The sequence below is a fragment of the Trachypithecus francoisi genome, unplaced genomic scaffold (genome assembly GCF_009764315.1).
Source record: "Trachypithecus francoisi isolate TF-2019V2 unplaced genomic scaffold, Tfra_2.0 Lachesis_group0, whole genome shotgun sequence".
NCBI lineage: Eukaryota > Metazoa > Chordata > Mammalia > Primates > Cercopithecidae > Trachypithecus > Trachypithecus francoisi.
In genome coordinates, this window is record NW_022681453.1 from 186,660,672 (window position 1) to 187,759,568 (window position 1,098,897).

The following is a 1,098,897-nucleotide window of genomic DNA, read 5'->3' on the forward strand; positions in this document are numbered from 1 at the left end:
GTGACCTGGGGCAAATCGCTCCGCTCCTTGGAGCACGTTTTCTCGCCATAGAATGAGAGAGAAGGGCTTGATGATTCCATGGATTCCTACCAACCCCAGAAGTCACAGGATCCTATATCGAGTATCTGTTTTACGCATGCACTTAAATTACTTGATTTAAGTAATCAGGGCAGCCAAGGGGTGGCCCCTTTAGCCTAGCGTTTGCTCAATTTCCAAAGCGTTTCCTTTCTCTGAACGTGCCAGTTGCTCGCTCTCATATTTTCAATACAGGGCCCATTGATGACCACAAAAAGGAATGTCCAGTGCAGCTGCGGGTCCACTTGAGCCCTCCAAGCAAGCACTCTCAAGCCCGTTCTGTCTGGGAGCTCTGTGTTTTCAGAGCCTGTTGTTGCAGCGATGCCTGGAATCCTTAACACCTGCACACCAGCTTCCTGGGCATTTCCACACCCTCCCCCTCCCCACCTCCCGCATTTCCCATTTGCATCTGAAATGCAGCTGCTCTGGGCCGTATAGAGGGAAGCCAAATGGACAGGACATCTCCTTGTTTGGTCTCCCTCCCCTGAGTCAAACCGAATCTGAAGCTCCTCTGTGCGACGCCTTTGTTGCCTCCTCATTATGTTTAAATGAGCCTCATCTGCAGGAGGATTTTTTTTTAATAAAATAAAATAAAACCACCACAAAAGACCAAAGCATATGACATCTGCTCTTTCGATGAAAGCTTTTTTTGTCCCGAATTAGACTAAAAAAAGAAGAAGAAAACATGAAAGAAAAAAGAACGGGGCTGGGCCTCATTTGTACCATTCCTCCCAAGAAACAAAACAAACAGAATTAGTGTATGCTGGAGGCAAAGGGTGTGGAATGGATAACAAGAAAAAAAGAAGGAGAGAAAAGAAGAAATAAAAGGAATACCTCCTGCTTCTCCAGCAGTGTTTTGCCATCACTCTACATCAGGAATATTCAGACACCATTACTTAAGTGGCCATTACTTTTAGAGAATGTTCAAATTTATATTTCCTATGCTGATTTCACAGGTAAAACGTTTAACAACTCTTTAGCCATTATCCCATCCTCCCCAGGTAATCTCCATGTTTATTGAGTAGCACAGGTGGGTCTGGTATAGGTTGTACCTGAAGAATAATTTGAAAAACAATTATCTGTATGCTGATAACCCCCAAATCTTTATCTCCACCTTATCTCTCTACTACTAAACTACTAACAACAACTACTACTACTATAACTACTACTACTATTACTAGAATACTAACTACTACCACTACTACTACTAGTCTACTAACTAGACCTCCCAACCTGGCTCGCACACTAAACACACCACCTGTCTGCCAACACCTGCTTCTTGCCCCTGTGTTCCCTTCTCCCTGAATGGTACGCAGTACCCCCACAAAACTCCTGGGTTATCATCCTCAACAGCTCCCTCCTCCTCAGGCATGGCCCATTCAACCCATTGCCAAGTCCCATTAATGTTCCATCTAAAAATCTTCTGATCTCTTTTCCTTTCTCCTTCTCCATTGCCACTGCCTGAGTCCAGGCCACCTTCCTCTCCTTCATCTAGACACGCCACACCCAGCACTTAGCATTGCTGATTGTGATCACTTCTTGATCAGAACACTTTTTAGTTACAAAGTAAAGCCTATTCCTTTTATTTAGCTTCCCAGATGTTCATGGGCTGGCTCCTGCCACCCTCTCTGACTCATCCCCGTCTACGATCCTCTAATCCATCCCAACCTAACTTCCTTCAGTCTTCTACCCGGCTTAATGCTCTTTCACCTGAGGCCTTTGCACATGCTGGCTTCTCTACCTGAAACACTCTTCCAACTCTGTATCTAAGGTGTTACCAGCCTAGCCATGTTTCCCAGGCAAACATCATATTGTCCAAGGCAGATCCTCGATCTTCTATGAGTATCTTTTCTGTATCTTTCATCCACTTAGCTTCTTGAGGGTCAGAGATCCTCTGTTTTCAGGGAGAAAAAAAAAAAACTTTCTGAATGAGAACCCAACCATTTTTCTCAGACCCAATATTGCAAAAGCTTAAAGTTTTATTTTGATGGTGGGATTTGCCAGTAGTCACCTTGTTTCTCTTCTGTTAATCTCACATTCTTTCTAGGGTTTTCTTCCCTTGGGAAGTAGAGACGGAGTGTGTATGCAAAACAAGACAGTGGGATGGTTCCAACCAAAGACTTTGTCTACTAGATTTCTAGTTATGAATGAGTGGGGGAGGTTGAATTTGCTTATTATTAAAACCCCTCCACATACTGGAATTTTAAAATCTAGCACACATACAGAGCTGAGATGGAAAATCTGGTGTAAGATCAATGCTTCTAGCCAATTGAGCACCTAAACTCAATCCATTTCTTTAACAACCAGGTGGTTCGACTGTAAGTGATACTCTTCTCCCATCTTGGGCTGAGTCACATGCATTCTGGATTGGCCAAAGAAGAGCAGGAAGAAGTGAAAGTGATAGAAATAATCAGCTGATGTTTATTGAGCACTGAGTATCACCCTGTAAAAAATACTATGACACTTGTAATTCAGTTTAGTTTTAAATGCCCTGATATGGTTGGTATATGAAACTTTGATTTTATAGATAAATCAAAGTTCAGAGATACTCACTGGCTTTCCTAAAGACTTGTAGCTTCTTTTGCTCCTTTGACTCTTCTTGCTCTTACCTCCCTACAGGTTTCTGTGTCGACCCTGGAAAAAATTCTTAAGCTAGAAAGAAATCAGAGCTATGGGTTCTAAGAGAATATATCTGGAGAAATTCTGGGCTCTGATATCTGAAGGCTTGGAGGGAATAAGCAAAGAGAAGGCCACTCAGAAAGCAGAGGGACTGGGCCTTGAGTTTTTTGATAAAGGATTGGGAGAACAGTGGAATTTCGCATTTAGTATCTTCTCTAACAACTTTTGAGCATTTTTAAAATCTCTCCAAGGTTATTTAGACAACAAGAAATTTCTAAAGAACAAGTAGATGGTGAGGAGTAAGTCTTCAACTGTTGACTTAAAAGCGTTAAGTGTTCCTTCACCATTTACCTGGCTTGTTAATGGCAGAGCCAATGACTAACGGGGTTACAGCAGGGGAGATGCCACAATGGGGTGGCTCCCCTTCATGTTCTTCATGGGTTGAAGAACAGAGGCTGTGTCTAATCCCTACTGCGTGAGCTACTGAACTTTGAATGGAGGGGAGAAAGAAAAAACAAAAAACTATCTGTCTCACGTTTCTTCCATAGCCAATTGATATCCCAACATCTCAAAGTTCAGTGTGAAACAGATATCACAATGAATTCCATAGCTAGCTGTAGAATAATGATGACAAGACTATTTCCATATTAAGGCTGAGGAATTTCAAGTATTATGAAAGTCAATGAGTTACCCATTCTTTCTTTCAATAAATATTCATTAAGCTCCTCCTATATACCCAGAACTGGATACCAAGGCAAACAAAGCAAACATAAAGCTTATGGGCTAGAGAGCAAACAGACATAAAATAAAAAATAAGCAGAGAAATATATCTAAAATCACAAATTATGATTTGTGATAAGAGAAAAAGTATATGATAGTGTAAAGAAATATAACAGAAGGGATGGCCTAACCTACATGGTGGGTCCAATCAGTCCTTTCTGAAGGAGTGATCCTTATGCTGTGAGCCAGAAAAAAAAAGCGAGAGGCAAGCAGGCATCAAGACCAGTCTGAAGGTCCCGAGGCTGGAAAGTGGGTGGCCAGAATAGAAGAGGAAGGACAAAAGAGGGGGTCAAGGGGAAAGGCAGGGGCAAACTGTGTGGCCTTCTAAGCCATGGCAAGAACTTTGAACTTGATTCTAAGTGCTAAGTACAGTGAGAAGCCATCAAAGAGTTTTTGTTTGTTTGTTTGTTTGTTTGTTTTGTTTTGTTGAGACGGAGTTTCACTCTTGTCAGCAGGCTGGAGTGCAGTGGTGCTATCTCAGCTCACTGCAACCTCCGCCTCCCAGGTTCAAGTGATTCTTCTGCCTCAGCCTCCCAAGTAGCTGGGACTACAGGTGCCCGCCACCACACCGGGCTAATTTTTCTTTTCTTTTCTTTTTTTTTTTTTTTTAAGTAGAGACGGGGTTTCACCTTGTTGGCCAGGATGGTCTCTATCTCTTGACCTCGTGATCCACCCGCCTCAGCCTCCGAAGTGCTGGGATTATACATGTGAGCCACCGCGCCCAGCCCATCAAAGAGTTTTAAACAGGGAAGAGTTGTGATCTAATTAACATTTTTAAAAATGTACCCCATTCATTGTGGAAATGGATTGGACAAGGGTGAGACACTATTTACTGAAGTTACTGTAAAAGATGATTGAATAGAGCCTAGAGAAGCTTAAATCCCAGTTACCTTAACTCAAACCACAAGGGCTTGTTTCTAAAAAAAAAAAAAAAAATCATTACTTGTGATTTATAATCTTAAAAAACAGTATATCATTTTATTAAGCAGAGTCATATTTTTTCAAATGTCTTATCAACTAAGAAGACCCAAAGTCATCGGGGGTTGGTTCAGGGCAATGCAATTTCTAGCTGGCATTCCTGGCCATCTTTTTCTACTTCCCAGGTTTTCCAAGAATAGAGGTTGAGAGGGGTAGTCAAAATTGGGGAATAAATATATAGGTCATTTGTATCTGATTTCTCCCACCCAGCCTCAACCTCACTACACAGCAACAGCGACAAATGTCAGTGGCAGGAAGTACACAACAAGAAGAATTAACCACAATTTTTTAAATCCAAACTTACAAACATAGTCACATATACATACAGTTGGTTTGAAGTGGGGTGAGGGGCGGTAGCCAGCCTTCTCACTTTTTTAACCAATAGGGTCTCATGTTAGCCATCAAAACAACAGGCTTTCAGTCAGTTGACCTTTCATGATAGAGGGTTTTGTGGGGAGAAGAGAGAGAAAGGAGAGAAAAAAATTGAGGTTTTTGTATCATTTGTCATTCTAATAGTTGAACACTGAATCAGTCTTACGTTGCAGACACATTAATTTGATTAAGATACAATCCATGGGTCATTCAGGCATATAAAGTACTCTTGCTTAATTGCAAAATTAACAATAGAACAGGATAAATCATTACCAAACTGGAGGTTATTCTGGGACTCGTGGACTTTTTCCCCCACTCAATTCATTTTCTCCGTCTAAAGTTGTTTTTGACACTTCGTTAAAGGAAAAATCTGAGCTAAGGCAACAGTACATGGCAACCAACATTCAACTCTCAAGGCATTAGTTGAGGAGCTCCTGCTCACTCAGAACAGGAAATGCCAGTAGACCCATCTTACAAAAAGGATCCAAGAGTCCTTTCAGCTCCAAAGAGTTCATAACCATCTCATGATTCACAGAACTGTAAGAAGTTATCCAATGCCTCAAGAAATCCACTCTGAAACCTGAAGCCTAAGATCCTAGTTTCCATTTTTGTTATATAACTCCTTGCCTGCCATCTCATTTCTTTTTAGGAGCAGCCTAATTTTCAGGCCCTGAGCAACTTTTAGTCAAAAAATATCTACTACATTCCAGGCACTGTGGTAAGTGATAAAAATATCAAAACAAAGACTGTTCCTGGATCTCAACAAGCATTTCCTCTAGTTTGTCACTGAATTCCCTCCCTTCTGTGACTTCGTGAGAGACACCTGGCTACAGCTTGGTACCCACTGATGTGCTGTAGCAGAAGCATGCACAGCACTATGGCAACACACGAAAGAAAACTAATCAAAGAGTAAGTGTGATTTCACTTGGCCTAAAATTGCAGTAGGAGGAGTTGACCATTCAGAGGAGAAGAGAGAGAATTCCCAGCAGAGGAAACAGCATGAATCAAGGTGGGGAAGTACAGGGATGCAGGAGGTATGTGGTCATTACCCCTGCAAGAAGCAACCAGGTGCTTTTACTTATCTTGAGGGGACGTATCAGTGACCAAAAATGCAATCCAAATCTGGGAGAGTTAAACACTAATCCCAACAATATACAGGAAGAAATTCTAGAATGGAATTCAGAAGACCCATTGGTCTTCTAGCTAGAATACCATGTGACCTTGAGCTGGTGGCCATTTCATCTGAGCCTCAGTATCTTCATCTGCGAAATGGAAGTAAACATTTCTTCCGTATCTATTTTATAAGTCCATTTTAGGGATAAGTGAGATCATGAACATGATAGGTTTAACTCAATTCAGGAAAGCATAGCTTAGAATTCTTTATGGTAAGAGTGAAAAGCACTGATATCAAACTGAAGAAGTTATTAGTATTATTTTAAGTGGGAATTAACATGCTCTATTCAGGAATCAGCAAGCCATCCAGTGGCTGAAGTGTAGTGAGCATGACTAAGGCTAGCTTGGAGACACCCTTAAACATGCATAGATCTTATATTTCATTCAACTTAGAAACATGGCTTTAAATCATTATTTTATTATTTTAATACATAAACAAAAGTGACTCAGAAGGAACATTCAAAGTGAAAAATATACCTGAGCATCTAAACCACTTATTCTATGCTTTGCAAATGACTTTGATTCCCACTATACCAAAAGGTTTACTATCTGAAAATTTATCAGGACCAGTAGTCAGAAGAAAAACAGGTAAAAATTGATTCAGAAAATAAGTTTGAAGGAGTCTTAGATCCCTTTCGGCCCTAATGCTTGGTAAGCACCCTGCACACAGTGCTGCCATCACACCCCAGAACATATAGCCATTTCTCATTTCCGATATGCCAGAGCCAGGCAAAGCTGCACGTGGTTCAGAAAGACTGGTGTTTATGTTATGGCTGTGATTGTAGACTATACACTTCCTGCAGGCTTTGTGAGATAAGACGGGGACATTTCTAGAAGAGTTGTCCTCTGGAACCCCAAGCAGTTTGGAGAAAAATCAAAGAAGGAGAGAAACAAGTGTCACTATTTTGAAAGGATGATTTAGCAATGTCAAACAACTTAGATCACAAGATGATGGAAATAAGAAAATGCCAAAGCCGTTTGCTCTCTTCCTTCACCTTTCTTCTAAGGAGCTTCACATATTTTACAGACATAGATGCACATTTTTATCATTGTACATTGGCAAGTCACTTTATCTTCAAAGGTTCCCCTTCCCTCGTTTTTAAGGGATGGTGAGCAGATCAAGTGAGAAGCCCTTTGAAAACTGCCATGTCTGTGGTAATCATTGCTTATAGAGAAAGCCAGGGCAGGCCTTGACATGTGTTCCATCCACCCCAGATGGCAGTTTAATCTCTTTGTTCTCCTGCTGTTACATGGAAAAGAAAAGACTGGTCCACATGCAGGCCCAGAGGCCTGAGTGGATGTGTCAGCTCTTCTCTGTGTCCCTGGGCAAATTAATTTACATTTCTGGCTTTGGATTTTTTTTCACCATTATCCTCAAAAGGTAGACATGAGCTCTAATATCCCTTTCAGTTCTGACACCTTGCAAAACCAAGATTACTCAGGCTGTATTCTACTAACTTAGCAAGGGCCAAAAGTCTTGAAGATGAGGGTCATAGCTGGTGTTCTTCTTTCCTTACCTCTAAAATGAAAAGAACACTTACTTTGTGGAGTCTTTGGAAGGATTAGATATAATATATGCAAAGCTGCTAGCACAGTGCTTGGTACCCACTGGGTGCTCCATAAATGGTTTCCTAAATCAAAACTACAAAATATCCAGTATAAGGCTCTGCCAACCTGATCTCTTGTCTTCTCAATTCCAGGCATCTTCATGGCTTGAGCACACGGCCTCTGAGTTACAGCTGACTGCTGTGAACTTGAAGTCCAAACATTAGAACAATCTTTAAGGCTTTCTGGTTTTTTCCAGAGGACAAATGGAAAGCCTGTGAAGTTTTCTGTTCCTTTTTTTTTTTTTTGAGACAGAGTCTTGCTCTGTCACCCAGGCCGGAGTGCAGTGGCCCGATCTCAGCTCACTGCAAGCTCCGCCTCCTGAGTTTATGCCATTCTCCTGCCTCAACCTCCCAACTAGCTGGGACTACAGGCGCCTGCCACCTCGCCCGGCTAGTTTTTTGTATTATTTAGTAGAGACGGGGTTTCACCGTGTTAGCCAGGATGGTCTCGATCTCCTGACCTTGTGATCTGCCCGCCTCTGTCTCCCAAAGTTTTCTGTTTCTTTTAACTGGAACCGTGTGCCCCTGAGCACCAGTTTGCTCCAGGTGTCTGTGAAAGACTCCAAGGGAAATTGTTCCTATGAACAACTATTTGCTTCACTGCATTCATGCCTGCAAATGTTTTGGACATCCCCTGCAATTGTAGGATGAAGGAATACAGGAGATGGAGAGTCTGAAGCCACGACTCAGCAGCATGGTGCCCTTCTGTGTCTGCTTGGCCCAGTTGCCATCCTCCCAGTGTGATAAGCACTGGAGAACAGTAAGTCTTCATCAGCAACAGCGATGTCACAGAAGGCACTGGACAGGCTAGAAGCTGCAGAAATGTGTCTCACTTACTCAGCATCCCCATCACCTGCGGAACCTAGAAAAAAAATCAGAAAATTCTACATGCTTTTTCCTATTTAATGAGGTCGAACATTCTTAAGGAATGAAAAGCACAGCTCCAGACTAGCTTTTAATTAGCTTCAGGAGCCCTTGTTTCAAACTAGCCTGGTTCCCAAAGCTATTCTCTCTCTCTGCCCTGAATGAGATGGAAATTCAATTGCATTTCTCTTTGTCAACTCATACTAAAGTGCTCTTTCTGCCCCACAGGGTTACATAGAGAAGGACACTCAGTAGCCAGGCACTGCACATTTTGACCCCAGTAGGACACCAAAACCATCAAAAGGCAGTTAAAAGACCAGATTTGGTGTTGTTTTTGATAACCTGCTGTGTAAACTTGGGCCAGTTTCTCCACGTGTACAACGGAAAAAAATATGAACTTTAGAACCAAATAAACCTGGGATAAAATCCTGCCTTCTCATCTGAGTGCCCAGCAAGTTAACTAAGACAGTTTGTGTCTCTTCATTTGTGCTCACGGTGTTGATGTCTGCCTTATGGGATGACAGAGGGGCCAAAGGAAATATTGTAAGGAAAGCATAATGTCCTGGACATTGATAGGCACTGAGAAAACGTTGTTCCTTTACTTTCATCCTCATTCCTCCCCTCTGCCTATTTCACTGGGTTGAAGTAATGGCCCAAAGGGATAACATAATTCAGAGGTTAGGAGTCTCAGTTTTGTAGCCAGAGGCCAGGGTTCAAATCGCATTCCTGCCCCATCCTGGCCGTGTGACTATGTGCAAGTTCCATAGCCTCGCCGTTTTTTTGCATTGAATATGCAGACAATGTCAGTAGCTCCCCCACGGGATTACTGTGAGGACTAAATGAGATAGTGTACAAGACGCCCTTGCCTAGTGCCTGGCACATGGTAAGTACGCTATAAATTATTAGCTAACAATAGCAGCTACAGCATCTGAGAGTGCATTGTAAAATGGAAAAATCCTCCAAGATGCTCATCTCAAATCCTTTTTGGAAAGAATGTGCCAGTGTTACCAATGCTTATGTAAATGTAAGTGATTATTATTTATGTAGGAGAACATTACTGAGCGTTATGCAGGAAGAGGGAGAGAACAATGTAGAGGAAGAAAAAAATTTACGATGGGCTTCAAAGGGGAAAGAGGCGAAAGTAACATCTCACCCAGCAAAAGCAGCCCCATATAACTCAGATCTCTCTGACTGTAAAACATTCTATCAACAGTCTTCCCTGAAAAAAGAAAAGAAAGAGAAACACATGGAAAAGAAAGGAGAAGGGCAACCTCATTTTATTTCTCTTCAAATTAATCCTAAGGTTGTATTTATCCAACAGAATCTTACTAAAGAGCCACCCGATGGGAGATACAGAGACATAGCAGGCCTGGCTCTGTCCTCAGGGAATTTGCAGTCTAATGATGACCTTCCAACAAGTACATAAATAACTAATTAAAGGTAGAAAGTGAAGTGTCATGAATTATTCTCATCATTGTTATTAGATGTCATTTTTATTGAATTCTCTTTCTTTATTATATCATCTGTTTTTCCAAAAAGGACAATTTATAACATAAAAGAAGTTATATCCTGAGGTTTTTTTTTTTAAAAAAGGAACTAGAAATTTAGATTAAAGCAAAAAGATATGGCAGAGACGAATGTAATTGTTTAATTGAGAATCAAATTCAACTGAGCATCCTGGACATCAGGGCAAAATCAAAATGGGAAACATATTATTATAATTTAATATTTCTTACATGTTGATGATCACTTAAGTAATATTCAGAAGTGTAGACAAGGCCAAATTCAGTAATCTTGCATTTTCAATTCCACTGAAAAATGCAAAAGGCATGCATGTCTGTGGAATTCAGGTAGGCACTGTTGATTATCAACATTTAAGGCCATTATTTTGGAAAAATCATCATCTTTAGTATGAATCACTAAAATATTGTTGCTTTTCATTTTTGGGGGGATTGTTTCTTAGGTAGCAGCTATGAAGAATGCACGCCGTTTCACTTCTCATATTTAATATATATACTCTAAAACCTGAACAATCTTTGTATCGTTAGGCTAGACCCGCCAATTTTATTTTCAATGAGATTTCAGTGCTCCAGAGGGCTTGGATCTGTCACAGGGCTCTCTTGGGTTAACTGCTGCTGTTCTCAAGTCATCCCCACTTAGACAGGTAGGTGGGAGTGAGTAGAATTAGCCAATTGTACAGAGAATCAAAGACATTTGCTTGCAAGAGTACCTACTTCTGAGAATTACCATGAATTTTGCATGCCACTAAGAAAGGAAGGAAGGAAGTGACATCTCAAAGATCCTGGGCTTGGGCGAGCTGCGGTGAAGAAGACCAGCTGCTATTATTCTTCTGGCTGGTTCTGGCCTATTGTGATGTCTTTTATAAATCTAAGAGAACTTGAATTTTAAACCTTGTGTTGCCTTTTTAAACTGTAATTCTTTAAATGTTCAGGAGTTTGATTAATGAGGAAGAGTTAAAAATAAGTAAATAAAAAAGACAAGTAAACAAGTCAGGGGAAGAGGTGCTGAACTGAAAGAAATAAAAAGAATTGCAAGGTGAGGAGCAGGGAGACTAGGATGTCCAGAAGACAATAGCATCTCGCCATTTCTCTGTTCCAGGCCCTGCAGTGCCCCTGAGAGGGGGTTTCTGGTGTCGGCCAGTTGAGAGACAGCCCTGGTCAGGCACGGGGCTGGACAGGGAGCCTGGTAACATGTGCTGCTCAATACCACACACATCTGTTTGATTTGGCACTACTCACTAGCCAGCTGCTGGCACAGAGCCAGAAGGGGCAGGTGGGGGTGTTTGGGGAGGGGTAAGGGAGGGGAGAGGGGATTAGGTACAGTTGTTCCAAAATGGGGAAAGGGGAGGAGGCCAGAAGAAATGAGGCGATGGAGGCCTCAAGGGCAGGCTGGGGCAGGAAGCCCACAGCTGTGGTGGTGGGCCTGGCTGCTAATCACCCTCTGCAGCAGGTGAAGGTACTGAGTCAAAGCGCAGAGGTAGCAGGGAGGTGGCTTCCGGAGGCATTCAGGCATGGGGCCAGGTTTGTGTAAAGTGTCAGAAGTGCGTTCTCACTGTTCCTTTTGACCCACGTACTGTCTCTCTCCCTAATAGTGAGCCTTTCAGAAATTCCAGACTAGCCACCATGTTGCTTCCCTATTTTTCCTACAAGATTAAACATTTTATTCCCCACCTCAAATAACGTTTTTGGTTTTGTGGGGGGAGGGGGGGTTCGTTATGTTTTGTTTTGTTTTTGTTTTTGTTTTTGTTTTTGTTTTGGCTCACAAAGACTTTTCTCTAAGCTTCCAACCATGTAGAGAGGATTTTGGAAAGAAGAAGCCTGCTCATTTAACAGAAGACACAAACAACGTTCCTGAAGCCACCTGGCTTGGCCAGTGCAAGGACCATCTGAGCAAACGCTGGCGCTTCCACCCCAGCACCATTCGCTCTGCCAACATTCGCTCTGGTCCAAAATTTCAACCTTGTGCCAAGATGTTGAGTTGGTAGGTAGTGAATGTACACACCAGGGGAGAGGCATATTATTATGTCATCTCAGTGTGAAATCTGACACAGGCATACGTTCAGTGTTTGCCATTTATTAACCAACACTATCTGCCAGAAACCATGCTGGCTCTTCAAGTAACTCACTGTCTGGGTGGTCTCTTCCTGGATCTCTATCCAGGTGTCCATTGCCTAAAGGGAATCCATTCAAGTCACTTCTGCGTGCTTGAAAATCTCACAAGTTCATCCTGTCTGCTCCTTAAAAAGTTCTATTCTCACCGCTGGTATCACAAGTGACAAAAGACAAGACACTGTGTTGCAGCTGAAACTGACTATTCTGCTCCTTGAAACAGCGAGATCTGCTTACTTCTAGGGTATTCTCAGTACACCGAGGGTCAAAATAACATGATTGGGAGTTACCGATAACCAATATAAAACACTAAAAAACCCAGACAATTTTATACGGTTTGCCCTAACAATATAGGTTCAGGTTCTGAAGGGTGTATGAGGTTCAAATCCTAATTCTGCCATTTCTTAGCAGGGTGACCTTTCCTTCTCTGTAATTTAAAATGAGAAGAATAAGAGACCCTATCTCATAAGGCTGTTGTAGTAAAGGGCTCACTCACATCATGGCACAGATTTTGGCTACTGCACTCAAGAATGAAAAGGGAGATTTGTCCTTCATAGACGGGCCATTTACAACCACAACATCCCACCTCGATCTGGTTTTTCTTTGAATAATCAATTCCCCACCTTGTGTCACCATAATTCTATCTTTTAACTCTCAATGCTCACACAGAATACTGAGAGGTAAGAGATACCACTAAACGCTGCTACTCAGGAAAGGAACTTCAGGAACGTAAGCTATCTACAGATAGCAAATACCAGCAAAGTTTAATCTGATTTCTTAGCAACTTCTTATTACTCCGCTTCCCTTCTGCGCCAGCGTCACATTCCCTGGAGGCCTTTCAGGCTCTTCTGAGTCCTGGGCCTTCTTGACCCTCTACCTGAAAGGTGGTTTTCCTCTAGTTTTCTTTAATATGATTCCCAGGCTTCCTTCACTCCTTCTTCATCTCATCCTGAGGCTTTCGGTGCTGCACACTTTGTCACATCCCTCTTCCATCACCTGGATCCTCATCCAACCTTCACACCTTACACTGTGTACAGCTACACAATAGTCTCAACTCTGCTTTGGAATCATGTTGGGTCGCAAGCAATTTATTCAGCATACTTTTTCATTTTCAAACTGGTTTCCACAGGCTGTATTACAGTTCTGTAGGACGGTTGACCCCCTATTGATATAAAACACAGATATCCATAGTTATCCTATATAGGGTCTTCCCTCAGAAGTCCCAACTGCATCCACAAGGACTTGGTCACTGATACCTTGCACGGTTGACACCCCAAAAGTTCTCAACTTAATTCTCAGTTCTACTCTGGGATTGAGGGCTTTTATTGTCTTCAGTGAGAGGGCATTTAAAGAGTCAGGTGACCCAGCATCAATTTTGTCCCTTTCTGACCTTGCACCCTGGGTCCAGTGACTCTTCTTATCACTGATTTCATCATCCAACCAGGGTGGTCATTCCTACAAAACTGTTGGAATTAAAGTCTACCACCAGCAGCTGCATAGCCTGCCTGTCTAGGAACAGGACTTATTCCCAGCCTCCCCCTAGCTTGATGGTAGAGTGGAAACAAACAGCAGGTTTGCACTCTTACTCGACCGCTTCTTACATGATTCGTTGCTGTATCTCTCTGGGCCTCAATTTCCTCATTTGTTTTTGTTTGTTTGTTTGTTTGTTTGTTTTTTTGAGGCAGAGTCTCGCTCTGTCGCCCAGGCTGGAGTGCAGTGGCGCGATCTCGGCTCACTGCAAGCTCCGCCTCCCGGGTTTACGCCATTCTCCTGCCTCAGCCTCCCGAGTAGCTGGGACTACAGGCGCCCGCCACCGCGCCCGGCTAATTTTTTGTATTTTTAGTAGAGACGGGGTTTCACCATGGTCTCAATCTCCTGACCTTGTGATCCGCCCGCCTCGGCCTCCCAAAGTGCTGGGATTACAGGTGTGAGCCACCGCGCCTGGCCTCCTCATTTGTTAAATAGGAATAAAATTACCCTTGCAGAGATACTGTGAGAATACATCGTAAAGCAGACAGAATTCTTGACACATAGCATTGCTCAGTGAACAGTAACTGTCTTTCTTAGGATGACCATTTATTATGGCTGGCTTGATGCTGACTGCCGCTCAGCCTGTCCTCCTCTTGCTTATCTTCGTGTGCTGCTGACTCTCCCACATTCACCATCACACCTACCTAACCTCCTCATCTGAGTTCCAACTCCTCCTCTCCTCCAAGTATGTTCTGGCTGTGTCTGTTCTGACTGCTGGCTAGTGGTGTACGGGAGTCAACAGGTACCAGTTCACAAGAGCTGACCCTGGCATCTCTTTCCAACTCCACATTCAGTGAGCATCATATTGGTAGCTTGAAATCAGGTACAGTGAGAGTATTTACACAGCAGAAATCAGCAAACACTATAAACAGGGCTTCCCCTTCGCCCCACAGAGCCATTTGTTAAACATTTACAGGCACATAAGTGCAGACTCTTCATTTCTTCTGTACCTTCTCTGGGCCTTATTATCTGACCTGAACACTCAAACATAGCCCTTTTAAAGGAAGACCTCAGAACTTTTTTATGTGCACTGATTGGCACTGCATTTCAGTGAGAATGCAGCTAAATCCATGCCAAAGTTTACAGAGCAACTCAGCCTAGGGATGGAAATATTACACCAGGAAACAACAACAAAAATATCTAACAAATATACATTAACCTCAGGATTAACCCTAGCACTGATGAGATCAGCTCAGTAAAACCAAAGTGTTTTTTTCCTGCCGGGCTCCCTCCTGGTGAGACAGGCTCCAGGGGCCAAGGCCCTTACCTGAATGCTGATGGAAGTCTTCCAGGCCCTGAATGACATGTTCTCCAGGCCACTCCTTGAATGCCTCTAGCTTGGAAGCACTGCTGTCCTGTAACAAAGAGGGTATAGAAGAAGATGAATCCTTTGTAGGTGAAAAAGGAGGCTTTGCCTTTCCTTCTTTGTTGTGAAGGCTCTGAGCCACATGAGTTTGCTAAGGTATAAGCTGACTGCCGCTCAGCCTGTCCTCCTCTTGCACTCTTCTGAGGGCTCAAGTTCTGTTCCAATTTGTGTCCCCTAGACGCCTGAACAAGTGTCCTGTCCCTTTATGGTGTTTGATTAATGTTTGTTGTACTGATGACCACATTTGGGGTGTGTAATGGTTACTTAGGGCTAGGCCACACTTACCTTTCTAATCTCCTTGAAGAAATACTTTATTAAGGAAATAAATAGATGTGCCTGGTAGGGTGGGAGGAAGGGTACTTTTCCTTACGAGGAAATGTGTCCTTACAGATTTTAGAGAGCAAATTATCATCTGCTACCCTATCTGACTGTAGTGGGTGTCATGAATCTTCTTTCAGCAGTATTTCATTCCTTCCTGTACACGAAAGGACTCCCCGCCAGCCCAATTCAGGGGCACATTCCATCCTTCTGCCCTGTATTCCTAAAACCCTCTTTCCCCCCTCCACAAAGTTTAAAATTCTACCCATTTTTCTCTCTTCATAATTGCAAGCTGCCTACAAAATGCAAAATACTTCTCACCATCCCATGTCCTCCCAAGTACCCACCCTTCAGCTTGCTGCCCCTAAAACTGGCACCTAGGGCAAGTTTTATTTTGATACATTTTATGATCATCTGCACAGGGATGCCAACAGAAAGCGATGAGTGTAGGGAAGGGACAGAAGTTCCAGGAATGTCCCCAGTGCTCTCCTCACCCAGGTCTCTGGCCCACACTAAAATGTGAAATGCAACCCCTCGTTCTAACGACTCCTCTTTGTCTCCCCTCTTGCCTTCAGGGCAATGTCTCTGATGTCATCAGGTACCACCAGTTACCCCGAATAAGAACAGCAGATATGAAGCTGTCAGGACCTTAACGAGGCACTTCGCAGGTTACAAATCATTCTCTCATCTATTACTTGGGTGAACCTCAGAACCACCCTGTGACCTAGGCATTGATGTGACCACCATCCTTCAAATGAGCTCATGGGACAGAGCTGGCAGAATGCCTGTTGGATGCCTGGGTGCGACACCCTGCCAAGACAAACAGTGATTATGCGCTGCTTCTGCTTGACCTGCAGAAAGAATCTGATTCAAGCCACCTTTTTCCAAAAAAAAAAAAGAATCTCAAATTGTGTCTTAACTCCCTTTTATAAAGAAAAGCCACACACATTTTCTATCCCTCACTCCACCCCACTGGCAACAGCTTTGTTGCTTGCCTGATAACCAGATCCTTGTTCCCATGGCTACATAATAAAGTCAGGGCACCTCAGGCAGGACATCCAGATGACCCCTTGCTGTACTTCTAAGATCCAGGTTTGAGCTAGGTCTGGATCAAGAAGAAAACTTGCCATTACCCCAGGACTGGCTTTTCATGTCTTGCTTTATCTTGCCACACTTTCTTTTTATGCCTTTCTCTCAAGCCATCAAATGTACAAGTGCTTCAAGCCACAGAACTTCAGACTCCCTTCATTTCTATTCTTCCCTTTCCAGTAAGAATTAGCTCTGAGTATTTAGGTCCCTCAGATGCAAAATGCCTGCTCTCTACTGCATGTAGTAAGAAAACAAAATTTATTTTTGAATATTTACCAGTTCATTATTTGAATATTTACCAGTTTAAACTTCTCGCTAACTCGTACTGGCCATTATAATTGTATAGGATTTTTCTCCATAGAAGTCAGGAATCGGCCGGGCGCGGTGGCTCAAGCCTGTAATCCCAGCACTTTGGGAGGCCGAGACGGGTGGATCACGAGGTCAGGAGATCGAGACCATCCTGGTCTACACGGTGAAACCCCGTCTCTACTAAAAAATACAAAAAACTAGCCGGGTGAGATGGTGGCCGCCTGTAGTCCCAGCTACTCGGGAGGCTGAGGCAGGAGAATGGCGGGAACCCGGGAGGCGGAGCTTGCAGTGAGCCGAGATCGCGCCACTGCACTCCAGCCTGGGCCACAGAGCGAGACTCTGTCTCAAAAAAAAAAAAAAAAAAAAAAAAGAAGTCAGGAATCTCCTTCAGCATGCCGATGTCAGATAATAGAATGGAGCGGACCAGTGGACTACTCAGTGCCAAGCTTAAGAGGTCATCTTATTAATCGGTTGGGTAGAAGATTAATTTATTCATTCAACACACACTTACTAATAACCTGAGCTCCTGTAGTACTTGAGATTTGCTAACATGTATACATATTATGAGTATGTTATCCATGCTTCCTAATTAGGCTGTGAGGTCCTTCAAAAGAATCTGACCTCAATTTGCCACCACCTGTCTTAAGACATTGGGCAACTCACTTCACTTCTCTGGGCCTCAGTTTCCTCACTTTGGGAGATGGCTAAAAGGAGCATGCCAAATCCACAGAGTCACTTTCTTCCCACTCAATTCAGCAAATATAGGTTATGCACAGAACACAAGAGCTGCTGAGGAAGCTCAAAGAAGGAAGGACCAGCTGCTATTCAAGAAGAATCAGAGAATTATTAAAGCTGGGCGAGGGTATCTAGAAGTTCATCAGATAATTCTGTGTATTTGTGTATATTTGAAAATCCCCCGCAAAAAACAAAAACAAAAGGCAAGAAAGGAAGAAAGGAAGAAATACAAGGAAATCTAGCAGGCTTCACATAGCGAGAAGCAATTTAGCAGAATTGAAGCATGGATAGGATTTCAATGAGCCAACACTGGGTCAGGGGCGATTCCAGGCAGAGAACACCACGAGCCAGGGCTTGGAGACTGGAAAATACAAAGTGTTCACAAAGAACTAGGAGTAGTCATGTATGACAGCAGCATGGGGATTGGGAGGGAGCAGCCAGAGATGGGCTGGAAAGGTATTGCGAGGTCAGAGCTGAAGAGCCTCCAGAGGCCCTAGAGGAGTCTGCGCTTAGTTCAGTTCACCAGGGAAAGTGACCTCATTGGTCGCGCTTGAGTTGGCCTTACTGCTTCACAGCCCGCCTGGGTGCAGGCCCAGAAGCAGGGCCATGTGGCAGAAACCGGCAGAGGAGGATGCTGGCAGCACCACTGTGCTTGTTTCTCCACCAGGAAACAAGGTTTCCTGTCACTCAGACCCATGAATCAGCATTTCCTCTGTCAATAATACGCAGCCAGAAATGCAACAGCACAGAGCTCGGGGTATGGAAGAAAGGAAGGAATATTCCATGACATCGCCAGGCTCTGCTGCTCTGCTCTCCTTTCCCCTCACGAAACACTCCTGATAAGCTCCCGAATGACACTCAGATTTCATAGGTTAAGTTTCTCAGAGAGCCTCACGGTACCTGGTGAAGATTGCGTCCCATAGAGTAGTCGGCGCTCTCCTCATATTGTGTGTCGCTGTCACCACGAGGACAAGTAAGAGCGCTTTCTGAATTCCTTCATTACATGATTACTAAACGTTAATAACACCATTCTATCATGGCAGAGATCTGAGGATATGTGTGATTTGCCTTTGCATTTTTACACTGCCACATTCAATATGTTATTTGATTCTCATGAGAATCCTGCGAGGTGCACAGAGAATATCATACTCATTTCACAAGTGTAGATACTGAGGCAGGGAAATGAAATGTTTCTTCCCTGTTGGTTCTGTTTTGAAGATGCCAGAACTGACCCCAACTCTTTAAATTTCAGTCCAGTATTCTTTTCAAAGTCATATACTTTTAAGACATGTTTAAATATTAATATTTAATATATTTATGTTAAATATGTTTAATAATATTACGTTAATTGACAGAATATTTAATATACTTAATTTATACTGTTAGAGATGTATCTTATATAAACTATATCTTATCTAGCACCAGTAAGAATTTTATCCATTCCCTTATTCCTTTCACTTATTTATCAGGTATTTCCTGACTGCTTACTATATGCCAGGCTCTGTTATAGACACATTTAGTTGTGAACAAAACAGACAAAAAGCCCCGCCCTTGTAGCGCTCACATTCTAATTGAGGAACTCAGACAACGAGTAAGATAAAAGAGTAAAATTCAAAGTATGTTAGAGAGTTACACGTGCTTTGGAGAATAAAGCAGATCAAGAAGAGGGTGAGGAGTGTTGAAGGGGTGATGCAATTTTACATAGGATGCTTAGGGATAACCTCACTGAAAACAAGACATTTAAGGCAAGACCTGGAATGGGAACTAGCCAGCCATGCAGCAATTTGAGGGGTGGCGTGTGGGGCCAGGCAGTCAGTAAATGAAACAGCAAATGCAAGGCCCTGAGGTGGTTCCTCCTAGCATGTCCAAGGACCAGTAAGCAGTCAAGTGTGGCTGGACTGGAAGGAGAGACAGGGAGAGGCTAAAGATGCAGGGAGTGGAGACTGGAGATTAGAGCACGTAGGCCACTGTAAAGACCTGGGGTTGACTTAGAGAATTTTCTGTCATTTGCTAAAAACCAATGCAAGCACTAAAAGACAAAGCTAAAACAAAAACAAGACAAGGGCAAAATGCAAACAACAAAATCATGTAAGAGGAGGTTAAAGTTGATGAGGAAGACAGGATAAAAACATAAGGGGTATATGGAAGAAAGGAAGAAAGAAATGAAGGTTATATTCTGTTCACTTGCTGTCTGTCTCTCTATATCTTTATTTTTGTCTTTTACTTTTTGAGATAGAGTCTCAGTCTGCCACTCAGGCTGGAGTGCACATGCATGATCTCAGCTCATTGTAGCCTCAACCTTTTGGACTCAAGCGATCCTCCCACCCCAGCCTTCCAAGTAGCAGGGCCTACAGGTACACGCCACCATACCTGGCTAATGTTGTTTTTTGTTGTTGTTGTTTGTTTGTTTTTAATTTTTAGTAGAGACAGGGTCTCACTATCTTGCTCAAGCTGATTTCAAACTCCTGAGCTCAAGTGATCCACTGCCTCAGCCTCCCAAAGGGCTGGGATAACAGGCATGAGCCAAGGCACCTGGTCTGTCTCTCTCTCTCTCCCCCTCACTTTGCTTGCTGGCTCTTTCTTGTTCTCATGCTCTCTCTCTCCGTTTTGGAAATCCTGATCCAGGATCCAAGCCCTCAAGCCAACTGCCATGGATGCTTCTCGAGGAGCCGTGCTGGGAAGGGGCAGGGGCAGGCAGAGGAGCACTTCTTCACCACAAGCTTGGACCCACACCCCAGACCTCAGTCAGGCTCCTGTCTAGCTGGGCCGCAAGAACTCATCAAGCCTCCTCTTGCCTGGGCTACAGGAGGAAACAGAACAAAACCATCCTGATGCCCCAGCCCCCAGGCCTTCCCAGAGACAGTCACCTTCTACGCACAGTCCACTTCCAAGTAACAGGGAGTGAAGCCCCAGGAGAAGGAGGGAGAAGGGCGAACATCCAAGCTGTTAGCTCAGCTCTGTGAAAGCTCACCCCCTAAATCAGGGGTCCATAATACTCGCCTTTGACAGCCCTAACTCATCTTTTAGGGGGAGTGTGGCTGTGGCAAGGACATGGGCATGAGGGAGAGGGAAAAGGATGATCTTGCCTTCCTCTGGAAGCCAGCGTTCCCCCATTTTTCTTCTTCTTTTTATTCTATGGGCTCAATAGGCAAGCTCATATTCATTCAGTACATCACCACCACCTCCCCACTATCTTGGAGAGTTTTAGAAAATTTCTTTATGTAACTTCTCCAAACTTTGATACCAAGACCAATGAGAGGGCAGTTCAGCCCCCCAAAGCCTTTTATGAATGGCTCTTCGATTTGCCTCCAGAAATTACTAATAGATCAGAATAGGACAGTGCTTCAAGGTAACAAGGGACGCAAGGTGGAGAAGTCCCTCACCATGCTTTGTACCAAGTAACTGAGCAAACAAGAGTTGCCTTCATCCAGAGGCATACACACAGTCTCAGTCAACTCAGGGATACCACGATCATGGTGGGGGAGTAAGGACCACTCAAGTAGCTCTTTAAATTATTTCTCTCATTTGTGTTTTTCTCCATCACCACCCTCCTCTGAAGCTCCACCACTCCCGGCATCACCATCCTAGTTTGATCTCCTCTGAACTTGTATTAATTACACTTTTTATGTTGAGGTCATTGTAGATTCATATGTACTTGTGAGAAATAATACAGAGAAATCCTTTGTACATTTTACTCAGTTTCTCCCTATGTTAACATCTTGCAAAACTATAGTGGAATATTATAGTCAATATATTGATGTTCATGTAGTCAAGATACAGAATATTTCCATCACCCCAAGGATCCTTTACATTGTCTTTTTACAGCCACACCTACTCTTCTGTCCCAACCCCTTCCTTAACCTTAGCAACCACTATTCTGTTCTGTTTCTATAATGTTGTCAATTCAAGAATGTAATATATGTGGTTATATTACACATATGGTATGTAACCCTTTGAAATTGGCTGTGTCCTATCAGGATAATTCCTATCAGGAGATTCATCCAGGTGTGTGTGTATCAATAGTTGGTACCTTCTGATTGTTGAGTAGTATTTCATGAATAAATGTGCCACTGTTTTTTTTGTTTGTTTGTTTTGTTTTATTTTTTGAGACAAAGTCTTGCTCTGTTGCCCAGGCTGGAGTGCAGTGGCATGATCTCGGCTCACTGCAACCTCCACCTCCCCGGTTCAAGCAACTCTCCTGCCTCAGTCTCCCGAGTAGCTGGGACTACAGGCGTGCACCACCACACCCAGCTAATTTTTGTATTTTTAGTAGAGATGGGGTTTCACCATGTTGGCCAGGGTGGTCTTGAACTCCTGACCTCAGGTCATCCACCCACCTCAGCCTCCCAAAACTGGGATTACAGTCGTGAGGCACCATGCCCAGCCGATGTACCCCTGTTTATTCACCCACGGAAGAACATCTTCTGGGTGGTTTCCAGGTTGGGGCTAGTATGAATGGAGCTGCTGTTTGCTTTCATATACAGGATTTTGCGTAAGCACAAATCTTTATTTCTTTGAGATAAATAATCAAAAGTGCAATTGTTGGGATATGTGGTAGTTGCATGTGTCCTTTTTAAAACAGGTATTGTCAACCTCTTTTCCAAAGAGGTTGTACCATTTTACATTCCCACTGGGAATTTTAAGTGATAGAGTTCTCTCTATGTATATTCCAGATACTAATCCCTCGTCATATATGTAATTTGCAAATATTTTCTTCCCAGTCTGTAACTTGTCTTTTCATCCTGTAAACAGGGCCTTTCACAAGGCAAAAATGTTTATTTGTGATAGTGTTCTATTTATCACTTTTTTCTTTTGTGTTTTGGTGTCAAGTCTAAGAGCTCTTTGCTCAGCCATTGATCTTGGAGATTTTATCCCTTTACAGTTTTTTTATTTTTCTAGTTTTTTTGTTTCATGCTTTATATTTAATTCCATGATCTGTGTTTAGTTACTTTCTACATAAGGATGAGACTTACGTTGAAGTTTCTGTGTTTGTTTGTTTGTTTTTTGCCCACAGACGTCAAATTACTGCAGCACCATATGTTGAAAAGGCTATCTTTACTTTATTGAATTGTTTCGGTACCTTTGTAAAAAATTGATGAGAGATATGTGTGAGCCTATGTATGTGCTTTCTACTCTGTTCCATTGATCCATATGTCTCTCTCTCTACAAATACTATACAGTATTGATTACTGTAGCTATAAGTCTTAAAATCGAGTGGACATATTCCTTCTACTTAATTCTTGTTTTTCAAAGCTGTTATAGCTACTTAAATTCCTCGGCCTTTCCATATAAATTTTAGCATAATCTCGCTGACACGTACTGAAAATCTTGCTGTGATTTGGAGAGAAACTGTGACATGTCTGCATATTAATTTGGGGAGAATTGACCTTTTTACTATGGTGGTGGCAGAATAATGACCGTTGAAAGAGCTCCACATTGTAATCTCTGGAACATGTGAATATGCTGCTTTCTATGGGAAAGGAGACTTTGCAGATATGGGACTTGGATCTCCCCTCAGAGCCTCCATAAAGAACATGCCTTGCGGCCGGGCGCGGTGGCTCAAGCCTGTAATCCCAGCACTTTGGGAGGCCGAGACGGGCGGATCACGAGGTCAGGAGATCGAGACCATCCTGGCGAACATGGTGAAACCTCGTCTCTACTAAAAAATACAAAAAATCAGCCGGGCGAGGTGGCGGGCGCCTGTAGTCCCAGCTACTCGGGAGGCTGAGGCGGGAGAATGGCGTAAACCCGGGAGGCGGAGCTTGCAGTGAGCTGAGATCCGGCCACTGCACTCCAGCCTGGGCGACAGAGCGAGACTCCGTCTCAAAAAAAAAAAAAAAAAAAAAAAAATGCCTTGCCAACACTTTGATTTTAGCCCTGTAAGACCCAGTATCAAACTTCAAAAATCAAAAACTGCAAAAACATAAGTATTTTTTAATCCACTAAGTTTGGGATCATTTGTTACAGCAGCAATAGGAAGCTAATACAACTATGTTGAATTTTCAAATCAATGAACAAAAATGGTGTCTCTCCATTTATTTAGACCGTCTTTGATTTTTTTTTCCTCAGCATTTTATAGCCTTCAGCATACAAGTCTTGTAAGTATTTTGTTCGGTTTATACATGAGTATTTCAGTTTTTGAGCAATAAATGGTATTGTATTTTTAATTGTAATGTCCATGTGTTCATTGATAGTATATAGAAATGCTATTCATTTGTTTATATTTATTTGCATTCTGTAAACTTGCTAAAATCACTTCTTAGTTCTAGGAGACTTTTTTTTGTAGACTCCTTGTAATTTGCTATAAAAGTCTATCATCTACAAATCAAGGCAATTTTATTTTGTTCTTCTAATCTTTATTCTTTTTGTTGCCTTTTCTTGCCTAATTGCAAACTATGCTGAATAAAAGCAGTGAAAGTGAACATTCTTCCCTCATTCCTGATCTTAGGGGGAAAGGATTCAATCTTTTGTCATTATGTACAATACAAGCTAAAGGGATTTGTAGACATATTATTTGGTTTCTGAGAGTATTTTTAAATCACAAATTAGTGTTGAATTGTGTCAAATGCTTTTTCTGCATTGACTAATATAATCATATATTTTTCCTTATACTTACATATTCTAGCACCCTTTCATCCTTAAAATAAACCTTTAGTAGCCTTGAATTCATAAAATAAACTCCACTTGGTTATGGTGCATAATTCCTTTTATAATTGCTGATTTTGTTTGAGATTTTTTCTATTTTGTCCCATTCTATTTTTAAAATTTTTTTGCTTCTATATTTTTGAGAGATGTTAGTCTGTCATTTTCTTTATTTGTACTGTCTTTGTCTGGTTTTAAAATCAAAGCAATACTACCTTTATAAAATGAGTTAAGGATTATTCCTTCCTCTTCTATTTTCTAGGACATACGTAGAACTGATGTTAACACTTCTTTAAATGTTTGGAAGAACTCTTCAGTGAAATCATCTGTAACTAGAAATTTCCTTTTTGGGAGTTTTTAAAATTCTGAATTCAATTTCCTTAATAATTATAGAGTTATTCGAATTACCTATCTCATACTAGATAAGTTGTGGTAGTTTATGGTTTTAAGGAATTGATCCATTTTATTTAAGTTGCCAAATCTTTGTGTGGAGAGTTGTTCATAGTATTGCCTCATTATTCTTTTAGTGATTGAGCCTGTGATGATATCCTCTGTTTTATTTCCTATTAATAAGCTGTTTTCATTCCCTTTCTCTCCATCTCTCCATTTCTATCTCTCTCTCTTGCATTTTGATAAAGGTTTATCAATTTTATTTATCTTTTCAAAGAACAAACTCTTTGTTTCATTGGTTTTTCTATTGTGTTTTAGTTTTCTATGTCATTGGTTTCTGTTATCATTATTATTTCTTTCCTTCTGCTTACTTAGGGTTTATTTTGCTTTCCTTTTCCTTTTTTTTTTTTTTTGGCAGGAACTTGCATGATTGACATGAGACTTTTGACTAATATAAGCATTTAGTACTATAAATCAATCTCTCTCTCTGTCTCCCCCAGCACTTCTTTAGTTGTATCTGACATATTTGCAGTGTATTCGCATTTTCATTTAGTTCAATGTATTTCACTTAGTTCAGTGTTTTATTTTGTTTTTTCACTCAGTGTAGTGTAATTTTCCTTGAGACTTTGACCCATAGATTATGTAAACTGTTGGTTAGTTTCCCAGTGTGTTGAGATTTTCCTATTATCTTTCTGTTATTAATTTCTAATTTGATTTTATTGTGGTCAGAGAACATATTCCATATGATTTTAATTACTTGTTTATTTTATGGTCCAGAACATGTTCTATATTGGTATATATTCTGTGGTGCTTGAAAACAACATGTATATAACTGTTTTGTAGTGCAGTGTTACATAAATGTGGATTAGATACTATTGGTTGATAGTGGTGTTGAATTCCATATCGTTGATGATTTTCTGTCTAGTTGTTCCATTAATTATTGAAAGTTGGTTATTAAAATGTCTAACTATGGTTATAGATTTGTCTATTTCTTCTTTCGGTTTTATCAGTTATTTCACATATTTTACAACATTATTGTATGTTGCATACACATTTAGGATTGCTATATCTTCTTGATTGAGTGACCCCTGTATCGTTATATAATATTCCTCATTGTCTCTGGTAATTTTCTCTACTCTGGAGCCTACCTTATCTGATATTAATACAGCCAGCCACTTGTGCTTTCTTTTGATCCCTATTTGCCAGATACATCTTTTCATATCCTTTGACTTTCAAATCATTATATTTGAGGTGAATTTCTTACAGACAACAAATATATGGTCACGTCTTTTAATCCACTCTACCAGTTTCCATCTTTTAATTGGTATATTTAGACCACTAACATTTAATGTAATTATTGATTTGCTAGAATTTGTCTGCCATTTTCTTTATGTTTTCTACTTGTTCTGTTTTTTGTTGCTCTTTTTTCCTACTTTTCTATAGGTTGCTTGAACATTTTTAAATTCCATTTTAATTTATTTATAATGTCTTTGAATGTTTCGTTTTGTAAAGCTTTTTGAATGGTTGTTTTCGGCAGTATATAACATATACATGCCATAATCTACTAATGTCAAAATTTTATCTGTTTGAGCAAAGTATAGAAACCTTACTCATCTTTACTTCCCTTTATCCTTCCCTATTTTAATGCAAGTGTCTTAAATATTTTCTCTACATAAATTTGAGACCATGTCAGACAATGTTATGCTTTGCATAACATTAAAACAAAGCATAACATTGATATGCTTTGCTATGTTTTGCTTCAACAATCAAGCACAATTTGGAAAACTCAAAAGAAGAAAAAAAGTCTTTCGTGTTTGCCCATACTTTTCCTTATTGTGTTCTTTCTTCCTTCTTTATATAGCAAGGTTTCTTCTTTTACCCTTTCTTTCTGTTCAAAGTACATCCATTCATTATTCTTTTAGGGACACCCTGCTGGTGACAAATCCTCTTAGTTTTTCTTTATTTTAGAATGTCTTGATTTCCTCTTCATTCCTAAAGGATATAGGATTCTGGATTGACAGTTGTTTTCTTTCAAAACTTGAAAAATATTATGCTACTTCCTTCTAGCCTACATGGTGTCTGATGAGAAATCTGCATCTTTTACATTGCTTTTCTCCTGTAGGTTAGGTATCATTTTTCTCTTGCTGCTATCAAATGATTTTCTTTGTCTTTAGTTTTCAGAATTTTAACTATGATTATGTCTTGGTATGAATTTCTTAGTTTATTCCCTTTGAGGCTTAGCCAGTTTTGTGAATCTGTCTTTTCCAAATCTGAGAAGTTTTCAGCTGGCTTTTTTTTTTTCTTTTGACACTATTCTTTCAGACAAAGGGGTGTCACTTCATTACTTCCAGATGGAAGTAAAAATCCAAGTTCTACACTCAGCCTCAGTTTACACGTGAGGGTGGTGGCTTGTGATTACCGCTGGGCAAGAGGGGAAATCCTGGCTCTCAATAGGCCTGCACTGATACCTCCTGGCTAGTAGGAGCAGGAATGCCTCATTACTGTTTCCCATATGGTCTCCATTGACACCGAAAAGAAGGTGGTAAGCTCCAACTCTCCACCAGGCTGACTTTCCCACCATCTCCGCGGGGAGGAGACAGGTGCCTCATTACTGCTGAGTGGAAGCGGGAGTCTGGGCTATCCACGTGGTCTCCACTTACACAATGATGGTGAGGGAGGGGGTTTGATTACCAGTCCGCAGGGAGGAAAATTCTAGCCCCTTACTTGGCTCTTTCTAATATCACCTCAGTGCAGGGAAGAGTTTGGGTGCACATCAGTACAGCCTGGTGAGGGCAGAAGTCTAAGTTTTCCACTTGGCTTTTGCTGGCATGAGTGAGAGACAGAACACAGGACTTTGTGTTGTTTGCTTGAGAAAGAATGGCTGTCATCTAAAAGTTTTCGGTCTTGCCATGCTTTCCCTTTCCTGATCCTTTGGTTAAAGACAGCAGGCTTTTGTTGAGGCTTTTCTGTCTGTGCCCATAGGCACTTCCAGGTACTGGCTTCAGCTCCAAGTCTGGAACATAAGGGACGCAAGAAAACTGGCGGAACTCATTGTTATGTTGTTGCTTGGGTTTTGAACCCCTAGCTAGCCTGCTTCCTCTCTTCTACCTATCAGAATATTCTTATGTTTGTTTTGCATAGAACAGCCAAGGATTTTAGTTGCACTCAGCAGGGGGAAGAGAGAAAAGTGTGTCTATTCGATCTTTCCAGAAGTGAAAGTCTCCACTGAACTTTCGAAATGATGTTAAAACTGGATTTCTTACCCCAGTGTCTCAACCTTGCAGATAAGGTGTCATACCCTCTTTAAAATACTGAGTGACCATGCCATTTTCCTTTTTGCAAAACTCTCATGAATCCTCATTATTGCCTCTGGAATAATATATAAACATATCTGACTTGTGTTTAAAGTCTTCGTATGCAACTTTTACCTACCTCTTTAATCTCTTGCTCTTCCTTTCCACAGGACCAGAATCTCAGTGAATTGGACTTCTGTCGGGATTCCCTGTAAACTCTTCATGGTTTCTTGCTGCCTCAACTTGCTATTGTTATTCGGTATACTTCAGCTACTCCCCAAAAATGCAAATTTTTTCCTTCCCATTTAAGGGTCATTTAAAAACTACAACCTATGTTTTCTATTTCCCTTAGAATTATGACCTACGTTATCTGTGGCACTTCTGTGATATGGACTGCCTATTGCCTGTGTAGAAGTTACATGTGAATATAAACTTATCTCCATTACTAAATTATAAGATCCTTGAGGGATGAAGCCCTGTATGATTCCTCTTGGCCTTCTCCACAGGCTTTGGCACAGGCCATGACACAAAATACATGCACAAAGAACATCTGAAGAATTAACTCAATAACTCACATGGTTCCCTACATGATAGTCCATCCAAAAAGTCTAATTGACTTTGCATCTTCAAGTATTTAGGGAGCTGTTTTCTAGGACTAGTTCTTGAGACAAGGATTGACTTAGCGTCTAAAGAGAGCCGGTTTCTTGAGTAATTGGAGGGAAAGCATTACTCTCAGTACCAAGTCAGATCTCTAGGGAAAGACTTTTTGTGACTTTCAAAACCATGACGGTCTTGTAAGACTACAGGTTGATGTGAAAAAGATGGGACGTAGACAGAGATCCAGAAATCTGCTGGTTTATGGAAATAACACCTCCCATTATCCAAATTAGTAGTTCAAATTCTTCTTAGCAGTGCCAACCTAAAGGGGCATATATTTTAAAAGCAGGGTGGAAAAGTGATCTTCTTCATCTATTCTTAGTCAGAACATATCTATATCCAACAATATCCTTGAGATTGGCTTTGCATTGAGAGATCTATCCTGGGAATGAATGTTTTCCAAGGAGCCCTCCCACTGTCACAAAATAGGAGAAGGTAAAGTGGCTAGGAAGGAAGGAAGAGGTAGGGATGAGAACAAGAAGGGAGAAGAGGGAAAGTTTTCCATTCTTGTAATTGTCAAGAGCCACTCCTTGATGATTCTGCCTCCGCTCCTTGTCTGAGCTTCTTTTCTCCCCACCATGTCTGCTGTAGTATCTTTTTACATGGTCTCCCAGTCTGCATGTTTCTCTGCATCAGTCCATGCTAAACACAAACACCAAAATCATCTCCCTAAAACTGGACTCTGCACCATCTATGTTTTCAAAGAAACCTTCATCTCTTCCTTATGGCACAGTAATAATGTCCAGACACCTTCACCAGGCACTCATGGTATATAGCTTTACCTCTCACCATCCCAGTTACATCTAAGCAAGTAAAAGAAGGATAGGAAAAATACAGTCTCTAAGTTAGATCTGAGCTCAACTCCAGCTCAGTCTCCTAATAGCTTAATGATCTTGGATAACATATTTTACCTTGAGGAGCCTCAGTTTCATTAAAAACTTGATTTAAAATTATAACTCCAAGGGCTGTCATGAGGAATAAGCAACGTAGTGAATAAATTATATAGCACGTAATAGGTGCTCAATAGATGCTAGCTATTTGTACTATGCTCAACCACATTGAACAATGTCCCTTCTGCCAAAACACCCCTGAGTCTTTTCTCAGGCCAGTGGCCCTGGCAAGATTGCCAAATGTGCCTACAGAGGGAATACATTATGCCGGGGGAAAGGAGACTAGCTGAGGATGAAAGATGGGTGGGGATGAGACAACATCCACATAAGGTAAGCTGCCCATTGTTAGAAAGAAATGATGAATGGAGCTCTGAGAGAGGCGCAGGTGAGGGGACAGGTCCACAGATTCAGAGTGGCCAGGCAGGGTCAGGCAGTTTCAGCATCTGATTTTCTTTCCTGATCTTTAGAGCAATCCTCAGCCTGTCTTTCCACAACTGAGGAGGACACATCTCTTATCTCTCGGTGCAGATGAATTGTCTGTGTTTCTTTAATAGAGAAGACATTCAGGTGCTCTATCCAGCACAGAAGAGAGGTTAGCAGAGGGCAACTCAGCCTGGGGGTTTAAATCTGAAGTGTATTCACTATGGCTTGTACAGTTATAGTACCCATTATGTATGTGTGTTATTATAAGGGGCTCTAGGAAATAGTGTCAAGAGACTCACTTCATAAGTACGTTTATTATTATCTCCACTGTTCAAGCCGCACAAAATAAATGTCTGGCATTTCCAGAAATTGCTATCGATTCAGCAGCAGATTTTACAAGGCCAATCAATAACAGTTTCCTCCTTTCCCCCCTCCCACAGCGTGTATTTATTTGTGATGAAGCTTTCTGTTCCTCCTGCGCTTTCTAGTGCTTATAATTGGTCCAGAATAAATGGATGATTTCATCTTTTTCCAGGAAAAAAAAAAGAGAGAATAAAAAACCTGCTATTAAAAATATCTTCCTCCCCCAGCCAAAAACAAAACTGTGTGTGTGAGGGAGAGAGACAGAGATTGAGATAGATACATCAATATAGATAGATACAGATATAGATAGCAACTGAATTCGAGCATGTCTGCCAGAGTGAGACCCTTAGCACATAAGCCACAGTTTGTGATCCTCTTTTCCCTGTACCAAAGTCATGCTGGATTAGGAGATTAGGGGCCCAGAAAGGCATATAGACCCTTTCAGTCATGAGTTCTTGTATTATGATGCCTTTGTAATTTTTAGTGTCACCAACTATCTAACAGAGGCTGAAAGCAGGCAAGAACTTCAGAGTTTACCAACCCCAGCCTTTTTATAGATTAAAGCACAGAAGCTCAAAAAGGAAATGCAGGAGGTATAAACTCAGGTCGCTTACCTCCTTGTCTAAGACTTTTCCCTGCTGCCCTATCATACCTGCCAGGGTGCCTGACTCCATGTCTGTCGCCAGAGAGAAGAGATCCTCGTAAGCATTTGTCAGGGGAACTTCACTGTGGCAGACGGTGGTGACTAGGATTCTTTTCCCCATTGTAACTCACTAGCTCACTATAGTCAAACAGCTAGTCATTCATTCCCTGGCTTTGGGGTCAGAACAGGGGCCAGCCTTCCTTGCCTCTTAAAGTCTATGGACAGTCTGCTTCACCAGCACCACCCCCATGTCCTGGACTAGCCATGGCTCTGAGTGGCAGCCGGAGCAAAATGCCACTGGCAGGCAAACCTGAGCTGCTGGTCAGAAGTCTGTGCTCAGAAGAAGAGTTTTCTCCTGGTTACGGGCTGAATTGTGTCGTCACTCCCTTCCCCACCCCCAAGAAAAAGATGCTGAAGTTCTAACTCCCAGGACCTCAGAATGTGACATTTCTTAGGGACCGGATCTTTACAGAGATAATCAAGTTAAAATGAGATGGTTAGAGTGAACTCTCTTCTAATACATCTGGTGTCCTTATAAAAAGGAGAAATGTTGACACTGAGAGGAACACCCACACAGGGAGAATGCCATGTGAAGATGAAGGCAGAGATCAGAGCGATGCTTCTTCAAGCCAAGAAACACCAAAGCGTATCAGCAAACCACCATGAGCTGGAAGAAAAGCCTGGAGCTGGAAGAAAAGCCTGGAGCAGGTTCTCCTTCCCAGCTCTCAGAAGGAAGCAATCCTGCTGACACCTCGGTCTCAGACTTCTGACTTCCAGAACTGTGAGATGATACATTTCTTTTGTTTAGGTCACCCAGTTTGCAGTACTTTGTTACAACGGCCCTAGCAAACGAATACACCTCTCTTTCTCAACAGCCAGTGTTCAGAGGGCCCAGCACTAAGAAATACAGAACTTAAAGTCAGAAAAATGTTTTAACTGGACTGGAGACTCAGAAGCCATCTTTGATAACTCCTCCCCAGATAAACACAGCGGCAGGAGAGAGGACATGAACGCACAGGTAGAGTACATACCCCCAACTTCCTGCACAAAACACACCTTTGGCCAGCTGTGGTGGCTCACACCTGTAATCCCAGCATTGTGGGAGGCGGAGGCAAACAGATCACCTGAAGTCAAGAGTTCCAGACCAGCCCAGCTAACATGGAGAAACCCTGCCTCTACTAAAAATACAAAAAGTTAGCTGGGCATGGTGGCACATGCCTGTAATTCCAGCTACTCAGGAGACTGAGGCAGGAGAATCGCTTGAATCCGGGAGGCAGAGATTGCAGTGAGCCGAGATCGTCCCACTGCACTCCAGCCTGGGCGATAGAGCAAAGCTCTGTCTCAAAAACAAACAAACAAAAAACAAAACAAAACAAAAAACACTTTTTACAAATGTGGAATAAGTAAAATACTGCCCAAACTACATAAAATCTGTTGTCTATGATGCTATGTAATAAGCACAAGCCATGTACAATTTGTGCTACAATGAGGTAAAGTTCACATGTTTTTCACCAGGGTAGAATATAAACATAAAGAAAACCTCTGAGCACCTTGGCAAAAATAACACTTCATAAGACCTATTTTACCTCTTTTTTTCCTGGGTACATGGGACGGCTGTACTTCTCGCTCTCCTTTTCTGCTAGAATGAGCCACGTAACTGATTCTGACCAGCAGACTGTAAGTAGAAGTGACCTAAGTGGAAGCAAAGAAGAGGGATGTGAGTCTCCCATCCTGCTTCTTCCCCTGTCATGGAGAAGTCATATGTCGAGATAGTGGAGATGCAAAATTAACCTAGACTGGACCCTTAAGTCACTGATTGAAAGGGACCTGCCCTGGAGAACCACTCGTCCATCAGTGAAGTTTCTGAGAGAAAGAACTAGGTGTCTCTGAGATTGGGTGAGAATAATCTACCCTAACACTAAGCCTAACCCAACTTATGATGGCCCCTTACCCTTGTGATCTGTCTGTGACCAGTATACTATTCAAAAACAAGCCATTTGGCAGGGTGCAGTGGCTCATGCCTGTAATCCCAGAATTTTGGGAGGCCAAGGTGGGCAGATCACTTGAGGTCAGGAGTTTGACATCACCCTGACCAGTATGGTGAAACCCCATCTCTATTAAAAATAAAAATATTAGCCAGGCATGATGGCTCACGCCTGTAGTCCTAGCTACTTGGGAGACTGAGACAGGAGAATCACCTGAACCTGGGAGATGAAGGTTGCAGTGAGCCATGATGGTGCCACTACACTCCAGTCTGGGCAACAGAGTGAGACTCCATCTCAAAAAAAAAAAAAAAAAAAAAAAGCCATTTGAAAATTATTAACTGGGCATTTCTCATGTTTCTTGTTTGCTGAAGTCACAGCCATTTTGGTGGAGTAACCCACCAAACTACGTTCATGTGATTCCCACCTGAAATCATGGACTCTAGACCCCATGATAAAGGAACTGCATTCCTAACTAGTCCTCCCTTAAGGAAAAAGGATGCTTCCTACCTCACAAAGCAGACTTTCTCAGACCAACCTGATTGTTAGAAATGTATTTCTTAAGACCACCTAAAGTCAGACCCTCTATCACTTTCACACACTCACCTTCTCAGTTCTACCCTCCAGAGTTTGGGAATAACAAGAAACAAGTCCACACTTCTCCCAAACTTCTTTCCCCTAGGCTGATGTTTTAATCAACAGAGATTCTTTCCAGAAGCCTTGTTAATCAAGCTATCACTAATAAGTCAAATCCCAATAGAATGCAGGCCAAGACACTGTCCCAATTATTTTGTTGTGTTAGGATTTTATAATATCAAAAAAAATATTTTAAAGAAATGGAATTCCACCTGGGGCCTAACATTCTTTCCATTTTAGAAAGATTTGCATCATAGTAATAATTGTTTCATGTTGCTTTATTGGGATTGAACCTGCCATTATGCTGCTGAGTGTCTGAGTATGAATGTTGGAAATAGCTTTCTCTCACCATTAGCTCAGAAAAATCTGTCAGTGAAACACAGGCAAATAGATGACGATTGTATTGACAGCCCTTTTCATAAGCTAATGGGCTCTCTAACCCATTCGTGACTGCTGCGCCCTACAGGGTCTTGAAAGCAGATTGCTCAGGAGTTTGCTGAATTTGGCAAATTGATACACTGGACTCATTTGATTTCCCATTCTGTGAATGATTGTTAGGTAATTTAACAATACATGAGTGTGCTTAGAACGCCTTAATGGGGCATTAGTTAAGGTAAATAAGCAATTCAGTTGAGAATGGCAATGTTAACACAGGCCAAATCTACTGTCTTCCTTTTTAGTAGTGGATTCCCTTCGTGTTTTAAGTGGAAATTTTAAAATATGTGCATACATGTGAGACTTCTGAGTTCTGCAATTCATATTGGATCATTACAACTACTAAAGGAGAGGGATCATACAATTTTACTTGAAAGACTAAAGAAATCCAGGCACACTTGAGGGCTAAAACAAACCAAAAAAAAAAGTGAAAAATTTCAACCCTACTATAATAATTTTTTTTAAATTTAAGTTAAAATATCTGATATTGCCATGGCTGGGGAAACACTTTCATATTCTCCTTGTGGGAGTATAAACTGAGGTAATATTTCGGAAATGCAATTTGGCAAATATTATCAAAAGCCGACCCAGACCCAGTGATTTCAGTTGTAGGGATTTATTCTAAGGAGATAATACCGGGTATGTGCAAAGATTTATTTACAAAGATGTTTATTGCAACAGTATGTATAATAGAAGCAATTGGAAGAAAACAAACAGCCAACAAAAGAAAATTGGCTTTTAAAAAGAAGATACATTCATTTATACAATGTTATATTGTACGACCCCTAAAAATTGTGTTATAGAAAAATTATTAATATGAAAAAGTATTCATAATATACTATTAAGCTAAAGAAGCAAGTTTTGAAACAGTATTTTCAGGATACCAATTTGGCAAACCCTCTTATAAACATAGATTAAAGACATATCAAAATTTAGCAGTCCTTACCTCTGAAGGTTGGGATTATGGGTGGTTTTTATTTCCTTCTTTATCTCTTCTGAATTTCTCTAAATGTTTTATAGTGAACACAATATATTTGCTGTACAAAAATATTATGATGAGATTTAATCTTATATGTAAAAGATTGTAATTTCTAAAGATGCTATTGTTACGAGGAAATCAGGCGCATTTTCCTACTGGCTCAATTCACAATGCTAAGTGAACCAAACCATTTTTTGGCATTTCTAACTACTACAGAGCCAAACATACTCCATCTTTTCAAGCAAGTTGAAAACCAGTGAACAACTCTACAATTAGCCAAGATACTCAGTTCAGTTTCCTTGAAATAAAAAGATGCGTGGAGTTTTTAAAGATGGAAAGAGAATATGAGTATTGCCACCCAAGAGCATTAGATGTGGAGTCAAAACAACTGCAATCAAGTTCAAATTCTAATACTAACTACCATGTGACTTGAGCAAGTCTCTTAGTCCTTCCACTGGGCTCCCAGACTGGAACTATATAGATATATTGATTTAAAAAAAAAAAAACAAGGGATATGAAAGCTCAATGTGTGTTTACCTAAAACACCACCAAAGCAGTCATATATTATATAGCACATAGCTTTAAGTAATCTCTAGACAAGAATCACAATAACTAATAACCAGTCTTAGTTAGAATGACACTGATGAAACTGATTTTCTTTTTCTTTTTGTCTTGATGTTTGTTGTTTGTTTGTTTATTTGATATATGTGAAATAAGACATACACTGACGCACAAAGTGCGTAAGTCATAAATATACAGTTTAACATATTATTGCAATGTAAGTCCCAGTGTAAGCCCCATCCAAGTGAAGAAACAGAACATAGCCAGCACCTCAGAAGAACTGATGTGCCACTTCCCAATCACACTGCCTTTCTTGCCCTGGAGTCATCACTCTCCTGATGTTATTGTGATCCTTTCCTTGATTTGCTATATAGTTTTACCACCTTAGTTTGCATTAACAGTACAGTTTACTTGTGTTTAGTTTTGAACTTATACAAATGGAATCGTACAGGAAAATTTGTCATGATAGGATGATTGTAAAAAACATTTTGTAAAGTGTGAAGTATGTATGAGTAAATGACATTATTATCAGCAATCCTATTATGTGGGAACATAGGCACTGAGTTGCAACCCTCTAAAGCAGGTGGCTGATCTCACAATTTTGATGTTAAGTCATTTGCAGTCAGGTCTAGACCTTCTCACCTCTCCAGATAGTCAGCCTAAGCTCACGGACAAGGATCCACTGAAGCTCTGTTATTTGTGACTTCTGGTGCCTCCTGGATGGAAAAATACTCACTCAAGGCTGAAGGGGTCCATAAACACCTGCTTTGTTCATAAACAAGCAAGTTTCCCTCTGTTGAGTGAGTTCCCCAGCTATTATCAAGGCTCTAAGGTCACAACTGGTTAATTGTTGGCTAGAAATCAATACACAGAGAGTGATGATTTTTGATAAGAGCTTATAATAAGCAAGTTCAAGTTCAAAAGACTTGCTGTCTTTTTGCTCTTACATGCTGAAGCAAAGGTGCTGATCCCTTTTGTTGGAAAAAACCATAGCCCAACGCATGCTGCTAGCTAAATTAAGAACTACTTAATATTTTTAATAGGTGTTTGGCCAATTCATTTTGTCCTTACGCCCAGGTATTCAAACACTACTTAAAATTTTTTTTAATTGCAAGCAAATGCATCAACCTATTCTCTGGCATCATGAGGCCTCAGGGTTATAGCTACCCTTTGTCCCAGTTTTGAAACAATCTTGCCATTCTTTGATGTTAGCAGCTACCTTGTGAACTGATCCGTGGGGCTCCCAGTGCCTGAGGCTCAGTATCACCGTGGGTTTCCCAGCTGGCATTTTGCCAAAGCTTGCCATTCCTCCTGTGCAGCCACCCATGCATGTGTACATGAGCACACGCATGTGTGAATGGGTGGGTGTGTTCAAGCGTGTGTAGGCATACTGTCTGCTCATTCCACAAGTAGCATTACTGTGGATGTTAGCAGTAACAGTAAGAAGGCTTTTCATATAGTAAATGTTGGGTAAATGAGTGAGCAAATGAGTAACGCTTCAACAGACTTTCTACCCGAACATTCCTCTTCTCACAACTGAGCCCGTTTGAATTCCACCTTCGGGCTCAAAACTGCCATTCCTAGGACTAATTCAAGAATTAGTCGAGTAGAATTTCAGAGGCTTTAGTCCAGACTCTCAAAAGATTCAGAATTCATTGTATCTGGCCAATCCTCCCATGATGATGTTCAGTCCAAATTTGGATCACTGCTTTGTTTCTCTCCATGGAAGCCATATGCACTCCACCTTGAGTATCTGGAGACTTGCTACTCAGCCTGGAGACCTTGTTAGCTATGTCCATTCCCATAGACAGTGGACATCATCTTCCTAAATTCAAGTAAGTAGGACTGACTTCTTATGCTACTCAGACCCTGCTCAAATTAACGTGTGGCTTTGTCTCACTATTGGAAGATTTTTTCTGACAAAACCTTTACCTTGCCCTGGTCCTCCCTGATCCTGACCAAAGCCACTTCTTATCATGCTCTCCACATGCCACATCTATTCACTGGAATTTCTCACCTCACTAGCATCTTGGTCCGTCCTCAGACCATCATGGTGGGCACCTCTAATTTCCAGTTCCACTACTCTCCTGATCTGCCCGTTCCATTGCCTACTGAAAGGCCCTTCAAATTTTAAGTTAAATATAACAAAAAGTTTATTTTTTTCTTTTTTCCCCAAAGTGCCTTGGAAACTTATAAACAATAAATTTTAAAAATAGGCTTTCAAAGTAAGTAAATAAGCAAAAAGAAAACAATCATAAACTTTGTGAAAGTATGAGTGCAACTGGAAAGACATACCATGTTTATGGATTGGAAGACTGGGTACAGTCAAGAAGTCAATTATTTATGAATTGATAAATAGAGTTAGTAACATTCCAATCAAAATCCCTAGAAAGATTTTTTTTAATATGTAAAGAAACTGATTTTAAAGTTTATATGGAAAGACAAAGAACTAGAAAAATCAAAACAAGTCTGAAAAAGAAGAATAAAGTTGGAGGATTGGCCCTGCCTTCCTGCCTGATTTCACAGCCTGTTATACAGTAAACAGGAAGTATGGTATTAGCAAATAGACACATAGATCATTGAGAAAGAATAAAGATTCCAGAAATACACTTATATGCATATGACCAATTAATTTCTTACAGACACAAAGGCAATTTAGTTTATTTTCAAAAACTTATGCTGGAACATATATATCTGTATATGCTAATATGTAAACCACCTCAACCTAAACATCACACTGTATAAAAAATTAAATTAACTCAAAACAGATCACAGATTTAAATATAAAATGTAAAGCTATAAAATGTTTAGTAGAAGAAATAGGAGAAATCTTTATGACCTAGAGCTAAGCAGAGACCCCTTTGATATGACATTAAAAATACAATATGTAAAATTTAAAAAAAAATGAGTTGATTGAACTTTATCAAAATTAATAAATCTTTTCTCTAGGAAAGATACCATTAAGACAATGAAAAAATAAAGTAAAGACTGGAAGAAAATAGTTGCAAATCACATCTCTAACAAAGGACTTATATCTGGAATATATAAAGAACTCTCTAAACTTAACAGTAAAATATGCAATCCAATTTTTCAAAATATGCAAGAGAATGAATAGACACTACAGTGTAGATGATATACAGATGGCAAATAAGCACATAAGGAAATGCACAATATCATTAGCCATTAAGAAATGAAAATTAAAATCACAATTAGATATCATTACATATCTATTGCTTTTGTTTTCATTTTATTTGAGACAAAGTCTCGCTTTGTCACCCAGGCTGGCGTGCAGTGGCTTGATCTTGGTGCACTGCAACCTCCACCTCTTGGGTTCAAGCAATTCTCATGCCTCAGCCTCCTGAGTAGCTAGGATTACAGGTGTGCACCACCACGACTGGTTAAATTTTTGTATTTTTAATAGAGATGGGGTTTCACTATGTTGGCCAGGCTGGTCTTGAATCCTGTCCTCAAGTGATCTACCTGCCTGAGCCTCCCAAAGTGCTAGGATTACAGGCATGAGCCACCGTGCCCAGCCACACTATATACCTATTGGAAGGGCTAAAATAAAATTTTTTAAAACTGACAGTACCAAGTACTAACAAGAATGAAGAGCATTGATATTCTTATGCATTCCTGGTGGGTAAGGAAAAAAGGTAAAGTACTCTGTAAAACAGTTTGGTGGGTTCTTATAAAGTAAATATACATTTACTATATGATCTGGCAAAACATGTTTACACAAAAACCTTTACACAAAAGTTTATAGCACCTCTATTCATAATACCTACAAAGTGGAAACAGCTCATATGTTTTTTTGAATAAGCAACTATGGCACAGTCATATAATGGAATATTTTTCAGCAAAAATAAAAACTATTACTACACATATCTCAAAGGCATTACACTGAGTGAAAGAAGTCAGGTTTTAAAAGTTACGTACTGTATGAACCCATTTATATGACACTCCAGATAAGGCAAAATTATTGCAACAGAGAACATATTAGTGGTTGCTAGGGCTTAGAAGTAAAGGGAGGGTATAATTCCAAAGAACAGCACAAGGTTTTGTTGAGGTGACAGAACTGTCTGATCTGATTGTTGTGGTGGTCATATAAATCTATGCATAGCTTATACTCAAAAAACTGTACTTTACAGCATGCCAATTTTAAAACTAAAGTCTCAGCAGATTTCATTTTTCCATATGGATAAATATTAATCTTTTTCCATATGGATAAATATTAATAGAATCGTTTTGTATTATATAATAATGTATAGCCGATTTTAGTTTTAAAATGCTGTAAATAACTTTCAATGTGATGAATCATGCATCTCCATATCAAGTTTTAATGGCTGGGTTGTGTTCCGTTGAATGGATAGAACACATATTACATAAGGAATATCATGTTGTTGAGCATTTGGGTTGTTTCTGATTTTCCAATTTTAGAAATGATATGCTAATCATTCTTGTAGATAAATATCTGCATAAATTCTTAAGTACGCTTTAGAAATGTCTGGAAGTAAACTTGCTGGGTCAAACGTGTGAACTTTTAAAAAGTCTTCAGTATGTTTGTCAAAATGTCCTCCAGAAAAGTTCTGCCGAAATCCCAGCTCCCTGTCCCCAGGAGGCAATAAGAGTGCCCATTTCACTGTATGCTGCTCACTCACACTCTGCTATCATGTTAGGTGGAGTTAAAACTTCCTCAAAGCCCTCCCACATGTCAGTATCAGAGGCGCCATCTTCCAACAAACAACCCTCAGAGCCCAGCACAATGCCTGGCGCATAGAAGACACTGTTTAGCCAGGCGCAGCGGCTCACACCTGTAATCCTAGCACTTTGGGAGGCCGGGGTAGGAGAATCACCTGAGGTCAGGAGTTGGAGACCAGCCTGATCAACATGGAGAAACCCCGTCTCTACTAAAAATACAAAATCAGCCGGGCGTGGTGGCGCATGCCTGCAGTTCCCGCTACTCGGGAGGCCCAGGCAGGAGAATCACTTGAACCCAGGAGGCGGAGGTTGCAGTGAGCCGAGATCGCGCTATTGCACTTCAGCCTGGGCAACAAAAGTGAAACTCTGTCTCAAAAAAAAAAAAAAAAAAAAAAGACACTATTTAATATTTGTGTTTGTTTGTTGGCAAGAATAAATGAATGACCTACGTTTGTCTTGGGCAATAACTTTTCCTGTTTAAAGCTAAACCCTTTAGAGTTACTAAACATTTCAAGCAGCAATTATTAATTCAGCACTACAGCAATGGTCTCAAAACATTTTTTTAATCAAACTCCTTCAATAAGAAAATTTGCACATTCACCTCAATACATTTGTTTATATTTTTATATTTATGTTTATACACTCCTGTAAATCTACCAAGAATAATAAGGGTTAATTTTGTTCTTATTTGGAGTTAAAAAATAGGCATAAATAGAAGTTTGAATATTTTCTTCACACTCTTCAAAATATTGTTCTTTACATTTCCCCAGGCTGGGCACATTCTGCAGGTTACTGCTCAAAGGAGCCTGGACATCAGGTTCTCTTCTGGATACCATGAAGAATACAGCAAAGGATAATACAGCCCCTGTCCTCAGGATTTCACAGGCAGCCTGGGAACAAATGCCACAAGAACTTTATGAGTCATGTGAAAGCAAGGAATGGACAGATTGCTTCCTACTGGGGAAGAGAAGAGTCTTCAGGGAAGGGGGGGGGCCCTGGAGCAGGTGATAAAATATGTAAAAAAGAGTTTTGTGTTCTGTACCCCGAGAAAACCCCTCTTTACCCATGCGCTGGCAACATTACAGGATGTCATGCTGGGGAGTGCTGTTGAGTGGGGAAGAGTCTGTACACCTGCCATGTACAACTGTTGGTGGGTTTTTCTTCATGTGTTTCTTCCTGTTTGTTTAATGTATATATTTTCATTCTGCCTCCAGGACACAGTGACACATATTTCAGTTTTGGCAAAGGACAATGCCATAGGGGTGTGGGAGGAAGACGCCTCTAGCAAAGATGGCTGAACTTTGACAAGTTAATATCCAATGCTGCTTCATTGTCTTCTTATTTTCAATTATAAGAATCACAGCCTCCAAAACAGAAACTATGGCAGTGCTCTCCCAAGACCTTTTCCCCTTCACTTACTCTGAGGTGCCTAGGAAAAAAACTTAAAAATAATGCATGCAAACATTAGATGAATAATACTCCTTGAATGTTCCTAAAATGTGACTCTGACCCTGTCACTACCATGATTAACAGCTTTAATTAGTTATTCCTGTCTACAGAATGCATCTCAAATTTCCCTTGGTGGCATTCAAGGAGCTTCAAATTCTGGCCTTTACCTCAACACCTGCTATGTTCCTCCTATCTCCTACCAGACACACCAAACCATATGCTCCTCCTTGCACACTGGCTTTATCCCCCGTAACAGCTCAGCCAATTCACCACCACCCTGCCCCATCTGTCTAAGTCCCACTCACCTTCCTGTCCCAGTTCAGAAGTCACCCCTCTATGAAGCCTCTACATTCCCATGTGCCACCTGCCCTGGAAGAATCAAACTCATCCACTTTGAGTTTCTATTATAATTCTTTTTTTTTTTTTTTTTTTTTTTTTTGCTATTGCCTTGGAATATAGTCATCCAGGTCTATTTCTGTCTCTTGCTTAAGACTAAAAGCTTTCTGAGGATAGGAAATGTTAAATTATCTCTTTCTACAACAGCATTTCACACCAATGAAAAGGCGACTTGTCTTAGTAAGCTATGGCAGTTCTCACCTTATCTACGAAGCTGTTTAAATGTACCTAAATTTCAAATGTTTTGCATCTGAAGAACAGGCTGGGCAGTATAAGGAAGCTACAAAGTTTTGTTTTGAGTTCTTGAATTTGACAACCCTGTAAAGCTTTCAAGGGGAGATGTCTAGAATGTGATTGGATATACCTTGCTGAATATAAGAAAATATAACAATTTTGTATTCATCAGTACACAGATAATAGTAAAAACTATGAGAGTCTACAAGATTTTCCTATAAAATGAGAAGAAATGTGCACCAAAGACAAAACCTTAAGGGGCAGCAGTATTTGATAATCAGGGGAAGACGTGATCCCAAAAAAGAACAAGAAACCATAATAAAAAAGATACAAAAAAACTCCAAGTATTTGAATATTTCAAAAGAGAAGGAAGTGAAAAACTCTAGAATGCTACTAAAGTTCCATAAAATAAGGGCTGAAAAGTGTTCATGGACTTTGGCAGTTGGAATGTCCTTCATATCTCAATGAAAGCAGGTTTCGTTATGGTTAGGTGATGAATTGGTGTTAGGTTAAAAAGAGGGTAATCCTTTCCAAAATTAGAATAAAATGGAAGAAAAGAAAAAAGTTGTTTGGGCCCAAGAGTATGTTTGTTTCTCTATTGCTTTGAAAGAAACGTAAGCATTCTTATTAGCTAAAGGAAAGGAATCAGTCCAGAAAAATATTAAAGATAGAGAGACTCCAGGAACGTATAAAAAGGATTATGTATCATGACCAAATGGGATTAATCTCAGGAATGCAAGGTTGGGTCAACACATGAAAGTTGTTTTGGCTGGGCACGGTGGCTCACACCTGTAATCTCAGCACTTTGGGAGACTGAGGTGGGCACAAAAATTGAGGTCAAGTGTTCAAAACCAGCCTGCCCAACATGGCTAAATCCCATCTCAACTGAAAATACAAAAAATTAGCCAGGCGTGGTGGCACACACCTGCAGTCCAGCTACTCAGAAGGCTGAGGCAGGATAATCGCTTGAACCCGGGAGATGGAGGTTGCATTGAGTTGAGATTGTACCACTGCACTCCAGCCTGGGCAACAAGAGCGAAACTCTGTCCTTACACCCCCTCCCCCCAAAAAAGTTGTATTAATAGAATAAAGAAACAAATTACCATTTCAATATACACAGAAAAACCTTTGCCAAAATCTAACACCATTTCATGATAAAGACACTCAATGCACCAGAAATAAAAGATTACTCACTCAGTCTGATAAAGGGCATCTATAAATACCCTCAGCTAACATCATACTTAATGATCAAGACTGAAAATTTCCTTTCTAAAATGGTAAACAAGTCAAGGATGTCCATTCACCGTTTCTATTCAATACTGTGCTAGAGGTTTTAGCTAGAACAATTAGGTAAGAAAAATAAATGAAACATATTCATATTGAAAAGGAAAAGGTAAAACTATCCACAAATGACATAATCTTGTATATACAAAATCCTAAGTAACCCACAAAAACTTATTAGAACTAATACCAGCCGGGCGCGGTGACTCACGCCTGTAATCTCAGCACTTTGGGAGGCCGAGACGGGCGGATCACGAGGTCAGGAGATCGAGACCATCCTGACTAATACGGTGAAACCCTGTCTCTATTAAAAATACAAAAATTAGCCGGGCACGGTGGAGGGCGCCTGTAGTCCCAGCTACACAGGAGGCTGAGGCAGGAGAATGGCGTGAACCTGGGAGGTGGAGCTTGCAGTGAGTGGAGATCGCACCACTGCACTCCAGCCTGGGCAACAGAGCGAGACTCCGTCTCAAAAAAAAAGAACTAATACCAAGTTCAGCAAGGCAGCAGGATACAAAATCATACAAAAATAAATTCTATTTCTATCTATAATTAATGAAAAATTAGAAACAAAATTAAGAAAATAATTTTATTTACATCAAAAATAATAAAATTCTTAAGAATAAATTTAACAAAACTAAGACAAGACTTGCACAATGAAAATTACAAAACATCATTAAAAGAAATTAAAGAAGATCTAAACAAATGAAAAGACCCTCTATATTCATGGATCAAAAGACAAAATATTAAAATGACAATCCTCCCCAAACTGAATTACAGATCCAATGAAATTTACTTCAGAATCTCAGCTAGCCTTTTTGCAGAAATTGGCAGTTGATCCTGAAATTCATAAGGAATGTAAATTACCCAGAATAAGTAAAACAATCTTTAAAAAATTAGAGGACTCACATGTCTTGATTTCAAAACTTACTACAAAGGCACAGTAACCAAGACAGGATGTACTATAATAAACTAGACTTACATATCAATGGAATAAAATTGAGAATCTAGAAATAAGTCCTCATCTTCATGTTTAATTGATTTTTGAGAAAGGTATTGGGACCATTTAATAAGGGGAAAAAATCTTTACAGCAACTGGTACTGGGACAACTAGATATCCACATGCAAAAAGAATTAATAAATTTGAACCACTAATTTATACTGTGTACAGAGCTAACTCAAAACAGATCACAGATCTAAATGGAAGAGGAAAAGCTATAAAGCTCTTAGAGGAAAACCTGAGTAAATCTTTGTGCTCTTGGATTAGGCAATGGTTTCTTAGACAGGACACCAAAAGCATAAGCAACAACAATCAGAATTAAAAAAATTAGACTTAATCAAGATTAAAAATTTCTGCACTTTTAAAAGTACAGTAAAGTAAAAGCAAAAAAAATGTGAAAGTGAAAAGACAACCAAGAAAGTGAAAAACATAATCCTCAGAATGAGAGAAAATATTTGAAAATCACATATCTGGTAAATGACTAGAATCCAGAACATAGATATAAAACACAACTCAATAATAATAATAATAACACAATATTTAAGTGAAAAAGCATCTGAATAGATGTTTTTCTAAAGACCTGCAAATAGACAATAATCACATGAAACAATGTTCAATATCTGCTATGGTTTGAATGTGTCCCCTAAAGTTTATGTGTTGAAAACTTAATCCTCAATGCAATAATGTTGAGGGGTGGGATATTTAAGAGGTAATCAGATCATGAGAGAATGCCCTCATGAATGGATTAATGCCATTATCATAGAAGTGGTTCATTATTTCAAGAGTGTGGATCATTATAAGGGGTGGTTTGGCCCTGTCTGTTGTTTTCTCTTGCCCATGTGGTGCCTTTTTTCACGTTATGACACAGCAAGAAGGTCCTTACTGGATGACATCACTTCAGTCTTGGACTTCCCAGCCTCCAGAACTGTGAGAAACTTTTCTTTATAAATTACCCAGTCTCTGGTATTCTATTACAGCAGCACAAAATGACTAAGACAACATCATTAGTCATTGGGAAAATGAAAATCAATAACCCAATAGGATTCCATTTCACAACACTAGGATGTGTGTAATCAAAAAGATAATAATAGATGTTGGTAAGGATGATGAAAAATTAGAGCCCCTATGCATTGTTGGTGGGAATGTAAAATGGTGTAGACATTTTGGAAAAGTTTGATCACTCCTAAAATTGTTAAATATATTATTAACATATGACCTGGCAGTTCCATTCCTAGGTATATGCCAAAGAGAAGAGAAAACATATGCCCACACAAAAACTTGTACATGAATCATTATTCATAACAGCCAAAAAGTGGGAACAACTCAAATGTTAATGAACTGATAAATAAACAAAATGTGGTAGAATATTATTTATACATAAAAAGTAATGATATACTGATGTATGATACAACATGGATAAAACCTTGAAAATATTCTGTTAAGTGAAAGAAGCCACTTAGGAAAGATGGCTTATTGTATGAGCTCACTGATATGAAATGTTCAGAATAGGAAAAACTATAGAGACAGAAAGTAGCCAAGTGTTTACCCAAAGCTGGGGGTTGAGGGTGGGAAGGGAGTGGAAATGGAGAGAGATTTTCCAGTGGGTGCTGAGTTTCTTTTTGCGATGATGAAAATATTCTAGAATTGGGTAGTGATTGTGAATTCAAAATGTCATTAATGTACTAAAAGTATTATTTTACACTTTAAGGGGGTGAGTTTTATAGCATGTTAATTATATTTTAATGGAGCCACTCTGGAAAAGAGAGAGCAAGGAACTAACTGATGGAATGAAGACCTAGAGGACATAAGAATGGCTAACCCTCCATGCCAGTACAAGACTTGGCTTTAAATGGTTCTAAGACTGAAAGAAGGGAGAACGGGTGAGCATGAAGGTAGGTTTGCAGGTGACAGAGTGAGGGAGGCCCCAGTTAAGGGAATTTACTCAAGTGCCTCAATTTTCTAGAAATTAAAAGTAATATTAACTGCTGGAACCAAAGGGTTGGGAGTTGGGTAGAGAACTTGAGGAAAAAATACGCTAATTAATATAATTAGATGTAGTCCCTGAGGAAAATGGAGAGGAAGCAGCCTAAGAATAAATAAAAGAAGGAAGTTGGCATTTGCTAAGACTCTCTTTGCATGGCATCTGGCCCTCAGGCACAGTTTGTTCTCTTTTTTCTTCAACACCTCAGTAATCTCCACAAGAGCCCTAAGAAGACAGTACGGCCAGTAAACTGTTCAAACAGACATGTCTGTAGGGGACCTCTGGGCTGCACATGACCCGTTTTTCAACATCACTGGCCAAAGTGCAACAAGGTCACGTACCGCAAATATTTGTGATTAGAAAGATTCTTTCCTCTAAAACTTGCCATGAGATAGTTCTGCAAAATGTAAATATTGGCTCACAGTGATTGACAGCAACTGAAAATTCAAACAAAGGCAATACAGCCCAGGGATCCTCTGTGGTCCCAGCCGTAGGGGAATCATGCACCATCAAAGCAACTTAAGAGACCTCCCTACCTAGGGCTCAGAGGGTGGGGCAGGGTAAATTCTTCTCAGTGCCCCTGTTAGCTCACCACTGGATAAGCAGAAAGTTTGGCTTCAGTCACCTCTACGGCCTAGAGGATTCCTCCCCTGCACGAGCCGGTAAGACAACTAATGTAATGTAGAGGAACACTCAGAACTGTTTCTAAGCCTGTTTAAGGACACACTGATGTCTTCAGGCAACTTAGCCTATTATCGAGCATAGCAAGTTGAGTAATGGCTACCCAAGTATATCAAGTCCTAATCCCTGGAATGTGTCAATATTACCTTTTTAGAATAAAAAGGTCATTGCTGGTGTAATTAAATTAACTATTTTGAGATGTGCTTTCCCTGGGTTACATGTGAGAATCCTAAATGCCATTCCAAGTGTTCTTATCAGATAAGGGCAAAGCAAGATCATGCAGGCACACACAGGAGGAAAGCAATGGGAAAACTGAGCCAAACGTGATGCGGTTGGCAAGTAAAAGATTGCTGACAACCCCCATCAGCAGGAAGAGGCAGAGAACAAATTCTCCCCTGGAACCTCCAGAGGGAGCATGGTCCTGCTGACACCTTGATTTAGGACCCATAGCCTCCAGAACTTTGAGAGAATACGTCTCTGTCCCTTTAAACAGCCCTAGGAAACTCATAAGCATGGCAACAATACTCTCTTTACTCTCACAAACCTAAAAATGTACATTTGATGTTGAACCTGTGGAAAGTGAAAGTTTGGGATAGAAAGACAGGAAGTGGAGCCCATGGGACTATCCTCTCAATTCATCCCCCTCCTGCGGGAGATTTTTCTATGTCCTTTCTAGTGATTGCTGCACACCCTCACATCCACCCCACCCCACCCCACCCCTAAATACTGTCTTTACAGGAGCATAGTTCCTTGGTTGTATAACTCTTGAAGGAAACTTACATTCAAGTGTAAGGAAAACAGCAAATTTGGAGCCAGAACGCAGACTGAGCCCTGATCTAGCACCTCCTGTGCAGCTTTGGCCTCAGGCAGTTTATTTTACCCCTAGTCTACTCAACTGAAAAATACCAGCAATAATTCTAACTCCCCAGAGAGTGACTTTTTGTGAAAATCAGTCAAATAACTTAATGCCCATGCCTTCACCTGGGTTATCTGGGAAACTTTGAAGCAACGCTTGACATGCTGCTGCTTTCTGAGAGAGCCGAATTCCGTGCAGCAAGAATAAGGGTGAAGGAAGGGAGGCAGAAAGGAATGGGGGGACCTGCAAGAAGGTGAGGACCACACTGGCCACAGCACCACCAGGGAATGTGACCAGTGACTCATTCTTGTGAGATACTGTCCTTGAGGAAAACTCTGCAATATAGAACATTGCTGGAGGAGGGAGGAGCTGGAAGAAAGGTGAGGGTGTGATAGTCACCTCCTTTCTGTCTCCCATCTCACATTGGGCAAACTTCATCTCATGGAGAGTTAACTCCCCTGAATCTCCATGGTATCACCCTACTCCTCTGAGCAGCCCTGGGGAAGCAAGATCTGAGTCATCATCTGGTTGAAGGAGGAAAGCAGCATGGTCCCATCTGGCACTGGAGCTGTGACAGCATGGCTCCCATCCAGCAGGTGTGGCAGAGGCCATGTCACCGCCCAGCCCTCTCCTGAGTGGGGTGGGGATGACTGAAGAAGCTGGCAGTAGTAGGAGATGCCAGAAAGGGAGCAGCCTCTGAGACACTCCCCTAAGTGAGCCGCAGGCCTGGAGGCAGTGGGGACACAGAAATGGACCGGCACATAAATGGGGTCCAAAGCTTTGTGTGAAACAGATTGGGAAGTGTCAACTGTGTTACATATATTACTTCACTTTGGCTATTTTTATTATCTTCTTGTAGTTTTAACCTTTATTATCTCGAGTGGTTTTAAGGGAATAACCCACCATTCTTTCAGGTGCACCAACACTTATTTGGATATGGTTTGTCTCATCTTCATGTACAAGAAACAAATCTAGTAAAAAACTAGTGAGAAATTGGTTCTCACTTAAGCAATATGGCAACTGGTTGTGGAGGATACAGCCTACTGGGGACAACACAAGTTGCCCCAGGGTTCCCTGGGAAACAGACTCTGAGATGAATCTTTGTGAGCAGGGAGTTGATTGGGAATGCAAAGGAGTGAGGGAAGCAGGATTGGGTGCAGGAAAGGTTGAATGCACTGTGGTTGAGCAGGCGCTGGTGTGGCTTTTCAGAATTGTCTGGGATTGAAGCCACAGGGTCAGGTCTCTGCATCCCCACATCAAATAGTCATTGGATGGGATCTGTGCCTAGGATGGAGTTTTCACCTTGGGTAAGGCACCTCCATTCAGGCTATGGCAATTCCTGGGAAGAGATTCAGCTGTGATCTCAGCAGTACTGAGTGCCAGAAATGAGTCCCTCAGTTCCAAAGGGCATTCAGGAGGCTACATCACAGCATCCATGGCAACTGTTTCTGTAGAAAGAGGGAGTGGGTCATACTGGCTCTTCCCCTCATCTTAGATGTCTTTTGTGGACCGATTGTTCGTCAAGGAAAAGCATGTTCACCTTCTTCATAGTTCCATAAGTAAGGTGACTTAATCCCCTTTCTATGTCCCACGCCAACATATGGATTGGATACTTCTGGGGTTTTTTCAACATCCTTTGGTTTATCCCACCTCTCAAGAAGGAGGAGCAGGAGCCAGTCTAATCGGTAGAGGCTGACAGCCTCAGGACACACGTTCCCTCCCTGGGCCACTGAGGCTGCTTGTGGCCCCACGCGTGGATGACGGGGTCCTTGACCCCTCATCTCCTGGCCTGCTGCAAACTTTCCATAAGTGAACCCAGGGTCTGTCTTCTAGAGGCAGGTCTGGCTTACCAAGCTATCTTGTCCAGCTTTTCTCTTTCTGACTGGCAAGTAATGGCCTGTGTACTGCAGGCCCAAATGCCTGCAGTTCAGGGGTGAAATATTGGAGGCCTCATATGACCTCATCTCCAAGGTGCTTTCTACAGCCGTTTACCAAATGCATATCAAGGATAACCAAGCTGCTAAAAAACATTTATTTCATATCGTAGTATTCAAGCATCATTGATAGTTCGGCTTTGAGAATTTTTCCGGTATTACATTTATGGAAAATGTATAAAAGAAACAAGTTTCAGTTATATTTTGATATTTATAAAGTAAAAGTTTGGTTCAAATGATCACTGTTCTTTTTTATTTTATTGTCATTTCAATAAACAATATTTGCAAGAAAAAAACCTTTATTTTAATTCTCATTTGATTAGTGACCTAGGTGTCTATGTTCATTTTTCCCATTTTCATTCATTTAGCAAATATTTATGGAGTATTATGGGCCAGACCCTGTGCTAAGTGTTGGGAAAGTGGAGGTAAACAAGGTAGGTAAGATCCCTGCTTTTCAGGAATTTATGTTTTACTAGGGTTACAGAGACAATAAATAAATCAACAAATAAGCACACCGTGCCACATCTTGAACAGTGCTTACAGGGTCTGAAACAAAGAGTGATTGTTCAGGGTGGAATGAAGTAGGGTGTGAGGCAGCTAGTAGAGACTGGGTGGTTCCCTGAGCAGGGGACATCTGAACTAAGTCTTGAATGTCTAGAAAGACCCAGTCATGGGAAGATGTACAGGAAGTATTTCCCACAGAGGTACCAGCCAGTACGAAGGCTGTGGAGTTGGAACGAGCTTGCAGGCTTGAAGAACGAATAAGTCCATGCATTTGGAGAATCATGGGCAAGAGGGAAGAGGCAGGATATAAGGTCAGAAAGAAAGGCAAGGACCAGATTATGAGGGATTTATACAGGCTCAATCACAGTATTTCCTAAAATGTGCAATGTGCTCACCGGTGGTATCTTGTTTGTTTGAAGTGGTATATCTGCAAATATTTATATTAAAATAATTACATATTAATTTTAGAATATATTGGGGAAAACATAATTATCATATCAAAACTATGATTTCCCAGATATTGCTCTTCAGGTGAAACTAAATTAAAAAGTGAATCAATGTAAAGAGAATATTAAGTCAATTATAGTACAGGTGTTATGCAGATATAGCAAAGATCTCAAAAGTAATGTTTGCAGAACTGAAGTTCAAGAAAATACTGCTTACCAATTAGAAACAAGAGGAGAGAAATACATATCTGCCCTCCCCTCCACACCCCCAACACACCCATCCACCCTGGTCCACCTAGTGTCTAGCAGGCTGTCCAAGCTGACTGCTCAGAAGTGGGAGGTGGAAGAGGTGCCTGGTGTAGCAAAGACGGCCTGCTTTCCTTCGAATGTCCCCCAGTCTCACCGTGTAGAGTTGTCTCCAAGTGGGGAGCAGGCTAGCCAGGGACTGTATTTCCCAATCCATGTTTCTGGAAGGTGATACCATAGGACTGGTCTCACCAGTGGAATTAGAGTGGAAGATCAAATGCCACTTCTAGGCAGAGCTTTTTGTGCCTCCTCCACTCTCTGTCCCTCCATCTGCCAGCAAGATCATCGAGAGGGCTCCAGGGCAGTGCCTAGGGGATAGCAGAGATTTAAGATAACAAGTCCCTGGGGCCTGGAATCACTACATGGAAGAAAACCACCCACTGACCAGGAACTGTCATATAAGAGAGAAACCACTTTTGTGTTAAGCCACTAGTATTTGTGGTTTGCTTGTTACAGAAGTTAGTTAAACCATACCTAGAATCATTGCCCTTTGGGAGATACCACATCCTAAGAATATGGCAACTATACCACATATGAACTGGTTGAGTTTAATTGGCAGAAAAGTAGTTGAATGGGAGTTAGATCTAGGATCTGTTTTTACGTACTCCAAAGACTGTCTTGCAAGACAGGGATTTGGCATGTTCTGAGAAGAGCAATCATTGGGAGTTACAAAAAGGCAGCTTTCATCATTATGTGGAAGACAAGTTTAAAATAGGACAGGACAGTTGCCCTGCACAGTCATACAGGAGGTGTATACAGTGTTCAAATGAAGAGTGCAGGAATACAGGAGAGGAAAGCCAGGGTTTTGGGGGGTGGATGGGGCAGTTGGGTGGGGAGGATATTCTTCATTGGCTGAAAGGGTGGCTCCAGGGCCTCTGAGAACTCCCCATTTCTCCTTCCCCAATTTTGAGTCTCTCTCATCTCTTGACACTTGAGAAGGCTGGGGCAGGAAGGTGAGAGAGGGTTTGATGAGAAAGCTCACCTTAACAGCTTTCTGTTTTTGAGATCTGCCCCTAAGGCACCTGACCCTATAGGCTGGTGCACCCCAAGAGCACAGGCAAAGAAAGCTCAAGCACCCTGAGGACTCTGACTCACACTGGGACTTAGGTCCCAGGTCCTGAAGCCATTTCTTTGCGAAAGAGCATGCCCAGAGCACACCTGAGCTCAGCAGACACGGTATCCAAACCTGCAATGCCTAGCATTCAGTTCCTTTGCTCTCCAATGCAGAGAGTCCAGGCAGAGCACCAGCAGAGAAAGAGTAGTCTTTCTGAAAGAGAGGATGGTGGCCCAACCCAGGAATGTGCAGTTCTGAAAGAATCCCGCCCTGCTGTGAATGGCCTGACTGCTCAGAGACAAGCAGGACAGATTTGTAGTGAGTGTCAGGGCCTCCAGACAGGATCTAGGCCACAGCTCAGAGCTCAGATCCAGGTAGAAATGAGTAAAATGGGCCTAATGTTAGGCAAGAATAAATGGTAGGGACTATGGCAAAATTAAGAAAGAAAATCAGAGGCAAGAAGAAGAAAAAATGGAAAAGCTCCTCTTTGACAAGACTTTCACTTAGAAATAAGAAGACAGAAGCTCAAAGAAGGCAGGGTCTTCCTTCAAGTCACTGTTTCGGGGCAGTGTTAAGAATGAGAACTCAAGGCTCCTCTATCCAGTCAGTGTTCTGCTGACGAGCAGGGGTGGGATCAAGGGAAGGTCACCGGCACATGGAGAGCAGCCACAGTAGAAGACACAGCCCTGGGTGGGAACTTGGAAAACAGATCCCATTCTGACTCGGCCTTCCACCCCTGAGCTTGGGCAATACCTTGTACTTCTCTGGGCTACAAAGATGGTTGAGCAGGTGGTCCCAAACAGCCCTTCCAACTCTGATATTTGCAGTCCTTTTGCAAGGAGAAATAGAAATTATTATTCAGACATTTCTTTGCTCACCCCCAGCTCTCATCAGACTCTCAGCCCCTTGGAGTTTAACCTCTACATATCGACCGTCAGCCCCTTGGAGTTTAACCTCTATGTATCCCCTTGAGCTCAGCCTCTTTTTCCCATCCTCTGACACAGCTTTGGCGTAACCCTCATCATCTCCCTCCCAAATGGCTGAAATGGCCTCCTGGCCAGCCTCCTTCTTTCATTCTCTGCCCACCCTACCCATTCTTAACTGCCAACGTGCTACACCAACAAGAGAGTTGATTATAGCATGTTTTGGCTGACCACCCTCTATGGCTCCCCAGTGCCTTCTGGAATAAAACTCAAATTTAACACAGTATCTTAGGCTCTCAAAAAATGAATCCAGCTTCATGTTCAGCTCTTATTCAGCTCACTTTTTCCAAATATCTTACGTCCTGCTCTATCGAACACCATGCCACTTCATTAACACACTCTGAAGTTTCATCCTTCAAAACTTTTGACACATGTTTATCCTTGTATTTTGAATGCCCTTCCACATCCTGTGTACTTGGTAACAGTGGAAGGAGTAATCTATCCTAGTACAGGCAACAAGAAGATGCATTATTTTTAGGAATTTAAAATCAGTAAGACGGCCTAAATTTTAGCCATCTTTTCACTGTCATCTTGCACTGGCAATTGTAAACATCAACAGTGATTTAAAAAAAAAAAATGCTTCTCCCTACTGGGGTAGACTACTCTAACCATCATCCTCCCTGGAGCACCACTGGCACATGGAAGTTCCCCATTATTCTTGAAAACTCAGCATATTACTTCATCAGTAAAGACCTCTCTTGACCCTTCAATCTTCTCCTTCATTCTCCACTGAACTGCTGATTTTCCTGATTTATATTTTTATTTCACTACCCTTGTAAGTGCTACATTTTACTTTTGTTTATGGGTCTGTCTCTCTCAATGGGCAGTGAATTCCTTGAAGACAGTGGCTATATCTGTGTCTTCTAAAGCTTAGCACACTGCCTGGGAGGTAACAGGGACACAGAAGATGTGTAATAAATGAATGAATGGGCATACTTTGAGCTCTTCTGAACACTGATTTAGGCATGATAGATTTCCAAGTCACAACACAATTAAAAGCTCAATTCATATTTCAAAAGTTTTTGCAGATCAAGTCATAATGATCTGGCTGGAGGTCCTCTCCTCCCTGGGACACCATAGGAAGGTGTTCAGGTGGTACTGAAATGACTCACTGCCCCAGCGGCTTAACAGGATTACCTAGGGGCTTACATTGCTCAGTGAAGCATGGTGGGAGCCCCAGCAGTACCAGCCAAGCCAAGAGCCGAAGCTGCTATCTGTGTGACTGGGGACAGGAAATTAAAAGTCACTATAGTCCACTAGCTGAGAAGAGAAAGTTGCAAAAGAAACAGAGTGCCTCCCCTGCCCCTCCGCAGTTGGATTGTATCCCTCCTTTTACTCCCAATATCTCAGAATGCCTACCTAGAAGGAACCTGGGTTAAAATATGGGCAATATCCTCAACTTGCAGGTTAGAAAGCTGAAGTCCAGAGAAAGGCATAAACTCTCAAGGCCACATAGCTGGCAAGTGACAGAATTGAGACCTGAGTCTGCATATATTCATTCCCTGTCCAGTGAGGGAGCATCAGGACCTGGAACCATGCAAGGAGGTAAAAGCTGAAGGCAGGGGGAGTGAAGTCACACTGGTTTGTTTGTTGGTTTTTTTTTTTTTTTAACTTTGAATAAAGTGAAATTCACACAACATGAAATCAACATTTTTAAGTGTACAATTTAGTAACATTTAGTACATTCACAATGTTGTGCAACCACCACCTCTATCTAGTTACAAGACATTTTTTATCACCTCAGAAGCAAACCTTACACTATTAAGCAGTCACTCTATTTCCCCCTCTTCCAAGACAGGCAATCACTAGTCTGCTTTCTGTCTGCATGGATTTGCCTATTCTAAACATTTCGTACAAACGGAATCATAGAATCTGTGGCCGTTTGTGTCTGGCTTCTTTCACCTAGCATGTTTTCAAGGTCAATCATGTTGTAACATGTATCAGTATTTCTTTCATTCCTTTTCATGGCTGACTGATATTCCATTGTGTGGGTATAACATATTTTGTCTATCACATCTGGTTTTAACTAACTGTTGGTGCTGAGTTAATAAGAAGTCTCTCAATTTATTCATGCTTTCTTCACTCTACACTCTTCAAAACAGGCACAGAGTAAGGACTTGGTAATGTCTACTGGATGGGGATTTATTGAATGCTTGCCACGGTTAGAGCTTGGTGAGATTCCTAGAACCGACCTGGCAAGATGATGTGGACAAGGATCATGCACTGAACCCAGTAGAGATCTGGGCTCTGGTTCCAGCTCTTCAATAATCAGTTGAGTGGCCGCAGTCAGGTTCTTCCCCTTCTCTGGGCCACAGTCTCCTCACCTCTAAGCCAGGATAATAATGCCCGTTGCTTTAGTCCATTCAGGTTGCTATAACACACTGTCATAGAATGGGTGGCTTATTGACAACATACATTCATTTCTCACAGATATGGAGGCTGGAAGTCCAGGACCAGGTGCCAGCTTGGTCAGCTTCTGGTGAGGGCGATCTTCCAAGTTGCAGACTACCAACTGTTCCTTGTATCCTCATGTGGTGGGAAGGGGTGAGAGAGCTCTCTGGGACCTCTTTCGTAAGGCCAATAATTCCACTCATGAGGACCCAGTTCTCATGACCAAATCATCTCCCTAAGGCCCCATCTCCTAACACCATCCCACTGGGGCTTAGATTTCAACATATGACTTTGGGGAGGACACAAACATTCAGACTATAGCACCTGTCTAACTAATCACCTGCCAGGGCTACTGGGAGTCCTGAATGGGATAATATCTGCAAAAGTTCCCTGTAAACAACTCCTCTTATATAAAGCTTATCTCATTTAAAACAAAACCAAAAACTCCTCACTAGCCACCTACCTGTAAAGATATGGTTATTGACAGCAAATGGTGAGATAGAGAAAGATTCTCTACCAGGATTTCTTTCAGGGGGCCATATCTATTTACTTGGGATAAAACACCTGGATGGGCACAGAAGGGACATGAGTGTCCCTTCTAGAGAAGGGAACTCTACTGAAGTAGACCAGGGATCAGGTGCCTGTTGCTCAGAAGAATAAGGTTGAGGACCAGAGAAGGCAGCAGGTGAAAAGACAGCAAGGGCTGCCAAATCTCTGAGAACTCCCATCGTGACCCCCAATCTTCAGTGAAGTTACCAAACTCACAAAGGTCTGAAGGCAAGTGGGTTTTTGTGAAGACCAAGCAAAGGAAATGGGCTTTGTTCCTGGAATGGATGCAGGACAGAACCAGACAGCACTCTTAGATAAGAGCCATGAAGGCTGAGTGAGGCATGATGACACACGCTGTGGGCACACAGAGCAATTGCACTGTTGATTCAAGGCTCTCATAAGGCTTGGCATTGGGGTTCGGGTCAAGTTTAATAGGATCTCCAAGGGCCTCTGCTGACATCTGGGCTGCACACAATTAGACATCTGCCACGAGGGCTGTGCCCATGGGCAGAATCACTGATGAGGCCCATGGTGTCCCCACACGGATAATACAGTGACATACCTTTCGACCCTACGCAGCCCTCACCCCTACAGCCACAGTACAAGAACTTGGATCTTGGCACTGGTTTGCTTTTGCTCCCAAACAATTGTTGGTTCAGAGGCCTTTATATGGCAACCACAAATGAAGCAACCCTGCAAACAAGGCAGACCCTTGGAATGGCCCCTAAGTACATTCTGCTGTCACCAGCAAAGAACTTGTGCAGTAACAGCCTCCCTCAGGACCTAGTAAACCTCTGCTCTTCTGCTCAGTTGCCAGGTGACATACTAGTTACTCGCTTAGAGCAACATGCCAGTCAGATCAGTATGAGGCTTAGAGCTGTGCCCGACACAGTTAGCTTTGTACCAGAGGGAATGTTGTTCCTCACACTCCTTTACAAATCAGTTCCCTCCTTGATTTTGACCCTAAGAAAATCAACAAAAGCACAAAGCTGAACATCCTAAGATATTCTTTACAAAATTATCCGTAATGCTAAGCAGCTGGAGACATAAAATTCCAACAATAGGTAAACGGCAAGAAACTTGTTGTGAATCACCACATGGCATTTCTGCAGCCATAAAAGAAAGATTGGAGCAATACGGCAACTTCACGTAATATTAAGTGAAAACACAGAACCCTAAATAGTATCTGTGACATGATTGCAACTATGTAAAAATGTGCATTGTATATGGACAAGAAGATAGATGGGACTATGGAAAATAAAAAAAATTGCAAAAGATAAAAGACCTATAGGTAGCTTTCTCTTTAATGTTATCTTGTATATCATCCTCTTTGTATGTCACTAGGTTCAAACCTGCATTCTTATCCAGCTGTTTATCTGCATCTGTTTTCCCCACCCAATTAGATTTCATACATCTGTCACTATCAAGATATTTATAACTCTGTTTGTGTTGACTTGTTTCTACCTCCCTTACCTTGTAGAACCTTCTATAAGTGAAACCCACATGATATCGGGCAGGAGGTGGCTAAACAATAATGTGCCAGGTCGCCGTTGCTTGGGAGGTGCTTACTAATGCAGCACTGGAAGTGTTGTGGTGCTTGCCGATGGAGGATCCATTTTCAGTTTGGACTCCTCTAATCAGGAAGAAGAGACTCCTTCCATCTAAGAGGTTTTAAAACCCTTCCCAGCAACCAGGATGTGGGAACTAGAGCAGCCAGGGATGATGAATTCTGATCTTCACTGAGAAAATGTAGCTTCAGTGTGATCCGTGAGCAACAAGTGCTCCAGTATCATCAATGAGAGAGTGCTCCAGGATGATGGTGCTCCAGCATGACAGTGAGCAAGTAAATGCTCCAGCATCATCAGCAAGGAAGAGAGTGCTCTGGTGTGTCTGGTGAGCAGCTGCAGCATTAGTGGGGCTGCCAGTTTCAGAGTAAACAAGCACAGACTAAAGATTCTCTGTGATCAGTAAGTCAGGGTCTAGAATAACTGATGGGCATTTCAATCCAGATCACACCATGAAAAACCAGAGAAATGGGACCCAGAGGAGAGGATGCGAGAAACTCCAGGACTCTTCCTCTAGCCACCTGGATGCCAGATCCCTGCCCCAGATCCTTTATAACTGGCACCAGAATTCACAGTGCAGTCTCTGTTTCATTCATTTTCTATAAGATTATGCAGGAGACGGTATTTAGGTCTCATTCCAGAGAGTGAGCTCAGACATCCTCAGCTAATTTTCACTGAGGGTCAGGCTAAAGAATATCAGGGCTTGTGCTACAGAAACCTGGGCCAGGTGAGGTCTATCTGGCATCTAGAATCAGGGTTCAGCTCCCTGTGTAGGCAAACCTGGGAGACCAACTGTCCCGGGAGAATCCTGTTTGAACGGGCTTGCTTCTTTTCGCATGAGCTGTCTACTGGATAAGGAAAGTCCTGATTATTACTTCTATGAAAATATCACAGAGAAGGATACATGAGAAAATGGTATCGTGGTCGACTTTGAAAAGGAGGACATCTAGATAGTTGGGGAAAGGGTGAGAGGAATATTTTTATTGTATCCCCTGTATGCCTTCTGATTATTTTAAACTGCTTATTACCAAATCAAATAAATGGGGTAAATAATGAATGGTTAGGTAAAATTAAAATTAAAAACTGAGGAGATTTGCCAGTGACATTTCTCTGAGTTGGAGACTGAGCTAGCTAGCAGACAATTTGGGTGGTAAATCAAAGGGTTCTGAGAAGACTTGTGCTTCACATAACAGAATGCCAGCCATCCTATAAGTCAGTTATTTTGAAATTCAGTCTTTAGAGTTAAGATAATATTTCACTTGGCTGGGCACGGTGGCTCATGCCTGTAATCCCGACACTTTGGGAGGCCGAGGCAGGTGGATCACTTGAGGTCAGAAGTTTGAGACCAACCTGACCAACATAGTGAAACCCCATCTCTACTAAAAATACAAAAATCAGCTGGGTGTGTTGGCACATGACTGTAATCACAGCTACTTGGGAGGCTGAGGCAGGAGAATCCCTTGAACCTGGAAGGTGAGGTTGCAGTGAGCTAAGATCATGCCACTGCATTCTTGCCTGGGTGGCAGAGTGAGACTCTGTCTCAAAAAATAAATAAATAAGTAAATAATAATAGTAATATTAATAATATCTCATCATAAAATGCTCATATATTTCCTTAAAAGGGAAGAAGTAAATTTATTGTTATCTAATACAAATTCAAAGCAATTAGCCATAACCACAACCTATTGGAAGGACAGGGGAACAACCAGTTCCTGAAGGACTAGAGCTGTATCTCTGTGGCCCCGGGGGTCACCATCTGCATTGTCAAAGAAGAAAAGTTTGGTAGGAAGCAGGATTTGCTATCAAGATGCACATCATCATCTCCTCAGCTGCAGCCCCCTGTGGCCAGAAGGCAGGGGCCAGGTGTGAAGATCAGGTTCAGGTCCTTCAAAATCCTATTGCTGAACTGGCCATGCTGGGCAGTGGGACAGCCAGACTGGCCCGAACCCAGATCCAGAACACAGAGGGAACCCCACTGCTATCCTCCAGAGCACCTTGGATTTTTCTCTGGGACAAAAAGCTATCCCTGCTCTTTCCAACAGACCAAAGCACTCTGCAAAAGCCGCATACTGCCTAGGCATAGTGATGCCATGATGGGGGCAGGCATCCAAAAGGAAGGCAAAGAAGCCATGGAGGGAAAAGCTGAGGAGGAGGTTACTGCTCTTTTATCATCAGGTGTGAGACAAGCACAGGTGTCTAAATAGTGAATGCCTTACAAAGGACAGACTATTTGAGATGAGATGGCATCCAAGTGCTTTTGCCTCTCAACCCTGGGTGCGTTTTGGAACCCTGCCAGGTCTTCGAGTCCTGAAAAAGGATTGAAGTTTAGGTTTCTTAACCATATCTGAACACAATGGCTTGTGCAAGCAAAGCCTCAAAGTGAAAAGAGAACTGAGCTAACGTGGCCAGTCCTAGTCTTTTCTGGGGAAGGGTCACTCGTTCCAAAAGCAGCCAGCCTCCAAGATGCAGCAGTGCTTGAAATCCTGAGATCTAGATGGCTCTCTGGAGAGCCAGACCTCCAGTTCCCAGGAAAGGACCACAACACCTCCAAAGCTCTGCTTCAGGGAGTGGTACTCTCCTGGCTTCACCAAAGCAGGGAGAAGGATGCCTCTCCCTCCTGCACCTGACACCAGATCACAGTTGCTAAACCGCTATACCGGTCACATCTCTTTCATGCTGAAAAGCTTTCAGTGGTTCCTGGCTGCCAATCACTTGGATTTCCTCCTCCCTCCGGGATTCAATGTCCCCAAATGTGAGACTCAGCCGTTCTCCAACCACAGCCCCTCCTCTCCCTATTGCACTAATCCAGCTGTCCATCTCCTCACAGACACCACGTGAGCCCCAAGCTTTCCTGCCACCACATCTTGCCCAGGCTAGTTCCTCCTCCCAGAAGCCGCTTCCCTACAATCTCTCAAAATGTCACTTTTTGGACTTTTAGCTTTTCTTCACCCCAAATTCCATCTCTTCTGTAAGACCTTTCCTCATCTACTGCTATGGACACCTAGTCAAGAGCAATTTCTCCTTACTTTCACCTCAGACGTCATTCCTTTGTTTTTCTTAGAGCTCATAACTTTCTTTTTTCTTTCCTTTCCTTTCTTTCCTTCCTTCTTTCCTTCCTTCCTTCCTTTCTTCCTTCCTTCCTTCCTTTTTCTTTCTTTCTCCCTTCCTTTCTTTCTTTTCTTTCTCTTTCTCTCCCCTTCCTTCCTTCCTCCTTCCCTCCCTCCCTCCCTTTCTCTCTCTCTCTCTCTTTCTTTCTTTCTTTCACAAAGTCTCACTCTGTTCCCCAGCCTGGAGCACAGTGGCACGATCTCAGCTCACTGCAACCTCCGCCTCCCGGGTTCAAGTGATTCTCCTGCCTCAGCCTCCTGAGTAGCTGGGACTACAGGCGCCACCACCATGCCCAGCTAATTTTTGTGTTTTTAGTAGACGGGATTCCACCATGTTGGCCAGGCTGGTCTCAAACTCCTGACCTCAGGTGATCCACCTGCCTCGGCCTCACAAAGTGCTGGGATTACAATCTTGAGCCTCTGCACCCAGCCATAAGTTTCTTCTTTGTGTTTGGATTATTGTCTGCTCCTCATAGCTTTGCTCTGGATGGTAAACTCCTCAAAAACAGAAGTTTCCTCTTGCTTTCCATGACTTCCATCTCCTTGTTGAGTTGAGCTGTACATTTGGGATGGATTAACTTGAGGGACTGAGTCCATGATGACTAGAGGAGCACTGGTTAGCTGAAGGTCTGCCAAGCTTGCTGTAAAAATATTTCAGCTTTAGGTGAGGAGCTGCACTGGCCAACCTGCTTTCTTGTAGCTCCAGGGTTTCATGCACAGGGTCTATGAATAGCCAAAGCAAAAGGCCACACTAAGCATCTTTTCTGCTCCTGCCCCCAATCTCGAGTTCAGAAAGATCTGCTAGGGATCAGTGCTTTAAATCATCTCTCCTCTCCTCACTCCCTGTGGAATAGCCCTGCTTCCAGGAGCTGACTAATGCTTACTGTCATTAATGCTTACTGTCCTTTCCCAAGGAGCACTTCCTTTATCTTTTTTTTTTTTTTTTTTTTTTTTGAGACAGAGTATCGCTCTGTCGCCCAGGCTGGAATGCAGTGGCGCGATCTGGGCTCACTGCAACCTCTGCCTCCCGGGTTCAAGCGATTCTCTTGCCTCAGCCTCCTGAGTAGCTGGGATTACAGACGTGGGCCACCATGCCTGGCTAAATTTTGTATTTTTAGTAGAGACAGGGTTTCACCATGTTGGTCAGACTGGTCCTGAACTCCTGACCTTGTGATCCACCTGCCTTGGCCTCCCAAAGTGCTGGGATTACAGGCGTGAGCCACCTCGCCCAACCCCAAGGAGCACTTTCTATTGCTTTCTGGGCAGGCTCTGTTTTTACCCTGTGCCCATCTCTCTCTCCCTGACCCTCTGGTCTGCCTGGCACAGGTAGGGAGTCTGAGGAGAGTCACCCTTCTCCTTTGAGTATTCCGGTGACTCCTGCTCTACCCCGGGAGGTGGAAAAGGCACCAATGCAAGGCTTCCCCTGCCCACTCATCTCAGCGTCTTGCTTTCTGCACTGGGCTGTGTCGGGTGCTGGGAGTTTCGTGATCACAAGGAAAAGAGATGAGGGTGCTGGGCAGAGAAGGAGGACAAAGAGCAATCCCCTTATTCATGCATTCTTCAGGAAAAAGAGACAATCTGACCTGAGCCTATTTTCTGAATAATTCGGCATCAAACAGCATTGAGGCTGGGACTTGGCCAAGTCTTTGTTTTGTTTTGTTTTTTTCCTTTCCTCCAATCAGCCCAAGGCAATGGGGAGTGGGAGGGCATGGAGGGGTGGGGGCTGCACGCACACTGGGGCTGAGAGGGAATGCTGAGCCTGCAGAAGTGGCCCATTGACAGCTCCTGTTCACAGCAGAGGGGCGGGTGGCACCCCCAGCCTACCACCACAAGGGCAGCTCTGTCCTGTGGGCACAGGGCTCCATCCCAGCCCCACTGGCTGGGAGAGAACAACATTTCCTTATAAGGCCCCGGCTGCTTTGCCAAGGTTGGATGGCTCCAACAGACTGTAGCTTTCCATTCTCCTCATCGGCTCCAGTGCAGGCCTTGAATGTAGCCCTTGTTGTCAGGCTCCTCCTCTCCTCCACAGCCCCCACCTCACCTACTTCCACTCCCTGCCAGAGCCAGCCTCACTGGAGCAGGATAAACAGCCCAGAGGCCTCTCCCACGCAGGGCCTGCCTCGGTTCAGGCCTGCTGGAGGCAGCACAGGGTAGCAAAAGGAACACGGGAGTCACAGTTGCGGCTGGCCCTGTGGGAAGGGAAGGCCCTGTCCTCATCTGGAAGATGGGACTCCAATGGCCATGGGGTCCAAATTCTTTGCATTGTTTTCAAAGCCCTTCCCAGTTAAGCTGCAGGTTAACGTCACAGTTTAACTGCCTTTCCATAACTTGAAGGCCAGATTTCCCCAGCTCTTCCCGTTTCCCCCAAATGCACCTTGCTCACACAGGCCTCCACTGCTTCGTGCGTGTGTTGTTTTCCTGCCTAGGTAACTCATCCTCCAGGCCTCATGATAGGCATGCCTTCCTCCCCTCCCCGGGAAAAAGGAATCATTGCTTTCACTTCGCTGCTCAACATTTGTTTGCACCTCTCTTACAGCTTTTCTGTTTTGCAATTGCAATGCTCTCTTTACCTGTCTGTTTGTCTGTTTCCTCTATCAGATGATGAGCTCCTCCAGGCTCACATGGTCTCCTCTTTCTTTATGTCCCTGAGCTCTACCACAGTACCAGGCATGTAATCCAGCTTCACAAAAGATCGCTGCACAAATGCCTGAGCACACAGTGTTGCATACGTTCAAAAGAGACAACTATAGTGCAAATACTTGTCAACTATAAAGTGCTGTTAACCCATGAAATGTACAACTTTATCTTGCTACCCTCCACTCCAATTCTCCTGTTTGTTACACTGTCACAGCCCTATTCACTGTCTGACCAGTTCTGTATCCAGAATTCCAGGCTCCCTGCAATCCCTCAGGGGGTTAACATCTATCACTAAACCATTACTCATGTTCAGAATCCCAATGTTGGGGGCTAAAAGGAATGTATCCAATTGTTGCCACACTAGAGTCCACAGAGGCCCTACAGACCCACAGTGGCTAAATGGAGAAGCCCAGAGTCCCACTTTTACTATTTATTCATGCCAGGTTTCCACAGCATTCTGGGGGGAGAAAAATCTGGTGGCTTTAAAAGTTTAAAGCACACTGATTAATGCTGTCTCAACATATGACAGTTGAAACAACTGAGCCCCCTAAAAGAAAAGCAGCTCTCCTGACATCTCATGTGTTAGTCACCAACTCAAGACCATACCCGGGATCCCCTACTCTTGCTCACCAAAGCTGTTGCCCAGCACATTGCCCTGCTTAGGACAGAGTGACGACGGATGCAACTGCATATCTGTTAAGCTGAATTCTTATGGGTCAGGGATACCTCAAGTTCCAAATAAAGAATTTCAGTCTCTGCCAAAACGAATCTTTCTGAGATGGAGATTCTGCAAAATATCAGGTTAGGGATTTGCAAGCACAGCACAGTTAACTACTCTAGTAAGACTGTCCCTCTATTCTCCAGGATCCCAGCAACTGTTTCAAAGAGAAATCTCCTATCCCAAGATAAATTAGCCTGTTCTCCATCCACATAGGGAAGTTTTTCAGAGATGTTTGTAAAGCGAAACCCATAGTTGATCATGAACCATGTTCTAACACTATTTGTCACAGAGCCAAATTCAGGATATAAGATGGTTCTGCCTTGGGCTCCATCCAAAAGGCTTAAGTTACGTGAATACCAAAAATACTTTATTATAATGAGATTTCTGTCTTAGATGCCTAAGGGCAGACTGTGCAGGAAGCAAAATGAAGCATAAGTAATACTGGGCAAGGACATAGGAGATGAAGCTCTAGTACCAACCCTGACACTTACTGTGAAACTTAAAGCAAGTCTACTGCCTTTATCGGCCTCAGTTTTCTCCACTACAAAATGGGAACGATGATGTCTTCACATTCATTTCCAAAGATGGTAAGAATTAGATCAATTGAGACCATGAATATGAAGCTACGTTATGACATCAAGGAGAAAAAACACAGTGCCTAAATAAGAGCTAGTTAATAATAGGCAGTGTTCCTCCCTTTGGGCTGTTCTTCTGGGTTCAGAAGAGAAAAAGCTTCCCTCTCCAGGTTTCTGTTACGTTTGCTCCAACCCCTAGCTCCCTCGTGGCCGCTAGCAACCTTACTATTGCTGATCACTTTCCAGGAAATCAAGAGGGGTTAGGGCACTCCTATTAGATTTGCTTCAAGAAGCTGGAGAGCAGACAAAGGAAACCATTCTGTCACCCTGTATTCTCTTCCCCTTCCTTCCCAGGTACAAAGAGAAGGGATTTTCCACTTGCAGGCTCTGGGCAGGCTGAGTGAATTTGGGAAGTTGTTTCTCTTCACTGAGCCTCCGTTCCCCATTATGTAAAATGAAAAGGTGACACAGAATGGTATTTTAGTTTAGGGGTAGCAATGTAATTTACTGTCAAAACAGGGACACTTTTAAGAATGAAAATATGAGACCAGGAGCGGTGGCTCACGCCTGTAATCCCAGCACTTTGGGAGGCCAAGGCAGGCAGATCATGAGGTCAAGACATCGAGACCATCCTGGCCAACATGGTGAACCCGCATGCATCTCTACTAAAAATACAAAAATTAGCTGGGCGTGGTGGCGGGTGCCTGTAATCCGAGCTACTTGGGAGGCTGAGACAGAAGAATCACTTGAACCTGGGAGGCAGAGGTTGCAGTGAGCCCAGATTGTGCCACTGCATTCCAGCCTAAAGACAGAAGTGAGACTCTGTCTCAAAAAAAAAAAAAAAGGATAATTAAAAATTATACTAGGATGGCCATTGCAAATAGGACTGTCCCAGCCAAGCCAGGACATATGAACACCCTAGTAAACCCCAAAGCCCCATTTCAAGCTGGGCTATTACTAGGAAAACAAAATGACCTGGAGAAAAAGAAAGTTTAGTTTCTTCAGTGTCACCTTGGCCACAGGTGACTTTTGACTGGTTCTACATGTTGTTTTTACATTTTTCTTAGTCGTTAAGGACACACTCAATATTAAGTTACATATAACTTCATATGTCTGCATACTATAAAGTATTTCTATATCCTTTGTCTTCTGCAACTGTCCTGTGAGGCAAACATGGGCAGGTGTTAATCTCCTTTTAGAGATTAAAAAGTAAAAGGTCTAAAGGAAGTCAAGGACTTGCCCAGGGTCATGGATGAAAGAGAAACAGCCATGTGCGGACTCGTAGGCCCATGCTTGTTCCATTAGACCATGTTAATAAGGGAAGCACTTAATTTGTAAATATAACCTGACTTTATGAAGGCCAACTTCCATCCAGAAAGTTACATCTCCTTCCATGGCAATGATACTCAAAGTACAGGTGTTTTCTAGACCTCCTGTGAACGTTGTCAGAATCAAAATGGAATCACTTGTGTTAAGAACCCTGAAAACAGAATTAAGGAAGGCTATGAAGAAAGGGTTCTCATGCATGAATACCTGATAACAAGAACTATCACAAAAGACTGCAAAAACTACAATCTTGCATAAATGCAATCTTGCGCGCACACACACACAATATTTTTGCAATGAATCTGCCCAGTAACTGCCTATCTTTAAACTGGCACTACCCTTTCTACTGATCTGGCTAGGCAAGACTACTATGGCATGCGAATTCCCATTGAAAGACCCTGTTGCTGAATAAACTTTTCTTTTTTCTTTTACAGAGCCTCTGTCTGTTATCTAGGCTGACATTTTGAAACCTAAAGCTGGCCAAGGTCTTAAGAATCAACTAAATTTGCAAATGAGAAAACTAAAACCCGGAAAGAATGTCTTGTCCAAGGTTATTCATCAAGACCAAGATTCAAGTAGGATTTAGGTTCCCAAACCCCTCCTTTAGCAATCTTTCAATATTAGCTAACGTAAATATACCTAGGAAAGTAAGCATAATCTATGTCCCTATACCCCCTTTCAAAGACAGATGACTTTCTGATTGTCTAACGTTGAGAAACCTCAAGCTATTTCTTCCTTCCCTTAGCTTGGAGAAATGAGAGTGAAGGATATTTAAATCTAAGGCATTGCAACAACCACTTCTTATTTCTCCTCTCTGAACTTCCAGAGAAGACTAAAATGAAGTTTCCTAATGGTCAAAGCTCTCATAATTCAAATGTTTACTAGAGTCCTGAGGGCAAAACTGAAAATAGCTTGCTATGCAAGAATGGTCACTCCAAAAGTGAGCGATGATGACGTCTCGACGTTTCGGTTTGAGTTCTGGTTCAACTACTCGTTGGCAGCACAACCTTGACCAAGAAACTTTCCCTGTCTGGCCTCAGTGTCCTTATCTGTTAAACAAAAGAAATGTATTAGGCAATGTTTTAAAATGCTTCCAGCTCTAGCAATCTATGAGTATCCAAACTGTACATGTAGATTTGAGTAGAGGGTTGATCAAGTCCTTTTCTGTCCCTTAATGTCATAGGAGTTACAGCCCAGGAGAAGCACCATCATTACCTCTTGCTGGAGGATATTTTGTGCCTCTTCTTTGCCTTCTGCTCCTTTCCCTGCTAATTAGCACAAGTAACTACCTGTGCCAGCTAAAAGGGATAAAAAGGCTGGTCACCCTTGCCAGTACAAACCAGGAGTGTTGAGCTAAATCAAAGGCATTAACCAAGATACCTAATTGTCTGGCTCCTCATAAATTAATATATCTCTGGGAAAATTTACTCAAAGCCTAATAATTTATTTCTTAATTTATTACCTGTGCAAAGATTACTGCTGTATGTATTTGTCAAAGGAGCTGAAACTATAAGGCAAAATAATGACTCCATGACATTCATTGATGTCACTGAGTCCAAATGTCCCTGCCGGTGAAGGAAACTTTCCAAGACATACTGTAATAAAGTGATTTTCTGTTTGTTTGCTTGTTTGTTTTGTTTGTTTGTTTTGAGACGGAGTCTCTGTCTGTCTTCCAGGCTAGAATGCAATGGCGCGATCTTGGCTCACTGCAACCTCCACCTCCTGGGTTCAAGCAATTCTCCTGCCTCAGCCTCCTGAGTAGCTGGGATTACAGGCGTGTACTGCCACACCCAGCTGATTTTTTTTTTTTTTTTTCTATTTTCAGTAGAGACAGGGTTCCACCATGTTGGCCAGGCTGGTCTCTAACTCCTGATCTCAGGTGATCCGCCCACCTCAGCCTCCCAAAGTGCTGGGATTACAGGCGTGAACTACTGCGCCTGACCTACAGCATCGTTCTTTTTAAGAGCCATAGAAACACCACATTCGTGACACTCGCAAAACTGTTCTGATCACATATTTATGTCATCTTTTTATTTCTCTATAGCACTTTCATTGTTATTATAATTCCAGAGCAGAATGCTGCATTCAAATCCACTGTTACACGAAGCTGAACAAGTTAGTTACATTATTGTGCATCAATTTCTTTATGTATGACATAGCAGTATAAAAACAGTGCTCAAGCAGCCTGGCCAACATGGTAAAACCCCTTTTCCACTAAAAATACAAAAATTAGCTAGGCGTGGTGGTGCATGCCTATAGTCCAAGCTACTCGGGAGGCTGAGGCAGGAGAATCACTTGAACATGGGAGGTGGAGGTTACAGTGAGCTGAGATCGCACCACTGTAATCCAGCCTGGGAAATGGAGCGAGACTCTGTCTCAAAAAATAAATAAATAATAAAATAAAAACAGTGTTCAGCTCATAGAACCATTGTAAGCCTTAATGACAAAATCCATGTAAATCATGTAGAATTTCATAATTTTGACTATTGCTATTAGTTTGTGACTTTTAGAACACCACCAGAGACAAGGTGTTTATAGATAAGAAAGTGAAAGACCTGTAAGGATAAGGGACATACTTACAGCAATATGACAGCTAGTGGAAGAACCAAAAGCAGTTCCCAGCTCATGTATTCCATGAACCAAATGATCATTTTAGGTTGTATTCACTCGTTCATACATTCATTGATTTTGCTATAGTTCTTTCTTGTACTCATTAATTCAGCGAATATTTCCTGAAAAACATAGGTCCCTTCTATCCCTAGGAGCAATCATTTAGAGATAGGGGTTCTAGTGCCAGCTCTGCACTAATTCACTATTGAGGCCAACAACAAGTGACTTCTCTTTGGGTGTCCATTTCTTCACGAGATTTGAAAAGATGTGTTTACATCTCCTTCCGTACCAAGCTCCTATTTGCTGTCTTTTATACTACATGCTAGCAGGATACCAAGACGCAGTAATGGCCCTTGCCCTAGGGGAGCCTGCAGTCAAATGGGAAAAATAAACACAGCTGTTGTGTACTTGCCCCATTGTGCTAGAGTACATCATAAGTCACCTAACACGTATTTTTTAATAAAATAATTTCATGTGGCTCCCACACGCCAAAGTTGGCAGGGAAGTCTGTTTCTGGCACATTCTGGGGGGCCCTCTCCCCTACCTTAGATGGATAACCATGCACAAGAACTTCAAATAGACTTGCAAACTGGTGACCCTTGGGCCCAGTGAAGCCGATATAAGTGTTTTATTTGGCTCATGGTGCTTTTTAAAATTTTAAGTAAACATTTAACAGCTGGGACGTTTCTCATTAAAACCCAGATTTCTGGCTTTTCTTGAAAATGCATAAGATCTAGCAACACCAAGTTGGAATCTTGACAATGACAACTAACATCTTAGAGCTTTGCTATTTTAGAGGGAATATACCTTTCCTATTTAGATGTGAATATTTGACTTTATCTTGAGGTGCACTATTTGAATTCAGGGGAAACATCAATGATGGTTTTTCAATCACACAAATTTAAATTTTTCTGTTAGGGATGTTAAAGGGGGAACTGAATGTTTTGTAATAGTGTGTATGTGTGTGTGTGTGTGTGTGTACTTGATTGAGAAATTTAAGTTTCTGAACTTAATGCAATGTAGGTATTTATTTTAGCCTAGCTAGGGCCCAGTATGCTTTGGTATTTCAATGGGAGAAATGTCCTAGATGAATCACTAGTAAGTGTTATCTTCCTTTCCCCTAAGGGCATTTGAGTTGGTGGCTCTGTGCGTTGCTCTGATATGCTGGTAACCTGGCTCCCTAAGAAAAAAAAAAAACTCCCAATTCCATCCAGAGTTATAACTGATGTAAATGACGAGTTGAGGGGAGCTGACGAGTTGATGGGTGCAGCACACCAACATGGCACATGTATACATGTGTAACAAACCTGCACGTTGTGCATATGTACCCTAGAACTTAAAGTATAATAAAAAAAAAAACAAGAAAAAAAAAACAAGTCCCAATTTATAGTTTGCCAAATTCTGTGTGTAAGTACTCCATCACGACCAAATTCAAGGATGGTTTTACAATGGGCTTGCAGCATTTCTGGAATCTTAGCAATTAGCTCTTGCAAGCCGATACAGCCGACTCAGCACACCAAGCCTGTTTAATCCAGAATATGGGAATATAAAAATTGTGTTACTTTCCTCTCACCCTGAAGTCAGTGAAGAAGACAGAAGACATATAAAACATAAGCTTTGCCTATCTTCAGGAGGATTTTGGTCTAGATCAGGAGACAAAGCTAAAACCTTTGCAATAATCAGAAGGTCTTTTGAGAAGAATCAGTGATCTATCCATCTCTACTCAAGGGTCCAATAAGAATATGAAACTTAGTACATCCAAAACAAGTTTCTTGGATTTTCTCTCAAAGTTGTACTGTATTTCCCCAATCTTTTCATCTTAATAAACAACCCTTCCTCCAGTTCTCGAGCTTAAAGATAAAGAATTATCTTTCATTCCTTCCTATTTCTTAACTCCCTATCCAGTCTAGAAACAAGTCTTGTGAGTCCACCCCCAAAATTTATTGTGTACATCTCTGCACCCCACTGTAACAACCCTAGTCTAAAATAGTCCCATTAAATCTCCCCTGAACATTGTTTTTTTTCTGCTTCCTTGCTCATGTCCTTACAATCACTTTTCCAAAAAGCAGCCAAAAGGATCTTTCAAGAATATAAACCAGATTTTACTCCCCTGCTCTTCACCATCCAATGGCTTCCCACTAAACTCAGCAGACAATACCAATTCCACCAATTCCACACCATGGCCTCAAAGCCTTCTCTGATATGATCCCTCCCCTCCTTTCTGTCTTTGTCTTGTGCCTGCACCTTGCTACCCCTTTTCTACCCCTCTCAGGTTCTCTAGGCTCTCCCAGCTCTTCCCTGTCACTCAGTCTCCACCAGCTACTCTTTCTCTCCACCCTAAGCAGTTGCCCTGGCTGGTTCCTTCTCATTCTTCAGACGCCAACTTAAACGTCACCTCGTCACAGAAACCTCCTCTGCCCACCTATCTGAAGTAGCTCTCCGTTCCTGACCAGTAATTCCCCATTCTGTCAGCCTACCAACATATACGCTGTTTACCTTTACACAGAGAGAGAGAAAATGTAAATTCCATGAGGGTAGGAGGCTTCTATGCCTTGATTTTGCTGTATATGTTATGCCTAACACAATGTTTAACATACAGTAGGCATTAACTAAATATCTGCTAAATAAACAAATAAATGAATAAGCAAATTAGTGGGTGATAAAGTTAAAGGTAGGGTGAAGAGATTGATGTTTCAAAGTTCCCTTCTAGCCTTAACATTTTAGGACCCTGTGTTTTAAGAGCATAATTTTGTACTTACTGATGTGGCTCAACTCTTAAAGTAGAGTGGAATTTAGAGGGGAAGGAGATGAATGAAGTTGTCAGGATCCAGCAGCAGTCCAGGGAGACTCCCTGGAAGAAGTGGTGGATATACAGGGCTTTTCAGCCTTCGATATTACTTAACAAAAGGCATTTGTCATCTTACAAAACGTTTTTCCCTAATCTTCATTTCAGTTGCCAACTACTCTTCTACATTTAAAATGTGATCACGTTGATAAAAACTTGATGGGCACACTTTTCAGGAACATCTAGTTTTTAAGCTGCACTGTCCTTAAATGCCCTTGGGCATAGGTGTATGCTGATTAGCAGGTTTAATTTGACACAGATAAAAGAACACGAAGAATTTGCCCAGAGGCCCATGGACCCCCCCTACTGGCTCCATATCTGAAGGAAGGATCTGTTCCATACCTCAGAGAAGACCCACTTAGGACAGGAAGTGACTCATCTATGTTCCACACAGGACCTATCACAGGTTGGACTATACTAAATGTGAAACAGATTAAACTGGAACAAAATCATGACATATTTGTTCCCTCCCACACTGTGAGACGTTTCATAACCTCTTGATACTTTACCCTGATAACTTTGAGACCTGGAGAGGTCTTCAAATATCACTTGTATGTCTCTCTCTTGCTCTGTAGGGGGGAAACTGAGGCCCAGAAAGGTGAGTGCCTTACTCAAGTTCACACAGCAGGGGTAGCAGCAGATCCCTGTCCTGAATCCCAGACAAATATTCTATAGAAACATACATATACAAGCTGATTTTTTAAGAGAAAACCTATTGTGTCCTTTTGTTTAATCGTCATAAAAAACTTGATGATCTATTTGTTTACTTTTTTTTTTTTTTAAAGACAGAGTTTTGCTCTTTGTACCCCAGGCTGGAGCGCGATGGAGCGATCTCAGCTCACTGCAACCTCCGCCTCGTGGGTTCGAGCAATTCTCCTGCCTCAGCCTCCCGAGTAGCTAGGATTACAGGCATGTGCCACCAGGTGGGGCTATTTTTTGTATTTTTAGTAGAGATGGGGTTTCACCACGTTGGCCAGGCTGGTTTGGAACTCCTGACCTCATGATCCAACAGCCTAGGCCTCCCAAAGTGCTAGGATTACAGGTGTGCATCACCGCACCCGGCCTATTTGTTTACTTTTTAATCATTAAAAAAATAAAGTTTAGCAAGTAATCTCTAGTGATATTGAGGTTTTAGGACACCTCTAAGGAATTGGCTTAAGATGTTAGAAGCTGTCACATAATAAAATAATAAGACAACCCAGACCAACTTATAAGAAGAGGTAAATGTTATTTTAACCATCAGAAAAGAGTTATATCATTTTCAAAACAACCAGAAGAACTATTTTTTCTCATTTTAATATCTATAGTTAGGATTCAGAGATGATCACTTGTGATTTTCAGCAACTTAAAGTTTCTGTGAGATGGGAAAGCCACAGAGGGAAGCATGCCAATCTTTTAAACTGTTACACATGAAGCCTTAGAGACTGGAGTGGAGCTATTAACTTAAAAAAAGAAAGAAAGGAGTTTATGCTAGCTTTTTCAACTGTCAAATGATCATTTGGAATTTAGAGAGTAACAGTGTTTCAAGACAGAGATACATTTAAACATCATGGTGCTTGACAGGCAAACAGGAATCATTTGCCCAATTCCTTTACAATTAGCCTGAGGAAAAAAAAGTGCAACAAGACCTCTCAAATTGCAGGAAAACTAAAAAACGAACCTCACTCCCTGATTCACCCTTCTGGATCTGTATTCTCCAGAGTCACCAGCTCCTGCAGGTCTCTGAGGCCAGAGAGAGAGCGCTGAGCCTTCTGCAGGGTCAACCATGAAGCACCTTTGGAAACTTAGGTCAGTTGTCCTCAAACTTGGGGTGTTTGGGAATCACCTCAGGGGGTACTTGCTACGATACAGATTTCTGGGCCCATTTCCAGAGCATCTAATTTCATAGGTTTGGAACAGCTTCCAAGAATCAACACTTTAACAAGTACTCTCGGCTCATCCTGACATAACTAGATGGTGGAACAACTACACCAAAACCTTTGCCAGCCTATGTAAATCTTCCTCTTTTCTCTGGATCTCAATTTCTATATGTGTGAAATGAGAAATACGAACCAGGATCATCTCTAAGGTCTCTTCCTGATTCGGGCAATGGAGATGATATGACTTGGGAACTGGCAGGATTCCAGTCTTGCCTCAGGTCATGTACTCAGAAGCATGTAATTCATGTAAACCCCGAAAATTTGAGACAGGTCTCAGTTCATTTACTTTACTTTATTTATTTTTTAAGGTGGAGTCTCACTCTGCTGCCCAGGCTACCCAGTGAGCCACCATCTCGGCTCACTGCAGGCTCTGCCTCCTGGGTTCAAGTGATTCTCCTGCCCCAGCCTCCTGAGTAGCTGGAATTACAGGCACTCGCCACCGTGCCTGGCTAATTTTGTGTTTTTAGTAGAGACGGGGTTTCACCATGTTGGCCGGGCTAGCTTGATCTCAAGCCTCCCAAGTTGCTGGGATTACAGATGTGAGCTGCCACACCCAGCCAGGTCTCAGTTAATTTAGAAAGTTCATTTTGCCAGCGTTGAGGATGAGCACTTGTGACACAGCCTTAAAAGGTCCTGACCACCTGCGCCTAAGGTGGTCAGAGACAGTTTGGTTTTATATATTTTAGGGAGACATGAGATTTCAATCAACATATGTAATATGAACATTGGCTCCGTCAGATAGGTGGGAAAACTCAGAAGCAAAAGCAGGACATTTTGAAGCAGGGAGGGGGCTTCCAGGTCACAAACAGGTGAAAGACAAAAGGTTGCATTCTTTTGAATTTCTGATTAGTCTCTCCAAAGGAGGCAATCAGGTATGCATTTATTGCAGTGAGCAGAGGGATGCCTTTGAACAGAATGGGAGGCACCTTTGCCTAAGTTCCTAGCTTGAATTTTCTCTTTAGCTTAGTGATTCTGGGGACCCACAGTATTTTCCTTTCACACTCAAATACAGGGACTCATTTACACACAGCTCAGTGTGAAGTGTGGAAGGGCTCCGGAACTTCCTGCTGGTCCCTCCTCACTGTACGCTATCCACTGGGTGCTGTCCATAACATGCGCTCCTCTTCACCAGGCCCTGTTCAAAACTACAGAGCCTCAGATGATGCTTCCCCAGTCCATCATCTGTTCCCAGCAGGGATGTCCAGGGAGAGCTGGTTCCTTTGACCCTTGTGTGTTCCTCATATCTAGAATCCATCACATCTTCTCCCTCAAGCCCACGACAGGATGATGTTTCAGATTATTCAAATTGAACTGCCCAGAAAAACAAAACAAAACAAAACATAGCATAAAAAGAGAGTGAGCTCCTTAAAGTTTAGAACTCAAGGCAGAGAAAATGTTTTTGGTTTTGGGTTTTTTTTTCTCCCTTGCCTCAGATATTCTGATGATTACATAAAGCAATTATAGAATTTCTCGTTAACATTTGTAAATGTTAAAATTGGAGACCCAACTGTTACAGCTCGGCTGGTAAAGGAGCCCCTTCCCAGCCTCTGGCTCCCCTAGATAGTGGATCTTCTGATTCTTTCCAATCCCCTAAAACTATGACCTGCCCTGGCCAATGCTTCTCCTACATATAATTAATTATCCAACCTTCCTTACTGGGCTCCTATGTGCTCACCAGGCCCTCGCTAAGGTCAAAGACTTTTACTAACGCCTCATTGCTTCTGCATCTCAGCTCTGGACCTTTGTTTTGAAGGCCCCCTGAGCCTTGCATTTTCAGGTCCAGCAAGTTACTCAACTATATTTCTTCATCTTCCTTCAAAACTTATACTTCCATACCCTTTGTCAGGTGTAGAGGGTAAAGCTGCTGACTGGAACACAAAACATATGGCAGAAAGGGAAGGTCCACAAGGGGAAAAACACATATTGCCAAAGACTTGCAATTCTTAAAGTACAATGGAATGCTTCTTGGCCGAAAGCCGCCAACCATGTAGGGAAGTGTCAATAATCTTTGGCTGAGAAAGCACAGTCAAGTTTATTCAGCTGCCATTGGCCAAGAATATACGCCAGCCCTCCAATCTCAGATGAAACCATTTCCCATATGATATTATGATATGATATATGTTTCAAAGAAAAAAGTGTCCTAGAAGTTAAGATTATAATGATTCAATGCTGTTGGAACGGAGTATGCAAGAAATTAATTTACCTTTCTGTTCTTTATGAGGCAAAGAGTTTCCGGTCAACAAAAGATATCCAGTGTTTCCTAACTGAGCTGACATAATTTCAGACAAAGGTAAAGAAACTTGACATGTTCATTAACTTGTACAGTGTGAACATTAGTAAGTAGACTATTTCGGTTAGGCTTTTTGAAACTCTAAAAGATATTTTTAAGGTACGCCCTGTTGGTTTTGCCACAAGCATTGATTCTCTTTCTTCTGGTGACAGGGTCCTCTTTGTTTTTAGGTAACATCCCTTCTCCCAGTCCCTTGACCTCAACCAGCTTCAGGGATGGACGTGTGGCCAGAGCCAATCAGAGAATTCTCCTTTGGCAATAATGACTGCTAATTAATAATGACCTTGGAGAGATAAGCCTAGCACTCCCAAAAATGTTAGAGAAGAAACAATTTTTTCTTTTCCCTGGGGTTGTTGCCAGCCATAATGTGAGCAGGAGAGATGGGCCTGAGTAAAGAGCTGACACAGAATGAGGCAAAGATGACAGCTGGAGAGCAAAGGCTGACAGTGGATCCCAGGCTGTCTAACCAGAAGCCAGTTTTGCCTTTAATAATACTCTTCCCATCCTCTTTTTTTTTTTCCTGAAACCAATTTCACTTGGTCTTTCACAACTTACAACCAAAATATTCCTATCAAATCCCCCTTTTACCCCACTACTACCTAAACAGATCCTTGAGCTTAGGATCACTAGCCAAGCACCAAGGAGATCATAGGAATGTGTTTGTTAGATCTGGACAACCTACGTCCATACCCAGTTCAAGTCTCAAGCTTGAATTCCTCAGGTCACGGATTCATATTTGTTGGGCCCCTAACATGTACAAAAGCCTGCCCGGGATCTATGGGAAAACAGAATACTCTGCCTGCCCCTACAATCCTCACAGTCCTCTTCCTATGTGGCCTTAGGAATAACCCTGTCCTCCTTCTAGGAAACTGAAGTCAAAGACTTTCACAAATGCCTGATTGCTTCGTTATCTCAACTGGATCCTTGCTTTGAAGGCCTCCCGAGACTTGCATTTTAAGGTCCAGCGAGTTACTCAACTAAGTTTCTTCATCTTCTGCCAAAACTAGGAAACTAAAAGGAGGACATGGTTTTAATTATAAGGCCACATAGGAAGAGCTAAGGGCCTTTCGAGGACTACAGGGAATGGGTCACGAGAGTCCAGAGGAGAGAGAATCTTCTGGATGAGAACTGGAGAAGGCTTCATGAAAGAGCATTCACTGGAGTTGGGCCTTGACAGCTTAAGTAAGTTGTAGCTGAGCTACACTACAACCACACTCTGCCTCCTGACCCAGTGTAAGGCAGCTTAAAACCAAGAGGGGTCAATGCCAAAACAGTGCCAGGTCCTGGAGGAGTCGGACAGCTGCTGCTGGGTCCCCAGGCCCTGCAAATGGATCTGTAGGGCCTCGTGTGGAGGGAGACAGGGTGTAGGACATTGAGAGATATATTAGGGGGATCACAGGACAAGGGCTACCTGCCTGTAGATTCACTCAGAGCATCAACCCCTCATAAAGCATTCGTGCATTATCACAGAGTCACAAAGTCAAAGTAGCAGGGACTCAGGGAATTAATCAGCCTGAGCATTTGACAGAGAAGGGCATAGAAACCTGAGGACATCATTGACTTGTCCAAGATCACTCCTGTAGCGTCATTCCCAGGATCCTAGGCTCCAGGGCCCTGAGCCTGGAGCTGAAATGAGATACCATGCTTATTTCAATTCTATCCAGCAGGAGTGAGAGGATTCTGGAATTCTATTTTGATTGACTCAGTCTTTTATCTGGATAGCTTCCTGTGACTCACCTTGCTTCTACATATCCCTTGATTTTAAGATGAGGATGAGCTTTCCCTGAGGCTGAGTCATGCAGGCCTAAAGGACTTCTGCTGGCTCTTGAGTGAAGTTGTCACTGGGGATCCACTCTTCCCTGAGCTGCTCACGGGCCCCTGATGAAATGCAGATGCTGTCATGTGATGGCAGTTTGGGGATCTGGTCCCACTGCTTACCAAGCCTCCCCTCCAGAGCGTCTGTAATGTAAAAAGTAGAGAAATAGTTATTTGACATACCAAGAGGACGGCAGGGAACACCTGAGTTGAAACCCTTTACCCAAAGCACATGAAGAATCCTCGGCAGGGTGAAGAGGGAGCCACTTCTATTATTATTACTTCCTAATAAACTTCTCTTTCTCTTGTGCAGTTTTTACCATTCACATCAATTTTCATATGACTTTCTTAACAACCTTCCTTAGGAAGCAGGCAAGACAGCGTTTTGTTTGTTTGTTTGTTCTTTTTTTTTTTTAATCCCCTTTCCCAGATGAAGTAACTGAGGCTCAGTGATGGGATCTGAGAAGGAACAGAAGTCAGGAGAGTCGGGACCCAGCCTGTCTCACTGGTGGCCAGCACTTGCTTCATGTCATCCAAGCGGTGCCTCTTGCCCTATAGCCAGTCCTGAACCACCACTTTGGCTGACAAACAATGAGAAACCAGGGGCCTTTGTGTGAGTAACGTGAGAACTGAGGCAGGAACTTCCTTTGTCCTGACACTCAGAGCAAACTTCTTACATTAGTAACAGGCCTGACCAGTGGAAATATAGTGGAAATAAATAAGCAACAGACTGACAAACAAAATAATGAATTTGCTCCCACATTAATTTACTGCACAGACATTGAGTATGTTTTAGCTGTGGTGCTGAAGATGGACATGAGACCACACCTGGTCTCTGCTTCAGAGGAGCATTCATTCTATTAGGAGAAAAAATACTTGTGCAGACAAATAAATGACCACATACCGTGACAAGAGCCAGAGCATGGATAGGTACAATGTGTCCTGGAAGCCCAGAGGAGGAGAAGGATATGACTAAGCCTCCTTCCCATGTGATCAAACTTTGAGCTTCTCAAGGGTAGCAGGGACTGGCATAACTCATCTTTCCCACTCTATCAAACGTAACAGTAGGAACATCGGAGATCACAGTTAGTGCTTGCTGAGTCAATTCTCCTGGGGAGTCATGAAAGGTTCTGCAGTGCAGGCAACCTGAGCTATATGATTGAATTTGCAAAGTCCCTGAGATACCTGTCCTGGGACAAGGACCCCAACCATCAAAGCCTTCCCTTGGATCTGTGCTCAAAATCAGCTGGCCCTGGAGTCCTCTTTTACCTGCTACAGTTATCTCAAAAGGCAGAGTTAGATCAAGGCTCAGGGAACATCATAGTCACGGTAGCCCTGCCCATCCATCAGGGCTTGAACACCTCACCTTGAACAAGGGAGATAACAGAATAAAATAACACCTGACATGGCCTTATCACCTGATCATACAACTTCAGTTTTTCCATTAAAATAACTGAGAGCCATAGTCCTGTACTTTGGCTGATAAAGAGATCGCAGGAAACAAAGCTATTAATTTTTATCGCTGCAGTGCCATAGCACATTTGAGTGAATACTATATATCCAAGGGGAAAAATACTTTTTCTAACAGCGGAAGTTGGGTATAAATTTTTTTCTCTCCCTAACTTTCATTTCTCACACATTGTTCATCACTAACCTCAAGGAATTTTTAAGCACATATATATTAAACTTAGTGAATCTAACTATGCTATCACCATTGCAGCATGTTATAAATATGTCTTTCTCTCCTTATCCTAAGCCCATCCTTTGAGGATTTGGTACAAATATTGAGAATACAAATTAAGAGACAAGTTAATTGCCTCTCTAGTCCTCAATATCTTTATTTATTTTTATATATATTTTTTGAGACAGAGTCTCACTCTGTCCCCTAGGCTGGAGTGCAGTGACAAAATTTTGGCTCACTGCAACCTCTGCCTCTGGGATTCAAGCGATTCTCCTGCCTCAGTCTCCTGAATAGCTGAGACTACATGTGCATGACACCATGCCCGGCTAATTTTTGTACTTTTAGTAGAGACAGGGTTTCGCCATGTTGGTCAGGCTGGTCTCAAACTCCTGATCTCAAGCGATCCACCCGCCTTGGTTTCTGAAAGTGCTGGGATTACAGATGTGAGCCCACTACACCTGGTAATATTTCTGTCTTTAAAATGAAGAGTCAGACAGTTGCTCTCCATGATCGCTTCCAGCTTTAATACTCCAGGTTCCCATGACTGAAGGTGACACAGATTGGGTCAGTTTTGATGACACAGGCAGTCTTTCTAAGTATGAGAGTTGTCAGATAACCGTAGAATTTCTGCTCTAGGCTCCATGCCTCAGGGGCCCCAACTCTGGCCTTCCCCATCGGGTAGGAGTCTGTGGGGCCACATGAATGTGTGCTCCTGGAACTCACCTCCCCCTTTCCTAACAAAACCTGGGTATTTGGGCCCCTAAAATTGCCTATGCAAATGGCCCAAAGCCTGCTTCGAGGTGCTCATTCACCTCTCCCCTGGTTCCTCATCCCCAGAGCAGATCACAGTCCCAGGGGCCACACCCCTAGGAGTAGAGGGTGGTCCAGGGGTAGGAAATGTGATTGGTGTTCTGCTTCCAAATCTTGCCCTTCCTTGCCATCAGAACACTTGGGTGGAAATATTCAAGAAGGATTTGTCTTTAGGGGGTGCCTACACCCATCAGTGCTAGGCCACCAATGGTGTATAGCAGAACCAGGAATGGGCAAGGGCATGTCCAGTAGCCTACATTTGTACTTGTACCTGGCCTGCAAATGCTGGAGTGGGGGCTGGCTAATATAAGACAAGAGACTAGGAAAGATCCTCACTAGTGGTGGTAGAGGGAGGAACAGGAAGCTGGTAATTGGCTATGGGCTTCCTAAGAAGGAACTGTCTAACTGGGAAGTTTGATGGCCCCACAGGCAAACCCAGGCTCTTTCACAAGCTGGCCTCAGGTCTCATCTCTGAAGGAATTTAATTTTACATTTGAATTTGAATCTTAGTACCTCTTAGGCTTGCTTCAGAATGAATGGTTTCCTTGTAATTGATACCTTATCTATTTCTTAAAATAAACAAAAAACCTGGCAAAGACATAGAATAAAAGCATCAGACAGTTAAATATATAGATCTGCCAGTGTATGCAAGAAAGGAAGTGATCCTGTCAGGAACCTCAGATATGTCTGTTACTAAATGTAAGAAAAAAATAGCACCAAGCCCCCTGACTGCCATGGCAAAAACAGAAAAGTGATGGATTACCTGGCTCTGATTATATGATCAAAAGTATCATTATCTATTCTTCAGAGGAGAAAACCTTCTACTGGGCAGAAGATCTGAGGGAAAGTTTTATCACCTGAATCCTTATATGAGGGATACAAGGTCACATAAAGGACCAGATCTTCAACATTGATCTTTCAGGCAATGGGGAAACATTCTACATATAATGAATTCTTATACTGACACTTAAATAAAAGCTGAGAACATGATATTTTTTTAAAAGTTGGCTGGGCATGGTGGTTCACATGTGTAATCCCAACACTTTTGGAGGCCAAGGTGAGTGGATCACCTGAGGTTGGGAGTTTGAGACCATCCCGGCCAACATGATGAAACCCTGTCTCTACTGAAAATACAAAAATTAGCCGGGCGTGGTGATGGGTGCTTATAATCCCAGCTATAGGAGACTAAGGCAGGAGAATTGTTTGAACCCTGGAGGCAGAGGCTGTAGTGAGCCAAGATCACACCACTGCACTCCAGCCTGGGTGACAGAGCGAGACTCCGTCTCAAAAAAAAAAAAAAGTTATGCAGTCATTGCACAAGAACCTGAGCTAATATCATCTAAATAACCAAAACTGATGTCAGAACATAATTGAGAAACATCAAAGGAATGGACAATTTAGTCAAGCACTTCTCACATGTCTCTACCCAGTCATCTTAATGATACCCCATGGAAGAGGGAAGTGAAATTGTACCCTGTAGAATTTGGAGGCAGAAAATCAATCACTTTTCCTCTACCCTTCAAGCAAGATGAAACTTAAAAATTTCCTTTTAAAAAGGTATTCACTTTTAGCATTCTACTTGATAAAAATATATGTTGATCTTATTATAAAGTTAATTTCCTTAAAATCTTTCCTGAAGTTGATATCCCAGAAATGCTATAGCTTTGGGTGTGCCTGGCACTATCAAGTAACCCAAATATTTGTAAAAATATGGCTTAGTCTCTTACTTATTCTTTAAAAACAAACTGATGGGACAGGTACTGGCCATTTTTATGAATAGAGAATTGGAAGAATAGACAGATCAAGTAATTTTCCTAACAGTACATGGGACTAAAGTATGTGATGCTTGAATGAAGCCCAGATTTCCAAACTGCAAGGCCAGTCCTTCTTTTTTTTTCTTCTATAGTATTACTTTTATCATTTATAAAACAATCAAGGAGTGAGTTGGATGGTCCAATGAAAGTCTCTGTAGTAGCATTATTGAGGCACAATACCCACTGAGCCTATGATGCACCAGGTTAATTAAGACCACTGCACCAGGCTTCCAATGTCCCAATGTCCCCACATTCTTGACCCTGACATCCATAAATGTCTAATGTACTGGCAGATTCCTCCATAGGATGAGTCACCTATTACATTTTTCTCTGTAATCAGTTTGTGTACATCATCAACTGCATGTGCCTGGAGAAGGAAAGAGGATTCTCATTTTCCAGCGCTCCCCAGCAAATGTCTCAAACTGTTATAACAGTGATGGTGAATTTCCCTCCTCCTTGGCAAATAATGGGTCCTGAAAGCTGCATGAGGCAATGAGCAGGCTGGAAAGCTAAAAGTCTGGTGACAGGGGTCCTAGTCCTGACTCTCACTGGAAGGTTGTGGGAAAACCATTTAACCCATTGGTGCAGGGTGTGCCAGGGTATGATAACAAGAGCTGCCTTCAGCCACTTTCCAAAGAAGATGGTGAGAAATAGTGAGATAATGTCTGGGAAGTGCTTGAACTACTGAGAAGCAGGAGGCTGCATAAGCACAAGGTGTTATTACTTCCAAGCCCACACCAGCCAAGGACATCACAGTTAAGGTTCCTACAGAAACTTCCTCATTCCCTCCACATGAAAGAACTGGCCAATCCTTCAGTTTCTCATCCAGTTGAATTTCCCAAGCTTTGGAAGATGTGTAGGAAGTCAATCTTCTGATTAGAGATAATGAGTATGTTGAAGTGAAGACTTAGATCTTAAAATCACAGACCCTCAGAGCTAAAAAGGATATCAGCAATCTAGCTTATATTTCTTATTTAGAGAAGAGAAAGGTGAGTCCAGAAAGTTTCATATATAACACACATTCTCTGAAGACCTTCTAGGCACTAGATAAGTGCTAGGATAAGAAGATGATTAGTATCTGGCCTCTGACTTCACAGAGCTCTGCCTAGCAGGGGAAACAGGCACATTCACAATTTGTGCACAAAGTGCCACCAGGACTGCCACAAAAACAGAGCTTAAGCTGTCCTGTAGCTGCTTGTCCTTGTGCAAAGCACTTCAACACTTTGAGGTTCAGACAAATGGAAGCAGGAGAAATTACATCAACTTCTATCATTTGTATCATGTTTGACAGCTCCCTAGCAATTTCATAATCACTGGCTGACTTGATTTCTAAAAGAAAACAAGGAAGGAAACATTAAGACTCTCTCCACACTACAGAGGCAAAACCTAAGGCTTTGAGAGATGGAGTTCCAGGCACACGGCCCTGGTCTCACTCCCGAATGGGACATCTGGAAAAAAATCAGGAAGGTAAGTGGACTCTGGTCCTCAATAGCCTGTCTCTCTATAGGTGAACATCAGTGATACCTAATTTACTGCTAGCATTCATGTTCTACGAATCTGTAAATTCTTCAAAGGGTTGAAGGCTACCTGGTATTGAGTCAGCTCTTGATAAGTATTTGTTATAATCAGAAAACTCTGAAAGAAGAAAGTCTTTTTTCCTCTAAACTCAGATACTAATAAAACATTTATTAATTGAAATGACTTAATATGTTTTAGCAAGATCTTGTGTTATTTTACATTTTAATACTTAAAATTATACAAATAGAATATGAATACATTCTTACTGTGAAAATTGTAAATACCTAAAAGCAAGCATCCTCTTGTCTGCTCCACTCTTGACCTCAATCTCTGCCTTATTCCCCACTAACTCCAAACCCTCTCATCCTTCTTCCCCTCCCCACCTCCACTGTTACTACTTTGGCAAATCATTTTAGACTATGCAATTAATTTATGTGCATATGGAAATATTGCAGTTTGTTTTTTATGTAAATGGCCCATTGCTGTATATATTGTTCTACAATTTAAAAATTTAACAAACAGTAGAGACCTACCAAGGTGTCCCTGAGTGGGGCCTCCTCCTGTTCCACGGTGTCACTAGATCACAGTTAAGCCACCCACCTACGAATGAAAATTTAAGTGCTCTCCATTTTTTTTATTTATTACAAAAACAAAGCTGCAATGAACATTTTTTATGCCCTTCCTTAGAAACAATCCCTAAAATGCCTTTTTTTTTTTTTTTTGAGACAGAGTTTCGTTCTTGTCCCCCAGGTTAGATTGCAATGGCACAATCTCAGCTCACTGCAACCTCCACCTCCTGGGTGCAAGCAAGTCTCCTGCCTCAGCCTTCCGAGGAGCTGGGACTGCAGGGGTCCACCACTACGCCCAGCTAATTTTGTATTTTTAGTAGAGATGGAGTTTCACCATGTTGGTCAGGCTTGTCTCGAACTCCTGACCTCAGGTGATCTGCACACCTCGACCTCCCAAAGTGCTGGGATTAGAGGCGTGAGCCACTGTGACCTGCCAAAATGCCATAGTTTTTATTCTAAAAGACAACTGCCCAAATTTGACTCCAAAGATATTGTATCCATTTTCAGACCCACCAACATATGAGAGTATCTTTTCTTATGATCTAGTTAAAACTTGATATCATTGATCCTTTTAAATATTTTACCAGTCTGATAGTAAAAAGAATTTGGATTGTTAATGTTTTTTTTTTTTTTTTACATTTTTTTTTTTATTATACTTTAAGTTCTAGGGTACATGTGCATAACGTTTATCATGTATAACTCCCCAATGCAATTCCTCCCTCCTCCCCCCTCCCCCTGATAGGCCCCAGTGTGTGATGTTCCCCTTCCCGAGTCAAAGTGATCTCATTGTTCAGTTCCACCTATGAGTGAGAACATGCGGTGTTGGTTGGTTTTCTCTTCTTGTGATAGTTTGCTAAGAATGATGGTTTCCAGCTGCATCCATGTCCCTACAAAGGACGCAAACTCATCCTTTTTGATGGCTGCATAGTATTCCATGGTGTATATGTGCCACATTTTCTTAATCCAGTTTGTCACAGATGGACATTTGGGTTGATTCCAAGTCTTGCTATTGTGAATAGTGCCGCAATAAACATACGTGTGCATGTGTCTTTGTAGTAGAGTAATTTATAATCCTTTGGGTATATACCAGTAGTGGGATGGCTGGGTCATATGGTACATCTAGTTCTAGATCCTTGAGGAATCGCCATACTGTTTTCCATAATGGTTGAACTAGTTTACAATCCCACCAACAGTGTAAAAGTGTTCCTATTTCTCCACATCCTCTCCAACATCTATTGTTTCCTGACTTCTTAATGATTGCCATTCTAACTGGTGTGAGATGGTATCTCATTGTGGTTTTGATTTGCATTTCTCTGATGGCGTGTGATGACGAGCATTTTTTCATGTGTCTGTGGCTGTATGAATGTCTTCTTTTGAGAATGTCTGTTCATATCCTTTCCCCACTTTTTGATGGGGTTTTGTTTTTTTCTTGTATATTTGTTTGAGTTCTTTGTAGATTCTGGATATTAGCCCTTTGTCAGATGAGTAGGTTGCAAAAATTTTCTCCCATTCTGTAGGTTGCCTGTTCACTCTGATGGTAGTTTCTTTTGCTGTGCAAAAGCTCTTTAGTTTAATTAGATCCATTTGTCAGTTTTGGCTTTTGCTGCCGTTGCTTTTGGTGTTTTAGACATGAAGTCCTTGCCCATGCCTATGTCCTGAATGGTACTACCTAGATTTTCTTCTAGGGTTTTATGGTATTAGGTCTAACATTAAGTCTCTAATCCATCTTGAATTAATTTTCATATAAGGGGTAAGGAAAGGATCCAGTTTCAGCTTTCTACTTATGGCTAGCCAATTTTCCCAGCACCATTTATTAAATAGGGAATCCTTTTCCCATTTCTTGTTTCTCTCAGGTTTGTCAAAGATCAGATGGCTGTAGATGTGTGGTATTTTCTGAGGACTCTGTTCTGTTCCATTGGTCTATATCTCTGTTGTGGTACCAGTACCATGCTGTTTTGGTTACTGTAGCCTTGTAGTATAGTTTGAAGTCAGGTAGCGTGAAGCCTCCAGCTTTGTCCTTTTGACCTAGGATTGTCTTGGCAATGCGGGCTCTTTTTTGGTTCCATATGAACTTTAAAGCAGTTTTTTCCAATTCTGTGAAGAAAGTCATTGGTAGCTTGATGGGGATGGCATTGAATCTATAAATCACCTTGGGCAGTATGGCCATTTTCATGATATTGATTCTTCCTATCCATGAGCATGGTATGTTCTTCCGTTTGTTGTGTCCTCTTTTATTTCACTGAGCAGTGGTTTGTAGTTCTCCTTGAAGAGGTCCTTTACATCCCTTGTAAGCTGGATTCCTAGGTATTGTATTCTCTTTGAAGCAATTGTGAATGGAAGTTCATTCCTGATTTGGCTCTCTGCTTGTCTGTTACTGGTGTATAAGAATGCTTGTGATTTTTGCACATTAATTTTGTATCCTGAGACTTTGCTGAAGTTGCTTATCAGCTTAAGGAGATTTGAGCTGAGACAATGGGGTTTTCTAAATATACAATCATGTCATCTGCAAACAGGGACAATTTGACTTCTTCTTTTCCTAACTGGATACCCTTGATTTTTCTCTTGCCTGATTGCCTAGCCAGAACTTCCAACACTATGTTGAATAGGAGTGGTGAGAGAGGGCATCCCTGTCTTGTGCCAGTTTTCAAAGGGAATTTTTCCAGTTTTTGCCCATTCAGTATGATATTAGCTGTGGGTTGTCGTAAATAGCTCTTATTATTTTGAGGTACGTTCCATCAATACCGAATTTATTGAGCGTTTTTAGCATAAAGGGCTGTTGAATTTTGTCAAAAGCCTTTTCTGCATCTATTGAGATAATCATGTGGTTCTTGTCTTTGGTTCTGTTTATATGCTGGATTACGTTTATTGATTTGCCAATGTTGAACCAGCCTTGCATCCCAGGGATGAAGCCCACTTGATCATGGGGATAAGCCTTTTGATGTGCTGCTGAATCCGGTTGCCAGTATTTTATTGAGAATTTTTGCATCGATGTTCATTAGGGGTATTGGTCTAAAATTCTCTTTTTTTGTTGTGTCTCTGCCAGGCTTTGGTATCAGGATGATGTTGGCCTCATAAAATGAGTTAGGGAGGATTCCCTCTTTTTCTATTGATTGGAATAGTTTCAGAAGGAATGGTACCAGCTCCTCCTTGTACCTCTGGTAGAATTCAGCTGTGAATCCATCTGGTCCTGGACTTTTTTTGGTTGGTAGGCTATTAATTGTTGCCTCAATTTCAGAGCCTGTTATTGGTCTATTCAGGGATTCAACTTCTTCCTGGTTCAGTCTTGGGAGAGTGTAAGTGTCCAGGAAATTATCCATTTCTTCTAGATTTTCTAGTGGATTGTTAATGTTAATTTGCCTTTTGAATATGATGTTTCCTTTTAAAATGGAAAATAATAAAAAGTATTGACACGTCTCCGGGGAGACCACAATATGTCGGAAAGATTAAGGTCTCCGGGGTCGAAGGGCCTGGGATGGCTTTTCAGATCTACTACCTACAACATGGCCTCTGGTAAGTTGCTCACCTCTCTCAGCCTCACTCTCCTGTCTGTAGAATGGAGACAGGCAGCACTCTGCCTTCATACAGATTGTGCAGTAGTTGTCATGAAAGTGCTTCTTAAATGGTACAAGTAGCTCTTGTCTGACTTTTAGAAGATGATATACTGAGGCCAGGTGTGTTGGCTCATGCCTGAAATCCCAGCACTTTGAGAGACGGAGGCAGGCAGATCACTTCAAGTTGGGAGTTCGAGACAAGCCTGGCCAACATGGCGAAACTCCGTCCCTATTTAAAATACAAGAATTATCCTCATGTGGTGGTGGGCACCTGTAATCTCAGCTACTTGGGAGGCTGAGGCAGGAGAGTCACTTGAACCTGGGAGGCAGAGGTTGCAGTGAGCTGAGATTGTGCCACCATACTCCAGCCTGGGCAATGGTGGGGTGTGGCAGGGGCAGGTGTAGTGGGGGAGTGGGGAGACTCCGTCTCAAAAAAAAATTATAAAAGTAAAAATAATAAGATGATATATTGATGCTCAATGAGGGAGTTACATATTCTCAAGCACCAAGCAATGTTCTTATATAGCTACAATGGCCTATGTCTTATGTTGGAATATGTTTAATCGGAATTTCTTAGCAATCTGAAAGTTTAGGCCTTCGAGTTTTTTTAGTTTGCTAGATTTTGTCTTTGTTGATTTGCTTGTCTCAGTTTTTATTTAGTAGAAGCACGTGCAGAACAAGACCTGGATTAGCCAATCAACAGTGGGATGGTATGTTTCCTAAAACCCAGGACCTCCACCTCAGCCAGGGAAATGCCCCAGTCTTTTCTGAGTTTATTTCTACTGAAGAATTGCACTATCATATTTGCTAGAGGTCAAAGCATTCCCTACTTTGGGAAGATGGAAAATTTGATAAATCTAATACACAATGAAACTAATTATCAGACATAGAAGCCCAGCGGGATGCAGAGAACATTTTTCACATTTTGGCCCTAGAGTCCCATTTCACCTTTCTAGTAGCATCTCACTCTCAGTCCACAAGGTCTGAGTGGGACCTGTCCCCAGCCCTGGGGTGGAACGCATGGCTCAGGCCTACATCAATTAGTGCACTGTAGTCACCAGCCCCAGTGATTGGCTCACAAGAGGGCATGTGACAGAAGAAGCCTCATCAGAGTAAACCTTTTGCAGAGAACACTGGGACAGAGAACTTTCCTACTTCCCCTGCTGCACATTATCCTAAAGGACTTCACCCTGGAAACTTCTGGAGGTCTTCTTGAGAGAAAAGAGAATGTTAGAATGGAGGTAACATAAAGGAAGAAGAGCTAAAAGATGGAGAGAGCAAAACCAGATCCCAAGAACACAGCCAAAGCCAGATGTCCTCCTGACGTCTCAGTTGTACTAGCTAATCTGTTGTCTCCCACCTTCCAAACCATGTGCACTTTTTTTTTTGGCTGAATCTGATCTATCGCTTGTGACAACTGGCACTAGTGGGGCCCCACGCACATGCACACATCCACACTCAATATTTCTTTCCACATGCGGAAAGCAGGATGGTGTCACAGCAGAAGCCCAGGCCTGGAAGGCAAGAGATCTAGGTCTCTCTGTGGTTTTGTCTCTTTGACACTCCACTTCTTCAGCTATAAGGTGACTGGGTAACGGGGGGCGGGTTGGACAAATAAGCTCAGAATGCCTTCCTGCTCTGATACTCTGAATCTGTCAACCTGAAAGTCTTGGTGCTCCTGGGGCCATTGAGATTGTTGGATCCTGATTCTTTGAAGCATTTCATTCATTATGGTAAAGAAGAGTTTAAGTGGCCACCAACAGAGAGATGTGAAGTACATGAAACAATTAGGTTCTCTGTATCTCCAGCAGAATTGGCCCCAGAAGAGGGTCAGGCTTTGCAAAGACGCAGAACATTTTTCCCGCTGGGCTCCTTGGGAAAAGGTCTCAGCATTATGGAGGGCGTCTCTAGCTATTCACAGCTTGCCAGTGGGAACAGCCAAGAAGGAGAAGAGGTCACATGGCCAGGCCTGCTGCCGGCACAGAATGTTCTGTGCAGCCGATGGCTGGGCAGGGATGAGGTTTGCCCGATCCCCTGCTGAGGCTTCCTATGAAAGGTAGGCCTGAGAGTTGCCAAAACATATTCTGCAAAGGGTCTATGAAGGTCACCATAAAGCAGGATTCAGACTCCATATTAATTGGTTACCTCTTCTATGCAGAATATTATGCCAAGCTTTTCCATAGGCATTTTTTTGTTTTTTGGGGGTTTTTTTTCCTTTTTTTTGTTTTTTGAGATGGAGTCTTGCTCTGTCGCCCAGGCTGGAGTGCAGTGGCACAATCTCTACTCACTGCAAGCTTCACCTCCTGGGTTCATGCCATTCTCCCATCTTAGCCTCCTGAGTAGCTGGGACTACAGGCGCCGGCCACCATGCCCGGCTAATGATTGTCCCCTAATATCACTTCCAACTTATAGTTGTAGAAACCACAGCTCAGTGAGCTGAAGTTGCAATAATTTACCCATGGTTGCACAGCAACAGAACCACAGTTAATTTCCCTAAATGTAGACAAGCTAAGGGCTTGCATGGCGATCTTGCCACACATTCTCCCATCCCTCTGCCGTGCCTTGAACAGGAGCTGCAAACACAGGGATCAAAGCATGTGCTCTAGTCGCTTCTCACATCTGCTTTGGTAGACACTCTGAGACAGCGTTCTGGCCATTTACGTGTGTGTCACTTTCTTGACTGGACTGTGAGTTCTTGGACATCAGGGCCCTGCATGATCCAATTGTATATGTCTGCCACAGTTCCTTGCACAAAATAGACATGTGAAAAGCAGTTTCTCTCTGGCCAGTCACTGACCCCGGAGAAGGATTGGCCCCAACCAAAAGTCAGCAACTGGTTGCACTTTGGGGCCAAGCAGGCAATGGAAACACAAGAAATACCCAGTGAAGTATGAGAGAGAAATGGTGGAAGACTAAAGGGACAAAATGTATAGGACTGGCCAAAGTCATTCAGGCCAAAAAGTTTCAGAAATACTGTATAACCAAAGAAACAAAAACAAAAACAAAATCAGGAAGACCAAGCTGAGCCCCAGAGCATCAGCTTCCAGCCCTCGCTGTGACTCCACCCCTGATCATTTAGTCTGATGTGGAATTGACAGGTATCCCTCCCACACTATAACTCCAGTCTTCCAAGATGGAGACCATGGCTGAGACACTTTGTGTGTGGTTCTCATTTAATGCAGCATGTGGCACACAGTAGATATTTAATAAATGTTTGCCAAATAAGCTCTTAAAATTAATTTTTTCCAAACTGGTATAAGCCTCGCGATGACAAAGATCTGTGAAGAAAGCTAGTGACTTAGTTTCCATTGACTTAGTTTTTCTGGTTCTCACTGGATTATATTGTTTGGATGGAGAACCACCCATAACAAGTATCTATATGTATCATAATACCTAGAGGAATCTTTTGGACAACTGGTTGGCCTCCATACTCTAAAATAAGAAATACATACAGCTCATAATTCTGTAAGATATCCAATCAATCACTGATTCACTCAACAGGAATGACACTGAGACAATAATGGTGAGAAAAAAACAGACATACTGCCTTTCCTTGTGGAACTGACAGTCTAGTAATCAGCTAATTACATAAATAAATGCAAAATCACAAGACAACAAGTGCTCAGAAGCATATAGTGCTTTAAGAGGCCTGGTTTGGGAGGATCAAGGAAGTAATGCATGTGTTGGCTGAAGAGGGGAAAAACCAGCAGATTCAAGTCCCTTGTGGAAAAAGTGTGGCAAAGAAGAGTATGTGTAAGGCCAATGTGTCCAAGCCCAGGAGGAAGTGAGCATATGGTTGAAGAGGCTGATAGAGGTCAGACCATTCCCAGTAGGCTTTGGTAAGAATTCTTGTCTTTATCCTAATAGCAATATGGTTTATCTACTCTGCTAGAGAAAAAGAATAGTTGACTAATGCTGTAGTTCTCCCTTCCTCTAACCTGCAGTCTTTACATAGGCTTTTATGTTGTTGCCCACCTTCTCCCTATGGGAGATGTGGCAAGGGAGACGTTTTAAACCCTTGAAGATGTAAAAGTTATTTCCTTCTTAGTGTTTGAGCTGCAGATGGCATTTCTCTCTTATGGCATTGGCACAGAAACACCATTAGATACCCCTCTGGCAGCAGAAACTCGGAGTCCTACCATTAGTTACTTTATGTCCAACATCACATCAGCTAGTAGTTTCTCATCTTTTGGATTAAGCAGACCACATTTTAACCTAAAAAATATAGATGTCCCAAATAATACTACTTATCCTTTAGAAATTCTGATACAAAACCTTTTATATTAGCACTAAAATAAGAGGAATACTTAGGTATAAACCTAACAAAATATGTACATGATCTATGTGCGGAAAACTATAAAACTCTGATGAAAGAAATCAAAGAGCTGAATAAATGTACATGGATAGAAAAACTCAGTATTGTCAACATGTCAGTTCTTCTCAAATTAATCTATAAATTCAACCCAATCCCAGTTAAAATTGTAGCAAGTTACTTTGTGGATATCAACAAATCAATTTTAAAGTTTTCATGGAAAGGCAAAAGGCTTCAGAGCAGCCAATACAAGCTTAAAGAAGAACAAATTTGGGGGATTGACACTATCTTAACTGAAAGACAAGGTTACAATAATCAAGACAGAGTAGGACTGGCAAAATAATAGGGAAAAAATCAACAGAACAGAATATAGACCCCAGAAATAGACCCACCCATGAAAAATCAACTGATCTTTGACAAAACAGCAAAGGCAATTCAATGCAGAAAGGATAGTCATTTCAACAAATGGTGTTGGAACAACTGGACATCTACATGCAAAAAAGCGAATCTGGACATAGACCTTACACATGTCATAAAATATGAATTCAAAATGGGTCATAGACCTAAGTGCTGCTCAGTAAATATTAACCAAATCTGAATCTGGTGCTGTAAAGGAGATCGATTATCAGGTGCTGGATTGGACTGACTGACATCCAGTGTCTCCCCCTGGGATCCGTGACTCATGCCCCACCCCCTCTTAGTGCTTTGGAACCTCATTTTTGTTATGAGCTCAAAGCTTTTTCAACATAAGAGTGAGTATGGGAAATAGCTGCAAATAGCAGGAGAAATTTTAGGTGACACCCTATCTCACCCACTGTCCTGTTCTCCCTCATATCTCATTTTGTCATGTGCACCTAAAATCTGAGACTCAAAGGAAAAACTTCAGTGGAATTCAGTACATCTCAATGTTTAAGAAGAAACTAAAATTTGTCCTCCATGGTGATATAGTAGCTGAAAAATTATTGAAAGATACTCCAAAATTACAGTGTTCTGGAGGAAGAAAATATATACCTCTTATAGATAACAAAGCTCTCATTGTATTTATTCACTCGCAGTATTTATTCATTTAGCTCCAATTGTGTGTGAGGCACTGACGATACTGGGTACGGGGTGGCTGGCACTATTTGATAAAAATGTCCTTTCCATCCTGATCCTTGTAACCTTGAGTATATAAGGATCCAACCATTCCCATCTGCTCTACTGTGGTCTGGGAGCCTCTGCTTCCCCCATTTGTTGGGCAAATCACCGATCCTACCTTTGGAATGGTGAAAGGCCTAGAAACAAAGCCCCACGAGAAAAAAATTTAAAACTGGGGAGTTTTAGTCAGTCATAAGAAAACCCAAGAAGGACATAATCCTTTATTTTGCAAATCTGAAGGACTACTATAGGGAAGGGGGTTTTTATAACTTTTTGGGGTAGAATCAAGAACAAGAATTACAAATCAGTTCTGGAAGCTGCTGGGAGACTGATGTCATCTCAGCCAAAGGAAGGATTTTTTTAACAATGGGATGCTTCCAGATATGAAACAGACTGTGTCAGTAGCTAGTGAGTTCCCCATTACTGCAGATGTTCAGAGGTCAGATGGTCAACAGACAAGAGTTTGTAGATGAGAATATTTCAGCAAACTTGGAAACAGGGACACTGATCTTTATAACTTTACTCTCACTCCAAATCTGTGTCTATGAGCATTGGCTGTATTCATTGACTTCTGCATTACGGGTCAGACCTCACAGCTGTGTCTATACATCATTTAGAGTTTGCAAAGTGCTTTTCTTTACATGTTCTCATCAATTCCTCATGACAACCTTTTGAGAAAAATAGTCCAATGATCATTATCCCATTTTATAGTTGAAAAATCTCAGAATAGAAAAGAAGGAAGATCAACGATAACGCCGAAGGAAATGACCAATCTATGATGGGGCTTCACTCTTCCCACCAGGGAGTCAGAGACCAAGTATATTCATCACAATTTTAGAATGAAGAGATAAAGAGTATCATATTCCAGAAAGGGGAGATAAGTTTTTCAAGGAAGTAAAAAGCTGTCACTGACATCCAAGATGAGCATGATGTTTTCTTTGTAGCTCAAAGAGCAGGAACTGGTGAGTATTTGAAGTCAACAAACTTACTACTAACGAGTCAGCGTCTTCTCACTCACAGAAGGCTCCTGAGTGAGATCAGGTTGAGCACTGACCAGGTGTGAGGAAGACAAGCCATTGCTTCCAAAATGGAAAAATAACCAAAACTCAGGGAGAGAGAGTGTGTCAGTCGAGGGATAAAGTTGAACAGAGAACATCCCAGAGGGTGACCAGAAAATCAAGGACCACTTGTCTCTTTCTGTAAGAATGTTTTACCTCTGGAAATGAGGTACAGTGATCCCTCAAAGAAGGTACAGATTGAGGAAATAGAGAACTTCTAAAGGCTGATGAAGGGATTAAGTCTTCTGTAATGATCATGTTGTGTTTGTCTCTCAGGTCTTTCATCTGTAGATCTCAGAAGGTTTTGCAAACATCAATTAAACGTTACTACATTCCTTTGGAGTAAATATTATTACATCCATTTGGCAGATAAGAAAACAGAATCTAAGAGGCTTGCCTAGGGGCTACCCCACAAGATTCTAGGAGGCCAGTCATCTCAAACACGAGCTGTGCAGAGTTCTGGGCCTCACAAGGAAGGAAAGACTGAGAATCTGAGAGTGTTATTTCCAGGCTCTGAGAAAGAAAGATTGCTGAAGGAACATTCTCTACACTGGTCCACAAGTTTCTGGAGAACTTGGGAGGGCTTTTACCTTATCAAAAAGATTGAGTCCCAAAATCGCAGGACCCAGAGATTAGACTTCATGAATCACTCCTCAGTCCCCTAGTGAGATGTCATCTCTCCACTTCCAAGCTGTCAAAAGCCATTGTTATACTTTCTCTTATATTCTACCTTGGGTTATAATTATTTGTGTTGGTGTCTGGTTTTTCTCATGAGCCTTCAGACAACATTTACACTGTCCATTATGTTTGGTATAGAATAAAACATCATAAGAAAATGTGTTTTGAATTTGAAGTAGAGTTTGTGGGGGGGAAAGCAGTAGACAACTTCTGTAAGGTGTAAGGACCAAAGTTGATAACTTTGTCCTACCCAGAGACAACAATAGACCATCCTAGAACTCATATTTGCAGGTCAATAAAGGCACTTCTGGGTTTTCCTAACTGCCCAAATCTCAATTTTTACACTAAATAGTAAAGTTCCATTGGGATGTCCAAGCCTGGTTAAAATTTAGGAAAGGAGTCTCATAGAAAGCCACATGTATAAGTATATTTTGTAATAACAGATCTTTATATGAGCATAATATCTTGTAACTTTACAAAGCATTTTTACAAGTACTTTCAAATTTGATCCTATTAAGACACCATGAGATGGGTAATAGAGATGTTATTATCTCATTTTATTGATGAGTTTCATCAAGGTTAAGTGGCCTGCCCTGGGTCATATAATTATCAAATAACAGAAATGAAGCAGAAATCAAGAAATCTGGAGGAAGAGAAGAATGACCACTCTCTATATTCCATAACCGTCTTTCCGTTTCCAGCCTTCCAGAACTGGACTGTTCCTTGTGCTTTCTTCTTTGCCCAGTTCTGTGGCTTGCAACTGATGCACCAGTGGTGACCCCAGCAGAGTTCACACTAAACCTCCTTTGGTCTTGCTGAGCCCTCATCACCCTGTGGCGGTACCTGTTCAGCTAGAAATGCAGAGCTCACCTGAACCCAATTTGACTTTCAAGGAAGAATTGAGTGACAGGTGCAATTTTGCTAGTTTAGAAACCCACTTTGAGGGAGACAGAAAAGAAGAAGGTCCCCATAAAAGTTGTCATTTGAAAACCCATTTTCAAATGCAGTTATCCAAGCCCAAGGTGGAGAGATGGGAGAATTTTTTATTCCAGCCCCAGTGCCACCAACGAATTGCGGACCTCCGTTGTCATTCCACAGATATTTAATGAGCACCTAGTACATGTTGAATATTGTGCTAGGTGCCAAGGACACAGAAATGAATAAGTTTGTTTCCTGTTCTGAAACAGACAAGATAGACCAGCAAGCTGATAAAAACATTACAATGTAATGTGTGCTTTATGGAGTTATAACACTGCAGTGGGAACCAGCAGAGGAGGTATCTGGTCTGAGACGTCTTCCCAGAGCTAAAGAGTATTTCAAAAGCCGGGCCTTCTGATCACAGGGCTCTGATCACTTGCACGGTTTGCTCACTCATGAAACCGCTCTTGCCTACAGACACTTTCTGTGTTGCCTTGTTTGTCTCTTGAGGGCAGCACCAACACAAGTGGGTACAACAGGGTGGTGCCGAAATTGAGACACTCAGAGACTTAGCAGTGACCTGCAGCTACCAGCCAGGAAAATCCATGAGACAGGAGAACAGCTGAGTGAGGCGGTGACCAGCCACTGCAGGAAGAGGTAAGAGGGGCAGGGACAAGCTGAAGCTCCAGAGTGCCAGTGACCGCAAGAGCTGCAGTGGGCCTTCGCGTGAGGGGAGGGAGCGACTGTTTTCAGAATGGCAGCAAACTTTTCCCAAAGGCCCAACACCCAGCTTCAGTAAAGCTGTAAAGAGGCTTTACTCACTCCTAATTTCTCCATTACATTCAATTCCCATAACCCGAGGTAAATAGCATTTCTTGCAAAGTGGGTACAACTAATCCAAATATATAAAGATGCTTTTCATACTTATAAAACATCACGCTTTATGCAAAGGAAACGTTTAGCTGAAAGACTCCACTGGCAGCAAAAACAAAGACAAAATTAGTCCTGCAGGTGGGTGAGGATGTGGGCATGGGCTACACTCTCAACAGTGCCATCTGCACCTTTCAGTGACTCCCCCAAAAGCACCATCGTTGCACCCTCAAGCCTCTACCTGCTTCTCAGACACTGCCTCTACTAAAACAGGAAGCACTGGCTACTTGACAATTGCATGGCAATAATTCAGGGACTGGCCAATTCACTCTCTGTTATTCCACAGTGAGCTTTCCAAGCTAAGCCTTTGGACCAATCAGCTTTGTATTTTTCAATTCGTTAGCATGCCTTTAAGAACTACAGATTAAACATCAACAATCATCCCCCCCTGCCTTAATAACCCTAATATTCTAGCTATCTATGAAGATAATTAACTTCTAAAGAAAAGTGCCCTAGGAAGCTTTCCTTGATACAACCAACAATTATCTTTGTTTAATCACTTTCTTTAAAAAAATTCTAATATTAGTATTTAGCTTAGTCCTCCTGTACAGGACAGTGATGACTGCTCCCTATGACACTCTCCCCAACCTCAAATCTCATATGACAGTCATTATCGTCCCCAGCATGCTTTCAGGAAGTTGCTTTATTCCTGCTACTTGGCAATCAGGCTTGAGCCGGAGACCTGCCAGGCAGCAAACTGCTAACAAGCCTCTAAGGCAGATCAGATTTGCCTGTCCAGTGTTGTGATGAGGGAAGAAGACAAATGACCTGGCCAAGGTCTTGGAGCAAGGTGAACACCTCTCTTTACTCTAGTGTCTGACCCATCCAGCCGCACTCCCAAATATATTGTGTTGCTCATGAATTGCCTCCTCGTTATTTGCTGAGTGTCCACTATGTGTTGCTCCTCTCTGCTAAACCCCAGACATTCGGACATGAAGATGAGGGAAGAAGACAGCAGCCAGTTCACTGATCAGGGTCTGATGCAGCTAACCGTGATACTGAAAGTGATTCTTTTCTTTATTGAATCAGGACATATCTAGCAGATATTTGTATCGGGTCCTTTAGAGACTTGCTTGAATCTCACCTTTTCTGAGAGCACCCACAGACTCACCCCATGGGAATTAAGCTCTCTTCAACAGAGAGTCCTGTCGCCCTATTAGACTTCTGCCTTTGTTTTTATTTTTATTTATTTATTCAGAGACAGAGTCTTTCACCCAGGTTGGAGTGCAGTGGCGCGATCTCAGCTCACTGCAACCTCCGCCTCCCAGGTTCAAGCAATTCTCGTGCCTCAGCCCCCCAAGTAGCTGGAATTACAGGTGCACATCAGCAAGCCCAGCTAATTATTGCATTTTTAGTACAGACAGAGTTTCACCATGTTGGTCAGGCTGGTCTCAAAATCCGGCCTCAAGTGATCCACCTGCCTCATCCTCCCAAAGTGTTGGGATTACAGACATGAGCCATAAAGCCCAGCCCAACTTCTGCCTTTCATTAGATGTACTTGTATACTATGAGAACATTTATTTGACTTTGTGCGTGGTACTTTGTAGATGGTACAAAGTAGGTGCTTAATCAGTGCTTGTCAAGTTAAATATCTACAAGATGATGAGGCACCTAAGACAGGAGGAGTGAGATTACTATTAACTATGGCTGTGGCTGTTATAAAGAGGAGAATTACTGCAACAACAATGAAGAAAGTCATTTTTCCTTCTTCCTAAGAGCTCATTATATCTGTGCACCTGCTAGGACAAAGGTAATCTGTCCCTGTTCTCCTGGGCTCTTCTAAACACAGTCATGTTCATTCTTTCATGCTTGTATAATCTCACAAAGAGCTACTACATCTATTCTGTTATCTAAACTCCTCAATAAGTCAGTAAGACAGGTACGAAAAGGATGCTCATCCCAATTTTACCAAGGCCAACAGGGGAGGTGACTGCTCCAGATTCAAGAGTTAATAAGTGGTAGCTGGGTGCAGTGGCTCATGCCTGTAATCCCAGCACTTTGGGAGGCTGAGGTGAGCAGATCACTTGAGCCCAGGAGTTTGAGAGCAGCCTGGGCAATATGGCAAAACTTTGTCTGTACCAAAAATATAAAAACTTAGCCAGGCGTAGTGGTGCACACCTGTAATCCCAGCTACTCGGTGGGGGAGCTGAAGCGGGAGGATCACTTGAGCCCAGGATGTGGAGGTTGCAGTGAACTGAGATCGTGCCACTGCACTCCAACATGGGTGACAAAGCGAGACCCTGTCTCAAAATAATACTACTACTACTAATAAAATAAGAGGTAGAGCCTGAACTCAAACTGTCCATTCTTAGTTTGAAGTTCTTAGCATCGAACATCCCGACAATCATAATAATTACAGAAAACTAAAATCAACAGAGTTGCAATTAAAGATGGTTTTGTTTCTACCTTCAATTTTTTTTTTTCTTGGCAACTCCCCTAATGTAGTTGATTTGTATAATTCTAAACTGAGCTATGTATTTGTTAATAGTCCTTAATAAACAGACTCGGTTGTACCAGCATGCAAAGAACACAGGTGAGAAGGGTTCCCTGAGGCTCATTTGCATTTAGTTATCAAAATAAAATATGAAAAGTACCTCACAGGAGAAATCAGAAATTTTGAAACACTGATATTTCACAGTCCAGTGATTCTTAATAATTCTAGAGAAACCAGTGCCTGTCCATGTCTGTAACTCTTCTTTGCCCACACTTATATTTAGTTGAAGGGGATGCTGATGAATAAATAAAACCAAATTGCTACCGACACACAATATTGGTTCAGGTTTATGCTCTAACTGCTTGAGGACACTCTGTGGCTAAGTTTCTCTTGTTGACCATGTCACGGCTGCAATCTATTTCGGTTTAGAGGAACTTTGTTGTTCAGTTTTATACATGCAGAAAAAAAAAAAAAAACTGGCCATGCAAACAGAGATAATCTATTACATTTTAAATGAAATTAGTAAACAACATTTATATCTTTTTAGAACAAACGGAAACTGGGCATAAACTGGAGCAAACTTTTAATCAGCATTTAGTTCTTTCTTTCCCATTAGAACATGCTGAGGGCTGGGCGCAGTGGTTCATACCTGTAATCCCAGAACTTTAGGAGGCCGAGGTGGGCAGATCTCTTGAGGCTAAGAGTTCGAGACCAGCCTGGCCAGCATGATGAAACCCCATCTCTACTAAAAAATACAAAAGTTAGCCAGGCATGGTCGTGTGTGCCTGTAATTCGGCTACTCAGGAAGCTGAGGTAGGATAATCACTTGAACCCACGAGGCAGAGGTGGCAGTGAACCGAGATTGCGCCACTGTACTCCAGCCTGGGCAACAGAGAGAGACTCTGTCTTGGTGGCGGGGCGGGGCGGGGGGGTGGAAAAAAAGAACATGCTGAGATTAAGGTGCCCGCATCACTGTATACGTGTTTTGGTTCCATTTCCCTCTCCTATCCAGTTTAGAGAAATATTATCCCAGTATGAAAATTGATAAGGCAATTATAGAGTAGAAAATGTTTCCCTACTATGTATCTGTTACTTGAGGAATTTTTTCTCTACCTAAAATGTCTCTATTCTGATTATTTCTTCAGCGTAAGCAGCTAAAAAAGTGGTATTTTCCTGCTACTCTGCACCCCTTCCTGGGGGCAGGGAACTGGGGTGACTTTGCCAGTGGACCACTTAGAAGTGGGGCCATGGCCTGTGAACCTTCCTGCTTCCCTCTTCTTGCCTGAGCCAGGCTGCCTCCGTAGAAATACGTGTTCTCCATTGTCCTTGATCCAGTGTAAACTAAGCAAATTGAAGTCCTGGACGTGTGGGAGGCCTTTACTGGTCCAGTCCTGCTGGTGACAGTGTGGGGAAGCCCATGGAATCCTGGAGTCAGTATTAGAAAGCTCACTTACCTGGAGACAGAGACCACCCTCTCCAGAGGGGGTAAGTGAAAAGTGACGCAAGCACAGGACACAGGAGGTGGGGGGAGCTGGTTCCTCATCAGACTGAAGGATTCACCAGATACGTTGAGTGAATTAAAGCGAAAGTCAAGTCGGGATAAGACCTGGGGATGTCTCCATTTCTGACTGCTTACACCTTGCTGTGGCTATGGCTAGCAAGAGCCTGTGGAGTACAAATACCGTGCACGGACCTTCAGCACGGACCTTCAGCACGCTCCCACACAAAAGGCTTCCCCAGTGAAAGTCAGCATGGCTGGCACTGGGAGCTGGTTTCCACATGACGGTTTCTTTCCCCATCAGGGATCTTGCAGAAAAAAAAAACTGGCCATGCAAACAGAGATAATCTATAACATTTTAAATGAAATTAGTAAATAACATTTATATCTCTTTAGAACAACCGGAAACTGGGCATAAACCCTCCCTTTCCCCTTTCTTACACTACATACCACTGAGGTAACGCCCCTCAAACAATGTCTCTTTTACATGTACAAACACATCCTCTCCAGTCTTCTTCCTCCTTGTCTGTTCTCCAGATCATCTCCGTTTACCGCAGGAAAATCTCTCTTCTTCCTTCTTTCCTGCTCATGAATTCTGACATGAGCCCCAAACCACTCTTAGACTGACAACGGTAAGAGGTGTGCAAGTGACACCTCAAGTGAAAGGCAAAGGAAGACTTACGCTTTGTAGCAAAATTAGAAACTACAAGTAACCAGTGCCATCAGCCTCTTAAAGTCCTTGGAAATAAGTTACTTTAAGCAATTCTGCAAAAGTCTTATTCAATACCCTTATCTTCTGTTTTTCTCAACTATTAATATGCCAGCTAGAAACTCAAACAAAAATATCACCGTACGTATTAAATTACTAGAGCATGTTTGACTATTTTTAATACAAACACACCATGCTTCAGTTGTGGTATGGGGGTAAGAGGTGTGAGAGAGCAGGGCTGGGTCTTCGGTTGCCATTGAAGCATTATCCAGCAAGCATGCCCTGAAATCCAAAGAACCAACTGAAAAACGCCTGCAAACAATTCACTGCCAAATTGTACATGTTTTGGGATCCTTTGAGAATTCCTCAAGATGCTCAATGGCTGGAGTTGAAAAGTGGAGATGTGCAAACTGATCATTTGGAAGAATGTTGAATCTCTTCTCAAAAAATGCTGATTTATTGAATTTTATCAAATAATTTCTATAAGGTTGATTACCCATCCTGGAGGAGTCTTCCTTTTTTTTTTTTTTTTTTTGAGACAGAGTTTTGTTCTGTCTCCCAGGTTGGAGTGCAGCAGCGCAATCTCGGCTCACTGCAACCTCTGCCTCCCAGGTTCAAGTGATTCTCCCCCCTCAGCCTCCCAAGTAGCTGGGACTACAGGTACATGCCACCATGCCCAGCTAATTTTTTTTTTTTTTGTATTTTTAGTAGAGACAGAGTTTTGCCATGTTGGCCAGGCTGGTCTCGAACTCCTGACCTCAGGTGATCCACCCGCCTCGGCCTCCTGAAGTGCTGGGACTACAGGCATGAACCATTGCACCCAGACCTTGGCTTTCCTTTTTGAGTTACGGGCCAGGCCACATCCATCAGGCCCTCTGCCGGCCTGTTCTTCCATATGCATAGTCAGAGGAGTGGAACGGTAAATCCACATCCGTGGTTACTGCACACAGTGAGTCCTTTTGTTATCACACCTGTCGTGCAACATACAACAGGGCTCAAGACACAGCCTGGAGTACAAAACAGAATTTTAAAGGAAAACTTACAACGTAAAAGTGAGCAGTGGAAAGCCTAAGGATCAATCTCATACTTTTCCTGGGAGAGGCATATGAAAGCCGGGACATCCTGCTAAATTTGTCATGGGGGACATGTTTCTTTTTCAAAGGTCACACATTGAAGCATACTTGTGTAGGGGAACAGTGGACTGTATGGGTGCCAGGCTGTCTGGCTTTCATAAGCCAGTGGGTTTAGATGTTTACAGGAGTTATGTGAAAGAGACAAGTATCTGACACCCGCAACCCTTGGAATCACAGAAAGTTGAGTTCAGAAAGAGACCCCCTTATGTAGAAAAGGCCTCCTGCCAGGCCCCATCAGAAGCTGAATTTGGCTGCAGCCCCTCCTGCTGGGAAAAGCAGAGCTCTTTGATCCCAAAGAGGCAACTGTCCAGGCCGCCAAGAATGAGTTCCCAGGGACATTTTTAGGTAATCATGCCTTTTGCACCAGAGTGGGACTCTGAAAGTTGTCAACAATGGGTCTGCATATCAGTCTAATAGTTTGCCAGGCCCCGTGACTCGTCCTTTTTCAAAGTCACCTTTGAAAACCACTGTATCTGTCCTCCATATTCCTGGCCACTGCCCTCCCTCATGTGCTCATTATCTCTTGCTTGGTCTACTGCACCCTCTCCTAACGGTTCTTCCTGCCTCTATTCTCTGCTAAGGAAGCCTATTTTGCACACCACAGTAAGTGTAACTCTCCTGAAGTACAAGCCTGGCCTTGCTCCTGGTATCAGTCAGAATAGGTTAGGCTATGCTGCAGGAACAGGCAAATCCAACATTACAGTGGCTTAAAACAACAAAGGTTAATTTCTCACTCTCACTACTTTCCCATTATCTGGCAGCGGGGGATTCAGCTCCACATCATCATTGTCCTTACTCTGAGACCCAGGCTGATGGACTAGCCGCTCTCTGAAACATTGCTGAGGATGTAGAAGAGAGAAAAGAGAGCCCTAGAGGGTCTCACATTGATAAATAATGTTTGCCTGGAAGTGGAAGGTGTCACTGCTGCTCACAGTTCATTGGTCAGAACTTGTTCATGACCCTACTCACAGGTGTCCAGGAAATAGAATCGTATCGTGTTTCCAGAAGATATGGACCCAGAAATCTTCAGCAAACAGCAATTATGACTATTGTATTACTTCTTTGCTTAAAAAAGCAAGCAAGCAAACCAACTGATAGCTTCCTATGTTTTCCAAAATAAAGTCAAAATTCAAATGCCATCCCTTCCATGAAGCCAACTATAATTTCCCATTGGAACCAACCTCTTCTTTACTCCTTTACAAAACCAACCTCCTTTACTTCTTTACAAAACCAACCTCCTTTGCTTCTTTACAAAACCAACCTCCTTTACTTCTTTACAAAACCAACCTCCTTTACTTCTTTACAAAACCAACCTCCTTTACTTCTTTACAAAACCAACCTCCTTTACTTCTTTACAAAACCAACCTCCTTTACTTCTTTACAAAACCAACCTCCTTTACTTCTTTACAAAACCAATCTCATACTTTTGTAATGGCCCGATCTGTGCTGTTTATGGTACTTAACACAATTTATCTTCCTTTAAAATGAATAATATTTATAATTTAGCCATGGGGCTAAGCAGGACTTAAAAGATCATCCAACTCTTAAATCTTCCATATCTTGCCAAGCCTTCCGCAATCTCTGGAGAAATCCACAATTTGTGGGGAACGCCCTGCCTCTCAGGTAGCTCATTCTACTCTTCCAAACCTGAACAGCTCTGGTGATTTAAAAAGCAAAAATGATAACACATTTTAAACCCTTCATCACATGAAACTAGCACCTACATGCCTCATTTCCAAACAAGGAAACTGAGACACTATCAGCAAAATAAGAAAATTTATCTTAAGTAGCAAAGAAATTAGCAAAGTTCCATTTTAGTTTATCTCGCTATGTTGCTCAGAAGCTTCTCTGCTTCTGGACTGTGATGTAGATAATCACCTAAGAGACTGCAAGGGATGGAAAGACACCAAGGCAACCACCCTGCCTTGTTTACCAAAAAATGCAAGGGTGCCTTTTGCACAGCTGTGCTGAGTGGAAGTGTTTAGACATAAGGCTGTGGGGTCCTGAACAGATGCAATGGTGCCGTGACTCATGGTTGGACTGTCAACCTGAACTGCTAGGAACACCATCTGTCATGATCTGGGTGGCCCCTTAGCAGAGCAGTAGAGGCAACCTTCAAAGGACTCTTCCTCATTATCAAACAAACCCAAGAACAAAAGCCTACAATCATCAGGGAAAGAACTTATGCTACGTGGCATTACTGACTTCTGACGGCAAATAATACCACTTCTGTCCAGAAATGTCCTTAGAATTTTCTGATGCCTTCTTTAGTCATCCTGCAAACCACTCTTAAAAGGAACACAGAATTTTTTTCTCTTTTTTTTTTTTTTTTTTTTTTTGAGGCAGAATCGTGCTCTGTTGCCCAGGCTGGAGTGTAGTGGCGCCATCTGGACTCACTGCAACTTCTACCTCCTGGGTTCAAGAGATTCTCCCACCTCAGCTTCCCAAGTAGCTGGGACTATAGGTGTGAGTCACCACACCCAGCTAAGTTTTTGTATTTTTGGTAGAGACGAGGTTTCTCCATGTTGCCCAAGCTGGTCTCGAACTTCCTAAGTTCAAGCGATCTTCCCACCTCTGCCTCTCAAAGTTCTGGGATTACAGGCATGAGCCACTACACCCGGCCAGAATACAGACTTTAGAATCATTGACACTCACTCACTGTGTGACCCTGGAGAATTCATTTCAATGTCATGACAAGTGTAAAATGGAGCAAATGACACTTTCTCAGATTGAATAAGGATCAAGTAGTAGACAAAAAGTGTCCTGCCATGGCCTGGCTAAATAAATCATAGTTCCTTCTAGTCTTTCCTTTAACCTAGAGCAACTCTTGACCTGGAACTTGCACATTAAAGGCCCCAGACCATCTCTCCCCGAGGTTTCCTCTTCTCTACTGGGTGAGGAGTCTACAGGGCCCAGGGAACATATTCACCCAGAGTCATGTTCAGCTTCTAGACCATCCTCTGCAAACCCAGGATTCCGGAATTCCCTGACCACATGGCCCTGAATCCACTCTTAGGGCCTTGCTTCTCCAGGTCTGTCTTGAAGAGGACAAAACATGATTTTAGTGTGTGCACACTTGGGTCAAGGGGCAGCTGTGTGCAGGGTGTAGGGATGGGCAAGGGTGGGGACTGGGTTGTGGATGGATCTTGGGAGTTAGGCTGGAGCTCACATGCATGTCTGTGAGGTCATTACAATGCAGAAGCAATTAGGAGGGAGGAAAAGGGGGCAAGCTATAGACCAGGGACCTCATTTTATATACTCGCCTTGGACTTCACAATCATTAGGAAAAGAATTTACTCCCTCTCTCTTATTTGTAATCCTAGTCTAATCTAATACATGATTCTGAAGATACAGTACTCCTTTCCTTCTTTTGACTAAATAATATTACATTGTAGATGTCTATCACAATTTGTTTATTTATTCATTTGTTGATGGGCATTTGGTTTTCTCCATCTTTTTTTTCCCCCCCAAGAAGGAGTCTTGCTCTGTCGCCCAGGCTGGAGTGCAGTGGCCGGATCTCAGCTCACTGCAAGCTCTGCCTCCCGGGTTCACGCCATTCTCCTGCCTCAGCCTCCCGAGTAGCTGGGACTACAGGCGCCCGCCACTATGCCAGGCTCATTTTTGTATTTTTTAGTAGAGATGGAGTTTCACCATGTTAGCCAGTATGGGCTCGATCTCCGGACCTCGTGATCCACCCGTCTCGACCTCCCAAAGTGCTGGGATTACAGGCGTGAGCCACCGCGCCCGGCCTCTGTCTTTTGACTATTGCAAATAATCCTGCCATTAATATTGGTGACCAATTAACTGTTGGAGTCCCTATTTTCAGCTCTTTGGACTATACACCTAGGAGTGGAATTGCTGGGTCATGTGGTTATCCTGTTTAACTGTTTTTAAGGAGCCACCTGTTTTCTGCGTGGCTGAAAATTTTACATTCCCACTGGCTATATATATATTATATATATTATATAAAATTATATTATATACATATTATATTATATAAAATTATATTATATACATATTATATAAAATATATATTATATACATATTATATTATAAAAATATATATTATATACATATTATATTATATAAAATATATATTATATACATATATATTATATAAAATATATATTATATACATATTATATTGTATAAAATATATATATATACATATTATATTGTATAAAATATATATTATATACTTATTATATATATTTTTGAGACAGAGTCTCTCTCTGTCACTCATGCTAGAGTGCATTGGTGCAATCTCAGCTCACTGTAACCTGTGTCTCTCAGGTTCAAGAGATTCTCATGCCTCAGCCTCCCAAGTAGCTGGGATTATAGGCACGCCCCACCAGGCCCAGCTAATTTTTGTATTTTTTAGTAGTGATGGGGTTTCACCATGTTGGCCTGGCCGGTCTCGAACTCTGGACCTCAGGTGATCTGCCAGCGTCACTCTCCCAAAGTTCTGGGATTACAGGCATGAGCCAAGGTGCCTGGCCTCCACCAGAAATATGAGGTTTTATTTTCTCTATATCCTTGCCAACACTTGCTATTTTCTGGGTTGTTTGTTTTATTTTGTTTTTTTATTATAGTCATTCTAGTGAGTGGGAAGTGGTACCACCTTACCACTTTTGATTTGCATTTCTCTAGTGACTAATGATGTTCAGCATCTTTTCATGTGTTTGTTGCCCATTTGTGTATTGTCCATGGAGTAATTTCAGGGATAACTTCTAATGAGGTAAGTGGCATTCTAGTGAAAATGAGAAAGAAGGCCAAGAATAGCTTAAAACTACTGCTCGTTCCCAGAGTACCACGTGTGTCCCTAACAGAGCACCCATCTCGCTTCTAGCCTGTCTTCTTGCGACCCGGGTGGCAAGTTCCACACCAAGAGAATCACTCCTGGAGTCTCCATGACTTAGAGCTTGAACCCATAATATGCCACTCACTACCCACAAGCTCCTGCACACTCCTTCCTCCCCATGCACCCACATCCACACCCACATAAACACACCCCATCCACATTTTCAGTCTCAGGATTACATAGCAGCTGGACTCAGATTCCCTTTATGGAGCTGTCCCAACTCTTGGTATGTAGTGTGGCCCAGGACCCCAACAAAACTATCACATGGGGGTGTACATTGCACACTCCCCAAAGTTTGGAATACTTTAGCTTAAGGAAGTGAGGGCAGACACACCTCATTCAGGTGGGCTGCTCCAGGCTCAGCTCTGCTCCTTTCAATCCTCCAAATATCACTTCCAGTGCAGAGAAAGCAGCCATAGAAAACAAAAAAAAGATCAATGCCACTCCTCTATTCGTTTACTATATGGAGAAGCTGAAACTCAGGGAATGAAACACCTGCTCACAGGTGCAGCCTGACACAGGGCTAGAGCTCAGGTCCTCAACTTCCCAGACTTTGCTCCTGGAGCACAGTAGGATACAACAAGTGCTTAGCTTAGACACCCCTGCACCAACACCACCAATCCAGGCCATGATTTGAGTCAAGATCAATTTATTCTCTGCCTTGATTGTCTTATGCAAAATGAGGCAGACAATAACTGCTTTTCCTTTCCCCCAGAACTAATGACATATATATATATATATATATGCTTTGAGCTCACTGGAAGGCAATAGCTATATAAATATATGTGTATGTTTGTACTTACACTTTTTTTCTTCATGACCTAGTTAAGGTGGAGAACCATTTTGGGACTAGGTGAAAATGGCACATATTAATTCTACTTGTTTCTTTCTGCATGGTCTAGTCAAATGTTCCCAGGTAAAATGAGTACCTTTAACTCTAAAAAGGGAGGAAGATTCTGTGGCCAGGTGCATTTAAGCCCCCCAAGGCATGAGTCCATGGTTACTAGTCTACATTTGGGAGTTTTGTTGTGAAAGTGACTTCTGGGGACAAGCCACCTGGTGGCCTGCCAAGACCCCCTGGGACTGGCACCCAGGGATTAGTGTTCAAGGACAGGCAGGTCTCTCAGGAACTGGGATGAGATCTTAAACAGGTGACTCCCTTGTTCTGGGCCTTAGTTTTCCTATCAGTAAAATAAGGGAGCTGGACTGAATGACCAGATTGCAATTTTTTAAACATCAAAATTCTTCTTAAAAATAAAATCTTATGCTGATCCCCCAGTGTATAAAAGCAGATAAAAATAAAACTGCTCTAACTGAAGAGCCACTCCCCCTTCCCACCTCGAGCCAGTTGTTCAGCCTCCAGCTCACTGGTGTGAAACTCTCCTGATTAAAATAATCTATGGTTCTATATAATGAGATTAACCTGTTAGATACAGAAAAAAATAAGAGGCTAAGTAGGGTAGCCGGATTGCAGGGACAGGGGCCTTGGAGATGGGAGAGAGCTAGGTGGGGAGAAGGTTGAAAAGGTGTTTGTACTGATGGAGCTCTTAGAAGCCTGGTCTTTCTCCTCAAATTCCCAAAGAAGAAACTGAGGCCAGACTGTTAAGATATAAACTTTGTAACTTTTTCACCCAGGAAGTTTTGAGAATCATAATAAGGAAATGATTATAGAGTGCTTTGAGCTCTTCAAAGACAAGCAGTATTTAAAATATAAGGTATTATTACCTCCATGGAGCTCTCTTTTGATTACCACAGTGCTTGAAAATGTGGGCAGGCCACTTTTATTTTTCAAAACTCAGGTGTTTAAAAAAATATTCACACGTAAAATCCTTATACTCAACTCTTATAAGCTAATTGTCAGCTTCCTTGTCACTGGATAATTTTAATGTTCAAAGAGATATTATACTCACTTTATCAGCTAAATTGGCCATGCCCCTGATAAAGACATTGATCCCTCCAGCTCACACTCTCTTGCCGTCATTTGAAGGATGGTTAAATTTGAAATATTATATTTGAAATTTTAAATGAAAATACCAAATATCATTCAATAGAGGTGCTAGGCAGAAACTGATCTCTAAAAGACCCTAAATAAATCAGCGTAGCCCCGGGTTAGTTGGTTTCTTGATATAGGGTTGGGTGTTGAAACTCAGAAGTCAACCACAAACAATTTCAGGGTGTTTTTTCATAACTGAGCTGCTCCAGCACTCAGCCTGCCCTGGGAGAGCAACGTCAGGACTCAAAGTCAGCAGATGGGATTCAAGTCCCAGTTCTATTGCACATGGACTGGTCGACCTTAAAGAATTCTTTCACTTCTCTGGTCCTAGGTTTTCTCCTAGTAAATTGGGATTATTTCCTTGCCCTGCCTATTTCACAGGTCTCCTCTGAGGATCAAAATCAAGTGACACAGAAAGCCATGTGTGGGCTTGTATGAATGGAGACTAAGACGACAGGCTCTGAATGGAATCAGACAGACCTGGGTTCAAATTTCAATACTGCTACTTAATAGCAGTGTACGTTGCTTATTTGCTCTGAATCATAGGTTCCTCACCAGGGATATGAGGTTATTAATAGTATTTTTCTCACCAGGTTGTTTTGAGGATTTAAAGCATAGAGCCTGGCCCCTCCTAAAGGCTCAGTGGGTGTTGCCATTTATTAAAAAGCTGCAACAGTCCATGTGCCCAATAAGTTACTGTTGTTTTTTTCATAGTTCTGCTTTCTGTGCACAACAGAACTAAAGATAACCATGCATCTATTGTCTCTGAACTGCCTGAGTACTCTTACTAGAACGAAAGGAAAAAGGAAATACACTGTGGCCCAGAATGGGGCTCCAGAGAAATCCAAAATGAGCTGTGGTCTAAAAGCGATTTCTCTCCAAGCCTATTTTTAACTGGCTGTGAACTTCTCTAATACACAAAGAGTGATGCTGGGCTCTCTGAATAGCCTTGCTGACGAGCTGCTGCCCGCTTCTGCTACTATGTGAATTTATGGAGTCCTGGTCTCGCACTTCATTAAGGAAATATACGATGGTGCTGAGACAGGGGGCCAGACACCAATAACTGGCATACCAATCTCCCAGTTATAAATCTCAGTGCCTCACTCACTGAGGGAAGAGGAGTAACTGAAGAGGTATTATCACCTGCTCCTTTGTCATGGGCTCTCCTTTTTAAGTTATTTGCAACAGACAACTTTATTAAGAGACCACCCAACAAAAGTCCAGCCAAAAGTCCCAAATGTGTTAGGAATATTTTCAGTTGCACATAACAGAAAAAGTGAACCACAGCAGCTTGAACAAACAGAAGTTTATTTTTTTCACATAAGATATTCAGAGACAGATGATTGCTGGTGCTAGTTCAGAGACACAATACACTTTCTCCAACTCTATTCAGTGGAAACCCTCTGTACTTTTTCCTCATGATTGTATTCTGGCTGCAGAAGCTCCGGTCATTCATCCATGCAATCCAGTGAACAGAAAAAAAGAAAGAAAAACGGTCGTGTCCGTGTCAGGGATTAAAATGTTACTGAGGATCCGTCCCTGCAGCGGTTTTACCTTTTTACCTTATTGGCCAGAATTGGGTCAAATGACCACCCTTGTTTTTAAGGTGATTAGGAATAAGAAGACTGGAAATGAGCATTAGATCCACTAAGAGTGTCTGTTACGGCTTCCAACCGAATGAAGGAACAATAGTGAATGATCACGTAATGACTAAAGAAATAGATGAATGAATGTTTGACACAGAGATCTACTCTTTGACTCAGCTCACATGCCATTTTTCTCTAATCCCCTATCCATCATACATCCCTATCCCCTTGCTAGCCCACTAATGTAGTCCCATAGTGCCATTAATCCTCCTATAATTGACTTCTTACTCACTTATCTATCTTCTTGATTAGCGTTCAAGTCCCTTGGTGGCAAAGCACGTGTCTCATTCATAACTGTATTCTCTGCACCTAGCACAGTGCCTACAATATGCTTTTTATAACACAGTGCCTGTTAACCTGTAAATAGCTGTTGCTATATTTGTTTAATAAGCTCTCATGAAAAATTCTAAAACATGTGACTTATTGCCCAGTGCACATATGTAAAATTTTTCAAGTCCCTCTTTTGAGTTGATCCATCTAAAAAATTAGACCTAAAGTTGTTTAGGTGCCGTACCCAATTAAATATGAAAGCATATTATTGTGATTTCCCTAATGTAACCAAAAGAATTCACAAAAGTCATTTTTATTTTGTTCAGTCTAACATATTACAGATTAATTTTCAACAAGTTAAACCTGTTACTGATTCTGAAGTCTTTGACCTAAAACAATGAGTGCAATAGTAAAACAAGGATTGATGATAAATAAAAAAATCATAGGAAAAACATTATGGGTTGGGTGTTGGAAAAAATAGGATACTCAGAGATAGGATAAGAGGTCTTTTTTTTTTTTTTTTTTTTGAGACGGAGTCTCGCTCTGTCGCCCGGGCTGGAGCGCAGTGGCCGGATCTCAGCTCACTGCAAGCTCCGCCTCCCGGGTTTACGCCATTCTCCTGCCTCAGCCTCCCGAGTAGCTGGGACTACAGGCGCCCGCCACCTCGCCCGGCTAGTTTTTGTATTTTTAGTAGAGACGGGGTTTCACCGTGTTAGCCAGGATGGTCTCGATCTCCTGACCTCGTGATCCGCCCGTCTCGGCCTCCCAAAGTGCTGGGATTACAGGCTTGAGCCACCGCGCCCGGCCGGATAAGAGGTCTTTAAACTGGCTATTGACTTGCCTCCCTGTTTACCTTGCAATGGTTCTGATTGCCTGTCTTCAATTTCCTGCTGACTCCATCCCCAAGTTCCATGTTGGTGCCTTTTTGTGTTGGCTTTGGATGATAAGTAGGGTTTGGATATGCATGCATATGATAGAAAGGGCGTCGGAAAAGTCATGACAACAGGTTAGTGCCTTTTGTGTTGGCTTTGGAAGATAAGTAGGGTTTGGACATGCATGAACATGATAGAAAGGGCGTCGGAAAAGTCATGACAACGGGAAAGCCTAGAACCAGAGTGGTTATCTGGGATTAGAGTACATGAGATTAGAGGGAGTGTGAAGGATGCGCTGGTGCTGGGCAATCAGTTAAATAATGAACAAGGGCCTTAAATTGGGGCTTTTGCTCATAGCATGAGCAATAGGAGGCCATTTTTGTGTGGAGTATCACATGAACCAAGCTGTCATTTTATAAATTTCCATCTGGTGAAAATCATGAGTATGGAACGGAGAGATGAAAATATGAAAGATGGGGATCTGTTAAAAGGCTATTGCCATTGGCTGGGCTCACGCCTATAGTCCCAGCACTTTGGGAGGCAGAGGTAGGTGGATGACATGAGGCCAGGAGTTGGAGACCAGCTTGGGAAATATGGCAAAACCCTGTCTCTACTAAAAATACAGAAACTAGCTGGAGATGGTGGCATGTGCCTGCAATCCCAGCTACTCTAGAGACTGAGGCACGAGAATCACTTGAACCCAGGAGGCAGAGGTTGCAGTGAGCCAAGATGTCACCACTGCACTCCAACCTGGACAACATAGCTAGACTCAGTCAAAAAACAAACAAACAAACAAAAAAGCCAGTCAAGAAATGAAGCAGACCTGAACTAATGAACTAATGAACTAAGGTAGCGGTAGCTTGAGTGTGGCTAGGGAGTCTAACGAAGGGCACACTGTGATGCTAAAATCAGATACGCAGATGGTCACTCCACCAGGTAAGCGAACCAGAACAGCTGATGTGCTGGCCTAGGGAGGAACGTCTATAAAAAGTGATTAAGAGCATAATTAATCTCGTTCTTGGCCTCAAGATCATCTTGAAGCAGACTGTAACTGAACTTTTGTTTCCCCTCATAAAAAAGAAGTGAGGGCATCTTCTCACAGAGATGATTCCCTGTTGTAGTAATAGAACCAGTTATAAGAAGAATGAACTGATCTGCAGGAAAGAATGATAGATATTTGATATAGTCCACCCCTTGTACCAGGGCAGTTCCCCTTGACATCATGTAACTCTGTGGATTCTGATGAGCTTTGTAGGTACAAACTGGCAGTCTCTTGTTCACACGGCACACCACTCACCTCTGACCCCAGGCTTTCCTTATTAACATTGATGCAAGGCTGGGTCAGCATTCCTGAACATGAATGCACAGACTAGAAGGGATTTAACACCCTGTGGAGTAGACCTCTAATGATTGGGAGACAGAAGTCAGGAGATAAGCTCCTTCTCTTTTCTCTCCCCTATCTCTATTAATGGGTGATCATTAGATGTGGTTTTAAGGCTGCTTATAGTTCCATTGATTGAGTAATCAGTATTATTTAACAATCATCAGCTCGATAAACATTTTTATGTTGACTCTCCCTCCATTCCTGTTTTGCTCACTCCCGTTACCTGGGATGGGATTCCCTAGGAATATAAAATGACATAATTCCTCTACCTTAGCTTTGACTTCTGGGAAACCCAGGCTTAAATAAAGGACAACAGACAAGGTACCATTCACAAAGTACATCAGAGGGATGGTGAAGGATATTCACTGCAGGATTGACTGTAGTGTGGAGAAAAACAAGACGGGAGACAATCAGCTAAACACCAAACAATTCAATGACTGCAAATGCATACAATGAAATACCATTCAACTGTTAAAAACAAGTAAGTATGGCTGTGTGTGCAAGGTAGTTTGAGCAAGAATGCAAAGAGTATAGCAAGGTGATTCCACATGTTTAAATAAAATAAAGATATGTACTTTATTTATGTATTTATTTGAGACAGAGTTTCACTCTTATTGCCCAGGCTGGAGTGCAATAGTGTGATCTCAGCTCACCACAACCACCACCTCCCCGGTTCAAGTGATTCTCCTGCCTCAGCCTCCCGAGTAGCTGGGATTACAGGCATCCACCACCAGGCCCAGCTAATTTTTGTATTTTTAGTAGAGACAGTGTCTCAACATGTTGGTCAGGCTGGTCTTGAGCTCCTGACCTCAGGTGATCCTCCTGCCTCTCCCTCCCAAAGTGCTGGAATTACAGGCATGAGCCACCACGCCCAGCCAGGATGCGTACTTGAAACAAATAGGACACCCATATGTATCTCTTCCTACTACGAGTGACCATGTGATAAAATTTGACCACTAGAATGTAAACAGAAGGTTGTGTGGCATCTCCTGATAACCTTGCTTAAAAGATAATGTGTGTACTCCTTTGTCAGTTTTGTTATCCTGATATCTGGAATGCTACACATTAGCATTGGAACTATAGTCACCATCTTAGATCATGAGTGTAAGGTCCACACTTTAGGGAAGACAGAGAGACAAGACTCACAGGAGACTGGTTTCATTTGTGTGTTTGTTTTTTGAGACGGAGTTTCGCTCTTGTTGCCTAGGCTGGAGTGCAATGGCACAATCTCGGCTCACCACAACCTCCGCCTCCTGGGTTCAAGCGATTCTCCTGCCTCAGCCTCCGAGTAGCTGGGACACAGGTATGTGTCACCATTCCTGGCTAATTTTGTGTTTTTAGTGGAGTCTAAAATGTTGGCCAGGCTGGTCTCGAACTCCCAACCTCAGGTCATCCACCCGCCTTGGCCTCCCAAAGTGTTGGGATTACAGGCGTGAGCCACTGTGCCCGGTCAGGAGACTGGTTCTTGAGCAATTTGTAGGATAAGATACCACATCAACTTTGGACTATTTTCCCTGGATATTTTTAAGTAGAAAAATGTTTCTATCCTGTTCAAGTATCTTTTATTTGTAGTCTTTATGATTTGTAGCCAATTTCATACTAACTGTTACAAATGTACCTTTGAGAAAAATAACTAGGGGAAAAGAGAAACTCTTTTCTTTTTTCTCCATCAGTTTTATACTATTTTTAAAATATTTAAATATTAAATCTTTCATGATTGTCATTTTATTTATTTATTTTTCGATTAAAAGGGCTTTAAACTTGATTGAAAATTAAATACAGACTGGGAAGGCAGAGGGAATGAATTTGAAGACGACACTAAGGTCTCTGGCATGAGTGGCTAAGACTATACAGTGACCATCACAGAAGCTGTGTTCTGAGGATGAACAGCCTTGGAAGAAAATAGATGGTCACCTTTACGATTACAGTTTCCAAAGCTTCACTTTCTGTGATAGGCAGAATAATAGTGCCCATAGAGTCCCATGTTCTCAACCCCCAAGCCTGTGGGTACATTACCTTAAGTAGCAAAAGAGCCTTTGCAGATGTGACTCAGTGGAGGATTTTGAGGTGGGGAGACTCTCCTGGATTGGGTCCAGTGTAATCATAAGGGTTCTTATAAGAGGAAGGGAGGCAAAAGGTCAGCATCGGAAACGAAGATGTGACAATAGAAGCCGAGGTCTGAGTGATGTGGGGCCAGAAGCCAAGAAATGGGGGCAGTCCCCAGAAGTTCAAGGCAAGTAGATTCTCCCTTAGAGCCTCCAGAACAAACACAGTCTCACCCTACCCAATTTAGACTTCTAGTCTCCTGGACTATATGACAATACGTGTTTGTTTGTTTGTTTGTTTGAGGTGGAGTTTTGCTTTTTTTGCCCAGGCTGGAGTGCAGTGGCACAATCTCAGCTCACTGCAACCTCCACCTCCTGGGTTCAAGCGATTCTCCTGCCTCAGCCTCCCAAGTAGCTGGGATTACAGATACATGCCACCACACCTGGCTAATTTTGTATTTTGAATTTTTGGTAGAGATGGGGTTTCCCGTGTTGGCCAGGCTGGTCTCAAACTCCTAAATTCGGGTGATCTGCCTGCCCTGGCCTCCCGAAGTGTGGGGATTACAGGCGTGAGCCACTGCCCCCAGCTGCATTTGTTGTTTTAAGTCATAAAATTTGCAGTAGTTTGTCACAGCAGCAACAGGATCCTAACACACCCTAAAACAAGGATTTCAAATAATCCTAAAACAAGGATTTCCCTTCAGCTTGGTGGGTTCTGTCAAAAAGAATTTCCTGTAAGGACTACTTAGTTCTTTCTTGCAGCAGGATCTGAACATTCCTTGTCTTTTTTTTCCTAAATTCTGGGCACTTTCTTGGTGATCAGACTGGGTTATGATTACACACATTCCATGGATTCTTCTTCAAACTCCAGAATAACACCTCCAGGGCTCCCTATCCAGCATCCGCTGTCCACACAAATACATCTTAAGAACAATTCCACTTGCTTCACGTTACCAAGCCACCGCTCTGGCAATTAAACAACAACAACAACAAAAGGCCGGCTGTGGTGGCCCACGCCTGTAATCCCAGCACTTTGGGAGGCTGAGGAGGGTGGATCACTTGAGGTCAGGAGCTCAAGACTGGCCTGGCCAACATGGTGAAGTTCTGTTTCAGCTAAAAAATACAAAAATTAGCCAGACATGGTCATGGGTGCCTGTGGTCCCAGCTACTTGGGAGAGGGAGGTTGTGGTGAGCTGAGATCACATCACTGCACTCCAGCCTGGGCAACAGAGGGAGACTCTGTCTCAAAAACAAAACAAAACAAAACAACTCCAGTTTATTATAGATTTGTATTTTTAAATCAAGATAAGAATTAATGGGGAAAAAATCATGCCATTCTTGACAATAAAATTACATGTTGTGATAACACAAGCTTCCCTTAAAAGTGACACCCAAGTGAAAGGTGGAATGCGTACGTTGTTTATTTATATATATGGGTGTGCGTATATCTCCCTCCCAAGGGTTTTATAAAGACTAAATGAGATCGTGGATGTGAAACTCATATAACATAAAATAAACTGTATTAATGCAAACAACTTTAGTTACATTTAGTACATTCACAGTGTTGTGTAACCAACACTTCTGTCTAGTTCCAAATATTTTCAAGACCCCAAAAGAAAACCCCAGACCCATTAAGATTTATACCCTGTCTCTCCTCCCCACAGCCCCTGGTAACTACCAATGTGCTTTTGTGGGCTTACTTGTCTAGTCTAGGTATATCATATACATGGAACCACACAATGCATGACCTTTTATGTCAGGCTTATTTTATGTACCATAATTTGTTCATGGTCAATCCATGTTGTATTGTGGATCAACATTCTATTGCTTTTTATGGCTGAATAGTACTCAGTTGCATGTATATGCCACAGTTTGTTTATTCATTCAGACATCGATAGACATTTCGGTTGTTTCTACTTTGTTGTTGCTGTTGTTGTTGTTGTTGTTGTTCGTTTTGTTTTTTGAGATGGAGTTTCACTTTTGCTGCCCAGACTGGAGTGCAGTGCAGTGGTCTTGGCTCACTACAACCTCTGCCTCCCAGGTTCAAGCGATTCTCCTGCCTCAGTCTCCCAACTAGCTGCGATTACAGGCGCCCGCCACCACGCCCAGCTAATTTTTGTATTTTTAGTAGAAACAGGGTTTCACCATATTGACCAGGCTGGTCTTGAACTTCTGAGCTCAGGTGATCGGCCCGCCTCGGTCTCCCAAAGTGCTGGGATTACAGGCATGAGCCACTGTGCCCAGCCTGCTTCTACTTTTTTACTATTGTGAATAGTGTGAGTGCTAGCATATTCTTAAGGTGCATTAGAGAAGAAAAAAACAGTAGATCAGTGATTCCCATATCAGACTAATGATCAGGAGTATCTAGAAACCTTTAAAGGTAAATAGATTCTGGAAACCAACCGCAGATATACTGACTAAAACCCAGACAGTGAGACCCTAGCATTCAAGCTCCCTGGGAGGTAGTGATACACACCAAAGTCTGAGGACAACCATTATTAAAATGCATGAACAAAAAGGATCATTATTTTATGTGATATCTACGTAGGCAACTACTTCATATTGTGTAATTTCCAAGTTAACACAAGTAGCCCTGGTTCTTAATGATGAATGCCCAGAATCCCTTTATTAGGAGTCCTTCACCCCAAAAGAATGACAAGTCTTAGAGGGTAAATCCTTTGGGAGAGGGTCAATAATAAAAATTAATGTAGAGGTATGAATAACTAATATCAAATGAAAGCAGGCTCAGAGAGGAGGCTTAGACAAGATGAGATGAGGTGAGAAGGACGTTTGGTTTCTGACAAACACTGAGAAGAGATAACTGGTGAGTTCAGTAATGCTCACTTCCTCAGGCCTGGCATTTCCCAGGAATATGTACATATTGCACTAGGTGAAGGGCACACCTGTTCAGAGAGCAAGGGTCTTGTCTAGTGAAAGCAGCCTGCATTCCAAATTATGAATTCATTTGCCTCTCTTTCACATATATGTGAAAGATGACTGAACACCAGGAACAACTACTGTAGGCTCACCAGTTAGTCTTTTCCAAATATGTGTCTTCTCTCTGCATCTTGAATGGAATAGTCTTTCTTTTTACATGACCAACTTTTTTTTTAAAAAAAGGCTCATATCAGAGCTTTTACTCTTTACTCATCTACAGATGGGGAGAAGTCATTCCAGACTTGGTACATGTCCATAGATGGGGTAAAGAATCCTCCTAGGTTCTTCTGATAGTCTCTTGTTTCTGTTAGAGTTCTTCTGTGATATCCTTTGCTAGAGGGGTGGTATGTCTGTGTGCTGTTTATCTGTGGAGTGCATATGCCTTTCCCTGGTCCAATATCTGCTGGTAGGAGTCATTTCTCTAGGGAGGGCACCGTGGTATGTTGAGGTAGAAACTCCTGCTCCCATCTCCCTGTCATTTCTTCATGAAGAAGGGGAAATATTTGTTGTTCAACTAACATGGTCTACTTTTTCACACACCAGCATTTAAGTCCCAGTTTTAAACTAGATGTCTTTTCTTTTTGTCAATGTTTTAACAGAGAAAGGTCGAGAGTGGCCAATAATTCTTAGTATGACCAGGGCCCCTGGATCAGATAATCACAATCCTTCTTGGCAGGACTTGAGTTGCCTTTTAATTCAGTGTTATTCTCTGAGAGAGAGAGAGAGAGAGAGAGAAATGAGGTTGAGATCAATGTGCCAATACCCAAGCAACTCTGAACTCAGTGTTATTTCAACAAAAGGAAGCACAAAGATTACAGCTATGCTTTGTCCAAGTGAATGGATAAATTCTCAACTCATCCTCTTAGAGGAAAATCAGTAACAAATGCTCCTTTCCAAGCCAGTTTTTTAAGACCCCAAGCCAGCTCTGGACCATGGCTTCAGTAGATGTCCATGTGTGTGGATTTAGGGTGATCCACTCTTAGCTCTCACTCACTACAGTGTTGCCCTCCTCCCTCTGTCTTCCCTTGGTGTGTAGAATGGTAACTTAACTACGATACTACTTCCACCTCTGTCCTGCATCCCCACAGCCTCAGCTTTAGACTGCCGCTGCTCACCAGACTGACGCCAGAATCTGATGGGAAGGAAAGCCTCGGAACTCTCTCTGTGATGCTAATTTGGGCAAAGCACTCCCCCACTCCTGCTGTAAGGTAGGTCACCTGCCCATCACCTACTCCACTTTCCGCTCCTCCTCAGAGCAGCAGGAAAGAAAGAGGTCGTGGCCCTCCTCAGCTAGTTCTAGCTAAAGAGATCAGAAACGCCTTTGGAAGCTGAGGGGCAGTGAAAAAAAATACAATAACAAAAAAAAGGGCAAGCTCTTTTCTTTGGAAGGATCCTCAGAGGAAATGCAGCTTGATGCTTGACATGGGAGTGTGGAGCAGTAATAAAGAGATGAAAGGTGAAATGATCAGTCCGGTCTTCAACTACATGCTTCATCTCTAGATCCAGTTCCCTCCAGTGGGAACCCTGCACTGTCTTTTTTTCTCCCCCTCATTTCTCTTTTTTTCCCTGAAACACATCTTAGAAAGAGAAAGACTTTCTAATGAGGCAAGACAAGCAGGACATTAGCCCCTAGCACCAATTTTAGCACAGGCAGTTGAAAGCATCCTAGTTAGTCAGTGAGTGCTACCTGCAGGGCCCATCTGCTTGCTTTTTGAAATGTTTGGACCTTGCTTTGAAACTTTTTAAAAATATAACCAAGTATTCTCTTTATCAAAAGTACTCTCTCTGGCAGAGGTAAGGGATTGAACTGTCTAAATATTCCAAAGCCAAGCTTGCTTTAGGCAAAGGAAGGCAACATTTCTTTCATCCTTTCTTTCTTTGTTTTTTGTTATACTTTAAGTTCTAGGGTACATGTGCACAACGTGCAGGTTTGTTACATAGATATACATGTGCCATGTTGGTTTGCTGCACCCATTAACTCGTCATTTACATTAGGTATTTCTCCTAATGTTAACCCTCCCCCATACCCCACCCCACAACAGGCCCCGGTGTGTGATGTTCCCCTTCCTGTGTCCAATTGTTCTCATTGTTCAATTCCCACCTATCAGTGAGAACATACAGTGTTTGGTTTTTTGTCCTTGTGATAGTTTGCTCAGAATGATGGTTTCCAGCTTCATCCATGTCCCTGCAAAGGGCGTGAATTCATTCATTTTATGGCTGCATAGCATTCCATGGTATATACTTGCCACATTTTTTAATTCAGTCTATCATTGACGGACATTTGGGTTGATTACAAGTTTTTGCTATTGTTAATAGTGCCGCAATAAACATGCATGTGCATATGTCTTTATAGTAGCATGATTTATAATCCTTTGGGTATATACCTAGTAATGGGATCACTGGGTCAAATGGCATTTCTATTTCTAGATCCTTGAGAAATCGCCACACTGCCTTCCACAATGGCTGAACTAGTTTACAGTCCCACCAACAGTGTAAAAGTGTTCCTGTTTCTCCACATCCTCTCCAGCACCTGTTGTTTCCTGACTTTTTAATGATGGCCATTCTAACTGGTATAAGATGGTATCTCATTGTGGTTTTGATTTGCTTTTCTCTGACAACCAGTGATGATGAGCATTTTTTCATGTGTCTGTTGGCTCTATAAATGTCTTCTTTTGAGAAGTGTCTGTTCATATCCTTTGGCCACTGTTTGATGAGGATGTTTGATTTTTTCTTGTAAATTTGTTTAAGTTCTTTGTAGATTCTGGATATTAGCCCTTTGTCAGATGGGTAGATTTTTGCAAAAATTTTCTCCCATTCTGTATGTTGCCTGTTCATTCAGGACATAGGCATGGGCAAGGACTTCATGACTAAAACACCAAAAGGTAAGTCACATTTCTTACATTTACAAAATGTCATCCTCCATAGCATTCACTTCATTCATTGTTTACTTCCTGAATTCATGATGTGGTCAAAGTTGGGGGGGTGGGGAGTGAGTAGTGTGGCAGGATGGGTAGAGAAACAGGTAAATTAGGTAAGGTCCAGTTATTTAAGAGTTTAGTCTAGACTGCAGAGAGGCGCCCCCATTCAAATAACTTTAATGGAAGATAGAAAGTGAATACCGTAGCCCTCATCGGGGTCAGCCTGAAGAGATGGGGGTAAAAAAGCATTGCTATTGGAATCATTTTCGCAGGTTTTCAAGATATTCTGAATTCCCCTTATGAACTTTGATTGGACACAAAACTTATGATTACACTGGGTCACAGACACTCTGTCCGAGTCATACAACTGTGACCAAAAAAGACATGGTATATGTCGTTATGGAACTTACACAGGACTTGATGGAAGTAGACTATAGCCAAATAATTAGGCAGCTAAATATACAGTTACAAAGAGAAAAATAAAATTTTGGGCCGGGAGCGGTAGCTCATGCCTGTAATCCCAGCACTTTGGGAGGCCAAGGAGGACGGATCACCTGAGGTCAGGAGCTCAAGACCAACCTGGCCAACATGGCGAAACTCTGTCTGTACTAAAAATACAAAAATTAGCCGGGCGTGGTGGCATGCACCTGTAGTCTCAACTACTGGGGAGGCTGAAGCAGGAGAATTGCTTGAACCTAGGGAGCAGAGGTTGCAGTGAGCTGAGATCGCCCCACTCCACTCCAGATTGGATGAAAGAGTGAGACTCTGTCTCAAAAAAAAAAAAAAAAAAAAAGATTTTGGAGAGTCTAAAAGGAAGAGGAGGAATTGTTTCCAGCCTAGGTGTGGTGGGAAGATATCAAAGAAGATTTTTATAGATAAAGAACCATTTGTGCTCAATGTCAAAAGTTGCATATGATTTGGATATTGAATGGCAGTAGAGGAAGGGGATTCCATTTGAAGGGCACTGCATGAACAAGGGCAACAAAGCAGGGAAGGGCAGGGGACGCACTCTGTTGTGAAGTCACGGGAGAGACACTGAACTTTTCTGGGCAGTGGAATGATTAGCTGTGTATTTCAAAAAGATTTGTTTAGCAGCGTTGCACGAAAGAAGGAGGGAAGAACAGACAGAAGGAAGGTGGACCTTTGGGCAGCTACCAAAATATAAAACAGAAGAAGAGCAGTCCGTGGCAGTGGGGATGGCAAGAAGGAAGTGGATAGAAGAGGCACTGCTGATTTATAGCCCTGAGAATTTGGCAATAACTAGATGGCAGGGGGCAGAGTAAAGGGATGGGTGAGAGAGGGGAGAATAAAAAATAATTCCAACGTGTCTACCCTGGGAATAAAGAAATAGAGACCTTGGTGCTAGTGGGGATGGGACAGGGGCTGGACTTATAGAGAAATTTCATTTGAAAATCCCAACGTATTTACCCAGGTACTAAGAATGAGGATGTTCACCTTATAGTCACCCCTCCTCCTGTTTCCTATCTCTTCTTCTCCCACCTCTACCCTCTATGCTTAGCACTCTATAGTAGTAGATTATAAATTACCACAATTTGACCCAGGCGCAGTGGCTCACGCCTGTAATCCAAGAACTTTGGGAGGCCGAAGCTGGTGGATCATGAGGTCAGGAGATCGAGACTATCCTGGCCAACATGGTGAAATCCCATCTCTGCTAAAATACAAAAAATTAACTGGATGTGGTGGTGGGCGCCTGTAATCCCAGCTACTCTGGAGGCAGAGGCAGAGAAATCACTTGAACCTGGCAGGCAGAGGTTGCAGTGAGTTGAGATCATGCCATTGTACTCCAGCCTCCTGACAGAGCAAGACTCTGTCTCAAAAAAAAAAAAAAATTACTACAATCTTTGAGAAGTTAGAAAACTTCACCCAGACTATTATCAGCAAATTCATTTCCCATCAAGAAGTCTAGTTAGCAGTGGAAAGGGACTCTGGTAACATTAGACAGCCAACACAGAGCCAAGTGCCTTTCAACATTGCTACCCTACTATTTATCAGCTATGACCTTGGGCAAGTCATTCTGCCTCCCTAAGCTTCACATTCCTCATTTGGAAGAAATTAGGGATAGTGAAACCTATTCCATCTACATCAACAGAGTGCCAAATGCTTCAGAAAGAATCCAGATGAGAGGTCATGAGCTTCTGCCAGAACAAAGAGAGTGGTGATCAAGGGGGAGAGTGATAAGCTCTCAAAGGCAGCCAAGTGGAGAGGAATGCCGACAGTGTGGATTAGGCCAAGGAAAAAGGGTTGGAAGATAAGTAAAAGACACACTAATGAGTAAACGAGCATCTACATGCTTTCTTATTATGCATCAAAAGCAGATTTTGAGATTGGAACTCAGATCTTTAAAAATATATGTTTGGGCCGGGTGTAGTGGCTCACATCTGTAATCCCAGCACTTTGGGAGGCCAAGGCAGATGGATCATCTGAGGTCAGGAGTTTGAGACCAGCCTGGCCAACATGGTGAAATCCCATCTCTACTAAAAATACAAAATTTAGCTGGGTGTGGTGGTGGGTGCCTGTAATCCCAGCTACTCAGAAGGTTGAGTCAGGAGAATTGCTTGAATCCGGGAGGCAGAGGTTGCAGTGAGCTGAGATTGCCCTCCAGCCTGGGAGACAAGAGTGAAACTCTGTCTCAAAACAACAACAACAACAAAATAAACAGATTTAAAAAAACAAAAAAACAAAAAAAAAAACTGTTGTTTGAGAGAGAGAGAGAAAGGGAGGGAGAAAGACTGTCATTATTTGCCAGAGTTGGCTCTTTGCCTCCCAGCATCCACTCTCTACTTCGGTTAACCATATTGGATTTCGGCTGGGCACAAACCGTGTCAGCTAAAAGACTGGATTTCCTAGCTTCTTTTGCAGTTTGGCTGGTGTGTGTGACCAAGGCATGTTTAGTGAGAAATCAGCAGATATATGCGTGACTTTCAGAAACTGTTCTTAGGGAGAGACCTTCTCTTTTCTTCATCCTTTCATCTACTCAGACTGCAGACCGAATGGTTGAAGCTCCAGGAGTCATTTTTGTCCTCAAGGTGGCCTTGCAAATAGAAGTCACACAGTAGAGCAACAAGAAGGAGCATGGATCTCCAGTTGATGGAACTCAAGCTACCTTCCTCAAGTTGCTTATCTCAGATGTCTTTTCAGCCATTGTATTACATGTTTATTGTTGCTCTGAGAAATTACCACAAACTTAGTGGCTTAAAACAACAAAATTCTTTTTTGTCTTGTAGTTCTATAATACAGAAGCCTGACAGGGATCTTACCAGGCTAAGATTAGTGTATCCGCAGGGTGCATTCCTTTCTGGAGGCTATAGAGGAAAATATGTTTCCTTACTTTTTCCAGCTTCTAAAAACTGCCCACGTTTCTCAAATCATGGCCTTCTTCTTCTATCTTCAAAGCTAACAACATAGACCCGATCTTTCTCATTCTAACGTCATGGTCTCTCTTCTGATTCTCTCTTTCACTTTTAAGGACACTTGGGTTTACACTGGTCCAACCTAGAAAATTCAGGATAACCTCTCTAGGTTAAAGTCAGTTTATTAACAACCTTAATTCCATCTTCATCCTTAATTCCCCTTTGCCATGGAATGTAACATTTTCACAGGTTCTGGGGATTAGGGCTTATCTGTGAGGTTACAGTGATGGAGAACTCTACCTCTATCTTTGTCCAAGCCATTATTTTTCAGGTCTTTGTTGCTCACAGGTGAACCTAATTCTAGTTAGTTCAATAAGGCATTCCTATAGCAGGCATTTGCTGCATATCTGCTGTTGTATCATGGTGATGCTTGTTGTGATCTGATAACACTGGACTATTCTGACACCCACGATTTTCCCTAGGCTGTGAGACCCCACTTTGCACAGCACCTGCCACATGTCCACTGTCTACAGTGAACTGATCCATTCACTGCCATAGGAGCAGAAAGAGACTGTCTACCTGTAAACTAACCACATCTCCTGCTCCCCAATCCCGTCCAGACTTGCCTCAGCACAGAGAAGGCCTAGAGCTAGAAAGGACTTAACCAAATCCCATGGCAAGTTCATGGCATTGTCAGGACAGGAACCCAGGCCTCTGAATACCACTCCTGCATATCTTTCTTAAGTCATTATGGGCTTTTCAAGGTAGAAAGTATTAAACCTACTCACAGTGGCACAGCCCCAGGAACCCCAGTCACAAACTTTGGTATAGGCCAAAAACCATTTTCACCTTTGCCACAATTATTCTAATAATACCAAATGTTTAAAGCATCAGCTGGATTTTCTATATTCTCTTTCCAGGTCTGAAATCTGCATAGCAAAGTTTTCTGGTGTGTAGACTACTGGTTTTCCTGCGTCTTTCACCTTCATACTCTATTTCTCGTATTTCTTAAATGAGGACATTTTAAGGCTTCATAGTACTTACAGTAACATAGATATAAGAGGACCAAATTAAGGCCTTAGGGCGGGGAGTCTATGCATTCTAGTGCCATCTCTGACTTTGCCCTCATCTCGCTCAGTGTTGCATTTCCATCTTAAAAATGGGGCAACAGCAAGTGTACCTCAAAATAATTGCAAGGAACAGCTAATAAAACTCATTCGAAAGCACATTACCACTATGCAAATTGCCATCTAACTACTAGTAATAAAACATTGAGCAACTAGGAATTTCACTTGTCCCAATCTTGCTTTGGCTGTGAGTCAGAGTGAAAGTAAGGGGGAACTAGAACCAGCCTAGGCCACAAAGCCAGGAGGAAGATGCCTGATGGGACAGCCAACCTAGTACAGAAGTGTGTTGGAGAGCTAATGGGCTGGGAAGACCTTGGCAAAGCCCTCCGCTGAAACCTCTCCTCTGATTTTTCTTCAAGATCTGATTTCCCAAGCTCTCTTTGACAACTGTTTCTGAGTTTCATACCTTAGATTGTTGGAAAGGCCTCCTTACGCAACTTTTTTTTTTTTTTTTTTGAGACAGAGTTTCACTCTTGTTGCCCAGGCTGGAGTGCGATGGTGTGATCTCGGCTCACTGCAACCTCTGCCTCCCAGGTTCAAGTGATTCTCCTGCCTCAGTCCCCCAAGTAGCTAGGGTTACAGGCATTCATCACCACACCCAGCTAATTTTTTGTATTTTTAGTAGAGACGGGGTTTCACCATGTTGGTCAGGCTGGTATCGAACTCCCGACCTCAGGTGATCCACCTGCCTCGGCCTCCCAAAGTGCTGGGATTACAGGTGTGAGCCACTGGCCTCAATTAAAGTCAGTTTGCGGCCGGGCGCGGTGGCTCAAGCCTGTAATCCCAGCACTTTGGGAGGCCGAGACGGGCGGATCATGAGGTCAGGAGATCGAGACTATCCTGGCTAATACGGTGAAACCCCGTCTCTACTAAAAAATACAAAAAACTAGCCGGGCGACGAGGTGGGCGCCTGTAGTCCCAGCTACTCGGGAGGCTGAGACAGGAGAATGGCGTGAACCCGGGAGGCGGAGCTTGCAGTGAGCTGAGAGCCGCCACTGCACTCCAGCCTGGGCGGCAGAGCAAGACTCCGTCTCAAAAAAAAAAAAAAAAAAAGTCAGTTTGCTTTGGCTCTGTCTTCAGTGGAAATGGAAATATTCTATTCATACACATGTGAGCCTACCCCAACATCTCCACACTCCCACCCATACAGGAATCTCCTTCCTTATATCTGATTTCCAGTATTAGATTTTCCATAGCATTTCCCAATGATCAGTGCATTTCTTCATAAATGTAGTGTTTGTCATTGTTGTTGTTTTCATCTAAGAGTTTTATGGTGAGTTAAAGTGCTAGAGTCTGAATTTTAAAGCTGAATAGAATCTTTGAGATCATTCTCCAAACATCTAGATCTTGTACTTGAGAAGACTGAGGCTGCAATATATCTGGTCTGGTTACTTTACGGAGCTATGGTGTGGAGACAAAGAGCAGTAAACAAGACCTAAGGAATTTTGGTAATAATGTATTACTGGATAATACTGAACTTATGCTAATTTCTAATTTTTGCATTCTCCACATAATATCGCCTGATATTTGTATGGTACACTGATATTTATTTTGAGCATAAGCAGTCATCCTGCTTCTTGTATAATAGCTGTTTACTGTTCTTCTGTCAGATACATCATTTTTCCTCAATTAAGCATAAACCTGCACATTCACATCAACTTCCCTAACTTAAGGGGTCATACTGAATTCTAATTCTACCTCATTTCACCTAACATTTATGGAGCAGCTCCTCCAAACCAGGCATCATCATATAAATACCTCAATTGAACCTCAAGACAGCTTTATGTTGAGGATGTTATTATCTTTATCTTAGAGACGAAATAAAATGAGACCCAGGGCAGCTAAGCAGCCAACCCAAGATTGTCCACGTGCTGAGACCTAAGTCTGCTGTGCTCAAGACGGCATATCACCTCTCATGTAGTATCAGCTATCCACTAATTTTCTTACAGTAGTAAGTCCAGGAATGATTCTCCTTTTCCAATATCTCCACCATGGATGTAAATACTAAGTGGACTAATTAGCCCCACCATGGATGTAAATACTATGTAGGATAATTAGCCCCACCATGGGTGTAAATATTAGGTAGAAAAATTAGCCCTAACATGAATGTAAATATTAAGTAGAATAATCGACCAAGGCTGATATATAGAGAATGCTATATATATATATATATTTTTTTTTTTTTTTTTTTGAGACAGAGTCTCACTGTGTCCCCCAGACTGGAGTGCAGTGGTGCAAACTTGGTTCACTGCAACCTCTGCTTCCCGGGTTCAAGCAATTCTCCCTGCCTCAGCCTCCCAAGTAGCTGGGATTACAGGCACCTGCCACTATGCCCAGCTAATTTTTGTATTTTTTTAGTAGAGACAGGATTTTGCCATGTTGGCTGGACTGGTCTTAAACTCCTGACCTCAGGTGCCTCAGGTGATCTGCCTGCCTTGGCCTCCCAAAGTGCTGGGATTACAGGCGTGAGCCACCGCGCTCAGCCCGAATGTAATATACTCTTCAAGTTGAAAGTGAATGATAACTTCAGTGCCCCCCAAAATGTAGGTTAATGAGAAGAAAGTATGAAATTTCCTTTCTATATATGACCACAGATACGTAAGCAAAGCAGAAAATGGTGAGGGTAAATGGCAGAGCACACCCAGAGTCTGAATAAAGAGGTCGTCATTTCTAATGGGGATCAGGAAGGGTGTCTTGGAAAAGTGACATGCCACTCAGGTTTCTATGGATGGTAGGATTCAAAAAGGAAGATGTTGGGGGAGAGACATTTGAGCCAGAGGTTGAAAACAGAGACCCAGAAGGAGGAAGGGTTTGGGGAAAGGGGTAAAATGAGAAATACCTGCAGGAACTGTGAACAATTAACTGGAAAAAAAGATAATCCTGGGTTTCTATGTATCTGAAGGGTGGTCAGATCAAAGGTGGATGAGTCTTGCTCTGTGAAGTTAAGATGTCAAAAGGTCAGTTCATTGGGCCTAAAGCTATCGAGCCAGTTAGTGGCAAAGAACAAGGACCTTGACAAAGAACTAGGGACATCTTTTCTAGCAACTAGACCTGCTCAATAATAGCAAAGGCTTTCCCTTGGAGAGCTGAGGAACTCATCAGGGAAAATATCAAGGTAGAGGCCAGGAGACCCTAAGCCCCATGATCGGGTTATAAAAGGTATTTCTGTACTCTGTGGGGTGGGCTTAGATAAACTTTAAGGGCTCTACCATTTCTAAATTATTTATTTATTTATTTATGTAATACAGGGTCTTGCTCTGTCACCCAGGCTGGAGTGCCGTGGTGCGATCTCTGCTCACTGCAACTCCACTTACTAGGCTCAAGCAATCAATCCTCCTGCCACAGCCTCCTGAGTGGCTGGAACTGCAGGCACAAGCCACCACGCCCAGCTAATTTTTGTATTTTTTTTGCACGGTCAGGGTTTCACCATGTTGCCCAGGCTGGTCTTGAATTCCTGAGCTCAGGTGATCCGCCTGCCTTGGCCTCCCAAAGTGCTGGGATTACAGGTGTGAGTCACCACACCTGGCCCAATTTCTGAATGTATTTATTTATTTATTTTAATTTGAGACGGAGTCCCACTGTGTCACCAGGCTGGAGTGCAGTGGTGTGATCTCGGCTCACAGCAACCTCTGCCTCCTAGGTTCAAGCGAATCTCCTGCCTCAGCCTCCCGAGTAGCTGGTACTACAGGTGCATGCCACCACACCCAGTTAATTTTTTGTATTTTTAGTAGAGATGGGGTCTCGATCTCCTGACCTTGTGATCCACCCGCCTCAGCCTCCCGAAGTGCTGGGATTACAGGCATGAGCCACCGCGCCTGGCCCCATTTCTGAATTTCTAAGATTCCAAAAGTTGAGGGAGGCAGATTGTGGCTCCACCCAAGAAGGAACCTTTCAAATCTGTGAGGGAGACTGGAGCTCTTGGAGTACCGGGGCTCTGTGCCAAGGATGCTCAACCTCTGCGTGGAGAGGACAATTTTCAAGACATCTTCCAACCCCGAGATTTCAGTGATTTGTGTTAAACTAGACCTGGGAAGGGTGTTTTTGTAACTTACACTTTTTTACCCCCTAAAATGTTCTTCAGAAAAAGCCTTATCATCCTTCCAACATTTCATTAGTGTTCACTTTCCTATGTTTCTCTGATTGTTGCCCTACAGGTAAATTTTGTGCTAAATATGTGTGAGCTGGCTAGTGCCTTGGTTGTATTTTTTTATTTGCTTGTTTGTTTTGAGACAAAGTCTTGCTCTGTCACCCAGACTGGAGTGCAGTGGCGTGATCTTGGCTCACTGCAACCTCCACCTCCTAGATTCAAGCAATTCTCCTGCCTCAGCCTCTGGAATAGCTGGGATTACAAGTGCGTACTACCACGCCCAGCTAATTTTGTATTTTTAGTAGAGATGGAGTTTCGCCATTTTGGCCAGGCTGGTCTCAACCTCCTGACTTCAGGTGATCTGCCTGCCTCGACCTCCCAAAGCGCTGGGATCACGGGCGTGAGCCACCTCACCCAGCTGCCTTGGTTGTATTTGGATTGAATGTACTTTGTGCACATGTCTATTCAGTGCTCCAAACAAGGCTAAATGTTTAAATAATCATACATAATCACTAACATTCTTGGGGTCTTATTATCCATGTTTAATAATTTAGTAATTATTTAATAATTGTGTAAGCCTATGATATAGATAGTAGCATCACTACTCGGAGAATGAGGAGGGCAGGGAGACAGTGAGCCCAAGGCTGGCTCTGGTGTGCCTCACACCCCACCATCAGCCTCCCAGGGTGACTCGGCACTGTAGCATTGCCACAGTTTTCTGAGGAAGAAGCTAAGACATCCAACCGTCAGAGGATTGGGGCTAAGGTTATAGAGTCCATTTGGAACAAGGCCATATTAGCTTTGAATATGTGTCTACAGAATTTTCATTTTAGAAACCACCTTTAGCCACCCCAAGTCACTCCTCTAGAAAGGCCTGGAAGACACAAAATGACTTGCCTATGTTCTTCACGATGCTCACCAAGTCCCCAGTAGGTCACTCTGAGAACTACAATAGATTTCTTACTATTAATAAAAAGTCAAAATAAGAAAACCAAAATTCATTTCTCAAGAATATTGTTACTTCTATACGACTGTATGCTCCCCATCTGCAGATCACACTTTGCTGGATGATTAAATATTGACATCATCTTCCCAAGCAGCTACTTCATAACCCTTTGTCCTTCAAATGAATACTGGGTAAGATTCTCCAGTAAAAATGATAAGGAAGATCCATTACCATTAAAGTAACTAAAAATCAAAACAAACTAATTCTACCCTCCTAGTTGCTTCTCTGAGATTTCCCAGGCTTCTGTGTTTCTGTGACACGGCTTTACCTCCATGCCCTAAAAATACCCCAAATTTCCCACTTACAAGCCTTTATTCACATCACTCTCTCAGCCTGGAATGTCCCCTTTCCCCATTCCCTGTTTGTCAAAGCCTTACTCATATTTTAAGGACCAGCTCACATGTCACCCTGTATGAAGTCTTTCCTAATCCCGCAGTTGGGATTAATCTCTTCTTTCTCCAGCCCTCATTTCATTACGTCTTGTTAAACAGATTTTTTAAAACTACTTGCCTTTCTCCTACACTAGACTGTGACTTCTTGAAGACCCAAATCTGGTGGAATTCACATGAACCAGGTGCAGAGGCTCACAGTATGCACTTGACATATGTTTATTGAATGAATAAAATTAACGTCAAATGTCATGCCCTATTTTTCCTTTTCTTATCAGACATTCAAAGATATTCAACATTTCAAGTGTCTTCCTGCTTACAATCTGTACCTCCTTTTCTACAAATATACCATAAAGGGTGAGCAAGCTGCTACTGTTATGAAACATTTGCAAGGGATTGCTAGAAATGGTGCACAGTTCACCAGTTCAATTAAATCATAAGGATTTTCTTTCTTTCTTTTTTTAAATTATAATCCAGAATACTCTTTCTTCTTTTTGTTAAGCACTGAAACAAATGTTCACAAATCAGGAATCACTGAATATCAGAGTCAAAAGAAAAAATCTATCAATCCAACCCCACTCCTTTTATTAAGCAACAGGGAAATTGAGTCTTAGAAAGAGGAGATTACCTGTTCACAATCAAATAACAAGTCCCTACCATGCTGAGACAAGGTTGTGATCTCCTATCTTTCAGGCTGAAACTCTTTCCAATCCTGGTAATTTGTTAGAGGGTTTAACTTCCAAAGCAATGTTTGACCCAACCCTCCACTTCCCACTGTGAATTCTGCTTCTTCATTTGAGAATTGCAAATCCCAGCTTTCTGATGCACCCTCAGTCACCTGTTGTTCCCAGCCCTCCTTGAGCAGGTCTGGCCAGTCCCAACATTCTGCTGCCCATTGCTCTTTGCAAGTGTCTGATGTGGGCATGGCCCGAATCCAGCCTCCAGAACCATGTTTCTGCTCTTCTGTTACCAGGGAAGACACAGTAAAATTCAGCTCTTCTTTCACTATGCTTTGGATCCAGTAAATTATTTATTCACTAAAACAAACTTATGAGGTATGTAGTAGTATTGTCCCCATGTCCCAGCGGTGCAAACAGGCTAAGTCACTTGCTCAAGGCCACATGGCTTAAAAGTGGCCGCCCTGGCAGAGTATGTCGGAAGGACTGGAAAAGGAAGACGAGCCCAGGTCTTCTGTCCCAAGGTGGTCCCTGCTCTTTGCATTCATTCCAATCTCTCAGTAGGTGACATCACTAGTTTCCAAACTACTTTTTTTCTCAAGTACATTTGGGGAAATTAGTTTTTGTCCCAGAGAGACACTTCCTGGGGGCAATTAAATATTAGTGGATTGGGTCTTCTGGTTTGCTAAAATTTTGCCTTCTAAAAATGGCAAACGGAGTCATGGGTTTTTTTAAGATCACATTTCCTCACTAGAAAAATTCACCTTTGGGGTAGAGTACTCAATGGAGAATTCCAGCGAAGAAAGGAAAATTTCTCAAAGAGCGGTGAGCAATCACGAAGAAGATCTTTGAAACAGACAGGACAAGTTATTTGATAACCTCTGGTATTTGTTACTACAAATGCTAGGCCTTGCAGAGATAAGAATTTCCTAACACATGAGGGTGTTAGTCAGACTCAAGAGGGATTTTGCACTGGCTTTGGGCATAGACTTTCACAAAGAAAGTCGTGTTCTGAGATGAGCAAAAAAGCTGAAAGGCAGAGTAAGGCATCCTTGCATTGCAGCTGTATGTACAAGCTCTTACAGTGTGGACAATCATTCTTCAGCTGACGAATACTTGCAGCCCTGAGTTGGAAAATTCAGGAGGAAAGGAAGGAAGACGAGAAAAAAGGAAAGGAGAGAGCAAAAGTGAGAGGGAGGAAAGAAGGAGAAGAAAATTGCTAAACACTGTTTATCTCCTCACCTCTTTAAAAAATTCACTACTATAAAGTTAAATTCTATTTTCCATCCATAATACTAACTCTGGGCTCAAGCGCACAAATACACACATGAAAATGATTCAGGGAGGAATTAGCATGTATAATTACCCGGAATAATGTGTAGTGTGTTCATTTAGCAGTGTGAGTTGCAGCTTATAAAACAACTATGTTATACTGTGTGCTTGGAAATTTCTTTGCATCCCGAGTTAGAGCAGTGTTGCACACCCTCCTGAGGCCAGGCTCACAGAGAAGGTGGCACCGTGGCATAGAGGGACAGATTTGGCCCCCTGTGAGCTCAGCTCCAGCATCCTTGCATCCCAAAGCAGAGGGTATTTTCCCTAGTGGAAGAGACAGAAAGAACAGGTCCTCAGTGGAAAAGAGGAGATGGAACGTGTCAGCAGCGGGAACACCACACTGAGAGACAAGGGGCTAGGCTACAGTCTTGGCCATGCCATCTCTCACTTAGTAATCTTAGTTAATCACTCCTTTTCTCAGGAAAATGAAGGGGTGCGACCAGATGGGGCATGGCCTGAGGGTCTCTTCTAACTCTATTTGTTTTGTTTTGTTTTGTTTTTGAGACAGTCTCACTCTATGGCCCAGGCTGGAGTGCAGTGACACGATCTCGGTTCACTGCAACCTCCATCTCCTGGGTTCAAGCAATTCTCATGCCTCAGCCTCCTACAAGTAGCTGGGATTACAGGCATCTTCCACCACATCAGACTATGCTTTTTATTTTTAATAGAGATGGGGTTTCACCATGCTGGCCAGGCTGGTCACAAACTCCTGGCCTCAAGTGATCCGCCCGCCTCGGGCCTCCCAAAGTGCTGGGATTACAGGTGTGAGCCACTGCACCTGGCCTCTAACTCTAATTTTTAGTGGTGTTTATGATTTAAGTCACAGATTTCACTGTCTGTTTTGCTGTCTATAATGTGGCCAGGTTGGACCAAATTCTCTCTAAGTGATCTTTAAGTTGGCTCTAAGCTCTAGAAATCTGTGATTGTATGACTAAATCAAGGCTCACTACACACATGTAAAAGGAGAGAGGCTGCGGTTCCGCAAAGCATACAGGAGATCAGGTTGCTCCCAATATGCTAGCTCAGGCTAAGGTATGAGCTTCTCCAGTGCAGGTCACAGGGCAAAGGGGTGAGGCTCTCAGTCACTTGGGTGCACAGTGGCAGCTTCCCACACCTGAGGCCATTCTATCCCACAACTCCTGCCTTCAGCCCTGCTGTTTCAGCAGCCCTAATCATCAGAAGGTTGCATGGGCCCAGGTTGCACAACTCAGGGTCCCTTCTAAGACCTCTGAAGTCAGCCACCCCAAATTCTTCCCCATCCATTCCTAGTAAATAGTTCTCCAGAATCTGCCTATAGACAGTCTGTTTCATCTTTAGGGGACTTTGATGATTAAGAAATATTTTGGGTCGAGGTGTGGGCCAACGTCTGTCTCCCTGTAACTTTTACCGTTGGTCAGGCTCTGTCCTCTGAGGCCTCCTGTGACAAGTCTGTCCTCTCTTCCCTGTGGAAACCCACCAAGCCTTCGGTGACAACAGGCAAGGCCTTATGACGTCTCCTGGGTAAGGAATTCTGTTTTCTCCGATGGCATGGTTTTCAGCTCTCTTACTGTCCTGGCCTATAAATTCCCCACATTGCCAAACACGACATAGGACTTGGGGGATAAAATATGTACATTTGAGTAGTGTGTTCACCAATGGGCTCTACTGCATCAACATAGCTAAACTGAAGTTTTTATTTAGGGTGGACAAAATGTTGAATATAAACTTATAAATAATGAAGTGCTGCATAAAAGATTATTATTACTACTACTGCTACTCTATATTGCTACTAAAAATAACAATTACCGACTAAATCAAGAACACAGTCCAGCTGTCTTCTGAAAGTACAGACTAGGAAAGAGAGCTGTCTTTTGCTTCGGCATTGTATTCCTATGCCTTCAGCCTGACACCGCTGCAGCTGTTTTGGTAAGCTGTATCTCAGAGTTGGTTCAGTCTGGGCTTACAGGCAACCAAATATTGAAGCTGCAGTTGTATTACACATGCTGTTGCCAGCCTAGGATTTCCCAGTTCTTGTTATTGTAAAGTTAAGGGATTTACATTTGTCTCTGACATTTCATCTTGTTTGTTTCACCCTGTTCAGATACTTTTGGACTATGATTCAGCCACGAAAAACAGTGCTTTCCAATTTTGGCTTCATGTCAGAATCATCTCAGAAAATTTTCTTAGCATAAATATTCCTCCTGAACCCTACTCTCAAGATTTTGATTCATTTATTTTAGGGTGGGACTCAGGAAGCCATACCTAAAACAAGCATTTTAGGTGGTTCTTATCAGTCAAAGCATGAGGTTCCATCAGCCTGCATTTGGAAATCCAGGGTATACCACAGCCTACTCTGCTCAGTGTCACCTGAACACTGGATAAACATGGCTTTTCTTTTAGGAAATCGTCTAAAGGGTAAGAAAATACCTACATGAAAGGTCAGGCGAAGACTGTCACAATGTTTGCATTCTGTTAATGTCGTTCTTTCACAAGTCATTTCCTTCCTCATTCTCTAAGATGATGTAGATACAACAACCTACAGATGAGCAGGACATAGACACAAGGCTTCCAAATGCTTGTTTCTTTTCCACCAGGCAGGGTCATGCCTCCTCATATCAGAAGTGTGCAATCCGGCCAAAAAGAGCATCCAGACTTAGAGTCCAGAGAAATTGACTGAGTAGGCATGTAACTTGAAACTAACTTACCATTCCCTATTTTACCAACGTTTCATCATTTCATTTTATTGGGAAGCCCCAGAGAGGTGCATTGACTTGCCAAGTTCACACAGTTTCGTCTAAAGTGATATGGGAAGATTATTTCTGGGCTCAAAGGAGCCCTATGTCTTCCCTACTGACTTTGATTATTCATTCAGCACACACATACAGAGAATTCTCTGTGTACTAGGGAAGCATTATGTGTGGGATGGAGTAGAAAGAAATGAGACATAGTCCTTTTTCTCATTCTTGAAGTCCAGTAAGTCAAGACCTACACAAAAATAACTACCCAAGGTGGGCAAGAATGAATGCCATAAAAGGTCAAGTAAAGGAGGAATCACATTTCCTTCCTTCTAAGGAATAGAGTTCTTTTGATCTTTCAGTTAAAAAAATAAACAAAAACAAAAAAACACTAATTAGTCATTAAAAAAAATGCTGCACTAAATCCATAATTGTGTCCATGTGATCCCTTCAAATGTCATCTCCTACAGAGTAGAGAACCTGCCATTTTAAAAAATTATTTCAATAACACTTAGCATAACACAATGCACACCAAGGAACTCACCTCCACCCTCAGTCTAAATCTTTTTATTCTTAAGTCCTGGACATTAGCGCAATTTTGTTACTAAAGACCTTTGAAAATGTCTTAGCTCTATGACTACTGAATTTCTTCATATGGATCTATGTTAAAAGGCTTTCCCCACATTACTAAGACTGTGGTCTAGTTCTTATATACCACTTGAACAAGAGCCTTCTTGTTACATAAATCCAGAGATCATTCCTCTAAGCCCCTGACTCATTGTTCTCACAGCTAGGCATTTCTGAAAACAAGATGCCATTTTGTTTCTAGGGTCAGAGCTCAAATCTTTATTGCCTCTGGTGAGATGATATTCTGTTCGCTTTCCTCCATTTAAGTATATAACATACCCTAAAGTATGTGCTAATTAATACATCTGTTTATCTTACAAAGCAGTTGAAAAGCATGTATTTAAACTGTGATTCACATTTTCCCTTTCAGCCTGTCTGCAGATCTCTGTACATGAGGAGCCTGATTACATTACTATTTTAAAAGCCAATTAAAAAGTTCACTAAGTGACACTGGTGTGTTTTAGTGCAGGTAATAGAAGCATAAAGCCCTATGTGGCATTAACAAGCTGAAAGATACCACTGGATTTGATGGCAGAATTCATTTCTTCATTTTTTCAAAACAGTCTTCTGGAAAATAACTATGTGTCTGTCCCAGACGCAGGCAGTGGGCACCTAGTCTGCACAGGCACTATTAGGTTACAAAACAGTGAGCCATCTATGGATGCACTCAGAGAGTTCACTGGCAAAGTCTTTATGGTTACTCCTTTAGAAAAAGAAGGGCTGGGTTGGGCGTGCTGGCTCACGCCTGTAATTCCAGCACTTTGGGGGGCCAAAGTGGGCAGATCACGAGGTCAGGAGATTGAGACCATCCTGGCCAACATGGTGAAACTCCATCACTACTAAAATACAAAAAAAAATCCGAGTGTGGCGGTGTGCACCTGTAGTCCCAGCTACTCAGGAGGCTGAGGCAGGGGAATCACTTGAACCTGGGAGGTGGAGATTGCAGTGAGCTCAGATTGTGCAGCTGCACTCCAGCCTGGTGAGAGAGGGAGACTCCTGACCTGTACGTTTGCCAAGTCTGAACCACATGACCTGAGGTTGGCCAATCCCGTACTTCCTCCCAGGACTTTGATTCTTTAGAAAAGGAGGTGCAGATGGAGGAAACATTTGCAGTTAAAGGAGATTAGAGTGCTTACACATGGGCCAGAATGTTCCTGAGACATGACTCTGACTATAGATCCTGTCTCCTGCCCCAGCTCATGCTTTTAGTCTCCTAAGTCAGTTCTAATATCATCACTTCAATATACAGACTCTCCTTGAGTTACAATGGGTTTATGTCCTGATAAACCCATCATAAATTAAAAATGTCATATGTCAAAAATACATTTAATACATCAAACCCACCAAATATCTTAGGATAGTCTAGCCTACCTCAAGCACACCGATTACACTGACATCAGCCCACAGTTTGGCAAAATCATCTGGCTTTACACCATAAAGTATGAGTTTTTTTTAGCTTCATGATTGGGTGGCTGACTGGGAGCTGGGGCTGGTTGCCACTGCTCAACATCATAAGTGTATCCTAACACTTTCTACTGAATGTATATCACTTTTGTATCATTTTAAGTCAAAAAATTGTAAGTCAAGCCATAATTAAGTCCCTTTTCACATGAGATAACCAGTCTGTTCCTGTTGCCGTGGCCAACAATCCTGACTGGTTCTAAAAAAAAAAAAAAAAAAGATGATTCCTCTATTACAAAGCTTGGATCATGACTGTAATCCCAGCACTTTGGGAGGCCGAGGTGGGCAGATCACTTGAGCTCAGGAGTTTGAGACCAGCCTGGCCAACATGGTAAAACCCTGTCTCTACTCAAAACACAAAAAATAGCCGGGTGTGGTGGTGCAGGCCTGTACTCCCAGCTACTAGGAAGGCTGAGGCAGGAGAATAGCTTGCACCTGGGAGGTGGAGGTTGCAGTCAGCTGAGATTGCATTACTGCACTCCAGCCTGGGTGACAGAGTGAGACTCCATCTTGGAAAGAAAAAAAAAAGACATCCTTTACTCAGTTATGGAGAGACAACTATCTTGATATAACTTTCTAACTACTTGCTGTCCAAAAATGAAACAGGTTGCTGCACACAAGCAATAAATTCCCGGTTGCTTGAAAAGTTGAAATGAAGAAGGAACAACCATTTGACAGGAATGCTCTGGAAGGGATTCCTGGACTTGGCAGGAGAATAAACCAGAATCTAATCAAAAGGTTTAATAAAAATGCTTTCTGAGTGCTAGAGACCAATGGTCTTTGTCCAACAACCCCCTCAGACGGCTGTGAATCACTGAAGACAGACTAAGCACCAGTGGGACGGGTTGAGATCAGCCTCTGTCTCTGGCCTCCTTGAGACTCAGTTCTTAAATCTAAACCAATTGCCTCATTGTGAGAGGCAGCAAGTCCCATTCTCAGTGGTGAGTGACCCATCTCCCCATAGCCATTTTTGTCCAATGTTAGATGTTTTCCAGTGGGTTCTTTGCCCATTGTCAAGCAATACCTTTCTGCATAAAGAGCAAGATATATTCCACTCCTGGGGTTGGAATCTTGAATCAGTTAATCCACGAAGTAGCTAATTTACAGACACATGGTCCCCAAGATAGACTAGACTAGTCCAAGATGATGTATGAGGCAGAAAGAGAGTCCAAAAGACACATTTTCTTATCCAGCTCTAAAGGACTGAAGTCTATTAATCAACGAATGAAGTTATATTGCCATGCAAGGGCTACCTTATTAGTTTCTTTAGCCTTCTGTAAGCCCAACTGCTTTCTTTTAGAGCTGAGAAACCAGAGGCCTGGAAAGACTATGTGTTGACCGACCTCACACTCTGAGTTGGGGTCTGCACAAGAATGACATCTTGTCATGCTAACTGAGCTCTTCACAGCTGTCTCCTATCACATTCCCTGTCACCTCCAGCCCCACCTGGCAGGCTGCTATCTTTTCAGCAAAGGCTGAATGAGGCTGTGCTCACATCCCCTGTGAGAGGTGTCTGTGATGCTCATGTTTCGGGGAAGCTCTCACAGAAGTTCCTGCTGATGCCAAAAACACCTTGGGAATAAATAAAGGTCCCCGTTTCAACACCTTCCTCTCATACGAAGTATGTACGTGCGAAAAAGAAAAGAAAGAGATTAAAAATAAAACTCACAGAGATAGGAATTCTCTGCTATTGAGAGAAATTCCTTAACACACATTACTCAGGTAATAATTTCTTTGACTCCATGGAAAATTTTTAGCGCTGGAAATAGGGCCTAAGAAAGCAAGTAGTCCAAATCCTATTATTTACAAGTGGGCAAACTGGAGATCAGAGTGAAGTGAGTTTGGTCAACCCGGTGAATTTTTTGCTGAATCAGAACGCTGTTTCTTTCCCAGGGGCTTTCCTGAGGTGGTGAGGGTTTGCGTGGATGACATAGATTAAGTGACTAAAGAATACTAATGCATCATTCTTTTGAATTCCAGCAAAGAAATTGAGCTGCTTTCATTAAAGCCTTTCTTTGAGGCCACTGGGTGAAAGGTTGGGGCTTGGGCCAGGTATGATGGCTCACGGCTGTAATCCCAGCACTTTGGGAGGCTGAGGCAGGCAGATCACTTGGGGTCAGGAGTTCAAGACCAGCCTGGCCAACATGGCAAAAACCCGTCTCTAACAAAAATACAAAAATTAGCCAGGCATGGTGGTATGCGCCTGTAGTCCCAGCTACTAGGGAGGCTGAGGCAGTCGAACTTGAACCTGGGAGGCGGAGGTTGCAGTAAGCTGAGACTGTACCACTGCACTCCAGGCTGGGCAACAGAGTGAGACTCCAACCCCAAAAAAAAAAAAAAGAAAAAGAAAAAGAAATGTGGGGGCTTTAGGGTCGGCTAACTCTTTTTAGCAATGTGATTTTGGACAAATTAACCTGTCAGAACTTTGGTTTACCTGTCTGCAAAACAGAGAGAATAAAACTAGCTGTCTCTCTGGTTGTTCTGAGGGTTAAAGAAATAACTTTGCAAAGTACCTAGCCCAGTGTCTAGTATACCCTCCAGGATCAATAAAAATATATTTCCTTTTCTTTCCCCTCCCTACCTCAGTTCTCCCTACCTTGGTATGTGTGAAAGAACGCAAACAGGCAAAACCAAGAGAATTTTATTCCTCTTATCAAGCCTGTCTCCACAATATGAAAGGCACTTAGCCAAGGATATTCAAGACTTCTGAAGACCATAAATATTTTTTGTAAAATATTTTCACATATAAAGGACTGATGAATTTCAAGGGCCAGGCTAACTGAGGAGATCCAATGTTTTTTAAAGTTCTATAAGAGTCTCCAATAAAGGGTTCTTCAATGTTTGGGGAAACAATTGCAACAGACCTCCTTTTTTTTTGAGAGTCAATAAAAGCAGTAATACTCACTTGAGAACAAGGATGTGAGCTTTTATGGACTTCCTTATAAGATTCTTACATTTCAGATTATCCAGTCTCATTTAATCAGCCCAGGAGTTCCATTTTTACCATTCTGTCTGGACACTTTTAGAGACAGGAGTTGCCGAGTTTGTTCTTTGGTTTTGTTTTGTTTTAAAAAAACAGATTTTTAAAAAAGGTATTTTTAAACTTAAGCTACAATATATCTCCTGCTACTTCCAACTTTTGATTCTACCTCTATACCTCTTGGGTCACAAGCATAAATTTGTTTCTTTTTTTGTGGGTTGCTGATGGAAGAAGGCCATTACTTTTCTAATATTAGGGCATTAAGTGTTTATACAAGAATATCAAAACACAGGTCATTTTACTCTTTAAAAATTAACCATGAATCTTGGTTTATGGTGATTACAGCAACAAGTAGGCAATTATATATAGTATATAATTTACCTGCGGTTGAGTTTTGACTTAACAGAGTTACAAGTTCCCAAACATCATTGGCAAGGCTGAAAGGTCTGAGTTGAGAATCAGTAGGCCTGTGTTAGAGTTTCGCCCAGGCTGAGTGATTTGAAGCAAGTACCTGAGCCTAGGTTTCTCATATGTGGAAAACGGAGATACAACGGAGCTGTAGAGATGGTGGTACAGAAATGTTTTCTTTTTCTTTTTTTTTTTTTTGAGACAGTCTTGCTCTGTCACCCAGGCTGGAGTGCAATGGCGCAATCTCGGTTCACTGCAACCTCCGCCTCCTGGGTTCAAGTGCTTCTCCTGCCTCAGCTTCCCGAGTAGCTGGGATTACAGGTGCCCAATGCCATGCCTAGCTAATTGTTTGTATTTTTTTAGTAGAGACAGGGTTTCACCATGTTGGCCAGGCTAGTCTCGAACTCCTGACCTCAGGCGATCCATTCGCCTCAGTCTCCCAAAGTGCTGGGATTACAGGTGTGAGCCACCGTGCCCAGCCAATAAATTTTTTCTTACCACCATTCTTCCCATCATGAAATCTGGGAACCTGAATTCGTGTGTGTGTGTAGTGGGGAGAAGGGGTTCATTAGCTGATTTCAGTTTCTGTTTATGAATGAATAGTTTGAGCCATGTGTGTGTCATTTCCCACTGAATGATTTATTCAACTGGAATCTTAATTGGATCTTCAATATTTAAAAATAGATGACATGGAAGGTTGTGTTGACAGCACCAAAATCATTTCTAATTTTGTGATGCCAAGTTTGAAAACCCCTGAATTTATGCCCTTGGGTGGCTCTAACAACTTTTTATTCCAAATCAGAAGAAGTATTGTACAGTTGACCCTTGAACCATGCAGGCGTTAGGGGAATCAACCCACCAGGTGGTCAAAAATCCATGCATACCTCCTTTTTTTTTGAAACGGAGTCTCGCTCTGTCACCCAGGCTGGAGTGCAATGGCATGATCTTAGCTCACTGCAAGCTCTGCCTCCCGGGTTCACGCCATTCTCCTGCCCCAGCCTCCCAAGTAGCTGGGACTACAGGTGCCCCCCACTACGCCCGGCTAATTTTTTGTATGTTTAGTAGAGATGGGGTTTCACCATGTTAGCCAGGATGGTCTCGACCTCCTGACCTCATGATCCACCTGCCTCAGCCTCCCAAAGTGCTAGGATTATAGGCATGAGCCACTGCACTCAGATTCTTTTTTTTTTTTTTTTTTAAGAGATGAAAGTCTTGCTATGTTGCCCAGGCTGGTCTCGAGCTCTTGGCCTCAAATGATCCTCCACCTCAGCCTCCCGAAGAGCTGGGATTACAGGCATGAGCCACCATACATGGCTCACATATAACTTTTGACACTCCCAAAAATTAAGTATTAATAGACTGCTATTGACTAGAACCATTACCAATAACACAAACAGTCAATCAACACATATTTTATGTGTTACATATATTATATACTATATTCTTACAAAAAAGCTAAAAGAAAATATTATTAAGAAAATCATAAGGAAGAGAAAATATATTTACTATGTATTAAGTGGAAGTGGATCTTAAGGTCTTTTTCTTTGTTGACTTCATTTTGGAGTAGACCAAGAAGGAGGAGAAGGAGAAGAATCAGTCTTCCTGTCTAACGGGTGACAGAGGTAGCAGAGATGAAAGAGTTGGAAGGGGAAGTAGTAGAGGCAGGCACACTTCGTACAAGTTTTATTTTTAAAAATCCACGTATGAGGCTGGGTGTGGTGGCTCACGCCTGTAATCCCAGCACTTTGGGAGGCCGAGATGGGTGAATCACTTGAGGTTGGGAGTTCGAGACCAGACTGACCAATATGGAGAAACCCCATCTCTACCAAAAATACAAAATTAGCTGAGTGTGGTGGTACATGCCTGTAATCCCGGCTACTGGAGAGGCTAAGGCAGGAGAATCGCTTGAACCTGGGAGGCGGAGGTTGCAGTGAGCTGAGATCGCGCCACTGCACTCCAGCCTCGGCAACAAGAGTGAAACTTCTTCTCAAACAAACAAACAAACAAACAAATTCATGTGTGAGCTGAGTCATGAAGTTCAAATATGTTGTTCTAGAGTCAATCGTGGTTGAAAGTATTTGGTAAATTATAAAATGGACTTTATATGTAATGACTATTATGAACAATTTTACAAACTAGATTCATTACTGTCTTTGTTTATTTTGTACTGCTTTAAGAGAATACCTGAAATTGGTTAATTAGAAAGAAAAGACATTTATTTAGCTCACAGTTCTGCAGCCTGGAAAGTTTAAAAGCACTGTGTTGGGCCAAGTGTGGTCGTTCATGCCTATAATCCCAACACTTTGGGAGGCCAAGGCGGGAGGATTGCCCAGGAGTTCAAGCAACATAGGAAGACCCCATCTTGACCAAAAAAAAAAAAAAAAATTAAAAATTAGTCTGGCATGGCAGCACATGCATGTAGTCCCAGCTACTTAAGTGGCTGAGGTAGGAAGATTGCTTGAGCCTGGGAAGTCAAGGCTGCAGTGAGCTGTGATCACACCACTGCACTCCAGTCTGGGTGACAGAGCAAGACCTTGTCTCAGAAAAAAAAAAGAAAAAAGAAAAAAAGAAAAAGCATTGTGCTGGCATTTGCTTGGCTCCTGGTGAGGGCTTCTGTGCTGGGCCCAAACGTGATGAATGATCAAAGAGGAGGCAGACACATGCAAAGAGGCAAGACCCAAGCGGCTCCTGGCTGTGTAACAACCCACTCTCATGGGAACTAATCCATTCCTGCAAGAATTAATCCAGTGCTGCCAGAATAAGAACTCACTCCCTACCACACAAGAATAGCACTAAGCCATTTGTGAGGGATTGTTCCCCTATAACCCAAACACCTCCTGCTAAGCCCACCTCCCGAGACCACTACACTGGGGATCAAATTTCAGCAGGAGTTTTGGTGGAAGCATACCAACAGTGTCTAAACCACAGCAATTACAAATTCTGAGTATGTAGTTACCTCATCTCAACAAAAAGCCTGTATTTCTGCCGTGACAACTCTGTCTCTTGGAACCACCCATTATGTATTTTACCTCTATGGTGAGCTTGTGCCCACCCTCTCATGATGGCCACTTCTATTTCAGACCACTTTGTAAAGGCGAGGAGGCTTGCTAACTGCCCAAATACCTTCACCAAATTAAACCCTCACTTTTTCTTTCCACAGCACGCACTGTGTATTAGTCAGTCTTCGTGATGTAACAAACCAATCCCAAATTTGGTGGTCTAAAATAGTCATTTATAGTGCACAATTCTCTTGGTCAATAATTTGGACTGGATTCAGGTGAGTAGTCATTCTGACGAACTCACCCTGGGACACCCATGCAGGTATAGTGAATTGGCAGGCTAGCTTAAAGCCAATTGCTACTGACTGTCAACAATGCCATGTGTCTCCAGCATCTACCAGGCTAGCCTAGGTTTTTTCACATGGAAGTTAAGATGTATACACAGCAAGAGAAGTTAAGAGCAGTAGCTGCATAGCTTCTTAAGCCCTATGCTCAGAAGTTGCAAAACATCATTTCTGCCATAGTCTTCCATTGGTGAAAGCAAGTCACAAGGTTGGCCCAAATTCAGAGGGTAGGTGAGTAGACTCCACCTTTTTATGAGGGGAATAGCAAAGTTACATTACAAAGGTGTGTGCATGAGCATCAATGAGATTATTGTGACCATCTTTGAAAATATGCTACTGCCCTGACCAATGACAGTTTTGGCTTAAAGATATTACATTTGATTTTCTTATTCTTTGATATTTAAGGAAGATAAAGCATTTGAAAAATATAGTTTGGGCCGGGCATGGTGGCTCATGCCTGTAATCCCAACACTTTGGGAGGTTGAGGTGGGTGGATCACCTGAGGTCCGGAGTTTGAGACCAGCCTGGCCAACATGGTGAAACACCGTCTCTACTAAAAATACAAAAACTAGTTGGACGTGGTAGTGGGTGCCTGTGATCCCAGCTACTCGGGAGGCTGAGGCAGGAGAATCACTTGAACTCAGGAGGTAGAGGTTGCAGTGAGCTGAGATCGTGCCACTTCACTCCAGCCTGGGCAACAGAGAGAAACTCTGTCTCAAAAAAAAAAAAAAAAAAAGAAAAGAAAAATATAGTTTGGGAATCAAAAATATCAAAATATATACAAGTTGTAGAGAAAGAGAAAATAAATCTGAGTTCTTCATTGATCTTTGCTAGTGTAAAGCTTAATCTCCTGCCCACAGCTTACTCATATGTACCCTGTGCACTGACTTGGCCTCACTCAACTGAGACTTCTTTTAGGATTCCAGTCTGTCATGTGTCACTGGGAAATGACCCATAAAAGTTCAGACCATGACACAGTCAGGCCAGTGAAGTCATCAGAGATGCACGGGTCTTGCTGCTTCCTGGCAATTACACGCTGCCTGAATGAAGTTTATCACAGAGAGAAAGTGGCCAGTTTTTATAAAAACATAAAACAATGAGACAATGCATATACGAATATGGATGTTTTGTAAAGACCATAGATAGCTCTGATTTCTTCACCTAAATCAATTTGTTTCCCTAAAGCCTCTGAGCAGTTTGTGACACAAGTATATTATTCATGTGGTTGTGCTTCATAGCAGTAGAAGTCTGTGTATATCGTTTTCTGTATTCAATCAAGCAGCTTCTGGATGCAGCTCTCCATAGGGGACAATAACAGCTGACATACAGCACACACTAAGTGCCAGGCACTCCTAGTGCTTATACATGTTGACTCATTTAAACCCATGATAAGCCTGTGAGGCAGGCACTATTATCCCATGTACACATTTGAAATTCACAGTGGTTAAGTGACTTGCCAAAAGCCTAAATTGTAAGTGGCAGAGCTGGGACATGAACCCAGGTAGTCAGTTATGTCAGTGCCCGGGTTCTTAACCACTACATTCCACAATCACTCAAGGGACATGGGACTTATGTATATGGTGCCTTCCCTGTCTGTGGATCACAGATATTCCTGGCTCCACATGTGAACAATGAGGCTTTTTATGATTACATATAATCCTTGGAGTCTGATTCAGTTGGTCTAGGGCAGACATTCATAGACTAGTGAAGGATAGAGAACATGGAATCAGCCTAAATGCTTACCAATGGCAGGCTGGATAAAGAAAATGTGGTACATATGTACCATGGAATACTATTCAGCCATAAATAAAGAAGGAGATCATGCCCTTTGCAGAAACATGCATGGAGTTGGAGGCCATTATCCTTAGAAAACTAAGACAGAAACAGAAAATCACATACCACATGTTCTCACTTATAAGTAGGGGCTAAATAATAAAAACACATGAACACATAGAGGGAAACAGCAGACACTGAGGCCTATTGGACAGTGGAGGATGAGAGTAGGGAGAGGATCAGGAAAAATAATGGGTGCTAGACTTAGTACATGGGTGATGAAATAATCTGTACAACAAATTCCTATGACATGAATTGACCTAAATAACAAACCTGCACATGTACTCCCTGAATTTAAAATAAAAGTTTAAAAAAATTAAATAAACAGAAGAAAAAATGTAATAAACAATTGGGTTTTTTTTTTTTTTGAGACAGAGTTTTGCTTTTGTTGCCTAGGCTGCAATGCAATGGCGCCATCTCAGCTCACTGCAACCTCCGCCTCAGCCTCCCAAAGTGCTGGGATTACAGACATGGCCCACCATGCCCAGCTAAAAATTTTAAAAACATAAAAATGAAAAGTCTAATAAATGAGTTATAGCAAAAGTGCTATGGGCATTCAGAAGAGGAAAGATATTTCTGTCTGGAGAGGTGGGGATCTACAAAGGCTTCATGGAGAAAGAAAAACCTGATTTGTATTTGGGCAGTTGAGACAATATATAAATATACAGAGTGATCACCTGTGGTTGAATGAACAGCGTAGAATGGCCTCTACCCATATCCGTGCAGCAGGATTCACTACAGGACTCTGCACTGTTTTGACCACAACAAAGCTGAAAGGAGCAAGCCTCTGTTGATGCTTCCTAACTATAACACATTGGAAACTCAACTCGACAATCATTGATATGAATTCCACAGGTATGTGGAAATTATTCATAAACAGTAAAATTGAAAACAAATGCTAGTTGTTTGTATTATGGCTCATTATATGTTCTATAACAGCCACAGTTTACAAGGTATAACTATGTACCTAATAGATTATCAATACAATTTCCACTGAATGTATTAAAAGTTGGTCATTTAATTGGAACTGGAGATATACATTGAGAATAAAGTGGCACTTGCCTAACTTAGAACTAGCGTGCAAGAAAATTTAATTGTTAACTGTTTGTTGTGACAATGGGCTCCTTCAGAAGCTGGGATTGCTGAGTCTTGTGGGCCTGTGCACTGGGGGCTAGCAGAAAGGTTAACTGGGGCCAGCTGTGGCTGCAGAAAGCATGTGTTCACTTCAGAAGGCAAACAGCTCAGAGAGAAAGGCTTTGGCGTTAAGTTGTTCCAGAAAGAAAAAATGATACTCTAAGAGATTGGATGATGTAAGAACCAAGAAAGAATCAGAATTAGCTCTCTGTAAATAAGCATTAATAATTGTTATGGTACTTCGACATTATAATATCTGAAACACAACAACTGAAGTCCCTGAAAACCAAATTTGGTTTTATCTTCATTTAAGAATTAAAGAAGGCTAGGTTTTGAAGGGGCCTTAAAGTGCTCTTAATCTAAACTCATTTTGCTCTAATTTTAGAGCAAACAGTTCCTCTGGATCTGAGGAGGCCAGTTGCCCAATGTAGGATGGTAAGTTGGTTTATATAGAGATACAACATGTTCTTCTGGTGTTTTATGTTTTTGAAAAACCACTTGAGTATTTTCTTGAGATTTCTACTTGTCAAGTTTACAAAGCTACTGATATTGAAACTTACTTGCTATATTAACCAAATGCAAAGAAATGCTACACAGCTGGTAGAAGAAGACAGAAGAAATGGCATGATATTTCCATTCTTTTGCTCTTTTGGACCTGCCTGAAACCCTAGGACAAATGACTAGTTATTCACTTAGCAATTGCCTATTGATGCTTACTATAACCAAGGTGATTTCAAAACACTAAATGGCCTTGAAGAACTCACAATACAGCAAACACATGACAGCATTACTGCCACTACTTTATGATTACTACTACCACTACTTCTAATATGAGATATGAAGTATTAGATACCTGAAGAGACACATAGGAAATTGGAGGAGAGTTACAATAACAATGGTTCAGCCGGGCGCGATGGCTCCATGCCTGTAATCCCATCACTTTGGGAGGCCAAGGTGGGTGGATAACCTGAGTTTAGGAGTTTGAGACCAGCCTGGTCAACATGGCAGAACCCCATCTCTACTAAAAATACAAAAATTAGCTGGGCGTGGTGGTGGTGCTTGTAATCCCAGCTACTTGGGAGGCTGAGGCAGGAGGATTGCTTGAACTCAGGAGGCAGAGGTTGCAGTGAGCCGAGATCGCACCACTGCACTCCAGACTGGGTGACCGAGCTCTCAAAAACAAAACAAAACAAAACAAAACAAAACCATAAACAAAAACAACGGTTCTACTATCAGAGGAGTCTTTGGGAGAAAGTGTTGCCTGAACTAGCTTTGAAGGACAGTAGGATTTGTATCACAGACATTTTAAGTAGGCCAGAAGAGGTGGATTTCCTAGCAATTAAAGATGTGGAGGTGGAAAAGCATGAGGTAGGTCCACTAGAACACAGAGGGCAGGAAGGGGAACAGGGAGAGAGAATGCTGGAAAGGATGACTTAGGGATAATATGCCATAGAGGTTATTTATAATATATTTTCTTGCTTACATATTCTCTTGATGATAGAAAACGTTTTTAAAATATGTTTATCTTTATAATCCATAATAGGCAATTCATTCCATAAAACTTGAAAAAGTAGAGATTTCAAAAAATCATACTTTTTATTACTTAATAACTTGCTCTACTTCTTTCCAGTATTTTTTTTCAAGGACATGGATATCTAGATTCAAGAAAAAATTGTTCTAATCATACTTGAGTTTCTCAAACCCATGTTAAATTTTCCATGAGAGATAGGTCCTTTAAGAGAAATTTATGTACAATTACAGGATTAGTCTCCTAAGAGATAAAAAGGCAGAATGAAAGAGATAAAAAGGAAGCTTTTTGCCAGAAGCTACTGTGGGAGGGCACTAATCTCTTCCTGTTCTTGCAGAGACATAGATTTGTTCAATCATGGGTGATCTTAATCGGTGAGCATGTTCCTTTAGCACTTCCTCATGAAGTGGTGGCTATTGACCATCAAAATTGTTTGCCAATCACACACACCATCACTCACTTCCCCATTTTTTAAAAATTTTTAAATTTTTACTTTATTTTTTTGAGATGGAATCTCGCTCTGTCTCCCAGGCTGGAGTGCAGTGGTGCAATCTTGGCTCACTGCAACCTCTGCCTCCTGGGTTCAAGCGATTCTCCTGCCTCAGCCTCCCCAGTAGCTGGGACTACAGGCGCACACCACCATCCCCAGCTGATTTTTTATATTTTTAGTAGAGACTTCCCAGGCTCAAGCAACCTTCCTACCTCTTTGTATTTTTAATCTCCATCTCCTGACCTTGTGGTCCGCCCACCTAGGTCTCCCAAAGTGCTGGGATTACAGGCGTGAGCCATCATGCCCGGCCCCCCATTCTTAAGTTCTTAATTTTGCTTCCATTCTTGGTCCATAGAATATGTCTTAACCCAGTGTTTCTCAGACTTTAGTATGTGTAGGAATTACCAGGAAGTCTGGTTAACGTGCAGATCCTGATTCAGTAGGTCTAGGGTAGACTGGAGATTTTGTCTTTTGTCTCCTCTCCCCTCCTTTTCTTTTTTCTTTCTCCCAACAGAGTTTCACTCATGTTCTCCAGGCCGGAGTACAGTGGCACGATCTCAGCTCACTGTAGCCTCCCTCCACCTCCTCAGCTCAAGCAATTCTCCTGCCTCAGCCTCCCGAGTAGTTAGGATTACAGGAGCCCACCACCATGCCTGGCTAAGTTTTTTTTTTTGTATTTTTAGTAGAGATGGGGTTTCACCATGTTGGCCAGGCTGGTCTCAAACTCCTGGCCTCAGGTGATCTGCCCACCTCAACCTCCCAAAGTGCTGGGATTACAGGCATGAGCCTGATATTTTGTATTTCGAACAAGCTTCCGGGGGATGCTCTTGCTACTGGTCCAGGGACCACACTTTGAGAAGCAAGGCTTTAGGGTACTTTCTTTTTCAAACCAATTCTGTCTTTTTGCTGCTTTCACACAAGCAAAACAAATTAACTTGTTCACAGCCTGTCTTCTGCAAATCTATAAAGATATCCCTTTAATCACTTTTGGTAAATTATCATTGCCGGAAAAGCTGAAACCAATGGAATTTTTATTCCTTTCTAGGTGAAAGGTTTTTACCATCTGGATGCTTGGATGCTTAAAGGACTGGTTGCTTTTTTTCTTTACTCCTGACGGGTGTAAGTGTGAATAGCTTGTCTTTGCTTGTGTTGTGAATGCAGGGGACCTTTGGGCTTGCATACTCATGTAAAACTGCCGCTCAGGAGCATCTCTGTAATTGTGCCCTCAACCATTGTTTCCGAGCAATCATCCTGCTTTCTTCCTAGGGGGCTTCAATCATTCTCAGGTTGTATCTCTGACCCCCCTGTCTTACATAGATTATTCTCTGTTTCTGTTTAATCTCTTTGTGCTATCCTCTATAACCCAGAAGACATTCTCAAGTTTACCCTCTGTATTATAGACTAGATTTTCTCAGGTCATTTCTGCTTTTGGTTCTTCTCCCCAAAGTGGAAGTTAATTCTACTATTGCGCTTTTATTTTCCTAAAATACTTTTTTTCCTTTTATTCATTTCCCATTTTAGTCTGAAATGTTGCCTGCTGTCTTTTCATGTCGAGCTTTCTTTTTATAATTCATGTTTTTGTTTCAAAAGGCAATGCCTTTAAGCTTTTAGAGAAAGAACGCCAAAACATTCTTTATTATTTTCTTCTGGTTCCTCCAGCAAATCTTTTCTAGAAGGTTGTTATCCCTTTGTAGCTCCAGGATGATGTTCTCTTTTCCCTTGTTCTGCAAGTGTAAAGGACATTTGTCATTATTTGCTCATCTCAGCATCTGTATCCCCTCCGCACACACCTATGTTTGGAGAATATTCCATTTTATGAAGCAAAGCTTGCCTTCCATATAGAAACTAAAAATACAAAAAAACTCACTAAGTCTTTCTTGCAATTAGGATGCACAGAGTACGCACTGCCAGCCAGATGTGTACGTTCCAGGCATTGACTAACACAAGTGGTTCAAGGAAGCAGAGCAGAACTGGCCACATCCAGTTTCCAGACACAACATGACAGCTATTTTGCAGGCAGCACCCAGTGTTAAGGATGCTTGGGGTGCAAGTAATGTCCATAACCAGTAGTTGCTTTAAGAGTGTCACCATTGGACTAAATAGTTTCATTTGTGGTATAGAGATTCTGAACCTGTTCTTTCATGTCAAAGTAGACGCTAGAAACTACTCAACATCTTTTTAGTAAATTATTTCCCACTTACGTTGTCAGAGTCCAATTCACTACTTAAAACTGAAAATCCTACCTGACACAATCAATGCATTCTAAATAGACCCCGTGGTCTTATTTGCTGCTTACATTTCTTAAAATGAGTTATAATCTGCTATTTTGATACAGTAGACCCTTGATTTCCACTCTATCTACTTAGGTCCTTGCCAAATCCATCCTCAGAGGAGAACTGGATGTCATACTCCAGTTTTGGCTCAATTCTTGGTGTCCTCAGGCTTTTTTCCTGTGCATGTCTGTTGGTTGGAGCTGAGATTTTCCAGCTCTGAAAAAGTAGAAATAAATGTCTAATGGTGAAAGGGATACCTCACCAGTACTCTGCTGGATACAGAGCTTGCCCTAAGGCCCACAGTTTCTTCACTTATAAAATTAGAAGCCACATACATGTGTATACATGAAGGTTGACCCACAGGTGATAAGGCAGGCTAGCAGAGACCAGAGGCAAGAACTGAGCTCACACAAGGCCAGTCCTACTGCTTAGAACAACCATCCTGGGCACAGCTCTGGGCAGCCCATTAGTTGCTCAAGAATCCTCTGAGGACTTAAGTCCATATCCAGGATAGATTGCCTGCTGCTCTGCCAAACCCCAGTGCTTTCTCTGTTCCTTTCTTTGAATAATCTCCTCCCTCCTTTGATCCAAATTTTGCCAGTTCTGTTGCCTCCTTCCTCATAAGCTCATCTTTTCTTATTCTCCCCATGCTATGCTCAAACCATAATGAACTATTTTTGATTCTCTTATTTTACAACAACCTTGAAATAAATTCTGTCTTTGCATGTGCTGTATACTTTGGCTAGAGCACTCCTCATTGCCCTACATTTCTTCACCTAGCTAACACCTAATCTTCTTTCAGGTCTCATTTTACCTATTGTTTCTTTCTGCAAATCTTCTCTGCACTCCTGTTCCTCAAGACCTGTGTACACTTCCAATGGGCTTCCATAACACTCTGACTCATCCTTACCTTAACATATATATATATATATATATATCAATCACAGTAACTGAATATATATATACTTGTTTTTATTTGTTTTTACTTGTTTATAACCTGAACTAGCATGCTACACCTTCTTGGCCATATCTTATTATATGTTGTTCATAGTATTCAGTTATGTATCTGTTTTATAGTAGGTCCTTAAAAATAATTGTGAAAGAATAAAAGAACAAAAATAATTAATCTTCTCTGCATACCCTTCATATTTTAAAATACAATAAGTGTACACTTTGTGTAAAGTATGTATATACAGCTTACTGGCCTCTTTTTTCTCATAGAGTAGGATCCATGACTGCTTTAAGTCAAGTAATTATCATGTTCAGGAGCCTCTGCATGAATAGGTACCCAAGAAAGTTTATTTGAAGAAGTTCTATGCTATAGGGTAACCAAAATGGCAGTCACCCAAATTGGGCCACTTTTGAGAGTAAAAGGCAATGCTATTAATAATTAGCCTAAGAAGGTCGTGTGTAGTGATTCATGCCTGTAATCCCAGCACTTTGGGAGGCTGAGGTGGGCGGATCACTGGAGGTTGGGAGTTTGAGACCAACCTGACCAACATGGAGAAACCCCACCTCTACTAAAAATACAAAATCAGCCGGGTGTGGTGGCGCATGCCTGTAATCCCAGCTAGTCGGGAGGCTGAGGCAGGAGAATCGCTTGAACCTAGGAGGCAGAGGTTGCGGTGAGTCGAGATCGAGCCACTGCACTCCAGTCTGGGCAACAAGAGTACAACTCTGTCTCTAAATAAATAAATAAATAAATAAAATTTGCCCAAGAAGATAGTCTTGATTTAGGATTGTCCAGGGCAACATGGATATACAGTACCCTATTTAGATAGCAAACACCATTGCCAGATCATTAATAGTTGCTTTTTAGATTTTAAGATTGAAGGTGCTGGGCCAGGGGGAGTTTCTTGCATTACATTCACTAAAAGGTCAAACCGAGTATGAAAGATGATCATCTCATAGTCAAACATCAAGCAGTGAGTTAGTGACAGGCATAGATAAACTGCCCAGGATTCTTAATTCTCTTATTCTTCATCCCAATGAATGCTATTTGTCTTTTGATTAAGCGGGATGCATGCAATGGGAGACATCGAAATTTAGATAATTTTTTTGAACTGTAATAATTAGTCATTATAACATAGAAAGAAACAAAATCAAATCTGTTTCTTCTTCTTACATCTGCCACAGCAATCAGATATAATCCTTTAATGTAATCAGAGGTAGCAAGAAAATGTCAAAGTCTTGTGCTTTAAAGAATTTAATTGGAGATTCAGCCATTGTCCCAAAGCAGCAGCCACTTTTCTTCCTTAAAGAAAAGCACTCAGAGCATTTAGACATTAGTTCAGTAATCCTCAATTTCAGAGCTTGGTGCTGGAAAGTTATCTATATTCTACTTGGGGAAATTAAGGCTCAATATATATTGAATTTAGGTCAATTTGTGGTTTAGTAGATCCATTCTTAATAGGTTGACAAATTAAGGGTCAAATAGACCACTTTGAAAGCAGTGGTGAAAAGATTGAGTGGGGATAGGAAAAGCAGTGTCAGAAATCATGAACTTCAACCAAAAATTCCATAAATTTGCATAGTGTTTCCAGTTTGTAATGTACTTTTGTAATGTGTATACAGTTTGTAATGCATTGTTTTATCCGGTCCATGCCATAAAGATACAGAAGAAGGTGGGACAGGAATGAGGATCTTCATCCTGTAGAGGAAAGAAAGAAAAGAAAAGAAAAGAAAAGAAAGGAAAGAAAGAAAGTACAGTTTGTAATGCATTGTTTTATCCGGTCCATGCCATAAAGATACAGAAGAAGGTGGGACAGGAATGAGGATCTTCATCCTGTAGAGGAAAGAACGAAAAGAAAAGAAAAGAAAAGAAAGAGGAGAGAGAAAGAAAGAAGGACAGACAGAAAGGAAGGAAAGAAAGTACAGTTTGTAATGCATTGTTTTATCCGATCCATGCCATAAAGATACAGAAGAAGGTGGGACAGGAATGAGGATCTTCATCCTGTAGAGAGAAAGAAAGAAAGAAAGAAAAGAAAAGAAAGAAAAGAGAAAGAAAGAAAGAGAAAAAAGAGACAGAAAGGAAGGAAGACAGGAAGAAAGAAAGAAAGGAAGGAAGAAAGAAAAGAGAGAGAAAGGAAGGAAGAAAGAAAGAAAAGTAAAGAAAAGAAAGAAAGAAAAAATGAATAAATGAATAAGGCTCAGGGAGAGGAAATGACTTTTCGGGATCACATGTTTATCACAGAGTTGGGACTGGAGCCCAAGTCTCTTGCTTCCCAATCTGAGCATCCTCCTCCCTGGGCTCAGTGATGCGGTTGAGGGCTTTATCTCAACTGCATCTCCATGGGAAACCTAAAGAAATGTGACCAGTCCTACTTGGAACTTATAAATGCCACCCAAACCATTCAAGCTGCTTGTACTTCTGCTCAGGAAATCTTAAAGGGTTTCAATTCTTTTCTGCCTATTATGCCATGTGTCATAGGCAAAGAGAAAGTTTATAATAAACTCATTTGCTGAAAGGAAGCTAGATCTTCTAGCCAGAGCCTTTTCGGTGCCTCAGCTTACAAGCGGTAGCCACCTGGGTGATCTCGAGCTAGAGCGAATCAGGATTGAGAGGTGAGATATGAAGGTAGCATAGTGTTCTGTAAGTTAGCCTGATAAACAAGGGAATACCACGTGCCTTAGTGGGACTTTGTAAGATTCAAATGGAAGGTGAAAATACTGGAAGCTTTTTGGTTTAAAAAATCATGTAAGCCTGATGCAGTGGCTCATGCCTGTAATCCCAGCACTTTCGGAGGCTGAGGCCGGCAGATCACCTGAGGTCAGGAGTTCAAGATCAGCTGGGCCAACACATGGTGAAACCCCATCTCTACTAAAAAAAATACAAAAATTAGCTGGGTGTGGTGGCACAGCTGGGTGGTAATCCCAGCTACTTGGGAAGCTAAGGAAGGATAATTGCTTTAACCCAGGAGGTGGAGGTTGCAGTGAGCAACCTGGGAAGTGGAGTTTGAGATCATGCCACTGCATTACAGCCTGTGTGACAGAGAAAAAGAAATCATGTTAGGGCCACAAATATGAATTCCTGCCCTACTATTCTCCATAGGTATCTATTTTTATTCTAGTTTGTTTATTTTAGCATTGTGCTAACATTGTATATTCAAACTACATTTGAATTTTCCTTGTGAACATACGGTGGAGTCCACCCTACTGTAAGTGCTGATGACTGAAATAAAATCATGTGGACATTTTTGCTTAAAATTATCCTTGAAAAATACTTAGAATACAATCCCCTTTCCTCTAGCTTTGGTACTAATCACAGTTTATTGGTTGAGCACCAGAAGTAGCAGCTGACTTTTAACTGGGGCCATGCTGAATAAAATATGAGTATCTTTATTTATTTTATTATTATCTTTTGAGACAGAGTCTCGCTCTGTCACCCAGGCTGGAGTGCAGTGGCACGATCTCACTGCAACCTCTGCCTCCTGGGTTCAAGCGATTATCCTAACTCACCTCCTGAGTAGCTGGGATTACAGGCACCTGCCACCACGCCCGGCTAATTTTTGTATTTAGTAGAGATTGGGTTTCACCATGTTTACCTGGCTGGGCTCAAACTCCTGACTTCAAGTGATCCGCCTGCCTCGGCCTCCCAAAGTGCTGGGATTACAGGTGTGAGCCACCACCTGCCGGCCAAATACGGCTATCTTTAAACAATCAACAAGGTAAGACAGCACTCCATGAAAAGCAGGGAAAGGTGGTGAGAACTAGTGTGGGCCAGGAGGTTCAGATCTTGTATCTCCACTCATGAGAACCCTGGTGGAGAGGATCACCATTTAAATTTAAATTGTTGCCTCTCGGGCCGGGAGTGGTGGCTCACCCTGCTTATCCCAGCTCTTTGGGAGGCCGAGGTGGTTGAATGACTTGTGGTAAGGAGTCCGAGACCAGCCTGGCCAACATGGTGAAACCCTGTCTCTACTAAAAATACAAAAAAAATTAGCCAAGTGTGGCACACACCTGTAATCCTAGTCGCTCGGCAGGCTGATGTGGGAGGATCACTTGAACCCGGGAGGCAGAGGTTGCAGTGAGCTGAGATTGTGCCACTGCACTCCAGCCTCCATGACAGAGTAAGACTCTGTTTCGTAAATAAATTAATAAATAAATAAAATTGTTGCCTCTCTTCTCTCCCTGCTGACACATTGAATTTTGTGGGTAGAATCAGCCAGATTTGACCAGCGATTGGAATGAAGAGTTAGGGAGAGGAAAGTCAAGAACGACCACAGGTTGTGAGCATCCTCCTCACAAGGAGGTTGGGGTACCATGAATGGAAACAGGGAACTGGGGAGAAAGCAGAGCCCGGGTGAATTCAATTTTGAGCCATGTTGACTTTGATGACTCTCAAATAAAGACTGGTTAACCTGTGAAAGTCTGCTAATTTTAGCCCACAAACTCAAAAGTAAAAACGTGAAAATTTTCTATAATTGGGAGTATGCAATTAAAATTAAGTTTATTCTGCAAAGTAAAAGAAACCTAGTCTCTTTCAATTTGAGGTCTATTCCACCCCTGGGAATGCACTAACACAGACTGTCTTAGCTAGTTGGGTGAATCAAGAACCAAGGTCTGGAAATATGGGTAAAGATCTCATTAAATATTTCAAAATAATATCCCACCACAAACCATCTGGCATAGATTGCTAGGAAGATTCAAGGTCAAACAAAAGGGATCACATCTTCCCAAATATGTGTTTGCTTTTTTGTCTTAAAAAGCTGTATTGTCTGTCTTATTACAGACACATAGGAAAATTTAAAAGTGACACATTTATCGGAAGAAAATTAGAAAATTTAGATAAGCAAAAAGAATGAATAATTTCACCACTTAAAAACAAGCACTTGGCCGGGCGCGGTGGCTCAAGCCTGTAATCTCAGCACTTTGGGAGGCCGAGGCGGGTGGATCACGAGGTCAGGAGATCGAGACCATCCTGGCTAACACGGTGAAACCCCATCTCTACTAAAAATACAAAAAATTAGCCGGGTGTGGTAGGGGGCACCTGTAGTCCCAGATACTTGGGAGGCTGAGGCAGGAGAATTGCGAGAACCTGGGAGGCGGAGCTTGCAGTGAGCCGAGATCCTGCCACTGCACTCCAGCCTGGGCAACAGAGTGAGACTCTGTCTCAAAAAAAAAAGAAAAATCACTTTTATAGCATTAAGCATACCCTTTCAAATCCTTTAAAAAATTCCATCTATGCCTTTTCTCCCACTTTAAAATATCATGTAACCAAAAGAAATGAAAATATATGTCCACATAGAAATATGTACCCGAGTGGTCACAGCAGCATCATTCATTGTAGCCCTCAAATGGAAATAAGCCAAATGTTCAGCAACTGATGAATGAGTAAAGAGAATATGGTATATCCATACAAATGAACATTATTTGGCCATAAAAAGGAAAAAACTATTGATACATTATGCTCCAACACTAGTGAACCTTGAAAACATGGTAAGTGGAATAAATCAGATGCAAAAGTTCACACATTCTATGATTCCATTTATATGAAATGTCCAGAAAAAGCAAATCTTATAGAGACACAAAGTAGATTAGTAGATATTTGGGTCTGAAGATAAGAATAGGCAATGACTATAAATGGGTGCAAGGTTTCATTTTTGGGGTGATGGAACTGCTCTAATATTAGAATGCAGAGATGGTTATACAATTCCATAAATTTACTAAATTTACTAAAAACCACTTCTGCCTAAAGTGAATGAATTTTATGGTATGCAAATTATACCTCAATTAAACTGTGTATATATACATATATAGAAGATATATATATATATAATACACGTATATATAAAGAGATTTACATAGATATATATCATGGACTTCTTTCTATTCATCTAAAACTGACCTAATATCTGCTATGATGCCCATGGAGTCAGTGAGACTGTGGATTGCAGCCATGAATGAGGCAAAGCACATCCTAAAGCCTATTCCAGGTACTGGGCTCATCAAGAACTGGTAGACCTTCTTCAGCTCCATGCAACTCTCTGAAGGAACTAGTGAGGCTACCGCATGAGGCCTTGCTGCATACATCAAACCCTTGGACATTATCCTTTACCTCCTGCTTCTGTTGTTGTGTGAAGACAAAAATGTACGTGCCATGTTTGTGTTTCCCCAGCTCGGTTGTGTCTCCAGGCTCAGCACTGCCTGCCCCATCACCATCAAAGGAGGCTCTCAGCTGCCACAGTGGATCTAGCCCATCCAGTGGTCCACTGGGAGATCTCAGCAAAGCTATCTCAACAACACCCCTCTGCTTGGAACTGGTATTACGTATTATCTTTGTTTTAGGATGTAGGGTAGGAACTGAGTCTATTAATGTTTTTCTCAACACTGTATTCCCAGGCCTAATAAGGCTAGCAGGTGCATAATAACCTGTTGTTAGAGCAAAAAAGTGGCATAAGCTGTCTCCCTTGTTGTTTGAGCCTCTTTGAAACTTTTCATTGGTAGTGAACACAAAAAGGATTAAAGCTCTGCCTACCAACATCTCTGCTACAAGAGACTGGCCCCCACTGTGAGACAGCTCTGCCTGATCTCTGAAGATTCACAGGCTTCCCGGCACAATCATATGTCTTCTAAGTCCTGCACTTACCTGAGGTCAAAAGCCGTTAGATTGGTACAGGTGGCTGAGTTGGGATACACCAAAATACATTCAGACCATCCGATCCTGTGATCTGGCAAAATGCAAATAGTGATAACACTATAGCCACTTACTAAAAACTGGGTGAAATTGTGCAGAAACACATAGGATACAAATTATCATTTGTCCATATTGATTTGATTTCTGTAAGCTAATGAAGAAATTAGCTTGTGACACCAAAGACCTAGTACTCAATAAAAAGAGAAAACATTCATTTAGGAAGTCTGATCATACATTATTTTTTTACATTGACTTTCTTCCTCCATTCTACGAGATGTGAAGAAGAGAGACTAAGCAAATCTTTTATAATCTGTTTTATTTAATTTAATTAATTTTTTTTGAGAGGGAGTCTCACTGTGTCCTCCAGGCTGGAGTGCAGTGGCATGATCTCGGCTCACTGCAACCTCTGCCCACTGGGTTCAAGTGATTCTCCTGCTTCAGCTTCCCAAGTAGTTGGGATTACAGGTGCCCTCCACCACACCTGGCTACCTTTTGTATTTTAGTAGAGACGAGATTTCACCTTGTTGGCTTCCTGACCTCCTGACCTCAAGTGATCTGCCCGCCTCGGCCTCCCATAGTGCTGGGATTATAGGTGTGAGCCATCACGCCCAGTCTGTAAACTGTTTTATTATCTTCAGTGTTTCATTTACTACAAGCCTGTACTACTATTTACCAAATTAAGTTTTTAATCTCTTTTCCAAAGGCTGATGCTCATTGGGCCAAGCTAGAGTCACTGTCACCCAGAGGCCTGGTTTGTATAAGACACTGGTACTATAATCTTGGAAAAGACCTATGCTCAACTATAGAAGAGGATACATAAAATATTAAAACTGTCACTTATGCTTAGTTATTTCTGAAAAAAGATGACCTTAGGTATCTTTTTGAATTTTGTTCATATAAAGTTGCAAAATAACCATGGCTTTAATTTCATGTCTATTCTAATAGCAGAACTATGTTGTCAGAAAATTTATACAATTTATGTATGGTAATTGTCAGAAGGCCTAGAAAGTGCACACAGAGCACATTGTAACAAATGACCAGTATTAGTCCTGTCTCTTCCCCTTGCCGCTTCTGATGCCTGCTCAGAGTCATGGTCTAAAGAAACACGACCAATCTTCCAGAGGGACAGCATCAATTGTGTTGCTTTTCTATCCACATTGAGTGAAAGAGTGATTCACTCATTCACTCACTTACTGGATAACACTTGGTTATAAGTGCCAGGTACTGCCTTGGCTGCTGGGGAAGAGAAATGACAAGACATGAAGACTAATACAAAGAATTCTATATTTGCATGGAGGAGATCAAACTCACTGATGAAAAATTGTAATGCGTTGGGATAATGAAATGGGCATCTTTCTGAGAAAATAGAGAAGTTATTTTCATATTAATGGAGGGAGTTTGGAAGGAATGGGCAATGGGGTAGAGATTCTGTGAGACGGGGTTGGCTGGACAGGTAGAATCTGCAGTTTTGGAGATGGGCCTGGAAAGTCTTTTAGGTTCAAGAGGAGAAAACTAAACATGCAAAAGCCTGGAGGCAGGAAGTAAAGGAAGTGGCGTGCGTATGTGTATGATGGAGGGGGTGTTGGAGGTACAGCTTCTAGTTGGAAAAGGCCATCAGGATTTGATCATGAAATAAGGAAGGGGAAGCTGCCGGGTATGAACTTAATTTGTTTGATATTATTGAACCCTATCAGTCCATTATCAAACAGCTAATAAAGATATACTCAAGACTGGGAAATGTATAAAGGAAAAAAGTTTAATTGACTCAACAGTCCAGCATGGCTAGGAGGTCTCAAGAAACTTACAATCATGGCAGAAGGGGAAGCAAACATGTCCTTCTTCATGTGGCAACAGGAAGCAGAAGAATGAGTGCTCAGTGAAGGGGAAAGACCCTTAAAAAACCATCAGATCTCATGAGAACTAACTCACTATCACGAGAACAGGAGGGGAAAATAGCCCCTCTGATTCAACTCTCTCCACCTGGTCCCTCAGCCCCTCTGATTCAACTCTCTCCACCTGGTCCCTCAGCCCCTCTGATTCAACTCTCTCCACCTGGTCCCTCAGCCCCTCTGATTCAACTATCTCCACCTGGTCCCTCCCATGACACGTGTGGATTATGGGAACTGCAATTCAAGATGAGATTTAGGTGGGGATACAGCCAAACCATATCAGGAACGTTTACAAGATTTGTGGTGTGACATAGCATACTATGCTTCCGGAATATGAATTTGGTCACTGGGTAGAATGTAACATCAAACTGAAAAACTGGGAGAATATTGGAGACCACCAAGTCTAAGAACCCAATAGATTAAGAAACTGAGAATAGAGAGGAAGTGACTTGCCAAAAGGTTGCAGAGTAATTTAGGGTAAGGCAAGGACCGTAAACATTTCTCTCTTGTGTCCCTCTCTGTGCTAGTCTTTTTTTTTTTTTTTTTTGAGACACAGTCTTGCTCTGTCAACCAAGCTAGAGTGCAGTAGGGTGATCTTGGCTCACTGGAACCGCCACCTCCCAGGTTCAAGTGATACTTGTGCCCCAGCCTCCGGAGTAGGTGGGACTATAAACGTGTACCACCATGCCTGGCTAATTTTTGTATTTTTAGTAGAGACGAGGTTTCACATGTTGGCCAGGCTGGTCTCAAACTCCCAACCTCAGGTGATCCGTCCGCCTAGGCCTCCCAAAGTGCTGGAATTACAGGTGTGAGCCACCACGCCTGGACCCCATGCTAATCTTGATTGCTACTTCCAAATGCCTGGGCTCCTCTTGTTGGTCTGCTTGCGTTCAGGCCCCATCACTTGAGGTTATCTGAAAGAGAAGGCTCAGGATTCCTGAGGGAAAAGGGAAGATGTGCAAACAGAGATAAGCAGGGAGAGGTAAGATGTGCTTGGAAAACTACTAGAAGCAGGGTGGAGGGTGGGGGCACGTAAAATCCTGGAAGAAATGAGGCTGAAGGAACAAGTAGGTGCCAAATTATGAAGGTCTGTGCAAACCATACTAGAGGCATTTGGCCTGATGGGTGTTAGGTTCTCAGAGGCAATAGCAGATTGGTATTTACCTTCTATCACCCATGGGCCTCTTATTCTTGTTATTTTTCTAGTAGCCTCTTCAGAACTTTTCCTCTTGGTCAGCTGTAGATCATAAGTTCCCTATGCTGGAGTGTTCAAACTGAGAGCAGATGGTCACTCAACAGTGGGTGAACGAGGTGCCAGCTTGCCAGGGATCAGCGTGGAATTTTAGCTTACCTACCCTCAGCTGAGTAAGAGCTTACTCAGCTAGGGGCTGGGCACGGTGGCTCACGTCTGTAATACCAGCACTTTGGGAACCCAAGGGCAAATCACGAGGTCAGGAGATCGAGATCATCCTGGCTAACACGGTGAAACTCTGTCTCTACTAAAAATACAAAAAAAAAAAAAAAAAATCAGGCGTGGTGGTGGGCGCCTGTAGTCCCAGCTACTCAGGAGGCTGAGACAGGAGAATGGCGTGAACCCAGGAGGTGGAGCTTGCAGCGAGCAGAGATTGTGCCACTGCACTCCAGCCTGGGCGACAGAGCGAGACTCCGTCTCAATAATAATAATAATAATAATAATAAAAATAATAAAAAGAGCTTACTCAGCTCTCAACACAGAGCTAGTACTTAAACTCCCTGGGCTTTAGTTTCTTCATGGATAAAATAAAAAAATAATAATGCCAAGCTAAGAAGGGGTCTTGTGAGAGTTAAGTGAATTGTGTATGAAAACTCCTTAAAATATTGCCGGGCACTCCAAAATAAGGACTGGCATGAGCTCCACAAAGGCCATGTGTACAGGACTGTAATGGATGCAAATGAAAGGCAGGACCCAAGCCCAGCTTGCCTGAAAGTCTTTTATGCCATTACTGAACCCATGAAAATGCTGCTGGTAGCCTTTAGGCCACCAGTGTGCTATCCTTGGACCAAATGACCCCACACTGCACCTGAAATTCTGTGCTCTTTTTAGTCTCTGAATTAGTACACCAGTGCTTTTCTACCACTGAGTGCAAATTTATACAACTTTCCATTTCGTGCAAGCCCCTGCACATAGGAAGTTGTAACAGGGGGTTGAGAAAAATAAGAGTATGAAAGAAACCTGAACAGTCAATGGGAATGAGGCTTTTGGTGGGGTTAGCACTGAGGACAACACTGTATGTGGTTCACTAAGCAGATTATGACTTGGGTGGTTATATTCCTGGGAAGTTCCTCATGAGTCAAAATTATCTTGTGTAGTTAACCTTATATGATGTTCATGCTAACACCATGCTCACCTGAGCAATTCATAAACATTTCAGGAGGAGAAACATAGTGATCTTCCCCAACACACGCATACAACAGTTTCAACATAATTAGTAGCGTTTCTGGATCCAGCACAGTACTCTTATAAGGTGTATGATGGAAGAAATGAACAACTCTAATTATACCTTATTAAATCTTAATCCTCATTAGGACCCTATTATTCTTTATAAGTGGGTTACTGAAGGAAAAAAAAAAAAAGGAAATGCTGGTCAAGTCCCGTTATATTCCATGAGAATTGAGACAATCCATTTTTACTTCATGTAACACTGGAATTCTTTTCATAGTAAACAGTAGTACTCAGAATGTGAGTATGCTGAAATGTTTGAGTGAGTGAACTGTGTTTTGATAGGATCTGACCTTTTTAAAACCCCAGAAAAAATCTAAGAGCTCATATCTCCCATTTCAAACTATGTTAGTTGCAAAGAGATAAATTCTTTATTATTCTGTGGAATGGGTGGTTATTCTCGACCTTATCTCTCTACTACTGCGTTTTTTTTTTTGAGACGGAGTCTCGCTCTGTCGCCCAGGCTGGAGTGCAGTGGTGGGACCTCAGCTCACTGCAAGCTCCGCATCCCGGGTTTACGCCATTCTCCTGCCTCAGCCTCCCGAGTAGCTGGGACTACAGGCGCCGCCACCTCACCCGGCTAGTTTTTTTTTGTATTTTTAGTAGAGACGGGGTTTCACCGTGTTAGCCAGGATGGTCTCGATCTCCTGACCTCGTGATCCGCCCGTCTCGGCCTCCCAAAGTGCTGGGATTACAGGCTTGAGCCACCGCGCCCGGCCCTGTGTTTTTTTTTTTTTTTTTTTTTTAAGACAGAGTCTCGCTTTGTCCCCCAGGCTGGAGTGCAGTGGCGCAATCTCGACTCACTAAAACCTCTGCCTCCCGGGTTCAAGCAATTCTCCTACCTCAGCTTCCGGAATAGCTGGGATTACAGGCGCTTGCCACCACGCCCGGCTAATTTTTTGTATTTTTAGTAGAGACAGGGTTTTGCCATGTTGGCCAGGCTGATCTCGAGCTCCTGACCTCAGGTGATTTGCCCGCCTCGACGTCCTGGAATTACAGGTGTGAGCCACCGCGCCCAACCATGTTAATATTTTTATATGTGAGCATTAGATAGTTGTTAGGAACAGGTTAAAGTAGTCTTACCCCTGAAATGTCTGAATTCAAATACTTATTAAGCACAAGGAAGGTGCTTAATAAATCCAATAACATGTGTTTTTACATTATTTCCTTAATTCCTGGTCAAAAGAATCCCACTAAAATCCATCCTCAGAAGAACCACTTTTTGGAGTTTTTATGAATCGGTAGTGCATGGTGTACTCTCAACAGTTATGAATGGAATTATGTCCTGCTAGAGGTCGGGGCCAGGTATGGAAAGATCAAGGGATTAGTCAGGAGACCCGTATGGGAGGAGGGGAAGACAGGTGCTTGGGCACCCAGTTATTTTGTGTTGGGCGAGTAACGTTCCTTAAGTTTTTGCCTGAAGTGTAAAGCGGAGGACTACGCTTTGTCCTATCTAACTCACCTGAAGATGCAATAGCCGGGTGAGAGACTGCTTTCATTATATGCTAACGTGAAGGATTATTTTAGATATTAATAGGAGAGAAGTACAAGGAAGGGAAGTCGCAGGGCATGGAGTGCTTTCCAGGCAATGGCTGCTGCACGTCATAATCCCCTAACACAGTAAGCGGTGGTTCTCATCGTCGTTCACCCTTACAGATGTCAGAGGGGGAAAAAAAAATCCAACTCAAACTTTCCAATAACAGGCTTGTCTGTATTCAAACCAGTTCATCCCGTTCGCAGACTTTTTTGAAGCTATAAGCCCAGAGCAAGCTTTCTGGGCGGGGCTCAGAAGTAAACGTTAAACTCCAGGGATTCATATATTTGAGCACAGGACAGAGGAAGTTGCCCTGGAGCAACTGATTGTCATTGATATTCAGGGCTCACTGTCAACCAAGACCTTCCAGGAACTGGCTCTGGGCCAAGAGCAGTAGAAATCACTGGGTGGTCCGCGCAGCCTGCGGACATCTAACCTGCTTCAAGGCTCAGGGCTAAAAGGAAGCCAGGGCCCTTCCTGGAGGCGGCAACCCAAGTGGGAGGCAGAGCGCCTGGGCCTGCTCCTCGATCTGCTGAGTGACGACCCTGTACAAGTCATTTCTCTTCCGAGAGCTTCAGTTTCCTCACGTGCCAAGCGGACGGGTTGGAAGTTGGTCTTTGCCAGCTCTGACACCTTGTAAGTTTTGAGTCTTGCTGGGAATCCAGGGCGGGGCTCACGAGGAAAATCTTGGAAGGGGATTTCATGGCTGGATCTCTTCCACTCAAGCTCAGTGCCTTAATTTGACGCCTTAATAGTGGACGTAGGCTTTTCCATGTTCCAGGAGCCCCCTGACGCGGCCGCTTCCTCCTACGTCTCCTTCCTCTTCCTCTAGCAGGGGTAAAGTCTCCACATCTCCCTCTTTCCCTTCCTCCTTTGCAAGCTCCCTGCATTCCCGCGTCTCCTCCTCTTTCTCTCAGGAAATGCAATGCCCTCAGTGCGCCCACCTTTTGGCAAAGCCACTGCCGGCTGCGGGTTTCCCCTCCCCCGCCAGGCGAGCTCTGCGCGGCGGCTCCGCGGGCACACGCCTTCCCATACCTTACATGGACAAATGCGTGCAGGCAAAGTCAGGAATTCAGGCCCCTGACGTCAGCCTCCAGCGCTCAGGGCACCGCACGGGAGACCAAGGGGAGGGGGTGGGGACGGTGGGGAGGAAGGAGGGGGAAAGGCACCAACCAGCAGCCGCTCCAGCCCTGCCGAAGTTTCACTTTTTGTCTGTGGGTTCGTTCCCAGGTCCCGCGCGAGCTTTCCCGGGATAAGTAGCTTTAGCGATCGGGGGACAGCCGGGCGCTGCAAGGTAAGGGCTGGCTGCACGGCCCGGGGCGCGGGGCGCGGGGCGCTCGGCGCGGGCGGCGCGCTCGAGGAGGCCAGTGTGGGGCGCGGGGCCGGGCCTGTCCGGGGCTGGGGACAATGGGAGGGGGAGTGCCTGGGCACCTCCTCCTCTGTCTCTGCCTCCGCCTCCAGCCGCCGCCGCCGCTGCCGCCGCCGCCGCTGCCGCCCCGGCTGCCTCCTCCCTGAGGTATTGTTGTAAATCCTTCCTTCCCCTCACCCTCCGCCCGCGGGCGCCTCGGGAACCCCCAGCCCTCCCCCGGCGCGAGCGCCTCCGGGGTGGCAGGAGCGCGGGGCGCGCGCCCTGCTCTGGCCTGGCCCGCTGTGCGGAAGTGCCAGCCGCGGCCCAATCACGGGGTGCACGCCATGGGGGAGGGGGACCCAGAGTTTTTCCGAAAGCGTCGACCCCAGGCTAGGCGGGGTTGGAGCCTTGCGCGCCCCCTGCCCGGACTTTTCTGGGCGCCCAGGGGGCGGGGCCACGCCCATCCGCTTAGAGCTTTCGCGGAATCACAGTTGTCACAGCGGAAAGGGCCTAGACCCAGTCCTCCAAGTCCTCCCATTTTACAGTTGGGGCAGCTGAGGCCCAGAGAGAAGGAGGGTCGCCCGGAAGTTATTTACTAGAGGCCAAACCGTAATTCAAATAGTTGACTCCGGACTTCAGTTCCCTTCTCTAAGCGTTTCTCTGGCACACTGTGTGTGGCAGACACTGTGCTGGGTGTGTTGGACGTTGCCCTCCAGGAACTCAGTTGAACCTAGGAGTCAAACCTGGCCTAGGGTAGAAAGTGCTAAGTGCTGGAGGAAAGGCAAGGACAAAGTTTAAGGAAGTTGCAGGGAAGGAGTTTGATTTTCTGGTCCCTGGGACGGCCCTTTGGAGAGTCCTGCACTTAATGGGGCTTTTGAAGGGTGAGGAGTTTCCTGAAGCCAGCTATAGGCTTGGAGGAAGACATCTCTTCGAGGGAACTGTGGGCCAGAGAAGACTAAGTAGTGTGGGAAATGGAGATGAAAGTATAAATATTCTTTAGTTGGAGGCAAGGAGTTGGGGATGGGGGAGGTTGAGACATGAGATGAGCTAATCAGTGGAATTGTGCCTGGGTGCTTGGACGGGGCAGAGCCTTTGGAACCTCAGAGTCCTAGGAGAACTGAAAAATCTCTCCCACTTCCCTTCCCTTAGAAGGGATCCACTGCTTTTCCTCCCCCAACACAAAACAACCAGCGAGAACTCAGGTCTTCTCTGGGGCTTTTACTAGTATGAAACTCACTTGCCTGTGTTTTCAGTCCCCTTTCTGTTTCTATTCCTTCCCCTTTTTCTAAATGTCTTGCCTTTCCTGTAAAATTCACTCTCACTAAGGTGTTAATGACTTAATGGCTTACCTTTCCCTGCACATGTGCATTTTAAGAAAGCCTGAAGTGAAGAAAGGGAAAGTGTGGATAGGCACCTTTAGAAATCATCCAATTCCCTCCCCCATCCTCCCCCGGCCTCAACTCTTATAGACAGAAGAATAGGTAAAGGTCCACAAAGGTGAGTGCTAGACCTACAGTCTACGGTCAATAATGGTGGACAGTGGGGGGCTAGGACACCCAATAGGGTTTTCTCTGCTTCGTCACCAGTTTTTCTGCTTGCACAGTTCCTGCCAGCACCAGGGGGCAGTTAAAGGAAAAAGTATGTGGGTCAGGCACGGTGGCTCACGCCTGTAATCGCAGCACTTTGGGAGGCCGAGGCGGGCGGATTGCCTGAGGTCAGGAATTCGAAACCAGCTGGGGCAACATGGCAAAACCCTAAAAATACAAAAAATTAGCTGGGCTTGGTAGCGGGCACCTGTAGTCCCAGCTACTCGGGAGGCTGAGGCAGGAGAATCGCTTGAACCCAGGAGGCGGAGGTTGCAGTGAGCCGAGATCACACCACTGCACTCCCGCTTAGGCGACAGACAGACTCCCTCTCAAAAAAAAAAAAAAAAAAAAGACTATGTATTTTTGCATTTAATTTCTGCAATGCAGCCCCCAACCCCAACACCCAAACCTTTATAGTCTAGAATGTACGCTCTAGATGGGATTACCTAATCTGAATGGTAGGGATAAAAGCCTGGGGCCTTAGGGTCAGGCAGTCCCCTCAGAGGCAGGCTCTCTGTAAGTAGCATGGGCCTAGAGTTGGTTTTGAGTGTACGTAGAGGGAGGAGAAGTTGAGCTGATGAGCTGATTGCTATGGCCCAAAGTTGAGTAGGATCCTTCTTGGAGTGACACATTCTGGTGAAGACAGTTCCAGGAAATGATGGAGGGGAGAGGAAACTTAGTTATAAAGTGCCTTAAAAATGACAGGCTAAGGAGTTTGGATATATCTTAAAGTCATCATTTGAGGGTTTTGAGCATGCTGAGACATGATTTAGAGGGGAAGTACTGGCATTGGGAAGCCTCCTGCTGCCCAATTCCAATGAAAGAGGTGATAATTTGGCCTAAGAATATTATTGGCTGGGCACGATGGCTCACGCCTGTAATCCCAGCCCTTTGGGAGGCTTGAGGCGGGCAGATCACCTGAGGTCAGGAGTTCAAGACCAGGCTGGCCAACATCATGAAACCCCGTCTCTACTAAAAATACAAAAATTAGCTGGGTGTGGTGGCATGTGCCTATAGTACTAGCTGCTTGGGAGACTGAAGCAGGAGAATCGCTTGAACCTGGGAGGAGGAGGTTGCAGTGGGCCGAGATTGCGCCATTGTACTCCAGCCTGGGTGACAGAGTGAGACTCAATTTCCCCGCCGTGGGTGCCCCCCCAAGAAAAATAATATTATCAATTGGTTCTTGTTCATTTACTTGACATAGGTTACTGGATCCCTATTATGTGCCATTGGCAAATATGAAAATTTTATAGCAGGTTCCTATATTTTATTGAGACAAGTTGTATTGAATCAATTCTAAAACACACTTTTTTCACATTTTAATATCACTGAAATGTGGTTGTCTTATCACAATGTGCCATAGTTGTGCAGCTGTTGTTCATTCTAAGTTGATAATGGCACATCTTATAGTCAATGGCTTCAATTTGATAAAATTGTTCATCATGTCTTTTATGATTGTACAGTGCTTTGCACTTTATAAAACACTTTCCAATCAGATATTCCACTTGAATCTCAAAGGTCCCCTGAGAGTGAGGCCTAGTGCTGCTGTAACCTTTATTTTAACCGTTGCCCAAGGTCATTATAGCTAATTAGAGATGTACTCAAAATTACAACCCAGAACTTTTGCTTCTTGGTGATGACATGTGACTTCACCCTGCTGTGGAGCCAGTCTGGGTTAATTGGGAATGGGGCAAGAGTTAGATGGGATTTGATTTCAGAACTATGCTGAAGATGCTGGAATGATGGGGATTTTGTACATGGGCAGAGTGTAACTCATGAGAACTGGGTAGCCCCCTTAGCCCAGAGGTTTGCTACATTAAACAGAAAAAAGACAGGGAGATAGAAAATGGCAGGTAACAGGGTAAAAGCTGGTGTTGGAGCCTGCTTACAGTGCACCAGAACCTGGCTAGGCCCTGAGCGTACAACGATGAGGTGTACATGGTCCCTGGCTTTGAGGAGCACACAAGTGTGTGGTGTGTGTGAGGGGAGGGAGAAAGGTGGAGTGGGGCATGTCCGTGTATTAAGTGCTTTTACAGGGTAGGTTTTGGCCGCTCTTCACCGAGAAGGCTCACTCTCAGGGAAGCCATTGTAGAGAGCGGGGTGTCTGAGCTGAACCTCTGGGAATGAGTAGGAGTTATCCAGGTGGAAGGACAGGTGAGAGAAGGACCTATTAGCAAGATAGTAGCAGATGCAGAAGCCGGGAGAAGCTGCTTTGTTCTCCAGGCTATGTTTTGAATGGCCAGGCATGAAGAGGACCGTGGAAAATGGAGAAAGAAGAGGGCCTTTACTTTTTACTAAGTAAGGTTTAAATTAATCTTGATAGGGGCCGTTAAGTGGTTCTGTAGAGATTCACAGGAGGTTAAGGCTGGGCAGGGTCTCTAGAGTCATCTCTGTGGGAGTAGTTATTTGAATGGTAATGCAGGAGGCATAGTACCACTTTTAGGCTGAGTGAACCTGGAACTTTGACCCTGGGCCGCAATTAGAGGCTCCAAGCTGAGTATGTTCATTGGTGGGTGGGACTTTTCCTGGAATCTGGCTTTGGAGGGCTGTGCTTTGCTAGAAGAAACTTGGTAGAGGTGAGGAAGGGGAAGATATAATCGTGTTGCTGCATGCAGGAAGCTAGTAGCTGGGTGAAAATCTGTTGGCTTGAGGGAGCGTATGAGGCGGAGAACCTGAGGGCAAGGGGAAGGGTGGAAGGATTTCAAGTGTGTTGTGGAAGTCTGATGTAGGCTGCCTGGAGGCTTGGAGAAAAAGGCGGGTGCATTCTAGATGTTGGTCACATCAGTGAGATTGGTAGGTGGACAGTAGCTGTAGGTAGCTGTAGGGATTAATGTTTGGAAGCAGGTAAACCACAGAGTTGAGGTTAGAAAATGTTTACTTTCCTATCATTCTTTTTAAATAGTAATATAATTTTGAAATATTTTTCAATGCTTACCACCTGTTTTGTAATTATCATATTGATTCATTAAAGTAGGCTTTTTGATGACCAGTCTCGTTTTGCAGATGAGACAATGAATTTGGTGAAATCAGGTTACACAACTACCAGGAGACATTCAAACTTCTGCCTGATTTCATAGCCTCTTCACCACTCTTTTCTATGCCCACATGCATGAAAAGCTCAAATCGACATTGCTTCTCTGTTTTCTTCCCTGGAATTTAATTCAGCCCACATTCATGGAGGCCTAGTGGGGTCACAATTGAGGATTCACGTGGACAAACGGGCTTCTCAGTCCCACACTGGTGCTGTCCTGGCCCCTTTTTCTCTCTTACGATGCTATCTTGGGTGTTGTCTCTCCCCAGACCTAACTGGAAAGGACTAAGCCTCTCTAGCAAATCATCTGCCTTTCTCAATAGAGCTCCTCTCCCCAGTCCCTTGTGATAAGGATGTGATTTATCCTTGTAGAGAGGCGGTTGGGGTAATAAGGTAACAGAGTGAGGAGGTGATGGAGTCTTGAACTCAGTCATTGCCTTTGATCTTACGGCTCCTGTAACAGTGCTATATGTTCTCTGGTGCTGAACAATATAACTTCTGCGTCCTCTAGCAAAGCTTTCTGGCTCAAGGCTCTGAGGGATCACCTGCAATCCTTCCTGTCACCTACCTGAGTCAGGTGGGTCATCTACATTTTTGGCCACTCACAGATAAAAGCATTAATAATCTGTTTATTGTGTTGTGAGAGGAGACAGACGCCAGGATGTTCAGTAGCTGTTTGGTGAATGAACAATGTTTATGGACACAAATAAGCATGCATCGCCACTTCATCTTACATATTTGCGTGTCTGCCTCCTCTCCACTTTAAAATAAGCTGCTTGAGGATTGCAATGATGTCTGCTTGTTGATGGCTGTATTCCCAATGCCCAGAAGAGTGCCTGACACATGGTAGGCACTCCAGAAATACTTGCTTGATGAAGAGAGGGAGTAAAATAGTTCACTGCAGCCACAGGATAGCAATCATGGGGGAGCAGGACTGTTTTTACTGCCCCAGAACCTGGAGCCTGTTGTTGCTGGCACAGGTGGCATGGGGCAGTCCCTGCCAGCAGAGTGAAGACTGGGGGACTGGGAGTGTAGAGTTGAGGGTTGTGAGATGAATTATGCTAAGGGTAATTGCAGCTGCAACTGCTCTTTCACTTTTCCCTCACACAGACAGGTGATCTTGAACATTCTTCTGTTTTCTTTTGTTTTGAGACAGAGTATTTTTTGTTTGTTTGTTTGTTTTGAGACGGAGTCTCACTTTGTCGCCCGGGCTGAAGTGCAGTGGCGCAATCTCGGCTCACTGCAACCTCCACCCACTGCGTTCAAACGATTCTCCTGCCTCAGCCTCCTGAGTAGCTGGGATTACAGGTGCCCACCACCACACCTGACTAATTTTTTGTATTTTTAATAGAGATGGGGTTTCACCATGTTGGCCAGCCTGGTCTTGAACTCCTGACCTCATGATTCACCTGCCTCTGCCTCCCAAAGTGCTGGGATTACAGGAATGAGCCACCACACTCAGCCTTGAGATGGAGTTTTACTCTTGTTGCCCAGGATGGAGTGCAATGGCATGATCTCGGCTCACTACAACCTCTGCCTCCCAGGTTCCAGTGATTCTCCTGCCTCAGCCTCCCAAGTAGCTGGGATTACAGATGCCTGCTGCCATGCCTGGCTAATTTTTGTATTTATGTGGAGACGGAGTTTCACCATGTTGGCCAGGCTGGTCTCGAACTCCTGACCTCAGGTGATCCTCTGGCCTTGGCCTCCCAAAGTGCTGGGATTACAGGAGTGAGCCACTGTGCCTGGCCCTCTGTTTTCTTGATCCATGCCTTTTCTTATGCTGTTTTATCTACCTGGAGTTTCCAGCCTCTCTGTCTCTGCCTGTTGTAAACCTGTGATTCTAGGATCAATATCAAAATCTACCTTGTGCTGTGAAGCAATTTCCAGACTCCTTAACCCTTCCAACTCACACATATCTGTGATCAGATACAACTCAATTTCATGTATTAAGTTCGGTACTTGTGTACAAAGCGATTACTGTATGCCAGGCAGAAATGCTAGATACTGGTTACAAAGAAAACTGAGATAGGCTCTGCCTTCCAGAGTCTTCATTCTATCATAGGAAAAAAACTGAAAGAGAAGATGCTAAGGCCCTAATAAAGTAATGAGCAAAGGGCTAATGGGAACATGGAGAAAGGAGTGACCAGTCTTTTAGAAGAACTGGCGAATGCCTGTGGAAAAGAAGACATTTGGTTGGGTTTTGAGAAGTGAATAGGAGTTTACATGGTGGACAGGAGTGGAAGAGCTTTCTAGCCATAGGGACCTTGGTGTATGTGCCCAGGCCTGAGGCCTAAAAGTGTTTGAGGAATATAAATGTGTGTTTGGAGATCACTGTGAGAGATGGGGCTGGCTAGGGAGGGTTAGTTAATAAAGGGCTGATGGACCAAGCTAAGGATGATGGCAGAGGTGGGAGGGAGCAGGAAGGCTTTTATTATTATTATTTTGAGCAAAGGAGGACCTTGTTGGATCTGTATTTCAAAGAGCTCTGGTGGCAGAGTGAGGGCAGGTCAAGATCAGAGGCAGAGTCCCAACTTAGAAAGCTGCTGAAGTGTTCCAGGACAGGAGGAATGGGCCTGTATCAGGTCAGCAGAGTAGCGAGGGAAAAATGGATTCCAGAAACTGTTTGCTGCTAGAATAATATTAGGTAGCTTAATTCCAGCTTTTGTCCTTCTAATTGTTTGACAGCTTCTCAGCCTCGGCTGGGGAAAAGAATATTTTTAATGTATACCAAAGTTTGTAGTCAACAGGAGAAGCAGCAAGCTGCCAGCTAAGCATGGACTGGGGCCTTCTTGGTCAGAATGAGCTGATCCCTTGTTATGCAGATGAGGAAACTGAGGCCCCAGAAAAGGGACAGACTTGTTCAATCACACCCTTGTCAGCTGACGTGGAGTGGGGTCACAGCCTTTACTTCCAGGCCAGCCCTGTTTCCAGGTATTTTTCCTTCTTGATTTCTGCTGTACCTCACACGTTCCTTCCCCACTCGACCCTCCACCAGGGGTTTCTCTGCTTTGGAGAATTTTAGGAGAGGATGTTACTTGGAGATTATCATATCTTAGGCTTGAAACTTGTGCTTCATACTTAGAAAGTAATCAGATTAAGATGGTTCAGTTTGAGTGTGTGTGGTCTGGGGATTTATTTATGTGACTGCCATGGATGGCTGCCATGGATGTTACTGCCATTTATGTTACTGCCATGGATGCTTGTTTGCGAGAACCAAGCTGTGCCTCCATGCTAACATCAAGGTTCCTTGCTTTTGACAGCTCCCTGCCCCTGCTCTCTACTGTTCTCCATTAATATTTACTTATTTTTGCTTGCCTAAAGGTTTTTAGGCAATAGTCTTAGATCCATTACAAGGTAGATCCTCTTGTGTTTGCCTTCCCTATTAAACCTGCGCATCACAATGTATCTCACAGAAACCGTGAGTATTTCATAGCCTTCATAGCACTTTTAATATAGCAAATGCATTTTATGATGTTTTTATTACTTTGTTCCCAATTATAATGCAAGAGACAAGTTGGCTAGATCAGTCTGATCTTGCAGATAGTGGTCAAGAGTTCAAGGGTGATAAAACTTTCCTAACTGGGGCGCAGGGCCTTAAGTGGCAGAGTGAGTATCAAACCCCCCTCTCCAAAACTCCTGTCTTGTTCCTTAACTTTTGCAAATGAGCCTAGTTGATGTGAACATCCCTGCAAGCCCTTTACACAGCTGAGAAGTAGTTGTTATTATTCACTAGTACTAATTAGTAGCATTAGCTGACTATATTCGAGACTTTGCCTTCCAAAAATCAGATTTGGGACCGGGGAGTTCAAGGATCTGGCTTCACCATACTGGATCATTTTGGCAATACCAGTGATTTCTGGTGTAGGGAAAACAAAGATCTGTGTTTGGGCTAACCACAAGCCCTGTGATCTTGAACACGTTCTGGAACATCCCTCAGCCTAAATTACCTTTCAGTGGAGATCCTGTGATACATCACAATGCATTTGTGAGAATCAGGGGCATTTCGGTGACGGTGCTTTGTCAGCGGTAATGCAGTCTGTACATGTGGCCGACTCTGGGTGCCCAGCGGGGCATCTGGCACACAGTGATGACACCTTACTCCGCTTATGGGGCTCAAGGGATTCAGACCCAGACAACTTCTAGTTCAAGTCCTTGCTGTGCTGTTTAATACAGGGTGCTCCCTGGGTGGTCACAGGCACTATTTGTTTTCTCCATGTATTCATTTTTAGATCACTTATTAATGGGGTCACCATGGATGAGTATAGTGTGCCCCCAAAAGGGGGATGAGTGCCACAGACATTCACGGGCATTTCCAGATTGTGCAAAGAGGTGATTTGTCACCCGTGGATGGCTGTGCAGTGTCCCTTCTTCTACTGCCACCATCCCACCTGCTTTTGGGTTTTGTTTGCACTGTTTGTATCTGTTACCTGGGGAGGGTCTGCTTCTACTGTTGTAATTGCCTGTGTTGTGGCTTTGCATCATAGCTGGAGATCCCTCTGTAGTTCAAACTGAAAGCTGGTGTTGAAGGCAAAACCAGGTCTTCTTCAGAAACTTGTGTGGGAACCTTTCATGGGCTAGATAAGCATGAGGATCAGAGCAGCTCAGGGTCACTGACCTTAAAGGAGGATGCTTTGACCTGCCTCCAGCACGCACCCTTCTTGCTAAAGCCATTGTTAGTGTCCCTTAATTACTCAGGCTACCACCCAGCAGCACAACTGTCAACTTGCAGAGGACTTCAGTGGTATCAATAGTGTTCCTTTTTACTCTCATAGGTGTCCTGATTCGGAGGATACATTATATGGTCACCCTACTTATAGGTGAATATTGAGTGAGGTAGTGTAAATAACGTGCTTAAGGCCAGGTGGAAGGGAAGGACTCAACAAACATCCACTCTTTTCGTTAGGGGAGGTGCTAGGTGCTCACGAAATGTCTGCTGAGTGGCCAGGCTTGGTGGCTCACACCTGTAATCCCAGCACTTTGGGAGACTGAGGTGGATGGATCACTTGAGGTCAGGAGTTCGAGACCAGCCTGGTCAACCTGATGAAACCTCATCTCTACTAAATATACAAAAAAAAAAAAAAAAAAATTTAGCCAGGTGTGGTGGTAGGTGCCTGTAATCCCAGCTACTTGAGAGACTGAGGCAGGAAAATCACTTGAACCTGGGAGGCAGAGGAATTTAAGTCTGTTTGGGGTATGTCAAGATAGTAAGCACTTACTGTTTATGAGAGTTGATAAAAACATGTTAATGTATATCTATAATATAAGAGAGTGCCATGGGAGAGGCATGTGAAGGACTGATGGACTTGTGAATTGCTGGAGCTTGTTGGAAGTGCTGAGTCTTCAGTTAGACATTGAAGGATGGGAAGGCTTAGACCAGGATGCAGCAGGCAGCTGAATTGCTCTGGCTACTGAGAGTTAAGAAATAAGATTCGTTCTCTGTTCATGTGTGTACTTTAGCTGGGCTCCTGAATCTATTATTTTCCATCCAGTGACCCATCTTGATAATGATCTCTAGCTGTAACTGTGGAAGCCTAATGCTCTACTAAACTCTGTGCCAAGAGGTCACAGTGGAAATTCATTTCCATTATGCAGAGTCATCTGCACTTGTACTTCCTAGTGAATTTCCACTGAAGATGGTTCTTGTTTAGTTCAAGGAAGAAAATAACTTGGTTGGCACCTGGAGCTTCTGTCTTGTTTGGTATGAAAACAAATCATTTTCAGGAAGTGCAATAAAGAGTTGCCACCCACAGGGCTGGGTGTGCCCTGACTCATGGGAAAGGCAAACTCTGCCGTGGCCAGGCAGGTAAGTGACACCTTTTCTTAGAATGAGGTGAAAGATAGGTCAGTGTTCCTGTAAGGGGTCACTGTCACCCTGGAAATCTCTCTTCTTGGTCATAGTTTAATAGCTTTACTTGGAGAATATCTAGGGTTCCAATTGTGACAGCTGGACAGGATCCTAAAGATAACATTCTGTCCATAAATTTGACACATTTGTGTATTCATTTGACATCATGTGTCAGGTGCATCTGTGAAAGCATTAGTGATATGTTACTTGGGTTTTGACGATGGAAACATGAATGCAGTGTGGTCTCTGCTTCCAGGAGGTCACATAAATAATCAAGACAGTACATAGAAGTATATGCAAAAAATATCTGAAGGGGCTAGGGGCAGTAGCTCACATTGTAATCCCAGTACTCTGGGAGGCTGAGGCAGGAGGATCACTTGAGGCCTGGAGTTCAAGACCATCCTGGGCAATATAGCAAGATCCCATCTCTAAAAAAATAAAAGTAAAAAAATTAGCCAGTGTGGTGGTGTATGCCTACATTCTAGCAACTAAGGAGGCTGAGGCAGGAGGATCCCTTGAGCTCCAGAGTTTGAGGCTGCAGTGAGCTGTGATCATACCACTGCACTCCAGCTGGGGTTACAGAGTGAGACCCTGTCTGTCAGGAAAAAAAAAGTCTGATGGCTCTAATTGGATGGTAACTCCCTAGGGACCTGGGGAAACTCAGATGAAGAGATTGTCATTTGATTGGGCATTGAAGGCTAAGTGGGAATTTGTTTGGTGGGGTAGAGGATATTTAAGTGGGAGAAATAACACGAATAGAGACATGGAGGTGAGAAAGTGCATGCTGCCTTGAAAAATCAATCATGAAGGTAGACTGCATATTAGAGAGGCTATGGAGATGGGTTAGGGTCTACATTGAGAGAAACCTTGATTGCTGTACCGAGAAGCTGAGACTGCATTCTGAAAGGAGCATCAAGTAGATCAATGAGATGAGTGCATCTGTGCCTTAAGAAAATGATCAGCTGTAGTGTGCTAGATGGATTGAAGGCGAAGGTGCTAGAGACAGCAGGAGCTGTCTGAGCTGCTACAACAGCCCAGGGAAATGATAAAGCAAAATTGAATTAGGGTTGAGGCAGTCGATATGAGAGATGACTCATAGATAGAATAGAAGTCACCCAGTCTTCTCATTTTGCAGAAGGGGAGACTCAGCCCCTAAGAAAATGACACGTGCAAAGGTCACAGCCCTGGTCCCAGCTTAACACTGAGGTGATCTCATCCTCTGCCCAGTGTCTTAGACGGGTGACAGAACATATGGCTTTTGAGAGAACTGCTTGTCAAGATCTCCACCCTTTTTTATCTTGTAAGGATTCCATGACATCTCTTGATTCTGAATGAGATGAGATTGGCTCTTTTTGGAGTTATTGAATCTCTAATCGCTGGAGATATTCAAGCAGTGACTAACTGGACTGCTACCGTGAAAGTTCAGGCATTGGTTGAAAACTCCTCTACAAGGTCTTTAAGACCTATCAACCCTGATTTTTTTTCTTCTTTTCTTCTTCTCCTCCTTCTCCTTCTCCTTCTTCTTCTTCTTCTTGTCGTCGTTAAATTTAATTCCTGGGAAAAGAGACTTAGAACAATCTTATCGGGGAGTGCTTCATCCATTTGGCTCCTCAGGATTATTTTAGACAAAAGGCAGAGAGAATTAAAAATGGATGATTGAGCTCTAAGAATGGTGGCCTGTACTTCATTCAGAGCAGTGATGGAATAACCATTTTGTTGCCAATAAATTAACGCTGACTCATCTGGGAGATGTTGGTAGGCTGACCCAGCTTGCAGGATCCTGGTCAAAATGGAATTAATCCACATAGCATAATACTTTTCTTGCTGTTGCCATTTCTTATAGGGCTTTACAGATAGCCATGTGTTTCCCTACAAATTACAGGTAAATCATACCAGTAGTCCTGTGGATGGTTATTATTATTGTCCAAGTTTAATCAGGAGCTTGAGCCTGGGAAAGGTTAAATGATTTGCCCAGAACCCAAGCAAGTTAAACATTGAACCAGGACTTAAGTTTTCTATTATTGCAATGCCAAATTCTTCCTGTTCCCTGCCTGTGCAGATCTCTGAGTCAGGCTTTAGCTTTTGTTCATATTCATATCCACAGCATCTGCTGCAAATCCTGAGATGCTATAAATAATTTAATAAATGTTTATTGAATGAACATATGAATGAATGGAGGAATGAATAATATATTTGAAGTAATAAATGATGACTTGAGTTTTAAGAATAGCTTAAGAAATTAGAAAACAAAAAAAACACCACCACCTAATTGGGTACCTTCTTGGCACTTTGACTTTTCCTTCTAGTGGTTACAATTTTTGCGCCTTGCATTATGTGGTATCGCTGAGGGATGTAGTAGAAACTACATGGATGGTTTGGAGAGTTAGAAGGTTTGGATTTAAATTATAGCTCTGCTAATTGTTAGCCATATAATCGTGTACTGGTTACTTAGCCTCTCTGAACCTCCAGTTCCTCATCTGTAAAAGAGTTTAATAGTATCTTTTACATAACATGATTGCGGAAGGAATTCTATGGTCAGTGTAGTAAAGCCTCAAAGCCTGCCATGTTAGCCGGGCGCAGTAGCTCATGCCTGTATTCCCAGCACTTTGGGAGGCCGAGGCAGGCAGATCACCTGAGGTCAGGAGCTTGTGACCAACCTGGCCAACAAAGCAAAATGCCATCTCTACTCATCTCTACTAAAAATACAAAAATGAGCTGGGCATGGTGGCACGTGCCTTTAGTCCCAGCTGCTTGGGAGGCTGAGGCAGGAGAATAGCTTGAGCCCAGGAGGCAGAGGTTGCAGTGAGCTGAGATGGTGCCACCGCTGTACTCTAGCCTGGGCAATGGAGCGAGACTTCACCACCACACACACACACACACACAAAGAGGCCTGCCATGCAGTGCAACTGCAAAATGTTATCTTTGTGTGTGTGTGTGTGTTTTTTTAGGATTCTCTGTCAACCCATTAGCTAATAAGACACCCACTGTGTTTTTCTTTTTATTTCTCCAAATTATGACCTATGGTAGGCCCCATGTTTACTGACTGGCTAAATAATTTTTAAGTTCTTTCAGAGAAGAATTATAGGCACAAAATTCCCAACTATTTCTATTACTTTTCGGATTAGTTGCCAGTCAGCCTTCAGAAAGACTACTGACTTGCACTTTCATTAGCAATATGTGAATCTACTTGTTTCTCTGTGCACTTACCAGGATTTAATTTTATAACTTGCATTTGTCTTTGCTAAATTAATATGTAAGAAATATCTTATTATTGTTTTAATTTGCATTTCTTTAATTACTAAAAAAATTTCCCAAGTAGTGGTTTATTGTTTGTGCTTCTTTTTATATGGATTGTCAGATGACAATATTTAAAAATAGTCTGGGCTGAAGATGCTTGATATAAAAGGGCTAAAAATGTTTACTGTTTTGAGTTGCTTACATTTATTTATTTATGCATTCATTCATTCTCTCAGCCTTTATTAAGCTACCTACTCTGTGCCAGGCACTGTTCTAGGCGCTGCACATACTATGAAGAAAAAAATAAATGAGTAAAGACAGTGACTTCCAACCTCTTCATTTAACATGTGTGATAGTTGAGGTCTGGAAAAGTGAGGTTAATTACCTAGGACCATACAGCTTGTTCAGTAGCAGAGCCAACCATTTATTTGAACAGTAATGATTTTAAATGTTTTGTGTCTGTAGCCTTTTCAACCATGGAGACATCCTGGAAATTTCAGTATTGTGATGTTAATACCATCTATAAACTGTGTCTGTGTTGAAAAATCAGAGTCCCGATTTTTGGTTTAGAAAATATGGTCACCTGGTTCTTCAGTTATAATTCCTTCCTAGACCTCTCTACTGCTTAAGTCTAAATTCATTCTTAAATGAATAAACTTAATATTAAAATAGGATCAGGAAATAAATCCCAACCCAAGCATTTCAGACCAATTGTGAACCTCTTTTGACATGTTTTTGGTAAATGAGAAGAACTGATGATGTATTTCCCTATCAAATAAAATAGATAATTTAGATTTAATAAGGCAGTTATCTTCAGGTAATAAAAATTCAACTAACTTGCCGTAACTATCTTGTTTAAAGTCAATTAAGAGCCTCATATTTCTCACTCACTGGGTAAAATTTAATAGAACTTCAGTTAAGCATTTATTGCTTATTTAATTCAAAATTAAGTTAATCACCACAGTTGGTAACAACCACTGAGTATTTAATTAACATTCAGCAAACTATCTTATTAAGTCTAAATTAGATACAGACAGGTCTTGTTTATCCCCATCAGTTTGCAAACACCACCTCCCCCACCTCCCATCCCGAGGGGGCTTTGGTTTTCCTACAGTTTTCCTTTTTTGATTCATCATTTTTATTTTCTTCTAGTTAAGACTTCACTTGGGTGAAAGAGGAGAAGAGGCAGCAGTCCATCATGTTATAGAAAGTTTGGGCTCTTAGTATAACTGAGAAACTTTTTCAATCTTTTTTCTTCAATCCCATTCTATTACATTTCATTTTTCAAAAGGTATTGAGCACATTCTCTGTGTGAGGCTTCTTTTAAACACGAAGGAAACCATAAAAGAGGTCATTCTGACATATTTGGTTTTATTTTCTCATCCTAGAAATGAGAGGATTGGGTTTAGTTTATCCGTGTAACCCATATTATTGGCTTGCAGTGTGCAAGGCACTTAGCCGAGTGTTGTGGATACACGTTGATTCAGACAAGGCCCCTGCTCTTAAGGAGGACACAGTCCAGTGTGAAAACTGCAAAGTTCTGCTGTAGGAGCACGAAGCTCCTTTAGAATGCTGTGATTCTGTAAGACAGCGTTTCCAAAGTGTTGAGGCTGTTCTATTAAGAAAAGGGTCCTGTAGCCAAGTAAGTTTGGAAAAGTCCAAGTTAAACAAAATTAAGGAAATTTCCGTATTGCGGATCTTTACCATGGGATTTTCGGAGTCTTTAGTAAATGAATGTACACTCTGACCTCCCAGAAGGTTTGTTTCCCAAAGTTATTTGATCAGAGAACCCCTGCACCCCCCTACTACCCTTTTTACTGGAGCATTTCTTGGGCTCAGTGATGTAATATGCTGTGGGGAAAGGTGCTGTGGGCTGTGAACCCTGGCCACCAGCCTCCCACAGCCCAGAAGGGGTACTCAGACTTTCACCCTAGTAACTATGATACAGGGTCAGAATTCTACTTTGTCTGAAAGTTGTGCACGTCAAGTGGGCGATTTTAGACATGGAGTCCTTTAACTGGAGTGGAGGGTATGTAACCAGAACAGCCTTTCCTCATGGAGGAGTGCTGGGTCTTGTGGGAGATAGAGTGTGGAGGTAGAAAGGCATGGAGGGTTGCCGGGGAGTCACGGGGAATAGAATAACTGAAATTCTGACGTGGCCGATTTGGTGGAGATTCCCTAACACATTGATATAACGTAGACCAATATTCAGTATAGCCTGAATCTGGAGAAGTGAGAGGCAATGACTTTTTTTGGTGCAGAACTTTCTGTCTTTGGCTTTGTTCCAGCTGCGTGACTGCCCATCTGCAGAAGTGATTGTTGACTCAGGTCTGTAAGATATTCTCATTCTCATGCTTTGTTTGGGGCAGAGCCTCTGCCTTGCAAATTACTCTTATGAGAGGGAGCCTCATCTTTTTTTTTTTTTTTTTTTGAGACAGAGTCTCGCTCTGTTGCCCAGGCTGGAATGCAGTGGTGTGATCTTGACTTACTGCAACCTCTGCCTCCCAGGTTCAAGCAATTCCACTGCCTCAGCCTCCTGAGTAGCTGGGATTACAGGCGTGCCCTACCATGCCTGGCTAATGTTTTTGTATTTTTAGTAGAGATGGGGTTTCACCACATTGGCCAGGCTGGTCTTGAACTTCCAACCTTGTGATCTGCCCGCCTCGGTCTCCCAAAGTGCTGGAATTACAGGTGTGAGCCACTGCGCCCGGCCGAGGGAGTCTCAGCTTCTTCATGAACAGCATCATTCTAGCCAGTCTAGTTTCCGTTTACCTTGTCATCTACCACTTCCTCCACCTTACCTTCCCCCCAGCTTCTCTTATTCTGGTGAATCACCTGTGTCTTCATTTTTCATTCTTATTCATCTGAATCATCTTTTTCATATAAGGCAAGGTACCCTTTTATATTCTTCCTGGAAAGATATCTACTTCATTTAAAATAATGCTACCGATTTTCTTCTCTCTGGTAGCAACCAGCAGACGGAACACGCTAGATGAGGTGCAGGATAATCTACGAATCTGGTCCGCCATATCATGGGAGATTTCACCTAACAGTGAATTCTTTCAGAGCCTCTCAGCAATATCTGCCTTGTTTTTCATATCTGTATAGAAAGGAACACTGACAAAGAAGTGGAAAGAGCTGGGTTGTATTTCTCATTCCATTTTGGGCTTGAATTTTTCTGAGTCTGAGTCTCAGTTTATCTGTGTATGAAATGTTAGGGTTGCGCTCCTGTGTACTCTCAAGGCCTTTTAACTAGAAAATGTTTAATTTTAATGTTGACTAAGTCAACACAAGCTTCAGTCAACCTGGATTGCTTGATCCTACATGTATTTTTGAGCCTGGCAATATGAGGAAACACTTGCAGTGAGCATAGCTTCATGCCCACACACAGTAGGCATTCCATGAATATTGGTTCTCTTCCATCCTGACTCCTTCTGGATTCATTTTCTTTTTATTGCCTGTTGCTTTTTAGTCACCCAAGCTTATCTCTTTCTTTCAATGCTGTAAATCTTCCTTTCTCATTCTCCATCTGGATAGCTTCCTGTCTCCTCACCTTTTTCCCTCTGGCTACGCCTATGGATGCTGTCCACTCTGAAACCTCCCAAAGACAAGTGATTGCAATGGAGGCACAGATTGCAGGGTGGTGGTCCTGGCCAGCTACAAATCTTTGCAAGAGACTGGCACCATTTCTTTATGGAATCATATTGTTGTTCGGTGAGTGAGACCAAGTTTGTCCTCAAGGATCCCATAATGGAGGTGAGATGCTTTCTTTTTGACACTTAGAGGAAACAACAGTCCATGAGGTATATTATAAATTGGAAAGGAGGGGTTTTTGCTTTCTAGGATTGGGCAATGCACTACTAGGTTCTCAGCATGGATTCTTGAGTATCTAGGAAAACCGGTCATGTGGAAAGCTTAAGCTTATTTTTCAGGCCTTGAAAAGACAGCCTGCATGTTTCATTTCACTCTCTACCCAAACTGACACTTCAGGGATGAAAATGTCAGCAGACAGCCAGCAAGTGGCTGACTAGAGGGCATGATGTGGGCTGGTAGTGCAACTCTTCAAGGATGATATGCCAGAGAGGGCAGAGCACAGTTAGGACAAGACCAAGGATGTCGTTTCAACATGAAGAGGCCTTTGGTAACCTCGGCAAGGTTTGGTTCTGCTCCAGTAGAGATTTTCAGAAGCTAAGAATTCATCTTGAGAGTACTTTTTGCTTCCTCTTCTTTTGTATTAAACATAGTACTCACCTTTCAGCCTTTGCCTTTAGTCCTTTGGCTATTCCTAGTTAGATAGGCCTAATTCCAGAAGCATTTGGAAAGCTCTGCTCTAAGTATGTAGTGCTTAAGGGCCAGAGTTCTGGAGCTACACTGCCTGGATTTGCATTCTGGCCCAGCCAAAAATACCTCAACTTGTTGCTCAGTATTTTTAGGCCTCTGTTGCCTCATCCATAAAATAATAATAAGAAAATTACTCATCTCATTGCTGTGAGTATTAAATGAGTTAATACATATAAAGCCTTTAGAACAGAGCCTGACACTTGATAAGTGCCCATTGAATATTAGCCACTGTTATTATGTGTTACCTTTATTAAGTCACAAGACGGTGATTTGGAAAAGATAATAGAGGTTATCTAAATGATTTTTTTTGTTATTGTTGTCTTTTTCAATAAACTTTTAATTTTGGAGTAATTTTAGGTTTATAGAAAAGTAAAAATTGTACAGGGAATTTCCATGTACTACTCACCCACTTGTCCTCATTTTTGATGTCTTACAATACTATGGAACATTTGTCAAAACTAAGAAGCTGACGTTGGTACATTACTGTGAACTAAACTCCAAACTATTTATATTTCACCAGCTTTTCCATTACTTTCCTCTTTCTATTCCAAGATCGAGTCCAGGATACCCAGTTTACAATCATTTTAAAACTTTCATCTTCTTTAACATTTATTTACTTATTTTTTTTAAGACAAGGTCTTGCTCTGTCCCCTAGGCTGGAGACCCCTCCTGGTGTGATCATAGCTCACTGCAGCTTTGACCTTCTGGATTCAAGCAATCCTCCCACCTTAGCCTCTGGGGTAGCTGGGACAACAGGTGCGTGCCACCACACTCAGCCACGTTTTTGTATTTTTTGTAGAGACAGGGTCTCACTGTGTTGCCCAGGCTGGTTTCAAACCCCTGGGCTCAAGCCATGCTCCTGCCTCAGCCTTTCAAACTGCTGGGATTACAGGTGTAAGCCACCACGCCTGGCCCATATTCCTTAATATTTAGAGAAGGATTCCTTATAGAAAAGCCTATTACAGGCCAGGCACGGTGGCTCACGCCTGTAATCCCAGCACTTTGGGAGGCCGAGGCAGGCAGATCACCTGAGGTCAGTAGTTCGAGACCAGCCTGGCTAACATGGAGAAACCCCGTCTCTATTTAAACAAATACAAAAACTAGCTGGGCGTGGTGGCTCACGCCTGTAGTCCCAGCTACTCAGGAGGCTGAGGCAGGAAAATCAGTTGAACCTGAAGGCAGAGGTTGCAGTGAACTGAAGATTGTGTCATTGCACTCCAGCCTGGGCAACAGAGTGACTCTGTCTCAACAACAAAAAAAAAAAAAAGAAAGAAAGAAAGAAAGAAAAGCCTATTACAACCTATAATGTTGTAATCGTGTAATCTGGAGCAGCTGTGGATGAAGTCCAGCGGGATGGGACCCACCTTTTTTTCTTTCCCCTGATTTCTCTCCCTGAAGGGCTCCGGCAAAGCAGGGCTTAAAAGTCACTTTTATTTTTTTTATTTTTTTTAATTTATTTTTATTTTTTAACTTGAAACACAAACGCTTTATTTAAAGGAGCATCTCAATTCCGCGTGGCGGGCAAAAAATAAAGGAGCAGATTGTGACACACCAATCCCATCGGCCAAGTGGTGGAACCCAACATCCAAGACCCAGCGAGCAGGCAAGCTCAGCACAACCTCCGGGCTTCTCGCTCTGACTCCAACAGGGTGAGCACGTCGCCCTCGCGCACCGGGCCTTTTACATTGCGGATGATGGAGCGGCTCGTGTTGTCCATGAATTCCACGCGCACCTGTGTGCACTGTTCCTGAGAGCCGGTCCTGCCCCGGACCTTAGTGACCCTGGCCAGCTTGATAGGCTGCACACGGCTGGTGTCCATGATGGTGGTGCGGCGGCGGTCTGGCGGAAAAAGTCACTTTTAAGTGACTTTTTAAAAGTGCATTGAGTCTCCTTGTTCTTAGGGGAAGAGACTGAGGCCCCCAAAAGGGAAGTGACAGTGCTGGGAGAAGCTGGAAGCCCAGAGAAGGTCAGAAAAGGATCTTGGAGATGCCTTGATCCTGTCCCTGTGGAATAAATGAGTGAGCAACCACTGGGGACTCCCAAAAATCTGGGTTTGAATCCAGGCTCCTCCACCTTTCCCCTCATTTTTCCTTATCTGTAAAGGGGGTTCAGCGATCAGTAAGTAATGTCTCACAGGACTTAACCCTCACAAAATACCACAGTTTTACCTTGTGAAAGTTAAGCGAACCATTGTGCCCACTTTTAGCACAGCCTGGAACATAGTAGGTTCTCAATCCATGTTTGGAAAAAGAGGCCTTGAAAATTAAGAAATTATCCCCTTAGAACTTATTTCAAGAAGACTGGGACAAGTTGATGCAAAACGAAGAAGAGTTATTCATGAGGAAATCTGTGACACTCAGGAATGGAACCAGTGTTTGAGTATCTGATAAGCAGGATATACTGTCTGTTTTTATTCTTGGAGGCTTTTATCATACAATACTACATTATGTTACAGTCTGACTTTCACACAAATTGGATCCCGAAACTTCTTACAGGAATTAAAAATACAAACTCGTGGGCAGTATGTGTTTTATAAATTACAGAAAACAGTAGTGTAAAGACGTGGCATAGCAAGTGCAGTGAAGCGTGCGCAGGCATTGATACCCGAGGAACGCAGGCATGAGGCAGCAGGGAAGGCACAGCACGCTGGGTGAGGCAGCAGGTGCGCAATTCTGTCCCTGGAGCCTGGAGAGATGGGGGAGGAGGGACATCTCTAGCTGGGAGGCTGGGTGAAGGAGCTGAACCCTGGAGACATAAATCCCCTGTATATCTTCCTTATCCTGACATTTATGGTCTTATTGAATGGGGCCAACTGACTTCTGGAACCTTATCTCCATTGCTTTCCCTCACTCTTGTCTTTGTTTCTCCATTTGGATTACCCTGCCCTGCCATCATTACCTGTTTGAACCTAATTGATCTTCAAGGTCTAGCATACTAATGCCACCTCTTCCATGAACCAAGCCTTGATTTCTGCCCATCCCCCTTAGCAGGAAATAATCACTTCTTCTTATGGTTCCATGGCCCTTTGTCTGTACTGCTTGCGTGGCACTGATCACTTCTTACCTTCACTTGTAGTTATCAATATGCTTGTCTTATTTTGGGCTTTTTACTTCTTTAGTACATTCCTGTCAGTCCGGAACTTGACAAACACATAGTGAACATTTGTTGGATGGATGGACAGGTTTGACACTGCTGACACTAGACTCAAATTTAGTTTCTTTATAGTAGAATTTTATTTTATTTTATATTTTTTGAGGCAGAGTCTTGCTCTGTTGCTTAGCCTGGAGTGCAGTAGTGGGTTCTTGGCTCACTGCAAGTCCACCTCCCAGGTTGAGGCGATTCTCCTACCTCAGCCTCCCAAGTAGCTGGGATTACAGGTGCCTGCCACTAGGCCTGGCTAGTTTTCTTTATATTTTTAGTAGAGATGGCATTTTGCCATGTTGCCCAGGCTGGTGTGAAATCCCTGACCTCAAGTGAGCCGCCTGCTTTGGCCTCCCAAAGTGCTGGGATTACAGGTGTGAGCCACCACGCCCCACCTAGAGTGGAATTTTAACTTGCTTATCTTTACATCTCCCATGCTGGCACTGAGAAGTTGCACATTCCTTCATTTCACAATACAGTTTCAGGCACTATTTCAGCAGTGAACAGTCCATTTGTTGATAGTTAACACAGAGAAAATAGTACTCATTGGGATGTGTTTTTATACTTGTAAGGTTGATCTGGATTTGTTTGTTTTGATATATAAGGGCCAAGAAAGCAATGGTTTGTTAATCTACGAGTATTTCTGGTGCAGAATGCAAATGCTGTCTTATTCCTTCAACTGGCTTTATACTAAAAAGAGATCACCGGGCTCAGGAAGGCCCCATTTTTCAGATAATACAGCAGTTCCATACTGACTTGCCTCAGGAGTAAAATCCCTTTCCAGTTTTTAAAAAGATAGTACCAGGATGCCACAATGCTCATAGTTGGGCTTTTTTGTACATGTAGATTTTTTTTTTTTAATATAGTGACAGAATGCATACCACTGAGGTGGTAAATGGAAAAAATAAGTGCAGTGGAGTATACTGTCTGTTTCTTGGGGCCTTTTCTATTAATCACAGGAGGAAGCATCAGACATGACCAGGTGAGAGAGCCAGCTGACCCAAGTTCATGCCAGATCAAAATCAGAATGGCAAAACTGGGAGGAGTTTAATGCTGTTGAATTGAGAAAGCATAAGGTTCTCAGAGTGATAGAGCTGGAAGGATCATAGAGGTCATCTAGTCTAATGGTTCTCAAACTCGAAGGAACGTTAGGGTCATCCTGGAGAGTACTGGATTCCGTCTCCGAGGTTCTGATGCTGTAGGTCAGGCGGGACCCCTGAATTTTCATTTCTAAGAAGCTCACAGGTATTACTAATGTTGAAGAGAACCTACGATCTAGTTCAACTTCTGGGATTTCTTTCTTTCTTTTGTAAAAAAAAAAAAAAGTTTTTAAAGACGGGGAAATGAGGCCTGGAAATAGAAAAGATTTGCCTAGAGTCGCACAGCCTGTCAGGTCAGGTAGAGTCAAAATCAGGCACCCCGACTTACGGACTGCTTCACAGTGCCACCAGAGATTGTCCTGCAACAATATTATTTTTAGATCTCTGCAGAATGATAGCTGGGTCTTACCCCTTTGCCTGATCTGGTCACAAACTTGTTTTTCAGGTCTTTCCATTAGGCTCTCTTAAGCTAATTAAAAAAAAAAAATCCGTTAACCCACATTTATTGACCACTGCTGTTTGTTCAGAACTGTATTTAGACTGGAGGTATAGCACTGCAGTAGTCTGAAAACATGTTCTTATCTATAAACAAAGACAGTCACTCCTCCTAGGGCTGCAGGAAGTCACTGAACATATACCTGGCCCTCAGTGTACACGTTACTAAAGAGAATAAGATGTGGTCTGCACCCTCTCATGCACCAGTGGCTTCTTGAGCAGCATGATAGAGAGAGACAGCTGAGATTTAGTGGAAAAACACAAGGCTTAGAATTGGGAGAGCTGGGTTCAAGCCCCAACTTTGCCACTGAATGGTTGTGTAGTCTTGAACAAGTCACCTGCCCTCTCTGAGCTATAATTTGAAATAGACTTAGCTTAAGCAATAGGAGAGCAGTAATGAGCTAGAGGAAGGATAGAAATTGGGAAGAAGCAGAAATCCGCTTAGGAGGTGGCAAGTTTTGGACTGAGGTGGAATTGATCTGAGGGGGAGACCTGGTAGAAAGAGCTAGGCAGCATGAGGCTGAGTGTCTAAAGGGGTAGCAGGCCTGGGGGTGGTCCAGTGATGGTTGAATGGGTGGGCCAGCCCAGCGAGGGGATTATCTGCAATCCAGTAGAGATGCCCTCATTTTCATGGCAGGGTCCCCCTGTGCCAGTAGACAGACCCAGGTCTGGGAAGGAGGGCTGGTTGAAGTGAGATGGATACCAGTCTTGGAGCATGGTTGGGGAATCTGGCCAGGGTGATGGCATCTGTTTTGGAATGGAGCCTTGAGGCACATTTTCAGTTCTGCTCCCTGGACCAGCATAGGAGGATGGCAGACAGTACAGTGATTTGAATGCAGGATTGATCCTGCCACCTTGATTTCTGCCTTTATTTAGTGGCAAAGAGACTAGATCAGAACAGTACTGGATGTGATTGCTGTAGTCTTTCATGATTGATTTAGGAGCTGGGGGAGGCCTGGCTAGGAATTGGAGGATCCTGGGAAGATGAAGATTAGGTCTTACATGAGCCTCAGCTCTCTCATCTGTAAAATGGGAGTAGTGATCGTGATTATGCTGATGTTACCTATTCTGGCTGGAGTAAGGATTAAAGTACTTGTCTGTAGGAAGGTATTTCATGGTTAAAACACACCAGAGAAGTGCACAGTGTTTTTATTACAGGGCAACACCAAAGAACTGGAAAGGAATGAGGGCTGGAGAGATGGAGCTGCCGTGAGGACTCTGGGAGGTCATCCTTGGGGGATGACAGTTGCTGCCTAAGGTGGGACAGGGATGCTGGGAACATGTGACGATGTGCACAAGTGTGTCATGTTCAAGACGGTGCTAAGCCCTGGCCAATTCCATACATGCTCTTTTTCTTTTTCATCCGTAGAGATTTTGGCAAAGGTGTACTTGGTAGTGTTGATAAAGCTGACACTGCAGCACCCCCAGTTTATAGGTGTGAGAAGAGTGAGGCTCCCACAGTCTCACTTGGACAGGGAGTCAGGGCTGTGATGGAGCTCCAGGAGTTTCTAGGTTCTCTGTCACTTGATAGTCAGTGCCGGGACAGACCTCAGGGATTCGGCCAATTTCACAGATGGGGAGAGTGAGTCACGTTGGGAAGTCTGGTCCCAGTGGAGGGCACCACGTGCCCACAGGGAAGTGTCTTTCCCAGCCTCCTCCTCATGCTTCTCCTCATTTCTCTCTGGAAGTCCTAGTCCTCCTCCTCACGCTGAGACCCAGTTAGGGTGATTGTCCATATTTCTTCATTTATCTGTTTTTTCTATTGCCCAGGGACTACTCTAAGCACCGTGCTGGTTGCTGACTGTTTGCTTTTCCAAGAGCTTGGAATCTCTGTTGGTTCACGTCACAACTCAAGAGAATACGTTCTCATTCTCCCAGTGTTTGTCTTCTGCCCATTGCATCATATTGCTCTTCCTTGTTTGGAATGAAACTTCTAGCAATCATTTGGTTCTCTTCACTTCAGGTCACACTGTTGTTTAGTCAATGTGAGAATCTTTCAGATGTTCTGCATTTGCAAAAGGATATTCACAGCCAATGTGTATGTCAGTGAAGGACACTTGTTGATTCCATATGTATTGTCTGCTGTCCCAGGGACTGGGGACTGGAGGTGAATAAAGTCTCATTTGGGCTGTCTAGGATGTTGTGATCCACACAGGAAACAGACATGGAAAGCCAGACTGGGGCCGTGGGTGAAGTATTGTAATACTGGTCTCTGTGTATGATCTATGGAAGTTTCCTAAGTAGCAGGGTGGTTGAGAGAGTCCATCATCACTGCAGATGAGTGCCTCTGTGGACATGCAGATATATTAGGCCAGAGAGAGAGCAGGGAGGAGAGAGAGAGAGAGAGACAAAGAGAGAGAGAGAGAGAGAGTGAGCAAGAGAGAGGGAGGGAGAGAGACAGAGAGAGAGAGAGAGGTTTTGAAAGCATTGATATGGAGTCTACATATTCACCTCAGCCTCATTCCCTGTTATCATGGACGCATGCTGCCCTCCAAGGCTTTTGCATTGGCCACTGTGAAGAGCATGCATGGGATCTTCCATGGTGGCCTTGCATTGCCTCCTGTCTTCACAGCGGAGCTTCTTTATCTGACCCGTGCATGTGCCTCTGGTGAGCAGCCCTTCATCACAGCTCTGCGGCCTCCTCCCAGGCCCCTGCCTTCAGCTCTCCAGTTCATTTCATTGCCACCTGTGGGCTTGGAGGGCCACCTGACGCTGTGTCCCTTGGGTCCTCTGTGACTCCAGAGCTGCTCCCCTTCTGGGGCGCCCACATCTGTGACACACTTGTTTGCCCAGTGCATTTTCTGCACTTCGAGTTCCTCTCGTGCTCTCGTATTTCCATTTAAAGCCCTCTCGAGAGGTCTGTCTCCTGCCAGCAGCATTCCTTCTAGTTTACTAGAACTCCATTTCTTACCCTGCCAGGAATCCATCCATGGAGTGAGCTTAGCACAGCCTCTCTGCAGTCTCTTGTCTCCTCCAAAATTGTGGCCTCTGGTTGTGAGAAGTGGGCATCCTGAGTCAGTGACAGCAGTAGTTAGCTTGCAGCAGCTTCCCCTCTGCCCCCGAGTGAGCCTTTCTTCCTCTTCCTCCTCTTTCAGCCTCATCCTGTCTTGGATCCATTTGACAGATAATGGCACCTTCAGGCCTCGTCTTTTGTGTGGCATCTGTGCCTGCCTGGTCAGAAATTACTTGTGAAGCAACATAGAGGGTTGTTGGTTGGGTCCACTTTTAGGATGAAGTCAGAAGGGCTCATGAGTGATGCTTGGCCAATAAGAATGTATTGATTTGATTTACTAATTAATTTCATTTCCAGACACCAATATGCATAGCCTTGTTTGAAGAAAATTGAGAAGAACCATTTTGTAAATGGCAATGAGTGTAAGACGCTTAAATATCTTCCTGCTTTTCCTGGCGCAGGCTTCTGCGCTCCCTGACTCTGCTTTTGTGAAAGGTGTCTGGGAAGGTATCTGTCCTTTGGCTTCCCAGCTGGCCTCTTGCCTTCTCACTCACTGCCTCCGTAGCCTGTGGGTAGAGTCCCTCACCGTGCACACCTTGCCCTGCTATCATCTGACCTCGCCTCTGTTTCCAGGATTTGCTCTGGCTGTCCCCTGCCAGTCATGCTCTGTGCTTGCTACTCTGAGTGTGTCCCTGGCCCCACTCTCTTGCAGCCTCTGTGTCTTAGCATAGGCTGCCCTGATGGTCCGAGGGCCCTTCCCCTTTGTTTCTATCCGGGGAATGTTCTGTCTCCTCCTTGAACCTCCTTATATTCCCTCAAGAAGACTTAAAGCAAAAACAAACCTGAACTTACTATCTGTGGTAATTTTCTGATATAAGCGTAGGACCTACTCATGGGCGCGGTGGCTCAAGCCTGTAATCCCAGCACTTTGGGAGGCCGAGACGGGCGGATCACGAGGTCAGGAGATCGAGACCATCCTGGCTAACACGGTGAAACCCCGTCTCTACTAAAAATACAAAATCTAGCCGGGCGAGGTGGCCGGCGCCTGTAGTCCCAGCTACTCGGGAGGCTGAGGCAGGAGAATGGTGTGAACCCGGGAGGCGGAGCTTGCAGTGAGCTGAGATCCGGCCACTGCACTCCAGTCCGGGCGACAGAGCGAGACTCCGCCTCAAAAAAAAAAAAAAAAAAAATAACACATTTCAAAAATATGGAACCGTATAAAGTAAATGAGCATCACTCATAAATCACTATTTAGACGTAAACATTGTTTATGTTTCTAATATTCTTTCTTTAGTGATGCTTTTCGTGATTTTATGTGCATATGCATTTTACTGACTAAATATTACTATATAAACATTTTTGTATCCTGCCACTTCACCTAACAATAGAGCATGTGCAGCTTCTCATAGCATGAAGAATTGTTTGTACATGTAATTTTGAATGGCTGTATGCTGTTTCATCTTAAGAATATACCATAATATCAATTTTTCATCATTATAAATAGCGCTGTGATGAACATCCTTCTTACAAAATTCTTTATCTGCACCTATGATTATTTTCTAAGGTAGATTATTAGAATGCGAAATGCCTTGCACAAAGGACAATAACTTTTTCACCCTTAGTTTCAGAGAGAACATGTTGTCTCTGGAGAAACACAGAAACATGGAAAAACATAAAAGAAAATAGGCCGGGCGCGATGGCTCATGCCTGTAATCCCAGCACTTTGGGAGGCCGAGGTGGGCAGATCACGAGGTCAGGTGTTCGAGACCAGCCTGGCCAATATGGTGAAACCCCGTCTGTACTAAAAATACAAAAATAAGCTGGACGTGGTGGCACATGCCTGTAATCCCAGCTACTCGAGAGGCTGAGACAGGAGAATTGCTTGAGTCTGGGAGGCAGAGGTTGCAGTGAGCTGAGATTGTACCACTGTACTCCAGCCTGGGCGACAAAGTGAAATTCTGTCTCAAAAAAAGAAGAAGAAGAAGAAGAAAGAAGAAGAAAGAAGAAGAAGAAGAAGAAGAAAATAAAAACCACCTGCAGCCATTTGCAACAGTCAATGTGAAATTTGCTACATAATTTTATCTGTGTATCTATCTTTCTACCCTACAGGTTGCCAAACATTTTCTGTAAAGGACTAGGTAGTAAATATTTTAGGCTTTGCAGGCCATACATGGTCTCTGTCTCCTCCTCCTCTTTTTCCTTCTGCTGCTTCAAGATTCTTTTAACTATAGAAAAATTATTTCTCGCTAGTAAGCTGTGTAAATATCAGTTTGCCAACCTGGTTCTAGCCTCAAAAGTGGAGCAATTCTGTACATACTTTGAAAGCAATTTTTAAAAAGTTGTTTTATTTAATTAATTAAAAAGTTAATTGATTACTTTTTAGAGACAGGGTCACACTCTGTTGCTCAGGCTGGAGCACAGTGGCATGAACATAGCTCACTGCAGCCTTGGAAATCCTGGGCTCAATCAGTTCTCCTGCCTCAGCCTCCCAAGTAGCTGGGGCTACAGGTGCACGCCACTGCACCTGACCATGTACATACTGTTTTGTAATTGTTCTCTTCCACAATTTAACTACTTCACCAGCGTCCTCACTGTTTTCTGTTTTAGGCAACACAGATATAATTACTGGCATTCTGCTGGGATGCCCACAGCACTTTGTCCAGGTCTCTGATATAGAATTTAAGGCATATCTTACTGCGAGTATTTGCTGAGATGTCTCTTTCTTAAGTCTTAATCCTCTTGAGTCTTTCCAGCCTCAGCACATTTCCTGAGTGGTGCTTAATAGATGCTCAGCAAATCTGTGTGGAACAATTGCCTTAGGCTGCAAGTTTACCCTTCACAATGCTTACATTTAGATTGCAACTCCAGGTTTGCTCCTTGGGCTAGCAGCGTAAATATCACTTAGCACGTGTTACCAATGGAGACTCTCGGCCTCACTCCAGAATCTATGTTGTTAGGTGTTGCTGAAAGTTTGAGAAGCATTACTTTAGAGCTCACCTCTGCTATATTCATCATATACTTACTTATAGTCATCACTACCTCGTTCTTTTCATTGGTCGGAACTTGCTGTGACTAGACCATGGGTTTTCCTTAGTTGACTGACACAGCTTGTTTTACATACGGCACTAGCTGCCATCTTGCCTAGAGAGACCTATGTGGCTGCCATTGCTTTTGGCTGGGAGTGGTTGTGATAGTGGAGGGAGCAAATATTTAATTAGCACCTGCTGTGTGCCAAGTCTTGTGCCCAGCTCTTTATACACATTTTTCCAATGGTGAGACATGATGGTGTTTGCTGAAGGCGTCATAGGGATCTTTAAGTCAGTGATTTTTAACCAGCTAAGGAATTGAAAATATATGAGTGTGTGTGTGTATATATATGTAAAACACATATGTACATATAATATGTACATATATAATACATACTACATATATAACATATAGTACATATAATAGACATGTACATATAATGTATGTACATATAGTATACATACACACACATGCCCAGCCCTCACTCCAGTCTGGAATAAAAATCTCTGAGAAATAGACCTGGTCAAGAGTACTTAGAGAAAATTCCCTCAGTGTTTCCATTACACATCGCTGGTTAAAAACCAATGGTCTAGGCCAGTATCCTACTGTGCAGATGAGAAAAGTGAGGCCCAAAGAGGTCAATGGGCATCCCAAGGTCACATAAATTTAATAGCAAGGTCAGACCTGGATTTTGTACTATCTGCCTGAGGACACACTTCACATTACCTGAGTTGCTTCTAACCTGCAGTGTTGGGGTGGAAGTAGAACTGGGTGAAGAGGTTGAACTCTTGTCTTCAGATCTCTGAGCCTGATAGGGCAGCTGGGAGTGTAGAAAACAGGCACCAAGTCCTGGAGTATCCTTTCCGTTCCCCCTCCACCTTTGCTCACCTTCCTTGTGTCCTCTTTGGGGCTATGATTGAAGAAGCTTGAGGCATTGAAGAACATCGAGGCATTGAAGAACATCATTTTCTACTGCTGTAAGTGACCCAGGCAGCTGCTGTGACATCTGATGTCTTCCTCTAGCTTTGTAGAGTCTTGGACAGCACCTGTAAAGGCTTGAGTGAAAGAAGCTTTGTTCTGATTATTTTTTCATTGCCCGCTCCGTGTCAGATGTTGCAATGGGAGCCCCAGTCAACTTCTTGCTTCCAGTTGTGCCCAGGCAGCGGCAAACAGAATGAGATGTCAGCTGAAGCTTTACAAAGACATCCTATGGAAGGGCATACAGACCTCATGTAGAGGCCAAGGGTGTGATTAGCACTGATTATGTGGCAAATCGGAATGGGAAACCGGAATAGAACTAATGACCATGATAGCTGCCATTTGCCTAGTGTTCACTGTGCCAGGTATTCTGCCTGCATCATTTCCCTTAATCCTGGAACAGCCATGGGAGGGGGTGGAAGTGGCGGGGGTGTGCTGGGGTGGTTTTGTGGCCTCCCACAAGTGGCAAGCTGGGATGTGAACCCAGTTCTGCTTGATTTTAAAGTCCATGACCTTAATTGTCATACTACACTGCCTTCCTAGCTGGTTATGTGCTTATATCTTCTAACCTGCTACTCCTAGGGATTTAAGCACAAAGCCCATAGAGATAGACTGAACTAGTGTGTAAGGACACATGGTAGCACGTATCAAAAATGAAGTGGACTGTATCAATTGATATAAGATTTCCAGTTGCTGGAGGTGTTCAGGCAGGGACCATGGTACCTCTTGGTTGCAGACTATCAAATGGAAGATTTGACTGGCCATCGCAATGCCTCTGGGATTCTAATTCATCGGGGCTTCCAATTTGTGTGGAAGATTCTGTCATAGAGCAGTAAAATGTACTTTGGGTAAAAATCTGTGGATGGGACATTGGCGAGGCTCTGAAGGATTTGATTTTGCACGGCCTATTTCCAGCACCGAGAGTCCTGCTGCTGTGGTTTCTCAGTGCCTGCCATGTGCCCTGCACTGTTTGGCTCTGGATGGGCTCCAGATGTGCGAACTTTCCCACAAGGAGCTCCCCATCCAGGAGGGAAGGGAGAGCATGCTCTCACTGAAAGATGAACTATCCAGTGCCAGGAGTGTGGGGAAAGAGACAAGTGTGCGCCCAGGGAGCTTATAAGAGGGATGCTTTCAAACAGCCAGGAAATTTGTTTTTTAAATATTGGATTTGAACTGGGCTTTGAAGGCTATATATCTGGCATTCCTTTAGGTTGTAGGAGGGTGGCATCCGGACACCATACTGAGCTGTGTGTTGGGAAAAGCAGGTCGGACCCTAATGTGAGCCTCGAATAATAAGGAATTGAAGAGTGAACCTCCTGGGCTTCTTTCTAAAGTCTATAGGGCTCCGGTAAACATTTTTTTTTCTTTTTTCAGGGTGGTAGAGAAAGAGTAGGGGTACATTCTGTAATTCAATAAACATTTGCATTGAGGCCACTGTGACTGCACCAAGCTGAGCCAACCTCTATTAATGACTAAGAGTGAGCCTGAAGGAGAGGTAGGTTGGGCAGAGCCTACCAGGAAGGAGGACCGGTTGGTGTAGGTAAAAGGGAATGCAGTGTCAGTACCTAGCTTTCGAAAGGCTCTAAATGCTGAGATGGTGACAGGGTCTTGGACATAATGAGAGAGAGCTATTAAACACAGTCACAGGTACGGTGTGAATTTTGGAAATCCCTAAAAATGAAGTCCATGGGAGTGCTGCTCTGAACTGTGATACATGTCTGCACCTGGTCACTGGCGTATCTTCTAGCTCTGTTTGCAGCGATGTCTTCTTTTTATACTTCTTTTGATGGTAGAGGAGGAAACGACTTGAGTCTTAGAGCCAAAGAGGCCTGGTTTTGAAATTTTCCTCTGTTAATTTACAGCTCTGTGACCTTGAGAATGTTGTTTCTCCTCCCTGGGTTGTGGACTCTTCATCTGTGAAATCCGGGAGTGGGTGGGGTGGGGGGAATATTCTTACCCTGTTGGGCACAGGTTACAGGGAAGGAGAGAATATCCATCGAGTCCAGTAAATGCGAGTCATGGACATTAATCTTCTTCACCCGCCCTTGTTTTATCCAGAGTGGATAACTCTCTTTTCCCCCTATATGCCCCACAGCTTATAGAGTAGATAACTCTCTTTTCCCCCTATATACCCCACAATTTATAGAGTGGATAACTCTCTTTTTCCCCTATATACCCCACAGTTTATAGAGTGGATAACTCTCTTTTCCTCCTGTATACCCCATAGTTTATAGAGTGGATGACTCTCTTTCCCCCTGTATACCCCACAATTGACTGACTTTGTGCCTTTGCTCATGTAATTTCTACCTTCCAGAAAGCTACTTTTTCTTCACATGTTTCAATCATTTCCATTTGTTTGGGTCAAGCCTCTGCACAGTACCTTGGACACTCTCCCTAGGAATCCCAATGGGCAGTGGCTTCCCTTCTGTCCTTCTCTCATGGTGTGGGTAATTGTTGACCTAATGCTATGTGTTCTGTTTACACCCCTCTCACCTGTCAGCTCCCTGAGGTCAAGGTTCTGGTTCATGTCCCTCCTCTCTGCAGCACTCAGCATGAAGCCTGGCACATAGCGGGTGCCCATAAATGAGTCTTAAATGACTGAGAAAAAGAAGTGATCAGGCTGACAATTGGCATTCCCCTGGCTTTAGAAACCTGAGAGAGGAAAAGCTGGTGTACGAAAGGAGTGTCAGGCCTGTGGCTTCCTATTTCCTCATTCAGGGTACAGGTTGGGCTTGCCCGGAGCCATAGTTCCTTGAGACTTACCACCTCAGGCCTAAATCTGCCTTCTTTAATTACCTCCTTTCCAGGGAACAGGAGTCCTTGTTGTCTGCCCAGAGCTGCTAAATATAGCTCCAACCCCCAGGCCTTGGTGTGCTTCTGGGCCACAGTGCTGCACAGCCTGAGATGTCTGTTGATTTGGGGGTTTCCTCAGGGATTCTTTACATTTTCAAGTTTTCATAAGGGACTGCTTCTTACTTTGAAACCAGCAAAGAGACTTGAAGGGCACAGAGTGTTGAAAATTTTATAGAAGGATGCTAGGAGAGAGTTAAAGAGCTTGGGTAGAGGAGGGGAAAGATAAGTTCTTCAAAGAGGGCTAGGTGGCTTAAAAAGATGACCTTGTTATGCATGTAATGATCTTCAGAAGAGTGACATCTTGTCATGGTTTTCCCAAGAAAGCCTCTTCACATATGACTTTTGTGACCTCTTGGTCCTGCTGTTGGCAGTTAATCCTTTCTAGCTTGAAATAATTTTTTTCTAAGTTTTTCTTTTTTTAATTTAAAAGATGCTGTAATACATCCTTACAGTAAAAATAAAATAATATGGAAGTGTTTGTAATAAAACAATAATTTCCTGTCCTGTCTCTTCCCAGACCAGTTCCATTACCCATAGTCAACCACTTGGAACCATTTTTTGTTTTTGATGTTTTTGGTGGTTACTATCATATTTCTAAATAATATGCTTCTGTCTCTCATGCTTGCGTTACTAGTTTTAGATATGCCTATTAAACTTTATTTTATGATAGGCAAGGACTATTTATTTATATACAGTTGGTCCCTCCCAGTTCTATTCCCAAGTTTTTACAGTTACATTTCTCGTTTATTCTTTGTCTTTTCCTTTATGTTTACAGAATATGCATAAATCTCAGTCTTTTGCTGTATCAACTTTTGACAGTTTCGCTTCACTCACTATTTTGTAGGATGAAGATATTAGAATTTCCCTCCACTTTTCCTCTTCACATTTACCCTTCAGCTTGTCAATAATGTTTTTGGTTACCTTTTGCATCTCGAGGGTTTATGACGGATACATGCATATAGGCACATGTATATATTAATAGTTTTATACATATAGCTAAGTCATCTGTGCTCTGTGGTTTGATTGCAAAAGCTGAAAAAATAAATAATATTTACATTATGATTTCTAGGTAAATATTGCTTAATACAGGGCTGAGTCCTGTGCTGTGGTTTCATTTCCTTTTCTGGGGTTCTGAGGTCATCACCTTTAAGCCACTTGTAGGAGACTGAACTTTCCCTTAGCATCAAAATCTAATAGATGATTCTAATTTTTTTGTAATCATTCTACATTTTATTTTATTTTCGTAGTAAATAGATAATAAATAAACTTCTTATTATAATTTCTTCTTATTTCTGAGAATTTTAGGCTGTATTTTGTTTTTGTTGAGAGGAAAAATTAGCGTTTTCTACATACCTCTGATGTCTTTTCTGTCTGTCTTATTGTTCTCTTGTCTGCTTGGAGTCTGTTCTGTGTGTCTTCTTCAAGTTCCAGCAACTTTTTCTCTTATTTTGGACTGGTTTCTCCATATTTGGGCTATAATTTCTTGTGCACTTCCCCCACCCTTCCCTCCCACAAGGTTTCTAATTGCTTCCTTTTATTTGAACCTCTGTGTTTTTGTTATGGTTTCAGATTTATGATGTATTTCCAGGCTTTCATGGAGGCATTCTTCTGGAGCTCCTGAGTAATGTCATTATGTGTTAGTCATCATTATTAATATTCAGAAGCAGATATGTTATTAAAATATTATTCACCAATTTTTTAATACTAGGCAATTTTGTTTGCTCTTTTTTTTCTCTACTAAATATTCATAGACATTCTAGTTTATTTTTTAATTCCTATATATTTAATAGCCACTCTCCTATTCCACTGAGTGGATGTACTATTTTTAAAATTTAGCCATTTACATATTGTTGAATAGGGGTTATTGCCAGTTATTTGCTCTTATAAATAATACTCTTTTGAACATTTTTATGCATAAAGCCTTTTCATTAAATTATTTTATATGAATTCTTTGTAGGGGAAGAAAACTGGAAAGTCTGTGTCATCATTTTCGAGGACATACGCCGGTGACTACAATTGTGCTAGGTTTTAGTGGGGATCACTTGGCTTTTCTTACTTAAGAACCTTTTTTGTTTCTTTTGGAAAGGAGCAGTAGGAATTGGGAGAGGAGTACCACCTCTGAATCAGCACATTTAGTTTTCTTGGCAGCTTTTGGAAGATATCATATATTGAGACTTACTGCAAAGTTGGTAATGCCTAGTAATTCACTGAGTAGCACCCTCTTTAAAGGAGTCCCCAGGGGTCAGCCAACACTCCATGACTTAGGCCCCTGATGCTCTTATCACCTAAAATCTTTGTATAATAATTATTTGGCCAAGTGTTATTCAGCATAATCATCTCCAACTGGATCGTTGCCCTTATTCACTGGAATTGTTTCTTGGTGACTTTTGGAAAAACCAGATTCATTCTTAAAACTCAAAGAGGTATTCCCATTGAGAATACGCAGCAAGATCTACAACTGCTTCTACACATGGTGTATAAGGAAGGGATTTGAGGAATGGCAGGTTGTTAGAATGAATGGACTGCTGGGAAGAAATCCATAGTCATGGGAAGCATAAGAGTTGATATATTGAAAATGCTACATCGTTAGTCGCCCTGCACCATGGTATTACCCTAAAACTTCATCAGGCTAGCAACATTTACTCTATGGTTACAAATGAAATCTGCATCACATAATTACACAAAAATGGGATCCTTATCTTTGAAAAGCTTAACAATTCATAGATGAACACTGATCATACACTAAAAGAATATATACCAGTTGCCCTGTGGAAAAGTCCTAAGCTTAATGACTCACAGTCTAATTATTTTGGTTAGTGGGTGATAATGTTTTGGAGGTGATGAGGAGACACATACATCCAAAATCTCACAGCTTGGAGAGGATGTGGTCCAACAGTGCTATTTTATTTATTTATTTATTTTTCTGAGACAGGGTCCCTCTCTGGCCCTCTTGGTTCAGGCTCACTGAAGCCTCAGCCACCTCCGGCTCAGGTTGTCTTTCCACCTCAGCCTCCTGAGTAGCTGAGATTACAAGCATGTGCCACCACGCCCAGCTAATTCTTGTATTTTTTAATAGTGACAGGGTTTCACCATGTTTCCCAGGCTGGTCTCAAACTCCTGGTCTCAAGTGAGCCTCCTACCTTGGCCTCCCAAAGCGCTGGGATTACAGGCATGAGCCACCACACCAGGCCCATAAGGAACAGTTTCTGAGATGAGGGAGAATGATAGGCAGGCCAGCACCCTTTCTTAGGATATAACGGGGGCCACGCTGTGGTTTCTGATATTTGATGAATTTGAGATTCTGATTTATTTTTGCCTGAGATATCTCATTCTCTGGAATACAAATTCCACATCTATAAAATGATAGGGTTGTATCTGATGGCCTGGGCTTTGTAAACCTTCTGTTCTGAGTTCCATAACTCTATGCTTCTGGGTTCTGTCCCAAGTCCAAGATGATTTGAAAAGAAGAAGAAGGAAAAAAAAGACCTTGCTGAATCAGTACCAGCATCACCTGCTTCAGTCGGGCTGGGAAGTAGGTCAGAACTTGGCAGACATGAGAATGTGGTTGGTTCCAGCTGTGAGCTCTGCCAGGGTCCCCTTTGTAGACACCTGCCTTAGAAAGGGTCTGTGAAAGGGGGGTGCTGACACTCGGAGGTGGGGAAGGGTTATTTTTGGCTGTAGATGCTGCAAGCAAAGAGGGGTGATTGATGAGAGAAGGCGCTACTAGGGGGCAGGGAATGAAAGACTGAAAGAAAGGAGAGGAACAGGCACATATTGGGTACATAACTTGTGTGGAGAAATGGCCAATATTTTTTTACTCCTCCCACACACACTGTAATGTAGGTGGTAGGTGTCATTCTTTGGATTTTTTTTCTTTTGGAGATGAAGTCTCTGTCTGTCACCCAGGCTGGAGTGCAGTGGTGTGATCTCAGCTCACTGTAACCTCTGCCTCCGGGGTTCAAGCAATTCTCCCTGCCTCAGCATCCCAAGTAGCTGGGATTATAGGTGTGTGCCACCATGCCCGGCTAATTTTTGTATTTTTTAGTAGAGATGGAGTTTCACTGTGTTGACCAGGCTAGTCTTGAACTCCTGACCTCATGTAATCTGCCCGCCTCAGCCTCCCAAAGTGCTGGGATTACAGGTGTGAGCCATCATGCCCAGCCCATTCTTTGGCTTTTAATTATGAGGAGATCGAGGCTTGGAGATGTTTAGTTACTTGTCCATGGTTAGGCTGCTGGTAAGTGAGGGAAAAGGAGTCAATGTGGGGTCTGACTCCACATTGCCTCTTCTTTTCATGCTCTAACTGTGCCATGCCCTGTTGTAGGTGCTGGGGATATAGTGGTGAAGGAGGCAGGCAAAGTCCATGTTCTCATAAGTGCTTGCATTCTAGGAGGCAAGACAGACAACAAAGTAAACAGGTGCATATTTCAGAGGTTGACAAGCACTAAGCAGCAGAATATGACAGCAGTAGAAGACAGGAGTGACAGAGTTGCACGTTTTGTTTTTATATCCTAGTCCATAAGATTGTGCACTGAGATGACCTGATCTGGGGAAACCAACAGCTCTAGATTAAGATTCTCGAGGTTAGAATTTAGCCCCGGCCATAATGTGAACCAACTGTGTAAGTTGAGCAAGTCACCTCCCCGTCATTGTTAAAATGAAGGAAAATAATCCCTGTTCTTCCTATTTCACTAGACGATGAAAGAAGATGAAGTGAATAAGTTTGATGTGCAACCATTTTTTTTTTTTTTTTTGTGCAACCATTTTTAAAACCCCAGTTGGGGCCAGGCGTGGTGGCTCACTCCTGTAATCCCAGTACTCTGGGAGGCCGAGGCAGGTGGATCACCTGAGGTCAAGGGTTCGAGACCAGCTTGGCCAACATGGTGAAACCTCATCTCTACTGAAAATACAAAAATTAACTGGGCATGGTATTGCATGCCTGGAATCCCAGCCACTTGAGAGGCAGAGATGTGTGAATCACTTGAACCCACGGCCAAGGTTGCAGTGGACTGAGATTACGCCACTGCACTCTAGCCTGGGTGACAGAGTGAGACTTCGTCTCAAATCAAAAACATTAACAAAAAACCCAGTTGGTTTTAAAAACACAAGGAGCTGTTTTTAACAGTTGGGTTAATTTTTAGAGGATAACTTCTTGTATTTATTTGCTATGCTTTGTGTGCTTGGAGGAAACAACTATTTCTTTGGTTATTTCCTTATCCTTAGAATGAAGACCCCCTTTGCCATCCTTAGGAGAGTTTGGATTTCAGCTGTGGCCATCAGAGGACCATTAAAGGTGTGGAGCTGAGAGCTGGCCTTTAGGTTATGCCGCTGGAAGGGGGTAGGATAGAATGGAGGGGCAGCAGCCAGGGGTCAGGGAGATGGCTTGTCTAACTGTGGAAACTGGAATCAAGTTCAGTCTGACCCTACAGTTTGATTCAGCACGACAGTCAGGTCAGCCAGTGAGCGCTCACTCACTGAAGGTCCACTCTGAGCCAGCTGGTGGCTGAGGAGGGGAGGCATAGGAGACATTGGATCAATTCAGCAGTTGCTACGGGCTGACTGTAGCTGAGTGTTCTGGATGCTGGGGAGTCATGTGCTTCTGGACCTCAAGGAGCATCTTTTCCAGTAGTTAATATCTGTTCTGTTCCCAAAAGCATATAAATCAATGTTGAGTTTCGTAGGCAAGTTATCCATGCAGACAGAGAGATGATATTTAAATATGTATAACACTGTATTGAAAGAACTCTAGGTCTGTCAGAGGGGAACTTTAGTTGCTGGACCTTGGAGAGGTTCAAGGGTTCCTAAGCAGAGGATTGGGAAAATTGGGATGGTGTTAGGACAACTGGGAGCCTCAAAACAAACTGTTTAGCAATGAGTGAGGAAATGTTTGAATATTTTAGCAATCTGTGTTGCTATATCTCTGTGTACTGGTGAATGTCAGTTTCTCATGTGGTTATATACAACTATCTTATAGCGTCTTCAACATAGTACTTGATGTGCACACAAGGCACAGAGGAGGCAGTGATTGGAAAGCCTTCATGGGGTTGGTGATGCTTGAGTTGGGTTTTGTAAGATGAACAGGAGTTTGGTAAAGAACTTTCCAGGAAGAAGAGAGATCATGGGCAAGAACACCAGTGTGTGAAACAGCGCAGGACTTGACTGGACAGTTGAGGGGTTCAGGTCCAAGGGATTTCATGCTCAGGTAATTGTGAGCTCAGTTGTCCCATTAACAGCAGGGAAGAAAGGAGAAAGAGCAGCACATCCATTTAATCTCTCCCACAATGTAGGGGAAACATCAAGATGAGATCATTTTTACTTTTATTTTAAATAATAGCTATCACGTGCCAGCTGTTAGGCAGTGTTCAAACATTGTTTCTAATCTGCCAGTAACTTCATGAAGTAGGAATTTTTATTCTTCACTCATTTTACAGGTTAGGAAATCAAGAACTCGGCATATTTAAGTGACTTGCACAAAGTCACACAACGGCAGGAACAGGGTTTGAGCTCGGTCTCATCTGACTGCAAAGTCTGAACGTTCCACTTTTCCACTGTGTGGCCTCTCTCTCCTGGGAATTTGCAGTGAATGACATCCATGAGAAACAGGGCCGTTTTCTTGCCTAGAAATGTAACTTGTGACAAAAACTGGAGGTATCCGTATCCTCTTCTGCAGAACAAGGACAAGAGTTCTTGCTCCAGGCATTGGCAGTGCTCCGCGAAGACGGGGCCTCAGACCTCCTGCTTTCCAGCACCTTCAGCAAGACCATTCTTGGGGAGATGATATTTCTGTTGGTCTTCTTTGCTGCCCCTGAGACTTTGACTTGATTTTTACTCTTGTGAAACAGCCTCCTGATGGTGATAGAAAGAATAGGCTGACCACATGGACACTTCGTATTTATGGTGTTGTGACAGGGCTTTCTTAGAGGAAATCAATAACATGTTCCTGGTTGAGATTTGGCCTATCCTATAACTTGACTTTAAAGAGAGAGTGTGCTGATTATGCTGAAGATAGCGTGTCAGTTTGTGTGTCTTTCATGTTTATTACTGTACATGAAAAAGTTGGCATTCTGGTACCTACCCTCCCTCAACCATTACAACAAGGAAAACAAAATCCACTGAGAGGCAACATAGCGTGGTGATGAAGAACATGGGCCATGAGCTAGATTCCCTAGATTCAGTTCCCAGCTCTGCTGCTGTCTAGATCTGTGTCTGTGTCTCAGTTTCCTTATCTGTAAAATGGGAATGATGATAATTGTAGCTACCGTACAAGGTTTTTGGAAAGGTTAAATGAGTTAATATTTCTAGAGTATGTAAAAAATTGCCTGGCATACAACAAGTGCCATGTAAGTGTTCATTAAGTGATGACAACAACAAAATTTTATGAACTAGCCCTGCTTTCCACTGGTCCTTACAAGACATGATATTTGCACAAGTCTGAGCTCTGTTGTGTGTGGTCACTGAACATGTCACTCTTCAGTGACATGTTCACATGTGTGGTCTGGTGGACACTAGTTTTGATGACTGCTTTGCCGTAAGAACTTCGCCGGCTATGGAAAATGTGTGGTTGAGAAATAGCAAGTGGAATGTTCTTTTTTTTTTTTTTTTTTTCTGCTAATAGGGTCGAGTTTGGGTTAAAAGGCATTTGCAGCTGAGTTTATCTATTTTTAAATTTTTCCTGGAGTTACACTGTGCAACCTATGCGTCCATAGTTTTATCTGGCTGGATTAGTCAGCGGGTAGTTTTTAATTTGACTTAAAAAATTGAGGGTCACACAAACGGAACCAGCAAAAGATTTGGATTCTGATGAACAAGGTTTAAGGCTCAGCTCTGCCACTGACGTGTTATGTTACATGGGTGAGTCCCCACTCACCACCTTTGGTCCTTTAGGTACTCCTCTGGTTCTCATGGTTTCTTCCCTGATAAAATTAGGGTGCTGAATGGTCAGATGAGCTCCGTCTTCTCTGTTGGTGAGTGGCCCTGATTCCCGGTCAGTTAGCCATGGGCTATAGAAGGAAGATTTTTTATGAAGTATATTGATGGTGAATTTAGACAGTAAAAGAATCCAATTGATCATCTCAATTTTTTCCTCTCTACTTAGTAATTGTGCTGATAAGAAGTCCTCATTTCAGCTTTACACCTTTTCTAATTTCCCAGATATTTCTGTGTATCACCAGAAAGCAGAATGGAACCAAGTAGTTATTACCACTCAGCTCTTAGAAGTTGTTTGGGCTGGAGAAATGTTTTCATTATTAGGCTGTGAGTGGTGTCAGTCCCATACAGGACACTTTCTGGGTCCTCTCTCTAGAGAGGCAAGTGAGCCTCTACCATACCATCTCCCAGGCTCACTCCATCCTGCCCAATCTGTTTACATCTCTACTTTGTAGGCAAGCTTTATCCGGTTCTACAAACCTCAGTGTGATGACTCAGGGAAAACATAGTTCCTTTTTCCTAGGAAAATAAGGTTGACTACAACTTCTATAGTTCTTGAGGGAAGAAGGGAAGTATAATGATGTTGGAAGTCAAAGTATTGACATTAAGATAGCCAAGTGGAGTTTTATGTATGTGTGTGTGTATGCATGTAGACATGATTGACATTTATAAGTTCGTATAACATACATTTATGATAGAGAGGTACCTGTGAATCCTGCCTTACTTTTGTGTAGTTTGTTAGCGTTTTCACCGTTTCATTTACAATGAGCCTATGAGATTTGCAGAGTTTATTTATATACCCGTTTATGGTAGAAAACACTGAGGTTCATTCAGAGGAGTAAAGTGGCTTGCTTGAGATCTGTGAGTGGTAGTCTTCTGACGAGTGTTTCAGAGTTGTTTTGACCTAAGAAAGTTAGAGGCTGGGCCGGATGTGGTGGCTCATGCCTGTAATCCCAGCACTTTGGGAGGCCAAGGCAGGTGGATCACCTGAGGTCAGGAGTTCAAGACCAGCCTGGCCAACATGGTGAAAGCCCATCTCTACTAAAAATACAAAAATTAGCCGGGTGTGGTGGCTTGTGGCTATAATCCCAGCTACTCAGGAGACTGAGGCAGGAGAATTGCTTGAACCTGGGAGGTGGAGGTTGCAATAAGCCGAGATCGTGCCATTGCACTCCAGCCTGGGCGACAAGAGCGAGACTCTATCTTTAAAAAAAAAAAAAAAAAAAAAGAAAAAAGAAAAAAGAAAGAGGCTGACAAAATTTGTGATTTTTGAAGCAACAGAGGAAATTTAGAAGGAATGAAACTTATGCCTTAATATTAAGTTATGCCAAGGCTCTACTCATAATATAACCCAAGCCTAGAAACTTAAAGTACTGTACAGTTGATAAAGAGAACAAAGCTATAGAGAGTTTACTGAATTTCTTTTTGTCATATTATTAGAAGAAAATACACAGCATGCCAGCTACCATTTTGAGCCCTGATTCAGCAAAGTTAAATTAGAATGACATATGGCAGTTTAGCATTTAAAATGTGGCTACTTTGAACTGAGATGTGCCATTAAGTATGACATACCAGATTTCAAAGGCTTAGTATAAAAAGTAATATATAATATCTTATTAATAAATTATATGATGTTCATTACTTCTTGGAATGATAATATTTTGGATATATTGAGTTAAATTAAAATGAATTTCTCCTATGATTTCTTGCTTTTTAAAAAAGTGGCTGCAGGAAATTAACAATTTCATATGTGGCTTGCATCCTATTCCTTTTGGACGGCACTATTCTAGTTTGTGTCTAGTAGAGGAAGTAAGATTTATACAGACATGGTTTTCTGAAAGCATGGCATCTCGCTTCTTTACTCCTCTGCCTTTATATTTGTGTCTACTGCCTCACCTTCTTTCGGCTTCTTAACCCATTTTGGTCTGATGGAAGTTGTTCTTGTGCGGGTCTAGGGGGCTCAGATGTGTTCCTTTTTAGCAGTGCTCTTACTTGGCTTTGGTGGTGCTGTTTCTGTTGATCACTCCCGCTGTCTCTGGATGTTTTGTTATTCTTTTACCTCCCTGGCCTTTCCTTGGGATTTCTTTACAGACTCTTGCTCTCTCTTGCGTCCTATAAATATAGGCATTGCAGAGCTTTGTCTCATGACTGCTAGGTGTTTATCTCCAGTTTGGAACTCCTGAACTTCAGGTCCACACTCCTACATGCCTTCTGGACACTCCAGTTGGAAATCCCAAAGTTGTGTGGGACTCACTGTGTATTCTGGCATTGTTAGCTTGGTGAGTGACATTGCCCAATCCTGGAAACTGGGACTCATTCCGGATGGCCTCCTCTGTGTCCCTCACTCTTGCCTCTGACTGTCCTCAGTCTTACTGAGTCAACCACGGTAACACGTCCTGCCCACCTCCCTCCTCCCTCTACCTTTGGAGCCTGTCCTCCATTTAGGCCCTCAGCATCTCTCTCCTGAAGTGCTTCAGCAGTCTCAGCTGGCCTTCTTTTTCTATTCTTACCCTCATCCATCCTATTCTCTCTTTTCTTCCTGAGTGATATTCCAAAAATGCAAATCTGTTCATGCTTTGTCCTGTTTTTAAAATCCTTCAATGCTTTCCTCATTCAGGGTAAATTCAGAATCCTTTGCATGAACTAAAGGGCAGGCATGGAAAGAGGCAGGCAGTGATTTGACCCCTGTCTCTTTCCGTCCTCTTCTCACTAATCTCTGAGATGATCTTGTGCTCTGGGAATATACCCAGGATTTTCTGTAGCTCCCGTGACCTCACATATGGTGTTCCCTTGTCTGAAACACCACTGCCCACTCTATCAGTCCTTTCAAGATTTTGCTCTGATACCGCCTCTGCTTGGAATACGCCTCTGACCGCTATTGTCTCTGCTTCCTCCATTTGAGGCCATTTGTTGAACTGGGCTGCATTTCCTTGAGGACAAGGGTAATTCTTTTCATTTCTGTATCTTCAAGTCAAAAATAGGTGTGCAGGTGATATTTGTTGAACAAATAAATGCCGAATAATAAATTGTGTAGATTTACACAATTGTGGGAGTTGAGGTAAAAATTCTAGCCAGGCAGGGATGGGAGCATAGAGGGTCCAAGGAATGGTGACATTTACGACTGGCTTTCCATTCTGGTGGTATTGGGTGGGACAGTACAGAGGAGACCCCTATGGTCATGGTTATTGTGCCGTGTTCTGCAGGACTGAAGGATAATGAATAGGCCTATTCCCTGCTCAATACCATCACCACCAGAGTAGAATAAGGATGGTAATCTCAGGAGTCCATTTGGGCTAGTGTCTGTCATTTGCTGGGTTATATAACTCAGCAGAGCTTTATTTCCCCTGTACACAGCTGGCATGGCAGGCAGGCACTCCGATCCTTGCTTGTGAGCTGCCTTGGAGGAAGCGAGTGCAGAATGGTTGCCTGCGTTTTCATCTTTACTTCTCCTTCACAGCCGCCTTTCTGTATAGCATAGAGGTGACCTCAGCACTAGAGACAGGAAAGAGCACAATGAGTCATCTCAGGCCCTAATGAGGTGCATGAGGGACCCTACTTAAGAGTGAGGGTCAGGTGAGGTCGTGCTATGCCTGGGGTGAGTTTTGCCTTGGGGCTCCAGGCAGCACTGGAGCAGAGCTGAGCTAATTTTACCCACAGGAGCTGACTGTGCCGAAGGGCAGGGCTTATGACATTGGCCTTATCATCCTGTGATACCCAGAAAGCTCCCAAGGTGCAACCCCGTTATGTCTGGGCTGTTTTTGCCCCTTCTAGTTAAATACATTTTTCCATTAGGCGTGCATATCGAAAAGCAGGATGCTGAGGTGCAAAGAGCTTTGGATTTGGGTGGAAGGCCACGGAGTTAGATTTGGATCTCGCCCCTACCTTTGACCTTGCACAAGTTACATAATTTGAGTCTCAGTTTCCTCATTTGTAAAACCTCATTTGTATACCTGTGTCCTAAGATTGCTTCTCGGTTTATACACTTGGTGATACGCAGCAGGCGATTGCTATGTGCCAGTCACTGTTCTAGCTGCTTTATTCATGTTGTTTCACTTAATCCTCTAAAGAAACCTATGAGGATGGTGTTATTGTTATCCCTGTTTATAAATAGGGAAACAAATGCACAGGGAGCTTAGATAAGTTGCCCTGGGCCACCAGCCAGTGACAGAGCTGAACTCAGGCCAGTGGCTCCAGGGACCACACTCCTAAACACTATACCTTATTGTTTTGAAATGATAGAAGCTTTGCTTGGTATATAGCACAGGCTTAATGTTTTCTAACTACCTGCTATGTATAAGGGCCTGGGCTTGATGCTGGGTAGCAGAGCAATATGGCTGTTGTGCTCTTCTGTAGACTTGAATCACATTTGCAGATGGAAGCCCTGGGTCAGCTGAAGGGTACGGTGGATAGACTTTGGTATTTGATGCTGTAGACACTGGGTGGAGTGCTCCTCACACATCCTCTCATCTCATCCTCATAACTTCTTCAATAGTCAGGCATTAGCATGCCCGTCTTACAGATGAGGTAGTAGAGAGGGTAGCATCACCTCCTCACATTTACTTGGTAGACAGAGCTTACTGGGGTTGTTTGGTCTCATGTTTACGTTGATTCATTTGCTTTCCCCACGAACTATGCAGTGTCTCAGAGCTATTATTGTTGCAGAACTTGCCCCTGTCCTTCTGCCCACCCCTGACAACCCTAGAGAAACTGGTGTCCATGAAAAACGTGGGTCACCAGATGAGAAAGGCACATCTGCATGGTCAGAGCAGGCACCAGGTGAAGGTAAAAGAAAGGGCTGGGCTTTGTTCCAATCGTTGATTACTGTGTAGCAAATTACCCCTAAACTCAGTGGTCTATAACAATCGTTGAGTATGCTCATGGGTTACCTGGATCAGGAACTCGGACAGAGCGAAGGGGGAATGACACCTCAGTGCTCCACCATGCCTGGGACCTCAGCTGGAAGACTCGAAGGCTGGGTGCTAGAGGTATATGGTTGCTCACTCACTCACATGACATCTGAGACGTTAACCAGGGCTGTTGGTCAGGATGTCTACGTGGGGTCTTTCCATGTGGCCTGCACTTCCTCACAGCCTGGTGGCTGCTTCCAAAAGGCAAGCCTTGAGAGGAAGGGAGAGAGGGAGAAAGACAGAGAGCAAGTGAGCACTAGCAGGTGCGGAAAGAAGCTGTAGATGCATCATCTCGCTATACTTTATTGGTTGGAGTAGTCCCCAACTCACTTAAATTCAAGGTGAGAGGCAATCGACTTTACGTCTTGGTGGGGTGGCTGAGTTCTGGAAGAGCATGTGGGACTGGAAAATTTGCTGGAGCCATTGTTGGAAAACGCAATGGAGGCTCCTTTTGGCCAAAAAGGAGGAACAGACATCTCTCTGGAGCCGCACAGAGGTAGAGCCACTAGGTATGCAGCAGGCACACCTGTATGGTGCTGAGTATTCACTGGCAAGTCAGGAAAACAAAGGTCAAGCCAGGAATCCTCAGGAAAGGATCAGCAGTTACGCTACAACCATGCTTCATTGTATACGAATTAGCGTTTATATTGTCCATAAACTAGTTTGTGTAACTCTGATTCGCTAATTAGATCTACTGCTTATGTAACTTTGGAGTTCTAGGTCTATTTGGATTTTTTTTTTTTTTTTTTTTTTAGATGGGGTTTTGCTGTTGCCTAGAGTGGAGTTCAATGGCAGGATCTTGGCTCACTGCAACCTCCCCGTCCTAGGTTCAAGACATTCTCCTGCCTCAGCCTCCCAAGTAGCTGGGACTATAGGTGCACACCAACATGCCCAACTAATTTTTGTATTTTTAGTAGAGATGGGGTTTCACCATGTTGGCCAGGCTGGTCTCGAACTCCTGACCTCAGGTGATCCACCCACCTTGGCCTCCCAAAGTGCTGGGATTGCAGGCGTAAGCCACTGCGCCTGACCCTATTTGACTTCTTATACTGAAGTGAAATATTTTTTGTTCCTTCACAGAGGCAAGGGAGAAGCTTTTAGATATAGACAGACATAGGTCTTAGCCAAATAAATAAATAGAAGAATGAGTGATCAGTTTAGTTTATCTATTTTTTTTTCCCCCCTGCATCTAACAAAGTTCAGGAAAGACATTCTGTGTAATTTAACAGGAAAGAGATGATAACAAAATTGTTGAAAAGACTGATGTGGGATGCAGACTACATCTGGAGCTACTGGAGTTAAGAATTTTTTTTTTTTTTTTTTCTGAGACAGAGTTTCACTCTTGTTGCCCAGGCTGGAGTGCAGTGGTGCGATCTTGGCTCACCACAATTTCTGCCTCCCAGGTTCAAGTGATTCTCCTGTCTCAGCCTCCCGAGTAGCTGGGATTACAGGTGCGTGCCACCATGCCCCACTAAGTTTTGTATTTTTAGTAGAGATGGGGTTTTATCATATTGGTCAGGCTGGTTAGCCACAATCCAGGGATAAGGAAGATGTGATTAGGAAGCCACTGCTGAGGCCTCAGAAACTTCTCTCAATGTCTTAATAGTTAGTGATGGGGCATTGGATTGGCATATGGAGTGTCCTTTTGCCCTTCATGATTTCCTGGTGTTGCTTGCCAGTAGAAATAGTAGCAGGAAGATTCAGCTTCACTTCCACCTTCCAGATCTCACACAAGGAAATGTTACTGGTGGAATCTAATTCACTAGCTTTGAGGAAGTATGGGGAATGTAATTTTTAAGTCTGCTTCTGTGATGCAGAAAGGTACTCTAGCTGGTGGCAACAGGCTCTGATTGAGCAGCCGACAGAATATATCTACCCCCAACTTATCCATCTAAAATCCCCAGGAGTTATTGTTCTGAAATACTTAATATTTATAATTAATTATAACACTGTAATATAATTACACTATGAAATTATGTTTAATATTTGTTTATCTATGTAAAATACATAAACTTAATATAATTAATACCCTGAAAAAACAGGCTAGTTGCCCACTTTCAGTTTCTGAACTGAGTTCTTATTTTGGACGACAGCGGTTGATTTGTAATTTTCCAGTTCCGTTTAATCTCCTCCTGGGAGTCATGCCCCAGGACAGTTGTCTTGTTTACAAAACTTGTTCACAAACGTTTATTAAACACTTACTACGGACCTGTCCCTGAGCTGGATTTGGCAGTGTGGGGAGAGAGAAGTCAAGGATTCTTCCACTGGGAGCCAGTACTGGGAAGGAGAATAAGTCAGGTGCACAGTTGGAACAGGGTAAGGAAGATGTTGATCAATGCCCTAAATAGCAGGCTCAGCAAATCCAGGGAAGAGAGATTATTCTGACTGGGCTGGGAGCAGGGAGTGTCACATAGTCTGTGATCCAGTGATTCTCTTTTGGGAGTAGTACCATCTCATTATGGGGCATTTAAAAACGTGACGGATGCCGGGCGTGGTGGCTCATGCCTGTCATCCTAGCACTTTGGGTGGTTAAGGCGGGTGGATCACTTGAATTCAGGAGTTCGAGACCAGCCTGGCCAACATGGCAAAACCTCATCTCTACTGAAAATACAAAAATTAGCCGGAGTGGTGGCTCATGCCTGTAATTCCAGCTACTCGGGAGGCTGAGGCAGGAGAGTGGCCTGAACCCAAGAAGTGGATGTTGCAGTGAGGTGAGAGCATACCACTGTACTCCAGCCTGGGTGACAGAGTGAGATTCCATCTCAATAAAATAAAAGCATAATGGGGTGTTTTCTGTTGTCCCAATGACTGGAGGTCAGGATGCCATTGGCATTTAGTGGTTGGGGCCAGGGAAGCTAGATGTCCTTTAATACATGAAGACACCACAGATAAATAACTGTCTTTCTCCAAAAGGTCATCTCATTCCTGTAAAACTACCAGTGTACTTGATGATGTGTAGGACGTGGATATTTGGTGTTGGGGTGGAAGGATAGCAGGTCAAGCAGAGGGGACAAGGTGAGCCAAGGTTTAGTTTGAATAAAGCAAAGAATGTATGTTGAGTGGCAATGGGAGAAAGTTTACGGTGGCAATAGAAGCTTCAGTCCCAGTTATGGAGAACCTGGAGCTATGAGATTAAGCACTTGGACTTCCCCTGTTGCCATTGGGAAGCCATTTAAGATATTGGAGCAGGTCCTTGAGAGCAGAAACGTAGCTTCGTCTTGACACCATGCACCGTGTAAACATCGATAGTGCTTTTTGAATGAATGAATGCCTCAAACTGTAGTTTACAGGAGTTAGACGAGTGAGTACTTGAGTTTTGCCAGATTTAGGATTCTGTGGTTCTGGGAGGGCCCTGACAGCCAGCATTGGACTTTTAGAGAATACATGGAAAGGGCACAGTGGCCTGCCACACAGATACTATCTCCATATCCAAGCAAGAGTTGTGGTCAGGCAGCAGCAGTACTTGCTGACACCGAAGAGAGATGTGAAAAAGAGAGATTATTCCGTGGACTCTTGTGTGAGGCCCATAAGCCATGAGGCATGTAGGGAGCAGACTGTTGTCTGCATCAATGCTCTTGCGTCTTAAGCTTTTAAAAAATTGCCATTCAAACCAGCAATTTGCTGACAAGGTTCACGTGCTGTGATCATGACTGCAGTTGTTCCTGGAGTGGCTTGCTTGTCTGCCTGGGGATGGCAGCCGCGTGCGTTCCTTGTGCTGTCCTGCAGGGTCGCGGTGCTTTCTGATATTCACGTTGGTCCCTTTTCCTTCTTTTTGGATGTGCTTTCGAGGTTGGGAGGGAAGCTCAGGGATGGAGCAGACTAAACATGTGTGAGATGTTACCTTGTTCGTTCCTCATGAAGGTTTCATTTCTGAAGCCTTTCCTTGGGAGGGAAAAGGGTGTGTAGATGTATGAGGTGACTCTAGAACCCTCGTTTTATGGATGAAGAAACTGTGATTCACAGAGGGAAAGTGATTTGTCCAGTGTCATTTGGTGAGTTGGCTGTGGAGCCAGCCCTCCTATACTTTTTATTGCAGGGTTTATTTTATGTATATTTGCTGGCAAAAAGAAGGAAAGAAAAACAATTTATATATATTTTATTTATAATAAAAATATTTATTATAATTATATAATAAATTATAATAAAAATATTTGTTTTAAATAAAAATATAAAGTATTATATATTATAATCATATATAATATAATTATGTTATAATTAAATTTTACATAATTTTATAAATTATATATCATATAATATATAATTGTAGTAAATTATTAAACAACATAATACAATTTATTTTATATTAATATAGTATATATTATAATATAATTTCATTATAATAAAATATAAAAATATTAAAGGATGTATTTTATATTTACATATATTTAAATATATGTATATTTAAATACATGCATATATTTAAATACATATACATATCAAATATGTATATATATTTTTTCTCTTTCTTGTAGAGACAAGATCTTGCTATGTTGCCCAGGCTGGTCTCGAACTCCTAGGCTCAAGCAGTCCTTCTGCCTTGGCCTCCCAAGGTGCTGGGACTACAGGCGTGAGCCACTATGCTTGGCCTTATAGCAGGGTTTAAATTACACCCATTTTGGGGGAAGAGAGAGCAGTGTGCACAGGCTTTGGTGCCAAAGGCTTGCACATGGTTACTGGCTCAGCCACTTACTATAAAATTTGTAAAATAGGCATCATGAACATATCTGATAGTAAGCATTTTAAAAAGAGGAGATATGTGAGAAGTTTTGTGGACTACAAAGAACTACAGACATCTTCCTTTTTATCTTGATGTGGATGTTTATGCACTGGGAATTGGTGGGGCCATCTTTAGAGAAGCGGTGGGCCAGTGAAGACATTCCTGACCATACCCCAATCACAAAACACTCCCAAGGGGCCCACTTCCCCACTGTACAGTCAAGAGATTCTGCACTCAGATTTGGAGGCACAGCACAAGGTGGGGAAAGCATGAGCCAAGTTTTGAGTCCTGTGGAATTGAGGGTGTGCGCTCTTGCCTGGGACCAGGGGTTCTTCTAGCAATATAAAGGGAGATGTGGCTAAACACATAGATTAGGCTCATCCTGGAGGTCTTGAGGCTGGCCTGAGGGTGAGTAGATACTGTCATTTGTGTTGTTTAGAAAACTGGGGAGGAGTCAACTGGGAAAATCTCAACGAAATGCATCTTTAGGATGTGCCGGGAATCTTGGCAGTAACTCAGGTGGGCAACAGGGAATCTTGCAATTGGAGTAGGGGTGATTCGTACATTTTGGGCATGTTCTAAGTAACTTTTTGCAGTGCTTCAACTTTTGCTTGAGCTTATAATAAAAACGGCAATATTTTTTATAGTCGTAGAGCTATATGAAGTATTTTTACACCTGTTGGCTTTGTTCGTACAACATCATAGTGAGGGGGAAGGTAGGATTGTTGTTGTTCCTGTTTTACAGACAAGGGAATTGAGGCTCGGAGAGCAGATGGGACTTCTCTGGCCACTTGGCTGGTTGCTGTGGAAGTCAGGAGTGAGGATGCCATGTCTCACACTTCTTCCTGTGCCAATGACCTGGAGCAGTGTTTTTCTCAAACTCACATTTCTTTATCCTCCACTGTCTTGGGTGTCACTCTTGGAAGTGTAAGATGGTCGTGAGTTTCAAAGATTTCAGAGATAAGCTGTTAAGATTTTCAAAGATGAGCTATAGAGAATTTGGGACATAAAATGTGTTTCATCCAGTAACTCTTGCTTGCTGTCATGTTGTTGGTTCAAATTGAACATGTTGATAAGTGCCAGGGAGGAAAGGAACGAGTTCCTGCTACTTATTGAGCACCTTTTCTTTTTTTTCGCCCTGAACTCAGGACTGCCTGCTTTTCCATTTGAGGATTTAGAAACATTTACGGATGGAGTGATTGTAATATTGTAGCATTCTGTCAACTAGTTTGTTAGCTAATTCTCATAAAAGCCTTAGTAGGTAAACAATATTATTTTCTATTTTACAGATGAGAAAACTGAGGTTTAGAGAGATGAAATAACTTGCTTATAAGTTGCTTAAGAAAACACAGGTACTAAATAGATTATAATCTTTTTTTTTTTTTTGAGGCAAAGTCTTGCTCTGTCACCCAGGCTGGAGTATAATGGTGCAATCTTGGCTCACTGCAACCTCTGCCCCCCAGGTTCAAGCGATTCTCCTGCTTCAGCCTCCCAAGTAGCTGGGATTACAGGCGGGCACCACCACGCCTGGCTAATTTTTGTGTTTTTGGTAGAGACGAGGTTTCACCATGTTGGCCAGGCTGGTCTTGAACTCCTGACCTTAAGTGATCCACCCGCCTCGGCCTCCCAAAGTGCTGCGATTACAGGCCTGAGCCACTGCACCCGGCTGTAAGTAGAGTATAATGTAAGTTATCTAATTTGAGACTTCTTTCTTCCTTGCTGCTCCCCATCTACACCATGTATTGCCTGTCCCACTGGCAAAAATGCAGAGCTCCTTGTTAAGGAGGTATACCTCAGACCTTGGAATTTACTGGAATCAGACCCGGAAGGTACTCAGGTCTATGAAGAGCTCAGAAGGCTGGTGGTTTTCAAGCTGTGCTCTTCTGAGCCTGAGAGACTCCAGGAGTCATCTTGGGGATTATAACATGGAGGGAGGTGAAAAGTGGTGAGAAGTGGAGGAAGGAAGGGGACCGCTAGAGCCAACTTGAGCAGCTCTGCTTTTACCTACTTTGTAAGCTAAGCATCGTCAAAGCATCCATTTAAAGGAAAAGTTCTGCTGCTACATAAAAAAGTTAAAAAACCGCTGTGTCTACCCTTCCTTTTGCTAACACTGAGAGGCAGAGTGATTCAGCACAAGGAGACACAAAGTGGCTTAGCACGAGTCACAAGATGTGATGGGTCTAAGACCTCTCAGCCTAGAGCTCCCTTACCCCTGGGCCACTTTGTTAGACACACCTTCTTGGATTCAAATCCCCATTTCAGTGGGACATGGCTTGTTCACTTTTTCAAGGAAAGGTTTAATCTGTCCAGCTCCCTGTGAAGATCTTGGTTCTTGGCACACCTGCTGGAGGTTCAGGGTCCTGCAACCACGGAGTAGCTGCAGGACCGTCAGGATGTCCGGTGCACAAGGTCTTTGACCTGCGTTTTGCAACCTGGTTGCATCTCCCCTTTGGACTCCGGGAACCTTGCTGAGATTGGTGCAATATCTGTGCTAAAAAGGTCTGAAATTATAGTCAGTATTGTGTTAACTTCCAACCTTCACAGACATTGTCCGACTAAATATATAGCTATCGAGTGTTCACTGTGTACAGTGACTGACAAGAAAGGCAAGTTTCCTGATCCTAAGGATCTAATGGAGAGACAGAAACAAATATAAACTTTTGTCAACTATTTCAGAGACAGATATTTTTGTGATACAGGATTGTTATGCATGCTAGTTATGTGAAGAGTATTTGATCTCTTAGAAATGAGATGGGGAGAATCTGGGCAATGAGAAAGAAGACCAAAACTGGGGAGTACAGTCTGGAATTGCAGGGGTTGAGTTTGCAATGTGAAGCAGTTAGTTTTGGCATGTTGCACTTACTGTTTCTGAGATTTGAGCATCTGACTTTTCCTTTAAGTTTTTGTTTTCCCATTTGTAATATGGGAGTGAGAGTGGCTAGTTCACAGGGTCATTGCTGGGGTTAAATGAGATAATGTATGTAACCTGCTTAGTATAATACCTAGCACAGAGTAAACACTCATTACATTTTAGTAGTTATTGTTGTTATTATATGGCAGCGAGGAGTCAAAAGAGCCTATTTTCTTAACCTCATCAATGGTGTAATCAGAGCTTTGCATCTCAAAATAAAGGAACACTCTGCTTTCATTATGTATGTATGTATGTATGTATGTATTTATTTATTTGTTTTTCACTCTGCTTTTAGAAATAGAATTCAATTATCTTAGCCTACAACAAACTGACTTCAATCTATCTTTCTGAGTTAACTTCTGTTTATTTCTATCTGTCTGCCCACCTCTCTCACTAGTGACCTACACATTTTCTTTTTCTTTTTTTTTCCTTTTGTCGAGGCGGAGTATCGCCCTGTTGCCCAGGCTTGAGTGCAATGGCATAATCTTAGCTGACTGCAACCTCCTCCTGCCGGTTTCGAGCCATTCTTCTGCCTCAGCCTCCCAAGTAACTGGGATTACAGGCGCACAACACCACCCCCGGTTAGTTTTTGTATTTTTAGTAGAGATGGGGTTTTACCATGTTGGCCGCGCTGATCTTGAACTCCTGACCTCAGGCGATCCACCTGCCTCAGCCTCCCAAAGTGCTGGGATTACAGGTGTGAGCCACCATGCCCAGCCCACATTTTCTAAGCTTGACTTTAACTTGCTGGTCTTTGTCATATCTTTTCAGTCATTGCTAGGGTTCAAATCTTTTCTTTTCTTCTTCTTCTTTTTTTTTTTTTTCAAAATGAGAATCTCACTATGTCTTCCAGACTGGTCTTGAACTCCTGGGCTTAAGTAATACTGCCTTGGCCTCCTAAGTAGCTGGGACCATAGGCATATGCCACTGTGTCTGGCTTAAATATTTCCTTCTGCCTGGAATGCCCTTTGCTCCTTCATCTGTGCCCCCCTGCCCCATCCTCTTTTAATTCCTAGCCCCAAAGTCTGACCCACCCATTGGGAGGGATTCTGCAGGACTCATAGAGTTTACAACATCTTGTCCTTCAATTGCCGTCAGTCTCTGTCTTGAACTGGATTTGTGAGCTCCTTGAAGTTGTTTGTATCTCACAGCTTGCTGCTGTAACATCCCTGGGGGTTCAAGCACACACACATAGAGTAGATGCTCACACATCTATGCCATACATGACTTTAGTGCCTTTCTCAAATGATCAGCACAGGAATCAAATGATAAAATGCAAACCAGAAAACAGTCCTCACTGGGCTCAGTGCTCATCAGCCTTGGGAATGGATTTCTGGCAAAGATCCGGCCCCTCTACAAATGACAGAGATGACTTGGCTCTTTTCAGGAATTGAAGAGAATCCCGACAAGTAGCATGTTGGGAAAGGCCCGAAGGAAGCCAGAGCAGCTTGCTCTCAGAGCTCCTTGGGTCCCCTGCGGCCCCCAGGTGATCTTCAGCAAGACCTGGTATGTAAATGAGCCTCATCTGCTAGCTCAGCCTGCTGCCCACTGCTAGGGATGCCAGAATTCCAGGGTAAGCTTGTGAGCTGGGCTGGAAGGTTCAGTGGGTTGGAGATGACTAGCTTTTTGGTATCTGCAGCTTGAAATACCTTGTGCCCTTGATTAATTCATGCTTGGGAGCATCCTCAGTGCTCTCTGGAAAATAGCTCCTTACTGTATGTTTATTTCCCCACGGGCTTATTTCAGAGAGACTGGAGCCTGTGTTTCTAACAGCTTCTCCAAGGAAAGCATCGCAGGCCACGTTTCTGGAACTGAGAATCTCCGCGGGTCTTTGAAACGTCCATCTCTATTACCTCCTCTTGGCCCAGCATTTGCTTTTAGCTGAAAAGGGAGATTTTGTCTTGAGCCATCCTGTAGACATATGTGACTTGGAGTTTGAAAATCTGACAGCGGCTGCTGAGCTTTGAACTGCAAGAGTGAGCAGCATATAGACATAACCCCATAGAACATCAAATCATTTTCCTTTAATTCCCAGAGCCTTCATGTTTCTTTGTCTTGCGAATGATCTCACTGCTTTTTGTATTTGTAATGGAATGCACAGTCATTTGCACGTAATCACCCAATAATCCCTTACACTTTTATAACGCCTTACCCTTTTCCATAGGGCTTTCACTCTCATTATCTCCTATGATCCTTATAACTGCTCTGAGATATAAGCAGAGTGGCTATTTTAATCTCCAATTTTCAGGTGTAGAAACTGAGGTTTAGAATTAAGCTAGCCAGAGTTAAGACAGTTTGTATGTAGCAGAATTGGAACTAGAGCCTCCAGAATTGGAACTGGAGTCACCTAAACCAGTGTTTCTTTTGCTACTTATTGCTGGTGTGACTTTGGGAATATAGTTAACCTCTCTGAACCTCAGTTTTCCTATCACTCAATGTGGGTATACTACTACTTCCTGGGATAGTTGTTGGAAGGGATTCAATGAGACTGGGAAATCATTTAATAAAAGGTAAAACACACTAATAATGGGAGGCATCATTGTACTTACTACATGAACCTTGAAGGCAAACAGTGCCATCAGAACTGTGAAAGAAAATAACATTTTTTCTCTCTTTTTTAGAAAGACACAGGTTTAGAATGGCGTTATCAGGGATCACAAGCTCCCAGCCCTGTGATTAGCAAATTGACCCTGCTGCCCTGCCTGCTGGCTGCTTTGTTATTCTGAGAATTGTGTTGACGAGATCCTCTTTTCCTACAGAGCTCTCTCTTTTTTTTTTTTTTTTTTTTTTTTTGAGGCGGAGTCTCGCTCTGTCTCCCGGACTGGAGTGCAGTGGCCGGATCTCAGCTCACTGCAAGCTCCGCCTCCCGGGTTTACGCCATTCTCCTGCCTCAGCCTCCCGAGTAGCTGGGACTACAGGCGCCCGCCACCTCGCCCAGCTAGTTTTTGTATTTTTAGTAGAGACGGGGTTTCACCGTGTTAGCCAGGATGGTCTCGATCTCCTGACCTCATGATCCACCCGTCTCGGCCTCCCAAAGTGCTGGGATTACAGGCTTGAGCCACCGCGCCCGGCCAGAGCTCTCTCTTAATGTTGCTTGGAATAGCCTTGTGTCCTGGAGACAGTTTTCGGTCTGGCAGGATCTGAGAACAGGAGTGGGGATCTTGGAATGGGATCTGCATCCCTGGGCTTCATCCACAAGCGGTGGGAATGTGGCTTGGGCTGTGGAGTGGAGGTAGATGAACAGCTGGACATGCAAACCTGCGGTTTATCTTCTGTTGTTTCGTGGGAATGTGGCTTGGGCTGTGGGGTGGAGGTAGATGAACAGCTGGACATGCAGATTTATCTTCTGTTGTTTCTCAATAAAGTAGACAAGTCCATCTGATGCGTGTTTAGTAGGGTATGACTTGTGAGTAATATATATGGCTAAATGGCAATATATGTGCTAAATGGCACTGGAAAAATCCAAAAAAGAATGGATTTCAAGTTGGCAAAAAATGCATTAGAAGTCAGCAGTGTGATGTGGTCAGGAGAACAACCAGAGTGACTGTGGGCTGAGGTCTTGGGTAGCTTTGTTTCTATATACAGTCAGCCCTCTGTACCCATGGTTTCTGCATCCATGGATTCAACCAACCAAGGCTCAAAAATATAAAAAAAAAAAAATCCAACAAAAAAAATAAAAAAACCAATACAGTATAACAATATTCACATAGCATTTGCATTGTTAGGTATTATATCGGTATTAGAACAATATTTAAAGTATACAGGAGATATTACATCATTTTATATAAGAGACTTGAGCATCTCTGGATTTCAGTATCTCAGGGGTCCTGGAACCAATCTCCCCTGGATACTGAGGATACTGAGGGAACGAGTGTACATATTCACCTACAAAAATTCCAAACCAATGAGACAGACATAGGTTGAAATATGGTCCTGAGAGGCAGAACGTGGAGCAAGGGATGGAAGACCGAGGAGGAGCCAGATTTCAGTTCTGCGTAAGGAAGAATTTTCTGACGGAAAGATGGAATTTGCAGCGGCAGGAGATAATGAATGATCTTTGCTTCACTGGAGACCTCAGGAATACCAGTGAGGCAGGCATTTGGCTTAATGGCCTTTATGGCCACTTCTCATTTTGAGATCACAGAGCTGGGAGGACGACAGGCACACATATATTGAAGGAACTGAAGGGTCTCTATGTGAATGTGGAAACTGATCTCCAAATGTTTGCAAGATGGGGGGTACATTTAAAGTATTTCATTCTGGTTTTCGTATTTATCTCTGTGGCTCACCCCTTGGTCTTTGGTTTTTAGAGCTTAAGACCATTCCCAGAAGCTCTTTTCCATGGAGTAATCTCCTTTCTTTGCCGAAATGCTCCTTTATGGGATGCAGGAAGGGACTCTGAGCTCCTGACAGAGTGAAGACCACCCCTTTTTGCTCTCCAGACCTAATTTTGACATCCCACGCCCAGCCGCTGAGGAGGGTTGCAATGGCAAGATCTCTGTCCTGAATTCTGATTCTGGTATGCAGTGGAAGGCTCTCTGATTCTGTTTCCTTACCTATTTTAATAGTAACTTATATTTGTGTTCCTTTGTTAAATGTGCAATAAATAATAAATGTTTGCTTATGGCATGCTTGTTAAGTATAAAACAAATAATCAAAATAAATGTGTAATGACCCTTTGGATAGACCAAGTAGAAGCTGCTTTTAGAGCACATGATTGGACCATTTCTAGATATCTGCCTAATTTGTAAATGAAAAATATGTAAGCTACACAAGGAGCACTGACTCGTCTGAAATCTTCATGACCGACTGATCTGGGCTTGGGGTTTGGGGCTTGGGTCCCTTCATGCCCTGATCGGTGCTGTTTGTAGCTTGAAGACTTCCTGGGGGTGAGAACAAGCAACCTCTTGGTGCAGTCCAAAGCCAGGAAATAGGTGATGATTTTGAAAAAGGACTCATCTGACCTCCAGAAAGCCTTTACAACCAACAGTAGGACGAGATCACTAAGAAACAGAACCACTGGGAAGCCAAGTGGTACTTGGATTCCCATCTCGGAGCACCTCCTATACCCCCACATCTCTATTTTCCCTAGCGTCTGATCTCTCTTTCTCCTCCTTTAATTCAGTCTGGAGTCATTTTAGATTAGATTCATTCCTGATTGGCTTCACTGCTCCAACTTAGTCATCACAGAACCTTAGGGTTGGAATCCATGTTACAAGTTAAACTGAGCAATTCACCCCCACTTTTCCCGACAACAGTGTTCTACTGAGAGTCTGGTTTTATTCTGAGTCTTCCAGCCCAGTGTCTATGCCATGAAGGACTCATGCCAAACTACATTCTCAGGAGGACTCCCATACCAAGAGACTCTGGGCTTGGGGGCAAGAGACTTGGGTTTTTTTTTTCTTTTAAAGGAGTTTCACTCCTATTGCCCAGGCTGGAGTACAATGGCATGGTCATGGCTCACTGCAACCTCCACCTCCCGGGTTCAAGCGATACTCCTGCCTCAGCCTCCCAAGTAGCTGGGATTACAGGCACCCACCACCATGCCCGACTAATTTTTGTATTTTTAGTAGAGACCGAGTTTCACCATGTTGGCCAGGGTAGTCTCGAACTCCTGACCTCAGGTGATCCTCCCGCCTTGGTCTCCCAAAGTGCTGGGATTACAGATGTGAGCCACTGTGCCCAGCCGGGAGGAGTTGTTTTAAGACTCACCTTCCATCATAGGAACCTTAGACTAAATTCTCGCAACCTTTTCAGGTGCATCTCCCAAAATATCTCCCCCCCACCGAATTAATGATTTATTTCATAAATTTCATTGCATTCTGGATGGTCTCATTCTTAAGATGAGCTTAAAGCCTTTAAAACCAGTCCCTTCCTTGTTTGGGTTGGAGGAGGTTTTTTCCTGGAATTGGACAGTGTATGGAAGGGTTGAGAATCCACTTCTTTAGCAGTTAATAATTTACTCCGAGTAAGGAATTCTGTCTTAAAGTGGGGCATGTTCTTCAAGTGCCAGAGAAGAGAGAAGGGTGATTTTTCTGACATCCTCCAGCCTGCTTCTCCATATTTGGAAATGTTTACCCACCCGACTGATCTACTGGAAGAGAGGGAGGTGACTCAGGGTTTAGGAGGAGCAGGATTTGAATTCTTGTTTCCAGAAACAAAGTCGTCCCCCCACCCCGCCCCCACCCTTCCCCCTTCATTCCTCTGCCCCTTGTTCTGGAAGCTGAGGCGAGAATGTCTCAGTTCTGTTCCCTTCAGGCTTCGAGACCACCGCCTTGCTGTGTCCCGTAGTGGACTGAGGGCCTGCAAGAGGGAGTGAGGGCTAGTGGAGGGCCAGCTGCCTGTGGGGGCCGGACATCGCGTGAGTACATCATTACTGCCGGATGAGTGGCATTTCTGCTCACAGACCTGGGGCGTACAGCCTGTGGGCTGGCTCACTTGCATGGTGATGGGACACGTTGCTGGGAGTGCTGGTCACTTTAATTTGGGGGTGTGGACAGCTGCTTTCCCAGGGGAGTACTTCTTACAGTGGGATTTCAAGACAAGATCGGCCTGAGGAAAAATTATATTCGTATATTTAAAAAAAAGTAGGTATTTCCTCTGATCTGAGGCCTAATTTGAGTTGGGTAGAAAGACAATTTGGGAGTGCTGTTGTCTGATTACCAAGGCTAAAGCAACAAGCTGGAAGGGATGTCTGTGGACATGTAGGGAGGGGTAGTTTTAGCTTGAAAACAGTTATGGTGGGACTTAGGAGTATGCAAAATGTTGATGTGTAGCATTTGCACAGCATCCACCGTCTGGAATACTCTGCGTGCAGGACGCTGTGTAGATCTGATGAATTGTCAGAGTTGGAAGAGTCCTGCAGTGTTTTTAGCACATCTATCTAATTTCACAGTGTGAGATAATGGGCAGCAGAGACCCAGGCCCTGAAGACAGATGGCTCATTATGTGGGATTAGAACCCAGATCTTCTCTCTCAGTTCATTCTCATTCCTCTAGACTTAAGCTGCCGCCTCTACTGCAAGATGACAAAATTGGGAAATGTTAGAATTGTCCACACTTACTAATCTAGTTGGTAGGAAAATGAGGACTAGAACCTGCTTCTCCCAGTTCAGACCTCTTTCCTTTAGGATATATGGGCTCAGATGCCTGAATTCGTTGTTTTTGTATGAGGCTCTTTTCTTTTCTTTTCTTTTTTGTTCTTTGATTTTTACTTACCTTTCCCTTCTTTTGGTCATGTGAATGTTGTATGAATGCAACCTGCTCTCCTTTGCTCCCTATATCTTTCTCTTTCATGAAAGGGAATGTCACTTGTCCAAAAGGCAGAATGAATAGTATAGAACTTTATTTCCATCTGTGGAAGTGAAAATTATGCAATTTTCCCTGAGAGAAATTCAGCAAGGCTTCCCATCTGAGCCTCTACCACTATTCTTGAAGCTGTAAGAATTCTGGAATATTATGCCCATTCAAAGGTGAGTCCTGATTCTGATTAGATTTTAAACACACACACACACACACACACACACACACACACACACACACACACACACTTTTTAAGCCTACCAAAGCAGGACAGAGACCCAGAAGACACCAACCTATTACATCACCTCAGATGTTTCACAGCCATCAGGAGTAACTCTTTGTAGTCAGCCCAGTTTCGGATCAACTTTTTTCTTTCTTTCTTTCTTTTTTAGACAGAGTCTTGCTCTGTCGCCCAGGCTGACTGGAGTGCAATGGCTCGATCTTGGCTCACTGCAACCTCCGCCTCCTGGGTTCAAGTGATTCTCCTGCCTCAGCCTCCCGAGTAACTGAGATTACAGGCATGCACCACCAGGCCCGGATAATTGTTGTATTTTTAGTTAAATACATTCATATTGCTGTGTAATCAGTCTCCAGGCCTCTTTCATCTCGCAATCTGAAACTTTGTATCTTTAACCAACAACTACCCATTCTCCTCTCCTCCAGCCCCTGGCATTCTCCATTCTACTTTCATTCTCTATGAATATGACAACTCTAGGTTCTGTATCTAAGTGGAATCATACCATATTTGTCTTTTTGTGACTGGCTTATTTCACTGAGCACAATATCCTCAAGTTCATCCATGGTTCAGAATTTCTCCTTTTTAAGGCTGAATAATATTCTGTGGCAATGAATATGCCACATTTTGTCTATCCATTTAAGTACTATTTTTTAACCTCCATGTTAAAGAAGTACAGCAACCAGAGACTTCAAAGGGTTAATTAAGTAAGTGGCCCAAAGTCACATAGCCAGTCGTGGAGACTAATTTTACGTAAGAATGGCATGTGATCAGGAGTAAGCAGATAGATATTGGATTCTAATTGGCAAGAGTGTGACAAATCAGGGTGATTCTCAACTGGATGGTGATGCCTCCTTACATGTTGCTGTGGCATTTCAATAAAGCAAGTGTTCCAAAGGGCTGTACACAGCTATGCTTCCTTTCTTTTGTACTGGGCTCTAGGAAGTCCATAGCTAAATTTAAAGCTTACCTCTAGCAAATGATATGAGACATCCAGCTCTTATTTTTTGTATTCCCTTTCCCCTTTCTTTGCTTTATTTTCCCCTCTCCTTACGCATTTTCTCACTTAAATCATCAACTATTAGCATCTTTTGTGAGGTACCTCAGATCCTTTCTGGAACAAGGCAGAATATACAGATGCGTGTCATGATATCTAATATTTTAGTAATTATTAGGTCTGCGGAATAGTGGGTCAAAACTGGCCATGATTTTTCTGACTTGACTCTGCTCTTCTTCTTCCTTCTTCTTCTTCCTTCTTCCTTCTTTCTTCTTTCTTCTTTCTTCTTTCTTCTTCTTCTTCTTTCTTCTTTCTTCTTTCTTCTTCTTCTTCTTTCTTCTTCTTCTTCTTCCTTTTTTTTTTTTTGGTGGAGTCTCACTCTCTTGCCTAGGCTGGAGTGCAGCGTGTGATCTTGGCTCACTGCAACCTCTGCCTCCTGGGTTCAAGCAATTCTCCTGCCTCAGCTTCCCGAGTAGCTGGGATTACAGGCATTCGCCACTACATCCCACTGATTTTTGTATTTTTGGTAGAGATGGGGGTTTCACCATTTTGACCAGGCTGGTCTTGAACTCCTGACCTCAGGTGATCTGCCTACCTCGGCCTCCCGAAGTGTTGGGATTACAGGTGTGAGCCACCATGCCCGGCCTGACTCTGCTCTTAATGCTGTGTTTCACCTGGGCAATGCCCTGCTCCTTTCTGAGTCTCACTTTTCTTGCCTGAAAGAGGAAGTTGCTGTTGATAACTGAACATTTGGGCCGTGCTGAGTTTTACACTAAACATCCTATCTCTAACTCTCCCAACACTCCCACAAGGCAGGTCGTATTATCCCCATTTTACTTTTGAGAAAATTAAGGCCTAAAGAAGTGAGAAAGCTTGCCTAAACCCCTGTAACTCTTGGGTAAAGGCATTAGTGACCAATGTGCATTTGACTCCAAAGCCCAGGATGTTAGCCACAGTGCTGGGCTACTATTCTTTTATGCAGTCTGTCAGGCTTCTTCCATCCGTGGCATGTATTCATCTAGTTTTATTAAATCTTTATTGAATTTCCACTTAGGTGCCTTGCACTGTTCTGGGCATTATCCCAGTACTCAATTTAGAGCAAAGAAAGAGACACACACAACCACCATCCCTTGGCGCTTACATGCTGGTGCAGGTGTGTGGAGAAGGCAGATAAAGGAACACTGAAATAAGAGGGAATGATAAGTAACCCAAGGGAGGAGTCACAAAGGGCATTCTGACTCCGAGTGAGTGGGGAAGGACTCTGGGAGGTTATGTTTAAGCTGAGATCTGAGTGACAAGGAGGCTGCCTTGTAGAAGTCGGGGGAAGAGCACTGCAGGCAGTGGAGACGGTCAATGCAAAGGTCAAGGCCATGAAGTGGGAAGGAGTTTGTGTTTGAGGAACAGAAGGAGCCTGATGTGCTGGCAGCATGTGGGCTGCAGGGGAAGAAGCAGGAGAGAAGAGCAGGGACTAGCAGGTGATGGTAAGTGAGAGACCTGAGCTTCTTAGACCTGAGTCCAGATGTGATGGGAACCACCTGAGTTATGTGTTACAGGCATCTTTCCAGCTGCTGTGGAGGGAACCCGATAGTAAAAGGGAGGCAAGGGTAGAAGCAAGAAGGTTAGGCACAAACTTTTACCATAATTCAGGTGAGATGTGGTGGTAACTTTGACTAGGGCATAGAAGTTGGGCAGGAGAAGTAAGTTCGGGGCATGTTTGGGAGTGGTTGTCTATAGGCTCTCTAGTGTAATTTCCTTCAGGGAAATGTCAAGCTAAATGGGCAGGAATCTGGGAGACTCAGAGGGAAATGAAAATAGGCACCCTGGGGGGGTTGCCCAGATAAGCAGCTGGCATTCCAAAACCAAAGAGTATCTGTTTCTCACCCCCATCCCATTTAGTTTCTAACCCTGAGCTTTGGGCCAATGCACAGAGGACGGTGGCTTTCTGCCTTTGGCTTCCCAGCTGAGAGCTGTTGGAACGCCCCAAAATAAGCCCTGCAGAATGTGCAGCTTCCTTTGCTCTCCCTGGGTGTTTTTGTAAAACATTCTTTCCCACCAAGAATGAAGAACGTTCAGAGTGATGCTGACTTTATGGGCTGTATTTAACATGCTGTTTTTTCATGATGTGTTGTCTGTTCATGCAGAGATTTCTGTATTCTGTAAACTCCCTGGTAAGGAATCTTCAATCTCCATGTGAGATGGGTCTGGAAGGCTCAGTGGGAGCCCCAAGAGCTGGGGTTTGAAAGCCTCTCCTTGTCTTGAGGACTGGACTGCGGTCCAAGGGCACCTACCAGTCCTCTTTTTTCATTTACATTTGAATTCATAGTTGTTGGCCTTTGGCAGTTCCCTGTAATTCCTTTTAACAGACTGGGCTTCCCTGCAGATACTTACTTCATTTTTCAGGTCTTGGAGAAGTTAGGTAGTGGCTGAATCAGGTAGAGAATCCAAAATTCCTGACCAAGCCCCGTCCTCTAGCCACCAGGCCAAAGCAATTTAGCTTGTGACCTCATCCTCCTGGGTATCCCGTGGCAATCTTATACTATAATCAGCCTAAGCCCAGAGATGCTCAGAGATCATAAACTAAGTCATCTAAAACTCATTTCTTAGGCTTCTTCATGTACCCCTCCTGCAGTCTGTAGTTACCAGGTTTTCAAAAAATTAGCATAATCTCTTAAAAACAGAGTTTTGTTATTGCTTATTCGAGTTTCTTCTAAAATTTCTTTTATATTACCTATTCATTGAGTCGACAAACATTTATTTCTTACTGTATGCCAGGCATTGTGCTAGGTGCTGGGGATTGATTCAAAGATAATTTGGAGGCGTATGGAAGGGGAGTGGATAATTACAGCACAGTGAGATAAGTGCTATAATAGGGGGATATAGAAAGAGCCAGAAATAGCACTATGAATAACATCTTTGAACAAATTGCCTTCTTTTTTCCTTTTGGATTATTCCCTTATGTATATTGCCCAAAGTGGGATTACTGGGTCATTTAAAAGATGAAAACAATTTGGCACAAAAAGATGTAATGACTTGCCTGGGGAATACAGCTCAATTTTCAACAGAGGAAGAAAGAAAAAATTGTTGACAAATCCAGATTTAGATCACTTTACCAGGAAGATTGGGCAGTTTTTATACTACCCTTTCAACATGGTGGCTTTTGGGGGTGGGGGGGATTTATTCTAAACATGTTAGCCTGCGTGTAGGAATCACATGTCCTCATACCTAATCTCACAACTTGATTGTTCTCACAAGAACCTAGCTGTATATGTATTATCGTTTCCATTTTACAAATGAAGAAACTGCACCCTTGATAAAAGGAAGTAAGTTGCTCAAAAGTCCATAGTTAATAAGTGTGGAATGCAAGAGCCAAGCACAGTTCCTTTTATTCTTTGACTCTATCCTGTTTTCCATGCTGTGTTTACCTATTGAGGGTACCTGTGCTCTAGCCGGGGCCTGGAATTTATTTAATGAGTCACAGAGACTCTTAAGAGGACAGTCAGCCTCTATGAAATAGGTGTAGATTTTCTTACCTCCCGAAGTCATAGCCAGGGAACAATGTCCTTCTGTATGTTGACCTGAAAGGATCCAAGGGCCCATTATTCCTGACCCTGGTATTCCTGCCCCTGGCTCAGGTGCTGAAAGGCTATTTGCATAGCCCTACCATTAGAGCACAGAATCCCAAGTAAAGCTGAAACCATGCCACAGTTCTGCTGTGAAACATTTATGACTTTTCTAGTACTTAACTGTATTAAGTAAAAACTCCTGCCCCTGGTATCCAGGACCTGTCATAAATGGACACCAACGTGGGTCCACTGTGGACTTCCTTGGTGCTCCTGCTTATGTATCTATAAATCAAACACATTTCCTGCCAACCCCCAGATATACCCTGCACTTTCTCACCTTCATGCCTTAGCACATGCCTTTCCTTTAGCCTGAGATAACCTCTCCGATCTTCATTCATAGAACTCCCAATCCTCCTGTAAACTTCTGCACAGATGCCATCTTGGGAAGGGAATAATCCTTGATCACCACCTGCTCTCCCATCCATTAGAAGTGATCTGTGTTCTCTGTTCTGCAACTCAACCACAGTTAGCTGTGAGGCAATAGAGTACAAATGTATGCTGCTTATGAGCATGGGATCTGGATTTGAATCCCGGCTGCGATACTTCCTCACTGTCAGTGAACTTGCTTGAGCCTGAGTTTTCTCATCTGCCAAATGGGTGTGATAGAATAGGTGCTCCCCCTGAAAGCCACGATGTTAACAGGAGTAGTATAAAAATGGTCTGATTCTCCTGGTGAAGTCGCGTAAATCTGGAATTGTCAACACTTTTCCTTTCCCTTGTTGTCGTTACATTTTTTTATGATATCACCTCATGTCACCGTGTGGCATGAAAATTTGCATTGTTACCTGTGCTGCTTCTCTGGTACTTGTCCTCTCTTACTTGATGTCTTATCTCTCCTTCTAGACTGGGAGTTCTTCAAGGGCGGGGAGGGCATTGCATCTTTGAAGGCCTTGACATAGGGGTACTGCTACAAAGGTTCCTGTAAGGGAAAGGAGGATTCCATACAACCTAAGTGGTGACACCAGCACAGGCTCATTACTAATCCCGCGCCCCAGTCACGAGGTTTCAGGCCTGGCAGAGAACTCTGAGCTCTGTGATGTGGAGCTTTAGGCACATAGAACACAAGCTGGATAGGCCTCTGGCTCCTGCTTGAGAGACAGGAGAAAGGCTGGATGGAGCCTGTCTCCAGCCTAGCTTCTTCTGATTCAAGGAGTTGGGTGGGGCTGGCAGTTCCCTGAAGGCAGAGGGTTAGTCCTGCTTGGAACATGAGACTTTGTTTCTTTCCTGGGCCTGCCAGTGGGTCTGTTCTGTTGGTGGGAGTTTCAGACCTAGAGGAAAGGGTCACTGAAGGTATGGGTTAAGAGCAACTCTGAAAGCCACCTGTCCCCTGACTTCTCTGTGAGTGGGGCCACAGGGAGAAGATCCCTTCATAGGTAGCTCCTCTACCCTTGCTTTGCTTGGAGACTGACCACGGAAGGGGATTCCTTTCTTAAAGGGATAGGGCTACGATTTAACTTTCTATTGTGCCACTTCCCGAAATACAACCCCTGTGGCTTCAGATCCAAGTGCTTTGGAACATGAGATACAAGGTCTTCCATGCCCTGGCGGCAACATTCCTTTCCAGGCTTGTGTCCCACCACATTCCTCCGCATCCTCTGTCACTGGCCTCACCATATTAGTCACTTTCTCTGAGAACACCCTGAACTCATCCCCCTCAAGGCCTTTGCACATCGTGTTCCCTGGGCCTATTTTCCTCCTCCTCATCTATGGAAATCCTCTTGGGTGTTCAGGCTTCATTTGGAAGTCACATCATTTGCAGAGAACTTCTAGACCCTCAAAAGGACATTGCACGTACTCGTGCTTTTCTATGCTTTTCATTCTGTCTCGTGTGTTTCAGCATGTCCCCCATTGAGGCTCTTCAACACCCCTAGGCGTGTCCAACTCAGCACCCACACCTGCTAGGTCCACACACTGCCTTATCAAAGACAGCAAGTGTTAGCAAACCTCTCCTTGGTACGTCCCTGAATGCAGAACATGTGACATTCTGTTAACTAACACTGGTGCCAGAGTGGCTTCCATAGCCCGTACTGGGGTTCCCATGATTGGTTTGATCATGAGCCCAGCCATTTGAATTGTTTTTGAATTGGTCTGATATCAGCTAATTGTTAACCTTTCTCAGGTCTGTTTCCTACATACCAGGAGATGTCTGCTTAGTGCCAGGGCTCTGAGCTTTTTATTGCACTTAAGAACATAACGGTGAGGTAGAATTCAGGAAAGATTTACCTGCTGTTAACATGAACTTTTAAAAAAAGAGTTCGAAATGTAGGCCTTGTTTTTATCGTAAAGCTCCCTGAAATGTGAAAATAGCAGGAGTTTTAAAGGTGTATTTCCACCTCGAGCAGAAGAACTATCCGTATTATAGTTGTAATTATAAATTGATAAAGCCTGTGTCTTGAAATTTGATTTTGAACACCTGTGTTCAAATCCTGGCTTTACCACTTACTAGCCTAGAGATACTGGGGGAGTGGCTAACTTCCTCGTTCCTCAGTTTCTTCAGCGTTCAATTGGGAAATTTTTCTTACAGGCTGATGGAAAATTTAAATAAGGTCTTGGACATGAAATTGAGATTTTATTAGTGTGTGTGTTTCAAAATGTGGATTTGGAGGCCATTTAAAAATAGAATTTCCAAAAAATTTGCTTTTAAAGCAAAATACTTAGATATGTAAATTTTTGTGAAATTTTTTTCAAATGATAAAATAAATGAGTTTACAGTCAGGAGACATACAGTATCTAACAGACTTAGGGAATATGCTTGGCTTACAAGATGTGGTTTTAGTCCACATAAATTAGAATCACAGAACCATAGGCTTTGAGAAATTATAAAAGCCTTGGAAGGGGTGAACGTGAATTAGTGCATATTGTATGCAGGCTTTGTGCCATACATGCTAGATATGGAATCCCAGGAAATGGTTACGTACACCTTGATGGGTAGATGATATTAACCCTGTTTTGCAGACAGAGAAGGCTGAGCTTTGAGAAAATCCTTTACACAAGTCTGATATCAAAGCCTGGAACTTCAAACTACACTCCTGATGGCTTCTAGAAATCCTTTCCGTTTACAGATATGACAAGACTTGCTTTTACATTGTTGATTTTTTTATCCTCTCTTTCTCTGTCTCTGGGGGCAGCACTAATGCAGGGCCAGATAGACCTGTGAAAATCTGCAGTCTTGATGTCACATAACTTGTTTGATGAATCTAGATTAGTGTCTTGACTTTTCCTGCCAAGAATCTGCTCATAAAGTGTCTTGTTTTGAGCTCCTTTGACTGTATTCATTCATCAGCCTTTACTTATTTTCTTCTCTTTGGGAGAGATGCTTGCCATTGCCCATAATGTTTGAGGTCAGGAGTATATCTGAAGAGGGCTTTATATTTTCTTAAAAAAAATACCGGTGGAAAATCAAGTTTATTGGCTATTTCATACCATCTTCTTCTGCCATTTATGGGCAATCATGTGGAAGAGGTGGCACGGGGCTGGGCGTTTGGAGCAATGCTTCTCATCTTGAATTTGTCGCTGACCAGGGAAAATACTTCGTGCCAACTCCATCATTCCCTTTTGGGAATTCAGTGTCTTCAGCTGTAAAGAGTGAGGGCAGTACTAGGTGATTCCTAAGATTTTAAAATTCTGCATGTTTTGTGGTGTCAAAACCGTCCATTTCTGCTGAGCTGTGTGATCCTGCAGCTGTTTCTCTGATAGTTTTCAATCTTTAGATTTAATCTATTCAACAATGTATCATTTTTTAAAGGGAAGCTTTTATAGACACTTCTGAAATATAACGGGGTGGGGGGATAAATGGATGTTAAAAAATAGAAAACAACCAATTAAATAGTATATAGCATGTAATTCTCCTTGGAAGCTTACCACAAAATTGAGAAGTACTTTAACAACTGGTAATTTAAATTGCATTTGAACTCTGCTAATGGTTTGTTTGCATGGGAACTTCAATCATTTCACAGCGGTTCTTTAGCAAAGCTGCTTGTTCTCTTTATGGAAGAGAAGAAAAAATTATTAAAAGAGAAGTTGACTATGGAAAAGGGAGACCACTTTCATTTGTACCTGGAGAGAAGCTGGAGAGTGTGAGTGAGACTCCCTCAGGGCCCAGGGTGGAGAGCTCTTCCTTTCAGTGAAGTTTAAAAATCTGGGAAGTCAGATGCCCTTGGCAGCTGTTGTAGAAACTGCTGTGATTTGTATCTCTCTCTGCAGGGAGAAGCTTTGGTGTTATGCACCTTGCGGGTGAGGGTAGGGGCAACTTGTTTGGTTTGTTTTATGAAATTGCATTGTTCACAGGTTTAATGTTGGCTCCTAACAACCCATTTCTCAGTAAGTTTGAAATGATGACTCTCTCCTTTCAGTGGAAATGGCTTTCAGAATTCCAATGTCCTTGAAGACCACTAGGTCTCAGGAAACTCCTTGCTTTTCTGGGCTGATCTTGATTATACTCCATTTTGCCTACTTAATTTCTTTCTGCTGTTGAGATTACTGGGAGAGCGTTGAAACAAGTGTTCGAGGCCTGGATTTGTGAGTCCTGGTTTGGCTCTAGATGTGACTCATGTGATCAAGCACAAGTCCCTCTGCCCAGTGCGTTTTGGTGTCCTTTGTCAAAGCAAGCAGTCACTTGATCCAGTGGATCAAGTGGCTCCTGAAGCGGTCACCTCCTTACCCAGGTCACTGGGTTCTCTTGTCAGTTGGAAAAGTTGAGGTGGGTCATTTAAAAAATCCCTCCCAACTTTGAACTTTGAATTGTTTTGTACACAAAACAATTGTATGATTGGTTAGGTAATGTTTACAGTGACAACAAAGAAATGGGCATGGTAGTTTTTCTGGTATGTGGATTTCTCCTGCATACATGAAAGACAAGTTTTATAACAGCCCTTGCCTTGGGATACTTGTGTGTTGGAATACATACTGTATAATCATTAGCAAAACAGGAATAGTTTCTAATGAAATCAAACCTGTAATAAGGACTGTATTAGGCTATGCTAGCATTGCTATAAATAAATATCTGAGGCTTGGTAATCTATAAGAAAGAAGTTCTAATTGGGTCATGGTTCTGCAGGCTGTATAAGCATGGCACTGGCGTCTGCTTGGCTTCTGGGGAGATCTCAGGGAGCTTTTACTCATGGTCGAAGGCAAAGGAGGAGCAGGCATCTCACATGGCAAAAGCGGGAGCAAGAGAGGCAGTAGGCAGAGGAGCTGCCACACACTTTTAAATGATCATATATCATGAGAACGCACTCATGATTATGAGGACAGCACCAAGGGGATGGTGCTAAGCCATTCATGAGAAATCTACCCCCACGATCCAGTCACCTCCACAGGCCCTACCTCCAACAGCAGGTATTACAACTCAACGTGAAATTTAGAGAGGGCACATATCCAAACGATATCAAGGATGGCTTACTGGGAAATGTCAAGATTGCTTATCCCTCTGCTGCTCACTGATGGTCACTTTTCAGGCAAGGAAACTAAAGTTCAAAGGACACTAGGACCTATAGTTAGAAATTTATCTCCAAACTCATATTCCTTTTCTTTTTTTATTTGGTATAGTTCAGGTTTATCTGCTAATTTTTTTTCCTCCTTACAATGTGAGTATCTGACTGACTTATCTCTTTGACCTCTGTTATTAAGATGAAGCTGTCTTCCCAGGAGAACTAGGAGAGATGAGATATGAACACTGAGGCATCAGCATTCTCTTTCCCCATCATTCTGAGTCAAATTAGTGAAATCAGAGTGCCAGGATCTGACTAGGAGTTTAGGAGGTATAGAAGTAAGCCACAGCCCAGTCAGAGACTTTATAAACCTGAGATTTTCTGAAGCTGGTTGAGACCCTAGAAATACATAAGCAACACCCTTCTGTTTTTCATAGGTGGGAACTTTGAGGCTCAGAGACAGAGCAGAAGACAGAACCTGGTCATCTGATTCCCTGTGTTCTGCTTTTTTCATCGTTCCACTAGACGCTCATCAGAGGGAAGACCTTTCTCCTCAGTTGGTGAGTCCCACACACAAAAGGAATACATTTGCCTTTTAAAATCAATGTATATGTTTTAATGAGTTTTAAACATCAGTGTTTTCCACTTTAAGTATGAGCATCGGCAACTAGAATGCATTAAGAATAAGAGAAGAACTGAAATGCCCTTCCTTCTTTCTTGAGTTGCTTTTATGGCAATAGACAATATATAATCATGCTAATAAAATATGTGGCAAAGCAAAGGCAGAGCTCAGCTCTTGGAAGGTGGCAAGCATTGAAGCTGGAGGAAAATTTGAAGTAACAATGATTTCAGCTTGCCAGCAATTGTATTGCCTCCTTCTTTCTCATTTGGCATGGAAGACAGTATTCATGAAATGGAAAGACTAAAATGAAAATGTCATTGAACAGTGTTTGGGCATTTATGAGGAAAGAAAGCAATATTATTGAGTGTCTCTTGTTTACCCTTGTTCATGGTGCTGCTTCTTTTGTGATCTCATTTCATTTTACGTATTTTATTGTTTTGAGATGGAGTCTTGCTCTGTTGCCCAGGCTGGTGTGCAGTGGCGCAATCTTGACTCACTGCAACCTCCACCTCCCGGGTTCAAGCGATTCTCCCACCTCAGCCTCCCAAGCAGCTAGGACTACAGGTGTGCACCACTATGCCTGGCTAATTTTTGTATTTTCAGTAGAGACGGGGTTTTACCATGTTGGCCAGGCTGGGCTTGAACTCCTGACCTCAGGTAATCCACCCGCCTCAGCCTCCCAAATTGCTGGAATTACAGGCGCGAGCCACCGCGCCTGGCCTCATTTTATTTTTATAACAACCCTTTCGGGCAGGGCAGGCTAAATTTTCTTAGGCAAAGGGTGTGAGCCTTTGTTTTAAAGGGCCTGCTAGAGCTCCACCAGGACGTGAATGCAAATCCTGTTGTGTGCTCAGAAAGGAGAACCGTGACCAGGTAAGGTAAACTTTCCCTTGTGTTTTGGAGTACCTCTGTACTTAATGGGTAGAGTAGAACATTATATTCTAAAAGATCTGGGTGGTAAAAAGAATCAACAGTGTGGAATACCATGGGCTAGAAGGAGAGCTGAGGAAATTAGCAAGGGAATTCTGCCTGTGACTTCCACTTAGGATCCTGATTCGATGGTCCCCATTGGCTGAGGCCAATTCGTATATGCCCCCAGCGCTGGCTTTGTACTGAGTAAATAATACACCTTGACATATTTGTGGTGTAGTTTTCCAAAACAGAGACGATGCCGTTGTGATTGAAAAAAACTTCACTTAAAAGTGTGACTGAGTTTATAGTTGTGTTTTGTCTCTCTGTCTTTTCTTAATCAGTGTATCTTAAAAGTACAACTGACTATATGCCTATTGATCTATATCACATAAAAGGCTGGAAACCACTGGTTTGATGCTTAAATCTTAGTGTCTGTTAAAATTTCAAACATGATCTGGAATATATTTCCCCTAGCATACGTTTAAGTATCAAATGAAATATCTTTGTCACCTCCTCTATGTCTTGAGTTTTTTCAGTGTTTATAATTAAACTGTGATAAGTATGAAGCTTTGCACTTGGGCTTAAAAAAAATCAACTGTGTAATGATAGAACGGGAGAGATTTCCTTAACAGGAGCAAACTGGAAGACACTTAGAAGTTTTTGTTATTCTTAAGCTAAATATGAATCAACAGTGGCTTTTGTTGGGAGTGGCTTCCGAAATGCTGATGCAGTCTTAGCCTGCATTTAATAGAGTATGGCATCTAGAATGAAGTGGGTGGGTGATTTTGCAAACCTAGAACACCTGGAAACTGGCAAGTCCAGAGGTCATGTGAGCCTCAGGCACAGTTTGAACAGGACTCTAGCTTTGTTTTTCTGCAGCACTTCTTGCTCTGCCCTTTTTTGTGCCTAGGCTTCATCTTTGGAATGTTTTACCTCATGGGTCATGAGATTGCTGCCGATGAAACCCAAACTATAGACATCCCTCTTCCCATTTTGGGGAAAGAGCCTGGTTTGCTATATTCTCATAGCCTTGGCCGACTGTATATTTCTGAACCAGTCATTGAAGTCAAGATAATGGGATTATGTTAATCTGAACCAAGATTCTCGTGAAACTAAGTTTGGACATAGTCTCATCCAAGCCTCATGGTACTTACACAGTGGAGAAGAGGTGGCCCCTCAAAGGAATATCTGGGTGCTGTTAGGAGAGGGAGAGAGGACTGGAAGCTCCGTGGGCAACCACAGGCCTTCTGTAAACCTCTTTAGCCCCCTGTCCGAAACCCTCTAGAGAGCCAGGCTTTAGTTCCTGCCTCACCTTCTGAAAAGGCATGAGCCAGCTGGACTCTACACGAGGAATGCTGAGAGGACCAGGAATGAAGGCCAACCAAGAATTGTTTCAGGAATGAGACCATGGATTCTGCCACAAGATTCTGGGACACATGTGCTCATGACCATCAAGAACATAGAACCTGGACAGGAGAGGGATAGCATTGCTTGTTCATGTGTGTGTCTCCAGAGTCTGCTGGAGTCTCTGGCATGGGATAGGTGCTGTGTGCATTTTCATGGATAGAATAAATCTGAAGGTAGTAAGGATCCCTTTCCCGGAGGGTGTTCTATTGGGCATTGGCTGACTCTCTATTGGAGAGTTATAGGAATTGTCGCCCAGATGAGGTCAGACTACGTGGTTTGTTGAGAATGAAACAAATGACTGGACAGGCTGGGCATGGTGCCTCACATCTGTAATCCCAGTGCTTTGGGAGGCCATGGCAAGAAGATCAATTGAGGCCAGGATTTTGAGACCAACCTGGGCAATGTGGCAAGACCCTATCTCTACAACTAAACAAACAAAAAACCCAAATAACTGGACAGAAAGAGACTTTTGACTTAAGAAGTTTGTGAGGGCATAAAAAGGCAGTGAGTATGGTGGGATGGCGTAACAGAAGTCCTGACAAGTATGAGATGTGCAACCCTAGAAAAACAACATCCCTTCACCCTTATCTTTTTGATCTGAGAATTAGGAACAATAATCATTGCCCTGTCTACCTCTCATGTTTGCTTAGAGCAAGTGCGTTGTTAAATGCTGACTTGTTTTGTAAACTATAAAGTGTGGTTCCTACATGATAGGTTATTATAGTTGTCTTCTTCCTTAAAGACTCATCTTGAATATAAAGAAAAAGACAATGTAAGTTCAGTGCCCAGCACAGCATCGGGAACATTAGACATGCTCAGCGTATGCCCTTCCTGCCAACCTTGCACCTCTTCCTCCTCCAAGTTGGATAGGCACTAGCTTGTCCTCAGTCCTGCAGCTCGATCTGCAACTTTGCTTAATGGTGTGGGTTAGAATTGAAATAGAATTATGTATTATTATTTTTCACATTCATTTTTGCCTGAGACAGGAGGTGGAGGGTGGTAAATTCAGAAACGCGGGAAGCTCAGTGCTTGAGAGACCCCATAGAAGCTATAGTCTAGCCCATTTGGCTTCTTACTTTGTTAGATTAGATAATCACACCTGCTGCTCCAGGCATGACTAGCCCAGTGGGAGTCAGGAAGGAAATTATTTCCCTCTGTTGATACCAGTTTACAATTGCCCACTGTCGCCAAGGGCTTTCAGTTTTAATATTTCCTCTTTGGTCCTCAGAAGTATCAGGTATTAGTCTCTGCCGGAAGCAAAGCATTGGTCACTTCCGTCAGAGGCGAATGTCTTGGATGTCTATAATTACTCAGTCAGGTGCTTTCTGGGCATGTGTGAGCATTTGCTCAGCCAGCTTTTATTGCTTTTATGTTATTTGCTTCAAAAATTACAAGAGGATTTGCCGGGTCTGAGCGGTGACCTATCCAGTCCCCTGAAACTCTATGGTTCTTCATGTAACCCAGGGATATCTTGTAGGAGGTATGTTTGCTGTCCATGAAAGTAAAAAGTAGTGATATCTCTTTCTCTCTTTTGCTTCCTTCCTCCTAATTCCACATTCTTCTATTTCTTGGCTTCTGGCACAATGGAGATACCTCTACTCTACATTAGGCATGGCCTTAGGGGATCCGAATTCTCAGGTCTTCCTCAATGGGTTGCTGTGTGGTAGACAGCATCTGAAGTGTGAATGGATAGAGAGCTCTTTGTAGATTGTGGCCAAATATTTACCCCTGGTTCATAGAGTATGTGTTTGCTGCCCTGATCTCAGTGGTGGTCTGGATGTTAGTGAACCACATGATCTTTAGGAAACTATGTGAATTAGGTTTAGTTTCTGACCTTGAGAAACTTATAGTTAGGGGAAAACACAAACATATAAAAGAGAAATACACATTAGAAGCATACTCTTTTTTTTTTTTTTTTTTCTGAGACGGAGTCTTGTTCTGTTGCCAGACTGGAGTGCAGTAGTGCGATCTCAGCTCACTGCAACCTCCGCTTCCCGGATTCAAGTGATTCTCCTGCCTCAACTTCCCGAGTAGCTGGGACTACAGGTGTATGCCACCACACCCAGCTAATTTTTGTATTTTTAGTAGAGGCAGGGTTTCACCATATTGACCAGGATGATCTTGATCTCCTGATCTCATGATCCATTCGCCTTGACCTCCCAAAGTGCTGGGATTACAAGAAACATTTCTTTCTTTATGATACACCTTTATTAATCACCAGATATATTTCAGGCCTTTTGCTAAGTGCTTGGGAAATTGAAGTAAATTATAGTCTCAGATCTCATGGGGCATGGATGAAGGGTTGGGAGAAAAAAAAAAAAAAAGGCCAGGTGTAGTGGCTCATGCCTATAATCCCAGCACTTTGGGAGGCTGAGGCGGGCAGATCACCTGAGGTCAGGAGTTAGAGACCAGCCTGACCATCACGGAGAAGCCTCATCTCTACTAAAAATATAAAATTAGCTGGACATGGTGGCGCATGCCTCTAATCTCAGCTACTTGGGAGGCTGAGGCAGGAGAATTGCTTGAACCCAGGAAGCGGAAGTCGCAGTGAGCCGAGATCGCGCACTTCAGCCTGGGCAACAACAGCAAAACTCTGTCTCAAAAAAAAGAAAAAAAGCATTGATTAATATTATCTCACAATTTCTGAAATTTGGGAGCAGCTTGGATGGGTGCCACAGGATCTGTCACCACATTGCATTCCAGGTGTTGCTGGACTTGCAGTCTCGCCGGAAGGCTGAACTCCGGGGAAGATCTACTTGCTACCGAACTCATCACATGATGGTTGGCAGGATTTCCCACAGATTAGCGGGCTGAGGACTTCAGTTTCTTGCCATATGAGACTCTCCATAGTGCAGCTCACATGGCAGCTGTCTTCCCTCAAAGTGAGTGAGCAAGAGAGAGTCCCTGAGAGGAAAATCACAGTCTTCTTATAAGTTAATCCTGGAGGTGACATGCTGTTCCCTCTGCCTCATTCTCTTTACTAGAAGCGAGTAGCCAAATCCAGGCCACACTGAAGGGGAGGGGTGAGTATGAGCACAAAGGTATGAATACCAGGAGATGGAGTTATACAGAACCATCTTAGGGGCTGCTCACCACAGATTCCCCGGGTTTACATGGCTGTGCTAAGGTGGAAGTGGGCGTTGCCTGAAGCTATTGAATAAACCCAGCACACCTCTGTGGATCAGTTTTACTTGAAGACATTTTTGGGGGCAAACTCCATTTAAAACTCTTGAGAGCGGCCGGGCGCGGTGGCTCAAGCCTGTAATCCCAGCACTTTGGGAGGCTGAGACGGGCGGATCACGAGGTCAGGAGATCGAGACCATCCTGGTTAACACAGTGAAACCCCGTCTCTACTAAAAAAATGAGAAAAACTAGCCGGGCGAGGTGGCGGGCGCCTGTAGTCCCAGCTACTTCGGAGGCTGAGGCAGGAGAATGGCGTAAACCCGGGAGGCGGAGCTTGCAGTGAGCCGAGATCGCGCCACTGCACTTCAGCCCGGGCGACAGAGCGAGACTCCGTCTCAACAACAACAACAACAACAAACTCTTGAGAGAAGCATTGATACATAATAGCACAGGATGTAAAATTGGCATGGCTTTTAAGAAGAAAAACACAAGTTTTCAATTCATGCTGTGTTCCCTTACCTCTATATTTTTGCCTTCCTCAGTGATTAGAGCTTTTTTGGTAGAAATGGCTAAAGGTTCTTGCTTGAGCCCTTTGCTGTATGCGTGAGACACCAAGACTTGGAAAGGGCACAGACTCTTCCAGGGCCACAGAGCCAGGGTAGTCAAGGGAGGAACCATCTGCAGCTCCTCTCCCTGCCCCACCTCCCACCGCTCCACACAGTCTCTGCTGCATAATGAGTCTGTGCAACTTTTAGGCATGTTTTCTCTTCTTTTCTCAACCTCTCTCCTGTCCCAGAAACAGATGAGGAAAAATAGGTCAAAAGTTGGAATCTTGAGCTTTGATTTTGTCCTTTTAGTTAAATTTCAGGGGTCTGCATCTCCTGATGGGCCATGCTGTGTCCTGAAAATGTGCATAAATCAATATTACAGGGCTCAGACAGTGTGTCTCTGCAGTTACGAATAACGTTTGTTTTAGGAACAGAGAGCTGATATACGACATTACTTTGAGAATGACAAGACCAGACATAAAATCTCAGCCAATACCCTTTGTCTGGCAGGGAGTTTTTTTTCCAGAGCATCCTTCTCTTCCTCCCACCAAAGCAGTCCTTTTCAAAATCAAGCTCCGCAGTTTATTTTATAGAAGATGACATGTTCCCTTAGAGTCCACCTTCATGTAACTAGAAAAATCAATGAAAATTGGAGCCTTAAAATTATGGTCAAGCTTATTAGTGACTTTACAGCCAAAATGAGGAATGCATGGCTTTGGTCACTGAGAATGTGGCTGGCCAGAATATCAATTCTGCTACCTACTCCATGGTCCCTTTCAACTTTCAGCATTTTTTTAAATATCATCTTATTTTTTTATTTTTTATTTTTTGATGGAGTCTCGCTGTCGCCCAGGATGGAATGCAATGGCACGGCTCACTGCAGCCTCTGTCTCCCAGGTTCAAGTGATTCTCCTGCCTTAGCCTCCCAAGTGGCTGGGATTAACAGACGCATGCCACCACACCCAGCTTTTTTTTTTTTTTTTTTTTTTTTTTTTTGTATTTTTAGTGGAGAGGAGGTTTCACCATGTTGGTCAGGCTGGTCTTGAACTCTTGATCTCAAGTGATCCACCCTCCTCGGCCTCCAAAAGTGCTGGAATTACAGGTGTGAGCCACCACGCCTGGCCAGCTCTTCTTGTTATTAAAGTGTTTCTTACCAATTATTTCATTTTTATTAGAAGTACCTAGTAGGAAATAGAGTTTTAGTTGACCAAGGACAACATGGTAAAGAAGAATTTGGAGTAGGAAGACTATCACATTTGTCACTGAATCCTACCTAGTTCACTTAGTTTTTTTAACCTGTTTTCACTTCTGCAAACCATGGAGTGAACAGTGCCTACTTCAAAGAGTCTTTGGTGCTCTCAGAGCAGCATAATGTCTATAAAGTGCCTATTGAGTGTGGTACTTCTTATGTAGTTGGTACACATTAAATGTTAAGTTTCTGATCACCTTAAGGGTCTGTAACTCTTTGCTGGAGATCACCCTTAGTTCTTTTCTTTGTTAGGCCATTATCTCATGTCCTGTTAACACTGTCCCCTTGGCTTGGCCCAGACCTGCAGCATTTGTCTGTTGGTCACCCCAGATTTCATGCTTCCTGAATCATTAATAGCCTCAACATTTCTAATTTTGCATAATGACTCCCAAGACCTAACTACAAACATCATAATGTGCTCATGTTTTCTGATACCTGGAAATATAGTGACTCTGGGTACAAAATCTTCATCCACTGTGTTTGATGGGGAAGGCTTATTGGGCATCACTACTGGAAACTAAGTGTTGATTTGAATGACAAGACTGTTTAGTCCAGAGGGTGAACTCTACTCAGGTGCCATTAGCAACCTCTTCGTCTGTAAATGGAAGTGTCTCTGGGACCTGCTCAGCTCTGACCCGCTTTGGGTCCTTTTTGGACTTCTTCAGGATGAGATCACCTCACCCTGGTTCAATGCCAACTGGCTTGAGTGATATCAGTTATTAAAAATGATCTAATATTTTCCTTTCAGATCTGGGGCCCTGGCTCATTCTATCATTAAGCCAGTGATTTATTTATAATATGGTACGAGATGGCTGCAGCCACTCTATGATGTAATCTAAGAATGACATGAAAACAAAATAGGCTTTTACATAATGAAAGTATTCCTGCAGTATACTTTATAGCAAGGCTTTTTTTCCACCATTGAGAGTGGAGATATATTCTTTTTTTTTCTTTTTCTTTTTGAGACAGGGTCTCACTCCGTTGCCCAGGCTGAAGTGCAGTGGTGCAATCTCAGCTCACTGCAACTGAGAATGTAGATATATTCTTTACTTTTCCTTCCACTCCTGTTTAAATCTTCTTTTCCCATTTATGACACTTAAGGCCTTTAAGTCAATTTTTAAAAATCAGCATTCACAACTCCTCAGAGTCTCTGGTTACTCTTTTATTCTTGTCATTTTCTTCATTCCCCATCCCCCACTGCCACCCTCCATGGCCTCTGTGTGTAGCTGCTGCCCGCCTCCTGCTCAGCACTCCACAGTCCTCACCATTCCTCTGCTTATGCTGTTTCTTCTGCTGGAATGCTCACCCCAATCCTAACTTTTCTTCTGCTAAAGGCATACTTCACTGGTTCCTACAAATAGCATCCTTCTATAGCCAGCTCAAATTCACATCTTCCTTCAAGCCTCCTGTGCTGCTCCTGCTCCTTGTCAGAGACCCTTTATCTGTACCTCTTGTGGAACTTAGTACAGCAGCAATCTCCCACCCCTACTCCAAGGGCTATTCACAGACTGTCAGAGTTAAGGAGGAGAAATGACTTAGAGGAATGGGGTGAGGGGCTTTGATAGTTCCAGGTCTGCTCCTCATAGTGAGACCTGGTCAGTCAGTCATGGCTCATCACTGTGGTTTAGTTTTTCTCAGCTGAGGAATGAGTGGTTTGGATTTTATTTAACATGGCCAAATGATGTGTTGGTAGTGGTTTCTTGAGGTACTGTGCTGAGAAGGACTCTGAGGCTGCATCCTGACTGAGTTAATGATCACTTAAGAATATCGCCATGGTTGTGGTCAGGGAGTGGAGAGTGAAGGCATATGAGAGGTATTTCGGCTGCTTTTGGACTAGGTGATTTAAATGTCTCTTTTTGTTCTACCTTCTGGATGCTTTGATTTACTGACTTGTAAAAGTATCTTGCCCAAGATCACATAGCCCATTAGGTTTTAGAAGTGGATTCTCTGATACAGAAATGGTTAAAAGCTACACATTTGACTCTCACATTCATACATGTGGGCTGGCTGTGGGAGATGGAAAGCTAGAATAAGAAGTTCTAGAAGATCCATGACTTATTGAAAACACAAGACTACTCAAATTCTGTATGGCCTTGAGGTTGGGTGGGGTCACCTTTCACCTCTTTGTCTTCTTTGCTTCCTAGGGGTTATAATGTCCACACTATTCAAATGTATGTCAAAGATGGCAGTTCAAGGTCAAGGTCAGAAAGGCAGGTGATCCTGCCAGGGTCTTAATTGGATCAGCCTTACCCCATGAATCCATTAGATCTCCTGTTCCCCTTCTTCCAACTCCAGACAAAATGCTTAGCTCTCTGCAAGGAGCCCAATTGCATGAGCAGTAGGTCAGCTCAGCAACCAGGTGATTGAACGCTGGGACAAGAATAAAGGAAGGAAAGAAGAGGGAATTTTAGGATGGCTGAAGGTGCCGGAAACTTGAACCCTAGAGGAATGAAGAAGGAACTGGAAGTGCTTACTGTAAAGAAGAAATAAAGGGGAGGGAGGAGGAGAGAGCAGAGCAGGTGGTGCTCTCCTGGGACTCTGCCACGGAAGGGGTGCAAACTCACTTTTTGGGACCTCTGAAAGAGTTCTGGCAGCAGTGGATTGGAAGCTAGAGAAAGATAGTATGAGAATGTTGATGTTTTCTCCATGTTTATTGAAAATGCTTAATGTTTTAATATTAAGAGCAAACCACAGATGGAATGTGCCTTTCAGGAGGTCGAAGTTCACAGTCACTGCAGATGTTTAGGTGGGGCTGATGCAGTTAGGTATTTTCTATTTTAGGTATTTTGTGGTGAGGATAAAATGTTATACTTGATAACTTTTAAGGTCCTCCCTGTCTTAAGAGTCTAGAATTTTTTAGACATGTTTTTGTGTATATTTAAATAATTTCCATTTTAAAATGAAGGCTCTTTGGAGTCAAGTGCTTGTTCCTTTCTCCATGATCTTGGCACACATAAATGCTGACTTATCTTGGACAATCTCTTCTCCACTTAGCATTATTGAAAGAAAGGAGACTAACTGAGGATGTCTTAGAATTTTTTTGTACTGAATGTATTTTTGAAGATGATTTCTATGTTTCTTTTCAGGGTAGTTCCAGAGAAGTCTCTTCTTTTTTTTGAGACGGAATCTTGCTCCGTCGCCCAGGCTGGAGTGCAATGGCCGGATCTCTGCTCACTGCAAGCTCCGCCTCCCGGGTTCACGCCATTCTCTTGCCTCAGCATCCCAAGTAGCTGGGACTACAGGCGTCCACCACCACGCCCTGCTAATTTTTGTATTTTTAGTAGAGAAGAGGTTTCTCCATGTTTGTCAGGCTGGTCTCAAACTCCTGACCTCAGGTGATCCACCCACCTCCCAAAGTGTTGGGATTACAGGCATGAGCTACTGTGCCCGCCCCTAGCTTTTTTTTTTGCTTTTTCTTTTTTTGTTTTTATACGGAGTCTCGCTCTGTCGCCCGCCCAGGCTGGAGTGCGGTGGCGTGATCTCAGCTCACTGCAAGCTCCGCCTCCCGGGTTTACGCCATTCTCCTGCCTCAGCCTCCCGAGTAGCTGGGATTACAGGCGCCCGCCACCTCGCCCGGCTAGTTTTTTTTGTATTTTTTTAGTAGAGACGGGATTTCACCGTGTTAGCCAGGATGGTCTCGATCTCCTGACCTCGTGATCCGCCCGTCTCGGCCTCCCAAAGTGCTGGGATTACAGGCTTGAGCCACCGCGCGCGGCCGAGAAGTCTCTTCTTTAGGACTCCTCTGACCACCATCCCCTTTTGTCAATGATTTGCTGTTTTTATGCTACCAGAATGCTTTGTTTATACATCCAATACAGCGTTCACGCCACTTCAGTCTGCTGTGTGAGCCAGTTTTCACAATCTTTCTTCTCCTCTAGATTGTAGAAGCTCCTCGAGGACATGGATTGTGTCTTTTTCCATAGGAGGTCCCATGTCATCTAGTGTAATGGTTTGCAAATAGTAATAATGATGACTCATTAACTTGACTGTTTACTGAGCACCTACTATTTGCTAGACACTATTCCAGGTGATGGGACTAGAACAAATGTTAACAAATAAGACAGCAAAATGAATGAGTAAATATGTAATATTTACATCGTGATCTATTAGGTTGGTGTAAAAGTAATTGCGATTTCTGCCATTACTTTTAATGGCAAAAGCCGCAATTACATTTACACCAACTTAAATATATTAAGAAGAAAAATAATTGAGGTTAAAGGCATGAGGAGTAGGGAGTACACAAATAGAAGTTCACTGGCCTGAGAAGGTCTTGATGGTAAGCGTATATGTGAATGGAGACGTGAGTGAAACGAGGTAGCAAGCCAGAGATGTGTGGATGGGAGGGACTGGAGGAAGAGTGTGTAGGACTGACTGAGAACAAATGCAAATAACCTGAACTGAAGCATGCTTGGGACACGCAGGAAAAGTGAGGAGGATAGTGTGGCTAGAGCAAAGTGTGTAAAAGTGGTCATGCATGGCAAATAAAAATAGTTGCAACAACCAGTAAGGCATGCATCAGAGATATTGTGGGTTCAGTTGCAGACCACCACCGCAATAAAACAAATATTGCAATGAAGCGAGTCGCACAAAGTTCTTGGTTCCCAGTGCATATAAAATTTATGTTTACACTATACTGTAGTCTCTTAAGTGTGCAATAGCATTATGTCTAAAAATACAGTGTACATACCTTAATTAAAAAGTTTATTGCTAAAATATGCTAGCAATTATCTGAACTTCCAGTGTGTCCTGCTTTTGCTGATGGAGGGTCTGGTCATGATGCTAATGGCTACTGACTGATCAGGGTGGTGGTTAGTGAAAGCTGGGGTGGCTGTGGCAATATCTGAAAGTGACACAACAATAAAGTTTGCTGCATTGATTGACTCTGCAGAGAAAGAGTGATATCAAGCTGTACCACTTCTCTGTAGCATGTGATAATGCATGATATCATTTTACCTCCAAGAAAACCTCTTTCAAAATTGGAGTCAGGCTTCTCAAACTTTGGATCTGCTTTGTCAATTAGGCTTATGAAATATTTGATATCCTTTGTTGTCATTCAGTGATGTTCACAGCATCTTCACCAGGGGTAGATTTCATCTCAAGAAACCATTTTCCCTGTTCGTCCATAAGAAGCACCTCCTGATCTGTTCAAGTTTGAACAAAAGATTACAGCAACACAGTTGCATCTTCATTCCGCTTCTAATTCTAGTTCTCTTGCTATTTTCACCACATCTTCAGTTATTTCCTCCACTGGTCTGGAACTACTCAAAGTCGCCCATGAGGACTGGAATAAATTTCTTCCAATCTCCTGATATTTTGACCTTCTCTTATGAATCACAAATGTTCTTAATGGCATCTAGAATGGTGAATCCTTTTTAGAAAGTTTTCAATTTACTTTGTCCACATTCATCTGAGGAGTCACTATCTATGGCAGCTAGAGCCATATGAAATGTATTTTTTTAAATAATCAGACCTGAAAGTTGAAATTACTCTTTGATCCATGGGCTGCAGAATGGATGTTGTGTTAACAGGCAAGAAAACAACATTAATCTCTTTGTATATCTCCATCAGAGATCTTGTGTGACCAGGTATGAGCAGAAATACTTTGAAAGGAATCTTTCTTTTTTTTTTTTCCTCTTTTCTGAGCAGTAGTAACAGTGGGCTTAAAATATTCTGTAAACCATGCTGTAAACAGATGTGCTTCCATCCAGGCTTTGTCACTGCATTTATAGAGCACAGGCAGAGTAGATTGAGCATAATTCTTAAGGACCCTCAGATTTTCAGAATGGCAAATGAGCATTTGCTTCGACTTAAAGTCACCAGCTACATTAGCCTCTAACAAGAGAGTTACTCTGTCCTTTGAAGCTTTGAAACCAGGAATTGATTTCTTTTCTCCAGCTCTGAAAGTCCTAGATGGCATCTTCTTTTAATATAGGCCTATTTCAGCTACACTGAAAAGCTGTTGTTTAGTATTTACCTTCAATGGTCTTAGTTAGATCTTCTGGATAACTTGCTGTAGCTTCACCATCAGCACTTACTGCTTCTCCTTGCACTTTTCTATTATGGAGACATATTTTTTCCTTAAACCTCAGGAACCAATCTCTGCTAGCTTCAGATTTTTCTTCTGTAGTTTCCTCCCTTCTCTTTTCCTTCACAGAATTGAACAGTTAGGGCCTTGCTCTGGATTAGGCTTTGACTTAAAGGGAATTTTGTGGCTGGTTTGATCTTCTATCCAGATCAGTCAAACTGTCTTCATATCAGCAATAAGGTCATTTCACTTTCTTATCATTCATGTGTTCACCAGAATAGCACTTTTAATTTGCTTTATGAACTTCTTCTTTTTTTTTTTTTTTAATGCACATCTTGGCTGTTTGGCTCAAGAGGCCTAGCTTTTGGCCTATCTTGGCTTTTGACATGCCTTCCTCACTAAGCTTAACCATTTCTAGCCTTTGATTTAAAGTGAGAGATGTGCTACTCTTCCTTTCACTTGAACACCTTGACATCCTTGTGGGGTTATTAATTGGCCTAATTTCAGTATTATTGTGGGACATGGGGAGGTCCAAGGAGGGACATGGGAATGGCTGGTCAGTGGAGCAGTCAGAGCACACCTATTTATCGATTAAGTTTGCCATCTCATATGGCCATGATTTGTGACACCCCAAAATAATTATAGTCACATAAAATATCACTAATCACAGATCACCATAATACATATAATAATAATGAAAAAGTCTGAAATATTGTGATAATTACCAAAAGCTGACACAGAGCCATGAAGTGAGCACATACTGTTGCAAAAATTGTACCTAAAGACCTGCTTGATACACAGCTGCCTCCACAAGTCTTCTATTTGTAAAAAACATGGTATTTGCCAACTACAATAAAGTGAAGTGCAATAAAACAAGATATGCCTTTATTTGTTAAGTGCACATTGAAGATGCTTGGGAAAAAATAAATTGCCTTTGTGATTTAAAGAATCCACATAAATCTAACAAAAGAATGACAAAACATATTTCTGTTTTTCAGCTTTAAGAGATGGGGGCAGTGAGTGGATAAGGAGCAGGATGGTAGTGGTGGGCAGTTCAGAACAAGTCCAGTTGCCGTGGGGTTTCCCTCCATGGCAGAGGGCTCTCCACTCCGTTTCTCTGCCCTTGCGGCAGGCACACCTGCAGGGATGCTTGGGCCCTGGGTGCAGATGGGCAATCGTATGCCTCATCACCCATTCAGGCACACACTTACTTGTTTTCCACATGCAAATATGGGCTTTTTGCGGATGAATTTAATACAGTTGTTGCTTCCTCATTTTATTTAAAACAAAACAAATGGCCAACCATGTCAGTTGAGGGTAGCAAATAGAAACATGAGTATTATGGTCTTTGCTGTTTGTGTTAATTACACGGCTGAAAGGAATCCCAGGCAAATCAGTCTTTTCTGTGCTCAATTTTATTTTTATTTTATATCACCTTTTCTTACTATCATTATTGGTTTTAACAAAATTTTTAAAGAGGGCTATTGCATTACTTTCTCTTAATCATTTTATCAATATTTCAGGCTCCTTAGTTCTATTTTGTGGTTTCCACCTTTGACATTTTTAGTTTCTGAACTTGGGGCCCATTGTACGAAAAAGGCATTATGGAGTCTCCAAAAGCCATTGGCAGGTGGTATCTGTGACTTCCTTAGCCTGGAAATAAACAAATAAACAAGCACAAATTAGAAGTATTTGTCCTATTACTGCACTATTAGTATCGACTGTGCAACATCATGCAAAAAGTCACTTTCATTTATCTGGCAGGTCCTATGTAAACACCAATACAGTCAAGAGGGCTTGGATAGGTATTTGCCTTCATTTCTAACGAAACTTCAGGCCTCTAGGGTAGGATATCAAAATTGGTAGATCATTTGCAATTTATTTTATCCCAAACATCTCACTTTACGGTCAGAGAAACTGAGTCCCAGAGAGGTAAAATGAGTTGCACAAGGACTCAGAGAGCAAGAAGTAGAGATGGGACTTGAGCACCTAGATCTCTGGTATTGCTGTCCTCTAGTTCATGGAGCTGGCAGATGGCTATCTCTGTGACCTGGGATGATGGAGAGACCGCTGGACCCTTCAGAGGATCTCATCTCAAGGTGGGCTTTATGTGTAAATGATATCTGTGTGTTTCATTTTCCTTTCATAAACTAATTTAAAAATCCCTTTGGGATCAAATTTTAAGCCAAAAAGTAGTGAGGGGGAACATGGGTAGGAATTGCTTACAACTTGCCTAACAAGGTTGTTGACTGCATAAGAGTCAGGAGTTTTGGGTAAGAATGTGTGTGTGTGTGTGTGTGTGTGTGTCAGAGAGAGAGACAGTCAGAGAGGTAAAGAGGAACAAATGAAGAGGGAGAGGTCAGATTGTTTGACAGTAGCAACTTCATAGGCACAGAATTTCTGAGTTAGAAGGAAGTCTAATATGTACTGAATTTGACTGCTTTATTTCGTAGTGAAGGAAATTGATGTGCCTTGAGTAGCTAAGAGCCTTACTCAAGGTCATTCCGCTGTAATTGAGTAGTTAAAATATTAGACCAGCAACATACTTGAGTAGAAACTTTCATATAAAAAAGCATAATCATAACTATCCAATCATATTTACTAGTTAACTAGTAAGGCTGCTCAAGTGGGATAACACATCTATCTTCTTTGGGATTCTTCCCTCAGACGTGGTTTTGGTGGGAGGAGCATGGCAAGGGAGGAATGAGCTCCAAATGCAGGGCTGCTCTGTCCTCGGTGATCTGAGCGGACACACGAGCACAGATCAGAGACACTCTTAGCGAATGAACCTCCCCATTGGCTATATTAAAGTAATCCTCTGAAGAAGTTCCGTGTGGAGGGTAAGGCCAGTTAGGGAACATTTTGTGGATCTTTTATATGTCCTTAACTATATGATTCTTTTATTTTTAAATGAAAAATGTTAGGGTGTTACGGGGTATGTATGCATAGTCTAAAGTGATGATTTTAGAGGTAGCAAGACAGCGAGAATGTCCCTACGTGTGCAATGGGCACCATTTTATCAGGGAAGTGTTAATAGAGGGTTCATGTTCCACACAGCGGCTGTAAGAATGATAAATGGTCATGGGGATAGCCTGACACTCTAGGAGCAGAAAGTGGTGGGTATGGATAGGACTACTGATACAGCGTGAATTCAACCTGCTGTTATCTGCGCAGGCCTCTCTGCAGCTGTTTGCCCTGAAGTACGTGCTGTACGTTTCTCCAGCTGATCCTGCATGACTGGATATAAATGCCTGTCCGCTGTGTGCTGGACAGCCCCAGACACCCTCAGCAGCCTGCTGTGTTTGTGTGAGACATGCTGTGTTAGGGATTTAAGCATCTCCCTACTTGTTCCTCATCTTTTTCTCTTCTCCTCCTTCTGATCTCCATTCATGTTTCCCTTTGGGGGAGAAAAAGTCACCAGAGTTATTTGAAGGTTCATTTATGTTGATTTGTTTTTATTTTCAGGCTCATTTGTTTCCTGCTTGTATCTGTAACTGATGTACTTCATGTGAGACCATGTTATAATATACTTGAGTTCTTCTTGGCCCTCTGATTTCTTTTCTTTTTTTCTTTTACTGAAAAATAAAAGATTTCCTTCTTTCTTCAGACCCACAACTTTCTCATCTACATGGACAACCTATTTTCAAAGAATCTTTGAGAGTTATTGACTTTGTTAGAACTACTACTATGTAAGTAATTTCAGATGATAGAATTCAAAATAGATTTAACTTGTTTTTCTAGAAACAATTTATTTTCCCTATAACTTTAAAGAGTAATGGTGGGGAATAGGACATTCTGAAAGTAAGAAGAAACATGCCAAATGAGTTTCTGACTTCCAGTTAGGCATTTGGAAAAAAAGGTCTTTATTCCAGTGACCTCTGCTCATTGGAAAACTTTGGGCTGGTAGATTTCATGATTCTGACGCTGTATGTCCTCTTGAGTTACAGTGAGCGATGAGGCCAAATCGCGGGGTGGATGGTGTGCTTTTTTTGGGCTAATGGGTGTTAAGGAGGCGTGCTGTCCTTTGGCGTTAAGACAGATCATTTCCTCAGTTGGGTAATGTTTAAGGAATCCATTAAATCCTTAAATATATAGCCCACATAAGGAATGCAGAACTTTTAGAGACTCAGCCTTAACATGGGTTACGTTTTAGCATGGCTGATGGCTACACTTGATTTTTACTGGGTTTGTTTAACACATTTCTCACTTATAGGTAAAAGCCTGCTTTTTATCCTCTCCATCCTCATCACCTTTTTAGTTGTGTCTCTGCTTGATTCTTCTTGCATTCAGGTCTATATTGTGTTATGAAAAGAAAGAGAGAGACAGAGAGAGAGAGATAAGAAGAAGAAGAAGAAGAAGAAGGAAAGAAAAACACACACACACACACACACACATTGAATGGGAAGGCAGGAGAGTAGAGCTCTGACCCCAGCTCTGTCATAGCCACCTGTGTGACTATTTGCAAGCATTTTCATCCATTCAACAAATTACTTTTACACACCAGGTACCGGAGGTACAAAACTGTGAAAGACACGGTTCTTACCCTCACCGCTTACCGTCAGGAGTAGAGAGTTAGGTACACAAATAGAATGTGAAATCACTTCTCCTTTCTGGGTCTTCATTTTACAAATGCAAGAGCCAGAACTGGGCCAGGTGATCACCAAGGTCCCTTCTGAGGCTAACATGCCATCATTCATGCAAAATTCATTAAACATCCGATAATCACTTATCTAAGTGAAGATTAGCAAACATTTCCCCTTTCTCCTTAGTTTGTAGGGGATGATATTGAAGATGAATGAGGCAATGTCTACAAAATGCTTTAATAAGCAAGTTGGAGAAAGAGATTATGTAAGTTTGAGGCATTATTATTAATGAAAATTGAAAACAAGGGCTGATGTTTTCAGAGAGAGAACAGATGGTTCCTTTGTTCAGAATTTGAGTATTAAAAAGAGAGAGAAAAAGATACTTGCCATATTGTTTAGGCCCTGAATGTGAGTAACTTTAAAATGCCAAAACAATCTGGTTAGGAAAGTCCCATAGATTCAAAATAGCTCCTACAGTGATCAAACTATAATTAATATAACAAAAAAAAAAATGATGGTAAGAAAAATACTAATAAGAAATGCCACAGTGACAACTGACACAACCTAACAAAAAGTCCTATTTTTGCATCAACTCTAGAAACTTCATTTTTTTCTGTTTTCAGGAGTTATACCACACTGTGGAACAAACTGGTGAGAACCGATTTAAAACTGTTTCTACAGTTCCCCCTACCCCTCAGGTTATTTTAGTTTTCCATGACTCATAAAGGAAATCTTCAGGATTCACAAGAAATTGGCAATTCTTTTCCATCTTTGCTGTTGGGTATTGATAGGAAAACAGCGTGGTTTGGGGCAGTTTAAGTAGAGGGCAAACCTCCAGGGATTTGGGGTGGTGTCGCGGAAGGCTGGATCTGGGAAGGACCTTTGAAAAGCTTGCACGGAAAGTTGTGAAATAAATGGTTTGTTTCTCTCTTTCTTTACTTCTAATATCTCGTGATCTGTTTCTACAATACACAAGCTAATTGATGTTATCCTTTTGGCGTGATTCTTGCTGTCCTGGGGTCTATCACTTGTAGGCTGTGAGAATGAGGCCATAGGCCACCAAGCTGGCAGCACTGAGCAAAACGTGCTAGACCCTTCTGAGTTCAGGTGACGTGTAACTGGTGCTGTGATTGGACAGGGTGACTAGCCTCAGTCTCTCTGGGCGTAATTTCTTCACTGTGGAAAAAGGAGGCTAACTAGCAAGTTCACTCTGACACTAATCTGAGTTCAGGTCCACATCTTTTTTTTAAAATTAATTATTTTATTTTAAAAATTTTTATTTTTTGAGACAGTCTCGCTCTGTCGCACAGGCTGCAGAGCAGAGGCACAATCTCTGCTCACCACAACCTCCACCTCACAGGTTCAAGCGATTCTCTTGCTTCTGCCTCCTGAGTAGCTGACAGGCGCCCGTCACCATGCCCGGCTAATTTTTGTATTTTTAGTAGAGGTGGGGTTTCACCATGTTGTGCAGGCTGGTCTTGAACTCCTGGCCTTAAGAGATCCGCCTGCCTTGGCCTGCCAAAGTGCTGGGATTACAGAAGTGAGCCAGTGCGCCCAGCCCATATACAGTTGTAGGAAGGCTGAGAATGGCTTTTAATTTGGGAGCGTTTAAAGCAAACATACTTCCTCAAGACAACAGTAACAAAAAATTGACATTGTTGAGGTGGGAACTTCTTTATTGCTACCCGAACTTCTTGCTGAAATGGTTCTATGCAGTTTTGCATAGCTAGGTATGGTAAGCTCATTCACAGACGTGGAAGAGGCAGAGTGGGCTTAGGGAGAGGCACAAGTCTAGTGGTCCAACTTGGGTTCTGGGTTCCAGTCCTGCTTCTGCTACTAACCCCATGAGACCTTGGAATACCCATCTCTAAGGTTTCTTTCAGAACTGAATCACTGTTTGGTCTGTGATTCATCAAAGCAGTTAGAAGACTCTGCCTCTCCTTCAAGGCCAAGACTTTGCTCAGAATACTCCCTAAGGATTTTCTCACTGTGTGTGGCACTTTTCTCTATTAGACACTTTATTCATTCTCCATTGTATTAGAGTCAGAAGTGTGATCGTTTGTTGTAAAGGTGCCTTTTCCATGTCATCTCTAATAACCTACCCCTCTATCCTCTGAGTAACCTACTCTTTTAAAGCAAGTCTCCTTTGGCTTAATCACACTGCCTGGTGCCTACTCAGCATTATGTGTTTGTTGTCTGCCCTGAAGTGTGAACTCAGTCATGTCCTGCTGTTTTCTGAAGCCTCAGCATGTACGTCGGTACCTGGTTCATGGTAGATTTTCAATGAATCTGAGTGAATGAATGATGGATGAATGATTTTGTGTCTCCTTACCAGGCCATATGTTCCTTGAGGGCATGGACCGTGTCTAATGGGTGGCCACCTGGTGTCTCATTCTTGGTCTGTTGTTAGTGGTGATTTTTGTCCTCTTCTTTGCACTCATCATTCAAGGCTTGTATTAGGGTAAATTATTAGCATAATTCTGCCTTGTTTCCCACTCCACCAACCCTCCCCCTTTTTTTTTTTCTTTTGAGACAGTCTCGCTCTGTCACCCAGGCTGGAGTGCAGTGGCACAATCTTGGCTCACTGCAACCTCTGTCTCCCGGGTTCAAGCAATTCTCCTTCCTCAGCCTCTCAAGTAGCTGGGATTGCAGGCATTCACCACTACGCCTGACTAATTTTTTAATTTTTCATAGAGACAAGGTTTCATCATGCTGGTCATGCTGGTCTCGAACTTCTGACCTCGTGATCTACTTGCCTTGGCCTCCCAAAGTGCTGGAATTACAGGCTTGTTTGTTTTTAAACAGTTTGTGGGCAGGGATGGTATTTTCTTATGATTCTATTCCTTAGAGATTCTGGCCCAGAGCCATTAGCAGAGAAAATTCTCAGTAAATGTTTGCTGACCTAAACTTCATTCCACCACTTCTGCCTTCCTTTTGCCTTTTCACTTTCTCTTAGAAGGCACCTTATGTGATAATGTCAGCTATGCAATAAAGACCACATAGTAAATTTAATAAAATAGGAAGCATACTTCCCTCGTGTTTCTACCCCGACACTTTTTTTTTTTTTTTTTTTGTAGATCAAAATAACATTGCATTTGGGTGTGCCCTGGTTTTATTTATTTATTTATTTTTATGTAGACACGGTGTCTCACTGTGTTGCCCAGGCTGGTCTCCAACTGCTGAGCTCAAGTGATCCTCCCACCTCGGCCTCCCAAAGTGCTAGGATTATAGGTGTGAGACACCACACCCAGCCCAGCCCCGCTTTTACAAAAAACAAAATAATGATGAATATCTTGTACTACCCTCACTGTTTTCCTTTGTCTGTGAATGCTTCTTATTTTGTCAGGAAAAGGAAAAGATTTCTGTTTCTTGACCGTAATTGTTGAAATATATTTTCAAAGTTTTTTACTTTATTTTTTGACTGATACCATAACATAGTGTGAAATGATGTGAGGATTTTCTAATGGAGAAATGACTTAGAATATCCCTTGGATGTCCTATCTGCTTTTTAATTGTTTTATCATCCCAGACATGTTTCTCTATTCCTGTCTCTTCTTTTATCTATAAAATGAGGTTATTGAACTAGACGCTGTCTACAACTTTTTTTTTCTTTCATTAACGTTAAATCTCTGGTACCTGAGAACATTGGGATCAGGCTGATATTTCTAGGTGTCTGTTTCATTGGTCTGCCCTTCAAGTAGGAATGATGACCCGTAGAATTTCTGTAATTATCGGCCTCAATAACTTTCTAAAGCCTTTAGAAAGCAGATACCCTTCAATTTATCTCACTAATTTGTTTGTGATTAACACCCTCTGCCCCTTCTCATATCCCAAGCTCAGTGTTTTGATATTTAATTACAGGGAATTCTTTCCCCTTCATAGATGATATAGCAATTGTATTTCACTTCTCTTAGCTGAAATCTCTGCTGACTTTCCATGTCTTATGAATTTAAATAGTCTAAATAGGGCATGAGATCTTAAATATTCCTTCCAGTTTCTACATTTGCTAGTCAGCAACAACATTTTCCCTGGAAAAGGGTGAAAGCCCGTGAGTCCCCCACAGGGTGGGAGCATTGAATACACCCACATTTTCCTACCATCTGACATAGATGAGACACAAAGTAGGGACTCAGATAATTATTTAACTGAATCAACTGGGTTCCTTAATTCTCACAGTATTATCCTTCCTTACTTTGTAAATAGGGAAATGGAGCCTTAGTCACACAAAATGTCTTGTTCGAAGTTACTAATCGATTGAGTAACTTAATAATTTATTGACATCTGAGGCTTTTCTCTGATTTTACAGCCTCAAACCAGAAATGATGGGATCTCAGCCTTCTTTGCTTAGAGATTGGTGAGCCAAGACCTGGAGAGAGAACTCTATTGTCTTGTCACCCAGATGAACCATTTAATAGAAAAGGAATTCTACTCAGCCAGTACTTAAAAGCTCGACATGTTGGTGTGGAGACCTGAGTGTGACTGAGTTCAGATCACTTTAATTTCCTGGGCCTCACTTGACCCATCTGTGAAAGGGGGTAATGAACTCTTTTCTGCATAAAGGCAGGGAACTGTCCAGATGACCTCTGGAGAATTCTTCTTACCCTGAGATTGATGGTTCTGTGAGCAGTACAACTCACACCCAAAGTCTTAGTCGCAGGGCACTTTAGTGAAAAAAAAAAAAAAAATTGAGGCTATTTTTAGAGCCTTCATCTGTTTATAGACTAGTTGGTAGGAGAGCAATACCTTTGAAAGGCTAAGGAATAGTTTTATACAGTGTGTTAAGGATGTTGTCAAAACTAATATTCATGTATGAAAAGACTTTAACATTTATTAATATTTTTTTCTATAGATTGGTGAAATTGGTTTGTTATTTTTGTCATTTCACTTTTGTGGAAATTGAGCAAAGGTGAGAGATAAAATGATGTGATCAGGCCGGGTATGTTGGCTCATGCCTGTAATCCCAGCATTTTGGGAGGCCAAGGTGGGTGGATCACCTGAGTTGAGGAGTTCAAGACCAGCCTGGTCAACATGGTGAAACCCTGTTTCTACTAAAAATACAAAAATTAGCTGGGTGTGGTGGCGCACGCCTATAATCCCAGCTACTTGGGAGGCTGAAGCAGGAGAATCGTTTGAACCTGGGAGGTGGAGGTTGCAGTGAGCCGAAATCATGCCATTGCACTCCAGCCTGGGTGACAGAGTAAGATTCTATCTCAAAAAAAAAAAAAAAAAATGTGATCAACATCAAAGGACACTGTAAAGCAGCAGAGGATTGAAGATTTTCCTAAGACTTAGTGGATGTAGAAGAGTTTAAAATATTCTAGGCCAGTGGTTTGCAAACTTGGCCACATATTAAAATCTTCAGAGGAACTTTCAAAAGATGCTTGCCCCCCTATAATGCTCATCTCAATCACAGTGTCTATGGGTGAGACCCAAGCTCAGTTATATTTTAAAACTCCTGAGAGTTTAGAACCGTTGATCTAGTCTTGGTTTCATATCAATTTCTCTGATGGTATCTTGCTTGACATCTTACTTACTGGGCTGCATTTTTATGCTGCGACTTCCCTGACACCCAAGTGAAAACCTCTGGATGACCCCAAAATTCACCCAAACAACGTGAATGTAATAGGAACTCTTGAAAAGGCTTACAAGCCTTGAAGTAAATGTTGGGGAAAGGGAACGAAAGGGTTAATGTTTTTTTGCATTGGGACCTGCCTTCTTTCTATGCTCCTAGGAACGTTTAAAAACGAGAGCAAGGAATATATTTCATTGCTTTAATTGTTCAAGGTCTTTTAAAAGCGTGTGCAATAAAATACCATTTAAGATAACTGACCTTTATATTTTAATGCTTTTTGGAAGGGAATAATACCTAGTGTTCAGCTGCAGTATAACTTTTAAATATATATACATATATGTGTGTGTGTGTGTGTGTGTGTGTGTCAGCAGAGCTTGTTTTGGAATCAAAGTGCTGAGGGTTTTGCTGCCTTCCCAGATATTTTACCTGTTTCTGTTTCAACATCAAGTTCCATTCAGTTGATGTTTCTTGACCTCATAATGTCTAACCTTTATATCTTTGTTTTCTCTGTCTCCAAACTTATCCGAGAAGGAGACTTCAAGGCCTGATTCATTAATTTTTCCTTCTGCTGGGAAGCTCAGGTGTGTCATGGAAGCTCATGTGACCTAATCTATATTTTGACAAAGAGGAAAGCTCCCTGCTCTCCCCTGCACCAATTCGTTTGGTAATTTTTAATCCCAAAGGCCACTGCTAATACATTTTTAAAAATTGATGCTAGCTATTACGTTGTTAGATATAGCTCATCTTCCAACTCTAAACTTGCTCTTTCTGAAAGGGAAATAGTACTCAGGTTGCAAACATAGTGAACTGGAATTTCAGAGGCTTGAATTGACCTACAAAACTTGTGACTGTAGCCCTGGTTATACGTCCACTGTGGTCTTGGACATGTGAGGTGTTGTCTACCCTCAGGAGTTTTAGAAGAAGAAATTTTATGGCATCACTTTCCGTATTAAGAAATTAAAATAGCCAGGTGCAGTGGCTCACACCTGTAATCCCAGCACTTTGGAGGCCAAGGAGGGAGGATAGCTTGAGTCCAGGAGTTTGAGTGGAGTGGTCAACACAGCCGAGACCCCACATCTACAAAAAATTTAAAAATTAGCTGGCATGGTGGTTCATGCCTATAGTCTCAGCTACTCAGGAGGCTGAGGTGGGAGGATCACTTGGACCTGGGACGTCAAGGCTGCAGTGAGCTGAGATTCTGCCACTGTACTCCAGCCTGGGTGACAGAGCAAGACTGTGTCCAAAAAAAAAAAAAAAAGGAAAAAAAAAAGGAAAAGAAAGAAAAAAGAGAAGAAAATACGCAAAATTCTTTGTGTAGCTCTGAAATATATGTATATATATATAAATATGTGAAATAAAATTGCTTGTGCTTAATTTATTATTTTAAAATCATGTTTGAAAATAGAGCTAATTCTCAGTTATTACATTTCCCCCTCTCCTCTTTCTGATGGTTTTTTTCTTAACTTTTCATTGTAAATGATTTTAAACTTATTTAAAAAGTTGCAAAATAAGCATAGTCCAATATAGCCAAGTACTTTTACCCAGATTTGTCTATTGTTAACATTTTATCCCATTGGCTTTATCATCCTCTCCCTTCCTCCCTCCCTTCCTCTCTCTCTACACACACGTGCGCGCGCGTGCGCGCGCGCGCGCACACACACACACACACACACACACACACACATGCTCTCCCCCACCCCATATATATATATGTATTTTTTTTTTCCCAGAAGTATTTGAGAGTAGGTCACACATATCATCGCCTCTACCCCTAAGTACAGTGTGTATTTCCTAATAATAAAAAGAATAAAGACAGTCTCCTCATATTCACAGTATGGTAATCAGCTTCTGTACATTTGATACTGATTCAATACTTCAATCTACTGTCTGTACTTCTCCTTTGTCAGGGGGCCCAGTTCTGTCCTTGAAGAAAATGGCTTTTTTGCCTTCGGTGTACAGTCCAGCCTAAGGTCAGGTAGTGCATTTAATTGTCAGGTCTCTTTAGTCTCCTTTAATTTGGAACATTTCCACAGCCTTTATCTTTTATGTCATTGACACTTTTGGAGAACATTGTGTTCTCCCCCTTTACAAATATAGTATTCCTCATTTTGTATTAGTCACTTATTTCTTCACATTTTGATTCAACTATGCATTCCCCGAAGGAATATTACAAAAATGATGTGTCCTGCTCAGATATCACATCTGGAGTCTTATGTGTCCATTTATCCATCATTGGGGATGTTAATTTTGAGCAACTGATCAAGGCATTGTCCAGTTTCTCTGCAGTATAGATATTCTTTCCTTTGCAATTATTAAGCTATCCATGGGGAGACACTTTATTGTTGCTCCTCATCAAAATATTACCCTACATTTTCTTCTAAACCAGTATTAAGTATGATGGCTGCAAAATTAGGATTCCATGTTACTACTCTCTTCACGTTCATCATTCGGCATTCTGCGTTCTACTGTATGCGGGAGCCCCTTCCTTCTCCCCCGTCTCTCTCTTCCTCTCCTCTCCTTTTCTTTTCTTTTCCTTCACTCCCTCCCTCCCTCCCTCCCTCCCTCCCTCCCTTCCTTCCTTCCCTTCCTTCTTTCTTTTTTCTTTCTTCTTTTTTCTTTTTCTCTCTCTTCTTTCTTTCTCTTTCTTTCTTTTTCTCTTTCTTCTTTCTTTTCTTTTCTTTTCTTTCTTTTTTCTTTCTTCTTTTTCTTTTTCTCTCTCTTCTTTCTTTCTCTTTCTCTATTTCTCTCTCTCCTTTCTCTCTTTCTTTCTTTCTTTTCTTTTCTTTTCTTTTCTTTCTTTTCTTTTCTTTTCTTTTCTTTTCTTTTCTTTTCTTTTCTTTTCTTTCCGTTATGGTCTTCAAGATTCCTGTTTCAATCTTTCATAATTCATTCCTGCTATATAATTATTTTGACTGTCAAATTATCCCAGGTTTGGTCAATGGGAGCTGTATCAAGTTGACTCCTATGTCCTTGAGACATGTACCCATTATCTTTGTTGTTGTTAGCAATTGATTAATTGCTGGAAGAAAAAGCTGTTCTAGTTTGGTCTTGTATATTCTCTGTCCCAGCCATGAAGTCAACTGTGTCTTCATTATGTCCTCACTCTTTTTAAGTGCAGAATGATGTTAGAGACCAATATCTGAGTGCTAGGTGTGCTCATTACTACTCTGATGCCTTCACTTATAGGCTCTTTCAATGACTGGAGCTAGGAAATTATATATATAAAAGTATATGTATATAAACAAAACCTACATGTATATGTGTATCTGTAAATATATGGAGGCATATATATATGTGTATATACAACTACTACTACTAATAATTTGCTAATACCACTTACTACACAAAACAAATCTGTGAAAAAGAGTGGAGGATTTGCTTATGGTGCTCCTCCTTCAACTTAACGCTGCCCAAGACTGAGGGTATACTGTCAAATACTCTTCAGGGATTACCTGGATTAGTTCTTTGGTCATGTCTCTTTCCCCTACATCCTAATGTCCTTACGTTCATTCAAAATACAGTTGGGTTCAAATGCTTAGTTTGCTATCAGTTTTAGTTTCCCTCCTTCCCATCCTAGTTCGTTTAATTTTATTTTTTGAATATGTAAAACATTAACGTGCTTCCAGAAGCCAAAACTAAACCAAAAGAAGTGCGAGTCTCTCAGATATTTGTTCCACCTTGTTATTCCCTACATCTCTTGGAGGTTTTCTTGGTTATCTTTCTGGTATTTCTTTTTAATCCTGATTATATATATATATATATATGTTTTTATATTTACTTTTCTTTCTTACACAAAAGATAGCATGTTGTATATTTTCCTTTGCACTCTGATTTTGTGAATCTTTTTTTTTTTTTACGTTCCCTCTTTTCTTCTTCTCTTCCTCCCTCCCTTTCTTCCTTCTTCCTTTTTTTTTGTTTTTTTCTCTCTCCTGCTCAACCAATTTCCTATACTTGGACAGTTGGATGGTTTTCTGCAATGAATAACATTTTGCATATGTATTTCCATATCATTAGATATATCTTTGGGATATATTCTTAGAAATGGGAATGCTGGGTTAAGAGTAAATGTTTTGTGAAGTGCTTTAGTTACCAAATTTCTCTCTGATGGAATGTCCCACCAGCATTCCCAACTACAGAATGTCTGTGAAGCTTATGAATTGTTGCCAATTTGATGAATGAGAAATGGTATCTCAGTATAGTTTTGATTTGCATGTGTCCTATTAGGAGTAAAGTTAAGCATCTTTATGTATTTAATGTCCATATGTATTCATTTTGTGAGTTCTTTTTTTGTGAGTTACCTGCTCATGTCTTTTGCCCATTTTTAAATTTTATTATTATTTTTTGAGGACAGTCTCTCTCTCTGTTGCCCAGACAGGAGTGCAATGGCACGATCTCAGCTCACTGCAACCTCTGCCTCCCAGGTTCAAGTGATTCTCCTGCCTCAGCCTCCCGAGTAGCTGAGATTGGGTAGGCACGTGTCATCACACCCAGTTAATTTTTTGTATTTTTCATGGAGATGGGGTTTTGCCATGTTGGCCAGGCTGGTCTTGAACTCCTAACCTCAAGCGATCTGCCCACCTCGGCCTCCTAAAGTGCTTGGATTACAGGCATGAGCCACTGCACCCAGCCCCCCCTCCGCCTTTTTTTAAATTGGATTTTTGGTCTTTTTCTCAATTAGAAAAGTCTTCAGAAATTAGATATATTAGCCTTTCATCTATGACGTATATTACACATATCTCTCCCAATTTGTTTATCTTTTGACTTTGATTGCAGTATTTTTTTTTTTCTTTTCAGTCATATAAAATTTTTATACTTATAGAGACAAATTTAAGAATCATTTCTCTTATTGCTTCTGGACTTTGTTCGTTGTTAGAGAGCATTTCTTAACACCCATGTTATCTGCATGTTAACTTCCACTACCTGTATAGTTTCATTTTTCACATTTAGATCCTTAATTCGTCTGCAGCTTATTTGTGTGTAACGTAACGAATGGATCTAGTTTTACTTTTTTCCAAACGCTTATCTGGTGTCTCAACACCATTTAGTATGAAAATATCTTCTCATACTTCTCCTGTGATTTGAGATTGATGGTTACTTTTTAACCTACACCATGACTAGGTGTGAAGGAGAATGATGGTAAACAGTGGAACAGGGTAGTTAGAGGAAAATGAGGTCCCAGCTAGATAATGACTGAAACCCGATAACAACCTACATATTTTTGACTTCAACACAGAACTCTTTACCTTTTACAAGTCATCCTCTCTGGACCATTTCTTTTGTCAAAAATTAACATATTTAATAGAAAATGTGTTTAAAACAAAAGGAGGGTTTAGAGATTATCTGTGCTTTCCCTCCTCTCAGTAAAACCTGTAACACCCCTTCTTCCCCAAATAAATTATGAGAATGGGGCTGCATACATTTTTTTGAGTGCACGTGTGATTATGTCTCCTCTTGTTCCTCGCCACATGGTGATTACTCTGTGCCCTCTCCTGCAAACTGCCCATGTTTCACTGCTTGTAGGTCAAAGCTATATTGGGGGAGAAGTGAATTTGGGAAGTTTTGCAAGTTAAGTTGTGCTACCTGAGTCAGTGACTGTGTCTTAATTCACCTTTTTGCTTCCAGGTTCTTGCTCAGGGCCATCTGTGCACATGGTTTTCACTCAATAAGTGTCTCATGAATTTAAATGACTACACATTAAACTAAAACGAGGTCTGCCCACCTATTCTTAAGAAATTAAACTCTACAAATGATGTATTCCAAAACTACAAAAGAGGGTGAAAGCCAAAACAGATGAAGCTGTCCTTATATGGGCAGGAAAAACTCAGTAAGATTTTATCATTTCAGTAGGTGTTGCATATGGTGATTTGGAACTGTCTGCCACTTCCAAGATGGCCTCACTTTATTGTGTGGTCAGTACAGTTTGTATCTAGTCCTCATCAGGTTAGGCCTGGAACTCCCCAACCCCTTTTAAAAACAGCAAATCAGGGTTTCTGTGGTGGAATGGGGAGGAAACTGGCTTGCATTAATTGATGTATAAGGTAGCCCATGATAAACTCAATGCCACTTTTATACACATCTGGGAGCAAGAGCTTTTGGTTAATTGGCTTGCCTATGTTTTTGCTCTGCCTTGGATGCTACAGAAATGGAATTGTTGTTAGAGTCGTTGCATGGTGAAGGAAGAATCAGAGCCAAGGTTTTGAAGGACCTAAAGGAGAACATTCTGTGTTCTGCAGGTGTCTTCCTCCTGGGGATGCAAACAGCCCCCTGCCCTACCACACACAGTAGGTAGGATTCCTTCAATGCCTCTCCTCGGGTGAAAGATGTGGCATATGGAACTGATTGATCAAAATCACTGGGGCAACTGTATGGGCGCCCTCCTGCAGTGTAACATCCTAACAGGACTTTTGACAGGAATGGATACCTAAATATTTAGACTCCTGGAGGCCTCGTCTGTCTCAGCCATACCTACCAGTCACCGTGGTGTCTCCTTTCTCTGTGTGTTACCGGATAAATACAGATAAATTCTACACCCTGACTTACTCCTACCTAATGCAAGGAAGTTATAAAATGTTTGAGTAGCTTACTTAAGTATTATTCCTGCCATGGCTTCTTGACATGCCTTGATGGAGCTATGGAAAGCATCTTGGTTGCTTCAATACAAGGTTGCGAGTCATTTCATAGGTCAGGGTACTCACTATAGTTTGCTGAGCTTATCCACTGTGTGGATCCATCTTGGGAAAGGAGCAGAGGAGATACTGGGAATACCACATCTGCTGAAGACTGTGCTGGATGCTTTCTCCAGAGATCTCATCCAATCTTTTCAACACCCACTCAAAATATAGGAGCTGTTCCATCTCACAGATGAGGAAACAGAGGCTCAGAGACTTTACGTTAGTCTCCCAGGTCATCAAGCTAGTGCTAGTATTCACAGAACCAAGACTCTAAACCAGGTCTGAATACCCATGAGATTAATACTTTTCCTCTATGCCTCACACATGCCACATCATCCCAAGGCATCACCTTTTCTTGAATCATGTTCATAGATTCTGGGCAAGCAGCCTGAGTTTGGTTCTATGAAACCTTTCCTGACCTCCTCCACCTCCCTGCACACACACTATGTGAACACTGTAATGGTTAGTTGTATACACAGTTGTTGCCAGTGCTAGACTGTGAGTTCTTCTAAATATCTTCCTACAGTGTTTAATTCATAGCTGGCTTTGGATACATATGTAGTGAAAATTCTGATTTTCTGCATCATACTGTGTTTCCATACTGACACTAACAATCTAGACATGCTTTCTTAGAATCAGGCAACCCATTTACCTTTAAGGATGCACTGACTTTGGTTTTTGCTTTAATATTTGGCCAAAACCTGCTCGTTGAGTTCGACCTCTGTGAAGGGTAAAGTAGCCAAATGCCTACCTCATTAACATTGTAGGCAACTCTGAAATTTTGCAGGATAATCATTTCATTGATGTGAACATCACACTGGTTACCGTCATACCATATCAGCATAAAAATGTTAGTAATGAATAAGTATATTTTTCAGATTTGTTGTTAATATCCAAATATGTACTTTTCAAATGTAGGTGAGCATTTTACTTATAACTTGGAATGAGAAACCTTCTTAAACTACTTTATACTCTGAGAGTCCACCAACTAATTGAAATATAAAGGAATATATTAAGAGTAAGATGCTACAATATTTAATGATGACTGTGAAAGCTAAGAGTGTATGGGTTAAACAATTAAGAATTTTCAAATAGTTAAGTAGGGAAATTAGTTGATAGGTAATATGAAAATTAGATTAATTAAATCTTAGTTAATGAATATTAGCTAATTGAGGTTATTAAATCTTAGTTATTACAGTTTGTTAGCTAGATAACTTTGGGTTGACCAACACATTTTTTTTAGCTAACAAGCATTTATAAAAATGTAAATTATAATCTAAGTATTGTTATAGAACTAGATTATACAATAATTATAATTGTTATAGGGTTGTTTGTTGAATGCATTTGTAACACCAAACAGAATGACCATTAAGCACCATTTTTAACTGTTATTTAATTACACTTAAGGTCATCACTCTTTCAAGAAAAGGCCTATTTAATTTTTTTTTTTCACATTTTCTGAAGATAAATTAAAAGTAGAGTGTCTACATTGTCTTCTCAACATTTCCTGATCAGAAAGACCTCCCAAATCACGTATAGCAACATCAATGATAAATGATTTTTAACACAGAGAAATTTCATGTCTATTCTTATATCACAAAAATTCAGATGATAGTAATGAGAGATTTCAGCCTCAGCTTTGGCTTGCTATTGATTTTAACATTCATTCATTTGGCACTCGGCCCAAGTGGTTAATGGGTGCAAACCTATCAGTGGCTCTTGATACATTTGTGCAGGGAGGTACACATGCATATGTGTGCGTGTTTCAAAGTCAAACTGGAATAGGCCTCTCACATTTATCTCCCATTAATTTGCAGATTGTTTCTGTGGTTACCATCCAGCAATTTCCCAGTAATCCTTGAGGAAGTTAGGGAGTATGAGACCATTAGGGAGAGAGAATATGTGGCATAGAGAAGTGATGGGCATTAGTTGTCTGAGGTTATGAGGTCGTGGTGAAGCCTGGTCATGTGGTCCCATCTCCAGACTATGCACACTGCTCCAGATCCCATAGACCTGGATCTTAGTTCTGGCGCTAGAACTGTCCCTGGCACACATATAGTAAGACTTTAATTTCCATTTTCCCTGTCTTATGAAAAGAAGTGTTGCTAAGCTCATTAATTAGCATTGTGCTTATAGCTTTTTCCTGACTGCTAATGACTTCTTGAGGATGGGCATGCTTTGATGAGCTGTATGGTCCTGGGCAAGCCATGGTGTCCTCTGTTACCTGCACAGTGAGGGTGACGGTCATGTTACCTCCTGAGGCCACCTTTCAGCTTTGCCATTCTGTCATTTGACAAAGACTGAATAGAGAAAAGACAAGATTTAACGACTGTTCAAGTTCAAGCCAGTTTGTATCTGCTGAAAGACACAACAGAGGGAAAGAAATTGACGTGTAGTTTAAACAGACTGGTTTTTCATTGGCATGGGAAGTGTGAATACTACCTCTTCCTGGTTTATGAGATATGAAATTGGTTGTCTGCCTTATCTGTTTCTCACTTTTATTCTCCGTTCATAGTTTGGTCATGGAATGCAGTTTTGAAGACAGCTTCAAGTTGTTTTTTGCTCAGTAATCCTCGTAGTATTTACTGTTGTTTGTTGGGCACCCAGTCTGTGTACACACGTCATTCCTAATCTTAGAAGAAAAACAACATGCAAGACATATATTTTCTTTCCTACTTTGTAAATAAGGAACTGGGGCTCAGAGAGGTTAAACGACTTACTTAAGTTCAATTAGAAAGTGGCAGAGCCAGGATTCAAATGTTGGTTTGCCTAATTGCAAAGCCTATATCCACCTTCCACCCTGTGCTACCACAGCATTAAAGGCTGTAAATTGAATTCCACACACTCCTGCTTTCACCTGTACTATTACAGTGATAAGTAAAACCAGTGCTGAGCCCTACTTACGAGGTGTCCTTGATTTGTGTGCGGATGCTCATGACACTTCTGTGTGGCATCTGCTGACAGGCTCATGGGCCCCAGACATTCCCACTACAAGGAGCTCATCCTGGACTCCCCAGCCAGGGAAAGAGACCTGAAGAGGAACTGGTTTGTGATGAGGGATTATTGTGATGCTTGTCAGTCAGTTCTTCCCATTTATTTGACTTCTTACTTCCCTTCCCTTTGAACATTTTAGTCAAACTTCTAGCAGTGACTTTCAATCCTGGCTGCACATTAAAATCACTTGAGGAGATTTTGTTTTGAGACAGCATCTCCCTCTGTCATCCAGGCTGGAATGCAGTGGCATGATTATGGTTCACTGTAGCTGCAACCTTCTGGGCTCTATCAGCCCTCCTACCTCAGCCTTCTGAGTAGCTGGGACTACAGGGACATGCCACTATGCCCAGCTAATTTGTATATTTTGTAGAGACAGGGTTTCACTATGTTGCCCAGGCTGGTCTCGAACTCCTGGGCACAAGTGATCCGCCCACCTTGGCCTCCCAAAGTGCTGGAATCATGGAGCATTTTATTTGTAATCATGTCAGCCCTCACCTTCCAGAGATCTTGATATGAATGGGCTAGGTTGGGGCTCTCGCTATTAGCGTTGAAAAAAAAATACTGCAGGGATTCTAAGATTCATCTAGAGAAGATGACTACTGTATTAGGGGGCGGACCGTCCACTTTTCACTGTTCTGTTGGTACAGTATACTTTTTTTGTGACTTCTATGAACCCTCAATCTTATGATGTTACCATTCCATTGACGGGTGGGATTTATTCACCAAGAGCATTTATATTTTTTTGAGATGTCTTAGGTTGTGGAGAGGGTGTTACAGGAATGGACACAGATGCTGAATTTAGTGGCCCCAGAGAAGGGGAATGGACCACTTTGGATTGGATTATTGGGAGCAACCAAAAGTCAGTGCTGTGGCTTTTGCTGTCTTCCCTTGTCATCTCTTCCCCTCACCAGATTTTCAACACGGAAGGGGTGTATTTTCTAGTTATGGGGTATTCACAATCACATCTAATAATTTTACTCCAGATCATGATATGGCTTGTTTATACTAGCTTGAATATTTGTAGTTTCTTTGATTTTTGTTTGCTAATTTAATTTACTGTTACATATAAAAGAATGGCTTCCATGGAGATAATCACCATGGCTCCTAGAGTGCATCCAGAGACATTTGCCTTGCTCCTGTGGAAATACGCCCAGACTCCCCAGCATGACATTCAGTGTTCACTCCACACGTGACACCAGTCTTTCTCACTAATTAAGGCCACTGTGTACCATTCTTGGGCACCAGCCAGATGAACTATACCCTGGGCTGGGATCTGCCCGATCTTGCTGAGACATTAACTCTGTCCTGAAGCTGTTTGTCATTCCAGCAGCTAGAAATAATCTTTCCTTTCCTAGAACTTCCACACTGCATTGAGCGGGAATACTTGTAGAACTTCTCACATTGTCCCTCAAGCTATTCTTATTTATGCATGTATATAACTTCTCCCCTTCTACTACTGTAAGCTTCTGCAGGGTGGGGCAGCCTCTTCTTCATTTTGATGTTTACTGCTGTGCCAAGAATATTGTAGGCATTTCCTTCAATTGTTATTCCCCCAGTATATGTGTTACCTTGTTCAATTCTGCAGTTGTCCAAAGCTAATCTCCTGAGCTATTGGTAGCTTTGGTGAACATTTGGAGAGGACTACAGTGATGGCGTAAAATCCGGTGACCTAGTTACAGAATATCCCCTGCAGGCTCACTGGTAAGGAAGGCTCATGTTTAAACTCAGTGAAAGGAGAGCCTGGCTTATTTATGGTGGTGGTTGTTTACATGTCTTTAAATGACCTTTTTTTTTTTTTTTTTTTTAACATAAAGGCAATATATTCTCATAGAAAATTCAGAAACTGTAAACAGGGTTAAAGAAGAAAATAACAATCAACTCTATCACTTTCACCTATTTATTATTCTTATTTTATTTATTTATTTATTTTTGAGGCAGAGTCTCTCTCTGTCACCCAGGCAGTGGCGCGATCTTGGCTGACTGCAACCTCTGCCTCCCAGGTTCAAGTGATTCTCCTGCCTCAGCCTCCCGAGTAGCTAGGATTATAGGCATGCATCACCACCAAGCCCAGCTAATTTTTGTATTTTTAGTAGAGACAGGGTTTCGCCATGCCATGTTGGCTAGACTGGTCTTGAACTCTTCACTTCAAGTGATCCGCCTGCCTCGGCCTCACAAAGTGCTGGGATTAGAGGCGTGAGCCACTGTGCCTGGCCACTTCCACCTATTATTAATGAAACCTGTCCTATTTAACGAAAATGATAATGTGGGGTGTCTTGTGCTTAGAGCTTGGAGAAAGGAATTTGCCTCTGTTTTTTCAATGACTGATGGCAAGGCCAGTATGACCAGTAAGTGAGTTATTATTATTATTATTATTATTGTTATTTATCACTACTGTCACTGAAGCTAAACCAACATAGAAATTGTCACTATTGCTATAGCTCCAAGAAGGACCTCATGGCTGCATAATGATTAAGCACCTTATATTTATACAATGCTTGGTTGTCATTTTTTAAAGCAACTGTGACTCAACAACAGCTGTTTGAGAACAGCCTCATCCCAGATGAAATCAGAGGAACCGAAGTTTAAAAAGAAAGTGTTTCTGGGTTCGGTGTGGTGGCTCACGCCTGTAATCCCAGCACTTTGGGAGGCTGAGGCGGGCAGATGGTTTGTCAGGAGTTTGAGAGCAGCCTGACCAACTTGGTGAAACCCCGTCTCCGCTAAAAATACAAAAAAAATTAACCAGGTGTGGTGGCACATGCCTGTAGTCCCAGCTACTCAGGAGGCTGAGTCAGGAGAATCCTGTAGTCCCAGCTACTCAGGAGGCTGTCAGGAGAATCCCTTGAACCCGGGAGGCGGAGGTTGCAGTGAGCTGAGATTGTGCCACTGCACTCCAGCCTGGGCCACAGAGCGAGACTCCATGTTAAAAAAAAAAAAAAATGTTTCCGAGCACTAAAGACAGTTTGAACAAGGCAGACAAGTACAAATAGGAAAATAATAATCTTACTAGATTGTTTGTTTTTGAGACAGTGTCTCCCTTTGTCGTCCAGGTTGGAATGCAGCAGCACGATTATGGCTCACTGTAGCTGCGAACTTCTGGGCTCAATCAACCCTCCCAACTGAGCCTTCTAAGTAGCTGGGACTATTCTGTAGCGATAATCCTTGTTAAAGTTTTGGAAAATACCTTATTTAAGTCTCTCTCTTTCTACACAGACACACATACAGACATGCACACACACATAAACGCACGCAACTTTTACATGAATGACTGCATTTACAATTGACGTAAATTACTGCAGGCTCTGTGTTTATTTTTTTCACTCAGCAATACACCTTGAAAAAATTTTAAGTCAATATACTTACAGATATATGTCGTCTTTTAAACAGCTATAGATTTTCGCTCAGACTCATAAAGTCTAATTTTTTTTAAAGTCTAATTTTTTAAAGAATTGACTTATATTTTAAATCACATATAGCTTCATGATGGAAAAAAAACCCAAAAACAATTCTTGGGACCAGACATGGTGGCTCATGCCTGTAATTCCAGCAGTTTGGGAGACCAAGGTAGAAGAATTGCTTGAGGTCAAAGGTTTGAGACCAGCCTGGGCAACACAGTGAGACCCTGTCTCTACAAAAAAAAAAAAAAAAAAAAAAAAATTCGCCAGATGTGGCGCACATCTGTAGTCCTACCCACTCAGGAGGCTGAGGAAGTGGGAGGATCGCTTGAACCCAGGAGTTCAAGGCTGCAGTGAGCTAGAACGGTGCCATTGCACTTCCGCTTGGGTGACAGAGTACAACCCTGTCTCTATAAAACAAAGACAGAAGCACCACAATTCATTAGATATAATTGAATATCATCTTCATTTCCTACTGTAGTGGTTCTTAGGAAGGTTGTTTCTTAAGTTAGAAACTGTTGCCTAAGTATTTAGAATGTGGCAGGCACTGTGCTACCTGCTGGGGTTGACTAATGCATGGGATTCGGCTCTCTCCCAGGCTGGTGGGAAGAGGACACATCAAGAAGCCCGTGTATACCCTGAAGGGGTTTGAGGCAGTGCAGAGTTGATGATGATGGTCTTCAGCCTGCCTTTCCTTTACAAAAATGAGGAGACTGCATCTCACGTTGCCAACGAGCTGCTTGACTCTACCGATATTCCCTACCAAGGAGGATTATGGGTATTCTTCAAATTCTTAATAATAAAATGGATATTGAAAATAGTGTTTTTTTTTTTTTTTAACAGTGAAAGTAATATGTACTCATGTATAGGTTTTCAATATACAGGAAAGTATAGAGTGAAAAGGATTGCACCTGCAATCCCACTTACAGCTAACTACCGTGACATTTTATTTGTAGAAGTCCATGTTGCTATCAGACCCCAAGTTTTAAAATCTTAACTCACCCTCTGTAACCTAGTTCTCAGCTGTACTTTATATAACGTTTTTAAAGGATTCAAGATTTAAAATAATCTTATCTCACCCCAAATGCACTTGTATATTTTTGACACCTCCTCATCTCTCTCTCTTCTCTCTCTCTCACTCTCTCTCAGTTCTCTTTCTCCTCTTCTCTCTCTCTCTCTCCCTCTCTCTCTCTCTCTCTCTTTTTCTGAGAGAGACACACACATACACACAGGGAAAAAGAAAATCAGTCTATCATTTTACAGATAGGAAAACTGAAATCTAGAACTTGTCCAAAATCATGTTAAAAAAAAAAAAGTGGTAATCTGTGCTCGAACTCAGGTCTCCTGAATTTTTGTTCAGTGCTTTTTCGATTCTACAGTGATGCCTCCTTACTAGGTCATAGAAACAGTGGCAGAGGGAGAAAAGGAAAAATACGTCAGCTCTAAAGAGTGCAGTTTTTTTTTTTTCTGTGTCCTTTAGCTGAGCTATTTTTGTGACTATTCAGTACATGTACAATGCTGCCTCTTGGAGTGTTCCGGCTAGACTAAGAGGCCATTCACTGCTGACTGCAGCCATCCCGTCCCTCCATGGAATCCTCGGCCTGGAAATCAGATGGGAACAAACTATTCCAATATAAAAATCAAATTTCAGAGTCTGAGTGTACACAGAAAAATTACTGAATATCCTGTTGGACTATGTACATAACAATGACACAGTGATTTCCAAGGGTGTGATGGGGCAGAGGGTAGGGGGTGATGTTGAGGCTGATTCATCACTTAGGCTCTAATCCATTCACTGGCTCCAATCAGACTTCAGCACAAATGCCACATTATTCATCCTTCCTAAATCCTACCCTATTATTTTCTCTCTCAAAACCTTCAGTTGCTTCCTTTTGCATATGGAAGAGAGCGTGGACTCCTCCATCTGGCATTTAAGGCTTTCTATGATCGGTCCTCCCAGACGTGGATAGGCTGTGGAGATACAGTAAGGTAGTTGTTAGGATCCACACCTTGCAGCCAGGCTGCCCCAGCACCAAGCAACACTTTCGCCAGGAGGTGGCTGCACCTGCCTGCTCCTCACTTTTCTCATTTGTAGAATAGGATTAGGGTCATTGTGAGAATTAAATAAGTTAATATTTGTAAAGGGTTTAACAGTGACTAGCTTATAATCCGTCACGTAGAAAGTTTTTTTCTTAGCTCATTTAATAAGTACCTTTCTAACCCGTCACTGATAGCATTTTTCTTTTGCACCAGACTTCTAGTCATTGCTGGGAGTGTCCTCTCATTTTCCTGCCTCCCTGTAGCTGTCACTCTCACTCCTAAACTGTTGGCTTTCTCATTTTGGCTTGCCCAAATCTTACGCATTCTTTTAAGTCCATGTTCAAATGAATATGCGTTCATTATGTTCTTCATTCATCCCCTTAACAGGCTTTTATGGAGGGTCTACTGTATGCAAGCTGTATTATGTAGGAAACCTTCCACAATTCCCAGAGCTAGGTGAGCTCTGTCATGTGGGCCTGTCTTGTACACATCACCTTCGACACTGCTGAACAGTTTGTGTTGGACATGTTTGATCTCCTCTCCTAGAATATAAGCAGCTGGAGAGTAGGATGCTTATTAGTAGGTGCTTATTAAGCTTTCTTTAAAATGAGTAAGTGCATGTGCTACCTTTTATAGGTATTTGTTGCCTTCTAATGAAGGCAAGAACAATAGGAACAAACATTACTTGTGTGTGTGTGAGAGAGAGAGAGAAAGACAGAGAGAGAGAGAGAGAGAGAGAGAGAGAGAGAGAGAGAGAGAGATTTTGAGTGGGAATAAGTATGAGACCATATCTGAGGGCAAATAACCACTTCCAAGTTGAAGAAGAGCAAGGAGAAGACAGGAATGAGAGGAGAGCTGTAGCAGTCAAAGGAAATGGGATGAGAATAGGTTGTTCTCTGAATCATAAAGCATTTGCTCTGAGAAATGTTTTTCCTTAAGTGATATAAAATGTAAAATGAATTGGGTCTTAGTTTTCCTTTTCTTCTTTAGGAGGTTGGAGCTGATTTTTAAAATGAGGTGGGGGAGGGAGGTGGGGTTTGGAGAAAGAAAGTGAAAATTGTTTTCTGAAACTCTCTTTGCCAAATAACTCTCTGGAGAGACAGTTCAGAGGGTGAGGGCCCGCCAAAGCTGACCGGCAGCACACAGGCCAACTCATTCTTTCGTCATTGTCCTGGTCACCTCCCCACCCCTGTTTTCCACTCCCAAACAGCCTTTTCTCTCCTCTCTCTCTCTCTCATTCTTTTCTTTCCTTCCCTTTTTTTTTCTTTTTATAACATATGAATATTATAAGTAAGTAACTGGAGAAAATAAAAAAGCAAAACAAAACACAAAGTAAGCAGATGATTTCAACCTGCAATTATTTGTCAGGTCATAAAAATGATGTGTCTTAGATTTATTTACCTGATCTCCTCATCTGTTTTCCACTGGAAGCCTTCTGCTCGCGTCACCCTTCTTCATTTAGTTCCCCAAACTTCCACCCACTTTCTGACTCAAAGCAGGAGAGAAGAATTGAACAAAACCACTGGATTTGGAGAAGAGAGAAAAGTAGCTTTTAAGAACTGACTTTAGAGGTTTAGCATGAATTAAATTCTGGTCTTTTCCTTCTGCAGATTTTTCAGCTATTGTTGTTGTTGTTTGTTTTGTTTTGTTTTGTTATGTTTCTTGAGTTTATGACTAAAGATGCTTTTCTGTGAATGGCACAGAAGTTCAGCTATGGTCAGGCACTTACTGAAGGCCTGTGTATGGAGGCATCACAGTGGCTCACTTTGAAGCAATGAAGATGGTAAAAAGAGGACCCCTGTCTGCAAAGAAAGAGCTCATGTTTGTGTGTGTGCTCATGCTGTGGGTGCTAGAAGGAGACTGGTGTCTGGGGAAGGGAGGAAGGGCAGAAGGTTACAGGTATAGGTAAATAAGTTTTCCAACAGTTAACAATACCTGGAGACAAGCTGCAGAGTGATCAATGCTAGAGTTAGGAGCGCTGTGAGAAGGCAAGGTGTTCTGTTTGTGCCATTGTGGAGGGCTTTGCTGTGGGAGTTGGGGGAGGGATGTTGTTTTAGACTTTGCTAGATGGCTAGGACTTTAACAAATAAGAAAGAGAGAGCTGAGTCTTTAAGACAGAGGGAATAGCAGAGACATGAAAATATGCAGAGAGATTGGGAGTGGGAGGCTGAGTCTGGAGGTGAGACATCTGGATCCTATCAGAGAAGTTTCCTATGCCTTCCTGTAATGTTTGAGGCTTTTTTTTTTTTGGGAAGCAGTAAGGAGCTGTCATGGGCTTTGTAAAAGGGCTGTGATAGGATTACTCTGGTGTGTGTGTGTGTGTGTGTGTGTGTTTTGCTTTTACTTTATACATTTCAGTCTTTTTAGGAACTCTTAGGCAACCTTAACTCTGGGAAGTGTGCATTGCCCGTCTTTATATGTCTTTACTTCTCCGTTCCTGCCTGGTTCTGCTCCTTCTCATGCTTCTGTAACAAAGTGCGGCAATGCAGCTTCCCAGAAGCTGATGTGAGATCTCTGAGCCCACCATGTGTGTGTTCTTCCCATCCTTTTTTCCCCTCCCTTTCTCTTCCTCCTCCTCTTTCTATATCACCACCCCCACCAGCAGCAGCAGCACTCCCCTCCCTAAAATAAATAAACCAGTCACTCCAAAGGTTCCAAGCACATTAGTCACATATCCCAGAAGTTTAATACAGAATTATTTTGACAGCGAGAACAAGAAGTGTTTTCTAGTTGAACGCACAGAACTTGCTTATTCCAACTGGGCTTTCTGCCGCACAGACGGATGATACGTTTTTTAGATGGATCGACTGCACAGCGCAGGAGACTGTCGCTTCCCTTGGATACATCGCAAACTGCTCACTACCAAAAGTGACTGGGGAGAAGATGTGAAATGAGAGAGAGAGAGAGAGAGCGAGAGAGAGAGAGAAGAGGGGAGGGGAGGAGAGGAGAGGGGAGGGGAGGAGAGGAGAGAGAAGGGGAAGAGAGAGAGAGAAAGAGGGAAAGGAAATCAAGTTCTTATTGTGAATGTAACTTTCTCACTAATAGCTTCCATAAGTCACTGAGAGATTTGTATGTGTTTATTTATTTATTTGGCTGCTTTAGAGCCATGAGTCCTTTTTTAAACCCAGGTTTATGCCTGTTCTAAAAAATGAGGACAGATCGAGTTATTGCCATGCGGGTGGCTCTCCAAGCATTCCAGTTGCATAGCTCTTCCAGAAATATTTCTTGACTCACTTATTTAGCACTTTCTATTGCCGTTACTGAGCAGATTACAGAATCCTCCCGGCCCTTTCACCAAACCCATCTAGAGCTGATATGGATCTGCTCGTGCCTATTTGGCAGATAGAAAGATAGAGGAACGGGAAGGTGAAGTCCACTGTTACTCATGAAGGATTTTGACCAGTAACCTCAGAAGAGTCAGAGGAAGAGAAAAAGCATGTGCTCTCCTCTTTCCTGCTTTGCTTTTCTGCTTCCAAGTCCCTCCTCCAAGCAGGAAGATCTTTCCTGAGCAGCAGTGCACCTGGGTGTGAGGACCCAGAGGGAGTGTGGTGGAGAGACATGAAGGGGTTAGTTCCTGAAACGTTCTGTTCCCTCTAGCTCCCATGATCCTTGACTTCTTGCCTCTCAAGTCCTTCTAGGGATTTTCAGCCTTTTGGGAGGCTGGGGTGACCTCGCTCACTGCTGCGCATGCTCTCTGGAGCTTTTTTGTCCTCTTTTGGTTGTTGCTTACTAGCCCCTCATTCCCAGGCCTTTTTCTGAGGAATCTCTGTTAGTTCAGGCAATAACTGGCTGTGAAACCTACAGTAGTAAGTTCTTTGGGTCTCAGTGTTTTCAGATGTTTCTTCTTTGTGGAAACTCTTTATAAATCCCTCACAAAATGGGATGTCAATTCTCAATATGTAAAAATAATCAAAGTGCAGTTAAATGGTGACTGATGGCCTGTGGTCTGCTTTCTTTCAGTTTTCTGCCTCTTTGTATATCTTTCAAGCTTGAGAAAGATCCTCTATAGATCAGGAAGATGTGCCCAGTAAGAGATTTGACCTTTGCTGGTTTCTTGACATGGGCTTTGATGAAATCCTTTTAGCTCACGTTAGATGATTCTTCTCAAGGGGGATATCAGCCCCAGGACACCCCAGGCCTCCATACCTAAGCCCGGGCTTGCAGGTCTGACAACCCAGGGCCAGCACTTTGTTCTTACACTGAGCTGAGTGATAGTCCTTCCACCCCTGCTGTGGCTCTGGGACTATAGCCTCTGCCTTAGGAACAATTATGAGAGGAATTGATGAAATTCAAACTATTTTTAAGGATTTTTTTGTGTGTGTGTGCTGAGTTTGCATTGTAAGAGGAAGGTAGACCACGGGCCATCTCTCCCTCCTCCACTTATATTTATTCTGCACCTACCTGCACATGACACTCTGCTATTCCTCAGAGAAGGTTCTGACCTTTGTTAACACACTTTACATTTTCACATTGCAAGGCAATTTCTGAAGAGCTTTTCCCAGCTAAGATCTCATTTGAGCCTCACAACAACTCGGGCAAAGGAGACTTAAACAAAACAAAACAAAACAAAACAACTCACAAAACCAAAACAAAAAACAACCCCCAAAAACCTTAGATGAATCTAATTCCACAGTTTAATTAAGCAAAGAACAATTCGTGAATTGGGCAAGCCTCAAACCAGAGAATCTGGCACTGCCGTTCGGTGGAAGAACATTTGTGGACAGAACAAAGGAGGTGATGGACAGAAAACGCAAGTGAGGTACAGAAACAGCTGGACTGGTTACAGCTTGGTGTTTTCCTTATTTGAACAGTTGACTGTCTTTGATTGGCCGAAACTCTGTGAATGGTACAAGAGTACGTTGCATCCTGTTTACACATCCTGTTAAGACGGAGGAGGCAGTTTTAGGCCTAACGTAATTTAACAAGATTCAATGAGATTATACCTGTATGCCCAAGTTCACAGTTAGGTAGAGAAGGATTGTGGGGATTTGAACCTTAGGCTTGCTGACTTATGCCATTGCGCCATATCATTCATTCTCCTTGTGGCAGAAATAATGAATGAATATTCTATTAACAGGTACTACCTATTAGCTGCTTACATATATTTCAAATGTTTCTAGGTAGATACTTTTTACAGGCCTATTTCATCTTCTCAACAACCCTATAAGGCAGAAATTATTATATCCAGTTTGCTGATGAATGGCTAGAGATATAGAGAAGATAAATAACTTGCTCAAGGTTATACTTCACATAGTTGATGGACCTTGAATTCTAATTAAGGCTGCTGCCTCCAGGGGTCTCTCAGTATGGGATGTGATCTTTACCCATCCTTATTAGTCCTAGGAGATAAAAAACATACTATTGAAATAACAGAGCTGGTTTGTGGGTGATCATATACTATAGTAAATACGACATACTGTTAAGGGTTAATAGGTGGCTGTTTTCTGTGTTTGTTCTTGGAGATCATAATATCTTTATGCCGTTCCGTCTACTTTCTTTTTCAATTTTATATGTTCCATGTTGAAATTATGAGCCCTTCACCCTATTGAACTGTGTGCCATTAGGCAAGTAATTTCTATTTCTGGGGTATTGGTTTCTCCCATCTCAAAATAAATATCTTTTCCTGCTCCAATCATTCTCTCCTTTTAAGTATTACATGGCTGGTGAATGTTTGTATTGAATTCTCTTTGTACAATTCCTTTCAACAATATTGCTTGGAATTATAAAAACTGAATAATTGTTTGTTTTAAATTGAAATGACAATTGCAGGTTATGCTTGCTTTCAAAAAGATTTTGTTTCTGAAATGTAACTTGTTAAAGTTTGGAAATAAAGCATCACATGAAGAAATAAAGTTATATCAAGAAAGATGCCTAATACATGTTCTGATTGTTGTGCCTTTTTTTTTTTTTTTTTTTTTGGAGTCTCACTCTGTCTCCCAGGCTGGAGTGCAGTGGTGCCATCTCAGCTCACTGCAACCTCTGCCTCCAGGGTTCAAGCGATTCTCCTGCCTCAGCCTCCCCCGTAGTTGGTACTATAGGCATGCGCCACCACGCCCTAATTTTTGTATTTTTAGTAGAGACGAGGTTTCACCATGTTGGCCACACTGGTCTTGAGCTCCTGACCTCAAGTAATCCACCCACCTCGGCCTCCCAAAGTGCTGGGATTACAGGTGTGAGCCACTGCACCCGGCCGTGCCTTGTTTTTTAGTATCAGTCTTTCCTTTCCTTTCCCTTTCCCTTTCCTTTTCTTTTCAGTATGATTCTATTTATTTGAAGTTCCAGAAATAGCAAAACTAATTTGTGGTAATAGAAAATCAGAGTATCATGGTTGTTCGCAGGGAAGAGGTGGTATGAGATTGCCTGAGAATAGGCACAAGAGAACTTTTCAGAGTGACAATAGTGTTCTGCATCTTTGACAGGAGCATGGATTACTTCAATGCTTTCCTTTTTCTCAACTGGCATCAGTTTTTTTTTTTGTTTTCTGTTTCATGCTTGTGTGAGAACAACCTTCATCCCCAAACACACAGGCGTGTGTATGGGTGCACACACACACACACAATTCTTCAGAAAGAAAGCCTCTTACGTGTGTTAAACTTGCCACTTTTTCCCCCACATCTGCTGCATTCCTTTGGGTGAGCCAAAGAAGAATCTTCCTCTCCTTTTCAAGTTCAGAGTTTGAATCAAGTCTTCCTGTCTTTTGCATTTCAGTAAATGTTTCCTAGATGGATTCATCGGTTTTCCAGTAAAGACAAACAGCTCAGAAGCCAGATTACATTCATACCCCAGGCCTGAGTGCTGTGACCCAGGCATCAGAGCTCAGTGCCATATATGGCAAAAAGAGGAACAGGAGCAGGAGCAGAGGGAGAATGCCAGACATGCAATGCATTCCTAAGAAATGTGCATTCATAACTGGCACAACAGGACCCTTGCTGGTTTCCATCTTATGCAGAACATGAACTGTGAAGTTTTGAGAAAGAAGCTAATGTTGCAAGCATCTGCCACAGGGAACAGTTTATTTTCCCTTTTCTTTTTGGTCACGTGTCTGTTTAATTTGGAGTCAGTGTTTAAGTCAATGCTGGCATGGGATGAAGACTAAGAAATTGTTCTTGGAGTCAGCAGACATGGGTTCTCAGCCCAACTCCACTGCCACCCAGCTGCAAAACTCTCTTTGGCTTATTTTTTTTTCAATGGCAAAGTAGCAGGGTTGAATTTGATGATCTTCGAGATCTCTACTATTTCTGTTTTCTTTGGTTCTAATTTTGCCTGAGATTTGCCAGTTCCTGTGGAATTCCCCACAGAAAGCATTTTCTAATTCTTCCAGATACTTTCTGTGGCTTGAACTTAAAAAGACAAAAACAAAAATCCCGGTCTTGAATTTTTCTTTGTGATTTCCTGAGGTATATTTTGGACACACTATGAAAATCCAATTGGTAGATTATTTCTTGCTTGGGGTAGAGACGAATGCATTTCCTGCGTCTTCATGGTCTTCTTTCGTTTGCCCCTCTTATTGTTGGAGAAGAAATGGAGGTATGTTCAATACATAGTTGCAGGGATAGGTGTGCTTTTAGCAAATGCAGACTTTTAATGACCTTGATAGTTGTCTGCTTCTCTCATGCATCCAAGCCTTTTCTGTGGAAGAAGTGAGAGCAGCAGAAGGCAGATTCCATAGCTTCCTCACACCTCAAGATACAGAATTAGGGATGTGAGACTGAGGTGTTCGTTTCCCAGTCAGTAATTGGATGAAACACTTGGCTGTCACAGATGTTAAGAAGGTTAATAAGAAATAGAATTGTAAAACTCTGGCCCTAAGGTGGACTACGGTCACTTTCACTGTGAGATAAACCATGATTTTAAATGCTCCTATTGGTTTTTATGGGTTCTGTCGTCCATTTTCAACAGACTAAACTTGTCTTGTTGCAAAAGTTTGTAATTTTCTACTTCTTTGGGAGAGGCTTCAAACCATAGTTGACCTCTTCCCTTTCTCTTCTGAAAGCATGACGTTAGTTTCTCAGCTGAGATAAAGGAAGGAGGAAGTTTCCTTTGGGTCTTAGGAAAATATTCCAGCATTGGGCTTTAATGGCAGATGATGTCCTAAAGTTGTGCACACTGGCGCTGAGAAGGCTATAGCGGTTTAGAGGCACCCATAATAGTCCCTTTTCTTCATGCTGAGAATGAAGAACCAGGGGCAACACTAAAGAAACCCGTACTCAGCTTTTCCTTGCTGCTTGTGGTCCCTTTCCTGGAAGCTGCTATAACACAGCCACCAAGTCCTGGGAGGAAGAGAAGGAGGGGAGGAAGAGAAGGAGGGGTTTAATTCTTATGATGCAGGGGAATGTCTCCAGAGAGAGTGGAAGCAAAGACATCTGTGTTCTGATGACAGCTGTGCCATGAATTTGCTCTTGACTTGGTCAAGATGTTTTGTAATTTGAGGCCTTCATTTATCCATCTGGCAAATGGAAGTGGTAGTGGACCTTGAAGACCTCTTCTAGCTCTTAAAGGCATGAATGTAATATATTTCCAGATTGTCTCTTTATGTTTCCTATTGCGTGTACTTGCTATGCCCAGTGATACTGAGCTCATCAACTTGTGCAAAGACCATGCCATTATCTTCTTTAATGGCAAACAGAACAAAAACAGAATCCTCTTTGTGGGTGCCTGCTCACCATAATATGAGGACCAAATTCTTTTGTGTAACATTCACCTCCTTTCCCAGTCTAGTTCCACCTAACGGTTCTAGTTTTTGGGAAGCGTTTGCTTCCATGTGTGACATTCATCTTCACTTTGAGCTCTCTGTGAGCCTTTTGCTACTGCAGAGGTAGGCATGTGTTGAAAGAGAGGAAGCTGTACACGATGACACGGCAGAGTCATTGGGTCAGGAGTGGTGTTGAGAAGAATGAATCAGGATGCTGGGGTTCTGTGATAGACTCTACAAATAGTTTACAAGAAGATTTAGGGAAAGTAAGCACAATGCGTCTTCTGCTTCAGTCAAAAGCATAAATTTTAATAGTTACAAATGCCTGGTGCTATTATGAGAAAAACCACAGGAAAGACCATTATATAAACAGTAATAATTTATTGACTATGACTAATCCTTTGGGGAGTATGATATGTGACATAGGCTTATAAGGACTTTATGTAGACTAACCCCTTTAACACCTATTAACTTGTTAGACCCTTCTAATGGTTCCACAAGGGTGGCAGGCTAAGGAATGCTACCCTCTATTTACTAATGAGCAAAGCGATGCTGAAATACAGTGAAGAAGCTGTCCAGTGTCACATGGTGAAGAGATGGCATAATAGAGACTTGTTCATTGCTTTTATGCCTGTGTCATGTATTCTGCCTTTCGAGGCTTCAGCCTACCCAGTAAAACAGGATAAAAACACACAATAACTGCCCCCACCACCCACAGCCAGAAGATGGTGGAGGATGGGATTGAATTAGTCATGAATCATGTGAACCATAATATTTGGTGAATCAGTCTTGGTAATTGGTGGGGTGATATGTCAGTCAGTTTACTTTCACAACTGAATTATCAACTAGGGCACCAAGATGGAAAACAGAATTGAGGATTTCTACTTTCTTATTGTTCATTTGTACGTGTGTACTTTCACTTATTTAAGGCAATGAAGAACTAACAATGAATACCTAATATGGTGCCAGGCTTTGTAGTAGGTGCTGATCTATAGAAGTGAACCATAAAATCATAAACCATAAGCCAAGGGCTATAAAGTACTTTAAAATTCATGTAGAATCCTCTCTTAATCTTACCCACCTTTCATTTTTCAATGTGTTCTCTGATACTTTTGCCAGGTGATAAGTCCACCTTGACTTGGCTGTTTTTTATTTTTATATTTTTGAGACGGAGTTTCACTCTTTTCACCCAGGCTGGAGTTGAATGGCATGATCTCGGCTCACTGCAACCTCCGCCTCCCAGGTTCAAGTGATTCTCGTGCCTCAGCCTCCTGAGTAGCTGGGGTTACAGGTGCACGCCACCATACCCAGTTAATTTTTGTATTTTTAGTAGAGATGGGGTTTCACCATGTTGGCCAGACTGGTCTCAAACTCCCAACCTCAGGTGATCCACCTGCCTCAGCCTCCCAAAGTGCTGGGATTACAGGTGTGAGCCACCGTGCCCACCCGACTATTTTATATCTCATAGTAAAGGATGCTTGCTCCAAAGGCTGTAAACGTCAATATATGAAACTATTTGTAACTTCTTTTAATAGTAACTTTCAAATGCCACTCTTACATGGCTTTATGAAAAGTAAACCCTTTTCTTAAATGTCTGCTTTTTTCTGAGAGTAAGTTTCTTTTCTCTCTTCTCTTTATCAGTGAATTCATTTATTCTCAATTTTTTTCTAATGTAGTTTAGGAGTTTCTAACTTAACACTGGAAATTGAAAATTGGAGAAGTTCATTCTATATTCTTTCCTTTTTATTCCATTTTTGATACTGGATTATGTCTGTATAATTGCTCAAATTGTGAGTCATGTAGGAACATGCTATGTGTTTCTGCACATGATATTTAAAACCTATTTATGCTTTCTTAACCACAAAGGGGACCATAAAAGTCCTGTCAAATAGTCCCAGGCTATAAATTCCTTGAGGTCAAGAGCTGTGTCAAATTTATTTTTGTACCTCTTTCTGCTACAGCGCCTAGCCCCTAGCCCAGTGCCAGGTGGCCTTGGCAAGTGAGAGTGGGATTGAATTGGATTTCTCGTTCTGATCACCCTCTTGGTCCCTTTGTCAACTTGTCCACCCCGTTGGGAGGAGGGGTGTGGACCTGTCAAGTGTGATGAATTGATAGATCATGGAGTTTTCCATCCTGCACTAGAACTTTAGCTGTGTTTAGACTTGAGAACGCTGAGTAACCAATAAAAAACGATTCCAAAGCACTCTGCAGATAGAAAGTGCTTCATGTGTAATAAATAGTAATAGTCTCTTAAGATTAGGCACAGCCACACAAAGAAGTGCCAGTCTTGCAGGCTGCAAGAATTCCTGATAGACCTTGTGGTTAGAGTGGATTGGTTGAGACTGACTCCTGTCACCATTTTGTAATAAGCAGTTTCACCTCCAAGTTACCATATATTTTCCATTATGGGAAAAGGGTAGTTTCTGAACTATCCAGGAATTAATCCTTCCAATTATCGTTAGGAGTCTGACTGAAGGAACACCATGAAAATTGACAGGCAAGCTTTCTAGGTAAGGCTAGTTCAGTGCTCAAATTTAGTCCTAAATCCTGTCCTCTTTGCCAACTGTTACTTCTTTAAAGGAGTCAGCAGTCACCTCTATTTTAGTTCTGCAGCATGTGGTGGCCGTAAGAGGTGGAAACTGGCACCTTTTCACAAAGGAGACGGTGGAATGGCCCAGGCCCCTCCTGACTTAGGGTCATTACTTTCAGATTAAAACATAACTGTACAGAGTGCATTTCCCTTGATTCCCTGACTGTTTCCACAGAGAAGCTTTTCCCCTTTAGCGTTTCATTGATAGGATGACTTCATTTCCTTTGTTCTAGAGTGTGGGTCAATCTGACTCAAATTTGGTGAATAAATGACGCCTGCTTACTAGGAGCCATAAACTATGTTATCCCACCTTATGTATTTATTTACTTATTTACAAATGAGGTCTTCCTCTGTTGCCCAGCCTGGAGTGCAGTGGTGTTATCATAGCTCATTTCAGCCTGGAATTCCTGGGCTCAAGCAGTTCTGCCATATCAGCCCCCTGAGTAGCTGGGACGGTGGGCGTGCACCACTGTGCCTGGCTCTCCACCTTATTCAAGCGAGTCAGGAGAAGCATAAACAGAGTTTTGCTATTCTTCTTGGCAACTTTAAATGACTCTTTCTTCTTAGCAATGATGATCCAGTCTAACTGGGCATCCAGTCTAACTAATTCATTTAGTCAGTATTTATTGAGCACCTACTGTATTCCAGGAACTTTTTTTTTGTTGTTGTTGAGATGGAGTCTCTGTCTCCCAGGCTGGAGTGCAATGGCACCATCACGGCTCACTGCAACCTCCGCTTCCCAGATTCAAGCGATTCTCCTGCCTCAGCCTCCTGAGTAGCTGGGAGTGCAGGAATGTGCCACCACACCAGGCTAATTTTTGTATTTTTAGTAGATACATGGGGTTTCACCATATTGTCCAGGCTGATCTCAAACTCCTGACCTTGTGATCCTCCTGCCTCAGCCTCCCAAAGTGCTGGGATTATAGGTGTGAGCTACCGCGCCCGGCCTCCAGGAACTTTTCTAGGTGCTGCCGGTCAGTGACGAAAACAAAGCCTGCTGAAGTTACCATTTGAAAGATTGAACAGAGGTATGACTTTAAAAAATGATTTGGCAAAAGTATACTTTAAATAAAGAAACCCAGCAAGCAAAAAAGACAACACCTCTTTCATTCTGTCCTTTCCTCAATTCTTTCTCTTGTCTCCCCTTTTTTTCTGTGTGTAACCTGACTCCACACCCTTTATTCTCTCACTCTGCTTGTCAACACGCCCATATTTGCTTCTCAGTCTCTTCTGTGTCTCTTTGTTGCGTCTGCTGTGCTTCATCATGTGGTGATGAAGTAGATGAAGGTTGTTGCTGGCCAGACCCCAACTTCATATTCCTTCCTTAGCTAGTTCCTTGACTGACCTCCAGACATGGTGTGGCAGGTAGGTGCTCTTGTTGTAAGTCAAAGAACCTGGAGGAAAGAGTGGTTCGTGGCCCTGGGGCCTTTGGGGGCTGATGTAGTTTGGATATTTGTCCCCATCCAAATCTCATGTTGAGTTCTAATCCCCAGTGCTGAATGGGATGTGTTTGGGTCACAGGGGCGGATCCCTCATGACTTGGCGATGTCTTTGTGATAGTGAGTTCTTGTGAAATCTTGTCATTTAAAGGTGTGTGGCACCCCCTACCCTCCAAGTCTGTCTCTCTGTCTTTCTCTGCTACTGTTGCCATGTGAAGTGCCTGCTCTCCCCTTTGTCTTCTGCCATGATGGGAAGCTGCCTGAGCCTCCGCAGAAGGAGATGCTGATATGGTTCCTCTATAGCCTGTAGAACTGTGAGCCAATTCAATTCAAAATTCAACTTCTTCTTCTTCTTTTCTTTGTTTTTGGTTAGTTTGTTTGGAGATAGAGTCTTACTTTGATGCCCAGACTGGAGTGTAGTGGCGTGATCAGTGGCAACCTCTGCTTCTTGGGTTCAAGTGATTCTTCTGCCTCAGGCTCCTAAGTGGCTGGGCTTATAGGCACGTACCACCATATCCAGCTAATTTTTGCATTTTTAGTAGAGATGGGGTTTTGCCACCTTGGCCAGGCTGGTCTTGAACTCCTGACGTCAAGTGATCCACCCACCTCCGCCTCACAATGTGCTGGGATTACAGGCATGAGCCACTTAGCCTAGCCAACCTCTTTTCTTATAAATTACCCGGTCTCGGGTATTTCTTTATAGTAGTGCAAGCATGGTTTAATGCAGGGGCCCATCCAGCAGCACCACATTGTCAGGATTCTGCTGAAGAAATGGGCGTGGACCCAAAAGCCATAGCCTGGCTTCCAGGTACCTCAGAGTATTGTCAACTCACGGGACCATCTCTCAGGAAATACTCCTTGATTCCCTCTTCTCTATTAATTTTTTAAATGCTTCTATCCCAGAGGAGGTGCTCAGTAAATTTTAGCTTCTTTCTTTTTCTGGAAAGTCTCATGTCTCTATATCTGGGTTTGACTTAAGAGAACTTACTTAATCATAATAAATAAGAAATAATAAAACTTGCTTAATAATAAAATTTAATAGAACTTTCTGTTTACTTACATTGTAATTATATCCATTTCTTAACCTCTCTAGGAGACATGGACTGTGTCCATGTGTGTTAAAGTGTGTTTATGAACTGGTGGTCGGGGGTGCATTTCCCTCTGAAGAAAACTCATTCCTTGTTTTGGGATGAGGTTCTTGGAGCTGCGTTTAATACTCAGTCCTGGATTTCAGTGGCTCAAATGCCTCTAGAGACATGACCTCCATCTTGACTATGTGGTTGATCATGCTGCCTGCAGATTTCTGCTAAAGCTTGAGGTGCCTGACCATCCCTGGCTGTCGTCATTCGCCCTAAACTAGCTGTTTGGGAATGGGGCCAGTGATGACTCTTTAGTAGAGATAAGACAGAGCTTGTGGAGGAAAAGTAGTTTCTTCTCCATTCCCATCATTTAGCCCTCTAACTTCATGCTTTTCTTTTTGCCCTTTTATCTTGTGCTGGATTTTAGCCCCCAGCCTCTCGATCATGCTTGGAAAGCATGATAATTTGCATTTATTACACACGTACTATATTGCAGTCACTGGGTAAATAGCTTTCCATTGTTCATTTCATTTAATCCTCAAAGCCAGCGTATGCAGTAGATACTACTTATCCGTATTGGATGGATGAGGTATGGATGGATTAGAAAGGTTCATGTAACTTACCCAATGTGACACAACTTGTAATGGCAGGGTCAGACTTAGAAACTAAATCTCTCTGATACTAACTTTCAATTTTATTTTTACCTTACTCACCCCTGATATTCGTCCCCTGGTCTTTTCTGTTTACCTGGCTTAGAGCAGGTCCTCATCTGCCAAAGACCATGTAGGTGGTTGGAAGGAGTGCTCTGTCCTCACCTCTTCCTCCCATGGCACCTGCAGCCAGAGCCTTCCCGTGTGTGCTGTATATTCTTCTGACCTCTCTGATTCTGAATTGACTCTCAAGACTAAATTGGCTGATATGCACCTTCTAATGGGTTCATTGTTTTTCATGGATTACTTGGTTTATCACAAGCTAGGGACAGTTTGACATTTGCTTTCCTATCAGTGATCTGGGAGTGTGCACAGAACTGCTTGTTTCAGATCTCCTCTCGGTGTTTTTCTACATTTAGCAAAGACTATATAACCATGGCTTTATTATAATACAGTACGTTATAATAAGATCTGCGGGCATTCTCAAGAACTTGGGAGCAATCTAAGAAAGGAGAGTGAGGTTGGAGAGAGGTGTGTCCTTTGCATCTTCTGATAGATGATGGTGGAGGCTGTGTAATAACATGCCAAAGCCTAGCCCACTTGAAAGCATCACGCTCTCCAGGGAACTGCCTCAGCCTGGGGCACTTATATTATCGACGCTTAGCATTTTTGTATTACTTTACATTTGCGAAGTGCTTTCCAGTGATTTATTAGCTGTTCTTGTTTTTAATAACCCCTGGAGGTACATTGATATTCAGCCTTCTGAGAATGTAAATGCATAGGGAACGTTCATCTCATCAGATATTTTTGGATCTGGGTTCAGGACTCTGACCTCCTGGGATGAGGCCATTTGGGGTCACTGCCTCCCATGGATTAGTAAGAGATCAAGTGGACTTAACTTCAGCTCCTAAAGTCTCCAAGGCAGAGCTGTGGAATGACTGCAGCTATTTAAGGAAATGGCATAGAAGCCATTATCCAAAGAGCTGGATTCCAGTCCTGACTCTGCTGCTGACCAGCTTCATTGACCTTGAGTAGTTGCTTTGCCTACCTATGCCTCAGACTCACCCTCTGTAAAACAAAGGTAACCTCTCAAGCCCCTTTAGGTCCCCCATTATATTAAATTCTATGACTTTGGACTCCTTCTCTGGAACCCCTTGGATAGCCAATGAATTATATGACAGGGAACATGGGTATAGATATAACCCATTGAGGGACTTGCATTGAGAAGGTGCTCACCTTCCTTTTTCTAGGATTCAAGGACTAACTGACAATGATATGCTTTCAGATTCATTTTAAGAAGCACACAATCCTCCTTCACTATAAAAGTAAGAGAGCGAGTGGAGCTGTTAGAGGAAAGTCAGACTGAAGCCAAGACCATCAATTCTGTATCTTCTGGGTGTTGTAGAAAGTAATTAGCAGGCTTGATTATCTCACTGGTTCAACACACATTTTAGGGATGTGATGTAATGTGAGGAAACATTTAGTTGTCAGATTTTAGGGCTGTATCAAATTTATTCTTGCAGGAAAAGTCTAGTTGTCCTGGCAACCTAAAATTGATTTTCTTTTTGCTCTTGTCAGCTGAAACTGGTCCCCTTTGAAACATTCCTCTAATTTAATGTAGAGAACTGTGTGTCTCCACCTGGTGACCGAATCGTTTTTAATGACAGGTAACTCCAGCAAATGGCTCCTCTTTCCTACCTGAGCCAGAAGCTGCAGTTTATTACTACCTTCACCCTGTGTTGTTCTCTTTGTGGGTTATTTATTTGTGGAGTCAGGTGTAGAAGTAAAGTGGCATTCAATTAATTAAGATTTTAATCAGACCTGTAGAGCAGTGACGTAATTGGCAGCCAATCACTGCCTTTCGTTTTCAGTGACCTCCTAGACATGAGTGGGATTCAAATGGGCTCCGGAAGAGGGAGTCCTTTTGTGTGGATGTCTAGCATTTTTGTAACCCAAAGAGGGTGATGTAATGGCCCAGATTAAAGGAGAAAGCGGAGAGCTGCATGGCTGCTTTCTGCCTCTGTCAGTCATCTCTATCAAGGGGAGGGGTCATCTATGAAGGGTGGAATCGACATCATTAGGAAGAAACTGATGCCCATGACAGTTGAAGAGGTTGTGAGAGAGCAATTCGCTTTCCTTAAATGGTTGCAGATTTCGTGGACCACACATACCGCATCTCAGGATACAGAAGAGAACTTCTGATGGGGAACGGCTATCAGTAATTTTGAGGAAACCTGGAAATCAGCAGAAATGCCAGAAAGTGAGGAGATGAGGAAATAGATATTATCAAAAGAGTCCAGTACCCGCCCCCCACCCCGCCCCCAATGAAACAGGTATCCAGAGTCTAGAATCTGCTGATTTCATTGTGATTCCAGTTGTCGATGGGCCGATGTAGACAGGTGATTTGTGAGTCTTTGAAAGGAAGTAGTGTTCACTGAGAGCCAGAACAGGGTCTTAGCCAGTTCCCTTTTTGTCTAGGTTAACCAACGGATGGATTGATATGATGATGCAGACATAGTGGGGAGAATGTGGGCTTTGGAGTTGGATTGTCTGGGTTTAAATCCAGAGTTCTCTGTTATGTATAGAAATGACCTTAGGCAAGTTGTTTAATTTTTGTAACTCAGCTTCTTCTTCATGTCAGTCCTATCCTGGGGCTAATGATAGAACTGACAAAGGAATTTTTTTTTTTTTTTTTTTGAGAGGGAATCTTGCTGTGTCACCCAGGCCGGAATGCAATGGCACGATATCTACTCACTGCAACCTCTGCGTCCCGGGCTCAAGTGATTCTCCTGCCTCAGCCTCCCGAGTAGCTGAGATTACAGGCGACAAAGGAATTTTTGAAGACAACATGAAATAATGCATGTGAAGAGCTTAAAACAATTTGCACATATGAATTATTTAATAAATGCGGTTCTTACTACTATTTGTGGGAAGACATTTGAATTTAGTAAAGCACTTGAAAGTCTTTTACATATGTATGGATAAGATGGAGACATGTAAACTAGATTAGGACATAGTGAATTAATATATACACAGATACATGCTTATTAGTGATGTGGGTTGAGAAAGTATATTTCTTGGTGGCAGAAGCTCCAAAGTCAGGCCGGGCATGGTGGCTCACACCTGTAATCCCAGCATTTTGGGAGGCTGAGGCAGATGGATCATTTGAGATCAGCAGTTTGAGAACAGCCTGGCCAACATGGCGAAACCCTGTCTCCACTAAAAATGCAAAATATTAGCCGAGTGTGATGGCTTGTGCCTGTAATCCCAGCTACTTGGGAGGCTGAGGCAGGATAATTGCTTGAACCCAGGAGGCGGAGGTTTCAGTGAGCCGAGATTGCACCACTGCACTCCAGCCTGGATGACACAGCAAGACTCTACCTCAAAAAAAAAAAAAAAAAAAAAAAAAAGATCCAAAGTCATATTGCAAGGATGAGGACATAGGGAAGGGGAAAATTTGTGACCATTTCTTCAACTTTCCAACTCCTTTCCACCCCCCCCATCTTTCTTTCTTCCAAGAAGTTACCATCATTAGCAATTTGCCATGTGTCTAGCTAGTTTTTGTATCACATTTATATACCTGTAAATATATGTTTATTTTTTGCTTTAAAAACCTCAACAGTTATTTGTATAAAATTTAAATTCTTTGTTCTTTCGTGAAATATCATGACTACAAGCATTGAAGTAGTTACTCGGAACTACAGTCACATATTTTACAGTTTTACCTGTAAAATATAGTCATTCTTATACTCATAGGCAGAGGGATAACTGTAATCTTTTCCCTTCTCCTTCTCACCTTGGCCTTTGGGAGACTTTGCTTCCTTTTTTTGTGTCTTTCTACCTTGTCCTTCTCCTCCCCTCCTCTCTCCTTGTTTTCCCTTCCCTTGTATTCTGTTTTCTTACCATTCATCCCCTTTTCTCCCTCTTTCCCTCCCTCCCTTGCAATACTTTCCTACCTTTCATACTTTATTATATTTTTAGTCTCTTGTCTTTAGCTTAACACGGGGCTTAGTGGCCAGCTGTTTACATGATATTGTGGGTCCTTGAAAAATCAGGGCTTGGCCACCTAGTCTCAGCTCTGAATTGTCAAGTTCCTGCTGATATACTTTCTTGGACCACTGCTGCTTTGTCTTTAACACTGGAGGTTGCGATAACGTTGTCCAGCTTCAGGAGGCCATGGTAGGGCAGGAGGGATGCATGTGTTGTGTAGTTCCTTGTCTGGAATGCAGTGTGACAGGAGGTTGGCTTCTGTACTCATATTTATCTCCTTGGGCTACTTGAGAGGGAGTCTTTATTTTGGTGGGGTGCTCCCAAGAGCGGTGAGCTCAGAACCTCTGTCCTGAGACTTGCTGTATGTTTTCTTGGCCTCCCAATGCTCCTGACGTAAGTGACATCCCTGCTTAGGACCCTACACTCATGACTTAAGGCAACCTTTCTGCCCTCCTCTTGACCCCTCCCTCTCCACCCCGTGTTCACATTCCTCATCCCAGGTGCAATGCCACCCTGCATGGCTACCTCTGCCAGGCAGCATCCTTCATGCTTAGCTCAGATTCCACCCTCTCAGAAACATCTGAATTGACATTTGGTGTCAGTCTCTCCCCTCCTCCATTTCCCATCACTTAGTTTGTACTTTCAGAGATACTTTCATACACCACCTTGTATTGGATGGGTGGTATCTATTTCTGAGTGCTGATCAGAGGGCAGACATCTCTGATCCTTTGGAGGCTAACTCAGTAGCTGGCATTTATAGGCACTCTGTAACTGTTAAATTGAATTACTGAGGCGGCCTGAGGGGTTGGAAGGTTAAATGCAGTTAACCCAGGGAACTAGAAGGGCCCCTGGGAACCTGGTTTAGGAGCGTGGCTTTTATGAACAGCTCTCAGCTTTTCACCAGGTTCCTTCTTAATCCTGTTTCTCCAGAGGCACAGGTAGAGGTGGTGTTTGATTAAGATGCTGCTGGCATTCCTAGTGAAGTTAGGTCAGAATGTGCCGTCTCTTCTTTAGCTCTCAACTTCTTAGAGTATCAGCCCTCCTCATATTTGAAAAGCTTAGCTTTTAAAAAGGAGGAAGTGGTTTACCTGATGACCTCTGAATTTCTGACTTTGATGATCAATCTTCTTGAAGAAGACTTTGCAGTTGCCCCTGTTACAAGGAAAGCAGACATGCCAAGTTGCTGCATTTGTGAAATTGAATGAAATTCTGGCTTCATTTTATGGCTCTGACCTTTGGGAACAGTCCAGGGTCAGACTGCTCACATGATGTGCTCGATAAATCCGCCTCCCAACAGCACTGTTGAGATCTTAACTAGAATTGCTGCTTGCGAAACACCTTTTTCTGACTTGCAGTTCGGATTCTGCATGTACTGCTGAATACAGCTTCTAGTGGCTCATTCAGATAAGAACCCTATATGTTAGGTAGAAAGAGGATGCATGATACTGAGGAAAGAGAAAAAGAGCCAGCCCAGGACACTTGGGTTCCAGTGCTAAATCTGCAAGAGACATGTTTGCCATGGGGGCCTTAGTTTTCAGATCTATAAAATGGAAACCCTAATCATTATTAGGAAGGGTTTATAGAAGCCAACTGAATTGATGTAGATGAAGCATCTAGTAGAGCACCTGACACTCCAACGACAGAGTACCCCAATGAGGTTACGCAGACTTGCTTCTGAACCCGGGCCCCGATAGCTGCTTGAATTTGGATGATTTACATAACTTCAGTGAGGCTGACTTTCGAAACCCATTTGAGTCCCAGTTTCAATGAGTTTAATTTGGGGTTACATATACCTTGCATGCTAATTTGTTAAGATTAGAGAATGTTTGTAAAGGCCTAACGCAGTAGTGTTTTTCAGTCCCTGACCTGGGGATGGACACTCACCAGCATCTCCAAAGAACCAGCCTCTCCGGAGTGGCAGGTATGCTTATTGAAGTGGCCAGCCTCAGAGGCGTTGACTGACGTTCTCCTGTACCTTAGTTTATCTTCCGAAACCAAACCCCTAGGTAGAGTAGACCCAGTTATGGAGATGCTGATTTTGTTGTTGTTGTTGCACAAGCTGGAGAGTGCAGTGGTGCAATCTCGCTCACTGCAACCTCCACCTCCCTGGTTCAAGTGATTCTCTTGCCGCGGCCTCCTGAGTAGCTGGGACTACAGGCATGCACCACCACGCCCGACTAATTTTTGTATTTTCAGTAGAGATGGGGTTTCGCCATGTTGGCCAGGCTGGTCTCCAACTCCTGACCTCAGGTGATTTGTCTGCCTTGACTTCTCGAAGTGTTGGGATTACAGACATGAGCCACTGCATCTGGCCAAGATGCTGATTTTATAAGGATATAAACCATATTGTGCATAGAGAAGTGCAGTCAGTTTGGTGGAGGATGTTTCCAGAGCTGTCAAAGGAGGAGCTCTTTTTGGTTTATTTGTTTTTATTTATTTATTTTTGAGATGGAGTCTCGCTCTGTCGCCCAGGCTGGAGTGCAGTGGTGCAGTCTTGGCTCACTGCAACCTCCACCTCCTGGGTTCAAGCCATTCTCCTGCCTCAGCCTCCTGAGTAGCTGGGATTAGAGGCGTGTACCACCACGCCCAGCTAATTTTTATATTTTTAGTGGAGATGGGGTTTCACCATGTTGGTCAGGCTAGTCTCAAACTCCTGTCCTCGTGATCTGCCCACCTCGGCCTCCCAAAGTGTTGAGCCACTGCGCCAGGTTGAGGTTGAGAGACAAGTTAGTGTTTATTCAAGGTGGAGGTGCACAAGTCTCATCTAGGACAATGGCAAGTGGACTGGAGAAGAGGGGCTTCTGGGAAGGATGGACAGAAGAAATGGGATGGGATCCAGGAGGCCGAAGGGGGAAGTGGAGGGTTCAAGTCAGAACTTCCGATGCTGGGTCTGGAGACACTTTCTGAATGCCTAGGAGGTAGCTGTGATGTTTTGCAGGATAAGAAAGACAGAGGCTTTCTGTAGCTACCATCCTGCTAGGTGAAATGAAGAGATGGTCTGGGATGTGTGTGTATGTGTGTATGTGTACCCACGTACATGCGTGTGTGCATGAGTGTGTATTGGTGACAGAACCAAGGAGATCAGGGGCTCACCCAAGGCCATACAGCTGGGAAACAGCTTTCGTTTGATTACAGTGCTAAGTTTAGTAATGACTGCGAGAGACAAAAACGGGCAGGGGGAGCATGTAGGGAAAGGGCCTCGGCCCCATTTCCTGCCCTCTCAGGCAGGTAGTGAGTAGGAGTTTTAGGTTTCACTGTTTGATAGCATCACCTCCTCTGCTTTCCCAGAAATTATTCCTCGAAGTATGACTCGAATCGTTCCTCTGTTGGGAGATGTATCAGTTCAGAGCTGACTTTCTGCTCTGGTTGTTGACTGAAAAATGGTAGCACTGGCAATTCAGAGGGGGCATAGGCAAGTGAAGAAAAAAAACAATGAACAAACAGGGCATGTGAGGTCAGGGGCCTTGGTTGTGGGTCCTGACCCTGCTTGTAGAGACCCATGTGAATTGGGCAGGTCGATCAACTTCTTAGTGCCTCAGCTTTTTCCTCTGTCAATTAGAGGATAGTGATTCCTGCTTGATGAATTTATTGTGATAGTGCTTTGCAAGTTGCATTGTTGGTCGTAGGATAATAAAGATAAAGTGGTGTATGGACTTGGATTCTGTTTCTATATATGTGAAGCATTAGAGAGAGGTGGTAAATTATTTCTCTCCCATGGGTTGTGTGTATCTCTGATATTATGGTAATGCCTGTATCTTCTCCTTTTGCAGGGTGGGGTGTCTTGGATAGTATGGTTACTGAATGTAGAATCTACTTAACTCCTCTTTTTTATTTCCTGAGACTGGGTCTCACTGTGCTGTTCAGGCTGGAGTGCAGTGGTGTGATCATGGCTCACTGCAGTCTTGAACTCCTGGGCTCAATCCTGAGTAGCTGGGATTACAGGTGTGTGCCACCATGCCAGCTAATTAGAAAAGTTTTTCTTTGGGGGGGGGTCTCACTATGTTGCCCAGGCTGGCTTTGAATTCTGAAGCTCAAGTGGTCAGCCTGACTTGACCTCCTAAAGTGCTGGGATTACAGGCATGAGCCACTATTTCTGGCCTCCTTTTTAATATTCTGCCCTGTGCAAAGCACCAGCACCAACAGCCTCCTTCCCACAACCCCCAACAGCTATGCATTAAGTATCACTTTGGTTTGAGGATTTCTTAGCTTGCTGTTTGTCCTGGGAGAATTTCTGAGTTTCTTGGTCTTTGCTTCTTTCTCCAAAAGATGGGGATAGTTCAGCTTTGCCTGCATTGTGGACACTACCTGCAGAAAGCAATGGGAAGACCTTTTGTAAGTTGTACTGAACTCTTTGTATTTTTGAAGTCCATTTTGTCTTCTCTCCCTTCTGCTAGTGGCTGAGGGACCTCCTTGGTCTTGAAAAGACCCACTTATACGGAGGTGGGAACGGGCTTATAGAGGGAAGTGACTTTCCAAGGGCCTTGGAATGAATTGGATTCTGAGATCTGTGCCCGTCCTTGTCACAACGTGTCAGATGCCTTTATTTAGTGTGGGCCTGATTTGTCCGTGCCTGGGACTTTCCCAGAGGAAGACATACTTTCTGGAAACTCTCTGAGGTCTTGAGGGGTGGGAGAAGTCTCTCAGACACAAGTGCTGCTGTGGGCATGGAGGCTTCCGTTCCTCTCTCCTTGTGTTGAGCAGGGATTTGCTCCTTGGATATTTTAGGTTTCAATGACTCAATGTGCTTGTGACCCAGAGGATGCTGTGGTGTGCTTGGCAGCATGTTGGAATTAGTCAGAAGGCAAAACTGCTTGTCCTGACCCCAGAACCCACTTACTCTATATGGATGAGAAAGTCCTCTCGGATCTTCCATTTCCTAATTCATGGCAACTTCAGGAGCACATTATTTTCTCTGTTACTGCTTTATGGGGTTTAGTGTGGAAATTAAAGAAGAGAACTTCTTATTTTTTGTAAATAATATTGCAATATTCAGATACTGTTAATTTCTGACATTTAAAATGTGCATCTCACTTCTTTGCTCCCTCCCCAAATAAATGTATTGATACTAAAAAAGAAAGCCAGCTAACTTGATGAGGATGGCTGGTAAACGAGCCACTCTGTTTTTGCTTGCTGTCCAAGGCCTCTAAAGTTAAGCCTGGACCATTTCAAGCATATATGGAGGGTATGTATTTCAAATATACATTAGGGATATATATTTCAAAATCGAGGACACATATTAATAGTAAGAGGAGACCATGTAAGACAAAACACAAGTTTTTTTTTTTATTTTTATTTACTTGTTTATTTTTTATTTTTTTGAGATGGAATTTCTCTCTCATTGCCCAGCGTGGAGTGCAGTGGCATGATCTCGGCTCGCTGCAACCTCCCCCTCCCTGCTTCAAGCAATTCTCCTGTCTCAGCCTCCCAAGTAGCTGGGATTACAGGCACCCACCACCACGCCTGGCTAATTTTTGTATTTTTTTTTTTTTTTTTTTTTGAGACGGAGTCTCGCTCTGTCGCCCAGGCTGGAGTGCAGTGGCCGGATCTCAGCTCACTGCAAGCTCCGCCTCCTGGGTTTACGCCATTCTCCTGCCTCAGCCTCCCGAGTAGCTGAGACTACAAGCACCCGCCACCTCGCCCGGCTAGTTTTTCATATTTTTTAGTAGAGACGGGGTTTCACCAGGTTAGCCAGGATGGTCTCGATCTCCTGACCTTGTGATCCGCCCGTCTAGGCCTCCCAAAGTGCTGGGATTACAGGCTTGAGCCACCGCGCCCGGCCTGTATTTTTCTTAAGAGATAGGGTTTCGCTATGTTGGCCAGGCTGGTCTTAAACTCCTGACATCAAGTGATCCTCCCACCTCGGCCTCCCGAAGTGCTGGGATTACAGGCATGAGCCACCGCACCCAGCCAAAGCACAAGTTTAAAAATTGCAAGTTTCCACCAGCATCCTATCTCCCTTGGCTTATAATATTCAAGTCTTCATGGATACTGGGGCTTGTGATCCCCCGCCCCTTTTGTTAATGCAGCCCATGGAGGCTTCTCATAGAGACATAACCACTGGGCTCCAGAAGCTCTCTCTATTTAAGAAACTGAGGTCTGGCAAGGTCACACATCGAGGAAATGGCAAAATCAAGACGAAAAGCCAGCTCTTTGGATTCTCAATTCCCTGCTCTTTCTGACACATCACTCTTCCCTCCTGTCAGGTGAAGAGAGAAGCCAGATGGTTTGACAAATGGTTCTTGTTGCTGTCAAATCTGCCTTCTTTCTTTGCTCAGACAGACAGTTCTTACCTTCCCTTTTTCGGGGGACTGGCGGAGGTGGGGTGAGGAGAGAGGTAGGGAGGTGGATGAAGGAAAAAAGAAAGCATTTTATTGCTTGATTCTTTATGTAGTAGTGATGGCCAATAAGTTATTTTTTTCTCTGGCAAGAAGCAAAGTAAAGGCAAGGAATAATCGTCACCTTGAATTTAGGGCACATAGAGACCTAGAAATGGCGGGCTGTATTAGGAGACAACATTGATTTCATATATATTCATCTTTGAAAAAGCATGTTTAAGATGCCATATCCATAAATACTAATAAGGCTGTCTGATTCCAATTTTCAGGTGAGATTAGCATTTTATTGAGTATTTTATCTGTCAGATTCAATGCTGGATGTACCATCCTCCCAGACTTATTAGCATAATTGCTGTGCTTAAGCAACAATAAAAAAATCAGCAGTAAAATAGCATTTAGTGCAGGCAATTTGTTATCAAAAGCTTTTACTTAAGGACAGCTCCAGCCTGCATTTATTAGCAAGTTAGGGTTATAATTTATTTTTATTTTGAAAAACAAAAGTGGGAGAAAGATTTGGCTTTTTTGTTTTGGAAATAATAGAGGAATTAGAAAGCATTGCCTCTTTGGGAAATTGTCCACATCCCTTCTTCCTTTGCCGAAAGCCGGCTGTGATGGGAATAGATTCCACTCGTGAGCGACGTTGGCTCAGACGAAAAGTTGCTCTCCTTGGCATTGGAACAAATGGGTAGTAATGTCCCTTTATGCTTGTATGGACATTTCCAAAACACTTTCAGATCTTGTTTGTTGCTCAAACCTCACACCGGTCTCGTGAGGTCTCTATTCTTAGAAAACCAAGTTGAAGTGACTTGTTCCAGATGAAGCAGTTGAGTGGCCAAGCGGAGGTGTAAAAACTAGTGTTCCAGCCTCCAGTCTCGTCTCAGCATGGCTCCCCTTCACGTCGTAGTCCAGAGCTCCTGGTGGAGCCTTGGCCTTTTCCATATGTACATGTGCATACACACACATACACACAGATCTCTGCATATACACCTGTCTATACACATACGTGCACACCTGTGCACACACAGTTACGCATATGTACATACTTTTTTTTCTAAAATTTAATTATATACTCTTGCATTTGATTTTCATTTGATGTCTTGGTTGAAATACTTCTGCCACATGAACTTCTCTTGATGCCAAATAGCCTCTTAAAATCAATCTCTCTCTCATTCTCTCTCTCTCTCTCTCTATCTCTCTCTCCCCCTCTCCCCTCGCCCCTGCGCACGTCTCTAGCTAGTAAGTGAATCAGGAAAGCACTTGTGATTACCATCTGTGAAGGACCCGGAACAAAATAAATGATGTTATAAGTTTTTGTAGGGAAGATAGAGATAAGATTTTAAAATGTGGAGACTGGGAAATCATTTTTCTTCCTTATTTCTCAGGGAATGTATCACAAATAAATAACATTAAATTGATGCCTTTTAGTGGATTTTAGGCTTCAATTATGGGTAATAATTTTCAAATTGAGAATAAAGTTTTGAGTGAAAATGGACAACTGAAGCTTCTAAGCTTTGAGAGAAGTTATTTTAGCATTCGAGATTTTCTTTTCTCAGTAAATTCAAACAAAGATCATATAATCATTGAATCACAGCACGTCTAAAATGCAAGGCTCTGTGCTGGCCACTGTGTGGTTTCCAGACTAGCTCAGACATGGCTATCAGCCTCAAGACATGTTTAAACTATGAGAGAGGATACTAACAATACATTAATAATGTTCTTGGTTTTGACTGAATATTCTAGAACAGGAACTCCAATAGGATTTTTGCTTATGTTATGTCATTGAAATTTAAATTCACTCAATTATTTATTTGACTAAATATTGAGCACTTATTATGTGCTGTTCACTGTTGTATTTTACATACATCATCTCATGTAACTTTTATAACAATCATATGAAATATGATCTGAGATAGTAGTCAGTACTGTTATTATTGTTCTCATTAGATGAGGAAATTGAGACTAAGTAACTTGTTCAAGTCATTCAGCTAGTAAGTGGTAGAACTGCTGTGGTCTCCCTGTAAACACATATTCTTTTCACGGTGCCACTTGGCAAAAAATGAATGAGCAGATATCTATGTAGACAGATAGTGCTAATGATGATTAGAGAACCTCAGAACTCATGCAGAACCTGGATGTTTACACAGAAAACTGAACTTGAAATCAGACAGCTGTTCAAATCCTGCTGTGCTTCTTAGTGTTTGTAAAATCCTCAATTCAAGGACCTCTTAGGATTTCAGTGTCTTCCTTTCAATAAAGGATTATAAAATCTTTCTCTCAATATCATAATAAGAATAAATTACAAAATGTATGTGGGTGTCTGCAAAGGTACCTAGTTCATGGTGGGTGTTCACCCTATCTTGGAAGTGCCCCTAAACATGCAGGTTTGTGTTTTTTTTTTAGAGACAGAGTCTCACCCTATCACCCAGGCTGGAGTGCAGTGGTGCAATCTTGGCTCACTGCAACCTTGGCATCCTGGGTTCAAGTGATTCTCCTTCCTCAGCCTCCTGAGTAGCTGGGACTATAGGTGCGTGCCACCATGTCCGACTAATTTTTTTTGTATTTTTAGTAGAGACAAGGTTTCACCATGTTGGCCAAGCTGGTCTTGAACTCCTGACTTCAAGTAATCTGACTGCCTTGGCCTCCCAAAATCCTGGGATTACAGACATGAGCCACCATGCCCGGCTCAACATGCAGTTTTGTGTACTGTTTAGGGACAGATGCCAAAGGCACATTGCTTGGGTTTTGATCCGTCCCACCACATAATATCATGTGCCTTGGACAAACAACTTCACTTCTAGTGCCGTACTTTATTCATCTGTAAAATGGGCTTACATCATAGGGTCCTTGTGAGGATTAACTAAGGTAGAACGCGTAGACCATGTATAACAATGCGTAGACCATATATAACAAGTATAACTGAACACAGCCTTCCCTGCTTCAGTGGTAGCACTTACTATTCCATTATACTACAGCAACCGAGAAGGACAGGTACACAGTGAAGAGCTGAGGACTGTTTATGTTCCCGGCCTCTTCACTCCAAGAGCTTCAACAAGTTTAGCTTAAAACATATGAGTTGTATTTACACAGCTACTAATGACCTTGGGAAAGTTCTTGGCTTCTCTGTCCTTGACCTTTGTTTATCTGAAAGAGTAAACTTCAGATGGCAGAGCGTATGTGGGGAATGGAATGCATCCGCATCCTTGATAAGCTGCCCTGATGGAATGTTGCCATGTGGCTACTGTGGGTCAATTCACTGGTCAAAGGTGGCCTGCGGGTTGGTATTTTTTCTGTGTCTTCTGGGCAAGTTCTGTCTTTCCTCAGTCTGCACATGCCTGGGTCTGGCCTCAGAGCTGTCTCCCATTTCCCTCTTCTCTAGAAAGCATTGATATAATGGGGCCGCCTCTTCCTTGGACTGTCTCTCTAGCATCAGAAGGAGGTGGGTGGAGATTTTGGCATACCACTCTTTGACAGGTAACTCTAACACATGTATTTCACCCACCTTCAAAGAGTAAGAATACACTGATCGATACTTAATTTTAAAGATGTGTTGCTGAGGTGAGCTCTAAGATGAACAATTCTTCAGAATCTTTTACTTTCTTGGGCTTGTTGTCCCAAACAACAATTATCTTTATAAAGCCTCTGTGTGTGTGTGTGTGTGTGTGTATTAGTGAAACTTGGTAGTGTTGATTTTGAGATGTTTCTTTGGCCTATTCAAAATATAAACAGAAAGACAAAAGTGTTTTTCATGTCCTTAAAGAATGCCTTTATAAGAAAGGACATTAAGATGATACCCTACATTGTGTGGGGGACTTGTGGCTTTCAAAACACTTAACTACCCATTTTCTTATGTGTGCTTTATGACATCTCTATGAGGTAGGCAAGGCAGGCTTTATCATTATTTCCCTTTTAGAAACAGTGGATCTGATGTTCCGAGAAGTGAAGTAAGTTTTCTTAAAGCAGTCCTGGATGCAAACCCAGAACATTTGACCCTAGGGTGCTTTCTGCTCCACCACCCTGATTTGATTGTAATGAGGTAATTCTTACCAAGTACTGTCAGGTTATATAGAGTTGTAATATATCTTAAAAATGCCCATTTTAATTTTCTTTTCTTTAAAAAGATCAGTTAAAAAGTTAGTTATGATTTAATATTACCTTGTTTCTCTCCAAGTTGAAACAGCAATGAATGTCTAGGACCTTCCGTTAAACCAGCATGTGTTTTTCAAAAATCAAATGTCAAAGCATTTCCTGAACCTTGCTTTAATGAACAAGAGAAGTGAAGGTAAAATTCCTTTTTTGCATGAGGTAATTAGGAAACAGGATGTGCAGACTTGCTATATGAATTTAAAGAGGAGCACTTCTACTGATGTACAAACTGGATGGGCATATTACAGACAGTTTCATGCTGGTAGAAATTTTAAGAGGAATAAGTTCTTATTAAGCATATCAATTATTTTTGGACTGTGTGAAAACTTAATCTGTTTCATGAATTGCATCTAAGGTGGTCAATATCTCTACATTCCAAAAAACAGAAACATGACTCAAACATCTAGTTGTGATTGCAGAGTGCCTTTATCTGGAAGACTCGGCATGTCGTCAGAATACAGAACAAGAGGGATGGAATGTGCTCTTAAGTTTCCTGATGACTTAAGAGTCTGCACTATACTTGCTTGGGAGGTAGAAAGATTGAATTCTCTTTGGAAAATGCCTTCATGTCTCTTAGACACACGGTACCCAATAAGTCCCGTGCTGTATTATTAGGGTCATGTACTAGAGTATGGTTTACCTGACATAGGTTTTGGAAATCTATTTCTTTTATTCACGCTACGTGGTTTCTTAGGTGGCAGCTTCTCGGCGAATTGCCAGCTTCCTGATAGTATCTTGAAAAGCATGCTTTAGAAGGAGGCAAAAAGTGTTTCTCTTTTGACAGATGACCTCCTTGATTCCTTGACTTTCCATTTTGGATCATTTCCTTTGAGATCTACAACATCTAGTAATTGTATTGATGTGATTTATGCCCCCAATAAAGATCAGCTTGTACTTTTTCATGACACACATAGCTATAGATTCTCCTTCCTCATGGAAGTCTAGGTACTGTCTATACTGTGTAATAATTAGCTCTAACTCTACAAACAAGGTTAGAAATGAAGTCACCAGTGTTGCAAGTGAGACATAACAAATGGAAGATTCCCTTCTCTGAGTTTCTGTCATACCCTTAATTTTATTTGGGCTGGCATTGACTTATTCCATGTGTCTCTTCTGCTAGATTTTGAACTCTAGAGGACTGGTCTCATATCTTATTAATTATAATGGTGGCACATAGCACATTATAGGTATTTATTACTAAGTGGTTGGGTTTAATATCTTAAGAAGCAGAAAATGTGGTTTTTCTTGAGAGAGAGATGGTTTTGAGTGTTGTTCCTTTAGTATATTCTAAGCCTGCCCACCTGGGGCATTGTAACTATGGCTCCTAATGTAGGGAGCCCACAATCTAGCTGTATCATGTCAGCGAGAGCTCTTCGTATACTGAAACAATAAACTTATGAACCATCTTGATGAGTTTTACATGTAGAATGGCTTAGACTATAAGGTACTGCCACCTCATCCCACAGTTGAGAATTGTCTAATGCAAACCTCCCTTTTTAAACATGGGTAATAGGACTGTCACGAGTGGATCATCGAAGGGATAAGCAAATTATCTGTCAAACTGAGAATTAATATCTATCAAATCATTTGCTATTATTTGGTAGATGGGAGGTTATTTTATTTTTAAGAAGTAGATTGGCTGAATGGATAACAAAAATGTGGCATATTCATAAAATGGAATATTGTTCAGCAGTGAAAGGAATAAAGTACTAATATGTACTACAACATGGGTGAACCTTGAAAACATTATGGCAAAGTGAAAGAAGTCAGTTACAAGGCCAGGCACGGTGGCTTATGCCTGTAATCTCAGCACTTTGGGAGGCCGAGGTGGGTTGATTACTTGAGGTCAGGAGTTCAAAACCAACATGGTGAAACCCCATCTCTACTAACAATACAAAAATTAGTTGGGCATAGTAGTGTGTGCCTGTAATCCCAGCTACTCAGAGGATGAGGCAGGAGAATGGCTTGAACCCGGGAGACAGAGGTTGCAGTGAGCCAAGATCTGCCCTCCAGCCTGGGTGACAGAGCCAAACTCCGTCAAAAAAAAAACCAAAAAAAACAAAAAAACAAAACAAAACAAAACAAAACAAAACAAAATAGCCAGTTACAAAAGACCACATATTATATGATTCCATTTATGTGAAAAGCCCACAATAGGCAAATCTACAGAGTCTGTAGAGATAGAAAGTAGTGGTTGCTGGCAGGGTTTGGGTAGAGGATAGGTAGTGATTGCTAATAAGTGTGAGTTTCTTTTTGGGATGCTGAAAATGTTCTTTATATGGTGGTGATGATTGCACAAGGCTGTGGCTATACTAAAAACAGAACCGTAAACTTTAAATGGGTGAATTTTATTGTATGTAAATTATATCTCAATAAACCTATTTTAAAAAGTGGATTTCCCTTTAATCTATTATCTGAGGATTGCTTCAGGGATTCAAAATAGTGCATAGTGGCAAGTTTTAAATTCATATTGATTTGTTTTTGGTAAAGAAGTCATGCTTACTTAACGATGAACACACTTAAGGAAAAATTGATAACACAACTAGAGCCACCAAACTTATACAAATATATTTCCACCTAACTTCATGCACAGTTTTTTTCTCAGAAGCTTTAAAAATTTATACTTTCTCAAATGTTGATTAATGAGATATCTGATACGAAATAACAGGGTCCTGACAGTCCTGATTGTATAAATAGGCGTTAGGGATTATGTTCATGATTTGCTTGTCAGTGCAAGAGAAATGTGTGATTATGTTGAATGATGTTTAATTTTCTTATCCACCCATTTTAAAAATAAAGATGTACAGCTAGAAAACAGGTGCCCAGGGAAAAAAGGAGACCTGCAGCTTCGATAATGAACCCCAGAAAGAAACTAGAAGGACCAAGCTCCCATTTAGGAGTTGTCGTTTGAGTCCTGGCCAGTGTCTGACTATGGCTGATGAGTTAGAGAACTATGGCTGACTTCTCACAAAGGATTTTTTCATTTACTCTTGTTTTGTGTTAGACAGCTTGCCCCATCCTCCATCAGGGTCATTGTCCCACCTTCTCTGACTCACTTATTGTGTCAACAGAATTAAAAGAGCAGCCAGTGGACGTGTGTAGAGGCTGAAGTAGAGCTGTGTTTCCAGCTTTGTATTTGAACAGTTCGTACACAAACAGTTCTCTTTGATTAAGTATCCGGTGAAACCAATTCACATGAACTCCAATTAAACTTTAATGAACAAGTGGGTGTATTAATATCAGCTGAGTAATGCAGGCAGCACAGATTCCAGTAAGTGACTCACTTCTCTGAGCAGCTCATTCCCCATGCACGGTTAGAGTTACTAGAAAGCTTCCAGCTATATTTGAGTGGATCTGGTCTGGGCCTTGTAATTCTAACAATCCTCAGGGCTTGTTATTCATCTCGTGAAAAAACCACAGTCATCCAGACCTCTGTTTTCAGAGCAAAGATTGGGGATGAGGAGTTTTGTTCACATTGAGCAATTAGGCCCTTTGTGGAGCGGTGACCATTTGGACTTTTATTTTCCCCATCTTCCTGTTTTCGTTTTTTTGTTATTTTATTTTTTAGAGACAGGGTCTCCCTCTGTAGCCCAGGCTGGAGTACAGTGGTGCGATCACAGCTCACTGCAGCCTCAGCCTGTCGGACTCAAGCAATCTTCCTGCCTCAGCTGCCTGAGTAACTAACCTGGAACAACAGGCATGCGCCACTGTGCCCACCTACACAATTTTTGTAGAGGTGGGGTCTTGCTATGTTGCCCAGTTTGGTATTGAACTCCTGAGCTGAAGTGATCCTCAGCCTCCCAAAGCACTTGGATTACATATATGAGCCCCGTGCCCAGCCTTTGTTTTGTTTTTAAGTGAGAATTATTTTTTTCTTAAACCCAGGGGCAGTGTAGGTGAAGGTTAAGGCAGTGAAGATAGAACAATCAGTTTTGAAATGCACATAGCCTTCCTGAGCCTCACTTTCACCACATCTGCCAGTCTGCCTCAAGTCTTGAAGCTTCCTACACTAGAGGCAGCAAGGTGTGCCTGGAATAATGAATTCCTTTGAGCACAGACCCTGTTCCATCTAGGGACTGATGGCTGTACCTATTTCCTAGGAAAGGTTAAACAAGATCGTGAATGTAATGCTCTTCGTTTCATGCCTGGCACATAATAAGTTCCCACTAAATGTTTAACTTGGTCCAGTGGGGGAAGGATGGGAAGGAGGATTTGGAGATGAATAAGACTCGGCCCTTGACAGTTCAGGAACTTGGAGTCTTGTAGAGATTTGACTTAAAAACGTCTTTGTAACTCCAGAGTGATAAAGAAAAAAATGCTTGAAAAAGATAAGTGAGGATTCAGGGGATGGAGAAATCCCAGAGGTTGGCCACGTCTGAGAAGGCTGGAGGTTTGGGTAGGAAGAGGTATGGGTTCGGGAAGGTAGTTCGAGGCTGATCGAAGAGTGTGAGCAAAAGCAGAGGCAGGGATGTACCCAGGTATCAGATAGTGCACATGTAGTGTGGTTACAGTAGGTGATAATTTAGGAGGCTAATTGAAACGGAATGGAATGTAGCCTCTGCGTTAGTCACCAAGCCCTTTCCCAGCTCCATTTGCTGTTCTGTCTCTCATTCTTTTCTACCTACACTGAAACCAGTTGAAAATAATGGAGTCAGAGACAGATGGCAATAATGTCCAGGTTGTGGAACATTAGCTCACTGGGCTTGCTAACGCAGCACCCATGAATGAAATTTACCCTCTTCCTCTCAGATAGCTCCTGCACTCAATAACTCCCATTTAGGGCACACTGTGCGTAAAGCTCCCAACCATGAAGAACAGGGAGGATATGCCTCTAACAGTCGAAGACTGGAAGGAAGTGGCTGGGTTACACATGGCCAGTTTCTTCTCCAAATTCGATAATTGGGTAACTCTCTGCCTCCTTGCCTGAGAACAAGGTAGTGGGAGGAAGCAAACAAGAAAAGGGAAGAAGCAGTGGAGAAAGGAGATGTTCTGCCAGTGCCAGACTTCTTGCCCCCTACTCTTCCCAAATGTCAACATAGTTCCTTTAGGGGGAAAAAGTGGGAGGCTAGAGTGGTAGGGCAGGGCCACATTATGGAAGTGAAAAACCAGGGGCAGTTTCCTGAGCAGGGAATGATGTCATTCAGTCTATAATTCAGGCTGGTTAATCTACTTATGCAACACCAATTGAAGGACACACTTAGATAACTCAGCCTTGAGTCAACAAATCTTGTGTAATGCTGCCAAGGTCCATAGTGCAAGAATCAGCCCCCACTTCGGAAATAACAACCACCCCTCAGTGCCAAACCTTGGACATTGCTTGTGAATCTCAGACTGTTTCCTTCCCTCCAAGATACTGTTTTAGAGAATGTCGTAGGGTAAAAAATCCGAGGGGTAAAGTCATAAATTCCATAATAGTACAGTAGGTGGGAGGCTCTAATCAAGTAGATACATTCTATTTTTGGAATTGTGAATAAAGCAGAAGGGATTCTCGCAAATCAGGAATTGAATAGATTGATGGTACAAATGAGAGACTGTATGTTGCTTATAGAAAACGAAGGATTGCCTATCAGGTTTTAAAATGTGAGTCAGTAGTTTATATAGTGATTCAAGCTGAACAGCTATCTTGGTTATTAACTAAAATCTTTTCTTTCCACTTCCATTTTATATATGAAGAAACTATTAACAATGCAAAGATCATTATCAAAGGACACTGGGGCTAGGTTTTCTTACCCAGCTTAATCCTTAATTTCATAGTGAGCGTTTCGTGTGGAAGTGAAACAATAAGGATATGTTTCTCGAGATTGATGAGACGACTGAATTGGACTTGGTTTTGACAAAGGAGTCAGGGAGAGGCACTTAGTTGAGCTCACTACTTCATTTTGGCGAAAGACATCTGTCCTGGAAATTTAGTCGCCATGCTGGGTTATATATCTTTGAATTGGGAACCTATGACAAATTTTCTCCGACGCAAAGTTTCTTCAGAGCCTATCATTGTGTCAACAATAATTAAAGTCATTTACATAGAGGATGTGCTCATCTACTTTTACCTACTGTCATCTTTTCTCCAAGTTATTGTATAGATTGGTTGATTAGCCTTCCTGAAATGAACATCCTTTGCAAATGTATCCCTCCAAACCCATATCCTGCCCAAATTTCCCAATTTACCTAAGACTCCTAATAAGATCCTCTTCTCTGGAGATCTTTGACAGATCACACTCCTCTTTTCTTGGGAACAGCTTTCTGTTTTCTTGTCCAGAGTGGACACCACTCTGTTATCCTGGTCACTCTCTTGGCCCCCTCCCTTTGTCCATCTTGAGCACAGGCTACTGGCCACTGATCCTCTTGCAGGCACTAGCCTGGCTACTCCATTGCTTATGTTACCTTTGCTTCTCTTAAATACCATTGTTGGTAATTGCTTCACACAGCAATTGTTCTCACCCAAGTTTGTGGATTAGACTCACTTAGGGAGGTTTTACCAGAATTCAGCTCATATCCCTAAATGTTTGGGTGTGGACTAGGGCGCACACTTCTCATGAGGCACTTCCCATGAGTACCCCTTCTCAAACTTTACGGATAGCAGTTTACTTATGGCCTGCAGTGCATAAAGTGAAAGCTTTCTGAAAAGACATTTATTCCATTGGTATGAGGATGAAAAAGATGCACTCAGGGCATGAAAAGAGTAAGAAGGTCACAAAAAGGGTGTGGTTTCAGCTGGAGGGGAAGCTGGACAATGCTATAAAGGAACAAAAGCTCAGCGTCCTGACCATCTGTTTCTTTTCTACCCCAGGCCCATTCCCATAATGCGTATTTATTCTGCCCACTGTGCAATGAGTTCTGTTCTAGAAGTTTGCATGAGCAGGGGGAACCTTAGCCCCACTGAAGCCAGTCGTGAGGCTCTATCTTGTTCTATGGGCTTCAGCCTTTTCGTGAAGACCCAGCTTCTCTTCTTGTCCCAGGCCCTAAGCAGGCCCAGACTTTTCCCATATACACACTCTGTCTCTAACTTATCTGTCTTACATCTTCATAAGGCAGCAGATTGTGTCAGAATCAGTTAACTCTTTATCAAAAAACCCAGAGCAGACAGACGGGTGAACTTGCTCATGGGCTGAGCTAGAAGGGAGGCCAGTTTTCCTTCACACAGCCTTGGACTCTCCCTGGGCTTTTTTGTGTGTGATGTGTGGAGACTATGTTCTAATATTTCAGTCATATCTTCCTTATTTTAAAACTACAGAATTGATCTTACCAACTTACTGGGGAGCACATCGTCAGTAAATTCTAATGGAAAAACCTGTCTGATCAATGGGACAGGAAAGCGTCACAGCAATACCGGTGAGTCATTCCAAGACCAGGCAAATTTGAGCTGTGTTGCTTCTTCGATGCTGACTATAATTCTCCCTCAGCATTATGTCGTCTTAAGCAGCTTTTGAATCTTCGTCTCTGATTCCCTTTCTAGGTCAGACTGTGTCTTTTTTTAAATTGTGCCTGGACATCCCCTTAATAGGTTGGACTAGTCCCGTTAGGGTAATTGGCTGTATGAATATGTGAAAATAGCAACAGTGGATTTTAAAGTTCTTGAATAATCTCCCCCTCCCACTATGAGATGAGGCATTTAGGGTGGGCTATCTGTTTTTTGATTCTTGGTTCTTGTTTTTAAAAAAGTAGGATGTTGGACCTTGGGATGAGAGGGAAGTAAAACAGTTTTGGAACCCTTTTAGAAAGCAAACTAAAACAAAACTCCTTTCTTGAGAAAAATGAATGGACATTGTAAAGAAGACAATAGGGCACCAGGAAGCTTGAGCCAGGTCTGCCTGTGTCACATTTCGAGTTATGAGCTTCACTGCTCTGCTGTCGCTGGGGATCATCATCAAATCCATTCCTCTGAGCTGTTGAATGGATCAGATGAGTTAATGCCTATGAAAATACTCTGTAAACAGAAAATACCTTCCTATTTGTTATCTCAACAAAGGGACTTTTATCATCCCTAAAATAGAACAAACATTTCTTTTTCAATTGTGAAAGTTATATAGACTCTTTTAAAAAAGTTAATTGCACAGAAGTATGAAGAAAACCAAAATAACCCTTAGTCCATCATCCAGGGACATCCAGGGACATTATTGTTCTAATTTAAACACGTGGGTACTCTGTTCTGTTTTTTTTAAGAAGGGTTGTGTTTTGTGTGTGTGTGTGTGTGTTTGTGTGTATATGTATGTATATTTTTATTCTGTTTTCTTTACGTAACACCGTATTGTAAACACTCCTAAAATGTAAGTTTTAATCATTGCATAATATTGCATTATCTGATATATTCACATGCATTTTGAGATTTTGTGACAAACAGTTGTGACCATTGTTTCCATAATTAAGGGTTAACTGTTTACCAAGAAAGGAACTTACTTTAAAACATGGCAGACACACTTGGCCATTTTTTTTTTTTTGGCAGTAAAGGAATTTGGAAGTATCTGATTTTTTTTATAAATTAATATGTATTGAGTTGGAGTTTAGCAGTATTTTTAGTTAAGATCTCAGTCAAGGTAGAAAGGTCAGGCCTGTAGAGTTATTAATTTGTAGAAAATTCTGACCACAGCAAAACATATTAGCCCAAGTTCTCTTAATTAATATAATATTAGTTACAGAAATACTAAAAAATAGGTTGGTTGGTGTCCTGAATGTTCTGTGTTAGATAAGTTGCCTTATGCTGTCTGGAAGACTTTTTATTTTCTCTTTGTAGAAGGATACAATAGATTTGTTTTGCTCAAAGGGTTCATTTTCTGTTGCTGGGCACGTATATAATGCTATAAACACATTTCTGGATATGATGACATAATGATGAAGAGAGACCTTTGAATATTTTCTTAAAATGAAGATTGAAGGAATAGTAAGCTGTGAGAAGAGATTTTTCTAGTATTTAAGTCCTAAGATTGATCTTTTTTGTCATGGATTTATCCCTTTGTCTCTATGCATTTCTATGTGTCTGCTCAGCATCTTATCTTCTACATTTGCCCTAGTTCCATCCTTCCTTTTGTCCGTGCTTGTTTTTCCATACACCTGCCCATCCACCCTCCTGCCTCTCTATCCAGTCGTCCATCTAACCATTTCTGGCTATTCTTACCTCCCTGTTTCATGTCTATTTCTCCATTTGTACCTGTCATTTGTATTTATCTGTTTGCCCATCCATATCTACACCTGCCTTTCTGCTAACTGTCTATCTATAAAGTTAATGGAGATGATTTTGATGAAAACTTATAAATTTCTTTACTGCATTTTACACTGAGGATTACAGGGGCTAAAGGCCACGGGGACCAGAAAGTGGAAATGACCAGAGCTCGGCCATTTTTGTTTCATTTCAACATCAGGAGGGAAGGTCAGAACTAACCTGATTACCCTTTCGGTGATACTAATCAGGATGTTCTTAGTACAATGCCTGTTGGAGAATGTTATTTTAAGGAGTGTTTTGCTAAGAATCAGTTGCCAGGACATAGAATGAAGAGCTGTTGTATAGCTTCAGAGTAGTTCTCTTTTAAGAAGGATGTAATAAATTAAAAATAATTTTCTTGAGGTCAGACTAAGGAAAAGTCAAAGATATACAATTGCCATCTCTCCAAATTTGTTGATTTTATTTATTTATTATTTATATTATTATTTGAGACAGAGTCTCACTTTGTTACCTAGGCTGGAGTACAGTGGTACGATCATGATCAACTGCAGCCTCAAGGTCCTGGGGTCACTGAAACCTCTCGAGTAGCTTGGACTGCAGGTGTGTGCCACAATGCCTGGCTAAATTTTTTTGTACTTGTTTTAGAGACTGTGTTTTGCCGCGTTGCCCAGGCTGGTGTTGAACTCCCGGGCTCAAGCTATCTGCTTGCCTTGGCCTCCCAAAGTGCTGGGATTGTAAGTGTGAGCCACCATACCAAGCCCAATTTACTGACTTGAAAAAAAAAAAAAACAAAACAGAACATATTGTAGCATTCTTAGGGAGTTTAGAGACAACATAATGAAGGTATTTTCAAGGTTTGGGGAGCTGCTTGGTACTTGATTTTGGACAAAATGGAAGGAAAACAACCATCCTTTACTGAAAGCCATTTTTCTCCTAATTCTGAGAAAGCTGCTTTGCATTTACTCTCTCACTTAATTCTCCCATCCTTCCTTCAGTGTAATTTCTATTATCCCAATTTATAACTAAGAAACAGAGACTCAGAGAGGCTAAATGATTTGCTTAAGTTTACATAACTAATGAGTGCCACAGTTTTTGTGGAACAGAGACTTGTTCGAATCTAAAACTGTTACAGTAAACCACAATGAAACCTTGCCGAAGACTTATAAAACCTTAGCTATACATCAGTTCTCCACTGTAAATTTTGTGGTAACTCAACCTCTGAAAAGGATCCTGCAAACAGCACAGTTTTCAGTTCTTTTCTTGAGAGAAGGCAGGGCTTTCATATGGACGTGATAAAGAAGACAGCTTTTAGGATGTGGATATAAGATTGCCATTTATGGACTTTAGTATTTGACAGAATGGAGTTTTCCTCATACGCTCCTGTGTGTTTTTGTTTAACCTAATCTGAGTCTCATTAGTCAGCTTGATCCAGAAGACACAAAGGTCTCCTCCACAAGATGCATCTTATGAAGGCAAACAAACCAATGAAATGCAATAACTCTCCTCAAACTTTTGTAAGCTCCAGGAAGCCAGAAAAGACAGCTATTGTAATATATTTTGCCAGGCCAGCTGTTATGATCACAAACGAGCCTGAAATAGCAATGAGTTTTGAAATCACAGCACATTTATTTATTTCTTAACTTTTCCATAGGTTTGAAAGCTTGCTCCCTCCCTTTTTATCATGCTAAACCGTAGTTGCTAACAACATTCTATTCTGGGTGGGAATTAGCTTTGGCATGATTAAGAATGGAGATGGAGGCGGGTAAAAGAGGTTCTGCTGTAGGACTTGTCTTATATGATTTTATTCTTACTTTTAATCTTTGTTTTATTCTTTAAGCATTTATTAACTGCCTACTATGTACTTAACACTGTGCTATGTGAGAAAAATATACTAGAACAAGGGTTGGCCAACTTTTTCTGTAAAGGGCCAGATGGTACACAGCTTAGATTTGTGGTCCATAAGGTCTCTGTTGTAGCTACTCACTCTGCTCTCAGACAATACATGGAACCCTCAAGACTCCGCCATAAACAATACATAAATAATTGAGTGCGGATATGTTCCAATAAACTTTTATTTACAGAAACATGCAGTGAGCTGGATTTGGTCTGCGTGCCACAGCTTGCCAGCACCTGTACTAAAAAATGTCCCTGAAAATAGAGAACTTTGTTTTGTTCATTGCTGTGTCACTGGTGCCTAGAGAGTAGTACCTGGCATGGGATAGGTGACCAGTAAATATTTGTTGAATGAATGAACTTATAAGTGAATGAATGAACTTATAAGTGCATGAAAGATTCAGACTCCTTCTCTGATCTCGTCTATACTTAAAGAGCACAAAGAACTGCGGGAGGTAAAAGGTACTTTCCTGTAAGAGAGAGTGTGGAGGGTCATGGAATCAGGTGGTATCTGAGCTGCACCCTGAAGAATAGGTAAGTGTATGTCACCAGCGACGGTAGGAGCAGCACCCTGCAGGTAGGAGAAACATGTAAACAGGATAAGAAGCAGGGCCCTTGTGGTGAATAATGAGGAGATCAGATGTTCTATAACAGGAGTTTCCTGACTTGCTTGATCTTCAAAATCACCTGTTATTAAAAATAGGTTCCCAGTACCCTCCCTAGAGATTCTGATTTTGTAAGACAGGGTTGGCCAATGATAATTTACAAAATAAATATTTGAAAAGGTGTATGGCTTTGGAAATATATACTGGAACCGTTTCTAATGGGAAATAAAGTTCTCACTTTTCTTAGAAAAAGGACTAGTATCAGCTAGTAATCGCTGGACCTATCATTACCCTGTACCTTCTGTGCTGTAGAATGGAGGAAGAGCCCTGGTGGAAATCTACCCTACTTACCTGCCTGTCTTCCTATGTCCCCTGTTGATGTTGTAGGAGTACTCCAGCCTTTGTGATGGAACAACATGTAATTTAGTCAGTCAATTGTAGTCATATAAATTATAATAAATGTATCAAATTTGTATCTACTAGATTTGTTGCTTTTGAATTTCTGGGTTGGCAAACTTCTCAGAGGGCAAATAGATTTAAATGGCGTAATAGAAAATTTGCATTCTCTTGCTGTACCTCCAATTCAGAGTGTAGTTTAATGCCCAGATTTGTTTGTAGACTAAGATCACTGGAAGGACTGTATAGTTTAAGCCTCTTTTTTAATAATGGGGGGAAATCTGAAGCCTAAAAGGTGGGCAGGGACTTGCTCAAGTTCTTTCACCAAATTATTGGCAGAACCAGGAGTATAATGCAAATGCTAAGTTACTAAATTTAGTTTTCTTTTCAGGGTGCCATGCCACATATATCAATAAAGATTCTAATTTGCATACTTTCTCTACCCTTTAAATCTCACAGCTTTTTGCTCATATACCTCTTCTATGCTGCTTACCATAAAGTTATATCTTAATGTCTTGTCCTGAACGAGTAGCCCACTGTTATCCCAAATAAAGGCTGAGCTCTGTTTCCCTGGAGAGCTTAACATATTTCCTGGCACTTAGCATGTGTTCAGCAAATAATTGTAGACTTGAAATATCTTGAGCATCTTTTCTTTTCCCATGTGTTTTGACTCAAGTTCCTTTGCAGTTATATTGTCAGAAAAGTCAAGCTCTTCCAGAATTGCTGAAACACAAAGATAATTTCTCTTAAGCTTCCTTAAAAAAAAAGTTGAATTCCCTATTATGGCTGAGACCTTTCTTAACAGCTCTTCTGATAGTTAAATGTCAGTTGCTTCAAAAAAGAAATGTCATTAAATTATCAGGGAAATAAATGACATATTTATTTGGGCTGAAATATTTTAATTGACCACTTAAAATAAAGTTGATAGCAAAAGACTGATGTATTTCCTAGCTTGCACGTTTCTCTCAATTGCCGGGACTTTTTTGTTTATATCTCTTAGGAGATTTAATTTTTATTTTTCCTGCATTATGGTTATATATGTGCTTTTGACTCGCCCAGTGGGTGATAAGTTCTTTGAAGTCGAAGTACTTAAAAAAATTAATCTCTACATCCCCACAAAGCCTAACTCTGTAGGAGCTAAAACTAAATGTATTTACTTTAAAAAAATTGTTAGGAAAAGGTCAGTGTTACCTTGATTTCACTCTTATTTTTCAGCCCTCAAGTCAACAACCATTTTACTGAACATCCAACTTTGTGCCTTTCTTTGAGCTTAACATTGGGAGGAGATGTGGATTGGGGCATAAAGAAGTAAATAAAACATAGTTATGTTGACATAACCCATAAGTATAATGTGATATGGAAATCTGAGATAGGTATAAATCACCTGTGTTAGAATCTGGAGGCAGGTTAATTCTGACAAGGTGAGTCCAGAGAGACTTCTGCCAAGTGTTAATATTTGAGATGAGTTTTACTGGGTCTCAGTCTTCTGTTTCAGTTATTGGTTTTGATTTTTCTCAACACAACACACACACACAAACACACAGATACACACACACGCAAAGTGATCTGTTTTCTTTTTATAATCTCTTTGACTATAGACTTAAGAGAACTGCCTTGATGTAAGATTAAAGGAAAAGAGGAGCAGGTTTTATTATGTTATTTGAAGGTTTTTCTGAGTCTGAAACACACAGCGACCGAAAGTATTTGGGATGGATGATGCCACTAGCGTCATGAAACAGAGTACGTTGGCCAGAGGGAGACGTATACTATTCTAAATTAACGGTGTTCTTTTCCAAGGATTTTCTCATTTACCTGTTGTTGTCTTCAATAGTTTAATTACACTAAATATTCCCATTGGTGCAGGGAACATAGTATGGTGGAGGAAGTTTCACCTTTGAAGTCGGACAGTTCTGTTTCTGTACCTAACTTTTCACTTATTGTATGTGTGACTGAAGGCTGTTGCTTAGCCTCTCTAGGTTTGTTTCGTCATCCTTGAAAAATATTGTTTTTTTTTTTTTTGAGACGTAGTCTCAGTCTTTCATCTAGATTTGAGTGCAGTGGCATGATCTTGGCTCACTGCAACCTGTGCCTCCTGAGTTCAAGTGATTCTCCTGCCTCAGCCTCCCAAGTAGCTGGGATTGCAGGTGTGCACCACCATGCCTGGCTAATTTTTTTTTTTTTTTTTTTTTGTATTTTTAGTAGAGACGGAGTTTCACCATGTTGGTCAGGCTGGGCTTGAACTCCTGACCTCAAATGATCTACCCGCCATGCTCTCCCAAAGTGTTGGGATTACAGGTGTGAGCCGCCGTGCCTGGCCTGAAAATTGTGATCATGGAAAGTACCTCACAGAATTGTGCGATGAATGGAGCTAATGTTTGCAAAGCTCCTATTTCAGTGTCAAGGATATGTTAAGCCATATGCCTACAGAGTCAGGCACATTTTCTTGAAACACAAAGCCCTTTATCTAGCTTAACCTCTTCCCACTTTAGAGTCGTGGGTGCAGGAAATATTTTGTTTTCCTCTTTACTGTAAGGAAAGTAACAGTGCTAGTGTGTTGTTGAAATGCCACGGTCTGGGCATGTGTTTGGGGAGAGAGCTGCAGTGCATGGTGGGGAATGGGAGGTGCTCAAGAGGGCATCCTCTCTGAAAGGGGTGGCAGCCGCTTGGCGCTAGCTCATTATTGCCACGTGGAGATGCATCATTGCCAGATTTTTATGTAAACTCTTTGGTTTTTAAAATGTTGGCAGCTCATTCAAGTATTTTTAAAGCACTATGAGAGATACTTCCTCATGGAAGAAAAAAATGCAACTTACAATCTTACTCAGTAGCATCAACTTTCACTCAAAACAACAACAAAGCACGTTGTAAGTCCACACTGCAAATGGCAAACAGAACCCGTCCAAGGACCAGATTCGGCCTGCAGCCCTCAATTTGCATCTTCTGTGCATATTTTTAACTGGTAGAGATAACAATAAATGATGGCAAACGCTTACTGAGTCCTTTGCCTGTGCTAGAAACCTTGCTATACTTTCCATGTAGCATTCAATTCTCACAATAACCCAAAGAGGTGTCTATTACTATTATTATCCCATTTTACAGACGTGAGCATTGAGGCTTAAAGAAATGAAGTCTCTTTCCTGAGGTCACAGAGATGAAATGTGACAGATAGGTTTCAAACCAAAGCCTGTTCTCCTTTAAAATCATACATACCAGTGGATCTCAGTCTTGGTGGTATGTGAGAATGATTGGCTTGCCCTTAAAAGCAGTGTTGTCCAAGCCCACCCCCAAGCTCATTCAATCAGAATGTCTGGGAGTGGGACTCAGACATGGCTGTTTTTTTGAAAGCCTCAAATCAATGATTAGAAATAGCGATTAAGATAGATAACATTTGTGCTTCCGCAACCGACACTACCAATCTCCTGCACTCCATTTTATTTTATTTTTGAGCATTTATTGTTCTCTGAAAATTATGTGCATCTTTACCTGTTTATGAATTTTCTACTTTTACCACACTGGGATGTAAGCTCCATGAGTGCCAGGATTTAGTCTTTTTAAGTTGTTTGTTATATCCCCACCGAGGCCAGTGCCTGGTGCATAATAGATGCTCAGTAAGTATTTACTGAATGAATAATTGGTTTTTCATCATAGGGAACTTACAGTCTAGTGAGGGAGATAGACAATACATTCTTAGTCTATGAGATAAGCTCATAACTGGGATGTTCAATATGACTTTATTAACACAGGGAATACAGCTGATTGTCTCTTAGTGTTAGGATAACTTGTTTATATATGTATTGAATGGACTGTAGGGCATTTTTGGTCACCTGCACTACTACACTGGATCCATTCTGTGCTCTGGGGTGTGAGTGCGTGTGTGTGCGTAATTTGGGGAACAGGCAACACACTGTTATTACCTCTGTTTGGACACAATTTTTTAGTGACAGAGCTAGGAATAACTAGTGGAACCTTCTAAGTTTCTTTGCTTTAATATCAAGCCTCCTCAGAATTCAGGACTGATGGTAGAGGATTTACCAGTCTACAGGGAATTCAGATATTCTCTTCTCTTTCTAGGAAAGTCAAATTGTTGGTCATTCTGTCCCCACCATTTACAGAAGTAGTTTCTCAGCTTTATTTATCCAAGATTCTTATGATGGATAATGCTCATATCACAGCACACTATGGGCTGTGATATGCCCCTATCACAGAGAAGGCAGGCTACGGTGAAGTAGAATAAATGAAAAACTGTCTATAACTCTGCTTCTAGATGCTCCACTTAAGCAAGTAAATGGGAATGTGAGCGACAATATCATAGGGATAACCTTGAAAGAGTGCTAGTTTTTAAACAAAAACAAATCATTTAGAGCTTTAGAATTTAAACAGTTACTGATAATAAATTGCTAGTGACACATCTGAAAATTGACGGATCCTAGTGACAGTGAAAATATTTAACAACTGCTATGGCCCAGGCACTGAACAATCTAAACCAACTCCAGTATAAACAGTGATGCCATCAAATATGCGCTGGTTGTCAGCCTTGCTGGTGGAGTCATTGTGTCATGAGAAGCAACTAAGAGCCAGTGCTGTACAAAGTATTGAGGGAAACAAACAAAATCCAGGGTGCTCCCTGTAGGTGGAGTAGAGAGTAGATAGAGCCCTTGTTCCAGAAAGATAAAACTTCGGTCAAGGACTTGATCTTCCCACTTATTGCTGGGGGCTCCAGGGCAAGTCATTTGTTCTTTCTGAGCCTGAGTTGGTGTTCCTTCTCCTTCTCCTTCTCCTCCTCCTCCTCCTCCTTCTTCTTCTTCTTTCTTCTTCTTCTCTTTCTTCTTTTTCTCCTTCTCCTCCTCCTCCTCCTCCTGCTGCTGCTGCTGCTGCTGCTGCTGCTGCTTCTGCTTCTTCTTCTTCTTCTTCTTCTTCTTCTTCTTCTTCTTCTTCTTCTTCTTCTCCTCCTCCTCCTCCTCCTCCTCCTCCTCCTTCTCCTTCTCCTTCTTCTCTTCCTCCTCCTTCTTTCTTCTTCTTCTCTTTCTTCTTCTATTTCTCCTCTTCCTCCTCCCCCCCTCCTCCTCCTCCTCCTTCTCTTCTCCTTCTTCTCTTCTTCTCCTTCTTCTTCTTCTTCTTCTCTTCTTCTCTTCTTCTTCTTCTTCTTCTTTCTTCTTCTTCTCCTTCTCCTTCTCCTTCTCCTTCTCCTTCTCCTTCTCCTTCTCCTTCTCCTTCTCCTCCTCCTCCTCCTCCTTCTTCTTTCTTCTTTCTCTTCTTCTTCTTCTCTTCTTCTTCTTCTTCTTCTTCTTCTTTTTTTTGATGAAGTCTTACTCTGTTGCCCAGGCTGGAGTGTAGTGGTTTTTTGATGGAGTCTTACTCTGTTGCCCAGGCTGGAATGCAGTGGTGTGATCCCTGCTCCTGCAACCTCTGCCTCCCAGGTTCAAGCTATTCTCGTGCCTCAGCCTCCCCAGTATCTGGAATTACAGGCATGCATGACCATGCCTGGCTAATTTTTGTATTTTTAGCAGAGACGGAGTTTCACCATATTGGCCAGGCTGATCTTGAACTCCTGACCTCAGGTGATCCACCTGCTTTGCCCTCCCAAAGTGCTGGGATTACAGGCATGAGCCACCGTGCCTGTCCAGAGCCTGTGTTTCTTCTAATATACAGTGGAGGAGAGTAATTTTTGCGTTACCTACTTTGCAGGCTCTGGAGGCAGATTGAGCACACTTGAAGCCAAGGTTAAAGATGATGGCTATGGGCATGATGACAGTAATTGTTCTTCTCTTGTTGGGGACTGATTAAACAAAGGTTGAGAAAACAAAGGTTGAGAGGTCGTTAGGGGAGAGGCGAGATAAGCAGGGGTAGGACTTGTCTTTCTTCTGTGCTTCTCCAGAATTAGTTGTGTCCTGTGGCATCCACAGACAAAAATTGGGTAATCTCCTTCGTAGTTGAGATTGTAAAATTCAATAAAATAGCTTTAAATAGCCTCATGCTGTATAATATTCATGAAAAGTGTCGTGAGTGAGGTGGCTTGCTTGTTTTGAAAATGGGCTGATTTTGACAAAGGGGAAAAATCGGGATTCATTTACTGTAAGTTGAAAGTAAGAAACAACAAAGTTGAATATTAGAAGAACTCAGCTATCGCAAAAACCACATACTTTCACATCAGTAAAACATGGAGTTCTGATCTGAGTGAAATGTGAAACTTCTTGCAGACCACAGAGAGTAAAAAGGAGTACTTTTGTTTCATTATTAATACCATTGTCCTTGTTTCTTTAAATGAGAATTGATAATAACCATAACAGAATCTTTCACACAGGCCAAAAACAGAAAGAAAGATAAATTAAACAAAACAAACAAACACCCAAAACCTCACCACCACCACTACCACGACTGCAAACAAAACCCAGTGCTGTGAGGATGCATCACGTTTAAGATCCCTTTAAGTCATCATGTTCTAGAGAAAGGGGTTCTTTATTTGTTTCTATCGATAGAGTAAGTTTTTGTTCAAGTTTTCTTTCTTTTTTGTTTTTTTTTTCTTCTTCTGGAAGACTGACGAAGTTGGTCTTTTGGTATATTACAAGAAAGATAACTTTGTCTTCTAATGTCTGCAGTGATATGAGGCAGGTGACTGTGTGTATTCTGCGGTGATCCATGTTCACAAGGAGAGACAGGCCAAGGATGCCCGATTGATGAGTGCGCTGTAGGTGCTTGGGAGTGAGAAGGCAACAAAACAATGTGAACTTAAAAAATAGTTAGCCAGTGGAGTTGAGGGAGAGGTGCTCATTCTTTGCCGACACATGAAATCATTGTTGAGGGAGAGATGCTCAATCTTTGCTGACACATGGAATAATTGTGTTGAAGAGTCTATGAAAAGGGGGTCAATTTTCATCACTTTGGCCATCACCTAATTATAGATGGCCTCCACTGTGAAATGTGGAGATAGAAAGTTGAAATAGATTTTTGAAAAATTCATTCTCAAGTCTGGCATTTAGAAGTTGAATTTATTCAGTCCTTGCTTCTTGGGCAGTTAGGGCGACATGGCAATAGGAAGGGAAGCTGATGCCAGAGTGGTGGGGGTAGATGTTGGGTGGAATGTGTGTGATTGAGCAGAGCATTATTTTTATTGCTATTATTATTTTTTAAAAGGGTCCTTATAGTAAAGAGAGCCAACATTGATTGAATATATGTTCCTTGCAAGAACTTGGGCTAAGTGCTTTATTGTAAGTTATCTTATTTAATTTTCACAGAAACCTGTTGAAGTATAAGTTTTAGCTTTCTGTTTAACAGTTGTGGAAACTGAGGTGCTGAAAGGATGAAGATCTTCCAAAAAGTCAAAGATACTAAGCAGCTGTATTAGTCTTCAGATCCTGATATCTTTCTCATGCTTATTCTGATATGCCACATTAAGTTGCAGAATTGAGGCTGGGTGCTGTGGCCCCAAATTTTTTTTAGTTATTCTTATTTTCTAATTATTTTATATGCACTTTCTCTCTCTCCTTCTCTCTCTCTCTCTGTCTCTCTCTGTCTCTGTCTCTGTCTCTCTCTCTCTCTGTCTTTTGTCATATCCCAGCGCTTTGGGAAGCTGCAGTGGGAGGATCTCTTGATGCCAGGAGTTTGAGACCAGCCTCGGCAACATAGTGAGACCCTATTTCTACAAAAAATTGAAGTAAAACAATTAGTTGGTCATGATGGTGTACACCTGTAGTCCTAGCTACTCAGGAGGCTGAGGCGGGAACATTGCTTGAGAGTTCAAGGCTGCAGTGAGCTATGATTGTGCCACTATACTCCAGCTTGGATAATGGAGCAAGACCCTACCTCTAAATATAAACTAAAATATGGTAAGATAAAATCAACTTATGGAGTTGGAACATTGCAGGCTATCTATTTGGTTTCCCTACCCTGAATTCATCGTTCTCTTTGATGTGCTATTGTCCAGCATTTCTTTTTTTTTTTCTTTTTTGAGACAGAGTCTTGCTCTGTCACCCAGGCTTGAGTGCCTTCACTTCCTTTTCTATTGGATTGTTGAATTTTTGCTTATTGATTTATTACGGTTAAGAAAGTTAACTTGTAGTCTGTGATAGGAATTTCAGTGGTTTACCATTTTGCATTTTGAGTGGCATGATCTTGGCTCACTGCAACCTCCACCTCCCGAATTTAAGTGATTCTCCTGCCTCAGCCTCATGAGTAGCTGGGATTACAGGCACCCGCTGCCATGCCTGGCTAATTTTTGTATTTTTAGTAGAGACAGGGTTTCACCAGTTGGCCAGGCTGGTCTTGAACTCCTGACCTCAGATGATTTTCCTGCCTCGGCCTCCCAAAGTGCTGGGATTACAGGTGTGAGACACGGCGCCCGGCCTTTGCAACATTTCTTTAAAGAAACTAATAATTAATTTGAATAAGTAACACAAAAATATCGTTTAAACTATAGTATAAAATTCAAAACTATGCAATGAAAAGCACATCTTTATCTTATCTCTCTGCTTTTCCCACCCAGAGGAAAGTATCAGTTCTTTATATATCCTTTTAGAAATAAACCGGGTATAAATAAGTATGTGTATATACATGCACACACAGAAACATACACACAGATGTATTTATATTCCAGTGTATATAAATACATTACTTTTGTAATTCTGTTTTCTGAACTGTCCTTCACTTCCTTTTCTATTGGATTGTTGAATTTTTGCTTATTGATTTATTACGGTTAAGAAAGTTAACTTGTAGTCTGTGATAGGAATTGTAGTGGTTTACCATTTTCATTTCTTTTTAAACTTGCAGATTAAAATAAAAAGTTTTATATAATTAATTCTTTTTTGATTTTATGTTTCTTCAATTTTGTGTGACACTTAGGAATGCCTCACCCACTTTGTGATATTTAAAAAGAAATTTCTAACTTTTCTTCTGGTTATTTCATCTGCTTTCTCTTTCTCAAATCTTTGAACCATTGACATTTTATTTTGGTAAAAAATGTGAGGTGAGACTTTATTTTGATATTTTTCTGGATCTGCATTTCCAAACACTATTTATTGAGGAGTCCATCTCTTTCACACTGACTTGAAAAGCTACTTTTATTGTATTTTAAATTTCTTAATACGTAAATATTTAAGACTTAGGAATTTGCATCTATTTTTAGGCTTTCTGTTCTATTCATCTGTCACTTCATGTGTCATTATTATGCTTTCAATTATTGTAGCTTTATAATATGTTTTATTATCTGACAGAGATTCCCCATTTTCATTAGTTTCTGTTTTTCAGAAAATTTGTGGCTTTTAATGCTTGTTTATTTTTCATTGAACTTTATAATGAACCTGTCTACTTCTAAAAATAGTGTTCTGGCTGGGCGTGGTGACTCACGCCTGTAATCCCAGCACTTTGGGTGGCTGAGGTGGGCTAATCACTTGAGGTCAGAAGTTCAAGACCAGCCTGGCCAACACGGTGGAACCCTGCTACTAAGAATACAAAAATTAGCTGGGTGTGGTGGCGGGCACCTGTAGTCCCAGCTACTTGGGAGGCTGAGGCAGGAGAATTGCTTGAACTGGGAGGTGGAGGTTGCAGTGAGCCAAGATCCCACCACTGCACTCCAGCCTGGGTGACAGAGTGAGACTCCGTCACACACACACACACACACAAAAAGGAAAATAAAGTAATAAAAAATGTTCTGTTAATATATTTATGAGATTTGCTGGGTTTATTCATTAGCATTACATGCTATACATTGTAAAGGTGTTGATTCTTTTTCTTGGAATACTAATGCCTTTCCATTTGTTGAAACCTTTGATGTTCCCAGGAGCGCTGAGATTTTTCTTCATGTAGACCATGCACGTTTCTAAGAAGTTAATTTTTCTAGATATTTTCTGCTTGCTCTAGTTAATGTAATTATTTTCTATTTCATTTAATTATGTGTGTGTGTGCATATGTGTTTGGGGTCTTGATTTCAGTACATTGATTTTCAACTCAGCCACTTTACTGAGTTGTCTCATTATTTGAATAATTTTAGATAATTTTTTTTGACTTTCTAGTTAAGTATATCATCTGCCAATAATTTATCCTTTCTTTCCAATTTTTACAACACTTATAGCTTTCTTCTAATTGTGCTAATACCTCTAGAATAGTAAATATCAAATAACTGTGTTTGAGTAAATGTCCTTATTTTGATTCTGAGTTTAAAAGGAATGTTCATAATGTTCCCTGTTACTAGTGAAGTTGGCTTTCGATTTGAGAAATGTATTGTGTTGAATAGTATCCACACTTATTTTGATAGTGTTGTTATTATTGTTGTTTTAATTGAGACTGGTTGTTAAATGGTTATCTAACTTTTTTTTTTAAAGAAACTTTGAAAGTAATCTTATATTCTAAAAAAATTTTATATTTTTCTCTTTTGAACTGTAAATTTGCTGTAATATATGAATAAAATTTTCAAGTATGAAATCCTGTTAGTGTTCTTGCTAAAATAATTATCAACTTGGTCATTGTTTCTGTATTGTATATTTTGAGTGTTGCTAGATTCTAGAGATCATTAATATATTCATGATCTGTGCTTCAATTTTTGTGAGACTATTTGAAAATTCTGTCTATATGTGTGTGTGTAAGAGAGAGAGAGAGAGAGAGAGAGAGAGAGAGATCAATCTAGACCATCCTGGCCAAAATGATGAAACCCCGTCTCTACAAAAAATACAAAAATTAGATGGGCATGGTGTCATGTGCCTGTAGTCCCAGCTACTCGGGAGGCTGAGGCAGGAGAATTGCTTGAACCCGGGAGGCGTAATTTGCAGTGAGCGAGATTGCGCCACTGCACTCCAGCCTGGTGACAGAGTGAGACTCCATCTCTAAATAAATAAATAAATAAATGCCACTGCACTCCATCCTGGCGACAGAGTGAGACTCCATCTCAAATAAACAAACAAAGAAACAAACAAACAAGAAAGCTTTAATTTTTCTTTATTTTGGAATAGTTTGATAACATTTACATGGGTTATTTCTTTAAAATATGATAGAATTCCCTTGTGAAAGTACCTTCACTTGTTGCCTTTTTTGGAGTGATGGATGTGTTTGCTCTTTAAAATTTTTTACATTTATTCTATAGTAATTGGACTAATTAGCTTTTATATATATTCTGTGATTACCTTTGTTAACTTATAGTTTTTTTAAGGAAGTCACCTATTTCAAATTAATTTGCATGATGTAAAATAATTTCTCATGATTATTTTCATTTCCTCTGTATTTATGGTTATATTTCACATTATTATTTAAAGTTTTATGGATTTCTGCTCTATGTATCCATCTTTCTGGCTAGTTTATCAGAGTTTAATTTATTATTTATTTAAAAAAACTTTTGTGTTTATATATTGGTTCTACAACATTGTAATTCTTTATTTTTTCTTTAAAATCTTCAATAATACCTTCTGCTTTTTCTACGTTTATTTTGTTGTTTTTCTCATTGTTTGAACTTGACTCTTAATTCCTATATTTTTATTTCTGCTTTTTTATTAATATAAATAAGATATAAATTTTCCTGTAAGAAATACTTATTTGTAGGCCTTAAGTTTTGTTAAATAGTGTTTTAAACCTTATTTTTTAGTTATTTGACTATGTACAGATTCTTACAATCCCAGACCCATTAGAATATAAGCTTTATAGGGACAGGAACCTTGTCTGTCTGTTCATTTTGGGTCTATCATAGTGCCTGTCACATATTTCTTAAGCACTTGCTAATGTGCTTAAGAAATACTTTTGTATGAATAAATAAATCTCCAGGGAATTATTATGAAATTTGTGGCTGGTTCATTCCTGTAACTCTAGTTTGTCTCTGCCTCATTTGGATATTCTCTCTAGGTATCTACTAAGGTGTAGGAATAGGAACATATTAGACATGCTTCAGATTACTTTTTTAGGTCATGATATTAATAGATTTATTTTAAAAGTCTACATAAGTTTTCTCAAATCAAGGAAGTATACCTGGGTAAAAAATGTCTTTCTAAAGATTAGCCTGGCTGGGCACGGTGGCTTACGCCTGTAATCCCAGCACTTTGCAAGGCTGAGGCAGGTGGATCACGTGAGGCCAGGAGTTTAAGACCAGTCTGGCCAACATGGTAAAACCCCATCTCTATTGAAAAAATACAAAAAAAATTAGCCGGGCATGGTGGCAGGCACCTGTAATCCCAGCTACTCCAGAGGCTGAGGCAGGAGAATCATTTGAACCCAGGAGCTGGAGGTTGCAGTGAGCCGGGATCGCGCCATTGTACTCCAGCCTGGATGACAAGAGTGAGACTGTGTCTCAAACAAAACAAAACAAAACAAAACAAAAATAAGATTAGTCCAAGCTATTTCTAGCTACTTGGGAGGTTGAGGCAGGAGGATCACTTGAACCTAGAAGTTTGAGGTTACAGTGTGCTATGATCATGCCACTTCACTCCAGCCTGGGTGACTGACCAAGACCATACTGGAAGAAAAAACAATAATAAGAAGAATTGCTCAAGAAAAAAATACAGTTTGGTAGAGTTAGAATGCTAGCACTGTTGCAATAGCAGAGCTCACATGATGCCCAAGATGTTTGTGACCTTGGACACTTTAGGCTAAATTTTGCACAGAAGCCCAAGTCCAGGATAGAAATGATAACGACGGACCTGCTGTAGTGCAGGGAAAGGTGCAGAGTTGGGGGGAAGCCCAAACCCCTATTGATGGCCACTTTTTCTTCTGACCTCTTCCTATGTCTCATTTAAAAACCAGTAGCTTTACTTCAAAAACTCAATTTTCAGATGAGAATGAAAACAAAAATGCAAAGAAGGCAAATGATTCATAAAAGTTGCTGAGTGAATTAGAACTATAATGTGGGACAGACACTCCGCCTTCCTGCCTCTGCAGCTAGTGGTATTTCCAGGTTCCCAGGGAGCCTCCTGTCCCTTGCTCCACTGTGCATTTTTAGATGGACCTGATATTTGGTTACCTCCCTTGGCAGACCCAACAATCCTTGCTAAGGCACAGACTGTATTTGCTGATCCCTGAGGGGAAAGCTGTGATTCAGGCTCTGAAGTCTAAGAATTGCAGACTTAGTTTCTTGTCTCCAATGAAACTGCTAATCTGGGTGCCAATGGTGTTTCTGCTACATGGACACCTGCCCACACAGCATGATTAGAAATTATAATGATGACGACGATGAGTCTTCCAGGACACCCACGTTCTTTGCAAGATATTTCTGCTAATCGTTTCTACCAGAATCAGTTGGAAAACTTTTTTTTTTTTTTTTTTTCAAGTTTTGTTTTTTCTCTGTATCTAAGTCAACCAAAAATGCTGGTCTAATTCAGGTGTAGATTGAAGGTTTGTCTTCAACATTAATGGTGTGTTATTATTCATGTATGGGATCCTAGAACCTTGGGCACATGATGTAATGGAAAGTATGTTGGGCCGGGAAGATGTGGATTCAGGATTGAGCAGTGGCAAAAATTTTCATTATGGCCTTGGTAAAGGTGACTTCCCATCTCTGTGACTTTGTGTCCCCTTCTGTTAAATGGGTATTCAAATCTTTTGTACCTAATTTATTAGGGCCCTGATAATCAAATGAGCCACTAAGTAAGAAAATGTTTTCTTAACCACACTGTAAATTAAGAGGATTCATATTGAAATCACTTTTCCATTATTGCTACCTTAACCTGCTAAAGTTATATTTAGTGTAGTGCAACTAAGAAGGGTTGTGAGAACTGGGAATGTAGACTGTTGTACTGGACAGGGTCAGGGCAGATAAAGGACCAAAATCATGCCTGAAATGCTGTATTAACATGTTCTAGCTTGAACTGCTGTCTTGAATTGGGAAAAAAAATGAAACTCTGAGGGGATGGTGCACAGGGAGAAAAGAGAGAAACTCAGGAACTGAAAGTCTCAATGGAGAAAGAAGCAAGAGGTGGGAGAAGAATAGGAGGCCCTAGTGAGGGCATGTGATCGTGGAGTACCCATCTGGAGACAAGAGAAGAAAGTAGAAAAATGCCAGCACTGTCTTTGGGCCCTGTGTATCTGGAGCGTGGGAGGACAGGCAGACACAAATAGAGAGGCTGTAGGGAAAACAGCATTCTCATAGAAGATCCTTCTCCACAGAAAGCCCTCCAAATGTCCTCTGGGGGAGGTAGAAGCTGGTTTTAAAGCTCCTTAGGGTCAGGAAGATCCTTCTCTTATTTTTCTTTGCATCCTGCAATTTAATTTAGCGTAGTACTTTGCTCACAGCACTTAAAAAATTATTTTGGGCCTTGCTTTTTAATTTTAGGCCCACATACCTGAAAAAATGTTCAGGAGGGATTCTGATAAGAAAGAGCTAACTTGGGCAATTCCATTTCTTTTTTTGGTTCACTGTTTCCTCATCTGAAGTGTTGGGCTCCATGACGTGCTTTCTATGACACTCAGTACCTTTGTTGAAGAGAAAACATTTTTCTAAAACTAGGATTTAAAAAACAAACAAACAAAAAACACACAAAACTCGTGAATATGTGGATATTTTTGTGAAGGAGTAGAAAGTTTCCTAAAGTCCTTTTCCTTTAGCAGAAGACTTGAGTTTGTAAACTCGGCTCATATAATTTCAGCTTGCCTGTCCACCTTCCTTCCATCTACCTACCCACCTACTTACACATGTACATACTTATATATGGAGAAGATGGTGGAATTTAATTTTTCTTATCTTTCGACTTTGGTTGGCTTGGTGAATCAAGTAAACTGTGTTGAAAAAAAACTGACTTTTGAGGGAAAAAATTGAAAAAAATATGATTCTTTGAAAAGGATGTTTCTCAGATTAGTTTATATAGTTTCACAGACACTTGAGATAAGGATTAGAAAGTTGAGACACTGGATCTCCACAAAGCCCTGTGAATGTGTTGGCTAAGCATCTTTTCTTCTCAGGAACACGATGGGAACAGACTTTCTTTCAGTAAAACAGGGCCAGTATAGTCTTTGAAATATCCAACAGTGGTTTGGGAAGAAGATTCTCTATATAATGCCTGTCCAAATATAAAATAAAAACTTTCAACAATTAGCAAAACTGTGGATTTTTCAGTTATCAATTCCTTATTTGGCACAGTTGATCTTTCTCATCTCGTTCATTCATTCATTCATTCATTTATTTCCTTTTAAAGTACTTGTTTAATTCACCTTTCTTGCTCCCATTGAGCCTTTTAACTAATCAAATGCATTGGAAATGCTATTAATTTATTATAACAGTAAGACCCAAGACATCACTTTATATAATATCTTGTATTATAGTTCGTTGTTGTCAGCCCTTTCTCTGGTGGAGTTTTGATTTAGCTGGAAGCAGTTTAAAGGTGTTCATTCCCCAGTGATGTTTATCTGTTGAAGCTAGTGAGTTAGACTAGCAGGACAAAGAGTTCCTGTGTACCCTTCACCCAGCTTTCCCTGATGTTAACATCTTACATAGCCAAAGTATGTTTAAGCAAAGAAATTATCATTGGAGTAACATGATTAATTGAAATGATTATATCTTTTATTGGCAGTTTTCCAGTTTTTCCAGTAATGCCTTTTGTTTTTTCCTAGATCTAGTTTAGGATACTGCTGTGCATTTAGTCATCTGGTCTTCTTTGTCTCCTCCTGACTGTAGCTATTTCTCAGCCTTTCCCTGTTTTTAGGACCTTGACACTTTTTTAGTGTAATGGTCAGGTATTTTGTAGAATGAATGTCTGGCAATCTGAGTCAGACTGATTCTTTCTTATGATTAGATTGCGTTTTAGATTTCTGGGAAGACCACCACAGAGGTGAAGTACACTTCTCATTGCTTCATATCACAGAGTACATGATGTTAATGTGAGTTATTACTGTTGATGTTAACTGTGATAGTGGCCAGTTTTGTTTTATTTTATTTTATGTTTTAACAGAAGACCAGTTGTCTGGGACTATTCACACTCCAACACCTTTGCAAATTGGTGGTAATTTGACTAGCCACCAATTTGCAGTTATTATTATTGACTAGTCCTCAAACTACCAACTTCATGATAATGGAAAGCTGAATCTCCCAAATCACATGGACTTCCAAGTTCAATTAGAAAATTTGGTCAGGACCTGAAGAGCATGTTGGGATTTGCTACGGCCTGCCCTGCAGTCTCAATTCTGAGGTTCTCAGTGGTGAGCTCAGTTACAGTGCTGCTTTTGTGTATACTTACCCAGTAAACAATACAAGCATTGGGGCCTGTTTTCGGAAACCACATCTCCAATAGAAAGGAGATCACTTGGGAAAGCAGGAAGGAGTAAGAAATGGAACTCGCCCATCCTTCCAATGAATCCTTTTCCTTTGTAAGTATGGCTTAGTGGATGTCAGCCATTCGCTGTTCAGGCCAGGAAAGTGATGGAGAGGGAATTCTTTTTCATTTGACAAGGACATGGAATTTTCCTTATCCATGGACGGAGACTGGAAGGTATGGAGAGGAAAAGGGCTTCTCATCTCTTTCTTTCAGTAGCTTCCTGCACTAATGCATCGTACTTACTGAATGTTTACCTTCTCTGTGCTCTTCTCAGAGGATGCACAGAGGATTGGGAAGAGGAAGTATTGGTGACTAGATCTAGAAAAAAGAACTTGTTTCAAGCCACAAAAAGTTTGAGGGCAGAATCTCAAGTCCTGTGTGTGATGACGTCAGTAGAAAAGGTATCCCAGTGGCCAGTGTGAGTAAACTGTCATAGTTTTGGTAGTAATCTTTGGTCCTGTTTGAGTTTCTTCATCCTCACATATAAGATGGAGCCATTTCCCCCTCTGGCGTTTGCGACCACAGTGTCCTGCTATCTCTTGGTCTTGAGATAGAAGGTTGAGAGAAACACTTTGCAGTATTGGTAGAACTGGGTCTGCCTTTGGGAGTACTTGTATCTCAATCGATATTATAGAACTTGGCTCTTTGTCTCCAATAAATGTTTTGCTCTGTTCTCATCCTGGGAGTTGAAAGCTGAGGAGAGGTCGGAGATGTGCTGTGTAATATGGCAGCTACTAACCACATGTGGCTGTTGAGCACTTGGAAGGTGGCTAGTGCCACATGTTGAAAAAATAATATTTTGGATATATTTGTAAAATTTTTTTTCAATGATCCTTTTGAAATATGGCTACTAGAAAATTTTAAATGGTGTATGTGGCTCCTATGATAATTCTATTGGATGGTGCTGGCTTAGAGCCTGGGAAGAACATGGATCAGAGTCAATTGACCTTGTGTTCTCCCCTGAGTTCTAATAATATTGGCATTAAAAGGAGAAGCTTCAACAGCCATAATTTTTATTTTAAAAAGTCTAATTCAGAAGAATTGGCTCATTTTATATTATTGCTTGGACTGGAGAAAAATCTGACATTTGGTATTTTCATAATTGAGAACATAACTTGCTGACTTAAAAAAAAAAATCACATTTTGTGCTTGGCCTTAGGTACCAGCCTTTGAGCTCTTTGAAACTAGGGATTGGGTCTTTTTCTCTTTCTACCATCCTTTTCCCCCCAAAACCACACACTAACACATAGAAGATGGTTAACTGGCATTTGTTGAAAACCAAAATAACTTTAAATAGAGAAAACTTTGTGAAGCTACCTTGTATTTATGGTTGGAAGAGTGAAATACCTTTATAAGGCATCCCATTTTCTTAAGATAGCCAGCAAAAATGAAGAACATTGATCCAAGTGTTTATTTACTTATTGATTTAATTACCATTTTCATCAGGTGTCCCTGTCATCTCAGCTTATGATAAAGGATCTTTTCAAAATGCTTAACCTCACCATTCTCTAGGTAAAGGGAGACAGAAAAGGATGCTGCTTACATATATGTATCCCCACCTTTGCTCAGATATTACGTCTAAGGGCCTAAGGACTGGATAATTCTTATTTTTTCTGTGGCTTGATCCTTTCCAACATTTAATCTACAGAGGATGTGAGGATAATAATGAAAAGGCAAGTTTAAGCTTGGACTGTAGATACTTTTCACTGGTTGATTTTACTTAATCATGCTTCATTGTGAACCAGAGCCTCTGTGAACGTATGACTTATAGGCCCTCAGGTTTCCATTGTGTCCCTTTCCCTGATTCGTCCTTCTTCACTGCATGCCCTGGTGTTGGGTGAGGGAGCAGGCTTTATGTGATGTCATTTTCTCAGAGCCCTGAGCTGGGAAATTCAAGAGTCTCCATGATTCCTGGTTAGGCATGGAAGAGACCCTAACTGATCCCTCAGGAACATGTTGGGTTGGTCAGAGGTAACCCTTATAGAATCTATGATGGCTTAGTTGTTCACGCTTCCTAGAAAAGACCTGTTAAAAAAGTCCTTTTGGTTATATACAGCCTGATTTTTAAGTACTATTTGCAGTGTTGATTCTCTGGTAGAGAGAAAGAAAAGTTGTGAGTGCTCTTGGAAGTGTCCGGACAGCTGTAGTGATGGGAAAAGTATTGGCCTTGGAGTTAGACCTGTGTTTACTTCCTGGCTCTGCTATTTCTAGTTGTATGACTCTATGAAAGTAACTTATCATCTCTGAGCATTAATTTCCTCATCTGTTCAACATAGACAATGTCTGCTTCACAAAGTTGTGATATGTTAATGTATGTGGGATACCTATCTCAGGACCCAATACTTAATCTTTACAAACACTAAATGAATTGGTTTTCTCATGTATGTCTTATGGTTTTGCTGGTGATGGACCAATAGTCATCTTCCCTCTTCGCTTTAGAGGTGGGGGAAAAGGGTGTTAGAGTGACTGTGTGGTAAAATCCACTCTAATTCTAGCTGTGAGAAAAACAGCAGTGAAAATGTGGTAAGCAATTGCTTCTAAAAAGCTTGGACTAAAAGTGCTTGATGGATTCGTGCTGGCTTCCCGGTAGACTCATCTCTGTACTGCCCGCATAGCACAATTAATCGTTATTACTAGAGAAGGAACAAATAAAGAAAAGAGAGAGAGCAGACATAAAAACATCCTTTCATCTTTCTGAAGACAGTCCCCTTTGTCAGATCAGTGGAGCCATACCTGTGAATCACCTTGGGAAAGCACAGTGTGGGTAACTAGAAGGAAGATCTTGTGGCTCATTTCATACCCACTTCCTGGGCTGGGGAAATATCTAAACTAACCTTTCTTACTTGTCAATATCTACTACCGTTCACCATGCATCTTCACAGATGAAGGCCTCTTTCTCACATCCTCACTCCAAACACATTACCGTGCAGATACCCACTCATTTTCTGGGAAGAAAACTTTGCAAAGCAATAGCAGAATGAAGTCAAGAGGGTAAACAGGGCCATGGAAAAACACTAGAGTTTGAGTGCAGAGACATGAGGCTGAGCATGAGCAGTGAATAGCCCATGAAACACTCAAGTTGCATTCTCCTTACATGGAAATGAAATAAGTCATGGTTCTTCTGTGTACGGGGCACCTGACCTTGGGTCCTTATTGCTATGCTACTAGAGTCTATGCATCAAGATTTGCCAGTTGTGGTCTTAAAGTTTAGTCAGATTAAAAGGGAACTCTGACTTTGAGGGTGAATGCCCAAGTGGGCATCTTATTCTCCTATGGATTCAGCTTGTTAGGCAGAATGGAAGTGGAGGTCATAGATTTTAGGGTTTTCCCCTGGGATTGAAGCCAGCTGAAGCAGGAATGATTCTGGGTGAGCTATATAATGTCTCTGAGCATCAGTTTGTCATTTTCTTACATAGGGATAGAGTCATTGTCAGATTTGGAGATAGTACACGTTGCAACGTGGTTGACACAGAATAAGTTTTCAATAAATGATTAGTATTGTGGTTGTTGTTTTTATTACCTATAACTACAATAATTTCCCTAGCTTTATTTTATAGGGATAGGTCGTGGCAACATGAAATGTTAGTTGGGTAACTGATTTGCACTAGATGGATAGAAACCATGTATTTCTATCTATATAATGAACAATGTCATTTAAGAAAGCTTAGAGGCAATTCCACCACCACCATCTTCTTTTTTATTTCCACTCATAGATTATTTGCCCTCAAGTCTTGGGTAGTTTCTTTTTGCCACATCTCTTGAATGTTTCTCCTTTACTGTATTCCATCTATTATTACCATAAGCCAAACGTTCATCACCTCCTGCTCCACTGTTGGTCCTGTCTCCTGGCTCTCCTAGAGCCTTGGTTCTCAAAGTGTCATTCACAGAGCAGCAGCATCACCTGAAATGCATCATCTCAAGATCTACCAAGACCTCCTGAAGCATGAGACATGTTCACCCCCGTGTCGTAGGGCCTCCATGTAACTCATTTAACTACTTCTCTTGCTCAGAGTACATGCTTGGTCAGTGTGTGTTTGTTGTGCCTCCAGAATATTTCCTGACTCTGATTGCCATCATTACTTTTTTTGAATCTACCTAAATTCAAGTTACCATCCATTGCCTTGACTATGGCAATGGTCTCTGAAATTGTCTTCTACTTTTATAGTTTCCCCTTGTGGCCTTTTCCACACCACCTGGAGAGATCTTCTAAAGTTGCTGGTTGGATCATATCATACCCCTCCCCTTAAACCTTACAATGGCTGCTGTGGTATCTACAGAAAGTCCCTGACTTATGATGCTTTGACTTACAATTTGTTCACTTTACATTGAGTTTATCTGGATGTATCCAACCCCGTAGAAATCAAGGAACATCTGTAGAAACGTTTGAAAGACCCTTTCATGACCTGCAAAGCCCTGTGAGATGGCTCTGTGTTCTCTCCTCTTTTCTTTTCTTTTCTTTCCCTTCCTCCCTTCCCTTCCCTTCCCTTCCCTTCCCTTCCCTTCCCTTCCCTTCCCTTCCCTCCTCTTCCCTCCCCTCCCCTCCCCTTCCCTCCTCTCCCCTCCCCTTCCTTTCCCTTCCCTTCCCTTCCCTTCCCTTCCCTTCCCTTCTCTTCTCTTCTTTTTTCTCTCTTTCTCTCTTTCTTTCATCTTTTTTTTTTTTTTTTTTTTTTTGACAGAGTCTCGCTCTTGTCTCTGCATCTGGAGTGTGATGATGCGATCTCGGCTCACTGCAACCTCCGCCTTCTGCGTTCAAGCGGTTCACCTGCCTCAGCCTCCCGAGTAGCTGGGATTACAGGCATCTGCCACCATTCTTGGCTAATTTTTGTATTTTTAGTAGAGATAGGTTTTCACCATGTTGGCTAGGCTGGTGTCGAACTCCTGACCTCAGGTGATCCGCCCGCCTCAGCTTCTCAAAGTGCTGAAATTACAGGCGTGAGCCACTGCCCCGGCCTCTCTGCTTTTTTCATACCACTCGTCACTTTACACAGTAATCTGTAGACATACTGACCTTCCTTTATTCCTCTGTTTAAGCCAAGCTTTTTTCACTTGATCTTTCTCTGATTCTGTGCAAAACTGGCTTGGAAGTATCTTTTGAGGCTTAGCTCAAATGTTATAGCCTCACCTAGATCTTCCCTATTCTTTAGTTAAAGTAGCACACATCCCCCCTCCCCATCACTTTTCTCTCATTGTCTTGCTTGATAGTCTACACAGCATGTATGGTTCTCTAAAAGAATGATTACCATGCTTTTGTTTTCTTTATGTACATTGCAACTGTTTTGGTGAGAAATATTTTAGTAATAATAATAATGGTGAAGATTTGGTGAGCGTTTGCTATAGGCTAGGCACAGTGTATAGTAAATTACATAATTTAATAGATCATTTTATTTGGAGTATTTCATTCTGTTTAACTGATTATATATTTATATTTTTTGTCTTCCTCTTGTTTTAGGATATCAGCTTCTTGAGAGCAGGGTCCATGTTTGTTGCATTTATATCTCCACCTGTAGAAGATTCTCTGGCATAGGGATTTTTGAGCAGGAAATGTTTATTCAGGAAATGAATGAATCTTAGAAGATTATCATTTGGGAATAGATCTACATGCAAAGAAAGAACAAAGAGTCTCTGTCATTCTTTTTCCCAGATATATCCCAGGAGAAAATACCCTCGACTTTTTCTTATCTTTAATCTGAGAAGGAAGCAGTTGTTGGAATCTGATTTAGGATTAGCTCTTCCTTCTGTGTGCAGACACAGAACCTGGGATTCATCTGACTATATGGGGAGAGAGGTTCTTGAGGGGCACCTTGATGATAACGAGTCTTTCTAAAGCTTTAAGTTTGGCGTTTGAGGTGGTTGGAAATACCAGGTCTTCCGACTTTTACGTTCTTTGTGCGCACGCTGGTGATGTGCGTATGTGAACCTTTTATTATTATGGACTCAGCCAGCAGTAACCATGGTGAGTAGACCTATCACACAGCATTTTTCTGAGTCAGTTTAAAATGCTGACAATTAAATATACCGTACTCTTTTAAGCAATCCATCAGTCTCTCTTGTTGTCATGGTGACCGGAGTATATTTAGAAATGTGACAAGTACACTGAGTTCAATTGCACTTTTGCCAAAACATAGTTTTGCAGCTAAAATTGAATTTCCTGATTGAAGATCCAAGTGCTGTTAAGGGGGCATGATCATTTCTATACATTATTCTGGAAGTATAACTTACATTATTCTGTTAAATCCACAGTTACGAGTCTTACCAGGTATTGATAGTTAAAGTGGTGGTATTTAAAGTTGATGAAATAAAGTGAAATAAAAGTGACATGATACTTTTTCTATTGAAAGTGAAACTGGGCCTCACTAATATAACTAGTTTAATGATCAGCTTCTTTATATATTTATAAAGACAGTGTAAGTATGTGCATGTCTGTTCTTCAGAATTATATTTCTAATTTAAAATAATATATCATGGAGCTCCTCCCCTCTTTCCTGCTTGTATTCTATTCTTAGTATTATGAGGGCATTCTTTTTTCATTGGGTCTGACCTCTGTTTGATAAGCATTCTTATTTTTCCTCAACTTCAATTCTTCCGGATTTTAAATGAAGTAAAGAGACACAATGAACATGACTTTTGCCCAAACACAGGAAAAATGAAACTCTTCTCTTTATTCAAGAACGTAGGTTAAGTTCTTACTTTCTTATCATCCTCTGTCCTGTCAACATAGTTCTGAGAATGGTGTTGGGTATAAACTCATTTGACTACATAAAGTTTAGGAATTTATGTAGTGGCTGGTGTCTTGATTACAACGCTGATTTCATTCCTGGCCAAAGACTGATTCTTCTGCTCTTGAGGTGAGAAAAGCCAGTACTCCTGGATACTTTCACTATTTTTATCTCACTGAATGAGTCTGCAACTGGGATAGATTATGAGCCTCTAATAATATATGGTTAGACTACCATCATCTCTTTCATGAACATTGCCAGCAGTGTTTTTTTGGTAAGAGACATCTCAGTTGTAATAACAGTTTGTAGGATTTATGGAGTGTTTACTATATGCTAGGCACTGTGTATAGTAAGCTCCTTAAGGGATCGTTATATTGGATCTACACAATAATCGTATGAGGTAGTTCCCATTGTATTCTTATTTCACGTTAAAGGAACAGGTTTAGGGAGATACTGCCTTTTGAGGAAGCATATAATTTGAGTAGTAGTGGAATCTGAATTCTGATCCAGGTGCCCTAATAACCACTGCCTGTTCCATGGAAGGCACACAGTGAGTATTCTTTTTTACCGACCAGTGGCCTCTTGTATGGTGACGTCATACAGATGTTTCAGTGTTTCCAGAGGCTCTTGGAAGTAGCAGTTATATAAAGATAGACAGGTAGCAGCATCTAAAAGTAGAGATGAGCTACTCTTTATCTTTCCTAATGGTTTAGAGCCAAAGGAGATTAGTGCTAGGGGGAGAGGGAGCATAAGTCTTGTATAATTCAGTGGTTTTATCTCTGAACTCCTTTATGCTCTTCAAAATGAGTTTTTGTTTGTGTGCATCATATATAATGATATTTACCATATTCAAAAAAGTGAGAAATGAAACTAGAATTTTAATTAAAAATATTTATATAAAAATAAATATATTGTGAAAAAATAGTGACAAAAGTGGGAGCTGGATTCTGCATTTAATTCGTTGTGAAATTTTGTTTTGATTGATGTTTATGAAGAAAATTCAGCCTCTCACAGCTATGTCGTTGAAAAAGGAAGGATAAAAAGTGATTATGGATTTTCTTCTGTGATACCATACCAAAAACTTGACAGTTTTGACATTACCTAAAGTTAGTTGTTTCTTATAGGTTAGTTTCAGTGTGGAATGTGAAATCATATTGATGAACTTTTTATACCCTACTGTATTAAAATCCATTGGTCGAATTTTCCCACTTTGATTGAGTCTCCTCCTATGATTTTGTAAAATCACGCATTGGTCATTTAGAAAGTCACTGGTCATTCACTTACTTATTCAGTTCTTGCAAACACTGATACATTTCATTCTATGATATAAAAAGTCATCTTCATTAATATCACTGCTCCTTCATCAAAAAAGTATTTGAAATATTAGAAAGGTGTCAAGTGCACAGTAGTAGATGTAAGGTTTTCACAATTCTGATTTTCACTTGAAAACATGAATTTTATTTTTGGCTACAAATACTGTTACTTGTTTTCCTTGAAATGGTAAGCTCTCTTGCTTTATTTTTGAGAAAATCTCTGGCAAAACCCATATTTAAAGAACCATAGTTTGTCAGTCATTGTTTCAAATAAAAAATGATGTTCCATGAAAAAAGTGATGAGTTAGTAGCTGCCAATTTAAGCAGTTCCCCAAAGTGCATTTCTTAGAGACCATCATCGTAGTTTGGTCTTCAGCAGGTGTTTCATGGGTACTTCCCAAAGGTCACACAGAATGTAAAAAACGTGTGTACTCAAGAATATTAAAATTATGTCTACTTTTTGATTATGCTAACATTTTGTGTGATCTGGTTTCTTTAGTAAAAACTAGTCAGACAGTACTCAAGGACTGAGATTTAATAAGATTGATACTTTTCAATGCATTAAAGAGAGTCCTAAGTGAAACTGGCTCCCTATCCTGCTTAGTGTATGTGTCTTGCAGTGAAATCACTGCCTGGATTCACTTTAAGACTCCAACCATTTTTTTTTTACCCACTGCTATGTTTGTACCATTAGTGTAAATTTCAACACAGTGAAAACAGCTTCTTAGTATGATTATGAAAATAATTTTGAACTTGTAGAGTCTTGAAAGGTCTAGGGGACTCCTACACATGTGTGGGTCACACATTAACAGCCACTGATTGAGTCCAGTCCCTTCATTTTACAGGAGAAGAGAGTGGTGGGAAGATGTGCCTAAGATGGCAGCACAAGTTAGTGGCAGAGCTGGGACAAGAACCTAGTTGTTACTTAACTCTTCTTTCTTTTCTTTTGATTTCCTGCTCCAGTTTCAGGAATTTCAAGGTAACTCAAGGAATTCCAAACTTCTTTGTCAGAGATGGTGATGACAAATATGTATAGTTTGTGTATCTCTTATCTGAAATGCTTGGGATCAAAAGTGTTTCAGATATCAGATTTTTCCTGGTTTTGGAATATTTTCATTAAACTTACTGATTAACATTCGTAATAAAAAAATGCAAAACCCAAAATGCTCCAGTGAGCTTTCAGCGTCCTGTCTGTGCTTAAAAACTTTTGGATTTTGGAGCATTTAGAATTTCAGATTTTGGGTTAGGGATACAAAACCTGTATAATTATTGAACTTTTTGGGAATAATTCCATTAAAAAAAAAAAGTTAAACCTTTTGCATGTTTTCCCTACTCTCCACTCACCACTACTATCTCTTCTGCTTTTCAATGGTAACCACTCATGCCTTTTTAAACAAAACGTATGTTGTATTTGCCAAGACATAGGGGGAGGGAAGTTAAAGGGGCAGTTGACTGTTCATTTTCTGAATAAGATAGAATTCTAGCTTTGTGGGGAAGGAAGAATCAGTGAGTTTTAGTTGAAGGACCCATGCCATTCTTTGCCTAAATTAAAGTAGTTAAAAGTCACAGAAAATAAAATTGTGCAACCTTTATATCACTATAACTCCTATTACTGGATAAACTGCGCCCTTGGCCCTCCGATTGTTCTCTGTTAAAGTTTCTTGCTCTCCCTCCCCATCTTCTCTTTCTTTCTCCCTGTCTCCTCCTGTTTCCTTCAGGAAAGAGGTTTGCCCAATAAAACTGGCTCTTAACTTTGCTTTTGGTTATGTTGATATTTTATGTGATTTGTTTTCTTCACTAAACAGTAGTCAGTCTATGAGACTGTATTGAAGAATGCTGAGAAGGTCAATAGAAGTGGACTTAGATACTACATGTTCTTTTTAATATCTCTCTTATGTTATAGAGTAGCTTTTTGGGGAGCTAATGTTTGCGGACAATGCTGTGTGTGAACATATATGAGACAATCTGATAAGCTGTGGAAGGAGGCTTGCAAACTTTCAAATGTATTGTGCTCTCATTTTCAAATTAGTTGGATGTTCTTTTGCAAGATCTTGTTTCTTCCTGGTTCTCATCCACCATTCAGTTGCCTTCCCCCATCTATGAGCTTTTTGAGTCAAACTTTATTAGCTTTTTTTCCCTGATTCTGCTTTCATGTCTGTCTTTCTTACCCCAAAGTATGATTTGATTAGACCTCAGGTTGCTCTTGTGAATGAGCTCTTCCTCAATCCTAGGCCTGGCCAGGCATGGTGCCTCATGCTTATAATCCATGCTTATTTACCATAAGCAACATGGTAAAACCTTGTCTCTACAAAAATTAGCTGGGCATGGTGGCCCATGCCTGTAGTCCCAGCTACTCAGGAGGCTGAGGTGGGAATATTGCCTGAGCTCGAGAGGCAGAGATTGCAGTGAGCTGAGATCGTGCTATTGCATTACAGCCTGGGCAACAGAGGGAGATACTGTCTCAGAATAAGTAAGTAAGTAAGTAAGTAAATAAGTAAGTAAATAAATAAATAAATAAGAATCCTAGGCCTTGGTGACTTACTCTTTTTAATTTTTTTTTCCCCACAAAACTGATGTGTTTTGCCCTTACTTTCACCAGAAAACCATTTAGTCTTCTTATCCTTTCTTCCTTAGACTTCTATATATGTTTTTTTCTAGACATTTATATTAGGCTCACAATTTGCCTAGTGATAGCTAATTGACCTCTTCAAAATGTCTGTTTTCTGTCTCCTTGTTTCAGCTTCTTGAGGATGGTGCTGTCTCGTGCTTGGTGTATCATAGGAGCCCCATGGATGTGTTGAATAGATTTTGCTCAAGGGTCTCTTCTTTAGAGAGCGTTCTTCGCATTTTTATCTGGCGATCGGAGCTTTTGTGTATCTCCCACTACTGGGCTGCTAAATCTCTAAAACCTAGCATTGCAGTGTCCATCTTTTAATGCAGACTCCCTGCCACTGCCAGGACATCACGTGTCTTCTCTGACAGATGGCTATGTAGCCTCCACTTGAACTTTTGCAGCTCTTTGCAAGGCAATTTGTTCTACTGCTGGACAGCTTCATGTTTAATGTTCTTCCTTGTATTACACTAAAACTGGATTTCCCATTGTTTTAATCCCCATATTTCTAGCATTGCATAATTTGAAAAAGTATAATATTGCTTACACACGACATGTCCCCAGATACTCAAAGATAGCTTTGATTCCCCTGCTTCCTTTCCTCCTTCAGACCTTCTCTTGCTACCTACATCCCATAGAAGGCTTTGGATGCGCATCCTCTTCGTGCTTTTCCCATTTCTACATCACTTTCTAGATTTTGGTCCTGACATCCAACTCTAAGCGACTCCCTCAACGCCACATTATTTCTCTAATGGTACTAGGAGCAGTATAAGTAAATGATATGTGTGTGGGTCCAAAAGCTGAGATATGAATTCCGGTGCCTATTAGATGTGTGAACTTGATTAGGTTACTTAATCTTTCTAAACCTCGATTTCCCAAGATGCAAAATGAATATAATACTAAATTCCAAGACTATTTTTAAAGATTAAATATATAAAAATGCTTAGCTTAGTTACTAAGTATATTATTTTTAGCTTGATCGATTATTTTGTCTTTTATCTATCCAACAACTCCTTTTCTTTTTCACACACGTGCACTTGGTTTTAAAAATTATTTCAAGAATTCTTCCCTCATCCTTTCCTTCTCTCTTGAAATTTTATAATGTGTATACTTTTATAAAAGTTACCATCATATTTAGATTTATTTCCTTTTAAAATTTTATATCTAGAATTTAACATGATTTTCTTGACAGCTATGTTTTCTTCTATGTGAATTTTCTCAGCTGCTGCCTACATTTCTACTCATGTGTTCAGCCTCTGTTAATCTTCCTGTGAAAATTATGTCTTCAACCTGCCAATGGGTTAATGATGACTGGCTCATTGCACGTCACTCAACTCCTCGCTAAATGCTTCACTTAATCACTCAATAACTTTAAAATCATTTAGTTGTACAATACATTTTAAAGAATTAAATGTTCAATTAATTTCAATTTCACATTTACTAATCCCATCTTACATGACATGCATTAAACTAGGTGTGTGTTATAGTAGTTGCATAGAACATTTTGTTCATTTACTCATTCATTCACTCATTGAATGTTCTTTTGAGCACATACTAAAGACTAGATGCTAGATAGACTTGGGGTTAGGATTCAAGAAGCTGTGTTAGACAAAAGGCCTCTATTCAAGATGCATGATCCACTAAAAGTGATAAAACAATATGGTAATTTTAGTGATCTAGATATAAAACTAGGCATTATGGTAGTTTTAGGAAAGGCTGCTTCATCAAACCTTTTTGCAACAAGAAGCTTCTTATCGAGGAGACACTAAATGTTGAGTAGGGCCTCAGACTCTACTAGAAAGGTAAGACCCATATTAGGACTTAGTTATGTTTGATTATAAGGCCATTTTGTGAGAATCAACCTCCAGGGTCCATGTGTTATCTTTGGCTTCCCACCCACTTCACCCCCACCCTCCCACCCCAGTTGCATGCATGCCATGTTTTTCCTTCTTCTTTTCAATAAGGAAGCCTCAGAATCAACTGAATAACATAAAGATAGGTGTGGTGACTTTATAGACTGACTTTTGGGATGTCATTATTACATTAACTTTTCTATTTTTCCAAGTAAGAATAACAATAATCTCATGATAGTCGAACATATTGCAAAATATTTCTCTATTCATCATTTCCTTTACTTGTAGAAAAGCTTAGTGCTTGTAGGTTTCCTTAAATGAATATCTTAAGCGCTGTATCTGATCTGATAGATATTAGCACCACAATTGGCACTGAGTAATTATATTTGGAGAATTTGAAAAGAATTTCTTCTCTATGTGTTGTCTGATCTTATTTATATCACAAGTCCGGTCTGCCCATAACTAGATGTCCAGGAATGAGTTCCTTTACTACTCTGTGCCTTAGCTTTGTCGCTTGTCAAATGAGAATATACTAGTAACGGTATCAATTTTGCCTCACTGAGCTGCAGTGAAGAATAAAACCATTTATCTCCGTGAAAGGACAATGCATACGGATGGTAACAATTATAAATATTAAACTAAGCTTTTGAGTGACCAGATTGGCTACTTCTGTTACAGTGAGTTCTGCGTAATTAATTCTTACCTATTGCCCCAGACTTTCTGAGATAGCTTCACATTTTTTTCCTCTCTACCCTAAAGTGCCTGCTTGCAAGCACTATATGCTCAATGAGCATTTGTTGAATGATTTTTTAAAAAGCACTTGCCTTTTTTGCTTTTATTATTATTTTAAATTAACACATAATTATACATATTTATGGGGTACAGTGTGATATTTTGATATATGTATATAATGTGTAATGATCAAATGAAGGTATTTAGCTTATTCATTGCCTCAAACACTTATTATTTCTTTGTGTTTGGAACATTCAAAAGCCACCTCTTCTAGCTACCTGAAAATATACAATAAATTGTTGGTAATTATAGTCATTCTGTAGTGCTGTAGAACACTAGAACTGACTCCTTCTTTGTACTTTTGTATCCATTTACCAACCTTTGACTATCCTTCCCCTCCTGCTACTTTTCTCCACTTCTGGTGATCAGTATTTTACTCTCTATGCGATCAATTTCTTTTAGCTTCCACATATGAGAAAGGACATGTTACATATAACTTTCTGTTCCTGGCTTGTTTCACTTAACATAATGTCCTCCAAGCTTATCCATGTTACTGTGAATGATGAGATTTCATTCATTTTTTTATGGCTGAATAGTATTACATTGTAAATATATAACACATTTTCTTTGCCTGTTTATCTGTTGATGGATCCTTATCTTGGCTGTTATAATTAGTGCTGCAATAAACATGGGAATGCAGATATCTTTTTGAAATATTTATTTATTTTTTTCATTTGGATATATGCCCAGTTGTGGCATTGCTGGATCTTATGATATTTCTTTTTTTCTTTCTTTCTTTCTTTTTTTTTTTTTTTTTGAGACGGAGTTTCACTGTGTCACCAGGCTGGAGTGCAGTGGCATGATCTTGGCTCACTGCAACCTCCGCCTCCTGGGTTCAAGCGATTCTCCTACCTCAGCCTCCTGAGTAGCTGGGATTACAGATGCACACCACCATGCCCAGCTAATTTTTGTATTTTTAGTAGAGACAGGGTTTCATCATATTGGCCAGGATGGTCTCCTTCTCTTGACCTCGTGATCCACCCACCTTGGCCTCCCAAAGTGCTGGGATTACAGGTGTGAGCCACCATGCCCGGCTGATATTTCTAATTTTAGTGTTTTGAAGAACTTCTACAATGACTGTACTAACTTACATTCCCACCAACAGTGTATGAGTTCTCTTTTCTTTGCATTTTTGCCAGAGTTTATTATTATTATTTTTGTCTCTGATAATAGCTATTCTAACTTGGGTTAGATGATATCTCATGGTGGCTCCATTTTCTGTATATGGATGTCCAGTTTTCCCAGCCCCATTTATTAAAGAGATTGTTCTTGTTTCCTTTGTTGAAATCAGTTGGCTGTAAATATGTGGATTTATTTTTGGGTTCTCTGTTCTGTCCCATTGGTGAATATGCCTGTTCAAGAACTATCTTGAATAAAAGTGGTAAAAGTTAGCACCTTGTCTTGTTCCAGAGCTTAAAAGAAACCTTTCAATTTGAATGTGTTCAGTATGTTGATGACTGTGGGTTTATCATGTGAAGTGTTTATTATGCTGAAGTAAGGTATGTTTCTTTTATACCTGACTTGAGATATTGCATCATGAAGGAATATTGAACTTTATGAAATGCTTTTTCTGCATCTAATGAGATGATCATGGTTTTTGTACTTTGTTTTGTTGAGGTAATATGTCACATTTATTGATTTACCTATGTTGAACTATCCTTGTATCCCTAGGATAAATCCCACTTGATCATGGTAAATGCTCCTTTAAATGTATTGCTGGATTCAGTTTGCTAGTATTTTGTTGAGGATTTTTGCACCTATGTTCATCAGAGTTCCTGGCCTATAATTTTCTTTTTACATGTTTGTCCTTGTCTGGTTTTGTTATCAGGGTAAGAATGCATTCATGAAATTCTTTATCTTTGAGATTTATTCTTTTTTATTATTTCTATCTTTGTTGAATTTCTTCTTCATATTTTGAATTGTTTTCCTGATTTAGTGAAATTGTCTATCTGTATTTTCTTGTATCTCATTGAGTTTCCTTAAGATCATTATTTTGAATTCCTTTTCTGGCATTTTATTGGTTGTTTTTATTGGAATCTGAAACTAAAGAGCTACATTCCTTTGGTGGTGTCATATTTTATTGCTTTTTCATGTTTCTTGTGTCCGTGAGTTGATGTCTGTGCATCCGGTGGAAAAATTACCTCTCTGTACAAACTTTCTAGAGTGGTTTTCATAAAAAAATACTTTCGCTTGCAATTAGCGTTGGTTTTACAGTTGGGAGGGGTGTGATGACTTTGTTTCTGAATAGATGCAGTGATATGGTCTTCATGCAGCTTCTAAAGCTGTGTTCAATGTCAGCAATAACTGTGGGCTCCTCAGTAGCTTAAGTTGTAGAAATTTGTGGCAGTGATGGTGGTGGCATAGATTATTAATGTCCTCAGTGTCAAGGGCTTTTGAGATTCTCCAATTCTTTTTTTTCTTCATAATGGGGAGATTTAGCCAAGGGAACTGCTCTTCATGTCAGATATGACATGACCAACAAGCACGTGCAGTGGTGCTGAGTTCTAGGTGCAGGTGCTTGAAGTGGTTGTGGGACCAGGGTCTTATGCCCAGGATCTTGCCAACCTATTGTGACACCTGGGTCTTGGGTTACAGGTTCGCTGTCTGTGCTAGGGTTGGATGTAGGCTTCCCACAGAGCCAGGATTTGTGACTCTGAGACACTACTCTACAAGCTCAGTCCCAGCTGTGAGTGGCTCAACTCCAGGAAAGAAGGAGTGCAGGGAAGTTTGGACCCAGAGAGCAGGATGTGCTCTAATTTTGTAACATGAACCAGTAGGGGCTCAGTGGCAACTTGAATCCCAGGGGATGAGGCACCATGTAGTAGTGATTCTTGACCCTTGGATGTTGGGACTCGGCGGTACCTTAGACTCTGTAAGACCATATGCAGCAACAGTACCTAGAATGGCAACATACAGCTGTTACTTGTGCCCTGAGTGGGGGCAGGGTACAGCATAGTGATGGCTGTACTCCACAGGGAGAGGGGTGTCTTAGCAGCTCTGACTCTAAGCAGGTAGATCAGCTCCAGGAAAATAGCGTATTAGAGTTGTTTGCCCTGGAGGGTGGAGTGTCTCAGATCAGCCCAGCCACTACTCTGTTTTCTTAGGATGTGGGTGATCACATCAGCTCAGCCTTGGGATGTACAGCTGCTCAGCTGAGTGATGGCACCAATTCACCAGGGGGCAATGTGCCACTTCAGCTCAGGCCTGGGGGACATGACTTTTCTAGGCAGCCCAGGTACGGTATCATTTCCCTGGGATGAAGGGTGCTACTTCAGATTAAGTACTGGGGTGTGTGACTGCTCTGAGTGGCCAAGGTACTGTTTTCCCAGGAGGCAGGGTACTGCTTCAGCACTGGCCTGAGGGGCAGGGTGAAAGGTAGATGAAGTGACTCTACCTTCACATGGGCCCATGGGGAAGAGCGGGACAGTTGCTGGCAGCTCAGCTTGGGGATGTTGGGCCACTGGGTTGGGGTTGGTTCAACAGTGACTTAGCCTCAGTGATGAAGGAGTGTCATAGCTATGCAGTCCCAGAGCAAGACACACTCCAGCCAAAGTTCCAGTTCCAAGATGGCATGGTGTAGTAGCTGCACAGGCCACAGACGGCAGGGCACATTGGTTGCTCTTTTTCCTGGGGGAGCACGGCTGTGTGAACTTCGGGCAGGTCCCTCAGCTGGGACTTAGCTCCTGTGAGGACTACATGAGACTTCATGGGTGAGGTCTGTAGTTGTTCAAGGTGTGGATGGGGCTTGCTGGGATCCTCTTGCTTACCACTCTACCCCAGAGAGAAGTTCCTCCCTGTTCCCAGCTGATCCCAAGTGGGTGATGGGTGGTAAAGACCAGGTGTTTTGTTTCTATTCTCTATGTGGTTATTCTGAGTTTCTTGTTCTCCAGGGTTTCTGTTACTTCTCTGATGCAGTCTGGTACTCTGTCTTAGTTATTATTTTTTTCTCCTTTTGTTTTTAGTTTTTTTTTTTTTTCTATATAGTGATGGGGTTTCCCTATGTTGCCCAGGCTGCTCTCGGACTCCAGAGCTCAAAACAAAACAAAACAAAACTCACCTTGGCCTCCCAGAGTGCTGGGACTACAGGCACGAACCATCGCACCTGGCCCAGTTATTTTTGCTAAAGTTTAGTTGTTGATTGTTGTTGTGGCTGTCTTTGTGAAGGAGACGAGAGCTAGGGGCTTCTGGATGGCCATGCTACTGATGTCACTTTTAAAGTCCTTATCTTTAAAAGTGCTGGAGGTTTGTAAGCTACTTATATTTCTGCTAGAAATTCCTAAAGTCTCTCATTTTATTTCTAGATTATATATTCCATTGATAGAGCCCTTATAAATATAACATTAAGAAGTTGAGCATTACCTTTAGGCCAAAGCAATTTACTTTTTAAAAATCTGATTAATTTCAACACAATCAACCAGATGTCAGAAGATTTCAGTGCCTCTGATAGATGCTGACAGGTGAGGAAATTAAAATCAGAGAGGGAAGCAATTAAATCCTGGCAAACATTACTTTAATGAGACAACCAAATCATAAGCTATGGAATATCTTGTATTCTTGATAAGTATCTTAGGGTGGCCTGAGAGTGCACTTTAAATTGTATGTGGTATTTGATGATTGGAATGCAGGGCCATATTTGTCATCTAATTCCTTCGGCCTGATTTAACATTTCAGTTGCTTCTAGGGACAGACTTCTATGTTTAAAACATTGTTTTATTTTAATAAATGTTAGTATTAGTAATCCTTTTCCTGCTACCTCTGTTGCCACATGAAACTTATGAAAATGACCAAATTATTATTGGCCTTTTCACAGTGGTTTTGGAGTAACCATAGTCAACTGTGAAAAGAGAAACACAGAATGTGTATTTTATGCAACTTCTAATCAAAAGATTTGATAATTACACACTAAAACCAGAACCCAGTTCCTCAATCCCCATTTTATTATTCTTTTCAATATGATGCTCCCTATTCGGAATGAATATTTGAGACACCAGAGCTAAAGAGGTGCCAGTTTATTGACTTAGTGGGAGTTTTTATAAGATACTGTCATATTGCTTATTTGTACTAAAGCACTTACAAAAATATCAAGTATTTTGAGTTAGCTTTATACTGGTTCAATACCACATAGAATTTTTGTTCATAATACTAAGACAATCATCTTAGGGATGGTTACATTTTGTTGTGGGGTGTGGTGTTAAATTCAAAGGACACCATGGTTTGTGAAAAACCCATTGCAACTGATCTCTGCACTTTTCATTTCCCATGTCATTCCATTTTCTTCTGCTTTTTCCTTACCCCCTGTCGTTTTTCTTGCTTCTCTCTCTTTATTATCTTACCTTCATTTACTCCATCCTGTTTTTCTCCAAAATACAGTTGCTTCTGAAAAATTGCTTCTGAGGGTGAGCATAGTTTTAAGAGGAGAGAGGACGAATGGTTTGACAAAGGATGCAGACATGTCAGGTTCTGGGTCAGCAGTTAGTTATAAAATACACAGAGGCAGCCAAGGATAACTGGCTTCATTACTGAAAGGCTAGAGTGGGATTTGTCAGTTGTCCCAGATGTCTGTATGGAATTATGGAAAACTCCCTTGCATTATGAAATACTCAGGAGCTACTCAGGACACATGCCACTCAATCCACGTGAAGAGGGCTGGTGAACTTCTTAGCTAGAAAGACTTCAGCTTTCCTGTTGCTTAAAATGAGACTTATTGGTGAAAGATTTGTATTAGTCCATTCTCACGCTGCTATAAAGAACTGCCAGAGACCACATAATTTATAAAGAAAGAGGTTTAATTGACTCACAGTTCCACATTGCTGGGGAGGCCTCAGGAAACTTATAATCATGGCAAAAGGTAAAGGAGGAACAGGCACCTTCTTCACAGGGTGGCAAGAAAGAGTGAGTGCAAGCAGGAGAAATGCCAGATGCTTATAAATCTATCAGATCTCGTGAGACTCACTGACTGTCATGAGAACAGCATGGGGGAAATTGCCCCCATGATTGGATTACTTCCACCTGGTATCACCCTTGACTCATGGGGACACCCTTGATTCAAGATGACATTTTCGGTGTGGACACAGTCAAACTGTATCAGACTCTTCACAAAACCTCACTGGTACAGACTTGCATATATGACTGTGCTTCAACACTTTGCCCAGCGATGTTGCATCTTGAAACTTTCCTGGTGAGATCTGAGAAAGTGTTTATGGTAACACTGCATCGAACGTTCCTTTTGCCTTAGCTTAGTAATGTGTCACCTTCTGGTTAGACCACAGATGTGAAGTCTACTCTTTCTCCTTACACTTGCTAGTAAAGCACAACTTAGAACTAAGTGTGCTTTAGTGCTTTGACAATGAAATTTTCTGTGCTATGCACTCAGTTTCCCTTTCCTGAGGTTATTTAGTTACCCTCTTCAAATAGCACACTACCAATTGGGAGGCTATACCATGTAGTAGAAGGGTGCTTACTGATTTTGGTATCAAGGTACAGTGTTACATTTTTATCTGCTCCCTGTTAACCATGTGATCGTTGAAGTTTGGTTTCTGTATTGGTAAACTTTGGATAATAAGGTCTCACTGGAGTTATAAAGGGGATGGTTTAAGACATAATGGTCATTGTGATTTTTCAAGCTATAAAATAAAGCATGATGTTAAAAGATGAATCATGTTTTCAGTTGGTGGCAGATGACAAGTTTCTTGCAGGGCATCTGATCAATCATGCTTTTTTTTTTTTTTTTTTGAAGCTTTTATTTTAAGTTCAGGGATATAATTGCAGGATCCATGTTCTTTTCTCAACCTGATTTGAGTCCTTAATGTAAACGGGACATTTTATCAAAACTTCCTAGAAGTCTTATATTTCTCAATAAATCTATCCATTCTATTAAAACAAATTTGCTTTGTTCTTAGAGTCTACTGGAAACTCCAACTCTCTGAACCCAGGGCATGATTATAGGCACAAAGTTGAAAATTATGTGTGATTCATCAGCAGGTCTTTCAACTAAAGCAGTATCTGTTTTGCTTTTGAGGGGTCAAGGAAACATTTGATGTTAAAATCTTAAAAGTTTCTGGGCTGTCTCTTCTTAGATGAGGTCATGTGAGGGTGACATAGATTACTATTGCAGTATTTTAAAATTAGGAGACATAAGTCAAAGAAATATTCCAGCCAGAGATATTCTCTTGCCTCACGTGCTTATAATGTTATCTTTTGATCATATGAATATGAATTTATGGGAAGAAATGTTATTGCTGTTCTCTATAACTATATGTATGGAATAATGGAGAGAAATCTGATTTAAAAAGTTTAAGGGCAGCTTTGGCTATGGAGTATATATCATAATCTACATGTACATATGAAGAAATTGACACTCATAGAGTTTAAATAACTTGCCTAAGGGCACTGGTAAAAGGAAATCTGAGTGGCTCGAAATCCTATGTACTTTTCCCATTTCCTCATTTCAATCAAATAGCTGGTTTTATTTTATTTTCTCTCTTCACCAAGCCTTGTGAATTAAGACAATGGGTTATTGTTTGTCCTTGTCTTTCCCCAGTCTAATAACCCAGGAAAAACTAAAGTAGAAAGGAAGGATTACTGGACCAGCAGGCACAGCCTTTGGCTCCAAATTCATGCCTTGCCAGATACTAAACTGTATAATCTTGGGCGAATTACTTTCTTTTTGTGAACTCCAGTTTCTACTTCTGTAAAATGTGGACAATAATGTTCATTTTATATGGTTTCTGTGAAGTTAATCATGAGGACGGTGTTAGTTCCCTTCTCAACCTTTCTGTCCCTCTTCGAGCTTCTGTTTCCTTACCTATGAAGTGAGTAGAATCATCCCTTCCTGCTTCTTCGTCGGGTTCCTGTGGGGTGAAATGAATGTGAAAATGTTTTGTAAAACAAGAAACCATTATGTAGATAGAAGAGGTGATGACTATTAATGAATAAATATAGGCTTGGTGTCTGGAAGTAATTTTTACTTATTTCATTTGCAGATACTTGCATTGCAGTTGGCTGAACCTTGTGTCCACTGTCCATTCCAGGAGCCAGCTATCTAAGGTAACGGAGGAGGCATGTCTTCATGTTTGTGAAATACTAATAGGCATCTGACCCAGTAATGCTGATTTTAGAAGAAATACAAAGAATAGAAGAAATACAAAGGTACTTTATGAGGAAAAGAACCGAAAAATGGCCAAGACAGTGAGCTGACCTCTCTTTTTATTTTTGTCTTTTTAATTTATTTATTTTTCCCTTTTAATTCGTAACCCTTCAGGTTTAATACTAAAGCCAAAAATCTGGGCCACACAGATGATTCAGATTTAATGTGTATGTATTAAGTGTCCATAAAATGCAATGGAGTAGAATGTTCTTACCCATTATTTTATTGTATCCTCAACTAGTATGTGGCAGGAGCACTTTTTACCTGGTTTCCTAACCCTTGATTGAGTGCATTTTTCACTACACTATGCTGCCAGTGTTACCTGGCTCTGAAGGGGCCAAATATTTCTGGCTGGGTCAGTCACTGTCTCTTAGCTGCCAAACAAAATCATTTCAAAAAGCTAGAATCTAAAGCCGCAACAGAAAAATCCTAAGAACACAGAAAATTGAGTTAGTCTTTTGAAACCTTGGATCCATTGTATCTGAATGCCACTCTCCTGGGGGACTGTTGGGAAGGACACCAATCCTTGGCAGAAGAATACATTTGTCTTGAGTTTGCCAAGAAGATGGAGGCCAATGGGAAAAAATTTTTTAAAGGAATCATCATAGTTGTAAAATCTACCAGATGCAGTTTTTCTCCTGTAGTTAACCTGCTGAATCTGTACTTCTTAAAGAGCTCTACTGTGTTTTATGTAATGTTTCAGAACTTAGCCAAAAAGAGGTGAAGTAGACAATATGTAGAATAGTAACTTTGTAGAAGATTTGATATCATTACTTGAAGTACTATATACCTGTGTTCTGCTGAATATTTTGTTACTTCCTTTGCTATATGATATCTATGACCTTGAACTGCAACTGTGACTTTAGTTGCATAGACCTTTCAGAAAAATCAAGTTGGTTGGTATTGCCCCAAATTTGTAGGACTTAGACAATTTAGAATTGGGAGGAAATTAAGGTGTTAGATTTACATGATTTTCAAAGCTAATAAGAATACATGCGCAAACAAGGTAGGTTATGTATGGACTATGAAATTTCTATCATTACATCAAACATAACAGCCACTTAAGTTATTCTCATTCCTACAAAAAAGAACATTGTTTTTATTTTTTTATTATTTATTCATGTTTCAAGTGGAATATAAGCTAGTTTACCCAAGAAGTTTTCTTTTTATTTGTTTTATATTATTTTACTTTAAGTTATAGGATACATGTGCAGAATGTACAGGGTTGTTACATAGGTATACATGTGCCGTAGTGGTTTGCTGCACCTATAAACCCGTCATCCAGGTTTTAAGCCCTGCATGCATTAGGTATTTGTCCTAATGCTTTTCCTCCCTTCCTACCCCTCAACAGGCCCCAAAGTGTGATGTTCCCCTCCCTGTGTCCATGTTCTCGTTCAGCTCCCACTTATGAGTGAGAACATGCGGTGTTTGGAAGCCATCATTCTCAGCAAACTAACACAGAAACAGAGAAGGTTGTTTTAAAAAAGGTAGTAGCGAAAAATGTAAGAATGGCTACTGTCCACCTTTTATTTCTTGTCTAGTCCACAAAATAACCCTGCAAAAGCTTATGTCTAATGTTTTATTTTTATAGATAAATATATCAGAAAAGAATGTACTGTAGATACCTACTGTCATAGTTTTTGACAGCTCTGTGAGGCAGAGATCTAACTTGTTCATTTAGAAACTGCAGTTATCACACTAACCTTCCCTCCAATGCTAATTGTTAAATATTAATAGAATAAGTTTTGAAAAGTAGTTAACTGTACCCCCTGTCCCGACAGAAACCCATCTTGAAACTATCAAGGGGAGTTTTAATCAAGCCCTGAAAGGTTATAAAAATTACTCTCAAGAAAGAGGAATTTTCTCTCTTTCTCTTTTTGTTATGTTTCGGAGGTGGGGAATGGTGGAGAGGGAATAATAGAAACCTCTCAAGTAACCTTTGGGAGGTTTGGCCTAAAGGAGAAGTAAATATTCTGGGAGCATGCTGTAGAAATTTACAGTATTCTCGTGGTAATAATTGGTATGAGTGGCAGTAATGAAGAAAGAATAACAGTTTCAATAAATAATTAGACTTGACAGTAAATGTGTCAACAGGTACCCACTTAATGAGTATAATCATTGTTTTTCCCTGCTCTCAACGTTGATCCACTGACTGCGGTGTGTTCTCTGTCCCATTTCCAAACCAAATCTATTTAAAGCTGCACTCCATGGAATCTGAAACAGTATACCCTGTTTACTATTTAGAGCTGATACCTCATGTTCTTTAATAGGCAAGTTCTGTGCTTGAACGAGAACAGGCTTCTGGCCTCTTATAGACGGTTGATTATTCCTGTTTTCCACAGGGTGATTCATTAGCAAGGATGAATAATACCCAATTAAATCTCATGCACTTGTCTATATTGCCAGAGTGAACTGTTTAGTATAATTTGGTGGAAACAGTCCTAGTCTGCTTTAAATACCATTTTTTGAAGTGGAGGTAGAGGCAATAGTTATAAGTTAAATTATTTTGTAATAACCTGAATCGAATCACATTGTTTTTGGGAGCAAAGCAATGTGTTGTATGTTATGTTCACCAGAAGCCATGAGAATCCTTTTCTAATCCCAGCTGTAATGTCACCTGGCTGTGTCACCTGGGCAAGTCACCTTCCCTCTATGAGGTCTGTTTCATCATCTAATGACAAAGTTGGACCAGTTGATCATGGCATTACTTCTGGTTAAATGTTCTCTTACATATGTTTTTATTTCCTAGCCAGTCCCTTCTCTCTCCTGGTGCCGTGTTTCCAAAATCACAGGACAGTCCTATGACTCTACTGCACAGCCACTGTGGGAAAACAGTTATTCTTCTGTTTAGCCTTTGCTTCTTTTACATACCAGAAATGCAGTTAATGACTTGCATTATGTATACTGTAAGAATGGGCATTTATACACCGGTAGCGGTAGTCCCTTACCCCAGCAACTTACAATTCCTTGTTAGGGAAGAAAAGCTGTCTTCCCCCACGTTTCTTTACTCTGTAACATTGTTCCCTGATCGGGGTCTTATGAGAGGATCTGGTAAACTTCCCCCCTGTTAAGACTGTTAGGAAGAGGTGGATGCTTCTTCCATTATTTGCTTTTTCCAGAGCAAATCATTGGATCTGTAAAGGAGATCAGAATGTCACAGCCAGAGGGGACTTTACAAAATAATTTAAACAAATTCTTTCATTTCACAGATGGAGATTTTAGTGTCTGGGAGGGAATCTGACTTGTCTAAAGCGTTGTTGACTGATCTCGGACTAGAATTCTTCTGACTCCATACTTGTATCTTTAAGTAGAGAAATCTTTTTCTATAAACTCTCCTTTCGCTTCCTAGTTCTTAAAAGGTCATTATCTTTCAGGCAAAACCAATTTCATTTTCACCATGGGGATGTGAGATGTCCTTAAAACATAAATGGACTCCAGGTATCTTCATTAATTTCATGAAGATGTGGCACAGAGGGTTCCGGCTAGCTTCTGCTCTCCGTGTTTATTAAAAGACTGTGGATTCCCTTGCAGTTCTTCCTGTAAGAGGTTGTTTGCTGCTGACATCATCACTCTCCTCCACCCTCCTCCTGCCCTTTTCTGAACCAGTGAATTAAAGGAATCTGAGAATGAGCTCCTAGCTGGCTGTTTACTGAACATTGTTGGGGAACATTAAAAAAGAGAAGACAGATGAGGGATTTAATAAGCAAGAGGACAGAAGAATAATAGCCAACACAATGAAATCTAGTTGAAGGCCTGCAATTCCCAATTGCTGCACTACACAGCATTAATAGCAGAGTCTCTCACTCTTTCAGACCCTTCTCTCTTATTTCAGACCTTTCTGCCTTATTCTTGTAGGAATGGGCTGGGACTGAGAAACAGCTAGTATAATCATTGCCAAAATGAAACTCATATGTACATGGGGACTTCCAGGTCTGGAGAAGAGTGTAGTAATTGTTACCCATCTGAGAGAAGATTACTTAGAGAACATTGGACCTAAGTACTTACCTTGAACCTCACAGTACAGAGGTTCGGAGAGTAGACATCGGTTGACTGAGTCTGAGGTTCAAATCCTGGCTCTAATTAATTTGCTATGAGTTTAGTGAGTGCCTAACTTTCCTCTGAGCTGCACTTTCTCCATCTGTGAGATGGGAGGAGGAGGGTGGCATAGATGATGTCAAAGGAACCCCAACTCTGATTTTCATGAGTCTCAGATTTGCCCAAGGACCGGTAGTGAATTTGTAGCCAAGCCAGGTCTTGAATTCACAGCCCCGTTTTCTGGTTTGAGATGGTCATCATTATATCATTATAATTTCCACTACCCATACTTTCTAAGCAGTATGTTTGCAGCTTTCAGCCTTGTTTTATTAAATCTACTTTTTCTCTTTTATTTGACAGTCCCTTTCTGTCCAGGGGCTTGCTTAAAGTAGTAATTCTTTTTTTTTTTTTTTTTTTTTGAGACAGAGTCTTGCTCTGTCACTCAGGCTGGAGTTCAGTGGCAAGATCTTGGTTCACTGCAGCCTCCGCCTCCCAGGTTCAAGCAGTTCTCCTGTCTCAGCCTCCCAAGTAGCTGAGACTACGGTTGCACACAACCAGCCCCGGCTAATTTTTGAAAATTTTTTAGTAGAGACGGGGTTTCACCGTATTGGTCAGACTGGTTTCGAACTCCTGACCTCACGAGTCCACCCGCCTCAGCCTACCAAAGTGTTGGGATTACAGGTGTGAGCCACCACACCTGGCCTAAATTAGTAGTTCTTAATGTACGTGTGTGTATGTGTGTGCGCACTTGTATACACATGAGTCTGTGTTTGGGGCAGACGTGAGGATTATGGAATTTTCAGAAACTCAGATGAATTTATGAAAGAGTTGGAAAATGCAGAACTTCAGAAAATGCTATCAACAAGTTTAGGAGGTTTGTAGATGCTCTGAAGGCCATCCATGAGTTAAACAAAAGTTTTTATTTTATGTGGGAAGTATGAGATGACATTTGAGTGACATACGTTTCCTTTTGCTGTTGGATTTTCCCCATAGATCACCTGTGGTTGTACTGTGAGTGTTAGGCTTATTTTGTAGCATGACTCTTGGCGTGTATATGTCTCAAAACTATTGAGTGATATTTTAATATCGAAACTCTTGTTCTACTTCATTCATTCATGCATTCAAATTCAATTTTAATCCAGAGTGTGCTAAATGCTAGACATCTCAATACATTATTGTATATAATCCTATAAAATAGAACATTGTTTTTCCCATTTGTAGGTGCTCAGAGAGGTTGAGTAATTTGCCCAAAGTTTTACAGCTAATAAATATAAAGTCTTGATTTAAATCTGTATTTACTCCAAAATATGTGAATACCTCCAGAGATAACATTGAAGGCAAATAGAGACAATGATGCAAGTTCATAGACCATGGACATTTCTGGTAGAAAATGGTAGATGGGCCCCAGAGGAATACAGAGAATGTGTACTATGGGATTTTAGGAAGGCACAAGATCATACATTGTGAATCACTTTATATTATAATTTATTACATGTTTATCTGGCTCCTTAAGAAAGAATAAAAAAAGTTAGATAATCATAGGAAACACATTATGCATAACTCAGTTTTTTTCTTGTTCTTCAAACTTCTGTCAGGTTAGTGCTCTCAATATCTTTATTTGGTAAGTGAGATGAGGAGACGGAGAGTAGTTAGGGTCATAGTGCCCTGATCATATTGAGTTTTCAACTCAATTGAAATTTCAGTGCTTTGGGGCATTTGTTTTGTTTCCCTCCCCCTGACCCGCCCCCCATTATATTGAGCATGAGACTTTTAACAGAGATAACTTCTGACCATGCACAGATCAGCACAAATGCAGATGTGAGCAGCTAGAATCTGGATGCTGCCAAGTTGTAATAACTGCCACATGTGTGAAGCTAAAACTTAGCGCCTGATGACCCACTGTGAGTGCGTGTGGGGGCCAGAAGAGTGAAAGGCAGTGTCAGAGATGGAAGAGGCCTTGGAGTTTGTCCATGGCAGTACCTTCACCTTGCGGATGCAGAAATGGAGGTGGCTAGAACGGGCAAGTCTTAGTAAAATTCACACAGCAGGTTAATGGCTTCCTGAGAATAATGGCAAAACAAGAATGAGGCTTTGTATCAGCAATCTACAGTAGTATCTACTTTTATTTCCTACCTTTCCATTGGCATATCCTCATACTGATAGGCTTGACAGGCAGATAAACCTGTATTTGGAAGTCAGTATGATTAGTTGTGTGGCCTTGGATAAGTTACTTGATATACTTGGGTCTCAGGTTTGTTACCTATAGTAGAAACCATACACTTTTTTTTTTGAGATGGAGTTTTGCTCTTATTGCTTAGACTGGAGTGCAACGGCGTGATCTTGGCTCACTGCAACCTCCACGTCCTGGGTTCAAGCGATTCTCCTGCCTTAGCTAGTAGCTGAGATTACAGGCATGTGCCACCACACCCGGCTAATTTTTTGTATTTTTAGTAGAGATGAGGTTTCACCATGTTAGCCAGGCTGGTCTCTCGAACTCCTGACCTCAGGTGATCCACCTGCCTCGGCCTCCCAAAGTGCTGGAATTACAGGTGTAAGCCACTGTGCCTGGCTGAAACCATATCCTTTTAACAATACTATACCAGTATGCTTTTCAATATACAGAAATATTATCACCCATCTGATTAATAATCCTTATCACAGCCCACTGAGACAGGCCCAGATGTTCTGCTTTTCAAGATTCTATTTCCTAACTTCATCTTGATACTTGTAAGGCTCTTGCTTCTCAAAGTTTGGTCTGAGGACCAGAAGCATCAGCATTACCTGGGAGCTTGTTAGAAATGCAAATCTCAGATCACACTCCAGAACTTCTGAATCAGAATCTCTATTTTAACAAGATCCCCAGGTAGTTCATATGCTCATTAGTGTTTGAGAAACATTCATTTAGGCCCTTGCCCTATTTCAAGGCTATTGCCGTGGCTTGCTGACAATGACTGGCATGCTGCCAGCATTCTTAGGGCATGTTGTACCATGCCTTGAGATAGCGGGGTCCGGGGGCTGAGGATGCTGTGAAGTCACTCCTTGGGAATAATGGAAGACTAGGTTGAAGGGATCCAGCAGGCTTTATCTTTTTAACACCCTTCATTTCCTTAGAAGTTACTATTCAGAAGGGGTCAAACTGGGATTGGATTCTAAGTCTTTCTGATCTAAAGTCCATGTTCTTTTCATTAAACCACAATGTCTCAGTCAAGAGGAATGTTGGGTTGTGGGTGATAACTGTTCATTCTCTGTAGTGTGAATATTTCCACACTGGCTGCTTTACCCTATTACTCAATTCCTAGAGGGGAAGAATTTTTTTTTAAAAAATTAAAAAGCCTGAGTTGAAAGCCAGGATCCTGCAGCTTAATCAGTTATTTTTGCTTTTTAATGAGGGTGACTATTGTGAAATAAGTAATTATTAATTACTCAAAACTAATGAAATATTTTAGTTTCCTTGCTAAAAAAGCATATGGATGCTAAACGAAAGCATATGGGTGCTTTTCGGAAGCATATTGGTGAATGGACAAATTGCAGTGGTGCCAATATGCCTTTGCTGTCTGGCTGGGGCCATCGCGACATGTGCTGGCATCTGAGTCCTCGTGTGTTTAAAGGGAATTTTTAAAATTCCCATTTGATATGTACCTTGGATTGCCTCTGGAGTCACACAGCACTATCTCATCAATCTTTCTGCCATGCTTTCACTCAGACATTACTGGCTGAGTATAAACTCGGTATAAACCTTTGCTGTAAGTAGCTTCTGTGGCTCTTTCTTTCCAGATGCCTCCTGTCCTCTGTAGTAGATTGAATGGGCCTGCCCCACTGATGGCAGGTATTGAGACTGTCTATACAACATTTTACCACAGTGGTAAAAGCAGTAGCTTAAAAGGTGGCCGCACTGAGACCTGTGAGCTCCATCAGGGACTCTGTATGAGGCCCTCGGCCAGCTGTTGAATTGCTGCACTGCAGATTTCTTACTTGTAAAACTGGAATGGTAATACCAGTGCTCCTGAGCTCACAAGCATGGCTGTTCATCCAATTTGCTGTCCATGCCCTTTGCTCTTCCTCTCCTTTCCTTTATGCCTCTTCTCCTTTGCTGCATGTTCAGCTGGTCTAGTATAAAGCTTGATGGATTTGGAGGTGGCTGAAACCATTTTGCTTGCTCTGGGGATTGCACACTTCTAGGCTTGTCAGAGGCAGGCAACATGGCATGTTTTAGAAGATACTTGGCTGAGTGTCCACGAACTGTGGCTCTCAGATCCACGTGACTTAGTAATCATTTACTGAACACCTATAAGCAGGGCGGGTTGCTAAGAAATTGAAGGAGGAGCTGACAGCTCTGCGGAGGTCAGTTTGATTCAGGGCCAGTCAAGACTTGGTGTGATGTGTGAGCTCAGTAATTATACTTTGAGAGAGACAGAATTTGGAAAACTCTTCCCTGTTGGAGGTTTCTTATAGAACTAGGGACAAGAGTTGGCTTTGAAAGATTCTGAATTGGACTTTGATAAGATATTACAAGGATTTGAAGAGTAAGTCTCTGGTAGGCAAAAACCAGCTTGCAGCACAACTCAGAAGCAGGTAAATATCAGGCATGTCTGAAGAACTGGGCATCAATCACAGACATGTGTAGTTGAGAGAAATCATTTCCTTGTGGTGAACCCTAGGCTCTATCTGCAAAATGTGAGCTTTGAACAAGATAGTTCTCAAGAAGCCTCAAGAACTCTAGCTGAAATTCTACAAAGTCTTTTGTCACACAGCCAGGTTATCTACTTAGCAAAATCCTGGCACTAGAATAGCAGCAGTGGAGGAAGGCCTGGGACCCAGGTTTCCTGAACCTATTTTATTTTATTTTATTTTATTTTTTTTTATACTTTAAGTTCTAGGGTACATGTGCATGACGTTTATATCATGTATAACTCCCCAATGCAATCCCTCCCTCCTACCCCCTCCCCATGATAGGCCTCAGTGTGTGATGTTCCCCTTCCCGAGTCCAAGTGATCTCATTGTTCAGTTCCCACCTATGAGTGAGAACATGCGGTGTTTGGTTTTCTCTTCTTGTGATAGTTTGCTAAGAATGATGGTTTCCAGCTGCATCCATGTCCCTACAAAGGACGCAAACTCATCCTTTTTTATGGCTGCATAGTATTCCATGGTGTATATGTGCCACATTTTCTTAATCCAGTCTGTCACAGATGGACATTTGGGTTGATTCCAAGTCTTTGCTATTGTGAATAGTGCCGCAATAAACATACGTGTGCATGTGTCTTTGTAGTAGAGTAATTTATAATCCTTTGGGTATATACCCAGTAGTGGGATGGCTGGGTCATATGGTACATCTAGTTCTAGATCCTTGAGGAATCGCCATACTGTTTTCCATAATGGTTGAACTAGTTTACAATCCCACCAACAGTGTAAAAATGTTCCTATTTCTCCACATCCTCTCCAACACCTGTTGTTTCCTGACTTCTTAATGATTGCCATTCTAACTGGTGTGAGATGGTATCTCATTGTGGTTTTGATTTGCATTTCTCTGATGGCGAGTGATGATGAGCATTTTTTCATGTGTCTGTTGGCTGTATGGATGTCTTCTTTTGAGAAATGTCTGTTCATATCCTTTCCCCACTTTTTGATGGGGTTGTTTGTTTTTTTCTTGTATATTTGTTTGAGTTCTTTGTAGATTCTGGATATTAGCCCTTTGTCAGATGAGTAGGTTGCAAAAATTTTCTCCCATTCTGTAGGTTGCCTGTTCACTCTGATGGTAGTTTCTTTAGCTGTGCAAAAGCTCTTTAGTTTAATTAGATCCCATTTGTCAATTTTGGCTTTTGCTGCCGTTGCTTTTGGTGTTTTAGACATGAAGTCCTTGCCCATGCCTATGTCCTGAATGGTACTACCTAGATTTTCTTCTAGGGTTTTTATGGTATTAGGTCTAACATTTAAGTCTCTAATCCATCTTGAATTAATTTTCGTATAAGGGGTAAGGAAAGGATCCAGTTTCAGCTTTCTACTTATGGCTAGCCAATTTTCCCAGCACCATTTATTAAATAGGGAATCCTTTCCCCATTTCTTGTTTCTCTCAGGTTTGTCAAAGATCAGATGGCTGTAGATGTGTGGTATTATTTCTGAGGACTCTGTTCTGTTCCATTGGTCTATATCTCTGTTGTGGTACCAGTACCATGCTGTTTTGGTTACTGTAGCCTTGTAGTATAGTTTGAAGTCAGGTAGCGTGACGCCTCCAGCTTTGTCCTTTGACTTAGGATTGTCTTGGCAATGCGGGCTCTTTTTTGGTTCCATATGAACTTTAAAGCCGTTTTTTCCAATTCTGTGAAGAAAGTCATTGGTAGCTTGATGGGGATGGCATTGAATCTATAAATCACCTTGGGCAGTATGGCCATTTTCACGATATTGATTCTTCCTATCCATGAGCATGGTATGTTCTTCCATTTGTTTGTGTCCTCTTTTATTTCACTGAGCAGTGGTTTGTAGTTCTCCTTGAAGAGGTCCTTTACATCCCTTGTAAGCTGGATTCCTAGGTATTTTATTCTCTTTGAAGCAATTGTGAATGGAAGTTCATTCCTGATTTGGCTCTCTGCTTGTCTGTTACTGGTGTATAAGAATGCTTGTGATTTTTGCACATTAATTTTGTATCCTGAGACTTTGCTGAAGTTGCTTATCAGCTTAAGGAGATTTTGGGCTGAGACAATGGGGTTTTCTAAATATACAATCATGTCATCTGCAAACAGGGACAATTTGACTTCTTCTTTTCCTAACTGGATACCCTTGATTTCTTTCTCTTGCCTGATTGCCCTAGCCAGAACTTCCAACACTATGTTGAATAGGAGTGGTGAGAGAGGGCATCCCTGTCTTGTGCCAGTTTTCAAAGGGAATTTTTCCAGTTTTTGCCCATTCAGTATGATATTAGCTGTGGGTTTGTCATAAATAGCTCTTATTATTTTGAGGTACGTTCCATCAATACCAATTTATTGAGCGTTTTTAGCATAAAGGGCTGTTGAATTTTGTCAAAAGCCTTTTCTGCATCTATTGAGATAATCATGTGGTTCTTGTCTTTGGTTCTGTTTATATGCTGGATTACGTTTATTGATTTGCGAATGTTGAACCAGCCTTGCATCCCAGGGATGAAGCCCACTTGATCATGGTGGATAAGCTTTTTGATGTGCTGCTGAATCCGGTTTGCCAGTATTTTATTGAGGATTTTTGCATCGATGTTCATCAGGGATATTGGTCTAAAATTCTCTTTTTTTGTTGTGTCTCTGCCAGGCTTTGGTATCAGGATGATGTTGGCCTCATAAAAAGAGTTAGGGAGGATTCCCTCTTTTTCTATTGATTGAAATAGTTTCAGAAGGAATGGTACCAGCTCCTCCTTGTACCTCTGGTAGAATTCAGCTGTGAATCCATCTGGTCCTGGACTTTTTTTGGTGGATAGGCTATTAATTGTTGCCTCAATTTCAGAGCCTGCTATTGGTCTATTCAGGGATTCAACTTCTTCCTGGTTTAGTCTTGGGAGAGTGTAAGTGTCCAGGAAATTATCCATTTCTTCTAGATTTTCTAGTTGATTTGCGTAGAGGCATTTATAGTATTCTCTGATGGTTGTTTGTATTTCTGTGGGGTCCGTGGTGATATCCCCTTTATCATTTTTTATTGCGTCTATTTGATTCCTCTCTCTTTTCTTCTTTATTAGTCTAGCTAGCGGTCTGTCAATTTTGTTGATCTTTTCAAAAAACCAACTCCTGGATTCATTGATTTTTTGGAGGGTTTTTTGTGTCTCTATCTCCTTCAGTTCTGCTCTGATCTTAGTTATTTCTTGCCTTCTGCTAGCTTTTGAATGTGTTTGCTCTTGCCTCTCTAGTTCTTTTAATTGTGATGTTAGAGTGTCAATTTTAGATCTCTCCTGCTTTCTCTTGTGGGCATTTAGTGCTATAAATTTCCCTCTACACACTGCTTTAAATGTGTCCCAGAGATTCTGGTATGTTGTATCTTTGTTCTCATTGGTTTCAAAGAACATCTTTATTTCTGCTTTCATTTCGTTATGTACCCAGTAGTCATTCAGGAGCAGGTTGTTCAGTTTCCATGTAGTTGAGCGGTTTTGATTGAGTTTCTTAGTCCTGAGTTCTAGTTTGATTGCACTGTGGTCTGAGAGACAGTTTGTTATAATTTCTGTTCTTGTACATTTGCTGAGGAGTGCTTTACTTCCAATTATGTGGTCAATTTTGGAATAAGTGCGATGTGGTGCTGAGAAGAATGTATATTCTGTTGATTTGGGGTGGAGAGTTCTATAGATGTCTATTAGGTCCGCTTGGTGCAGAGATGAGTTCAATTCCTGGATATCCTTGTTAACTTTCTGTCTCGTTGATCTGTCTAATGTTGACAGTGGAGTGTTGAAGTCTCCCATTATTATTGTATGGGAGTCTAAGTCTCTTTGTAGGTCTCTAAGGACTTGCTTTATGAATCTGGGTGCTCCTGTATTGGGTGCATATATATTTAGGAGAGTTAGCTCTTCCTGTTGAATTGATCCCTTTACCATTATGTAATGGCCTTCTTTGTCTCTTTTGATCTTTGATGGTTTAAAGTCTGTTTTATCAGAGACTAGGATTGCAACCCCTGCTTTTTTTTGTTCTCCATTTGCTTGGTAGATCTTCCTCCATCCCTTTATTTTGAGCCTATGTATGTCTCTGCATGTGAGATGGGTCTCCTGAATACAGCAGACTGATGGGTCTTGACTCTTGATCCAGTTTGCCAGTCTGTGTCTTTTAATTGGAGCATTTAGTCCATTGACATTTAAGGTTAATATTGTTATGTGTGAACTTGATCCTGTCATTATGATATTAACTGGTTATTTTGCTCATTAGTTGATGCAGTTTCTTCTAGCCTCGATGGTCTTTACATTTTGGCATGTTTTTGCAATGGCTGGTACCGGTTGTTCCTTTCCATGTTTAGGGCTTCCTTCAGGGTCTCTGTAAGGCAGGCCTGGTGGTGACAAAATCTCTAAGCATTTGCTTATCTGTAAAGGATTTTATTTCTCCTTCACTGATGAAGCTTAGTTTGGCTGGATATGAAATTCTGGGTTGAAAATTCTTTTCTTTAAGAATGTTGAATATTGGCCCCCACTCTCTTCTGGCTTGTAGAGTTTCTGCCGAGAGGTCTGCTGTTATTCTGATGGGCTTCCCTTTGTGGGTAACCCGACCTTTCTCTCTGGCTGCCCTTAAGATTTTTTCCTTCATTTCAACTTTGGTGAATCTGGCAATTATGTGTCTTGGAGTTGCTCTTCTGGAGGAGTATCTTTGTGGCGTTCTCTGTATTTCCTGAATTTGAATGTTGGCCTGCCCTACTAGGTTGGGGAAGTTCTCCTGGATGATATCCTGAAGAGTGTTTTCCAACTTGGTTCCATTTTCCCCCTCACTTTCAGGCACCCCAATCAGACGTAGATTTGGTCTTTTTACATAATCCCATACTTCTTGCAGGCTTTGTTCATTTCTTTTTCTTCTTTTTTCTTTTGGTTTTCTCTTCTCGCTTCATTTCATTCATTTGATCCTCAATCGCTGATACTCTTTCTTCCAGTTGATCGAGTCGGTTACTGAAGCTTGTGCATTTGTCACGTATTTCTCGTGTCATGGTTTTCATCTCTGTCATTTCGTTTATGATCTTCTCTGCATTAATTAGTCTAGCTGTCAATTCTTCCACTTTTTTTTCAAGATTTTTAGTTTCTTTGCGCTGGGTACGTAATTCCTCCTTTAGCTCTGAGAGGTTTGATGGACTGAACCTTCTTCTCTCATCTCGTCAAAGTCATTCTCTGACCAGCTTTGATCCGTTGCTGGCGATGGCTGCGCTCCTTTGCAGGGGGAGATGCGCTCTTATTTTTTGAATTTCCAGCTTTTCTGCCCTGCTTCTTCCCCATCTTTGTGGTTTTATCTGTCTCTGGTCTTTGATGATGGTGACGTACTGATGGGGTTTTGGTATAGGTGTCCTTCCTGTTTGATAGTTTTCCGTCTGACAGTCAGAAGGACTGTCTGTTGGTCTGTTGGAGATTGCTTGAGGTCCACTCCAGACCCTGTTTGCCTGGGTATCAGCAGCAGAGGTTGCCGAAGATAGAATATTGCTGAACAGCGAGTGTACCTGTCTGATTCTTTCTTTGGAAGTTTCCTCTCAGGGGTGATGCCACCCTGTGAGGTGTGGGGTGTCAGACTGCCCCTAGTGGGGGATGTCTCCCAGCTAGGCTACTCAGGGGTCAGGGACCCACCTGAGCAGGCAGTCTGTCCGTTCTCAGATCTCAACCTCCACGTTAGGAGATCCATGGCTCTCCCCAAAGCTGTCAGACAGAGTCGTTCGCGTCTGCACCGGCCCCGCTCTTTCCCCTAATGGACTGCAGCTGTGCGCTGTCCGCAGAGGTAGAGTCTACAGAGACAGGCAGGCTTCCTTGAGCTGCTGTGAGCTCCTGTATTGGGTGCACCCAGTTCGAGCTTCCCAGCGGCTTTGTTTACCTACTTAAGCCTCAGCAATGGCGGGCGCCCCTCCCCCAGCCTCGCTGCTGCCTTGCCGATAGATCGCCACAGACGGCTGTGTTAGCAGTGAGGGAGGCTCCGTGGGCGTGGGACCCTCCCGGCCAGGTGTGGGATATATTCTCCTGGTGTGCCTGTTTCCTTAAAGCGCAGTATTGGGGTGGGAGTTACCCGATTTTCCAGGTGTTGTGTGTCTCAGTTCCCCTGGCTAGGAAAAGGGATTCCCTTCCCCCTTGCGCTTCCAGGTGAGGCGATGCCTCTCCCTGCTTCAGCTCACGCTGGTCAGGCTGCAGCAGCTGACCAGCACCGATTGTCCGGCACTCCCTAGAGAGATGACCCCAGTACCTCAGTTGAAAATGCAGAAATCACCGGTCTTCTGTGTCGCTCGCGCTGGGAGTTGGAGACTGGAGCTGTTCCTATTCGGCCATCTTGCTCCGCCCCCCTCCTGAACCTATTTTATATTCTTCTTACTATTCCACAGAGCATTATGATGAAGACAGGTGAGGTGGACATTATTGTTCTAGTTTTTAATGTATGAACCATAGGATGTTAGGGAATCTAAGACATAAAACAAATAAGAGATTTAACTATCCCAGATATTGATCACCCTTCCACCACAGAGGGCCAGCTGTTATAAGACACACCCCTTGCCATTTTGCCTGTGTGGGTCTTGCTTTCCTGCCTGAGGAAGCAGCATGTGCCCCTTCTCCCACACAAGTCATCCCTGTCCGCTCCTTGGCTCTGGAATTCAGTCTTAGCAATGGACTTTGTTTTGTAATTAAACTTTATTTTGTATTGCCATCTTTCCATGTTTCCGCCCCCATCTCATCTCTAATATATATCTTAAGGGCTTTGAATTTAAAGATTGCTTACCGCTTCTCTGAGTTCCCTGTAGCTTCTGGCATAGGGTCCCAGACGTAGTGCTCAGTAGAGAAGCATATGACTATGTTCTCCAATAGTTTTTCTCTCTGCCTATTGCTTGTTTCTGAGATGGAGATGAGACTTATAGGCTTAAAGGATTTCTAAACTGGAAAGGAAGTTGAAACCTATCTAGTCCAGCTCCCCCACCCCAGGAAGAAATGACTTACTTAAATTTGCCTGCATAGTGAGTGGCAGTTCTGCAAATCGTGCCCACATCTTACCAAGCACTGGAGAGATGGTTGGCACTTGAGTCTCTTGTTAGGACGCTCTAGGCTCTGTCTGGAGTCCTTGTTTCTATGAAGACCACTAAGAATAAAGGTGATACAGGTGCTGCTGCTGCTGTATTAAACAGATGGAAAGAAGTAGACATTCATTGCATGTCTGTTAGGTGACAGGCCTTGTGACAGGTGTTTTCACATAGTTTAGCTTGGTCAGTCATCAAAAGCTAGAATTCCCATTCCTCCATGAGAGACACAGATTGTTTCTAAATAGGACATTTAGCAGAAGCCCTTTCCTGTAAGCTCTGAAAGGCACCCAGTAGTGGATAGATGTGGTGGATAGATCCTAGAACACGGGTGTAGGGCTCTACAGAGTACTGTGCATGACTCTTCTAAGATATATGGATTGTAGAGACTGTGAAAATAAGCAGAAGTTGTGATCAAAATTGGCATTGGGCGACCTGTGGTCACCCGAGTGTACCAGAAGACTGACCTCTTCCACTCTCCTTTCTACACATACATCTGAGTCTTTGGAGAGCTGCAACCTGGGTGCCTCATTCTTGAGTGTCTGTAGCATTGGCTTTTACTTGCACTTACTACATTTTACTCCTGCCTCTTCCCTAGCTAGCCTTGACCTCAATGTGTATTATTTTCTCCCCCCTTGTCATTTTTCTTCTATTACTTTTGCTTCTTCCCCTTCCTCCTTCTCCTGAGTTAACCTTGGGTGGCCTCAGGTCTTAAGGCTCTGTGATGGGAGAGTCTTCTGTACTGGACTGTGAAAATTCTGGCAGGGAAGACAATACACAAATCTGTTAAATACACAATAAAAATAGCTTATGATCTATGGGACTTGGTATTAAGCAAGATGATATTAACGAGGTTTGAGTGCTGTTCTGAAATGTGGCAGCTGTGCACACATTGGCTGCTTTTCCTCCCCACCTTTGGCAGCTTGCGAGTGGTGTTGCCATGACACTCCTTGGGCTCTGTTTAGATCAGCTATTTTCTGAAGGAGTCGCTGACCTTCCCCACAATAGAAGCTGTTGATGTGGTCACGTCAGTGCCTCTTCGGGAGCTGTGTGACTGGTGAGCCCCCAGTTGCCACTTGGAAATGGTTGGAAACTGTAGATCAGGCACAGACATTGAATGTTGAGGAGCAAGAAGGGCTTGCGGGTATCCCGTATTCTCATTTGATGTGTGAGGATAGTGAGGCGCATTGTGCGCAGGTGACTTGCTCAAGGCCACAGAGTGCATAGAGAGAAGGCTGGGAGAGGAGCTCAGGTCTGGTTTCCCTGCTTGGTGGTGTTCCAGCTGTGCAGCACTGAGCCCTGCCTGAGCATGCTCTTCAGCCCTGCAAGCTACAGCGGGATGGGCTGGTGACACTTCCACGCCTGGGAGTGGGCAGAGAGGGTGAAGACGTGGAAAGTATCTCGGTGTAGAGGCAGGGATGGGAAAGTGAAGGAGGAGTAAGAAGCCCAGAGTAAATGGCCAAGGTGCCACTGGGCATGTCCATCCACAGAAACTCTTCTGGGGGACAATGTTTCTATCACATTCTGCAGATGGGTTCCTTGAGAAGTGAGTGCTTAAAGTGGGGGGCAGGGGGATAATCATGATGCCATGTTCTTACTGCTCTGAACCCTTTTCTCACGTCACATAAGACCTCACCTAAAACTTCCACAAGAGCCATTCATTGTCAGTACCATGCTTTTTTTGGAGTACTTTATAACGCCAAGTATTTTTCCAGTAGTTTATATGTGAAATGTGGTCTCCGCCACAAGATTACAGGGTCCTCAGGAGCAGAAATTGTGACTTAAATGGGCCTTTCTCCTTTCCACTTTTTATTCTTGCCCTGCCTTTTAATCAGGCACCTAGAAGAGCTCTAAACACAGGATGAGCATCCAGTAAGTTTTTGTTGAGTTGAACTTAGTTGGGTTCAGTGACCTCTAAAAAATGTTTACTAATTGCTGGTGAAAACTGGCAAATAATGATTTTGTGGAACAATGTTCTCACCAAATTAGGTTTTGTTAAGAATTCGTATGTGTGATTATTTTTCATAAACCCAATACACTGTCTATTATTATCCTCATTTTACAATGAAGAAACAAAATTCAATTGACTGCTCAAATTTACCTCTAGGAACAACTGATGGAGATTTGATTTGCAAGTAGATCTTCTGTCTCCAAATATTGTAATGTTCCTTCTGCTTTCCCCCACTACATACCAAAGAGGTCTTACTTCATTGGCAGTGGTTCAGCCTTCTTTTGAGGAGTCTTCAGTCTTTTTATGTTGTAACCTACCTCCTTAAGAGTTTGGGAAGAGAATTGCAGGGCCTCAGGTTTAAATGGTGTTATGCTTTGGGCAACACTTTAGCTGATTTGTTTTCATTAAGCCAAAAGGAAAATACTGCATTTCTGTCTTCTTTAATTTCCTTCATTTGAAATAAGCCTTGAACTAGTTTGTAAGACTCCTTTAACTTTTAACAAATTTAGGCACATATATAATACAAAGAAAAAGGCACTCTGCCCTAAATGAATTGACTAATTAAGCTGAGAACAAAACTAGACCACTTTTTTTGTTTTTGGTTTCAAAAGCAGGATGCAGGAATTTTTAAATGCTACAACTAAAACCCAGTTTTTATCTGATATTGATGTTCTGTAGGTTTTTCTCAATATTTGCCGTATTCGTTAGATGATATTCATTATACTTTCCTAACTTTTATAGGATTTAGATAAGGTTTGTTGGTAGCATTCTGCATTTTTTTCTGAAAACACACACACACACACACACACACACACACACACACATACAAATGTTGAGCAGTCTTCTTTTTTTAATGTATATTGTCAGGAAGAACACCATTGCCTAATTTAAATTTCGGTACGGAGGCAAAGCTGATCTGTAGTGAATGTAACATCTTGTTAAATACAGGTTTCATGCTTCTTTTTTGTACCTTTCCAGGCTTTTAAGGAGGGGAATCATTTGAATAATAATGGCATAATGTCCAGAGGGAAAGTTGAATACATAAGACAAAGATGCATGTGGGCCTATTTCTGTACTTTGTATGTGTGTCTCTGTGTGGTGGCGTTACGATTTTTAAAATAAAGTTTTCTGTATTTTCAATGCATATAATAACTGTGGAATTACCAAAGAAAAGTTGATATTGAAACTTGGGTTTTTAGTGGGGAGGAATGGATATTTTATCTTTTCTTTTACAGTTTTAGGCAAAGCGAAACTTCAGACAATTATATTATTTGAAGTTAGCTGGAAACCAAACACTATCTTTATAGCTTCTTTCAGAAGAAACTTTGTCTTAGGAATCTAGGCACTCTTGTAAACTTTCTAAATTTCTTCATCCCCCATTGATACCCACACTTTGCTTAATTCAATTGAATCGGTTTATAGTGAACAACGTCCCTGGGAACATTAATCAATGAACACACACACACACACACACAGAGAGAGAGAAAGAGAGAGAGAGAGGGGGAGAGAGAGAGAGAGAGAGAGAGAGAGAACAAAAAGGAAATTAAAAGCATCGCTTTGTTCCTTCCTCAATTCAAACCTGTCTGCTTTGCTTTGGAATTTCAGATGTATGTGTCTGTTTCTTCTAGTAGATTGGGAATACCCTGAAGACAGAAGAGACATATATATATGTATATATATATTTATTTTATTTTTTATTATTTCTTTCTTTATTTTGAGAAGAGTCTGTCACTAGGCTAGAGTTCAGTGGCGTGATCTCGGCTCACTGCAACCTCCGCATCCTGGGTTCAAGCAGTTCTCCTGCCTCAGCCTCCTGAGTAGCTGGGACTACAGGTGCCTGCCACCATGCCCAGCTAATTTTTGTGTTTTTAGTAGAGACAGGGTTTCGCCATACTGGCCATGCTGGTCTCAAACTCCTGACCTTGTGATCTACCCACCTCGGCCTGCCAAAGTGCTGGGATTACAGGTATGAGCCACCGGGCCCGGCTACAAGAGACAGTTTATGTATGATCGTCATAATGATTTTGTGAACTCAGGTGGAGTAAGGTAAAATGCCCTGGTAAAATCACTTACCAGGAGTTTTCGGAATCTCTTTAGAAGTCATTCCATTACTCTTGAAATCCCTCTGCTTTATAGACTTTCTGAGAAATGAGGAAAGTCCATCTGCCTACTTGTCCTAGAAATGGGTACTTTAGGAGTGAAATAGCCTGTTTACATACTGGCTCAAACTGTCAATGTAGGAAAAGGTTTCATATATTATAAAATGTTACAGAGCTAGAAAAAATATACACAAGTAATATATAGAGTGCATATATATGTACATATATATGATCTGTTCCTTGTCACAATATTTAACCCAAAGTGCTATTTACAGTAATGAATCAAAATGTCAGTCTTAAAAATATGAAGTGTCAAAGTGTTCCCACGTTGTAGAAAAGTTTGATGTGACAGTTTGTTAATCATATGACTATTCTATCAATGTGTCTCACAATGTCTTTTGCTCAACACCCTCTCGTAGGCTCCTCACACTTTTTTCATGAATTCCTAGCTTAAGTTACTAACCCAAGGAGCACATTTGAGTTTCGTGTCTCCCACACCTCACACAAAGGCTGCTATGTTTTGCTGTACTTAAAACTGAATGGATTTCACATTATTTTTGAGTGGTTTGATTTTGTGCCTGACACATTTATGGATAGTAGCTAAAAAACTTTCTGTAATTTTGCTGTTTTCACTGCAGAATCATCAAATGAAACTTTAACTTATAGCGCGGATGTTTTGTGTTTCTCCAAGCTGAGTTTCCCAAGATGTTAGATGTCCTTATTTGCTCGTGCCCATTCGTTGAACTTGGACACGTTTTTGAATTTTTCTCGGCACATTAATGATCCCGACTTCTTTTTCCTACAAAAAGGGCAGAGTCTCAGAACATAAATATTATATATGTGGAAAAAGGCAACATAGTTTCTTTCGGGAGGATTTTTGGCTCTGCTACTCACTAGTTCATGGATCACACTTAATCTCTGTGCCTCAGCCTCTTCTGGAGAACTTTTAAGGGTGAAATTAGATTAGATCAGTGAATTTTTACACTTACGCTCTAGAAGCCCTAGGGTTCCTGGTAGAAATGAAGCTCGAATGATGGAGTGTGGGGTGGGCAGTGAGGACTCTGGGCCCTTCAAATCAAGCAGCTCTGCTATTGGTTTGTTAAAATTTAGAGTTTTATAAACTGTTTCACTTAAATAAAGGTTCTACTGCTTAACCTGCCTACCTGTTGGTATCACTGGCTTAGATGATCTAGAGTCAGTGGCTTATTTCCCACAAGCATTCAGTGGGAGACTGTGTCAATAGATCTTGGCTAATCTGGCCACTATGGAAGTTCTCTCCGTGGAAAAGGATCATCCATCCTTCAATTTGAGATAAGATCTACTAATTGAGACCTCATTTGTTTCTGATTTTAATCTTTGCATCATTTTAGTTTTAATAAACTTACTTTCCAACTTATCAGATTTTCGGGTTGACGAAGACCATTATTTAGAGAAATACAGGCAAAGGAAAGTCTAAAAGCTTTGGCTGGAATTTCAACTGCTTCTGGTCAAGGATATACATTTTACTTCTTAAGTCCAAAGAGTTTCAACTGTTTTGGGGAGGAGGGTGGATGCCTACAACTTGAACTTTTCATTCCATTGCTTTCCATCCTCAAGTTTCTCCCTTCTTCTCCATACACATGCAACCACCACCACCATGATTGTCTTTGCATGGCATATGTATGTCCCCAGACATGGTGGAGCAGAAACATAAAAAGTTATAATTTACAAAGCAAGGTAGACACTGTAAAAAGGACAAAAATGATTAAGGGACATGAGTTAGTGACACTAACAAAAAGCCTTTATGTATCAACATAAAAAAATCAAATTGAAGAAAATATGACAGAAAACCTATCCTAAAGACAGGAAAGAAGGTGAATGGCTATTTTACTAGATACTGAAACATCATTTCCAAAGTTCCTCAGGAATCAAACTATGAGATTAGATTCAACTCTTTTAATAGCTGAAATCCAGAAGGGAGAGAGTGGTTAACTCTATAGTTTAATGAATGATGCCGAACTCTTTCTCACAATAAAATGCTCCTCTAGTAACAAATTTAAAGACTATGTGAGCCCAGAAACAGGAGTTGCATGCCAAGTTAGGAATATTCTTTTTTTAAGTCACATGTCCGCCACTGGGGATGCACCTGGGTTTAGGCTGGAGGTTGGGAAGGTTTCATCCAAAATCCGTGTACAAGATATTTATACAGAATTCTAGAGTGATTCCTTGTTCATTCTCTGAAGAAATTGGTGAGATGAGGCAAGCATTCTAAACAAATGTTGAGCTCTAAAAATACAGTTGTAAATAAAACAAAGCATTCTGAGTATAGTTTTGGCCAAAATAGAATAGTATAATAAATCATTTGGCTGGAGGGTATGACATGAGAATAAACAAAAAAACAGCGTGTTTGCTATCTTTTCTGTTTATTTTACTTCGACATCAACCCCTTCTGCCTTCTTTTTCTCCTGGCTAGAGTGTGGAAGGCTCTTGAATTCAGGGCCTTGTCTGTCTTGTTTTTCAGTTGGCTGCAGTTACACCTGGCTTAATTTATAGCTCAATAAATCCATTATGAATGGATGAGCAATTTTGAAAGATAACATATTGAAGGAAAAAAACAACATAAATCTGAAAAATTCTGACATGGCCACTTCTAAACTCTCTGGGACTTTTACTAAATGCTTATAGATTTAGGTGGCATTCTGAGCATTACGTCACTTATTCCTTTCAACCAGCCTCTGAGGAAGGTACTGTTATTATCAGCATTTCACAGATGAAAAATGGAGAACCAGAGATGTTACATAATTTGCCCAAGGTTACATAATAATAATATAATAGCTAAAGCCAGGATTTGAACTCAGGTAGTCTGGCTCTAGCAGCTTCTGTCTTAACCACGAATCTATATTGTCTCCACATGGTGATTATAATTATAGCTGCCTGTTCTATTTTCCTGTACGTTGTGAGGCTGAGTTTAGGTGTGAAAGGATTAGGGAAGGGGTATATCAACTAGTGAAGGCGAGACGACACACAAACAACTATAATTTAAAGTAGAAACTTGCAGAGAAATTTCAGAGGAGAAAAAAGAACCATCCTTTCCACGACGGTGAGGGGCAGGAGTCACAGAAGACTTCGTCGCGGAAGTGACTTCGGTTGGCCTTGAATAAGTAGAATTATAGTAAAGGGAGATGCTTTCCAAGTAAACAGAATAAACAGTGGAAGAGGTGCCAATCTGATGCTGTTGAGTTTAGCAGATTCTTTCTAAAATAGTGTGCACTGAGAAGTGGGGGGTGGAGAGGGCTTGTGGTGGAAGGAGGGAAGCCCTTGAGAAGGGATCTAAGTGGGAAGATGAAAGCGTTCCAAAAGCATCTTCACAATCTCTCTGGAGGTCAACCCTGGGCAAAATCTTGCTTTTGTCATGCTTTAACTCATTATTTTTTGATGCATTGTCCACAAAGACTAGTCCAAGGTGGTACCACTCCAGAAAGAGTGGCCACACGAGTCTGGAAAATGCTGCATCCTCTGGTGCTCTCTTAGGTGCTGACAATGCGTGTTAACATGCCAGGTCTTCGAGGAAGTCCTGTAGGACAGCAATCACCTTGCTTTCTTTGACTGTAGACCTGGTTTGTTGTTTTGCTTTGAGCGAACCCCTGTTAACATCCCTTAGAAGACACACTTCAGGAGCCCTCTTCCAGCCAACCAGTTGGACTAATTTGTGTAAACTTGCCAACAAATTGTGCTTCTGCTGAGCACAGGTCATGTCAGAGTAAAACTTGGTCCGTTCTCAGGACAGCCAACAGTCCCCTTTTGAAAGAAGTTAGAGCACATTTGCCTGCAGAAATTGTTATGTGTCCGTTAGAAAGCAAGCTGTATCCGAGGTAATAAACTTGAGGAGCCGCAGCCCCTCTGATGAAGTAAAAGTGAGAAGCAGGAAGTAAGGGAGTCTCAGCTCTTGAAATAGAATGTGCCTACGGGTGAGAGTTGCCAACCACAAGAACGCTAGCTGGCTGCCCTGAGAACATATTAGCAGAAAACGTGGTTAAAGTCGGCACCTGCTCTGTTAGCTGCAGGGATGTCTCAGTATCTTTTTTATTCTTTGACCCTGCATTGGCCCTAAAGAGGAAGAGAGGCAGTAAGTGGGCTGTAAAAAGTGCTTATTCCATGCTGGGCAGGTTGTTAGAATTGTCATGTCAAATTCCCTTACTTAATCCCCTCAACTACCCAACGGAGTCAGGATTATTAATCTCTTCATCTAGGACAGTGAATCCAGAGTGGCTTGCTGGTGCTGAATAGATCATGTTGTTTTACAACTTGAGCTTTTCCCTTGTTCCTTTCCCCATTTGTCTGCTGAACTCATCTGTCTCCAGATTGTAATGAGATTCTCCTCTGAAGAGCCTCTCACCCCCCTGTAACTCTAAATTGCATGATGATATTCTTGTTCTTTAGGTTTATATGTCTTTCTCCCCTTAAGACCTAAAACTCGATCTGGGTTACTCGAGAGTCCACGTGCTTATATTGCACTGCTCTGCCCACATTCCAGCCTTCTCCACTTTAACATAGGACTTTAGGATAGCTTTTTAGACTCAGTTTCTCACAAGATACCTCTTTTTCAACCCATTATTTTAGACCTTCTTTGCTTGACATATTTTGAGTTTTCTGGATTCTAGGCTTCCTTATTGTTAGTATCACTTTCCCCCCATTCTGGTACATGTCTGTTACCTTGCTGTTTGCCCAGGTCCTACCTTAACTTTGAAGGAGCACTTTTCAAACCTGGCATGCATCGGAATTCGGAATCCCACCCTCAGAAGTTATGGTTTAGTAAACCTGAGAGAGTGTGGGAGAATTTGTATTACACTCCCAGATGATGCTGAAACTGTCATTCTGTGGACTTACGTTTATTAGCACTTCTTTAAAGCATAGTTCAAGACCTCTGTTTTCCAGGATATTTAACTAGCTATCTTAGTCTTTCCTTTCTTCCTTGCCTCCTTCTCTCTCTCCTCTTTGTCTTTTCTTCTTCCTTTCCTCCCTTCTTTCTCCCACCCTCCTCTCTCTTTCTTCTCATGAAGTCCATATGATACCTTGTCTGAATTACATAACTTTATTTTTTCTTTTTGTGGAGATGGAGTCTCACTATGTTGCTCAGGCTGGTCTTGAATTCCTAGGCTCGAGCGATCCTCCCATTGAAGCCTTCCAAAGTGCTGGGATTACAGTCATGAGCCACCATATCTGGCCTGAATTCGACAAGTTCTTATTTATGTGAACCTCAGAGCCTCCATCCTCTACCTCTTAAGCCTGGTAAACACTTTTATTAGATAAGAGAGACAGCTTTGCATAAATGTACAAAAGTTTAGATGAAAAGTTCTCGAATCCTGAATCACATCTTGCCATAACCTCTTACTAGCTGTGTGTTCTTGGACATCTTATGGACTTGAATTTCCTTGTCTCTAAAATGATTATTCCATTTCCTTGTACTGCAGAAGCTCATGAAAAAGATCAAATGAGATAGGGTATAAAGTGCTATGCAAATGCAGTGGTACTAATAGTAAATTACTGTTGATGTTTTCTTTGTTTCTATACAGTTGACTCATTTGCTTTATCATTAATGATGAGGCATGAAAGAAGTGCTGTTTGTTTTTAATGAACTATGGAAGAGTAGGTGAAACTGACGGAATGTCGAGATTTCAGGAAAGCTCTTTTAGGTTTCTGGAAATGATTCTCATACCAATAGTTGTAAGCTTAGGTTGAAGAACAATGTTATATTTATACTATAATTTTTCTTCAAATAAACTGTGATAAAGATTTTGAATATTATTTTCATATTCTGAACTTCTCATGTACACTTGAAAAGAGCCGTGAAATAGTAGTAGCGGTTGCCATTTACAGGGGTTGTACGGTGTTGTTATGGTTAAATTTATAAATCCTTAAAATTATGTTTTCTATCACAAAAGTGCCTAAAAAGGGCACATCCTCTAGGTTTTTTGCTTCTTCCCTTCCTCCCCTCCCCTCCCCTCCCCCATCCCTCCCTCCCTCCCTCCTTCCTTCCTTCCCTCCCCTCCCCTCCCCTCCCCTCCCCTCCCTCCCTCCTCCTTCCTCCTCCCTCCCTCCCTCCCTCCCTTCCTTCCTTCCTTCCTTCCTTCCTTCCTTCTTCCTTCCTTCCTTCCTTCCCTCCCCTCCCCTCCCCTCCCCTCCCCTCTTCTCCCCTCTTCTCCCCTCTTCTCCCCTCCCCTCTCCTCTCCTCCCCTCCCTTTCCCTCCCCTCCCCTCCCCTCTCCTTCCCTCCCTTTCCCTCCCCTCCCCTCCCCTCCCCTCCCCTCCCCTCCCCTCCCCTCTCCTCTCCTTTCCTTTCCTTCTCTCGCCCTGTTGCCCAGGCTACAGTGCCGTGGCACAGTCTCAGCTCACTGCAGCCTCCACCTCCTGGTTCAAGCGATTCTCCTGCCTCAGCCTCCCAAGTAGCTGGGATTACAGGTGCCCACCGACACACCAGGATAATTTTTGTATTTTTCGTGGAGATGAAGTTTTGCCATGTTGGCCAGGCTGGTCTCGAACTCCTGACCTCAAGTGATCTGCCCATTTTGGCTTCCCAAAGTGTTGGGATTACGGGCGTGAGCCACTGTGCCCGGCCCCTCTAGGTTTTCTTAAGAAAACATATCTATTCTTCAAGTGCTTACTCTGCAAAGCCTAGGTCTGCCACCAAGGGATAATATGGCTAAATGTACTTCTTTTCCTCCCAGAGTTCACTGTTCAATAGGGGACACAAACACGTAAATAACTAGCTTTTGCACCAAGCGAAATGTACAGTGCGACAAAGGAGAGGTACAGATAGTAGGCTGTGGGCCCGAGGGAGGGTTTCTGTGGGCGTGAGTGTGGAGGAGGGCTTTCCTGAAGGAGGTGGTATTTGGACATTCCTTTTGACGACTAAAAGGATGTCCGCAAATGCAATTAGGGTAGAAACATCCCAGATAAAGGGACAGTGTGTTCAATACACTAGGCATTTCTTAAACTGGGAAAAGAGATACATAGAAATATGAGAAGATCTCCTTTGAAGATTCTATGCTGATATCCGGATCCATCTGACTATGCTTATTTTACTGCCTTTTGTGTTTGTCTTCTTCTTTACTGGATATCCTTTTTGCCACTTTCTTTCTGGAATGTTCTTTCCTGGCCATTAGCCTCTCTCTCCTGCACCGTTGCCTCACTGTCACTGCCATACTCCTTTGGGCATCCTCCTTCTCTTGTTTCCTAATACTTTTACATCCCCCTCCATCCTTTACTCCTTAGCTTTTGTTTTTATTTGCAGCATTAAAGATAGCCTCGTTTTATTTCCCTGTAGTGATTAGGTCAACGTGTTTACAATATGAACACACTGTTTTCTCTTCTTCAGGCTCTGAATCATCAAATTCACAATACCATGGCTAGTCCGTACTCCTGTGTGTATAGTGCCCATTGTGGCTGAGAAGAGATAAGGTCACTGGGGAAGAAAATAAGTTGCTAAAATCTGTTAGAATACAATGTCAGCTTCTAGGTGTGTCTGAGGATGCAGTGGAAACCACGTTCTGTGGCCAGCATGTCAGTAGCTTTTGATGATCAGAGCCTTCCATTCTGATACTTTAAAATAATGTAATGTAAGTTCACATCAACTGAATCCAGACAGTTTCACCATCCACTACATTATTCACTCCAGATGCGAAAATTCATTAGGGCTCAAATTTTGTTTGAGGACCAACTGTTTTTTAAATTATTATTACAATTATTATCTATTATTTATTTATTTATTTTACAGCTGATGGGAAGGGAAATTTAACAGCTGTGTGATTAGCAGGGCATGAAATTAAAAATATTTTGCACAGAATCAAGAGGTTGTTTACTACAGAATTTGTCATCTGAGAATTAAGTGTCATTAAGACTGCCCACAGGATGATCTCTTTCACCATTCAGGTTTTGATTTTCACACCCAGTTTTTTGCTAAAAAGCCTTTAACCTTTTCTGGAAGGAGAATGCACATGGATTTATCACGAAGGTAGCATCAGCATTTCAACTGCTAATTGTCAAGGTAAGAACCACAGTCCTGTCTCTCACAAAATTACGGTACAACTAGAGGTTCAGCCTCACTGCTCTCAGCAAAGAGTGAGTTCCAATTTGAGGAAATCAGGTAAATTAGAAAAGGCTGCAGCCAGTTGAGTGGCTTCACTCTTTCCCCCTAAAACCGTAGGAGTTTCATATTTCCATAAAGGCACCTCAGGTCCCTAGAGCATGATGTTTACCCTTCCATTTTCCTAGGTGTATGGGCTCTTTACGTCTTTGGTCTCTTCGCAAATGCCCTCTTTCGACTGAACTCTAGAAACTGCTGTGTCCTGGGCTGAGCGCAGTGGCTCACGCCTATAATCCCAGCACTTTGGGAGGCCAAGGTGGGAGGATCATGAAGTCAGGAGTTTGAAACCAGCCTGGCCAACATAGTGAAACCCCATCTCTGCTAAAAATACAAAAATTAGCCAGGCATGGTGGTGGGCTCCTGTAATCCCAACTACTGTGGAGGCTGAGGCAGAAGAATCGCTTGATCCCGGGAGGTGGAGGTTGTAGTAGTGAGTTGAGATGGCGCCACTACACTCCAGTCTGGGCGAAAGAGTGAAACTCAGTCTCAAAAAAAAAAAAAAAAAAGTGCTGTGCCCTTGTTCCTTTGGGCAGGATGTTGGCAGTCTTCTGCAGAAGCGTGGTCAGGCACATTAACTGGATTGTCTTGGCCGAAGTTTGAAGGCAGTGCCATTTGCTTGGGCAAGTTACATGGACTCTCTGCAGTTCATTGACCTCATCATCCACCCACCTAATGAAGATCATGACAGCACCTACCTCAAGGATTACTTTGGGGATTAAGAGTTATTACCAAAAATGTTTAAGGCCCTGCCTGACTCATTGTTTATGCTCAGTTAATGTTAGCTATCTCCATTCTTTTCAGTCAATATATTGTATTATGTTTGGAGGTCTTCATATCTAGTTTCATACCTGACCCAGACTTGCTTAACTTCTGTCCTGGAATCTTTTTTCTATCCCTGTCATGTTGTTTTTAATAGAGTCTTTCTTGTTTGATATTTGTATACTTGCCTTAGTTTGTTTTTTAGGCAAATTTTGTCTTCGTATTTGTTGAATTAAACCAAACACAGCTTTTACACTTACGGGGTTTCCTTTTTGGGAGAATGGGGCTGGTGACAATGAATACAGAAAACTTTTTTTGGAGATAGACATGCAAAAACACTCAGAGATAGAGTTGAGGAATTTGTAGTCATTAGAGGAGAAGGGTGTTAGTTTTGGCTGGGATTGGAGTTAAGTGGAGAGAAAATCAAAGAAGACTTTCTGGAGGAGGAATTTGATCTGGAACCTGCACTGTTATGAGAATTTGAATTTGACCTAGCAGAAAAGGGGAAAAGACTTCTCAGACTGAGTGGAGTGTTGGAGCTGCACATTTTATTTTATTTCTCATATTTGTTTCCTTCCGCTCTGTAGCCACCATTCAGACTGTTTGGAGGCCTGTTATTGTAGGTGGGACCCAAGTTCCAGCAGTAGCAGATACTTGAGTGAGGCTTTTATAGTATCCATGTCTTGTATATAAAATGAACAGAGGAGGAAGCCCTGGAGTCCATTCTAATAAATGTATTTCAAAGGGGGCTTTCTTCTTTTGTCCGAGTGAGAGGCAGGAAGAATAGGAATGACAGAGGCAGCAAATGTTGGAGTCTGTAGAGGAATCATGGAGTTCTCTTTAGAGCACTAAACAGAGGGCTAATAAAGGGCTATTGAGTCCTCCTTATGTTTTTTTCCTCTCTCAGATGAGTTTTAAGGGTAATAGAAGTGCTTTGTTTTTTTTTTTTTTTTCCCCTGGTGATCTCTAAATCTTACTTTTTTCTCTCTTTATCTCTTCCTTTTCCTAGAAGCTAATATTGAAACCACTCTTGTCCTCTGCCATTAAAAATAAATCTGGGTAGCTTTCAGCAAGAGAGTATTTCCTGGAATGCGTTATATTCTGGGCAGTAGAGGTGGATGTTTAAATACTTTTCCTGTAGAAGGTCATTATGACAGCAGGGGATGCCACCAGCAACCCTGCAGTGCGTGGCGAATGTGTTTCCACACTGTGTCTGTCTTGCTTCTGCTCTCTGCCACGTCAAGTTGATTTTAAGTTTCCTGTCACTTTTAACATGTGACTTGGTGAGGCACCATAATGTGCGTGTTGCTGGCCAAACATTACATGTCATGACTGTAGAATCATGAGACTGGAGTTTTAGCCTAGACCTTAGAACACATACCTGCAAGAGGTAGTTATTCGAGCAGCAGTCTTTGTGAGACTGGAATTCAGGCACAGGGAACACTTGTTCCTAAGTTGCTGCCGTTGCTCAAACCGTCTTGGTAATGTCTTTCTTTCTGACTTTCTGTTGTCTTTTTGTCTTTCTGTCTTTCCTCCCTCCCTCCCTCCCTTCCTCCCTTCCTTCCTCCCTTCCTCCCTCCCTCCCTCCCTCCCTCCCTCCCTCCCTCCTTCCTCCTTTCCTTCCTCCCTCCCTCCCTCCCTCCCTCCCTCCCTCCTCCCTCCCTTCTTCCTTCCTTCCTTCTTCCTTCCTTCCTTCCTTCCCTCTCTCTTTCTCTTTCTTTCTTTTTTCACTCTGTTGAATGTTATCTTTTATTTTGTTTTTATTAAAAAATCAGTTTCCAGTTTTATCAGGATATAATTGACTAATAAAAGTTATGTATAGTTAAGATATACAGCATATTTTAATGTATATTACATTGTGAAATGATTACCATAATCAAGCTAATTAGCATAGGTGTCACCTCACATAGTTACCTTTCTGGGTATGTGGTAAGAATGTTTAAGATTTACTCTCTTAGCAAATTTCAAGTGTACAATACAGTATTAACTACAGCCACCACACTGTGTATTAAATCTCTAGAATTATTCATTTTGTATCACTGAACCTTTGTACCCTTTGACCAAGAACCAAGATCTCCTCATTCCCTTGGTCCTGGTAACCATCATTTTACTCTGCTTCTATGTGTTTGACTTTTTTAGATTGCACACATCAGTGAGGTCACACGGTGTTTGTTTTTCTGTGCCTGGCTTATTTTCTTAAGCAAAATTTCCTCCAGATTCATCCATCTTCTCATAAATGACAGGATTTCCTTCTGTTAAGGCTGAATAACATTCCATGTGGTTATACACCGCGTTTTCTTTATTCACTCTTCAGCTGATGGACATTTAGGTCGATTCCACGTCCTGGCTATTGTGAATAACGCAGCAGTGGACATGGGAGTGCAGGTGTCTCCTTGAGACACTGATTTCGCCGTAGAGGGGATTCTGGGGCTGGGCTCCATGGTGAAGGGTACTCTCTTTCCCTCACCGGGAGGTTATGTCAGTGGTGTGCTGGGGGTTGTGCAGGTCATATTAAGCTGTCCTTCCTGCCTTCCTCAATGCATCATTTCTTAGTTCTATGTTCCACCCAGGTGCTGCACTCTCTCGCGTGAATTGCTTAACGTGTGTGAGGTATTTTGGTGTGTGGCTAGTTGTTTAGATGTTTCTGAGAGGGAATGAGTGCTGGAAACTCCTATTTTGTCATTTGCTAATGTAACCCCACCTTGGAATTGTCTTCAGAGATAACGATGAGCCACTGCCAAAATCACAGAATCATGAGATGTGAAACCATGGAATCTGTTTAGTTCCCATGCATGTGAGAAATCTGAGACCCTGAGACAAATATCGACCCATGCTGCAGAGTCTTTCAGTTAGACAGGGACAGCATCAGTTCTCATTCCCTTGTAGCTCTACGTCTGATGTCTTCTTACTGTTTTGCTGCATTATAGAAAATTGATTTTTTTTTTTTTTTTGAGGCAGTCTCGCTATGTCGCCCAGGCTGGAGTGCAGTGGTGCGATCTTGGCTCACTGCAAGCTCTGCCTCCCGGGTTCACGCCATTCTCCTGCCTCAGCCTCCTGAATAGCTGGGACTGCAGGCACTTGCCACCATGCCCAGCTAAGTTTTGTAGTTTTAGTAGAGATGGGGTTTCACTGTGTTTGCCAGGATGGTCTCAATCTCCTGACCTCATGATCCACCTGCGTCGGCCTCCCATAGTGCTGGGATTATGGGTGTGAGCCACTGTTCCCGGCCAGAAAATTGATTATTAGTTGAGCCTATGAATAGTTAGAAAAAAAAAAAAGAGAGAGAGAGAGAGAGGAGAGAAAGTTCCTCTTATCATGGCCTATTATCACAGAGTAAGTTTGTAGCAGAGGGAGAACCCAGCCCTTACGGAGTGGGTTATGGCTTCTTTTACATTCCAAGAAAATCTCAAGAAGTAGAAATCACTTTGACTGTCAAATATTTTAGTTGGCTATTGTCACGTCTATTATAAAATAGATCTGGTATAGATAAAAATAGAGTTAAATACACTAGTTAATAGATATATCTGATGTGGATAAAAATAGAGTTTAGCATACTAGTTAGTATATAAATATGGTGCCAGTAAAAATAGAGTTAAATGTACAAGTTCCTAATTGGATTGTAGAACTTAACGTTCAGGAGTAAGGATGCTGTCAAGTCTAAAGCTATGTCCTTGTCCTAGTCAGTTGTTATATTCATGGCAGCCTTTTCTAAAATGGGCTCCATGAAATAGTAGGTTCATAAATGGTCAAATCACTATGGGACTCTTGCTGTTATTTCTACCCATTGTGGAGATTCTCCATGCATCCCCAGCAAGTTTAACTCTGAGAAGTCCAACACGCAAAAGCAATAACCACAACTTTCTTTTCTGTTATGTTAAATTCAGGTTTTGTCCAATTTATTTTATAATGGAACCATTTTGTGGATGATTTCCCAGACTTGTGTTCTGTGGAACATTCTTTGGATAGCATGACTTTATTGTTAAAATTCTTAAGGTTCACATCTGTCATCTTATAATAATCTTGTGTGAAGTATAAAGTCATTTGGGCTAAACTGTAGACCTCCATCTGCCCTCCCTTCTCCACAGGAGAAATTACAGGTTTATTTAAGGATCAAACAGTTTTGAAATGAAATGTTGTTAGGAGGGGGGAATAAAAACCTTTCAGAGCTTAATAATTGCAGAAAGAAGACAGTGTTATACCAGCCAAACCAATTTTGTGAATTAGCACTTTAACTCAGAGAGTTGTTCCTGAAAATAGCTTGTTTTGAAGCAACACTTTGTTGGCTTCTGGTGGTACACTTTTTCACCATCAAAGGCACAAATATGGGTGATTTTAAACTGTGGCATACTTTTCGCATTCAAAACCAGGGCTTGTGGAAAAACAACACCCTTTTTTAACTTTTCAGAAACAGTTGGCTTGACCATCATGGCTTTTTTTTTTTTTTTTCTTTGGGATATTAGCTTTTCGTTAAGCTGGAAGGGTCCTCAGAGATGTGGTCCAAGCCCACCCTTGACAGATGAAGAAATAGAGGGCCAGAAGGCTTTAGTAATCTTTCCAAGTCTTTTTATTAGTTACTGACAAAATCAGAACTAAAGTCAAGGTCTCTTACTTACCTGTCATTTCCCTGTTCAATGCCTCTTTTATTTGTACACTCTGTTAAAAAGAAAGAGGTTAACTTTCTTTTGGTTATAACTGTTATACTACACACACACACACGCGCGCGCACACACACACACACACACACACACAGAGAGAGAGAGAGAGAGAGAGAGAGAGCGCGCGAGAGAGAGAGAGAGCGAGCACAGATGAAAGATAAGCCATGATTAGGAACCTTGTGGCCGGGCGCGGTGGCTCAAGCCTGTAATCCCAGCACTTTGGGAGGCCGAGACGGGCGGATCACGAGGTCAGGAGATCGAGACCATCCTGGCTAACACGGTGAAACCTCGTCTCTACTAAAAGAATACAAAAAAACTAGCCGGGCGAGGTAGCGGGCGCCTGTAGTCCCAGCTACTCGGGAGGCTGAGGCAGGAGAATGGCGTAAACCCGGGAGGCGGAGCTTGCAGTGAGCTGAGATCCGGCCATTGCACTCCAGCCTGGGTGGCAGAGCGAGACTCCGTCTCAAAAAAAAAAAAAAAAAAAAAAAAAAAAGGAACCTTGTATGCTCAAGGTGAGAAGACCCTCTATAGGACCTGGAATGTCTTCTTTTCTAGAGAACTTCATCTACCGCGGGTCAGTCCTTTGATACTACTAACTTTGAAAACTGGTTTACCTTAAAGGAAGAGGTGTGTGTGAAAGAGAGGGTCACCCGCCACATTTTAACTCTCTGTCTTATTTCAAGCAGACAGATTCACTACATCAAGATGGTGTTTACAGTTATCGCCATGAGATGAACTAGCTCATCTCCAAGTGCTTAAGGGATATTGCCTAGTTATAAATCACCATGTGATTCTTTCTCCTCCCACCCCCATTTACAGCTTCTTTCTTCTTTCTTCACTGCCCATGTCTAAACCTGGGGAACTATCTCACTCCATAGACAGAAAAGGAAGGTCAGATCCAAGGTAGATCTTTCTTTCTGCTAGGTTTAACCTAGTGGTAGCAACAAAAGTCAGGGCTTGTGGAAGAAACAACACCCCTTTTTAACTTTTCAGAAATAGTTGGCTTGACCATCATGGCTTTTTTCTTTAGGATATTAGCTTTTCGTTAAGCTGGAAGAAACTCATGCCTCTGAGTTTCTTGTTTTAGGTAGAAGCATTTGATAGGTTAGGGATCATAGGAAAGGTTTTTTTTGTAAATTCTCCATTAAGAAGATGCTATCTGTGGGTAGCATCGTGTGAAGGGAAGTACATTAAGCTTAGTAATGGAAGATACGGGTTCTAAGCTGCACCTCTCTGCCAACTAGTAGTGAGATCCTGGGGAAATCAAACAATCATTTGTAGTCTTTTCATTTGGGCTTCAGGAGTCATGATTCTTGTCTTGTCAATCTCCTGGGGTTGTTGTGAGGATTAAATGAGATAATAGATATGAAAAGGCTTTGTAAACTACAAAGCACCTCATACATATGTGTAAGGCATTATTATCATCAATAATCATAGCAACCACACACTGCTGCCTTTGAGCCAGGTACTGTTTTAAGCGCTTTCCGTCTATAAGCTCACTTCATTCTGACAGCAACTCTAGTGTGCCCATGACCAGCACTGGGCATTGTGAATCAGCAGGCCTGGCAGCTCACCCTGATTAGCTGGTGATTTCCTCTGTGTTTTTGGGCATGTCCTTTCCCTTCCCTAGGCCTGAATTTTACTCTTTGTAAAAGAATCACAGACTCAGGTTGGATGGAAGGGTTCTTCTGTTCTGTCATTTGTGATTTTGTCAGGCAGTCATTGGCCCTACAGGCTAAGTCACTGATTATTTCTATTTATTTATTTATTTATTTATTTATTTATTTGAGACAGTGTCTCTCTCTGTTGCCCATGCTGGAGTGCAGTGGCATGATCTCGGCTCACTGCAACCTCCACCTTCCAAATTCAAGCAATTCTCTGCCTCAGCCTCCTGAGTAGTTGGGATTACAGGTGCGTACCATCACACTCAGCTAATTTTTGTATTTTTAGTAGAGACGGAGTTCTACTGTCTTGGCATGGCTGGTCTTGAACTTCTGACCTCGTGATCCACCCGCCTTGGCCTCCCAAAGTGTTGAAATTACAGGCGTGAGCCATGACACCTGGCCAGTCACTAATTATTAATCAGAGCCCACATTTGACTACAGTCATTATTTTCATTCTACAGTTATACAAAGAGCTCGTGTAAATTCCCGAAGGCTGCACAGCCTTCAGTTGGTGGGGCTGGAGCTCACACTTGGCTCTTGTGTCCTAGGATGATGGCAGTGAGATAGACATGGGTAACGCTCTAGCGATCCCAGGTGTGTTATATTGTCAGCATCCTCATCTAATCAACATCATGATTATCACTGAGCCCTTTAGGTTTTCAGTTGTTGTTATTTAACTCCACAATTAGATTCCCAGCATCTTGATGGTAGGTTTTCTGTACTTCAATGTGTATTGCCAGTGTTTTGTGCAAGATCTGATGTAGGCTAGTGTCTCACAGTATATGCAGTTTGTTTTCTGTCCATCCTTTCGATCCTTTGAGCCTCTCAAGGAAGCCTGGGTTGGCATCTGCCCAGCTGTTGGGCAGAATGGTTTTTTTCCCATTGCCCCACATGGGACTGGGAAAGCCATTTGAGGATGTCGCCGTGGCATGATTCTGGGCAAGTCTTTCTATAGGGGAAACCTGTTTCACGCTGTGGCCCTTTCATTTTCTACATGGCATTATGGACCCTGATTTTTCTCACACGTGTGTAACTCTACTGGTGTCTCTTGGCTATTGCAGCTTTGTTTTGCTTTGCCATTGTTTTATTTTATTTTTTCTGAAGACTTGGTTTTCTTGGACTCTGTTTATATACAACACAAAATTTGTAGACCGTTTGTTTATGGGAAAGAGTCACACCCACGGAAATTGGGAGAAAATTAACTCTTGGAGCCCAAAGTAACTGATGTAAATCTTATACCACGAACATCTTCAGTTTCTCACGTTGCCTTCCTTCTCTGTATGGTGCTGCTCCAAGATCTCTTATTGGGACCAGTAACTAACCCGCTCAATGTACTTATTTTACCATTAACCTATCATGAATAGCCTGTCCAATCCCCATTAAATGACCCACTGTGAGCGTCACTCATTCATTCATTTATGTATGAATTATCTACATTCATTTATATATGAATTATTAGATATTATCTACACTGAACCAGGCAAAATTGGGGATACCAAAATGAATTAGATACAGTTCCAGCTTTCAAAAACCTCATATTCTGAAGAGGGGAGATTTATTAATTCAGTCAAGTAATCTTCAATGTCCACCATGATGAGATATCAGGCATGCCATTGGAACTGTGGGCACCTGGCAGGTACAAGCCTTTTCATCACAGGGTTTCTGGTCTAAGGAAGAAAAACATCATCATCATATTAATAATTTTACAAATAATTATGTAATTATAGTTGTGATAGGTGCCACAGAGGAAAGATTGAGTGTTGTAGGAATATATATATAAATATATATAAAAATATATAAATATCATCTTTTTTCTTTTTTTTTTTTGAGACAGAGTCTCGCTCTTGTTGCCCAGGCTGGATTGCAGTGGCGTGATCTCAGCTCACCACAACCTCTGCTTCCTGGGTTCAAGCGATTCTCCTGCCTCAGCCTCCCAAGCAACTGGGATTACAGGTGTGTGCCAGGACACCTGGCTAATTATTTTTGTGTTTTTAGTAGAGAGGGGGTTTCGCCATGTTGGCCAGGCTGGTCTTGAACTCCTGACCTCAAGTAATCCGCCCACCTTGGCCTCCCAAAGTGCTGGGATTACAGATGTGAACACTACGCCTGGCCAGTTGTGGGAATTTTATAAGGGGTTTTTTCCCCCCTCTGGCCCAGTTTGTGGGGAGAGATGTGTTTCCCCAAGGCTGTGGAGTTAGCCTATTGACGGAGGCATGAGAGAGTGGGCTTAGACAGATGCCTCTCATGTAAGGTAGAAAACCTTCCGTGCCCAACCCAAGTGTTGCAGAAGTTGAAAGGGGAAAAAACTTTTTCAAAATTGGCTTGACAGAACAACTCTTCTCAGTGCCTTCTTTTTTATCCTCCTCTATAAATGGTAGGTTTTCGTAGTATCATGACACTTTTTAGCAATTATAAATTAATATAAGATAAATGTATGTTTTTCCTTACTACATAGATTTGTTAAAATAATTCACTCTATTTCATATGTACACACAAACTCCTTGAATCCAATTAGTAAGAAAAACGCTTCCTGTCACTGTTAAATAACATGAAAATAAACAACTGGTTAAAAAGCAAACCCCAGATACAAAGCCTTGAGCTTCCTGCTTGAATCTGAATCTGGGAGTGTCTTGTTGTAAGAAATGTTTTCAGACCTATCATTTTCATTCCACGAGTATTTATTTGTTTATTGAGTGCCTTTCATGTGTTAATTACTTTATTGGACTGCTGGGGGTGAGAAGAGGAAGGGTGTGGACAGGGCCACTGCTTACAGCTGCTCAAGTTGTGCCTTGCTTGAGGGCAGGAGGGCAAGTGGGACTGAAATCCTGCCCTCCCCACTAGCCAGGCCAAGATGAAGACCATTTTCTTTCTTTTTTTTTTTCTTTCAATTTGCGCAGAAGAAACTAATGATTAGCAGAGATCCTGGTATGGAAACATGAGACCCAAGTTTGGTTTTGTCTGAAAGCACTCATAGTTTAGTTGGTGAGGCAGACACAGGACTAACCAAAAGTAATTACATTGCCAGCCACAAGGAAATATGTTAACTAGAGATACAAATGACATTCTGAGGGCCTTGGTTGAGGTGGTTTAACCCTGATGGGGTGGGGAGAATCAATCCTTACAACTTTCGAAGAGACTGGTTGGATGGGCAAGTTTTCTTAATGATAGCTTTATTGAGATATTATTTAATTAACCCAATTAAAGAGTAGAATTCAGTAGTTTTTAGTATATTCATAGAGTTACACGACCATCACCAAAATCAATTTTAGAATATGTCCATCACCAAAAAAAACCCCAAAAAACAAACAAAAAAAAACCCCAAAACAACAAGAACAACAAAAACACATAGTGATCATTTCTTATTTCTCTCAAATCTCTTGTGTCCAGTACTAAGCAACCATGAATGTACTTGATAATCTGTGAAGTTGCCCATTCTGGACATTTTATACAAATAGAATCATACAATTTGTTACTTTGTTTCTTTCAGTTAGCATAATCTTTTCAAGATTTATCTATGTTGCAGCATGGTAAGTATGCTTTTGATTGGTGAAGAATAGAAGCAAGTTTACCCCAAAATGATGCATTAGGGAGAGCTAAGAGATTAACCTTTGTAAGAAACTACAGTCTATGTTTGAAAGGTTGAAAGTAGACTATTGGGTCTGCTGACCAGGGCCTATGGGTAATGTTACAGGAATTGAAGTAAGAAATATAACTTGGGGCCGGGCGTGGTGGCTCACGCCTGTAATCCCAGCACTTTGGGAGGCTGAGGCGGGTGGATCACCTGAGGTCAGGAGTTCAAGACCAGTCTGACCAAGACGGCGAAACCCCATCTCTACTAAAAATACAAAAATTAGTCAGGCATGGTGGTGGGCGCCTGTAATCCCAACCACTAGGGAGGCTGAGGCAGGAGAATAGCTTGATTTGGAAGGCAGAGGTTGCAGTGAGCCAAGATTGCGCCATTGCACTCCAGCCTGGGTGACAGAGAGAGACTCTGTCTCAAAAAAAAAAATAAAAAAAGTAAAAAAAAAAATTAAAGAAATATAACTTGGGAGCAGACCATGGAGATTATGAATGCTTGGACTTTTTCTGGGATGCCGATGTTTTTGAGAGGGGAGTGATATGGCTTGAGAAGTGTATTTTTCTCCCCCATAATGAGAAAAATTGATGAAGCTGTAAGGTCACCCAGGTTGGTAGTGGAGAACCAGGTGTAAAATCATGAACACCTCACTCCCAAGTCCTTTTCCTTCATATTCCACTGCCTCTTACTTTTTATGTTTGTTAGCTGGAGCAAGTAGCAAAAGCACAGATGATTTCTTTTCTGTTATAATTATGTTTTAAACTCCTAGAGGTATGGTGGAAAATTAAACTTGATAGATTATAGTTATAAATGTTGTTCTTTGGGCACTTGGCATGAGGCAGCATTTTCATGGCAAACCCTACTATGTATATTTTTATCATATTATGAGAAAGCAGGCCCTCTTCTGGGTCATTGTTTGCCTCTGCAGAACTCTGACCTGTCATTTTAGATACTGAGTCTATGCTTGTTTTGATTTCCTTTGGACTCATGGCCTTGAGTACGTCCCTTATGTTTATTTGACAGATTCCTGCCAATCAAATGGAAGACAAAGGTATCCCAAGGGTAGTTGGCCTGTGTTTGCATCTCTTGTAGCCAAGAGAAATCCCTCATTGCTTGTTTCTGGGTTACTCATGTCACAGGCTTTTGCAAGAGGAAGGATTTTAGAGATTACGTGATTCAAAGGTTACTAAATTAAGGTTTAGTGGTCCATGAACCTCCTGAAATTGTTTGCAAAATTATCTTTAATTGCGTGGAGGTGTATTTTTCTCCCCCATACAATTCTCAGATGGATTGCATCCCTGTAAGGGGGAAGAATCATTTATCCACCAACAATATTGAACTTTTATTGAGTATTTACACTATGCCTTGTACAAGACTTGTGTTATTTCCTTCAGTCTTTACAGCCCATTCTCATGGATTAGGAAACTGAATCATACAGTAGTTAAGTTGACTTGCCCAAGGTCACAGAGCTAGTAGGTGACAGAACCTAGATTCAGACCCTGGACTCTAACCCCAGAGCCTATGTCTTCATCCTTCAGCATTTTCAACCTTCATGCCTGCTTTGCACTATTCTAATTTACCTTTTATAGACTCTGGAGTTGATGGAGTCTCCTTTAATAAATGGGTAGTGGAGACCCAGAAAGAAGTGAAACATGTCTCGGATGGTCCTGTGATTAAAGACACATAGCTGTTAACATGTGACACGAATGCAAACATGCCCAAAGTCAGATTATGAGGCTTTAACACATAATTTCTAAATTTAATTTAAAATGATCCTTTTTGGCCTTTGCTTCTGCCATTGATTTTCATCTTTTCTCTTTTCTCCTTCTTATCCCCTTCTCTTCTTCCCTCTGCTGCTCTCCTTTCTTCCTCCTTTTCCTTTCTTTCTTCAGCAAGCATTTACTGAGCATTTACCTTATTGGAATTATTGGATTAGGTGGAATTATTGGTAATTGCATATTTCACGTTACTATAATGGACTGTCCTCCTCTTCTGTGGCCAACATCTCTGAACCCTAGAAGATTCTCAGAGGAGTTCCCACACATGAAGTAAGGTTGCGGAAAGCAAAGAACCCGAAGCCAGTGCTTTACACTGGTACACAGGAGTAGGCACCCACTTTCTGATTCGGGGGCCTGGATCGTGTCATTCATTGAAATATGAAATAGTGAAGAAAGCTTCACTTTTACATCAGTTGGAGGTAGCATGAGAGGTGTTTGAGCTTTTCGCTTTTGAGAGCTGTGCAAATCCTTATAGTTAAAGCTGGAGATTAGAAGAAAGATCAAGACTAGGGAACTCTCTATATGTGTGCGTGTGTATGTATATATCATATATATGTTATATATTTGAGACATATATTTATATATCATATATAATATAATCTGTATCATATATATTATATATGATATATCAATATATATCCTATATAGATTATATAAAATATAAATATGTAATCCATCACGCTCAGCCAGGGAATGTTTGAAGGTAGAGAAAAAAGCCCTGCTTTCTGCATTCCTTCTACAGTTTGGCACCCAGTTCATATCCCATTTGCCTGGATACTTCCTTTTAATCTTTCCTAATACAGGCCATAGACATTAGTTTCCGAATTCCTGTAAGTCTACTTTTGTCACTCAGTTGTACGAATTGTGTGTTTGTACAGGTCTCCTGCATTTACTAAAGTTGGAAGGAAAAGGACACAATATAGTGGAAATCATATTTGTCTAGAGATTAGTAGACCTGGGCATTGAATCTAGGCTTTGTTATTTGCTATTTGTGTAATTCATTGATTGATTTTCTTTCAGCATCAAATACTTAGTTAATAAAATGACGTTAATAACTAGGTCTACACTGTCTATCTCACAGAATTGGTGTCCACTTTTTAACTGTGAATAATGGATGTGATAGCTGTTTAAAAAGAGCCTTTTAAAACAAAATGAATACCTTTTTCTACATTTGCATGTGTAATTATGATGTTTGTTTGTTTTTTCCCACTCTCTGAGTTAACTCTAAACTCTTTTGGACACTTTTCTTTTTAACTCTCCTTCATACCTAAAACAGTGCCACGTGTATTGACTTTTAAATGTACACAGCTAAGTATGGTTTTGTTTCTTCACTTTTGTTGTTGTTGTTCCTTTTGTTACAGAGTTTATTTTGAAGATTTTTTTCCTGGAAATTAGTGGGGTGTTAACGTCTCCTTAAAGAGCTCATTCTTTGACTTTCCTGGTTCCCCCTCTTATCCTCTGTGACCTGTGACCTCCTCCCACCATCTGAGGTGGATGTCTCCTAAAGTTCTTACTTACTCTGTCCCAGCAATGATGACCTTGGTGTGTCTACTGACTCTTCAAACCCCGTAGGGACATAGGATCCAACTGCCTCATAGAAAACTAAGGCCGAGAGAGGGTTACTCCTATATTTGGTTCAAGTCAATCTGGATTCTGGTTTATAAACAATGCCTATTCATTCAGTGCTTTGCACTAAGGCATACTGGTGTTAAGCTTCTATTTTTGCTTTTATTATTTTTAAAGTTTTTTGGATGAAATTACTGACGTTGATCACATATTAAAAATTTATGAGGATTCTATTTTTGGGTCCTATTCTATTTAATTCTAGCTGAAATTTGCTTCTCTTTTTTATCCTGTTGTGGTACATTTGTTCCTAGACATAATCAGGAATGACACCAGACACAGACTATATTTTGCTGTGTATTAGTGAGAAAATTTAGTATGTTTCTTTTGTCATGTTGAATGTAGACACTATGGACATGTATAATTAATTTTAATTGATTTTTGTTGTTGTTATTTCTCATTTTTCTCTGCTTTCTTCTTACTTCCTTAGCATGGTATACCACAGATAGGGACACATTTTATCTAAAAGATGTATACTATATATGGATATCTTCACAGTTTCTTCAGTACTTTTAATTACAAAAAAATCTTAGTAATATTAAAACAACAATTATGTAAATTTTCAAAAGAATTTCAACAAGAATGAAGAAGACCACTATTCAGAACCTCAATTTCTGAACCTCTCCTTACTTTTCCTTCTTCCTTTTCAGCCAATCCTTGCTCAACTCTGAGTATGTTTTGACAATGTTTCAATTATAATATATGCAGAATAATTTACTTCTTTCACTTAACATTATTTTTAAATTTCAATGTTGCTACATATTTCAATTTACTTTGGAATTCATTATCTATTATTCTTTTATTTCCACTAGATTTATACTTAAGACAGAATCTCAAGAGTGGGATGTTTGGGTCAAATAGCATTTACATTTTGGCTCTTGAAATAATTACCAGCATGTCATTTCCAAAGAGACGTTAATCATCGACACCACCAGCAGCAAATGTTCTCATTTATCAGACCACATTTGTTTTACACGTTCCTCTCCTTAGAAAGAGATAACTGTGGTTTAGTTTGTTTAGTTCTTGCTAATAGAATACCCAACATGTTCAAAATGGTACTCCACTGTTTTAATTCTCATCATCTCTGACCATTAGAAATATTTTGTTCCATGTGCCTTTGGCGAAGTTTACGTATTGTTTTATGAAGTGTAAGTTCGTGCCCTTGCCCATTCGATCTATTGAGTTTATGCCTTCTTTCCTTATTTGGGGTCCAAAATATTTATTAACTCCCTGCCTGACCTATTTGTTCCAACGTTTTTTCCAAGTCTGTTTGCCTTTTTAGTTATGGTAGTGTGTGTGTGTGTGTGTAGATCTACATACATATGTACACACTATATATATATATATGGTTTATAATGGGGACAGAATCACTTAGCAGATGGACAACCCTGATGATCCAAGTATTTATTAAGGGACTCAAACTATCTTCAGTTGTCTCGGTATTCAGAAGAAAAAAATTCAGAAGGCCGGGTGCAGTGGCTCATGCCTATAAGCCCAGCACTTTGGGAGGCGGGCAGATCACAAGGTCAGGAGATCGAGACCATCCTGACCAACATGGTGAAACCCCGTCTCTACTAAAAATGCAAAAATTAGCTGAGCATGGTGGCACATGCCTGTAATCCCAATTACACAGGAGGCTGAGGCAGGAGAATTGCTTGAACCACGGAGTCGGAGGTTGCAGTGAACCAAGATTGCATCACTGCACTCCAACCTGGCTACAGAGCGAGACTCTGTCTAAAAACATTTCAGAAGTCCCAGGGTCCTTCCATGATGCATTTGAAGGGCCAGAGAGATAGAGGCATGCCCTACATAGTACATCTTGCTGCTGTCCCCTGTATGTTTACCCTATGGGTCAAATGAGATTGTATTGGAATAATCGAAAGATACAGACCAGAACCCAGCCTTTCTTGTCAAGACTTTGCCTCTCCTTGGGATGTCCACACACACCTACCCCTATTTTCTTTAGGGATCTAAAGCACTTGCTTGCTTATTTTAGACAGTACATCCTTTATGGCCTTGCTGAAATGTAACTCCTTGATGGAATCTCCTCTGATTTCTTTCCATCTGTCCACCTCAACTGAGAACTGAGTTCTTTCCCATGAACCCCTCACCTTCCCGTAGTGCATTAGCTGTAGCTTCTTTATTCAACGTTTCACTTTTTACCTTGGACTAGAGATATTTATGAACTTTACAAAATCTCTTTTAAGGCAACTATTTCAGTTCTCTTTGTATTAACACAGGACTTGTTGGATGATTGAGTAAGCGTGTGGGGCGGGGAAGAGAGGGTTCAGTTGTTCCTTCCTCATGACAGAGCTGAGAGGGGAAGGGCCCTTGCTGGTGGTGGATAGACCCTGAAGGTTTATTGGGCTGAGTGTGGCCACACAGTGGGAAGACTTGCTGTGCTTTCTGAACTTATGTAAGGTACAGACACTACTGAAATGTCACAAACAAATAAATAAAAATAATGAGGACTATACTTAGGTTTCCGTACTTGTGGTATGGAACGATATCTAAAATAAAATTAGCTACATATCTCTGCAGATTTCTCTGATTCACTCTACAAAGAAGCAAGTGTTTAATTCTGCAAATATTTGAGACTCTTTACCAAGCGTTGTGGAACATGCTTTATGACTGGAAAAGATGATGAAGGCGTAGTTTCTGCCCTAAGGAGCTGTTTGTGCATCTGTTGGAGGATATAGATATTTTAACAGGAAGATTCTAACACTAGATAGGCTGGTACTTTCCGATAAAGTCTGCATTAGGAATATGTGAGAAGAAAAGATTAACCTGAGTGGAGGCTTTCATGAAGTTGCTAGTGTACTCTTTTTTCTTTATGCATTTAACCCCAAAATTATCTCTACTGAGATGATTCTTCTTTTGTATTTCAAATTTTACTTGGCTTCTGCCTCACCCTGACTCCTAGTCCCACCATTTTAATTGTATCATGATTTGAATAATATCACAAGGGAATGAAGAATTTATTCTTTTTTCAATAGGTGAACAAAAAAAGGTTTGAGAAATGATTGATGTGTATTTCAACATTGAGAAAACCCAAGGAATTAGGAAGAAAGTTCTCCAGCATATCAGGAAATAGGAAATGATCTCACCAATTGCTAGAAGTGGTTGCACAGTCTCTTGGAAAGTGTACCTTCAATAGATAGCACTTAAATCATAGTATGCACTTGCACGCGTGTGTACACACACACACACACACACACACACACATAATGTCTCTGCCTTATTAGCCATTTATTCGTGACTGTCTTTTAGTAGATGATTTCTTTTACCTTGTTCCTTTCGAAATATTACCTCCACTGGGACCTAATTACAACCCCTCAAAATTCACATTGCATTGGAATAGATGTGAGCTCCCAATGTTATCTTTAGGCATCACAGTATATTAGAAACTAATTGTGGTTATCCTTTGTGTATGCAGGTGTATAAACCTCTTTTGCCCAAATCGTTGTCAGACTGCAGTGAGAAAAGTCAAGGAAATATTTCTTACTAGCTTCTGAATGTTGTATGAATTTTTCCCCAAGAGTGATAATAATGCGAGTTGAGACTTTTTAGTTTCTAAAGTAAACATCCAAAGCCAGTGTTCCCTTTCTATTAAATGAATGTTTAACTGAGCTCTGAAATTGTGAGGAAGGACATACTTTTTGATGCCCACTATTCTGTTCAATAAGCCATATTCAGAAGAGAAGTTTAATTCAAACTCCAGCCCATCAAAGCATTTTGCAGGGTTTTCAAAGCAGTCATTGTCTTAGAGAGTAATTGAATATTACTATTTTCAACTGCTTATTTATAATGTACGAAGACATTATAATGACCCCAAAGTTGGTTTGCCTTTAGAAAAAACAAGGATACAAAATGCTGTGTAGAAAAGAATATGCTATCTTAAGTCTAGAGACCTGGGTTCTAGTCCCATTTCTGCCTGCAACTGGCTCTGTGGGCCTTAGGAAACGGCGTTTCTTATCATTGAGTCTTATTTTCCTGCCTTTAATGATGAAGAAATTATAAACCTTATATCTGGAAGGCACTTAAGACTTTGTCCCCTCTTCATAAACTTGTACAAGTAAAGTTGCAACGTTCTATCAAGTTCAGAACATGTAGACTATAAAATTATCACCCATAAATCTATTACCCAGATACAAGTACAGTCTATCATGATCATATTTGTGTATTCCTTTCAAGTCTTTAGCTATCAGCTTAAATTACCCATTGTGCTGTGTATCTCTTGACATCATACATTAAGCATTTTCCATATCACTGCATATTCTTGAATGATTACAATTTTAATAACTTTAATATTTCTTTGAGTAATTATGCCATATCTTAATTGTTTCATTATTTAAAAATTTTGCTATGATTAACATTTATGCATAAATATAGCTGATCTTATACATGATGTCTGAGGGTTGAGATATGCAGGTCAGAGGTTACTTTTTGTTTTATTTATTTATTTATTTATTTATTGAGACAAAATCTCACCCTGTCACCCATGCTAGAGTGCAGCGGCATGATCACGGCTCACTGCAACCTCTGCCTCCCAGGTTCAAGCGATTCTCCTGCCCCAGCCTCCCGCGTAGCTGGGATTATAGGTGCACGCCACCAAACCTGGCTAATTTTTGTATTTTTAGTGGAGACGGGGTTTCATCGTGTTGGTCAGGCTGGTCTCGAACTCCTGACCTTGTAATTCACCTGCCTCATCCTCCCAAAGTACTGGGATTGCAGGTGTGAACCACCCTGCCTGGCCTAGAGGTTAATATTTTTATGGTTATTTATATCTATTGATGCCTTGTCTTGTGAAAGGGATTCTTTCTTTTTAGCTTTAGTAGCAATGTGTGAGTGAGTCAGTATCTCTGCTATCATGCTAGTCTTAAATATGTTGTTTTTTTGGTATTAGCGTTTCTCTGGTTATTTGTAAATTTAGATATGTTTCCGCAGGCCTCATTTCCAGTTTTTTTTTTTTTTAATTGCACTTGAAGATGAGTACTTTCCAATCTTTAGGATCCCATCCACTGCAAATCAAAGAGGAAACATTTTAGTGAGAATTGTGCATATCTTATAAAAGGTTCTAGGGCGTTTTTGAGTCACATGCAGGACTGTTTGACTAAATTGAGACATGCCTTATTTCTAAATGGAAACATAGAAGTTATTAAGTAGTTGTTTTCCCTACATTTCATGAAATCAGAGTTAGTACAACTCTCAAGTCAATTATTCTTGAATTTTCACCAAAAAAATTCTAAATTGTCTTGACAATAAACAGGCAAAATAGGTAAAAGAAATTTGCAAAGTAAGCGTAATGAGCAACTGGGACCATCCTGGCCAGATGCTGAGGTGCATTTATAAGGCAACTCTGATTGAAGGAGGAGGTGGTGTTGGAATAGATGAGAAGTCACAGCAGTAACAGAACCCACCCAGACACGTGGAATTAATTGGCAATAAAAGAACCACCTTGATATGTTCCAAAAAGGAAGGATTATTCTCATAGCATTGGGATAATTGGTCAGCGTTAATGAAAAACTTACATCATGAGTATGGATCACAATAAACCCTGATATAAATTAGTGGTCATGTTAAAAAATAAAACTAGCAAAAGTCTTCAGGCAAAGAAGAAATTTGTTATATCTGTACTAACTGAAAGCAGTAACTTTTTAAGTTTATACCTGAAGTCCTCAAACTTTTTCTGTAAAGGGCCAAGTAGTAAATATTTTAGGCTTTGTGAGCCAGGTGGTCTCTGTCACAGGTCCTCAATGCTTTGTGGTGCAAAAGCATCAATAGACAATATGTAATACGTCTCATAAATAAATGAATAGAGAATATGTATGTTTATAAGAAGAATCATAATATTGTGAAGGTTAATTTCCTGACAAATCCTGTCCCACGGTGGATTTTATGAATCTTTCAACTTTTTGGTAAACTGTTTGAAAAAGTATTTCATGACTGTTTTAATGTATATTTCCCTGATTATTATTTAAGTTGTGTGTGTGTATGTATGTGTGTGTTTGGTGTATTTGTGTGCCACTGAGGTCTGTTTTTATGTGAATTATAGGTAGGGTTAATTTATCTTACCTATTTCACCTCCCTGTCACCTGGTGTCCCAATACCCTGGAGAGCCTTGTGATATCTCCACTCCAGTACAGACTAATAAGTCACCGTTTTGCGTCAGAACTAGAACTCCTCCGTTGCCTTTGTGCCCAAGGGCCTGGGACTTGACTTTTGGCTCAGTTCTTGCTTGTCTGCTAACTTGGCCTCTTTGCATTGGATTGAGGATGGAGGGCACTTTGCCTCACTCAATTCTGAGCAGTTTTGGCTGTGCTTGACCTACTGCTTAGTAAGAGACCTCCATGTTCTCTTAGAAATCTGAGGCTGGGCACGGTGGCTCACGCCTGTAATCCCAGCACTTTGGGAGGCCAAGGTGAGCGGATCACCTGAGGTCAGTAGTTGAAGACCAGCCTGGCCAACATGGCAAAACCCCATCTCTACTAAAAATACTAAAATTAGCTGGGTGTGGTGGCAGGAACCTATAATCCTGGCTACTCAGGAGGCTGAGGTCGGAGAATCACTTGAACCTGGGAGGAGGAGGTTGCAGTGAGCCAAGATCGTGCCTCTGCACTCTAGTCTGGGCAACAGAGTGGGACTCCGTCTCAAGAAAAAGAGAAATCTGAGTGAGTTGTTGCCTGAATCTTGTCTGAACCTGCCTATCCCCTTTGGGTCCTGAAATCTAACTGTGGGTGAGATCTGCCTTTGTATTTCTGTTCATCCAGGTGAGCAAACCTGGAATTTGGCCTCACTCTGTCCAGTTGTGTTCCTTCCAAGAGATAAAACTGAGAAAGTGGTGAAGTCACTCGCACAAACCACTTTCAGATCCTTACAGGACCCACAGTATGAGATTCTGATTGTTATTATTATGGAGGTAGAAGCATCATTTTCGTGGAGCTGTGTCTCCATGTCTTTGGTGTGCCACAGTCACAGGCCTGCTCCTGCCCCTCCCTGCAATCTTTCCATTGTTGTGTGTGGTACAGGAACTGAGACAATTATGACAGAGCCGAGCTGGTTTCTCTTCTCTTTTGGACATCATTGTTTGTCACAATTCTGATCACCATTTCTTCCCCTAGATCACAAAATTGTAAAATCACTGCTATATTTACATTTTCTTTTGCTGCCTGGGCTTAAAAGTACTATTTATAGCTTTCCTTTGAAATTCCTTTATTAATAATCTTCCTTCATATGTATATCATTCTGTTGTTTACAAAATGCTCTTACATTTAGTATTTCACTTCATCAGCACAACCACCCATGGGGTAAGCCAGGAAGGATTGTTGTCTCCATTTTACGGGTGAGGAAATTAAGGCTCAGTGAGGCCTGGAAGGCCCTGGCCTGCAGCCACTACTGGAGCGGGCGCCAGAACTGCGTTTAGACGTTTTACTAGGTCTCTCTTGCTGTTTTCCTTTCTGTCTACAAAAGCTCCTTCTCGTTTATGAGTTTCAAAGATTTTCTTGTCTGAGACATAAGGAAATTAGTGGCTTTTCTTGAGAGATCTAAGGATTACTGCATTTGCCTAATATTTCTTTTACTATACCTATTGGTCTGAGTACTTTAAGAGAAGCCAGTGTCTATAGATAATCTTCCTTCTTGTCAGACATGGAGGCAGAAATTTTCCAAGAAGAGGGAGACCCCGAAGACATCGTTTGTTCTCCGCTGTTCTTAACAAGCACTGCAACCACGATTTTGGATTTTTCTCCTCGAGGCTTTCTAGTTGTAGGCTACCACAGAATACTGGGGGGTCACGGATTCCTGTTCCCTTTTAAACTGTATCAGGCATGTGTGTTATATGACCTTTGTGTTCTGACCTTCAGATTTAGGGAACTGAAAATTTGGGAAGTCTTGTTAGGACTTAAATCCAAGTGAATTCCCTTATGAGTACAAAGACTCATCTCTGGAGGTGTGGAATGTTGGAGAGAAAGGGACTTTCATTCATCTAGCCCCCTCAGTTAGAAAACATGGCTGGTGAGTGATAGGGCTGAGGCTAGCATGCGTAAATTAGACTAGATTCAGCTTTCTGCTGGCCTCCTCCATATCACTCAGTACTTCTGGAGTTGTAGCATGCCTCTTCCCCCTGGACTGGGAGTTCTAAGAGAGACAGCACTGGGTGTTCTCTGTGCACAGCTCTTCTCCTAGAGGTGATCCAAGTGCTTTGCATAGGCAATCAGGATTTATTTGCACGATGAATTTGAACCTGTCTCTTGTTGATAAAGTGTCATTATTGGCCATCGGCAACTAAATTGTAAGGATCTTGAGGGAGTTTCAGTCAGGGTTCACTATAGGAAACAAACCACTTCAGATATTTTAAGTGGAAGGTACTTAATACAGGGTGTTGTATAGAAGTAATTAGAAGGACTGCACGGAGCAGGATCGAGGCTGTCTCCAGAAATGAATCACAAAACTACACAATATTATTCCATTTTCTACAATCAAGAAAGAGGAAAATAATGAAGCCACCATGGGAATTACTGAGTTCAGTAATACATCACAAAACTTGTGAAACAGAGATCAAAAGACATAGTCAGAATGGTGGTAGCTGGACCCTGAGACGTAAGAGTCCAGCTGCTTACTCTTTTTGTCACAACTTCTTTTTGACAACCACCAGGCCAAAGACTTAATATGAGAATGTGGATGCCGAAAAATCCCATGTCTGTGCGACCATTCTTCTAACAGAAAACAGGGCAAGCAGCAGAAACATGTCTTCCATCTTACTTTTGCCTTTCAGATGTCAAGCCAATTACATATATTTTTGGCAGAATTTCTTTTGCAATCAAACCTTACCTGCAAGACAGCCTGTGCAATATGGGAAGTTTGAGGGTCGATCCACCATATCTACCACATTAAGGGTGATGGTTTTCATATTTTGAGCATGTCTTCCATAAGACTGTGTGTAGTAGATATTAAGTTGGAGTCAGAGTAACAATTACGTTCTATTACATCTCTACTTGTCAGTGTAGTTAATTATATAACAGAATGGACTGCAACAGTTTTACTTTAGGGAATCCCTAAGGGGGGAATTCCCATTTATCAGAAAAATGCCATAAGGAGGGAAGACCCTGAGGTGGGAGAGCATTCTAAACTGTTTTGGTTTCAAACATCTTGGAAAGTACTACACGGAGACATGCGGTATTATAACATATCAGTGCTCACCATGTCTGGGGGGAGTTCTGTCTTACAAAAGCTTGCCAACTTTCCATGCTGTTGCTCCCTCGCTGCACTGTTTTGACCCCACTTGCCTCCTCACCGGCCAAATACAAATTTTGCAATGAGAATTAATGTAAAATGATTTCTTTCTAATAAACTAAATAGACTTATTCTTAAAAGGACACATAGAGGTTGTTAAATAGTTGTTTTCCCTACATTTCCTGCAATCACTGTTAGTTCAACTCACAGGTCAATTATTCTTGAATTTTAACGAAAAAATTCTACATTGTCTTGACAATAAACAGGCGAAATAGGTAAAAGAAATTTCCAAAACAAGCAGAATGAGCAACTGGGACCATCCTGGCCAGATGCTGAGGTGCATTTATAAGGCAACCCTGATTGAAAAAGGAGGTGGTGTTGGAATGGATGGGAGGCCACTGCAGTAACAAAACCCACCCGGACACAAGGCAACTGCACGTGGAATTAATAGGCAATAAAAGAACCACCTTGAAATATTCCGAAATGTTGAGCGTGCACTGAATTCTTCTGACTTTTCCCTCAACTCTGTGTAACCCCTATTTAGAAACGTGAAATAATTGTTAGTAATCCCTTCCACCTTTACATTGTACCCTATGTACCCTAGTGAATGCATTTGGATGTATTTTAGACACATTTTTTTTTTTTTTTTTTTGCTCCAAATTAAGAATCAGGCAACATATTGTCCTTCTGGTACTTGTAACCAAGTATATATTATAAAATCACTGATAATCTCATGTGTGTGGGGTCAGGTGGTAAAGATATAATTGAAGTAAATACTCTGATTTATTTTTATTTTTACTTTTTTTAAGAAAAAGTGACATTTTTGCTTCAGGAAAAAGAGGCTAAGTGAATAGGTTAGTTGATAATAGTTTCTGCTAGATTTCTGCTATATCTTGCTTTTACCCTGAAGATTCATTTTAGTACCTTCTTTCCTTCTTAAGAGCACATGCTCCTAAAGCAGGGAAGCCCCCAAAGCCTCCTCTACTTCCCATTACTAATTGCTCTGCCCTCTTATCAACCCCGGTAATGAACTCAAAAGTATGGGAGGGCTTTAGCCATATGGAACTTCTGGGAGAGGACTTGCCTGTATTCAGGATTCACTTGGACTAAATGACCAAAGCCTCATTATCACAGTGTTTTAAGTAGGTGATTATATGAGTTATCATCAAAACTGGGACACTTTTGCAAAGGGGCACAGTTAATAATTACACTAAAACAGCAGGTATAAATTGGAGATGTATGGTCATCCTACTTATACAGAGCCTTCAAGAACAGTGTTTGAAATGTGAATTAAAATGACTCAAAACCAGAGCTTAAGTCTTAGTATTTCCGTGTATTTAAGTTTACCTTCTCTTTTATATAATAATCACTTGCTGGGCTCTGATGATGGGATATCCTCTGTATTAGGCACTAGGAAAATATAGGTAAAGAAGATACCAATTTTGTTTTTTCTTCACTCACAGTATTGTAATATTTTAGAGCAGTGGGTTTCCGGTCTGGCTCATAGCATACTGGGGATCCTAGGGCAATAATGCATTTTATGCTTCCGCCAAATTAAAGTATGTTCTGCCAAAGTATGATGATTTAAATGCTCCTGTAATGGTTTTATTAATTTGTCTATTTATACTTGGGATTTTGTTTATGATTTGACATGAAGAAACCATTTATTTTGCTAAGGAAAAGTTTGAAAGCGACTAGTTTGGGCCTTAAAAATGTGTATTTAATATTTGGTTATAGAGTTGTAAGGCTACTTTTTAAAAAGGGGAAGAACTAGACTGATTAAATTTGAAACACATAAAGATGTAAACTGAGTGGGAAACAAATAAATTATCTGAAGTATATAAAGGTCTGCTATGTATTAGAGGTTTTGTGATTCTAGAGGGCACAGGTAGGACCCATAAGTGGTACTTATGGGAATAGAGGCTTCAGCTGCAGAAAACTTTCTAGCAGTCATAACTTTTCTGCTACAGAAGCGGCTGTCTTATCAGGTAGTGAGTTCCTTGTCATTGGACACGTACACGTGAACTCACAGACGGCGGGGAAGCTTCATCTTGAGCTCCACGTTAGATGAAATGTCTTCATTAACAATTGCACACTTCAAGGATGTTAACTTTCTATATTGGTGAATATTGGATCCTTTACTACTTCCTTAACAATATCTAAAGTGTGTGTGTATGTGTGCGTGTATTTGTGTTTTATCAGAACATTAGTTAACTGAGTATATTTTTCATGTATTTTATTTTATATTTTTACACAGTGGTCAATAATTGATAAAAATACAGAAAGCTACTACAACAGTTCTCTCATCAAGAGAAACTTAAAAGGGATAATGTCCACTGATGTGATTCCGAAACTGATTTGAAATAGCCTGGTTCATTTTTACTCTGTTGCCATTGGTTAATGCTCAACCAGATTTTGTCTCTGTTTCAAAATCTGGAAATAAAAGTGGAACAACTTCCACAATGACTTGAGAAAAAGGTCCCCAGTTGAAAATGCTTCCAATTGTTTTGCCATTAAATGTGAAGTTGCAAAACTAGCCTCTCCTACGTAATTTAAACTAGTGAGAAGCTTGCCTATTTTTCATACCATTTCAAATACTGAGAAATAATTTCTCTAGGCTCTTGGAGTTAAATAAAAATTATATTTCAGAGTATATAATGCATGAGGTTGGATTTCTTTGTTTTCTAAAACTGTATCTCATGGTCCTTGAAGGTTGATAATTTATATCTCTTTTACCACTTTATTTTTCTATTATTTATGGATTAAAATTTTAAATTAGCAATATACTTATATTTTGCTTTAGAATAAAGTTGATTTTTAAACACTTGTTTAGAGACAGGGTCTCATTCTATTGCCTAGGCTGGAGTGCAGTGGCACGGTCATGGCTCACTGTAACCTTGAATCCTTGGTCTCAAGTGATCCTTCCACCTCAGCCTCCTGAGTAGCTAGGATTAGAGAGGCGAGCCACCATTCCCAGCTAATTTTGTTTAGAAATTATTTTTTTTTTTCCCGGAGACACATCTTGTTAGGTTGCCCACGCTGATCTCGAACTCCAGGCCTCGAGCAATCCAGGGTCTCCTCCCAAAGTGCTAGGATTATATGTGTGAGCCACTGCTCCAAGCTGAGCTTTTTCTGAATAGATATTGAAGATGATATGTAATTAGAGAATTAGAGGTTAAACTGGAAACTTTTATTTACAGTAACAATAAAATATTAATTCAATAATATTAATTTAAATTATAGGCCAGGTGTGATGATTTTAATCTCAGCACTTTGGGAGGCTGAGGTGAGAGGACCGCTTGAGCCCAGGAGTTCGAGACTATCCTGGGCAACATAGTGAGACCTTGTCTTTACAAAATAATTTAAAAATTTGCCAGACATTGTGGCACACCTACAGTCCGGCTACTTTAGAGAGGCTGAGGTGGGAGAAATACTTGAGTCTAGGAGTTGCAGGCTTCATTGAGCCATGATGGTGCCACTGCACTACAGCTCGGGCAACAGAGTGAGACCCTGTCTCTAAATAATAATAATGATAATAATAATAAAAATAACAAATAAATTATAATGTCCAAACTCAATTCAAATGCTCTAAGCTAATTTATAGTAGTTCTGATATAGGATACAAACAACACGGTTGACAGTTTTGTGAACAATATGATGTTCAAAAGGCTGAAGTATAATTGGTAACTCCCCATCTTGTTGCTATGATTACTCTTAGCAGATTATGTGGCCTGAATAAACATTGCTTCACAGCCACAAGCAATGTTATCAGATGTAAATATGTCTTAGCATTCATTAATAGTAGACTCATATTCATTGAAGAAAAAATTAAGAATTTCTACTTTTTCAAGTTATAACTAAAATTGCTTTTAAAATCTTCCTTATTTTATTGACATATCAAAATAAATATTCAATAACAGAAAAATATAAACAAAATCATTAAAAAATTAAGATAATTAGAATATCCTGAAGTGGTAGCAAAATTTCATGGCCTCACTGGGCATGACAGACTTGTAAATGGATATCTAAAATGGAGTGTTTACATGTTTTATTACAAGTTTGAACAAGCTGTCAGGGCAGCATAGCTAAATGAGCAGCAGTTAACTTGCAGACTTACACAGTTATTGGTAGGTTTAGAAATAGAAGATGCTAGATAACCGTTAAAGAGACTGCTAGGTCTCCTTAGAGATCATATTGGTGATTTTTCCTATCGTCAGTTTTTCCTCCTGGGTGAGGGGCAAAATTTTATGCATCTCACCTTTACAAACCCAGATTTCCATTTTTAGAAGTAGATTTACTGAACTCAAAGAGGTGCAGGCTATGGTTGCCTGTTTTCTCTTGGCCTTGAACAGAAAAGCAGTCTATTAGAATCAAGGACTAAGAAGAAACCTGCTAAAGAGCCCATTTTTTGCCAGCACAGCACAGTCCACAGACTAGCGATAACATTATGGATCATAAGAAGTTGTGGGAGGAGATTTTGAAGATCATTATTAATTGCTTATTATTTTAGATCTGCAGAAACTGAGGTCCAGAGAGAATTCACATTTTCTTGGTTACTTTGCCACATGGAACAATTCTTATCAAATGTGACCTGGAATGCAAGGTTGGGGCCATTTTTCTTCTGTGCTAATTTTCAGTGTCACGGTTGTGAACTTTCTTGGCAGAGAAATTGTTTACTTCTGTGCTCTATTCCATTGCCTTTTACCTACCCCGTCTAGTTATAATCTAGCAATCAATAGAGTTACAAGCTTGTTTAATCAAACTTTCCCCCTGCAGATGCTCTTTGGAGGTAGAACACTTGGGTTTAAACCCAGCCTCTGGTATGTTCTAGCTGCTCTATTACATTGGATAAGTCTCTTCAGCTTCTCCAAATCTTGGTATTTGAATACTCAAATTAGAAGAGGTAAATTAGTTCCTAAGATTTCTCCTAGCTGGGACTCTCTGTGACCTTTTAGCTCTTAAGTAGTCTGTCCTGACTATTGTCAACCATGTCTGTTTTTTTCCTTGACTGATAGAAACTGTGGCAAACAAAAGGCCACTTAGTCAGTATTTGTTCCATTCTTAACCTTCTCTCCTGAGAGTCCTGATCTTTCAGTGCTATTGTTTCCCTGTCAGGGCTGATGGTTTCCTTTTGGAGTGCCATTCTGAATCTGAAGTGAAAGTGCAGTGTGGAGGAATGTCACTGTTCTATCTCACTTTTTCTTTTTTTTTTTTTTGAGATGGAGTCTCACCCTGTCTCCCAGGCTGGAGTGCAGTGGCACAGCCTTGGCTCACTGCAACCTCTGCCTCCCGGGTTCAAGTGATTCTCCTGTCAGCCTCCCAAGTACCTGGGACTACAGGCATGCCCCTCTGTAGCCGCTTAATTTTTGTACTTATAGTTGAGATGGGGTTTCAACATGTTGACTCTGAGGATCTTGAACTCCTGACCTCAAACGATCTGCCTGCCTTAGCCTCCCCCAAAGTGCTGGGATTACAGGTCTGAGCCCCTGGGGCCGGCCCTGTCTAACTTCTTTATCTGAGACAATGTTTACTTGTCTAGACCTGAGGCTTCTCTCCCTTGCTGCTTTGTAGTTCATTTGGATCCTGAAATGCCACTGAGTTTTTCTTGTCACCTGCAGCATTGCCAAGAACAAGGAGTGTACCACTAGTGTTAATTTATTTTTTCTGGTACTCTGTGCAAGGCAGATGGACATTTAATGTGTTGATCCCAACCCTACCTTCCCTCACTCTATACTCCCTGGTCTCACAGGAGTTAAAACATAGTTTTGTAAGAAACCTTAGCTCCTTGAAATTGTGGACTTGTGGGGGAATCATGGAAACATGAGAGTTAGAGGGAATGGTAGTGGATATCTAATCTTTAGTGTACAGATAGGAAGGGTCACTGAGGTTCAAAGAGGTTAAGAACTAAAGTCATAGACCCAGATAGTGACTGAGCTAGATAGAAGCTACGTCCAAGTCCTCTGCATCTAAGTCTAGTGCCTTTTCCAGTTTTTCCAAATGTCTCTCAGATAGCCTATATAAAGGTTTGGCATTTCTGTAGCGTTGTTCTCTCGTTACCTCTTCTGAGCAATGCCAGCTGTCCATGCAGAGAGTGGGGCACCTAGCCAGTGCTGGGCCAAAGCTATCTATAAGAAGAAGTTGAGTGAATACATTGACATTTTCAGACCATGGTAGATCCTGCTTTGCCCTTCCGGCTCTATCTGACCTGATGCTTCAGAGGAAGAGTGAATACATTTGCTGTTCAACTAACAATTGTGTGTAATTTTCAGCCTGCGTTATTCTTCAATGCTGTCTTCCCACGCTTCCACCACATGCCACAGCATATCTGCTTCTCAATTACACTGGTAGGGACTTACACCGTTTGGAAAAGGTTTGCCTAAATACTTATTTACTTGTGCATAATACATCTTGATTGATATCTTGTTAATCTCTGAGATCAACCCAAGAATCTGTCCTTCAATGGGGAGGATAGAAGAGTCAGGGAAACAGGTGACAGAAAAAGAGAGAAAAAGAGGACTGTGCTTCCTCACTGACGAGCAAAGAGGAGAATTACAGACGATATCAAAACAAAGAGAGTTACGGATGATATAGAATCTCGCTTTACTTGGCGTTGGCTACTTGTTAAGTCAAGATCTTTCATAGACTCATAAAAGCTTGTGAGCAGAGTTGTCATTTGTACCATCTAATTCCATCACCACATTTTTCGAGAAGGACACAAGATTTCAGAGATAACGGAAGTTACACAATGGGCTCATGGCTGCGTCTGAATTCTGAAGATCAGGCATCTTCCCACTAAATACTGAGATGTGGACAATAATGGAGAGCCATATAGCCCAGAGGGGGAACCATGTTGTACCAGATTAATGGATGATTAGGAACACAGTTTTGAAATTCCAGGAAGGTACTGACTTTTGTATAAAGAGAACGTTTAAAAAAAACCTTCAAAGTTATAGGAGAGTGTTATTTAAATTGTAACAGCTTGTTTAAATGAAGAAAATGTTGCTAAGGGACATGAATGCTAAACGTTAGTCTGCCATCAGCTACTTCTGATGTTTAAGTCAAATAGTCCCTCAGTTCTGTGGTGTTAATGTATGTCTCTTTTCTAATACCATTCATTTATTCAGTGCACACTGACCAAGTGCTAGGCCTTGAATTAGTTGCCAGGAAGATGTAGGGACTAATACAATGTCATTTAAATATTAAGAGAAATGCTTAGGTCAATTGTTCTCAATGCTTGGATCAGAGTATATATATAAAGATCCCTGTATGAGGTTAGTGTGCAGACTGTTTTGATAAACACTACTCTAAGCTTATTGCAATGGATGTTAGATAATACGATGTAACAGTTGTTTGTTTTTCAGTTTTGGTAATCTATATAAATCTTTTTAGAAGAGTGGCACACTGATTTGGAGGAAAAAAAGGAAAATATGACCAAACACTACTTCTTTCTGTTTTTGTGGATGACAATGACTTGGCATTCGCATGGTATCCTGAGAGAGGCTTAGTAGCTTTGTTAGTATTAATTGTCAGTTGGCCTATGGCCCTAAGTTTTCCCACCTATATGGGGTGGTTCCTGGTCATCACATAGCCTTTTGTAGTTATTTGTATTCTGTTGTGCCTTGATTTTTGTTTTTTTTTTTTTTTTTTTTTTTTTTGGTCTGTTGACTATTGGCTTCATTACTTTGTGGTCCTGTGGCTTATTATGATTAGATTTGAGGGTACAGAATAGAGAAAACATTATGGCAAGTAGAATTCAAGAGCTGGAATGGAAATAATAAGAGCAAAAACAACTGTTAAGTGCTGATTTCCTTTGATTTGTGGTGTCTTCCTTTCTTCTCCAAATGAGGAGGTAATACAGAGTGAGGACCGGAGAGATTTGGAGTCAAAGATCTGTGTCCCAGCTTCAGCTTTGCTGTTCGTTAGCTATATATCCGTGAGCAAGTTATTCAACCTCTTGCAGTCTTACTTTCTTGATTTGCTAGATGTGGGTAATGATAATGCTACCTCATGGCCGTCAGGATGACTGTGTGGCCATTGAAAAATTGTTTGACATATAATAAATCTTCAATAAACACTTGTTATTTATTGTCAGTCTCTAGTCTTCTTAGGATGGCTGGGGGAGAAGACAGAAGAGCAGCAGAGAAGTTGATAAGTGAAACCTCTTAGGTTCTTCTTAATTGCTTGCGTTTGACAATTTCTGAAAGAGCAACGCTGAGGAAGCAGCAGCTCCCCATTTCTCTTCAGCAGTAGGCATCTTGCTTAGAGGAGGGCCATTGCTCTTGCTTTCCTGTCTGCTGATGGTGGTTGTGTATTCTCAGAGCCTCTCTGGAAATCTTCCCTTTCACTTCTTGCTTTCATGATGATTATGAGCTTCGAGTGAAACCTATCTAGAATGAGGGGAAGTAAGAGCAGTGTGAATCTTGGTCCACCAACACCAGTTCTCACCACTGCTTATCTTTGTGTTTACATGGGGTCTGTCTGAGAAGCCAGGAAGCCCCAGTGATATGTGCTAGTTCATCTGTTCATTAAACTTGTGAAGTTTCATCAAACCCATTTATCAAAATGAAGAGCTGTAATTAAGATTTTAGAGAAAGAAAGCACTCTAGAATATTAGAGCCGATTGGGACTTTACAGGTATTCATTTTGCAAATGAGTAAAGGTCACACTGGTATAACTGAGACTAGAACTGGGGCCACAGGGACTCTATGTCTATACTATTGGATTTATCACTTTCCTTGGATCCATCCTACATGATTTAATTTTTAGTACCTGGAATTTTCACTCTTGTTATCTTCCTGTTCAAGGATAAAAGCTCTAGATTCTCATCTTTATCTTACCTTTATATAAGACCTTTAAAAGGCAGGACTCATGTTGTCTTTTAAAACTTTCCCCTAACTATTCTCCCTGAATCCCCCATTTTGGTACCACTAGTCTGATCCCTGTCCTACAGAAATGCCTTGCTTCATACCCAGGCTCACAGTATTATTTCTAATCTTTGCCCTTGTTACTCCAGTTTTCTTTTATTTACTCATCATTCAAAGTCCTGGTTAAGGGCTACCTCTGCCAAGCTTATGCTAGCTTTTCTGACATCCCCCAAGATTTTTCATGTGCTTTCTGTGTTACTGTCTTTCTCTTTTCACATTTATAAATATTTCTTCCTCAAATAGGCTTTGAGCTCTTTGAGTAAAGAATAAGAATCTGATTCATCTATAGCTCCAGTGCCAGGCAAATACATTCATTCATTCATTAAATTAACAGACATTTTTATTGAGTACCTATCATGTGTAGGCCCTGGGATTATAAAATTTCCACTCTCAAGGATTTGAGAGTTTAGTTTGGGAAAAAAGCAAGCAGATGGGCAGGGTACCATGTGATGAATATGTGACAACAGTATGTAGATGCTGTGGAATTGTACTATAAGGATATATAACTTGAACTGTAGGATATAGTGCAAGATTTACCTTCAACGACTAGTAGAAAGTAATGCTTATGATCTAAATTGATGCATAGTACATTGGAAGTCATTTTTAGACAAGAAGTAGCTTGGTTAAGAGAGAGGAGAGATCAAACCTAGGAAAAAAATGGTGAATTTCTCTCAGAAAGTACTGCAAAATGACCTCAGAATAAATAGAAAACTACTACTACTATCATAGAAGTTACTGATAATGTGATTTATATCTGTTAAAGGAAGATATATTTAGATGACTTTATGCTGAATTTGGATAACCTTTAAAAAACCAGATAATTCCAATGAAGTTATTAAATAACCTAGACAGTAGAGGAGGTTGGAGAAAACTCCCCTATCAAAACCTAATCATGATAAGTAAAACAGGCAGAAAAAATGCTATAAAATGCTCTTTATTATGATTATATGTACACAAATTTAAATAAAATAGCCTAGTTAATTCATTAATATATCAAAACACAACTGTAACAAAGGATTTATTCTAGGCGTGCAAAGATGGTTCAATATCTAGGCTTTATCAACATATTTCATTACATCATCAAATTAAGGGAGGGAAAAAGAGGTTAATGCATCAGTGGTTGCTAAAGAGGGCACTGCAGCTGTGACTAGATAAGATTTTATTCCACAAATGCAAAGATAGTTCAATATCTGGAAATCTATCAGCATGCTTCATTACATCACCAAATTAAGGAAAGTAAAAAGAGATGATTGTATCAGTGAATGCTATAGCAATTCTAGAAAGATATGAGTAACTAAGAAAGGATAATGGTCATTCACTGACCCATTTCTGTGTAAGACAGCTATGTAAGGGCTTCTTGCCTAGGCATTGTGGCAGTATAGTGAGACTACCTGGAGTTTCCAACATGTTGGGACATGTAGGCAGGTAAATAAATGACTTCCTTATGGACTGTTATAAGTATGCAGAAAGTAGGAAAGCGCCCAGAAAAAGGAATTAAGCTTCTCTTCTTTGGAGGAGTTAGGGAAATGTTCACAGAGTTAGAGACATTTGAGCTGGGACAATATAAAAATATAGGGCTTGGTAGAAAGTGAAAAGAGGTAAACGGCATTGTTGATGTTGAACACAGCATGAGCAAGGGTTCAGAATCATGAAAACTTACTATAAATCCTGGGAATGGTGTCACTGGGTCACTGCTGACATGCAGAAGAATGCTGAGAGAAGACACTGAAAAGATCATCTGCAAACAAATGATTGGTCAGAAGATGGGCCTCTCAGGAGGAGTAGCTCCAGGTGCTTCTTCATGGAGGGCAGTGTGCGGGTAATTTATGATGCTGGGGGACAACTGAAATGACTGTGGAGCCAATGATTTACATATTGATGCTTAAGTTTTATTTATAGTCTCCCAGAAATTGCCTATTTCTTTATATCTGTGCTATATCTGAAAAGCCAAGATGATACAGTCAGTCAGTAACTTGGGATTGCTGTGAAAAATGTGAGTCTTTGCTTAAGAAACTACTGCCTCCCATATTAACCAATTTTAAACCTTTTATTGTAAAATGATGTTAGATTTATAGAGACCTTTCGAGGACAGTATTAAGCCATTCTAAAAATTATAATTAACATTTATACTACAAATGTGCTTAATGCATTAAAAGTTTCAAACCTTTACTTGATCCCTTTTATTTCACACTTATATTCACTTTAGTCATACTGAAAGCAAACCAGTCACTTTTATCACTTTTATCCCAATTTAGTAGAAGACCAAGCCTCAATTAAAAGCAAAAGCAAAACCAAAATTGGCATTTCTCAGCCGTGTGAGATGGGTTTGGTTTTGGTATTTAGAAAAAAAATCATCTCAAGTTATTCCAAATGTGTAGCTAAATTTAAAAACCATGAGTAAAACAGACATTCATTGGTTGTTTTTCTATATTGGTTTTGTGCTAGGCCTTAATGGTAGTTTATAAATGTGTAAAATATGGTCCTTACCCTTTTAAGGAACTCCCAGTTTAGCAAGTATATGTGTGTCTTTGTGTGTGTGTATATATACATGTATGTATGTGTGTGTATATATGAATATGTCAAAGGTACGGGGGAAGAAAAAGAAAAGAAAGGCCCTGTAACCAGAGTGAAAAGCCAGTACCATCACTGGCTTCAATAGCAATGTGTCCTGATTCCCAGTTTAGAGTCTTTGTCATTGATGCATGTTATCCTCATCTTTTAAGAAAATTGTACATCAAGCTGTTCTTCCAAGCAAGATGGTCATAAAATTGCCATTGACTTTCTATAAGAATAGAGGCATCTTTTTTTCTCGCTTTGCATAGCACTTTATACTATAAAAAGTACTTTAATATCATCTCATTGGTTGCCATAAAAATTCTGAGAGTTAGGGAAGACAGAGGTTTATATGTTTGTTTGTTTTTTGAGAGAAGGTCTCCCTCTGTTGACCAAGCTGGAGTGCAGTGGTGCAGTCACAGCTTACCACAGCCTCAGTCTCCCAGGCTCAAGTGATCCTCCAACCTCAGCCTCTTGAGTAGCTGGAGCGACAGGTGTGCACTATTATATCCCGCTAATGTTTTAATTTTTTGTAGAGACCGAGTCTCGTTCTATTGCCCAGGCCTCAAGTGCCTTGCCCTCCAAAGTTCTGGGATTAGAGGTGTGAGCCATTGTGCTTGGCTGAGTCCTCTGAGAGAGTGAAACTATCTGAGGCTCTAGAGGAGATGCTGTTCAAAGTCAAGCCACTTGTTGGTGGTGTGGACTGATGTTAATGTCCAGGCAGCATTCTTTCCCAGCTCTCCCCTCCACCCTGTCTCTCTGTTACTGTGCCATGTACTGAGGCCTTTGATTTCTGCGTTCTGATGCTCTTTGTCTTTACAGACATCTGGAGGTAATCATGTAGCCCTCTTAATTAATTCGGTTCAATTAATAAATTAGTAGGTGGCTTTTGGGCTGGGGGCTGGTACAGGGTGCCTTCCGGGCGTCCCTGTGCTGGAGAGCTCTTGCAATCAGGCTTGGAGAGCCCTCCTCGGCAGCAGCCTCTGAGTGTCATCCCCAACAGGCAGGCTGACTGGAGAGGTGTTTGGCTTACCCTGACAAAGGAGACATTTCCTTTCTTCAAATGGTATGTGCAATCTGATCGGAGCAGCATCTGGGCTGATCTGATTGTTCCCTCCTAGTTTAAGTGAGCTTTTCGTTAAGGTCCAACATGGTATCAGCTCAGCATACATGTCGATGGGCATTTCTTTGTTGTGCAGGGCTGACCTTTGCGTTACATGTGTTGAGTATTCTATCCTCTGGCCCTAAATTCCGATAATTGTCCCAGACATTGTGACAACCAATATGCCCCTCTTCCCCTTTTCCACGTGCCCCTTGGTGGGGACCAGAGCTGCTCCTGCAGATGGGTCATTTAAAAGTGTCCTGCCAGGTGTCTGTTAAACCCTTGTTTCCAAAATAAACTTGCAGTGGTTCCTTAATAACTGAAGAATAAATTTAAACTCAACTGTGGCCGCTAAGCTGTCTGTGCTTTGGTTTCAACCCACCTTTTAGTTCTTTTGCTTGCTACTTTCTGCTATTCCCCCTCCAAGCACACTAAACGTAAATGCTGTGTACTTTTCTGCCTATATATTTTGCTAACATTTTTCAGGCTCAACCCTGCTTAGCACTCAAACCCAGTCTGTATATCACCTCATCAATAAAATCTTGTGAATTCTGCCCCTACCAAGAAGTGAACCTATGTTTTTCTGCATCTCAGCAACACTTGTTCTTAACCTCACTTAGGTAACTTAGCACTTCATTTAGGCATAACCATTTAATTGGAGAGATAATTAATGTAATAGATTATTAATAACATTCAAGCTCTTTTCCATTCTCCTACCATAAAAACTCCTTCAGTTAGGAACCATTTCTTATTCATATCTATTTCCCAAGAGTGCTAGGCACTAAAATAGTTGACTATTGGAAGGGAGATATTCAAGTTTGAGGGAGTGTTCTCTTCCTGCTCCTCCTCCATCTCTTTCTCTCTTTCTCCTTTTCCTCTCCTTCCTCCTCTTCCTGTCCTCCCTCCTTTTCCTCCTCCTCTTTCTACTCATGATTCCTCTGCCTCTTCATTTTTCCTTTTTCCATTTTCTTTCATCCTTCGTTCCAGAGAACTTTATCAAGATTCGTTTAGTATAGATTAAGATGAAGTAGCAATCAAATGAGGAGTACTGTCTTCATTTTCATGCTTCTATAAAAACAGTGTTCGTTTCTTTTTCATTGCAGATTCCAACAATGTCTCACCCATCTTGGCTGCCACCCAAAAGCACTGCTGAGCCCCTCGGCCATGTGCCTGCACGGATGGAGACCACCCATTCCTTTGGGAACCCCAGCATTTCAGTGTCCACACAGCAGCCACCCAAAAAGTTTGCACCAGTAGTTGCTCCAAAACCTAAGTACAATCCATACAAACAACCCGGAGGTGAGGGTAAGTACTGGGATTTCAGAGTTGGTTACTTGGAGTAGGAAAATTCAATGTTGTATAGGTGATTTGTAGTACAAAGTTGTGTCAGAAAAAGGTAGTTTGTGAATTCACAGCGTGGTTGTCATAGGCTACTAAAAGTAAAGGAACCCCTGGAAATAGTCTAGACCAACCTCCCCTTTTAGGAAAAAGACTTTTTATGGGTTATATGGCTATGATTACATAGTGAAATGGGGTTAGAGCTCAAACTAGAAATCTGGCCTCTTTAGTCACAGCTCAATGCCTTTCTACTGCATTATCTTCCACCTCCAGCTCATTCTCTTGTAGGGTTTTAGCTACCAGACAGTCATCCCTCCCACTTGCCGTTGGACAAATGTCCGCAAATGCTGCCAAGCAGTAGTCCAATCAGACACTTACACAAAATGAATCTAATAAAGTGCATGAAATTGTTTACCTCCTCTGGCTGTTTTTCTTCCCTTAGGCTGCTGAAGGATAAAGTTGTCTAGAGTGTTCTGTGAGATTTGCATTTGTTAAATCTCCCAGACAAATTTGAGTGAAGCCTAGTTTCAGGGGTTTTAATAACAATGCATTCAGTTTACATCACGTAGAGTTGGAAGGTCTACGTGAGCTCCAGCTCTCGTGTGTATGTGTGTGTATACACTCACACACGAAGCCTCAGGGGCAGTATAAATGGTACCGTACTCTGGTTGAGAAGGTTCCATATTTTTACCAACGAATGCTAGCAGCTTATTCAAACTCAAGAAACAATAGCTTAAAAAAACAAAAACAAACAAACAAACAAAAAAACTGAATAGGAGCTGAGAGAGAAGAGGCAGTGAAAGGAGATTTAACTCCCTTTGTTTTCTGTCCCTGTCCCACCATTAAAAAAATTAATATCTTACCCCTCTCCGTGATGTTTCCAGTTGCTTCTTGAATGACATTAATGTTTGTTTTGTCAATATTGCTTGCAGGTGTTTCACACTCTGTGCTATAGTCCAGTCCTCCTCTTTTCTTTCCTGTCCTCTCCTGCGCCCAGGAAACACTTTGCTAGTCTATTAGTATTTTGGGTCGGGTGCCAGAAGCCTGGTTCAGATGTCTGGCTTGTGTAAGGTGAACACCTAGGCTGGGTGGTAGAGAAGATCAGGCTTCAGCATGCATGACTAAGCTGCAGCTGTGGATCGTTGGGTATCCTTTGCCTCAGAAAGTGCAAGAACAAGACCTTCAGAAAGCTGCTCTTAAAAAACAATGAATGAAGCCTTTGATGCTGTACTAATCTCTATAGCACTCCATGATGTTTTATTGCCTTAGAAGGAAACTGCATCTTTGCAATTTATCAATCACTTAGTGGAACTGGCTTTCTTTGACTCATCCTTCTTTAGTGATTTCAGGGCTTGGGAATGGGATGAATGGGATCTGGAAGAGAATCTCTCTTCATAGGGACAGGAGGAGCCATATGTTGGCTTCCTCATTTATGGTTTTTTTTTTTGAGATGGAATTTCACTCTCGTTGTCCAGGCTGGAGTGCAATGGCGTGATCTTGACTCACTGCAACCTCCGACTCCCGGGTTCAAGTGATTCTTAGCCTCACCCTCCCAAATAGCTGGATTATAGGCATGCACCACTGTGCCCGACTAATTTTGTATTTTCAGTAGAGACGGGGTTTCTCCATGTTGGTCGGGCTCATCTCGAACTCCTGACCTCAGGTGATCCGCCAACCTTGGCCTCCCAAAGGGCTGGGATTACAGGTGTGAGCCACCGTGCCTGGCCCTCATTTATGTTTTCAATGTTTCCTTTGTCATCTTACGAAGGGCATTGTTATTTTTGTCTCCTAATTTCTGGGGAAAGCTTCAGTGGACCTCCCTCTAATCTGAACAGAATAGAGACATGTCCAGTTGTACAGCAGAAGGCAAAGGTGTGAGGAAGTCTTTGTAGATATGAGAGTTCTTATAGGCCTGAGCCTTATGGTGAGGGCAGATCCTATATTAAGAGGGCTAATAAATGGCATATATGAGATAGGGAGAAGAGAAGCATATAGTGGCCTCCCTTTAGACTCCTTTGTTGTGAATTTGACATGCCCTCCGTGCACTATGTGTGGTTCACCCACTGTCTCATTCTCTAGGAACAGAGAAGTGGTTTGTTTGCATGCTCGGCAGCGCACAGTCCTTGGTCCCCTCTCAACATGTCACCCCACATGTGTTCGTTACCTGCTAAAATTCTGTTTGTATCACTTTCTCCAAAATGTCTAGGTGTGGCCTAAATCAGAAGTAATTACTCCCTTGCCCGAGTTTCCACATCTTATTCTTTGACCTATCCAAATTTCTACTACTTTTGTTATTGCTCCCGCTTACATTCTGTCCCATATTGAACATGTAGTATGTGCCAGGCTCTTTGCTTTCTCATTAGTATTTTATTGCCTTATTATGTAACCCTACAAAATGTTTTTTTTTTTTTTTTTTTTTTTTTTCTTATAAAGAAATGGAAGCTTAAAGGAGGTGACATTCTCTATGATTTGTTTGGAGTATGTTCCTGAACTAAGGCTGCTGTCCATATCCAGCATGCGATACTGCTTGTCCTTCTATTCACAGCACGTGTGGCACCAAGCCCCATATTACAGTGATACGTCCCTGCGTCCCTTATAAGAATATATATAAGCTTTGCTTCCTCATTGAAGCAACAAGACATGGTTTCTCACTCGTCCTTATGTTCCTCATAGCTCATATTATGCTACTGTGTTTTTAGTAGGAATGGTTGCATATGGTCAAATGTATGTCTGTGTATTCTCATGTGTGCATATATATTTGGATGGCTGGCGGATGGCTGGCTGGGTGAGTGCACTGCTCAGTAATGCTTCTCCAAAGCAGTTTGGAATATGGTATAACTCAGTCTTTTGTTTTCTGAAATTTTGGTTCTCTCTTGCATTTCTGCCAATTCTCACTCTTTTTCTCTCTCCCCCTCTCTCTAAATATAATAACCTTTACCTTTTCTGAATATGCAAGAGAAGAAATTTTCCTTTAATATGTAAGTTAAAGACAAATCTTGGGAACAGTTTATGGACATTCAGACTTTTTAAAATAGAAGCTACATTTCTGCATCTGCTGTATGACACGAAGATGTATCCATGTATTTGTTGGAAGTAGATTTGCTTTTCTTTATATTTAATTTAAATGTTATCAGTGCATTCTGTTACTCTGAACATTTTTGTAACTTATGTCTATTGTGTTTAAATGTTTACACATTTTAAAAGTTTATAACCATTCTTTTTCTTTTCTTTTTTTCATTCAGAATGTTCTATACTCTTAGTGAAATTCCCAAGATAGTAGGTAGCACAGGTTTTAGTTCCAGGATGCATTGGTGATAACAGCTTATGCTCTGTATTGCCTCAGCTCATGCTGTTTTTTGCTTTTAGCATGTACTTGTCCCCCAGTTTCCTGCTTCTACAGTCTTTTAATTCATTGCTTAAAAGTTGACCTTCACAAAGCTCAACCACAAATGCAGAAAGTTAGAACTAATAGAAATCACGCAACCCATCTTGTTCTGATGTAAATGTGAAAACTGCAGTCTAGAAAGTGTAAGTTGTTTATTCAGAGAAGCACAGTCTGCTCTGAGCCGAGTTGGCACTCAAGTCTTTTCCCTCTAACTCTAGAGTTATCCCAAACCTTGTACTATATTATAATGGCAAACTGTTCTTTACTACCCCATAACCTCATGCACTGTATACAGTTCTTATGACAATGTGTTTTTAATAGATTTGCTTGTATATGCACCTGTGTTCTCTAATGGAGTCTGAACTCTGAGACTCATGGGCTGCCTGATTCATGCCTTTTCCCTCAACGGCACCTAGCAGGATGCCTGATACATACTAGGGACTCAATAGTGTGTGCAGAACTGAATTCATTGATAAAGCACAGTAATATAAACCTACTTCTCCAGATACATGTTCTAGGTTCTTAGTGACTTATGAGACACTGTGGTACTGCAGCTTCGACCTATGTCTTTGAATTACTTTTCCTTCCAAGCCCGTTCTTTGAGCTTACATTTTCTGACCTTGGTGTTATATCTGTAATCTCTGGAGTTTGCTTTCCCATATTTTAATTCTGACTGTGAAAGTAGAAAAATACCCACATGTTTTCCACATCAACTTGTCTTTCTGGGGCACCCATATTTATATATATAGTTTTTTAAATTAAAAAAAATTTTTTTTTAGTTAAATAGCTGTTGGAGAACAGGTGGTTTTTGCTTACCCGGAGAAGTTATGTAGTGGTGATTTCTGAGATTTCGGTGTGCCTGTTGCCCGAGCAGTGTACGCTATAGTCTTTTATCCCTCGCATCCTTCCCACCCTTCACCCTGAGTCCCCAAAGTCCATTATATAATTTTTATGCCTTTGCATCCTCATAGCTTAGCTCCCACTTATAAGTGAGAACATACAGTATTTGATTTTCCATTCCTGAGTTACTTGTAGAATAATGGTCTCCAACTCTATCCAAGTTGCTGCAAATGCCATTATTTCATACTGTTTTATGGCTGAGTAGTATCCCATAGTGTATATATATACCACTTTTTTTTAATCCATTTGTTGGCTGATGGCTATTTAGAAGATATACAGACAACAATCATATGAAAAAATGCTTAACTTACTGTCCAGGAAATGCAAATTAAAACCACATTGAGATACCACCTTACTCCTGCAAGAATAGCCATAATTAAAAAAAATAATAAATGTTGGCATGGATATGCTGAAAAGGGGACACTTTTACACTGTTGGTGGGAATGTAAACTAGTACAACCGCTATGAAAAACAATGTGGAGATTCCTTAAAGAACTAAAGTAGACATACCATTTGATACAGCAGTCCCACTACTGGGTATCTACCCAAGGGAAAAGAACTCATTGCATGAAAAAGACACCTGCGCATGCATGTTTATAGCAGCACAATTCTTAAAGATTTTATAGTGTTAACTGTCTATTTCATTTTTTGTGAAATTATTTTGGTATGTTTTTATGATGTTCTATCACTTTCTATTCTGTTTAACTGATGACAACAAGATAAGATAATGCAATTTTTCTTCTGGTCTTTAAAATACTAGCCTTTAGTGTTGTTTGTCCTATAATCTGGGTTTTTCACTCTTTTCCAAATTAAAAAATAAAAAGATAAAACAAACAGCAACCACCCCACCCCCAAAAAATAAAACAACGCAGCAGTTAAACTCGGTCTTAGACTTTGATGACGGAACAGTATAGTTCTTTTTCTGGTTTTGGTAAATAGGAAAGCAAATGAATTTTCCTACTATACTAATGTACTTTTTTAAAGATGGTTTGTGAAATTATCTTACTAATACACTCTGGGGATTAGTATTAGGTTGCCTTGAATGGCAAAAACCACGATTACTTTTGCACCAAATTAATCACTCACTCTCTCTCTTTCTCTGTCTCTCTCTCTAATTTGGCTGAGTGAAATTTGATAATACTTTTTATCCATCATTAAAATAGATAATCATTTGGAAAGATTTGTAAAGTTCGCAAGTTTGTGAAGCTGAAGTTGTCTCGTGGCCTTGAATTCACTTTCTTTAGTTTCTGAAATTCTTTTTAAAAAGCGTTTTTATGTTAGATTTTTTAAAAAAACAAATTGGCACGACATGCCGGTTCTCACTCTTTTTCTTTCTCCCTCTCTCTCTCTAAATATAATAACCTTTACCTTTTCTGAATATACAAGAGAAGACATTTTCCTTTAATACATAAAGACAAATATTGGTAACGGTTTGTGGCCATTCAGACTTTGGGTCTGCATTAGGTAGCAATTCCACGTGATCCTTTTGGTAGAATCGTTTTATATCGGTATACTCTTTTATAGTTTATTTAGCACTTGGGTGTTCATTGTCTTTTCATTTCAGTAGGAAATTCTTACTGTAGCTCTCTGAGGTAGGTAGAACAGATGTTATTGTCATTTTGATGATTTGTAAGTAATAGAAATGGAAGAGCTGATTAAAGAATCGGGTAGCTAGTAAAAGAGTAGAGGGAGACCCTCACACCCAGGGCCCTTACTAATTTTAAATGCTTCCATGTATTAAAGGGTTGGCTAGACAGTCTGATGTCTCCTTTAACTTCATTATTTTATTATTTCATGATTCTTCTTTGAAATTAATTTCAAAATGATGACCCTTTTCACAAACCAGCTTTGTAACTATATTGGTTCACTTAGACTTGTCAAGATAGATAAAGACAGGTGAGGTGAATTGTATTAAATAGGGGTCCTAAGCCTGGATTTTTTTTTTTAACAACATCTTTCTGTGCTTTCTGCTACCACGAGGTTATGAATATATTATTCCATGGAGGGGAAACAGTTATAGTTGATTGCTAATCTACCCATGAGTTTGGGGCTGAATTGATCCAGAACCCAGGTTTCCTAAATGCACTCGTTCAGCTGCACCACCATGGTTTATGGGAACCAGGCACGTTTGGAGCTTAGTTCCTAGGAACTGATGAGTCCTGGGTTTTTGATGCTTGGTGGAGAATTAGCCATCAGTGATGTGAAGCCATGTATCCTGGTTAGGCAGGATGCATTTGTTTTCTTAGCAGATAACTAACATGTGAGGAGAACTGATGTCTACTTATGGCATTCTATTTAAAGGAATAATTTAGACTGGATTTTCCCCATTATTTTTGCTGTGAATGTATGGTCGTCATGGTGTGCTTTTCTGTCTCTGGAGTCCTAGTGTCCTTTTCCCCATGCAAAGAGAATCTTGCTCTAACTTTGGAGATACAAATGGGAAACATCTTTTTTGGAGGTTACAGATGGGAAGCATCTTTTTGTAATCCTGACAGTCCTGTTAATTGCAATTACAGACTGCAGTTGTAACATCTTGGACGCTTGTTATAAGTATGCATGTTATGCCCTGAGAGTAGCCACCAATTCACCGAAACCTCAGGAACTGTAATGGAGCTCGGGCCTGACATGCCCGTTTTCTGGATGTGCATAAGCAGCTTGAGCTTCATCCATCACTGCACAGGGCAGTGCATGAGTTTTAATTTTCAGGTCCTTAGGAGGACAAAAGAACAAGCTGTGTATTCATTAAAGGATCAAATATTAATTATATTAATTTGATCTTTACACTGCATCTTTCAGCAGAGAAATTCACTTGTAATTCTTGGAGTGACATCAGATCTTACCAAATATTCATAGGCCTTATTGACGCTCACAAGTGCCAAGATGCAGCCCTGGCTTGATGGTCGGCGCAGTTACATTCAAGCTTCGGTTTCACCACTTGGCCTTGGGCATGTTGCTTTTCTGTTCCATATCCTCTTTAATTCATAAAATATTAGCTGGTAATACTAACTGTCTCACAAGATTGTTTTGAAAGCCAAATATGATGATAAATGTGAAAATGTTTTTAAACCATAAAATACCTTATAACCCCAAGGAGCTACTTGTATATACTTATTCAGCAATCATTTACTTAAAACAGATCTTGTGCCAGATACTCTTCTAGGGGCTGAAGTAATGGCAGTGAGTGAAACAGAGACTAGTTCCTGCACTCTTGGGATGTATTTTCTTGCTATAATAAAAATAACATTATTAATAATAATTATTAGTGATACAATTGTGAAATAAAATTTATTTAATAAATGCATTTTTATAACCTTATATGTAATTACCAATAATTATTCAAAATTATAAAAAATACTTTAATACAGGTTAAGTCCCTAATCCAAAAATCTGAAATCTTAAATGTGAAAACATCTGAAACTTTCTGAGTGCCAACGCAATGCTCAAAGGAAATGCTCACGGGAACATTGTGGATTTGAGAATTGTGGATTGGGATTGCTCAGCTGGTATGCGTAAATATTCTAAAAATCCAAAAAATCTGAAATTTGAAACACTTCATGTCCCAAATGTTTTGTATACGGAATACTCAGTCTGTCCTAACGAATATGTGGTAATATAAATGTAATAATAATTTAGCATGTTATCCATAAGTACTGATGTCATTAGCTTCTAATAGCAGTGATAGGGATTACAATGCCTCAACACTATATAAACTGTAAAATTCTAGAACCAGGGTGAATCTTAAAAGTTATCTAATGCAACCACTTTCTTTCCTAGATGAGAATAGTTGAGAATGTATTCACTAATACATTTCAGGGAAGTACAGATTCTTTGCCCAGGAGTGTGTAAATAACCAATGAAAAATCTTGAATGCAGGCAACAATTTAATATTCATTTCAGAGACTCAGAAAGGCAGGTGGCTTGTTCAGTATTGCAGATAGTAAGTAGGGAAGCCGAGCCATGATCCTGGGGATTCCTTCTCCCATAGATGCATTCTGGGGGACTTGTTTGGAAGTTACAGTGATTGAACTAATATACCCAAACAAAGTGGACTAGATGTTTTAGAACAAGGAGAAGTCTGTGTATTGTTGACAGAAATCTCTTTTATTTTGTAACTTGTCAGCTTAATTAACTGCTGAAATGAGTTCCTTAATAAGGTGATGAGTTCTTCCTAATTCTTGTATGGTTCAAAAACAATAATTAATGCTGATTTGTGTGGTGAGATACACATTAATCATCTTTATTTTTAAATCATACAAACGTACAATACTATTGTCACTCCATATTTTACATCTGAAGAGACTTTAATTGCTTTTTTGATAATAAAAATATACAGAGAGCCACAAAGAGATATCACCACACATGTATTAGAAAAGCTAAAATAAAAATGTGTCCCATATGCTGCTGAGGATGTGGAGAAATGATCTCTCACAATGCTGGTAGGAATGTGCAAAATTTTGTAGCCACTATGGAAAACTCTTTGGTGATATTTTACAAAAGTAAGCATGTACTAACCATATGACTCAGCAAATACACCCTTTGGCATTTAATCCAGAGAATCAAAATGTTATGTTCACAAAAAAAAACCTGTACATGGATGTTCAGAGCAACTTTTTTTTTTTTTTTTATCATAATGACAAAGCACTGGAAACAACCCAAATATCCTTTGATGGGCAAATGTTTCAGTGAAGTCTGGTACAGCCATACAATGGAATAATACCATTCAGCAGTAAAACAGAATGAAGTGTTATTGATATATGCAATAACCTGGACATGCTCAGTGAAAAAACTGTCTCGAAAGATTACATATATTATATGATTTCATTTTAAGACAAAGCTGTGGAGATGAAGGACATATTCATGATTGCTAGGGGACAGAGATGGGTGGGTCAGGTGGGGCAAGTACTGGTCATTCATACTAAGAGGATGCAGCAAGAGTCTGTGTGGGTGGAACAGTTCTGTACCTCAGTTGGAGTGATGGTTACATGAATCTAAACGTGGGATAAAATTACGTAGAACTGTATGCACACACAAATCAATGCAGGTTATAAAATGGTAAAAGCTGAGTAAGGTCTAGTTAACAGTAACAATGTCAGTTTGCTGGGTTTTGTAATGTGTTATAGCTTTATGAGAGTTACCATTCAGGGAACCTGGGTAAAGCGTACATAGGACTCTGTACTATTTTTGCAACTTTCTGTGAGTCTATATTTCAAAACAGGTTTAATAATAGTAAAATAAAGAAATGCATATAGTTTTCTTAATGTATTATTCTCTTACTCAAAGTTCTATCTTACATGCCATCTGAATTGCTTGTGTGATACTTTGAAAGATCACTGCTATATGTATCCCTGCCAGAATGTATGGTTTAAACTGGTTTTCAAAGCTGGCCAGTCATCAGAAAGACTTGGAGAACATTTTTCAAAAGAAAAATATTAAAGCAGGTCCTAGGTCCCATCACAATTCTACAGAATCAAAATCTCTGTCCATGGGCCTCAGGAATCTGCATTAAAACAAAGCAAAATTAAAACATAAAGCAGAACTCCCTGGGAATTGTGATTGATTCTCAACCAAAGTTTGGGAACCACTCATTTATTTTATTAATTTCAGAGACCAGTGCCTTCGTCTCCTTGGAACCTTCTCCAGGTCTTGAGCGTGTACTCTTTCTCCCATAATTAATGAGGGTAGCTTTTGAAGTGTTAAGCATCTTTATCATGTGAACATTATACAGATTCAGAGAGCATCCTTCATGTTGCTATTCTTTTCCCTCAGTGCTTTCATCATAGACACCAATCTTTTGCATATGTTGTCCCAGTTCATTTATTTGGGATCTAAAACCAAAAAATTTCAAACAATGACAAAAATGGATTCTTCGAGAATGCCTTAGTCATGGCCAAGCTTCTGCATTACAGAGCTCTTGCTATTGTGTTGCTTTAGGTAGCAATGCCTGAAATCTCACAAAATTTTGGGTCACAGTAGGGCTATGTAAATTATCTAAAAATGGATTCATTATGGACATTATAAAATAAATCTGACACCTGAGCCTTTGGGCAAATATACCATATGAAGAAATGATACCCTAAAATAACGATTGACTTAAAGAACTTAAAAAAAATCAGTATGGCATTTTTATCATCCTTTCTTAAAATTACTGCAGTCAGAGAGACCTGATGGCTTAGGACAGCACCTGGGGCAAAGGAGTATAGGTCATTGAGAGGTGGCACCCTGAGCCTTCTAGCAGTTTGCTCTTCCAGCACTCTCCCTTATTATATGTTCTTTACATTGTTCTGTATATTGCTATCTTCAAATAGAATAGATAAGTCTACTAGTCAATATAGACATATAATAGGCACCACATACCCATAAAGGTTGCATTATGTAAATTTAGTGCCATAATATAATATGAAGGATGTCCGCTACGAGGAACTGGGGAAAGCATCACAGATGAGGACACATCTGATCTGAGTGTTAGAGAATGAGTTAGTTGTTTACCAAGCAGAAAAGGGCGGTGGACAGCATGGCATGCCAAGTAAAGGGAACTGCATGTGCAAAAGCAGAGAATGGCCCCCATCCCGACCCTTTTGATTTTGGCAGCTCTTTGCTGATGTCCTCAGGCAGTGCATCTGGGCTCCTGGGAATAGCTTTGCAATGTGAACAGAGTGACTTCACTATGGGTAGACCCAAATGTTCTAGCATGCTCTGAAACTTACCTCTAGAAATAGCTCCAGGAAGTTAGGTAGCTACAGAGAGGAAGGACCAAGAAATATGATCTTATACCACAGGCAAGAAGTACTTTCCTGGAGGTACCGGCCAGAACTACTATTACTATCTCTCTGCACTTGTGTGTTATATTTTAGAATGAAATGTGCCTTTGCATACAGATGCTAAGGCAAGAAAGAAAAAGCAAAAGGCAGTTCTCTTTAAATCTCCTGAAACAATTTCATGCAGTTTTTTTTTTTTCCCCTAGTCAAACACATACCATTAAGAATGGAGGTGTAAGCTAACTTAATCATTTTTTGTTCTGTTTTTCTCTCTTACTTATTCACACGTTGGGGTAATCCTGAGAAAACAGGAAGCAATGAAAGAAGGATTTTATTGTGAAATGTTCATTACAACTTGCAATTTTAAATATGTGTTAGTATGAGTGTGCATTAATGTGAATAAATTTTAGAGCACTTTCTCACATAATATCTAGTTTAATCAGCAGAATATCCTGCAATGTTATTATAGTTCCTACATTATTATGGTTCCTAAAGACAAATGAAAACTCTGTGATTCAGAGACCCATGGTTAGGCTAATATATGTAGAAGTCTCACATTTGACCAAATTTTAGTATCTTCCCTTAAGTATTGGTAATGTACAATAAACAGTATTTGGTAATAATGAATTATTACAATTACTAAAACAACTTATCTGGCAGAACAGTATCTTAACTATTGAACAGTATTATAGTGGATTTATTTGCCTCCATTGCATCTGAAGTCCACTTTGCTTAACTGCTTACCTTATCTTTCTAGCTACTCTGTAAAAAAGTTATTATCATCCTCAATCTGCAGAGTATAATGTATGTAAAGTGAAATAGCTGGCATGCTGCAAAGCTGGAAACTGGACCCTTATCTCCTAAATCCAAGTCTGTAGTTGTTCCTCAGCAGTACACTGTATCTCATATTAATGCCATTATTACTTTTATTAAATGAAATAATTTTTCTCAAGGAGACATTATTTGACAAGACCTTTGGAATAACCATTTGGAATTTTCCTTAGTTCAGTTGAATTATGTCATCTTGCTTAAACGTTTCAGATATCAATCGTAGTTCTATTGACATTACAATGGAATTAAAATGGCATTTTATTTTATTTCTTACCATTCTGTAAAAATGGCATTTTAATTTGTCATTATTTTTGTTATTCATCTGTTTATGTATGTTGTAATGACTTGGGTTTTCTTAAGTGCATCCTCTGTAAAAATTACCTCCTGGGAAAGAAATCTCCAAGTTCTATGAGGTATACCCAGAAATATCACCACTTGAGGAGACAGTAAAGTGTCATTCATGCCACCCAATGTGATCCCTGGTAGACAGATTTCACTGTTTTATATCTTGACATCTGCATTGAATTCAGTTCTTTTATTGGCGCCTATTCACTTCCATCTTGTGCCATTGTTATTAATGGGGCTCGGTAGTGGACAGGAAAAAGTATAAACACATCGTAGCCCTTAAACGGTTTACATTTTCATTAGAAATTCAACATTTGAAAATGACCAGTGACTAACAATATAAAGCTTTACTGTAAAGCTTCTATTTGTGAAGTGACTCTGTGGCTAACTCTATCAGAAGAAAGAGTTTGTTTTGCTTGGAGCCAAGGTAGTATTGGAAGGTTACAGAGAAGAAAGACTCAGGGAGGTAATTAAGCATATAGACTCTGGCATCAGATAGATCTGGGTTCCAGTTTTGATTTCACCTCTTAATTTTCTGGGAACTTGGACTCATCAGGATAAGTAGCAACCTAAGTTCTTTCAATTTTAAAATAGAGATATTTACCTACTGGGCGTGGTGGCTCACACCTGTAATCCCAGCACTTTGGGAGGCCAAGGGTGGATCAGCTGAGATCAGGAGTTCAAGACCAGCCTGACCAACATGGTGAAACCCTGTCTCTACTAAAAATACAAAAATTAGCTGGGCATGGTGGCACACACCTGTAAATCCCAGTTACTTGGGAGGCTGAGGCAGGAGAATCACTTGAACACAGGAGGCGGAGGTTGCAGTGAGCCGCTGCATTCCAGCCTAGGTGACAGAGTGAGACTCTGTCTCAAATAAATGAATAAATAAAAATAATAAATAGGTAAATAAAATAGAGATATTTGTATCTTAAAGAGTTGTTTTCCAAGTTAAATGAAGTCATGAATTGACATATATTTGGCACAAAATAATGACAAAATCAGTGGAAGATGTGATCATTATTGTTGCTACTATTATTGAAATGAAAATATGAACATTAGCTCTGAGGGTCATAGCCATAGTATTTTTTTTTTTAATTCAGATTTTAAATTATAAAATCCCATATAGCTCATGCTGACCATTTAAAAAATGAGCTTAGTTGTATCCTTGTTTTTTTTGTATTTGCTGATGGAGATTTTAGAATTGGCTTGGCATATGTTTGTCCTTGCTAAAATTAAGATTCCTTTTTTGAATTTGCATTACACCTTTGTTAGAAGTAGAATTACTTTACTTGAACTTTGTCAATGTGGCAAAAAATGATTCATATTTATATTATCTCTTTGAGATGTAGTGTTTTTACTATTGAACTATAAGTACAGTTAAAATGTAGATGAACATTTCAGAAAGAAACTATTGATTTTTATTAATTAGAGAAATTAATTTTCCAAAATGTCAGTTGCTACAGAGAGATTTTAGGGATTATTAACTACACAATCTCAGAAAAATTAATTTAATTAGGGATTTTATTTTGGGTTCCATTCATTTTCGAGATTCGTATTTTGGATTAAGCCAATCTCTTGAAATTGTATTTAAACTTAGTCTGTGTGTATGTCTTTTTTCAGGGAAAGGGTTCATAACACCATCAGATCCTCAAAGGGATTCTTAACTTACCCATTAAGAAAGGTAACATCTCTGTCTAGGGGTCACCAGTCTGTCAAGCCAGTTATATTGTTGCTGCCTAAATAAACAAAACAGGTTTTTATTTCTACTCTTACCAAATTAGTAGGCTGTGCTTGTAGCAAAAACTGAGTATGTGGTGGTGGTGAGGTTGTAGTAACTACAGTAGAGAATATAACATGTACACAATTATATCATGATATATGGTTTCTAACATTTTATGTATGTATATATTTAATCTATTCACACAACACATATTTGCACGTGTTACCTGAGCTGTGCATATGTAAGGCAGGGCATAGAGATGGCTAGGGTGTGGGTTCTTTCTGCTGAATGACATGGTACCCCTCATCCCCCATTTTACTGTTGAAGAGAGGGAAGGTTGGTGGTGAGGTGGCTTGCCCCAGACCAAACAGGTAAAAAGTAGTCCAGAGTAGATTCAGGCATAACTTGTTTGAACCAAATTGTGTTCTTTAGACTGCAACATGCTTTCTGTTCCTTAGCATGTAACTATGACCCATGTATTTTTATTTATTTTTCTTTTATGTGAATTTAAAATGTCATATTTGTTCTGCTTCCATTATTGCAGTCCTGAATGATGATTCATCAGTGCAGTGGCCTATTTTAGTGAACCACAATAGCTTGGGTAGAAAGAAAAAAGATCCAACATACACAGGAATGGAAAGCAGCCATCTTTTTATAGCTAAAATTGCAAACATCTGGCAATTACTCTATTCTACCTCCCTTCAAAAAAGAAGAATCATCCCTTCAACTGGAGCCTGCCACTGTGTTTAATCAAGGCAGAAAGCAAGCCTTAAGCAGCCATAGTTTTGGTTCAAGGAGGCCATTGCCTAACCTAGTTGGCCAGAGTGTCTTCAGAAAATATACCATTTAGTGCTCCCCAGAAGCTACTGGGTTATGTAATGATGATAAGGGTAATATAGCAATTAATAACTGCAGAAATCCCCTTTTGTTTTTCTGCTGTTTCATTTGTGGTGGCTCTTACGGCAGCTTTTATATTGTGAAAGTTAATTATTTTGGTCAATTTTGCCTCTCTCCGTCCGCTTAAGCTTCTTGTATTCCTTAACAAAAGATTCAACCCCATCGATACAACCAATAATTGCCAACTTGATTTTATTATAAACATGTCCAGTAAAATGCTGAAGGAACAGATACATGTATTTTTAAAGCCTGGCAGTGATCTTACCGTCAAAAAGTGGTCCACCAAGGTTATGGCTCCTAAGTACCCCACCCTTATTTCTTATTGTGCTAATTGTTTGTGAAACTAGCTCTTCCCTCACTGGCCAAAGTCAACACTGTTGGCAGGGGAAGTGAGAACAGCTGGTGGTTCACAGTATATGCTGAGAATCAGAACTTCTGCATTTTTCTCATGGGGTTAGTGCCAGCTTTTGCTCTGGGCTTGACCAATGTATGTGCCTTCTCTTCCCCATTTACCTTTCTCTTCCTCTAGGTCTCTGAAGAGTAGAGGTGGGTATTTCCCTTCCCAGGTTGTGCCAACGTTATTACCACTGTTCCCTTTTGTTGTAGAATATTTTGGTCAGTAATCATCAGTAATCGCTAAGTAACAGAAAATCAAGGTTCAATAGCATGGTTTTCAAAAACAACCTCAAATACTATAAATAGTCTGTTTTCTAGTGTTAGCAGATTATGGTACTTGGAAATCATAAGCATTCAGCGGGGCCTTTGAGCTTATTTTAAATGCCTGCCTTTTGCTTTTATGTCTTTGCTAGAACTGTGTTCAATACCCAAAGACACAGCTTTTTCTTTGATATAATAATTTTTCTAGGCTGTCTTTCCTGCCAGTCTTCCCAAAATCCCAGTGAATTTTGCAAACACCTCATTAAACTAAATGCAGTTTTGAGAGAGATGAGATTGTGACCAGGGAGTTTTCTGGTTTTTACAAAAAGAATAAGAAAAAGAACAGGAACTCCTAACAACCTAAAATGCATGCCTTGTGCAATATAGTTATCCCATGCACAGCTACATAATGTAACGATCTCTGGAATCTCAAATGAATATGCTCCCTTTTCTCTGTCTTCATCCAGTTGGATGGTTCTGGTCTTCCTCCCTCATGTGTACATCTTTGAACTTGAACTACTGTATTATAGCCAGTGTTCTAACCTATATGCTTTTCTCTTTGGTGGCCCTGCTAATGTAGAAGAGGTTAGGCTAATGTTCTTACCATATTTTTCTTTTTGGTGTCTTCTTGTGTGTGTGTGTGTGTGTGTGTGTGTGTGTGTGTGTGTGTTTAATTATACTTTAGCTTCTGGGATACATGTGCAGAACGTGCAGGTTTGTTACAGAGGTATGCACATGCCATGGTGGTTTGCTGCACCCATCAACCCGTCATCTACATTAGGTATTTCTCGTAATGCTATCCCTCCCTAAGCCCCCACCCCCTGACAGGCCCTGGTGTGTGATGTTCCCCTCCCTGTGTCCATGTGTTCTCATTGTTCAGCTCCCACTTATGAGTGAGAACATGTGGTGTTTGGTTTTCTGCTGAGAATGATGGTTTCCAACTTCATCCGTGTCCCTGCAAAGGACATGAACTCATCCTTTTTTATGGCTGCATAGTATTCCATGGTGTATATGGGCCACACTTTCTTTATCCAGTCTATCATTGTTGGGCATTTGGATTGGTTCCAAGTCTTACTATTGTGAATAGTGCTGCAGTAAACATGCATGTACATGTGTCTTTATAGTAGAATGATTTACAATCCTTTGGGTATATACCCAGTAATGGGATTGTTGGGTCAAATGATATTTCTTGTTCTAGATCCTTGAGGAATTGCCACACTGTCATCCACAATGGTTGAACTAATTTACACTCCCACCAACAGTGTAAAAGTGTTCCTATTTCTCTACATCCTCTCCAGCATCTGTTGTTTCCTGATTTTTTAATGATCACCGTTCTAACTGGCATGAGATGGTATGTCATTGTGGTTTTGATTTGCATTGTTCTAATGACCAGTGATGATGAGGATTTTTTCATATGTTTGTTAGCCACATAAATCCCTTGTTTTGAGTGTCTGTTTATATCCTTCACCCACTTTTCGATGGGATTGTTTTTTTCTTGTAAATTTGTTTGAGTTTTTTGTAGGATCTAGATATTAGCCCTTTGTCAGATGGATGGATTGCAAAACTTTTTTCCCATTCTGTAGGTTGCCTGTTCACTCTGATCATTTCTTTTGCTGTGCATAAGCTCTTTAGTTTAATTAGATCCCATTTGTCAATTTTAGCTTTTGTTGCCATTGCTTTTGGTGTTTTAGTCATAAAGTCTTTGTCCATTCCTATGTCCTGAATGGTATTGCTTAGGTTTTCTTCTAGGATTTTATAGTTTTGGGTCTCACATTTAAGTTTTTAATTCATCTTGAGTTAATTTTTGTATAAGATGTAAGGAAGGGGTCCAGTTTCGGTTTTCTGCATATGGCTAGTCAGTTTTCCAAACAGCATTTATTAAATAGAGAATCTCTCCCCATTGCTTTTTTTTGTCAGGTTTGTCAAAGATCAGATGGTTGTAGATGTGTGGTGTGATTTCTGAAGCCTGTGTTCTGTTACATTGGTTTATATATCTGTGTTGGTACCAGTACCATTCTGTTTTGGTTACTGTAGCCTTGTAGTTTAGTTTGAAGTCAGGTAGCATGATACCTCCAGCTTTGTTCTTTTTGCTTAGGATTGTTGTGGCTATATGGGCTCGTTTTTGGTTCCATATGAAATTTAAAGTAGTTTTTTCTACTTCTGTGAAGAATGACAATGCTAGCTTGATGGGGATAGCATTGAATCTGTAAATTACTTTGGACAGTATGGCCATTTTCATGATATTGATTCTTATCCATGAGCATGGAATGTTTTTCCATTTGTTTGTGTCCCCTCTTATTTCCTAGAGCAGTGGTTTGTAATTCTCCATAAAAGGCTCATTCACAGCCCTTGTAAGTTGTATTCCTAGGTATTTTATTTTCTTTGTAGCAATTGTGAATGGGAGTTCACTCATGATTTGGCTGTCTTTCTATTATTGGTTTCAGGAATGCTTGTGATTTTTGTACATTGATTTTGTATCCTGAGACTTTGCTGAAGTTGCTTGTCAGCTTAAGGAGATTTTGGATTGAGATGATGGGGTTTTCTAAATATACAATCTTGTCATCTGCAAACAGAGACAGTTTGACTTCCCCTCTTCCTGTTTGAATACTCTTTATTTCTTTCTGTTGCCTGATTGCCCTGACCAGAACTTCCAATACTATGTTGAATAGGAGTGGTGACACAGGGCATTCTTGTCTTGTGCTGGTTTTCAAAGGGAAAACTTCAAGCTTTTGCCCATTCAGTATGATATTGGCTGTGGGTTTGTCATAAATAGCGCTTATTATTTTGAGACATGTTCCATCAATACGTAGTTTATTGAGAGTTTTTAGCATGAGATTGTGTTGAATTTTGTCAAAGGCCTTTTCTGCATCTATTGAGATAATAGTGTGGTTTGTGTCATTGGTTCTGTTTATGCGATCTCTTATGTTTATTGATTTGTGTATGTTGAATCAGCCTTGCATCCCAGGGATGAAGCTGACTTTTTCATAGCGCATAAGCTTTTTGATGTGCTACAGGATTTGGTTTTCCAGTATTTTATTGAGGATTTTCACATTGATGTTCATCAGGGATATTGGCCTGAAATTTTCTTTTTTTGTTGTGTCTCTGCCAGGTTTTGGTAGCAGGATGATGCTGGCCTCATAAAATGAGTTAGGGAGGAGTCCCCCTTTTTCTAGTGTTTGGAATAATTTCAGAAGGAATGACAGCAAGCTCCTCTTTGTACCTCTGGTAGAATTCGGCTGTGAATCTGTCTGGTCCTGGGCTTTTTTTGGTCAGTAGGCTATTAATTACTGCCTCAATTTTAGAACTTGTTATTGGTCTATTCAGGGATTTGAATTCTTCCTGGTTTAGTCTTGGGAGAGTGTATTTGTTGCAGAATTTATCCATTTCTTCTATATTTTCTAGTTTATTTGTGTAGAGGTGTTTATGGTATTATCTATTGGTAGTTTATATTTCTGTGGGATCATTGGTAATATCCCCTTTATCATTTTTTATTGTGTCTGTTTGATTCTTCTCTCTTTTCTTCTTTGTTAGCCTGGCTGGTGGTCTATCTATTTTGTTAATCTTTTCAAAACACCAGCTCCTGGATTCATTGATTTTTTTGAAGGTTTTAGTTATTTCTTGTCTTCTGCTAGCTTTTGAATTTATTTGCTCTTACTTCTCTAGTTCTTTTAATTGCAAAGTTAGGGTGTTGATTTGAGATCTTTCCCGCTTTCCCTGGTGGGTATTTACTGCTATAAATTCCCCTCCAAACACTGCTTTAGCTGTGTCCCAGAGATTCCGGCATGTTGTGTCTTTATTCTCATTGGTTTCAAATAACTTATTTATTTCTGCCTTCATTTTGTTATTTACCCAAGTAGTCATTCAGGAGCAGGTTGTTCAGTTTCCATACAGTTGTGTGGTGTTGAGTGAGTTTCTGAATCCTAAGTTCTAATTTGATTGCACTGTGGCCTGAGATACTGTTTGTTATTTTGCATTTGCTGAGGAGTGTTTTACTTCCAATTATGTGGTCAATTTTAAAATAAATGTCATGTGGTTCTTAGAAGAATGTACATTCTGTTGATTTGCGGTGGAGAGTTCTGTAGATGTCTATTAGGTCTGCTTGGTGTAGAGCTGAGTTGAAGTCCTTGATATCCTTGTTAACCTTCTGTCTCGTTGATCTAATATTGACAGTGGGGTGCTAAAGTCTCCCACTATTATTGTGTGGTAGTCTTAATCTCTTTGTAGGTCTCTAAGAACTTGCTTTATGAATCTTGGTGCTCCTGTATTGGGTGCATGTATATTTAGGGTAGTTAGCCCTATTTTTGAATTGATCCCTTTACCGTTATATAATGGCCCTCTTTGTCTTTTTTGATGTTTGTTGGTTTAATGTCTGTTTTATCAGAGACTAGGATTGCAAACCCTGCTTTTTTTGCTTTCCATTTGCTTGGTAAATATTCCTCCATGCATTTATTTTGAGCCTATATGTGTCTTTGCATGTGAGATGGGTCTCCTGAATACAGCAGACTGATGGGTCTTGACCCTTTATCCAGTTTGCCAGTCTGTGTCTTTTAATTGGGTCCTTTAGCCTGTTTACATTTAAGGTTAATATTGTTATGTGTGAATTTGTTCCTGTCTATGATGCTAGCTGGTTATTTTGCCTGTTAGTTGATGCAGTTTCTTCATGGTGTTGATGGTCTTTACAATTTGGTATGTTTTTGCAGTGGCTGGTACTGTACTGGTTTTTCCTTTCCATATTTAGTGCTTCCTTCAGAAGCTCCTGTAAGGCAGGCCTCGTGGTGAGAAAAACCTCTCAGCATTTGCTTGTCTGTAAAGGATGTTATTTCTCCTTCGCTTATGAAGCTTAGTTTGGCTGGATATGAAATTCTGGGTTGCAAATTCTTTTCTTTAAGAATGTTGAATATGGGCCCCCATTCTCTTCTGGCTATAGGGTTTCTGCAGAGAGATCTGCTGTTAGTCTGATGGGCTTCCCTTTGTGGTACCTGACCTTTCTCTCTGGCTGCCCTTAACATTTTTTCCTTCATTTCAACCTTGATGAGGTAACCCGATTTTTCTCTCTGGCTGCCCCTAACATTTTTTCCTTTATTTCAAGCTTGGTGAATCTGACAATTATCTTGTGGCTGCTCTTCTTGAGGAGTATCTTTTTGGTGTTCTCTGTATTTCCTGAATTTGAACATTGGCCTGTCTTCCTTGGTTGGGGAAGTTCTCCTTTCTTTCAGAGATTCCCTGCCCAGAGAGGAAGACTCTATAGAGGCAGTCTGTCTACAGTGACTTTGTGGCACTGAGGTAGGCTTTGCCCTATTCTAACTTCCTGGAGGCTTTGTTTACATTGTGATGGGAAAACCGGCTGCTCAAGCCTCAGTAATGGGGGATGCGCCTCCCCCCACCAACCTGGAGCATCCCAGGTCAACTTCAGACTGCTGTGCTGGCAGCGAGAATCTCAAGCCAGTGGATCTCAGCTTGCTGGGCTCCATGGGGGTGGGGTCCACTGAGCTAGAACACTTGGCTCCCTGACTTTAGTCCCCTTTCCAGGGGAGTGAATGGTTCTGTCTAGCTGGCATTCCAGGAGCCACTGGGGTATGAAAAAAAACAAACTCCTGCAGCTAGCTCGGTGTCTGCCCAAATGGCCACCCAATTTGGTGCCAATTTGGTGCTTGAAACCCGGGGCCCTGGTGGTGTAGGCACCTGAGAGAATCTCCTGGTCTGCGGGTTGCAAAGACCGTGGGAAAAGGGTAGTATCTGGGCCAGAATGCACTGTTCCTCATGGCAGGGTCCCTCATGGCTTCTCTTGGCTAGGAGAGGGAATTCCCTGACCCCTTGTGCTTCCACGGTGAGGTGACACTCCACCCTGCTTAGGCTTGCCCTCCGTGGGCTGCACCCACTGTCTAACTAGTCCCGATGAGATGAGCCAAGTACTTCAGTTGGAAATGCAGAAATCACCTACCTTCTGAGTTGATCTGTCTGGGAGCTGCAGACCAGAGCTGTTCCTATTTGGCCATCTTCAACCTAAGTCCCATATTTTGCTTTTACTTTGGGACTTGGAATCTACAAATGTTCTAGAATACAGACAGTATTGTATTGCAGGGGGCTTTACATGTCTATAGTGGTTCTCTGTCCTTTTAACACGAGTAATAACCACCTGGGGAACTTCAAAAAGTTTCCAGGCTTGGGTCTCACCCTCACATATTGTAATGTAATTGTTCTGGGATGGGCACTATCTTTTCTTTTTTTCACGATCCATTTCTAGAACTACTAAGATAGGCCAATCTCCTACTGATGCTTGAGTTCATATAATCACTGTCAAGGTGTTTTTCAGGCTTATATTGAATATTTCTAGTGCAGGAAACTAAAAGAACACTTTTTGTCTTAAGACAGTTCTGATTTTTTTAGAGATCAGATTTATTCTTATTTAAATTCTGCCATCATAACATGTGAGATTGTCTTTTAGTCTTATAAATTTATAATTTCTAGCCATGGAGTTTAGTTAGTACTTAAAATTGTAACCCCCTGCCCTTCAATAAAACAAAAACAAAACAAGAACAACCTGATCACATCTTTATAATTGTGACTCAGTCCTCATCAGATAGGGCCTTTCTCTTCTTCACTTTTGAGTTATAAATCCTGGGGAAAGGAACAATGAGGAACAAGCAGACAAACAAATAGAATAAGTACTTTCTATAGTGAGGCAGCACTAGAGTTACCTTGTTAACTAGACGGAGAGCTGGAACTCTAAGCTTTTCATCGTTTTATTGACAGTGTGTAACATATGGTTAAGTCACAGAAGAAACATTCAATTATTGTTATCAAATAAGTAATAATTATGAGGTTTATTAAGAGGGCCCAGTTCAATTTATATGTGCAAAACTTATGCCCTTAATTGTAACAATACTTCAGAAATTATAGTGGAAGTAAGTTCCTTTTGCAGAGAGAATACACCTTAAAATGCCTGGGCACAAGTTTAATGAGAGATACGTTGTTCTATATTCCAATGAGAACAAAAAGTCAAAGTAATGATCTCAAACTCTCTAGAAGGACATGAAGCTTAATAGTAACAGTCCCTGATGCAGGTGGATCCTCTTAGGCAATCTTACATTTGCACTGGCCTTACTATATGGTGGAAATGAGCGTATGTTTCATTCATAGCATCATCCCTGTTACTTTAGATTGAAAGTATTTCCCCATGTTTTGGTAAAACCTGCTGCTCCTGAAACCTACCTTTGTTCCTAGTCCTGCCCTTATAAATGGCAACAAATAAAGCCAATTCATCTTGCTTATATGAGCCCGTCTTCCCTTTCATAATAGAGATATGTCCTTCATTCTTTTCTTTAAGCTGAATAGTTCCACTGCAGAGTCTCTTAATTATTTAATGTAGTCCATCCTGAAAGACCTCATTTGTCCAAGAACTGAACATAATACTATTGAATGCAGAAAGGGAATGGCAAGGTTCTTTCAGAGAATTCCTTTTCCTGAACAAAGGTGCAATTGCCAGGAAGCACCTTCACATTTTTTTACAGCTTGTCAGGCTTCCTTATAGCACTGTTATATGTGGCAGTATTATGATTGACATTAAAAAATGTGTGTATTTTTGAAAGAACTATTTCCTTTATTTTAAATAGAAAAGAACACAGCATCTCTGAGAGCAGGAAGATCAAAAATAAATTAAAAACCTTTCTTGTGATTAGGTTAACCAGATTGATTAGGACAAATTAAATAAGTTATTTCCTCAAAATTTAGACTTACTAGGCCTAAAGGAGCATAGAGGTCTTTAGACTTAGTAAGTCTAAATTTTGAGGAAATACATTGGAAAAACTTGAGCTCAGAATGAGTAATAGTAAATGCAAAACTAAGATTATTAAGAAAATTATCAGAATTTCCTATGTGGTTTCTTTTTTTAACAACTTATATTGTACATGGGTTTAAGTTATCTTACAGCTCTTTAATTATTTTTTAAAGTAGGATAACATATTATCTTCCTTCTCTCTGCCTCTGTCAAGGGTTTGTTATTTGAGCATTACAGTTACACACCACCACTATCTGGTTGTAGCGTGACTGATATATCAGTTAATTGGAAAAGTGAACAACACTCTTTAAACTCAGCCTATACAATTAAGATGATGAAGTGGCAGCAATCATTGTGCTCTTTTACTTACCTGTCTGATTTGTTATACTCTGTGTTTATTTAAAATGTAAATAACGCGCAGTTAGAGTAATAGATGCAGATGATTGAACATCCTTAGACATCTGGAGATGCAGCACTGGCAAGATTCTCTCTGAAAATTTCTGAAAATCTTTTTGTTGCAACCTGAGAAGCCATAGACACAACTGAAAGCCTAATAGTAAGGCCAAATTCAATCAAGTTGAAAATTCTTTACACCATCACTGATGATGTTGCGTCTTCCCCACCCAGCTCAACATTGAGATTTTTTTTTGATATGTAGAATTTATTTGTTCCAGAATTTTCCTTTCAATTCATCAAATCATTACATAAATAACTTTTTTTTTTCTTTTGGATTTCTTGACTCTCAGAGGATTTCACTCTTTTTAGAGAGCTACAGCCACAGTTTTCTTAAATATAGGGATTTTTGAGGTATCATATTTTGCTAACAGTAAGTTTATAGTATTCCTAAGCAGCTTATCTCATGCAGTTTTCTCTATATTGAATATGGTTCAGGTGAAAATTAACCTGTGTGAAAGTGTTATCATCTGGAATGACTACTTCTTACCCTAGAAAAGTCAGTCCAAGGTTGAGAACACATCTGAGAAACTGTGCCTATTTTGAGAAATACCAAGAAATTTTTATTCACTGAAACAGCTGCCAGGAAACTTGTTGGTCATAGACCAGTGCCTTAGTTGGGCATTTTTTTCAGAAGTAGAGAAAGGCAAAGCTAGAGTCACCGAGGGATTGGAAGGATGAAAGACATGTAGTTGGAAGCTGGGCACTGTGGAAGACCAAAACATTCTTCAAACATTCTGCTTTCAAGAATAAACCCATTCCCTAGGAGCATCAGACAGAGTATGAAGAGCCATGATTTTTAGCTAAGACCTAACATTTATCTTACAGTTTGATTTTGTTGTGAATATTATCTCAGAATTATGCAGAGATGGTCCATTGAAAGGGGACACCAAAAAGGTCTGTCAGAGTCAAGCTGACTTTATCTTAGTCATGCTGAAAAGTAGGTGGCAGTCAATCAAAATGGCAATCACTGAACAAGACAAGAGTTCACTGGAGGGAAGGGTAAATGGGAAGGATGCTCCCTGCATTCTTGAGGCCTATGTAGATCAACAAATGACTCTGGGTTGGTTTCCACAGTTGTAAAACAATGGGATTGAACAATATTGTTTCTTCACTTCCTTCCTGCTCTAAGATTGTACGAAAGTATGATTCAACGACATATATTGCGTAAAATTGGTTACTCCTGAAGTGCATGGAGTAAAATTGTTCCCATAGAATATCGTGAATTCAGTTAAGTTGTGACATGGGTCATAGACTCCACAGTCTGTATGCCCTCAGTATATTCCTCTGACAACGCCATGTCCTTTCATTCTAAGCTCATGTCCTTACACATTTTTTTCTCTACACCTGAGCAAAATATACATTCATGTTCTTAAGTGCAAGTAGTTCATGAGGAAGCTAACATTTAATTTGTTCCTACTATATGCCAGGTATCTGATATGTCATCTTTATAGCATTATTTGAAATTTGGTACTAATAGTTCCATTTTTCAAGTGATGAAATTAAGGCTCAGAGAGATAGTAAGTTGCCCAAGGCATCGTGACTTATAAATAATGGATCTTAGATTATGAACACAAATATCTCTAAATCCAAACTTCATGATTTTTCTGCTGTATTTCATTTGCTCACTTCCAAAGTCTATACAAAAATATTTTTTAAATGTGCATGTACTGAGATACAGATATCTACTATATCTATATATACAGCGATAACTATCAAAAGGAGAGAGGTCATCTAAATCTTCAAAGTATGTCAAAATGGAACCCTGCCAGAAGGACTTCATTTTTAATAGAAATCAGAGCATTAGCTGAAGCCATGAAGTTCTAAGATTAAAATGTAGCTGTGAATCGGGGAGGATTCAGAGAGGTCTTTATGTATATGCTATAGGTGATCATGTGTGAATTGACCTATGGCAAGAAGAATTTTTTTTTTTTTTTTTTAAAAGCTCTTCCAGGTTATCCTTGTGTTGGGGTGGAGGACAGAATAAAGAAATGAATGTCTTGCTGGTTCTTCCAAGTTGTATGAGGATAATATCACCCAGGAATGATATGTTAGATAAAGACCCAGGATCTTTATTACTTTTTTACGCTTAGTTTTGTTGCTGTTGCTTAAATTTCTAGTCCGTTTTGACAGCATTAGAACCTTTAAAAGGAACTCGTAACCTTTTCTTTTTCCTTTTCCTGAAATGTGTGGATGGGAGGATTGCATAAGAGCCTCAAGGGATGGAAAGAAGAGCTCAGTGCGAGTACACATTCGTTTATTCATTTAGCAAACATCCATCGAGTGCCTAGGACCTTTACGGTATTCTGCCAAGAGCTGTGCAGGATAGGAATGAACAAGGGATGACCTTTGCTTTGGCTGTGTACACCAGAAAAAGGAGCAGAGGCTGGAGGACTCTTGCCAAGAAGCTATTTAGTGGTTCTCTTAGAGCCTTATCCCTATCTAGGGTGGAGATTAACTCAGATATTTTTTTAAATTCTGTTTATTTACATTAAAATAAACGAAATTAAAAGAAATATATATTAAAAATAAGGAGGTGGTGTGGAGCTTTTACTGAAATATATTTCAATTTGAGTATTGACCGTTATAGTGATGGATACAGTTGATCCATCACAACCACCATTTCAAAGGAAGATGGGGAAATCCTTTGACGCTGTGTGGAAAATAACAGGAAATTTTGGTCTGACAGTTGTGAGAGGGTTAAGAAAGTCAATCATTTTGTAACCAGGCACAGCAATCTTGTATGAGCCATGTCAGGATGTTGTCTGCATGCCGTCTTTGCTGATCACAGTAATCGGGTCATAAGAGAAAGGGAAGTAATAGAGAGTCTCTTAGCAACCAACCCCAGGAAAAAGAAAATTACTCAAACCCAGCCATCTAGCCAGAGAAGTAGAAAGAAAAAAAATATTCTCATCGTCTGCTGAAAGAGCTCAGGGATGAGAGAGAGAGAGGGAAAGTGAGAGAGAGAGGAGAAAGGAGAGAGAGAAGGAGGAAGAAAGAAGAAAGGGAGAGAGAGAGAGAGGAGAAAACAGGAAGGAGAGAGGGAGGAGGGAGAAGAGAGGCCAGAGAGAAAGAGGAAGGTATGGAGAGACAGGAGGGAGAGAGAGAGAGAAAGAAAAGAAGAAAGGAAAAAAGCAGAAAGAAGTAAACAAAAAACTGAAACCTTTTATTTCTTCACCTTCCTTTGTCTTGGTGTTATCTTTTTAAAAAATTTTTATTTCAGAAAGAGAGAAAGAGGCAAAGAGTGGGTGAGGACAAAAGAAACCGTGTTTCCTAAAACAGGAACTTGATCGTCCACATCGTGAGAGAAAGCGGGGAGGACAAATGGTAGTATGACTTCGTCATGTCCCATGTTTCTCATTGTTTCCAGTTGCAATCTGGATTACTCTTCAGAAGTAGTAGGAAGACGAAGTCTGCAGGTGCTGTGATCAGTGTTCTAAGACCTGTTTTTGAATTCCCTGCTTGTTAATTGTATAACAGTCAGTTCTACAGCTCACTGCAGACTTTATAGTAATGACTTTCAAACTTTGTTTTTTTCTGACATAAATAGCAGTAAGAAATACATATTACATTGACAAGAGCGTATATATGTACATGTCAATGTAATATTTATTGTCAGTGTAATATTTATTATGTTAAGTGAAATTTTCATATATATATTTTTTTCATATAGAGGCCCTTTATGTGATGCATACTAATGTTTTCTATTCAATTTCATTACAAAAATTATTTGGGAGCCCAGCTGAATTGATTGTATGACCCTAATGAGTTACTTCCTTCCATTTGAAAACACCAGTCTAGGATCAGCACTTGCTTTACCTTTTGATTTTGCTAGAGTGGAGCCAAGCAGCAAGTTCAGTCTTGGTGAAGAGTCTTTGGCCGGCACTGTGATGTTCAGAGTAACAGCTATTTAAGCAAAATATTTTCTTGTCATCTGTCAAGTAGATGTATCATAAAAAGTCTGTCCTGGTTTGGAATTTAAGGGGATAAACCTGAGGCAACTCCCCCTGGACTATCCGCAGTTTAGAAAAGTGCCAGAGTGTGTTCAAGAAGCACCGGACTGGACTCACAAGACCTGGTTGCACTTGATGGGATCCTTTTCTCACTCTGAACCTGGGGTCAATGATGGATCAAATTAGATAATGTCACAAATTCCTTCTGGCTGTAACATCTTGGAATTTATAGCTGGATGGGGCTCCACAAACCATCCTGTCTAATTTCTTTGTTTCCAAAATTTAGTTCTAGCAAAGGAATATGATAGATTTCCTACTTTCTTTAAAGATCTGTGCTAGAAACAAGTATACATGAAAGATTGAAGCTTAGTACATAACTTCAAACATCGCAGTGTGGTATAGGAGTATACCCTGCGCACATATAAATGTAATCCAAAGAAAAAGACATAATTTGTTAAACACTGCAGGTAGGGTAGAAGTAAAATATAAAAACTCAGAAAAATGATAAATTAATCTTACTGGGAAGATAATGGCTGAATGCTACACTAGTATATAAGAAAGAAGGCTTTGCTATGGACTTTGAGGGAAGGAAAATATTGATAATAATAGAATGTTCCAGGTAGATTAAATGTTGTAGGTAATGAAGGAATGGAGTCTTAATTGTCTCCTTTGAGTTCTGTTTTTTGACCTCATTGAACTCACAAGGGTTGACTTTTTACCAGTAAATATTCGTATCATTTTACAGCTGTTTTTTCTTCCAATTTAACGTGACTTTTTAATAATGATCCATTGCCCACATTTAGTGATAAGGTGAGGTTTGATTAAAGAGTATTTGTACAGTACTACCTCCTACTTGGAGACACATGTTTGTATAAACACAAGGTGTTATATAATTTTTTTCTCTGTTGGGGGGACGGGGAAAGTAAATAAGGAAATATAAATTAATACCTGTTGTCTTTTCAGGATAAATAATGCCTGAATATGTTTCTTTTTCTTTCTTTTTTCCTAATTCAGCTTTCATTTGTTTGATTTTACCTTTATAAGTTTATAAACCATGGAAAGACCCCGTATTTTTGGGGATATTGGAAATAATGTCTGTGATGTCACGTTCTGAATCCGACTGAGGTTTGTGTATTACATCAGTGAAGGGAAATAACTGCATACACCGGAATTAATCTGAGGATGTTGTGTTTGTAGTGCTTCTTCCGTGTTGTGCCTTTCCGTGAAGCTTCAGGCACTTGCACATCTCACTCAACCTTCCAGTTCTCTATGACTTTCTGCTATCATAAAGAGACAAAAGGCATATGGCTTTCTCCAGCTGCATTTCCTGACCTGTTTCCTTGCCATGGATTGCTTGTAAAGCAACATTCCCACCATTTGAACTTCCATTCATCCTCTGTCCCAAACCTAGTATTAACAATAACAGGAGCCAATACAATTCTTCATTATAATATAGTGTTTTACATTCATAGCATACACAGTCCTTACTTTATTTGATCCTCAGAACTTGTGGATGTGTAAATGGCAAGAGTTCCATTGTATAGATCACTAAAGTGAAATATCTAGAGGTAATGTCACCTACTAGTACTAACTATAATGTTGTGATACCAGAATAACAGGGCTCCTGACTTCTGGCCCAAGGGAGATAAGGTGGATCATTTTAAGGTTTTGGCTGATAGACAATTGACATGACCAGTTTTAGTACATTTTATTTTACATGAAGAAACTGAGGCTAAAAGAAATGGAGCTACTAGTGCTTAGGTGGTCAGCATCAGAACCAGATCTTTGATTCCCAGATTTAACATTTCCTAGATTCTGTGTTCTAATCGTCTCAATGGACAGTGCAGATATCACTTGAGAAACATGTTTGCATTTCATAAACAAACTCCTGTTTATTTTCAATATTTTCTATGTATAAGTAATGTTTATGTAAGCATATGTTTACTTAGGACCCAATATCTGTTCAGTACTGTTAATTGCCTTGGGAGAAAACAAAAGTAAAAATGTAAGGCCTGGGATTTCTATGCAAAAGGCTAAAAAGTGCTTTTGGTGAGATTTTAAAAATAGAAAACCAATTAGAAAAGAATTAGGTGCATAGTGGTAGGCCCAGACTTGAATTTCAGTATGAATTTTGAAAAAGAATGTGGGCCAGGCGCGGTGGCTCAAGCCTGTAATCCCAGCACTTTGGGAGGCTGAGACGGGCGGATCACGAGGTCAGGAGATCGAGACCATCCTGGTTAACACGGTGAAACCTCATCTGTACTAAAAAAATACAAACAAACTAGCTGGGCGAGGTGGCGGGCGCCTGTAGTCCCAGCTACTCTGGAGGCTGAGGCAGGAGAATGGCGTAAACCCGGGATGCGGAGCTTGCAGTGAGCTGAGATCTGGCCACTGCACTCCAGCCTGGGCGACAGAGCGAGACTCCGTCTCAACAACAACAACAAAAAAAAAAAAAAGAAAAGAAAAGAAAAGAAAAAGAACGTGTATTTTAAGGCCTACATGGGCACAAGTAGGTGGGCTTTAACGTTTGTGTAGGTATAGATTATCTGTGGGTGAAGGGTGGGTAGTGGGATGGTGAGCAGGCAGAGTGGGGTGGGTGTGGGGTGGCACAGCCAGCTTTAATGGAGACATGTGGCTCCGATGGGGGGTAGGACATGAGGTGTGTAGAGCTACAGGTTTCAGAGGTGCAGTAGGGATGATCTAGGGGATCAGAGAGGAAATGAGTAAAGACTCTGCCAACCTTTCAGCCTGGAGCCTAGAGCCACAGTGTGAGTTAAAGATGTAAATTCCTTGGAATTAAGAACCATACCTTATTTAGCCATTTATACAGCTGCTCACCATGGTAATAATTAGAAATTAAGATGATGATCTTTGATGTGAGCAACTTTCCTAAATAACACTTGATACTGCTGATAAATGAGACTTAGGTACGGTGCTTTTTCTGTAGGATTCAGGCCTAAACGGATCTAGGAGAATACTAGAGCTTCCGTTCCAAAGTACGTGCATTTGAATGATATGCTAAGTAATGCCTTGTGTATCCTTCAACAGGAAAAGTTCCTGCTATTAGGATAATTTGATATGCACTTGATGTTTACTAATATGTTTCAATCAAATAAATCCTTCTTGGATTTTTTTTTGTTCTTTGTGGACTTTTAGTTAAGTTTAAAGATATTCCGTACACTTAAATATGTACACAAACGACTTTATAACAAGAAAACACATTTGTTTAAAAAACAAACCTACAATTCTGTCTTTCAACACATCAACTCCATTTTCTCTGTGCTCTTTTAGTTTTTGCCAATATATGTCTATAGCTTTCATTATATGTAACTAAAGATAGACATAATTTTGCATGTTTTCACTTAATATTACAGAATAAGCATTCCCCACCGTCATATTTAGCAATGGCATTATAGTTATTGAAGTAGGCACCCCAGAATTTATTGACCTATGGCCATATTACTGGTCGTATGTGTTATTTCACTGCTGTTAGTGTTTTTATGTTAGAGAACATAATGAAAGTCTTCATGGGTATAGCTTTTTGAGAAGCTAGACATGTTGAAGAAACTGGGCGCCTGTTACTACTAGCTTCTATGAATTGGTACTTACTTTCTATCCCTTTAATTAAATTCCATTCTGCAGTAAGTGTGATAGCTTTGCTGAAGTACTTGGGGGCCGAAAGGACATTTGTAACTGGTTAAGTTGGAAGAGATTTATTTGTATGAGGTGGGTAGGGACAGGATGGACAGGCTATTTTTCTTGGCCACGCCCACTGAATTTAAATAGGCAATGGAGATAAATCAACTGTGGCCCAGTTAGACTGCCTGGATATAATATCCTTTTGGACTGGATCATGTCGTTTCCTTGAGGTCAGGATGGCTAAGCATGGTGATGGATCATAACTGAACAAACAGACAGAGGCTGGTTAGAATGCACGACCAGTCATAGCTGTGTAACTGAGGAACTGATTATATTCCTGTGACTAATGAAAAAGCCCAATCTTAGAGTAACTGTGGTAATTATAATGAGAATACTAGGAAAACATTTTAAGGTGTTAATTGTGTTCCAGACACTATTCCATGCATTTCATACACACACACGCACACACACACACGCGCACACACACGCGCACACACACACACACACACATACACACGTTTATTTAATCCTCATAATATTATGAGATAGTGCTATTATTAATATTCATTTTCTGGATGAGGAAACTGAGGTCTCAGTCAGTGAAATAACTTGCTCTGAGTTCCATATTAAGCAGTACTACCCAGGCAACCTGGCCCCAGAGCTTACTTACACGTGTAGTGACTACGCTGTTCTTCCCGTTTGTGAGGTGGCAAAACTGTGGAGGCAGGCATGGCATACCTACAGAACAGGACTAAAATCTTGTAGGTTTTTGAACTTATTAGGCAGACCTAAGGTTTTTTACACTTCCTGAGGCCATAGAACAGAACTAATCTCTTAGCCTTAATGTCACTATGACCTCAAAACTAGGTGAAGAGAATTACGATGGTGAGCAGAGGTTAGGACACTTATTATAGTTGTTACCTCGTTTATTTAGTTCTTTGTTTCTTAGAGACTAAGATTCTGGCACATAGCAGGTTCCCATTAAATACCTATTAATTTAAAGTTTAAAACAAGGAATGAATGGATAAATGAATCATTGAATGCATATGTCTGTTTCTTGGAGGTCTAATCAAGTTTTCAAAACTTTGACTCACCTGTAGTTAGCGCAGAGTATGTATGGTCATTCTGCTAGAGCAAAATCTTAGTGTGGGATTAAAGAACTCTGCAAACTGTGGAAATATGCAGGTACACTAGTTTCAAAATGTATTAGTTTGATTAATTATTGTCACTTTCTGATAAAGAAAGGGGAGTAGTCTCCCCTAAAGTTTGGTGATTAAGTCACCAGCCACCTTTTCTATTTTGGTTGTTGTGGTAATTGATGTTTCCTGGAAATTTTCCCCCTGTTCTATTAATAATGTCAAAGGGGGTTACAGCCATGACTCACTCCAGGAAGTCAACCATCATTCGCTTCCTCAATCTCACCAAACAGTCCCCATGTACAAAATCAATGACTTCTGCAAACGAGTTACTTTACAGCTCTCAAGAAAGTTCTAGAAAATACAGCTTTTGTGTTTCACTCTGTGCTTCCTGCCATGGCAGAGAGTAAAGCAAACCTTCATGTTTTGCTTCTTGGTAGTCTCGAGATAATTGACCTGTTAGGTAACTAGTGTAGTCTCACTCAAGAGAAATCCCGCTTGCTGTCTAACAAAAGTCCCTCGGCACTCAGATTTGCGAAGTTAACCCGGGGGACGGGTCATGAACTCTAGTGGAGTCTATACTTCTTAATGGTGTATACCTGGCTTTATGTTTCTGTATTCATTATTTTGCTCACTGTTTAATTAAATAATGAATGCTTTAACCTGTTCAACACGTAACTCCGTATGTCTTAGCGGTGACGTGTAGTAGACACCATCATAGGTACTGAGGATGCAGGATAGACATGGTAGCTGCCCTTGGGAACCTTCTATCCTGGTTATTGTTCACTATATTACCAAGTTAACCACAGGGAAAACAAATTCAGAGAATACACAGGCTGTGGGCTTGTCCTGAAGGAATCAGTCTGTAACCAATATGTCTAAAGTTGTTCAGGATGAGATTATTCCACTTAATTCAGTAATTTATTTTGTGTGGAATTCATCTCATCTGTGCCCCCACCCTCACTCATACACATAAACACAGAGATGGAACTTAACTGTGCATTCTTGTGGTACTTAAAATTTTGTACCTTGGATTATCAAAATTTTTGTTCATGTCCTAGCTTCTCTGCAAGTTCTTTGGTTAAAACCAATGTGTGACACATCTCTGGATCAGAAATGTCTTCCTTTCTACCTTTCCCCTTCCCCAGCCTTCCTAGTCTCCTAGCACAGTGCCAGATAAATGACAGCTGTTTAATATGTTTGGTAAATGCTAGCTCTGTGTGATCGTAGAAAAGTTAGTGAACTTTGTTGATTTTCAGCGTCCTCTTTCGTAAAAAAGAGAATAATAACTGTTTCTACTTCCTAGGTTGTTGTCAAGGTTAAGTATTATATTTAAAGTTTTTTTTGTTTTTGTTTTTGTTTTTTTTTAGTGGTGACTAGCACTTAGTAAGCACTTACTGAATGTTATCATTAATAAATTATCTTACTGCTACTTATAAAGCAGTAACATTTCCTTCTAGGATTTTCTTGTAGTCCTTCATGATTGATAGAGAAGAGACATGCAGTCTAGGATTTCACATCAACTTTTTAAATATAGGAAACCAGATGTAAATATGCTGCTTCGGTTATTTACATCTCACATTCTTGCATGATTGCTGACAAAACATTAAGTAAAAATTATGCTACTCTTTCCCTGAGATGTCAATTGATGGCCACATTAAAGTCACAAGATTTTTCCTGATACTTATTGCTGGTACCAATCTTACCATAGGTTATGTTAATTAGTATCATCACGCAGTGGTGCAGTTTGACCTTTGGGCTTTGATTCCAGTCCTTTGTTTATTCTGACTGTGAATGGAGGAGTCAGGCAGAATGACCTTTACATATCTTTACCTCCTTCTCCCATCTTCTGCTGGCATAGAACACTTTGCATAAAGAAGGGCGGCAGAGTAACTGCAAAATTGCTGTGATTATAAAGAAAATTGTATTATAATGAGAAATCTAGTGTACTCTCTCTCTCTCCCTTAATATGTGTGAATATGTGTGAGTCCGTGTGTGTGTGTGTATGCCTATATACATCAGATATTTGGATTGATTTCTTTTTGTTTATAAAAAATATTCACTTTTCAAAATGTATTTATACTATGCTATCATTGAATTCTTACATATCAACCCTTTGTGGTTGACACTGCAGAGATGATGAGCTCCATTTTATACAGATGGGGAAGTTTTATCTCAACAACTAGTGTGTTCTAGATCAAGGACTGATTCCAGATTTCCAAAGTCCTATGGCAGTAATCTTCACCATGCTTTGTGTGTATGTGTGCATATGTGTTTATCAGAATATATCAGAAGATAATTTGCAAGCAAGGATTGGTTAAAGTTGAATGTTTATGTATTCTTTTGTAGTGTTGCTTACGTTTTACATAAAAATAAAACTGCATTGGATGTGCACTTGTCATTATTTACAGGCCTTCACACCCCTCTTCTTACTTATTTCCCAGTTGCCTCTATTTTCTGATTACTAGTCCCTAGAAGGTACAGTGTCAGAGTTGAAATGATGTTGTCAAATCCCCCTAAAGTTTTTCATTGTAATACTCATCTCATTACAGTTTCTTTTCTTTTCTTTTTTTTTCTTTATGAGCCAGAGTCTTGCTCTGTCGCCCAGCCTGGAGTGCTGTGGCACGATCTCGGCTCACTGCAAGCTCTGCCTCCCGGGTTCACGCCATTCTCCCGCCTCAGCCTCCCGAGTAGCTGGGACTATAGGCTCTTGCCACCATGCCCGGCTAATTTTGTTTTTGTATTTTCAGTAGAGATGGGGTTTCACCATGTTATCCAGGATGGTCTCCATCTCCTGACCTCGTGATCCGCCTGCCTCGGCCTCCCAAAATTCTGGGATTACAGGCGTGAGCCACCGCGCCCGGCCGTGATACTCCTTACAGTTTCTAATTGCTTATGTGTGTAATAAGAACACATAACTTCCTCACAGACTCAGCTGTACACTCTACAGTGGCATCGTTGTATCTTAGGGGTCTAGCCTAATGCCTGGCAGGCAATAGGTGCTTAGCAATAACTATTGAATGAATGAATGAAAAAATGAATAAGTGAATTCAACAGAACTTTTACTTATTTATTTTTATTATTATACTTTAAGTTCTAGGGTACATGTGGATAACGTGCAGGTTTGTTACGTAGGTATACATGTGCCATGTTGGTGTGCTGCGTCATTTACATGAGGTATTTCTCCTAACACTATCCCTCCCCCAGCCCCCACCCCACAACAGGCCCCACTGTGTGATGTTCCCCTCCCTGTATCCATGTGTACTCATTGTTCAACTCCCACTTATGAGTGAGAACATGCGGTCAACACAGCTTTTAAAATCCAGAATGTCAGTACTAAAAGGAGCCTTTTAAGTATTGGAATTCAACTTAATGAAATGTTGCTACATATTTCCTCTGTTCTTGTCACTGACATAGCTGCTTTGGAACATCTATATTTGATATTTAGAGAGTGGATGGCTTGTTGCAAACACTTACATTGCTCACGTAGTAACGTGAACCAACAGACTGGTGGCCTGGGCAGCAACATATTTTCTATAATCTGTAGCGTGAAGCCAAGTGAGGTGCGACCGTGGTATTTCCTGAAGTAGCTTTCTTTTGCTTTTCTGTTTCGATTATTATGTGGCCGTGGGTTTAGTTCATATCATCACTCTGAAGAATTTTCAAAACTTAAGAATCAAGCTCTGTTTATACATTTTTAATGTAAGCCTTTAATTACAGTCACTCCTTGGGCCCAGTGATTTTACAGTTACCTGTCAGATTGAGGGGTTTCGTCCTGAGAACGTCAGCTGGCTCCGTGAAGAAAGAGCGAAGCAGAGCAGATATGTGAGTCACCCAGAGGAGTGCTGGTCGAGTCTAGGAACCTTTTTGCTTAAGAACACATTGAAAGAGTTTATTGTGTCTATTTGTAAAACCATTTTGGAGATGATAAAAAGCACTCTAAGACATACAAATTGTTCTTCTGTTTTCAAAGGCAAGATAGAGGCATGTGGACAGGTTGATGAAGGGATCATTGTGGTCTTTTCTCTCAGAACTTGATTTTCGTTACTTGAACTTTGTCGTCTATGCTTTTATTACCAACACCTATACACAAAGGTACACATAATACTTGCAAAAAAGAGAAGAAACTGTTTTCAGACTGGGACTCTATTAAGTGTTCAGTTACCACAATCTACAACAACAAAAATGACAATTCCTGCTTGCCATTGAAAATAATGCAATTGAAAAAAAGGCCGGAAGCAAGTTCTTGTCTGCATACCTTCAGTTTGATGCCATATTCTAGAGCGAAAACGTATTGGCTTGGTTTTGAGGCCTGACTTCATCACGTGAAGGCTCTGTGGCATGGAAGGGATATATTATCCTATTGAACGTCAGTTTCTCCATTTATCAAATAGAGATGGAAAGTATTGGTCTGCATTTATTTCTCCTTCAAGTGACTTATCGTGTAGAAGTGTATTGTAAGTTGTAAGTGCTTAACAAACGTGAAGGGCTGTTATGATCTCACTTTCTGGGCTAAGGAGAAAATGGTGGGATGAGTTTCCTGTCCCTTTCTTTGTGGTTTTGACTCCAGCAGCTTCCAAACTACTTTTGCTCAAGTTTCCTAATTAGCAATGCTGAAGCTCACCTTGTGTCAAGCCTCCCCAGTCCTTAAGGTGGAAACAAGTGTTCCAGTTATAGCTATACCATGTGCCTGACAGGAAAGAATCGTGTTGCTTTCAGAACCCTAATTTATCAATTTCAGTGGCTTAAAATTTTGAATTTGTAAGCTTAATATTATTCATTGGCAAAGTATTTTTCATCCCTTAGCTTTCCTCCAGGGAACAAAAGGAAATAGTACACACTAGCTCTTCTCATAAGCTCTCATTCAGCAAAGGATGGTGTGCCCTTAATTTTGTTAGCATGTGTATAAAGAATGTACTTTTAGTAGCGATGCTTCACTTTGCAAATATGGTGCATAATTTTCAAATATGCCTTTGAATCTGCCTCAAACCTGCTCAGAAACTGTGTTTTTCCTCTCTTCATTAAAATGTTCCAACCTGGAAAATTTCTCTTTACAATTCAGATATTTTTCACTTCTTGGGAAGGGAATAACTAAATCATTTCAATACTTTAAACTATAAGGATGATGTATTTTTGTTCTGCACAGCACGGATATGGTGGAGCTGTAATCTTTTTCTAATAATACAAATAATATAGGTCCATGAAGGTTTGTATCATTGCCTGTATATGTTAAGAGGATAAGAAGTATAAAAGTAAATTTTGAGAAATTATAAGTATGAACCAAAAAGCCTTATACCTTTAGCAATGCCTTTAAATCTGGCACTTGAAAGCAAACAGTTATGCCTGACTTCGTTGATTGCATATTAAATAGGAAAACATATTTGTTATATTTGAACTAGATTGTTCTCAGGATTTTGTGAAAGAAAATATACAAACCTGAGTTTATTATAGAAAATAAAAATGACCCTAGAAGAAAACCGAGGCAATACCATTCAGGACATAGGCATGGGCAAAGACTTCGTGACTAAAACACCAAAAGCAATGGCAACAAAAGCCAAAATTGACAAATGGGATCTAATTAAACTAAAGAGCTTCTGCACAGCAAAAGAAACTATCATCAGAGTGAACAGGCAACCTACAGAATGGGAGAAAATTTTTGCAATCTACTCATCTGACAAAGGGCTAATATCCAGAATCTACAAAGAACTTAAAGAAATTTACAAGAAAAAAACAATCCCATCAAAAAGTGGGCAAAGGATATGAACAGGCATTTCTCAGAGGAAGATATTTATGTGGCCAAAAACATATGGAAAAAACCTCATCATCACTGGTCATTAGAGCAATGCAAATCAAAACCACAATGAGATACCATCTCACCCCAGTTAGAATGGTGATCATTAAAATGTCAGGAAACAACAGATGCTGGAGAGGATGTGGAGAAATAGGAACGCTTTTACACTGTTGGTGGGAGTGTAAATTAGTTCAACCATTGTAGAAGACAGTGTGGTGATTCCTCAAGGATCTACAACCAGAAATACCATTTGACCCAACAATCCCATTACTGGGTATATACCCAATGGATTATAAACCATGCTACTATAAAGACACATGCAAACACATATGTTTATTGCAGCACTGTTCACAATAGCAAATAATTGGAACCAACCGAAATGCCCATCGATGGTAGGCTGGATAAAGAAAGTATGGCACATATACACCATGGAATACTATGCAGCTATAAAAAAGGATGAGTTCATGTCCTTTGCAGGGACGTGGATGAAGCTGGAAACCATCATTCTCAGCAGACTAACACAGGAACAGAAAACTAAACACTGAATGCTGTCACTCATAAGTGGGAGTTGAACAATGAGAACACATGGACACAGGGAGAGTAACATCACACACCGGGGCCTGTCGGGGGGTGGGGGTGTAGGGGAGGGATAGCATTAGGAGAAATACCTCATGTAGATGATGGGTTGATGGGTGCAGCAAACCACCATGGCACGTGTATACCTATGTAGCAAACCTGCACGTTCTGCACATGTATCCCAGAACTTAAGGTGTAATTTGTTTTTTAAAAAAAGTAAAAAATACATTGATTCATTCATTCATTTATTCAAGCAATGTTTGGGAACTCATCATGTGCCAGGCACTGTTATAGGACCAGGAATAAGCAATGACCAAAGTATTTGCTCTCCTGATAGATTACAAACAAATAACTACACAATAGCTCACAGGCACACAGAGCCACATATCCCCAACATACGCAGCAGGGTAATGCAATAAAGAATTCCTGGTCACTTTTTGTGATACAGGACAGATGTAATGGTTTCCTCTCAGTTTCATCATTTTAAAGATTTCTCTTGTTGGAATAAATTATGTTATTTGTTTCTTCCATATGCCATTTAACAGGGAGGGGAAGTTTTCTGCCACTTTTGCACCCACTGTTTTTCTTTTTCAGTAAGAGCTTTCTCATAGCCTGCTTGAAGGCAGCGGTCTTGTCACATGTGTTTTATGCATAATAATTTCAGGAGAGTCTCGTCCACAATGCTTGGTTGATTACGGCTTGTGGGACACCACTTAAATGACTAGAAACAGCTCTCTTTAGTAAACACACTGGTGTTGTCCATCATTTTAAGAGAGCGCAGCTTCATTTTGCCACTCCAATCTCACACGGCCTGGAAGAACGAGTGAAAGTAGCAGGTGGTGTTTGACTTTCAGTTTTTCTGAAATGTGTGTCTTTCTGCCACTCTCCAGACTCTGTGCCGGTCAGGCTCTCAAGGTCAAAACATCATGAAATTGACCATAGATTATCTCAGCCTTTTCTTTTTAAAAGTGTCGTCGTAACCTGTTGGTTACTGTGTATGTCATTTAACTTCTCTGTCTTTAGTTTCTGAAGTGACTGGTTTTACATTGCCATCAAAATGTTCCTGTGGGTTTTTATTTTTCTTTGTTTGTATTTATTTGTAAACAATCTACTTTTCTGAACTCATTCCTCCACGTTTCCTTAATTTTTAATGGACTGATGAAAATGTTTTGCTCATTCCAAAGCTTGCCAGTTTCTCTTTGTGACATTGCCTTCTTTGTTGTTCTCCAAGTTCCCACTCAGCTCCTGCCTTCTTCAAAAAACCCTTTGGTTTCTAACATCTATGTTTTCAACATGGCAATGGAGTGAGTTGTCCAGGGAATGATTGGACAGTGACCGTTTTCATGGATTTCTTTTGCCTTTTCTCCATGTCCTTTTTTAGCTCTAAGCCTCATTTGTAAACTTTCTAGAAATGTGGATTCTATCATAGAACTTCTGTTTTTCTCATTTTTGTAGTTGCTTTCTCAAGAGCAGGTGCTGGCGACCACAGGACAAGTGAGAGACGAGACGGTGTCTCTCCTTTAGCAGTGGGCTTAATTAAGGAGGTTTTTTGAAGTGTAATGGGCTTCAAAAAGTCTGACCTTTGTGGCCTGCGTGGTTCTTACTCTGATTCCTTTGGATAGAGAACCTTAGAAAGCCTTGAGAAAAACCTCAGAGATCATCTATGCAATCAATTCTGGCTTTACCTGGAGGGAGTTTTATAAAACACAAATGCCAGGGCTTCAGCCTCAGAGCCTCTGATTTCATTGTTTCACAGTGGGTCTGCACATCAGTAGTTTATAGAAGTTTCCCGTTTGATTTTGTGAAACCAGGGTTGAGAATCACTTGATTTTACTGGACGTATATAAGGTCCAAAACAAAAGTGACTCTCCGCCGGGCGCGGTGGCTCACGCCTGAAATCCCAGCACTTTGGGAGGCTGAGGTGGGCGGATCATGAGGTCAGGAGATTGAGACCAGCCTGCCCAACTGTCTTTACAAAATTTAGTTAGGCGTGGTGGCGCATGCCTGTAATCCCAGCTACTCAGGAGGCTGAGGCAGGAGAATTGCTTGAAACCAGGAAGCGGAGGTTGCAGTGAGCAGAGATTGCGCCACGGCAGTCCAGCCTGGGAGACAGAGTGAGATTGTCTCAAAAAGAAAAAGAAAAAAAAAATTAGCCTGTCATGGTGGCCTGTAATCCCAGCTACTGCGGAGGCTGAAGTAGGAGAAACGCTTAAAACCTGGGAAGTGGAGGTTGCAGTTAGCTGAGATCGTGCCACTGCACTCCAGACTGGGCGACAGAGCAAGACTCCATCTCAGAAGCAAAAAAAAAAAAGGGACTGTCTGGTCTTCTATAGCAGTATGGCTATAGAGTAGGGACACGAACATATGCCTCCTCGTTTACAGTAGTGCTATTTCTATTTCATTTACTATCATTTACTCTCATTTGATTGTGTCGAATTATCTACTGCTGTACCGAGGCCAGAGTGGATTCCCAAGCCTGAACCACATAGAAGAGCAGATTGGAGGTTGTTTTCAAACTATTCAACGTTATCAGTCGGTTGCATTTGTAAGCTGTCAACTCAAAATATAAAGATAATTTTTATATCAGGCTCTATATTGAATTCTAAAATGAGGGTCATAGGATTTGGATCTTTAAGGCTCTGTAATTCAAAATTTGGGATGTTCATTAGGACTATTTGTGTTATGTTGTAAAACAATCGTACTTGTTGGCAGATGTCTTGGGATCAAGTTATGATTTTGCATTTATGAGATTTGGGAACGTGGTCAAACTCCTTTTCGAGTTTTCCTTCACCCTGTCTTTATAATGGAGATAATATTCTCGTTTCCCTGGGTTGTTAGGAAGGTTACCTGAGATGACTTGTGCAAAAGCTAATGTATGATAGATACTCAATAAATGTTAATTAATTCTGAAGTATGGTAAATTTATCTAACATTTGCTGTAGCAAACAAGGTGGGGCTAAATATGGGGACCAATCAGAAAGATGATCTCTCTCAGTTTTGCCTGGGACATTCAACAGGACTTGGGTAGGGGACTGCGGACAAATCTCACCTACTAAAATTTGTGTGGCCTGGGCTAGAAATGAAAGGAACCAAGTAAGCCTGTATATACGGCAAATGCTAGTCCTCTCCCAAACAACATTTGTAAAGAAAATGTGTTTTGCACTCTTTCTTAGTGTATCTGAGGCTTTTTATGTTCATAAAAATCTTAGTGAGTTCTTGAAACATGCTTTTCTGAAAAACTTTGGAATTTACCTGGTTTAGAATTAGAATTAGAAACATGTCTTTTTTAACTGTATGCTACCTTTTTAAATCTTTTGCCTTCTGCAGCAACACGGAACAGCTCTAATACTTTTTTCCACTTGAGAGCCTTTCGTAGTCAGAGATTACAGTAAAACAGCAAAAAATAGAAAGTGACACACTAGTCAAGGTTGGTTTATTGTGTGGTAGGAGGTCCAAAAGGTGTTGGAAGCAACCACAATAACTCTGAGGTCCTTGGAACCAGGAGTTTTGAAACTTTTACTTTATTGCACGTCTGTTGACATGATTCCATGAATAGGTCTGCTCTTTCTCCCTTATGTATACCAGATCCACTGGGCTGAGTTAAATCTAAGACCCCAAGCATGGTCAGTTCTTATTAAATAGTCCTTGAAGAGGCTCTCTCTTGTTTTCGATTGACTTTCTTTTTCTTTTCTTTTCTTTTTTCTTTTTTTTTTTGCCTCATCCTTTCTCCATCTTCCACTTTCCCTTCCACCTCATAGAATCCTAATGGTCTTAGAATAGCACCTACAAATGCATGAATTTTTAGAAATATATACTATTGTTTTCATTTATCAGCCACTTCCTATATGGTAGGCTCTCTTTCAAATCCTTTAAATGTAATTACTATAATAATCCGCACAACAAACTCCATGAGACAGGGACTGTTATCTAGTGTGTTTTATGACTAGAAAACTGAGACACAAAGAAAGTAACTTTCCTAAGGTCACATACCTGGTGAGTCAGTAATTGAGCCAAGATTTAAAACCAGGCCACCTGACTGTATATCTCACTCTTGGCTCCTTTGTCCTTGTGCCTTTAGATCATGGTACTGTGCTATCCATCTGATCTGATTTCTTACCCTTTTGACTACTGCTGTTGCTCAGCATAGTCTTCCCCTCCCAAAAATAAGTAACATTTATATTATCACTATTATTTTGAGACAGAATCTCATTCTGTCACCCAGGCTGGAGTGCAGTGGCATGATCTCAGCTCACTGCAACCTCTGCCTCCAAGGTTCAAGCAAGTCTCCTGCTTCAGCCTCCTAAGTAGCTAGGATTACAGGCACACACCACCACACCCAGTTAATTTTTGTATTTTGGGTAGAGACAGGGTTTCACCGTTTTGGTCAGGCCTGTCTTGAACTCCTGACCTCATGATCTACCTGCCTTGGCCTCCCAAAATGCTGGGATTACAGGTGTGAGCTACCACGCCCAACTTGTATTACTAATTATAATACATAGATAACATTTGTAAATGTTTTATGTCACACATTATTTGTGTGAGTTAGATTTTTAATTTGATTAGCGCTAAGACGCTGGTATTAGTTTTTTCTACAGATGAGAAAACAATTACATACCTTTGCAAACAATACAGATATGTACGAAATATGCTCAGTGAGCAGGCATAGAATTGTCAGGACCCTTGCACTGTCTCCAATATACACCCTGCCCATAGATTAGGAACTATTGCTCTACTATTGCTCATGAGTTTAAATAATTATGTTAATTCACATTTATCTATATGATCAGCATAATCTTTCAAAAATCGATTTACAGGCCTGGTGTGGTGGCTCATGCCTGTAAAACTAGCACTTTGGGAGGCTGAGGTGGGTGGATCATTTGAGGTCAGGAGTTCGAGACCACCCTGACCAACATGGTGAATCTCCTTCTCTACTAAAAATACAAAAATTAGCTGGGCACGGTGGCAAGCACCTGTAATCCCAGCTACTCGGGAGGCTGAGGCTAGGAGAATTGCTTGAACCGGGGAGGCAGAGGTTGCAGTGAGCTGAGATCACGCCACTGCACTACAGCCTGGGTGAGAGAGTGAGACTCTGTCTCCAAAAAAAAAAAAAAAAGAAAGAAAATCTATTGACATTGCAGCTCCTTTAGGAAGTTTACTACTTGTAATACTATAAAGTCTTCTAGAGTGTGCATCCATTGTATTTCACTGATTCCTTTCGTTAGTAATACACCTCGCAGTGAGGTAGTCATATACCTCCAACTCTTGGCTCCCACAAACGTACTGTCCTGAACATTTTGTGTATGTGTTCTTAATGATTGGCAGAAGTTAGCTCAGGATTTGTGGCTATGGGGGGGGGGTGCTTGATCATAGTGCATTTTAATATCGAGTTTCTCTAAGCTCTGCGGTTTGTTTGTTTGTTTGTTTTTTTAATCATAAGGCTACACTAGGGTTCCTTTCCCCCAGTAAAGCATTAGGATTCTTGTTTTCTTCATGCCGTCACCAGCACGGGGTATTGCATGACTTTATCTTTTTTGCTAATGTGATGGGTATAGAACTACTAATACCTCCTGGTTTCTGCTTCTTTTCCATACATAGTAAGCAGATTCAGTCTCTCAAAATTACTGGGAAGAAAAGTGATTTGTTTCGTAAGTGTTACGTGTCCATTTCTGGTCATGGCTATCTCTGGGACTGTGGTCATAGAGAGGCATACTGGCTACTCAGCAGGGTGTTTGAGTGGGAAAAAAAAATCTCTTGAAAACGTGGTGTTGTCAAGGAAGGCCATTTTAGTGATGTTACTTAAGCATCCTTCTTTCATTCCTTCATGTTTTTCGATACTTATTGTGTGGCGATTGCATTGTAGAAACTTTTCTAGCTACTTGGGAATAAAATTGTGAACAAAATAGACATGGCCTTTAGTTTCTTTGGAACCCTTAGTCTCGTCAAGAGGACAGGCATTAATCAAAATACTCAAGCAAACATTTAATTAGAAACCATCATGAGTACTATGAAGGGAAAGGAGAAGCGCTCTGGTATATAATAGGGTTAGATGATCTGTGTATGCTTATTTGATGCAAGTGTCTTTTGGGGATTCTATAAGACAGAAAATTTAGAGGATAAGGTAAAGTAGTTGGAGGAATATTTAGACAGGGAATAATGTGTGCAGGGATCCAGAGGCAAGAGGAAATGTGGCATCTTCAAGGGATAGTGAAACCAGAGTTGTTTTGAGGACTTTAATTCATTTATTCAACATATTTTTATTGAGTGCTTACTGTGGTCTAGAATATGACAGTGAACAAGACAGAACACGATGAGATGTATGAGATGAGGCTGAAAAATAGGTAAAGGGCTCGCCCTCTTGTACACTCATCTCCCTGGGTTTGTTTTTTGTTTTTTCAAAGAGAAACAGCCATACTTAACCATCTGGTTTCAGATTCTTTTAACCTTCTGTTTGCCTTTCTCTGAAGGTGCTACAGTTTGTTTGACACCCTGATCTTCAAGAGGGGCCAGTAGTACTAAGTATAAAATTTTTAAGTCTTCCCATGAAGAAGTGTATTGTTAACCTTAATTAAGTTTTCTCACTGTTATCAATGAATATCCTTCTCTTTCACCAGCTGAGCTTTATATCATGTGTTGTTCAAAGGCAGATAGTCTGTGAAGAATTGCTTTAAAACTGATAGCGTGTGGGCTCTGAGCATGTTGTCTGGCTGACTGGCCCCCACCCCCCTCTTGTTTCCTTTTTCCCCAGAAAAGCCTCACTTGCTGCATGACAAATCAGGCTGTTGTTTGCTCATTTGATATTGTCAGCTGAGAGGCCTCACAATTCCTTAAGAATTTGTGATTGTTGTTGTTGTTGCTGAGGGATGATAGAGTCCCCTTCTTCTCATTTAAGTGACATGTATTGAAAAGGAAAAATGACAAATAAGAAACCTGGGACAGTTTCCTCCACTCCTGACTTGCAGACCTTAGAACTTAATGCTTTCCGTTCAGTACTTCTGCCCCCCTAACCTTAAAGTCTTGAGAGAAGAATGACTGATGTGGAGAGGATGCTTGTTTACTGGCTTCTGCTTAATTTTGGAGGCCTGAAGTGGCCATCTCATATAAAGCAAGTAGTTCACATCCTGGGACTGAAACTACAACCTGGTTTCTCCTTGTCTTGTTTCGATGGAGTTATTCTGTATCCTGTGAAGAATCTCTGTTTTGTCATATTGTATTCCCTCTTTAAATCTTTTCTATCTCTGTCTCATACTATTTTGCCCCTGATGCTGTTTCTTTATTTTCAGCTTCAGATTCACCTCCTAAGTTGTCAGCCCACATAGCCATACATGACCATGGTTCTTACTGGCATGGAGTAGCCTCCAAAAAGGAGATTATAGCTGGTTGTTTGAGATTCCTTCTTAAGTGGACCAACCTCTCTTGGGTTCTTTGCTTTTATCTCTTGCTTTTCCTACTGAATGTTTAGGATACTTCCTGGTCATGTCATTTCTCTTTGACTCTTTCTTGCATCCTTAGGTTCCGGATTCATGCAGGCGTGAGTCTTCTTCCCCATCTTTGCCAGCGCTGGCATCATGCCCCCTTGATTCCTTGGCTTTGACACAGGCTAGATGCTTAACGGACTCTGGAAGCCTTTATCTCTAGGACTGCAGCTTTTTTGTTTGTGTGAGACAGGGTCTCACTCCAGTCACCCAGCCTGGAGTATAGACCTGGGGTTTCTAAACACTCTTCACCTTGTGCTCAACTCCTTGTATGATACCGACCTGATCCTATCCATGGACAATAACGGTCTTGAATGTGTTCACAATGCCTGGGGGAATAAGTCCCAATCCAGCCAGGAAATGCTGAACTCCTTCTGACGGGATCTGCTTGTCTCACTTCAGCGCCAGTTGCTTCCTTTTACAGTCTCTTTGCTGGCCAGGTTAGACCGTGTGCTAATTCTCTGAAGACACACCACGTTTTCCTTCCTCTATGTCTTTGCTTGAATGGTTCTGTCAGCCTAGAATACATTTTAAATATTTCTACTTCCACAAATCTATTCTATAGTATTTATCAAAATAGTACCTTCCCTATTAAGCCTCCCCTGATTCTTTAGCTGAAAGTTATTTTGATATCCTCCGAGTTCCTGTTACATTTTGTGGGTACTTCTGTTACACTTCATAGTATTCTACAGATAAGGGGATGGGACTTTGTTTAAACAGCTCTGGGCCACAAATATAGCATGTAGAACTGTGGAGATTCTAACTCACATTTTCACCAAAATGCCATACTCTTTATCATATTACATTCGTCTCATTCCATGTATCTCTATCTTATGTGGTATGATTGAAGGCAGGGTGCTTGAATAAGGTGTAATGTTTTTGAATACTTAGCATATTCTAGGCACTATGTTACATATTCTGCATTTATTTAATTTGACTGTAATAAAATTTCTGCAAAGCAGGTATAGTTACTATTCCCACTTTACATATGAAGAAGTGAGGCATGGAAAGATTATGTAACTTGTCCAAGGTTAGGCAGCTAGCAGGTGACAGGCAGGACACCAGCTTTGGCAGCGTGGCATCACAGCCTCTGCTTGTAACTGCCATGCAATACTGTAGGTAAGCAGGAGCTAACAATATAAGCCTGAAACTACTGGCTTTCTCAGTTGATGGTATTTGAGAAGTGTGGTGTATGATATTCCTCAGTAACTTTCATTCATGGAAAACCAACATATCTCATTTCTATAGGTTTTAAGATGTGAATATTTTTAGAGATTTTTCTGTTGTAGACTTTAAATTTACTATTTGAGATAAACTGAATGCTAAATCTTTCCTGCTTGGGAAGAATTCACATGTAAAATTGTAATTTGTATTATTGGAAAACAACTCTAGTTTTATGCATTATATGCAAGGATGATCTATGTATTAGTTCATTTTCACGCTGCTGGTGAAGACATATCCAAGACTGGGAAGAAAAAGAGGGTTAATTGGACTTACAATTCCACATGGCTTGGAGGGGAGCTTCAGAATCATGGTGGGAGGTGAAAGGCACATCTTACATGGCAGCAGCAAGAGACAATGAGGAGGAAGCAAAAACAGGAACCCCTGATAAACCCATCAGATCTCATGAAACTTATTCACTACCACGAGAACAGTATGGAGGGAACCACCCCCATGATTCAAATTATCACCCACGGCATCCCTCCCACAACACGTGGGAATTATGGGAGTATAATTCAAGATGAGATTTGGGTGGGGACACAAAGCCATGACTAGAATAAACCATATCAAGTTAACTGCTGATCTAAAGTTCTAGAAGGTGTTCACAATGTTATTGGAAAGCCAACTTAGTGTAGTGAGAATTTGGAGAAGCATCCTTTATACAAGTGAGATGACTGACATTGTGAATATGTGCTTTTATGTTTGTCTTTGCAAGATCTGAGCTAGAATAGAATCATAACTCTAGGGCCAATTAGAGTGGGAGATAGTTTAATAGATAACACAGGTGCTATTTTGGCAAGTTACATGGTTTCTGGACAGTTTATAGAGAAAAAAAATTTAGTTGAGAGCCTGATGAAGTCTCAAGACTATTATTAATAGTAATATTTGGGGACTAGCAAAGTGCTAACATAAAAAGCACCAACAGGGATAAAAAAAAGGAAGAAGATATTGACCGGATTCACTGCCTTCTATTCCCAAGAAGATTATTAAAAGGTTCATGTAAAATAGAATCTGCACCCACCCAGGAGAATGTGATTTTTTTTAAAGCTGAAGCCGAAGTTTCACACATCCCTGATAATAGGGTTTAATTAATGTTTGGAATGAATAAAACACACTCAGAAGAAGTGTAGTCATATCCTTAATTTCCTTGATTGGCAAAGTAATTGATATCATGTGTGACATTTGAGTCAGTGCTATTTTATCAGTCACTTGCTCTCGGTGAGACAGAGACTGTGACTGAAAACAGTAGGTATGGGTACTTGATTTTAAAATGAACTCTATTATAATATACTGATTGCAGAATGAGAAGGGCAATGTTGGTGAATATTTTTGGGCAAAAAATGACTGTAACCTATTCTAGATATGGTAAAACCAGCTCTCAGTACTTAACCTGTAAAGAGGATATTGGTTTTTTTCCAGAATTTTGCAGAGGGTCTTTTTACTTAGGGAACAAAGAGAACTGTAATTGTCAAATGTGGTTGTAAACAGTTAAATCTATTTTTGTTCATGGCTCGTTCAATCACTTAGCATTTAAAAATAAATCATTGGTTTATTTTAAAGACAGGATCTTGCTGTCACCCAGGCTTGAGTGCACTGATGCAATCATAGCTTACTGCAGACTCAAACTGGCCGTAAACAATCCTCGTGTCTCAGCTTCTCGAGTCGCTGGGACTATTGGTGTGCCCCACTGTACCTGGCTAATTTGTTATTTTTTGTAGAGATGTGATCTTGCGATGTTGCCCATATTGGCACTGGGCTCAAATGATTCTTTGCTTTCACCTCCCCAGCCACTGGGATTACAGGTGTGAGCCAATGGGCCTGACCTCACTTGGCATTTACTGACACTATGTTAGAAACCCTGTAGTATGTGTAAAGATTATTGGGGGAAACTTCTCAGCTGTGCATGTGTGTACATGCATATGTGCTTGTTAGATGTTGGTGTAAGTACAGCTTTTATTCTAGTCATGGTTTAAAATATCTGGAAAGATGCTGTGGGGACACAGCAGTTTACACCAACAGGGACTTTATAGTTAAGTAGATATGATTGTAAGATAGAGAGTGATAATGTTATAAAAGAAACACAGGTATGTTACTATAAGAATGTGTTGAACAAATCATTTGATAAAGATACCAGCAGAGGCTTAGTGCAGGAGATGCCTTTTGGCTGGACTTGGGCAGTTGGTTAATTCTGAATGGGATTTGGGGTAGGGTAGTCAGGTGAGGATTGGTGTGTGTAGGTACGCCTAAAGGCATGAAAATATTTCCAAGAAAGATTGCATTTCTTTTTGCCCCTCATGGCTGAGTCAACTTTGGCTTCTGAGTTTAAGAAGAGTGTGAGCACCTCGAGCAAATAAGTCAGCTCTAAACAAATGGAGCTGAGGCATTAGGAAATGCCTGTTGATTTATAAGAAAGGGAGCTCAACTCTAAGAGTGCAAGGAAGAAAAATGCGTGGAGTGACAGGATAATAGTCTATAATTACTTTTAAGATTGCTATATTGAGGCTGTGACAGTCACTTAGTTCCTGAGTCTTTTCAGGAAAGGGTAAGAGGTAACTAGCCAGAGCTGGAGTCACTCCTTATAGAAGTTAGGCGACTTTGATAGTGACATTAACTCTTCAGAAACTCCATGACTATTACTTGGTATCCAAAGTAGAAATTATGAAAGAGTCACAGAATTTTACATCTGGAAGAGAATCTTTTGAAAATAATTAGAAAGAATTCAGTTGAAGAATGTACAGGGGTGATAGAGCGAGTAGTGGAAACATCCCCAGAATTTGGTCCCACTCAAAAATGGAGCAGAGTTTCTTAGAATGCACTGAAGTCTTCACATTGACCCTGCACAGTATCATCCCTGGGAGATCTGGCAAAGGAGACATTTCAGAAATGTGTGAGTTAGGTGCCGTGGCATTAAGATCTTTTCCTACTGTACAACTTCCCATTTATAAACTCACCATCTTGATGTACAGCCAACTAATGTAATTTTCCAAAGTTTCCAGAGAAAATAACAACCTTATTGAGATACTAGGACATCTAGGTGCCAGTCTAATACCAGTTACATCTTACTTTTGAAAGAAAGAAAAATCCATTAAAATTAGAATTTGTCTAGGCAGCATCTCCCTCCCAGGAGTGGAGTACTAGTTCTTCACTATCATTGGTCTAAGCCCTTGAAATGCTCCCATGTTTGGAATCCCATTGTTTAAGTATCAGTTCTCCCAACACTTCCACTCCTTAGGGGTATGATTTAAGATTTAAGGCCGGGCACGGTGGCTCACACCTGTAATCCCAGTTACTTTGGGAGGTCGAGGGGGCAGATCACGAGGTCAGGAGATCGAGACCATCCTGGATAACATGGTGAAACCCTGTCTCTACTTAAAAAAAAAAAAAAAATTGCCGGGTGTGGTGGCACACACCTGTATTCCAAGCTACCCAGGAGGCTGAGGCAGGAGAATTGCTTGAACCCGGGAGGTGGAGGTTGCAGTGATCTGAGATCGTGCCCCTGCACTCCAGCCTGGGTGACAAGTGAGACTCCTTCTCAAAAAGTATCTTTTGAGGTCACAGGAGTGATGCTATGCAAATAGTAATTGCATTATTAATGATAGTAATGTGAAGCATATTGGTATTAAACTATGAGCTGATACATGGAGCAGCAGATATTGTATTTTTAGTTCATTTCCTTAGGCAAACTCAAATATTGTACTTGCACAGTTACCTCAGGCATTCATGAGTTAGAGTTCCAGTGCAAACAGTTTGCAGCAAATATGAACCACAGTGGTACTATTAGTTTTGCATCCGCTAGGCACATTTTCCAGCTTCTGAAGAGATAATTGAAGGGGAACTTGGATATGGGCTAAATTGTGTATATGGATAAAAGATTCAGCAGGTATTTAGGCACTTTCAACCCACATGAAACATTAAATATTAGCTGAGACTCACTTGAAGATGGACTTCTTCTCGATTTTGAAGAGTTGTCTACATTTTTATAAAACTAGATGAGCATAGTGCATTTTAACCAATAAAAGAAGTGAACACAGTTGAGATGCATTATATTGCTTAGCCTTAGGGTACTGGGTGTTACTATTACAATTTTTAAAAATGTATGCTTTTCAATTTTTAAACAGTTTATTATGAAAATTTTTAGGCATATACAAAAGGACGAGATTACTGTAATGCACCACCAGGAATATATTATCCAGCTTCTGCAATAATTGACTGATGGCCAGTCTTGCTTCACCTATACACCTATTCCTTTCCCTCACCCTGGATTAGTTTGAATATAGTCTCAGATATTGTGTCAGTCACTTCTGCAAATCTTAGTCTTTAGTAGGTAGGTATGTCTAAAACATCTCTCAACCATAAAGAACATGTTAGGAGAGCTCTTTTGCAAGATATTTATTGATCTTGTGCCTTTTGCATGAGTATGGGAATGGCTACTATTTTATGGAAAAGGAGATTAAAGAATGCAGTGTGGGTTTTTTTTTTTCGTGGCCAATTTCTCTTCCTTCCTTCCTTCCTTCCTTCCTTCCTTCCTTCCTTCCTTCCTTCCTTCCTTCCTTTTTTTTTCTGGAAGTAGGATTGGTTTGGGGCATGATGTGGGAATGTTATTGGGTAAGGGCTTAAACTCTGTGTGGCTTCTATGGTTTGGAGAGACCCCAGGTTGATCTGATCTATTATAGTTAACAAGTCAGATAAACTAGATTATATTTGTAATCCTTTTGTACTGAAGCCCAAACAACTGGCATTCTTAAATTAGCTAGAATATCACTTAGTATTCTATTTATAGAAGAGTTGTGGTTTTAATTTAAAAAATACTGTAAGTGGAGCTACTGAAATAGGCCCAATTTTATTATAGCTAATATTTCATTACAGAGACTTCTCCCATTCCCCAAATCTAAGGAGGGTGTTGTTTGTATAATAAGCATAGTAGATGTTGGTGTTTGACTAGATTACCTGAAAAATGGACCCTAGGGTAACAACTTATGTGCTTAATTTGAATGAACACGCCCAGCAAAACAGGAGAGAGGAAAAAAGAAAAGTAAGACAAAAGAGGAGGGAGGGCACATAGAGAGCAATATATTATCAAGCTGTCCACAGCTTCCTGACAAGAGCACCGAGTTCTTGGTATCACAGCACATCTTCACAAAGGCCTCATAAGCTAGAGTGTCTCAGAATAGTTCGTTAATAGGAGGTAGGAAACAGAATTTATGTAGCAGTTCCTGATTCCCATTGTTCAAGGTACAAGATGGGGTAACTGAGAAACAGAGATACTAAGTAATGTGGCCAATGAAGTGAAGCTAATGAGTGTCACATTTGGAGTTACTCACATGTTTAGTGTTGACTTTTCCAGGAAACTTGTTTTATTAGTACTCCTACTTTCCAAAATAATTATCTAGGTATGGTTTTATTTTTTAAAATGAAAACTATAGGAAATTCTTTAAATTCATTGTCATGGGGACTCATACTCAAAGATGTGGGTATGACAGTTCTCAACACCAAACCTAGTTCTGAACCCCAATATCTGATTATTATCAATAGAATCAGATCAAGGGAATGCTTATTTTCCTCGTAACAATATATGTTGATTATTCATGGGGGGTTATTTGTTCTGAGATCAGGAGAATGCCCCGGTTGTATGTCCATGTGTTGTCTTAGTCAGTTTCTCATGTTTCTTATGTTCACGTATCTTTTGCTTAAAATTGGAAATGTCTACCTTCAAGGAAATACTGTCGAAAACATGGTTGACAATTTCGTAGCAGCAGTTTGATGAAATCATTTTTTGTACACTGAGTAAATTAGTCAATTATGTAAAAATTTTATCTGTAGTTTTGTCCACCTTATGATAAAAAATTTTGGAAAAAATCAATAGCCGTATTGATTTGCAGACATCTTTCTATTTGTTAGTACTAGCATCAGCTTTCTTGGACATGTCAGCTTTCCTGTTTTTGAGTCTGAATGGATCCATAAACATAAACTTGCTGCAGTTGGAGTGCAGATATCAAGACTATTGCAGAGGTCTTCTCACACATTATCTGTGTGCCCTTGAGAATGGGACCTCTACTTTAGATTCTATTTCATCCATCCTATACAAAGAGATTGAACAAGATAATCAAGTATTCTCTCTGCTTTGGCCTTTGAAGACTTTATATGACTTAGCTTGGTATTAAATATTTCATCCTGGAGAAGTTGGGACTTGAAAATCAGGCTTTGTCCCTTGCAGAAAACTTGACTGGTTCCAGGCCCAGTTACTGTTGGAACAGAATTCTCTTTAAGCTTTTGCGACCATTATCAGCATTCATTTGGTTCCTTGTGCAGGGCAGTAGAGGTCCAGCTTCTGCATTATTACTTTTAAAACATGGTATAATTTCAAGAAACCATTTTCTTTGTTTTTGAATGTGTATGTATAGGCTGTGTTCTTCACATTAGATTTTTATTTTGAAAGAACATGGCAAAGTGTAGAAAACAAGGAACATAGTTAAGATGATCAAGATGTCTGAAATTTTGTAATTAGTGATAGCTTCCTTGGATAAACTTGATATGAATAAGTAATATACAGCAGGAAGTGTCCATGAATGGAGTGGAGTTAGCCTCACGTCTAAGTTTACTATCCCCCAGCCAGACCTCAACTCGTAGACTTAGTATTCAATTTGGTTACTCTTCCGTGAAAGAGATACTCTTATCTGGAGAAGACCAGCCAAGATAGAGCGAGTGCTAGTCTTAGGAGGAACTATTGAAAGAGATTGTAAGGTGACTTTAAGAAGACTATAATCAAGGATCCCGGAGTAAGACTTAAAGGACTCCGGACGATAGAAATAAGCCAGAATATAGAACTTACACAGAGGCAAATTTTCATTCAGTATAGAAAAAGAGTTTCTGACAAAGTGATCTGAAGGTAGAATAGGCTGTCCTGGGGGGAGGGGTGAGCTCCTTCCCACTGGAGGATTTTCGAGCCTTAGCCTAATGACCCTTGAGGATATCAAGATGTACAAGGGTCAGTTTGTGGTTTAACTAGGTGACCTTCCCCTCCAACCCAAAGACATTTTTGTTGTCTGGCTAGACATCTTACTTCCCATAGTCTTTTAAAAAATAAAATTATAAAGGTAATATAGAACTTTTGACAAAAGAAAATATAAGCCATGTTCTCATCACCCAATAATGAATATATTGATATGGTTCTTTCAAGTAACTTTTAACCTTTTATAAAATACATGTTTCAAATGCACATATCATAGGTGATATATTCAATAATTTTTGCAAATTGTGCATTTTTGTTTAAAAAACACCCAGATCAAGAAATAGAACCTCACTAGTCACCCAGACTACCTCATCTCCCCATGAAAAACACCATTATGATGTCTAATAGCATAGATTAGTTTTGCTTATTTTTGTATTGTATGTAAAAGGAACCATACAGAATTTATCAAGTATTTTTAATTGTGGTTTTCATTTTTCGACTCAGGCTTAAATAGCTCTCTTTTTATTGTCCACAGAGTTTTATATATGCCTAGTCTTGCAAAGTTATTATAGACAGCACCTTAATGAGGTTTTAAGGGAATTTTGATATTCCAACATTGGAAAATTTAAGCTGTTTTCAGTTTTTCATTGTTAAAATCTTTGGGCTCATAGCTTTCCTATCCTCTCCACATCCATTTCTTCACTCTTATTTCTCACAGTATTTCAGATTGATTTCCTTATGTGGAATTATTAGATCAAATGGTACAATGAAGTTTTAAAGTTTGACATTTACCAAATTTTAATCCAAAAGTTGCCAAATTATACTTGCATTAGTAATATTTAATAGTGCCTATTTTGCCATAGGCTTTGATTGTTTAAATATACTAATTTTATGAAAATGGCTTTTCTTGAATTATTAATAGGGCAACACTTTTTTTCACATATTTGTAAACTACTCATATATTTGGTATGTGTAGTCAGTCACTGTGCTAAATTCTTCTTAAGAATTACCTCTTTTTTAAAAAGCTAACTTTTAAAATAGATATTATTATTATTATTCTCATGTTTAAGATGGGGTAACTGAGAAACAGAGATACTAAGTAATGTGGCCAGTGAAGTGAAGCTAATGAGTGTCACATGTGGAATTTACTCAAAATATGATACTCTTCAGTCTGATATGCTACTGCCTCTCATGTTAATCCTTTTTAAAAATATTTTTAAATCGATTGTATATTATTGCATTAGCATATTTAGCCAATTTATATGAGCTTCGTATATATGCATATGTGTGTGTTACCTTCCTGGTAACACACCAAATGGCTCATATAAATTTAGCCAATTTATGTGAGCTTTATATATATGTGTATATATATGTGTGTGTGTGTGTTATATTTTTGGGTGTTTATTTTTAATTTTGTTCCAATTTAGAAGCATATAAAAGTTGGTTTCAATGTGTTTTTTAAATTATTCAAGTTTTAATCAAACTGAAACTAATTTTGGTCAAAGGTGAGGCTCTACATTGATTTTTAAATAATTTACCTGTTTTTCCAATTCCATTTAATAAATCGTCTTTTCTAGCTTAGCATGGTGGCTCACACCTGTAATTCCAGCACTTTTGGGAGGCCGAGGCAGGAAGATCACCTGAGGTCAGGAGTTTGTGACTAGCCTGGCCAACATGGTAAAACACTGTCTCTACTAAAAATAAGAAGTTAGCCAGGCGTGGTGGTGGGCACCTGTAATCCTGGCTTCTCAGGAGGCTGAGGCAGGAGAATTGCCTGAACCAGGAGGTGGAGGCTGCAATGAGCTGAGATTGTGCCATTGCACTCCAGCCTGGGAGGCAGAGCGAGACTCTGTTTTCAACAACAACAACAACTATAAATAATGTTTCCTTCACTGATTAATTTGTGGTGTCTCTTTCACTATGTATGTATGAACGTGTGTGTGTGTTTGTGTGTGTGTGTGTGTTTTAGACATAGGATCTCACTCTGTTTCCCATATAGGAGTGAGTGGCACCATCACAGCTCACTCTAACCTTGAACTCTTGGGTGCAAGTGATCTTCCTGTCTCAACCTCCAGAGTAACTAGAACTCTAGGTATGTGTCATCATGCCTGACTAATTTAAAAAAAAAAAAAAGTTTAGAGATAGGGTCCTGTAATGTTGCCCAGGCTGCTCTTCAACTCCTGGCCTCAGGTTGATCCTCAAGTGATTAACCTACGCCTCCCATAGCACTACAATATATTTGACAATTATATCTCACTGCAGCATTTCTTCATTAATGTCGTCTTATTCCTGTGTAAATAAATTCCACTCCAATTTCATTTTAGATTTACTTTGCCATCTTTGCAATGTCTTCAAAAAGAAGGAGGACTTGCAAGTGTCCAATGCTGCATAATATTAATAATGTTCTTAAATTTTCTTCTCTGTGGCAGAGACTACGAACAGTATGATATTTAGACGTGCTAGGATAAGACCTGAGTAGAAACTGTACTAGCTCTCCAGCTCTTTTGTTAATTTACTTTTGATGAGATGGAGAATAGTCCTTTAACCAGCTTTTGTTCAGTGTCTGTTCTGTGCTTTGATCTCCTTTGAAACCCTTTCAGCCTTTATGTACTTGGTCCTCATACCATTCACAAGAGCACTCATGGCAGAACCATCACCGGCACTGTGGCTTCTGTGTTGCTTTTTACTTTACATCATACCAGTTCATACTAAGAAAATTGAAGTGTGCCCTAATCACAGTCCTTCATTTGTAAGTGGACTCAATATCGTATTGGATTTGGAGTTTTGAAAGAAAGTAAAACCTAATTTCCTTCCTCAAAGCTATTATTATTCTATTTAGATAAACGGAAAAGCAGGTATGTATTGAGGTTTCTAGCTTTTAGTCTACAATGTTTAATAGGTTTTAAGTTATTTGTTATTGAAACCTTGAAGAAAACACATCAGTTAGATTTCTTGCTTTATAGAAAAAAGTGTTTTGGAGGGTTTAGGGAGTCAAGTGAACCATTTTAAATACCGTGTGACTAAATCCGCAAGGCCTAATATGGTAGCTTCTAGCCCCATGTGACCATTTGAAGTTGAATTTAAATCTACATTAATTAAAATTAAATAAAACATTTGTAAAAATTCGTCTCCCAGCCACTAGTCCCATTTTGAGTGCTCAGTAGCCATACCTTGCAAGTATCAGGACAGTGTGGAACATTCCCACAATTGCAGAAAATTCTGTTGTGCAGTGTCCATCTAAATGATTCTACAAATGGAAGATTTAGGGGAAGAGGAGAAGTAAGTAGTGAGGTATACCTAATCGGTTCTATAAATTTTAGTACGAAGAACCCTTCCTTTAAAATATTGATATTTGGTGAAACATTCAGATGTCATGTTTTAAAATGATTTCAAGGACACTAATCAACAGAGCATCAACGTAGATATATAATTGACTACAAGGATGGATCAATACTTGTCCTACTTGTTTCATAACTGAGAGCATTATAGGGCATTCTGCAACACAATACCTTAAATATCAGAGAAACAAAGGCTGCAGGTATTTGAATGAATTGTTGAAAGTTCTGTATTTATAAACATGTGGTCTTCTCATATGTATATCCCTGTTGGTTTGGGATGAACCTCCATTCTGAGTCCCTTAAATGTTAGGGAAGTTTAAGATGAGACTCTTTGAATTCCACCCACTGATCTAATATCGGACCCAATTTGAAGCTGAAAAAGCCTTACTATGGAGAAAAAAAAAAAAAAAAAAAAAAAGCCAAAGCCCCAAAACATACACACACAAAACAAAGCAGAACAGAAGGGGACACCATGATCTTTTTATCAAATTAGGATAATAGGATGACATGGAATTCAGAAGACAGTATGATATACTCTGGAAATTTGTTATTTCATGAATGTTCCTGACTGAAATTTAAACAAAAATAAAATCAGGAGTGTACTTTCCCCTTTAGCAACAGATAGAAGTGAAAACTTGTTGAATTCCATTTCTGGAGTACTCTGTTTTTATTTTCACCTATTAACACCCAGGACCTGGTGTTTGGTTTGTAACTATGATGAGTGGGTTGGGGTTAATATGAGAAATTCCGCAATGAGTAGGTCGGAACTATTTGGTGTTATGTCCAAGAAAGCTCACATGTCCTAGTTAAGGCTGTGTGAAGTGAATTGGACCCTCCTGATGTGGTGGCCCCAAATACTGGGCTTAATCCTCTGGTGTGACTGCTTTCACAAGTCTTTTCAAGAGCCTAAGTACCATAAAATATTCTCACAAAAGCCTTCATTCCAAAGAATGTGTGTGTCGGCTCATGTCAAGAGCTCTTAGTGTAGAACAATGCGTTGAAAACCACGATCTAATAAACAAACAGATAATCTAGTTCAGTTTTGTCCAAGTAATGTAATGTCTTTATCAAACCATTTCCTGAACCTTAACTCTATTCAGAAGGAAAAGGTTCTGCGTGGGAATGTGTGAATATTTACTGTTAATAGGAGGCCGTGTAGCTCCTGTGACTGGATGTCTTGTTTTTCTCTTCTGAGTAGCTCTTGTTTTTTATGGTGGGAATTTTCCGTCTTGGTAATTTGGTATTTTGCTTGGTTTTCATTGTCAAGTGTGGAAATGTGTACACCTTAATTTAAGAAATGCAGTTTTGTCACCTGCCTCTCAGTTATCAAGTGCCAAGTCAGAAAGTTCTCACGTGTTTTCAAGCCTTTCTACCAGACCTTGAACTACCCATTCAGTCAAAGGGGATCGGCTGTTTCCATGAAGAAGGTTTAGGGATTCCTGGCAGGGCAGGAGGAAGGAGCAAGATTTGTGAGGATCAAAATCCCAGGTACTCCCCTTTAGACTGCTTGGTGACTACTCACTTGTCATATGGAAAATCATGGCTCAACAGTTCAGTAGAATATAACTTTGTGGAAATTTCTGAATATTAAAAGCTTCATTTTCAACATGGCAGTGAGATGTGAGAGTCAGGGTCATTCATTGATATTGTCCACGTTACTAGTTGCCTTTTGTCTGATCTTGCCTAGAAAATTGTTTTTAAGTAACATGCCTGGTAAGTGCCTACTTACAGTTAGGTTAACTGCCATCTTATGGCATCAGAAGGAGCTTTCTGGCTATACCTATTAAAGGAAGCCTTAGTCTCTTATTGCCATTAATTGGCACTTGCATTTTGAGTCATGGAATCATAAACTATGAGTGTCGAAAGGGCGACTAAGTAGTTTCCTTGGATGAATAAAGCTTGTATCTTCTTTATAATATTCATGTCAAGTGGTCTTCCTGCCTCTACTTGAATACTTCCAGTTATTTGGCACTCTCACATCCTCAAACCAGGTAATTTCTATTTAATTTTTACCCTAATCTTCAGGGTTTATAAATACCTATTGATAATACCTTTGTTAATATGGTGCTTTGAAACTCTTCATTTTTTCCCTAAATAAACTTGTAATTTTTCTTTCTATATCATAATGACAGTACAGGCTCATATTTTTATGTCTTTTAGTCTCAGTTATATTTTTGTCTGAAGAGCTAAATATACTCAAAAAAAATGGTTTCTGTCATCTCAGAATATACATATATGCTGTGTAAACTCCACCTGTTTGCTAATCATAACATTCATTTTTCTCAATGTGATGGATTTTATCACCTCCCTCCCTTTTATGGCATTGCTATGTAGATCATTGCAAACACGCTGCACTAACATTTTTCATTCTGTTTATAAGGTTCAAATAGATAGAACAATTTTCTCTAGACTTTAGCTCTGGTGTGTGTGATTCTGGGCAGGCTTCTAATCTTTTTGAGGGATAGTTTCCTTATCCATAAAATGGACCTAAGAAAAGCAGTCCTATGGGGACCATATAAAATTAGTTTAGCTTCAATCTTAACTCAGACTTGCTTCCTGAAATTCCTCAACCTAATATTGAATAGGATTTTTTTAATGTGGTAGCAAGATTATAGTTACAAAAGAATGGAACAATGCATAAAAAGTAGAAATATCTTAAATAATATTTTTATTTTTTTGTTTATTATATTTTTTATTATATAATAGTTTAATTTTTTAAAATATGCTGAAATTATAAAGAAATTCTTAGAAGATCATATGGAACTCTGGAAAATAGGTACCATGAATACAAGAACTTTTGCTCTTGTCTATACTTGTCCTTGCACTGATGTTCCTACTCTGAGTCTAGCACTATGTGCAGACTTCCCTTCTTATGGTGCATTGTGGTGGGCAGAATAACAGCCCTCAAAGTTGTCCACGTCTCAATCTCTGGAACATGTGAATATGTTAGGGTACATGCCACAGGCAATTAATGATACAGATGGAACTAAGGTTGTTAATCAGCTAACCTAAGATAATGAAATTATCCTGGATATAAGGATGGTCCCAACGCTATCACAACTGTGATAGCAAATGGAAGAAGAGGACAGAGGAGGTCTTTGAAGTGATGTGATGTGAGAAAAACTTAACATGTCTTTGCTGGCTTTGAAGACGGAGGAAGGGGCCACAAGCCAAAGAATGAGGAACAGCTTTGAAAAGCTGGAAAAGACAAGGAAATGGATTCTCTGGAGAGGAAATACAGAAAGGAATACAGCCCTGCCAACACCTTGATTTTAGTGCACTGATGCACATGACTGATTTCTGATTTATAGAATTGTAAAATAAATACATTTCTGTTCTTCTAAACAACCAAGCTTGTGATACTTTGTTGCAGTATCAACAGAAAACGAATACACACAATATCATGTTAAAATTATCTGTTTACATGTTTGTTCTCCTTTCTAGGCAATGAATTCCTCAAGGGTAACCATGCTATCTTTGAAAACTCATTTTAGTCCATTTCCATATTAAAAGAATACGAAATGTCCTGTCAAACACTAGAGCTGGTATTTACTCAGTGTGTATGCACCATATGCCTGGCACTGCCCTGGGTATTTTGCTTTGAAAATTTTATTTCCACTCTGTTTAGCCCTACTAAATCTTAACTTTCTTATCTGTAATGTGAGTCCATAGACTAGATCAGGTTTGGCAAACTTTTCTGTAAATCTGGTAACTAAATATTTTAGGCTTTGTAGGCCATACGGTATTTGTCACAACTACTCATTTCTGCCACTGGAATGCAAAAGCAGCCATAGACAATAAGTAAGTGAATGACCTTGGCTGTGTTCCAAAAAACCTTTATTTACAAAAACAGGAGGTGGTCTGGATTTGGCCATTTGGCTGTTGCTTGCTGACCTATAGACTAGACCTATAGACCTCTTTATTCTGTTCTAATTCCTGTCTAATATGATTATTCTTTGAGTTTATAAAATTGTGCCGTTAGTGTCAGTTAAGCCAAGGAAATGCCAGTAAGACCTACAGAAGGAACTCAAGTGATTGGACGGGTCTGTTTATAAGAAGAAGCACAATATTGCAGACTCAAGTGCCAGGAGGGTGACTGTCACCATGTCCTTGGCAAATGGACCTGGGATAAATGCTCTTTAGGGTGAGACATAAGGAGATCCTTGAATGCCAAGGCTGAGCTCACTGAACTTGAAACTCGGTGAACTGGAACTACTGCTGGAGGAATAAAAGGGAGCACTAAATCCTTTGCACTCCAGAATGAAAGACCTTCTGGGGCAGCTGGCCAAATGAAGCAGGAGGAGGGAACAAGTTCCCCACTCAGCTAAATTATGTCTTTGGGCCAGCCGACCTGGTCTGCTAAAATAACAAGGTGCCTGAACTTCTGCCCAGAACACGTCACCAAATTTTGCAATTTGGGACTGTCTTCTATCACATGACCTCCTAATCTGAGGAAGTGAAGAAAGCAGAGTGAACGAAACCCAAGGATTGACTTTTTTATGGCGTGCCTCCTTAGAGACAAAAGTTGATTTTTCAAGAGAACCCTTTATATTGTGAACTCTGTATTCTAATTCAGAAACCATTAAGTTCTTGGATGAAGAACATCCACTAGATTTTGGAGGTCTTTTAAACTTTGCTATTGATCTGGGACTTAACCATTGCAGATGTGGGACTGTGTGTTTTTACATCAAAGTGGGTAAAGAAGAACCCATCCAGAACTAGGCAGACGGAACTGGGATATGTTTGTTTGTCTGATTGTCTGGTTGTGGTGGTGGTGGTTGTTTTGACTTGGTTATATCATCGGATTTTTGAGGACAAAACTACCCTCTATGATTGGTATGTTACAATAGCTTGTTTATGTCTTGCAAATTGTTCGAGAACAGTTTGTCCATTAAAGAAAAAAAGTGACCTAGTAATACTCTCCTACCCAGGGAAATGTCGGGTTAATCAGTTGCACAAGGGCTTGATGTGCCAAGTCAGTACTGCCCCAAGGCTCCTTATGCAGTTCCTTTCCAAGATTTTTAAACATTCCGAGGAGAACACAATATTTGTTTATTTGGCTGCTAGGACTTTGTTTTGTTATTGTTTTAGTTATGGTCTTATGCTTTTCTCTCACTCCCTCTCTTTCTTTTACCCCTAACTCTTTGGAACCCTGGTGTGCTAAGAGCCATGTTAACTGTAAAGCATCTATTCAATAAACACTTAAGTGTATTTTATATTTGGGCTTCTAAATGTTTGTGAAGAATGTGTTTCTGGGTAAGTCACATAAAGAATAATCTCACAGTAAAAATAATTTATTATTTATGTAGGACATTATAGTTTTTATGGTATTTTTAAATTCTGTAAAAGGAGAAAGGTTTATACAATCTGAAGAATAACCAGGGTGTCGTATTTTTAAATTTAAACAGTTTGGTCTTTACAACCCTGAGTAGTATAAAAGCTAAGTGCTGTTGTTTTCATTTTACAAACAAAAATCTTAAGACTCAAAAGTTTCATGATTTCCCTAAGTTCACACACATCTAGTAAATGGTTCCAAGTGGACAAAAACTTACACATTTTAATGTCACAGAGCTATTTTTTTATATATGTAAGTTATCTAACTGCAGCAGTGATTGAGGTGAGGGTATTCCTTTTGCCGAGATCATCCCCATGGTGATATTCAGTTGAGTCTCCCTCTTTCAATCTCTCTTTTCTTCTCTCTCTCTCTCTGTCACACACACACACACATACACACACACACACACACACACACACACCCGCACACATAAACCACATACACACCGATTTTGAAATTGGTAGTCTCTCAGTTTCTCCATCTTCCTTTCAAGTCTAATTTATTGGGCTAGGATTTATGGGTGTAGTTGTCAAGAATTCCTGCAGATATCCACTCAGGAAATATAATCTTCTCCACCTCAACTCTGTGAGGCATTGGAAGAGGTGCTTTTAGGATAGAATGATGACTCATGCATGATGTCTGCCCTCAAGGAGCACGCAGTTTAGTGAGGTAAATGTCTCATGAATTTTCCACAAGATCCACTTTGCTAAGTGCTCTAAAGTTACTACAGAGGGCTGAAGGTGGGAGGATGCTTTCATCTGGTGTCAAAGGGCAGCAGTGTAGGGTGACATGGGCCTCCAAGAATAGCTTGGGCTCAGGTATGAAGAAATGGTGGAGAGGAAACTCTTAATGGAGACAGAGGCATGAGCAAAGTCTTGGTGTCCAGGAAGCCAGAGGAAGCATTCTGGCAGATTACTAGGTATGTGGCTTAGCAAAAGTCACCATTCTGAAATATAAAATGTCCAGTGCTGCTAATTGCAGTAGTAATCTCAAAGGATACCTACTCACCAGTACATTCTAGAGTTTGATGACAAACTTTGACAACAAAGCTTATCAAGTTCCTCTCCATTGCCTCATAAGAGGCCCATCCACTTAGAGGATTCCACCTTTCCAGAATGAGGTCTTGTCAAATCTTGGGAGTCTCAGAACAGACATTTACCAAGCTTTCAATAATACTCTCAAACCATAATTCTCTAAAACATCAGCATAATTGCCATAAAATCAATTGTCCATATTTTAGAGAGTTTATTTCTGGGCTCTGTATTCTATTCCATTTGTCTGTATGTCTGTTCTTATGCTAGGACCATACTGTTTTGATAATTATAGCTTTGTGGTAAGCTGTGAAATCAGGAAGTGAGTGTCCTCCAACTTGATCCTTTTTTCAAGATTGCTTTGGCTATTCAAAGAGAGCCATGACATTCTAAATCTAGAAACAGTTATATCGAATGCATTGGAAAAACCTAGGTTAGGAAGAATGTTGACTATTAGGCTATTTGTTTAGTTTAGATATGAGGTAACTATGCATTAGGTATTTTGGTGGCAATGGAGATGCAGACCAGTAAATGAATTAGAAAAATTTTGTGTAATTTATTATAGTTTGTTTGTATTCAGAGTGGGTGGTTGAGACAAAAAGGGAAAGGGTTTGTAGCCTTTGTGATAGGGAGAACTGTGAGGAGGTAAATAGAAAAATAGAGCACACAGGAGGAGGTTAGCAGGTCTGTGGGTTATCCTACCTAAATTCAGATTTGCGCACTGAGCTAGAGGTTCATTTGATAATGCTCATTCAGCAATCATAAATTCAGAGGTGAAATCAATGAGTGCCAAAATTATTCTGGGTCTTATTTTACTTATAAATGGTATATTCATTTAGAATTGCTTTTTAAATCGAATGCGTTTATGGTTATCATGGCTCAGGAGCCAGATACTGGGAAGCGGTTGGGGACAGCAGCAAGAATCAAGATCTGGATAAAGGCAGTTTCATGAAACTTCTGTGCCTTGTCTCAGCTAAGAGTAAACAGAGTGCTAGATGGCTGTTGACATGCATTTTATTTTGAAGTGACTATTATTACTAAGGTCTGAAATCCTTAGCCTTGATCTCTTGGAGCCTAATGTTCCTGTTCTCCAGCTGAGAGAGACTAATTCACCATCTTGTGTTGTAAACACTCACTCATTTTAACTGATTACACCTCCAATGATTCTCAAATCACTAAAATTACTAATTGCTATTCCTTACACATCAAAGAGTGAATCCTGAATAATTAACCCCAAATAAAATTAGATGAATTGGCCCTTTTAATTAGAGTCCCTGCTGCTGTTTGTTCTGAGCTTCCTTTTCTTACTGTTAAGAGACTTTTAGAATGATTAAAACTGTTTAAGACTTAAACAGCCAGTGACCTTTTAATACAATATAAATCCATGAAAGCAATATTTCAGCTAGCAGGTGGTGAAGTAAATTTTTAGAGCAAGTACCTGTCAGCTCCAGTATTCCTTTGGAAAAAAAAAAAAAAATACATGCCAAAAAACAACCACCTTGAAATGAAATGAGTGTCTCTATTTGATTATTTTTAAAGCATTTATGCATTTGCTAAGCTTCAGACTTGATGAAATAAATGTCAGGGTTGAAGGAGAGTGAGTAATGGTTGGCATCATTTTATATAAATAGTAACAAGAATTTCTCAGTGAGAAGAATTTGAAGTCATTTGTGCATAAAAGATGAATACTGGAGAAATCACAGAAGGGCCTGGCCTCATGTAGCCATCCTTGTCTTCGGGGATTCTCTTGCAGCAAGAGAATGAGCCCCAACATTGGGGAAAAGGAAGTTTTATGAGGTTTAATTGCTGCTGATCATCGAGGTAGGATTACCAGCCTAGCCATGCTGCATTCAGCCTGGATTTTGTTGGAGATATTTTACATGTTCCTGTTCATCTATTCCAAGTCTCCTAAATAGTAAGAACCTCTTCTCTTCTTCATAGTCTTCTGCATTTGTAAGGGTACAGCGGGTTTTCTCGTCATTCCCAAGTAGTCTGAGTTTCTCACACTAAGTCTGCCATGTGCTGTGGTAAATGTGTCCTTCGCTAGAAGTTAGAATATTTGGGGTCACAGTGGGTGGCTTCGTGTGGTTCTACACTCTTTTGACTGTTTGTCTACCACACTGGTGGAAAAGTTATTCATCTATTAAAAAAAGTTATTGGACTAGTTCAATGACTTACTTTTTCCTTAAAATTTAAAGCATATATTTTGACTTTTCATTCTGAAATAATTCGAGACCCTGCAGAAAGGTTGAAAATAGTATAAAGGATTCTCATTTAGTCATGACCCAGTTTTCCCAAGTATTGACATCTTACATAACCACGGTAGAGTTACCCAAACCAGGTAAACACTGACATAATACTTCCTTCTAATACATAAACCTTATTTAGATTTCATTGATTGTCCTAGTGATGTCTCTTTTCTGGTCTAGAATTATATCCAGAATCACATATTGCATTTTATTGCCTTGTCACCTTAGTCATCTTTAATTTCAGAGAGTTGTTCAATCTGTTTTTCCAGAAGATCAATGATTCTTAACCAGCGCTATACACCAGAATCGTTGAAGGAGCTTTGCAAGGTCCTTGTCTGGGTCCCGACCCCATAGATTCTGAATTAAGAATTCTAGAATGAAGTCTGGGTGTCTGTCTTGGGAGAAAGTACCCCAGGAGACTCCAATACACACCCCTGGTTAAAAGTCAGATGAATTTCAACACCTCAAGCATAAGCATTTTGAAATTCTGTCTATGACGTGTATCCTTCCCCTTCCCCCATTTCTCTGCTCTTTCTTCATCTCTATCTCTCTTTTATGGGATTAAAAAGAAAATGTAAACATCTCTATATACTCTAAGGGATATAGATAGATAGAAAGATGGATAGATAGATAGATACTGTGTAAGGCTTATCAACAGATCTTTTATTGGAGAAGATCAATAGAGTACTGACGGTTGCAATATTTCTGGAGGCTAGGGTGCCCCCATAACCAGGTGGTGACTTAAGGATGAGGACTCTTCCTATACTTTGAAGACATACCCTCAGTAAGATAATGTGGAAACAAACAAATAACCTAACTAGATGGCTACTTTGAGACAGGTTATTAACTGTCTAGCTATTGGTATCATGAAGGACCTATGACCCACCAGTATAGTAGTACATTGTTGACCTTATGTCAGTATTTAAAAGTGGCAAAGTTGACCATGGGAAAAGTTCGTGTGCTCATTCTATCAGAGTTCTATTCAATTTAATATACGTAGTTTTGGACCAATAATAATTTATAGCAATAATATTATTACTATTTACTGAGTATCTCATATGTGTTCCATATGCTTTATGTAGAGATTAGTACAACAGAGAGTCTGCCCTCAGGGAGCTGTTAGTCTGTAGGGGAAACCAATAGTTATCCAATTAAGCTAACAAAGAGCAGAGTATTGGCTGTAATAGAGCTGCAGCAGGAAGGAAGACTGCATTGTCACTGAGGATGAGGATGGTTCCCTCTATAGCCAAAGACAGCAGTGGTGAAATAAATTAAATGCCCTATTTAAAGTGTTTTCCTTATGAAACCACGCTCCCTCAGGCACCATCCTTGTCTTTGGAGGGGTGGTAAGCTTCTGGCCTCAATGACCACCACAGGATAATGTCCCAATCCTAAGGGGAAATGATGTTTTTGGACTATTCTGTCAGCACTCTGATATTTGTTTGCAAGCTTCTTTGTTTTTACTGGTAAATTAAGACTTTTTGTTGTTGTTTTCCTGGGATGTTGCCTCATTTTCTGTCCATCACACGAATTTTTAGATTTTTGTTTCACTTTTAAATTGAGGTAATTTTACTTTTTCGCCTTGGAGCTAAAGATATCTCACTAGCTGATAGAAGATTGATGCATTAAGCTCAACTCGTTGCCCTATTTGTTTTGGATGCTCATCTTTGGAAGTCAAAAATATATGGTGTGGTTTGTTGTTTGGATAACGATTACTATGTTTTTGTAAAACAAATGATACTCGGTGGATTCAGAAGTGCTCTTTGGTACTAGTCAATTTGCAGAACTAGACTGTCATCTTAATTTCATACTCTTTGAAGTCCATTTAATGTTTTCTACTGAGAAATTGAATTCATTTTCCAACCACTGCATGATAGATGGAGAATTATAGTATGTGTGTATCTCATGTGATACACTGAGGTGTCTCACGTTCGTACAGGGTACTTATTTGTGATTATAAAAGAGGACTCTTAGAGTCTCAGATATATTCTATATTAGCTAAATATGGAGTGAAACTGTCCAATTTAAAATCAGGGAGACGTCATCTACTTTAAAGATAATTCTTCTTGCTTTTTAATTTGAGAATCTCAAAGAGCATTTCAAGCTAAGTTATTTAGAAAGATGACAGGGACATTAAATTTTGGCTTGAGTACATATACTGATGCATTAAAATTAAACACTGGGTTTGAGTAGATTCTGCGATTCATTTTGAAGTATCTTATTTTTGGTTTTTTTTTTTTTAAAAAAACGCATGCCTGTAATTCACTTATTGTATAATAATTAAGCCAAAAGGGTAAAAAATCAAAAACAATGCTTAGGATCTCATGAGCTGTAGACAACCCCTGTTAACATACTGGCCTGTATAAAATTGGGACCATATTATAAGCACTATTCAGTAACCTCCCTTGTTTCTTACATGATAAGATATGAAAAACAGGCTGGGCGTGGTGGCTCATGCCTGTAATCCCAGCACTTTGGGATGCTGAGGCGGGTGGCTCACAAGGTCGAGAGATTGAGACTATCTTGGCTAACACGGTGAAACCCCATCTCTACTAAAAATGCAAAAAATTAGCCGGGCCTGGTGGCAGGCGCCTGTAGTCCCAGCTACTTGGGAAGCTGAGGCAGGTGAACAGCATGAACCCAGGAGGCAGAGCTTGCAGTGAGCCGAGATCATGCCACTGCACTCCAGTCTGGACAACAGAGCAAGACTCCGTCTCAAAAAAAAATATTAATTTAAAAAAAGATATGAAAAGCAATGTTTTATGTTCTTCCCCCAGACATGTCAATACTTACTTCCTTACTAGATTTAAGTCTTTCCCCAAATATCACCTTGGTGAGGCCATTTTCATTTTTTTTCTTTAAAATTGCAACACCCACCACCACCCTAGCAGTCCCAACCCTCTTCCTTGCCCTATATTTCATTATAGCCCTTCTCACCATTTGATATTCAGTATGTTTTATTTACTTTTTAAGCATTCTTCTTCTGTTAGAGTATAAGTTCCATGAGGATTCGTGGAGGAGCACACTTTGTTTGTTCTGTTTGTTTGTTTTTACCTGGGATCTAGAATAATGTATGATATACAGATGGCACTCGATGAATAAATCGATATAAGATGTAGATCAACATCATCCTTTTGGTGACCACACATTTTCCCAGTGTATGATTGCAATTTATTTTTCAACCAGTACCATGGTAATGAACATTCTGAGTTTTTGCATTACATTGCTTTATGATGAAGTTTCCTTAACATGCTCCTCTACATGTTAAGTTACTTCTTTGGTAGGATAATTTATTAAAAGTGATATTGTTGAATTAAAGTTTATAAATATCTTTAAGGCTTTTGATTCCTCTTGCCAAATTTTCTTGAGAAATTTTAGTAGCAGTAGCATACGAGAATGCTGGTTTCCGTATACTATTATCAATTCTGTGTTTCATCTATATTTTTAATCTTAGTCCTGCCTTTTAAATTAATTTGTTAGCAAATTGAGTATTATCAGAATTAATAATTTGTTTTCTAGTTAAATAGCAGAAAATACAAATGGAAGAAAAATAGACAAGTTAATTTTTCTAATGTATAAAAGGAACCTGAAGTTTAAGGATACCTAGCTTGATAACTAAAAAATTAATGTTGCTCAGTCAAGGTCACATATCTTATTTACAGAGGAAGAGGTGTCATTGAAAGGAGATATATTGTGCTATTTTGATGGCAGTGAGGACAGAGAACATGGAATGGCCAAGCCTTGCCCTGATAATTATCACTTCTCCCAGCGAGTTCTTAAAGGAGTTTCTCACTGTAGAAATGGTAGCAAAATGAGAGTCCAGGTGCTGCTTTATTAATAGCTTCATAAGTGCTTGCTCTTCCTCTGGGACAGAGGTCTGTGATCCCACTGAGATAGCCCAGAGGCTTTGGCTCTAGGAACAAGCAGAATTTTTATCCCATATCTTCCTCACACCACTATGTCTTGGAAGTCAACATACTCAATGAGCTGTAGCTCCTGAAGACCTGGCTTGACATTCTGATCCTTTGCTTTAGAGTCAAGAAGTACAGCCTTCCAGCTGGTCTGTCCTGGGAGCCAGATGCTCAGAGGTCTGAAGCAGGAAGTTTAAGAAGGAGATTTCCTAGGTATTGCTTTCTAAAACTGAGACTTTCACAGTAGGAGCTGGATCAGTCAAATTAGTAACCCCTTCCATGTCAGAGAGAAGGGCGGAGTGGGACAGGAAAAGAGCTGGAAAAGGTTTCATCTCTAATAGAAATAGCATGTTGAGCAAATCAGTGCAATTGCTTTCATATTGTTAGTTCCAACCAGTGCAGTGTAAATAGGTTGAGAAGGCCGAGAAGTGATGCATTAAATGGGATGTATCCACAATTTTTCTCTTGGCCTTTGCCGTAATGCATTTCCTGGTGGTTTTTAAAACCTTACTCAGCTGAACATTTGGAGATGGCACATTTTCAGGTACTGAAGATTTCTGTTTTGTGCATATGTGTTATTTAAAAATTATAAATGGGTAAAATAATGACAGGTTAAGAATTTGTGTAATGGAGAGTATTTCCCTTCCACTTTTCATTCCTTAGTTGCAAAATTTAGCTTCATAGAGACAACTTGCTGTTATCAATAGTCTGAGACTCCATTTAAAAGATAGTTCGTGGTAATACATACAGATATGTATATACATTATTAAACAAATGATAACATTATATATGCTGTCCTAGGCCTTGAATGCTTCATTTAAAAACATTTCACCCAAGGTGCTTTCTGGTGCAGTTTTCTTGGTGGCACACATATTTTGATGCAAATTGAAGATGGAGTTAAAGTTGAAATTGTAAATGAAGTCTTCAGTTATTTAGCTTCATAATAAATTGCCTGTAGTCTGTGGGGTATACATTATAGCTGCGGCATAATTCCATTGCCTTATGGAGATCATCATTGCTGCTACATTTGTTTTATCCTTTCACTTTTTCTCTTTAAGGAACCTTGTTCAGGAAGCTTGGTCTCCTCCTCTGAGTGATCAAGTTTAGATTCAGTTGCCCTCTTGTGCATAAGGGGAAAAGAAAGCATTGTCATGTATAATGTAGACATTGTACTAATCACTTGCATGTAATTTAGCTCACTTATGTTCAAAACATAAATTGAGACCTATTTCTGGGTCACAGTCGATTTAATGGGTCACAACCAATTTTTTTTTTAATAACAGAACATTTCAATGTGTGTTTTATTTATATAGTAGTTATGGTTTCATGAAATCCTTTTTTTCTAGTATACATGTATGTGTACATATCTAGATAGCAATATTACCACATTATATAAAATATATTTTTTTACTCAAGGTTGTGTTCAAAAAGTTTCAAAGTTACTATCTTAGCTGCTTTGATCCACAGATTGACACTGTGAAGTAGCTATGGTTATCCTCATTTCATAGATGAGGAAAACTGGGTCTGGGACTGTAGAATTGCCTTGCCTGAAGTAAAGGGTGGAGCTGGGGTTTGTGTTTTAAGTTTTTGGACTTAAAATTTTGTACCATTTTCCCTTCAAACTTATATTTTTTTCTGTATTAGTTACTGGTTTTGTTTGTTTTGTTTTTTGTTTTCTTGTTGTTTTGAGATGGAGTCTTGCTGTGTCGCCCAGGCTGGAGTGCACTGGCTCCATCTTGGCTCACTGCAACCTCCGCCTCCCAGTTCAAGTAATTCTCTGCCTCAGCCTCCTGAGTATCTGGGATTACAGGCACCCGCTATCACACCTTGCTAATTTTTGTATTTTTAGTAGAGACTGGATTTCACCCTGTTGCCCAGGCTGGTCTTGAACTCCTGACCTCCTGATCCGCTCACCTCAACATCCCAAAATGCAGGGGTTACAGGCGTGAGCCACGTGCCTGGCCACTAATTACTATTAATGGAAATGAATAACTGTCGTTAGTTAAAACATGCTTTGCTAACCATGATTAAAAAAATTGTTCATTGTTCACCGTGTGTGTGTATGTGTGTGTGTGTGTGTGTGTTTATGTGTGTGTATTCCAACCCAATCTCTTTTGGCTTCATAATTTAGAACGTTATTAACTTGTGGAGTATCAAATGGTTTTATGTTTACCTAAATAGTTAGATTTTCCTCTAGCAACCAAAAATTATCCCCTCAACAAAGTGGGAGAAGCAGTAGCTGCCAGCTAGCGGAAGCTAGAGCCATGTCACTGCCAGTGCAGCCCGTGGGTCTATGTCAGCCACACCTGAGAGCGTGTTGGAAAGGCAGAATCTGTAGCCCCAGTGTGGACCTGAATCAGAGTCTGCATTTGATCTGGATTCCCTGATGATTGGAACACTGACATTGGAGACGTACAGGTCAAAGACACCAGGTCATTTATTAAAACATCAGTTAAGGAATTGAGTGGGTTTTTATTTTTCAGTCATTCGACCTACAGTTACTAAGGATGTTCTGGCCCAGACTTGTGACTAGAGATGGGCATATAAAGATAAATCATGAGTGGACTCTACTTGTGAGAAGCTTCAGTTCTAACCGGGAGGGAGTGATCATAACACACAAATACAATCAAGTATTACGGATGCTCTGATAGAACTGTATATGAGGCACAAAAAGGACTGCTATCTAAATCCTTGGATGTGTGAGTGGGTTTTATATGGGTATTTAGATGAAGAAGAGTGTGATGCTTTCTTTGTTTTCTTTTTATACAAGAGTAAATGAATCCAAACTTGGTTGATAGTCAGAATTGAATTGTTCCCATGTGTTTTTCTACCACAATTACCCATAACTAGTAATTTACTTACTTTGCAGGTAAATTCTTGTTATCTTCACCCTCTGATGGGGGCCTTTGTGTCATAAAGGGATGAGCAAGCTCCGCGTTAGGGAGATGCCTTTCGTATCTGACTGATGCAAGTGTTAGGGTAACCACAGTGGGGAATAAGCTCAGCCGGTCCCAGCTAAGCATCCCTGCTTCTCACTGCTGCATGCTTTTTACCCCTGGGCTAAAAGGGAGAGCTTGAGAAATATGCATAGCTAGGTCTTCTGGAGTTTTTCCTCACTCCCTTTTCGAGTTAACAATATGCCTGACAGGCTGTTTTCTGAAGTAAATTGGCAGAAAGTAGTGTTTGGGAATCAGAGATGGAATACTTGATTTGTCCAACTCCTTGTTTAACTGTTTCTTGCTGCTACCTCTTGCACACAGCAAAAACCTTTTGAATATTAGCTGAATATTATTTGGGTTCACATGGAGCAAATCAAGCAAGATACTTCTCAGCATCTCTCCAAGAGAGTGAGAATCCATTTCGTGCTCTGTATTTCACCAGCTATGTAACTTTGAATAAACCATTTTACGTGAAAATTGAGGCATAAATATATTTTGTATGTAGGTAGGATTTGGATGACGAGTGGAGGAGTTTGGAGGGACCAGGTCTGAAGGCACGTGTCTATGACCACTCTACGGCTTCTAAAACTGGACATTTCCATTTTAGATTTAATATATCGCTGCCAATTGCTGGATGACATTTTTTTGTTTTGTTTTGTTTTAAAGCTTGCCTGTATGTTTCACAGTCTGGGAGGTGAGTTGCATGTTTCCCTGTAGGTCACAGAATCTGGGAGGCAAGCAGAGAGGATAGGGCATGCACTCGTATGAAGATCTACAGCTTACCTGTGCTGGCTGGGAGGTACTGCAGTTCATTTCATCCAGGGGCTTTTCTCCAGAAGGGTCGCCACCTAGGAATCAAAGTCCCATGCTCTTTCATTGTTTGCGGAAATCTATTAGAATGGAGAAGACCTCCTTCCCCCTTCTTCTACTCGTAAATTCAGTTCTTTTCATTTTCCCATTTTTCTTAAACATGAGAATTCTGCCTTCTCTCTAAAGCTGAACTTATTTTCACAGCAACTTAGAGGCATTTCTCTTTATTTGCTTGTCTATTAAAATGATGAGCTTTAAGTTAGAATTCTCTTAAACTTTCAGTCTGATTTAGGATAGTTATTAGCAGTTTTTCATTGAAAGTATCCCGGTTACTTTATGCCTTTCTCCAAGGGACCTATTTCCTCTCCTTTTATCAGATTTGTATCTGTTTTTGAGACACTTGCCGGTTCCTCTACATCTTTTGAAAACGTGAGCCCCTCTCTAAGGAATGCAGTAAGGACCCTTTGATGGTGAAGTTTAAGAACTGAAAACTTTGGTCTGACTTAATAATTGATCTAAATAAAGCAGATAATTATGTGTTTATCGTGAGGGCTTTTTAACATCTGCCTTTTCATGCTTAGAATATAGAGTCCATCTTTTCAAGTTGTTTCTTAAAACAAACAAAAACATTCCACTTTTTTGTTCTTTTTGACATGCCCAGGATTGTCATCAACCTGTGCCTCACTATGTCTAAGTTCTGTTAGAGAAACAGAGTAAAGAAGGATATATTTGGAAGGGACAGACAGCTGTACTTTTAAAGACTTATTTGTGGTGACATTTTGGACTTTTCATGTAGCTTCTTTATGACATAATTTATTGAACCTTGTCAATCTTGTGGGTCTAAAGTAGGAATAACATGTTGTGGTTCTCAAAGTGTGGTCTTAGACCCAATGACATCAATCACCCAGGGCCTCTGTTTGATAGTGTGATCTCCAAGATTTTGCTCAGTTCTGATACTGTCTGATGCTCTGAACATTTCCCATGATGTAACAGAATCTGATGAAGTGTAAGAGGGCGGCCCAGGAATCCTTTTATGAAGTGGGTATGAAGAAGACATAGTGATATGGTTTAGCTCTGTGTCCCCACCCAAATTTCATCTTGAATTGTAATCCCCACATGTCAAGGGAGGGATCTGGTGGGAGGGGATTGGATCATGGGGGTGGTTCCCCCATGCTGTTCTCATGATAGTGAGTGTGTTCTCACAAGATCTGATGGTTTAAATGTGTGTATGGCAGTTCCCCCTTCATGCTCTCTCTCTCCTGCCACTATGTAAGATGTGCTGGCTTCCGCTTCACCTTCTGCCGTGATTGTAAGTTTCCTGAGGCTCCCTGGCTATACTTCCTGTCAAGGCTGCAGACCTGTGAGTAAATTAAACCTCTTTATAAATTGCCCATTCTCAGGCAGTTATTTATAACAGTGAGAGAACGGACTCATACAGCATAGGTTCAGATAGAACATTTGAACCTGGAAATTAGGTTGTGAACTTGAGTTGGTAATCAGCAACTTAAACCTTTTTTGCCTCATTGCCTGAGATCTCATTGTGAGCATTCTTTTCATACATTAAGACTTTTAAAGGCAGTAAAGAACTTCTTGACAGTTCATTTTAATTAACAGGTATGAAATGCTTTTTCATGCTGTCTGTGGCCGAATGAAAGTTTCTCAATCCTGGCTGCAGGTTTGAATCATTTAGGTTTTGTAGGTGTCCTCGTGCCTGACCCCCTAACTCCCTGTCTTCTATCCCCAAGATTCTGATTGAATTGCTGTGAGATGGAATTCAGACATCAGCATTTTTAAATGTGTTTCCTTGGTGATTCTGGTATTTAACCAATGTTTAAAACTACTGAATGGAATGAATACAGGTTTATGGGATTTATAATCATCATAAAGATATGGAGAAATTATTTCCCCAGATTTGTGCACCCACAGAATAAAAGAAGTAGAACATTTCCTTTATGATGTAAGTTATTGAACGTTTCTTATCCTGTGGGTCTGAAGTAGTAATAACATGCAATGGTTATTAAAGTGTGCTCTCAAACCCAAAGGCATTAATCACCCAGGGACTTATTAGAAATGCAAATTATTGGAGTTCTCCCCAGACCTACTGAATCAGAATCTCTGGATCCAGGACCCAGAAATCTGTATTTTAATAAGGCATTCCGGAGATATTGATGAACTTGAAAGTTTGAGAACCATCAGCACTGAGGGTTGTTGTATGATTCGGTGGCAGTGTATGAAAATCTTAGCACACTGCCTGGCATGCTGCGAGTCTAGTAAGCAGAGTACTCGAGAGATAGTGCTTTTGATTGCTAGCAGTCTGAATTTGGCTTGGGGCTAGACCTGACAGTTCTTGGCTTAGCTATACTTTCAATTCTAAGACGGTTATTTATAAGGCAAATAGAGGCCAACTGAACCATTTCAAAGGTGTATCAGAACAATGAAACCTACTCATAGTCATTCTACTGTGCTCACTCTTCCATTCTTATACTTTTATTTCTGAGGGCCTAAACTATGATGTTTTGGTAATATCCAAAAGCAACTCATTTAATGATGGAGACTGCTGCCCTACCCCACTAAGTGTTGTGCAACTAAAATGCAAGGAAAAGCTACTCATCCATAAATAGAAAAGATCTCTTCTCCAACACATCAAAAACATTATTTTTAATAGGAAAATAACAAATAAAGAAAAGGTTAAAAGGTAGAAGTTTCTGTTTCTCCAATACAATTTTTTGCAGACTGTTTAAAAAGATTTCATATCAGGAACCATAAAGCTCTTGGATATATGTGTATAACTCAGATCACAGATATTAGATTCATTCCTCAATAACTCTAACAGCAGTGTGCTACTCTTATTGGTGAGAGATGCTCGGTTTTTCTCAGTGTCTCGAAGTCTCATTACTTCTTGCCTGGATTGTGTATGGATTTCTAAATTGGTTGTTTCTTATTCTTTTCTCCTAATCTGTCCTGCATGGACTTTTAAATTAGTCTTTAGTAAATCATATTGTAACCAAGTGTTTCTTTCTCAGAAATCCTTGGTGTATCTCTGCTGCATGCATGATAAAATTCAAACCCCTTTTTCGATGTGCAACATGTAAAAAGCTTAATTTTATCACATATTTTTTATAACCCATTGACATTATTTTACATTCCTGTGTCCCATGTTTTTCCTATGTCATTACTTGCTTTTTATTCTCTATGCTCTGAACTTTCTGATCTCCATGCCTATATTCTCCTGTCTCTCTGCCAAGGATGGATGTGCTTTCTACATCATGTTTCAGGAAAATTATATGATCCAGTGAGACTTCCATGATCCTCCACTTTATCTTAATTTCCAGAGGTTATTCGTGCATCTTCATAAATTACACCTTGTATTATCTTTAGTTGTGTACAATTTTTTTCCTACTCTATTTGATTGAAAATGTATTGAGGGCAAGCACCAAGGCGTATAAAATTCGGTAACCCTATCCCCCACCCAAGCTCACTCTTTGCTTTACTTAATATATTGACCCCTCTAGACTAGCTTTTATACCATTTCTCAATATCAAATCTGATCCTCTTTCTTCTGAAAGTTAAGACTACTAATTAAGGCTACTAATTAAGATGGGGAATAATTCCTATGCAGTACAAAAAATTATGTGTCAAAGCCAATTATAAAGAAGTAAAATGCCAACAAATATATCATAAGAGTACTATAACATTGCATCCTTATTAACTTCGTGTGTGTACTTCTTTTCTGTAGGTGATTTTCTTCCACCTCCACCTCCACCTCTAGATGATTCCAGTGCCCTTCCATCTATCTCTGGAAACTTTCCTCCTCCACCACCTCTTGATGAAGAGGCTTTCAAAGTACAGGTAAGAGCTGAAGTTGAAGTCGTGTTTATAGCGATCCTAGGGAGCTCATGAATTTCTTGATTGTTTCTGTGCTGGATAAACATTTATCCGGGGCCTATTGAGAGCTTTACAACTTACAAAGATCTAAGGTACTTTAATGCAACATACCCTACTCAACCTTCCCAGAGTTCTGCTGGCTTACCCTCCGAAGCCCTCAAACTCCTTTTGCCTACTAATTTTGTTTCAGATCCCAAAGCCATTTTTTTTAGGAATACCATTTGAGAAGGCAATATTTCCTTGTTATTTTGGAGGACATACAGCCATGTCTTTTTTATTGCTGTGTTCTCTATCTACAAATATTGCATCCAAATGAGTAAGGCTGACATTTTAAGGCTGTAGTTGGTTAATGTGGATCCTTGTGGTCAGCAACATTTTTTCTAGCAAAAGCAACATCAAATATCCTTAGGGTTTTCTCTTCTGGGTAAGTTCAAGGGTGCACATTATACATATCAATTATATAGAACTCTTGGTTTCCAGAGAGTGGTAATTGCAAAGTAACTCGGGGCTGGAATCAGATGTGACATTAGAAGTGGTTCTCAGACTGTGATCATAGGTAACTGCTGAAAGCTGCCACCATTTAAGCTGAAGAAGTGCTTTATGTCAAGAAGAAAATCTAACAAAGTAATAGAATTATTGTTATAGTTTTAGGTGTAACTATGTTCATATAGATATATTGAAGAAAAAAATGAGTCTTCTTTGTCTTTTAGAGAAACATTGGAAATATTTGTAGATAAAATGGAATGGTGTCTGGTAATTTTTTTCCAAATAATAAGGGTCGGAAACTGCTGAGTGAGAACATGGGTGAAATAGGGTTGGTTATGATTTGATAACTGTTGGGTGCATCGAAGTTTATTCTGTTATTCAGTCTACCTTTTAAAAAGCACCTAATATCATTTGTGGAACATACAATATACTGAATTATTGCTCATTAATTTTATCATTTGTTTTACAGTATTTTTTTCTTTTTAATTTGTGTAGGTACAAGTAGGTATATGTATTTATGGCATACATGAAATATTTTGATATAGGCATGCAGTCTTTTAAACGTATACTTTTGTATACGTTTAAAATATCCTATAATAAGAAGTGTAAAAGAGAAAAAGTCTGAGGTAACAACTGCTTAAATGGTTTGTTCTATTATTTGCCTTTCTTTCTCCTAAATTTAAGGTTGAAGGAGACAAAGAAAGAAATGATTCATTCGCTCAACAAATATTCTGTGTTCCTATGTGGGCATTATTCAAGCACTAGGAATGTTCTAGCAAAAAAGACAGATGCCATTCTGTCCTCAGGGAACGTAAAAGTTAGTGGAACTAGTGGCAATAAACAAGATGTATACATTACAGAGTACATTAGAGTGGATAAGTGGGGAAACAGGGAGGGGGTCAGGGCTTACCTAGGGTAAGCATCATCAGTATGGCCCCACTGAGAAGGAGACACTTAAATGAGGACTTGGAGAAGGAGAGGAGGGAATGAGCTATAGAGATTTCTTGGTGAGTGTATTTTCATATAGTAGATATTAAGAAGTAGAAAAAGCTTTTAATATTATCTGTCATTTGAAATCAGTAAGTTGTAGTTGTAACCAGTAAGTTCCAGTTCAGTTTGGAGTCTAGATCTTTTAAGGCTATTAAAAAATATGTGTATTCCTAATATAGGCCATGAATTTCTTGCATTTTGTTTTGGTGTATACTAATAAAATCAACTGTCAGATGCCAGTGATGAACAAGAGTCCTATAAAGTTTGTATTTATTTTATGCAACAGATAGAACCCTTGGCAAATTAAACCAATATGAGTGATTTTTCTTAGTTTTAGTCATTTTTTTAATAAAATGAAGAAATCCTTAGCGTTGCCTTTAATATACCTTTGGTCGTATTTTGCTGAGGTTGGTTTTTTGCGTAATGTTTACTATGTACAATTTTTAAAGTCACTGACTCTGTTTCCTCTCTTAGTTTTTCATAGAAACTATTTTGTTGCATTTTAAATCTTTAGATCTTACAATGTTGTTTGAAGTAGTGACAGAAGACTTGTGATTGAAAACTAGTTACATAGCTTATTCTAGTTGTGTGATCTTGAGCAAGGCATGCTGAGTCCCAGTTTTGTCTTCATTAGAAACAAAACAAATATATATACCTCTTACAATTAAATGAAATACAGATGGATTTGAAAGTATTAAACCGAAAGGGCTATGCAAATACTTTGATGTCATATTGATAATCACTATTAATACATAAGAAGAAGAGTAAGGATTTTCCAGTGGGTTCCATTAAAAAATTCAAACATGGCGCTTTCAAAAGTTTATGAAAAGTTTTTTTTTGGGTGGACCTTGTTCTGTTAGATGTACTGAAGCCATGGCTTTGTTTTTGAAGAGAAAGGAAATAAACAAAACGCCTTGTTGCCATGTTGGCTTATGTTCTCTGTAAAACAGAAGGGAGGAAGACAAAAAATAAAATACAGTTTGCCAAATGGAAAAGGACAAATCTGGTCGGGAGAGGCCTGTTATTTTTGAGACACTTCATATGGAAGATTGTTGATAAGAAAATGAACATGCCCTCCTCTTGTGTAGAAGTGACATAGATGTGATAGTGGCTTGGCCCTGCTGTGGCCCAGGTTTGTACCACCTATAGATATGAGCCATGGTATAGCCTAAAGTAGCATTATCACTGGAGAAGATTTTGCACATTTTCCTCTCAGCTATGGTACAACCTCATGTTGCCAAGTCCAAATTATAGCTGGTAAATGTGTGTTTTTATGTAGAAGACTGTTTATGTTTCCAGCCAGATTTTCAGGTCAGAGCCAAAAGAGTGTCTACTAACAGTGATTATAAGAGTTGTAAGATTTTGAGAGCAGAAAGGGACCTTAGAGATCATTTAGTCCAACTCTGGCGCCAGGCATCTAGTTACAGTCCTTTCAAGTACTTGCTAAATTAATTTCCTTTTTTTTGGGAAATGGGGAAACTGAGACCCAAGAAGGTGTGGATCCTCTTGTTTCTGACAGAGCTCTTAGTGAATCTGAAAAATCTTGACTCCTGACCTTGACCTTCTTCCTGCTCTCCCAGATGGCCCATGAACTTGGTATTGCTTTAGTCCTCTATCAGACTGCAAGGCTCTGAGATTCATTGCAGAGGGCTACATGTTTTTATTTGGAAGGACCAGGTGATGCCAGAGTTTTGCTTGGCTGTCTGAATTTTTGATATATGCTATAAGCTTTTATTTCTTCAAAAAAGGCAACTCAATATTTAGACTTAAGGATTATTGATTTAACAATTCTCATTTTCATGTGGAAAGATGAAACTTGGAAAACAGGTGAGGGATTTGGTTTGCTTTTCTGTCAAGATCAGCGTGACCTCCACGCCTGTGATGTTTGTAGTGACACTTTAGCAATCACTTCATTAATTCATCTGTTCTTCATTCATTCAGTATAAATTGAATACTTCTTGTAAGTAGACATATATGCTAGTGATTATAGCGTTAGAACGTGGCATCGTAGGTTTATGCTCTGAATCTCAGCCTTGGGACGGTCAGTTAGTTAGATTTATTTATTCATTTATTTATTTAGAGACAGAGTCTCGCTCTGTCACCCAGGCTGCTGTGCAGTGGCCTGATCTCGGCTCACTGCAACCTCCACCACCCGGGTTCAAGTGATTCTCCTGCCTCAGCCTCCCGAGTAGCTGGGACTCCAGGCACCTGCCACCACACCTGGCTAATTTTTTTGTATTTTCAGTAGAGATGGGATTTCACCATATTGGCCAGGTTGGTCTCGAACTCCTGACCTTGTGATCCACCTGCCTCGGCCTCCCAAAGTGCTGGGATTACAGGCATGAGCCACCAAGCCCGGCCAGTTGGTTTTATTCTCATCTGACCTCATAGTTGGTAATTTCTTCCTCTTTTCAGTCAACCCATAGGCAGGTATTATATAACATTCCTTAGGGTGATTACAAAGAAGGTACATGTCTCAGAATTTCAGGCTTGCAAGGGAATTAGAGTGGATACATTCAAGTCCCTTTCTGTTGTTTGAATCTTATAATTTTTTCCTAGATAACAAAATGTTTATGGGTAACTATGATAGGTAAGGCAGTGCTACAGGATAAGGAGATAGATCAGATATAGCACTCAGAATCACATTCAGAAGATGCGTATACAGTCATTTAAGTCGTTTTATGGTAAATTATGCTTTAGTCATCATATGTTGATCAGAAGCATAATCTAAGTCCTAAGTTAGTGGTGGAGAGTGAGGGAAGTAAATTAACTGTGATTGGAGATAGGTAAGAAGGATTCATAGAAACAATTTAAATTGAACTGAACTTTGATGGCTGGGTGGGACCTTAATTTTCAGATAGGGGAGTGGATTGTTCAGCAATAAAATAAAAGAATTAAAACACAGAGGAAGGAGAGCTCAAAGTAAGTGTGACAGGCCTTGTGTTTCTAGCTGTGAAACCTACTCTTTGTTCTGAAACCATTGACAATTTACTGTAGGGGCTTGCTATTATTTTAAATACAAGGGTGATATCCCCAGACCTGTTGTTGGATGCCAAGTTATACTGTTAACATAAATTAAGGCAAAACATGTTGCACTTGCAGGAAACCCAATGCAAACATTTCTGAATTGTCTGGTAGACTTCCTTTAGATCCGTGGGGACTTACCTACTGACATCTGATGGCTTTGAATTCAGGGGTTCAATATTTAACTTCCTCTTTTTATGATATCTTTGTTCGTCTTTTCTTGGTGACTTCCAGTTGACAACTTCTAATTCTGCTTCTCTGTTTGTTTCCCAGTCCTTTGGCTTGCTTTTATTTGCCTACTATTCAGTATTTGCATACCTCTGGTTTTCATCTCTCCTTTTCTGGTCGGTCCTGCAAAATGGCCAGGATTGCTAACGTAACTCCAGTCCCTCCACATTAGAAAACAGAGGGGTTTTGTCCATTGGTGATTACTTCAAATGTTAAAAATTTATCTTTGTTATTGAGTAGAAATGTGTCCCTTTATGATGTCCTCACACTGATTTTTTTTCCCCTTTTAAAAAATGATGCAAACTCAGAGGAATAGTCAGGCCGGGAGAGAGACAGGTACTGTATGTCTCAAGGAGTTGATGAGTAAAGCTACTGAGAGATGTTACTTTTCAAAGGAGTGAGTAAGCACAGAGTAACATGAGCTAGGCCCAGAATTAGCGGAAAAGAAAAGAAGAGAAATCTCTGAAATTGTTTATTTTAAAGTCAGCCTCCAAAAGCTCTTGAGCATCTATTCTTATGAAAACAATTCAAAGCTCATAGATGTGTATGATGAATAGTGGCTTATAATCTTTTTTTTATTTGAGACAGAGTCTTGCTCTGTTGCCCAGCCTCTGCCTCCTGGGTTCAAGCGATTCTCCTGTCTCAGCCTCCCGTGTAGCTGGGACTGTACAAGCATGCCCCACCATGCCCGGCTAGTTTTTGTATTTTTAGTAGAGATGGGGTTTCACCACATAGGTCAGTCTGGTCTTGAACTCCTGACATCAGGTGATCTGCCCACCTGTAATCCCAGTATTTGGGAGGCCGAGATGGGCAGATCACAAGGTCAGGAGATCCAGACCATCTTGGCTAACACAGTGAAACTCCATCTCTACTAAAAATACAAACAAACAAAAAAAAAATTACAAAAAATTAGCCAGGCGTGGTAGCAGGCGCCTGTAGTCCCAGCTACTCAGGGGGCTGAGGCAGGCTGAGAATTGCTGGGATTACAGGTGTGAGCCACCATGCCTGGCCTCATTTTCCTACTTACTAATTTTACTTGTTTAGTTTAACAATGATAATTTGAAAATCAATTCAAGTTTTAGCAAAACTGGCACTGGAATTTTTTATTTTTTTTTGAGACGGAGTCTTGCTCTGTCGCCCAGGCTGGAGTGCAGTGGCACAATCTCGGCTCACTGCAAGCTCTGCCTCCTGGATTCATCCCATTCGCCTGCCTCAGCCTCCTGAGTAGCTAGGACTACAGGCGCCCGCCACCACGCCTGGCTAATTTTTTGTATTTTTTTTGTATTTTTAGTAGAGATGGAATTTCACTGTGTTAGCCAGGATGGTCTGGATCTCCTGACCTTGTGGTCTGCCCGCCTCGGCCTCCCAAATACTGGGATTACAGGCGTGAGCCACTGCACCCGGCCGGCACTGGAATTTTTGTCTTGTGATTCCATTAGGGCTATCATGATCTCAGGTATAGAAAAACAGGATTTTACTTTTAGACATAAAGAACTAAAATCCACAGTATGGCCACGTTCATTCATGAACTCACAGAAATAGACAGCTGATCTGGCTTTACATGGGTTGGACCACCTTATCATAAAAGTTTTTCTTTCTGCTGCCAGTTAGTGTGATAAAGGAGGAGGAGGCTGGGTATGAAAAGACATCCCAGCTATGGAGGTTAAGAGTAGAGGTAGTGGGCAATGTTGCCAGGGCAAAAACAACATGGTCAGCAAAAGCTTTGATGTATCCTAAAATGCTTGTTTTCTGTAGGGTGAGAATACAAGGATATCTTGATCCGTGAACACACACCAAAGAGATCATTGAGATGCTTATTTCTTCCTGGCCCTTTGCCTAGTTCCTCTTGGGCCAGCAAGCCCCAGTTGATTTGTAGCTTGTTTGTGACCCTGACAGCAACAGTAGCTGCAGCAACAGCAGCAGCAGCAGCAGAAGTAGCAGAAGTAGCAGGAGCAGCTTGCTTTGCAATTACCTCCTACTTTTATGGTCCACATATGTAGGTCATTGAGTGTTTATTAAGGCTGGGTAGGCTCTTAGGCATGTCACTGGCTCTGGTCAATATGACTTTCTAGAAGCAAATGTCACAGTTTTCCTGGTTGCTTTTGGCTCAGCAGCATCATCCGTTTGGTTATTCAGATAAGAAGATGGACATTGCTGTTGTCTGGACTTGTAAAAACCCCTTTGACAGTAGCTGACCTAGAGTCCAGGGGAGTGTTCCAGTATTTCATTTAGCATTAGGAACCTTTTCATGGAATATCATAGTTTCTCTTCTTTACTTTTTAAGAACTTATTTAAAGAGATAAACCTTTCCCCTGGGATTGATAGGGGAGAATGTGTATATATACACACACACCCACCTCCTCACCCATATCAACCTGATTACCACTGCCACCATTACCATGAAATAATTTGTGGCACATTTATACTCTTTGCAGTGAAAGACTGGTTAACTTCTGTACCAAAAAAAAAGTCTTATAGGCAAATTGATGGTGGTTAGTTCTATTGAATGTAGGGAAAACCAATGAGGTTAGCTTTGCTTTAGCTCCTGAGTTTCTGTATAGGGAGTAATTTACTATGCTTGCATATTACAGAAAATTTCCTTTGCTCAAAGTTAAGTGAAACTACAGTTGGTTCTTTTTGAGTCAGTGAAAGTTTTATCCCAATTTGTCTCTCTCATCAAGAGTCTTAGTGGTTTCTTCAAAGGTGAAATGTACTTACTGTTTTTTTATTTTAACTTACAAAAAAGTAGTGTGTCTTTTTCTACTTATAAAAAAGTAATGCCAGCTGGGACTGGTGGCTCATACCTGGGAGGCTGAGACAGGTGGATCACCTGAGGTCAAGGAGTTCGAGACCAGCCTGGCCAACATGATGAAACTCCGTTGTTACTAAAAATACAAAAATTTGCTCTGTGTGGTAGTGTGTGCCTGTAATCCCAGCTACTCCGGAGGCTGATGCAGGAGAATTGCTTGAGCCCGGGAGGCGGAGGCTGCAGTGAGCCGAGATTGCACCATTGCACTCCAGCCTGGGTGAAAAAGCGAAACTCTGTCTCAAACAAACAAACAAAAAGTAACGTAAACAAATCAAATGATGTAGATAAGGTATTTTCAAATTTATTTCTCTATGAGGGAAAAATTATGATCTGCTTATACGTCCTGCTCCCAATAAACACGCCAAATGATGCTTGAACATTCTTTTACTCCCTGCTCCATCCCAAGTTGTATTAAAATAATTTGGAGAATATGTTGTAACATTTTTAACTTTATAGCAAATCTCTTTTGAGAATTGTTTCTTGCATTAAATTTTGTAACCACATTAGTAATAAACTAACTTTTACCTGTTTGTTGTGCTATTTTCTATTTACTATTTTTTTCTGATATTCATCATCTTGATTCTTTTCTTTTTTGTTATTTTTTTCTGCTGTAGTACTTCATCAAGTAATTTTTTTTTTTTTTTTTTGAGACGGAGTCTCGCTCTGTCGCCCAGGCTGGAGTGCAGTGGCCGGATCTCAGCTCACTGCAAGCTCTGCCTCCCAGGTTTAGGCCATTCTCCTGCCTCAGCCTCCCAAGTAGCTGGGACCACAGGCGCCCGCCACCGCGCCCGGCTAGTTTTTTGTATTTTTTAGTAGAGACGGGGTTTCGCCGTGTTAGCTAGGTTGGTCTCGATCTCCTGACCTCGCGATCCACCCGTCTCGGCCTCCCAAAGTGCTGGGATTACAGGCTTGAGCCACCGCGCCCGGCCTCATCAAGTAATTTTTATGGGAAGGCTACGTGCCTGATATATTTCCTGAGTCTTTGTATATCTAAAAATGAGTTATTATTGCCTTCATATTTGAGTACAAGCTTGGCTGTAAGTAGAATTCTTGGGTCAAATTTGCTTTACTTCAGTATTGTACCAAGATTTCCACACTATCATTTAGTATCATTTAGTATTCAGTGCAGCAGATGAGAAATCTGATGCCAGTCTGATTCTTTTTCCAGTTTAGTAAGTTTTTCTTGTTTGGTCTATAGCCTTTATTTGTGGGATTCAGCAATTTCACTAAAATGTGTTTAGACACAGCTCGCTTTTTACCTATTCTGCTATTTCTACTCAAGTCAAGGTTTTCTTTATCTAAACGGGATTTTCTTCTTTCCTTTATTTTCTTTTTCTTTTTTTTGTTTTCTTTCTTTCTTGAACTCCTGAGCTTAGGTGATCCTCCTGCCTCCACCTCCGAAGTAGCTGGGACTAAAGGTGTGTACCACCATGCCCAACTAATTTAATTTTTTTTTTTTTTTTTGGTAGAGAGAGGGTCTTGCTATTTTGGCCAGGCTGGTCTTGAACTCCTGGCCTCAAGCATTTCTCCTGCCTTGATGCCTCTCAGTGCGCTGGGTTTACAGGTGTGAGCCACTGCTCCCAGTCACGATTTCCTTATAATATATTGAAAATATATTTTAATCTTTCCTTCACCTTTTTCTTCTTTATGAACTCCTACTCTATAGAATTGGATTTCTTCTCTATTCTTCATATTAGTTTTCTGTTTCCAATAGTTCTACTACATGGAGGGATTTCTGTTGCTTACTTCCCTTTTATATTCTTAATTTTTGTGGTGGTAGTCTGCTTTTGACTTATAAATGCTCTATAAAACTGAATTTGGGGAGAATATTTGGGAGGAGTGGCTCTGGATATCTGTTTTTCAGGGTAGCTAGCTTGCACTTAAACTTTTATCTTTTATCTAAATTGGGAATATATAGTTATCTAAACGCAGGGTGGTTACAGGGTGTATACGTTCAGTCTTCACCCATATGTGTAATTAGGGGATGCAGGCCAGCAGAAGACTTGCCCTTAGATGCACAGGTCAAGAGCAGACCAGCAAGGTTAATCTGGGTCCTCAAGGCTAATGGTTTGGGGATCCATAGGCAGGTAGCAAAGCCCCTCGCTTACATGCCATCCATGTATGCCAGGTGAGGGCCGCAGGAGATGTGGCCAGCCCTTGTGTGTATTGGTCTCTAGTTGAATTCTCAAACCCCTTCGATTTCCTCCCTCATTGTGTTTTCATCGGTGACTTTGCTTCTCAATGACACGCTGTCACCAGCAGTGCTGGAAACTGTGGCAGAGTCCTTTTTATTAGAAAGCATAAACGCATTAAATCATTTCACTGACTTTCATTAGATACCCCTAACATCCATTCTAAAGAGGCTTGCCCCACCCCCTCACCCTTTTTGTTGTGGCAGTTTGAAGTCTGCTCAGCTCCTGGTATCTTTTGCTATGTATCTCAAGCTCACTTTGCTGCCCGTCAGGAGTTCTTCACAGAAAATGTGCTCTCCGATAGCATTATCTAAAGCCAAAGAAAGCTTCGGAGACTGCATAATGCGATGGTTAACACTGCAAGTGCTCTTCCAGGCTTCCTGGGTTCACATCTGGCTTCCTGCTTACTAGCCGCATGACTGTGGTGTACTGCTTAACCCTTCTGTGGCCCACTGAAATCCTCTGTAAAATGGGTGATTGTTGTGAGGTTTCAAAGACATAATGCACATAAAGAATATTTTATGTAATTGACATGTCCTAAGACGTAGTAAACATTTTCACTGTTGTGATATTTTGGGCTAGCGGGTCTCTGTGCTCGGTTTTGCCACAGTTGTCACTACATTTGATTTGCGCCATGCCTCCTCGGAGTTCACCCATGATCCCATCCCTTGCTATTATAAGGTTCAGGATTATATATATAATATAATATTAATATATAATATATAATATAATATAAATATATACTATATAATACAATATAAATATATACTATATAATACAATATAAATGTATAATATATATAATATATGTATATTTACAGAAGAAATACCCCCACAAACTTCGTCTGTAAAATGAGTGATTGAATTAAATAATCATGTAGCTCTCTTACAGCTCTCAAATTCAATGCCTTGGTAATAAATATCACTTCTTTGTAATTTCATGGTGATTTATAATTTGCAAAATACATTATAACAGCACAAGTATAATTTAGCTAATGAAATAAAAATGAGGATCCGAGAGTTGAAGGAACTTACTTAGATCTCACAATTGTCATGAAAGCAGTGATTTATTTTTAAATAGACAATAACAAAATCATTTCGGGGACTTTTTACAAATGAGAGAATGTAGATCCTCTTAAATCTTTAAAAAGCAGCCAGTGTCATCAATAATATATGTTGATGTTTAGTAACCAGGAACCTCCGAGGTAGTTTTCTTTGCAGTTCTTTAGTGGAAGATTAGCACATCTTCCATCCTGGCCTCTAGCATATTTTCTGACAAACCCCTCGTAGATTGTATCATATACCTCTTATCCATGGATTTGGTAAGGAAGCCCTGGTGGGCCAACACAGCCTTCAGTTCTTTTGTAATTTACATAATCCAATCAACAGGGGCACAGAAACCCCTTGTTCTGAAAGAAGGAGTTAAAGGGAGTAGAGGATGCCAACACCAATAACCTAGGGCACTAACTCATATTTTATTTCTGAATATAGTACTTTGAAACTCTAATGTTTTAGAAAGATTTTCTGTTCATAGCTGATTTTGCTTGATCCATTCAAAAGTCAAGCATTTTTGTACTCTTACTATATAACTTAAAATGTATTACAGCATGGGGTGTCTATACCAATTCTGAGGGGTTAAGCTATTATTATCATTATTCTATCATTAGCTTTTGTGAGTTTGACTTGTACAGGGCCTCCTAGCCTGCAAATTCCAAAATTGACTTTTTTTTTTTTTTTTTTTTCGGGACAGGTTCTTGCTCTTTTGCCCAGGCTGGAGTGCAGTGGCATGATCTCCACTCACTGTAGCCTCCACATCCAGGGTTCAAACCATTCTCCTGCCTCAGCCTCCTGAGTAGCTGGGTTACAGGCACATGCCACCGCACCTGGCTATTTTTTGTATTTTTTTAGTAGAGAGGGGGGTTTCACCATGTTGGCCAGGCTGGTGTCCAACACCTGACCTCGTGATCCGCCCACCTCGGCCTCCTAAAGTGTTGGGATTACAGGCGTGAGCCACTGCGCCCGCAGACGTTGCTTTTTTAAATAAAAGACTTTCATACACTTTATCTCGCTGGAACCTTTAGACAACTTCTGCAAAGGGAAAGGTAGGGAGGATTCTCCATCTTTTTTTTTTTTTTTTTTTTTTGAGACGGAGTCTCGCTCTGTGGCCCAGGCTGGAGTGCTGTGGCTGGATCTTGGCTCACTGCAAGCTCCGTCTCCCGGGTTCCCGCCATTCTCCTGCCTCAGCCTCCCGAGTAGCTGGGACTACAGGCGCCCGCCGCCTCGCCCGGCTAGTTTTTTTGTATTTTTAGTAGAGACGGGGTTTCACCGGGTTAGCCAGGATGGTCTCGATCTCCTGACCTCGTGATCCGCCCGTCTCGTCCTCCCAAAGTGCTGGGATTACAGGCTTGAGCCACCGCGCCCGGCCGAGGATTCTCCATCTTATATCAGTGAACGCTCTGGGGCTCTGAGGGTAAGCAGCATTCCGGGCTTCCATGGCATTAACTGTCCCAGGCAGGGATGAAGCTCTCTGTCTTTTTGAGATGTGCCAGTCCATTTCTCACCCCATGGCCAGCGCTGCTATATTGTTCCTCTCCCTTTATATTCAGTTTTAGTGAGGGAAACAAAACAGCAGTTGTCACTTTCCTTTCCCAGTAGTTTCATTATTTGCTGTCACCAGTTCTGTTGCAAGATCCTCTATTGTAATCTTGTCTTCAGATTTCAAAAAATGTATCACTACATATCGGAAGAAAGCACTGTGGTGGAATATACAGGAAAACTATGTGCAGACCTGTTAAATGGAAATGTTTTCATAATTTTTAGTTAGTTTTATATGTATTTTACCAATAAAATTTAGTTAAGATGTCAATGTCAATCTTTCTTACTATAGAAATAAGTAAAATTTCTCCAACTAGTGGAAAAAAAGTTTCTGTGGCAAATAGTTTTTAAAAGGAATATAGGATTGATACAAGAATGAGAGCATTCACCTTATAAGAAATGTAAGTTTTCTATTATTTTTTGAAATAAAAATTTGGTTTATGAGAGGCTTAAAAAGTGAATAAATTCCCTTTCCTGATAGTTTCTGTCATTCTCTTGGGGATTAAAGGAGCGTGAATCTATCCTACAGCCACTTCCTCTCTGAACTGTAGATGACACATCAAGATGTGATTTGGGGCAGATCAAGCCTCGGAGTCGAGTCTCAGTGTCTTTAGCCGTACAAGTGGTGTGGTAGTATGATAATTCCACATGTCCTGTCTTCTGGGCTTTTTGACATTCATTGCATTTCTAAACAAGTAAAGGATTTATCTTAAAAATGAAATTTTAATTTTTTTTATAATTCTTGAGCTTTAATTCTTTCCGTTAGAAATTATGTCATCCCCATATTTAGAGCAATGCATAATTGTGTAACTTTTAAATTGTGTATTTGATGGTATGGTGTATATTGAAAAGAGAATGAGAAACTATCCCCTGAACAGGGATTTACTGATTCAAGCCATCACTTTCTACAATATGTACACTTCAGAGTGAAGGTCCAGTGTCAGAACTTCATAGAGTGTCTGGCCAGCTAGAATTAGGTATTTCATGAAGAGATGATCAAACAATTGAACAGAAAAGACAGCAACCAGAAGAGTATTTCACTGTGCACATTCAGAAGACTTCATCATTTTTATTATCATTTTATATCAAGCCATTTTATAAGTAGAGATGTGTCTGGAGGATTTTTTTCATTTCCTTTTAGCTCATTGAAAGTCAAACAGTGTCACTTTAGTAATTCTCTTCTTGCCCAGTGGGGATAGAAACCAGTTTTGGGCCATGGCAACTATATAGAAGTATTTTCAAAGAGTTACAGATTCGTTAAATGAGACCCTCTCTCCTCCCCTTCACACCCACTGTGTTTCTGTCTATAATGAGGATTTAAGCAACAGTCCCAATGTGAACTAGCTCATTTCAGTACTAGGGAAATGGCTCTTGAATGGGTTTACCACCTCCTCTGATTCTGCAACAACTGTTCTTTTTCTGACAGCTTCTTCTACCTCTTCCAGGCAGGCAAAACTCTTGATGACTTGAACCTCCTATGTTCTTTTTTTTTTTTCCCCCAGCTTGTAAAATTATGGTAAAATATACATAATATAAAATTTACTATCTTCACCATTTAATGTTCTGTTCAGTAGCAATATGATGAAGTACATTCATGTTGTTTTGCAACTATCACCAGTATCCATCTTCAGAACTCATTTCATCTTGCAAAACTGAACCTCTGTACTGCTTCCCCAATAACCCCCCATTCCACTGTCAGCGAGCCCCTGGAAACCGCCTTTATACTCTCTGTTTCTACGATTTTAACTTCACAAGCCCACAGTAAAATTGTAATCATATTATACTTATCTTCGCAACTGGCTTATTTTACTTAACATAATGTCCTCCAAGTTTATCCATGTTGTAGTATGTGTCATGCTATATATATGTCATGTTTTGCTTATCCATTCATGTTAATAGACATTTGGGTTCTTTCCCCATTTTACCTACTGTGGGAATAATGCTGCTACGAATATGGGTGTACAAATAACTCTTTCGAACCCTGCTTTCAGTTCTTTTGAGTATATACCCAGAAGTGAATTGCTAGATAACATGGTAGTTCTATTTTTAATATCTCGAGGAACATTCAACCATTTTCCACAGCAGCAGTACTCTTTACGCTCCTCTGAACAGCACACAAGTTGTAATTTCTCCACGTCCTTGCTGACACTGTTTTTTGTCTTGATAATAGCCATCCTAATGGGTGCGGAGCAATATCTCATTGTAGTGTTGATTTGCATTTCTCTATTGATTACTGATTTTGAATATCTATTCATGTATGTATTAGCCATTTGTATATATACCTTCTTTGGAAAAATGCCTATTCAAGTTCTTTATTCATTTTTGAATTGGACCTTTTTTTCTTTTTGAGTTTTGTAAGTTCTCTATATATTCTGAATATTAATCCCTTTTCAGATATGATTTGATAATACTTTCTCCCATTTTGAAGATTGTCTTTTTACTCCATTGATACTGTCTTTGATTTTTAATTTTTATGAAATTTAATCTGTCTCTTGTGTCATCCGTGCCTTTTGTGTCATATTAAGACATTTGTTGTGAAATTCAATGTCATGATGCTTTTGCATATGTTTTATTCTAATCTACAATTTTAAGTGTTACCTTTAGGTCATGGATCCATTTTGAGTTAACTTTTATAATTACGTTAGGAAAGAGTCCAACCTTATTCTTTTGTATGTGGATATTAAATTTTCCCGGCACCATTTGTTGAAAAGATTGTCCTTCCCCTGTTAAATGGTCTTGGTGCCCTTGTAGACAGTTATTTGAACATATATGTGAAGGTTTATTTCTGGACTCTTTCTTATGTGTTATTATGCCAATAGCACACTGTTTTGCTTACTTTAGCTTTGTATTAGTTTTTGAAATCAGGAAGTGTCAGTCCTCCACCTTTGTTCCTTTTTATTCAGGATTGTTCTGCCTATGTTAGGTCGTTTGATATTCCATATGAATTTTAGGGTAGGGTTTTCTATTTTTTCAAAAAATGTCACTGGGATTTTGATCAGGACTGCATTAAGTCTGGATATCATGTTGGCTAACATTGACATCTTAGTTATATTGAGTCTTGCATTCTATGAACATGAGATGTCTACCATTTATTTATGTCTTTCTTAATTCCTTTCTGAAATGTATTCAAGTTTTCATTGTTCAAGACTTTTAACTATTTGTTCACATTAATTTCTAAGTATTTTGTCTTTTATTTTTTGATGCTGTTGTATACGGAATGATTTTCTTTATTTCCTTTTTGAATTGTTCATTGTTGATACAAATGTAAGTGATTTTTGTGTAGTAACTTTATATGCTGTACTTTGCTAAATTCACTATTTAGTTCTAATAGTTTTTGCGTCCAATCCTTAGGGTTTTCTACATATAAGATTATGTCATCTACAGGAAGAGATGATTTGATTCTTTCTTTTCAATTTTGACACCTTTATTTTTTTCTTCCCTGATTACTCTGATGAGGACTTCCAGTATTACACTAAATTGATATGGCAAAAGCTGGTATTCCTAATCTTAGAGGAAAAGCTTTCAGTCTTTTATCATTGAGTATGATTTTCTCTGTGGGTTTCCATATGTGGCGTTTTGCTCTATTAGAAAACTAATAGAGATAGTTTTCTTCTATTCCCAGTTTGTTGAATATTTTTCTTATGAAAGGATATTGAATTTTGTCAAATGCTTTTCTGTGTCGATTGAGAAGATCACTTTTTCTTCATTCTGTTAATGTAATATATAACCTTGATTTAATTTTGTTTGTTGAGTATCCGTTCGTTACAATAATAAATCTCACTTGGCCATGATATATAAACCTTTTAATATGCTATTAAATTTGATTTGGGATATTTGGTTGAGTATTTTGCATCAATGTTTATTAGGGATATTATTCTATAGTATTCTATAGTTTTCATATAGTATCTTTGTCTGATCTTTGATGTCACAGAATGAGTTAGGAAGTGTTTCCTGCTTTTTAATTTTTTTGGAAAGATTTGAGGATAATTGTTAGTTCATCTATCAATGTTTGGTAGAATTTATTAGTGAAGTCATTGTTTCCAGATTTTTCCTTACTCAGATTTTGGACGCTGATTCAATCTTCTTGGTATTCATAGCATATTCAGATTTTTTATTTGTGGTTTAGTCTTGGTGCATTTCGTGTTTCTTGGAAATTTCCCTGTCATCTGGGTTATCGAATTTGTTGCTACACACTTGCTCATAGTACTCTCTTAAATCTTTTTTATTCCTGTAGAATTGTTAGTAATGTCCCTACTTTTATTTCTGTCTTTTGTAGTTTGAGTCTTGTCTTCTTTCTCTCTCTCCTCTCTCTTTCTTACTTCATCTAGCTAAAGGTTTGTCAATTTTGTTGATCTTTTTAAAGAACTATTGGTTTTTGTTAGTATTTCTCTATTATTTTTCTATTCTCCATTCTACTTATTTCTACTCTTACCTTTATTATTTCTTCCCTTCTTGTAGATTTGGGTATAGTTTTTTTCTTTTTTTTTTTTTTTTCCCCAAGTTTCATAATCTGTAGGTTTAGGTTGTTGGTTTGACATCTTTCTTATCTTTAAATTTAATGTTGTATAGTTATAAATTGCCTCGTTATCACTGTTTTCACTGTTTCCTTTATGTTTTGGTATGTTTTATTTCATGTTCATTCATTTTTAAGTATTTTTCTATTTCCCTTGTGATTTCTTCTTTGATCCATTGTTTGTTTAAGAGTATATTATTGGCTGGATACAGTGGCTCACACCTGTAATCCCAGCACTTTGGGAGGCCAAGGTGGGGTGATCACGAGGACAGGAGTTTAAGACTAACCTGGCCAACGTAATGAAACCCCATCTCTACTAAAAAACACAAAATATTAGCCAGGTGTGAAATAATGGTGCCTGTAATCCCAGCTACTCAGGAGGCTGAGGCAGGAGAATCGCTTCAACCCAGGAGGCAGAGGTTGCAGTGCGCCAAGATGACGCCATTGCACTCCAGCCTGGGGAACAGTGCGAGACTCTGTTAAAAAAAGAAAAAAAGAGTATTTAATTACTGCAAATTTGTGAATTTTGCAGTTTTACTTATGTCTATGTATTTCTAATTTTATCCCATTGTACTCAGAGAAGATACTTTGTATGACATCTACTTTTTCAAATCTATTGACGCTTACTTAGTTTATGGGCTTATTCATGTTCTATCCCAGAACATGTCCCATGTGCACATGAGAAGAAGGTGTACTCAATTGTTGTTAGGTAGATTGTTCTGTAGAGACATATACAGAATCATCTACCTAACAACAATTATAGGTCTAATTAGTTTTGTTTGTCGTTCAAGTTCTTTATTTCCTGACTTATCTACTGTTTGGTTGTTCTATCCATTGTTGAAAGTTGGACATTGAAATCTCTATTATTATACAACTGTCTATTTCTTCCTTCAATTCTGCTAATTTTTAGTTTATATATTTCGATGATCTTTTATTAGGTGTATATACATGTACAATTGTTACATATTCTTGCTGTATTGAGCCTTTTATTAATATAATGTTCTTCATCTCTTTTTTATCTTTTAGCCTTTTTTGACTTAAAATCTATTTTGTCTGGTATTTTGCTACTCTGCTTTTTGTGGGTTACTATTTGCATGAAATGGTGTTTTCTATCCTTTCACTTTTAAACTGTGTCTTTGGATATAAAGCGAATCTCTTGTAGACAACATATATGTGGGTTATGTGTTTTAATTTATTCTGCCAATCTGTCTTTTGATCAGATAATTTAATTCATTTACATTTAAAGTAGTTATTGATAAGCAGAGAATTACTCCTTATTTTTCTACAGATGTTTCTTACCTTATGATGGGGTTATGTCCAATTAAAACTGTCTTAAGTTGAAATAATTTGTCCCATTAAAACTATTTTAAGTTGAAATAATTGTAAATTTAAAATACATTTAATATACCTAATATTCCAAACATCATGGTTTAGCCTTAGTTACTTTAAACATATTCAGAACACTTGCATTAGCAGACAGTTGGAAAAAATAATCTAATACAAAGCTTATTTTAGAATAAAACTTTATGTTATGTAATTTATTGTGTGTTCTGCTGAAAGTGAAAGACAGAATGGATACTTCAAGTATTATGTGTAATGAATGTGTATCACTTTTACACCGTCATATGGTAAAAAAATTGTAAGTCAAGCTATTATAAAATTTATAAGATTATAAAACCATTTATATTTATTTTCTACATGCTTTATAACTTCTTTGTCCTTTATTTCTATATAATTGTTTTTTGTGTATTCAGTTGATTTTTTGTAGTAAAATATTTAAATTCTTACTTGATTTCCTTTTGTGTATATTCTGTAGCTATTTTCTTTCTGGTTATAATGGGGGTTACATTTAACATCCTAAAGTTATAACACTCTAATGTGAAGTCATACCACCTTGAGTTCGATAACATACACAATTCTGTTCCTTTTTCAGTTGTTGATGCAACAAAATTATGTCTTTATGTGTGTGTACACAACAACATAAGCTAATAATTTAATATACTCATTTCTTAAATTATGTAGAAAACAAAATTAGGTTTACTAATCAAATTACAATAATATGAGATTTTAAACTTGTAATTTAAAAAAATTATTAGTTTCTTAAATCATGTAGAAAACAAAAAGCAAAGTTACACATCATGATTACAATGATGTTAGCTTTTATAAGTGTCTACCTATTTGCCTTTTCTGAGATCTGTATTTCTTTGTATGATTTTGAGTTACTGTGTAGTATCATTTCATTTCAACCTGTAGGTTTCCTGTTAGCACTTCTTGCAGGACAAGTCTAATGGTAATAAAGAATTCTCTTACCTTTTTGTTTTCCCCCAGAACTTTCATTTTGATTTTCTGTCTCACTTTAAAAATAAAATTTTGCCAGATGTAGGATTCATGATTGATAATTTTTTTTTCCTTTCAGCACTGAATATTTCGGCCTTCTGTTTTCTGGCATCTAAGGCTGCTGAGAAAACTGGATAATTTTATTGAGGATCCCTTGTATGTGATGAATCACCTCTCTTGCAACTTTCAAAATTCTCTCATTGTTTTTATCTTATGACAGTTTAATTATAAGGTTCCTCAGTATTTTTTTGAGTTCGTCTTACTTGTACTTTTTTGAGCTTCTTGGATGTTTATACTCTTGTCGTTGATCAAATTTGGGGGAGTTTTTGGCGATTATTTCTTCAAGTATTGTCCCTGCCTTTTCTCTCTGTCTCATCCTTCTGGGAATTCCATGCTGCATTCTTTGCTATAGTTGATTGTGTCCCATAAGTCTCTTAGGCTCAGTTCACCAGTCTTCAATCTTTTTTCTTTCTGATCTTAGACTAATTTACTTTGACTTCTCTTCAAGTTTTCTGATTCTTTCTTTTGCCTGCTAAATCTGTCTTTGAGTTCCTCTAGTGAATTTTTTATTTCGGTTATTGTGATTTTCATTTCCACAATTGCTTTTTGCTTTTTTTTCCTTTTTCTCTATTGATATTCCCATTTTATTCATGCGTTGTTTTCTTAACTTTCTCCTTGCTTCCTTTAGTTCTTTGAGCATTTTTAAAACAGTGGTTTTAAAGTCTTTGTCAGGTAGATCCCTCATCAGGTCTTTTTAGAGATAGTTTCTGTTGGTTTGTATTTTTGTTTTGAATGGACCATGCTGTCCTGTTTCTTTGTATGTCTTTTGATTTTTTGTTGTTGTTGAAAAGTGCATATCTGAAACTTATAATATAGAGCCCTGGAAATCAGATTTTTTCTCTTCCCCAAGGTTTACTGTTATTGTTTTTGTTTTGTGGGGTTATTGTTGTCAGTCTCTGTGCTAAGTATTAGCTTTTACTGTTAACTTGTGGTCTTAAGTATCTTTCTGAGTCTGTGTGTTTCCCTGGTTATGTGCCATGACTTTCTAATTTCCTCTGTTGTTTGCAAATGCCCTGGTTAACAAGGTCTGTCTCCCAAAATGAGAAAAAGTAAAAAATAAAGGAAGGACAAAAAAAAAAGGGGGGACTAGCCTTTGGAGTCCCATGGAAGTCACTTCAGCTCGAGTGAGGGGCAACACTAATGATGGTTGCCTCTTTTTCTTTATGTGTGTGATTACAAGCAGCAATTAATGTTCAGTGCACAGATCCTTGATATATGGAAGACAGGTCCTTTTTGCCCAACTTAGATCATGTAAGCTGCATGCAAACTGCTTCAAGAACATGTGCACAGATGCCTACCAAGGATCTAAGGAGTAGGGTATAGGTAGTTGCTATTGTGCTAAGATGTAAACTTTACCTAAATTAACCACAACTTACGATCTAAAGCTTCCCTCCAGAAAGTAGACACCTTTATTAGACTCTGGACTTCCAAAATAAGTTGTTAATATAGATGGTGGCAGTGCAATGGTTGTCTAGGTAGAAAGACAGATGTCTGGTGCTTCCTGCTTTGCCATATTCTCAGGATCCCTTTCATTTCCTTTGATTCTTGCTAAACAGAACTAACTTCCTTGATTCCTCTGCTGTGCCTACAACTATCCCTTTTCTCCCTTCTTTACCACCCCCTCTTCCTTTCTCCCTGTCTCTAAATTTAGGTGCCCATTCAGAGTTCTCCCTTCGACCTTCTGTTTTCTCTCAGTAGATGTCACTACTCTAATAGGATCAACTTTGATCTTTCTTTATCTAATTATTTGAACTGCTTATGACTTGGTACTGTGTTTTCCTTTGACAAGTTTTGTTTCATTTATCCATGAGATCTTTTCCTAGATAACACCTGGCTTTCGCTTTCAATGTATCCCTAATTCTGCTCATCATCTTGCTCAAAGGCTTATGTTCTGTTAGACATACTATTATATTTTCTAGTCTTGCCACCTACACTGTGTTCACTGATGATAGATCTTGCTTTCTTTGTATATCTATCACCAAGGCTTACAGGATTATTTCAATCTCTTTATTTTCTTGCCCATGATCCTAGTTCATATTTTCTGGGTTACAACCTACTCATTGCCTTCATTCTATCTTTTTGACATTCCAACTGCATGTCTATAACCACTTAGTGGTTAAAAAAATAAGTATTTTCTTCCTCTGGCTTTTTATTGCATGCCACATTAAATTTCTCTGCTTGGTTTATTTTTTCAGAGTACTCTATGACCTACCTCATCCTATATAGCACACCTTATCTCCCACTGTGCTTTTTATACAGGCCTTGCTCTTTTGAAGCTCATGTCCTCATCGTCAGCTTCATATACCAAACCAATTTTTCTTGAGTCTTTCTCGATAACTGATGAACCCTTATATCCTCATTTTTAAAAGCCTAACTCTACTATTTTACTCATATGTGTCTGACAACCGGATCGTCTTGATCTCTCTCTTCTCTATATCCTCAGTCTTTTGATTGAGTCACGTGATGTGGTGATATGAACCCAGGATTTAGGGCTAAGAAGCCCTGCTCGAGTGCTTACCACTGCATTTCCCATCTTTACATGAAAAATGAGGATATCAATAACAATTTTTGGAAGGTTATTTTGAGGACTAATTAAGATGTTGAATGTAGAGTATCCAACAACTTCTGGTTCAGAAGTAAAGGCTACTATGAGTCAGGTAATAAATAGATTTATTAATACTGTTTAATTTTTCTGCCACTTAATAGATACCCTTTTGTGGGGTCATGTAATCATTGCATGTACATTAATCTTGCCACCAAACTTTATTTTATAAAGCCAGAGTCATAAAATAACATGGGAGACTTGTAGAAATTATTTAAAATCACAAATCATAGAGCACTAGATTTGACATGGTCCTAACCCATCTGCTCTTTCTTGTGATGAGGAAACTGGAGCCTAAATTTCTTAAGTGAACTGTTCAACGTGACACAGTGGCTAGAAGAGCTGGCGCTAACCACAATTCGAGGTTCCGGACTCCCAGGCCTCTGCTCTTTCCATTACCTTCTTGTTCATTTATTTTAGCAACTGCCTGAAGGCAGGATCACAACCCCTAATTCTGTATCACCCATAACCTTTATTTTATTGTGAGAAGATAGAATAGCTACTTGATTGATGTTTGTGGCTTGATTGATTTATTCTTTCTTCGACTGAGCAATAGGAATTCTCTGGGAAAGGACTGTGAAGTCTGTACTATACTTATCACCCTTTTGATGCTTGGGGGGCTGTTGTAAGCATGCAAAGGGTTCAGTGTGCACTGCTTCTGTAAACTGACTCAGGGTGGTGGGGAGAGGAAATGGGAGAGGAAGTTATATACATCTTGAGCAAATCAAGCTTTTCTATTTTTAGTCCTTGCTACTGTTTGGAAAGTACAGCCTCTGTTCATGGCAGTCTGGCATGTGTTTCCTTAGTGCCATTTCGAAAGGGGGAAAAAATAAATATGGGAATTTTTTTTTTTGTAGTGAAAATAGTTACTCAGTGAAATCACATAAGTTTCCCGTTTTTCTCTTGATGAAACCTCAAACCCACTAGGCACAGATTCCTCAACCTCAACTATGCATGTGAAAGGCTCATGCAGAACAGGAGACCACAGTCAGCAAAACCTTGGATAGCAAGATAAGCTGTGGTGCCCCAGAGAAACGCGGGGTGGGTCTGGGGATGGGGAAGGCAGGGAAGGGAATGGTGATATTCCTTCATATTCAGTGGGGAACTTGGCCAACTACCCGATTGTTGCCCCCTGGAAAAGGCTGAAACCTGAACTAAGTAGATAAAGAGACACATAGCTTTGCAGCTTTTTGCTTAAGCTGTTCCTTTTGCTTCAGTTTCTCTCCTTGGTAAAGGTTTCCCTGAGTGCTTTATAGCTACTTCCCCAATTCAAATAAATAATTTTTCTTTAGTAATTAGGATGGCATTTGGGGGATTTTTCCACTCTAAGGCTATATCGTTAGCGCACAATGAAGACCCGTATGCTAGTAAATAAAATGATTTGATCTGTGTTTAGATGGATTGCTATAACATAGTGGTACTCAAGTGATCAGAAATGGTAATGACAGAATGTCTTGGGGTCACCTTCAAGGGTCCGTTGAGGCAGACAAGGATCTTAACCAAAGTGGTGGCCATGACCATGGAGAAGGGGAACAAGAATCAAAAGCAATTTGGAAAGAGGGGGCTTATGTGAAAGAGAAGAGTCCAGAATGCTTTGCAGGATTCTGACTTTCTTCAGGGAGAATACATATCCTTCCTGTCTTAGTATGCGGCAAATAGAAGAATCCTTTGAACAAAATGAGGACTCTGAGGAAAGTGTGATGTGAATGTTACTAGAGGAAATGTTGATACCAATGAGCAAGTATTGCCCTTTGTTAATGAAAGGGACTCTACAGTCTCCAGACATAAAGAGCTCTGCCTAGATAAAACTGTAGCAGTAGGGTGAGAATAATGCATTGCTATAATTAATGCTAATTTGTGGCTATTGCTGTATTGTTGTCATTGTTTTTTAATTGAATATGTATTAAGCTCCAACAGGGTGCTATGAATAATGCCAACTTAGAGTTGATTTATCAGAACACTCAGAAGACTTTATAAACACCAATAAATAGAAACTCACAGCACTCCTTCGAGGTGGTAAACGTCTTTGCCATTTCTACAAATGAGGAGAAGTGAAGTAGATTGTGTTTTCTCTGTTGGCACTGTGGGTGAGAACATGGAAACTGTCAAATGAGCGAAACGTATTTTCCTTGTCCCCTGGAGTTGGGTTAGAATACATTAGTAAAGAATTCTCCTTAAATGTGTTCAGAGTTGTGGGATTTTAATTAAATTGTTCCAGTTATTGTTAGCACTTGGATTAGCAACAGGCAACCAAATTCTAGGCCAGCAGATTTCAAATTTAGCATGGATAAGACTTGGGGTGAGGCTGATGGGTTTGTTAAATGCCGATTACTAGACCCTGCCTTCAAAGGTTTAGATTTGGTCAATCTAGGAGGGGGCTTAAGAAAATCTTATGTTCATGGCTATCTAAGGTGCTTCTGTCCTCAAAGGTTGCTAGCTTCCTTTCAAAACTCCAGTATTTTCTTATTTTAGGACATGTCTTTGGCCACCAAAATCTAGCTTCACCTGAGACCAAGACCTTGTATTTAATAGCTGCAAAGTCTCCTATAACACACCAAGTATAATCCTATAATCCTCTTTTTTACAGAACATACCACCAGAAAACATGTGCAGAAGACTTACCGTGCGCTTAGCGTTCTAATGGACTTATGACTTCTACTACCTTATTTCACCTGGTCTCCAAAATGCCGCTGGGGGGTTGGTGTTATTACTCCCCCATTCCATAAGAAGATACTAGAACTAAGAGTATACAACCTGATCAAACATCACATCTAGTTTAATCCTTTCTATCTTAACCTGTTAGGCATATATTTTACTTTAAGTTTGAACAACAGATGGGATTCTTTTTGGCACTGAGAGAGTTTGCAGTTGACAGTAGAGCCTGTAAACCTGGCTTAAGGGGACCTATTCCATAAAGAAAAACATTCACATTGGAACAAGGGAGAGGTGAAAAGGAAAGCTGGAAGGGAGTAATTCAACTCTTCATTTGTTTTTTGTCTCATTCCTTCTCTCTCTCTCTCTCTCTTCCTTTTCTTTTCTTTCTGTCTTTCTGTATTTCTTTCTCTTTTCTTTTTGTGGACTCTCGTCCTGTCGCCCAGGCTGGATTGCAATGGCACAATCTCAGCTCACTCCAAACTCTGCCTCCTGGGTTCAAGTGATTCTCCTGTTTCAGCCTCCCAAGTAGCTGAGATTACAGGCGTGTGCCACCACACCTGGCTAATTGTGTGTGTGTGTGTGTGTGTGTGTGTGTGTGTCTTTAGTAGAGATGGGATTTCACCATGTTGGCCAGGCTGGTCTCAAACTTCTGACCTCATGATCTGCCTATCTTGGCCTCCCAAAGTGCTGAGATTAGAGGCATGAGCCACTGCACCCTACCTGTCTCATTTCTTTAATACGAGGTACTAAACTGTCACTGAGTAAATAATAGACATTTTATTTTTATTTGACTCTGAATATTCTTTGAAAAAAGGAACATTTCATAAGAAAGCCTGAAATGAGACATGAGCAGAATTCTGGGGTATAGAAAGGATTTTTAAGTTGAGACAAGAATAGTGAAGCTTGAGACGACATTATTCCTTGCCTCCTTTAGACTTTCTTCAGCCTCCACCTAGCAAAGTGACAGTCTTGTCATAGCAGTCTGTTGCATTGTATTCCCTGTGTCTAAGGCAGAAATGTATATGTGCCCCAATAACCCTTGTTTGTTGTGCTGTGGAATCACACTCATTTCTGATTAAGGTGAAATTGGTAGCTTTCTGATATGGTCTCTCACTCACTTTTTATCAATGGCAACCTTTTTCATAAAAATAGGCATTTCTGCTGGGAGTGTTTTAATATAAATTGTCTATGCACAGCCTGAAATATGTGTGATTCATACCATGTGTTTGTTCCCACATCAACACTAAGTCCCAAGATACAATTACCCCTGCCCACTCTCTCCTTCGTCATGGGGAATGTGTTTATCCTTTAGATATCAGCGCCTTGGGTAAGAGCCAAGCTCCTTATATGCCTAGGTTTGCACACCTGCATTATCTGACCACAGCTGACCCTTTGAGTCTGCTCTTACTCTATTTTTACCTTAAAGAACACTCGTGTTTCCAAGTACACTTGCACATTGCAGTGTTCCTTCTATATCTTTATGCTCATGTTGTAAATATGTTAAATACTTGTTCTCCATTTAAGGCCTTCTCAATTCTGTGGCCATATAGCTCTCTCTGATTTCTCTATTCAGCTACTTTCTCTTTCCTCTCTTTCATTTTGCTTTTTTCTCGAATATCTTGTGTGTCTTACCTACATGTATTCTGCCTTCTGATATGGATATTTGTGGATAAACTAGTTTATTCAATGCAATTGTAAGCTCTTGGCAGAGAACCACTGATCCATTCTCTTTCCCTCCTTCCCTTTTCTTCTCCCTCTCCCTCCTTTCCTTCCTTCCTTCCCTCCCTCCCTCCTTTCTTCCCGCCCTCCCTCCCTCGTTCTCTCCCTCCTTTCTTCCTTCCTTCCTTCCTTCCCTCCCTCCCTCCTTTCTTCCCGCCCTCCCTCCTTTCTTCCTTCCTTCCTTCCTTCCCTCCTTCCCCCCTCCTTCCTTCCTTCCTCCCTTCCTTCCTTCCCTCCTTCTTTCCTTCCTCCCTCTCTCCCTCCCTCCTTTCCTTCTACCTGTCTCCCTCCCTCCTTCCTTTCTACCTGATTCCCTTCCTCCCTCCTTCCCTCCGTTCCTCCCTCCCTTCCTCCCTCCCTCACTCCTTTCCTCCCTCCCTCACTCCTTTCTCTCCCTTCCCTCCTTCCTTCCCTCCCTCCCTCCCTTCCCTCCTTCCTTCCTCCCTTCCTCCCTCCCCCCTCCTTCCTTCCTCCCTCACTCCTTTCCTCCCTCCTCCCTCCTTTCCTTCTACCTGTCTCCCTCCCTCCTTCCTTTCTACCTGATTCCCTTCCTCCCTCCTTCCCTCCGTTCCTCCCTCCCTTCCTCCCTCCCTCACTCCTTTCCTCCCTCCTCACTCCTTTCTCTCCCTTCCCTCCTTCCTTCCCTCCCTCCCTCCCTTCCCTCCTTCTCTCCTTCCTCCCTCCCCCCTCCTTCCTTTCTACCTGACTCTTTTCCTCCCTCCTTCCCTCCCTTCCTCCCTCCCTTGCTCCCTCCTTCACTCCTTTCCTTCCTCCCTCACTCCTTTCCCTCCCTTCCCTCCGTTCCCTCCTCCCTCCCTCCCTGCCTTCCTCCCTTCCTCCCTTCCCTCTCTCCCTCCCTGCCTCCCTCCTCCCTCTTGCCTGACCTTCATGTCAGTGTGTCTTGAATATTTGAAAAATATTTATGGGAAAGTGAATGAAACCTATCCTAAATGGAGAAGTAGATGGCAAAAAAGAGTATTAGAGCTTGGCTTTTAAATTGTAATGTAGCCATGACTTAATTTTTGGTAATCTAATAGGCCCATATAATCTCTGCTTGGTGTTGGAAGGGAAGACCTTTCACCTTTTGTATTTTCTTCCTAATGTCATGCAAAGTGCTAGAGCTTTGGAGCAAAATGTTTGATTTCAAAATTCCAATTCTTCCATTTACTACCCAAGTAACCCTAGAAAGTTCTCTTGTTCTCTCTGATCCTTGGGCTATCCTCTTTTGAAAACAGGAATAATAACATCTACTAATCTCTAGGATTGCCGGAATAGCTCGATGAGGTCATATATATCAAAGTGCATTTCTAGACCTGAGCACTTCTATGTGATAATGGCAGTGCAGAGGAAGTGATAAGTTTTTTTCCCTTGTTTTCCCAGAAGTGACCATGTCCCAGGCTGTATGCTGTGGACTGGGTAGTTGCCTAGTAATATTGCTGGCTTATAGGATATTTCCTGTTTTGTATGTTCTTAAGAAGATCAGTTGAAATGTACGAGACATCGTTTTGGAAAAGATGTTTCACAGTGGGAGGTGTTAAAGTTTTAGTCCTATTTCAGCCCCTTCACTAGACAAACTACCTTACCTTTTTGGGAAAATTGTATTATCTTTAAATGAAAATGATGGAATAGCAACATAAATTCCCCTTCTAGTTCTAATATTTTATGAGCCTTATTTCCGTTTTCTATGGTTATCAACTGTAATCGATTCTCTTGCAGGTGCTCAAACATCTTTTATCTGCACATCCTCATCAATGGTATTTAACATATAGAATCAGAACCACAAATGTTTAAAGAAAATTCTCAACCAGGCACCGTGGCTCACACCTGTAATCCCAGCACTTTGGGAGGCTGAGGCAGCTGGATCACCTGAGGTCCAGAGTTCAAGATCAGCCTGACTAACATGATGAAACCCCATCTCTACTAAAAATACACAATTAGCCTGGAGTGTTGGCATACACTTGTAATCCTAGCTACTCAGGAGGCTTAGGCAGGAGAATTACTTGAACCTAGGAGATGGAGGTTGTAATGAGCCAAGTTTGCAGTGAGCACCATTGTGCTCTAGTCTGGGCAACAAGAGCAAAACCCGGTCTATAAATAAATAAATAAAAAATAAATAAATAAATAAATAAATAAATTTCCCACCCTTTGTACGTTTCCATGGCATGACCCTTTGCTTTATATCTCTGACTACATGATATGGAATATGACACATGGGAATTGAATACTGTTTTGTGGTTTCCAATTTTGGTAACATTTTAAGGGGTCAAAAAAGAGTTCAAGAAAAAAAAAGACTTGAGAATGATGAGCTAATGTATAAAGTTAACGTCATATTTCTAAGTATTTGAATTTTGGGGAGTGTGAGAAAGTAGCTTTTGAAATTTATCATGTCTGAGCTTATGAAACCTGTGTTATCAAAATGAAAAGTAAGAAACATTTCTTCCTTGAGGTTTTAAAAAACAAACTCAACAGCAAAATTACCTGACAAGTTCTTTTTTTTTTTTTTTTTGAGACGGAGTCTTGCTCTGCCGCCCAGGCTGGAGTGCAGTGGCCGGGTCTCAGCTCACTGCAAGCTCCGCCTCCTGGGTTTACGCCATTCTCCTGCCTCAGCCTCCCAAGCAGCTGGGACTACAGGCGCCCGCCATGTCGCCCGGCTAGTTTTTTTTGTATTTTTTTAGTAGAGACGGGGTTTCACCATGTTAGCCAGGATGGTCTCGATCTCCTGACCTCGTGACCGCCCGTCTCGGCCTCCCAAAGTGCTGGGATTACAGGCTTGAGCCACCGCGCCCGGCCACAAGTTCTTTTGATTCATGAATCCACACAATTGTTGCACATCTCCTCCAGCCCCTCACCACATATGAAAGTTTTCTTAATGTAAAAGTAAACCTTTTTCCCCTACCTCTAAAAACTTCTGTCTACCAATTTTATTATTTCACATTATTTTGTTATGCAAAAGATTCCTGGAAAATTATCTACGATCTTAGATGATCTTATGGATATCTTTATAGATATTTCAAGATAGAAATTTCAAACAAATATATTTCCCTTTTATGCACAAACACAGAGTTCAGAAAATATAGTTCATTTAGTGTTTGCTATACTGCATGTGTGGACTAACTGGTAAGGTGACTCTCTAGAATGGCACAGCTTGCCTAGATAATCTGTAGCAGTGGTTTTTAAACTATTAGTATCTTAGAATTGCTTCAGGAAATATTACTAGAGGAGATAGGGGATAAAGCAGCTCTGTCTGTATATGTTTCATACAATGGGTTTCCATGTCTGATTTTATTTTTGCCAGGGGCTCTGCTGCTTAAAAAGGGGGTGCCAAATATCTATTTTACTATCAAATAGTTCATCTTATTGTGGTTATTCTTATAGTTCTTGTTTTATTGGTGAATAGATAATATATGTATTGTTCCTTATTATTATCTATGCAAATTGACCTTTATTTTAATTGTAAGGGGTTACTTTAAAAATATATTATTTGTATTATTTTTATTTTAAGAGGATTGGAATTCAGTAGAAATCATTCAACGAGTAGGTAAATATTGTGAAAAGTGAAGGGTTTTTGTTGCGTATTTAATTTTGCTTTCTTATTTGAATAGAACAGTGAACAATGAGGCTACTTGTGTATACTCAAGTTCAGACCACTTTAACCATGACCCTGCCCTTACTTGTAAAAGAGTTGGCTTAAACTCGGAGTTGGCCTAACTCTTGCAGGTTTACTCTGATTGCTTTTGAACAGCAAAGATAGTGACAGGCAAGTTACGAAATGTCATTGTAGATCTATGCAGTATTAGAGGTTAAAAAAAAAAAAAGGACGTGGAAGGTGCATACCCTCATTTTTATAAAGGTAAAAGTTGAGTTCCAGAAAGTCAAAGAGACTGCTTGATAGTATCGGGGGACTTGGTCTTGTGTAGGCTGCTTCTGTAGGGCTGACTGTGAAAGAGAGGCCCCTTGGAGTAGCACTGAATAATGGAGTTTATCTTAAGGATTGATCTGAATGAAATCTGATACCAGAAAGCTCAGGGTCAGGGCAGATTTGTGGCTGAACTCTTGCCATCTTTCTTTTCTTCTCATTGCTCTTTTTCTTCTCTCTCTTCCTCTTTTCCTCTCCTCCCTCTCCATTCCTTTGCTTCTCTAGTGTTTGCATGTTCATTGTTTTCCTCTACCCAATGATAGACTTCCTACTTCTTGTTGTATGTTTGGATTGTTAATAATTAACCTTGTACGTCATCTTTTTGGGTTGATCATGGCCATAGCTCATCCCTGTGGCATTTTTTTTTGAGTTTCCCTCTTGTTGCCCAGGCTGGAGTGCAGTGGTGTGATCTCGGCTCACTGTAACCTCTACCTCCCAGGTTTAAGCAATTCTCCTGCCTCCAGCCTCCCAAGTAGCTGGAATTACAGGTGCCCACCACCATGCCTGGCTGAATTTTGTATTTTTAGCAGAGACGGCATTTCATCATGTTGGCCAGGCTGGTCTTGAACTGCTGACTTCAGGTGATCCTCCTGCCTCAGCCTCCCCAAGTGTTGGGATTACATGCATGAGCCGCTGTGCCTGGCAGCAGTTTTGTTACATGTTTTTCAGTCCAAATGCATAAGAGAAGGAGGTTTATTTGCCCATCTAATCTCCTTGCCACTGTCCAAAAGTTAGGTTCGCCAGCCTATTAATGGACCCTTGGTTCTGTGGGCCTCAGCGTTCTGAAATAGAGTCACATGGCTCAAAACATGTCTCTTTTGGCAACAAAGGATGGGGGCAGGACCATTTCCTTGAAAGGAGATTTGGTTTGGCCAAACATTGCTAACTCTGGGTGAGTGTGTTAGGGTTGAAAAGGATAAAATAATACTAATTGTGAGGAAAAAAATTCAAGCATTTGTCAAACCTAGCATTTATGTTGTATCTTGACGTTTGATATGGTTTGGATGCTTGTTCCCTCCAAATCATGTCAAAATGTGATCTCCAGTGTTGGAAGTGGGGCCTAATGGGAGATATTCAGTCATGGAAATGGATCTCTTATGGTGGCTTAGTGCCATCCCCTTGGTGATGAGTGAGTTCTTCCTCTGGGTTCATGTGAGATCTAGTTGTTTAGAGAGTGTGGTACCTCTCCCCAAGCCTTGTTCCTCCTCTTGCCGTATGACATGGTAGCTCCCTGTTGCCTTCATTCATGATTATAAGCTTCCTGAGGCTCTCATCAGAAACCGACTGGATATTGACACCATGCTTCTTATACAGCCTGCATAATCATGGGCCAATTAAACCTCTCTTCTTTATAAATTACCCAGCCTCAGCTATTATTTTATAGTGAGGCAAAAATGGCCTAATATAATGTTTTTGTGCTTTATATGAAAAATTCTTGTCTTCTGTTGTTACCTTATTTCTTGTTTATTTAGTGCTGTGTTCTCAGTTGTCAAGCCAGTATTCCGCTTCAGATTACGAAAATATATTCCCTCTTATGAATGCTCTAGTGTTTGCTCCCAAGACAGCGTTTGAGACAACTTTTCCCACTGCCCTTAACATGTGGAGAGGGTGTCCTTCTCAGATAGTGATACAACTTGAGTTTAGGCTGGTTTTGTACATTAGAAAAGTTGAATTATATTTCTGTTAGCCATTAGATAAGAAGTTTTTGTTGAGGTCCGTGTGTTTCCTAAACAAAGGAATGAACACACAAAACAACACAAGACAAGACAAACATGGCGGCCGCCTCGAACGACACACTCCGCTTTATTTTATACAGTCGTTTGTGGAATGTTACCAAGTCACAAGACACATTGTTGTTTTTCCGACCTTTCCCTGACTTTCTGGATTTTCAAGATGTTTACACATATACAAGCCCCCAGGGTCTGCTGTTTGCAGCTGGCTCCTTTGTCCTCCCTGTTTGCAGGAAAGGAACGCCCTGCTTCGTTTGCAAGAGCAGGACTTATCGGGTACCTCTCGTTTGCGAGCACGTAGTCCTCTACATTTCCACTTTCTTTATTTACAAGTTTGAATTTCTTTCAAAACCATCATTACATGTTGGGCTCGCTGGGATTCGGTGTTTGCCCTTTGGCACCATCTCCAGCAGACTGACAATTTACTACGGCCAGCATAGCCAGGAATAAAGTCAGTGGGGTTTTGGGCTGCCCAGCTTGTTGAATAACCCCTTCAGCCTCTTGAGTTAACTTTTTCAGTTGTCCCCATGTCGGGGGTTCCACACGCTGAGTTCCAAAGGTGAATGTTCTCTGAGCATTCAGATTTAGCTCCTGGAATTCTTTCAGGAACTCTTCAGATCGGCTCCTCTTCACCATGGCACTGTTTCAACTGTCGAGATGGAAACTACTCGTATCCGGCACCTGTACGGACAAGAGCATAGCCTCGGCCCCATTGTAAAACTTTTCCTTTTAAATATTTCCCTTGTAATGAAGGATAATACACCCACAGATTACTGTTTTGCGGCTTTTCTAAAGGCTGTTGAAAATGTTTCACCGCTGCAGACTGGTATAATTGGCGCCAATGGTTGAGAAAATTTAAAGTAAAAAGGGCTTTCAGAATTTCATGTTTTGGGGAATCTCGCCCGTCTCCCCCTTTTTGTTTTAAAAGTTGTAATTTTAAGGTAGCATTGGCTCTTTCAATCATTGCTTGACCTTGACTGTTAAGTGGACTACCAGTGGAATGACGAATATGGTATAAAGAAAGGAAGGCAGCCAATTTACGAAAGCAATAAGCAGGGGCATTATCAGTTTTTAGTTCAACAGGAACTCCCATACCCGCAAAGCAAGTAAGTAAATGAGTAATAACAGAATCAGCCTTTTCAGAAGGCAGTGGTGTAGCCCATTGGAAATGTGATCAGGTATCAATTGTATGATGAACATATTTTAAACGACCAAAAGAAGGAACATAAGTTACATCCATTTGCCAAATGTGATTTTGTTGATGCCTTGAGGATTAATACCTGGACTTAAAAAAGGTGCAATAATAGCACAAGATGGGCAGGCTCTGGCAATAGCTCGGGCTTGACGGCGTGTTATAGAAAATCGCCGTTGTAATCCTAAACTATTAGTATGATGTAGTTGGTGCTCATCCTGAGCCCGTTGGACACTGCCAATAAGTAAAGAATCAATCTGACTATTGCCAAAAGATAAAGGTCCTGGCAAAGCTGAATGAGAACGAATATGAGTGATAAAAAGGGGGGCAGTGGGGAAAGTAAGAGTTACAAATAAAATAATTTTTGGAAAGGAGTTTGAGGAAATAATGGTAAAGAAGTCCGAGAAATATATTTAGTTACATATACAGCATATTGGGAATCACTAACTATATTACAAGGAGTTTGAGGCCAGTCTTGTAGAACCATAAAAATGGCTGAAAGTCCAGTATCTAGCCTTTCCATTGCATGAAGCATCAGTAAAAAAGGTGGGACTTTTAACTGGAGTGGAAGAGATAGGATTATATGGCAGTAAAGAGAAAAAGAACCAGTATACTCAGCGCAAGCCACTTGCCAACCCTCATGATTTCCCAACAGAGAATAATTTTTATAGGGTCAGCACCAAGCAACTGACGAGCTCGATGTCGTCCTTTAATAATTAATTCAGCCAATTTATCAATATATGGGTGAATTTTCTTAATGGCTTTATTAGCCAAAAACAGCCACTCCAGAATATTATTATCTTGGTGTAAAACGGCCGTTGGCAAATGGGGAGTATGAAAAAGACACAACGAAAGTGGAAGATTGGGTGCAATATAATCAAGGTGAGCTTCACTAATTATATTTTCTAAAAATGACAGTTCTTCTTCTGCTACAGGGGATAATTGACGAGAACTATTTAAATCTGAATCTCCTTCCAAGGTAGCAAATAGATGTCACAATTTGTAAGTAGGGATGATAAGAGCTGGATTAGGAAGCCCAGGTTGTAAAGTCCCCATAGGTTGAATACAAGCATTTACAGCTCTAAGATCAGTTAATAAGTGCCATTTTCCACTTTTCTTTTTAATGACAAACACAGGGGAATTCCATGCAGAAGTACAATATGGTTCAATATGCCCCTCGGCCAATTGTTCCTTAACTAAATTCTTTAAAGCCTTAAGTTTTTCTTTAGATAATGGCCACTGTTCCACCGAAACAGGAGTTGTAGTTTTCCACTTCAATTGTAAAGCTTGAGGCTTGTGGACAGTGGTTAAGAGTTTAAAGGATTGTAGCCCATTTTGAACATCATATTTTGGCAGCTGAAGAAATATGAGGAATGCTTAAAAAGGCACCAAATTGTTGTAAAAGATCATGGCCCCAAAGGTTAATATTAATAGGAACAATATAAAAGAACACTTTTCCTTGTTGTCCTTCAGGTCCTACACAGCTCAGGGGCTGGACACTTTGGTAGACTATAGAAGCAGTACCCAGGCCGGATAGAGTGACCGATACTTGTTTCTTTTTCCAATAAGCAGGCCATTGAGCCAAGCATAGAGTAGATACATCTGCTCCTGTGTCGACTAATCCCTCAAAAAGTATCCTATTAATTTGCAATGAACATAAAGGTTTTTGATCAGAAACTAAAGTTTCCCAGAAAACAGTTTTCCCGGTACTACCCAAACCTCCTTGACAAGACACATCTCTAGATAGGAAAGGAAAAAAAGGCAATACAAGTAATTGTGCAATACGTTCCCCTGCCTCTAGGCGCCTAAATTGTGAGACTTGTACCATAATAAGGATTTCATGAGTAAAATCAGGATCAATAATCCTGTGACCACCACTAACTCCCGCATAGTGCTGCTGCTTGGACCTAACAAAAGTCCTACATGTCCCTTTGGCAAAGGGCCACACACTCCAGTAGTTAACTTATATATTCCTCCATTAGGAGACAGAGTATAAGGTTGAGTAATAGCTAAGTCAGCAGCAACACTCTGCTTAGTTGCAGCATAAAGCTGGGAAACAGGGGTATGGGGTGATAGCCTTAAGGATGACTCGAAGTCATTCCTTGATGTTGTAAGCCATTGCTCACTGGGTATTGTGGTAGGCCTGCATTGTAATTGTTGGGGCCCCAAGCCTGCAGGCCCCAGTTCCTGTTTCCCGGGAGGGGTGACAATAAATTTCCACTCTTATCAGTTTTTGAACAGCATTCATTTGTCCAATGTCGACCTTTTCTACATTGTTTGCACTCCCCAGAGGGTAACCTTTTCTCTTTTAGAGCAGAAGAGCCTAATTTTATCCGGCATTCCTTTTTAAAATGACCAGGTTTCCCACATTGATAGCATATACCTTCTTTAGAATTGCCTTTTAAAGCATTAGAAAGTGCCCCAGCAAACAATTGAGCATTGTAAATAGCTCCCCCAATGCCTGCACAAGCCCGAATATTCTCATCTAAATTAGCTCCACTGGCCTTTAAAGGTCTTAATAATTTTTGTTGCAGCTTTCATTTCTTTCAAAAATTTAAATTGTAGGGCTGTAAAAGTCACATTCTGGCCACCGTTTGGGAACTGAGCATCGGGGCTGAAAGCAGCCCGTGTTATTGGGAATAGATCTAATTCCTCGAAATCACCCTTCTCCTTCAATTCCCTCTTTTCTCCTACAGGAGTAAAAGGCACAGAGAAAACCTGAACTGACATAGGCAAAGAGGTTGGAGGTGGAGGCAAAGGGAAATCTTTTTAACAGGGAAGGCTCGTGGCGGAGAGATAGGAGAAACAGGAGCAGCGGCACCTTGCAATTTTAACAACTGTTGTAACATCTCTAAAATGCGCTGCAAATCAGAATTTCCTTCAGATGAAGGAGGCATTAGCTCTTCTTCCAATTCCTTGTCCTCAGCAACCGGGGCATAAATATGTTCCTCTCTAGGATCATTCCTCTCTAAAGCTTCAGATGCCTCACCTCCTGTGGCAGTATCGCCACGCTCTGAGTCAGTTTCAAATAACTCTAATGCCTGAGTAATGGAACTACACAAAGTCCACAAGGTCAGAGGCATCGTTTGCCCTCGCTGATTATCTCGATGCAGGACTTTAACCACTTGTAACCATTCCTTTCTATTTAACTGCACTTTGGTTTGATATTGAAACCAATAACAATGTTGTTCAACATGGACAAACAATTGCTTCAAAGTCTTTTCTTTTACTTCTACCCCTATAGACATCAACAGTCCCTGGAGTAACCACAAATATTCAGAGGCCAGAGAGGTGGAATTCCTCATAATTTTCCCGTGGGTCCCCCTTCATTTATTTACCTGCCCGGGGTGTTCCCCCTTTGGTTCCTTGCTCTCATGGAGCCACGGACCCTGCTCGCTGTGCCAGATGTTGGGGTCCGGGTGTTTCCTAAACAAAGGAATGAACACACAAGACAACACAAGACAAGACAAACATGGCGGCCCCCTCCCCCCCCCCCCCCCCCGCGCCCTGCCCCGAACGACACACTCCGCTTTATTTTATACAGTCGTTTGTGAAATGTTACCAAGTCACAAGACACATTGTTGTTTTTCTGACCTTTCCCTGACTTTCTGGATTTTCAAGATGTTTACACATAAACAAGCCCCCAGGGTCTGCTGTGTGCAGCTGGCTCCTTTGTCCTCCCTGTTTGCAGGGAAGGAATGCCCTGCTTCATTTGCAAGAGCAGGACTTATCGGGAACATCTCGTTTGCAAGCACATAGTCCTCTACAGTTTTTTTAGGGAAGGGGATTGTTTTTGTTTTTAAATTTCTGTCTCTTCCACGTAGATTTACAGAGTATCAAAGAACATAGTGAATTAGATATCTCTAGGCAAAGGTGCAGGTGATATTTTTCAGTAGAATATGTAGAAACTCCTCAAGGTTGGGTATCATGGCTTTTCTACACTGCATAGTACTTAGCCTAAACTATTTTCTAGAGCAGCTTGAGAGAAAAGCCATCCACTCATATCCATCATGAGAGTGATGCTATGCACATTGGTGTCACGGAAAATTAGACAAAGAGGAGTCAGTTATCAAGTTAGCGGGTTATTTGTAAGTCCTCCTCCCCTGGAGAGGGTACATTTGGGGAAATGAATAGGTAGGGTGTTTGGAAAGGTAAACAACTTCAACTGAATGAGTGGGAAAGAGGATACACATCCCAATAGGAATGAATTCTTTTTTTCCCTAACTTACAGCAGTTTGTATCTCATTCCATATAATGACATTTCTGTTAGATAAAATAGATCATATTTTGTGCAGTTCTCACTACTGAATACTACTTGTCTCCACTAAACATTACTAGGATCTGTTTGGTGAGGCTGCTCATATTATTATACAGCATGAGCGATTATATCAAGTAGAAATGTTACTGTCTTCATTTTTATTTTTATCCAAATACCTCTTAGCCGTTATTTGGACTGTCTATTGGTATTTCCATGGCATCATTAACCACATATATGACATAATATAGATTGTTTTTAAGGGGGAAAAAAACTATAAATTCACTCAGTACCCACCCTTACTCTCCCTGCCCCACACACTTAAATGTTCATGGTGTTAGAAATCCACTTAGAAAAGTTGTTTTCAAAGTGAGAACACCTCACTTTGAGAATGACTCAGACCATCACCATCATTGAGGATGTTGAGAACATCTTCAGATCAGCGCCATCACTAGCACCTACGAACTTAGTAGAAATGTAAGTTCTTGGGTCTCACCCAAGAGGTACAGATAAGAAACTGTGGCAGGTGCAGCCTGGTAATCTAAAGTTTCATAAGTCCTCCAGTGGCTCCGTGTAGGCTAATGTTTGAAAAACACTGATCTAGGATTGTGTTCTTTATAGTCTATTCCTGGCACCATTACACATGTTCAGATGCCGAGAAGCCCGTCTACTGAAGCCTCTCAGTAACTTAGTTTTACTTTTGATCAAAATACTTTTTAACGTCACATACTCAATTGCCTGACTATTAACAGAGCATTTATTTTGAGACTATTGTCAAAGTAACAATTACATAACTAGCATTTATTGAATGTTTACTATGTGAATATCACTTGATGTGCATGAACCTATTTAATTTTTACAACTGCATGTGGGACCCAGAGGGCTCAAGTGAATTGCTGAAGGTCGCAAAGCCAGCAATTGGGAGATCCAGGTAATACAGCCTGACTCTAAAACCTTCACCAGTGTTCTTTTTTATTAGGGATGCTTTGAGGAAATAATAAAAATGATTTTAGATAAATAAATATTGATTGTGTCCCCAATTTCATCAAAGACAGATGATAGATAAAAGATTGATCTAACTTACAACAAAACAATTGCACTTTCAAGAGAAACTAGATAGAAACAGTTTGGATATTTCTCTCCTCCAAATCTCATGTTGAAATGTAATCCCCAATATTGAGATGTGGCCTGGTGGGAGGTGTTTAGGTCCCTCATGAATGGCTTGGTGCCTGTATGAGTCTGTTTTCACACTACCGATAAAGACACACCCGGATCTGGTAAGAAAAAGAGGTTTAATTGGACTTATAGTTCCACATGGCTGGGGAGGCCTCAGAATCACAGTAGGAGGTGAAAGGCACTTCTTACATGGCAGTGGTAGGAGAAAATGAGGATGATGCAGAAGGAGAAAATGAGGATAAAACCTTCAGATCTCGTGAAACTTATTCACTACCATGAGAACAGTATGGAGGAAACTGCCCCCATGATTCAAATTATCTTCCACTTATTCCCTCCTACAACATGGGGAATTATGAGAGTACATTTAAGATGAGATTTGGATAGGGACACACAGCAAAACCGTATCAGTGCCCTCCCCATGGTACTGGTCATACAGAGTGAATTCTCTGTAGTTCACAGGAGAGCTGATTGTTAAAAGAGTATGGTGCCCCTCGTCCCTGTCTCTTCTACCCCCATCACCTTAGGACATGCTGCCTCCCATTACCTTCCTCCATGAATAAATGCTTTCTGAGGCCCTCACCAGAAGCAGATGGCAGCTCCATGCTTCCTGTACAGCCTGCAGAACCATGAGCCAAATCAACCTCTTTCCTTTATAAATTACCCAGCTTCAGGTTTTGCGTTATAGCAATGCAAAACAGACTAACAAAATAGTGTGTTTTGTTACTTAAAAAGCACACACTTTAAAAATTCCTTTAGTTATCACCATCTTTTTTCCTGCTGATATTGGAGAGGGTAATACACTTTACTCACTGTAACAGAAAAAAAGTGCAGTGAAATTCCTGTTGTATTATTAAATTTAAATGAAACCACCATTGAAAAGAAAAGTTATGTGTAAACACAATGTAATGTTTTGTATTATTATCCTCGTAGGTTTTACTAAGTTAAGATAGTTTTATATTCCTAAGTTATCAGGGAAAGCTTTTCTAATTAATCACAAAAGGAAGCTTAAGCTTGGATAGCGTCTGGGAGCCCCTTTGTTTTCCATATGTGATCAGTGGTAAGACATTCCTTGGGCTCTGTTGAAGCACAATTGAAAAAATATTGATTTAGTATATTTAAGATAGATTTCTCTAAGGATTATGTGGTTACTTTCTCAGGCCTGTCATTGAGCAGTCACATACAAATTCTGGCTTTCCGAATTCACATTCTGTGATGTGTCAGTATGGTTGTTTGTCTACCTCAAAGATTCTGAAGGTTGTTGCAGATTAGTTCGTGGTCATGTATGTTTTGAGTAAGACGCTGGGCATTGGATCTAATTCTAGTATGTAAACATCCAAGGGTGGAGACTGTTTCTTAATTAAATAGACCATTCCCCTTGGCCTTTTGTTTCCTTTAATAACCTGGATAAGATTTTCCTGTGTAACAGTTTTTATTTGATGATTAAGTTTCTGATTTTTCTTTTCCTAGCACGGTACTTTTCAGTTAGTCCTGCTCCTCTACCTTGAAACCGAAATGAATACTGAACAAATAAATCGTTAATGTATTAGGCAAGATCTGTTTATTTTCATCCCATTTCGCAATCATTAAGGCCATAATTAGTTCAGGCAAAGATCATCTATGGATGCTAAAACCACTGGGTGGGTGCAAGTTTTTTGACAAGTAGCATACTCACAGTGCCCCAAAGTATCACCTCACAGATTATTTTTAATTTAAAAATTTTGCAGTCATGCTTAAAATGGTGAAATGTAGACACTACCTTAATTGAGTCATGAAACTCGGCATCGCCACACATGGGCCAGACTGACACCATGAGCTTCCTGATGGGATGCAGCAGAAAGGATGTGGCCTCATGCATGTGATATTCCGGGCTAACTTACTTAATCTGGATACAATCATCAAGAAAATTCAGATTTGTGGACTTTTTATAAGACACCTGACCAGAATTATTTTAAAAGTTAGCTTTATAAAAATCAAAAATCAGCTGGGACCCTGTCCTAAATTAAAAGAGAATAAAAAGACATATCATTTTATTATGTGATGTTTGGATTTGGGGTGGAAATTAACAGGAGATAAAAGGACACTACTGGCACCAGTAGTGAAATGTGAGTATGGGTGATACCAGATAATACTGTTTCTCTGTTAAATTTCTCCAGTGTGATAATGGTTTTGAAAAAATTAGAAATTCTTAGGAGATGCAAACTGAGGTGGGGGTGGTTTTGTAACATCTTACAGATGGTTCAATTGCAACAGCAAATCTAATTTATGTAGACAGAAAGCCAGTGTGATGAAATGGTGGCCACTGATGAATCTGGGTGAAGGATGGGTGAGTGGAGTTTATTGTAATAGTTGTTCAACTTCTCTGTGAATTTAAATATTTTTGGATATAAAGAATGAACAAGTAAATAAATGCAAATGAATGATCTTTCATAACTAATTGCTGGTACTCTTCGTCCATCACCTGTAGTTAGTGGGTTAGTGATAGTTGTGCTAAAATATGACCCCTTTAAAATCAGACTCTTGATAATGGCCTAAGTTTATTTCATTCACACACTATAAATTTTGGTTCTGGGCTCTTGTTTATTGGACCATCTTTATGTACTTACAGTGGGGGAGACATCATCCTATAATTCTGCTGGCGGCACTTACTATGATTTGTCAAGTCGTAGTAAGTCCCAACTGTGGTTTGGTGAGCTTTTATCATATATGTATTCAGAGAATAGATAAAAATAAATATAAAAATAACATGTTCAAATGGTTTATTCATGGGTCCTTGGTAAAAGGATGCTGTCACTAGACACTTTTGGTGCCCCACCTCGCATCTTCCCCTCCCACCTTGGTAAAAGGATGTGATCCTTGGTAAAAGGATGCTGTCACTAGACACTTTTGGTGCCCCACCTCGCTACCTCCCCTCCCACCTTCGTGTACCAGCAGCTGCTACAGTGATCAGCTCTGCACAGTTGTGACCTGGTAGCACTTGGCTTCAACTGCAACACCTTTCACTTACTTTCTGTGCCGGGCCTTCTCTACATTCGTTTACCTTCTGAGACTTGTGAGACTTATTCACAACCAGGAGAACAGTGTGGGGGAAATGGGGGAAACTATCCCCATGTTTCAATTATCTCCCCCACGGTCCTGCCCACAACACATGGGGATTGTGGGAGCTACAATTCAAGATGAAATTTGGGTGGAGACACAGCCAAACCATATCTCCTTCCTTCTCTGCTTAACTCTTTCTAGTCCCTCAGTACTGTTCCTCGGAATTGATCCCAAAATAAATCACCTACATGCAAGTTTTTCTCACAGGCATTGTTTTTCTTGGCAGAACACAGACTAAGACGATGTAATCTTTGAAATCTCTCTAGTGATGGTCGAAGAGTGTGGGGATTGTTATAATTACGTTAACTACTTTGTAAAAGTTTGCGGTGATAACTCAAAAAAGCACTAGTCAGGAGAATCTTCCTTGTTACTGGTGTTGAGAAGGTCATTTATCAATCAGGTAACTAGCAGAGCTACAAGGATAGGAAGTTAGGGAGAAGACATGTTGGTAAATCTATTGGATTCTGTTGCTTGGTTATAGGACTTTGGATCCTGGTCTCTAGTATAAGGGGTTGAAAGTAGCAAGAGCCCCTAAATCTAAAAGTAAATGAGTGTCTAGAGATTTGTGGCAGGACCTGGGCAGGACAACAGTTATTTGAAATGAGATATAAAATTGAGACTTGAGAGTAAAAAAAAGGCCTATCTAGTTCATAATGGGATTGAAATATAGGAGCAAAGCTACTATAGTATTTGCACAATCTCCCCCCCCGCCCCACCGTGCTGCCCTGTTATCCAGTTTTTGTGCAAAATCACACAGCGTTAGACTGGAACTTGTAATAAGTTGCATCAGCCTAATTTGAGAAACTGAAAATAGGAAGCAGTCTGAACTTAGAGGGTAGGGAGAATAAGGACGCTGGAAACTAATTGATGTCTTACAAGCACAGACTGGTTGCATATCATAATTACTTGTTTTATTGTATAGTTCAGGGTAATTTTGTGACTTGTTGAGTCTCAGTGGTTAGATATTGCAGTGACTTCAGCCATAGGCAGTTGATGTACTTTCTGCTTCAGTAAAGTACAGATGTAGAAGACCTGATTAAATCCTGTCTCTTTACTAATACCCCGAGGGAACACTTAATGAATGATGCTTCCCTCAAGAAGAAGAATAATTAACAATAGCTATATTATTCATATTAATTTATAGTTACTGGTTGCTATAATTAATGCTATTTAGGAAAATCGTCATAATTATAGCACTTTACAACTTACAGGGTATTTTCCCATCTATTTTCTTATCTGAATCTTATAACATCACCTTGGCTTAGGTAGAACATGTGATATTCTCTTCATTTTATAGATAAGAAAACTATGGCCCAGGGAAAGATTTAAGCAGACACCACTCTACCACCCTTGTCAGTATATTGGACTATCTAAGAGTATGTGGAAATACACTTACCAAGTTTATGTCTACTATAATATTTTATGTCTGCACACAAGAGAATCAACTTTACTCAGTTTTTAGTTGCCTTCCATAACAATAATGTCCTGCCTTTCCTTGTACCAGGACCCATTACCCAGAATGTTCACATGGATTTTAAATGTTAAATAGAATTTTCCTTAATAATATCACAATGTTTCATAGTTGTTACTGCCCTTTGAGATGAACATGAAATCTTCTCTGATAGAGGGATTAGCACCTTGAAAACATCTGTTTTCAGTATATAGACCAGTTGGCCTGAAACGGTTTAATCAGACTGGAAATTCAGACTCAGAAAAGTCTGAATTTCAACCAACCTGTCATGTCACTCTTTTTCTATTTTTGGCTATGGCAAGAGAGTTGAAGAAAATCGCTCCATTTTACAAGGCTAGCCTTCAAATCTAGGCCATCCAGCTTGATGATATACACATAGTTACCAGTGTGAGCATGTACACACCCATACGTGTGTGCACACACAGATACACACTGAACCTCTGTGGTTCCCTTTTTATATCAAATTCTAGAGTACCCACTGCTTACTGTTGTACCTCTAACTGTATTTACCCATGCCTGTGTCACATTCTGTCATTATTCATTGGTTTATTTATTCAAAAATACTTATTAAACACTTATATGGGCTAGGCCTTGAACGAGATGCCGAGGAAACAGGAACAAAACAGACAAAGCTTCTCATGAAGCTTATATGTTCTGGGGGGGAGACTGAAAATAAACAGAAAAATACACATGGTGGTAGTTATTATTAAAAAATAGATTTAAAAGGGTAAGGGAATAAGATGATGTGATGTAGAGGGGTCATAATAATAAATCCAGAAGGAGAAAATCATAAGTTGCCTACTTTAGATAATGTGATAATGTGAACGCGCTCTCTCTATATATATATAAAATATATGTGTGTATATATATGTGTGTGTGTATGTATGTGTGTGTGTGTGTGTGTGTATATGTTTGAGACAGAGTCTCACTCTGTCGTGTAGGCTGGAGTACAGTGGTGCGATCTTGGCTCACTGCAACCTCCGCCTCTAGGGCTCAAGCAATTCTCCTGCCTCAGCCTCCCAAGTATCTGGGATTACAGGGACCCGCCACCACGCCCAACTAATTTTTGTATTTTTAGTAGAGACGGGTTTCACCATGTTGGCCAGGCTGGTCTTGAACTCTCGGCCTCAGATAATCCACCTGCCTTGGCCTCTCAACCTGCTGGGATTACAGGCATGAGCCACTGTGTCCGGCCTGAAATCCATGTTTAAAGAGGGCTGACAAACAAGGAAGCCAACTGCCTCTTGAGGTAGGTTTGGCTCCAAGGACCTGGGCCACAACTTCAGAGACAGCTGATGTTACTATGCTTGAGACAGATCAGGCCCAGGAAGGATTAACTCAAGCTGACTAAGTTCAAAGAAGAATGATCAAAGCACCAGATCCCATTATATTTCTTTTACACATAAAGTTAAATAAGCTGCAAGACTCAGGTAAGGTGGTTTGGTGAGTAAGCTACTAGGGCATACGGAACTAGTGGTCGTCACAGGCCATTACCCTTTACACCTGCTTCAACGTATTCACTAAAATGACAGATTGACTTAAAGGGTTATAAGATTTAGTGCTAGCCTGTCATGGCACCCTACTTGTTGTTCCTACTGAAGATATTCTAGTTTCTTGGTTGGTTAATGCTTTCTCTAAACTCTTGCAGACACCAGATACTCTCTTGATATTTTACATCCTTAGACTAAGTCCAATAGAATTGATTAGATTATTGTAACTTTCCACTATTGTATTGCCATTAAGTCTTGCTGAAGATAGACTTTGGTCTCTTAATGAAGTTTTAATAAAAAAAAAAAAAAAAAAAAAAGGGCTTCTTCCATACACATACATGATCATTATTAAACTGTCACTTTAAAAGGTTATTGTTTTTACTTCACCCTGCCTCCAGATACTAGGGTCATCTCACCTTATACATCCTTGCTTTTAACTCTAGACAGATTCTTTGGTTCTTTTTCCCAAACTTGATCATAATTCCTGGAAACACCCTGTCTCGATATTATTGCCCTCTACTCTCCTGTTGATTCTGAGTGCAGGTGATACGAGGTTCTGACATAGGAAATCTGGAGATCCTGACTTCATTGTCTATGCTCACTGCGACATGCTTCCTCTGCAGCCCCTTGGCAGAGCCCTAAGAGGTCTCTTTCCAGTTCATGTTCTAGGTGCATCCCTTGGGTCTTGCCATCTCTAGCACACATACATACCCGATACCCCCGAACCTCAGACTTCCAAGCACTCTCACGCTCCAATGTCTTCAAGTGCTGATTCCTCTTTCTGGAATGTCAGTGTCCCTTCCCTGCTCCTTGCTACTCCGATAAATATTATTCTAGGCAGTGGTTTCAAAACACCAAGAGCTTGTGAGCTCTCTTCAGCTGGTTCTGCTCTTTAAGTGCAGGAATGGAGACATTTATTTTCCTTTACTTGTATACTTATTTAAAAAAAAAAAAAAAAAAAAGAAAAACAACTTCTAAATAAGAGTGTGACCCGGGACAAATCTTTTATTTTTCAGTTTTCGTATCTGTCACAAAGTGATAATTCTATCTCAGCCTACCTCACTAAGATTTTATGAAAGCTTAATTAAAAAAAAAAAAAAGAGGTGCAGAAAAACTTGGACAAAACCACATTATAACTTGAGAAATTTGAACTTATAATGATATCGATGGAAATTTCCTTTATTAACATGTCTGCGTTGCTTCCAGCAAGGAAATCCCGGAGGCAAGACACTTGAGGAGAGGCGCTCCAGCCTGGACGCTGAGATTGACTCCTTGACCAGCATCTTGGCTGACCTTGAGAGCAGCTCCCCCTACAAGCCTCGGCCTCCGCAGGTTAGTGCCACCCACAATCGTCTCCACGCAGCCATTCCCAGATATTCTACTCTTATAGAAAGAGCATGCTGCATCTGAAAGCTCTTTTACTCTTTTCTTTCTTTCTCTTTCTTTATTTCTTTTTTCTTTCTTTTATCCTTCCTTCTTTTCTTTTCTTTTTTTCTTTTCTTTCGATGGAGTCTCACTGTGTCACCCAGGCTGGAGTGCAATGTCACAGTCTTGGCTCACTGCAACCTCCGCCTCCCGGGTTCAAGCAGTTCTCCTGCCTCAGCCTCCTGAGTAGCTGGGATTACAAGCACGTGCCACCAGGCCTGGCTAATTTTTGTATTTTTAGTAGAGACGGGGTTTCACCATGTTGGTCAGGCTGGTCTCGAACTCCTGATCTCGTGATCCGCCTGCCTAATCCTCCCAAAGTACTGGGATTACAGGCCTGAGCTACCATGCCCGGTCCTTTTATTCTTTCTTGATCTTCTTAGAGTCAATGATTTAAGTTGTCTTTTTATTTAATATCAATGTGTGTTAGTCAACTGGCAGAAATTTCTTAAATTGACTCTTTGAGTGCTTTCTTTAAAAATAACACAACGTTATACAAAAATATTATATAAACAAGTAAATCTCTTATTCTATTGCCTTGCTCTTTTTGCAGCTTTGTCTATGTGGTTATTTTGTTACATGTTGTTATAGTTTTCACAAATATGACTTAGCTTGGCTATGCAGGGTTAAGGTGAAGAGCTATGTCTTTTGCAAAGAAATTACTTTTGTTGGATATTAAGGTGGTTTTCATTATTTTTGTCATTGTTATAAATAATGCTACAAGGGACATATTTGTGTATATTTTCATTGGAGTTATTTCCTGGCCTCAGATTTCTAGGAGTGGGGTTGCTACATTGATGAGTGTGACCATTTTATTTACTTTTCTTTCCAAAGGTTGTGAATAGTTTATACTGGTACCACCAATTAGTTTGAATATATCAGTTTCTCCTCAAATTCACTAGAATTTGGTGGCTGCAATTAATCTGTGTTTTGTAAGTGCAAATGGTGCCTTGTTAGCTTTTCTTTGCTTTTTTATTTTTTACGTTTTTATTTTTGCCTACTTTGGAGCTTGGCTATCTTTCTGCATCTTCACTTAATATCTGCATTCCAGAAGCTCATCTTCCAACTGCCAGCGATCATTCCCTGCCTCTCTAAAGTCTTGAAAGAGTTGTAGCAAATCTGTTTCAGGGCTTCCAAGTCCTCAGAAGACAGCCATCAGAACTGTAGCTGCAAACATTGGACAAGCAGTATTGTCACTGTGCTGTTGGACTCTTGCGTGACATTTGCTTGACTAAGTGAGAATGCGTACAGCCTCTGAACCTCACTCCAATTCTTGAATGGTAGCTTCTGTATTTACAGTGGTTCCTTTCTTGAATTAAAAACTAGTCTTGTTTCTCTGCTGTCAGTCATTTCAATACTTAACTGCTTGTAAGGTGGCAGCACTTTCTTCTTCTTTTTTCTTTTATGAGACGGAGTCTGTTGCTGAGGCTGGAGTGCAGTGGCGCAATCTCAGCTCACTAAAACCTCCACCTCCCGAGTTCAAGCAATTCTCCTGCCTCAGCCTCCTGAGTAGCTGGGATTCCAGGCGCCTGCCACCATGCCCAGCTAATTTTTGTATTTTAGTAGAGATGGGGTTTCGCCATGTTGGCCAGGCTTGTCTGGAACTCCTGACCTTAAGCGATCTGCCCGCCTTGGCCTCCCAAAGTACTGGGATTATAGACGTGAGCCACTGTGCCTGGCTGCTGTCTTCTTTAGATCCATTCCCTTTACCTTTTCTAAACATATAATGGAATTGTCAGCAATGTGGGGATTCATGGCAAAATACACTATCACTTGGCTCTTCCTTGCTGTCCCTTCTCTTGGCTCTGTCCATCCTGTGAGCAGTAAAAATATACTTTGTCCCTGTAAATGTGTACTCAGCTCCTCATCTGTAGCAGGCCCTGTGGTCTTTTGGGGGAACTGATGAGGCAGAAAAGTGGATAGTTGAGAGGAAGAGAAATAGGACTCTGTTGTCATCTTCTAATAGCCTGTAATTTTATATGTGAGGCTACGGCCTATACTGCAGGAGCGCAAAGAAGATAGTGATATATTCTTTTGAAGGTGACACAGTCAGATAATTCTTATTAAAAGACTTGCATTTTCATCTGAAGGGGTAAATGGAATTGTATTGCTCGAGACAGCAGCACAGAATAGCCTGAGCCACAGGGCTGCAAGCACCAAGGCTGCATTTAGAGATCTGTAAGCAACCAGATGGCTGCAGATGAAGCCTTCGAAGGCGTGTAGTAGAATATAGGTCTGGGACCAGCCTGGCCAACATGGTGAAACCCCATCTCTACTAAAAATACAAAAATTAGCTGGGCATGGTGGCGCCTGCCTGTAGTCCCAGATATTCGGGAGGCTGACGCAATAGAATTGTTTGAACCTGGGAGGCAGAGGTTGCAGTGAGCCAAGATCGTGCCACTGCACTCCAACCAGGGACAGAGGGAGACTCTGTCTAAAAAAAAAAAAAAGTGAGAATATAGGTCTGGAAGTTTCCTACAGATAGCATGTAGACACGTTTAAATGCTAGATTATGATTTTAATCTGTCTTTTGTAGATAATGGGATTATTTGAAGGTTCTCAATTGGGGAAATCTAAAATTCATTCCTAAAAAGGAACATAGGAAGTAAGACCAACTCTAGAAAGATGCAAGAGAATGAGCCCAGGTCAGAAAAATGTTCTCCAGCAAGCCACACTTCATACTTTCTTTCTTTTTTTTTTTTTTTTTTATTATTATACTTTAAGTTCTATGGTACATGTGCACAACCTGCAGGTTTGTTCCATATGTATACATGTGCCATGTTGGTGTGCTGCACCCATTAACTCATCATTTACATTAGGTGTATCTCCTAATGCTATCCCTTCCCCCTCCCCCCTTTCTCCACCCCACAGCAGACCCCATACTTTCTGACCATTGTTTGATGTTCAGCAATGTTTTTGATTCCACCTGAGCAAATGCCCCAAATCTCATATCTGAAGACAGGAAGGCCACTGATATTGCCACTGGACACAATGGTATCACGCCCAAATGCTTTTTTGTGCTCCCTTTCCTTTTCTTTTTCTTTTTCTTTTTTTTTTTTTTTGTTTGAGATGGGTTCTTGCTCTGTCGCCCAGGCTGGAGTGCAGTGGCGTGATCTTGGCTCACTGCAACCTCCGCCTCCCAGGTTCAAGCCATTCTCCTGCCTCAGCTTCCCGAATTTATGGAGGATAACAACAGTGTTTCTGGCTGCAGTGAATTTGGGGTAATGACTTTGGCTTACATCTACTTTATAAAAAATCATACATGACACTGCATGGATTTATGCAACTACCTTAATATTTAAAACTAAAATTTCTAAACATTTTAAATGTGTTTGTCAGGGAGTAGTTTTAGAATAGATGTGAAAAGTTCAGGCGTATTCCTGTAGTGAATTACAGATAAAATGTGAGCATACAGTATCAGAGCTTTAGTGGGCCTTCCAGGTCATTTAGCCAAACTTACAGGTGTGTGCCGCCATGCCCAGCTAATTTTTTGTATTTTTAGTAGAGACGGGGTTTCACTTTGTTGGCAAGGATGGTCTCGATCTCCTGATCTCGTGACCGAACCACCTAGGCCTCCCAAAGTGCTGGGATTACAGATGTGAACCACTGTGTCCTGCTGCCCCTGCTTTTTTTTAAACAGAGTTTTCATTTAAATCTTTTTTTCTTCCCCTAAATCCTTACAACCTAATAGACACTGAGGAGATCATGCTTTGAGGTTTATTGTTTAATACAACCTTCATTCTTTAAGGCTGTGTCTATACATGCCTCTTATAAACCATTGCATTTTAATAGGTTTGTTCTGCAGCTACGTTTTGTTTGAGGAATCTTTCTGAGCACACAAATTCATCATCACTGGTATTTGGACAGTACTGATTGTGAAGCACTTTCACATATATTCTCACTTGAGGGAGATATAGATATCTCAATTCTGAGATGTGCGTGATGTGCTTCTTTCAGGCATGACGAAACTAAGACTCACCAAGATTAATGATTTCTCCTTGGCCATATGCTTGAGCACTGTGTGAGCACAACTGGACTTTGAATTTTGACATGTGCTTGATTTTAAGTTCTAAACACCAGATTGGGGGTGTCAGGTTTTGTTTTCATTTTTGTAATATTTTTACCATCGATGAAAGCTGGCATCAGCCATCTGAGTCACACTGTCCCTTGAATGTGGCTTTCCCATAAAAAGAAAAGCATTCAGAAGGTTAAAAAAATTTAATTGTAATGGCCATTAAGCAGAATAAGTTCATAATTATGGTAAAATATACTTTCAGTGTGTCTGTTCCATTCAGAAATTAAAGGATGACCCATTCTAATTTTTTTCTTTTACTGTAATTTCACAAAGCAAGAGTTAATTGGGAGATACATCTCATCCTTTTGAATTATCTTTCCTCTGGTAGAACTGAATTAGATGCGTTAATATTTATTGGTTAACATAATTATAGGCTGTGAGAACAATAATCACACACTTAAAATATTAAAAGTATGTGCCAAGAGAAGATGATGTCTGTAGTAGACTGTGTTGTGTTATAATTAAAAGGTATTTGAAAAGTCCTAGAAATGTAGACCGTTAATGCCCAACATTGATGTTTCTATTTTTGTTCAAAGCAAATTTCGAAACCTATAGAATCACCTGACTACCTGAAATAGGCTACTAGGTCTGTGATTTCTCATTAGTCAAACATGTGTTGTAAGCTTTTTTGAATTCATGTCTCTATCATCTTTGGAAGGCTGCTTTGACTCATGGTCTAGGGAAAATGATATATATGTGGAATGTTTATATAGTAAGAGGTTCCAAGGAGCTCCATTCTCATAACAAGTCTGAAAAATGTCTGAGCTCTTGAAAATAGGTTTTACTAGAGCATTTTCTTCCTTTTATTCCAGGGAGTATTTTCTACTCCCAGATTTTCGGACTTTAGTTCTGTTCACTTACTAATCCATATATTGATTTTGGAAATTTGGCTTAATTCCACATATTCATTGATTCATTGATTCATCCACCTAACATTTGATGAGATCATCCTCTGGATCAGTCATTGGAGATTTAAAGGTTAGTATCCACAGGTCTTTCCTTTAGAGTGATTTTTAATCTTACAGAAGAGATAAGCCCATAATCCCATAAGTAAAAGGGACTCAACAGAAGGGCTTCAATGTGCTAGTTAAATTGTCAAGTAAATCACCATGTGTCAAAATTATTGGGAGATAAAATACAGGAATACCAATATTGTACCTTATACCTTTCAGTGTCAGGGAAGACTGCATACAGCAGGCCGTATTTGAGCTCACTTGGCTTAAAGTGTTACGGGAAGGGCATGAGATTCAAGGTGCCAGAATAACAAGAGTGAGAAAGTCAAGGAACGTGGAAAGTGAATATTATTTGAAGCATAAGTTTGTCTAATAGGGTATGTAAAGTGTAAATGGGATTACCGCTGAAAAACTCAGACTTACTTAGTAGTAACTAAGTAGCCCTTTTGATGCTCAAGGGCTCTCATAGTTAGAAAGAGAAATTTATGGGGGGATAGCAACCGTGTTACTGGCTGCAGTGATTTTGGGGTAATTACTTTAGCTTACGTCTACTTTATTAAAAAAATCATCCATGACACTGCATGGGTCTATGCAATTAAACTACATTAGTGTTTGAAACTAAAATTTCTAAGCATTTAAAATTTGTTCGTCAGGGAGTAGTTCTAGGAGAACAGATGTGAAAAGTTCAGAGGTGATCCTGGAGTGAATTGCAGAGAAAATGTGATCGTAGAATATCAGAGCTTTAGTGGGCCTTCCAGGTCACGTAGCCAAACTCTTACTTTGCAGATGGAAAGCTTTTGCCCAGAGAGGGAAAGAACATTGCTCAAGGAGGCTCATTTAGAGACAGTTTAGTGATTCTTTTTATTTTCCCTGAACCATGACATAAAGGCCCAGCTTGATGATAAAACTACCAGGGGAGAGTTTGGCTTCCTTTGGTATCACAATTGGTTTATTCCAAAAAGTCTTTCTTTTATGGCAACTTCTTTAAAATATGCCTCAAACAGATAATAAAGAATTAGGCATATCAAATATGTACCTCAAAGGTAAACAGAAAACTTATGACGTTGTAACATCTTTGAGCTAGTGTATATCTACACCCAACCCATTAGGTAGGCATGGTTTGTTAGTGTAAGTACAGCTTAGACTCTAGAAGCTGTGCAGGGGTTGGAATGAAATTCTATCTATTTCTTAGAAGATACGGGATCAATTATGAACTTATGATTTTTGTTTTCCTTCTTTGATCAGAGTTAGGGTACACTACTCATCTTCTAGTTTCTAGTACAAGGCTGTCTTTTTTCCCCCAAGTAAGTTTGGTAGGATTGGAGCTGATGACTAAGTGACTTGGAACACTTTTCAAAAAAATTATCTTACATTAATATTTCATGGTGGCTGGAGATTTCGTAATTTTTGAATCAAGTTGCTTTTGAATTGATTAAATGGGCTTTCACTATCCTCAGTTAGACTAGTGTGATACTGTGAAATAATGAGAAATAATATATAAACATATTTTTCTACTCCAGTTTCTGAATCAGTGTTTATAAATCCTTATAATTTCCTAGGTGATAGGGGTGCTGGTAGCATCTTTTGTTCTAATATTATTTTGTTATTGACCTTGGTTCCCAACCCAGAGCTACTGAATTCCATGGAATTTCCTGAGCAATGGAAATATCTATTGTTTTGATGAGGCAACTCTTGGTGGGCTCCTGGATTTCGGCTGGTTACCAGAATGACCAAGCAATGATTTGAAGCTTGGAACTTTAATCTCCACTTCCCATCCTCTGGAGATGAGAAAGGGTCTAGAGACTGAATGAATAGCAGATCACGCCTATGTTTTCAAGTCTCTGTAAAAATCCCTAAAGTACAGAGAGGTGTCAGGTTGGTGAGCACATCTTTATTCCAGGAAGGTGGCATACCCCAACTCTATGGTAACAGAGCTTCTGTACCCAGGACCCTTTTGGTTCTAGCCCTGTGTACTTCACCATCTGCCTAGCCATCTGTATCCTTTATCATATCCTCTATAATAAACTCATAAACGTAAGTAAGGATTTCCCTGAGTTTCATGAGCAATTTTAGCGTATTATCAAACTTGGGAAGAGGATAATGGCAAACCCCAATTTGTAGTCAAATCAGACAGAAGTCTGGGTAACCAGTGACCACCCCTACTCTGCCCCACCACTGCAGTTTGTGATTGACATATGAAGTGGAAACAGTCTTGGGGAACTTGAACCCTTAACCTGTGGGATCTGCAGTAACTCCAGGTAGATTGTATTAGAACTGAATTGAGTCATAAGCCACCCATCTGGTATCAGAGAATTGCTTGATGTATGAAAAATAAACCCACACATTTGGTGCCAGAAGTGAAGTGTTCTGGCCAGGCGTGGTAGCTCACACCTGGAATCCCAGCACTTTGGGAGGCTGAGGCAGGTGGATTGCTTGAGGTCAGGAGTTCAAGACCAGCCTGGTAAACATGGCGAAACCCCAGCTCTACTAAAAACAAACAAACAAACAAAACTTAGCTGGGTGTGGTGGCATGCTCCTGTAATCCCAGCAACTCCAGAGGCTGAGGCAGGAAAATTGCTTGAACCCAGGAGACGGAGGTTGCAGTGAGCTGAGATCACGCCACTGCACTCCAGCCTGGGCAACAGAGCAAAACTCTGTCTCAGTAAATAAATAAATAAATAAATAATAAATAAATAAATAAATAAGTAAATAGAAGCGAAGTGTTCTGTGAGTATCATAGAGAAAATAAGTGAGTTTTTCTTCTTCAACTAATATAAAAAAATTTGGAGATATTTTGAAAATAAGAATAGGGTGGGGCATAGTCTGATAGCCTTGTCTCCAAGTTTGCCAGCGGGAAAAGCATTAGCTTCTTGATTCCCTGAGGTCCCCTCTCTGAAAGGAGCTCCATTTGTGTGAACCTGTCCACATTACCAGTTTGCGGTTCCTTTTTGTTATTTCAAAACTGGGCAGGGTGACTACACTCCATTCTCCCTTTTCAGGAGATAGAATATTATTCTAAAGCTACAAGAAATAAGATGTTGGCTCAAAACAACAGCTCACATGGTCATTCCCATTTCATTTTGGGATTGTTAGCTTGTGTCTGGAGTTTGTCTTAAAGCTTCAGGACTTTGAAGGTTGGAGGCTGATCCTTTCTGAATGCTGTTCGTCCTATAAACAATATATTTAATTCCTCACTTTAAAAACTATTCTAACTTCTTAGTCTATTTGGAAACTGAGTACTGAAATGCTGTGTGGTCATATGGACACATTGTTAACTGCAATCCCAGCACTCCCACACTGAGTTCCCTTCATAGAGCAGTCATGTATGAGGCAACCTGAGAAATTATTTCAGGTATGTGTGTGTTGCATTTAGAGCTTTTTATAAGAATTCGTGGCCGGGCGCGGTGGCTCAAGCCTGTAATCCCAGCACTTTGGGAGGCCGAGACGGGCGGATCACGAGGTCAGGAGATCGAGACCATCCTGGCTAACACGGTGAAACCCCGTCTCTACTAAAAATACAAAAACTAGCCGAGCGAGGTGGCGGGCGCCTGTAGTCCCAGCTACTCGGGAGGCTGAGGCAGGAGAATGGCATAAACCCGGGAGGCGGAGCTTGCAGTGAGCTGAGATCTGGCCACTGCACTCCAGTCCGGGCGACAGAGCGAGACTCCGCCTCAAAAAAAAAAAAAAAAAAAAAAAAAAAAAAAAGAATTCATGTGGTCTGAGGGCTTGGGTGCAGTGTAATCAGGGTGGAGTCTTGTGGTGCCCTGGACCTTCCCTTCTCATGTGTTCTGTGTTCTAACTTGCAAATGCCAGGAGGAGCTGCAGGGGTGATTAATTAGTAATTAAAATGTTTAATATTTCATATTATTCAATGCAAGCCAAACATGTAGGCTACTGGGAGATGAAAGCTACAACATGCTGATACTGTGTGATGAGACATAGACTGTCCCTGCAGACTAGAGACTTTGCTGTTTCTGGCAAGGCTGCTTGGGACTTGAGACAGGAAATGGGTAATACTCTTTTGGAAAAGAAAATGAGTGTAGATAGTGGCATCTTCCTCCTCCTCCTGTATTCTCTTGGGAAAAATTTAGGAGCTTTTCATGACCTGCTGAGAAATGGATTTGTCTATGTATGGGCATTGTCTGCTTAATAATAGCTTTCTTTAAGAGCTAGGGTAAAAGTTGAAACGTTATAGAAACCTCTGTTATATGATATTAAGTGGAATACGGTAAAATAAAATGTGCAAGACACCATTTTTAAAGAGAAAGGGGTCTTATTCTTCACAGTGCCCATGTTTTATTTAGAGGATCTGGGTTGTTTTGGAGTTACCTGTACCCGCCAGAAAACTTCAACAGTTAAATAACAATGATTTGGGGGTGGAGGAGTGGTTAGCTGACTCAGAGTTGCATGCCATGACTTTTATGACAGGCAATTAATTTTTAGATGGTATATAATTGCATTTCAATAACATTTGTACCCCATCTTTTTTTTAGAAGATGATGTGTTTGTGTCATCTGTAATGAGCATAATCAACGTTAGCTTTAAATAAATTTTGTTTTGAGTGCCATGAAAATGTAACATTTTCAGAGTGGAAATTTAGCCTAAAAATCTACCTTGCATTGCACCTCTACAAAGCTTTTGCACAAAAATGTTCGTTTCACTTGTCCCAGTGTAAGAACTGGCTCTGAATGTATCTTAGCTCCTAGCGGGCATAGGGGAGGATAGCTGAGCAGATAGCAGCTGAGTGCCATGGGGTGTTCATTCAGCTAAAGCTTGGGAGGGGGCTGTCTTCTGTGGTTCTCTAGCCATGGTCCTTGTGGTAGCCTTTAACTGTGATTTGTTTGTTTGACCTTGAGGAGTCCTTGGCTCCGAGATGATTATGTTGCATTACACTGAATCACTCAATCCAACATTGGTTTAAAAAGAAACGAACAAAGCTGCCTGTTGAGTTTCTCTATTTTACAACAGTATCTTAGTGGAAATAATTAGCCCTATGTCTATGCAGAAGCACACATCACATTTGCAAAATTAAAGAGTGTTCTTGTTAGGACTGGTTTCTGTATTTCTTTCTTCCTCTCCCACTGTTTAAATATCTATTTTGGTCGTAGTGTTAGTATGAAACCCCTTAGTTCTTTTCTTTTTTGATTTAAAAAGCAAATAAACAAGAAAACACAAGTCTAGCTATTTTTTTTTTAAACTCAAGATGACTGGATATAACCATGGCAAATATGTAGGATTGCTGTGTTTTAAGAGAAAAAGCCGTATCTCAGATAATCTGTAGTCATTATTTTGTCCATTTTGACATCTATTTGTTGAAATACTTTATAGCCAAACTAAAGTATAGTGATAATAAGGATGATCTCTAGACAGAAGGTTAGAGGTGGTTAATAACCCATCCTACATATCACAATTTTTCGTGTTCAGTAACTGGTTTACCCTCCATGCAAAATATCACATTGGAATGTAACTGCTAAGGTTCTTTTCACACTGTGGAAAAATCACCAGTAAAGTTAAACATTGCCTTTCAGTGGATATATTAACAATGAAGACAAAACTTTAGTTCATGTTGCATAATTTGAGCATGCATATTTCCTTATACATCTGTAAGCTGGAACTATTGAAATGAAATACACAAAGTGAGCACATATTGCTGTTGAGCCAGCAGAAACAGTTTTCATTTGCAAATGCAGACAGAACCATTTGTGCATTTTTGTCTTTCTGCTTTGGATCCTACGCTGACACCCAAATATGCACCTAAGTTAGGGGGTCATGTTGAGGTTCCAGACTACAGAAGGGGATCAAATTATGTCTCATTGTATTGAGTCACAAATATTTCAACGTGAAGTAAAAATTTTGGAAGTTTTACATAACAGAGCCTACCTTATAGGAACAGTAGAAAAGTGTAGAATGACTTCAGTTTGAATAACAAAGAAATCGTTGTGATGAGTACCAGACTGTGAAGTCCCTGAGGCAAGGTTATCATTTGTTTTCTGGCACATGAGAGGCATACAAATTTATTTTTGCTGAATAAATAAGTATTGTCTTGAAATCTTTACATTTCCATTCTAGAAATATGCTAGAAAAGCGAATCTGTAATAGACATAGAGTTTGTGAGTGCATGACAGAGTTATAGCTGCTTTCTGATTTTTTTAAATAACGAACATGTATTTGCATTAAGAAAAATAAATACGGCTGAAGTGAATTTCTTTTTTATAAGAACAACCTAACGGTAACCAATGATTCATCTGAAATTTTCTGCTTTACTCTTATATTGCCTTATATCACTTGATGCCAATGTACTTTGTTAAGAAGATGATGTTTTCATGGGGTGTAATTCAATATTATATCCATTCTGTTACTGTTGCGATAACATAAGAAAGAAATATCAAGTCTTTTTCTATATTCTCCGCAGAACTGAAGAAAACAGAGGACCATTATGTTACCGTTTTCCTAAATAAAGACCAATATGATAAATTCCTTATATTCAGTGACAGGAAAGAAGTTATTTAGCTAATGTACTGATATATGCTTCTTTTTTTCAGAAAACAACGTCAACAGAAACACCTGTATAATTATTACATGATTGTTTCTTTCTTTCTCTCTTCTCTTCTCTTCTCTTCTCTTCTCTTCTCTTCTCTTCTCTTCTTTTCTTTTCTATGGAGTTTTGCTCTTGTTGCCCAGGCTGGAGTGCAATGGCGTGATCTCAGCTCACCGCAACCTCCGCCTCCTGGGTTCAAGCAATTCTCCTGCCTCAGCCTTGCAAGTAGCTGGGATTACAGACACGTGCCACCATGCCTGGCTAATTTTTGTGTTTTTAGTAGAGATGGGTTTTCTCCATGTTGGTCAGGGTGGCCTTGAACTCCCGACCTCAGGTGATCCACCCGCCTCGGCCTCCCAAAGTGCTGGGATTACAGGTGTGAGCCACTGCACCCGGTCATATTACATGAATTTTTTGCGTTTACTACCAGGGAACTCTGCTTCATTAAAGGAAGCCTCCAAGATTCACCTCTTCCTTCCTTAATAAGTCTTGACCAAGTATTTGAAATGTGATAAATATATGCCAATTATAAAGTATTTCAAAGCTAATTAATTGTCTAAATCTAAGTCATGCTTTTCAAATGGAAATAAACTTTGTGTCCATACACATATATTTGCCTATAGACATCTTAAAAAATGTATCTAAACTTCAGACAATTTTAAAAAGACAATATTGAATTTTAAATGGATTCTTTGCTTATATTGATGGTAAATAAGGGGTCCATTAAAGTAGCATATTCTGCTGGTGTAAATGAAATATAAGATTTAAAGTGGGTTAAAAAGATATAATATTTACTTGTTCCTTTTAAGAAATAAGTTGAAGAAACAACGAAGCTTGAGGCATGTGTTGTCAGACATATGAACCCATAAAGTAAATCATTTGTGAAGTGTCTTGAACTCCTTCTAATTTCATCTTGATGTTGTACTGCTTGTCTGAAAATGCTGGAAAATGTTACTTTTAGATACTGCTAGAGGTGCTAAGCTTCTTACCATTCAGGAATCTTCTTGGCTCCCTCCATCACCCAGCCAACACAGAGTTACGTTTTATTTCCCAAATGGCCAACTTTGTTAACTTGATGCTTACCCCAAGGCAGTCAAAGTCAGGAAACAATTTTTATAAACAGCATCCTGGATGACTTAATATTTGATGTGATACTAATTTTAGAGCTTTTTCTCCCATCATCTAGTCTAGCATAGCTAAAATTATGATGTTTAACTTTGTTGATCCACAGTCACTTGTGAATGAGATCTCCCAACTAGGAAGGAAGGAAAGAGAGGAAAATCCAGGTGGTCTGTTTGCAGCTCTGCTAGCACAGGTTTCCTTGAGTGCCTTCTGAAGGAAGAGTGGATAGAGATGTATCTTTCAGGGCCATTGCCTTTCTAGCACTATTGATTGTATCATGTGGGCAGAAGAAAAGGAAACAATAGATTTCATGACCAAAGTTATGTAAAAAGGGGCTGAAATGTATTTTGAAAACTGTGACTAATTAAGAGTGGCTTTTTGAGAAGTGAGATGGGATTCAAGACGGTGGCCATTGTGTATGTATTTCCAAGAGCCATCTGAATACTCCCTTTTATTTATTTTTTGGCTTATTCCCTCATTTATTCCTTTATTCACTGATTGCTAATTGAATACAAAGTCTCTGTCGATTTGTTCAAAGATATTAAAGAAGACCTAAATCCTTGGAAAGACATATTCTGTTGATTATTTGCAAGATGTAATATTGTTAAGTGGGAAAATACTCAATTTGATTGATAGATGCAAAGCAATCCCTATCAGAATCTAAGCTAGCTTCTTTGTAAGAATCGACAAACATCCTTAAATTCATGGATGTTTGAGAGACCCAGAATTGCAAAATAATCTTGAAAAAGATGAGGAACTTTCCGACACACACTTCCCAATTTCAAAACTTTCTTTCAAATGACGGAAATCAAGCAGTGTGATATTGGCCTGAGATATACATAAAGATCAATGGAGTAGAATTGAGAGTCCAGAAAGAAACCATTATGTTTATGGAAAATTGATTTTCAACAGGGTGTTGAGACATTTAAACAAGGAAAAAGTAGTTTCCTCAACAAACGATGCTGGAACAACCAGATATCTACAAAGAGTAAAACTGGACTCCCTACCTCATGGCATAAGACACAAATGTAAAGGATAAAACTATGCAACTTGTAGAAGAAAATATAGAAGTGAGGTTCATGAAATTGAATTAGTCAGTGGTTTCTTAAACATGACACCAAAGCACAAACAACTAAAGAAAAAATAGATGGGTTGGACTTCATCAGAATTAACCACTTTTGTGCTTCAGCTGACACTATCAAGAAAGTGAACAAACAATCCATGGAATTTGTAAATCATTTATCGGCTAAAGGGCTTATATCTGGAATATATTAAGATTCTTACAACTCATTAAGAAAAAGACAACCCAATTAAGTAAGAAACAAAAGATCTGAATAGACATTTCCCCAAGGATATACAAGTGGATAATATGCCTAGGAAAAGATGCTGAACATATTTAGTGATCAAGGAAATCAAAACCACAATGAGATACCACTTCACACTCACTAAGGTGGCTATAATAAAAAAAGACAACATGTGTTGGCAATGTGATACAGAAATTGGAAACATCATACGTTGCTGGTGGATTGTAAAATGGCCTAGCCCTTTTGGAAGCAATCTGTCAATTCTTCAAAATTGGCCATAGTTACCATATGACCAAGCAAGTATATTCCTATTTATGTATCCAAGGGAATTAAAACATATGACCACACAAAGACCTGTATAAAGATGTTCATAGCAACATTATTCATAACAGCCTAAAAGTGGGAACAACTAACTATCTATCAATTGGTGAATGGATAAACAAAATGTTGTGTATCCATACAATTGAATATTAACTCAGATATAAAAAGGAACAAAGCTCTGAAATGTGCTATGATATGGATGAACCTGGGAAACATTATGCTATACAAAAGAAGTCAGACACAAGTGACCACAGTTAATGATTCCATTTATATGAATGGGCAAATCCACAAACACAGAAAGATTAGTGGTTGCCAATGGCCAGGACGAGGGGACGATAGAGAGTGGCTACTAAGGATACAGGATTTCTTTTGGAAATGCGATTAAAGTATTCTGGAATTTGCTGCACAATTCTTTGAATATACTAAGAATCACTAAATTGTGCATTTTTAAAGGGCATATTTTATGGTATGTGAATCATGTCTTAACTAAAAAATTTATTTTAAAAGGCTCTGTATTGAATAATGTGCCTAGAATACACAGATGGCATTGGGAGTGGCCTCCACCCTGAATAAGCTTACAGTCTATTGGGAAAAAATGCAGTCTAACAGTTACAGTACTTAAGTATACATGGTAAGAAAGAAGCACATGGAGGATGCTTATTGAACGGGAAAAGGAAGAAATCTACCTAGATGATCATAGAAACTGTTTGGTGGATAGTGAGTATTTGCAAGAAGAATCAGACTCCCGTGTAGCTTGAGAAAGCAAAATGAAAACCTGTATCTAGGAACTGAGGAAGGCAGTCAGCAATCTAAGGTCAATATTTTTCTAAAAGTAATGGCAGGTAAAGTACAATTTAGGCTGCCTGAGAAGAGAGCAAGTTTTCCTTCATTGGAGGCATTTGAAATGACATTCTGGTATTTACAAGGTGAATTATTTACACTCTTTAAATCTCAGTGTTCTGAGTCGATAACACATCTCAGAGTTGACATGAGGACCACAAGGAATAATATGTGTGTGTTTAATGTGAAAATACAATATCTTGTACATAATAAACAGTTATTACTGTTGGTCTCACCACCAACATCATTATCAAATGAATGTTGGCAGTAATTCTGGGAAAGGAATTTAGGCAACAGATGGGAACTGATTTGCATGATGCTAGGATTTCATGGTACTCCCATTGTTGGTTACAGAACTCCAAGAACTCTCATTCTTGGAGTCTTCTGTTTCCTCATATAAAACTTGGAAGGAAGAACAGAAGACCTTCATTCTGTTCCAGGCCCTTAAATTGATTATTTCTGTGCCTAAAGCAAACTGCTCAGCCTCAATCATGACTTTGCACAATTTGCTGTGATACCTGGTATAGAGGTTTCCTTTGTTAGAGTTGTTACTGACAAGAACCTCCAATGACCTTGGAACCTGACCTGGCCCCTGTGGGTATCCGTAGAATTTTGGTGAACCCTGAGAAGTCTCTGGGTTTCTTTCAGTCTGGGCTTGTTTCAGTTGGTTTGCAAACTGGACTTGTGGAATTAGATGATCTCTCATGCCCATCTAGCTTTGAGTTGATATTACTTTTGCCCTGTATTAAAGAAAAACTATATTAATATTTCTTTCCTTGCTTTTGTTATTTCACTATAGAAAATTTTGTTTTAACATTCGGTTGGAGTTGATTATATGCAACCCAATTTTGTGGATTTGTTATATGCAAACATAAAGAAGTATTCACAAATTTAAAGACCAAGTTCATGTTGTTCAAGATAATTTGAACCCAAATTCATTGTGCTCAGGATAATTTGGAACTAATTTCATAGAGTTTAAGATTATGCAAGAGGCAGTATATTGTACTAGTTAAAATCATGGATTTTGGGACCACACTCCCTTGACTCTAAATATGTGGCCTGGGATGTCACTTAAACTTTTTGTGCCTCAGTTCTTTTATCTCTATAATGAAGATAATTATAGTATCTATCTCCCAGGATTGTAATGAGGACTAAATGAGTTTCCATGTATAAAGCACTTGAAACAGTGTTTGACATATTTAGCACCATATGCATTAGAAGATCTTATTGTTAGCTGCGTGCTTATTCTTAAATTGTCTGAGTTACTGCTTTTATATAAGAAGATTGATTTATAAATTTGGCCCATGATGTCCCATCCAACTCTTTGAAACAGATTATCTACCTCTTTTCAGCTGGGCATCTTTCTTATGATGTCTGAGGACATCTCTCTGTTCTTCTGCTTTGCCCAGACCCTTTGGTTTCTAATGCATAGAGCCAAAAGCCAGAGCTAGAGTCATAATGGTCTTGTCCTACCATCTGAAAGACATGTTGATTGCTAGAATATTTCTGTGTAACAAGGTAATCCCTCTGATAAGTGAACAACCTTCACTTAAGTACATGACTCATAGATTATTAATTTGTCACAGTTTACTAAACCTATCATTGGCCTATTGGTATAAGTTATTCTTGTCGTGTTTTACCTACCCAGACACTAAAGCATGTGAAGCAGTGGTTAAGTTTATTGTTCATCTGATTGACTTGGAGGGCTTGTTAAATGCCATTGCTGGGCTCCACCTTATGTTTTCAATTCAGTAGGGCTGGGATGAGGCTCAATAATTGGTATTTCTAAGAAGTTCTCAAATGTTGCTCTGATGTGGACCACACTTTGTGAACTCTTTAAAGCTTCTTGTCAGTCACGTGTTTGTAAGCAGCACTGTCTTCCTCCATTCCCTCATTTCTATAGCTGCAGACCCCTTCAGCTTGCCCTAGTGTCCACAGTGGATGCTAGTTTTATGTCTTTTTTGTAGAGGAGGAAAAACCATAACCTAGAGAAATATCTTCCGCTGCATACATAGTACATTGACAGAATCTGGAAGATGCCCTTTAAAAAAAAAAAAAAAAAGGATATTTGTACCTGCGATTCTTTCCTTAAATTTTTTAAATTTGTTTTTATTGGTATTAATTACGCCTATAATCCCAGCACTTTGGGAGGCCAAGAAGGGCGGAACACCTGAGGTCAGGAGTTCAAGACCAGACTGACCAACATGGTGAAATACTCTCTCTACTAAAAATACAAAAATTAGCTGTGAGTGGTGGCGGGCATCTGTAATCCCAGCTACTTGGGAGACTGAGGCAGGAGAATCGCTTGAACTCAGGAGGTGGAGGTTGCAGTGAACTGAGATCGCACCACTGCACTCTAGCCTGGGTGACAAGAGCAAAACTCCGTCACAAATAAATAAAATAAAAATTGTGTAGATTTATGGTGTAGAACTTGATGTTTGATATATGTATACATTGTGAAATGGCTAAGTCAAACTAATAAAAATATGCATTACCTCACATACTTATTTTCTGTGGTGAGAAAAAATCTCTCAACAAATTTATAATATACTTACATCTACAATTCTTTTTTTTTTTTTTTAAGGGATGCTAACATCCTTTTTTATTTTTTCTTTTCTACTTAAATTTTTTTTTTTTATTATTATACTTTAAGTTCTAGGGTACATGTGCAGCACATGCAGTATTGTTACATAGGTATACACGTGCCATGGTGGTTTGCTGCACCCATCTACCTGTTACCTACATTAGGTATTTCTCTTAATGCTATCCCTCCCCTAACCCCCTACCCCCCGACAGGCCCCAGTGTGTGATGTTCCTACATTCTTTTTTTTTTTTTTTATTATACTTTAAGTTCTAGGGTACATGTGCATAACGTGCAGGTTTGTTACATATGTATACTTGTGCCATGTTGGTGTGCTGCACCCATCAACTCGTCAGCACCCATCAATTCATCATTTATATCAGATATAACTCCCAATGCAATCCCTCCCCCATCCCCCCTCCCCATGATAGGCCCCGGTGTGTGATGTTCCCCTTCCCGAGTCCAAGTGATCTCATTGTTCAGTTCCCACCTATGAGTGAGAACATGCAGTGTTTGGTTTTCTGTTCTTGTGATAGTTTGCTAAGAATGATGGTTTCCAGCTGCATCCATGTCCCTACAAAGGACGCAAACTCATCCTTTTTTATGGCTGCATAGCATTCCATGGTGTATATGTGCCACATTTTCTTAATCCAGTCTGTCACAGATGGACATTTGGGTTGATTCCAAGTCTTTGCTCTTGTGAATAGTGCCGCAATAAACATACGTGTGCATGTGTCTTTATAGCAGCATGATTTATAATCCTTTGGGTATATACCCAGTAGTGGGATGGCTGGGTCATATGGTACATCTAGTTCTAGATCCTTGAGGAATTGCCATACTGTTTTCCATAATGGTTGAACTAGTTTACAATCCCACCAACAGTGTAAAAGTGTTCCTATTTCTCCACATCCTCTCCAACACCTGTTGTTTCCTGACTTTTTAATGATTGCCATTCTAACTGGTGTGAGGTGGTATCTCATTGTGGTTTTGATTTGCATTTCTCTGATGGCGAGTGATGATGAGCATTTTTTCATGTGTCTGTTGGCTGTATGAATGTCTTCTTTTGAGAAATGTCTGTTCATATCCTTTGCCCACTTTTTGATGGGGTTGTTTGTTTTTTTCTTGTATATTCGTTTGAGTCAAAGCTGGAGGCGTCATGCTACCTGACTTCAAACTATACTACAAGGCTACAGTAACCAAAACAGCATGGTACTGGCACCAAAACAGAGATATAGACCAATGGAACAGAACAGAGTCCTCAGAAATAATACCACACATCTACAGCCATCTGATCTTTGACAAACCTGAGAGAAACAAGAAATGGGGAAAGGATTCCCTATTTAATAAATGGTGCTGGGAAAATTGGCTAGCCATAAGTAGAAAGCTGAAACTGGATCCTTTCCTTACTCCTTATACGAAGATTAATTCAAGATGGATTAGAGACTTAAATGTTAGACCTAATACCATAAAAACCCTAGAAGAAAACCTAGGTAGTACCATTCAGGACATAGGCATGGGCAAGGACTTCATGTCTAAAACACCAAAAGCAACGGCAGCAAAAGCCAAAATTGACAAATGGGATCTAATTAAACTAAAGAGCTTCTGCACAGCAAAAGAAACTACCATCAGAGTGAACAGGTAACCTACAGAATGGGAGAAAATGTTTGCAATCTACTCATCTGACAAAGGGCTAATATCCAGAATCTACAAAGAACTCAAACTAACATGCAAGAAAAAAGCATCTACAATTCTTGAAAGAACTATTAAGTTTGGAAAACCAGAATTCTGAATTCAGTTCTGCCATGCCTGGAAACACGAATGTCAACTGTTTGATCTCTCTGAAGCTCATTTTGTTTGTCCATGATATTAATACCTCCTCTGCTTATCATACATGATTTTGTGAGAAGTAAATGACACATTGTACATTAAAGTGCTTTGTAAACTATAAAGCACTATACAAAGATTATTTTTCATTCTCATCCCAGTTATCACATGCAATATCTTGTTAAACATCATCTATTTTATGATAGGCACATCCTTCTCTCTCTCAGCTAGGGTAAATATTGACTTTTCTAACTGTTTTCAGGAAGGAAATAGTGCATTATAAACTACTCGCCTGGTGCACAGAATCCTTTTATTTCCCTCCTGTGTTTTTTTTTTTTTTTTTTTTTTTCTAGTCTCTTGCTTTTTAAAGTAAACAATTAAGAAGCTTGTCATTTAGCCATTTATGCCTCTGAACACTTTTGTATATGTGAGATGTTGTCACAAACATAAGCATACATTATGAATTTTTCTCATAACATCCTTTTATGCAAGACACCCTGCACATCACATGTATTAAGAATGAAGTAAGTGAGTTGCTGTTTTGCCTGAAATTTATTCTTTTTTTGTTTTTGTTTTTGGCATTTGACATGGAAAAGGGAATTGAGTTGAGCCAAGAGCAACGGATTCTCTTCCCAGTTGTGTAACCAGCAGGTTGTGTTAGATAAGTCAGTTCCTCTCTCGAAGTCTCAGGTACATTTGTACATAGACCGAGATCTAGTCTTTCCTCATGCCTTCCACTCTCAATGTCTGTGTTCTTAGCTTTATAAGGAAGTTTCAGAAGATAACATTCACCTTGATGAAGAAGTCTGAACAGAGTATCCTCGTTTATCTGGCTGTATTCTGCTAACATATTTTTCTTTTCATGCCTCAGGTCTGATTGCTCTTTGCAATTCCGCCTGTTTCAGTGACGCTCTGACATGTCTTTCCTTCAGGATGTGACTGGTCTTCATTGGGACTCTTAATTTCTTAGGGCTTATGTTTCTGTTAGTATGATCGGAAATAGAAGAGGCCATGTCCTGCCTTTAATCCCCTGGGATAGAGATGTTGGTGGATTGGGGGATTGAGGGGTGGAGAGGCTTTTATATTTTTAGTGAGTTTCTCCCTTTAGTGATTTTCAGAGGATCTCCCTATTAGTGCACAGTAAGAAGTATTTGTTCTTTTTGCCATGCAACAAATTGCTGAAAAACCAAGCAACTGAAAACATGTTTTCTCTTTGTTCTTGGTGAGACAGGAATCTGTGTATGGCTTAGCTGGACCATCAACTTCTTGGTCTCTCACAATGCTACAGTCAAGGTTTTGACTCAGAGTCTGCACTTGTATCTGAAGGTTCAACGGGAGAATGATCAGCTTCCATGCTTAGGTGGTTTTTAATTTTTTTATATGGTTCGGTTTCTTCCAGGCAGTTGCATAAAGTGCTTTAATTTTTATCTGGTTGTTGGCTGGAGTCTATCCTCAGTTACTTGTCATGGGAGCCTCTCCACGTGGGATCTCACTACATCAAATCATGGAAACTGATCAAGCAATAGGTAGAGTTTGATTACAAGATAGAAGCCATAATCATTTGAAACCTAAATGTGGAGGGGACATCCCATCACACTTACTTAGTCTAACACACTTAGTCTGTTTGTTTGAAGTAAGTGACCGGGATTAGCCCACACTAAGAAAGAGGGCATTGTACAAGGATGTGAAGCCCAGGAAGTAAGAATATTGGGGGGGAATCTTATAAACCTGCCTATCACAAAAGAGAGGGAGGTTAGACTTACTGTCCACAGGGATTTAGTGCAAATATAAGTTTATTTGTAGAATCTGTCCAGTGAGAAATCAGAGGAGCCATGTGGGGTATCATGAGAAGAATAGAATCTGGAAGGAGTAAAAGGTAATGAAAGGTGCTAACAGATGTAGGAAGAACTCCAGAATTGAAGAAGTTTATATCAAATGTGGTTTTAGAGGTCTTTTGATCTAACCACCTCAATTTCTCAAGGAGTCCAAGGCATACAGAGGGGCCTTACTCAGGCCAGAAGTTGTGGCTGAACAATGAGTTGGAACAAAGTCCACGAACTCCTGACTTAGCTTAGATTTTCAGCTTGATGTAATGAATATAGCTCTGGATTTGGAGTGAAAAGACAGACATGTTCAACTTTTTATTTGCCTCTGAGTGGCTGTGTGACCACAGTCAAGGGAGAAATAAAGGAAGCTTGGTATATGGTTACCTAGTTTATAACATGAAGCTATCATTATCATGTATATTCATTTATGTGTGATGAACATTTTAGCTTTTCTTTATGAAAGGTCTTTGTAAACTATAAAAGCCTTTAGGAAAAAAGTATGCTTTGTTTAAGTTATTAATGTGTAGGTTGAGGCAAAGCAAGCACCCCCTTTTGATGTAAGGGATGAGTACTAGTTCATATAAATACAATTTTATCTCCATCTGTTTCTGTTTGATAAACTATCCCAAAGCTTAGTAATGTCTACTTTACTCACATATCTGCAATTTTCGTAGTACTCCATGAAATTAGCTTATCTCTGCTCTGTGAAATGAGCCCAGGTGACTCGATTTGAGTGCAGAGGATTCACTATCAAGATGCTTTACTCATGGCTGGCAGGTTGGTGTTAGAAGTGCGACTAGAGTTGTGTGTCAGGACCTTGGTTTCTCTTAATGTGAGTTCCTCTACAGGCTAATAGGGCTTTCTTACAGCATGGTGGATGAGTTCCAAGGCCAAGTATCACAAGAGAGAAGGTAGAAATGCCAGCATTGTTGTGACTTAGTTTTAGAAGTTACATGGAGTGTCCTTTCCACTATACACTGTTGGCTGAGGTTCACCTGGGCTCAAGGACAGGAGGTTAGACTCCACCTTTTTTGTTGGGGTTGTAGTAAGGCTCCAGACAAGTCTGTGGGAAAGAGACACTCTCGTGACCATCTGTGGACAGTACAGCCTGCCATTATATTGTATTTTATTGCATTGTATCACATTTTACTACATCATATTTTAATGTTTTATGTTGTATTTTTTTCCATTTGTTGAGGACTTAATATCTGCCAGACATGTATATTCTGTATTAAAGTTGGCTTAATTCTCACAACAACCCTGTGATGACATGGTCCTTCTCATTTTCACAAACGAGAAAATCAAGCTACAAAGATGGTAAGTAACTTGCCTAAGGTCACACCAGCTCGTAAGTGGCAGAGTTCAGGTTCAAAACCAGGCAGTCTAGTTCTGGATGTCATCCTTTTCACCGCTCTGCCAGATTGTTTCTATGTTGTTATCTAGTTTTATATCTTAAATAATACTTATGCCATGCTGTTACTAATCACCATTTCCATCCCTGTCTCTGTATCTCAGTTAGAGAAAGTGGGTAGATAAGGACTGGATACCAGACTGCATAGGGAGGAAACACATGCAGGAGTATTATTACCTTTGAGAGAGGTGGATCTGAGCTCATCCCTAGGTGCTCCTGGGCCAGTTCAAGGAGATCTCAAGAAAAGAAGCAACTTGACATTTCACTGGTTTCATACAGAGTTTATATTGGCCTTAATGATTTCGCCTTTAATTTAATAAGACATATGAGAGTCTAAGGAATCTAGGGAAGGCAGCTGAGTAAGTAACGTTATTTAAAAAAATTGGAAATAGGGGCCAATATTTGAAGACTAATGAAATTCAGGGGCCTCTATTCTCGTTCCACAAAAGTTTAGCTATCTGGTATTCCATCTGGTGATCTATTCAATCAATTAACTCTTCCATATTGGGATGTTTGTCAGAGTCCATCTTACAAATTGAGGAAATCCACAGTCACTTTTGTGCTAGTTTGTATCAGTTATTAAAATTTACTTATTTATTGATAAACTTCATCGAACCAACAATTGTTAAGCCCCTACTGAATGCAAGACACTGCAGATTACAATCAAGGGGAACACAATTTATACCCTTTCTCACACCACAAGGACTTCTTCTGTAGGAGAAAAGATGTGTAAAGCCATAATGATAGGAATATGTGATCAATATGATAATGAATATATGAACAAGACTATATGGATACCTAGTGGAAGGTGTTCCAATATTCTCCCGGAGAGGTCAGAGGAGGCTTTTCAGAGATAGCATTTAAGGATATATATTACAGGAACTGGAAATGTTCAGCCCAGTTGGAGCTTAGAAAATGTAGGGCAAGTGATAAGCCTGGAAAGGAAGGCACGTAGATATGTTTCTGCAAATGCATTCCCTCCTTCTGTCTTCCTGTCTGCCTTCTATACACAGTGATGACTCAGTACCAGGGATCTCAGGAAACAAACAACACACATGCACAATATAAATTCCTCCACAATCCCTCTATTTATCCTCAGCACAAAACCTCCGTTAACTAATAGCTCATCTGAAAACTGTTAGCATTAGAAAGTCCCATAACCCCTCAGGATAAAATCACACTGACCATAAGTTACTTAGGCTCTCCAAGGTCAGCCTTCTTTTATGTAGCATCCCTCTTTCTATAAAGCTGCCGGGCCTGTCTCTAACAGGATCATATGGTAACATCATGTTTTGCAAGGGCTTTACTGCTACAGAGCACATATGGGGATAATAAATGATTTGCAAGGGCTTTACTGCTACAGAGCACATTTTCAATATGCTGTCTCTCTTTTTACTTGGCATTTGTGAATTAATTGTTAGCCCACCTGATATATAGTGAAATTGTGGCCCAGAAATGTGAAATGACTGTTCTTAATTTTTACAAAAATAAAACAAAATAATCCTTAAAGTTGTGTCTTCTTTTGCAAAAATCTTAGTACATTTTTAATACATCAGTTGTGTTTCATAGCTGGGAGCTCTGTTCGAGTGAACCTTAATAGGAAGGGTGATGTATAAAATGGCTGAGTTTGAGCTGTCCTGGCTGCAGTAAGGAGTCTGGGCTCTGGAGCGTGGCTGAGCATCTTCTTGCTCACTCCAGAAGCGGCCCTGAGGCTTCTTCATGTCTAGTGTTGTGAAAACCACTCAGTTGCAATGTGCTTATTACCTATGTCTAACCTTAGAGCACTCAGAAAAGACCTAATGCTTATTTTACTGTCTGAAGTGGGAAGAGAGCCATTGTTAATGTGGGATCTCCCCTAGCACTCTCCTTCTGATCCTAGCCTAAGTTCCTGTGGATCAAAGCCCAGCCCATGACAAAGTAAAAGAGAGAATAAAAGAACGAGAAGATGATGAAAGCGATATGGTGTGGTAGATGGAGCATGTGAATTCTTATCCTAGTTCTGCTTCTAACTCACTTTTTGATTTTTAGCAGGCAAGCTACTTCACTTCTCTTGTGCCACGGTTTCCATTCATAAACTGGGGAACTGGACTTCATGTCTGCTCAGGGTCTGATTAAAAACATTCCATGATGATTCCTTTTCTTGGTAAGACACATAGTAGTCCACCTCAGCTCCCAAAAGGAGGATCGACCTTAGTGTTTTACATTCTCTAATATGACCTCTTGTGGTCGATATTTTAGAGATATCTGTCATATTGCATGGATTCAAGGAGTTTGACCTGTTGAGCTGGGCGAGTTATCACCATGCAGCACTTCAAATGCTCACTCTCTTTTTATGCATGCATTGGTTCATTGGATTCAAACATTTCATTAGACTTCCTGCCTTATTTTGGGGGGATATTTTGAATATGGGGATAATAAATTTAGACATCTTTGGGATGAAGAAGAGGAAAGAGAAGGCAGCAAAGGAGTGCCATGACTATAAAATTTATCAACCACTGTGTCTCTTACAGAAGAATCAGGATGGACTGGATTTGAATATAAAAAGTAGGAAGAGAGGCAAGGCAGAAACTGGGAGAGGCCACAGATGGTAGTGATTGCAGATCCTTTATAGAATGCTGCATGTTTCAACTTTCCTCTGTCCCACACTACAAAGTGAGAAGGATCCTTGGACGTCTTTGGGTCCAGTCCTCAAGGAAACAAAATTACATCTAGGTAGTAGGAATAGGTTCTAGTGTTCTATACCGCTATAGGATGACTATAGTTAGCAATAATGTGTGACATAGTTTCAAATAACTAGAAGGCAGATAGTGAATGTTTTCAACGCAAAGGAAATGATCAATGTTTGAGATGATGAATATGCTAATTACCCTGATTTGATCAATATACATTATATGTATGGAAGTTCACTATGTACCACATGAATAGGTGTAATTATTATTTTTAATTTTTAAAAAAGCAGTTTCTCATGTAAGCTGAATGTTGCTGGATAGTTTAACAGAAGTCTGTATTGTTTTGTTGTATTTTACTCATTTTATCTTTTTTTTTGACCTGGAAAATATTAAGTTAGGATGGCTGTGCTGGAATACATCATCTCCACCTGTATATTAAAGCTCTGTGTTATTTAAAAATTTGTCTAAGAAACATATAAATTGATGGAGCCTCACTGTGGTATGTCTACTTCTCTATTTTATTATTATTATTTTTTTTTTGGTCTGGTGCTATTGAGCCACTGTCTATAGGAATAAAAAGATGTTGGCATGACTGATAGTTCAGAGACCTGTAAGTAGTGATTTTAAAGACAAATTTTATAGGTCTTTGTTAGTTCCAAATCTGACTACTTGTTAAATCTGCTTTATAGTCGTGCTCTGGCTTTACCATGAAGGCATTGTGCTTTATCTCCTTGTCTCCAGAGTACAAAATCTTGGTTAGAGAGAAGAGTGATAAACCCAAAAAATGCAAACTCAGTTTACCTGAGAGTGAGTAGCACAGAGGCCTCCACTACCACTCATTTCCCTCTTCACATGGCAATGGAACTTTTTATTACAAATAAATTTTATTTACTCACGTATATTCTTATGCTAAACTGATACCTTTTTTCACAATGGATAAAACAACAATAAATATTTGCAGCCTCACACATCTATTCTCAAACCCTGTTCTGCAATTTCTGGCAATAAAAGGCTTTGCTTGGTGTGCATTAAAATCTTAGTATTAAAGTCAATGTCTGCTTTCATAGAAAGTAGAGTTTGTGACCTCTGTTACTGTATTTTCGCCAGCAATTTGCACACTAGTCATGAGACTTTCTCTTTGTATAGGTCTTAGATAATGCAGTATCATGACACGGTACTTTTATGGTAAGACAGAGAGGATGCTGTTTTTGTATTAATGTGACCAAAATACTTCAAAGTCAATGTTACAGAATCCCCGTATTGGACATCTCCCATAATTTTTTAATTGAACAAAACCCCTCTGTGAGAAATAACAATTTGTATACGATTTCAAAGGCATAATTCAAACTACAGCAGAATAAGAAAAATAATGCAGGATCTAACAAGGCAACACTTCATGAAAAATCGAGGGCCAGGCACAGTGGCTCATGCCTGTAATCCCAGCACTTTGGGAGGCCGAGGCTGGTGGATCACGAGGTCAGGAGATCGAGACCATCCTGGCTAACATGGTGAAACCCCGTCTCTACTAAAAATACAAAGAATTAGCCAGGCGTGGTGGTGTGTGCCTGTAGTCACAGCTACTGGGTAGGCTGAGGCAGGAAAATCGCTTGAACCTGAGAGGTGGAGGTTGCAGTGAGCCGAGATCATGCCACTGTACTCCAGCCTGGGTGACAGAGCAAGACTCGGTCTCAAAAAAAAAGAAAAAGAAAAATCAAACAAGTTTTTGGTATTAACCATAGTGATCATGCCCTAAGTATGTATTTATTTTAGGTAAATCTGTAAAGTAGGAATTAGCTGGTTAGCTGCACTTACTGGCTTTAGGTTGCTGTTTAGTTGACTGGAAAGGCTGTTGGGCTAGAGGTGATAGGACGCATAGATTATCGTGTAAAAAGGTTGCAGCCCTAATTTCTAGAATATATCCAATGGTATCTCTGCTGCCTAGCTCATAGGGTTATGTTTTAAATGAGATGATATAAATGTGTTATACTACATTTTAAACATTAGTTGATGTCGGTATATCTTTTGGCAAAGAGTCTCCTTATGAACCTCAGGGAGCTTGTATCTACAGAAGAAGTTTGGCTCATAAGATATTTTCCATACAAATTATATAAATTTTTATGTAAAAAAGTAGTGCCCAAACTATTAACTCATGGAGAGAGATCAAATGCTGGTCTTTTAAAAATTAAGCTCTATTAGTCCATTTTCACACCGCTGATAAGGCCATACCAGAGACTGGGAAGCAAAGAACATTTAATTGGACTTCCAGTTCCACATGGCTGGGGAGGCCTCAAAGTCATGGCAGGAGGTGAAAGGCACTTCTTACATGGCAGTGGTAAGAGAAAATGAGGACGATGAAAAAGCAGAAACCCCTGATGAAACCATCCGATCTCATGAGACGTATTCACTACCATGAGAACAGTATGGGGGAAACTGCCCCCGTTGATTCAAATTATCTCCCACTGGCTCTCTCCCTCAATGTGTGGAAATTATGGGGGTAAAATTCAAGATGAGATTTGGATGAAGACAGAGCCAAGCCATATTACAAGCTTAGTGAGAAACCGAGTTGCTTATACACTATATATTATTTTCAAATTCCTTTTAATATGTTGGTTCTTATCCAACTAAGAGATATAGGGAACAAATGCTGTAATGATCACCCATCTGTATAATATGGACCTTCTCATAGGGAACTTACATTTTAGTAGGGAAAATATAACATATACCCTAATAGAGATTACAGAGTAGGAGGTTTGTTCCGTAAAAGGAGAATGGAGATGTACGGCTTGGTGTGTGTTGTGGGTTGAGGAAGATTGTGGGTTGGGGAAGATGATGGCAGCTACTGAAGAGTCACTTTCTGCCACAGAGATCAATTTTCTATTGGTCAGCTGTGGACATTCACTAATGTAGGTTGGAGTGATGCTTCAGGAGCGGACATGGCTAGCATCAACTATTTCGGGAAACCGTAAGCAGCTTAGCTTTATCTTCGGAATAGGGTATGAAAAGGGAGAGACAAATGGTAAAAATCCAAGTTAGAATGATGTGATACCATCTTGGAGGTCCTTGTAAGTCAAGCAAAGGAGTTTGTGCAAAAAGTTTGAACATTAACAACAACAACACAAATAAACAAACAGAAAACAAAAAAAATACATTACATTGTGTCTGTGGGACCTTCCTATCCTTAGAGTTTAATTTTCCCCTCTGTCAAATGAGAGATTTTACTTGATAATCTCCAAAATTGTGACCAGCTCTAATGTTTTGTAATTCTCTGAATTATTACATCTTAACTTCTCCCTGAGAATTATTTACTGATCACATATTTATAGTAGAACTGAAGTGATTTCTGCAGTAGCTCTATAGCACCATATGCTGGAGACTGGCAACCCAGGGTTGGATAAACTGAAGGAGTGAAAAGTCTAGTGTGTACTGGGGTTGGGAGGGTAGTCATGTATTGCTGATTTAACTGTCATCTGGAAAACTTGATGGGAACTAAGTAGAGGATGCTATAAGGACATTACCTGCTCCTAAGATATCATGAGCAAAGGCTGGAGAGTAGGAGTGGGCCTAGCCTACAGATTAGTGTTCTATCATTGTTGTAACAAGATACCATGAAATTGGTGTCTTAAAACATCACAATTTGTTATCATACAGGGCCGTAGGTCAGAATTCTAGTCCAGGACTCACTGGGTTAAGATGAAGGTGTCAGCAGAGCTTCATTCTTTTCCGGAGGCTCTAGGGATGAGTCATAGTCATTATCTTTCCCAGCTTCTAGAGGCTGCCCATATATCTCGGCTCTTGGACTCCGTCTTTCTGGTGACATTGCATTTCTCTGACCACTTTCATAATCACGTCTCTCTGACCACAGCTGGGAACGATTCTTTGCTTTTAAGAACACATGTGATTAGATTAGGTTCACCTGGATAATTCAGGCTACTCTCCCTATCTCAAAATCTTTAACCTTAATCACATCTGCAAAGTCTTTGGAATCCACATGTTCACAAGTTCTAGGAATTAGAGTGTGTACATTCTTCGTGGGGGGGGGGGAGCTCTTATTCTACTTATCACAGTGTGTTTTTAGGAAAGTAGATAATTTCACAACGTTATTACATGAAGGCTGAGATTGTAAGTGAGAAGAGATGAAGCAGCCAGTTATGAAATGTGTTTTGTGCTTATGTAAAGAGTTCTGAAGTTATTCTGATGGCCATAGAGAGCTATTCAATTCTTCCTAGTAGCGGACTATTTAATCTATAATGATGTCAAACAATTGAAGTGGGTAGCTTGTAGTACCCAACCATCCTTCGCATTTTAAACATGGGAAAATGAAGACTATTTTTTGACTCAGTATACTTGGGACACAAATTAGTGCCATGTACATATCATTATTTATCATTTATTTTTATCGCGTGCTTTTCTACCTTTTCCTCCTGTTTGTTTTTCCTGTAGCCTGAGGGAATGCCATTCATGGTTTATAACATTTTGGGTAAAAAGTTCAGGTAGATCTACACTGAGCAAAGGTAACTCAGATTTGAAGACTGAAACTTGGTCTCGGGGAGGGGATTACTTAGGACAGCACAAGACCTTGGAATGGCCGCACACTGAGCTCGTGCATGTTGGAGCTGACATTACCCATGTGAGGAGGTGGATGGCCTCTTTATGTATTCAACCTAGGAGCAACACTAGCTTTTCTCTGAGATCCCCACAAAACAGATCTAGGAAATCTAATAAAAGAATTGTCCCCGCTACACTGTGTTTTTAACATAGGAACGGGCAGTTAACCTGTGTGTTTGTTCAGGAATGATTCGTAATGCAGAAGATGAACTGGTGAATAGAAGAAGCCTAGTAAACTGGAAGATTCTCTTGATGAAACAAGGAGATTGAGATTTATTATTCAGTCAGTTCCAATTACACTGTTGTGTTGCAGAGGAAAGCAGCTAAACAGGATGCTGGCTGGTAACACCAGCAAAGTGGAATCAACCTCAAAGGAGATGGTGTCAAAGTGGTGTTCCATGCCTGAGCTTCTACCGAGTGAGTCACTTGTGTGAGAATGTCTTGACACAGATAGAATTGAGGAGCCCACATTCTATCTGATCACAAAAATGTTAATGCAGAATAGCAAACTGGCTTTGATCTTCATGGGATTGCAGGCTGGGGGATAAAACAGGGTGCATTTTTAAAGGTCATCTCTATTACTTATGAGAAAACAGTGTTATCGCATCCCATGTACCTGTGAGACTGTATATCAAGAATCACAAATAAATACATTTGAAGGAAAACTGCAAGTTGTTTTTCATGTGTGAATTTGATGCTTTTTTTTTTTTTTAAGTTTTTCTGGAAGAATTTAGAATCCTGAAAACTTGTTTCTTCTGTGTTGTAGTTGATAATATCTACCACCCACTATGGTGCATGGAGAGGAAAAACCTTCTATCCCCTACTTTATGTGTCATTGATGTGACATAATTTTTCAGAATAACCACACAATTTCAAAAGTGACTTCTTTTCTATCTTGCAAATAGAGCTGACAACAGTGAAATATGTCCTGTAAACAAACCCAAAAAGAATATTTTTGAAGAAGTTGTAGTTCAATTTATACTAAATTATGGAACACTAGAGATTTACAGTGATGCATTCTTTTATTTAGATGGAATAGGAGAACCCATAGAGTTGAAGCTGTTTGTCTGAAGGTTTGCAGCAGATCAGTGGCTCTGCCAAGCCTGCAACTATCATCACCTGACTCCAAGTTACTCTCTTTCTAGTCCAGCACAGCTGCCTCCCAAGTTTAATAGTCTGTGACTCACAATCCAGATCTATGGTGACATATAATATTTTAGTTTGATTCCAAATCAACAAGCCAGTTTTAGAAGTGCTTACACTGCTGCGTTACTTTTTATACTATTGGATTCTTCAAGTTGAGTCTTATTTCTAGAACTCCAATAAGAATAACCAGAGGAGTTATTTATTTTGTTATTATGACATTTATTGAACATTTATTGGGTGGCAAGCTGTCTTAAAAAGGGTGAGGATACAGCTATGAATAAAACAATGTGTATTTTCTCAAAGTGCTTGTATTACTGTGGGAGAGGCATAATAAACATTAGGTTCTATAGAGAAAAATAAAGCAAGATAAAAGTGAAGGAGTGCTTTGGGATGAGTGGAGTGATAGTTGCTATTCTGCACAAAGTGGTTAAGAAAAGCTTTAAGTGGAAGAGATATTTGAGGAGAGATCTCAAGGAGGTGAGGAAGTCAACTCTGCTGATATTTGGAGTAAGCATGTTATAGATAGAGGGAAGCACAAGCGTGAAAAGTCTGAGAAGATCATGAGAGAAGATCATGGTTGGCAACTGGCATTTTTAAGAGTGAAGTAGCCAAAGGTGCCTGAAACCAAGTGATCCCAAGGAAGTGAGGAAAAATAAGGTTAGGAAGGTAACAGGGGCCCTCATGATCACCTAGGACCTCATAGAACCTCTTATTCTTACTTTAGTGAGATGGAGGGCATTTGGAGTCACATTATCAGGCTTATGTTAAGGATCACTCTGGCACCTTTCTGTAGGCTATGTGGTAATCCAAACCAGAAATGACAACAGAAACTAGAAATTACGATCAAACTCAAAATGATAGTTGGTTGGACTTGGTAGGTATCGTTGGTGTTGGGGAAGGGGATCAGAAGTAGTGGGATTCTGGATATATTTCAATTGTAGCCTCAACAACTTTTGTGAGCAGATCAGATGTGGAATATAAGAGTGATAGAAGAGTCAAGAATGGCTCCTAGGTTTTTCCCCTAAGCAAGGAGAAGAGTGGACTTGCTATTCAGTGAGATTTCTGGAGACAGGAAGATAAGTAGTTTTGTTTCTGTTTTTGTTGTTTAGAAGAGAAAGGAGAAAGGACGGTCAGCAATTTGGCTTTGAATATGTTATATTTGAGCCACCTTTTAGAGGTTCAAGTATTGGTTGAGTAGACAGTTGTATATTTGAGTCTGGGGTACAAGGGCAAGCTCTTGACTTGATATAGATGTAGGTGTCAGCAGATAGACATTTAAAGCTTTGAGAAGCCATGAATATTTTGATGTCATGGAAAAAATAGAGGAACTACGAAAGAATGCCTGAAACAAGAAACATTGAGGTGGGAGGAGATGCAAAGGACAGTGATGTCCAGGAATGAAGTGAAAAATGTGCTTCAAGAGTTCAGTGTGGGCCGGGCGCGGTGGCTCAAGCCTGTAATCCCAGCACTTTGGGAGGCCGAGACGGGCGGATCACGAGGTCAGGAGATTGAGACCATCCTGGCTAACACGGTGAAACCCCGTCTCTACTAAAAATACAAAAACTAGCCGGGCGAGGTGGCGGGCGCCTGTAGTCCCAGCTACTCGGGAGGCTGAGGCAGGAGAATGGCGTCAACCCGGGAGGCGGAGCTTGCAGTGAGCTGAGATCCGGCCACTGCACTCCAGTCCGGGCGACAGAGCGAGACTCCGCCTCAAAAAAAAAAAAAAAAAAAAAAAAAAAAAAAAAGAGTTCAGTGTGTGATCAAGGTATCCACACCATTGGATCAAATGCCATGAGGATTAAACATTGAACCACTGGATCTAGATCTTTGTTGAGGATTGCCTTGATAAGAACAGTTGTCATCACTCTTCTGAGCTATTTGCTCACACTGGCTTTACTTTTTGTCAAAGTCGAGGCCACTCTAAATATGGTTAAATACAAGGGCTCTGGAGTTGCCCTGTCTGAGATCAAACCCTAGTTTCATTTTTACTAGTTGTTTGAGCTTAGAAAGTTTAATTAACCCTTCTCTGTGCTTCAGTTTTTTCTTTTTTTTTTTACCTTTGAAAGGAAAGAAATATGTTTTGTCTCATAGGTTTATTGGGAAGATTGCAAGAATTAAACATACACCATAGTATCTGTCATATAATAAATGGCCAATAATTGTTAGCTCTAGTGATTAAGAATAAAATGATCACTACCATGTACAAAATTACACCTGAGTTATATTTCCTTCCTACCCTGAAAATCATACAAACTCTTTCTAGAGTTGTGCTTGAGTTGGTTGCACTATTTTCCGCTGTTTTGGTTTTTTGGTTTGATTTTTTTTTCCATCAATTTTTTTATCATTACATGAATGAACCTCATTGTGATCTAATTACTTCCACATAGTTCTGCAGATTGTGAATTCTCTGCGAAACCATAGCTTGTTCATATCTCAGAACCTTATGCGAGGGTTTGCACTTTTGGTACTTCAGGCTTGAAATTAAAATGGTTTCTGAATGCCCTGGTGATTGATTGACATTTCGCCTTCAAGGTCATTCCAATACTCAATGTAGAAGTGATAGGATAAGCTCTTAATTACTGGAAGTACCAATAAATAAATAAATGACTTAAATTTCCTAAAATAATGTCTTATTAATCTGTGTTCCCTCTCTCTGTAAATTATTTCACAGGCATGACCCTCTGTAATGTTCTCACCTTTTAAAGTGATCATGAGGAATATCATGCAAGAGAGTTGACCTTTGTGGTTGATGTTCTTGCCCTATGGTAGATACCTTTGTGAAGTCTTCCCTCCCTTACTATTTCTGGGACCTAGAACTTAAAATGGTCTCTTATGTTGAATTCTTATCATTCATATTTCTATAAACTCAAATAATGGTGCCTTTAACATCTTCAGACGTGCCTTCATGCACTACAAAAAAAAATGATAGTTTGATATTTGTTTCCTTTATCATCTTTGAAATGCATGAATAAAGGTAACTATTTACAAACCTGAAATAAAGCAAAACTGTGTTTATTCGATTCTTGAAAAGCGGTTTTGCAAATCTAAATCAAGCACTGGGCTAGAGGACTACATTAAGCAACAACATCAGCCATGAGTGGTGTATTTTAGGAACTGTGTCCATGGACAGAATGAGATATCATGAGCAAATATCTGTTGCAATTCCTGTGCCAATTCATAAATGGCAACAGCTGATTCTTGCCTTGCTCACATAGTTGTAGTCTGGATGGTAAAAAGGTAATATTTTCAACTCCTTGCTTTACTTTGTCAGGAGTAATAAGTTTCTAATAAGGAAGCTATATTTATACTTCTCACCTGGCCTCTCTCTCTGTGTATAGTCAATACCACAAACACTGTACATTGGCTAACACGTTTATCTGAGTAAGGGTGAGAGACAAGAAGAACATGAGGGAACCTGGAGGTTATACAGTAAATTCTATTGTAGCTAATGCCATAATTTATTCAAGATATTATCTAGTCCCCAGAATGTGCATATGAATGTTCTGGTGCTCTCTTTTCTGTACTTGTAATAAACAAGACATCAGAGGACGCAAGAGTTGAGAGGGCCCAGTTTCAGTACCTCTTGTTATAAATCATCAAGCAGGTTGAGAGAAGATCACTGATGTTATCAGTATTTTTGAGCAGAAAGCATGGATGTTATCAGTATTTTTGACCTGAAAAAGAATGGATGTTATCAGTCTTTTTGAACAGAAAGCATGCATGTTTGTACACCTTCTTCTTTACTCCACATAGACACTCTGACAAAATACTATCTCTGCCTGAACCAGTAAGTTCCTTATCTGTCTCTGAGTTATTTTGTCCTTCTACAGAAACAGGAGTGTTTCTCTTAAACTAACTCCTTCATTCTGGATAAACGGATATAACGAAAACAACAGACGAAAACCCATGTCTTCATACCATACCTTCCCACCTCACTGTGCTGTACTCTGTTGAGCTCATATCCTCTCTTCTTTTGCACCTCTTCGATGAGCTCTATAATTTTCCAGCTCTTGGTCTTTTCTCTATTAGTATCATCTAACTGCAATGCCATTCATCACTTCCTGCCTGCTACTCTCACCTTTCATTTTTTACCCGAGGAGCTGCCTACTACCCCGTATGAGTTGCTGTACACGTTTCTTTTGACACTTGTCACGTTTATACCCTGTTATGGTTACGATCAGCTGTGTAGATTCAAATTCCTTGACTAGGCTGGAAAATTGTGAATTGTAGGAAATGTGTTTGAGTGTGCTTCCATTTCTGGGATTCCCACTGTGTCTAACCTTGTGGTTTTGGCATGGGTTAGGCAATCAACAGATGTTCACTGAACAAATGAAAACAAATGCATAAAAAACTCAAACCTTTAATATTCATTTAAAATAAATAGTAAATAGCATTACCAGGACTGACAGACCATAGTTAATTTGCCATTTCTACCTCCCACTTGCTGTCCTCAATAAAAGTGGAATAAAACCACAGATTTGCCAATGGTCAAAAGATGAATCTAAAGGTCAATGATGTTACAACTGATTATTAACTCATTTCATTTCTGCCTACCAAGAAACGTGTATCACTCAGCTTTTGTTCAAGCAGCACTTCTTTTGCTCTATTTTGAATTCATGGTGGAAAGGATGAGTTTTTGATAAAGATCTTGACTTTTTTTGTATCAAATAGAGGATAGGAAGGTATTATAGAGATTAGGTAATGAAATACCTGGGTTCTAATGCCTGCACTGCCTCTACCCCTGTCCAGCTCTATGACCTTGAACATGTCCTTGCCTCTGTCTAGGCCTTAGTCTCCCCAGATGTAACACGAGGAAGCTGATGTAGTGATTTGTCAGTGGCTCTTGCAGCCAAGCATACTAGACTGGAATTCTAGGTGGGATTCAGAGTAATTCCTTGTGATGACATATGACTCAACCTTCAGCTGTTGACTGGCTCACCATCGTGGCAACAAGCACCAGATTATTCACACATTTTTGAGTATTTGAATTGCATAAGGCTGTTCAATGATGGTGAAAATTGGGTCCTAAATATGCTATCAGATATATATGTAATGTAACCTGTTCAGGATCTCATGTGAGGATAAAATGATGTGTGAAATATACACCAAGCAAGAAACACTTTGAACATTATGATAAAAGAGTAATACAATTTGATTTTTATGAGTTAAAGATGATGGTACTATGAGACCTCTAGTTATATGAAACCTGGACCTATAGTACGTCTTAGTCTTTCTAGAAAGGAAAACAATTAAGAATGTTGTTTCTTACTGTTGTATTTCTGTGATCGCAGAGTCGGTAGTTTCACTCAAGGCAGGAAGACAAGACCTGATATTAGCCCCTCTGTCCAAGTCATTCAGCACCTCACCCCCTCTAGTTATATTTATGCATATTTTATTATTCTTTTACTATGCTAGTACCACAATGGGAAATATGTTTACTTTTAAAAAGGTACCCAGAATCCTCCAGTTTCTCATCCGAGAATTTAAAAACACTTACCTCACATAAACTCACTTAAGAAAATGTGAATGTAACACTGTTCCCCCAAACCGCTTTCTTCTTTGAATGCCAGCTTTTCACATAGCAGTTTTCCTGACCTCCTACTTCCAGGACCTCAGACCCCTCTGTCTGTGGGCTGGCACTTGGAATGTGGCTGTCCACTTGGCAAAGTGGAAAGAGCTTCTATTCTTCCTGTGGCATCTGGGGCCTCAGTTCTAGTTCCACCACTCAGCAACTCTGTGAATGCTGGGAGGACATTTCACTTCTCCAGATCCTAATCTCTTCACTGGTAAGAGAGGAATAATTATATTTACTTTTTTAACGTGGCTAGAATAATTAGAGATTGCATAGAGAGCATTTAACACGGAGACTGACATGTAGTAGGTGTAGGTTCACTTCCCCTTCTGTAGATGGTCCAGGGTCTCTGACGCATCTCCGCTTCTTCACTGGTTTATCTCTGTGCTATGCTACCACCAAGCAGTCATCTATGCACAGATAAAGAGGGGAAAATAGTCTGCAGTCATCACTCGGGATTCCATCCAATTCAGTGAGGTCTCCAGACACTACTCAACAATCATTCAGCAGCACTGCAATGTCAGTGTCCTTGTCTGTGTCTCATGCTACTGTTGTTCAATATCTACTACATAATGTAGTTTAGGACAAAGAGACACGAAGTGGGTTCCAGTAGTCCTGAATTCCAGTCCCGACTCTCAGATAAACCTACTCTTTGACCTATGCCAAGTCATATCCTTCTACATATTTAAATGGCAATCTTATACCTTAGTTCTCTCCAGAGATACATAGATTGTTCAGGCCTATGCACTTATGCTTTGATTTACTGGATATTCAGGTAATGAAGGCCATCTTTTTCTGTGTTTTCTTCTTCTTGTGGAATTCAAAGTCTGTGGGTTCTTGCCATTGCCCCTGAAGTGGTAACATTTCTGAGCCTGGCTGATCTAGAATCTCTTCAAAGGCTGTTCTTCCTTCCTGATAATGATAATTCAATGCATTTACCTAATATCTGGGAGTTTACAAAGTATTTTCATTTATTCATTAGTATTGAAGTCTCAGTAGTAACTCCTGAAGATGGGGACTCTTACCCACATTTTAGAGATGAGGAAATAGGATGAGAGATGAAAGGATGTTCTTAGGAGTCGCACAGTACATGTCACATAGCCTGGATTTCAAGCAGCATCCTTCTCCCAGTCCCGGTTCTTGGCCTGAATGTAAATGTGATTTCCAATCCAAGTTCGAATGTCTGTGCACTCATTAGACCCTAGGCAAATCTTGTTTTTCTTGTATGAGAATGAAATTGAACTTTCAAACATTTTCTTAAAGCTGTAGGATCTACATTCTCTTCATTTTCTAATATACTTGTAACTTTAAATTTCTTATTAAGCCTGAAGGATATTTCACTTCATTGTAGAAATTCACCATTGCCACTGGCTTCTGCAAAGCTTGGCAGTGAAGTCTTTTTAAAAAAATGTGGCCGTTGAGAGTGGTCTCCTTGATACTTAAGTGTGTATTGTCTCAACCGTTGTCGCAATAGGTAGTTGCTGTAGATGCAAATGCCATAGTTTTAATGGCAACCTTGATTTTTCTCCTCTTTCCTTTAATGGAATTACATTCTATACTTATTAATCCACTGAGCTTGTCAGTACATATCCCTGTCATTTCTCAAAAATGTAAGGAAACAGCATGGTATAGCACAAGCACTGGACTAAAAGTCAGAGGAGCAGATTTCAGACCCCCCTCTTCTACCAATTGTTTGGAATGTGGCAAATCACTTCACTTCTGTGAACATCTGGTTCATGTTTTATAAAGCATTGAACTGTATCATTTCTAAGGTTATTTTCCACCCTATTTGGTGAATTCTTCAGCATGTTCTACTTCCTGCTTTATTAGATTAAATTACTCTGCTTCTTTTTTTTTTTTTTTTAATTTTGCAAGGAAATACTCATTACATATAAGGATAGGAGATTTCACTTATTTCCACAGATATTTATTGAGCACTATGTGAAACCTAATTAAAGTATAATGGACATTTGGAGGAGGGAGACATTCCAGAAGAGGAAACTGTGATGAGATAAAGCAGTTTGAAAGTGCACTTTCTAATGAGAACCTGGGGATTCACGGAGAATTTGCAGTGCACGGACGTGTGAGCAGTTAGCGTTAAGGTTAAGAAGAGGGCAGTGTGGAGGCCTCTACAATGTGTACTGTTTATAATCAAGCTCACATGCACACACACACACACACACACACACGCACACTCATCTCTTTTCAGGGTCTTCTGATGACCTGTACTGCCTGTTACTCTTTTTACCTCAGCCAGCAGAGAGATAAATTGCCAAGATTAAGTAGATCTATACATTTGAAAAAGAACTCCATAAAAAAGAAGATGAAAATCAAGTGTACCAGCATCTTTGATTCATACGAGGACCATTTTCAGTGGTAACAGTTTATCTTCATTGGTTGTGACTTCCTACAGGACGTGACTTTTGATATATTCCTTCTTGAACTTCTACCAAGCACAGTTTCACCATAGTTGAGGCTAGGTAATAGATCCTTGTTTGTTGGACCAAATTGCTGCCTACTGAAGTCAATCCTAGAAAGGAGAGAAGATAGCTTTTTTTACATAGAATAACTAGGAGGGTTTTTTTTTTTTCTTTTGAATGAGCTACCAATAACGAAATAAAACTGCAGTGAAAGAATTGACAGCCTGGATCTGTAATCTGCCTGACCTGATAATTATAAAAACTGATTCCTGGGTCAGCCTACCAGATGGATCTTCTCCTTGAAATGTAACGTGCAGCACTTCTGAATGTGATTCAAGCTCAAGCTTCCTTTTCTCTTCCCTTCACGTTTGTTGAGTTTGGGAAAGAAGCAGTTTTATTTGAACTAAACCCACTCATTTCAAGTGTGTTTAATGACAGCAGTATGTGACAGATAAAATAAAATCCTACGGCCTCGTTTGATGTTTGTTTTAATTTCAGACCTTAGTGAAAGGAGACAGGATAAAACAGTGTTGTTCAAATGGAGAAGTTGAAAACAAATTATTTGTTATTACACGTTTAGCCATATTTCTCCAGGGAAATTTGGGAAGTCAAATAATATAAACAGTAATAATAGTAGTACTTGAGATTTGCGGAGTGCCTAGCAGTTTGTAGAGTGTCTTTATGTTCATTACCACATCAAGTCTAGGAGGTTGCCTGGCCAGAAATCATCATCCTCGTATTACACACACGATTGAGTGAGTTAGGCCAAATACTACTTCTAACATGGTAGAACTGAGCTTCACTTTTGGTCCTGTTGATTTTGAATGGAATAGTTCCTCTCATTCTCCGTGCTGGCTCAACAGCCACACGTGTGTAGTACCTTGGAGCACATTGTAACCGGCCTGTTCCTTAACTTTACTGAAGCGTATATATGTTGGCAATATACAAATAAATTCTTACCACAACAGATTTCAGCAGTGAGAAGTATATGGAGTAGAATGTAACAGCCCTCCCTCAGTACCCATTCTGTTTCTTCCCTGCCAACCCCAACTCTTTTTCCAAAGAGCCATCACCATTGTCTTTTTGTTGTGCATCTTTCTGGCATATATCAATACATTTATGTGTACATTTACATATGTGTGTGTGTATATATATATAAATGTCGTATATTATCTATTTTTTTTCAGTTCTTTTCCTCTGGATCTTTTCCTGTCAGTTAAAAGGATTTGCCATACTATTTTTACCTCTATATAGTGCTTCATAGTGTAAGGGTTCATCACTGAGTCTCTTACAGTGGAGAGCTTCAGCTTTTCTTTATTATAAACAATGTTAAGATGAGCTTCCTCGCATATATATCTTTGTGTACATGTGAATCCAGAATTGAAATTGCTTGTTTTTTTTTTTTTTTTTGAGATTTATCAAAATTCAGTGTGGGCCATCATCCCAAATGTTAGAATCCTCATCTTAACTCATGTGATTGAGCTGGGTTTCCACTTAGTTGCTTGGGGATGTGTTGTCCGGACCAACCCAGACACTTCTCTAAACAGACACTTGTGGCCAAGAGAGTAAATGTTGGGGAGGTTATTTTCCATGGCACTGTAGTTTGAATACAGGCACTCACCATGGAAGAAGAGTAGGGTATTCTTGTAACAGTCTTGTTTACTTAAAACAGCCACGGCTCTTCGCTGAGATAGAATAAGGTACTTAACGCAATAAAAATATCTACTATAATTTAAAAATGCAAATGTAGCAATGCACTAAAAAATACCTTTAGCTTTTTTTTTTTGTTAAGAAACAAATGTTTTGCATAATCAGGCTTTAAAAATATATAATTGAATTCTCTATACTGATTCTATGATACGAAGGTCCAGAGTTGGGTCCACTTTCCATGCCATACTCATTCTTTCCACCATTCCCAGCTGGTCATATTGAGGGTAATTAGCAGGGAATAACATCTGAAAATGTAGGTATGTAAGAGAATAGAGCTAATCTGCATAGCTTTTAGGATATTACAGATTTCAGAGGAGCATCCTCACGGATAATTCCCAAATCGCAGATAATTTGTTGTTGTGCTTTACAAGCAGAGACACAAAATAAACTCTCTCCCCCATCCTTCTATTTTATTTATTTATTTTCCTTCTGTTAATAGACATGGTCATTTTTTAAAACCATAATATACCAGAGTGAGCCAGAATTGTGTGTGTCTAAGTTCTTTTAAAATAAAGAAATTGTTTCTTGGGTCTGTTTTAGTTAGGTCCTTTCAGGTTGCAGGAACCAAGATGTGCTTAAAGTTACCTCAGATGACTTTAGATGGTGGGAATTTATGGTAAGTATACAGGGAGAAGGAAGGAAGTCCAAAAACCCGTGTCAGCAACTAGACAACCAAGTCTCATGGAGACTTGGAATATCATTGAGGACACAACAGCAGCTGATTTTGTCAACCCTCAGAAATAAACATCCAGTGTTTCCTTGTCCGGTGGGTCTTCGTTGGACAAGGATTTAGCTTTCTTCCGTTTTCCTTCTGTTTTCTGTGGCAGCTCCTGTTAGTGATTCTGTTTAGTCTTCTTCTAAAGACTAGGATGCTCATTATATGATGTTTTGCTGCCTCATGGCCTCCGCATCCTACGCTGTGTGTCTCTGGCTTTTGCTCTATTCCATCTCTGCTCTCAGCTTTTCTTTTTCTGTATCCTTACACTGAAAAGCCTGAACCAACAGTACCGTTATTTTAGCTGGTTCTTCTCCAGTACACATGGAGAGGGAATTCTTCCTCCAACACAGCTCCTGGGTATCTAGTGTGGTTTGGGTTCAGTGTCTGATCCAATTACCTGTGGCCAGAGTGCAGAATTACCTGTTATAAAACTGTGGTGATGTAGTTATTAAAACAAACAACTTTTTGAGGCTTTTTGCTTAAACAGAGCTGTTGGTGTGGTAGAGACAACATTGTATGTACTTCTCTATCACAGAGAGAAATTTATAAAGTCAAGGCAAACCAAATATCTGAGGCTGGGACTTCACCCCAGATGTTTGCAAGTAAACAAGTTCTGGACCATAGAGCTCTGCGCCTCTCACTTTCTGACTGCCTCTTGCTTTGGTCTGTAAATCAATGTTCCACTAGTATTTAGTTTTCATTGTGGTTTTAAAACTGTTTATCTGTAAAACTATAATTTAAACTTCTGATAAGCAAAACTAACATAGTAATGAGCCCATTAGAAAGGAATTGTGAAATACTATTAGACTTTGATAACTTTCAAGGAACTTTATTCTATTTTTGTTGCCCATTTAAAGCTAACATTGTTAGCAGTTTTAAAACTGAATGGGGTTTTTGTTTTTTCATAAATATGTTTGATGTATATTATATCTTATTATGGCAAAGAAGCTTAAAATACCAAATGGAATGAAGACATATTTCATATTAAAGTAATGAAAAACAATCAATATTTGATGACTTCAGAGAGACTTTGACTAAGCTTCAAGATTATTGTTATAAACATGTACTACTGGACAATGTATAGAAGTTTCTTAACTCACAGATTTTCACTTTGGTAGATGTGGACTAATGTGTTTGCCAGAATGTGCCACTCTTCTCTATTTACTGTAAGGAGAGGTGTGGGTAGGAGATTGCACAGTGTCACTTAGGGCTTAGAGGCAAAGGGATTTTGGAATAGCTTTTAGTTTAACCTGCGTGTGAGAAAGGAAGGTTTCATTGTGTGGTTAATAGGCATTTTCATATGATAGGAAAATGGATTAACAAGATTTAACTTTATATTCTCAATAATTTCCCAACTAACCAGTGTCTTTGATGAGGAAAATTTGAAAATTTTACAGTTGTGTTTCTTTTCAGTCTTCCCTTGCATGATTACAAGATGATGTAAAAGTGCTTACACTTTGATTGCTGTTCCTAATAACCCTGTTAGAATTTCACAGGTGACCTGGAATATCATATCTTGACTTTCATATGTGGGAGCAAGAGTCAGCAAACAACCTTTCTGTGCTTAGAGATGATTTTATACGTAAAATAATATTTTTTTGAAAATGAACAGGGATGGGAACTATGTCATATTTTCTGTATCATATTTCATGTTAGCTTTATTAGTTAGCTCTCATTACCTTACCAAATAACTCAGATTAAAAAATATATATCTTAACTGTGAACAACCTAAGGACTCTATTCAATGATTAAGTCAAATCACAGTCTCATCTCTTAATGTGTTCCTTTGATCCCCTTCCCATCTCTCCCTCAAACATTCATACCACATCCTTGGATGTTTCTGCTTAGTTCAAAAAGCCATGTTCTCTCACTATGTAAATTATACCAACAATACCACTAATCATATACGAGAAGCTAACAATCTATGCTTGAGTTGTGTCTTTTTTAATATCATGCTGTGGGACAGGATGCCAAATTGGATCTCCATTTTGCTTTTAATTAGTCAGCAACACTTATTTAATGACCACTAAGCTCAGAGCAAGGCTTGGAGGGTGGAGAAGGGGAGAAAGGAGATCAAAAAACAAATACACTATCATTTCCAGAATAGCTTACAGTATCTTTATGCCTACAGAAAACAGATAAATGAAAGGACTAAGAAAACTTAAAAGCAAAATCCAAATGAGTGCAAATTGGTCTGATACAAACTAAGCTATATAAATGCAAAGAGGATGCAAATTATAAAAACTTGAAATGTTTAAAATTGCTATCTTTCTACTTTTATTTTCATAATACTTTGCCATGAGAATTCTTAGATCTCAGAACACCTTACCCTTCAGTGAGGAAAGTTTACTGGTTCAGTTGTATCATTTAGAGAAACAAACCAAATTCTTAGTGTTTTACGGGCTTCTGAGAGATGATGCTGTAAAGCTTTATGAGTCTCTGTTAAACTTTTCTCATCATTAAAGCTTTTAAGTAACCTTGAACAAGTTCCTTAACCTCTCTGTGTCTCAGCTTCCACATCATTAAAATGGGAGTGGTAATAGGACCCATCTCATAGGATTGTTAGGACTATTAAATGTATTATACTCTATTACTTGTATCCTGTAAAGTGTCTTTCTCACAGTTTAATCTCTTGAAAATTGAAACACATCCTATGCTTGATGTGGTAAGAAACCATTGTGACACATATTAAGTGACACCAGTTGATTCTTTGTTCGTAGGTGAGTAGGAAAAAAAAAAAAAAAGAAGCAGTTTATAGTCAAAGCCGTGTGTAAAGTGTGTCTAAAGTGCTTAAAACAAAGTCTGTCTTATAGAATGATGCTGTTATCATCATTGCCTGAATACCATATTTGTGATATGTAAACCATTTGTCCCTAAGTTCACTGGCTTCTGTACTGTGAAGCAGATATATTTCTAATTCCTGGTCTTTGAGTAAATAGAGCCTAGAAGAATTACCAGATATTATACAACTGCCAAATAATGACTTATATCAAACCAGTAGTTTGTTTATTCCTCTTCTCATGCATATCAACACCTGTTTAATCTGATCATGTTTTCAAAAACCCATTAGTGTTCTATTTATTTCTAGCTATAGCTTTCATACCTGTATTTGGTGATTTGCTGCTGGCAGAGTCCATATTCATAACACTAAATCTGGCTCCTGTGATCACAACAGTCTTTCTAAGTTAGATACTACTAATGATATTGATTAGGGAGAAGGCATTCTTTGTGATCCGATTTGCAGGATCTTGGGTAATTTCACTGACTGGACCCAGTTGTGAGTTGTGAAATGTGAATGTTGAAAGCAATGAGTCTTCTAGCTGCATGATTTGTGATATCACTTCAATTTACCTACTGAGGAGCTTCATGTAAATTGGTCATTTGTAGAAAGTAGTTTAGTGGCTCAGAATCTGGCATAATATTTTATTTTTATTAAATTTCAGTAAACATTATTGAGCAACTTATAGGTTTCAGGCTCCACGATAGGGATGAAAGCATGTAAGACCTCTGTCCAGCAACGCTACAATGAGAAAGATAGACTGGTGACTCAGATTTACTTTTAAATGATAGCTTTTTGAGATATAATATACTTACCCTTCAATCCACTGACTCTGTTTTTAAAGGAGATGATTAATACACTCAACAGATATTGAGCATCTGATATGTGCCAGAGACTTTCTAGGTGCTAGGGTTATGGAGATTGACAATAGTTAGACAAAGCCGAGCCTATCACAAAATGTGTATCGACAGACGGTTTTCCGTTTGGTGCTATAGACCAGTATTCAGGGTCAGCAGAGGGTCCTCTGGGAGCATATTCAGGGACAAAGCAAACCTAGTCTTAGAAGATCTGAGGAATTTTCCTATGATCGTGTCTGTCTCCTGCCATAACACCCCGAATGCATCTGATCTGAGCTAAATGGAGGTCTGACAAACTTGTAGGAGTTTGCTAGGTGAGTGGCTTGTGGAAAGTAGAGAGGAAGAAGTTTTTCTGGAAGAGAAAAGAAAATATGCTGAGGCTCAGAGGTGAATCACACATAATGCACAATAGGTTAGTATTGGTATAACATTTGGGACTGTGTGGACAGACAGTTGCTGCAGGACCTGAAGGGTGGAGAGGGGCAACTTATGCTTCAGTAGGGGTGTATATGTCTTATTATGAGGTCACAATGAAGATTGAGGTCAGCTAGAGGATGTGACATTCGAGTTGGGTCACAATGGATGTACAGGAGTTTTTCAAGGCTGACCACAGTCTAGGCAGAAGAAATTGCAATTGTGAAAGGAAGATTTGCATGAAAGAATGGTGTTTTTGGCTGAGCGAGGAATTTGAAGTATCTGGAAAATGGAGTAAGTGGCACAGAGAAAGAAAACAGCCAAAAAAAAAAAAAAAAAATACATTGGTGAGGTTCAGCAGCTTACAATTGGATTCGGTGCAGTGCAGTGACTTTGTATGTTGTGCACCTTGTCCTTGTAGGCAGTTGTGGGCACTAGGGGCAGGAGTTTGGGGGAAGACAGGGCATTGACACTTTGAGGAAAAAATGAGAAGCATGCTTTAGAAAGATAATCTGAATACACTTGAATGGGAGGGGCCCTGGATTGCGAATGAAAACTAGAAGTACGTCATCTGTATTATGTAGGATAGTGCTTATCTACAGAGAATTTTATGTAGAATTCCCCCTGTCAGATTAATTCTTTGCAGCAGTAGTCAATTATTTCTGATATTAAAAATTATAATTAAATAAAAGATATGGATTGGTAACTAAACATTTATTGAGAAGTTACTGTATCACTTCCACATATCAATTCGCTTGTTTTTCTTAGTAATCCAATGATGTAGCCTGTCATTTCTCCCATTTTTCAGCAGAGGAAATTGTGGCCCAGAAAGGTGTATGTAACTCATTGAGGCACTAAGTGGCAGAGGTCATGTTTCAACCACGGCCATCTGGCTCCAAAGCCTAAATATATGAATTGACCACCAAAGGCACTTTTGAAAATACTAACAGTCACTGTGTTAGTGAAGAGGGTATTTGGCAAAAGTTTTTATTTTGCTTTTTTTACGATTCAGTGATTTGTAATTTATTTACAGAGTCATGCAATCATTACCTCAATTTAATTTTAGAACATTTAAAAATTCCATGGTCATTTGCTTCCCATTCTCACCCCAACACTAGATAACCTCAAATCTACTTTAGTGGTAATCGGTTTGTAAATGAATGGCAACTTCAGTTTAATGGCTGTTTTTTTTTTTTTTTTTTTTTTGACTAGTTGCAATCTGATAGCCGTAATCACTAATTCAGGAGAATAGCATTGTTTGATCTTATCATTTCTAACTTCTGCATGCAATTAGTGTACTCTATTCATAATTTGATGCAGAGAAGGGTAAAAGTGACAGGCCTTAGTGTATTCTATTCATAATTTGATGCAGAGAAGGGTAAAAGTGACAGGCCTTGTGGCAGTCATTGGTCAGAGGCATGTGAGTGAGACTGCCCGAGACCCTACCCTGGAGTTCTGTCTTGCAGGTAAGGCAAATAGACAAACTATTAAGCAATATTGGAGAAAAAAATTATTGTAGAAATCCTAATGTTTTTGGTGAATGGCTTATGTTAAACTTCTCTCTGCTGGAAGCCATTGAATTGTTTTTAAAAACTTAGTATGTGTGGAGCATTTGGAATGCTTGGCATTTTGAAAATAAAATCCACATCAATTTAAAATAAAATAAAACTTCCTATCCAGAATAGAGTAGTAATTGCAAGGCATAAAATAGCCCAGCTGTGGAGTGGCTTAAAGGACAATTGGTCTCAGGCAGAGAGTACCAGATAGGACACGCTACACAAATGACTGTAATGTCTGAATTAGTGTACCTATTGGGTAGCACATATATCTGAAATGGCTTAAAATAAAAATTGCAAATGCACCAGATTTAATCAATCTTAGTATTTTCTTTCTCTTATGCTCTCAGTCCTTAGTTAAAAATAAAATTTGCCTGTCTCATTCTCCTGTGTGCTAGCTAGTAGGATTAACTGGAGTTCTCAACAGGAAAGCAATAGATCTAGTAGACGACATTGTATGGTGGGTGAAAGCCCGGTAGAGATAATTATACAGTCACTCCCACTATATTACCCTTCAAAGAAACTGAGCCTAATATTCTCCTCCTAAGTAATTTAACCAACTTCTTAAAAAAAGTATAAGATATTATTTAGAGAATGAAATAGCTACTGTATATAATCAGGAGGGAGAATTATAGCAAATTATACTCGTTTGATAAGCGTATAAAGAGCTACGCTCAAAGCTTTGTATTGTACCTCCTAAGTAATTGTTCAGTTGTGCTAACTGTCCTTGAAAAAGGAGAAGAGATAAAGAACTGCTAAAGAAAAAAATCAATCGTTATACTTGTTCAGTAAGATTTTCCTTCTGGGCAAAGATTAAGTCTTATTTCATGCTCCATGAGGATCAAGCACACATTTAGCCCTCCCATGTTTAGTAGTGGTGATTTCTTTGCCTTTCTCACATTCATGGTCATGTATAAACATAGACACCAATATGAAACTAAATGCAATAAAAGTGTGTTTTAAGATCTACCACATGTACGTCCTAGTAGGTATAGATGGATGTCATATATATGTGTTCACTGCACTTACATCCCAATATTTTCAGAAGATAGGACTGTATGCAAATGTTTCCAATATCTCTTTCTAGGATCACCAAAAGAAAGAGCCCCGGAAGTCTTTCTACTTGTTTCAGAAATGAGCTGGTAGTAATATTAGAGCCAATTTCCTTTTGGTTTGCTTTAAACAAGATAAACAGCCCATTATGTAAACTGTGTAAGACTTTTACATAAGTGTTTGAGCACTTTCCTTAGAGTTTGTAAGTCTTGTGCCCCCACCATCAAAAAGTAAACAAATAAATAATAAAAAGCCAATCTAATTGTTATTATGAGAAGTCATACAGCATATTTGCTAAGAGCAGCTCCTCTAAAGATGTCAGACTGCCTTAGATGGAACACTCTGTATCCTCCGCTTGCCAGCTGGGTAACATTCAACAGGCAGCTTAATCTCTCCATGCCTCAATTCCTGACTTCAAAATGATTGTAATAATACGGTGCCTACTTCATACAGTTGCGGAGACATCAGTTAGGCACTGTTCTTCTCACATATGTCATCAATCCTAAGACCCATTCACATGCTTAACATTTCTGACTAATTACTGTCACATGGTAATCATGACATAGCAGTCATTGTCTGTACATGTACATCAAAATCTGCTGTCTATGGAGATTAGTGACTTGAAAGAAAATCCTGGAGTCAATAGTGGACACCTTTTTTATTAAGACTCTTGATGGCCCAGAAGTCAGTATTATGAGGAAAAATATAGAACTTCCATGATTTTGACTTGAAAAGTAATTCAAATGGTTGAAATTTAAATGTAAAGAAATGTTTGGAATGCTTTCATTTGTTGAACTTGTATTTTCCTTTTTATATATGTAGAGGGGTGACATATGATAAAAAAAAAAAAAACTATGGATAATTTTAAGCCATTTACTTCAACAAACATGTAATAGATATTCTAATGACAGAACCCTATGTTATAATTTAAATGGCAGTAATTTTTGTTTCCGGTGTTGTAATAGCTAGTGGCGTATTTTATAATCAGTAGCATCTTTGAATTGATGGAGTAGTGTAGTAAGAACTCAATAAATGTTAGAGTCCTCATTAGGATGTTGGTAGAGGTTAATGTCAGTAGATACATATATTAGAGTCAAGGGTCCTAAAGCTTTTTAATGTGAGTAGAGTGCAATGAAATAATATTTTGGATTGGCCAAAAATCTAGAGAGCCTGACTTGCAGCTGTATCAGTATGACTTGCTGAACTTCATTCAGTAAATATTGCATTAAAATGAGCTGAAATTCATGTCTGCTAAATAGGTATACTCTGCCCTTTTCTCTTCATTATGAGGATTAAATCGAATGATAGGGGTATAAGCACTTTGTAAATCCAAGTAAGAATTATTAGTTAGGATAGTTCAGGTAGTGCTGTAGTAACAAATACTCTCCAAATCTCGGTGCTGAAAACAAGGGTTTATTTCTTATTTATGCTACTTGTCCATCATAGGTCAGGAGTTCTTTGCAGACTAATAGTTGCCATTTCCAACACTTCTGACCTCCATGCCAGAGGAAAAGAGCTCTGAGGGTCTCAAACTGGCAATTCCACACTTTGACCTGGATGTAACACATGTCGCTTCTTACAGCTCCTTAGCCGTAACTATTCACATGGCTCCATCTAGCCACAGGGTTGCCGCAGAGCAGAGAGCTGGAAATACATGGAGACCAGTGTCAATAACTTTGTAATAGAAATAATGGTTAACAATCATTGTATGCTTCCTAGTACCAGGCACTGTTGTAAGTGCTTTTTGTGGGGAGAGTCCTTTAGTCCTCATTAAGTGGGTATGATCACGATTCCCGTTGTACAGATGAGAACCCAAGGCACAAAAAGATAGACCAACCTGCACAGAAGAGACAGGGCAGGGAGTTTGCTTGTGTGACATTGACGTGTGTCTCAAACTGTAATGGATTTGAATGCATTTTTTAAAATGTAAAAGGAAGATACAAATATAATTGAGAATCTTCTGTTCTGAAAAATAAGAGATGAGGTTTGGTGATCCCCAAGCCTCCTTAAATTTCACCTGGATCAGCGCAAAATGACCCGCACTTACAGTGACTGCTGTGTTGCTTTGCCACCTCATCTTCAGAAACCAGGGGCCCTCTCCTGGCCACTCACTTACGTGGTAGCTCAGCAGAGGCGCATTGTCCCAGCGTTTCAATAGATACTTCCTCCTTAGACTTATTTAACCTTTCTATTTTGGGAGTTTTCTAACATGTAAAAGAACAGTAGAGTGGCCACAGTCTACTCCATTATCAATGATCAATACACAATTATCAATACATTCTCAATCTTGCTTGATTTCACTTTGCAAGTTAATCTGGTTGCTTGTCAAGCTGAGCTGTGAACACAAAGTGTGTTCCTTGGGGTTGCAGGGTATAGAGCTCCTAAACCAGGAAGCCAGTGACCAGGGGAGGGTCAGAGAGGGCATGTGGAGGAGAGAATTGAAGAGCTTCAACTGGAAAAGAGGGCAGCTCTCTCTAATCAATAGTTTAGACAAGTTTGCAAGTGGAAGATAAATGATGTGACAATATTTAATCATTCATAGGACATTCTTGTAATGTAAGGGGGAAAAGGAGAAATACGTTGTTAATAGTGTGGGAAAATTATTACCTTTCTCCCTACATGCAACTGTAATCTTGCTTGCTATTGAGGTAGTTAATAAACGAAAGCCTGTGAGCTCTGTTCAATGGGACAGCAACCAGAGAGGCTTCTTTCCAGGCCCTCCCAACAGGCCAAGAAGCAGCTGAGCTGGATAGAAAGCACGCCTTCAGCACCCTAGGTTTCCTCTTCAGTGGCATCCAGAGGACGTTGGGTCACTTCACCTCTCTGTCTGTTTTTGAAAAATACATATAATAACCGTCTGGGTGACTCACAAATCTATTACAGCATTTAATTAACAAATGTTCCTCAAGTGCTTTGAGCTCCCTGTTCGGATAGATGTGACTGAAATGTAAAATACCTTTCACTGCCTTATTTATTGCTCCAGCGAACACGCTCTATGCTGGCACCATTTATCTCATTTTAATTTTATCTCCCACAAATATAGGCATTAATTTAAATCACATACAGAACATAACAGTTTTTATAGAGGCAAACTTATTCCAGTGTGCTGCATTTTAATATCGCACTTTACCATCTTTTCTCACTTGATTCAAGAATAGTATCTCTTCCTGCCTCAGCATTTAATCTTAGGACAACAGAAACTTTTTTGTGTGTGCATGTTCTTGCTCTCAAACTTTCTCACTGCTTTGCTGCTTGTTGCCTGAAAGTTGTTCCGTCAGTGTGAGCACAGGTGTAAGTAGTTCCATGTCTCTTTTGCCAGCTTAATTTCCTGTGTGTGTGTTGTGGGGGCTAAGCGGGGAGTGTAACATGCTGGATTTTACAGCTGAAGCTTATCCTCATTCATCTTCAGATACCCTTTCTAATAGAAATAAAGACAATAAAAGTGATGCCCCCCTCCTGAAATTTACATATTAAAGACCTCTTCAAACTGCTCACTTTTTTTATGTCTTTTTTTTCATTCAGAGGCAAAATTCCCCCCGTTTTTTCATCACTGTTACATTTGTGGCAGATGAGTCTTTTCCCTGAGGGGAATCATGGTAAATGGGCCTGCTGTATTTACAGCAATGAACCATTCCAGTTAGCTGTCACACCCTAAGCAAGGATGGTTTCCCCATCCTTAATTTGCGGCCTGAAAAGCTGTGGCTCTCCTCAATTAAGACTTTCCAAATTGCCTCTGACATGGGAGCACATTCCCAGAAGTCAAGTCCTGGGAGGCAGTAATAACATGAGCATCACTGTATAACAACGTAGTTTTACAAGCCATTTTGTGCTCTTTTCAGAAGCTTTCAGGATGCTTTTTCTCCAAAGTTGTAAATTAAAAAGAAAACGAAACCTATTTTGATTTTTTGTTTTTAGTTTTCCAGGTCTCTGAATGTCTAGGTTTAGGGACATCTGTCATAGTCTTATTTATTTATCTTACGTCTCGTCTGGATTTAAAATGTACCAATTCCTGTTTAAGTTCTCTATTTTATTCCTGTAACAATCCTACAAGACAGGTTCCATTATTATGTTCATCTTACAGATGAGGAAACAAGGCCTAGAGAAGTTGTATATTTTTTGTCTGAAATGGTACAGCTAGTACGTGACAGGGCTCAGATTTTGGATCTGGTCCACCTTAACTAAATATGCTTTTGATGTAGCTCTCTTCAGGCTGAATTCTTGACCTCTCATTTGATGCTGACTCTTCCCCAAACCCTTAGTCTTTGTGCTACTAGGTAGATTTTATCTGTGGCAAGAACACGGTTACCCTGGAAACCCACTAGCTAGAATGGCAAGCCAATTATAGCACCACCGCTTTTTTTAAATTAAATTAGCGCTGCTGATGACGTGGACGTCTTGATTGAAGCATGCTGAGAAATGGGTTCTCACCAGTTGTTCTTGCCTGTTAGGATCATATGGGATCATTCTCATCTATTCTATCAAGCCAAACAAGAAAATGCCTCTATGTGATTGACGGGATTTGAGGAATAAAATATGATGATCTTTTAGGACCCTGAGCTTTCAGTAATGACTAGAGATGCACGAAAGTGTTTGGAAAGAAGCCCTATTGGAGAAGAAGCCTGTCATCTGAAAACTTTCCACCCCCAAGCACACAAGGGGCCACTGATTTAAAGCCCTGCTCTTAACTCCTGAGGTGAATGTTCTCTATTTTAGTGATTCTTATTTTATTTAAGACCATTGGTTTAAATCCAGACTTGATTCAGGAAAGGTTGTAGCCTTTTGATATTTTTTGGTCTTTGCACACTTCTAATAGGGCAGGAATTTGCTTTGGTTCAAACCAATTGGTGAATTTCCTTTAAGTACACAGAATTTAAGCAATTGCATTACTATAGCCGCTGTTGAGCTGAGTGGCACCAGGTTGGAGGAAAGGACATTCATTATATAAGTTAGTGGGTTGTGGGCTCACTCTCTGAGATGGTAAATGGTAGGCTGGTATAATGTTGAGTTAGTTCCTTCTGCATAACACACATGGTGCCAGGCACATTACCTAGTACCTCTATGATTTTCAATAGTTTTATTTTCTGTTGGGTAAGGAGACGGGCTTGCTTATTTGCAAGGCTCTTCTGTGATGCAGAGTTTTGAATACAGGATTCCTAACTTGCAGTCCAGTGCTCTTCGCTTTGTACCACCAAGTCACCACACCGTCTCAGGGCCTGTCTTCTGTATTGCAGAAAACAAATCAAGGATTAGCAGTGCTGAATCTTAATTCTTGAAGTTCTGACATGAGAATTATTTTAGTCTTGCTATGTATCGTAGGCATATTTTCTCCAAAATGATAGTAATCAAGGAGGAGAAGAGGCTGCATCTTACTATGTCCTGATGGGTGATACTTCCTTGACTATCTCCATCACCAGTAGGCAGATTTCCAGAAGCCATAGTTCAAAATGATGAAGAGAATTACACATTTTCAGAAAACATTGTACATTCTTTGTTAACTTTCCCACCTGTAAAAGAATTTGTTTTCAGACATCCAAGTCCTTTCTCCATGATTTACTGGGTTGGTGACATTAATCAGTGTGGTTATCTTGGAGCCTCATTTCCCTTTGGGTAGAATGGAAGGATAACGTTGGCAATCATATGGACGTGTTGTGTAGAAAGGAGTAAGAAGCATTTTGTAAGTGGCAAAGTGGTAATAATCCCCTTTAAGACAGTAGTTGTTTTTAAGATCACCGAGCTCTCCAACACTGGCTTTTTCTGCCCCACACTTTCTAGATTTGTAAGACTTAATCAGAAAATATCTTTGATATTCATTATGTATAATTGTAGGGCCTTGGACTTACAAAATCCTAATTCTGTTATTTCCCTGGCAATAACAAAATATTCTCATCTAATTATCTCTTATGTGAAATAAGAAATGCACCCTAGTTACTTCCATGTCTAATATGATTGATAAATCTATATGTTATCTGAATTGTGAATATATTTTCATACATATATAAGTACATGTGTGTATTTCTTGAAATCTAATGATCAATATACACTAACCAATTATTTCTGGGGTTTGGGGAACCGGCTTCTTTCTATACTTCTCTACTTATCTTTAAATTTTCTCTAATGAGCCTACTTTGTTTTTGTTTTATACATAGTAATTAATATATTTATAAATGTATGTATACTATATATTTTAATAAATTTATATAAGTATATGTATGTATATACATGTGTATATAGTATGTTTTGCAAGTAAAAAAATCTTCAGTAATAAATATCTACAAAGGCAAATTAAAAACTTACATTTGTTCTCCCTCCATTCCTTTCTACTGTTTCCCTCCTCTCCTCTCTTTGTTTTCCTCCCTCCCTCCCTCCTTCCCTCCTTCTTTCCCTTCCTCCCTTTCTCCCTCCTCCCCCTCCCCTTCCTGCTTCTCTCTTGCCCTTTCTTTCTCTTTCTCTCTTTTCCTCTCCCCGCTCTGTCTTCCTCTCCCCACCGCTGTCTCCCTCTCTCTCTCCTCCCTCCCTGACTCCTTCCTTCTTTCCAGGAAGTCACTGACCAGACTCTTTCACAGAATAAACTGTGAAACCTAGATCTTAAATGTACTACGGTAGAAAAAGAGATGAGATTTTTGAAAGAAGGTGGATTGTCCTTGTGTCCATATGTCATTGTCTCTGTACTTGAATCTGTTATATCAACTATGGTTTTTAATATTAATTTCAATATAGAGTGACCCTCCTTGCCTACTGCCCTGAAGAAGGAGAACATTTAAACATAAGACTGGTGGTTGCAGTAAACCCCTTTCAAGTGGAGTGGCCATTATGGTCCTTCCACTTTCCTTCCTTCCCTTCATTCTCTTGTCCTTTCCCCACTACCCTTCTCTTCCTTTCCTTCGTTCCTTTAGGTTCATAAAATCTTGATTGGCTTCCTTCCTAGCAGCCAGGAGTTTGAGTCCCTAAGAGCTAAAGCTTATATACTTTATTTTCTTCTCTTTTCTTCTCTTATATACTTTATTTTTTTCATCTTTTCCAGATGGCTGTGGTTATGAATTTTACTCCCCACCCTAGGACCACCCCTGCTATAGTTAAACTAATTTTCATTCTGTAATATTGTCTTCATCAGTCCGTGTTATACTGCTAGTTTTAGTTATTATAATATTGATTTAATCCACAATGAAGGTGACAGGTTTGTTTGTGTGTCTTTTAATTTTTAAAGGGGAAATATTATCTCTTACTTTAAGGAAATTAACTTTAGCAGCTCATTCCCTCACTTTTTTTTTTTTCTTTCAACTTGATTTGTTCAGCGAAGGAGACCACATTTAGTACTTGCTAGTTGAGACTTCTGTTCTACAATTCTGAGTTAGTTCCTCATCCGTCCAACCCTCTCTCCCCGTGGTGCACTGAGTCACAATGTGATCACCAGCTGTATGTGCTGCTATTACACACAACACGTGGGCTAGCAGAGGAGCCAGGATTCAGCCTTGGAAGTAGTTTCAGGCAGAGGTGAAGACCCTTTTCCCGCTCTAAGCATCTTTCAGTGGTTTAATGTAGCTGGTATTAATGTTATAAATGGTCATCCCTAATCCTGTCTTTGTTCCAGCCCAGATGGAGTTTTGATTTTAGACAATCATTCAGTGAAATGTATTTCCTGTGCCTGGTAGTCATTGATCACTTACCAAAAAAAGGGGGGGGTGGTAGTGGGAGACTAAAAATAAACTTATAATAATTCACATACACTTAACCTTTACTGACTAATACCAAAAAGGGAATGAAGCAGGCTCTGCTGACCAGCACTTGCAGATGGATTCCAGGAACGTGGCTACAGCTGCCAAAGCCATCTCTGAATCCTGCCAAAAGCATCCCAGGGGATTTTACTAAGGGTGGGGAGAGCAGGGAACATGGAGGTGTGTGTGTGAATGTGCTTTAAAACTCTCTTACTTAATACTGAGCAGTGGGAAGAACACTGGGAAAAAAGGTCGGAAAGTGACATTCTAGACCGGGTTCCACCCAATCTCTGTGACACTGGAAAAGTAATGTGCCCTCTTTGAAACTTCAGGTGTCATGTGAACAATAAAGGGTATCATATTAAGGTCTTAACATGTTTACATTCTATAATTACTTAAATTATTTCAAAACAGAAATATCATACATGTTCATCATGTTTCTGTGTTAACTGGACACAACTACACTAAAATTAAAAAGCAATAAAGCAAACGTGTTAAAATTTTGTTTTTAAATATAGTACCTTTAGTAACTGAATATCTAACTTTATTAAGAATTCTAGATCTCATTTTTTTTTTTTTTTTTTAAACTCCAATGAGGCTGGGCACCCTGGCTCATGCCTGTAATCTGAACTCTTTGGGATGCTGAGGTGGTGTAATCCCATGAGCCCAGGAGTTTGAGACCAGCCTGGGCAACATGGTGAGATCCTGTCTCTACAAAAAATTTTTTAAATAGCCAGGATTAGCCAGGCATGGTGGCATGGGCTTGTTGTGTCACCTCGCTGGTGGGAGGTTGGGGGTGTTGGGGGTGGGCTGAGCCAGGATTAGCCAGGCATGGTGGCATGGGCTTGTTGTGTCACCTCGCTGGTGGGAGGTTGGGGGTGTTGGGGGTGGGCTGAGCCAGGATTAGCCAGGCATGGTGGCATGGGCTTGTTGTGTCACCTCGCTGGTGGGAGGTTGGGGGTGTTGGGGGTGGGCTGAGCCAGGATTAGCCAGGCATGGTGGCATGGGCTTGTTGTGTCACCTCGCTGGTGGGAGGTTGGGGGTGTTGGGGGTGGGCTGAGCCAGGATTAGCCAGGCATGGTGGCATGGGCTTGTTGTGTCACCTCGCTGGTGGGAGGTTGGGGGTGTTGGGGGTGGGCTGAGCCAGGATTAGCCAGGCATGGTGGCATGGGCTTGTTGTGTCACCTCGCTGGTGGGAGGTTGGGGGTGTTGGGGGTGGGCTGAGGTAGGATTAGCCAGGCATGGTGGCATGGGCTTGTTGTGTCACCTCGCTGGTGGGAGGTTGGGGGTGTTGGGGGTGGGCTGAGCCAGGATTAGCCAGGCATGGTGGCATGGGCTTGCTGTGTCACCTCGCTGGTGGGAGGTTGGGGGTGTTGGGGGTGGGCTGAGGTGGGAGGCTTGCTTGAGCCCAGGAGGTAGGAGGTCAAGGCTACAGTGAGCCATGATTGCACCACTGCACTCCAGCCTGGGCAACAGAGCAAGATCCTGCCTCTAATCACATAAATACATACACACACAACACACACATATAAAATAAAATAAAAACCCCGATGTGTTAAGATCTCAAGTTTAAACCCTGGCTTATGCAAACTGTAGTGCTACCGTGCAATAACGGAACTGACAAGGTATCAAGACCTATTGTAACCAAAAAATAACGTACTTTCATTATATTTTCCGTGAGAGTAATGCTCTTGAAATTAAGTACGTTCTCAATAGAATTGTTTCTCAAGTAAAAAAACTTATTGAAAACATTTAGTATTTAATTATAATTATAGGCAGATAACATTTATAAAAGATTATCAGTAAGTTCAAGAACTTCTGCCTCTTTAATCATGTTTTTCTCTACCTTTTGCTGGTCTCTTCGTGATTTTGATGACCTCTTTGTCTGTATGAGTATTACGCCATTTAGGGTAGCTTTTTATGTTGTGTACTTTCTTTCCTTCTCCTTATGAGATGGCTGACACCTTCTAAAGGATTCAGGAAGTTTCCATCTTATTGCAAGGCCCTTATGCAAATTCACTGGTAGTGTTCTCAGCTTATGCTATGAAGGCATGTTTCTTCAGAAGCAATATTTGTTTTATTTAGGGTGGGAATCATTATGTAACAAGAGTGGTCTGCATATTGGTCTTGCAGCAACATCAGCACGCCTTATGAATGGTTTATTTCCCACCAAAGTCACAGGTTAGTCTATGTGATGGATGATGCCTACAGAAAATAGTGCCAGAAACACAGAATCAGTAGAAGATATATATTAAGAGATTAATTGGAAAGGAGTAGCTTGCATGATTTTGTGGGCTGGCTAGGCAGTCTAACATCGACAGATTAGGCGATTAGGAAGGGCAGGCTGTAACTCTGTGGTATGAGATGAAGCTGCTTGCCACAACCAGAATTCCTTCTACTTTAAGGAATCCTCAGCTCTGCTTCCAAGACTTTTCAACTGATTGAATCAGGCTCAACCAGATTATCTAGTGTACTCTTCATTACTTAAAAATCAACCGATTAGAGGCTTTAATCACATGTACGAAACACCTTCTCAGCCACATCTAGATTGGAGTTTGATTGAATAAATGGAGGCTTTAGCCTGAAAAAATTCACACAGAAATGGACCATCCCAGGAGCGTAGTTTTTTTCTACAAAAGTTAAATCTGTGGTAGAGAAGCAATAGATACCTGAGGGCAAAAAAAATCCAGGAAGAGCAAAAAGGTTCGAACAGAACCATGAGAATGCCAGCATTGTCGTCAGAGACGGTGACTGCAGTGATGATAGGCCTCAGAAACAGTAAATGTGTTCAAACTGGCATTTTACCTTGGGCACACTTGGACCTGTATAGGCTTCACCAGTCTGCTCTGGAAACAGAACCACAGTGGGTCAGACAGTCTTTTGTATTAGTTTTAACTTACAAGCCACAGAGTTGATTGTCTCTCTTGCATTCTTAACTTGCAGTCTAGTACTGTTTATATTCTGCTTGAAGGTTAGAGACATTGGACTGAATAATCTTTTTTCCACATTGCTGTCATTCATTAATGTCCTGGTCCTGGACTTTACTCGTTGACCGCAGGACAAGTGGCTCAACTCTCTCCTGTCACTACCCAGGCTGTTAGTCCTGTTGGGAGGCTCAGGGCCCAACTCACTCATCTCCTGTAACTCTCATCTCCATTCAGCTGCAGCCTCTATAGCCCCTGGTTATACCCTGGATCTTATCATTGCTTGGCTCTATTTTAGCTCCTAAATCGTAAAAATAAAAACTAAAACCAGCCTTGGAACACAACCCCCCATTCTTCTGGCACCCTACGTTCAGGTAACTCCTATTCTACTTTTCTTCAGCATATGTACCTTCTATTACCTTTCCTTTTCCTCACCAGTCTCTTATGTTTCCTTTATCATCCAGCTTACGGTCTGTGGTTCAATACTTGAGCACACTCTCCCAACACATGACCTTCTTTCAGTAGGCTTGTTTCAGAGTCTCTCTTTTTGTACTTGCTCTTGTGTAAATCTGTGGCACAGTCAGGCCATCTTGCCAACTTTTCAAAGTTATTGCACACCACATTCTGTTGGTTTTCTTCCTACCATTCTGAACAATTTCACTTTAGGAGTCTCCTTAGTGGCTCTTCGTCTCCCTCTCCTTGAAGGTCGTTTTTCTTTTTTCTTTTTTTTTTTTTTTTGAGATGGACTCTCATTCTGTCACCCAGACTGGAGTGCAGTGGCACAATTTCGACTCACTGTAACCTCTGCCTCCCATGTTCAACTGATTCTCTTGCCTCAGCCTCCCGACTAGCTAGGTCTACAGGTGTGTACTGTCACGCCTGGCTAAATTTTATTTTTTTTTAATCATTTTTTCATTTTTTATTTTTAGTGGAGACAGGGGTTCACCATGCTGGCCAGGCTGGTCTCAAACTCCTGACCTCAACTGATCCGCCCACCTCGGCCTCCCAAAGTGCTGGGATCACAGGTGTGAGCCACTGCACCCGGCCTTGAATGTTGTTTGTGTTTGATGGGGTTTGGGGAGGGGTGTCTTTCCCAGGGCCTACTCTTGTTCCCCTTCCCACATTTGGATAAGAGAGCCTTTAACTACTATGGCCTCAACTATCAGTTCTACCGTACGATATCAGTTTGTTTCAGTAAACTTTCTTGCTCTTCAGACTCAGTTGTTTCTAACTGTTTGTCGCTCAGGTGCATTTGGATGTATCGCAGAAATCTCAGCCTCAGTGTTTTCAAAATAAACTCATCCACTTCTCCCAGGAATTTCTTCTACTCCAATGTTGTTTTGGTATGTGGCATCCCCATCTAACCAGTTTCCTAAGCCAGAAGTTTAAGTATTATTTCTAAACCCTCTCTTTCCCTTATTGTCATTTTTACCTCCTAAATATTTCACAAATCTTTCTACTTCTCCCCATTTCTGCTGCTGGTATGTGATTTCAGATCAGCATCATCTTTCATGGGCCATTGGTAATGCCCTCCTAACAGGTTTCCTTCTATCCATTTCCCCACCCGTTGCCCCGATCTGTCCACCAAGGCCTTCCTACAATGCAAATCTGACTGTATTACTTTCCTGTCTAATACCTTATCTCCTTATCCCTGTAGTATAAGGCAGTGTTTAGGAAAATAGGCTCTGAAGTCAAATAGAAATGTGTTTGAATCTCATATAACCATGTGGTCTTGGACAAAATAACCTTTTTTTGGTGCGTTTTCCACGTGTGAAATAGGACTAGTCATTGAACTTTTCTTTTTAGATGTTGTATACCTCTCTGGTATACATGAAGAAGATGTGAAGTATCTCTTTCCCGCCCCACTTATGCACCATGCTATAGCCACACACTGCCTTTGCTGTGATCCCCAGAGACATTGAGTCACCACTGGAGAGTCACATGGTATTGTTTTTAGCCTGGAACATTGTTCATGACCCCAGTCCTTTATTGCCTTGTCTCAACATAGATGCCAATTCCCTGAAGACATTTTCAGCACGCTCCTCTGGTATCATTTAGTTTAATGTCCTTGCGGTGTCCTTCTACATCTCTCTCCTTGAACTTTCTAATCCCCACACCTTTCATCCTGCAAATTCTCTCACTGCCTCTCCCAAATGATAACCTCTTTCCACCCATTTTAGGTTCCACGGGACGATGACTATTGACCCGAACTGTCTTGTTACACTTCTAGTCTCAGCTGCCAAGAGCTGAGCACGGTGTCTAGCAGAGATCGGACACTCGGTAAATATTCGATGATTGTTTAGAGTGTGACTGTCTCGCCAGTGCACATGCAGCAAAGGGATCCCATCTTTCCTTCTGTATCATCAAACAGAATTTTCTTACCTCTGTCATTCCTCCCAGGAACCTGACTGCTTCTAGAGAGCTTCTTCACAAGATCAAATCAATTAGGTATTTTACAAGGAGGGAAAGTCCCAAGACAAGTCCCTTCTCTTGACCACAAAGTTCTGTGTTTCTCGTCTTTCCTCTTGATGTCTTGGTTTCAGCAAAGCAACATTTCTATCCCTGCCCCCCGCTCCTCCATAATCCTACAAATGTACTATAGATCTGTGTAAGTACTAAATCCCAATCAAGTACAGCATTTGGCCTGGGGTGGGAGTCAAACAGCAAGCTTATTTTTAGCATTACTTGGAAGAAAATTTCTAGGTATATAACTGACAAACATTCATGGAGAGCTACTTCATTTTTCTGTCAAGCTTTTGGGGTTTTTTTTTTAATAGTTCTGCACTTTGAAAGAAAGTTCACAATTTTTAAAAGGAAATGTGGCCCTTTTCATTAGCTCCTTTTACCTCATGCTGAGTCATGGATGAGAGAGAATTTGTAGGCGGGTGAGCTGCAGGAAAAGTAATACTGTCATTTACACTTGTAGGCTGTTATGCTTTCCAGAAAACTTTTTCCGTAGGTTGCGAAAGTGATTAATCTGCTGTTAAAACTGACAAAGAAGTTTCTCTGATAAGAGAAAGAATTAAATGAGGAATTTTTCTTTAAAAAGTAAGCGCCTCTTTCCCATTTTAGATTAGAAAAATAAGTTTAAATGTTTCTTTTAATTTTAGTGTGTGTGTGTGTCTGTGTACGTGTGTGTGTGTGTGTGTGTCTGTGTGTGAATCTGCCATGACTTAATACAATCACAAGCCATTTTCTATTTAAATGATGGTTTTTCACTTATTGGCATGGCTTATTCCTCATGCTGTATATCTAAATTATTCATTTCTACATCCTGTTCCCTTTCTTGTCTCTCTCTTTTTTTTCCTTTCATTTTCTTCATTTGGGTTTTTTCAATACTTTCAACATCATCTTACTTTGGAGCCCCAGATCTCTTCTTTTCTACCAACCTTTTTTTAAAAATTAAAACTGCTAAAGATGGCCTGAGTTCCCCCTGTGATATAAATTTCTCCCTCCTTGAAAAATTCCATTCATGTAACATTTTTATAACACTTTTTAAAACTGGGATAAAAGTTTTTTAGTGTAGTTGAAATGAAACATCACTGCCTAAAGGGTTTAGAAATTTTTTTACTATTGGTTTTAAGAAAGTGCTCTAAGATTTCCACTGAGGACTGGCAAGTATTGGTGAAGTTTGATCTTCTCTCAGGGCTCATATTTCAGATGGCAACTTCAAGGGACAGATAAATCAATCAATTACATGGCATAGTCTAACTTTAATATAATTCTGCAGAGAACCAGTAGTCATTTAGAGAATTCAGAGTCCTCAAAAAGGTGGAAAACATGTTAGAACTTATTAAGCTTGTTGCCTTTAGCATGTCAATGCCTTGTTTTTATAACAAGATCCAATGGGTTGTTTAAATGCACTGTCTTAACCCTCTCCCCTTTATATTTTTCTACTCTTAAGATGCATCATTTTATGTTGGGGCATCTCAATTTATTTTACTTTTTTTTCCTTCTTCCTCTCCTTATTTTGAAGGCTGACTTCTGAGCTTGAGCCATTTCCTTGGCAGCTGAATGAATTCACGGGGAGTATAGTAGAAAATATTTTCTCACAACTCTGGCAGCACTGCCCCCTAGTAAAAAAGGGAAGAGACAAAGAGAAATGGTCCCTTCTGTAACTGAAGGGACCAGCACAGGTGACTTGACATTCTTCTTTTAGTCCTAAAGCTTAGACATACGTACTGCTTTCGCCCCTGGGCTACAAATCCATGTTTTAAAATTCTGGAGTTGAAAATGTCAAAAACCATTTATAATGAAAAACCTGCTGCTACCGTATATTTATACAAGTATTTCATAAGGGAAAAAGTAGAAAACATGTAAATGTATTTGTTTTATGTCTGAAGTTCCAAGATTATTTCTGTTTCTTTACTGAATGTGTTTGAAATACATGCAAACACACATATAAACATACCTGTATATTTCTTTACAGATATAAGTCTACATGGAGACCAGCATTGTTAGATAACACTGTTTTACAAGCTGTCCACCCATCTTTAAGGTGCTGTAGCATGGGGTCTATGGCTGCATCTTGTAATAAAAGATGGCAGATTTTCTGGAGAGGGTCTCTTTGGGGTAGGAAGAGGTGTGAAGATCTTTTGCATTCTACTTTTAAATTAGAACAAGTTAAACTGCTGCCTAATAAGTTGGCTTTATGGAAATTTGTTTCAGTTTTTATAGCAAAATCGAATAACTTTTCAGAGGAAAAAATCTTTTGTTTTTTTATTCTTGTTATTGAGATTAGCTGTCTTACGTTGTGTGCAGTGTTTTTCGGGTAGAAACACTTTGATTTGACATTTTTGAGAGGAAAAGGTTCTATACATAATATGAAAGAGTCTTTTTCTTAACTAAATGCCAGCAACAAAATTTAAACCAAAAAATGTAGTAAGGAAACAATAGTAATGAGATATGAGTATGGTTTAGTGAGAGAAAAAAGCCCTGCAGGGAACAGTACGAGCACAGTAAATTATGAATTGCTACTAAATAGGCCTCATTAGTCCACTGTGGACCATGTTTAATTGATACTAGAAAGGAATCTAGAAAACTTTGGAAAGTGCATGTAAGACAACTTGCTGTTAAACTAAGAAAAGTCGTTAGAGTGTCTGTTTCAAAAATTAGTAATTATTCATTATGTGTGAGGGTCCTGAGGCTGCGCCCATTTTACTAACACATGCTTAGAGAAAAGATATTTCTATGAGAAATGAAACTGCAGAATGCTGAGCAGCGTGATACGTGACAGTTACCTGGGAGTTTCTCCCCTCTACGTAGGTATTTTTAACAAAATAGTTTTCAGCATTTTTTGTTTGTTTGTTTTTTGTTTGTTTGTTTTGTTCTGTTTTGTTTTAAGATGGAGTCTCGCTCTGTTACCAGGATGGAGTGCAGTAGCATTATCTCGGCTCACTGCAAGCTCCATCTCCCGGGTTCCAGCGATTTTCCTGCCTCAGCCTCCCAAGTAGCTGTGACTCCAGGCATACACCACCATGCCCAGCTAATTTTTGTATTTTTTAGTAGAGATGGGGGTTTCACCATACTGGCCAGGCTGGTCTCGAACTCCTGACTTCGTGATCCACCCGCCTTGGCCTCCCAAAGTGTTGGGATTACAGGTGTGAGCCACCATGCCCGGTCCCTTAAGTGTTATTTTAAAGAAAGTTGAGACTCTGCTGAAGACTGGAGCACAAGAGGACATTTATAAGGATTGTTTATTTTCATGTTGTAACTACACTCCATGGTCTGCAAAACCAGCGTGCCAGATGTTAAATTCTATCAGCATAATGCATCTTTAATTAAATATTATATATGCCATACAATTAATAATGTGGTCTGTTTCCAAAACTTTATTAAGAAATTACCATAATTTTGTATAATAGGCTAATAAAAAGGCAGTGTACTTTGAAACAGCCTTTCGTAAAGTGGTTATATGATTTGTATCTGTTGAATTTGGAATTCAGATTAAGAGACTGTGGGCCAGAATTATCTGATGCAATGTACTCAGGACTTTAAATAAGTTGGGAATCTTGTAGGGTCTAGTATGATTTGGCTTCCTTTAAAATAAAATAGGTTTCTTATTTGTCAATGAACTCACTCTTTAAGAGATTTAGAAAATAATTTACCTACTTGCTTTGTGTCCCCCCACCCTACTTTGTAAAAACCTCAAACAATACAAAACATGACAATTCCAAATATACAGTACATTGGGCTATGATGTTTCTTAATGAATGGAAGGTCATGCATCTGGTTCTGTGGCCATCACTGATGTTTTCATTTTCACAATGCGTGAACATGGTAATTAAATTCCCCTAGTTGTCCTGTGAAGAAAGAATTTTAAATTCACGTTTCACATGTAGACCAACTCTGATGTTTAACAATGACAGTTATCTTTTAAACTGAGATCCTATGTGGGTATGGAATGGAGCATATAGCTCTGACAATAGAGCTTCAGTAAAATAACATTTTGCAAACTGCATTTTTCAACACTGAAAATGTCACCCTCAGCTAAACAGAAGCAATTTGCATCAAGAGGTTTGTGTGTCCTTACTCTTAATGAAAAAACAGTCCCCTCTCTTCAGAAAGTAATTGCTGTCTCTACAATGTAGTATTTTCATCTCTGTGTCCCTCCCCTGCCCTTCTTATGCCCTAATATTTGTCCCTTAATTCTATTAAATTAGTTGTCAACTAAAATTAAAGGTAGATGTTGTCCTTCACAATCTGTCCTGGTCTAATTTTGCAGTCTTGTTTCAGGTGCTTTCCTTTATGTAGTGTAGAGGTGGCTCACAGAACAACTCTGGAGCCACAACGTGTAGATTCAGATACCAACATTAGCTTATGCTAAAACCTGGACCAAATTACTTAAGCTCACATACCTCAGTTTCCTCGTCTGAAAAATGAGGATAATAATAGACTCTTCTTCAGTTATATGTAAAGTGTTTAAATAAGGACTAGTACATCATATGTACTAGCTGTTATTAAATTCTGCCACATTTGTTTGTTCTCCGTACACACCTTAGCCTTTTGTGTGTGTCTCTGTTCACACTGTTTGCTGGAAACAGGATCCACTCTTCCCCTCCAAGGCCAGTGTATGTGTGCCCACAAACACACAGCCATCTATGAGTTCTGATTCTACGCACCTCAGAAGATACGGCTCAGAGCCACCCTCTGCTTGCCAGATTGAGCATAGTTCATCTGGAACTTTCATACACTTGTCTGTGTTACTTAGCATTTGCAACTGTATAGTTATTTTCAAGTTTGTTTTGCCTCTTTTTCTGGTGTGTGAACTTCTTGAGTCCGTGGACTTCCCGTGATACATTTCTCCCTACTACAAAGAGCTCAGTGACTTGTGCTGAGCTGCTGTGCTTATTAATAGATAGGGGAGAGGGTGATTTTATTTTACTTTATTTTATTTTATTTTACATTATTTACATTTATTTTATTTTATATATATATACACACACACACACACACACATACACATGTAGTTTGATACACTTTTGAGTATGCATGATGTGGTTCCTTATTTTTCATTAAACCTATCACTTCCGGGCATTGGCAAAGATCTGAAAATTAAAAGGAACCAAAATAAGAAACACATTTAGCAACATGTGAGTTCCTCTTATTGAGTTTCTTCCCTAATTTAGATTCCGAGTTTTGCAAAAGAATGACAAATTCCTTTATTTAAAGAAAAATGAAAGCAGATCCATTACCTTCCGTCCTATGAATGCCAATTCTCTATCCTGGATAATTCGATAAATAAGATATTTATAAGCGTGTGGTTTACGCACATAGACATGAAGCTCTCGTGCCTGCGTGATTTTCCTGTCATGCTCATGTGGGTTAAAGCCCAATAGTTATATTCTGAAAACTCGAGTGCCAGTATGTCTTTAAAAAGATTATATCCTGAAATAAAGTTTTAACATCCTATATCCTATGATAACAGTTATTTTGCATATTTTTTTTACTATTGAAAACTTGCAAGGCTCAAAGCAGTTTAATTTTTATATATTGAAGCTACTTATTTGCTGTATTTTACAAACAAATCATAAAACATGGTAATTTCACAAATTTTATCAGGGAATATTTTATTACTAGATTTAAAAAAAAAAAACGGTAGATTTATTTAGAAAGCATATTTTGAACGGAAGACCTGAAATGTATAGCTTGTGTAGCTCCATTTGAAAAGATGAAGGTTTTGCTATTGTTTGCAACAGTTTTGCCTGACTTTTGTTTTCCCCCTTTGCTCTGTTTTTGTAAAAGTTTAGTTTGTTGCAGCATTGTTGTCATGTCTAATTTTTGTTTGCATTGCACTGGGCAGCACTCTTTCATATACTTAAGTAACCTTTCTTGTTCTTCACTGCTGAATGACAGCGCATTTCTTCTAGGGTGGTAATTGCAGTGTAGCAGACCCAGGTGAGCAATGTAAAAAGATGAAGCGCAGATAAAATGTATCATTTCTTTTGTAATGGTATTGTGTGCTGTGTTCTCCTTTTATAGATGCTTTTTGTTTACATAGAGAATATCTAGGAACAATCTACATTTTCTTCAAAATCTCTTAAAAGAAATACTCTTTCATTTTTAAAAAAGATATATTATTGGCCAGGTGCTGTGGCTCATGACTGTAATCCCAGTATTTTGGGAGGCCGAGGTGGGTGGATCACTTGAGGTCAGGTGTTCAAGACCAGCCTGGCCAACATGGTGAAACCCTGTCTCTACTAAAAATACAAAAATTAGCCGGGCATAATGGCACGTGTCTATAATCCCAGGTACTCGGGAGGCTGAGGCAGGAGAATCGCTTGAACCTGGGAGGTGGAGGTTGCAGCGGGCTGAGATCACACCACTGCAATCCATCCTAGACAACACAGCGAGACTGTTTAGAAAAAAGAAAAAATACATAAAACATAATTGCAAAAGAAGTATTTCACTTCACCCTTTCTTATAGGACAGACCACCGTGCAAGCAAGAAGATAAATGGTTAACTGACAATTGACCACTGATTGGAGAATACTAGAGAGTGGTGAGGACTGTGGCAAGCAGGAGGGCTCATCAGCCTCCCAGATTTAACCCGGGCTGAATGTAGGAATGCAGACCCAGTGTTGCTAGGTCTCTGGAATTAAGTTATATTTAACTAGCCTGTGATCTCTAAGACCTTCAATTATGAGGTTCAGCACCACTGGAAAACTGAATCAGTTTAGTACTTTATTTCACAAAGGCAAATTGATGGTCCTTTCTGACCCTAAATTCCCGGTTTTCCTTGAACTGTTTAGACAAATCTAAGAAGTGTGTAAAATAAATACAGTGGAGCTTGAGGATTTTTGTTGTTGATTTTCTGTCCTTTTATATATCCTCTTTCCCTCTGAAGGTTCACATAGGAGCCTCCACAGCCAGATGATTACTTTCAGATTTGAAGGCAAGATTATTTCTTGGAATTATGGTCTGAGGAGAAATTACTTAGGTTACTTGGACACCTATGTTGTGCTTTCCCACAAAATTGTCTAGCACTTCCCTTAAGACATATGCATGACCACTGCCCGAATGAAATAATCACCCTTTCTCTTAAAGGATCCAAGACTATTAAATATGAAGAATGTCAACTCATTTGACTAGCAGAATGTAGGCCTTCAGTGTTAACATAGCCTTTTTCTGTTGTTGCATTTCTCTGCCTTTGTTCTGCAGCCCCAGTCTAGTACCTTTCTTAATGCAGATCTCTTTGAGCATATTGTTTCCATTAAACCAGCTAATGGATCTCATTTGCTCCATACATATTCATATTAGGAAATATTATTGTACAAAGTAAAAGATGCTAGAAAAAGATATGCTGGGACAACATTTCTGAAAGTATTACTTCTCCAGTTAATGCTCTAGGAGACTTTTTCCTTCAAACTCTCTATTCCTAGTTAGGGCCTCATCATTTCTTGCCTGGATTATTGCAGTAGTTTCCAGTGATTTCCTTTATGCCCTTCATAAACATATGACTGTCAGATTAATGTGTTTTCTGACACAGTCGTGATCCTGTCATTCTGCAATTGAGTTCCTCATCATCTACCTGATACAGAGACAGAGGGAATGTGATAATACAAATAATAATGGTACTCACAACAACCATAAATGACTGCTCTTTGATATTTAATCTCTAATATCAATTGTCTTGAGACAATAAGGCTTTTGGAATTCAGTATCAGAGGATTTAAGTGTGAGGTATTTGGCATGGGTCTGAATTGCATGTATATTGTATGGCTGATTGAAAGATTATCTGATACACATGAGAAGTGTGGAGGTGGGAGCTGACATTTTGTTAGAAGTGCATGCCTGGCGTTTGGATATACTATTGCATCTCCTCAAATCTTTTTTATCAGAAACAAACTACTTTGTGATGATAGAATAGCATAATATAGGACAGCGGAAAAATCTTAGTGCGTTTTGTTCTGGTTTTGATTTTGCAACTAAATATGTATGATAAATAGGAAATGATTGCATTGGAGCATATGTATCTGTTAAAGCAGATTGACTACTTGGTTATCACACTATAAACAACATTTTTGAAGAATTTTAAGATTTATAATGTCTGATATAATGTTAAGTGAAAAAATAAGACACAAAGCCACACATAAAGAGGGTTCACATTTAAGCACAATCACCTATACAAAACACACACGCACGCAGTCACACACACACTTACACACAGATACATGTATACATAGAAATACAAACCATGAAAATAAAGTTACCAAAACAGTTGTTATCACTAAAGTTTTGAACAAGTGTTTTTTTTATTTCTTTACTAACCTTGTTAATACTTCTCATGTTTTCTACAATGAGTATCACTGTTTTTGTTTTCGTTTTAGGAGTCTCTGGCTCCCAGGCTGGACTACAGTGGTGCTATCTCAGCTCACTGCAACCTCCACCTCCTGGGTTCAAGCAATTCTCCTGCCTCGGCCTTCTCAGTAGCTGGGATTACAGGTGCCCATCACTGTGCCCGGCTAATTTTTGTCTTTTTAGTAAAGACAGGGTTTCACCATGTTGGCCAGGCTGGTTTTGAACTCCTGACCTCAGGTGATCTGCCTGCCTCGGCCTCCCAAAGTGCTGGTATTACAAGTGTGAGCCACTGCACCCTGCGTATCATTGTTTTAGTGAATAAACTATGTCTTACATGAGGGCTTGCCTAACTCTCTCAAAACTCTAAGAAACAATGAAGAATATTATTTTGTTTAAACATTATTTAAAAACATGAAGAGACAAGAGTAAATACAAAGTTGAAGTTTCCTCTTACGGTAGTAAAATATCTTCTTGAATCATTCTGTATCCTACCATTCCGTGAATGGTATCCATGGAAAAGGGTACGTTTTTCTGATCCATTTAGTTATTTGCTTCTAGGTTATTGAGTGAAGAAATCTAGGAATAGAATGAATAACTGTATAGATGACACCTCTGATGCCCGGTGTGTGTGTGTGTGTGTGTGTGTGTGTGTGTGTGTTTCTTTCTTCCCTTGTGATTTTTCGGTAATGATGTAGCTGATCTGCTTATCATGTTTCTTTATTTCTATAATGCCATTTGTTGTAGATCCCATAGAGGTGCTCACTCTTGCTCTTGCTCTTTCTCTCTCTCTCTCTCATACACACACACACACACACACACACACACACACAAGAGAGAGAGAGATTAAATAGAAAAAATTAAGTAAAGACAATGGGGAATAATTTCATACTTTAAGATATTCATTCATTAATTGCTCTATGATAATTTTTTTCTTTTTTAATTTTATTTTTCCATTAGTTATGGGGGTATAGGTGGTATTTGGTTTCATGAGTAAGTTCTTTAGTGGACATTTGTGAGATCCTGGTGCACCCATCACCTGAGCAGTATAAACTGCACCATACCTGTAGTCTTTTATCTCTCATCCCCTTCCACTCTTCCCCTCAAGTCCCCGAAGTCCATTGTATTGTTCTTACACCGTTGCGTCCTCATAGCTCCCACATATCAATGAGAACATATGATGTTTGGTTTCCCATTCTGGAGTTACTTCACTTAGAATAATAGTCTCTAATCTCATCCAGGTCATTGCAAATGCTGTTAATTCATTCCTTTTTATGGCTGAGTAGTATTCCATTATATATATATATATATATATATATATATATACCAGAGTTTCTTTATCCACTCTTTGATTGATGGGCATTTGGGTTGGTTCCATGATTTTGCTATTGTGAATTGTGCTGCTATAAACACAGGTGTGCAAGTATCATTTTAGAATAATGACTTCTTTTCCTCTGGGTAGATACCCAGTCATGGGATTGCTGGATCACATGGTAAGTAGGGCTCTATGATGTTTTGATACTCTTCTATGGCATAGTCTTTGTGCTGCCATGTTCTAAGTGTTATGAAAGGCTGAAGATAGGAATATTAGAACATGGCCCCCTTCCTGAGTTATATAGCTTAGAACAATGTTACTCAAACTTAAGAATGTGTAAGAATTACCTAAGTCATAGCACTTACACATGGAATATCAAGAGGTAGAACAGACTAGGGGAAGATGTTTGAATTCAGCTGTCCATGTAAAGTATGAAGAATTATTTTTACCCAGAATCTTGAAGGGGAAGGAACTGAGTCACACAGACAAGAATGTGCCTAAAGCCATTCAGCAATTCAGAGTGGAATGAAAAGGACCCTGGTTCCCTGCTCTTAAGCCAGTGTTCTTTGGCTGGCTAGAACTCAGCTCTCTGTTTAAAAAATGAATGAGTTGCAGTGGAGCACTGTGTTCCAAGTAGAGTTTGTAAGACTTCTGGAAATCTGAAAAAATTCTACTGGTTTTCTGCCTGTTTCTCTGTCTGTACTTGAATTCACTGAGGCCAAAAATGGTAACTTTTTACCCAGTAGCTGGCAACATTCCTGGTAATGAGAAAGTGATCAGTAAATGCTCAGTGACTATCTGAACAATTGCATTTTTCAAAAAGAAATCTGAAGTTCTAAATTTTGAGCCAACTAAATATCCTATTTCTTTGTTTTTGGGTGGTTTGGGAAAAATCCAATATGTTCTCTGAAAGGAAAACATATTTGGAGATATGATTATTTTTTCTGTAAAGTTAGTTTGTTGTAAATATAAGTATACATGCTCATTTTATAAAATAAAATGAAAGGAGGAAAAAAGAGCAAAATATCTGTATTGACACTACTCATAATTACCACTCATAATTTTTGTTTTGTTTTTGTTATTCACATATGGGACTTTAATCATGATATATGTATGAATTTATATCCTGTTATTTTCCTGTAACATTATAGCATAATGGGATTAAGCATCCTATTGCCTATACAGTTCTTGAGATTTATAAAGATAAATTATGAAAATACTATTCGAATGAGAAGGCTTTTTCCGTTTATATGCTGTTCCAAAGAACCTTAGATATCAGAATTTATCTGAGCCCAAAAACGCCCCTTAGGTACTTTAAGCTACCCAAATTCTTTGAATTCTTTCAAACAAATCCCCTAATTTTATAAAGAGGAAATTGAAACCCAAGAAACAATATAAGTGAATTGGTTTGAACCCAGGAATTTCAATAATTGTTATCCTAATTTAAAATTGTGTCCCAAAGAATATTTATCTTTGCCGGGCGCGGTGGCTCAAGCCTGTAATCCCAGCACTTTGGGAGGCCGAGACGGGCGGATCACGAGGTCAGGAGATCGAGACCATCCTGGCTAACACGGTGAAACCCCGTCTCTACTAAAAAATACAAAAAACTAGCCGGGCGAGGTGGCGGGCGCCTGTAGTCCCAGCTACTCGGGAGGCTGAGGCAGGAGAACGGCGGGAACCCGGGAGGCGGAGCTTGCAGTGAGCCGAGATCGCGCCACCGCACTCCAGCCTGGGCGACAGAGCGAGACTCCGTCTCAAAAAAAAAAAAAAAGAATATTTATCTTTGAATTTGTTGATGTTTGCCGTTTTAAAAAGGAAAGAAGAAGAATAAACAAATTCCTCATTTTACCTTTAAAAGAAAGTTTCACTGGAGGAATAAGATCCAAATGATTGAACCCCCATCAGTCACTTGTATGCCCCAGCTGATGAGGATTTCAGCGCTTATGCTGACGCCTCGATCTTGGGCTAGCCACCATCCCCTTGCTCTGCCATGGAGCTTGGTCACCTTGTACCATGGTCAAAATAATGGTGCTCTCTTTCAAAAGCCATCCTCAGATTTCCACCTAATAGTGTGAAGAAAAGAGAAAACATAAATTTTTTAGTGCCCCAAATTCTAGGCTATCTACTGCACTGAACAATCTAAAATATCGGGTAGGCGCTTTCAGCAAAGCTTTTAGAAATATAAATATACAAAACAGGAAAGATTATTTGTGGGATCATTCAAACTATGACTATTGTTGTTCTCATCATTATTGTTGTTTTTAAGGAAGACTTCATATATTGCAAGACACATTGCCAACTGCCCTTCACCTATGGGATTATATAAACGCAATCCTAGTTTTTAAATCATTGTGCCAAAAATCAAGAAGGGAGCTACCTTAACTGTGTATTCAGTTCTTGAGTGACAAAGACAGGCGTGAGAGAGAGAGTCCCTTGCTTCCAAATCACCCCTCCTTTGCCTCACCCTTTTCAGGACAAAACAACTACCAGAAATGAATCTACCCCATGTGGTCACTACAGGATTTATCTGGGCATTTGCTGAACCTGCTCGCAATTTATTTTTATTTCTTCCGATAGACATGGATTTGGCACAGGAGAGTGAATTCTTTTTGAAACAGCAGATGTGCCTGGTACACCCGTTTGCTGTAACCATTTGTGCTGTGGTTGAAAAAAAAATTTTTAAGAGTGCAGAATTGTTGAAGGGGGAGGGTTAAAAAACCAGAGCCATTTTAGTGATTATGCAAAGTTAGAATGTGAGTGATTTTGCTGCAGTTAGTCATTATGTGCTTTCATAGCTTGTTTTACAGGGATAAAGGGATGTGTACGGGTTTGGTGAATAGAACTCTTATTTGTCCCTAATAGTCACTCTTTATGAAAACATTTTCTACCCTTCCTCCTACTCTGTGGCAAAAGTGTTCTCTCCTTAGAAATTATACCTTTCTGTGATCCATTCCTTTTATCCATCTACAGTAAGTGGACAGACAGCTCCATTTTGGAGAACAAATATGTTCGAAGAAGAATTTTTTTCTCCTATACAATATATAGTGTAACTGGTACACATTCAGATCATCGTAATACAGTGATCATTATAAAATAAATGTGTTTTCTGCAAAGAAGAAAAAACTGAGCAAACATCTAGTGACTTTGTTAGGAGCCTAGTGTGCTGTAAATATGATGTCCTTTAAATATTTTATTTGAAATATTTGATAGCTGTTAGCAAATTTTATACATGGAATTCTCTGAGAACTGTAACACACCACCTATTCCTTTTTTGCTTTGCTTTCGGTCACCCAATTTTTTTTAGAAATATGTGAACGAGGGTCTGTTTGTTTGCACTGAAGCAAATATAGCCACTTGCTCACACTGGTGGCTTCTCTCACTGAATTCCGCGAATATGTTAGAAACTCTTGTATGAAAATACAGCAACCCAATTTGTCCCTATTGAGCCTAATTTGTGATTTCCATGCACTGCTGCCTGGTGTGTATACACTGAGATCCACTTTTGTTGCAGAACAAAACTGGGTTTGTTACTTTTTTGTAGGCTTATTATTAAGTCTGACCATTCTGGTGTGATGGTAGGAACACTGGTTTCAGACTCTGGAAACAGAGCTCTAATCCCTTTGAAGACCCTCTCACTTTGGACAAATCTTTCCTGAGCCTTGTTTCCTTGGGGAAAATGTAGAAATTTCTGATCTTCACATTTCTCACACCCTACAATTATGTGAAGAATATTGTATGTTTCAATTATGCACAAATAAATTTCTTCTAAAAGAATCGTCTGTTAAAAATTATTCCCTAAGTAGCTCTTTTTGGACCCTCAGCTCAAGGTGGTCACATTTTAATTTCTACCACTGGTACACAAATTTCAGCCATAAGAAACCCCTGTAGGACTTGAGAGTTTCCTGAGAGATGGGATCCCACCTATTTTATTATCTTTTGTCTTTTTATGGCTTCTGAGTAGCAGTAAAAGATAAGAATGGTTGGTTCTATTACAGTAGTTGATTATAACAAAAAACTAGTGAACCACACTCACCAAATGTCCAGCTACCTACAGCTAAGAAGAAGCCGAATGTTTATAAACTAACTCAGAACTTTTATCAGATGGAATTACAGAACCCTCTATCAAACTTAAATCCTTCTTAGATGAGTGGTTCACAAAACTGATGGGGGATGGGAAGTGTGGGCAATTTTATTAGCCAACTATTGCTGTTATTTTATTTGATTAAACACTTCTCTCTTATATGGAATTTGCCAATAAAACATTATTGAAAAAAACTGATTTCAATAATATGTTATTGCAAAAACTAATTTATTGAATAAAAACCTATGGTAAGGATGGACAGCCCAAGTTTCTACCCACATGGAATTTAGAGAGGAAAGGAACACTAAATAAGTAATTGCAAAACAATGCGTAAGGGTTATCATAAGGATAATGCAATCTATTAAAGAGACATTAATAGCGGGCACCTTGTCTAGTTTTGGAGGATCCAGATTGGCTCCTAAAGGAGACATCATTTCGTTTGAAATCTGAAGGATGAATAACCAGTTAGAAGTTGCAAGGTGGAAGCAGATTGGAAAGTGTTCAAGTCAGGGCAACCACAGGATAGCTGGAGTGTTGACTCCCGTGAAGAGGAAAGAAAGAGAGGAGGCTTGGAAGATAAACAGTAATTCTATCAGGAAAGACTTTGGACTTCATGGTAAGAACAGTGAGAACTTTTGAGAGATTTTCATACAGGAAGGCAATGATCATATTTGAGTTTTTAAAATCTGAGTTTGGAATAGAGTACGTACTAGAGGGCAATAAGCGGTCACTTTCTTGAACAATACACATATATGTGTGTGTATGTATTTGTTGCAGTAAGTTAGGTCACTAATCATAGTGGACTGGACTGAGGCACTAACAAGTTAATAGAAGTAGAAACATTGATGGTAACTAGTAGAGAGAATTAACAAGAGGAGAAAAAAATACTGTGATCACATTTATAACATATAATCACATTGCTAAAATCTTTAAAATATGTGCTAACCTTGAAACATACCTGATTTATATAGTTTTTGTCAATATACATATGCACCATTATCTTACTTTTCTGTATAAACTGTTATTTTGAATTAATGTTTTCTGGCTTTCCAGCTGCATACCATTCCATTAGCTCAATGTTCCAGGATTTTCTCAACCATCCTCTGATTTTTCCTTTAAAAAAACAAGGAACATCACTTATGAGCATTTTAATAGCTCTTCAAGTTTGTCCACCAAAAAATTATTTCAATTTTCAGTGCTACCAGTCATATAAAAATGCACCTGTAATATTCCCACTGGGATTGAGTTTTATTATTTCTTGGCTAATTGGTTGAACCCTCAGTATTTTTCACTAAACCCCTGGCCTGATTGGAGAAAAGTGTCTGGTCCCTTGAGGAGATGCTTCAGCAAACGAGGTCGCTTGTTATGGAAATAGGCTCTTCTCTCACTGCATTTCTAGATTATAGAACACACTCAGATTGAATTAACCTTCATCACAATGGCATTGTATCCAGTGCTGGACACATGCATGCCGGGAACTGAGACTGTGCTGTACAGGTATTTATAATACTCGTGTTCATTCTTGGAACTAATGATACATGGATGGGTGTTTACATAAACAGGAGCCTTGGAGACCTCTCAAGTTCAAAACCGATGGCATTCTATCTCATTTGAAAGTTATTGGGGGTGGGAGAGGACACTCTTTAAAATATTGGCTTTCTTAGTTTTGATCTGATGATATGCTAGCTTTATGAAGATGCAGTGCACACCCTCACCTGCATCGTTGCTTCTCTTTTTAATAGGAACGAGAAAATGAAGATTTTCAAGGTGACATCTGGGTGCTCCTAATTGTCTTGATTTGACGTTTGAGAAAACACCTTCACATACCGACATGGGGGTCTGTAGAAGTCCGGGGGGATGTTTTTCTTCTTAGTGTCATACACCCTATTGTAAGTGCTGTAAGGATTACATGGAAAAGCTTCTGGGACAAAAACTGCTCTCAAGTGCCACACCCTACTATACTATTTTAACTATTTCTGACTCTGAAGTTAATAAGAATAGCCTATCACTAGCAGAGCACAGTGCTGTGAAATGAATAAGTGCTGATACATTTCGGAGAAGTAAGATATTTATGTGTGCACCTTTCTGGCAAAAACTATCGGGGACTCAGGTGTGTGTGTGGGGGGGGGGTGTGGTGTGTGTGCTTTACATGTGTTCATTGAGGACTAAAAATTAGTATGAGTAGTATATTGGCAGCAATGTTTTGAACTCGGTGGCACCAATTAAAATTGTGTGATTTTTATTTCATGCATAATATTTGAGATTATTTTGACTCATCACCAGATTTCAGCTACCATTTATCCTCATTTATAAAGTTACTTCTTTTCTTTAATGTGGAAAATAAACAAAAACATAAAACCGAGAACAAAATTTTCTGTTAACTGCATCACCTAGTGTAAAACTGTAATCTTTAAAAATACATTTAAACCATTTTTAATTTTCTGCTATGCTTCTTCCTTCTTTTGTATGTACATACACACAGATATTGGAATACCACTATATTTTAGAGTGTGTTTGCTTGGTTTTTAAAATAATGTATATATTTCTGATATATATTATGTTAAATATATATTTATTTTTATGCATTTATATATAATAAATATATAATATATACTCTGCCTATATCATATATATTTCTTCCTTTGAGTTAAAAAGTAATATGTGGTAGACACTTAGCAAAATAGGAAAAGTATATAGAATACCCAAAAATAACCCCTTTAAAATAACCAATGTTATCAGTTTGGGAATAAATCCTTCTAGTCATACGTGTGGTGTGTGTGTGTGTGTGTGTGTGTATAAATATATATGAGATATCTATATATCTCATATATATATAAGATATAGATAGATGCATTACTTATCAACAGGTATAAAACGATGTTTTCTAACTGAATTTTAAAACAGACAATTTTTGATACATGTTATTTTTATTATATAGTGGTAAAATATACATAATATAAAATTTAACATTCTAACCAATTTTAAGCATCTAATTCACTGGCACTAAGTACATTTACATTGTTGTCCACCCATCACCACCAGAACTGTATCTACTCAAACTGAAGTGACATATCCCTTAAACAATCATGCTCTAGCTCTATTCTTCCTACTCCCTTCCCATGGCAATCACCATTCTACTTTCTAGCTTTATAAATTTGACTATTCTAGGGACCTCTTATCTTTAAAAACATATGTCATTTGTTTCTTTGTAACCAGATTGTTTCTTCAAGCTTCAAGCTTAATCTCTTCAGCTTCATCCATGTTGTAGCATGTGTCAGAATTTTCTTATGACATTGTATGTGTATCTATATAGACGTATAGATATATAGATGGTGTGTGTGTGTGTGTGTGTGTGTGCATATCATATTTTATTTATCCATTCATCCATCAGTGGACACTTGAATTGCTTCTTCCTTTGGCTATTGTGAATAATACTGCTATGAACATATTACCATGGTTGTACAAATAGCTGCATTCCTGCTTTTAGTTATTTTAGGTATATACCCAGAAGTTGAATTGCTAGATTATTGATATATTTTGAAATATTTTTATGACATTGTTTAATTGCTGTGTAGTATTCCATTATATGAATATACCATAATGTATATAAACAATCCCCATGTATTGATTATTTAAATTTTCCATAATCTTTTGGTTTTATAAAGTACACCGTTACCTCTGAGTTTCTTGAAACTAAACATTTGTGCTCTCTGGTCATTTCCATAGGCTAAATTTTAAGAAATAAAACTATGGGTTTAAAAAGTATAAACTTTATTAGGCCTTTTATTACATATCACCAAATTATACCACTAATTTCCCATAAAAATTTTATAGAAACAAACATTAACTTAGTCCCTAAATCTAAATTATATAATCAATTTTCCTTCTAAGACAATTGGAGTCACACTATTATGTCACTCATAGCCCGTAACTCCAAGTGAGATTTCCTGTTCGGCTTTAGCAACAGAATCTAAAAGTGGTTTTGAACTCTGGTTTTAACTGAGAATCACCTGCCTCTTCCCTTTTGAATTTCCAGATTTCACTTTGTTGAGTGGGTTTATCTATAATAACTTGTATTTTAAAAGTCCTAAATGATTCTGTTGTGCAGCCAGATTTAATTGTGGCACTATTCACAATAGCAAAGACTTGGAATCAACCCAAATGTCCATCAGTGACAGACTGGATTAAGAAAATGTGGCACATATACACCATGGAATACTATGCAGCCATAAAAAAGGATGAGTTCGTGTCCTTTGTAGGCACATGGATGCAGCTGGAAACCATTCTCAGCAACCTACAGCAAGAACAGAAAACCAAACACCGCATGTTCTCACTCATAGGTAGGAATTGAACAATGAGATCACTTGGACACAGGAAGGGGAACATCACACACCAGGGACTATTGTGGGGTAGGGTGAGGGATAGCATTAGGAGATATACCTAATGTAAATGATGAGTTAATGGGTGCAGCACACCAACATGGCACATGTATACATATGTAAGAAACCTGCACGTTGTGCACATGTACTCTAGAACTTAAAGTATAATAAAAAAATACAAATATAGAAAAGAGATAATTATAAAATTTTTATACTAAATTCTAGATAAAGCAAGGATGTAAATATAAGCAATAAAATACCCCCCCAAAACCAGGGTAAATATCCTCAATAATCTTGTAGTGAAGAAAAGGCTTTAAACATGAAAACTCGGAAGGCATAAAGAGTAATTCACTTAAACCCAACTTGATCAATATTAGCATTTATGGTAAAAAAATAACAACCACATAACATTTATAACCAACAAAAGGCTGATATCCACAATATATAAAGAACTCCCACAAATAAATAAAATAGAAAAATATACAAGAGACTTGAGCAGGAACTTCACAAAGTTGTATATCCAAATGAGTAACAACAACAACAAACATATGAAAAGATTTTCAACTTAATTAGCAATCAGGGAATACCAATTAAAGCAACACTTAAATACCACTATACATTCAACACAAAAGGTGAAGTTAATAAGACTATAGTAGCAAGTATTGAAAACCAAAGTGGAGACACTAAAATCTCACATACAACTGAGGAAAGCTTAAATTAGTATAACTACCTTGGAAGACCAAAGCAGAACCTGCCCATAACCCTTTGATTCAGTAATTCTACTCTTACCACAATCAGAAATGTGTAATAAGCACACTGAGACATATACCAAAATGTTTATAGCAGCAATATTCATAATAGACAAAAACTGACAACACGATTGTCCATCAGTAGAACGGATAGATTGTAGTATGTTTACTAATGAAATATTATAAACAGCAGAGTGAACAAACAACTGCTACGTGTAACAAAATGAAGGAATCTTCTAAGACTGAGCAGGAGAAGCAAAAAAGGCATACTGCATGTAGTCAAACGCAGAAGCTGCGTTCAAAGTCAGGACAGTAGTTACTCTGAAGGAGGAGGAAGGATGTAGAGAGAGAGAGAAAGAACACAGTGGGCTTCTGAGAGGCTGGGAATCTCTTGTGGTGAGTGGTGTACACTTACGAGTTGTGCACTTTTGGTAGATATGTTTGGGCTTCGACAAAAATTCCTGGCATGGTAGAAAATGAGGCTGTTCATCACTTTTATGTGTTTATCTTAAAGACTTTTTTCTCAGTGTTTTTTTTCTCATGTTCCACCCTGAGATGAGATCAGTACAGTTAAAGCATGATCAGAAACGGTCGTCTGAAACCACAGCTTACCTAATTTACACTGTTCTTTCTCCTTCACTTGTAGTTTGTCAGTGAGTCTTTAAATCTCTTCATGGGCCACCCCTAACTTCTTTGTTACTTGTTCCATTCCTTTTCCTAGGCAGTTTTGTGATGTTTTGTCTTTTTCCAGGTCTTCATCATGAGACTGAAATAAAACTTCTCTTAGTAATAAAACAAAGAGCAAATGTAAAAAAAAAAAAAAAAGTGCTTTTCTAAATGTGCAGTGTTATGTTTATATATTGCACTCTTGGCCAGGCATGGTGGCTCACGCCTGTAATCCCAACATTTTGGGAGGCCAAGGCAGACAGATCACTGGAGGTCAGAAGTTCAAGACTAGCCTGGACAACACAGTGAAAACCCCATCTTTTAAAAACACAAAATGAGCCAATGTGGTGGTAGGTGCCTATAATCCCAGCTATTTGGGAGGCTGAGACACAAGAATTGCTTGAACATGGGAGGCAGAGGTTGCAGTGAGCTGAGATAGCGCCACTGCACTCCAGCCTAGGTGACAGGGCAAGACTCCATCTCAAACATATATATATATATGACATTCCTAATCTCAAATATATATATTTTTAATCTCAAATATATGTGTATTTGATATATACAATTCTTAATCTCAAATATATATACACATATATGGCATACTTATATATATAAAATACATATACTTATATATATAAGTATATATGGGTGTGTGTGGGTGTGTGTGGGTGTGTATATATATATATGGCATACTTAATCTGTCAGATTGTTTTCCAACTCATGGGGTCATCTATCAAGTGGACAGTGTAGGTGACCTGGTTGGATGAGGTATGGAGATATGGGTACATACCCTGAATTATGGAAGATAATTAGTGAGATGACTCAAGAAAGCAAAATTTAGTTATTCCTCTAGTCATGGTTAGGAGAAAATGATGATGTAATTTTTGTATAGAGCCAAATGAAGCAGCAAATTAGGGATTGCATTGTAACTGAAATAGGTTAGCCGTGTTTGCATTTTTGTTCATTGTACAAACTCAGAAACGAATTATATTTATTTATCCAGCCATTATTTATTAAGTACCTGATATGAATCCTTAATAATGAGACCAAGCTCTTCTTGGGCAATAAAACTCTGAATATTACACATTTACTCTTGGAATCACTGGATTTTTCAAAGTCAGAATATCTTCTTTTATAGGTACCTCAACCTCAGTGAAGCTCTTTTTTTTTTTGTGAGCGATATAGAAATATTTTTTATTTGAAGAGAAAGACTGTTTATTAAAAAAAGAGAGAGAGAGAGAGAAGAATAACTTAACATTTCCCCTCCTTTATTGTTCAGATGAAGTCAGTCTAGAGAAGTCACGTGACTTTCCCAATGTCACTAAACTCTAAGCGGTGGCAAAACTGGTACTTTTTTTCTTGGTCTCCCAAGTTCCAGTGCACAACTCTTCAATGGCTTGCTTTCTAGTGATACTTTCATTTGCCAATATCCATAACTTAAACTGGGAATTGCAAAGTGCACCTCATGCACTACAGGTGGACTGCAGAAATTCTTTGTTTTATTTCTCTTCCTGTGTTTGAATAATAATAATAATAATAATAAACACATCTTTAAAGTCAGAATAGGAATGTTGGATTCATATTCCACATGTCAGCAGTGAGCTGGCATGGGAAAGCAGCTGCCTTTTTAACAGAGTAAACTCTTCACTTTTACACAGTTCACATCACACTGTTGTTTCCTAGACACTGGCATTGTCATTTTCTGTTCATTCTCCAACTTATTCCATTTTTCTTCTAGGAGAGAGAGATTTTCCAGTGTCTACATTTTGATCACTTACCTCTTAAAAATAGGAAAACTACAGATAGACTGAGAAAGAATTTTGTGTGTGTGTTTTTTTTAACATGTCAACTATTATATTTCACTGTTCTATTACCTGAGAGAGGTGGATGGTTTTTAAAACCCCACACTATGGAGCTAGATGACCCAGGCTTGAACCTTTGATCTGCCACCTGCTAGTGATGTGTCCTTGGGCAGTTACTTAATCTCTCATCAATATCTTCTTCTGGAAAATGAGGATTAGTTTCTGTCTCAGGAGTAATTGTGAGGATTATATATGAATTATGTTCAACACAAAATGTTTGCACCGGGTAATTTCTATATAAATGTTTGCTATTATTACACATTTTGGGGATTACCAATAGGTATTTGAGTTTGTGTTTTCTGCCAGAGGGATATCCAGACAAAGTAGATAACTGAAAGTGAAAAGCACCTGAGGTATTCTTCAAATAGCTCAAATAATTGCCATGAAAATATAATTGAAATGGAAATATTCATCATCTCTAGCAAGTCAACCATCCCCCTTTTGATATTTTGTATATTCCTTGGCCATATGAAAATATCATTCTCTGTGGCCTCAATTGTATTGTACAAATGATTTCATATTATGTGTTTTTCATTTAAAATTTAAATCTTAAGTAGTTTCCCATGTCATGTAGCTGAAATTAAAATGTAATACAAGGATTTTGAATTTCCTGCTGCTGTTTAAATGTTGACTTTTTGCTTCTGTCTACTTTCTCCTTCTGTTACATTAGAAAACTTTCTAAGTAGAAATCATGTTTACTCATCACGCTAAATTTTGCCCCAAATTTTCTATAACTAAGAACTTTCTGAGTGCAATGAGTGTGACTTTCTTTGTCTCATTGTGAATCTAGTAAGCAGCTCAATGCCTGTTACATAGTGGGCTTTCAATAAATTTCTATTGAATAAATAATTTGGATTGAATTTCTGGGATTTGTGGTATTGTGTTTACTTGGCAGTAAATTCAGAATGTACTTTGTTTTAGTACATGTTGTTAAATACTATTTTTAAATGCATTCGTCTCTTTCCTTTCTTAGTAAGTTTATTTAAAAATTGCCCTTTATTTCCAAAGGGGATTTGAGTCAGCAGCAAGTAAAACTTACACATATAATATGGCCATAAAAATGAAAATAAGTACCTCAAAGGCTTCTTGGAAAAATAATGCTGTCTATAATACGTTCTAAATTGAAATCATTAAACTATTTGAAGGTGGGAGAACACTAATGAAATGACTGTAATTAAGCATTCATTACACAGTTTTACAGAATTTCTTGATTGTCTAGTCAATAAGGGAAATAAGATAGTTCATATTTTTGCATGGTCAGTTATAGTCTGACCAAAGAAATGCATTTTTCTTGGGATATTAACCTTCATTCATTCATCAAATATTTGTTACATGCCAACTTATATGCTATGATATAATAAAGCATAATGAGGAAGCGGCAGGGAATAAAAAGGACAGTCTCTACTCGTATAGAAGCAGATATATACACGTGTGATATGTACAGGGAGGGAGAAGTAAAGAGCACTCACTGTGCTGGAGGATTCAGGCAAAGTTTCATGGAGGAACCTGACATTCAGGTTGAGATGTAAGAGATTCCTAGGAATCAGCTAGATAATTCAAAGAGAATGGTGAAGTGCATTGGTGTAGGTATCATCGCTGAGATGTAAGAGACGTAATGGACGTGAAAGAAAGTCAGTGTATCTCAAAGAGAGGTAGAAGAGGTGGATTTGCATCCATCATTCCACTAACCTGTTGAAGATTTTTGAGCAGGAAAGTAGTATGATTAGATTTGCATTTGCAATAAATCACTCAGGCTACCAAATGAAGGACTCATTGAAGGAGAACAGTCGTAGACACTGGGAGACCAGTTGGATGTTTTTGGAGAATTCATAATGAAAAATGCTGGAATCTTGGCATGGGATTGTAGTAGTGGAAATGGTAAAATGTGGACATGTTTGTGAGTTATGGAATTCCCTATTTAGAGAGTAGGATCAACAGGATTTAGTTCTTGAATGGGAAGTAGGTAGAGTCTCAGAAATGATTCCCAATGTTCTCCTTTGAGCAACAACTGGGTGGATGAGAAAACCAAATGAGAAGCAGATCAGGGTAGATGATGAAATCTGTTTTAATATATTGAGTCTGAAAAGCATATGAGACATTCAAGCAGACTCATGAAATAGACAGTTGAGGATTGGGGCTTAGTATTCAGAATACAGATGAATTCTGGAGATAGAAATTCTGAAGTCTTCATAATATAGAAGGTATATCAAGTTTTGGCCATGGTGCTGGAGACAGTGAATAGGCAGAAAAAAGCAGAGGTCTAGTGTCAAATAGAGGGAATCCTTATTTACCAGCTGTTGGGCAATATGTTGGCTATTGTCATTAGTAACAATTTCACGGAAAGATTTAAGAAGCATTTTATTTTTCATAAGATGAAATTCCATTTGATGCAGATAGATAGCTTTCTGGTAAACTAGGCTGATCCAGAGATAATGATTTAAAAATTCCCAGGGACATTTGGTTAACATTTTACTTCCAATGATTCTCAACGAGAGAGGAAACCACCTCCTGATGGGGAGTTTGGAAATGAATGGGCACATTTTTATAAACTGTCACAATGACTAGAGGACACTGTTATCATTTAATGGGTAGGGAGCAAAATACCTTACTGTCGGACTCAAGAAGACCATAGTACTCTGTTGAGAGACACTGATAAACTCTTGTGCCACATATGTTTCTCTGGCTTGCTGATTGTAAAGTTCCCAGCTGCCTGTCAAGAATGGTCACGGACCCTCTCTAGATTTTCCTCTCTACAGCACTATCTTTGTCCTGAACCTAGAGGAGATGACAGCTCTGCCTCTGCTAATTGCACATTATTTCCCTGTTCTTCATGACTCCTCTGCAATTACATGGGGATATGTACATAATACCTATATAAATCAGATCCTTGAGAAGACCTAGTTGGTGTGTGCTGTCATTTTTGTTTGAATCCTGACTCTTACGGCTATCTTTTCTACATATTATTTGTCTCAAATATAGTTTCCTAGGGATCTTGTAATTCCAGATTTAGCTGCCCGATAAGTTACAAGAAGCTCTTGAATAAAGTGGTATCTTTTTGTTTGTTTCGTTTTTGTTTTGTTTTGGTTTGTTTTGTTTGGATATTAGTCTTTCAGAGGGTAAACTTGTCGTTTACTTTTGTAATTTAAGCAGACTGGATATTCTTGTCTCGTTGGTGGAGTGGCTTTTCCTTTCTGCTTGAAGGTGGTCCCAATAGTACTAAAGAGAAACATAGTTTCCTCATTAAACAATGTATTAAAATATGTTTGTTCAAAACATTCCTAAAAAATACTCAGTTAAGACTCCAGCGTTCTATCACAGAGGACATGGAAAAGTCATTTTGAACCTAGGAAAAATTTAAGGTCAGATTTTTCTAGTCAATAATGCCAGTCATAAAAAAGTCAGCGTAGATGGGCATTGAATGAAAGAGGGAATAAAGCTTTGCTTTTCTTTGATGACTCAAGATCAGCAGAAACCCAGAGTTCCTATTTTGAACACTTTACAAACCCAACTATAAATGGAGACAGTGACTGAGCAACTGGGCTGATGACAGGCATGCTCTCTGCTGCAGCTGTAAAGTCTGCCCCAAGAAAACAGTTCAAAATTTGCGTATTTTGAAATTGAAAACCAATAACATTCATAAACAAAAAAGAATTAATATAGACCTAACCCTTAGAAGTAACGTTTTTCATAAGTTTCTTCTTTCAGTCTCTTTCTTGGTGAAGACACACACACACACACACACACACACACACACCACACACACACACACACACACTATTTAAACATCCTAAAGTCTTTGAATTAAAGCATCAGGGCACAATTTCGGGAGCCATTGCTTTCTTCTAGGAAATATCTCACTGCTAGAGCTCTCTTTGGAGATGAGAAAATTTTTCTCAACTTTATTATGAATTCCGTTGTGTACATGTGAGCATCTATCTGAATATTTTACATATTATCACTATATGTTTGAAAATAGCATATTTAGCTATATACATATTTTTTTTCCTTTGCATTTTTACATGCCTTACATCACAGGAGGTGGAAAGGGTAAAGACTAGGAATTATTTTAAAGCATATTTATTTATGTTCTTCATGGTTCAAGAAAACTATGCTAATGTTCTTCTGGCCCACATATTCAATTAAATACACAGTGATTCTACTTACTGGATTATTTGGTGCTTCCAAGCATTTATTTTTGGCATTTCATTTCATTTTTGTTTTTACAGGAATTTTTGAACTTTTATTGTGATTTAACGTTTTTATTTTGAAAATCAAGTACGTTTTAAAAATTACTCTGCTGCAGCTGTAGTTTGCCCCCAAAAACAGATACTTCAAAATTCACATATTTTGAAAATAAAAATGAAGGTATAGAAATTTACATATACAGATTACTTATTTACCTATGATTTGTTATATGTATATAAATATATTTATGCAATCATCTATAAATACAGATATGCAAATAGATGTTATTTTTTGAGACTTGAATTTCTGTAGCAAGCCTTTTTTTTATGTGGTATTTTTCCATTAGTCATTTTCTAAGCATCTTCAACATGTAAAGCTCTGTGAGGTTAATAGGGGGAGGGTAGTATCCTAGGATGAATAGTATATGTCTCTCTGTCCCCCAGTCTGGTAGAGAAGCTATGCACAATAGATTAGATCAAATAGATTTCTACATTTTCAATCAGAATTAGCTGTGCCCAGGAGATAAGAACAGACAAGGTGCACCCCTGTGTGTCTGCCCTCTCTCTCAGGGCAGGCCCTCCACTTCCCTTTTGTTTAAGTTAGGATAACATGTTACTGTTCTTCATGACCAATGTCATGAAGCTTTTCCTCTACGTTACTTCTTTTAGAAATTTTAGTTTCAGGCCTTTCTCATTTTTAAATCATTAACCCAGTTTTAGTAAATGATGTCAGATAAGAGTCCAATATCATTCTTTTGTATGTGTACTTCTAGTTTCCCTAACATCATCTATTGAAGAAATTGTCCTTAACTATCATCTATTCTTTGCCCCCTCATCAAAAATCAATTGACTGTATATGTGTGGATATATTTCTGGGCTCTCTGTTCTGTTCTTTCGGTCTGTATATCTTGTTTTTCTTGCCAGTACCTTACTGTTTTGATTACTGTAGCTTTGTGATATATTTTGAAATTAGGAATTGTAATGCGTTCGGCTTTGTTCTTGGCTTCAAGATCAGTGTGGCTTTTTGTGGTCTTTTGTGGTTCCCTGTGAATTTTAGAATTATTTTTTCTATGTATGTAAAACCTCATTTAGGTATTTAGATAGGGATCTCACTGAATCTATAGATAACTTTGGGTGGGATATACATTCTAACAATATGAAGTCTTTCAACCTGTGAACACAGATGTTTATCCATTTGTTTGTGTCTTGTGTAATTTCTTTCATCAATGTTTAATAGTTTTCAGTATATAATCTTTCTCCTCCTTAGATAACTTTTTTCTAAGATTTTTATGCTATTGTAAGTAGAATTTTTTCCTTTTTTTAATTTTCTGTTGTTCATTGGCAGTGCACAGATATACAACTGATTTTTTTGCTTGTCTGTGAACTCTTTGAAGGCAAGATCATGCCTTATTTGTATTCTACATGGTAATACATAAATAATAATTAGCAGTTATTAATATTTTTCATTTATTTATTTTTATCGAGTTTCATTGGCAGTAATTTTTGCTTTCTTTTTTTCCTATTCTTCTTAGAGCTCCACTGGTTCAACGGCCTCTCCTCCAGTTTCGACCCCAGTCACAGGACACAAGAGAATGGTCATCCCGAACCAACCCCCTCTAACAGCAACCAAAAAGTCTACATTGAAACCACAGCCTGCACCTCAGGCTGGACCCATCCCTGTAGCTCCAATCGGAACACTCAAACCCCAACCTCAGCCAGTCCCAGCCTCCTACACCACAGCCTCCACTTCTTCAAGGCCTACCTTTAATGTGCAGGTGAAGTCAGCCCAGCCCAGCCCTCATTACATGGCTGCCCCTTCATCAGGACAAATGTATGGCTCAGGGCCCCAGAGCTATAACACTCAGCCAGTTCCCGTCTCTGGGCAGTGTCCACCTCCTTCAACACGGGGAGGCATGGATTATGCCTACATTCCACCACCAGGACTTCAACCTGAGCCTGGGTATGGGTATACCCCCAACCAGGGACGCTATTACGAAGGCTACTATGCAGCAGGGCCAGGTTATGGGGGCAGAAATGACTCTGATCCTGCCTATGGTCAACAAGGTCACCCAAATACCTGGAAACGGGAACCCGGGTACACTCCTCCTGGAGCAGGGAACCAGAACCCTCCTGGGATGTATCCAGTCACTGGTCCCAAGAAGACCTATATCACAGATCCTGTTTCAGCCCCCTGTGCACCACCATTGCAGTCAAAGGTAAGAAACTCAGTAACATAATGAGGAGAATACAGGGGTGCCTATCTTAGTCTGCCTTCCCCAGGAAGCAAAGCCTAAGGCAAAAGTGTATGTGTTACTTTGATTTCACTAATAAATACAATACCAGGGAAGGATGAGTAAAACCAGAGAGGAGAGAGAGACTATTTGGTGTATTACCAATATGGCCACTGTTTAGTATCAAATGGAATTGCTTGTTCAATCTCGAAGAATCATCTTCCAAAAGGCCACAGAAACTGTAGTATCTCAGGGCGAAATGTTCTGATGGAGAGAGAGAAAATAATTTATTTTTCACATCCTTCCCTATATTGGTTAAAACTTCTCTCTATTGTGCAGAAAATTCCTCTACACTTTGCATTTGCTTGGATATTAAATAGGTCTGTAGCATCTCAAGCCTCAGCAAGGGTAGCTATCTACAGGTGAGACATGTGGAGGGCAAAACTGAGTTGAACTGTTGTTAGGCTGTGGCCCTGTGAAGCGATTATAACTCCCGCAATGTTGGTACCACAGCGGTTGCTGGGGCAGAGCAAGTGGCTAAGGACCCAAGAGATGGGTGAGGTCAAGCGGGTCTAAGATAATGCAAACACCTTGGATAGTTCCTCCTTTGAGAAGGGGCTGCAGTATAATGCGACTTGTTTGTGACACCTTATTTATTCATTTTACTAACCCTCCAGAAACAATCTTATGCTTCAGCCTTTAGCACTATTAAGCAATGTTTAAAAACTCCTTATGAGTGACAGTTACTTCTTATTTGATTTAATTGTCCGTATGTGAACCTTTGAAGTTAACACTCTCTGTTACTTCGTCTGAATAGGTAAGGTGTAATACTACACATGCCCACTCACCACAACTTTGATTTTTCATTAGTACTGGAACCAACACAATGTTGATTCCTCCCATTATAACCAGAAGAACCAATAACTTAGAATGGGTGAAAATAGAGGAACTGGGCCAGTTTCCAGCCGTTTGGGTTGGAAGAGTGCCCTTCTTTCTTTACAGTTAGAACTGTGAGAAATCATAAATTTGAGAGCCCCCAGTTAGCTAGAAGATCAATGGTAGTTTTGGGGGATGGATTGGGGAGAAGTTTGGACTGTATTTTTAAAAATTGTTTCCACATTTTTAACAAGATTGTCAATTTCAAGACAGATCTATTCACATATTCAACATTATATCAAAAATTTCCTTATAGGGTGTTTACTAAACTTTTTCTTACAGGAAACTTGGCCGTATTAATGGTGTTCTATGTGAGTTTCACATTCTATAGGGAATAGAGCTCTTCCTGACAGTGGCGACTGTGAAGAGTGGGAGAAATCCTATAGCCTTATGTGTGACCACTATATGAAATTGGCCAGCCATGATCCTTTTTCAATAGATAGATTCCAAATTAGAATTTTCAATGATTTTAAACATTACTCAGTTCTTGAAGTCTCTCTATGAAAAGAAATGTTATTACAGCTGTTTATTTCTTTTTAAAATAAATGTGTCCAAAATAGCCAGTCTGGGCAGCCTTGCTCTTTGTTAATGTCACAGTATATTTGCATCAGTTCCTCCTGACCCAGACAAGGGGAGTCTGTTTTCAAAACAACCAGTTCAGAGAAACAGATTATTCAACTTAACCACACTTTTTGTTTTTAACAATTGCAACAGATTTACCTAGGGAAGATTACAGTAAAATAAGACTTGAGGCCAGAACAATTGCCGTCAAGATTTAAGTTCAAATAGATAGGCGATTTTGCCCTGCCCAAAGCAGGGTGACTGAAAGGATGGCAGAGTGATGTTCCTGAAGGAATGACATGGTGTCTGCCTTGTTTGAGGACTGTGTTATCCCACATAGGAACCAGACATGAGAGAAAGCAAAACTGTGTGTCTTGACGAGACTCACCTGGTGAGAAGTACTGAGCTAGTCTTCAGGTGTTGTTTTCTCACTAAGTCACTGGGTACTCTGGCCAGCCTCTCTTCAGCATTTGGAACCCATCCATTGGTGTAGGAAAAAGAATCAGCCCCCACTGCTAGAACTGGATCTAAAATGCTGGGTCCAGCCACTTCCTTAACATTTGGCCTGTCCTCACCGACCGACCCAGGCAGATGGAATGAATTTTTACAAACCACTCATCAGAAAACATGGAACTTTATTTTGCTTCTTATTTGAGCAAGGTAGTCATTCAAGATGTTCTATTAGATGATTACAGATTTGGGGTATCAGTAGATTTTATGTGATTTTTAAAATTTTTGATATATTTGTTTTTCAACAGTTTCATGTGTTTTCACATCATATTCGGTTGTGCATTTTAAAAATGAAAATTAAACCATGTACTTTTCACTCTGATTAAGAGTGGTTAGAGGTTGATATTTAGCCATCTGTCTGTCTGTGCTTTGGGAAAGGGGGAAGAGGCTGATGAAGCTATGGAGAAATTCTGGGCGCGTTGTGAGGGCATTGGCTGATGAAGGGGTGGGTTCCTTCACAGTTGGCCTTTGAGCAAAACACTACAGTATTCTACTGCACCTGTGCACAGAGGACCTTATTGTCCTTATATTGACTGTTTGGCTTAATTATGTGACTACGGGCGTGAGAAATGAGCTCCAAATTCTTATCCCAGTTCTTTCCTTGACATTCCTCTTCCAGTTTGAGGAAAACCTCTAGACCTCTTTATGTCACGCTTCAAACCTCAGTAAAGTAGAACATCATCTTTACTAATTAATTAATGATTGCAAAAGACTTGGAAATTTCCAAGGGCTGAATAATTGCCAAGTGAAGACTGTTCAGCTTTCCACTGGCTTTCATTTATTTTAAAATTTTTTTAGTCACTGATGGAAAACTTACCCTCATGTCTGAAAACAATTATACTTTATTACATTGAGTATTTCTGGGGAGTTTGGCATTTAACCCATTAAGGAAAAAGTTAAAAGATGAAATAAATAAATCTCCCCTATATTCGAGATGAGCTGCTTTAGTTTTCCTATATCAGGATAGTATAAAAAGAGGAATATGATATAGTAAAAAAGAGGAGAGACAAGATGGGGAAATGGAGAAAGGAAAGAAAGAATGAAAAGGAAGAAATGAAGAAAGGAAAGAGAATGAGAACCTGCAAGGCTTAGGGGATCATGATTGTATTTATGTTCCCATAATGCACTGAGCAGTGAATTTGCATGCCACAGTGGACCACACTGTACTTCCTACATCATCTGAGCTGAGTTCCTTGGAAAATACTGTTATAAATAAGTCTTTATAAGGCAGAAATGTTCTCTTCTCATTGGAAATCCTCTTAAAGATGCAGTGGAATCTCTTCTCTTTGCCGATTTATAAAAGCTAATGTTAGCTACATCTTGCCATGTGGTTCACAGAACTCGTGTCCTGTGCGTTATATATATCCCTGTGAGTTGGGATCCACGTGTTCTCCGGTATTTAGATAAAGTGGCTCAGCTTGAAAGTTCCAGAGCCAGGACCTGGAAGCTAGTCACAACTCTCGGGTCTAAAGTGACCAGGCAACTTTAGCCTCCACTTATCATAAAAACTCATCTCCATCAGCCTCAGCTATTAAAGGGACAGGTATTTGCTGCATAGTGTGGGGAAGTGCTGGGGCTGTGCATCCCAGGGGAGCTGGAGAATCTTGTCCCAATTAGTGTAGAAGTTGTGTTAAATTCTGAAACCATCTACTATTAAAATTTCCTGGGAAAATATTTGAGGAAAATGAGACCTTGGAGGTCAACCAACCATCTTTCTGTAAATCTAAAAGTTTTTCTTTTCCAGAATTAGAACAGATTGTTGCTTTTCATTTGGATTTCAAGTTTGGGGCATATGTTATGGTTCAGAGAAGAGTGTAGAGGTAATGAAGTGATCTTGGCCCACTGCAACCTCCACCTCCCGGGTTCAAGTGATTTTCCTGCCTCAACCTACCAAGTAGCTGGGATTACAGGCACCTGCCACCACACTGGGCTAACTTTTTATATCTTTAGTAGAGACAGGGTTTCACCATGTTGGCCAGGCTGGTCTCAAACTCCTGACCCCAGGTGATCTACCTGCTTCGACCTCCCAAAGTGCTGGGATTATAGGTGTGAGCACCATGCCCAGCCTATTTTAATTTTTGAAAAGAGAAAGTTATATACATTGGTTGCACTGTAAAGAATTGTTGGCATTTGGAAAGAGTTATCCATATGGTTATCACTGTGTTTATTATCTCTCAATTCTAGGATCAGAGAAAGAAAATGGAAGAGATGATTAGGGTGGGCAGAGGAATGAACGCAGATAGATCCCTCAAGTCAGTAGCTAACACCAGAATACATGTGAAGATGAGAATGGTAGATATTGCTTAAGGCCAGTGACTGTAATATTAGTAATTCCTCTTTGTACAGCCTTTTTAGTTTCCAGAGCACTTTGGAGAGCTCACAAAATCAATGATTATTAAGCCCAAGTAGAGGTCTTTGTCTTTCTTTTTCTGATGAGGATTCAAAAGCCCAGTGATGAGAGCCACTCACTTAACGTCATATGTCAAATTCATCGGAGAGCCACAGCTCCGAGTCAGGTCTTCTAAAGATCGTTCCCGTGCTTTGACCATGGCAAGTGACTGAATGTTGGTATGCTTTGGATGGCAGAGCTTCTCATCAGCACCAGTGTACATGCCTCGCCTGTGACCCTTATTACACGTAGAGAGTAAAGTGGGCTTAGGCAGTCATCATGGCATTTGGATAAGATCAGCAGTTGGAGGGGAAGCACCCATTAAATCCCTGCCTGGCACCCAGGCCTGGTGTCTTGAAGCTATCCTTCCCCATCCCCATCACCCAGATAAAATTTGTCCCAAGGTTTTTTCTACCTACACTAAGTACTTACTATGGAGTTTAGTCATCCCCATTTGTCACTTGAACCATTGAAATGGGTTCTTACTTAGGGTTTCCTCCCCCAGTCGTCTCCGTACCCATACATCCTACATGTAATACCAGATTAATCTTTCTGTGGTATCTTATCATTAATTGCCTTATGCAAAAACCTTAACAAGTTCCCAACTAGTTACAGAATACATTGAAACCCCAAACTGGATTTTCAGTTTTATCTCCCCCTGTGTCCTGGATTCCAGCTGATACATTACATTTTTAGTTAATTCTCATCTCTATGGCTTTGCTCACCAAGCTCCTTCTTCGCAGTCCTTCCCCAAATAAAATCTACACATCTAAGAGTGACCCATTAAGACCCAGCTACAGTGTTAATTTCTCCCATAAGGCTTTCTCCTCTTCCTAAAATCTAGTTGTGTGTTATTTCACCCTCTCTTTTAGATGTTTTTACACTCTTACTGTACTAGAGTCATTTGTGTTCCTGTCTCCTATCAACCGGTGCCCAAGCATATATTAGACTAAGTTTTAGGAGATAGAGATGATATCTGAACAAACCCTGTGTCTCCTGGAGTAAGTAGCACAGAACCTAATATATGGTTGTTGAATGAATATGTTTGAAGAAACTTTTTTTTTTGTCCTTCTAAAATCAGGTCTAAATCTGCTTTAGAACTTAGCAGATTGCTCAGCAAAACACTGAAACCAAAATCTATTTCTGCTAAACAACTTACTTACCTCAGTAACATGAGAATTGTCACACGAGCAACTCAATATTCAAAGTAGCTAAATAATTTTTCAGGTTCACTCTTGCTCTAATATTTTAAGTTTCTTTATATTATTGTTTGAAGAGTAGATGATTTTGGTGAAGGTCAGTTTCTCACTTTCATCTTCTATATTTCGTACTTCTTGTTTTTTAAGATGTTTTGTGCCTCGCTGCGATCACAAAGATTTTATTCTGTTTTATTTAAGATGAGTTACAATATAAACTTAGGTTTGTGATTCAAGTTAATTTTTGTATATTGTGTGAGTTGTGTCAAACTTTTTTTTTTTTTTTTTGCATTGGACTGTTCCCATTTTTTCCCACAAGCTTTTTTGAAATCTCTTCTCCCATTGAATTACCTAGATACCTTTGACAAAAGTCATTTGATGTCAAGAATAATATTTTCTAGATTTTCTTCTAGGATCTGTATAGTTTTAGGTTTTACATTTATGTCTTTAATTCATCTGGAGTTGATCATTGTATATGGTGAAAGGTAAGGGTTCAATTTCAATTTTCTGCATAGGACTAGCCGGTTATCCCGGCAGCATTTATTGAATTGAGAGTTCTTTCTCCATGGCTTGTTTTTGTTGGCTTTGTCATAGATTAGATGATTGTAGGTGTGTGGCTTTATTTTTGAGTCCTTTAACTCTGACATCAGCCTAGTCAAAGATTTTATGACAAACACTCCAAAAGCAATTGCAACAAAAACAAAAATTGACAAGTGAGACCTAGTTAAAGAGCTGCATGGCAGAAGAAACTGTCAACAGAGTGACAGACAGCCTATAGAATGGGAGAAAACATTTGCAAACTATGCATCTGACGAAAGTCTAATATCCAGAATCTGTAAGGAACTCAAACAATCAACAAGCAGCAAACAACCAGCCCCATTAAAAAGTGAGCAAAGGACATGAACAGTCACTTTTGAAAAGAAGACAAAAAAAAAAAGAAAAGACATACAAACAGCCAACAACCATATGGAAAAGTGCTCAACATCACTAGTCATTAGGTAAATGCAAATCAAAGTCACAATGAGAGAGTATCTCACACCAGTCAGAATGGCTACTGTTAAATTTTTTTTTTTTAATAACAAATTCTGGTAAGGTTGTGGAGAAAAGGGAACACTTATACACTGCTGGTTGGAATGTAAATTAGTTAAGCCACTGTGGAAAACAGTCTGGAGATTTCTCAAAGAAGTTAAAATAAAATTACCATTTGACTCAGCTATTCCACTACTGGGTATATATCCAAAGTAATGTAAGTCATTCTACCATAAAGACACATGAATGTCTATGTTCATCGTAGCCCTATTCGCCATAGCAAAGACATGGAATCAACCTAGATGTCTGTCAATGGTAGACTGGATTTTAAAAAGTGTGGTGCATGTTCAACATGGAATACTACTCAGCCATAAATAAGAAGGAGATCATGGCCTTTGAAACAACATGTATAGAACTGGAACTCATAATCCTAATCTACTTAATTTAGGAATGGAAAACCAAATACCACATATTCTCATTTAGAAGTGCTAGCTAAACATTGAGTACACATAAACACAAAGGAGGGAACAGTAGACACTGGCACCTATTTGAGGGTGGAGAGTGGGAGGAGGATGAGGATTGAAAAACGACGTATCAGGCAGTATGCTGATTAACTAGTTGACAAAATTATCTGTACACCAAACCCCTGGGATGTGCAATTTATCCATGTAATAAACCTGCACATATACCCTTTGAACCTAAAATAAAAGTTGGAACGAGAAAAAAACATCAATTTGGCTATATATCCATATATGTTTGGGCCTTGCTAGACTCTATTCTTTTCCATTAATTTATATATCTCTCCTTATGCCAATGCCACACTGTCTTGATCACTTACTTTTTTTTTTTAAGTTCCAGGATACATGTACAAAATGTGAAGGTTTGTTACATAGGTATATGTGTGCTATGGTGGTTTGCTGCAGCTGTTGACCCACCTCTAGCATCCCTCCCTTCATCCCCCATCCTCTAAGAGACCCCAGTGTGTGATATTCCCTTCCCTGTGTCCATGTATTCTTACTGTTCAACTCTTACCTATGAGTAAGAACATAGACTGATTGGTTTTCTGTTCCTGTGTTAGTTTGCTGAGACTGAGGCCATCCCACTTCATCCACTTCCCACTTCAAAACATGAACCCACCCTTTTTTATGGCTGCATAGTATTCCATGGTATAAATGTGCCATATTTTCTTTATCCAGTCTATCATTGATGGGCATTTGTGTTGGTTCCAAGTCTTTGCTATTGTAAATAGTGCTGCATTAAGAATACATGTGCATGTGTCTTTATAGTAGAATTATTTATAATCATTTGGGTATATACCCAGTAATTGGATTGCTAGGTCAAATGGTATTTCTAGTTCTAGATCCTTGTGGAATTGCCACACTATCTTCCACAATGGTTGAACTAATTTACATTCCCACCAATAGTGTAAAAGCTTTCTATTTCTCTGCAGCCTCGCCAGCATCTGTTGTTTCCTGACTTTTTAACAGGTGTCCTGTCATCAGATAGAACTTTTTTTCCCCCTTTTTAAAGTCAGCAAGGCTCATTGTTACAGCTCTCCTGTCTACCCAGTTTGGTTACAACAGTTTTGCAAATCCTTTCCTATACCTTTCCAGCTGAAGATAAGCACTTCCTACTATATTTCCAGAGCTTTCATCTATGTCTTGGTTTAAACATTTGCCTTTGTTTTAACCTTTTACCATTTCTGCTTTATATTGGTAGATAATCTCACCCCCAAATACATAGACTATGAACTCCTTCGGAGCAAGCTCATTTTTTTCTGTTGTTCTTTGTGTCTTTTTTTCCCTATCCACCTCCAAATCTTACCCCACATTTCTGAAAATAGCACCCAAAGCAATAGCTCTCACCTTTGGGAGTACTTAGTACATTTTTTAAAAGTGAATGTATTGTACAGCCTGGACCACCATAACAAAAATACATGGACTGAGTGGCTTAAATAGCAGAGATTTATTTCCTTATAGATTGAGGCTGGAAGTCCGAGATCAGGGTGTTAGCACGGTGGGGTTCTGCTGAGGACTGTCTTCCTGCCTTACAGATAGCCACATTCTCACTGTGTCCTTACATGGTGTGTGTGGGGAGGGAGCAAGCCCGCTGAGTGTCTTTTCTTGTAAGGTCACTAGTACCATCATGAGGGCCCCATCCTTATGACCTCATCTAAGCTTAATTATTTCTCAAAGGTCCATCTACACATGCTATCACTTTGGGGTTAAGGCTTCAACATATAAATTTATAAATGGACTCAATTTACTCCATAGCAATAAATTAGGCCTTTTGGCTATAGATCTGTAAGTGCATAATTGGCACTGAGTGATGGAATGCAGATCAGAATAGCCTATGTTACTAGAAACATATGTATGTAGAAACTACATGCATAGTTATTTAACAGAAGTTTATTGAACTTTGTGTTGGCTTTGAAGAATTTTCCTAGACACTCAGTAGGGCCCTATTAGCATTTAAGACATTGTACAGCTCAGGTGCATTTTCCTTTAAGGATACATTTAACCTGCCAGATGTCATCTCATTTTTAAGACCAGAGAAAAAGAGAGCAGCATCTGTTATTTCTTGACTTTTTAATAATAGCCATTCTGACTGGTGTGAGAGATGGTATCTCATTGTTGTTTTGATTTGCATTCCTCTAATGATCAGTGATTTTGAGCTTTTTTTCATATGTTTGTTGACCGCATAAATGTCTTATTTTGAGAAGTGTCTTCATATCCTTTGCCTGCTTTTTGATGAGGTTTTTTTGTTTGTTTGTTTCTTGTAAATTTGTTTAAGTTCCTTGTATATTCTCGATATTAGACCTGTGTCAGATGGGTAGATCACAAAGATTTTCTCCCATTCTGTAGGTTACTTATTCACTCTGATGATAGTTTCTTTTGCAAAAGCTCTTTACTTTAATTAGATCTCATTTGTCCATTTTGGCTTTTGTTGCAATTGCTTTTGGCGTTTTCATCATGAAGCTGTTGCCTGTGCCTATCTCCTGAATAGTGTTGCCTAAGTTTTCTTCTAGGGTTTTTATGCTTGCTTTTGGGTTTTACATTTAAGTATTTAATCCATCTTGAGTTAATTTTTGTATAAAGTATAAGGAAGTGGTCCAGTTTTAGTTTTCTGCATACGGCTAGCCAGTTTTTCTAGCACCATTTATTGAATAGGGAATCCTTTCCCCATTTCTTGTTTCTCTCAGGTTTGTCAAAGATCAGATGGCTGTAGATGTGTGGTATTATTTCTGAGGACTCTGTTCTGTTCCATTGGTCTATATCTCTGTTTTGGTACCAGTACCATGCTGTTTTGGTCACTGTAGCCTTGTAGTATAGTTTGAAATCAGGTAGCATGATGCCTCCAGCTTTGTTCTTTTTCTTAGGATTGCCTTGGCTATACAGGCTCTTTTTCATTTCTACAGGGTTTTTTTTTTTTTTCATTTCCATATAAATTTTAGCATCAGCTTGTTGATGTCCACAAAATAGGCTGCTGTGATCTGGAGATTGCCTTGAATCTTTAGATCAATTTGAAAAGAGCTGATACCTTAACAATACTGAGTTTTTCAATCCGTGAAGATGGCCTATCTCTTAATTTATTAATGTCTTCTCTAATTTTTCTCATCTATATATCATAGTTTTGCATATACTTTGGTAAACTTATCCTTAAGAACTTCAAATTTCGGATGCTATTGTACGTGGTATTTTAAAATTTGTTTATAATCATTTGTTATTAGCATATAGAAGTAACAATAGATTTTTATATACTGCCTTTGTATTCTATAACTTGTTAAATGTAATAGTTGTACTAGCTTCTTTAATAAGACTTCTCAGGCAATTCTACCTGATCATTTTTCTGAAAATTGTTGATGCAGTTGTTTATTTCCTTTATGGATAAATCTATTCATTAACATTTTATGTTTGAAAGATTTGCTTGCAGATTGAAAAAGAAACAGTATCCTACAACTTTGAAGGAAATAAGTTAGAAAAAATAAGAAATCTTTATTCTCCACTTCCATAGGCTAGCCTAGTTAAACCATCAGACATAGAAGCGATTTTCAGAATCCCCATCAGTCATAACCCCTTACCTTTACAGATGAGAAAACTGAGGCCTGAAGAGTTGCAATGACTTTCAGAGTTATGTAGTTAGAAAGTGACCACATGTGAGTGCAAAATGTAACTCTTCTATTCTGCGATCCTTCTCTACATTGGTTAAGAATAGTTCAAGACAGGGGAGGTCAGAAGTAAGTAACCTTTAAAAGGTGTAATAATAACTATTGTCAGAATGATCTTATTTCCTATCTTTAGAACCCCATCATCAGTTTTGTAAGGCCATTTAATAATAGAAAATGGTTCCGATTCTAGTGCTCCCTATTCTGTCTCACAGCTGCTCCTGTGAAAACACTTGTTCATGGGCTCTGTGTAATTTTGACTCAGTCCATAATCTTTCTATCCTGTTTTTAAACGTTATCATCAGAATGGATATGCTGGTATACTAAGAAATGCCTGTGAATATTATGTATTTATTTTACTTATCTAATCATTTTCATAGATTCGGTTGTTTAAAAATACCCCAGGTCTCAAATCCCTTTGGAAAGTTCAGCAAATCATTTTAACAGGGGATTCTGGCAGTATGTAATTCTTTGTGTTTACAGAATGAGAGAACTTCTATTTATCAGTGTTTTTTATTTGTTTTGTTTTACTTCAGTTCTAAGGAAAGCAGTTATTTTGCTTATTGACATATTGATGTATTCCTTTGGGAATCTCATTTCTTTCTTGGCCAGCTACAAACACTCATAGTGTCCAGTTTCAACAAGAGACTATAGTTATTCTCTTCTTCACCAAACAAAGAAATGTGAACCATTATTGATAAATAATTTCTGGTGAATATTAAAGCTTTGAAATGTTTTGCACACAGAGTGTTAGGAAGTGTCTTATAGTGAAAGACACATGTTTTTACTACTATAGTATCAAAAGTGCCATTGTCCCACATACAAAGATTTGCTTGTTACTTCAGTTCTTTGATTTTCTGGAATACAGCAACCCCAACTTTTAGAAATACTCTAACAAAGAATATGGTCTTTGATCTGTTTCATCTTTGGACTTCAGAGAATGATCTTCAAATAATACAGTTTGGTTTATTTCAGAAAGTTGCTTCCCTAAAATAAAATTTTGAAAATATGAGATAATAATATTTAAATTTTTTTTCAATCACTTGTAAAATTTACTAAACACTCTCATATAAGAAAAACTCTATAACTTGTTCGGAGGCAACTTCTTTAGTATCCTACCAATACTGAATGCCTAAGGGAGGGTGAGAGCTGATGTCACCTCACTGCCAGCCCAGTGTTCTTTCCACTCTGTGAAACTTGTCTCCATTTATAGCTGTCTGTGTTTGTATATGTTACCTCTATTTTATGTAGAGTTGTCCAAACGTAAAATATTCCTTGGGCACAGCAGTTTAGAGACTAAAACTTCTGAGTAGTATTTCCGGGACATAACATATATTTAACATTATTTGAAGTGAAGCCCAAGATTCAGTCAACATTGCTATTAGCAGTTAAGGAGTTGAAACTGTGCATACCCTAAATCTGAATTCAAGATAAGAGACCCCTTGTTATTCAGTCTTTATAAGTGTTTGGTATATTTATGCCTCCTCAAATATGACACCATCTTCTTTTTTAATTCACATTTAGGGATGATTGTTAAAACAAGAAGGATAAGGTATAAGTGTGGTAGTTGTTTTATTTATGGGTTTATCAGTTAGCTGTTACTTATTTTTTGTGGTTCATAATGCAATTTTAACATAAGTCTGAATAAGTTTACTATAGATGATATTAGTAGTCTTTACCAGAGGAAACCATGCTTTTTAATTTTTTTTCTTTTTCTTTGAGACAGAGTGTCACTCTTGTTGCCCAGGCTGGAGTACAGTGAGGCAAACTGGGCTCACTGCAACCTCTGCCTCCCAGGTTCAAGCGATTCTCCTGCCTCAGCCTCCCAAGTAGCTGGGATTACAGGCTCCCGCCACCAGGCCCAGCTAATTTTTGTGTTTTTGGTAGAGATAGAGTTTTACCATGTTGGCTAGGCTGGTCTCGAACTCTTGACCTCAGGTTATTCATCCACCTTGGCCTCCCAAAGTACTGGGATTGCAGGCGTGAGCCACTGCACCCAGCCGGAAACCATACTTTTTAATCCTCCTACCCACCCCATCCAAAGCACACAAAATATTAGTTAAGGAAGCTACCAGAAGACAACTGAGGCTGGTAGTCTCTGCAGGGGCAGAAAAATGGGAACTAGAGAGGAGTTCAGGAAGGCAGCCCAGAAAATATGAAGTAGGACCCAGCACACGACAGCCTGTGGGCCAAATGTCACTTCCCACCTGATTTTGTAAATAATGTTTGCTTGAAATACAGCCATGCTAGCTTCATTCCATATTATCAATGGCTGCTCTCACACAACAACAGTAGAAATGAGAAGATGCAACAGAGACCGTATGGCCTACAGATATTAAAACATTTTCTGTATGTCTCTTTACGGAAAAACATTGTTGACTGCTGGTCAAAAATATGGGAAGAACTTCATGAAATTTAGATTCTTATTAAAAGTTCTTGAATATCCCTGAACTATTTAATATTATTTCTTGTCCAACAGATCCTGAATCTTAAATTAAAAGTTGTTGTGACAGGCCGGGCTCAGTGACTCATACCTGTAATCCCAGCACTTTGGGAGGCCGAGGCGGGCGGATCAGCTGAGGTCAGGAGTTCGAAAGCAACCTGACCAACATGGAGAAACCCTGTCTCTACTGAAAATACAAAATTAGCTGGGCGTGGTGGCGCATGCCTGTAATCCCAGGTACAAGGGAGGCTGAGGCAGGAGAATCGCTTGAACCCGGGAGGTGGAGGTTGCGGTGAGCCGAGATTGCGCCATTGCGCTCCAGCCTGGGCAACAAGAGTGAAACTTCCGTCTAAAAAACAAAAACAAAACAAACAAAAGAAGTTGTTATGACAGTAAGTGGAAATTTTCAGGGAAAGAAGAACAGAATATCAAAATCAACAATTAACATGCTATGTGCAGAATAGGTTCTATATCCCTCCTTTTTTTCCCACCCTTGTGAACTCTTATTTAAACTTCAAGATCTATCTCTAATATTAACTTTTGAAGAAGTTTGACCATTCTTCCAGTTCTCACATACTATTAGTTTATCTTTTCTCATTCATGATTTACTACAATATGCACCTCTTTCAGCATTTTTATATAATAACATTTTTAAGACAGTTTGCATTCAATATAATTCACCCATTTAAATACACAATTAAATTATTTTAGTACATTCACAGTATATTTTACTGTATTCTTAAATATAGTATATGTGCAATCCTTATCACAATCCATTTCTTTACACCAGGAAGAAACTCCATACCAATGAGCAGTGACTTTTCTTTTTCCCCAAACCCTCTAAGTCCAGGTAACCATGAATTTAATATCTGTATCTATAGATTGAACAATTTTGGACATTTAGAATAATACAATACATAGTCTTTTGTTACTGGATTCTTAGTATAATATTTTCAAATTCTGTTCATGTTAGAGCATATGTGATTGCTGTATTCCTTTTTATTGCAGAATAATATTCCATTGTATGAATACATCACATTATATTTATATTTTCATCAATTGATGGGCATTTGAGGTTTTTCTATCTTTTGGCTATTATAAATAATGCTTCTATCAATATATGAGTAGACATATGTTTTCAGTTTTCTGGGGTATACACCTAACAGTGGGATTGCTGAGACACATGGTAATTTAATGTTCAACATTTTGAGGAACTGCTGACATGCCTTCCGACGGGGCTACCCCATAGTCCATTCCCACCTGCAGGGTATGAGGACCTCATTTTGTCTGCAGCTTCCCACCACATTTGATTATATTCGAATTATGTGTCTATCTTTCAAATACAAATCCATGTTCTTCAAGAGTGGAAACCATGTCTGCTTCAGTTTTGTTTCTGTATGCCGAACATAGTACATTGCATGCATCAGGCACTCATGAATAAATGAAAGAGTCAACCAGCATGTGAAATAACATCTGCTGAATTGACATGGAACCACACAGAGTTCCTATTATCCGGAGTGGTTGGGTTGATGGGTGCAGACAACCACCATGACACGTGTATATCTATGTTAACAAACCTGCACGTTCTGCACATGTACCCCAGAACTTAAATTTTTTTAAAAAAGCAATTTTATTCCAAAACAAACAAACAAAAAAAAAGAGTTGTTTATGTGGGCTTAAATAGCTGTGCTTTTATAGATGTTCTTTTTTTTTAATTTTAGCTTTTATTTTAGATACAGGGGATACATGTGTGGGATTGCTACATGGGTCATTGGACCCAGGTAGTAAGCATAATATCCAACAGGTAATTTTTCAGCCCATGCCCTCTCCCTTCCTCCCCATCTGGTAATCTGCAGTGTCTGCTATTCTCAAGTTCATGTCCATGTGTGCTCAGTGTTTAGCTCACACTTATAAGTGAGAACATGTGGTATTTGGCTTTCTCTCCCTGCATCAATTTGCTTAGGATTATGGCCTCTAGCTCCATCTATGTTGCTACAAAGGACATGATTTCATTATTTTTATGACTGCACAGTATTTCATAGTATGTATGTACCTCATTTTTTTAAATCTAGTCCACCATTTCCAGCTATATTCTTCATCTTTCTACCATTCACATCCTAGTGTGTGTAACCAATAAATTAGTATTCATTTAGAGGAACTCTTTTTTTTTTTTTTTTGAGATGGGGTCTCATGCTGTCACCCAGTTTGGATTGCAGTGGTGCAGTCTTGGCTTACTGTAACCTCCACCTCTGGGTTCAAGTGATTCTCCTGCCTCAGCCTCCCAAGTAGCCGGGATTACAGGCATGCACCACCACACCAAGCTAATTTTTGTATTTTTAGTAGAGATGAGGTTTCTCATTGTTAGCCAGGCTGGTCTCAAACTCCTGACCCCAGGTGATCCACCCGCTTTGGCCACCCAAAGTGCTGGGATTACAGGCTGGGATTACACCACTATTTTTCATGGCATTTTAGCGGTTAAAAACTGAATGCTTTAAAGTCAGGGGTGGCATGGGCACAGGTGAAAGATGAAAGTTTTATCTGTTTCTATTTCTATGATGAAATCAATTGGGTTAACAAGAGCATTCTTCTAAGCAGCTAGAGATCATGCTGGTCTCATCCAGCCATCACCCAGATGGCAATACAACCAGTAAAAGGCAGATCATGGTATCTGTTTTTGCAGACTTTATGTTCACACCGGTGTCACTCACCTTAACCTGGACTCTTCTCATCAGCTTGGTATTTCCTCACTTTCCTCTTTCTACCCTTTTCAAGTTATATCTGTGCCTTGAAATGATTTACCCAATACTTGGTATTCTCTTCATGTTCATTAATAGGCTCATTTTCCAGAACTAATATTGGGGCATCTTAAGGACATTTTACATAGCACATGAGCAGCTTACAACATAATTCTGTCTAGTTGGGACATATGTCATTTAGCCAAGCACATATTAGTTTCATAGTAATTTCTAGGAAAAAAAATGTGGAGGAAATATGTGGTTTTCGTTATACTTGCAATGTTACTATATTACTGCTTTTTTTAAGTTTTGATTTCAATAAATACCTAACATATATTTTCAGATGCCGAAGGACATACAATGATGAACAAAAACTTAGCTTGTCCTCAAAATCAGATATGTATTATTGGTGATGCTGGACTCCACCCACTCATAGATGTTTTTCATTATTGTGAAGTATTATTTTTTTGAAAAAGCTGGGCCAGGCACAGTGGCTCACACCTGTAATCCCAGCACTTTGGGAGACCGAGGCAGGCAGATCATGAGGTCAGGAGTTCAAGACCAGCCTGACCAACATGGTGAAACCCTGTCTCTACTAAAAATACAAAAATTAGCCAGGAGTGGTGGCATGTGCCTGTAATTCCAGCTACTCAGGAGGCTGAGGCAGGGGAATTGCCTGAACCTGGGAGGCGGAGGTTGCAGTGAGCCCAGATGGTAGCACTGCACTCCAGCCTGGGCGACAGAGAAAGATTCCATCAAAAAAAAAAAAAAAAGCTAACATCTTCCCTTTTTAAGGAAATAGACATTGTCCCCATGATTCGATATGTATGGATGACTAGATCATGTAAAACAAAAATTGCATAAATGCTTAAAGAGTGGCTCTTAGTGTAAATGCTAGAAAGCACCCAATTAGTTATTATTTCTTCTATGTGATGCCTTCGTGTACACTGGTTCATATGACTTCAAAAAGTCTATGAAGATACTATTTTTTTTGAGAGAGAGAGAGAGTCTCACTCTGTCTCCCAGGCTGGGGTGCAGTGGCACAATCTTGGCTCACTTCAACCTCTGCCTCCCAGGTTCAAGTGATTCTCCTGCCTCAGCCTCCTGAGTAGCTGGGATTACAGATATGTGCCACCATAACCAGCTAATTTTTGTATTTTTAATAGAGACAGGGTTTCACCATGTTGGCCAGACAGATCTCGAACTCCTAACCTCAGGTGACCCACCCGCCTTGGCCTCCCAAAGTGCTGGGATTACAGGCACAAGCCTCTGTGCCCGGCTGAAGATACTATAAACATCTTGATTTTTTAATGAGTCGGAAACTGAGAAAAGGAAAAAATTACTTGCTGAAGACTGCATGCCCCAAGTTTATACCCATTAAACTACACTGCCTCTTTGTGAAAGTACGTTTTAAAAAATTCTCGCTGCTGTGCAGCAACTCAACTTTAAGTCTTAAATGTAGTTATCTTTATATCTTGAGCAGGACATATATGTTAAGCTGCTGAGGATACTCCTTAACATGAGGCCATTGGACCAGTGTCTGCCAGACAATTCTCCTAGTTGTTTCTCTAATGCAGAGTTTCAGGTCATCTCTTCCTTTTTCATCTTCTAGCCTGCCCTGGCCAAGTACTTATGAATCAACCGGCAGGGCGAGGGGTGTGACTGGTGGGCTATAGGTTAGAATTAAGCAGAATATCAAAAATTTTAGCCAATAACATTGAACCTCAAAGAGGAAAGTACTGCCGAGTTCTGATAGATGCAAGACAAGCTAAAGACCTCCTCAGCTCCATTGTTCTGCATCAGCACAATATGTCCTAGTGAGAAGGAAAGACGTAGCAAAACTAAAAATGACCCACTTTTCAAGAGCGATGTCTTTCCACCCAAACTTGTGAACTGCTTGCCGATTGTCAGGAGTAACACTGTTTTGTATATTTGCATTAAAAGAAATTATATCACTGTTGAAGAGCTGATCAGAAAAAAAGGGTATAGGAAAAAGGAAATGTTAAAATAAGCTGTAAAATCCAGCCCAGTTTATATCTGGAGTTTAGAGACAGTCTAACAAAATGAATGTTCCATTTACTAATCACATTTGCCATTTATTCAAAACAAACGTGGCTTGAGAGAGGATTAAATAAACATCCAAAAACTGTCGTTCTTGAAACCTTTGGATAGAACATTGAGTTGCATTCCTACAGGAGAAGTGCCAAGTGAGTGAGCCTAGTCCAAGTTTGTTTAGAAAGCCTTATTTGGGAGAACCATGAAAGTGTGAACTTGATCATGTGAAAAGCCCAGAACTGTTCAGCCTTCTGTGGTAGTTCTATGAGTTCTAATACCAGACTATTAATAGGGAGTCAAATAAAAATATCCTTCTTCCCCTCCCTCCTTCCCTTCCCTTCCCTTTCTCTTCCCTTCCCTTTCCCTTCCCTTTCCCTTCCCTTCCCTTTCTCTTCCCTTCCCTTTCCCTTCCCTTCCCTTCCCCTTCCCCTTCGCCTTCCTTCCTTCCTTCCTTCTTTCTCTTTCTCTTTCTCTCTTCTTTAGTGTTCTGAGAAGAATCTACAGTGACTCCACAGATAAGGATTCAAATATTTCCTTCCTTCCTTCCTTCCTTCCTTCCTTCCTTCCTTCCTTCTCTTTCTCTCTTCTTTAGTGTTCTGAGAAGAATCTACAGTGACTCCACAGATAAGGATTCAAATATTTTTCTTCCTTCCTTCCTTCCTTCCTTCCTTCCTTCCTACCTTCCTTCCTTCCTTCCTTCCTCCTTTTCTTTCTTTTTTAACCACATGATTTCTATTTCCTTTAGCAAGATGTTATCATGTGAGGGAAGTCTTAAGTTTCTATATTCCTTTATTCTTAGTGTTAGCATTTCCTATTAAAGACAGATGTCCAGTTTTCTATTTTAAGGGTTAACTAATTTCAAAGTCATAAAAAAGCCCTAGAAATTAAGACATAACTTTGTCAATAACCTTCTAGAACATAATAGCTACCCTAAAATATTTGTTCCATGATGGGAAATTCATTGATATTTAGACCTTCAGAGATGAGATAAATATGTTGCCTTTGCTTTTCAAAGATGGCATCTTGCCCATTCATAAGAAAGCTAAGACCCACAGAATGAGTACCTAAGGCCTCACAGTATAATTAGGACTTTAAAAAAATTCATAAAACCTCTGGTATTGGGATATTTAAGAGAATTTTATGTGTACATTGATAGATACTTTATCACTGTCTTTGATAAAATAACAGTAAAAACATTTTAATGGGACCCGTTTTTATAACCATTGTGAGTTTGGTCCTCCAAAAAGAACTCATAGAGATGATGAGATAATGCATATTCATCCCTTTTACAGATGATGAAACATTTTGGAGAAGGCAAGTCAGGTTTCCAATTTTCATTCTACATAGATCATTGAATCTTTGTCCCTTGTATACAAAATCAACAATATGAAATGCGTGGAACTTGAAATGATAGTTTCCAACTTTTCTGTCTACAGAATGCCCATTTCCAGTTGCTTAACATTTAGATTGATAAATATGAAATTCATTAAACAGGAAACTGAATAAAAGACCTGGGCTGATATTTAGGTATTACTTAGTATTCCATCCAAGAAGTGTCTGCGACAGTGACTCCATAGATGATAAGGTTGCACATATTTCAGAAGCCAAATAAATGTTGTGATTAAATGATTCAAGTCTGTTAACCATTTGGCAGTTATGATGTAAATGGCTGTTAAATGGAAAGCATTTGTGAAAACGTATGTGCGAAAAGTAAGGATTTATAACAAAACAGAATGGGACTTACCTATTTTAGTTAATACTCTCAATAATGAGCAGTGAGATTAATTTATAAGTATGTGTGTGTGTGTTAAGATATATTCACATTTTATGAGACCTGAAGCTTTGAAGCTTATCACTTTGTGAGGAACTTCTTTATGCATAAAAGTATTATATTATTTTGGTAGGACTGCTATAGCAAAATACAGTCAGCCCTTCATATTTGAGTATTCAAGTATTCTGCACTCAGAATTCAACCAACTGCCAATGGAAAGTATTTGTAAAAAATAACAAGTAACAATACAATAATAGAAAATACTACAAATTTCAAAATACAATGTAACAACTATTTACATAGCATTTGCATTGTATTAGGTATTTTAACTAATCTAGAGATGATTTAAACTATGTAAGGGGATATGTGTAGCTTATGTACAAATAGCATACCATATATATAAGGGACTTGAGCATCCATAGATTTTGGCATCTGCATGGAGTCCTAGAACTGATCCCTTGCAGATATGAAGGGACAGCTGTACCACAAACTGAGTGACCTAAACTACAGATGTCTTTTTCCTCACAATTCTAGAGACTAGAAGTCTGAGATCAAGGTACTGACAGGGTTGCTTTCCTCTAAGAGCTTTCTCCTTGGATAGAAATGGCCAAATTCTCTCTGTGTCCTCACATGGTCTTTCCTCTGCTTGTCTGTGTCCTAGTCCCTCTTTTTATAAGGACATCTCCAGTCATATTGGATTAAGGTCCACTCTGGTGCTCTCATTTTAACTTAATGGCCTCTTTAAAGGCCCTTTCTCCAAATGTAGTCACAATCTGAGATACTAGGGGTTAGGACTGCAACATATTAATTTGAAGGGAGATGTGATTCAGCTCATAACAATTATGTAGGCAAATGAATATTTATTTTAAATGACAAAAGCGAATGCAACATGTTATAAATTAATGAAAGCTATGAAATACCTCAAAAAATCACAAAAATCTTGAAAAATAACATTCTTATGAATTAAATTCCTGATTGCTTTTTCTTACATCTTGTAGCAGCATATTCATTGATTACCTAACTGTACAACCTAATTTCATAGTACTTTCTACAGAGAGAATACAAAGATGACTTCATGCTGAGAGTTTATTACTACCAGACCTGACTTACAACATGTCCTTAAGGGAATGATAAGCATGGAAATGAAAGACTGTTTCCTACTACTACAAGAACACATTTAAGTACATAGCCTGCCAACACTATAAAGCAACTATACAATCAAGTCTACGTAAGAACCAGGTAACAACATGATGGCAAGATCAAATGCTTATATATTAGTATTAACCTTGAATTTATGTGGGCTAAATGCCCCACTTAAAAGACACAGAGGGGCAAACTGGATGAAGGAGCAAGACCCAACTCTGTGCTGTCTTCCAGAGTCCCATCTCACATGCAGTGACACCTTTAGGCTCAAAGTAAAGGGATGAAGAAAGATCTGTCAAGCAAATGGAAAACAAAAAAGAATAGAGATTGCTGTTCTATTTCAGACAAAACAGACTGTAAACCAACAATGATTCAAACGGCCAAAAAAAGTGCATTACATAATGATAAAGGGTTCAATTCAACAAGAAGACTTCACAGTTCTAAGTATGTCTGCACCTAACAAGGGAGCACCCAGATTTGTAAAACAAGTTATTAAAGAACTACAAAGGGACTTAGATAATCACACAATAATAGTGGGAGACTTGAACACTCCACTGACATTTCTAGACAGATCACTAAAGCAGAAAACCAACGAAGATATGTGGTACCCAAACTCAACACTTGACCAAACAGACCTATGAGACATCTATAGAATATTTCACCCAAGAACAACAGAAGAAACATTCTTCTCATCTGCACATGACACATACTCTAAGACTGACCACACACCCATTCATAAAGCAATTCTCAAAGAATTCAAAATAACTGACATCATACCAACCACATTCTCAGACCACAGTGCAATAAAAATATAAATCAATACTAAGATCTCTCAAAACCATGCAATTACATGGAAATTAAACAACTTGTTCCTGAATGACTTTTGAGTAAAGAATGAAATTAAGGCAGAAATAAATACAATTCTTGGAAACTAATGGAAACAAAAACACAACATACCAGAGAACACAGCTAAAGCAGTATTAAGAAAAATGTTTGTAGAGACAAACACCTACATCTGTAAGTTAGAAAAATCTCAGCAACCTAACATCACACCTAGAGGAACTAGAAAAACAAGAACAAACTAATTCCAAAGTTGACAGAAGCAAAGAAATAATTAAAATCAGAGCTGAACGGAACAAAATTCTGACATGAGAACCATACAAAAGATCAATAAAACCAAAAGTTGATTTGTTTTGAAAGAATAAATAAGATTGGCAGACTACTAGCTAGATTAATAAAGAAAAAAGAATAAACACACACAGAAATGACAAAGGGTACATTACCACCAACCCCACAGCAATACAAAAACTCTCAGAGACTATTATGAAAAGCACTGCAGATACACATTAGCAAACCTAGAAGAAATGAATAAATTCCTGGAAACATAAAACCTCACAAGATTGAAGCAGGAAGACATTAAAATCCTGAATACACCAATAATGAGTTCCAAAATTGAATCAGTTATAAAAAACCTACCAACCAGTAAAAGTTCTGGATAGACCAGATGGATTCCCAGCTGAATTCTACCAGATGTATAAAGAATTGCTGGTACCAATCGTACTAAATAGTTTCCAAAAAGTCGAGGAGGAGGAACTCCTCCCTCAATCATTCCATAACGCCAGCATCATTCTGATACCAAAACCTGACAGAGATACAACAACCAAAAGTGAAAACTTCAGGCCAATATGCTTGATGAACATAGACACAAAAATCTTCAACAAAATACTAGCAAGTTGAAGCCAGCAGCACATCAAAGAGCTAATTCAACTCAATGAAACAGGCTTTAGCCCTGGGTTGCAAAGTTGGTTCACCATACACAAGTCAATGAATGTGATTCATCACATAAAAGAACTAAAGACAAAAACCACATGGTCATCTCAATAGATGCAGAAAAGGCTTTTGATAAAATTCAATATCCCTTCATGTTAAAAACCCTCAACAACTTGAAATTGAAGGAACATATTTCAAAATAATAAGAACCATCTGTGTCAAACCCTCAGCCTGCATCATACTGAACAGGCAAAAGCTGGAAGCACTCCCCTTGAGAACTGGAACAAGACAAGGATGCCCACTCCCACCACTCCTATTCAATATAGTACTGGAAATTCTAGAGCTCCAAATAGAAAGAGAGAAAGTCAAACTATTTCTGCTTACAGATGATGTCATGGTATACCTAGAAAACCCCATAGACTCTGCCCAAAGCTCCTTGATCTGATAAACAACTTCAGCAAAGTTCTAGATAGAAAATCAGTGCACAACAGTGAGCTGAGATCCGGCCACTGCACTCCAGCCCGGGCGACAGAGCGAGACTCCGTCTCAAAAAAAAAAAAAAAAAAAAAAAAAAAAAATCAGTGCACAAAATCAGTAGCCTTTCTATACACCAATAATGTCCAAACTGAGACCCAAATCAGGAACACAATCCCATTCACAGTAGCCACAGAAAGAATAAAATGCCTAACAATACAGCTAACCAGGGAGGTGAAAGATCTCTATAATGAGAATTATAAAACACAACTGAAAGAAATCAGAGATGAAACAAAGATATGGAAAAACATTTCATGTTCATGGATAAGAAAAAACATTCATATTGTTAAAATGTTGGGCAGTCACACTGGCAAAAGCAATTTATAGATTCAGTGGTATTCCTGTCAAACTACCAATATTATCTTTCACAGAATTAAAAAAAAAAAAAAAAAAACTATTCTAAAATTTATATGGAACCACATAGAACCCAGATAGGCAAAGCAATGCTAAGCAGAAAGGACAAAGCCAGAGTCATCATAGTACCTGACTTCAAATTAAACTGCAAGGCTGCAGTAACTAAAACTTCATGGTACTGGTAGAAAAACAGACACATAAACCAAAGAAAGAGGTTAGAGAACCTAGTAATCATGCTCCACACCTACAACCATTGATATTCAACACTTGTCAACTCAAGACTTACATGTAAGACCTAAAGCTATAAAAACCTTAGAAGAAAACCTAGGAAATTCTATTCTGGAAATACTATTCTACGCCTTGGCAAAAATTTCATATGAGGTCTCCAAAAGCAATTGCAACAAAAACAAAAATTGACAAGTGAGACCTAATTAAAGAGCTTCTGCAGCACAGCAAAAGAAACTATCAACAGATAGACAGACAGCCTAGAGAATGGGAGAAAATATTTGCAAACTATGCATCTGACAAAAGTATGATATTGAGAATCTATGTGGAACTAAAATCAGCAAGCAAAAAACAACCCCATTTAAAAACGGGCAAAGGACATGAACAGACGTTTCTAAAAGATGTACAATTAACCAACAAGTATATGAAAAAATGTTCAACATCACTAATCACTGGACAAATGCAAATTAGAAACACAGTGAGCTACCTTCTGACACCACTCAGAATGGCTATTATTAAAAAGTCAAAATTAACAGATGTTGGCAAGGTTGTGGGGAAAAGGAAATGCTTGTACACTGCTGTTGGGAATGTAAATTGTTCATTCTCACTGTGGAAAGCAGTTTAGAGATTTCTCAAAGAATGTAAAATAGAACTACCATTTGACCTAGCAATCCCATTACTGGGTATATACCTAAAGGAATATGGTTGGTGCAAAAATAATTATGGTTTCTGCCAATGGCAGAAATGCACTTGTATGAAAAGACAAATACACTTGTATGTTCATTGCAGCACTATTCACAATAGCAAAGACATGGGAATCAACCTAAATGTCTATCAGTAATAGACTGGGTAAAGAAAATATGGTATGTATGCAGCATGGAATACTATGCAGCCATGAAAAGAACGAGATCATATATGTTGCAGGGACATGGATGGAGCTGGAGGCCATTATTCTTAGCAAACTAACATGAGCAGAACACCTAGTACCACATGTTTTCACTTGTAAGTGGGAGCTAAACACTGAATACACATGGTCACCAAGAGGGGAGCAGTAGACACTAGGACATACTGGGTGTGGAGGGTAGGAGAAGGGTGAGAGTCGCAAAACTATCTATTGGGTACTGTGTTCACTACCTGGGTGATTAAATAGTTTGTACACCAAACCCCTGGGACACACAATTTACTCATGTAACAAACCTGCACATGTATCCCCTGAAATGAAAATAAAAGTTGAAAAAGAAGCAAAATCATGTTTATACCTAGGAAAAAAATTATCTTTCTTCTAGCCCGACTGATAAACATTTTTTTTATTATTATAGTTTCTAAAAGTTTGGAAAACTGCCTTTAATCTGCACAACTTTTACTAGTATTGTTTGAAATGTAAGATAATTATCACATTGGGGACACTCCTATTAAGTTTCTTTTATTTGTGAGCTATTACAACACCCTTACTCTTACTGCAGGTTCATAGCCGATGAGTTCTATCTTGTGCAATTAGCATCAAAAAGAAAAATCAAGTCAGCAGTGCTTTTATAATTGTTTTCAGTGCTTTAGCAAGCACATTCCTAAAGAGGAAGTATCTCCATTTGCATCATTGAAAACATAGTACTCCACATGTATACTTTTACACATCTGAGTATCGGTTGAATTTCCAGCAGACTAAACTTCTGTTTCTATGCATTTTACTCCTGTTTCTCTCCTCTACCAGTCTCATTTCCATGCTGGGTGTTGTATGACACATTAATGATATGTGACTTCTGGTCCCATAAATCTGTGTCACAGGGCTAGGACAGTAATGGACCCAGGGACACTGAAGCATTCCAGGAACTCATTCCTACACAATGACGACGGGTAATGACTTAAGCACACACCATAGTGACTGCAGACCATATAAATATATCCCATGGCACTCAGCTAAATGTCTCCCTGACTCAGCCGTTGTTAACCAATCTCAGAGGTCACATGATGATTCTAACATTTCCCTGCATGAGCGTATACAGAAAACAGTCAAAGTGGAAGAACCATAGTGAACATACCACTTGGGCCCCTCCCAAGACCTTAGTAGGGGCACTGTACACGAGGGCTCTTGAAGCTTCATTTCCTTCCTCGTCAACGCATGTTTATTTAAAAGTATTTCTTTTACTCTGGATACTGCCTCAGAAATAGTTATTCCTTTCCTTTTTTTCCTCCCTCTCACCTTACCTCTGTCTTTTCCTCAAACATTTATTTAGTGTGTACTATATTCTAGACCCCATGTTGAGGGATAAGATATATACGCTGATGTCTACAGTGCTCGGTAGAAAGTAATGTGTAACCTAAGTGGTTACAAATAAAATCTACTAGCTATCCTGGTGATTTAAAGGTCACCTTCAGCTGAATGTTCAGGAAAACCTTTATGAGGAAGTAGCATTTGATCTAATCTATAGGACCAGTAGGACAGGGCCTGGGGAAACTGGGACATGGAAAGGCATTCCAATGTGCTGGTGCTGCACATGGTGGGGGTTCTACCACATATGGGCTCTATCTATTAGTTTTTTTTGGTTATTTGGCCTTGGTAATGGCCTAGCAAATGTACTAAAAGAAACTTTTGTGGCCACCTCAGTTCCTTTGGAGAATGTCCTCTCACAGCTCAAGGCTGAGAACATCCAATCACATTTCTGTTCTGGAACTCTTTAAGTCATTTCTGTGACAACATCTGAAAAAATTAAGCTCTATCCAATTCACCAGAAAAGGGCTTACGTCAACTGTTTCCCTAAGACTACATTTCAATACTAACACCTATGGACAAGTGGAAGGCATTCTTCAGTGATATTTGGTAGTTCTTTTGTAGGGCCCCTTTTGGCTTCCTCCATTTCTGTCTTGCTAGCCCTCAACTCTACCCCACACTTGTTTTCATTGTCTTTTTTCTCATCCCCATTTGCTCCTTATTTGTTTATTCTGGTGACTCTTCTCTCTTTCATAGATGACATGGAAGCATGACCCTCTTTCTGAACTTTCCTTGGCCCAGAGGGAGAAAAGTCTAACATACTATCTTATTTATGCAATCTGAGGAAAGTTGTTGGCCAACCGTCACCCAGCGTGACCTAGTGACAGAACCAATAGGGATGTTTGAGTATTCAGTCTTTGAATGATTCTTCCAAGTCATATAGATCTGTTGATTACTTCGATCTTGAACAAGATATGTTGTCACCATCATACTGGACTATGAGCCACTTGAGAACAGGGAACTGTGTAGTGAAATTCACTACATATGCTGGTAGTACACAGGCATCAACCAGTCTAAACAGAACCCACCCTGGTCACCTCCCACATCACTGCTAAGACACAGTTCTTTACATACACCGTGTAAATGCTGTTGTGTTGATTTTGCCAAGGCTTCTATCACTCTTCCTGCTGTAATTTGAGAAGCAAACGCATTGATAACCAGTTACTTACATAACTGGTATTGTAAGCCTTACTGGTGGCAGACAGCATTCCTATGAGCACTATTAGCATACCTCTCTGATGAGAATGGCTGTGAACTACATTATTTGGAGTAACAATAAGAAAGACTATACAAATCCTGGTCCTCTGTTTACAGCGAATGAACACTCTCATCTTTTCTTCCCGCAGTGATTTTTTTCCAGATAACGTATTCTAATGGCATGAGTATATTAAAATAAAATCAGATAGGGTGAGGAGGGGCATGCTAACAAAAATAATCTGTCACTCTTGCCAAATGGAGGTAATACAGTCACAATATTTACAAGTAAAATGGCAGGGATATAACTGAAAGTACATCTATCTATCATCTATATATCATTCATATCATTCTTCAAGCTGTTATCACAGGTCCATCTTTGACTGATGCCTCTTCAATATGTTGTATAATGTACTATAGAGTTATTCCTTTTTACTCTTTTGCTCATGGAAATAATTTGAAGGCTTTTAACCTTCTGATCTCGTTTTTCGCTTTGTTCCAGACATGGCTTACTCTCTCTGTCATGGAACTATCAGATAAAATGCAGTTTGATTAGTCCAAAACTGTACTACCATCAGTCTGTCAGTCAACACAAGATATATTTTAAGGGGATCTATACAAAAGTCTACATGAATATGTTCCATATAAAGAGTAGTTACATAAACCTTAATAAAAAAAAATACTGGGAAGCACTTAGTGTCTCAGATTCTGGAATCAAAGCTCTCTTTCTTTTCGTTTCTTTCTCAGTGATTCTAATGACCACTCTGATATTTTCTTTGTCAAATTAACTTTAGCATTGGAGGGGAGTTTATATAGTATCTGGTTTAAAGCCATTATTTTTCTCATTTGCTGTGCAGACATTTATTGATCACTTACTATGTGCCAGGCCCTGTGATAGGAATGGAGGTAGAGAAGACACAATCCCTCAAAGGTATCAGTGACAGAAGAAACAGATGAAGAGAATGAGGCCTGGAGTCATTTGCTCATGGTCCTACAGGCACAGAGCAGGGGTCCCCAACCCCCGGGCCATGAACCTCTACCAGTCCATGATCTGTTAGGAACCAGGCTGCACAGCAGGTGGTGAGTGGCGGGCAAGTGGGTGAAGCTTCATCTGTATTTACAGCCACTCCGCATTACTCACATTATGGCCTGAACTTCACCTCCTGTCAGATTACAGCGGCATTGGATTCTCATAGGAGCATGAATCCTATTGCGAACTGCGCATGTGAGGGATCTAGTTTGCGTGCTCTTTATGAGAATCTAATGCCTGATCTGTCACTGTCTCCCATCACCCCCAGATGGGACCATCTTCTTTTAGGAAAACAAGCTCAGGGCTCCCACTGATTCCACATGATGGTGAGTTGTATAATTACTTCATTATATATTACAACGTAATAGTGATAGAAATAACATGCACAATAAATGTAAACTACTTGAATCAACCCGAAACTATCCCCATGCCCCAATCTGTGGAAAAATTGTCTTCCACAAAACTAGTCCCTGATGCCAAAAAGGTTGGGGACCACTGGCATAGAAGATAGAATAGCGACCAGAAAGAGATTGTGCAGCCCTCCTTCTCGATCTGGCTCTTGTCAACCACTCCATTTCCCTAACATAGGACATGGCGGAAGAGTTTCAACTAGAGTAAAATAATTCTTGTTTTGAGTTGCAAACTTTATGGGCCCCATGTTTACGTTATATTATTAAAATATGTATTATGTGTTTGATATTAATCTCATAGATGTTTAGGAGAACGGTTAGATTTCTGATGCCTCTGGGCTTTCAGAAGTCTCTAACGCACATACTGCGTAGTTTGAAAGGTTCTATTTTGTGATAGTGCTTCTTGGGCATCGGTGGGGATGGTTTAGAAAGCTTGTCATTGCATCTAGATAAATACTGAGTTAGGATATGTTTCTAAGTTCCTTTCATTTGAACTGTGGAGCATAAATCTCACTAGACAGCTTGTTCTCAAGAGGTTACCAGTACGTTTGGTTCTAGTCTCTCCACAAATATTGTGAGAACAGCCTTATTCAGATTTTTTTGACATGCTTAGACGAGGCGTTCTGAACCACGTGAGAACTGAACGTGTACCACGTGAGAACTGAACGTGTAGAGGCTCCATTCCTCGTGTTTTGAGCAATGGAAATTGTCTCAAAAAATCAGCATCTCAGCTAACATTTCTAATGTATCAGAATCTAGAAGTTCTGGCTTTGGAATTTGATATAGTGAGAAATCAGAGGATGTCCTAGGGTGTGGGAGAATGATGTGTTCTTTAGTTGAGTTTAAATGAAATGAGTTTATTCCTTAACTTAGCACTTCCCCAGTGGCACAATAAGCACTCAGGAAATGTTTATTGAAGTGAATTCCAATTCCTGATTTGAATTTAGTATTGGAGAAATTCCAATGACCGGACTGATAAAAAGTAGTATTAGATTACTGGAAAAAGGACTATGTCGAGAAGCTGCTTGCAAGTAATAAACTCTTTGTGTTAGAGTCACCTGTTTTACCCAGTGTCAGGCCTAGATCTTTGAAATGGAAATTGAAGGATGGTATTCAGATTAAGAAACAGATCCCTAATGATATCCCATGAAAGTCACCTCAATTTATGAAAATCCAACCTATGCAATATGGGTATCTCTTTTACAATAGAAGTAATTTATATGGGATACTCTTCCCATAGCAAGAGTCTCATTGCCTTATCATGTATCTCTTTTGGAAAATTCTTTTTTTTCTTAAACTTGAATAGATCAGAATGATAGTAACTGGCCACTGAAGAAAAAGCTCTGACCTCAAGCCAAAGAGCAATCTGTCTACATGTCTATACCATGGCAGTGATTATTGATAACACAACTGATTATTGTAATCACAACTTCCCATACAGAAATTACTATTTGTATTATTCTCCAAAACATAAGGTCAGATGCCATAATGTGTTCTTTTAGAAACAGTAGAACATACTGTTAAAATGATGTGAGTGCACACTCACTCTCATTCTAGTGTATTCTAAACGAGAATCTGAGATGAATGTTCCAAATCTCCCCAGTCGCAAGGGAGGAGGGTACATTTGCAGTGGATTTTTCTCAGTAGGTTAAATCTAAAGAAGTAATTAAGGCTCCACATTTCTGATTTGCAAGAAACAGTGTTATGCATTTCCCTTGGATGAAAATAAGTAAAGAGGATAAAGGAAGACTCTCAAATTGCAGTCTGTGTGACCTGTTTTTGAATAAACATCATCATATTCCACAGTCAATTATCTCCAAAGTACAGTGTGTTCTCCAGCCAGAGCGAGAGACTGAGGGGAAGAATGTTGGTTAGAAGTGGTTAGAGAAGAGGACACATGCATTCAAGTGTACATCATTCTATTGTCCTCTGAAACATTTTATACGATTTGGGAGGCGGTAGTGGGGAGGATTATACGGTATTTTTATGTGATTTCATAAATATCGAATTGCAGTCATCAGTAAGAGAGACAAGCACAGGAAAACAAAATGAGGTATGTTATGTTCAGCACCGTAATAAGGCTCCTAATACCAAAGGAAAAACAAGTCGGTAGTTACAACTATTGAATAGAAGTGGTCTAATCGGAGCAGCAGGATGCGTATCCCATTTTATTATGCCTTCGTTATATGTTTTGCAAGACTCTTTGGCTTGCCATTAAAATAATTTTGTGCAGCAGCACTGTGAGGACTCAGAATCCAGGAGCGTAACTATTATTTTCTTTTCTTCTTTTTTTTTCTTTTTGAGGTAAAGTTGGCAGCAAAGGAAGGTTTCAGATGGACCTAGTACAGACACAACAGTTCTGTTAATTCACATGGGGACTAGGCAGCCTCCCACAATGGCTGTGACGTTCAGCCTGTGCTGATAGAAACTCCCTTCTTTCTGGGATTTGAATCTGGAGGTCTTTGATCCTTAGCCTCTGCCACTGCTGGTTACTGGATGGAATGGACCTGATCTTTCATTTTCCAAAGAAGGCCTATTACCATCAGAAGCAAACCGCATCCTTGCTTTTATAGCAGTTACTGTTGATAATTATTGGTGATACTGACATCTGCCCATGCTTACTTCATATTCATGAGCCTGAATTCATATTTTTTTTTAAGCTAGCTTACCCAATTTTGGGGAATAGAGTATTTCTTCCAATGTTAAACCCTGAGGTTTATTTCAGAAAACCAGTAGTCAAGTACCCTTCTTCTCATTGAGCTAAGAAATCCTCATAAATTATTTATTTCCCATTTTAGACATTGGACAGTGACTCAGTGTGCCCTGGAAATATTATCACTGTATTAATTTTCTCATGTGGCTCAGCATAATGTTAGAGAAATGGGTAGTTACAGGTCCAGACACTATAAAGATGGAGCTAAATGTTCTTCTAAAAATAGGATATTTGGTTAACGTTTAGTAGTCAACAACTTTCCTGAAGCCACACACAGTGCCGGACTAAGAAATGGAATAAATGTCCCCATACAGTATTCGGTGAATTCTCCCTTTAGGAGATTAAGCTTTTAATGTTAAAGACTCAGAGTGTTTTAGCTTTATCCCTGAGACTTATTATGTGACACGATGACATCTTTAACTCAAGAGGTCAACAATTGGGATAAAATGCCATGCTTGTGGGTGACGGATGCCATAAAAGTAACCTGATAATCGGCCAGGCGTGGTGGTTTACACTTCTAATCCCAGCACTTTGGGAGGTCGAGGCAGGCGGATCACCTGAGGTCGGGAGTTTGAGACCAGCCTGACCAACACAGAGAAACCCTGTCTCTACTAAAAATACAAAATTAGCTAGGTTTGGTAGCGCATGCCCGTAATCCCAACTACTCGGGAAGCTGAGGCAGGAGAATTGCTTGAACCCAGGAGGCAGAGGTTGCGGTAAGCTGAGATCGCGCCGTTGCATTCTAGCCTGGGCAGCAAGAGCAAAACTCCATCTCAGAAAAAAAAATAATAATAATAAAATAACCCGATAGTTGAGTTTTAGTTATAAGAGTGCCAAAATGCTAAAAGAACTTACAGTTTCTGACCACTGAAACATTTTGCTCTAGCCTGGGTATAAGGAGTGAGTTTGAGACTAGGAATGAATGAGAGGAAACTTTTGATTCTTACTACATACGTTCCTTTTAGAGTTATGAATGTTTAGAGCTAGAAATTGAACATTCATTATTCTAGCCCAGACATTTTACAGAGGAGAAAGTCAAAGTTTCAGAGATTGAAATTGTACCCAGGGCCATGCAGCTAGGTTGCAGCAAATATTAGGAGAACTTACTTCACTTAATTTGGTGCATTTTTATTCTTCTATTTATAGATGAGTAGAATGTGCTGAGACTAGTGCATTTTACACTCCAAGACGGTCACTTCTTCATTTTTCTTAGGCTTTTAGATTCAATTAAATAAGTCATGCACCTAAAGATTCATCAGCTGGGAATATTGTCTCACCACTGAATGACTTAGGAGAGATAATATTGCATTGCTGAAGACATATTATAAAAATCTGAGAATGAGCATGTGTGAAGTTCTCTGATACTCTTACAAGAAATGAAGTATAAGTAGTTGTGGATTCCTTCAAATAAAACAAAATTTTTCTGAACGCCTTTTTAGATAGCATGTACGCAACCCAGGAGTATAGATGTGATGTCTCCTGTCCTGTGCTCAGGCAGGTTAGGATTCTAGCAGACCATGGGCCACCCCTGAGCCATTGCTTTAAAATGCCCCATATTTCAGTAGCTTGTATGTGCTAGGATTTCTGTTTGGGAGTACAAAAAGCAATTAGATCGTTTTTCTTGAGTAACCTGAAGTCTATTGGGAAGAACCCAGTGGTAACCCAAATAACTATGACACAAGGTAGAAAATAGTACCAAGCTAGATAGAGATAAAATCTTTGATACTTAAAGGAAGACAGAATTACTCCTGACTGAGAATTTTAGAGGAATTTTCATGAACAAAGAATCATCCAATATCCATGAAATATTTAACTATAAGGCAGTTTTAGTACTGGGAAAGAAAAACTACATCATACCTACCAGTAAGAATCTCATGATCGTCATATTTTAATAAAAGATGAAGAGAAAAGATCGTTTATTCTGTGTTCCAAAGAAATTCCTGGAGGAGAAGGGATCTGAGCTAGACTTTAATAAATAGAGAGGATTCAGATAGAAGAACAATTTAGAGCATCCTGGTTTGAAAGAACAAAAGGATCTAAGGCAGTAGCCCTGGGAATGTACTTCACAAGTTCAGGATCAATGAGTATCCAGTTTAGCTAAAGCAAAGGATTCTAGTGAAAGAAGTAAACAAACGTTTGGTAGGATGAAATGGTTCCATCTTATGCAGAAGCTTAAATATTGATCCAAGAATTTTGAACACCCTAGTGGACCTCAGGAGAACCCTGTGACTCTGAGCAAAGATAAAAATAAATTGATATGGGAAATGGTGTTCCTTTCAGATTAGAGAAACCCCTGAATTAATCTCAAATTGGGAGACTGCTTAGTAAAACATAAAAGTATATTTTCAACACTGCTGATATGTAATCTAAGAATGGTTCTCTCTCTTCCTGCCACTGAAATTCATCTATTATTTATTCCAAGCTTTAAAAAAAAAAGTTCTAAAATAAAATTGTGTGATTGAGCATTGCAAAAGAGTGGGTTTTTATCATGTGGAAGCCAAAATTTTTTATCAGAAAAGAAAAGAGAAGAATCTCTGCTGAGAGGAGATGGCCAACTACTACATAGATTTATTAACTCAACAAAAGGGTGGCCAATTCTTCCAAACCTGGTATTTGTTGGAAGTACCTATTACAAGGTAGCTGTGACTTGGTGTGGGGTGCAGACAAGAGAGGGAACAGGAAGAAAGAGATTAGTATAAACTGTGAAATCAGGCAAAGCTGGACTCAAATTTTGTCGCTGTTTTCTAGTAACTATGTGTGACCTTGAGTTATTGAAGCTCTCTAAACTTCCACTTTCTTGTTTGCAAACTGGTGTGATGGCATCTACATATAGAATTGTAGTAAAGAGTAAATGAGAAATATATGTAAATACTTAGTCCCTTCTGGAAAATAGTATTACTTAGTTGCTGGTTATTTTTATTATTATTATAATTACTATTTCCAGTGATGTGATGCTTATTACCTTTCAAAGCAAGTCCTTTTATATTTGAATAAGTGAAAGCTCTTTCTCATTATTTATAAACCCTTGTCCTACTTCTCAGTTCTAGAACTTTTTTTTCCTTAATGGAAGGAAAGAAATAAGGAGGGGTTGGAGCGAGAGAGGAAGAGCACCTTTGTCTATATGCTTTCGTTAGGTATGTTGACGACAATACTCATAAATCTCTTCAGTCTTCTCTCCACTTGGGTGGCCATCCTCAATGCTTAAGCAATTCTTCATAAATATGATTTTCAGAACCATCTGAAACATCTGTATTTGGGGTCCTGTCCTCATCCCTATTCAGAAATGTCAGGCTCAAAATCAGATATTGTTATGTGAGGTGTGGTGTCGTCCGTGGAGTGCAAGCTCACTTTTCATTAGGAGACAGATGCTCAGTAATACCTACAGTGTGGTAACGTAGATCCCTTCTCTTTAATATCAGTTTTGCCAGTGCCCTCCTTTGTAACCCAGAGTGGCTTCAGATAAACCTACTGAGCCCCTCTTTTCTTGTTCATAGGAAAATATTTGTAAAGGGATAGTGCATTTATAAGTACATTTTTGTATACTTCTTTTACCTTGAGAGGATTGTAAAGTTTGTCATGCCCTGATTGACAAATATCAGTTCAAAAAAAAAAAGAAAAAGAAAATAAATTCCTAAAAGATCTAAAAGATTCCTTAAATAATTTATATCCGACAAATGAATGTGAATCTAAGCAAAATTTGCAGGAAAAATATGTTTATAATCATTAGGTAAAAGTAGAATTCTGACCTTCTGTTTATATTTTAAAGCTTTGCCCACATATTCTAAGACTTGGCTTTCAGTTTTCGCAAATCTAAACAGAGAAATAAATGAAATCATGTCTAAAATTTCTTCCGATTTTGACATTGTTATATGTCCTCACCTGTAAAATGGAGAAAATATTTTTTCCTTATATCAGGGTTGTTGGCAGGAAAAAGTGATAGTATAGATATTGTGTGGCAACATGCTAGGGACAGATACTTTCATAGCATCATCCATTCACCCTAGGGTCCAAGTATCAACGTTTTCTTCTTTTTCCTTCAGGATTTATCCCTTGGTCAGGGAGTGACCAAGGATGGTCAGTCAGAACCTCAGTTGGCCACCTGGAGCATAATATGATAAACAGAACTGTACCCAAAGTTCTGTTTACTGAGGCAGTCCTGGCTACTAGTGAATGATCAGGAACCCTATAAGCTAGCCCTTGGAAGAACAAGAATGCTGATTTTATCTGTAAAATAACAAAGTGCTATAAACTCAGTGGGTTCTCCCTGCAAATTTTTGAATGAGTGTAGGCAGAGTTTCTGTTATCTGTTTTACCAATGATGCAAGTGAGGCCCATAGCAGTCAGGTTGCCCACAGAGGTAAGGACGTGTACATAGGGTTACCCAGAGCAAACTGGTATTTTGTGGGGCACAACCTCAAAACCACTGATATCTTGCTACATTTTAGTACAAAAAGCTCCTGTGTGCCACAGATTTGGAACATTACCAGATCTTAAATGTTCCTTAGAAATCACCTCAACTGATGCCCCCCATTTGGCAGAAAGCCAAAAAGTTTCTCAGCGGGGAACAAAACAGAAGTTCCCTTTCTATCACGTGGTGCTGAAGCTCGGATGCATAAACCAAACAAATCATCAGGAAACTATAAAAGGAACAAACAAATACAGTCTCTGGAATCATTGCAACCTCAGTGCACATCTCATTGCCACTTCCTGGCCGTTGGTGTCTAGCTAGGTTCCCCTGCCTGAGCCTTCCTGTGAATATGTGCCATGCAGAGTGTTGCTGTTTATGAAGCTAGATAACATGCCAGTGCCTGGCCTACTTCTTGGCCCATAATAGATATTCGACTAATGTTTACTTCTTTTCATCCACTCACCCTTCTTAACGATTGGAACCCCTGTTTTGAACTGTTCACTTCTACTCCGGATTTCCCTGTGTAAGCTCACTTGCAGAAGAGAGTGGAGGTGAACACGTTACATTTCCCACCATCCAGCCCCGACCTGGGTCCACCCTGTGCATGACACTGCTGACTGTGAGATGCCAGCTGTGGTCCTCACACAGGGCTCACTGTATCAGGGGACCTGGCTTGATCCAGTAAAGAGCATCTGCTGCAGTGCCTGATGGAAAGTGCCCGCTTAATTGGGAGATAGGGTTTCATGAATGGATCTTTCATTAGCTAAAAAAAAAATATTTGCCTGCAAGGACTATAAACAGAAGACTTGATTCACTTGTTCCTTTTCTCTTGCTCTCTCTTGGGTTTTGTTTGACTTAGCGTGTTTATACCTCAGGACACAGCTGGTACTAATGCCTTTCCAAGGTTAAGAAAGCTTTCCCTGCCATTCCTTATGGTCGCCTTTGTATACCTTCAAGAGACAACAAAGGAGGTGTGGATGTGAGACAGTGAGTGCATTCACATTAGTCCTGGTTATTATGGGGACCCCAGAGCAAGCATCACCTCCACCCTGTCTGCATGGGTTTAAGAGACAGCATCTGAGCACCTGAGCTTACCTCAAACACGTTCTTTCAAGAAGAGTCACTGCCGGTCATTTCCGTAATATATCACAGCTGTCCTGACCTGATCCTTCTCTGCTCTATCTTGGCGACTTTAGCATATTTTTCTCAAAAAGTGTTCCTCTTTCATAATTAAAGGTGAGGGAAGACTGGATGAAAAAAGCTATGGGACGTGGTCAGCACATAAGGCCTGTGGTCAAAGACGGGTCTTCAGTTAAATCATTTGGTCTTACTAAACCTCAATGTTTTCACTTGTAAATCTGGAATAGTCATTAGACCTTTTTCACTCTGCTTGTTGTGAGTTTCAAACATGAGACTCAGTGAGAAAGAACTTTTTGGGCCGGGCGCGGTGGCTCACGTCTCTAATCCCAGCACTTTGGGAGGCCGAGGTGGGCAGATCACGAGGTCAGGAGATCAAGACCATCCTGGCTAACACGGTGAAACCCCATCTCTACTGAAAATACAAAAAATTAGCCGGGCATGGTGGCGGGTGCCTGCGGCCCCAGATACTCGGGAGGCTGAGGCAGGAGGATGGTGTGAACCTGGGAGTTGGAGCTTGCAGTGAGCCAAGATCGCACCACTGCATTCCAGCCTGGGTGACAGAGCAAGACTTCATCTCAAAAAAAAAAAAAAAAAAAGTACTTTTTGGACAATAGAACACTATATAAATAGGAAAATTTTAATTGAACCTTCCTGATGTTCCATGAATAAGTTGGTACTCTGCATTATAGTTGACTTGAGCACATGATGTAGTTGACTTTTGATTAAACTTTATCTAAGTATTACTTAGAAAAAATGAGCCATCGTGTGATTCTACAGTCTTTACAGGCTGCATAGGGATGGTGAATTCTTTTCACCACCAGCAAAGGCTCCCAAAGGATCCTGCCTTATTCCCACTCCATAGATGAAGACCTTAGGCCCCTGGGAATCCACTGAGCTCACGGAGGTTTGCATAATGCCAAATCGGGATGGGAAGTTTGATCCTGCTTAGTGCTCATAACTGGCTTATGAGGTTTCCATTTCAGATAATGAATACTCATCAAGAAGGACTGGTGGGGAACCACGAGCTGTTCATGTATATCCAGACACCCAGATATCATCTTTGGTGCACTGCAGTAAGATCAGATCCCTGTCTCTGTCCTATTGGTCTCTCCTTCATTCATTCCTTCGTTTGCTCTCTCTAGCCTTCATACTTCTTGAATCACTTTCAGTGTGGTACCCTTATTTTAAATAAATAGTACCCTCATTTGGGTATTTTTTTCCAGTATTTCTGAGGCTGGGGAATTTCTCCATAGTTTAATGATGACTCTGGTGCTCAAGCACCAAGAAAATTTCCACTTGAGATGGATCTGGCACTGGAGGTTTATTTTTTCCCCTTTCTATTTTATTGTTGGCCAGTTTGGGCCAGCATGTTGCTAGGTTGTATTGGTTTCTTAGCTCTTGTAACCAAGCTAAGATGCACATGTCAAAAAATATTTTTTCTTCCTCTCTAAAAAGGTTTTTCCTCTTTTCTGTAATGCTTCAGGAAGGGAAAAGAGTGTTTGCTTGATTCTAATTCTGGCGTATGAAGTGTTTGCTACAAAATGTTTTTATCACTGTGTTATCTTGTCAAAGTGCTATCGTCATTGTCATTTTCAGTTTAATAGCAGGAATGTTCTATTTTCACAAAGGATATTCCATATTTTAAGTAAACTCAACAAAGGAAATTTCAAATGCAAAAAAAAAATTGATAGTGAGAAACTAATTAGTTTTTTTATTTCTCAAAGCTCTACATTTAAAATAGCTTTAAGTTTCCAGTGTGTCATGCTCTGACAGTAGCATTTACAGGTAAAGGATGATGCTTAACTAGGATTATGGTTACACTGTAAATACTCAAGCCAAAGAAAAATATATCCTTGGACAAAGAGGTTAGGATGATTTGCCAGAGTGGCCTCCTGGTTTTGGATGACAGATAAACATCACTGCGATTTAATACGCCTTTAGTTTCAGGAGTTGTATCCAGACTAGTCCTCATCTCAGCCTCACCAGGGGACTGGACTTAACCACAATAGAACTCAGAGCTCCTGCAGTGAAACCCAGTCCCTTTCCCTGTGGGAAGTGATAACCGCAGGTGAAACTTTCAGCTAGAGAAATACCATCTTGGTAATCCTGAAGTGATAGCACCTACATTCTTTTGCCAGGCATCCAAAATCCTTTATTCTTCAAATAGCTGGGAAGGGTTTTTTTTTTATTATTATATAAAGCCTTTCAGTGAGTCATAGAAGAAATGCACTGGGGTCTGAGACAGAGAGAGAGCGATGAAACAACTATAATTCCTGAGTCAACTATGATCCTGTCTTCAAGAGTCTCATGATTAAGAAATGGAGACAGATGCGGAAATAACTAATGCCAACGTCCTAAGCTAAATGTCATACGGAACAAGGTACCAAGAAGCATATAGAAGGCTTAGGTAAAATCTTCCTGAGGGAATTTGCCTCCGTTGTAGGTAATAATTATTAAGCTTCCACCTTGTCCTGTTTCTATGTCTCTATTATTATTTAATATTTACAGCTACAGCTATCTATCTATCTATCCATTTGTCTGTCCTGAGTTCCTACCTAATGGTGTGTTTCAGATTAGGATAGCTTTCTCATTTGAAACACAGTCTGTCTGGTGCTTTGCATCCATCCACCCATTCATTCTACAAACTGTTATGCCCTCTATAGGACAGGCATTTTGCTATACCGTTACTACAGAATTCGATTAGGCACCAATATCTAATTTAATTATAGAGACAAAAACAGCTGAGAAAATGTTATCACTCCATAGATGGGTTAAAGAAAAAAAGCAGGGAGAATTTCTTGGAGGCGATGTCAGTATTATCATAAACTCAGGCAGTCCATGCTGAAAATGAATTTTTTTTTTTTGTGAGCCAGAATCCCTTGTGCTCCTCATTGATTCCCTGATTTACTGTGCATTTATTCTGTATCAGATGATGTGCTAGCATAAAGCAGGGACGTATCATCTTCTGATATCATGAGACATTGTTTCTAAACCTCTTTTCTTGGCAATTAGACCCCTGCTTGTGCCCATCAGGGTCAAGGGTTGTGGACATTTGCTCCGCTGCTTGTTTTTTCTGCTACTTCTGTCCTTGTTGGTTGCATTCTAATGGACCTATACCAAGTGCTGTCAGAAGGTGAGAGACGAAAAATCAGATTGCCCAAGGATTTTCACAAATATTAAGCATGGAGTTGCAATTTAAAATTGGTTGGCAGAGCAACAGGGCATTTGATTATTAGGATTTCACATTATCTGAGTGACTTGGAAATAGAAAAAAAGGGGACTTATATTATATGTCCAGAAAAAAAGTCCAGCAAACTATAATCCATAGGCAAAATCCAGTGCACCACTGTGTTTGTAAATAAAGTTTTACTGGAATTCAGTCATGCCCATTTGCTTATGTGTTGTCTATATCTGATTTCTGTCTACTTGGTAGCATTGAATAGTTTTGAGAAACCAAATCACCCACAAACTTTGCAATATTTACCATCTCTTTATTGAAAAGGCTTGTCACTCTATAAAAGTGAATTAATCCTGAAAGAGAAGAAAAAAAATTAGTGGCCCTAATCATATTTTTAAATTTATACAACATACAGTTTTGAAACTTTCAGTCAATGATATAGAACAATTAAAAAGAAAAAAAAAAAAACTGGGCTAGATGATAGAAAAATTCCCTTTCAACTTGAACCAGTTTGTTCTGAGGATATTGTATGCTTCAGGAATTTCTGCCATATGCTGGAATATTCAGACATATATGATGCAGTCTGCCTTCCAGGAACCCTTAGTCTGTTAGTGGAGATGGACATACAAGGTAGCAAATACTCCTTCGTGTAACTCATGCTGTATATGAGATAAGATAATGAGGCAGAGAAGAGTTGGAGAGTGGAGATGGCCTGGCTTTTTGGAATTATGGAAAGATACCATAAAAGAGTAGAAACTTAAACTATGTTTGAAAGCATGAAACCATGATAGATGGTCAAGGGTAGAAACAAACGTTTTATTTCTAGAAGGTTCAATTCTATCTTGAAATAGTTTGTTGTGTGTATTATTCCGTTTTCACGCTTGGAACTAGAGAACAAAGGGACTTGTATTATATGTCCAGAAAAAAAGTCCAGCAAACTGTAATCCATAGGCAAAATCCAGTGCACCACTGTGTTTGTAAATAAAGTTTTATTGGAAAGACATACCTGAGACTGGGCAATTTACAAAATAAGGAAGGTTTAATGGACTTAGGTTCCCCATGACTGGGGAGGCCTCACAGTCATGGCAGAAGGTGAAAAGCACGTCTTCACATGGCAGCAGACAAGAGAAGAGAGCTTGTGCAGGAAAACTCCCATTTTCAAAACCATTGGATCTCATGAGACTTATTCACTATCACGAGAGCAGCACAGGAAAGGCCTGCTCCCATTATTCAATTACCTCCCACCAAGTCCTTCCCACAACACGTGGGAATTAAAGATGAGATTTGAATGAGGACACAGCCAAACCTGATCAGTGTGTTAATAATGGCACCACCGTTTCTAAAGTATTATCCATTATCTTTTTGGTCTTTATAACAGAGGTTGGTTGTACTCATTATCTCCATTTTATTATTATTTCTTAAAAGGCTTTAGCAAGGCAGTTAAATGACTTTTTCAGGGTTTCACTGCTTATAAATGGTAAAACTTACCTGACCCTACCCCTGACTCTAAAGCCACAGGATTGTCCCCTTAAATCAAACTTTCTGGCCTAAGTCTACAGATGTTCCCCAGAATTTCCAGTTGATCTGAAATGCAAGAGAAAAGGGTCTTTGAATTTCGTGCACTGGAGCAACCTGCCTTTTTCCAGACATTGCCAAGACATTGCCCCGACATTATTGAGCATGCTGCCAGTGGAAGTAATAGTGATCTGGACTTCATATGCTTTCCCCGAACGTGCATATGGCCCTTCTTATTAGATTGTCACAGGGCTCCCTTACTTTCCACTTTCCTTAGAGGTTTGTCTATTTTCTGTCCTCATTGTCTTTGCTTGTTTCTGATACCAGCCTATAGACCCTCTGTCACCAGTTGGGTTTCTTCATCACATGGTTTTCTCCTTCTCAGGTGGAATTTTGGCCAGAGGGAGGACAATCTGTTCAATTAAACAGATTCTATACAACAGATTCTGTAGAATGCAAAACAGAACTGATTCTGTAGAATGCAAAAGACCCTTTTCCCTTGCATTTCAGATCAATTCTAAATTCTGGGGAATATCTGTAGACTTAGGCCAGAAAGATTGACTTAAGGGGACAGCCCTGGGGCTTCAGAGTCAGAAGTAGGGTCAGGTAAGTTTTACCGTTTATAAGCAGTGAAACCTTGAACAAGTCATTTAACTGCCTTGATGAAGCCTTTTAAGGGATAATAATTAAACATCCCCTAGTGTTTGAGAAAAGAGGTATCCCAAGTCCCACCATTTACCAGGTCCTATTACTCACAATGCTGGTAACCATAGGTCTCCATCCCTTATGCTCACTCCTCTTACCACATCTTGTCTAGGAGCTACTTCTATATTTACGTGCTCAGTCTTCTTTCCAGATCCCTACCCCCAAATGTCTAAGCTCCTCACGCCTCAGCTTTCTGTCTTGGGTCGTGGAACCTCTAATGCTGGTTTGGAAGTGTGTGTCTTTTCCTCAGGCAGCTGGAGCAGAGACTGATTTGACTGCCAGTTCTTGCCTCAACAAGAGTGATCTTGAGACAATAGGTTGAAATTTTCACTACATGTTTTTTTAGCAAAAAAAAAATAAAGCATGGAGGTTAAGAGATGGGCTCTGGAATCAAACTATGAAGATTCTGATCTTACTGTTTCAATTATAAGCTCTGGATGTTGAGCACCTCTCCTAATCTCCCCAAGCATCATCTACTGGAAGGGGATGTCCTAGGACTTCCCTCATTGAGCTGTTGTAAGGATTAAATGAGCACATGGTAACTTTCTGACTGTGTAAGTTTTTGTTACTACTTTTCTTTTGTACTTGAACTTGTCATACCATGTTTCTATTTTGGGTTCAGAAAATATGGTTAACATAATTATAGGTTTAATAGAAATTTTGGATTAGCCTGTGAACCTAACACGCAATTATAGCACTGTTTTTTTACTGAGAGAATGAATTCCTGAGTTCTAAACAGATGAGTTACAAAGAAATTATTGGACTGAAGTCATCCACATATAAGAGATGGTCCAGTTTGGAGTAGGAGACTGACTGTGAAAGATAATTGAAAGTCTGCAAAAATATTTTTTACTAAATGCACTGTCTTTTTGAGTTTGCATTCATAGGCATGTCTAACTCACCCACCCCAGTGTAACCAATCAACATCATATACAGCCTTCAGTTACTAAGTTTATGAGGTAAATTCGTTTTCCTTCTTGGTTTTTGTTTCTTTGTATTTTGATATTTTTATTTCTTTGTTTATTAAATAAGAAATTAGAATCTCTGATCAGTAGATTGGCTAGGATCTGCTTATGAGTCTTAGATGCAAAACTGACAAATCTTTAATTGGTTGTGCTATTGTATCTGTTCTCAGGCTTGTTAGCTAAAGCTCAGTTAGTGATTTGCCACCACTGCCATTGCTTGGTGGTAGAATGGGGTAAAGGATTATCAAGCTAGCATCCCTTGTCCCCTGTGAGCTTAGTCTCAGTGAACGGATTTTCTTGTGTGCTTTATAAAATGCCCATGACCCTTATTTTATACTTAGGAAATAGAAGTCACAAAGATTTCCTGAGGACCTCATCATTATGTGAAGCTAGGAAAAGTGCTGTGGTTTATAGTACTGTGGTTTATACAAAGGGAAATCCAATTGATTTGCACGAGCACACAAAACAAAATTAAGTAACATGAAGAGAAACGATGTTCTTTAGGAATTAAGAGGAGGTTCAGAAGGAAAATGGTGTTGATTGGATCTGGCCAACTGAGCTTGGACAATCAGTGACCTCAGGGAAAGGAGTGTTAAGAAGGGGACATTCCTGACAGAGGAAATAACATAAGTAGACAGGGAGGTAGAACATTCTGGAAGTTCAATCTGTCAGTGTTAGAATGCCTTAAAAATGGTGCATCATACGAATTTAGCCACATTTCACTTCAAGATTCTTAGATACTGTAGGGTGAAAATCAACAAAGCCCTTAAAATGCAGACAATTATTTATCTCTGTGTTGCGTGTGTGTGTGCGTGTGTGTGTGTGAACACACATATACTCCACATATCTCCACAAAGCAATGACAATACCAAATGGAGCAATTTTCCACAATTTTCTCCAAGTAACTGATGCTTAAGCACTGCACTCAGCAAAATGTTGAAGTCTGTCAATATTTCTACATCCTGCTGAGTTTCTGTGTGGCCCCAAGTAACTTACCCAGTCTCCTCCTCTATAAGTAGAGATTGCAGATTGTGCATCTGCAAGTGTAAGAATCCTTTCACAAATAAATTTCAGAGGACTCCAACCTGCAGTGTCTTTAGTGAGTCAGGAATTAGGAAGATAGATTCAATTTGGTTATACCCAGCAGGAAGGAAACAATCCTAATCATAATAATACCGATAGAATATTGTAGTCCAGGACTTTGATGGCGTTCGACCAGCATCCTTTAGAAAGGAAAATCGCATAAATTAAATAATTTATATGGAACAAACGTATATGTAATATGTGCGTAAAATAAAATGGCAACAGCTTTTAATTAGGTGAATACATGTATATCATAGAGAAGTCAACTATGAACAGAAGATACAGAATGAACTGTTCTTTAGGCTCATGTTTTGTTTTGCAATAAAGCGCAGGATATTGCCTCTTCCTTTAGCCTCAACTGATCTGTTTGCAGGTTCTAGTCACCTGAACTTTGATATGCGTCTAAAGTAGGCCCCTGTTCTTTCATTAACTAGAAAAGAAGAAAGTGCCCAGAAGAGAAGCTCCCATTTCTGGCAGATGTAGAAAAGAGCCCAGAGTTTGATCAATAAGTGGGATCAGGGTCAAGATGAGGGAAAGGACATCAGAAAAAAAAAGTAGAATTATCCTGTTCACTTCAAGGAAGACACACAGCATAAGGCAGATTTTAGAAACAGATTAAGATAAAATTGGCAGACAGAATTAGGGAGATTGCTTACTCAATATCACTGTATAATGATGCTGGGTAGAAGATGCATGGAAGAAGCATGGATTATCTCAATGACTATTTTATTTTGAAGATAGTGTGATTATCACCCCTGGGGAGGCTGGAACATTACAGTGGGGATTTAGTCAACAACTGAGGCAGATCTGTGAATTGAATAGATCACCATGGCGGTTGTTCCCAACCTTAAGTTTTCTTAAATTTCAGAAGTTCAATGAGTTCTTCTCCAAGGATCGAGGAGGATATCTACTAGAAATCCACTACAGAGTAGAGAGAATTGGTCTATATGCAAGTTTATTTAAATTAAATAATCCTGATACCGTTTTGAACTTTTCAGTGAAAACCTACCATATGCAGCTCTTACGAGTGACTTCAGTGCTTCCTTATACAAAGTGCAAGCGGTGCTAATCTCACATTTAAAAAGCGCTTTGGGCTGGGTGCGGTGGCTCACAACTGTAATCCCAGCACTTTGGGAGGCCGAGGTGGGTGGATCACCTGAGGTCAGGAGTTCAAGACCAGCCTGGCCAACATGGCGAAACCCCGTCTCTACTAATAATGCAAAAAATTTAGTGGGACGTAGTGGCGCATGCCTGTAATCCCAGCTACTCAGGAGGCTGAGGCAGGAGAATTGCTTGAACCTGGGAGACAGAAGTTGCAGTGAGCCAAGATCACGCCATTCCACTCCAGCCTGGGCAACAAGAGCGAAACTCCGTCTCCAAAACAAAGTTTGATTTTAGAAAGAAGGCCTGTGCCCAGGCGCTCCCAGGTGCTGCCAGGCCTCAAAGGAAGGGTCCTGAAGACAAACCTGAGTGCCTCCCTTCGACATGCTCTGCCTGCAAATATTGGCTGCCTTCAAGCTCACAGCCTGTGACAGCAAGTTGGTTTCATTTCTTAAAGTTGATCTTCAAAACCGTGAAGCAATCGCAAACTGTTTGAGATCCCAAATCAAAGAACAGATTGTGTAGACTCAAAAAAAGCAAACAAACAATTACATTTAAAAACAAAGTGTTGGAAAAAACCAGCAACAACCTTTTTGCTCACCTGCCAAGGCCTTGTGGCTAAGCTTCTGTTTTTGCCAAATTGTAGCAAATCACATCAGACAGTGTCCTCCTTGTACTACTGACAGGTGACCCATTTCCTGGTGGTTGAATCTGGAGGGATTTGGGAGCTCTTGCTCTTAACATGACTTTCCCACTGACTGGATTTGTGATTGTAAACAAATCACACTCATTTCCTCCACTTGAAATGCAGGTTCTGTGAAGCCTCCTGGCTTGAAGAAATAATAGTGAATAATACCTAACATTGGCATTGTACAGCATGCCACTAAGGGCTGCACAATAGCTCTGTGAAATAGATGAGGAAACAGGATTAGAGAAGGGACCAGCTCACAATCACAGGACTAGTAAATTATGAAGTGAGAATTCAAGTTTTCCAGTGTCTCTTGTTCTTTCTACTACCTGATACCACTTCTAGCTAACCACTCATTCAATAGCTCTTGAAAAGGATATTCTGTTACCTCCTTTGAAGATAATATTTGATCCCTACTTTCTCACAGGGCTTTCCAAATAGAGTCCATGTTGGCCCATTTCTATGGAACATTTTGCTGGCCTTTAGGTATTTTATTAATTGCTGAATCGTTTAGGGGTTTTGAGTTGTCTAAGGAGACTATATCTGAATTCAATTATTTTTTTCCTCTTTCCCCTCCAGCATGCACATTCTTTGTAATACTGTAGTGATGTGTAAGTTTTCAAGAGCTGTCAATCCACAATACACAGTGTGTGTATATATATCCAAAAGCAGATAGTTCAAGACATTTACTACAGTTGTTTCATTTTGATATAGATAAAAAAATATTTAAAAAGGCAAAGAATTGTGTGACTGTCATTACAACTTTAATTTCAAAATTTTTGTCCTTATGTTATTTGCTATATTTGGCTTTCCTTGACATTATAAATCATTGATCACAGGCTGGTATAAATTTAGCATTACCAGTGGATTCTGCATATTTGATATGCTCTTTTTGTTTTGGTTTTGTCAGTTTGCTACTCATGAGTTTATCTTTGAATAGCTTCCCATGACTATGGGATTAGGTCTGTACTCCGGAGCCTGATATCTATGGGCCCTTTTTTCTTAGCCTTTCTAGTCTTTTTACCCAATATTTCTTCATGATAGCCATAGTTTGTCCAACCCAAACAAAGAGCTAGTCTCCAAGCACACTAACCTGTTACATTCATCCCTCTGCTTTTAATACAATTGTTTCTCTATAGAGAATGCCTTTAATAAATATATAAGTTGGCTAAGCTCAGAAACACCACTTCTATGATAATACTGTCACAGATTCTGCCATTTGTAAATACGCATGCTCATAGTACTCTTATAGCATTGGTCCTCTCTTACAGCATTATGAGAGTAGGTACTGTAAACTGAAAAGTAACACATAAAAATACATAATGGTGCAGCTCAGATATGTGTTATCTTAATATTCCTATTAACCTTAGAACTTTGTGACTGTGTTGGGGTTACTTGACATATTTGTTTATCGATCAACACAGTGATGATGATGAATGAGTAACCAGTATTCTTGTTATTGAAACATTTGAAGAAGTATTCCATATTTCTGAAGTTTTTTTTTTTTTCTTTTGTTTTATTTTATTGTTTCTGAGACGGAGTCTCACTCTGTTTCCCAGGCTGGAGTGCAACAGCATGATCTGAGCTCACTGCAACCTCTGCCTCCGGGTTCAAGTGATTCTGCCTGCCTCAGCCTCCTAAGTAGAGGGAATTACAGGCGCCTGCCACCACACCCAGATAATTGTTTGTATTTTTAGTAGAGACAGAGTTTCGGCATGTTGGCCAGGCTGGTCTCGAACTCCTGACCTCAGACGATCTGCCCACCTTGGCCTCCCAACTGAAGTTATTTTTAATTAAACTAATACATGCGACTGGCTTAACAAACTAATAGGCCTAGTGGGTCTAAAACAAATGATATCCCTTCCGTGCTTCTCCTCTCTCCACTCTCTCAGACCTGCTTCATGGAAGACACTCTTGGCTGCTTCTTCCTGGCATTTGCACAGCTTCATGTCTGAAACAGAAATGCATTTCTATCTTTGGAGGCATAAATCTTAGACATTATCTGTGGATTAATAACACAAAAGACACAGATATGCCATCCATATAAATGTTTGACTGTTTAGAGCTTCCAACTCTGGGGAGGATTTACCCATCTCCCTCCAAAATTGAGAAAAGGGACTTTCACTGAACATTATCTTCAAGTCCTTGCAGTGTTCCAGAAGGTATGACAATCTGGTCCTTTGGCCGGCTTCATTACTGACCTGCTGACCTGCCGTTTTAGGTTGATTATATTTGCCTTTGAGCCAAAAGAGTTTCTTGATGATCCTCCAGAGCCCCATTTCCACACAACACTTCGGTTTAAAAGCTGCAAGAATGGATTTAATGAAATAATGATGGAGTGATTTGAAGATTTTTAATGTCTTTCAGGAAACACAAGGTGCTCTTAGTGACCACAGAGCTGGCAGCCTCCCCTGCATCTCAAGTTTATGTTTCCAGATATAGTCTAGATGCTTAGTAAGTGTTAACAAATAATAGTGCATCTTGATGCATTCTTTATGGTATAAAATAACCTGTTAGATATCAGAGATAATTTTTCTTCAGCATTAGATGACTGTTTATGTATGATATATTTCTCTGTGTCCCTGGGACCTAATGATTATTGAACAGAGGTGAATAGAATGTTATACAGTAGCTGGAACATGATTCTCAAAGTCAGGAGACCTAGACTCAGTTGCTTTCTATCAAGGCAGTCGTTACTTACATGTTACATCTTTTATCAGAACCTCAGTTTGGATCTATAAAATAGGATTAGTCATTTTCACCTTGGAACTATTTTTATGTAACCATCAAGTAAGCCGGTAAACATAGTTATCTGTGTAGTTCACTAGCTGCTAACAAAGGAATCCAGGGTGGCGTTTAATATATGTTCGGAATGTATATATTCAACAAATGTGTCTTCGATTGTTTTCCAAGTTAGATTTATAAAAAATGAGAGTCTGACAGGCAAGCAGGCAAGTTGGTAACTTGGGATGGGATCCACTACAGCACAGAAGTGCAGCCAGAGACTTGCTCCTAACTCCCCACGGATTGCTACAAATCCTTGCTCTGTCTCACAGCTTGGCAAGGGATCTTGCTATCAGCCTTCTCTCATGCAACCCATTGTACATATGAGTATTTGATTAGCTTATTCTATTTTCATTTTATTTTACTGATTCTCTTTGTGAGGTCAGATCCTATAGGTGCACATGCACGCACACACACACACACACACACACACAATTTAAGAATAGGAAAGAAACTATTTTGCAATCTGTATGGCCTCTGCCTTTCATTGTTATTGCTCCCAATCCATCCTCCCCTAATTCTTTGTCTGTTATCCAAATGGTTTTCACTTTACGGGTAACAGGAGTGAGCTTATTCTGGACTACATTGGTTAGTTCCTTTAAAGCATAAACACGAGAGAATAAAATGAGTGGAATGGCACAAAGCACAGCTCACATATTTGTTTTTTGGTTTGACATTCTCATTTGCTTTTTTGTTTTACATGTATTTGTTATACGTATTTCTCATAGGTTTGCTTTTTACATTCTCTCCCTACTTTTGCCTTGGTTCTCCTGATGTGTGAAAATGGTCCTAAGGCCACCAATCACAGGATTGTGACTCCTTTCCCAATTTTGTTTATCTACAATAATTGCAACAGCATGATATTGTTCAATGTTGGCATATGCAAACATAAAACCTAAGATTTGGGGAGCCAGTTCTTTGCAGAAGGTGCTTTAAGGTATCTAAAAGCAAAAACATTCAATAATGTGTGCAAGCTTGAAAATGTGTGTAATATATGTGTGTTCATTACGTTATTTTCATGGTGACAAAACTCCTTTCGGGTAGATATTTGTTCCCATTTGATGCATGTAGAAATTAATGTTTAGAGGGATTGTTAAATAGCTAGTTAAAATCAGAACCAAGAATCAAATTCATTATTTCTGTCTTAAACTTCTCTTTCAACTATTTTAGGCTCCAGTAGTAAGCATCATAGGACTTCTTGTCATCTCTAGTGTGAAATGGTTTTCCAAAGATCTGTGAGTGTGTGTGTTTTAAATAGGCTTTTTACTTTTAAAAGCAAAGTTCACAGTAAAACTGAGCAGAAAATACAAGCAAGTTCCCGTATACCCCCTATCCACACAAATCCCACAAATGCATATTCTTTCCCACTATCAACATCTCCCACCAGAGTGGCACATTTGTTACAATTGATAAACCTACATTATCACATCATTATCACCCAAAGTCCATAGTTTACATTAGGATTCACTCTTGGGGTTGTAAATTTTATGGGCTTTGATGAATATGTAACATTTATTTCCCATCATAGAATCATACGGAATACTTTCACTGCCCCTAAAAATTATTTTTCTCTGCCCATTCATTACTTTCTCCCCCAACCCCTGGTAACCCCTGAAATTTTTACTGACTTCATAGTTGTGCCTTACCAGAATGTTTTATAGTTGGAATCCTACAGTATGCAGCCTTTCCATATTGCCATTTTATTGAATAATATACATTCAAGATTCATCCATGTCTTTTCATGGCTTGATAGCTCATTTCTTTCTAATGCTGGATAATATTTTTTTATATAGATGTCCACAGTTTATTTATCCATTCACCTACTAAAGGACATCTTAGTTGTTTCCAAGTTTTGGGCAATTATGAATAAAGTTGCTATAAACATCCATGTGCTGGTTTCTTTGTAGACATATATTTTCAACTCATTTGGGTAAATACCAAGGAATGTGATTGCCGGATCGTATGGTAAGAGTATGTTTAGTTTTGTAAAAAACTGCCAAACTGTCTTCCAAAGTAGCTGTACCATTTTTCAGTCCCACCTGCAGTGAAGGCGTGTGCCTGTTGCTACAACATTGTGGCCAGAATTTTATTGTCAGTATCAGTGTTGTCAGACTTTTGGATTTTGCCTATGGTAGCAGGCTTCTTTGCTTATTTGCCATCTGTATATCTTCTTTGGTGGGGTGTCTGTTCAGGTCTTTTGCCCATTTTTAATGGCTGTTTTTCTTAGTAAGTTTTGAGGGTTCTTTGAATATTTTCAATCATAATAGTCTTTTCTCAAATGTGTTGTTTGCACATACTTTCTCCCACTCTATGGCTTGTCTTCTCATGAACGCTTGACAAAGATACATTTTTCACATGCACCCTGCATCATCTATAGCATGTCTTCAAATAGACTTAAGCAACTAACTTGAGGGAAGCTGATTTATCTTGGAGAACTCCTAACTCATTTTTCTTTCATTCATTTAATAGGCAGCAGATTTGGGGGTATAACAGGAATATTCTGATGTTTACTTAGTGCTTAATTTTTTTTGCACTCTTAAGTAAAGCTTTTGACTATTATTGCAGTGCACTTGCACCAAACATGTGAACGTTTCAACATCTGCTATTAGTGTGATCGAAAGAGAAGAGAAAGGAAAAGAAGGGAGAAGAAATGTTGGCTCAATCCTGTCCTTCTGTGAAACAATAAAAATATTTGAAAACTTTCTCTCACTTATGCAGACATAGTGCTTTATTTTTTCCTAAACTGGAAGCTCCCTAAGGGGAAAAGAATCATCTCATAGAATCTAAGGTGCTCAGCAGGTAATATTCATTTGAGTAATGTTTCTTGAATTAAACTTGCTAGCCTTATTTATCCTGAAGTGATACAGCATCACTGGGCTGCTTCAAACTATCTTTATCCTAATGGGCTCAACTGGCACAAACAGTTACTAAGATTTGGGAGAGTCAGAGGGCCCATAGTTACCATGGACTCTCCTGCATCTCAGCTCTTTCATCGCATGCCTTTGGAAATCTCCTGCTGGTGAAGTTCTGTGAGTGACTGCGGCCTGATAAAATTTGTTTCATTTCTGTTTGTTTTTATTCTTTAGAAAGGCAGAGGAGAAAAACCAGTTTAATGAGATAACACATAGAGGAAAATACTTTGGACTTATACTTACTGTTTAAATTTAAAGGTTGACTTTATGGTAGCTATTAATAGTTCCAACATCTTGTTAAATACTCAATGCTTAATTACGTAAAGAGCTTCTTATTTCCTCTCTCCTGCCCCTTTTCTTCTCCATCCCCTCGCAAAGCAGCCACAAAAATTAAAGCTATTTAGAGATATGCGAATCAGCATATTGCCTATATCTAATTTATCTTTGTGCAATGCACACATTCATGAATTTCTCAAAGGCATGTGACTCTCCAGAAATCTTTAAATATGTAAATAATATTATAAAGCCCCTTAGTGAATAGCAGATGCAATACATTATTCTAGGTGTCTTGAGTAATGTGAAGAAAACATCAAATTCCCTGTTGTACCGCCTGTGTCACATGTTACATTAATAAACATCAGTCAGTTTGCAAGAATAGTATGTTATCTGAATTTAATGAACTTCTGAACTGAATGGAATGCATCTAATTGACAAACTGTCATCAAAGAGAACAGAAGACACTACAAAGTCCAAAGGGAAAGAAGAAACAAGTGGAGAGAAAAAAAAAAAAAAAGCATGATGAACTGTGAGGGGGTGGGATTAAAATCATTGGAAAGCATCTCCGTGTGAATGTGAGCCTGTGCAGTAACCTACACATGTGTGGATGTCTTGTGGTCTTTCCATGTGAGACATCTTGGATCTGATTAAAGGGCCTTGTGGTGTCTGGCATTTACAGCTTTGTATTTCCCTTAATTGCATATCCAGACTCAAGAAAGGGATGGGGGAGTGTCACATAAAAGATAATCCACAGCAAAGATCTCAAGCTGTTAGGTAAATGAAGTGTTTCCACAGGAGGGTTTATTTTTGCCTTCAAAATCTCCTGGTACCTGATAAATTAAAAATAAAACTCTTTCAAACAAGTTTTTACTTTTCTTTTCTCCACTCCCCATTTTGTCATATTGAGTGTCAAGTACATTGCTGCTTAAAACTCCAACAGGTAGAGTGGCTACTAAATTCAGTGTGTACATATATGAGATATATTATGCATATTTTCAGAACACATACTATGTTACCGCTCTCTAACTCAATGAGAAAAGCTGTAGTAAGGATTTTTTCAGGACTGTAATTAGGCAAATGACCTTGTAAGGCAGTGGTCTCCAACCTTTTTGGCACCAATGACCACTTTTCTGAAAGACAGTTTTTCCATGATCCCGGAATTGAGGGGTGGGGGATGGCTTCAGTATGAAACTCTTCCACCCCAGATTATGAGGCATTAGATTCTCATAAGGAGTGCGCAAACTAGGTCCCTTACACGCGCAGTTCACAGTAAGGTTTGCACTCCTACGAGAATCTAATGCCACCACCATTGATCTGACAGGAGGCAGAGCTCAAGCTGTAATCCTGGCTCACCTGCCACTCACCTGCTAGGAACAGGCCCAGGACCACTGTCAGTCCATCGCCTGGGGCCTGGGGACACCTGATGTAGAATTTATACGGTTAAATGTCACTTGATACGCACACTGAAACTATTACAAACCACATATTGTCACTTGTCATAATCGAACAGAGCTGCAATGAGGGTAGAGCAACATTTTGGTTTTAAGTACCAACTCACCTGTAAGCCTTTTCAGATCTTTGAGCCAAAAGTGATTGTCCTCTTTCTGAAATCCTATTACCATTTATTGTATATCTGTAATGAAAGTTTAAGTCTTTTCCTTCATATTAATGTTATTCATGGATGTGGCTTCGCACTCCGCTTAGAGAGAAAGCTCTGTGAGGATGTATTTCTTACTGATTCATTTTGGTACGCTGCTAAATGCATAAAACCTAGAAGATATTCCTTAGCCTTGTTTGAAGAAATTAAGTTACACATGGTGTTTCAAGTTCACCTCTTCCTTTGACTACCAAAAGACTTCTCGTTTTATTAACACAACTGGGAAGGTCAAGTCTTGTATATTCTAACACTTTGATTTACTCAGTGGCCTGATAGAAACTGTTTTTAAAAATTATATTTACCCTTAGCATTTTCCTGAGTATTGTCTTTAGCTATGGGTGGGGAAGATGGATGTATGTGTATGTGTGTGTGTGTGTGTGTGTCTGTGTGTCTTTGTGTGTGTGTGTGTGTGTGTGTGTGAGAGAGAGAGGAGAGACACATGGACCCATTGCCACAATCTTCTAATTATGTGAAGCCAAAATATTTAAATAATTTTGAGGTTGTCCATATCTTCTGTACTATATTCTGTATTACTGATTTTTTTGGATCAAAGAGTGGTTTTTCATGAGCTAGGTATAAAAATATTACCAGGGACTAAAATTAGGGGAAACGAGGAGTAACTTAGAGTGTAGTCAGTTGTTTTTCTACTGGTGCTACTGGCACTGAAAGCAAGAGAGTTCCTCCCTGTGTGGGAATGACCTGTATGTGGCAGGACCTGAGCGCGCCAGGTCTCCAGCCTTTACACTTTGATAGCGTCTTCCCCACACACCCAGTGCAGTACAGCCCTAAAAGGATCCATTTCTTCAGTGAGCACATCTTTGGAAAGCCACTGACTAGATTTGTAGGGCACAAAAATGGAGTGTGATTATGCGTCTTCTGAGGATGGTGTGTTGTTTTATCTTTTCTCTTGCTCTACTCAAATTCAAATGTTGTAGCCATTATTCCCTGTTAGACTTATCATTATAATGAAATTGAATGTTGGTAAATATTTTTGTAAAGTATGTGCTCTTTTTCTATGTTGAATGGACTACAGGCATTCAATACTCCATAACACCCCAAATATCGTTAATTTCCAGAAAATATAAATTTGTCACAAAATCTAAAAACTGAAATATTAGGAAAAAGGAAAGAATGGTGTCCATAAATCACTTTGTTTAACATAGTTTCTACATGTTTGTCTGAGTAGTTGTTTTATTAGAAAATTGTAATTTCCTCTCTAAACATAGCTACCTTCTTTTTTTTTTTTTTTTTTTTTTTGAGACCGAGTTTTGCTCTTGTTGCCCAGGCTGGAGTGCAATGGTGCAATCTCGGCTCACTGCAACCTCTGCCTTCCGGTTTCAAGCAATTCTCCTGCCTCAGCCTCCGAGGACCTGGGATTACAGGCGACCACCACCACGCCCGGCTAATTTTTTAGTAGAGATGGGGTTTCACCATGTTGGACAAGCTGGTCTCAAACTCCTGACCTCGTGATCCACCTGCCTCGGCCTCCCAAAGTGTTGGGATTACAGGCGTGAGCCACCTAGCCCGGGCAGCTAACATACTCTTTTGTTCCTCAATACAATTTTAAAAGCACATGTCTTGAGACCAACTTGTCCTTTCCTTTGTAATATCAATCAGTTTGTTAAAGAAGTAAGTGAGGAATCATAAATTTTGCATTTTAGGAAAATTTTGCATTTAGTATATAATTTTATCTTAGCCTGTGCCTTATGTGGCAGGATATGATCCATGCTATAATTCTGCAATTAGTGTTTTACTCAGAAATGCAGTCGTTTACATTTATCCCTTTGACATTTCGTCATTCTTATTCATTTATCCAGTCATTCAATTTCAGAATACTAACTTTGCCAGATACTAATATCAAGGACTGGCCAATTCATTCATGAGTAGATGAATAACATAAGTGTCCTGACTCAAGGAGCTTGTAAACTAAGAATTGTAATGTTATAAACTATTTATATTTCTCTAGTATTTTACAACTTAACAAGTAAAATTGTGTGGTTCTATTTGTAGTCAAAAGACCTCAGAAACTCTTCAGTCGTCACCATTTCCTAACTTATGACTTGATCTATTCTAGCCAGTGACGCTCTATGGTATTACATTCATTATGTCATCCTTAGCGGTGTGGGAGGTGAAGGACCAGAAAGGTTCACACAGACTTGTCTTTGTTCACAGGAGTAGACCCATGCCTCTAGATTTAAAAGGTTCATCAAGGCAGTATAACTTAGTAGAAAGAATAAGAAACTGTAAGTCTGGGGTGGGATCTGGCCTCAGGAATTCTCTGGCTATGCAAAGTTAGGTAAGATGCTTAATTTTAAACACAGTATATCCTTCTTTGGGAAATAAAATATACCTTATGGATTTCTTTATATCAATTATTTTTCAACAGAGAAGAAGGAAAGGGAAATGCTTGCATGGGGCCATCATTTATATCATTTATTCAACAGTCACTCATCAAATACTTTTTGAATGCTTACCGGTGCCAATCACTTGTCCACACACTGGCAGTCAGCAGTAAACACAATCATAAAAATTCCTGCCCTCTGGGTGCTTACATTTCTGGTTGTGTTAAACTGCAGAGAGGAAGAGAATTTCAAAGGTAATAGTACCTAATACCATCTGAAATCCTAAAACTTCTGCCTTACTGTCTTCCACCTACCCATCCCCATTGGGGAAACCTTAGGTTAGAGGAAGCCACTGTATAGTGGCTATATAATAGTGTTTTATTTTATGTCGTTTATCACTGTTTTCTGCACAGAGTAAAACAGTGATAAAAATTATCACTGTTTCTGCACAGAGTAAAACAGTAATAAAAATTATCACTTTCTTAAGATTTTGACGTTGCTGTACAATTCTCATTTGCGAGCAAAAACTTTGCTCTGATTACATAGGATTCATTTAAAATCCATAGAATCTTTTGAAACTGAATTAGAAGTCATCAAGACATGTTCATTTAGTGAAATAGTCTCAGGCACAAGGTTTCCGGAAGGATGTGAGTCCTAAAATCTTTGGTAGGAGCTGGCTGGGCACTGTGGCTCACGCCTGTAATCCCAGCACTTTGGGAGGCTGAAGCAGGCGGATCATGAGGTCAGGAGATCGAGACCATCCTGGCTAACATGTGAAACCCCGTCTCTACTAAAAATACAAAAAATTAGCCGGGCGTGGTGGTGGGCGCCTGTAGTCCCAGCTACTCGGGAGACTGAGGCAGGAGAACGGCATGAACCCGGGAGGCAGAGCTTGCAGTGAGCTGAGATCTGGCCACTGCACTCCAGCCTGAGCAACTGAGAGAGACTCTGTCTCAAAAAAAAAAAAAAAGGTCTTTGGTAGGAGTTTTACATAGATTCCGTTTTGACACCTCCCACCCCAGCAACTCCGTACCGTAGTTATTGGTAAGCACATCTTCCAGATGTGGGAACTGTGGCTTAGAAATGCTATGGAGCCACTTAGTAGAAGAGCTGAAATTAGAACCTAGAATTCTCAACCTCACCATCTAGTGTGCTAATCTTTTGTGTTTTTGTTTTCCCTCCTGGGACAGATATCATTTGCGACCTGTTGACTGAGACTGATTTAGTCCACTGTGTCAACGAGAAAGTTTTTATAGTTTTTTTTTCTTCCGTATTGTTTTTAATGGCAATGTAAAACATGTGAATCTGAAAAGAGAGGTTCTGAGAAATTTGTGCAGCTCCTTTTTCCAAATAAAAGAGATTTCTCTTGATGAAGCCTTGATGGTTGGAAATTAAGACAAGAACTGAAAGCAAAACAGCCTACTCAAGGTTAGGCAGTGACTCGAGTCATTCCATGCACTTAAACAATATTTAGGATGACCCTATGTAAACTCACATTATCACTTAAAAGCCAGTATAAAAATACCACCCATCTGCTGTGCTAGTCCTGCTGTTGCTTGCCACATTTCTCTGACAAGCTGTTACCTCAGTATATAGAGAGAGTATACATTTTGGAATCCGGAGTTTAAGTTTGAAAAAAAAAAAAATGGTATCTGGTACATATGGACTAGATTCTGTTCTTCCAAATGTAGATTTGTAACCTCATTTATTCTTAAAGATGATGTGTTAAATTAGCTTTTTTTTCTTGACTCTGAAGATTGAAGCTCTTATAATTTTATGCCTGGACATGAACAATGTACAATAGGAAATCATTTAGTTTACACTCGCCATATGATATGCAAAGTGGGTGTTGGGAGGTGTTTATATCAAACACCATCACTAAGTTCTAAAGCACTCTCTGGAAGCTACGTAACTTTTCAGGTATTAAAGATTTGGAAGATTTGTAGGTGCAGTATGTATAATTGCTTCCATACAAGTAATTTTTTAGTGCCAAAAAACTCTAATTCCATAATTTCCAGCGGCATTGTAACAGCCGAGATGTAATCTTCCTTCTTAATAGGTATTTGAGCAGAAGAGGCAAGATTGGAAGTCAGATCCTCAGGCTTCTCTGACGCATCAATCTGCGGATAAAGCCTTTAGCTAGGAATTACAATCTGGCACAGACATGTAAGATCACTGAGTCATTTGCTGCTTTTCCATGGGACAATTACTTATTCTTTTTCTGCAGATTTCCTAGGAAATACCCCCAAAGTAAAAAATATCAGGAGCAGCAGTATGTGATCTTCCTTGCTACTTATTGTTCATAGTCTTTATTGCTTCTCAGCTTTTTGGCTAAGATCAAGTGTATTGTTTATATTGTCTCCAGGATTTTCCTGGAAATCCTTTTTGGTGAATATAACCTTGTACATTACTTGAAAATGGGCATTTTCATCATTTTTTCACTTCACTAATATTTATTGAATGATCATTATTTGTAAGATCTTAGGAGACCTGTCAAAGACAAGCACGAGCTCATCAAAATCTTAAACTTATGTATAGACTAGTAAAGAAGGAGCACATGAACATCTAATTTTCTGAAAATTGAAAAGGGAAGTGAGTGGGGAGCCTTTTGAGACTGGACAGAAACAAGAGGACCATGACACTGAAGAGGACATTTTTAATTTCATGTTCACCCCGAGATTGGTAATCGAGAGTCTTATTTACTCAGAGCAAGCCGCATAAACCAAAACCACGATGAGATACCATCTCACACCAATTATAATGGCAATCATTAAAAAGTCAGGGAACAACAGGTGCTAGAGAGGATGTGGAGAAATAGGAACACTTTTACACTGTTGGTGGGAGTTCAACCATTCTGGAAGACAGTGTGGCGATTCCTCAAGGATCTAGAACTGCAAATGCCATTTGACCCGGTGATCCCATTACTGGGTATATACCCAAAGTATTATAAATCATGCTGCTATAAAGACACATATACATGTATGTTTATTACAGCACTATTCACAATAACAAAGACTTGGAACCAACCCAAATGTCCATCAATGATAGACTGGATTAGGAAAATGTGGCACATATACACCATGGAATACTATGCAGCCATAAAAAAGGATGAGTTTGTGTCCTTTGTGGGGACATGAATGAAGCTGGAAACCATCATTCTGAGCAAACTATCACAAGGACAGAAAACCAAATACCGCATGTTCTCATTCATAGGTGGGAACTGAACACTGAGAACACATGGACACAGGGTAGGGAGCATCACACACCAGGGCCTGTTGGGGGTTGGGGAAAGGGTGGAGGGATAGCATTAGGAGAAATACCTAACGTAAATGATGAGTTAATGGGTGTAGCACACCAACACGGCACATATATACATATGCAACAAACCTGCACCTTGTGCACATGTACCCTAGAATATAAAGTATAATAATAAAAATAAATAAATAAAATTTAAAAAGTCACACTATTAAAGTTAAAAGCCATACCCTGAATCTTCCAGTCAAAATTCCTTATTTACAGATGGGAGAAAGAGTGAGGAAGGGTTTTGCCAATGGTCACATAGATGTCAAATATCATTTACTGAGAAAATCAGCATGAGAACTCAGGTTTCTTTTTTTTTTTTTTTTAATCACTCAAGCCAATAATGCTTCCATCCTTTTAGTTCTGCTGTTTGTCTCCTCCACTGTTACTCAAAGGTATCTCAGGCCAGCAGCAGAGGTTTGAAGTCTTTTCAGAAGAGAGCATTTTTGAGACCGGGACCTCATGTTGAGCTAAACTCACCTCCACGTTGGCACGCACGTTGCTTCCTCTTCCACTGTATAATTTTGCCATTGGATTAAACTCATGTGGTTGGTGCTAAGGCTTTGACCACAGGCACATTTGAAGATTATGCTTATTTTTGGATACAACCTCCTTTGCCTCCCAACTGAAAAGTTGGAAGGATGAAGGGAACAAAATCAAGTCAAGGGATTCCAAATGGTCACATCTTATGACCACAGGCTTTATATTTGGAGCGCGACGATGATTAATGTGTCCTGGTTGCCATCCTAAGACTTGCATCATTTGCTTCCATTGTCTTTCTGGCTTCGTCTCTGTTGCTACTTCTTGGCAGTTATAGATTTCTAAGCCAACAGGGCAATTTCAGTTTCCCACTCATTTTCTACATAAATTGTCCTTTCTCCACATATTTGTTTATGCAGTTTAACTCCTGCCAGATTCTTCTCTGTACCTTCTGAAATCTTTCCAGTTTTGAAAGTCTTAGATCAAGTACTACACAGCTGAAAATGGCTCTGCCTCTTTTGTGGCATTTAAAATCTACCTTGGATTATAGTTATTATGCTGACCATAGATACTAAAACTTTGAAAAGAATAAAAGTTTGAATTCCTATGTCCTGTCCCCATAGGACCTAGTGCTGCCTCTTTCAATTAATAAATGTGTAAGGAATAAATTATTTTGGCATATTATCCCTTGTCTTTTAAAAGTTTCACAGAAGTCCCTTTGCACTCAAGTTAAAGGCTATAAAAATTTAACATCGTTGGCAGAGTTGTCCGCATTTACTTCAGTTTATCAAACTTTGATATATATTTAAATTGAAAGCTATCAGCCATTTTTTTCTATGCAAATCACAAAACCCGTTTATCAATGCCTTCCCCGCCCCCTTTCCCTTACTACATCTATAGGAAGATTACATCTTGACATGATAAAAGGAGACAAGCTTTGGTTAATGTTAAGAGTCTGCTCCATGGCCCCCTTTGCCCAGAAACTCATGAATTCTGATAATCAACGGGCAGTTGCCTTTGTTATTTTTTTTAAGTTTGTACTTAATTCTTTGTTCTTCCTTGTTTGCATTTTGAGATGTAATGGTAGAGCAGTTTACCCATTCTCTCCTGAAAACAATGAGTCTGTTTCAGACAAATTACTGTAATAGGCCCCCACCCTCAGTGGAGGTGCAGGAGACTCTAGGCCTGGAATGGTTGTAATACCAGAAGTTGCATTTGAATATAATATTGACCAATTAGCCAGAAATGAGAGCTCTAAACATACTCTTTTTGTGTCATTTACTGCATTTGTGGAACATCTAATTATAAAGAAAATAAGTATTCTTCAGTGGTTGCTAGTAAAGCTGCCACAGAAGGGCAAAAAGACATGTAGCAATCATTGTTTAAATAGAAGTGCTTGAAAATTTTCCATTAATCTTCATGTTTGCATTTTGAATGCTTTCTCGCTCACACTTTAGGTATCAAACTGAACAAGTCTGAACTGTGTAAGAATTTAAGCAAGAACTGGGAGGGGCAGAAATGAGGAAGCTATTTGCATTCCTGGAAGACAAAACTCACATTTATAATCTTTCTTGATACTAAGGCAGTTTGTTTCCCAAATGCTATTTATGGTGAGCTTTTTGTCTTCAAATGTTTGTTATAAAACTTTTCTTTTTTTTTTTTAATCATCCATTGTAGAAGTTCATGAAAGAAAGTGAAAGTGCACCCATACCCCCATTCATTTTCCAGAGCTTACCCTGTTTGGCACATTATCTTGTTGGCTCATGTTTTACTTGGTTTTGTTTATGCAACTGTTTCTTAGTAATGTGTTGTTGGATGGAGATAGGAAGGGTTAAGGGACCTGAGTAAAAATGCTATTTATCTTTGCCCCTTCCTCACTTTCAGTGTGTGTATGTTAGTGGAGGGGGTGGTGGGGGTAGAGGGTGATTTTACCTACACCATTTTGTTTCTGTTTGCTGCTACCAGCTTGCTTCTTAACCCTGGGCAGAGGCTGCCCTGCAGGTAGGAGCAGCATAAGTTGTCTGTGCCCTTCCTCTTCCTATACCTTTGAAGATTGGTGCCTTTCACTGCTCTCTCATCGCTTGTTCTTCCCATAAGCTCATTCCCTTCTCTCCACTGCTTTGACAACACCTTTTAGAGATGCTCCTGGAGCTGTTGCCAAGACAATAGCATGTTTTCTCTTTTAAAGGTCTGGATCCTGGGAGGAGAGGAACTGGAGGAATTGAGTCAATATAATATATGAATCACTTTATGTTTTACTACCTAAAATTTAGTTTCTGACTTCCATATCCGAGGAAAGAATGTGGTGTTTTTTTCTTTTTTAATTTTTTTTTTTTTCTGTTTCCATTCAGCACTCATTTACTGAGAATCCCCAAACTATATAAAGTCCCATTTGGGACATTAATGTGGCTGCAACATGGTCTGTCTGTTCAAGTAGAGGAAAAAAAAAATATAAATAACTTTCTTATCACTGGTTAGTACGCTTTGAAGGAGTACAAATTAAATAACCTGTGAAAGTTCAAGTAAAAGAAAGCTTATTTCTAGTCACGAGAAGTTAAATGTGAGTTGGGCAGATTCTTAGTAGAGAAGTACTGTCTTTTTTTTTTTTTTTTTTTCCTTAAACTCTGAGGGTCCTGTGAGCTTGGTCAATTTACATCATCTCTTGAATGACATAGGGCCCTATATGTGGAAACAAACAACAACAACAAAAAGAACCACTGTAGAGTCGTATCAAAGAAAAATTCATCCACATCCATATTAGGATACATTATTAAATATTTATAAAACTCTTTGACAGTGTACAGCCTCTATTATTAATCAATGTAGTACTTTCTCAATACTTCCCCATTTTAATTGGTACCAATATCAATAATAATTAGGCTCGTGATTTTGTCTCTCTGAGACTTTTGAAACATCATGGGTAGGGGGCATTTTCAGGATTCAGTTATCAGCTAAGAGTTCATTTAGCCAGTAGATTATGGCCATTCTTCCTCTCCCTGAGGCTACGATTCTGAATACTGTGGCTCTTACTGCTCCTCCAGACATGGAGAAAATGGACCAAGTTCCTCTTCCCCATTTTGAGTCATGATGTGAAAACTTAACTTGTCCAGCGAGACTGGAGGGAGGAGAGGTGGGACTTATTGGAGTAACTGAAAAGAGAAAAATTGGAGTATGAGCAGTACCAATACTCAATGTCTTAAGGAAGTTTGGAGTCCCTTTCTCTCTCTCTCTCTCTCTCTCTCTGTAATTTTTTTCTTTTTTTGTTTTTTCTTCAAAGAAGATTGAGTAAGATTCTGTCTCTCTAGGAGATGACTGATGAAATATGCCCCGTGGGTCATTTGCATCTTACTCCTTTGTAGTGCAGGGAAGAACATTCCGAACCCATTATAAGCACTTACTGTTGTTGGGCATGTCATAGCAAACACAACACCTTTCTGGAATATACTGCTGAGCCCTTGGCTTTTTGCTGAATTTACCTAAAAGCCCTTCTGCCTATTGAGTGGCCACATTCTGAACTAGTTATACTTGGTTAAGTTTTCACACAGCACACTCTGGGATACTAGGGATGCAACAATTTAATAAAGAAAGTAGTTGGAAGCTTTATATCTCAAAAAGCTTCTACCTTTGACTTTCCTAATAATTTTTCCTCCTCCTGCTCTTCAACTCGATGTTTCCCAACTTCATTTCTGCGAATTCTAAAAGCAATTTTTTACCATTTTATGCCTGATTCCTCTTCTTTCTCTCTTCTCTTTTTATTCATAACAGGAATGCCTTAACTTTCCTCCCTTCTCCAATCTGCCTGTGGTATAGAGTCACGTCTTTAAATCTTTAAGCATACCACAATGTAACTTACATAAGGAAATGTTTAATTTGGGAACCTCCATTAGTTTTGTTAACACTGCTGCACCCAAACTCTAGCTGAATTCACATAATCTCATGCTTTTAGTAAAGGTAACAAAGGAAAACTGTTATATAAGTACCTGCTTTTAAACAAACATTGGGCTAGGTTTCTTCTTTTACATTTTCTCATTTAATCTTCATAATAACTCTGCTAGATAAGGTTTACTGTCTCATTTTGCAATGTGGAATCTGAAGCCCAGAGATACTAAATACCTTGTGCGAGAGTAGGTGACAAAGCTAAGCTTTGAACCTAGGCACCTCTGACTTCAAAGTCTATGCTTTTTCCACCTCATAGAAAGGCCATCCAGAAGATCAAGTATTGGAACCTTCAGAGGCTGTGACATATTTATTACTTCAAAGTTTATTATCACAGGACATGCATGCTGCTTTAGCAACTAGAAGTGTGTGAATGAATATTACTATTGTGTTGCATAAGTCCTTGGCAATATTACTTTTTAGATGCCATTCTAATCCTGGGCTGTTTGGAATCATTGTGATTATGAGGGCATAGGAGTAATTCAGAAAATTTTTAAGGAAATTTCTCCACACAGCATTAGCCTTAGTTATGAGTATAATATAAAAGAAGAGGACCAGCCCTGCTGGAAGGTAAAGGAAAAGATGGAAGAATTGAACGATTACATAACAGCTGTTCAGACTTGTGGTACTGATGCGAGTCATTTGTAGAGATGAAGCAGTGTGTCAAGCGAGTGTGGGCTAGGGTATACTGGGAAGGTCTCACACAGGGAGTAAAGTGGGTTGCAGTGAGCTCTGAGGTATGGCAAAATCTGGACAGGTAGCCTGGATCTTCATTTTCATTAGTTGACTTCCTTACCTGGCCAACAAGTAGACCAAACAAACAAACCACACATACACACAAAGGAAAGAAGTAAATAAAGAATGGTGGGGCTAAGACTGTGAATAGCTCCTAGCAAATTAGAGAAATAGCTTCAAGTATATGCCCTCTGGATGATTTATGTTCGTGTATGAAGGACAACACATCAAGGGGTGTTGGTAGTAATCTGTGCTAAGCTTAGAAGTCGGTATATCATTGTTCTAGTTCTATTTCTACTATCAAGTTGTTTTATAGCCTTAGACAAGTCATGTAACCGTTCAGGTCACAAATGTCCTTATGGAATTACAGGGACTGAACTGGATGAATAAAACGTTCTATTTCAACTCCAACATTTAATAATTCTAAAGTTCTTAGTGAGCTTTGGTGGCTCATTTGCATTACATAGGCATATATTAACCATTTTAATATGCATCAGAAAAGGTATGTTCTTTTTCCTCAGAAATGTTGAAGCCTGACCTTGTTAGAGAAAGCACCCGGGAATCATGTATTCAGAGTTCCTCATTTTTAATGTTGTCTTGTACTTTACTGCCCCTACTGCTGCAGTCCTCTCTCTTACATTGGAATTCTGTTTTAAGTTTTAGTGATTGGAATCCTCTTTTTGATTTAAGAGAAAGAATCCTAGGGGTGAAAGATTACTATACTGGAAATGAAAGATTACTAGTCTCTAAATGAGAATGGGCTTCGGGCTGTAATAGATAAAAAGATAATATTTTTAAGGAAAAAAACATTAGAAAAGTGAAAATGTTTAAAAAAAATAGGTAGCAGTCACCACTGTATTCTGGTGGAATCAAATTCTTCAAGATTAGATTTGTTCATTCATGGAATGATCTAGATAAAATCCTGCCTCGCACATAGTGGGGGGGAGGGGCATACACTAAAATGCTGAAATAGCTACATTGTATTCAGGTGAAGCTACGTAGACATAAATAAAGGGCAGCCAGCCAATACTATATCTCAATTAAGTGTTTGCAATAGTCTACTCCGTGTCTCCACATCTTAGGTGATTTAGATAGGTAGAAGACAGGTCTTTAGCACTGAAGTTGAGAACAGATTTGAACTCCAGAATGGGATTAATGCATCTCCAAAAAACGTGTATTTTCTAACCCTGTGCAAAAATTATATTTGAAAAGATTAAAACAAACAACAGTTTTCTTCGTTCTTTATTATATGCCTTTGTACTTGGAAGAGGTAAAATTCTGCATTATGTTTTAAACAAATCATGCCAGGGTAAAGGGTAAAATCTCCATCAACATCTAAAAGTCTTTCTTGTTCAGAAAATGAAGGCTCCTCTCCTGCATTAAAGACCAAGGTGGCCTTATAGATCTTTATACAGAGGGCAGAAAGTGACATTAAACAGACTCTTAGGTGCCCTCAATTATTTCCACCTGGCGGTATTCATGCTTTTGTGTAATTGCCTCCCACTGAGTGTGGGAAGGACCTATGACTGACTTCTAACCAATAGAAACAGCAAAGGTTACATGTCGTCTTTGATGACTTGTCTGTGATTGTGTTATATGTGACTGTAACATTTGTTCTGTGAGGGGACTTTTACCCTTGTAGGCTTTAAAGAAACAGGCCACCATGTTGTCAGCTACCACCTGGAGAGGTCCATGTGGTAAAGAGTGAGGGCAGCTAGTAGCTGACAAGAAACTGAAGCCATCAGTTTAGCAGCCTGCAAGGGACCCACTGTTGACAACAATCATGCAAACTTGAAAGCAGATCCTTCCCCAGTCAATCCTCAGTTGAGACTGCCACCCCAGCCTAACTTTGCGTGTGGACAATGAGACCCTGAGGCAGAGGACCCATCTAAACCATACCTGCACTTGTGACCCACAGAAACGGTGGGATAATAAATGTATGTTGTTTTACTCTGTCAAGTTTTTGTTTTATAGATCGCTAATAGAATTATGTTACTTTTAGAATCTAACATTTTCTTCACCTTTCGTTGTCTACATACTAGTTACTAAGTGAATGTGACTTGTTATCCCCATCCTCAAAATCATTAAGGGTATTTTATTTATATTTGATTTATTTATGGCTTTGTGAAATTCATACATCTGCTCCTCAGTTTCTGGTATTTCTTCAAGAGAGATGCCCTCTTACTCTACTTTATATGGAAATTGAATAAGATTGAAAGTGATAGAGAAATACCCGTTGAATCAAGTTGAATTACATGAAACGGGCTTCTTTAAAAGCTGTCTTTAAATCTTCCTGTGGCTGTCCTAGAGAAGCTATAGCAGAACTTCTGCTGGGAAATGGGAGGGGGGAGGGAAGCATTCCGTGAGCTGCTCTGTCTTTTGCATACCAGTGAAATTAAGTTTGAATTTACATTAAGAGGAGTTTTCAAATTTAGGATCTATCTTACCAGACCACAATTCAGCCCAACACATGTTATGGAAGTACAACAGGAGCCCGGACTGTCCATCGTCATCTAGATGGTGGATGTGTTTAAGGTATTTACATCAGTGCTGTTTCTCCCACCCAGACCTAATCCCAGGCAACTAGGTCTGGGTGGTTGCCTGGGATTGTTTACTCAAAGACAGTGGCTTAACAATTTGGAAATGACAGAGGACGCTGATACTCTAAATCAAACTGTAGCCCTGGAATGGCCCAAACATGGTCCCAGAGTGGTCTTGCTTCTGACTTATGTGGAAATGACCGAATCCTCAACTGCATTCTCTAGCTTTTCTTTATTCACCCAGCCAACTGGAAGATGAGTACCTATGTTGGAAATTTCCCAGAAGTAGCACTTCATACTTTCCTTATAACTCTTAACACATTGCTTTATAGTTTCTGTTCCAATGTCAGCAAAGCGCCTCTTTGAAGACTCGGTTTCCATCATGTTGCTGTCTTACAACACCCTTTCCTCAATTCTGAATGAATGAGCAGATGAGGATGCTTAAATGTTAGTGTAACAAATCAATCTCTTCTTCTATTGGGGGACATTACATTTAATGTAGCTTTATACAGCTCAGATTTATTTCTGTAGGTTACGCATTTTGTTAATCTATTCCTAAAACACTTCTGAATGGGTCACCAGAAAGAATATGGAGCAATCAATTCTACTGTAACCTAGCCAGGAAAATATTGACTATTTCCCGGTACCAGCATATGTTGTATATTTCTGCCTTACTAGTGAGCAGAAAATCTGTGAAAGTTTTTAGGAATTGCCTAAGGACACATAGTTCACAAATGGCAGGAAGGAGAGTAAATCCTAGTCTTTCTGATTCCAAACTTTGTATTTTTTCCATTAAATGAATACAGCATACTTACATACATACATGTATAATACAAGTATTTAGCTGTGAACATTTTTTGGGCACCCTCAATGGCCCATGTGCTGTGTTAGATATGATGAGGGATATGTAGATGAGTAAGACCTAGATCTTGCCCTTATAGGGAAAAATAAAATTTGAATAGGTTAAATCCTAGTCTTGTGGGAAGATAGAAAAGATGTACAAAACGAAAGCCAGACCCGAATGAGTAAAGTTAGATTGTTAAGTCTGCAGATGTAGGTAGGTAACCTGAGCTTTCCAAGAACTGTCTCCTCATTTGAAGAATGGCAGTTAATAATCTCTGCTTTATAGATTGGTTGAGTGGATTGAATGAGAAAACGTGGGAAGATGTTGGCATTTAATAGGCAACCCATAATAGAAATGTTAACATGTGCTTTGGGGTGTCTTCAGAGGTATTGGGAGAGGAGTCCCTGCCTAAGGAAGAAGTAGTGCTGGGTAGAGGAAGGAATGTGGACTTGGAACTCAGTGGATCTGGTCTCCAGTCACCCAACAAGCCCTGTGACTGTGGGCCGACTACTAACTGCGTAGGCACCTTGGATTCCGCAATTGTAAAATGGACATCATTGGAAGGCCCTCCTCATGAAGTGATTAGAACAGATGCAGATAATAGCACAGGTGTGGCTGAAAATTGTGAACATTCATGGAAAAGTTCACTTGTTTTTTTGGGTTTTTTTTTGTTTTACTCTCAAGAATATAATAGGAGCCACTTAATTTATGATTCTGTCCTTTCACTTATTATTACAATTATGATATTCCTTTTGCTACTCCTATGGACAATATAGCCAGGCAAATGAGCATTTTAGTCTTGCTCATCGTCCTGTCTCAGTTTGCCAAAACTTTGAATATCGTGTGTGTGCGTGTACGTGTGCGTGCGCACGTGTTTAGTTGCTGTTGAAAATATTTGACCACTGTGAGGAACTGGTGAATTTGCCTGTGCTCAGGAATGTGTTACATGAATGTTCTGGATAGTCACTTTGTACTTTACATCTGATTTTTCCTCCATCAGAGACAAAATTAATAATAATAATAAACAATTTTTAAGGTTTTGGATAAAAACCTTATTAAAATGCATTGCATATTTTTCTTTTATCTTATGGGGCTACTCTAAGCATTTGAAACCTTTTGATGACTCAAGGTCATCACCATGACCATCTATTGTTACGCTCTGCTGAAACTCAGTGATTTTTTCCTCCTGTCCCCTCAGGCTGTCAGTGGCCACCTCTGCTGTCACTGTGCTGCCTTTCACAGTCTTTCCCACCACCTTCTAATGTTCATTGGTTTTAATCTCCTCTGGCATGAGGAAGAAACAGCAAAACTGTCATTAGAATCATTGAGAATAAGAGTCAATAAACATTTACTACTGGCCCAAAGGAGCACTCATCGCAGGAAAAAATACTGTTTTATTTTTAAAATTTGCTAGTTTACAAACACAGAGCTGCCACTCCCCCTTCTTTTCTTCTTCCTTCTCTTTCTTCATCTTTTTCTTTTCTTTCCAACCTTCAAGAAAACTGGAAATATGAGCTATGACTTCATATGCTCTTACTTACCCTCTGCTGAGATTTTGTTCTGCAGTTGTAACAATTAGAGGAGTGTTTCTAAATTGGATCTCTTCAGATTGTCTCAGTTCTCTGTGACTTTAAGAACAAGCTGATTTGAAGCCACATACTGTTGGCAGCTTTCATCCATTTATTTGGACTATCAAGCAAGAATGCTCACAATCTTTCATATGAAAGAAGACATCTTTATTTCCAGTTCACACTCTTCATAATAAGAAGGGTATTTGAAATAAAGCCAAAAAGCATAACTTACTTCTCTAACTTCATATTTCAGATGCCTGCAATAGTGGGAGAACATTTTTTTTACTACCCCACCTTACCCTCAAATCAGCAGCAGAAAATAACAGTGGTGCATTCAGACAGCAAAAAGAGAAAATAATGATTTGATTAAGTTTACAGGAAAGGTCTCAGCTTTCTTAAAAGCCTATCTTTAGGAAGTAAGTACCTGGAGCTGCACACCCAATAGAGGAAGATGACTTTACTTATCATTTACTTAGAAATTATCTTTGAAAGGATCATTGTGCTGTTAGCAAAAAAGAACTTCTGTAAATGTCACCCCAAACTTTGAAATTTGGGAAAGTCTCATTATGAAACACAAGTTTTATGTTTCATACTCAGGGCTGGAGCACTGACTATCTTCCCAGGTGCAATTCCCTTTTTTTTTTTTTTTTTTTTTTGAGACAGAGTCTCATCCTGTCACTGACGGGATCTCTGCTCACTGCAATCTCCACCTTCTGGGTTCAAGCGATTCTCCTGCCTCAGCCTCTCAAGTAGCTGGGACTACTGGCGTACACCACCACACCCAGCTAATTTTGTAGTTTTAGTAGAGACGTGGTTTCACCATGTTGGCCAGGATGGTCTTGACCTCTTGACCTCGTGATCTGCCTGCCTCAGCCTCCCAAAGTGTTGGGATTACAGGCGTGAGCCACCGCGGCCGGCCGCATTTCCCTTTTGTACACCAGGAGCTACCCAATGCCACAAATCTTTGTTACCATGCACAGTTCTTTGCTCACTCTGCCTGGGACAGTGGCTCAACATCTCCAGTCCCCTTTGAGTTACTTCCAGAAGGCTCAAGAAGAGCCTTTCCCTCCAAAATTTTCATAGCATTTGATCTACCCTTCTCTAAGATAAGCAGCTTTTGTCACATTGTACCTAGGGTAAAGATTTTTAATGCCTTATCTATATGCCATCTGTATGCTCCCTGAGGGCAGGATATGCTTCTAATTTATGAGATTCCCTTAAGAAACTACACCCTGATGCACATCTCAAAGTATGCTCTTAGCTAATATTTATGGGAGGAAAAAAGGAAGGAGAAGGAAAAGGAGGGAGGAAGGAGATGATATAATTGCAGAGAGTTTATGTCTGGGACCCTTGTGTAATCATGTTAAATAATACTTTTGACTTCTCTGCCATTTTTCTCTATACAGAATTCTTTCACATTTATTTTCATCACTATCCTGATACTGTTTGCATAATATGTAGTATGTATGTATGTTTTTAATCTGTGTGTATATTGTTTGTCTCTCACACATACAGCACCCCCAACACACACAAATCCAAATTCTACAAGCACAGGGAGTTTGTTGTGTTCACTATTGTATCCCCAGCGCCTTGAATGGCGCCTTTCAAGGAGGAAGAACTCAATTCACGTTTGTTAGAAGAGTGAATGATAATATCGCCTCATTGGATCTTCACCATAGTCCCGTGAAGTGAATACTGTATTCATACCGTAGCCTTCTTTTTTGCAGATGGCAAAACTGAGGCTTTGAGACCTGCTCAGGTTTGCATAGCTAGTTTTTGGCCATGCCAAGATTTGAATTCAGGTTTTTCTATTTCCTTATTCTCTCCTTTTTGTCTTCTGGGAATTTGCTATATTAATAGCAAAGCAAGAAATGTCACACAAAGAAAAATTGTTTCCAATTTTAAATTCATGATGCATATGCAAGAAATTACTGACTTTTCAATCCAATGGTAACACAGATTGTGTGATTTTTAGGAGGAAGAGCCTTTCTTTTCCATCTCTTGCGTTTATTAGCATATGTGTCAGTGCACACACATCTACACCGTGCAGCTCTCACCTTGTACTTTTCCAGTCTGAATTCCTTTTGTAGGCTATCCCTGCCCTAACTATCCCAGCTGCCTATCAGGGCTGTGTCGTGGTCAGGCTAAGGCCAAGCAACAGGCAGCAGCATTTGTTATGGTTACCTTGACAAGTGAATGGGGTTTGAGGGAAGCAGGCGTATCAGGAGTAGAACTAGGCTGGTTTGTTTTTGTAAAAAGTTGATATTCACCCTAATTGTAGCTCATGTTGGCAAGCTGAGTAAACACCCATGCAAATTACTAAGTTGTACTGAATGTCCAAGGATGTCAGTAATCATCTTGAAATCCAAATAAATATATTTTTTACTGAAACAGAAGCCAGGCACCACATGCAGTTTCTCTCCGTCATTGGAGACAGATTTGGCACATATGTATGAGACACAGAAGGGCAACTCTTAAGGCCCTAATGCATACAGGAAACTAGGGATGTGCATATCATCCTTGGCAGCAAGATAGAGGTGGTGCAGCCATCACTTTCTGTTCTCAAGCACCTCTCTTTTTTCCTGTATTTTAAAACAGGATGACCACAAAGAAGAATAAGGTATACAGTAATATAGCATCCTAAATTGAAGCATGAGGGAAAGCTAGCATTGGTTTTTCATCTAAAGCCCATATGGGTAGGAATGAGTCAGTGCAAAACTGTACAAAGGTGATCTTAAGTAATGTTACCGACTCTGTGGCAATCGCTGTGAGTAGCCCAGGAACTCTCCAAGGCCTATTTTTAAATTCACTTAGACCAAGCATAATGAGGTAAAGGGATTTCTACACACGTTCTCAAGTTTAGTTCTCTGCCCGTGAGTCAGACTGTGGGCCATGGACTCGGGCTTCTCCGTGGCAGCAGGACTCACTTTTTCCCCTTTTCTTTCTCATAAGTGACTTAGGAGACGCACTGGAGAACCATATGTGCTGCTTTTACTGGAATTATCTTTTGAGGAAGTACTGATCTCACCTCCTGTACATGGTTTGCTGAGATGGCCTATTGGGGTTTCCCACCAGTCCACAACTGGAAGTTTCTATTTGCACATTTTGACTGCTAGTTCTATATTTAGTCAAAAGCCTGCCTTTTGCCTGGTTTCTTAGGGAAATAATGTGTGGGAGTTGCTGTGTCCATTCGCATTGTTCACTTGGGTATCTATTTGACGGTATACCCTGATTATTTCCTAAATTAACAAAAAGGTGCAAGGCCCCAAATGAAGGAAGACCCCTTGTAATTTGTTAAAAAATAAGTTTATGAAAATGAGTAGTCAGGAAATCAGAGTTATGTGGGGGGGGGCGTGGGGAGCATGGTATACATTTGTGTTTGTGTGTTTCTAATTGTCTACACATTTACGGCCTACTGTAACAAAGCCATTGTAAGTGTACAGTGGGAGGGTCAAGAAACCTTATTCTAGGCCGGGCGCGGTGGCTCAAGCCTGTAATCCCAGCACTTTGGGAGGCCGAGACGGGCGGATCACGAGGTCAGGAGATCGAGACCATCCTGGCTAACACGGTGAAACTCCGTCTCTACTAAAGATACAAAAACTAGCCGGGTGAGGTGGCAGGCGCCTGTAGTCCCAGCTACTCGGGAGGCTGAGGCAGGAGAATGGCGTAAACCCGGGAGGCGGAGCTTGCAGTGAGCTGAGATCCGGCCACTGCACTCCAGTCCGGGCGACAGAGCGAGACTCCGCCTCAAAAAAAAAAAAAAAAAAAAACTTATTCTATAGATTCAAAGACATTATGCATACAATTTACACATAGGCATAAAAATATCCCTTCAAAGACCCTCCAAGCTATGGTATAGTTAAGGAAACACTAGACTTGAAGTCGGGAAACCGGAGTGTTGTCATTTTAATCTCAGGCTGTATCAGAGCGTGAAACAGAGAACCTTGTGTTGTTTTTTGTATTTGAACTCTTTGTGCTGAAGATTCTGCAGTCAAACTGCAAGACACGTACGCATTGGCTGATCAGAAATGATATAACCATTCTTACTGCACTGAGTTGATAGTCAACAAACAGTCTAATCTTGGGTAAATGTTTGCATATTTTCAGACTTTTAAAAATTTGCAACCAACCTCTGAAGTTCCATTAGATAGTTTTATCACGGATGCACCAAGTTCCGTGTACAACAGGTTAAGAACCGTTAAGCTACAAAATTTCTAAAATTTTCTCCAGGTTCTCAGTTGCTAAATTCTCTCTTGAACATTTTTGGAGATAAAAAAATGGCAGAAAAAAAGAAGAAAGTATGCCTTTTTACATTATGAAACACCTATGTTCACCTTATCCATGGAGTTACGCCAGTGAGTCTAATGCCTGTTAAGTTCTTCCATGTTCCAAAGGTCTTTCTGTACTTGAAAACTCATAGGTAAGTCAGGACCTTCACTGATAGCTCATAGATAAAAACCATTTGGGAGAGGGGCTGTCCAGGTCTTATGTCAAAACATTGTCACATACACTGTTAGGATTACCAACGGAGCCGTCAGCAAATAGAATCTGTTGTTTCATTTAATTACTTTTCCATAATGCATTACCAGAAATTTTTATGTAAATACATATTTTATTCCCTGAGGCTTGTCAATCTGAGACCAAAATTATACAACACTGAAAAAAAAATTTTTATTTTTACTAATTCTCTCCCTGTGTTACTGTGTCATCTCTCACGCATGGTATAGGATGATGACGGTACTCAAACTTAGCCAAAGACTCTTTTGTTGGAATTCAATCTGCAGAATTAATGAAACAAACATTTTAAGATCCCTGATTATGCACTAAAAGCATATAACTACACTACTGGCTAGTCAGTAATTGGTGCCTCAGAAGAGTTAGGTATTTATTCATTTACCAAATACTTATATGTCAAGCACTGTTCCATGTGCTTTCTTAACCCATGTCATTGTTAAAACAGCTGCTTGAAATGTGGGTACTGTGATTATTTCCATTTTGCATTGAGGAAGCTGAGGCACAGAGAAAGTAAGGAACCTGCCCAAGGTCATGCCATCAATTGTAGTGGTGCAAGACAGCGGGCTCTGAAGTACGTTCTCTCTATCACTATCCTGTGCTCTGGGGGAGCAGGAGAAGGAAGAAATTGTTTGGGGCCCAGTGAATTAATGAACAAGATATCTGACTAGGATCTGAAGACTAGTCGAATTGACCCTACAGAGAATGTTTGGGAATGGCTGGCTGTTGGTGTTCATAGCTGTGAGCATAGTATGAGCCATATCCTTGGTGTGGAAAATGGTCTCTGTGGTTGTATTGAGAGAAGAGCAAGTGAACTGGTCTGGAATAGGGTGTACATGTAAGTAAAAGATAAGATTGAAAACAAATTTAGTGCCAAAATCTGAGGGACCTTGAGCTCCATGCCAAAGAGTCTGTATACCTTATCTACTTTGTTTAATGGAGCCACTAGGCAATTACGGGTCTGGGACCAGCATGGCAAGAATGCCTTCCATCCACAGCAGCCCTTGGTGTGAGGTCAGAAAGCTAACTGCTAAACTTGCAGTCCTGAGAGAACACCCTCAAATGGATAAACCCAGCTAAGCAAGCTGGACAGTTTCCTTGGGGATTATTCACCTCTCCATCAAAGAAGGAAGCTTCCAGAATTCAATCCATTTGCTTTAGTGTAACGTGATGTCCCATTACCACGAATACCGAGTTGTATACATTCTTCCCTAGCTCCCTTGAACAAGCTTCTCTACTTTTCTTAAAGAAAATAATTACCCATTTATTACTTATTTATTGTTTATCCCCGTCCTATAAGGGGATGTCCACTCATTAAGATCCTCATTCTTCCTCCATCATGATGATGTAGTGATGTAGTCAAGGCGCTTCCCTGGCCTAACGTGTATGAGGGCAGGCTTTGGAGTTTGACAGTCTTAAAGCTAGAGTGGTGTCATACATTGCTCACCTCTCTAATCCTAGATTTCCCCCAGTATAATGGGATAACTACCTTTCCCATGAAAATTTTCAGATTTTTAGATATTAATAATGCATATGAAATACTCAGCCCAGAGCTCTGTACAAAATGTTATCCAATAAATGTAGCCATTGGTATTATTAATAATATTATTAAATATTGAGAATGAATTCTACCAAATTGCATGACACTTCCAGTGGCTGATTCTGTTTTATGTAGCCACAGGCCTTTACCAAAGGCAATGGCAATAAAGAGAGGGCAGAGCAAGATCTAGACTCCTCTGAACTAAGGTGACCCACTTCAGTTTGTCCCCACAGCTTCTCTTGCAACTCTCACCCTTATAGCTGTTTCTGGTGAGAAATTTAATGGGCATTATGGATGCTGGGTGGATGGACCATACCCCAGTGATATTCTAGAGAGTGAAAAAGAGAAGTTAACACAGGGCGTGACTTCCTATGTTTAACTTGCAGTTCTTGTCTCATGTTGCCCATCAGAATTATCTGTGGTATATTCTAACCATATTCTTCCTAGACCTCACCCCTAAAGATACTGAATTAATTGTTCTGGGGGATAGAGTCACTGTTATGCTTTAAGCTTCCCAAGCGATTCTGATGGGCAGCCAAGACTAAGAATCTATGATTTAGAAAGAGGATGGGAAGCCAAGGGAGGCCATGGGAAAGCTCTGATGGTGACTATGGAAAGAATCAACATAAAACAAGCACTCGACAAATGGGCATCTGGTTGAAGCCTTGCTTCTCCTGCATTCATTATCTCCGTGTGCTGTTTAAAAGCAGCGCAAAAAAACAAGGAGTGAGGACCTTGATATCAAGGATGTGAAAACTACTTCTAATCTTCATTAGATATTAGGCAGGGGCTTTAAGACTTCAACTTGAGGGAAAAGCTAAGGCACCTGGTATATGTGTGCTCAGGTGAAATATTTGTACTGATTGAGGGCTTCAATGTCAGGCTGTCTGAAAGGACACGATGTCAACAGCTCTGCTGTGCTTGTGTATGAGTCTTTAAATGAATGTATCTGGTTATAGCTTATCTCTTTTCTCCATGCTCCCTCATTTCCAATTTCCAAGTAATGGAGATAATCTAGTTCAGTTTCAGCTGCTTTATTTTGCAGTTGAGCAAACCCACTGATGCCTGTGGTCTAGATGGAGGCAGATTTCCTATCTCCCCCCTTCTAGTATACCATAGTCTGCTCTAATGCTGGGATCAAGGATGGAAGTGCTAATTTGGGAGTGTCCCCCACTTTCTTACTGACTGATATGGTTTGGCTTTGTTCCTACCCAAATCTCATCTTGAATTGGGATCCCCATATGTCAAGGGAGGGAGGTGACTGGATCATGGGGGCCCTTCCCCCATGCTGTTCTTTTGATAGTGAGGGAGTTCTCACGAGATCTGAGATTTTTAAGGCAGTTTTCCTTGCTCTTGCTCACTTCTGTCCTGCCACCTTGTGAAGAAGGTGCCTGCTTCCCCTTCTGCCATGATTGTAAGTTTCCTGAGGCCTCCCCAGCCGTGTGGAACTGTGAGTCAGTTAAACCTCTTTAGAAATTACCGATTCTCAGGGAAGTTTTTTATGGCAATGTGAAAGTGGACTTATACACTGACCCTTTCTTACTGACTCATTGGTCTCATTTCTTGACCAAAGCTCTGAATATTCCCATGCCATCCTGGCTAACCAGGTGTCTTATTCCTTTTTTTTTTTTTTTTTTTGAGACAGAGTCTCGCTCTGTCGCCCAGGCTGGAGTGCAGTGGCGCGATCTCAGCTCATGGCAACCTCTGCCTCCTGGGTTCACACCATTCTTCTGCCTCAGCCTCCTGAGTAGCTGGGACTACAGGCGCCGCCACCTCGCCCGGCTAATTTTTTTGTATTTTTAGTAGAGACGGGGTTTCACCGTCTTATTCTTAACGATGTCTGAGGTGTTTTTGAAAACACAATTCTTGGCCGGGCGCGGTGGCTCAAGCCTGTAATCCCAGCACTTTGGGAGGCCGAGACGGGCGGATCGCGAGGTCAGGAGATCGAGACCTTCCTGGCTAACACGGTGAAACCCCGTCTCTACTAAAAATACAAAAACTAGCCGGGCGAGATGGCGGGCGCCTGTAGTCCCAGCTACTCGGGAGGCTGAGGCAGGAGAATGGCGTAAACCCGGGAGGCGGAGCTTGCAGTGAGCTGAGCTCCGGCCACTGCACTCCAGTCCGGGCAACAGAGCGAGACTCCGCCTCAAAAAAAAAAAAAGAAAACACAATTCTTACCTTAACTGCCCCAGGCACCACTGCAGAAGCACCATGACCTTGCTGAGAGGCACTGCAGGCCAAATGAGACTTAATTTTTCCAAAGTACTTGGGAGAAGAAAAACAATAATCTATATGATGGGCTTTTGGCCTAAACCCATATCCTTTAGATGATGGAATTTGGCAGAGCTCATATTCTGGTTTAAAGACAAATGTTTTGTTATGATGTCATTTGCCTAATTAATAGGAAAAGATTGAATTTTCCCTATGCAATGTCATCTAGCCTTTGAGATTGTAGAGTTAATGACTCAGATCAATTGTCCTGTCTTCTGTGAAACCTTCCTGATACCTTCAGTTGGATAAATCTACCCTTGGTGTTCGTAAGGCATTTTATTGATGCCTCTGATATTATGCAGATATATCCCTTCTTGGCTTTGTTTATGCATTCAATAAACATTTGTTGAACACCACCTATATGCCAAGATAGTTGGAAGATAGAAGTGTGGTACACAGAGGATGTGGAAGGGAATCACAAAAGATGAGACTGTGAAGCCAGGTCCTTCAAGAACTTTCTAAGCAGTACTCAGGAGTTTGACAAAGAGGAGCTAGAAGAGGTTTGTGAAGACAGATGAGTAATATAATTAGATCTGTATTTTATGAAGGGCAACATCTGAATATGGCTTATTCATTCAGCAAGCACTTATTAAGTGCCTTTTGCATGGTAGACAACATGCTTGATGCTGAAGATACAAGAAAAAATTAAAAATGGTCCTTGCCCTCAAGGAGCTCACAGTCTATTGAGTTTCCTTTCTGACTTTCCCACTAGATTGTGAGCTCCTGGAGGGCAGGCACTTTTGTTCATCCAAAAAAAGAGCATAAGTTTCAGTGTTAATCCTAGATTACAATCCCACCTCTATTATTTTAACTTTATTCACATCTGTTAACTGCTCTGTAAATCAGAGCTAATACTGCCTACCTCATCAGGGAAAGATTAAACGAGAAAAGGATGAGATGTGATTGACAACAGCAGGAGCTCTGTCTATGCTTTCCTCCTCTATCTCTGTGCCTGGTACATAGTAAACATTCAGGACACTTCTGCTGCCTGCTTGGCTTGAGAGCCTGTCTATGCAGCCTCAGTGCTGGGAGGATTTCAGCCTGGGGTCAGCCTGGCACCCAGCTATGGTAGTTAGCAAATCTATCTTCAGCTCAGTCAGTGATCAAATCACTGGCTCTAGGCTGTAAACTAACAGGGCCGGAGTTGGGTTCTGGACTCTGAATCCCAGGCATGCATATTGCAAAACTCAGAACCAAAGTCATAGGAAAATGATGAAATTTCCTTTCTGGCCAAAATGCTATTATTTCACCAAGTGCAACAAATCTTCTTGGCAGGAAAAGCTGATTTGCTTGTGCTTTGTGTAATCAATTGTATTTGCGAGTGATGGAATCCTTCTCACAGTGGCTTAGAGGAGGTGTTAACCGCTACTCTACTCTCTATTTCTATGAGATCAACTTTTTTAGATTCCACACTTGAGTGAGATCATGCAATATTTATCTTTCTGTGCTTGGCTTATTTCACTTAACATAATGTCCTCCAGGTTTGTTTGACATTTCATTGTTTTCAGAGAATTTTCACCGTTCATTATCTCCCTTCACAGTTCCTAATAGTCTCTCTGAGGTCCATATGGTAGGAATGAGTACCCTTTACTATATTTATTGAATCACAAGTGGGCGGAGGAGTGGGTATAGTTGAGACCCACAGAAGTGAAGTGACTTGCCCAAATCCATGTAGCTTATTGTGCTACCTGTTTGTTAGAGGTTTGCTGTTGTGTCAGAAACTAGTGAGATAAATATTAGTAATTTTTGTCCCATTGACACACGATGGTATATCAGGAATTCTGAACTCGTTTTTTTTTTGTTTTGTTTTTTGTTTTTTGGCTCAATAAGTGACCTTAGAAAATCCAGAATGGGATTTTTAAGATTAATATCCTTCTCTGACCTGTGAAATTACTGCATCTGTTTCCCGGACTTTATCACAAGGTAACCCAAGATATTGGCAATATTTACATGTGACAAACTCTGAAAGATTTGCATAATGCTCCCAAGGGTCATCATCTTCATACCTTCCTTGTAAAGTGCAGATGGAATTGACCTAGTCTAGAATAAGCAGGGGAGATGCAGAGAGATTACGTGACATACGCTAGGTCATGTGACTAGCATGCAACAGGCTTGGGGCGTAACTCCTAGTCCTCTGGCTACCGAGCCCAGTGTCCGTTACACTACATGACGCGTCAGTATTGCTGTTTGCTCGGGGTTAGGCTTTTCCTTTGGAGGTTGGAGCTTGATAACTCGAAATCGATAAACGTCTTACTATGCCATAGTAATGCTAGCAGGAAATATTTGTTGAAGCAAAAAATACGTTGTTTCAAGGGATCTGCTCCCTGAAAGAGAAGTTTTTCCTGTATTTGTGGTTTTACATCTAATTTTTCTAATGTCTCAAAAAACATTCTGTGTTCCTTTAATCTACAAGTTGGAATGGACACGGTGCCCTAATTTCTGTGTTTCCTCTGAGCACAAGCAATAGCACATTTTAAAGGATGACGAAGAACTGTGTAAAATGTAGGTGGGTTCTATAAATACTTACCACAATCCCTGTAGTCAGACCCTGGTGGAAGGAGAGAATAGTCACGGTGTTCTCTCTTTCCACATTCTTCTTCTTCTTCTTTTAGGGGTAGTTTGGTAGTTAAGAACCCAGTTGCTAGAACCAGACAGACTTAGACTTGAGTCTTGCTCCACCTGTACTAACTGTTAGATTTGTAGGGAGCTCCTTAATTTTCATGGGCCTCTATTTGTAGAAGGAGGCTAACAATATTATATGTAGTTTTCAGAACATTCATGTAGTATAATCCCCATGCATTTTAAGTACGTAATTATGGGTTATCTCTCATGACTGTTTTTATCTTCATCTGAGACCCTTTCTTTCTTCCCTTCAGATACTTCTATCCATATTTTTCCCTAGAGAGAAACAGTATCAGCTGCTCCTTCCTGTCAGTTTAAGCTACTGTGTCATGAGTATTTTGCATTACTAAGTTTATCCTTACCTTTATCATCAAAGTGCTGACTAATGCAGTATCTGCCATCGTGTGCCTGCTCAGTAAATACAATTTGGGTTAAACTTTATTCATTTTTAGTTATATGTGCAATATAATGACATAGCTAAAAGTTGAAAAGTAGAGAAGGGATAACAAATAGGTACTGATAATGCCGCTCTTGTAATAGTACATGTAGCAGACTGGTGAAGGCCGTGGACTACAGAGTCATACTGGAATCCTGGCTTCAACGCCTTGAGTGCTCTACTTAGAAATCCGTGCTTTAATTTCCTAAGCACTGAATGAGGGCAATAAAAGTACCACCTAATCAAGATGCAGGGAGGATGAAACACATCTGAAGCATCTGGAGTAAGGCCTGGCCCAAAGTTTAGCTGTAATAATAAACAGGTGGGTGGTGACCGTGACGATGATGATGGTTTATGTGTCCCTTTAGTCATATTGATATTCACAAATTACTTGAGTAGCCCTACTTCTGCTATTTGGTTTATTTGTGGCAAGAAATGTGTGCATTAGAAGATTGAAGACGATTGCGCCCACTTGAGGAAACTGAACCCAGAGAGGTGAAATGATTTCCTAAATAGCACCCAGAAAGTTTATGATAAAGAGGAACATAGAACTCTAGCAGCCAGGCTGCTCTATTCTTATTTCCTGTATACTTTTCTTGTTGGAAAAGGACACTGGTGACTCCTAGTTACCATCTAACATTGTGGTTCCAGTTACAGAGACAGTAAAGCACAGGAAGTTCTTTCAGTCTGGCTTTTATGCTGGCTATGTGTTTTAGTGCCTCATATCCACTGAAACGGAGGTACTTAAGGAGTGGATGGGAAGTACTCCTGGAAACTCACAGCTAAGCTTTTATGTAAGGACAGCACATTAAAAAAAAAAAAAAAAGAAAGAAAACACTTTTCATAACTTTATGGAACCTGCAAAAAAATCTTGACTTCCTTTATGGTGCTTACCCCTCGAGTGTCAGCGTAGCCCTTGTAGAGAAACCCCAGGGTACCTGTATTTCTCCACCCTGGACTTGCTCTGAGCATTGAGTTGTTAGCATAAAAAAATCACCACAGCCACATTGATCCTGATTTTCTTCAGCCTCTACAGAGCCTGCTAAGCCAGGGTCCTGGGTAATCTGCAGACAGCTGCCATCATGCAGCCTCATATATGGGTTAACTTTACGAGCAAACGATTCCCTCACCTTTGAGACATTACTGAAATCTTCATGCCCAGCACAGACAATGAAACAAACCAAAAAAAAAGGGACATAAAGGTTGGAGGTCATTTACATTTGCATTTACTTGAAAGGAAACATGCTAACTTGTTGGCTTGACTCACTTTTTCGGGACTTCACCTGGAATCTTGTTCTTGCTAGATCTCTGGATATGCAAATTCCACCTTTGTCCAAGATCTAGTTCAAATGCCACCTTTTCTTGAGAGTGTCCCTTCATCTCCTGAGCTACAACCATCTCCCCTTTCTCTGTGCTCTGATAGCACATGATTAAAACATTTTACTTTGGACTGATAGACATTTTTGTGTGTCTAATATTTTCTACTATATCTCCTAGAGGGCAAGACCTACTTCTCAATTTCTTTAGCATGGCACTTACTAGGCACTCAGCAAATACACTTTGAATAAATGTGTTATTTGCAGTCATCTCTTCAGGTATATGTAGTTTTTGCGTTAGAAGCTTGCTAGGTTGCATCTTGCAAGAGAAACATGTGATCCTTCACATGTTTGATGTACTGTAACATCTAGTTACTTGTTCTTCTCCAAATGACTTTCTATGCAAGAAGCACTGGAGGCTGAGTTCATACATTCAGCATTGTCAGCAGAATTGAGTCTTGAATGACCTGGGTCAGTCATTGCATTAGATGATTTGATTAGAAAAAGAATAAAGCCAGTAATAACTTAGTTTCTGCCTATTACCCAGGATATTTAGAATGATGGAGATGGAGAAGCATTTAGAGTTTTTGAAGATACTCATGGTGGTATTCTAAAAATAACACCTTGTATATTTATGGCACATAATTACATGAAACTCATTTTATTCTCATTAGAGTGACACCTTGAATCCTGTTCTTTTTGGTCTTAATGTTTGGTGATTAGAACTTGGGAAGCAATTTCTAGAACCAGAATGGTTGGGTACAAATCCTAGCTCCTTCTCATACCAGCTCTGAGAACTTGGGCAGGGTATTTAACTTCATGATGTCTCAATTTCCTAATCTATAAAGTGGGGCAGCTGAAGTACTTATTTCATTATAGCATTTGAGAAGTGGGAGGACATAATGCATAGTGATTCTACAAATATTATTATTACAACTACCAGGCATTGAATAAGGCCCTAAATCATGAAAACTTTCACCATTTAACAGAGATATTTCTCTCTGTAAAGCATGTTATTTGAGAAATCGTTGTTGAGATGAAAGGGGGCAGGCAAGGTAGAGGCCAGCTTGATGAGAGCTTTGAACTCAGCCCTATCAAAAAGAAGATCATAGGGCTGCATGGACTGAGGAGAAACACTCTTTGTTCATCGAGGAAAAGGCAACTTGCAAAGGGATGGCACCAGCACAGCCCGACAGAATTCTCTGTGGGCCACATCTGTTCATGCCAGCTGTTGTCGGTGTGTGTCGACTCGCCAAGAATAACAGCAATGATTTTCACTTTATAGCAACTTCCATCTTGGGATCTCAGAATGCTGCATAAATGTAGATTAGGGCTCCCAAAATTTTTGCCAAGAATGAGCATACTTTACAGAGCATCAAGAGTGCGTCACTCTTCTGAGTGACTCTTTAAGGTGCAAAGAGAACTAAACGAATATTGAATTAGACCTTCTTTCCTGATGTGAGCTTTCTTCTTGATTTGACTCCTTATTTTCTAGATGACCTTGAATCACTCAGTTTCCCTCCTTGACTCTCAGTTTTCTCCTTATAAATGAAGGGATTCATATACTACTAAATGGTCTTCCTGTGTCTTTTCTGTTTCTGAAATTCACAGAAAGCAGGGAATCTAAAGGTGCCTGATACATTTTAGAGAGGCCTAAGTTGTTGTAGAATTGAATATTTTCTTAGCATTTTATTCATGGTATGGCAAGAACCCAGCAGAAAATTTTTCAGTTTGGTCACTGGAAAATGACACAGTCCTTTAGCTTTTAATGTGAAAGAATATTAGTATCATTTACATGTTTTTCCCTTTGCCCACCTTTAGGTACAGTACTATTGATTATTTTATTTTACTAGTTTAAGATTTAGCATTAATTCTCTAGCTTATATCTCAGATTGATAAAGGAAGTTGTCTTTCAAAGAACAGTTCTACTTCTTTTGATGAGTCAAATGAATGAATGAAGACAATAAAAATGACCATGTTGGCCGGGCATGGTGGCTCACACCTATAATCCCAGCACTTTGGGAGGCTGAGGCAGGTGGATCACCTGAAGTCCGGAGTTCGAGACCAGCCTGACCAACATGGAGAAACCCCATCTCTACTAAAAATACAAAATTAGCCGGGCGTGGTGGCACGTGCCTGTAATCCCAGCTACTCAGGAGGCTGAGGCAGGGGAATCACTTAAGCCTGGGAGGCAGAGGTTGCTGTGAGCCGAGATCGTGCCATTGCACACTGGGCAACAAGAGTGAAACTCCATCTCAAAAAAAAAAAAAAACATGTCTCAAAGCCTTGCACTCAGACCACCCGCATCAGAAGGGGTTGGGGGAACTTGTAATATTTTTGGTTTCCATCTTTGTGCACAGAGGGAATATATCATTAAAAAATAATGTTTGTCCCTAAGAAAGGTTCTTTTGATAGTTCAAGACTTTGTAATGTATGTGAAATTCCACTACAAGTAAGTAAATCTCACTGACAAAAGGCAGATGAGTTGAGAGACTGAGGCACTTTTGTTGCCGTTAAGCATCACTTTCTGGAATTGACGACTGGATTCAAATCCCAGGTTCTCCACTTATTATCACGGTAATCTTTGTACTCCAGCTTTCTCATTTGTAAACTCAGAATAGAAGCCACCTAATGTGGTTGCACTGGTGATTAAGTAAGTTACTCAATATAAAATATTTTGAACCCTGGCACCTACTAAGCACTCAGAATACCGTATTTACACTCTTCTAAATTATACATAAATAAATATACAAATTAAATACTACTGTAGTTCTACCTTGCAGAGTTTGTGGGAATGGATAAAAGATTCCTTCGATATGACTACTATTATTTTAATCATGGTCAGTGATTGATTAGAAATATTAAATATTCCTGGTCTTTAGATTCACTGTCAGAGCATGCTGTTTCTTCCCCTCGGCTGCAGTGCTGATAAATGACACTGAGTCATTCATATTCTCTCATCGACCTTCCTGCGACATTTGAAAGACATCCATAGCTCATATTTGACAGACTGTGTGTGAGTATTTAATACAAATAATCGTGCGCCACCGTCAAATGTTAGCACATGCCACGTGTCTTCTTACGTATTACTCACAATGGCTCTCAGATGAAGGCATCTACCCTGCTCCTCTGCCTACTTTCCCAACTCCATTTACAGGTGAAGACACTAAGGAGGGGGGAAAAACTTGTGAAATGTTATACAAAACTGGAGGTATAATTTGGCATTTGAACCAGCTTGTTCTGCCTCTAAAGCCCACACTTTCTCCATTATACCACAATCAATATTTCTCAAAGTAAAAAAGGCCACATTGGTCTCCACCTTCTGGTCTAATTAGCATCATGCTTTAATCAGTGAGGTTGACTGTCTTGATTAACCTTTATGATAGACCATGTAAGTTTTGTATTTCTAAGTGAATACATAGAGATGGCTATAAATTAGTGGAAAAACACTAAGCTGGAATCAAAAGACTCATGCCTAACTCTTGGTTCTGCCATTTAATATGGGTATGATTTTGGCTAAGTCACTAAAAAACCACTAACTTGGTTTATACAAAAAGAATAAATGATTTCATGCATTGGAAAATATTAAATAATCTAGTGTGTGCGTGTTGCACCCAAGTATCTTTTGACTGTAAAAGCACAGAGAAAGGTGAAGGAATTGTAATCCTATGATCGATAGAGTAGAATGCCACCTCAGTTCCTCTGAATTCTGTCCCTCATTCAAGTCCTAATTCAAGCTCTTTAAGCACACGGTTCTCTCTCTCTCTCTCTCTCTCTCTCCTCTCTCTCTCTCTCTCTCTCTCTCTCTCTCTCTCTCTCTCACTCTGAATCTCTGAATCTGTATCATCCATTGATATACTTGAATAATATTTATACATCATAGTATATCTTTAAGGATGATATTAGTTTCTTAGTTGGTGTAGGCTGGACCATCTTATTTAACTTATGGCTCATGCCTGTGATCCCAGCACTTTGGGAGGCTGAGGCGGGCAGATCACTTGAGGTCAGGCGTTAGAGACCAGCCTGGCCAACACGGTGAAACCTTGTCTCTACTAAAAATACAAAAATTAGCCAGAAATTGCTTGAACCTGGGAGGCAGTGGCTTCCGTGAGCTGAGATTATGCCACTGTTCTCCAGCCTGGGCAACAGAGAGAGAATCCGTCTAAAACAACGACGACAACTCACGAAGTAAATTCTATTTACCCCATTTTATGTTCGAAATAACTAATTACTCAGTAAAATTAAGTACCTTGCACTGGATCACACAATTGGAAAGTTGTGGATGTGGGATTTGAACCCAAGTAAGCAGACCCTAGAACCTATGTATCGAAGCCATAGTGATCACTATCAACATTCCATTTTTTGCTTTGTTCTTTTATTTCTCCTTCATATATCTTGTTTCCCTGACTGGATTATAAATTCCATGAACTGGATGCATCTCACTCACTTTGATGACTATTTTAATGCCTAATTAATTACTACTATTTGTGGATAATTTAATATAGATTTCATCAGAGGCTATAGTTTGCTACACTGCTCATATACTGTAGAAACAAGGACCCTTGACTTTTTTCTCTTCTTTGGCTATAAGCTTATCTTCTCACCATGTTGAGATACTTTGATTTGATTTTCACTGGTCAAGCAAAAAAACATGTTCTTGTTATTTTCACTTAGGCACTTTGTCGGCCTCCCTGCTGAGGCCCAGAAATTCAGTAGAAATTCAGTGTGATCAGTGTGTCTGTCAGAAGGTAGGATTGCTTGCCTAGGGTGGCATTGTTATTGAACAAAACACATGCCCTTTCTTTGCATCCTAAGTACCTTGGATTGCTGAGCAAGAACCGCTCTGACTCAAATGAAAACCACCTTTTGTTAGGTGAAATATGGGGAGTTAACCATTTGTTTGCTGGTTTGCATTTCCCACGAAAAACTCAAAAACAGAAATTTACCTCACCATGGAAAGTGATGTGCCAAGCGTCATATTTGCATATTAAAACCGAAAACTGATTTGCATGTTATTTCAGTGTCTTGTGTCACGTTCAGGCATCTGTCAAGCCCACTAGATAGAAACAGCTTGTACAGTAGGAAAGTGTTTTTGTGCATATCACACTGAAAATCTAGGTGCCTTATTTTTATCAGCAGCTTGTCCACACTTTGGCTCTCCAATCTCTCCTAGCTTCATACCTGAAAATACTAAAGAAAAGTCTAGAACCCCATATTTTATAAAGTAGGTATCCTGTTATTTTCTAAGAGCCATCCATTTTTATAATATTCTGTTTAGATAATTTTAAAATTATAAAGAGAAAAGCTGAAATTACTCTGAATATCACTATCCTGACATAAGACTTGTTAACATTTGGATGTATTCACTTCTAGTGGCTGTTTGATAATACTTACGTAGGCAAACACATACTGGCACTTTTGCATATATCTTTTTATACATTTGTAATTGTCAGATGTACTATGTTAATATCTTCTCATTTTTTTGGAAATATAATGGCAAGAATTATGACAATCCAAGTATCTAAAATAACAGATTAATAAAATCTTATTTTGAGCAGACAGGGAATTAGAACCAGTCAGGGCTGGAGCCGTGGTAACAGAAACTCTGTGTCGTCTTTTTGATAGTGCTTTATTAAAACTGTAGCTTGTAATTGAGGATATTTTTTCTACGGGACAATGCATAGAAAGCTGTGCATTGTGATAAAACCTTTTTTCCCCAGCATTAGAGCAACTAATCCATTGCATTCTTCCAGGCAACCAAATAAAGAAGAAACGTGTGCCTGGAGTCACTGCCAGGCATGTGCAGCACAGCAAAGGCCAAAACACGGTGTTAGTTTGAAAACCCAACGTTGAATAATGGTTCATTCCATTCATCAAACTTTTATGTCATGGGTCTTGCCTAGGTGAAGCTATCCAATGGAAATAGTGTCTTGGAATTCTCTTGCCTTTATTATGTCAACTCCCTAATGTATAACATCCATAAAACCTAATTAATGGGAAAAACTGAGTGTATGTTTTAGCCATAACATTGTGGAAATGGGTTATTTTAGCTTCACACAGAGCAAATAGAGATCTTTTCACCCCACAGAGATAACTGGCTTTCTCCTTAATGGAGGGCCCACATGGAGGTTTGGAGGGAAGGGACACTGAAATGAGAACTGTGAATAAGGTTGGCAGGAGATCTTTGATCTAGATTCTCCTCGACTCTGAGGATTTAGCGCTTCTGCTCTGCTACTTGCTTTTCTTACTTCTTACCTATCAGGCAGGATAACATCAGTGGTTGTACCTTGTCTGCCGAAGCCTAAGGGAGGCTGCTCTGCTCTAAATAGCCAAACATGAGCTTTACTTTACTATTTGTCTTTTGGTCCTAAAGGTGAGAATGTACAAGAGTTAACAGTTGGAGAGGCAGCAAGGCATACATTCACCAAATGTCATGAATTTCAAGATTTGTAGCTAAAAAGTACTCACAGTAATTACATCCCTTGCTAAAGCAACAATTAATGTGAAATTCAGGTACTCTACACTGAAGTCCTTTATTAGCAGATAGGAAAGTAGAGAGTTACTGGAGAGATCTCATTCTGCAATCATTCTTCTTCCAAGAAGAAAATCATCTTTGTTAGTGGTTTCTAAATTGTCCCTCCTGATAATTATAACTGACATTTCTTTGATATTTAATATTTTACAAAGTTTCTTCATATGAATCAGATATTATTATCCTCCAGTTTATACATGAGAAAATCAACAATAGAAAAAGAAACCATTGGAGAACTTAAGTAGTGTCTTAGACATCAGGCCTAAGAGCCAGATGCTCTAAGCCCAGGCACTATTATGGCTGCCTTGACACGAGGAGACGGAGAGAGGTGGATGTGGAGAGACATCACTTTCCCCCAGCTCAGCCTAGATTAAACCCTTGTGTGCAGAGACCGGGGCCCCCTGACTGGATGCCCAGGCCTTTTCCCGGCTGCAGTAACTCTTCCAGTAACTCCTCCTGTCTGTAATTCAGAATCATCCATCCTTGGCTATGACTCCAAATTTGGTTTAAGAAAAGGCATTTTAGGGGCATCGATGCATGGCATGAGAAAGGGAATATGTGGAAGTAGAGGTTTTAAGAAAAATCAAGACTTTGAAAGTTGAAGATCGGCTGGAATGAGTTTCAGAGCAAGAATCAAACTTTTAAAGTCAGAATTTCTGAGTCTTCCTCTTTGTGCCCTTACAATTCATTCTTTTAAAAAATGGAACGTAAGAATAGAAGAACCAAGAGCGTGCTCTTCTACTCGCAAGGAGCTGTAAGGAATGTTCATTTAGAATATTTTAATTAAGATACTCAGGTATCCACCTTCCACTTCTTTTCTTCTCTGTGGCCATTGCTTTTAACCTGAAGCAGGAAGAGGGATCCAGCAAATCATCTGCCCCCGGCCAGAAGGGATGCTCCTTCCATTTAAGCAGTGAGATGTTGAGAGTAGAGGATGATTCAGTGAGAGTCAAAAAGTAGAAGCCGCCACAGGAAATTGCAAGCTGCAAACTTGACACAGCTAAATAGAGGGGGGAAAAAGAACGAAAATATCAGAAATATATTTTTTCTGGCAGGCTTTCAGCTCTAAAACGGGGCTAATTCTACCTTTTGAAAAGAAGATAATTTCAATGTTTCTTTTTTCAAGAACACATAATTGAAGTTATTTTCCCTCTGAGGGAAGGAACCTCTTGTACATCATTACAAATGGACAAGAAAAATGAGCAGCCCTGGTACCCAGAGTGATAGAGTATTCATTATCATGTAATCTTTTCGAATATCTTGGCTGCCTTTTCCCAGTATTTTATCTGCCTGAGCGGTGCTTTTCTGGTAAGGTTCAGATTTGCAGTAAATTTGAGTTATCTAGCACTCTGTAACAAAGAAATCAACAGCAGGTAAGGACTCAAGAAAGGAAAATGATCACACTAAGATCAGCCCCAGAGGAACTCAGGGGGCTGATATGACGACAGATAGTGGGTGTCCATTTTGTAAAATGGATCCTTAGCACACAGGTTAAAGTAGGTAAATTGTAGTAATGAAGATGCAAGATGGTGTAGTGTTTTCCTGGGAGCCATTTGCACCTTAATGCAGGCTGTTTCCCATGCTTCCTTTTTCTTTTAGAAAGGATGACGATATTTTTCTTCTCCACTCAGAAAAGGGGCAGTGGGATGATGAGGTGATTAACCTTTATGTGTTCTCGATTTCATGCCCGAAGTGTAGTGAAAGTTCAGTAGGCTGCAGAAACCCTGTGACCTGCCCATTGCTTACTCAGATTCAGAATGCTGAATGAAGTTCTGGATGTTTCGGGGGATGCTGACAACTGGCCTAAGTCCTCTCATAAATGGAAACCTCTGTCATAATGAGGTTTCCACTTACTCAGTGTGTCTATTTTTATAGACTACAAAGGATCTGTAAATATGAATATCTGTGATTTCACTCTAAAGATTGATAATGATATGTGTCCTGCATACTATGGGGACAAAAAAATGATAGAGTAGAATCAAAGGAATCTTTGAAAATAACATGTTACACATAAAGAAACTGAGGCTCAGAAAATGGAAATGATTTGAACAAAATCGCTGGACAACTTAAAGGCAGAACTAAGATGAAAGATATTCTGAATAGTCAGGTCTTCTGTATTTATGGGTTTCTATGTAAGAATATATAATCAAATACCATGAAGTGTTATACAAATATGACAGATATTGTTATATATGTTATTCTTAATCTAGTGGAGTTTCCTTGTTCATCAAGGATCCTATTCATGTGTATATTTTGTTTCAGAAGCAAGTCTTCATTATTTCCTAGTCCCACCCATAATGTTTACCAGGGATTTAGACCCAGATTTGGCTGTTAATTTGGCTTCATATTAAGTATGTTCTTGAATGACAGTCACCTGGACCCCTAGCAAGAAAAGAAGAATGGCAAAGAAGAACCAGTTTTAGATCATTTCAGCTGAAAAAAAATCTTTATTTTAAGAAAGAAAAATACAGAAACATGGAAAGAATATAAGGCATTCACTTTCCCATGACCATGACTTTCAACCATTAACCTTTCAGCATATTGTACTGCAGTAAGGCAGGTCAACCAGGACAGTGAGTGACTTATCTCCATGTGGTAGTTCAGGGCCCAGTCTCCATCCTTCCTGTGTCTCACAAGGCCACATCTAACTGCAAGGAGCATGGGAAATGTAGTCTAGCAATGTGCCCAGCAAGAGAAGGAAATGGATTTTGGTGAGCAGTTAGCAGGCTCTGCCATGCTTAGTAAAATCAGTCCTTTTAAAGCACATAAGCCACTAAATTGCTCAGAATGCCACGATAGCTGGCTGCATTTTTTTTTTTTTAAGTGTCAGTGGCCTTGGTATTAGAAGATGTTTGCCAATACACTTACTTCAGAAGCATGACTTTAATAAAATCAGCTCCCATTTTTAAATCTCCTAATGACTTCCCATTACTTAAAACAGTTTTGGCATTGACCATATCCTACTTCTCTTTTCTTATCCTACTTCTGTTTTTCCTTTGTCTTTTTTGTTTTGTTTTGTTTTGTGTGTGTGCGGTTTTTTTTTTTTTTTTTTTTTTGAGACGGAGTCTCACACTGTCACCTGGGCTGGAGTGCAATGACATGATCTTGGCTCACTGCAACCTCCACCTCCTGGGTTCAAGCAATTCTCCTGCTTCAGCTTCCTGAGTAGCTGGGACTACAGGCACCCACCACCACGCCTGGCGAATTGTTTGTATTTTTAGTACAGATGGGGTTTCACCATATTAGCTAGGATGGTCTCGATCTCCTGACCTCGTGATCTGCCTCCCTCGGCCTCCCAAAGTGCTGAGATTACAGGCATGAGCCACCGCACCCGGCCTTTCCTCTTAACAGTTTTTTAGATATACATGTTCCTCCTGGAATGCCTTTAACTTTTTTCCTTCTTTCTTTTCTCTTCTTCTTCTTTTTTTTTTCCCCCATTGAGTGATACGCAATTTATTCTTCAAGATCAAACTAATAGGTCTTTTTTTTTGGCAGCCTTCTTCCATCTCAGAGCACTGAATTCATACCTGTGTTTTAGAGCTTAGACTTTATTGTAATTGCCTATTTGCATGTCTCTTTCTTCCCAAACTGTGAGTTGTTAGAGACAGCGTCTCTGAATAATTTGTCTTTATACTTGGCACTTGGTAATCCCTTAGGAAATTTATGTAAAGACAGTTTTGATGGAGTCCTCTAAAGTCTGTCACTCAGTAACTCACCTGTGGATCATACATCATTAATTTGCCTTTAGTAAGAGATTCAGATATTTCAGAAACATATTAGTGATTAAGAGTGACACAAGAATGCCTTTTTTTAAAGAAAGGTTTGTTTCACAATGTCTTTGTTTTGCTATTCAGCAGTAAACCTCCACTCTGATAAAATAAATCTTTACTTAGATAATAGACTCAGATTAAAATCCAAACTGCTGCACAGTAAGAGAGCTAGAAAGTCTTGAGACAATGATATCAAAACCCTGAGAGGCATTGCAGTGTAGAAGCATGTCCAACTCAGCACACCCCAGTTCTGACGTTTTTAAGCAGAGGTACCCCAACGAGGTTGCTCACTTATCTTCTCAAGTCTCTATTTTCTCATCCAGAAATAGGATTACATGTCATACAGGGCTGTTGTGTAGGCATTTGAGATTTCATATCAGTGAAAGCAGGCACCTTGAAAACGGTTTTGCAAATATGAGGAATTAATATGCTACAGTGAATACGTTGCTGATACAACTCACACTTCTACTTTTGAAGAAACGAGAAACAAAATAACACAAATCGTTCCCTTTCAGCACCTCCCACCACAAATATTCCATCGTGTTTTATTACCCATACAACATGCTAGAAGTTGCTTATTCACAAATAAGTTGGACACAGTTGTTCATTTTTCTTAGGCGGTATTGAGCCCTAAACACTACTGAGAGAGAGGTATTGGAGTAGGTCTCGGATTAGGACAGTGAGAATAGTGCTCGATGACGACTTCTAGGCTTGAACACTGAAAGTCCTAAGCAGTCTTCTTTGGTGTGAGAGACACCTCTTAACTGAGGAACCCTATGTTTTCCCTAGTATATAATCCACAGGTGTTAAGTATTCTGCACTGGGTTAGTGACAGCTGTGGAGTGGAGGTGGAGGCTGCTCTCTAGCCAAATAAACTTCAGAAATACTGGAAGAAATGATCTCTCAGAATCTTTCATCCTAAGGAAAAACAGGAATCCATAATTAGCATTAGATAAAAGAGTGGAATCTAACAGAAAATAGCCTTTCCAAGTGTTATTTCAGAAACAGCATAGCAAGCAAATAGAGTATTCAGAGAACAAAAAGAATGATACGTCTTTCTCAAAATCTGTGAAATATTGAAAAGGTAAGTACTTTGAAATTAGATTTATACTTGAAATGTAAGTGCTAGGGGTAGAATCTAAATTTCTGGCTTAGATTGATAAAGGACAGAATCGGCCTTCTTGCTGCCTTGTTTATATTGAAAGGGAAACTGATATTAGGCTGAGACCATGATAAATTGTGTCTGTTCTCTGAGGGTCCACCCTAAGACTGAAGACAGGAATTATCAAGTTTTCTCTAATAGTCGTTTGGCTTCATTAAAACAGCTCGTGCCACTAGTATTAGAGGTAATATTTTATACTTTTCTAGCACTCTGTCTATGGGGAGCATTGTTTGGTTGGAGAGAAAAATGCATGGCGCTTGGAGACAGGTGACACCATATTTTGGGCTCAAGGTCTCCCTATATTGCAAGCCTGGAGAAAAGGTGTAGGTCACTTTCCCAACCTCATTTTCAGTTCTGCTACCTGAACTGTAATCATCCACTCCCTCAGAGGCAGTTTGAGAGATTCAAAGAGATCCTCTTTGTTATAATTGTCTGAAAGTAGTTAAACTCTATTTATCGTGAAATGTGGGTTATCTCACTTTAATTCTTACAGATACTGTGAGGTACCACTGGCAAGTCCATTGATAGAAGAGAACCTGAAGTTATGAAAGGTTGACAAGCTCACCTAAGGATGCCAAATGAAGGTCATAGTCAAATCTCTGTCTCTAGCCATAATGATACTGCCATATAATGTATTCCTTTATCTCTGGCCACCAGTATGTTAGATAAACTCACCATCTCATTTCAGTCTCGCTGCCCTCCCATTCATCCTCTGGACTCCAGAGAGAACTTTCTAAATATGATTAGAACACTCTTCTAAAAACACTTATCGCGGTTTCTAATGCCTGGATGTTTCTAATTGAGAACATGCAGATATATTCCCTGTGGTCTGTGAACTTCTTGAAATTGTAAGTAAATTTTGTGTACATTACAGATACCTTTGTTTGTTTGTTTGTTTGTTTGTTTTTGTCAAAAGACCATTTAACACATTAGATTTTGAGATGTGTCCATGTTCTTACCCAAGGCCTGGAGCCCCTAGCTCACCAAGAAGTCCTAAACATGTCAGCATGGCATGGAAGCAGGAATTAACTGACCCTTCCTACTTTTCCACCTGTCCAGACCGAAATATTGAACCACTTGCAGTTTTTCCCACTCACATCAAACTACGTCTCACCTTTGAAACTGTGTTCCTCTCAGGGGCCTTCACTTGGCCTGGGTTGGAAGCTCCAGGATAGTGGGTCATGTCCAGCATATCTGTATCACTTGAAGTCATCATGTTTTAAAAAATTTATATTCATGGATTACAAAAGTAGAACTACATGCTATACAATAAAGAAACAAATGTAGAAAGTGAAAGTCCCCTAAGATTCCACCTGCCAGAAAGAATCTCCTTTAACATTTTGGTACCTGGTCTTTATATAGATCTGTAAATAAACTGTAGTTACTCTATCCTATTCTGGAATTGGATTTGTTGTTTGTGAAACGTATTGTTCATCTTTACAGGCTTGTTACATAGATTTACAATGTGTATATCTATCATTGCCTATTTAGGTGATTCTTTTGCTGGTTAGTTTACCTTGTTAGTCCTTGTTACTCCTCTCAAATATGGCTCCTGTGACCAGCCTTCGTCATTTAATTTTATCCACTTGTATGAGTACTTCTGTGCAATTGTCCTGGAAGCAAGCCACATATATGCAATTTTAACAATACTGGCAACCATTCATCCAATGTTCATGTTTATGCAGACACCTATCAATATACTGTGCTATATATATATAGAGAGAGAGAAATAGAAATAGACTCTCCCTCTGTCACCATCGCTGGAGTGCAGTGGCACGATCTTGGCTCAAACTTCGCCTCCCGGGTTCAAGTGATTTTCTTGCCCCAGCCTCCTGAGTAGCTGGGATTACAGGCGTGCGTTATCATACCTGGCTAATTTTTGTATTTTTAGTAGATATGGGGTTTCACAGTTTTGGCCAGGCTGGCCTCGAACTTCTGGCCTTAAGTGATCTGGCAGCCTTGGCTTCCCAAAGTGCTGGGATTGCAGATGTGAGCCACTGCGCCCAACCCGTGCTTTTTATAATTAATCATTTGTGGATGTTTCTTACCCCCACTAGACTGCAAAACTCTCAAAAACAAAGGTTGTGTGTAATATATCTTGATGTCCCTCCTGGGTTCTCACAGAAGGTACACAAAATAAACCTTGTAAGAATGAATGGACAAAACAATAAACAAAAGAATAACTGAATAATTCAATAGCTCCTCTAACCCTCATACCAAACTCATATGACAGGTAATGTTTACAGTTCAGAGGAGGTCCTAAGTTTAATCTTTAATGTTTGTTAATAAATAAGTCAGTCAAGGATGAGCTCTTGTCCTGACTTTACCAAAACTAGCCCTCCCTAATTTTTTGGGGGGTCTCAGTTTCTCTGTCTCACAAAGAGGAGATTAGAATAATGGTTCTTCAGATCCAGGCAAGCAACTCAATTTTTTTTCTGTAACCTGAGCATATGCCATAGTTTACTCATCACCGTCTCATCTCTAATCCAAATTGTTCAACAATGCAATAAAATCTCAGGCTAAGGTTAGTGACCAACATAAAATAGTTTTGGCCTTTTCGGACTTCTGCCTGTCTGTACTTCAAATATCTGTACATTATGGGAAACCAAAAAAATGAAAATTATTTTAGAGAAAAGGCCAAATAAGTACCAATCAACCTTCTCGACTATGTTTAGAACACATTTAATGCTTTAGACATCACACAAATGATTAATACCCGTCTTGGAGTTGTTGAAGTAAGTGTTGGGAATGATAACATGTGTTCAGGGATTTGTATTTTACAGGATTTTCACATCCAAGAGCGCATTTGGTATAGTGAAGATAATAGGAGAATGAATGTGTAGCTTTCAGTTTTGTTGAACTTACTCTTGTAAACATTCTGAAAAGAGAACCTTTTGGCCAACTATTTTAAGAATGCATAAATATCAAGGCAAAAGCATTCCCAACCCACATGTCTGCCCATTCCCCATGGCGGACATCATCATCAGTTCTAAATTTTAATAATAGTATTTCTGTTTTTATAACACTTTTATTAAGAATGTTGGGGTGAGGTACTAGACATGGTCAAATTTATAGGCAATGGAAAATGTAATAAATTCCCTTTTAATCACATAGCACAAAGCTACTTTAAATCTAGCATATGGCCTTTATTCCTTTCTTACACACTTTTTATTCTTCATTGATGATCTCAAGTACTCTCTCAATTGATATTTGATTCTCTTACATTGCTATAATTCTGGTTCACCCACCTATTTATTTTTTAATTATTATTTTTTATTTCAGTATTTTTGGGGGTACGTGTGAGTTTTGGTTACATGGATGAGTTCTATAGTGGTGAATTCTGAAATTTTAGTGCACCCATCACCCAAGCAGTGTACACTGTACCCACATGGGTGGAATGGACAAAGGTCCCAGTGGCTCTGTATATCCCATTTGGGTACAGGGGATGAGGGATAAAAGACTATACATTTTATATGGAGTCTTTTATCCCTCACCCCCTGCCCAACCTGGCTGCACCCAGGCCCCAAAGTCCATCATTTCGCTCCGTATGTCTTTGCATCTTCATAGCTTAGCTCCCACCCACCTATTTCAACACCAACCCAGTGTCAATGCTACTGACTTATCATCACTATTTGAAATCTGGCTGTTTGCAGTGCTGGAAAAATGAAATTACTCAACTTCCTTAACTGGAACAAAAGAACTAGAACCAAAATGTTCGCTTTCTGGACTCCTGTACTTGATAAGACTTATCTCATTTCCTATCTCAAAGTTTATATGTGGTCCAGAAGTACACCACTTCCAGAAGCTCTTTATGCTGCTTGACTTTTTTCACCTGAGTGTGAGAAACTTCTAGCTGTATGTTTTCTCCCTTTTAGCTGAATAAGGCCTAGCCTGCTCTGCTCCCTCTCGTCAGGAAGTCCATGGCGGGCTATGCGAGAGGTCCCCGCTCATGCCCCTGTTGTGCTCTTTCTGCAGCTGTTTTTCTTTAATTATTCATGTGCCTGTATCTCTCACTTGACCGTAAGGTTCATAAGAAAGAAAGACCCAATTTGTTTTTCTCATAAATGTATAACAGCACACAGTGGTCACTTAGCAATTGTTGAACAAACTCGATTCTTCCTGTCGTAAACATGGATTTCTAAAGCCTGATAGATGACTCATCTAGATAAGGCAAGTGAGTAAAGAGATGTGTCCAAAGTTAGCCACTGAATAAGTGATAAAACTAATTCTAAAACCCAGGTCTCCCGACAGCCACGTCCAGTGCTTTTTCCTCTCCAGTGCAATCACTACTTGTTTAGGCTGACTGCCTTGGTTGATGGTCTAGGTGGCAATTAAAGGACTCTGTGCTTTCTGCCTTTCAGGGTGGACCTACAGGGCAACTGGGGCCTTCGTCAGGTCCCCCTTCTTTCCGCCCAGAGGATGAGCTTGAGCACCTGACCAAAAAGATGCTGTATGACATGGAAAATCCACCTGCTGACGAATACTTTGGTGAGTGGGGCCTAGAGCGGACTTCTGAAGTAACTATCTTGCTTTGATTTCCTTACTTAGTAACTGGAACTATTATCAGCTCCACTGGGAAAGTATTTGAGTCCAGATGCATGGGAGTTGATACACGTCCCAACACAACTAAGTAATTGTAGGATTTGCATTTGCAAGACTGCCATAAATGTGATGTCTGCTTAGCTTATATTTAACTTTCAGTGGTCCTTAGAGTTTCGTTAGGTACAAATTTTATTGTTGAGATTTATTTTTCACCAGCCTAGGCAATGTGGGGAAACTCTGTCTCCACTAAAAATACAAAAATTAGCTGAGTGTGGTGGCATGTGCCTGTAGCCCCAGCTACTAATAAGGCTGACGCTGGAGAATCACCTGAGCCTGGGAGGGCAAGGCTGCAGTGAGCTGTGATTGCACCACTGCACTCCAGCCTGGACAACAGAGTGAGACCCTGTTTTTTTAAAAAAAAAAAAATTAAAAAGTAAAAAAAAAAAAGACGACGACTTATTTTTTGACAACTTATTAGCTTCCTATTAGGCAGAAATAGGATTTCCATGTATGTTCCCATTTCTCACTAGTCTAAAGATTCAAGTAAAAAAAATGTGGAATTGGATATTGTCTATATCTAATTTCCAGATTGTACTCTTAATCTTTTTTTGTATCTCAGTTTAAGAAATGATGTTTTCTTTGTAGTTTTAATTTTCCCCTTTTCAAACTTGGGAATAACTGTGAATGGTTAATCTTTCCAGTCCATGAATATAATGCATATTTATGAATTGTATGCCAATTGTGAGGTTCTGTGGACATACAACCTGTCCTCAGTGAGGTTAAAATTGTTCAGAAAGAGGTAAGACAAGCATACAAATAATTACTAGTCTAGGTGGAAAGTGATAAAAGACATGAAAAGGCTTAGGTCAATTGTTGCAAGTTTTATTTTATTTTTATTTTATTTTATTTTATTTTTGAGACAGAGTCTTGCTCTGTCACCCAGGCTGATCTGTCACCCTTGCTCTGTCACCCAGTACACTGGCATGATCTTGGTTCACTGCGACCTCCACCTCCGGGTTTTAAGCGATTCTCCTGCCTCAGCCTCCCAAGTAGCTGGGATTACAGGTGCCCACCACCACAACTGGCTAGTTTTTGTATTTTTAGTAGAGATGAGGTTTCACCATGTTGGCCAGGCCTAGTTTTGAACTCCTGACCTCAGGTGATCCACCCGCCTCAGCCTCCCAAAGTGCTGGGATTACAGGCGTGAGCCACCGAACCCAGCCATAAGTTTTAAAAGTTCTATTTCTTAGGAGCATCAGAAATACTTTGGTAAAGAATTGCTAGCACTTGAATCTGAGCCCTTTAAACCAGTGCCTTTCACATTTCCTGTGGTAGGAGACCATTTTCCTCCCAATCTGTTGAAGACCAGTATTTTTGTAGAGTCAGTTAAAATTAATTACTAGGGAAATAAAAGACGCAAAATAAAACCGAAGGTGAAATTATATCATTATTAGAGTTAACTGTTAATGAATTACTCTTTTAAATTGTTGTACTAGTTTCTAAATATTCATTCTTTGTTCCTGTATTTATCTCATCCAGAGTGATAAGCATTTCTTAGACACCCATCCATGGACCACTTTTTGAGTGGCATTGCTTTAAGGACAAATAGAGAAAGGACATTTGGGGAACAGTATTGGTAAAGGCACAAAGACTGGGAAATCGCACAGGATTTTTGCTTCTTCAAATATTTCCTATTTTCATGTCTTTTTTGCTCCTATATGGGAATATGTAAAGACAGGTAAACTGACCACACCAGTCCAAAAACACACAGTAGATAAAGTAGGAGGTATTAGGATATGAAAACTCTGGCTTTTATTTGTACTTGGGTGACAGTTTAGCTTAGCTAAAAGAGCACAAAGAGTGGGAATAAAACACCTAGTTGTGGTCTCTTCTCTGTCCCTCATTGGCCAAGCAATACTGGCATGTCACCCATCTGCCTGAGCCCCCTTTCCCACCTGAGTATATCAACGGTTGGGGCAAATGTTCTCTAGCATTTCTTTCAGCAGTAATAAGTTCAATGTACAAACATTCTTAATCTAAAGTATAACAATAAAGCTAAATATAAATTGATGGAGATTAATGACAATGCATGGAGAGCAGTAAAACAAAACATAGAAAATCCATGAAGGTTTCTAGTTACATCAAAATACACTAAAAGTTTATTAATGCTCTTGTCATTGCCATGTGAGGAGGGTTTATAATGGGGTCTAAGATACGTTTTTTAAAAGTGAAAAATAAGGTCTCTATATTTAGGCCCTATTAAAAAGGAAAAGCTGACTTACTAAGTATATATGCTTCAAATATCATAGCAACAAAATATATAGACACACAAAAAAACTGAACATAGATGGTAATTGTATGAATGAATATATATTGAACACTCTGGGAAACAGATATAAATTATTACCTTTCCCTTCAAGAACTGTCCAAGCTCTACTACTTAGTAGCTTAGAAAACTTGAACAAATATTATTCCCTGTAAACCTTCATATGAGAATAATAACTAGCTTATACTGTTGTTTTGAGAAATGAATGAAATATTTATACAGAGCACTTAGCCAAGTTCTTGGCATGTAGAATATGCTCAGTACTCAAGATTCTCCCATGCTCTTGGGGCTTGTAGTTTATTTAAGACAATAAGATATGCTCATTAAAAATCCATTATGCTCAATTTAAATTTAAGTTCCTAGCAACAATAGAACATATGTCACGAATTGATAAATAATCACTGCCAAATGGGGATTAATAAGCATTTGAGAATTTGGAAAAATGACTATCCTTTATTAAGTGCTTATGGCATGGCAGCACTATATTTTATTTATGTTATAGGAATTAACTCATTTCACTCTTATAGGAAAACATAGCCCTGTGAAGTAGATACTATTACCATTTTCAGATTTTGAAATTAAGGCACAGAAATATTAATTTGCCTAATGTCAACAGCTAATACATTGCAGAACTGAATTAGAATCCAGATCTGTACATTTAAACACCACACTGTAAAAGACAAGGAAAGCTACCCAGGCTACATATTTAGAAGAGTGTTTGTGGTGGAGATTAGCTTTGGACAGATGGGAAATAAGAGATGAGCATTCTCTTCTAAGTACACAGAATTAACAAAATATAAATTGAGGCCAGGATTATTTAAAGAAAATTTACGTTATGTAGAAAAAAAAGTGCCTATGATAATATTCAGGCTGCTCTGCTAAGTGGTGGTGGGGGTAGATGGGGATCTTACCTTTGAGATTCTTGTAGTCTAATAGGATATGTGTGCAGGGTTATGATGTTGTATTATAAGCACAAGACAGAAAGTGACAAGTGACTTAATCAAGGTTCACCAAGTGCTCTTTGAGAATTCAGGAAAAGGAATGAGAAAATCAAGAGAGAGGAATGGAAAAGTGTTTATGGAATAGTTAGCCTTTGAGTAAGTCTTTAAAATTGTGCTAATTGAGATTTGGAAGTAGGAAGATAGTAGAGAAGTGAAGTCATTTCTCATGAGGGGAATTTTGACATAACAGGGAACAAAACCATGGAGAGAGGTAGCAAATATTGGGAAATAAGTTTCAAGTGGTAGGTTAGGACCAATCTAGGGAAGGCTTTCAATGCCTGGCTAAAGGCTGAGAGCCTTATTGTCTATAATGAGCCCTTGCACATTGAGATCACATGCCATGGGAACTGCTCTATGGATAGTGGTTAAAAACACGGGCTCCGGAGCCAGGATGCACCTCTTACCGGCAAGATGAAATCAAGAGGCAAAGGACTCGTGAAAAGAACTGTCCTTTATTGTTCCGTGCTTTAAAATTTCTCAAGCACCTTCTCTGTGCCTGCTACTGTGCTGGGTGTTAGGGACCACCGAAATGCAGAGGCTCTGCCCTCATGGGGCTCGTATGTGCCTAGAAAGGACAAGAGAGTCACAGATGTCAAGGATTTCAGTGCAGATATCAGCACTGTGTTGGGTGTGACAGAGCTGCTACATGAGGGTCCATAAGTCTGCCTGAAGATGAGCAGAAGGAATACATAGCAGTGTGTTTGCATCAGCAGGGCCTGACCTGAGAGCCATAGATAAAATCCTCTCTTGCTTTCTGTCAGAGTTTTACCTTTGGCCTATTCTGGACTGAAAATAGCATTGCCGAGCACTTCCCTTAAATAACTTCTCTTTTTTGCAGGACTATCCTTTCAGCCCTGCCAAAACCCCATCACCTACTCTTTCTTTACTACTTTGCCTATTTAGTGCTGGAATTTTTGTTGAAACCGTAGCTGATTTACTGAAGGTAATTAAGTGCTTTCATGTTGTAGATCTCCTGCTAGACTGCAAGCTGCACTTGGGAGTGAGAGTGAACAAAATGTAAATAAACGATATCAACAGAGTAGGTTCCTTTGTGGTCATGTTGCTTTGTTTCCAAGACACTCTTTTTTTTTTTTTCATAAGTGGAATGATTCATGAATATGTTATTATAGTCATTGTTTCTTTACGGAGCCCCTCATCACTCTTAACAGTTTTATTTATGTTGAATTATAATTATCGTATGCTTCAAAGTATTGGGAGAGGTACCGGAAGATCACCTCACAGATGACTTAAGTATAAAGGAGAAAAGGAACTTTTATAATGGAGAGGTCTTCTGGAAGCCGTCTTAAACCAAGGAATGAAATTTAACATCCTCAATAATGGGACAGACTGGCATGTGCCAACTGAATGTAGGAAGTCCACAGCATCATCTAGGCAGTAGTCTTGCTAAAATATTTCAGCTCTATCTATCCAACCATTAGGAAGTAAAAAATGCAGATGATGGGACATGCTTCAAGACAACTGTCCTGAATTCTGCAACACTGTCAATGTTACAAAACACTATTCTAGATTAAAGGAAATTGAAGAGACATGCCATTCAAATGCAAGGCATGTGTCTTGACTGAATTCTGGATGAAAAAAAAGCTACAAAGGATTGGTAGCAAACTTAGAGAAATTTGAATATGAATGATATGTTAGATAATACATCAATGTTAATTTCATGATGATATTAATGGCATTGTGCTTATGTAGGAAAATCTTATTTTTATGAGCTATTTGTTGACGTATAGGGAGAGGTGTGATTATGTCTACAATTTATTTTGAAATAGTGATAGAGTGACAGAAATAGAGACAGACAGAGAGAGAGAGGGAGAGAGAGATGATTGATAGATGTAGACAGAGATAGAGATAAATGTTGTGAGGGGAGGCAGAATCACCTCAGGTTAAAACAGCTAGAGCTGCTATAACCGCAACAACTACAAGGACTCCCCTCCTCTCTAAAAATGCACTGAAGCCTGTCGCAAATGAATTACCTTAAGAATTCCTCGTTGGGTGGATAGAGAGATTGACATTTCTACACCTTCTCAACTTCCCTGTTTTAATGACTACAGTAGGTCTTTGAAATTTCCCATTATTGTTTATTTTGTTTTTCCTATTTTTTACCAGACATACACACCTCCTATTGCTGGTGAGATGAGGACAATTGTGGCAGTGATGATGAAAGCTGATATTTACCTAGAGCTCCATATGTTTAAAAAAACCAAGTCGCAGCCACAACGTGACTGGCAGATCTAGCGATGATGTCTTCATTTCATTTTTTGGATGGGGAAATAGAGATTCAGAGAGGCTCAATGAGTTGTTCAAGGTCACATAGCTAATAATTTTGGAATGTGGCCTCACTCTTCTGATCTCATGTCTATTATGATACATTACCATTACAGAAAGGTATATATATGCTGTTCCTGCTGATTGTCAGTAATTGGCTGTTTCTCTCCCATTTCATAACTTTTCCTTATGAAGTTATGATCTTCAAGTGAGAGATAGAGGGATTGCTTCTGCCCAAGATCATATGTTTGTAATCTGGACTTCAATGTCACTAATATGTTTCAACTATCTTTAACATCCGGAATTAACTGCTGTGATATGGCTGAGGTACATACATTAGGAAGACAGTCTACCTAATACCTCCCTATCAGCCGTTTTGCAGTCTGTAGTTCTGCTCTTGCCCTTGGGAGAAGGCACATCACTAATAGCCACAGTTCTTGTTTTCTCGAGTCAGGTTTTTGTAAAATATAACAAGCAGAAACCCTTTACTGTCTCAGCTGGTTTTTTTCTTTTTCTTTTTAATGATTTCTTCTGGAAAGGTGATAGTTTTAGTGTTTCCGTGCCTTCTTTTGTCCATGTCCATTAAAACTTGTGACTGTTGCATTACAGTATTAGGTAAATGCCACAGGTGTTGAACCGTGATAAAAGTCGGATGAGTCTATATCTCTAAAGGAAAGATACAGTCTCTATACTGTGGACATTTACCATCTACTTGGACTTTAGTTTTGTGTATAACAGATTTCCTTACCATGGGCATCATTCCATTAACAATGGTGTCATTGAGTGGGCCTCTAAACACTACCCGGTAGAGGAAAGGGAGGAAACATAGTAGAAAGTTGGAGGTAGGAAAACATTCTTACCCAATTCAATAAACCAGACAGTGGGTGTTTAGCCCAGCTTATCTACAGGAAGCCTTAGTTCAAGTGCTTACATTTTAGAGCACATTTTTTCCTAGACAACTAGAAAAATATGTTGATACTAAAGGAGCCTCTCAGTTGTAGTGATAGATGCTTAAAAAGAACAAGGGGTGGCCAGGCATGGTGGCTCATGCCTGTAATCCCAGCAGTTTGGGAAACTGAGGTGGGCGGATCACAAGGTCAAGAATCAAGACCATTCTGGGCAACATGGTGAAACCCCGTCTCTACTAAAAATACAAAAATTAGCTAGGCATGGTGGCACGCACCTGTAGTCCCAGTTACTCAGGAAGCTGAGGCAGGAGAATCTCTTGAACCCAGGAGGCAGAGGTTACAGTGAGCCGAGATTGTGCCAGTGCACTCCAGCCTGGCAACAGAGCGAGACACCATCTCAAAAAAAAAAAGGAACACGGGGTGATGAAATAACTATAAATTATTATAATTTAGAGTAAATTCAGAGGTTATCATAGAAAATGGAAAATTTTTTAATTGAGTATTAAAATGAATAGGAGAGAAAGGTATTATTCACAGAAAATTGGGGTATCTACAGGGCTAGTTGCCAGCTTTAAAGTTTGTTTTTTCACACAGTTTTAGGCAGCTAAAGAAAAGTAAAGTTGAGTTTGTCTCCAGATAACCTTGAAACATCTGTTTGAAATTGTCCAAGACTTTTCCGTGCTGGGTGATACACCCACAGCCTTAAGTAATACACCCAGAGCCTCTAAGTTTTGTGCTTTCATTCATTTTGTAAGAGAAAGCATCTTTGTATATGAAGCTTTTCATACATATATGTCTGTGACTATGGCATAATTTTCTCCAAATAATAATATTCTGGCTGAGCAGCCCTTAAGGCTGAAGACAACACTATTGGAAGACAGTATCTCTGGAAATGGATGTTGTAATGCATCTAAGGATGGACTGCAAATATCTGACAGTATATTTTTAAGCATAGAACTGTAATTATCTTGACATGTTTATATGATATCGTCTTATTCCTTCTTTAAAAAAAAAACAGAAGTATGTGAGCCTTAAAATTATTGAGTGAGCTATTTGAAGAATCCTTCAGAGCAGTGCTAGGTAAATTCTCTTCTCAGAACTTAGCATTTATCTAAGGAAACTTTTTGTTCATCTCTGAGTATTGTTAGTAGGAGTTGCTGAGAATTTTTTCAGAAAGCCAGAAGTTTGTTCCAGTGGAACTAGGCTTTCATTTTTCAAAGGACAGCTAGACAAAAGTAGAAGGCGTGAGGCAGCAGGGACCTAGCCCATGCTAAGCCTTGAGAGAAGAAAGGCGTGAACATGAATAAAGTGCTATGATCAATCACTTTATTGGTAATGCCAGCTCATTGTATTTGGTGCCTTGGTGTCTTCTCAATTAAGATGAAAATGGAGGGCCAGTGAATGTTCATGAATAGAAACAGAACAAACAAAACAATGGGGAGATGGAGATGGTCCATTTTCTTTCTGCACTAGTGGGACCAGTTGTTAAGTGAGCTTGTCCAGAGGACTTGACTAAGATGCTTAGGAAATTAGAAACCATGATTTGAGGTGCAGTTGAAGGTATGGAGAAAGGAAAACCTAGAGCCCTGATTGTTATTGAAAGACTATCGTGTGGAAAAGGAATTTGACTTAATATCTGTGATTCAAAAATTAGCAACAAAGGCAAGTGAGGGGGGTCTAGCCAGTTCCCATTCAGCATAATGAAATCACTTTCTTAAGAGACAGAAGAAAGTCTTCGTAAACTTCTAGGTCAGAATCTAATAATCCCTTGTTGATGAAAATGGTGATAGGTACTCAAGCAGCTGATGGATGATTAGATTAGATTTCACAAGTGCTGTCCAATTCTGACATTTTGTGACTTAGGCATCTAAACTTGTTTGGAAGTTAGCGTCTTGCATCCAGCTTCTAGATCTACCCCTAGATTATCATTATTATTACGTGATTTCAACTAACACTTATATAATGCTGTTTAAAGCACTTTTCTACTTGTTGTATCACTTGAGCAAGACAGCAGTCCTACAAAATAGCCAGTGTGTTTGTTTCCATTTGGGATATGAAGAAATGAAAGATTTCAGTGATTAGGGGACTCCCCACTCCCCAGGGCTCTCCACTACCCTCACAAGTCACAAAGCAGGTGAGTAGCAGAATTGCACTGGGGCGCAGGCTACTGACTTTAAATTCTTTTCGCTTTTCACCCCATTGTGCTGTTAACACCGTGTTGCTGAACTCGTCATGGACCATAAGATAGATGAGTTAACATACTTCATGTTTTAGCTTTTTAATCTGTATAAGGAACGATGTGATTACTTTGTAAAGTGCTTAGAGGATCTCAGCTGAGAGGTGTAAAGTAATTTGTATTTCATTGTTTGTATTATTATGTGACAAGAAAATGGTTTCCAAAGTGCTCCTATCAGTTACAAACTGGGAAATGACTCCAGGTGGGCAGCTGCCTTTAGTGGGTCTCGTTTTCACAGATAAGTGACCTAATTAATGAAAAACCCCAAAACCACAAAGAAAAATTAGACAATAAGTGGCTTACAGAGAAGGTTGTATTGATTTGGAGGGGGGGGGAATGGGTTTCTTGGTTTTGTTTCTCTCCAACTTTTTGTTTAGGGTATCTTTGAGTTGTGGGAATAGAATGTTCTCTAGTTAATGAGGCACATTAGATATATTTTCTTTTGTGGTAGTGACTTCTGGTAATGTTTGTTCGGAGTAGTATATGTTTACAGCACTAAATAATAATCCAAAGCATTTTATGTATTCTATCTTAGCATACGTTAATTTTTTAATTTGGCTAGTGTTTTATGTTTGTTGGTTGGTTTTTTGAGTTGGAGTTTTGCCCTTATTGCCCAGGCTGGAGTGCAATGGCGCGATCTCGGTGCACTGCAAACTCTGCCTCCCAGGTTCAGGCAATTTTCCTGCCTCAGCCTCTCAAGTAGCTGGGATTACAGGCATGCACCACCACGCCAGGCTAATTATTTTTGTATTTTTAGTAGAAACGGGGTTTCTCCATGTTGGTTGGGCTGATCTCAAATTCCCGACCTCAGGTGATCCTCCTGCCTTGGCCTCCCAAAAGTGCTAGGATTGCAGGTATGAGCCACTGCACCCGGCCTGGCTAGTGTGTTTTTAAGCATTGATTTGGAATCCTAGACTTAAAGAAGAATGTGATCTTAGAAACTATCTAGGAAAATCCTTCATTTTTCTAGAAAATTGAATCCCAAATGACTCATCCAAAGCCATGCAGCTAGGTGTGTTTTGAATTCTATGGTCAAAATTTTCTTTCTGAGTCATAGACAGTCTCTGATGGCATGAAGAGGAATGGCAGAGCTATTTACAAAGGTGCAGATGTAGGTCAGGCCTGCTACTTTTGTGATCTCAGACCTTAGATCCACCTTATTCAAACATAAGAACACACTGCCCTTAAAAAGAATAAAATAAAATAAATTTTTAGGAATTATGTGTATGTATTTTTCAAATACAAAAGAACCAAAGTTTTCTTATATAAAAGAACAAAAGAGATTCCCAGTATCTTTTATCTCAGTGTCTTTATCCAATTTACTTGTAATATTTCCCATCTATTTTCTGCACTAAAGGTAAGTCTGCATGAGAGCAACAATTTATGTTTAGTTCACTGTTGTGTTTCTAGCATTCCTAGAATAATGCCTGGCACATCAGAGATGTTTAATAGGTGTTAATGAATGTATGAACTAATAAATGAAAACTGTGAGCAGACATTCACATTTCTGTGACAGGACATGGTGTATAGTAAGCTACAGGGAGGAAATACTTCATTAATTTAAAATGTATTTATTTAGCACCTTATAAAATAATAAAATGTTAGAACTGGAGGGAATCTTAAGACACTATCTAGGAAAACCTCTTCATTTTTACAGATGATGAAAATGAGTGAGATTTTTAGGGTCACAAATTTGTTAGTGACAGAGCCACAGAATATAACTCAGATTTTCTCATTCCTTTTTTTAAATCACTTAAGGGCACTGGAGAATATATAAACTAGAGTAAGACATGGCTGCTACATTTATTGAACTTAAATTTAAATTGGATTAGTACATTTGGACTTGATCTCTTTTGAATGTATCTTCTGTGAAATTTAAAGGTTCAACTGGTCCATGAAGAGAGTACCTGGTTAAGATTTCATTTTTTAAGTACTGGATCACATTTTCCCCAACTGTAGGTTTCATCCTGGTTCCCAGGACCATTTCATACCACCACAATTTTCTTCTGTTCTAATCTAATTGGATTGGATCTACAAGGCATCACATTGAAAGAAACATACTTTTCTTCTGTTTACTTGAGTTGTCCATAGCAACCTGTCCTGAAAGATTGTCCATTTAAAGTAGGCCTCTTAAAGACTGTGAACCACCACCCAGTATTGGTGTTTCATACCATCTTGATACAAGCAGCAGACATCCAGTCATTCAGCTGCATTAGGATCACTATCTCTTTATCAGAAGAAAGAAGAGAAAAATATAAGAGAGTTTTCTACTTCATGATTGAATGTCCTTTGCTTATTAACTGTGGAAGCAAACTTGAAATTCTGGGAGAGAAAGCACTAGTGGGGCACACATTGTGTGTGGTGCAAAGAAAGTCTCAGTTTGGTACTGGTACCTGAACCTACAAGTGCTGATTATGCATCTTCTGGTATTAACACACAAGCACGCTTAACTGTGAACTCAACTCCTTCCCCTTTCAAACCACCATCATTCCCCCAACCTGCACTTTCCCCACAACTTTCTCTAAAACACACAGATAAGCATCTCCTTACAGACTTTGAAGTAACATTAGGATTGTCAGAAGGCATAATTAATTGACTGTCAGCAAAGCCATTGTTTGAACGTCTGTGGAGTTGTACTTGGTAGGCATCTGTTGTTTTCTTTTGTTTGTCTGTTTCCATTTGTTTTGTTGTTGTTGTTGTTGTTGTTGTTGTTGTTGTTGTTTGAGATGTAGTCTTGCTCTGTTGCCCAGGCTGGAATACAGTGGTATGATCTTGGCTCTCTGCAACCTCCACCTCCTGGGTTCAAGCAATGCTCCTGCCTCAGCCTCCCAAGTAGTTGGGACTACAGGCATGCGCCACCATGCCCAGCTGAATTTTGTATTTTTAGTAGAGATGGGATTTTACCATATTGGTCAGGCTGGTCTTGAACTCCTAACCTCGTGATCTGCCAGCCTTGGCCTCCCAAAGTGCTGGGATTACAGGCGTGAGGCACCGCACCTGGCCCTGTTGTATTTTTAATTGACCGGATTCATTCATCTACAAATACTTATTGATTGCCTACTACACATCAATTATTATAGTGTATACTATGGGAGATAATGGAAATGATATAATGGCCAAGGAGAGAAAGCATTTGTCAAATCCTCTAGGGCCAAGGACTTTGATAGAGAACAAATTTCACAACTGACAGTGGCAAAAGTATTCTTTCCCATGCAGGTTCAGAGGATTTTGCCACTGTACTAACTGACTCGTACCATAAAAAATGCTGAAATAGTTCATGTGAAGAGGTACAGGCATACATCTTCCTGGTGTGTGAAGATGAGTAGCAATGCACTGTCTGTGGTTAGAGTTCCCACCAAAAACGGTAAAAGACTTAAAAAGAAAAGCAAAAAATATCCAAGGCAATTTAAAAAAAAAAAAAAAAGGAAATCACAGAAGCAGGTCCAAGTTAATGACCTGATCCCAATTCTCTTCCTAAGTCTGACTCTGACGTTAGTCATGTTGTATTTAATTCTTCTAGATTTTCTATAGTACTGTACAGCTCTGATCTCAGTCCTCACTTGGTTCTAAGGTTTGACCATCAAACTTTGAACTTGTATGAGCCTTGAAACTTGGCTCGACTCCTATCTGGCAGTGAGCATCATCTGTTAAAATTCAACAAGAGCAAACAGAAACAGTGTACAGTAGTGACTTTCTGAAAGGGCCTAAGGAGATACAGTAGGCAGGAGTAATGGAAATGAGTTTTTAACCTCCACTGACTCACCCTTTCTTTCCTAGTCAGCCTTAGGGTCATGGCAAAGTTAGAGAGGCATTTAGAAATCATCTTGCTTGAGAGCTTCCCATTCTTCAGTCATTAGAGAGCATCTTCATAATTTTTTACCATATATATAAACTATCCATCATATTATTTGCCTAATAGTTGTATGTAAACCAATAATCTTTATCTGACTTTGTCTTCCTTCATATCAATAATGTCTATAGTTTGATTATGTGGGTTGAAGTACTAAGTTGCTTCTTTCCTATAAAAGATATTAAACTGAACACTATATTTAAATTTTAAAAGTACGACTGGAATTACAGATCACATCTGTAGTCCCAACACTTTGGGAGGCCGACGCTGGAGAATTGCTTGAGTCCAAAAGTTCGAGACCAACCCAGGCAACATAGTGAGACCCCCCCATCTCTATAAAAAAAACGAAGAAATATTGCCAGGTATAGTGGTGCACATCTGTGGTTCCAGCTACTCACAAGTTGAGGTAGGAGGATCACTTAAGCACAGGTCAACGGTGCACTGAGCCATGATTGCACCACTGCACTCCAGCCTGAGTGACAGAGCAACAGTCTGTCTCAACAAAACAAAACAAAACAAAAAACAAAGTGAATTCATGCACCAGCTAATGTTTGAAATATTGAGAAATGTGGATATCATTCAACAAGAAGAAAAATTGATAGGATACCGTGGTGAAATGGTGTCCTCAAGCTTACCCATTAAGTATATAAAGCATACTTTTTTCTTTTTTTTTTTTTGTCATGCGGAGTCATCATGTTCTTGTGAAAGATCGTATTGTGTTAGATATTGTTCCAGGCATCCAGCACTGAGAGGCTTTGCCGCCTGATACTGTTCCACTGACTCACTGTGACATCTTAGGCCAGTCTTTTTTCCACAGGTCTCATCTCTCATATCAGGAGATCAGAACACATGAACTATCGTGATCCTTTAGGCCTCTTAATTCTTTTGCCTCAAACACTATTGTCCTCTCTACACTGTTAAAATGTAGGTGAATAAGAAAAGCAGCTGCCCCGCATAAAATTTCAGTGCTGCTTGCCTCAGAGTTCTGGAGAAGAATTGTAAACAAATCCAAGAATTATATTTCCTAGATCACTTTATGCTCTGCTTGTTACTGTTACCCATTTCCTGAGGTTTATGAGAGGGTCACTGCATTGAAAATAGCTTTCAATGCCAGGTCATAAAAGTGGAATAGGATGTTGAATATGATGAAGAATACCACGCACTAGTGTTGGGTACACTAGTAGCGTCACTCTGTTTCAGGATTTTCAGTAATGGTGTTCAGTCATGGTAATTGGCATACCGGCTCAGTAATGGTGTTTACTAATGGTAATTGGCATATGTAAGTGATATTAATATGGGTAACCATCAACGGAGCAATAGTCTTTAATGTAGATGATACAGCAGTGATAAAAATAAATAATTCGTCATTTGTCAGATGGCTTAGTAAAGTGAGCACTAGATTTGGAGTCAGGAAATCCAAGTGTAAAGTATCATCTTTTCTGTGTGATGTTAGTGACATGTGACATTTGTGCTCTGCTTAGAGTATTTTGTTATACATTCTTGAGAACTCTTCTTTTAGCAGTTTTAAGATGACTGTTATTTTGCCAGAAAAACTAACACATCCATGGACAAGTTAGAAGTTTAAACCAAATTGTTTCAGTTTTCGTGTTTAGATTAACTCTTTTATAGAAACTCAGAGTCTTTCTGAATTTCACTTATTTCACTTATTAAAAAGATCATTTTCCCTATGTATTTTATGTGCATGTCGTGGGAATCAAATTAAATAAGTCAGTATGAAAAAGTTTTCTAAATCATAGCAGAAGACCAAAAATTTAAGAGATGTTAATATCTCTACCTAATGCAGCATCTGGCTTGATTTGTGCCATTTATGATTAGTGTGTAATAATCATGCCTCTGAATTGTTAACGTCAGTGTTTATCTCTATTTGAATTAACACTTTGTGTTTTCTTATGATGTTCTGTTGTAATTGGAATATCACTAGAGAATACAAAAAGTGTTTTTTAGTCATTGTGTGTGAGAAAGCAACACACAAAGATATACCACAATGTTCTTGTTTGCTGAGCAAACTACTCTTGCTTTTTAATGTGGAATGCAGACGAACTAATTGAAAAGAGACAAAATGAATTTTGACTCAAATTGAACAGGATGAATCATAACCCACTTTCTCGTCTGAGATGTGAAGAAGAAAATGTAAAGGAAACCAACCACCACACAGCTTTACTGTCAGTGTCAGCATAATCAACATAGAGTGTTTTTCAACAGATAAAGAATACATTTCTGCAAGGCTGAGAATTGCAGGTAGTTGGAAACCTAGTTATTTTTGCTTTGTCTATAGTCTGCTAAAATCGTCTAGTTCTGCCTTGGTGAAAGCATTCTAATCAAGAGAGTTTGGGGCCCCTCAGTAATTGTTTCTCAAACCATTCAGAAATGTACCTGTGATCTCTATGGAACAGAGGCCCATCAGAGACCGGACCCTCGATTGAATGTCTGGTCCCAGTGTCATTTTGTCAGACGGTCAAGAGCAGGGAGACAGCGAACGAACAGAAACCTTGATAGGACTGAATTGCTGCTTCCCTGAAAATAACTTACTTGTGTTTATTGATGTGAATGATTAAAGAAAAACACTTTGTCCTATTGGATTCTAGAATTTAGATGCATGATCTACTTATCTTGTGAATGCAGCTTTAAAAAAAAAAAAAATTTATACAAATAAAGAGGCACTATAGCATACCCTAGCAAAAATCTCTAATTCCTAAGTCAAAATTTATTTCTAATTTTTGTTACTATTGCCTTTGATTCATAACTCTTATGATCTTTATTTTCTTCATGTGTATTTATATATTTTCTATTTTACTGTAATATTACTAAGATGGGAGAGCACATCTTTCTTGTCTTACTCTTCCTCTCTTCCCCAAAAAGAAAAATGAGAAGAGGAGATAGAGCTAGGTGATTTTATAAATTTCTTTGTGCCACTCCACCAAGAATTTTGCTTGCAATAGAGGTTCTGTAGTCTGATTTGATCCTAAACCATTCTCACTAATGGTTCTGCTTAAAATAGTACATATTGAGCACTTACTATTTAACATGAGTTCTACATGCATTACTTATATCTGGACTATAACTCTAGGCAGTAGATACTGTTCTTTTACAATGAGAAAGCTGAAGCCAAGAGAAGTTAAATAATTTTCCCAGAATCTAGTCATTAGAGTTGCAATTTGAACACAGAACCTGGCTCTTAACCCCTGCATATACCATGCCTGAGGCTATAGATTTCAGAAGGTGAGCTAGCCAAGGCCTGGAAAAAGATTAGACTCACAGGATCTGTGCTCATTCCATGGCCTTTCTGGTAAATCCTATTCTATTTTTCCCTCTGCTTTCCCTGGGGGATGTTTTTAGTATGATTTGATTTTCTCTGACTGAAGGGTCTCACCACTGATCAAGGAGCAATTAGAAATACAGGTACACCATCTCTTTGTTTGCACTGTACCAGATGTCTGCTGGGACAGTGTCTTTGCCCTCCTACATGGGTCATAATGCCCAGCTGGGCTGCTTAGTCCAGATAACATAAGACGAGTTCTGACCGTAATGTGTTTTTTTTGTTAATAACACTTGAAATCTGCATCTTTATTCTTCCATTCCTTCTTGGACTTGAAACCTGGTTATTATGATTGTAGCAATATTTATGTCCAGAAACTCCCTTCTCCCCACAATTTGCCTCAATCCAGTACTGCTTTCTTTCACACATGTAAATAGTTTTAACTTTTAATGATCCATCCCTATGGCATCTTCTAGTCCAGTGATCTGTAGAAAAACCAGGCCCAGTCTCATTGCCCAGGTGGAAATAAGAGAGAGCAAGGAAAAGGGGACTGATTTTGAAAACAAAGTCACCCTGTTGACGTGTCATCAGGCAAAAGAGTTCAGTGCAATAGCTAGCAATTGGCTCACTCAGTCGGAAGTTGATGCTATTTTAGGCCGTCAGCGGCAGTGTCAATGTATCTGAATTTTGCCATTTTATTTCATTAGGATGGTTCAGGAAGCCAGACACTGATTAACTGATTCTTCGACTTCGTTCCCACTCCTAATTTTGGATATGTGGTGTCTTTAGGAAGCTGCTGTGTCACCTTGATTCTAAAGAAAAGTTTTGTTGTGCCTCTAGAGCAATCCGGACCAGTGTACCCTTGTATCTGATTATGCTGGAAACTGCTGTGTTCTACCTCTCTGGTCACAGGTGGTATGGGAATACGTTTGCTTCTGGTTCTCCTCTGGCAGATCAAGGAAATACGGTCCAAGTGCGTGCAGCCCGTTCCCATTCAAAATGTATCTGTCATAATAACAGTATTCTCGCTGACGCATTAGACTCAAGGTGGACTTAATCTGGAGATCACCTAAGAAGACATCTGTGGAAGGAATGGCCTCAGCATTACAATCACTTTCGAAGTCAAGAGGTATTCTAGACAGGCCACACAGTATGTATAGGTAAGACTAGGAAAATTCTAAGTTTTGTGTTGTTGCTAAGGGCTTGGAATCTGATTTTATTTATAAACATGCTCTAAATAAGAAGGATAAGGATCTCTAGATAGGAAATGTATGTTGTTCTTTGTTTCTTCATTTATTCAATAATTATTGAAAGCCTATGATATGCCAAACAGTTGTTCCAGACATTTCCATTAAACATTAGTCCACAAAATATAGACAGAAGTGCTTACAAATAGCTCAATTACAATATGATATATTGCTGGACTTTGGTGATACAGGAGGAAAGAAGTTAGAATGGCTTACTATGAATGGAAAAGTGGGGAGAGGTTTTCTGAAATAGATGATGTTAAGACTGAATAATAATGGAATTTTTCAGGTAAGCCATGAATTCAAGGGCATTTCAAACAGTTCAGTAGGGACAAAGGTATAGAGACCAACACCAAAAAAAGTGTGATATGACTGCCAAAGAATATTGGAAGGAGAAATGACACTAAATGAATGATCAGTGGCCAGATCCAGAGGGCCTCTTATTTCTTACTAAAGAATCTAGAGTCTGTCCTGAAAGTATGGAAGGTCCGTGAAGGGTTTCAACAAGGGAAGCACAAGATATTGATTGAAGATCACTCCAGGTACTGTTGTGGGGAGAGGTGTTCAATGGGACAGGATTTGGGGGATGAAGATCAGTCTGGGTGTCATTTGTACTAGTCTAAGGGGAATAAGGGCTGGAACCAAGACAGTTATCTTGTGACAATTTAGAGAAGGGTTTCAGAGGAGGGTAAGAGGGATGGGTTGAGACTTCTTCCTGGGCTTCTATCTTGGGTAGGTAATGACATCACTAAGTGATGTGAAAAAAAGAGAAGGAGTTCAGTAATGGTGGTGACATCAGTCCACAGAGATCCTCTGTTCATCAACACTTACTGAGTATTTGCTGTGTGTACGCACTGTTCTAGGCACTGGTGCAACAGCAGATGAAAAGCTTCTTTCATGGGGCTTACATTTCAGTGAGGAGAAAATGAGGACACATAAGTAAAATACATAGCATGGCACGTAGCAGTATATCCTATTGAGAAAATTATGCAGGAGAAGAGGGATCGTGAGTGATACAGTGGTAGCGGGGCGAAGTATCGTGGTGAATAGTGTGGCAGCTATAATTGTGAGGTCTGTATTGTGGGTGAAATCTGGTCTGCCTAATTGTGTTTCTTTTCCATTTTTTGTTTGTTTGATGAATTATTATTTCTCCTAAACAAGGCAAATAAACAGCAATAGCAACATAAACATTTACAAGCACATAGATGTAGGCATAATAGTTTGTGTTGCCAACATAACACATGCCAGGAAAAACAAAAGAAAACAGCAGCTAAAAAAAGTAAATATCAAAAAAAGGGAGCTTTCTCGTACACAAATTCTTGTCATTCAAAATGCTGTATAGTTTGAATTAGAACGTCACAGAATGGGACCTTAGATTTAATCCAAATCTCTTAGTTTAGGGAGAGAAACCTTCAGCCAAGCAAGGAAGTCAATTATTCAAGGACACACAGATAGGTCTAAAATTCAGGTTTTCTAACTTCATGTCTAAGGATCTTACCCTTATCACCATCCCAGAAAAGCCCAAAGCAGCTTGGGTCTAAATTTCCACTTTGCCACAGTAACCTTGAGCATGTTTTGCTTCTCTTTGCAACAGTTTGCTCATTTGCGAGGGAGGGATGATTATAATAGTATCTGTGATAGTGGGTTTTGGAGGATTAAATAAGTTAATAATACATGCAAATTACTTTCAGATGGGGGCTGACACACCGTTAATGTTCAGGAGTACTGAGGGTATTGAAACGTTATGATATAGGCTATTTAGGTTTTGCGTATTTGAACATAACCTTGAGACCAATTTCTGGTGATGACCACAGGTAAGATATTCTGTGTTTTAGTTAAGATGATTTCCAGTTAAGATGTTGAAATACTAAATACTTTTCTTGAGTCACTGAATAATTATAAAATATATTAAAATAACTTTGATATTTATTTCACTCATAGAAGTTCTAGACAACCCAGTCTAGAGAAGAGTTATGTAGAATTCTACACCAGAAATAGAACCCTAACCTTGAAAGACAGGGACACTTATTCGTACATGTATGCCTAACACAAATGGTCCCCATAATTGTTGACAACCACTTATTGAGCATTGACCATGTGCCAAGCAGCATGCTAAACACTTTACATAGCTGGTCTGACTTAATACTCACAACAGGTAGGCATTCACATCCGGATTTTTCAGATGAGAAAATTGAGTCTTAGGCAGTTCAGTACCTTGTCCGAGGTTATACAGACATCAAGAGCCTAGATCTTCATAAGCCAAGTCTCTGTTCCTGTTTGCTCAACAAATAATCTGTTTTTCATGAGGATGCTTTTCTCAACTAGCTACTATATTCTGCAACCAGTCTGCATGTTACACTGTTATGCTTTCTGCGCCATTCCTGGTACTCATTCATAGAATTATAAGCTCACAGATTGTTAAGGCTGGAGGAAGCCTGAGGAATTTCTTGGTTCTCAGCATAAAGACTCAGAATCACCTGGAGGAGCTCTATCACATACAAAACTACACACCCACACACACCTACCTTGTATTTACAATGGGACTCTGATCTACTGACATAGCCCTAGATCCACTGAGAAAATATTATGACTCTGAGAAAATTGAGCTGATGGAGTGTGCCCTACCCCCACGTGTGACGAGATCACAAAAAAAGTTGAGAATTACTGGTCTAGTCCAATCTTACATCACAAACATGAAAACAGAATGAGAGAGTGACAATCACTTTCTAAAGATTTTTAAAATGTCACTTATAACATATCTGCAAAAGAACCTGGGTCTTCTAACTTATAATGTTAAGTGATTTTCTTGTTTATTCCTTAAAACTTCCTTTGTAGACTGCACTATGTTATTTGATGATCTGGAGTAATACAAGGCAAACAGAAGAGAGTGATTAATTTGCCTGAGATTCTATAACAAATCAGTTGGCCAAGAAATAATAAGTTTATTATATTATGCAGATCTATACCTATTCACTTGGTTTAGTTAAGAAACAGCTCATCAATATGGAATACACATTTTCATAATAGTAGATTTGTGGGTTGCGTAGCTTTTTTGTGTCTGTTTTCAATTTCTGTTCCTTTGATAACTGAACAAATAACAGAGATGGTGAAACCCAGCAGACGACTTATCTTCCAGATTTTAAATGATCTCTCTTCTCTAGTGAGTTGGTATGTCTACTAATGACACAGTAGATTATAAGGTTATTTGGTTTAAGTAAATATTTATGCAGAGCCTATGATATGTCCATCTCTGTCTTACATGGGGTGAATTAGAATTACTATAAATGCTTTCTGGAAAAAAAGTACTATGAGTAAATTTAGAGATCTCTGCCCCCATAAATTCATAGACCATTATAGGTTAGAGAATCAAAAATATGTGATGATCCCTTTTTCCATGTGATAAATGTTATGAAGGAGCTCTGTACCTTTGACTGTGAGAGAGGATGTCTGGGGGCTCTAGGGAAAATCTCCATAGGGAGATTAACAGGTGATACCTGATGTCTTAATGAAGGAATAAATGTTTCCAAGTAGAGAAAGAGAAGAAAGACGTTACATACAGAAGAAACAGCATGTACAAAGGTATAGAGGCAGGAAAGCATGGTATATCAGGAACAGGAAGACGTTACTTCATGACAGAACTTCTCTGTGACCGAAGCCACATTCAGTTGAGGGATAAGTAGTGGTACAAGGAAGGATAGCGAATCTGGAGTTCAATGATGAAAGATCCTGTGTGATATGTCATAAAAAGGATCTTTTGAATGTTTACCTATATGAAATGGGAAATTGTTGACTATTGTCAAATAGTGGGTAACATCAGATTAGTGATTTATGTAAAAATAAAGGGGTAACCATTTCTACTGCTATATACCACTTAAATAACCTTATAAAGCCACTTGATAGGGAATAATGGAGGTGGAAATTGTATGGGAATAGATGTAAGGTACTTGTGGGATAAGAAACATGATATTGCTCTCTTTTGTTCTCTTTCAGTTCAAAACAGGAAGTGCCTAGGTATGCAGAAATGCAAATCAAGCCAGCTATATTTTTGGTGTGTTTTGTGTGTATTTAGATTTTCACACATCAGCAATACTGTAAGAACACTATGTGGCCAGGCACAGGGGCTCACACTTATAATCCCAGCACTTTGGGAGGACAAGGTGGGAGGATTGCTTGAGCCCTGGGAGTTCAAGACCAGCCTGGGCAACATAGTAACACCCTGTCTGTACAGAAAATTTAAAAATAAAAAAAAAAAAACTGGATGGGCATGATGGCATATACTGTGGTTCCAGCTAATCTGGAGGTGGAGATGGGAAGAGAATCACTTAAGTTCAGGAATTTTGGGTGGCTGCAGTGAGCTGTGATCATGCCACTGCACTCCAGCTTGGGCAACAGAGCAAGACCCTATCTCCAAAAGAAAACTACTATTATTTGAATAATCCACCAGATTCAACTAAAAATTGGTCATGGTGTTTTAAAAGTACATATATACACATGTAAAGATTACTTTCAACTTTCGAAAAAATTAGCAGAACTTTAGAAAATCATTGTGTGTATGTGCATATGTGCATTGTTTGGGCTTGTCCCACCTTTAAGGAGAAAATATTTCAAGATCCTGGTGCTTACTTAAGAGGTTGATGTGTTTACTGTGGAAAGGACCTTGGAAGTCATCTCCTAATTCTGACTTTTTTTTTTTTTGGATGAAGAAAATGATGCCCAGATTGAAACAGGAGAGTGTAAGCCACAGCCACCAAGTGCCAGTGCCCAGGCTAAAACTTTTCTCCATTAACTCTGGAAATCCTGTTTCCTTTTTGTACCACTTATTGACAGTGTTTGGTAGTTATGAATTGAGTGAATTATCCCAAGGTTGGAGATAACTTGGTATTCACTTGTAAGTGGAGAAATACTAATAGGAAAATATTCTGGGAATTTGTTAAAGAAGTATGAGTGAACTTATCATCTTTAACCTTTGTTCAAATCACCTTTATCAAAGGGAGGACAGGGGATGTGTGGGCAAGATGCAAGAATACATTAAGCCCTTTCTTCCCTTTGTCATTCTCAAACTGGATTGATATGATAGGAGGAGAAATTTTATCAACTACAAAGAGTTGTGTCAATAAGTGTTTATGATACCTCTAAACTTAGGGCTTAAAACAACACAATCTGTGATCTTACAATTCTGTAGCTTAGATGTTCAACGTGGGTCTCATCTGGCTAAAATCAACGTGTTAGCAAAGCTGCATTTCTCTCTGAAGGTTCTTCGTAGGGGAGAATCCCCCTTGCTTTTTCTGACTTCTAAAGACTGACCACATTCCTTGACTTGTGGCCCCCTTTTTCCATCCTCAAAGCCTGTAACATAGCACCTCTGACCATTTTTTTCATAGTCAGTCTGTGTCTGGCCCCAGCTGGGAGAACTTCTCCAATTTGTAAGGACCCATGTGATTAGATATGACCCACCTGAATAACCTCACATACTCTTCTGATCTCAAAACCCTTAACTTAATCCTATCTGCAAAGCTCTTTTGTCATATACAGTAGCATATTCGTAGGTTTCAAGCATTAGGACATGGTCATTTTGGGGAGACCATTATGCTGCCTATTGCAGTGTTCCTCTGATAAATTTTCAGTGGTCTTCTAGACATAACAATCTTGGTCCTGGGAACATGCATGGTGGGGGCCTAAATAAGTCTGTTTTTTAAGAGGCCCTACCCTTTACATAGATTCTAATCTTGGGGTAAAGGAAAGTTTGAGATTTCACCCCACTTTTTTTTTTTTTTTGGTGCTGATATATATTTCCACTGTGGCAAAGATCGTTCTGATGTAACAACCACATTAAGCTCCTGGAGTATCTGGGGCATGTTTGCTGATTCCCAAGGAAGCTTGATCTTTTTTGATGGAGCACTTAAGCTGGTAAATTATTAGAAGCCGAGCTATAATTTTCCTTGGTATTGATCATTTTCATCTAATCTTTTATTTTTTTCATTTTTATTTATTTATTGATTTATTTTTTTGAGATGGAGTCTGGCTGTATCTTCCAGGTTGGAGTGCAATGGCACGATCTCGGCTCACTGCAACTTCCGCCTCCAGGGTTCAAGCAATTCTCCTGCCTCAGCCTCCAGAGTAGCTGGGACTACAGGCGTGTGCCACCGCGCCCGGCTAACTTTTTGTATTTTCAGTAGAGATAGGGTTTCACTATGTTGGCCAGGCTGATCTCAAACTCCTAACCTTGTCATCCACCTACCTCAGCCTCTCAAAGTGCTAGGATTACAGGCGTGAGCCACCACGCCTGGCCTGTCTAATCTTCTATTTAATGCATCTAGGCTCCTCCTTTCTTCCCTCATGGTTTCCTTTTTCCTACTTCCCTATCTCCTTTTCTTTCCTTCTTTTCATTTGCAGAGAAATGGTGTTAGAAATGAATGGGAGGAGTGAGCAAATAAAGATGAGGGAAAAACAGATGTGGTAAGGAGTATATGGATAAAAAAAAAGAGGCCAGGAGGAAAGGCTGTTCACCTCCCCCCCCATCCTAGTCTTGGGTAGTCTTACGTTTCCTGAGAATAGGTAGGTCAGAAGTTGCAGTAGAATCTTTCATGGAACACACAAAAGGGAATTAAGTAAGGAAACTTGTGACAGATGCTATGGGAAAGGACATGTTTGTTAAAGCAATAGGTTCTTCCTGAGTTAGAGAACAATTATGGTTCCCCAGTGGAAATGTTTATCTGATGCAATGAGAACCAGGTCAGACACAATTCAGAAATGAAATGGATAAAATTATTCTAAGATCTAGATGAGAGGAGAAATGAGGGATTGTGTTTTGATAGTCTTAAGGATGCACTTACATTTACATCCCCAAATTTCCTCTTCCATGAATCACTGTGCACTGTACATTGCCACGTTAATGCCGACTATGCCAATTAGATTAACTAATATTTGTCAAAAAAGAATATCCTATCCGGGCACATTGGCTCACGCCTGTAATCCCAGCACTTTGGGAGGCCGAGGCGGGTCACGATGAAACCCTGTCTCTACTAAAAATATAACAATTAGCTGGGCATGGTGGCAGGCGCCTGTAATCCCAGCTACTTGGGAGGCTGAGGCAGGAGACTCGCTTGAACCCACAAGGCGAAGGTTGCCATGAGCCAAGATCACGCCACTGTATTCCAGCCTGGCGACAGAGTGAAACTATATCTCCAAAAATAAAAATAAAAGGAATATCCTAACGAAGAGAGAAATGACAGAAATTTCTGAGATAATCTATTCATATTTCTTCATTAAATGAAAATGAAAATACATCTTAGAGTATTGGGGTATAAATTAAACTCAATAATATCAGTGAAAATGCTCTTTCAACTATAAAGTATTAGAGTTGAGAAACTTCTTTTTGTTTGACTATTCATTCTGCCATCTCACCTTAGCAGTAATTTCTTTTGCTTGGACAATAGAGAAAAGTTGGGTCAGTACTACTTTGGCAATAGTCATCAAGCTGGAAGAATCCCATGTGCAAGTCGAACTCAGTGGAAAAGGGCTGGGACTGGCTGCTCCTGCCCACTTCCTGTCATAGTCATGCCCACATTTGAACTTTGTTATTTCGGGGGTAATTACCTTGTGTAGTCGTAAATTTTAATCCAAGTCTCATGTGTGATTGTGGATGGATACAGTCTAAAGGGAGCATTTCTTTATTTCTCTGCTGCAGAGTGACTATGTCTGTAGTCAAAAGTTCTCAACCTATCTTAGGAATCTTTCCTTCACCAAAAACGCATGTGTGTGTGTGTGTGTACACTTATATACCATACACATACACGCTAGTATGCTTTAGTTAAAACTGAAGAATTCTGTAATACCTCTGAAAAATAATTTATTTTCCACATGCTGTCTCATAAATCTGTACTAAAATCAATTTTGAAAAATTAAGCTCCCCTTCTCTAACACGGTACTCTCTCTCTTTATTTGAATTGTTTCATACACTTCAATAGTTATTTCTAGTGTCGTTTCCTTTCATGATGACTTTATTCCAAGATAATTCAATTTTTGTTGCTACTGTGCCATCTTTATGCTTGTGGCTGTGTATGTGTGGTTATTGCTAGTTTAAAGGAAACTCTTGACTTTGCTCATATTCAAACACCTTACCAAATTCAGTTGTTAACAAACTTTTATATTAACAACCTTTTCAGGTTCTTCAGTGATTATTAGGCTACTGAAGTGTTTTTGTTGTTGTTTTATTTCGTTTTACTTCTATTGGAATTCGTGTTGCTGTTTATATTTTGCTAGAAAATCATGCATTTTGTCAAGATTGTCAACTGTGTTACTATGATATAGGCATGTTACTCACTTATAATTTTTAAAATATCTTTCTTGTCCATATTCATAGCTTCCTTTTGCTTTGTTTTTCCTTTTTCCTCCTTAGTGGAACTTTCCTAAGGGGTGTGTATGTGTGTGTGTACGGAGTTCGTTTTCTAACTCATTACTTTTAATGTTTAGCCTTATTATTTTATATGTCCTTCTTTGATTTAAGTTTATTTAGTTATTCATTTTTGTAGCATCTTACTCTGAATGTTCATTTATTTTTCTCTGTCTCTTCTGTTTACTGATAAAAAGCATTTAAATTTATAAAATGCCTCTCCTTGACTTTATCTACATGCCATTTGGATATATTTTAAAATTTATCATAAAGGTTTTATAATTCAGTCATTCTTCCACATAAGAATTATTTAGAAACTTATTTCCAAATTACTTTTACCAAAAATGTTATTTCATTTTTTTAATTTGAAAGAATTTAAGTCTTGAAATTTATTACTGACATGTAAATTCCTGACGGAGCATTATGAAACTTGTTTAGTTCATTGCTGAATTTGGTATTTTGTCAGCTGGGAACACTAAATACCCCCACTTAACTTGATATTTGTGAAGCTCAGAGTAGCATTGGGGTTCCTGTACACTTTGGCAATTGCCCCATGGCTAATTTGGCCAACTTCCAATTCCTCAGGGAGAGACAAAGAGTTGTCTCATTGCCACCTGCTATTAACTAAATGCTTAGGATTCAGTGTCCTAGAGGTGACTGGGAGACATGGGAATGGATTATTGTAGCAGCCTGTGGAACCTCCTTCCCTGGGGAATTTTGAGAACAGCAAAGAACCATCTGTCTGGGCTAGTTTTAGGAGCAGCCCTGCCTGAAGGCAGGTGCACGGATTAGATGACCTGTGAAGATTGTCATCCATCCCAGTGACTTCAATGGAAAGGATGCATTTGCTGAATTTGAAAAGAGTCCAGGAGGAACACTGATAGGTTTCGGGAGCATATGGTCAAGAGCCTGAGTGTATTGAGCACTTCTTGAAATTGGAGACACTCAGTGTCACCCCATGCCCTGAATTCCAGAATGCCATAATCTACACGTGAACCCAGCAGTCATTCACCCTTGAAAATTATATGCAGATGTGGTTCACATTGGAGTAGTTCACATCTTTGTTGATCATAAGCAGAATTCCTTTTTAACACGTAGTTCAACCAATCTATACCCAGAACATACTGTTGACCTTGATTCTTCTGGTTAAGCCAGATCTGCCTGTATAATACATCATTTACTGACCCACTGACCTGACCTTGAATTTTCTTACCTCATTTCTCAGTGGTTGTTCTGTTTCAGGCGATTAAATATCTTGATGAGTATTTCCGAAGAGCTCTCCTAATAATATCAACAATAGCTTTATTATAGTTACAACAGACAAAATACTAAATGAATTAGCCAGGTTAAGTCACATCTATTACGATCTAATTCTTACTAATTCTTACTGTATGTAGTGTAATAACGTTTTTCTTTTTTTTTTTGAGATGAAGTCTTACTCTTGTGCCCCAGGCTGGAGTGCAATGCGATTTCGGCTCACTGCAACCTCCACCTCCTGGGTTCAAGCGATTCTCCTGCCTCATCCTCCCGAGTAGCTGGGATTACAGGTGCCTGCCACCATGCCCAGCTAATTTTTTTTTATTTTTAGTAGAGACTGGGTTTCACCATGTTGTCCAGGCTGGTCTCAAACTCCTGACCTCAGGTGATCCACCTGCCTCGGCCCCACAAAGTGCTGGGATTACAGGCATGAGCCACCATGCCCAGCCTGTAATAACATAAAGTTACAGAGAAAGGGCAGTGTCCCCAAATATTTTCATGATGATACGTCAGACATTTGGAGTTTCAAACTAACACTGTGGTAATTATTGTGTGTCTAAACAAGTGACAAAGGGGCCAGACAGCAAAACTAGACATGGGAGAAGCCAACGGATCCACTGAGCTGTCCCAGCGGAGTTAGCGGGATTATGATTTACAAAAGACCTGTGTGGACAAGGTGTTTTGGAGGAGCAGAATGTAGGGAGTGGATTAATTAGAAGAATGAGACAGGACTAGCCATAAACTTCTCCTAGAAATTTAAACTATTTTAAAATTAAAGGTTGTGGTTCATCGAAAAAGTATGCTTTCAAAAAACACAGCCTCTTCATTGAAATGATATGCACAGTCCAGATAGACTGCAAAACTTAATGTTTAAAAACTAACAATGATTTAAAAACTTTATTGATCTGATCTGTACTGAGAACAGATTTTCTCTGTGCTTTGTAATAAAACATAAAGAACAGTCACAAAATAAATTATCAATAAATTTTAAAACAAAACTTTTAAAGTGTATGTAAATATATAATATTAAGAAAAAATAAGTAAGAATAAGGGTTAATATCCATATGAAAATTTTCATGCAAATGCAAATATCCCAACAGAGAAAGATGAGGAATGTCAATAATTCTTAAAAAGAGAAATACAAATGGATATTTAACTTAAAAAAATTTATTCACATTAGTATGAGAAGAAAATACAAATAACTGAAACCTAGTAAATCTAGTTTTTCACCTATGAAATTAGCAAAGATTTAGGAAAAGAAACTACTGTCATTTGCTGCTGGTAAGAATGTAAATTGGCCCAAAACTTTTAGAAAGTTATTTTACAGTATTCCTCAAGAACTTTAAACATCTTGTATCTCTCAATCCAGATAGATAGATGGATGGATGGATGGATGGATGGATGGATTTATCAGTAATAGATACATAGATGGATAGATAGATTGATAGATAAATAGACATCTATAGAGATATATATTTCTATATAAATATATACATATATTATCCTAAATAAATATATATTTGAACAAAATCTATTTATTAAAACGTTCACTAATGCAAAACTTATAATGGCAAATAGAAAGGGAATCTGCTGAACAAAACATTATCAATCCCAAGTAATGAGATATTGCCAAAACACTATATTTAAAGAACTTAAGTGATTTGGGGAAATATTATCTTGTGAGGAACAAATACATTAAATTTATATATTCAGTATTGCCAAATTTATATAAAAATGGGTAGAAAGTCTTTTTTAAGACACCTTAAAATATAAACAGAGTATTTCCCAATATCAGATTACATGTGATTTTATTTTCCCCCTAATTTTCCTTAATTTTCAAATTCTGTACAATGAACATGTGTTATTTTTGTAAGTATAAAAGACTTTTTTATAAAAAGAAATATATAGAACTAATTAGCCAAATAGGAATGTTTCTAAGAACTAGGGAAGAAAGAGTTGTGAATGGAGTAGTGAAGAGATCTTTGGATTGAAAGCTGGGCAATGTGGATACTAGCCCTGGCTCTGTCACTACGAAACAAAGAGACTTACTGAGGTTCTCTCTTCTGGCTCAAAGATTTTATGAGCCAGTAATTCATCAAAGAGCCCTTCCTAGTGTACCCATGGGCCTGTCAACCCTGGTAGACAGGTTGGTAGCCCAGATGAAATTTCCCGTGGATGAATTTTAGAACTCCTCCCCACTGATCACCCATTTTTGTTGTTGTTGTTGTGTTGTTGTTGTTGTTGTTTTACTCTTCTGGAAGAAAGGTAATTAACTGCTGACACCATCTCCCTTTCCCACTTGCCCTCTGCTGTGAGATGGAGGCAGCAAATATTCAGTATGTTATTTTTGGTCTTAAGTAGTTCTGGACTCAGATACCACTTCAGCACCAGGCTGAGTTTGGGCTGGCTTTGGCTATGGTTTGCCACTGACTGTATCAGCGATGGACTTTTGAAATGTTTAATAGCCTTAGGGAATGTGGCAGTGTCCCCTACATAGGTAACTGCAGAATCTCTAGACCACCGATTCCAACCCTGTGATTTAGATTGTAATTATAAGCATCACAGGATGCCCTGAGTTGAGAAAAATCTGTGCTGTTTAAATGGTCTACAGTACAACCTTTCCTTTCTCCTCTTTCTCAGCTCTATTCCGCTTAGGGTATGGCTTATTCCACTTAATCAACATGCTTTCATATGCTTTCTGCATTCCAGACATATATTGAAATATCTTGGTTGTTATAACCATCTTCCCCCACATACATCCCCTTTCTCTCTTCCCCCCTACATTTTTTTCTGTTACTTGTTATTTTTGGTACTGGTGTGCTTTTATTTGAGTAGGATCTTGGAATGCAATTGTCTTCTTAGCCCACCATCCCCTGGTCTGTCATTATTGAAGAATAAAATTCTGTAGCAAATGAGTCCCCAGAAGGGGTTTTTTTCAAATGATGATGATTGGTCATGTTGTGAATCTGTAGACTTGTTGGCAATAACAATAACAATAAACACAGTATTTATAGTGGATATGCTAAGTACATTCAAAGCTCTTCATATGCATAGTCTTGTATAATTTCCTCAGCAACTCTAATTTAATAGATACTATTGTCCATGTATAGATGAGGTAGTTTATACCCAGAAGGCTTAAACAAACCTGTAAGTAACAGGGTCAGATTTTAAAGGCAGATAATATAACTTCAGAAACCTTGTTCCTAATTGTTTAATGGAATATGGTTTAGAATTCTGTGTGGAGAATCTTACTCTACCCTAGTGGTAAACTTAAAGCTCTTTAATTTACTGTGGTTATATTATATATGTGCAATGGATCCCTATTGTCAAAGATAGTCCTTGGATAAAGTGTGGGCTGCTTTTAATCACAAATGTAAAAAGTCTCTTAGTTGCTACAACCAGCAACTAAGTGTCCTTTAACTCTTAACTTGGAACATTTAATTGGATCCCTGGTGCTATGTATATTTGACTTTTGTTGTGAAAGTTATATTCACTGTATTCCTTTATTTGACATCAGCAAGACATAATTTCTATAAACCAATTAATGATGCACCTTTCATCTCTTACTATGAGACTATTAGCTGGCATAAATATCAGACTCCTTGTGAAGGATGACTCGCTGTCTGATTGGTCTTTTAAAAAATACTTTAGGAAATAATGGCTTGCCCCTGCGTATACCAATTTGAAGTCTTTCTAATATCAGCCATTACCTGGGATCCACATGGAGTACATAGACAAATGATCATAGTTTCTACTGTAAACATGCCTCAAGATCTTGTAGGTGAGATTAGGCAATTATATAAATACCTATAGCACAAAATGAATTAACATGATTGCCTGAAAAGAATTAATCTCTGTAATAATTTGAAGAAGGAAGAAGTTATATATGCTTTGGGGGGTATAAAGAAAGGCTTTATAAACCACCCTATGAAAAATGGACCACAGTTTTAAACAGCCAATCCACAGAAGGGAAACACTGCAGTATTCACTGGAAAAGAAAAGGAAGGAAGGGAGTGACCAAGGGAAGAAAGAAGGAAGGAAAGGACTGAAATCTTGTTTGCCTTCTTGGAGAAGGCAGCATTTGAAATGGGCCTTCGATAACAAGGTGTGATTGTGGTTAGTGGAAATGAGTTGCATCCAGAATGCAGAAATAACTCAAGCAAAGGCATAGAGATTGGAAAATATGGGGCAGTTAGAAAACAAGTCCAGAGTATTTGCTGCTGCTTAGAAGATGTATAAGGGTTTTATTTCATAGTTTTATAATGGAGGGCTTTTAATTTCAAGTGATGGGTCAATATATAATTCCTTAGGAGATAAAATTCCAGGGAAAGGGAGGAAGGGTTATAAGATAAATCTAGAAACCTAACTCATAAAAATTAGTTCCCTTCCAGGGAGTTAGTTACTCCAAAAATATCCTTGATAAGCTAACTCTGCATGGATGCAACTGTGTTATCTGTGAGCTGGCAACAGACCAGAAATTGCAATTGTCTGTAGTTGCAGTCTTTGAGTTGCAGTCATTCTGTCTCTATCTACTGCTAAAAGCCAGAGTTTGGAAAGAGCCCTTATGCAAGCTTGATAGTGACACAATTTGACTGACAATAGTGCCATTTTATAATAATCTCTGAAAGTTACTTCCTTGGTCTACTGAATCTCATATTTTGTGAAGTTAAATGACCAGTGACTGTCATTCACTGGCCAGGATTGTCTTGAGTTTGTTGATACTAAGGTGTTATTTATAATGTGGCTTTTGTTTCCCAAGAATAATGTTCACAGAAATCATCAGTAGTGTTATCAATGTATATGGAAAGCCAGACTGTATCCCCTTATGTACTAACAGACTGTATGGCAAGAAGGGATCCTGGTTGTCAATATGAGAGCTACTGTTGATATCAACACAGACATCATAAAGTCATTTCCTCTGTTTCCCTCGTTTACTAAATGGTGCTTTTGCAGTAGGGACCATGTTGCCTAATGGGCTGTGAACTTTAATTTGTTCATAATAGTACCAATGAGGAAATGGATCTACCTGTGGACTTTAGAGTCTACTCTCTCTAACATTTTAGCACCACAAGAAGGTAGTGTGTTTTATCCTCTGATACATTCATATTCTCTATTGGAGCATACCTAGCCAAGACCAATATCCTACATCAATTTTAATAAAGAGAAATTACATTTAATTGTGTCTCTATCCTTTCACATTAATCCATTATGAATATTTTATCCCACAGTGTTAGAAAAATTACATTAACTTATTAGTGAAGAACATTCTTTCCTAAGAAGTGCTTTATACTTCAGAACCTCATAACTTACTTTAAATATTTCAGGCACAATAACTGGTAAGAAATGAAAAATCAGCCTGAACTCACAGGGTAAGGACCATTTAAAAGTCTTTTGTCTTCAGCTTGTGATCGTTCAGTTAAACTTATTTGATGTGCTCAGCAGGTTGTAAAATTCTTATCTTTCTGGAGTGATCCATAAGAGATGACTTCATAGTGAAACACATAAGTTTGATTCTTATGAGTTGCAAAATGATTTTGCACCAGGAAAGATAAAGAGTATGGGTTCTTTTTGTTTGTTTGTTTAACATCAGAAGTCAGGCATGAATTCTCATCTCTTGATAAAATGTAAAATCTCTTTGCTGATCCTCTGCCTATTCTCAGTTTCTATGACCATGCACAATTATTATTTTTAGCAAATAAGCAAATCTGAGGCAGAAACATGAATTTGATAAGATATCTGCAAATACCTTTCTGGAGGAGAAAATAAATTTAAAAAGCATCAGTGTGTTTCACTGGTATGCACCATCCCCCACTTCTCACAAGAAATTAAAACTAGTTTGTAATATCTTCAGAGAGAAAATGAGCAAAGGAAGCACAGTGTTTTCCTAAACATGCTATTTAAACTAAAACCATGACATTTATGGAAAAAAAAAAATACAGTAGACCCTTCTTTGATACATTTGGGTCCACTGAGGTAATCCTAGTTTCCTTTGAATTGGGGGGGAAGGGAGATTATGTAATTTAATTTTTAAACTTGTGTCTTTGTGTCTGTCCTTGTGCTGGTACTCCACTATCTTGATTGCTACAATTTTAGAGCAAATCTTGATATCAGGTGGTCTAAGTTCTCCAACTTGGTTCCTCTTTTCCAAAATTAGTTGGACTATTCTGCATCCTTTGCATTTCGATATAAATGTTAGATGTGGCTTGTCAATGTATAGCAATAAAGGATTGTGTTGTACATGTAAATCAAATTAGGGAGAACTGACACTTTAACAGTATTGTCTTTCAATGCATGAACATGGTATAACTCTCCCTTCAGTTTTTTTTTTTTTTTTTTTTAGTTCTCTCAGCAGTGTTTTTAATTATTATTGTAAAGGCCTTGCACATTTTATGGAACAAACACCTAAATGTAAAAGCTAATTCTATAAAACTTTTCCAAGAAAAGAAAAGAATTCTTACAACCTTAGATAGGCAAATATTTTTTTTTTTTTTTTTTTTTTTTTTGAGACGGAGTCTCGCTCTGTCTCCCGGGCTGGAGTGCAGTGGCCGGATCTCAGCTCATTGCAAGCTCCGCCTCCCGGGTTCACGCCATTCTCCTGCCTCAGCCTCCCGAGTAGCTGGGACTACAGGCGCCCGCCACCTCGCCCGGCTAGTTTTTTGTATTTTTAGTAGAGACGGGGTTTCACCGTGTTAGCCAGGATGGTCTCGATCTCCTGACCTCGTGATCCGCCCGTCTCGGCCTCCCATATTTCTTAAAGAGTGTACAAAGGCCGGGCGCGGTGGCTCAAGCCTGTAATCCCAGCACTTTGGGAGGCCGAGACGGGCGGATCACGAGGTCAGGAGATCGAGACCATCCTGGCTAACACGGTGAAACCCCGTCTCTACTAAAAAAATACAAAAAATTAGCCGGGCGAGATGGCGGGCGCCTGTAGTCCCAGCTACTCGGGAGGCTGAGGCGAGAGAATGGCGTAAACCCGGGAGGCGGAGCTTGCAGTGAGCTGAGATCCGGCCACTGCACTCCAGCCTGGGCGACAGAGCGAGACTCCGTCTCAAAAAAAAAAAAAAAAAAAAAAAGAGTGTACAAAAAACCCCACAAACCATAAAGTTAAAAATGATAAATTTGATTTTATTAAAACTCTAAAACTTGTTTTTTAAAAGACCCCATAACAAATGAAATAGCAAGCCCCATACAAGGAGAATATATGTGCAAAGTATTTGTATCTGACTAAGATTTTGTGCCAGAATATAGAAATAATTATTAAAACTCAAGAAGAAGACAAAGAATGCAATTTAAAAACAGGCAACATAATTGAAAATAGGCAATAGATTTGAACAGGTACTTCTCTAAGAAAATACACAACTAACCAATAAGCAAATGAAAAATGCTCAGTATCTTTAGTCATTAAAGAAACAAAATAAAACTCCGTGAGGTACTTCTATACATTGATGAGAGTGGCTAAGACTAACCATACCAAGAATGAGCTAAAAGACAGAGCAACTGAAATTCTCAGACACCACAGCTGAGGATGGAACATGGTATAGCCACTTTGGAAAACAGTTTGGTAGTGTCTTAAAAATAAAACGTGTTCAACATATGACCCAGCAATTCTCCTCCTTGATGTTGACCCAAGTGAAATGAAACCTTTCTTTTACACAAAGGCTTGTACACACATGTTCATAGCAACTATATTTATAATGGCCAAAAACTGGAAACAACCCAAATGTTCATTAACAGGTGAAAGGACAAATTTTGCTATATTTATACAATGAAAGATGACTCATCAGCAATAAAGAAATGATCTACTAATATGCACAAAAACATGAAAAACTTTTAAAAATATGATGCTGAACAAGGCCAGGCGTGGTGGCTCATGCCTGTAATCCCAGCACTTTGGGAGGCCGAGGCGGGTGGATCACGAGATCAAAACCATCCTGGCTAACACGGTGAAACCCCATCTCTACTAAAAATACAAAAAATTAGCCGGGTGTGGTGGGGGGGGCGCCTGTAGTCCCAGCTACTTGGGAGGCTGAGGCAGGAGAATGGCGTGAACCCGGGAGGCGGAGCTTGCAGTGAGCCGAGATTGTGCCACTGCACTCTAGCCTGGGTGACTGAGCAAGACTCCGTCTCAAAAAAAAAAAAAAACTATGATGCTGAACAAAAGGAACCAGAGCTACCCCCACCCCTAAAAAAGACTCCCTACATTGTAATCACATATTTCTTTTTTTTTTTTTTTTTGAGACGGAGTCTTGCTCTGCCACCCAGGCTGGAGTGCAGTGACCGGCTCTCAGCTCACTGCAAGCTCCGCCTCCCGGGTTCACGCCATTCTCCTGTCTCAGCCTCCCGAGTAGCTGGGACTACAGGCGCCCGCCTCGTCGCCCGGCTAGTTTTTTTTTTGTATTTTTTAGTAGAGACGGGGTTTCACCGTATTAGCCAGGATGGTCTCGATCTCCTGACCTCGTGATCCGCCCGTCTAGGCCTCCCAAAGTGCTGGGATTACAGGCTTGAGCCACCGCGCCCGGCCTGTAATCACATATTTACAAAATCCTAGAAAAGACAAAACTAATCTATACTGACGCAAAGCAGTCAGTAGTTTGCTGAGGCTAGAAGAGGGAAAGGATTGATTATAATGGGGACTGACAAAGAGGGAAGTTTTTGGGGTGATGGAAAGGTTCCAGATCCTGATAATGGTGGCAATTACAAGGGCTTGTAAATGTATTGAAATTCATCAAAGTGTACACTTAAAATGCTTTTATTTATTCTATTTAGAATATACCTCAATAAAGTTGGTTTTAATAAATAAACAAGAAAAAGTGTTTTTCACCCATTGGTTTGAAATTTGGCCAAGGCATATTTGAGTGAGGGCTGTCAGCCTTGTATTTGTTGCAAGTCACGGTGAGTATGCCATAATGGATCCTCTACAAGGTCCAGGTTGGGTTTCCTTAAAGGACAGCAAGAACTTGAAACAGTGTGAGTGCAGAGAACAGTGAAACAGTGTGTGTACATAGTGCTTTGATTTTTGTGCACTTTTTGTCCTAATATTTTAAAGTTTGCTTAACCATACCTAATAGAACATTTACCTTCTTTTCCTGAGTGAAGTATCTTTATGGAACTTTTCCAAAGCATTCTACTTAGATTTTATTTTAAGAAATTAAAACATTTTATTTGTATTAATTTACATAATAATTGGTTAACTCACATAATTACAATGACAAGATCATATACTAGGAGCAGATTTGGGATCAAATGCAGCTGACTCTAATAGCAGGTGTAGCAGGAGGCACACAGCTGAGGGAACATTTGAGACGAAATTGAGGCCAGGTTCCACTCCAGTTTGTGCTAGGGTTAAGCGTGTCCACCCAGAGGAAGAAACTCCTTAGGCCTAAAAGAGCAAAAGTGTACAGACAGACTCAAGAGTAGCAGAGTAGCCAGAAACACCAGCCAAGCCATAAACTCCAGTCTGAGTGTGTTAACAGATAAAATTAAGAGGGTAATCTAGGGAGTCTGTTGCTAAATGAAGGGCACATTAAGTCTCAACAGTATTCCTATGATCAATCAACCAACCAATGAAGCGTACAAGCAGAAGTGATGTGTCATGGAATTTCAGAGCCAGAAAGATCCTTAAAAAGGCAGTGTACTCCAACTTCCTCTGAAGCTTGTGTCCTACCTACAGAATTCCCAACCACTCTGCTTGAATGTCTCCAAAGAGGAAAAAATTTAGAAGAGAAAACATAAAGAAAATTAATCACAAGATACGCAATGAATAGGCAAGTGGTAAGAGGCCAGTTTTCCCATCCTCATTTACTCTAATTTTGATTCCTAGATTCTTGAGCCTCAGATATCTGCTTGCAATCTGGGCTCGTCAGTCTGGTTTGGTGCCTTCTCTCTCTTTAGAGTTTGATGATGTTTTAGGCTGTGAGGGGCATTGGCATTGTAATAGAAATTGGATGATGTCAAACTTCCTTTATCACACTTTCTCTCTCAATAATCTTTTTTGGTGAGTTTCATATTCTACTTATAGCTGCTAAAGCTCCTTATAACCATACGCACAAATATATATTTCCATATAGTCGTATACACTCACAAACATATATACACAGCTATTTACTTACACACGTGTACACAAAGGCATATATCCACACACTTATATGCACAATGAGAGATGCATAGTAAGAATTTTTCCGCCACCTCTAGTTTAACTGGAAGCTGTAGAAAATCTGAAGTTTATTACATTGATATCTGGGATCATCCACAAAATTTCCCAGAATGGGAATGTGGAAGCTGTTTCTTACTTTTCACTTTCTCCACATCCAATGTGTCCTCTTCCGCTGTGTATTTTGAAACAACTTTTGAATCTGTCCCCTCCCCCTAACTGCACTGCCGACTGCTGATATCATTTTTTGGAAACAAGTGTAACGAAAAGAGCGTATTCTTTAACATCGAGCAAACTAAGGTGCAAATTTTAGCTCTGCATGTATTCATTGTGTGATCTTGGGCAAGTTATTTAACTATTCTGAGCCTCCTTGTCTAAATGTGCAGATAGAAGAAGATAATGCCTACCTGATAGGTGGCATAGGAAAAGGTCAAAAACATTATTTTCTACTCCCATTGCTCCCCTTGCCTGAAATATTACAGTGGCCAAAACAACTGGCCTCCCAACCTCCTTTCGCCTCTTCAGTCTTTACATTATAGCTAGAGATTTTGCTAAAATGTATATATGGTCATCCCATTTTTTACTTGAAACTGACATTTTCTTGCCTATAAAATACATTTTCTGTTTCTTAGTCTCATGTAGGAAATCCTTTTTAGTCGGCCTTGGGCCCAGGACTCCAGTCAGATTTTCCTCCCATCCCTACCTGCCCTCTTGGTTCTGAATGTTCCACGCTTCATTCCTCTCTTTGTTAATTGGCTTTTCCTTTACTTAAAATGCTTTCCCCCTTCCTGCTTCTCTACTCAGGTAAACCGTTCTCGTATCCTTCATAACTTGAGTCTCCTTTCTCTTTTCTAAAGATTTTTCTTATCAGCATCCCTTCCCCAATTTGAGCCCATTTTCTAGAAAGAATTAATAGCTTTCTTATATGACTCTCAAGGTATTTCTGTGTGGTCCTCTAACAGCCTTCATTTATTTTATCTGGTAATTATAGATGTCCATTTGTTCTAGGGAAGGCAGGTGTCAGGTCTTACTCATCTTTATATTCCTGGTTTGACATACAGGGCCTGATGTCTAGTAAGCACTTGATATCTGTTTATTTTAATGTTTATGCCCTACATTATCTATCACAAGTATTAAACGTTGATGGGTGTTCTGTAAATGTTAAATTGAGTTAATTATTTTCAATCCTATAGGAAGTTACATAGTGATTCCTCTATTCATTTGTCAATTTTTGATAATCCTATATTAAGAGTTGCACTTAGAATGGGAGTTCCATGAGGGCAACAGCACTTCTGTCTTACTGCTCTGTCTGCCATGTTGGCCCGTAATTAACCACTCAGTAAGCCTTTTGTGAAAACAACCTTAATGAGTCTTCCACCGCGAGTCTTTTGAATATGAATGGATTTAAAGCTGATCCCTAATACATCTTTCAAACTTTAAGTCAGTAGCTTTTTTACACAAACTTTTTAAAGTTGATAAATCCCCCAGAAATTATTCTGAGGAAGCTGATGGGATAGAAATGAAACAGACTAAGGAGTTCTAGGCACTCACCGCTCCCCTTCATTCTCCTTCCTCTCTTGGTGGGGATCAATAGAGCAGGATCCTCAAAACCATGGAGTTCTTGGGAGCATCCTTTGAAAGCCTGTGATTCTGTTCCATACTCTAATTTCCAAAAGAGGGAACTGCGGCCCATAGTGGTTAAATGCCCTTTCCAAGGTTACACAGCTATACATGGTAGTGCCGACCCATGTCTTCTGACTATCATCCCATTGCACTTACAACTAGTCTACATGTTCCCCTTTTCCCATATTCCATACGTAGCATCTTACACATCTAAGTTTTTTCTTTAATAATGATCTTCTCTTTTCTTTAAGAGACACCATCACTCCCAGTTGTACCACTTGCACCAGGCTAAATTGTTCCTCAGCGTTTACCCCTTTCAGATATTTATAGACCATTATGGCACTCCCTGGTCACCTGTCAGCTTCCTAATATGTACACATATGGTTTCTTTAATCTTTCTCTACAGTCAGCTTCTCTAGTCCCTTAATCATTTGTACCATTCTCTCTCTAATGCCTATAAGGGAACTGTTTGAATATAGTCCATATGGGAAAAGTAACCTCAGCATGTTGTAACAGGGAGCAGAAAAACATGCTGAATAGATGAAAGGAACAATCTACAGGTTAATTAGTAGTATGGCCACAAATATGTGCACGGTTTTGTTTCAGAAATAAAGCAAGCTGTATTTGTTGTAACTATCTCTTCTTTGAACTTAACAGAATGCTGATAATGCCAAGCTGTGTTTACAGTCCAAATTTTTGCTAAAGACCTTCAACTTTGCACTCTCCCTGTGTGGTATCTCTTGCCCAAGACAGAACTTCAAATAAAATCACATAGGAGCCGATGCAAGAAACTGTTACTGAGCTTATCTGTTTTTAGGCAGTTTCTGTGGAAGTATATGGTTTCTGGGAGCTCCCTATAAGCCTTAGTAAGGGAAAGCTCTTGACTTATCTCACTTGTTATTAGGGATTTGGATATGTGTTTACTAAATATGATAATCTAAATATGGAAACTACATTGGTACAAGAGGAATCACCCAGAAATATACTCTACTGGCATAAATAAAACATAACCTATTGCCCAGTTTTCTCATTTGTTTCATTTTATAGCTTTTATAATGTGTCAATAAGTTTGAGGTCATGAAGGACTGCTCAGAAATCACCACAGAGTGGATTCTCCTTACCCTCAATCAGCCTTAATCAAAATTTAGTTTGTGTGTTTATCCTATAAAGTTTATCTCATAATAAAAACTGAAGACTAGGACGGTCCTTAGAAAAACATTTGATTCAGTGTATTTATTTTATAACAGAGAGTCACAGAGAGAAAATGTGGCCAGCCCAGGTACATGGCTTCCTAGACGATGTTCCATTTCCCAAAATTTTCATTGGTCCAGAAAGTGTCCCTTCATTCCCAACCAAATCCTTCCTATAATGCTTTCCATGCCTTTCTGCTGCTGCTCTCTCTGATGATCTCACAGGTCTATACGCTCTTACAAGTAGAAATGTGATTTCTTGCTGTGTTCTTATTATAAAGCATTGCCATGCAACCGAGAAGTTATGAGAGCCAGTGGATTTTATTAGAATGGAATTTAAACTTTTCTACTTTAAAACCCAATGATTCTGCTAATCTGCAGGTAGCAAAGAAGGGTGATTATTTTGTCTCTCACACAAAGTAAGATTGTGAAGGAGCTTATTCTTTGAATGAAACAGGAGAGGAGAAAAGTAAGAACCTTCTAATGTTTTATTCAAATGTTAACAAAGAAAATTGAGAAGTGTGTTTCCTTAAAATTGACACCATTTTTATCCCAAACATTCTGGTAAGTGATAGCAGCTGACTGTGCAAGCTTCTATGGAGAGAGAGAGGAATTTTTCCAGGAGCATAGTCCCAATGGGAAGTATTACCTAAAAGTAATACACTAATCACTTTCAATCTTGCATATTTCCACATACTGTGTGCACACATATGTGTATTAATAACTGTTCCCTAGACGTCACTTCAGCACTCAGAGAGCTCAGTGTTGCTATGCAAGTGCTGGAGATGGAATCAGATGCAGACTATGGTTTAGCAATGAGAATTCTTCAGAGATACAAGAATGGAAAAGGCCTTAGGTCCTGCCTCATGGGTCTCCCCCTGAGCTCCAGTGTAACATCAGGTGTCAAATATTTGTGACCCCATCTGCTCACTCCACTGAGAATCTAATTGGCATTGCCAGTATTTGTGAGATGCTCATATCTTCAAAATCAATCTACTCAAATCAGTCTTGCATTCTACCTTGTGGATTTGGCATGGAAATTTTTCGGAATGTCATTGCTGGATGGAAGCCCCAGATATATAAGTATATCTGTTCCATTGTACAGGTGACTTTTATTAATATTCATAAGAAAATTTGTTTTACAGCAGTATATTTTAGAGGAATTCTTTGCATTTTATTTGTATGTGTGTATACTTATATTACTGGCAGGATACACACACACACACACACACATATATACACACACACACACACACACACACACATATATATATATATATATATATGTATGTATGTATGTTTGTATCCTGCCAGTAATACTTTGAGGTACCTAGGGCTGAGATTACTATTTATCTTCCACCTATCGCTCAAATGGGTAAAATAGCTTACTCAAAGTCACAGATCATATATATGGTGCAGCTGGAATCAAAACTCAATTCTTCTATCTACAGATTTACCACTACTTGAGTAGTCTGTGGTGTTTTAAAAAATAATAAATAACAGGCCAGGCACAGTGGCTCACACCTGTAATCCCAGCACTTCGGGAGGCTGGAGCAGGTGGATCACCAGGTCAGGAGTTTGAGACCAGCCTGGCTAACATGGTGAAACCCTGTTTCTACTAAAAATACAAAAAATTAGCCAGGCATGATGGCGTGCGCCTGTAATCCCAGCTACTCGGGAGGCCGAGGCAGGAGAATCACTTGAACCCAGGAGGCAGAGGTTTCTGTGAGCCAAGATTGTGCCATTGCACTCCAACTTGGGCGACAAAAGCAAAACTCTGTCTCAAAATAATAATAAGTAACAAAGCTAAGCTGGAAAGATTCTGTTAAGTGAATGTTATACATAATACCAACGTGTAAAGCAATCATTTTATTACTGGCTGTGGTAATAAAATGGGACCAGAGCCTTGACTTCTTTTGCCTCAACACAGCTCCGCAGAACTCACTCACTACACCATATCCTGCTGCTATTCCTTTGGTTTCCAGAACATGCGAATGTACAAATCCAAAACACCACAGTGTTTCAGAGAGAAATGGCATGACTCTACTGGTTCCAACTGTAATGGAGTTCACCTGGTTCTGGGGTCATACAGAAGCCATGTTGTAGACTTAGTGTCTCCCATGCAATACTCCTATTTACAATGAAAATCTACTGTTATGTAGAAGGAGAAATTCCTCACGATCAGGCAACAGCGCCTACTAGTGGGAAGAAACTAATATTTGAGGTAGGGCACCTGGGAGATAGCTTTGTGCATCTTGAAAGAGTGCTGTACTGAGAGCCCAAAGGCTATCAGGCCTCATCTCTCCTGACAGCTTGCTATGACATCTTAATCAAAGAATTGCCTCTCTCTTTCCCTTTGTTCTGAGTCTGTAAATGAAGAGGTTGGAATGGCTACTTTCTGAATTTTCTACACGTCCTATGACCCTTTAAATCCTCTTAACAGTGTATTATGGATATTTTGCTACTAAACGGTGAAACAGAATCCCGAGTAAGACGAATTGGCTTCCTCAGGAAGTAATGTGAGGTGAGAATAGCACCATCTTTGGGGCCAGCTCCATTTATGCAGGTAATATGGTATGGTCCAGCTCAAAGATCACTAGACTGGGCTGACTTGCATCTCTGCTACCTACTTCTCAAGTCATGTACAAGGTTATTCCTGTGTTAACTCATGTGTTAAGAAGAGGATAATTGTCTCATTTAGCTTTTAGTTGTTGTAAGATTCATAAGAGAATCTAGAAATTATGAAGTTTTATGTGAAACTGCAAATTTATTCTCAGTCTTTATATATCACAATTTTAATTTAGGTTAATTATAATTTTTATTTTCCCCTTTTTGTTCTGTATTCTAAATTCGTATCTCCCATGGAGGCAGGTACCGTATGGACAAAGTCTTTTAGTAGTCACATATTGTTTTCGTCCATTTTGTGCTGCTATAGCAGAATAACTGAGACTGGGTAATTTATAAAGAACAAAAATTTATGTTATCATGGTTCTAGAGGCTGGTAAGTCCAAGATCAAGGCACCAGCAGAGTTCATTTTCTGGTGAGGGCTACTCTGTGTTTCCAGTATGATGCTTTGTGCTACATCCTCACATGGCAGACAGTGGAAGAGCAAGCCAGCAGAAGGCCGCATGAAACCAGTTTCACAAAGGGCTTTATCCCATTCATGAGGGAGGAGCTAGTATGGCCTAATCAATACTTTTTAATAACATCACTATATCTACTGCTGAATTTTGGAGGGAACCGATTCAAATCATAGCACACATCTTTTCTAAGATGGAAAGGGTAATATGATCATTGGAGAAATACTCATTCCTTTGCATATTGGTTTACTATCCAAGCCAGGTGTGGTGGTTCACGCTTGTAATTCCAGCACTTTGGGAGGCCGAGATGGTGGCTCACCTGAGGTCAAGAGTTTGAGACCAGCCTGGCCAACATGGTGCAACTCCATCTCTACTACAAATACCAAGAAATTAGCCAGGCATGGTGGCACACACCTGTAATCCCAGCTACTCAGGAGGCTGAGGCCAGAGAATTGCTTGAACCTGGGAGGTGGAGGTTGCAGCGAGCCGAGATCACACCACTGCACTCCAGCCTGGGTGACAGAGTGAGACTCTGTCTCAAAAAAAAAAAAAAAAAAACAGTTTAATATCCAGAGAATCTGTTCCATGTTAACACTCTTTTGTGTCTGCTTTCTTCTTTTGTGAAACAGGAAGGTAAGAGGGACACTGGAGAAAACCTAATGTTCTTTACAAAATGAGTCATAGTTCTCCATCTGCAAACTGTGGCTCCCATTTATGTCTTGGTGACAGTATGACTGTTACATGTTATCTACATGGATTCCACCTCATTTGCAACATGTTCTTCTGCCTGAGCTCTGTCCTTTGGATCTGATTTAACTTTACATGGTCTTAAGTCACACATTGAACTCTTAGGTTCTGTAGGCCACTAACCCTTTTTAAGTTTGAGTATTTTAATTGTTAAAATGAGAGTGATTATAACCCTTGCTTTGCTGCCTCCGAATATTACTGAGGGATCAAATGCGTTGATAAATAAGATAAAGCACTAGACAAATAGAAGGGATACTTGTTGACTTCACAGGGTGAAGATTATTCTGTTGCTGGCTGCTGAAATACAGTAGCTTTAGAAACACCCCCTTGGGTTGCCTTATTATCAGGTTTGGTCTCAAATAACCAGAATAAATTTGGAGATTTCCTACCACAAAAGCTAAAAGTACCTGGGCAAATTTACCCTTTGAGTGGACCTAAGGGAAATATAGATTCCCATGAGAGAGATCATGGAGCAGATTCAAACCATAAGTCAAAAATAATTGTTGCAATAGTGGTTCTAACTGTACTTGTAAATATTGATTTTTCTGTTAGCAGATCAATCATGAAATGAATTCTAAATATAGAAGACTGGATTAAAAATTAAGACTGAGAATGTGAAAATGTCCATGTGTAAAAATTAAAGAGAAATCTTGCTTTGGCCAAAAGAAATACGGCTGTTTCTGTCAGGAATGTTCTGTGATGTAATCAAGTTTCCTGCCTGGCCAGATAATTTTAGGAATTTTGGACTTTTAAAGTAATAAGTCAGTTTAGAAAACTGGTTAAGTTAAAGTCAGACTGCCTAAGCGCCAATTCCAGCTTCAATATTTAACTCTGTGGTTGTGGGCAAGGCATGTCATCTCTTTATGCTGCCTTTTCATCCACTATTATGGAAGTAATGATAGAACCTACATCACAGAGTTGTTGGGGTGATTATGTGAGATAATACAATTAAATACTTAACACCTGGCACATAAAAAGTGCTGAGTAAATATTGACTATTATCATCACCCAGGGTTTGAAAATTTTTGTGGGATTAAGATTCAAATTTCTACCAAAAATTCCATCAGTAAGATATTGATAAATATAAATCTTAACTGACTGGCTTAGAGACATAGCAACCTCTATTTTCCACTCATTGACTGTCATCTTTAGAGAACAGTCCAAAGCATGCACCTTTCTGTTCTAGTTGTTATGAGCTCTTTATTTTGAAGTTGAGCTATCTACCTCCTATAGTTTGAAGGAGAAAGAAGTAGGTCTCATGCTGGACACCCTCTAGATGTTACCTTCTCCGAATGTCACAGCTAAGTATTTAAGGCAATTATGATCATCTCCCTCTTAGAGAAGCCTAGGAAAGGTTACTGCAGTACTTGGCACAGAACAGAAGCTCAGCAAGTGCATTTGTTGAGGGATTGACAAAATGGCTGGATAAGTGACTCAACTAAGACCACTTATCTAGTGGGTGCGTCTACTTAGCTGCTTGTTTTGAAAACAAGGAAATTCGGGCTCAGAAAATTTAGAAAACTTGTCTAGGCTGCCAATAGCTAGTAACAAAGGCAAGAATTGCACATCTGATTTTCTTTACACCATGTTATGTGTAACTGTTCAAAAGATACCATGTATTATACTCGAAAATGCAAAGCGGGGTTGTTTTGTTTTGTTTGTGGTGGTGGTGGTGGTGGCAGTATTTTTGTTTTGTTTTTGCTGCTTTTCCTGAAAGTAGAAGTTGTTATCAAAATGTTACTATCATGACTACTGTGTGTAGATGTTATTAGTTTCGCCAAGGTTGGGAACAGGGCTTGTGTTGCCCAACTTGCTGCCCCTCTCGGCCCAATGTTAAAGTTCCAGTTTCCTAGAATGTAGCCCCTGGGAGATTTGGCACTAGCCATCACTGCATTCTAATACCCCGGGACAAACTACTCTTTGTGGAACCCAGAAGCACCCAGTCCTTGTTACAGCAATGGTTCTCAAACTCACATTCCTGATGGGAAGCTAGAGTCGAAGGGTCGACACCCAAGAGCTGCAGTGGAGGACCATCGCTTTCACTAAGATCCCCTGAGACTTGTGGGGGTGGAGAAGTGATGCTGGACTGGCCCTTCCTCTTTCCCTGCAGGTGTTCATGGGTTCTGCTTCTAAACAATACTGATATAGGTCAGAATTATGACTGAATTATATACATAGAAACATGTGCTGATTGAGAAAATGGTCAGACTTGGTTGCAGTCTCAGCCCCACTGCATTCTACCTTTGAGACTTTGGCCAGGTGATGGAACCTCTGGTTTCTTATCTAAAAAGGAGAATAATTGGTTGGTAAGACTAAACGAAAGAATGTATGTGAAGTGCTTAGGACAGTGCTGAGCACAGATAAAAATGCACAATAATTTTCTGTTTTTTGTTAGGTTCCTTCACAATACATATATTTACATCAGCGAAACATGCTTGCTTTTGCAACCTTCTGTGGGACTCCCCCTCCTAATTTACCACCTCACCTGAAGGTCTAAGCTAAGCAAATCTCTATCTATAAATGAATCACATCGTGGTTAGACTTTATAACAACTTCCCCTTACCAGGAGATCACTCAGCCTTCACTTCATCTCATCTGGTTTGCTGCCCAGGCCTTTGTCCACTCATTCCTGAACTCCTGTCCCTGACGACCTTGGGGTTTTGGCTTGTCGTGTGTGTTGTGTTTTTCTTTTTTTACTTTAGCTTAATTTCTCTTTTTGGACTAAGTTGTTAAAATGTTTCTTAATTTGACTGTCTCCGAAAGTGTTTTGTGTCTACCACTCATCCTAGTGGCAGTCATTGATCCTTTTCTTGTTGCGAGTGTCTGAGCGTGGGTGTGTGTGAGTGTGTATACGTATGTGTAGAGGGAAAAACAAGAGAGAGGGAAACAGACATTGGAGCCACCTTTCCCCCACTGTCCACGGACCTGTTGAACCTGCAAGCCTCTCTACAGAATCAGATCTACACAAGTACAGCGACAGAACTACATGTGTTCTGCAGTCCAGCTTTAAAGATATGATAAAAAACTCTTGTATTCACAGAGCTACGTGGCAGTAACCACAGGAGACTGGATATTGCTACATTATGTAAAGACAAAGTCCCAAGAAAATAGTGAGAACTCAGTTTGATGCGTGATGTGATATGTGATATCTTACTTTGCATGGCTATCCGTTGACATTCTTTGTGGATTCTGTATTGTCTAAGGCTACAGCAGTGCCATATGATAAATTCATCGGCAACCCAAAAGAAGCCTGTTCTATCGGAGTGCTTCCAATTAATATAAGTAAACCGCTTTCTCTGGCTCAATGCTACCAAAATATTTTATGAGAAAATTTAGCTGATTCTGCTCATGTATATTTCCAATGGATGGAAAGCCATTACAAACTTTTCAAACTAAAATATAAAGACAGCATTAGGGAGAATCCTCTCTGTGGTGAAAAACAACATGTATTATGATGCCTTAGGAATTTCTTTTTTTCAGCCAACTCGTGGTTGAGCAGTCTGTCCCCAAACTGTTTTGCATGCAGATGAAACCTGTTTGGGCGATACTTGTCAGCTTTTATTCTGACAAGCAGGACAGAAATAGGCACCTCCTGGAACACCGAGTTTGACTTGACTCAACATAGAATCACCTGGAGAGTTTTAAAAGTTTCTCTCCTGTAATATCCTACCCCCAGACCAATGAAATCAGAATCTTTGGAGTTGGGAATCAGGGATCAAGATTATCTTTTAAGTTTCCTAGATGATTGCAATCTACAGGCAAGATTGAGTCACTGTCCTAGAATATAAGCAGTTTAAGAAACAAATTGTCTATTATCACATGCCTCAATACTACAGAGTCCATGAAATAAAAGCTTTGGTCATAAGAAAATGCCACCATCCTAGAGCCTTCAGTTAACATCTTATGGGCCTGTCATATAAAGAATGCAAACTCATTCTGTTATCTTTTTGTGCCTTCAGTGGAAGATCATTTCTAAATCAGCTTAATGGAAACTGTGCTTCAGGAAAATAACTTCAGTAGCCATATGTAGGATAAATTGGAGCAGGTTTTGTTTCTAGGAATACGTTGCCATCATTTCACTACCCTTATATAATCTTATTGATTCAACTTTTAGAACCAAGACTTTTTTCAGAATATATTGAAGAATGTGCTTAATGGGAATGCTGATATATCATACAATTGGCATATAGAGCTTCAGTTCATTATCATATTTAAAGGTACAATATCAATTTTGCTTGTGCTTAAAATGTCTATTATAATTTAAGTAGCAAGGAAGACATGAAGACAAATGTGACCTGGCTTGATGTCTGCCCATATTTAATACTTTACATTTGATGGTGAATAATGGGAAAGTTTGGGAGTATGTCATCCCCAGTCACCATGGCATCAACTCCCAAAATGGCTATGGACAGCTTTGGTCCTGCCTCAAAACAAGCACTGCTTGCAAAAGAGGATCTGTGGCTTATTTTTATCAGTTGTGTAGTGATCACAGGAAAAACATTTTAAATAAAAAGTTTATTTTGCCATCATGAAAGAAACAAATTCATGTTACCCAAAGAGAAAATAAATATGACAAGCCAGCCCGGTGCAGTGGTTCATGCCTGTAATCCTGGCACCTTGGGAGGCCAAGGTTGAAGGACTGCATGAGCCCAGGAGCTCGAGACCAGCCTGGGAAGCACGGCAAGACCCTATCTCTATAGGAAAAAATTAAACATTAGCTGGGCTTGGTGGCATGTGCTATAGAGTCCCAGCTACTGGTGGCAAGGGCTGAGGGAGGAGGATCACTTGAGCCCAGGAGTTCAAGGGTGTAGTGAGCCATGATTGCACTATTGCTTTCCAGCCTGGGCAACAGAATGAGATCCTGTAAAAAAAAAAAAAAAAAAAAGAGAAAGAAACTTGAAAACCCATATCACACTATTCTACTTCCCTTGTTCAACCTGTAGATTTGCCTGGAACGCCACTCTTCACCCATGCCATTCATAAAAATGACTTGTTAAAATTCTAACTCTTCAGATTAGCTCCATTACTAAGGCTTCTGTAAAGCCTTTCTGTTGGTAAGAGGAAGTAAATCAGAGATATCAGACCAATCAGGAAGCCATTGCAATAGCCCTTGAAAGGAAGCGTGATTAGGTAGTAGGTGTGTGGTGGAAAGCAGGCATTTCCAAGACATTGCTGAGGTTGCTATAGATGGGAGAGCGGAGATGAAGGATAAGAATTGATGGCTGAATCTAGAGTCAGTACAAAACAATATATAAAATAAGTAATAATATATAAACACCCTTTTTTGTTTTGTTTGGAAATCTTAATTCACTGACAAAGTTCGCCATAGGCTGCCGACCCTCTGTCATAGGATCTTTTGATTGACTGTGCTCAGCATTGCCGGCCAGCTCTTCACACCAGCCCTGGGTCTGAGCTAATCGACTGTGTTTCCTTCGTGCTCCGATGCCTTGAAGTTTGGTACTATTCTCCTGGTTTCTCTTGTTTAAAAGTGCCGAGATGCTTGTCTAAAAGATGGGCGTTAAGATTGTGGTGTGCTTTTAATAATGTGTGATGTAAGTCCCTCTAGAGGCAAGCATACACTATGCTTGAGTAACTTTCTCTCCATTCTGAATCTCTCCCTAAAGGGCATAGTTTGTAAATGTTTGTTCATGTGAAAAGGAAAGATTCGGGTACCTTTTCTGTCCTGCTAATGTGTGGGGCTCTTTTTATTTTTTGTTCTTTGCTCTTTTTCTGTACTTGTGATTTAAAGGTGCCAGACTGGTTGCCCTCAAGGCTGGTGTCCCCAGTATGTACCAAGAATAGAAAAAATAATGAGGGGCAGCAGAACTGGCTATGTCTAGGTCCAGCATATTAGGCTGACCCACTCTGGAGGAATATTCTCCAAAGCATAAAATAGATCATTCCTTAGGAATACAGTCCATCTGTTTTCATAGCTGAGAAGGCAAAACCATGTCATGCCATCACAGAGCCGCTGCATTGTTTTGGTATCCAAGCCATAGTTACTCATTCTCTCTGTGAGGGAAAACTAGTATGTGTTTCCCTCTTCCACTTTTACCTGTCAAAATTCCAACATTGAAGGTTGGGCTCAAATGCTTCTTTCTCCACAAAACCTTTCCTGAGCCCCAGTGAACGTGGTTTTCCTTCCACACTCCGTAGCACTTGCTTCTAAGACGTGTGACATGCTTTGTCATGTGACTATTGCATGTAGGTTGTCTTGACGGGGAGAGGCACTGACATCGCTGAATTCATTTTTGTATATCACACAGAAGCAGAACATAGTCGTGGGCAAGAGTAGATACTTGAGGTTGAATAGATGGACCATTTCAAAGCTTATCTTTTCAGCCTGACCTTTAAGGCTTTGCTCTGGCCATTCCCTCTAAATCAGTGATTGAAGTTTGCTCCCAGATCCTCATGGGTAGCTATCAAACTCTTCATAAGCCATGTAGGCTCAGGTTCTTGGATTCCAGGTGTTACACTTTGGGCATCGTAGTCTGAATCAAAATTGCTGCTTTAGCTGCTTAGTAGACTGCCATTACCAATAGTTTAATATTTAATGAGAACTACTTTGGGGAGGGGAGGAAGTGTGGTCCACAGATCCGATAGCCCCTCGTGTACTCCGTAGTGAATCTGCTTGACACCTAGAAAAGGAAAGAGTAATGTAGAAAAAGGATTTTGTTGACTTGCCTCCATTTAACAAATGTGAAATGTAAAATTACAGCTTTCACAGGAATCTAATATGCTTTTAATAATCATATGGATTGGTAATCCATTTACTCCTAATCCCTAATTCGTTTTCTGCAATGAAATGTTGTCAAAGGGTGGCATGAAGCTGTTAGAATTTAAGCACAATTTTCAAACATAGCACAGTTTTTGTGTGTGTGTGGTTTTGATTTTTTTCCTTTTCAGAATAATTACAAAAATAGTGCCATATGAAATAGTTTTGTTACTGTTGGCAGGAAAGTCCAAAATGTTATCTCATAACAAAAACAAGTACAAGTTCAGTCTTGGATAAAAACTTTTAAAGTCTGCCACAAACAAATACTATACAAAATTTTTTCATCAAATGTCAAGACTATGGTATCAAGACTTTATAATGATATCAACTGTAGTGGTGACAGCTTAGTTTCCAATACTTTAACTCTTTTTCCAGCACTTCATATTTCTTTTTTTTTTCTTTCTTTTCTTTTCTTTTTTGGTTTTTTTGTTTTTGTTTTTGTTTTTTTTTTTTGAGACAGAGTCTCACTCTGTCCCCCCGGCTGAAGTGCAGTGGTGCCATCTCGGCTCACTGCACTGCCTCCCAGGTTCAAGCAATTCTCCTGCCTCAGCCTCCTGAGTAGCTGTGGTTACAGGCACGCACCACCACGGCCAGCTAGTTTTTGTATTTTTCATAGAGACGGGATTTCACCATGTTGACCAGGCTGGTCTTGAACTCCTGAGACCTCAGGTGATCCGCCCACCTCGGCCTCCCAAAGTGCTGGGATTGCAGGCATGAGCCACCACACCCAGCCTTCATATTTCTTATTCCTTAGGAAAAAAAATAAAGCTTAAGGTGTATACTTTGGGTTATATTTAAAGTTGCATTCAAATCCCACAACAGGATATAAAGAAATACTTTTCAGAGCCAAATACAGCCGGAGAGAATTAGAAATAAATTTACCTTTTTTTCTCTCAAGTTGAAACATCTAGCCCTCCCATGTTTGAGTGTGAAATGGCTGTCAATCCAATGTGATGGACTGCTGAAAGCAGTCTTCGGTGACAAGTCTCTCCATAATGCCCCCTCACATCAGATCTGTGTTAATCCTGATGCACAGAACTGGGAATAGGCACTATAGCATAGTGGTTAAGAGCACAGATGCTGAAGTTAGACTGCTTAGACTGGAAGTTAGTTAACCATTTGTGTGACTCAGTTTCCTCATCTGTAAAATAGGCATAATAACAGTACCTGCATATCCATCGTTGTGAATATGGAATGAATTATTTTATCTAAAGCCCCTAGAAAAACGTCTGACGTATGTGAAGCACTGCATTTGCTATACCTTATCTATCAAAGCCTACAGCTTCTGACTGACATTCCCAGTGTCCTGTAACTATTAGATAGAACTTTTTTTAACTTAGTAGAAACAAAAACTAAGAAAGGAAACTAGATGTGTACCTGACGTCTGGGTCAAGATTCCCATGATGGAGGCAGATAGAGATATGGATGCCAACCAGCATAATGCCTCTCACTGATATAAATATTTGTCTGAATTTATATTTTATTGTTATTATTTAAAGCTTACGACAGATTTTAAAAACTGAAACCTGATGTCCATATGTAGGCCAGATGCCACATTAATCAATGTAAGAATGCTGGAGCTTTGCAGAATACTCGTTGCATGAACAACGAGAACTGTGGCCCTGAGAGACTCAAAACCCTACAGTATATGAAACTAGTGCAGGATATGTGGATGTTCAAAGGAATAACAGACTTGGAAGCAACGTTCACTGAATTTTGATGTGTTAAACGGTGTCAAGTCCAAGAGAGAGATAAGGTCTCAGAAGACAGAACTAGAACCATGGGGTAAGCATTTAGAATAAGGAAGCGTTATGGCTCGATAGGAGAAAGAACCTTTTAGCCATCAAAGCGATCTAGAAATTAAAGGACTGCCGCGTAATCTGCCTGTCACAGAGGGCTGGCTGCAGGGGTTTTACAATCAGGGCTTTTGTAGAAAGAACTAAAATTTGAGTTTGGACCTAGTTGTCCTATATTCTAACTGAAAGTGTAGAATCTGCAAGAAGAAAGGCTCTTCTGTACTGTTTTATAGATTGTGCCTTCCACTCCAAACATCCTGAGTCATGTTCCTTTTATCCTTGCATGTGAGATGAGAGTCAGAGCACTGACCTCAAAGCCAGCGACTGGGTTCTACTGTTCCTTTCTGCAAGAACTTAGACTGTGAGACTCAACCTCCTCAGCTGCTTAATGGAAAATCCCCACCATGCCAATCTTGCAGAGGATGGGGTGGCTGTACTGGTCATCTTGCTGGGGTAATGGGGTAATAGTACTGGGGTAATGATGGCAGGTGTGGTGGTTCTGTTGCCACTGGTGTTATGAACCTGCTCTCTCCTCCACTTTGGCTTTAGCAGGACTGAAGTGCTCCTTGGTGTGTTCTTATCAAACCCTTTTTTTTTCCAGGCCGCTGTGCTCGGTGTGGAGAAAACGTAGTTGGGGAAGGTACAGGATGCACTGCCATGGATCAGGTCTTCCACGTGGATTGTTTTACCTGCATCATCTGCAACAACAAGCTCCGAGGGCAGCCGTTCTATGCTGTGGAAAAGAAAGCGTACTGCGAGCCCTGCTACATTGTAAGTTCCAGATTTGTTTCTCAAACGCTTTGCAAAGATGTCTTCTGTGGCTGAATGGCAGTCACTCCACATGGAACATAGCCATCAGATCTTTACTTCTTCCTAGACTTCAAAATGTGTGTGGTGTGTGTGTGCGTGCGTGTGTAAATTAGCATATTGTAATTTTTTTCTACACATCCCCCATTCATATGCGATCAGAAAGGTGTATGAGCGTGGGATTGCCCTTCAGTTACTGGTCTGCTGGGAAGATCATTAGCCTGTGGCTTTCAAGCATGTATGTACAAGCTAAAATTTTCTTTCTTGAAGCATCAGAAAACTTTCCAAGTGGCTGACTCACACCTCTTATAAGATCTCACCCTACATTTGAAGTGCCCAGTATTTTCAGGGAAGCTTTACAGAATCTCTGGACTTGTCAGTCCTCTTCCAGAATACTGGGCCCTTTGAGTCACTTTTTATCTACCAAAATGTTTCTTCCCCCTCTTATCCAACAGGTGCAATGATGTAAACAGGGGAACTGTTTTTTATAAAGCACCTTAGAGAGAAATGAACAATAATTCTGGCTGAGCTAATCATTGTTTTCTTTTATTACAGAACACAAAACTATATTTTAATAATATTCCTGGGTAACTAAAAAATTCTCAGTCATGTTACCTTAGAGTTTTTGCAATGCTCCTTACTTCATCTACCTATTAAACTATTCTCTGTTAGAGTAATTTGATGAATGAACACAGGCTTTTTTAATCTAATGTAAGTTTCTTTGCTATCCTTCAGCATGATTTTAATCTTTGTTTAACACATGTTGATGGGAAAAGTAGTGTTTTTATTTGTTTGTTATGTAAACCCACAAAACAGTCATGGTTTGTCTGTCAGTGCCCAGGGATTTCAACATAAAAGAAACTTTGGTTTCTTCACCAAGGTATTGGGAGTCACACTTGGCTTTACAAGTTTCACATTTATTGAAGACTTTTTGGGCCTGGTGGGTATTTTCCTATAACTTGGCAGCTCTAACTCATTGTAACCTTGGGGTCTGTAGCACAGATCTGAAAGTTCGTCAAGATTAAGACTTTGTAGGATTAAATGTGGCTTTGCATCTGTCTTAGGTTCAATTTTATTTCATTTTCTTTCCAAAGGTAACTTAAACACACGTAACATCATTTCTTTCCAAAGGTAACTTAAACATATGTAGAGCCATACAGTGGTAGAGTTGGAAAAAAAATCTTAAAATCGTTTGCGTACTTACCCTCTTTAGCAATGAGAATGCCAAGACGTGGAGAGGAGGAAAGCGACTTCATATGACCTATCGTTAGTGTCAGAACCAAGGCTGCATTCCGTTATTCACGCTCCACAGTCTTAGATTCTTTGCAGATGCTACGTGGTTTTCGTTTTCCTAAACGAAAACCATGTACAAACATATTATCAAAATAGACACAAGAGCTATAAAATAACACAGTCATTACCCCAGTACTATTACCCCATTACCCCAGCAAGATGACCAGTACAGCCACCCCTATCCTCTGCAAGATTGGCATGGTGGGGATTTTCCATTAAGCAGCTGAGGAGGTTGAGTCTCACCGTCTAAGTTCTTGCAGAAAGGAGCAGTAGAACTCGGTCACTGGCTTTGAGGTCAGTGCTGTGACTCTCATCTCACATGCAAGTATAAAAGGAACATGACTCAGGATGTTTGGAGTGGAAGGCACAATCTATAAAACAGTACAGAAGAGCCTTTCTTCTTGGAGATTCTACATATTCAGTGGAGGAGAGAGCAGGTTCATAACAGTTCATAACAGGACAGTAATGTACTGTTGACCTGGAAGGAGCAATTATGCATAAGGAAAAGTCTAGTAAACAAAAACTTACCTCTTTAGAATATAAGAATATTTCAAATATCACCCTTTGAAATCTGTATTGAAAAAAGAAAGGCATTACATAATTCCTTGCCTCTTGAAACAGACCAAACCGGGTGTCATTCACAATGGCTTGGGACCACATCTATGAACTTATTTATTGCCATAAGCCCTAAGGTAGTGATGTTGGCAGAGTGTGTAGAGGCACCCAGGATTGTCCTTACACCAAGTAAATACATACTGCTGTGTTATTTTATAGATCTTGTGTCTATTATTTATCGCTTTTTGACTCCATAGTTGATTTTTGCTACTTTAATGATGCTACTGTGGCAGCCTTCTTCAGTGGTTGTGTTTCAACCCTTGTTAGCTAGAAATCATATAGACAGTATTGGGAAACAATGTAACAGGGTGGGAAGAACATGAGTTTGAATTTGGTTCCATCACTTAATGCTTCTTCTCCTTGGGAAAATTATTTATTCTTTCTAAGTATTAGTTGCCTCATCTATATAATGGGGACGATGGCAGTTATTTTCCCCAAAGGCTCATGAAGAAGAAATGAGACAATCCTTGTAAAGCACACTGGGCCTCTTCAGGGAAAGCAGTGGAATAAATGTTATTCTGGGATTAACTTTAATGAAGTTTCTGGACCTGCTTAATATTTCTGAGTGTGGGAACCTTACATGTGCAGTGAAATTCACTGGGCTTTAGGAAATTATTATAACCTCTCAGACATACTCCTCCCGTTTTTACATGTTTGCTTGCTTTTCTGAGTGTGTAACAAAACTGGAGAAGGTCTAATCTGACTAAATAATAGGTTTCTGTAGTGTGTGGGTTCAAGTTTCTATCTCCATTCCAGGCATAGGGTGGGTCTCTGTGATTCTGTAGGACGCCAGCCTCTTCTTCTTTGGTTTGTTGTTACTACACTATGCTTATGACAAGGAAAACTATCTGGGAGATATTTAATTACATACTTGGAAAAGCTGGGTGAATTCAAATCATGGAAATTCTAACCTTTTTTTTTTTTTTTTTACTTCTTTTCCTCATAAGAACATTTAATCAAGGTTTTTCTTTAATGAGATCTATGTGTGGTGACTCTAAAATGTAATTTAATTCTTATCAGAATTCAGTTAAGTTTTACTCAAAGACCCTTGTTCAATATTGATTCGAGTTCAGCACAGCCCTCAAGCCCTCAGATGGATGTATCAGAACTTTAATTTCTTCTGAACTTTTATAAGTCCAATAGGCTGCATACTAGAAGTGTATGGAGGTTGAGGAAACTGGGCAAATGAAATAAAACAAGTTTGCTTTGAAGATAGTTTGCATTAAGGAGGATCCTAGAACTGTGCGTCTCTCTTGGAACCAAAGGCCTTAGAACCGGAGGCATTTTCTGTGTGATCCAGCAAAATTGCCTTTGGTTACACTGTTGAAAACTGATGTCTAAAAGGTCTTCCATACAAACCAGAGCAAACCTAATCCTTGGCCATCAGTCAGTGTGCCTTTTTTTTTTTTTTTTTTAATTGATGGAATGAGAATATTCAAGATGGTGGCTTAATTATTTTTGTATAAGGGCCATCATGTTTGATACTCTGAGTTCAGGAATGAGACCAGTCTAATATAAATTAAATTTACTTCTGCCTAAATTGGTTGTTGATCAACTTAAGATCCTATTAAAATGAAATATTTACATGATTTTGAGGGAAAATGCACCAGCAATGTCTTCAGCTTTGGTTCAATGATTTTTAATATTTTCCCGTGGTTTATTGAGTTTGTTCTTAATCCTCGTGCTTAAGTAGGTATGATTAAACAGTCTGATTCAGTATAGCATTGTAATTCTCTTTAATCATTTTACATTTTGTTTTCTATTTTTTATTTATTAACCTAATACAAATGTTCATATAGTTTTGCATTGTTAGTATTCATTTTTAGCTTTTTATCTGTTTAGTTTTACATTTAGATTACATACTTCATTTTAAAACCATTTGCCAATCAAAAGATATTGTGTGTTTTGCAGTCCTTTAGAATTGTAAATAACATGCCTATAGTTAATAAAAACTTTATGTTTTATTTTGAATTACATCCTTAGCATAAATTCTTTGATTTATACTACCAAATCAAATTTAATCTGGAGGACTTTTGTGTTACCTTGCTAGATTTCTTTAGAAATATTTTTCTGGCCGGGCGCGGTGGCTCAAGCCTGTAATCCCAGCACTTTGGGAGGCCGAGACGGGCGGATCACGAGGTCAGGAGATCGAGACCATCCTGGCTAACACTGTGAAACCCCGTCTCTACTAAAAAAAATACAAAAAACTAGCCGGGCGAGGTGGCGGGAGCCTGTAGTCCCAGCTACTCGGGAGGCTGAGGCAGGAGAATGGCGTGAACCCAGGAGGCAGAGCTTGCAGTGAGCTGAGATCTGGCCACTGCACTCCAGCCTGGGCGACAGAGTGAGACTCTGTCTCAAAAAAAAAAAAAAAAAAAAAGAAATATTTTTCTAATTTATAGAACCATCAACAATAATGAAACTATATGTTAAAATGCAATCTATCCCCTATGGAAGAAGTTTATTTATATTTTTTGAATGAATGTAATAAGCACATTATATCATAGTTATTTTAGGTTTCTGTAATTATTAGCAAAATCAATGAGATGCTTTTCTTCTTTGCTGGTATGTCTCTTGAAAGCCTAGTTTTGGTTATTCTTATATATTTGAATATGTAAACAGATTAAAATAAAGATCACTAAAGCTTTGTTGGGAAGTGATATAAATAGAATGTATTTATCTTAATTCTAGCTCTCCTGGTGTGACCTTGGGTAAATCATTTAGCTCCTGAGTATCGGTGTCCTCATTTATGAAAGGGAGATATTAATTTCTTCCATGTCTTCAAAGATAAGGAATAAGCAGTTGTGATATTTTGTATACATGAAATTATTATATAAGTGCTTCATCTGATTAATAGTATTTTTATCATTGCTCTTTTTTTCTATTTAGTATAATGTGATACAATATAGAAACCCTCTAAATCTGGGGCAATTTCTTGGCTGTAGTTGCTATGGAACTACTGAAATAAATAAGTGTCATGGAAGGAATATAAGGACACATATTAGAAGAAGAGGTTCATGCTTTGCTTAAGAAGATTTTTTATGTTGGTATAAATATGAAGGGCAGCAACAATGCCTCCTGCTTATGTACCCTTCTGCACATAAAGAGACAGCCTTACACATTAAGTATAGTTTTAGAAAAAGAATTGCTGTTTTATTTCTAGCATTACCAAGGAGTCTGGGCCTAGGGACAAAGTGCATCCGAAATTCTCAGCAAAAGTCTGTTTACGAAGTGGCAGCCAAGGATCCTCCCCTAAGCCAGTGCTTTCACTCACAGTGGATGGAATCCAGGTCCTAACTCTCTGACTGCGGAAGGTGGTACAGACATTTATACTAGAGTTGAAATCCAAATGATTAAAGGGCCTCTGGAAATAGGAGGCCAACGCCACAGGAGACTAAACACTTCAAGGTACCTGAAACTTGGCGCATTAGTGACCAACACACTAGCAGCCTTTTGCTCCCTTATGTCACCAAATGGCTACAGTTAAAACATTCTAACTTTTCAGCCTGCATTAAGAGGTAGTTTTTGTACCTCTGCAGGAAAGCTGTTCTTTTATATACTCAATTCCTCTTAATAAAATGTTTTAAAAGCACTTATGGCCAGTGCTTTATGTGGATGTTGGAAAAGGAAGCAAGAGTTTGGACTAAACCTGAAAAATCCACATGAACTTTCTTCCTTTTTTTCTAATTGCCTACCTCTGCTCTCTCACCTCCAAGGAGTGTTTGTCTGTGCCTCTTGTCTTTCTTTCTCTCTCACACAACACACACACATACACACATACACACACACACACACACTTTCTTCTTGACGTTACATCATCATTTCACCAGAACTCTCCCACGAAGGAGAAAAATGGTTCAAGAAAAGGAAAAATGTGTCAAGCACTCTCTTGAGAGGTTAAGCATGTTACCCACTGGGAATAGTTATCTCTTCCATTCATACAGCCCCTTCCATTTTCTAATGCTACCGAGCATCTGTGATTGCATGCTGTCAGGCCTAGCAGATCCTTGTGAAATAGATAATGGGGAGACTATTAGTCTCATTTTACAAATGTGGCTCTGATGTTTTCAAAGTAAATGACAAAACAAAGACTAAAAACAGCTTTTATAATTTGCACTTTATTGCTTGGCCCCTGCTAACATCTGTGCTAACATTCAGCAACTAAGTTTTTATGTATTTATTTTATTTTATTTTTTTTGTATTTTTTGAGATGTGGTCTTGCGGTTGTTGTCCAGGCTGAACTCGAACTCCTGGGCTAAAATGATCTTCCTGCCTCAGCCCCCAAGTAGCTAGGACTATGGGCTTGCACCACCACGTGCAACATGCAACTTAATGTTCAACTTTCTTTTCCTTTTTTTTTTTTTTTTTTGAGACAAGGTCTCTCTCTGTCGCCCAGGCTAGAGTGCGGTGGCACGTTCTCGGCTCACTGCAACCTCTACCTCCCGGATTCAAGCAATTCTCCTGCCTTAGCCTCCTGAGTAGCTGGGATTATAGGCGCCCACCACCACGCCTGGCTGATTTTTGTATTTTTTCGTAGAGATGGGGTTTAACCATGTTGGTCAGGCTGGTCTCAAACTCCTGACCTCAAGTGATCCACAGCCTCGGCCTCCCAAAGCACTGGGACTACAGGCATGAGCCACCGCGCCTGGCCCATGTTCAACTTTGCACGTGAAGACACTGACAGCCTCCAACTACTCAGATTTAAAATCAGGTATCATTATAGCCTTTTCCCCAAAAATTTTAATTGATAACCACCTGACTCTTGCTTTCCAGTATTACAGAACCTGAACTGCTAAACTTCTGATGAAAAACCATAAGCCCTTGTATTTTCTTGAGCATTTGAGGCCTTAAGAGGCAAAAAAAAAAAAAAAAAAAAAAAAGGTTAAAAATATTTATAACAACTGACGTTGACATTAACATTTGCTTAGTGCTTTAACTTTCACGAAGCACTTTTATTTTATCATATTACCCTCTAATGATCCCAGGAAATAGTTACAGTTATTTTTGCCTTGATTTCCAGTAGCAAGAAACTGAATCTTAGAAAGTGTCGGCTTGCTCAGTTCCATGGAGTACAAGTGTCAGAGCTAATACTTGACCCTAGCCCTCTGATTCCCAAGTCCGGCTATCTCTACATCTAATAGAAAACACTGGAAATCCCATTTGCTGTTGCTAGGTTACCATTTTCCTATGGTGGTAATTCTTTTTTAAAATCCTAAGTTTTTCGTTAGTGTATGCCCATTAGAGAAAAATTAGCAAATAGAAGAAGACAGGTATGTAATTCTCTTCTGTCAGTATAATAGTTCACATTGTATCATGCACTTCTTTTCTATTATGTTTACCTGTGGGTATGGAAGTGTGTATACAAATGCAGTCACACGTCTGTATACTTGTGGTTACAGACACACATACGCACGCGCACACATACACACACACACAATGAGATCATACATTAACTATTGGTTAGTACCTTGCTTTTGTTACATAACAGTATATCAAACTTTGCCTTCTTTACAGTCTCTTTTAAATATTCTTGAACCATTGAAAAAGAATATATGTCACCTGCATATCCTTTCTGAAGGTTGATTCAAGGACATTTTCCAACAGACAAATAACCTAATCAAAATAATGTGCACAGGAGATGCATAGCGAATAAAACAGTGAAAAGCAATGAAGTGATAAAACTCCTGGTTAAAAAATAAAGGGGCAAAGATGTAGTAGTAAATTCAGACCAAAATAAGATAATATTAATTACCTACTAACTACAGTTTTCACAGAAGACAAAGTACAATTCAGTACAAAACTATCAAGCCGTCTGAAGAACATTACTTTTTGATAAATGTCACAGTTCCCAGTGAAGAATAGCCCTGAGCTTTCCTTCATTAAGTATCATTATATTGAAATGTATAATTTAAAAATACTGATGAAGTAAGAGATAAGAATGGTGAAAACATATTCTTTAAAAAACCTTAACACATTCCTTTTAGTCTTTGACAAATCATAAAATGGAGTTAAATAATATGATTGATAACATTGATTTAATCTATGTACAGTGATCTATGCAAACAAAGAGTTTCTATCTTCTGTCTAAAACTGCATGGAAGATTTAGAAAAACATTTATTATATCAAAGTCTAATAGGAAATTGTAGACAGTTCCTACTGTGGCTGGCAGAGTTACATGTAGCCATATAGTAAAACAAGAAATGAATAAATACCTAAGCACACTCTTGGGTTAAAGAATCTTAGAAAGTAGTGATGATGCTAACACTGCATAGCAAATGAGAATGGGATGCAGCCAGCATAGAATGCCAAGTAATACTAGTCTTATTAATTGCAACAGGAAACAGGGCATATGTATTAACTCAAAAAACTAGAACAGGACAAGAAAATCAATCTTAAAGAAATCGATTAAAATAAAACATTGTTGATAAGTTGAAAAATACTGGAACATTTAGATCTGGGATGATATTTTGAAAAGAGCAGCGGAATAAACATTGGATTAAGATAATCAAGAAAGAAACAAAAACTGCAAAAAATTAGGAATGAAAAAGACACTCAGCATAGATACAGATGACATTTTAAAATATTGCACTTAAAATTGTATATGAGAGACTATGTTCTATGCAAATCTAAAATACAGGTGAAAGAAGCTTGAATAAACTCATAAATACAGATGAAATGTGAAGCTATTACTTGCAAAAGAGCCAGAAAAATTTCACTAATAAAAGTTTGCAGATCTCCAAAGAACAAATGATTTCTGTGCTATTTCAACTTTAAGAGCCTAGCAAAAAATGAGAAGCTTACCAAATCATTTTATAAAGCTAGCATGCTCCCAATAGTAATACCTAACTTAGGTTACCCCCAGAAGACAATTCTGTGATAATCTAACTTTCATAAATGCAGAAATCCTAAGTGAAATATTGGCAAATTGAATACCACATAACAAAACATTCCAGTTATTCCATATTCAGTGCTAGAACAATTAGGAATCTTTTAGCATAATTTGCTATATTGATATATCAAAATTTTAAAAAACTAGTAATCTCCATAGATGCTTTTCATTAAAAGGGCGTTTAATAAAATTTTTCACACATTCTTATTTAAAAACAAAAACAATGGCAATAATGCAAAATAAGCTCTAAGTAGTATTTACATATTTTGATTTATTATGCATCATTTCTAATATATATAAAGATACGAAGCATAATGAATGATAAAAGTCCATGTACCTATTATCCAATTTAAGAAATAAAACATTAAAACTTCAGTAGAAATCCCTTGGGTTCTATTCCATGATCATGTTCCCCCAGAGAGAGCCACTATTCTAAATTTGTTTTTTATCATGTTCATGTATTTCTTTAAACAATATGTAGTGTTGTGAGCACATAGTACTTCTTAATTTTAAATACATGGCATTATATTATTTGTATTAGTGGGAGATTTTTCCACTCAATATCTTAGGACTGTATGTATATACAGTCATTTATGAATGATGTTATTATGCTTCTAGGGAATCTGAAAATTTTTTAATATTGGAATAATGAAAGTTTAGTAAGCTGACAAAATAAAAATGACAATTTTAGGTTTATAAAATATAACAGAAAAGTGTCCTCATAGAGAAGCAATAAAAAATATAAAATATCTAGGTAAAACTTTAAAAAGTATACATGATCTAAGTGAGGAATGCTAAAAAGGTTTTCCATGGATAATTAACTCATGAGGAAAATGTGTATTTTGGGGATTGAGTGTGCTTTGGAAAGCCTCTCTCATTTCAACAGGCATTCATGTTATCACCCTTTATTATACAACAATGTTTTCAGTGGGGCAATGAATAGTTACTACACTCTCCTTTGCTAATGGTATTTATTTAGCCCTTTCAACCAAATATCCCCCAGCCCGCTGCTCATCTTAGTTACTGCTCACCACATCCTTACAGGTTCCAAGGCAGCCCTTACTTGGAAAGGAAAGAGAGGCACAGACCTGTAAGTGGATTGCCCAGAACAACAAAGAGGCCTAGCTGAACATAACCCTTTCTTCCCAGTTCCTGTTCCAAACCATATTAACTGCTGTTGTCATAGAATTAGAATGCGTTTTAAAGGCCAGCAGGAACCTTAGAAATTAAATAATGCCATTTTATAGCTGAGAAAGCTAAATCCCAAGAAAGCTGAGTGTTTTGCCTGAGCATATACGATTTATTAACGGCAGAGGTGGGACTAGAAAACGTGAGTCTTCATGAAGCCTTCAAAGAACTACTTTCTTTGGGACTGACATGAAGGATTTAAACATTTGTGGCTACAGGTCCAGAGAGACATCCCTAGAAAATGTTGGCATTAGTAAGCTTTTGGTTGGAGAGTGTAGAAATAGGACAGCGTTTGCTTTCACCCTAACCAGAATGAAGAGTCTCAGATTTCCAGGTTAAATGCCTCTGAAACTTTATTCTAGAACCTTCCCACTGCCCTCGTTTGTTTAAGTCAAGCATGAACTCACCACTCAATGTTCGCCAGAGTTTGGATGAATGTCAGCATCAGGCTACTGTAATAATGGTTTAAGATTATTTAATCCCATTACTTATACACTTCATTAGGCTGAGTGAATTGTTGGCAGTGGTTCAGTAAACTTCCTCCTTTAGAGATAAAAGGATGGAAAGAAAATAGGAACCTATTCCTCATTTTCTTTCGTAGTTATCTTATAATTCTTCTTTATTTTTATTTATTTATTCTTTTTTTTTTTTTTTGAGACGGGATCTTGCTCAGTCTCCCAAGCTGTAGTGCAGTGGCGGGATCTCGGCTCACTGCAAGCTCCGCCTCCCGGGTTCAGGCCATTCTCCTGCCTCAGCCTCCAGAGTAGCTGGGACTACAGGCGCCCGCCACCACGCCCGGCTAATTTCTGTATTTTTAGCAGAGATGGGGTTTCACAGTGTTAGCAAAGTGGTCTCGATCTCCTGACCTCATGATCCGCCTGCCTCAGCCTCCCAAAGTGCTGGGATTACAGGGGTGAGCCACCGCGCCTGGCCATAATTCTTAATGGATAAAGGAATGATAATTACCCAGCTGTAGCATGGACTCCCTGTTAGTACGGCCTCCTAAACTACTCTGTATTCTCAGGAGAAAGAAATGTTTGTAACCTTATATTCTCTATTAGAAGAAAATGGACAGTGGCAGAGAAGAGAGGGTGTGTCTGTGTGATCAGGCCATAAAGTTAATCTTAAAAATAAACCTGAAAATAAGTTCAAAGATTCTAGGTATGAGAGCCTTTCACGTAGTGGGGCTGGTATGAGGCAGTAAATGATTTTAAAGAAAGAATATAGAATTTAAAGTCAGACCTGGTTCATACTCAGTCAGCTGCTAATTCTGCATTCTTCCCTTTTCTTTTAGCTTCAGTGTCCTCACACTTAGAATGAAAACAAACAATAAGAGGAAACCAGTGTGTTATATGTTCTCACATCTGACTTTGTAAAAGTTTGAAAACGTTAGCGTGGTCAGCTCCAGGATCATCCCATGCAGGCATTGAGTGTTACATCTTTCCCTTCTTTGCAGTTTATTTTTGCCCAGATGGATCTGAATTCATTTGTACCATCTATCATAATATTGTAGAATTCACTAATTCTATTATACAATTCACATTACGTATTATAACATTGTGGAATTTGCTAATAATATTGTAGACATCACTAATAATTCATAAAAGGAATAAATTCATCATCTTATCAAAAATAAAATAAAATAAAAAGAGGCCGGGCACAGTAGCTCATGCCTGTGATCCCAGCAGGTTGGGAGGCCGAGGAGGACAGATCACTTGAGGTCAGGAGTTCGAGACCAGCCTGGCTAACATAGTGAAACCCCATCTCTACTAAAAATACAAAAATTAGCTGAGTGTGGTGGCACATGCCTGTAATCCCAGCTACTCAGGAGGCTGAGGCAGGAGAATCACTTGAACCCGGGAGGTGGAGGTTGCAGTGAGCTGGGATTGTGCCACTGCACTCCAGGTGGGCGACAGAGTGAAACACCATCTAAAAAAAAAAAAAAAAACAAAGGAAGAAAGAGAGAAAGAAAGGAAGGAGAGGAAGGGAAAGAAAGAAAAGAAAAGAACAAGAAAGAAAGAAAGAGGCACTTGAATGAAAGTACTGTTTCTTACCTCACATGGTTATAGGGTGAAACGGAGAGAACAGGGCTGAACAAAAATCAGTGTGGGGACTTTGAGTAGTAAATAACTGTACCAGGGCTTAGCCCCAGTTAGACATAAAAATCTGCAAGGGAGAATTTTGCCTACCTTGCATCACCAAAGGACAACTGTAAGTCAGCATTTCAGGCTCTGGAATATTACCTGCACACCACTTGGTTTGAGAACTTACAGAGTCTGAGAGATGGCAAGTCATGAGACTCTAGAAGCTTGGTTTTCTCAAAGTGTGTCAGAGGTCACCTGCTTTGGAATCACTGTGAACTCCTCATTAAAAAGTAAAGTTCTGGACTCCTCCCCAGAATTTCTGCACAGGGAGACAGGAACTTTGCCTCTTTTACAAGGCTCCTGGGACAGCAGGGAGTTGGGGGGTAAATTTTTATGCACAGTCAAGTTTGAAATCCACTGGTCTGTACTTCCAGTCAAGCTCATGCAAAAAATTGGCCCCAAAATATGTTTCCATTCTTATCTCCCATCAGCTCTCCTACACATTCTTTTTACAACACTTACCCAAGGTGAGGACTCTTCTCCTGGACATTGATATCTGAGGTTTCTCTGTCTATGCCATTGGTTGCCTGCCTTCTGCCTTTTCCCATCTCCATCCTTTAACAATCGTTATCAACCAGCCTTAAAATGCTTTCCTGGAACTTAAACAACTAGCTGTAACCTTTTCTGAACATGCAAGGTTTTCATTTCCACATCTCTTGTAGAATTGATTCTCACCACAACTGGTATTATAAAGTCACTGGCATCCTTGACACGTTCCTCTGCTGATAGGAACCTCTTGAAGACTGTGTGGGGTAGGGGGAGGTCACCTTTAATTCGTCTTTTTCTTTTCTGTAGTGCTTATCATAATAGGTGAACCTATTGCTGCTCCGATAGTGAGGGGGACTTGGGGGGACCTGTGTCACTCTAGCACTGTGTCTCCCCACAGTCATTGACTCACATACCCTTTGCTTGCCCCTTGGTGTACCTAGGACCTGAGACTATGTATGTATAGGAAGGAAGGAGGAGAACTTGGCTCTGAGAGACTATGAACAGAGTCATTGCTGAAATGTAAATATCAAAGATTGAAGGGAAGGATGTGAGAGTGAAGCCAGCTGTCTAGCTTCCGGCCGTAGAATGCTCATAAGAGCTTCTGCACTCAAGGTCAAACACACAGACTCGCCCATGAAAATTGCCAAAGAGTTTGAGTGGAAGTTCTCTGATATTCCCATGACTTTGAATGGGACACGGTAATTCCTTCCCACAGCCAGGGCTTACTTAAAATAAGGAAATGAATAAATAAAGTCTACTGCCTGGATCTTTTTTTTTGCTTTTGTCCCTGCAGAGTAAGGGGATGCCAGCCAAGGCTGACATCATCATTATAGCAAGACAGGTGCTTTTTTTGAATACTTCACAGTGACAAGGGCCTGGTATCATGTAGGTCTTCAAAGAATATATATATATTTATATTTTTTTAAAATTCAGTCTCCTACATTTATAGTATGGGGAAGTAAGATGACAAGATCAAGGAATGCCTTGCTTGGAATGTCGCAATTGGATGGCTGCACTGAGGACTATTTGAGCAACCTTAAAATCACAAACACACATCTGTGATGACTTTTTAATTATATCTGTCATTTTGGAAAAGATAATAAACATCTTCCTCAGAAGTTATTTTTACTTTACACGCTCTTTAATAATATTAAAAGATATTTGATGCAATTTATATTAATACAACTCCTGAGATGTGTTAGTAAAAATAAAATTGAACCTTCTAAAATATATTCCTTTAAAAATGAATGTCTATAATTTTATGCTAGTTTAAGCCAATAATCTAAATAAATCCTGTTTATTTAGCATAACACATGTACACATACTTTCTCCACAAAATGGAACGCGCTAAATGTGTTGGGGCCTCAGGAAAGAACTAGTGGAAGGGGGTATAGGAGGATTTTGGGGGAAAAGGAGGAATCCAACAAGAAAGTCTTCATGGAGGAAGAGACCTGTCCCAATGTGTCACACGACAGATCTTACTTTCTCCTAGTGCCACATATTCATTCATTTTTCACCCCCAACAGACAAGTGGAGACTGATATTATTCCCTTTTACAATTTAACAAAATCAAAGCTTAGAAAACCAGGGGGTTTGGAAAATAAGGAATTTGTGTCGGATTAAAATAGAACTTTGAGCTCCTGGACTCTGAATCTTAGCTTCTACCTTGCTCTTAAATAAATTTATGCTAACAGATGTCCTGTCATCAGATAGGACTTTTTTTTTTTTCTTTTCAAAGTCAGCAAGTCTTATTGTTACATCTCTCTGGTCTGCCCAGTTTGGTTACACCTGTTTTGAGATTCCTTTACTATACCTTTCCATCTGAAGACAAGCACTTCCTACCGTACTTCCAGAGCTTTCACCTATGTCTTGGTTTAATCTTTGCCTTTGTTTTAACCTTTTACCATTTCTGCTTTATATTGGTAGATAATGTCACCCCCAAATACGTAGACTATGAACTCCTTAGGAGCAAACTCATTTTTTTTTTTTCCTGTTGTTCTTTGTGTGTTTTTCCCCTATCTACCTCCAACTCTTACTCCACATTTCTGAAAATAGCACCCAAAGCAATACGTCTCACTTTGGGGAGTATTTAGTACATTTTTAAAAAATGAATATATTATACAGCCTGGACCATCATAACAAAAATACATGGACTGAGCACCTTAAATAACAGAGATTTCTTTTCTTATAGATTGAGGCAGGAAGTCCGAGATCAGGGTGTTAGCACGGTGGGGTTCTGCTGAGGACTGTCTTCCTGCCTTACAGATAGCCACATTCTCACTGTGTCCTTACATGGTGTGTGTGGGGAGGGAGCAAGCCCGCTGAGTGTCTTTTCTTGTAAGGTCACTAGTACCATCATGAGGGCCCCACCCTTATGACCTCATCTAAGCTTAATTCTCAAGGCCCCATGTACACATACTATCACTTTGGGGTTAAGGCTTCAACACATAAATTTATAAAGAGAGTCAGTTTAGTCCATAGCAATAAATTAGGCCTTTTGGCTATAGATCTGTCAATGTATAATTGGCACTGATGGATGGAATGCAGATCAGAATAACCTATGCTTCTAGGTATATAGAAACTACATGCTTAGTTTTTGTTTTTTGTTTTTTGTTTTTGTTTTTGAGACAGAGTCTCACTGTGTCGCCCAGGCTGAAGTGTAGTGGTGCAGTCTCGGCTCACTGCAGCCTCCACCTCCTAGATTCAAGCGATTCTCCTGCCTCAGCCTCCTCAGTAGCTGGGATTACAGGCATGCACCACCCACCCAGCTAATTTTTGTATTTTTAGTACAGATGGGGTTTCACCATGTTGGCCTGGATGGTCTGGATCTCCTGACCTCATGATCGGCCTGCCTCAGCCTCCCAAAGTGCTGGGATTACAGATGTGAGGCACCATGCCCGGCCCATGCTTAGTTATATAACAAAGGTTTATTGAGCACTGTGTTGGCTTTAAACAATTTTGCTAGACATTCAGTAGGACCCTATTACTGTTGAAGACATTGTACAATTCAGGTGCGTTTTCCTTTAAGGATACATTTAACCTGCTAGATGTCGTCTCATTTTTAAGACCAGAGAAAAAGAGAGGAAGACTTGTTTTTTTAGAGGGTTATTATACATTCCTATTAGATCATTAGGAAATTGGCACAAGTGGCAGGAAGCCAAACTGGCCTGAGTCTGGCTGGGCAGTGTCTGCAGGTTACTCCAGCAAAGCTGCTGGAATAACGATATGTTCTCCCATAAAGTGCTTTTTGTCAAAGTCTCTTCTGGAATTAACTCCTCATGCACAGATCGATAAACCCCACCAACTTGCCAATGTAATTAAGCAGTGACAGGTTAAGCATTACCATTAATTAAGTTCAAAGTAAAAGAAAATGAAGAAGATTGTTTTTGTGAAATTGTGCTGTCGGATTTTTCTCAAGGGTGTTTCTGAGTTCCTATAAAGGGGAATTTAGGAAAGGGGGGAGATGACTGTCTCCACTTCCTTGGGAAAAGTGAGTGTTTAAACACATGTCCCTTGAATATTTTTAACTGAAAAGTGAATTATTTGCCAGTGGTAAGAGACATTGAACGAGCACCTTCTGTGTGCAAAGGACTGTGCTCAGTGTTATGGGGGATACAGCGCGGTGTGAGACTAGTTCATGCTCTCGTGGAGCCCTGAGGTGAAGGAGAAGTGTGAGACATGTGAACAAATATAACACGAGGCAAAGTAATCCAACTTATCTGTGAGAGATTTGGGCGATTGTGAGAGCTCAGAGGAAAGGCCGTGCCCCATCCTGCGGTGGCCTGACAAGGGGATCGGCATTGAGAAAGACCTTCCAGAGGATGCAGCATTTGAGCAAAGCCTTGAAAGTAGCGTAGGAAAGGATAAGGGGGAAAGAATGAAAGAGAACAGTTCCAATCTCTAAACATTTTTTTATGTTGATTCTATTATAGCTGCTAGGATCAAAGGAAAAGAAATCAGCCTCTTGTTCAGTAAGGATTTGTTGAGCATTCATTATATGTGCATTATTCTGCAGAAAATTTGGAGCTGGGAGAGGTAAACAATACCTTCAGGATAACAGGCTTTTTTGCAAAAGTATCAAATAGTCTTAGACTCGTCGTCTTCCTCTGATGGCATCTTAATGGAATTCAATACAAAGGCCAAAATTCCTTTGTTTTGAAGCTACAAGAAAACACAGCCAGTGGAAAAGCCATGGGCTTGCTGCCTCTCCTGTTCTGATAAGGTGGATCCTTAAAAGCTGTGAAAGAAACACTAAGTACTGCTGGCCAGTTTGAGTTCATTTGACTGGTAGAATTGAGTGGAAGTCAATTCTCATGCCATTTAAACTGGAAGAAACTGAAGATTCTCCAACCCAAGCTCCTCTTTTTGCGGATGAGTCAACTGAAACCCTGTAAGACGGTAGTTTTCTAGATAAGAAAGGAGCCATGTGAATTTCCTAAATCATATAACAATCAGTTTATTATTTGATATTTATGGTACATTCACATGGGACAGAATGATCAGACATTTTCAGGAAAGAATAATGACTCCCAATTCCCTGAGTTACCATTGGATGGTATTAAGCAACTTCACTTAATTATGTACCTGCTTTCCAGCTATGTTAATTACACATCCTTTAGCATTTACCACCTGTACCAATCATTTAGCATAATACTACCTTATACTTAAATGCGTGTACCCAGAATACTTTTATAGCTGTTTTTCATTTGATGTTCACAATAATCGTACAAGGCAAGTGTTAGTTCTAGATTAGATATGAGAGAACTGAGGCCCAGAGAAGGTAGCCCATATAGCCAAGAAACTAAAACAGGTTTCTGACATCCATTTTCTAACTATGCATTTAGGTTTTTTTTGTTTTTGTTTTTGTTTTAACCTCTACATCTAAGTTGCCTGCCTAAATGGCCTTCAGTCATTGAAATCCATCCAATAAATATTTCCTGAGCATCATCTGTATTTCAAATATTGTAGTGGGCATTGGGGGTATGAAATTGCAAAAGAGAGAATCATCAGTATCTGGGAAACTCACTGTTTGAATGAGATAGAAAGCCAAACAGATAAATGGGAATTATTCTAAGTGTCATAATGGGTCTATGCACTGTCTTTGGAGATTGGATGGACAGGGTAGCAAAAGATTGAGGGGCTAATTTTGCTACTATTTATCTAAGCATGTCAGGGTCCTGTCTTTTCACATAGATTATGAGTGTCTTGGCATGTCTTTTGTCTCTCTGCATCCCCCGAGGCTCCTTGCACAGCCTTCACACTCCACTGGCATTCTGTTAATATTTGTTGATGATGATACTGGTGACTTTTTCTCTCTGACAGCCAGAACACTGGAGAGATTTTCTGTTGGCCCTTGGATATAATAGATTTTTATTTATACATTTGAGTTAGCCTTTCAGAAATCATTCTTAAGTAAAATAAATATCTTTTTAGTGAGATAGTTTCTAAATACGAACTTACTTAAAACCGTAATGATATTCTGTTTTAGCCAGCTAATACTCAACTACGATTTGCAATTTAGAGAGTTGTGCTTGTACAGATTGTCCTTTTCCGAAGTCAATGAATTGTAACTTTAAATAAGGGCTGTTAACACATCAAAATAGTTTTTAATCAGCCTCAAAAATTCCCATTATTTCCAAATATCTTATTTTTACTATTTCATTGATGTTTCAAGTGGAATCACATATTCCAACTGTTTTCCACTGGAAGAAGATGAATTTCAGATACAATTCAGTAGCAAAGAACACCCATGTTTTCAAAATAATAGAGAATTTTTTTTTCTCATAGTGAAGTTATGATTAAATTTGTGAATTACACAAGCTTGGAATTTTGCTGCAGGATGCCTGCATTCTGTATTGCTTTATTTTGGTCTTATATTACAAATGGAATATTTCCCAGCTCATTTATATACAGTTCCTGGTTGCTGAAATTTTGTTGGCAAGCTTTGTGAACAAATTTTACTTCTCAAAGATACTAGGAATAAAGTGAAAATAGGGTCTTTTCTCTCATAGGTCTAAAAGATATTTCTTTCCTTTAATCATTACATTCTGGAGGTGTAATTGATCCAAACCTGCTCTAGATAGGATCTCATTATAAAGATTCTAGGTAAATAGTCTTTCTAGCAGAAATGATCTTTTTTGGTTCAGTCTTGCAGCATTTCCTAAAATTGCTAGTGTACCTAGTAAATCGGGAGGTAAGTGAGGAAATTCCCTAAAAATGCCAGTGTACAGAGTGAATTGGTAGGTAAATGAGAAAATCAGGCTTGATTTGCCAACCACCCATGTGCACATACAAACAAACACACACTCACACCAAAGCCAGGAACCCTGCAACAAAGTTCTGTTTACCCTGAGGAGATATAAAAATGTATGACTGCTACAAAATTATTTTTTTGAAAAATAATACAGAAACTTGTAAGCAGACACAACAGCTCTAGTTTATCCACCAAATAATAATATAAATGGGACAAGCAATGAGAAACTGTAATTTAAAGATTTTTGAGTGTGATACTTATAAAAGTGTGTGTGTTTGTATGTGTAGAGATGTATTGAATTTGAGAGTAATTTATGGAAAGTGCTGCCAGCATGGTATTTCAAATGCTTCACAATTTGAATTTAAACTAGTCAATGGGATCATTAAGATTATTATGCATGTTTTCCAAAGAGTTTGAATTCAAATGACAACTTAAAAGAAAGAAAAAAAAGATGCCCTTTAAAAACTAAGGAATGTTAGTGTACTTATAGAGATTCTTGCAGTTTGGAGTAATTTGCCACCTCCCCTTCTGAAAAAGTGCCTGATGATAATGTGCTTGAGAGATAGGGGTGTTGCAGACATATTCCTTCGGTCAGTAAAACCGAACTGTGAAGTGGGTGTTGTGAACCATGGATTATTTCATGTAGTACAATTGACAGTAGAAAATCAGGAAGGGATGTGCATCAATGCAGGGCTGACACACAGATCTGAGGATGGCAGAGGCTCACTGAACAGTACATGCAAGGGCCCTTCAAACTCATCACATGTGCCGTTTGGTTCCCTTTCTGTGGGTCGGTCTTGGAATAGGGAGGTCTGCTTTCATTTTGTGCCAAGTAACCACGTGAGCAATTTACAAAAGACACAAATAGAAGGCTACGTACTCATTTTTCAAAAAGATTTTTTTTGTTGTTTTTGCAATGGAGTTTGCAAAGTGATTTTGCAATGGATGAATCATTTTTTTTTAATAAATGTAATTCCAATGATGGGAAATTTACTAGCTCTCAAGGCAGCTTTTCCTTGTGTTGAAATCTCTAAAGGTTAAAAAGTTACTTTTTGGACAGAAGTCTATTTCCTTACAACATGTGTTCATTGGTCCATAGAGAAGACAGCTGATACATCTTCCACTGGGCAGCCTTTTAAGTATTTGAAGAAAATTCTCAAGTCCATCTGAATCTTCTGTGTTGGCTAACTTCTAGTTCCTTCATCCATTTCCAACCCAAATTTCAGCCTAATGAACAGATTTCTTCTTTCTTATTAAGTGTGTGTGTGTGTGTGTGTGTGTGTGTGTGTGTGTGTGTGTGTGTAAGAGGATATGAAGGCACAGAGGGCTTAAGGGAGTTACCCAGGAACATAGAGCTGGTCGGATGACTGGAATGTAAGGCTGTGTGGCTCTAAACCTTGTCATTTAGACTAGAGCACCTATGCGTCAGTTAGCTTCCTGCCACTTCTTGTTTTCTGCCTGGATAGGACTTATTTATAAATAGTTTGGAAGAAGAGAGAGTTCTGACAAGGTACAGAAATCAGAACTTCCCCTTCTTCCAAACTATGTACAAATAATCGGTTAATCAGATTAAAGGACTCTTAGTAACACTGAAATCAAACCTTTGTGTTTCCAGGAGCTCTGAGAACAGCAATTTTTTGGAGCATTGCAATCTCTTGAGTATCCAAAATGATTCTATAATGATGTCTGTGAGGTCAGAATTGAAGCAGCAAATGGAATTCCTTTAAGGCTTCCCATCAATGGGCAGCTGATTCCAGTAATGGAGGAGGCACACGTTGTATCCAAATTAATAAGCACAAGTGGGAGAAATGAGGCTTCGGTAAAGAGGGTGACATTCCCAAAGGAGTCATCTGTGGAGCTGGGGAAGGAACTCAAGCTCAGGGCTCCTGTTCTCTACCAGGTTCTCCAGCCAGCTGGACATGCTCCCCAGGTTTATACTCAGTCTGGAATGTTAGTAAAAGTCCACTTCCTCTCCTTGTTTCTCCCTTCTAGTGAAAAAGTTCCTCCTTTCTACCTTCGTGACCTCAAGATCATTGCTCCAAACATCCCACCTCAGGATCCCGCCCCGCCATTCTCATTCTCATTACACTGTTTCTGGATCCATGTCTTTATCAGATGCAGCCCACTGTCCCTTTCAGAAGATGCCAGAAAATGTACATATGTGATCAAGTGTTCCCATCACAACAGCTCTTTCCAGTAATCCCAGTGCTGGGCAGCTGATTCCAGTAATGGAGGAGACACTTTCAGCTGTTAGGCAATGGATCACACTTTCACAGGAGATTGAGCAATCTCCTCATCAAGTTGTACTAAGAGCACAAATCTGGTGCCAAAAGGCGCTACTGGATTCAGATTGACAGCACTGAGGGTTTGGGGTGAAAGGGAAGTCAGACTGGTGTTATGTGTGTTCACTGGACAGAACTCACCGGGAGAAATAAAGAGGGTTTCCAGTTTATTCATTATGTAAAGCAGCTATAATAGTATTTATAGGGGTTTTGTGAATGTCAAATAAAATTATGTTTGGAATAATGGCTAGTGCCATATGTGGGACTTAACCTTTAGCAATATGTACTACGTTGAAAGGAAGGTGGACACATGAGCGATCTTGAGCATTTTGTGACTGGAAGGAAAGAGACTGGATGACCACTCTTCAGAGATGCTATGGACAGTACTTTTATCAAGGACTGGGAGTGGAGAAAATGATTTATACTGGTCTTTCCAACATGAAGTTTGTATTAGTCCGTTTTCACACTGTGAGGAAGAAATACCTGATACTGGGTAATTTATAAAGAAAAGAGGTTTAATTGACTCACAGTTCCACATGGCTGGGGAAGCCTCAGGGAACTTACAATCATATTGGAAGTCACCTCTTCACAGGGTGGCAGGAGAGAGAATGAGAGACAAGCAAAAAGGGAAAAGCCCCTTATAAAACTGTCACCCCCTGGCTGGGCGCAGTCGCTCACGCTTGTAATCCCAGCACTTTGGGAGGCCGAGGTGGGTAGATCATGAGGTCAGGAGATCGAGACCATCCTGGCTAACAGTGTGAAACCCCATCTCTACTGAAAAAAAAAATACAAAAAAATTAGCCGGGCGTGGTGGCAGACGCCTGTAGTCCCAGCTACTCAGGAGGCTAAGGCAGGAGAATTGTTTGAACCTGGGAGGCAGAGGTTGCATTGAGCCGAGATCATACCACTGCACTCCAGCCTGGGTGACAGAGCGAGACTCCGTCAAAAAAAAAAAAAAAAAACAAACTGTCACCCCTCATGATTCAATTACCTCCCACTGGGTCCCTTCTACTTCACGTAGGGATTATGGGAACTACAACTCAAGATGAGATTGGGGTGGAAACACAGCCAAACCATATCACAGGTGAAACACAGCAAAAGAACATCTTTGTACATGGATCTTCCAATGTTCTTGTGTATATCCTGTCTTCTTGAAAGAGTATCGTAGTTATTCATTTGCCTTGGATGGAAATAATGTTGTAATACCAGTTAATACTTTTTTCAACTAAAGGGAATTTGACTTTATCTACAATCGCAAATTCACATCAAGAAATATCAAATCCAAAAATCAAAACTCAGTATCTCATCACTTCTAGGACCATCCTACCTGGAAGCCAAAAAGCAATGTACAGAACCTTTGAATTGAAGAGATATCAATTTGAACCCAGAACCTGCTACTTCCTACATTGTGAAAGGGACCAAGGTTCTTTAGTTCTCTAAAGCAAAAGTTTTTCATCTATAAAAGGAGGTTAGTAAAAGGGAGTACTTACCATGTTGAATTAACAGGAATATTAAATGAGTTTATGTGGTTTAAGTGCCTAGCGTAGCATCTGCCTCCTAATGTATGTTTAATAAATGCTAACTGTGACTATAGAGATTTACCCTGAAGATACCTGTCATGTCATGCCTTCTCTGTCAAATAGATCATGAATACAATTCCTAGCCTCTCTCTCCTGTTATACCCTCCTAGCAATATTCTGATCCAGCTGAAACTTACAATCATATTGGCCACATTCTTTTGCTTGCCAAAACAGCTGAATGCGGAAAAAAACACACAGCCAGGCATCATCATATCATTATAAGTTGTGACCAGCCTTGACCTGGTTCTTGACCCCACCCACAGCCTACATTCTTACACTCTGCTCTCAACTGTTTCAGATATTCTCTACTATGACTTCTATCTCCCATCCCTACTCCTTCCTTCTCAAGGGATGCCTGGCCTCATTCTTCATAGTGAAAATGAAAGCTGCCGGAAGAAACTCTTTCAGCTTCTGCTCTCAAATTTGTGCCCATCCTTTCTGTCCCTTAGTGCCCATCTGATTATCAAATGCCAATTGGTCTCCATGTGTCTCTGGTCCCTTTTCCCCCTGTCTTATGAGTGCCCTGACTCCATGGATCATCCATTCTTTATCCTCCCCAGTTGGATTCTTCTCATCAACATCCATTTGTGCCCCAGCTTGGCCCATATTTTCCCTCCATTGACTCCACAGCTCCCTGTAGCTATTGCTTTATACCTTCCTTCACAGCCAAACTCCGGAAGGTTGGATATTAGAAATACTGCCTCCACAGTATTCACAATAGCAAAGACATGGAATCAACCTAAATGCCCATCAACGACAGACAAGATAAAGAAAATGTGGTACATAAACCCCATAGAATAGTAAGCAGCCATAAAAAAGAACAAGATCATATATTTTGCAGGAACGTGGATGGAGCTAGAGGCCATTATCCTTAGCAAAGTAATGCAGGAATAGAAAAACTAATGCTGCTTGTTCTCATTTATAAGTGAGAGCTAAATGGTGAGAACACGTGCACACAAATCAGGAAACAACAAACACTGGGGTCTACTTGAGGGTGAAGGGGGAGAGGAGGGAGAGAAATGAAGATAACTATTGGGTACTGGGCTTAATACCTGGGTGGTGAAATAATCCGTACAACAAACCCCCATGACATGAGTTTGCCTATGTAACAGACCTTCACATGTACCCCTGAACCTCAAATAAAAGTTTTTTGTCAAAAAAGAAAAAAAATCCTGCCTCCCTTTTCCTACCAAGCATTCTGCCTGCTACTGGGCCCCTATCCCTTCGTAGACTAGCTGAGGACATCAGGGACTTCCATGTTGCCAAAACCATGAGTCTAATCAGTGTTCACCTGACTTGATATCTCAGTGAAGGGTAATCATTCATTCTTACAAAACTGTCCCTCCCAACTTCCTTGGCACCCCAGCCTCCTGATTTTTTTTTAATTTTTCAATAGATTATTGGGGATACAGGTGGTGTTTGGTTACATCAGTAAGTTCTTAGTGGTGATTTGTGAGATTTTGGTGCACCCATCACTGCAGTATACACTGCACCCTATTTGTAGTCTTGTATCCCTCATCACCCTTCCTTGCTTCCCCCCAAATCCCCAAGGTCCGTTGTATCATTCTTATGCCTTTGCATCCTCATAGTGTAGCTCCCACGTATCAGTGAGAAAATATGATGTTTGGTTTTCCATTCCTGAGTTACTTCACTTAGAATAATAGTTTCCAGTTTCATCCAGGTTGCTATGAATGCCATTAATTCATTCCTCTTTATGGCTGAATAGTATTCCATCTCATATGTGTGTGTGTGTGTGTGTGTGTGTGTGTGTACACAGTTTCTTTATCCACTCTTTGATTGATGGGCATTTGGGTTGGTTCCATGATTTTGCAACTGCGAATTGTGCTGCTATAAACATGCCTGTGCAAGTATCTTTTTCGCATAACGACTTCTTTTCCTCTGGGTAGATACCCAGTAGTGGGATTGCTGGATTAAATGGCAGTACTACTTTTAGTTCTTTAGGGAATCCCCACACTATTTCTATAGGACCAGCCTCCTGATTTTCTGTTTACCTACGTCTCAGTTGCCTTTGCTGTTCTGTACTGTCCCTGACTCCTAAGTTGTCCAGTTTCTCTGGGATAATTTTCTTTCTCAATTTTCTCTTTAGTCACCCTCATATCCTCCCAAGCTTTTAGATACCATCCGTGTGCTGACATGTCTCAAATAGGTACCATGATGGTTTTGTTACTACTTTTTATCTTAGCCATTCTGATAGGCGTGTAGTAATTATCTCATTACAGTTTTGGCTTGCTTTTCTCAAAGGGTTAATGATATTAAACATCAGTGCAGGCTGGGCCTGGTGGCTCATGCCTATAATCCTAGCACTTTGGGAGGCTGAGGCGGGTGGGTCACTTTGGGTCAGGAGTTCAAAACCAGCGTGGCCAACATGCTGAAACCCTGTCTCTACTAAAAATACAAAAGAATTACCTGGGCATGGCGGCAGGTGCCTATAATCCCAACTACTTGGGAGGCTGAGGCAGAAGAATTGCTTGAACCCGAGAGGCAGAGGTTACAGTGAGCCAAGATAACGCCACTGCACTCCAGCCTGGGCCACAGAGTGAGATTCTGTCTCAAAAATAATAAACGAAAAACGAAAAAACGTCAGTGCAGAAGAGGATGTGGAGAGACCGCATCAATTATATTTTGCTGATGAGAATGTAAGATGGAATAACCATTCTAGAGAAAGTTTTGGGAATTTCTTCTTTTAAAACTAATCCTGCAACTACCATGTGACCCAGCTGTTGCACTCCTGGGCATTTATCCCAGGGAAATGAAGACTTGTGTTTACTCAAATATTTGTTCATAGCAGCTATATTTGTAAGATTCCCAACCTGGAAACAACCCAGATGTCTTTCAACAGGTGAGTAGTTAAACTGTGGTACATTCTTACCCTGGGATACGATTTAGCAATAAAAGGAAGGAGTTGTTGCTACATGCAGCACCTTGGGTGACTCTCAAAAGAATTATACTGAGTGGGAAAGGCAAAAGGCTGCATACTGTATGATTCTATAAATAACATTCCTGAAACAGCACTGTATAAATGGAGAACAGATTAGTGTTTGTCAGGAGTTAGGGATGGGAGGCAAGAAGTCAGGGATTAGGAATGGGGGTGTGGAGTAGCTATGGTTATAAAAGGACAGTAGAAGGGATCATTGTGGTGATGGAACTGCTCTGTATCTTTGCCATGGTGGCAGATACATTAATCTATACAGGCAGTGCCATTACATAAATCAAATACACACATACCTGTATGCACTTACACATATATACAGGCAAGTGGAGAAATCTGAATAAGATTGATAGACTGTATCAATGTCATATCCTGGCTGTAATATTGTACCATAGTTTTACAAGGTGTTGTTGTTGGGGTAAACTGGATAAAGGATACATAGATCTCTACATTATTTCTTTCAACTTCATATGAATCTACAATTGTAAGAAAATTTAAAGTTTAATTTATAGAAAAGGCATTTTTAGATTTGAAATAGAACTCCTACATTAACTGAAAAAATTAATTAAATGTAAATTAAAAATCAAAATTACAAACTGTTTTACAACTTTAGATCTCTCTCTTACACACACACGCGCGCGCGCGCGCGCGAGCATCTAAGCTGTATTGTCTTTGCTCTACCCCACAGTTCAGCTCCCTGTAATTCAGTTTCTGTCCCCACCTCTCCACTTACACCACACTTCTGAATATCACTAGTGACCTCTTTGATGTTTAATACACTGAAGACTTTTCAGTCCTTACCATTCTCAAGCCCTTGGAGCATTTAAAGATGTTGACACTATCTTCTTTGTTTCATTTGACTTCTATAGCACCATACACTCGGGGTTTTCTTCCTATCACTGTATACAGCTTTCTACCCTTTTTAATAGATTTCCTCTCTTCATTCCTTAAATTCACCGTTTCTCTTGAGTTCTGCCCTAATCTCTCTTCTTGTCTCAATCTGTACTCCTGAGTTATTTCATCTGCTTCCATGAGTACAAATATCGTCTGTGTGCTGAGAACTCTCTGGCCAAAATCTACAGACGGGATCTCTCTGAAAGTTCCAGATATGTATCTATCATTTTAGCCTGCAGTCTTCAGAGATAGGCCCATAGGCCCACAAATGCAACAGTTTCAGACAGAACCCAGGGTGTTCCTTTTAAACCTGCTCCTCTCTGTGTTCCTTTTCCATGAATGGCTTTACCTTGTTGTTCCAACCAAAGGCACGGGAGCTGACATGGATCCTTCCTCTTCCTTCAGTCTCCCCTCTTATCCAGTTATTAAGCAATTTCTGATATAATAATTTGGCTTCCTTTATATCTTCTTTCATTTATGAGGCAAGTTCCTTCAGTGTTTTCTAGTGACTTTTCATTACTTTGAAGAGACAGTTCATACTCCTCACAATACCATGTAAAGAGCTCATAGCCACATGCACACACAGGCACGTCCAGTTGTGCACACATACCTAAACACACACCCAAAACAGAGGGATTATCTCATGCCTGGGGCTGTGTAAACACTTGTCCTTGATGGAATGTGTAACTTTCCCATCTCCATCCCCATCACCTAGCCAAAAACTCTCTTCCTTCGGGCCTCCATTTAGACATCACTTTTCCCTCAAGAGTATGTGTGATTCTTGTACCTTATCCTCCCCATCATCTAATAATAGCATCCTCTTTTTTTCCTCATCATAGCATTTAGAAGACTGTATTTAAATTACCTATATATTTGTCACATACCTCAGTAGCTGTACATTTTTCCTAAGGGAAGGGTTGATATTTTGTTTCTTATCACATCCTACAGTAAGCACCGAGTAAGTGTTTCTTGACTCTGGGGCTGTACTGAGTTGAACAAGGATGACATCACTGACTACAGAACCTTTTGTATAAGCATCAAAGGGGTAGCAGTGGGGTAAATGATCACATCCTGGCTAAATGGTTCTGGTTCCTACAACCCTGCAGCACAGCCTGTCAGCTTTAAACCTTTTAGTCATTTCCTGTGAATCTTGCCAGCACTCATTTCATTTTTGTTTTTTCCATTTTCTTCATCTTTCCCACATAGTATAGACCGGAATGAATCAAGGTCTAACTTATGCTGACTGCCCGTGTTGCATCATCAGTCTTTGAGGCCCCTTCTCAGTTTTTGTGGCTGCTCTTGTGCCTGCTGACTCCATCCCTGTAGACCTTGCTGTTCCTCCCAGTCTGTGGCCACTAACCTCAGTTATTTTTACTGAATGTGTTACCTCATCCTTAGTGAGTCTTTTGTTGTTGTTGGTTTTTTTTTTTTTTTTTAGCAACGAAGTATTTTTTAATTAAGGTATGTACATTGTTATTTTAGACATAATGCTATTGCACCCTTAATAGACTACCATGTAGTGTAAACATAACCTTTCTGTGCACTGGGAAACCAAAAAAAATAAGTGTGACTCACTTTATTGCGATAGTCACTTTATTGCAATGTTCTGGAACCCTTTTTGTTGTTGTTGTTGAACAGTTATTATAACATGTCTGATTTAGTGGAAAGTATACTGAACTGAATATCGGGAAAGCTGGGCCTAGGGGGCTGGCCTTGAGAAGTTGACTAAGCCTGTACATTTAATTCAAAAAGAGCTACTCAGATTCCCTTAAAGGGTCTTATACTTTACGATAGTAAGCACTTACCTCATTCTGCCACGTGGTGTGGCCAGATTATGCATGTACAATGATTCCAAACATTCATGTAAATAAATCTTCATAATATACAAGAATTATGTGTCTATGGTGCTGTCCAGCTTTCGATGGGCTTTCAAACCCATTTTCTCATTTAATCCTCACAAAGTTGGAAACCGGCTCAGGGACTTATTCATGTTTACAGGAATAATCAACACTGATGCCAATAATTTTGATTATATATTTTAAAAATCTCATACAATTTGCTTTTAAAAGAATCATTTATTAGATAAAAAGAGTGAACCTATCAACAGGCAATTCATAGAAGAGGAAATAAAAATAATGAATGAGCCAATGAAATGATGTTCGACTTATTTGAAGAAATACAGTTTAAAATATTATTTTTTCATTCTCAGACCAGCCAGCATTTACAAGTTCAATGCTCAGTATTGCCAAAAGTATGGGAAGCATGTACTCACATGAGCTCGTGCTGGGAGTACAAATTTATACAACCTTTTCAAAACAAAACTTAGCACTATCTTTCAAAATTTTAAGTGTGTACTATTTTTGACCCTGCAACTCAATTTCAGACAGTAGGTATATTTGCATAAAGGCACAGAGGCATTCTGTTCCAGAAAACACATTGCAACATTTTTATGATAGAATAAAAGGACTACTAAAATAAAATATGGCAACTGCATACAATAATAACATGGAGGCTATCAGAAAAATAAGACAAATCCTTATATGCTAATAAAAGACACCTTAAAAAACTATTTTAAGAAAAAACAAGGTGCAAAATAGGACATAAAGAATCTGATTTGTGTTTGAAGAAAAACTTCGACCATGAGTGTTTATATGTGAATGTGTGTGTGTGTGTGTGTGTGTGTGTGTACATGCTTATACAGGCATGTATAAGCAATCTGATACATGCCATGCCTATATAAGCATTACTCAATCTTTTAGTGATTATCTCTGGAAAAGAGTTTTACTTTTCATTCTGTACCCTTCTATGCCTGTTGAATTTTTGAATTTTTAAATACATAAATGTGTGTGTGTTGTGTGTTTTAAAAGTTAACATACAGACCAAGCACGGTGGCTCGTGCATGTAATCCTAGCACTTTGGGAGACAGATCACCTGAGGTCAGGAGTTCGAGACCAGCCTGGCCAACGTGGTAAAGCCCTTGTCTCTACTAAAAATACAAAAATTAGTCAGGTGTGGTGGTGGGCACCTGTAATCCCAGATACTTGGGAGGTTGAGGCAGGAGAATCGCTTGAACCAGGAGGTGCAGATTACAGTGAGCCAAGATCATGCCACTGCACTCCAGCCTGGGTGACAGAGTGAGACTCCGTCTCAAAAAAAAAAAAAAAAAAAAAAGTTAGCATACAGCGTAGAATTCAGCTTTTCTTATTCCAGGTAGCAATGGTGTTTTTCACTGCTTTGACCAACTTAATTGACCCAAGTAGAGAAGTCTTAAAAAAACACACACACTTTAGAAAAATACTTTAGACGCTTTAGATTTATGTGACTTCAAAAGTCAAAACACCTTAATCCTGCTTAGGCAGAAGCCTTGCCCTCAGCCCCAAAACATAATGGACAAGCAGGTGACTTACCTTTGACTTTTCTTGTATTTTGCAATCTGTCGGCAATCACGAAATGTAGGCCTCAGAGTGGAAGAGCCCCTAGAGACCACCCATTGCCTCTCAGGAACATGGTCATTCTGCAGATCAAGGTCCTGCTCTGGGAGAAATGAGTGCACACTCACTCTGCATTCTGTCCAGCCCTTCTGCCACCTACATTTCCACGCTTGCCTCTTACCGCTGAATAGCTTCCTAAAGGAAAAGTGAATGGTCTTTGTGAATTCAAACCTCATTCTGTTGCTTCCCTATTTAAAACTCTTCAATGGGCCCCTCTTCCCAATGCTCTGTCTCTAGTTGTTCTGTATATAAAAGCTAAACTTCTTCACGTGTATACATCTCTCGTTGATGTGATCGTCTGTCACTGGCCGTGTGTTGTTGATGTATGTTCTGAATGAATAGGTTCCAGCAATTAAATGACTGAGAGGAAATGCTTTTGTATCTCTCTAGCCTCATTTCTTTTTTACCTCTATGATGCAAACACATGGAACTACAGTTTGTTCTCCATTGCCCCATGATTAGTCTATCCTTGGTCCTTTGTGTGTGATCTTTCTGTACCTAGAACACTCGTCTTGGGCTTGTGCCTGGCCAGCACTTTGCCATCCTTCAGGTCTCAGCTGATATTTCACTTCTTCCATGGAGCCCGCTCTGACTTCGTAAGATTGCGCTGTCCTGTTCATATGCCCTGCTCAGAGCATGCTGCATGTCTGCCTTCACAGCACCTGTTATGTTTTTAGTATGGATTTTGGTTTTGTTTGTCTGCATCCCATTCCTTGAGGACAGGGAAAATTTCTGTCCCCCTGTTGTGGTGAGGACACTATTAAATCCCCTGCCATTACCTGGTGCCTAACACATAGTAGATGCTCTATTAGTGTTGGAATGGATGAGCTCTAGCAAGCAAGCGCCTAAGACAACACAGACCCTGAGGTCTTCTGAACCCAACCAAGTGCCCCGTTTTTGCTACTATACCAGGTCATCCTCCTTCCCACTGCCGTCCTCCTGGTTCTGTTCTGTCACCCAAACGCTGCCATGTGTAGCTTAATCGTGTGTATCCTATTCTCAGGATTTGTGGGACAGGATACGAGTCAACAACTTAACGCCCTTCAAGATTTTGTGTAACAGGGAAAGGAGAGAACACCTGGAATGGTTCCCGCTTGGAGAAATGTTTTTCATCCTTCCTAGTTTCAGCTCCAATCAGATGGATTCAGCCTGTGACAGGCAACATTTACAGCTCTTGGGAGCAGCACCATACTCACCGCCTTTGCCTGCCTAATGTAGGCTCACGGCCGCCTCCTCAAATTGTGCTGGACATACCAGGTTTGCTGCCGGTGAAAAGCAACAATCCAAATCCTACCTTTCTGTGGAGGTCCCAGTAAAATCTTCACTGGCAGCATTTTAGAATTGCCCCTTCCCTCTTCTCTCAAAGGACTGCTGTTCAGCTGGCAGGACCAGCTTCTCTGATGCAGTGCAGTTCAGTGCAAACCAGCTAAAAACCCACAGTGTTTTTTCTAGGTGTACACAAACCTGGTTGATTGCGAGGCAAAGGTAAAAATAACAAAAACAAGTAAGAATACATTAGATGAATTTACTCTTTCTTTTTTCCCATTCATTCATAATGTGATTGAAACCAAAAGTAAAGAAAGTAAAATCAGAGTGAGTTCTCTCTGCTCAGTCACCCACCCTGATCACAAGACTTGTGGAATACTGGGAGGCACAGCATTTAAGTAAGTGTCAGCTGTATGGAGAGTATAAGGTTAAGATGATGCTGGATATAGTTTAAAGTCTCCTCACTTTTTAGTGTGAAGGAAGATTTTTATGAAGAAGAGTAAAAGAGACAGAATCTTGAAGCTTCCACAGAGGGGAAGAAGACAGGGCCGTGCACTGCGAGTCAGTATGCCTCTAGTCCCTCTGGTGGGCACCCATCCACATCACAGGAAGCCCAGCTGTGGTGGCTGTCAGTGTCAGAGGGGCTGGCAGACAGTACTAGAGGCCCAGAGAGGTTACTTTGTATATATCAATCTAGAAGGAAGAGATTATAAAGATTAGTCAAGCCTCCCTTTCTCCTTTTTTTTTTTTTTTTTTTTGAGATGAAGTCTTGCTTTGTCTCCCAGCCTAGAATGCAGTGGCACGATCTCTGTTCCCGCAACTAATACCTCCTGAGCTCAAGCGATTCTCCTGCCTCAGCCTCATTAGTAGCTGGGATTATAAGCGCCTGCCACCACGCCCAGCTAAGTTGTGTATTTTTAGTAGAGATGGGGTTTCGCCGTGTTAGACAGGCTGGTCTTGAACTCCTGACCTCAGGTGATCCTCCCGCCTCAGCCTCCCAAAGTGCTGGAATTAGAAGCATGAGCCACCGTGCCTGGCCACTTTCTCATTATACTGATAGCAAAATTGAGACCCACATCAGGGATCTAACCTATCATTTCAATCATGTTCTGACATAAGAGTAAGCCACCAGCCTGTCCTTGAAGTAAAGCCTACTCATGTGGGAGTATATGTGCTTTATTAATTAGCAGAAGGATATCCAGGCCTTCTTGGAAGCTGTCCTCTCTCTGTATGGTAAATGGGTAGCTTTTCTAGCCTCCCATCTAATTGGGTTTAATATCAGTGAAACAATCTTTAAGAAGGTGTGCCCCTAGGTGCTAGGGTCAGTATTGTAGGTGGGAAGCAGGTACATTAGTCTCTGCCCTTGTGGAGCTCATATTCCCATGTTTGTAAGGGAGTCTGGGCTTCTTATATGTGGTACATGAAGTGACTTTGTATGTAGTTTCCTTTGGAGGATACGAATCCTTGCCTTAGTTTCCCTCCAGCCAAGACTGCCTCATTGAGACTCTTCATATCTCCAACTTACGATGCTTTAATAAAGAGCAGAAATCATGACAAGAAAGGATGCTTTTCTTCAGGCAATGAATTCAGCCTGATTTTAGGAGCTGTTTCAGAGAGGTCTCTTTGTAAGCATATTACATTTCATTCCCTGCAGTACAATATTTATACATGGATAATTTGTATTGACAGTTGATAGTTACATAGAGGTATATCTCACTGGTTCTCAACTCTAGCTGCATATTAGAATCACCAGGAGAATTTTCTTTTTCAATTCTGATGCCCAAATCTCTGCCCCAGAACAATAAAATCAGAATTTCTAAAAGCGAGGCACAGACATGGGCATTTTATTATTACTTCTAATCATTTAATAACAAATATTACATAAAAGTCAGACTTTTAATGGCTCATTTGTAGGAAGGAGATCTCGCCAGTCCCCAAAGTATCACCAGCATAAAAGGTGAATTTGTATTTTGTTCTCAAGTTTTCTGACATATTCTGAAACTGCAGTTTAAGTGACTCTCCTACCTTTGTCTTGCTCCCAATTTATAGTTAGCTGGATTCATATTAGAGGGCAAGGAGGGGCAAATGGAAAAACAGTGATCTTTTTCAAACCCATTTCCTTGTGTTAGAAAAATGATTTGTTAGAAAAAGCCATCAAGGAGATTTGAGATTCAGCACAAAAAAGAATTCGTTATCAACTAATACAGGCTGAGAAGGGCTACCTCTGGGGGTCCTTGTGCACCTCACTAAGGAAGGTCTTTGACAGAGGCTGCCAATGACCTCACCATGACAAAGGTTCTTTTCTTTACTGGACAGGAGCCAGAAAAAAATGGCCCCAAGATTATCCTCAGCCCCAGGAACCTACAGAAACCATGGAGCAGTAGGACTGGGTAGCAAGCCATGTTAGAAGTAAATTTGAGACCGGGCGCGGTGGCTCATGCCTTTAATCCCAGCACTTTCGGAGGCCAATGCAGGAGGATCACGAGGTCAGGAGATCGAGACCAGCCTGGCCAACATGGGTGAAACCCCGTTTCTACTAAAAATACAAAAATTAGTTGGACGTGGTGGTGTGCGCCTGTAGTCCCAGCTATTCAGGAGTCTGAGGCAGGAGAATTGCTTGAACCTGGGAGGCGGAGGTTGCAGTGAGCTGAGATCACACCACTGCACACCAGCCTGGCGACAGAGCAAAACTCCATCTCAAAAACGAAACAAAAACAAAAACAAAAAAAGAAGTAAATTTGATTAATGAAATCTACCTTTAAGTTTTTACCCAAAGTGTTACCAGGAAAGATAACATTAAAAAATACATGTGATTTTCTTAATGTCTTAGTTTGAGCAAGTGATTCTAACTCCTGTAGCCAACAATTTTTAAATCTCAGTGATTTAACACAATGCAAGTTTATTTTTGTCTGATAAAATCCCCTGTGAGTGTTTAGCCAGTACATTCCAGTGGGGATTCAGAGATTCTGTCCTGTTCCATCCAGTGGTTCCACCAGGCTCTAAAGCCTAGAGATCCTATGCCAGATTCTGTGAATTAAAATTAGAAGAGAATATTAAGGGCTGGGCACGGTGGCTCACGCCTGTAATCCCAGCACTTTGGGAGGCCAAGGCGGGCGGATCACAAGGTTAGGAGATCGAGACCACAGTGAAACCCCATCTCTACTAAAAATACAAAAAATTAGCCGGGCTCGGTGGCGGGCGCCTGTAGACCCAGCTACTCAGGAGGCTGAGGCAGGAGAATGGCGGGAACCCGGCAGGCGGAGCTTGCAGTGAGCTGAGATCGCGCCACTGCACTCCAGCCTGGGTGACAGAACGAGACTCCGTCTCAAAAAAAAAAAAAAGAAAGGAGTATAGTCCTAAGATAATTAAAACACAAGAACCTGACCTAGACAGAGATGAAGACAGGCATTCCTAAGGAAGTGATACCTTCCTGAGCTATGAGGAGTGAGTAGGAGTTTAGACGTCTCCAGACAGTGCAGCATGCCGATTTGAGGAACTGAAAGAAGGCCAGTGTGGTCAGAGCTCAGAGACTGAGGGAGAAGCATGATGCAGGATGAGTTTGGAGAGATAAACCGTCAAGGACTTAGGCCTTGCTAAGCATTTTGGCCTATTTCCCAAAAGTACAGGAAAGCCTAGCCATTTTATTATTTTACAGCACCCATCCATTACAAGCGTTTCCTGAAAGGTCTTTGGCAATAGGGGAGCTATGGAAGCAACATCATGAGTAAGTAACTGGGGGAACCTTTTCCCTAAGTGTTGTGGTTTCTAGCCACACACCATTCATCATCTCTCCAACTCTCCTCATCGCTTCCCAGAGCTGAAAGTAAGATGAGCATGAAGAAACCATGTTTAGTTAAGATCATGACCTGAAGGGTGAAAGGTGTTTCCTGTTCCAAATAGGAGCCTGGTCTGCATTTTCTACTACATGATTTAGTAGAACGACACACTGGATTTGAACCATATTTCCTCGCTAGCCAATTCCATCTTATCTACAACTTTTTGATAATTATTTTGGGATCTAGATCACAGCCTTCCGATTCCTAGGCCAGGATACTTTCCATTTTTCTATACAGACCCCATTGCAGTCCTCCCTTCTTCATAGTCTTCAAAACATCCTTCTGATTGAACCAGGTATCTTATTCTTCATCCCGTTTCCTGCCCCCTGATATGACCTGTCTTTCCCTCGTAAAACTTCCACTAACTTTAAAATTGGAGGAACTCAAGGCTTCCATCTCCACAGACTCTGCCCTGACAACAAATTTGTTGGTTTTATTTTCTTCCCAATGAATAGAATAGCTGTTAGAGGGAATTGTCTTCAGCTCTTTTCCCCTCCTGCTCCTCCTCCTCCTCCTCTTCCTCCTTCTTGCAAATACAAACACAGCAGGGCTCTATGCAGCTGGTTACTGTAGGCTCTGGTAACTTAACACAGCAGGGGAGGACAGAAGTCAATAGGGCGAGAAGTCTGTTTTTGTCATGGATTTGCTAGAAGCTATTAAAGTGTTCTTCCTAAGTCTGTTACTTCATAGGTTGAGGGAAGTAATGCATCCCACACAAGAGGACTGGGATATGTTTAAAGTAGTAGAAAGGCATTTGCCATTATTCCAGTCCATCCCGCCCATGCTGCCTAATGACTGTTTGCTCCTACAGATCAAAATCTCAGAATCTTCTAGACTTCTAGATACAGAAGAGTTGGAGAGATGGAAGCCTTGCATCTGACCCAGATTATTGGATCTCATCTGACACATCCTACACACTAGCCATCCTGACCTGCCATGTGTTCCCCTAAAGCTCCCATCCTTTTCTGACTTTGCTTTTCTTCATTCTGTCCCCTACATTGAAATGCCTTTCCCACATCTCTATGTCTAAATCTTACATGGCCAATTCCAACGTCATCTAATCTCTGAAGATTCCCTTTGCTCCCCAGTTGGAAGTAGTCACTCCTTGCTGTGCTCACTTTTTGATATACATTAATTTATATACCTATGCATTTTTATGTGTATGTATTATATTCCTTATATGAGAAACTTTTGAGAGAAGGGTCTATAACTTTTCTCTTTGTGTTTCCCAGAACTCCTTCTGGTGGGAAAAAATGCTCTGAGGTTGAATTAAGCTCACATTGAACTCCATGATGAAAGCATTTGCTTATGAACTTGGACAAGTTTCTTTACAACTCTGAACCTTCTGAATTTTCACCAGGAGAATGGGAATATCTTGTTGGTAATGAATAAGTAAGAAAACTTACAAGACAGCTCCTGGTGTAGGGCCTGACTCATGTCAGGTTGTCAGGAAAAACACTTCATATCCTTCACACATGTGCATGTCTGTGGTTGACAGTGAATGTTTGCATGACATATAAAATATAAGTAGTAATGACAAATTTAATAGTGAATACTTACGGTAGTACGTTTCATCCTATGAAACGGGCACTCTGGCCCATTCTATATAATAGGGGAGAAAATGGAAACTTAGATTTACTAATTAGTTGAAGTTGGCACAGATATAAGGGGAACTCAGACTTCAACTCAGGCAGTCAGGCAGGGCCTATACTCTTGATATTCCTTTCTTGATACTTCTCAGTATCAAATTACCACTTAATAGACAATGCGACTCATAAATCTAGCCTACTCCAGGAACATAGTAAGGCCTGTTGAGACTTTCAAAGATGTCTCCCTGATCTTCAAAGATAAATTTTTATTCTTCCCTAAGCTGCTGTCTCTTCAGTCTCAACATCCTAAGTTCATTTTATCTTTCCTCACAGGTCAGGTTTCCAGCTCTAACTGTGTTCATCCTGCTGGCTCTGCCCTGGACATACTACAGTTCTTTCATGTACTTCTTATCGTATGGGGTACAATGGCTTTCGGTACTGCTTAGTGCGGGGAGAGAAACAGATAATGTAGTTTCTGGTGTCCAGGAACACTTGAGAGAGACCTTAATTAATGTAGCCATATGTTGGCTTTGTGGAGCACTCGTAACAACGTGGGAAGCCCACGCTGGGAAGAGGCTGAATAGGAAGAAGAGAACGATGCTAAGAGAAGGGAGATTTCACCGTCTATGAAGCCTCTGTTTAGATTTTATGTTTAAACTTTATGAACTCTGTCACTTGCTGGTGAATTTTCTTGCTCAGTATCTTAAAATACAGCTGCAGTGTGGGTTCCACCCTCTTCACTTCAAAGGGTGATTAACTATTTGTGATGAATAATGATTTAATTGCCAGTTCAGCTACATGTGTGTAGTTGTTCTGCTTCTTTCCTCTTCAGTGTGAGCCAAATCTTCTCAATAATAAAAATAATCCAGAATTAGTCAACTGCCTTTTATCGTGTTTTCATTCAGCCTGCCGCAGCAAGAACATTCCAATTCTACATCACCTTTAGCTTAAAAAATAAATAAAGAGAAGCTCTCACTCAGCCAGTTAAGAGTTTTACTCTCACAGCCTCTTCTGTAACTAATAAAGTCTTGACTTCATCTTGAACCTTTTACTCTATCTTTGGATAAAAATTTAATCAGAAAGAATTATTGCTCTTTTAATACCTGTTTAACCTTTACATTCACGATGCATACAAAACCACTTAAAATTTAAAGCTCTCTTGTTATGGACTTGTATGCTGACCCACTTTTCCTCAGAGATATTTTTTGCAAGAATTGTTGAAGCTTGACATGGGGATCACTGCAAATGTCTCAGCTTTGCCATTCACTGCTTTCCATTCCTGTGTCCTCCTTGCCCTATTAATTATTTTAACAGTGACTTGCTATTTTAAGGAAGCTCTTTATCATTACTAAATCTTTTTTTTTTTATTGTTAAACTCCTTTTTCTTTCCACCATAGAAGTATGCCATGTTTTCTGTCTTCAGAATGTGCAAGTGCTTACCTTTTCATAAAGCGTGCCTGTTACCTTAATGTTATAGTCTCTGTCAACAGAAAGGTACAAAAGTGAGGTTCAGAATCGTGTCTTGCACTTAAAGTTTAACTTAGGTTTTAGTTTCTTCATTCAGGCAACTTATATGTAGAGAGGCAGCAGGCTATACAGTGCAATGTTCTTCTTGGTTTTTAATTATAAAAGTGATTCCTTTTCTAGTAAAAACTCAAGTTATGCAGAAATATCTAAAGAGTGAAACTGTTTTCAACTCCTCTTTCTAGAGGAAGTCACTAACAGTTGGTATATCTCCTTTGAGAATTTGTTGTGTATTATACACGTATATATGTGCATATGTATACACACATAGTAGTATACACATTGTTCTGCATCTTGCTTCTTTATTTTCCCTAAGAATGTATGCTTGATATATTTCTAAAAATAATAATGTATATGGGTCTAAGTATTTTTAATGATGTCATAGAATTCTATAGGATACATGAACCATAACTCCCTTAGTCATTTCTCTACTGATTAGTATTTAACATTGTTTCCTTTGTTTTGCTATTAAAAGCAAATATTGTTGTACAATTATCTTCAAGAAATGTTGAAACTTTCTGCAGGATATATTTTTAAAATGGGTTTGCTAAGCCAGAAGTGTATGTATATTTCCATTTTGATACCTACTGAAATAGTTCTCCAAAAGTGAACCCAAATTTATTCTTTTCAATGGTATGTAAGAATGCCTGATTCCCCACACTCTCATTAACCTTGAACATGTTCCATCTTTTAAATTTTTGCCAAGAAGATTGTCTAAAAATGGAATCTCATTGTTTGTATTTGCATTTTTATGATTTTTGGTGGATTTAACATCATTTCCTATGCTTAGTAACTGCTTGCCTATTCACATCCTTTATCCATTTTTGTTTTGTTTTGTTTCTTTTTGGTTTGGTTATTCATGTTTTCCTTATTAGTGTATTGGAAGTTATATGAGCTTTAACCCTTTGTCAGTGGCTACTTTGGAACCCTTCCACAGATCCCTGGGGGTTTCTTAGAGAACTTGACCAGTTGGCAGAGCTCTCCCTGACCTTACCTCCCCTTCCTCTTCTCCAAACTCACACATACCCTGATTGAACAGAGTGGACCAATTTGTACCTGCATTTCATGTTGGGCTTTGGGCTTGAGATTAAACAAAGGTTCCCAGTGCTAAACGTCTAAAAACCATTGCTATGGAATGAAGAGCCCTAGAATTTTTTTTTTTTTTTTTTTTTTTTTGAGACGGAGTCTCGCTCTGTCGCCCAGGCTGGAGTGCAGTGGCGCGATCTCGGCTCACTGCAAGCTCCGCCTCCCGGGTTCCCGCCATTCTCCTGCCTCAGCCTCCTGAGTAGCTGGGACTACAGGCGCCCGCCACCATGCCTGGCTAATTTTTTTTGTATTTTTTCAGTAGAGACGGGGTTTCATCGTGTTAACCAGGATGGTCTCGATCTCACCTCGTAATCCACCCGCCTCGGCCTCCCAAAGTGCTGGGATTACAGGCGTGAGCCACCGCGCCCGGCCAAGAGCCCTAGATTTTGTCATAAAATCGTCTGTCCTAGGCTTTGCAATGTAGCATTTTCAAATTGGAAGAGCCTTCAGAGATTATTTTATTATCAACACCCATGTAATATAAATTATACCGTTAATATATGTTGATATACATGCAATACTGACAGAGATCTGTAATGAATTCTATATTCTGTAACAGTAATATGTGTTTTATTATTTACAATAGCTTCAATATATATTGAAAACTAGAGGTACATACGTCTATAAACAGTGCTCAAGGCGTGTTATTTTGGTGCTTATTTATTATGTATTTGTTATTTTATTTAGTCCATAGATGATGCATTTATCTGAGGACTCCTGACTCAAGGCCCAGCAAGAAGCTGCTGCCCACAGTTATGAGTAGCTGAATTGGGCCAAACTTTTAATTCTATAAATAGCGAATCTTTGTAGACACTCAGCTAGTTAGTACCAGAGTGGTTCCCAGATCCGTGATGTCTTGACTCTTAGTCCAGTGCACTTTTCCCCACTTTGCCACTCTTTGCTGGTGACCTTGGGTAGATCTTAGGTGCTCAGTGCTTCAGTTCTTTCTTCTCTCTTCTAACGAGAGTAATAGTGCATGCATTGATATCCTGACTAGGATGGAGTTGGATAGATAATGACTGTTCTTACCTTTTGTGAATAGCATAATATCTTACAGAATTGTGAGGAATTATCCAAGTAGCTATTGCCCCTCTTCATGGTGTTAAAAGTAGGATTGCTAGTTTGAACGGTAACTGCAGGAATTCATTGCATTTTGATTTTAGCATATTCCCATGTCACATGGACCGGTGTTAGTATTTGTTAGCATTTTATCTTAGTTCTTTTTTTTCTGAAAGTCTTTCTTGTTCCCAGTTTTATTTTTTAGATTAGAAAGAAAAATAAAAAGATGTAACTATGACTCTTATGTTTTCAATCTCTCTGAAATAGAACAAAGTAATAACTCTAAACAGTCAACATAGTAGTCTGAGGGCATTCTCTTGAATGCTTAGTTCTGTGTTACTTAGGATCCATTTATAGAACGTGTTATTTGTATTATGTGAAGTTTAACTCTTCATTATAACTCATGGAATCAATGATAGAAATGCAGGTTATTTACTGTCAGTCCCAAGTATATAAGATTAAACCAACAAAATTCAGTTTAAGAAACTTTCACTAAGCTACCACTTGACTCAAAGCAAGGAATTAGGATGGTCAGGTTGAACTTTATATATAAAGAACTGAGTCTCTGAAAAAGGAAAAAGGCTTTCAAATGACACCCAATGAATGTCTTCTTAAAAAATAATAGCTGTAATGGCTGGGCGTGGTGGCTCACGCCTGTAATCCCAGCACTTTGGGAGGTCGGGGCAGGTGGATCACCTGAGGTCAGGAGTTCTAGACAAGCCTGGCCAACATGGTGAAACCCCATCTCTACTAAAAATACAAAAATTAGCCGGACATGGTAGCAGGCGCCTGTAATCCCAGCTGCTCGAGGGGCTGAGGCAGGAGGATCGCTTGAACCCAGGAGGTGGAGCTTATGTGAGCTGAGATCCCGCCATCGCACTCCAGCCTGGGGAACAAGAGTGAGACTTCGTCTCAAAAAAAAAAACAAAAACAAAAACAAAAAACCTTTAAAATATAAAATATATATTGCATATGGATAAGTTTATATGTCATAAATGTATACTTGGCTAAATTATCAAAAGTAAACACGCTCTTGTAATCACCACCCTAAAAAAAGAGGAAACATTAGCAGTTAATTACTTCAGAAGTTTTCTCCATGCCAACCTGGTTGTATGCCTTTCTTTTTTCCTAAAAGTGATCACTGTCCTGACTTATAATAATACCATATGTTAGCTTTAACTACTTTTGTTGTATATGCCTTTTTTTTTTTTTTTTTTTGAGACAGGGTCTCGCTGTGTCATTTAGGCTAGAGTGCAGTGGCACAATCTCAACTCATTACAACCTCTGCCTCCAGGGTTCAAGCAAATCTTGTGCCTCAGCCACCCAAGTAGCTGGGATTACAGGCGTGCACCATCACAGCCGGCTATTTTTAAAATTTTTACTAAAGACGAGGTTTTGCCATGTTGGCCAGGCTGGTCTTGAACTCCTGGCCTCATGTGATCCACCCACCTTGGCTAGGATTACAGGCGTGAGCCACCATGCTCAGCTTGTTGTATATGCTTTTATGCAGTTTTCTTTTGTTCTGTTATGCTCATGAGGTTCTTCTAACATTTGAAATATAGCCATAGTTTATCTTCTTCTAGAAGCTTTGATGATTTTAGGTTTTACTTTTAGGTGTTTTGTTGTTTTTAGTTAATTTTTATATAAGGTGATCAAATTTTGAATACAGGCATTTTTCCCCCCATAGGGATGTCCAATTATTCCAGCACCAATTGTTGTAATTTAATTACTCTCATGTGGATTGTAAATCAGATGCATGTTATAGACATATAAACCCTAGGTGGGTCTATTTCTGGATTCTCTATTCTGCTCCATCAATCTATTAATACACATTTGTCCATTCTCCAGTTCACACACTGTGTGGGCCATTATCATTTTGTAGTAAATCTAGAAATCAGGTAGTGTGGTTTGTTCTGCTTTTTCAAAATTGTTTGGCTGTTCTAGTTAGTTCACCTTTGCTATAAATTTTAAAATTCGTTTGTCAGTTTTTACAAAAATCCTTCTGGGGTTTTGATTAGAATTGTGTTGAATGTAGGTGTAAATCTAGGGCGAAATTACATCTTAACAATAATTATGTGGCCGGGCGCGGTGGCTCAAGCCTGTAATCCCAGCACTTTAGGAGGCCGAGGCGGGCGGATCACGAGGTCAGAAGATCGAGACTATCCTGGCTAACACGGTGAAACCCCATCTCTACTAAAAATACAAAACAAAAAATTAGCCAGGTGTGGTGGCGGGTACCTGTAGTCCCAGCTACTTGGAGGCTGAGGCGGGAGAATGGCATGAACCCGGGAGGTGGAGCTTGCAGTGAGCCGAGATCGTGCCACTGCACTCCAGCCTGGGCGACACAGCCAGACTCAGTCTCAAAAAAAAAAAAAAAACAATAATTATGTATTCCGGTTCATGAATATAACATGTCTGTATTTATTTAGATTCTTAATTTCTTTAATTATTGTTTTACATTTTTCAGTATAGGAATATTGTACATATTTTGTAAGGTTTATAATGAAGTATTCCATGTTTTGGGATGCTTTTACAAATCGTGATTTAAAAATATGTAATTTCAAGTATTCATTGCTACTGTATAGAGATAAGATTGATCTTTGTATATTGCCCATGTATGCTGTGACTTTGCTAAAATCATTTATTCTAGTAGTTTTTTTTTTTATTTGGGGGAAGGTTTAATTTAAAAAATTGTGTTTTATATATATATATTTTTTATATACATATACAATTCAGTACTCATTCTTCGGGTTATGGGCGCACTAAAAGCCCAAATTTCACCATTACATAATATATGCATGTGAGAAATCTGAACTTGTACCCCCAAATATATAAACATTTTAAAAGATTTAAATTACATTTTCTGTGAGTAGAGACAGTTTCATTTCATTATTTGAAGTCATGCCTTTTCTGTTTCTTGCCCAATTGCCCTGGTTAGGGACTTTCAGTTAGTTGTTGAATGGAAGTGGTGAACATGAGCATTTTTGCGTTGTTCCCTATATTGAGATAAAACATTGAGCCTTTTGCCATTAAGTGTAATGTTAGAAGTAAGGTCATTGTAGATGCTCTGTATTAAGCTGGGCAAGTTTCCTTCTATTCCTAGTTTTCTGGGAGGTTTAATCATGAAAGTATGTTGAATTTTGTCAATCACCTTTAGACATAAGTCGGTATGATAATAAGACTTTTCTTCTACAGCTGGTTCATATGGTAGATAACATTGGTTAATTTTTAAATGCTGTATCAGCCTTGCATTCCCAAGATAAACCCCACTTGGTTGTGTTGTACTACTCATTTTATGTGTTACTGGATTTGATTTGCCAGGAGTTTGTTGAGGGTTTTTGCATTTGTGTCATGAGGTATACTAAACTGTGGTTTTCTTTTTTGGTGATATATTTGACTAGATTTGGTATCAGTGCAGTGCTGGCCTCATAAAAGGAATTGATGAGTTCCTTCCTCTCTTATGTTCTGGAAGAATTTGTATGGAATTGGTATTATTATTTAAATGTTTGGTACAATTTGCCAGTGAAGCCATCTGGACCTGGAATTTTCTTTGTTAGAAGGCTTTAATCTACAAATTTTATTCTTGTTAATTGACAGTTTGCATCTCTTAGAAAATTGGTCCATTTAATCTCATTTTAATGTCTGTAAGTACTGTGGTATTGTTTCCCTCTCTCATTCATGATATTTGTAATTAATGTCTTATTTCTTTTTTTTCTTCTTGGTAAGTCTGAATAGAGTTTATCAATGTTGTGATTTTTTTTTTTTCTCAAAAGAATTAGCTTTTGGTTTCACTGAGATTTTCTCTATTGGTTTTCTGCTCTCAATTGTATTGACTTCTGCTCTTTATTATTTTACTACTTTTGCCTGGCTTGAGTCAAGTTTGCTCTTCTCTTTCTATTTCCCTAAAGTTAAAGATTCAATTGTTGAGTTGAGATCTTTTGTTTTTTCTAATATAAACATTCAATTTCAAAGCACTGCTTAAGTTGCATTCTACAAATTTTGATATATTGTGTTTTCATTTTTGTTCAAGATATTTTCTAATTTATCTGGTAAATTTTTTTTGACTCATGGTTTATTTAGAAATATGTTATTTAATTTTTAAATATTTGGATCTTTTTTCTAGGCCTTTCTGTTATTGACTTCTAGTTTATTTCCTTATGGTCTGTGAACATGTTTTGTGTAACTTAAATTCACCTAAATTTGTTGAGGTTTGTTTTATGTGCTAGAATATGGTATATCTTGGTTAATGCTCTGCACATTTCAAAAACATGTGTATTCTGCTATTGTTAGGTGAAGTTTTCCATCGCTGTCAATTAGGTTAATTTGGCTAACAGTTTTGTACAAGTTCTCACTATTCTTACTGATTTTCTATCTTCTTTTTCTGTAAATTACTTAGAGGGATACTGAAGCCTCTGAGCATAATTGTAGATTTGTCTATTTCTCCTTTCACTTGTATGGTTTTTGTTGTAATGTATTTTGAAGCCATACTGTTAAGTGCACCTGCATTAGGATTGTTATATCATCTTAAGCCCATATTCAGTTCCTTCCTTATTACATAATATGCTTCTTTAACTCTGAAAATATTCTTATTCTGAACTTTAGATGATATTCATTTAACTTTCTTTTATTAGTTAACAAAGTATTTTTCCAGCCTTTTGTTTTAGTCTATCAATGTCTCTATAATTGAAGTAGCTTGGTTTTAGACAGATAGGTCTTTCATTTTATCCAATTTGACCATTTGTATTTTAATTTGTGTGTTTACACTATTTACATTCGATGAGATTATTGATCTAGTTGGTTTGAAATTCACCATCAGCTTTTGATACTTTTCCATCTGTTATGTTTTTCTCTTCCTGCCTTTCTTTGAATTGAGTGTTTTTTCACAATTCCATCTTATTTACACTATTTGTTTATTATTTATACTGTTGATTTTAATGTTACTGTTACCCTTTGGTTTGCACTATACACCTTTAATTAACTAGAGTTTACCTTCAAATAGTATTATATCACTGTCTGAGTAGTTTCAGAACCTTACAATTGTTACTCTCAATGTACTTACCATCTTTTCATGTTCTTATTGTCATTCATTTTACTAATATATATTCTATAAATACACAGCACATTGATACTAATTTTGCTTTAGAAAGTTATCTTTTAGAGCAATTAAAAATAATGAAAAAGCTAATTCATTTCTGCTTTTTCAGCACTTTATTTTTGTGTTTAAATCCACGTTTGTGTCTGGTACCATATTCCTTCTGCTTGAAGAGCTCCCTTCAATATTTCTTTAATTCTATCCTGAAACAGTTTTTAATTCTTCATTTGAAAAATATTTTTACCAAGTAGAGAATTGTGTTGACCTTTCTCCTTTTATCACTTTTAAGATGTCACTTCATTGTTTTCTCACTTGCATAGTTTCTGACAAGAAGTCTGCTGTCAATTTCTTTCTTGCTTTCAATGCAGTGTGAATTTTTGTTTTCTGACTGTTCTCAAGCTTTTATCCTTTGTCTCTTTTCTAACAGCTTTAAACTATGTTTATTAGGGTTTTTAGTTTTAGATTTCTGGTTTTAGTTTTAGTGTTTGTATATATTCTGTTTGTCAGTCCCTTAATTTCTTGGCTCTTCTATCTTCAGTTTGTTGTTTATTCCTTAGAAGATAGCCATTATCTCTTCAATTTTTATTTTGTTTTGGTGGTTTGTTGCCTTCATTCTTTTATCTTTTCTCTTTGGAGTTCTAACTACATGCAGGCTTAATATTTTTCTACAATTCTTTGATACTCTGTTCTCTTACTTTTCACTCTTTCTATAATTTCTATTGACCTATCTTTAAGTTTACTAATTCTTTCCCCAGTTGAGTCTACTTATGAGCCTATTCAAAGTATTTTTCTTCTCTGTTACTATGATTTTCATTTCTAGCATTTTCATTTTATTTTCATAAGACAGAATGAGAAATATTCTCATGTGGCAGTCTCTAGGTCTTTGAGATCATACAGGTTTTCTTCCTTTTTCACTAGAGCCTTAAACATTAATCATAGTTATTTTAAATTCCCTATCTGATCAGTCCAACATCGGTCTTATTTCTGAGTCTGTTCCAGTTTGTTGCTTTGTCTCTTGACAGTGTGTTGTTATTTTTACTTCTTGGTATGCCAGGTAAGTTTTTGTTAAAAGCCAGATGTATTATGTAGGATAATAAAGATAAGCTAATATATTTCACACCTGTAAATGAACGTGCCTTTTCTTTTGTTAGGCCTTTAATGTGGAGTGTTTTTGTCAGTCTTGTCAGCAGTTGGCCTTGATTTGAATTTGTTGTTGTTGTTGTTGCTGTGATTCCCCTTAGTGCACCACAGATTTCAAATATCTCTAACATTACTTTTTCTTTGTGGTAGGGAGTGGTTTTCCAAAAGGTCTTTCTCAGTATTTGCTCCATCCTCAGATTTAGATCTTTTTGTGCCTGTACCTCAGAGACAACTTCTTTTTTGTCTGTCTCCCAAATTTTGCACTGTTGGTGGGAATGTAAATTAGTTCAGCCATTGTGATTGAACTTGATTGCTGTTACTTTTTACTTGATGCTTATGAGGCATAGGGACATTTTCTGCTGCTACCTTCAGTTTTAGAGCAGCAGTGTAGCTGTGGGTCTCAGAAGCAGGCTGTTTCAGTGATCCTGCCTCTCCCCAGGACTAAAATCACTTCATATTCTTTTTTCCTATCTATGATGAGTTATCACTGGTGCCCTAAGAGCCACAAGACTCACTGATTTTCCTGGGGCTGAAGACCTTTATTCCAAAGGGATGATCTGGGAGAAGTATATGGGCAGGGCATTAAGCCTTTTCCAGAGCTGCTGCTGTTCCCCTCCTGAAGCCTGCACCACAACAGATACTTTATCAGTACCCTTTTTATGCCTTTTATTTTATTCTATTTTGCTTTAAGTTCTGGGATACATGTGCGAACATGCAGGTTTGTTACATAGGTATACGTGTGCCCTGGTGGTTTGCTGCACCTATCAACCCTTTGTCTAGTTTTAAGCCCCACATATATTAGCTATCTGTCCTGATGGTCTCCCTCCCCTTGCCCCCCATCCCCCAACAGGCTCAGATGTACGTTGTTCTTCTCCCTGTGTCCATGTGATCTCATTATTCAACTCCCACTTACGAATGAGAACATGGGTGTTTGGTTTTCTGTTCCTGTGTTAGTTTTCTGAGGATGATGGCTTCCAGCTTCATCGATGTCCCTGCAAAGGACATGATCTCATTCCTTTTTATGGCCGCATAGTATTCCATGGTGTATATGTACCACATTTTTTTTATCCAGTCTATTATTGATGGACATTTGGGTTGGTTCCATGTCTTTGCTATTGAAAATAGTGCTGCAGTAAACTTACGGGCACATGTGTCTTTATAGTAGAATGATTTATATTCCTTTGGGTATATACCCAGTAATGAGATTATTGGGTCAAATGATATTTCTGGTTCTAGGTCCTTGAGGAATCGCCACACTGTCTTCCACAATGGCTGAACTAATTTACATTCCCAACAAGAGTGTAAAAGTGTTCCTGTTTCTCCACAGCCTCGCCAGCACATATTGTTTCTTGACTTTTTAATAATCGCCATTCTGACTGTCATGAGATGGTATCTCATTGTGATTTTGATTTGCATTTATCTAATGATCAGTGTCATTGAGCTTTTATTCATATGTTTGTTGACTATATAAATGTCTTCTTTTGAGAAGTGTCTATTCATATCCTTTGCCCACTTTTTGATGAGGTTATTAGGTTTTTTCTTTTAAATTTGTTAAATTCCTCTAGATTCTGGATATTAGATGTTTGCCAGATGGATAGATTCCAAAAATTTTCTCCCTTTCTGTAGGTTGCCTGTTCACTCTGATGATAGTTTCTTTTGCTGTGGAGAAGCTCTTTAGTTTAATTAGATCTCATTTGTCAATTTTAGCTTTTGTTGCGGTTGCTTTTGGCATTTTCCTCATGAAATCTTTGCCATGCCTACGTCCTGAATGTTATTGCGTAAGTTTTCTTCTAGGGCTTTTATGGTTTTGGGTTTTACATTTAAGTATTTAATCCATCTTGAGTTAATTTTTGTGTAAGATGTAAGGAGGGGGTCCAGTTTCAGTTTTCTGCATATGGCTAGCCAGTTTCCCCAGTACCATTTATTAAATAAGGAACCCTTTCCCCATTGCTTGTTTTATGTCAGGTTTTTTGAAGATCAGATGATTGTACATGTGTGGTATAAATTCTGAGGTCTCTGCTCTGTTCCATTGGTCTATCAGTACTCTTATTCTGCCTCAAGTCTTTAGTGTGAACATCTGCTGAGATCGGAGGAGAAGAGTGTAAATTAAATTTCCCTTCTATCTGCACTGCCCAAAGAGTCTGTGTTTTTATACTAACCTGCAACTAGTCTCTTGCAATTGGTTAATAACTGTAGTGATTTTTTTCTGTTACCAATAGTATGGCATTCAGAGGCATCTGCCTTAGGTAAGCAAGTGTTCACGTGCTGTCTCTCCTCAGAGACATCTATCTTTCCTTAGATTTCAGGTTGCAGTAGTTTCCCCAACCCCCACTTATCAGTAGTTTTGCTTTCTGCAGTCTCAGTTACCCATGGTCAACCATAGTCCAAAAATAAGTGACTACATTACAATAAAATATTGAGAGAGAGAGAGAGAGAGAGACCACATACATGTAACTTTTATTATAGGATATTGCTATAATTGTTCTATTTTATTATTAGCTATTGCTATTAATCTTTTTGTGTGTCTAATTTATAAATTAAACTTTATCATAAGTATGTATGTATAGGAAAAAACAGTATGTATAGGGGTTAGGTTGTATCCATAGTTTCAGTATCTACTGGCGGTCTTGGAAGGTATCTTCCATGGATAAAGGGACACTACTGTAGTTGGTTGTTCTGCAGCCTCAGTTCTCTATGGATTCAAAACTAGTTGTAGATTTGCATACTGTCTGGCTTGTTTTAAATTGTTGTATGGGTGGGAGTAGTGCTCTTTTAATTTTCTCCATCTTATACAGAAGCCATAATTATTTTCAATTCTATACAATTTTTGATTGAATGAAAAATACCATAACTTTTTTGTTCTATTAGTAGACATTTGAATTATTTACGGTTAGGTTCATGACAACAAAGAATGCTTCTATGAACACATGTCTTTTGGTGTACATACATAAAATATTTTTCAAGGGTATAGATGTAGGAATGGAATTGATTAATTGTAGGAGAATACATACAACACACACACATGTATGAGTTATAGGGTATATTTATGTGCATATAATGATTTTAGTAAGTTATTGATATTAAAATTGTCAATGAAGTATAACTGATAGAAAAATGTACCTATCTTAAGTGATCATAGGATATCGTTTAGACTGTAACATAATAAAACTATATATATTCACATCCCCAAACATTAACTGAGAACCTGTTATACAGTGGGCACTTAGGAAATGAAAAGCAAAGGAAAAGTTACTGACCTGAGGGGTCTTGAAAGCTAGAATATGATTAAGTGCTGTAACACACACATACACACATACACACACTCAAAGAGTAACAAGAGAAAAATTATGATTGGAGAAATTAATAAAAGCATATTGGAGAAGACATCATTTAATATTAACCTTTAAGTATAGCAGTGTAGATAGTGCCTAAGAATTGGGTTATAGACATTATGTTAGGAAAGAACATAAGACATTATGTTAGGAAAGAAACCTATGGCCTTGTTTTATAGCAATTACTGGGGATATCCAGGTCTTTTGCCCTGGAGGAAATAATCTTAGAACCATTTGTTAAGGACAGACCCTTACAGATCATGGGGTCCAAAACTGTCAAGGGGTTATTGTGTAATGCATACACAATATGCATTACACAATAAAGGGGTTACTTTCTCGTCTTATAGGTGAGAAAACTGAGGCTTAGGGAAGGGAAGGGACTTGCCTGGGGTAAAATTTTGCTAGTAAATGTACTTAATGAGATCTCTCAGTTACACTGAAAGGTTTGAGTATTGGAACATTGTGTTTTTGTTGTTTTCTTTTTCTTTAAATCCTTAAAAAAAATTGGATACATAGTAGGTATAAATATTTATGGGGTACATAAGATATTTTGATATAGACATGCAATGCATAATAATCACATCATGGAGAATGGAGCATCCGTCTCCCTTCAAGCATCTGTCCTTTGTGTTACAGAAAATTAGAATATTGTCTTCATCATTCTTTTATTCCTCACTAAAGTTTTTGTAAGGTGGTAAGAGGATCTTTGTGGAAAGAATTCTTATTCCCTTACATTCTTCCCGGTCTGTTCCTAGGTCAAGGTTGAGTACGTTTATAGATATTCTGTAAATATGTTTTATTTTCAACATTAAGTGTAGTTCATATAATTGATGATCTAGGCAATAAGAAATAAAGTAAAATCTGGAGAATTTTGGTTACTGTGTTTTTCCTCTGTGTGTTTCCACTACAACATTCTTCATTACAATGCTCCCCAATTCATTTTATGGGTGCTCGCAGTGCCAGTGGGCAAACTGAATTCTTCATGCGACCAAAGAATTCTGAAAACGTATTTCTTGCAGCTAGCATAAACCTCCAATTCCACAATGGTAGCAGTGGTGGATTTTACCCAATGTTTTAATGATGAATGTAATCAGAACATAAAAAGATCTAAATGCATACTTTGAAGGAATTTGCAAAAATGACTAGAAGAACTGAAAAAAGCACAATTCAGTTTGTTTCTTTAGCATCTGTGTTTATCTTTCCCCTTCTCTTGTGCATATTGAGGATGTTTTAAAGATTATATTTTTAAAGCCAAATAAATAGTTTCCAAAATGTTCACTGATGGGGTAAATTAGTGTTCTCTTTGTAGATGTAATTATTAAATAATTCAAAGGACTAACCCTAGAATGACATTTTTCCCTTATTCCTGGGTAATTTTTGAGATTTCCCCCCATGCCCAGGAGCTAATTATACTCTCTCGCTCGCTCGCTCGCTCGCTGGCTGTAGCTTTCTGTGTGTGTGTGTGTGTGTATTATATCTAAGAAATTTTACTCCAAACAGCTAACATTCTGGGTACGGGTATGATTTGGGGAAAAAAATACACTTTTTTTTATCCTTTAGCTTTTCTCTTTAAAAAGTATCAATGAGGGCAGGGAAAGGGAAGGAGAATGGACCCAAACTAATAAAAGGATTGATCGGTGATTATGAACAAAATATAGCTTCTGTATCTACCACTCACTCAGTTTGAAGTTTGCTATTATTTCCCCCAATTCCTGGAGCCAGTTATTGCAGCAAATGTAGCATTTGGAGCTTATAGACTCGCTAGACAGACACTATAGAATTTATGAATCGAATTAGAAAAATGGTCTTTGAATAAAATAAATTATACTGCGTGTATATTTTTATATATGAATGAACCTATTGGACTCCAGTGAGATTAGCAAATACCTTAGCTATTTCATTGCAATAACAACCATTTTTCAGTCACTCATGTCATTCTGGGTCCTTCAGTGATATCATTTGATGTATACTTTATTCTGTGCTGTTTATTGTACTGAGTATTTTGCATGAATGATCTTATGTAATCATCAGTAATCTGTTAAATCAGTATCGTTATTATTCTTGTGTCATTGATATTGAAATATAAAAGTAAGTTATCATAAATTAAAAGGCTATGGGTAGTGATAAAATTTTATTCCAGGTAGTATCTCCTCAATCTGAATTCTTAATCACTATTCGTGTTGATTGATTCCACATATCACTGATTGCCTACTATGTCTAGCCAAGTTCTCGATTCTCTTGTAGTTGCATTACTCAGTTATTGGCTAGATAACCCTAAACACTACAGAAAGCTGCACTCTGCCACCTTGGGATTGCCTGGCTTCATAAGATTATTACTGTTTTTGAGTTTGGGGACCCACTTAAGCAAATCTAGCATACTTAAAAGGAAGTTTTTCTTCTGGAGAAGTTTTGTTAACAAAGCATCTATTGGCTGGGCAGAGTGGCTCATAACTGTAATCTCAGCACTTTGGGATGACAACGCGGGCAGATCACCCGAGGTCGGAAGTTTGAGACCAGCCTGGCCAACATGGTGAAACCCTGTCTCTAGTAAAAATACAAAAAAATTAGGTGGATATGGTGGTACATGCCTGTAATCCCAGATACTCAGGAGGCTGAGGCAGGAGAATCACTTGAACCAGGGAGGCAGAGGTTGCAGTGAGTCGAGATTGTGCCACTGCCCTCCAGCCTGGACAACAAAGTGAGACTTTATCTCAACACACACACACACACACACACACACACACACACACACACGTCTATTTAGCATCTGTCCCAGGCAGTGCATCTCAATAGCATGTTAATAGATGCGAAAGGACCTTTAGTTAGGAGGTCAACTGGTCTACCTCTGTCACTTAGTAGACCAGAAGGTTGCCCTAAAATATGCACTAAAATAGTATGCATTACACAAAAGCCACAATAAGGACATAGCTTGGAGAAATTTTACAACCTCTCTTCACCAGTCTCCTTATATGACACTGGTTCAATTCAGAAGTAGAGGTGAAGATAGTTAATATCCTAGGAATAAATATTAAATCTCCCTTCCTCCTTTCCTCACGGAATTGTAGTCCATTCTCATATGGAAATAGCCAAGTTACAACATTAAGCTTTTCTATTCACTTCTAATAACTGAAATTCCACCCAACTGCCTCCACACTTGAATTCCATGTATTTTTGTCCAAGTAAATTAAATGACTTTCTCTAAGTCAAATGCTATTAAAATTCTGTTGTTCCTCAAACTCTGCTTTCTTGTAGTATCAGGTTCATTGTGACTTGAATGAGACTTATTTGTAAATGGATGTATTTTCTATTCCATCTTCCTCTTGCATACACACACATGCACTTAAATTCAGATTTTTCTGCTAGCTCTCAGGAAACAAAAGCAATGTATGATTCATGTATCACCTACTGTGGGAAGTTGGACGTTGCATTGCATTTGTCTCTCAGTCTCAAGAGTCAATATGGCAAAGTCATTAGAGGCAGAGCCCAGAAGATATCCCTGCCCATGAGCTGTGGAGATCTGGACAAGTTACTTTACCCAACTCCAAGACTCAGTGAATGCTTTTATCTGTAAAATGGGGACAATGATAATACATCTTCCTCCCTTTGGGTATTTGATGATTAAATGAGAAAACACATCAGTCATTTCAGTGCCTCACAAACAATAAAAGCTTAATAAATACTAGTTATTACTACATTTAGCCAACATGTATTGGCATCTGACACTACATAAATACTTGTCCAATGGAAATGACCAGAATTTAGTGCCCCTAACACTTCACTACAGTATTTGCCATATGGATAAGCAATCTTTATTATGCTATTTGGATTTAGTTCCAAAGCTAACCCCACCTCCTTATATTGAAACCAGCTCCTAGGCCCCTGGATAACTTTTCTGGCATTTCAATGAACACACCAATACAATACAAGCATAATTAGACTTTCTGGATTTTATATCTATTCTCAAGTATATATGGTATAGAGAACCAAGATGTTCAAGGACTGTAGAGCCAATTATAGGTTTGGTTTTAAAGCACTTCATCTTAGACTCACTTCCTTTCTGGCTGATGTTAGTTAAAATAATATAAGTCTGGGCTTAAGATTGTATCTCTGAGTGAGACAAAATACTCGATGATTCTATCTCCCTTTAGAAAAAAAAAATGAAGGAGCAGCAGTAATTGACTCGTATGCTTAGGCAAGAACTCCACAATGGATTTGATGGGGAAAAAAACTGTTTTCCTGCTTGTATGTGTTGGTTTAGATTTTCTGTTGTATGTGTGTTGTAAAAGAAGACTTTGGATAATTATTGCGATTTTCCAAGCAGCTGGTCTTCCAATGGCATTGTTACAGGGTCAGTCTACTTTCCTTTAATCTGACCATAATGTCACAAAACTGGCTGTTTCCTTGGCAACTGTTCAGGGAAGACTAGCTGTTTTCTCTACCTCAAGCCAATGGTGGACTACAGGCAGGTTCTCCTGCAAGCCACAGGGAAGCAGATTTCATTACTGAGGGTCTTTGCATCAACAAATCACTTACTTCATTGTGATTCTGTTCAGACAGTATCCAAAAGTAAATTTCATAAGAGAAAAATGATTATACATCAAACTCAGGTGATTTTAAAATTTTTCCTTTACATTGAGTAAAATTTCTGGCCATTTTGACCTTTTTTCAAATGACATTATTGATATGAAATCAGAAACTATAATTGATAAACTACAAACTGCTGTATAGACACTTTTCTACACAATGGTCATTGCTTTTATTCTCTATCTAAGCCTGAAGTCTAAGGCTTCCTTCTCTTTTTTGTTTTTGTTTTTGTTTTTGAGATGGAGTCTCACTCTGTTGCCCAGGCTGGAGTGCAGTGGCACAATCTCGGCTCACGGCAAGCTCCGCCTCCCGGGTTCACACCATTCTCCTGCCTCAGCCTCCTGAGTAGCTGGGACTACAGGCACCCGCTACCATGGCCAAATAATTTTTTTGTATTTTTAGTAGAGACGGGGTTTCACCGTGTTAACCAAGATGGTCTTGATCTCCTGAACTCGTGATCCACCTGCCTCAGCCTCCCAAAGTGCTAGGATTACGGGCATGAGCCACCGCACCCGGCCTGAATGATTCCTTCTCATCTTCTGGGAAGTTTTTCTGACTTGCTTTCCCAATTCCACTCTCTTAGGCAGAGCTTATACCTCCCTTCATGTATATCACATGTACATGTAGTGAGTCAGTGCATCCTCCTAATGAAACCTTTCCTGAGATCTCTCTTATTTACTTTCTTCTGTTTCTGAAATTCTCTGCTATTTAGATTCAGTGCCAAAGAAATTGACATTTTTATTTACTTGCTGAGGAATAAACAGAACTTGAAAGGATTTGGGAACCCAAGACCAAGTTTTATGAAATAACTAATCTTGTTTTCCTAAATACTATAAAAATCTTATATAATCCCTAATACTTAGCATAGTGCTAAGCACCGAATAGGAATACAAGAAATATTGCAATGATCTGAATTGCTTACAAAATATTGACAACAACTTCTTCATTGGTAAAGAAAAGCTACTTTTGATCTTTTCTTCTTCCTCAAGGGTAAATAGTGAGAAGCATACAGTACCCTAGAGTTTCTTTGCCTTTTTGATTGTTGCATGGAAACAAGTATTTGTAAATAATTAAGATGGGAAAATTTGGCTCCTTGAAAAGACAGCACTGCTTTCAAATAAACTCGAAATGAACTTACACGAAGCCAACACGGTTATCAGGGCAATTGGGTCTATTTCCTGTCATCTCTTCATGATATCTTGTAAAAATGCCCTGTGTTGAGAGCACTGACGATCATAGTAGTTGGGTTGGAGTAGAATCTGGTGCGTTTCTTCCTCTGCAGGTCTCCTAATAGCACTTGCCCTGTTTTCACAGAGCCTTATCAAAGTTTGATGTAGACTCCAGTGTGTAGTAGTGGGCAGTGACCTACCAGATGACCTCTTCAAACAAGAGCTCGTTTGAGCCAGTGTATAGCTCTGAATTGATGGAAGATCCATTTTCACATTTCAAAAGGGCTGTTAAAACACTTAGTTCTGTACTATAGAGATACACAAATGGATATAACAAACTGGATGTCTCTTCTGCAGCTGTTTCAGTTTGTATGCCGTGTTTTCTATCCTTCTTACTCCTGGCAATTTTCTTTCCTGAAGCATATCACACCTTCTTCCATTTGACAAGCATTTTCACTGCTACTGCCACTCCCTGCCGCCAAACAAAACCCAACCCTGTTAGAATTCTTGTGGGCTGTGGGATGGAGAGGAGTCCTGTTTGAATTTGAAATGATTTTAACTTCACTTTGTATATAGAACAAAAATGGAAAGCCAGATCCTGTGTTTGTGTCAAAACTAAAATTTCAAAACCTAACCTGAGGTGGAGAAACAGATACTGTAAGGCAAGGAAATGTCTGGGCTCCCTGTAAAGGAATGCAGCAAGGGAACCACCTCCAGACACCTGTTTAAAAGTTCACATTTTTGTTCTTCCACATGAGTATTATCTTAGTATCTCAACTGGCTATCAATGCTTTTAGGAAAGTTGCAGGGATCATATTCTAAGGCATATCAAATCTGTTCAGGGTGCAGGCATGAGCAGAATCTCTCCTTTCTGCTAGTGAGATCCTGTAGGTCTCCAAGTTAGTAACTTCAGGCTTACAGAGTGTTAGAAGTAACGGGTGCATATCATGTAATCGATCCCGGTATTGAGCAAACAGGCACAAATGACACCCCAGCAAGAAAAATGACTTGCTCAAGACACCACAGCAAGTTCATGGTTTTCTGAACTGAATTCCAAGTTTCGTAACTTCTAATTAATCCTCCTTTTTCCCCAATACAACTAATAATGCTTTTTGTGAATAATAACATATAATGTGTAATCCGTCAGAACTATTTAATAGTTTATAGTATGTATCCTCAGTTTATTGATGTTCAAGCTCTTCTGAGTATTATAATAGTTTCTATTGGTATTTTTTCTCTGGAGCTATTCCCTACCTTGAATCTCTCAGACTAGAGATTTCAGAAGATTACGTAGTGTCTGTGACTTCAACTACACCTGGATAGTCCACAAGACTCTGAACTTTCATGGTTCCATGTCAGTTGGACAGGTGTTACTCTAAGGCCCTGCAAAAATATAAAGTAGTTTGAGAATCACTCTCCTATTAATCCTCAGTTAAATTCTGAGCTATTTATATGCAAGAGGCAGCTTGGTAGGATGGAAAGAGTTTAGACTTTGTAGTTCTGCTGCCCCAGGTTTATATCCCAGCTTTATTTCCTAACAATGTAGCCTTGGGCAAATTGCTTAACCTCTCCGAGGCTCAGTTTCTTCAGAAACTGAACTTTTCAGAGTTGTTAATATTGAATAATATATTTGAAGTGCCCAACTCCTTGCAAATACCTAATATATACCAGCTTCCTTCCCAGGCTTTTTCTGGTCAGATCTGTTTTCCATTTAACTTTGGCTGTTGCAAGAGAAGACAATTTATTATGAAGATAATTGTCTGGTAATTGTCATGAGAATTCAGTTGATGATAATTTAATGATTTGTTTACCTTTCTCTCTAAAGAGTTGCAACTCATGGGGGCTGTGTGTGTGTATGTGTGTGTGTGTGTGTGTGTGTGTTTGTTACTTACAAGGTTTTTGCCATCTCTTCCTGTATGACACTATTTGATTAGTCAGGTCTTAAAATGCTAAACACTTTATCTTTTTAATTTCAATTTTAGATCTTGGGGATACATGTGCAGGTTCGTTACAAGGATATACAGTGTGATGCTGAACTTTGGGGTTCTATTGATCCCATCATCCACATTGTGAACATAATACCTGACAGGAAGTTTCTCAGCCCTTTCTCCCCCTCCTTCCTTCCTTCCTTTTGGAATTCCCAAGAGTCTGTTATTCCCATCTTTATGTCCATGTGCACCCAAGGTTTCGCTATTAAAAAAAAAAAAAAACCCTGAATACCTATTGCATGTCTCACTGTAGAGGCTACAGGATTCACATGACAAGACCCCACACCCTGGGCATTGATAAAAGGAAGGAAAAAATGTAGCTTTCAAAAAAATGAAAATTGACTTTGTTGAAAGGTATTGTAATAGAAACATAAAACTGAGTGAGGAAGGAATGTATTCTAACTACACAATTAGGGAATACTTTGTGGAGGAGGTGGGTCCTGGATTTTAAAGACTAGTATGATCTTTGACAGATGGTGTTCAGTGGGAATGAGGAAAAAGAAAGGTGAGCTTCAGCCAGGAATTGGAGGTAGAAAAAATGAACACATGGGTGGCGATGACTCAGGCAGAGGGGCAGGAATGAGAAGGAACTAAGACATAAAAGTAGAAATATAGTTTAGGACTGGCTTATGAGGGGGTCTTTGAATGGCAAACTCACTGTTGGTGGTCCACGGGAATGTTTGTTAGAACTGGAGGAGTATGCCCAAACCTATATCTCAAGCCACTAACTCTGCCAACCATCAGTTTAAAAGCCGAAGTGATTAAGATCTCCATCCATCTTACCTGAAAGGGAAGCTTTGCGCACTAACTTGAAGCAGACTAGAGATTTCAGAAGGTTACACAGTGTCTATGACTTCAGCTACACATGGATAGTCCACAAGACTCTGGACTTATTTTCACTGTTGTGTAATAGGGTTAGTTTTGTTTTTAGCAGATTCTCCCAAGGAAGTGTGGTAATCACATTTCTCAAACCATTACATTAACTGCTGTTAGCAATAAATTATTGCTTATGTGCTAAAAGTCAAAAAAAGCTTTTCCCCTTTGGAACTTCTTTACTATACTCCCTGATATGTTTGTCATCCCACAAACTGGTGTTCGTGTGTGTGTGTGTGTGTGTGTGTGTGTGTGTTCAACTCAATCAAGAACAGAGGAGAGGAGACTCCGGCTGAAAATGTCAAGTTATTTTGAGTCTAATATTTAGACATTTACTTTGGAAGTTATCATGAAAAAACAAAAAGTGTGTGTCTCTTTGTGTCTGTGTCTGTGTGAATCTGTGTGCACTCATTGGTATAAAAGGAGGAATACTCTTCTCAAAAGCACACACCAATATTCTTCTCCAAAAGTCTCCTTTCATGTATGTGGATGTGAATTCCTACATTCTGTATGTTTGCTTCTCCTCACGACAGCCCATTTCTAACATATCCCAACTGAATTTCCTAAATCTGTCCTATCTACATACCACAAAGTGCTTAACTGAGAAATTAACTTCTGTGTTACAGATAAATGGAAGTCACATTAAAAGGATAATACGTTTTTTCATTTTTAGTCTTCTTAAATAATCCTTTTTATTATAAATAAGAACAGCGTTAACTCCAGTAAGTCCAGACTACTTCACTGAGTTCACTACTGAAATGTTTTCACAAAATCAACATCATTGTACCTTGGCTTTTATAAGAAGTTAGTATAAGAACTTGTATAAGAAAATGTCTCTGTATTATCTACGAAACTGTTAATAAATATGTTTTCCATCATGTCAATGTCATCTTTTACATATATGAGATGATTTCCTCTTAGAATTCATGCTAAACTTCTTTAACAGAAATTATCTTTTTTTGATTCATATTCTCTTTTTTGTCCTGGTTACCAGACAGCACAAGTGACCATCATGTTTAGGTTTCTGGTACAACTCTCTCTTCCATTCCTCTCTGTACCCTCTGATTTTTTTTATTTTTTTCAGATTTCAGTTGGAGAAATCCTAATGAATGTAACTTTTAGTTACATGTTGAATTCTTTTGAATGTGTATATTTAAAATAAATAATGCACATAGTTAAAAAGAAACATGTTTTTAAAACAGTGGTTCTCGATTATAGCTAAATATTTAGAATTATCTGGATAGTTTTAAAGCTCTGATACCCAGGCAGCATCCTAGATCACTTAAGTCAGAATATCTGGGTTTGGTCACAGACATCAGTATTTTTTTAAAGCTCCTCAAGGTCATTCCAATGTTAAGATTCATCATTTTAGATATTCTTTATTATGATGTTCATCATTTTTACAGAAACACATTTCCAAAAGGATAAATTTCAAAATCACCTGTAAACCCATAATTTATTATAAGTCACTCTTAACACTTAAAAATAGCTAACTGCTAATCTTTTTCTTTTTCCTTCTTCTTTTAAAATAAAATTATAATAATATATGTGCAGATGTAGTGAATGTATTCATTTATATGTTAGACACAATTTACATATTTATGCTTATATGTGGCATACATGTACATATTACAATATATGTATTGGTTTTATTCCAAATCTATTTTATTCTCACAGACATTTTCCCATCTCTTCCCAGATGTATTTTCTGAGAACCTGGTTTTTAATGCTTGTATAACATTAATACTTGTTGTTAGACCTTTTTTTTTTTTACCCATTCTTCTATTCTTACATATTAATGTTGCAGACAACATCCTTAAACAGCCTTTGTATGGCGAATCCCATTTTTTCCTTGGGAATACATTATGATCTTATTGATTTGTTTCTACGTGGGCTGAATTTTGTCCATAAGAATGAAAGTGGTAACCCCCTAAGATGCTGTTTGCTCCCTGATGTCTCATTTTCCTCTAGAATATGAAGGAATGGCTATTGTCTGCTCTTCCTAAAGACTCAGGATGTAATAATATACTGTCGCAGATTTCAGAAGCATGGAACCTTGGCACCAAAAGGGTCTCTAATAGCTAAGTTGTCTTGGAAATGATTGGGTCCACTTCCTCTTCTGATACAGGAAGAACAGGCAGGTCATTAAATGATGACAAGGGCTCTTTGAAGTGAAGTGAAGCAATATTGGAGGGTGTAGCATATAAAAACTCTCTTCTCAGATATTAAAAAAAAAAAAAAAAATTTGAGCTACTTGGGCTAGGAGAAGTGAGCCTGGATTTGGAGGCTTAAACTCAGGAAGAAACGGATCAAGAGTGTTGGAAGGGACAGACGATTGACGAGAGCACTGAAATTCCCCTGTGATTTGGGTCACCGGTGTGACATGGCATATATTTATGGGATACCTGGAAAATAAGGGAGAAACAAGACATCTCTGTCACATTTTGGGGAAGTATACGATTAAGGTCCATACGCTGTGGTGGAAAGAGTGTCCTGGAGGCCCCCCGTCTTTCTCACTGTGATGGCGTGCTCATTTGACAACCTCATAAACATGTATTTCTGTTCTTAATGCCTTACCCATTCTGATGCACTGATCATTTTTTAGGCCGTGTGAACAGGGCAGAACTTGTCATTATGCCTGGGACATAGTGGGCATTCAGTAGGTGTTTGTTGAATGAAAGAAGCAGGCACAATCACAGCTTTCCCTTCTGGTGATCTGCTTTATGATACAATTTCCAGGAATGCATTGTGTCTAAAATTGGGGACCATATGTACAGGAAATTCTTTCTTATGTCAGTGTGAAATCCCTCCAAAGTAAATCCCCCTTTATAGTTTTTTATTGTTGTTTATTTGTTCTTTTTTAATACAGAAAACTGTAAACTTTATATTAGGGTAGGTTTTGTGTGTGTGTGCAAAAGCCTGGTCATGGGCTAGATGACATTTATTTTTCTGTAGAGATACTTGAACATTTTATGATTCAATTACTTCCTTCCAAAAGCCATATTTAGAATCCCAGCCAATCTGTGAGCCAGAAAGGAGTGAGCCAGTATAATAATCAAGGTAATGTGGCAAGAAGCTGTGACATTTCTTAGCCTTTCTAGAAGAAATGGGTGAAAATAAATGTTTTCAGGGTCAGTAAATAACTTTCCTCTAGTAGCCAGAGAGAAAGCATCTTACTTTGCTGAAGCTGGACCTTTGTCATTTGAAGGATCTCCTCCTAATGCCATCTAAGCTTGAGAGGTTCATATGGCTGCAGCATAGTTTATCTTGCTATTCTAACATTATGTCCACTCAAGCTCCAGTGTAGACCTTTCTTTTAAAGAGAGTTCACCCCGGGATATTAAATAAAATAGAATTTGAATGGAAAGTTGGCATCCCAGTTCGGAAACAATTTTTATTGGGTACAGACTTGGGGGGAGCAGAAAAAAACAAACACAATGTCTATGTTGTAAATGATAATAAAAAAAGAACAAGTAAAACAAATGAAAATATTTTGTTTTACTAAGGCTGTTTTGCATTCCCATGACTTCAAAATACTTTTGGATTTTATGACAATCTATAACTGCTTTAGTATAGACACAAAGAACAAATAAACTTAAATAAATTCAGAGAATAACAGAAGAAATACGTAGAATTACAGTGGTCAGTTGGGTAAAGATTCTGTTGGAGGTTTTGGAGGTTTTTGCATAATTTGTATTAGTACAAAAATATGAAATTAATAATAAATTTTAATGCATCTATGTTTCTTAATGTCTTCAACTTGCCAATTCTGTTGTTAGTCATAAACTTTTATATTCTTCTCTATGTTTATCTTTCCCATCTCTGTGGCTCACTTTTGTTGTTATTGTTGCTGATTCTCAAAACCATTAGATCTTAAGTATATTCCACTACCAAAGTCATTAATGTTAAGGAGAAAACGGGAAGTTAGAAGCCATGATTTTACTTATAATAATCCATTTGTCTCATACTTTCATCTCAAAAATGTGTATTTAAGTAGAAGGAGAGCCAGAAAAATAACCAAGAGAGTTACATGGTAATTCTGGCTCTACTGTATACTAGCAGTGTGATTTTAAGCTGGTAATTTATCCTCTGTAGCCCCAGCGTTGTCTTCTGAAAAGTACATTCATTCATTTGGATGATGTGAGATTTACAGGAAATAACTCCTGGTAGAGTAGAATGAAGTAGAATGTAGAATGCAGTAGCAATAGAATGAAGATGTGCATATCGATGATCTAGCACTGGACTGTCCTATATGATAGTTACTAGCCACATGTGGCTTCTTTAAATTAGAGCTAATCAGAATGAAATTAAATTAAAAATTTAGCTCCTTAGTCATACGAGCCACATTTCAAATGCTCAAGAATCACTTATGGCTAGTGGCTACCATATTGGACAGTGCAGAAAAACTCTTCCATTATCGCAAAGGATCCTGTTGAATAGTACTGACCTAGAATGACAGCTGCTTGTAGGGCACTGGGAATGGCTGTTTGGGGATGGTATCTCCTTGAGTTGGTCTGTGACCTGCTGGGAGTAATGCAGTTCTCAAAGAACTCTAACTCTCCTTGAACCAGGTGCAAAATTGTGAACCTGGGATGCCTGAGGGAGTGGTTGTTTTGTGCTGAATGGTATGTCAGCTACATCACCACAGATGTGGGATCAGCAGACTTGCTTATTCTGAGTGCCGTCAGAATCGTTTTTAAGTACCATATGTCCAGTGTCATCTTTGGCACATTTATCTGGCTTCATCTGAGTTCCGAAGTAAAATCTCACAGCCGCCTTCATAAATTTAGCCATCAAAGGCCAAGGTGATGATGACATACCAAGCTTTAGAATCCTCAAGTAGGGTGGAATATTGGTGCTGGGAATGATGAATGAAAGGACATCTGAGAATCATGCTGCTTTTATGGATTAGCAGAAATTCATCTTACGTGCCCAAGAGCAGCTGCAAAATGGCTAGAAAATATTTGCCTTTTCTGCTTATGTTTTGGTCATCCCAACACATTCTATGTATATGTCTGACTTTGAAAGTTCTTTTTGAACTATAAAATCATTTGCCAAAGTTAGGACTGATTATGAATATCATCAGTGATTGTTTTTAAATGTCATTGTGATAAAGTCATAGAATAGTGACCATCTGTGCTGCCTTTGTCTTTGTATAGATGCAGTAATCCCAGCCTCTCTCTCTCTCTCTCTCTCTCTCTCTGTGTTGTGTGTGTGTGTGTGTGTGTGTGTGTGTGTGTGTAGGATCACTGGAGTATGGTGGTGAAGAAAGCTGTCACAGCACAGAAGTTCAGAAGGAAGTACTGTGAAGGTCCCAAAGCATTGAGGTTAACTAGTTCTGAAAGCACTGTGGTTAACTAGTCAACTCAAGAGTTGGGTGTATATACTGCTAAGGAAGGGTAAGCAACGGGCTCATGCTCTCCCGAGACAGGAAACATGTATCTGAAGTGTGAACTATTGCTATTATCCTCAAGTTGGCAGGCTACAGGGTTCTGAGAGTGAGACAGTAATGAAATGTTTATGTCTCTGCTCTTGAAGATACCAGGAGCACCTTGAAAACTCCCCTCCCCTGCCGAGGGTCCACACAGCATTAACTGGCTTCTTCCTTTGCAAGCCTTTGCCATGGGTACTTAGAAAAAGACATATTCACACACATTTCAGCTTATGGTTTTTGTTTGTTCGTTTTTGTTTTTTGTTTGTTTGTTGTTTTGCCAGGTGCTTAAGATTTGAAGGCAATCTTAAGGGAAATCTCTGCTCCCACCTTGACAGCACAGAGATGTCCTGTTCCCATGCTGTTGATGTTGACAGAAGGAGGACACTTTTTTTTTTTCCTCTGTGTGCCACCACACTCAAGCAGAATGTATGAGATATTTTCTGGCTACCAAGGATACTTGCTGAGATAATCATACCTACCCTTTCTTTCCTCCCTCTGCCCCCTCAGCCTCTCACCCTGCCCTCCCATGGGTCTTTATGTGCTGCTCTATGTAGAGTACAACTCGTACCAGAGAGCGTGTTACTTAATTTGGTTCAGGAGCAGCTGCAGAGGATGAACTGGAGAGGACAGTCTACTTACAAACACTTGTAGACTCTCCAGTGGACAGGTTACCTCTAAAGAAAGAGAAGCCTATGCTTTCCTACTCACTGAAGTTTTTTACCATTTGCAAGTGGATCCAATATATGTTTGTTTGGGGTGAGGGGCTAACAAAGTGCTCTGTGGTTTCTGCAGGGTTTCCTTGTGGGAGACATCCTGTTATCCTCGTGTTGATTCTTGCCCCATTAGCTTTCAGCAGTAAATAGTTGAGGGTTTCATCTGGAAAGTTCTATTATTAGTACTACATGGTCAGTACATTTTAAGATAGACATTTTCATAGGCAGAAAACTGTATACAAAGAGAAATGTGCAATGCAGAATAACTATCAAATAATATCTAGATATCTTAGATTGCTACTCTAGGCCCTCCATGGTCTTATTCCGTGGGCTCCTCTTCACTCCCTTCATCCCCCCTAACATTAGCTGTAGGCTTTCTTATCACTGTCTTTGCTCATCTTGTTTTCTCTGCCTGGAATTCCCTCCCCCAAGCTCCCCACACCGGCACCACGGGCATGTACCTTTTTCTTTAAGACTCAACTCAAATACCTCTGCCTCAAAAACATATTGCGCTAATTGTCCTGGCTAAAAGTGGCAGTCTTCTCTGGACCCCTCACTCTCATGTCTGTACCTCTCTTTGTCATCTTCAATCACTTTCTGACTTGTGCTGTTACATAGTTGAATATGCCTTATCTCTACTACTTGATATTAAACTTCATGATGATGATAAGGTCCTATCTTATCTTCTCCTGTCTCTTCCCTGATCAGGCTTAGGGTAGTTCCTCATACACTGTACTGTTAAGAGAATATGTAATGAAAAAGTAAATGAATAAATGTCAGAAACCTTATGTGGAATGCTGGTGCAAGCAGTTCCCTTGACGGGGGGCTTTTTAAAGGAGACTGATTGTATAGGAGATCTGAGCAATTTTCATATGAATGGAATGGATTATTAGAGCTGGCATGAACATCAAAAGAAGCGAGCCACAACCACCTCTCTCAGGTCATCTTCATTTTCAAGCAGGGACTCTAAGACTTAGATAGGACCCTTCCAGATCACATAGTGAGTAATTAATAGACCTAGGACTCGTACCTCATCTGACATCCAACCCAGCATGTTCTTTTGAAATAAGACTAGAATAATAGTGAGACACACATATTAGAAACACGATTTCGAGAAGATAGTTTTCCGCCCCACGGCACATGACCCCATACATTTATTTCCCTGCCTGTATAAATAGTACAGACAACATCACAGCAGCTTTAGAGGGAAACATGACTATCTCCATCATATGATGATTCTACACAGCAGAATCAGAAACCTGGGTAAAGAGAGAAGTCTTAACTCAGTTTCATTCTTGTTAAAAGATGTAATGACTGGAGTTCGAACTGGCAAAATCATTGGCAGCATGAAAGGAAGTGGGGTTGAAGCTGGGCAGCATTTCCACAACAGGGAGGGGAACAGAGAGACGGAAAATATTGGGAGTCTTGTGCCCCATCTGTAGAAGGAGATGAAGGCCAGAGCCAAATGGTGGGGGCAGGGGTGGGGGGAAGATTCCTTTCTCCAGCTATGTAACAGCATTACGGGAGTGAATTCAGAGCTTTCTGAGTGTTCCGAGCCAAGTGCCTGTTGGAATGTGGACTGTAAATCTCTCATCGTCCTCTTCACTAACCCACAAACAACCCCTGCTCCTCCCATCTGCTTCCCGACCACCTGCCTTTCAGTCTTTCTTTATATACAGAATGTTTTCCATTCTCCTACCTTCCTCTCTGTCTACCTTTGTATGGTACATCTCATCCTTCTTCTAAATATTTCCATCTGACCACATTTTTCCCTAATGAGACAGGCTCACAATGGGATAGAGTATAACATTTATTCATTTATCTGTTCGTTAAATATTATTGAGCACATACTGTGTCCTAGGCAGCACTTTAGTTCTTGAGTGTTCAGCAGTAAAGAAAACAGACAAAAAAATATTACCCTGGTGGAGTTTACATTCTAGTAGGGACACAATAAACAAAATAAATGGCAAGTTATATAGAATATTGGAAGGAAGTACATGCTGGGAGAGAAATAAGCTGGGACGGATAAGGGAGTGCTGGGGGAGAAGGAGCTAAGAGTCTCAGTTCCTTAGTGAGGCAGCCTGAGCTGGAATTAGAACCCAAGTTGTGTGCAGTGGCTCACGCCTGTAATCCCAGCACTTTGGGAGGCTGAGGTGGGCGGATCACCTGAGGTTGGGAGTTCGAGACCACCCTGGCCAACATGGTGAAACCCCGTCTCTACTGAAAATACAAAAAAAAAAAAAAATTAGCTGGGCGTGGTGGCAAACACCTGTAGTCCTAGCTACTTGGGAGGCGGAGGTTTCAGTGAGCCGAGATCAGGCCATTGCACTCTAGCCTGGCAACAAGAGCGAAATTCCATCTCAAAAAAAAGGAAAAAAAAAGAAATGAACCCCAGCTGCATCCTTCCCAGTCATGTGACCTGGGCAGGTTAAGAGAACTCCTTGAGCCTCAGTTTTCTCGTCTTTAACGAGAGTCATTAGGGAAACTAGTATCTCCTTGGGTTGTTGCAGGGATTCAATGAGATGACACACGTAACCTAATCATTACCTTGGGCCTGTCTCCTATAAATATAGTGATTGTCATGTTTGTTATTTAAACAATTTTATATATGGTGTTTTAGGTATTATGTATGTAATATATAGTGTGAATATATGTATATGTTATATACATAACATTATCTAACTTAGTGCCTCTAGTATTGCATGCTTCTCAAAATATCTATATTTTTGTCGGTATTTCTTTCTCCTCCTAGATAGCGATCTTTCATCGGCAAGGACCACTTCTCGTTTGTCTCTATACCCCCATTGTGTCCAGCACATAGGAGATTTTATGTTTGGCTGCTGAATGAGAAACAAATGGGATACTCTTTTTCTAAGCACAATAATCTTATATTAGCATTAGTTTTTGGAACCCTTCTCTAATTCCTGTCATTTTTGTATCACATCTGAAGAAGAGCGATATTCCTTGCACCTCCTCTCCTCTGCTATTAATCACCATACCTTCCAACCTCTTATGGGAATACCAAACTAATGGTCCTTGTCTCGATGACTTGCCTGCTCCTTTGCCCCTTCATGGGAATCCTCTCACCGTTCAAGTTACTGTGATCTACAAGGCCAGTTCCCGTAGCCTCATTCCACTTACACACTATCTTAACCATCTCTGTCCAGTGGAAGTCACCCACTCACCTCCCAAAACCTCTATGCGTGCCCCATGCGCCTAGTCATAATATTCTTACACAAATGTTTAACACTTTGCAGTTGAAGACCCAATGCCATACATCTTTTCCTTTGAGACTTAGAGCCACTGTAAGAGGGACAAACTTCAGATATTACCAGCTGCATGTTACTAATGAGGAATCAGAAGCTCAGAGAGGGGAAATGAAAGAATCCAAATATATATGGCTAAAAATGGCCGCGTCGACACCCGAAATCCTATTATCTGGGGCAATATACATATTGGGTTTGAAAAAGTTCACACTTAGCAGTTGGATGACCCGAGTCCTCACACCAGCTTGGCTACTTACTCACGATGTGACCCTCAATAGCGCCTTGAAGCCTCAGTTTTTCACTTCTGTAAAACAGTAACCCTTGCCCTCCAGACACATGGGATAGTTTGCAGATTAAAAGATATATTGGCTGGGCGCGGTGGCTCACGCCTGTAATCCCAGCACTTTGGGAGGCCGAGACGGGCGGATCACGAGGTCAGGAGATCGAGACCATCCTGGCTAACACTGTGAAACCCCGTCTCTACTAAAAATACAAACAAAAACTAGCCGGGCGAGGTGGCGGGCGCCTGTAGTCCCAGCTACTCGGAGGCTGAGGCAGGAGAATGGCGTGAACCCGGGAGGCGGAGCTTGCAGTGAGCTGAGATCCGGCCACTGCACTCCAGCCTGGGCGACAGAGCGAGACTCCATCTCAAAAAAAAAAAAAAAAAAAAAAAAAGATATATTGGCCGGGCGCGGTGGCTCACGCCTGTAATCCCAGCACTTTGGGAGGCCGAGACGGGCGGATCACGAGGTCAGGAGATCGAGACCCTCCTGGCGAACACGGTGAAACCCCATCTCTACTAAAAATACAAACAAAAACTAGCCGGGCGAGGTGGCGGGCGCCTGTAAAAAAAAAAAAAAAAATTCTTCCCCACCCCTAGCCCCCACTAATGAACAAACACCCTTGGGAAATAGGGAAGAAGGTTATGTTTTGGAACAACTTTCTGTACACTGAGAAAATCCAAGAGGTCTCCACATCTACCTATAAAATGCAGTGATGCTCAGAGCTGACATGGCGATTTTTCCTATTACATAGTAAGAAGCTCAGTGTTATGGGCTGAGTTTATTGGACACTGCAGAAATTCATTTACATTCTGTGCTTGCTCTGGGTGGTTGTTGAGTCCAGCTGACTGTTGCTTCACAAATTAACTGTCCTTTGAGACTTGGAAATATTGAAATTGCATAGAGTTTTTGTGAAATCTCAATCTGGTAGTACTGTGTATATTACAACAGGTGCTCAATAGACTTCTGGATTATTACATTGAATAATATTTGTAGCGAAGATCTGTAGGCTGAATTATAAAGGTCATCTATGGGGGGATGCCGAGATTTCTCTATCATTCTGCTATGTTTGCCAGAATGTACAAGGGTCTACCAGGAGATAGTGCCTGGCAAGAGTTCCATATTTTAATGTATTCTGGTCCAAATCACTGGAGTTGGCAAAGATGGGGAAGGAGGAACTGGGCAGTTCGTCCTGAAAGACATGATGACACCACTACAAGTGTGAAGCCATCAAGAGTGCAAAGACTGAGAGCAGCATGGTCATATCTAGACATTTGTCAGGAGAGCAAAATCAAGCATTGGGGCTCGAAGGGTTCAGTCCCAGCAGTTAAGAGAGAGAGGAGTCTCTTAGGAGTAGTTGCCCCAACAGCTGCTAGAGATTCCTGATCCTTTTTGGTCTGAGCCATCCAGGTCTCAGCTCAGTCCCACTTGCCTTGATTTAAAGTGACATTTTGGTCTGTAGCTGGGTGCTTCCCCCTCGGTAGCGTATAACAAGGATATGCTTTCAAAGCAGGGAGCCTGGAGGACAAGGGGATAGCCCTGCGGGCCGGGCCACCCAGCCTCTTCCTTTCCTGTGTTCCATAAACCCTGCATAGGTTGAGTGGACACTCAGGTTAAAGAGATCTCTCAGTACCCTTGGGTTTTTCTTTACCTTAATTTTGAAATTTTAGTATTTTAGACATAACTTGCGCAGGATCACACAGCGAGTCTAGGGGAGAACTGGATGAGAACCCAAGTTTTCTGACTTTCAATCAGCTCTTTCTCCCTGATAAATTCACAGCAACTTCTTTGATTCTGATAATGTATTGAGCTACATGTACCTTAATATGTATCATAAAGATGACTGTTGCAGGCCATATGGGCTAAGCCCTCCATTTTCTGAGTATGCATTACCACCTCCTTCCCTCAGAACAATTAACAGAGGATCTCATAAAGATGTGCTATATATGTGTCTCATAGATTTTAATGAGGCTTCAGTAGGTGGGACGGTATAGTATTTATTCTGGGATATTGGAAGGGCAAGTTGGATAGGACCTTAAATTTTCTACATAGATACTTGTGGAGGACAGGCTCTAGGGTGACCTCCAATGACCCCTGCCTCCTGGTGCTTACATCTCTGTGTAATACCTCTCCTTGAGTGCAGGTGAACCTGTAACTTGCTTCTAATCAACAGAAGAAGGCAAAGGTGTTGGGGTGTAACTTACCATGATTACATTTTGTGATATACGAGTCCATCTCAGCAGATAGAGAGACTCTCCTTGACAGCTTGGAGGAAATGAGTGACCATGTGGAAGAAGCTCATGAGGCAAGGAGCAGTGAGCAACCTTTAGGCGCTGAGGATAGCTTCCAGCTGGCAGCCAACAAAAAACTCATATACCCACAAGGAAATGAATTCTGCCAATCATCTGAATGTGCCTGGAAAAGATTCTTCCACAGCCAACCCTCCGGATGAGAATGCTTCTCAGCTGACACTCTGATTGTAGCCGGTGAGACTCTGAGTAGAGGACCCAGCCAAAGTCATGCCTGGACCCTCAGAAACTGTGAGATAGTAAACGTTTGTTGATTTATGCCACTGAGATTGTTAGCCAGCAATCAAAATCTAATACAATAATACCCTTTACTGTTTTCTAGACAGCTGCTATTTAGAAAAGCCTCCCACCTGGTAAAAGAGTCCCCTTTAGAGTTTTCCAAGTAGGTGGTTATCAGGGTTCTGCTTCACCATCTTCGGTGGCAAGGAACTACCATTTCACAGGGCAGCCATTTGTGTATTACACAGGCTTGAATGTTGTCAAGTTCACCTGCAATCTTCAGTGGGAGCCTAGGACGTGCCAGGGATTTCCAGGTAGGCTGGTGAGGGATTCCTGGTTCTCTTGGTCCTGAATCATCCCGGTGCCATTCTAACAATGGCAAGCCTGGCTCCTTCATGACGAAAGGACTGGGGGGAAATGCATGAGGCAAGTTGATAACACTGGATCGTTTGCTCCCAGCTTTACCACTTGGCATCAGAGCAAACTTTCACCCAGTTAAATAACTTAATGAGCCCTGCTCTGCATGCTTGCCTCACAGAGTTGTGACGATCAAGGAAGACAGCATCTATGACAGTGTTTGTTGGCTGTAAGTCAGCAAATGATTGCAAATGATGATGATTATTAAAATAATAGTCATTTGTCAGTAAAGATTTGTCAAAGCTGGTCCACACTGAGGGAGACAGGCTCTCCAGGGAAACTGCTGACGTAGAGATAAAGAGGAGACCAGTCCCGGTTTGGAATTGCATCACTTATTCTGCATTCCCAGTGGTACATTTCAGGTCTTACTTCAGGAATTTGTTTTTTGTTTTGCTTGGTAGGAACAAGAAGCCCCTAGAGCCAGTTACGTTGTCATCAAACTTAGTTGCTAATTAGGCACCAAAGCAAACCTATGCCAGTGAGACAGAGTTGAAACTTGAATTCCTTTCTGCAGGTGGAGCGTTGGATCCTAGAGGCGGTGTATACAGCTTGGCTATTTTTATGCTTCTGCATGCAAGAAGGTTTAAGAGAATCTGAGTAAAGCAATTAGCATCCCTCTGTCTGCAGGCAAAACTGGTTTGGACATGCTTCTCTCTTCTTGAAGGGCTGTTAGAGCCTTGGCAGTGTATCTGATGAAAGATTTCACTAAGCAAAATGTCTTCACTTACAAATCCAGCCACTTTGCACTCTCTGTCAGCCTCAAATTCATTTATTTTCTTTAGAGTTTTCCTGCAACCACGAACCACCAAGAATTAAATTAATCCCCAAGAGCCTGAGCAATTAGGAGGATGTTGAATCTATCCATTCAAGGATGTCCCAGCTAGGACTGTTCATTCTTTTAACATAAACTATTCACATGTTTTGATCCTCCTCATTTGGAAGAAATAAATGTTTTCATATGTGTATTTTTCAGGATGTGTTTTATATATCTGTTTATATTACACTGTTCACATTACTATTAAAGTATCCCTATTGTATTGTAAGTTTATTTTGCCTACTTCGGGAAGAACAAAACCAAGATCCCATTATTAAAACCAAAATCCTCCACAAACCTTTCCTTTTAAAAACTTAGATTAAGAAATTTTCAGTCAGCCGGCCACCTCTATCGCCTCTTATACTTGGTCCTACTAAGCTTCCTTCACGTTTGGTCTGAATGTTTACCTTTCTCTGTGCACACTCTATTCTCCTGCCAGCATGATAATACATGCTGCTTTGATATCAAGTGGTGGGAACATAGAGAAGTGTGCTATTGGTGCTGCAATGTGTATCTTTGTTTTCATCAAACTTAGTATTTACCATTTGAGGATTTTCTGTTTGTTTCTTTTTGGGGTTTTTTTGGTATGTTTTGTTTGATCTCAGTTTTGGTTTTCCAATCTAGGCCTGAGGTCCAGTGCTAATTTGAATGCTAGTGTGAACTCTCTGAGTCTGGTTCCCTGAGATTCCACTGGTTGACTATTGCAGTGGTTCAGATGTGGTGCTACCAACCTTCCCCACCAAGGAAGTTGCCTGCTTTCTCATTTTTGATCCTTTTCGCCAACTAACCACAACACACCAGTGAAAATTTTAATTTATCTATTCAGTTCCTCAGTTTCCACCATCAGGTGGTAAGTTCCTGCAATACAGAGAACCTTTTTGTCTTGTTCAGTACAACCTCAGTGCCTAGCACAAGGCCTTGCAGGAAGCCGGCCTTCCTTAGCTCTTTATTTCCGAAATGAATTAATGTTCTTAGGTTCCATGGCTCGTGGACCAAATAATGCAATCCTAGATCTTGCCGTAGCATCTGGGACACCACGTAGAGGATTTGGGTAATCAGTGAAAATCTGTGTCAGCAACTGCCAATTTACAGATGAATTATGTCCGATGGTTTGGAGATAAATGAGTTTTACAGTTCATAGAGCATGACAAAATTCATCTTCACCTTCCATTTTATAGACGAGCCAACTGATCTCTGAAAGAGGAACTGCCTCTGAATGTCCTGGGAAGAGCTTGTGGCAGAAGTAACTTCTACCTAGCAGTGTATTTTCCTTCCTGCCTATTCTCATTTGATAACAGACCCATATACCAATTATTTTCATCCTTCAATTAACCCACAAGAAGGCAAATTTAATCCAGTGTTAGATAAAATAATTATTCACAGGGTACTAACAATATTAAAGAATAAGCTATGGCCAGGTGCGGTGGCTCACTCCTGTAATCCTACCATTTTGGAGGCCGAGGGGGGCAGATCACTTGAGGTCAGGAGTTCTAGACTACCCTAGCCAATATGGTGAAACCCTTCTCTACTATAAATACAAAAATCAACCAGGCATGGTGGCAGATGCCTGTAATCCCAGCTAGTCGGGAGGCAGAGACAGGGGAATCTCTTGAACTCGGGAGGGGGAGGTTGCAGTGAGCCAAAATTGCGCCATTGCACTCCAGCCTAGGTGACAGAGCAAGGCTCCATCTCCAAAAACAAAAACAAACAAACAAAAAAAAGAATAAGCTATGAGCCAAGTGAGAAATAGGGCAAGACCATGTTAGGACTGCCACAGAGCAGCAGCCAGTGGCTATCTATAGTGGCAACAAGAAAGGAACACCCCTACCATGCGACAAGTCTCTACCTTGATATCAGTGGCATTGTGAATGGGCAGAGAGGCTGTGCCCGTTCTTATCTAACATGGAAGCTGTCCATAAATAAGGTAGCCATTCCTCAATCAAGGACAAGCCTTCTGCCCAGTCTTTATATGTAAAGAAACAGTATTTCATTTGAAGGGAAACCATAATAATTGTCTCAGATGTGCGTCTTGTTCCTGGGTACTTGTTTGTGTTTTTGATGAGAAACCAAGGGCTTTATTATACATCTTATGAAAACCCGCCAGCCATGATTTAGAACAAATGCATTTGACCAATTTTTGCCTTTTATTTCAGATAAATTTTATATGTTGTTTCTGTCCAGAATTGTAGGGTCATGTTTGGTTTTTCAAAACTGCAGGATATGTTTATTTTAATTTTCTTTAAAGAAGAAGACAGTTATGAAAAATGTATCTACTGCCAGCCCACTGTTGTTATTCCTCTTTGTGCGAGCTATGGCTTCTCCACATCTTGAGCCTTAAACTCTTTGATGTTGTCTTTTTAAGCATAAAATAAAAGATTGTTCTCTTTAGTCTGTAGGCTCAGAGGTGGGCAAACATGAAATATTCCTGTGTATTCATATTTCTATAACAATAATTGATGCAAGTTTTGGGGCTGTTGTATTTGCCCTAGCCTTATATAATAAACATTTGGCATTCCATGACTTTTCAGCTTTGTCAACTTTCCAGTCCTGTATGGAGTTCCCTCTTATTGTTTCTGTGTGAACAACTTGACGAGAGTGGCATCCGTGGTCAGATTCTTCACTCCGTCCCTGCAGGGCTTTTCATTATGCTTTGCACACAATAGAGGCTCAATGCATGAATGAATGCATGGATGAATTTTTCAGTTTGATTCCATGAGCTGCTTAATTCTATTAGAGGCACCACCTAGGTTTTTATAAGACATTTAATTGGTACATATTTCTTATCACTTTTTAATACTTCATAAATGTTTTGTGTTCTTTTCAGTAGAGTCCAAATACATAGAAATGAAAATATTTCCAATTACAGAGTAAATATTTTCAATATCTTCCCACAAATAAGGCTGAGTTTATAAGACTTGGTTCCTGGGTTTCATGGGCATGCTTCGTTGACTAACTTTGTGTTCATGTGGCATGAAATTCTAAACTGTCAGAACTACATGGGCTTTTAGAGGACCTATCTAAATCCTTATCACTTACAGATGAGCAAGCTGACGTATTTGCCTCATTTATTGTCAGTGAATGAATTAAAATATTGTGCCTTCATCAAGATATTGTGTGTATATTCACAATGTTGTTTTTCATAAATATGTAGCATTACTCTGTTTTGTGACTGCTCCTAGACTCACTGGTTCTAGGGATAAAGAAGAGCCAGAGAAGAAATCTGGGCTTCCCAGCACCTTGGGAGGCTCAGGCGGGCAGATCACAAGGTCAGGAGTTCAAGACCAGCCTGGCCAATATGGGGAAACCCGCCTCTACTAAAAATACAAAAATTATCCAGGTGTGGTGGCAGGTGCCTATAGTCCCAGCTAATGGGGAGGCTGAGGCAGGAGAATCGCTTGAACCTGGGAGGCGGAAGTTGCAGTGAGTCAAGATTGCACCACTAGACTCCATCCTAGGTGACAGAATGAGACTCCATTTCAAAATAATAATAATAATAGAAGAAGAAGAAGAGGAGGAGGAGGAGGAGGAGGAGGAGGAAGAAGCCTCTGTCCTTTGTGTTCACAGCTAAATTGGGTTTGCGTTTGGTCAGAGGATGGGAGAACAATAGTCACCCTCCTCAGCAACTGAGAAATTCAGTCTATTCTGCCAACCTTGTTTATATCTTTTCATATAAACCTTGAAATTGCCCCTATTTCAAGTTCAATGATCACTGACTATTAAAGCCATTATTTGCTTTTTTAAAGCCTGAACCTTGCTTTCCAGAATCTTCCACCTTTGAGATTATTTTAAATATCGTCATTACTTTGAGAAAAGCAAACTTAACAAGGATGCATTAAGAACTATAAAGGGGTCATTGCCCAGGATGCAAGAAAGCGAGGCAGAATGGTAATGAAATGAGAGAGCCCTTGCTTTGGTTTAATAAGATCTGGGTCTGAATCCTGGCAGTGTGTTCTTTCTAACTTTAGGCAATTCAGGAGCCCTAGAAACCTCGTCTCTCTGTCTAGTGTGGGAAAACGTGAAACAACTTTGGGCCATAGATTGCTCTATGCAAACTCCACATATGCAAACTCGTATTATTAAAAAGGCTATCTCTAGTGGTTCCTATCCCTAGTCTTGTTTGGTTGGGTAGCTTCCAATTAATAACTTCCTCAAATTCTGGCTAATATTTGTTTAGCACTTCATGGCTTACAAAATACTTCATTATGTTAACATTGTAGTATTGCTAATAACATCAAACTTTCTGTTATTACAATAAATATTCCTTTCTTACTTTATTATTCCATTACTTTATTACTGTTTTTCAGATGTGATCTACATTTTACAGATGAAAAAAGATTCTAGGAGGATAAGGGACTTTGTCATGAATGTTAGCTTCTAAATGATGGGGGGATTCATATGCACCTTTTGAAACTCCTTAACCCATGTTGTTTCCCCAAAGGCTTTGGTGGTCCTAAATATTTGATGTAATCAGAGTCTTATAAAAAGGCATGGCTTATCCAGCTCCTGGTTCTTCACTGTCTCCTCTATCTCAAAATAGTCTAGAAAAAACTTTACTCCCTGAGAATGTACAGCTTTAGGATAGGTGCAGCTCCATTTCATACTCTGATTTTCATTCCTCATTTGAAAAGTTGAAACATAATTTCTTATAAGACTTTAGAAGTTGAAGTCAGGGTTGGATTAAAAAAAAAATGTGGCACATATATGCCATGGAATACTATGCAGTCATAAAAAGGGATGAGTTCATGTCCTTTGCATGGGCATGGATGAAGCTAGAAGCCATCATCCTCAGCAAACTAACACAGGAACAGAAAACCAAACACCACATGTTCTCACTCATAAGTGAGAGTTGAACAATGAGAACACATGGACACAGGGAGGGGAACATCACATACCAGGGCCTGTCATGGGAGTCGGGTACAAGGGGAAGGAGAGCATTATGACAAATACCTAACGCATGTGGGTCTTAAAACCTAGATGACAGGTTGGTGGGTGGAGCAAACCAGCATGGCACATGTATACCTGTGTAACAAACCTGTACGTTCTGCATGTGTATCTCAAAAGTAAAATTCTTAAAATTTTATAAAAATAAGAAGTTGAAGTCACGGTATAGGAGTCACAATTTGCAGTGATATCTTTCACACTTCTTAACCACCTCATGAAAATCACCAAACAGTATTTCTTCTTTCACCTAACATTCTCTGGGAAAGAGAGAGCTCTCACTGCACCTACAAGTAGGGAAAGGCATTTGAATTACGCGAAGCTGCTTTTAACTCTGAAACTGTCCTACGCTGTAGCATATAAACAGGGAAACATTTTATTGGTGCTTTAATAGAGTCTTATCTAAATCTCTGGAATCTTACTGCAAGGGCCAATTGTTACTCCAGGTTAGATTTCAAGGCCCACAGCTCCATTATGATGTCAACAAGGATAACTGATGTTTATTCTATAGTTAGAGCCCCCAAGGCTTTAGCAAACATTTTGCTCATCACTTGTAGGACGAGCAGTAAATGTAATCATTGCAAGACTGAGCTAACACATCTGCTAAAAGGGTTATTCATTTGAGTAAACAGCAAGGTGATAAGGCACAGGGATGGACTATTGCATTGAGTCAGACAGGCCTAAGTACAAAAACCAGTCTTACTACTTAAATCTTACATAGCCCATTAAGAGTAAGTTGCTTCACTTTAGGAGGCTGAGGCGGGCAGATTACGAGGTCAGGAGATCGAGACTATCCTGGCCAACGTGGTTAAACCCCATCTCTATTTTAACAAATACAAAAATTAGCTGGGCATGGTGGCGGGCGCCTGTAATCTCAGCTACTCCAGAGGCTGAGGGCGGAGAATCTCGAACCAGGGAGTCAGAGGTTGCAGTGAGCCAAGATCGCACCACTGCACTCCAACCTGGCGACAGAGCGAGACTCTGTCTCAAAAAGAAAAAAAAGAGTAAGTTGCTTAACTTTTTAAACTTTAGTTTTATTATCCACAAATGATCAATTATAAATTGCTGCTTTACATATACGGTATAAAAATGTATCAATCCAGTTAATTTGGGGTAAATGGTAGTATTCCAGTCTTACCTCCTCGAATACTAAGGGGACACAACAGTTTATCACTAGAAGGAGATAGTTTTGTTTTTTTCAGTCCTCTTTTTCCTATTCTTCCCTATTCCAAGAAACTCAAGATTTCTTTCTTTCTTTTTCCAGCTACTGATGAGGTCAGGGAGTAATATGTTCAGATCTTTGTTGTATCCGTGTTCCATTTAGAAACCAGTATCTGGGAATTCAACAGAGAACTGGGGGTCACTGGAAGCTGTGTTTTACCTACATACAACCATGTGCTCCTCTTAGACCTAGAGACCAGATACTGAAAATGCAAAAGGAAGCCATATTGACACTCCCCAGGATAAGGGAAGGCATTACACCATCCTTTGTAATGGTGAATCTTATGCATTTGTAGAGGGCTGGACTTTGGCTTCTACCATATTGTTTAGCTCTCTCAACCACACCCAAGGACTTCATTTATTTATTTAGACAGAGTCTTGCTCTGTTTCCTGGAGTGCAGTGGTACAGTCATGGATCACTGCAGCCTCAACATCCTGGGCTCAAGTGATCCTTCCACCTCAGCCTCTCAAGTAACTGGGAACACAGGTATGTGCCACCTCACCTATTTTTTTTTTTAATTTTATATAGATGGGGTCTCACTGTGTTGTCCAGCCTGGTTTTGAACTCCTGGCCCCAAGCCATCAAAGGGACATTATTATCCTTCTCTTACACATGAGAAAACTACCAGTGAAGTGGTTTGCCCATCATGTGAAATTACATATGCCAGTACTAGCCTATTCTGAAATCCAGCAACATTTTTTTCCATCTCCAGCCTTATTTCTGGCACTCTTTGGCCTCCAGAGCAAGCTGGAATTCATTTTACATTAAAGGTAGAGCCATCTGATGTGGCAGGCATCCAAAACACTTGGGAAAATGCTGCTCTGTTTGGAACTCTCTTTTCTCCCTCCCGGGTCCCAGTGCAGGAGGTACTGTGTGCTCTGTGGGTCATCAGACTGTCCCTGGCCGTGGCAGGAGAATTAGGAGAGCACCAGGGCTGCAGTTAACTGTAGGTCCTTCATTAAGACCAGCCTATTGATAGCATGTTCATGAGTCCTTGTGAAGTCTTTTCATCAGCCACATGGAAGACCCCTTAGAAAAACAATCTCTGTAATTTGTAGTTTTGGACATAGTGCTTTAGGAAGGTGGATGTCTGAAGGTGGGCTGGGTTTAAGACATCTCTCAATGCTATGGGACAGTGTGGTACAGTGAAAAGAGCTCATCCTGACAATTTAAGACACTAAATTCTACTCCTGCCTCTTCTAGTAGGTCACCTGCCCTTTCTGAATTTGTTGTCTTTTTTTTTTTTTTTTTTTTTTTTTGAGACAGAGTCTCACTCTGTCACCAGGCTGGAGTGCAGTGGCACGATCTCAGCTCACTGCAACCTCTGCCTCCCAGGTTCAAGCAATTCTCCTGCCTCAGCCTCCCAAAGAGCTGGGATTACAGACATGCACCAGCACGCCCAGCTCAATTTTGTATTTTTAGCAGAGACAGGGTTTCACCATGTTGACCAGGATGGTCTCAATCTCTTGACTTTGTGATCCACCAGCCTTGGCCTCCCAAAGTGCTGTGATTACAGGTATGAGCCACTGCGCCTGGCCCTGGGTTTGTTTTCTTAACTACCAGGTTATATGCTTGAAACAGATGACTTAAAATATTCCGTCCTCCTCTGAAGTTGTTCTTTAAACTTTTCTATGTAAGTAATTGATTGAGTTGTATTCCTAGGTGTTTTATTCTCTTTGTAGCAATTGTGAATGGGAATTTACTCATGATTTGTCTCTCCTTTTGTCTATTATTGATGTATAGGAATGCTTGTGATTTTTGCACATTGATTTTCCTGAAGTTGCCTATCAGCTTAAGGACGTTTATCCATTTGTTTGTTTGTTTTAATTAAAAAAAATTTGGGTACATAATAGATGTATATATTTGTAGAGTACATAAGATATTTTGATACAGGCATGCAGTGCATAATAATCACATCAGGGTAAATGAGATATCCACCCTCTCAAGCATTTATCCTTTGTGTCATAAACAATCCAATTATACTCTTTTAGTTATTTTAAAATGTACGATTAAATTATTAATGACCATAGTCACCTTGTTGTGCTTCAAATACTAGATCTTTTTTATTCTTTCTGATTTATTATGCCCACTAACTATCCCTACTTCCCTCCCCCAGCCCTCCCACTACCCTTGCCAACCTCTGGTAACTATTATTCTATGCTCTATCTCCATGAATTCAATTGTTTTAAATTTAGCTCCCACAAATAAGTGAGAACATGCGAAGTTTGTCTTCCTGTGCCAGGCTTATTTCACTTAACAAACTGACCTCCAATTCCATCCATGTTGCTGCGGGTGACAGCATCTCACTGATGTTTTCTGGTTGAATAGTACTCCGTTGTGTATATGTACCACATTTTCTTTATCCATTCAGCTCTTGGTGGACATTTAGGTTGCTTCTAAATCCTGGCTATTGTGAACAGTGCTGCAACATGGGATTGTAGATATCTTTTGGATATACTAATTTCCTTTCTTTTGTGTATATTCCTAGCAGTGAGATTGCTGGATTATATGGAAGCTCTATTTTCAGTTTTTTGAGGCACCTCCAAACTGTTCTCCATAGTAGTTATGCTCATTTACATTCCCACTGCCAGTGTCATGTGAAGTGGGAAGGGCCCTGGCCTGAAAGTTAGGAGACTCGAGTTCAAATGGCAGCTCTGCCCTGGCTTGACAGTGTAACTGGCCACTTTATCACCAGGACTTCGTTTCTTCATCAGTAAAATGTTTGGTTTGGACTGAAGAGTCCCTTTTTCATCTCTGACATCCTACAGTCCCTTAAAACTCCCTCCTCTGGGTACCTCATCTTTTTCAGTTGCTCCTGCAATCCCTCTCTTTTGCATTTCTGTGAGGAAATATCCAAAGCACTGGATTACTTGAGAGAATATTTCTGGTTCCTCTTTCTCTCTCACACTCTACACTTTGCTTTCTAGAATTGGAGCCTGGAGAAGAAGTGTTGTCTAAAGAGCTTGCTACAAGATTTCCCTAAAAAGTGTTGGGTCTTAAAATTTCATCTATTTTTCAAGTTCTTAGAATACTGTTAATTTGCAAAGCTGATTATGGATGGCATACTTTATTATGCTTTTTATCATACTTCAAAACTACATTATGCATTTGTTCTTTCTGTCTCTCTCCCATGCTTAGTCATTATTTCTGATGGTACCTTCTAAACTGTTGACATTTTTTTCTTTCTGATTTGTAATAGACATTGTATAATCTGAGTTTAGGCAGAGATAGTGAAAGTGCTGCTCTGCCTGTGTTTCAGCCAGTCCTGGGTTAATATTATTCATATGGCAATGTCTGTTTTACTTTAGGACTCAACTTATTTAATACTTCCTCTCCTCCTCTTTCAATACATAGAGAAAAGGCCTTTGAAATGTAATTTCTCTCCCTATGGGAAATGCTTTCTATGAATTTTTCATTTTCAATACAAACTTTGCTTCATTTTACAAAACAGTATCTGTCCATGGCATGAAAATATACTGGAAGGATATGAACAGTAAAGGAAGATATTTTTCTAACTTATGTTAAGTCAATAGTGTAGTGATTCCAAGGGAATTGAGAGGTTCGTGTATTTATTCATATATTAGTGAAAAATTCAAAATTCTATCTCTAAGTAAAAATGAATTTGAGAAGTATCTACCATTTTTATTGTCCATCTCTTTGGACATATTCTTTGCAGTATAGCAGAGTGGAAGGAGATTGGACTTATAGAATTAGAAATGCTAAATTTTTAATATTGGCCTGGCTACATTGCCTGGACTTTAGGAAAATCACTTAAGCTTTCTTAGCCTTAGTCTTTTTATCTGTAAACTGGGAATAATAATGCCAGTTTTTCAAGGTTGCATTGAGGATCTTAGATAATACATATGACATTCATGGCACATAAAATATGAACCAATGAAGTTGCCAATGCAATTATACCTTCATTAGGAGTTGTCATTTCTGCTACTTCTCATTAGAACATCAAAATTAGTTCCTTTAATCTTTACTGAAGCACAGAGCTTTAAACTCTAACTTTGAAACTTCCAAAATGAAGTGTGAAAGGTCTGAGGCCTTGTGAGTGTGAAAATACTGTTCACACTTCATTTTAGAAGCTCCAAAATTTGTTACCAAATTGAGATTGAATTCAGGAATCATATTTTAAAGGCCTGGTGCATGCCATTTTCCAAAGAAGGACCAGAAGGCCATAATCAGAATGCTCATCAAGTGACCACACTCTGTACTGCATTGCAGATAAATTACCTCTGCGTGGGGAGATGTGTCTTGAGATTCTGCGGTCAAGGCTCAGACAGCCCCAGAGCTGGAAACCTCAGAGCATTTATGCCTCTGTCACTAAAAGATGGGGTTATGGGGGCTGGACAGAAAGCTTGAGAGGGATGAAAAGTTCAGTGGGCTTGAGGGAGGATTACTGAGTTACAATAGTATCCACACTGCAAAGTGCCTTTTTACTTGCAAGAGACACATTATTTATCTAGAATTTTAGACTGGGTCTCTTTTCAGCTCACTGTTTACATTGTCTGTGATTTGTTCTCGTTGATTGAATGTGAGTGAGTGTGAAGCATATCTAAACAGGTCTCACAGCAAGTTTCTTTCATAAATCTCCTCTGGTCTATATGCTGTGTACCCTTGACAAGGAGAACACTATTAATGGAGTCAGTATGCACTGGAACTCAGAGCACTGACATGGGAATTGGGAGCTCTTAGGTCTGTTGGTTCTGCCAGAGAGTGACTCTGTGACCTTGGGACAACTTGATTCACAAACAAGCTGAAGGAGAGCATATCTGTCCTAGACCGAAAGCTTATCTGAGAAGGATGCTACATGACTACAAAGGCGTTATTATAGTTTCTTAGTTCAGATAAGGAAAACACTAATCATTACTCCAAACTTCTAGGCTTTCTCTTTGTCTTCTAAGCTTGCTTTCCCCTATGATGTCCAGTCTCTCCTAAACCAGATAAGGATTCACACTATTAATCTCAAAAAAATCAATTCTTTGCATTTGTGCTTTTATTAGTTCAGTCATTAGTCAGTGAACACTTATTGCACATCTACTGTTTGTGCAGACACTGTGCAGTCAGGGGATGCAAAAGATCAGTCAGTCTTGGTCCCATCTCAAAGAACTCAAAATATGGTGGAGACAAGCATGTATACCAAACCAGAACACAGTATAATGAATACGACAGGAATATACCTGCAAAAGTTATATGGGTGAAGAAAGAAGGATTAATTAGTTCTACCTGAGAAGGACTAATTCAGGGAAGGCTTTGGAGAACAGGGTACATATGATTGGAGACTTTACTGGTTCAGTCAGCTATGTAAGTGAGAAGGATAACATGAAGAGAGGTGCCAAAGGGAAGGAAGTATAAGATATGTGTAGAGGCCGGGCACAGTGGCTCACACCTGGAATCCTAGCACTTTGGGAGGCCGAGATGGGCAGATCACTTGAGGTCAGGGGTTCAAGACCAGCCTGGTCAAGGTAATGAAACCCCATTTCTACTAAAAATACAAAAATTAGCTGGGTATGGTGGTAGGCGCCTTTAGTTCCAGCTACTTGGGAGGCTGAGGCAGGAGAATTGCTTAAACCCAGAAGGCGGAGGTTGTAGTGAGCCAAGATTGCACCACTGCACTCCAGCCTGGGTGACAGAGCAAGACTCCATCTCAAAAAACAAAACAAAACAAAACAAAAAAACCAGTTACATGTAGAGAACTGTAAGTAATCTGATCTGGCTAGAATATAGGCTACCAGAGGGGAATGGCTGAGCATGGGTCAGAGTTGTAAACATCCTTACCAGGCCAATGAGTTGGATTTCTCCTGAAGGCATAGAGGGATCTGTTTATAGTTTCTAGGTGAGAAAGAGTTTATAAACTTGCCTGTGTTTTAGAAATATGCTCTGGCAGAATAGAAAAGGTGATCAACCAGAGTAGGACAGAGCTCACACACGGCTGCCCTCAGGTCAGATACCTATACATGTATTTTGTTTGACAGTCAAATGATTTTAGTGTAAACTACTTGCAAATATTTAAAATTGGAGAAATTTTACAGAAAAATCTAGATTTTCCAGCTTCTATTAAGAAGTAGAGATCACAGTTTCTGCCTGGCAAGAAACAGCTGTTGCTGAGAAGGGTCTTCCACCTTCAGCTAGAGCATGCAATCTGACATTTGCTCTTCTGGTTCTTGTATTTGAGTGTGAGACTCCTGGAGTAAAGCAAACCCAGGGTCAGAAAGATGACTGGTGATGATGTTGCAATTGTACTGTCAGGACTGATGAAAACCTAAACTAAGGTGGAAGCCTTGAGGAATGAAAAGGAGGGCAAGGATGGATTTGCTGATTGTTTAGATGTGTCATGGATGAAAGAGATGGAGAAGTCAAAGAAGACTCTCGGGTTGCAATTTTAGGTAACTGGGTAGGATTCCCAGGGAGTCAGAAACCCGGAAAGAAGAGAAGGCTTTGGGAAGATGACAGTGTATTCAGTGTGGCTTTTTGTGGTTCAAGACTTTGGAAAATATTGATTAGACTGTTGAAAAGTACTTATAGGTTAGGAACCTGGTCAGAAAGTATTGTGCTAAAATAGGATTGTTGTTATGACCCAAGCAGTCATAAAAATAACTTTTATTGGCCAGGCGCCGTGGCTCACCCCTGTAATCCCAACACTTTGGGAGGCTGAGACAGGTGGATCACGAGGTCAGGAGATCAAGACCATCCTGGCTAACACGGTGAAAACCAGTCTCTACTAAAAAACACAAAAAACTAGTCGGGCGAGGTGGCTGGCACCTGTAGTCCCAGCTACTCGGGAGGCTGAGGCAGGAGAATGGTGTGAACCCAGAGGCGGAGCTTGCAGTGAGCCGAGATCGCGCCACTGCACTCCAGCCTGGGCGACAGAGCGAGACTCCGTCTCAAAAAAAAAAAGAAAAAAAAAAAATAATAACTTTTGTTATCTAACTCTCATACTTTATCTTGAACTCTTAACAGGTTGTCAGGCAAGTATCTGTTCTTGAAACCAGAAAAATAAGTCAAGAAATAGGGATATTTGAAATGCCTATTATAAGTGGGCTTATAACTATAAATGATATTTCACAATGGAAAAGTAGAAACAGTCCTTAGTTCAGCCAATGTGAAATAAGTGGGTAATGTTATTTAATAGAATGCAAATTTGAAATGAGTGATAGCCATTATGGAGAATTTTGTTAGAAAAAAAAATAAAGTGAATATAACACATGAAGCAGAGCTGGAACTAGGAAAAAGGAAATCATTCTCCTGGGGAACCAAATTAAGGAGACTCCACCTCGCAAACACTTGTGGGAACCTGACAGTAAGCACCTCCTTAAATACTGCTCCCATCCTCACCCTAGCCTTGAGTTTTTGCAAAAATATATGTTATAAATGTTTATGACTATATATCACAAACTGTTATTCTCAATTTTATGAAATTCCCTAGATATGATTACAATAGTCATTTGAGATTTATGATCTTATCTAATTGTTATGTATGTGCCCATTGTGAGGTGATACAGGCAGAATGAGCTCTGAATTCGAGACTTGTGGAAACTACAAGAGCCTCAAGTCTGGTCTTACGAGTCTCCGGGTGGGGCTGAACTGGCTGCGGCTCCAATGAGAGGCAATTGCTTGAGAGCTGTTTCCACCAGCATGCTGTGTGGAATGGGTCACTCTCTGATGCAGATCCCACTGATACTGATGTCGCACTCTTGCTGATTTTGATGGGCCAGTTAATAGCAGGGCAGCGTGTCAAGATGCTGGAACAAGGAAGTCGTTTGTACTATTTTTCTCACTGGAGTCTTTTCCTTATGACATGCCATTCAGTCTTAGAAAATGTGAGACCTGAAGTAGACTTTCAGCATCACCTAGTCCAACCTCTTTCATACACAGATGTAAAAACTGAGGCACAGAGGAGGGGAATAACTTCACTCAACTCAAAGGTCAACATGGTGTTCTGTCTCTACTAAAAATACAAAAATTAGCCAGGCGTGGTGGTGCACGCCTGTAGTCCCAGCTACTTGGGAGGCTGAGGCAGGAGAATCACTTTAACCCAGGAGGCAGGGGTTGCAGTGAACCGAGCTCTCACCGCTGCACTCCAGTCTGATGACAGAGCAAGACTCCGTCTCAAAAATAAAAGAGAGAAATTAGGTTCAGGGTGTGGCAGCAAGTAATAATGATTAAACATTGTTTAGTTAAATAATTAAACAATGCTTACTCCTCTCCCACTGAAGGAGGTAGAAGGCGCAGCACCATGGTGAGCAAGGCCCAGCTTCCTGCTGTGTTCCTCTGCCATGCTCAGCATGTAGCCACCGTGGCGTGATGCCAAACGGCTGTGCCATTCCACTGCACTGAGGACAGAGGGACCCTTTTCTTCTGAGGACACATCGTTTCACCTTAATCCCTTTGGCCCGAACAAAGTTGCATAGCTGCAAGGACGGCTGGGAAATATATTTATTCTGGGCAGCCATGTACTTAGCTACAATTTAGAGGTTCTAAAGAAAGAAAGGAAGAGAATGGAAACAATTTTCAAGGCCTACCACAGCAAATTGGTGCCATTTCTAGGACTAGTATCCTATTTCCTAATTCCTAGTAGAATGTTTTTTCTAGACTGTAGATTTTTAATTCTCATAAAGATGTGATTTTTAATTAAGAAGCCTATAAGAACACTTTGAATATGTACAAATTCATCATTTTATACGTCCATACTGGATGCAGTGATTCCCCCTTGCTTAAGATCAATTTTTATTTTTATTAATCCCTTGATATATAGATAGGAGTCAGGCAGACCCAAGTTTAATTTCTGTCTGCCAACTTGTAACTTTGGGTCCATATGAATAAAAAAATCTATGCTTTGATTTTGTTTTTTCCTCTCTAAAATAGTAACAATAAGTCATCTTGGGGTTGTTTTAAAAATTAAATGGGATGATATTAATGAAAGAGCTTAGCCCAGTGTTTAGTACTGAATAGGTAGATATCTAATGGTACAGACATCAGTTTCCTTCTTCTTTCTCCTCACTTGCTTAGGTTTCCTCCAACCTGAAGACAACATACATTTTTCATAGGTAATTACAAAGAATTTAAATCCTTGACAAAATTATTTTCCGGCTATCCATAGTGGATATGTCTAGATAAATACTCTGTTCATCTTAAAAGATGAGGAGGTTCTGACACAATCAGATAACTTTTTAAAAGTTATGAATGCCTGAGCCCCAACCCCAGAGATAACGATTAAGTAGGTCTAGGAGGTTGGTAGTTTTTAAATGAAATTTTTAGTTTTTATAGCTGCCTGAGTGAGTCTGATGTGCTATTGTGTTTCACACGGATCAATATGATGGTAAAATGAAGCAGAGAAAACGGGGAAGCTGAGAGGTCACTTAGGCAGGTATTGTGATGATCTAAGTGAGAGATGATGGAATAATACGGTAACAGATGGAATTAAAATATTTAGTGGGCAAAATTAATAGGACTTGATATCTGATGAGATATAGGAAAATAAATTTAATACATCTTTCAGCACTAGCAAAACTGTAGCTCTTGAAATTTGTCTGACCTGAACTGATGGGTTTGGGATAAAGGACAGGAGAAATTGTGATATATAAAAATATTAATATTTAGAAAATTCTTCTGACATTATTAATATAGAGAAAATTCTTAATTATCTGAAATAATGAGCCAAACCCAACAAGATAAAATCTACAAGGGTCAAGTCAAATTTCATTCTTATCTTTAAAAGTTGGCTATACAAGTACATCATATAAATGTCATTTACTTTGATAGCTGTTTATATTTTTTTAAAAAAGAAAGGAAACAGGACTTGTAGAGAAGACAGTCTGACCATAAGATCAACAATAATAATAATAATGTAGGACCACAGAAAAGTAAATGAATTCTGCATTCATCTAAAGAGGGGGAAGCAGCAGTACCTGTAGTGCTGAGTTCAGTTCTGGGCCCCACATATTGAAAGCAACCTGGATAAACTAGAACTTGGGCAGATAAGGGTGCTTGCCAGAAATTTCTCATAAGGAATGCTGGAAGGTATCTCTTTATTCCAATAAAGAGAAGACTAAGGAAAGACAATGTTTTCAGTCCTCTTTAGGGCTGTTAAATTGAAAAGGCAACAGATTTGTCTGGAGAGGACAGAAGTAGGGCCAATGGGGAAGAAGGTATTTAGGTCAAAATAAGAAAGCTTTAACAATTAGACCTACCAGTGGAATGAAGGAACACCTTCCAAGAGAGTGAGCTGTCCCTGGACATGGTATAAGCAGCCTCAGGGGCTGGAAAAACACTGACTGACTGAGATTGGTGTAGAGGGAATTTATGGATCAGACTGATTGGGGAAAATAGCCCCTAAGGTTGTCCTCACTCTGACATCACTCTGTGATTCTATGTGAAGTTCTAGCTTTTTAACAATTTCTTTGTATAATTAAATAATTTATCTTTATTGATCGAGAACTAATCATTTAAAAAACTACTGTCTTTTCACATCTAGAGATGATAAGAATAATACTTCGTGCTTTTGAAGAAAAGGAATTTTATACAAATAATCCCATACCAGTGTATTATGCTTTTGCAGGGATAATCAAGAGCCTGCAAAATTTGAAACCACATTTTCCCCTGTATGGAGAAGGAAAGTCTATTTTGCATCTGTACTTTATGGCTTGGGCATTGTTATTGCTCATATGCCCTAGAATTTTTAATAAACCTAACCAGCTTCATGAAATTACACTGCATTAACTCCACATGGCCATGTCCAAAATTTAATACTCATTCATGTATTCAAAGATTTATTCAACAAACAATCCCTACTGTGTTTCATGTGCTATTGTCAGTGCTAGAAACAGCCGTTTAAAAATGTTTAAATCCCAGTCTTTGAAGAGTTTCTAATCAAATATAAAAACGTTGTCTACGTGTCAATTACTATCGCTCCATACCTATTTACTCCAAAACTTAGTGTCTGAAAAGAACAATCATTTATTATTGCTTACAGTTTGGTGAGTCAGAAATTTGATAGCATCTTTGGCCAGGCGTGGTGGCTTATGCCTGTAATCCTGGCACATTGGGAGGCTGAGGCAGGCGGATTACTTGAGGCCGGGAGTTCCAGACCAGCCTGGCTAACATGGCGAAACCCTGTCTCTACTAAAAATACAAAAATTAGCCGGGCATGGTGGCACATGCTTGTAGTCCCGGCTACTCGGGAGGCTGAGGCACGAGAATCACTTGAGCCCAAGAGGCAGAGGTGGCAGTGAGCTGAGATCACGCCACTGCACTCCAGTCTGCGGGACAGAGTGAGACTCTCCCAAAAAAGACGAAAAGAAAGAAAGAAATTTGATTGCGTCTCAAGTGGGCGAGTCTGGCTTGGGGTCTTTCGCGAGGTTTCTGGCGTGAGATCTCTCAAAGGCTGCTTCTCCTACACCTGACCCAGGAGTATTTGAACAGCTAGTCTGGAATAACTTGGGCTTTTCTGGTATCTCCCTCTATCTGCATGTGGTCTCTCCAGCTTTGGGATAACCTAATTTCTTACATGGTCACTGCCATAGTTTGAATGTGTCCTTTAAAGTTCATGTGTTGGAAACTTAGTTCCCAATGCAACAGTGTTGAGAAGTGGGGTCTCATAAGAGATGATTAGTTATGAAGGCTCTCCCCTTATGAAGAGATTGATGCCATTATTTTGGAAGTGAGTTAGTTATTCAGAGAGTAGGATGTTACCAAGTGAGTTTGACTCCCTCTTGCTCTCTTGCTCTTATCCTCTCTTGCCCTTCTGCCTTCTGCCCTGGAATAACACAGTATGAAGGCCCTCACCAGATGCTGGCACCATGATCTTGGACTTCCCACCCTCCGTTACCATGAGCCAAGTAAATTTATGTTGTTTATAAGTGACACAGTCAGTGGTATTGTATTACAGCAACACAAAGCAAACTAAGATAGCAACTGAGGATTCCAAAGATATGTATTTCAAGAGAAAACTAATATCACATTTTAAGATTACCATTAGGAGGGCTGGGCACGGTGGCTTACTCCTATAACCCCAGCACTCTGGGAGGCCGAGGCGAGTGGATCACCTGAGGTCAAGAGTTCAAGACCAGCCTGGCCAAACATGGTGAAACCCCATCTCTACTAAAAATACAAAAAAAATTAGTGGGCTTGGTGGCGGGCACCTGTAATCCCAGCTACTCGGGAGGCTGAGGCAGGAGAATCGCTTGAACTCGGGAGGTGGGAGTTGCAGTGAGCCGAGATCGTGCCAGTGCACTACAGACTGGGCAAAAAGAGTGAGACTCCGTCTCAAAAAAAAAAAAAAAAAGATTAGCAATAGGAGTCAGGCAGCATCACTGCTATGACATTCTCTTGGCCAGGCAGTTGCATAGGTTCTCCCAAGACCTCACCTCTTAATGGTGGACTGTTAGTATTACATTGTGAGATGCGATGTATTTTGGTATAGTCGTCTTTGAAAATTACAACTTGCCATAGCATATGAACAGATAACACTGTACTTGGGTTCTCTGCTATGGTGCTGTGAAAGAACAGAAGAGGAGAGTGATTAATAAAGGAGGTAACATTCACACATCATGGGCCATATAATTTGATGTATTTAACTTGCTAAGAAAATATGTTCAAGGCGGGGCAACAGCAGATGGAAAGGCGTGAAAGAACAATGAGCACAAAGTGTTTAAAAGCTTGGGTTGACAGGAACAAAGACTGAGTTGTGGGAGAGGTGGCAGGCTAGGTGCCTGGGCAGGGGAGGTAGGACAGTATCCTGAAGGGCCTTGAACATCAAGTTAAACCGCTTGGCTTTGGGGAGCAGTCACTGGCTTTAGAGCACAGGCGTATAAACTGATCCTCTTTGATAATCTCTTCCATCTACAATCTTTCTTTCCTTTGATAGTAAACATATCATCTCTGCTAAAGTTTGCTTCCTAGCTTAAACTGAACACAGACTCCAAACCAGTGAAGCACTTTAGGTTTTTTTCTTTTTCTCCCTTTTTTTTTTTTTTTTTACTCACCACAAACAACTCTAGAACGGCATGCATTTGAACAAACCAAAAGTAATTTCACTCTTCTAATTTTCAGTGCTTTTTGGCTAAATGCAGAGTGAGAAATTCATACCTTTTTCAAGCAGTGTGGGTTCTTTTTCCCAATTTCTGTCATCCATCTGGTTCTCTGGAGGTCTTGGAATCCAGGAAAGTGTTAGTTCACTGTGCTGAAATCCAAAAAAGACTGTTAAACTGTGAAAGAAAATTTGCATTCCAGAGACACTGAACGAGTTAGTCCACCACCCTTTTGCAACAGCAAGGAGAAAACATCTGTATTTCCTGCCTCTTTGTCTTTAAGCAGTTATAGAATGGAAAACCCTGTGCTCCCTGGCTGTGCCGTTCATACCTAGTTAATCTAAATCACTTTTGGCAGGGTGGGGGAGGAATCAAAACATGGAATTATTTTATTTCTTGTGTCAGAAAATATTACAGCCAAGATACAGCTTAAGGGAAGCCAATTACTTCACCAGCTTCCTTTTGAGCTCCTCATGAGGTTTTAAGCTCATGAATGGGTCCCAGAGCCGGCATTTGACATACACATCAGCAGTGCTCTATTCGGAAGGAAACCGCACAGTCATAGCCATGATGGTGGCATGTCTTTATGGCCTTCCTAAGTCATGTGCTGTCTTTTGTCTTCCATTGGCAGAAGTATAATTAGAAGGCCTTGTTCTCAACAGAAGCCAAATGATTGCCAAATCTGTTCATCTGATCTCTAGAGAATTGAAGTTAGCTCAGGGCCCTCTGGCTGTTCTCTTTGCCACTCCCGGGAGTTACAGGCTTAAAGTTATCCCTTTCTTTTGAAACAGAATCAAGTTTGCTTCAAAGGAGCTTTTCTGTCATCCCCAGGAGTACAAAGAGAGACCTTCCATGACCCTAGTTGTTTGGCTCAGGCCACTTGTAGCTTACTATAATTTAGGAAGTAATTGTAATTCATAAAGCCAGGTAGATAATAAACATCTTGGCAGGGTTGAGTTTCAGGCAACTCTGAAGGGAACTAACATGTGAGTGGAATGGTATTGGGAACATTTCAAGTCTCTGCTTGCAGATCTTGATTCTAATGGATGACTCAAATTGGTTTAATTCTGATCTGAAATGTGCAGGCAGGCAGTCATTACTGTCTATACACATAGCTAAAAACATCATCGCTTAAGCACGAGTTTTAGACCTTCCCCTGGATGAGTTAGTTACCCATGGTAGACAAATACTGTAAGTAAAAAGAGCATTCTCCTAATTTCAATGTTGTGTGATTAACTTCAGATCATTTATATTCCTAGAGAAATATGTAGCACTATTTTTTAAAAAAATATATTCTTGCTGAGATAGAATAAAGAACACAAAAGTTGTAAGAGGCCTTAGATTTTAGGTTATTTAATGTCATTTAATTTTGTATTCAACCAATACTTATCGATTGCCTGTTATGTCTTAAGCACTGCTGCAGAGGCTGCAAATGCGGTAGTGTCTTGAACAAACTAGTGTTAAGATGAACAATAAGCATGGTAGAAGCATAGTAGCAACTAAAAACATGAAGTGATATCACATCGTGATAAGGACTATGAAGAAAGCAACAGGGTAAAGAAACAGAGTCTGGCTCTGGAGAGGGGGCTGCTGACATGCGTGGCGATGGATGCCATCCAAGGATGGTAACGAAGTTTGGGGTATGTCTCTGGGAGTAGATGCTGTTGGATGAATCTTTGGAGTATTCCCAAATAATTGTTCGTTCATGTACTTACTAAAATATTTACTGAGCTCCTTCTCTGTGCCCCAGGCATTGTTCTGGAAACTGAGGGTGATGCTTTGAACAAGACAAAGAACCATGCCCTATTGAAGCTTTTGTTCAGTCCTCAAATCCCTCCATTTCAAGGGACCAAAAGGCCTATTAACTTAATTCCCTTATTTTATAGCTGACAGAATTGAGGCCCAGAGAGGAAATGCTTTGTACAAAACTCACTGCTGGTGGCTGACGTTGGCAAGACTAGAATACAGCCCTTGACTTCTGCTTTATTTCTCCTTGCCACTGAGCCATACAGAGTCTCTGTAAACATCTGTGTCAACAATTCTAGTTTAGTGCTGGGGTTAGTTAGCACTGTGACCCAAAGATAAGTCTTTTTCTCTATCAAGGCCTCATGTCTACTCTTAATAAAGGTAACAAAATTGAGGGTTGTCAAGATGGGGCTTCACAGGCGCAGGTTCCAGGGGCTTTGTTGGACCTTGATTATGGTTAAGTCAAGAAAATGGACCCTGCCAAGTATAACTGCCGCAAATGAGACAGAGAACTCTATGAGACTTCTCACTGGCTCACAGACTTCTCTGTACACACTCTAAATGCATGGTATGTAACTACTCCATCACTTGATAGGCACTCCAGGTATGTAAACTAAATAAGATACATGGCAAGAAAAATTACCTGTTGAAAACAAAACAACAAAAGCAAAATAATCTGTATTTTTCCAAACTCAATATTCAATATTCAAGGGAGTACAGGTACTTCTGTGTGTTTATTTTATACTTGTCTACTTCTGTCCAGTAATAAGAATGATAGAAGTTGGCTCAGTTGATGAGTTAGAGGATGTTGAACCAAGATGTAGGGCTGATCCTTCTGTGTAACAGTAATTCTCTCCAGCGAAAAGAGCTTTATAACAATATCTTTATATCTATTTACATTCTTAAAGAATGCTTCTCCCATTTCTTATCATATTTAATTCTCACAATTCTGGAAGACTGGTAAGGCAGAATACTTAGTATCCCATTCTACAGATGAGAACATTGACACCCATGTGGCTTATGGAATTTTGTTCAAAGTGCTGTGAAATTCCAGCTACTCTGGAAATTCACTCCCTCAGTGAAACTGGCCTGAGTGTCTGTTAATAACCTCATTTATAGGTTGCTGATACTTAGAATTGTGAAAGCTGGGCATAAGGCTTCATCATGTGAGGCTTTGGATAGGATTATCTCCTCTGAGCTCTTAGCCAGAGGACCCCATATTTATCAGCGTGCAACAATCTTGTTTTGACAGCGACAAAACCCAAGTAATGTAACATACTCAGCTTAACAATTTTTCTTTGGCCATGTAAGTAATTATGTTAATTTTATCATATTCGTATTGTTACATGGGCCTGAACACCAGAGAGAAATGCTGGTACTCCAAAAAGGACCTAGTATGGATTGGGAGAAGAGCACTGCATAGAAACCGTGTCATCTGTGTCCTGGACTTTTTCACAAAATAGTATACTACATTGTGCAAATATACCACGATAGGCAAATCAGCTTCCCCGAATGCAGTGTCCTAGTATGTAAGGTGAGACAGTCGGGCAAGATGATTCAGGGAATTTTTCAAGCTCAACCAAACTACGTGTTTATGAAAGGCTATGGGAAATCTGCATGCTAAAGATTATTCACTGCATTCTGAATAATTGCCTTTATATAGGATAAGGTAGAAAGATATTTGAGAACCTTGTTAATTGGAGAACAGTATGAAGTAGAAGAATGAGCCCTTCTCTTTGTACTTTAGAAAACACAGGTTCAAATCCTGGCTGCATTTATAGCTGTGTGGCATGTAATGGGGAAAAGAATTCTGCCGTTCCACCTCCCATACCAGAGTGCTCTGGAGATTAGATGGGCTGCTGTTTGTGTACATTTAGTAAACTTAAGGGATTGTACCAAATCAAAGTGTCAGTTATTATTTTTGGTGTATAAAGGAACGTAAATTACTTTTATGAAGAATGAAGAAATGTATGGAATTGGAGTATAATCAGGTTTATATAGAAGAAGAGCTTTTTCACAAAATTCCCAGAAAAGCAGGGGAAAGTCACTTAGAAATCTAGAAGCCCATTTTATCTTATGACATTATCCAATTATCCCAGAGTATCATATGTACAATTCCTTACAGAATCCATTTGTCAAAAGGACAGTTATAAAATATAGGAGAATTAATGGTGAAGGGAAAAATTATAGAAATACAGTGCTTCAATGTGATAGTTATATTAAATGATCAAAGGATGACAAGTTAATTGAATAAATGTCTTAGCCCCTTCAAATTTGTATAGGGAATTTATAAAACTAACATTTATTATATAGTCAGGACTGGGTTCTCACTTTGATAATATGTGAACTCATTTAAACGTCACAACACTGCAATGTAGACACGTTAGTCTACAGAAACCAAAGGCCAGAAAGGTCAAGAAAATCGCCTAGCTTTTCAAACCCAGATCACCTTTTTACTAATGTTTCACTAGTTCTCTTACTGTAATATGGCAGACCTTCTTTGATGTCTGAGTTAATAAATCTTCACCTGACTTATGTTGTAAAGGCAAAATCTATCATTTGACTTGTCTCAGAAGGAAAGGAACTCAATTCTTTTCTTTCTCTCTCACCATAGTCTTAGTCTTCTCAGATGTGACTGAGGTGTGACCCACAGCCGTTAGCTCTCACTCCCCTTCCCCCTGCCCCACATTTTTCAAGGATCAGAAGACATTCAAGAGAAGTGTTTTGGAAGACCCATCATGCCACATGGGTTACACATTTTAAAGTAAAATACTACCTCTCTGGGCATTAAGGTATAAATAAACTAAATGTTCTATAATTGAGATTTTCTTTTCTGATTTACTAAAGCTCAGATCACAATCCTAACCCTAGTGCTTAAGAATAAAAAACAGGGCCGGGTGCGGTGGCTCAAACCTGTAATCCCAGCACTTTGGGAGGCCGAGACGGGCGGATCACGAAGTCAGGAGATCGAGACCATCCTAGCTAACACAGTGAAACCCCATCTCTACTAAAAAATACAAAAAAACTAGCCGGGCGAGGTGGCGGGCGCCTGTAGTCCCAGCTACTCGGGAGGCTGAGGCAGGAGAATGGCGTGAACCCAGGAGGCGGAGCTTGTAGTGAGCTGAGATCCGGCCACTGCACTCCAGCCTGGGCGATAGAGCAAGACTCCGTCTCAAAAAAAAAAAAAAGAAGAAGAATAAAAAACAGGGCATAATTTACTTTGTAAAGGATGTGATTTCTAGCTCATGGCAAAATTTAATAGAACGGCCTCGTTGCCATGATCTTTTTGTTCTTTCCGTTGGCTTTTTCCTTACGGCTTTAGGGCATATTTCTTAATTTTTTTTTTTTTTTTTTTTTTTTTTTTTTTTTTTTGAGACATAGTCTTGCTCTGTCGCCCAGGCTGGAGTGCAGTGGCCAGATCTCAGCTCACTGCAAGCTCTGCCTCCCGGGTTTACGCCATTCTCCTGCCTCAGCCTCCCGAGTAGCTGGGACTACAGGCGCCCACCACCTCGCCCGGCTAGTTTTTTGTATTTTTAGTAGAGACGGGGTTTCACCATGTTAGCCAGGATGGTCTCGATCTCCTGACCTCGTGATCCGCCCGTCTCGGCCTCCCAAAGTGCTGGGATTACAGGCTTGAGCCACCGCCCCCGGCCATATTTCTTAATTGTAAAACCAGTGTATGTAGTCCAAATAAAAACAGAAAATTTTATAAGAAAATTGTTTTTCTAAATTCTTTTTAATACTAACACATAGGTTTTGTCTGTGCTAGTTAAAACATGGATGTTCGACCGGGCGCGGTGGCTCATGCCTGTAATCCCAGCACTTTGGGAGGCCGAGGCGGGCAGATCACCTGAGGTCAGGAGTTCAAGACCAGCCTGGCCAACATGGTGAAACCCTGTCTCTATTAAAAATAAAAAATTAGCTGGGTGTGGTGGCACGCATCTGTAGTCCCAGCTACTCAAGAGGCTGAGGCAGGAGAATCACTTGAACCCGGGAGGCAGAGGTTGCAGTGAGCTGAGATCACGCCACTGCACTCCAGCCCAGGTGACAAAGTGAGACTCTGTCTTTAAAAAAAAAAAATGGATGTTCATGTCTGGCAATATTGAGTTCCCCTTCACCAGTGCTGTTTAGTACTCAGATTTTGTTACAATATTCTTCCTGTGCAAATAATTTGTTTCCGTGCAGGCTTATCTGCGACTCCTCTCAAAGAGTATTAGATATTAAAGATTCTTGTTATAGCACAACATTAATTCCAGAGTGGGTTAAAATAAGTTTGTTTTCAAGTGCCAAATCCAGTTCCAACTAGAATAGATTGTTAGAGTCATAGACCACCACCAACTGCCTGCTCTCTCACCATTCATAAGTAATTACTCTCTTCTCTGCATTCCCATCATTCATTACTTGTGCCTCAATGATAGCAATTTGTCATGCCCTTTGCCTCGAATCAGTTATTAATAGTTGTGTCCACCTCTCTCACTGCATTGGGAACCTTTGAGGGCAGGGATGGCGTCTTTGTCTTCCGTCTCTTCCTCTGTCCCTGCCAGGCTGTTGAACGCTTTGTTCTACTCTTTCGGCTTTCTGCAATATTAGAATCAGTGCGGAGGCAGCTCTGCTCTTTAGAGAGGCATATGAGAAGTTTGTTTAAAGAGAGTTTATAAGAAAGCTGAGGCAATACATGCAAAAAGTTGTGCTCCAAAAGATTAACAAAAAAAAGTTGAAATTCTTTTACTGAATTTTCAGTTATGTGTTTCGTAGCTGTCATTTTCAGGGGTAGGGGACTGTGTCATGACATCCAAAAAATATAGTTTAGAGATTTGATGCTATCTATTACATTGTTTCAAAACTTTTCCTATCTAGCAGGAAAACCTTCATCTGTAAAAAAAAGGAATTTTGATTCTAATTGAAAAATCATAGTCCTAGGGGTGGGATGCTATTAAGCTTGAGATTATTATTTTCAGTCTGTTTCAAAACACACATTACATACAGATACAAATATCGACTTAGATTAAGATAGAGGCAAAGGACATTAGAAAGAGCAAGAGAAATGTTAACAAAAAGTGCATGTCTCACAGGAAGGCAGAGCCGTTGGAAGGTTATCTAGTATACGGTCATTGGAACTACCAAGGTAAAATGATATCTTCACCTGCAAAGGAAACCCAAAAGTACTGCCACCATTTGGGAAGCAACCTTGGTGACCAGAATCAAGGTAGAGAATAAGTTTGTATTCCATAATTAAGTTGGGCAATAGCAGTATTTTGAGTTCAAATAATGGCACTGACATTTCAAGAGAAATTGGCTGAGTCCTAGCCCTGCTCCTTCTTGACTGTACCACACTGCCATTCTGTTGGGAACACTTACACTTGAGCTGCACTTCCCAACCTTTCTCACATCCCAGTTCATGTGGAAAATGATGACATTCATTCAGCACACTGGAGTAAGTGGATGAGCTCTCTCCTGTCCCAAGGCAACCACTCAGGAACTCTGGACACCTCTGGTCCCTCCGAACCCTCCCAAATATGGTGCACCCAGAACCTACTTGAAGCACACTGTGTGTTAACCTGCCAGTTGAGAAGCTCTAGACTAGAGAATTGTTTTGCAGGATTAAATAGAAAAAAAAAAAAAAAAAACTTATTTTATATAAAGTACTTACTTAGAGTTTATTAATTCATTAACTAACTGATGGTTGTGGAGCATTAATTTTATGCAAGCATACTGTTGTAGATGCTTGGGATCCAATGACAAGTTTTCTCTTATCCTGTAGGAGTTTAGGAGACAAATTGTCTTAAGATCTTAACATGTTTTATCTATTTATTTGCATGTAACTTGCAGATAGTAAGCCTGAATGCCTTCTTTCTATTTGAAATACAGAAAATACAGAGTGTGTCTACTGATATACAGATTCCATATAATGTGATGTAGCAGAGAGAGAGTCTCCACTGGACAGAGAATTAGGAGACCTGTATTGTAACTCCCAATCTGTCACTAGCTGTGTTCCCTATCTTGAATCCAGCAGTTGGACTAGAATCATGGTTTTTCAGATAGTACAGGTTCCATCTCTTCATGCCCTTCAGCCAGAAGTGATTTGGGGCTCTTTAGTATGTGCTTTTTTTGATAAATTGCTTCCCTGAAGAAAGGATTATGGGTGAATGGCCAAGTAAAAGGAGTTGAAAATTCCTCGGCTAGTGTAATCGCTGAAGACTTTTCAAGACTGAATGTCTTCTAACTCTCTCTTTTTTCTTTTTGTTCTTATCTCAACAAGACCTAAACTATCTAGATCATGAGCTGTCACTCCTTATCTTTCCAAGAATCTTTCCTGTTTCACGATATTGTTTTTGTACCTAAAAAAGGTAAAGATGAATATAAGATCACATTTTAATGTTATAAAATAAAAATGTTAACATTTTCAAATGGCAGTAGTCACTTTATAGTCTTCTGAATCTTCAATTACATATGTAAATGAAGACTATATATCTTGATTTTAAATACTCAAAATTAAACACGTATACCTGTGTAATATGTAAATAACGGTAATATTCTTATTCTTTATCATCTCATTAGTAGTTCATGTTTATGTTACCTATATGCTTCATTTATATTCACACGATTCTTTAGCTCTTCTGCCTGTTACAAGTTATTTACACAATATCCAAGGATAGGAAAAAATACTACCCCATTGTATCTCTGACTTAAAAACAGTTGCATTTGGGAGTTTTCTGTACAAAGTTGATTTGTGATTTAATTTTGTTTCACTGTTTTTTGTTTTTAGTCGCAATTGTATTGCCAACATTTCAGAAAAGTTTATGAGCTGTGACTTTTAGCAACAGAATTTGCTTTTTTCTGCCACTCTTACATCTTTTCACTTTAACCATACTTTCATTGGAGTAGCCTAAAACATTTTTTATGGGAAAAAAATCCTCAAACAGTGCCTGCTGCAAAATGAATAAAATGTGCATTCTTCATTCAGCTTCGGCCAAAGGCCTTCCACAGCTGATTACCAATTACTTACTATGTGTCACAGACTTTGTAGTCCCTGGGCAAGGATGCTTCCTATTTTGGATACTGTAGATAGAGTGTACAATAGGAATAGGAAGTATAAGAAGTATGGGGACTTCCTATACTTTTCCACAGGTGTTGATTGCAAGGACACTTCTTGATAACTGTGTGCAAATCTGTTTCAGAACTTGTTTCCTAGGAAACACAACCTCAGACTATGGCTTCATGGGAGGAGGGAGGAGTGATGGCAGTTTAGTCATAGAGGTTGACATAAACCACTAAATCAAGTGCATTGTGTTCAGTGTCATAGGGGAAGCATAATACAATCCTATGGGAGTGGAAGAAGTTACTTATTTTGCTTGGAATACAACAGAAAAAGATTTAGGAAAGATTTTTCAGAAGAGGTGACATTTGAGTTTCACTTTGAAGAATGAGTAGACATTCTCTAAGCAAAGTAGGGTATAAGATAGTCTGGGCTTGTAAAAGAATGTTGCTTATTAAAGATGTGGCAGAAAGCTCAGTGTGGCAGCTGGGAGGAGGAGTTCCACGGGACAGCGATGGAGCTGGATCAGGAGTCCAGTCACAAAGCACACTACTGATATTGAAGGTTCATAAACTGGAAAGAGCACTTTCAGCTATCAATCCTGGCAACCCTACTAGACAAAAAAAGAAAAAAAAAGTGATTTGAATAGGCGTATTTAGAGACATCCCTCTTTCACTTATTTGCTTACTGTCTTTGTTTTCAAAACTGTTTTGTCAACCATTTCATGTTAACTTAGTTGAGATGAACCCAATGTTTGCATGTCTGGCTTTAAAATAATCATCTAAACACAAAAATATACCTCTATGGTGCTTACAATGTTACCATTAGCAATTTCTAGAATTATCAGTGGAGGTGCATAGTAAAGGTAATATAGTCCGTGCTTCTAGCAAATGAATGCCCCTTTCAAACCTCTGATAAGGGGTTATCCAGTTGTTTTTGTATATTTCTGGTGATGTAAACATGTACCTTTTTCTATTGTTGTTAATACTGATTTATTACAGATTAATAAAATTACAGTTTGAATTAATCATTTTTCAAATGAGAAATCTGAGATCGAAGGAAGAAATTATTTACCCAATGTCATACGGTAGATTTTGACAAAGTCAGAAGGATAATTCACATTCTTCACCTAGCAGCTTTCCTTTTTCATGGCCATGTAATGAATTCCTTAGCTCCCTCTCTGAATTATTAGGAGTCAGGTAACTGGGGTACCAGTCCCACCTCTGCATCTCATGCTCTCCACAACTCAAGTCCAGCAGATCCATTCTCAAAGTCTATCTGCTCACCTGTGGAAAGAGAGCCTAGACTAAGGGAACTCCCAGACCCTTCCTCCCTGACACTGTGAGTTTTTCCTTTCTCAAAGGCTGCTAGTGTACCCCACTGGAGACTGAAAGGGGAAGATTGCAGTAAAAGGCGCAGACTGGTGAAGGATAACATGTCCTTCTACATCATTCACTAGCCTAGGATGCCAGTCAGCTGCATTCTTGGAACTTTTATTTTCCAATTTGAGGGCATTTTGCAATAGGCTGATTTTAATCATATTTTATACTTTTTTTCCTTTGTGGCAGAAATGGTTGTAGTACCTGTTCTTTGAATGCAGCATCTGTAGACCACAAGGTCTTTCCATAGGAACTAAGCCTGTTATATTGCTGCTAGTTTTGAGTAAATGAGCTGAATCTTGCAGCCAAGCCTCAATGCAAACAAAAACATTTTCTGGTCAAACATTTCCTGGTTATTCCTCTCCATTACAGGGCTGACTTAAAAAAAAAAAAAGGTAAAAACCCACAGAGGAGCAAAACTTAAGTCCTAGGAAGACAATTTCCAGCCACATTAGCTCAGATTGTCAGGGTAGAAAAGAAACAGGCCCTCATTCTTCAAACCATCATCATCTCCAGACTCTTACCCTGTGCTCTTCTGCTATTTTAATTTCACCACTTCAAAATGGGAAAAACAAATAGGTTAATAGTTTCCATGCGTTCAGACTGTGACCAGAGGCATACGAAGCAATTTCAGAACCTCAGGCAACCACAGCTTTGAGGGAAGGATGATGATGGATTTACCAATTCATCTTGGGATGGATTCCAAAGTTAAGGGAGTCAGGCCAGCACCGTGCTGCCAGAGTGGGATATAAACAATATTCCTTCGTTCCTTCTTTTTGCACACATGCATCTCAGGCTTATTTCTATTTCAGACAGTATACTGGGTGCATTATAGGACAGAGAAATACATTCTTAAGACATAGTCTCTGCCCCTAATGAAATTAAAGTCTGGTAGAGGAAATAGACATATGCATAAATAATTTAAATAAAGTGCACACTTAAAGTATTGTAAGCAAAGCAAATAAAGTGCTCAGGAATGGGAAAGAAAGAAGCAATTCATTCCAAGTGGGACCACTGAGGAAGGCTTCCCTGGGGAATGGCCTTCTAGCCTGTACCTTGAAAGATCAAAATGGCAGATTGCGATACATCTAGGCATTAGCCAAGGCACAGAAGTATGGGAGTTTCACATAAGTTTGAACAAGAGTGAGTAGTCTGGGATGTTATGAGAAGCTGAGCCTAGAAAGGAGGGTTGGATACCATGTAAAGAATGAGCTCTTTTGAGATTGTGGAGCCATTAAGATTTTGTTATCCAGAAAGGTACTTGTACTTGACCACATCTGTGTTTGGGAAGAAAACTGGAAGTCATTGGAGACAGGAGCAAGGGGAGTATTATAAGAATAGAGATGCAAACAAAGAAGCCAAATCAGAGGTCATTACTATAGGTTAGACGTAAGGACACTAGTTACCTACATACAGACACTTCTTGCTTCATAGCCATTTAAATATCCTCATGATAAAAAAGCAGTTACCCCTGAATTTCCACATCCTATTCAGTTCTGCTTCTTTCTAATAAGATCCACATCCCAGGTTTATTCCTGATTGTAAACTCAATGAGTTAGTCCAGATATCTCAGTTGGAATATAGTATTTTACATGTGAAACATGGTTGTTTGGTAAGAGCATGAGATTAAAGGGGAGGATGGAAAGTTAACAGCCGATCTTTCTGTGACCTTACTCACTAAGTGGTGTCCCTTTTAAGGGGTGCTGTATATTTTTAAAGCTTAGCATATTTTTAAGGCCAGATAAATGAGTTTCTTAATTCACTTTTTCAAACCAGCTCCCTTGTACATTCAACATTTCTATCAAGAGTTTATGAACTCTAAACTTGGAGATGGTGTGTAAATCAAAGTTTTAAATGATCAGAAGCCTAATTGGTTATGCTGAGTTCTGATTTGGGTTCTGCATCCTAGCATGCTCTGTCTCAGTTATCTGACAGACTATTCTGTAAAAAGTAGGGGTCTTAGCGATCGCACTATGGTCTAAGTGGTCGCACTATGTCTTTGATAATGAGTCAAGTTTTAGAAGTAATAGTGAAGCATTCTTCAATTGGAGAACCCGAGTGGTATAGTTCAAAGGTCAACAGACTATGCCCATGGGTCAAATCCAGCCCACTGTCTGTTTTTGTTTTGTTTTTTTTTTTTTTGTAAATAAAGTATTACTAGAACACAAGCATGCCCATGTGTTTACATGCTGTCTATGACTGCTTTCCAGCTATAATAGCAGAATTCAGTTGTTACAACAAAGTCAGAAATATTTACTATATGGGACTTTAGAGAAAAGTTTGCCATCACCTTTGCTATAGGAAACAAAGAAAGGAACAAGGATAGAAGTCAGAAAACACATGTTCTCAGTTCTGGACTTGCCACCTACTACCTGAATGATACTAGAAAAGCCATCTGACCCATCTAATTGTGTTTCCTTCTCTCTGTAACACACTTCTTTGGCCAGTTTGTTAGTTAATTGGTTGATAACACTTGTTTTATGTTTTTAAGGACTGTATTAAAGCTGTAGATGTGATTTGTAAATGGTGATAAATGCCTTCCTTAGAGTAGTGTGATAAGCACCTGAGACAATCTGTTTTGTAAAGAGGCTTGTCGTGCAGTATGGACCCCCTTCTGTCCCAGTCTAATGTTGTTTCTGTTTCCTTCCCCAGAATACTCTGGAGCAGTGCAACGTGTGTTCCAAGCCCATCATGGAGCGGATTCTCCGAGCCACCGGGAAGGCCTATCATCCTCACTGTTTCACCTGCGTGATGTGCCACCGCAGCCTGGATGGGATCCCATTCACTGTGGATGCTGGCGGGCTCATTCATTGCATTGAGGACTTCCACAAGTAGGCAACCTACTCTCTCGTCACCACCCGGCTAGTCCTTTTGGGGTCTGTTCTTACTGCCCGGCATCTGGGCATACATTCTTCTCTCTCAGAACTACAGAATTTCAGGATTTAGTGAGGACTTTAAAAGAGCTTATTGATCCCCTCATCCAATGCAGGAATTAGTATCAGATGATCCATGCAGTCATCCAGCCTGGTCTCTGTGTCAGGGCTTCCCCAGAGCTTGTCCATTGCATCTCTGGGTAACTCTAATGATGAAAAAGCTGGCTCAGCTATAGTGTGTATGTATTAGAAAGAAACAAGATCCTGGCCTAAATATGAACAAAATGTGTGACATTTGGCAATTGCTCAACTTTTTTGAGCTCTTCAATTTGGTCATTAGACCAAACCCTCTCTAAAGCTCTCTCAGCTGTGACAACCCAGAGTTTTCTCAAGAGCTAATCTCTACATCCCTGCCACTCTACTGATAGGAAGTTATGGTGGACAGACAGAGAGAACCATTCAGTTCTTTTACTAATGCAAGCCTCTCACATATTCAGAGGCAGTTTCATGCCGTTGTCAACATATTCACGCCATTCCCCAGCCTTTTCTTCCACCCAAGTCTTCTCTTTCTCAAGTTATTTTTTAATAGAATTAATGAATGCACATTGTGTGCTCTTTTGAGGAGGATTAAAAAATGATGCCTCAAGATCAAGGCCAGTTACTCATGGGCCCAAAATAATCTGTTCCCCACTACTTCCTTTCTCTCATTTGTAGGTCCTTCTTTCCTGTATTACGGCTGGGGTCTTTATGAAAATTAAGAAGTTTATACAGTTTTGTATTTTGCTTATTTTTATTGGCCAGTTTGTTAATCGGTTGATAACATTTGTCTTATATATATATATATATATATATATTTATATATAAAACAATATATTTTTCATATTATATATATTTATATAAAACTATATATATATATATATATATATTTTTTTTTTTTTTTTTTTTTTTTTTTTAAAGACAAGGTCTCACTCTGCTGCCCAGGCTGGAGTGCAGTGGTGCAGTCTCGGCTCACTGCAATTCTCCTACCTCAGCCTTCCAAGGAACTGAGACCACAGGCATGCACCACCATGCCCAGGTAATCTTTGTATTTTTAGTAGAGAGGGGTTTTCACCGTGTTGGCCAGGCTGGTCTCAACTCCTGTCCTCAAGTGATCCACCTGCCTCAGCCTCCCAATGAGCTGGGATTATAGGCATGAGCTACTGTGCCCAGCAAACATTTCTTTTATATTTTTATGGATGGTATTAAACCTATAGATATGATCTGTAAATGGTGGACTCAGGTTTCTGTGTTTGCTGGGCAGTGGCTTTGAAGACAGCCTCTGAGGCTATCAAAGAGATGAAGCTTGTATTGCTCACCAGGTTGGGTATCCATTCTATGGCCTCCAAGTGTGAAGTCTTCTGAGTTAATTGTCACCACTGTGTTGATTGTCAACAACCAGGAAGCCCTTACCACAAGCAGTTTGGAGACCTGAGATTCATATTTTAAAAATGAATGTCCTAACCACTTTCCAAGTAGCAAAGAAAGTGAAAACCTCACCAAAAGACGTGAGGATGAATGAATTAAAAAGTCCCAGAGGCAGAAGTTTGCAACCTGAATTAGACAAGGAAGGACTCACTTTTAAAGGGCAGTCACAGCATAAATTGTACTTCACGTTATTGATATTTTTAGCTTGTAATTACACATTAAAAAATCCCTGCATCTATTTAAGGGAAGTGAAAAGATCTCAATGGGGAGTATGTTCTGTCACTGTTTCTCTCCTTTCTTAGACTTACCCTAATCCAAGAAAGACTGATACTTATAATCAGAGCACACGTTTCTGTGGCTAGAGAAGACTGATACATTACACCCCTCAATTAAAGCAGGAAATCAATTTTGACAAATGTAAGTTTATATCTGTGCCATTTATCTTTCATGTCTAGGGGTAGGGAGCATAATTAGAGACTGGTGACTGGTGACATAAGTGTGTGGGTCTGAAAGCTCCCAAAAAGGCAGACTTGAGCAACTAAAAGGGGGATAAAAAATTAAAACCCCCAGCTAACCTTTCCCACTAGTTCAATGCACGTTAAAACATAAATTAAAAAATAATAGTAATGTTGTCTTCGTGATTGGCAGGTATGTAGAGAGAGAAGTGTTTTGATCCTTTCCCCATTTCCTAAAGGAAAATCAGAAACTGTTTTACGGAACTCTTATTTATGAGCCTTAAAATTACTAGAATACAAAGCAGCTGAAAGTCCAGCACAGGCTCATCACTGAAAGACCCAGGAGAGGGCAGACAAAGGGATATTCCTCCAGACAGTTTTTGGGATCTTGTTTGTGCTCCTTTCGCGTGGGTCTCCTTCTGTGGACCTTTAGAAAATGCATGTTGGCCAGGCACGGTGGCTCAAGCCTGTAATCCCAGCACTTTGGGAGGCCGAGACGGGCGGATCACGAGGTCAGGAGATCGAGACCATCCTGGCTAACACGGCGAAACCCCGTCTCTACTAAAAAATACAAAAAACTAGCCGGGCGAGGTGGCGGGCGCCTGTAGTCCCAGCTACTCGGGAGGCTGAGGCAGGAGAATGGCGGGAACCCGGGAGGCGGAGCTTGCAGTGAGCTGAGATCCGGCCACTGCACTCCAGCCTGGGCGACAGAGCGAGACTCCGTCTCAAAAAAAAAAAAAAAGAAAGAAAGAAAGAAAATGCATGTTAATTCAGCTCAGCTCACATTTATAAAGAACCCTCTGTGTGCCAACTGCTGCATTAAATGCTGAAGGAGAGAGATACAAGGAGAGAAATTGAGCAGATATATATAGAGAAGTCGCTGTCAGCAAGGAGCTTGCCAGGAGGAGGGCAGAGAAAGTGTGCACACAGGGAGAAAGCGCTGAACTCCATGAAGCAGGCACAGGTAAGGACTGGCGCTGTCAAAGTCAGATCACCTGGCTCTGCGGTCGCAATAGGCTTTGTGGAAGGAGAATATCAAGAGTGTTTTAAGTGGGAAACGAGATTCCTAGCAGAGAGAACAACTCAGGCAAAAAGCAGAGGCACAGAGTTAGGAAAGGGTTCTCTGTGTTCAGGGAGATTTGCTTTGCTGTAAGTGGAGCAACCTGAGAATGGAGATTACCTTGAAATACAGGAGACCCATAAGAAGGGATTTGCCTCACCTGCTTGGTCGGCCTTTTATTTATTTATTTATTATTTATTTATTGTTTATTTTATTTCTTTCTTTTGAGATGGAGTCTCGCTCTTGTCGCCCAGGCTGGAATGCAGTGGCGCAATCTCATCTCACTGCAACCTCCGCCTCCCCTGTTCAAGCAATTCTCCTGCCTCAGCCTCCCAAGTAGCACAGGCACCCGCCACCACGCCTGGCTAATGTTTGTATTTTTAGTAAAAATGAGCTTTCACCATGTTGACCAGGCTGGTGTTGAATTCTTGACCTCAGGTGATCCACGCGCCTCGGCCTCCCAAAGTGCTGTGATTACAGGCGTGAGCCACCGCGCCTGGCCTTAGTCTGTGTTTTAAACCAGTCCTTCCCAAAGTTTAATGTGCCTATAATCCACAGAGGGATCTTGTTAAACTTTGGATTTTAATTCAGGTCTGAAGCGGGGCCTAAGATTCTGAATTTCTGTCAAGCTCCCAGGTGCGCATGGCCTGCACTTTGTGTAGCAAGGTTCTGGAATACTGTTTTTGAGACCTTGTTAATGGGCCATCCTCACATAATCACCTTTGGTCAATGTTGGCTCATGTTCTCCAACCTATTGGACATGCAATCTTTCAGAGATGTCATTTCAGATGACCGCTGCAACCACTGCAGACTCTGTCTTCTAGAAGACTATCTCCCTCACCCTAACACACACATACACATTTTCTCATTTCACCTAAATGGTTATCTTCAAAGACCCAACTCAATTACCATTTCCTGGAAGAAAACTCCGATCTCCACCCCTCCCTTTTTTCATGTTTGGATTTACATCTTAATCTCTATGTTTTATAGAGTTTTGTAAGTCTGCTGTAGATAGCACTTACCATAGTCTGACTGGTATAGAAATATACGTGTGTGTGTATATACATATGTGTGTTTGTGTATACATATATATAACTTTACAATAACCATCTTGTATCATTTTTGCAATAGGGATTTGTATATATAAATTAATAGAAATACTGCAGAAATACATAGAACTTCTCAGGTCTATACTGGAAGTCCTTGCTTATTCTTGTAATCCCAGTGAGAAAACCCAGAAAAGCAGATTTCTTTAACTGCCTGTGTGTATGGAGGCTTTATTCCCCTATCTGTGCTTTCTTATCAAGATTATTATCCTCATTCATTTAGGTATTTAATCAGCATCCATTTGTTGATTGCCAGAAATGTGCCGGAATACAAAATGACCAAGATCATCCCTCTCTGAGCCTTGGCTCTGTTGGCTGTAAAGTAGAAATGATAAAAATACTTCCTCATAATGTTGCTGTCAGTGGAAAATAATGTCAAGTGTGTGAAGTGCTTAACAGGGCTTGGCATATAATAAGCACTCAATAAATGGTAGCTTTAATCATCAAAAGTGTTTTCATCAAATGTATTTTTATGATTATTGTCCACTTAGTGAGCTAAGCCTTGAAATAGATCACCTGGGATTGTGAACCCTCCTCCAATTGCTACTGGAGGAACGCTGTGAGGGGGACTATGAGAACCACCTCTTGCCTCTTTGCTTTGGTTTTTCTCATCATGGAAATGAGGCCAATTGGTAGGAAAGAATCATTACTCAACAAGAATACAGTTTATGTCTTCCCAAAGAGGAAGAACCTTGAGATTGAACATAAAGCCCAACTAATATCTTTTTTATAGAGAAATATGACAGATACATTTCATTAGATATAGCCCAACTTTCTTTTTTCTGTACCAGTCACAGTGATTGTTTCTGGAGACTCAGAGACAGAGCAAAGTTCTATCTTGTGGAAGCTTAGAGTTTAGTGCCCCATAAATATATCCAAACAATTACTACCAAAATGGATAAATTCAGTGACTGAATTTTTATCTTAGAGGAGTAGATAATTCTATTTGGGGAAATTGGAGAAGGCTTATGGATACACTGATAAGGAAAACATACTTCTGCCCTCACAGAGTTTGAGGAAAGGAAATTTTGCAGTTGATCCCAGAAGCCTACTTATTTCACCACTGATGACCCAGATCTAAAAATAATCTGGTAGTCCAAAGCAATTTTTTGCCACTGAATATAAACTTCTTGTATAAAATACCAATTATAACAACTCTGATTACTGCTGTAGTGGTACCATGATCCTTTTAACTTTTCTTTCACGGCAATCAATTGATCTGCTGCTTAATTCACATTTATTTAGATTGCAGCCATACAGATGCTTTTTGGGTGCTGCCAGGAAAATTAATATGTAGAGTATAATGGATATAGAAATGCTGTGATAACCATAACGTGCTCTGCAAAGTATTAGATTACTATCATTATTTCTTTTTAAGTCTCACTACAAATAGATAAATTTTTAACATCATTTATCTTAAAACAAGTACCATGAAAAAAACTGAGTCACATAGTCTGATTTTCTTTTTTAAAATCTCTTCAATTCTTATCCATGTCCATTTCAAATCATGTGTCATTTCATACCTTCATAAATACCACCTCCAATTTCCAGAAGATACAGATAGATACATGGTCTATATTTTCGGCCAATTAATCTGTCATAGAAAAAAAGTTAGGTACCATTGATCATATTAAGAAATACTAAGAAATTAATAAGTATTAAAATTATTTACCAGCAGCCTCAAAAACATATGCATATGCATATGTATATGTATGTGTATGTGTGTTAGTATACACTCACCCTTTAATAGTGCTAAAATCCTTTAAAGAATTTGATAGCTCTTTAACTTTTAATTTTTAAGCAAAAGTTGAACACAATACAAAATGTAGGAAATGCAGACTCGGCCATTTTCAGTTTTGTGTAATGTATATTTAAACTCACTAACTTCTGCCCTTTTGAAAAGTTGTGTATTTGAGTCTTCTTGTGTCAGTTCCTAGAAATCAAGACAAATTTACAAGAAAGAAGCTCTAAAAGGTGGGAACAAGGCAAAGATACCAGCCTCAGAATATTTTTCTGGGACCTGAGGAGTGCATACAAAAGTCTAGAAGCAAAAGTCAGAAACAAATAGGGTAGGGGCTGGACAGGACTTTGTTCTCTCCTCCAGTTAGCCTAGCCCAAGCACAGGGTTTGCATTCAGAACCCATCTAAAGGTGAATTTCATACCACACACCATGCAGGAAAGAGATGCTAGATGCTCTTCATGCCCAAGCAATTCACACGCTCACTCTCTCACCTTGTCAGATATCACAGTGTTTGCCACCTATTGATGGACGAACCTCCACAGTCCCTCAGTCTAACTCCCTCACCTCACAGATGAGGAAGCAGATATCCTGACTCAGTTTCCACCTTTTCCTTTTACCTCTGTGTCCCACCTCAGTGTCAATGTGCAGTATCTAACCAGAACTCTCTCTCCATTTTCAGGAAATTTGCCCCGCGATGTTCTGTGTGCAAGGAGCCTATTATGCCAGCCCCGGGCCAGGAGGAGACTGTCCGTATTGTAGCTTTGGATCGAGATTTCCATGTTCACTGCTACCGATGCGAGGTCTGGTTGACACACCTGCCCTGCCAGTCTGTGGCAGGCATTGAAAGGCTCATTCAAGCTAGGTTATATAGATGTAGCAATTACTAAATCTCAGAATGGCCTTAGTGCCTTTACTCCTAGGACTTGGATTTTAGATCTGACACTAGTATTCCAAGCACGTGCTGTTGAATAAGTCACTTTACCTCGCTCAGTCTGCTTCCTCACCGGAAGAAAGGGCTCAGGTCCTTAACTCCTCCGAATAAGACTGTGAGAGTGAAATACAAAATTGTATATTAAAGGACATTGTAAATTGCGAAATATTAAATTGGTGAGAAATGATGTTATTGAATCTTTCACTTTGGCTCTGAGGCTTTGGTTAGAACTTCTTGGTCAGAGTCACGGAGATTTATTTCTTTGTTAGCATGCACTACTAATTGCTCAGTTTCCTGAACGCCTGTACAGCTGCAGTAGATCTGCATGTTCTTTTTGGTAAAGCTAAACTTCCCGAAGATTATAAGCATTGCCGCTGTTGTGATCTGGATGCCCTGTTAGCTTAAATTTCATTCTATGCCAAATGAAGACATGAGCTCCATGGACCTCCTTGCCACCGTGGTAGATAGCAGAGGCAAGGTTCATAGCTGTTGTGGCCTTTGAGAGTTTATACTAAAGTTAGCAAACACACACCTCTTGATAAAGTACTATGTATTTATTTTCCAAAGAAACTTGTATTTTCTCCCAAGACAAAGGCCAGCATTTAACTGTTATATAACACTTTTCAAAATGGACCCTAAGAGGAGCTGTCCACGGTAGTATATTCCTTTACAGTTATGCAGTTCTTTGCTTTTTTTTTTTTTTTTTTTTTTGATCCATTGTCTTCTTTGATCCTCTCAACAGCTCGGTAAGGTAGAGAAATCAGAAGCTATTTTCAGAGTGGCAGTCAGCCTGTGTGCATTGAGGCAGACTGTGGCAAACCTATGGGTGGTGCTCAGGAGGCCTGTCCCCCAGACTAGCAGTCTTTGCTCTATACAATGCTGTCTCCTTTAGAAAGTACAGCAGACCACTGCTCCCCACAAACTTTAGGATTTTATTTTCTTACTACAATTGAAGTAAATACACAGAACCCACTGGTGGCCCTTCTGCTTGGCAGAAATCAGTCTACCTTTGCTGTAGCCCAGAAATGGCCAAAACATTCCATTCCTGTACCTGTGCATGCATTTTGAGAGATCCTTAAACTAATGGTAAAGGGTAAAAATGAATCAGTGGTTAGGGACATTCTTATTTTCTCTTGTTATTTGAGGAGGGGCAGCAAACTTCTACATGGGATCCAAGATGGGTGGCTTCTTCTCTTCTTACACCTGTATTTCATATGAAGTGACCTTAGGAGGATTATATTTATGGCTATTTATATTTATGTCCCCAATCTTTAATTCAATTACATTCAAGATATACTATGTTATATAGTGGGAGAAAGGATGCAGGGGATTAGCAGAATGTAAAGCAGGAAGGATAGTAAGTGGCCACATTATGGAGGCCTTGAATAGAAAGCTCAATCATTTGTTCTCCACATATGCACTTAACATTTTTACTTGCATCGTTTCCATCTGTCTTTACTGTTCTAGGATTGCGGTGGTCTCCTGTCTGAAGGAGATAACCAAGGCTGCTACCCCTTGGATGGGCACATCCTCTGCAAGACCTGCAACTCTGCCCGCATCAGGGTGTTGACCGCCAAGGCGAGCACTGACCTTTAGATTGAGTCACCTGTTCAGCTGGCACTGAGAAGAACAAACACAAGAAAAAGATAAGAAGTACGAGAGGAAAGGCCATCAAACTACAGGATAGTCTCTGTTCTTCATCTGCTGTTAACCTTTCCTTAGAAACACATAAATTATGAGATTTTTTTTTAAAGTTGTTACCAAATACACATTTCACATTGAATCATGTAGGATCTTGATGGGCCTTTGTTCCCAAGGACTTCCACATTTTTGCACAGATTATGCTCCATCCCATTCACTTCTGCATTCCTGTAACTTTTAATCCCCATGTTTGTCTCACTTTTCATCTGGTTGAATGGCTTTTTTTAGTGTGTTATTTGCTGTCACATAGTTTTTCCTGGGTGAGTCTGCCAACTCGCAGGTGCTTTTAGGCTTGAAATCTCTATCCTACCATTTCCGTTTTGCCTGTGACTGTAAAGAATAGCCATTCTTTTCCCATATACTGAAGAATATATTTTTCTGTTGCTTTATACTACTCATGTCCTTGGGGAGGGAAATGCACAATTTTTTTTTGTTAGGCTGTAAAGAATTTAAGTTGTAAATTACATAAGTTAGAACAAGCCCAAATTTAATTTGCAACCATCAGAATTCAGAATCTGTAGTGACCAGTGATCAAGGCTAATTGGAAAAGAGTTATCGGCCCATAGCTAATAAGTGCTGACAGACAACTAAGCTTCAGTATTTTTCTAAAGAAATTACAGGTGGGATATGCTAGAAAAGGCATTTTCGGGTTACGTTTAAAAAACATTATTGGCCGGGCGCGGTGGCTCAAGCCTGTAATCCCAGCACTTTGGGAGGCCGAGGCGGGCGGATCACAAGGTCAGGAGATCGATACCTTCCTGGCTAACACGGTGAAACCCCGTCTCTACTAAAAATACAAAAAACTAGCCGGGCGCGGTGGCGGGCGCCTGTAGTCCCAGCTACTCGGAGGCTGAGGCGGGAGAATGGCGGGAACCCGGGAGGCGGAGCTTGCAGTGAGCCGAGATCGCGCCACTGCACTCCAGCCTGGGGACACAGCGAGACTCCGTCTCAAAAAAAAAAAAAAAAAAAAAAACATTATTGTCCCACAATATTTACCTTAAGATTTTTCTTTTCTACACTACCTGGACATGGTAATACAGACAAACTTGATTTCTTCTAGAATATAACATTTTCAATATTGTCCCACTCTTCATCTTAGAAATATTGTCATGTTTATTCTAATATCCAACACAACTATCAAAATTGACTTTTTCTCTAGAGGATGAAAGCTGTGAAAAAAACAGTTCAAATGCTCTTCTTTTTCTTCTTTAGGACCAGGTCCATTTTGCCTGACAATTGCAAATCAGAGCATACAAACTAAAATTGTGCAGTTTTGTTTGGTTTACTTTCAAAAGAGTAGAAAGCCTGAAAAGATTGTGAAACCACAGTTTCATTATTCTCATAATCCTTCTGCAACTGAAATTACATATTGCAGGAGACATTTTCATATCATCAATGTGACATTTACACCACACTTTCAAAGACAATCACTGAAAAAAAATTGTCTTTATGAGCTAAAAATATGCAGAATCTCTGCCTAGAATCTTTATTCAAACTTTTATTAGCCAGTGAAGCACTCGCTTGCCAACTGCCAAGCCATACTTACTAAGTTCGAACATGTTTCACTTAAGGAGAGACACCTAGCTTATTCGTGGCAAGTTGCCATTTTGTAAACTAAGTATTTTGGATTGAGACTTCTTAAACCTTTCTTCAAATCTCCCACAAATATATACTTTTAAATTATGGAGTATTTTAAGTCTACAAAAAGGTATAAAAAGGTATAAATAATAATATAATGAATTCCTATATACCTAACACCCAGTTTAAGATTCCAAAATAATAAATGTAATTACATCCTCCAATGTACCCTTTCCTTACTCCACAGATATCTTTTTCATGATTGTGAAGTGATATTCCGATTTCTAGTGATTTTTTTTTAATTTTTAATTTTAACATCAGAACTGAAATGAAAAAATTATGGATACATGTTTTGAATTGCAAACTATTCCTCAGGAATTCCAATTAAATTTATTTTACTTGAATAGGAATGATCATAAAAGTGATTCTTTTTTTGTGACTAGAAATTCTTAAGCCGATGGTCACTACAGCTCATCCTTAATGTATGGCTCATTTGCTTTTGTCACTAAACAGTTTTGTGTTAGAACCACCAAAATTATAGCTTTTAAGAGCTTCCTTTGACCACTGTCTTTTATTTACCCTGCTTCTCTTCTGTTTGACCGTCTATTTCTCATAATGTGAAATAGGATGAGATTCACTTAGGGGCAGCACGTGCGTTTTCGGAGGCAATGTCAACTGTGTCTCTGACTTCCTGCCTTCCAAACTGAAGGCCAGACCATGCTGATGACCTCAAGGAGCACTGACTATTTGACAGCAGGGCAGATAATGTAATCGGCTTGAATTTTGACTTGGTAACTTTTTATGTAACACTTTGGGGGAAATTCTCTTTAGGACAAAGCAAAGAGTTCAATTTACTGAGGGATAGATTGTATCTCCTAAAGTGGTCATATTATTATTAATTTTGCCAAAAGAAGATGAATTTATTGAATATTTATACTATAAAATGTAGTAACATTCTACTTGCTTATTACATTTAAATCCTTATGTAACTGAATGTTTACATGTCAAGAGAAAAAGCTGTAAGAAAATACTGTCACAGACCCATCCCTGTGGCATCGTCAGCAGAATACTGCTTGCTTACAATCTTTATTATGCATTCTTATAACATAACCTCAGAGTATCTTTACCAAAGGTTTTTAAAGTAAATCTCTTTTTAAGATAGACTTATACTTTTATAATCATGAATGTGCACTCATACATATGTAGAAATATTTAGATTTAGAGGTTTGTTTTTTCTTTCACAAGGTATAATAAGGAAAGGATCCTACCATATTTTATTCTAGGGTTTCTTAAATATATGATTTATATTACTGTCTTTTCTATTAATCATTTGATTTAAACAATGCCAAGTCACTCTTTAATATTTTAGTTGCATGAAATTTTGCCTGCAACAGAGAGAAAAAGATTGTATTACCTTAATGATTATAATCATACTGTCTGCTGATATAATATCATAATTGTTGTGGTTTAAATACATAAATAGTAGGAAAAATCAGAGTCTATAACAGAAAGTTTGTAAAAATATACTGATTTTGAAAAGTATCAAGACTATAAATATTTGGTAATTCTGTGTAACAAGAGAGACATGGAAAAGGAAAAAAATCCACTGTATCATGGGCTCTGCAGAACATATCAAAATAGGATTTCTTCAATTTGTCAATCCCCAGACCATACTGACTGAACATGTAGTCTCACTGGCAAAGAAAATTGCCTTTAAAACTCAAAAATAAGACCAGGTGCAGTGACTCACACCTGTAATCCCAGCAATTTGGGAGGCCGAGACAGGAGGATTGCCTGAGGCCAGGAGTTTGACACCTGCCTGGGCAACACAGTGAGACCTTGTCTCTACAAAAAATAATAAAATAAAATAAAAACCAAATTAGCCAGACAGATGGCATGTGATTGTTTAAATAAATAAATAAGTAAATAGTTGACTCAAAAAATGAGTCATGTGTCCCAGCATAAGGCATCAGGTTGTTAGGTGCTGGCATCTCTGCAGCGCAAAGATGTGGGTTCTTTTTCTTGTCATTAACACATTGTTATTTCTGTAGGAGCAACTTCTCTGATCAAAATAACTTATTTCGGTATGTGCTGATTAAGGAGGTGGACTTATCAACACTATAATTGTTCCCTATGAAAGATTCTGCAGAGATGTTTATGGTGAGGTTTAAAGGATATGAAACTCTACATTTAAACAAATATTTTATATTTGGGTACAGAGGAAGAAAGAGGACTTTTTCCATGGGGCTATAGTAGAGAGTTAGTGGAATATAGACAGGACTCTGAAAACACAACTTCCAACCATTTTTATAGGCAGTGAAAATCCTATTAATGTGAACCAGCCAGGAATAACAGTGTTACTTCTATTTGATACGGTTTGGGCCTCTCTTGTCAAATCTGCGTCGGCTGCCCCCTGATACTTCCATTATCAAGTTTTGAAGGGTGTTGGGGAAATTATGGCAGCTGCTAGGGAGATCAGGGAAACACTGATGTAACCTCAAAGCCTCTCACCATTCCTCTTGGCTTGGAAAGGCTTTATTTTTTCATATACATTTCTAGAAATATTGCTATTCTACCTTAGCATTTCACGTTTGTAGTTCAAACAAGCGATTGTCCATCTGTTGCCTAGAGCTATAGTACATGTGTGTTATGAATGGAATATGACAGCATGTTCCATACCCCTGCTTTAGCCATCTGTGGGAAACCAGCAAACTGAAAAAGATACCTCTGCAAAATGTGCCTCAAGTCCATTTCTTGAGATCGCTCGTTTGGTGCACTCTCGTGGGAGACAATCAGAGAACAACATATACTTGTGCCTTATTTTCAAAGAATCTATTTACACTACTATGAATACTCCACTGAAGAGTCAATGATGTAAATGATAACCACCAAATCTCAAAAGTATACTCACCAAAAAGTAAAAAAGAAAGAAAAGAAAAGAGAGAGAGAGAAGTCAACTTTTCATCTTAATATATTCTAGTAGTATTTATTTTTTCCTTGTCTTGGAAGTATCTCATAGGTTTTTAAATGAGTAAAACATTTTTATGCCAGAAGGTGATCTAATGGATGTTAGTGTCTTTTATTTGATTTTACAGTAGCTTTAGTCAGATAATGAAGACGGAGACTTCAGCTTGAACCTTTACCACCCATTCAGCATATTTTTTAATTGTGTTCATTTTATTTGCTTAATAGTGGTCCAAACAAGTCCAAAACTTATTCTCAGTGAGGCATTAATATGGTGCAACTATGAGTATTTCAGGCCAAGTTATTTACTTGACAGATAACTAGAATGAAACTTTTCTCATGAGGCTGTTACTTGGTTACATAGCCTTATTTCAAACCTTTAAAAAGTTACCTGACTGAAGCTACTATGACTTGGTAAGGATTCTTCCTCCCTTCCTTTCTTCCTCCCTTCCTTTCTCCCTCTTCCTTCCTCCTCTTCTTATTTCTTTCCTACTTTCCTCTCTCCCTTTCTTTCCTTCTTTCCATCCTACCTATTAGTGTTGCTGTACTTGGATTTTTTGTAAATTAAATCTATGCATTATGATTTTATGGAATTATGATTATATTAATAAGGGGAAGGCTACCAGAAAATAGATGTGGCATCCATAAAATCTTCCTTTATAGGGGCATATTTTTTAGGTTGTATTTATTCGTAAAGTGAAATGAGATAATAGAGTCTTTCTGTTTCATTTTAATGAATTTTCATCAGGGACTGAGGTCATAGATTCTTGGAAAATTCATTTGTGACTGATCTAGTTTTCTCAGCTGTATGCAAAGTAATCTTTCAAAGATTAGGTTAAGATTTTTTTTTTAAGTAAGTCCAAAGCAATTTAACCACAAAAAGTTATGTTTTTAATGATGGCATTTTATTTTATTCCATTGCAGCTTGATAACTTTCCTTATAGCAAAGGAATAACTATTATATTTTCAGAATTTTAACATAGATTAGCACTTAGCCTGTGAGACTAATATTATATTGTAAAAGTTGATACTAAAATGTTTTTCAGCAGGTTGGACAGCACCAGTTTTTCTTAGATCACAGACTACAGGCATAATTTCCCTTCAGTCCAGAAAAAAGGACACTAATTCCCTTTTCTATTTCATTTTCCTGGCCCTTGTGCAAAAAGTTGTGGACTCTGTCTTAGTTACAACATGCAGGTCCCTAATTTTGTGGAGAGCTGTGTGAAAGATGTGTTTATTTCTTTAACTGATTGACAGGTCCCCCTCAAAGTTACAAAAAAAAAAAAAGTGCTACACTTTTGCTGTTAATTTCTGGTTGTTATTTACCTGACAGAAGTCTCTTAATGCAGGAATAAATATCTCTACATCTAGCCTTTGTTTAAAACAAAAATTAATATTCTACAAACACCTATGTATACTAGGGAGGGGGGAAACACTGTAACTAATTCCTTTATAGTACTTTCAGATTATTGCATTAAGCCTTTCATGTTATGTAGCATTGTTAATTTTTCCTAGATACCCGTCCACTTAAGGGCCAGAGAAATCCTTATTCATTTAATTCTGGTGGGCATTTACTTAATGTACCCAAATGAAAACATTGTTAAACAGCCACAGTTGCATTCAGTCAATTTGGCACTGAATGTGGCTTCTAAATTCAGTTCGCTACCCTACAAATGGAATGTTCTACCAAGAAAGAGAAGCATCACCATGTTATCTTGTGTTCTACACCACTACAGAGAGTTACAGTTGCCCCCAAACACGAATGCTATTCCCAAATAAAATAGAATCATGGGCCTTTTAAAGATCTGAACCTTCTCTGTTATTTTCCTGACGAATTACCATCCCATATCTTCTTAGTCCTGGCCAGTATGTAGTAGTGCTCATATACATCTATTCTAGCTCTGTAGCGCCACACAACAAGTCTTAAGTCCAAATCTTTGCCTCTTCGTGTCTGATATCACCAACTCATTCAACTTTTCTTCACTCATTGACATAGTGTCATGTCCTGTCACTCTCTGCTGCTTCTTTAAACAATGGACACAAATATATTTTCTAATTTTCAGTGTACTCAGTGAAACTTGGCAATTCACCATGAGTCAAGCTAGGTTGAAAGGCTTTCTTTAGGGTTGAAAGTAAATGAAATTGGAATTACCCAAAGAGAATTTCCCCAAAAATCCTCAGGCCCAGAAGTGTAAAAGCTACAGAAGGATAGAACTCCCGTGTCTACAGACAGTTCTGTTACTTTTTGTTCTGTACTGTTTTGGATGTTGCCAAAATCAAATTCATTCTGAAAACAGGAAGCAAGCTAATGCCTATGCCATCCATGAGATTCCCACTTCTAGGTCAGTTCATAATCCATTCAACCCTTTCCTTTTATCCTTGTCTTCTTCAGAATATGACATTTTTTTGTCCATATTTTCATGTTAAATATTAACACTTTATAGGTTCTACACAAATATATGGACACTTTACAGGTTATACATAAATATTTGCTGGTTGATTGGTTTTGAGATTCACTTCATTCATTCTGTGCTCAAATATTTGTACCTAGAGATGTTACACGTTAGAAAAAGTGAGCAGTTTCTTTCTCTAATCATTTAGGAGTCCATATTTTTTTTTTTGTCTCCCCAACATCCTTATCTCTTACTCAGCTCTTCAATTTAATAATTACCAAATAATCACTGTAAGAGAATCAGCCCCTAAGTAACTTCGATTCAAGCCAACTATAATAAGATCCAACTGCTTCAATCTGTACTTACTCAATAGGAAGGAAAGTGGCATCAAGAAGAGTAATTCCAGTGGCATTAGTAAGACTTTATGGAGGACATAAAATTTGATAAGAAATCTTGAGCTGATGAATTGACTTGATTTGGAAGTTGAGAAAAGAGTATTTAAAGCACAACAGGGAAACATGGGCTATACTCAGAGAAGACCCTCTGCATCGGCCAAAATATCATGGATTCTGGAAATTCCTTCTTAAAAGAAAAAAAGGCTTCCAAATAATCAGGCTCAATGGGAAGAAAAAGGCATATAGGACGCCTGAGGAAGTATTTACTTGCTTTTCCATCTCTTTATAATTGGAAGAGAAGATGGTCTGCCAAAATGTAAACCAGCATGCACAGTATGAACAGGAAGCAGCCCTCCATGAACTGTATTATAACAGAAAATGAGCATTCTTATTGATCCACAGCTACATCTTCTATTCTTGCAGCAAGGGTACATGTCTTTTGACCCTCCACAAGAGAACAAGCAGGACATCTCTATTTTCCTATTGAGTCTAAGTCCATTATTAGAAAGGACTTCCCGGCCATCTGTTCCACTTGGTATTAAAATTCCCTTACAGATTCATTGCTAAGTGCCAATTCTGACTACTTAAACATCACCTGTGTCAAGGAGCTCATTATTCCGTGAGGTCTTACATTTCTTTCATCACATTTTGTTCCAAGCTACCCATGACTTTAAAACAGAGCCAGCCTTTGGGGCATGGTTCTCTTTGGTGCCACGCAAAACCCGTAGTACACAATACAATGTTGCCTCCCCCTCCTTTTCCTTCCATATATATTTTTTTTGTTTTGGGCATTACATTACTTTTTTTTAAAAAAGCTTTGATTACACTAATTTTTAAGAATCTCTAAAATTAGTCTGAAGGATGTTCTGAGGGCCAGATATTAGAGTTGATGAGTTTTTTTGTTGCTGGTCGTACTTTCCTATTTAGAAGACAGACCATTCTGACAGTTGTTATGTAGCTTCATGCCTTCCCCAGTAACTAACCCATGAACAGTACACCCCTTTTATCTGACTTGTTGATAATGACCTTTAAAATGTTGGGAAATGGGCCAGGCGCAGTGGCTCACGCCTGTAATCCCAGCACTTTGGGAGGCCGAGGCGGGCGAGTCACGAGGTCAAGAGATCAAGACCATCCTGGTCAACCTGGTGAAACCTCGACTCTACTAAAAAAATACAAAAATTAGCTGGGCGTGGTGGTGTGCGCCTGTAGTCCCAGCTACTCAGGAGGCTGAAGCAGGAGAATCACTTGAACCTGTGAGGTGGAGGTTGCAATGAGCAGAGATGGCACCACTGCACTCCAGCCTGGTAACAGAGTGAGACTCCATCTCCAAAAAAAAAAAAAAAAAGTTGGGAAATGTTGGTGTATAATCCCCATGTCTAACAAGGAAGAAGTCAAAAGCAAAAAATAGTGGTACTGCTGAAAACTCATTATTTCCACTGAGTTCATCTGTGGAAAAGGATATCATTCTTGAGGAAAGGGGTTCTATTATGCTATAGTTTTATATGGAAATGTACAAATGCTTTCCTCGTTGCTCTGGATGACTATTTAGTTTAAATAGTATACCTTTGTCTTGGGGAAGACCATGATTGTGGCTTCTTCTACCCCAGCTTTGAATGAGAGAGCACTGTAGGCAGAAACTGCCATCAGTCTCCTGGGCAGGACCTGGAGGTAACTTTCTAAGCTCTAAAATAATAATTCCTAAGAGAGCTTACAAACTGCTTCTGCACAGAAAATAGCCCAGGGAGGATGGTTATTAATAGCCCTATTCTAGAAGAGAAAGATGAGGCTCAAACCATTAAGTGACTTGCCAAAAGTTATGACATCGCTGGGAAGTGGCAGATTTGGGGATAAACCCAGGTCTTGCAAGTCCATTGCTGTCTCCAAGTAGCTGTGCTTACAGCTGAGAACACCTTAGAAGACAGTATTGACTTCTCACAGACTACCAGGCCCCCAGTGGTCCAGGGAAATTCAGAGACCAATTGACTGCCAGGTGGCAAATCCACATGTGTACTGCAGTCTTGGAGATCATTTACAGCTTGCACACATCTATGTCATCTTGTGGAAAACCTCTAGGTATTCTGTCTGATCAGCACTGTGAGGAAATTGGTGGGAAGAGGTCACTGATAAGAACAAACAGACAGAACAAAGCACATTGCAGTAAATTTCCCCAGAGAGACTTGGTTTACATTCCACTCACCAAAAACCTCTCTGGGACTGTCAGGTTCAGAATATTAACCGAGACCATATCATTTGGAATTCATTGGCAGGCAGAGGTGACTTGATTCCTAAAAGAAGCCTCTCTCCCATGGACCACGATGTACGTTCCACAGAGTCAGAAACCGCCGTAGGTAAATGTTAGACCTAATACCATAAAAACCCTAGAAGAAAATCTAGGTAGTACCATTCAGGACATAGGCATGGGCAAGGACTTCATGTCTAAAACACCAAAAGCAACGGCAGCAAAAGCCAAAACTGACAAATGGGATCTAATTAAACTAAAGAGCTTTTGCACAGCAAAAGAAACTACCATCAGAGTGAACAGGCAACCTACAGAATGGGAGAAAATTTTTGCAACCTACTCATCTGACAAAGGGCTAATATCCAGAATCTACAAAGAACTCAAACAAATATACAGGAAAAAAACAACCCCATCAAAAAGTGGGGAAAGGATATGAACAGACATTTCTCAAAAGAAGACATCCATACAGCCAACAGACACATGAAAAAATGCTCATCATCACTCACCATCAGAGAAATGCAAATCAAAACCACAATGAGATACCATCTCACACCAGTTAGAATGGCAATCATTAAGAAGTCAGGAAACAACAGGTGTTGGAGAGGATGTGGAGAAATAGGAACACTCTTACACTGTTGGTGGGATTGTAAACTAGTTCAACCATTATGGAAAACAGTATGGCAATTCCTCAAGGATCTAGAACTAGATGTACCATATGACCCAGCCATCCCACTACTGGGTATATACCCAAAGGATTATAAATCATGCTGCTATAAAGACACATGCACACGTATGTTTATTGCGGCACTATTCACAATAGCAAAGACTTGGAATCAACCCAAATGTCCATCTGTGACAGATTGGATTAAGAAAATGTGGCACATATACACCATGGAATACTATGCAGCCATCAAAAAGGATGAGTTTGCGTCCTTTGTAGGGACATGGATGCAGCTGGAAACCATCATTCTTAGCAAACTATCACAAGAACAGAAAACCAAACACCGCATGTTCTCACTCATAGGTGGGAACTGAACAATGAGATCACTTGGACTCGGGAAGGGGAACATCACACACTGGGGCCTATCATGGGGAGGGGGGAGGAGGGAGGGATTGCATTAGGGAGTTATACATGATATAAATGATGAATTGATGGGTGCTGACGAGTTGATGGGTGCAGCATACCAACATGGCATAAGTATACATATGTAACAAACCTGCACGTTATGCACATGTACCCTAGAACTTAAAGTATAATAAAAAAAAAAAAAAACAATGCATTTTAGTCTCTCTCTCCATTCACATTTGCTGAGAGCGCACTAAGTGCATGTTGCTGCAACAAGCGTTTCCGATCCAGCCAATCCATGAGCTGACAATGTGGGTAAACAAATGTTATGGAACTGTTGGCATTTCTGAGATTTGGCCTTTGCCATTGGATAGACTTTGCTTCCCAGGATGCTGTCAGTTTGTGATTTAGTATAATTACAAGGAATGTGGTACCATGTTGTTTTCGGAAAACGTTCTAGAAAGCCTCCATATATGCTCTAGAAGTTGCTCTATATAGCAGTTCAGCAAGTGAGTGTTCCTTTTCTTGAGCTGCATCCCTCAGGAAGCTGTACTTTTAGGATGTACTTTCCACTTTTTATTTCCTCTCATTTCACTCCTTTAGTTGTTTGCTATATCCTAAAATATGTGAAGTGAGAGAAAAAATATCATTTCCTCTCATTAAATCTCCTGCATTAGGTCCAAGAATCCCTTAAAATAATCATACCTGGTAAGTGTTTTATGCATTTCCCTCCCTGGAGTGTGTCATCCATCAAGCCAGTATCATCATCCACCTGCTTATTCCCTGGGACTAATGAGAGCCAAGTTAAATAGCACATGGCTTCTCACCCCTTCCTAGTCCTCACACCTGAGGAATAAAGGCGACATTAATGGGACCAGGAGAGCGGTGGCTTTGGTTGAGATGGCACATTCATAGACGAGGAAGGTGTCTCACCTCCCTGTGAGGCTTGATGAATATTATGGCCAATGGAGTGGAAAATGATTCTTGTCGAATAGACCGAGTTTTCCCACCCCAGGAATGGATTCATAGAGGGCACAATTTGAGCACTTCTCAGAATTATCTAGAATGCCTGAGTAGAGACTCACATGGGTGGAATCTGTGTTCTCATTAGAGGGAATAAAAAGACAATGAGGTGGTAAATGTGAAAAAAGCAGCCTTTTAGAAAAACATTATTTTTAAATACCTTTATAAATCATCTAATTTATCTTCACATAATGTAAAGAAAAAACTAATAAAAATTTTCTTATTTCACTTTATATAACTTATTCTGCCATATTTATGGATCATACAATTGTATTGTCTTCAAAACACACACACACACACACACACACACCTTCCAAGAAAGCTGATCCTTCAAAAAGTAAATCTTATTTTTAAGCACTTGGGTTTTCAGGCCAGGAAATTAATAAACCCGATACCTGACCCATTTTTGTAGCAGCTGAAAAGAAGAAAAAGCTATTTAAATTTTGTGTGGATCCATTTATCTCTTAAAATATGCCAAAGCAATTTGAGGTGGGGGTGGAAACAGGTATTTATCTCTCATGCATGATTGCCTCTTTATATTTCTATCTGTTGGGAAAAGGGTAAGGAACTATTCTTGGTCATTATTATTGATGTATTGTGTTGCCACTTCATATGGTGCCTGCTGTGCTTTCTCCCGAGGCATAGCAGTAATCGTTGCTTTCTTGACTCTTTCCTTCATCACGAGAGAGTAAATATGAAGTCTGAATGTCGTTCCTCACCCCCAAATTATTTAACTCTGCTTCCAAACTAGTTTAAGAAATGCAAAATGGGAAGAGCTGGCTTTTCTTAGATACATTTCTTCTTTTTTTATTCTTTCTTGGGAGACGTTAAGTATAAAGGGAAAAAAGTTCCTTCTTCTCTCTCTTTCTCTTTGGGTGACAGCAATGCTCACTTAGTAATTATAAACCAGAAATAGGAGAGTAGCTTAGGCAGGTTATGATATATCTGCCCAATGTGTTTCATTCCTTCCAACATAAACTTTGAGAGGAAAAGAGATTTTTATAATTTAAATGCCAACGATAGGAATGGCTTCATATTTTAACTTCCAAATAATAAATGGAGAGCTGGTATTTGGGCAGAGTTTGCATTTTACTAATCCTATATACTTTGAGCTTAGTTTATAGAATTGTGTCAAATACATCAACATGTCAGGATTAGAGTGCCAAAAACAGTTAAAGTGCCTTGGACCTCCCTCTCTAGGTAGCAAACTGAAACTAGCATGGTACCATGCCATCCTTCTAGCATAATGGAGAAGTCTGAACTGAGGAGCATCATTGATGAAAGACATTTAGGACCCTAGAAACTAAATCTTGTCACCAACACTTTATAGTAAAGTAGCAGCAAAATTATTTTTAAAAGACTTTCTTCCTTTTACTACCCATTTCCTCTCTTGGGAAAGCTGATGAGCAAATTATCCAAGACTCATTTCTTTATTAAGCAAAGTCAGAATATTTCCGCTCTGAAAACCTGAATTATGCCCTCATTCTTTTTCAAGAAACATCTCAAAGAGCAAATAGAATTAAACATGACACTTGATTGTCTGATTATTTGGCATGTATAAAATTATCGTGTGGTTTCATGTGCCTTAAGTGAAAATTTAAACTTAGATGCAAAACCTTTGCAGTTGGATGTAGTGTTGAGCTTTTGCATGTTTTCTGTATAATAAACCACTTTTGTTTTGTTTGTTTTGTCTTTTAACCTACACCTTTATCATTACACTAACAGATTTGGGGCTTCTCTTTCTCTTCAACTAAGTAAGGGAATATGTGCAATTATGAGACATACAAAAAAAGAAAGGGAAAGGACTTTCTAAGTAACAAATCTGTGCCGTGAAGTAGATGTGACGTGAAGATACAGAGCCTGAGGATAGTAATTCTCCCCGAGCCACGCACACAGGCTTTTATTTCATGCCTTTTCTCTTTCTGTGCCATCACCTTTGAGAAAAACGATTGCACCTTCTCCAAGTCTGCCTTTTTAACAGCTACAGTTGAGTTGGCAAGACTTCCCCAGCTCTGAATATAGCCATTTGCCGACTCCGGCCTCTTTGCGAGACTGACTCAAATCTGTGATCTTCTGTTCAGCATACACATCAGCAAAGTGAGAAGATGAGCACTAAATATAGGCTCTATTAACTTTACTTTTAGATTTACTGCCTTCAAAAAGTGCCTATTCTGAGCAACATAAACGTTATTCCTTACATATGTATGTACACACGGTACCCAGAGCCGTACTGTGCAGCCTTCAAAAACATACCATCAGAAAGAGTAGGTGCTGAGATAAGGAAACTTTGCCAAATGGAAGAAAGTCACTCACTTCCAATATCCCCTCTCGAGCGGCTACCGTGAAATGGGCTGCAAACACATTCCCTGAGCATCCCTTGCTGATACAGCTTCTTTATATTTATATCTTACTGGATGGTAGCATATTGCTGAGGTTTCCTGTACTCTGCTTCAAGGGAATGTAAGCTTTATGGCATTGAAACATTTAGTCAGGAAAAAAAAAATGTTTAAGAGAATTAATAGAGCCATAGTCTGTATTAGGATGTGTGTCATATGTGTGTTTTATAAACTAAGCATTGGTGGTTTCAAGTGTTAAAGTGTCAGCACATTCTTTCTCCTTTTGTCTCTCGGGCTACCATGAGAGAAAATAAAGAAAAGTCTTGGCTGTGGGGATTGGAAGCTCAAGGGGCCAAATGTCCTTGCCAGATCCGTAGAGCATTACTTTGACTCCTAAAAATAGTAGTGTATGTTATTTGATGGCTTTTGTTTCCATAGTTCCATCACTGACAGAACTGTCAATACTGTTGCTGGAGCAGCAGCATAGGCTAGAGTGATGCATTCTTACCCAGGGATGGCAATAGGAGAGGGTCCATGTAAATAGGACGAGGTAGACAGTGCATGATTGTAGGAGAAGGGTTGAAGGGAGGACATGATTCCAAAAAAGATCGTTCTCAATGTGTCGTCTGACTCAACCAGCTGGCAGATTACACTTGCCAAGTCGTTCCCTTTCCTTCTAAGTCAGTTGGCTCCATATTCACTTGAATATGCCTCTGTTTGGGCAAAGCAAGATACCTCCACTTAACCTTTATCCAAGGAAGCTCTTGGTGTCCTCTTGGTCATAAAGTTATCTCCTACCTTCCCCAGCTGTACCAAATGGAAGTAAAAGGGGACAAACGATGGAAGATGGACTCCATGCCATTGCAGTCAGCCACCATTCTGGTTTCCATATAAGGAGCCCCATTACATAAGCTACGGGTGAGGTTGGAACAGCTATGTTTCATAATTTCAAGAGTGTGACCACCCTGCTGTAGTCATCATCATTGGATGAATCCAGTTGACTCTTTGGCAAAACAGTGATACTTTTCACTAAAAATGCCTACTCTTCCTGTTGATGTTCCTTTTCTGTTTTTACCTTATCCAATTTCAACACTAGTCATTTTTTTATTTTTTCGAGAATCAGATTTTAGCGCTAGAAAAGAGTTAAAAATTTCAGTGTAATGTCATAAGGATGTTGGGATACAGAGATTTTTTCCCCCCCCTTGGAAACAAATGGACTGGGAAAGACACAGCACGGCTTTGCTCTGAGTTTCAATCTGATGATTATGACCATGAAAGATAATCTTATGGAAAGGTTAAATGGTGTTTACAAGTGGATAGATAAGGGGGGAGATGGTGAGAAGCCGGGTTTTCTCTATGCTAAATGTGTCTACTAAGAGCAGCACTTCCTACTAGCTAAGCACAATCATAGCCCCGCCATGATGAACTGCTGGTCTGAATAACATTCCCTGACTTAGAGAAAGGCACACAAAAACATATAAGGAATATGTCTATTTTCATATGTGTGATACTGACAGAGCCATGGTATTCCTAAAATATGGGTTTCTCTTTTTTCTTATATTCTTAGCAAATTGCATTTATTCACCACATTACAAACCATCACTGATGTATCCAAAATAGCACACATAGTTCAGTATGAAAATAAGAGAATAAAATCTGTGATAAGCAAGTGATTTAGGTATTTTCTTTTGTGTTTATGCATTATCCGACTATATTAAGACCTGTTTTCTATTTACCTTCTATCAGTTTTCTCTATCAATTATGTTTTTTCAATGCTCTGTAAGAATGAATATGGAAATTATATTTCTTTTTTCTGTAAAAGAGTTGCAACTACTTTATTATATTTAGAAATCCAATAAACTTCTTATTACATTTACTTGCCTATGTGTGGAATTCTTTTTGAGTTGGATAATCTCTGTTTCCTTTTCTTCTAACCCCCTTTACTGTGTGACTCATTTTTTTACATCATTTGCTTTCCATATGGTCTTCTGAGAAATGGAATATCTCTCATAGCAAATATGATGCCACAAGAGTATGAAAGCACCCACTCTCTTCCACTGTTAGCACAGAAGAACTGAAGGTCAGAGGTGTTCTAAAATTATTTGACCACTCTGTGTCTTGACCTTGCAAAGACTTTTTCATTTTTAAAGCTGGATCCAAGTAAATGGGTCCCTTTGGGTGGGGTTGGAGTTCTCCATTTTTGTCACAAACAAGTGGCTGACTTGTTCATACTTTTATTCCATCTGTATTACGCATACTTTTCAAACATTGAGAATTTCCTCTGTACTAGGCATCTCAAGCAATACAGATACAAATGACATGTAGTTCCTTTCAATGAGTTTATAATCTAGCTGAGCTGATAGATATGGATACAAATAACTATGGAGAAAGGAAAGGAATAACCACAAACAGGGAAAAGTAACTTAGCATATTCAAGACTTTTCACCGTTACTCCATTTTCAATATCCTTGTGATTATCTTACCCTCATTTTATAGATGAAAATTCTGAGAGTGAGAAAAAAAGTTAATAACCCAAGATCCGCATTCATTCGCTGAGCCTTTTTTTCTCATTTTTTAAAGTAGCAGTTCTGCAGAAGAACCAAGACTCCTGATGCCCAGTCTATTGATCCTTAATAAGAGTGATTAGCACTAGAGCATACATGAAACTCACCCCGACGAAAGTTAGAAAAGAGTATCTGTTCTCTTTTCCACTTATCTCTCCAACATCACATTTCTGCCTACTAGTGCTGGGGCATCTGAGAACTACAGGTGGGAAGACTCTGTACTAAAGACCACTGTTTTAAACTGCCATACACAAGATGAATCTTTGGACAAATGGTAGGTATATCAATGGGATTTGTGGTACTTGTAATTTCTTACCAGAAAGTTGTAAACAAAAGAATACATGAGATGTAACCTTGTCTTCTCCTTATTCTTCTACAAAGAAGCTATAGGAGGTAATCTTACCTTCCTTCTCCCTGTATTTCTCAAATTACTCTGTTTTTTCACCCACCCTTCTGCTCTGTTTTCTAACACTGTACATTCATTTGTTCCTATTCAGAGTGTAAGAGCTAGAAGGGCCTTTAGAGATTATTTTACTCTGACTTTGTGAAGAAATACGAAGTCTCAGAGATATGAAAGGACTTACCCAAAGTCATAAAATACTTTAGTGACAGGGCTGGATCTTGACTCCTGGCCTCCTGACTCTCTCTCCATTGCTATATACAAATGATTTGAATAATGCAGAAGAGAGCGGAAGAAGAGTTGTATTTATAACTTAATTTCAAGGAAAAAGACATTTCAAATGAAAAACAAACAGTGTTTAATGTCCATATACCGTAATTAAAAGAAATTCTGAAAAATATATTGCAGGAAGAGAGAAAGCTGAGAAGGAATGAATACCAACGATGCAACAGGAATGCTGAGCCAAGAAGATGGCAACCATATAGTGAATTCTAAACAGACTGGAATATGAAACAATTATTTTCTAAGTTGAGGGACTTAAAAAATTTGAGCTAAAATACTGGACAATAGTGGAATGTAGGCCCAATGACTAGAGTTAAATCTTAGTAAGATTTTTATAGATTTTGGAGAAGAGTGGTGCTGTTGATTATCTTTACATTTTTAAGTTATGTATATGTGTAAATATTTCAATGGCTGCCATCTAAAGAAAACAAATATATAACTGCAAAATCAGTAGAAGGGAGAAATTGAATTGGGGAAAAGCAGAAGTAAAACAATTTTTTTTTTTTTTTTAAGACGGAGTTTGCTCTCGTTGCCCAGGCTGGAATGCAATGGCGTGATCCCAGCTCACTGCAACTTCTGCCTCCTGGGTTCAAGTGATTCTCCTGCCTTAGCCTCCCAAGTAGCTGGGCTTACAGGAGCCCACAACCATCCCTGGCTAAATTTTGTATTTTTAGTAGAGATGGGGTTTCACCATGTTGGCAAGGCTAGTCTCAAACTCCTGACCACAGGTGATCCACCCACCTCGACCTCCCAAAGTGCTGGGATTACAGGCATGAGCCACTGCACCTGGCCCATAAAAATTCAAAGGTCCAGCCTCAGAGAAGGATATTTTAATAACACCTTCTTCAATAACTATTCAAGTAATGAGATAAAAGCAAAAAAATCACTAAAGATATACAAGATTTTACCATTATTAAAAGGCTTGATTTTAATGGATATATAAGAATCTCTACACTTATTGGATAAAAAGTAATAAGCTTTTAAAATATATACATATATATAAAGTGCATATGAGAACTCTACTAAAACTGATCTTCTAGGTCAATTGTCTGCAAAATTCAAAGCATCTTTCATACAAATTGAATATTTTCATCATGCCAACATTTTACTCAAATTAAAAACCATAGGTAATTTTAAAAATTTACATTTGGAAATTTAAAAACATCCCTAAAATGGCTTACTTCAAAATAGAAATCATAATCATAAGAACTGAACAACAACGAAAATTCTATGTAGTAAAACTTGTAGGAGTCAGCTCAAATGGTTCCAAGAGGGAAATGTAAATCTTGAAATGGTTACATTGAAAATAAAGTGAAAATTAATGAGCTACTCATCCAACTCACGTTAGTAAAAGAACAGAATTAAGATTCAAAATATAAGGAGGGCATAATAAAAATATGAAAAAAATGAAACTAATGGTATAGAAAACAAGAATATAATAGAATATCAAAATAGAGTCAAAATTTGGCACTTTGAAAAAGTGTTAGAAATTACAAATTTCTGGGAAGGTTTATCAAGAAAAACAGGCATGAATAATATTTAACTATAGATACAGCAGATATTTGAAACATAACAGAATAGCATGAGCAATTTCGTGTGATTAGTTTGAAAATGTAGAGGAAATAAAAATATTTCTCTTTACAAATTGTAACCTAACAAAAAGCGTGTTAAAAAAAATAGGCAACATGAATAACCCAATAAAATTAAATTGTATTAGTGGTTTAAAATATTCCCAATAAATAATTACTTGAAGGGAGCCTGAGAATGGCTTTAGGGTTAACATTTTAGGTTGGTAACATTCTGGTTCACGATCTGAGTGCTGTTTATATTATTGTGTTTAGTGTTTGAAAATGTACTAAGCAATGCATTTATGATTTGTGCATTTTATTTATATACTACTTCAGTGGTTAAAATACTTTATCAAAAACTGCCTAGTATCTTGATTCTAAATGTGAATTCTACTAGTCATTCAAGTTAGAATTACAATGAAAAAAAAAGTGAACACTCTCCAACATAATCTATAAAACAAGTGGCGAATCTTATTAGTAAATACATCGATTAAAATCTTATAAGCTACTGGAAAACCAAGCACAGTAATGAAGAAAACAATAACAATAACAAATCTCAAATAAGTTGGGTGTAACCCTGAAATAGAAGAGTAGTTGAACATTAGAAAGTCTATTAACAGAGGGCGGAGCAAGATGGCCGAATAGGAACAGCTCCAGTCTCCAACTCCCGGCGCGAGCGACACAGAAGACCGGTGACTTCTGCATTTTCAACTGAGGTACTGGGGTCATCTCACTGGGGAGTGCCGGACAATCGGTGCTGGTCAGCTGCTGCAGCCCGACCAGCGAGAGCTGAAGCAGGGCGAGGCATTGCCTCACCTGGGAAGCACAAGGGGGAAGGGAATCCCTTTTCCTAGCCAGGGGAACTGAGACACACAACACCTGGAAAATCAGGTAATTCCCACCCCAATACTGCACTTTAAGCAAACGGGCACACCAGGAGATTATACCCACACCTGGCTGGGAGGGTCCCACGACCACGGAGCCTCCCTCATTGCTAGCACAGCAGTCTGCGATCTAACTGCAAGGCAGCAGCGAGGCTGGGGGAGGGGCGCCCGCCATTGCTGAGGCTTAAGTAGGTAAACAAAGCTGCTGGGAAGCTCGAACTGGGTGGAGCTCACAGCAGCTCAAGGAAACCTGCCTGTCTCTGTAGACTCCACCTCTGGGGACAGGGCACAGCTAAAAAACAACAGGGGAAGCAGCAGAGGCCTGTGCAGACCCGAACGACTCTGTCTGACAGCTTTGAAGAGAGCAGTGGATCTCCCAACACGGAGGTTGAGATCTGAGAACGGACAGACTGCCTGCTCAAGTGGGTCCCTGACCCCTGAGTAGCCTAACTGGGAGACATCCCCCACTAGGGGCAGTCTGACACCCCACACCTCACAGGGTGGAGTACACCCCTGAGAGGAAGCTTCCAAAGTAAGAATCAGACAGGTACACTCGCTGTTCAGCAATATTCTATCTTCTGCAACCTCTGCTGCTGATACCCAGGCAAACAGGGTCTGGAGTGGACCTCAAGCAATCTCCAACAGACCTACAGCTGAGGGTCCTGACTATTAGAAAGAAAACTATCAAACAGGAAGAACACCTATGCCAAAACCCCATCAGTACGTCACCATCATCAAAGACCAGAGGTAGATAAAACCACAAAGATGGGGAAGAAGCAGGGCAGAAAAGCTGGAAATTCAAAAAATAAGAGTGCATCTCCCCCTGCAAAGGAGCACAGCTCATCGCCAGCAACGGATCAAAGCTGGCCAGAGAAGGACTTTGATGAGATGAGAGAAGAAGGCTTCAGTCCATCAAACTTCTCAGAGCTAAAGGAGGAATTACGTACCCAGCACAAAGAAACTAAAAATCTTGAAAAAAGAGTGGAAGAATTGACAGCTAGACTAATTAATGCAGAGAAGGTCATAAACGAAATGACAGATGAAAACCATGACACGAGAAATACGTGACAAATGCACAAGCTTCAGTAACCGACTCGATCAACTGGAAGAAAGAGTATCAGCGATTGAGGATCAAATGAATGAAATGAAGCGAGAAGAGAAACCAAAAGAAAAAAGAAGAAAAAGAAATGAACAAAGCCTGCAAGAAGTATGGGATTATGTAAAAAGACCAAATCTACGTCTGATGGGGTGCCTGAAAGTGAGGGGGAAAATGGAACCAAGTTGGAAAACACTCTTCAGGATATCATCCAGGAGAACTTCCCCAACCTAGTAGGGCAGGCCAACATTCAAATTCAGGAAATACAGAGAACACCACAAAGATACTCCTCGAGAAGAGCAACTCCAAGACACATAATTGCCAGATTCACCAAAGTTGAAATGAAGGAAAAAATCTTAAGGGCAGCCAGAGAGAAAGGTCGGGTTACCCACAAAGGGAAGCCCATCAGACTAACAGCAGACCTCTCGGCAGAAACTCTACAAGCCAGAAGAGAGTGGGGGCCAATTTTCAACATTCTTAAAGAAAAGAATTTTCAACCCAGAATTTCATATCCTGCCAAACTAAGTTTCATAAGTGAAGGAGAAATAAAATCCTTTACAGATAAGCAAATGCTTAGAGATTTTGTCACCACCAGGCCTGCCTTACAAGAGACCCTGAAGGAAGCCCTAAACATGGAAAGGAACAACCAGTACCAGCCACTGCAAAAACATGCCAAAATGTAAAGACCATCGAGGCTAGGAAGAAACTGCATCAACTAACGAGCAAAAGAACCAGTTAATATCATAATGGCAGGATCAAGTTCACACATAACAATATTAACCTTAAATGTCAATGGACTAAATGCTCCAATTAAAAGACACAGACTGGCAAACTGGATCAAGAGTCAAGACCCATCAGTCTGCTGTATTCAGGAGACCCATCTCACATGCAGAGACATACATAGGCTCAAAATAAAGGGATGGAGGAAGATCTACCAAGCAAATGGAGAACAAAAAAAAGCAGGGGTTGCAAGCCTAGTCTCTGATAAAATAGACTTTAAACCATCAAAGATCAAAAGAGACAAAGAAGGCCATTACATAATGATAAAGGGATCAATTCAACAGGAGGAGCTAACTATCCTAAATATATATGCACCCAATACAGGAGCACCCAGATTCATAAAGCAAGTCCTTAGAGACTTACAAAGAGACTTAGACTCCCATACAATAATAATGGGAGACTTCAACACTCCACTGTCAACATTAGACAGATCAACGAGACAGAAAGTTAACAAGGATATCCAGGAATTGAACTCATCTCTGCACCAAGCGGACCTAATAGACATCTATAGAACTCTCCACCCCAAATCAACAGAATAGACATTCTTCTCAGCACCACATTGCACTTATTCCAAAATTGACCACATAATTGGAAGTAAAGCACTCCTTAGCAAATGTAAAAGAACAGAAATTATAACAAACTGTCTCTCAGACCACAGTGCAATCAAACTAGAACTCAGGACTAAGAAACTCAATCAAAACCGCTCAACCACATGGAAACTGAACAACCTGCTCCTGAATGACTACTGGGTACATAAGGAAATGAAGGCAGAAATAAAGATGTTCTTTGAAACCAATGAGAACAAAGATACAACATACCTGAATCTCTGGGACACATTTAAAGCAGTGTGTAGAGGGAAATTTATAGCACTAAATGCCCACAAGAGAAAGCTGGAAAGATCTAAAATTGACACTCTAACATCACAATTAAAAGAACTGGAGAAGCAAGAGCAAACACATTCAAAAGCTAGCAGAAGGCAAGAAATAACTAAGATCAGAGCAGAACTGAAGGAGCTAGAGACACAAAAAACCCTCCAAAAAAATCAATGAATCCAGGAGTTGGTTTTTTGAAAAGATCAACAAAATTGACAGACCGCTAGCAAGACTAATAAAGAAGAAAAGAGAGAAGAATCAAATAGACGCAATAAAAAATGATAAAGGGGATATCACCACGGACCCCACAGAAATACAAACTACCATCAGAGAATACTATAAACACCTCTACGCAAATCAACTAGAAAATCTAGAAGAAATGGGTAATTTCCTGGACACTTACACTCTTCCAAGACTAAACCAGGAAGAAGTTGAATCCCTGAATAGACCAATAGCAGGCTCTGAAATTGAGGCAATAATTAATAGCCTACCAACCAAAAAAAGTCCAGGACCAGATGGATTCACAGCTGAATTCTACCAGAGGTACAAGGAGGAGCTGGTACCATTCCTTCTGAAACTCTTCCAATCAATGAAAAAGAGGGAATCCTCCCTAACTCATTTTATGAGGCCAACATCATCCTGATACCAAAGCCTGGCAGAGACACAACAAAAAAAGAAAATTTTAGACCAATATCCCTGATGAACATTGATGCAAAAATCCTTAATAAAATACTGGCAAACCGATTCAGCAGCACATCAAAAAGCTTATCCACCATGATCAAGTGGGCTTCATCCCTGGGATGCAAGGCTGGTTCAACATTCGCAAATCAATAAACGTAATCCAGCATATAAACAGAACCAAAGACAAGAACCACATGATTATCTCAATAGATGCAGAAAAGGCTTTTGACAAAATTCAACAGCCCTTCATGCTAAAAACGCTCAATAAATTCAGTATTGATGGAAAGTACCTCAAAATAATAAGAGCTACTTATGACAAACCCACAGCCAATATCATACTGAATGGGCAAAAACTGGAAAAATTCCCTTTGAAAACTGGCACAAGACAGGGATGCCCTCTCTCACCACTCCTATTCAACATAGTGTTGGAAGTTCTGGCTAGGGCAGTCAGGCAAGAGAAAGAAATCAAGGGTATCCAGTTAGGAAAAGAAGAAGTCAAATTGTCCCTGTTCGCAGATGACATGATTGTATATTTAGCAAACCCCATTGTCTCAGCCCAAAATCTCCTTAAGCTGATAAGCAACTTCAGCAAAATCTCAGGATACAAAATCAATGTGCAAAAATCACAAGCATTCTTATACACCAGTAACAGACAAACAGAGAGCCAAATCATGAATAATCTTCCATTCACAATTGCTTCAAAGAGAATAAAATACCTAGGAATCCAACTTACAAGGGATGTCAAGGACCTCTTCAAGGAGAACTACAAACCACTGCTCAGTGAAATAAAAGAGGACACAAACAAATGGAAGAACATACCATGCTCATGGATAGGAAGAATCAATATCATGAAAATGGCCATACTGCCCAAGGTGATTTATAGATTCAATGCCATCCCCATCAAGCTACCAATGAGTTTCTTCACAGAACTGGAAAAAATAGCTCTAAAGTTCATATGGAACCAAAAAAGAGCCCGCATTGCCAAGACAATCCTAAGTCAAAAGAACAAAGCTGGAGACATCACGCTACCTGACTTCAAACTATCCTACAAGGCTACAGTAACCAAAACAGCATGGTACTGGTACCAAAACAGAGATATAGACCAATGGAACAGAACAGAGTCCTCAGAAATAATACCGCACATCTACAGCCATCTGATCTTTGACAAACCAGAGAGAAATAAGAAATGGGGAAAGGACTCCCTATTTAATAAATGGTGCTGGGAAAATTGGTTAGCCATAAGTAGAAAGCTGAAACTGGATCCCTTCCTTACTCCTTATACGAAAATTAATTCAAGATGGATTAGAGACTTAAATGTTAGACCTAATACCATAAAAACCCTAGAAGAAAATCTAGGTAGTACCATTCAGGACATAGGCATGGGCAAGGACTTCATGTCTAAAACACCAAAAGCAACGGCAGCAAAAGCCAAAATTGACAAATGGGATATGATTAAACTAAAGAGCTTCTGCACAGCAAAAGAAACTACCATCAGAGTGAACAGGCAACCTACAGAATGGGAGAAAATTTCTGCAATCTACTCATCTGACAAAGGGCTAATATCCAGAATCTACAAAGAACTCAAACAAATTTACAAGAAAAAAACAAACGACCCCATCAAAAAGTGGGCAAAGGATATGAACAGACATTTCTCAAAAGAAGACATTCATACAGCCAACAGACACATGAAAAAATGCTCATCATCACTCACCATCAGAGAAATGCAAATCAAAACCACAATGAGATACCATCTCACACCAGTTAGAATGGCAATCATTCAAAAGTCAGGAAACAATAGGTGCTGGAGAGGATGTGGAGAAATAGGAACACTCTTACACTGTTGGTGGGATTGTAAACTAGTTCAACCATTATGGAAAACAGTATGGCAATTCCTCAAGGATCTAGAACTAGATGTACCATATGACCCAGCCATCCCACTACTGGGTATATACCCAAAAGATTATAAATCATGCTGCTATAAAGACACATGCACACGTATGTTTATTGCGGCACTATTCACAATAGCAAAGACTTGGAATCAACCCAAATGTCCATCTGTGACAGATTGGATTAAGAAAATGTGGCACATATACACCATGGAATATTATGCAGCCATCAAAAAGGATGAGTTTGCGTCCTTTGTAGGGACATGGATGCAGCTGGAAACCATCATTCTTAGCAAACTATCACAAGAACAGAAAACCAAACACCGCATGTTCTCACTCATAGGTGGGAACTGAACAATGAGATCACTTGGACTCGGGAAGGGGAACATCACACATCGGGGCCTATCATGGCGGGGGGGAGGGATTGCATTGGGAGTTATACCTGTTATACCTGATATAAATGATGAATTGATGGGTGCTGACGAGTTGATGGGTGCAGCACACCAACATGGCACAAGTATACATATGTAACAAACCTGCACGTTATGCACATGTACCCTAGAACTTAAAGCATAATAATAAAAAAATAAATAAATAAATATTAAATATTAATTAAAAAAAAAAAAAAAAGAAAGTCTATTAACGTGGCCCAGCTCAGTGACTCACATCTGTTATCCCAGCACTTTGGGAGGTCGAGGCGGGATCACTTGAGGTCATAATAATGTATAACAGTAAAAAATTAATACACTATAGTTGAATAAATCAATATAGTCAACTCTTAGAAGCATGACATTGAGTGGAAAAGATAGTCATAGAAGAATCAACACATACGTACTACATCATTGGTAGAAAATTTCAAAACAAACTAAACTAATTATGTTGTTTAAGGATACATGCACACACACATATTCTGGAAATGTAGGATAAAGTGAAGGAGATGTGGTTGGTGAAAGACATCTGGAGACCTTCAGCAGTCTTTAATAATACTATATTTTGTTAGTTGCATTAGGGGTTCATAGGCACTCATTTTATTATTATACATTATAATATGTGTTATATTTATATCATATATTTTAGAATAGTTTACAGAGAAAGAAGGAGAAGAAATGTTCCCTTGCCCCTCCATTTTGCTCTCCAGTACAGTCAAGTGCTCAATATAATCTTTTTGTGTGTGTGTGACAGGCAGGAGTACAGTGGTGCTATCTCAGCTCACTGCAACCTCCGCCTCCCATGTTCAAGCGATTCTCCGGCCTCCGCCTCCCAAGTAGCTGAGATTGCAGGCACGTGCCACCACACCCTGCTGATTTTTGTGTTTTTACTAGAGACAGCATGTTACCATGTTGGCCAGGCTGGTCTCGAACTCCTGACCTCAAGTGATTCACCTGCCTAGGCCTCGCAAAGTGTTAGGATTATAGGTGTGATTACCGGCCAGGTGCTCAATATATTCTTAATAATCAGTATATCTGGGGGCAAGGCTGCCTCCAGAGAGGGCTACAGAGAAGCCCAAATACTTCTCAACATTTTTAATACAAAATCCTAGAAGCAGCTCCCTTGATAAATGTAGATGAGGATAAATGGATAAATGAAAAACAAGGACTAGAGAGCAAAGCTCTGTGTGGGCCACACAATTACAAGACACTGCGCCTGTCTCTTTCCATGCTTCTCTGCCTCTGGCACTTTTATCAAAACTTTCTTTCATGAAATCTTTACTTCTTTTTTATTGTAAATAATTATTCCCTCATTTGGGTTCCCATTACGAAGCAAACTATCATTCCTTAGTTGCATACATGTCTGCCTACCTAAGCAATTGTCATGATTCCTCTGGCCAGGAAATTATCTTACTAACTTAAATGCTCCCAAAGTTTCTAGCATATCCTGGTACATCACAGATCCCAAGTAAGTTATTATCCAATGGAATTAAATTGATTCTTCTTCAAGTTCACTCCAGATTCATCTCCAAAGCAAAGCATTCACCTCTTTCTGCCTTGGAAAGTCTGCTTAGGAACTCAATACATTCTCATGATTTCCCTAGGATGATGTAAAACTAACAGTGGTAGAGAATTCTGCATGAAGTGCCACAAGCAAGATTCCCAAATTCAGATCGGACAGCCTCCTTCCCTCCTAATTCTCTAATGAAGGGGATGAGCACAGTAAACAGGAGGACGAAAAGGAAGAAAAAAGCAGAGACAAGGTAGTCATGTCAACAAAGTCTGCATGTCTATTGGGTCACCCAGCACCCAAATCTCAATTTTATCCTAGATCCCTCTTTCTCATTCCCACATCCTATCCTTTCCTTCCCCTTAATATGGCTCTCTCCCTCACTCAGGCTTGGTCCATAACACCCTAGTCCAGGCTTCTGTTTCTCTTGGAAACCCTTCCAGAGTCCTCACTTATATCCCAGTCTCAGTCTTTCTGTCCTTAACCCCTCATCACCATCTCTAAGCCATCTACCACTGCAGGCAGCCTGGCATTTCCAGGCCACAAAGTGGACCCCACTGTGCCCCTGATCCCCTGATCCTAACATTTACTGTTTTTCCTTCACCCCCAAGATACGATCAAAATTCCTCAGCACAACTTTGAAGTCTTCAGGTTATCTTATCTATTCCCACTTCTCCCCAACACACCTGCCATTAAAGTACGTACCTTTCTCCAACAGATCCTGCCTTTGTACTCACATCTCTGGGTAGACTGCTCCTTCCCCTTCCTGTCTAAGAACTGTAAGAGAACTCTTGGCACATAATGACTCCATCCTGAACTCCTGCTGGAAAAGACTTGACCAACCTCAGCATGGCTTCTGGCAACCTAAGGCTGCATCTCTGGGAAGACCTAGCCTGCCTTTGAGTTGCTGTCTGAAAAACTTAATAGTTGTAAAAAGAATTTACTGTGTCTTCTGGCCAAGACTTGAGGAGAGGCCCCCGTCTCCTTCTTTCTTAGAGAATTTACTTTAAGGAGCTTGCAGTTGTAAATCTTTCCTCTGTTACTTTGAGATATACGTGTATGTGTCTCCTACAACCCAGGAGTGTCTTTCTCAAGGGCCTGAAAGCAAAGCCATTCCTTTGAAATGTAATCATCAGGAAGGAATGGGCCTTGGTCTCTAAATCTCCATGGGAGGATAGACTCCTAACAAGCAGACACAGCTGGCCTCATCACATTTACCCTCCAACCCACTTTTTATAATTGTTCACTTTCCCGACTGCTTGAGCTCACTCCCTGTCCCTACTCCTTCATTCTCCTTCTAAAACGCCCAGTTACCTCCACACAATTGGGAACAGAGCTGAGCTTTTTTCCCCTACTGTCAGCACTTACTGTGTAAGATTGGTTTTCACCACTTTAACACGTCTGCCTTTATTTATCTTAGACAACGTTCACACTCCCAGGCCCAGTCCTCATGTTACCCCTCCAGGAAATCTCCTTTCTTTGGCCTCCAGGAGGGTGCTTCACTCTCGCACATGTGCCCATGCAACTTGGAACACACATACGCTGGGATAGTTACGTGAAACTAAAATTTACTTTTCTCCTGGTCAAAATTCCATCTAGACCAAAGCCCTAATGGCAGCAAATTGTGTTTTACTTATTCATATATGCACGGTGCCAGGTATAAAACAGACCTTGAATAAACGCATATCAAGTGGAGACTTGAATGAATGAGGGAATAAGTGTCTCTGTGTGGGATTGTAAGGGCTAACAGGCCTCTTTCTAGAGCTGTCCCTGTAAAAAATGGAGACTGAGAGGTGTGGTTGCAGAGCAGGAGCAAGGCAATTACACTTCTCCAGGAGGAGATGAAGACAGACCAGTGTGGACTTGCCCTTTGTTGCCTCTGAGATGTTTTCCACTCCATTTCTACCCTTCCCAAATCTTTGTTAGTTTGTACACAAGATCTTTTTCCTCCAGGGCTGTGAAGAACTATTTTCTGTTATTTATTGTCATGGGGTGGGGAGAAGTGGGGGGACTCAAATCTTTTCAAACACCAGACAAAATTTGCCAACTGAAAGGGCTTCATCTTGGCCATAACCAGATGAAAATGTGTGATGTCAAGCCAAGCTAAACTATCCCATTGTTTTCAAGTGTGACTAAATACTGACTAATATTACTTCCTCTGGCACTTTTCGTTTTTTTTTTTTTTTTTACTCAGTACAATGGAAACGTTCCAGGCTGTTGTTATAGTTTGCTGTCTGGACAGAATGACTTCCTGCACATCATAACCACTTATGATGGAGAAAAATAGAAGGGGTGAGAATCCCAAAACTCCCAAGATTACCCTTAAGTTTAGCAATGGCTTTTGGCTTCGGATTTTTGTTGTTTCTGTTGTTATGTTTTGTTCACAAAAGCAATAAAGAATATTGAAATCCAAGTTGGAAGGGACCTTGCCAAGGTCGCTCATTGAGGAGCCAACATTTTCCCTGCCATCCTGAGACCCGCAGTGTCACCACGACTTTCCCTGCCAAGCAGTTCAGACTGGTAAATTATCTCTTTCTTCAGGAGTTCTGCTCCTTCAAAAACAAGCTCTCACACCTTTAGACTATTAGCACTCTCTTCCGCCTCCCTGCAGACTCTCCTTTTTAGCTCTGCCTTTTGGGAAGCAAGTGGTGTTTGCAGAGAGGAAAGTGATTCAGAGCCGTGCTCCATGCGGACTAGATCACTGGAGACGTGATTGGTCGTGACTTTTCTCACAGGGGAAATGAAGAAGGAAGCAAAGCCTAAGCTCTGGGAATGTCTTCAGAGAGCAGAAACAAAGGATACTGTTTACAAGTGCCTTTGGAAGACCAGATAAGTCCTTTCTCTCAAGTCCATGGCAGATAATAGGTTCTCAAGTCCATGGCAGATAATAGGTAACCAAAATTGTCTCATCCAAGCATTTCAGACTGAATAAAGTTCCAGTATGTTCTCCACTCCATCCAAAACCAATAAGCCCCTGCCTTGTTCAACTCCCAGGTTCAGTCTCTATTAGCTACCACATTAGGCTTTATTTTGAACAGTCAGCATCCTCAGCTTCTCCTCTCTCCCAATGAATCTGGTGGCAGCACAGATCAGCTGTCCCGTGCCACATTCAGAGAAAGCCTGCTATCCCTCTCAAAAAGATTCTGCTCCCATCATTGTTAGAAGCTACAGCATTCACAAGGTGGCACAGCACCCCTCTGAAAATCAATTAAAGCCCCTTTCAACTGTGGGATTCGCTTTTCCCAGGGTGTGAGTCATTTCCATAACTCTGAATTTCCACCAGTTTTAGGGTTAAAGAAAAAGCCAGCCCCCACAGGGCCTTTCAGCTCCCTGGGAATTTTAAGAAAAAGGACTCATTCCATGGCAGAGATGATTGCCTTCTTTTCAACTGCAATTGGTGGCCCAGAAACCACAGCCATCAAATGCAGAAGCTTTGCTAAATCATCACTATTTCAGCTACTAATTAGGTCTAATGTTCACAGCAGAGGAGTCTGTGTGAGCAATAAACCACTTCTTCAAGTGATTAAATTTCTGAGTAAACACACTTTGATTACCACAAGAAACATTCCCTTGCACAGGTTCTTTGAGCCAATGAATAGAACCCCCAGACATGGCTCCATAAATGGAGTAGCAGTAGATGGAACTCTGGATGGGCACAGACACCCTGTCTCAGTTAGCCAGTTCCCTGCTCTACCTTTTTGGTTCTGGCAAGAAGCCTCCAAGGACCATATATGTGACAAAGTAAATTTCAGTTAACAGCAAATTACCTGGGTATACCATGAGACGACACTGCCTGAAGGCTTGGGCCATCCAGTGAGAAAATCATCTGCTCCTTCTGGGGTGTAGGGTCCCCGGTCCCTTGGACCCAGTGTAAGGGAGTAAGTTTAGAGAAAGGGACTATAGTGGCAAGGAAACCTAAGGCACCGTGCTAAATACGTTTTACATATCAAAACATTGAAGGCAAAATTGAGACAGTATATTTTTAATGCCCTTATGACCCTTGGAAATAATGTCAATGTCCAAAAACGGAGGGTTAAATAAACCATGGTACAACCATGCTATGGAGGCCAGCAGGGCCACTAAGATGATGTTATAAAACAGGGATCAACATATCTCATAACAAAACATTGTTATGAGATAACATAACATTTTCTCAAGTTATCTCATAACAAAACATTGGCATTTGCTCCAGCACTTTTTCAGAAGTGCTCACTTAATGTGCCTTTAATAACCTAATTGATTCTTTCTACATTGTATATATAGACCAACACATCACATTGCACGCCCAGAAAAACACACAGTTATTATTTGTCAATCAGAAATAAATTAATAAAATTATGCAAGGTCTACATGTTCATTGAAGAAAAAATACAAAATACAAACAAGCAAAAAGAAAATCCTTCGTAAACCTGTTGTCTAAAGTGGGGTTTGTCAACCTTGACACTATGGACATTTTCGGCTAGATAATGCCTCCCGGTGAGGACTCTCCTTTACATTGTAGGACACTGAGCAGTATCCCTGGCCCTTCCCAGTCGATGCCATTAGCACACCCTCCCCACACTTGTAACAACCAAAAATATCACCAAAAATTGCCAAATGCCACCCAAGAGCAAGATCACTCTCACCGAAAATCATTGTTTTAGAGATAACCAGTGACACCATTTTCCTGGCCTTTTCCTGCATGTATGTATGAATTTATGTATGTGTATATATGTGTATACACACTTTTTTTTTTTTTTTTTTTAAAGACAGTTCTGCTTTTATCAGCCAGGCTGGAATGCAGTGGTGGGATCTCATGTCACGGCAGCCTCCGCCTCCCGGGTTCAAGCAATTCTCCTGCCTCAGCCCCCCGAGTAGCTGGGATTACAGGCGTCTGCCACCACACCTAGCTAATTTATTGTATTTTTAGTAGAGACAGGGTTTCACCATGTTGGCCAGGCTGGTCTTGAACTCCTGACCTTGTGATCCACCTGCCTCTGCCTCCCAAAGTGCTGCGATTACAGGCATGAGGCACCACACCCAGCCTACACACATATATCTTAAAATGCAGTTGTAGTATAGTTTTATATTTTCATTTTTCACTTCACTGTATATCCTAAAGATTTTCCCTTAACCATATCCTGAATATGTTGATCCCTGTTTTATAACATCATCTTAGTGGCCCTGCTGGCCTCCATGGCATGGTTGTACCATGGTTTATTTAACCCTCCATTTTTGGACATTGACATTATTTCCAAGGGTCGTAAGGGCATTAAAAATATACTGTCTCAATTTTGCCTTCAATAATGGGAGAAGGTTAGCATACTGCATATGAATAGGGAAACAAATGCCTATACTGCTGCCTTTACTTACAGAGACCATTGTGGTAACAAGAAAGGGAGAGGGGAATCTTAAGTCAAGACCTATTGACTCCCCTGTGCTGTAAGGGCCTGAATAGAACCTGTTGGTGAATCTCAGTTAGGCTGGGATAGAACTGAAAAGGAGAAGCAGATGAATTTGAAAAACACAAAGTAAGACAAATAGCTTAGGGATGGGTAGTCAAAGAAGAGGCCAAGAGCCCGGGTGCCGTGGCTCACACCTGTAATCCCAGCACTTTGGGAGGCCGAGACGGGTGGATCACGAGGTCAGGAGATCGAGACCATCCTGGCTAACACGATGAAACCCCATCTCTACTAAAAATACAAAAAAAAAAAATTAGCCGGGCATGGTGGCGGGCACCTGTAGTCCCAGCTACTCGGGAGGCTGAGGCAGGAGAATGGCGTGAACTCGGGAGGCGGAGCTTGCAGTGAGCCGAGATCGCGCCACTGCACTCCAGCCTGGGCCACAGAGTGAGACTCCGTCTCAAAAAAAAAAATAACAAAAAGAAGAGGCCAAGAATAAGGAATCCTGGGAAAAGAAAGACAGGAGGAGATGGAAAGAGGCTTAGACGTGGGGAGAGGAGTCCCCACTAGGCAAGGTAGTTGTCTGTTGGGATGTTAACCCTTCCGTTGCACAAACCTTCAGAAAAAGTTGTTCATACTCCTTGCTGTGGCCCGAGTACCTGGAAGAGTAAAGGATATTTGGAGTGGGTTTTATTATGCAGGGTGATATATTGTAAAAAAGAGACAGCAGGGACAGGTACAAAATATGGAGTATGGATAGAGAATGAAACAGAATTTGGAGGCAGAGGCAAGTAGGAAAACAAGAATCGCCAGAGATCCTGGGATTTGGGTCAGGAAGTTTTCACTGCATAAGAAAATTGGCTGATGCAACCTTGTTTAAATATTAAAGGCCAAAATGACCTCAGTAGAATAAAGGATTTTAGAAATATCTAGTCAACAGATGCTTAAATTATGCTTTTGGGGGGCTTTTTAAATTTTTTATTTTAATTTTTATTTTTGAGACAGAGTCTTGCTCAGTTGCCCAGGCTGGAGTGCAGTGGTGAGATCGCGATCTCATCTCACTGCAAGCTCTGCCTCCCAGGTTTACACCATTCTCCTGCCTCAGCCTCCCGAGTAGCTGGGATTACAGGCACCCGCCACCACGCCCGGCTAATTTTTTGTATTTTTAGTAGAGACAAGGTCTCACCGTGTTAGCCAGGATGGTCTTGATCTCCTGACCTCGTGATCCACCTCCCAAAGTGCTGGGATTACAAGTGTGAGCCACTGCGCCCAGCCTTTGGGGGCTTTTATAAGCAAAACTACATTGAACACCATTGTAGTTGAATATGCGCACATATCCTTAGCTTTTTTAAGGCTAAATAATTGGAAACGAATTGCTGGATACAGGAAATTCATGTTCTTAAAGCTTCGGATACATACTGTCAAAAATACTAGCAAGAAAGTTTTAATAATCGTTTACTATTTTACCATATAATCAATATGGTATGACAGTTCTTTTTTCTCCATTATTTCACCTACATTGGTATATATTCTTCCTTTTTCACAGGAGAGGTAACTGAGATTTACCTATGTTCACAGGGTGGTATAAATAGAACCACAGTCCAAGGGCTTCTGACTCCAAGTCCTGAGCTAGCTCTTTCTTTCTTTTCTTTTTTTTTTTTAGACAGCACCTCACACTGTCCCACAGGCTGGAGTGCAGTGGCAGGATCCTGGCTCACTGCGACTTTCATCTCCCGGGTTCAGGCAATTCTGCCTCAGTCTCCAGAGTAGCTGGGACTACAGGCACGCCACCACACCCAGCTAATTTTTGTACTTTTGGTAGAGATGGGGTTTCATTATATTGGCCAGGCTAGTCTCAAACTCCTGACCTCGTGATCCACCTGCCTCGGCCTCCCAGAGTGCTGGGATTACAAGTGTGAGCCACCGCCCCTGACCCTGAACTCTTATCTACCTTGCTACTTCCTTTATCAGAACTGGAATATAAACCTTTAGAAGACTCAACCAGCACCAGTTCTGATCTTTTCACTCCTCTGCTTAATCTCAATTCTGCTAGGTTATATATTTTGCTCTCTCCTGCCTCAGTGCCTTTGCACTTGCTTTTTCCTCTCTCCTCACCCATCTTTTTTTTTTTTTTTTCTTGAGAGTCTTGTTCTTGTCTCCCAGGCTGGATTGGAATGGCGTGATCTCAGCTCACTGCAACCTCTGCCTCTTTGGTTCAAGTGATTCTCCTGCCTCAGTCTCCTGAGCAGCTGGGATTACAGGCACACACCATCATGTCTGGCTAATTTTTTGTATTTTTAGTAGAGATGGGTTTTCACCATGTTGACCAGGCTGGTCTCAAACTCCTGACCTCAGGTGATCCACCCTCCTCGGCCTCCCAAAGTGCTAGGATTACAGGCATGAGCCACCATGCCCGGTCACCCCACCCATCTTTGTTTAGACAACTTCTGCTTATCACTCAGGTTGAACTTAAACATCAATTCCTTTGTGACTCTTAAATTCTGGGTTATGGGCTACTATCAATGCTTCCACAGCACTTTTTACTTCCCTGTTAGACAACTTATAAACTGTGTTGAAATTCATGTCTAATGATCTGACTTCCCCATTAAGTTTTCAGCTACATAGGACAAGACCCGTGTTTATAAAACCCAAGATCAGAACTTGCTGAGCAGGGCTTGCCCCTTTAGACTAGAGAGGTTCACTCCAGGTTACTAGAATCCCAGCCACTTCTCAGGGTTTTTATAAACCGCCCATTTCACCCATCCATGTTTCTTGCTTGGCATTGGTAGGCATTTGAGTACATGATATCTGCTGTAGACAAACATGTTTCCTGTTAATGTCAGGAAGAATCTTCCCATATTGAATTATCTGACAAAGGAGAAGGCCCTCTATTTATGTTGTAACAGGATCGTCTGTATGTGCTCCTTCATAACACCCGGTCCTCCCAATGTGACTGGGAGGTGCCAGAGGGCAGGAATGAGCCATCCTCCCAACCAGGGCATCTCACACGTGCCAGGTGGTCTCTGAGTGTGTGTGGAGCCAAATTGAACTAAGCGACTGTCTTGGCAACACACAACTTTCCAAGACTCAACAACTTGCTTTCAGCCCAGCCAAAGGCTTGCCGCTCTGAGGCAAATGTCACTGTGGTAGAGTTGTCTTAATGAGAAGGCATGCTTGCTTCTCTTCTGGGGGAGTTTCCTAGAGCGATGCTCTTAGAAACTCCTTGGCAGGAATCCTGAGCCAGGCTTGGCATTGACAGCGTCCTCCTGCTGGCATTAACAAGCCTCTTATTTAAATGTAAATGAGCTCTCAGTGCCAGTTTGTGAGCAAAACACATCGCTTGTGTTAAACCAGAGCTGGGAATGCTACAACACACCAAATGTCGGCTTGGTTTCCACTTCCCCACCACATCCGTCGTTCACAGTGGAGCTCTCTTCGCCTCGTCTTCTCGATCTGCAGTGTCGTCTTCTCTCTTAGGCAACAGAGAAAATCTGTGGAGTCGGGGGCCTATTTGTAGCCTATTTGTAGCTTCAATATGACCTTCAAAAAGTTACTTCAAGGTGCAAAATAATAATCATAATTAGGACATTATAAAACTATTAGCAGTGTCACACCAAATCCCAGTCAACAGAGTGGCCTTTAAGCAGAGGGTCTGAACCACCTCTCATGGCTTGCTGGCTGTGTCAGTCCAACTTTCCCCAGGAGCCTACCTGTGCTGTACGTGCTCTGACCCTTGTGCACATTCTCTTTTCTTCTAGATCAGTTCTATTTCCACCCAAATACACATCATTTGTTGATCTTGCCTAACGTCTGGTCCTGCTTAGCTGTTTCCGCACTCAGTTACCAGGTCCCTATTGTTCATAGTTTATCCAATTTCTTATTTTAGCACTTCTCTCTTTATTTCAGATCTTTCTGGAATAGACTTGGTGCTCTTCTGATATCTGGATTCTAGCCACCTCTCTCTAAGATACCCTAATGGCTGGCATATTTACAGCACAGATCATGCTAGATGCTACATTGTTTCTGTTTTTACATGTCTAACTCAGCTGAACTGTGTGTGCCTCTTAAGGCCCAGCCCAGGTCTTGTCTTTGTTGGTAGCCCCAGATCCTAGCCCAAACCCTAATGAATGAAAAAATGAAGAAATAGAGAGAAGATAGAGAATCTCTATTTCCCCATCAAGATCTTGCTACAAGAGGCCAAGTAGGTCATCATTCCATTTCCATCCTTCAGACTGGCTATATGCTTTCTATCAAAGTGTATTAGACAGGGTTCTTCAGAAAAACAAAACCAATAAGATATATATATATGTGTGTGTGTGTATATATATACATACATATATATACATATATATATAAATATGATGGGAATTGGCTCACGTGATTATGGAGGCTAAGAAGTTCCACCATCTGCTGTCTGCAAGCTGGAGAACCAGGAGAGCCAGTAGCATAACTCAGCCTGAGTCCAAAGGCCCTAGAATCAGGAGTTCTGATGTCCAAGGACAGGAGAAGACAGATGTCCCAGCCCAAGAAGAGAGAGAGAACCCACCTTTCTTCTACCTTTTTTTCCTATGCAGGCCCTCAACAGAACGGATGACACCCAACCATATTGGGGAAGGCAGATCTTTACTCAGTCTGCTAATTCAAATACTAGTCTCTTCCAGAAACACCCTGCCTTAGTCCCTTGTGTGATGCTATAGCAGAATTCCACAGACTGGGCAATTTATAAATAACATAAACCTAGTTCTCACATTTCTCGAGCCTGTGAGGTTTAGGATCAAGGTGCCAGAATCAATCTGTTGAAGGCTGCTCTCTGATTCTAAGGTGGTTCCTTGAATGCCGCATCCTCTGGAGGGGAGAATATTGGGCCCTCACATGGCAGAAAGCAGAAGGCATGAAAGGGATGCACTCCTTCTGTCAAGCTGTTTCATAAGAGCCCCCAGTCCCAATCATGTAGGCAGAGCCCTTATGGCCACACCTCTTAATACTATCACATTGGCAACACCTGAATTTTGTAGGGAACTCTTTCAAAACATATCACACCCTCACAGACACACCCAGAAGTAATGTTCTACCAGCTATCTGGGTATTCCTTAGCTCAGTCAAGTTGCCACATATTATAAAATTAACCATTATACCACGTGTTTATTTTGATAAAGTTCACAGCATAAAAATGATTCAGTTAGCCTGTAGGAGGATGTGTGACAAACATTAAACATGCATTTCAGGGGCCTTCCACGAGAAGCATAAAGGGCTGGATTCAATAGGAGATGCAAAATGATATAAAGGAGTCCCTTGAGTAACAGTAGTAGCTTTTCTTTTTTTTTTTTTTTTTTTTTTTGAGGCGGAGTCTCGCTCTGTCGCCCGGACTGGAGTGCAGTGGCCGGATCTCAGCTCACTGCAAGCTCCGCCTCCCGGGTTTACGCCATTCTCCTGCCTCAGCCTCCCGAGTAGCTGGGACTACAGGCGCCCGCCACCTCGCCCGGCTAGTTTTTGTATTTTTTTTTTTAGTAGAGACGGGGTTTCACTGTGTTAGCCAGGATGGTCTCGATCTCCTGACCTCGTGATCTGCCCGTCTCGGCCTCCCAAAGTGCTGGGATTACAGGCTTGAGCCACCGCGCCCGGCCCAGTAGTAGCTTTTCTTAGGACGCTCTGAATGCAGTAAAAATGCCTTTGTTGTAAGGCAGAACACTTTGCTGTCTGAGCTGCTGGGCTGCCTCAGCCCAGGGACTAATGAAAAGGACATTTTTGATGGTTGGGTTTAGACTAAAATAGTGTAGGCACAACTTCTCATCCCCCTAGCCCCATCCCCATCAGTGTATCTTCCTGGACTTTGGTTAGTGGCTTGTGCTGGGGAAGATGACTCAGGATATCAATGGCATCAGCTGTCCCTGACTGGTCCTTACTCGTTTGGGACTCCTATGGAGAGAAGGGTTTGAGACTGATAGAATCTGCCAGAATTGTCCAAAACTTTATGAGACTGAGCACAAAGAACACATGATACAAGGCATGTGGGAGGAAGGAGATGTTTCTCTTTCTTCTTCAGGAAATTAGTGATAGTTTTGCATCCTGCAGACTGGAAACACTGGATGTCTTGACCCCAAACTGGCATTCCCACAATGCTGGGTGGAGGCAGTAAGATTTCTGCAGTTGATTCTATAGAAATCAGCTATGAACAAGAGCAGTAGAGGTAGAAGCAAAAGAACAGGGCAGATGAGTTGTGGTTCTGGCTGACATTTACCTTGGGTGGCGATGTGAATCCCCTTTTTGGAATCTCCCGACTGTAAATGGGAGACATTTGTGAAGGAGTTAATTCTTGGAAACCGAGCTAGTAGGGGGGTTGCATTATCAAATTTTCAGTTTATAAAAAAGAAGGCTTCAAATTTGTTTGTGGTAAGTCACAAACTGGTAATGCCTAAGGTATTTTAGCTTTATGTTAATTATTACCCATTTTCAACAGGACAAAAAAGAACATGATGGAAAGATCCCCAAGTTCTTTCTCTGAAGTCAGAAAACCTGCTGCTTCCTTCTCGCTCAGCATCGAATATATAGTGTGAACTTGAGACCGTTTTTTCCTCTTGGGAACTCAACTTTCCCATCTGTAAAATGAGACAGTTGAACTAGGTAAACCCTAAGACAAATAGAGAAGAGGGGAGTTGAAACCAAATTTTTATTAATACACTTATTTAGCAAATATTAAGTGCCTGCTCCACATCAGGCACTGTGCTAGGCTCTGCAGATGGAATGGTGAGGAAAAGCAGATATGACCTTTGCACATATGGAGGTATTAGTCAAGCAGGTGAGATAGCCACTAATTAAGAACAGAAATAAAGAAAAAATTATAACTGTGATATGTTATGAAGGTGAAATAAATGGCTTTTTTTGGTGGATTATAAATAGAAAGATTTCAAGAAGCCTAAACAATACATGCATCTCTTTTCTTTTCTTTTCGTTTTTCTTGAGAGAGAGTTTTGCTCTTGTTCCCCAGGCTGGAGTGCAATGGCGCAATCTTGGCTCACGGCAACCTCCACCTCCCAGGTTCAAGTGATTCTCCTGCCTCAGCTTCCTGAGCAGCTGGGATTATAGGCATACACCACCATACTCTGTTAATTTTGTATTTTTTAGTAGAGACAGGGTTTCTCCATGTTGGTCAGGTTGGTCTCTAACTCCCGACCTCAGGTGACCTGCCGCCTCAGCCTCCCAAAGTGTTGTGATTACAGGCGTGAGCCACCACGCCCGGCCACATATATTTCTTATAGCTCAGTAAAGCAAGAATACAGAAAGTGGCATGAAAAGGAGAGAGAGTGTATGAGTATAAACATGTACTTGTGTGTACAGGGAGAGATGAAATTGGAGCAGGGGAAAGGCAGACCCTGATCACACAGAAAGAAAATGGTGTCACATAAGCCAAGAGAGAAGGGAGTTTTAAGAATTAAGTAGTCCAGTAAATACTCGATGGAAAAGATGGTGTTTTGTTTATCTTCTTAATTTATCCCTTGCTGTACCCCAGGCAACTAGAATAGAAACTGGTACACGGTGGGGACTCCATGTGTGTTTGTAGAATAAATACATTTTTCTCAGCCACACACAAAGGAAACTCAGAGGGGTTAGACGGATTGTACAAGGTCACTTAGCCTGTGGGTGGCTAGAGACAAAATTGAAATCCAACTTTAACATCATACAGCACATTAAAACAAAGTAATCGGGCTGGGCATGGTGGCTCAAACCTATAATTCCAGCACTTTGGGAGGCCAAGGTGGGCGGATCACCTGAGGTCAGGAGTTCGAGATCAACCTGGCCAACATGGTGAAACCCCGTCTCTACTAAAAATACAAAAATGAGCTAGGTGTGGTGGCACACACTTATAGTCTCAGCTACTTGTGAAGCTGAGGCAGGAGAATCACTTGAACCTGGGAGGCGGAGGTTGCAGTGAGCAGAGATGGTGCCACTGCAGTCCAGACTGTGTGACAGAGCAAGACTCCGTCTCAAAACAAACACACCAGAAACAAAGTGATTTTTTGACAGCAACCACAGAACAAATTCCTAAGCAACCGTTTCTACTCCTATAGAGGCACCAAGAAGAAAGGATCACTAGGAAGACAGTGCTTCAGTGACGCCTGCGCATCACCCCTGTGCAAGCAATAGATACTGCCCTTTCTTTTTCGTGCCTCTTCAACGTATTCACATGATCAGCATTGCCTTGTTCACAGAGACAGAGAAGAGCAAAAACCTTGCCTGAAACAGCTTCTCTCTCCTGTGGTGTACTTTTCCTCCTCCCAAAAGGACATTGGCGAGCAATGCTGTCTGAGAGGCTGGCCGCTGGGCAGTAACCAGATTTACAGCAGCAGCAGGTCACAGGCTAAGTGGAAACTGTGTAGATGTGAAACATCTGCTTCCTTGAAATATTGTCTTCCTCTGTGAAATGGACATACAAAGTGATCTATTGCTCATTGGCTCTCTTCATTTAAGGAGTTTCTGCACTACTTTCTAAGAGCAAAACCTCTGAGCAAGATGCTGCAGACATTTGCTGGGCACTTCTGGGCTGATGGCAGCAGGTCTGATGAGGGACCTCTGAGTGCTTCTGCAAATGAGAGCAACAGGAGTCTAAGGACTTGTCTCTGAGAGATCTGAGTGCAGCGAGGACTAAGGCTGCCTCATTAGACTTTGGCCTGAGCATTTGAATTACGGATATGGATTCTACATCAGTGGCATTCATACCTGGGAGAATGCAGTACAGCCTGACACCTGTTCCAGGCATGTGGACCAGCCCATACTTCTTGTACTTTCCAAGATCAGAGAGAAAGCAACCTTGACCTCACAGCCTAAACATTTGCCCCACAGCCAGTTAATATCTCAGTTGTATTCTTCACTTGCCTTTATGGAACAGTTTAATATTTTATTACCTGTGAATTCTCTCTCTCTCTCTCCCTCCTCCCACCCCAAAGAGAGAAGTGGATATCTATGATGTGGGAGTGTTGATTCAAAGCTAGATAGAGTTTATCCTAAGATGGGGATCTGTCTGAAGAGGACTGGAAGATCAATCGTGATTGATTATTGCAGTGGTGGCCAAGAAACCTGTTGGAAAGGAAGGTTTCTAAGGAAAAAGAAAGAGTGACAGCCTCTAATAAAGGTCCACAAAAAAACGGGGCATGTTGAAAAGCGAGAGTGTCCATTCATTCTCAGAGTGTTGTACCCATTGACTTCTGAACTGCCTGCTGCCTTAACTCATGCCACAGCTCAGGAAAATGGATGCTTATAAAAAGTCTGAAACCAAGATTTCATTATATACTTAGGAGCACCAGGCAGCTCCAATCTGGGGTCCATAGAACATCATACTATCCAAATGTAAAGAAGGGCAGGACAAAGTAGCTCTGATGCTTTGAGGGTGCAACTATGAGTGGTGTCTGCACATTTACCAGCTCATATGCAGTGGAATTTGGGATGATAGCGTAGAAGGTTTTGCCTCAGTCCACTGCCAGAGTCAACAGAAGGAACTCGTAAGAGCGAAATGAAATATCCCAAATGATGCACACATAAGTCACCTCCTCAGGCTTCTCAGAACTGGTTGTAAAGGACTTTATGGGGATTGTAGGTGTACAAGATTGTTTAGGGACTAAAATCATGGCCCCACGTTTACTGCCAGCCTAAACTGGTGTATTAGTCTGTTCTTGCACTGCTATAAAGAAATTCCTGAGACTGGGCAATTTGTAAAGAAAAGAGGTTCAATTGGCTCACAGTTCTGCATGCTATGCAGGAAGCATAGTATCTTCTGCTTCTGAGGAGGCCTCAGGAAACTTACAGCCCTGGTAGGAAGGTGAAGGGAAAGCAGGTGTCTTACATGGTGGGGGCAGGAGGGAGAGAGAGAGCGGGGAGGTGCTACACACTTTTAAGCAACCAGATATCATGAGAACTCTACTATTAGAATAACACCAAAGGGATGATGCTAACCATTCATGAAGGATCCATCCCCATAATCCAATCACCTCCCACCAGGCCCCAATTCCAAAACTGGGGTTGACAATTGAACATGAGATTTGCATGGGGACACAGATCCAAACCATATCAACTGGTATATAGAAAATGTGGGATTTGTTGTTATAATTACTATTAATATTTACAGAATCTTTATTATAGTACCTAGCATATAATAATTCGTCACCAAATGTTATGGAATATCATAAAAATTTCTAATACTGACACACAAACACCATAAATATGTTGATTACTTTGTCTGAAACTGTAAGACATTATTTTCATTTAAGACCTATTTACCATTCTGACTGGGGTGAGATGGTATCTCATTGTGGTCTTGATTTGCATTAGGTGCCCATCAACAGTGGATTGGACAAAGAAAATGTGATACCTACAGAGCATGGAATACTACGCAGCCATAAAAAAGAATGAAATCATGTCCTCTGCAGCAATGTGGATGCAGCTAGAAGCCATTATGTAAGCAAATTAATGCATAAACAGAAAACCAAATACCAGGTATTCTCATTTATAAGTAGAAGCTAAATATTGAGTACACATGGACACAAAGTTGGGAACAATAGGCACTGTGGACTACTAAATGGGTAGGGAGGAAGAGGTGCGTGGGCTGAAAAACTACCTATTGGGTATTATTCTGATGACCTGGATGATGGGATCATTTGTAAACCAAACCCCACCATCATAAAATATATCCATGTCACAAACTTGCACATATGTATACCTTCTGAATCCAAAATAAAACTGGAAAAAAAAGAACTTTTTACCTTATCTGAACTGTAAAATTTTCATACTTTTTTACATTAATATTTCCATACATTTACATATTTTCACATTAATTTATATTTATATACATCTAAATATCAATATAATATTTAATATATTACTATATATAGCATACATTTTTATGGTGGTTTTGGTATGATAACTGTTTTGAGTGACATGTGGGAAATAGAAGGGAAGATAGAAATCTTACTAAATATGTCAAGGTAATATCTCTCATACATTGGGAAGGTTTATACTCCAGTTCATTCCTCCAGTGTGTCCAGAGAAATCCCTGGATATATGTAGAAAGATGTCTAGGCTGGGCATGGTGGTTCATGCCTGTAATCCTAGCACTTTGGGAGGCTGAGGCAGGAGGATCACTTGAGGTCAAGAGTTCAAGACAAGCCTGGGCAACACAGCGTGACCCCATCTCTACAAAAAATAAGAAAATTAGCTGGGTGTGGTGGCATGTACCTGTAGTCCCAGCTACTTGGGAGGCTGAGGCAGGAGGATTGCTTGAGCACAGGAGTTTGAGGCTGCAGTAAGCCATGGTCCCTCCACTGCACTACAGCCTGGGTGACAGAATGAGAGCCTTTTTCAAAACAAACAAACAAAAAGAGATTTCTAACATCTTTCTTTCTGTTTACTACATATCACCCCAATCAATTATCAAACAAAAACTATTTGGGCACAGCCACATTACTTAGCTTCCCCAAGCCTCAGTTTCTTCTTCTGCAAAATGAGGATAGTTGTAAAGATTAAACTAAACAGTGTATGTAAAAAGTTCTTTGGAAACTGTAGATCAATGCAAATGCAAGGCATTGTGACCACTGTTAGAGAACGCACTAGGATATTTGTTGATTGTCATTAGTATTATGCAAATTTGCTGCTTTCTTTCCTACCAGAAGTGTTCTTCCCTTGTCCTGTTCTTATCAGTCTGACTAAGTCAACATTTCAAAGGTGACAAGTAAAGCTCCATTTCCTTGCACTTTGTCCTAAAGCAGATGTCCTAGAGCTGGGGCCCATAATTGTGAAGCATGTGATGCATTCTCAGAGCTGGAGAGCACAGTGTTTCCAGAGAGTCTGAAGATTAGGCATTTCCTCTTATTTTTCATTTTTGTCAGCTTCTTCATGTTTTCCTTGCTAAGTAAGAAAAGGCCTCGGTTTCAGTCTGTCATTGTATGACCCTAAATGAGTCACTTCTATATTGGGTTGTCTCAGGTTCCTCAACTGCAAGTGTCTAGCCTTCCACTCACATGCAGCACAGCAGCTCCACATTTCCTTGTATTACTCAGAGGGTGGCTTCACATAAGACTTTATAAAATAAGTTCCATTGTTAATTTCCCTAAACCAGTTGGACTAGATCCTTTCATGTAAAACCTAGATGATCTCTGATACTCTTGGTTTTTACATGTAGATTCTATGATCCCTTCCTAGGAAAGTCATGTAACCAACTATATAACATAGGAGCATTAAACATCTTTAGGTAACAGAATTAGGAAATAATGGCTGTGTAAGTATCCATGTGAATTCTTGTCAATAGTTCTCATATCATGTGCTTAGAATGATTTCAATCTGACTGAATCTTGCCAAGAAGCTCATAGCTCTGCTTTCCCTGCAAATATTAAGATGTGTCAACCTCAAAGGGTTGGTTAAACTTTCTATTTCACTCGTAGAAGTCTGGCATCAAATTCATTTAGCTTTGTGGTGCTTACCCATTACCCATTTGGCAGATTTTACTAGCCATGTGACAAAGGCATAGTCCAGCTCCGAGCATGCAGAATTTGGAATAATAAATAGTGGCCTTTCTATTGGGGCTCACACCCAAGAAATGTCTTATCTTCCAGGGGAAAACCAAAATTAAAACATTGGTGGCCAGGCACAGTGGCTCATGCCTGTAATTCTAACACTCTGCTGTGTTGTTCTTTGTTTTTCTTTTTTTTAACTTTAAGTTTAGAGGTACAAGTACAGGTTTGTTACACAGGTAAACTTGTGTCATGGGGCTTTGCTGTACAGATTAGTTCATCAACCAGGTGTTAAGCCTAGTACCCATGAGTTATTTTTCCTGATCCTCTCCCTCTTCCCACCCTCCACCCTCCAAAAGTCTCCAGTGTGTGTTGTTTCCCGTTATGTGTCCATGTGTTCTCATCATTTAGTTCCCACTTATAAGTGCAGTGGAAACTAGTATGTAGTATTTGGTTTTCTGCTCCTGTGTTAATTTGCTAAAGATAATGGCCTCCAACTCCTTCCATGTCCCTGCAAAGGACATAATTTTGTTCTTTTTATGGCTGCACAATATTCCATGAAGTATATGTACCAGGTTTTCTTTATCCAGTTTATCATTGATGGGCATTTAGGTTGATTCCATGTCCTTGCTATTGGGAGGAGTGCTGCAATGAATGAAAGTACATGCATGTGTACTTATAATAGGATAATTTATATTCCTTTGGGTATATATCCAGTAATGGGATTGCTGGGTCAAATGGTATTTCTGTCTTCAGGTCTTTGAGGAATCGTCACACTGTCTTCCACAATGGTTAAACTGATTTACACTCCCACCAACAGTGTATCAGTGTTTCTTTTTCTCCACAACCTTGCCGACATCTGTTTTTTGACTTTTTAATAATAGCCATTCTGACTGGTGTGAGATGGTATCTCACTGTGACTTTGATTTGCATTTCTCTGATGATCAGTGATATTGAGCTTTTCTTTAAATGACTGTTGGCCACATGTATGTCTTCTTTTGAAAAGTGTCTGTTTGTGTCCTTTGTCAACTTTCTTATACAGTTGTTTAATCTTAACATTTTGAAAGGCTGAGATGGAAGGATCATTTGAGCACAGAAGTTTGAGACCAGCCTGGCCAACACAGTGAGACCTCATCTCTACAAAAACAATTTAAAAATTAACCAGATGTGGTGGTGCACACCTGTAGTCCAAGCTACTAGGGAGGCTGAGGCAGGAACATCACTTGAGCCTGGGGAGCAGGCAGTGGGGGGACGTTGAGGGGGATCGAGGCTGCAGTGAACTGTGATTGTGCCTCTGTACTCCAGCCTGGGCAACAGAGCAAGACCTTGTCTCAAAACAAAACAAAAACAAAAACTAAACAAGCAACACTGGCAAAGCCAGTACCCCACTGTAAATAATCACAGGGATCTTTCAGATTTTATTTTGCGTGAAAAGATGCAGGGGTCCATGAGGCCTAATCTTTGCCCTCAATCTAAACTTCACCAGGAATCTTTCTAACAATCTCCCAGAACACAAGGCCTAGGGAGAGACTGCAATGCTATTTCTGTTCATGCAATATATAGCAGTAATGCTGAAGGAGGAAGGTCAGGATTTTAAAAGTTAGTGCATCTGGGCTCACTCTCCTTGGGCAGAGACAAGCCTTTGCAAAAAGACTAGTAACTGTTGGTCTTTCACTTATGCCACAAAAGGGAAGTGACCACACCCAGAATTGTGGAATTTCAGCTTTGGAAATGACTTCAGAGTTGAAACTGTTCAACTTTTACTGACAGTTGAAATCCCCTCTGAAGCATCTCCTCCAAATAGGTGCTGAGCCATTGCTTGATTATCTCCAGTGACAGGAAACTTACATCCTGTTGAGCTCTACAATTGAACAGCTCTGTTTTTTTTTTTTGTTTTTTTTGTTTTTTGGCTGAGCTATAATTGACTTGTGATTTCCACCCACTAATTCTAGTTATATCCTCTGACACCACACAGAAGTCAGTTCAACAAATCTGCCCACTTCCCCCATGACAACTCTTCTTTGATTTGAACAATGTGAACATTTCCTCTTAGAGAAGAAACTGAATCTTTCATTTACTCCCTACAGTATTATGCTTGACAGTTTAAACCATTACCTCCCATCATCCTATTATTATCCTATGGGTTTGGAATTACTCAATGTTCATTAGCCAGCTAAGGCTCAGAAAGGTGGAATTCTGCAAGGCCACCCAGCTTAGAGGTGACAGGTCAGGAATTTAGGACCGGCTCTGGAAAGCCCAGGTACGTTCCATCATTTTCTGCTGCTTCCCAGAACAAAGGAGCCTGGAAAGCCTACTGCACTTAATACCTTTCAGGTGCTGTGAACTTTAACCAGGACTGAAACTGAGCCAGACAATCTTTACTTGTGTCCTCAGCCCTGTGTCCTCAGTCTTCTAAATTGTCACTTTCACCTTTACATACAAATTAAATATCAAGCCTCTATCCCTTCATACTGCAAGAAATCCAATACTTCGAAGGATTTCAGGGAAAGATGACCTCTTCTTGTCAACTGACATTTCACTCTCCAAGCTCCTTCTTCAGCTTCTCACCAGTCACCGTTGGCTCCCTTGTCAACTGCTCTGGCAAATGTCATCTTTCCACACCTCTTTATTAGGATCATGGAATCAGCACTCCACCTCTGACCTGTTCACTCTCTCTTGCTTCAGTGACACAAAGCCATTGTGTAGCAGTTTTTATTTAAGATTTGGTTGGCGGAAGGGACACAGAATAAGAAACACCTTAAAACTGCAAACCAGTCATAGTGATGTAGTCTGTGGCCATCTCATTTAAGAGATTTGCTTGCCTTTGGCCTCTTTCCCATAGTCTACTCTTTCTAAACAGAGTTCCTTTCCTAATCTTATCACCAAAGCACTTATCCTTCAACCTTCAAGGGGAAGTAGGAGTCTCTTCATATGCACATATTCTAGAAATCTCTGCCTCAGGAAGAGAGCACTGTGTGTTATTATGCAAAGGAATGCATCTCTTCATTGATTTAGCTCACTCTTCCAGAATGATCCCGGACCCAGCCCTTGCATAATAACCAAAATGCTGATAAATGTGTTTTTCAAACAAAAGAGCAGCTTTCTCTCAAATAATTCTACCTATTTCTCCTGGCAGAGAAAATATTTGCAGCCAGCATAAAAAAGTAAATAAATAAAAAATAAAGTAAATGGATGAAAGGAAACTTATTCTTATTCAGAAGATTGTAAGATTATCCGTCTTCGGAAGAGAAAACTCTAATATTGCAATCAGAAGCCCTTTCTAAAACAGAGCTTTCTAAAACACGGGACTCTCAATGAGTTCAGTCAAAACTCAATACAGGTTGAGTATTTCTTATCTGAAACGCTTGGGACCACAAGTATCTCAGATTTTGGACTTCTTGTGATTTTGAACTATTTCATATAGGCAGTAAGATATCATGGAGGATAGGATCCAAGTCTAAACACAAAATTCAGTTATGTTTTATATACAACTTACACACATAGCCTGAAGGTAATTATACATATATATATTTATCTATCTATTATTATATTATACATTTATATATACACACCTATATATTATATATATACACACTTATATATTATATATATACACACACACATATATATTATATATAAAGTGTTGTACATTAAATAAAGTTTTGACTGCATTTTGACTGAGACCTGTCCCATGGGATCAGGTGTGGAATTTCTCACTTGTGGCATCATGTCAGCTCTCAGAAAGTTTTGGATTTTGGAGCATTTCACATTTTGGATTTTTGGATTAGGGATCTTCAACCTGGGCTAACCGTAAAGCAGCAAACTAGGGAAGACATCTAGGAGTAAAGCAAGTAGTCTTGACCATTCACCTTGCCAGAGTCCTAAAATGTGAGTTTACCTCCAAAGTCTGAAGGTCTATGTAGTGTCAAAAAGGTGTTATCTTTTTCTCCCTTTCCATAACAGTCACAGCTGTCACTCCTATAACAAAAGATAGGTTAACAAGAGAAAAAACATAACAAATTTGTTTAATCAAAGTTTTATGTGACATGGGAACCTTCAGAAATGAAAGCCCAAAGACCCAGGGAGAACTATTTTTATGCTTAGATTCAATGAAGAATAGAGAGCCATGTAGAAATGTGATTGGACAAATTGGGTATGATCTAATGGTAATAGACTAGGGGGAGAAACCCAGCACCTATTAAGATTCTTCTTGACCTGTGTGGTAGTCCTTTTCTCTGATGTAGCACAGGGCACCTTATGCATGACAGTCTTTAAGGGAGAAGGGAGAAGCTCAGAGTGTGACCTTTTTAGGTTTTATGGGTGTGTTGGGGAAGAGGAGTTTTAGTTTCTGTAACCCATCCTGGATGAGAAGAATTCTGATTTCTATGTATTACTTTGGGTAGAGAAAAAAGGCAGCATACAAGAAGATGGGAGAAGGTCAGAAAGACCTTGCTTCCAATCTCCTTTAGTTCAAAATACTCAGCACACTATAAGGCCATACTTTGGGGTATTGTGTTCTGAGCCCCAACATCTAGAACTGAGCAGAAAACTTAGTTGCCAAACACTGCTTCAAGGCCTTTGCAGAGGGTTCCAGTTCTGAGCTATGCTGCTGCTCTCCCAGGCAGCAGTCTCTTCCTGGCAATATATTCAAGAGACAGTTAAAAAAATATCTCTTCTCCATTTACTGCTTTAGAAACAGAATCCACTGCCTAATTGAGAATCCTTTCTGCCTAATTACTCCATTCCCATTTTTTTTTTTTTTTGAGCTGCAGAGTTGCTGTGGAATTATGTACTGTATAATTTCATCATTTAGCAATATGTAAATCAGGAGAAGAAAGGAAGATGGAGAGAGAAGCAAGAGAGGAGTGATCGTCTCTTTAAATTTCTGATGAGATCAGGCACATTCAGCGTGGTGTGGCCAGAGACATCCCTTTAAATTTCTATGTGAGGAGACGGATGATATCGTTTGGATATATGTTCCCCTGGAATCTCATGTTGAAATGTAATCTCCAGTAAGGCCTGGTGGGAGGTGTTTGGAACATGGGGGTGGAGGCCTCACGAATGGCTTTGTGCCATCCCCTTGGTGATGAGTGAGTTCACACAAGATCTGGTTGTTCAAAAGTGTGTGGTACCACCCACCCTCTCTCTCTTGCTCCCGTTCTGCCATCTGCTCCCCCTTCGCCTTCTGCAATGAGTAGAACTCCATGAGGCCTCCCCAGAAGCTGAGCAGATGCCGACGCCACGCTTCCTGTACAACCTGCAGAACCATGGGCTAACGAAACCTCTTTTCCTTATAAATTACCCAGCCTCAGGCATTTCTTTATAGCAATACAAGAACGATTTAGTACAATGCGCAATGAGACATGTGTAGACCAGGGAAGAGCCCAGGTCACCTAGCAAAGCTGGGTTTGAATTCCAGTTCCTCCACTTAAAAAACTACTTTTGCCCTGTTTGTTGCCAGCGTCTGTCACACATGAAACCACTTTTAATTCTCCTGGCTGTTCTACTATATTCTACAGATGAGAAAATGATGGACATGAGCTTATCTTTTAAAGAGTTAGGGAAAACCAAATCTTGTACCTTATATCTCCTGGAAGCTATCTCTATCTAGGGCTCTAAAGTAGGTCCACCCCTGGGAGCATCTCTCAGGTTTGCCTATGGGTGCTCTTCAGACTCTGCCTGAGTGTGTAGGGTGACAAGGACCTGGCCTGTCTCCCAGCCCACTTACTCAGGTAGAAGCATCTCATGGTGAAGGCAGACACCCTCAGGCTGTCACATTCATTCCTCAAAGGATGGTGGCTCCAATTTCCCAGGCTACTGAGAGCATCTTTGCTTTGAATTTGCTCTGAGGGACCTAGGATTGTACTATTCTTCTCTCTTTGGGAGAAAGGGCCCTTCTTATTTCTTTTACCTGACAAATTTAGGATTTCCCTATTAGGTTCAGGGCTGGTAATGTAAACCTGGCTTCACCGTTTCTAAGGCAAAAAGTCAAGGTTTGATTTTTTTCCTGTTTCTTGATGAGACACTAAGGTATGACATGAATGCAGGAGAACCTGGATTACTTCCTCTTCTGAGTCTTAGATTTTCTGCCTCTGTAAAAATAGTAGGTAAGATCTAGGTACTCTTCTACTTTCTAACATAACATTCTATCCTTCTATGACCGGAGGCCTCAGAGCCCAGTGTTTTGACACAGTTGAACTAATCTCGTATTGGCAGGGAGAAGAATTAAATGACCCAGTGAACCTACCTGCTTATGCCAGCATGGAAGACTTAACAAGTGCACACCAGAGAATTTTCTTTACAAACACTGTTTCTCATACAGGATAGAGATTTGCCCTACTCATGGCTAAGACACAGTGAAGTCTAGTGGAAAAGTATAGGACTTGGAATTATAAGACCTGGAGCAGAATATTGCCTTGGCCAGGTCCAAGCTGTCTGACCCTTGCAATACACCTTACTCCTCTATGCTTAAGTTTCCTTACCTGTAAAATGAGGATAATAATACCATCCCCCAAAGGTGGTTGTAGAATCAAGTTAGAAAATTCACTGTAAATTACAGTCTTCAAGAAAAACAAGAGATGTTATTGATACTAATTTTAAAAAGGCTTGAGAAACCACTAGGCTAGCTACATACTGAAGAGCCATCACGGTAGTGATGGGCCCTTAAATTTACATTTCATTTTAGACTTTCCAAGGGCAACAGAAATATACAGAATAAAATGTTGTATAGTTAGGAAATACATAACTTTCTTAGATATAATCTTTCTTACTCCTTAGCTTCAACAAATATTGATTGCCTAGAAGATGACAAACACCAATTACAGGGCTACTGATATGAACCAAACAGGCAGAGTTTCTACCCATAAACTCTTTGTATTCCAGGAGTGGAAGCAGAAAGTAAGCACATAAACAAACACACAAATAATTGTATGTACTCTATTGGTGTTATAACAAATCGAGAATAGAGTGATATGGGGTTGCTTTTATACCTAGGGTGGTCAGTGAAGGCCTCTCTGAGCAGGTGACGTTTGAGCTGAAATTTGAATGATGAGAAAAAGGTGCCATGGAAAAATCTGGTCATAGAGCTAATCAGAAATTAACCTAGGCCTAGTATCCAGGACTCAAGACTTCCTCTTGTGTTTCCACTGATTTTTAAATTTTAATTTAATTTTATTATTATTATTATCATTTTTTGAGACAGAGTCTCACTCTGTCACACAGGCTGGAGTGCAGTGGCGTGATCTCAGCTCACTGCAATCTTTGTCTACCAGGTTCAAGTGATTTTTGTGCCTGAGCCTCCCAAGTAGCTGGGACTACAGGCACACGCCACTATGCCTGGCTACCTTTTTGTAATTTTAGTGGAGATGGGGTTTCACCATGTTGGCCAGGATGGTCTTGATCTCCCAACCTCAGGTGATCTGCCCACGTTGGCCTCCCAAATTGCTGGGATTACAGGTGTGAGCCACCGCACCTGGCCCTCCAGTGATTTATTATGTTGGTTTTTCATCTGGATCCTGAGTCCACATATCTGTCCAGTTAACCAGGATTTTGCCTGCTTTGGGCCCTGATGCTCTTCTTGCCAGGGTTTAGAGTATGTTCTCCTCTCCCACCCTGGGGCCAAGGCTCACCTGTCCTTAAGCTCTCATGGCATGTTCGTTCAACATAACTCTATCCCAGGCCTTACTAGTGTAAGTCTCTGCTGTATGTCATAAGTTATCTGTACAACTGAGTTCAACAATGATTGAGTTTTGGTCATTTGAAAGGTAACCAAGGTAGATACTTTGGCAATTAAGAGCTAACTCCTGCCCATTTGAAGGTCACACAAAGTCTATTTTTGAAAGGGTGGAAGATGCTGGGTGTGGTGCCTCACACTTGTGATCCCTGTGCTTTGGGAGACAAAAGTGGGAGGATCCTTTGAGGCCAGGTGTTTGAGACTAGCCTGGGTGAGACCCTGGCCTCACAAAAAATTTTTAAAAACTTAGCTGGGCGTAGTGGTGCACCCTTATAGTCTCAGATACTTGGGAAGCTGACATGGGAGGATTGCTTCTGCCCAGGAGTTTGAGGGTTCAGTGAGCTATGATCTATGATCACATCGCTGCACTTTAACCTGGGCGACAGAGAAAGATCCTGTCTCTTAAAAAATAAATAAATGGTAGAAGAGGGAGAATGGAAATAGTACGTGCGCAAATGAATGTTTTTATCCATTCATCCTGAATTTATGGAACATTGATGGTATACAAGGCATTATATAAGGTGCTACTGGACTCACAGAAATAAATCAAGCAGAATCTGTGCTCTCAAGAAATTCCTAGTCTGGTGAGAAGGGGAGCCTTAAATATATAGATAATGATAATAGAAAGTAATAGATACTACAGGCAGAGAATTATAAAATAAATACAAGCAGTAGTAGGTAGACAGCATTATTTCCTTGGAGGGGAACCATGGAAGGCTTTTTAGAGGAGTGGTATTTGAGCTGAGCCTTGATAGTGAGGAGGAAAGAGCAATCTAAGTGGAAGGAAAGGCAAGCAGGTCATGAAGGCAGGAAAGCAGGAGGGTTTGGTTGAACATATGCATAGGGAGGGGAGTGACCCGGCTCCTGTGGACCTTTGTTTTCTTACCTGCTCTTCTCTGCTTCTGCTCCCAGGTCTGGTCCCCACACAGAGTGTCTTTGATTACAGGTACACAGGGCTGTTACTCTTGTTTCTTTGAAGACATAGCTCCCTCTTCTTACATATGGAAATGTCATGTCAGAAAATCACTAGGCTGCATGTAGTAATGGGGCCTCTTGCAGTGCTTCTTTCAGTCTTAAGAATTAGAATTTCTGCCATGTGATGACCGTTCTCAGCATCTCATTTAAGAAACTTAGGTGAGCTGTGCCCTCCTCACACCAAACAAATGGGTGGCAGCCAGATGAAAGGGGTCCTGATCTCTCAATTAAGGTCCATCTGAAGATTGGTCCCCATGGTTCTGAAATTCCATCTACCTGGTGGCATCTCCACCTGCTTGTCCCACAGGCACATTCGACTCAACAGATGTCCTAAACTGAACTTACCCCTTATCTTCCCCAAACCTGCTTCTTTTCTCATACACATTTTGACTAATTGTTCATGTAATTAGCAACTAACGCAAGGGTATCAATTCAAGTTACTGCATTCCTATCTTTGGTTCTTCCAGGTCTCTCACATTCTACAAAAAATTTGTAGCATGGGTTCTCCCAGGATGAGCAATTACTACAGGGTCCAGGAATCCAGAGGACCTGATGGGCAGCTGGACAGTGAGAAAGGTGGGTCTTGGCCCTGCCACTTAACGATTTTGTGGCAATTCATGACTCCTTTTGCTACCTCTTCAGAAAAATGGGCATACAAGACCTTTTTCACAGTGAATGTGGAACTATACATGTGAATGTGCATTAGTAATTAGAAAATACCACACCAAATCAGGTCATATGAAAAGAGTCTCCTGGAAGATTTTATTGCTTGCAACAAGAATGGTATGTACCTGCTACTTATTCATTATGGAACTCTAAGCAAGCTCCTCCTCCTCTCGTCTCTGCCAGTGGCGGAGCTGGGGAGCGGGTAGCAGTGGGGGTTATATGAAGATCAAATAAGATAATGTGGAATATGTATGGGAGTTACGAGAGCTTTCTTCTAGTCACAATTTCCCACTTACGCATTATGTCATGAACGCCCAAGTGCTCCCTTTCTAAGCCTCAGTTTTAGCATCTGAAAAAGGCTCTGCTACTACGACTACTACTAATAAACAAATAAACAAATGCCAGCGAGAAAATCATTAGACCATTTCTAAGGTCCCTTCTGGTAGATAATAGAACAAGTTAAATGTAAAATTTCTAAGAAACTGATCTACTCAAAACAAGATGCTATTCTCAAGTCAAGTCAGAGTCATTCAGTAGTTAATGGCCAGTTTGAGCGAATCTGGGTAGGAGATAAACTGTTCGAAGTGCTGTTGCAGCTTCACATCTTATCCACCTACAAAGGACAGAGGACAAGATCAAGAGACCTGGTCATGAGCTCTGTGTCTAACCCTGGGCAAGACTGGGTCTTATTCTTCTCTTCGTCAAACCAAAGGGCATGGACTTAATGTTCTCTGAGGCAGTTTTCCATTTACAAGCCTATGAATCTAACTTCTTTGAGTCTAACTTCTAACAAGTCTTGGGCACAAGGAATCAGGCTGGCCTCCTGCGTGTGCTGAGACGCGCCTGGTTAGAGCAGATGGAGTGTGTCTATCATGGCGGCGGCGTCACCAGTCTGGTCACTTCAGATGTCTCTCCAATTAACACTCATGGCGGCAGCCAACTGCTCAAGCGCAGAACTGGCTGGTGGAGAAGATGGCGGGGATGCCTGGGCCTGCTGCCACACCTATTATCTAAGCCTCACCCGAGCAGCGGAGGAGTGGAAGGGGCCAACCCAGCTTCACAGTGTGTGGGAGGTGGGAGGAGTGGGTGAAAATGGGAGGTGAGATGTGTGCAGGGAAATGTCTCTAACTGTAGAGTCCTAGAAAGTTAGAAATGGAAAATGCTCATTCAGGAATGGCCTTTACTATCTACTTTGATTTCACTTCCCTCCTCTTCATTCCCATAGTGCCTGACATGGTTCGGGACACCATCACCTTTTCTTTCTTACTTCCGGAGCCATCTCTCTGCCTTCCATTTCTTCCCCCCTCTCTAAACCATGCCCTGCAAGACAGCCAGACTGAGATTTCTAAAACACAAATGTGAGTATGTTATTCCTTTGCATTGCAATGTGTTCCCATTGCCTTCTGGAAAAAAAAAAAAAAAATCAAAATCCCGTAGCCTGACATACGCAGACCCCTGGAGACCCGATTTACTTAATCTCTTCCTTTTCCCTTCCCATCCCACAATGTCTAGCCATTGGAGAATTACTTGAAATTCCTCCAATCCACCAAACTCTCTCCATATTCTTCCTTCTGCCTTCCTTCCCTTATTTGTCTGGCAAAGAGGTGCTTAGCTTTTAAAACTCGGAGATGTCGCCTCTTCTGGGAACCACTCCAGGACCACCCTCTCTGTGTTCCCATAATAGCTGAGTAATCGCTACCGGAGCATTTACCACACTACGCGCTGAGCTTTTGAGGGATGAGAATGTGTCTAATTTATTTCTTTAGGTATTTGCATCAGAGGCAAAATTGACTTGAAATCGGATACCCTGCTGATCCCTAGAGTTAATTTGTCCCATGCGGCTTTCCTGCCATTCCTTGATCAGTGACTTTGATGCCAGGTCACCGGCAAAGGAAGCACATGGTAAATGGAACTTGACTGGTCAGTGAAGGAACTCCCTCATTTTACAGAAGAAAAAATAGACCTGGAAAGAATAATTGACTTATCTGGGCCCACATGGAGGGAGAGTCCAAGGAATTCATCGCTTGACTCCTAGTCTGGTGCTCATTTAACTATCTTACATTCTTAAGGGGTTTAAACAAATCCTCCTGTTGTATAAGAAAGTAGTATTGCTCTCACTGGAAGGTGTGTGTGTGTGTGTGTGTGTGTGTGTGTGGTGTGTGTGTGTGTGTCTATGAGCACGTGTGCGCCCAAGGAAGATCCTCAGTTCGATCTGAATTTGCCGTATCTCCAAGCTTTTTTGGAATTCCTGGTTTGTGGACTGGGTATTGAGAGAATGGCAGCACAGTCAGGGTGGGCAAAGGTAGAGCAAAACCATTTAAAACATGCTGGGAAGCTCAGAGGCTTGGCAAGGCTGGGAGGTGTTTAGAGTAAAAACATACAGCAATTATGAACCATATATACTGTTTCAGGTATGGATGTTATCTCTGGGTCTCACTTGCCAGGCTATGGCAAAAGGCCCCACAAAGCTTTCATCTCCCAGGCATGTAGAAAAGCCCTGCCTGTGTTGTTCTTGGGAGGGAAGGTTTGGCTAGGAGCAATTTTTCCTGAAAAATCAAAACAACTCCTCCTCAGAGTGGGCCCAGCTTCCAGGGGTAGTCTGGGAGCTGGGCATGTTTCCCCGAGCCTGGGTGTGAGTGTGAAGGCTTCTGGAGTCAAGAGGGGCATCTGAAGGTCAAACTTCAGGGAATCCAAACCTCTGAGCCTGATTTACAGCTTGGGGCCTTAGGTCTCCTCCCACTCAGCCCACAAGAACCCCCCAGTTTCCTTCTCTGCGAGCCAGCACTCCTCAGAGCTGGGAAATGAGATCTAAGGCAGTGGCTTTTTCTGGGCTTATGTATGGATTTTCCCTGAGAGGATGGCAGAAGTGGTTCTTGAAAATGTGGGCAAGAGAGCATCACAGTGACTCAAAAAACAACAAGGCTGGAACAGGGCTTGGGGCTCATTTAGCTAACACTTATTCCTCTCTTCTTCTTTCTTTCTTTTCTTTTCTAATCTTTTCTCCCCTCCACCCCCCTCCCCCACTTGCTTTGACTTTCATTCCTTTTCTTGTTGTGACTTTCAAATACAATCTTACCTAGAAATCCAACATATTAAACTTAAAAATAAAACTGCTCCAGCCAATTTTTGTGGGTAAAGGGGTTCTGGTCTCCCTTTCTGAACTTGTCTCTTATAGGAACCCCGTAGAGTCCTGTGAAACTCCTCTTCATATCCCTGGACTTCATGGACAGCAGTTTAGATACCTCTGGGGGGTCCAAGATCCTTATTTTGCACATGGGGTAACTGAGGCCCAGGGAGGTGATGGGATTAGAAGTCAAACAGGGAAATAAGGGAGGAGTTGCGGCTCTGCAGGGACTTTCTTGGCCTTCTAGGCTCCCTTCTGGTAACCTGTGTTAGATCCCAGGTCACCCTTGTGAAGGCACAGTCCTGCCCTAGGTTCTGCAGCCAGTAAATGCTGTTTTTATTAAGGAAAACATCAGTGGGGATTTAGGAAGCCCTGGGTCAGGAGCTCCAGGAAATGAGCACCAAGCCAGCCTGGCCACTTGCCTCCTTGGCCCTGGTGCTGTGGCTCCTCTCCCTGTACTTGGAACCTGGGCCCAATTCCATTCCTCCTTTTCCTGAGCCCTGCCTTTATAAAATCTCTTGGAAGGGGCCCTACCTTGTTGCTAATGTATACTTGACTTTCTTCTCCTGTCCCCTATCCTACCAGGGCTGGCCTGCCCTGAGCCTGGCCCAGGTATGAGAATGTGTACCTGCTCCTAGGCCCCCTGACCCCACATTACTGCTTGAATCTATGCTCACCTGCCTCCAACCGTGCTGACTATGTTCAGCTGGTCACCCAGGACGCTACCTTTCCTCACACAGACCCTCTCCTGGCTGCTTTCTCCCTTTGCCTGGACTTATGTTCTCCTGACAAGGTGCCTGTGTCCACAAACTTGGGCTTCCTGTAGCCTTTTGGGGAGGTTATGTGGAGGTGGAAAGGATTGACTGACTTAAAAATGTTTGGGGTCAGACCACGTGTGGTGGCTCACACCTGTGATCTCAGCACTTAGGGAGGCCGAGGCAGGTGGATTGCTTGAGCGTAGGAGTTTGAGACCAGCCTGGGCAACATAGGGAGACTCTGTGTCTACAAAAAAAAAAAGTTTTAAATTAGCTGGGCGTGGTTGTGCATGCCTGTGGTCTCAGCTACTTAGGAGGCTGAGATGGGAGGCTGCAGTGAGCTATGACTGCACCACTGCACTCCAGCCTGGGGACAGAGTGAGACCCGTCTCAAAAAATAAAAATAAAAAGTTTTAGGTCCCCCCACCTCCACCCCCACTGCCATCTGGCTAGTGTAGCCACTCTAAAGCACACTCCCAAACCTACTCCTTTCACCTGCCAGCTCCTGGATTTCCTGTCAAAATTTTACAGAATTCTGCTCAGCAATGCCCTCTTCTGCCTGACCCAGGAGAGCTCTGAGCAAGAGACTCAGGGACTTTGCAGAGGCTGCAGCCGTCCAACCAAGCCCAATCATGTCACAGGGATTTCCAATCTTTTTCCTCTCCCTGGGTACTACAAGACCCACAAATTCACAAATTCCGTGTGAACCAACTCCAGTCCAAGTTTGTGCCCAGAACCTTCCAAGGAACATCTAATTCTGAGGCCTGAAATTCTGTGACTGTTCCCTTTTCTGCCCGAATCATGCAGCCTTCACCCTGCGGAGAGGGCAGATCCAACCTGTTTCCAGTCCCAGAAAGCCCTTCCATGGTCTGCACATAGAGGCCCAACAAGTGCTAGAATTAGACCCCCCCAGCTCACTGCCAGAGGCCAGGGAAGCTGACCTGCTTCCTCCCTGGAAGAGGGTAGAACAAAAGGAGCCTGCATAGTGGCTTCTGTCTGTCCTCCTCCTCCACGACCCCACACTACCCCTCACACTCACAGCCCTCTTGGAGCTCCCCGCCCCCCTCCATCCACAGTGCCTCCCCCAAAAGATGGGCCCAGGCCTGGGTGCAGTCCTGCAGCCCTGGACCAGAATCAGCCTGACCTATGGGCCTAAGGTTTCTGCAGCCAAAAAGCCTAAATCTGTAGACCCCAGTCCAGGAAGCCCCAGACCACAGTCAGAGGCCATGGAAGGCTGAGCTACGAGGACCACCAAAACCCACAGTGGGATCTTGAGGGCACCAGGGCTTCCCTGAAAGAGCTGTGAGTGGTGGCGCGTCCTGGGATGAGTAGGGGCAGAGCTGCTGGTGAGGCGGGGGCCTGTCTACCCCCACCCCTGGAAAAGGAGGCGTGTGCTCCCTATGGGATTCTAGTCTTGGCTCCAGATCTAGATATTCAGCAACATTTCTGGCTTAAGGGTACCCTAGAGTCCATATCCCCCCATGTTGAACTGGAACTTATATCCTCAAGGGCTGAGGCAGATAGAATAAAATCTGACACAAAGATCGCAGGGGCCCTAAGAGCCTTAGAGTTCGTAACAGCTGCTTTACCTCCAGGAAGACAGCCCCTTGTCTAGAGTCTCACCCTGACCGCAGCCTATTACAGGCGCTCCCAAATGCCACTGGGACCCACGCTGCCCTCAGATGAGGCTGTGGCTGGCTGCAAAGCTTCTCGGGCTGTGCACACAGAGCCCGAGTGAGACTGAGGTGGGAGTGCCGCCCAAGAGAGGGTCCTTTGCCACGGGAAGATCCTGGAAATTTGTCCTGGCTGTAATCGTTCCCTGTAAGAGTCCTTGCAGTGCAGAAGCCAGGAAGAGAACTGAGAAGGTCAAGCTTGTCAATCTCACCCTCCAGGCTGGCAGCACTATTGTTACCGGGTTAGAGATGTTTCTCCTGGAAGCCCCTAGAACCTTCCTGGACAGTAAGTACATGGCAGGTAGGGAAGACATCCACCCACCTCTGTCCCAGCCTAGCTTGGAGCTCTGTTTCTGACACCCACAGACTGATTTTCTGACCCCACGCCCAGTGACCATAAGGCCTAGGAGCTCAGGCAGAGGAGATCTGGGCCTTGACCTTGTATACACTGGAGCAACCCACTTCATCCCTCTTAACCTCAAGCCTCATCTTGAAATGGGGTGATCACAGTACCTGCCTCACAGGGTTGTTGGTCTTTAGCTAAATGCCAGGAAACTTTCTCAGAAACAGTAGACCTCAGTGCCGATTTTCTGAATCTAATTCTGAAGGTTAAGCCTGGAGAGAAAGCACAGGCTTCACAGAGTCAGCACAACTGTCTTCTGGGTTTTGCAGGGAAGGCCTGGAGAGTCCCCCCCGGGTTACTTTTAAAGATTACGCCTATATGATGCATTCTATTCTAGAGAAATGTGCTGGGTTTTAACAACTGGGACATGAGGCTGGAGGCCAGAATTTTTCCCCTAGGTCTGCCCCAAAGCTGCTGAGTTAGCTGCTTTGTGATTCAAAGTTCCAGTCCAGAGAAAAATACCAATTCCTTCTCCTCTTTACAACTCAACGTATGATAAAAATCTTTCAAAATGTATGAAAACTTACAGTTTCTAAGTCCTTTTCACACCCAGAATCTCCTCCGACCCTCACAACAATCCTACAAGGTTGGCAAGCCAGGATTTTGTCCCCCTTTCATTGGGGAGCGGCCTGAAGCTTGCTCAGGAACCTACAACCCCTTGACGACAGAGAGGCAGGACTAGAATATGCATTTCCTACTTGCATCCACTGTTCTTTGTTTCTCTTCTTTCATTTCAAACTGAGACATTGATTTTGAACTTTTGCTACAGTCCTGTCTTTTGCAGTGTGGTTCATCACCTGCATTCAGCATCCGTGATTAGGCTACTCAGAAGTCACTTGTGCTTGTCCTGGGAGACTGACCTGGAGGGTGTCTCCCTGCACCCTCTGCACCGAGCAGTGCTGTCCAGGTCTCAGGAGGCCCGAGCCTCAACTTGGATAGAACAGAAGCAGTGGTCTGGAGCTATGGCATATTTTGGGAGGAGGTTTGTGGGATAATTGATAGAGAGGGACTAGAAAGCCACTTTGAAAGCAACAGTGTTGAGCGTGTGGGAGGGAAATGGGCTCCCTGTTTGTGGTTCGTGGCTTATTTCTTCCATTTTTGCCTCTGTTGTTCTAGGATATAGGAAGGAGAATAGGAGGAAAGGTCTCTTACTAGAGGCTTTGTGCCTTTGTTTATGCAACCCAGATACCATAAATGGCAAGGAACATAACCAGATTGCTTTGTAAAACATATGTAATGTTTGAATGCTTATTAAAGTAATACATACATGTGGTTAAAACAGGCACAGACACAACACGTGTATGCCCTCCAGGGAGTGGTTTTCTGTTTTCAGATGGGGAAGGTACCATTTTCAGGTAGGATGCCTGAGCAAAGGCTTCAGCTTGGATTAGATTGACTTCACCCCAAAACCAAATATTCCAGAAGGAACATAACAAAAGGCAATAGTTTTTGGATCCATGCCCTTCCCACCACTTCAGAGGCAATGACTGTCAACCATTCTTGCTCGAGGCTTTGTGGTAATTAGGTCCGCAAGTGGAGATTGTTAATATTGTTATTAATGGTTATTAATATGATTATTATGATTATTTCTTGTTTTATTTACTTTACTCAACAGCAAATGCATATTGAGCACCTTCTATGTGCCATGTCCTGTTCTAGGCACTGAGGAACTTACATTGTTAATTAATCCCTTACTAAAATAGATAAGGATTTAACTCAGCTAAAATAGTTTTCCCTGCCAGTACAGTTATATCCTTGATTTATTTATTTATTTATTTATTTTTTATTTTTATTTTTTTTTAGGTGGAGTCTCGCTCTGTTGCCCAGGTTGCAATGGTGTGATCTCGGCTCACTGCAACCTCTGCCTCCCCTGTTCAAGCGATTCTCTTGCATTAGTCTCCCAAGTAGCTGGGATTACAGGTTTGCACCAACATGCCTGGGTCATTTTTGCATTTTTAGTAGACAGGGTTTCGCTATGTTTGCCAGACTGCTCTTGAACTCCTGATCTCAGGTGATTCACCCACCTTGGACTCTCAAAGTGCTGGGATTACGGGCATGAGCCACCATCCCCGGCTTATCTCCTTAATTTCATTTTGAAAGAAGATATTTGAAAAAAATAAGGCAGTTTATTGGGTGTGGCAATTATGATAGGAAGAAGAGATTTAGAGAGTCAGACACTGATTGTTTCTTAAAGACAGGGACTTTGATTTAAAAAGTGAAAGTAATTTTCTGAAATGTCACTAGAGGCCTAAGAGGACTATGCACAGGGGAACACCCTAAAGTGAGTGGCTCCATAGCACTGAGACAGCTCAAGTGTGTTCAACCAAGTGTAGCTGAGGTGGCACAGATACATACACAGGCCTCTGACTGGGATGCCCAGGGGTCTGGAGCGGAAGCTGCACATCTGCAGGACTTACCCTTGGGAGGTTCGTGGGCTGGCAATGCCTGGGAGAAGATCACCCAGGATATAGTCAGGGGTCCTGGATTTGAGACCCAACTCTGCTACTTAATAGTTATTTATTTCCTTGCCTGCCTGGACTCAGTTTTCTTATTTGTAAGTAGGCAGTGAGACTAGCTTTACTGTGTTGATGTGAAGATGAAATTCTATATGGATGTACTAACTGTAAAGTGCTATAAATTAAAGGATTATTATTGGAGAGCATGTGCAAAGAACATCTAAATGAGATTTTATTCACTGTGCCTTATTAATTTTCTTTTCTAAAAATCAGGGTCTCCTGCCACTAATTTATCATTATAATAATTCTTATTCATTTTGGATAATGAGAGAAATCACAGTCATGTTTTCTGGTGGAATGACTCCCTTAGTTAAATGAATCTCCAAGTGTTAAAGGTGAATTTCCCTCTGGCTTTAAGAGACGGATGGCTTACACTATCTTACAGTTGAAGAAAGTTCATTGTCCGTTTTAGCCTTGGGGAGTATGCTTTCAAACTGTAGTCACAAAATAATTTCACTCTGCTGTATAAGAAGCTCAATTCAAGTAAACCAAATTTATTGAAAACTTCCTCTTGCCAGGAACTACGTTAATGAAGGACCATTCAGAGATGCATGTGACCTTCACCCTATCATTTAGGGGCTCACTCTGGTGGAACAAGGAGACACACATACAAAATTCAATGCAAGATGATGAGGGATCAGTTCTAAAATAGAAGTATTATTTTGTGCCATTGGAAATGGAAGAAAGAAAAAGCTAATCCTGAATTGAGGGTATCTGGAACATACAAGTAGAGAAGGTACAGTCCAAACTTGTATAATCCATGGGCCGTGGGCCTCATGCAGACCTGGATGGCTTTGAATCTGGCCCAACACAAATTTATAAACTTTCTTAATGCATTATGAGATTTTTGGAGATTTTTTTTTCTTTTTCTTTTTTCTTTTTTTTTTTTTTTTTTTTTTTGACACAGTCTTTCTTTTCTCGCACCAGGCTGGAGGACAATGGCATGATCTCAGCTCACCGCAACCTCTGCCTCCCAAGTTCAAGCCATGATCATGCCTTAGCCTCCTGAGTAGCTGGGATTACAGACACCTGCCACCACACTGGGCTAATTTTTGTATTTTTAGTAGAGATGGGGCTTCACCATGTTGGCCAGGCTGGTCTCGAACTCCTGACCTCAGGCGATCCTCCTGCGTCGGCCTCCCAAAGTGCTGGGATTACAGGCGTGAGCCATCTTGCCCAGCCAGTGATTTTTTTTAAGCTCATCAGCTACCATTACTGTTAGTGTACTTTAGGTGCAGCCCAAGACAATTCTTCTTCTAATGTGGCCCAGGGAAGCCAAAAGATTGGACACCGCTGAAACAGTCTTGAAAACTTACTAGAACTTTGGCAGAATTAGAGAGGGAAGGGCCTGTTGGAGCAATGGAGAGCTTAGAGATTTAGGGAGGAAAATCTTTTTGCGGGAAAGGCAAGGGTCTGAAGCTTACTGGAAGACAGTCATGGAGAACTGGTCTGGAGCCAGACAAGTGCGGAGGACCCTTGAGACACAGATGTGGTTTGGTTTTATTCTGCAGACAAAAGTGCCTCTGAAGGTGTCAGAGTAGATCAGATTAGAGTGCAGCTTTTGCGAGAAAAGTGTGTCAGTCATAAGCAAATGCGCACATGGTGCTTTCCTTTCCTGCTCCCCAGCAGGGTGAGTTTTAGGAAGGAAAGGCTGAGCAAAAGCTTAGGAAATGGATCTGACGGACTCCTCCCAGAAACCACTCTTGACCTTCTTTTGTAAATACGCAATTACCTGTTCATTTCCCCAGTTAACTCATCAGTGAAACCAAGTCAATCATTATTAATTCTAACTTTAATAAACATTTTTTAGTTTACATATATGATGCTCTTCCTCAAATCATAAATAACTACATGATGTGTGTGAACCTTCCAAAGGTGGTTTAGGTGGAGGAAAAAAAGATATTCAGTTAACAAGCTTATCAGAAGCTGAATCATTACAAATGACAGAAAAGCATTTTGTGATATTAAAAAAGTAATTAGAATATATACTGTCTAGGAAGACATGCCATATTAATTAAGGGTGAAAAGCCTGTTTCAACTCTCAGAATACACAGTTGAAAGGATCCTGTGGATTCATATCCATAATCCCGGGCAGCATTGTAGCATGGCAGGTTAGCAGAGCACTGTAGTGTCAGAGCAGCCGAGTTAAATCCTGGTTCTGTCCCTGTGAGCTATGTGACCCCAGGTAATTATATAATCTCACTGAGCTGTAGCTTACCCACCTGTAATGGTTACATGAAAACAGCATTCTATCTCAGAGTTGCAAAGACTAGGTGAGTTAATATATTCATAAGTAGAACTCTCAGAACAGTGCCTGCTATATCGTAGATGCTATGTAAGTATTACCTATCGTTATTTACTTTTTCTTTTTGAGACAGGGTCTTGCTCTGTCACCCAGGCTAGAGTGCAGTGCACAATCACAGCTCACTGCAGCCTTGACCTCCCAGACTCAAGCTATTCTCCCACTGCAGCCTCCTGAGTAGCTAGGACTACAGGTGCATGCTGCCATACTCAGCTAATTTTTGCATTTTTGTAGAGATAGGGTTTTGCCATGTTGCCCAGGCTGGTCTCAAATTCCTGTGCTCAAGAAATACTCCCTTCTCGGCCTCTCAAAGTACTGGGATTACAAGTGTGAGCTACCTTGCCTGGCCAGCTATCATTATTATTATTTCTTTTCCCTGCACCTGCAAGGAAGAAGGGAACCCAAATGTGCTTGGGGACTTACTATGTAACACTTTTATCATTATTTCCTCATTTAATTTAATATGCTAACTCTTTTCATAGGTTATTATTATTAACCAGATTATATCTATAAGGAAATTATGAGAAATTAAGTGACCTTGGTAGGGTCACTCAGCCAGAAAGTGGTCCACTGAGGCCCAGGATGATCTGGTTCCAAGTTCCCAGCTAGCATAATGAACTCCCTTATATTGAGACTGTAGTAGGCAAGGCTGATTGATCCAGTTTACTATGATCAATTTGACTATGCATTATGGGTTATTAATGATGGGAATAAATATACCTTCTTTTCCTGTTTTATTTGCTCTAATACAAGCAGTGCAAGACACTTTAGCACATGGAGTACTGAGTTGCCTGGTGCTCCACAGATTTGATTCATTGTCAGTTCCATTGTAGACAGAGACTGAGACAGACCAGAGGCAGCCCAAGAAAACTAGTAAGAGCCTCTTGCTGATACTTCATGACCCTGAGGGAAAATGAAGCAGCAATTGAGGTTGAAGAAAATCCATCTGATAGGCTTAGTCAGTGAATGATTACAACCGCTTACATGCGGAGAGCCGAGTAGTCACAAAGCCCTTTCCCATGTATACATATTTTCTACTCCTCATAACAACCTGAGATCACCCAGGCAAGAATCATTACTGGGTTTGACTACTGAAACCAAGAAAGGCTGTAAGAGGCAGAGTGGATTTTGAACTTGGGCCTTTTCTCATCCAATTTTGCTAACTATCATGGTAGAGAAAAGAATGTCAACATAAAAGGCAAAGTAAATAACTCTGATATTGAGATGAACATAATGGGTATCCTTTAGATGCTGAGAAGGGTTTTATGGTTCTGTACTAAGACTGTTTGCCTTATGGCGATATCTTTGCTCCTACAGAAAGGCTTAAGCTCAACCCTTTGGGGTATTAAAAAGAACAAAAGACTTGTCTCAATTTTTATCCATTAAGGCAGGATCCGCTTCCACCTCCAGGAGTAGTTATGTTCTCCAAGGGGATCGGAGTGTGGGTCAGGACTCAAATCACTTCACTTCACATCTGATATCAGACCTTGCTGCACCTCTATGCTTCTTTGATCCAAGTAGGAAGTAATTCTAGGAACTTCTGACCCGGTATTCTTGTTGGTGGTAATTTAAAAGCTTCATTCTTGGCATATTTGCAAGGGGCCCGTCCTGCTACAGCTGGTCTCCTGAAGGAAGCAGCTGATTGAGTTCTCATCCTGCCTTTGTTTTTCTCTTTCAAGGAAAAATTCTTTGAGAGCTGAGTATGTCTACATCACACTGGCCTCATGCCTTCCCAATCCAGACCCTAGATGACTGGTGACAAGCATTCTCTTCATCAATGGCATGGTCAACTAATCCTGTGGTACTCTTTTTCACCTGGGGAAATTATTTCACACCAGTCTGGTACTTGGCTGGGCTTCCTCGTGACTAAGTTCAGAAACATTCAGGGGTGTAACTTTTCTATCAGTCAAAGCTAAAGTTTCTACTTTTAGGATAATTCTTTTCCAGCTCTATGTGGGATATTTTCCCCATGTTTATTATTTCCTTAATGGGGACACAAGCTTCAACATGGTCAGGGAGAACTCCGATTTGACTACTTGCAGTGTGGGGTAGGAGGGAGTCAAGAGAAGGGGAACTTAAGCTTCATGTGCTGGTTAGAAGGGCACAGCAGGAAAGAGAATCAAGAACAAAGTAGGAGGTGATTTTCCAGTCTACAAGATCAATATCTATATCGGTGACAACAACTCAATGATATGTTGAACATGCTTCTGTTACCCAGGGTCTTTGCTCCCAGGGCTCCCAAGATGGTGGTGGACCACTTCCAAGATGGTGGCAAACCTCGTGTTCTCTGACCTGGGGTTATTGGCCTCCCAGATTCCAAGGAATGGAATCTTGGGCCATGCAGTGAGTGTTACAGCTCTATTAGAAGCCGTGGGTCACGAAAGAGAACCGTGGAACCCAGTGATTAGCATTCAGCTCGATTAGGATGAACTGGGGCACTTAGCTGTGCAGGAACAATGGCAGGCCTTTAGCCCGATCAGGAGTGGCAATGATCCCTGGATCAAGAGCACAGCGGACACCCTGCTGGATCCGGAGGGATGGAAGTCAGCAGCGGATCTGCCACAGCGGCCAGCAGCAGTGGTGGATGGCCAGCGAAAGCTCAGCTCGAGCCATAACAAACAAGGACCAGAAGAGTACAGTTGCAAGATTTAATAGAATGAAAACAGCTCCCATACAAAGGGAGGGGACCCAAAGGGGGTTGCCATTGCCAGCTGGAATGCCTGGGTTTATATCCTGATCATTGTCCCTCCCGTTGTGCTCTCAAGCGATAGATGATTGGCTATTTCTTTACCTCCTGTTTTTGCCTAATTAACGTTTTAGTGAGCTCTCTTTACTATCTGATTGGTTGGGTGTGAGCTAAGTTGCAAGCCCCGTGTTTAAAGATGGACGTGGTCACCTTCTCAGCTAGGCTTAGGGATTCTTAGTTGGCCTAGGAAATCCAGCTAGTCCTGTCTCACTTTACCAAATGTCCAACAAAGGAAGCCAGTATAGATCGTAGCAGCCTGGCGGATTCTAGAAGCATTCTTTGGGGACCACTATTTGAGGCTCAAGCTCAGTTACTGTACAAAAATGTAAAGGAGGTGGGTCCTAGGGCATTCTTGGGACTCTGAGTTGCCTCACCAACTCCAGCTGGCCACTCTGGGCAGGTGTTACTTAAACCCACATCTAAGTTCGGATCTCTCTTTTTTTTTTTTTTTTTACCAGATAGCTCTTGCTGATGGCTCTTCAACACTTCCAACACCAGATGTCTATATAAAGCTCTCTTACTTCCAGCCCAAAGTCTTCTGACTTTTGCTGTGTTTGCAATCTCTGCTCACAGCTCCACCTGCTTCAACCACCCTCCCAGGTAGAAATTTGAGGATTATTGCTAATTTCTCCTTCTCTTTTCTCCTGCATACATTCTATTCAATCATTCTGCAGTCTTTGATCTTTCAATTCCCACCACAGCTGCCCTGTCTGATTCCCCATCGGTTTTTGCATGCATCACTTTAGCAGCCTCCTAATAATATCCTTCTCTCCAGTCTCTCTTTTTAACCATCGATTATTCATGGAACTTCTTGAGCCACTTCTCTAAGGCTCAGCTCTAGTAGTTTTATTTATCTTCTGCAAAAATCAGGGTGATTCCCACTGCTGTTTCTTAGCATGTCATTTCTGGCAAACACAGACATTCTCATGGCCATTTAAGTTACTCCTATGTGTACTTTTCCTGTTCTTTGTTTCTGGTTAGGTTGTTCTATCCTCCTCGAATTCTTTTCTTGCATAGCTCTGTCAAAATCTTTTTCAAGGTCCTGCTCAAATTCTGCTTCCCTTGTAAATAACATGCGTTTATTCAATAAACAATTTACAAATATTTACTATGCACTCCTAGGCATCAGGCTCCATAGCAGGTACTGGTGAGATAGCCATGGATAAATCAGACATTATCGCTCATAGCCTATTGTTGGAGTAGATTTCAAGCAAATAAACACATAAATAGATATTAATAGTAAGTTGTGCTATGTATTTTGAAGAGAAAGAACATGATGTCATGAGATAGAATTATCAAGGACAAGGAAGAGGGGTAATACTAATTAACATCTATGGAGTTAGGGAACGGTTCTCTGGAAGCAATATAAAGATGAATAGGATTTAGGCAGAGGGCAGGAATGGGGAGATAGATGCTTGAAGGCCCTGCAGCAAGAAGGAAAGGGCCTTGCAGTCCCTAAGGTCAGAACGAACTGTTCTGTCACCCCTGTGTTCACAAAGGATTCTATTTTCACAAGGACAGTCTGCTACTTTTTTCATTAAACAACTTGTTGGTTCAACAAGTATTTCTGTGTACCTAGTACGTAGGCACTAGAAGTAGTAGCAGGCACTGGATGTAGAGGTGAGCCAAGTGTTCCCATGCACCTCCCAGAAATCCAGTCTCTGTATCTTCAAGGCTTGGCATAGTACTGATGAAATAGTAGGAACCTAGGAAAAATGTGGACCTGCGTGTTCAGGAGCATATGCTTCTGTGATAACAAGATGAAGTGGATTCATATTGGAACACTTACTACAAATGCTCCAAAACAGTCCCTACCCCTTTTCTGCAGGTCCTTGTGAAGACCAAGGTACCTCTCACTGAGCAGCCTGCAGAGGCTGCAGGAGCGCACACCCAGTACTCCATTCCATTCCCTTGGATTCTTGAGCACAAACCATCCCCCTGGGACAGCAGACTTTCTTCCAGTTTCAAGTTGTTTGACCATGTTCAGTCTGAGCTAATTTTGTAAGTCAAATTGCTTAAGAATGAATATGAAATCTTTGACTGAAGCCCAAATATATAAATACCCATCACATTTCCTTCCTCCCCAATTTTGCAATCATCCAAAAAAGCTGTTCATGTTGTCCAGCATAATTAGTTATTTATACACCCTCATGTGGTCCATTGTTCAGAATTAAATTGTCTGGTATACAGAATTTCTCTTGCAAGGCTTGTTTTGCCATTTTACTGCTGTTTGGAAGCTGTTTGTAAATATGTCCTTGGAGAACCTTTTGGGATATGTCTGAGCATATCCAGGATTTGGGGGGCAATATAAGCCAATCCATATAAGCAAATATGCCCTGTGCACATCTCAGACCACCCCCTGCCTTCTAACACAAAGACTACCAAGAATTATTCATCCTTTCCTTGAAGACCCAGGGGAATTGGAAGGAACACAAAAATAGACACAGAAAGGTAAAAATGGAAATCATCTTGGAGATCAAGACACTAGATTCTAGTGACTCCATTTTGCACAAGGGGAAGCTGGTCCCCAGAAAGGGGAAATGAAAGGGACTGGTCCACAGCCTCTCGTGGGTTAGTGGCAGGGCCATGCCCAAATCATTGTCAGCTGAGTCCATGATGTTCCTACTAAACCATGAAGTGGACTGGTACAAGACTTCTCCCAGGTATTTTCTGGGCTTGTTATTATTTGCTCTTGAATGACATGGTCCCAGGCTGCTACATTCTCAGCTCTGGTACCTGTATATTTTATAGCTTTTTTTTTTTTTTAGATGTAGTCTCACTATTGTCGCCAAGGTTGGAGAGCAGTGGCACAATCTCAGCTTACTGCAACCTCCGCCTTCCAGGTTCAAGCAGTTTTCCTGCCCCAGCCTCCTGAGAAGCTGGGATTACAGGTGCCCACCACCACACCCAGCTAATTTTTTTTGTATTTTTAGTAGAGACAGGGTTTCACCATGTTGGCCAGGCTGGTCTCAAACTCCTGACCTCAGGTGATTCGCCCACCTCAGCCTCCCAAAGTGCTGGGATTACAGGCATGAGCCACTGTGCCTGGCCTTATTTTATAGCTCTTTGGTCTCCTCCCAGATGGCTTGGCAGCCAGCAATTATTGATGAGTGTTAGCCATCATGCAACAATTCTGCTCTCTTTTCTGTAATGCGATGGTCAGAGACTCCAGATAGTCCTCCAATTTAATGTAAAACGAGACTTCTTTTTGAGTGAGGGTCTGAAGGACTGTGCTTCATGGGAGACATCCATACATTTTATGTGCCAGCATATAGTTTATCTTGGTGAACGTTCCATGGGCCAGGAAAGGAATGAGTATTCTGTCGTTATTGGGCAGAGTGTTCTACAAAGGTCAATTAGATTCAGTGGTTGATGGTGTTGTTTAGTTACATATCCTTGCTGGGTTTCCATCAACAAATTTTAATTTGTAGACTTTGTAACATTAGCTTTGATTGTTCAAAAACATTTTTAAGGGTTTCTTTTTATATAAGAGTACAAGAGCCTGAATCTTATTTTAAAATGGGACTTTCTGGGTAACCAGGTCAGAGGGCAGCAGTGCGGAGTTTTGGAATGATTGGTCAGATGGTGTGATTTGAAGAATCCAGAAATTCTCCTCTTAATACACATATATGGGCTGTCAGTAGGCTAACTTACTACAAAGATCTTACATACATTCCCCTTGGAATAGGCCTGTTGTTGTATCTGGGAAATGTCAGGTCAGCTAGCTAACATCAGAACATTTGAAACTCATTATCTTTCTGTGTTATTATTCATAAAGTCCCTAGATTTTCCACAACGACCACATATTAGTGTTAATGAAACTTATTAGATTTTAAATCTATTTATGACTTTATATTTTTATTTTAAATTATTAAATATGTAACCATAGAGAAAAGATATAACAGATGACATGTACTCACCACCAGAATTCACAGATGCTCACATTTTGCCATATTTGCTTCAGATCTTTTCCTTAAAAGAAATTAAACATAGCACACAAAGTCAAAGATTCCACCTTCCATTTCCTTTTCCTCCCTCCTTCTTTCCCTCCCACCCTCAACAGACGAAACCACTCTCCTGAATTTAGTGGATATCATTCTCATGAATGTTTTTATACTTTCACTCCAAGCAAATGTATCCATAGCAATTTATGACCGAGACTATCTCATGATATTTATTAGTTTTTATAATCAGAGGAGGGAAGGCTCATCTGTCATCTTTAGAGGTCCTAGATCCCTTATAATCTCAATTCCTTCCAAATGGATTTTGCTTTAATCCTGGTTTTTATGTTCTTTTTTCTGGTGATCTACTTACCCAGTTTTATTTCCTCCTAGCTAACGTCTTGTCTTCATTTTGTCGGAAATGGTAGCTTGAACCCTCCTGTGAATCGGCCTTTCAGAGGCTGTGGTCTGCCCACCTTAGGCGTTACTCACTCCAAATCCCTGTAATCTGGCCCCTAGTTAGTTCAACCCACGTGGCTCCTGTACCTGGATCTGTGAGTGGCTACAGCTGCTCTTGTCAGGCTTGATCTGTCTGCCTCAGTATTCCAGCACAAACAAGCAGATTCAGTACCCATCCTCCCTTACCTGCCTGTTTAGATCTTCCACGTTTGGAACGTAACCCCATGAGAGGACACATCGGGGAAAGCTGAGACAGGGCTGGTGGAGACTGATGAGTGCGAGGATGATGATTGATAATAGGCAACATTCTTGAGTAATATAATCAAAATGATAAGATTAAGGTGTAACCCACTGAATACATTCAAAAGGTTTTCTTCAACATAATAGTAGCTGATGTTTATGGAGCGCCTACTGTATGTCAAGTGCTGTGCTAGGCGCTTTATATCTTATTCCTTCTTAAAAATAACTACTTCACACATGAGAAAACTGAGGCATACAGAAGCAATGTGCTACTATGAAAATATTAAGGGATTTAGAATAAGGCAGACTTGGGTTCAAACTGGCTCTGCTACTTGCAACGTATATGGCCTTGGGCCACTTTCTTAACTGTCCTAAGCCTGGCACAAAATAAGTGCTCAGTGCTCAGTAATGCTGACTATTGTTATTGCAGAATATCTGGGTTCTTGCCCAAGGTTACACAGCTAATGCACAGTAGTACTTGGAATTAAAACCAGAGCTGCTTCTCTGAAACGACCCTCTTTTCAGAGAAATATGAGTTCTCTCTTAAAGAAGTTGTCGTCATGTATGGAAAGAGCACTAACATTAAAATTAGAAGCCTTCATCTCTTTCTGCCTTTCTCCATCACTTATGTGATGGGCAGTCATCGACAAGTCATTTCCTCTCTCTTTTTCTTCAGTTTTCTCTTTTGTAACATGAAGGGGTGGAATGAGGTAACCTCTAGGTTGTTTGTTCCACCCCTGGAATCCTATGCCTCTGTTCAAAAAACATAGCACTAAATTGCCTTTCCAAGTGGAAGGACGAAAGGCAATGACATTCCTATTTCAAAGAAGGCCAGGATAGGACAGTTGGCACAGCTTCTATCAGCGGTTTGTCCCAAACCCTTAACAACAGAAACCAATTGGATTTCTGTTTCCCAACTTGAACTGGGAAGGGATCCAGGCCATAGAAGGCTTTAGAAGACAACAAAATCAGTTGCCTAAACTCATAGCTCTCTTGGGCAAGTTTCTTTTCTTTTCTCTCCCTTCCCTTTCATCCTTCTTTCTTTTTTTTAGAGAGGGAAGACTAAAACCAGAAGATGGGTAATTAAAATAACGAAGAGATAGAGAGTTACTGGAAGGGTTTTATTTCAGCTCAAAGTTTCATTTTTTTTTTCTTTTCTCCCCAGTTCTTTCTGATTTCATTTTCTAAAACTACAGTACATAGATTTGAGGGATCACGAAAGAAGTCCTGCACTCCTGCTCTGTGAATTTTAAACTCTTTTACACCACCCTGGGCTACCTGTTTACTGAAGTTAAAGGTAGGAACAACCTTCTTGGAAAAACCTTTGTCCACATTTGGATCACTTTGGTGGTCCTCTTGGCCTTGGGATCAAAGAAGCATTCACTTGCTCTTCAAGTCTTTATCAAGCTCCTATTATGGATGTCACTGTGGTAAGCCCTGGGGCAAGTAAGAAAGGAAAGGCTCCTGTTCCCATCTCTCAGGGAGTTTATAGGCCAACGTAAAAGATGAAACACAAGTAAATACACAATTACAAGATCTAGGAGGCACTACAAAGGAGCTATGAAACTACCCTAGCTTCTGCTGCCTAAAATCTGGCCCCAGAGCAAAATTTCTCCACTCATCATCCTGAGAATGTAGCACATCTGCCCTCCATGTCATCAGAGAGACTCACCTGGCCCTGCTGAGCGCTCCCTGGCTCCCTGGGACACCTGGTCTCCTTGCTGAGCTCCCGGTGTGCTTTCTCATTCTGCCCCTGCTCACTCTCTGCCAGCACTATGTTCTCTGAATGCTGGCAAGCTTGCTGTTCTCTAAATCCTCCCTCTCTTTTCCTGCGTTTGGGTCTTTGCTCTCGCTGATCCATTTATCAGGAACTTCCCTCACCTCTACCCCTACTTGTCCAAATGCTACCAGTTCTTCCAGGGTCTGTTCATGCTCCTTTACCCTCACTGCAGCCATCCTGAACTCTTCTCCCCACCTTGGGGAGTATCTGCTTGTTCTTCCCTGGTGCTCATGGCATTTGGTTTATTGTGCTAATCAGAGCACTCATCATCCCCTGACTGGTATTACATAGTTACTTGTGTATCTGTCCTAGGCCCTTACCTACTTATTTCCAACCTAAAGGCATGTCTATTATTTCTGCATCTCACATAGAAGCAGGCACAGTTAACACACAACGATATTATTGAATCAGTGCTCAGTAATGATGACTATTGTTATGCACTTGAGCCTGGAGACCTAGGACAGAGACAGGAGCTTATCTGGATTTAAATCCCAGTGCTACTATACATTAGCTGTGTAACCCGGGGCAACTTTATTTATTAATAATAAAGTATGTGAACAATCTTATATCGCTGTACGAGGAGTGTTCATATATATTATCCAACTTAATTCCTATAACAACGCTGTGTGAGAAGAACTACTGAGTGCTGACACTAGTCATTGTGCTAGGCTCATAGTTGAATTCAGATTCCAAATTAAGTAGCCTGATTGTAGAAAAAACCACATATGAACATTTTTCTTTTTTCCTGGCTCAGCACTACCAGTACTGCTCAGCACTGCTTCTTTGAGGTACACTTATGCCCATTTTACAGATGAGAAAACTGAGACCTAGAAAACTTAAGTAATTTGTCAGTATTGTATAACTAGTTCATGCAAAACATGGGCTTGTAGGCACAAATTCCATGCTCTAAGCTACCTATCTATGTTATCAGAGAAACATGACTATGACCAACCTATGTATATACAATTTTCCACAGCCATGTGAAAGTTTTATGATTCTTTAACATTTCTGGGTGTCTGCTATGCTCGGTGCATTGGGCTGGCCCTTGTATATGTTGGGAAGAAGGAGGACTTACAAAGACTAAGATACAGTCTTTGCTTTCAAGAAGTAAATAAAAAACAACTAAAATATTCCATCATCCACATCTATTCCCTCTCCCTTCTTTTTTCAGCATGTTACTGGATGCTGCCTCTTTATCCATCTGCCCTGGTGGAGATCTTGAGGTTACAGGCATAGCCAAGTTATAACAAGGCAGAGTTAAGTCCAAAGCAGTCAGCAAAGGTAAGGAGACATAGATGGGTCCAGGTGGTAAGTAGGATTGGCCTTGTTATTGGAAGCTGGATGTAGATACTGGACTTGAAGATTTTGGTTTCTAGAGAAGACAGCAGCTCTCCATGCCCAGTTTAATGCCGTGGATTAGCGTGGGAGTGGCCCCAGACCCGCAGGGAGAAAAGGCCAATGGTCAGAGTGGAGATACTCAGGACCCTCCAGGTGTCTGAGGGACTGCAGAGTTATCCCTCTCTATTACTAAGTGGATTTCTGCTCCCCCTTGAGGGCCAAAGCATGAATCCTGGACATAGCCCACATCGAGGGTGGAGAACTTGGTTTTGGCTCCCAAGTAGACCACTCATCAGCAGGTGACTGTGAGCAAGTCACTTCCTCCCTCCAAGACTCCATTTCTACAGGGATTCCATAAAATGGGCATAAGAATTTTCAGTGTGCTCCTATGGACTGGATTAGGTCATCATGTGCATTAACACTCTCAGCTGTGAGCACTAGGTACAGCCAACGTGCTGATGCGAAAGAAACGTCTAGGTTTTGCCCCCTGCGTCTTTCCTCGTGACAGGATTATGCTGACGGAGGGCACATCAGATTGACTCACACATACTGAAATGGTCATAGTTATTGAGGTTACCCAGTTTCCAGGCCTGAACTAGTAAACCTAGCAATGAGAATCAGCCAGCATTAGCAAGTTTTCCTTGTGGGAGTGGGGTGGGGGTGGCGAGTGGAGGGAGTAGGCGCTGAACCAGGAAAGGAGGAGGATGCTCATTGGCTAAAGATCCATGCCTGGAAATTAACAGCGTTAAAGTGAAACTTGCTTCAAGTTCCAACCCGGTAAGGCAAGTGGAGAGGCTGTCAGGAGACCAGAACTTTACCTCAGCTATGCACTGACGCACCACGTGCTTTGGTGCACATCCAGCGCCTCTCCCTGCCTCAGTTTCTCCGTTTGTAAAACAACAGCTTGTAAAGGTCTGGGGATCTTCTCCTCCCCGGGAGTTTTCTAAGGATGCAGGCGAAAGAGGTAGGAAATGTTCTCTGTCTCTGTCCTGGGTCTTCGGGATCAAGGCCTTTTGAACCAATTCCGGAATCCGCCACCGGGCGGTGGTAGGAGAGAGCCAGAGGATTCGTCAGTAAGTGTGCGTGCGTGACACAGGACTTTTAAATAGATCGCTTTGTATCTAGAACGGTAGCACCTGCTTCTAAGCTTCCAACGGCAGCTCGAGTAACGCGATCATTCAAAAGCGGCCGCTTTCCATTCACGTCTGTAATTAGAGCACAGGCTGCAGTTCAGGCTGGAGCTGCAAAGCGGGGCGGCGGCCTTGTGGGCGGGGCCACCACCTCCTAGCCCCGCCCCCTCGAATTCCACCTTCCCCCTCTTCCCAGCCAGGAGCCTCCTGCAGCCTCCTCCCCACCCCCACTCTCTGTCCTCGCCCTGGTCCTGGGCTTCGCTCTCAGCGCTCCAGGATTCCTGGACGACAGGGCCCAATCGTACCCTCACTTTGTGATCACTCTTGTGCAGTAAATAAGCACCTTGAAAGACGCATTCCAGGAGGGCAGCTATATTTAGAGTGGCATCCTCCTCTCCTCCCCGCACGCTCCTGCGTCCCGCCCTCTCCCCTCCCCGCCCCGCTACCCCATGCCCCTCCCAGCCACCTCTCCCTCTTTGTCGCATTACATAGTAATCTGAGATGCACTGGATGTGCTCCAGGGAACAGAATGTACTTGGCAGAGACGCGGGGCTTGATGTCTGCAAAATGTCGGAAACGCAGCCAAGAGCTGCTAACTGGGTCATTAACCTCCAAAAGCAAAGCGAGGACTGTAAGGCCCGCTCTGCCTCCCTTCATCTCGCCAATAAAAGTGCCTCAGTGTGAGGGGGAAGAAAAAGCCCAAGGTTGGCTGCTTTGATTTCTAGGCACCAAAGGCAGGCCCGTCCTCTCCTCCTGGCCCGGGCCCCAGCCCCTCCGGGCCAGCCTCTGCGCCGCATCAGAGTTTACAAGTGGCCTTTGAAAGGCTCAGCAACCCCGCAGGGCCATGCTTGCGCCTCAGTAAAGAAGTTACCCAGCAGCCCTTCCCTACCGCACAGACTTGGACTCATTTTCTTGGGCCCAGGAGGAGTTAAGGGAGTCGGGGTGAGCAGGGGTGAAAGGAGAAGGTTCCAGGTCCTTCACCTACAGTGACGGGCTCTGCAGTCTCTCTCCTCCTCTGCTTCTCTCCCTCTTATTCCTCTCCCTCCTCTTTCTTCTTTCTCTCTTCTTCCTTTCCCTCTTCCACTTCTTTCCGAGAGCAGGCTTTGAGGTAGGTGCATGAATACATGGCTTGGCTCCAGGAGATTTGCATTCAAGTTGCTCGCAGCTCTGTCATTTGCTATGTGACCTTGGGTGAGTCACTCATTTCTCTGCTTTTAAATTCCCTTCTTCTTAATTGTTCACCACAATAACACCTTCCTGACATACATCACAAAATAGTGAGGCCAAATGAGAAAGTCTTTCCCTGACCGCCTTGTCTTTCATCCCTCTGAAAGCCCTGAGGTCCAAAGTGCCTCTGGCCTTGTGTGTACTACTGGAAAATAGGAATATAAGTGGTCTCACCAGAAAGATTCAAACGTTTGAATGTTCTCAAGGGGATAGCCCCTAAAATCCACCCTCTTCAAGTTTTCTAGCCCTGTGAGGTTGCCAAACAGACACTTCCCCTAATGTTCTCCAACCCACTTCTCCAGTGGCTAGAGAGAGAAAGTAACCGGTACAGAAACCAGAAGAAGTTGTGCAGTTCCTCAAATAAGACTCCCTTCCTTGTTGGAGGGAAGACAGTCAACCTGGTAAGACTAGTGGCAGCCAAACGATGTGGGTCTGAGCAGTCTCAACAAAAGTCCAGGATTAGGAGAATGGAGATTTGTGCAGCCACGCTGATGACAGGAGGAGAGCTCAGCCCTGGTGCTGTCTAGGAAATTAGAACCAAGACCAGCCTGGCATCAGCAGCCTTCCTGCCTCATTTCTCCTTGATCTGACCACTCCTTCCATGGCAGCCACATCAGATGGACTCTGCCTGGTCGCCGTGCGCCATGGACGCCTCCAGCTTTCCTGCCACCTAGGCCTTGGCTGAGGCGTCTTAAAAAAATTATAAAACTCATCAGAACTTGATGATCTCTATTTGGCCTATCTTTGCCATACATTCAAACCTTTCGCATCCCTCAAAACCCACCTTCAGTGCCAACTCCTCTATTTAGATGTCAGTTCTTTCTCCTTCGGTCTCAATACACCCAGCCAGCATTGGGTTATGCCATTTTTGTACTTGTTAGATCCCTCTTATGCCATAGAGATTTCTCTGTGGATAAAAACTCTGTTGTTGATCTCAATACTGATGGCTAAGGTGACTATACATCCTGCTTTGCCATCCCAGTTCATGGCTTTGTCTTGGTATAATTAGTTATTAATAGGTCCCTCCTGCACCTTGAAGTTTTTGGGTTTGGATGATCAATTATACAGTCACCTCACTGAGGGTCCCTATCCAAGTACATGGTACATTAGTAGGGGCTCAGTAAATGTGGCAGAGTACATTGAAGGGCATTTAAAGGATCTTTATACCCAGTTCCCTGGGGCTCTCAGTCCTCCCCTTTTCACTCCTTTTCTGGAGGCAGGCTACCATTTGTTCCTCTCCTCTCAAAGACTGCAGAATGACCTATGACCTCTTTCTTTCCTTCCTTCCTTCCTTCCTTCCTTCCTTCCTTCCTTCCTTCCTTCCTTCCTTCCTTCTTTCTTTCGACGGAATCTCGCTCTGTTGCCCAGGCTGGAGTGCAGTGGCACAATCTTGGCTCACTGCAAGCTCCGCCTCCCAGGTTCACGCAACCACTTTCTTTTTGATAAGCCTTTCTAGGATTTCAAAATGCTCTGACCCAGCAAGAGAAGTCACTTGCCACAATCCCACTCCTTCTTCTCAGCCCCTAAACAGTAGAATAGCCACTGGATAGTGGAAATAGGTATCAGACACTAGAGAAGGTCAGAACACAGCTGGTGTGATATAGCATTTCCAGCCTCAACTGGACTTTTGGCCTTGCCCAATTTCTTTTTGCTTTTTCCTTTTCCTTTTCCTTTTCTTTTTCTTTTCTTTTCTTTTTTTTTTTTGGAGACAGAGTCCTGCGCTGTCACCCAGGCTGGAGTGCAGTGGTGCGATCTCAACTCACTGCAAACTCTGCCTCCCAGGTTCAAGTAATTCCCCTGCCTCAGCCTCCCGAGTAGCTGGTATAGGCATCCACCAGCATCCCTGGCTAAATTTTGTAAAGATGGATGGTCTCGAACTCCTGAATTCAGGTGATCTGCCTGCCTCGGCCTCCCAAAGTGCTGGGATTACAGGTGTGAGCCACCACGCCCAGCCAGCCTTGCCCAATTTCTTTGACAGTTCAACTTTTCAGAATTGCCTCTATTTGCACAGTTACCTTAGGGGAGGGTCACAATTTGGAAAACTTGAAGCTTCTTTATTATAAACTATGTAGTTAACATTCTATGTTCTGTTCAGAGGTCAGAAAAGACAAGGTCTCTTGCCCTTTTTCATCATAGTAAAAAACTTACTCAAAAGTCAGCCTGTTGGGGTGAGTGTGTGTTGACTTTTTATTTATTTATTTATTTTGAGATGGAGTCTCGCTCTTTCGCCCGGGCTGGAGTGCAGTGACCGGATCTCAGCTCACTGCAAGCTCCGCCTCCCGGGTTTACGCCATTCTCCTGCCTCAGCCTCCCAAGTAGCTGGGACTACAGGCGCCCGCCACCTCGCCCGGCTAGTTTTTTGTATTTTTAGTAGAGACGGGGTTTCACTGTGTTAGCCAGGATGGTCTTGATCTCCTGACCTCATGATCCGCCCGTCTCGGCCTCCCAAAGTGCTAGGATTACAGGCTTGAGCCACCGCGCCCGGCCGGTTGTTGACTTTTTAAAGACGATATCAAGCATTTGGAAATAACAGAGGCAATACACCCAGCCATGTGAATGGAGCTCCAGCTTCAGCATCAGGAAGCCTGGGTGGACGTCTCCTCCTCTGACTCATTGCTTGCTGAAACATGAATCATATGCCCTTTCTCGGCACTAGGTCTCACTTCCTTCATCTCCCCTATAAAATGGGCGTATTTGCCATTTCTACCACACAGGAGGGGGCTGAGGCTTTCAGAGTCCTTGCTAATTACACACAAAAATATTAATAAGAGTAAAAATAATCCATAGTGTGTTTTTGACTCTCTGAAGAGGCACACATGGAGGGTATGTGAAGCCATTTTATGACCTTGCTTAGTTTCTGGACATCCCAGTTCACTGAGAACAGCCTCTCAGAAAGTGGGAATGGGCAGGAGAATCCATGTTGAGATGGAGAGGGGAATGAGTTTGGTCTGTTTTCATGGGAGCAGGAGTCATATGAGGAGATCACTCGCTAGCAATCAAGAAGAACATGGAGACTGGGATATTCTGTGGCTATTCTGTGGAGGGCTCTGATGCCAGGCCGGGGTGTCTGGACTCCCCTGAGGGCTATGGGAGATCAGTGGCAGTGACTGAGCAGGAGCATGGCACGACTCATAGTGTGTTTCAGTGAGACATTGTTTGATGGAGGTGCAGAAATGAGAGCTGGGATCTGTTACCTTGGAAGCAAATGGCAGCTCCCCTCTGTCTGAGCTTCAGTTTCTCATCTGTTAAATAAATGGGTTAAACAGCAAATTGCTCTAATATGCTGCGATGTAGTAAAGAACATGAGGGAACAGCTCGTGCATTTTGGCGTGTGTGTGTGTGTGTGTGTGTGTGTGGAGGGTGTGCCTGTGTTTGGGTCAGAGGAAAAGGTGGGAATGAGGTAACTGCTTTGTTAGACACAAAGCCAAGTCCAGAGACCTTGTTCTTTAGGGAGGAAGCCTGAGCAGCCTCACAATCTCTAGCAGGTTTGAAGAACTTTCTGGGTATCTTTCTTTAGGCCACAGCACAGCACATCTGCACTTTAGGGCCTGGCCAGCGACCTCTGTCTAGACGTGTCTGCTGTCTACTTCCTAGTTCAGTTGAGAGAGCTAATATTTGAAAAGACTGGCCAGGCGTGGTGGCTCACGCCTGTAATCCCAGCACTTTGAGAGGCCGAAGCGGGCAGATCACCTGAAGTCAGTAGTTCGAGACCAGCCTGGCCAACATGGCAAAACCCCAGATCTACTGAAAATACAAAAATTAGCTAGGCGTAGTGGTGGGCACCTGTAATCCCAGCTACTTGGGAGGCTGAGGCAGGAGAATCACTTGAACTCAGGAGGCGGAGGTTGCGGTGAGCTGAGATGGCACCCTTGCACTCCAGCCTGGGCGACAGAACGAAACTGTCACTCAAAAACCAAACCAAACCAAACCAAACCAAGCAAAACAAAAGACTGCATAGGGGTTCGTGCTAACTAGCTATTTCTCAAGATATTTCAGATCTCTCTGTATCTTCATATTAGATTTCTGGGAAGTTTTATACCAATGAGGACTACATGGCTTGGAGGCCCCAGAACTCTATCTTTGAAGTACAACTTGATAGTACACCTTTGACACTTACCAAGGTTTGCTGTAAGATTGGTACATAGAAGAGCCTTTATTATAATGGTGTTATAAAGACAGCATCTGTTAAGTTGCTTTATATAAACTTTCAGATGGAAATTTCATCAGTGAATTTATATAGTAAAAAAGAAAATATCGTTAAAAATTTGGGCAGGTCTACTTAGGTTTAAGTATAATTGCATTTGTGCTCCTGTTTTATAGTTGGGTTTAAAAATACTTGTGCTTTTTATTATAAGCTTCCTCAAATATCTTTTCAAGTAGGTTTATGTAAATACATAAGTAAATAAATAAATAAAAGTTCACTTGGACCCAAGTTAGTGCACGAAGTGAAGAAATAAATCCACTTAGGAATGGTGAAATGACTGAAGCCCTCCTAAGATGTTAGTTCAGGCAGAAGATCCAAATTTCAGAGCATCATAGGAGACAGCAGATTCCACTGAAACTATTAACTTACTGCTCCTATATATGAGGTGAAGTTTTGTGTGAGAAGGATCAAAGAGATTGTGATTATCTCTAAGCAGTACAAAAATCTAGTGACGAGCAGGAGAAGAAAATCTAAATAGTTCTGGTAGAGATATAGAGATTAGGAAGGGAGGAGGTTCTATGCCGGAGGTTACATTTAGCCTATAAGAACACCATAATCCAGGTTTATTCTACCAATTACTATATGGCCTTGAGATCTACATCTTAGCCTTTACTAAATGATAGGGAAGAGCAGCTGAGCTCTTAAGCTTCTCCTAGTGCTTACTTTGTATTTAACCCAAAGTCAGTCTACACTGAGTGGCTGATCAAACTCCACCTCCACCTTGGATTCCATAAACCAGCTTAGAAATTGATACCTTCTTCCTCACCCTTAGCCCCACAACGCACCCCCACTGCTCATGGCTGGAGGGCATACATTGATTGGAGGGAAGGATGTGACTGGAAGTCTTGAGACAAGCTCTTCTCTTCTCTCAGGGACATATCTATTCACTGAAGAATGCCATAATACATGGTCAGCTACCTTTCACCTGCCTTCCATGGATTCCCTGAGGAAAAATTAAATCACTATTCTAATATGCTACAAACTCACAGACTCAAAATACAAAATATGAAATGAATCTGACAGGTTCTGTGGTTCAGCTCCCACACTTGATGGACAGGGAAACTGAGGCTTGAAGAGACTCACCCAAGGAACCTGGCCAAAGACACAGAGACAAGAAGTCTTGGAGCCAGGGCTACAGTCCAGATCTCCACTGCTCCTTGGTGCTCTTTTTTTTTTTTTTTTTTTTGCTACAAGTTGGAGCTCAGTCCCTGGGTTGCAATGGATAAATCTTTTGCTAGGCAACCCAGTTGCTAAGCTTTGCTCACATCATTCTTGAGCTCAAAAACCTTTATGGATTTCAGCTATTCATTCCTAGTATAGTCATTCTTTGGTATCCTTGAGGGATTGGTTCCAGAATCTTCTTAGGATACCAAAATCCAGGGATGCTCAAGTCTCTCATATAAAATGGTGTAGTATTTGCATATAACCTACGCACATCCTCCCATATGCTTTAAATCATTGCTAGATTACTCATAATACCTAATACAGTGTAAATGCTATGTCAATAGTTGTTATATTGTACTATTTAGGGAAGAAAATCTCTACATGTTCAGTACAAATGCAACCTTCCATTTAGTTTTCCAAATATTTTTCATCCACAATTGGTTGGATTCATGGATGTGGAACCTATGGATACAAAGGACCAATTGTACAAGGTTCATTTTGTGTCATTATTTGGGCTCTGTCCATGATATTGCTGCTACTTTTTAAAAAAAATTATGAATTCCCTTCTGGAAGACGAGGTAGAAAGAAGGAGATAGGTGATCTTGCTAAGCAGGCTTAACATCTCTCACATACACCTATTTTGGCTAACCTTTTCCCGATTTCTCAGTCCTCAGTAGCTCCTCTGTGCACGTGCCCAGATGTCATATTTCTGAACTTATTTTCTATTTCTTGAGGATCATATAGTCACTTTTTTCTCTATAGTAAGCAGAGAAGGTAGAGCTGGAAAACGGGGTCTTCATCAGAGTTTAACTAGACTATGAATAGAATTCTGTAAGGCACGGACCAATGAGCTGTCTTTTAGGTCAGTCTAGAAGGACTCAGATGCACACCAAACCAAGTGGCTGGTGAATGAAGCTCAGATTGTCCTCCCAGTTTCCCACTGCCATCCCCAATCCTGCTCCAAGAGCGCCCTCTGCTGGAATAGAGCCGGAGCCAACATCCTCAGCCATCTTGGAGGTGGGGCCAACTGGAACTCTGAAAGGATGAAAAGTACCTCCCTTTACAAAAATACAAGCTCCAAGTAAGACAAATCAAGTCCACAACTTCCTCTCGGCTTTTATTTCTCATTCCCTCTATTTCAATTTCTTTTTTTTGAGACGGAGTCTCGCTCTGTCGCCCAGGCTGGAGTGCAGTGGCCGAATCTCAGCTCACTGCAAGCTCCGCCTCCCGGGTTCCCGCCATTCTCCTGCCTCAGCCTCCCAAGTAGCTGGGACTACAGGCGCCGCCACCTCGCCCGGCTAGTTTTTTGTATTTTTTTTTTGTTGTTGTTTGTTTGTTTTTTTTTTTTTGAGACGGAGTCTCGCTCTGTCGCCCAGGCTGGAGTGCAGTGGCCGGATCTCGGCTCACTGCAAGCTCCGCCTCCCGGGTTCACGCCATTCTCCTGCCTCAGCCTCCCGAATAGCTGGGACTACAGGCGCCCGCCATCCCGCCCAGCTAGTTTTTTGTATTTTTTTAGTAGAGACGGGGTTTCACCGTGTTAGCCAGGATGGTCTGGATCTCCTGACCTCGTGATCCACCCGTCTCGGCCTCCCAAAGTGCTAGGATTACAGGCTTGAGCCACCGCGCCCGGCCTTTTTGTATTTTTTTAGTAGAGATGGGGGTTCACCGTGTTAGCCAGGATGGACTCCATCTCCTGACCTCATGATCCACCCGCCTCGGCCTCCCAAGGTGCTGGGATTACAGGCGTGCGCCACCGTGCCCAGCCACTCTATTTCAATTTCTTTGACAACTTTTCTTAAAAGGATTATCATGTGGTGAAAAAATATAATTTAAAGGGGAAATGTAATCCAGTGAACTGTGCATAAAACTAAGAAATCTACCTTCTTTTGAGAGATTTAATTGCCGGGTTACAAAGAGTAATTTCTTGGAATAACTCAGTTTCTAGTTTCAGATTGTAATTACTCCTTCAGTTAAAAACCTTCTTGTTCCATTCATTGCCTGCTAAATTAAGTCAACATTCTTTACTTAGCTTTCAAGGTATATTTGTAAATTCTTAATATGTTATTTAGTTTGTATTTCATTTATCAACGCTAATAGTATCTTTACTTCAAAAAAGAATTTTACTCTGATCTACTTTTTAGAAATTGAAACGATATTGAACATTTTAAAAGTGTATTTGAATATCAAAGTCATATGTTTTACATTAAAAATCATGCTCAGCACTTAATCTGCTTATAATTTTGAACAAACAGAAGACCCTGATTAGATAATTAGCTTTTAAACAGAAACAATAATTGGTAGGTTGAATTCTGTCTTTAGCACTGACGTTAGTCCTAACTTGCTGTTTAGGATTGCGACAAGGTAAAACGACATAAAAGATTTGGGAGAGTTGATATAACCTTTGAAGTGTCATTTAGACAAAGGAAGAAACAGTAGCTGGGAATACGCCTATTGAATAAACAGCAATATGCTAGATTCTAGTCCTAGACCCCTATTTTACAGCTAGAATATGCCAAAAAGTTGAAAAGTAAAGCTGGATGAAACCTTAGAGAAGACTCTGCCATCTTTTAACTCAGATGGTGAAGTGAGACCCAGAAAGAATAGTCTTCCCAAAGGCTCATGGTCAGTTATTATAGGAGCCTCAGTTGGAATTTGGGTCATCCAATTCTCAATCCACTGTTCTTACCATTACCCAACACTACCTTTGTTTAACTGTCTTTCTTGCATAAAAAGGGACTTAAAGGTGAGAGACTCCATAGTGCCACTGGGAGCTGCTGCCTAAAACTCCATGTAATTTCAAAGAGTTTCCTAACTCAGACTCTGTCTCATTTCACTGTGTCCTTAAGAGGCTGAGAAACGGGGCATTCAGATTCTTTCCCCATGCTGACTCTTCATTCTGTTTACACATGGGTCGGCCAGATGTTAGAGGAAAAAAAAAAACAAACAAACATTTGCAGCTGTTATCAGGAGTGGGATAGAGCACACGAGGTTCCCAAATTTTGATCCAACACATCAGAACACATTTGATTTTTACTCCTGGCTTGGAGCTTACTGCCTTCAGCTTTGACAAAGCCTGAATGTCGCCACTTCATGTCAAAGCCTGCACTGAGAGATGCCAACAGCTACTTGAGCTAACTTCATCCCATCACTGCAGTGGTCTAGATGACCAAGAAAGTGACTGCCTCATTACAACTTGAGAGGTCCTTCTTTCTTCATCCCCTTTTTAAATTTTTTTTTTTTTAAATGAAAGGCCAGTGGTTCTCCCAAGCAGCCAGAGGCCCGCAGGAGCACTAAGTAAGAGATGGCAAGAAGTGTTCTTAGTGAGAACAACATGGACTTTGGGGTTATGTAAAACCCAATTTTAATCCTGGCCCAGCTATTGACTGGCAGTTTGATTTTGAGTTATTTAAATTGGAACCTTATTTTTATTATTTGTTGAACCATTAATTGAAAAAGTGATTCTAGACCTAGACCCCTATTTTACAACTAGAGAAACTGAGACATGAACTGATACTTGCTCAGATAAACAAATTTCTTACTCAGAGGATAATAGTCAATGATTAATAGTTTCCACTGAGACATCACAAATAAGAAATAGATTGAAATTACAGTTGAAGGATCTAGGTCAGATATCAAAAACTTCCTTGGAAGGGAGCATCGTGAAACCTCTATTTCTTAGAAACCTTTAAGAATATAATAGTCACACATGTTGAACGAGTTTAAATGAAGCATTACTTATCAGGATAGACGACCTCTCTAGTTTTTTTCCCAGTTAAAAAAATCCAAGACTTGGGTTCCTTCTTTCAAGAGGAGTAGTGTAAAAAGTCTGACCCCTAGTGGTCATCATCTCTGCGTAGGACCTAAGGGAAAAAGGCCAAAAAGAATGACAACAACCAGACTTTGTTTTGGAATTAAAAACGAACCTTTGAAATGTGATAGTCAAATTGTCTAATTCTAAAACAAGGGAACTTAGACCAAGTGACTACAAATATTTCCCCAACACCAGCGACTTTGGAGTAAAGCTTGGTATGGAACTCAGGACCTTTTGCTGGTGCTCTGGGTTCAAGACCCAATCTCTTCATCTTCCAGAGTCTTCCACCTGGAATCAGACCTTTGGTGACCTAGAAACAGCAGATATATGCTGATTTGACTTTCAGGGCACAGGATTCAGCCCTCATTCTCTCCTTTTCTTTCGTGATGAGGAGCACTTAATTGTTCAGTAGATGTAACTCTCTCTCACGTAACCACCTAAGTTCTCCATTCCCTTTGTACATTCTGACAGATGCTCATAGCATGCTGAATGCTCGTGGATGGTAGGCTGCTTTCTCGTTTCCTGATGCCTGTCTTCTCCCATTAATCAAATTGTATGCATACAAAGAACCACCTGATTTTTTCCCCAAACCCGTTTATGCTACTTGTATTAGTAAATGCAATTATATAATTTAAACATTATGTAAACAGATGAAATATAAGTATAAAAATAAAGAGACTGTGTCCATAAAAATTAAATTGATTGCTTTGGAAAGGCTCAAGAGGGAAGAATTGCTGAAAAAATGATCTAAAATTAGTTTGTGGATGAGACAACTGTAGAAGAACAACACAAAGATTAAAATCTAGAATAATTCTGCAAGTTTCTAAGGTTTTTCTCCACTACAAAGAACGAAAGAAAAGAAAAAACCCCAAAATACCCGAAACTTCAACTAATAGAGGATGCATGATGGGAGCAGTTTATTCCAGAAAAATGAGATGGAGCTTCTGAAATGGAAAATGCACGCTTAAAGAAAGGCCTTGGCTCTACCTAACTGGCAAGTGAATGTCTTAAGTTAAAATATATGTATTTATATGATTCCTCGCTTTAGCCAAAATTTCTGATTAGCTGACACTGAACCGTAATAGGGTGAAAGTGTTTCTTTAGTATTAAGATTCAGATATCAGAGTGAGATCCAGGAAAACTGGTTAACTTAATATTTCCTGAGTGCTAATCTCCTGAGGATTTGGTCTTCCAAAAATTCCTGTAAGGTTGGTTTTTATTTCCATAAGTCTGCCTTTTGCAGGTACTTTCCACAGCTCCTTTTCCCCTTGACAGCAAGTAAGCTCTGTCTCTGAACTAGGCACCAAGAATTCAGCTTTCAAACCCTTTGTTAAATTAACACGTGTTCACTTTAGCAAATGAGTAATAGTCACTCGGAATTTAGAACCAGATCCAGTGTTTGATGTCTTAAGATTTCAACAGTGTAGGGACATATGTGGACACTATCAATATTACACCTTGCTTTTTCAAAATGTAAAAGCCATAAACATGAACACACCCATAGTCATAGCCTTGTCTTCTGGGGAATGCATGTTACAGAAATAATATGCTGTGCAAAGATGTTCATTGCAGCATTGTATGTAATAGCAAATGCACTAGAAGCAACTTAAATATTCAGCAACTAGGTAATCATTTTATTGTGATACTTTGGTCAAATGCATAGAAGCAACTTAAAAATTAGCAACAAGAAAATCATTTTATTGTGATATTTTGGCCAAGTATCATTTGGTAGTTATTGCTGGTCACTTACGTAGTCATTAAAATGACTCTGTTGGAATGAAGGAAAAAAAGTCCGAAAAAATGAGAACAGGCCAGACTTTGTTTTTGGAATTAGAAATGAACCTTGAAAATTGTGTAATCAAATTTTCTAATTCTGAAATATAACTATTATCAGTAAGGTAAATTGTTCATGATAGTATACTAAGTGAAGAAAGAAAAATACAAAATGGAATGAACTTCATAATTACCAGTGTGGTAAATAAAGGTATGAAATGTATGAACTGGGAAAGATTTAAAGTGTTTACCTTTTGCTAATTTTTCTCTTCTGTTTTATTCTTTCGATGATTGTAAAATCCCACATTATGCAATAATTCACCAGTTTTTCAACACTGGCATCCTGGGAGGCTTTGAGGTGCCTGGGATTTGACTTAATGTTGCCTAGAACCACAGGATCACCCTGCTAGAGGAGTGAGGATTAGGCAAGAGCTCACTCAATTATAAGTGGACTGGATGGGAAGGTGCCTTTGAGATCATTAAGATGAATCATACCACTTAAAAGTAGTTTGATCTTGAATAAGTTACTTGTCTTTGCTAAACCTCAGTTTTCTTACCTCAAAAATGGCATAATAAAAGTATCTATGCCTGAGTTTTGTGGTGAGGTTTAAATGATATAAATACAGTAGATGCCACAGAGTAAGCTCCCAATACATGTTAGTTATTGATATCACAGAAGCCAGTGGTTGAGCCAGGGCCAGAATTCACTATTTTCAACTTCCTTGCTGGGGCTTTTTCTATCACACTATGTCATAGATCTTTCATGTTCACCCAGACTAAAATCCTTTGCTTTCCTGAGTACTGGATAACAGAAAGCCTATTCTGGTAATACTGAGGATACTGTGACTTTACATAACTCTTGTCTATCAGGTGACCAATAGCATACACTGCAGCCAGAACTACCTATTAAAATGATCAGAGATATCCTAAGGAAAGGGTACCTACTGAACTGAAAGCATGCCTTAAATAAGACAGAATTGGGCTCAACTTCTACATCATTGTATGTCCTGCTTGGCGTCTTATTCTGCACTTATTTTTATGAGCCTCAGTTTTCTTGTTGGATAAATGAAAATAATTCTTCTTATACAGATGTAATATGAGTTGCCACATGTAAAATGCAATGCAATTCAAAGTAGTGATTTTTAAAAATTATTTTATTAAAAAAGTTATATTGTATGTTTTATGTGCTAGGCATTATTCCAAGGGATTTATAACAATTAATTCATTGACTGGACTCCTTATAGCAATTCTATGAGGCAGGTACTATCATTATCATTGCTTTACTCAGGGAGGCACAGGAATGTTGAGTAACTTATCCAACATCACAGGAAGTGGTGAGTGGCAGAGCTGAGATTTGAACCTAGACATTCTGGCCACAGAATCCATGCACAGTTCTCATGCTGCCTTATTATCACTGAAACAGCTTTGGCCTAAAAGAAACCAAAGTCAAATATAAATTCTAGAATCTGTTCTTCTTTCTTACAAGGTCTCATTCAGTTTAGTTCAGTCCCATCCACTGCAATCTGATTCACTCCAGTTCAATTCAGTTTAATTCATTTCAACTCAAGAAATATTTTTTGAATGTTTAGTTTGTGTCAATAGCCACTGTATTTGGCATTGGGAGGAGGAGTAGGACCCAAGAAACTTGCGATTTGATGGGGAAGCATAAGTCACATATAAAAATGATGGTGAGATATGCAGTGGAGAAGGTAGTTTCAAGAAAGATCTTCACATCTGGAACTGTGAGGATCAGGATAAGGATGCTTTATCAACTTTCTTCTGTCTACTGTTCCTTGAATGAAAACTCACCCATTCATGTGGACAGACAGGGGTCTCCTGGAACCACAGAGTGCGGGTAGAGGAAAAGTTGAAACATAAGTACTCTGGACTCCTGAAAAGCAGAGGATCTTTGACTGGGCTTATGTCTTTAACAGTGAGACCATTGCCCTCTGTCTAGTTCCAGCCGGAGTGGCTGACAGCCTTTGGCTGCCATTCTAAGCTAAGACGAAGCCATTTCAGTGGCCTGGCATATATGATTATTCGTTCTTCCTGTCTTAGTAAGCTTTGAGAGGAAAGCCTGCCTGTTGATGTGGGATTTTCTATTTTTTGATTATTAAAGGAGACAGTTTATATACAACACCTTGCACAGGTCAGACCCACAGTTAGTACATGTAAAGGGGAAAATGTTACCCCAAACCTTTATAATCTGACCACATCCCCAAATCAAATGGCTCACAAGCCTGACTCTGTATGACAGTCATTTTCCTCTTTAGGGAGTTCTGTATTCCTGTCCGAGGACGAAAACTGGGAAAACCCAGGCAAAGCATCTAAGATCATGCTCTTGCTTGTCTGGTGACCACACTGCATGGAATTTGAGTATTCCCCATGGGTAAACTGCTCCCTTACACAACACCCTTTGACGTTACACTATTAAAAAGGCTTGCATATTAAAATTTAAGGCATGTGTAAATACCTCATAATTAACTGCTGTCTATTTAACCAGACAGCTCTAGCAAGTTAATTTGATGTCTGTTATGAGACTTAATAATTGTCAGTGATTTTTTTTTAAACAATTTACTGGTATAATCATTAACTACTCCTAGATTATCTTGTCAAATTGATAATTAAATGCCTCAAAAATTCATTACAGATTTAGTGTATTAATGGGAATGTAATTAAATAATGTTTGCTTATGTAATCTAGAGTTTATTACCTGTACACTTATTTATTTTTTCTATATGTTATTCAATCGTCCTAGAGGCCTTTTCAGAATTGATAGAAAACCAAGAGTCAATAAATGTCTTATTAGATCCAAATAAGCCACTTAATTGAGATACTGAAATAAATATGGATTCTCCATATATGTGGAGAGGTAGGAGAAATCATTACTATTTCATATAGGATCATATTTGGGAAAATAAAGTTCCTTTCCTTCCTTGTTCTGTTTCTTCCTGCTTCCCTTCCTCCTCCCTTCCTTCCATCCTTCCTTCCTTCCTTTCTTTCTTCCCCTCTCCTTCCTTTCTCTCCCTTCCATCTTCCATTTCTTTTCTTCCTCCCTTCTTCCTTTCCTCTTTTGGGAAAAAAAGAGAAAAGCTCTTTTCTTTCTTTCATCAAACATTTAAGTCCCTGCTATGTGCTAGCCATTGTGTAAGATACTGAGGCTATAGAAGGCATGATTTCGGTCTAACGTAGTGAAGGAGAAAGACCTGTAAAAAATTGCAATGCAGCATGCTTAATGCAACCCTGGAGGCCTGTACGAAGTGCTGAGGTAACATAGAGGAAGGAACAGCTATCTGTACTTGTAGTCGGGGAAGATTTCTCAGAGAGGTTAACTTTTGTGCTTGCCAGAGAATAGGAGGTAGGAGTTTGCCAGGGAAAAAAGTCAGAGAGGGGCATTCTAGGTAGAGGGAATAGTGTGTGCAATAGCCTAGAGACAGAGAACATGAAGCATTCATGAGTAAGATGGAAAGGAATGAATTTTAAACTGCTGAATGTCAAGATCGGAGTTGTGCTTTCCAAAGGATAACCTTGGATGATAGAGTAGGGATTTCAGTAGCTCTCATTTATACAGTTATGATGTTGCATGGCTTGCCCTGATATCCTTGAGTTTTCAAGATATGTGTACAAATTGCAGTCTCTCTGGCCCTGCCCTTTCCCACCCACCTTCCTTGTGGTGATTATCATGTGGTCAGGGTTTTGGTTTTACAGGTTGCAGCGAATTTCAGCTCTTTTGTCACCATAAAGTTATTCATACTTGTCAGATTACATATTCAAATTTTGAGTTTGATAAATAAGATCACAACATATTTCAACCTGGGTCACCTAAAAATGCTAATACTTAGTTTAGCTATTCTCGGCCATGCTGTGATATACCCAGGAGGAACAGAAATCAAACTCAAGGATGTTTGGTTATATGAACAATTCTGGATAAAATTTAGAAGGGAATGGGCCTTAAATTAAGGACTTTGTGAGTTTTCAAGCTCCTAGATAGAATCCAGCCTTTCATAACTTTCTTATCCTTCATGACTACTGAGACATGCGAGAGTCAGTAGTAGTACTTTTTGTCCCTTTCCAAGTGTCAATCACCATAAACGTCACTGCCTACCTGGCATTGCTCCTGTCTAGATAGCTGGATGCTTTTTGGTGAGGAAGGAAAAAAGGAGATAGAAGGTAGAAATGAAACTGCACTCTAGTATTTAAAATTATCTCGGCTATACTTAGCAAGTAGGAATGCGTTCAGAGTTTCTGGAGACGTTTTTTCATGATGCTTCGAAATCAATTTCATATCCTAATGCTGTTCTCAAGTTCAGGCTCATGGAAGAATCTGCTTGGAGGGCTCTTCTTACCCTGCAAATAAGAATGGTCCATTTCTGATACCAATGTTCTCTGCCTGTGCCAGGCCTCCTTAAGTGATATGAACTGTGACCAGCAATGTTTTAAAATGACCAAAATGATCACATTAGATGATCACATTAGACAAGGTCGGGGCGATCAAAGTCAATGGCTAAGTAATCCTGAGGGTACAAAATTCTCTAAACTTTGAACCTGAAAGAACTTAGATGTGAGTGACAAAAGACACTACAAATACAAAGTAGATTTACTTAAAAAAAAAAAAGTGCACATCTGTGGAAAGCAGAACTTCAAAACTCCACTCTGGGACCTCTTCTGAAATATTTGCAGGTTTGACCACAGAAGTAATTCTCATTGTCAAAGCTTTAAACTGAGATGATAAATGATATGCTCTTGAGGGCAAATATAGGAGTGAAGGCTGGACAAGAATCTGACGGCCAGCCACTTACTAAGTTAATAACAGGGCAAGTGGCCTTGTTTCTCAGGGCCTTACTTTCCTCATGTATAAAATGGGATAATAGTCCCAAGCCCACCCATCTGACATCACTGCTGGGAGGAGCAAATGAGACCATGGATGTAACATACCTTATAGATAGGTCATGACATATTGCATACATTTAGTAAGAGGTTGTATTATGGTTAGAACTAAAAGGGTGTATATATTTCAGAGGCAAATATTCAGTTTCAAGGCATATGGTTAGAGGGAGGTACGGCCTTGCCTATCAGAGCCTAGTTTCCAAGTACTGATCAACAGACTGACAGAATTCTTTTCCCTGAGAGCGATTGCTCCTCCAGGAACTCCCCCTTGGAGGCAGTATTGTAGTTGGCTGCTGACCTGTGTGTATCCTCTGCGATTGTGTGAGCTCCGTGAGTGTAGGAACCATGACTTCTGTGGCAGCACAGCACAGTAGTGAAATGAGCAGGATTTGGGGCCAGGCAACCTGGGCCAGTCCTAGTTCCTGGCTTTTCTGCTTATCCACTGTGTGGCTTTGGGTGAATTATTGAACTTTTTCAAGTCTTAGTTTTCTCATCTGTGATATGAAGAAAATAAATATGCCTACCTCACGGTGATGTAAAAAAGATTAAATGAGTTGGTATATGTCAAATCTGGAATATAGAAAGTGCTTAAGGAATGCTGGATATTTATTATTATTTTTATTTGTTACTGTTGTTCCCTTCATATTTCTAGTGCCTAGAACAATGTTATGTTATGAATAACATAACAGTTATTCAACAAGCAGATAATGAAAAACTGCAAAAGAAAGTTTCTCTCCCAGCAGATACTTACACTGGAATTAATGAAAACTAAGGGTCAGAGAAAAATGGCAGAGGACTGAAATATGTGGGTTGGATTTGCAAACTTTAAGGCCTCTTTTGACATTTTGCCTTTACCAATAACAAAAACACATCTACTATACTGATAATTAACAGTATTGGTATAGGAAAAAATTATAAACAATTTTTAAGGCCAGTATCTTACTAGATTCCCACACCAATCTTGTGGGGGAAAGTATTATTATAGTATCCACTTTGTAGATAAGGAAATAGAGTTTCAGAGAGAAGAAATATCTTGTCCGACCATCACATATCTGGTAAACAGAGGTGCTGAAATTAGAACTTGGTCTTCTGGCTCATTGTTTTTTCCTCTTCCTGGGAACAAACGCAAAGCTAATTCACCGTGGCACTGGGTCTCTGACAGAGGCAGTGGAGCGCATTTCGCAGAAGAGCCTGCTTTGTTTCCCTGACTGCAACAACCAAGTTAGGAGTGGAGCTCCTAGATATCTAGATTTCTTACGGTCATTCATTAAGAATCTCTCACCTATGAGTTTAGCTAAGGCTCTGTGAAGCTCATTTTCAGCTCAGCCTGTACCTTGGTTTTGAATCCTATTTTCCTTGGCATATGAAATGTGCGTCACCTTCATTGTGCTGGGTTTTCCCTGGTGAAAGCTAAGCCGATACAACAAGTCCCTGCTCTGAGCATGGAAACCGGAAGCCCTGAAGGCCTTTCAACCTAGGTTATTTAGGCAAACTAGACATTGCAGTTTAATTACACCATTGCTCAACTTAATAGATCCTTCAGATTGCCTTCAGAGAAAAACATTTCTCTCAATAATTCAAACCCCTGATAACTTCCTCTGAGAAATTACCAGCAGATTGCAAAAACAGCATAGTTATTCACTACGTGACCTTTTCTTCAGTCCCATTGTCTTGTATCGCTCTGCAGCACTGCATATTTTTGACAATTTTACCTCTAGTACCTCTTGAAATTTAATGTTACTCTGGTTCTCCTACACCTGCATCCTGGCCTTCTCTAAAAACTTCGTAGCTTTTTCCTTCTTTACCTTATAACTTTGGACATTTCCCTAAGTCTAAGCCTGTGATCCTCTGTTTTTTCTTCTCTCTTTTTTTCTTTCTTCTCACCTGCTCTGCCAGTGTTGCGCTAGGCACTAGGAAACAAAGACATGTGAAACATCTTATCTAACCTCGAGGAACCCACAGTCTAGGAGAGGGCCAATGGATGTGTGAACAAAGACCTCTACGTTTAACACACTTTTGTGCTTTGATAGGAGTAGTTGGGCCTTGAGTTGAGGGAGAAGTATAGTAAACTGTGAAGGACAGAGAAGTCGCTATGAAAGAGATCTTCAAAGATGTCTTAAAAGATGAGTAGGTGCTCCTCATTCAGACAAGGAAAGGAAGGAGAGTTGAAATCAGGGTACAGCTTGTACAAAAGAACCAATGGAAGAAACTGAGTTTCATATTCTGTATGTGTGAAGTGGAGGTAAAAATACTTATGTTGCAATGTTGTTGAAAGCGTTGGCAATGATGTGTATAAACAAACCCTGAAAGTTAGTAGATAATCAAGGAATGACCGATAATAATGATAACAAACTCCCTTTTCTTATCAATTTTTTTTTTTAAGATGAGATTGGAATAGAAAATTTTAAAGGCCTTTCCAAATCTCATATCCCAACATGTTGTAAAATCCTCTGGGGAAATTTATCAACGGTGCCATCCCTTCTCCCCTGTGTGTTCCCCTAATGCTGGCCATACCTCAGCATTGTCTCCCCTCTGAACACATTAAGGAACCATCAGTTTTACTGACCAACAAATGCTACCTCATTAACTGTATCTTACTGTTATATTAACTTTATATATGAGCTAAACTTGTCTCCTGTACTTGATTGTAAAATCCCTGAAATGAGGATGGGTGCCACTGGATTCAGAACAGGAATAATATATTTGGACTCTGACTCAGGTACCTACTGGCTACCACAGCTTGGGTAAATTGATTAATGTCCATTTTTTCATGTATTAAATAGGGAGCATGCTAATGGCCACTTTAAAAAATTATTATGATGTTTAAATGAAATAATTCATACAGTGGTACTTTGTAAACTGTACAAAATTATGAATATAGTAAACTTATATAGAATTTATTTCTGTATCTATATTAATAAGGACTCTTTTGGTTGCAACTAACAGAAACTCAACACAATTAAGGCTAAGCAAAAAATCATATTTGGGGAACACAACTGAATTATTTCAACAAATACCAAGTAAGAAAATCAGAACAAAGCTTGTCTTCTCTCAGCTATGGTTCTTCTATGTAGATTTCTTTTTTTTTTATCATTTTTTTTTTCCATCCCTTTACTCTGTAAATGTCTTTACCAGTTAGGTGGGTTTCTAGTATGTAGCACATGGTTGGATTAAAAAATTTATTTTTAAATTTATTTTTACTGTACTTTAAGTTCTGGGATACATGTGCAGAATGTGCAGGTTTGTTACATAGGATTACATGTGCCATGATGGTTTGCTGCACCCATCAGCCCATCATCTACATTAGTTATTTCTCCTAATGCTATCCTTCCTGTAGCCCCCCACCCTCCGACAGGCCCCGGTGTGTGATGTTCCCCTCCCTATGTCCACGTGTTCTCATTGTTCAGCTCTCACTTCTGATTGAGAACATGCAGTGTTTGGTTTTCTGTTCCTGTGTTAGTTTGCTGAGAATGATGGTTTCCAGCTTCATCCATGTCCCTGCAAAGGACACGAACTCATTCTTTTTTATCACTACATGATATTCCATGGTGTATATGTGCCACATTTTCTTTATTCAGTCTAACATTGATGGGCATTTGGGTTGATTCCAAGTCTTTGCTATTGTGAGTAGTGCTGCTCACAATAGTAGTAGTGATCGCCATTCTAAGTGGCGTGAGATGGTATCTCATTGTGGTTTTGATTTGTATTTCTCTAATGACCAGTGATGATGAGCTTTTCTTCATATGTTTGTTGGCCGCATAAATGTCTTCTTTTGAGAAGTGTCTGTTCATACCCTTTGCCTACTTTTTATAGGTTTGTTTGTTTGTTTTCTTGTAAATTTAAGTTCTTTGTAGATGCTGGATATTGGCCCTTTGTCAGATAGATACATTGCAAAAATTTTCTCCCATTCTGTAGATTGCCTGGTCACTCTGATGATAGTTTCTTTTGCTGTGCGGAAGCTCTTTAATTAGATCCCATTTGTCAATTTTGGTTTTTGCTGCAATTGCTTTTGGTGATTTAGTCATGAAGTCTTTGCACATGCCTGTGTCCAGAATGGTATTGCCTAGGTTTTCTTCTAGGGTTTTTATAGTCTTAGCTCTTATGTTTAAATCTTTAATCCATCTTGAGTTGATTTTTGTGTAAGGTGTAAAGAAGGGGTCTAGATTCTGTTTTCTGCATATGGCTAGCCAGTTTTCCCAACATCATTTATTAAATAGGGAATCCTTTTCCCATTGCTTGTTTTTGTCAGGTTTGTCAAAGATCTGATGGTTGTAGATGTGTGGTGTTATTTCTGAGGCCTCTGTTCTGTTCCATTGTTCTATGTATCTGTTTTGGTACCAGTATCATGCTGTTTTGGTTATTGTAGCCTTGTAGTGTAGTTTGAAGTCAGATAGCGTGATGCCTCCAGCTTTTTTCTTTTTGCTTAGGATTGTCTTGGCAATACAGGGTCTTTTTTAGTTCCATGTGAAATTTAAAGTAGTTTTTTTCTAATTCTGTAAAGAAAGTCAGTGGTAGCTTAATGGGAATGGCATTGAATCTATAAATTACTTTGGGCAGTATGAGCATTTTCACAATATTGATTCTTCCTATCCATGAGCATGGGATGTTTTTCCATTTGTTTGTGTCCTCTCTTATTTCCTTGAGCAGTGGTTGGTAGTTCTTCTTGAAGAGGGCCTTCATGTCCCTTGTAAGTTTTTGGGCATCTCTTCCTGGGTGCCTCTCAGCAGCTGCAGGTTTGTATCATATCCATTTAATAACCTTAATCAAAAGTCGTTTTCCCCCCAAGTAATTTTGGCAGAAATCCAAGATTCAGTTCTCCATGTACTGAAATGGGCATGCACCTATCTATAATTCAGTCGCAGTGGCTATTGAAGTTAGATATGCTGACTGGTTAAGCCTGGATCTACTCCACTGCTGGAACTTACATGAAGAAGATAGCTTCTCACTATATGGATTGACAGTGGGAGGGGTGGTTCCCTAAAGGAAAAGTGTGATGCTGTTGCCAGAATATGAGAAAGTGGGAGCTTACAAGGTTATAACTACAGCTTCGCTATAGTAGCCTTACAAATCAAGTCTCCAGGAGCTAAAAGGGCAGATACTCTTTGTGGATATGCCATGAAGCACACATTGGGACAATGCTGTGACGAATCACAGTCCATGTCTTGTAAGGCAAATCAATGCATTCAACACGAAATCTAAAAGAAGACAAATTGTGGAAAGTTCCAAAACAGGGATATTCACAGGACATATAGTGGGAGTCCCACCAACGTTTAATTGCTTTGATGTTGATTTCAAACTGGCCTAAAGTTTTCTTATACTGGCATTGGTGAGCATGAGAGTAAGAGGAACAGAGAAAGTTCTGAAACCATATTTTTAAACAAAGTCTTTTAGAATAAAACATTCATTCATTTGAATACCTGTCTAAAAGCGGGAGGGCCTCTGATGAGTTCAGCCCAGGACAAGCTCAGCGCTATGGAGCCAGGCTGCCAAGAGGCAGGAAAGGGCCGAGCCTGCAGCCACAGGAGTGTATTGTTTCCTGCCAGCTAGGGCTGCTTCCTCCTCCCACCAGTCTCCAGGCAGCCGAGCCTCCACCCTTTGGTGTCTTTTGTGGTGGGCATGGTTGCCACCAGAGTTGGGCCGAGCATGGACACTGGGATGAGCCCCACTTTTCTGATGAGCTTATCCCAGTATCCATGCTCAGTCCCAGCTCTGGTGGCAGCTGGCTACATTGTTGGCAGTCACTGGATAGCATCTAGCGAGAGACTTGGCAAATGCCAGAAATGGCCCCTGACTTTGTGCTGCTGCTACTTTGGGAAAATGGACTAGGTTGAGGAACTTCCAGCTTTCCTTTCTCCTCCTCTCTGACCTCACCTTCCTCCCTAACTCCTTTCCCCATCAACTTTTTCTCCTTTCTCCTTTTTCTGTTTGCCCCTTCTGATAGGATGACATTCTCTTCAGGATGGCATTAATATCTTTATTAAAGACAAAACCCCAGTTAGAGGGCCTGTATTGAGACAAAAAATGCAAATCTTGTCTTTAAACTTTCATTGTAATTGAAGGAGCGTCCCCAAGGCAATAAACCCGAGCAAGGCAGTGGTGACCCCAGAGACAGGCATATCTGGTGGTTTTGGAAGTTCAGAGGCAGGAGAAGTAACTTCAGCTGGGCATTCATGGAGTGCTTCCTGGGGTAGGTTTTATTTAAGTTAGATCTTTTCATTTCAGTTAGATCTTAAAACAAAACAACACCCGCCACCCCCCCCCCCACACACAAATTAACCTGGCAAAATGAGCAAGGGATGCAGGCACAGCCCCAAGAAGTACTCAAGCTTCATGTGCTAATGTCTACATTGTTTGCTGATTACTATGGCTCCTCACTCAGAGCTTGAATAATTTTAGTTTACACAAACTGCTAATAAACTTGGCTACCTATAGATGTATACAAGACCCAAAACAGCACATTCGACGTGGAAGAAGGGGTTACAAGAAGCAGGCCTACTAAAAAGGAAGACAAGTACAAGGCTGACGATTTGATAAGATGAGAGGAGATAGAAAACAAAATAAACAGCACCCCTGCCGCGAATCCTCAGTCACTTAAAAATCACAGCAATCCGATCAAGTGTGGAGTCAAGTGGTGCTTTAAATTTAGAGGGTCCTCCAGAATGTCATCATATATTATATTTCAGTGAAGAAAGTGACAGCCTACAGAGTGCCCCCTTGTGAAAGGCTAAATTATTTTCTTTATGCTTTGTCTGAGAAGATAGACAAATGCATAATCGATTGTAGAAAGAATTCCATCCCAATACAGTTACAGTGGAGTTTCTATTAAAACCATAAACCTTCAGCATTTGGAATGCTGCTCATCAGAGAAGAAATAATTTGGTTTGACTTTTAATAAATTCCAAAGTTCTGTGGATCACATTATGTCATACACTCTCATCCAAACTCCTTCTTATCATGTCTATGCCTCCTCCACTCCTGAGATTTCTTTTGCTTCTTCCTTGACTGAGGCTTTCTGCAGCTGCCCTCCGGAGTCTGGCACACGGAGCTCCTGCTGGTGCCTCTTCTTCTACATTTCCAATATGCCAGTGACGGGGCAGTAGGGGGAAGCTCGGAGGCAGAGGCTCCTTGGATATGGGTCTTGGCTTCCAATTGAAGATTTGGAAATGTTAGAAAAGTCCCTTCCTCTCTCTGAGCCCCTGTTTTCCCATTCAGAAAGGAAGAATAATCCCCCTTATTCGTGGAGCTGTTGTGAAAACAAAAGGCGTTAATGCCTGTGAGCGTGCTTGGTGAACTGGGCAGCGTTCCATCCTCAAAACACGCAGAACAATTATAACGACCCCCTCCCCTAGTTGTCATTTGCATATGGACCCGTCTCCCTCCCTTGCTTGTTAATTGACTGGAGGCTGTGTTTTCCCTGGTTTTTGTTTTGTTTTGTTTTGGGTATCTCCCTGAGATAAGCCTGTTTTGGGCTCTGCGGGTCATGTGCGTTGTGTAACCCTGGAGGAGGGACAGTATTCACAAAGCTGATAATGTAAATAGGGTCCTCCACGGCTGTGTGATGTGGGGGCCCCGGCCACAGGGCCTAGAATGCTGTTGTCTCTGTATGTATTAAACATTAGTGACTCTTTTTCTATCCTTACTCTTTTATTTTACTGTGTACTGACCCTCAGGCATAAAATATTACTGTGTACTGACCCTGAATTGAAAATTCTGCACTGTATTATCCAGCTTCAGGCCTACCTTTCAATTCCCCACTTCATTTTTGACTGAACTACACCGGTCATCACCTTGAGGGAATTTTCCCAGCCACAGAAGTCTTCTGGTGAAGAGGGTCTTTAGACTGGCGTGGTTTCAAAGTAAACATAAGTAAAATAATTGGCAAGTCTGATATTTAGGCCTTGGTGTTTTAATCTCCAATTCTTTGAAAATGGGCCCCTCTCAGCAGCCAGGCTTGAAAGTCGCGGGGGGCGGTGGGGGAAGGAAATCACAGCATGTTTCTGCTGCACTCTCCTCTTTCCACTCTCATCAGTATGAAGACTTTGTAGCATCTATGAAATATTGTGGTCCAACTGCTATTTGATTCTTGGTGGGCTTCCGTTTCTTCCTCTGTGTACTGGGACTAATCATACGCACATCGGAGGGTTGCTAAAGAGTGACATGAGATGCTATGTGTGTGCCTCCAGGCACAGAGCCAGACCCTTCTTAGGTGCTCACAAAAACAACAGGTGAACCTGAAACCATGGTGACAAACAGCCTGCTTCTCCTCTTCTCTGACAATGCTTTTCTAAACTGGGGAGCTCTGACATAAAACTCTGTCTTACAATGAGAGAACGATCTATCTATGTGTAACTTCCACCTATGAGACCCCTGGGCGAGGATGGTGCGTCTTCCCATTTTCTTAGCATCCTCACTCTGTCCCCTGGTGAGGACAGACAACAGAGAACTGCTGTGGTCAGCGAGCCGAGGAGCCAGACAAGGCTCTGTGGTTATGTGCTTATTTAGTTTCTTATTTATTACTTTTGCAGCTAACATTTTTACAATCATGTTATTTTGTGGTTTATTTGCAAAATGCATTGTGAGCCAAGTTTGTTTGAAATGTGCTCTGAGTCAGAAAATGGTTGCATAGGGTACCCAGAGAGATGGGAGGGGAGGGCAAAGAGCAGTTGCAAGAACATTATATAATTGGTATATCTGTTTTTGCTCCTTTCTTTGTAATTAGACTACTCAAGGCAGACGGAGAAATGGAAACTAAGAATGCATAATAGGCTCATGTGAGGCAGCTTGAACAGACTCTTCTGCCTCAGAAGTCAGATGCAAAGGGGCCAGCCTGGGACTTGGGGAAGAGAACCCTGGAGAAAGCTTCACTCCTGCTTAACCACCCACAAGCACCAAAGCAGCATCTTTGAAAATCTTTGGGAGACAACAGTAGAGCTTGGTTAGAGAGGCAAAAGTGACGGATAATGAATTAACTCATAAATACTATTAGAGAGTTTATTATAAATTGTTTTTGAAGATTTTAATAAAAACGAAAACCTAGTTTTCAGAGATTAGCTAAAGTAAGTCCCAAGAGAAGCTTTGCCAGAAACCGCTTTTCCTTTTCACTCTCTATTCTTCCTTTCTTACCCCCCTAGGCAACGGTAGATTCCTAAGAGGACTCCTGTTGTTGGTGAAGCCCATTTTTGACTGTGTTCAAGTTTGTTCTTGTATTATTCCATCTGGTGGCTCCCCAAACCGCTTTCTTTTTTTACTCTCCTTGTAAATATTTACATAAGAAGGTTCTTGCAACGGCAGGATCCTATATTGGTGGATTGGCGCAAAGCAGAGTCTTGACGTGTTTTATTCCTTTTACGAACAATTCGGTTAAGTGGATTCTCTCCCAGCTCATTAAAAAATAGCCTTTTATTTTAATAACACCATCAGAAACTAAATAGCATCAGAGGCAAAAATAAGTTTGCAATGTGCAGCCTCAAGTGGCAATCTATGAGCCACTGTTAGTGGTTGATGCAAGAACTGGTGATTGTAGTTAATGGCTGGAAAGAAGTATGCATTGAAAGGTCTCATCTCCCTAGGCAGAACAAGGATCTGTGCTGTTTTCTGGGACAGCTGAATGCATAAGAGATCAGATAACTGGATCAGGAGATCAAAACTTGGTTCCCAAACTTCAGACTTCAGCTCATCTTGCCTTCCTCCCTGAGGCACTATCTTTGTGTGCTCTCTCTTTGCTGTCCTCCCTCCTGGACAAGTCCATCCTTGCCCACAGCTTTAACTGATACTTCTTTAGAGGGAGCAATCAAACCTCTCTTTTTAGCTTTACCCTCTCTTTTGAGCCCCAGTTCTGCATTCCCAGGTTTTCTGGACATTTTAAACAAGATTGCCATCACAGCCCAAACCTGATAGGACCAAAGCCAACCTCAACTCCTTCTGAACCTGGTCACACTCTTGATCTTGTGCAACCTTCCAGTGTCACCCAATCCAGCTTGATCCCAAAATCTGTCACCTCTGCCCCACCTCCACATCCCCAAATCTAATCAGTTGCCAAATGATGTTGATTTTAATACTGCGTGAAGACTTGCATTGGTACCTCTGTTTCTGTCCTCGCTGTCATTGTCCTAGGCTTCCTTAAACTCCATACATTTATTTATCCATGTGCTCATTCATTCAACACACGCATTCATTGGATACTTCCTGTATACTAGACATCTAGTAGGTGCTGGAAATATAGAAGTGAACAAGACAAAAAGACTTTGCACCTGTTCTCATGGGGAAGATGCACATCAAAAAATTAATGATAAAACTTGTTAAATTTGACCTTATATGAAAAATACGAGAAGTCACAGGCTTGTCTGTCTTCTGATACTCCGAGCCCTGCAGCATGATGTTGCTATGTTCATTTGTCTGACTATGTTGTTTTCCTTCTCAAATGCCATCAATGCCCCTCAATGTTACCTACTCATTTCATACCATTTACTTACTCATTCGTTCATCATTCATATGTTCTTCTGTTCTCTGTCACACCATCCTCTTCATTGTCTCCATTCTTTTGCTAAGGTGGTTCCTTCTGCCCACAGCGCTCTCTTCACCTCACTGCACCCAGCCATTCGTCTCTTGGTTAATTGAAGAGACACTTTGATTAATGCAGATGTCAACACTTCAAGGAAGACATCTCCACTCTTCACTGAAGCATTTCATAACGTGCTCACAAGCTTTTTCTCCATCCTTTCATCCCATCCATTAGGTAACTGTTCACTCTTCATACTTCCAGGACAGCATGATAGCATTTGATACCAATCAATCTGTTCTGTGACACTAGCCTTGACCTAAACTTAGTGTTTGTAGAAAGTCTTTGAGTTAAAGCCTCTGTTTTCCCTAACACACAGTTTGATTTGACTGACCCCTCTGGCCTTTGTCACTCTGGTGTGGGGGTAGAAACTGTCTCCTTTAAGATGCAGTCCACAGAAGCGTCTGTTAACTGGGTTTCTTGGTTATTACTGGATTGTGTTAGATTTAAAACATGCGGAAGAGATAGTTTCGATGTGGCCATTTATTATGTGACCTGGAATAAAAGGGCAGTGCATTGTAAAGTTGGGCAGCAGCACCTTCATAAGAAGTATTCCTGTTTTTGCTAGGAGCTTCTTAAAAAAGAATAGAAGAGTTAGTATTATTCTGTGTTTCTTTTTTTCTTCATCCAATTTACAGATGGGAAGAGGAGGTTTAGAGAACTGCAATTTGTATGTGTTACAGTGAATTAGAAGAGATGACGGGGTTATTAGAAACCAGGCATTAGGAAAATAAATTTTGATATTCGATCACTTGCATTTGCATGGCTTCAATGAAAATTGATTAGTGGTGTTTTGTTCAGTTAGTCTACTGTGTTTTGATTTCTTCATATGTAATGCCCTCTCACCTGGCCCTTTCAATAAAATAGACCAGCATTCTGGAGAATGCAGAGTGTCAGCTAGGGAGGCACAGTGCAGCGTCAGAGAGCTGCTGAAAGCTGCTGAGCCACACCTGGCTGCAGCTGGGTTGAAGATGGGTCCGAGTTCTGAGAAAGACTGCACACTCTCCCTATTGGAAAGACAGACTTCATTTTGGGAAATATTCAATAAAAGTTTTGAGACACAGACTCCCATTCATGGTGAGAGAGATTGAAGGTAGCTGTTTTCCCTCGTAATGTTTGGCGCAGTCTGTAAGGATACTATTTAATGTAATCCAGAACTGATTATTTTGTTGATCATGTTTCAAAACCCCTGCCCTTTAAACAAGTTCCCAGAGTAAATTGAAGGCAATTGTGGGAAGTTTAACTTTTTAAAGGAAGTCTTGTTGTATTTTGAGATTGAGGGAGAGGATGATGGGAGAGGGTGACTGGAAACCTGCCCAAGGACTGAAAAATCTAAGGGGATGGGAAGAAGGATGAACAGAGAAGAGAAAGATTAGAATTCTGGGTCAGAAACTCTTACTGAATGAGTCATCCCACAGGACAAATAAAACCTCACTCATCACCCTGCCTTCCCTCTCTGTAGCGAGAGAAGCAAACACTGGGGCCCGGGAAAAACATCAGCAACTTCTTGTAGCATCTGTAGGTGGGGAAGGTTTCCAAGCCACTGAGAGGGCTGTGAACGCAGTTACTGGGGCTCCAGTTTTTCTCAGCCAAGTAGGAAGAACCTCTAAATTGACCTTGGAAAAACATACTCAATGAAGGAAAAAAATATGGTAAGCTCTCCCTGTGTATTTGTATTAGAGATTTTTTTTTTTTTAAAGAAACAAATACATTGCTTTCCAGTTTTCCATGAAAAGAGTTTGAATACTCTCATATTCACAGTAAAATCCTTAGAGTGGGATTTGAAAGGCTGTAGACAGGACTTAAGCTTTGCCCCTCTTTAATAAGCACAAGGTCATTCACATAGTACAACTGTATTTGTATTAAAAAGCCTAAGGGGGAAAGCATTCTTGCCTCTCCTTTCAGCAAAGATTGAAATTAGCATTTTTATGAAGAACATAAACACTGTGCGTATCAAAGATGCACTTTTATTACTCTGAAACTGGCTCGAGTAAGCATCCTGCAAACATTTGGCTCTTTCTCTTCCAGGAGGAGGCCAATTAAAACACAGTCTGTCTAACTGCCAGTCCCTACCCACTCTTCAGTGGGGCAACAACAATACCGAGATGGCAGCGTTGGCGCCTGCAAAAGTGGCTTTTCAGTTATTGGGCACCTGGAGGGAAAATAATGATTTCTTGGCGCTCATCACAAAAACAAATTTAAAAAAAAAAACACAACAACCAAAAAAACAAAAAAACCCGAAGGCTTATTTTACTTGCCCCTCCTCCCTCCAGTTATGAATTGCATGGTTCAGACAGACAATTTAACTTGCCACCAATTGTGTCAGCTGTTCTCCCTGTTCTCCCACCTCTGGAGGAATGAGGCTCAAGGGAGAGGGGCAGTTGACTGTGTCTCGGTGGCGCCAGCAGGCTTTACAAGCTGCAGTTACCCTCTGGCAGGCAGCCCGTGCTGGTGGGCTGCTCTCTGGAGCAGAGACCCACAGCTGTGCAGTCCCCCTGTGGCTACCAACTGACATACCATTTGATGTTGTTTCTTCAGGTATTGTCTCATCTGACTAGTGGTTTTTCTATTACAAGAGGCCTCTCTATCATGGCATGAAGCAGAAAGTGGAAAGGACAGTGTCTGGCTGCTTTTGGAGCCAGAGGCAACAGGCCAGGATTTACCTCACTTGTTTGGATTTACTCATCATCCAAATGAGTCTTGCTAAAATATTTCGTCTCCATATACACAATCAACAATTTTGAACCGGATTCAGATTCAGGACTCAATTTCCCTTCCAATGGAAATGACACCAAGCACAGGTACATCAATGATGCTCAGTAAACATTTCTTAACGTGCCAAGACCTAGGGAGGAAGTCTTTTCACAGCGTACCTCTGTCCATTTCCCTCTACTTTTCTGATGTGGTAAAATTCAATCTTGTGATTGCTCTACTAATATTACCTCTGACGGTGAATCTTCCCGATTTCAAAGCGTGGACTGACTTCCTATGGAAACAGTTCATGCAGTATTTGGAGGTTTAACAATGTTGATGCTTTTGGATATAAATAAAAGAGTACCTGTCAAAACTAACTCAGACAATGGAGATTTGTTAATAAAACTTACAAATGAGATGTCCAGAGATTAGCAGTTCTGGGGGTAGATCAATAACACATCAATGTCAAGGGTTAAGATCAATGTCTCTTGTATTTTCTTTTTCTTTTCTTCATGGTTTCAAGATGGCTGCTGCAGTTCTGAACCACATCTTCATACAATAATGCCTAAAACACAACAGAAGATACTTTCATTTTAAAGACCTAAAAGGTTTCCTCTTGTTTTGTATTTCTCATAGCTGGGTCACATGCAAAGTAAAAAGAAATTACCATGAGTGACTAGACCCCTAGACCCATTGTATTAGTTTGGTGGGGTAGTCATAACAGTATCACAGACTGGGTGGTTCAAACAACAGAATGTTTTTTTCTCATGATTCTGGATGTGAGAAGTGCAAGATCAAGATGTCAGTAAGATTGGCTTCTTCTGCGACCTCTCTTCTTTGCTTTTAGATGGCCGCCTTCTGCCTGTGTCTTCACATGGTCTTTCTTCTACGTGTTTCTGTGTCCTAATTTCTTCTTACAAGGACACCAGTCATAATGGATAGTGGGCCACCCTAACAACTTCATTTTAACTTGATTACCTTTTTAAAGAGCTTATCTCCAATGATAGTCACATTCTGAGGTAATAGGACTCAGGACTTCAACAAGGGAGAGGGAGGGACATACAATTCATCCCCAATCACCCATCATGATTGATCCTTTGAGATTCAGCACATTACTGCTCTGGTAACATGTGCTGAGTAACCAAGAAAGAGGAGAGACTCTCACCTATGTATTTACTTATTATCATTATTTTGTTCATGTAATGATTGTTGAGATGCCTTCATTTCCCCAAATGTGATTAAAGAGCCCAATATAAGAAATACTTTAGAAAACTGAAGATTATAATGATGATAACCTCTGTTGCTAGATATGTCCCTGGACACATAGCCAGCAGTATCCAGTGAGAGCATATTCTTTTGTAGCAAGTGTGTGTCCGAGAAAATAAATGGATTTTCTTAATAAATGACACAATAACTTCTCTTAAGGAAGAATAAATATTGGTTTAGAAAAATTCTTGACACCTGATTAGTGGGAAAGTGATTCTTAGAGATCATGGGCTACCAGCAGCCAAAATAACACAAGAAAAGATTAAACTTATTATTATTTTGAGACGGAGTCTCGCTCTGTCGCCTAGGCTGGAGTGCAGTGGCACAAACTCTGCTCACTGCAACCTTCGCCTCAAGAGCTCAAGCGATTCTCCTGTCTCAGCCTTCTAAGTAGCTGGGCCCACCACCCACACCCAGCTAATTTTTTGTATTTTTAGTACAGATGGGGTTTCACCATGTTGGCCAGGCTGGTCTTGAACTCCTGACCACAGGTGATCCAGCCGCCTCGGCTTCTCAAAGTGTAGGGATTAAGGGCATGAGCCACCACAGCTGGCTTTAAACTTATTTGAATAAACCATGAGCTGAAATTTGGTAGGGGAAAATGTGAGAAGTTAGAAGATAGCACAAGCCTTGAAGACCTTTGAGTGAAAATTGGACAGGAGCAATATCTGGTTGTGGGAGAATCAAGTCTTCCTAGAGTGAAGAAGTCTGAGGTCTGGTTTGAGCATATTTTTGCTGGTGTGATGTAGTACTCTCCTTAGCCACCTTCCTTTGATCATCAGTAAAACATACTATGCACACAACTATCTCAAGAGGGTAGAATTTTGGGGAAACCAAGTATGCAATGGCATTGGATATGCCATGAGCGGATCTGGCAGATGACCTATAAATGGAACTGATTAAACAAACCTGATTTCCAGAAACGCAGTTATCTGTGAGCTGTAAGCACTCTCTACTCCTACCTTTAAGGAAAAACAGAAATCTGGAGAAGACTGTTTCAATTTTCACAGGACACTGAAAGGGATATAAGAATGAAGATGTGTTTGACTCAATCTTTTCTACCTTTTATGGGGCAGGACGATCCCAGATTTTATCTAGGCTACATGTATACAGTAACATTTTTAATTACAAGAACCAGTCCAACCTTATATTATATTATGAATGATTTTTTAAATGTTTATCTATGTATTAGTCTGTATTTTCCAAGCCTTCAACTTTTATTATATATGAATACTATAATCTTGAGAAAATAGTGCAAAGTTTTAAAACATTTTATTTGTTAAAAAATTTTGAGATAATTCTATTTTATCTTATTTTATTTTTGTTTTTTAATTTTTGGGATGGAGTCTCACTCTGTCTCCCAGGCTGAAATGCAGTGGTGCAATCTCGGCTCACTGCAACCTCTGCCTCCTGGGTTCAAGAGATTCTCCTGTCTCAGCCTCCTGAGCAATTGGGATTGCAGATGCCCACCACCATGCCCAGCTAATTTTTTTTTTTTTTTTGATATCTTTAGTAGAGACAGGGTTTCACCATGTTGGCCAGGCTGGTCTCAAACTCCTGACCTCACGTGATCCACCTGCCTCGGCCTCCCAAAGTGCTGGGATTATAGGCGTGAGCTACCATGCCCGGCCCAATTTTGAGATAATTTTATTTTATTTATTTTTATTTTTATTTTTTTTATTTTTATTTATTTATTTTTGAGACGGAGTCTTGCTCTGCCACCCAGGCTGGAGTGCAGTGGCCGGATCTCAGCTCACTGCAAGCTCCGCCTCCCGGTTTTACGCCATTCTCCTGTCTCAGCCTCCCGAGTAGCTGGGACTACAGGCGCCTGCCTCGTCGCCCGGCTAGTTTTTTGTATTTTTTAGTAGAGACAGGGTTTCACCGTATTAGCTAGGATGGTCTCGATCTCCTGACCTTGTGATCCGCCCATCTCGGCCTCCCAAAGTGCTGGGATTGCAGGCTTGAGCCACCGCGCCCGGCCAAGATAATTTTAAATAAACATGCAGGTGAAAGAAACAATACAGATACCTCATATACCCTTTACTCAGTATCTACCCATGCTAACATCTTGCAAAACTATAGTACAATATTACATCCAGGGTATTAACTTTGGTGCAGTGAAGATACAGAACATTTCCCTACCATAGGGAGCCCTTGTGCTGCCCTTTTAGCCACATCCTTATCCTTCTCGTGTCATCCCCTCCTTACCTCTGGCAACTACCAATCTGTTCTCTATTTTTATAATTTGGTCATTTCAAAAATGCTATATGAATGGAATCATGCTGTATATAACCTTTTGGGATTGACTTTTCCCACTCAGTGCAATTTCCTGGAAAGTCATCCAGGTAGTAACCATAGATCAATATATTTTTCTCTTTATTGTTGAGTAATAGTCTATGATATGGACATGCCAGAGTTTGTTTAAACATTCACCTATTGAAAGGCTTCTGGGCTGTTTCCAGTTATGGGATATTACAAAGGTGCCTGTTACAGATTGAATCTCGTTCTCCTAAAATGTTGAATTCTTAACCCCCAATACCTCAGAAAGTGACCCTATTTTGAGGCAGGCTCTTTGCAGAGGTACTCAAATTAAAATACAATCATTAATGTAGGCCATTATTCGATATGAGTGGTGTCCTTATGAAAAGGTCAAATTTAGAGACGGCCATGTACACCGAGAGACTGCCATGTGAAAATGAAGTCAGAGACTGGGGCAATGCTTCTTCAAGCCAAGGAACACCCATTTCCAGGAAACCTCCAGAAGTGAGGTGAGAGGCATGGAGCAGATTCTCTCTCACAACCCTCAGAAGAAAGCAACCCTGCTGATACTTTGGTTTTGGGCATCCAGTCTCCAAAAGTGTGAGACAATAGGTATCTACTGTTTAAGCCACTCTGCAGTACTTTTTTAATGGCAGCACTAGCAAACTAATATAGTGCCATAAACTAATGTGTACAGGTTTTTGTAAGACACAAATCCTCGTTTCTTTGGAATAAATGGCCAGGAATGCAATTGCTGGGTCATAGGGTAGCTGCATATTAAGTTAAAAGAAAATAGCCTGTTTTCCGGAATGGCTATACTTCTTTACATTCCCAAATCAGTGTAAAGGATGACTCAAATTCTTGGCATTCTCACTGAAGTCTGATGTTGTCACTATGTTTTTATTTTAGCTGTTCCACTGGGTATGTATTGGTATCTCATTATGATATTAAGTTACATTTCTCTAATGGCTAATGATGATGGACTTCTTTTCATGAGCTTGTTTGTTTCTACTGTTGAGTTGTGAGGGTTTTTATATATTCCGAATAGCAGTTCTCTGTTATGTATGTACTTTGCTTATATTTTCCCAGTTTATGGCTTGTCTTATCCTCCCCTTAATAGAGGTGTTTTGTGGATCACAAGTTTGTAATTTTGATGAAATCTGCTTTATCATTTGTATCTTTTTATGGATCATGCCTTTAGTGTCCATTCTAAGAATTCTTTGCCTAGCTCACAGTATGCCAGAGTAATTTCTATATTTATTATAAAATGTTTTTAGCTCTGTAATTTACATTTGAGTCCATGATTCACTTTGAGTTAATTTTTATATAAAGTGTGAGGATTATGTCACGGTTCACTGTTTGTCTATAGAAGTCCAATTACTCTAGTGCCATTTCTTGAAAAGGCTACCTTTTTTCCATTGGATTGTTTTTGCACCTTTGTCAAAAATCAGTTAGGCATATTTGTGTGAGTCTGTTTTTGGGTTCTCTAACCTGTTCCATTGATCTATGTGTCTGTTCCTCAACCAAATACCATACTGTATTGATTAAGCCTTAATATCAGGTAGAGTGGTTTCTCCCACTTTCTTCTTCTTTTTTCTCCTGTCAATCTCTGTTTTTATTTTTAAATAAGAATTGATGTATTTAGTTCACTTATATTTAATGCAATTATTGATCTCCTAAGGTTAAGTTTTCCCTTTAATTTTATGGTTTGGGTTTATTCTATTTTTTGTGTTTCTTTGTTTTCTTTTTATTCTGTCATTCTCTGTGTTATATGAACACTGTTTAGCATTTCATTTTGACTTTTTCCTATCTTTTGGAGTGTTATCTCTTTATACAGGATTTTTGGTAGTTGCTGTTAATTTTTCATTATATATACATAGCTTATCACTATTTACTTGTATCATCATTTTGCCAGTTTAAATGAAGTGTATAGACTTTACTTTCTTTTGCATTTCTTATTTATAACATAATATTCTTATAAGATAATAATATAATATTATTATCTTATAATATTCTTAAGTATTTCCTCTATATACATTTAACTCCACATTAGACAGTGTTGTAATTTTTTCGTCAGTCACCATGGTTAGGAAAACTCAAGATGAAAAGGAAAGTCTATTTTATTTGTTTATATTTTTGCTTACTATTTACTTTCTTTTTTCTGATGTTCCAAGAGTCTAAAAAAAAATCTTTTCTTTTCTGTTTAGAGAACTTTCTTAGCCATTCTGCTATGATAAGTTTTCTGCTGACAAATTATCTTAGTTTTCTTGCCTCTGAAAGTGTCTTGATATCCTTTCATTCCTAAATAATATTTTCACTGCCTAATAGATTACTACTTGACAATTTTTTTTTTTTTTGTAAAGCACGTGGAAAAATGTTACGTCACTTTCTTCTGGCCTCAATGATTTCTGATGAGAAATCCACTGTTATTTGATATTTTTTTTCTTACATAGGTATGGTTTTGTTGTTTCTTCATCACTTTCAATTTTTTTTTCTTTTGAGATCTTCGACTATAATGTATCTTGTTATGAATTTTTTTTTTCTTCTCTTTGTGATTCATCCAGCCTTTGGATCTGCAGATTTACAGAATTTTTGGGGCCAAATTTGGGGAGTTTGAGTTCATTATTACATTAGGTACATTTTCAGCTCTCCAGTTTTCCTCCTTTAATTCTGGCATTTACATGACATAAATGTTATGTCTTTAATTCTGGCATTTACATGACATAAATGTTATGTCTTTTGTTATATTTCCACAGGAAATAAGACTTTGTTCATATTTTTCTTAGCCTATTTTTTTCTCTGTTGTTCAAATTGAGTAATTTCTACTGTTCTTAAAGTTCACTAGTTAGTATGTCTCCTCTATCTTGCTGTTGAACCCATCATTGAGTTTTTAATTTCAGTTATTACATTTTTAAGTTCTAATATTTCCATTTTGTCTTTTATAATATTTTATATTTCTTGCTGAGAAATATTTACTAGGATTTTCTGTTATTTTTTCATCTGCTTCAACTATGTTAATAATTGTTTATTGAAGCATTTTTATGATAGCTGCTTTACAATATTTGTCAGATACTTCTAACGTCACTGTCATCTTAGCGTTGGCTTCTATTGATTGTGCTTTATTCTCTTCCACTCAGTTCAAGACCTTCCTGGTACTTGGCATGAACGTTTTAAATTGAAATCTGGACATTTTGGGCGTTATGTTATGAAAAACTGGATCTTACTAATAATCTTCTGTTTATTGTTTGTTCTTCCTGTTATTGCTTGTTCTTTCTGATACCACTTCGGTAGGGAAAGAGTAGGACACTGTCTTGTTACCAACTTGGCCTCCTTTGACACACAATAGAGTGGGTTCCTCCTTACTGCTGAGTTGAGAGTTCCAGCTTCCTACTGGGAGCCTCTGCTGATACCAGCTTAGCTGGAAGAGGCCAATGCTAGGTTACTGATGTCCTCGTGGCCTTCACTTCCCACATGGGACGGTGGTGATGGTGGTGGCAGTCTCAGGACCATGGGAAGGGGTGAAAGTCCTAACTCTGAACTAGGCCCTTTTCGATAGGACTCCAGAAGAGAATAAGAGAATGTTTCATTTCTGCTTAGTGGGTGTGGAAGTCCAGGCTCTCCCTTTGGTTTTGACTGACACTGAGTAGGTGGGAGAAATTGTCCTTGCCCTATAGCGATGAAGGATTCAGCTTCTAACTTGGCCGTCTCAGACACTCGTCCTGCAAGGGGCTCATTGCAGCCAGGTGACGGTGGAATTCTCGGTTCCTCCTTGGCCTTTGCTGGTGTACGTGAAAAGAGGCAAAAGTTTTTTTTTCTGTGAAGTCTGGGTAGAATAGGGTGGTTATTGTCAAAAGTATTTCTGTCTTGCTAGGCTCCCCCTGTCCTGGCCCTTTGGCTAGAGAGCTGACTTTGGTGGGACTTTATTTATTTGTCTGGGCGCATTCGGTGTTTCTGCGTTTCCATCTTCTGCACTGCAAAGTTTGAATTATGTGAGATGAAAAGAGAACTCACCACTGTGTTGTCTCTTGTATCCTGAGGTCCCTAGACTATCTACCTTCTTCTCTCTGCCTTTCAGACAAGGTGTTTATTTCATGTATGTGTTCAGGGGTTTTAGTTGTGCTTAGCAGGAGAGATAAGAAAAAAACAACATTGACTCCATATTCTTGTAATATACGTTTCTAACATGTTATTTTAAAACACTATTAGACATTAAAAAGTTACAAAAACAGTACAAGAAATGTCTGAATATAATTTATCCATAGTGCCCCCAAATAGTTAACATTTTAGCATCTTTGCTTTATATTTATTTATTCATTCATTATTTATTTATTTCTATCTAATCTTATTGAACCCTCTCAGAGTAAGTTGCAAACTCTAAGAACTTCAGTATGTATGTTCAAAAAACAAGAATAGGCCAGGTGCAGTGGCTCGTGCCTGTTATCCCAGCACTTTGGGAGGCTGAGGCAGGGAGATCACCTGAGGTCAGGAGTTTGAGACCAGCCTAACCAACATGGTGAAATTCTGTCTCTACTAAAAATACAAAAGTTAGCTGGGCATGGTGGCACGTGCTTGTAATCCAAACTACTCAGGAGATCGAGGCAGAAGAATCGCTTGAATCCAGGAGGCGGAGGCTGCAGTAAGCCAAGATCGCACGTCTGCACTCCAGCCTGGGTGACAGAGCAAGACTCTGTCTCAGAAAAACAAAAACAAAAATGAAAAACAAGAATATTCTTTTTTTAAGAATAAAATGCTTTTATTAATCACAACATGCAATTGACGTGGCATCCTATTAGAATTAAACCAAGATTAACACTGGTGTTATGAAATTTACATTTCTCACCTCCATTCGAAAGGAAAATATTACATATTAGGGCTTGTCTTAATCTTACGGACTGATTTCAGTAAAAACTATTTTAAATAGTAAATAACAATTAACATATATTATCAAACTGTGCTCAGAAGCAGTTAAAAAGGCAACTATAAAATCTGTAATGACAACAACCAGCAGGATTAGGATCGTTCTGTTAAACATTAGGAGCCACCTCGCTATTTTAGCTGTTACATCAGTGCACCTTTTTCACTAGTAAGGCAGCTACTAGTTGCTATGGGTGCCATGCTGATTAGCAAGTTTCTTCTTAAGTAAAAGACACTTGATTGATCAAGACTCAAGTGAGTTTTCTTTGTCAATTTTGCTCTCTTTTGGAGCAGAAACAAAAACCTTTGTCTTTGATATGTAAGGAGTCAAATATGAAATACAGCTGTTATAATCTTATATATATACACATACATATATATGTGTGTGTGTATATATATACATATATATGTATGTATGCTCAAATTAACTTCCAGAGGCATATAAGTGAAAAAAGAGACTCAGTTCAGTGAAAACAAAACTTATTTAAAGATGCTTATATGTAGAAATTGTATGAAATAATAATCTAAACCTTATTGAGGTCAAAGTGTAGTTAATAGAGGAAATTGCTAAAATACTTATCTAATGTGCAATGTTTATAAATTCATGTACCAAAATGGAAAGCTACTTTGAGAAATTATGCAGAAGTTTTTTTATTTAAATAACGAAATATTTCAAAGACTTATAATAATTCTGCACCCCTGTTTAACTGTGATTTAGAAGATTATAACAGCTGTATTTCATATTTGACTCCTTACATATCAAAGACAAAGGTTTTTGTTTCTGCTCCAAAAGACAGCAACATTGTATATGTATATATGTATATATACATAATTCTTTCTCAAAAGATACATAATAATTTCTCAAAGTAGCTTTCCATTTTGGTACATGACTTTATAAACATCACACATCAGATAAGTATTTTAGCAATTTTTTCTGTACATATATACACACACATATATATGTGTATATATACATATGTGTGTGTATATATATACATATGTGTGTATATATACACGTGTGTGTGTGTATATATATATACTGGCATACATATGTGTATACATGTGTGTTTTCTAAGTAAGTGACTTTTACCATTAGAATAAAACTGGACACAACAGGGACGACTCTGTGAGCAACAGTGTGGTCTTCCTTGGAAACCCTTCTTTAGGTTGGGGAGGGCAGGTGCAGATTGCTGGAGGATGTGATGAGACTACAGTAAGTCTTCTTATCATCTGTTAATTCTGTTTCCAGGTCTCACCGCCACCACTAAGTGCACATCTGCTTCCTCAGCAGCACTGGTCTCTTGAGTAACATCTGTCAGAAGCAAAGTGTTGTTGGTTGAATCCCCAGTGCTGTCTGCAATCCTTCTATAACTTTGACTCCCTACTTTGTGTCCAATCTTGGTATCAAAGGGGCCATCAACAAGCTCAAGAATCTTTCCCTTCGCAGACTGCCCGAATAACAGTTTCTGTGCCTCTACACTCCCCAAGGAATAGATACACACCTTCATTTCAGCCTCTCTCCACTTGCCGACTGCTGGAAACGCATCTGCAAAGAACTCTGCTTTCATGGGCCGAGCTGTGAATGCTGCCTTTCACGTGTGGCCGCGCAGCTGTTTGAACACGGTGGTCTTTCTGTCCAGGGACGTCTGCCAGCACACCTTATCTACCACGGCCTGGATCATCTGTTGCAGATCATCCACTCCATTCCCATGCCACATATCTTTCCGCTGCAGGGATAGGAACAGTCCCGTCCAGGTGAGTGTCCTCTTCAGCCTGTTTCCTCAAGAGATTCATATCCTGCGGGCATTCCTCTTCTTCCTAATGTGTGTGCAGATACTCTAACATTTTCTTCAATATAAGGAAATAAAATGTCCTTCCATGTCTAACAGGATCAGGCTGACTTCGGTGGGCCCCGAAAGCACGACCATTTCCCTACTGGATGCTACTATGGGAATCTGCCTGTAGGTAGGGAGGACGTAGGGCAGCGTGGACTGCAGCCCTGTACAGTCCTGGAGCCAGTGACTGCGTGCAGCCTGGCCTGTGTTGGGAGAGGTCGTATCTGCACACCTGGAACTAGAGAAGGCTGATGCCCAGAAGCCCTGAATTCATCCAAAAAATAAGAATATTCTTTTACATAACCAGGGTACAATCATAATCAAGAAATTAACTTGAGTGCAGTATTTAATCTTATAGATATTATTCACATTTCATCAATTGTATCACTTATATCTTTCATAGTAAAAGAAAAAAAACTCAAACATTTTATAGGGAAATATGTTCTCTAATGTTGGACCCTGGGGTTTGCTGTATTATTTCTTTTTTTTTTTTTGAGGCAGAGTCTCGCTCTGTCTCCCGGGCTGGAGTGCAGTGGCCAGATCTCAGCTCACTGCAAGCTCCGCCTCCCGGGTTTACGCCATTCTCCTGCCTCAGCCTCCCGAGTAGCTGGGACTACAGGCGCCCGCCACCTCGCCCGGCTAGTTTTTTTGTATTTTTTTTTTTTAGTAGAGACGGGGTTTCACCGTGTTAGCCAGGATGGTCTCGATCTCCTGACCTCGTGATCCACCCGTCTCGGCCTCCCAAAGTGCTGGGATTACAGGCTTGAGCCACCGCGCCCGACCTGCTGTATTATTTCAAAGGGAGCTCAATCACTTCTCTGATTGATTCTCATTCTCTCTCTCTTTCTCTCATTCTCTCTCTAACAAACCCACCCTAATTTTTGACCATTGAAAGTACTTTATAGTCAACCAGCCTAGAATCTCTCTACCTATATCTAACTAGATCTCTACCTGTTCCAGTCCTTGTTAGAACAGGAAAACAGTCATTTAAAGCAATGCAGAAATAATAAAGTTTAATATAGAAATTAGGGATTACCTGGGAGAGAAATCAGGAAGGGTATATCCGAAATGTTAGGAAATAAAGCCTGAAACTCTGTAGTGAGTTGTTATAAAATGTATTAGGAAACAGATGCAATTCTTGATTTTCAGGGAGAGCCCCCAACTGACTATTTTGGTTAGCTGAATAACTTCCTTCTTGTTAGCTATGTGCCTGCCTTGATCCCCCAAGTCCTGCCTTTCAAAATCTCATGTGAGTTCTTCTTATCAGCAAAGTCAAATCTGGAATCACAGAGCAAAGGAGGTTCTGGAGAATCTAGATAGAAGGCATCCAGTTAAGGCTTGCAAATGTTTCTGGTGAGTAAGTGGTGCACTACAGTAGGAGAGAGAGTGGACAGAAAAACATCTGGCTGGCCCAGGAAATCTCTTTCTGGAAAAGTATTCAAATACTTAGGAATACATTGCTAAATTCTGTCATTGGACCCATGATAGAGATAATTGGATCTCCCTTTCCCACCAGAATGTCAAATTTGGTTTTGTTATTGTCACTTTCCCCAATGGATTTACCCTAATCTAAAGAGGGCTTCTTTTTATTAGTGATACCTTTCATTTCTATTAGAAACTCTTGATTTTTTTCATTCCAATTAATTAGTGCTAGTTGAGCTACTACAATTTTTCGTGACCTCGATCCTAACTTGGTCGCAGTTTATTGTTCCATGGAGGACCTACTATTCAAGTTGGCCCAATTACAGTGTTTTTCCCTGGTTTTTCATTTCTCATGTTTTTCTAATTTTTTTAAAATTTCTAAAAATAGCTCAATTATATGATATGTCTAGAGCAAACAAAGATTGCATCCATCAGTAGAAATTAGGTTATGCTCTGGTAACAAATAACACCAAATCTCAGTAATTTTTTTTTTTTTTTTGAGACAGAGTTTGGCTGTCACCCAGGCTGGAGTCCAGTGGTGCAATCACTGCTCACTGCAGTCTTAAACTTCTTGGCTCAAGTGATTCTCCCACTTAAGCCTCTCAAGTAGCTGGAACTACAGGCACATGCCACCCCAGCCAGATAATTTTTTATTCTTTTGTAAAGACTAGGTTTTGCTGTGTTGTCCAGGCTGGTCTTAAACTCCGGGCCTCAAGTGATCCTACTGCATTGGCCTGCCAAAGTGTTGGGATTATAGGTGTGAGCCACTGCACCTGACCTACAGTATTTGTGTGTGTGTGTGTGTGACACAATCTTATTTACTGCTCATTCAGTTTCTACTGAACATCTAGGTGTTTCTACAGGACAACTGTATCCCATGTGCTGACTCAGTATTTTAAGTTGCTTAATATTTTGGTCTCCCCATATAGATACAATCTTTTACAATTATGGTAGGGGAAGAGCCAAACTAGAGAATCATGTGTCTGCAATGAAATCCTTCCACTTACATTTCATGGTCAAATCAAGTCAAAGGGCCATGTCCAACTTTGAGAGGTAGATTAGTGGAATCCTTCATGTACTCAGAAATAGAGAATATCTAGATATGGGTGAACAATTGTAATACTTACCCTAAGGACCTCAAAGTCCTATGGACTTCTGACTGACTATTCAGTTGGAGTTAAATGATTAAGGAAGGTAAGTATGATGCCCCTATCATCTTAGAACACGTAAGTCAGTACTAAGAAAAATGTTTGCTCTCTCTTTCTGTTTTTGCTATTACTGTGATTACTAAGCTTGAGAAAGCCTAACAAAAATGATGCTATTCCTTTACATTTTGCTCAGCAGTGTAGATGAACTATTAGTCTTTTATATAATGTCTCCTCTAAGTTAGAAATCTAGTGTTGAAGCTAATAGTAGGATACTGTTTATGCAGCTTACCACCCAGGGTTGCTGTGAACCTCAAGGGAAATAATGATTACAAAAGGGTTGGATATACTTTAATGTATTCAACAAATAGTTTAAGGTGTTGTTATTGTTATTTTTTTTTCATTGAACTTTCATTAGGAACATCTCAGGATGACTATTCTGTTGAAATCATATTGGCTGATTCTTCAATGGGCAAAACCCTCATTTCCAGACAACCTAAAGGCCTTTCTTATCAGTAGATTCTCATAAGCATTTATGAGTGTAACAGGATGGAATAGGTCTGGGGTAGAAGGTAAGGGTGCTCAGGATTAGTCTGTGATAAAAATGGGGTTCCAATGGAAAAATAAGGCAGCCTATAGTATAAATGTGAGCCCGCTGAGGTCTGCTGTGTGATTCTCTTTAATAACAGAGTTGAGAGGTGTTAATGAGCATGACACAGGGCACGCAGCCATCGAGTGAATTAGTCATAGCTTGATTCTTTTATGTGCCTCGTCTAATGGCAAACATTACCCAGCAATCACAGCAGTATCACTCAGATGGAGCAGAAGGTGTGGAAGGGAGTAATGAGGCTGCCTAAAAACTGTTTTATAGAGCCCTGCACCAATTCACCACAGATAACAGAACTCAGAGCCAGACAGATAATAGAAGCGACAGTCATTTATTGCTAAGAGACTGTCTGAATATTTGTGCATAAAACAGCCCACTCCAAGTTCTTTAATCACATTTCTTGAGAAAGAGTGGCAAAATGGAAAGCCACGTGTCAGGCTACTTCCATTAGTGTGTTCTAAATGAGTATAAAGAGGAATGAGCAGACACGAAGAAAAAGAGAATACTGAAAAAGACTGCAGATCAGAAACAGCTTCTGGCTGTTTGAATTCAGCAAATTGGGACATCTTCTCCTTGTGACTAGGACAGAGTGTTGGAAAATAATCTTATCCTAAAGTAATTTGATATTTAGGATTGTTGAAAAATATCTTAGTTTACAGTTCTTCTTTGATTCCTAAAAGAGAGAATGGCTCACCCAGACCCCAGTTTTTTTCTTACTTCATACCTAGACTTTGGCACATTTTTAGTATTGTGGATAGTGAATGGAAGCATGTTTGGTAAAGGTCTAGAAGATGGAATTCATAGTTTTCCATAAGTTTTTTTTAAAGACCAACAATCTTATCTTTTTCCAAAAGGATCCCAAAAAGATTTAAAAGGAAATTTAATCATATTACAAGGTACCTCCTAATAGAATATGAAATTTGGAAATGTGGTTTTTCATATTTTTTCCTCGGCAATCATGTTCTGCTATGGTGCCACATTTTAAGAGGGACATTAACTAGATGACGGGCATTCTAGAAAACATGTCTAAAATGTCACTGGAATATAAAACCATATCATTTAAAAATGTTTGAAGGGCCCAAAGAATTTAACATAAAGAGGATAGAGAGTGCATTGCTTGACAATAGTATTCAAATAGCGGGTATCTATTCTTCCTGTGAAAGAAGAATTGTATCTTCTGCAGGACTTAAGGGAGTAAGAAAGAATGACTAAATCAAAGTTAGAGTAAGTCCCTTAACCTGATTACAGGGAATGATTTTGCAGTGTTTTGAGCTGTCCAGAAATTGAATGAGCTGTCTAGAAATTGAATGAACTGTCCAGAGCAGTGAGCTCCTTGTCAGTGGATGTGTTCAAGCAGAAGGCAAGTAACCGCTTGCTAGACATATTTTAAAGAAGAGTTAAGATGGAGAGTTGTCTTAATTGATGTGATAGCCACTTGAACCCAGGTGTCTGTGATATCAGTTAGTATTAGTCTCGTCAGGGAGGTTCTTGATGCATTGTGACCTGGGGCCCAGGAGATGGGCAAGGATGAATAAATTGTAACTTTAAAGGCTATATTTGAAATATTTTTTCTTCTGAAGTCAGAAAAATTTCAATGTTTATATTATTATGACTGTAAAAGCAGGGTTTATTGTTAAGATAAATAATAAATTATGATTGCTTGAGTTTTTATACAGTTCTTTGTTTTCCCTGAAGTCAATAGCTGCCTTGTTTATTAATTTTTCTTATTTTTAAGTACATATAACTAATTAGTTTCCAGATGTTCTGTTTTGTAAAATACTCTGCATTATTATTTTATACATAGCCAAATGCACTAAGTCATCCATCAAGTGCATGTAGCAATTGGCACCCAACTGTTAGTTTTATATCCAACATCCATTGTCCCTTTTTCTTTTACTAATGGGAGCCTCATACAAACTTAAGGTAACAATATGTCTAGCTTTAGAAATTCATTTCCTAGCCTTTCTTGCAGCAAATATGTCCATAAGACACGGCTTTCCAAAGAAGATGTAAATAGCTGTCTATTGGGGATTTAGGGATATTTCCTTTCCTCTTAAAGGCATTGCCTATTTCTCCTTATTACCACCACCACCACCACATCCTCCTCTTCATCCTCCTTCTCCTTGTTTTTCCCCTCCTTTTCCACTCTGTCTTCTTCCTTCTTGTCTGATATACTGATTTTAGGTGAGGGGTTGTGCAGCCTTTATATCACATGAGGCAACTGTAAGAATAAAGATCTAAGGAGCAGGATTTTAGAGAGAGTAATGGCACTGCAAAACAGTCCAGCACTTTTAATCTATGGATCTCTGCTTAAATGTGGGAAAATATATTTTTAATTTAATGACTTTGGTAAGGCTTGTAAGATATCCAGCGAAATACAACCCTAAATGATACCAATGACATTTCAAATCAGTGTATTTCTCAATAAATTATGTTGATACATGTGTCTAGTTGTGTGGGAAGAAAGGAAGTGGAATCTTTTCTTTTTACACCAAAATTAATTCTGTAGGAACTAATAATATCAATGTAAAAAACGAGAGAAACCATTAAAGTTTTAGAGAAACCTACAACATTTTATAAAATACAATCTTCCATTGTGGAAGTTTTGTCTAAGTATTACTGAAACCACCAAGATAAAATGAAAATTAAATATAACCAAATAGCAATTAAAATTTTCTATGCAGATGCCTTAATAAGGCAAGTAGATAATTGGTAAGAAAATTATGAGCACACCAAAGTAGAGAGCTAATATCCTTAATATACAAAGAGCTGTTCAATAGCAACAAGAAAAACATATCACAGTTAAAGAAAAATTGTCAAAGGAAACAGACAATTCCAAGAAAAAAGAAAAGCATCTGTGGAAAACCTCTCACAAACAGACTAAATAAATAAAATACAATAACAAATAAAAATAATTAAAGTAGATATAATGACAGAAGCCAACTGAAATTGTAAATGATATCCTCAGAGATATAAAAATATGGAATATTCTGCAAGAAAAAAATATGATGTTTCATATATTTAAAAACCAAACAAACAAGAAACAAGAACAACTGGAGAATAAAAAAGAGCTTTGGGAGATTAAAAGTATGTAATAAGAAGGTCTGAAGAATAGCTGGAATATAGACTTGAGGAAATAACCAGGAAATTAAAATAAAAAAAAGACAAAGAACATAGTTAATAGAATAAAGAAGAAAATTGAAAGACTAAACCATAAACTCAAAGAGTCAACTATCAGGAGCTCTGGAAATGAAGACCAGAGTAAACAGTGAAGAAGAAATTACCCAATCAACGATTGAAAAAAAAGTCCCAGATCCAAAGGACTTGACTTTTCAGGTTGAAGATGTACATGTCATGGCTATCATAAGAAGCGAAAAAAGACCAAGAATACTGTGGACAGAGAGAGGTTTTCTAAAAGCTACTAGGAGAGAAGATGCCATATACAAAAAGATCAGAAATAAAAATGGCATCTCCGTCTATCTGTATTTGACTTTAACATTGAATCTGGAAAATATGTTGAAATTAATTAAATATGTTTTCTACTGAAACTGAGTCTTAAACTATGAGATACCTCTTAGCTATGAATAACGTGACTACAAGAGGAACTTGGTGCTAGAGGGTAGGTACACTGGCATAAACTGTTTCCATTGCTGGAAAAACAACTCAAAGCAAGTGAGGTTCATCAGTGCCAGTTCAAAGTGCTCTTTCTTTCTTTCTTTCTTTCTTTCTTCTTTCTTTCTTTCTTTCTTCTTTCTTCTCTCTCTCTCTCTCTCTCTCTTCTTTCTTTCTTTCTTTTTTAGATGGAGTCTCACTCTGTCACCCAGGTTGGAGTGCAGTGGTGCAATGTTGGCTCACTGCAACCTCCGCCTTCCAGGTTCAAGCGAGTCTCCTCCCTCAGCCTCCTGAGTAGCTGGGATTACAGGTGCTTGCCACCATGCCTGGCTAATTTTTTGTATTTTTAGTAGAGATGGCATTCACCAAATTGGTCAGACTGCTCTCGAACTCCTGACCTCGTGATCCACCAGCCTCAGCCTCCCAAAGTGATGGGATTGTAATCCTGTAGGCATGAGCCACTGCGCCCGGCCAGAAGTGCTTTTTAAATTCATATCATTTATGTTTTCCTCTCTCTCTCCCTCCTTTTATGCACTTTTTTTCTTTGGCAAACATTTTCAAGATTTGACGTAGGTAGAAGAATTTCTAAGCTGAGAAGCACCCATTCTATTGCCTCATGTGTCACTTTTCCCCTGGGGCTCTCACTGTAATCACTGGCTCCATCAGGTTTTCCACTTTAAATACTTGCTTACTTTCTGTGCAGTTCAGAAAATCTTTCCTTGGATTTTTAAATACATCAAACTCTGAAGAAAGCTATAGAAAAATGTTTTTCTTATGAGGTGCAGTGTAACGTTTTGATCTTCTGGAGTGACCAGTTGTTCCAGTTTGCCAGAGGCTGAGAGGGTTACTGGAACATGAGCATTTCAGCTTTAAAACCAGGATAGTTCTAGGTAAACTGAAATGAGTTGGTCACCCTCAATCTGACTCAAGTAGCTCACTGTCTAAGACCTTTCAGCCTCAAAGAATGGCCACAACCTCTCAGGTTCCTGAAAAAAAATGTATCATCTCTACAGTTCCTGGAAATAACGTTATGATGGGACGTCTGAACAATTACAATCCAGGAGCTGTCTCCTATATATCTTTGTGACTATATCACCAAGTATAAAAAGGGAAATTTTCTCCTCTGTACTTCCTACCCCTTGCTCCTCTCCCAAGACCCTGATTTCTGTTTCCAGTTTGAGACACGATTTTTCCCCATTGACTTTACTTTAGATAGATCCTTTTTCTACACATCAGAATTTAACTTAGCCCTTGCCAGAGAATAAAAAATTCACATTCATTCATTCATTCACTCCCTCACTCATTTGTTCAATTAAAAAACATATGAAGTTCTTGCTAAGGGTCAGGCATGATTTTAGGTGCTGGGAATTTGGTGGTTAAAAAAAAGAAAGTGTTCTTGCTGCCATGAAACTTATGTTCTTATGGGAGCAGACCATTAACAAACAAAGAAACAGAAATATGAAACTAACATAATGTAGATGTGTATAAAATCAAGTGGTGTGATGGGATAAAAAATAATGGGATGTGTTTTTTAAATTGGGCATTAAGGAAAGACCTTTGTAAGGAAATCAAATGTGAGCTGTAGCTTAGAAATACGAGAAGAAGTTAGCTCTGAGAAGGTTTAGGGAAAAAAAGAGTAAGAATTATAAAGTTCCCCATATGGGAGACAGCTGGACTTGTTTAAGACACATGTAGAAGGCCAGTATGGCTGGAACATAGGAAACACATAAGTATTATTTGATGTTGGAAAGGCAGAAAGGAACCAGAGTATGCTAGAGTTTTGTGGGTCATGGAAAGAATTTGTGTAAAGACACTAGACAGTTTTGAAAAAGAGAGTGATGTAGTCTGAATTATATTAAAAATATTAATCTTTTTTATCAGTGGATAAATGGATAAAAAATGTGGTACACATACACAGTGGAATACTATTCGGTCATGAAAAGGAATGAAACCCTGCCATCTGCAGCAACATGGAGGGAACTGGAGTTCATTTTGTTAAGTGATAAGCCAGGCACATAAAGACTAATCACACATTCTCACTCGTGTGTGAGCTAAAGAAATTGATCTTACAGAAGTAGAGAGTGGAACGATGGTTACCAGAGGCTGAGGGGGTGTGGGAGGAAATGAAGAGAGGTTTGTTAATGGGCACTAAAATGTAACTGGACTGAGGGAACTAGCTATTGTTCAGTAGCACCGTAGGGTGACAATAGTTCACAGTAATTTATTGTATATTTCAAAGTAGTTAGAAGGGGATATTTGGAATGCTCCCAACACAAAGAAATGATAAATGTTTGAGGTGATGAGTATCCTAATTACCCGTATTTGGTCATTACAGTTATTATATATCAATAAAAAACATAAATCTCTTTGGCTACTGTGTGAAAAGGATCATAGGAGCTAAGGGTAAAGGTAGTGAGACCAATTAGGAAGGTGTTGTGTGGTTGTTCAGGGGAAGTAAGAGCTGGCTTGTTCTAGGGTCGAATCAGTGGAGCAGGAAAGTGGTTGAAGTTGGGACATATTTCGAAGGTGAACATAACAGGACTCCCTGTTGGATTAAATGGGGTAGTGGTGAGGGAAAGAGAAGTCTCCTTGACTTCTGGTGTGAGTCAAAGGCAGCGGTTGGTGTCTAAATACTATTCATTTGTCACAGCACTCATGGCATGCCTATAATAAGAGCTACAGAAAAGAGACCATTCTGAAGTAAGCAAAGCATTTTCCTATGACATTACATATTTCTCCACCACAATATGGACAGTATGCATAGGCGTTAGGAGCAGTGGCTCTGGATCCACAGTGCTTAATTGCGCAATTCCATCCTGCCATATGGTGACTATGGATCTAGGTCAAAATAACTTATTTGCCCTTTTTTTCTTATGAGGAGAATAAGTAATACACACTTCATAGGATTCTGTGAAAATTAAATGAGGTAACGCATGAAACGTACTTAGGAAAATGCCTGGCAAGAAATGAATAATTATATTTATTAATTTTTTTCATGACTGCATAATATTTGATTATATAAATGCATTAATTTATATAATAGATCTCCCCACTTTCTTAGATATTTAGATGATTTCTAATGGGCTTTATTAGCTATAGTTCTACAATGAGCACTCATATATATATAATACATACATATTTTTCCATTATTATGATTATTTATTCAGGATAAATTTCTGTGGTTTGAATCTGGTAGCTTGAATAATCTAAAAGACACATGATTTAAGAGTTTTGATGCATATTGCCAAATATTATACCCATTTATACTCCCACTAGTTGAGTACGTCCTTACACCATAGCCAAATTTGGATATTATGGTAAAAAAGAAAATAACACATTTACATGTTTGATAGAAAAAATTACATTCTTATTACTTCAGTTGACTTTAAAAATTATGGAATAGACTGAATGTTTTATGCAATAGTTAGCTGTTGGCCAGTTTTCTTTTGGAGTATTTGGATTTTTGTTTTTGATTTGTAGCAGTGTTTACCTGCTATTTTTGCTTCAATTTAATTTAGTTTATCATTTGGTGGTGGTTGTTGGATTCAATGTGTACATCTTTTACTATATTGCATCTGCCTTCTTCACCCTGATATCATGTAAACATCAACCATATTTTTAAAGGGCTAATTTATTTCAGCGTATGGTATAAATTTATACCATAGATATTATGATATAAACTTAATATCTAGATTTTTATTTTTCAAAATAGTTAAGTAATTGTTCCATATCCTTTATTTAACTCTTGAATTTTTTGTTCTCCTTTAATTTAAAATGCTTACCCTAAAAAATTGCTGAGCTATTTCTACAGGAGTTTGTATATAAGTATGCAGATGGATTCATTTTTAAAAATGGAACACATTTACCTCATTTTTAATGTACAAAATTATTACATGTGCATGGCTCTGTTTTTGAGTTTTCTTCTCTGTTTCATTTGCCCATCTCTGTATACCTATACCAGCATCCTATTAGTTAGGTAGTTGTGGCTCTTTAATTCCATTATGTATGTTCATGTGCATATTTATATATATTATATATTATACCTATGTATTTTTTTTTTTTTTTTGAAACGGGATCTTACTCTGTTGCCTAGGCTGGAGTGTGGTGGCATGATCACAGCTCACTGCAGCCCCAAGTTCCTGGGCTCAAGCAATGCTCCTGCCTCAGTCTCCTAAGTAGCTGGGACTATAGGCAAGCACTACTGTGCTCAGGTAATTTTTGTATTTTTGTGGAGATGGGGCCTTGTTTTATTACGCAGGCTGGCTTCAAGTGATCCTGTTTCCTTGGCCTCCCAAATTGTTGGGATTACAGGCATGAGACACCACATCTGACCTCATTTACTATCTTACGTGTAAGTCCTCTAAATTATTCCTCACTTCAAAATGACATTGGAGTTTTAACTAGGATGGTGTTAAATGTAAAAATGAATTTTGGAGAATGTTAACAACATGAAACACCAAGTGTCCCCAACCAGAGACATGAATTTATTCACTCAGGTGTTCTTCAAGTTTCGCAATTTTTGAGTTGAAGTATTTAAGCAAGAAAGACAAACAACTAAATCACAAAAAAAAAAAAAACAACAACAAAACCTTTTTGTCTTGAGGAAATTTTACCCTTTGTCCTAGTCTGTTTGAGCTGCTGTAACAAAATCCTGTAAACTGGGAGCTTACACATAGCAAACATTTATTTCTGAAGGCTGGGAATTCTAAGATCAAGGCGCTGGCAGATTCAGTGTCTGGTGAGGACCCTTTCTTCATAGGCTGAGCCTTTGCTCACTTCAGGACTGTGTGTTCACTTGGTAGAAGGGCAAACAAGCTCCCTAGGGTCTCTTTTATAAAGACATGAATCTCATTAATGAGGGCTCCATCTTCATGATCTGCTTACCTCCCCCAAAGTCCTACCTCTTAATACCACCACTTTGGGAGCTAAGTTTCAACATATAGATTTTGGGGGACACAAACATTCAGACCATTACAGCTTTGTGTTATTGCAAGATACTGAAGATAAGATGAGCTCCATTGACTCACTTCCTTGACTCAAGATATGGAAGTCATGGAAGTGAGTTTCAAGTCCTGGAAATGAGCTCCATGACTCACTTCTTTGACTTCCATGACTCAAGGTAAGATGAGCTCCAAGACTCTTTCTGAGTGTGAGGACTGGAAATACAGAAACAACAATAATGCATTATATGTGTATATTGCTGTTTTACTTATCAAAGTGTTTTTAAATCTAAATATTACTTAACCTTCCCAGCATCTGTTGGAGGAAGGCAGGCAAACTGCTTAAAGTTCCATTTTATAGAAGAGGAATTTAGTGGGTAGAGCCCAAGTTGCTCAGTACAGCACAATTAGTTAACGTCGCCTTTGGCTTAAGATTTGGTCTTTTGAATTCTAGACCTGGCTCCATAATATTCCTTAGCCTACAGGGTTCTGGTTATGAAGAAAAGGATGGACATAAATTGAAGAGCCTTCAATATGGAGCACCCTGCCTCATGGAACCAGGCCACCCTGATGCAGATACTTGATTCAGGGATCCTTATTTTCTACATGTCCAACCTCCTGCTTTGTCTCCTCCACAGAGGCCAGCATTCTCTCTCTTTTGTCCTTGTTACTTTCCTCCTTTACAGCTTGTTCTTGTAAAAATAATTGATATATCTGTAAATTTCACAGGGATTTTCTTATACTTTAGTTGTTGACAGATCTAAAGTCTAAATTGTGAGGCAAAAATATGATGCTATAGGCATCAGAGAGCTGAGTTAGAAAGGTGATGTTTTAATCGGGGTGAATTTTTCGGTTTCTGGAGTCACACTATGTAGGAAGGGCTTGCCTGGCCATTGGACAAATTCCATATAACATATGAATTCACAGAGTTGGAAGAACCCTTTTATGCAGCATCCCAAATGCCTCTCTAAAGTCCTTAACTTTAAGGGAAACTTGGTCACTCCATTCTCCCTGGAGCTCCATGTTGATGAATGACCCCAAGGAATTTTATGAATCTACATCTTTCATGTCTGCAGACATGACCCTTCATCTAACGAATATTGAAACAGAGTTCTCCAGTACAACAGAGGACTTGAGGACATTAGTAGGAGCTTGCTCTGAACCAACATTGGCTTGATCCAGGACTTGAACCTGGGCATTATTTTCTATCTGCCCAGTATATTGACCTGTCAGCACTTTATTTATTTTTTAAGCACAGACTCAATGGCCACCTCCTCCAAGAGGTTTCAATGATTTAATACATGAAAAACATTTAGCCACACCTAGCTTATATATAGTAAGAACTTAATAAATATTAGTTATTAATAATTTTAAAATGACTTCTGAGTCTTCTAAACAAAGACTGAAATATGAGCCCGGCTTATCCTGTCAGGTGTGTTAAAGGCATAAAAACAATATTTTTCACTTGCCATAGTCACCTGAAGGTTTCAGAGACAATGATTGTGTTTGGATACTACTTACTGCTTGGTGTAAACCATGTTCCATGCACTAGTGTTCAGGTAGTCGCACAGAGAGGGAGAGAATGAGAGAAAATGACAGTGCCAGTGTCATCCACTAGGCACTGAGTCACAAGGCTTTGAGGTTAACATGGACTTGGAGACTACCTAGCCCCAAAGGCTCCTACAGCACTTCCAACCAGTAAGTCCCATGGCTCTGTGTCACTGTCTCCTTAAAATGGCCAAGTAGTCTATCCTATCTCTGGACACCTGTGTTAAATCCTCTTACTTTGGGACAAAATGTGACTTTAGGACTTTTACCTAGGATTCCAGTTCTGTTCTCTGATACCACACAGGAAAAGTTTAATCTCTCTTCTTTGAGACTGTTCTTCAAAATTCTTGGAGACCTGCAGTAGCTAAGCGCTCTAGAATCTAGTTGTAGAGCTCTGGCTTGTATATTGATTGACTTCAAAGGTCAATTTGCATAATGTCTCTCCCGATTCATCTTTGGTGACAGAATATGAATACAGGTTTAGTTTTATCCCTAGATGGATTGGCATTACAGTTCTCTCTTGTAGACTGGTATGAGAAGTCATTTCTTATTCTTCTACTTTCCCAAATGCTACCCTTTTAAAGACTCTTTGTGTATGCCAGAGGGTACCGTGGTTCAATATTTGTATTCTGTTCTTCCTCAAAGTTTTCCTTGCTGTAATTTTTTTTTCTGACACTCACAGCTGTATACTTAGTTCTTGCAATTCCTTCTCTTGGGAGTAGTGGGGGATTTATACCATAGCGCTGAGAATCCAGGAATGGATCTTACTGTATGGCCCTTGCCCCTGATTAACTCTGCTTGCAATTTTGTCCGAGTAAAACTTGGTGAAAATAAACATTATAAGTGAATCCAACAGAGAAAACTGATGCTGCTGAAGGGCCAAAAAGACAAAATGCTTGGATGAATGTGAGCACCAGGTTTTCTTTAATTTCATTTTAATAGTTGCTGTTTTTTAGGAAATGATAATGCATTTATGCAGCTCAAAAATTTAATGTTTATCTGTATACCAAACCCCCATGACACAATTTATCTATATAGTAAACCTGCACATGTACCTCTGAACCTAAAATTAAAGTTAAAAATAATTCAGTGTTAACAGACGTACACTGAAAATCTGTTTCCCACCCCTGTTCCTAGTCACTGTGTGTTCCCTTGCTCACTGTGATTAGGTTTCTAGTGTGTAGTTTTGAAATGACAGGAAATATAAATGTATATGCTTATTTCCCCCTTTTTACATGATGGATAGTTATGGCAGAAGCCATTAGTGTTCACTAATATTCACACTCTTTTCTATCTAATAAAGACTTTGTGTGTGGATAAAACTCTTCCTTATGTGATCTTTCTTTTAGCTTTCACTCTCTGGCTGAATGTAGAGGACTGAAATGTATAAATGAGAAATTAGTTGCTATTCATGCTTTTTTTCCTTCTAAAGCAATATTTTTTACTGTCTTTCTTGGGCTGACAAGAAGCCTGGGAGGCTCTAGAGTAATGGGATTATTAATTTGGGTTTTCTTTATGCTGTAAGAGATTGTACATGCTCCATGCACAATAGCTTTCAAAGTTTATGGACACTGGAAGGCATCAAAATTGTACGGAAAAGGAAACAGCCATTGGGCTAGTCCCTTGGGATTTAAGATGTGCTAAGGAAAACACAACAGAACACAATAAAACATTGTCTCTGTTTGAATAGAGTTTTTAAGCATTCTTCTGTAGTGCCTAATGGCAGAGAATGGGCAACTCAGTACTTTATCTTATCTCTCCAAGACCTCTTTACTCTTCCTGGATTGAGAATGAATGGGTCAGCAAAGTTGCAGCAAAGGTGATTAAGAAGGGTGCGTGAGTAAACTGGGGCTTTGCTATTTGCCTTTGTGCTGTGGCTTTTCATTTGATACTATAGAACTAATTGTTTACTCCAGCACAGAGTAGGGCTACTAAATCAATGAATGCATTCTGGTTATCTTCTGTCGGTAACCAGAATGCATTCACTGATTCCACCACTGTTTCATGGCCCATCAGCTGGCTGTGAGAGTTGGAGGGTTCAAATTTGGGGTATGTTTTCTGAAGGCATGATCAAAATCCAAGCATGTTTATTATGGTTGTGGAAGGATTGTGGACCACTTAACCCTATTAACTCATTAGCTCCCATTAATATTGATTATTTATTTGACTGGTCTGAGGGAAAATACATTGGCCTAGTGAATGTAAATAATGCTTAAGAGAGGTGGGTATACTAGACCAAGGAGCAGGATAAGAATGATGCTAGTTGGGGAAGGCAGATGTATTGAGACCCTTTAAGGAAGGCCTGTGAAATGGGATAAGTAAGAATTCTACTCAGTGAAAATGTCTCTTTTCCCCTCCAATTGTAAAAGTAACACCTGACTTTATATATATATATACAGCATCTGCAGAAATGCAAAGATACATTTTTTAAAAAGCAAGAAAAAAAACTAAAATCATCTCATAATCTTCTCTCCTATTAATGCTTTCTGATCATTTTTTCCATTTATTAATGCAAAGTTCTTTCCCAATAGAAATAAATAAAATATTTATTTCTAATATTTACCAGTAGTGTTATCTTATGACTCTCGGGTGGTTGACACCCAAGTGCAACAATTCTCTCTTTTGTTTATGTCCTACTTTTATTTTAAGTTCAGGGGTACATGTGCAAGTGTGTTATATACATAAGTGTGTGCCATGTGTGCCATGGTGGTTTGCTGCACAGATCATCCCATCACTCAGGTATCAAGCATCCACTAGCTATTTTTCCTGATCCTTTCCCACCCCTTGCCCTCCGACGGGCCCCAGTGTATGTTGTTCCCCACCATGTGTCCATGTGTTCTCATCATTTAGCTCTCACTTATAAGTGAGAACATAGGTATTTCATTTCCTGTTCCTGCGTTAGTTTGCTAAGGATAATGGCCTCCAGCTCCACCCATGTCCCTGTAAAGGACATGATCTTGTTCCTTTTTATGGCTCCATAGTATTCCATGGTGTGTATGTACCACATTTTCTTTACCCAGTCTATCATTGATGGGCATTTAGGTTGATTCCATGACTTTGCTGTTGTGAATAGTGCTCCAGTGAACATGTGTCTTCATAATAGAAAAATCTATATTCCTTTGGGTATGTACCCAGTAGTGGAATCACTGGGTTGAATGGTATTTCTGTTTTCAGCTATTTGAAGAATCAGCACACAATTTTCCGCAATGGCTGAGCTAATTTACACTCCTACCAACAGTGTATAAGCATTACTTTTTCTCCACAATCTCATCAGCACCTGTTATTTTTTAGCTTTTTAATAATAGCCATTCTGACTGGTGTGAGATGGTATCTCATTGTGGTTTTGATTTGCATTCCGCTAATAATCTGCGATGTTGAGGTTTTTTTCACGTTTGTTGGCTGCATGTATGTCTTCCTTTGAAAAGTGTCTTTTCATGTTTTTTGCCCACTTTTTAATGTGGTTGTTTTTCTCTTGTAAATATGTTTAAGTACCTTGTAGAGTCTGGATAATAGACCTTTGTCAGATGGATAGATTTCAAAAATTTGTCCCTTTCTGTAGGTTGTCTGTTTACTCTGTTGACAATTTCTTTTGCTGTGCAGAAGCTCTTTAGTTAATTAGATCCTATTTGTCAATTTTTGCTTCTGTTGTATTGCTTTTGGCATCTTCCTCATGAAATCTATACCCATGCCTATGTCTTGAATGGTATTGCTTAGGTTTTCTTCTAGGGTTTTTATAGTTTTGGGTTTTACATTTAAAATCTTTAATCCAGCTTGAGTTGATTTTTTTGTATATGGTGTAAGGAAGGGGTCCAGTTTCAGTTTTCTGCACATGGCTAGCCAGTTCTCCCCACACCATTTATTGAGTAGGGAATCCTTTCCCTATTGCTTGTTTCTGTCAGCTTTGTTGAAGATCAGATGGTTACAGGTGTGTGGCCTTATTTCTGGGTTTTCTATTCTGTTAGATTGATCTGTATGTCTGTTGTTATCCAGTACCATGTTGTTTTGATTCCTGTAGCCTTGTAGTATAGTTTGAAGTCAGGTAGCCTGATGCCTCCAGCTTTGTTCTTTTTGCTTAGGATTGCCTTGTCTATTCAGCTCTTTTTTTGTTCCATATGAATTTTAAAATAGTTTTTCCTAATTCCGTGAAGAATGTCAATGGTAGTTTAATGGGAATAGCATTGAACCTATAAATTACTTTGGGCAGGATACCCCTTTTCACAATATTGATTCCTCCTCTCTGTATTAGTTTGTTTTCATGCTGCTGATAAAGACATACTCGAGAATGGGCAGTTTACAAAGGAAAGAAATTTAATGGAGAACTCATAGTACCATGTGGGTAGGGAAGCCTCACAATCATGGCAGAAGGCAAGGAGGAGCAAGTCAAATCTTACTTAGATGGTGGCAGGCAAAAAGAGCTTGTGCAGGGCAACTCCCATTTCTAAAACTATGAGATCTTGTGAGACCCATTCACTATCATGAGAAGAGAATGGGAAAGACCCACCCCCATGATTCAGTCATCTCCCACTGGGTCCCTCCCACAACATGTGGGAATTATGGGAACTACAAGATGAGATTTGGGTGAGGACAAAGAGCCAAATCATATCACTATCCATGAGCATGGGATGTTTTTCCATCTGTTTGTGTCCTCTATGATTTCTTTGAACAGTTACTTGTAGTTCTCCTTGAAGAGGTCCTTCACTTTCCTTGTTAACTGTATTCCTAGTTATTTTATTCTTTTTGTAGCAATTGTGAATGGGAGTTCATTTGTAATTTGGCTCTCTGCTTGCCTATTGTTTGTGTATAGGAATACTAGTGATTTTTGCACAGTGACTTTGTATCCTGGGACTTTGCTGAAGTTGTTTATCAGCTTAAAAAGCCTTTGGGCTGAGATGATGGGGTTTTCTAGAGGTAGGATCATGTCATCTGCAAACAAGGTTAATTTAGCTTCCTCTCTTCCTATTTAAATATGCTTTACTTCTTTCTGTTGCCTGATTGCCCTGGCCAGAACTTCCAATACTATGTTGAATAGGGATGGTGAGACAGTGCGAACTTCTCTTGTGCTGATTTTCAAGGAGAATACTTCTAGCATTTGCCCATTCAGTATGATATTGGTTGTGGGTTTGTCATATATGACTCATTATTTTGAGGTATGTTCCTCTAAAATCTAGTTTATTGAGAGTTTTTAAATGAAGGAATGTTGAATTTTATCTAAGGCCTTTTCTGCATTTATTGAGACAACCATGTGGTTTTTGTCTTTAGTTCTGTTTATGTGATGAATTACGTTTATTAATTTGTGTGTGCTGAACCAGTCTTGCATCCCAAGGATGAAGCCTACTCGATCATGGTGGATAAGCTTTTTGATATGCTGCTGGATTCGGTTTTGCCAGTATTTTGTTTTCAGTTTTTCAGAATAGTTTCAGTAGGAATGATACCAGCTCTTCTTTGTACATCTGGTATAATTCAGCTGTGAATCTGCCTGGTCCCAGACTTTTTTGGTTGATAGGCTATTTATTGCTGTCTCAATTTCAGAACTCATTATTAGTCTATTCAGGGATTCAATTTCTTTCTGGTTCATTCTTGGGAGGGTGTATGTGTCCAGGAATTTATTCATTTCTTCTAAATTTTCTATTTTACATGCATAGAGGTGTTTATAATATCCTCTGATAGTTGTTTTTATTTCTGTAGAGTCAGTGGTAATATCCCCTTTATCATTTCTGATTGTGTTTTTTGAATCTTTTCTCTTTTCTTCTTTGTTAGTCTAGATAGTGGTCTGTTTTATTAATTTTTCAAAAAATCAGCTCCTGGATTTGTTGATCTCTTGAAGGGTTTTTCATATCTCTGTGAAAGAGATAGAAATATCTTTTGTATTTCTATCTCCTTCAGTTCAGCTCTAATCTTGGTTATTTCTTCTCTTCTGCTAGCTTTGGGGTTTGTTTGCTCTTGGTTCACTCGTCCTTTTAGTGATGTTAGGTTGTTAACTTGAGATCTTTCTAGCTTTTTGATGTGGGCATTTGGTGATATAAATTTCCCTCTTTTCACTGCTTTAGCTAAGTCTCAGAGATTCTGGTACTTTGTATCTTTGTTCTCATTGGTTTCAAAGAAACCTTCTTGATTTCTACCTTAATTTCATTATTTACCCCAAATTCATTCAGGAGCAGGTTGTTCAATTTCCATGTAGTTGTAAGATTTTAAGAACATTTCTTAATCTTGAGTTCTAATATACATTCTTCTTATTGCCACATAGCACTTACTCAAAAATTTGCATTTGCTGAGGAGTGTTTTACTTTCAGTTATGTGATCAATTTTTGAGTAAGTGCTATGTGGCAATAAGAAGAATGTATATTCTTTTGTTTTGGTGCGAAGAGTTCTGTAGCTATCTATCAGGTCCACCTGCTCCAGAGCTGATTTCCAGTCCTGAAAATCCTTGTTATTTTCTGTCTTGATGATCTGTTTAATATTGTTGGTAGGGTGTTAAAGTATCCCACTACTACTGTGTGGGATTTGAAGTCTCTTTGAAGTTTTCTAAGAACTTGCTTTATGAATCTGGGTGCTCCTGTATTTGGTGCATATATATTTAGGGTAGTTAGCTCTATGCTCAATATATATGAACTCTCTACCCTTATGTATTGCCCTTCTTTGTCTTTTTTTTTTTTGTTGTTGTTGTTGATTTAAATCCTGTTTTGTCAGAAACTAAGATTGCAACCCCTGCTTTTTTATTTTTTCCTCCATCCCTTAATTTTGAGCCTGTGGTGTTCTTACCTGTGAAATGGATCTCTTGAAGACAGCATCACAGTGGGTGTTGGTTCTTTATCCAGCTTGCCACTCTGTCTTTTCACTGGGGGCCCATGTCATCTTCTTACATTTAAGGTTAGTATTGTTATGTGTGAATTTGATCCTGCCATCTGATGCTAGCTGGTTACTTTGTAGACTTATAGACTTATTTATATGGTTGTTTCATAGTGTCACTAGTCGGTGTACTTCAGTGGCTGCTAATAGTTTTTTCTTTCTATATTTAGTGTTTCCTTTAGGAGCTGTTGTAAGGCAGATGTAGTGGCAACAAATTCCCTCAGCATTTGCTTGTCTGAACAGGGTCTTATTTATTTCTCCTTCACTTATGAAGTTTAGTTTGGCTGGATATGAAATCCTGGGTTGGTATTTCTTTCCTTTAAGAAAGCTGAATACTGGTCCCCTATCTCTGCTGGCTTGTAGGGTTTCCACTGAAAGACTTACTGTTAAGTCTGCTGGGCACCCATTGTAGGTGATTTGGCCTTTCTCTCTCACTGCCCTTAACATTTTTTCTTTCATTTCGACCTTGGAGACTCTGATGATGATGTGTCTTGGGGTGATCTTCTCATGGAGTATTATAATGTGTGATATGGTTTGGCTCTGTGTCCCCACCTAAATCTCATTTTGAATCAGAATTCCCACATTTCATGGGAGGGGCCTGGTGCAAGGTGATTGAATCATGGGGGAAATCTTCTCCCTTGCTGTTCTCATGATAGTCAGAGAGTTCACACAAGATATGGTCATTTGAAAGTGTGTGGCACTTCCTCCTTTGCTTTCTCTTTCTCCTGCTCCACCATGGGAAGATGTTCCTTGTTTCCCCTTTGCCTTCCACTATGATTGTAGGTTTCCTGAGGACTCCCAGTCATGCTTCCTGTTAAGCCTGGAGAACTGAGTCAACTAAATGTCTTTTCTTCATAAATTACTCAGTCTCAGGTAGTACTTTAGAGCAGTGAGAGAATGGAATACTACAGAAAATTGGTACCAGGATAGTGGGGCACTGTTATAAAGATACCTGAAAATGTAAAAGGAGCTTTGGAACTGGTTAGCAAGCAGAGGTTGGAACAGTTTGGAGGGGTCAGAAGAAGACAAGAATATGTAGGAAAGTTTGTAACTTTGTAGAGATTTTTTGAATAATATTGACCAACATGGTAATAGTGATATGGACAAGAAAGTCCAGGACGAGGTGTTCTCAGGTGTAGATGAAGAACTTATTGGGAACTGGAGTAAATGGTACTCTTGCTATGCTTTAGGAAAAGACTGGTGGCATTGTGCCCCCACTCTAGGGATCTGTGGAACGTTGAACTTGAGAGAGATGATTTAGTGTATCTGGCAGAAGAAATTTCTAAGCAGTAAAACATTCAAGATGTGGCCTGGCTGCTTGTAACTGTGTACGGTTATATGCACTCACAAAGAGATGCTCTGAAATTGGAGCTTATGTTTAAAAGGTAAGCAGAGCATAAAAGTTTGGAAAATTTGCAGTCTGACTATATGGCAGAGAAGAAAAAACCATTTCCTGGGAGAAATTAAAGCTGCTTGCAGAAATTTACATAAGTAAAGAGGAGCTAAATGTTAATAGCCAAGACAATGGGGAAAATGCTCCCAGTCCATGTCACAGACCTTCGTGACAGCCCCTCCCATCCCAGTCCTGGAGGCTTAAGAGGAAAAAATTATTTCATAGGCCGGGCTCAGGGCCCTGCTGCTCTTTGCAGCCTTGGGACATGGCGCCCTGTGTCCCAGCAGCTCCAGCTCAAGCCATGGCTAAAAAGGGCCAGGATACAGCTTGGGCCATTGCTTCAGAGGGTGCAAGCCCCCCAAGCCTTGGTGGTTTCTATGTGGTGTTGGGTCTGCAGGCACACAGGAGGTAAGAGTTGAGATTTGGGAACCCCCACTTAGATTTCAGAGGATTTATGGAAACAAATGGATGTCCAGGCAGAAGTCTGCTGTAGGTGCAGAGCCCTCATGGAGAGCTTGTACAAAGGCAGTACAGAGAGGAAATGTGGGGTTCAACCCCCACACAGAGTCTCCACTAAGACATTGCCTAGTGGAGCTGTGAGAAGAAGGCTACCATCCTCCAAACCCCAGAATGGCAGATCCAACAACAGTTTGTACCGTCTGCACCTGGAAAAGCTGCAGACACTCAATGACAGCCTGTGAAAGCAGCCAAGAAGCCTGTACCCTGTAGAGCCACAGGGGTTGAGATGCCCAAGGCCTTGGGAGCCCATCCCTGGCATCAATGTGGCCTTGATGTGAGGCATGGAGTCAAAGGAGATTATTTTGTAACTATAAGGTTTAAAGACTGCCCTGCTGGGTTTCAGAATTGCATGGGGCCTGCAGCACCTTTATTTTGGCCAATTCCTCCCATTTGGAATGGGAGTATTTACCCAATGACTGTGCTCCCATTGTATTTTGGAAGTAACTAAGTATGTTCCTCCTGTCTATCAGCCTCTTTTTGATTTTACAGGTTCATAAACAGAAGGGACATGTTTTGTTTCAGATGAGACTTTGGATTGTGGACTTTTGAGTTAATGTTGGAAGAGTTAAGACATTGGGGGACTGTTGGAAAGGCATGACTGGTTTTGAAATGTGAGAAGGACATGAGATTTGGGAGGGGCTGGGATGGAATGAAATGACTGTGCTCTGTGACCCCACCCAAATCTCATTTCAAATTGTAATCCTCATGTGTTTGGGGAGGGACCTGGTGGGAGGTAATTCAGTTATGGGGGTGGACTCCCACCTTGCTATTCTTGTGATAATGAGTGAGTTCTCATGAGAGCTGGTTGTGTGAAAGTGTGTGGCACTTCCCCCTTCGCTCTCTCTTTCTCCTGCTCTGCCATGGGAAGGTATGCTTTGCTTCCCCTTCACCTTCTGCCATGATAGTAAGTTTCCTGAGGCCTCCCAGTCATGCTTTCTATTAAGCCTGCAGAGCTGTGAGTCAATTAAACCTCTTTTCTTCATAAATTGCTTAGTCTCAGGTAGTTCTCTATAGCAGTGTGAAAACGAATTAATATACTGGGGTTCTCCGCATTTCCTGAATTTGAATGTTGGCCTGTCTAACTGGATTGAGGAAGTGCTCCTGGATGATATCCTGAAATATGTTTTCTAAATTGGTTCCATTCTCCCTGTCTCTTTCAGGTACCCCAATCAGTTGTAGATTTGGTATCTTTTCATAATCCTATATTTCATGGAGATTTTGTTCATGCCTTTTCATTCTTTTTTCCTATTACTGTCTGCCTGTCTTATTTCAGAAAGACAGTCTTTGAGCTCTGAGATTGTTTACTCCACTTGCCTGTTCTGCTTTAATACTTATGATTGCATTGTGAAGTTCTTGTACGGTGTTTTTCACCTCTATTGGGACAGTTATTTTCCTCTCTATACTGGCTGTTTTTGCTGTCAGCCTCTGCATTGTTTTATTATGATTATTAGCTTCTTTGCATGGAGTTACAACATGCTCCTTTAACTCAGCGAAGTTTGTTTTTATCCATATTCTGAAGCCTACTTCTGTCATTTTAGCCATCTCAGCCTCAGCCCAGTTCTGAACCCTTGCTGGAGAGGTGTTGCAGTCATTTGGAGGAAAGGGGGCACTCTGCCTCATTGAGTTTTCAGCATTTTTGCACTGATTCTTTCTCATCTTTATGAGCTTATCTACCTTTGATCTATGAGGTTGCTGCCCTTTGGATGGGGTTATTGTGTTTCTTTTTTGTTGTTATTTTTGTTTCTTTGTTTGTTTTTCTTTTAACAGTCTGGCCACTCTTCTCCAGGGCTACCACAGTTTGCTTGGAGTCTGCTCCAGACTATAGACACCTCAGTTTTTGCAGTACCTGGAGGTATCACCAGTGAAGATTGTGAAACAGCAAAGATGGCAGCCTGCCCTTTCCTCTGGGAGCTCCATCCTAGGGGGGGTATAGAACTGTTGCTGGCCTGAATATACCTGCATGAGGTGGCTGAAGACTCCAGTTGGTAGGTCTCACCAGTCAGGAGGAATGGGATCAGGACCCCCTTAAAAAAGTAGTCTGGCTGTGTTTCAGTAGAGCAGCTTTGCTGTGTTGGGGGATCCTTTTAGTTCCCAATTGGTTTGGACTCTCCAAGGACCACAGGCTAGACCAGCTGAGACATCTAAACAGCAAAGGTGGTGGCCCACCTTGCCTTCCAGGCACTCCATCCCAGGGATAAATTAGAACTCTGTAGCCAGTAGAACATGGGGAGAGATGGCTAGAGGCCCTGGCTGGGAGGGCCTTCCCCGTGAGGAGGAATGGGTCAGGGTCCTCTTTAAAGAAACAGTCTGGCCACATCTCAACAGAACAGCCTAGCCCTGCTGGGGAACCGCCTCTGTCCTGATTTGCTTGGACTCTCCAAAGCCTGTAGGCTGGAACAGCCAAGTCACCCAAACAGCAAAGGTAATGGCCTGCCCCTCTCCCAGAGCACTCCCTCCCAGGGGGAAATCAAAACTCTGTCTATATAATATAGGCAAGGGTGGCTGGAAGCCCTGGCTGGGAGCTCTTGCCCAGTAAGGAGGAATGGACTGGGGTCTTGTTTAAAGAAGCAGTGTGGCCATGTTTTGGTGAAGCAGCTGTGCTCGATGGGGGGGTTCTTCCTTGTTCAGACTGTTTGAATTCTCTAAAGCCTGCAGGCTGGAATGGATTAGCTGTCCAAACAACAAAGATGGCTGCCCACCCCTCCCTGTTGGGCACTCCTTTCTAGGGAGAGATCAGAGTTCTGCCCATAAAATATAGGCAGAGGTGACTGGAGGCCCTGGATGGGAAGTCCTGCCCAGTAATGAGGAATGGATAAAGATCTCTCTTAAGGAAGCAATCTGGCCACATTTTGGTAAAGCATCTGTGCTGTGTTTGGGGATCCCTTTCTCGTCCGGATCTTTGGACTCTCCAAAGGCTGGCTGAGTTGTCCAAACGGCAAAGCCCCCGGCGGCTTCGTCCCATCTCAGGCAGGCATTACGCTGTTGCCAGTGGCTGGCTGAAATTCCAAGCCAGTGGGTTTTATCTTGGGAGGTGCCATGGAAGTGGGACCTGCAGACTGACGCTGCTTAGTCCCCTGGATTCAGCTCCCTTCCTAGGGGTATGTCCCAACTTCCTACCTTGCCTGAGATGCCCTCACCTTTCTTGGGGATCCTAGGGCTGGAGTATGTAAAGCTCCTGGGTCTCCGTATGTGCCTGAGCACCGGTTCTGCCTAGACTCCACACAGCTCTGTTGGACCCAAAGCCCTGGTGGAGTGGGCTCATGAGGGGATATCCTGATGTGAGGGTTGCAAAGATCCATAAGAGAAGTGTGGTTTCCAGGGGTCACACATTCATTCACCACCTCCCTTGGCTTGGGGTCGGGGTTCCCTTGGCTCCGTGTTGCTCCTGGGTGGGCCATCGCCCTGCCCTGTTTTTCTCCATTCTCTACGGGTTGAATTGTTTCCCTGATCAGTCCCAATGCCAGTCCCTGGATATTTCAGTTGAAGGTGCTGTATTTACTTGCTCCCTTTGTTCCTCTCCCTGGGTGCTACGCATGGTAGCTGCTTCTAATTGGCCATCTTGGCACCCTCCTTAATAATTCTCAACTGGTTTGTGGATGTATCTTCTCAAGGGTGCTGATAAAATGTGAGCAGTATATCGAAGTGAATTGGGTGTGGTATGATAGTGTATTCACTCTAATGGTTGACATGTCCCCTGAAATAAGGGGAAAAACAAGGATTAACTTGCTGACACTGAGAGGAAAGAGACATGGAATAATCAAGTGTGTGCCTGCTTTCTGGAATATTCTCTAGGGTATAAAAGAATGTTGTCTTTTGAGTATCTAAGAAAGCATTAGCAAATCAGTTGAAATATCTACAGTGAAAAAAATAATAACTTCATGCTGAACAGTGACCCAGAAAAAGTGCAAAATGGTGAATGATTTTTAAACATTCAGAGATACAGTTCTTCCTCAAAAGAGATGTGTTGTTATTAACAGTCATTTTTTTCAGTTGTTTTTTTTTTTAAGTTTTAGTCCCTTATTAGTGCATCACCAAAATGTATAGGGTTCACAGTCATTGAACACAAGATTGGGAATCTCTATTCTAAGGAGTCAGGGAGGGTGTATTAGTCAGCTTGAGCTGCCACAACAAAACGCCACAGACTGGGTGTCTTAAACAACAGATTTTTTTTTTTTCTCACTATTTCGGAGACTGAAATTATGATGCCAACAGGGTTGGTTTCTGATGGGGCCTCTCTTCCTGGCTTGACAACTGCCCCCTCCTCACTTTGTCCTCATGTGGTCTCTTCTCTGTGGAGAATGTGAGAGAAGGAGAGAGAGTGAGAAAACGAGAGAGAGAGAGCGAGTTCTGGTGTCTCTTCCTCTTCTTAGAAGGACGTCAATCCTATCAGATTAGGGAGCTAGCCTTGAGACCTTATTTAACGCTAGACCTCTTGAAAGATGTAAATGCAAATGCTGTCTCACTGGGGGTTGTATTTTGACATGTGAACTTTGGGGCCACACAGTTCAGTCTATAACAGAGAGCAAGTGATTTTTGCACATTGCGAGGTTTATACTAGCCCTGGTATTGGGGAAGTTTTTTCTTTCCACATGGAAAAGAACATTGAGATGGAAAAATCAAAACCATGTTTTGGGAATGGCAAGTAGGGTTTACGTTTAGCTGGAACACAAGATTTATGGAGGGAGAGATTTAGAATATTAGTTAGAAAAGACATGTTGAGGTGAAGTTGTAGAGTCTTGGAAAAACAGGATGGGGATGTATCACTTGATTTGGAAGGACAGCTAAGAGACACTAATGAGTTTGGAGCTGAGGAATAACATGGAACAAAGCTGTGCTATAGACAGGTCACACTGGTGAAGGATGGATTGAAAGACAAAGGAGTGAGATGGAGGCAAGGAGCCCAGGTAGGAGGCAACATGGTGTGGTTGTTGAGAGCATTGACACTACACCCAGGCTGTCTGGGCTTAAACATGAGTTGTGCCACTTATATAGATCAATAACTTTAGAAAAATGTCTTTATTTTTCTGAGCTTCTGGTTCTTTGTAAGTAATATGTGCTGATGAATGTGTTAAGAGTGTTAGATGAGTCAATATCTGTAGGGTGCTTAGAAAAATACCTTGCATGCAATGCTATGCAATTGTTTTCTTGTGCAGTGAAGATGGGAAAGCACTAGAGAAAAAATCAAAATCAACACTTTCTTCTTTCCTTGACTAACCTTAAAATAAGAGTTTATCACTTATTAACTTCTGTGGTTTCTACTACATTTATATCTCATGCCTACTTTTGTAAACAATTAGATTTTCACTCAGCCTGCCTCACTCTGCCTTTTCTGACCCTGCCAAAAGAAACCAAAATACCCCACCAGTATTCAGAATGCCTACAAGCAATCAATAAATCCTTTGCTTCTAAAAGATGCAGCTGTTCTAAAAGTTTACATCTGGACTAAGTAAGGTATGTAAATAGAAAGTCAGAACTATGCTGAAAATCTCATTTTTCTGCATTCAACTTGAACAACCAGACTGTAATGAACCAAAACACCATAAAGTCTGTGTAGAAATATAAATACACGCATGGTGTATGCAAGACAAGCCCACAGGGGCAATATTATTGTGATTAAAATATGGCTAGGTTGAATTTCTTCACTAGGTTTTCAAAGGCATACAAAATTATGTTTTCATGTATCCAATGCTGTATTCCATGCTGCTTGGTGGATGGTATTTGGACTCAGTTTGAGTTAGTCTATGTTTTGGATGAATTATGCAAAATCCCCAAATCATATGTTTTGTAAACATAAGAAAGGAAGTGATTCCAATGGATAGGAAAAGTTGTTCCAAATTGGAAAAATGGAAAATCAGGGCCAGATGGAAATGTGTTGGAAGGCTTAAAAGCAATAGCATTGTGAACAGTAAGCATGCATCCCCTCTTATGCCTTGGAGTGAAGGAAAACCTTATTACTGGTTCCTGGGAACTGACGTATTGGCCATTTTTGTTGTTGTTCCCTCATTATTCATTATTTCATTAAGTATTTACTATTGAGAACTTACTGTGTTCCATGTCCTGGGATTTCTCAGGACATCCACATTCTGGTGATTATTCATTATTTCATCAAGTATTTATTATTGAGAACTTACTGTGTGCCATGTCCTGGGATTTCTCAGGAAATCCACATTCTGGTGATTATTCATTATTTCATCAAGTATTTATTATTGAGAACTTACTGTGTGCCATGTGCTGGAATTTTCCAGGAAACCCATATTCTGGTGAATCACAGGAAGATATAGCTAGAAGGAGCCTTTGGTTATATAATTGTACTCCATGACTTCACGAATGGGGAAATTGAGGCCTAACTCCAGTCAATCATATTGTCAGAAATACGCTTCAAGTTCCCTGACTGCATTCCAATGCCCTATTTGCCACCCAACATGGGCACTTAAGGGAGACCCTTGGGCATTCCTTAAATTGCTCATTGTGCAAAGGTGGAGAGAACAAATGAAAGGCCAGATAAGCTATTGGAGATGACCAATGGTGTCACAACTATTTCTTCTTTGGGGGACAGGGTCACTTTCGCGGTCCTTCATATAGTGTGTACTGCTCATCTGTTCCTTGGTAGTAAGTGGGAGACAAAGAGGAATTAGGATCCTGGTTCTGTTACATCTGAGATCTTCACCCATTATAGCTAACAGATAAGAAAACAAAGAACTTGGTGTGTAAAGAGATCTAGATGCCAATCCCCCTCTTAGCAGTTTTTACTGTTGGTAATTACCTGCCCTTTCCCTTGCAAGTATCAGGTTTTTAATTGTGTGTGCTGATATTTATTGGTGCAATAACATTGCTGTGATGTAGTAGGGGTAAGATGTTGAGCACACTGCACACTGTATATGGTAAGGCCAATAAATGGTAGTTAGCATGGTCATTTGTCTCTGTAAACAGTGACATGTTAAACAAATGATAGTAATGTACTACTACTGTACATTAGTTAGAGTACATCATAGTCCCTGCCCTCCAGCAGGTGAGATTGACAAATGTATGACTAAAGAGCAGATTATAATAGCATTTTAATAAAAGTACCCAGTGTCTTGAAATAAAGGAGCAAGAGGGGCTAATTTAACTTTCTCCTAGTCCCCAGTCATGGTCTATTTCCTATTGAAGATGGAATTGAGTAAGTGTTTTCAATTTAAAAAAAAAAAGGTAATTTAGTGGGTTGAATGTGAGAACTTATTTTAGGCAAAGTGAACAGTTTGGAAAGAGGTTCAATAAATATTAAGTCTTTTTTTCTACTCTAAAATTGTCAATATGATAATGTCTGCTATCCTGAGCTAAGGGAGCCAGAGAAAATAATACCTTTTTATTGAAATTTAAATTGGTTGAAGGGGGAGAAAGAAATCAGTGTGTGAGATGTGACTTCCATAGCTGAAAACAGGCGCCTGGAAATGTGGTTCTTTTAGAGGTGCAATGTTTTATGATGTTGCTGCTTCTAATAAAAAGAGCAGGGAATAAACAGTATAGAATGTCGATGTTATAAAACATTCCATGTGAACTAACATCAATAGAGATGAACAGGGCTTTACCATAATTAACACCAACCTGTCTCTGTGCTGTCGTTTATTATAGAACAGACAAAACCAATTCAACAGGCTTTTCTCAAGCAGGCCCACACAATCTTAATTAATGGGTTAATGATTTTAGCAACAACAACAAAAAGGCACGGTAGTATAAAGTTTTATAAATGGCTTAGAAGCTGGATTCTAAATTTCAGAGAGATATTTTTATGTAACTGGCTGATATGGTTTGGATGTTTGTCCACCCAAATCTCATGTTGAAATGTAATCTCCTGTGTTGGAGTTGGAGCCTGGTAGGAGGTGTTTGGATCGTGGGGGCAGATCCCTTGTGAATGGTTTGGCGCCATCCCCTGGATGATGAGAGAGTTCTCACTCTAGTCATTGCAGGAGATTTGGTTGTTTATTAGTGTGGCACCTCCCACAGCTCTCTTGCTCTTGCTCTGATCATGTGATATGCTGGCTCCCTATTGCCTTCTGCCATGATTGGAAGCTTCCTGAGGCCTCACTGTAAGCAGGTATCAGCATCAGCATCATGCTTCCTGTACAGCCTGCAGAACTGTGAGGCAGTTAAACCTCTTTTCTTTATAAATTACTCAGCCTCAGGTATTTCTTTATAGCAACACAAGGACAAACTGGGTCAGGGAGTAGAAACCAGAGGTGTTTCTTCCCTTTTCTTGTGCTCTTTTGCCTGAACATTTCTGATGCTTTTTGTGATTCTTATGACTTGAAAAGGAGTCAGAAGATCTGGGTTTGAGTCCTGCATTTCATTCTCTAGATGTGGGCGACTTTATTTCATTATCTATTTCAATTTTCCCATCACAAAATAAGGAAATTGTGTGAGATGAATATTGGCTTTTCAGAGTAGGTTTGCCAGAATTAGCCAAAGATATAATAAACAGAAGTAGAAAACAACACCCAGTTAAATTTAAATTCAAGTTTACCTGGGCATCTTGGATTTTTTCTGGCAATACTATACTCCTTTCTCCAATAAGTTTTAAATAGCCTCTGGAATCAAGAATCAAAATGTCAGCTTCTTTCTTTTCTCTAATTAATCTGCATTAGATAATTCACTTTCCAATTCCTCCAACCATTATTCCCAATTAAATTTACTAAAAGTAAAATCCAGGCAATGATCTTATGGAAGAAGAAATGAACGGAGTTGCTAAAAGTGTTACTCCAAGTTCCCTACCCTGGGGAATGTCCATACTTCTAGGACATGAGGACAACATGCCCTAGAAGTGTGAAGAAGAGTTGCTGAAAGTGTTACTCCAGTCACCTACCCTGAGGAGTGGAGTGTACAAACTGTTCTGTAAGTATGAGGAAGGGGTCATGGCAGATCACCATATGTCATGCTTCTTAACTCATTTTAACCCACCCTTCAATTCTATGAATTAGCTTTCATTATTGTCACTATCCCATTTTACAGATCAGGAAACTGGGACACAGAAATGAGGTGTCATTTGTCCTAGATCACATAGCCAGTAAAAGACAAAGCCAGCACCTTTACCCAGACTATCTGTCTTCAGTGTCTGTGCCCTATTACTTATTACTGGAGAAAATATTCAATAAAAAATTAAAAGAGGCCGGACGTGGCTCACGCCTATAATCCCAGCACTTTGGAAGGCTGAGGCGGGTGGATTGCTTGAGATCAGGAGCTCTCAAGCTGTTAGAGACCAGCCTGGCCAACATGGAGAAATTCCGTCTCTACTAAAAATGTAAAAAAAAAAAAAATTATACAGATGTGGTGGCAGGTGCCTGTAATCCCAGCTGCTCAGGAGGCTGAGGCAGGAGAATCACTTGAACCTGGGAGGTGGAGGTTGCAGTGAGCCGCGTTTGTGCCACTGCACTCCAGCCTGGGTGACAGAGTGAGACTTTGTCTCTAAAAAAAAAAAAAAAAATTAAAGAGGACACTGAAAATTTTGTAAGGTTGAAAAGTGAACAAGGCAATTCTATCTACCTTACAGGATATGTGGTACCAATACACATGGCATATGCATGTATGGTGTTACATATATTTATATATTTATATTAAGCCTATTTTATATAGATATTAATATCTCTGGAAGTCAAGACAAGCAGCATTGGGTGGTAGGTTAGTATTTTCTTTAGTATCTTCCTCTTTGTATTCCTTCCATTGTTGGCTTTTCTCTTTTTGTCGTGGCTGTCACATAAAGACCAATTCAATGCATCATTTAGCAAACTGTTGCTGAGCGAATATCACATTCCAAGCACTGTTTTAGGTCCACAAAATACAAACATTTATAGGACAGGGTTCTTTAATAACACGGTTGGTGATTCACTCTGTGGAGGAGTAGTTGAGAGGAAGAGCGGAAATATCAGTCAACCTTTATTTGGGAAGTGGGGAGGCAAAGAGTGCATGTAACATATTAAAAAGTGTTTTCTAAACAAAGATCTTGTTTTAAATCACTCTTGGAAAAAGTGTCTCAACAAGGAAAGTAGCAATTAGAATAATAAAAATAAACAACAAGAAGAAGAAACTCATATAGTTTGGGAAATAGGATATAGTAGTTGGAATTTAGGTCCAGTTAGGTATAAAATTGACCCAAACTAACAGTTGTTTATAAAAGATGTGGTAGGTAGAATAAAGTCCCCTTACCCCAAATATGTCCACATCCTAATGTCTGGAACCCATAACCATGTTACTTTACATAGCAAAAGAGGCTTTGCAGATGTGATTGAGTTAAAGATTATAAGACAAAAAAATTACTATGAACTATTTGAGTGGACGAAATGTAATCACAAAAGTCTTTACGTGAGAGAGGGAGGAGGCGCAGAGTCAGAAAACAAGATGTGATGACTGAAGCAGAGGTTGCTGTAATGCAAGGAAGATGCCGTGACCTAAGGAATGTAGGTGACTTCTACACACTGGAAAAAGCAGGGGAACAGATTCTTCCCTAGGGCCTCCAGAAAGAATGCAGTCCTGCACCTTGAATTTTGGACTTCTGACCTCCAACACTGTATGAAAATAAATTCAAGTTGTTTTAAGCTGCTAATATTGTGGTAATTTGTTACAGGAGCAATAGAAAAAATAGAAAATAGAATACACTAGATAAAGTATTTCTCCCTCACATACGAATCTAGTGGTAGGTGGTCCTGGGCTGGTGTGAGAGTTTCGCTCCACCAGTTGCCAAGAATGTTGGCTGTTTATGTGTTATTAATCTCTCCTCTTAAAGGTGTTGCTTTCATCTGTGGTCCAAATGTCCCACAACCACACACATGATTCAGACAGCTGTATGGAAGAAAAATGAAAGAAAGATAATGTCTCTTTAGGAAATCTCTTTAGGAAATGCGTTTCAAAAATCACACACATCACTTCTCACACATTTTTGACCAAAACTTTATCACATGACCATGCCGTAAGTGAGGCTGGGAAATTTAGTCTTTGGGTACCTTTGTACCAAACTAAAAGCAGGTTCTCTATCACTATAGAAAGAAAGGAGAATGGCTATTGAAAACAACTAAGCAGAGTCATTATTCCTTTTTTTTTTTTTTTTAATTTCTTGAGACAGGGTCTCACACTTTCACTCAGGCGGAGGCTCACTGCAATTTCTGCCTCTCAGGCTCAAGCGATCCTCCCACTTCAGCCTCCTGAGTAGCTGGGACAGCAGGTACATGCCACCATGCCCAGCTAATTTTTGTATTTTTTGTAAAGATGGGATTTTGTCATGTTGCCTGGATTGGTCTTAAACACCTGAGCTCAAGCAATCTGCCTTTCTCAAAGTGCTGGGATTATAGATATGAGCCACTGCACCCAGTATACTCCTATTTTTTTTTTTTTTTTCTTTTTGAGACAGAGTCTTACTTTGTCGCCCAGGCTGGAGTGCAGTGGCGCAATATCGGCTCTCTGCAAGCTCCGCCTCCCGGGTTCATGCCATTCTCCTGCCTCAACCTCCCAAGTAACTGGGACTACAGGCACGCGCCACCACACCTGGCTAATTTTTTGTGTTTTTAGTAGGGACGGGGTTTCACCGTGTTAGCCAGGATGGTCTTGATCTCCTGACCTTGTGATCCGCCCGTCTTGGCCTGCCGAAGTGCTGGGATTACAGGCGTGAGCCACCGCACCTGGCCTACTCCTCTTAATAAAAGAAAAAAGGCATAAAGTAATTTATGCCATAGATTATTAATGATACCAACAAAGCTTGTAGAGGACTAAGAGAGATAAAAGATATATGGAAGCATTGTCTGCTAGAGGAAAAGAAATAGATATTGACTTATAAAATATTGATGGTTTAAGTGTAGCTATGTGTCTTAATAACTTAAGAATAACCCCAAGATTTTAAAAGTAGAATGCATAACTTCTAAGCAACGAGAAGGAAATTTGATCTATCTAATGAAAGTTGAGAGGAAAAAAGGGGACAAATAAAAGTTTTGTAAATGGAAACACAAAATGTGGTAGAAATAATTTCTAACAAAGGAGGAATTACAAAAAATATAAATGAATTATTTCACCAATCAAAATCAAAAGCAGATCCTTTCAGACTGGATTAAAAACAAGATCCACACTTATGTTATCTGCATAAGCTGCATTTAAACAAAAGCTTACAGAAAGATTAAAAATAAAGATATAAAATGACATCAGACAAATATGATCAGATAGCAAATTAAAATGGCAGTTTCAAAATTGGCTCCATTAGAAATGGAGATAAGTTATTACTGTCAAAAATCATAGATTGAATATATTGGCAACATAAGCAATATATCAATGTACGTTATGTTTTAAATACATAAAGCAAGAATGACAGAACTGTGGTGAAATAAAGGCAAATGAATAGCTGAGTTAGAGAGTCTTTAAAAACTGTTAAACAGATAAAAAAGAAAAAGCAAGGACATAAAAGATATAAACAAGAACATTTAGAAGGAAATCTGTTGCTTTAAATAAATCTTTAAGAATAACAATTAAAAACATTTTCCACTGAAGAAGCTAAAGTGAAAGCTCTCTATAACAATTACACAACACTGATGAAAGAAATCAGAGATGACACAAACAAATGGAAAAACATTCTATGCTCATCTATAAGAAGAATCAATATTGTTAAAATAGCTTTACTTCCCAAAGCAATTTACAGAATCAATGCTTTTTCTATCAAACTACGAATGTCATTTTTCACCAAATTAGAAAAGAAACTATTCTAAAATTTGTGTGGAACCAAAAAAGAGCCTGAATAGACAAAGCAATCCTAAGCAAAAAGAACAAAGCTGGAGGCATCACACTATCAAACCTCAAACTATATTACAAGGCTATGGCAAACCAAACAGCATGGTACTGGTATAAAAACAGACACACAGACCAATGGAAGAGGGTTGAGAACCCAGAAATAAAGCCACACACCTACAACCATATGATATTTGACAAAGATCAACAATAACAATCAATAAGGAAAGGACTTCTTACTTAATAAATGGTACTGGGATAACTGGCTAGTCATATGCAGAAGATTAAAACTGAACCCCTACCTTTCACCATACACAAAAATTAACTCAAGATGGATTAAAGACTTAAATGTAAGACCTCAAACTGTAAAAACCTAGAAGCAAACCTAGAAAATATCATTCTGTACATCACCTTGGAAAATAATCTATGACTAAGTCCCCAAAAACAATTGCAACAAAAACAAAAATTGACAAATGTGACCTAATTAAACTAAAGAGCTTCTGCACAGCAAAAGAAACTGTCAATAAACAGACATCATACAGAATGGGAGAAAATATTGGCAAACTATGCATCTGATGTATATCTACTATCTAGAATCTATAAGGGACTTAATCCAGCAAGCAAAAACCAAGTAATCCCATTAAAATGGGCAAATGACATGAATAGACACTTCTCAAAAGAAGACATACATGTGACCAACAAATATATTAAAAAGTACAACATCACTATTCATTAGAGTGAATCAAAAACTACAATGAGATACCAACTCATACCAGTCAGAATGGTCATTATTAAAAAGTCAAAAAATAACAGATGTTGGAGAAGTTGCAGAGAAAAGGAAACACTTATATGCTATTAGTGGGAATGTAAATTAGTGCATCTAGTGTGGAAAGTGGTTTTGGGATTTCTCAAAGAACTTAAAACAGAACTACCATTCTACCCAGCAATCTCCTTACTGGATCTATACCCAGAGGGAAGTAAATTTTTCTACCAAAAAGACAAATGCACTTGTATGTTCATTGGAGCACTATTCACAATAGCAAAGACATGGAATCAATCTAGATGCCCATTACTAGTGGATTGGATAAAGAAAATGTGGTCCATATACACCATGGAATATTATGCACCTATGAAAAAGAACAAAATCATGTCCTTTGCAGCAACATGGATGGTCATTATCTTAAGTGAATTAATGAAGGAAGAGAAAAACACATACTGCATGTTCTCATTTATAAGTGGGAGCTAAACATTGAGTACACACAGATACAAAGATGGGAACAATAAACACTGAGGACCATGAAAGAGAGGAGGGTAGAATGGGGCAAGGTTTGAGAAACTACTATTGTAAAACTAGTACTGTTGGATACTATGCTCACTACTTGGGTGACAGGATCATTTGTACACTAAATCTCAGTGTCATGCAATTTACACATGCAAGAAAACTGCACATGTACCCCATGAACCTAAAATAAAAATTACAAAAACCCCACAAATACATGTAAAAAGTTAAGGGAATGGACACCCATGAAGTTGAGATAAGTTATAGGAGATAAGAAAGTTATAATTGCTTGTATATGTAAAAATATAAAAAGTGCAACAACGTAATAGTATCCCAGACAGGAGGAATAATAAAATAATAAAGATAATATAAAATTCAAGAAATAAGAAATAATAACACTATATGCATGACAACAAACAAATAAGTTTGAATTCTTTGGAAAGATGAGTAACATATACAGATATCTGGTAATACTGATAACAAAAAGTTGAAAATTTAGATGCAATGTACAGATGGATATAATGAAGATTATAAAGACAATAAATACTATTAATGAGATCTATAAACTTATAAAACTAAACGAAACCAAATAATTTTTTAAATTCCAGAATCAGCAGAAGAAGAAATAAAAAATTTGAAAGTCTAAAAATCATAAGATAAACTGAAATAGTTATCAAAAAAGTCCCCATTCTTAGTCCTACTCCTCCCCCACCAAAATCCCAGGCCTAAATGGTTTATAAGTGACTTCTAAAAAACAAAACAAAACAAACATTTTAAAAAACAAATCACCCTTTCCCCATACAAGTTGTCATAGATAATAGAATAATAGAAAAGGCCAAAGTGCCTTAATCATTCTTTGATACTCATGAAACAGTAATTATTTTTACTTGATAAAAATATTGTCTCTAAAAATTACAGAACAAATTTATTTATATGTAAAAATTCTAAGAAAATCATTAGATCACACACTAAAATATTACTTGAGAAAAGAAAAACATCATGATGAACATGTACGATTTACTTCAGTAACATAAGGAGGATTTCATATCAGAAACTCTATCAGTGTAGCAGTATTAATTTACTAACGAAACAAATCATATGTTTAGCTCAATATAAGTAGAAAAATTATTAAATAAAATTTAATTTCTGCTTATAATACAACTTTTCACAAAATTAGGCATAAATGAGAGCCTCATTAACTAGTTAAAGACTATATATGAAAAACTTTCAGCAAGTATTTTTTAAAGAAGAAACTTATGATATATTTAATATTAGACAAGAAAACATTCTGTCACCACTACTAGTTAACCTAGTACTAGAAGGACATAACCAATATAATAAAACAAGAAATACAATGAGATATCACTATTGGAAGATGAAAGAGTTTCAGATGATTTAATCATTTATGGAAACTAACAGTCGTCTACACTATTTTGTATAGAACTAGTAAGAGTATTTCTGGATAAAATATATGAAAACAATCAACACTATTTCTACGGTGTAGTAAATTAGTAAAATATATCCATCAAGTATAATATGCCAGCAAAACTTTAAGATATAAATATATTAACCTAATAATAAGTCTAAAGATTGTTTTGGAGAAATTACCATGTCTATCAAAAGGTACACAAGATCTGAATGAATACAGAGATAAACCATGTTCATGGATGGGGCGACTTAACATTTTAAAGATGTCAAATTTTCCCAAATTTGGGACACATTTAAAGCACTGTGTAGAGGGAAATTTATAGCACTAAATGCCTACAAAAGAAAGCAGGAAAGATCTAAAATTGACACCCTAACATCACAATTAAAAGAACTAGAGAAGCAAGAGCAAACACATTCAAAAGCTAGCAGAAGGCAAGAAATAACTGAGATCAGAGCAGAACTGAAGGAGATAGAGACACAAAAAAATCCTTCAAAAAAATTAATGAATCCAGGAGCTGGTTTTTTGAAAAGATCAACAAAATTGATAGACTGCTAGCAAGACTAATAGAGAAGAAAAGAGAGAAGAATCAAATAGATGCAATAAAAAATGATAAAGGGGATATCACCACTGACCCCATAGAAATACAAACTACCATCAGAGAATACTGTAAACACCTCTACACAAATAAACTAGAAAACCTAGAAGAAATGGATAAATTCCTGGACACATACACTCTCCCAAGACTAAACCAGGAAGAAGTTGAATCTCTGAATAGACCAATAGTAGGCTCTGAAATTGAGGCAGTAATTAATAGCCTATCAACTAAAAAAAGTCCAGGACCAGATGGATTCACAGCTGAATTCTACCAGAGGTACAAGGAGGAGCTGGTACCATTCCTTCTGAAGCTATTCCAATCAATAGAAAAAGAGGGAATCCTCCCTAACTCATTTTATGAGGCCAACATCATCCTGATACCAAAGCCTGGCAGAGACACAAGAAAAAAGAGAATTTTAGAGCAATATCCCTGATGAACATCGATGCAAAAATCCTCAATAAAATTCTGTCAAACCGAATACAGCAGTGTATCAAAAAGCTTATCCACCATGATCAAGTGGGCTTCACCCCTGGGATGCAAGGCTGGTTCAACATATGCAAATCAATAAACGTAATCCAGCATATAAACACAACCACAGACAAAAACCACATGATTATCTCAATAGATGCAGAAAAGGCCTCTGACAAAATTCAACAGCCCTTCATGCTAAAAACTCTCAATAAATTCAGTATCGATGGAACATATCTCAAAATAATAACAGTTATTTATGACAGACCCACAGCCAATGTCATACTGACAGGGCAAAAACTGGAAGCATTTCCCTTAAAAACTGGCACAAGACAGAGTTGCCCTCTCTCACCACTCCTATTCAACATAGTGTTGGAAGTTCTGGCCAGAGCAATCAGGCAAGAGAAAGAAAGAAAGGGTATTCAATTAGGAAAAGTAGAAGTCAAATTGTCCCTGTTTGCGATGACATGATTGTCTATTTAGAAAACCCCATCGTCTCAGCCCAAAATCTCCTCAAGCTGATAAGCAACTTCAGCAAAGTCTCAGGATACAAAATCAGTGTGCAAAAATCACTAGCATTCTTATACAGCAATAACAGACAGAGAGCCAAATCATGAATGAACTCCCATTCACAATTGCTTCAAAGAGAATAAAATACCTAGGAATCCAACTTACAAGGGATGTGAAGGACCTCTTCAAGGAGAACTACAAACCACTGCTCAATGAAATACAAGAGGACACAAACAAATGGAAGAACACTCCATGCTCATGGATAGGAAGAATCAATATCGTGAAAATGGCCATACTGCTCAAGGTAATTTACAAATTCAATGCCATCCCCATTAAGCTACCAATGACTTTCTTCACAGAATTGGAAAAAACTACTTTAAAGTTCATATGGAACCAAAAAAGAGCCTGCATTGCCAAGACAATCCTAAGTCAAAAGAACAAAGCTGGAGACATCACACTACCTGACTTCAAACTATACCACAAGGCTACAGTAACCAAAACAGCATGGTACTGGTACCAAAACAGAGATATAGACCAATGGAACAGAACAGAGCCCTCAGATATAATACCCACATCTACAACCATCTGATCTTTGACAAACCTGACAAAAACAAGAAATGGGGAAAGGATTCCCTATTTAATAAATTATGCTGGGAAAACTGGCTAGCCATAAGTAGAAAGCTGAAACTGTATCATTTCCTTACTCCTTATACAAAAATCAATTCAAGATGAATTAGAGACTTAAAAGTTAGACTTAAAACCATAAAAACCCTAGAAGAAAACCTAGGCAGTACCTTTCAGGACATAGGCATGGGCAAGGACTTCATGTCTAAAACACCAAAAGCAATGACAACAAAAGCCAAAATTGACACATGGGATCTAATTAAACTAAAGAGCTCTGCACAGCAAAAGAAACTACCATCAGAGTGAACAGGCAGCCTACAGAATGGGAGAAAATTTTTGCAATCTACTCATCTGACAAAGGGCTAATATCCAGAATCTACAAAGAACTCAAACAAATTTACAAGAAAAAAACAAACAACCCCATCAAAAAGTGGGCAAAGGATATGAACAGACACTTCTCACAAGAAGACATTCATACAGCCAACAGACACATGAGAACATGTTCATCATCACCAGTCATCAGAGAAATGTAAATTGAAACCACAATGAGATACCATCTCACACCAGTTAGAATGGCAATCATTCAAAAGTCAGGAAACAACAGGTGCTGTTGAGGATGTGGAGAAATAGGAACACTTTTACACTGTTGGTGGGATTGTAAACTAGTTCAACCATTGTGGAAGACAGTGTGGCGATTCCTCAAGGATCTAGAACTAGAAATACCATTTGACCTAGTCATCCTGTTACTGGGGATATACCCAAAGGATTATAAGTCATGCTGCTATAAAGACACATGCACGCGTATGTTTACTGTGGCACTATTCACAATAGCAAAGACTTGGAATCAATCCAAATGTCCATCAGTGACAGACCGGATTAAGAAAATGTGGCACATATACACCATGGAATACTATGCAGCCATAAAAAAGGATGAGTTTGTGTCCTTTGTAGGGACATGGATGCAGCTGGAAATCATCATTCTCAGTAAACTATCGCCAAAACAGAAAACCAAACACCGCATGTTCTCACTCATAGGTGGGAATTGAACAATGAGATCACTTGGACACAGGAAGGGGAACACCACACACCGGGGCCTGTTGTGGGGTCGGGGGAGAGGGGAGGGATGGCATTAGGAGATATACCTAATGTAAATGAGGGGTTAATGGGTGCAGCACACCAACATGGCACATGTATACATATGTAACAAACTTGCACATTGTGCACCTGTACCCTAGAACATAAAGTATAATAGAAAAAGAAAAAAAAGATGTCAAATTTTCCCAAATTAAATAAAAAATTCATAAAATTCCAATCAAAACGTACACAGAGAAACTTAAAAATATTAGGTCTAAAATATATTTTGAAAAACAAAAGTCCATAAGTAAATGATAATTTTGGAAGAGCAAAAAGGAATACCTTCCCTACCCTATATTATTATATAACCATAAAAGAAAAAAAATAGCCTGCCACATGAACAGACAAGTAAAACAATGGGATAAAGAGCCATAAACAGTTCCATATGGAATATGGTATAAAATTAAGGTGACTATCTTAATTTGCCTGTGAAAATTTGACTGCATTTATGCCTGTTGGCCTAGCAAAATTAAAAATAATGTCCTCTTTTACTTTTCAGTTTGGAATATATTGTGTGATGTCTTCATATATAACCAACTGATATAATAAATCAATGGAGGAAAGATAGGCTTTTTAAAAGCATATAGTATCGGCAAGACTGGCTTGTTAAATGGAGAAAAGTAAAATTTGATTAGATTTTGAATTAAACATTAATATGTGAAATGTAAAGATAAACTGGTGAGAAAATATTGGAAAGCACTTTGGCGACTGTGGGGTGGGGAATGATTTCTGGAACAGTACTTCCAAAGTTAAAAGTATAATGGGAAAAAAAAGAATGGAGATCTGTTACGTAATAATTAGGAATTTCTGTTCATTGATGGACACTGTAGATAAAAGTAACAGATGGGAGACAGACTGGGGGAAGACCATTACAACATTTAAAACTGACAAGGGATTCATATCTAGAATAATTAAGCAATTTCTGCAAATCAACAAGGAAAAGAGAGTAATTGGCAAAAAAAAAAAAAAAAAAAAGAATAGACAATTCACAGAAGGGTAAACCCAAATTACTTACATGCTCATGAAGAGATCCCCAACATCATAAGTAATGAGAGAGCTATAAATTAAAACCACAATGAGACTCATTTCACACCCATCAGATTGGTAACAACAGGAAAGTCAGATGATATCATTGTTGGCACAGATGTGAAAAAATGAGAATATTCATGCACTGCTGGTGGGAGTGGAAACTGGTGAGCCATTCTGGAGGGCGAGATATATATATATATACCCCTTGACCCAGAGACTCTCCGAGGGAAAGCTAAGCAGAGTCACATGTGACATAGACAAGGATATAGCTATCTAGATGTAATAGCATTGCCGTTTTGGTAGGGAGGTGTTGCTCTATGGAAATGTTCAGAAAGAAATGCAGCACAGTGAACCCAGAGCTGGCTCTCTGTAGGCTTATATTCTTTGCTGAATCTTCAGTAAGAAGAAAGCAAAGGTTACTCCCATTCCACCCCAGTCCCAGGGCATTGTCAAGGCCCAGATACACCCTTGTTCCTGGCACTGTCCAAACTTTCAGGGCCCTGTTGTGAAATTCTCTGGGAAATTAAATACATGAACGGTGTCAGAAATTCAACACAGCATTTTAAAAAATGAGGGTTACCACAAGATGAGGGCAATGTTTAACTGAAAGGGGAAATTGATACAATACAGGTTTCAGTGACAGCTAAATAACAGAAATCCGTGACATCACTGAGTGCAGACACTTAGAGGCCCCGAGAGAAATTTGGAGACCCCTTTAGATCTTTCTTTCTGTGTAGCAAAAAGAAAGCAATTTCATAAGAGAACATGACAGTGAACATTTCTATTGAAAACCACAAAGTTTTTACAAGTTTAGCAGAAGTCTAGTTTTGAAGATCAAATCTTGAAGAGAGAATGTACACTTGTTTTCCTGTCATTTTCTGAAAGCCAGAAAAATACGTGAAGCTTGTGTTGATTCAGATTATACCTTGGAAAGGAGATCATTCTGATATCTTCTTCTCACTCTTAAGTTTTTTTTTTTTTTTTTTTTTTTTGACTTTTCAAAGAACAACAGAACATTAGAGCTAGAAGTAACCTCTAAAGTTAAGTAACATAGCTCCAGTCTGCTATGGAATTCTTCCTACAAACATGCATTTCCTAATATGTAAACCTCAAGCATCTACTGGAACCAGACCATTGATTGGGATTAGGATACATTACTCCATCCTCCAGCGAGTTATGTAAGCTCTTTCTATAGAGGCTATGCCTGGAAAGCTGCCTCCCTGAGACTCTAGGGCCAGGTTATAACTCTTGGACCTAGGCTGCCTCCACTAAACTCCAAAGTTGGGGGTTACATTTTTTATAAGTCTTGTTTTCTCTTGAATGGCCTCATTGTGGTAGATGAAAGAAGTGAATTTTAATGAAAGTGAATTAATTTTAATGAAAATTAAATAGATTTTTATGACCCCTTAGACATTGAAGAAAACAGCGAAATATTGAACTTCTATCCCCTCTCTAACCGCTCTCCTAGTTATTTTCAGGTACTCCCAGAGGTATACATGATGGACAAATAAGCCTCCTCAGTTTGGGTTGCCAACGTGTTTGTTTCCCTGGTAGTTTCATCACTGTTGCTGCTGGTGGTATTCCCCATGGATGGTGCCAAGAGAGTTATACCAAGGGTTCTGTCTTCTCTTGCTCTCAAAATACCACCTCAGGCCATTCCTTGGCTTCCTGCTGTGGCTAAGGCTCTTGGCATCTCTCAGTGGGAGCACAGTGCCAGTCTGTCCACCATTAAGAGCACGGCTGTGCTTGCCTGCTAAGCTGGTATCAACCCCTGATACTGGTGCTACTTCTCGTCATATCTTCTGCAATGGAAAGAATCCCTTTCTCCCCATCTTGTACCATTGTCTGTTACACTGGTCCCACAGTGGTATGATCCCTTACTCTCAAGTCTTAAACAATGGGTAAAACATTCCATCCAGGTTGTTTTCTTTTCCCACAATTTGGGCACAAGTCCTTAGGGACTGAGCCACGTGATAAGTCAAAGGGTGGTCCTCAGTGTCATTCTTCCTCTCTTGCTCAGAGGTACTTTTCAGGCATCTCTGCCTGGGCTTTGGCCACTATTCCTTAGATTGACTTACTTCCCAGGAGGCTCCTCAAGCCTGTTCAGCTCTGGTCGCCCCTCCACAGTCTTCCGGTCTTTCCCTGACTTGTTTCCACTTTAGGCTGAGAGCAGCTGCAGCTTGAACCAGGGCGCCTTTGCACTTTATCCTGGATAACATCACAGCTCTAGATTTGGTGGAAGAAAACAGAATCAGGGAACTCTTGAGCCACAGTCATTTCAGGACGTCAGCAGGCTCCTCTACTTCCTCTTTCCTTATTCTTCCCAAGTCTTTGCTTCCTTCTTGCTACGTTGGAAGAACCCACCTCCCCCTAGAAATAGGGTCATTTCATAAGCTGGATACTCACATAGCATGGTCATTGCATTCCTTAAACTCACCTCTAGGCCCCAAATGATAAACTAAAAGCTGCTTGAGTTATTCAAGTAACAGGAAAAATATAGTATTGCAACTAAGAATTTGAACTTTGAAATCAGAGAGTCTCGGGTTCAAATCCTGGCTCTTCCCTTTCTGGCTGTATGCTTTGGGCAGATTATTTAACAACTCTGAGCCTCAGTTTTCTTATTTGTAAAATGAGAGTAACAATAGCACGTACTTCACAGGACTATTGTGATTAAGTAAGCACTCAATGTGTGGGAGATATTATTGTTTCTAATTAGGGAGCAAAGCAAAACTGCACACGGGCATGGGCAAGGCACTCATGGCGTCCCTTCTCATCCCCTGTGGGGAGGTGGAGACAAGCTTCCTAGTCTTAGCCCTTTACTCAGATGCCAGCAATTTTCTGCCATGTTACCTGGTGATGGGGCCCTCTGGTGGCAGGAGAGAATGTAATTTCTTTTTGAGAGACCAGCTTGCCCTTAGATCTGCTTTCAAGTGGAGGTGAAGGGTTGGGGAAAACCCCAGCAGATTCTGAAACTGCCATGCACAAAGGCCTCAGACTCACATGCTGAGCTGTCCCTGTTGCTGCAGAACTGTTTATTTCCTTAGGATGTTGAATGTAAAGTATACAACTAGACACTGTCTTCTCTTGCTCTCAAAATACCACCTCAGGCCATTGCTGAATAGAAAGAGGATACTAAGGGTAAGAAGAGCATAAGCAAGGGCAAAGGGGAGCTATGTAGTCCAGCGAAGAGCGATGGCCTAGGTTGCATGAGGCAGGGAAGAAGTTTGAAAAGGTGCTTGAGCCTCACCTAATAATTTGGATTCTGATATGAAAATCAACTTCCCTACCTCCAGCCTTAGGATCCTTCTGCATTGTTAATGCCAATGTTAGAGGCTTGTTTCTGAATCACTGGGGAGCTCTTTAAACACATGTTGATGGGAGCTGACCTGTCTTCTTAAGGGTAAGTCCTTAAGAAGCCCTAAGCACTGAATAATAAAAAATCCTCATTTTTAGAAATTAAAAAAAATCTGAAATTATAAAATAAGTATTAAAAAGTCAAAGAAAGATAAACTTTTACCCATAATGACAACCTCATGTCTTTTTTTGAACTATTAAGAATAAATTTCTTTTCCAATTTCACCCTTTTTGTTTAATTTTATTTTTCTAGTATCTTACCTTGTGTTTTATCCCTCGTTAGGTCATCCAGATCTGCTAGGTGTATAATAAGCTTTACGTCAGAGGTGAGTAAAATACTGATAACATTTTCTATCTATAAGATGTTTAATAATTTATAGATTACTTAGGTATCTGGTATGACATCTGTTATGTCATACCAATCCTGGTTAATTATGGATTTTCAAGAAATATTTTTTGAATGAAGAGGAAGGAGGAAGACATTATATCTTCAGATGAGCAAATAGAGTCCTGGAGAGGTTGTGTGTATCACTGGGCTAGGAGGGGTCGGAGTTGACTCACCAACCCAGCTCTTCTCACTGCTTCTTTATATTGTATCTCAGCTGCTTGAGGCATACTTGATGATCTCCTCATGAAAATGAACTCAATCATGCTTGAAGAAAAGCATGCTATACAATGGAAAGCTAAATAGTTTCTTTGGACATTGAGATAAATCATCATATAACAACATGTAATCTGCTAAGGCTGGGAGGAAACTTATTTTATGGATGAGGAAACTGAGGTCCGTAGGAAGGAAGAGCTACAAGCAGGAGGCTGCATGGTGGCTCACCAGAAGAGCTGGCAAGGAAACCCTGGTCTCAACTCAAAGACCTGCATAAAGGAGACAGCTGAAACAAGCTAGAGTAAGCCCAGTGCCTGTTACCGTTTGTAACCGGAGACAATGACCACACTGTTCACCCATTGTTTATTCTCCAAATATTTTGTAAAGCAAAGGAGACCACTATGGGATCTGCTAACTATAAGGCCTTTCTACTTTCACCTGGTTTCACAAGGTCACAATTAAATGGGCCCTGTTCAAAAAATAGAAGGAAAACTATATATAGATTGAATCCAAACCGAAAGATAAATCTAAAGCAAAACATATTGGCTTGAACATAGGGCCTCATGGTGCCTGAGTTTTAATAAACATAAAATTCTTTCTTTGGGGAAACAACATGATGGGGATACAGATTAAAGAGTACAGTTTAAAGGGTATTGCGAAGACCCTGAGATTTGGAATGAGGAGTGTCAGATTGTGGAGATGCTTTCAACACTTCCACTGACTTTCTCTGTGACCTTGTGGAAGAAGTTTCTTTCTTAGCCTCAGTTTTTCCATTCACAAAAATGACAAGGTTGGACTGCATATCATGCAGGCCCTTTATGGGATTTGACCTCCTGTGACATTAAGTGCTCTCTTTATTTTTCATATTTTCACCCCTGATGGAAGAACAATTTGTTGACTTACTAAGAAGCAGACTGTCATAAAAGCCAATCGTCTGCTTAACTCCATTACAATTTTTTGGGCGACAACTGCCTTCAGAGACTGGCTTGTATATATTGACAGCATGCCATTCACCACCTCAATTTAGGCACTGCAATGGCACTGGAATTCTATGACACCCACTCTTGAATTGAAGGAGGGCACGGTGACATTGGCATTTCTGCTTGGGGCTAGTGGTTGAATCACTGTTTAAAACTAGTAGTTGGGTTGTGATCCAAAGTTTGTTGGAGCCAAAAGTTTCCACAAGGATGTCATTAAGAGCAGTGACTTTTATTCCCAGAGAAGAAAGCTGGGTCTCTCGAGACGATGAAGTCGATGAAGAACGAGTGCCATCTACAGCATTTGAGCAATACCCAGTAGTGAGACTAAGACAAAATAACTTCATTTTTTTTCATGTCTTATTTTTCCATCTAATGATCCAGTATCAATGTTTTGCTGGTGTCTGTGTCTCCTACAATAGTAGGCACAAGGTAGATATTTAGTAAATTCTTAATAAATAAATGAATATATAAACATTACTCTCCCAAGTTAGTTCATCTCCTCAAAGAATAGTAGAGAGAGAGAGAAAAGACCTGCAAGTAAATAAATAAATACAAGGCAGATTGTCAGAAAGATATAAGTTAAGTATCACAGGGACTCCAGAGCCGGAGAGGTTAGATGGAGCATCATGAAAAAAAAAAAAAAATGTGGTCGGGTACGGTGGCTCACGCCTGTAATCCCAGCACTTTGGGAGGCTGAGGTGAATGGATCTCCTGAGGTCAGGACTTCGAGACCAACCTGGCCAATATGGCGAAACCCTGTCTCTCCTAAAAATACAAAAGTTAGCAGGGCATGGTGGTAGGCACCTGTAATCCCAGCTACTCGGGAGGCTGAGGCAGGAGAATCGCTTGAACCTGGGAGGTGGAGGTTGCAGTGAGCTGAGATCACGCCATTGCACTCCAGCCTGGGTGACAAGAGCAAAACTCTGTTTCAAAAAATAAAAAAAAAAAAAGAATTGTGAGCTGAGCATTGAAGGACAGTTCTGTTTTTAATACGTAAGGATGGCAAAGAATAGAAAGAGGATACTAAGGTTAAGAAGAGCATAAGCAAGGGCAAAGGGGAGCTATGTAGTCCAGCGAAGAGCAATGGCCTAGGTTGCATGAGGCAGGGAAGAAGTTTGAAAAGGTAGTTGGTGGTCTTCTTGAGGAGAAACTTGAATGGCAGAATTTTTGGACTTTTATATAAAAGGGATGGCCACTGAATGTTTTTGAGAAAGGGAATGATATGACCAGATCAAAGGATTAGAATTAATTCATTTAAACCTATAACAGTATATTATGAAAGGACCATAACATTAGATTTTGTGTCAAAGTGTGGTTTGTTTTTTGACAGTGTAATACTTATCCTGGGTGAAGAAAATGAACTCTTTCAGCCATCAGAGTATTCATTAATATTCTTGGCAAGTCACCAAATAAAACTGCTACCCTAGAAGATCTGATGTGTCCAGCATAAGCTGAGCTTTAGAGAGTTTATTTAACTGTGCCCTTCATGGGTTAAGGTCTATTTTTAATCAATGCTTATACATATTTTTAAAAACATTAGACTCAGATAAACATCTGGAATGGCAAAAGTGATATTTCAGTCTTAAGAACACCAAAGGACTGCCCCAAAATTATGACAGTCTAATTGCTAACTGCGTAACACTCTATTGCAAAAATTGCAGTGTATTCATCAATGTCCAGGGCCAATTTTCTACTTCATCTATATAAGTGAACAACTTCTTTAATTGCTATTCAACAATCATAGAAAAGAAGGTCAAGTCTCAAATTATATATTTCTAAATAATAAGATCAGGATTTATACATTTTGTGGACAAATGTAAGTGGAAAAGATGGCTGCTCTTGGAATTAGATGTTCAGACTTCATTTTGATGCTATCAATTATTAGCAGTTAATCGGAACAGGTTACTTGATCTGTCTAAACTGCAGCTTCTTAATCTGTAAAGTTGGAAAATGTCTGTACAGTGCAAAATATCTGTACAGTGCATGGAATAGAAGCTGGTACAGAATAATTATCTGCTAAATGGTAGCTATTTTCATCATTATAATTGTTACTAATATTATATATTTTCCTTGATTGTATATTTACACAGCAAGAAATTATTTATATTATAACTGGAACAGTGTTGGGCTCTTGGCTATATTTAGATCACAGAAACAAGATCCACCTGCAGTGGAGAGGACAAGCCTGGGACTGACTAGGTTGGAGGCCAAGGAAGTCTGCCTGCTGCAGAGGCTTGGCATTTGGGCAGCTATGGTCTACATCCAAAGGTTCAATATACACACCAAAGTCAGGTAGGGGCTGGGGCCATAAAGGGAAGGATAAGTAAGAGGGTGCAAAAGAATAAGGGAAAACCCAGCAGCAGGAAGATGTTACTCAAAGTCAGGAAAGAGGCAGGATCCTGAGTGCAGGGCCTCAATAAGGGGCAACAGCTCCTGGAAAAGAGTTTGCAAAAACTCAGCTGACTTCTAAGGTTTTAGCTATGAGACAGGATACTGGGACCAGGAAGTTGGGAAAAACCAAGGAAAAACCCAATTGAATCTTGGTTTGGGCCAATGGTTCTTCCTGTGCACACTGAATTTGTAGGTCAATGACAGCAGAATTTAATTTCAGGGTCCAGAAATCTGGACACCATCTCTGTTGGTGGACAGAGATTGTTGGTAAATCCTCTGCTCCACTTAGGCACTGAGGTAAGCACAGTCAGTGTGAACTCAGAAATCACAGAGACAGTTCAGTAAGGCAGCTAATCAGATCTGCTTCTCAGGACAGTTGCAAAGATCCGATTAAATATGGGACAGAGCTAAGGGCTATTTCTTTGGGCAGCATGTAGGAAAATTTTTCTGGCTTGAGATATAGGGAATAATTATGCAGAGAATTCTTTAAGTTAAAACCCAGCAGGGAAATACAGTGAAAGAGGAATGATTCATCGGACAAACTAGGGAAAATTAAAAGCTTGTATAACAGGAACATCACAATGGGGTTTTTAAGGCTTCTCTAAAAGATTTACTGGATTCTTTTTAAAAAGTTTTAAGATGAAACATATTTGCATTATACTTTTCCTGTAGTATACTTTTCCTTCTCTAAAAGATTTACTGGATTCTTTTTAAAAAGTTTTAAGATGAAACATATTTGCATTATACTTTTCCTGTAGTGGAAGTTGCCCAGGGAAGACAATTTTTATTTAATGGCTATTAGTCAGTTCTTTGAACTGTCTTTCCCCATCACCAACTCAGACTACCACCACTAAACACTGCTTTAAAGAACAAAAACAACACCACCACCACCCACGAGTTCTCACTGAACACAGAGGGAAAGAGCAAGAACTTTGGAACCAGAAAAGCTTTGTTGAAGGCAATGAAGCATCCTGGAATTGAAGCAGCTTTACTCTTTTCTGAAAATACAGGTATAGCGCTTTCCGTCAAGGCCAAGTAGATGGAGAGAAGGATGCTATAAAACTGATGCCAAAGTAAGAGCTATATCATGTATATTACCAAGACTTATACAACAATTTTATTAGAATCTTAAATATATACACGCATAGCTTGGAGATACTGTTGATTTGCTTTCACACTACTGTCTAAAGCAATATCACAATAAAGTGAATCACATAATTTTTTGGTTTCTCAGTGTATATAAAAGTTATTTTTTCACTATACTATAGTCTATTAAGTGTACAATAACATTATATCAAAAACCCCACAGTACATACCTTAATTAAAAATACTTTATTGCTAAAATAATGTTAACAATCATCTGAGCCTTAAGTGAGTTGTAATCTTTTTACTGGTGGAGGGTCTTGTCTCTGTGTTGATGGCTGATAACTGAATAGGGTGATGATTGCTGAAGGCTGGGAAGGCTGTAGCAATTCGTTAAAATAAGACAGCAATAAAGTTTGCCACATCAACTGACTCTTCTTTTCATGAAAGATTTCTCTTTAGCATGTGATGCTGTTTGACAGCATTTTACCCACAGCAGAATTTTCAAAATTGGAGTCAACTATTTGAAACCGTGCTGCTGCTTTATCTCCTAAGTTTGTGTAATATTTTAATCCTTTGTTGTCATTTCAACAATGTTCACATCATTTTACCAGGAGTAGATTCCATTTCAAGAAACAACTTTCTCTGCTCATCTGTAAGAAGTAACTCCTCATCTGTTAAAGTTTGATCATGAGATTATGCAATTCAGTGACATCTTCAGGCTCCACTTCTTATTCTAGTTATTTTGCCATTTCCAGCATATTTGCAGGCACTTTCTCCAATGAAGTCTGGAACCCCTCAGTTATCCATGAGTGTTGAAATTAACTTATTCCAAACTCCTGTTAATGTTGGTATTTTGACTTCTTTCCATAATCACGAATGTTCTTAATGACATCTAGAATAATGCATTCCTTCCAGAAGGTTACTTTAGCCAGGTCCAGCAGAAGAACCACTGTTTATGGCAGCTATAGCCTTACAAATGCATTCCTTAAATAACAAGACTAGAAAGTCAATACTATTCCTTGATCCATGGGCTGCAAAATGAATGCATGTTAACAGGCATGAAAACAACATTAACTTCTTGTGCAACTCCATCAGAGCTCTTGGATGCCTAAGTGCATTGTCAATGAGCAGTAATATTTCAAAAGAAATATTTCTTTTCTGAGCAGTAGGTCTTAAGAGTAGGTTTAAAATATTTACTCCATCATGCTATAAAAAGATGTGTTATTCAGGCTTTTTGTTCTATTTAAAGAGCACAATCTGAGTAGATTTAGCATAATTCTTAAGGTCCCTAAAATTCTCAGAAAGGTAAATGGGTATTGACTTAAAACTAAAGTCACCAGATCCATTAACCCCTAGAAAAAAGAGTCAGCTTATCCTTTGATGCTTTGAAGCCAGTCATTGACTTCTCTTAGAAAGTCCTAGTTGTCATCTTTTTCCAATATCAGGCTGTTTTTTCTACCTTGAAAATCTGGGCTACATGACAGGGATCATGGTGGATGGGACTCAAGACTAGATTCAGCTCCAGACAGAGCAGCAGAAGCTGCATTGTGAATTTCAGCTCCAGGTCAACTGCAAGAACAAACCAGCAATCTCAAGAGGATCCGCAGACCCTCTGAAGGAAGCAACTTCTCCTGCAGAACCTGGGAGACACCCCAAATACTGTGAGTGCCCCAAATGCAGAAGAGCAAAAGGGAGACTCTCCTCTCTGAAACACACGCTCCTACTGGAGAAGCTGAAGATCTGTCTGCAAGAGAAGTTTCCAACTTTACCTGGAGCTGAGTCCAGTCAGAGAGCTGAGCGAAACACAGGGATAGAGGAAGCAGCAGAAAGGCCTCGAGAGCTCACTTGGTGCCCAAACAGCCCATTCCTGCCTGGCGCCACAGGGATCCATTGGGAGGGTGGCCAGAGGAGCAGCCCAAACTCAACAGAAGAAAGGAAATAACCAAGGTCAGAGAAGAACTAAATGAAACTGAAACAAACAAACAAACAAATACAAAAGATAAATGAAACAAAAAGCTGGTTCTTTGAAAAGAGACATAAAATTGATAGACCATTGGCAAGATTAAGTGAGAAAAGAAGAGAGAAAGTCCAAATAACCTCACTAAGAAACAAAACAGGAGATATTACAGCTGACACCACTGAAATACAAAAGATCATTCAAGGTTACTATGAACACCTTTATGAACATAAACTAGAAAACCTAGAAGAGATGGATAAATTTCTGGGAAAATACAACCTTCCTTACTTAAATCAGGAAGAATTAGATACCCTGAACAAACCAATAACAAGCAGTGAGATTGAAATGGTAATTTAAAAATTACCAACAGAAAAAGTCCAGGACAAGACAAATTTACAGCAGAATTATACCAGGCATTCACAGAATTGGTACCAATCCTTCTGACACTATTCCACAAGATAGAGAAAAAAGGAACCCTCCCTAATGCATTCTATGAAGCCAGCCTCACCCTAATACCAAAACCAGGAAAGGACATAACCAAAAAAGAAAATTACAGACCAATATCCTTAATGAACATAGATGCTAAAACCCTTAACAAAATACTAGCTAACCGAATCCAACAAAATATCAAAAAGACAATCCACCATTATCAAGTGGGTTACGTAACAGGGATTCAGGGATGGTTTAACATATGCAAGTCAATAAATGTGAAACGCTACATAAACAGAATTGAAAGCAAAAATCACATGTTCCTCTCAATAGATGCAGAAAAAGGCATTCAACAAAATCCAGCATCCCTTTATGATTTGAACTCTCAGCAAAATTGGCATACAAGGGACATGCCTTAATGTAATAAAAGCCGTCTGTGACAAACCCATAGCCAACATAGTATTGAATGGGGAAAAGTTGAAAGCATTCCCTCTGAGAACTGGAGCAAGAAAAGGATGCCCACTCTCACCACTCCTCTTCAACATAGTACTGGAAGTCCTAGTCAGAGCAATCAGACAAGAGAAAAGAAATAAAGGACATCCAAATTGGTAAAGAGGAAGTCAAACTGTCACTGTTTGCTGACGATATTTATCGTTTACCTTGAAAACACTAAGGGCTCCTCTAGAGAGCTCCTAGAACTGATAAAAGAATTCAGCAAAGTTTCCAGATACAAGATTAATGTACACAAATCAGTAGCTCTTTTATACACCAACAGCAACCAAGCAGAGAATCAAATCAAGAACTCAGCCCCCTTTACAAGCTGCAAAACAAACAAACAAGGAAACAAACCACCTTGGGAATATACATAACAAAGGAGTCGGAAGACCTCTGCAAGAAAAACTACGGAAACACTGCTGAAAGAAATCATAGATGACACAAACAAATGGAAACACATTCCATGCTCATGGATGGATAGAATCAATATTGTGAAAATGACCATACTGCCAAAAGCAATCTACAAATTCAATGCAATCCTCATCAGAATACCACGATCTTTCTTAACAGAATTAGAAAAAAAATTCTAAAATCTATATGGAACCAAAAAAGAGCTCACATAGCTGAAGCAAGACTAAGCAAAAAATAACAAATCTGGAGGCATCACACTACCTGATTTCAAATGATACTATAAGGCCGTAGTCACCAAAACAGCATGGTACTAGTATAAAAATAGGCACATAGACCAATGGAACAGAATAGAGAACCCAGAAATAAACCCAATTGCTTACAACCAACTGATCTTCAACAAAGCAAACAAAAACATAAAGTGGGGAAAGGACACCCTTTTCAACAAATGGTGCTGGAATGGCTAGTCACATGTAGGAGAATGAAACTGGATCCTCATCTCTCACCTTATACAAAAATCAACTCAAGATGTATTAAGGACTTAAACCTAAGACCTGAAACTATAAAAATTCTAGATGACATTGGAAAAACTCTTCTAGACATTGGTTTGGCAAGGATTTCATGACCAAGAACCCAAAAGCAAATGCAATAAAAAACAAAGATAAATAGCTGGGACCTAATTAAACAACTTTTGCATGGCAAAAGGAACAGTCAGCAGAGTAAACAGACAACCCACAGAGTGGGAGAAAATCTTCACAATCTATACATCTGACAAAGGACTAATATCCAGAATCTGCAATGAACTCAAACAAATCAGTGAGATAAAAACAAACAATGCCATCAATAGTGGGTTAAGGACATGAATAGACAGTTCTCAAAAGAAGATATACAAATAGCCAACAAACATATGAAAAAATGCTCAACATCACTGATGATCAGGGAAATGCAAATCAAAACCACAATGAGATACCACCTTACTCCTGCAAGAATGGCCGTAATCAAGAAATCAAAAAACAGTAGATGTTGGCATGGATGCGGTTAACAGGGAACACTTCTACACTGCTGGTAGGAATGTAAAGTAGCACAGCCACTGTGGAAAACAGTGTGGAGATTCCTTAAAGAACTAAAAGTAGAGCTACCATTTGATCGAGCAATCCCACTACTGGGTATCTACCAGAGGAAAAGAAGTCGTTATTTGAAAAAGATATTTGCACATGCATATTTGTAGCAGCACAATTCACAATTGCAAAATTGTGAAACCAACCCAAATGCCCATCAATCAATGAGTGGATAAAGAAACTATGGTGTGTGTGTATATATATATATATAATATATATTATATATATATATATATTATGCAACCATAAAAAGGGATGAATTAATAGCATTTGCAGTGACCAAGATGAGATTGGAGACTACTATTCTAAGTGAAGTAACTCAGGAATGAAAAACCAAACATCGTATGTTCTCATTGATATGTGGGAGCTAAGCTATGAGGATGCAAAGGCATAAGAATGATACACTGAATTTTGGGAACTTGCAGGGAAGAGTGGAAGAGGGGTGAGGGATAAAAAACTACAAATATACCAAGCAGTGTATACTGCTTGGGTGGTGGGTGCATCAGAATCTCATAAATCACCATTAAAGAACTTACTTAAACAAATAACCACCTGTACCCCAATAACTTATGGAAAAAAAGAGAAAATATGATGTTTAATGTAGCCAGCTTCCTCAATTTTCTTAGCTAAATCTTCTGGATAACTTGCAGCTTCTGTATCAGCACTTGCTGCACTTTTATGTTAGGAAGACAGTTTTTTCTTTAAACCTCATGAACCAACCTATACTAGCTTCTATCTTTTCTTCTGCAGTTTCCTCACCTGTCTTAGTCTTCATACAATTGAAGATAAAACCAGCCCAGTTTTCTCACAGAATTGATGGTTATGGTTTCTTTTGAGGAAACACAGAAATTGATCCTCCCAGTCTTAAAACTTGAGAAAATTATTTTTGTCTTACCTGAGTTTCTTTCTCAGGAAACCAAACATTTGGGCTCCTGCATAGTATCAAGGGATTGAAACTTACCAGATCACTGCATCCAGACAATGAGATGCCAGACCCCGCACCCACTATGATTGCCTAAGTGACCATCCACTTCCTGTTGACCAACTCCTGCTCCTTGCTCCTCCCTAATTTCTGTTTTCCCATACGTGGTTACGTTGCTTCTCTGCTATATAAACCCCTAATTTTAGTCTGCCGGGGGATGGATTTGAGCCTGATCTCCTATCTTGGCTGCAGTACCCAATTAAAGCCGATACTCATTGTCTCAGTGATTGGTTTTCTGTGTGGTGAGCAGCAGGACCTAGACTGAACCCTGGTGTTTTGGTAACAAAGAGAGTTAGGTCGTTGCCCTGGATTAGACTTTGGCTTAAGGGAATGTTGTAGCTTGTTTGATCTTCTGTACAGATCACTACAACTTTGTATCTGCAATAAGGCTGTTTTGCTTTCTTAACATTTGTGTATTCACTGAAGTAGCACTTTCAACTTCCATCAAGAATTTTTCCTCTACATTCACAATTTGGCTGTTTAGGGTAAGACGCCCAGCTTTCAGTCTTGTTTTGTTTTGTTTTGTTTTGTCTTCAACATTCTTTTCTCACTAAGCTTAATCATTTCTAGCTTTTGATTTAAAATGAGAGACATGCAAATCTTCCTTTTACTTTAACACTTACAAGTCATTGTAAGATTATTTATCGGACTAATTTCAAAATTGTTATGTTTCAAAGAGGAATCCTAAGGAGACAGACAGAGACAGGAGGATGACCAGTTGGTAGGACAGTCAGAGTATACATATTTGTCAATTAAATTTGCCATTTTGTAAGAACATGGTTTGTGGCACCCCAAAACAATTACAATATTAACATCAAAGATCACTGATTATAGGCTAGGTGCAGTGGCTTATGTTTATAATCCCAGCACTATGGAAGGCCGAGGTGGGATTGCAAACATAAGCCACTGCATCTAGCCTGTAATTAATGATCTTTGATATTAATATTGTAATTGTTTTGGGGTGCCACAAACCATGGTCTTACAAAACTGCAAATTTAAATGGCAAACTCCTCAAGGCTAGGAGTTTGAGACCAGCCTGGGCAACATAGTAAGACAATAACGTCTACTTCTACACACACGCACACACACACACACACATACACACACACAAAAGCCAGGTGTGGTGGTACTCATCTGTAGTCCTAGCTACTTGGGAGGCTGAGGTGAGAGGATCGCTTGAGCCAGGGTAGAGGTTATGGTGAGCTATGATTGCATGACTGCACTCCAGCCTGGGTGACAGAGTGAAACTCTGTCTCAAAAAAAAAAAAAAAAAAAAAAAAAAAAAAGAATACTTATTATATATAACCATAACAGATAAGATAATAATGACATAATAAAAAAAAGTCTAAAATAGTTTGAGAATTACAAAAATGTGACACAGAGAAACGAAGAAAGCATGTGCTGGAAAGATGGTGCCAACAGACTTGCTTGATGCAGAGTTGCCACAAACTTTCAGATTGTAAAAAATGCACCATCTGCAAAGTGCAATAAAGTGAAGTGCAGTAAAATGAAGTATGTGTGTACAGTTTTCTCTAACTAAACTATCTGTTTGAATAAAATGCTACCTAGTATTTAGTTATAGAGTTTCTCCTGGCTCAATTAAAAGTTTTGTGTAGGAACAGTTAGGCTAGGAATAGGAGATCCTTTTCTAAGGTTCCCAGGTGGTTAGAAGAGATCTCTTAATGCCCAGTCTAAAAGTACCACTGTCTTTCTTCTAGTGTTATCTTTTATTCCCTCTTCTTTCCAAAGACCTTCTACTGTTCCTTGCTTAGGTTTTGATCCTCAGAAGCAGACCCTGAGGCAAAAATCCATGTGAAATTGAATTTTGAGGAGATGTTCCCAAGAATAACTGGTAGAACAATAGGGAAGTGGAACCAATAGAGAAGGAGGCCAAGTCAGAGTATGCGATCAACCAGAGGTCCGCAAGGGCCCACTCAGGCTCTGATTCACAGCAAAGTTTTGGGAAGAGTGTAGGTAGTCCCAGAAAGTTGTCCCAACCAAGGTGCAGGGGAGCTAGAGCATTTATATATCTCATTCATCAGTCATTTGTTAAAGGAAACTCTCCATCTCCTGACCAGAGGGCAGGGGTGTGGATGGGAATATGTAACGTATCAGACACTTCTTATTCTCTGACTGTGTAGGCAAACAGGTTCTGGCCATTTGAGAACAGTCTTCCCAACAAAGAGATGACAGGTGCTAGTTGTCAGGAGTAAAATTCCACCCAAAGCTAGTGTTAGTGAAATTGGTAATGAGATCCAAGGGTATATGTGTAGAGCCCTGATACTGTCCCATACAGTTCTTTTCCAGGCATAGAGGGTAGAGTACCACACCCATTATGATCTGGCTCCAAAACCTCTCTCACTGCTCTGCTTTTATCTTACCTTCCAGCTTCCTGTCTTTGTATATGCTGTTTCTTCTGCCTGCAGTGGCCCTCTCTTCCCTTTCCATTTGCTCTTTCTTACTCTGCTTCAAGGTCACCTCTCGTATGAGGACTTCTCTCTCGCTCTCCCTTCCTTCCTTCTTTCCTTCCTTCCTTCTTTCCTTCCTTCTTTCTTTGCTTCCTTCCTTCCTTCCTTCCTTCCTTCTTTCCTTCCTTCCACCCTCCCTCCCTCCCTCCCACTCTTCCCTCTTTCTTTTCTGAGAGAGAATCTCACTCCATTGCCCAGGCTGCAGTGCACAGCAAGATCTTGGCTCACTGCAACCTCTGCCTCCTGGGTTCAAGTGAGTCTCGTGCCTCAGTCTCCCAATTAGCTGGGATTACAGACACGTGCCATCATGCCCAGCTAATTTTTGTATTTTCAGTAGAGACGGGGTTTTGCCATGTTGGCCAGGCTGATCTTGAACTCATGACCTCAAATGATCCACTCACCTCTGCCTCCCAAAGTGTTGGGATTACAGGCGTGAGCCACCATGCCTAGCCTATCAGAGGTATTTTTGCTGTTTGTTTTCTCTCCCCCTTATTTGTGTGTGATTCCTTCCAGGCAGAGTATAGGACCCAATAAATAGGCCTCAATAAATGTTGAGTAAATGAATGAAAAGAACTTCAAGGCTCCCTGCCAGTCAAAGTAATCTCTCCATGATTACACCATTTTCCTCTTAATCATACTTATTCATACTCATGTACTAATTCCACTGCTGGTTTACAAGTTCCTTGAGATCAAGAATCATGTTAGATTCTCCCATGAAAGTGCCTAGTATAGGTTTTTGAACATGGTAGGGGTTCGGATAATGCTAACTGGAGTTGTTAAAAGAATCTCTCAGTGCGGACAGATGAACAGATTGAATCCATGACACTGCAGCACGGTGGGGTTTTCAGTTTTTACTCTTATTCACACCCACTCCTTTGGGACTGCAATGTCTTAGGCTACTAATCAAAACGATGGCTGGTGCTTTGGAAAGCCTCAATACTATGTCACGATTGAAGATGCTATACATCCCCAAGTTCATACGATTTTTTTTCCACTGCACATCCAGTACTCTTCCGACTGCCTCTCGAACCCGCTTCCCCCGAGGATAATTTTTGAAGTGTAAAAATTAATCACTCTTGCTTCCCCCTTGAAGCGTTGCTAAGTTAATGACTTGACATCACATCTATCAAGCTTTCTGTAAGCTCTCTAGGGCCCATTAGGATTGGGGAGTTGCTGGGAACACAGCACAGACTGAGTGAGAAAATCCTCCTTGGGAATCAGTGGGTGAATCCAAAATTGTTTCATACACAGTGGCATTTGAAGCTCTGGGCTTCTGACTGTGTGTTGCCAGCACATGATGTATGCTTCAGCCATGAGGTGCTTGCTCGCGTTTGCATTGGTACACTATTTCTTCAGGTCTAAATCACTAAAGTAGAAAATATTCCCTCTGGGCTGTAACATGAAAGAGAAGATTTTTAGATTGAAAATCATTTTGTAAACCTCCTGCAATTTTATTTTGTCTAGACACAAGGCAATAAAAGGAAGAAAAATCATCAGAGATGGTGATGAGAAGACACGTGCAAGAGAATTTGCTTCTTACAGAGCTCTGATTGCTTTTTTTTTTTTTTTTTACACTTTCTGTGGGCTCTTTTCTATAACCCCATCACTTTCTAAAAATTCTTCAGACACTCTTCTGTGTTTGACTGCCCTCCCAGGAGAGAAGTGTTACTAGATGTGGACAAACTTCACATTGAAACAAAAACATCGAATAAGACACCAGAAGTAAATGACTCACTAATAGGAGATAAGAGGGCATTATTCTCATTTCGGAACTATGGTTCATATTTCTATTAGTATATACATATATACACATATACACATATATACACACATATGTATCTTGCATATATGTATATATATAAGTATATATTGTGTGTATATATATGTTGTATGTACATATACTGTAGGTTGTGTATATATTATGTTGAATATTAACATGACAGTATGTATATGTCAGGATTTTTTCTGGATCTCCACCATCTTCCTCTGCATAGTGAGTTAATTGAAGCCAATTTGGGCTGGGATACCCACTACCTGTAGAGTGAGTTTTGTACTCATAGACTGTCAGCCAGAAAGGGGCCTTCTTGGAGATCATCAATTATGTCCCCAGTCACACATCCCACTTAGGAAGAGTGAGGTCCCAGCGATGACAAGTAATGTAAACATGCGTTAGAGATGAAGTGTCAACATAGCACTCTGGGATCTTTTCATCATCCAAAGTTTTGCTCTCCTTAAAGCCATCTCTGACATGTTTATCAGTAGATTATTTTCTTTGTACTCAGGAGTGAAATGTTGGGACACAGAAAGTCTCCACAATTGTAGTCTGGCTTCAATTGACACAGTAATAGGCGGAAAGTGAAAATGTTAGTTGGTTTCTATAAAATGGCACCAAACACGCAACCTACTTAATTCTCCTTTATCCTTTATATTTATAACTGTGTATGTACCTCTTTGTGGGGTCCACAAAACAAGCCATTGGATCAATGGATTCAGAAAAGTCAAGGCACTGTTAGGATTAATATAGTCTCCACAAAGGAGGTTGCTAACAAATTCATGAAATTGCTTTAAGAAAAATAATTGTTAATGCTGGTTTCTTAAAGCTGAGGCTTCCTTAGGAAAGCGGTGGGTTGTCTGTGGGGGTGATTTACCCAGTCTGTGACTAACTTACAACAGCTGTATTTAGAATACACACTCAGCCTTTATCCCTGGGGCTGAAGGAGAGTTGAAGGATTTATGCTTTTGCTGCTCAGGCTGAATTGATGGAATGGACCTCAAAATATATTCATTATAAAGCATACTTAGAAGCCTTAAAAAAGTTCTACATGCACAGATACCAGCAAGCAAGATCGAGCAAACTCTGAGGAATTCTCATTTAGATGGGGTCCTTTCTGTAAGCATATCTAGTTCTGCCCCTCTTAGCACTAGCACCGAGGCTCCAAAAGTCATTAGGGTGTCCCAGGGTAGAGTTGGGGCAGTTCTGGCCCCATTGCTTGCTAGTTCTGTGATCTTGGGCAAGTTATTTACCCTCTGCAAGCCTCAGTTTCCTGATGTCTAAAATTTAAATAATAATATCCAATTCATAGGATTGTCTTGAGGATTACATGAAGTAGTCCCAAGTTTCCAAGTAAGACAGTAAGAATAACTAATATTTTCCAAGCACTTTCTGTGCCAGGCACAGCTCTTAGGTACTTCCCAAATATTAACTCAATTAAATCTTAGAAAAAGTCTGTGAGAAGGCCAGGCGCAGTGGCTCACGCCTATAATCCCAGCACTTTGGGAGGCTGAGACTGGTGAATCAGGAGGTCAGGAGATCAAGACCATCCTGGCTAACACAGTGAAACTCCGTCTCTACTAAAAATACAAAAAATATAGCTGGGTGTGGTGGCACATGCCTGCAGTACCAGCTACTTGGGAGGCTGAGGCAGAAGAATCGCTTGAACCCAGGAGGCAGAGGTTGCAGGGAGCTGAGATCACGACACTGCACTCCAGCCTGGGTGACAGAGCAAGACTCTGTCCCAAAAAAACAAAAACAAAAACAAAACAAAATAAAACAAAAAACAAAAGGTCTGTGAGATAGTCAATATTTTTGTTTCAGTTTTACACATGAAAAAACTGAGTCATAGTGAGGTTAAGTAATTTTCTTAACGCCACATAAATAGTATGTGAGATTCAAACCTTGATAGTCTGGAACCAAAGGTAATATAGATCAAGTATGCTTCATCTCCAGGATACAAGGTTGATTCAACACATACAAATCAATAAATGTGATTCATCACATAATAAAGACAAAAACCACATGATTGTCTCAATAGATGTAGAAAAGGCTTTAAATAAAATTCAACATTCCTTCATGTTAAAAACTCTTGGCCAGATGTGGTGGCTCATGCCTATAAACCCAGCACTTTGGGAGACCGAAGTGGGTAGATCACCTGAGGTCTGGAGTTTGAGACCAGCTTGACCAACCTGGAGCAACTCAGTCTCTACTAAAAATACAAAATTAGCCAGGTGTGGTGACACATGCCTGTAATCCCAGCTTTTCAGGAGGCTGAGGCAGGAAAATCGCTTGAACCTGGAGGCAGAGGTTGTGGTGAGTTGAGATCGCGCCATTGCACTGCAGCCTGGACAACAAGAGTGAAACTCCGTCTCAAAAACAAACAAACAAACAAACAAACAAACAAAAAACTCTCTATAAACTAGGTTTTGAAGGATCATACCTCAAAATAAGAGTCATCTATGACAAAGCCACAGCCAACATCATACCGAATGGAGAAAAGCTGGAAGCTTTTCTCTTGTGTCTCTTGAAAACTGACACAAGACAAGGATGCCCTGTCTCACCACTCCTTTTCAACGTAGTATTGGAAATCTTGGCCAGAGCAATTAGGCAAGAGAAAGAAATAAAGGGCATCCAAATTGGAAGAGAGGAAGTAAAACTATCCCTGTTTGTGGAGGACATCATTCTATATCTAGAAAACCCCATAGTGTTGGTTCAAAACCTCCTTAATCTGATAAATAACTTCAGTAAAGTTTCAGTATATAAAATCAATGTGCAAAAATTGCAAACATTCCTATATACCAACTACAGTCAAGCTGAGAGCCAAATCAGGAAGGCAATCCCATTCACAGTTGCCACAAAAAAGAATAAAATACCTAGGAATACAGCTAACGGGAAGGTAAAATATCTCGACAATGAGAATTATGAAATTCTGCTCAAAGAAATTAGAGATAACACAAACAGATGGAAAAACATCCCATGGTCATGGATAGGAAGAATCAATACCGTGAAAATGGCCATACTATCCAAAGCTCTCAAAGTGCACATGACATTCTTCATGAAACTGGAAAAAACTATTTAAAAATTCATATGGAACCAAAAAAGAGCCTGAATAGCCAAGGCAAACTTAAGCCAAAAGAACAAAGCTGAAAGCATCACATTACAAAACTTCAAATTATACTATAGGGCGACAGTAACCTGAACAGCATGATACTGGTACGAAAATAGGCACATAGACCAGTGAAACAGAATAGAAAGCCCAGAAATAAGGCCACGCGTTCACAGCCATTTGATCTTTGACAATGCTGACAAAAACAAGCAATGAGGAAAAGACTCCCTATTCAATAAACGGTGTTTGGAGAACTGGATAGCCATATGCAGAAGATTGAAGCTGGACCCCTTCCACCATATACAAAAATTAACTCAAGATGGATTAAAGACTTAAATGTAAAACTCCAAACTATAAAACACCTCTAGACAGCCTAGGTAATATCATTCTGGACATACGAATAGACAAATATTTCATGACAAAAATGCCAAAAGTAATTTCAACAAAAGCAAAAATTGACAAATGAGATCTAAGTAAGCTAAAGAGCTTTTGCACAGCAAAAGAAGCTATTAATAGAGTAAACAGACAATGTACAGAATATGAGACAATGTTTGCAAACATTACATCTTACAAAGATCTAATATCTAGCAGCTATAAGGAACTTAAATTTACAAGAAAAAAAAATCCCATTAAAAAGTGGGCAAAATACATGAATGGACACTTTTCAAGAGAAGACATACATGTGGCCAACAAGCTTATTTAAAAAGCACATTACTGATCATTAGAGAAATGCAAATCAAAACCACAATGAGATGCCATTTCATACCAGTCAGAATGGCTATTTATAAAAAGTCAAAAAGTAACAGATGCTAGTGAGGTTGTGGAGAAACAGGAACATTTACACACTGCTGATGGGAGTGTAAATTAGTTCAATCATTATGGAAAGCAGTGTGGCAACTCCACAAAGAACTAAAAACAGAACTGCACTCGACCCAGTAATCCGATTACTGGGTATACACCTAGAAGAATATAAATCATTCTACCATAAAGACACATGCCTGTGAATGTTCATTGCAGCACTACTCACAATTAACAAAGACATGGAATCAACCTAAATGCCCATCATTGACAGATTAGATAAAGAAAATGTGGTACCTATACACCATCTTATACTGTGCAGCCATATAAAAGAACAAGATCGTGTCTTTTGCGAGAACATGGATGGAGCTGGAGGCTATTACCCTTAGCAAACTAATGCAGGAAGAGAAAGTCAAATACCACATGTTCTCTCTTGTAAGTAGGAGCTAAACGATGAGGACATGTGGACACAAAGAAGGGAACAACAGATACTGTGGACTACTTGAGGGTAGAGGACTGAGGAGGAAGAGGAGCAGAGAAAATAACTATTGGATACTAGGCTTAATACCTGGGTGATGAAATAATCCGTACAACAAACCCTGGTGACATGAGTTTACCTATAGGTCAAACCTGAATATGTATCCCTGAACCTAAAATAAAAGTTTAAAAAAAGAAAATGATAATTTTTTTTGGACTATTAGGAAGAAAGAAGGAATAAAAAAATAGCAGAAATATGAGTACATGCAATGGACTATCCTTCCCCTCATGAGTTTTATAAATCATAATTGATGATTGAAATAAAAATTCTCTTACCATCTGACACTCAATGATATTTAAAAGTGGAGAAGGAAAATGGACCTAAATTAAAGGGAGGTTTCCACATCTGAAATGTTGATACCAGTAGCATGTGATAAGCCATTTGATAAGCCATATGTATATGTTATAATATCCCCACCCCACAGAAAACAACAAAAGCTGTACAAAGAAGTACTCCCAAAAACACTACAAATAAATCAAAATGGAATAATAAGAAACGTTCATATAACCCACAGGAAGACAAGAAAAGAGTAACAGAGTAACAAGAACCAGAGGAAATAGAAAACAAATAATAAAATGGTAGGCTTCAGTACCAACATATCAAAAATTATCTTAAATATAAATGATCTGAATACATCAATCAAAGAAAGAGATTGGTAGAGTGAACAAAAAAAGACCCAGTGACATACTGATTAAAAGAAAGTCACGGGCCGGGCGCGGTGGCTCAAGCCTGTAATCCCAGCACTTTGGGAGGCCGAGACGGGCAGATCACGAGGTCAGGCGATCAAAACCATCCTGGCTAACACGGTGAAACCCCGTCTCTACTAAAAAATACAAAAAACTAGCCGGGCGAGGTGGCAGGCGCCTGTAGTCCCAGCTACTCGGGAGGCTGAGGCAGGAGAATGGCGTAAACTCGGGAGGCGGAGCTTGCAGTGAGCTGAGATCCGGCCACTGCACTCCAGCCTGGGCCACAGAGTGAGACTCCGTCTCAAAAAAAAAAAAAAAAAAAAAAAGAAATTCACTTTAAACTCAATAATATAAGTGGATTGAAAATAAAGGAATAGAAAATATTTGCTATGTAAACTTTAAGCAAAAATGCAGGTGTGGTGTATTAATATCTAATAAAGTGGACTTCAGAGCAAAGAAAATCACTAGAGAAAAAGTTACATTACATATAAATAAAAGGATCAACTTACTAGGAAGATGTAGTAATTCTAAATGTACACACCAAACAACAGAGCCTCAAAATGCATAAAGCAAAAACTGATAGAATTGCAAGAAGAAATAGATAAATCTACAGTTATAATTCAGTACTTCAACACTTCCTTTCAGCAACTGATAGAACTCCTAGAACTCCTAGACAGTAAATCAGAAAATACTTAAAAGATATGAACCACACAATTATCCACCAACAGTATCTAAATGACATATGTAAAAACTCCACACAATAGCAGAATAAACTTTTTTTTCAGGTGCCCATTTATCATTCAGTTATATATTCCATATTCTGGACCATAAAATAGATCTCAACAAATTTATAAGAACTGAAATCATACAGCGTGTTTTCTCTGACTACAATGGAATCAAATGAGAAATAAATAAAGTCTACAGGAAATTCTCAAAATATGTGAGAATTAAGCAACATACTTATAAATACTTTATTGGTCAAAAAGGAAATCTCAAAGGACATTTAATGCATATACAACACCAAATTAAACTGAAACAATAATGTGTCAGAATATATGGGATGTATCTAAAGCTGTCCTGAGAAGGAAATTTATAGCAGTAAAATCTTACTCTAGAAACAAAGTGTTTTGGAGGTCCCCAAGACCACTCCTGTTTTGGTGATTTTATGAGAAGAACTTTTAGGACTTAGAAGTTATTATACTCATGATTGTGGTTTATTACAGCAAAGGGTCCCAAGAAAAATCAGTGAAGGGAAAATGTGTATGGGTAAAGTTTGGAGAAAATCAGGCACAAGCTTCTAAGAATATTCTTCTAGTGGAGTCACTAGAAGATACACTTAATACACATAAGATGCACTTAATTCTTCCAAGAATAAATTCTGAAGGTGCATGTAAAGTTTTATCTATTACAGAGACTTGCCTAAGCCTATAAGTTCACAATTTTCATTGTGGGTTGGTTACACAGGAGTATAGTATCTGTAGGACTGACTACAGTTACTGAAGATCCAGGTCCCCAAAGGAAAGGGGGTTGTTCATAAATCACATTCCTCATACAAACTATTTAGAAAGCTGGGCATAATATGACTCAAGGTCCCAAGTGTTTAAAGCATCCCAAGCAGTTAGAACATTCCAATATCTCAATTCCCAAGAACTGTTTAAGGCCTCACCACAGAACAGGCCTTTCTTGAGAATTGCAAAGTTGGAGCAACTCAGGCTGACTTGGTTAACTCTTTCCTGTACACAGCAAAAAAAAATTCAAATCAATAATATAAATTTCTATCCCAAATGATTAGAAAAAAAGCAAAATATATCCAAAGCAAGCAGAAAAAACAATAAAGATTATAGTAGAAATTAATAAAATTTAAAATGAGAAATGATAGACAATGAAAGCAAAAGCTGATTCTTCAAAAAAGTCAGTAAAGTCAATAACCTCTAACAATGCTAGTAAAAATAAAAAGTGAGATGACATCCCTAATATCAAGAATGAAATAGAGGGTATTATGACAGATGCTGCAGCTATTACATTGCTAATTAGAGAATACTGTGAAAAGCTTTATGTGCTATAAATTCAACAACTAAAAAAATACACAAATTCCTAAAAAATTAGACACTACAAAAACTCAAATTGAAAAAGACAATCTAAGTTGTCTTAGAATCCTTACAAAATTGGATTAATAATTTAAAAACTAATAATTAAGAAATCTCAAAGTTGGGCACAGGGGCTCACACCTGTAATCCCAGTGCTTTGAGAGGCTGAGGTGGGAAGATTGCTTGAGACTAGGAGTTTGAGACCCACTTGGACAACAAGGTGAGACTCCATCTCTACAAAAAGTTTGAAAATTAGCTGTGTGTGGTGGCGCACAACTACTTGGTGAGACAGGAGGCTCACTGAAGCCCAGGAACTCAAGGCTGCAGTGACCTATAATTATGCCACTATACTTGATTCTGTGTAACAGAGCTAGACTGTCCCTTAAAAAAAAAAAAAAGTAAAAAAAAAATTTGAGACCAAAATGATTTTACTAAAGAATAATACCAAACATTCAAAGGAGCATTAGCACGAATTTTACACAATCTCTTCCAGAGAATACAGAGGAAACATTTATTACCTTATTTTATTAGACCAGTAGTACTCTGATACCAATACCAAACAAAGACAGTACAAAGAAAGAAGCCACAGGCTTGTATCTCTCATGATTTTAGATGTAAATATTTTAAACAAATTATTAACAATCCCTATCTAACAATATTTAAAAAGAATTATAGACAATGACCAACAGATATATTTCAGGTATAGAAAAGTGATTTAGCATTCAAAAATCAATCAATGTAATATACCATGTCCAAAAGCTAAAAAAAAAAAAAGCAATGATGATATCAATTGATGCAGAAAAAAATATTTCATAATATCAAACATTTACCAGGATAAAAACATTTAGCAAGTTATAAATAGAAATTACTATGACTTGATATGAGCATCTACAAAAAAACCATAGTTAATATCATACTTAATGGTCCAAGACTAAATGCTTTCCTCCTAAGACTGAGAACAAGGCAAGGATGTCTTTAATACTACTCTTATTCAGTAGAGTACTGGTGCTTTAGCCACTGCAATAAGCTAAGAAAAAAAAAAAGGCACACAGATTGGAAAGGAAGAAATAAAAGTATAATTTTTTGAAGATGACATGATTATCTTAATAAAAAATCCCAAGGAATCTAAAGAAAAAGAATCCTAGAACTAATAAATGAATTCATCGACTTTGCAGGATATAAGATTAAAACACAAAAATTGGACATTACAGCTGATACTGCAGAAATTCAAAGGATCATTATAGACTACTATGAGCAACTATATGCTCAATAAATTGGAAAACCTAGAAGAAATGGATAAATTCTTAGACACGTACAACTTACCAAAATTAAGCCAGGAAGAAATACAAAACCTGATTAGACTAATAACAAGTAACAGATCAATGCCATAGTAAAAATCTCCCAGCAAAGAAAAGCCTGGGACCCAATTGCTTCACTGCTGAATTCTACCAAATATTTAAAGAAGAACTAATATCAATCCAACTCGAACTATTTCAAAAAATAGAGGATGAGGGAATATTTCCAAACTCATTCAACAAGGCCAGTATCACCCTGATACCCAAACCAGACAAAAAACATAAAAAAGAAAACTACAGGCCAATATCCCTAATAAACATGGGACAGAAATTCTTAACACAATACTAGCAAACTGATTTCAAGAATACATTAAAAAGATATTTCATCATGACCAAGTGGGATTCAACCCAGGGATGCAAGGTTGCTCCAAAAAATGCAAAAATAAATCGATGTGATACATCGTTTCAACAGAATGAAGGACAACACCATATGACCATTTCAACTGATGCTGAGAAAACATTTGATACAATTTAACATCCTTTCATGATAAAAAACCTTTCAAAAAACTGGGTATAGAAGAAACATACCTCAATACAATAAAAGCTATATACAACAGACCCACAGCTAGTATTATACTAAATAGGGAAAAACTGAAAGCCTTTCCTATAAGATCTGGAACAAGACAAGAATGCCCCTTTCCCCAGTTATTCAACATAGCTCTGGAAGTCCTAGCTAGAGCAACCAAATGAGAGGAAAAAAAAAAAAAAACAGAAAAGGCATCCAAATTTGAAAGGAAGATTATCCTTCTTTGCAGATGATAAAATCTATTGTTTGGAAAAACCTAAAGACTCCACCAAAAAACTATTAGAACTGATAAACAGATTCAGTCAAGTTGCGGAATACAAAAATCCACCTACAAAATTCAGTAGCTTTCTATATGTCAAGAGTGATCAATCTGAAAAAGAAATCAGGAAAGTAATCCTATTTACAATAGTTACAAATAAAACAAAATACCTAGGAATAAGCTTAACCAAAGAAGTGAAAGATCTCTACAATAAAAGCTAGAAAACATTGATGCGAGAAATCGAAAAGAATACAAAAAGTGGAAAAATATTCCATGTTCATGGATTGGAGGCATCAATATTGTTATAATGTTCATACTATCCAAAGCAATCTACAGATTCAGAGCAATCCCTTTCAAAATACCAATGACATTCTTCAGAAATAGACAAAATAATCCTAAAATGTATATGACACCACAAAAGGCCCAGAATAACCAAATCTATCCTGAGCAAAAAGAACAATAATCACATTACCTGACTTCAAATTATACTACAGAGCTATAGTAACCAAAACAGCATGGTACTGGCATAAAAATAGAAACATAGATCAATGGAACAGGACAGAGAACCCAGAAACAAATCATACACCTACAGTGAACTCTTTCTCAACAAAGGTGTCAGGAATATACACTGGGGAAAGGACAGTCTCTTAAGTAAGTGGTGGTGGGAAAACTGGATATCCATATGCAGAAGGATGGAGCTAGACCCATATCTCTTCACATATGCAAAAAATCAAATCAAAATAGATTGAAGGCTTAAATGTAAGACCTCAAGCTATGAAGCTACTAAAGGAAAACTTTGGGGAAACTCTCTAGGATATTGGTCTGGGCAAAGAGTTCTTGAGTAATAACCCATAAGCACAGGCAGCCAAAGCAAAAATGAACATGTGGAATCATGAAGTTAAAAAGCTTCTGCACAACAAACAAAACAAGAGACAAAAAGACAAACCACAGAATGGGAGAAAATATTTGCAGTCTATCTGTCTGACAAGGGATTAATATCCAGAATATAAAAGGAGCTCAAACAATTCAATAGGGAAAAATCTAATAATCTGATTAGAAAATGGGCAAAAGATCTAAATAGACTTTTCTCAAATGAAGACATACAAATGGCCAACAGGTATATGAAAATGTGCTCAATATCACTGATCATTAGAAAGATGTAATTCAAAACCACCGTGAGATATCATCTCACTCCAGTTAAAATGACTTTCATCTAAGAGAGGCAATTGCTGGCAACAATGTGGGGAAAAAGGAACTGTCACACATTTGATAGAAGTGTAAATTAGTAGAGCCACTATAGAGAACAGTATGGAGGTTCCTCAGAAAACCAAAAATAAAACTACCAGATGATTCAGCAATCTCACTGCTGGGTAGATATCTAAAGGAAATGAAATCAGTATGTTGAAGAGATAATTGCACTCCCAACATGCACTATTCACAGTAGCCAGGATTTGGAATTAACCTAAGTGTCCATCGACAGATGAATGGATAAAAAAAAGATGGTACATATACACAACAGAGTCAGCCATAAAAAAGAAAATGGTTCTTGGCTGGACATGGTAGCTCATGCCTGTAATCCCATCACTTTGGGAGGCTGAGGAGGGTGGATCACTAGGTCAAGTGTTCAAGATCGGCCTGGCCAACATAGTGAAACCCTGTCTCTACTAAAAATACAAAAAATTAGCTGGGCGTGGTGGTGGGCGCCTGAAATCCCAGCTACTCAGGAGGCTGAGGCAGGAGAATCGCTCTAACCTGGGAGGTGGAGGTTGCAGTGAGCCAAGGGTGTGCCACTGTACTCCAGCCAGGACAATAGTGTGAGACTCTGTTTGAATAAAGAAGGAAGGAAGGAAGGAAGGAAGGAAGGAAGGAAGGAAGGAAGGAAGGAAGGAAGGAAGGAAGGAAGGAAGGAAGGAAGGAAGGAAGGAAGAGAACAAGTTTCCATCATTTGCAACAACATGGAGAGAACTGGAGAACATTATGTTAAGTAAAATAAGCAAGGCACAGAAAGACAAACTTTGTATTTTCCACTCATTTGTGGAAGCTAAACGTTAAAACAATTGGACTCATGAAGATAGAGAGTAGAATGATGGTTACCAGATGGGCATTTATTCAGAGAAATGAAGACCTATACAAAAACCTGTACATGAATATTTATAGATGCTTTATTCATAATAGCCAAAACTGGAAACAATTCAGATGTCAATCAATGGGTAAATGACTAAACAAATTGTTAAATCTATATCATGAATTACTGCTCAGCAATGAAAAAATCTCTACTTTCCATGTGTACAACAACCTGGATAAATTTCAAGAGAATTATGATGATTGAAGGAATAAAAGCCAATTCCAAAAGTTATATAATTCCATTTAAATAATTTTCTTTAAAATACATACTTTTAGAAATGGAGAACAGATTAGTGGTTACCGGACGTAAAGGTAGGAGTGGGCCAGAGGACAGTGAGTACAGCAAAAAGGGAAACATGAGAGATTCTTTTGGTAATAGAACTGTTCTGTATCTTGACTGCATCAATGTCAAGATCTTGGTTGTGATATTGTACGATAGATATTTTAAGATCTTACCATTGGGGGAAACTGGATAAAGGGCACATGGTATTTATCTATATTATTTTTACAGTTGCATCTAAAGGTACAATGATCTAAAACGAAAATGTTTAATGAAAAAAAAAAAACCCTTGCAAATACCATGTGACCCAGAAATTTCAGTTTGGGCATTTAGTCCAGAGAAATGAAAACTTACATTCCCACAAAATGTATACACATGTTCATAGCAACTTTCTTCATAATAGCCCCAATCTAGAAATAGCCTAGATGTGCTTCAACAGGTAAGTAGTTAAACAAACTGAGGAACATGCATACCATGGAATACTACTCCACAATGAAAAAGGAAAAACAGGCCAGGCGTGGTGGCTTATGCCTGTAATCCCAGCACTTTGGGAGGCTGAGGCAGGCGGATCACGAGGTCAAGAGATTGAGATCATTCTGGCCAACATGGTGAAACCCTGTCTCTACTAAAAACACAATAATTAGCTGGGCATGGTGTAGTCTGTAGTCTCAGCTACTTGGGAGGCTGAGGCAAGAGAATTGGTTGAACCTGGGAGGTGGAGGTTGCAGTGAGCAGAGATTGAGCCACTGCGCTCCAGCCTGGTGACAGAGTGAGACTCCATTAAAAAAAAAAAAAAAAAGGAAAAACAATAAGAAATACACACAGCTTGGAAGAATGTCCAGTGAATTCGATTGATAGAAAAAATTTTAAGTTATATACTGTATGATTTAATTTATATAACACTTATGAAATGACAAAATGTTAGAAATGGAGGACAAATAAGTGGTTGCCAGGGAGTCATGATGAAAGAGGTATAGGCAGGACAGGGGTGAGTATCATTATGAAAGGTCAACACAAGGAACCCTTGGATGAGGGAACTGTTCAGTACCTTGTCCGTGGCTGTTTGAACCTACACATGTAATCAAATTGAATAGAACTAAACACACACACACATGAATGCACATGAAAATAAGGATAAGTCCCCTTCTCTGGGGATATTTGATTAAGATTGCCAGTTTGTATCAATGTCAATATCCGGATTGTGCTATGATACTATAGTTTTGCAAAATGTTACCACTGGAGAAACTGGGTAAGGTTTCTTAAGGATATCTGTATTATTTCTCACAATTGCATTTGAATCCAAATGATTTCAATAAAAATTTAAATCAAAATAACGCATAGTAAGAAAGAGAGAGAAAGAGAACAATAAGACAGTTTTATTAAAAAAAATTCTTCCTGGCTACGGCTTGAAATCTAAGATAGGTGAGCATCTAACTATTCCAGAATCTTACATTATTGAAAAGCAGATATTCCAACCAATCTAAAGTTAGTAGGAACAAAGGCAATTACCTGCAAAACATGGCAGGAGATTGAGTTAGGGCTGCTGATAAGTGCGAATCTCTGGGTGACCATTGTTTAAACAGGCCTTTGATGGTCCAAGACAGAGGCCACACAGCTGAGGGTTAAGGGGATGAAGAACAGTCTGTTGCTTGAAAACAGAAATTCTCAGATTTGTTTCCGGGTTTAAATATGGTGACTTGATGAAACTTCTGGCTTTGTTACTTGCCCCAGGAATTGCCTGGAAGCACAGAGAATAAAAGTCAAAAAAAAAAAAAAAAAAGGAATAACTTAGAAAAACTCAGCGAAGGTCCCCAGACCAGGTTCCCAAAGCCGACTCTGGTCACCAGGCAGATAATCCTGTTATTCCTGCTCAGCAGAATTGATATATGCAGGAGACCAGCCGCCACTATGTGTGGTTCCAATTTTTCCTTTTCCATGTGGGAATTTAAAGTTGACCATCAATATTTCTATTAATTAAGCCAATAAATTTCCTTTTTTCTAAACAACTTTTAGTTTGGTTTAATGTCACTTAACAATTAAAGAGATCCCTGTAAACACATTTTTCATACATTTTATACTTAGCAGTGTATGCATTTTACACACACACACACACACATACAAAGTAGCATAGCAATGCAGAGGTATTTATCTACACAGACACACACTTGCACAGAGGCATGAACTTATACCTATAAGCATCAGTATGCATCTGTACACACACAGACACACACACATGCAACTGAAAGAGCCAAGCACACGGGTACAGAAAAAGTCATTCACAGTGGTCTATGTGTGTGCATACACAATAATAGCTCCAGCAAAAACTACCAGTATGAGTCATCCTCTGCCTGACACTTTTGGGCATATCATTAGCCTGAGGGTATTCAAAGGCAGAGATGATGCACTTATTGCAAACAATTAATGAATAGAGTTCATTTTGTTTGAGTTTCAAAAGATGATGTAGGATTATAATATAATGAAGGTTTCTAAGGTTCAAAATCTGCTAATTAGCTTGTGTGTTCACTTCAATGCAGCTTTGGTTCCCACAAATAAAATCAGCACCTAGATCTCTTTAAAGTAGTCTCTGCAGAGCTGGGTTTGGGCAGACTGTAGACTTACAGCATGGTATCATCTCTCTCCTTCTTGGTATATGCATGGACAATAAAGCTAAGCTTCAGTTGAGAAGTAGTGATCATAGAATGTGAAATGTTGGCCATACTGGTCCTTTGTCAGGCTGACTGGATGGTGATGATAGAGAAAAAAAGAAACATTTTATGTTCTCACTGAACTTGATTCTAAAATATATGGAGGAGGAGGCATAATAAATGGGCCCATCACTTAAGGATTTCCCTTCTTTCATCAATGTCTTGAAGCAATTTAACATTCATACAATATTTGATCTACAGATCATATTCCAGAACTGTCAGTTTTCCCATAGTATCCATTATGACTGTCATCTCCTGCCCCAGTTTAAGAATCCAATCTAGAGTCATGAATTGCATTTAGGTGTCACGTTTCTTTACTGTCCTTTAATTAGGAACCATATTCAGCTGTTCTTTTTTTTTGTATTAATGATAATTTGAAAAATAAAGGTCAGTTACTTTGAATATTGTTCCTCAATGTAGTTTTTTTTCATGTTTTTCAGGACAAAATGGAAATTATTCCTTTATGGTTAGTGTACTCCACAGGTGATATTTTATTTTTCATGGGACATGCATCCAGAGGCACAAGATGTCTGTGTGCCCTTCACTGGTAATGCTAATTTAGATCACTTGGTTGCAAGTGTTCAGTTTCTCCACTTTTTTCTTTTTTATTTATAACTAATTTGTGGTGATATGCTTTTAGATTTTGAAAGTATTTTTTATAAAACTACGTTCCTCTGCTCAAGATCCATTGGTTGTTTCTTGCCTATCTTTCTCTTTGTGTCTCTCTATCAATCAATTTGTCCATCCATCCATCCATCCATCCACCTATCCATCATTTATCTGTCTGTAATTTTTATTAGTAGGGACTCATGGGTTTTTACTATGTTTAACTGTTTATAATCTACAACAGTTCTCATTAACTTCCATATTCACATTGTCCCAGATATTAAAGTGGGAGCCCCTTCAAGCATGCTTCTGTGTACTGTTATATGCTCCTCCCCCAGTTTTTAAGACACTTTCTTATTCTTTGGCACAAGATGATGATCTTATCTTGTGCTTTCCCTGCCCCAGTTATTGAATTAGCTATTTCCACAATGAGTACTGGTTTGTTTAGGGGGAATGGCGTTTAGAAACAGAGATCTGGGTACTAGATGTGTTCATTTCTATGTGAGTGTGCTGTTTTAAGATCTTTCATAGACAGACCTAGGAAATAGATATCTATATGGAATCATAAGTTTATATGTGTTTCTCTGAATCCTTCCCAACATTACAGGGTTTTCCCTTGCCTTCTCCCATTCTGTATGTGTCTTTCTTCCTTCAAAGAACTCTGGCTTCCAAGGATATCTGTATATTTGCTCTTTTGTTCATCCTGTTAACACACACACACACATAAAGTTATTTCAGTATTATTACTCTCCTGACACTATAAACACAAATCAATTAAGAAGTATTCAAGATTTGTTCGTAGTTCTTTTTTTTGCCCCTTTGGATGAAAGATATATACATAAAGTAGAGAACTAAGTTATTTGAATAGTTATCTTTTTTTCCCATTTAGTGTGGTTAAACTTATTTAAAACACTCTTATGTTCATTTTTTTTCATTTATACTTGGTTTTAGTGTTTCCTTTCTCATGCTTGCTGATTTAATTTTGTTTTGAATATGTAGATCATTACTATAATTCTATACATCAAAACATTACAAAAACAATGTGCTCATAAAAGTGTCACGTTCTCCCTCATTCTTTACACAATCCTGTAGGTGAGCAGTTTTATTATTTTTTTGTTTATCCTTTCCATGTTTCTTTTAGGAAAAATGACATTTTGTTTTCTTCTTTCTTGTGCACAATATACACAGAAGTAATATGTTTTTTCTATTTTTATTCAAATAGTAGCGTGTATGCTATCAATATTCTCTTGTGTTTTTACTTTTTATAGTTAACATATTTTGGAAATTACTCTACATTATTTCATGTATTCTTACCCTCACTTTTGAATGATAGTTTAATTAAAACTGTTGATTCAAGTTGTGAGCTACGTTATTAGTTTTTGGAAGCTATTGGTGCTGATGAGAAGTCTGCCATCAAATAACGGTCATTATTTGTAGAATTTGGCTTTTCTCTTTGTCCTTGAAGTTTTTCAGATTCATCAAGATGGGATGCTGTATAGATTTGGTGTAGATTTTTCTTTATTAATTCACGTTGGCATTTGGAGTATTTTTAAAACTGAGGAATTATTTTCTTTTTTAAGTTTGGAAACTCTTTCTGGAACTCATATTAGGTGTAGGTTTATTCTCCATGGTTCTTAATAATTCTTTCATGTTTTCATTTCTTTTTCCCTGTGCTGTTCTTTCTTTAACTATGTTCTTTTGTTGATCAACTATACTTATTTATTGATCTTATTGTTATATCCAGCTATTCTTGCATTAATTATGCTTTTTAAAATATCTTTGAATCTTTTATGTTACTTCTTCATTTATCACTGTGAGTACCCTAATATTCTTATTCTTATTTTAAAGTCTACCAGTCTACCTCTTTTATTTTTTTTTTGAGACGGAGTCTTGCTCTGTCTCCCAGACTGGAGTGTAGTGGCGTGATCTCAGCTCACTGTAAGCTCTGCCTCCCGGGTTCACGCCATTCTCCTGCCTCAGCCTCCCGAATAGCTGGGACTACAGGCACCGCCACCACGCCCGGCGACTTTTTCATATTTTTAGTGGAGATGGGGTTTCACCGTGTTAGCCAGGATGGTCTCAATCTCCTGCCTCGTGATCCTCCCACCTCAGCCTCCCCAGCCTACCCCATAATATCAGTTTTATAGAGAGTGAATTCATGCTCTGATGTATTTATTTATTTATTATTTTTTGAGACGAAGTCTCAGTCTGTCACCCAGGCTGGAGTACAATGGCATGATCTCGGCTCACTGCAACCTCTGCCTCTCTGGTTCAAGTGATTCTCCTGTCTCTGCCTTCCAAGCAGCTGGGATTCCAGGCACACACCATCATGCCCAGCTAATGTTTTGTATTTTGAGTAGAGACAGGGTTTCACCATGTTGGTCAGGCTGGTCTCGAACTCCTGACCTCAGGTGATCCACCTGCCTCAGCCTCCCAAAGTGCTAGGATTACAGGCATGAGCCACTGCGCCCGGCCCATGCTCTGACTTTTTGCTTCATTGGTTGTCTTTCTTCACTCTAGACTTCTTTATGAGGTTAAGAATTTGAGTTGATGGGCCCATTTTCAGTCAGCCAAATTATTTTTGTATCTTTTTTCTCCCTGGTCAGTATTTTGCATTTCCGTAGGCACTTGAAACTATCTCCCGCGATCCCCAGTTCTGAGTCTGATTTTCTAATGGCATTCTGGGGCTTTAGATTTATGGTGATTTTAGAGAAAGTGGGTAGCCTTGGTCCATTCCACACCAGGGTGTATTTTTGTAGTCCTACTTCCTTAGTCCACAGTTCCCATAAACTATATCTTCAGGGATAAAATTGGCAACCTTCTAATTTTCTGCTCCCTTTTGTGCACAGGGATAACCCCATAGATAGCAAATCCCTATCTTCAAGCAAACAGCCTAGTTTTGTTCACCTTTCTTGTATGGAACACTTTTCTTCCATTTTTCTGTACCTGCCACTTCTGGTTTCTCTCTCTGAAGGCACGCGGTTCTTTAACTTCCCTTCCCAATATATACTTTTCTTCGCTTTGTGAATATAACAACATATTTATTTTCTCCAACCCCAATTTTCAGGTGAGGATATTAAAATATTAAGGTGAAATGACTTGTTTCAAGTCACATGGGTTAATATGTGGAAGGGCTGGGACTCATATCCATGTATTCTTGGCCTCAGATTTCATATTTTTTAGTAGCTCCAAGCAGCCTTCCTGTTGGCTTTTGTTTGTCCATTAAGTATTTTTTTTCTAAACATCTAATAGGTTTGGATTTTCTTTTCTAATTTAGACGGTAACAAAGAGCACTTTTCCTCTCAAATGCATAATGATATGGTGAAAGGAACACTGGGCTGTAAGTAAAATTACCAGAGTTCGGTTCCTGGCTTGGAAATTAGTTGTCTCTGGCCCTCAGTTTTAGCTTCTAAAACATTAAGCGGCTTGACTTAGGTGAGCTCCAAGTTCCCTTGAAGTTCTAATGATCTGTGAGTGCACCTTTAGTATGCTTCATTCTCAGCAAGTTGTATGTTGCTGATTGAATATCATATTTAAAAAATATGTGTATTATCTGTCACTGAGACTTTTTTTTTTTACAAAAAAATATACTCTGTATAAAAACAGAATGGGCTCATCGCCATGAGCAGATGGTTAGTAAGTAGTTTAATGGTTCCATATGGAACACTGTTGTTAAGCCCTGGGCTTAATGGTCTCTCCTTCCCCCTTTTTAAATTCATAGATCATTACGGGGAGTGATAAGATAATGTAACTAAAAAAACATGCCCAGTAATTTCCAGGAAGATACTAATGGGCCACCTAGGCAAATGTATCACTGTTTATACTGGAAATGACAGGTGAATACCCAAACTCTCAAATAAATAGTTAAATATTGTAATTTACTGAGTGAGTTTTGAAAAGAAGTTATACCATTATATGCAGAAAAGTAGGCAAACACTTCATATATATATTATATATATATATATATATAGCCAATAAGCACATGAGGAAGTGCTTATTGAAAATAAAAACCACAATAAGATAAATTATAAATGGCTAAAATCAAGAAGACTGACAACATTAAATGCCAGTGATGATATGGAGCAACCGGAACTTTTATATATTGCTGTTCTGAGCGTAAAATGGTGCACAACTATGGCAGAGCGTTCTGCAGTTTTTATAAAGTGCAACAATGATGTACTCCATGGCTGTTCCACTTCTAGGAATGTACTCAAGATGTATGAAAATATAAATCCACAAAAGATTTAAACAGCAATGTTTATGGTATATTATTAATTCAATGGAATATTACTTAACCATGATAAATAATGAAGTACTTTTACATATAATAACATGGATCTCAAAAACATCATGTTAACTGAATGAAGCCAGATTCAACAAAAATACACACTTTCTGATCCTATTCATTCAAATCCAAGAAAACTAACTGGGGATGGAAATCAGAAATTTGTCGCCTCTTTAGAAAAGATTGAGTGGAAAAAGACAAAAGGAACTTTTTGGGGTGATAAAGATATTCAATATTTTGTTGGGGAAATGATTATACAGGTGTACAAAATTGTCAAAACTCATTGAACTCAACGCTTAACAATTTGTGCATTTTACTGTATGTTAATTATACATCAACTAAAAAGTAACTATAGAGAAATTGATATATTCCAGTCTTTTAATCCAGTCATAGATTGTATTTATTGATTGGAAATATTCACACTTCACACTTTTTAAGCACTCAATATAGATTAGATTTTTATTAATCTGCTTTGAAATGCAAGGAGTTCCTTTCTTGCCAGATATTTTCTTTTAGTTGGAGAATTGAGAAATTGTACTGTTAGCTTTGCACTTGTACAGAACCCAGTGTATGGTGGCTTAAACTTAATATAGTTTACATGAAGTATAAAGCCAATGCTTCTTCCAAACAAAGATGATCATGTAACCATTTACCAATTATTGTGCTTTGAAGAGCTCTCTTGGTCTCATTAATGTTTCTCCTAAAACCTTTTTCTTTCTTCCTTCCTCCCTTCCTTCCTTCCTTCCTTCCTTCCTTCCTTCCTTCCTTCCTTCCTTCTTTCCTTCCTTCCTTCCTTCCTCTCTCATTCTTTTCTTTCTTTCTTTCTTTCTTTCTTTCTTTCTTTCTTTCTTTCTTTCTTTCTCTCTCTCTCTCTCTCTCTCTCTCTCTCTCTTTCTTTCTCGACGAAGTTTTCTTCTTGTCATCTTGGCTGGAGTGCAATGGCACTATCTTGGCTCACTGCAATCTCCGCCTCTTGGGTTCAAGTGATTCTTCTGCCTCAGCCTCCCGAATAGCTGGGACTACAGGCATGTGCCACCATGCTTGGCTAAATTTTGTGTTTTTAGTAGAGATGGGGTTTCATCATGTTGTTCAGTCTTGAACTCCTGACCTCAGCTGGTCTGCTCGCCTCAGCCTCCCAAAGTGCTGGGATTACAGGCATGAGCTACTGTGCCTGATCAAAAACCATTTTCTTAAAAATGTGTTTCTCTAGTTAAAATGTCCTGAAGATGCATTCTGTATCTCCTACTCAATGAGCGAAGGAAGGTAGACCTGGAATTGCCAATGAAATTTCTTACCCATAGCTAGACTGTAATCTAAACTCTTTTGTCTTATTAAGTACTGTAAACTCTTTACTCTTATTATGAATTCAGGGTTATGAAGAAAAATGATCTTTTGATAATAGATATATTATGCTTTATTATGTAATTAGGAACCCATGGCTCTGAATTCAGGCAGACTTAGGTTTAAATACCTTGGCTCCACTACACACTAGCTGTGCTACCTTAAACAAGTTTTCAGCGTTTCTGAGTCTATGTCTTTATTTAACTTTGTACAGTAGTAATGTAATAATAATGCCTACCCAAAAGGTTTTGTGTTATGACTTAAGTAAAGCAATAGTGTGGTGTTTGGCATGGGTAGGTTACCATAATTATCATCGTGTCTTAGTCTGTTTACATTGATATTGAGGGAATACTTTAGGCTGGATAATTTATAAAGAAAAGAGGTTTATTTGGTTCATGGTTCTGCAGATGGTATAAGAAGCATAGTGCTCGCATCACATCGGCTTCTGGTGAGGGCCTCAGGAAGCTTCCAATTATGGCAGAAAAGGAAAGGGAGCAGGAATGTCACATAGCAAGGGAGGGAGCAAGAGAAAGAGAGGAGGAAGGTGCCAGGCTCTTTTTAATAGCTAGATCTCATGGGAACTAATGCAGTGAGAACTCATTCTTTATGGCAAGGAAGGAGGAAAGCCATTTGTGAGGGATCTGCCCACATGACCCCAATACCTCCCAGCAGGTGTTCCCCACCTCCAACATTGGGGGACAAATTTCAACATGAAATTTAGAAGCGACAAATATCCAAACCATGTCACATCATTAAGCTTCACTGCTATTACTTGCTTACTTGATTGTATCACCTGCTAAATTGGAAGCCCTCAAGAATAGAGACCATGGCTTCTATATCCATATTTTAACCTGCACCCAGAATAGTTTCACAATAAATGCTGAATAAATGATTTAACTTTTTCATTTTTGTGGTGTTTTCTCATTGTTTATGCAATATCAACATATGCTACTAATAATTAGAAGTATTTTAAGCACATACACACACAAATATGCACACTCATAATTATTTAAACAAGATTCCTGCTCTTGAAAATATTTTTGTTTCTCTTGGCTTTGATTGACACTCTACACTCCCCATATCCCAGTAATACAACATGCAATTACTACAGTGAAAAACTAAATCATTCAATCTTTATTGGCTTTCTGGGCATAAACTCAGTCTTCTAAGCACATACTTAAGATCTCATCTATGAGGCCAAAAGGTTTAAATATGGAACAGTAAGCATTTTCTGAGGCATTCATCTGACTCGTAACCAAGCACTACCTTGTGTTAATGCTTCACTTGTTTGTGGATGCCTTTTGCTACCATCAAGATAATAAATGCTTTGTACCTGATACTTTTTTGTGCCTTCCCTCCAAATTCCAACACCTGATGTGGTTGGATGCACATTGTATAGCTAAATAGATATCCACTGAATGAATGAATAAATGAGAAAATGTATTGCACAATTCCAGTCAGTATATAATGAAGGGCTACATTATATGGTAATGGACGAGACTGTAAGAGCTAGAAAAGATGTTGAAAGTTATCAGTCCAAACTTCTTCAAGTTTGGACAGGGAAACAGAAATCATGCTGGATCTTTAAATAGAGGGAGTTTTAATATAGGGAATTTGTCGTATCTGTGACAGAAGTGCTGAAAAACCAAATAGAAGATAGTAAGGCAACCCAGAGAACAAAGACCACTCCTCAACTGGAGGAACTGGACGGAGGTGGTATTGCTTCCAGAGTTCAGAGGCTGGGACTGTTCACAGTAGCTGAAGCCATAGAAGAGACATAGCCATTACTGCAGACACTGCAAATACACACAAAAATAGGAAAAGTAAAACACTGGCTTGTCTTTCTCTTCTTGAACCTTTTTTCATGCTTCCCTGGAGCCAAACCTACCCAAAAGCTAGAGGGCAAGGGAACCTCATTCCCTTGTAGTGATACAGAGAGGAAAAGGGAAGGGAGAGGATGGATCTGAGAGCAAACTGACAGTTGACCAGCATCGGTTTGGGCTGGTATGGGCATAGGTAAGGGAGGTATGGGCTAAGTCTGGAAGGATAAGTTGAATTCTGAAACTTGGAGGGGCAAGAATGAGGCATTTGGGAAAATGAGACCTAAAAGATCAAAACCAAGGAGGTATGAGGTATATTGATGCAGTGTGGGGAGGCCATGCTGGGTTGATTAGGAAGTGCATGTTGAATAGCACTGGGATTAACTAGGTAAACTGGGTTAGATCCTGACCTGGTATGCTGGTGGAGCAGTGTCATGAGAAAATGGTATTGAAGGAAGAATGTTTGGCAGGGGCATGCAGGGGAGTTTTGAGTGAGAAGAGACCAGAGGCAGGAAAGCCACAAAGGAAGCTACTGAGATAATTTACACGTGGGCCAGCCAGAGTCTTGTCAAGGTATTGGCAGCAGGGGTAGAGATGATTACTTCTCACTATAGAAGATGAAGATAAAGAAATGGTTAAAAATGATGCCATTTATTTTCAGTCTGGATAATTAGAAGAATAACTGTGATTGAAATAGGCTGGTGACTGAAGATGATAGCAAAATATGAATGGACAAATCAAGGAAAATGAAGATATGCCACTGCAACTTGTTTGAAAAGATAGATGTGGTGATGTAGCTTTGAAGGTCATCAGCAGGCCTGAGAATGAAAGAGGAAAAATTGCATGGGGAGAGAGATTGTTGAGAGAGTCAAGGACTAACCCTGGGCAATGTCTTAGAAGCGCCAAGAGGCAGAAGGAGAAAGAGGCACAAGAGAAAGGGACTGAGGAGCAGTCAAAAAGTCAGAAAGATGGGTAGAGTTTCAAGACAGAAAGTAAAAAGGCAAGTCAGGGCAGGATGAGGAGTCAGTACTCTGCAGGTAGAGGAAATATGGTTCAATTGGCAAGGTATAGTCACATGATGAACAATCCAAAACTCATGCTTGAATGAAAAGAATAGAAGAAAAAAAGTATGGTCACAAGTTTTAAATGATACAGAAAAGTTGATAAAAATACAGACCAAGAAAACACCTTACAAGGTTCACTTTGAATCATTAAGTAGCAAAGATTACCTCTCTATTCTGAATTTTCCTTAAAATGTAATGATGTATTTCTTTCTGTTAGAAAAATAAACCAAACATGTACACATACGTTTACTATATCTTCTCTTCCATGATCTCTTTCCTTGTTAAAACTATGTGTCACAATTTATAGCATGTTGTAGTACCTCTATGATGTTGCATATTTTTTAGGTTCCTTTGGTTATAATTCTGTATTAATGAAACTTTTTTTTTTGCAGTATTATTTAACTGTCTTTGGAGGTTGGAATTTGCCTGGGATTCATCCAGATGTAGCTCAGCTCTGTTTTGCCATCAAAAGAGATTCTAGACAAGGTTAAACTCACTAAGAGAGAGTTGGGGATTATTTGATGATAAGCCATCTACCTGGCTTCAGCATAGTGGACAACAATGGACTTGTCTGAGGTGAAACAAGGTATATCTGAGGTCCATCTTGCTGAGGTGGAAACTATCAGTGGCTAGTGATAAGAGAAGGACACACAAAGTGAGAACATAAAAGAGGTGTGTGTCTTCAATGTGTAAAGATGACCTGGAGGTAAGCATGTGCACTGGAAAGGCAGCTATTTGAAATGAGAAGACCTGGGTCCTTGCCTGGCTTTGCCATCTCTTGGCTGCATGATTTTGAACAGATCATTCAATTAACCTCTCTGAGCCTTACATGGCCCTTGGGAAGATTAACCAAGAGGAAAAGAT

General features: G+C 40.1%; 2 protein-coding genes, 4 long non-coding RNA genes and 1 pseudogene across 14 annotated transcripts; 1 reads left to right on the plus strand and 6 right to left on the minus strand.

Annotated features, from left to right (window-relative positions):
* Window positions 1-151,021: 151,021 nt before the first annotated feature.
* LOC117084372 lies at window positions 151,022-165,767 on the minus strand. The gene is made up of 3 exons (XR_004437418.1): window positions 165,414-165,767; window positions 159,536-159,617; window positions 151,022-151,398 (listed from the first exon to the last, which is right to left on the minus strand). It is a non-coding gene; the product is annotated as an uncharacterized LOC117084372 (long non-coding RNA).
* LPP (LIM domain containing preferred translocation partner in lipoma) lies at window positions 165,767-897,404 on the plus strand. Of its 9 annotated transcripts, XM_033213033.1 has the most exons (13): window positions 165,892-166,121; window positions 166,716-166,779; window positions 237,904-238,026; window positions 355,049-355,112; window positions 420,058-420,259; window positions 498,102-498,214; window positions 543,992-544,117; window positions 632,706-633,389; window positions 731,516-731,642; window positions 784,437-784,606; window positions 888,707-888,885; window positions 895,434-895,554; window positions 897,153-897,404. In XM_033213033.1, the coding sequence occupies exons 5-13, from the start codon at window positions 420,067-420,069 to the stop codon at window positions 897,279-897,281; spliced, it is 1,842 nt and encodes a 613-aa protein (XP_033068924.1). In that variant the 5' UTR covers window positions 165,892-166,121; window positions 166,716-166,779; window positions 237,904-238,026; window positions 355,049-355,112; window positions 420,058-420,066; the 3' UTR covers window positions 897,282-897,404. The 9 variants fall into 9 exon arrangements, with proteins under 9 accessions (XP_033068923.1, XP_033068924.1, XP_033068930.1 ...); XM_033213032.1 differs by having other exon boundaries at window positions 165,767-166,779; XM_033213039.1 differs by lacking the exon at window positions 166,716-166,779.
* LOC117084367 (40S ribosomal protein S28-like) lies at window positions 186,302-186,733 on the minus strand. Its single transcript, XM_033213041.1, has one exon. It carries the CDS (start codon window positions 186,690-186,692, stop codon window positions 186,483-186,485), a length of 210 nt encoding a protein of 69 aa, XP_033068932.1. The 5' UTR covers window positions 186,693-186,733; the 3' UTR covers window positions 186,302-186,482.
* LOC117084371 lies at window positions 722,207-758,498 on the minus strand. Its single transcript, XR_004437417.1, has 3 exons — window positions 758,430-758,498; window positions 728,671-728,767; window positions 722,207-723,222 (listed from the first exon to the last, which is right to left on the minus strand). It is a non-coding gene; the product is annotated as an uncharacterized LOC117084371 (long non-coding RNA).
* Window positions 781,647-786,262, minus strand: LOC117084370. Its single transcript, XR_004437416.1, has 3 exons — window positions 786,179-786,262; window positions 785,847-785,993; window positions 781,647-781,902 (listed from the first exon to the last, which is right to left on the minus strand). It is a non-coding gene; the product is annotated as an uncharacterized LOC117084370 (long non-coding RNA).
* LOC117084369 lies at window positions 875,679-974,511 on the minus strand. The gene is made up of 4 exons (XR_004437415.1): window positions 974,330-974,511; window positions 973,675-974,061; window positions 969,019-969,070; window positions 875,679-876,045 (listed from the first exon to the last, which is right to left on the minus strand). It is a non-coding gene; the product is annotated as an uncharacterized LOC117084369 (long non-coding RNA).
* A 39,394-nt stretch (window positions 974,512-1,013,905) lies between these two features.
* LOC117084366 lies at window positions 1,013,906-1,015,109 on the minus strand (annotated as a pseudogene).
* Window positions 1,015,110-1,098,897: the final 83,788 nt, after the last annotated feature.

What these genes read in the sequence shown, in the direction of transcription:
- LOC117084367 (XM_033213041.1), bottom strand. Translation starts at nt 186,692, where the DNA reads ATGGACACCAGCCGTGTGCAGCCTATCAAGCTGGCCAGGGTCACTAAG.
- LPP (XM_033213032.1), top strand. Translation starts at nt 420,067, where the DNA reads ATGTCTCACCCATCTTGGCTGCCACCCAAAAGCACTGCTGAGCCCCTC. An exon ending in AAGAGGCTTTCAAAGTACAG is followed by an intron (nt 498,215 to 543,991) that starts GTAAGAGCTGAA and finishes CGTTGCTTCCAG; the next exon opens with CAAGGAAATCCCGGAGGCAA. An exon ending in ACTGCGAGCCCTGCTACATT is followed by an intron (nt 784,607 to 888,706) that starts GTAAGTTCCAGA and finishes TTCCTTCCCCAG; the next exon opens with AATACTCTGGAGCAGTGCAA.